This window comes from Stegodyphus dumicola, chromosome 2 (assembly GCF_044657685.1).
Source record: "Stegodyphus dumicola isolate Sdum_Otavi_A_Nest chromosome 2, ASM4465768v1".
NCBI classification, from domain to species: Eukaryota; Metazoa; Arthropoda; class Arachnida; order Araneae; family Eresidae; genus Stegodyphus; species Stegodyphus dumicola.
The window spans coordinates 156870884-158024316 of record NC_140769.1 but is presented as its reverse complement, the minus strand read 5'-3'; the positions used below and the strand labels follow the sequence as shown (position 1 = coordinate 158024316).

The following is a 1153433-nucleotide window of genomic DNA, read 5'->3' as shown; positions in this document are numbered from 1 at the left end:
GTAATTTAATATAGATTTTAGAAAATTTTTAAATAAAAAACTCTAATTTTTTGCTGGTGCGCCTAGAAATGCACCTAATTTAAGAGGATGTTAAAAATTTTATAGGTTATAATAAAAAAGGTTTTCGAAAAATATATAAAAAATTTTTGAAGATACAAATTTTAAAAATAGATCATAAAAAATGTGCGAATTATATTTGGGTTTAGCTTAAATTTCGAATTCTGGAAGAAGGAATCAAGTAAGTTTAATAAAGAGAGAGATGTTAATAAATATAACGTATATCAAATTACACCGGGCAAAAAAATTATATTTTTGCGCGGTGTATTTTGCCATAGTCAAATAAATCAAACCATTTCGACTGGCGGATGATGAAAGAATAGTTATATTCAGCTAATTTACTAAACGTAATTAAGACACAATAACACGCCGAATAAATACTAATTCAGAATTAAGACACAATAACACGCCGAATAAATACTAATTCAGAAGTCAAACAACAAAAATCAGCGTTAATTTACAAAATTTTCACAGGACTAGTTTCGATGGTTTTACCAAACCATCATCTTCAGCTGCAAAACCGCAAATTAACAAGATAGGAAATAATGTTTAGATAAGATAACAAAGCCTGGACAAGAATAAGCAAGTGGCGCCATCTGTTGGCGAAACCAGAACTAAAACATAATTTCTCTAAAAGCCGAAGGCAAATTTGGAATGGAATTAGGATCGTTAACTAGAACAGAAAGATTTTTATGAATGTGAAATGCCTCTAGAAAATCCAGTTCTCCAATGGAATAAATATTACAAGCAAACTGAGGGATTAGCCATGGGAAGCCCCCTCAGTCCCATCCTGGCTGATATCTACATGCATTATTATGAATCAAAATTGTTTGAAACTTTAAACTTCCCGGCATGGTTCCGCTACGTAGACGATACTTTTACCCTGTTTGAAGGTAATAAAGATGATTTAAATAGAGTTCTTTCAACAATGAATTCTATTGATCCTGCTATTCAGTTCACTTTTGAACTTGAGACTTGCAATTCTCTTCCGTTTCTCGACATTCTGGTCACACGTAACACATCCAACTTCAGTACTACAGTTTACCGTAAACCTTCATCGGTTTGCCTTCCACCACACCTTAAATCATGTCATCCGACTAAACAAAAGTTAGCTTCATTTTATTCCTATGTTTTCCGTGCTCTTCAAGTTTGCTCCTCCAAACTAGCCCTTGATGAAGAACTAAATTATTTAAAAGCAATAGCTATTGACAGGGACTTTTCACCCAACATTATTAATCAAGCAGTTAAAAATTCTCATCTCAACACACTAAAAGCCACACTCTTATTTTAGGAGATTATAAAAATTCTGTTGTCATTCCCTTCTTTCCATCAATTAGCTATAAAGTTGCACATATTTTGCAGAAATTTAACTTTCGGGTTGTTTACTCTCCCATCAATAAAATTCCAACTTCTATACTCAAGGACCCCATTCCGGATATGAATTCCTGGGGTATTTATAGGATTCCTTGCCAGTGCGGTTTAATTTACATTGGCCAAACTAAGAGAGCCTTAAAATTTCGCGTCAAAGAACATGAGGCATATGTTAGAAAAAAGGAAACACAGAAGTCTTCTGTTGCTCAACATTGTTGGTCCGAAAATCACACTTTCAATTTTTCTGCTGCCAAAATTATTCAAAAAACATCTTCCATTGGAGAACTGGATTTTCTAGAGGCATTTCACATTCATAAAAATCTTTCTGTTCTAGTTAACGATCCTAATTCCAATCCAAATTTGCCTTCGGCTTTTAGAGAAATTATGTTTTAGTTCTGGTTTCGCCAACAGATGGCGCCACTTGCTTATCCTTGTCCAGGCTTTCTTATCTTATCTAAACATTATTTCCTATCTTGTTCATTTGCGGTTTTGCAGCTGAAGATGATGGTTCGGTAAAACCATCGAAACTAGTCCTGTGAAAATTTTGTAAATTAACGCTGATTTGTAGTCCAGTCATTTTATTCCTATGTTTTCCGTGATCTTCATGTTTGCTCCTCCAAACTAGCCCTTGATGAAGAACTAAATTATTTAAAAGTAATAGCTATTGACAGGGGGCTTTTCACCCAACATTATTAATCAAGCAGTTAAAAATTCTCATCTCAACACACTAAAAGGCACACTCTTGTTTTAGGATATTATAAAAATTCTGTTGTCATTCCCTTCTTTCCATCAATTAGCTATAACGTTGCACATATTTGCTCGGCCGTATTTCAGGTCCTTGATAGCTTTGATGTTTAGTTAACATTTAGAGACCAACTCCTTTAGAAGTTTGATAGCTTCAACTATATCTTTTTAGTTGAGCATTAGTTAAGTTTGATTTCTTAGTACCCTTGAGTTGAAGCCGAAGTGATGGCTTTCTGTACGCTTCAAGTCAAGAGCCGTCTGTACAGGCTTATTTCGTGAAATAAAGGGTAATTAATGAAGCAGTTAAAAAATTCTCATCTCAACACAGTGAAAGGCACACCCTTGTTTTAGGAGATTATAAAAATTCTGTTGTCATTCCCTTCTTTCCATCAATTAGTTATAAAGTTGCATATATTTTGCAGAAATTTAACTTTCGGGTTGTTTATTCTCCCATCAATAAAATTCCGAGTTCCATGCTCAAAGACCCCATTCCGGATATGATTTCCTGGGGTATTTACAGGATTCCTTGCCAGTGTGGTTTCATTTACTTTGGCCAAACTAAGAGAGCCTTAAAATTTCGCGTCAAGGAACATGAGGCATATGTTAGAAAAAAGGAAATACAAAAGTCTTCTGTTGCCCAACATTGTCGGTCCGAAAATCACACTTTCAATTTTTCTGCTGCCAAAATTATTCAAAAAACATCTTCCATTGGGGAACTGGATTTTCTAGAGGCATTTCCCATTCAAAAAAAAATCTTTCTGTTCTAGTTAACGATCCTAATTCCAATCCATCTTTGCCTTCGGCCTTTAAAGGAATTATGTTTTAGTTCTGGTTTCACCAACAGATGGCGCCACTTGCTTATTCTTGTCCAGGCTTTCTTATCTTATTTAATCATTATTTTCTATCTTGTTCATTTGCGGTTTTGCAGCTGAGGATGGTGGTTCGGTAAAACCATCGAAACTAGTCTTCCGAAAGAAAATTTTGTAAATATAACGCTGATTTTTGTTGTTTGACTTCTGAATTACTAAAGAACAAAAGAATGCAACCTATCTTCATTTCTCCCTAAAGCAGGGTTTCTTAAACTGTGGGTGGCGACTCCGAAGGGGGTAGCGAGACCTGCAGCAGGGGGTCACCAAAAATATTAGCAGTTTTGATAATTTTTTAACTTATTATAATAGTTTTACAATTACCAGATAATTTCCCACACTGCATCTGAAAATAGCTAAAGATAAGACAATACAGACAAAAGAAGAAACGAAAACGTTTCCATGCATTGCATTTATAATATAAACGTTCATTTTCCTTGCTTTGCACGTGACGCTGTCATTGGGTCTGTTACTTCTTTAAAATTTTCACATTGTTCTATGTCTTAAAATTAGAAATTAAAGTTGCTGACCTAAAACTGCAATAGTATATTACAGTACAAGTGAAAAAATTGACAGTTTCACTCACGCGTGTGTCGGATTTGCGCGATACTTATGGTGTCCCACAAAATTTTTGTAAGTATTATAGGTTCCCGGGGGTTACGAAAAAATCTCAGTAATAAAAAGGGGTCTCGACTGAAAAAAGTTTAAGAAACCCTGCCCTAAAGCAATGTATAACATATTTTTCTAACAAGCAATAGTAGTTTTATAGTGAAGGTTATTAGCGATATTAGTTTTACAGTCAAATTACATTATACTTATGGTTTAGAAATATTAGAATTCCCGATGCAGCGTTAAGTGGTAGCACATTTTTCTGTTTTTTCAGTCTTTTCTCAATTCATCATATCAATGTTCAGTTTTCTTAGCCTTTACAATTTTTTTTTCTTGCCTTTTTATTATTAACGTTTTGTGGGTTTACTTTATTTGTTAAATATTATATTCTTTACACTTAACGCCACATAAAATTTCATTCGACAGCTAAATCACAAAATATTTAAAAACAGTATAACTTTAGAATTTCCTATAGACAGTCTCTCGCGCTGGAGAAAAAAAATATCTTATTCTTTACAGTGTAGCGAACTTCTCGCTTTCGAATCGTTGAATTTGTTCATCAAAAATTCATGAAAATTTTACGAAATAAGAAAGAAATCATAAAAATATTTGAGGTCATTTTATGGAAGTACTGAATATTTTTAATTAGTCAGATCAGGAATTAAATGCATTTTTATTATTTAAATCAATCCGAATCAAAAGTAAGGAACGAATATTCTCAAGAATTGCATCGATTGCTTTTAAATAGCTTAGTTTGTTAATCCGCAGTAGACAGATTCAATATGAAACACAAATATTTTGCATTTTGCCGAATGGCAGTAGACTCGAATGGAAAATGTAAAGACGTATTTATAAAGATTCGACACAGAATAGTGTTTCGAGACCAATAGTCCTTTTGAGCTAAAAAATCTTATTGAATATTCACCTTTCTTACGAACGATAATAGTCATGATGGTTAAACTTAGAAACTCAAAATGTGTCTATATATATATATATATTAAAACAAATTGCTAACAATAAGGGGAAAATGTTTACTACCTCTCTCTTCTAAACATTACCAAGATAATAAAGCACTGCAGATTGATACGCGGAATTATGATAAACCCTTTATCGCTTCCAGTTATCGCTTGTAAAATATTTTAGCAGTTTTCTTTTATGAGAAACATTTCATTCGAATAACTTCCGAAGCTTGTGGTAGGACTTGGGAACGGAGAAATGGGAGGAAGTTTTGAATCGATGTCTCCCACTTGTTGCTTATTTTTCTGCTATGATCACTTGGAAAGACGCCTTCGTTTAATCGATTCGGATCAGTGTTTCATCCACAGAAGATATAACTCTTTCGGTTCTCAAAGAGTTGAACCATTTCAGATTTCTGAAAGGGATCTCTAGAATCGAACTGCATATAATTTCGTTATATTGCGATTTTCTCTTTTATTGTGATATCACCTCTTTGAGTGAGAGATTTGTTAGAGAATTTTGCGCAACCAAAATCATATAAGACAAGCGTTTCTAATGCTTGGCTGTCTGATGTATCAAGTAATAAATGGATAAATTTAAAATATTCGGATTTCAATAAATCTGTGATGTAGCTTAATATAGTTAAGAAATATGAATAAAGTTAAGGATTTTAATTAAAGAGGATATATAAATTACTTGCATTTATATATCCGTGCTAGTATTTTCCGCTAAGTAGTGCTTGGTATGCTTCGGTTTCAGTTAAGTTGATTATGACAAAGCACACTACGGCATCTGTCTAAAGGGAGGAATAGCTTTTGCTGAGGACATTCTAGTGGAAACTGGCTCGTATACACGTTACACATGCGGGAAATGCCAACGCAGTCAGCCAGTTCGTCTGGTATTGAAACCAGGTCGGAACTATCAGCATTCGCTCGGCTGCCGGAGAATAAACATGCAAAGGTGCTTTACCCTTCTCTTACAATGTCTTACAAATCAGTGAGTTTCTTTTCTCGAAAATAAAACTTCAACTACTTTAAAACTGACCACCGTAATGCTGACTTATGATAAAGATTCCTTGAAAGGACGTCTGCGGATTTAAGATTTTTATGTATAACGTATAATTAAAAATTTTCCATTGCACTTCTTTAAAAAATATTATCTCAAATCTTTATTATTTCAATGCTAATCGAATTACCATGCATTGTAAATTTAATTAAATATTTTTAAATGCTTACTAACTGACTGACTGACTGATAACTTATAGCCAGAATACCACTGAGATCAGTAGTTTATCTGGCTCAATCAAATTTATGCCGGATGGGCACAATAACATAGAACTATCTTCACATAATGTCCGCAGTAAGGAGGAGAAAGACGGATAAAGAATAGGAAGACCAGCAACGCAAGAGCTCACAAGCAAGTAACCGGCCCGGTAAAGGCGTGACTAAGTGGGGGTCATAAAATGAGTGTAGAATGTGAATAAAACTAGAGAATTTAAGAAATACACAGTACAATAAATGAGTAAAATACAAAATTAAGAATGCTAATAAACACATTGGGTACATCATTTACAGGTGGGCACTAGGTGGGAAAGTTCGGGTCCCTGATAAGGTCGGCCGCAAGTGGGCGCAGTTTGGCGTCCTCATTCAATATTTCGTAGGTAAAGATATCAAAATTTCTCATATGGTCACAGTTCAGAGCTTTCGTGAAGAATTTCCTGTTGATCTTATTCAGGTGCTCTTCTAGAGTGTCCAGTTTTAAGTCACAGTGTAGTGTAGCATTGCTCACAAAAAGTGAGCATGGGTGATAAGCCTTAAGACTTTGTTTTGCATGATTTGAAGTCTTTATATCCTCCTTGGTAGCCGTGCACCAGGCCGGCGACGCATAAGTCATCAATGGCCTAATTGCCGTGATATAAACTAGCCTCTTTTTCCTGAGGTCTAAGCTAGAATAATTACCCAATATAGGGATGAGACTACAACAGTGAAAATTTTTCTTCTGACCTCTGTTATATGATCTCCCCATTTTAATCTTTCATTTAGCATTACTCCTAAATATTTCGCCTTACTAACTCTAGGAATCTCTTCAGAGAATAAGAAGAGCTTACTGTTAATAGTCAACTGTGTATTTTTCCTCCTTATCAATAATAATTGCGACTTGCTGGCATTAATAGCAATTCTCCAAGTCTTACACCACTTTTCTACCACTGGTAGAAGCTCCTGTAATTTCTTGATTGCATGGTGTGCGTTTGCGGACTTTACGGCTAATGCCGTATCGTCCGCATAGCACCCAAGAAAGTAATTTCTGCCAATGTGAGCCCTAGGAAAGTCATGAACATAAAATAAATACAGGACGGGCCCTAAAATGGACCCCTGTGGGACGCCTGCATTCATGGTGCGTAAACTGGAGATGTCCTTTCCAATAGCCACAGTGAATTTCCTATTAGTGATGAAAGACATAATTAGCTGAATCAGCTCTCTATCCATAGGGAGATTTATAAGTTTATAAATAAGCCCCTCATGCCAGACGCGGTCGAATGCCTTCGCCACGTCTAGCATGAGTAAGGCGACATTTTGTTTCTTGTGAAGCGCATCCCCACAAAACTCGACGAGCCGAACCAGCTGCTTCGTTGTTGAAAGCTTTCTCCGGAAACCAAATTGTTCCGGAGGCAGTAATTCAATATAGTTTTTCAATCTGCTGTAGATTAATCTCTCAAAGACCTTTCCTAGTCCCGGAAGCAAGCTAATGGGCCTGTACCCATCTGGCTTAGTGTTATCCTTGCCGGGCTTAGGCAATAAAATAACTTTTGCGATTTTCCTTTTTGTGGAAAAATAGCATTGACTAAGACACGCATTGATAATACTCGTGAATTTTGTCACAACATTGCAGGGCAGATTTCTAAGCGCGTGATTATTAATACCGTCTATGCCAGGGGCCTTTTTGACTTTAAGCTTCTTTGTGATTTCTTTGATCTCACTGGGGGTAGCAGTGGCCATGTACCTCTTAGCAGTGTGGGCATTAAGCCAATCCCTAACAAAGTAGCATGCCTCATTGACAAAATTAATGTCCATGGGCGTCATGTTAGGTCTGAACTGCTCTTCTAAATGGTCCGCAAGGACCGTCGATTTGTCTTTATTGTTGAGAGCAACAGAGTTTTCAGTATAAATCGGCTTATTGCATGTACGCTGCCTTTTCAAGTTACGCATGAACGTCCAGAGACTGCCATCATTCGGACTAAGATTCTGAATTTTTTCTTCCCATACATCTCTCTTATGCTCATCTATTTTCTTTTTAATTAATTTATTTAATTTGTTCATATCTCTTTTAACGTGAGGGCTCCATGTAAGGTGCCACGCTTTCCTCATCCTATTCCGGTTCTTAATCATCTCTCTAATTTCCTGTGGCAGAATGCCAGCGTTATTATTTCTTCTCACGTGTCTAGAGGCATTTTCAATAGCATTATTGATTGAATCAGTGAGGGTATCAACTGCATCATCTATATCTTTCCGCGAGTTCAGAGTATCAAAGATGGGCGGATTCTGACTGAGAAACTTCTGGAACTTATGCCAGTCAGTCGTGCGGATCATTTCATTTTCTGCCTCTTTAGTAGTGCCTAGGTAAGCAATGACCGGTATATGGTCAGAGCTCAATTCGTGCTTTACTTCAGTATAAATAGGGATTGAAGTATTTGTCAGAAGAATATCAAGAAGGTCTGCATTTCTTGGGTTCTGTGGTCTATACGTATACTCCTCAGTAACATGCAAGGCAACTGGGTGATTATTTATAAATTCATAGAGGACCTTACCATTTTGGTTAGTTTTACGGCACCCCCACTCGGAGTGCTTTGCGTTGAGATCTCCCGTTAGGATATACTTATTAGTGTCAGAGAGAAGTTTGGAAAGAACACTTTCCGTCAGTAGTTTCCTGGGCGGATTATAAAATGAAATGAAATTCAAATTACCATATTGCGGTAAGTACACTGAGACTGCGACCATCTCATGTCCGTCGTTTCTATCTTGGCTAATCAAACAGGACTGTAGCGAGTTTCGCACATAAATTGCGGCCCCCCCCACCACGGTGACTCAAACGATCGCACCTATATGTGCGGTAATTAGGCAAATTTATACGCACGCATGGCGTGGTAAAAGTCTCTGTTACAAGGGCAATATCAATATTGTGATTGTTAAGGAAGTTTAAAAATTCCGTCAACTTGTTCTGAATGGCATGAGCATTCCAGAATGCTAATTTTATGGGATCTCCTTGTGTGGTGTACCTATCCATTAAGATCTTGATTTATGGTAGTTTTGTCCTTATGAGTAGGTGCATTTTGTCCTATTTGCTGTGTTAAAAGAAAGCCGGAGCTCTTAATGACCGATACAAGCTCGGCCAGGTGTGCAAAAACAGTTTTTGCTTCCTTGATCGTGTCTGCATACAAACCAGTAGACAGGGCTTGTGCAAATGATTTATATTCTATAACCCTACTAGTATAGACTTTTGGCTTATCTTGTTTCTTTTTAGGGAACATCTCACAACCCCTAAAGTTCGAGGTGTGAGATTGTTTACAGTTCGCACAACATGGTGGCAAGTCAGAGTTTTTATTAGGGCATTCAAAGGACAAATGTCCCTCTCCGCATCTCACGCACTTGGGTGCATAGTTACAGCCAGTTTGCGTATGATGAAATCCTTGGCACCTATAGCATTGTAGCGTGCCCGATCTACCTTTATAATTTTCGACTTTAATTCCTAGGTCACATAAGTGAGTTTCGTTGTGTATATCTTTGGATTTGGGTTTCTTAGGCAGAGTAACTAAAAATAGCGGAAGTTTAATAACCTCCCCTTTTCTTCTGCGCGTAAGTTGTTTAACTGAATCAACTTTGTATCCTAAATCCTCTAACTCCTCTTGTATTTCTACCGTATCTGTATCTCTTAAAAGACCTCTTATCACAACTTTTATGTCTTTATCCTCAGGAAGCGTGAAAGAGTGATGTTCCACTTTCGTGTCTTTTAAATAAGTAACAGTCTGCCTGTAATGTTCAGGGTTTCTGATGAAAATTTTAATCCCTTTATTATTCTTATTAGAGTTAAACTCAATATTTCTCTGTTTAAGTGCCCTAGCTATGTTTTTCCAAGTAGGGTAATCTACTTTAATAGTTATGGGTGGTATCCATGACTTTTTCACAAATTCCGTTTATATGTTTTCATCTGAGCTTGTATTTTGTTTAGACGTACTAGCGTCCGTGTCCATACTATTGTTATCCTCACCATTAGTGGCATTTTCACTAAGTCTCTCCTCCATGGTGTTCATTTGAGTTGCGCCAGCCTGGGGAATATGAGCGTCAGTTCGCCCAGTCGGGCACGTGACCTCATCTGGATAACTGAGTGGTCGCGCTGCGTTTTCGGTTCCAGACCTACTCGCTGCAGCCTGTTTCTCAGTTCCTTCACGAGATGGCGCCACATTATTGTGGCTGCAGACCGCAAACTCAGAACTCAGTGTTTGTGTAATTTTACTACCTATGTCCTGACTAGGCGAGATTTTTAAACTTTTGGGAGCCTTCGGTTTGGGATTTCGTTTCAAGCTAACATCACCTTCATGTCTGGTACTGTGCGTGTACTGTTCGACAGTAAGTGCGGAGTCATCATCACCTATGTTCGCAAGAACATCAAATTTGTTTTGCACCTCAGGAGGGTCCGATTCAGTATCGCTCAGAGTACGTTTCGTACTTTTGGTAACAGTAGTCCAATGCATATCGTGTTGTGAGACATCAGCATGATGGGAATCAATATCATTAGACGCTAACCGGTTAGAACCGACTTGCGCTAAGCCTAGTTCAGAGCCACGTGCAGAGTTCAGGCTTACTAACTTTTCCATCGCCTTGTTTATGCTAAATTCACACTTCCTACTATCGGATACCTTATATACAGTGTTGTCATTAAGAAACTTCCCCGATATATGAACCCTTGGGGACCTATCCTCTCAACCATTCGAAATTAAATTTCAAATATTGTTATTTGAAGGTTTGCGCACGAGATAGTGAAAACATTTCGAAATTTTGTAATGGCAACATCCGCTTGTTTTCTGCATATATTGATCAGCGCATTGGAAAACCATAGATGACGTTGGAATGATACACGTATGACGAATACTGCCGGCGTAAAACATTAGCAAAGAAGACCATTGAAAAAAAAAAAAAAAAAGTACAAGAAGGCGGAAGAGGAAAAGCTTTTATTGGAATTACAAGTTTTCAAAGTGCTGACCTTTGCAGACGATGACGCATAGCTTGCATGAGATTGCTGACAAAAACAGCGAACGTAACATCGCAAGGAAGAAACTGTATAACTTCATATTTTATGGCATCTTACAATTTTGACAAATATTATGGATTTGATGTACACACTTTAGATATCAAATCAACCCAGAAACAGAAATCAATCGGAGCGAAGTCGGGAATCACGATGGCCACGAAACTGCACAATTATGAGAAATGATTCTGTCCCCAAAGTCATGTAGCAGCACTTGAGGAACACACGTGGCAACGTGTAGAGGAGCACCATCTTGCATCCATATAATGTCATTAACGGCATTTCGCTGCTGCAGTTCTGGAATAGCATAATTCTGCAACATTATTCTGTAACGAGCACTTGTGATACAACACATTTTTTCATACCTGTGGAAATGACCTATTCGAACGAAAACGAATGTGCGAGCGATCGTGCACCACACAGTCACATTCGCTACGGGTAAAGGCCCTGGTGCCACATCATCAGGAGTTTTGTCAACTTAATGAGCGCAAGTTTTGGAGTTAACAGTTCCTAATTAAGGAGAAATGCTTCTCATCCGTTCGTAATGGCCTAGGACGGCCGCCTGCCATCTTTATGCTATCTGATGAGGAAAAAATTCGCTAGTCGACACACTGTTGCTGCAACATCTGGACGCGCTGGAATCGATAGCGAAGCTTCCGAATAACAGAGCGCAGAAGTTTGAGAACTATAGTTTTAGGTGCATCCTTCCTGCGAGCAACGTTTATTGCAATATGCAATACACCTGCAGTAATCGTATACATATATCCCTTCCTTACAATCGTATACATAATCGTATACATATACATATATCCCTTCCCGTCATACATATATCCCTTCCGCAACTTCAACATGTACACATGGTCATTCAGATGAACTCGCAATATTTCGGTAGCATTTTCCCCGTTCAAATAAAACGGCTTTATCAATTTACCTTGCTGTAACTGTATGGTTTATAAGGTATTTCTCACACCTTCTTGGCATTCCTTCGTAGTGTGGTGGTCTGCACGCTGGGTGCATATTCCAGAGGTCCGTGGTTCGATTCCCAGCAAAGGCGTTTGCTCATTTTTCCAGTCTCTTGCTTTCAAAAAATCCTAATGTCTCTACAGTGTGACCTTTCGAAACCTAATTGAAGAAACAGTCTTCCCGCGCCGCTTGTTAAAGACTTTTCACAGGAAAAGCTTTGCACGTGGTATTCTGTGATTGGCATTTCTACTGCTTGTTCCTGTGACTTATGCAAAGTGCGTATGTGCACCTGCTCTCTGTGTTGTCAGTAGTTATTTACAATGCTCTTGTTTGAAAATGATTCACACCCCCAATTTTCGTCATATATATATCTTTCCAATGCCATATATGGTTTTCCAGTGCATTGATTATTCTGTGAGGGAGGAAATGGGTGTCCCCATTCGGAAGTTACGAAATATTTTCAATGTAATCATCACAGCTGTACTGTTTTAAATTATCTCAAACTCGAGCGCATACCTTCAAATAATATCTGAAATTTCATTTCGATTAGTTAAGCGAATAACTCGCTGGAGGTTCGTATATCGGAGAAGTTTTTTTTTTTTTTTCCCTCGAGCTTGCATGTACTTCTATTCTTTCTAAGTTTACCATTTCACTCATTTGTTTGCAATTATACTCTTCCAGTGGCAGGTACATATTCTAAAGGTAAAAAGTAAAAACAAATTCGGCAACAGGTTTAAATTTTAATTTTAGTTTCACATTGCGAATTTTCTTTTCTTCGTAAGTCCTGTCCTTTTTCCATATATGAACTATTTTATTAGTTTTTACATTACGACATCTCAGTTTTATTTATCTTAATTCGCTTTGAAAATGTGAAACAAATCACGTAAGAATTAAACGCTATTTATTAATCCAGCACTAGGGTTAGGCCTGGTGAAAATGAAGACTGAGAAGACTTGTAGAACTTTGTGTTAATCAATTTAGTATCTTACTATTTGTCTTTGCTATTCACTTCACTTCCAGCAATCCCACCAAGAGGCATCAATTAGTTATTAGCAAGCATTATATAACATGTGTAAAAACAGAGTCTTTGAAGCCGAAGGCAAATTTTTGGCAGCGACAGTTGATCGTCGTACTAATATTATTGTTCATCTTTTTTGCGTTATTTAAATCGGGCTTAGCCTTCGTTAACCGTGTTTGCTTGCTGGAGTCTGGATCCGTACCCAAAACTACCAGGCCGATTTATCCTTGGGAATATACTATTTTAAATACTTAAAATTTACTTTAGCCTTTGTGTTAATCTGGCGTTTTATTACATGAGCAGTGTAAGGTTTTTAAGCTAAGAAAAAGGTTTATTTTAAAGCTTCTCCTGATTACTTTCCTTGACGGTGTTACTGTACGGAAGGGTTAGGATAGAGATATAACAGGCTTGGCTATCTTTAGGACGTCAGGTTGGTTTGGTTTCGTTTATCTGTTGTTATGCTGCTGTTGCTTGTGCTCACTTGTCTGACGTAGTCAGCCCAAGCCCATGAAATCCCTCGTAGCAAGAAGCGCTAAATTAAGCCTACGTTGGCAACGGCCTTGAGCACTATTCAGGTGAGAGTGCGATTTAGCTCAGTTCCGCCTCCAATTTTGATGGAGAGCATCCCCCGGGAGGGAAAGGGTTCGAGAGTCTCCTGCCCCTCATCCCTTCCCCGAAACTACAAGAGAGGACTTTCGGCTCGCCGCATATTTAAAGTGCTGCCAATCCGCACCGACACTATACATTTACAAATATCCCTGCCTTCTCCGGGATTCGACCCCGGGCCCTTTGACAGGGCAGTCAGTGACGCTAATCACTATACTGGTTGGGTGGCAGTTTATTTAATTCCGGCAAAGCTCGCAAAGGGCTATCTGGACGCCTTCGTGGAGGCCTTTCTAAGGGAAAATATATCTGGTATACACGTTATAGGAAAAACCGCAAAATCGCCCATGCAGCCGACCCGGTTTCCTGGAATCGAACCCAGGTCGGAACTACGATTGTTCAGCGACTTTACCGCTCGGCCATTTTGGGGACATTTATGACGTCAGGATTGAAAATTTAAGATATATAAGCTCCGTACTGACTCAGACTAAATTGAACTAAAATAGTGAATCTGTGCACGTGCATAAGCGGTTTGTATGAACATTTTTACATTTTTATAATTAAGAAATTAGTATTATTAAATAATTACCTGTTAAATCCCTAACATTTTTTATAATCCGCGATTCTGGGTTTAAGTCTAGAGTTGTTTTAGCGCGTGTGTGTGTGATTATGGCAAAGCCTCGAGGGCTATCTGCCTAAGAGGAGGGATGCCTTCGTGGAGGACTTTCTAAGGGAAACTGGCTCGTATACACGTTACACATGGGGAAAACCACGAAAACGCCCATGCAGCCAGCCCGTTTGCGGGATTCGAACCTCGGACCGAACTACCAGTGTTCAGCGACTTTACCGCTCGGCCGCTGGTGGGCCGAGTTGTTTTAGAATTGTAAACCGCGTCCGACGTCGATGAAGACTCGCATAAAGAAATGATACTCAGAATAGATTTTTCACATTAGGAGAGGAACTATTGTATTTATGTTCTTCAAACTTTGGCAAAACTCTTTCCAATGAATGAATGAAACTATCAAAAGCATTCTATAGATCCAAATTTTCTTATTCTGATAGAATGCTCAGATTCTTGTTCCCGTGTCTGTTTATGTTTTCCCTTTATCTCTTCATTTTTCTCAGCGGATGTAAATACTTATCGGTGTGTGAAATCTCATAAAATATCTTTAATATTTTCCATTTACTCTTGCAGAAAAGCTTTTTAGCACTTTAAAAATTAATTTAAATTAATGTTTTATTAATGTTTAGTCCAGTTATACATAGAGTATAAATTACGAAGCCCAAACTTAAAAGTGGTAGCATAAAATAGAACAAGATAACTGTTTCCTTGTTAAATTTAGCGTATTTGAAGCGGGTCGCATCTCTCTCGAGGCTTTACCTTTTCTTTCTAAACAGACTTCAGCGATTCTTACCTTCTCTTTAATGGTAAGAAATGTGGGCCTGTCAGTGATTTATGATTGCACCATGGAACACAAGAAGATCTTACTTACTCTTCTTCCTATGTTAACGATGCATTTGAGAGTTCCGTAGTTGCCATCTGTGGAGCAGAAACGTAAATATCCTACAAAAGAGGAAAAGGTTACTTATTTATGATCTTTTGCTTTCATAGCATATTCTGAAGGATGCGAAAGCAAACTGGCGATTTTGACGGCAAATCAAAATTCAAAGCATTATGAGAAGAAATTAAAACTTGGAATTTAAAAATTATGGATTGTATCAAATGGTCTCCGGGGTATATGATTTGAAATGAAATCTAGAAAGTTGACTTGATTACGTATTAGCATAGCTCCTCTTTTAATTAAAATATAATTGTTGATGTCTTTTAGAAAAAATATCGTTAATGGTATCTTCAAATTTACATCATCAATAAATCTTCTATTATGAAACTCAGAGTTGTTAGATGAGAGATAATTATCACTTGAAGCTATACATAGTAAGGGGTGTCACTCTATTCTAAAACCTTACTTCTAGAATTTTCCGTAGCAATATTTCCTTTAAAAAGGAAAAGTTCATGAAAAGTTCATTTCCTTTAAAACTAGCCAGCATTTCTTAGAGGTGTTACAGTAGCACACTCAACGAGTGTTCGAGAACTCTAGGTTGGAGTCCCGGTGAGAGCATTGATCATTTTTCATGTCTCCTGCTTTACAATAACCTAATGACTCTACAGTTTGTTTTAAGCAATGTCTCATGGGCGAGCAAATAGCACTAGGTCTAAATAACATCAATTTAATAAACATCAATAGAATTCTTTATTTGAATTTTATTATTTGCTACACTGTAGACGAATATTTTAAACCATTTCGTATACTGGTGGAATTCGCCATACTCATCTAAAATAAACTAACAGTTTCTTAATATGACAGCATGATTAAAGGTATGTCTGGTAATGAATTTCTTTCATGTAACTGAACTTCTTTTCCAAAATGTAGCAAACTTATTGGCGTTGCTTCAAAACTCGTATTCCTTTAATAGCTACGGTCACAGTTACTTTAGGTTTTTCTGCATCTAGAAAACTGAAGAAATTCGCAATATCCTCGCCGGGATTAGAACGGGGATCTTTCGAATATGCGCCGAGTGTGCTACCGTTACACCACGAAGGCATACTGGAACGAGGAAGAAAATACCTTGTGTACTCTCTCCTTTAAAGGGCGATTGGTGATTAGGGAATTCAATCGCCAACCTTGTGGTGACGAATTATTGTCCACCACTTTTTAGTTCGAGCGCCACTGTAGAGTCATTAGGATTTTTTTTTTTTTTTTTTTTTTTCTTTTCTGAAACTGGGAAACTGAAGAAATCTGCAATACCCTCGCCGGGATTCGAACTTGGACCTCTCGAATACGGGCCGAGTGTGCTACTGGAAGGTGGGAGAAAATACCTTCTAAAATAATTTTCAATATTCTATGAAATCCGTCTTCTTAGGTTTCTATGAACTTCCTTTTGTGGTTTATTGCTTCATTTCAAAAGAATTGATGGATGAGACAGAAAGATGTCTCGATCTGAGATATGAAGAAGGAAAAAAAGTTAATGTCTGCAAAACTTCGCTTACAGACGCTTTGACGGATTAAAAATCAATTAATAGGTCTAGCGGTGAGACTTTGACGGATTGCAGCGAAGGAATCTTAGTTCATAGATTTAGATTGGTGTCATCCATAAGAGCCATTTCTCGGATTGATTGTGAATGAAAATAAAGGTTTTCCCTCCCGCCAAAACACCGCAGGTTGAGCAAGATATTTGAAACTAATAAACGATTTTCAGGGCAAATGTTTGATTTTGAAGTTTAAAGGTGCATGATCTGTTTGTTTTAATAGACGAGTAAATGCTAGAAGTAGTGCTGCGCCTGAACACGCCCACTGATAAAGAAATAAGAAATTTTATATGTGATAGAAATCTTAAAAAGACTAAACATAATCGCTATCACACCTGGCGCCCGTTCGGACATGAGGCGGGTTCTTTTCGTACATTCACCATAACAGGAAAATGATCTTCATCAGCTTTGAAACTTTATCGACTAATTTATTACACATAACGGTACACAATATTCCACAAAACAAAATCACTGTTATGCATAAGAAAAAAAAATACTATATACAATATAAAGCGCGCAAAACATGTTTTAGTTATCTCCTTTCAAACGGCATGCTTGCCGGTCTACTCCAAAAGTTCTCTAATCTCCTCGTCACCCCACCAGTCTGACTCGACCGGTTTTTTCCAGTTAGCTACGTCACTTCCTTTATTTGTCTTTCCAAGGCCCAAGGCTTTGGCTTCTGGAGTACCTTTGCAAATAAATAAAATTTGCACCTTTGCAAATAAATAAAATTTGCACCTTTGCAAATAAATAAAATTGTCTTTCAGCGTCGAGGAGAAAAAGTTTCGTAAAAGTCTTCCGCTAGGGAAAGGAACTTCACAATCGCTAAAAGCATTTATTAATTTACTGCATTTATAGCAGTAACTGTACAACTTTTTAGCAGTAACTATACTACGGCGAATTTTTCCGAGACTAATTCCAGGGATTGCGGGGAATTTTTTAAGCTTTATAATGAATATCAGATTTTTGCTCTAATGTCCAATAATCCCTTTTCAGCCCAAATGGCCAAATCTGCTTGAATATATTTATGTTTCTCGCATTGTTAAAAAACAACGTTGCCTAGAACTCATTTTGAATAACGTAGCCCTCAAACTGAATATGGGCACCTGGAAGCCCGAATTTGGAATTTGTTTTATTGTCTATTTCATATTTTGTAAAACATTAATGAATTTTTGATTAAAAACTCAACTACTTCAAAGCGAACAGTAGCTACACAGTGTACGAAAAAAATATTTTTCTCTCCAGCGCACGAGACTGTCTATTGGAAATTCTAAAGATATGCTGTTTTTAAATATTTTCAGCCTAAAGTGGCTTTAGGCCAAATGGCGAAGCGTATATGTGTCTGTAAATGAAACCAAAGTCCCCGTTTGGACGTAAAGTTGAACGAAGTAAAGGAAGTATTGTAATCGCGGAAAATTTCGGGTATCACATCTCAACTGAAATATCCATTTTGACAGTTCTCGAATTCCTTTGAATGATTTTTTTTCAATGATATGTGTACGTGCGGATAGAATAAAAGAGTCTTTTCCCAAAATAGATTGTAAAATTGATTAAAAAAATATATAGGAGAGATTTTTCCTGATGTCAGCACACAGGTACGTACAGACTTCAGGGGAAAAAAAAAAAAAAAAGAAAATACAAACGTACGTATATATGTATGTAGATGTGTACTCCCTTTTTATCGCAATTGGCAGTATCAAACGTATATATGTATAAGATAAAAAATATGTAAATCAGCTTTATAATTTAATTTAGTAATAGTCTCTTAATTCTTCGTTTAGACTTTAGGTATTTCCTCTCTGTATTCTAAAAGTAATAATAACCTTTCTTGACTACGCCATTTTATACAAATATATGTCATATGGCTTGCGTAACGTTGATTATGTAACTTGAACTCAAAATTTTGAGAACTGAAACCTTTCTAACCTAAACCAAAACCTTCTCTTGGGGAGCCTGCATACTTGATAATTGCCATTACTGTAGCTTCTACTTCTTTTGCCGCTTGGACGCTATTTCGAGCCCACCAGCGGTCGAGCGGTAAAGTCGCTGAACACTGGTAGTTCGGTCCGAGGTTCGAATCCCGCGAACGGGCTGGCTGCATGGGTGTTTTCGTGGTTTTTCCCATGTGTAACGTGTATACGAACCAGTTTCCCTTAGAAAGTCCTCCACGAAGGCCTCCCTTCTCTTAGGCAGATAGCCCTAGTGTGCTTTGCCGTAATTAAATAAACCAAACCAAACCAAACTTGGACGCTATTTCGCTATGCTCTCTTCCTATCACAACAGTATCAAAAATGTAAATGTTTTTGAATAGGCACGATTAGAGTGTCATGTATATTGTGGTTACAGTGGAATAAAAATTAATTTTTAATAGTAAACAGTTGCCAAGTTGTAGAGATATTAGGTATTTTGGAAGCAGAAGACGGGGAAAATGAGCAATGCCCTCGCCGGGTCTGAAACCACGGACCTCTCGAATACGCGTTGAGCGTGCTGACCTCTACACCCCAAAGGCATGCTAAGGAAAGCGGGTATAAAGTTTCCTAGTCGTTACGGATTCAATATTTTAGCATTCTACGCAATCAGAGTTTTCCCTCTTCAGCATGAATCTACGTTCTAAGTAAGATATATATGTGCTTTGCCTTCAACATTGGTACGTCTTTTTTTCATCACACACAGACATATATATGAGGAAGGATCGAGGCGCAAGGATATTAAAAACTAGTTGTTCATTTAAATTCATCTTGAGTTTCTTGGCAACACTAGAAAAGATAAAGTCGAGTGACGAAATCCTAAAGATCTAATAGTTTTTGAGTTTGTCATCTAATGAATAGACGTTATTTGAAAGCGATTAACGGTATTTGTTTCTAAACAGGGCGTTTACATATCGAACATAGGCGATCACAAGGGCCGAATGAAATAAACCTGCTACTCGGAGCCAGTGTTTGTGATAATACATTAACCACAGAACATTAGGGGGGGCTTGAAGCCGGTAAACTTCAAAATAAGGCCATTGTGAAATTTTTTTTTTTTTTTTCAAGATAGTGCTATTTCTGTTTTGTTTTCAAAATGAGTTCCTTAAATAACTCAAACAAAATTCATTTAAAACTAATCGCTAAGACAATTAAATACCATGTGCCAGAAAATCCTAAGAAAGCTGATATTAGAAAATTTATTGAAGGTTCTAATGTCTTCAAAACGAATGTTGAAGTTCTAGGGTTCCAACCTCTTTTCCTATAGCTAGGTGTGTGGAACCTCAAGAACTGGTAAGCGAATAATCGCTTTAGCTCAGGAAACAGAAACGTAAACTCAAAAAGGGTTAATTACCCTTTATTTAATTCAGAAGTCAAAAAACAAAAATCAGCGTTATATTTTCAAATTTTCACAGGGCTAGTTTCGATGGTTTTACCGAACCACCATCGTCAGCTGCAAAAGCAGAAATGAACGAAATAAGATATAATGATCAGATAAGATAAGAAAGCCTGGACAGAAAATGAGCTAGTGGCGCCATCTGTTGGTGAAACCAGAACTAAGACATAATTTCTTTAAAGGCCGAAGGCAAATATAGATTGGAATTAGGATCGTTAACTAGAACAGAAAGATTTTTTGAATGTGAAATGCCTCTAAAAAATCCAGTTCTGCAATGGAAGATGTTTTTCGAATAATTTTGGCAGCAGAAAATGTGAAAGTGTGATTTTCGGACCGACAATGTTGGGCAACAGAAGACTTTTTTACCATCCATTTACCGGCCAATTTTTTTACCATCAAAAGAATTTTGAAGGGACCGAAACAAATGGTAGCCAGATGTTGTAAAGTCCGGGCTATACGATGGGTGCGTCAAAACTTCCCAATCAATTTCCGTCAATATGTTCCGAATCGTCAAAAATGTGTGTAGCCGCGCATTTTCACGATGAAACACAACTCCCTTTCTGTTGCCCATGTCTGGTCGAACTTTCTGGACTGCTTCATTCAAACGGTCGACTTGTATACAGTACATGGCCGAATTGATGGTTTCATCAGGTTGCAGTAGCTCATTGATGGACAATTCCCTTCCAATCTCGACGTCGAAATTTCAGGAATGGAATCAAGCAAAACACTGCTGGATCTTTCGTTCACTCAGAGCATTCTCACCGTATACTTCAGAAAATTTTCCGCCTGTTTTGAAGCGTTTTTACCATTTTTATAGTAAAAAAGCATGACATACCATTTCTTCAGATATTTCTCTCATTTTCAAATCGATACAAGTTTTACACGAGCAACAAATTAGAAAACTATATTTACAAACAATGGAAGCTGAATGTGACCTTTTAAGCACCACATTGTTTGTTTGAGACAATCAGGTGAGTTCTGCCGGATATATAGGCCTCAATACCATTCAGTGGCAAAAACAAAACGCGAAGACTTTTTATATGACCCAATATATTGACTTAAAGAACATAAGATAAGTGCATCGCTTTTGTAAAGCACTAAAAATTACTACGAAAGGTAAAGACGTCATGATGATGGTAAGTTCATTTTTCGAAAGCAATAACTTACAATGGAGAAACTTGCGCGGAATATCTACCGATGAAACACCAATCATGCCTGCATCAAAGGTCGGGATTTCAGTCAAATGTTAAAAAGCTCGCCACCCCAAGCAAAGGATACTGTTTGGTTGACCGATTCGTTTGCTTGCTTCTAAGACTCTACCGAAACTTTTGCAAGAAGTGCTTCGATTCTTCGGTGACAGTTGTCAGTTATATAAAATATAGCCCTCTCAATATTCTTCTGTTCAATGAAATACATAAAATTTGATCGCGAAGTTCTTTTCCACGCTTCTGTTCTTTGGTTACCAAAAAGAAATGTTGTTCGCAGAGTCTGAATCGAAAAAAAGAATAAAAAATTCCTTAGATATCAAAGGAAAGTTAGAGTTTATTTTCAAACTCGACAGAGGGTCTCCTTTAAAAAAGGTTGGGTCCCAATCTTTATTTATTTTTAGCCCAAAAAGAACGTTAGTCCCGAATGGGACACTAGTCTCGATACCGCATTTTGCGTCGAAACACTTAAATGTTTACATTTTAAGTTGTCGCCACCAAACATTATCGCTCTGTATTATATTTAAAGAAATTAAATAAGGAAGAATCTGCATTAATGTATGTATGTTTCTCGCATTGTGAAAAAATAAAAAAACAACGCTACCTAGAGCCATCCACTTCTGAATGACATAGTCGTCGAAAGGAATATTACACCTGCATGCCCGAAATTTGCATTTCGAATTAGTTTTAATGTCTATTTCCTATTTTGTAAAACTTTTACGAATTTTTGATTAAGAAAATCAACGATTTCAAAGCGAGCAGTAGCAACACTGTACGGAATAAAACATTTTTATCTCCAGTACGCGAGACTGTCTCTTGGAAATTCTAAAGATATACTGCTTTTAAATATTTTGTGATTTGACGTATATTGCTATGCTGCATTTGAAATATTTGTAATTTTTCTTTTAAATTATATATGGCGTAAGTGCTAGGAAAATAATTCTTAATAATAAAGTTAAAAAGACAAAAAAAAAATCGATGAGTAGGAGTGAGTGTAAGAGGAGATTGATAGACTGGGATCTCAGCGAGATCGTAAAAACCTTAAAAAACTCTTTAGGGCGACTATTAAAATCCGAAAACTTTCAGATTTTAGTTTCTAAGCTTTTATTTGAATTTTTTATTTATTTATTTATTTTGTTTTATTATCATGAAATTCTAAGCTACGCTTCAGAAATATATATATTTGAATGAACACTGTTAATGGAAATACTGTTAAGTTATAAAAAAAGGCTTAATTCTGGTTTTGATGCTCTTCCTCGAAAATACCATTGCAACAACAGTTTTACATAATGAAAAGAAATTTAAGATATTAACTCTTGTACCGTGTATGAATATTATGATGCCTTCACATGTTGCACGAATTTAAGATGTAAAAAAAAAAAACCTGGATTTGAACGAATAAAATTTGAGAAAATCTTCTTTCGCATCCCGAATCTCTAAAATCCAACTTCACGCTTTCCGATTTCGGGAATGAAAAGCGTTTTCTTATAACGCAATCTTGACAATGACAGACGTTCCAGTAAATATTCGGACGCTTCGACGAGATATTTCTGAATACTCGAACCGCTTTTTCATTTTTTCCTTGTCCCTTTGATGGATTGAATAAAAAGAAATCCTCCACACAAATGTCACCGGAGAAGACGAAGTTGTACGGCTTTATTCTGATGGCAATGTAGGGTTTCCTCTAGTTAAGCATCACAAGTATATGAAGAAGCTGTCTTCTTCATTTTCGCCCTTAGTTTTAGAAATTAGACAGCGAGTTGCTAACAAGAAAGGTTATTTAGCAATTGTTCACATCGGAAATAACATCAAATAAACCAATAAATAGTTTAAGCTAAAAATAAACAAATTACGAAAGTGTTTCAAAGCGGAACAAATTTTGAGAATAAATATTAGAAACCTGCTGTCTAAAAACCAATAAATCTGCTTCCTAATAATTTATATCTTTATTTCATTTTACTACAACGCATATTTGTCATAATTTATAATAAAAATAACTTAATTCTTGGTTCTTATGCATCACTTGATGCTGCGAGGTGCAGATGCTGAATTTTTCTAATACCATACAGTACGCACTTCGGCGCATTCTAGTCATTTGCAAATCAGTTAATAAAATGTTTGTTTTTATTTTCTACCCTTTATTTAATCTAGGTATAGGGTTATATAGTGGAATGTTTCGAGATGGTTTAATTGTCGTTTAAATTTCATGTACTTGACATTTTGCAGGTTGGAGCTGTTCCTCAGCTCTGATATAGTTAAAAAAAAAAAAGCAACATTTTTCAGAACCTCAAGAAAATATGAGTAAATCTTCTATCGAATTCAGAAGGTGTGCAAATTTAAATTACATAGAAATTTAATATGGTTAATAAAAATTTCAATTACTTAATTACCTCTAACTTTTTTAACTTCACTTTTTTACCAATTAAAAAGTGTTATTGGTGCTTGGGCAAAACGTTAACTTCCAATTTAGTGCACAGAAACTTTTGTCTTCTTTAACGTTGGCCGAATTGCTTGTTTTGGCGTAGAAATTCTAATTTTAATTGTCAACCATTTTATCTGTATTTGGTGATTTAGATTCTTTTGTATTTTACAATTTTTAATGAAGATGTTTTGAGGTTTTATGCATTTTTGCTTCGCCGCGAAGTGAGAACTGAATTAACTGAATGAGAAATATATCTCTAATGAAATTCGAGGAAATAAGTTTAAACAGTGGTCCTGTGGAGCGGTGTCAGAACACCCGGGTGCCTGGGCCGAAGCTTTACCCCAGATTGAAAATTTGAGCTCTTCTTGATTATGCAGACATAACAGTTCACATTGTAGTGAGAAAATTGCAAGGTATTTAGAAGCAAGTATGACGAAGCAAGTACTTAATGACTGTAAGTTGAACATCTGAAAAACATTCGAGCAGGTGACTTGAAATTGATTATATATAAAATTACAGTAAGTAAAAACATGGTAGTGTGCAAAACTTATGGTGACAATAATCAATTATGAGAAGAATTCAAAAATCATAGGTTAATGGGAAAACAAACTGTAAAAGAGAGAGAGCATAAATACGAAGACAGAGAGTATATAAATATTCCATGAATAGTAGTACATGATACTTTATTTATTTATTTATTTTAAATATATAAATGTATATTAGGGTTGACCATTACTAATTGGCGTTATTCATGAAGATTTCCTCAAACAGGTTAAATAAAATAAACATTTTGTCAATAGAACTGCCCGCTGCCCGAATTTCAGGCATTACAGCTGAAATGTTTTGGAGAATATTGGCAATGAAAAAGCCTTTCAACATATTATATATTTCTTTCTCACTAACTTAAATATATCTGAGAAAGCATTAATGCCAACTTCTTTAATTATGTTCTGTTTACTGCCTGAATTCTTAACTTCAGTCTTTGCATATTGAACAGTGTTAAGACCTTGGGTAATGTTTGCATAAGAAACTCCAGGAGTAACCTGGGTGTATTTCATTTTACTAACTTCCTTACTGTTATTACTAATATTTTTAACTGTTTTCGGGAACTTACGGCACCCTCTGTAATTTGCTGTGTGTCCTGTTTCCAGGTAATTGCAACACTTGACAATATGGTGAAAGTGTTGGCAGTTATGACACTGCACAACACCCCCATTCACCTTGTGTTCAACAACTTTAACATAAAACAACATAAAGTAAGAAATAAGTTTAAATGAAGTGCAGTAAAACACGGGTATAATTTAATAGACCGTGCAAGGGCGTCGTGGCGTGCACATAAGAGTTTTATCTTTGCAATAAGATTCAGATAATAAAAGAGGTAAAAAGTACGAAAACGTAAATATCTTTTCAACATATAGTGAGGTCCAAAGTATATGTGCACATATATTCTTTACAATGCATTATTTGTTATTAAATGTATTATTCATAATTAAAATCATAATTACTGTATTTACCTTAGATATATCCTCAATTTAGAATCGATGTAGATGATCTAAGTTGTCAGCATTCAGTTTGAATTTTATTCATCAAATAAGAAAGCCTCACCTGCAGTTGTCTCATTCTCATCCATCTTGCCCTCCAAACACTTTAATTGGGGGTCTTGGGCACCTTAATTTCACAGCAAGCAGCAATTTTTAAATACGCATTTTCCGCTTCGTTCTCTTCAAAAATCAACTATTTGCGTGAATACTGTTTGCGCGTACATATACGCGTGTTATAACATTACATTACACTAGACCTTCGTACTATATGTATACCAGCTGTTGGTACAATAGTATATAACCCTTCCGTTCTAAAATTAAAATTTCATATAAATTTATTCCAAAATATTGGTGATCGAATAAAAAGTATATACAGTTTTTAACACTCTGTATATATTAGGTACTACAGAAGTAAAAGTTATAAAATGCTTAATTTATTAATTTTATACCTCACATTAGTTTCCAGTGATTATGGATTGGGCGGGTCTATTTAATCAAGTCATCAAGTAACATGGGAACTGTGTGTTAATGATATATCAACAGGCTAGAACTAGATAGCCAGCACAATTAAATTATCACAAAGTATCTTCGAAATATATATATTAGTAGTGTAGGTTCATCACAGAGTAACCTTTCCGTATTAAAACCAGCAATCAGTATATGATATCAGTCTCTAGGATATGACGCAGTCTTGTCGGGTCTAATCGCACATTCAGCGTAGCTGATCAACTGAAGTCTCAACGGCGATAAACATAGCGAGAGTATTTGCATTTCTGAATAATCCTCAGCTACGCTTCGCTGAAGTCTGGAAAATATAGGAGCCACTCTGATCACTACAATTACTTTAAAGTATTACTTGCTGTGTGTGTTTATACAAAACATTATACATTACCCTAATAAAGAAAATGAGACACTTTTGATTTGAAATTTGATTTACCTTATTCTGCAGAAAACATAACAAGGAATATTAGTCAGCATTTCATACCATGAGATTATCACCTAGAAAATAATTATTCTTGAAAACTGGAGATTTGACTGGAGAGAGTATTTAACTGGGCTCTTTTTTTTTAAGAGATGTAAACGAAGAATTTCTTTATCTTCAATGTCACAAAATATTTAAAAACAGCCTATCTTTAGATTTTCCGATGCACAGTCTCGCCTGCAGGAGATTTTTTTTTTCGTAGAGTGTTGCCATTGCTCTCTTTGAAATCGTGCAGTTTGTTAATCAATAATTCGTTGAAGTTTTACAAAATATGAAATAGACAATAAAACAAATTCCAAATTCGGGCTTGCAGGTGCCCATGTTCCGGTGGAGAATTACGTTATTCAAATTTTGATAGCTCTAGGTACCGTCGTTTTTTCACAGTGCAAGAAATATGCATACATTCATTGAGATTCTTCATTATTTAATTTGTTTTAATGTAATGCATGGCGATAATATTTGGTGACAAAATGCCGTTTCGAGACTAATAGCTCTTCTGTGCTAACTCTTCTTAGTGACTACATAGAGTGTAGAATCGAAAACTACAGCATAGAGTGACTTTGCTCGATGACAAATAAAAATAGCTCCAAGGGCATTTAAATTGCATTTAAAAATGTTGCTTGGTTCTGAAAGAAAGGATATCGTAGTGCTGTGTGGTAAATAAGCCACAAAGAAGAGAACGAACGTCTCAGAAAAAATCTGTGGTCTTTGAAAAAATTTTCAAATAAAAAGGTATATACACTTTTTCTACAAGTATATAAAACTTAAACTCTTAAATCCTCCCATCGGATCTGAAATAGGGGGAGGGAAGCAACTTTTTTAATTCTTTTTTACTTTTACTCATAAGCATTGGTTGGGCGCCTCAGCTTTCTTTCTTGAGATAAGAGAGTCCTATAAAAATCGAAATGAGGAGGAATGAGAGAAGAATGGAATGCAAGGCTTTGTCTCCAGCAAGCACAGAAGCTTTGGAATCTTCGATTCCGGATGTTCTTTTCCCTGATTAAATATGTCCTCGCTGAGGATTAGGCTTTGGTAATCTGAGGAAGAAGTTGTTTCATATGTCGCAGATGGATGTTTCTGAGATGAAGCTGTTTGGCTGTGCCTTAACTTTTGTTTTCTTATTTCTTTACTCGCTTTGGGTTAAGCCTTGTTGATATTGCTTAACTAACTCGTCCAAGTGAAGAAGAAAATGTATACTAGTATTGTACTTGTGCATTAGTTTTATTAGTTTGTTAATTTTTTCCTAGATCCAAGAAAATTACCAAATGCTTTTGGATCAATATTATTCCAACCTAGATTTTCTTAATTAGCATTTATTTATATCTCAAGAAATCAAATCCAATTATGCAAAAGTAGGGCCGTCTTGTGGAATCATCAGATTTTTTTGGAAGCAGGAGACATGAAAAATGTACACTGCCCTCGCTGGGACTCGAATCCTGGACCTCTGGATTACGCGTCGGGTATGCTTCCAGTTACATCATCACGAAGGCACATACAGAAAGGAATAAGAAAATACCTTATATACTTCCCCTTTTAAATGGCGACTGGGGATTAGAGGACCCATTCGCCAAATCCTGTTGGTAACGAATTATTTTTCGCCATCTTTTATATTGGGCACCACTTGTAGATTCATTAAGTTATTTGAAGTAGGGAACGTGAAAACTGTGCTGTGCCCTAACCGGGACTCGTGTCCTGGACCTCTTGATTGCGGGTCGAATATGCTTCCAATTAGACTACGAAAGCATGCGAAAAAAAGGAGAAAAATACCTTATAATCTATACAAACAACAAAGTACATTTTGAGTATTCTCGAAAGCAATTTTTATCTATGCTTCTGAATTATTCTTAAATACATTCCTAGTAAAAAACAATGTCATGTGGAATTACTTATTTGTCTACGAGTTATGACCCTTATTACAATCAACTTTTAAACAAAGACCGACATATATTTCAACAAATCTTTGTTAGGTATCTTCTCATATATTACAACTAAAGTTATAATGCATAATTAAAAAAGCTGCACGTGCAGCTACCACAGGAAAATTTTTGATTACAATACGAGCAAGGGTATAGCTTTTTTATCCCGAAGAAGAAACCCTGGTATTTCTGTAATTGAACTGTTCAAATACCATGGAATTAAGTTGTTAAATACGACTTATTAAATTATGCCGATATATTTTAGTCGATGATCTCACATTGTAAATAGTGATTTTCCTCATGTGTAATGTGTATACGAGCCTCTTTCCCTTAGAAAGTCCTCCACGAAGGCATCCCTCGCTTTGGCAGATAGCACTCGAGGCTTTGCCGTAATTGAATAACCTAACCTAACCTAACCTCACATTGTAAATAAACTAATTGTGCAATATTATCGTAGTTTTAAATTATAAAATGTATATAATAACAAATTATTGATCTGTACCAAATTTTGAACAAACTCAGAGAATTTGGAATTGATATGCATTACCTTTGTGATTATTTTAAAGCAGGATATGAGAGATAGAACGACATATGCTTTTATAAACTCCATGTGATTTAGAGACTCCAGAAGAACTCGTTAGGCTTGTAAAATTGGCGATTTTTCTTATGTAAAAATCTGAAAAATATCTTAATTTGTCAATTTGTCAACCAAGGTGATGTTTCTCCCATATTTCTTTGTAACTTAAAATGGTTTCAGTTTTGTTTCAGAACAGGCAGTCCGACATTCTGGCATTAACATTAGAAGAACTGTATTCAAAAGATGATTAACATTTTTGCTTATTAATTTCATGGACCCATCAGCGGCCAAGCTGTAAATGCCCCTAACACTGGTAGTTCGTTACGGGGTTCGAGCCCGCTAAGCGAACTGGTAGCATGAGCGTTTTCGTGGTTTTTTTTTTCCATGTGGTTATGAGCTAATTTACCTTAAAAAGTCCTCCAATAGGCTTCCTCTCTTTCTGTCTTGTGTGTTACGGCAAAGCATGAAATAAAATAAAAAATTTCATGGATGAAGGCATCACTTACACAAATTTTTTTTTTTTTTTTTTTTTTTTTTCTTTCTTATTTGGAGAAGCCGACAATTAAAATGCACTTAAATGTCAATGAAAACAAGTATATGCAGTATAACAAAGAAAAAACCAGCAGCGTATCTGAATTACCTTGAAAGAAGTAATTGCATTTGAATAAACCAATAATTGTTTTCATATAGGCACAGAATTAAACTCTAAATGTGATATTGATAAAAAAATTTTTTTTAATCATATTATCATTTCTTGATAGATACTTTTATTTCTTTCAGTTAAAATTTTATACATTCTCCGAAAATTCTTTTTAATCTTTTCAGTTTGCTCCAAGAATAATTCACTAGGCAAAATTCTTAATATATAGCAACCCATGCTTTCTTTCCTTTTTACTTCCTTGTACGAAGTAAAGGAAGTATTGTAATCGCAAAAAATTTCGGTTATCATACTTCAATGAAAATATCCATTTTGACCGCTCTCGAATCCTCCTGAACGATGTTTTTACCTGATTATCTGTACATATGGGCTGAATAAAGGTCTCATTTTTCGAAAACGGATTAAAGAGTGGATTCAGAAAAGATTTTTTATGACGTATTTACGTACGTATGTGCGTAGGTACATATTGTATGTATTTCGCAAAGTTCAAAATCGAGCAGCCTCAGAATGTTGACATTTTGCATATGGGACTTTAATAACGTATAGCTGTGCATTTCCCTTTTTGGTTGCAATCGGCCGCACCAGAAGTACATGTATACCCACTCTCTTACCCGCCTCAGTGAGCTCAGATTTTTTATTCTTATATGTTGGCATATTAGGCATTTTTTGCTTTATTATTTTTGCTTTATTATGGCATATTAGGCATTTTTTGCTTAAAGTGATTGAATTATGTTGTTCTTTTGTTTCGGGTAAGGTTTTTTGTCTTTAGTTAATCTGCATGCAACAATTGTAGAATTATCAACAATTTAAAAATTGTTTAAGTTGTATCTGCTGGGCCTAACAGAGCAGCCATTTATTTGATTTCAAACTTAGCAAAATAGTGAATTAAGTCATTTTCTGCACCTTCAGTGTTTATTTGTCGAGCGGGACCAAAAGTCAACTTTCAATTTTGGGCACCGAAAAATCTGCCTTCTTACACGCTGACCGAATTACTCGTTTTTGCGTAGAAACTCTAGTTTTAATTATAATTTTTTTTAACTGTATTTTATTTTTTTATTTATTTTATTTTTTTTTTATTTTTATTTTTTTTTATTTTTTTTTTTTATTTTATTTATTTATTTATTTTTTTTTTCAATTTGAAGCTTCCATTGAACCGGCGCTGTGTTGCTCAACATAAACTTCGAGTCCACATCTTCCTGCATTGTGAAGAGTGCTGCGTGAACGTTGTGCTGCATTCATGCGTAGCCTGTCTTCTCGTACGGACATTGTTTCTTCGGATAGGACTTGTCTGTGGCGTGCAGCGTCTCGCGTTCTTCGTGTAGCAGCGTCCTCTTCCGACTCTTCCGCTCGAACTTGACGATGACGATGAGAGTCCAGTCTGTGCCTCCTACTGGTTTCTTCTTCACTTTCTTGAGCACGCAAATTTTCTTAACATTGGGATTGCCTGCTGAGTCTCCTAATGGTTTCTTGTTCCGTTTCTGCAGCACGTAAATTTTCTTGATGTTGAGCTTTCCTGCCGAGTCTCGTAGCGGTTTCTTCTTCCGTTTCTTGAGCGCGTAGGTTTGCTTGCCGACGCGCTTGCGTGCTCAGTCTCGCAGCAGTTTCTTCTTCATTTTCTGCAGCTCGCCGTAAACTCTGTGCTTCAGCTCTTCGTCTTCTTGATGCATCTCCTCTAATGCCTCTTTTCCGTTTCGGCATTTCAGTACGTTAAAAAAAGCACTACTAAAATATTAACTCGACTCAAAAAATTGACTACGCAGATGAAAGAAAAAAATTGCTCATTAAACCAATACTGCTGGAAAAAAAATTAATGCATTCTATATGTATACAACACAAATTTTAAAATAATCCTAGACTAAATGAAAAATTTTCCACTTAAGAGCAAATTAACGCAGCAAATTAATTTTAAAAAATCAAAAATGTAAAACAAAAACTTCCCTGTTAAAAAATTGCTGGCAAATAAGAAATAATATGGGTAATATTATGAAAAATTCCAAGCACAGATAAAAATTATGAAAATATTTCTAATAATTAGGTCAATCTGAGAACAATGCACATAAACAGAAAATGAAAACCTAAACACAAAATAAATAAAAGGTATAAATACAAATATAAATTAGGAACTTCTGAAATCAATTCTGAAATTCAAATAACAAACCTAACAAAATAACAAATCTAATAAAATATAGAACATTCGATCGCCTTAAAACGATAATTGTTATCGCACACAGGAAAATGTCAAAAATATAAAATGTAAATGCAATTTATCGAGCAACAATAACAGAAATATAAAACACGAATGAATAGATCTTTAAAAAAATACAAAATAATACATTAAATATATAAAAAGAGTCACCAAGTTAATGTTCCGAAGAATTCTCAAGTTCTTAACTAACAGGAGCATATAAAAGTCTAAAATACTACTTTAAATTACTAAAACTACAAATATAAATGCAAAAAACAATCAAATATCCTGTAAAAAGAAATAAAGATTAAGTGCAATGAGTAATAATAAGAATATTTACGAAATTTGAAATGCTGGAAAAAATTGCGACGGTCTCCTTCCAAATCCAAAATTCGTAAATAAATTTTTTGTTGCCAAACCAGGAAACTAAACTTTTGATTCTATTTGATCTGTTGCCAGACCGGGAAACAAAACTTTTTATTTTATCTATGACGTCATTTACTCGACTTATCAAGGGCATAAACCAATCTACATTCAACTAACGACAACTAAATGAAGAGAATGTTTCTATTTTTAGTTTTATTTTAGCTTTTCAGTTTATTCCTTTAAGTTATTTTAATTTTTATTCTTAGTTTGTTAGTGGCGAACGGCCTTGGCGTTCCCATAGCATTTTTATCTCCGACGACTGCCGAGACTGTTGCCACTCGGAAGACTGAGTGCCGAAATTATTGTTTTCGCAGTTTTTAATTAATAACTCCGCGGATTATTGTCGTACGAAGATGGGAGAGGTATCGATGGATTTGTTGATTTTTTTCGAATCCGGAGATATGCGTTTCGAATTCCAACTCGGCGCCGTTCCCAAGTTATTCGAGAAAAACGAATTTGGCACTCGGCCAAATCCCTAAAACAGGGAAAACGGGTGAAAGAAAGTGCAAAACGTAGGGAAACGTAGGGGAAAAAGCAGTTTTTAATTAATATCTCGGCTAATTAAAGTCGCACGAAGATGCCGATGGTCAATATGGCGAGCCATGGGAATTCTGAATCCAACGGTACCTTCCGCTAAGCTCTACACCCAGCCGTTCTTGAGAAGATGATGTTACAAACACACAAACAGACAGAGGCACACAGATTTTAATAGTATAGACTAGCGGGAAAGCCCGCCAGCTGAGCGGGCTGAAGCCCATTACTTCAGGGGATGGATGCCTTCGTGGTATTCGAAAGTTGGACCTAACTACCAGTGTACAGCGATTTTACATTTGCTGCGCCCGCTTTGTTAACGTATGCATGCAGAAGATACTGCATGCGGAAAACCACGAAAACACACATGCAGCCAGCCCGCTCGCCGGGATTAGAAAGTTGGACCGAACTACCAGTGTTCAGCGATTTTACCGCTCAGCTGCTTGTACGAAGTGTAATCGCGAAAATTTTCGGGTGTGATATTCCAACAGTATACTCGTTGTTGAAATTCCTTTATTTAAATTCTTTTTGGTAAACTCCAACTGCTGTCTATATATTTTATACTTAACATCTCTTTTGTAATTATGTTTCATAACAGTAAATATATACTGGCATTTAAATGCCTTTAAAATAGTAGAAAACATTTAAAAGCATTATGTTACAATTTTTTCATGCTCGGAAGTAATACTTTTAACTGCGAGCAAACCATTGATCTTAGTCGTAACTGTAACTGCTTTCGGCGGCGTTTGTTTACATTTTTGAAGCGTGGGTTTTCGAGCTGATCAGTTTTCGTCAGTTATCTTTGTTTACCTTCTAAAAATGTTCTTCGAAGGGTCTTCTAAGACTCTTGATAATATTTTAGTCGTGAATTTGTTCTATTTTGATTATACTGGTAATTTTTTTTTTTTTTTACTTATGCTATCATAATGCATACTATTAGCAAGTAGTATCATAAACCCAAAGCATCAGCGGTTCTAAAATAAAACTCGTGCATGTGTGAAGAATATTCATGGCAGATGGTCATTTGTAGATGCTGTTACCGCAGAAAAAATTGGTGACACTTAAAATTTAGCGGATATGACAAATGATAAAAGTCCAGCGTGAAAATCAATTGTGAATACAACTGCGAGTGTAAAGGCAGCTGAGTTGAAAACAACTTTTCAATCTACATCAAATTCTAATCAAAATTTGATTGAAAAGTGTTCCTATATTTTAATGAACAGCGAAATGTTTGTTGCATAATGCTACAACAGTTCTTCAGATGTAATATGAAAGGGAATGTTTGGCTATTGAACTCGTTTGCAAATTGTGTAAGAAGGTGTTAATTTTAAAAAATCAAAAATTGTAAAACCAAAACTTGCAGATTATAAAATTGCTGGTAAATAACAGAATATTAAATAATAATATGTGCAATGCTATGGAAATTCTAAGAACAGATAACAATTATCAAAATATTTTGAATAATTAGGCAACGACCACAGGAAGTGTCATTTTTACTTCCGTGTGTAATGTAGTGGTGTAGCGTATTCAGCTACGGCAAAGCACTCGAGTGCAATCTGCCTAAGGGGAGGGATGCCTTCTTGTCGGCTTTTTAAAGGAAAGTGGCATGGGGAAAATAACAAAAACACCCATGCAGCCACCCCATTCACTGGGATTCGAATGTTGGGTGTTTGTAAAAGACGCAACTTTGTGGAACAAACTCATTTGCTCATTACAGTCCTATCCCTCGAGTATATCAAATATCATGTGAATCATGCCCATGTCTTGCATCTGCTGCACACCTTGTTCCATCATTGTGTGGATATAGCTCATATTGTGTCAATAGTGTTGTATGTGTCCAATATCCCCTGTATATACATTTGAAAATATATATGTACATACATATAAACCAAATTAGTTAGTCGCCTGTTTTTATCGCATTCAAAATAAATAAATAACAGAAAATAATTTTTAAAATCTACCGAGTAAGTATTGCAGATGGGTGGGCTGCACCCACTCAATTCTTTGCTGGTGTCTAAAATAGTTTCTGTGTGAAACTTGTGGAAATATTTTGTATTTAAATCAAAAACAGAAAAATAATTTTAAATCTATGATTAAAATTGTTTTTCTCACTTTCATTATTATTAACACGAAACCGAAGGGACTGAAGAATTTTTTCGTGTTAAAGGATAATGAAAAAAAAAAAACATATTTTCAACAAAATTAAGTTTATTAGAGTACATTTTATTTGCACAGATATGCATATAGGCATGTATTTAATAAAAAATCAATGAAACAAAATCATCCACAAGAACTGCATTATTCATTTCGTTTTCTTTGTCGGAATCTGCATCAATGATATTTTTTTAGCTTTGAACAAACTCCAAAATATCCTTGTCTCCAATTATTTAGGGCTGTACACACATTATCATCAACTACTGCAACTGTTGTTCTTTGGATAACACAGTAGGGCAGCACACAGAAACTTTTCCAAACGTTTCATAAAATGTCAGTCGTGTGAACCCGTAAAATATTTTACTGTACCTATGTCTATAAAAGACACAACTTTGGGAAAGACATTACAGGCCTATCCCTTGAGTATATTAAATATCATGCAAAACAAAATATTTTATATGAATGAAATCAGTTATTGCGTCAATAGTTCAAAGAAAAACAGAAAATAATTTTTAAAATCTACCGAGTAAGTACGCCAGATGGGCGAGCTACAATCCGTATTTATCTGAAATGAAATAATAATAATAATAATAATTTCTTAGTTATAAGTTTATATTAAACACAAAAGCTTGAACAGAAAAAAAAATGTAAACAGAAAAAATTGGTGGGCTTTTGACGGCATAAACTGCCTGACACCTGGGGTCTCCTCTGCAACCTCATCGACCAGGGGGTTATTTTTTCTCCCAGGTATCAGCCCCTTCCCTGGTTTGCTGTTACAGAATCATAGACAAAATTGCATCACTATATATAAATACGTATATATATATATATATATATATATTGATGCAATTGTATATACATATATACACACACGCACAATTAAGATATATATATATTTGTATGTGTTTACAAAAATGCAAGCAATGAATAAGAAAAATTATTTACAAAAATTTACATGTTCTATGTACACCTGAAAAGAAAAACATTTTAATTTGAATGAAATCATTTCTATATACACCTGAAAAAACGTATTTACAAGTTCTATGTACATCTGAAAAGAAATGTATAAAAACATTTTAATTTGAATCAAATCATTTCTATATACACCTGAAAAAGAAATATTTTTATGTGATTGAAATCAGTTCCATACATACCTAAAAAAGAAAAATACATAAAATCTTTTAAAATTAATTAACGCAATTGTATGTAGACCTGAAAAGGAAAATTTATAAAAAATATTTACAACATTGAAAAAATAATACAGCTTCCGATTGCCTAACTACTCCAAAATTCCACTTTGTAACAACAGACATAAAAGCCGACTAATGCATAATTCTCAAACTGTTTCAGCTTCATCTTGACTTGCTTCAATTTATCCCAGTCATCCAAAAACCTCAAATCTTTTTCATTTTTGCTTTGGCTTGATTAACTTCATTTTGTGTTGCAAAAATCTCACTGTTTCAATGTCTCGAGTAACTTTTTTACTGCAGAACCTCCCTGTAAACAATATTTCTTGTGAATACTTTAGAACATGCGGGCATCAAACGGCCTTGCTTCTTGGTGTCTTTCACTAAAACACGAACATTCCTCATAGACGAACATCTTGAAAAAGCTACGTAAAGCATTCCGTGACTGAAAACTGGTTGCGGTAAATAAATCCCAACTTTCTTAAGTGTCTGTCCCTGTGACTTATTAATAGTCATACAAAATGCAAGCCTGATGGGAAACTGTCTTCGCTTGAGCTGAAAGGGGAGGTTTGAATCTGATGGTGAAAGTTCAACACGTGGAATGAAAACTCTCGATCCAGCATTCTGTCCAGAGATGACTTCACAATCTAAAACGTTTGGCATAATTCTCTTCACAATGAGCCTTGTTCCGTTGCAGAGTCCAACCGATGGATGTAGATTTCGTAGAAGCATAACTATAACTCCAACTTTCGAATTCAGACGATGAGGTGGCATTCCAGAAGGCGTCAGGCTGTGGATGAAATCCAGCTGATACGTTTCTTGTTCTTCTTCGTCATCGCAAATAACCGAGTCTGCACTGTAGTGCGTGAAAACTTGACCTGGAAACGTGGAAAGAATTTCTTCATTAAGCTTCAGAGCTTCCTCGTTCTTTGGACATAAAATCGCTTTACTGGCCAAGTCTTGTAAGTCGAATTCATTACCGCAGCCAAACATTTCTTCTACTATCGATCTGTTGACCACACACAAAGATGGAATTTCGATAATGTCTTCGTCCAAGCCACTGTCATTTTTAAGACGACCGTCTCCCAACTGCAGAAGCCATTCTGAAAATTCTTGTTCTTCCGGATTCAATCGCATATTGGTGGAAAGCGTGCATTGTTTGAAATGTGGCCACAAAAAGGAGTTCCTGAGGCAGCTCTCGATCGCAGAAGTTCGGTTTCCATGTGCGACAACAGGTAATGTTTGTCTCCAGTCACCTCCTAAAACTAAGGTTTTACCGCCAAAAGGAACATCCAGTCCGGTCAAGTCTCTCAGCAATCTGTCGACAGCTTCCAAAGCGTAATGAGGCGTCATGGTGCATTCATCCCATATGAAAAGTTTCGCAGTCTTCAAGTACCTTCCTTCAGCGCTATCTTGTCTCACACGGCACGAAGAATTTTCCAGAAGTGGAACGGGCAACTTGAAAGTAGAGTGTACAGTTCTTCCACCGGTCAACAGCACAGCAGCAATGCCTGTCCACGCAACGGGAATGGCAACGTGGCCCATTCCTCGAACAGCATGAAGGATCGTCCTAAAAAGGAAAGTTTTTCCAGCTCCGGCAAACGCATTAACACAAAATGTCTTCGGTGTGTTAGGATTCTCATCTCGTACAGCTTCCAAAACCGAGTCGTAAACTAATTTCTGTTCAGGATTCAACATCCCGTTCAACACTTCGGCTTGTTCGTTTTCATACTGGACATCGAACTGCGGGACTTCGAGAGAAACAGCATCAGTCAATGTTGGTTGCGGGAGACCAAGAGAACATAGCGAAACATTGTGCACTTCTAACTGGTCTTCTATACTTCTCAGTGCAAGGCTGAAACTGTCTTCTAAGGAGTAAGATCTCGCAAAATCTTCAGAAAGGGACTCTTTGAATTCATTCCACAAAGCGACGGGTTCCGCAGGGTTGCAGAAAACACAGATGAAGCAAAAAAGCTGTCTTAGCTGCGGTGGCATTTGAAAAGCTGATGCTTCTGCCAGAGTATTTTTCCATTCTTCGTCGTCTTGCAGCAGATGCCTTGCACGGCAGGCTTCCTTGAACGTTGAATACTCCACACCTTCGTAAGTTCTTAAGTCGGCAAAACTCTTCGCTCCTTTAACGTGACACAGCAGCAACCTCAGATGGAAACGCTCAACATCTTTCGGGCTAACAGAATACATTCTTGAAATGATGTAATCTCCAAGTCTAACTCGTGTCTGCCAGGCATGATTCCTCCAGGTGAAATGTTTAGGAATTTCGGCATACAGGTAACCATTCGCTTCGGGAACTGTCCTGTTCAGTTCAAACCATCCGGTGAGCATGGTATTTTTCTCGGCAGCTCTCTGGAAAGCATTCCTTTCTTCGGATTCGGCAAAATAGACGGGCTGCAGGTTTTCCAAATGAACCGGTAGTCGTATGATGGAGTGCGACTTAGAATGCATTCTTTTTTCAAACAGCCTCCACGCTGCTTCAGAGGCAGACACGTATCTTGCATTTAAGAAGCATTTGATCTCGTCCCACATTAAAGTTCTATCTCCAGATTATTCCAGAACAACTTTAGCTGCATCATGACCCTTGTACACGTATTTGAACAAATACTTCACCGATTTTATGGAGCTGCATACTTCAACGTTTATGTGGGCGTTGTACTTTTTCGATAAATACGGATTGTAAGGAACGACCCATCTGTTATCGATGGCATGACCCTTGATCACGATAAAGTTTCCATCGTCCCTTCTTCTGTAGAGTGGGTAGCCATTCACGTTCTCTTTAGTTTCTGCCTGAAACGGTTTCGGAAATCCTTTCGAACATACACCATCACTCATGCAGGGAGAGTTTCTATTCAGTTCACCGCAGGGTCCGTGAATCATCGATGACTTCACAATGTTGTGTAGCTCCGGATGTCGAGTAGCATCTGGAAGTTCAGCACACACCAGCGAGTCGATGCACTCTGCATATCTTATTTTGTCTTCTTCCGCTAAAAACAACAAAAGGTGCATATGAGGCAATCCTCTCGATTCTGAAATTCGATGACGTGTATATCTGCAATGGTCGCACCTAAGATGTGATTCTTTGTCAAATCTTGCATCAAAGTCGTTTTCTTCAGGTCAAATACCCTCGAAACGATGTCCGGGCGATCGTGAGCCTTCTGTCCTGGGAATAAGTTTTCTGTTATTTCCGGCCATTTAGGGTTGCACGTGAAAGTCAAAAACCGATCCGGTTTACCAAAGTCGCGCACAATGGCCATCGAGTCCTGATAGTTTTGCTGCATGCAGCGAGGGCTTCCTATAAACGTTGACGGAAGTATAACCGGTATTCCAGGGCGGACGCCCGTCTCTTGACCAACTCTGTAAATGTGATCGGCAAGACCCATGTAAGTTTCCACTCTCAGATTCGTCTGATGGCTCCGGAGGTACGCAATCCTGTTGCCTTCAACTTTTACGTATGCATCCACGAGATACTGCTGAAACAATTTCCGGCCATACAAAATCGGGTTGTAGCAATCTCGTCGTACGGACACCCTGTGACTGTAAAACTGTAACTCTGTGTATTGCTGTCCGACTCTGAATCCTTGCTCGCCGTGAGGAAAGAAAAGTACGTACGTCATGGGTTCCAAGTTGGGATTTAAGGTACTGATGTTGATGAGACCGCCACCTCTCGGATGGATCACGATGTCTCGGTTTCGATGGAGGAGCGCCGTCCGTACTCTTGAAGACGACTGCAACTTCATTTTCTTTCGGAGCATTGTAACGTCCCCTGTGCTCGCCTGCAGCAACACTTTCACCCTTGATGTACATGCGGATATCCGCAGCAGTTTCGGCACCTTGCTCTCGTACAGTTTCTTCTTCGAATTCCTTCAGCATCTTGTAGGCTTCCGCATATGGATTAACGTTCCTTAAAACTGTGTCCAACTGTCTCAGGAGTTCGGCGTTCAGGGCAACATTTCCAAATATGTTCATTCTCTGCCTGAGGGCTTGATCCGAATCTAAAATGTACAGCTGAGCATACTGTTCTTGACCGGGATGAGGCGGATGAAGGTGGCTCGTTCGATGATATATGGCACCGTGAATCCTGAAACAGTAGGGACCCGAACCCGAAGGCATTTCTATATAGGCACCCAATGAAGCAAAAACTGAGCAGGCAGTTGTAAGTACGTATGTTGGCAAAAAACTCTTCAGAAAACGGGTGGTTCCCATTCATTAAATTGTGCCATTCTTCTGGATATCTTCTTTCACCTTCGACAATTTTCCCATTGTTACAGCAGTGCATGTATCTTCCTCTTGCATTCCTTTCTCCCGTAAAGAACAATCCGTTGCAGAGATCGCAGGAAGCTTCCATTGAACCGGCGCTGTGTTGCTCAACATAAACTTCGAGTCCACATCTTCCTGCATTGTGAAGAGTGCTGCGTGAACGTTGTGCTGCATTCATGCGTAGCCTGTCTTCTCGTACGGACATTGTTTCTTCGGATAGGACTTGTCTGCGGCGTGCAGCGTCTCGCGTTCTTCGTGTAGCAGCGTCCTCTTCCGACTCTTCCGCTCGAACTTGACGATGACGATGAGAGTCCAGTCTGTGCCTCCTACTGGTTTCTTCTTCACTTTCTTGAGCACGCAAATTTTCTTGACATTGGGATTGCCTGCTGAGTCTCCTAATGGTTTCTTGTTCCGTTTCTGCAGCACGTAAATTTTCTTGATGTTGAGCTTTCCTGCCGAGTCTCGTAGCGGTTTCTTCTTCCGTTTCTTGAGCGCGTAGGTTTGCTTGCCGACGCGCTTGCGTGCTCAGTCTCGCAGCAGTTTCTTCTTCATTTTCTGCAGCTCGCCGTAAACTCTGTGCTTCAGCTCTTCGTCTTCTTGATGCATCTCCTGTAATGCCTCTTTTCCGTTTCGGCATTTCAGTACGTTAAAAAAAGCACTACTAAAATATTAACTCGACTCAAAAAATTGACTACGCAGATGAAAGAAAAAAATTGCTCATTAAACCAATACTGCTGGAAAAAGAATTAATGCATTCTATATGTATACAACACAAATTTTAAAATAATCCTAGACTAAATGAAAAATTTTCCACTTAAGAGCAAATTAATTTTAAAAAATCAAAAATGTAAAACAAAAACTTCCCTGTTAAAAAATTGCTGGCAAATAAGAAATAATATGGGTAATATTATGAAAAATTCCAAGCACAGATAAAAATTATGAAAATATTTCTAATAATTAGGTCAATCTGAGAACAATGCACATAAACAGAAAATGAAAACCTAAACACAAAATAAATAAAAGGTATAAATACAAATATAAATTAGGAACTTCTGAAATCAATTCTGAAATTCAAATAACAAACCTAACAAAATAACAAATCTAATAAAATATAGAACATTCGATCGCCTTAAAACGATAATTGTTATCGCACACAGGAAAATGTCAAAAATATAAAATGTAAATGCAATTTATCGAGCAACAATAACAGAAATATAAAACACGAATGAATAGATCTTTAAAAAAATACAAAATAATACATTAAATATATAAAAAGAGTCACCAAGTTTATGTTCCGAAGAATTCTCAAGTTCTTAACTAACAGGAGCATAAAAAAGTCTAAAATACTACTTTAAATTACTAAAACTACAAATATAAATGCAAAAAACAATCAAATATCCTGTAAAAAGAAATAAAGATTAAGTGCAATGAGTAATAATAAGAATATTTACGAAATTTGAAATGCTGGAAAAAATTGCGACGGTCTCCTTCCAAATCCAAAATTCGTAAATAAATTTTTTGTTGCCAAACCAGGAAACTAAACTTTTGATTCTATTTGATCTGTTGCCAGACCGGGAAACAAAACTTTTTATTTTATCTATGACGTCATTTACTCGACTTATCAAGGGCATAAACCAATCTGCATTCAACTAACGACAACTAATTGAAGAGAATGTTTCTATTTTTAGTTTTATTTTAGCTTTTCAGTTTATTCCTTTAAGTTATTTTAATTTTTTATTCTTAGTTTGTTAGTGGCGAACGGCCTTGGCGTTCCCATAGCATTTTTATCTCCGACGACTGCCGAGACTGTTGCCACTCGGAAGACTGAGTGCCGAAATTATTGTTTTCGCAGTTTTTAATTAATAACTCCGCCGATTATTGTCGTACGAAGATGGGACCGGTATCGATGGATTCGTTGATTTTTTTTTAATACGGGGATATGCGTTTCGAATGGCAACTCGGAGCCGTTCCGCAGATATTCGAGAAAAACGAATTTGTCACTCGGCCAAATCCCTAAAACAGGGGAAACGGGTGAAAGAAAGTGCAAAACGTAGGGAAACGTAGGGGAAAAAGCAGTTTTTAATTAATATCTCGGCTAATTAAAGTCGCACGAAGATGCCGATGGTCAATATGGCGAGCCACGGGCATTCTCAATCCAACGGTACCTTCCGCTAAGCTCTACACCCAGCCGTTCCCGAGGAGATGATGTTACAAACACACAAACAGACAGAGGCACACAGATTTTAATAGTATAGACTAGCGGGCAAGCCCGCCAGCTGAGCGGGCTGAAGCCCATTACTTCAGGGGACGGATGCCTTCGTGGTATTCGAAAGTTGAACCGAACTAACAGTGTACAGCGATTTTACGTTTGCTGCGCCCGCTTTATTAAAGTATGCATGCAGTATTTTCTCCATGCGGAAAATCACGAAAACACACATGCAGCCAGCCCGCTCGCCGGGATTAGAAAGTTTGACCGAACTACCAGTGTTCAGCGAATTAACAGCTTAGCCGCTTGTACGAAGTGTAATCGCGAAAATTTTCGGGCGTGATATTCCAACAGTATACTCGTTAAAATTCCTTTATTTAAATGCTTTTTGGTAAACTCCAACTTCTGTCTATAAATTTTATACTTAACATCTCTTTCGTAATTATGTTTCATAACAGTAAATATATACTGGCATTTAAATGCCTGTAAAATTGTAGAAAACATTTAAAAGCATTATTTTACAATTTTCTCATTCTCGGAAGTAATACTTTTAACTGCGAGCAAACCTTTGATCTTAGTCGTAAGTGTAACTGCTTTCGGCGGCGTTTGTTTACATTTTTCAAGCGTGAGTTTTCGTCAGTTATCTTTGTTTACCTTCTAAAAATGTTCTTCGAAGGGTCTTCTAAGACTCTTGATAATATTTTAGTCGTGAATTTGTTCTATTTTGATTATACTGGTAAATTTTTTTTTTTACTTATGCTATCATAATGCATACTATTAGCAAGTAGTATCATAAACCCAAAGCATCAGCGGTTCTAAAATAAAACTCGTGCATGTGTGAAGAATATTCATGGCAGATGGTCATTTGTAGATGCTGTTACCGCAGAAAAAATTGCTGACACTTAAAATTTAGCGGATATGACAAATGATAAAAGTCCAGCGTGAAAATCAATTGTGAATACAACTGCGAGTGTAAAGGCAGCTGAGTTGAAAACAACTTTTCAATCTACATCAAATTCTAATCAAAATGTGAGTGAAATGTGTTCCTATATTTTAATGAACAGCGAAATGTTTGTTGCATAATGCTACAACAGTTCTTCAGATGTAATATGAAAGGGAATGTTTGGCAATGAACTCATTTGCAAATTGTATAAGAAGGTTTTAATTTTAAAAAATCAAAAATTGTAAAACCAAAACTTGCAGATTGTAAAATTGCTGGTAAATAACAGAATGTTAAATAATAATATGTGCAATGCTATGGAAATTCTAAGAACAGATAACAATTATCAAAATATTTTGAATAATTAGGTAACGACCACAGGAAGCGCCATTTTTACTTCCGTGTGTAAAGTAGTGGTGTAACGTATTCAGCTACGGCAAAGCACTCGAGTGCAATCTGCCTAAGGGGAGGGATGCCTTCTTGTCGGCATTTTAAAGGAAAGTGGCTCGTATATGCATGGGGAAAATAACAAAAACACCCATGCAGCCACCCCGTTCACTGGGATTCGAATGTTGGGTGTTTGTAAAAGACGCAACTTTGTGGAACAAACTCATTTGCTCATTACAGTCCTATCCCTCGAGTATATCAAATATCATGTGAATCATGCCCATGTCTTGCATCTGCTGCACACCTTGTTCCATCATTGCGTGGATATAGCTCATATTGTGTCAATAGTGTTTTATGTGTCCAATATCCCCTGTATATACATTTGAAAATATATATGTACATACATATAAACCAAATTAGTTAGTCGCCTGTTTTTATCGCATTCAAAATAAATAAATAACAGAAAATAATTTTAAAAATCTACCGAGTAAGTATTGCAGATGGGCGGGCTGCACCCACTCAATTCTTTGCTGGTGTCTAAAATAGTCTCTGTGTGAAATTTGTGGAAATATTTTATATTTAAATCAAAAACAGAAAAATAATTTTAAATCTATGATTAAAATTGTTTTTCTCACTTTCATTATTATTAACACGAAACTGAAGGGACTGAAGAATTTTTTCGTGTTAAAGGATATTGAATAAAAAAAAAAAAAAAAAAAAAACATATTTTCAACAAAATTAAGTTTATTAGAGTACATTTTATTTGCACAGATATGCATATAGGCATGTATTTAATAAAAAATCAATGAAACAAAATCATTCACAAGAACTGCATTATTCATTTCGTTTTCTTTGTCGGAATCTGCATCAATGATATTTTTTTAGCTTTGAACAAACTCCAAAATGTCCTTGTCTCCAATTATTTGGGGCTGTACACACATTATCATCAACTACTGCAACTGTTGTTCTTTGGATAACACAGTAGGGCAGCACACAGAAACTTTTCCAAACGTTTCATAAAATGTCAGTCGTGTGAACCCGTAAAATATTTTACTGTACCTATGTCTATAAAAGACACAACTTTGGGAAAGACATTACAGGCCTATCCCTTGAGTATATTAAATATCATGCAAAACAAAATATTTTATATGAATGAAATCAGTTATTGCGTCAATAGTTCAAAGAAAAACAGAAAATAATTTTTAAAATCTACCGAGTAAGTACGCCAGATGGGCGAGCTACAATCCGTATTTATCTGAAAAGAAATAATAATAATAATAATAATTTCTTAGTTATAAGTTTATATTAAACTTAAAAACTTGCACAGAAAAAAAAATTAAACAGAAAAAAATTGGTGGGCTTTTGACGGCATAAACTGCCTGACACCTGGGGTCTCCTCTGCAATCTCATCGACCAGGGGGTTATTTTTTCTCCCAGGTATCAGCCCCTTCCCTGGTCTGCTGTTACAGAATCATAGACAAAATTGCATCACTATATATAAATATGTATATATATATATATATTGATGCAATTGTATATACATATATATACACACACGCACAATTAAGATATATATATATTTGTGTGTGTTTACAAAAATGCAGGCAATGAATAAGAAAAATTATTTACATTTGAAAAGGAAAATTAGCATGTTCTATGTACACCTGAAAAGAAAAACATTTTAATTTGAATGAAATCATTTCTATATACACCTGAAAAAAAGTATTTACAAGTTCTATGTACATCTGAAAAGAAATGTATAAAAACATTTTAATTTGAATCAAATCATTTCTATATACACCTGAAAAAGAAATATTTTTATGTGATTGAAATCAGTTCCATACATACCTAAAAAAGAAAAATACATAAAATCTTTTAAAATTAATTAACGCAATTGTATGTAGACCTGAAAAGGAAAATTTATAAAAAATATTTACAACATTGAAAAAATAATACAGCTTCCGATTGCCTAACTACTCCAAAATTCCACTTTGTAACAACAGACATAAAAGCCGACTAATGCATAATTCTCAAACTGTTTCAGCTTCATCTTGACTTGCTTCAATTTATCCCAGTCATCCAAAAACCTCAAATCTTTTTCATTTTTGCTTTGGCTTGATTAACTTCATTTTGTGTTGCAAAAATCTCACTGTTTCAATGTCTCGAGTAACTTTTTTACTGCAGAACCTCCCTGTAAACAATATTTCTTGTGAATACTTTAGAACATGCGGGCATCAAACGGCCTTGCTTCTTGGTGTCTTTCACTAAAACACGAACATTCCTCATAGACGAACATCTTGAAAAAGCTACGTAAAGCATTCCGTGACTGAAAACTGGTTGCGGTAAATAAATCCCAACTTTCTTAAGTGTCTGTCCCTGTGACTTATTAATAGTCATACAAAATGCAAGCCTGATGGGAAACTGTCTTCGCTTGAGCTGAAAGGGGAGGTTTGAATCTGATGGTGAAAGTTCAACACGTGGAATGAAAACTCTCGATCCAGCATTCTGTCCAGAGATGACTTCACAATCTAAAACGTTTGGCATAATTCTCTTCACAATGAGCCTTGTTCCGTTGCAGAGTCCAACCGATGGATGTAGATTTCGTAGAAGCATAACTATAACTCCAACTTTCGAATTCAGACGATGAGGTGGCATTCCAGAAGGCGTCAGGCTGTGGATGAAATCCAGCTGATACGTTTCTTGTTCTTCTTCGTCATCGCAAATAACCGAGTCTGCACTGTAGTGCGTGAAAACTTGACCTGGAAACGTGGAAAGAATTTCTTCATTAAGCTTCAGAGCTTCCTCGTTCTTTGGACATAAAATCGCTTTACTGGCCAAGTCTTGTAAGTCGAATTCATTACCGCAGCCAAACATTTCTTCTACTATCGATCTGTTGACCACACACAAAGATGGAATTTCGATAATGTCTTCGTCCAAGCCACTGTCATTTTTAAGACGACCGTCTCCCAACTGCAGAAGCCATTCTGAAAATTCTTGTTCTTCCGGATTCAATCGCATATTGGTGGAAAGCGTGCATTGTTTGAAATGTGGCCACAAAAAGGAGTTCCTGAGGCAGCTCTCGATCGCAGAAGTTCGGTTTCCATGTGCGACAACAGGTAATGTTTGTCTCCAGTCACCTCCTAAAACTAAGGTTTTACCGCCAAAAGGAACATCCAGTCCGGTCAAGTCTCTCAGCAATCTGTCGACAGCTTCCAAAGCGTAATGAGGCGTCATGGTGCATTCATCCCATATGAAAAGTTTCGCAGTCTTCAAGTACCTTCCTTCAGCGCTATCTTGTCTCACACGGCACGAAGAATTTTCCAGAAGTGGAACGGGCAACTTGAAAGTAGAGTGTACAGTTCTTCCACCGGTCAACAGCACAGCAGCAATGCCTGTCCACGCAACGGGAATGGCAACGTGGCCCATTCCTCGAACAGCATGAAGGATCGTCCTAAAAAGGAAAGTTTTTCCAGCTCCGGCAAACGCATTAACACAAAATGTCTTCGGTGTGTTAGGATTCTCATCTCGTACAGCTTCCAAAACCGAGTCGTAAACTAATTTCTGTTCAGGATTCAACATCCCGTTCAACACTTCGGCTTGTTCGTTTTCATACTGGACATCGAACTGCGGGACTTCGAGAGAAACAGCATCAGTCAATGTTGGTTGCGGGAGACCAAGAGAACATAGCGAAACATTGTGCACTTCTAACTGGTCTTCTATACTTCTCAGTGCAAGGCTGAAACTGTCTTCTAAGGAGTAAGATCTCGCAAAATCTTCAGAAAGGGACTCTTTGAATTCATTCCACAAAGCGACGGGTTCCGCAGGGTTGCAGAAAACACAGATGAAGCAAAAAAGCTGTCTTAGCTGCGGTGGCATTTGAAAAGCTGATGCTTCTGCCAGAGTATTTTTCCATTCTTCGTCGTCTTGCAGCAGATGCCTTGCACGGCAGGCTTCCTTGAACGTTGAATACTCCACACCTTCGTAAGTTCTTAAGTCGGCAAAACTCTTCGCTCCTTTAACGTGACACAGCAGCAACCTCAGATGGAAACGCTCAACATCTTTCGGGCTAACAGAATACATTCTTGAAATGATGTAATCTCCAAGTCTAACTCGTGTCTGCCAGGCATGATTCCTCCAGGTGAAATGTTTAGGAATTTCGGCATACAGGTAACCATTCGCTTCGGGAACTGTCCTGTTCAGTTCAAACCATCCGGTGAGCATGGTATTTTTCTCGGCAGCTCTCTGGAAAGCATTCCTTTCTTCGGATTCGGCAAAATAGACGGGCTGCAGGTTTTCCAAATGAACCGGTAGTCGTATGATGGAGTGCGACTTAGAATGCATTCTTTTTTCAAACAGCCTCCACGCTGCTTCAGAGGCAGACACGTATCTTGCATTTAAGAAGCATTTGATCTCGTCCCACATTAAAGTTCTATCTCCAGATTATTCCAGAACAACTTTAGCTGCATCATGACCCTTGTACACGTATTTGAACAAATACTTCACCGATTTTATGGAGCTGCATACTTCAACGTTTATGTGGGCGTTGTACTTTTTCGATAAATACGGATTGTAAGGAACGACCCATCTGTTATCGATGGCATGACCCTTGATCACGATAAAGTTTCCATCGTCCCTTCTTCTGTAGAGTGGGTAGCCATTCACGTTCTCTTTAGTTTCTGCCTGAAACGGTTTCGGAAATCCTTTCGAACATACACCATCACTCATGCAGGGAGAGTTTCTATTCAGTTCACCGCAGGGTCCGTGAATCATCGATGACTTCACAATGTTGTGTAGCTCCGGATGTCGAGTAGCATCTGGAAGTTCAGCACACACCAGCGAGTCGATGCACTCTGCATATCTTATTTTGTCTTCTTCCGCTAAAAACAACAAAAGGTGCATATGAGGCAATCCTCTCGATTCTGAAATTCGATGACGTGTATATCTGCAATGGTCGCACCTAAGATGTGATTCTTTGTCAAATCTTGCATCAAAGTCGTTTTCTTCAGGTCAAATACCCTCGAAACGATGTCCGGGCGATCGTGAGCCTTCTGTCCTGGGAATAAGTTTTCTGTTATTTCCGGCCATTTAGGGTTGCACGTGAAAGTCAAAAACCGATCCGGTTTACCAAAGTCGCGCACAATGGCCATCGAGTCCTGATAGTTTTGCTGCATGCAGCGAGGGCTTCCTATAAACGTTGACGGAAGTATAACCGGTATTCCAGGGCGGACGCCCGTCTCTTGACCAACTCTGTAAATGTGATCGGCAAGACCCATGTAAGTTTCCACTCTCAGATTCGTCTGATGGCTCCGGAGGTACGCAATCCTGTTGCCTTCAACTTTTACGTATGCATCCACGAGATACTGCTGAAACAATTTCCGGCCATACAAAATCGGGTTGTAGCAATCTCGTCGTACGGACACCCTGTGACTGTAAAACTGTAACTCTGTGTATTGCTGTCCGACTCTGAATCCTTGCTCGCCGTGAGGAAAGAAAAGTACGTACGTCATGGGTTCCAAGTTGGGATTTAAGGTACTGATGTTGATGAGACCGCCACCTCTCGGATGGATCACGATGTCTCGGTTTCGATGGAGGAGCGCCGTCCGTACTCTTGAAGACGACTGCAACTTCATTTTCTTTCGGAGCATTGTAACGTCCCCTGTGCTCGCCTGCAGCAACACTTTCACCCTTGATGTACATGCGGATATCCGCAGCAGTTTCGGCACCTTGCTCTCGTACAGTTTCTTCTTCGAATTCCTTCAGCATCTTGTAGGCTTCCGCATATGGATTAACGTTCCTTAAAACTGTGTCCAACTGTCTCAGGAGTTCGGCGTTCAGGGCAACATTTCCAAATATGTTCATTCTCTGCCTGAGGGCTTGATCCGAATCTAAAATGTACAGCTGAGCATACTGTTCTTGACCGGGATGAGGCGGATGAAGGTGGCTCGTTCGATGATATATGGCACCGTGAATCCTGAAACAGTAGGGACCCGAACCCGAAGGCATTTCTATATAGGCACCCAATGAAGCAAAAACTGAGCAGGCAGTTGTAAGTACGTATGTTGGCAAAAAACTCTTCAGAAAACGGGTGGTTCCCATTCATTAAATTGTGCCATTCTTCTGGATATCTTCTTTCACCTTCGACAATTTTCCCATTGTTACAGCAGTGCATGTATCTTCCTCTTGCATTCCTTTCTCCCGTAAAGAACAATCCGTTGCAGAGATCGCAGGAAGCTTCCATTGAACCGGCGCTGTGTTGCTCAACATAAACTTCGAGTCCACATCTTCCTGCATTGTGAAGAGTGCTGCGTGAACGTTGTGCTGCATTCATGCGTAGCCTGTCTTCTCGTACGGACATTGTTTCTTCGGATAGGACTTGTCTGCGGCGTGCAGCGTCTCGCGTTCTTCGTGTAGCAGCGTCCTCTTCCGACTCTTCCGCTCGAACTTGACGATGACGATGAGAGTCCAGTCTGTGCCTCCTACTGGTTTCTTCTTCACTTTCTTGAGCACGCAAATTTTCTTGACATTGGGATTGCCTGCTGAGTCTCCTAATGGTTTCTTGTTCCGTTTCTGCAGCACGTAAATTTTCTTGATGTTGAGCTTTCCTGCCGAGTCTCGTAGCGGTTTCTTCTTCCGTTTCTTGAGCGCGTAGGTTTGCTTGCCGACGCGCTTGCGTGCTCAGTCTCGCAGCAGTTTCTTCTTCATTTTCTGCAGCTCGCCGTAAACTCTGTGCTTCAGCTCTTCGTCTTCTTGATGCATCTCCTGTAATGCCTCTTTTCCGTTTCGGCATTTCAGTACGTTAAAAAAAGCACTACTAAAATATTAACTCGACTCAAAAAATTGACTACGCAGATGAAAGAAAAAAATTGCTCATTAAACCAATACTGCTGGAAAAAGAATTAATGCATTCTATATGTATACAACACAAATTTTAAAATAATCCTAGACTAAATGAAAAATTTTCCACTTAAGAGCAAATTAATTTTAAAAAATCAAAAATGTAAAACAAAAACTTCCCTGTTAAAAAATTGCTGGCAAATAAGAAATAATATGGGTAATATTATGAAAAATTCCAAGCACAGATAAAAATTATGAAAATATTTCTAATAATTAGGTCAATCTGAGAACAATGCACATAAACAGAAAATGAAAACCTAAACACAAAATAAATAAAAGGTATAAATACAAATATAAATTAGGAACTTCTGAAATCAATTCTGAAATTCAAATAACAAACCTAACAAAATAACAAATCTAATAAAATATAGAACATTCGATCGCCTTAAAACGATAATTGTTATCGCACACAGGAAAATGTCAAAAATATAAAATGTAAATGCAATTTATCGAGCAACAATAACAGAAATATAAAACACGAATGAATAGATCTTTAAAAAAATACAAAATAATACATTAAATATATAAAAAGAGTCACCAAGTTTATGTTCCGAAGAATTCTCAAGTTCTTAACTAACAGGAGCATAAAAAAGTCTAAAATACTACTTTAAATTACTAAAACTACAAATATAAATGCAAAAAACAATCAAATATCCTGTAAAAAGAAATAAAGATTAAGTGCAATGAGTAATAATAAGAATATTTACGAAATTTGAAATGCTGGAAAAAATTGCGACGGTCTCCTTCCAAATCCAAAATTCGTAAATAAATTTTTTGTTGCCAAACCAGGAAACTAAACTTTTGATTCTATTTGATCTGTTGCCAGACCGGGAAACAAAACTTTTTATTTTATCTATGACGTCATTTACTCGACTTATCAAGGGCATAAACCAATCTGCATTCAACTAACGACAACTAATTGAAGAGAATGTTTCTATTTTTAGTTTTATTTTAGCTTTTCAGTTTATTCCTTTAAGTTATTTTAATTTTTTATTCTTAGTTTGTTAGTGGCGAACGGCCTTGGCGTTCCCATAGCATTTTTATCTCCGACGACTGCCGAGACTGTTGCCACTCGGAAGACTGAGTGCCGAAATTATTGTTTTCGCAGTTTTTAATTAATAACTCCGCCGATTATTGTCGTACGAAGATGGGACCGGTATCGATGGATTCGTTGATTTTTTTTTAATACGGGGTTATGCGTTTCGAATGGCAACTCGGAGCCGTTCCGCAGATATTCGAGAAAAACGAATTTGTCACTCGGCCAAATCCCTAAAACAGGGGAAACGGGTGAAAGAAAGTGCAAAACGTAGGGAAACGTAGGGGAAAAAGCAGTTTTTAATTAATATCTCGGCTAATTAAAGTCGCACGAAGATGCCGATGGTCAATATGGCGAGCCACGGGCATTCTCAATCCAACGGTACCTTCCGCTAAGCTCTACACCCAGCCGTTCCCGAGGAGATGATGTTACAAACACACAAACAGACAGAGGCACACAGATTTTAATAGTATAGACTAGCGGGCAAGCCCGCCAGCTGAGCGGGCTGAAGCCCATTACTTCAGGGGACGGATGCCTTCGTGGTATTCGAAAGTTGAACCGAACTAACAGTGTACAGCGATTTTACGTTTGCTGCGCCCGCTTTATTAAAGTATGCATGCAGTATTTTCTCCATGCGGAAAATCACGAAAACACACATGCAGCCAGCCCGCTCGCCGGGATTAGAAAGTTTGACCGAACTACCAGTGTTCAGCGAATTAACAGCTTAGCCGCTTGTACGAAGTGTAATCGCGAAAATTTTCGGGCGTGATATTCCAACAGTATACTCGTTAAAATTCCTTTATTTAAATGCTTTTTGGTAAACTCCAACTTCTGTCTATAAATTTTATACTTAACATCTCTTTCGTAATTATGTTTCATAACAGTAAATATATACTGGCATTTAAATGCCTGTAAAATTGTAGAAAACATTTAAAAGCATTATTTTACAATTTTCTCATTCTCGGAAGTAATACTTTTAACTGCGAGCAAACCTTTGATCTTAGTCGTAAGTGTAACTGCTTTCGGCGGCGTTTGTTTACATTTTTCAAGCGTGAGTTTTCGTCAGTTATCTTTGTTTACCTTCTAAAAATGTTCTTCGAAGGGTCTTCTAAGACTCTTGATAATATTTTAGTCGTGAATTTGTTCTATTTTGATTATACTGGTAAATTTTTTTTTTTACTTATGCTATCATAATGCATACTATTAGCAAGTAGTATCATAAACCCAAAGCATCAGCGGTTCTAAAATAAAACTCGTGCATGTGTGAAGAATATTCATGGCAGATGGTCATTTGTAGATGCTGTTACCGCAGAAAAAATTGCTGACACTTAAAATTTAGCGGATATGACAAATGATAAAAGTCCAGCGTGAAAATCAATTGTGAATACAACTGCGAGTGTAAAGGCAGCTGAGTTGAAAACAACTTTTCAATCTACATCAAATTCTAATCAAAATGTGAGTGAAATGTGTTCCTATATTTTAATGAACAGCGAAATGTTTGTTGCATAATGCTACAACAGTTCTTCAGATGTAATATGAAAGGGAATGTTTGGCAATGAACTCATTTGCAAATTGTATAAGAAGGTTTTAATTTTAAAAAATCAAAAATTGTAAAACCAAAACTTGCAGATTGTAAAATTGCTGGTAAATAACAGAATGTTAAATAATAATATGTGCAATGCTATGGAAATTCTAAGAACAGATAACAATTATCAAAATATTTTGAATAATTAGGTAACGACCACAGGAAGCGCCATTTTTACTTCCGTGTGTAAAGTAGTGGTGTAACGTATTCAGCTACGGCAAAGCACTCGAGTGCAATCTGCCTAAGGGGAGGGATGCCTTCTTGTCGGCATTTTAAAGGAAAGTGGCTCGTATATGCATGGGGAAAATAACAAAAACACCCATGCAGCCACCCCGTTCACTGGGATTCGAATGTTGGGTGTTTGTAAAAGACGCAACTTTGTGGAACAAACTCATTTGCTCATTACAGTCCTATCCCTCGAGTATATCAAATATCATGTGAATCATGCCCATGTCTTGCATCTGCTGCACACCTTGTTCCATCATTGCGTGGATATAGCTCATATTGTGTCAATAGTGTTTTATGTGTCCAATATCCCCTGTATATACATTTGAAAATATATATGTACATACATATAAACCAAATTAGTTAGTCGCCTGTTTTTATCGCATTCAAAATAAATAAATAACAGAAAATAATTTTAAAAATCTACCGAGTAAGTATTGCAGATGGGCGGGCTGCACCCACTCAATTCTTTGCTGGTGTCTAAAATAGTCTCTGTGTGAAATTTGTGGAAATATTTTATATTTAAATCAAAAACAGAAAAATAATTTTAAATCTATGATTAAAATTGTTTTTCTCACTTTCATTATTATTAACACGAAACTGAAGGGACTGAAGAATTTTTTCGTGTTAAAGGATATTGAATAAAAAAAAAAAAAAAAAAAAAAAAAAAAAACATATTTTCAACAAAATTAAGTTTATTAGAGTACATTTTATTTGCACAGATATGCATATAGGCATGTATTTAATAAAAAATCAATGAAACAAAATCATTCACAAGAACTGCATTATTCATTTCGTTTTCTTTGTCGGAATCTGCATCAATGATATTTTTTTAGCTTTGAACAAACTCCAAAATGTCCTTGTCTCCAATTATTTGGGGCTGTACACACATTATCATCAACTACTGCAACTGTTGTTCTTTGGATAACACAGTAGGGCAGCACACAGAAACTTTTCCAAACGTTTCATAAAATGTCAGTCGTGTGAACCCGTAAAATATTTTACTGTACCTATGTCTATAAAAGACACAACTTTGGGAAAGACATTACAGGCCTATCCCTTGAGTATATTAAATATCATGCAAAACAAAATATTTTATATGAATGAAATCAGTTATTGCGTCAATAGTTCAAAGAAAAACAGAAAATAATTTTTAAAATCTACCGAGTAAGTACGCCAGATGGGCGAGCTACAATCCGTATTTATCTGAAAAGAAATAATAATAATAATAATAATTTCTTAGTTATAAGTTTATATTAAACTTAAAAACTTGCACAGAAAAAAAAATTAAACAGAAAAAAATTGGTGGGCTTTTGACGGCATAAACTGCCTGACACCTGGGGTCTCCTCTGCAATCTCATCGACCAGGGGGTTATTTTTTCTCCCAGGTATCAGCCCCTTCCCTGGTCTGCTGTTACAGAATCATAGACAAAATTGCATCACTATATATAAATATGTATATATATATATATATTGATGCAATTGTATATACATATATATACACACACGCACAATTAAGATATATATATATTTGTGTGTGTTTACAAAAATGCAGGCAATGAATAAGAAAAATTATTTACATTTGAAAAGGAAAATTAGCATGTTCTATGTACACCTGAAAAGAAAAACATTTTAATTTGAATGAAATCATTTCTATATACACCTGAAAAAAAGTATTTACAAGTTCTATGTACATCTGAAAAGAAATGTATAAAAACATTTTAATTTGAATCAAATCATTTCTATATACACCTGAAAAAGAAATATTTTTATGTGATTGAAATCAGTTCCATACATACCTAAAAAAGAAAAATACATAAAATCTTTTAAAATTAATTAACGCAATTGTATGTAGACCTGAAAAGGAAAATTTATAAAAAATATTTACAACATTGAAAAAATAATACAGCTTCCGATTGCCTAACTACTCCAAAATTCCACTTTGTAACAACAGACATAAAAGCCGACTAATGCATAATTCTCAAACTGTTTCAGCTTCATCTTGACTTGCTTCAATTTATCCCAGTCATCCAAAAACCTCAAATCTTTTTTATTTTTGCTTTGGCTTGATTAACTTCATTTTGTGTTGCAAAAATCTCACTGTTTCAATGTCTCGAGTAACTTTTTTACTGCAGAACCTCCCTGTAAACAATATTTCTTGTGAATACTTTAGAACATGCGGGCATCAAACGGCCTTGCTTCTTGGTGTCTTTCACTAAAACACGAACATTCCTCATAGACGAACATCTTGAAAAAGCTACGTAAAGCATTCCGTGACTGAAAACTGGTTGCGGTAAATAAATCCCAACTTTCTTAAGTGTCTGTCCCTGTGACTTATTAATAGTCATACAAAATGCAAGCCTGATGGGAAACTGTCTTCGCTTGAGCTGAAAGGGGAGGTTTGAATCTGATGGTGAAAGTTCAACACGTGGAATGAAAACTCTCGATCCAGCATTCTGTCCAGAGATGACTTCACAATCTAAAACGTTTGGCATAATTCTCTTCACAATGAGCCTTGTTCCGTTGCAGAGTCCAACCGATGGATGTAGATTTCGTAGAAGCATAACTATAACTCCAACTTTCGAATTCAGACGATGAGGTGGCATTCCAGAAGGCGTCAGGCTGTGGATGAAATCCAGCTGATACGTTTCTTGTTCTTCTTCGTCATCGCAAATAACCGAGTCTGCACTGTAGTGCGTGAAAACTTGACCTGGAAACGTGGAAAGAATTTCTTCATTAAGCTTCAGAGCTTCCTCGTTCTTTGGACATAAAATCGCTTTACTGGCCAAGTCTTGTAAGTCGAATTCATTACCGCAGCCAAACATTTCTTCTACTATCGATCTGTTGACCACACACAAAGATGGAATTTCGATAATGTCTTCGTCCAAGCCACTGTCATTTTTAAGACGACCGTCTCCCAACTGCAGAAGCCATTCTGAAAATTCTTGTTCTTCCGGATTCAATCGCATATTGGTGGAAAGCGTGCATTGTTTGAAATGTGGCCACAAAAAGGAGTTCCTGAGGCAGCTCTCGATCGCAGAAGTTCGGTTTCCATGTGCGACAACAGGTAATGTTTGTCTCCAGTCACCTCCTAAAACTAAGGTTTTACCGCCAAAAGGAACATCCAGTCCGGTCAAGTCTCTCAGCAATCTGTCGACAGCTTCCAAAGCGTAATGAGGCGTCATGGTGCATTCATCCCATATGAAAAGTTTCGCAGTCTTCAAGTACCTTCCTTCAGCGCTATCTTGTCTCACACGGCACGAAGAATTTTCCAGAAGTGGAACGGGCAACTTGAAAGTAGAGTGTACAGTTCTTCCACCGGTCAACAGCACAGCAGCAATGCCTGTCCACGCAACGGGAATGGCAACGTGGCCCATTCCTCGAACAGCATGAAGGATCGTCCTAAAAAGGAAAGTTTTTCCAGCTCCGGCAAACGCATTAACACAAAATGTCTTCGGTGTGTTAGGATTCTCATCTCGTACAGCTTCCAAAACCGAGTCGTAAACTAATTTCTGTTCAGGATTCAACATCCCGTTCAACACTTCGGCTTGTTCGTTTTCATACTGGACATCGAACTGCGGGACTTCGAGAGAAACAGCATCAGTCAATGTTGGTTGCGGGAGACCAAGAGAACATAGCGAAACATTGTGCACTTCTAACTGGTCTTCTATACTTCTCAGTGCAAGGCTGAAACTGTCTTCTAAGGAGTAAGATCTCGCAAAATCTTCAGAAAGGGACTCTTTGAATTCATTCCACAAAGCGACGGGTTCCGCAGGGTTGCAGAAAACACAGATGAAGCAAAAAAGCTGTCTTAGCTGCGGTGGCATTTGAAAAGCTGATGCTTCTGCCAGAGTATTTTTCCATTCTTCGTCGTCTTGCAGCAGATGCCTTGCACGGCAGGCTTCCTTGAACGTTGAATACTCCACACCTTCGTAAGTTCTTAAGTCGGCAAAACTCTTCGCTCCTTTAACGTGACACAGCAGCAACCTCAGATGGAAACGCTCAACATCTTTCGGGCTAACAGAATACATTCTTGAAATGATGTAATCTCCAAGTCTAACTCGTGTCTGCCAGGCATGATTCCTCCAGGTGAAATGTTTAGGAATTTCGGCATACAGGTAACCATTCGCTTCGGGAACTGTCCTGTTCAGTTCAAACCATCCGGTGAGCATGGTATTTTTCTCGGCAGCTCTCTGGAAAGCATTCCTTTCTTCGGATTCGGCAAAATAGACGGGCTGCAGGTTTTCCAAATGAACCGGTAGTCGTATGATGGAGTGCGACTTAGAATGCATTCTTTTTTCAAACAGCCTCCACGCTGCTTCAGAGGCAGACACGTATCTTGCATTTAAGAAGCATTTGATCTCGTCCCACATTAAAGTTCTATCTCCAGATTATTCCAGAACAACTTTAGCTGCATCATGACCCTTGTACACGTATTTGAACAAATACTTCACCGATTTTATGGAGCTGCATACTTCAACGTTTATGTGGGCGTTGTACTTTTTCGATAAATACGGATTGTAAGGAACGACCCATCTGTTATCGATGGCATGACCCTTGATCACGATAAAGTTTCCATCGTCCCTTCTTCTGTAGAGTGGGTAGCCATTCACGTTCTCTTTAGTTTCTGCCTGAAACGGTTTCGGAAATCCTTTCGAACATACACCATCACTCATGCAGGGAGAGTTTCTATTCAGTTCACCGCAGGGTCCGTGAATCATCGATGACTTCACAATGTTGTGTAGCTCCGGATGTCGAGTAGCATCTGGAAGTTCAGCACACACCAGCGAGTCGATGCACTCTGCATATCTTATTTTGTCTTCTTCCGCTAAAAACAACAAAAGGTGCATATGAGGCAATCCTCTCGATTCTGAAATTCGATGACGTGTATATCTGCAATGGTCGCACCTAAGATGTGATTCTTTGTCAAATCTTGCATCAAAGTCGTTTTCTTCAGGTCAAATACCCTCGAAACGATGTCCGGGCGATCGTGAGCCTTCTGTCCTGGGAATAAGTTTTCTGTTATTTCCGGCCATTTAGGGTTGCACGTGAAAGTCAAAAACCGATCCGGTTTACCAAAGTCGCGCACAATGGCCATCGAGTCCTGATAGTTTTGCTGCATGCAGCGAGGGCTTCCTATAAACGTTGACGGAAGTATAACCGGTATTCCAGGGCGGACGCCCGTCTCTTGACCAACTCTGTAAATGTGATCGGCAAGACCCATGTAAGTTTCCACTCTCAGATTCGTCTGATGGCTCCGGAGGTACGCAATCCTGTTGCCTTCAACTTTTACGTATGCATCCACGAGATACTGCTGAAACAATTTCCGGCCATACAAAATCGGGTTGTAGCAATCTCGTCGTACGGACACCCTGTGACTGTAAAACTGTAACTCTGTGTATTGCTGTCCGACTCTGAATCCTTGCTCGCCGTGAGGAAAGAAAAGTACGTACGTCATGGGTTCCAAGTTGGGATTTAAGGTACTGATGTTGATGAGACCGCCACCTCTCGGATGGATCACGATGTCTCGGTTTCGATGGAGGAGCGCCGTCCGTACTCTTGAAGACGACTGCAACTTCATTTTCTTTCGGAGCATTGTAACGTCCCCTGTGCTCGCCTGCAGCAACACTTTCACCCTTGATGTACATGCGGATATCCGCAGCAGTTTCGGCACCTTGCTCTCGTACAGTTTCTTCTTCGAATTCCTTCAGCATCTTGTAGGCTTCCGCATATGGATTAACGTTCCTTAAAACTGTGTCCAACTGTCTCAGGAGTTCGGCGTTCAGGGCAACATTTCCAAATATGTTCATTCTCTGCCTGAGGGCTTGATCCGAATCTAAAATGTACAGCTGAGCATACTGTTCTTGACCGGGATGAGGCGGATGAAGGTGGCTCGTTCGATGATATATGGCACCGTGAATCCTGAAACAGTAGGGACCCGAACCCGAAGGCATTTCTATATAGGCACCCAATGAAGCAAAAACTGAGCAGGCAGTTGTAAGTACGTATGTTGGCAAAAAACTCTTCAGAAAACGGGTGGTTCCCATTCATTAAATTGTGCCATTCTTCTGGATATCTTCTTTCACCTTCGACAATTTTCCCATTGTTACAGCAGTGCATGTATCTTCCTCTTGCATTCCTTTCTCCCGTAAAGAACAATCCGTTGCAGAGATCGCAGGAAGCTTCCATTGAACCGGCGCTGTGTTGCTCAACATAAACTTCGAGTCCACATCTTCCTGCATTGTGAAGAGTGCTGCGTGAACGTTGTGCTGCATTCATGCGTAGCCTGTCTTCTCGTACGGACATTGTTTCTTCGGATAGGACTTGTCTGTGGCGTGCAGCGTCTCGCGTTCTTCGTGTAGCAGCGTCCTCTTCCGACTCTTCCGCTCGAACTTGACGATGACGATGAGAGTCCAGTCTGTGCCTCCTACTGGTTTCTTCTTCACTTTCTTGAGCACGCAAATTTTCTTGACATTGGGATTGCCTGCTGAGTCTCCTAATGGTTTCTTGTTCCGTTTCTGCAGCACGTAAATTTTCTTGATGTTGAGCTTTCCTGCCGAGTCTCGTAGCGGTTTCTTCTTCCGTTTCTTGAGCGCGTAGGTTTGCTTGCCGACGCGCTTGCGTGCTCAGTCTCGCAGCAGTTTCTTCTTCATTTTCTGCAGCTCGCCGTAAACTCTGTGCTTCAGCTCTTCGTCTTCTTGATGCATCTCCTGTAATGCCTCTTTTCCGTTTCGGCATTTCAGTACGTTAAAAAAAGCACTACTAAAATATTAACTCGACTCAAAAAATTGACTACGCAGATGAAAGAAAAAAATTGCTCATTAAACCAATACTGCTGGAAAAAGAATTAATGCATTCTATATGTATACAACACAAATTTTAAAATAATCCTAGACTAAATGAAAAATTTTCCACTTAAGAGCAAATTAATTTTAAAAAATCAAAAATGTAAAACAAAAACTTCCCTGTTAAAAAATTGCTGGCAAATAAGAAATAATATGGGTAATATTATGAAAAATTCCAAGCACAGATAAAAATTATGAAAATATTTCTAATAATTAGGTCAATCTGAGAACAATGCACATAAACAGAAAATGAAAACCTAAACACAAAATAAATAAAAGGTATAAATACAAATATAAATTAGGAACTTCTGAAATCAATTCTGAAATTCAAATAACAAACCTAACAAAATAACAAATCTAATAAAATATAGAACATTCGATCGCCTTAAAACGATAATTGTTATCGCACACAGGAAAATGTCAAAAATATAAAATGTAAATGCAATTTATCGAGCAACAATAACAGAAATATAAAACACGAATGAATAGATCTTTAAAAAAATACAAAATAATACATTAAATATATAAAAAGAGTCACCAAGTTAATGTTCCGAAGAATTCTCAAGTTCTTAACTAACAGGAGCATATAAAAGTCTAAAATACTACTTTAAATTACTAAAACTACAAATATAAATGCAAAAAACAATCAAATATCCTGTAAAAAGAAATAAAGATTAAGTGCAATGAGTAATAATAAGAATATTTACGAAATTTGAAATGCTGGAAAAAATTGCGACGGTCTCCTTCCAAATCCAAAATTCGTAAATAAATTTTTTGTTGCCAAACCAGGAAACTAAACTTTTGATTCTATTTGATCTGTTGCCAGACCGGGAAACAAAACTTTTTATTTTATCTATGACGTCATTTACTCGACTTATCAAGGGCATAAACCAATCTACATTCAACTAACGACAACTAATTGAAGAGAATGTTTCTATTTTTAGTTTTATTTTAGCTTTTCAGTTTATTCCTTTAAGTTATTTTAATTTTTTATTCTTAGTTTGTTAGTGGCGAACGGCCTTGGCGTTCCCATAGCATTTTTATCTCCGACGACTGCCGAGACTGTTGCCACTCGGAAGACTGAGTGCCGAAATTATTGTTTTCGCAGTTTTTAATTAATAACTCCGCCGATTATTGTCGTACGAAGATGGGACCGGTATCGATGGATTCGTTGATTTTTTTTTAATACGGGGATATGCGTTTCGAATGGCAACTCGGAGCCGTTCCGCAGATATTCGAGAAAAACGAATTTGTCACTCGGCCAAATCCCTAAAACAGGGGAAACGGGTGAAAGAAAGTGCAAAACGTAGGGAAACGTAGGGGAAAAAGCAGTTTTTAATTAATATCTCGGCTAATTAAAGTCGCACGAAGATGCCGATGGTCAATATGGCGAGCCACGGGAATTCTGAATCCAACGGTACCTTCCGCTAAGCTCTACACCCAGCCGTTCCCGAGGAGATGATGTTACAAACACACAAACAGACAGAGGCACACAGATTTTAATAGTATAGACTAGCGGGCAAGCCCGCCAGCTGAGCGGGCTGAAGCCCATTACTTCAGGGGACGGATGCCTTCGTGGTATTCGAAAGTTGAACCGAACTAACAGTGTACAGCGATTTTACGTTTGCTGCGCCCGCTTTATTAAAGTATGCATGCAGTATTTTCTCCATGCGGAAAATCACGAAAACACACATGCAGCCAGCCCGCTCGCCGGGATTAGAAAGTTTGACCGAACTACCAGTGTTCAGCGAATTAACAGCTTAGCCGCTTGTACGAAGTGTAATCGCGAAAATTTTCGGGCGTGATATTCCAACAGTATACTCGTTAAAATTCCTTTATTTAAATGCTTTTTGGTAAACTCCAACTTCTGTCTATAAATTTTATACTTAACATCTCTTTCGTAATTATGTTTCATAACAGTAAATATATACTGGCATTTAAATGCCTGTAAAATTGTAGAAAACATTTAAAAGCATTATTTTACAATTTTCTCATTCTCGGAAGTAATACTTTTAACTGCGAGCAAACCTTTGATCTTAGTCGTAAGTGTAACTGCTTTCGGCGGCGTTTGTTTACATTTTTCAAGCGTGAGTTTTCGTCAGTTATCTTTGTTTACCTTCTAAAAATGTTCTTCGAAGGGTCTTCTAAGACTCTTGATAATATTTTAGTCGTGAATTTGTTCTATTTTGATTATACTGGTAAATTTTTTTTTTTACTTATGCTATCATAATGCATACTATTAGCAAGTAGTATCATAAACCCAAAGCATCAGCGGTTCTAAAATAAAACTCGTGCATGTGTGAAGAATATTCATGGCAGATGGTCATTTGTAGATGCTGTTACCGCAGAAAAAATTGCTGACACTTAAAATTTAGCGGATATGACAAATGATAAAAGTCCAGCGTGAAAATCAATTGTGAATACAACTGCGAGTGTAAAGGCAGCTGAGTTGAAAACAACTTTTCAATCTACATCAAATTCTAATCAAAATGTGAGTGAAATGTGTTCCTATATTTTAATGAACAGCGAAATGTTTGTTGCATAATGCTACAACAGTTCTTCAGATGTAATATGAAAGGGAATGTTTGGCAATGAACTCATTTGCAAATTGTATAAGAAGGTTTTAATTTTAAAAAATCAAAAATTGTAAAACCAAAACTTGCAGATTGTAAAATTGCTGGTAAATAACAGAATGTTAAATAATAATATGTGCAATGCTATGGAAATTCTAAGAACAGATAACAATTATCAAAATATTTTGAATAATTAGGTAACGACCACAGGAAGCGCCATTTTTACTTCCGTGTGTAAAGTAGTGGTGTAACGTATTCAGCTACGGCAAAGCACTCGAGTGCAATCTGCCTAAGGGGAGGGATGCCTTCTTGTCGGCATTTTAAAGGAAAGTGGCTCGTATATGCATGGGGAAAATAACAAAAACACCCATGCAGCCACCCCGTTCACTGGGATTCGAATGTTGGGTGTTTGTAAAAGACGCAACTTTGTGGAACAAACTCATTTGCTCATTACAGTCCTATCCCTCGAGTATATCAAATATCATGTGAATCATGCCCATGTCTTGCATCTGCTGCACACCTTGTTCCATCATTGCGTGGATATAGCTCATATTGTGTCAATAGTGTTTTATGTGTCCAATATCCCCTGTATATACATTTGAAAATATATATGTACATACATATAAACCAAATTAGTTAGTCGCCTGTTTTTATCGCATTCAAAATAAATAAATAACAGAAAATAATTTTAAAAATCTACCGAGTAAGTATTGCAGATGGGCGGGCTGCACCCACTCAATTCTTTGCTGGTGTCTAAAATAGTCTCTGTGTGAAATTTGTGGAAATATTTTATATTTAAATCAAAAACAGAAAAATAATTTTAAATCTATGATTAAAATTGTTTTTCTCACTTTCATTATTATTAACACGAAACTGAAGGGACTGAAGAATTTTTTCGTGTTAAAGGATATTGAATAAAAAAAAAAAAAAAAAAAAAAAAAAAAAAAACATATTTTCAACAAAATTAAGTTTATTAGAGTACATTTTATTTGCACAGATATGCATATAGGCATGTATTTAATAAAAAATCAATGAAACAAAATCATTCACAAGAACTGCATTATTCATTTCGTTTTCTTTGTCGGAATCTGCATCAATGATATTTTTTTAGCTTTGAACAAACTCCAAAATGTCCTTGTCTCCAATTATTTGGGGCTGTACACACATTATCATCAACTACTGCAACTGTTGTTCTTTGGATAACACAGTAGGGCAGCACACAGAAACTTTTCCAAACGTTTCATAAAATGTCAGTCGTGTGAACCCGTAAAATATTTTACTGTACCTATGTCTATAAAAGACACAACTTTGGGAAAGACATTACAGGCCTATCCCTTGAGTATATTAAATATCATGCAAAACAAAATATTTTATATGAATGAAATCAGTTATTGCGTCAATAGTTCAAAGAAAAACAGAAAATAATTTTTAAAATCTACCGAGTAAGTACGCCAGATGGGCGAGCTACAATCCGTATTTATCTGAAAAGAAATAATAATAATAATAATAATTTCTTAGTTATAAGTTTATATTAAACTTAAAAACTTGCACAGAAAAAAAAATTAAACAGAAAAAAATTGGTGGGCTTTTGACGGCATAAACTGCCTGACACCTGGGGTCTCCTCTGCAATCTCATCGACCAGGGGGTTATTTTTTCTCCCAGGTATCAGCCCCTTCCCTGGTCTGCTGTTACAGAATCATAGACAAAATTGCATCACTATATATAAATATGTATATATATATATATATTGATGCAATTGTATATACATATATATACACACACGCACAATTAAGATATATATATATTTGTGTGTGTTTACAAAAATGCAGGCAATGAATAAGAAAAATTATTTACATTTGAAAAGGAAAATTAGCATGTTCTATGTACACCTGAAAAGAAAAACATTTTAATTTGAATGAAATCATTTCTATATACACCTGAAAAAAAGTATTTACAAGTTCTATGTACATCTGAAAAGAAATGTATAAAAACATTTTAATTTGAATCAAATCATTTCTATATACACCTGAAAAAGAAATATTTTTATGTGATTGAAATCAGTTCCATACATACCTAAAAAAGAAAAATACATAAAATCTTTTAAAATTAATTAACGCAATTGTATGTAGACCTGAAAAGGAAAATTTATAAAAAATATTTACAACATTGAAAAAATAATACAGCTTCCGATTGCCTAACTACTCCAAAATTCCACTTTGTAACAACAGACATAAAAGCCGACTAATGCATAATTCTCAAACTGTTTCAGCTTCATCTTGACTTGCTTCAATTTATCCCAGTCATCCAAAAACCTCAAATCTTTTTCATTTTTGCTTTGGCTTGATTAACTTCATTTTGTGTTGCAAAAATCTCACTGTTTCAATGTCTCGAGTAACTTTTTTACTGCAGAACCTCCCTGTAAACAATATTTCTTGTGAATACTTTAGAACATGCGGGCATCAAACGGCCTTGCTTCTTGGTGTCTTTCACTAAAACACGAACATTCCTCATAGACGAACATCTTGAAAAAGCTACGTAAAGCATTCCGTGACTGAAAACTGGTTGCGGTAAATAAATCCCAACTTTCTTAAGTGTCTGTCCCTGTGACTTATTAATAGTCATACAAAATGCAAGCCTGATGGGAAACTGTCTTCGCTTGAGCTGAAAGGGGAGGTTTGAATCTGATGGTGAAAGTTCAACACGTGGAATGAAAACTCTCGATCCAGCATTCTGTCCAGAGATGACTTCACAATCTAAAACGTTTGGCATAATTCTCTTCACAATGAGCCTTGTTCCGTTGCAGAGTCCAACCGATGGATGTAGATTTCGTAGAAGCATAACTATAACTCCAACTTTCGAATTCAGACGATGAGGTGGCATTCCAGAAGGCGTCAGGCTGTGGATGAAATCCAGCTGATACGTTTCTTGTTCTTCTTCGTCATCGCAAATAACCGAGTCTGCACTGTAGTGCGTGAAAACTTGACCTGGAAACGTGGAAAGAATTTCTTCATTAAACTTCAGAGCTTCCTCGTTCTTTGGACATAAAATCGCTTTACTGGCCAAGTCTTGTAAGTCGAATTCATTACCGCAGCCAAACATTTCTTCTACTATCGATCTGTTGACCACACACAAAGATGGAATTTCGATAATGTCTTCGTCCAAGCCACTGTCATTTTTAAGACGACCGTCTCCCAACTGCAGAAGCCATTCTGAAAATTCTTGTTCTTCCGGATTCAATCGCATATTGGTGGAAAGCGTGCATTGTTTGAAATGTGGCCACAAAAAGGAGTTCCTGAGGCAGCTCTCGATCGCAGAAGTTCGGTTTCCATGTGCGACAACAGGTAATGTTTGTCTCCAGTCACCTCCTAAAACTAAGGTTTTACCGCCAAAAGGAACATCCAGTCCGGTCAAGTCTCTCAGCAATCTGTCGACAGCTTCCAAAGCGTAATGAGGCGTCATGGTGCATTCATCCCATATGAAAAGTTTCGCAGTCTTCAAGTACCTTCCTTCAGCGCTATCTTGTCTCACACGGCACGAAGAATTTTCCAGAAGTGGAACGGGCAACTTGAAAGTAGAGTGTACAGTTCTTCCACCGGTCAACAGCACAGCAGCAATGCCTGTCCACGCAACGGGAATGGCAACGTGGCCCATTCCTCGAACAGCATGAAGGATCGTCCTAAAAAGGAAAGTTTTTCCAGCTCCGGCAAACGCATTAACACAAAATGTCTTCGGTGTGTTAGGATTCTCATCTCGTACAGCTTCCAAAACCGAGTCGTAAACTAATTTCTGTTCAGGATTCAACATCCCGTTCAACACTTCGGCTTGTTCGTTTTCATACTGGACATCGAACTGCGGGACTTCGAGAGAAACAGCATCAGTCAATGTTGGTTGCGGGAGACCAAGAGAACATAGCGAAACATTGTGCACTTCTAACTGGTCTTCTATACTTCTCAGTGCAAGGCTGAAACTGTCTTCTAAGGAGTAAGATCTCGCAAAATCTTCAGAAAGGGACTCTTTGAATTCATTCCACAAAGCGACGGGTTCCGCAGGGTTGCAGAAAACACAGATGAAGCAAAAAAGCTGTCTTAGCTGCGGTGGCATTTGAAAAGCTGATGCTTCTGCCAGAGTATTTTTCCATTCTTCGTCGTCTTGCAGCAGATGCCTTGCACGGCAGGCTTCCTTGAACGTTGAATACTCCACACCTTCGTAAGTTCTTAAGTCGGCAAAACTCTTCGCTCCTTTAACGTGACACAGCAGCAACCTCAGATGGAAACGCTCAACATCTTTCGGGCTAACAGAATACATTCTTGAAATGATGTAATCTCCAAGTCTAACTCGTGTCTGCCAGGCATGATTCCTCCAGGTGAAATGTTTAGGAATTTCGGCATACAGGTAACCATTCGCTTCGGGAACTGTCCTGTTCAGTTCAAACCATCCGGTGAGCATGGTATTTTTCTCGGCAGCTCTCTGGAAAGCATTCCTTTCTTCGGATTCGGCAAAATAGACGGGCTGCAGGTTTTCCAAATGAACCGGTAGTCGTATGATGGAGTGCGACTTAGAATGCATTCTTTTTTCAAACAGCCTCCACGCTGCTTCAGAGGCAGACACGTATCTTGCATTTAAGAAGCATTTGATCTCGTCCCACATTAAAGTTCTATCTCCAGATTATTCCAGAACAACTTTAGCTGCATCATGACCCTTGTACACGTATTTGAACAAATACTTCACCGATTTTATGGAGCTGCATACTTCAACGTTTATGTGGGCGTTGTACTTTTTCGATAAATACGGATTGTAAGGAACGACCCATCTGTTATCGATGGCATGACCCTTGATCACGATAAAGTTTCCATCGTCCCTTCTTCTGTAGAGTGGGTAGCCATTCACGTTCTCTTTAGTTTCTGCCTGAAACGGTTTCGGAAATCCTTTCGAACATACACCATCACTCATGCAGGGAGAGTTTCTATTCAGTTCACCGCAGGGTCCGTGAATCATCGATGACTTCACAATGTTGTGTAGCTCCGGATGTCGAGTAGCATCTGGAAGTTCAGCACACACCAGCGAGTCGATGCACTCTGCATATCTTATTTTGTCTTCTTCCGCTAAAAACAACAAAAGGTGCATATGAGGCAATCCTCTCGATTCTGAAATTCGATGACGTGTATATCTGCAATGGTCGCACCTAAGATGTGATTCTTTGTCAAATCTTGCATCAAAGTCGTTTTCTTCAGGTCAAATACCCTCGAAACGATGTCCGGGCGATCGTGAGCCTTCTGTCCTGGGAATAAGTTTTCTGTTATTTCCGGCCATTTAGGGTTGCACGTGAAAGTCAAAAACCGATCCGGTTTACCAAAGTCGCGCACAATGGCCATCGAGTCCTGATAGTTTTGCTGCATGCAGCGAGGGCTTCCTATAAACGTTGACGGAAGTATAACCGGTATTCCAGGGCGGACGCCCGTCTCTTGACCAACTCTGTAAATGTGATCGGCAAGACCCATGTAAGTTTCCACTCTCAGATTCGTCTGATGGCTCCGGAGGTACGCAATCCTGTTGCCTTCAACTTTTACGTATGCATCCACGAGATACTGCTGAAACAATTTCCGGCCATACAAAATCGGGTTGTAGCAATCTCGTCGTACGGACACCCTGTGACTGTAAAACTGTAACTCTGTGTATTGCTGTCCGACTCTGAATCCTTGCTCGCCGTGAGGAAAGAAAAGTACGTACGTCATGGGTTCCAAGTTGGGATTTAAGGTACTGATGTTGATGAGACCGCCACCTCTCGGATGGATCACGATGTCTCGGTTTCGATGGAGGAGCGCCGTCCGTACTCTTGAAGACGACTGCAACTTCATTTTCTTTCGGAGCATTGTAACGTCCCCTGTGCTCGCCTGCAGCAACACTTTCACCCTTGATGTACATGCGGATATCCGCAGCAGTTTCGGCACCTTGCTCTCGTACAGTTTCTTCTTCGAATTCCTTCAGCATCTTGTAGGCTTCCGCATATGGATTAACGTTCCTTAAAACTGTGTCCAACTGTCTCAGGAGTTCGGCGTTCAGGGCAACATTTCCAAATATGTTCATTCTCTGCCTGAGGGCTTGATCCGAATCTAAAATGTACAGCTGAGCATACTGTTCTTGACCGGGATGAGGCGGATGAAGGTGGCTCGTTCGATGATATATGGCACCGTGAATCCTGAAACAGTAGGGACCCGAACCCGAAGGCATTTCTATATAGGCACCCAATGAAGCAAAAACTGAGCAGGCAGTTGTAAGTACGTATGTTGGCAAAAAACTCTTCAGAAAACGGGTGGTTCCCATTCATTAAATTGTGCCATTCTTCTGGATATCTTCTTTCACCTTCGACAATTTTCCCATTGTTACAGCAGTGCATGTATCTTCCTCTTGCATTCCTTTCTCCCGTAAAGAACAATCCGTTGCAGAGATCGCAGGAAGCTTCCATTGAACCGGCGCTGTGTTGCTCAACATAAACTTCGAGTCCACATCTTCCTGCATTGTGAAGAGTGCTGCGTGAACGTTGTGCTGCATTCATGCGTAGCCTGTCTTCTCGTACGGACATTGTTTCTTCGGATAGGACTTGTCTGTGGCGTGCAGCGTCTCGCGTTCTTCGTGTAGCAGCGTCCTCTTCCGACTCTTCCGCTCGAACTTGACGATGACGATGAGAGTCCAGTCTGTGCCTCCTACTGGTTTCTTCTTCACTTTCTTGAGCACGCAAATTTTCTTGACATTGGGATTGCCTGCTGAGTCTCCTAATGGTTTCTTGTTCCGTTTCTGCAGCACGTAAATTTTCTTGATGTTGAGCTTTCCTGCCGAGTCTCGTAGCGGTTTCTTCTTCCGTTTCTTGAGCGCGTAGGTTTGCTTGCCGACGCGCTTGCGTGCTCAGTCTCGCAGCAGTTTCTTCTTCATTTTCTGCAGCTCGCCGTAAACTCTGTGCTTCAGCTCTTCGTCTTCTTGATGCATCTCCTGTAATGCCTCTTTTCCGTTTCGGCATTTCAGTACGTTAAAAAAAGCACTACTAAAATATTAACTCGACTCAAAAAATTGACTACGCAGATGAAAGAAAAAAATTGCTCATTAAACCAATACTGCTGGAAAAAGAATTAATGCATTCTATATGTATACAACACAAATTTTAAAATAATCCTAGACTAAATGAAAAATTTTCCACTTAAGAGCAAATTAATTTTAAAAAATCAAAAATGTAAAACAAAAACTTCCCTGTTAAAAAATTGCTGGCAAATAAGAAATAATATGGGTAATATTATGAAAAATTCCAAGCACAGATAAAAATTATGAAAATATTTCTAATAATTAGGTCAATCTGAGAACAATGCACATAAACAGAAAATGAAAACCTAAACACAAAATAAATAAAAGGTATAAATACAAATATAAATTAGGAACTTCTGAAATCAATTCTGAAATTCAAATAACAAACCTAACAAAATAACAAATCTAATAAAATATAGAACATTCGATCGCCTTAAAACGATAATTGTTATCGCACACAGGAAAATGTCAAAAATATAAAATGTAAATGCAATTTATCGAGCAACAATAACAGAAATATAAAACACGAATGAATAGATCTTTAAAAAAATACAAAATAATACATTAAATATATAAAAAGAGTCACCAAGTTAATGTTCCGAAGAATTCTCAAGTTCTTAACTAACAGGAGCATATAAAAGTCTAAAATACTACTTTAAATTACTAAAACTACAAATATAAATGCAAAAAACAATCAAATATCCTGTAAAAAGAAATAAAGATTAAGTGCAATGAGTAATAATAAGAATATTTACGAAATTTGAAATGCTGGAAAAAATTGCGACGGTCTCCTTCCAAATCCAAAATTCGTAAATAAATTTTTTGTTGCCAAACCAGGAAACTAAACTTTTGATTCTATTTGATCTGTTGCCAGACCGGGAAACAAAACTTTTTATTTTATCTATGACGTCATTTACTCGACTTATCAAGGGCATAAACCAATCTACATTCAACTAACGACAACTAATTGAAGAGAATGTTTCTATTTTTAGTTTTATTTTAGCTTTTCAGTTTATTCCTTTAAGTTATTTTAATTTTTTATTCTTAGTTTGTTAGTGGCGAACGGCCTTGGCGTTCCCATAGCATTTTTATCTCCGACGACTGCCGAGACTGTTGCCACTCGGAAGACTGAGTGCCGAAATTATTGTTTTCGCAGTTTTTAATTAATAACTCCGCCGATTATTGTCGTACGAAGATGGGACCGGTATCGATGGATTCGTTGATTTTTTTTTAATACGGGGATATGCGTTTCGAATGGCAACTCGGAGCCGTTCCGCAGATATTCGAGAAAAACGAATTTGTCACTCGGCCAAATCCCTAAAACAGGGGAAACGGGTGAAAGAAAGTGCAAAACGTAGGGAAACGTAGGGGAAAAAGCAGTTTTTAATTAATATCTCGGCTAATTAAAGTCCCACGAAGATGCCGATGGTCAATATGGCGAGCCACGGGAATTCTGAATCCAACGGTACCTTCCGCTAAGCTCTACACCCAGCCGTTCCCGAGGAGATGATGTTACAAACACACAAACAGACAGAGGCACACAGATTTTAATAGTATAGACTAGCGGGCAAGCCCGCCAGCTGAGCGGGCTGAAGCCCATTACTTCAGGGGACGGATGCCTTCGTGGTATTCGAAAGTTGAACCGAACTAACAGTGTACAGCGATTTTACGTTTGCTGCGCCCGCTTTATTAAAGTATGCATGCAGTATTTTCTCCATGCGGAAAATCACGAAAACACACATGCAGCCAGCCCGCTCGCCGGGATTAGAAAGTTTGACCGAACTACCAGTGTTCAGCGAATTAACAGCTTAGCCGCTTGTACGAAGTGTAATCGCGAAAATTTTCGGGCGTGATATTCCAACAGTATACTCGTTAAAATTCCTTTATTTAAATGCTTTTTGGTAAACTCCAACTTCTGTCTATAAATTTTATACTTAACATCTCTTTCGTAATTATGTTTCATAACAGTAAATATATACTGGCATTTAAATGCCTGTAAAATTGTAGAAAACATTTAAAAGCATTATTTTACAATTTTCTCATTCTCGGAAGTAATACTTTTAACTGCGAGCAAACCTTTGATCTTAGTCGTAAGTGTAACTGCTTTCGGCGGCGTTTGTTTACATTTTTCAAGCGTGAGTTTTCGTCAGTTATCTTTGTTTACCTTCTAAAAATGTTCTTCGAAGGGTCTTCTAAGACTCTTGATAATATTTTAGTCGTGAATTTGTTCTATTTTGATTATACTGGTAAATTTTTTTTTTTACTTATGCTATCATAATGCATACTATTAGCAAGTAGTATCATAAACCCAAAGCATCAGCGGTTCTAAAATAAAACTCGTGCATGTGTGAAGAATATTCATGGCAGATGGTCATTTGTAGATGCTGTTACCGCAGAAAAAATTGCTGACACTTAAAATTTAGCGGATATGACAAATGATAAAAGTCCAGCGTGAAAATCAATTGTGAATACAACTGCGAGTGTAAAGGCAGCTGAGTTGAAAACAACTTTTCAATCTACATCAAATTCTAATCAAAATGTGAGTGAAATGTGTTCCTATATTTTAATGAACAGCGAAATGTTTGTTGCATAATGCTACAACAGTTCTTCAGATGTAATATGAAAGGGAATGTTTGGCAATGAACTCATTTGCAAATTGTATAAGAAGGTTTTAATTTTAAAAAATCAAAAATTGTAAAACCAAAACTTGCAGATTGTAAAATTGCTGGTAAATAACAGAATGTTAAATAATAATATGTGCAATGCTATGGAAATTCTAAGAACAGATAACAATTATCAAAATATTTTGAATAATTAGGTAACGACCACAGGAAGCGCCATTTTTACTTCCGTGTGTAAAGTAGTGGTGTAACGTATTCAGCTACGGCAAAGCACTCGAGTGCAATCTGCCTAAGGGGAGGGATGCCTTCTTGTCGGCATTTTAAAGGAAAGTGGCTCGTATATGCATGGGGAAAATAACAAAAACACCCATGCAGCCACCCCGTTCACTGGGATTCGAATGTTGGGTGTTTGTAAAAGACGCAACTTTGTGGAACAAACTCATTTGCTCATTACAGTCCTATCCCTCGAGTATATCAAATATCATGTGAATCATGCCCATGTCTTGCATCTGCTGCACACCTTGTTCCATCATTGCGTGGATATAGCTCATATTGTGTCAATAGTGTTTTATGTGTCCAATATCCCCTGTATATACATTTGAAAATATATATGTACATACATATAAACCAAATTAGTTAGTCGCCTGTTTTTATCGCATTCAAAATAAATAAATAACAGAAAATAATTTTAAAAATCTACCGAGTAAGTATTGCAGATGGGCGGGCTGCACCCACTCAATTCTTTGCTGGTGTCTAAAATAGTCTCTGTGTGAAATTTGTGGAAATATTTTATATTTAAATCAAAAACAGAAAAATAATTTTAAATCTATGATTAAAATTGTTTTTCTCACTTTCATTATTATTAACACGAAACTGAAGGGACTGAAGAATTTTTTCGTGTTAAAGGATATTGAATAAAAAAAAAAAAAAAAAAAAAAAAAAAAAAAAAAAAAAAACATATTTTCAACAAAATTAAGTTTATTAGAGTACATTTTATTTGCACAGATATGCATATAGGCATGTATTTAATAAAAAATCAATGAAACAAAATCATTCACAAGAACTGCATTATTCATTTCGTTTTCTTTGTCGGAATCTGCATCAATGATATTTTTTTAGCTTTGAACAAACTCCAAAATGTCCTTGTCTCCAATTATTTGGGGCTGTACACACATTATCATCAACTACTGCAACTGTTGTTCTTTGGATAACACAGTAGGGCAGCACACAGAAACTTTTCCAAACGTTTCATAAAATGTCAGTCGTGTGAACCCGTAAAATATTTTACTGTACCTATGTCTATAAAAGACACAACTTTGGGAAAGACATTACAGGCCTATCCCTTGAGTATATTAAATATCATGCAAAACAAAATATTTTATATGAATGAAATCAGTTATTGCGTCAATAGTTCAAAGAAAAACAGAAAATAATTTTTAAAATCTACCGAGTAAGTACGCCAGATGGGCGAGCTACAATCCGTATTTATCTGAAAAGAAATAATAATAATAATAATAATTTCTTAGTTATAAGTTTATATTAAACTTAAAAACTTGCACAGAAAAAAAAATTAAACAGAAAAAAATTGGTGGGCTTTTGACGGCATAAACTGCCTGACACCTGGGGTCTCCTCTGCAATCTCATCGACCAGGGGGTTATTTTTTCTCCCAGGTATCAGCCCCTTCCCTGGTCTGCTGTTACAGAATCATAGACAAAATTGCATCACTATATATAAATATGTATATATATATATATATTGATGCAATTGTATATACATATATATACACACACGCACAATTAAGATATATATATATTTGTGTGTGTTTACAAAAATGCAGGCAATGAATAAGAAAAATTATTTACATTTGAAAAGGAAAATTAGCATGTTCTATGTACACCTGAAAAGAAAAACATTTTAATTTGAATGAAATCATTTCTATATACACCTGAAAAAAAGTATTTACAAGTTCTATGTACATCTGAAAAGAAATGTATAAAAACATTTTAATTTGAATCAAATCATTTCTATATACACCTGAAAAAGAAATATTTTTATGTGATTGAAATCAGTTCCATACATACCTAAAAAAGAAAAATACATAAAATCTTTTAAAATTAATTAACGCAATTGTATGTAGACCTGAAAAGGAAAATTTATAAAAAATATTTACAACATTGAAAAAATAATACAGCTTCCGATTGCCTAACTACTCCAAAATTCCACTTTGTAACAACAGACATAAAAGCCGACTAATGCATAATTCTCAAACTGTTTCAGCTTCATCTTGACTTGCTTCAATTTATCCCAGTCATCCAAAAACCTCAAATCTTTTTTATTTTTGCTTTGGCTTGATTAACTTCATTTTGTGTTGCAAAAATCTCACTGTTTCAATGTCTCGAGTAACTTTTTTACTGCAGAACCTCCCTGTAAACAATATTTCTTGTGAATACTTTAGAACATGCGGGCATCAAACGGCCTTGCTTCTTGGTGTCTTTCACTAAAACACGAACATTCCTCATAGACGAACATCTTGAAAAAGCTACGTAAAGCATTCCGTGACTGAAAACTGGTTGCGGTAAATAAATCCCAACTTTCTTAAGTGTCTGTCCCTGTGACTTATTAATAGTCATACAAAATGCAAGCCTGATGGGAAACTGTCTTCGCTTGAGCTGAAAGGGGAGGTTTGAATCTGATGGTGAAAGTTCAACACGTGGAATGAAAACTCTCGATCCAGCATTCTGTCCAGAGATGACTTCACAATCTAAAACGTTTGGCATAATTCTCTTCACAATGAGCCTTGTTCCGTTGCAGAGTCCAACCGATGGATGTAGATTTCGTAGAAGCATAACTATAACTCCAACTTTCGAATTCAGACGATGAGGTGGCATTCCAGAAGGCGTCAGGCTGTGGATGAAATCCAGCTGATACGTTTCTTGTTCTTCTTCGTCATCGCAAATAACCGAGTCTGCACTGTAGTGCGTGAAAACTTGACCTGGAAACGTGGAAAGAATTTCTTCATTAAGCTTCAGAGCTTCCTCGTTCTTTGGACATAAAATCGCTTTACTGGCCAAGTCTTGTAAGTCGAATTCATTACCGCAGCCAAACATTTCTTCTACTATCGATCTGTTGACCACACACAAAGATGGAATTTCGATAATGTCTTCGTCCAAGCCACTGTCATTTTTAAGACGACCGTCTCCCAACTGCAGAAGCCATTCTGAAAATTCTTGTTCTTCCGGATTCAATCGCATATTGGTGGAAAGCGTGCATTGTTTGAAATGTGGCCACAAAAAGGAGTTCCTGAGGCAGCTCTCGATCGCAGAAGTTCGGTTTCCATGTGCGACAACAGGTAATGTTTGTCTCCAGTCACCTCCTAAAACTAAGGTTTTACCGCCAAAAGGAACATCCAGTCCGGTCAAGTCTCTCAGCAATCTGTCGACAGCTTCCAAAGCGTAATGAGGCGTCATGGTGCATTCATCCCATATGAAAAGTTTCGCAGTCTTCAAGTACCTTCCTTCAGCGCTATCTTGTCTCACACGGCACGAAGAATTTTCCAGAAGTGGAACGGGCAACTTGAAAGTAGAGTGTACAGTTCTTCCACCGGTCAACAGCACAGCAGCAATGCCTGTCCACGCAACGGGAATGGCAACGTGGCCCATTCCTCGAACAGCATGAAGGATCGTCCTAAAAAGGAAAGTTTTTCCAGCTCCGGCAAACGCATTAACACAAAATGTCTTCGGTGTGTTAGGATTCTCATCTCGTACAGCTTCCAAAACCGAGTCGTAAACTAATTTCTGTTCAGGATTCAACATCCCGTTCAACACTTCGGCTTGTTCGTTTTCATACTGGACATCGAACTGCGGGACTTCGAGAGAAACAGCATCAGTCAATGTTGGTTGCGGGAGACCAAGAGAACATAGCGAAACATTGTGCACTTCTAACTGGTCTTCTATACTTCTCAGTGCAAGGCTGAAACTGTCTTCTAAGGAGTAAGATCTCGCAAAATCTTCAGAAAGGGACTCTTTGAATTCATTCCACAAAGCGACGGGTTCCGCAGGGTTGCAGAAAACACAGATGAAGCAAAAAAGCTGTCTTAGCTGCGGTGGCATTTGAAAAGCTGATGCTTCTGCCAGAGTATTTTTCCATTCTTCGTCGTCTTGCAGCAGATGCCTTGCACGGCAGGCTTCCTTGAACGTTGAATACTCCACACCTTCGTAAGTTCTTAAGTCGGCAAAACTCTTCGCTCCTTTAACGTGACACAGCAGCAACCTCAGATGGAAACGCTCAACATCTTTCGGGCTAACAGAATACATTCTTGAAATGATGTAATCTCCAAGTCTAACTCGTGTCTGCCAGGCATGATTCCTCCAGGTGAAATGTTTAGGAATTTCGGCATACAGGTAACCATTCGCTTCGGGAACTGTCCTGTTCAGTTCAAACCATCCGGTGAGCATGGTATTTTTCTCGGCAGCTCTCTGGAAAGCATTCCTTTCTTCGGATTCGGCAAAATAGACGGGCTGCAGGTTTTCCAAATGAACCGGTAGTCGTATGATGGAGTGCGACTTAGAATGCATTCTTTTTTCAAACAGCCTCCACGCTGCTTCAGAGGCAGACACGTATCTTGCATTTAAGAAGCATTTGATCTCGTCCCACATTAAAGTTCTATCTCCAGATTATTCCAGAACAACTTTAGCTGCATCATGACCCTTGTACACGTATTTGAACAAATACTTCACCGATTTTATGGAGCTGCATACTTCAACGTTTATGTGGGCGTTGTACTTTTTCGATAAATACGGATTGTAAGGAACGACCCATCTGTTATCGATGGCATGACCCTTGATCACGATAAAGTTTCCATCGTCCCTTCTTCTGTAGAGTGGGTAGCCATTCACGTTCTCTTTAGTTTCTGCCTGAAACGGTTTCGGAAATCCTTTCGAACATACACCATCACTCATGCAGGGAGAGTTTCTATTCAGTTCACCGCAGGGTCCGTGAATCATCGATGACTTCACAATGTTGTGTAGCTCCGGATGTCGAGTAGCATCTGGAAGTTCAGCACACACCAGCGAGTCGATGCACTCTGCATATCTTATTTTGTCTTCTTCCGCTAAAAACAACAAAAGGTGCATATGAGGCAATCCTCTCGATTCTGAAATTCGATGACGTGTATATCTGCAATGGTCGCACCTAAGATGTGATTCTTTGTCAAATCTTGCATCAAAGTCGTTTTCTTCAGGTCAAATACCCTCGAAACGATGTCCGGGCGATCGTGAGCCTTCTGTCCTGGGAATAAGTTTTCTGTTATTTCCGGCCATTTAGGGTTGCACGTGAAAGTCAAAAACCGATCCGGTTTACCAAAGTCGCGCACAATGGCCATCGAGTCCTGATAGTTTTGCTGCATGCAGCGAGGGCTTCCTATAAACGTTGACGGAAGTATAACCGGTATTCCAGGGCGGACGCCCGTCTCTTGACCAACTCTGTAAATGTGATCGGCAAGACCCATGTAAGTTTCCACTCTCAGATTCGTCTGATGGCTCCGGAGGTACGCAATCCTGTTGCCTTCAACTTTTACGTATGCATCCACGAGATACTGCTGAAACAATTTCCGGCCATACAAAATCGGGTTGTAGCAATCTCGTCGTACGGACACCCTGTGACTGTAAAACTGTAACTCTGTGTATTGCTGTCCGACTCTGAATCCTTGCTCGCCGTGAGGAAAGAAAAGTACGTACGTCATGGGTTCCAAGTTGGGATTTAAGGTACTGATGTTGATGAGACCGCCACCTCTCGGATGGATCACGATGTCTCGGTTTCGATGGAGGAGCGCCGTCCGTACTCTTGAAGACGACTGCAACTTCATTTTCTTTCGGAGCATTGTAACGTCCCCTGTGCTCGCCTGCAGCAACACTTTCACCCTTGATGTACATGCGGATATCCGCAGCAGTTTCGGCACCTTGCTCTCGTACAGTTTCTTCTTCGAATTCCTTCAGCATCTTGTAGGCTTCCGCATATGGATTAACGTTCCTTAAAACTGTGTCCAACTGTCTCAGGAGTTCGGCGTTCAGGGCAACATTTCCAAATATGTTCATTCTCTGCCTGAGGGCTTGATCCGAATCTAAAATGTACAGCTGAGCATACTGTTCTTGACCGGGATGAGGCGGATGAAGGTGGCTCGTTCGATGATATATGGCACCGTGAATCCTGAAACAGTAGGGACCCGAACCCGAAGGCATTTCTATATAGGCACCCAATGAAGCAAAAACTGAGCAGGCAGTTGTAAGTACGTATGTTGGCAAAAAACTCTTCAGAAAACGGGTGGTTCCCATTCATTAAATTGTGCCATTCTTCTGGATATCTTCTTTCACCTTCGACAATTTTCCCATTGTTACAGCAGTGCATGTATCTTCCTCTTGCATTCCTTTCTCCCGTAAAGAACAATCCGTTGCAGAGATCGCAGGAAGCTTCCATTGAACCGGCGCTGTGTTGCTCAACATAAACTTCGAGTCCACATCTTCCTGCATTGTGAAGAGTGCTGCGTGAACGTTGTGCTGCATTCATGCGTAGCCTGTCTTCTCGTACGGACATTGTTTCTTCGGATAGGACTTGTCTGTGGCGTGCAGCGTCTCGCGTTCTTCGTGTAGCAGCGTCCTCTTCCGACTCTTCCGCTCGAACTTGACGATGACGATGAGAGTCCAGTCTGTGCCTCCTACTGGTTTCTTCTTCACTTTCTTGAGCACGCAAATTTTCTTGACATTGGGATTGCCTGCTGAGTCTCCTAATGGTTTCTTGTTCCGTTTCTGCAGCACGTAAATTTTCTTGATGTTGAGCTTTCCTGCCGAGTCTCGTAGCGGTTTCTTCTTCCGTTTCTTGAGCGCGTAGGTTTGCTTGCCGACGCGCTTGCGTGCTCAGTCTCGCAGCAGTTTCTTCTTCATTTTCTGCAGCTCGCCGTAAACTCTGTGCTTCAGCTCTTCGTCTTCTTGATGCATCTCCTGTAATGCCTCTTTTCCGTTTCGGCATTTCAGTACGTTAAAAAAAGCACTACTAAAATATTAACTCGACTCAAAAAATTGACTACGCAGATGAAAGAAAAAAATTGCTCATTAAACCAATACTGCTGGAAAAAGAATTAATGCATTCTATATGTATACAACACAAATTTTAAAATAATCCTAGACTAAATGAAAAATTTTCCACTTAAGAGCAAATTAATTTTAAAAAATCAAAAATGTAAAACAAAAACTTCCCTGTTAAAAAATTGCTGGCAAATAAGAAATAATATGGGTAATATTATGAAAAATTCCAAGCACAGATAAAAATTATGAAAATATTTCTAATAATTAGGTCAATCTGAGAACAATGCACATAAACAGAAAATGAAAACCTAAACACAAAATAAATAAAAGGTATAAATACAAATATAAATTAGGAACTTCTGAAATCAATTCTGAAATTCAAATAACAAACCTAACAAAATAACAAATCTAATAAAATATAGAACATTCGATCGCCTTAAAACGATAATTGTTATCGCACACAGGAAAATGTCAAAAATATAAAATGTAAATGCAATTTATCGAGCAACAATAACAGAAATATAAAACACGAATGAATAGATCTTTAAAAAAATACAAAATAATACATTAAATATATAAAAAGAGTCACCAAGTTAATGTTCCGAAGAATTCTCAAGTTCTTAACTAACAGGAGCATATAAAAGTCTAAAATACTACTTTAAATTACTAAAACTACAAATATAAATGCAAAAAACAATCAAATATCCTGTAAAAAGAAATAAAGATTAAGTGCAATGAGTAATAATAAGAATATTTACGAAATTTGAAATGCTGGAAAAAATTGCGACGGTCTCCTTCCAAATCCAAAATTCGTAAATAAATTTTTTGTTGCCAAACCAGGAAACTAAACTTTTGATTCTATTTGATCTGTTGCCAGACCGGGAAACAAAACTTTTTATTTTATCTATGACGTCATTTACTCGACTTATCAAGGGCATAAACCAATCTACATTCAACTAACGACAACTAATTGAAGAGAATGTTTCTATTTTTAGTTTTATTTTAGCTTTTCAGTTTATTCCTTTAAGTTATTTTAATTTTTTATTCTTAGTTTGTTAGTGGCGAACGGCCTTGGCGTTCCCATAGCATTTTTATCTCCGACGACTGCCGAGACTGTTGCCACTCGGAAGACTGAGTGCCGAAATTATTGTTTTCGCAGTTTTTAATTAATAACTCCGCCGATTATTGTCGTACGAAGATGGGACCGGTATCGATGGATTCGTTGATTTTTTTTAATACGGGGATATGCGTTTCGAATGGCAACTCGGAGCCGTTCCGCAGATATTCGAGAAAAACGAATTTGTCACTCGGCCAAATCCCTAAAACAGGGGAAACGGGTGAAAGAAAGTGCAAAACGTAGGGAAACGTAGGGGAAAAAGCAGTTTTTAATTAATATCTCGGCTAATTAAAGTCCCACGAAGATGCCGATGGTCAATATGGCGAGCCACGGGAATTCTGAATCCAACGGTACCTTCCGCTAAGCTCTACACCCAGCCGTTCCCGAGGAGATGATGTTACAAACACACAAACAGACAGAGGCACACAGATTTTAATAGTATAGACTAGCGGGCAAGCCCGCCAGCTGAGCGGGCTGAAGCCCATTACTTCAGGGGACGGATGCCTTCGTGGTATTCGAAAGTTGAACCGAACTAACAGTGTACAGCGATTTTACGTTTGCTGCGCCCGCTTTATTAAAGTATGCATGCAGTATTTTCTCCATGCGGAAAATCACGAAAACACACATGCAGCCAGCCCGCTCGCCGGGATTAGAAAGTTTGACCGAACTACCAGTGTTCAGCGAATTAACAGCTTAGCCGCTTGTACGAAGTGTAATCGCGAAAATTTTCGGGCGTGATATTCCAACAGTATACTCGTTAAAATTCCTTTATTTAAATGCTTTTTGGTAAACTCCAACTTCTGTCTATAAATTTTATACTTAACATCTCTTTCGTAATTATGTTTCATAACAGTAAATATATACTGGCATTTAAATGCCTGTAAAATTGTAGAAAACATTTAAAAGCATTATTTTACAATTTTCTCATTCTCGGAAGTAATACTTTTAACTGCGAGCAAACCTTTGATCTTAGTCGTAAGTGTAACTGCTTTCGGCGGCGTTTGTTTACATTTTTCAAGCGTGAGTTTTCGTCAGTTATCTTTGTTTACCTTCTAAAAATGTTCTTCGAAGGGTCTTCTAAGACTCTTGATAATATTTTAGTCGTGAATTTGTTCTATTTTGATTATACTGGTAAATTTTTTTTTTTACTTATGCTATCATAATGCATACTATTAGCAAGTAGTATCATAAACCCAAAGCATCAGCGGTTCTAAAATAAAACTCGTGCATGTGTGAAGAATATTCATGGCAGATGGTCATTTGTAGATGCTGTTACCGCAGAAAAAATTGCTGACACTTAAAATTTAGCGGATATGACAAATGATAAAAGTCCAGCGTGAAAATCAATTGTGAATACAACTGCGAGTGTAAAGGCAGCTGAGTTGAAAACAACTTTTCAATCTACATCAAATTCTAATCAAAATGTGAGTGAAATGTGTTCCTATATTTTAATGAACAGCGAAATGTTTGTTGCATAATGCTACAACAGTTCTTCAGATGTAATATGAAAGGGAATGTTTGGCAATGAACTCATTTGCAAATTGTATAAGAAGGTTTTAATTTTAAAAAATCAAAAATTGTAAAACCAAAACTTGCAGATTGTAAAATTGCTGGTAAATAACAGAATGTTAAATAATAATATGTGCAATGCTATGGAAATTCTAAGAACAGATAACAATTATCAAAATATTTTGAATAATTAGGTAACGACCACAGGAAGCGCCATTTTTACTTCCGTGTGTAAAGTAGTGGTGTAACGTATTCAGCTACGGCAAAGCACTCGAGTGCAATCTGCCTAAGGGGAGGGATGCCTTCTTGTCGGCATTTTAAAGGAAAGTGGCTCGTATATGCATGGGGAAAATAACAAAAACACCCATGCAGCCACCCCGTTCACTGGGATTCGAATGTTGGGTGTTTGTAAAAGACGCAACTTTGTGGAACAAACTCATTTGCTCATTACAGTCCTATCCCTCGAGTATATCAAATATCATGTGAATCATGCCCATGTCTTGCATCTGCTGCACACCTTGTTCCATCATTGCGTGGATATAGCTCATATTGTGTCAATAGTGTTTTATGTGTCCAATATCCCCTGTATATACATTTGAAAATATATATGTACATACATATAAACCAAATTAGTTAGTCGCCTGTTTTTATCGCATTCAAAATAAATAAATAACAGAAAATAATTTTAAAAATCTACCGAGTAAGTATTGCAGATGGGCGGGCTGCACCCACTCAATTCTTTGCTGGTGTCTAAAATAGTCTCTGTGTGAAATTTGTGGAAATATTTTATATTTAAATCAAAAACAGAAAAATAATTTTAAATCTATGATTAAAATTGTTTTTCTCACTTTCATTATTATTAACACGAAACTGAAGGGACTGAAGAATTTTTTCGTGTTAAAGGATATTGAATAAAAAAAAAAAAAAAAAAAAAAAAAAAAAAAAAACATATTTTCAACAAAATTAAGTTTATTAGAGTACATTTTATTTGCACAGATATGCATATAGGCATGTATTTAATAAAAAATCAATGAAACAAAATCATTCACAAGAACTGCATTATTCATTTCGTTTTCTTTGTCGGAATCTGCATCAATGATATTTTTTTAGCTTTGAACAAACTCCAAAATGTCCTTGTCTCCAATTATTTGGGGCTGTACACACATTATCATCAACTACTGCAACTGTTGTTCTTTGGATAACACAGTAGGGCAGCACACAGAAACTTTTCCAAACGTTTCATAAAATGTCAGTCGTGTGAACCCGTAAAATATTTTACTGTACCTATGTCTATAAAAGACACAACTTTGGGAAAGACATTACAGGCCTATCCCTTGAGTATATTAAATATCATGCAAAACAAAATATTTTATATGAATGAAATCAGTTATTGCGTCAATAGTTCAAAGAAAAACAGAAAATAATTTTTAAAATCTACCGAGTAAGTACGCCAGATGGGCGAGCTACAATCCGTATTTATCTGAAAAGAAATAATAATAATAATAATAATTTCTTAGTTATAAGTTTATATTAAACTTAAAAACTTGCACAGAAAAAAAAATTAAACAGAAAAAAATTGGTGGGCTTTTGACGGCATAAACTGCCTGACACCTGGGGTCTCCTCTGCAATCTCATCGACCAGGGGGTTATTTTTTCTCCCAGGTATCAGCCCCTTCCCTGGTCTGCTGTTACAGAATCATAGACAAAATTGCATCACTATATATAAATATGTATATATATATATATATATTGATGCAATTGTATATACATATATATACACACACGCACAATTAAGATATATATATATTTGTGTGTGTTTACAAAAATGCAGGCAATGAATAAGAAAAATTATTTACATTTGAAAAGGAAAATTAGCATGTTCTATGTAAACCTGAAAAGAAAAACATTTTAATTTGAATGAAATCATTTCTATATACACCTGAAAAAAAGTATTTACAAGTTCTATGTACATCTGAAAAGAAATGTATAAAAACATTTTAATTTGAATCAAATCATTTCTATATACACCTGAAAAAGAAATATTTTTATGTGATTGAAATCAGTTCCATACATACCTAAAAAAGAAAAATACATAAAATCTTTTAAAATTAATTAACGCAATTGTATGTAGACCTGAAAAGGAAAATTTATAAAAAATATTTACAACATTGAAAAAATAATACAGCTTCCGATTGCCTAACTACTCCAAAATTCCACTTTGTAACAACAGACATAAAAGCCGACTAATGCATAATTCTCAAACTGTTTCAGCTTCATCTTGACTTGCTTCAATTTATCCCAGTCATCCAAAAACCTCAAATCTTTTTCATTTTTGCTTTGGCTTGATTAACTTCATTTTGTGTTGCAAAAATCTCACTGTTTCAATGTCTCGAGTAACTTTTTTACTGCAGAACCTCCCTGTAAACAATATTTCTTGTGAATACTTTAGAACATGCGGGCATCAAACGGCCTTGCTTCTTGGTGTCTTTCACTAAAACACGAACATTCCTCATAGACGAACATCTTGAAAAAGCTACGTAAAGCATTCCGTGACTGAAAACTGGTTGCGGTAAATAAATCCCAACTTTCTTAAGTGTCTGTCCCTGTGACTTATTAATAGTCATACAAAATGCAAGCCTGATGGGAAACTGTCTTCGCTTGAGCTGAAAGGGGAGGTTTGAATCTGATGGTGAAAGTTCAACACGTGGAATGAAAACTCTCGATCCAGCATTCTGTCCAGAGATGACTTCACAATCTAAAACGTTTGGCATAATTCTCTTCACAATGAGCCTTGTTCCGTTGCAGAGTCCAACCGATGGATGTAGATTTCGTAGAAGCATAACTATAACTCCAACTTTCGAATTCAGACGATGAGGTGGCATTCCAGAAGGCGTCAGGCTGTGGATGAAATCCAGCTGATACGTTTCTTGTTCTTCTTCGTCATCGCAAATAACCGAGTCTGCACTGTAGTGCGTGAAAACTTGACCTGGAAACGTGGAAAGAATTTCTTCATTAAGCTTCAGAGCTTCCTCGTTCTTTGGACATAAAATCGCTTTACTGGCCAAGTCTTGTAAGTCGAATTCATTACCGCAGCCAAACATTTCTTCTACTATCGATCTGTTGACCACACACAAAGATGGAATTTCGATAATGTCTTCGTCCAAGCCACTGTCATTTTTAAGACGACCGTCTCCCAACTGCAGAAGCCATTCTGAAAATTCTTGTTCTTCCGGATTCAATCGCATATTGGTGGAAAGCGTGCATTGTTTGAAATGTGGCCACAAAAAGGAGTTCCTGAGGCAGCTCTCGATCGCAGAAGTTCGGTTTCCATGTGCGACAACAGGTAATGTTTGTCTCCAGTCACCTCCTAAAACTAAGGTTTTACCGCCAAAAGGAACATCCAGTCCGGTCAAGTCTCTCAGCAATCTGTCGACAGCTTCCAAAGCGTAATGAGGCGTCATGGTGCATTCATCCCATATGAAAAGTTTCGCAGTCTTCAAGTACCTTCCTTCAGCGCTATCTTGTCTCACACGGCACGAAGAATTTTCCAGAAGTGGAACGGGCAACTTGAAAGTAGAGTGTACAGTTCTTCCACCGGTCAACAGCACAGCAGCAATGCCTGTCCACGCAACGGGAATGGCAACGTGGCCCATTCCTCGAACAGCATGAAGGATCGTCCTAAAAAGGAAAGTTTTTCCAGCTCCGGCAAACGCATTAACACAAAATGTCTTCGGTGTGTTAGGATTCTCATCTCGTACAGCTTCCAAAACCGAGTCGTAAACTAATTTCTGTTCAGGATTCAACATCCCGTTCAACACTTCGGCTTGTTCGTTTTCATACTGGACATCGAACTGCGGGACTTCGAGAGAAACAGCATCAGTCAATGTTGGTTGCGGGAGACCAAGAGAACATAGCGAAACATTGTGCACTTCTAACTGGTCTTCTATACTTCTCAGTGCAAGGCTGAAACTGTCTTCTAAGGAGTAAGATCTCGCAAAATCTTCAGAAAGGGACTCTTTGAATTCATTCCACAAAGCGACGGGTTCCGCAGGGTTGCAGAAAACACAGATGAAGCAAAAAAGCTGTCTTAGCTGCGGTGGCATTTGAAAAGCTGATGCTTCTGCCAGAGTATTTTTCCATTCTTCGTCGTCTTGCAGCAGATGCCTTGCACGGCAGGCTTCCTTGAACGTTGAATACTCCACACCTTCGTAAGTTCTTAAGTCGGCAAAACTCTTCGCTCCTTTAACGTGACACAGCAGCAACCTCAGATGGAAACGCTCAACATCTTTCGGGCTAACAGAATACATTCTTGAAATGATGTAATCTCCAAGTCTAACTCGTGTCTGCCAGGCATGATTCCTCCAGGTGAAATGTTTAGGAATTTCGGCATACAGGTAACCATTCGCTTCGGGAACTGTCCTGTTCAGTTCAAACCATCCGGTGAGCATGGTATTTTTCTCGGCAGCTCTCTGGAAAGCATTCCTTTCTTCGGATTCGGCAAAATAGACGGGCTGCAGGTTTTCCAAATGAACCGGTAGTCGTATGATGGAGTGCGACTTAGAATGCATTCTTTTTTCAAACAGCATCCACGCTGCTTCAGGGGCAGACACGTATCTTGCATTTAAGAAGCATTTGATCTCGTCCCACATTAATCTCCAGATTCTTCCAGAACAACTTTAGCTGCATCATGACCCTTGTACACGTATTTGAACAAATACTTCTCCGATTTTATGGAGCTGCATACTTCAACGTTTATGTGGGCGTTGTACTTTTTCGATAAATACGGATTGTAAGGAACGACCCATCTGTTATCGATGGCATGACCCTTGATCACGATAAAGTTTCCATCGTCCCTTCTTCTGTAGAGTGGGTAGCCATTCACGTTCTCTTTAGTTTCTGCCTGAAACGGTTTCGGAAATCCTTTCGAACATACACCATCACTCATGCAGGGAGAGTTTCTATTCAGTTCACCGCAGGGTCCGTGAATCATCGATGACTTCACAATGTTGTGTAGCTCCGGATGTCGAGTAGCATCTGGAAGTTCAGCACACACCAGCGAGTCGATGCACTCTGCATCTCTTATTTTGTCTTCTTCCGCTAAAAACAACAAAAGGTGCATATGAGGCAATCCTCTCTTCTGAAATTCGATGACGTGTATATCTGCAATGGTCGCACCTAAGATGTGATTCTTTGTCAAATCTTGCATCAAAGCCGTTTTCTTCAGGTCAAATACCCTCGAAACGATGTCCGGGCGATCGTGAGCCTTCTCTCCTGGGAATAAGTTTTCTGTTATTTCCGGCCATTTAGGGTTGCACGTGAAAGTCAAAAACAGATCCGGTTTACCAAAGTCGCGCACAATGGCCATCGAGTCCTGATAGTTTTGCTGCATGCAGCGAGGGCTTCCTATAAACGTTGACGGAAGTATAACCGGTATTCCAGGGCGGACGCCCGTCTCTTGACCAACTCTGTAAATGTGATCGGCAAGACCCATGTAAGTTTCCACTCTCAGATTCGTCTGATGGCTCCGGAGGTACGCAATCCTGTTGCCTTCAACTTTTACGTATGCATCCACGAGATACTGCTGAAACAATTTCCGGCCATACAAAATCGGGTTGTAGCAATCTCGTCGTACGGACACCCTGTGACTGTAAAACTGTAACTCTGTGTATTGCTGTCCGACTCTGAATCCTTGCTCGCCGTGAGGAAAGAAAAGTACGTACGTCATGGGTTCCAAGTTGGGATTTAAGGTACTGATGTTGATGAGACCGCCACCTCTCGGATGGATCACGATGTCTCGGTTTCGATGGAGGAGCGCCGTCCGTACTCTTGAAGACGACTGCAACTTCATTTTCTTTCGGAGCATTGTAACGTCCCCTGTGCTCGCCTGCAGCAACACTTTCACCCTTGATGTACATGCGGATATCCGCAGCAGTTTCGGCACCTTGCTCTCGTACAGTTTCTTCTTCGAATTCCTTCAGCATCTTGTAGGCTTCCGCATATGGATTAACGCTCCTTAAAACTGTGTCGAACTGTCTCAGGAGTTCGGCGTTCAGGGCAACATTTCCAAATATGTTCATTCTCTGCCTGAGGGCTTGATCCGAATCTAAAATGTACGGCTGAGCATACTGTTCTTGACCGGGATGAGGCGGATGAAGGTGGCTCGTTCGATGATATATGGCACCGTGAATCCTGAAGCAGTAGGGACCCGAACCCGAAGGCATTTCTATATTGGCACCCAATGAAGCAAAACTGAGCAGGCAGTTGTAAGTACGTATGTTGGCAAAAAACTCTTCAGAAAACGGGTGGTTCCCATTCATTAAATTGTGCCATTCTTCTGGATATCTTCTTTCAGCTTCGACAATTTTCCCATTGTTACAGCAGTGCATGTATCTTCCTCTTGCATTCCTTTCTCCCGTAAAGAACAATCCGTTGCAGAGATCGCAGGAAGCTTCCATTGAACCGGCGCTGTGTTGCTCAACATAAACTTCGAGTCCACATCTTCCTGCATTGTGAAGAGTGCTGCGTGAACGTTGTGCTGCATTCATGCGTAGCCTGTCTTCTCGTACGGACATTGTTTCTTCGGATAGGACTTGTCTGTGGCGTGCAGCGTCTCGCGTTCTTCGTGTAGCAGCGTCCTCTTCCGACTCTTCCGCTCGAACTTGACGATGACGATGAGAGTCCAGTCTGTGCCTCCTACTGGTTTCTTCTTCACTTTCTTGAGCACGCAAATTTTCTTAACATTGGGATTGCCTGCTGAGTCTCCTAATGGTTTCTTGTTCCGTTTCTGCAGCACGTAAATTTTCTTGATGTTGAGCTTTCCTGCCGAGTCTCGTAGCGGTTTCTTCTTCCGTTTCTTGAGCGCGTAGGTTTGCTTGCCGACGCGCTTGCGTGCTCAATCTCGCAGCAGTTTCTTCTTCATTTTCTGCAGCTCGCCGTAAACTCTGTGCTTCAGCTCTTCGTCTTCTTGATGCATCTCCTGTAATGCCTCTTTTCCGTTTCGGCATTTCAGTACGTTAAAAAAAGCACTACTAAAATATTAACTCGACTCAAAAAATTGACTACGCAGATGAAAGAAAAAAATTGCTCATTAAACCAATACTGCTGGAAAAAAAAATTAATGCATTCTATATGTATACAACACAAATTTTAAAATAATCCTAGACTAAATGAAAAATTTTCCACTTAAGAGCAAATTAATTTTAAAAAATCAAAAATGTAAAACAAAAACTTCCCTGTTAAAAAATTGCTGGCAAATAAGAAATAATATGGGTAATATTATGAAAAATTCCAAGCACAGATAAAAATTATGAAAATATTTCTAATAATTAGGTCAATCTGAGAACAATGCACATAAACAGAAAATGAAAACCTAAACACAAAATAAATAAATGGTATAAATACAAATATAAATTAGGAACTTCTGAAATCAATTCTGAAATTCAAATAACAAAACCTAACAAAATAACAAATCTAATAAAATATAGAACATTCGATCGCCTTAAAACGATAATTGTTATCGCACACAGGAAAATGTCAAAAATATAAAATGTAAATGCAATTTATCGAGCAACAATAACAGAAATATAAAACACGAATGAATAGATCTTTAAAAAAATACAAAATAATACATTAAATATATAAAAAGAGTCACCAAGTTAATGTTCCGAAGAATTCTCAAGTTCTAAACTAACAGGAGCATATAAAAGTCTAAAATACTACTTTAAATTACTAAAACTACAAATATAAATGCAAAAAACAATCAAATATCCTGTAAAAAGAAATAAAGATTAAGTGCAATGAGTAATAATAAGAATATTTACGAAATTTGAAATGCTGGAAAAAATTGCGACGGTCTCCTTCCAAATCCAAAATTCGTAAATAAATTTTTTGTTGCCAAACCAGGAAACTAAACTTTTGATTCTATTTGATCTGTTGCCAGACCGGGAAACAAAACTTTTTATTTTATCTATGACGTCATTTACTCGACTTATCAAGGGCATAAACCAATCTACATTCAACTAACGACAACTAAATGAAGAGAATGTTTCTATTTTTAGTTTTATTTTAGCTTTTCAGTTTATTCCTTTAAGTTATTTTAATTTTTTATTCTTAGTTTGTTAGTGGCGAACGGCCTTGGCGTTCCCATAGCATTTTTATCTCCGACGACTGCCGAGACTGTTGCCACTCGGAAGACTGAGTGCCGAAATTATTGTTTTCGCAGTTTTTAATTAATAACTCCGCGGATTATTGTCGTACGAAGATGGGAGAGGTATCGATGGATTTGTTGATTTTTTTCGAATCCGGAGATATGCGTTTCGAATTCCAACTCGGCGCCGTTCCCAAGTTATTCGAGAAAAACGAATTTGGCACTCGGCCAAATCCCTAAAACAGGGAAAACGGGTGAAAGAAAGTGCAAAACGTAGGGAAACGTAGGGGAAAAAGCAGTTTTTAATTAATATCTCGGCTAATTAAAGTCGCACGAAGATGCCGATGGTCAATATGGCGAGCCATGGGAATTCTGAATCCAACGGTACCTTCCGCTAAGCTCTACACCCAGCCGTTCTTGAGAAGATGATGTTACAAACACACAAACAGACAGAGGCACACAGATTTTAATAGTATAGACTAGCGGGCAAGCCCACCAGCTGAGCGGGCTGAAGCCCGCTATTTATTGCTCGTGTGTAAAAGAGTTCCCGTGTTAAATTTCCCCGGTTTACGAAAGTTGGACCGAAATACCAGTGTTCACCGGTTTTACCCGGGCTGCGCCCGCTTAATTCACGTATGTATCGAGAAGATACTACATACACGTTACACATGCGTAAAATCACGAAAACAACTTGCACCCAGCCCGCTTGTCGAAAGTTGGAACGAACTACCAGTGTCTAGCGGTTTTGGGCGGGCTGCGCCCGTTTTGTTAAATTATGCATCCAGAATATACTGCATACACGACACACATGCGGAAACTCAAGAAAACACTCATAGAGCCAGCCCGTTGGCCTTTATTCGAAAGTTGAATCGAACTACCAGTGATCAGCAGATTTGCGCGGGCTTCGCCCGCTCTATTCTCGTATGCATCCAAAAGATACTGCATACACGATACACGTGCGTGAAATCACGAAAATACCCATACAGACAGCTCTTTAACGGCTATTCGAAAGTTGAACCGAACTACCAGTGTTCAGCGGTTTTGAGAGGGCTGCGCCCGCTTTATTCACATATGCGTCCAGAAGATACTTCGAACGCGATACACATGCGTAAAATCACGAAAGTACACATGCAGCCAGCCCGCTCGCTGGACTTCGAAGGGTGAACCTAACTACCAGGATTCAGCGCGGACTGCGCCCGCTTTATTCGCGTATAAGTCCAGAAAATACTGCATACATGATAAACATACCTAAAATCACGAAAATACCCATGCAGCCAGCCCGATCACCTTTATTCGAAAGCTGAACCGAACTACCAGTGTTTAGCGGTTTGTGCGGGCTGCGCCCGCTTCATTTACGTATGCATTCACAATATACTGCATACACGTTACTCATACTCAAAATTATGAAAACGTTGATGGAGCCAACCCGTTTGCCGGGATTCGAAATTTGCACTGCAGTACCAGTGTTCACGATTTCACTGCAAAGGCTTTTTGCCAAGTGTAACCGCAAAACTTTTCGGGTAAAATATTCAAACAGCAGATTCGTTATTAAATCTCCTTTTGATAAACATCAACATAATCACACACAAAAGTGCATCAATATATATATTAATGTAATTAATCAACCATAATTATTTATATTAAGAAAACTTTTCATATACCATGTTGAAGCATCAGAAATTCAATTTAAAACCCTGAACGAAAAAATGATTAGTCAGAAATTAAAATAAATAGTTTTATTTTATTATATTTATTTTTTTGCTATTAAAATTTCTTAATTAAAATTATATTTAATATTAGCTTTATGCGAACAGAAACATTTGTTACCAAAAATACGACAGTATATATATTAATGAACTTATATATAACAACAAAAGCAGTGAATGATTACGTAGCTCAGTAACACAAATGAGCACTCGGATTTAAGCTATTAGAAATATTAATTTGTATTATTCAAAGTTGCTTTTCTTATTCACATCCAAAAATCACGAATTGTTCGAAAAATGCACAAAAAAAAAAAACCTATCTCGGCAACTAACAGTCCGATCGGCTCGAAATTTACAATCTTATAATTGCGAGATTTTGAAAAGAGGTTTTGTGTTTGTTCCAAACAGATTGGCAAATTAGAAGAATAATTAGCATAATGAATAAAAATCCTCCACTGCGTTAATTTCATCCATGGCGAATGGCCTTGACGATTCCAAAAGTCCTGTGGAAACTATCTCCCCTTCCCGGACACCCGTCGCTTGCGAGTCGAAGGCCGTCAACCCAGTGTTAGGAAGGGGAGATAAGGTAGTAGGGCTTTTTTAATGAACCTGCTAATTAGGCTCCTAATTAGCAAAACAGTTTACAATCAACGCTAACGTTCATTTGAGCATCCGGGAAGTGCAAAATTCAAAATTTGAACGATATCGGTTAATTCTTTAAAAAGTTACGTATTTTTGTGCATTTTTCCGGCTCAATTTCTCTTATTAAGAAAAATGCACTAAATATTTGTATCTCGGGAACTAATCATGCGATCGGCTCCAAATTTAGAAATTTACGACCGATGGATGGTCAGATGAAGGATGCTCTTTGTTCTAGATCGATTGGACAATTAGATGATTAATTAGCATAATGAATAAAAAAGCACCACTACGCTAATTTCAACCCCGGCGAATGGCCTTGACGATTCCAACAGTCGAGCGGGTACAATCTCTCCCCCCGGACACCCGTCGCTTCCCGAGTCGAAGGCCGTCAACGAAGAGTTAGGAAGGAGAGATAAGAGTAGAAGCGCTTTTTTAATGAACCTGCTAATTAGGCTCCTAATTAGCTAAACAGTTTACAATCAACGCTAACGTTCATATGAGCATCCAGGAAGTGCAAAATTCAAAATTTGAAAAAAATCGGTCGGTTAGATCGGGAGATACGTATTTTTGGTGCATTTTTCCGACTCATTTAGTTTAATTAAGGAAAATTCGTAACTTGGGAACCAATCATCCAATTTTCTTGAAATTTCGAAACATTTAATTCTCGGATCTTCAAATGACGGATGCCGTTTGTCCCAAGTCGATCGGCCAATTAGAAGCTTAATTAGCGGCATGACCGAAAATGCTCCAGTACCTTAATTTTGCCCCTTGCCGCGGAGAAATATCCCTTTCATAGGGAAAAACCCAACAAAGAAAGCGAAAGAAATGCCAAAAACGTAGGGGAAAATGCAGTTTTTAATTAATATCTCAGCTAATTAAACTCGCACGAAGATGCCAATGGTCAATATGGCGAGCCATGGGAATTCTGAATCCAACGGTACCTTCCGCTAAGCTCTACACCCAGCCGTTCTTGAGAAGATGATGTTACAAACACACAAACAGACAGAGGCACACAGATTTTAATAGTATAGACTAGCGGGCAAGCCCGCCAGCTGAGCGGGCTGAAGCCCGCTTATCATTCTTCGTTTTTAAAAGATATCCTATGTTAAATTTGGCCGGTATTGAAAAGTTGAACCGAACTACCATTTTTTAGCGGCATTCCGCGGGCTTCCCCCGCTTTTTTCACCTATGCATCCAGAAGTTACCGCATACACTATACATATGCGGAAAATCACGAAAACACCCATGCTTCCAGCCCTTTCGCGGGTATTCGAAATTTGGACCGAAATACCAGTGTTCAGCGCTTTTGGGCGGGAGCCCGCCCAAAACAGTGTTCACGTGTGCATGCAAAAGATACTGCGTACACCGTACACATGCGTAAAATCACGAAAACACCCCTCCAGCCAGCCCGCTGCCGATTCGAAAGTTGGAAAGAAATACAATTTTTCAGCGATTTTGCGCGTGCTGTGCCCGCTTTATTCACGTATGCATGCTGAAGATGGTGCATAAACGATACACATGCGTAAAATCACGAAAACAAACATGGAGCCTGCCTGTTCGCCGGTATTCGAAAGTTTGACCGAATTACCAGTGTTATGTGGCTTTGCGCGGGCTCTGCCCGCTTTATTCACATATACACCCAGAAGATACTCCATACACTATACACATGCGTAAAATCACGAAAACACCCATGGAGCCAGCCAGTTCGTCGGGATTCGAAATTACCGCATTACCAGAACCGCATTACCAGAACCGCATTACCAGTATTCTGTGCCCGCTTTATTCACGTATGCATCCATGAGATACTTTATAAACGATACACATGCGAACAATCACGAAAACAACAATGCAGCCAGCCCGCTCGCCGAGATTCGAAAGTTTGAGCGAACTACCAGTGTTCAGCGGTTTTACCCGGTATCCCCGCGCTGTATTCACGTATGCATCCAAATTTTATATACAGTACCCCGGAATTCGAAAGTAGGACCGAAATACCAGTGTTCAGCGATTTTGTGGACCGGGCTGCGCCCGCTTTATACACATAAGCATGGAGAGGATACTGCATAAACGATACACATGAGTTAAAGCAAGAAAACACCCGGGGAGCCAGCTTGTTCGCCGACACCGAAAGTTGGATCGAACTACCAGCGTTAAGAGATTTTGAGCAGGCTGCGCCCACTTTTATCACATATGCATCCAGAAATCACTTTATACACTATACACATGCGGAAAATCACGAAAACACCCATGCAGCCAGCCCGCTCGCAGAGATTCGAATGTTTGACCGAACTACCAGTGTTCAGCGGTTTTACCCGGTATCCGCGCGCTGTATTCACGTATGCGACCAAATTTTATGTACAGTACCCCGGAATTCGAAAGTTGGACCGAACTACCAGTGTTCTGTAGTTTTGCGCGGGCTGCTCCCGCTTTATTCAAGTATGCATGCAGAAGATACCGCATACACGTTACACATGCGAAAAATCCCGAAAACACACATTGAGGCAACACGGTCGCTTGGATTCGAAAGTTGGACCGAACTACCAGTAATCAGAGGTTTTGAGCGAATTTCGGCCGCTTTATTCACTTATGCATCCAGAAGATGCTGCGTACACGAGGCACATGCGTAAAATCACGCAAACACCCATGGACCCAGCCCGTTCGCCGGGATTCGAAATTAGGACCGAACTACCAGAGTTCAGCTTTATTCATTTATGCATCCAGAAGACACTGCATACACAACAGATATGCGTAAAATCACAAAAAACATGAGTGTAGCCTGCCTGCTCACCGGGATTCGAAAGTTACCGTATACCATCTCAAAGGAGCAAAGAAAAATCTTTAATCTAAAAAAAAAAAAAAAAGTGTGAATTTAATTTTTATTGGTGCGAACTTATTTAAAATATCATTTGCATTAAAAGATAATATCTAAATTAAGTGCACGTATCTAATAACATAAAAAAATATATTATTCCAAAAAATCAAATTTATTATTAAAAAAATAACAACATATTTTTAAAAAATAGCTTTTTCAGATTTTTTAATTAATATCCCAGCTGATTAAAGTTGTACAACTTCAAGAACGTCATCATTTAAATTTAATGTAATATAATAACTTTTATTCAATATCAATAAAAGAATTAACGTGACAATCATCCTAACCTGAAATTTAAAAAAAATTGTGAAAAGTAGCTGTTTATTTAAAATGCCTACATTAACGAAATATTTTTAAAATACAGTTAGGTAACATGCAATCGCGTGCTTTATTCAACTTTAGAATATAACCTTGATTTGTATCTGCGGCGATTCAAGAAACTGTTGCAATCGGAAAAATGAGCCCGAAAATTAGCGTTTTCACAGTTTTTAATTAATATCTCAGCTGATTAACGTCCTACGAAGATGAGAATGGTATCATTGGATTCGTAGAATTTTTTGGAATCCGCAGACACCTGCCTCGAATTCCAACTCAGCGCCGTTCCATAGATATTTAAGATAAAAGAAATTGACACGTGACCTTTCGCTAGCACAAATCTCGAGCGGAAGATGCCACTCCGAAAAATGAAATAACGTTTTCGCAGTTTTTAATTAATAACTCCGCCGATTATTGTCGTACGAAGATGGGACCGGTATCGATGGATTCGTTGATTTTTTTCGAATACGGGGATATGCGTTTCGAATCGCAACTCGGAGCCGTTCCGCAGATATTCGAGAAAAACGAATTTGGCACTCGGCCAAATCCCTAAAATAGGGGAAACCCGTGAAAGAAAGTGCAAAACGTAGGGAAATGTAGGGAGAAAATCAGTTTTTAATTAATATCTCGGCTAATTAAAGTCGCACGAAGATGCCGATGGTCAATCCGGCGAGCCACGGGCATTCTCAATCCAACGGTACCTTCCGCTAAGCTCTACACCCAGCCGTTCCCGAGGAGATGATGTTACAAACACACAAACAGACAGAGGCACACAGATTTTAATAGTATAGACTAGCGGGCAAGCCCGCCAGCTGAGCGGGCTGAAGCCCATTACTTCAGGGGACGGATGCCTTCGTGGTATTCGAAAGTTGAACCGAACTAACAGTGTACAGCGATTTTACGTTTGCTGCGCCCGCTTTATTAAAGTATGCATGCAGTATTTTCTCCATGCGGAAAATCACGAAAACACACATGCAGCCAGCCCGCTCGCCGGGATTAGAAAGTTTGACCGAACTACCAGTGTTCAGCGAATTAACAGCTTAGCCGCTTGTACGAAGTGTAATCGCGAAAATTTTCGGGCGTGATATTCCAACAGTATACTCGTTAAAATTCCTTTATTTAAATGCTTTTTGGTAAACTCCAACTTCTGTCTATAAATTTTATACTTAACATCTCTTTCGTAATTATGTTTCATAACAGTAAATATATACTGGCATTTAAATGCCTGTAAAATTGTAGAAAACATTTAAAAGCATTATTTTACAATTTTCTCATTCTCGGAAGTAATACTTTTAACTGCGAGCAAACCTTTGATCTTAGTCGTAAGTGTAACTGCTTTCGGCGGCGTTTGTTTACATTTTTCAAGCGTGAGTTTTCGTCAGTTATCTTTGTTTACCTTCTAAAAATGTTCTTCGAAGGGTCTTCTAAGACTCTTGATAATATTTTAGTCGTGAATTTGTTCTATTTTGATTATACTGGTAAATTTTTTTTTTTACTTATGCTATCATAATGCATACTATTAGCAAGTAATATCATAAACCCAAAGCATCAGCGGTTCTAAAATAAAACTCGTGCATGTGTGAAGAATATTCATGGCAGATGGTCATTTGTAGATGCTGTTACCGCAGATTTGCTGACACTTAAAATTTAGCGGATATGACAAATGATAAAAGTCCAGCGTGAAAATCAATTGTGAATACAACTGCGAGTGTAAAGGCAGCTGAGTTGAAAACAACTTTTCAATCTACATCAAATTCTAATCAAAATGTGAGTGAAATGTGTTCCTATATTTTAATGAACAGCGAAATGTTTGTTGCATAATGCTACAACAGTTCTTCAGATGTAATATGAAAGGGAATGTTTGGCAATGAACTCATTTGCAAATTGTATAAGAAGGTTTTAATTTTAAAAAATCAAAAATTGTAAAACCAAAACTTGCAGATTGTAAAATTGCTGGTAAATAACAGAATGTTAAATAATAATATGTGCAATGCTATGGAAATTCTAAGAACAGATAACAATTATCAAAATATTTTGAATAATTAGGTAACGACCACAGGAAGCGCCATTTTTACTTCCGTGTGTAAAGTAGTGGTGTAACGTATTCAGCTACGGCAAAGCACTCGAGTGCAATCTGCCTAAGGGGAGGGATGCCTTCTTGTCGGCATTTTAAAGGAAAGTGGCTCGTATATGCATGGGGAAAATAACAAAAACACCCATGCAGCCACCCCGTTCACTGGGATTCGAATGTTGGGTGTTTGTAAAAGACGCAACTTTGTGGAACAAACTCATTTGCTCATTACAGTCCTATCCCTCGAGTATATCAAATATCATGTGAATCATGCCCATGTCTTGCATCTGCTGCACACCTTGTTCCATCATTGCGTGGATATAGCTCATATTGTGTCAATAGTGTTTTATGTGTCCAATATCCCCTGTATATACATTTGAAAATATATATGTACATACATATAAACCAAATTAGTTAGTCGCCTGTTTTTATCGCATTCAAAATAAATAAATAACAGAAAATAATTTTAAAAATCTACCGAGTAAGTATTGCAGATGGGCGGGCTGCACCCACTCAATTCTTTGCTGGTGTCTAAAATAGTCTCTGTGTGAAATTTGTGGAAATATTTTATATTTAAATCAAAAACAGAAAAATAATTTTAAATCTATGATTAAAATTGTTTTTCTCACTTTCATTATTATTAACACGAAACTGAAGGGACTGAAGAATTTTTTCGTGTTAAAGGATATTGAATAAAAAAAAAAAAAAAAAAAAAAAAAAAAAAACATATTTTCAACAAAATTAAGTTTATTAGAGTACATTTTATTTGCACAGATATGCATATAGGCATGTATTTAATAAAAAATCAATGAAACAAAATCATTCACAAGAACTGCATTATTCATTTCGTTTTCTTTGTCGGAATCTGCATCAATGATATTTTTTTAGCTTTGAACAAACTCCAAAATGTCCTTGTCTCCAATTATTTGGGGCTGTACACACATTATCATCAACTACTGCAACTGTTGTTCTTTGGATAACACAGTAGGGCAGCACACAGAAACTTTTCCAAACGTTTCATAAAATGTCAGTCGTGTGAACCCGTAAAATATTTTACTGTACCTATGTCTATAAAAGACACAACTTTGGGAAAGACATTACAGGCCTATCCCTTGAGTATATTAAATATCATGCAAAACAAAATATTTTATATGAATGAAATCAGTTATTGCGTCAATAGTTCAAAGAAAAACAGAAAATAATTTTTAAAATCTACCGAGTAAGTACGCCAGATGGGCGAGCTACAATCCGTATTTATCTGAAAAGAAATAATAATAATAATAATAATTTCTTAGTTATAAGTTTATATTAAACTTAAAAACTTGCACAGAAAAAAAAATTAAACAGAAAAAAATTGGTGGGCTTTTGACGGCATAAACTGCCTGACACCTGGGGTCTCCTCTGCAATCTCATCGACCAGGGGGTTATTTTTTCTCCCAGGTATCAGCCCCTTCCCTGGTCTGCTGTTACAGAATCATAGACAAAATTGCATCACTATATATAAATATGTATATATATATATATATTGATGCAATTGTATATACATATATATACACACACGCACAATTAAGATATATATATATTTGTGTGTGTTTACAAAAATGCAGGCAATGAATAAGAAAAATTATTTACATTTGAAAAGGAAAATTAGCATGTTCTATGTACACCTGAAAAGAAAAACATTTTAATTTGAATGAAATCATTTCTATATACACCTGAAAAAAAGTATTTACAAGTTCTATGTACATCTGAAAAGAAATGTATAAAAACATTTTAATTTGAATCAAATCATTTCTATATACACCTGAAAAAGAAATATTTTTATGTGATTGAAATCAGTTCCATACATACCTAAAAAAGAAAAATACATAAAATCTTTTAAAATTAATTAACGCAATTGTATGTAGACCTGAAAAGGAAAATTTATAAAAAATATTTACAACATTGAAAAAATAATACAGCTTCCGATTGCCTAACTACTCCAAAATTCCACTTTGTAACAACAGACATAAAAGCCGACTAATGCATAATTCTCAAACTGTTTCAGCTTCATCTTGACTTGCTTCAATTTATCCCAGTCATCCAAAAACCTCAAATCTTTTTCATTTTTGCTTTGGCTTGATTAACTTCATTTTGTGTTGCAAAAATCTCACTGTTTCAATGTCTCGAGTAACTTTTTTACTGCAGAACCTCCCTGTAAACAATATTTCTTGTGAATACTTTAGAACATGCGGGCATCAAACGGCCTTGCTTCTTGGTGTCTTTCACTAAAACACGAACATTCCTCATAGACGAACATCTTGAAAAAGCTACGTAAAGCATTCCGTGACTGAAAACTGGTTGCGGTAAATAAATCCCAACTTTCTTAAGTGTCTGTCCCTGTGACTTATTAATAGTCATACAAAATGCAAGCCTGATGGGAAACTGTCTTCGCTTGAGCTGAAAGGGGAGGTTTGAATCTGATGGTGAAAGTTCAACACGTGGAATGAAAACTCTCGATCCAGCATTCTGTCCAGAGATGACTTCACAATCTAAAACGTTTGGCATAATTCTCTTCACAATGAGCCTTGTTCCGTTGCAGAGTCCAACCGATGGATGTAGATTTCGTAGAAGCATAACTATAACTCCAACTTTCGAATTCAGACGATGAGGTGGCATTCCAGAAGGCGTCAGGCTGTGGATGAAATCCAGCTGATACGTTTCTTGTTCTTCTTCGTCATCGCAAATAACCGAGTCTGCACTGTAGTGCGTGAAAACTTGACCTGGAAACGTGGAAAGAATTTCTTCATTAAGCTTCAGAGCTTCCTCGTTCTTTGGACATAAAATCGCTTTACTGGCCAAGTCTTGTAAGTCGAATTCATTACCGCAGCCAAACATTTCTTCTACTATCGATCTGTTGACCACACACAAAGATGGAATTTCGATAATGTCTTCGTCCAAGCCACTGTCATTTTTAAGACGACCGTCTCCCAACTGCAGAAGCCATTCTGAAAATTCTTGTTCTTCCGGATTCAATCGCATATTGGTGGAAAGCGTGCATTGTTTGAAATGTGGCCACAAAAAGGAGTTCCTGAGGCAGCTCTCGATCGCAGAAGTTCGGTTTCCATGTGCGACAACAGGTAATGTTTGTCTCCAGTCACCTCCTAAAACTAAGGTTTTACCGCCAAAAGGAACATCCAGTCCGGTCAAGTCTCTCAGCAATCTGTCGACAGCTTCCAAAGCGTAATGAGGCGTCATGGTGCATTCATCCCATATGAAAAGTTTCGCAGTCTTCAAGTACCTTCCTTCAGCGCTATCTTGTCTCACACGGCACGAAGAATTTTCCAGAAGTGGAACGGGCAACTTGAAAGTAGAGTGTACAGTTCTTCCACCGGTCAACAGCACAGCAGCAATGCCTGTCCACGCAACGGGAATGGCAACGTGGCCCATTCCTCGAACAGCATGAAGGATCGTCCTAAAAAGGAAAGTTTTTCCAGCTCCGGCAAACGCATTAACACAAAATGTCTTCGGTGTGTTAGGATTCTCATCTCGTACAGCTTCCAAAACCGAGTCGTAAACTAATTTCTGTTCAGGATTCAACATCCCGTTCAACACTTCGGCTTGTTCGTTTTCATACTGGACATCGAACTGCGGGACTTCGAGAGAAACAGCATCAGTCAATGTTGGTTGCGGGAGACCAAGAGAACATAGCGAAACATTGTGCACTTCTAACTGGTCTTCTATACTTCTCAGTGCAAGGCTGAAACTGTCTTCTAAGGAGTAAGATCTCGCAAAATCTTCAGAAAGGGACTCTTTGAATTCATTCCACAAAGCGACGGGTTCCGCAGGGTTGCAGAAAACACAGATGAAGCAAAAAAGCTGTCTTAGCTGCGGTGGCATTTGAAAAGCTGATGCTTCTGCCAGAGTATTTTTCCATTCTTCGTCGTCTTGCAGCAGATGCCTTGCACGGCAGGCTTCCTTGAACGTTGAATACTCCACACCTTCGTAAGTTCTTAAGTCGGCAAAACTCTTCGCTCCTTTAACGTGACACAGCAGCAACCTCAGATGGAAACGCTCAACATCTTTCGGGCTAACAGAATACATTCTTGAAATGATGTAATCTCCAAGTCTAACTCGTGTCTGCCAGGCATGATTCCTCCAGGTGAAATGTTTAGGAATTTCGGCATACAGGTAACCATTCGCTTCGGGAACTGTCCTGTTCAGTTCAAACCATCCGGTGAGCATGGTATTTTTCTCGGCAGCTCTCTGGAAAGCATTCCTTTCTTCGGATTCGGCAAAATAGACGGGCTGCAGGTTTTCCAAATGAACCGGTAGTCGTATGATGGAGTGCGACTTAGAATGCATTCTTTTTTCAAACAGCATCCACGCTGCTTCAGGGGCAGACACGTATCTTGCATTTAAGAAGCATTTGATCTCGTCCCACATTAATCTCCAGATTCTTCCAGAACAACTTTAGCTGCATCATGACCCTTGTACACGTATTTGAACAAATACTTCACCGATTTTATGGAGCTGCATACTTCAACGTTTATGTGGGCGTTGTACTTTTTCGATAAATACGGATTGTAAGGAACGACCCATCTGTTATCGATGGCATGACCCTTGATCACGATAAAGTTTCCATCGTCCCTTCTTCTGTAGAGTGGGTAGCCATTCACGTTCTCTTTAGTTTCTGCCTGAAACGGTTTCGGAAATCCTTTCGAACATACACCATCACTCATGCAGGGAGAGTTTCTATTCAGTTCACCGCAGGGTCCGTGAATCATCGATGACTTCACAATGTTGTGTAGCTCCGGATGTCGAGTAGCATCTGGAAGTTCAGCACACACCAGCGAGTCGATGCACTCTGCATCTCTTATTTTGTCTTCTTCCGCTAAAAACAACAAAAGGTGCATATGAGGCAATCCTCTCTTCTGAAATTCGATGACGTGTATATCTGCAATGGTCGCACCTAAGATGTGATTCTTTGTCAAATCTTGCATCAAAGCCGTTTTCTTCAGGTCAAATACCCTCGAAACGATGTCCGGGCGATCGTGAGCCTTCTCTCCTGGGAATAAGTTTTCTGTTATTTCCGGCCATTTAGGGTTGCACGTGAAAGTCAAAAACAGATCCGGTTTACCAAAGTCGCGCACAATGGCCATCGAGTCCTGATAGTTTTGCTGCATGCAGCGAGGGCTTCCTATAAACGTTGACGGAAGTATAACCGGTATTCCAGGGCGGACGCCCGTCTCTTGACCAACTCTGTAAATGTGATCGGCAAGACCCATGTAAGTTTCCACTCTCAGATTCGTCTGATGGCTCCGGAGGTACGCAATCCTGTTGCCTTCAACTTTTACGTATGCATCCACGAGATACTGCTGAAACAATTTCCGGCCATACAAAATCGGGTTGTAGCAATCTCGTCGTACGGACACCCTGTGACTGTAAAACTGTAACTCTGTGTATTGCTGTCCGACTCTGAATCCTTGCTCGCCGTGAGGAAAGAAAAGTACGTACGTCATGGGTTCCAAGTTGGGATTTAAGGTACTGATGTTGATGAGACCGCCACCTCTCGGATGGATCACGATGTCTCGGTTTCGATGGAGGAGCGCCGTCCGTACTCTTGAAGACGACTGCAACTTCATTTTCTTTCGGAGCATTGTAACGTCCCCTGTGCTCGCCTGCAGCAACACTTTCACCCTTGATGTACATGCGGATATCCGCAGCAGTTTCGGCACCTTGCTCTCGTACAGTTTCTTCTTCGAATTCCTTCAGCATCTTGTAGGCTTCCGCATATGGATTAACGCTCCTTAAAACTGTGTCGAACTGTCTCAGGAGTTCGGCGTTCAGGGCAACATTTCCAAATATGTTCATTCTCTGCCTGAGGGCTTGATCCGAATCTAAAATGTACGGCTGAGCATACTGTTCTTGACCGGGATGAGGCGGATGAAGGTGGCTCGTTCGATGATATATGGCACCGTGAATCCTGAAGCAGTAGGGACCCGAACCCGAAGGCATTTCTATATTGGCACCCAATGAAGCAAAACTGAGCAGGCAGTTGTAAGTACGTATGTTGGCAAAAAACTCTTCAGAAAACGGGTGGTTCCCATTCATTAAATTGTGCCATTCTTCTGGATATCTTCTTTCAGCTTCGACAATTTTCCCATTGTTACAGCAGTGCATGTATCTTCCTCTTGCATTCCTTTCTCCCGTAAAGAACAATCCGTTGCAGAGATCGCAGGAAGCTTCCATTGAACCGGCGCTGTGTTGCTCAACATAAACTTCGAGTCCACATCTTCCTGCATTGTGAAGAGTGCTGCGTGAACGTTGTGCTGCATTCATGCGTAGCCTGTCTTCTCGTACGGACATTGTTTCTTCGGATAGGACTTGTCTGTGGCGTGCAGCGTCTCGCGTTCTTCGTGTAGCAGCGTCCTCTTCCGACTCTTCCGCTCGAACTTGACGATGACGATGAGAGTCCAGTCTGTGCCTCCTACTGGTTTCTTCTTCACTTTCTTGAGCACGCAAATTTTCTTAACATTGGGATTGCCTGCTGAGTCTCCTAATGGTTTCTTGTTCCGTTTCTGCAGCACGTAAATTTTCTTGATGTTGAGCTTTCCTGCCGAGTCTCGTAGCGGTTTCTTCTTCCGTTTCTTGAGCGCGTAGGTTTGCTTGCCGACGCGCTTGCGTGCTCAATCTCGCAGCAGTTTCTTCTTCATTTTCTGCAGCTCGCCGTAAACTCTGTGCTTCAGCTCTTCGTCTTCTTGATGCATCTCCTGTAATGCCTCTTTTCCGTTTCGGCATTTCAGTACGTTAAAAAAAGCACTACTAAAATATTAACTCGACTCAAAAAATTGACTACGCAGATGAAAGAAAAAAATTGCTCATTAAACCAATACTGCTGGAAAAAAAAATTAATGCATTCTATATGTATACAACACAAATTTTAAAATAATCCTAGACTAAATGAAAAATTTTCCACTTAAGAGCAAATTAATTTTAAAAAATCAAAAATGTAAAACAAAAACTTCCCTGTTAAAAAATTGCTGGCAAATAAGAAATAATATGGGTAATATTATGAAAAATTCCAAGCACAGATAAAAATTATGAAAATATTTCTAATAATTAGGTCAATCTGAGAACAATGCACATAAACAGAAAATGAAAACCTAAACACAAAATAAATAAATGGTATAAATACAAATATAAATTAGGAACTTCTGAAATCAATTCTGAAATTCAAATAACAAAACCTAACAAAATAACAAATCTAATAAAATATAGAACATTCGATCGCCTTAAAACGATAATTGTTATCGCACACAGGAAAATGTCAAAAATATAAAATGTAAATGCAATTTATCGAGCAACAATAACAGAAATATAAAACACGAATGAATAGATCTTTAAAAAAATACAAAATAATACATTAAATATATAAAAAGAGTCACCAAGTTAATGTTCCGAAGAATTCTCAAGTTCTAAACTAACAGGAGCATATAAAAGTCTAAAATACTACTTTAAATTACTAAAACTACAAATATAAATGCAAAAAACAATCAAATATCCTGTAAAAAGAAATAAAGATTAAGTGCAATGAGTAATAATAAGAATATTTACGAAATTTGAAATGCTGGAAAAAATTGCGACGGTCTCCTTCCAAATCCAAAATTCGTAAATAAATTTTTTGTTGCCAAACCAGGAAACTAAACTTTTGATTCTATTTGATCTGTTGCCAGACCGGGAAACAAAACTTTTTATTTTATCTATGACGTCATTTACTCGACTTATCAAGGGCATAAACCAATCTACATTCAACTAACGACAACTAAATGAAGAGAATGTTTCTATTTTTAGTTTTATTTTAGCTTTTCAGTTTATTCCTTTAAGTTATTTTAATTTTTTATTCTTAGTTTGTTAGTGGCGAACGGCCTTGGCGTTCCCATAGCATTTTTATCTCCGACGACTGCCGAGACTGTTGCCACTCGGAAGACTGAGTGCCGAAATTATTGTTTTCGCAGTTTTTAATTAATAACTCCGCGGATTATTGTCGTACGAAGATGGGAGAGGTATCGATGGATTTGTTGATTTTTTTCGAATCCGGAGATATGCGTTTCGAATTCCAACTCGGCGCCGTTCCCAAGTTATTCGAGAAAAACGAATTTGGCACTCGGCCAAATCCCTAAAACAGGGAAAACGGGTGAAAGAAAGTGCAAAACGTAGGGAAACGTAGGGGAAAAAGCAGTTTTTAATTAATATCTCGGCTAATTAAAGTCGCACGAAGATGCCGATGGTCAATATGGCGAGCCATGGGAATTCTGAATCCAACGGTACCTTCCGCTAAGCTCTACACCCAGCCGTTCTTGAGAAGATGATGTTACAAACACACAAACAGACAGAGGCACACAGATTTTAATAGTATAGACTAGCGGGCAAGCCCACCAGCTGAGCGGGCTGAAGCCCGCTATTTATTGCTCGTGTGTAAAAGAGTTCCCGTGTTAAATTTCCCCGGTTTACGAAAGTTGGACCGAAATACCAGTGTTCACCGGTTTTACCCGGGCTGCGCCCGCTTAATTCACGTATGTATCGAGAAGATACTACATACACGTTACACATGCGTAAAATCACGAAAACAACTTGCACCCAGCCCGCTTGTCGAAAGTTGGAACGAACTACCAGTGTCTAGCGGTTTTGGGCGGGCTGCGCCCGTTTTGTTAAATTATGCATCCAGAATATACTGCATACACGACACACATGCGGAAACTCAAGAAAACACTCATAGAGCCAGCCCGTTGGCCTTTATTCGAAAGTTGAATCGAACTACCAGTGATCAGCAGATTTGCGCGGGCTTCGCCCGCTCTATTCTCGTATGCATCCAAAAGATACTGCATACACGATACACGTGCGTGAAATCACGAAAATACCCATACAGACAGCTCTTTAACGGCTATTCGAAAGTTGAACCGAACTACCAGTGTTCAGCGGTTTTGAGAGGGCTGCGCCCGCTTTATTCACATATGCGTCCAGAAGATACTTCGAACGCGATACACATGCGTAAAATCACGAAAGTACACATGCAGCCAGCCCGCTCGCTGGACTTCGAAGGGTGAACCTAACTACCAGGATTCAGCGCGGACTGCGCCCGCTTTATTCGCGTATAAGTCCAGAAAATACTGCATACATGATAAACATACCTAAAATCACGAAAATACCCATGCAGCCAGCCCGATCACCTTTATTCGAAAGCTGAACCGAACTACCAGTGTTTAGCGGTTTGTGCGGGCTGCGCCCGCTTCATTTACGTATGCATTCACAATATACTGCATACACGTTACTCATACTCAAAATTATGAAAACGTTGATGGAGCCAACCCGTTTGCCGGGATTCGAAATTTGCACTGCAGTACCAGTGTTCACGATTTCACTGCAAAGGCTTTTTGCCAAGTGTAACCGCAAAACTTTTCGGGTAAAATATTCAAACAGCAGATTCGTTATTAAATCTCCTTTTGATAAACATCAACATAATCACACACAAAAGTGCATCAATATATATATTAATGTAATTAATCAACCATAATTATTTATATTAAGAAAACTTTTCATATACCATGTTGAAGCATCAGAAATTCAATTTAAAACCCTGAACGAAAAAATGATTAGTCAGAAATTAAAATAAATAGTTTTATTTTATTATATTTATTTTTTTGCTATTAAAATTTCTTAATTAAAATTATATTTAATATTAGCTTTATGCGAACAGAAACATTTGTTACCAAAAATACGACAGTATATATATTAATGAACTTATATATAACAACAAAAGCAGTGAATGATTACGTAGCTCAGTAACACAAATGAGCACTCGGATTTAAGCTATTAGAAATATTAATTTGTATTATTCAAAGTTGCTTTTCTTATTCACATCCAAAAATCACGAATTGTTCGAAAAATGCACAAAAAAAAAAAACCTATCTCGGCAACTAACAGTCCGATCGGCTCGAAATTTACAATCTTATAATTGCGAGATTTTGAAAAGAGGTTTTGTGTTTGTTCCAAACAGATTGGCAAATTAGAAGAATAATTAGCATAATGAATAAAAATCCTCCACTGCGTTAATTTCATCCATGGCGAATGGCCTTGACGATTCCAAAAGTCCTGTGGAAACTATCTCCCCTTCCCGGACACCCGTCGCTTGCGAGTCGAAGGCCGTCAACCCAGTGTTAGGAAGGGGAGATAAGGTAGTAGGGCTTTTTTAATGAACCTGCTAATTAGGCTCCTAATTAGCAAAACAGTTTACAATCAACGCTAACGTTCATTTGAGCATCCGGGAAGTGCAAAATTCAAAATTTGAACGATATCGGTTAATTCTTTAAAAAGTTACGTATTTTTGTGCATTTTTCCGGCTCAATTTCTCTTATTAAGAAAAATGCACTAAATATTTGTATCTCGGGAACTAATCATGCGATCGGCTCCAAATTTAGAAATTTACGACCGATGGATGGTCAGATGAAGGATGCTCTTTGTTCTAGATCGATTGGACAATTAGATGATTAATTAGCATAATGAATAAAAAAGCACCACTACGCTAATTTCAACCCCGGCGAATGGCCTTGACGATTCCAACAGTCGAGCGGGTACAATCTCTCCCCCCGGACACCCGTCGCTTCCCGAGTCGAAGGCCGTCAACGAAGAGTTAGGAAGGAGAGATAAGAGTAGAAGCGCTTTTTTAATGAACCTGCTAATTAGGCTCCTAATTAGCTAAACAGTTTACAATCAACGCTAACGTTCATATGAGCATCCAGGAAGTGCAAAATTCAAAATTTGAAAAAATCGGTCGGTTAGATCGGGAGATACGTATTTTTGGTGCATTTTTCCGACTCATTTAGTTTAATTAAGGAAAATTCGTAACTTGGGAATCAATCATCCAATTTTCTTGAAATTTCGAAACATTTAATTCTCGGATCTTCAAATGACGGATGCCGTTTGTCCCAAGTCGATCGGCCAATTAGAAGCTTAATTAGCGGCATGACCGAAAATGCTCCAGTACCTTAATTTTGCCCCTTGCCGCGGAGAAATATCCCTTTCATAGGGAAAAACCCAACAAAGAAAGCGAAAGAAATGCCAAAAACGTAGGGGAAAATGCAGTTTTTAATTAATATCTCAGCTAATTAAACTCGCACGAAGATGCCAATGGTCAATATGGCGAGCCATGGGAATTCTGAATCCAACGGTACCTTCCGCTAAGCTCTACACCCAGCCGTTCTTGAGAAGATGATGTTACAAACACACAAACAGACAGAGGCACACAGATTTTAATAGTATAGACTAGCGGGCAAGCCCGCCAGCTGAGCGGGCTGAAGCCCGCTTATCATTGTTCGTTTTTAAAAGATATCCTATGTTAAATTTGGCCGGTATTGAAAAGTTGAACCGAACTACCATTTTTTAGCGGCATTCCGTGGGCTTCCCCCGCTTTTTTCACCTATGCATCCAGAAGTTACCGCATACACTATACATATGCGGAAAATCACGAAAACACCCATGCTTCCAGCCCTTTCGCGGGTATTCGAAATTTGGACCGAAATACCAGTGTTCAGCGCTTTTGGGCGGGAGCCCGCCCAAAACAGTGTTCACGTGTGCATGCAAAAGATACTGCGTACACCGTACACATGCGTAAAATCACGAAAACACCCCTCCAGCCAGCCCGCTGCCGATTCGAAAGTTGGAAAGAAATACAATTTTTCAGCGATTTTGCGCGTGCTGTGCCCGCTTTATTCACGTATGCATGCTGAAGATGGTGCATAAACGATACACATGCGTAAAATCACGAAAACAAACATGGAGCCTGCCTGTTCGCCGGTATTCGAAAGTTGGACCGAATTACCAGTGTTATGTGGCTTTGCGCGGGCTCTGCCCGCTTTATTCACATATACACCCAGAAGATACTCCATACACTATACACATGCGTAAAATCACGAAAACACCCATGGAGCCAGCCAGTTCGTCGGGATTCGAAATTACCGCATTACCAGAACCGCATTACCAGTATTCTGTGCCCGCTTTATTCACGTATGCATCCATGAGATACTTTATAAACGATACACATGCGAACAATCACGAAAACAACAATGCAGCCAGCCCGCTCGCCGAGATTCGAAAGTTTGAGCGAACTACCAGTGTTCAGCGGTTTTACCCGGTATCCCCGCGCTGTATTCACGTATGCATCCAAATTTTATATACAGTACCCTGGAATTCGAAAGTAGGACCGAAATACCAGTGTTCAGCGATTTTGTGGACCGGGCTGCGCCCGCTTTATACACATAAGCATGGAGAGGATACTGCATAAACGATACACATGAGTTAAAGCAAGAAAACACCCGGGAAGCCAGCTCGTTCGCCGACACCGAAAGTTGGATCGAACTACCAGCGTTAAGAGGTTTTGAGCAGGCTGCGCCCACTTTTATCACATATGCATCCAGAAATCACTTTATACACTATACACATGCGGAAAATCACGAAAACACCCATGCAGCCAGCCCGCTCGCAGAGATTCGAATGTTTGACCGAACTACCAGTGTTCAGCGGTTTTACCCGGTATCCGCGCGCTGTATTCACGTATGCGACCAAATTTTATGTACAGTACCCCGGAATTCGAAAGTTGGACCGAACTACCAGTGTTCTGTAGTTTTGCGCGGGCTGCTCCCGCTTTATTCAAGTATGCATGCAGAAGATACCGCATACACGTTACACATGCGAAAAATCCCGAAAACACACATTGAGCCAACACGGTCGCTTGGATTCGAAAGTTGGACCGAACTACCAGTAATCAGAGGTTTTGAGCGAATTTCGGCCGCTTTATTCACTTATGCATCCAGAAGATGCTGCGTACACGAGGCACATGCGTAAAATCACGCAAACACCCATGGACCCAGCCCGTTCGCCGGGATTCGAAATTAGGACCGAACTACCAGAGTTCAGCTTTATTCATTTATGCATCCAGAAGACACTGCATACACAACAGATATGCGTAAAATCACAAAAAACATGAGTGTAGCCTGCCTGCTCACCGGGATTCGAAAGTTACCGTATACCATCTCAAAGGAGCAAAGAAAAATCTTTAATCTAAAAAAAAAAAAAAAGTGTGAATTTAATTTTTATTGGTGCGAAGTTATTTAAAATATCATTTGCATTAAAAGATAATATCTAAATTAAGTGCACGTATCTAATAACATAAAAAAATATATTATTCCAAAAAATCAAATTTATTATTAAAAAAATAACAACATATTTTTAAAAAATAGCTTTTTCAGATTTTTTAATTAATATCCCAGCTGATTAAAGTTGTACAACTTCAAGAACGTCATCATTTAAATTTAATGTAATATAATAACTTTTATTCAATATCAATAAAAGAATTAACGTGACAATCATCCTAACCTGAAATTAAAAAAAAATTGTGAAAAGTAGCTGTTTATTTAAAATGCCTACATTAACGAAATATTTTTAAAATACAGTTAGGTAACATGCAATCGCGTGCTTTATTCAACTTTAGAATATAACCTTGATTTGTATCTGCGGCGATTCAAGAAACTGTTGCAATCGGAAAAATGAGCCCGAAAATTAGCGTTTTCACAGTTTTTAATTAATATCTCAGCTGATTAACGTCCTACGAAGATGAGAATGGTATCATTGGATTCGTAGAATTTTTTGGAATCCGCAGACACCTGCCTCGAATTCCAACTCAGCGCCGTTCCATAGATATTTAAGATAAAAGAAATTGACACGTGACCTTTCGCTAGCACAAATCTCGAGCGGAAGATGCCACTCCGAAAAATGAAATAACGTTTTCGCAGTTTTTAATTAATAACTCCGCCGATTATTGTCGTACGAAGATGGGACCGGTATCGATGGATTCGTTGATTTTTTTCGAATACGGGGATATGCGTTTCGAATCGCAACTCGGAGCCGTTCCGCAGATATTCGAGAAAAACGAATTTGGCACTCGGCCAAATCCCTAAAATAGGGGAAACCCGTGAAAGAAAGTGCAAAACGTAGGGAAATGTAGGGAGAAAATCAGTTTTTAATTAATATCTCGGCTAATTAAAGTCGCACGAAGATGCCGATGGTCAATCCGGCGAGCCACGGGCATTCTGAATCCAACGGTACCTTCCGCTAAGCTCTACACCCAGCCGTTCCCGAGGAGATGATGTTACAAACACACAAACAGACAGAGGCACACAGATTTTAATAGTATAGACTAGCGGGCAAGCCCGCCAGCTGAGCGGGCTGAAGCCCGCTTATCATTGTTCGTTTTTAAAAGATATCCTATGTTAAATTTGGCCGGTATTGAAAAGTTGAACCGAACTACCATTTTTTAGCGGCATTCCGCGGGCTTCCCCCGCTTTTTTCACCTATGCATCCAGAAGTTACCGCATACACTATACATATGCGGAAAATCACGAAAACACCCATGCTTCCAGCCCTTTCGCGGGTATTCGAAATTTGGACCGAAATACCAGTGTTCAGCGCTTTTGGGCGGGAGCCCGCCCAAAACAGTGTTCACGTGTGCATGCAAAAGATACTGCGTACACCGTACACATGCGTAAAATCACGAAAACACCCCTCCAGCCAGCCCGCTGCCGATTCGAAAGTTGGAAAGAAATACAATTTTTCAGCGATTTTGCGCGTGCTGTGCCCGCTTTATTCACGTATGCATGCTGAAGATGGTGCATAAACGATACACATGCGTAAAATCACGAAAACAAACATGGAGCCTGCCTGTTCGCCGGTATTCGAAAGTTTGACCGAATTACCAGTGTTATGTGGCTTTGCGCGGGCTCTGCCCGCTTTATTCACATATACACCCAGAAGATACTCCATACACTATACACATGCGTAAAATCACGAAAACACCCATGGAGCCAGCCAGTTCGTCGGGATTCGAAATTACCGCATTACCAGAACCGCATTACCAGTATTCTGTGCCCGCTTTATTCACGTATGCATCCATGAGATACTTTATAAACGATACACATGCGAACAATCACGAAAACAACAATGCAGCCAGCCCGCTCGCCGAGATTCGAAAGTTTGAGCGAACTACCAGTGTTCAGCGGTTTTACCCGGTATCCCCGCGCTGTATTCACGTATGCATCCAAATTTTATATACAGTACCCCGGAATTCGAAAGTAGGACCGAAATACCAGTGTTCAGCGATTTTGTGGACCGGGCTGCGCCCGCTTTATACACATAAGCATGGAGAGGATACTGCATAAACGATACACATGAGTTAAAGCAAGAAAACACCCGGGGAGCCAGCTTGTTCGCCGACACCGAAAGTTGGATCGAACTACCAGCGTTAAGAGATTTTGAGCAGGCTGCGCCCACTTTTATCACATATGCATCCAGAAATCACTTTATACACTATACACATGCGGAAAATCACGAAAACACCCATGCAGCCAGCCCGCTCGCAGAGATTCGAATGTTTGACCGAACTACCAGTGTTCAGCGGTTTTACCCGGTATCCGCGCGCTGTATTCACGTATGCGACCAAATTTTATGTACAGTACCCCGGAATTCGAAAGTTGGACCGAACTACCAGTGTTCTGTAGTTTTGCGCGGGCTGCTCCCGCTTTATTCAAGTATGCATGCAGAAGATACCGCATACACGTTACACATGCGAAAAATCCCGAAAACACACATTGAGGCAACACGGTCGCTTGGATTCGAAAGTTGGACCGAACTACCAGTAATCAGAGGTTTTGAGCGAATTTCGGCCGCTTTATTCACTTATGCATCCAGAAGATGCTGCGTACACGAGGCACATGCGTAAAATCACGCAAACACCCATGGACCCAGCCCGTTCGCCGGGATTCGAAATTAGGACCGAACTACCAGAGTTCAGCTTTATTCATTTATGCATCCAGAAGACACTGCATACACAACAGATATGCGTAAAATCACAAAAAACATGAGTGTAGCCTGCCTGCTCACCGGGATTCGAAAGTTACCGTATACCATCTCAAAGGAGCAAAGAAAAATCTTTAATCTAAAAAAAAAAAAAAAAAGTGTGAATTTAATTTTTATTGGTGCGAACTTATTTAAAATATCATTTGCATTAAAAGATAATATCTAAATTAAGTGCACGTATCTAATAACATAAAAAAATATATTATTCCAAAAAATCAAATTTATTATTAAAAAAATAACAACATATTTTTAAAAAATAGCTTTTTCAGATTTTTTAATTAATATCCCAGCTGATTAAAGTTGTACAACTTCAAGAACGTCATCATTTAAATTTAATGTAATATAATAACTTTTATTCAATATCAATAAAAGAATTAACGTGACAATCATCCTAACCTGAAATTTAAAAAAAATTGTGAAAAGTAGCTGTTTATTTAAAATGCCTACATTAACGAAATATTTTTAAAATACAGTTAGGTAACATGCAATCGCGTGCTTTATTCAACTTTAGAATATAACCTTGATTTGTATCTGCGGCGATTCAAGAAACTGTTGCAATCGGAAAAATGAGCCCGAAAATTAGCGTTTTCACAGTTTTTAATTAATATCTCAGCTGATTAACGTCCTACGAAGATGAGAATGGTATCATTGGATTCGTAGAATTTTTTGGAATCCGCAGACACCTGCCTCGAATTCCAACTCAGCGCCGTTCCATAGATATTTAAGATAAAAGAAATTGACACGTGACCTTTCGCTAGCACAAATCTCGAGCGGAAGATGCCACTCCGAAAAATGAAATAACGTTTTCGCAGTTTTTAATTAATAACTCCGCCGATTATTGTCGTACGAAGATGGGACCGGTATCGATGGATTCGTTGATTTTTTTCGAATACGGGGATATGCGTTTCGAATCGCAACTCGGAGTCGTTCCGCAGATATTCGAGAAAAACGAATTTGGCACTCGGCCAAATCCCTAAAATAGGGGAAACCCGTGAAAGAAAGTGCAAAACGTAGGGAAATGTAGGGAGAAAATCAGTTTTTAATTAATATCTCGGCTAATTAAAGTCGCACGAAGATGCCGATGGTCAATCCGGCGAGCCACGGGCATTCTCAATCCAACGGTACCTTCCGCTAAGCTCTACACCCAGCCGTTCCCGAGGAGATGATGTTACAAACACACAAACAGACAGAGGCACACAGATTTTAATAGTATAGACTAGCGGGCAAGCCCGCCAGCTGAGCGGGCTGAAGCCCATTACTTCAGGGGACGGATGCCTTCGTGGTATTCGAAAGTTGAACCGAACTAACAGTGTACAGCGATTTTACGTTTGCTGCGCCCGCTTTATTAAAGTATGCATGCAGTATTTTCTCCATGCGGAAAATCACGAAAACACACATGCAGCCAGCCCGCTCGCCGGGATTAGAAAGTTTGACCGAACTACCAGTGTTCAGCGAATTAACAGCTTAGCCGCTTGTACGAAGTGTAATCGCGAAAATTTTCGGGCGTGATATTCCAACAGTATACTCGTTAAAATTCCTTTATTTAAATGCTTTTTGGTAAACTCCAACTTCTGTCTATAAATTTTATACTTAACATCTCTTTCGTAATTATGTTTCATAACAGTAAATATATACTGGCATTTAAATGCCTGTAAAATTGTAGAAAACATTTAAAAGCATTATTTTACAATTTTCTCATTCTCGGAAGTAATACTTTTAACTGCGAGCAAACCTTTGATCTTAGTCGTAAGTGTAACTGCTTTCGGCGGCGTTTGTTTACGTTTTTCAAGCGTGAGTTTTCGTCAGTTATCTTTGTTTACCTTCTAAAAATGTTCTTCGAAGGGTCTTCTAAGACTCTTGATAATATTTTAGTCGTGAATTTGTTCTATTTTGATTATACTGGTAAATTTTTTTTTTTACTTATCCTATCATAATGCATACTATTAGCAAGTAGTATCATAAACCCAAAGCATCAGCGGTTCTAAAATAAAACTCGTGCATGTGTGAAGAATATTCATGGCAGATGGTCATTTGTAGATGCTGTTACCGCAGAAAAAATTGCTGACACTTAAAATTTAGCGGATATGACAAATGATAAAAGTCCAGCGTGAAAATCAATTGTGAATACAACTGCGAGTGTAAAGGCAGCTGAGTTGAAAACAACTTTTCAATCTACATCAAATTCTAATCAAAATGTGAGTGAAATGTGTTCCTATATTTTAATGAACAGCGAAATGTTTGTTGCATAATGCTACAACAGTTCTTCAGATGTAATATGAAAGGGAATGTTTGGCAATGAACTCATTTGCAAATTGTATAAGAAGGTTTTAATTTTAAAAAATCAAAAATTGTAAAACCAAAACTTGCAGATTGTAAAATTGCTGGTAAATAACAGAATGTTAAATAATAATATGTGCAATGCTATGGAAATTCTAAGAACAGATAACAATTATCAAAATATTTTGAATAATTAGGTAACGACCACAGGAAGCGCCATTTTTACTTCCGTGTGTAAAGTAGTGGTGTAACGTATTCAGCTACGGCAAAGCACTCGAGTGCAATCTGCCTAAGGGGAGGGATGCCTTCTTGTCGGCATTTTAAAGGAAAGTGGCTCGTATATGCATGGGGAAAATAACAAAAACACCCATGCAGCCACCCCGTTCACTGGGATTCGAATGTTGGGTGTTTGTAAAAGACGCAACTTTGTGGAACAAACTCATTTGCTCATTACAGTCCTATCCCTCGAGTATATCAAATATCATGTGAATCATGCCCATGTCTTGCATCTGCTGCACACCTTGTTCCATCATTGCGTGGATATAGCTCATATTGTGTCAATAGTGTTTTATGTGTCCAATATCCCCTGTATATACATTTGAAAATATATATGTACATACATATAAACCAAATTAGTTAGTCGCCTGTTTTTATCGCATTCAAAATAAATAAATAACAGAAAATAATTTTAAAAATCTACCGAGTAAGTATTGCAGATGGGCGGGCTGCACCCACTCAATTCTTTGCTGGTGTCTAAAATAGTCTCTGTGTGAAATTTGTGGAAATATTTTATATTTAAATCAAAAACAGAAAAATAATTTTAAATCTATGATTAAAATTGTTTTTCTCACTTTCATTATTATTAACACGAAACTGAAGGGACTGAAGAATTTTTTCGTGTTAAAGGATATTGAATAAAAAAAAAAAAAAAAAAAAAAAAAAAAACATATTTTCAACAAAATTAAGTTTATTAGAGTACATTTTATTTGCACAGATATGCATATAGGCATGTATTTAATAAAAAATCAATGAAACAAAATCATTCACAAGAACTGCATTATTCATTTCGTTTTCTTTGTCGGAATCTGCATCAATGATATTTTTTTAGCTTTGAACAAACTCCAAAATGTCCTTGTCTCCAATTATTTGGGGCTGTACACACATTATCATCAACTACTGCAACTGTTGTTCTTTGGATAACACAGTAGGGCAGCACACAGAAACTTTTCCAAACGTTTCATAAAATGTCAGTCGTGTGAACCCGTAAAATATTTTACTGTACCTATGTCTATAAAAGACACAACTTTGGGAAAGACATTACAGGCCTATCCCTTGAGTATATTAAATATCATGCAAAACAAAATATTTTATATGAATGAAATCAGTTATTGCGTCAATAGTTCAAAGAAAAACAGAAAATAATTTTTAAAATCTACCGAGTAAGTACGCCAGATGGGCGAGCTACAATCCGTATTTATCTGAAAAGAAATAATAATAATAATAATAATTTCTTAGTTATAAGTTTATATTAAACTTAAAAACTTGCAGAGAAAAAAAAATTAAACAGAAAAAAATTGGTGGGCTTTTGACGGCATAAACTGCCTGACACCTGGGGTCTCCTCTGCAATCTCATCGACCAGGGGGTTATTTTTTCTCCCAGGTATCAGCCCCTTCCCTGGTCTGCTGTTACAGAATCATAGACAAAATTGCATCACTATATATAAATATGTATATATATATATATATTGATGCAATTGTATATACATATATATACACACACGCACAATTAAGATATATATATATTTGTGTGTGTTTACAAAAATGCAGGCAATGAATAAGAAAAATTATTTACATTTGAAAAGGAAAATTAGCATGTTCTATGTACACCTGAAAAGAAAAACATTTTAATTTGAATGAAATCATTTCTATATACACCTGAAAAAAAGTATTTACAAGTTCTATGTACATCTGAAAAGAAATGTATAAAAACATTTTAATTTGAATCAAATCATTTCTATATACACCTGAAAAAGAAATATTTTTATGTGATTGAAATCAGTTCCATACATACCTAAAAAAGAAAAATACATAAAATCTTTTAAAATTAATTAACGCAATTGTATGTAGACCTGAAAAGGAAAATTTATAAAAAATATTTACAACATTGAAAAAATAATACAGCTTCCGATTGCCTAACTACTCCAAAATTCCACTTTGTAACAACAGACATAAAAGCCGACTAATGCATAATTCTCAAACTGTTTCAGCTTCATCTTGACTTGCTTCAATTTATCCCAGTCATCCAAAAACCTCAAATCTTTTTCATTTTTGCTTTGGCTTGATTAACTTCATTTTGTGTTGCAAAAATCTCACTGTTTCAATGTCTCGAGTAACTTTTTTACTGCAGAACCTCCCTGTAAACAATATTTCTTGTGAATACTTTAGAACATGCGGGCATCAAACGGCCTTGCTTCTTGGTGTCTTTCACTAAAACACGAACATTCCTCATAGACGAACATCTTGAAAAAGCTACGTAAAGCATTCCGTGACTGAAAACTGGTTGCGGTAAATAAATCCCAACTTTCTTAAGTGTCTGTCCCTGTGACTTATTAATAGTCATACAAAATGCAAGCCTGATGGGAAACTGTCTTCGCTTGAGCTGAAAGGGGAGGTTTGAATCTGATGGTGAAAGTTCAACACGTGGAATGAAAACTCTCGATCCAGCATTCTGTCCAGAGATGACTTCACAATCTAAAACGTTTGGCATAATTCTCTTCACAATGAGCCTTGTTCCGTTGCAGAGTCCAACCGATGGATGTAGATTTCGTAGAAGCATAACTATAACTCCAACTTTCGAATTCAGACGATGAGGTGGCATTCCAGAAGGCGTCAGGCTGTGGATGAAATCCAGCTGATACGTTTCTTGTTCTTCTTCGTCATCGCAAATAACCGAGTCTGCACTGTAGTGCGTGAAAACTTGACCTGGAAACGTGGAAAGAATTTCTTCATTAAGCTTCAGAGCTTCCTCGTTCTTTGGACATAAAATCGCTTTACTGGCCAAGTCTTGTAAGTCGAATTCATTACCGCAGCCAAACATTTCTTCTACTATCGATCTGTTGACCACACACAAAGATGGAATTTCGATAATGTCTTCGTCCAAGCCACTGTCATTTTTAAGACGACCGTCTCCCAACTGCAGAAGCCATTCTGAAAATTCTTGTTCTTCCGGATTCAATCGCATATTGGTGGAAAGCGTGCATTGTTTGAAATGTGGCCACAAAAAGGAGTTCCTGAGGCAGCTCTCGATCGCAGAAGTTCGGTTTCCATGTGCGACAACAGGTAATGTTTGTCTCCAGTCACCTCCTAAAACTAAGGTTTTACCGCCAAAAGGAACATCCAGTCCGGTCAAGTCTCTCAGCAATCTGTCGACAGCTTCCAAAGCGTAATGAGGCGTCATGGTGCATTCATCCCATATGAAAAGTTTCGCAGTCTTCAAGTACCTTCCTTCAGCGCTATCTTGTCTCACACGGCACGAAGAATTTTCCAGAAGTGGAACGGGCAACTTGAAAGTAGAGTGTACAGTTCTTCCACCGGTCAACAGCACAGCAGCAATGCCTGTCCACGCAACGGGAATGGCAACGTGGCCCATTCCTCGAACAGCATGAAGGATCGTCCTAAAAAGGAAAGTTTTTCCAGCTCCGGCAAACGCATTAACACAAAATGTCTTCGGTGTGTTAGGATTCTCATCTCGTACAGCTTCCAAAACCGAGTCGTAAACTAATTTCTGTTCAGGATTCAACATCCCGTTCAACACTTCGGCTTGTTCGTTTTCATACTGGACATCGAACTGCGGGACTTCGAGAGAAACAGCATCAGTCAATGTTGGTTGCGGGAGACCAAGAGAACATAGCGAAACATTGTGCACTTCTAACTGGTCTTCTATACTTCTCAGTGCAAGGCTGAAACTGTCTTCTAAGGAGTAAGATCTCGCAAAATCTTCAGAAAGGGACTCTTTGAATTCATTCCACAAAGCGACGGGTTCCGCAGGGTTGCAGAAAACACAGATGAAGCAAAAAAGCTGTCTTAGCTGCGGTGGCATTTGAAAAGCTGATGCTTCTGCCAGAGTATTTTTCCATTCTTCGTCGTCTTGCAGCAGATGCCTTGCACGGCAGGCTTCCTTGAACGTTGAATACTCCACACCTTCGTAAGTTCTTAAGTCGGCAAAACTCTTCGCTCCTTTAACGTGACACAGCAGCAACCTCAGATGGAAACGCTCAACATCTTTCGGGCTAACAGAATACATTCTTGAAATGATGTAATCTCCAAGTCTAACTCGTGTCTGCCAGGCATGATTCCTCCAGGTGAAATGTTTAGGAATTTCGGCATACAGGTAACCATTCGCTTCGGGAACTGTCCTGTTCAGTTCAAACCATCCGGTGAGCATGGTATTTTTCTCGGCAGCTCTCTGGAAAGCATTCCTTTCTTCGGATTCGGCAAAATAGACGGGCTGCAGGTTTTCCAAATGAACCGGTAGTCGTATGATGGAGTGCGACTTAGAATGCATTCTTTTTTCAAACAGCATCCACGCTGCTTCAGGGGCAGACACGTATCTTGCATTTAAGAAGCATTTGATCTCGTCCCACATTAATCTCCAGATTCTTCCAGAACAACTTTAGCTGCATCATGACCCTTGTACACGTATTTGAACAAATACTTCACCGATTTTATGGAGCTGCATACTTCAACGTTTATGTGGGCGTTGTACTTTTTCGATAAATACGGATTGTAAGGAACGACCCATCTGTTATCGATGGCATGACCCTTGATCACGATAAAGTTTCCATCGTCCCTTCTTCTGTAGAGTGGGTAGCCATTCACGTTCTCTTTAGTTTCTGCCTGAAACGGTTTCGGAAATCCTTTCGAACATACACCATCACTCATGCAGGGAGAGTTTCTATTCAGTTCACCGCAGGGTCCGTGAATCATCGATGACTTCACAATGTTGTGTAGCTCCGGATGTCGAGTAGCATCTGGAAGTTCAGCACACACCAGCGAGTCGATGCACTCTGCATCTCTTATTTTGTCTACTTCCGCTAAAAACAACAAAAGGTGCATATGAGGCAATCCTCTCTTCTGAAATTCGATGACGTGTATATCTGCAATGGTCGCACCTAAGATGTGATTCTTTGTCAAATCTTGCATCAAAGCCGTTTTCTTCAGGTCAAATACCCTCGAAACGATGTCCGGGTGATCGTGAGCCTTCTCTCCTGGGAATAAGTTTTCTGTTATTTCCGGCCATTTAGGGTTGCACGTGAAAGTCAAAAACAGATCCGGTTTACCAAAGTCGCGCACAATGGCCATCGAGTCCTGATAGTTTTGCTGCATGCAGCGAGGGCTTCCTATAAACGTTGACGGAAGTATAACCGGTATTCCAGGGCGGACGCCCGTCTCTTGACCAACTCTGTAAATGTGATCGGCAAGACCCATGTAAGTTTCCACTCTCAGATTCGTCTGATGGCTCCGGAGGTACGCAATCCTGTTGCCTTCAACTTTTACGTATGCATCCACGAGATACTGCTGAAACAATTTCCGGCCATACAAAATCGGGTTGTAGCAATCTCGTCGTACGGACACCCTGTGACTGTAAAACTGTAACTCTGTGTATTGCTGTCCGACTCTGAATCCTTGCTCGCCGTGAGGAAAGAAAAGTACGTACGTCATGGGTTCCAAGTTGGGATTTAAGGTACTGATGTTGATGAGACCGCCACCTCTCGGATGGATCACGATGTCTCGGTTTCGATGGAGGAGCGCCGTCCGTACTCTTGAAGACGACTGCAACTTCATTTTCTTTCGGAGCATTGTAACGTCCCCTGTGCTCGCCTGCAGCAACACTTTCACCCTTGATGTACATGCGGATATCCGCAGCAGTTTCGGCACCTTGCTCTCGTACAGTTTCTTCTTCGAATTCCTTCAGCATCTTGTAGGCTTCCGCATATGGATTAACGCTCCTTAAAACTGTGTCGAACTGTCTCAGGAGTTCGGCGTTCAGGGCAACATTTCCAAATATGTTCATTCTCTGCCTGAGGGCTTGATCCGAATTTAAAATGTACGGCTGAGCATACTGTTCTTGACCGGGATGAGGCGGATGAAGGTGGCTCGTTCGATGATATATGGCACCGTGAATCCTGAAGCAGTAGGGACCCGAACCCGAAGGCATTTCTATATTGGCACCCAATGAAGCAAAACTGAGCAGGCAGTTGTAAGTACGTATGTTGGCAAAAAACTCTTCAGAAAACGGGTGGTTCCCATTCATTAAATTGTGCCATTCTTCTGGATATCTTCTTTCAGCTTCGACAATTTTCCCATTGTTACAGCAGTGCATGTATCTTCCTCTTGCATTCCTTTCTCCCGTAAAGAACAATCCGTTGCAGAGATCGCAGGAAGCTTCCATTGAACCGGCGCTGTGTTGCTCAACATAAACTTCGAGTCCACATCTTCCTGCATTGTGAAGAGTGCTGCGTGAACGTTGTGCTGCATTCATGCGTAGCCTGTCTTCTCGTACGGACATTGTTTCTTCGGATAGGACTTGTCTGTGGCGTGCAGCGTCTCGCGTTCTTCGTGTAGCAGCGTCCTCTTCCGACTCTTCCGCTCGAACTTGACGATGACGATGAGAGTCCAGTCTGTGCCTCCTACTGGTTTCTTCTTCACTTTCTTGAGCACGCAAATTTTCTTAACATTGGGATTGCCTGCTGAGTCTCCTAATGGTTTCTTGTTCCGTTTCTGCAGCACGTAAATTTTCTTGATGTTGAGCTTTCCTGCCGAGTCTCGTAGCGGTTTCTTCTTCCGTTTCTTGAGCGCGTAGGTTTGCTTGCCGACGCGCTTGCGTGCTCAATCTCGCAGCAGTTTCTTCTTCATTTTCTGCAGCTCGCCGTAAACTCTGTGCTTCAGCTCTTCGTCTTCTTGATGCATCTCCTGTAATGCCTCTTTTCCGTTTCGGCATTTCAGTACGTTAAAAAAAGCACTACTAAAATATTAACTCGACTCAAAAAATTGACTACGCAGATGAAAGAAAAAAATTGCTCATTAAACCAATACTGCTGGAAAAAAAAATTAATGCATTCTATATGTATACAACACAAATTTTAAAATAATCCTAGACTAAATGAAAAATTTTCCACTTAAGAGCAAATTAATTTTAAAAAATCAAAAATGTAAAACAAAAACTTCCCTGTTAAAAAATTGCTGGCAAATAAGAAATAATATGGGTAATATTATGAAAAATTCCAAGCACAGATAAAAATTATGAAAATATTTCTAATAATTAGGTCAATCTGAGAACAATGCACATAAACAGAAAATGAAAACCTAAACACAAAATAAATAAATGGTATAAATACAAATATAAATTAGGAACTTCTGAAATCAATTCTGAAATTCAAATAACAAAACCTAACAAAATAACAAATCTAATAAAATATAGAACATTCGATCGCCTTAAAACGATAATTGTTATCGCACACAGGAAAATGTCAAAAATATAAAATGTAAATGCAATTTATCGAGCAACAATAACAGAAATATAAAACACGAATGAATAGATCTTTAAAAAAATACAAAATAATACATTAAATATATAAAAAGAGTCACCAAGTTAATGTTCCGAAGAATTCTCAAGTTCTAAACTAACAGGAGCATATAAAAGTCTAAAATACTACTTTAAATTACTAAAACTACAAATATAAATGCAAAAAACAATCAAATATCCTGTAAAAAGAAATAAAGATTAAGTGCAATGAGTAATAATAAGAATATTTACGAAATTTGAAATGCTGGAAAAAATTGCGACGGTCTCCTTCCAAATCCAAAATTCGTAAATAAATTTTTTGTTGCCAAACCAGGAAACTAAACTTTTGATTCTATTTGATCTGTTGCCAGACCGGGAAACAAAACTTTTTATTTTATCTATGACGTCATTTACTCGACTTATCAAGGGCATAAAACAATCTACATTCAACTAACGACAACTAAATGAAGAGAATGTTTCTATTTTTAGTTTTATTTTAGCTTTTCAGTTTATTCCTTTAAGTTATTTTAATTTTTTATTCTTAGTTTGTTAGTGGCGAACGGCCTTGGCGTTCCCATAGCATTTTTATCTCCGACGACTGCCGAGACTGTTGCCACTCGGAAGACTGAGTGCCGAAATTATTGTTTTCGCAGTTTTTAATTAATAACTCCGCGGATTATTGTCGTACGAAGATGGGAGAGGTATCGATGGATTTGTTGATTTTTTTCGAATCCGGAGATATGCGTTTCGAATTCCAACTCGGCGCCGTTCCCAAGTTATTCGAGAAAAACGAATTTGGCACTCGGCCAAATCCCTAAAACAGGGAAAACGGGTGAAAGAAAGTGCAAAACGTAGGGAAACGTAGGGGAAAAAGCAGTTTTTAATTAATATCTCGGCTAATTAAAGTCGCACGAAGATGCCGATGGTCAATATGGCGAGCCATGGGAATTCTGAATCCAACGGTACCTTCCGCTAAGCTCTACACCCAGCCGTTCTTGAGAAGATGATGTTACAAACACACAAACAGACAGAGGCACACAGATTTTAATAGTATAGACTAGCGGGCAAGCCCGCCAGCTGAGCGGGCTGAAGCCCGCTTATCATTGTTCGTTTTTAAAAGATATCCTATGTTAAATTTGGCCGGTATTGAAAAGTTGAACCGAACTACCATTTTTTAGCGGCATTCCGCGGGCTTCCCCCGCTTTTTTCACCTATGCATCCAGAAGTTACCGCATACACTATACATATGCGGAAAATCACGAAAACACCCATGCTTCCAGCCCTTTCGCGGGTATTCGAAATTTGGACCGAAATACCAGTGTTCAGCGCTTTTGGGCGGGAGCCCGCCCAAAACAGTGTTCACGTGTGCATGAAAAGATACTGCGTACACCGTACACATGCGTAAAATCACGAAAACACCCCTCCAGCCAGCCCGCTGCCGATTCGAAAGTTGGACCGAAATACAATTTTTCAGCGATTTTGCGCGTGCTGTGCCCGCTTTATTCACGTATGCATGCTGAAGATGGTGCATAAACGATACACATGCGTAAAATCACGAAAACAAACATGGAGCCTGCCTGTTCGCCGGTATTCGAAAGTTGGACCGAATTACCAGTGTTATGTGGCTTTGCGCGGGCTCTGCCCGCTTTATTCACATATACACCCAGAAGATACTCCATACACTATACACATGCGTAAAATCACGAAAACACCCATGGAGCCAGCCAGTTCGTCGGGATTCGAAATTACCGCATTACCAGAACCGCATTACCAGTATTCTGTGCCCGCTTTATTCACGTATGCATCCATGAGATACTTTATAAACGATACACATGCGAACAATCACGAAAACACCCATGCAGCCAGCCCGCTCGCCGAGATTCGAAAGTTTGAGCGAACTACCAGTGTTCAGCGGTTTTACCCGGTATCCGCGCACTGTATTCACGTATGCATCCAAATTTTATATACAGTACACCGGAATTCGAAAGTAGGACCGAAATACCAGTGTTCAGCGATTTTGTGGACCGGGCTGCGCCCGCTTTATACACATAAGCATGGAGAGGATACTGCATAAACGATACACATGAGTTAAAGCAAGAAAACACCCGGGGAGCCAGCTCGTTCGCCGACACCGAAAGTTGGATCGAACTACCAGCGTTAAGAGGTTTTGAGCAGGCTGCGCCCACTTTTATCACATATGCATCCAGAAATCCCTTTATACACTATACACATGCGGAAAATCAGGAAAACACCCATGCAGCCAGCCCGCTCGCAGAGATTCGAATGTTTGACCGAACTACCAGTGTTCAGCGGTTTTACCCGGTATCCGCGCGCTGTATTCACGTATGCGACCAAATTTTATGTACAGTACCCCGGAATTCGAAAGTTGGACCGAACTACCAGTGTTCTGTAGTTTTGCGCGGGCTGCTCCCGCTTTATTCAAGTATGCATGCAGAAGATACCGCATACACGTTACACATGCGAAAAATCCCGAAAACACACATTGAGCCAACACGGTCGCTTGGATTCGAAAGTTGGACCGAACTACCAGTAATCAGAGGTTTTGAGCGAATTTCGGCCGCTTTATTCACTTATGCATCCAGAAGATGCTGCGTACACGAGGCACATGCGTAAAATCACGCAAACACCCATGGACCCAGCCCGTTCGCCGGGATTCGAAATTAGGACCGAACTACCAGAGTTCAGCTTTATTCATTTATGCATCCAGAAGACACTGCATACACAACAGATATGCGTAAAATCACAAAAAACATGAGTGTAGCCTGCCTGCTCACCGGGATTCGAAAGTTACCGTATACCATCTCAAAGGAGCAAAGAAAAATCTTTAATCTAAAAAAAAAAAAAAAAGTGTGAATTTAATTTTTATTGGTGCGAACTTATTTAAAATATCATTTGCATTAAAAGATAATATCTAAATTAAGTGCACGTATCTAATAACATAAAAAAATATATTATTCCAAAAAATGAAATTTATTATTAAAAAAATAACAACATATTTTTAAAAAATAGCTTTTTCAGATTTTTTAATTAATATCCCAGCTGATTAAAGTTGTACAACTTCAAGAACGTCATCATTTAAATTTAATGTAATATAATAACTTTTATTCAATATCAATAAAAGAATTAACGTGACAATCATCCTAACCTGAAATTAAAAAAAAATTGTGAAAAGCAGCTGTTTATTTAAAATGCCTACATTAACGAAATATTTTTAAAATACAGTTAGGTAACATGCAATCGCGTGCTTTATTCAAGTTTAGAATATAACCTTGATTTGTATCTGCGGCGATTCAAGAAACTGTTGCAATCGGAAAAATGAGCCCGAAAATTAGCGTTTTCACAGTTTTTAATTAATATCTCAGCTGATTAACGTCCTACGAAGATGAGAATGGTATCATTGGATTCGTAGAATTTTTTGGAATCCGCAGACACCTGCCTCGAATTCCAACTCAGCGCCGTTCCATAGATATTTAAGAAAAAAGAAATTGACACGTGACCTTTCGCCAGCACAAATCTCGAGCGGAAGCAATTGTCATCCCCCCGGCGCTTTCGAAAAAGCAATTTTATCTCAGCTAATTCCGAGACGGTTGCCACTCCGAAAAATGAAATAACGTTTTCGCAGTTTTTAATTAATAACTCCGCCGATTATTGTCGTACGAAGATGGGACCGGTATCGATGGATTCGTTGATTTTTTTCGAATACGGGGATATGCGTTTTGAATCGCAACTCGGAGCCGTTCCGCAGATATTCGAGAAAAACGAATTTGGCACTCGGCCAAATCCCTAAAATAGGGGAAACCCGTGAAAGAAAGTGCAAAACGTAGGGAAATGTAGGGAGAAAATCAGTTTTTAATTAATATCTCGGCTAATTAAAGTCGCACGAAGATGCCGATGGTCAATCCGGCGAGCCACGGGCATTCTCAATCCAACGGTACCTTCCGCTAAGCTCTACACCCAGCCGTAAAATTTTTTAAAAAATTTTTTAATATAACGCTGATTTTTGTTGTTTGACTTCTGAATTAAATGTACTTTTTGTTAGATACTGCTATTTATTTATATTTTCGGATATTAAAAAACGCAGCTAGTGAATTATTTGGATAAACAATAACTGTGCATTTAACTTATTTTTTTTCATTATTTTGTCAAACCGTATTTCCTGATTATTTTATAGCTAGCACTACATTGCATCAGTGGAATATAAGCGATTTATTCCATCATGAGGAAATGCGGGTGGCTTACTTTCGGTAATGGAATATAAGCTGTACTGGCCTTAGATTGCTTCATAAATAAAACGTTTTTGTTGCGTGATGAGATTTCTGGGTAGTTCGGTAGGTTGTGAAAAATGATTGTTTACTGACAAGGATTACAACAAAATTTTATTATGAGGTGGCGAACTAGTTTATAAAAGATGTCTGTTTCGTTATATTAGGTAGTCGGAAAAAATAGCTATAATTACTCTTTTCATAATTATTGGATTTAGATTTGTATTTTCAATAGCAAAATGTCTCAAACAAGGTAGGGAATTTTCTAAAAATAGTTTTAGTAATGATAGGAAAAAGGGCTGGGTAAGTATTAGACCTATTTTATCATAAGGTAATCAAAACAAAAAATCAAATTATAAAATAGCCGTTAATCTTCAGTAAGTTAAGCAAAAACAGATTCGAACATTTAAAGAAAAACTAGTAATTATTCTTTCCATCTAATCTATACTATTAAAAATCTGTGCTCGTCTGTTTGTTTATTTTTTCAGGCCATCATCTCCTCCGGAACGGCGGAGAATTTCGACTGAGATACCATCCGGATTCCAAGAAGTCGTGGGAGGCCATTTCGACCATTCTCATCTTCGCGCGACATTTAATCAACCGAGATATTAATTAAAAAACTCTGACAATGCTCATTTTCCCGAGTGGCAACAGTCGTGAGCGCTGGAAATAAAAATTGCCTTTATTTCGAAAAGTGTTGCCACTGCGCGCTAACAAATCGTGGAGTTTGTTAATAAAAAAAATTGTATTGACATTGGTCATCAGGATACAAGAGGAATAAAATTTTATATATTTTTAAAATATGAAATAAAAATAGCACTGCCAGACATTAAACATATTACTGTTATATAAGGTCGTATACTGACGTTGAACAAAGCCCGCGATTGAATGTCGAAAATCTTTAGTTAATGTCAGCATTTTAAACAAATAGCTACTGTTAGCAACTGTTTTTGTTTCAGGTTAGGATAATTGACACGATATGATGTTATTGCAACATTAATTCTTTTATTGATATTACGGGAAAAGTTGTCATATTACATTAAATTTAAATCATGACGTCATACGTAGTAACCTGAAATGTCAAAAGTTTTTGTTTCCTGTTTTGGGAATAATTAAAATTACATACGAATTGAATGTTTCTTAGAAATAGTGAATTGATTTTATTTATATTGAAATGTTTTTACGCATTTTCTTTTCAGGTGCATATTGAACATATATGTTTTGCTTCGGGCACGGCTCGCTGATCTCGCGGGCTTACCCGTTAGTAAAGTTGTAAATTTCTTGTGAAATTGAATCAAAGCGATTGTTGTGTTCCTGATTTTCTGAAATATGACAAATCTATTTGTTATTTCTTGTACTTTTTTCAGAACTGCTGTATTTTTGTTGCATCTCTTACCAGATCTGTAATCTACAACCATTTATGCGTCAAATGGTATTGTTAGTTTCATTCTGATTTATTTCGAGTAGAAACTCGTGCGTCTCTAATTTCGTCAAATGTGAAAAATTCTATTTTTCATTTTTCACACATTTGTTCCTATAATTTCTGTATTTATATTGCATCTCTGGCCACACAGACATTTCTGCGATAAACAGTTGATATCTTGTTTATTTTCACTGCCAATTAGTGTTCATATTTTCAACCAAACTGTGGGAAGGAATCCTGCAAAAAAATTTTCTCATTTTGACCGTTAGTCCGTAAGGGTGTTATACAAAATTGTTAATTACTCTTAATTCTGCGAATTTTGCATGCAAAAATTAAACGCCTGAAAAAGTGTGGCGAACATTTTCATAATTAGAATTTGATAAATGGAGACAGCACAAAACATTGGATTTTATGTTCACACAAACTAGCCCCTTCAACGCCTTTCAACCTAATTTATAAGTGAAATTATTGATTCGGCTCAGTATATAAAGAACTAAAATTCGTAAAGAACAGCTTAGCATTAAAATTTTAAAAATCAAAAGATAATATTTTTAAAAAGCTGAAAAATAATTTGAATTCCAGTCTGTTATTCGCCTTTAGCTTCCAATTTAATACCTGAAGTAAGCTTCAAATAAAATCCTTAATGATAATGCTACTATTTGAAGAATTAATCCAAAAAATATGATGAAGAAAGTACAATCACTTATTTAAAACGAATTTTTCAAAATATCAATATCAGACGGTAGAAGAATGATTTTCTGTGGTATTATCCCGCTATAAATCAATGCCATACGGAACATTTTCTGCCTATTTCATTTACACTCATGTCCATAAATTAAGGATAATGCAAAATCAGGCAAAGGAAGAGTTAGAAGCAAAACAAATTTGACTTATTTGTAAATCTTATTTATCAAACAAAAGGTAAAGAGAAAAAAAGATGCTATATGTTTGATATTATTAAAAAAATTAGCGATTTTTTCTCCCTGGAGCAAATAACAAAAAAAAAACCTATTTACAAAAAACCAATATTACATGGTTGGTATTATTGTTAATAAATTGTATGTCTCCCAGACGATGCAATACAGTCCGTACAACGCCTAGGCATGCTGAGTATCAAATTATCGATCTCATTTTGGGGGATATTACACCACTCAGAAAGCAATGCTTTCCGAAGTTCCGGTAGACATGTAGAAGGAAGTTGACGGGCTGCAACTCGTCGGCCAAGCATTTCCCACACGTGCTCAACTGGATTCAAGTCCGGTGAGAATGCTGGCCTCCGATTGGAGGCATTCGCTTACGATGTTTGCATGTGAGGACGGGCGTTGTCATCCATAAACACAAATTGTGCGCCCATGGTGACCCGAAACAAACGTACATGTTGTTCCAGAATGACGTCCCGATAGATTTAGCTTGTCATGGTTCCAATTTGAACATGCAGGTCAGTTCTGGAACCCAGAATAATTCCACCCCAAACGAGCACTCCTGCACCACCGTAACGGTGTCGTTCAATGATGTTTTCTTGGTGGTAACGAGTACCTGGAGCTCTCCATATGAAAGTCCGGCGAGAATCAGACTGCAAGCTAAACCTGGACTCGTCGGAAAACATCACACAAGCCCACTGTTGCGGTGTCCACAATGCATGCTCTCTGCTCCAGGCTAACCGCAGGCGACAGTGAGTTGCAATAAGTGGAGCGCATCTGACAGGTCTACAAGCATATAGACCAATCTGCCCTAAGCGTCTGTACACGGTCTGCCTTGAAATTGTCGTACCAGCTGGCGAGACAGGTCTGAAGATGTGCTCTGCCTGTTTCTTTTGGCAGTAACTACCAAATACCGGTCCTCATTCGGCGTTGTAACTCTGGGGAGACCTGTACTGTAACGTCTGCTAACATTACCATCATCTTGGAATCGTTGCCAAAGCCTGGAGATGACACTCTGGGAAATTCCAAGTTCGTTTGATACTTCCAGTTGGACGGCCGGACATTCCGGACGGCCGATAATTCTACCACGTAAACAATCATCCAAATGCGTCCTTTGTGTCATAACTATTCGGTTATTGCACTGAAATGCTTATAAAGCGCCTGCGAACAATTTTACTTCTTTGCCTGTATTCCTTATATATCACTCTCTTACACTCTCGTCATTGTGACGTACCATCGGTGTCATCTGGTTACTTCCTGAAATTTGCATATGATTCTTGAAGATATATGTAGTGATTTTACAGGTGATATATTTATTTTAGAGTTCGATTTCCGCGTGACTCCGAATTATCCTTAATTTATGGACATGAGTGTAAATAAAATCTTAAAGGTTTGAGATTTTAGCAGTCACACAAAAGAGTTTCCTAAGGTTTCATATGCTCTATCTGAACCTGCAGTCTACTGGTCTGCTCTTGCACTTCCTAATGCAAATACCCCTTTTGTGTGTGTGTGTTTTAGCTTTACTATTAAACATTGGTTTCTTCACTACACACAACTCAATGACTACTTCACCAAACTTCTTACAATTCTTTTCCGAGTCCTGCAAAAGTTCGACGTCCACTGTTTCCCAAAAACAGTAGATAAAATTAGAGATAGTAATTAAAAACTCGGAAAAACGATAATTTTTGCCCTCATTTTTCCGACTGGCAACAGTCTTGTAAGCTGGAGATGAAACTCTGCTTAATTTCGATAGTTGCTGCCACTGCTCGCTTTCAAATGCTAGAGTTATAAGGTATTTCTTGATCCTTCCTAGCATTACTTTGTGGTGTGGTGGTCTGCACGCTAGGCGTGTATTCCAGAGGTCCGCGATTCAATTCCTGGCGAAGGCGTTGCTCATTTTTCATCTTACCTGCTAGCCAAAAATACCTAATGTCTCTCCAATGGCACTCGAAATAAAAAGAGTGATGGATGATGATTCTGCCCACCCAGGATTTGGCGATTGAGTTCTCTAAAAACCCCATTCGACCCTTAAAAAGGGAGAGTATATAAAGTATTTCTCCCGCTTTCTTAACATGCCTTCGTTGTGTAGTCGTCTGCACACTGGACGCGTATTCCAGAGACCCGTGGTTCGATTTCGGAAGAAGGCGTTCCTCATTTTTCATCTTGCCTGCTTCCAAAAAATAGCTAGTGTCTCTACAGAGTTTTTAATAAAAATTTCGATGTTTTACGATGAAATAAAAATAGTGTTACTAAACATTAAATCATTATTCTCGATTCCAAAAATTCGTGGGGAGCCATTTCGACTATTCCCATCTTCGTACGACTTTAAATCAGCCGAAATATTAATTAAAAACTCCGAAAACGTTAATTTTCGGACTCATTTTTCCGAATGGCAAAAGTCTGGCGCGTTGGAAATGAAAACGCTTTATTTGGAAAGGCGTTGCTACTACTCGCTTTCAAATCGTAGAGTTTGTTAATCAAAAATTTGTTGTAAGTTTTAAAAAATCTGTACATATAAGAAGTATGTACGTTTGTGTGTGTTATTTGTTTATTTGCCTTATTGATTTTTGATCCATTATGATGAATTTTCTGCCACATTTAATAGACTAAAATTGAATGTAGGTGCAGTATCGGATGGAACTTGAGCTTTTACGATCATTTGATCAGAAAATCATTAAGAACTGCGTGCAGGGTTGCTGATATAATGAGAGGGAATTAGCTTATTTTTCTATCGAAATTTACGTGGGTTCCATATCGCATCAGACTGAAAAATGTATGACTATGAATCGCATTTTTTGCATCGTTATTATAGGAAGATTAGAGCGGTAGCTTTCTCTCTGTTGTTAGATGCATTTCGCTCAATCTAAGTTAACTGGCATCGGGTACTTCCGCTAGTAATAAAATAAAGCAAACCAGTCTTCTGGTCTGCTCCACATCCATACTACACCACATACAGTTCAACAACAAAATCACAAAGCTGCATAGCCGAATATGCTTAGGATTCTCGATGCAGTGTTAAGTGTTGGCGACTTTTCTGAGTTCATGATATCAATGTTTAGTTTTCTGAGAAAAATGGCTTCACAAAATGTTTTCTCTTTTTAACTATTGACGTTTCGTGTGTTTACTTTATTTATTCAATATCACATTCTTGGCGCTTATGCCACATAACATTCCATTTCTGGCAAGATCAGAAAATATTTAAAAATAATTTTTCTTTAGAATTACCGACACACAGTCTCGCGTGCTACAGATAAAAATGTTTTATTCCGTACCTTGTTGCCACTGCTCGCTTTCCAATCGTTGAATTTGTTAATTAAAATTTGTTTAGAATTTGTTAGAATTTTACAAACTATGAAATAAACAATAAAATTACATATAGCGTCATTCTAAGAAACTATTGAATATTTTTAATTAAATACATCACGAATTAAATGCACTTTCATTATTTAAATCAATCTGATTCAAAAGTAAGAAATGAATTTTCTTAAGACCTATTGTTTTCAGATAGCTTTATTTCTTAATCCACAAAAGAGAGATTCAATATGAAAGAAAAACATCTTACATTTTTCCGAATGGCGACAGACTCGAATGAAAAGTGAAAGGATTCAATTATAGAGATTAGACGCAAATTCGCGTTTCGAGATAGTAGTCCTTTTGGTCTAAAAATAAAGAAAGAAGAAGCAAAAGTCTGAAATAATTCAGATTTTAACTTCGCACCAGAAAGTCTGTTAAGGTTTTTTATGCTCTCTTTTGGTTCGCAGTTTATCTGTCAGCTATTGGATTCATTCCTGCTGTTGCAATTTTTTATTGTCTTTTTAACTTTATCACTAAACAACGCTTTTTTCGCAATTACGCCTCATAAAATTCAACAGCGAAATTACAAATTTTTAAAACCAACATATCTTTAGAATTTCGATACAGTATTAAATGTTGCCATACATATTTTAGCCCAGAAGAAATATTATTCTGGATTCTTACGTTTGCGTCGAATCAGTTTTATTGTCCGTTTCGCTTTGTTTCACTTTTCAAATAACTAGCCGCTGGCGTTAACAGACACCTAAAATAGTTAGTATAAAACAGCATATGTATATATATATATATATATATATATATATATGTGTGTGTGTGTGTGTGTGTGTGTGTGTATATATGTATATATATGTATTTAAACAAATTAAATTTAAATTTTAACAAACACGTATAAAAGTAAAAAAGAAAATTTAAAGCCAAACAAATTTAAAAATTACTTAAAAAATGTGTAAACATATAAAAGATTTAATTCTCGAACTAATCTACAATATCATTTAAATTCAGAAGCATAAGCAAATCAAGTGCAAAACCAATCCATGAAAATAAATTCACTAATTTAGCAAATTAAAATTAATCGAAACAATTTTTTTAAAAATGCATAAGTGAATGACTGTTGAGCAAGTAAAGTCAAGTATTGAATTAAACTTTAGAAAAAAAAAATTTAAATTAATTTTTATAAAAAATAATCTAGAAACTAATGTATTTTAGAAACCCTTGTCTGTTAAATTTAATTAATTTATTAAAATTAAATTTATTTAATTAAATTCAATTTTTTCTTATGAAACAATATATATATATATATATCATGCTTTTAATAAATCCAGCTAGTGTAATTTCACAAGTCCTGCTAGTAATTAATAAAAGAGATAAGGATCTGTGTTTGTTGCTTGTCGCTTAGTTTGTTAATCAGTAATAGACAGATTAAATTTAAAAGAAAAATTAAATATCTTACGCTTCGACAAATGGCAACAAACTGGACAGTAGAAGTTAAAAACATATTATATCTGATAGTTTTTTAGAATTTCCGATAAAGTGTTAAATGTTTCCACATATTTATTTATATTCGCTATATTATTTGTTGAAAAATAATATATGGCGATTGCATTTGGTAGGAACATTTAAAAAGTGATATTGACAAAAAAGTGAGATTTGAGACTAACAGCACCTCTGGTGCTAAGCATTAATTACTTAAGACTTAACTGTTCCGTTGTGCATTACATCCCTGAAATTCTTTGCCTGACATGCCTGACATTCTCTGCTGTAATCGCAAAAAAACAAACCAAGCATTAGGTTACTAGCGCACGAAGTTTGATACCAATTATCCCGTCAATTATGAGGCAATAGTTGGTAAGCAATTTCTTGGTTTTCTAGAATATGAAATTCGGATTATAAAAAATAATATCACTCTCTGCATTGTGTTAATAAAAAAATACGCTCAAAATGGCTTCAACTGGATAAAAGGAATTTTTCCTTTTTTTGAATAAGAGCATGAAAAACGGAATAGGTTATGCGGATGATTAAACTGAAGTATTTTGGGCTTCAAATGGAATGTTATAAGCGGAGTGTTATGCCTTTTACTAAAATTTAACTGCATGAACAATGTATGTTTTGTAAAAGAAACATTTCTTATAAGAAAGATAAAAATTAAAATTTCAAAAAGTGTCTGCGATCTGAGGTTTCTTTGCATGCAATTTGATTAAAATATAAATACACTCTTACATTTCCAGTTCAAAGATGGAACCACAAAATCTCCGAATTATAGTAAATTTTCAAAAAATGCGAAAGCCTTTAAACTCCCTAATTAGTAATTTAATTTCTTGCACGACGTTTTCAGTTTTTTATAACGTTTTCAGAAACCGAGGCTTATTATAGAATTTAAAAAAAAAGCCTTCTATGACCCCTACGCCTGTTAAAACACTTCGTTAAATACTCTCTCTTTTTTTCGCTTCTCTAAAGTGAATTAATCCTTTGCAAGCCGATACCATATCTGAGAAGAGGACGCAAAGGCGAATGCCAAGTACCATGGCGATAAAAGTTCTTCCTTTTAAGACACACGCCGCATAAACTGCAGAATATTTCTGATATTTCTTATTTTATGTAATGGATTTCTTTTCGTTTCTTGATTTTCTGAATGCGTATCATTTATTTAATTTTCAGTATTTTTTTTTTAATATTTTACTCTTTTACATCATTTATTAGTCCCAAAGTGGCTATTAGCCTCTAAATACGATTTTGCGTTGGTTTGCTAAAAAGAGTGTGTCACTTTTGAAATTGTTGCTACCAAATATTATCGCCCTGTTTTATCTTTAAAGGAATTAAATTATGAAGAATCTACATGTATGTACGTATGTTACTCGCTTTATGAAAAAAGTGACAGTGCCTAGAGCCATCCAATTTTGAATAGCGTAGTCCTCCATCCCAACATAGGCATTCGAAAGCCTGAATTTTGAATTTCAAATTTCTTTTAATATTTATTTCATATTTTTTAAATGTTTAATAATTTCTTATTAACCAATTCAAAGACTTGAAAGCGAGCAGATGTAACACTGTTCGGAATAAATACTTTTATCTCCAGCTCCCGAGACTGCTGTCATTCGGAAAAATCTAACCTTTCAATTTTAAGTAACAAAATCGGTTCTATTATAGCAATGGGCTGCCGTGGATGGAAATGAAACATTTTTTATCTTCCACCCGTAAGCTTGTTGTCATTCGGTAAAGCCTAAGATACTTTCAAATTTAATATGGATTGGATTGGATTATTTAATTATGGCAAAGCACACGAGGGCTATCTGCCTAAAGGGAGGAATGCCTTCGTGGAGAACTTTCTAAGGGAAAGTGGCACATACACGTTACACATGGGGAAATTCACCAAATTTAATATGGAAACGCAGATATGATGTGATTTATGGTGAAATAGATAATCAGAAGAAAGATGAAGATTTGGTATTAGAAGCTGCAACTACAAAAGTAGTGGAAGAACTTTCAGAAGACAAAAATTAGTTTTATCTTCATGTTAGAAGTTACTTCTCTCGAGTATGCGATTACATACTACATAAATTTCCAGTGAATGATGAAGTGATTTTGCGTGCTAAAGTTGCTGATGTTTCTGCTCTAGCAAATGCATCTTTTTCTAATATCAGGTACTTTTGAACAGATTTCCTGTGTTACTTCATTTAGTCATGAAAGATGATGATATTGATGTTGCCACTGATAATATTGCAGTCGCAATTTTGCAGTTTACAATTAGAAAACTTGGATGAAGTTATAAAGATCAGCTAGGATTAACACCCAGTGCAGTTTAATTGGAAAACTGAAAGGTGCTGATGTAATTTTAAAATACAGTAAACTGTCTAGAATTATGCTGGCCATCTTGACAGTTCCCCATACTATAGTAATGCAGAGTGTGAGAGGATTGTCAGTGTTGTTGCGAAAACGAGGACTAAATTTATAGATTAGATAGATTCTAATCTATCTAAGATAGATTATAGATCTATATATAATCTATATAAGATAGATCTATCTTATATAGATCTATCTTATATAGATTATAGATCTAAAAAAAAGAAACTCTAATTTTAACTGCAAAATAGAAAATCTTTTAAATGATTTTACCCGTATTTGGTCTTTTAGGTTTTTCTATATTATACAATTTTTAATTATGATGTTTGGAGTTTTTGCGCATTTTTGCCTTCCGAGAACTGAATTGATTCAACTAGAAATCTATCTCTAATGAAATTTGACAAAATATCAGTTTAAATTAAGTGCAGAAAAAAATGTGTATCATTTAATAGGTCGTACACGGAAGTCAGTTTCTAGCCAAAAATAAAGCAGTTCAGTCAATGGGAAAAAGACAAAATTTTAGATGCACAAAACTTTAAAGTTAATTTTTGGTCACACTGTGCGAAAAGACGCTAAAGATGGTGCACCAAATGTCTTAATTATCTTCATTGCTAACTCTTCCTAATGCAAACAAATAACCGCCACATCAGACCTAGTGCCCCTTCCACTCTTAAATTAAAAAAAAAAAAAATGATAATTCAAAAAGTATTGCATGCAGACTAACTACAGGCATAAAAACCTTAACCGGAAAATAGGATAATGTAATTCAATCACTTTTAAAGGAAAAAAATGCATCTTTTATCGATATATAGGGAGAAAAAGCTCATAGAGCTGGCTAACAGGTTAGATATTCAAATATATATATACATATGTTTGGTGCGGGTCGATTCCAACAAAACAGGTAGGTGCACAACTAGATGTTACAGCAGTCCCATATACAAAATTTCAAGGTTCCGCTGCTAGTCGTTTTCACTTATGCGGGATACATGCGTACGTATAGAGATTAGATAAATTCGAGTGAGATCAAAATGGATATTTTCGTTGAAATATTATATTCGATTTTTTTTTTTACGATTGCAATACTTCCTTTACTTCGTATGAGGAATTAAAAGGAAAAAAGATGGAGTAGCAGGAGTGAGTGATGAGTGCAAGAGCAGACTGGTAGACTCCGACCTTAGCGAGAGCGTAAAAAACCTTAACAAACCTTTTTGGGCTAGCATTAAAATCTGAAACGTTTGAGTTTTTTTTTTTTTTTTCCTCTAATTGTTAAAAGCATCTAGGTAATGTCACGTACATTTCGAAAATCTAAACAAAAAGGCAAAAAATTGGCAAAAGCAAAATCTCAACTAAAAGGCAAAAAGTTGGCGAAGAGCATTTTCAAGTATGTGTTTATCCTATGATGACCTGGTCCTCTTTACCAATGATAAAATCTAACAATACGTTCGTTAGCGACCTGAACATGTCTTAAAGGCAGAGTGTTTCAACAGACTGTCCAACGTTCAATATGAGTAACGATTTTGGCCATGTTAAATTCTAAATTCTGGTTACTTTCTCTAGAGCTAGTTCACGGGAGGTATTCTTCAGAATACGTTCACTGAATATTACAGAAGAAACTGTGAGACAAGAACTATATGTTTGTACTTTAAAAGACGAGTTTAAAGTCAAACATAAGACTGTGCATCTTGATAAAAATTTGTCTTTTGGTGCAGACCGCGATGCAAAAAGTGTGAGCAATTTTCAATTTAAAATAACATAAAAGTTTTGGCGAGATTGTTATTAAAAGAAAATTAAAATTGAAAGAACAACCAACAAAATCGAATGCGTCGAAAGCTTTCTAAAATTATATTTCCATAAGATGGATGCTTAAATGAAATACAAAGCTTTATCTACATCCCTGCCTGAAAGTATCAAATGGCCAGAGAGGCAAAATATTTCGTTTCTAAATGAAATTACTATCAAAATATTTAAATTTGTATATTTAATAAGCTAAATACAATTTCTCAAATAGTGTTGCGTGAGCACGGGTTTGTAATACATTGAATGCATAAGTCCGATAATAGGTTAATAAAATGTATTCTTATCAAAAGAAATATATCAGAACTCTGGAATTTCCTACAAAGATATCCGTACAAGTATATCAGTATAATCAGTAGCTATATTTCAAACTACTAAAAACGTTAAATAAAACGCAACGCAAAGCGCATCTAGAGAGAAAGCTGACTCGGATATCAGTTCACGCGGAACTAAACAACTCGCAACAACAATAAGTAAGCAACTAAGATCAGATGCTCTCTCTTCGGTCTTAAATAGTTTTCAACCTGCCGCGCGAGATATTTCTAGTACTTTCTGCTTCTAGGGATTTCCGGAAAGCAAAAGGATTGTAGAATAACGGTTACAGATAGCATAGTGGATTATTAAATTTATTGAATTTAAGTACAAATTACCGAGATATCCATTTACTCAATGTTAAATGCCCATGCCCCTGTATTCTTACTTTTCCAGCATAGTTTTCTCTTAAAATGTGTCTCGCACTGCATTGCATGTGGAAATACGACAATTTTAATTATATTTCTACTAAAATAACTTCTCTAAATACAAAATTTGTAACAATATTGTTTTTGAGTCCTGTAATTTGTAGACATTTATAATTGCCATTCTGTGAAAAAATCAGCATCTGTAAATAAAAGGAAAAGGGCGGTGGTTGAAGAATCAATTCAGAACATATCCATAAATGAGCACTTTTATAATAATTTAAATTCATTATTTTAATTAAACAAAAAATTTCAAAAATATGAAGGTAATAAAATTATCATTTTTTCCAGGCTTTCTAAAATTTAAAAATAAAAGAAATTGTTACGAATTTGGTATTTAAAAAGCTAATGTTAGTTCGATTAGAAATTAAATGGTTTTATTTCTCGCGCAGTGCAGCGCGTGACGAATATTAAAAGAAAGCCAAGCCGGAAAATTGAAAATACAAGAACGCGTGCATTAAATAAATAAATATCTCTTTTTGATTTCGAGAAAGTACTGGAAAATTCTAGCGCGTGACTTTAAAATCTTATAAAAGGAGGAAAACATCTCAGTTTGTAGTAGTTGCTTAGTTTGTTGTTGTTTAGAAAACTGCTCTTGTTGATTGTAGCGAATTCGCGGATTAGCGTTCTTTAGGTGTTTTGAATTACGTTCTATTGGACATTTGAGTAGTTAAAAGAAAGCTACTGTGAGATATTGTAATACTGCGTGATAATTTGAAAAAATTTAAGCATTTTTGTTGTGATAATAATAAATTTTTGTTCATTTTTTTATCTAACTTGTTCATTCATTTCATAACGAACCCGTACGCACGCAACAATTTTGGTGTCAGGAGTGGGGTTTGAATGCGAATAACAAGAGCGATGGAAGAGCAGTTAAGGCAGTTGATATCAGCCTTTGCCTTGTTTAAAGAAAAAATGAAAGAAGAGATGAAATCTAGCCAAGGAAAGATGGAAGGGGCCGTCAACTCCGTTAAGGAAGAAATGAAATTGGGCCAGGAATCCGTTAAGGACGAAATGAAAGCCGTTCAAGCTGGTCAAGAAGAATGAAAAGAGAAATTACTTGCATAATAGAAAATAAATTTGAAGCTATGGAAGGCAGAATTGACACAGTTGAAAATAAAGTTGGACAAATTGAAGAAAAAGTTTCTTCCGTAAAAGATCAAATTGAAGAAAGAGTTACTTCGGTGAAAGAAGAAATAGAAGAAAGAGTTTCTTCTGTAAAAGAACATATAGAAGGGAGAGTTTCTGCTGTGGAGGAACGAATTGAAGGAAGAGTTTGGGCCGTCCAACACCAAATCGAACAACAAATTGATGAGAGAGTTTCTGCAGTTGCCAAAGAAATGGATACTTTAAAGAAATTCGTAGCGACGGCAGGGAGCAGGAGTGATGATTTTAAATTCTTACCAATGCCTGCTCGTCCACCTCTGAAGCTATCCACATATGTTGGGAAGACCTCCTGGCAGGTGTATAAGACATAATTTTCTATCGTGGCGGATGCGAATGGATGGGATTCCCAAGCTAAGGCCTGTCATCTCGCCGCTTCTTTAAGAGCCGACGCAGCGGATATCCTTCAGACTCTTCCCGAAAACAAAAGGTTAGATTTCGAAGCTCTGTCCGGCGCCTTGGAGTTGCGCTTTGGGGAGAAGTGTTTAAAAGACTACAGCAGGCTCCAATTAAAATCTCGTCAACAGAAGCCTACCGAAACACTTCAGGAGCTCGCCGCGGATGTTGAAAGGCTGTCCCATCTCGCCTTTTCGGAATGCCCGACAGAAACAAGGGAAATCCTGTCCTTGCAATACTTTATCGACGGCATCCGAGATACTGAAATACAGAAAGCTCTACGAATGGCGGATGTAAAAGATTTAAAAAGTGCTCTAGTGTACGCCATGAAATTTGAGGCAGCCCAGCAAGCTACTCGCCAGATAATGAAAAGCCCCCTTTTAAAGCGCTTCAGATTTCTGCAGTGAGAGGCGGCAGTAATGGATTTTTCATAATAGGACATAATAATGGAGTTCCGTGCAATATGACTATAGATACAGGAGCCAACGTCACCATCATCCGAAAAGATTTGGCTCAACAATTGGGAAACAAACTTATCTGGACGCGGCCCTGCGTTACCCTCCAGACTGTGTCCGGTGAAAAGATCGACATCGACGGAAAAGTAAATGTTAACATCACGTTTGGAAGTGCCGCTTACCATCACACAGCATATGTAGCAGAGATCACTGATTCTTGCATACTCGGATTGGACTTTCTAAGGAAATACAATTTTTCCTTGGATTTTAAAAATAACGAATTGCATTCTACATCTGAGGACATAGCGTTATTTCTAGTTAATGATGAAGAAGTTAAATCTGTCCATAAAATCATAGCACAAGACAAAGCACAATACCAGCAAGAACAGAAATTTTACTTCCTGGATCCATAGCCGAAAACAGAAATTTCCGCTACGGCATCATAGAATATCCTAATAACTGTAATAGCCCAAAAGGAGTACTAGTAGCCTCAACACTCGTCGACCTATCCAGAACGGTTATCCCGTTGAGAGTCGCTAATGTAACTGAAAAGTGGAGAGTTATTAAGAAAGGTGAAGTGGTTGCAACATGTACTCCAGTAACCAGCGTTGAAAGAAAGAGTAACATCCCTGAATCCGTGTTCTCAGAGAGCATTACATCGGAGTTATTGCAGAATGCACAATTAAGCGATAAAGAGAAAAATGCTGCCGATCGCGTCATTAAGATCTTCAAGTTGTTTTCTCCCGCTCGTCTTCTGACGTGGGTTGAACTAGTGTGACACAACATAGAATAGATACCGGCGATCATTCCCCGATCAAGCAACATCCAAGACGTCTACCGTTTGCTAAACAGGAAGAGGTGCGAACACTGTTAAAAGATATGGAAGAAGGCGATGTCATCGAGCCTTCAGCGAGTCCATGGGCATCTCCCAACGTTCTCGTCAGAAAGAAGGACGGCTCAACACGATTTTCCGTTGACTATCGCCGGTTGAATGAGGTTACGAAGAAAGACAGTTACCCTCTTCCTAGAGTTGATGACATTCTAGACACTCTTTCTGGAAGCAAGTGGTTCTCAACACTTGATTTAAAGAGTGGGTATTGACAGGTAGAAATTCATATTGATGACCGAGAAAAGACGGCATTTACTACGGGACAAGGACTTTGGCAGTTCAAAGTGATGCCGTTTGGACTGTGTAATTCGCCGGCAACATTCGAACGTCTTATGGAGACTGTTTTGAAAGGCCTTTCTTACGAAGCCCGCCTGATATACCTGGACGACATCATCATCGTCGGAAAGAGTTTTGAAGAACATTTAGAAAATCTTAGGAAGGTGCTTCAGAAACTGAAAGAAGCCAATCTGAAGCTGAGTCCCGCTAAATGCAAATGGTTCCGAAAGGAAGTGACTTACCTGGGACATGTCATCTCTCCAGAAGGTGTACGCACGGATCCTGAAAAGGTATCAGCGGTTAAATCCTAAAAACGTCCCGAAAATGTCCATCAGCTGAGAAGCTTCCTAGGGCTTTGCACCTACTATAGGAGATTCGTGAAGGACTTTTCTTCCATCGCAAGACCCCTTCACAAGCTGACAGAGAGCAAGCAAACGTTCTTGTGGACAAAAGAATGCGAAGATGCATTTAACAACTTAAAGGAAGCTTTAACATCTGCTCCAATCCTGACGTATCCTCGGCTCGACAGACCATTTATTCTCGACACGGACGCGAGCAATGAAAGTGTCGGTGCTGTTTTGTCCCAAGAAATAGACGGCCAAGAACGTGTAGTGGCGTACTGGAGCAAGTGCCTGTCTAAACTGGAGAGGAATTATTGTGTCACCAGGAAAGAGTTGTTCGACATAGTCAAAGCTGTAGAACAGTTCCATCACTATCTATACGGCAGAAAATTCCTCCTCCGCACGGACCATGCCTCATTGGCCTGGCTTTTAAATTTCAAGAATCCTGAGGGTCAAATAGCCAGGTGGATACAGAGACTCCAAGAATATGACATCACTATCCGTTATCGTAAGGGATCATCACACGGGAACGCCGACGCCCTGTCTAGACAACCTTGCCCAGAAAGCTGCCGATATTGTTCCAGGGTAGAATCGAAATACGAGCTGCGGACTCCGGTCGCAAGGCAAATTACAACATCAACATCGGCTGATTGAGATCTGTGGAGTGATGATGAAGTCAGGAAAGACCAGCTGGAAGACCGCGACATTAAACCCATAATTGATTTAATGGAGTCATCAAACAGAAAACCTACTTGGCAGGACATTTCTATCTGTAGTCCTACAACAAACCAATACTGGGCACTCTGGGATTCACTTCACATTCAAAACGGCGTCTTATACCGGAAATTCGAATCGGATGATGGGAAGACGTTCCGATGGCAACTGATACTTCCAAGATCCCGGATTCCTGATGCCCTTAAAGAACTACATAACAGCCCTACAGGAGGTCACTTTGGAATTATGAAGATCTTTCACTTTGGAATTACAGAGAGTTCGTGAGCGCTTTTACTGGAATAATGCAAAGGATGACGTGCAAAAGTGGTGCCGATCTTGCGATGCCTGTGCAGGTCGGGAAGGACCGAGGAAACGCAGCCGAGGCAAGCTGCAACGTTACAACGTAGGCGCGCCGTTTGAACGTATCGCCTTTGATATCCTGGGACCTCTGCCACGAACTGCTGATGGCAACAAATACATACTCGTTGTCATTGATTACTTCACCAAGTGGCCTGAAGCTTATCCTATTCCTGATCAAGAGGCTGTCACAATAGCTAAGGTAATGATACAGCACTGAATTTCCAGGTTTGGAGTGCCTCTTCAGTTACATTCCGATCAGGGAAGGAATTTTGCCTCGGCAGTAATCAAAGAACTATGCAAAGTACTCGGCATTGACAAAACTCAAACGACGCCATTGCATCCCCAGTCTGACGCATTGGTAGAGAGGTTCAATCGAACCATCCTTAATAACCTCTCATTAGTGAATTCCAGAAACCAACAGGACTGGGACAAGAAATTACCACTCTTTTTACTGGCTTACCGCAGTGCTGTCCACGAGACTATCGGCTATTCTCCATCAGAGATGCTCTTCGGTCGTGATCTTCGTCCGCTTTGTGATCTACTGTTTGGCGGCCCTCCGGATGCTCCTTCTTCGTCTGAGGAATATATTCAAGATCTCCAGGCCCGGTTTGAAGAGATGCACAACTTTGCACGAGAGCGAGTCAACTTGGCGACGGAGAAGATGAAGACCCGATACGACACAAGAGCTACTGAATATCAATTCCACGAAGGAGACAAGGTGTGGTTGTGGAATCCGACTCGACGGAAGGGACTCTGTCCGAAATTACAGTCACCTTGGGATGGCCCGTACACAGTCCTAAACAGGCTGAATGACGTAGTGGTTCCGATCCGTAAGTCTTCGGACTCTAAACCTAAAGTCGTTCATTACGACAGGTTAGCTCATTACTATGGAAATAGTATGTAAATAATTTTAATAGTTCAAGACCATGGTCCATTTTGTTTTCAAATGTGTATTTGATTTGATTTGTATTTAGTATTTGATTTTTTATTTAGTATTTGATTTGTATTTGATAGCATTTGATTTGTTTTATGTATTGCATTTATTGTTCATGTTGTTTATTATTGTAATGTAATGCTTATTAATGCTTTTATGCCACAGTTGTAAGTTTAGCTTCCTGTCCTGGGATTGTACTGCCCGGGACGTGCAGTCCTTGGGAAGGGGGCAGTGTTACGAATTTGGTATTTAAAAAGCTAATGTTAGTTCAATTATAAATTTAATGGTTTTATTTCTCGCGCAGTGCAGCGCGTGACGAATATTAAAAGAAAGCTAAGCCGGAAAATTGAAAATACAACAGTGCGTGCATTAAATAAATAAATATCTCTTTTTGATTTCGAGAAAGTACTGGAAAATTCTAGCGCGTGATTTTAAAATCTTATAAAAGGAGGAAAACATCTCAGTTTGTAGTAGTTGCTTTGTTTGTTGTTGTTTAGAAAACTGCTCTTGTTGATTGTAGCGAATTCGCGGATTAGCGTTCTTTAGCTGTTTTGAATTACGTTCTATTGGATATTTGAGTAGTTAAAAGAAAACTACTGTGAGATATTGTAATACTGCGTGATAACTTGAGAAAATTTAAGCATTTTTGTTGTGATAATAATAAATTTTTGTTCATTCTTCATCAGACTTGTGTATTCATTTCATAACGAACCCGTACGCACGCAACAAAATGTTTTACTGCACGGAACAATTTACTATTTTAATTTTTATTTCCTTCCAATTAAAATTAATAACTAAATAAATGTCAAGACTTCAAATAACTTTTGTTAATAATTTTAATACACATGACACTAACTTGATTTAAAAAAAAATGAATAGTCGATAACTTTCAACAACGATGGTAGTTTGAACAGAAAATAAAGAATAATTGTTCTCGGGAAAACAAATGATTTTGTTTCTAACCTGTCTAATTCGTTTTGTATTCAATTTGAAAGCAAATTAATGCTATATTTTTGGGCCATTACTATGATTTGCTCAAGAAATAATTTCAGAAGTTTGATTTTAAAATTCATAAATGAAATGTGAGTATTTTTAGCCCAAAGTGATGTTAACCAGAAGGCCTATTAGTCTCCAAGCGGAATTTTGCGTCGAATCACTATAAATGACTTTTTCACTTTTCAAATTGTTGCCACGAAATATGATCACCCTCCATTATATTTAAAGAAATTAATTAATGAAGAAACTGCATGAGTGCATGTATGTCTTTCGGACTGAGAAAAAACAACGATACCCACAGCAATCAAATTTTAAATAACGTACGTATCCACTCGAATATGGGCATCTAGAAACACAAATTTGAAATTTTTATTTCAGATTTTGTAAAACTTAAATATTTTTATTAACAAACTCTACGATTTAAAAGCGAGCAATGGCAACATTGCGAAACACAAATTTTCGATATAAAGCAGAATTACTAGCACGCGTGCCACTCGGAAACATTAGTGCGGAAATTGGAGTTTTTAGAGTTTTTAATAAATATCTCGGCTGATTAAAGTCGCGCGAAGATGAGGATGGTCGAAATTGCTTCTCACAAATTTTTGAAATGCGGAAGTACTTCCCTTGAAACTCAATTCCCCGCCTCTCCGGGGGAGATGATGTCAGAGATAGTCAAACAAACAGACGCGCGCAGATTTTAATGGCATAGTTTCTTTTTTTACTTCTTTGTACGAAGTAAAAAGGAAGTATTGTAATCGCAAAGATTTTCAGGCAGCATATTACAGCGAAAATATCCATTTTGACCGCTATCGAATGCAATTTAACGATGTTTTTGCGTGATATCTGTACGTAAGGACAGAATAAAAGACTCTTTTCCTCCAAAAAAAACTAAAAAACTGATTTAAAATGAATTCTGAAGACAATTTTTCGTGGCGTCTGTACGAATGTATGTACGTACGTGCGTACGTACGTATCTCGCATAACTCAAAACGAGTAGCCTCAGAACGTTGAAATTTTGTATATAGGACTGCTTTAACATGTAGATGTGCACCTTGTATTTTGGTTGCAATCAGCCGCACCGAACGTATATAAATATATTTATATATATATCCACTCTGTTACCCGGCTTAGTGATCTCAGTTTCTTTGCTCTTATAAGTTTGTAAATTGTATATTTTTTGCTTTAAAAATGAATGAATTATGTTGTTTTTATCTTCCGGTTAAGGTTTTTATGCCTTTCGTAATTCTGGAAGCAATATTTATACAATTATCAACAATTTAAAAGCTGTTTAAGTGCGGTTAAGTTTTAAATAACATGGCGGACATATTTGTTTACATCAGTGGTTCTTACCCGGGAGGGGGTGCGGGAGAAGCCCCTACCTAACCATAAAAATTATTAAATATCATTTATTAAATTTCTTATAATAAAATATTTGAAATCTGCAGTAGTGTCCCCAATACTGAAGCTCATAAAAATTGGTAGCACCTAGCTCACTTATCGGCAAAAGACACAGGAAAGAGCCGGCGCCGATGGGCATTATACACTACGCTACGAAAAGGCATGAAACGCTACAAACGAACGCGAACAGGCAGCTAGGTGACGGAGCGTCTGTGTTAGGTTTAGTCAACTATTGTGTCTACGACAAGTATTCTGACTTATCCAGAAACCTCTTGAGACTTAATACATTCTTAATTGCCCGTTCAAGCCGAATAGAATTCAGTGATATTACAAACGTAAGAACATTATATATATTATATTACATTATTTCTAAATAATTAAATGGATTATAGTGGACCTCACTATGTCAAAAATACGACAATGGAACGTAAGTATGCCAGTTATGGATTTACCTGCACAACCGAAAAAGATGGCATGCAACGACCGCAATGCATCTTGTGTTCCAAGATATTTTCAAACAGCAATCTCAAACCATCAAAGTTATTGGAGCATTTCAACAATGTGCATGGTGGCGAAGAAGCGCATAGCATGAACAGCTTCAACTCAAAGAAGGCTCGGTTTGATATCAGTGGAACTATCCTAAAATTGTGCAGACCAGCAATTCAAAAACTTTTATTAGAAGCGTCATATCAAGTGGCATATTTATATGCAAAAAAAAAAAAAGAAAAAGAAAAAAAAAAAAAGAAAAAGAAAGAAAAAGAAAAAGAAACCTCACACGATCACTGAAGAGTTGATTAAACCTTCTGCTTTAATTATTGTTAAAACAGTTTTAGATTCAGAAGCACAAAAAAAAATCCAACAGATTCCATTATCAAATGATATTATACGATCGCGAATACAAGATCTCAGTGAAGATATTTTAATGCAAGCAATTGAAGACATAAAAATCAGTCCACTAAATATAAGCATGCAACTGGATGAGTAAACTGATGTTAATAATTGTAGCCAACTTTTGGTATTTGTCAGGTATGTGAAGGAAAAAGAGGTGATAGAAGAATTTCTATTTTGTGAGCCACTGGAGGTGAATACGAGAGGAATTGATATTTTTAATCGCATCAAAGATTTTTTTACTAAATATCAATTACCAATGAATGTGTTTGGCTCAATGTGCACTGATGGAGCCCCAGCAATGTTAGGCAAAAATTCAGGACTTTTTTCACACATTAAAAGAGAATTACCGGAAGTTATAATAACGCATTGCATGTTGCATCATGCACTTGCGTCGAAAGCATTGCCAGAAAGTTTAAAACAACATCTAACTACAGCAGTAAATGTAGTAAAATACATCCGAGGGCGAACGCTTCATCGCAATTTTCGTGCATTTTGCGAAGAAATCGGTGCTGATCATACCGTGCTCCTTGGTTATTTAAAGGTCGCATGCTTAACAGAGTTTTTGAATTGTGTGAGGAAATTATTCAATTACTGACTAGTCAAAACTGTTATTCAGTAAAAGATTTTGAGAGTAATGACGCAATACTGAGGCTCGCCTACTTAGAAGACATATTTAGCCATTTGAATGAATTGAATCTATCGATGCAAGGATTTGGTATAAATATAATAATATTGCAGCAGAATTGTAGATTTGTTGCCAATATAGAGAGACTAAGCCTCGCAACACCAAAATAACGCCTTCATTTATTATTGCGAATTAAATCATGCTTAATCCTTTCTGGAATTTTTTCGAGGAAATAAGTGTTTAAGATTTACTTCGTAATTTTTAATGCAGATATTTTGAGTTTTTATGTATTTTTGCCTTGTCGCGAATGGAGAATTGAATTAATTGAATGAGAAATACTAAATCGTCTGTGAAAAACTGATTATTTTCTGTTTTGTTTGATTAATTTCTTTCATACATCGTTTTAGCTCTATTATACTATTTGAATAGAACATGTGGCAACGATAATTCTTCAAACGATATAAATTTTGTGCATTCAGAGTGTCGTTATAGTAGACATCACTATGTAGTGAATTTTAAAGAGTGCATTTATTCTATTGTGGTTTATGCGCTGTCGACGAAGTAGATTTAATTCAATCCAATCAATTTAAATGAAATTCAAGAAAAAAATGCGTATAATTTAATATTCCGTACAAGGAAGTCATGTGGTGTACACATCAGATTTTTTTAAATAGTAATGTCATTAACTAAATATGTCATAACATTTATGCTATAGAGTACGCATTTAATATAAAAATTTCGGGTTCAGAAATAAATGTTTTAAAAAAATATATAAAGATCTGAAAGCTTTTAAATTTTACATTACTCCCAAAGGGGACTTTCTTTAACGTTTTGTGTGTTACCTTTGTTTATTGAATACCGTGTTCTTCGCACTTAAATCATAAAAGTCAATTCAACAGCAATATCGCAAAATATTTTTAAAATGAGCATATTTTTAAAATTCCCGATACAGAGTCTAGCGCGCTGGAGATAAAAGTGTTTTATTTTTCGTACAGTGTTGCCATTGCTCACTTTGAAACCGTTCAGTTTTTTACTTCCTTGTACGAAGTAAAAAGGAATTATTGTAATCGGGAAAAGTTTCAGGCAGCATATTTCAACGAAAATATGCATTTTGACCGCTATCGAATGCAATTTAACGATGTTTTTGCGTGATATCTGTACGTAACTACAGAATAAAATACTCTTTTCCTTCAAAAAAATTATAAAACTGCTTTAAAATTAATTCTGAAGAGAATTTTTCGTGGTGTCTGTACGAACGTATGTACGTACCTGCGTACGTACGTATCTCGCATAACTCAAAAACGATTAGCCTCAGAATGTTGAAATTTTGTATCTAGGACTGCTATAACATGTAGATGTGCACCTCGTATTTTAGTTGCAATCGGCCTCACCAAACGTATATAAATATATTTATATATATATCCACTATATTACCCGGCTCAGTGATCTCAGTTCCTTTACTCTTATATGTTTGTAAATTGTACATTTTGTTTTTCTTTAAAAATGATTGTATTATGTTGTTTTTATCTTCCGGTTAAGGTTTTTATGCCTTTAGTAAATCTGTGTGCAATATTTTTAGAATTATCAGCAATTTTAAAGCTGTTTAAGTGCCGCTAAGCCTTATTTTTTTTTATGGCAGCCATTGATGTTTACATTTGAAACAGGAGACTATTGGATTTGTTGCCAATCTAGAGAAACTTAGCTTCGCAACAACAAAGAAAACGCATTCATTTATTATTGCCAATTAAATCATGCTTAATCTTTTCTGGAATTTTTTCGAGGAAAGAAGTGTTTAAGATTTATTTCATAATTTTTAATATAGATATTTTGAGTTTTTATGTATTTTTGCCTTCTCGCGAAGTGAGAACTGAATTAATTAAATGAGAAATACTCAATCGTCTGTGAAAAACTGTTTCTTTTTTGTTTTGTTTGCTTAATTTCTTTTGTACATCATTCTAGCTTTATTATAGTATTTGAATAGAACATGTGGCAACGATTAAATAATTCTATTCTTTAAATGATATAAATTTTGTGCATTATGAGTTATAATATGAATGAAATATATAAGTTAACTGTTATATAATTATTGGATTATATGACAGTTAACTTAGTTTCCGTTATATAATTATTATATAAGTTAACTGTTATATAACTATTAATACTGTTAAGTGAATCTAGCGCCAGAATGTCGCTATGGTAAACGAATACTAGAGTGAATTTTAAAGAATGCATTTATTCTATTGTGGTTTATGCGCTGTCGGCAAAGTAGATTTAATTCAATCCAATAAGTTTAAATGAAATGCAAGAAAAAATGCGTATAATTTAATATTCCGTACAAGGAAGTCATGTGGTGTACACATCTGATTTTTAATCAAAAAATCGTTGAAGTGTTAGAAAATATGAAATCGATAATTAAACAAATTTCAAATTCAAATTAGGGCTTCCTCATGCCCATATTCTATAGAAGATTACGTTATTTAAATTTTGATGCTCTAGGTACCGTTGTTTTATCACAATGCGAGAAACATATATACATTCATGAAGATTCTTCATTATTTAATTTCTTTAAATATAATGCAGGGCGATAATATTTGGTGGCCACAATTTGAAAAGTGATTCGCCGTTTCTAGTTTTCAACGCAAAATGACGAAACGAACTTAATAGTCCTTCAGAGCAAATTGGCCCTTTGGATTAATAACAATTTCGGGTTTAGAACACGGCAGAAAGTTCTGCTGCATAACATCTAACTAAAATCAAGCTCCACTTTCTTAAGTTTTGGGAAATTTCTGAAATGCATGGCAAATATTTAAATTCACGTATGCTCCTTTCGTATGTTTGCAGTCTTTTTCTTCATTGGCCAGATCTTTCTTGTTCCATCCTTCCGGAATTTTCTCTTCAAGTGGTTTTCAATCTTGATCTCGATCTCTTTGGTGTTTACTTACTTCAAGAATTACACTTCAAGTGGGCCTCCCTAATCTAATTTCGAATATTCCTTTGTTCCTTTATAACGTCTGTCCTTAGAAATTCACTCCTATTTTGGATATCTTTCAACTAGATATTTCTCAAAAGTTTTTACTCTCAGGAGAACTCAATTTATAAACTAAATTTACTCATTTCAAATAAAATGCAAATAATTTTTAGAGTTGTAAACTCGCTGTTCTCCCATACTAAAGAAAAACCCTCAATCTTGAATTCACTGGATATCATGTAGAAATGGTTATAGCAATAATAAAAACTTACTCCAAAGACCACTTCACTAGGGCATTGTGTCCAGACCATTAAAAACTTTGGATCAGATATAGAAAATTAACTGTATCCTCAGCGGGGCTAGAACAGCTGTTCTTTCACTTGTTAGCTAGATTACTTACATCACGAGAATATGTAAGATGGAATGCTATAATTCTTTATAACAGTATGGAGCCAGAAAATGTGAATCTCGTATTTATTATTAAGGGACCAGCTGTCTTCAAAATAACAAAATATGCTAAACATATGACATACTTTAGTGCTCAGTATCTTTACAACTAAACGGTTTATGATCGTGACATTCCGGACAGTTTTTCAAAAATTGTAGTATATCCTTTCACTCTATTTCAGAATGTAAATTATTTAAAATAAAATAAAAATAACGTGCCTTCTCTTAGTCGTTGTCAGAAAATTATACTAAAATGTATATGCGAATTTAAACAAAATTGAGCTTCGGATCAACGCCAAAAGCTCTTCCAAAGGTTCCAAATCCAAACGATATTGATAAACCTTTATCAAAATACAAAGAAGGCGGAATTCGCTGCTTTGATATTTATTGTATTTGATTAGAAAAGTCTTTCAATTTTAGCAGTACTGAAAGTTATCAATTGGATATAGTATAAGTTAAATGCATTTTAAAATATATTTATTAGATGTACTATAAAAATTTAAAAATTAAGATTAAATTTTTAAAAGTGAGAAAATTACTATTAAATCGCTTAGTTTGTTAAACACATAAAATTTGTTTAAATTTGAATAAAAAATTTAAAAAAAAAGTATGCTTTACACAATGGCAACAGTCTGAAAACTTGCAAACTGCAAGGTCACGTGAAAAAAAAAATAATTAAAGACCTTATGATTCGAAAATGGCAACACTTTCACAAGCTGCGTGGATGATGCATGGTAGTATAATATAATGGAATGAACGCAGTGATCTAGAAATTTTGGAAAGATTCTCTTTCTAAAATTACAATTCCAAATTTCCAAAAATCTACAAGAGCACATTTAACTCTACAAGAATACATCACTTTACAAGAAAGCATTTTAATCGTTGAAATGTGCGTGACGTACATTTTGCACGACTGACGGTCCTGTTTTGAAACTGAATATGTAATCTGGAAATAATTTCATATCATAGCAGTTAGGTAGACATTTAGCCTTGTCATTCCCATGTAGCATTATAAAAAATTTAAGGCATTCATAATTAACAGTAAAGCAGATCTCTTCAAACAAAGAGGAAGTTATGAGTAAGATTGAGACAACATTATTTGGTGTCAATTTTTATTCAGTAGAAACCCTGTCGGCGATTTAATACCAACGCCTTTCTGTTTACACTTGTAACTCAGTAGAAAACTAACATCAAAATTAAAAAGATATTGAGAATTTTTGACAACTCACATGTAACTAAAAACGCCGCTCTATGTTATGATGGTATAGAGAAAAATATCGAAAGGAAGCAAAGAAAATCGAAATCAGATTAAGTTTTGTTGGGTTGATTTATTCTATTGAAACAATGCGTTGTAGGGCGAACTGCCTATACGGAGAAATGGCTTCATGGAGGACTTTCTGAGGGAAACTGGCTCGTACCCATTTTATGCATGGGAAAACCACAAAAACGCTCATTAACCTAGAATAGAAGCCAGGTCGAACTATCAGAGTCCAGAGGCTTTACCACTGGGGCTCTGGTGGGGGAAATCTGATTAGAAGTTGATACGTTTACAGACTGTTGAGAAATATGAGTTGGGGTTAGGATTTAATCGTTAAATAATATATGTTAAAATATTCATATTTTCTACATTCTGAAGAGTTACTATAAATAATTCTAAATATGATTTTAAAATACGGACTAAGCTGTTTTAAGGGTAATAATCGGCTAAAATTATATAATTTTCCATATTAAAAATGATAATAATAATACTTTATAATACGAATTATAATACTACAAATTATACACAATGGCTGACCATTTTATTATATTTTTTGTAGTAATACCTTAATTTTATTCTTAAATACATTGATGAAAACACATACCTAGGATATATCAGTAAAGAGCCTTAATTTCTTACAAAAGTACCTGTTTTAAAATGAAATTATAGATTACATATAAAAAATAAATACATTTCTAAACTACTTTTTTTCGGAAACCATAGTTATTACAAATAAATATTACGCTATATGAAGCTTATTTGATGCATTTAATACTGTAAATAACAGAATAATTTTGCAGCAAATTATTTTGTTGTAAAATAATTAATGCTGTATTAAGAGTCATTATCAATTAGAATATGTTATTGAAAAAATAGTAAGTGTAGTGTTTCCATCTCTGATTAGTGTACTATTAAAATAATTTACTGATTTTAAAATCTGAAAAAAAAAAAAATAAAAATAAAAATAAGGCATTCGAATGGAATTATGAGTATTTAAAGCATAATCAGTGACTAAATTGCGGACATTAGGGGTACTACAATTCGTTGTTGTTGTTGTTGTATTTAATTATGCCAAAGCACACTAGGGCTATCTGCCTCATGAAGGTAGGAAAGGGAGGAGGGGCCAACCTGCGCTAAAAGTGAAGCACTGCTTTAAAGCTTGGGTCACCAGATGAGGTGTTCTTTGTTTACATTCAAAAGCTCGCTTGACAAGATTCTGATAGTATTTCGACACACGACAGTTCCATAGAAATCGAAAAAGGGACACTTTCGCATGAAAGAAACATTCATAGTGTGATGGATAATAGCAATTTGTATAGTTTAGTGGCATTTACGCAAAAATCACATCTTGGTTTTTTTTCGGTAACTAACAACAGCGATTTTGATTATGAATTTGTTTTATAAAATTATAAGCTGTTGCACTACAAAAATATAGATTTAAGAAAAATGTTATGCTTAAAGAATGAAAAATACCTTACGGTATATTTAAAATTGTATACGTCTTTCGATACCCTTGATAGAGTATTCGCTACTTTTATTTTATTTTCCAAACGTCAAAATGTTTGAAATAAAACAAATTTTTTTCACATCCATATATTATTGTAACATGTACCTTTTAAAATTTTTTAGAGGAGAGGCTTTACTGCTGCTATTTTAAAACCATCGTTTTAATTTTATGTATCTGAAAAATAATCACTTTGGGCTTACACGTTTTATAAATATAAAATTATGTATGTTAAAATATTTGTAATTAGGCACATAGGTCAGATTAAGTTTTTATTAAATAGCGTAATGCATGCAAGGGCTATCTGCCTAAAGAGAGAGATGCCATCGTGGAGGAATTTTGAAGAAAAACTGACCTTTGAGTGGGTATTAAAAATAAAACTTATAATTTTCATTCAAATTATATTCATATATATTTTTTATGTAAAACTTTCGGGTGTATGCTAAATTAGTGTAAATTACTTTACACGAAAAATATAGTGAATGCACAGAAATTAAAGATTTGCACATGCCGGAAATGATAAATAGGAAATTTGTATGGGTATTTATGCATGTGCTTGCAAAATGCATGTATCTGCCTTTGACAAAATACTTAAATATTCATTAAATTATTTATAAATGTATTTGAAATGAAGAATTTATTCACTTATAAACAACTGTGAAAGTACTGTGAAGAAATCTAATCATTAAATGTATCTAATTTATAATGATTATAAATGTTATCTAAATATATAATAACCTTAATATTGAATTGTAAACATAAATTGAAATCCTGTTGACAAATACGTTATAAAACTATTTAAGCAAGAATTGTTCGTATTAAAAAGCAATCTGTTAAAAGGTATTGTAAAGCAAATGCTATGAGATGCGCACTTAAAGAACGTAATAAAGAGTTTTGGAATATGTGTTGTTGAAATGAAGGGTAAAAAAAAAAAAAAAAAATCTGATAAGTTTAAAAGAATTATTATAAATTAAAAGAATTATTCCCCTTACATTTTATAATAACTCAGTTACAAGTTTTAAATAATACTTAAAAAAAAACTTATTTTTTTCCCTTTCAGAAATGTTCAGATAAAGTCAAGTACTATTTAATACCTATTTAATTATTAGGAATTAGCGAAATACCTATTTAAAGTATTTCGCTAATTCCTAATAATTCTCTAACTTAAAATGAACCGAATAGAGCATTAATTATAAATTGACTTAATTATAAATTTGTAATTAGGCATTAATTATAAATGCCTAATTACAAATATTTTAACATACATATACTTTTCGATTTAAAAGATGCCTCAGAAGCCAAAAAATCATGTCATATTTAAGAAAGTATTTTAGGAAGAAACTCTATAAATAGAAAAGAAATAATGCATAATTATAATATTTATAATACAATAAACTTTGATCTTAATTTTTGTACCTTAACCGAATAAAATCGAATTACCTTAATTTTTTTTTTAATGTAATTAACGAAAACTTGTGAAAATATTTCATTCAAATTAAACCATTCTGAGAAAACTGTCCTGTGAAAAGTATAGCATTTAATTCCGTTCAGAATGAAATGTTGTTTAAAAATATGTTGTTTTCACATACTTAGGACTCTGAAGTGTTGTAGAAAAAGAAAATATATACATTTATATGTATATTTACGACGTAATTACAAAATATTTACATCCGAACGCGTCAAATCCCATAGAACTCAATGGTAAATGACCCAATGTTTTGGTCACCACGTAGGGATCGCCGGTGCTTCAGAGCAGGGTACGGGAGAAACTTGTTTAGGGCAACTCCATCTTACTTCCTACCTCCATGATCTGCCTAAGGGGAGGGATGCCATCGTGAAGGACTTTCTAGGTACTACAATTCGAACTCTACAGTAATTCCTATTACCTTTATTCACCGATAGATGGCGAAACTGATTCTTTACCCGTTTTTATGGCCAACAAACACGAATTCTTACAAGAAGCAAAAACTTTCGGGGAGACATAATTTCTTTTCCTTATTTATCTCTCACAATATGAAAATTGGAATAATATTTAATTTTTTCCGCTAGCGATAACAATGAAATTTTAGAAAATTATATCTAAATTTTTTGCGATCTTTAAGAAATAAGCCAATCCGAAATGAAAGGTTAAATTCTACCTTAGGTAATATGAAATATTATAAACTTGAGTGTGTTATATTTAAACCTTTTCTTCTAGTATGCAAGGTGTGAATTTTCTGAAATTAATTAGCACATTTAAATTTGAATTTTATAATACAGAATTCTTCCAGTGCCATTTCTATGGAGTTTACATGTTTCTCAACAGATGGCACTACCATCTACTCGTTTGTTTTTCGGAAAGGCATTTATAATGGGATGGGTACCAATGGGAAAAAGGTAATGCTTAAATGTGATTGTTTCAAAATAAATAATAATAATTGATTCTATATCATTAGTATGTTTTTAACTAAAAACATAGAGAATTTTATAATGCTAGTTGGGGAACTAAAAATTCACTGCTCATAAATAAATACTTAGCTACATGATATTTATTAGTAGGTTCTTCAAATGCGATAGAACAAAAGAATCATTAAGACAAGCAAATGGCTACAGCGAATAATATACCTGGCTAATAAATAAATGTAAATAAATTAATATAATTGGCCTTCAAAAGTGGGTGCTCTTCAGTAAAGTTTCTGAAATATACATCTAAAATATTCTTTAATCGGTGTCTACCATTATAATTACGAACGATTTTTAGCGCAGATTTATTAATAAATTTCGACACTAAATTGCCAAGAAAAATTTTCACTTATGCATCTCACCGTTGCTAATTATATTATAATAATTAAAGGCTCCAATACATCTTAAATTGATGAATTACTTTATAGATGCAAGGAATCAGAGAGTTACAAATTTAATTTTCAACAAAAGTTATATTTGTTGCGTAACTTGTTAGCTGATTTAATTTGAAGCTTAATTTTTTGCAACTGATTAGCTTTTTTACTTAAACTTGCTTAATTTAATTTGGAATTAATTTTATTTCTTTGAATTTATTGATTTTTTCATGTTTTTAAGAGATAGTTTTTTGAGTTGTAATTGTTTCACTTAAATTGGTAATTACTAATGATTAATTTGTTAATAACTTTCAATGAGAAACTTAATATATTTAAATTTCTGTTTGAAAACTTAATTTTTAATTTAAATCTTGTTTACTTTTATTCTTTTGATTTTATGTTACACTTAATGGAGCTTAAAGTTGATTGTTTCGCTAATTTTAATATTTTTTTTCATTTTCAAAAAGATGAAGAAACCATTTCTGCTTCTCTTGCAACAACTTTAAAACATCGGCTTCTCTAAAATTAGGACCACCTCTAAATTCATCGTTAGCTAGAATTAGCTATAAATTAATATCTACCTATTCAAATCCTTTTCTTAAACTCTCTGCAACCAATGGGAAAAGGGTAATAATTTATAACCACTTTTCCAAGGAAAAGTCTAGCCCCTCCAAACGTGACACGCGAAACTCCAAGGAATGTTTTTAACAGTATTTTCTGTCAAAACTGTGATATCGGTGATAATAAACAAATCAGAGAGTTTTCCATTTCAGTCGAAGCCGAAATTTTCTCGCATCCTACCCGAACGAAACACGGGAACACTTTTGAAAAGTAAAGGGGAGCGGAAACCTGAGCTGTCCACCGACTTATGACCACAAGAGGTTAGTAGCCATCATCATAATCATTCCCTTTTAGACTAACGTTTCCCTAGCTTTTTTTAGAAATGTAGCACATCCAAGAGAAAACTGTGTTTAAATGATAATATAATAAATACATTAACAATTAGTACACAAATTATTAATTCATTATGAATTAATATAAACTCATTATGCACTGGGAATTAATGCACAACATATGCTGGTCATCAGAAAAAACTGTATTGCTATCAAATATCATTCAGAAGTCACCTCTGGGAATAAGAAAACATTATCTATTATCTGATCCTGTATATAAAGGTTTTGGGGTAAAAATGAGCAAAATACGTAAAGAAATGAAATGCGACTACGAAAAATAGTGCATATTTAGCATTAAAATATTGTTGCGTGCGTACGGGTTCGTTATGAAATGAATGCACAAGTCCGATGAAAAATGAACAAAAATTTATTATTATCACAACAAAAATGCTTAAATTTTCTCAAGTTATCATGCAGTATTACAATATCTCACAGTAGTTATCTTTTAACTACTCAAATATCCAATAGAACGTAATTCAAAACAGCTAAAGAACGCTAATCCGCGAATTCGCTACAATCAACAACAGTAGTTTTCTAAACAACAACAAACTAAGCAACTACTACAAACTGAGATGTTTTCCTCCTTTTATAAGATTTTAAAATCACGCGCTAGAATTTTCCAGTACTTTCTCGAAATCAAAAAGAGATATTTATTTATTTAATGCACGCGCTCTTGTATTTTCAATTTTCCGGCTTAGCTTTCTTTTAATATTCGTCACGCGCTGCACTGCGCGAGAAATAAAACCATTAAATTTCTAATTGAACTAACATTAGCTTTTTAAATACCAAATTCGTAACACTGCCCCCTTCCCAAGGACTGCACGTCCCGGGCAGTACAATCCCTGGACAGGAAGCAAAACTTACAACTGTGGCATAAATGCATTAATAAGCATTACATTACAATAATAAACAACATGAACAATAAATGCAATACATAAAACAAATCAAATGCTATCAAATACAAATCAAATACTAAATGCAAATCAAATACTAAATACAAATCAAATCAAATACACATTTAAAAACAAAAAAGGACCATGGTCTGATACTATTTACAATTATTTACATTACGTACTATGGCCATAGTAATGAGCTAACCTGTCGTAATGAACGACTTTAGGTTTAGAGTTCGAAGACTTACGAATCCGAACCACGACGTCATTCAGCCTGTTTAGGACTGTGTACGGCCCATCCCAAGGTGACTGTAATTTCGGACAAAGTCCTTTCCGTCGAGTCGGATTCCACAACCACACCTTGTCTCCTTCGTGGAATTGATGTTCAGTAGCTCTTGTGTCGTATCGGGTCTTCATCTTCTCCGTCGCCAAGTTGACTCGCTCTCGTGCAAAATTGTGCATCACTTCAAACCGGGCCTGGAGATCTTGAATATATTCCTCAGACGATGAAGGAGCATCCGGAGGGCGGCCAAACAATAGATCACAAGGCAGACGAAGGTCAAGACCGAAGAGCATCTGTGATGGAGAATAGCCGGTAGTCTCGTGGACAGCACTGCGGTAAGCCAGTAAAAAGAGTGGTAATTTCTTGTCCCAGTCCTGTTGGTTTCTGGAAACCACTAATGAGAGGTTATTAAGGATGGTTCGATTGAACCTCTCTACCATGCCGTCCGACTGGGGATGCAATGGCGTCGTTTGAGTTTTGTCAATGCCAAGTAGTTTGCATAGTTCTTTGATTACTGCCGAGGCAAAATTCCTTCCCTGATCGGAATGTAACTGAAGAGGCACTCCGAACCTGGAAATCCAGTGCTGTATCATTACCTCAGCTACTGTGATTGCCTCTTGATCAGGAATAGGATAAGCTTCAGGCCACTTGGTGAAGTAATCAATGACAACGAGTATGTATTTGTTGTCATCAGCAGTTCGTGGCAGAGGTCCCAGGATGTCAAAGGCGATACGTTCAAAAGGCGCACCTACGTTGTAACGTTGCAGTCTGCCTCGGCTGCGTTTCCTCGGTCCTTTCCGACCTGCACAGGCATCGCAAGATCGGCACCACTTTTGCACGTCATTCTTTGCATTATTCCAGTAAAAGCGCTCACGAACTCTCTGTAAGGTCTTCATAATTCCAAAGTGACCTCCTGTAGGGCTGTTATGTAGTTCTTTGAGGACATCAGGAATCCGGGATCTCGGAAGTATCAGTTGCCATCGGAACGTCTTCCCATCATCCGACTCGAATTTCCGGTATAAGACGCCGTTTCGAATGTGAAGTGAATCCCAGAGTGCCCAGTATTGTTTTGTTGTAGGACTACAGATAGAAATGTCCTGCCATGTAGGTTTTCTGTTTGATGACTCTATTAAATCAAGTATGGGTTTAATGTCGCGGTCTTCCAGCTGGTCTTTCCTGACTTCATCATCACTCCACGGGTCTCGAGCAGCCGATGTTGATGTTGTAATTTGTATTGCGACCGGAGTCAGCAGTTCGTATTTCGCTTCCACCCTGGAACAATATCGGCAGTTTTCTTGGCAAGGTCTTCTAGACAGGGCGTCGGCGTTTCCGTGTGATGATCCCTTACGATGACGGATAGTGATGTCATATTCTTGGAGTCTCTGTATCCACCTGGCTATTTGACCCTCAGGATTTTTGAAATTTAAAAGCCACGCCAATGAGGCATGGTCCGTGCGGAGGAGGAATTTTCTCCCGTATAGATAATGATGGAAATGTTCTACAGCTTTGACTATGGCGAGCAACTCTTTCCTTGTGACACAGTAATTCCTCTCCGGTTTAGACAGGCACTTGCTCCAGTAAGCTACTACACGTTCTTGGCCGTCTATTTCTTGGGACAAAACAGCACCGACACTTTCATTGCTCGCGTCGGTGTCGAGAATAAATGGTCTGTCGAGCTGAGGATACGTCAGGATTGGAGCAGATGTTAAAGCTTCCTTTAAGTTGTTAAATGCATCCTCGCATTCCTTTGTCCACAAGAATCTTTGCTTGCTCTCTGTCAGCTTGTGAAGTGGTCTTGCGATGGAAGAAAAGTTCTTCACGAATCTCCTATAGTAGGTGCAAAGCCCTAGGAAGCTTCTCAGCTGATGGACATTTTCGGGACGCGTCCAGGATTTAACCGCTGATACCTTTTCAGGATCCGTGCGCACACCTTCTGCAGAGATGACATGTCCCAGGTAAGTCACTTCCTTTCGAAACAATTTGCATTTAGCGGGAGTCAGCTTCAGATTGGCTTCTTTCAGTTTCTGAAGCACCTTTCTAAGATTTTCTAGATGCTCTTCAAAACTCTTTCCGACGATGATGATATCGTCCAGGTATATCAGACAGGCTTCGTAAGAAAGGCCTTTCAAAACAGTCTCCATAAGACGTTCGAATGTTGCCGGCGCATTACACAGTCAAACGGCATCACTTTGAACTGCCAAAGTCCTTGTCCCGTAGTAAATGCCGTCTTTTCTCGGTCATCAGGATGGATTTCTACCTGCCAATACCCACTCTTTAAATCAAGTGTTGAGAACCACTTGCTTCCAGAAAGAGTGTCTAGAATGTCATCAATTCTAGGAAGAGGGTAACTGTCTTTCTTCGTAACCTCATTCAACCGGCGATAGTCAACGCAAAATCTTGTTGAGCCGTCTTTCTTTCTGACGAGAACGATGGGAGATGCCCATGGACTCGCTGAAGGCTCGATGACATCGTCTTCTTCCATATCTTTTAACAGTGTTCGCACCTCTTCCTGTTTAGCAAACGGTAGACGTCTTGGATGTTGCTTGATCGGGGGATGATCGCCAGTATCTATTCTATGTTGTGTCAAACTAGTTCGACCCACGTCAGAAGACGAGCGGGAGAAAACAACTTGAAGATCTTTAATGACGCGATCGGCAGCATTTTTCTCTTTATCGTTTAATTGTGCATTCTGCAATAACTCCGATGTAATGCTCTCTGAGGACACGGATTCTGGGATGTTACTCTTTTTTTGAACGCTGGTTACTGGAGTACATGTTGCAACCACTTCACCTTTCTTAATAACTCTCGACTTTTCAGTTACATTGACGACTCTCACCGGGATAACCGTTCTGGATAGGTCGACGAGTGTTGAGGCTACTAATACTCCTTTTGGGATATTACAGTTATTGGGATATTCTATGATGCCGTATCGGAAATTTCTATTTTCGGCTATGGATCCAGGAAGTAAAATTTCTGTTCTTGCCGGTATTGTAATATAGTCTTGTGCTATGATTTTATGGACAGATTTAACTTCTTCATCATTAACGAGAAATAACGCTATGTCCTCAGATGTAGAATGCAATTCGTTATTTTTAAAATCCAAGGAAAAATTGTATTTCCTTAGAAAGTCCAATCCGAGTATGCAAGAATCAGTGATTTCTGCTACATATGCCGTGTGATGGTAAGCGGCACTTCCAAACGTGATGTTAACATTTACTTTTCCGTCGATGTCGATCTTCTCACCGGACACAGTCTGGAGGGTAACGCAGGGCGGCGTCCAGATAAGTTTGTTTCCTAGTTGTTGAGCCAAATCTTTTCGGATGATGGTGACATTGGCTCCTGTATCTATAGTCATATTGCACGGAACTCCATTAATATGTCCTATTATGAAAAGTCCATTACTGCCGCCTCTCACTGCAGAAATCTGAAGCGCTTTAAACGGGGGCTTTTCATTATCTGGCAAACTCCGCCCCTCGAGATGGCCACTAATTAGTTTCCCTCCTGCTTCTTAGAAGCGGTCTTAACATCCGTACCCTGGGGTATTCTGCAGTTTTGTCGTATGTGTCCTTCAGCACCGCAGTTCCAGCACTTAACGGTCGGTTTCTTCTCACCAATATTCCGTCTCAAGGCGTTCAGTTGTCTAGTTAAATCGTCTAGACGAGCGGTGACTTGATCCCCTGGCTCCTGGACTTGAGCAGCTCTGACTGGGTGGCGGTCTTGGCGAGTAGCTTGCTGGGCTGCCTCAAATTTCATGGCGTACACTAGAGCACTTTTTAAATCTTTTACATCCGCCATTCGTAGAGCTTTCTGTATTTCAGTATCTCGGATGCCGTCGATAAAGTATTGCAAGGACAGGATTTCCCTTGTTTCTCTCGGGCATTCCGAAAAGGCGAGATGGGACAGCCTTTCAACATCCGTGGCGAACTCCTGAAGTGTTTCGGTAGGCTTCTGTTGACGAGATTTTAATTGGAGCCTGCTGTAGTCTTTTAAACACTTCTCCCCAAAGCGCAACTCCAAGGCGCCGGACAGAGCTTCGAAATCTAACCTTTTGTTTTCGGGAAGAGTCTGAAGGATATCCGCTGCGTCGGCTCTTAGAGAAGCGGCGAGATGACAGGCCTTAGCTTGGGAATCCCATCCATTCGCATCCGCCACGATAGAAAATTGTGTCTTATACACCTGCCAGGAGGTCTTCCCATCATATGTGGATAGCTTCAGAGGTGGACGAGCAGGCATTGGTAAGAATTTAAAATCATCACTCCTGCTCCCTGCCGACGCTACGAATTTCTTTAAAGTATCCATTTCTTTGGCAACTGCAGAAACTCTCTCATCAATTTGTTCTTTTACAGAAGAAACTCTTTCTTCTATTTCTTCTTTCACCGAAGAAACTCTTTCTTCAATATGTCCAACTTTATTTTCAACTGCGTCAATTCTCCCTTCCATAGCTTCAAATTTATTTTCTATTATGCAAGTAATTTCTCTTTTCATTTCTTCTTGACCAGCTTGAACGGGTTTCATTTCGTCCTTAACGGATTCCTGGCCCAATTTCATTTCTTCCTTAACGGATTCCTGTCCCAATTTCATTTCTTCCTTAACGGATTCCTGGCCCAATTTCATTTCTTCCTTAAATGATGCTTGGCCAGCTTCCATCTTTTCTTGGAATGCAGCAAAAGCACTAATGAGCTGTTTAAATTGTTCTTCCATCGCTCTTGTTATTCGCATTCAAACCCCACTCCTGACACCAAAATTGTTGCGTGCGTACGGGTTCGTTATGAAATGAATGAACAAGTTAGATAAAAAAATGAACAAAAATTTATTATTATCACAACAAAAATGCTTAAATTTTTTCAAATTATCACGCAGTATTACTATATCTCACAGTAGCTTTCTTTTAACTACTCAAATGTCCAATAGAACGTAATTCAAAACACCTAAAGAACGCTAATCCGCGAATTCGCTACAATCAACAAGAGCAGTTTTCTAAACAACAACAAACTAAGCAACTACTACAAACTGAGATGTTTTCCTCCTTTTATAAGATTTTAAAGTCACGCGCTAGAATTTTCCAGTACTTTCTCGAAATCAAAAAGAGATATTTATTTATTTAATGCACGCGTTCTTGTATTTTCAATTTTCCGGCTTAGCTTTCTTTTAATATTCGTCACGCGCTGCACTGCGCGAGAAATAAAACCATTTAATTTCTAATTGAACTAACATTAGCTTTTTAAATACCAAATTCGTAACAATATCTTTTAAAGAATTTATATGAAAGAATAATATGAAATAAGAATTACTAAATTATTGTGAAAATAATCTTAAACTAATGTCTAATTTTTGGAATAAATAATGATAATTCTACATCAATTTAATACAAAAATTTATGATTTTTATATATTATTTCCTTAACAGGTAATATATTTTTAACGATACCCAAGTTCTCAAAATATCTTTTCTCAATTGCGCTTTCTGAGAAATTTCTTCACACTAACATTCGGATGTTTCCTCATTACTAATTTTCTTTCCCCAAGCAACAACATGTTAAATCCTACTCGGAAAAATAACAGAGTCTGGTAAAATCTGAAAAAGTGTTTTCTGTACTTGGTTTCTAAGTGATGGGGTTAAAATTGAGCTGCTTTGGAATTTGGAAAACATATTTACTTACCTACCTATGGAAACGGTACCGTAAATCTGCTAGAATTCTTGACTGACATATGCCAACTGATTTGATGGATTTCTGAGATGAAGTGAGAAAGAAGTTCCTGTAGAAGGAAATATTTTGACGCCAAAGCAAGTTATTTTCTATCTAGAGAAATCTGAACTTTATCTACAATTGAGTTTAAATGGGGTCCGATAACTGAGGTCAGCGTCTCAAACTTGATTTAATAAGCATTATACATTACATGGAAATAAAAAATTTACTGCCTGTACCAAAAGAATCTGACATAATAAGCTAAATAACCTGATAACTGTGTGTTATGAAAATATTGCGATTACTTACTTTCGTTAAAAAAAAGATTGAGTTATGTTCTGTGATATGTAGCAAGAAAAAAAAGCTAAGTTACGTAAATTTATTTACAGAAAATGCAGGTTCTTTACTAGCTAAGGTTTCATTTACTGCTGCCTTCAAAGACAGGAATACACTCTTGCCAATCTACAGTAGCTAAGTATTGACATTTAAGAATGTGGCTCGTCAACAGCCAGCACTGTGCGCCTTAACAATGAGCTTAGACTGTTTTATGTTTGGTAAAGAATTTACGAGATATTAAATATCTTATCTGCTTTTGATGCTTCAGGATTAAAAACATAATTATTTTATTTGCATTTTCCTCTGTTTAAAGTATGTTTTTTTAAAAGTTTTAAGATATGCCTCTGAGACATTAAACCAAATGCTTCAGGAGCTTATTTTATCCTTCCATGGCATGATTACTGCATAATTATACCCTTCCTGAGAAACCATCCAAAATTATATTTCAGTGAGATCTCAGGAAGGGTGAAATAGACATTTTAGATGTCATTTTATAGGAAACATTTTTTTTTCTTTCATTTCCTAGGCATTTGAGTTATGTGAATAATTATTTCTTTTGTTGCTTGATAAAAATCTGCATTTCAGTAGAATTTGGACTCTATCCTTTTTTGTACTTTTCCGTTTTGCCGGCGCAGGCGATAAAGTCACCAATAATGGTACAACCGAAGCCAAATGGAATATCCTCGCTGGTAACCTTTTACGCCTCATTTTCAAAACACGTCGCGGCCATTTCTTATCAGATTGATTGTTTCTTTCAATACAGGCATACAATTACATATAATTTTTACCAGATAGTTCAATTTTCTAGCCTGAGGCCATTCGTGGTAATTAAGTCAATTAGGATGCAATCACACCGAATCACAATTCTCACCCGAAGGCGAAAATACAGAAAAGCCAGAGGGTTAAATTAATGAATTCTAATGAGAATGCACTAGCGAAGTAAAGCAATGCGGTTTTACATAATTTCTAAGTAAGCTATTCGTACGAATTGAAATAATTCTTGCATTTAAACTTGTATTCCAAATTAAAATTTAACTTGAAATTAATTTACTGAGAGAATTAAATTTTTGTAGCGTAGTTTACGTGAGATGAGATCATTTGGGTCACGTGATATGAACCTGCGAATCAGGATGTTAAACCATGAAAGCATTAAAGGATGTTAAACCATGAAAGTAATGTACTTCATGGTTTAACATCCATGATGGTACTAATGTAATGTAAGAATTTACTTTCATGGTTTAACATCAGGATGTTAAACCTTGAAAGTAAATTCTTAAATTAATGTCTTTTTACAAATTTATTGTCTTTATTTCTAAGCTTTCTACAAAGTTTTAAACGATATTAAAATCTTTATGCCTTCAAAATAAAAAATTCTTAGAACTAACATTTGTTAACATTTTTTATGTGTATAAAAAATGTTAACAAATGTTAGTTCGCAAATAAAATCTGCTTGGCGAGATTTTCGCCAACGAAACGGAAAAAGTACCTGATATTCTTTCTTCTTCCTGCTAGATTTTTCTTATTGCGACATTTACATCGGCTTTGAATAATTTCTATTTTAAAAGAAAACTAGAAAATGACATTCTGGTAATGTTACCTGTTGACTCTAGTTTTTTCACTTCTTAATATGAATTATTAAATAAAATTCTTATATAAAAAATGGAATTTTAGGTAGATCAATCGTGACTTAGGGCTGTTCAAAATTTAAATTTGAAGCTAGAGATACGCAACGCTTTCTAGAGAGAGAGAGCGAGGAAAAAAAAAAAAAAAAAAAAAAAAGAATGTAACTTAGGTAAGCACAAATTATTCATAAATATGCTTAAAACTGAAAATAGCATTTACTGAAATTTGAACCTATTTATTTTGGAGAGAAGACAGTAGTTTTCAAACTTTGAAAATTCGAGTTCCTAAATTAAATTTTAAAAACAGTAACTTTTCAGATTAATTTAAAGAAAGCTGTATCAAATTCGAACGAAAATTAGGTTTGCAATGTGCATCCCAGATACCTTTCACTGGCACGTCATGACCAATTGTAACATGAACAAAATTTGTGTCGATTTGGTTTGACAGTTTGGCTTTATTACATGAGACTGCCAGGCTTTATCGGAGTAAGACACTTGAGAAATAGACTATGCCATAGCTGGGAATCGAGCCATAGATCTTCTAAAAATGATAACACGGAAATTAATACAAGAATTCAACTTTTAAAGCAGACTTTGTCGAAAATCGGTTACATTTACAGCAAGGTTACATTTTCATTAAAAATTTTTTACTTGCTGAAAGTGAATCCTGTTACTCAGTTTCTAGTTTTAAGTCATCGCAGAATTTAGATTTATTAAATAGTATTAATTTCGTCGTCTCAGTGAGGACAGATGACGTACAAATAATTTCATTAAGAAACATATATATATTCACAGTTATTAGAAGATGTCTAAAATTTTGCTTTTGATAACTAATTATCTTCCAATAAAATTTTGTTTGAAGGCTCAGGTGCTGGGCACTTCAGCAGGCTCCTAGGCTGGGAAAGCCACATCCTATGTAGAGCACGTGCAAAAAGGCATATCTTTTTATGACATATCATGGCGGGGTTCGTAACTGAGGACAATCCTCGTGAAAAACAGTGAGTGTCTTGACAGGCAATGATAAAGATAAGCGATGGATAAGCCTTGCGTATGTACAAATCTTTGAGTCAGTAGGTTCATATGCTGGAGAAGTAAGAGTAAATGCTACTGCTTCCTCTTCCGGCGCTCAAATGAGGGAGAAATAAATTGAAGGGCAGGTCGATGTAGAGCTCGGAGGTGGGCGGGGTTTAATTATAAATTTAACTTAGCGTAAATGCAGAGAAACCTGAAGTTAAAAACTGTAGGGTTTAAGTACAAAATACATATGAAAAATAAAAAGATCATGAGCTGAAGTAATATAAGATGGCCTAAACATTTATTGTGTGGGAAAATAAAGATATTTTATAAGACATGGTAGTGAAATTAATTTAAGTAGTGCGAGGTATTAAATATAGATGGCGACACTTGCGCGAGTCTTTAAAATAAACTTAAAAAAAGTGTAAAATGTGCAATTAAACGATGAAAATTTTATACAAAACATTGAAAAATGAATCTCAGATGTGGGTACAATTAAATTAGGTGCCAAAGTACTGCTCCGGGTCTCTTTTTGTTATTTTCGTTAGTATAGTCATAATTTAATCTTGGGGTGGAACTGTTATTAACTTTTTCGATGTTAAGACACAATAACACGCCGAATAAATACTAATTCAGTAGTCAAACAACAAAAATCAGCGTTATATTTTCAAAATTTTCACATGACTAGTTTCGATGGTTTTACCGAATCAGCATACTCAGCTGCAAAATCGCAAATGGACAAGAAAGGAAATAATGATTAGATAAGATAAGAAAGCCTGGACAAAAATAAGCAAGTGGCGCCATCTGTTGGTGAAACCAGAACTAAAACATAATTTCTTTAAAGGCCAAAGGCAAAGATGGATTGGAATTCGGATCGTTAATTAGAACAGAAAGATTTTTTTGAATGTGAAATGCCTCTATAAAATTCAGTTCTCCAATGGAAAATGCTTTTTGAATAATTTTGGCAGCAGAAAAATTGAAAGTGTGACTTTCGGACCAACAATGTTGAGCAACAGAAGAATTGTGTTTCCTTTTTTCTAACATATGCCTCATGTTCCTTGACGCGAAATTTTAAGGCTCTCCTAGTTTGGCCAATGTAAATCAAACCACACTGGCAAGGAATCCTATAAATACCCCAAGAATTCATATCCGGAATGGGGTCTTTGAGTATGGAACTCGGAATTTTATTGATGGAAGAAAAAACAACCCGAAAGTTAAATTTCTGCAAAATATGTGCAACTTTATAGCTAATTGATGGAAAGAAGGGAATGACAACAGAATTTTTATAATCTCCTAAAACAAGAGTGTGCCTTTTAGTGTGTTGCGATGTGAATTATTTAACTACTTGATTAATAATGTTGGGTGAAAAGCCCCTGTCAATATCTATTGTTTTTAAATAATTTAGTTCTTCATCAAGGGCTAGTTTGGAGGAGCAAACTTGAAGAGCACAGAAAACATAGGAATAAAATGAAGCTAACTTTTGTTTAGTCGGATGACATGATTTAAAGTGTCGTGGAAGGCAAACCGATGAAGGTTTACGGTAAACTGTAGTACTGAAGTTGGATGTGTTACGTGTGACCAGAATGTCGAGAAACGGAAGAGAATTGCAAGTCTCAAGTTCAAAAGTGAACTGAATACCAGGATCAATAGAATTCATTCTTGAAAGAACTTTATTTAAATCATCTTTATTACCTTCAAACAGGGTAAAAGTATCGTCTACGTAGCGGAACCATGCCGGGAAGTTTAAAGTTTCAAACAATTTTGATTCATAATAATGCATGTATATATCAGCCAGAATGGGACTGAGGGGGCTTCCCATGGCTAATCCCTCAGTTTGCTTGTAATATTTATTTTGGAAAACAAAATGTGTTTGTTTCAAACAGAGTTGAGTGAGAGAAATTAGTTCATCAATTTCAATGCAAGAGAAGTGAAATTCGCGAAGTCTGGTTTCTAGACATCTTAATGCACCCTCCACTGGAACATTGGAGAATAATTATTTTAAATCAAAAGAAAGTATGAGTAAATTTATAGGAGAAATGTTTTTAACCTTTTTTACAAACTCTATTGAATTTTTTATGGTGTAAATGCTATTGTCTAATAGAGTTGAAAATCTAGAAACTAAATATTTAGCTAAGGGATACGAGGCAGTACCTAAATTTGATACAATAGGGCGGAAAGGAATACAACTTTTATAAATTTTGAGAAGAGCATATAATCTGGCACAATTCGCAACAGATGGGATAAGCGAATGTTTTAAGTTGCTTGAAATGATTTGTGAAGATTTGATCGCAGTTTTTATTTTTGACAAGTCCGAAGGTGAAGGATCTCTAGGGATCGGATTATATGGTCCTTCGTATAACACTTATAGTGATACCATCGATGTAAGTGTTCTTATCCATGACGACTATCTGGCCACCTTTGTCGGCCATTGAAATGATAATATCCGGGTTAGAATGCATTTCCCGCATTGTAGCTCTTTCCCTCGCAGCTAGATTTGGTTTCGAAGGTTTATTATTGAATTTCACATTATGAGCGATAAGAATATCGCTCTTATGATTGAATTGATGATTGGAATTGATGATGTTAATGATGTAATCTGGGAAACCCAGAGTGATTAACTTGTATGTCAGGCCCTGTAACCATACACAGTCAAAGGCTTTCGGAATATCGAGGAAGAGAGCTCTTGTGATGAGTCTTTTCTAGAACCCTTCAGCTATCATCTCTGTGACTCGATATAGTTGGTGCGTGGTGGAGTGCTTGCTCCTGAATCCATACTGCTGAAAGACGAGGATGTTGTTTTCTTCTAGGAAGTCTTGTATCCTTTTCAGTATAACGGCTTCTGCAATTTTACTTAGGGTCGATAGTAAACTTATCGGCCTGTACGATGTAGCCAGGGTGGGGTCTTTTCCAGGTTTCAGAATCGGTGCGATGATTGCATTTTTTCAATTGGTTGGAAAATATTGTAGGCGGAGCATGACGTTCAGGAGTTTGGTGAATTTGCATAACATTTTCGCTCCCATCTCCTTGATCATTTTGTTATCTTGTCCAAACCAGGGCTTTTTCGGTTTTTTCTCTTCTCGATATAACTAATAATCTCTGATGGGATAATTAAGGGTGGTTTGTTTGTGTGTGTTTTTGTTTGGAATTGTATGATGAGTGACGTAACTAAGAGTTCTGTATGGGGGTTAGAAATGTTGTGAGTGCGAAATTGAGAAGCATAATGATCTGCAATAGATTCAGCTTTCTCAAAATCGGTGTATGCGATCCCGTTGGGTCCGTTAATGGGCGGAATATTAGTGTTGCGTCTTTTAAATTTAGAAACAGCGCTCCACAGTGAATTATCATCTGTGGATAGTGATTCTAAATGTCTGGCCCAGTCAAGTTGTGCATGTTTTTTTAACAGAGTCCTGACTTGTTGGTTGAGCTGGTTCAATAGGATTTTGTCCGTGGGACATCTGAAACGCTGCCATTGCTTGCGTATATGGTTTCTGTTTCTGATCAGCTCCCGGATGACACTGTTCTTGTATCTCCTGTCAGCTCTCATGGTTTTATTGTCTTTTAGTAAAGCATCATGGAGTTCATCAGAAAATTCTTCTGTGAAAGCGTCTAACACATCCCTCGAATGTATCGTGGTGGTAAGGTACTGAGTGTTGTTTAGAGCTTTGGCATATCCTGCCCAGTTCGTAAAAAGGGCTCTTTTGTTTACTGTAGGAGTCGGTAGATATTTCCATCATCACAGGGTTATGGTCTGATGACAATTCTGTCAAACTTTCAACATAACTCGGAAGACTAATTTTTTTTAAGATGAAAAAATCCATAATTGATGGTCTACCTATCTCAGAGTGTGTTTTCTGGAACTGCAAGATTAATATTGGCCGCTTGGGCAACGTTGTGAATAATGCGTCCGTGTTGATTAATATCCTAGCAGTTCCACTCGCGGTGGTGTGCGTTGAAATCTCCACCTATAATGACACGATTGTTAATATTTAATAGTGTTTGCAAATCTGTCCTGACAGTATTTGTAGGTGAGTGTATAGGAAAATAGGTGGAGATAATAGTGATTGGTCGTGAAGTGTTTGGCGTGAGTGTAATAGCTAGGGCTTCAATAGCTAAAAGCTGTGGTAATGCAGTGACATAATGAGGGATGGAGCGCTTAATTAAGATAAGCAGACCTCCTCGTGCGTTTCCTCTTGGAGCGTTATCTTCCTTCCGTAGATCCGTCCCGACGATGAGTTTCGTAGTTGCAAGCTCTGAAATAATTCTGGGGGTCAAGCATGTGTTCTTGTAGGAGTAAAATATCAGGGGAAACTTCATGTAAAATCTCCTTAAGCTCGTACGCTTTTTGGAGCAATCCATTTGCGTTCCAAGTGATAAGAGTGAGAGGCATATTACAGTTGCTCTGATACATGATTATTGATTTCATTGACAATTTCATAAAACATAAACAGTTTATCAACAGGATCAGACAAACTTTTCAGTTTTGGTAAATAGTTCTTAAAGATATTATTCATTAATCTAATATTATTGATTCCTAAAATATTATCGAATTCAGATACATTTTTCATAAAATTAAGAAATTCAGAGCTATGTGGCTTCTCCTGATTATTTGACATGACATTTTCATTTGACTTAGGAATAGAGTTATTACCTTGTGACATGTTCAAATTTTTTTAAGTCACTTAGTTTAATATTTTCTGTTGCCTTTGTGGGCATATTTGTGCAGCAGTAGCCGATTTTGAGGTATTCAAGTTATAATTTCCATTAAACACATTATTCTGGTTTTTTACCATAGCAGCGAAAGAGAATTTTATTTGAAGGCAACTGCTTACACGTCTTTCTTTTGACTTTCAAATTTTAGTTTTTCATATCTGTTATTGCCCCAAGAAAACCGTCGAATTATCAATTTCATAGCATATTCAGTTCGTTTCGTTTTCTAGTTTTGTGTAGCCTCAGCTGACTATTGTTTAAATAATATTTCTAACAATTTCACATCTGCATTTTCATTAAAATTTGTGTTGCCTAATTTCATCTTAGAATTACATTTAATAAGATTAAGAATTTTAACCCAAAAAATAACCAAATTCTGCACCTCATATACGTCGATGCTATTTGATATATGTGCTCGCAGTATCAATTTTTAATACCAATGCTTTCTCCCGAAAATTAACATTCCGTAATGCCTACTCTTAAATTTCACTTAATGTATTTTAGGAACGTGATAATAGATGGCGCCACAACTGATCATAATTTGGTTCAAAATGTTCAGATTGATTCTCCTCCATCTTTCCACAATATCCTTTTGTACATTTACTTTAGAAGCAATATTTCAAACAAAAAAAAAAAAAAAAAAAAAGATACCAAAGTAAAGTAAACTGGAATATATATTATTATATTATTTATAATACTTCTCGGTGACGTTCCTCGATTTTGGAACCAAGAGAAGAAACACTTGTATTAGTTAACTGCCTAGTTAATTACAAGTGTAATAATATTTGATAATAACTACAAGTGTAACATTTGATATACATTCATAAATTCTTCCCCGAAAACAATACATATTGTCCGCAAATACGTACTTCATGCTTAAAAATCATTAAAAGTTCTGATTTGTATTCAGAACTTATAACGATTGCTTCGTTTTTAAAAAAAAATATATGATCATAAGAAACATCATAATTTTCTAAAATAAATTTAAAATATCATTTTTATCTATGATTATTTTAATTACAAAATAAGTGATTAATTTATAATTAAATATTTCTAAGATTTTTGAGATGGACTGTTTTAAAATTTATGAAATGTTTTAAAATATGAAATATTTGTTAGTATATACGATATTGTATTTAATTAATATTTCAGAGGAACGATTTTGTTTTATTTTTCAATACCATAATGGATAACTCGAGCATAAATGCAATCAGATTTTAAATGCTTTTATTTAATGCTAAAAAAATCATTATTAATTGAATAAAGTAAACAAGTCCACGAAATTCAGCGTGGCAATGAGTGAAAAATTGAGTTTGCCTTTAGCAAGAGCCTTGAGCATCATACACGTGAAACTACGACTTTGCTTAGTTCCGCCCCCAATTTTGATGTAGTGCACACCGGAGGGGACGGGTGCGATAGTCTCCCACCCCTCCCTATTACCAATCTCTCAAGAGGTCTTTCGGCTCTCCTCATATTTAGATTGTCCCCATGCCGCGCAGACACTATACATTTACAAACATCCCATGTCCTCTGGGAGATTTGAACCCCGGCAGTTTGGTACTACTACAGTCAGCATCGCTAACCACTATCCCTGTTGGACGGCGTGGTTTTAGTTAAATGCACTAAAAAAAGGTAACTTTACAGTATTGTTGGACATATGCGATTACGATTAATATCATGAAACGGCTTATAATGGGTAATTTTATACCGGAATTGAAGAGAAAGGCAATTTAAGCGAATTATGTACTCATTTTTATATGTGTCCTTTCTATATTATCATATCTATTGTACTTTTAAATTCTATATGTCCTACAGAAATCCGTTTCAGGGCGTTATGATTTTATTTTTAGTCACGTACGACCCCAACAAAATATGACACCTAAAAAAAAAAAGAAAAAGTTAAGCTTTTCATTGTATTTAACAGAATTTATTTCACTTAAATAATTTTTATGGAATTTATTTATCGTTTTCGTCTGTTAGTCTTATAGAATACGCAAATGTAATGAAAGAGTAAAATTATCAATCACGAAAAGAAAAGTTATGTCCATCAGTAGAACGTTGTAAAAGTATTATCATTTTACATAGTCTAATATGATTATATTTATTTCATTTAAATTTCAGTTTAATTTAGAAATATAAATTCATAACCGATTGAAATATGGGCTCCTAACTCTGGAAAAGTTAATCCTTTGATTTAAAACGTGCATCATTGTTAGCAACTGCATGTAAAAATGTAATTTAAAAAAACCTTGTCAATTTTTTTTCAGTTGTCAATAATTTTAGAAATTTGATCCAAATCAACAAAAAATCAAGTTAAGTAAAATCGCTTGAAAAATACACTGCTCTCCAGAAGTTAAGGAACAGCATGTTTTTGTGTCTTACTTGAGACTGAAGCAGCATAGAAACCAGAAATTTAAAGGAGATGTTTACTAAACAGTTCTTTCATGAATACGACATAGAATATTTCTAATGTTTAGCACAAACATGAATTACGACAAAATCAGAGAAATCCAGCTTTGGAGAAACAGTATATCACAGTTTCTTGAGGAAAAATGGGGTGGTAACATTACAAAAATGGGTTCGAATAAGGAATGTGTCCATCCCTAACTGCAGTTCATTGGCGGCAGCGACGTTCCATGCTGTCATTTGAGTTGTGCGTCAATGAAATGGAAAGCAAAGACCAGACGCGGAGTGATCTTTGTTCAAGCTCATTTAACGACCTTGAATGAGGACTTAAAGCAGCAACCCATCTGCCAAGGTAGTCCTAAAGATGCTCTATCGGATTCAGGTCTGAAGATTGAGCTGGCCATTCCATCCGCACCATACTCTGACCCTCAACATATCCTTCAGCAGCCCGAGCTCGGTGCGGTCGCCCATCAGAAGAAATTCAGGACCAACAGCAGCGGCATATGGGCGGACATATTGATCAAGGATCTCGTCTCGATATCTCACACCGGTCAGAGTTACTCCATGGAACACATGCAGGTCAGTATGACCACCGAGAGAGATTCCAGCCCAAACTATTATTCCACCACCTCTGTAACTATGTCTTTCCGCAATGTGGGATTTATTGTGTCTGGTGCATTGTTCCCTCCAGATCAGCTGATGACCTAAATCACTTTCCAATGTGAACCTGGACTCGTCCGTGAGGAGAATAGACGGCCATTGTTGACTGGTCCAGGAGACGTGTTCTCTTCCCATCTGTATTCTCGAGTCAAGTGGAAACAAACAACTAACTGGTCGTCTTGCATTCAGACCTATGTACCAAATATAAGCGTATATACGCTTTTGTCTATATGTAATTCTGTATGTCCTGGTTTATATGTAATTGTACCCATGTATCTACTTGTGTTATCACATATCTTTCCACTTTATAGTTAATATACATCTATTACGCACTGAATAATCATGTACCTAATGTGTCTGTACACAAAATGTCTGTATATATGTATATGAATTTATGTTCTGTATATATGATAATATAACTATGCATCTGCACATTTTATCCTGAAACACGGCACCGTATCGCAAAGATCAAACTAGAGCTCCACTCTAAAATTAATTGCACCAATTATCTGTTCAGCATTGTATTAATTATCTATTGTTAATGTATGTTAAAGTAGCACTTACCTAACGCTTGGGTATTCACTAATTACTGTGTACCTTTTACACGTGTTTTAATATCTTTGTACATTGATTAATGTACTTAGGAAACAGTACAAATAATTCAGTAGCAAGACACTGTACCACACAGTACTAATCTAGGGTCTAACTTTTAATTCACTGTACTAATTACTGATTCCAGCATAACACTACACACCTAATATTTCAGTATGTACATGTCTTGTGTATCTAATGATAATGCTTCAAAGGATCATAGTGTACTCAACATGCGAGTACACACGTTATATATATATGCTACCGTATCCATGCTTTTGCATACACCTTGTAACATGGCAATGTATTATCCAATGTCTAACATAAATTAGCTTTAACGCCACTGTATTAAGTACCAAATTTGTATGTATGTTTATGTATTAGTATATTAGCACAATGAACACGTATGGTTATCTAGATAAAGGTGGACGTGGCGCTATATCGATTAACCGTATTGGTAGAGGGGTGGTGCCCACGTCCTCCGTCGCATGTCGCATGCATTCAGACCTGTATTTTGCAGGCGTCTGAGCACTAAATTAGCTGCGTTTCTTGTTTCTTTTGCCACTAAATGATCTGCCATGAGCTGAAGTACAGTAATGTTACTCCTCCTTTGGACCGAAAGAGCTAAATAATATTGTCCATCAGATATTGTAAATCTAGGTCTGCCTGGAACATGTCTTCTAGACACAGAATCCTCGGATTCAAACTAATTCCATAGTCGCTGGACCATACTACGTCTAGCAGCATCAGCTACATTGAGACGTCTAGCAGCATCAGCTACATTGAGACGTCTAGCAGCATCAACTTGTGACATCCCCATTTGCATCCATCCGATCGCCCGCCACTTCAACGAATCGGGCAAAACGACTTATCCTGCACATTGATAGACTCTTCTGGATATTGTCAACCAACTGCTAATAACAGTTGAAGATCAACACTCATAAACAAAACTTAAAATTTTTGCCTTTTCTTCTCAACTCCCATATAAGTATTCCTTTGTATAAAATAAAAGTGTTAGCTATTGTTTTTGCATATATTTTCTTAAACTTCTTTACTATCGTGCACATAAGCTATGAATTTAAATGTTACTGACATTTCTGTCATGGTGAGCCTTCTAAAACATGCAGTTTCTTAACTTTTGGAGGGCAATGTATATGCACTCTAATTAAGCGCAGAATAATAGGAAATGAACTCTTCTTAAATTTTTCAACCGCTAGTATTGAACTCTTTCAATAAAATATGCTTCATTACGAAAATAAATATTTATCGCTAAACTGGAATTGCACTTATCTAGTCTATTTCATAATTTCAGCTATACTTTTTTGCATGTCATAAGCATAAATGTTCGTCATGAGTATTATGAATAAAATACTAGTTTAATATGAAACAGGAAATATATTTCAAATAAGAAACTCATAAACAAGTAATTGTACAGCTATCAGGTCACCAACATATCAGCTCTATACACAATTTCAGTAGCAATAAATATGCTGATTATATATATATATTCAACATTACCTAGCAGTGAAATTTCTAAATAACGCATACATTATTTTGAAAACATGCATGCAAAGGCAGCCAGTTTTCGTAAGCAATATTATCAGTACATTAATAATTACTGCTCTTCGACAAATTTATTTTCTAAAATTTCAGATTATTTTCCTTCTCTTTGTTAAAATAAACGTAACAGTCATATTATATTTTTAGCATATACATGTAACTTTAGGATACTTCGCATTAAAATTCGAAGCTATTTACTTTCTATTCAACAAATGCTTTCTTTACTTTCGTAAACAATATTATGAAAATGCTGTTATTGTTATTTAAATATTAAAAATGATTTTCTAGGATTTTAGATTATTTTTAGTCCACGATTTTGAGTTGTTTCATTATAAATGTCCGTTTCATTTTTCAAAATGTTGCCACCAAATTTTAAAGTACTGCATTATATTTGAAGGAATTAAATAATGAAATATCTGCATGAATGTATGTATGTTTCTCGCACTGTGATAAAACAGCAGTACCTAGATTCATTCAATTTTGAATGACGTAATCTTACTTCGAATATGGGCATTCGGAAGCCCTAATTAGGCAGTTGGAATTTGTTTTATTGTCCATTTCATATTTTGTAACACTTTAACGAATTTTTGATTAGAAACCTCAAGGATTTCAAAGCGAGCAACAACAACGTTGTACAGAAAAACATTTTTATCTCCAGCGCGCGAGACTGTGTATTGGAAATTCTAAAGACATGCTCAATTTAAAATTATTTTGCGATATTGCTGTTGAACTGAATTTTATGGTTTAAGTGCGAAGAACGTGAAATTTAATTAATAAATAAAGGTAGCACACAAAATGTTAAAAAAACGCCCCTTTGGACGTAATTTAAAATCTAAACCCTCTCAGATTTTGTTTGTTTGTTTTTTATACTGTCAGAATAAATTTTATTAATGTTAAATTAACATATCCGTCTTATTTTATTGTTCGCATATCTGTGCAGCATATAATGTATAATTATGAAATCATAAAGTGTACTTGTAGTTAAATTTCCTATTAAATTATTTTACTGATGTACTTCAGTCTGAATAATCTTTTTGAATACCGGAGTTTTTTTATTAAGTTGCTTACTTTAAATAAATTAAATGCAAGTCTTTCAGAATTTAAAAGATAATACGTAAATGGTTGAATAAATATCCACATACAAACTACTATGTGCAATTTCTATATTCGGATTTGTGAAAACCTTCTAAATTCAAATGCCAATTATATCACACGTGACAGAAAAAAAAGAGCATTTTACGATTAGTTATTGCATGATTAATTAAATATTCGCACTGAATTGTAAGTAAAGAAAATTACCTGGAGAATCACAAAAAATTAATCCAAATACGTTAAATTTAGCATCGAATTCCTGAGAAAAATAAAAATCGCAGCAGCTCAAGTCTAATAAACGCATAAAATTAAATATATATATATATATATATATATATATGAAAGGTTTCAGATTTTAAATTACGTCCGAGGGGGCGTTTTTTAACGTTTTAGGTGTTATATTTATTTATTAAATATCATGTTCTACGTACTCAAACCATAAAATTCAGTTCAACAGTAATATCGCAAAATACTTTTAAAATGAGTCTATCTTTAGAATTTCCGATGCACAGTCTCGCCCGCTGGAGATAAAAATGTTTTTTCTGTACAACATTGCCATTACTTGCTTTGAAATCCTTGAGTTTTTTAATCAAAAATTCGTTAAAGTTTTACAAAATATGGAATCGATAATAAAACAAATTTAAAATTTCAAATTTGGGCTTTCAGATGCCCATACTCGCAGTAGGATTACGTCATTCAAAATTGGATGGCTCTATGTACCATTGCTTTGTCACAGTGCGAGAAACATACATACATTTATGCAGATTCTTCATTATTTAATTTCTTTAAATATGATAGACGGCGATAATATTTGGTGGCAACAAACATTTGAAATTTGTGGCTATTTAAAAAGTGAAACAACGCTTATCGTGAATCGACGTAAAATGCCAAAACGAAATTAATAGTCCTTATGGGCAAACTTCCCCTTTGGGCTAAAAAGCATATATTTAGAATTTCCAATAGAGAGTCTCGCGCGCTGTAGATAGAAATGTTTTTTCTCGCACAGTGCTGCAGTTGATGGCTTTGAAATCTTTGAGTTTGTTCATCAGAAATTCATTAAATTTTTAAAATATGAAGTAGACAATAAAACAAATTCAAAATTCATATTTCTCTCTTCCATGTACCCATGTTCCGATAGAGGATTACGTTATTCAAAATTTGATGGCTCAAAGTACCCTTGTTTTTTAACAATGCGAGAAATATACGCACATTCATGCAGATTCTTCATCATTTAATTGCTTTAAATATAATAGAGGTGCTTATATTAACTCTTAAGATTGCTTTACATTTAATAATATACGCACATTCATGCAGATTCTTCATCATTTAATTGCTTTAAATATAGTAGAGGTGCTTATATTAACTCTTAAGACTGCTTTACATTTAATGGAGTGCTATAAATGCTTTAAATATAATAATAATAATATAGTAATAATAAAATAAATGTAATATTTGTTGGCAAAAATTTAAAAAGTGATTCACCGTTTATAGTGAAGAGCTACAAAATGCCGTTTTGAGACTAATAGCCCTTCTGGGCTAATGCTCCTTTCGGCTGAAAGGAGATGAGAGTAAATTCATCGAGGAAAAATTATAGTTTGAGACATTAGTAACTTTTCTAAGGTTTAATTACAAGACGTAGGTATCTTTTATGTAAGATAAATATTCACAGCGCTGAAACTATTAAAAAACGAAATCTAAAGCATACAATGGATTATAATATACCCAAGATGGTTATTCCATTCAGGAATATTCTGAATTATTACTTAAAGTTAAGAAACATATTCAAAAATATGCCTTTTTAAATTTTGAAGCGAAATGACAAACACTTTGCAAGAAATTCATTTTTATGGGACTTTAAACATTACATAAATCCTGAGTCATAACTAAGCTTTTATACACACTCATCACAGCATGCTTTCACTTGCAATATTACTGCTTTCTTTCATCTTATTCTTTATTTCAGTTATTTGCTAAAAACGTGTGTCATGGGAGAAATTCTCTCATTCATCACTAAACATATTTCTTAACGGTGCCATTATTCATCGGATTACGACCATGGCTTCTGGAAATAAATTTGACTTTTTACCGACAAAAAAAAAAAAAAAAAAAAAAAAAAAAAAATAGAGGGGAAAGTGTGAGACATACATGCAGTATTTTATGGTTAGTTTTATAATCAGCTGCTTTAAACATGATTGTCCGTGCCTCGAATAAATATAGTTAATACAAAAGAATTTTCGTTACAGAGGGTTTATGTAGTTTGAAAAATGGGCACAGGAATTTACGGCGCTTGAACAAAGAAGTAGTCAAAAACAAATGCTCACCAGTGATTTAATACAATAGTAAATTTATCGTGGTAAATTTACCTTGTCAGTCTTGACTTCAGAGAAAAATCAGAAATTTTTCATATATTAAAGAACTGCGAAATGAAAATTTTGAATTACAATTTAACATTAAAAATTCAAAAATGTTTAAAAAATGTTTAAAAAAATCTGAAAGCTTTCATATTTTATATTACGTTCAAAGAGCCTTTTTTTCATTTACAGACATATACACGTTTCGACAGCAGTTTGGGTAAAAATATTTGAAAACAACATATCTTTAGAATTTCCGATAGACCGTTTGCGTGCTGGAGATAAAAATGTTTCATTCCGTGCAGTGTTGCCATGACTCGCTTTGTTAAACGTTGAGTTTCTTAATCAAAATCTCGCAAAATTTTACAAAATATTAAATAGATGATGAAACAAATTCAGTATTCCAAATTTGGACTTCCAGGTGCTCGTATTCGGGTGGAGAATTATGTTATTCAAAAGTTGATTGCTCTAGGTATCGAGTTTTTCCACAATGCAAGAAACTTATACATTCATACAGATTCTTCATTTTTTAATTTCTTTAAATATAATACAGGGCGATAATATTTGGTGGCAACAATTTGACAAGTGATACACACTTTTATTGATTCGACACAAAATGCCGTTTCGAGACTAGTAGTCCATCCGGGCTAATTAATGGAGGAATTTAAGGTTGTCATTTTTGTTAAATTCAAGCATTATAAATACTTTTCACAACGTAATATAAATAATGAATTTCTATCCTACTTGCACAAAGTCGGTTTTAGTAATTATACATAATAGTGTATTTCGTAGTCCGCAAACATGTTCTTTATCGTACACACTAAATACACTCACTTCCAAAAGTTAAGCACGACGATGTAAAATGCAAACAAATCAACAAATACTGCTTTGATTGACACAAAATTCGGCAGGAAAGTAGCATATATAATTATGCATAAACAAAATCAGTAATTATATACAGAAATGAAAACAGTATTAAATTTTTGTAAGTTATCAGATAATGACATACTGGAGACTGTAACAGAATTATGTATAAAGGGAAAATAAACAGCATAAAATGAAAAAAAGGATATTAATAGGGTATGTGATCACCCCTCATCTGTATACAAGTTTACACCTTGTGACCATGCTTTTAATTAGGTGGTCAACCACCGCAGGATTAAGCAATCGCCATTCTTCTTGTAGAGCAGTTTCCAGCTCAATAAGAGTGGCTGGAGGTGGGAAACGTGAAGATACAGCACGGCCGAGATCATCCCAAAGATTTCCAATGAGATTTAGATTGAGCGAATATGCTGGCCACACCATGCGAGCAATCCCGTAGTCATCGATGATGTCAGCTCTGTGGGGACGTGAGTTATCGTCCATTAAAACAAAAGTAGGGCCAACTGCTGCAGCGTACAATCTCACAATGGGTTCTACGACTTCATCTCGATACCGGACAGCCGTCAAAGAACCCCGTTCAAAGATGTGCAGGTCGGTGCGGTATCCTAATGAAATCCCTGCCCACACCATAATGCTTCCGCCTCGGAATGCATGATGTTCGGTGATGTTTTGGGACCGATTGCGTGTTCGTTGTCCATGCCATATCCTTATACGCTTGTCATCTGGTTCCAGAGCAAATCTTCAGTAAACATGCCATTGCCCCAGTCAGACGCATTCCAACTGACATGTTCCCGGCACCACTGTAATCGTGTCCCTCTTGATTGGACGAATAGAGGAACACAAACTCGAGGTACCCGGACGTACAGTCCACTCATATGTAATCTTCGACGTACAGTAGCTGCAGATATCGCCTTACCAATGGACGCTGTAACCATAGACGTCACACATGTGGAAGTTGCTCTCCAATTCTGCTTGGCTGCAATAGCAATATATCTATCTTCCGCGGGGGTTGTAACCCTTGGGCGACCGGCTACGGGTCATCGGACAACTGTCTGTGTGGTTTGGAATTGTTTCCATAATCGTGAAATTACAGAATGATGAACGCCGAAGAAAAGAGCAACATTTGTGATTGACTGTCCTGCTTCAATGTGCCGCACAGCACGCCAGAGCTCAGAATCTTCCATTCGTCTTCTGGAAGTCATACAAACACGTATGTCTTGTTTTGACTCATAAGTTTGACTAAGTTCTAAGATAAAAGTTTGGAATGGTCTTAAAATTTAGAATTATCTCATATTCTATGAAACAACTCTCACACGTTTGTAACTTACCTAAATTCAAATCACTGGCGTAGGTCCTATATCCCTGTTTGGTTATGGAAAATATGGATCAAGGATAAAAAAGTGATATTTCAATGCTGAATGTTTCATTAATCATCTCTGCAGGGCATAAAAAATAACTGGAAATATATTATTTAAGAACCGCAAAGCAAATAGTAGAGATTTTTAAAGCCAAAAGACACATGAAATTAATTTCCATTGTGAGCTTCTTCACAAACTATTGTTCCACAGAGCAGCTTACATGCACGCCTTTTTAAAAATTTTTCTGAACTACTTTCTCTTTATTCCTAAAATTTAGTAACAAATACTACTACAGCAAAAAGTAATAATAACACTGCTAATACTTATACTAATAACATTATAAGGGGTATACCTCCCGCTTTCCTAGCGTGCCTTCGTGTTGCAGTAGTTCTGCACGCTGGGCCGGTATTCCAGAGGTCCGTGGTTCGATTCCCGAAGGCGGTTGCTAATTTTTCATCTCTCCTGCTTCCAAAAATCCTAATGTCTCTACAACATGACTATTAAATTCTGCTGCTAACACTAATAGTATCAGGTTCAATGTTTCGTCTTACTTTCTTCGGGAACATGCAAGGACCTGACTCCGAACAGAGAGCTTACTAAAGCTATGTTCAATAACTGTGGGAAGTAGACAGGATACACAAGAAGGGTATACAAAACCCTTTATTTTTCTCTATTTACAATAACTTCCGTACTTCGGAATACAAAGACCCACTACTTGTGGTCTAAACGTAAAAATATAAAAATAAAACTAAACTCTTAACTTTGAAATAATAAACGTGGAAGATTGGCCTTATATTAACAGGAAGCCGTATGTAGTACAGAGAACTGTGAACACTACAATACGTTTAAAGTTATCAAGAGGATTAAACCTCTGGCCTGGAAGGCAACCAGCAACTGAGTAAAACTTCTAAGGTAAGCGGCGTGCTTCGACTAACTGCTTCCTCTCTTTCGCTTGGCAAAAAGCCACAACTTAAGTACTTGGCGTTCGCCAGACAAACTTTGCATAAATACGTTAACGCTTATAATTCTGGCCGGAAGTAGAAAATAAGAAGTGATAGTAAAGATTTAAAATAAAATAAACGTTAGTAAAACTTAAGATCCTTACAATAGTAATATTACATCTGTTACTACTACTAATACTAATACTAACATTACTACTGACACTACAACTACTACTAATACCACTACTACTAATAATAATACTAATAACGAAAAATACTGATACTACTATTGACATTACTACTGACACTACTACTAACATAACTACTGACACTACAACTACTACTGCGATACTACTAATATCACTACTACAACTACTACTGCGATACTACTAATATCACTACTACAACTACTACTACGATACTACTAATATCACTACTACTACTAATAATAATAATACGAACACTACTGCTACTATTACTAACAGTACTACTACTACTAACAATAATAATAATATCAGTACAGTAATACTATTTATTAATACTGCTTCAAATAGTAATAGTAATATTACATCTACTACTGGCATTATTATTACTACTAATAATAATGCTACTAACTATTGGATATTGAAAGTGATGGTGACATAGTAGAATTTTGAGCACCAAAGAGAACACTGGATGTAAGTGATATAATATAAAATTTTAATTACGTTTTTCCTTAAACTTAACAAGGTACATGAAAAATGTCTGTCGAAAACAGATCCCCCGAGAGTAGACGTAGAGAACTCTGCGAAGCTACTGGCTAGGATCTGTACCTAGGCAGTCTCGGCCACGGGGGTATAAAATTTATGAATTTGGTGGTCTGAAGGCCCCGAAAATGTCACTCATTGGCCGGCCCGGTGGTCTGGCACGTTCTAGCGCGGCGTGGTTCTAGTAGCGCGGGGGGATAGCGTCCCCGGGTTCACTAGGTAATGTCCCGCTGCGACGGGCAGCCCGAGCGACTGGTAAGCAGCAAATTAACGATCAGTGCCGTCTGGTGACTGCCAGGCGGTGCGCCTCACTCTCTAAGGTGCGAGAGCGGAGGCTGAACCTCCGCGCCTCGCTTTGAAGGGGTGGAAACTTGTAAATGCGGTTAAGTCTCGCGAGGCAGGAAAGCCTTTAATTTTTGTTGTTGTTGTTGTTGTTGTCGAAAAGAGAGCGCCAGAGTACTTTATTTTCAAGTGCCAGCTCACAAAAGATCTACACTGCGAAGAAAGGGCACAAATTATTCTTGAGTTCATTAAATGCTTACTAACGATTCCTCAATTACAACAAAAGATTTCCTCGATTATGAAGAAATGTTTCTCATATAAAAGAGAAGACCTATGTCAAGACGATATCATATCTGTTTAAATACCTTATATTTCACAATTTACAAAAATAATGCAAGTTCCAAAAGGTTACAGATGCCAGGAACAGGCTAAATATGGATGGCTTCTGATGCAGGCCGAACGAACGCTCAGCGGGTACAGTGGTGGGGCGGAGCAATGCCTGTAAAAGTCACCGACGAAGTTCTTGTGCTCCGTCCACTTTTCCCTGTCCCTGTCAACATATGATAACCGATGAGCCCGTGTTCGAATCTCGGAGAAGGCATTAATGTTTGTAAGCGTATAATGTCCGTTCGGCATGGGGGTCACTCAAAATATACGGCTAGCCGAAAATTCTCTCAAGAGTTTGGTGGTAGAGGAAGAAAGTTGGAAAATCCTACGGCGGCCCTCCCATGGTATTTTTTCTCAAAACTGGAGCGGAAGCTTAACAATTAGTTAAGTGCAGCAATCTCTCAATTAGCTGCGGTACTACAGAGGTGCTGGCCTACCTTCTACCTGTACTAATCAACTCATGATATATGCAAAAGGAATTGCGATAAACAGATGTCAATTTGATCAGGATAACTGCTGCGTCGTAACCATTGGGTACACTCTGCCATTATTTAATGTCATCAGGCACTTAAAATCGAATCGATGCCTGCTTACCTGGACTAAAACTCACACTACCACTAACAGACGATAACCACACGGATAACAACATTCAGCACGACATGTACATTTGGCTCTTTTGAGGATTAAATATAATAGTATCTCTCCTCCTTTTCAGTAATACGTAGACGAAAGAAGAAATGCAAAAATTTCGCAACACTACTGCTACTACTATTACTGCTACTGCTGCTACTACTACTACGACTAATAGTAATAATAATAATAATAATAATAATAAGTAATGGTAATAAAATTAATTTTAAGAAGATATTTTTTTAAACTGATGTTTTTTATTTATTTCTAAATTGAATTGTCTGAAAACATGTTTTGACTGTTTCTTGTTTCTAAAATAAGACTTGTAACTTCTAACTTTAAGCAACACGTCTTTTTTCTTTTCAGGGTAAAAGGGGATGATCGGTGCTGCAGGCAGCCGACATCTCAACAGCCGTCGGCGGGGCTCTTCACCGAATGTTTCTCCCCATTTTCTGCACTTGAATCGCAACGCCCAACTGTCCACTCAGAATGAAGATAAAGAAGCTGGAAGTGTTACCACCCTGGTACCAGAATTACCGCCCGGGGTGAGGCTTAACCGAAGGAGGGCAGTCAACACCTCCGATCACAAAACATGTGCCATTCTCCATACCAAACTCAAGGGACTCAAGCTCGAAGATGTAGCGTAAGTAACTGTTCGAAATTAACACTTAAAAGAGGTTTCGAGTGAGTATTCAAAGATAACGCTCAGTAGGTACTTGAAACTCCTTATGAAATATTTAATACTTTTGAAAATTTATTGCAAAGGCATTTGAGTATGCATCATTGGCCCTCATGCATCAAAGATGCACGGAACTGGAACATGAAAAAATACAAAAATAGAAATACAAAGCAGTACTCAACCTCATTACAATAACAGCATCTACATCAATACTGGGAAATGTACAAGTAATAACAAATGACTACATTAAGCATTTATAATAATAATAATAGTGTTGATTGTCAACTGCATCAACTCTCTAGCCCGCCAATATTGATTATATAGATTTTCTTCCTTCAACGAGGAATATTTTAGCAAATGATCTCTGTCCATCTCAAAATTCAGGTTGCACAAAGTACATAAGGGACTGTCATATATACCAGTACGATGCACATGTTGAAAGAGACAATCATGTCCGGTCTCCAAAATAAACGCCGCAACTGCTTTGGATCTGGGAGAGTCTGGGTTATTACAAATCGAATCCCTCCACTTCTTATTCTTAATTTCTTATTGTTCCTCAGGATATTTTTTCTGTTCTTTCTATTTATGTAAATGGTACTCCACTGTTATTTGATTGCAAAATTTCAGTTCCTTTTTTATCTAGTTATCAGCCCATTCATTAGCAATAATTCGAACGTGAGTCGGGATCCGCTGTAAGGTAACAGTTATCCCTTTTCAGGCTAGAAGATAAAGAGTTCGTCTGCAAGATTCAATAATATTTGATTCCACGACATTATGTGCAGAAATCTCTTGAATGACTAAAAGGGAGTCTGAAAACATAATATTTTGAGTTGGACTGTTCTAACAATAATTTGTTCAGTTGTAACTCTAAATGCCTCCAGTTCTCCATCGAAATCGGTTCGAAATGGACCAAGGGAGAAGTAGAATCCAAAAGCTCTGAATATACGCCAGCTCTAACTTTGCCGAGAATTGTTGATAAATTAATATATATGTGAGGCCAATTATTCTTTTGACACCTGGAGTAAATTGGACCAACAGCATCTGTTTTTAGTTCACTATGAATTGATGATGACTTTGTTTTAGCATACATCAAATAACATTCATTCTAACAGATCCTAGACGGAGAGGACTTATTTGTTTCAATAGTTTTCGGAAGACATGCGATTTATTTGTATTCTTTTGACACCTGGAGTAAATTGACCCAACAGCATCTGCTTTTAATTTACTATGAATTGATGATGACTTTGGTTTAGCATACATCAAATAACATTCATTCTAACAGATCCTAGCCGGAGAAGACTTGTTTGTTTCAATAGTTTTCGGAAGACATATGGTTTATTTGTATTCATATTTTTTAAGGACAAAACCAATGATTTGAAACAAAAAAAAAAAAAAAAAAAAAGAAAAGAAAAGAAAAGAAAAGAAAAAAAGAAAAGAAAAGAAAACGAGGTGCAGAAGAAAATATCTACATTTTTTTCTAGTTAAATAAATTCTCCTAACGCACATATGTCTAAAGAAATTGTATAATTTCTCAGCTTAGTTTATTGTAAAATTGCTTTGAGAACATTTGGCAAATTTTTACAGCATTCAAGCCGAAAAAAAGAAAACTAGAAGAGGGAAGAAAGTCAGGATTTTCTGAGATGTCTAAATTTTAAATTATAATTTTTTTTAACAGCACAAAGTAGGTACAAGCACACGGGACACCAGGATTTTATTATGTGAAGCCAATTTGTGTTATTGCTCACAAATATATTGGTTTTGTTCCTAAAGTTATTTCACAATGTTATTGATTTTGTGATGAAATTTTGGATTATTTACGATATATCTTCGAAACTCGAGTCCGTAGTTGATCTAACGATGTGCTTGTGCTAGTGGGCCTGAGAAGAACTAGTATCCTAGTATGCCTCTTATACCGCAAAAATAGAGCAAATCGTCTATACAGAAAGCACTTTTAAGTTGTATATCAAATTTGTTTTAGTAAAACATAGTGAAATATACTTACTGATTATATTTGATTGCTCCAAATATTTGGGGTACTTTTCAGAGTGTGACCCATGAGAGGTTTCGCTGTATTTCCTATTTTTAATTATTTTTTAAATCTTGATCGGGAAAACTCTGAAAAGTGACAGATATCATTAATACCAGGGGTTCATAACTAGGGGGGATTTCATAGTTTCAGGCGGTGGGGGAGCAGGAATGCGGCCCGCCTTTATCTAGTAAGCAGTTAGTTTTGCTTTTTGAATATGAAAATTACTTTTATTAAAACTTTGGCAGTTATCAACTATTGTGCTTGTTTAATTTATAAAACACATTAAAAATAATCTAAATTGAAATAAATATAAATAAATATATTCTTCGAGTTTGGGAAAGTAGAAGGGAAAAGCGATCGTCTAGTAATGTTGAAAGGAGCGTAAGAGGCAAAAAAAGTTGAGAACCATTCATTTATACTACCTAGAGAGATTTGTATTGTGTCAAAGGTTTGGAAACTAGGCGAAAATAGTTAAATAAACAGCAACTGTTAAATCAAAATATAAAGTTTAATGCGTAATTCAGATAAGATAGTACAGCTTAATAAACGCATGTGATGTGTCTGACTGTTATATGCTTGCGAAATATTATTGGAAATTATAGAATACTATTTTCTGTTTGAGGAAAGCAGCTAAATACCTCTTGATCAGTTAGCGTAGATACATGGTTTCAACCTAATGAATCAATAAAATCAACTTTCATGTAATGAACATTTCGATTATGTGACGGTTTTTACTGAAAATGCATATACAATGTTTAATTTTTTTTTTTTTTTTTGTACAGATTTTTTTAAACAGTAATTTCTAGTTATTGGATTGCTGAGAAAATTCTGACCCCCCTCAGGAGTTCACTATAAATGTTTATTCTGTAGAAAATTAAAAGCTGATTATTGCAGAAAACTAAACAACTTATTTCAGTGATGAATTTCCACCAATGTTCAAAAAGATCTTTGATCTAATTTCTGGGGAACTGAAATAGCTTAGAAGTGAAAAACATATCATCTCTCACTGGCTTTGATTTTAGCGATGAAGCCGCATCTTTGGCTTTGTTCAGACAGTGGTATAAATGTCATAAAGGCACAGTCAGAAGGCATAAAATACGGGAGTTTCGCTCACACCTGCAAGACAGGGTCTAAGCTGTAACCAATTAGAGAAGCTAAATTTACGCATGCGTAACATTGTGTCTACATCTTTCCTGATCTGTTTCCCGGCTCAATAGGTTTCGCATTCGCTCTGATTAGTCGACTATAATATCAAGTCAGCATAAGTTTGAAATCTTCGAACTTTGTCCTAAAACCCCTAAACCAGTTTTTGTAACGTACCAAGATTTGATTACGTAGCAACGAAGTTCGGTTTAAAGCAGTTATGACATTTATACCACCGTCTGAACAGAGCCTTAGAGATCGAGAAATGCGATATTGTGTTTAAGTAATGTTCGAACTCTGTAGAATATAAGGGAATATAGCTTTAATAACTTCTGAGAAAGGAACTCGCTAAAGCAATATATTATATCCTGTCAAATTCCTAGTAAAGCAATATATTATATTATATATTATATCCTGAGTCAAAAAGTACCTTCTCAAGGACGCGTCTCCATAAATTCCATAAATACGCAAGTAAAATGACATGTTTACTAACAGCGCTAGTGGGGATGATGTTCCTAACAGAAGCATCTTTTAATGAACTACAAAATGCACAAATTCCATTTAATGCAGAAGCCTCATTTTCCCACCTTTGACAATGAATCCAGCTAAATGTTGCTGTGGTGCTAAGACCGGTGCCAGATTAAGCCTCAAGCGGGACTTAGACAAAATATAAATTGAAGGGAAAGAAGCATTTATGTAAGTTGCTTCTAATGATGTGTTAAGTAATGTTGTAACATCTGGAGTGGGTTCTAACTAGTTAGGTGATACAATACCAATCTCTCTAAGGTACCAATACTCTCTAAGATAGGTAATACCAATCTCTTACCTATGTTGTCTGAAGTGAATTCACTTTACATTTGTCATAGCTCATCACTTGCGAGCGATTAAATTTAAATATGCCACATAAAATTACCAGCCAACCTGGACCTGATTTCAGAACAAAGCTTCCTTTCTAAAGCAACAGGTCTAATTAAACCCTTTTGATTAAATCTATGTAAAGGTTACAAGACTGTCTAGATAGCTATAGAATTTGGAACAGACACATTTGCCAAACAGGATATGACCTTCTTCTAAGGTATAATCAGCAAGAATAACTTTATCGTTGATAACAGTCCGTTTTCGAAACGCAAGGAAGCGGACCGTAGGCCCAACTCTCACCTCCAATTCGCTAAATCTCTAAATTTTATACTCAAACTACTTGCCACTCATAATCTACAAAAATTCAGGGATGAGCGATCCGAAATGAGGAAGAAACAAAAACATTAACTTAAATCTGTATTTTGTTTTTTTAGTAAAACTTTAACATAGATGTCTCAGTGTCACTTAAAAATGTTATTGAAAGTGGATAATGCAAACATTAATACAATGATAATTGTATATTAAACGTACAACGGGACATATATTACTATTGTCGTCATTGTTTTCAGGTTTTCATTTAAAAATCGCTCAATAATATCTTCGTAATTTAGCCATTCAATAGCAATGCAGGTTTTGTAGCAAGCAAGGCTAAAGACCTTAGCCTTTCCTGTCATACTGAATTTCTGAAGTAATTTGTATCTCGTTTTAAAGCAAAGATCTCTCTTGTGGTCTTTATTAATTATAGGTATACTTAACACGTTGACGCCGGCCTGACCCACCGGTGGTTCATACTTGTCTGCTGCGTGGGGCGGTATGACCCGCCGGTGGGTCATGCTTGATTGTTCCGCGGCCCGGCATGACTCACCTAAGGGTCATGCTTGTATATCAAAAAATACTAAAATACGCTTGCATATCAAAAAATGAAATTATTGTATTTTATTATAAAATATATAATTTTAAAATATAATATAACATTTTATTTTTATAATTTTAATTTATATTTTTATAATTTTAATTTTATGATTTTTAATTTTTTAATTTTAAAATTTTAATTTTATAATTTGACGCTACGCCGCCAAGCAAATTCTTAACAGTATTTCGATATTTAGAAAAGAAGACGCTAATGGAGTTATTTTTCATGAAATCATATACATGATTTCAGGATACCGAAACTTTGTTTTCTCGCTTTCGGTCTATTTCTATAACATTAGTGTCACTGAAGTAAATGCCTTTAATTTCAGTTGTCCAAACCGATGTACTCCTTAAATCTTCAAATTCTATAAAAAGAAAATAGTTGGAATAATTTGCAAATTTCTTGTTTTCTTTTTAGTATTTCGTTTCAGTAACTCGACAAATTTTGGTATAATTAATGTAACAATATCATATTTCAAAGTCTGTTTGACCAGTTAAATCCGTGTCTTCATCTATTTCGCTTCTATTAAAAAGTTTTCAGTTTTCTAGATCTTTCTTGAGTACTACCTTAAAGTTTAATGTCGGATATTTCTAATGCCCCCTTTTTAATTTCTTTATACTTACTATTTAAATCATGCATAACTTGCAATAAACATTGCAGAAAACTTATTACAAGTCGTTTAAAGTTTCATTAGGAATTTGTATAAGTTGCTAAATACATTCAACCTTAACAGCCTTTTAGAAAAAATTCTATTCTTCGTATTTTGTTTCTCAGTGTTTTCTGCATCATCTTGAGTAGATGGAATTTTTTTTTCACCTCTATAATAGCAACGCAGAGAACTTCGAATTGAAATGTATCCATTTCGGATTCCATCTCTGTTCTAATACATGACCACTTAGCACACATTGTCTCTTAATAGTGAAATGGTATCGCATTTCCGACAATTTTAATTCCACTGCATCTTATGTTCTAAGCTTAATACTTTTTCACTGATTAAAAGAATTGAGGTATTTAACACAATAACTGTAATTTTTTACTTCCTTGCTCGAAGTAAAGGAAATATGGTAATCACGAAACATTTCGGGTACCATATTTCAACGAAAATATTCATTTTGCTTGCTATCGAATGCAATTTAACGATGTTTTTGCGTGACATCTGTACGTAAGGACAGAGTGAAAGACTCTGTTTCTCCAAATGAATTATAAATGGATTCAGAAGCGATTGTTTCACGCCGCTTGTCATATAGTGCTTCTTGGGAGGGTTCTCGATATATGTTTGCGTAACGTGGAACGTGAAGTAAGTATGGGCATCGCCTAAAAGCAGACATTTAACGGCAAAAATACTTTATTAACACGCAAACAAAATAAGAAGTTAAAACAAAAATACGTAGAAACCATGTTTATCATTATTACGCTGGCGTACAGCGTGTTACCTTCATTACTTCGCTACTAACAGTCTCTTCTCTTCTCTACTAAGTCACGTGAGAAAGAGGCGTTGTAGACTGTTCGGCTAAACTGTGCATGCGTGGTCAACACGTCATGACACTGCCTGTACGTACGTGCGTGTGTATGTATGTATATCGCATAACTCAAAAGCGAATAGACTCAGAACGTTGAAATTTGGTATGGGGGACTGGTATAACATGTAGATGAGCACCTACGTTTTTGGTAGCGATCGCCCGCACCAAAAGTATATATATATATATAATAATTTATTTACTAAAGAAATATTGATTATATTATCTCATAATATAAATTTAGTACAAGTATCAAAAAAGGAGGAACCCATATGTAAAAAGTTTAATTCCGAAAATTGTGTTTTAAAGGAACTTGAATGTAAATCATGAAAAAAACGTTTTACGGGGACTTGAATTTAAATCATGAATAACAAAATTTCAAACCTTGAAAAAGAAATTAAAAATTAAAAACAAGTAATTATCGCTATTGATCGGAAGTGAGTTGACTTTTCAAGGGCAACAAACCAACTCCCGTTCAATGAACAATAATTAATAAATGCGAAGGTGTTTCGTCTTTTATTCAAGTAAGAATGATGATGCCAAGCTGGCAAATTAAGTTAGGTCAAAATTGTAGTTCCGTGAAGTGATGGGATTTATAACCAAAGTAGAGTACCAAAGAACTCATTCTGAATGAAGCATTTTCGCTAATACAGGATTCTTTATAAATTTTGAGTGAAAAGCAATTTTTGAACTAAGTGAATTTTAGATCATTCAACATTATATATACCCACTTCTTCACTCGGCTCCGTGCGCTCAGTTTTATTATATGTTGGCAAATTGTGCATTGTTTCTTTAAAAATGATTGAATTATGTTATTCTTTTCTTCCGGCTAAGGTTTTTATGCCTTTAGTTAACTGCATGTTGTAGCTGTAGAATTGTCAGCAATTTAAAAGTTATTTAAGTGTGGTTAAGCTTAATTTTGTTTACCATAGCAGCCATATTTGTAACTTAACAGAATAGTGGATTTGTTACCAATCTAGAGAAACTGCGAGCTTCGCAAAAACAAAGATAACGTCTTCTTTTATTATTGCTAATTAAATCATGCTTAATCCATTCTAGAATTATCATTAAGTTATTAAATTATCCCATATATTGATTCAATGTTGCAGCCACAACAAATTAAGACAGTTTCTACACCTTCAGTGTATTTTGCCGAGCGAGACCAAAAGTAAACTTTCAGTTTTGTGCACCGAAAAATCTGCCTTCTTACCCGCTGGCCAAATTGCTTGTTTTTACATAGAAACTTTAATTTTAATTGTAAAAACTGTTCTTTTAATTGTTTTAACTGTATTTATATTTTATATTTTTCTATATTTTTCAATTTTTAATAAAGATATTTTGAGGATTTATGTATTTTTGCCTTGTCGGGAAGTGAGAACTGAATTAATTGAATAAGAAATATATCTGTTATGTAATTCGAGGAAATAAGTTTAAATGAAATGCAGGCAAAAATGCGTATAAGTTAATATTCCATACAAGGAAGTCATGTGGTGTACATATCAGATTTTTTATTAATGAAATCATTATATTTCGTTCCAAATAAAATGTATAATTGATATAAATATGATTAATTTATGATGCTGATAATTTTTATGTATATTTGCAGCATTGTTATAATTAATAAAAGGTTTTTTAATAGCATTTGTTATGTAGAGAACAAATGACAGTAAAAAACTGTTACAGAATCAATTTTTTAAATATTTGTAAAGTTTACATTTTAAAATTCTTTTAATTTATTTAATTTGTTAAAATTTTTAATTGCAAACCTTTTTTTTGTGTTATATTGATAAACTGAAATTCTCAGACAACAATTTTTCTTTTCAATTTTGTTTGTCCTCCAAATGGTGAACTCAGAAAATTTGAATTATACGTTAGTTACACATTTTGTCTGTTAAACACAAGCAAATATATTCATTTCATTTCTTTTTGGATTGTATAAATAGCTTAGGCATAAAATACGTATCCGTTTAGAGGGGCAGAATATTAATGTTATCACTTTTTAGAATTTCCACTATATTTTTAATTTTTTTTGAATTGACGAAAGCAAGAATATAAATTTTTGTTTCTAAATTTAAAAATTGTATTTAAAACTGATTTAACTTCTTATCTTATGACAGTTAATGGTTAAGTGACATTTTAAAGCCAATTAATATGATTCGAAGCATTATTTTGTGTTTCATTTTAATAGGAACAATATTCATTTCCAATTTACACTTAAGAGATGTTATTTTATTAAGTGTATTTTGTATTAAGAGACTTCAGTATTTTATTAAAATATTAAAATTTTTTAATAATTAGTTAATGTCTTATATTAGTATTAGCAATAAAAACCCAAAATATAAAGCAGTTAATCGATAATATTTTGAGTTGTAAGAATTTAAGTAGCTTAAAGAGAAGAAAAATAGAGATCTCAAGATAATTCTTTTTCAGTATCTAAACAAGGATTGAAGTATGTGTTTTAATTATGATATTAATAATAAATTTACAAGAAAGCATTCTTAATATATACAAAAATTGTAAAACTGTGAGAGCTTTCAGAATTTATATTACGCCTAAAGGGACGAAGTTTTCCGTTTACATACACATTTCGAGAGCATTTTGGGCTAATGTTCCTTTGGGCTAAAAATATTTAAAAACATCCTATCTTAAAATTTCCCATAGACATTCTCGCCTGCTGGAGATAAAAAAAAATTTTTTCATACAGTGTTGCGATTACATGCTTTGAAATTGTTAAGTATGTTTCTCAAAAATTCGTTAAAATATACAAAATTTTAAACACAATAAAATATTTTAAAACAGCCTATCTTTAGAATTTCCGATAGACAGTGTCACGCACTGGAGATAAAAATGTTTCTTTCCCATACTGTGTTGCCATTGCTCGCTTTCATATCATATTGTTAATTCGTTAGAGTTTTACAAAATATAAAATACACAATAAAAAAAATTGAAATTCAGAATTCAGGCTTCCAAGTATTGATATTCAGGTGGAGGACTACCTTATTCAAAATTTGATGGCTGTTTTTCACAAAATGAAAAACATGCATACATTCATGCAAATTCGTTATTATTTAATTTCTTTAAACATATTATAAGGCGATAATATTTCGTGGCAACACTTTGAAAAGTGATAGACTTTTATAGTGATTCAACGCTAAATCCCGTTTTGAGGCTTGTCTGGGATAACGCTCTTTTAGTGCTAAAAAATTTGACTTCATATTCGGAAAACTGATATTTTTAAGGAATGTTATTATCTTTTGCTAGTCTACTTAGCCTTTTCCTCCTGTCAGTAAATGCAAAACTTTGGGAGTCTGTAATTTATAATAAAGTTCAGAAAGTAAACTTTTAAAACCATGTTAATCGAGATTATTTTTAATGACTTAAATATTTTATGACAGCTGTGTGACTTAGCTGGCACGCAGCCAGTAGAAACGAGAACATGAAGATTAAATTCTTCTGCCACGGAATTGATTTTGCTTGGCAGTAACAACTGCCAGAATCTCATTCATAACATATTTTTAAAATTCCATTTCTCGACATTGAATCTTAACGCATGAATAATTTTACAAATGAATACTTCATAGTCTGAAACTTTATACTACTATATTAATGGCAGCTGTTAGGAAATAGCAGAGGATTACAGTCACAGACATGCGCTAGAGAGTTAGAAATAAATTTTCTGATGAATTTGAAAAATGAGTGAGGACAGAGATGAAAGAAAAACTCAATGAAATAAATTTAAAATGGCGTAAATTTTTAGTAGTGGTAAAGTAAAAAAAGTTAACAAATTAAGGGCTGTAATGGATTTCAGAATAAGAGACATTCTCCAAACATATATAGGCCCACCAGCGGCCGAGCGGTAAAGACGCTGAACACTGGTAGTTCGGTCCGAGGTTCGAATCCCGCGAACGGACTGGCTGCATGGGCGGTTTCGTGGTTTTCCCCATGTGTAACGTGTATACGAGTCAGTTTCTCTTACAAACTCCTCCACGAAAGCATCCCTCCCTTTAGGCAGATAACCCTCGTGTGCTTTGCTGTAATTGAATAATCCAATCCAAACATATATATATGTTTGGATTTGGATTATTCAATTACAATCATATGTATAGTATGTACATATATATAATATTTAGATACATAATTTACAACTGTTAAAATAAGAGACAATATAATCTGCAACTAAAAGTGAATAATAAATTAGCACAAATATAATTTTTGAAATCCTCGAGTTCTTGGAAAAGTGTCCAATGAAAAGTTTTGTAAACTTTCTTGACGAAAATAGTTCCACAAAGTAAATGTTCAATGGAGTGTTCTTCAGACTTTCTTGATGAAAATATTTCCACATGAAAATTGGAAGATATAACACACAATTCATGACTAATTGAATTTCTTCTTATTATTGTGGATACTTGACATATTTAATACAGAAGAAAAATTCAATAAATTCAATACTAAAACATAATGATATAAGGCAGTACTGAATAACACAATTACTACTTTGACGATTACTTGGCATGTCCTCTCCAACAAAATCAGCGTACTAGCTTGCTTATGGTTGGGTGATGCTTAAGTACAATATATCAAAAAGCCTTCGTTCCCTAGGAAAAAGTAACTGGTTTTTGACATTGTACACTCATCAAAGTTTTTTTTTTTTTTTTTTTTTTCAAAACTCTTTCATAATAATTAATAAAAATACAACATTATACAAAATTAAGACTAAACTCAAGACAAACAACTCGTATAATCAAGTTAAGTCTTTTAAATTTTTCAAAATATAACTGAATCTTACCCTACAATAAGAAAAAAGAAAGGAAAAAAATGTTTAAAAATTATGTAAAGTGTATGTGTTTGTGTGTGTAAGTACGTGTGTGATAGTACTTCTGTGCTAGGCTATGGTCAGAGGATTGTGACTGGTAGAGAAAATGTAAAAAAAACCAAGTCAGTTTCACAACCGTAGCTGAATCTTCTAATAAATAAAAACAATAAAACTTTTGGGAGGATGTTAGGAATGTTCCTAGGAGGACAGGGGCGTGTGCTATCACTTCTTGTATCCTCCCTACAGAGAGGATGCAAGGAGTAATATATATAGTATAAAACTTGTCGGGAAAAAATAAAAATGATTTATCCTTAGAATTGAAAATCTGGAATCAATACCAGATTCAAAATGAACTTGAAGCCTACAAAATTTTAATAGGATGCAATTTGCATTTATTGTTCAAAATGATTTTATTATTTTAAAACGTTATTTAGATCAAAATGTTATGATTATTTTTTTTTCAAAATTGAATTTCCTTTACTTCGCTAATACTTTAACGCTATCTTCTAAAAAGGCTTTTCTGTCACCAAGCCTTTTTCTTTTTGAAGGGGTGAGACTATGTAAGATAAAATTATGTAAATCTGGTTTATAATTTAATTTAATAGCAGCCTCTTAATTACTAATTTTTTTTAATCTGGGTATTTCCTCTTTATTAAAAAATATTAATAACATTTCTGCACTGCATCATTTCTAGATAAGTCTGTGCCAGAACTTGGGTAATGCTTATGGCGTAGTTAATTCGAAACTTGCACTCTGAAAACTGAAACTTTTCTAACCTAAACCAAAACCTTTCTTTTAGTGAGCTGCTGTATTGGAAAAATGGCAGCTCACTAAGAGGAAGGTTTTAAGGAAGAAGGTTCACTAAGCGTCGCTTTTAGCTTGAACCTCTGTGCCGCTTGGTTGCTAATTCGCTGTGCTCTCTTCTTATGGCAATAATATTCAAAAATGTAAAAGTTATGTAATACCTTATAAAATATTCGTAAGAACCTTAATTGGGCATTAAGGGATTGCACTGTCTTCTCTATTTGCGATTATTCATTTAACTTATTGATTCTGGTTTTGAAAGTTTGCCTGATTTTGCGATTTATAAAGATTTTAATTTTTAGTGTAGAGCTGAAACACTAGAAATTCCAATCAGATATCATAAATGTAAGTGAAGGGTGCATAAGAATGAAATTTACTCAAATAAAAAAAGTTACAAAAAATTTGCTTAGTTTCAATATTTAAATAGAAACTAAGAACTAGGTTTTGTCAGCTAAGTGACAGAGTTGTTTATTTGAGTAACAGAGAAGAATATTAGTTCAGATCCTGGCTGGAAGCAAAAGAGTTTACAGTGGCTTTTAGTTAAAGTAGATAATTTTGCAAACGTAAGAAGAGAATACTTCCTAGAATTACAGATAGCTGTGAGATATTCTTCCTCAAATGGGAAGAGAATCCCAGTAAGATAATTAGCAAATTCCACACCAGAGAAGAATTCGTTCAAGTTCAAGTATTCAAGCAGAATTATCTAAGTCTGACGTTAGACTTCGGAAGCTGAAGGTTAGCGTATGTGATGTTAGCAATGACAAGGAGGCTCTGGATTCGATTCCCGTTTGTGTGTGTGTGTGTGTGTGTGTGTAATTATGCAAAGCCTCGAGGGCTATCTGCCTAAGGGGAGGGATGCCTTCGTGGAGGACTTTCTAAGGGAAACTGGCTCGTATACACGTTACACATGGGGAAAACCACGAAAACACCCATGCAGCCAGCCCGTTCGCGGGATTCGAACCTCGGACCGAACTACCAGTGTTCAGCGACTTTACCGCTCGGCCGCTGGTCGATTCCCGTTTGAGACTCGAGTCTTTTCACTTTCGAAAGAGAATTAAAATGTATTTTTATTCTGATACGAATTGATGAATATTAACTTAAAGATTATAATCTAAATTTTACTTTAAATTTACCAGTTAAGTCGGAGTTAATGTTAAAAGAATTTCAATAGTAAATCATGATAAGGAACTAAAATTTTCTCGAGTTATTGCAGACAAAATATCTTGTTATGTCAGACTGCAAATGCACTTTAAACGTTCATATTGCTAATGCCCATTTTTCATTCAATAAAAAAGCATGAATATAGAAAGCCGGTATGAGTATCAATTTTATGAAATTTTAGCTGTTACCCGATATGCTTTGCAATGCTACTTAAAGGAAAGAAAATGTTTGTGTTTTAATTCCGTTTTTTGAGGTGCCTTCAGAAACACAATATTTTTTGTTTCTTCATTTGGTGAGAGAAGTTTCACTTTTTCACCCTCGCAGTACATTCCTGGTGTTTCATTCTTACATTTCAGAGCTCTGCAATACATGAATAATTTATCCATCTTTCCAACGACTGTACTTGGTTGAAGACTGTAATCATGATTAGTATCGTAATGGAATGAACTAAGATTTAAATCAGCGTGCAGTGTTCATCCGGATCGAGTAGTGCGCACTCCAAAGTTTTTCATTCTTGTTTCCCATTGCTCGTCTGTTTCTGACGAATGAGCTTGAGCAGTGCATACACACAAGGTTTTCCAGTCTTGCATGTCTATTTCAAACCAACGGGCTTGAGCGGAGCATACACGAACGTTTTCTAGTCTTGTTTTCTGTTACTAGTTTGTGCAATGCTAAAGGGCTCGAGCAGTGCGTACTCGAACGTTTCCCAGTCTTGCTTTTCGTTGCTTTCTTTGCTTCTGAAGCTTGTGATGTTCTTTTCTTTCGTGCTTTTTCTTTTCGTTTTGGTAGTAAGATTAATTTCACAACGAACGTAATGCTTTGTGACAACTGGTACAACTTCACTTTCCAAAAGCATAGAAAATACGTATGATGTAATAACACGCATGTTAATGCGTGAAAAATTTAATATTTTTTTTGCTTTGCTAAATGATAACACATTTTAAATTATTTTAATTTGGGAAGTGGCAGCACATTTCTCTTAAATAGCGGAGTATGTTTGTAAATTCGAGACGGGTTAATATAATTGCGTTTACCCGAGTGGCAAAACAATATTTTTGTATCGCCACACTTTCTGATTAAATTTGAAACATATCTGCAGAGTGCCAGCATATACACTGTAGCAATGCAAAACTTTTAAATCACGCTTTTCACGACTTCAGTTTCACATCAGATAAAATTAAAAACGAAACTGTATGAATTCAAATCAAATATAAATTAAGAAATATTAAAACAACATTTCATTAACAGAAGAACGGAAATGCAGTTCGAAATGATAACTATGAAATTTTAAGAGAAAATATTTTGAATATCTATATTTGTATATTTTGTAAATTAACTTCAATTATTTACAACAGCTATTATACTCTTACAATATACACAAAATATTTATAGATCCGTTAAGTATTTTTGAGGCAGGAAACGTGAAAAATGAGCAATGCCCTCGCCGGGACTCGAACCTAGAGCTCTCAAATTCATGCCTAGTGTGCTAACCGTTACATAACGAAGGCATGCTAAAAGCAGGGGGAAATACCTAATATATTATTGTATATAATACTCTTCAATATATGCATAATATTATTTTCAAAATATAGCTTATTTACATTATTACAGCTGTATTTATATTAATAATGAGAAATAAGAAGAGGTAAAATTTTAATCTTTTTACTGTGAATATAACAAGAAAGATGCCAATGTAAATGAGTTTTATTTTACTCAAAATAATTTTAAATATCTTCATTCTCCCTTTCATGCTGGAAATAAAAACTTAACAAGCTCAGTTTCTTTGCTTAAGTAGGCTTGAAAAAAGAAAATTTTTAACTTTCCAAGTACTTTATCTCTACTTTTTAAATTTTACAAAAAATTTGAAAAAATATTTTTTTCCTTCATTTTTTTAAAAATATACTTCTTTTTTACTTAATATTCAATGCATTAATCGTTGGAAATTTCTTTTTCAAAGTATGAAATTAGAAGGCTAAGAATCCAAACTATGATTTTAAATATAGAAATCCACCTTTCCTTTCAGTTTCTAGGAAACTCTTTAGAAGTTCAGCAAAGCTAACGCTCTGATATTGATCTTCAGTTAATCTTAAATAAATCTCTGGTGAAGTTTTCCAAAAATGTGATTTTTTTAACTCTAATTTCAAATCCCCATGTTCCACAAAGTACACCATGAGGCTTACGCAAGTAAGGTATAGAATGAAAAAGACCTTAGACCATACAAGAAAGTGCTTTCCAAGTTTTTGCAAGAAAAAAAAAGTGAAATCAATAAGAATATTGTTTGAAGAATTAGATTTTCTTGCATTAATTCTAAACAATATTTGTGAAAATGAACTATTTACCCGAAACATTTTAGGTCTCAGCCGATTGCAGCTGCCAAATGATAAGTAGCAGCAGTGGACACAAACTTAGCTCAATTATTATTATTATTATTATTATTATTATTATTATTATTATTATTATTATTAGCCCAAAGGGACAATTTGCTCAGAAGAACTATTAATTTCGTTTCGGCATTTTGCATCGTTTACTGTAAAACGGCGTTTCACTTTTCAAATTGTTGCCACCAAATAGAGCTCTGCTTTATACTTAAAGAAATTAAATAACCGAATATGGGCATCTGGAAGCCCAAATTATGAATTTCTAATTTGTTTTATTATCAATTTCATATTTTGTAAATTTTTAAAGAATTTTTGATTAACAAACTCAACGATTTCAACTCGGGCAATGCCAACACTGTACGAAAGAAAACATTTTTTTTTATCTCCAGCGCGCGAGACTGTGTATCGGATATTCTAAAGATATGTTGTTTTTGTGATATTGTTGTTGAATTGACTTTTATGGTTCACGTGCAAAAAATATTTTATAAATAAAGGCAACACACAACAGGTTAAAAAAACGCCCCTTTGGGAGTAATGTAAAATCTGAAAGCTTCAGATTGGTTTTGTTGCTTTATTTTGTTATTTTTGTTTTAATGTTTAAATATCCCCAACTTATGGAGAGAATTTTCAATGAATTTCTGTTCAGTCTTAACTTCTGTTGTGGATTTGATAACTGAATAGTGAGAAGTAAAAATATTTGGTTTCCACAGTCCAGCTGATGTCAAACAGCTTAATACAAGCTTAAACTTAATCACTCCTCTTGCTCTTAAGATTTGCAGCCTGTAACTACTTTCTATTCCCTGATATTAAGTTTTACATTAAAGCATACATGTAAGAAAATTTCTGATTTTTATATTTCCTAAAATTGGTATATGAGTAGTGTTTAAAGAGTTTATTCGCAAACCAGAAACTTTATGAACATATAATATTATGTAAAACTTCAGCAAGAAAGTATATATGAAAGTCTATAGCACTGCTAACTGGTTTTCTTCCTTTCTCAGGTATTCACTGATAAATATTACAAAATTAGATGTGCAAATTAAATTGCTTTATTTATAATGATATTGTATAATTCTGTGGATATTTGATTTGAAATAAATTTACGCCGTTTAAGTTAAACACGCAAGCAGCGTCAAAGCGAAACTTATAAACTTAGACTATTGAATTAGTTTTCAGTACACTAAGATTTATTGTCTTAACATGAAATTCTTTTAATCTAAGAGAAATAATGTGATTTTTAAGTTACCAAATTTGTTGTAGTTTAACTATCATTTTCGCAAGCTTTGCAATATAAGTTGGGCTTTTAGAACTGATTCGTTTTAAAAGTTTGAAAAATTATTTACAAAGTTCGAAAATTTCAATTTATTCATTATTCGTATTTCTTTGATAAAATACATTTCAGGTGCTATTTTCTGTACATTAATATACATACATACTTATCGTTCATCTCTTTTCCCCCTAACTCCATTTATATTTATAAAAAGAGCATATATTTTAATATTTAATGCATATATTAATATTTGGGCTTATCGATATTAATGAGATATCTCCTAATGCATTCAATTTCTCTTTTGCATAAAACCCGGATTATTACTTAAAATAGTTATTAAAGATATGCTTTTCTTTCGAAATGACTCTTAGAAAAATCTTTTTTTAAATGAAAAATTTTATGAATGTGTATGATATGTAATGTATGTCTCACCGCTTTGAATTTAAATTGCATATACAAAATGCTTGTGATATTGCAGCAAAATATAATTATTGAACAATAGTAATAAAATAATTTCGGAATGAAATGCATTTTTTACAAAAATAGAAGTAATTTCAAAAATATGCAAACGGAAATCCAGTTTGATGGGAAAATACTAAGATGGGCTAAGTACGATAAAAGAGAAACTCGTTAATTAGCATTTATGCATACTTTATCAGCATCTGTATTCTGTAAAATCGTTTGATCACATCAATACATATTGCTTCGAATGGCTATTCGCTCATGAACTGGCTCAAAGAAGCGGTTGACTTTAACGTAATGATTTACTTTAACGCGATTCAATTTAGAGCGGATTTTACGATTCACTTTAACGCGAGCGAACGATGATTTGACAAAAATTGATTAGTAGCTCTATTAGATTTCACCTTCCAAGATTTCTTGTTAGAAGGAGTTAAGGGAAATTTGGTTTCTATTTTAGGAGAGAAAGAAATGCTGAGTATCAAATTATCGATCTGATCTTGGAGGATATTACACCACTCAAAACGCAATGCTTTCCGAAGCTCCGGTAGACATGTAGGAGGTGGTTGACGGGCTGCAACTCGTCGGCCAAGCATGTCCCGCACGTGTTCTACTGGATTCAAGTCCGGTGAGAATGCTGGCCAGTCCATAAGGGTGATATCCTTCGATTGAAGGCATTCGCTTACGATGTTTGCACGGTGAGGACGGGCGTTGTCATCCATAAACACAAATTTTGCGCCCATGGCGCCCCGAAACAAACAATGACGTCCCGATAGATTTGGCTTGTCATGGTTCCAATTTGAACATGCAGGTCAGTTCTGGAATCCATAATAATTCCACTCCAAACGAGCACTCCTGCACCACCGTAACGGTATCGTTGAATGATGTTTTCTTGGTGGTAACGGGTACCTGGAGCTCTCCATATGAAAGTCCGGCGAGAATCAGACTGCATGCTAAACCTGGACTCTTCGGAAAACATCACACAAGCCCACTGTTGCCGTGTCCACAATGCATGCTCTCTACTCCAGGCTAACCGCATGCGACAGTGAGTTGCAGTAAGTGGAACGCATCTGACAGGTCTACAAGCATATAGACCAATCTGCCCTAAGCGTCTGTACACGGTCTGCCTTGAAATTGTCGTACCAGCTGGCGAGACAGGTCTGAAGATGTGCTCTGCCTGTTTCTTTTGGCAGTAACTACCAAATACCGGTCCTCATTCGGCGTTGTAACTCTGGGGAGACCTGTGCTGTAACGTCTACTCACATTACCATCATCTTGGAATCGTTGCCAAAGCCTGGAGATGACACTCTGGCCAATTCCAAGTTCGTCTGATACTTCCAGTTGGGTACACACATATTCCAGACGACCGATAATTCTACCACGTAAAAACTCATACAAATGCGTCCTTTGTGTCATAACTATTCGGTTATTGCACTGAAATTCTTATAAAGCGCCTACGAGCAATTTTATTTCTTTGCCTGCCTTCCTTATATATCACTCTCTTACACTCTCGTCATTGTGACGCACCATCGGTGTCATCTGGTTACTTCCTGAAATTTGCATATGATTCTTGAAGATGTGTGTAGTGATTTTACAGGTGATATATTTATTTTAGAGTTCGATTTTCCGTGACTCCGAATTATCCTTAATTTATGGACATGAGTTAATTACTACGTTTAAAATGGAAAGGAGAAATAACCAAACCAATAACCCTATAATTAAGACACAATAACACGCCGAATAAATACTGATTCAGAAGTCAAACAACAAAAATCAGCGTTAATTCACAAAATTTTCACAGGACTAGTTTCGATGGTTTTACCGAACCATCATCTTCAGCTGCAAAACCGCAAATGAACAAGATAGGAAATAATGTTTAGATAAGATAAGAAAGCCTGGACAAGAATAAGCAAGTGGCGCCATCTGTTGGCGAAACCAGAACTAAAACATAATTTCTCTAAAAGCCGAAGGCAAATTTGGATTGGAATTAGGATCGTTAACTAAAACAGAAAGATTTTTATGAATGTGAAATGCCTCTAGAAAATCCAGTTCTCCAATGGAAGATGTTTTTTGAATAATTTTGGTAGCAGAAAAATTGAAAGTGTGATTTTCGGACCAACAATGTTGAGCAACAGAAGACTTCTGTGTTTCCTTTTTTCTAACATATGCCTCATGTTCTTTGACGCGAAATTTTAAGGCTCTCTTAGTTTGGCCAATGTAAATTAAACCGCACTGGCAAGGAATCCTATAAATACCCCAGGAATTCATATCCGGAATGGGGTCCTTGAGTATAGAAGTTGGAATTTTATTGATGGGAGAGTAAACAACCCGAAAGTTAAATTTCTGCAAAATATGTGCAACTTTATAGCTAATTGATGGAAAGAAGGGAATGACAACAGAATTTTTATAATCTCCTAAAATAAGAGTGTGGCTTTTAGTGTGTTGAGATGAGAATTTTTTAACTGCTTGATTAATAATGTTGGGTGAAAAGCCCCTGTCAATAGCTATTGCTTTTAAATAATTTAGTTCTTCATCAAGGGCTAGTTTGGAGGAGCAAACTTGAAGAGCACGGAAAACATAGGAATAAAATGAAGCTAACTTTTGTTTAGTCGGATGACATGACTTAAAGTGTGGTGGAAGGCAAACCGATGAAGGTTTACGGTAAACTGTAGTACTGAAGTTGGATGTGTTACGTGTGACCAGAATGTCGAGAAACGGAAGAGAATTGCAAGTCTCAAGTTCAAAAGTGAACTGAATAGCAGGATCAATAGAATTCATTGTTGAAAGAACTCTATTTAAATCATCTTTATTACCTTCAAACAGGGTAAAAGTATCGTCTACGTAGCGGAACCATGCCGGGAATTTTAAAGTTTCAAACAATTTTGATTCATAATAATGCATGTAGATATCAGCCAGGATGGGACTGAGGGGGCTTCCCATGGCTAATCCCTCAGTTTGCTTGTAATATTTATTTTGGAAAACAAAATGTGTTTGTTTCAAACAGAGTTGAGTGAGAGAAATTAGCTCATCAATTTCGATGCAAGAGAAATGAAATTCGCGAAGTCTGGTTTCTAGACATCTTAATGCACCCTCCACTGGGACATTGGTGTATAATGATTTTACATCAAAAGAAACCATGAGTAAATTACGAGGAGAAATGTTTTTAACCTTTTTTACAAACTCTATTGAATTATTTATGGTGTAAATGTTATTGTCTAATAGAGTGGAAAATCTAGAAACTAAATATTTAGCTAATGGATACGAGGCAGTACCTAAATTTGATACAATAGGGCGGAAAGGAATACCACTTTTATGAATTTTGGGAAGAGCATATAATCTGGCACAATTCGCAACAGATGGGATAAGCGAATGTTTTAAGTTGCTTGAAATGATTTGCGAAGATTTGATCGCAGTTTTTATTTTGGATAAGTCCGAAGGTGAAGGATCTTTAGGGATCGGATTATATGATCCTTCGTTTAAGAGTTTAGTGACACCATCGATGTAAGTGTTCTTATCCATGACGACTATCTGGCCACCTTTGTCGGCCTTTGAAATGACAATATCCGGGTTAGAATGAATCTCGCGCATTGTAGCTCTTTCTCTCGCAGTTAGATTTGGTTTCAAAGGTTTATTATTGAATTTCACATTATGAGCGATAAGATGCCTAATCATTTCTTTCTGTGAATCTGAAACTTTACTGAACTTGAAAGCTTTTTCGATAGGAGCCAAAATCTTTGGAATCGAGGGTTTACAGGTTTGTGAGAAGTTAAAATTATATTTTAGAATTCTCTCTTGTTCTTCTGAAAGACTAACATTAGAAATATTAACTATTGGCTTGATGTTTACAATGGGAAGATTTTTTGAACTACTTGAACTGGAAGACTGTAAAAGAAGTTTTTCGAATTTAACTGCAAGGGTGTTTTTATGACGGTTAACTGCATTCTCCGTTCTAGACCAAGACTTTTGTTCAAGGGCAGTGAATTTTGGATATGTTTTAGCGAGTTCCAGATGAAGCTTATAGAGTTCATGTTCAATTTTGGACAATTGTTGACGTGTATCCCTTATCACGGATCGAAGTAAGGCAAGTTTGCAATTTAACAGAATTCTTGAAACGCGACAGTATCGCACAAACGAATCAGTATTTATTCGGCGTGTTATTGTGTCTTAATTATAGAAGCCCCAAACAGGCTTACATTTTGCTTTCTTTTTTGCACGTGGTGTGGCCGCCGTTTTGTGATTGTAGGAGTTTCGGTGAGTACATTTTTGTAATTTTTGAAGTTATGTTTATGTTTTGTACATTTGGATATTGTGTTTTGCTTGTCTGATTTCATGCATTTTGCTTACAAACATTTTGTTTTCTATTCATTTCAGTGAGGGATTTTTCTGCTATTTTGTGTGTACTTTATTATTGCTCAGTTAATTTAGTTTGATTTTCTGCATTGTTTATCATGCCTTCATCCGTTAATCGTTTCACTAAATTACGCCTGAAACGGCAAAAATTCCTGAATCATCTTGACTTTTTACTTAAATGTAAATGTAAAAAAAAATTGATCCCCAATTTTATTCAAATCAAATCTAATCAAAAACCTTCGAGTCGCGTTTCAAGAATTCTGTTAAATTGCAAACTTGCCTTACTTCGATCCGTGATAAGGAATACACGTCAACAATTGTCCAAAATTGAACATGAACTCTATAAGCTTCATCTGGAACTCGCTAAAACATATCCAAAATTCACTGCCCTTGAACAAAAGTCTTGGTCTAGAACGGAGAATGCAGTTAACCGTCATAAAAACACCCTTGCAGTTAAATTCGAAAAACTTCTTTTACAGTCTTCCAGTTCAAGTAGTTCAAAAAATCTTCCCATTGTAAACATCAAGCCAATAGTTAATATTTCTAATGTTAGTCTTTCAGAAGAACAAGAGAGAATTCTAAAATATAATTTTAACTTCTCACAAACCTGTAAACCCTCGATTCCAAAGATTTTGGCTCCTATCGAAAAAGCTTTCAAGTTCAGTAAAGTTTCAGATTCACAGAAAGAAATGATTAGGCATCTTATCGCTCATAATGTGAAATTCAATAATAAACCTTTGAAACCAAATCTAACTGCGAGAGAAAGAGCTACAATGCGCGAGATTCATTCTAACCCGGATATTGTCATTTCAAAGGCCGACAAAGGTGGCCAGATAGTCGTCATGGATAAGAACACTTACATCGATGGTGTCACTAAACTCTTAAACGAAGGATCATATAATCCGATCCCTAAAGATCCTTCACCTTCGGACTTATCCAAAATAAAAACTGCGATCAAATCTTCGCAAATCATTTCAAGCAACTTAAAACATTCGCTTATCCCATCTGTTGCGAATTGTGCCAGATTATATGCTCTTCCCAAAATTCATAAAAGTGGTATTCCTTTCCGCCCTATTGTATCAAATTTAGGTACTGCCTCGTATCCATTAGCTAAATATTTAGTTTCTAGATTTTCCACTCTATTAGACAATAACATTTACACCATAAATAATTCAATAGAGTTTGTAAAAAAGGTTAAAAACATTTCTCCTCGTAATTTACTCATGGTTTCTTTTGATGTAAAATCATTATACACCAATGTCCCAGTGGAGGGTGCATTAAGATGTCTAGAAACCAGACTTCGCGAATTTCATTTCTCTTGCATCGAAATTGATGAGCTAATTTCTCTCACTCAACTCTGTTTGAAACAAACACATTTTGTTTTCCAAAATAAATATTACAAGCAAACTGAGGGATTAGCCATGGGAAGCCCCCTCAGTCCCATCCTGGCTGATATCTACATGCATTATTATGAATCAAAATTGTTTGAAACTTTAAAATTCCCGGCATGGTTCCGCTACGTAGACGATACTTTTACCCTGTTTGAAGGTAATAAAGATGATTTAAATAGAGTTCTTTCAACAATGAATTCTATTGATCCTGCTATTCAGTTCACTTTTGAACTTGAGACTTGCAATTCTCTTCCGTTTCTCGACATTCTGGTCACACGTAACACATCCAACTTCAGTACTACAGTTTACCGTAAACCTTCATCGGTTTGCCTTCCACCACACTTTAAGTCATGTCATCCGACTAAACAAAAGTTAGCTTCATTTTATTCCTATGTTTTCCGTGCTCTTCAAGTTTGCTCCTCCAAACTAGCCCTTGATGAAGAACTAAATTATTTAAAAGCAATAGCTATTGACAGGGGCTTTTCACCCAACATTATTAATCAAGCAGTTAAAAAATTCTCATCTCAACACACTAAAAGCCACACTCTTATTTTAGGAGATTATAAAAATTCTGTTGTCATTCCCTTCTTTCCATCAATTAGCTATAAAGTTGCACATATTTTGCAGAAATTTAACTTTCGGGTTGTTTACTCTCCCATCAATAAAATTCCAACTTCTATACTCAAGGACCCCATTCCGGATATGAATTCCTGGGGTATTTATAGGATTCCTTGCCAGTGCGGTTTAATTTACATTGGCCAAACTAAGAGAGCCTTAAAATTTCGCGTCAAAGAACATGAGGCATATGTTAGAAAAAAGGAAACACAGAAGTCTTCTGTTGCTCAACATTGTTGGTCCGAAAATCACACTTTCAATTTTTCTGCTACCAAAATTATTCAAAAAACATCTTCCATTGGAGAACTGGATTTTCTAGAGGCATTTCACATTCATAAAAATCTTTCTGTTTTAGTTAACGATCCTAATTCCAATCCAAATTTGCCTTCGGCTTTTAGAGAAATTATGTTTTAGTTCTGGTTTCGCCAACAGATGGCGCCACTTGCTTATTCTTGTCCAGGCTTTCTTATCTTATCTAAACATTATTTCCTATCTTGTTCATTTGCGGTTTTGCAGCTGAAGATGATGGTTCGGTAAAACCATCGAAACTAGTCCTGTGAAAATTTTGTGAATTAACGCTGATTTTTGTTGTTTGACTTCTGAATCAATAACCCTATACTATTGCAAATTAGCCAAGGTACTATTGCAGATTAAAATTAAAATTTTGATTTATGTGTTTTACGTTAGGATTATGATTTATCTCATATATACATAATAAGCAAGTATACTACGTTCGTTGTTTCGGTTATGTAGAAATCAGAAAAACCGTCTGAATTTATTGACACACTTTCGCATGTTTGATGTTAATGGTTAATAACGTGGTTTTTTCGCAAGCAGATGACATTCGACCCTCACATGTCAATGCGCACTGCCCAACCGGTATAGTGGTTTATCGTGGTGGACTACCTTGCCGATGGGCCCGGGTTCGAATCCCGGAGAAGGTATGGATGGTTGTAGATGTATAGTGTCGGTGCAGTATGGCGGCACTCTAAACATGCGGCTAGCCGAAACACCTCTCGTGTGGTTTGGTGGGAGGGAAGAGGGGTGGGAGACCCTCGAATCCGTCCCTCCGGGGTGGTCTAGATCAAAATTGGGGGCGGAACACCTAAATCGTACTGTCACCTGCTTATTCACAAAGCCTACAGACAGTTTCTACAGCTGTTTGCTCCGATTGGTTTAAACAGGAAACGTAGAGTTACAGAACCTAGTGCTTGGCGACTTTTGATTCATCGCCTGTACAATTTGTATGTGAGCGTGGTGTACCAAAAATGGTGCATAACCCACCAGAGAAACCACAGATCAGCAGTAACGAGCGCGGAAAAATTCTCAGACCTCCAGGTCGCCGATTTTATCCCCGCTCGTAGCTTTCATAAATTCTGCTCTACACGTTTTTATTTTTATTTTAACTTTATTGAAGGACTTTGTCATTATTTGTCTTTTCGCCTTCGGGTGCAGTGTTAAAAATTAAACGTCTTTATTTTCTCTATTTTTGTTAATTTTTCTTATTTTTATTTACTGGTTTGTATTCTTTTGAAGTACACTGGTGTGCAAAAATTAAGGACGAAGTCAAAAAATTAGCATATCAGCTGAACGAAGAGGCAGAGTGGACAGAAAGACCAATCAGGAGATTAAGTAAGGTGATGTACGGTAGCACATGCGCAGATATGCAGGTAGACGTAATGGGGGAGTGTCTGAGTAGTATAAAGCATGTTGTCGGTGTAAAATCAGTATTTCTGGCAAAGAGATTGCACTCCGTATAGCAGTTAAAATCACATCGAGTTGCTGCCTCAGCGAGAAATGGCGAATAATCAATCTGTTAGACGACATCTGGATGCTTTTACCCGAGGTCGAATCATTGGGAAGTTGGAGGAAGGCCGCAGTGTGACAAGTGTGGCTGCAGAGTTCGGAACTGCTCACAGCATCGTTTCACGAATTTGGAGACAATTTCAAACTACAGGAACAGCTATCCGGGGGTTTAGTAGTGGTCGTCCACGAGGAACCACACCCGCAGATGACCGGTATATTGCCTTACAGACCAGAAGAAACAGGCGGCAGACAGCGGGAGAAATCCCTAGACACACGACACAGGCGACTGGACGATATCGCGTTTTACCGTGGCCAGAAGACTGCACGGTGGTGGTCTGTTTCCACGACGCCCTGTACGGTGTGTACCTCTAACACCTGCCCATCGGAGTAGGCGTTCTCTGTGGTACCGGGAACACCGGAATTGGAGAGACAATGAATGGGGACGAGTACTCTTTACAGATGAGAGCAGATTCAGTCTGAGTAGCGATTCTCATCGCATACTCATCTGGAGAGAGCGGGGAAGCCGCAATCATCCCTCGAACATCATTGAAAGGGACAGGTATGGAGGTGGCGGTGTTCTCGTTTGGGGAGGCATCATGCTTGGTAGTCGTACAGACCTTCACATCTTCGACGCAGGTTCAATCAACGGGACCCGTTATTGTAACGAGATTCTTCTTCCATATGTGCGTCTTTTTAGAGGCCAGCTCTTAGAGAGTGAGGATATTGAACGTATGGATTGGCCGGCACGATCTCCGGATCTCAATCCCATCGAGCATGTATGGGATTTTCTAGGCAGACGCTTGGCAGCTCGTACCTTACCACCAGTAACGATTCCAGATCTTCGATTGGCGCTGCAAGACGAATGGGCAGCAATGCCTCAACAACTCATTGACACCCTCATTCTCAGCATGGGCAGACGCTGTGAAACCTGCCTAGCAGTCAGGGAAGATCATATCCCCTATTAAAGACCGGATGTTTCTTGCTGGACACCCATCACAGGGATGTTTCGGCCTTCAGTCGCATTACGCTCCATGCTACTTTTTCAATAAAGCTTATTTTTATCGCTCTGATTTCTCTTTTATTAAGTGTTGCTTACATTACTCATGTCCTTACGTATTGGGGATCTTACGGTATTAAATGTGTTGGTTTGGAAAGCTTTTGTACAAAGTTATATTGAAAAAACCGTCTCGTCCTTAATTTTTGCACACCAGTGTAGATACCAGTAGCAAGCTCACGATCCAAAATCCCGAAAAGCGTTTCAATAGAAATAGCGCAGAATGGAATAAAATATAATTTTAGTTATACTTTATTTAGGTAAAAAAAGAATAGGTATCCGACGCCCTTAAATGTTTACTGAATGTTTTCATTTGGTTTATTTTTAATATTCCTTTATTTGTATAAATGAATGCGCTATGGAAATTTACACATCAGACTCTTTCTGACAGAAATGACGAAAAAGTGCATATGCTATCTCCATGTAAACACCTTTTTCTTGTAAAACAATTACGTATTTTTAAAAGTTTAAATTCGAATACAAATAAACTATTAATAAGATTAGTAAGTTATTTAAAATATATTCCACACAATTCCTCCAAGCTTTATTTATAAACTAAAAAAATATCGAATGAAATAAACGCTGTTTCCGTTTGTTTGGCGTTAATTATCACGCCTACAGGGCGATAACTCGCCATTCCAAATATGACTGCCAAACAGATGTTTCATCCAATAAGAGCAGACCGTAGTGAAATGGTCTGTAGGCTTTGTGAATATGCCTGTCACCGGAATGGTGCTCAAGGATGTTATCAACCGGCAGGCATAATCTAGCTCTCCTTGCCACAAGGAATTTCGTCGGCTTGGGCTGACTACGACAGACAAGTGAGCTTAAGCAACAACGTGAATGCGTGCAACAGCATAATCCTTCATCGTTGAACTCATTCATGTTTGACGTTTGTTGGAAAGGGTTTCGTTGGCCATTTTCTTTTATCAACGTCGACCTATTCTCATTGATTGGTTGGTGCAAACTGCCAAACAGTTAATGTCGTTTGCTAGTGTAAAATACTCGAACTTTTGTGCTAGCGGATTGAAGGTAATTGATTTGGAATGCTGGCTCAAAATCTCGTCGTTTACCTAAAAATGCAAAAGGCACTTGCAGCAGCTAACTTTGACGAAAATGCGAGAATTCGGCTGGTATGTACTCATCTTCCATCTTCGAGTTTCTTGTTTTGGGCCCTAATAAAGAAGCCAACAAAGAGAGAAGGCTTGAATCTGAGGTCGAAATGCAAAATAATGATGATGGTTGCATAGCCAGCTTGGTAAGTTCCACTGAAATGGAATTGAATAACTGTAAGATCGTTTTCGCAATAACCATGGAGAAAAGGGTAAATAAAAATCATTTTTGTAATCACTGTGAATAAGTTCATTTATTTACCAAATACCCATATATAAGTAAAGCAGAACTTACGTACTACCGCTCATGTTTTCTCATATTTTCTGGTTGTATCTCCTCCTTGCTGGAGTTATGAAGCATAATGCTTCTTAATTTTTGAAGCTATTCTTTGTTTTAGCTACGTATAGCGCGTGTACATATAAATACATTTTGTGCGCAAAACTGCGTGCGTATAACTGGTGTTTTGAGTATCAAAAATTCATCTTTAGAATATACGAATCAAAATTATAGTTTAATTTTAATTCCTCTGAGTTTTATTTTAGTTGCAGTATATTAAACTATTTTAGGAAGATGACAATTCTTTTTTCTATAGAAAAATAATTTTCTTCTTCTGCATATTGGGAATTACATATGTAACAATAGAAATGCATCCTTTCCATTAATTGAAATATGCTTTCATATGCCCATTTCTGCAACATATATCTGCAGATCAAATCAACAAAACAGAAATTTCTATTTGAAGGAAATCTCTGTAATGTATTATTTTATTTGTAAATTTCAATTTGACTGAATATTTTTTCCCGTGCAAGTTGAATTATTATATATGGATGGTAATGGGAAATTGTTACTTATTTCTTCGTCTCTCGGCGAGTTTTCCATTAAGCGTTGCTTAGCAACCATTTATTCTTTTTAGAATTAATAATAGAACTCTTCACAATTTGCATAGAAAAGGCCGGAATATCTTCACTTACAATATGATCTTCAGAAATGTTGAGATTAAGTTATGCAAAATGATCTGTTTGGAGTATTTGTTTACTGTGCATTTCGTATTTGCTTTTAAGCTGTTTTATTCTACTGAGTTGTCATTTAAAGCTTCTCAAAGCTTTGTGAATATGCATTTTTGGCGTTAGAGGATATGAGCAATAGTAACCAAATCATGGTATGGTAGTTGTACATAAATAGAAAGTGCAGTGTAATTCTATAAAACTCCAAAAATATTATCTACGTTCTATTTAATTTATTCTTACAAGGAGCTCAATCATTTTATATGGCGAATATCTATTCGTATAATTATTGTGTCTTATTTAAGACATTTGACATCTTAAAAATAAGTGCAGTAGGATAGTAGAACCCTGCTGTATTAACTATTGGAACAAAATAATGGGACAGTTCTATATCTCCTATTCTACTGGGCCAAATTACTAAATTTATCTTGCGTTTTTCATGTCTTAAAAGCGTGACTTATGATATGTATTAGAGATGTATAGCATTGTTATAACATAGAAATTCTGGCATAAAATCGAACTTTTTCTGAAATAACATGCCGATTTTCTTCCCTATTTCGATTCTAAGACTAAAATTATGTTTAAATATTAAATTTTGTAAAATTTGGTAAGAAACTTACCGAGGAATTTAAAAAATTATCTTGGCACACTTTTTTCAGTTTGAACCAAATTCACTTGGCGGAATTTTTAATGTATTGTAACCGGTTTTCCTTTCCTTTTCGTTGTGTACAAGCAGAAAAAAAGGTGCATCGTTCATACTTTCAAGTAATTATCAAAGTGCATAAACCACATCTGTCGTTATTATCGCGTACACCAAATATGTCAAATTTCGAAACGCGCCAATACATTTATTCACGTATATCTAGAGAAATTTTGAATAAGAAACTCTAATTTTTCGTAGATATGTCTAGAAATATATCTGCTTTAAGATGACTGTAAAAATGATAATTCAAAATTGTTTTCAAAAAATTTATAAAAATTACTAAAAAATACAAATTTTAAAAACAAATCAGAAAATAGCTGTGAGTTTTATTTATATTGAACCTAAATTTCGAATTGGAAAAGAAGAATTCAAGTAAGTTTAATGAAAAAGCGATATTTATAAATATGTAGCAAATTCAATTAACACTGAGGAGCTAAAATTTTGACAGCTACTTTAAAAACTACCCGTGTGATTTTTACAACACTTCGTACTTTTGTATAATTTGAATCTTATGTATAAACAAAATAGTTATAATAAAAATAGGTAAAAAATATAGGTCCGATAAACATACAAATAGTTCAGAAAGAAATAAAAATATAGGTCCAAGAAATAAAAGACATAGGTCAGAAATGGTCCGAAAATCAATAATACCTATGTTAGAACAATGTTATATATAAATCCAATATATATCTGAAGTCGCGCTTTCGAGCTGCGAAAAACGCAAGTTAAATTTCTTTAGGCAGCCTAGTAGAACGGAAGATATAGAACTGTCCCATTTTTGTTGTGCAAAGTGTAGAACTTATCTAATGTTTAAAATTGTGTCCAATGAAATCCTAAGAAATGAAGTATACAACAGCTCTAATTGAAACAAAATTAGGTAGTAAGTTATTTTTAACTATTCAGAAGTAAGGAATGACTCACCAGTTCAAGGACGAAGTGCACTTCAAATAATAAATTTATTTTGTGAAACAAGTTAAGACTGAGAGCTAGTTTCTGATTTGACTTTAACTCGTTCAGCTTCGATTTTATACCCGTGGTGATTGAGGAAAAACTTTTTGAATACTCTTATAAAAATAATTCCGAAATTCTCCATTACGCAATTTTTTCCTCAAACGAAAGAGAAACTATAGTTTCCACGCTATCTTTCAAAGCACTAACGATGTACTTTAAAAGAGATAAGCCTTTAATGTAAAAAATTATGGTTTCAACTAAACAAGTGGATTTCCGAGCAACTCAAATTTAATTAAAATGCAGTTCTGTTAAAAGAACATTGAAACATCAAAATAAAGAAATACCGAAACGGTATGAAGAGAAATTCCTTTTAAATAAATGGGAAAAGGAAGTATTTTTAAAGGATCGCAAATTGTTTTTGACTTGCATATTCCTGAGAGATCGAAAATTTGAAAAACTTTTTTAGTTTCATAATGTCTCGAAATACACGGAGAAATAAGGCGCAGTGCTTTTTGGTTTTTGAAAAGAAAGCACGGAAAAGAACATTATTTCTAGAATCAAGAAAATTCAGTGTTTCGAAATTATCATTCATTATTTACTGTTTTAGAATGTGATTCTCTAACAACTACGGAGAATTCTCTTCTTCGGTACTAATGTCCTTCGGCAAGTTTGCAATGAGAATAGTTAGGCACGTGGCGAAAATTCCGAGACACAAATATTGTTAGCAAAATAATTAAAATAATTTTCAGCTGAATTCATTTTTAAAAGAAAAAAAGAAGAAAACATTAAATGCCTTAAATATATTTATTTCACAGATTTTTCACTTGTATCAAAAATGTTTATTGGCCTGACTGGTTCAGAACCAGTCTGTACTAGTGTCTTGATTTTCTTAGTAACAATTATATATGTATCATAAAATTAATAAAGCTACAACCTGGGTTTGGCGTAGATCGATTTCGAGGGCAAAGAGGTACAGATCCTTCTTCATCGGGAGCAAATAAATCTGTAAGACGGAAAAGCAGCCGAAAATTCGAAGGCGAAGTTAACAAGACTTCGATAGCTACTTATAGTTGGGAATTTTATCATAATTTTGATTTTGGGTCTACTAAATTTATTCAAAAAGCTTTTGAATTGGATTTTATTGAAGCTTTGCAGGGCCGTTCCTAGCTCGGGTGCAGCGCATAAAGCACCCGGGCGGCGAAAATCGGGGGTGGCCGGATTTTCCGATACCACGACGAAATATTTTAAATTCATTGTAAATATTTGTCATATGTAAGTACTTTTTATACAATTTGTTATAAGTAAGTACATAGTGAGATTAAAATAAAAATTTTATTAATCATTGAGTAAGGAACGTACGCGGGCAGCCAAAGGCCTAGGAACGGCGTTGAACAGAAGATTACAACCTACTTTGAATTGCCTTCCAAATGAACAGCTTGTATTTCGTAAAGGGCTGTCTGTCACAATGTAATTAGTCAGAATCGTTGAATTTGTCAGCGCGGCGATACATAAGCACCAAACAACTGCTTTCCTTATGCTAGACGTGGCAAAGGAGTTTGACCGCGTCTGGCATAGTGGACTTATATGCAAGCTTGCTTCCCTCGATCTTGCCAGGGAGACGGTTCTGCCTCTATACTCCTTTCTACATAACAGATCATTCTGTGTCAGACAGAGCAATTATTACTCTCAGAACACCATAATTAAAGCTGGGAAAAGCGCTCAAGGAAGTAACCTCGGACCAATTCTATCTCATTTATGTAAAGGACTTCCCTATGTTCGATAGTCCGAACTGTATCACAGCCTTTTACACGGATGTCACCGCATTTCTCTCTAGCTCACTCAACCCGCGTTATGCCTTTGCCAGAATTCAGATTCGTATGCATGAGATAGAGGATTGGTGCTCCAAATAGGAAACGTCCATTAACTCATCAAAATCGAAACCACTCCTCATAGAACGTCAAGACGAAAAACATCGATGATGATCTCATTCTCTTTAACGAAAAAGTGCTGGTTTGCTGGTTTTCCAGCGGCTACACCAGTCCTCAGTAACTTAAATCTTTCCTTGGGGTTTGACCAGTGCATTTTCAGGGCGACGTGACTTGCAAACAAGAGCCGTGTCGTCCGCTTAACTGTCCAGGAAGAAATTAATACCTTCTTGAAAGTTAGGGAAATCGTCCACGTAAATGTATAACATATCGGGCCAATAATACTTTCTTGGAGGTACCCGAAAGGGAGGTTTTGATGCTCGATGTCGCATTGCCATGCCTGACAGAGAAAGCACGATGTTTCAGGAACGAGGTGAATAGCATGGTGAGCTGCTAGGCAGACTGAGCCTGATGAGTTTGTGGTTGAGGCCTGGATGCCAGACGCTGTCAAAAGCTTTTTCCACATCTAGTATCAGGATCGCAATACTCATTTTGGTACGTATCGCTAAGGCGATAAACTCGGTAAGTCAAACCAGTTGGGTAGATGTGGAAAGCTGATCAGATCACATGTGGGATAAGCGAATTATCCTATTTCCTTGGCGATGTTAGATTTTAGTTTTGTAAATTATAAAGTATTTTTTCCTTCTTCCAGCGTACTTTCGTGGTGCGACGGCAGCACGCTTGGTGCGTAGTCGAGAAGACCAGGTTCGAGTCCCAGTCACGGCACTGCGGATTTCTTCCATTTCCTGATTTAGAAAAAAAAACACCTAATGCTTTTTTTTTCTTTGGAGGCTACAAAGGCGCCCGAACTAAAAACTTGGGGAGCAATAATTCGTCACGACCAGAATCTGGCGACTGGGTTCCCTAAAGATGGAGCATATAAGGTATTTTTTTCCTCCTTCCAGTATGTCTTCGTGGTTAGCCAACAGTAGCTCACTAGACGCGTAATTGAGAGGTCCAGGTTCCAGTCCCGGAGAAGACATTGCTCATTTTGCTGCTTCAGAAAAACCTAATGACTAGAAAGTTATTGAATTTCTTAACATTATTAATCAATCCAGTTATTGCAAACTCCAGTAAAATAAAATATTTTCCAACACTAAGTTCTAGAATCAAGTTGTATTTTTTACATAAATTAATATCAGGAATTCAGAAAAGTGCAAATTATCTGTCATCACGCTTTTTTTCGTAATGAATCATCCTTTAGCATCGCGGTTAAAAGAAAGTTGGTTTGAAAGACTAGAATACTTTTCGAAATGCTATTACACTGATATCAAATTTAAAAAAATCCATAATTTTACATTAGAGATCTGTATGCAAAAAATGGTAAAAGACATAACATTTTCTACTGTACGCAAAGTTAACGTCATCGTAAGATAGGGGTCGGCAATCTGTTTGTCCTTAAGGGCGCAATACTAAATTTGAAAATCACCGAGGGCGCATATTTTACAGATAATCAACAGGTATAAATAGGCATTAAAAACAGATTTTTTATAACTTTATTTTGTTGGTGTCATACATAATGATACATATAATTCAGTGTGAAATTTGGATGTCCATATTCAGCTAATTTCTTATAATTGGGGATATATTTAGAGTTCCCGGTCCTTAAACAATTATCTAAATGTCAGTCATTAAGCTTTGTTCGGTATTTTGATTTCAAATATTTCATATTTGAGAACAAAGACTCGGAATTGTATGTTGTTGCACAATATGAATAAATTTTTAGCGCACATTTCCTTAAAATAGGATGCTTATTTTCATCGACTAAGTTCCAAAACATTTTATCATTACTATGCGCTCTTAAAATAATATCACTTTGCAAGTTTATTATTTCTAATTCTAGGTCTTCGATATTATGATGCTCGAAATACACTGAAACTATTTCAAGGACATCATCTTCAGTAACACTGAATGGATTTATGAAAAATCTTAGAACGGGTTCTAATGCTGCAAAATCTTCAAATCTAGAAGAAAACTCTTCTATTAGCTTATATATAATTTCTAAATATGATGTAGCAGTAAAATTTTTATTATTCAAATTTAAACTCTCAACAGTATATTTTATATTTGGGAAATGTGATAATGATTTTTTCAATAGATGGGATTTCAACAACACTAACTTGCATTTGAATGCATTTACTGCACTAATCATGTCAGCGATATGCTGATTTTTCCCTTGTATTTTTAAATTTAATTCATTCAACTTTGCCACGTGATCTACGCGTGGTTTATTCGAAATACGATCACACACTAACAAAAAATACGTGCGTGTTATTAGATACGCTTAAGGTTAGCAAACTGCTAATCTATGCACAATCCTAAACTCAACTGATTACTATCTAACCACGCTAGCGAGAGCAGTTTGGCTGAGGGCCAAGATGGGTCAGTTTAATTGAAGGGGTGTGTGGGCGAAAAGAGCGGGTATTTTTCCCTCTCGAAGGTCGAAGGGGTGTGGGTGAAATCGAAGGTCAGAGGACATTTAGTGTCCACCGGGCTACTGCACTCACCCCTACATATCTGATAGATGTGACCACTTCCGCCCCAAACCAAATGTTTACATAGATCTGGAATACATGGTCAGACAGTACTTGCTGTATATCGCCGTTTGACAAGAGTAAGTAAATCGCTCTGGCTATCATGCATTTACATTAGTCCAGCGAGGGCGCATTAAAAATCGATCGGGGGCGCCATGGCACCCGCGGGCGTCGCGTTGCCTACCCCTGTCGTAAGATGTTCAATACTTTGTACTTGCCCTTTAGCAAGAAAGTGATCATAGACATAATGTAATCCGGTCTGGTAGAGATTCCTTAAACAACTGAGAGAGATGATAAGGGGAAACTTAGAACTTTATTTCAAAAGAATTGCAGCTCTTACAGTAACACAAACAACTACAGCTATAAAGAATTTGTACTACGGAAAGATAAACAACTAAAAATGTTTATATTGCCTATATGAGCAATATTACAAATCAATAATCAAAGAGCAAGATCGAATTCTCCTTAACACGACTAATATTGCAAGTCATAGAAATCACTTTCAGAGCATAATTTAAAGTAATAATTTTCGAGCAGGATGCTGAGAAGCAAACCTGTTGCACGATTCTGAACAACTAACTGACTGATTTGTAGATTCCAAGACAGCCTCCTGTTTACATAAGAGAGGATAAGCTCCTAAAGTTTCATAGAGTTCACGCCGTTCCTAGAGTTTTGAACATGCATTTACTGGATAAACAAAATTTCGAAGGAAACTTCCAGAATATTGCCAAATTAGCCAAAACTGTCCATTGTTGCCAAGGCCTGGCAGGAACGTTTCTAGGCATATGTTCCGTTCTGTATGAGATCTGTTTACAAACACTTACATATGCAACATCAGTACACTCAAAGATAAAAGATTTGCAAATTCATTCATGAAATTTTTACACATACACACACATACATATATATATATATATGTTGCGACAGGAAGGTAGGTCACATCAAAAGGATTAAGAACTGCACCGAAATCCATGCCCACAAACGTCACTGTACGCCACCAGGGGGTGCTGTACATAAGAGTGCTAGTGGAAAGTGAGGATTGCCTCATTCAAGCGCTAGGTACCATACGAATAGCATGGAACTCTACACAAACCGGGAGCTTTCAGACATGCACTTAGTGTATGGAATAGCTGAGGGTAATGGACGAACCGCTGCACGCATTTATCGAGAATACTTTTCCGACAGACATCAACCCTACTACAGTTTGCTTGCACGTCTGCATCAAAATTTGTGCGATCATTAACGAGTGGACTTATTTTGGACTGGATGTTCGTAGCCATTTGAACAGATCATTCTCGCATCGATAGATTGGGCGTGGTGGACAAATTCTCTGGCCCCCACGCTCACCGGATTTATCGAGCCTTTATTTCTTTTTGTCGGGAGCCATCAAAAGTGTCGTGTATCACGATACTGTTGTGTCTGAAATGGATCTCGAAGCAAGACTCGCCTGCGCATCTGCTATAATCAAAGAAACTCCATGTGTGTTTGAACATGTCTGGCAATAAATGGTCCCTCGGTATCAAGCATGTTTGGCGTCTGATGATGCAAACCTCTATCATCTGTTGTAACATTGAAGCTGTCGTACACCATTTGTATTCATGTCCAATAAATGTTTTAAATCAATCACTCTCTTGTTTTCTTTCCCATCTTCTACCTCTGCTACTACTTACCCCTGACATTTCTGGGTATAGGTTCCTATTCAATTCCTTATCTTTAGGATGTACTCTACCTCCCCTAGAAGTCTGTCGCAATATTTACGGTACGCCATGTATGTATATGTATATATATGGTCATAAGTAGAAGATTAAATAAAGTAAAATTTAAAACAAGCACAAAATTTCCATACAGGAAATAAATAAATAAAAAGAATACACAAAACAATAAAACACTTAAAAGTCAAAATATTAAAAAATTAATACAAATATTTAAGAGATCTTACTATAGGGCTCTCAAACACAGTTGTGACAACACATGTAAGAAACCTTTTTGTTACAACAGTGTTTTATTCTCTCGTTCTGCGCCTTGAAATTAAGACCACTCACTGTAAGTAAATGAGCATTTAAAATTCAGCAAAAAAACAACGTTAGATTGGTATAGAATTAATAGTTATTAATTTTTTGTTTATCTTCCTTCTCTTTCAATATCATTAATTAGCACTTTTGAATTTATCATTGCAAACGAGTTCGTTTATGTTTCTTTTAATAACAACTCCAGATAAGCAGAAAAAAATGAACAATTTATTGCAGAGAAATTCTATGACACATCGCAATAAATAGCTGGAACAGCTCAAGGAGAATGCTGATATTGAGCAATTACTCCTTAGTGCTCTCTATATGTGGCCAACTCCCAAAAATTACTTGTAAAGTAAACTGAATCGCCCATCTCACAGCTGATTCCTAACTGGATGCTTAGCTCTTGAATCGTATTTATATAATATTGCATGTTCTGTAGAAACTTCAAAAATTGATTTTAAAGCTTCAAGATCTTTCTCCTAAATCTTCCAGGAAGTCACCAAGGTTGGCGAGAGATTGCTAAATGTCGTGTCGTCAAGGCCCGTCAGAAACAAATTTTGCCATATCTCGAGTTACGCTTGAGCTATGTTTACAGTTCAAATGTTGTTGCACCCGGAATTGAAAGATCTATAATTCTGCGTAATAAATAAACACTTATACACAAAACACGTGGCTAAGAGTTCTATTATACACTAAATGAAGCCAAAAAAGTATCTTTCTAGAATCAACAAGTTAATAAATAACTAAGCAAAACAATACACAATACTACAACATACAGAGAAACAACAGTGCAATCAGAAAGGTTTTAAATATTTACACCAGGATAAATTTTCTCGAACTGCAAAACCTTTCGCTCTATTGGAAGATATACTGACTTGTTTTGTTATCTAAATGTCACAAAAAGGCGGGTATTATGTGCCTTAGGATATGATTGCTTAATCTTCCTAATGAAACCTGGTTAGCATTCACATTACCTATTGAAAAAAATCTGATATGGACAGCGCATGACATTCCTGTACGGCTTATAAAATTATACATAATTTTCGCTACATTTCATTTAAACTTATTTTCTGGAATTTTATTAGACATATATCTTACATTCAATTCATCCAGTTCTCACTCCCCGCAAAATACATGAAAACTCAAAACATCTTCATTCAAAATAGTAAAATATCGAGAAACCTAAAACAACCAATTTTTTTACAATTAAAATTGCAGTTTTTTCACAAAAACAAGCAATTCAGCCAGCGGGCAGGAAGAAAGATTTTTCGGTGTACAAAACTAAAAGTTTACCTTAAGTCCCCCTCTACAAAAGGACACTGAAATTAGTGCAGAAACAGATTTAATTCACCACGCTACAAAGAGTTTGAAATATAAATAAACATCCGTCAAGTTAGGTCTAGTGACACTTTTAAATTGTTAATAAATCAACAACTATTGCATGGCTATTCACCAAAATATAAGAATAAAAAAATTTCATGTGTACGCTACATGACTTTCTTGTACGCAATATTACATTATAAGCATTTTTCCTGCATTTCCTTTAAACTTATTGAATTCTACTTCGTCGATAGCGCAAAAAAACACGATATAATGAATGCAGTCTCTTTAAAAGTCACTGTAGCGTCAGAGTGTCTCTACAGTAAATAATTACCGTAGCGACATTCTGGCGCTAGGTTCACTTAACAGCGTTATATCTTATTCATTTTATAACTCAGAATGCATAAAAGTTATGTAATCTGTAAAATTATCTAATCGTTGCCACATGTTCTATTTAAATACTGTAATAAATCTAAAACGATATATAAAATAAACAACAACGAAAAAAAATTGTCCAATAAAGTTCAAAATTAAAATGTAAAAAAAAAAAAAAAATTCTGAAAGGTTTCAGATTTTTTTAACATTTTATGTATTACATTTATTTATTACACATCACGTTCTTCGCACTTAAACCGTAAAATTCAGTTCAACAGCAGTATCGCAAAATAGTTTTAAAATGAGCATATTTTTAGAATTTCCGATACAGAGACTTGCACGCTGGAGATAAAAATGTTTTTTCTGTACAACGTTGCCATGGCTCGCTTTGAAATCCTTGAGTCTGTTAATCAAAAATTCGTTAAAGCTTTGAAAAATATGAAATCTATAATAAAACGAATTCCAAATTTCAAATTTGGGCTTCCACATGCCCAATTCGATGGCTCTATGTACCGTTGTTTTATCACAGTGCGAGAAATATACATATATTTATGCAGATTTTTCATTATTTAATTTCTTCAAATATAATGCAGAACTCTAACATTTGGTGTCATCAGTTTGAAAAGTGAAACGGGCATTATATTGAACCAACGCAAAATCGCAAAACGAAAACAATAGTCCTTCAGGGGAAAATCCCCTTTGGATTAAAAAAAAAAAACAGTTTTTCATAGACGATTCAGCATCGCTTACCTAATGCGCATGCGCTACTCGCTAACATTCTTCTCTGTCCGAGTCAGACTGGCGACAATATTTGCTGCTAATACGAAACACTTAATTCCTCGAATTTAGTTACTTCGCGGGAGGGCAAAAGTACGTAAAAACGCAAAAGATATAGAAGAAAATAAAATACCAAATACAGTTATAACAATTTTTAAAAAAAGCAATTTTTACAATTAAAATTAGAGTACACAGAAGGCGTAGGAATTAACTTGATTTGTTCTGGACCCTATTCTGACGCAATACATGGGAATCTTAAATGATAATTCCAGAATGGATTAAGCATGATTTAATTGACAATAATAAAGGAAAAACTTTTTTTTTTTTTTTTTTTGTTGGGAAGCTTAGCTTCTCTACATTGGCGACAAAAGCACTATTCTGCTAAGTTTCAAATTTAAACAAATATAGCTGCTATGGTAAAAAAATTAGGCTTAGCCGCACTTAAACAACTTTTAAATTGTTGATAATTCTATAACTACAGCATGCAGGTTAACTAAAGGCATAAAAACCTTAACCGGAAGAGTTGAGTTGAGAGCAGAATCTGGACACCCGTGCGGCTTACTAAGACTATTCGGGTCTAGTCCAGGTTCCTCAACTATCCGGGGTAACACCTCATGGGGCCTATAAGGGCATACATTGGTCCTGTATACATGCTTACATAGTTCATAACATATGCTTATAGTTACATAGTTCATTATATATGCTTACATAGTTACATAGTTCATAGTACATGCTTATATACAAGTAGTTCATAATACATAGATCTTTCATAATACATGCTTACACAGTTCATACATATGCATGCTTACATAGTTCATAGTTGCTTACATAGTTCATAATATATTGAGCCTGTTACATAATACTACATACATCGTTCATAATAATTTTCATTGGCCATAGTACATACATGTTTCATAATATATACAGTGGGCCGTAATACAAACATGTTTCATAATATATACAATAAAAAAAAGACAGATGAGAGAGATAGAGAGAAGATAGATTGACAGGGAACTATTCCACACTGCACAAATTTGTTCCCAATTCCTGCAGTTTCTGCATTATCTTGCATATTTTGATGCGAAATGCTGGCTGTTTGATCAGATAACGCTTATGAGAAATTGCATGTTCCTGAAGCTGCACATGCCACTGTGCGGTTAGAGGGCATTGGGTCAAGTAATGGTCTGGTTTACCAATGCCTCCACAGACACAACTTTCGGCATTTGCAATTCCTCTCTCATAGTAATAGGAGGGAAAAGGCCCGTGCCCCGTCACAAATCTCGTTATTTGTGGGGATGACTCGAGACGATCGAGCGAAACTTTATGGTAATATTCATAGGTCTTCCTGCTTTGTTCGGTAGAGTCCCATTCGCATTGCCACTGGTGCTGAGCTGCTGTCTTTGTCACTTTTTTAAGGTGAGACCACGGGAGTTTGGTAATTACGCATTGTGCATCGATATTGTGAGCTGCTTCTTTTGCTAGCCTGTCGGCTTCCTCATTACCTTGAATGCCGGCATGCTCCTTTATCCAAGATATGAGGATATTCATTGTCGACGAAAGCCCCTACAGCGTGTCCTGAATCTCCGCTATGATAGGAGAAGGATGTCTGGGATTTCGTAAGGCATATATGAACGAGAGGCTGTCTGTAAGAATATTAATAGTGGATCCTACTGGGGGGCTTGTTAACTCGATGGCTTTGCGAATCGCAATTGCTTCAGCCTGGAAAACTGAATTATTCTGTCCCATATGACCTTTCCATGTTATCAGCGTTTCCTTGTTCTTAGTTACTATAAGGCCACAGCCTACTTGTCCCTCAACTTTTGAACCATCCGTATAAACATAATATTGATCCTTTATCTCAGTCATCTTTCCACGATGTGTGGGTCGAGACTCCTTTTCCGTAGTTAGACGAATGGATGACATTTACTGGCCTTATTTTTTCATGGAGGCTGTGCTGAGAGGTGGTGTGTGCTACAACCCCTTTTCCATGGTGTGAAGGATGGGTTGCATTTATGAGACGTTTTGTCTCATACTCCTCTGGATCATAGCATAGCGGTCCAAAAGTAGTGCAGAGATGTAATTGGGGAACAGTCGTTACTGCTGCTTCTTGTGCTGCTCTAATATGTAATGGCAAAAGTCCCGCCAGTATTGTGGCTGCCGCTGTCGATGTTGTACGGTATCCTTTTGTAATAGCCAGAGCAAAGGGGCGTTGTATACTACTGAGCAATTCCCTTTTCTTTTCGTTCATTGGAGTTGCCCAGATTGCCGCTCCATAGAGGGCCATTTTTTCCACGACGGAATGATAGAGGATTTTTAGGATATGAGGTCTAAGGCCACAGTATAAGCCTTGAAGCCTCCTTTAGGTATTTGCAATTGCGTGTGCCCTCTCGCGGACTGCTCTGAGATGAGGCAGCCAGGAGAGCTTTTCATTGATTATAAGCCCCAGCAGTTTTAGTTCCCGAGTTCGTTTGATTGTACGGCCCTTTAGTTTCAAAACTGGATTTCTTGCAAGAGTTTGACCTGGTTTGTGTACGATCAAATACTTTGACTTTTGCTCCGAGATGGTGAGTTTCTTGCCTTCACAGAGCCGTACAAATTGTGCTATGGTCTCATTACTGTTACTTTCTAGCTGATCTCTCGATTTGCCTCTGATGGTAAATGTCGCGTCATCAGTAAAAGCAATCACCTTTGTGTGGGTAACCGGAAGATAAGAACAAAATTCAATCATTTTTAAAGCAAAATAATACACAATTTATCAACATATAAGAATAAAAAAACTGAGCCCAAGGAGCCGAGTAACAGATTGGGTATATATCTATCTATACAACATTGTATATATATATATATATATATATATATATATTATATATATATTATATATATATATATATATATATATATATATATTATATATATATTATATATATATATATATATATATATATAATACATTAGTAAAACATTAGTAAAAGTACATTTGTGAGTACTTTTATTAATGTTTTAATTATACCTTAATTTGATTAGCATATTGCTTACTATTAGTATTGATTTTTACTTGTAAATATACAAATGTTGTATTTTTTCTCTTGCAACACATTTCATTGCAACTTATTTTGCTTATGTTAATGTTTTCACGGAACCACAGTATTAAGGCGGCTTTTTAGCGTACGAACTAGGATTTTTCTTTTAACCTTTTTCTAAATTTTGTGGCACAATGCGCAAAGTTTTTGACCACATAGGTCTTTTTTAGTTTGTTCTTTTTACTTTAATTTATATATACATAATATATATATTTATATACTTTTGGTGCGGAGGATTGCCACCAAAAACGGAGGTGCACATCTATATGTTATAGCAGGCTCTCGTGCAAATTTTCAACTACCTGAGGCTATTCGATTTTATGTTATGCAAGATACATACATAGGTACGTACGTACAGACGGCATGAAAAAATATCTTTTAAATCCATTTTAAATCAGTTTTATAATTCATTAGGGAAAAAAGTCTTTTATTCTGTTCTTACGTACAGATATCACGGAAAAACATCGTTAAATTGCATTCGATACCGGTCAAAAATGGATATTTTCGATAAAATATGGCACCCGGAATTTTTCGTGATTACAATACTTTCTTTACTTCGCATAAGGAATTAAAAGCCCGAACACTTATTTAAACATTTCTTTTCTCGGGAAGTGAACTAGAGACCTATACCAATTCCGATGGCATGAACTGTTATCCAATTTTTTCCACTCCACTATATAGTCGTATGATCGAAGAAAGATGTTGCATTTATACTCGATGCGTAAATATAATGACCTATTTAGAATTAATATACTCTAACATTTTTTCTTACATATTTGTGTAATCTGGTAACATATAGCCTATTACTGAAAATTATAATTACAGTCAACACTCAATATCTCGATCATACTCTTTTAAGCATTCCTCTTGATAATGTCTAAAAGAGTAATTAATTTCCTGGTGTGTTATTCTATTTTACAGAATATAAAGGAGAAAGATACTGACCTGGACAACCATATATCAGAAAAGTTCTTTATTAAAGTACCTCATTTGTTTCGTGTGTTTTAATTACTTTCTTCACTAATGAGGTCTTACTTGTTGCTCAAATGCAGATTTATTTATTTTTTCACTTTTATCTGTCGCACTGCAAATGGAAACTGAGTTCTACGTAATGACGGCGAGTTACAGAAAGTTGTTTCTCTTTTCTGAATTAAGATGCAAATGTAGAAATTATTTTGTTCGTCTTTGCAGTGAATGGGAACGAGTGAATAATAGCAGCGTGTTCTCAAAATAAACTTCGCAAAAACTCGCTCTAGCTGGATCTGTATTAAATGAAAAAGGCTTATTCTCTTTTGTGTGCTTTTTACTTCCTTGTATGAAGTAAAGGTAATATTTTAATCGCGAAAAATTTCGGTCACCAGATTTCAATGAAAATACCCATTTTTACCATTACGGAATCCTTTTTGACGATTTTTTGCGTGACATTTGCACTTTTAGAAATGTCCAGCTACAGTAAGATAGCTTCCCCGCAAACCAGGTTTAGGGTTGTCAGAAAGTGGTATGAAAATGCATGGTTTCCAGATTAGGTGCAGAAATGCCCATTTGGCGACATTTTGCGGCAAAATTAGCGATATGCCATACACGGAGCGAGAACTTTTTAGCATGATTTTTTACTGGTTTTCCCGATAATGTTCTCGAAGACTGATGAAAAGCTATATATACCCTGCCTATATGCGGAGTGAAAGTGTACCGTTAGTAGTACAGTAGTATGTCGAGTTCAGTCGCTGTGTATTGAGATTAGCTCAGTAAAGTTTTTGTAACGTTTTTGTGTGTTACTTTTACATATTAAATATCATGTTCTTTGCACTTAAACTATAAAATTCAATTCAACAGCAATACGGCAAATAATTTTAAAAGAGCATATCTTTACAATTTCTATACACAGTCTCGCACGTTGGAGATAAAAGTGGTTTTTTTTTCGGGGAAGGGTACACTGTTTCCATTGCTCACTTTTAAACCATCGAGTTTCTTAATCAAAAACTCATAAATATTTTACAAAATAGGAAATAGATAATAAAGTAAATTACAAATTTGGGTTTCAGATGCCCATATACGGGTGGAGACGTACGTTATTCAAAATTGGATGGATCTAGGTACCGTTGTTTCATCACAATGCGAGAAACATATATACATTTACCCAGCTTCTTTATATTTAATTTCTTTAAATATAATACAAGGTGCTAATGTTTGGTAGCAACAGTTTAAAAAGTAATTCGCCATTTATAGTGAACCAACGCAACATACCAAAACGGAATTAATAGCCCTCTCGGCTAAAAATTGTGCCTATATCTTTCCATCTATTGGCAAAAGAAAAAAAAATATAAGAGTAAAAAATGTAAGAGTATAAGTAGCATACCTGTAGAAAAGTAACATTTTTCTGTCACACGTAAGTAATTCAGTCTCAAGGCGTTGGAAATTTAAGAAGCATATGCCCAACTAGTTGGAAATTTAGGAATAAAAAGTACGAAATACTACATTCAGTACATAAAAAGTAAATGCGTACATTTGTATGAATTATGTATAGAAATAATTCAAAATCATACCCTATACACTCATTTTACAAAATAGTATTTAAAAAAATTCGAAATTTTTAATTTCACTTAATTTAGCTTTCTTTCGAAGAATGTGAATCTGCATCGCTCCTAATAACATGGCTTTAATGAAACTGAAATTAACTTCAGACAACTGTGCAACCGAATTTATTATTAACATTTGTTAATCTGAAGGTGCCACTCTATTCTATGTCACCTCGCTCCTGCCCTTTCGACAGCTCACTTCATAAGATAGTCTTCTTAAAAAAGTGGTCGCCAGGACAGGATTCAAAGTGAATACCTACCTGGAGTATGCGTTGTAAGTTATTCTTGTCCAGCATCCGATTCGCTATACAGGGTGATTAAAAAATATCTCATATAAATGTAAATCTAGGTAGATGAGCAAAAATAATTACATTTTATAATAGAATGTACACTGAGCAAAAAAAAAAAAAATAAAGGGGCAGTTCTATATGTCCCGTTCTACTAGGCCGATTGACGAAATTCAAATTGCATTTTTCATGTCTCCAAAGCGCTGCTTAGGATATGTGTTAGACTTATATATAGCATTGTACTAATGTAGGTATTTTGATATAAAATCGGACTTTTTCTGAAACTACATGCCAATTTTTTTCCATATTTTGGTTATGCCACTCAAATTATGCCAAACTGCCAGGTTTCGTAAAAGTTGCACGAGTAGTATTTTAAATTGAAAATTAGCTCTCAAAATTTTAGCTCCTCAATGCTAATTTAATTTGATATATATTTATTAATATCTCTTTTTTCTTATTAATATCTCTTTTTACTTGATTCCTTTTATCTAGAATTACAAATTTAGGCTTAATCCAAATATAATTCGCACATTTTTTTATGATTTATTTTTAAAATTTGTATTTTTAAATAATTTTTATAAATTTTTCGAAAACATTTGTATAAAAACCTATAAATATTTAACATCATCTTAAAATGTATGTATTTCTAGGCACACCTGCAAGAAATGAGAGTTTTTTTGTTTTTCAAAATTTTCTAAGATATACATGAATTTCCATACTAGAGGGTTTTAAAACTCGGCATTTTTTTTTTTTTTGAGAGATAATAACGCCAAACGGTAATACGCACTTTGTTAAAATTATTTGAAAGTATGAAAGATGATTTTTTCCCGCTCGTCTACAATGAAAAAAAAAAGGAAAGTTGCTTGCTATAAATTAAGAAGTTCAATAAATTATTCTTGGCGAAAACTGAAAAATACAGGCCAAAGTAAATTTTTAAATTTTGTAAAATTCACCAAATTTTACAAAATTTAATATTTAGGCATAAGTTGAGTCGTAGAATCGAAATATGGAAAACAATTTGCATGTCATTTCAGAAAACGTCCGATTTTGTGTCAAAATACCTATATTAGAATGATGCTATATATAAATCTAATATATATCCGAAGTCGAGCTTTCGAAACATGAAAAACACGGTTTGAATTTCGTCAATTCGCCCAGTAGAACGAGAGATATAGAACTGCCCCGCTCTTTTTTTTTTTGCGCGCAGTGTACATGTACGTGCGGAAATGGCGCTTCGAAATGGTACAGACGCTATTGAACGACAGATTAAAGCATTCCTCTGACGTAAATGGCGATTCTTCATGCAAATTTTGAGCGTTGTGTATCCCGAAATGAATGTTAAACCCACCGATATGCTTTTACATGCGACATACATGGAGTTGCAACTGAAACGGAGTTCCTTAAAGGAGTTGAAGAGAACGGTTCCTGAACATTTCCTTTGAATAATTACTCCAATTTAGCTGCAACTTTAGCGATTAAATAAATATCGACAGGAGTTCCGGGTACGAGTAGCGAAACATATCTCTCATAAGTTCGACAGAAAGACAATTTATTCCCGTTTTTACCTGTCGCTGAATAGCGCTTTGTGCCACCTCAAAACGTCATTTCCGTACACGCACCCCATTATTGAACATTCTTATTTCAGTCCCTTCCACACTTTACCTAATTAGTTCCTTATTCATTTAGAACTATTCTTTTATAAAATGAAAAAAAAAACAGCTTCAATCTTAAACCGTTTCTCTTAAGTCTTGCAAACAAGACTTTATCACTTATTCCACACTCAAATTAATATATTTTTTGTGTAAATTAGTTCGATTTAATGGGTTTCAGCAAATAGGTTCTCCACTTTCAAACCATTCTCTATTTTTTTTTTTTTTTTTTTTTTTTTTTTTTTTTTTTGTTATTTATAAACGAATCCGTATATAGGATTCTGGACTCAAATTCTAAGATTGACTTATTTAATCTTATTTAGTTAACATAAAGCTGAGTTTTTTAATCTTTCTTATTGTAAAGCTAAATTTTTTTTGAATCCTTCTTATACTTTTTCAAATGTTTCAGCTTATGATAAAGACGTAATTCGAATAAAGCATTTTTAAGAAAAACACTTTTAACAATCCCCAAAGAAAGAAACCATTCAGCAATATCTCTAGATAATCCCAGGTTGAAATATCTCGCAAGCACTCACCAATCTTTATATAGATAGCTGTCTGATTTCTGGTTAATGACATATGACAAAAGCATTTACGTACTCTGAAATAAGTAATAGTATGTTTCATACGGCTTTCCGTTTCTTGAAATAAGTAGTACCCCCCTCAAAAAACACATACACGTTTCCAGAGCATTTGAGTTAACGCCCCTTTGGGCTAAAAATATTTCAAAAAAGCATATCTTTAGAGTTCGATGTAGACACTCTCGCGCCCTGGAAATAAAAATATTGTATTCCGTACATTGTGTTGCCACAGCTCGTTTTGAAATCCTTGGGTTTCCTAATAACAAATTCTTTAAAGTTTTATAAAATATGATGAAGGTAATAAACTAATTTCGAAATTCAAGATTATGGCTTCCAGGTGCCCATTTTTGGGTGAAGGACTACGTTATTCAAAATTTTATGGCTCTAGGTACTACTGCTTTTTCATAGTGTGAGAAACTGTTTCAAACTTTCAGTAGTTTCTTCTACGCATCAGTGATACGATTGCGATGATTCTATAGACTAAAGTTTAGTCTCTTGGCCACGAATAATTCTCAGGCAATTCTTACGGAAGAAATTGAATTGGGAGGACTGGAATTATTCATGTACATTCACACATATTCATGTAGATTCTTCATTAATTAATTTCTTTAAATATCATAAAGGATGATAATATTTGGTGTCAACAGTTTGAAAAGGGATACAGCCATTTATAGAGATGCGACACAAAATGCCGTTTCGAGACTAATAGCCCTTCTGGGCTAACGCCCCTTTGAAATAATAAATTCTGAAAGTTTAGTGGAATTTTGTTGAAATGATGATTTTACTTCCAGGATGTTCTAAAAAATTGCTTGTTTGAAATAAATAACAACCTAGGGAAATTAGCAACGATGGTCATTTTAGGGTGAAACAATATTAAAGTCTACTTTTCAAAAAGCGCTGTTTCTTTCATATAACAATATCTCGCGTTGACTGTTTCAAACTTTCAGTAGTTTCTTCTACGCATCAGTGATACGATTGCGATGATTCTATAGACTAAAGTTTAGTCTCTTGGCCACGAATAATTCTCAGGCAATTCTTACGGAAGAAATTGAATTGGGAGGACTGGAATTATTCATTTTGTTACGTACGTATGGCTTCGTAATAGATTAAACGCACACAGGCCTGATAATAAATTAATAAAATTTATTTTATCAGAAAAAATATTTCAGATTTCGGGACTTTCCACAAAAATAGTCGTAAAACTCTTCACAGTATCATCGAGTACAGTCAGTAGTTGCACTTCCAACTACTATGAAAGTTAAAGACAACCCAATGCAAAACGCATCTAAAGAGCGAAGCTAACCCAGGGATATCTCAGTACTCCGAACTCACCCTGAACTAATAACTGCGACTGACCGTATATGTTCTTTCCAGCCTTACATAGTTTTCATCCGGCTACCAAGATATTTCTAAAAATTTCTGTTTCTCGAAATTCTGGTAAGCATTCTGGAAGGATACTGAGAACCGAATTATGGTTACAGCTACATGGAGCATCAATTACATTTATTCAGTTTTTGCCGCCCAGGAAGTGTGCTGGTTAGGGGAGCCGATTGCGATATCGAAGAGCCCGGGTTCGAATCCCGCAGAAGGCATGGATGTAAATTGTCTGTCCCCTCATAGGAAATACCAGTGGTCGCCTATTAGGTGCCTCCACAATAAAATGACCACCAATTCTGGTTTTAGGAGTGGCCAATGCTGAAAAAAAGCAAGTACTTGCCATTCGATAAAAAATATATTTATTCAATTACACTACCCAATATAACTATGCAAGGGACCGGACCCAAATATCGCCAAATTCTCCCCAAGTTTGGCGACAAAAATTAGTCGTCAAAAGCGTTGCCAGTGTAATGTATTTGCGTTGCTACGCTAACAACATAATTCCACTAAGAAATGTACAGAAACCTCGCACATAGAATATCCGTACTTGAAGATGCACGCTCTTAAAAACGTTTTTCAGTTATTCTGTAAGTTCGACTAAGTTGGTTGCTCGATCAAAAATGACGAGATTTCTTTAAAACTTCATTAAAGACGTGTAAACGAATAAATATCTGGTGGCAGCGGTGGGATTCGAATCCACACTTCAATAAGACTTGGCGCTATCTCGCCAAACTAGCGAGATAGCCATTTATTCAATGTTAAACAGACTTGCCCCTGTATTCGTATTTTTCCGGCAAGCCTCGTCTCTGTATAGTTTCATGTTGCAGATTACATTATACAGAAAATACAATAATTTCACATAACTGCACTATAAACTTTCACATAACACATAACTGCAAGTCATCTATCTATGTACGAAAATCGTAAAAATATTCTTTGATCCTTTTCTGTCAGAGAAAGTGCCCGACGTCGTCAAACTTTGGGTTAGTGTTTCAAATATTTAACGTAAAAATAGTCGAAGCTTCATTGATGGCAGAAAAAAAACATAAATTCAACAGGTATTAGACATAAAAGAATTCATAAAATTAATTTGCATCTGATGGAACACTGTTAATGCGAAAAAACCATTCATTGTATTCCTATGCAAGATTCTCTGAAAATTTCTTTAACTAGTTTGGAATTTGATGGAAAAGTACAATTTCTACATCATGTGTTCAATTTATTTGACTCCTGGAAAGTCATTCATTGCCATTTTACTGGAACGCTCGGCAAGGAAACTCATAATGCATTGAAAACTAAGACTGACCGTCTGAGAGTAAGATTTAATTTGTACAGACAGTTTCCAGGTGCACAGTATAATATTGCAATTAGGCAAGAGTTCGAATGCGAAAAGAAAACTCCGTACTCACACTATCCTTAAGTCATCTCTGCCAGTTAAAAACATGAAAAAATGTGTACAGGGAAATAGCAAATTTAAACGGGAAGTAATGGAAATTCAAACGGTGATGTTCAATTATCGAGACCGGATTCAGAAATGTATGTATGTATTCAAGTGTGTACGTATGTATGTGCTTATATGTGTATATGTATACACACACATACATCTGTACATAGCATATATATCATATACATTCATACATACATATATCACATACATTAATCCATAAATACATGCATATATACACTGGTGTGCAAAAATTAAGGACGAGACGGTTTTTTCAATATAACTTTGTACAAAAGCTTTCCAAATCAACACATTTAATACTGTAAGATACCCAATACGTAAGGACATGTATAATGTAAGCAACACTTACTAAAAGAGAAACCAGAGGAATAAAAAGAAGCTTTATTGAAAAAGTAGCATGGAGCGCAATGCGACTGAAGGCCGAAACATCCCTGTGATGGGTGTCCAGCAAGAAACATCCGGTCTTTAATAGGGGATATGATCTCCCCTGACTGCTAGCAGGTTTCACAGCGTCTGCCCATGCTGAGAATGAGGGTGTCAATGAGTTGTTGAGGCATTGCTGCCCATTCGTCTTGCAGCGCCAATCCAAGCTCCGGAATCGTTACTGGTGGTAAGGTACGAACTGCCAAGCGTCTGCCTAGAAAATCCCATACATGCTCGATGGGATTGAGATCCGGAGATCGTGCCGGCCAATCCATACGTTCAGTATCCTCACTCTCTAAGAGCTGTTCGGCAGCTACTGTGCGATGACATGGTGCATTCTCGTCCATGAAAAGGAACTGCGGACCCATAGCGCTTTTAAAAAGACGCACATATGGAAGAAGAATCTCGTTACAATAACGGGTCCCGTTGACTGAACCTGCGTCGAAGATGTGAAGGTCTGTACGACTACCAAGCATGATGCCTTTCCAAACGAGAACACCGCCACCTCCATATCTGTCCCTTTCAATGATGTTCGAGGGATGATTGCGGCTTCCCCGCTCTCTCCAGATGAGTATGCGATGAGAATCGCTACTCAGACTGAATCTGCTCTCATCTGTAAAGAGTACTCGTCCCCATTCATTGTCTCTCCAATTCCGGTGTTCCCGGCACCACAGAGAACGCCTTCTCCGATGGGCAGGCGTTAGAGGTACGCACCGTACAGGGCGTCGTGCAAACAGACCACCACCGTGCAGTCTTCTGGCCACGGTAAAACGCGATATCGGTCGTCCAGTCGCCTGTGTCGTCTGTCTAGGGATTTCTCCCGCTGTCTGCCGCCTGTTTCTTCTGGCCTGTAAGGCTACCGGTCGTCTTCGCGTGTGGTTCCTCGTGGACGACCACTACTAAACCCCCGGATAGCTGTTCCTGTAGTTTGAAATTTTCTCCAAAGTCGTGAAACTATGCTGTGAGCAATTCCGAACTCTGCAGCCACACTTGTCACACTGCGGCCTTCCTCCAACTTCCCAATGATTTGACCTCGGTTAAATGCATCCAGATGTCGTCTAACAGATTGATTATTCGCCATTTCTCGCTGAGGCAGCAACTCGGTGTGATTTTAACTGCTATACGGCGTGCAATCTCTTTGCCAGAAATACTGATCTTACACCGACAACATGCTTTATACTACTCAGACACTTCCCCATTACGTCTACCTGCATATCTGCGCATGTGCTACCGTACATCGCCTTACTTAATCTCCTGATTGGTCTTTCTGTCCGCTCTGCCTCTTCGTTCAGCTGATATGCTAATTTTTCGACTTCGTCCTTAATTTTTGCACACCATTGTACATACATTTCCGAATCCAATCCTGATAATAAAACAGTACCATTCCAGATAGATACTGTTTGATCTTTCACCAGTCTGTTGTGGATAGCATTTAATTTTTAACCCTTTGTGGTCACGAATAAGGAATTTCTGTTTCGTAATAGGGGGACAGAGCTTACCACTAACGATTTCTATTTAAAGGATGGCAGAATTTTGTCTGTAATGTAGGTTATAGAAAACGGTAAAATATCTTCATTTTTGAAATGAAATAAATAAGAAAGGCCTTTATTACTGGCACATAAATGTTCTACGTGAAAATGAGCTTAGGCGGCACCACCTTTTTAAGGTTTGATTTGATTTGTTTCGCCAGATATAAGCGTTACTTCTTAAATAAGTTCACATTTACCGCATGTAAGCGGAGCCGTCTGTAAAAGGTTAAAAGTAAACAAGTTACATTCGGGTTTTGATATTATCATAAATGTTCGATTTTTGCAAATGTATCATATAATCAAAAGACCAAATCTCCGTTTAACTTATTTCTAATTAAGGGGACTTGTTACCCCAAAATCGATGAGATTGCTGATTTTTCAATTTTTTTCTAAAAAAACAAACTTTAGTATCCTTACTATACTGAAGCGAAATTTTCAAATTATCTGACGATAATAAATGGTATAAAAAGGCTTTTAAACATTTTAACAGTCCTTTAAATGCCATAGCCACTTTAAATGCTATATTTTATTACTTCTTAAATGCTTCAATCAGCAAACTCTGTTTATATGTATAAATTGATAGTACTAAGTGAAGTTGGAAAAAGAGAATCTTTTTCACTGTTAAACTGGTAGATTTATAAATATATATAAATATATATATTCAGCTCAGGAAATATTTCGACGTGCATTAAAAACGAATTTTGCTAAGTTTTTTCAAAACCTGAAATTTTTTAAGCTAAGACGCAAACAGAAAGAGGTAGCGTAAAGAAAGTGATCAAGTTCCTGACTAAGGCATTACTGAAAATCATGCTGAAAACAAACATTATACTCTTTAAATTATTAAAATACACTTAAATTAATTTAAAATGCAATTTTTGTACGATAACAAATGGCTAAAAAAGAGAAGGAATCAAATAATCTCCTGAGTAGTTTTAAATAAAATCGTTTGTGTCTGTTCAAATTTCAAATTTTGTACTTTGAAAAAATGAATAAAACGATAAATTAATATGGTTAATACTGATTGTTAATGTTTTAGAAAATATATTATAATTAATTCATATTGTTACGAAATGTCCAGGCGCGGTAAGATGGCTTCCCCGCGAAGAAGTTTTAGGGTTGCCATAAAATGGCAAGGGAAGGCAGGGTTGCCACATTTGGCGAGAAATCGTCCATTTGGTTACCAAATTGGCAATATACCATGGACGGTTGGAGAACCTGGAACGAATTCTTACCGGTTTAGCCCAGAATGTTCTCGAACACAAGCCGAAAGCTATATAAACCCTGCTGGTCCGCTATCAGTTAGTGTCTCAGAGTATGCCTCGTCGAGAGGGCGAGTGTGTGTGTCTCGCCTAGAGTATCGAGAGTGTGCCTCGCATAGAGTGCGAAATAGTTAGCATCGAATTGGTGTCTCGTCTAGGGAGTCAATCCCTGCGGAGTGGATCGAGTTGATAACCGGGCAGCGAGTACCGAGTGGGTAGTCGAGTGCACCGAAAGAGTCCCGTAGTGTATCGCGGTTATTGCATCGTCGAGAGAGCGTGTTGAGCTCCGGGAACGATTGAACCGAAGAGTCAGGAGCTATGCTCTGTGTGTCGTCGAGTGCATCGCCAATTGTAGCGTGGAGAGTCTCAAGAGTACGTGAAGTTCCGAGAATGACCGAGCAGAGTCGCTGCTGTACTCTAGTGTTTAGCTGTGAAGCCGCATCCACCGTGATAGCCTGACAACCAGGAGGCTGTGTCGCAGATTATGTCAGCGTGTTTATAGTAGATCTTCAACAACTGTAAACGTGTTTTGGCGCTGTCCTGACAATACTGGCCAATAAAGTGTGTTTCGATATTTCATCAAGTAGTATCGTCGTTATTCACTCCAAATCCATACAAACGTGAAGGAAGAAAATAACGTAACAACTGGGGTCAGAATAATAAAAATAAAAAAAAAAAAAGAAACATTATATTAAAATTGATTTTAGCATGTTTTACAAAACCAAAACAGATAAAGAAAAATTCTACTTGCATTTTATGGCTTTTTTGTGTTATTTATGGCCAGATAAGGTTTTAATTAAAAGCTTGCAATTTATGCTGATATTAACCAGTTAAATAATACTAGGTTTAATTTTATACACATATGTATAGAAATTCAGTAAAAGAAATTTAAATGATTTAATGACTATTAATTTACATTCTTTAATCTGCGTTTTCTCAGTTTGTATATTTACGATAAATCCTTTTACTTAAAATCCTAAAACTTGCACAGGTATGGACTAAATTACTTAATATATTTACCACTTATTTAAAACTATATGCTTAAAATAAACAATGACGTGTTTTTCAAGCTACTGAAAAGAAAAATTTTTGGAAGTGAAAATATGATTGAGATAATATTTTTTCAAAGTTTTTATATAAAAATATTCTTATATTTTTTTCTCAAAAACTAATACGTTAATTGCAAAATCGATCCTTAAAGTTATTAAGAAAATTCTAATAAATACAATAAAAAACATCTGAAAGAAAAACATTAAAAATTGCAGAAAATACCCGTTTTAGTTACTAAAAGTTTTGAAGAGAAATTTAAATTTAAAGAAAGGTACTGGTAAAAACCTTTTCCATCTTAAAATCATTTTGTCTTACAAAACAATTTAATAATATTCATAAAAATAGATAAAAGATTTTAAATAAAGAAATATCCAAAAATTGAAGAATTAACTATATTCTATTTGATTTTAAGATCGATAGATTCTGTTGCTGTTGTTAATATCTTTTATCCTCGAATATAATAATATTCGCCTGTTTATCTATTCACTGCATAATTTAGTTTAGATCTCACTTCTTGTAAACTATTTTCTTAAACACAAATGCAGGGCACACTAGCATATGAGAGGAAAGCCTTTTCCATTCATATACAAATTGGATTCGAAAAATGCATTGCATTCCATTCGAAATTCTGAACCTAATAATATGCTTTAGAGAAGCTCTTGGGTAACTCTCCTTTCATCTTCGAAGCTACTTTCCCCTTTGTGCAACTGAATAATAATTTTTCCCGATTCTAAATATGTCCTACTTCTGTCTTCTAATATCTGAAAAGGTTTTACTCATTTCATTACTGAGACTTACTACCCGAAGCAGAAAGAAACGATGTTTAGACATTTAAATTAAAGAAAAAATACGTTTTTAATAAGCGCATTCAATATACCAGATAAAATTCTATACATATTTTCTAATACTAGTATCCTAATACCAGATATACCATACACATATATGCATATATATATATATATATATATATTTATAAATAAAAACGTAAATGTCGGAATGAAAATGAATAAAATTTTGTTCTTTCTATATGAAGGTCTAACCTTTCTTCGGGTAAAAATTTGCCAAATTGAATCAATGTAAATTAATGAAACTTTAAAAAACGGAATCTTTAACTGAAAATTAATATCAAAAAAGAAAAACGTTTTAAAAAAAATACAGAACATTATACACAATGAAACAGAACAAAAAAGGCTCTTGTTATTAATCTTCTCTGTTTAACGATCCAAACAGAAGTTGTCAAGGTAAAATATTTTAAAGACTTGAACCAAGTTTATTAATGAGTTCTGAAAACATGTTTCGTTCCTCTGAATCATTTGAAACAACAAACCACTTTTTAGTACCAAACCTTCACTTTAACACAACATTTTAATAGTTTTCAAATGTTCAGAACTTTTCTCTACTTGCATGCGTACTCAAATAGGACCAAAAATTATGTACAGATGCTAAATAATAGTAATTGTTAAAAAAAAAAACCTAAAAAAAGCAAACACAAACTAATTACATAAACGAAATTAAATCAAGAAAAAAAATTCTGTATCGAGAAATAAATGAATTGTTTTCTTCAAAACTGAAAAATAAATTGTTTATTCGAATTATATAAAGCCTAAAGCAAAGGCTTCTTAATTACATAAAAAGTTTGCTTTTGTGAATTGTATGCCAAGAGATACTCATAAACGACTGGAGCGAGCAAAGTTAAATTGAATTTTTTTTTTAAATGAAAACAGCGAAAATTATGAAACTAAAGACAAACATACCACTCCATAAAATTCCATATCAGTAGAACGTTTCAAAAGCTAAAAGAGTGGATGCCGATAGAGTTGCTAGAACTTAGACCACCCTGCTTAGAGGTTTACCAAAAAAGAAAAAAAGAACCAAACAGATAAACTCGTGAAGGTCGGAAAGCAAAAACTAAAAACAATTAAACTGCCCGAGCTTTTCTGGGAGTGATTTAATTGGTGCCGAACTTGAAATGTGCGGTATTAACCAGGAAGAAGGCAACGAGGACGATGGCGTCATTTTCTGATGCAAGAATTTTACTTTTAAGAGAATCATCCAAGATGACGATGCATTTCTAGTCTTGATACTAACACTGGCAGAATGTTTCAGGAAAAAGAAACAAGGTATTAAAAAAGTCGAAATTCTTTCCATAATCGAGCTATAAAAAAGTCTTAAGAAATTGAAATAGGCCCTTTTGTTTAGTAATATAGAATAGAATGTTAGTAATTCCATAAAGTACATAATTAATAGTACTTTCATTAAATCCTAGACGAATTTAAAAAAAAGATTTTCAATTACATATTAATAGTATTAAATTACTCGTTGAAGTCATCTATAAGTTACCTTCTTTTCAAGTTTGTGTAAAAAATATCATTTCACTCTAAGCAAGTAATCTAAAAAGTAAAGTTAATGCCAATTTTTTTAAGGTGTGTGAAATTCTGAGTTTGGGAATTAGAGCTATGAGGATATTAAAAAGGTATTGTATTTCTTCTTGAAGATAATCTGTTTTATTAGAAACATTTTTGATTCTAAGAATTTGGGTATTAATAGTATCAATTATAGCTTTCTTGGAGATGATGGAATTCCAGTTGATGAGTTTAATGATGCAAAAATTGAAATTCCCTTTTTTATCATAGATTTTAATACCTTTGTAGCTTAAAATTTGTAAATCAAGGTAAACAATTTCTTGTTGTTGTGGGCTGCTATTATTAAGTTTAAGACTTGCAGGATATATATTTGATTCTTCTATTTTGTTAGTTAAAAGTTATTCGAAGTTATTGATTTCAGTAATGTCATCCACATATTTGAAAATGTAATTACGTTGATCTTTAATAAGTGATAATTGAAATTTATATTGTAGAGACTTTAGGAAGTTTTATAGCAGGAGAAATGAAAAATGAGCAATGACCTCGCCGGGACTTGTACCACAGACCTCTTGAGTACGCGCCAAGTGTGCTGACCACTACACCACGAAGGCATGCTAAGAAGGCGGAACAACTATCTTATAATATGCCAAAACAGGACTGTGCGGCGGATGAACCATCAATTCGACGCTTTAGCCCGTGAAAAATTCCTTTGTTTGAGCCGATGTATGAGAGCTAGCATTGTTATGATGAAGAATGATTCGCCACTTCTGCTTTTTTTTAATTCCTCCGATGACTTCTGGCAAACAAATGGTCGTGTACCATTCAGAATTGACCGTCCTGTGTTGAGCTAATGCCACTGCCTTCACGTGATCGGTAATGCCGAAGAAACAAGCAACCATTTGCTTCGATGTGCTTCTTCGGAGAACAATTTTGTCGGATTTGGTTCTGTCTTGGATAATCCATACAGTCGACTGCTGTTTTGTTTCCGGCTCATATGCATAGATACATAATTCGTCACATATGTAAATGCTATATACAGCCTTTGATGTACCTGAACGTATTTTTCCAACATTTCCTTGCTCCAATCAACACGAGCCTTCTGAGCGTTTGTCAGATTATGCGGGATCCAACTCAAACAATTTTTTTTTTCAGTTAAATGATCATGTAATATCTTATTGATGCTTGTCATACTAATGTCCAAAGAATCTTGTGTCTTACGGTACGTAACATAACGATATTGCTTTATCAATTCATGCAGAGCATCGATAGTGTTACGAATTTGGTATTTAAAAAGCTAATGTTAGTTCAATTAGAAATTAAAGGGTTTTATTTCTCGCGCAGTGCAGCGCGTGACGAATATTAAAAGAAAGCTAAGCCGGAAAATTGAAAATACAAGAGCGCGTGCATTAAATAAATAAATATCTCTTTTTGATTTCAAGAAAGTACTGGAAAATTCTAGCGCGTGATTTTAAAATCTTATAAAAGGAGGAAAACATCTCAGTTTGTAGTAGTTGCTTAGTTTGTTGTTGTTTAGAAAACTACTGTTGTTGATTGTAGCGAATTCGCGGATTAGCGTTCTTTAGCTGTTTTGAATTACGTTCTATTGACATTTGAGTAGTTAAAAGAAAACTACTGTGAGATATTGTAATACTGCATGATAATTTGAGAAAATTTAAGCATTTTTGTTGTGATAATAATAAATTTTTGTTCATTTTTCATCGGACTTGTGCATTCACTTCATAACGAATCCGTACGCACGCAACAATTTTTGGTGTCAGAAGTGGGATTTGAATGCCAATAACAAGAGCGATGGAAGAACAATTGAGACAGCTCATTAGTGCTTTTGCTGCATTCCAAGAAAAGATGGAAGCTGGCCAAGCATCATTTAAGGAAGAAATGAAATTGGGCCAGGAATCCGTTAAGGAAGAAATGAAATTGGGCCAGGAATCCGTTAAGGAAGAAATGAAATTGGGCCAGGAATCCGTTAAGGACGAAATGAAAGCCGTTCAAGCTGGTCAAGAAGAAATGAAAAGAGAAATTACTTGCATAATAGAAAATAAATTTGAAGCTATGGAAGGCAGAATTGACGCAGTTGAAAATAAAGTTGGACATATTGAAGAAAGAGTTTCTTCGGTGAAAGAAGAAATAGAAGAAAGAGTTTCTTCTGTAAAAGAACAAATTGATGAGAGAGTTTCTGCAGTTGCCAAAGAAATGGATACTTTAAAGAAATTCGTAGCGTCGGCAGGGAGCAGGAGTGATGATTTTAAATTCTTACCAATGCCTGCTCGTCCACCTCTGAAGCTATCCACATATGATGGGAAGACCTCCTGGCAGGTGTATAAGACACAATTTTCTATCGTGGCGGATGCGAATGGATGGGATTCCCAAGCTAAGGCCTGTCATCTCGCCGCTTCTCTAAGAGCCGACGCAGCGGATATCCTTCAGACTCTTCCCGAAAACAAAAGGTTAGATTTCGAAGCTCTGTCCGGCGCCTTGGAGTTGCGCTTTGGGGAGAAGTGTTTAAAAGACTACAGCAGGCTCCAATTAAAATCTCGTCAACAGAAGCCTACCGAAACACTTCAGGAGCTCGCCGCGGATGTTGAAAGGCTGTCCCATCTCGCCTTTTCGGAATGCCCGACAGAAACAAGGGAAATCCTGTCCTTGCAATACTTTATCGACGGCATCCGAGATACTGAAATACAGAAAGCTCTACGAATGGCGGATGTAAAAGATTTAAAAAGTGCTCTAGTGTACGCCATGAAATTTGAGGCAGCCCAGCAAGCCACTCGTCGAGACCGCCACCCAGTCAGAGCTGCTCAAGTCCAGGAGCCAGGGGATCAAGTCACCGCTCGACTTGACGATTTGACTAGACAACTGAACGCCTTGAGACGGAATATTGGTGAGAAGAAACCAACCGTTAAGTGCGGGAACTGCGGTGCTGAAGGACACATACGACGAAACTGCAAAACACCCCAGGGTACTGATGTTAAGACCGCTTCTAACAAGCAGCAGGGAAACTAATTAGTGGCCATCTCGCGGGGCGGAGGTTGCCAGATAATGAAAAGCCCCCGTTTAAAGCGCTTCAGATTTCTGCAGTGAGAGGCGGCAGTAATGGACTTTTCATAATAGGACATATTAATGGAGTTCCGTGCAATATGACTATAGATACAGGAGCCAACGTCACCATCATCCGAAAAGATTTGGCTCAACAACTAGGAAACAAACTTATCTGGACGCCGCCCTGCGTTACCCTCCAGACTCACTCCGGTGAGAAGATCGACATCGACGGAAAAGTAAATGTTAACATCACGTTTGGAAGTGCCGCTTACCATCACACGGCATATGTAGCAGAAATCACTGATTCTTGCATACTCGGATTGGACTTTCTAAGGAAATACAATTTTTCCTTGGATTTTAAAAATAACGAATTGCATTCTACATCTGAGGACATAGCGTTATTTCTCGTTAATGATGAAGAAGTTAAATCTGTCCATAAAATCATAGCACAAGACTATATTACAATACCGGCAAGAACAGAAATTTTACTTCCTGGATCCATAGCCGAAAATAGAAATTTCCGCTACGGCATCATAGAATATCCCAATAACTGTAATATCCCAAAAGGAGTATTAGTAGCCTCAACACTCGTCGACCTATCCAGAACGGTTATGCCGGTGAGAGTCGCCAATGTAACTGAAAAGTCGAGAGTTATTAAGAAAGGTGAAGTGGTTGCAACATGTACTCCAGTAACCAGCGTTGAAAAAAGGAGTAACATCCCAGAATCCGTGTCCTCAGAGAGCATTACATCGGAGTTATTGCAGAATGCACAATTAAACGATAAAGAGAAAAATGCTGCCGATCGCGTCGTGGGTTGAACTAGTGTGACACAACATAGAATAGATACCGGCGATCATTCCCCGATCAAGCAACATCCAAGACGTCTACCGTTTGCTAAACAGGAAGAGGTGCGAACACTGTTAAAAGATATGGAAGAAGGCGATGTCATCGAGCCTTCAGCGAGTCCATGGGCATCTCCCATCGTTCTCGTCAGAAAGAAAGACGGCTCAACAAGATTTTGCGTTGACTATCGCCGGTTGAATGAGGTTACGGAGAAAGACAGTTACCCTCTTCCTAGAATTGATGACATTCTAGACACTCTTTCTGGAAGCAAGTGGTTCTCAACACTTGATTTAAAGAGTGGGTATTGGCAGGTAGAAATCCATCCTGATGACCGAGAAAAGACGGCATTTACTACGGGACAAGGACTTTGGCAGTTCAAAGTGATGCCGTTTGGACTGTGTAATGCGCCGGCAACATTCGAACGTCTTATGGAGACTGTTTTGAAAGGCCTTTCTTACGAAGCCTGTCTGATATACCTGGACGATATCATCATCGTCGGAAAGAGTTTTGAAGAGCATCTAGAAAATCTTAGAAAGGTGCTTCAGAAACTGAAAGAAGCCAATCTGAAGCTGAGTCTCGCTAAATGCAAATGGTTCCGAAAGGAAGTGACTTACCTGGGACATGTCATCTCTCCAGAAGGTGTACGCACGGATCCTGAAAAGGTATCAGCGGTTAAATCCTGGACGCGTCCCGAAAATGTCCATCAGCTGAGAAGCTTCCTAGAGCTTTGCACCTACTATAGGAGATTCGTGAAGGACTTTTCTTCCATCGCAAGACCCCTTCACAAGCTGACAGAGAGCAAGCAAACGTTCTTGTGGACAAAAGAATGCGAAGATGCATTTAACAACTTAAAGGAAGCTTTAACATCTGCTCCAATCCTGACGTATCCTCAGGTCGACAGACCATTTATTCTCGACACCGACGCGAGCAATGAAAGTGTCGGTGCTGTTTTGTCCCAAGAAATAGACGGCCAAGAACGTGTAGTAGCTTACTGGAGCAAGTGCCTGTCTAAACCGGAGAGGAATTACTGTGTCACAAGGAAAGAGTTGCTCGCCATAGTCAAAGCTGTAGAACATTTCCATCATTATCTATACGGGAGAAAATTCCTCCTCCGCACGGACCATGCCTCATTGGCGTGGCTTTTAAATTTCAAAAATCCTGAGGGTCAAATAGCCAGGTGGATACAGAGACTCCAAGAATATGACATCACTATCCGTCATCGTAAGGGATCATCACACGGAAACGCCGACGCCCTGTCTAGAAGACCTTGCCAAGAAAACTGCCGATATTGTTCCAGGGTGGAAGCGAAATACGAACTGCTGACTCCGGTCGCAAGACAAATTACAACATCAACATCGGCTGCTCGAGACCCGTGGAGTGATGATGAAGTCAGGAAAGACCAGCTGGAAGACCGCGACATTAAACCCATACTTGATTTAATAGAGTCATCAAACAGAAAACCTACATGGCAGGACATTTCTATCTGTAGTCCTACAACAAAACAATACTGGGCACTCTGGGATTCACTTCACATTCGAAACGGCGTCTTATACCGGAAATTCGAGTCGGATGATGGGAAGACGTTCCGATGGCAACTGATACTTCCGAGATCCCGGATTCCTGATGTCCTCAAAGAACTACATAACAGCCCTACAGGAGGTCACTTTGGAATTATGAAGACCTTACAGAGAGTTCGTGAGCGCTTTTACTGGAATAATGCAAAGAATGACGTGCAAAAGTGGTGCCGATCTTGCGATGCCTGTGCAGGTCGGAAAGGACCGAGGAAACGCAGCCGAGGCAGACTGCAACGTTACAACGTAGGTGCGCCTTTTGAACGTATCGCCTTTGACATCCTGGGACCTCTGCCACGAACTGCTGATGGCAACAAATACATACTCGTTGTCATTGATTACTTCACCAAGTGGCCTGAAGCTTATCCTATTCCTGATCAAGAGGCAGTCACAGTAGCTGAGGTAATGATACAGCACTGGATTTCCAGGTTCGGTGTGCCTCTTCAGTTACATTCCGATCAGGGAAGGAATTTTGCCTCGGCAGTAATCAAAGAACTATGCAAACTACTTGGCATTGACAAAACTCAAACGACGCCATTGCATCCCCAGTCGGACGGCATGGTAGAGAGGTTCAATCGAACCATCCTTAATAACCTCTCATTAGTGGTTTCCAGAAACCAACAGGACTGGGACAAGAAATTACCACTCTTTTTACTGGCTTACCGCAGTGCTGTCCACGAGACTACCGGCTATTCTCCATCACAGATGCTCTTCGGTCTTGACCTTCGTCTGCCTTGTGATCTATTGTTTGGCCGCCCTCCGGATGCTCCTTCATCGTCTGAGGAATATATTCAAGATCTCCAGGCCCGGTTTGAAGTGATGCACAATTTTGCACGAGAGCGAGTCAACTTGGCGACGGAGAAGATGAAGACCCGATACGACACAAGAGCTACTGAACATCAATTCCACGAAGGAGACAAGGTGTGGTTGTGGAATCCGACTCGACGGAAAGGACTTTGTCCGAAATTACAGTCACCTTGGGATGGGCCGTACACAGTCCTAAACAGGCTGAATGACGTCGTGGTTCGGATTCGTAAGTCTTCGAACTCTAAACCTAAAGTCGTTCATTACGACAGGTTAGCTCATTACTATGGCCATAGTACATAATGTAAATAATTGTAAATAGTATAAGACCATGGTCCATTTTTGTTTTTAAATGTGTATTTGATTTGTATTTGATAGCATTTGATTTGTTTTATGTATTGCATTTATTGTTCATGTTGTTTATTATTGTAATGTAATGCTTATTAATGCATTTATGCCACAGTTGTAAGTTTTGCTTCCTGTCCAGGGATTGTACTGCCCGGGACGTGCAGTCCTTGGGAAGGGGGCAGTGTTACGAATTTGGTATTTAAAAAGCTAATGTTAGTTCAATTAGAAATTAAATGGTTTTATTTCTCGCGCAGTGCAGCGCGTGACGAATATTAAAAGAAAGCTAAGCCGGAAAATTGAAAATACAAGAGCGCGTGCATTAAATAAATAAATATCTCTTTTTGATTTCGAGAAAGTACTGGAAAATTCTAGCGCGTGATTTTAAAATCTTATAAAAGGAGGAAAACATCTCAGTTTGTAGTAGTTGCTTAGTTTGTTGTTGTTTAGAAAACTACTGTTGTTGATTGTAGCGAATTCGCGGATTAGCGTTCTTTAGCTGTTTTGAATTACGTTCTATTGACATTTGAGTAGTTAAAAGAAAACTACTGTGAGATATTGTAATACTGCATGATAATTTGAGAAAATTTAAGCATTTTTGTTGTGATAATAATAAATTTTTGTTCATTTTTCATCGGACTTGTGCATTCATTTCATAACGAACCCGTACGCACGCAACAATATCATAACTGATTATTAATAATAATAACCACACAATAATCGATTTTGGACGACCTTCACGGAATTTTAAAATCCTTCACTATTCGTCAGTAATTTAAAGACTCATTAAACGTTGTTTAAATTACGCATATTTTAACTTAAGCTTTATTATCACATCATCATTTCACTCCACATCATCATTCACTCAAGTATTTACTCCACAAAATAACATTACTTAAATAATTAATAAATTTATTCAAACGCCTCCCAGATTGTATAGTGGTTAGGTGAGCCTACCCCGGTTCGAATCCCGGGGAAGGCATGGATATTTGTAAATGTATAGAAAGTTTGCGGCATGTGAACTCTAAGTGTATTGCGAGCCGAAAGTCCTCTCGTGTGGTTTGATGATACAGAAGAGGTATGGGAGACCCTCTGACCACTCCCTGGAATGCTGTCCCTCAAAATTGAGTTGGAAATAGAACTCCAAACTTCTTGAGAATCTGGCAACCACCATTCTTCCATGAAATACATGGACAAGACAACATCATTTATTCAAACGCAATTGGATAGTGATAGGAATCTCTCGATTCCCCCCCCCCCGCCGAGCACACAAGTTGTTTTTTAAATGTTTACTTCTGCTATACCCTTTAAAACTATTATAAATTTTCGTTTCACTCATATGTTCTCGAATTTCCTAAAGTTTTACAAAATTCCTATCTAAAACAATTTCGATTCAGCTCGTTATTCCATAACTCAAATAAGAAAACTATGCAATCAGCCACAATAACCAGAAATAAGTATTCTAACAAAAATTCTTTCGTAAAGTATTAGCATTCTTTACTCTATTAGTCATATTAATTAAATACTCTTTGCAGGTTTTTAATAATGGAAATCTGGTATTTAAGCATGGCTTCTGCAAACAAGAATATGATTTTATTTGTTCATTTAATACATTCATAGTATTACGGTATTTATTTCTTGACAGAAGTGACTTACTGTTTTTTTCCACCTCCCTCAAAACATGAAGTAAACAAAATCTACCTTCCCAGCATTAATCCTTTTTCTGCTTCCGGATTTGGTCTTTGACAAAAGGCTGAAATGTTAATCTTCTGTGTCTCCGCCATTTTGCAACTTCATTGCCATTCGGCGAAGACAATTATGCAAAGTAAACTCCATTTGATTTTTGGCAAATTTATTTCTGCTTTCAAATTACTTTCGTAAATCTCTTTTTTCTTTTTTAAAAGAATGTCAAAATGTTAAAGGCGTTCTATTTTAGACATTATGCTTCTATAAGGTATAATAATTTTTAACTAAGAATAATAAATTTCGAAAAGAATACTTTCGGGTTAAATAACCTAAAAATTTAAAACTCTAGACTTTCCATTACTCAAAATTAATCTCTTATTATGATTAATAATTAAAAACGTTTATGAAAAGAACATTTAATGCAGTCTAAGCAATGCTTAACTCCAAATTTAGTTTACTATTTTACATATTTAATTCTTATAAAGAATGCAAATTTATAAAAAAAAGAAAGCTAAGAATGTAAAAGTTTCCTGAGTTTTCGTTTTTAGCTTAATTTCAGAATTCAGTGGTAATATTTTCTGCAATTTTGGGCTGTTAGTTATTTCTTCAGTTATTTGCATACTAGACTAATTACTTTAGCAATTAGTTTAATATTATTTCGTCTGACATAAAATTAAGAACGATATTAACGAATTCGTTGCTAAGCAAGCAAACAAAGACTCTTTGCTAAGCATTGAACAAATGAATATTTTGCAGCCTAAGAATTAGACTAATATCCTTATCGTGAAATTCGTGCTGCCTGGTTTGACATAAAATGATGAAAATATTAGCAAACACGTTGCTAGGCAACAATAAAAGAATATTCTGTTATTCATGAACATGGTGTAAGGTGTTAAATGCAGATTATTATAATTACGCCAGTGTGTTACGCATTTACAAAATTTACCAATTAGATATATTCTAAATTTTATTAATTAAGCATAACATATGATTTAAATACAATAATAATAATACAGATTATTAAATACATTAAATGTTTTTTTAAATTGTTCCACTTATTGTACTGGTAATCAATGCACTGTTTCAATTGACTCTTATAGAAGATAAAAAAACTTAAAACCAGATATCATTTCTAGAAGTTTTTCAGATAACTTATAATATTTGATAGTATTTGATTTAAATGTAGTTTTGGGTTTAAGTAAATTAGATTTAAATAAAGGCAATGTGGTTAGATTTATTCGCTTTATGTAACAAGCTGTTGTTGGAAATTAACTTTAAAACTAGTTTTCTACTTAATGTGTAAACATAACTTACATGTTTGCTAATATGAGATTTTTTTTAAGCTGCGTGATACGGATGAATGCGTCAAATTGATTTTCATATTGAAGCATTTTATTTTACACAATTTGTTTTACCTCTCGAGAGCCCTTTAGTGTCTTAGAAAATTCTCTCTGAAAAAGTACACTCAATTGAAATATGCAAAATCAACCGCAAGTTAAACATCCAAAGATGGCTGAATAGTGTGACTCAGGATTTCCAGCTGAGTTCCCGATGACGTAAAAGATGCTCGAGCGTTCTTTTACTGAATGAGTTTCCATAGCAACCGGATAGCTGCAGAACGAGAGGAAGAACAGATCGTTACACGGGAACAAAAGAAGACCTTTCCTTTTTCTTAATAATTGGAATGCAAAGACTAAAAATTCGTAATAGTCGCTGGCGTGGAACTGATATCGAAGATTCCTTTCGCAACTTCCTCCTCCCCTTTCCCTGACTGAGTCAATGCAGTTCAAAAACCGATAACTTATGTCCTTATTTCCACAGCTCATGCAAAGCAGACGACCAAGTGCAATTCTTAGCATACTCTTCAATCATTGATATTTTTAAATGTGTTAAGATTTGTATGGTAAAAGTCGCATGCAAGTTCGTCAGTAGATCCAAAATAATTTGAAATTTTGTATGGCACTATGTTCAATATATGAGCTGCAGTGAATTTATTTAAAATAGTATGGAAATCCCAAATTGCTAACTACCTGAAGCATTAAACCACGAATTTGTAAATTATAATAGCTAAAATTTTGTATTTAATAAATTACATTCTGGTTAACTCATTCTGGAAGCAGCTTTTGAGGCCATCGTTTAAAGGATCTTTTTAGTTTTCTCTTACTTTCGTGGAATATTGTAAAACACAAGGTTTGGATTCCACTTTCCACTCCCAGATGAAACTGACATTGACTCCCAGATGAAACTGATCCAGATGAACTCCCCATGAATGCCCAGATGAAACTGATCCCAGATGAAACTGACATTTGCTCAGAAAATAGACTGTACTAACAGAGGTTCAAAAATACGTAGGACATTAAAAATTAACAAGACTGTTTCTACATGGGGTAACTATATAATGTTTATATCTGTCCAAGATGCATTACGTAGATTCAACGGGGTAGTGGTTTGTTGACTCTGATTACAATACAGAAGGGTCCGGGCTGAATCCCGGAAAAGGCATGGATGTTGTAAATGTAGTGTAGTTGCAGCATGGGAGCACTCTAAATATACGGCGAACCGAAAATCCTCTTTCGTGATTTGATGGTAGGGTCTTCTGGTTTTGGTTCATGTGTTTTAGTTTTCATGTGTTACAGTTTGGGGTAGTTTGTTGGCAAAATCTCTTCATTTCGTGTGGTTTGGTAATTCTTCCTCAAAATCTGGTGTAACTGGGCAAAATCATACTCTCACCTGTATGGTACCCAAAGCTCTTGCTAACATCAAACACAATCTTATACTCCCTGCCACGATAAAATTCATGGGTGTTTGCTCATTAGGTCAAACAAGTGAGATTAGTCACAACAAATACATACTTTAGATTTACGACCTTTTTATACTTGAATGCATCTGCCTCATTTTTCCTTTTCTGGAAGTCATCTTCTGGAAGATGAGGTCTAAGCTGTTTCGAGGAGATGTAGCACTTAACATAATACAAGAGTCCAATTATTTATTTGCACATCCAAGCACAAAGAAAATTTCTCAGACTTGAAAGTAAACGGAAGGTTCAGGAATACTGAGAATGCTCAAGGATTTTTGATGTTTAAATCCTCCATAATATGCCAAGAAACGTAGCGTATGCAGAGACTTTTATATACCGCAAGCCATTTTCTACAGTGATATTGACAAAAGTACTGGTCATTTGCGTTGCAATAACAGTTTTGATGGAAATCTGTCGATATTTTTGAACTACACCGCTGCCCATTAAAATTGCAACACCAGAAAGGAATAATCTGACGAACATCAAAATCACATGAAGAAGTTTGAATATACAAATGGGTTAGTATTTCAGCGCATTTACACGACGCTCGAGGGAGGAAAGACATCTGAAGCACTGCATAAAAGAAACGTTTTGTAGTAGATTTCTCATTTGGAAAGTTCTTTATAAGGTCGGCGTTTGCTCAGAATATCGTGTTATGACTCGAATAAGAAGAGGAAATGCCTACTAGTAAGTTTCGAAATTCGACAGAAGCAGGATCGTTGCCTATCGAAAGTGTAGATTATCGTTCCGTGATATCGCCTGTCGCAATAGTCGACATCCTATCACTGTCATGTGAATATGGAATCAATGGATTGCTGAGGGTCATACTAAACGGCATGCGTGATCGCAATGCCCTCCCATGACTGATGACAAAGAGGACAGTAAAAAATAAGTAATTAAAAAGAAATTCAAAAAATCCTTTTTAGAAAATAAGCTTTTATTTAAAACTCATAAAATCATTAACGAAATTAAAGGAGAAAAATAATTTATTATATAATTTAAAGGGAATAAGAGATTAAATAAATCTCTTTACAAAATTCTTCTGCGATTTTATGTCACGAATAATAAGATCTTCTGTTATTGTGCAAATATATGCGCCGTAATCGTTATATACGAATTATATAACAACATTAAATTTAAATGAGTATGTTCGGAGAAATTTCTTGTAAGCATTTTACTGTTTTCGAAATTCAAAGTGAAATAAGAGAATTAAGTAGAAATATTAAATTGTATTCAGATTCAAAGAACTTTGCTTTCACATTTTCTTTATATTACATATTTATATATAAATCCATTTGCAAGAAGGAGAAAATAAAATGTGAATAGTTCAGATTAAATAAAGAATGACCTTCAGATCACGTCTGCAATGTCAAGATTTTCTGTTTTTTAAGCGGAAATTATTTGAAGCCATTTGGTGAATTCTGTAACTTCTATGTAAGAATACTCGACCAGATACAGCAGAAGTACCAGGATTCTTTTAGCTTTTTAGTCAAGGCCTTTTAACCATTCTTTTCTTTTAATCATTGTTTATTATTACCGAGTAATTAGCTTTATAAATTTAATAATTAATGTACTGAAGGTGTTTAATTTTCTTCTCTCCTTTGGAATGTTACGTGATGTAAAGTGTACATTTATTATAATAATGTAGTGATTTTAGACGACTTCATTCAAGATTTACTTGTACAATCCATTAGATAATTTTCTTAGAAGGAAACATGAAAAATCAACAGAGCCCTCCTTGGAATTAGAATTTTGCCCCTCTCGTCGACTTTCATCCGGATTTGCTTCGAGTTGCGTTGCGAAGTAACGCGCAAAAGAAGAAGAAAATTCTTACATTCTTCACCACTTAACACAGTCACCGTAACAATGGCTGGCCTTCGTAATACTCTTTGTAAATTTTGTGAAAGCAAACTAGTATGGACTGTGATGTGATGAAAAGTTGATAAGTCGCTAGACACTCTGCAATAATATGAAAAAACATTGTACTTAGAACGACTTATCTATTTGCTAGTGCTCGGCGAATATCCCTGGAAGACAAGATATCTCGTCCGTAGCGATAGAAGTATGCAGGACAAATCAGAAGGAAGGGACGCAGTCACCTGATTCAAGTGGTGACGAATTATAGGTAAACACATTTTACTTTCCGCGCCCTCAGAGTCGTTATATTTATATCGGAGTGGGAAACATGAAAAAATTCCAGTGCCCTCGCCGGGATTCGAACTTCGACTCCTAGCCAGTCGTGCTTCCAGTCATACCAAAAAGGCACACCATGCGAAAAAAGAAACTTCCTTGCATACTTGCATATTTTGGAGGAATGATGGAGCCATAATTATGATTTATCCACGAAGAGTGGAATAGCCCCAAATATTTCTACTTATCTGAATCAACGAAAGATTCTTCCAGACGAAGCAATAATGAGTATTAAAGAAGATAACTAACTGGTGACAAAAAATTATAATTCTTAGCTTACAAAAATATCAAAATAAATCCAAAATGTCATTGAAGGAGCTTTAATAAAAATTTCAGAAACTTTACGATGCATTCAACCATACATAAATTGCAAACACTTTTTCAGAAATAATACTTGGTTTTGGATTATAAGAAAGACTACCAGGACTCGTATTTCTCTTGATTTGCTTTGGAAACATGAATGGTCCTGAATAGGAACAGGGAGCTTACTCAAGCTATGTTCAGGAAGGTGTGAAGTAGACAACACAAGCAGGAAGGGTATACGAAACCCTTTATTTTCAATACTTTACAGGTATTTCCGAAACTTCGGAATACAGAGACCAACCACTTGTGGTCTCAACGTAAGAATATAAAAACTACTAACTAAAATCTAACTTTGAATTAGTATACAAATGTCTAGCATTAAGACTGGCCTTTATTTAAAAAAGGTACGTATGTAGTACGCCGAGCTGCGAAAACTACGATACGTCTACAAATATCAAGAGGGCTAAACCTCTGGCCTTAAAGGCAACCAGCAACAGAGTGAAAACTCGTAAAACTACAGTGGCAAGCGGCTTGCTTCCTAAAACTCCTACTCTCTCTCTCTTGGCAAAAAGCCACAACTTAAGTACTTGGGCGTTAGCAAGACAATTTGCATAAACAAGTTAAAGCATTTAATTCTGGCCGGAGATCAATTCCATGGACAATTACTTCTCATCTGTACTGCATCTATAAACAGGAGTTTTTCTTAGTTGAATCTGGTTCCTTCCAGAGATCTGGAAGGAAAACTAGTTTAATAAAATATTAAACAATCAAATGGCAAGTATCGTGAATACGTATATTTTTCTTTTAGAACAATTCTTATTTCATTCATGCCATTATTTAATTAACTCCCCGTGCTCTCTGACATGTGTTGTAAAGAAAAACACCAAAACATGCGTGTCTATGTACAAGTGTTCAACACTACCACCCGCAATCAAAATCAGTAGAAAATAAGAAGTGATAGTACAGTTTTAAAATAAAATAAACGTTAGTAAAACTTAGGATCGTTACAAGACAATTTGAAAAATTACACCTAAACGGGATTCGTTATATAAGCTGTTGGAATACATCTTCTAGAAACCAAGCCTCTTTGAGTTATTAAAATATTCGGTTTTGACTATTCTTTTGACATTTCTTAAACTTCTAATTAAGTATTTTTATGGTTTCTTCTTTTAAATAAGTTCATTGACTACGTAAAACACTTCTATAATTTTTATTTTAAATAATATTTCGAATATTGTAATTTCAGAAATCTTAAACGCCTTTTATTTCTCTTTTTACATAATTCCTCATCTCTTATAATACTTTTCAAAAGCTGCATGCGTTATTCGTACATGGATATTTTTAATAAAAAAAACTTGGTTACTTTGTTGCTGGAGATGTGAAAAATGAGCAAAGCCCTCGCCAGGACTCCAACCTGGACCTTTGGAAAATGGTGCGAGTGTGCTACCGTTACACCACGAAGGCATGCAGAAAGGAGGGAGAAATTACTTGCAAACTGGTGCTCAAGTTGTAGTAAAACTCCTTCTTAAATGTCACATGCTGAAAGTTGTGAACATAAGTTTTTCATATTTGAGGACGCAAATTAGCTGTAGCCAGCTCAACTGTGGTTTAGTAGACAATTGACAGATTCATTACTGGCAAAGTTATGATCCTCTACCTCCAGACATCACTGCGAAACTTCTGCTCATCAATCAAACTTGCAAAACCTGTTACATATAATACTGTAAAATAATTGTAAGGTCGTTCTCTGTTTTTTCTACGTAAACGAAACTAGATCCTACAATAAACCTGGCGAATTCTCGCACAGGTGTGAACAAATAGCAGAACAGAAGAAGGGTGAAAGTAACCCTATATTAAATTCAAAAATAGTTAACAGAAAGGCACCATCTTCGTGCTTTACAATGGCACCGTCAAACTTGCGGTTAAGCTAAAAACGTAGAATACAATTCAAGCCAAATTCTAAAATAAGTAGTGCCGGATAGCACTTAAGTTACGCCTCCTAATAGCTTGACTCCCGAGAACCTAACAGACGCAATGATAATCCGAAATGGCCAAGAGGCTTACTAGCGTAACAACAACGAAACGTGCGCTGGCTAGCGAAACCCCGCTTCCAATAAACTCAGAGATTCACCCGTTTAAATACGCACTTCAATTAACTTAATAAATTTACGTCCTGGCGAGAAAAAATGAGGTGAAGTTAAGAAGTCCAGTAAAGGTATCAAACTTAAAATAACTTTGCTATGTGAAATAAGGGAAACGCTACAAAATGTGCGAAAAAAATTAATATTCAAGTGTTAGCAAAGCTTCTTTTCGTAATAATAATTTTCACGTTGCCGATGATATTTGGCTGTAATCAACTCAGCTGTGGCTTAGCAGACAAGTGAGAGTTTCATCACAGCGTTCTGCCTACAGATCGCATTAGAAATCTTTTACACCTCAGAGAAAAGCTTTAAAAGCTTTTAAAGCTTAATACACATTGCAACTATTTTAATGCTCATTAGTTAAACCTATTTATTTTATTTTTCATTTATATTCCTTCATTTTAAAAGAGTTTTTTGAATTATTTATGTGCTTTATGTTGCCAAAATATAATTTAAGTATTCTCATAATTTTGAAAAATATAATTCAAGTATTCTCGTAATTTTAAAAAATATAATTTAAGTATTCTCATTAATGTTCATCCCTGAACAATGTGTCAAATTGCCTTTCTTTTGCTACATCTTCGATATTTTAAATATGTAATTTTAAAGAGATTAGTGACTGAACCCACAAATTAATGGCATCTACAGCATAAAGTGCCTTTTTCTAAGATTTTATTTAAATTTGTCTCGTAAATTCTCTTTAATTAGATAGCTTGGAAAATGTTTCATTTTCTTTCTTTTCTGAATACAAACTGTTTATTGGATTGAATAATAAAAGAAAGCCTCTCGTTAGATGAGCCTACTTTTCCGAAAGTAATTTATAAGAAAATAAAAAAAAGAGCTTGATTATCAAATCATGTGTATAAAATTAGAATACTGAAGATATTTATTAAAAGAAAAGAAAGGTAATAACAAAGGAAGTACGTTTAGGGATACCTTTAATTAGAATTAAGTAAACTTACATATAATATAAACGTTTGGGAGTAATTGATAAATTACCTTAATATATTTTAAATGATAACCAGAAATTATAGGATGAGTAGGATTTCCGGAAGAGCCTTTTAGAATGAGGAATATTTTCTTAAATTTCCTAGCAATACGTTGATATGTTTTAGTATAATTAAGCTTGCAAGACACTATACACTATACAAATATATTCACTATACAAATCTAAGCATCAATACAGTGATAAAAACTAAAAGGTAAACATTTACAATAGAGTGGGCCCTTAAAATTTTCGCGAATATTTTGATGCATATTATATTTATATGAGGGTCCAAAAACAACTATTCTAACTAAAAATAATGAAGCTTTAATTAGCCCTCTTTATTGGCCCTTTTTAGTTATTTAGTTTTAGCCTTTTATTAGCCCTCTTTAATTAGTCATTTTTATTATTTTGCAATGATTCGAAGATTTTTAATGTTTCAGCCAAAACAACACCGAACATTTACAGGCTTAATCCTAATATACGGTACACACGGGATTTGGCAACATTTGGCGACGTTCGGGAGGCGATACAGTTTACATTCTAAAGCAGATGGTTTTGGCGAGATTTGGCAGTTCATTGCTTTTTTTGTGTATGTGTTGCCTTTTTGTTTGTTACCCCCCTTTTTTGTGAACTTGGCGATGCTACTATCTAATAAGGAAATGGGATTAAGAATATATTTTTTTACATTTCAGATGGTAGCGATGTGATCTTTCATTCATACATCAGTGATTAAATCCAGAAATTTCTGACTTATAGACTGAAGATTAACCATTATATTTTTACGAAATGTCCAGGCGCATAAGATAGCTTTCCCGCAAAGAAATTTTAGGGTTGCTAGAAAATGGCAATGCAATGCATGGTTGCCACATTTTTGGCGAGAAATCGCCCTTTGGCGACAAAATTGGCGATATTCCATAGACGGATGGAGAACCTCCTGCAACGAATTCTTACAGGTTTAGCCCACAATGTTCTCGAACACAAGCCAAAAGCTATATACTGGTACGCGGAGTTAGTGAGAGCCCATCGAGCTGATAGTCAGTGAGTGCTGAGTTAGTCGTCGAGAGCACCGATAGAGTCTCTTAGCGTATCGCGACTTTGTGCATCGTCGAGTTTGATCGTAGAGTGTGTTGAACTCCGGGAACGACTGAATCGAGAACTCGGGAGCTGTACTCTACTGTATCTTCGAGTGCATCGCGAGTTGTAGCGTGGAGAGTCTCGAGAATGCGTGGAGTTCCGAGAACGACTGATCAAAGTCGGGAGCTGTATTCTGGTGCTTTGCCGTGAAGCTGTCTCCACCGTTATAGCCTGATACTCGGAAGGCTGTGTAGCTGATTGTTTCAGCATGTTTAGTTCTTCGACCATTGTAAAAACGTGATTTTGGAGCTGTCTTGAATAATACTGGCCAATAAAGTGCGTTTCGATATTTCATCAAGTGTCGTCGTTATTTACCCAAATCTACGAGCCCCGTACGAACGTAAAGGAAGGAAAAAAAGTAACAATATTGCATGTATTCTCTTTAAAATAAAAGTGAAGTTTAAATAGATCTGATTTCAATGCAGTGTATATTTTCTTTGAAAGAATATGTCTTTCTGATGAGTATCTGGAAAAGCTGTAGAAACTGACTACTCTGTATTTATTGACTATGTTGCTACCTTTGCTTCGCACTATCAGTTTAAGGATAAGTTTAAAGAAATAATGCTAATAAGCACGAAGAAAATATTTTATACCTCTTTTAGTAATGCTTCTAAGATCAGCTAAATATACGGAGGGATTACGACGCTCTGAAGCTAGGAAGAGTTTCTCAATTATTCATCTAATCTTGGGCAAATTTAACTGAACTGAGAGTATAAGCGAAGGGACAAATATTTAAATATTTTCTAGTTATCCAGGTTCCGTAGTAAACTATCTAAATTAAACTTTATAGCTTCCTTTTCACACCAATTTTAGAAAAGACTTTAACTAAAGACCTTAAGGAATCACAAGCAATCATCTGTCAATGTTTCGTTTCGTAAAATGAGCAAAATATTATTTCAATTAACTTGCTTTGTATTTTACGTCATATTTAATTTTGTTGATTTTTACTGAATAAATATAACTAATACTTAAAATAGTTTGTATACAAAAATTATTTATTGCAATTAGAAGTTTCTACTCACCTCTCATTTATTTTAAGCTTTTTAATATGGAAGTCATTGAAATTAAAAGGAATTATATTCAATATTCAAAATAAATAAATAAATAAATAAATAAATAAAGCTTTCAGGTTTTATATTACACCCAAAGGGAGTTTTTTAATGTTTTGTGCGTTACCTTTATTAATTAAATATCATGTTTTTCATGCTTAAACCACATAAAATTCAATTCATCACCAATACCACAAAATATTTAAAAACAGCATATCTTTAGAATTTCTGATAGACAGCCTCACGTGCTGGAGATAAAAATGTTTTTTTTTTTTTTTCGCTACAGTGTCGCCAATTGTTCTCTTCGAAATTATTGAGTTTGCTAATCAAAAATTCGTTAAAGTTTTAAAAATATGAAATATATCATAAAACTAATTGGAAATTCCAGATTTGGACTTCCAGGTGCCCATGTTTGAGTGGAGGATTGCATTGTTCAAAATTTGATGGCTCTAGGTACCGTTGTGTTTTCGCAATGCGAGAAACATACATACACATTCATGCAGATTCTTCGTTACTCACTTTGTTTAAATATAATACGGGACAATGGTGACAACAATTAACAATTTAAAAAGTGATTCGCCGTTTATAGTGAAACGATACAAAATACCGTTTTGAGACTACAATAAAAAATAGGTAATTAAAAAGAAAAGAAAATCTGAAAGCTTTCAGATTTTATATTGTCTTTTAAAGGTGCGTTTTTTTTTTAGCATTTTGTGCGTTACCTTTATTTATTGAATATCATGTTTTTCGCATTTAAACCATAAAATTCAATTTCACAGCAATATCACAAAATATTTAAAAGAGCATATCTTTAGAGTTTTTCAACACATGACAGTCTGGTTGCTGTGGGGATAAAATGTTTTTCTTTTCGTACAGTCTTTGCCGTTGGTCTCTTTGAAATCGTTGAATTTCTCAACCAAAAATTCATAAATGCTTTACAAAATATGAAATAGATAATAAAACAAATTTAAAATTCGGGCTTCCAGATGCCCATATTCGGCTGGGGACATACGTTGTTCAAAATTTAATGGCTCTAGGTACTGTTTTATCCCAATGCGAGAAACATACAAAAATTTATGGAGATTCTTCATTACTTATTTTATGAACGCAAAATGCCAAAGCGAAATTAATAGCCCTTCTGGGCTAATGCCCTTTGGGCTAATAATAATTATAATAATAATAATTAACGACATCCTAGAGATTAGATTTATGAATGAATAGTGTAAATGAATATATTACTGAAGGAGAACAGAATATGTGCGCTATAAAGAAAGGCATTCTAAAGAATAATAAACAAAACATTTACATAGCAGAACTTTCCCCTCACATGTTAACTTTGTCTCTAATCGGATGGAACTGAGAAATGCCGAGCTGTGAATGAAATTTTAACTATGACTTAAGTCAGCATGTAAAACCGCACAAATAAACTTTTATATAATGAGTGGCTCTAAAGTGTTTTAAACTTTCAATCATATTTGATAAGACAATAGATTCAGTGTTATCTTTCATATTTTTGTAAAAACTGAATTTATCATAAACTGTAGGGTATTATAACTTGATTTGATTAACCGTTTATAAAAAAACTTCTTGAAAACAAATTACGGTTAATAAATATAAATTGAGGTAGAAAAATTCTAAACAGCCTTCGTAATTTTTTTTATTTCATGATTTGGAAATCACGGAAATAAAAAATAATCAAGCCTAACATTCGAAATAAATTTTTGGTAGTTAATTAATTGGTGACACTCTGTTTTATTATAGTCAAGCATATAGTACAAATGGAAATATTAGTGAAAGAAAATGTGGGAGACATAAAAGGAAATACTTCAAACGAGAATATATAAGTTAACTTTTTACGTAACATTCCCCCCCACAAAAAAAAACCTTTTCGAAATCTCGAAGCTTTAAAGACTTCTAAAAGAGTAACTAAAGGATTTCTTTTCGTAAATATTTGTCTTAAAATTATATTTTTGAGAATCGTCCCAGCAGCATCAATGGGAAATTTCCTTAAATAAATTTGAATATTTATATAAGGACGCTAGAGTAACAATTCTAACTAGAAATAAAATAATCAAGCTTTAATTAGCCCTCTTTATTTTATAACATTAATTGAATATATATTTATTAATTTTACATTTAAAATTGAATCTTTTACTTTAATTAAAGCATTTAAATTAATTAAATTTTAATTTGCATTTCGCTAAAGGGGACTCTTGATCTGCAGGAATACAGGAAAAAGTTAATTTTATTTTAAGGATCGCTTCCACTCACAGTGTTAGGACGGTTTTCTTAAAATTATGGATTTGATTTTAAGGAATTTATAAAAGTCGTTTCACATTTTCTGGTAGAATACTTAAAATATGCAGGCTCTAAACAATCGTTTTTGAACATGCTGCTTAATATAAAAGCTTTTTTACGCAATTCTTATTAAAAATAGCTTTTTTTTTTTTTTAAATACTGATACAATTCCTGATAATTTCTACGAGACCCCTTAATGGATAATAAGTGACTCTTACTTATGTGAAATCCTCTGTTCTAATGCAAAGCCACAGATAATGTGTTCTGTATTGTTTCTCTGCCCAACTAAATATCTCTTTACTTTCAAAGTAAGATAAAGGGCTTGCTAACCATCTGCTGCCCAGATGCGCTCTAAGTGGAAGCTTTGAGAGTTCTCAAAAAGCTTTTTTATCCGAAAGATAGTGAGATTTTATTTTGAATTTTTTCTCTCCAATAAAAGGAATTTACCCTCAAATCACTTATTTTTACTTTTTTTTACAAATTTGCACTCATTCTTAAATATGAAAGCTCAAATTTCATATTCTTCCAGATTTAAGATGCTTATGAGGCTTACTCGACCATTAAACCAATCAAATCTATTTAAAATTTATGTAAAATTTAGCGTTACATTGATGCTGGTTTTATAGGAAAAACTTATAGAAACAAGCTCATGTTACAGTTGATATTGAGTGCATATATTTAACTTTTAGTAAAGATTAAAAAACTTATAGTAAAGATTTAAAAGTATTTTATTTGATAATGGTTTCATATGAAAGCTTTTCAAATAAATCTGAGCAAATTCCACCGGTAGTAAAAAATTGTGCAATTGAAAATTTAAAAAATTTTGGGAATTCCAAGATGGACATTAATAGAAATTTTTTTAAATAGATAACTTCCCTGTACCGTTACAAGTAACAAACCTCTTAAATGCTTAGTTGCAGTGTACGCCATTAGATTTACAAACCGTTTATTTGTTGCAAGATGGAGATATATTTTCCCAAAAGAAAAACACTATGATTGAACATTATTTCGCAAAACATAATTTGATTGCGATTCCGTCTTTGTCATGAGAGACGGACGATCACTTCATTTTTTACTGTGAATCTTTCTAGTGTCTCAAAATTTAGTTACCATGGAGTAAATTATCGTCTCACTAGGTTTAGGAACTAATGAAAAGGTTCCTTAACGCTTTCAATAAATTGCGTTCTGAAGTAATGCTCAATCATAAAAGTTGTTATTGCTTAGAAATATTGATCACAATCCTGCAACAAACTAACGCTTTTCAAAGGTAATAGGTTAAACAGCAGTTAAATTTCAATTGATATATTGCTCATACCAAATAGTACAAAGGTGTTATCCATTCAAATAATTTGCGATTTGCACTCATTCTTAAATTTCCAAAGTTTTTGAAAATTTGAAGTTTGATTTAATTTGTACTTATTGTCTGAAAAGAACTTATAAAAGATCCTTTCAAAATATGTTGATCTTTCTTATACCTTCCGGAATTGCTTCAAGATTATGGTAACGATTAGGCAATTATTTGAATCACAGCGATTAAACAATCGTTGTCAAAGACCGAATATTGCTTACAGTCAGCTTCCGATTACCCGAGGACGATTAAATTGTTTATAATTCTACAACTATTGCATACAGATTAACTAAAAGCATAAAAACCTTAACCAGAATATAAGAATAACATAATTTAATCACTTTGAAAGCAAAAAATGCGCAATTTACCAACATATAAGAATAAAAAAAATGAGCTCACCGATCCAAGTAACAGAATGAGTACACTGGTGTGGCAAAATTAAGGACGAAGTCGAAAAATTAGCATATCAGCTGAACGAAGAGGCAGAGCGGATAGAAAGACCAATCAGGAGATTAAGTAAGGTGATATACGGTAGCACATGCGCAGATATTCAGTTAGACGTAATGGGGGAGTGTCTGAGTAGTATAAAGCATGTTGTTGGTGTAAGATCAGTATTTCTGGCAAAGAGATTGCACGCCGTATAGCAGTTAAAATCACACCGAGTTGCTGCCTCAGCGAGAAATGGCGAATAATCAATCTGTTAGACGACATCTGGATGCATTTAACCGAGGTCAAATCATTGGGAAGTTGGAGGAAGGCCGCAGTGTGACAAGTGTGGCTGCAGAGTTCGGAATTGCTCACAGCATAGTTTCACGACTTTGGAGAAAATTTCAAACTACAGGAACAGCTATCCGGGGGTTTAGTAGTGGTCGTCCACGAGGAACCACACGCGCAGACGACCGGTAGCCTTACAGGCCAGAAGAAACAGGCGGCAGACAGCGGGAGAAATCCCTAGACAGACGACACAGGCGACTGGACGACCGATATCGCGTTTTACCGTGGCCAGAAGACTGCACGGTGGTGGTCTGTTTGCACGACGCCCTGTACGGTGTGTACCTCTAACACCTGCCCATCCGAGAAGGCGTTCTCTGTGGTACTGGTAACACCGGAATTGGAGAGACAATGAATGGGGACGAGTACTCTTTACAGATGAGAGCAGATTCAGTCTGAGTAGCGATTCTCATCGCATACTCATCTGGAGAGAGCGGGGAAGCCGCAATCATCCCTCGAACATCATTGAAAGGGACAGATATGGAGGTGGCGGTGTTCTCGTTTGGAAAGGCATCATGCTTGGTAGTCGTACAGACCTTCACATCTTCGACGCAGGTTCAGTCAACGGGACCCGTTATTGTAACGAGATTCTTCTTCCATATGTGCGTCTTTTTAAAAGCGCTATGGGTCCGCAGTTCCTTTTCATGGACGAGAATGCACCATGTCATCGCACAGTAGCTGCCGAACAGCTCTTAGAGAGTGAGGATACTGAACGTATGGATTGGCCGGCACGATCTCCGGATCTCAATCCCATCGAGCATGTATGGGATTTTCTAGGCAGACGCTTGGCAGTTCGTACCTTACCACCAGTAACGATTCCGGAGCTTGGATTGGCGCTGCAAGACGAATGGGCAGCAATGCCTTAACAACTCATTGACACCCTCATTCTCAGCATGGGCAGACGCTGTGAAACCTGCCTAGCAGTCAGAGAAGATCATATCCCCTATTAATGACCGGATGTTTCTTGCTGAACAGCCATCACAGGGATGTTTCGGCCTTCAGTCGCATTGCGCTCCAAGCTACTTTTTCAATAAAGCTTCTTTTTATCCCTCTGATTTCTCTTTTAGTATGTGTTGCTTACATTATTCGTGTCCTTACGTATTGGGGATCTTACGGTATTAAATGTGTTGATTTGGAAAGCTTTTGTACAATATTGAAAAAAAACCGTCTCGTCCTTAATTTTTGCACACCAGTGTATATATATATATATATATATATACAAATAGATATAGATATTAGATATTCATATATTTTTGTTTCGGCCGATTTGAACGAAAAATAGAGGTGCACAACTACATATTACAGCTGTCCTATATTAAAAATTTTAACATTCTGAGGATAGTCGTTTTTAAAATATACGAGATACATACGTACATATTTACAGGCGTCACGAAAAAAATTTCTTCTGAATCCATTTTATAATTCGTTTGGGAAAAAGACGTCCTTTATTTTGTCCTTATGTACAGATATCACGCAAAAACATCGTAAAGTTGCATTAGATAAGGATCCAAATGGATGTTTTAGTTGAAATGTGGTACTGGAAAATTTTCGCGATTACAATACTTTTCTTACTTTGTAAATAGTAAAAATGCCTGAATTTCGGAGTTCTTTCTATTCGAAAAGCTACATAATTTAATTATATGAAATTCAATCTATGTAAGTATTATTAAGGTATTCAAGAAATTTCTAAACATAAAAACGAATCAACATCAGTGCAGTCAATAATTTACTGTCTCGAATTAACTCCTACTGAACTGCAAGAAAATGTAAACAAAAGTATTGCTGTTTTCCTACGTTTGTAAATTTGTGTAAAAATCTGTAAAATTTTGTCTTTTTAAAGTGTATTTGTAAGGTGTAATATTGTAACTATATATGTTCTGCTATAAAGTAATTTAAGAATTTGATGCAATGTAATAATTAAGTAAATTATGTAATTATGTCCTGAGCCACAACACCAACAATATCTTGCAGTGTTATTTGATGTATCTTCTAATTCTAGGTACGCGGAGATGCGAGACGATACCGCCTAACATCTTGGTAGAATGATGGTGTCTGCATCTCCCGTCAACTGTGAACTGTTTTTCAGTGTTAATTTAATTTACTTAATAAAATTAATTTGTTCTTCAGATGCAACTATCTATAAAAGCGTTTTATTATTTTGAGCAAATTAAATCAGTATTCAAAACAAAAGTGCACACAGCATTATGGAAAAATAAAAGTCATTTGGAAATGACGAAACTGAGTTATAAAAAACTGAAATGGTTCAAATTTGAAGGATTTAAGGTTTTTTACGATACCGTTGAGCTTGCAGTCTACCAGTCTGCTGTTGCACTCACTCCTGCTTCCTTTTTTTAGACCAAAAGGCCTTAGCCTAGAATGGTTATTAATTTATTTTGGGCATTTTGCGTCCATAACTTTAAATGTCTGTTTCACGTTTCAAACTGTTACCAACAAATATTATCGCCCTGTGTTATATTTAAAGAAATTAAATAACGAAGAATCTGCATGAATATATGCATGTTTCTCACACTGTGATAAAACAACGGAACCTAGAGCCATCAAAGTTTGAACAACGTAATCCTCCACCAAATATGGACATCTGAAAGCCCGAATTTGGAACTTGAAATTTGTTTTACTATCGATTTCATATTTTGTAAAGCTTTAACGAATTTTCGATTAACAACTCCACAGCGAGCAATAGAAACGCTATACGGGGGGAGGGAGAAACATTTTTATCTCCAGCGCGCGAGACTCTGTATCGAAAATTGTAAAAATATGCTCATTTTAAAATTATTTCACGATATTTCTGTTGAACTGAATTTTATGATTTAAGTGCGAAGAACATGATATTTAATAAACAAAAATAAATAAAAGTAGCACACAAAACGTTAAAAAAAGCTTTCAGATTTTACATTACTTGGGCGTAATGTAAAATCTGAAAACTTTCAGATTTTTTTTCCTTTTTATTATTAGCTCAAAAGGCTTTTAGCCCGAAAAAGCTGTTTAGATTCGAAATAAACGTTTGTGTCGTCTGCTTTAAACAGCTATATTACTTTTCAAATTGTTGCCTCCAAATATTATCGTCCTGCATTATTAAAGAAATTAAATGATGAAGAACCTTCACTTATATACGCATGTTCCTCGAATTAGGAAAAAACGACCATGCGTAGGGTCACCATATTTTGAACAACGTAATCCTCCACCCGAACATATGCACCTGAAAGCCTGAATTTGAATTTAGAATTTTATATTTTGTGAAACTTTAAGGAGTTTTTGATTTATAAATTCAAGGATCTGAAAGCGAGCAGTAGTAGCATTGTACGAAAAAAAAAAAAAAACACCTTTATCGCCAGCAAGTAAGACTATATACCGGAAGTTCTAAAACTATGCTGTTTTTAAATATTTTGTGATTTTTGACCTTGAATTGAATTTTATGTGGCGTAATTAAGAAGATCGTGGTATTTAATTAATAAATTCAACACAAACATTAATAATTAAAAGAAAAAAAGTTTTGTTAGCGATTTTAGTAAGAAAACTGAACACTGATATACGATGAGTTGAGAAAAAACTGAGAAAAATAGAAAAATGCATACCAAGAGTTAATACAGCATCATGAGTTCTAAACATATACTTCTATATTACATTTAAAAGTTTTATAATTTTACTATTGAACTGTGTATGACGTAAGTGCGAAGGAAATGGGGCTTAATAATAAAGCTAAATAGACAGAAAGTAACGGATTAGCGAATGCGAGTGCAACCGCAGAGTGGTAGATTGCGAGCTCAGCAAAAGCATAAAAAAACCTTAACAAGCCCTTTTGGGCGACCATTAAAATCTAAATCCCACCAGATTTTTAACATTCTGTGTGTTAATGCTATTTAAAATGCCGTTAATGGCAAATCATTGTTCATCTGCTTTAAGAATCCAAATAGTTCCCCATCTATTAATTACCTGTTCAGGTCAATGAAGTATTTCATTGTTGAAAAAAGTTTTCGCAAAGTAACAGGAAGACGGAAATATAATAAATAAATGTTTTGCTTGAAATCTAAGAGTTCTTCAGAAAAGGGAATGAAAAGTTTTCTGAATGACGAAGTAAGCTATTATTACGAAATGTGCACCCCCCCGTAAGATGGCTTCCCCACAAAGCAAGTTAGGGTTCCCATAAAATGGCGAAGAGGGGCAGGGTTGCCACATCTAGCGCAAAATCGCCCTTTTGGTGACATTTGGAGACAAAACTGGCGATATGCCATATGCGGATGGAGAACCTTCTGCAATGAATTCTTAACGGTTTGGCCAAGAATGTTCTCGAGCGCAAGCCAAAAGCTATATAAACTCTGCTGGTGCGCGGAGTAGCAGTCGATCGTGAGTCTATCGAGATGATCGTCAGTCTAGTGTCAAGGTGTCTCGTCACTGTATTACGAGCTGGTGCATCAAGAGCGTGCATCGTTCAGACGTGCATCGTTCAGGAGTGTATCGTCGAGTGCATAGCGAGTTGTAGCGTGTAGAGTCTGGAGAGTACGTTGAGTTCTGAGAACGACTGAACCGAGTCGGGAGTTGTACTCTTGTGTTTTGCCCTGAAGCTGTCTTCACCATTATAGCCTGGTAACCTGAAAGCTGTGTTGCTGTTTCAGAGTGTTTCAGTCATACTACCCACGAACAAACTTACTCAATCCATTCAGCTTTCAAACTCAGTGACGTCCTATTTTTCTAAGGTATATCGATTTATTCATTGGCGTAAGAGTACATGCAATTTATTTAAATTTTGATTTTATTTAGAAACCTGATATCAACATCATTTGAAATGATAAAACTGTTAATAATGAAGGATTGAATCTTTTGATTTAAAAATGTGCCTTTTCTAGCAAGTGCAGTTTATTTGAAATATCCGAGAGTTCTTTTGAGAAAACGCCAAAATTCGCATATTAGGCTAGAAATTTCTTAAGAAGTTCATTTGCAAGATAATATTTTTTAGTCCAAAGGGGCTTTGTTCCTGAAAGACTATTGTTTTCGTTTTGCGATCTTGCGTTGAAAACTTTAAAAGCCTGTATCACATTTAAAATCGTTGCCACCATATATTATCGCCCTGTATTATAATTGATGAAATTAAATAATGAAAAATCTTCATAAATGTATGTATATTTCTCGCATTGCGATAAAACAACGGTACCTAGAGCCATCAATATTTGAATAACGTAATCTTCCATAGAATACGGGCATCTGAAAGCGCAAATTAGAAATTAGAAATTTGTTTTATTATATATTTCATATTTTGTAAAACTTTAACGAGTTTTTGATTAACAAACTCAACGATTTGAAAGCGAGCAATGGCAACACTCAACGGCGGAAAAAAAAACCTTTTTATCTCCAGTACGCGGAACTGTGTATCGGAAATTCTAAAGATAGGCTCATTTTAAAATTACTTTGCGACATTGCTGTTGAACTGAATTTTATGGTTTAAGTGCGAAGAACATGATATTTAATAAATAAGGGTAACACACAAAACGTTAAAAAAACGCCCCTTTCGACGTAAGTTAAAATATGAAACCTTTCGGATTTTATTATTTGTTTTGTTTGCTGTTGTTTTGTAATATTTCGCACAAGGTAAATTCACGATATTTTGTTTGATGGTATGTAAGCGAAATTCTGGTATGTAAGCGAAAAATTCAACTTTAAATTAAAAATGTCTGTATTGACTGTATATAAAAAATTCTGTTGGAGTACTGAATTGGCATAGCAAATACGTTTTTTGGAAAACAATTGGCTCTATAAAAGTTAGCCAAAATTTAATTTCAGTATTTTAGTAAACAAACAGACAGACAAAATAAACTAAATATCGTTTTCAAAAGGAAATTTTAAGCAAACAAGCAAATTTTGCAAAATGAATTTTATGCAAATTTTAAGCAGCCTTTTTTATTTGACTGTAAGAATTATTAAAGTTGACCATAAAAATAAATAAAAATATAAGAAACATTTATGAATTTTGAAATAAATAGATTAATGATCCAACACTGTTAATGATAATCTTGCACAAAATTGCAGAGCAGATTTTAAAAACTGATATATACACAGCACTTGTACCCGATTTCTAATAATCCTTTAATACTTGTTGTTATTGATTTATCAATAACTCAATAGTCTTGTTACATTATTTATTAATATCTAATTTATACAACTAGTTTTTTTTTATTACCAAATTAATTATTCTCTCATTGGTTAACATAATAATACTCATTTACTATTATTGTCCACCCTCATTTTATTACTTACTATTACATGTCTTATTATCAAATTTATTATTTTGTCACTTATTTATTATTCTGCCATTTGTTTGTTGTTACATCAATGATTTATTATCAACCCGAAAGGCCTATAAGTCTTAAAATCGGATTTTGCGTCGAATCACTCGTTATAAATACATCTTTTTATTTTTCATTCGAGTCTGTTGTCATTCGGCAAAATATCACATATTTTCTCTCAAATTGAATCTGTCTGTTGTGGATTAATAAATTAAGCTATCTGAACGCAATAGATGCAGTTCTTAAGAACATTCGTTTCTTACTTTTGAATCGGATACATTTAAATAATGAAAATGCATTTGATTTATGGTCTATCTAAATAAAAATGTTCCATATTTTCACAAAATGACGTTGTAAATTTTTTTTATTATTTATTTCCAATTTTGTAACTTTTTAATGAATTTTTGATGAACAAACTCAACGAATGGAAAGTGAGCAGTGATTATACTGTAAAGAATAAAATATTTTCATCTCCAACTCGCAAAACTGGCTATCAAGTATTTTAAAGATACGCTGCTTTAAAATTTTCGTGAAGTTTAAAAGAAATTAAGTATAGGAGAATATGCGTGGATGTAGGTATGTTTCTCGTATTGTAGAAAAACAACGATACACAGAGCCATCAAATTTTGAATAACGTAGTTCTTTACCCGAATGTAGGCACCTCGAAGCCTGAATTTTGAATTTGTTTTATTATTTATTTCATATTTTGTAAACCTTTTACGAATTTTGGCTATTTTAACTTTTATATTTCATATTTTTGAATGAACTATTAAATTTTTGCTGAAAAAGTAAGAAAGAAACTACTAAACTTAAAAATAAAAAATGAGTAGCAAATTAATGCAATTTATAGCATTTAACAGAATTTTAAATTTGCATAGTTAATTAACAAAGGTCATTAATAAATTAATCCTTTTTTATCAAGTTTTACTCATAATTTTTCATCAAAAATACAGCCCAAAAATGTTTAGAAAAAGGACGATAAATAACTGCATGAGATTATCTTTATAAAAATTGCTTAATTAGTTATCAAATTAATTCGTTTCGCGTTTGTTAATCTGATATTGTTTTGATGAAATGTTTTGTTTCCGTTTATTCTTAAATTGTAGCTAACATTTTTTGCGCTTACAAATCAATATGCGAAAAAGCATTTACAGCTTTTTCAACCTTAGAAACGCATGTTTGAGATATTATCGTTATGCGATGATTTGTACATACTTTATCTTTTACCACGGTATTTTCGACGACAATGTTTTTAAATTGCGAAGTTTTTGAACGGCTTTATTTTCGACGACGATATTTTGTACCACGATGTTTTAGAACTGCGATGTTTTCTTTTTGCTTTTTTTTCTCCCACGATGTTTTGTACCACGACGTTTTCGCCTTGTGTTGTTTTCTCCGCGACGTTTTCGTCCGCGATGTTTTTGCCTCGATGTTTTCGGCTGTAACCCTACAAATTATATTGGCCAGCGCAAGTAGCTTGGTGCCCATTTCCAATTATCTACGTTATAACTATTCCTGTCGGCATGTTTTGGTAATGTTTTGCTAATCTGCCAACAGTTCAAAATAAAGAAATCTTTCCCAATGACAAAACAAACTTTTCTTTAGATGCACTCCTGTGTTTTTTAACTTTTTTTTTTTTTTTTTTTTTTTTTTTTTTTGTACTATTGCATTTGTTTTGGCTCAAATATTTGTTTTCGTAACATTACCATAAAGAGCCTATTTCCCATTTCTGTTCGTAATACCCTTTAATAAAAGTTTCTATTTATTTCTTGGGAACACAAAATTACGAATCGATAGCTATTGTTGATGAATTTGTGTTTTCAGTTCATATAAAAACCAAACACTAGCATGAGAAAACGTTCCTGTCTTTTTCCGTGATCTGCTGCTGTCTATTATGCATAATAAAGCTTCTCAGCTCCCTATGTATTATTAATACTTAGATTAGGCTTAATGCCATCTAAACATTATAGTCTTCTACTTGTTTCCGCTTTCTAGGTTCGTCCTTTAATTCCACTACGTAAATTTTTTAACCGCTCTTGGCGTTTTATTCATTGTCTTTAGAAAAATATCTTTCGACTAACTTCTGCAACATATTCATGCACACGAAATTCACAAATCATGATACAGATAATATGAATTTATCATATAACGTCATTTTCCGAGGAACAAATTAATGACCTATTAATCCAGTGAAGCTGGATAAGGAAGAGCATATTATCAAGATTATTATAATTTCCACAAATAATGAATACAAAATCACTTTATTATATATTTAGGCATTTGAATTTTGGCAAGTTTAAATCTTACATTATTTTTTTCGATCAGCCTAATGATTAAAAAACATTTAATTATGCAAAGAAAATATTTACTAAAATTTTTTCTTTGTTCAAACGAAAAACTCACTTTTTAAAGAATATTCATTGAAAATATCCTCGTTACTTAACCAAAAGAAAAAAATTGTATCACTGCCCTTTCTAAAATTATAAAAACTGTATTTTCTTCGCTGAGGGAATTCGTGTAAAGAATATATTCATTCTGATATTAAAAGTTTTAATATTCTTCATTTTTCTGGCCCAAAACCAATATTTTCCCCCATTAAGCAAAGAAATTGTCTGCTGGCTTATTTTCATTTTAAAAGATTAAACAAGGAATATTAATAAGGCATTCATTTAAAATCGGGAACATTAATAACGCATTCCTTTGAAATCGGGAATACTAATAATGTATTCGTTTAAAAATTAAGTATAATTTAATTTTAACCTGAGGTATATTTTATAGAAAAATCTCTGCATTTTGATAGATATCTTAAAATACATATATATGGAATCAGCATTAAAATAAGATAAAAATTCCGCCATTTTGAAAGCCCAAATTGACTTCGTTTGCTTCTATAAAAAGTTAGCTTTCTTTTCTGCTAATATAAACAGAAATTTTGTTTATATAAGAAGCAGTTCCTGACACGCACTAAAATCTATTGAAAGACTTGTCCATGATTACACGAAGATTCTTTTTTTAATAAATGTAATAGGCTTGTAAAAACAAATTAAGATTTTTTTTTGCCTGTCACTCATCTTGATTACATCTGCGAAATAATTATCTAATCATTAAGTTTACAAACTTACCTTTTTGCATAAATTTATGGACGGACCTCAATTTGCATAGAAAAACTAATAAACTGATCATGAAGGTTATTTTTTTAATTCTCAAATAATATTTTTGCTTCTTTGGTTATTTCAGAAGAACAAAGTTTGACTTCGCCGTTGCTACCAAAAAATGGTAAACAGGTTATAAAATCGGGAAAAATCAAACTTAATTTTTGGGCAATAAATTTAATATCAACGCTGCAGTTTATCGGAAATCAATTTTGTCTTCTCTCTTCCTTTGTGCAAATTCTTGACACTTTGCCAAATGAAAACCTTTCTTTTTGCACTATTAGTCTTTCGCAAAATGGCAGGTAGCGCAGCGTGACGTCATACTGAATAGGAGATAGTTGAGGGGTCTCTGTGGCAGTCGATTCCACTCCTGCAGCAAGGTAAGTTTCAACTTCGGAACCCAAAAAGCTCTATAGCGTTAAAGTCAAGAGATCTATCTGGCCAGTCTATGCAGTGAATGCCCTCACTTTCCAAGTATTCGTTGACTAGCTGAGCCTTATGTGACCGAGCGTTGTCGTTCGTTACTGGAACCCAGGATTAACTGCGCCCTTGGAATGTTGAACATAAGGATCTAAGATCACCTCCAGACTTCACAGCAGTCAGAGAGCCTTTCTGAAACATATGCATCAGTCAGCGGCCGTCCAACATTATTACCTGCTCAAATTATTACGCCTCCACCACCATTATGATCTTTTTTCCTGATGAGAGAGGGATGGTATTGTGTTGCAGGCTCTCTTTAAATGTAGGTAAGAATGAATGTCCAGGTAAGAATGAATGTCTTTAAATGTAGTTAAGAATGAATGTTTCGAATCATCTGTAAAAGGCTCGATGATCCACTGAACTCTGGTGCAAGGCGCGTGCTATCAACATAATACTAAACGCGCTTTCTTACCTACGGCTATGAAGCGGGACGGAAACGACTGGTCTTCTGGCATACAGTCGAATCTCATGAAGCCTTTGGGCAACTGTTAAACTTGGGTTCCACTGTGAGCATACAGCTCATGTGAGAACTGTAAATTTGTAACAGTGCTATGTCGCTGAGCTGAAAATGCCAAATAATTATCCTCTTTCGTCGTTGCGGATCTTGATCGACCTTTACCAGGTCTTCTCGATACAGATGTAGTGTCTTGAAATTGTATCCACAAATTGCGGATGTTACTGGGCATACATTGCGCTCGGTAATTAGCTGCAGTTGTGATTATCCTCCTTTAATCATCCTCCATGTGATCGGCTTGTCTGCAAATTGAAGAAGGGTTAAAAGTACCCATTTATTAAACTCTTTAAAATTCACAATGCGTCGATTTGACGCTGCGAGAACACAGAATTCTCACAGTGAACAGTATGGCATCATCGATTCTTGTATCGTTATCGCGCGCTACCACGTGCGTCGCAGTGTATAAAAATTGGAAGGACTGGTTTGTCTTCCTCTCTCTCTTCTTCTGTCTGACATTGTGTTAACGAGTGTGTGGGCCTTCGGGCCACACACACAGCTCTCGCCATCGTTCCTGCATATTCTCACGTGGAATGTCGTCGTATTATGCATAGAAAGAAGCAGAGTTAAGAGATGTAATATCTAGAGGAAAATGCTTGTTTTGAGACTCACTACGTCCTGCTGCCGTGAATAACATAAAAAAAAAAAAACGCTCAAGCAGGTTATCAATAGGTGTTCGACGCCAAGATGTGCATGACCAGCGATGTGTCACCACGTGATGATAAGTGTGTTAAAAAATGTGAATGTGAAAAAAGAAGAGGTTGTACGTGTGTAATAAGACTGCGCGACAATACGAAATGAATATGAGAAAATTTCGACTGCATATTTAATTGATGAGACAGGATTGCAATTTATCTACGAATAGTCACGTTTCGGCATTCACCGAATATTCCATTTTAATTTATCACGTTTTGTGTATCTAAGTTATGATATTTTGATATTTTATATGTGTGTGATAAATGATCCATATTTAATCCAGAAAATGAGTTTGATAAAATAAATGTGAGATTAGAAAAAGAGAGTTGCCGACTCATGCATGCCTTATTGGGTAAGTCATTTTATTCTTATTAGTAAAGATCATGCAATGTACTAACCACTAAATTTTAGTTTAACTATTTACGCGGAATTAATTTGTATTTGATACTTTTAGTATCGTTACTTTTAGGCGATCACGCCAACAACACCACAGACGCTAACACACTATGTCTCACTCGAGCGGTAACTCAAACAACAAGAAAGTAAAAATTCGAAGATATTAACAAGTAGTAGAAATTACTCTACAGGGCTCAGAAACTCCTGTTACTTAAAACCGCGTTCAAGTCTAGTGGCAGAAAAGTAATAGCTGTTACTTCACGTAAACCAGCAATAACTGCAGAAATAGAAGCTCACCCACAGAGGTGATGGCGATTGCCTGAACTCTCTCACTTTCGCTTCTAAAACTCAGTACTGAAACATTTTCCCCTAAAGGTAGAATTTGCATTCCTTCACGCGCGCTAACGAATTTAAATATTCTGGCATTGCCAGTTAGGGAAATGAAGGTATATAGGAAAGAAGGTAAAATTAAAGTAAATTTATTATTTAAAATAAATATAAAACCTTAAAACATGATACATTATAAAATTTACTCTTGCTAGAAATATGGGGAATGTCGAAGTAGTAGTAGAGCACATATATCGCCGAAAACCCCTCGTGCGATAATATTTCCTCTACAGTCATGCATGTGCGCACTAACGTATTCGACGCTGAATGTTTGATTATTCTTCGGCGGAATAAATAGTACCTTTGTTCAAAAGTAAAAAATTTTTTTTAATTCTGTTAGTTTTGCACATGAGTGTATTTTGACGGTGGTGTATTACCAGATAGTCTTCAAGCGTTACGATTCCACACATTTTGAAGTACATGGCATTTAACTGATCGTCACGACGCGTATAAAACGCGTTGAGTCTAATTGGCGGGCATAAATTTTGGTTTTAATTCCACCACGGTCTGATGACAACAGTCGCACAAAAGCAATAACATACCGTCCCGCTAAAAAAGGAGAGGAAAAAAAAAACACTTCAAGGACTGTTATCCAAAAAAAAGAAGACCAAAAGATGAACGCCTTGTCACTCCTTTGGACTCTAGTTTATAGGTATGTCAGGACATCTATAATGCTTGATAGTATACGTTAATAATCAAAATCTTATTTAATTTAATCAAATGACAGATGTAATATCATAATATAAATAATCTCACACAACAGTAAAATTCATTGTACGATTTTTAAAGATCCCATTTGTGATTTTAATTCTTAGAGAAATATCTTGTCAACGTGGTTTATCATACATCAGCCAAAAATTTCAGTTAAAATTTCGGGCCACCAAATCTTAATTTGAAAAGAAGATATGAAAACTCTTTGACGGTTAATCATCGATAGACATTTGAACACAGTTTTGGATTGGGCTCTGCAAAAGTTATCCATAAACTATGTTTAGTTAAAACATTGGATTGTCTTGAAACTTTTTGCGTTTACATAAATTTATTTTCTTTATTTAATGACATTAATTCTAGTCTAGTCTTTCTGAAGGTTTTCAGAATTCTAATATCTTATCTTTTTACGTTTCCATTTTGCAAAACGTTTCTTACTCCTGGAAAAGAGGAACCTATGTCCGTTCACTCTCGAATCGACAGAAATTTATTCAAAACATATGCCAAAATAAGGCTGTTTTTCTTGCCCTATTTTAAATTTTGAATTTTAGTTTGATTTGTTACTGGTAAATATGCACCAATTATACGAGTATGTTTTGCTATAACCATTTGCAACAGAAGAAATCTGCTACAATTTTTCAATGCAAAAAACCCAAAAGCTTGCAAAGAAGACATACAATACTTACAATTAATAATTAGATTATCTTTTAATTGTTCTCTGGTGAATATAAAATCCAAGGTAATGAAAGACCAGCTATCTGATTATGAGAGAAACGTCGATTATTAAAACATCCAGTGACTACATACAGTACATTAAGTACCTAGCGCAAACTATTCAAAGGTTGGTTACATAGTGCTTTACATGTCTTAAAAATCTAGGAAGGGAACAGTTCGGGATTTTCCTCTTGCTGAGCCATGGATATCTCTTTAAACACTTTACGTTACTTCAACGTCGCTTCCGTTCCGTCTTAAAAATTGTAAGGTCTTAGGTGGAAAGGGGCTGGGCCTATTTTCTTTATTTTCTTGGCCTTTTAAATTCTATAGGTTCAAAAGGGTGTTGATAAGAAAAGAACAGAATAGGTTTAAAGATTTTCTTTCGTTTTTTGTGAAATTTTATATGTTTAATTTTTTCATTTGTTTTGTAAGTAATTTTTGCATTCCTTATTGCGTGCTTGTGGTGCAGGTGGTTAACATGTCCATCTGACTAATGGAAAATCCGTTGGTCAAATCTTTGCAAAGGTAAAATTCATTTATCAGGTCACTTGGCTTTCAGAAACCTGATTGTTTCTACAGTGGGGCGCAATCTAAACGTTCAGTTGGTCCGTCCTATTGGCAAATCCATTGATCAAATCTCGACAAAGGTATAATTGATTTATTAGGTTTCTTAGCATTGAGAAATCCATTGGTCAGATCTTGTAAAGGGTAAAATTGACTTACCAAGTTTCTTGGCTTTGAGAAATCTAATGGTTTCTTCAGTATTTCTTCAATATCAGATCTAAACCAAATGTAGAGGACGGTAACTCATCACTCTCTATATTTCACCGATTGTGTGTTCTTCTTCTTCCCAGTCGTATTTTAAGCAGTTTCGAATATAAGGAATTAAGACATTCCCTGCAGCGGGCTCATATGATATACATGGTTAACGTATTTGGCGAACAATTGGACGATATCTGTTGCAATTCTGTCAAAGACACGATTTCTAATAGTTATTTTCTCCTCCCACTTTTCCAAAAATATTTTCCACCTGAAAAGAGGGACATATGTTTGTTTAGCCTCAAACCAGATAGTATTACATTCAAAATTTACTCTAACCTGAGGTTGTTTTGTGTCTACGTTTATACTAAATGCAACTGTCAAACAATATTTGAATCCTGTCCAGACTGTTAAATAAAATCGTTGAGTTCATTATTCTACCTGCAAGGTTTTTCTGAAAAAAGGCAAAAGAGATATTTTTATTGAATGGTAATTGATAAAAAATTAATCTTATATGAAAACATGAAAAAACAGACGGAGAATTGAAATCGGAATTTACCAAAATAAACACGAAAGCCAAATATTCATTATCAAATTAAGAAATTTTCATAGCTTCTTGTGGAAGGGTGAATTTTACATCGCAGAAGGAGAAAATACTAATTTTGTTAACGTTAATAACCGTTTGATTTATTTTTTCTCTCTTCAATAAAAATATTCAAAAAAATTCTTCAGCAGCAAATTAGATTTCCTTAAAGCCTTTTTCGTTAATTAATTTAGTGAAAATTTTAGTTAATGATATTAGTTCATATTTTTCGAGAGTATTGACACTGACGTTTTATCTGACAAATTTACTTCTTTTTTCTTCTTTCGATTTATTTTCAATTTTGCTCCTTCAGCTCTGCTGTATCTGCTTTTGTTCCTATGATAAGCAGATTTCTAATTCGAATGCGCATCGAAATATGTCCTCTGTAAAGAAGGATTATAGTATTTAAGCGGTGATTTACTACTAAATTTATTTAATTTTATGTAATTAATAGTAAGAAAACACAGTTGATATAAAACAGCCAAACATAGAAATTTTGAAGGCTTAGCGCAGCGTTTCCCAACCTTTCAATATTTGAGGCCCAATTTTCAGTTATAATTTCCATCGCGCTCCCCTCTCATATAATAATAGTGTATACAATAATAATGTATTTTGAGTATTTTAACGACAAAGCTAGACAAAGCTTACCTTAATTACAAATTACAAAGAATAATTAAATTCATTAATTTTCTGTAGCACGGATTCATTGCATTGACAAAACAGAATTGAACCCCCTCTATTCCTCTCCATCTACGTCCATCATATTGGGCATTTTCGCGGTTTCGCAAGAAGTTCCGATTTGTCTCAAGCATTCCGGAGCGTCTGTGCGACCACCACGCAAATGCGTATACACACTGCACTTCATTCAATTTCAGCCAGTCTCAATCGAGTCGATCTTTCTGTCACTATCGAATCCATCTTGAACGTGTATGTTATAAATTGCGTGTTATCTGCATAACCCCCGTCCTACGAAATTCCGCTTCCTTTTTTTTTTTTTTTTTTTTTCCTTTCACAGATAAATTTTTTTCTTCTAAAACTGGCCTTAGAAATGTTCCTCCCTCCTTTCATCATCTGTCAACGCCTTATTTAGAAAACCTTCTACTCGTCTCCTTACCCAGGAAAAAAATGTCTTTGATGTTTCCTAGTTAGTTACCTGAAAATTAATTAAATGATCTTCCAAAACACGCTTTTAAATCAGTAGTTCCTTTGCAATACCAGCTTGAAGATGGGCCGTAAATACGTTCCCATTTCCCTTCTTAACTTTGTGCGAAAAGATCCTGACCGATGGATGAAGTTTATTTTCTGCCCTGAAAACAACAGCATTTCGTGTACTATTACCATTTCAAACATCATGTTTTTAAGAAACTTTATTTTCTACGGTAGCTGCTTTGAAGATAAAATATAGAGCATTTTAATGATTTTGCAACTGTCTTTTAATTTGGAGGAATTCTTTTTAACATTAACTTTGATGTTGCTTTTCCTTTCTTCTTAACAATATTATCTTTTGTAGCTCTAGATATCGAAAAACCATAGCTTTCGCAGCGTATTTTCAACAACTAGATTGGAATAAGTTTCTTTGGAAAAAGCACAGACATAGCCTTACATACTCTGCTTCTTTAAAACCGCCATTTTGCATGTAAACCAAACTGTCAAGTATCAAACGATAATTTATTTATTCAAAAATACAGTTAAAAAAATTCCAAGCAGACGATTTTTTAATAGCAAAGCGAAATCCTCTGAAAAATGTGGTTATTTAATTGAGCAAACATTTAGAAGCTTAAGATTAAAAGAAAAAAAAAAAAAAAAAAAAAAAAAAAAAGCTGCCTAGACTTGACATTCCAATAAACTTAACGTTGACGGCGCTTCCGATATTTAGCATTCCAATCTGAAACCCAAGCTAAGTTATAAAAGCACTAAGAGCTATCTCTAACCGTAACCTTTTCCCATTCCGAATCAAAATCTCAGATAAAGCTGATTATCTGTTACTTAAGGGAGCAGGAATTCATTACGTGAATGAGGGGACAAGAACATACACCGCTTCCTCTCATTAGGCAGGTGCGTCCTTTGCGCTCCACGCACGCGTCCGTGATTTCCCTCCCCTTACAGAATGCAACAGTTGGCTTTCACCGCGCGTATGGCTAGGTCGCGCTGTCGCTCTTTTCTCTCTCGAACGAGCGCAGAATGGAATAGAAAGTTCTTCATTTCGTTCGCTGGAAACAAGAAGTGCATGAGGGACGGCTTTGTTTAACAACAGGCTTAAAATTTAATAATCAGCAAGCAACTTACAAGTAAATAAGTTTTGAAGCTCTTGTTTATTCATTAAACGACGCGAAGTCATGTTTTTTAGCAATTCGATTCGCATTTCTGGAATGCATTCCATTGACTTTTATTATTGATCTCCAAGTTAGTTAAGCATTTATTATTTATCAACATTGAGACAGCAGGAATGGACGCCGGGAGAATAACCGATTAGCTAAATTTGCTGAATGGTGTAAAATTCATCATTTCCCGCAATGTAATCTGCTGAGATAAAACTTAAAATGAAATGGAATGAATCGAAGCTTTCTAGCTTCATGAAATGTGTTGCTGTTGTAAGTAAATATGCAAAAATATTTACAAAGTAATGTGATCTAAATACAAAATTTTGTTAGGTATTTAACCATATACCTGTGGAACTAACTGTCAACGAATTACTGTGATTTGGAAAGTAATTCAAGAATTAATTGAAATACAGCGTTAGTGTTTGTATTACTCTAATTTCCATTGAAGGTAGTTTCGAAGACGATATCAAGATCAGTATAAGCCATCCAAGATTAATAACATCACAAGCTAAATAATCAAAAATATAATATTCCTGAAAAAACAAGTTTTAAAATTTTTATCTCTCTGTAGTTGTCACGAAGTTGTGTTTGAATTTAAGAGGACCGATTTTTTTCCTAACGACGTTTTAAACTACCCCAAAGCGATCAAGTATTTATAATAATTTCTTTTAAAAATATTCTGAGTAGTAATTTCAAATACCTGTATGAATAATAATGCTTTCCATAAGTTTCGGTAACAAGCAGTATTAAAAACTTATGAAATATTCGGGTTAAATGTTATTCTACAACTTCGATCGGATGATGTTGGTATGGAGTGTACTATAAATGCACGGTATTTTTAATAATATAAATACTATTCCTTAAATGATTATTAATACCGACTAACAGGCTTGAAGATATCCAGAAACAGGCGACCATTTGACATCAAGCTGGGTGAAAAAATGGTATAAGAAGGCAGTTTCTCTGAATTACTATCCGAATATAATTACTGAAGTGTTTTCATTTTCAATTTATAAAAAGATATTAATTTCATTGCATGCTTCAGACAATCATTTTTTCGTAGATTAGAATTTACCGTCTTGAAACAGGCATCATAAATATTCTGACATATACTGTAAAAATGTAATTATCCTTAAAAATATTTTGCATGATAAATTCAGAAAAGTAACAAATGATAATTATTTCTATTTTAACATTCCGATATTTATATCTAGCGCTCTAGATTTCTATTGCGAAATAGGTTTTAAGTACCTCATCTGAAGTTTTTATTATTATAGTTAATACCCATTCAATAGCAGGAATTATCTGCATCGTAAAATGTCTTTTATCCTTTAAAATTCTCAAGTTGAGAAAATTGTTGAAATAAGCAGCAGAGAGCAAACATGTTTCCTGTCAGGTCGTACAGCGTCCGGATGAAACGCCGGAATATGGAAGCCGAAGCTTCATTTAAGAGAAGATTGGAGAGAAGAAGGAATCTATCTTCCTCTTCTTCCACCACCATCGGTTCTACACATGCTCCTGCCATGAGATCATTGAGTGCTGGTACCACTCCCCAACACAAGACTTTGCGGAGAACAAATACTAGTGCCAGTGAGGGAGGAGTACCCTTACGCAGATTGCCCAGTGGAGGTTCTGAACCCGCAATGGGTTCTACAGGTTCGGTCTTGGTCCAACAAGACGCATGGCATCCGATAATGCAACAGACATTATACGAAAGCACCGAGTCTGGGTCCCAGGATAGTCGGTAAGAAAAACATTTAAGTTTTCTGTTTGTCAAAAATGAATTTTTTACCTGTTATATGAAGCTATTTTTCGTCGCTTCTAGATTCTAACGATTTAACTAATTGTAGAAAATATTATCAATTAAGTTCAAACTATTTTAAAAGGCTTTTTACATTTGACTAAATTAACTGAATGGATAGATTTTCATAGGAGTGAAATAGTAGCATTCTTTCTCCTTTCGTTATAAATTGTTTCTAGATCCCTTTCAAGTGCAAAACTGTGAACCTCAGGCTTCAGTACGCAGTCTGACAAAATAAAAGTCAGTTTGTTATACTGCCTTTATATTAAACATAACTTATAAGTTTAATTTCTTTAAGTGTTATTTATATTCTAACATGAAACTTTTTTTAATGTAAACTGCTGCAAGTTTTTAAAGAAAGTTCCTATAAATACTCAAATTTTTAATTCAATGGCCTTTTTTCATATACCACTTAAATGGAAAAATCTCAAAAGATATATATTCAAATAAACTGCCTCAAAAGAAGCAAAAGTAACTTCAAAATACTGAATCTCAGTTGTTTCCAAGCAAACTGAAGGGAACTAAAGACACATTGAATGAAACTCCCTTAAATTCATGCTATTTTATTCAAATGAAATTAGAACAACAAAATGTAAACAATATATATGCTGATTAAACTATATTTACTTCATGTCAAAATCGTTATTAATTTTTTCTTAAATGCTTTTAACCTGATAGATTTATAAAAAATTTTAATAAATAAAAAAATGGTTTTTGCTCATTTCTATAGAATGGTGTTAAGAAACATTTTAAGTAATTATTTAATTATTCTATTGCAGTTTTTATTTCAAAATTTTTAGTGCCTTAATTTCATAATTAGTACAAAATCCAAAATATCTCAGAAAAATTTTTGCCATAAATTTACATTTACAGTGTCTCACAAAAGTGATGGGACACGTGTGCTTTACAAAAGGAAACTGTAATAAAATTAATTAAAAAAACGTGTAAAAATTTTTTGTGGGTGTCTTTCATACTTAAATTTAGTAACAATTATTACATAACATACATTTTCTCAAAATATTAAAATATTAATTTAATAAAAATACAATTGTTTAGAACGGAGCAAAAAATGGCTCGCATATGTGATGGGACACCATTAGATAAACGTACTACAATAAAAATATATTAGATAACGTAATTAGATAACGTACTACAATAAAAATATTTTTGGGGTTTTTATTTTTACTCAAAAGCAATTGGCAATAATTTATAAAATCGTCTGCAGTATTTCTCTCCAGTTTGTTTTGGAAGTTTTGTATTTTTTAGCTCTGTGCAGCCATGAATGCTAAACGAAAAGAAACTCTGCCTGAAATTCGAAAATTAGTTATTAATTTGCATATTGAACAGGGAAAATCTATTAGAGAAACTGCTGAAACAGTAAACTTGAGTTATTCAACAGTTTTCAATATCATTAAATGATATAAAAAGAATCATATGATTCAGGATAAAAGAAGACCTGGCCGACCATCAAAGCTATCCAATGGAATAAAGCGAATTATCGTTCGAAATATTTAAAAAAATGCAAGAATGAGTGCTCCTAAAGATGCTGCTTATTCACAAGCATTATATGGAGTAATTGTTAATCCGGAGACTATTAGAAGAGTAATTCGATCTGCTGGATATTACGGTAGAGCAGCCAGGAAAAAATTCTTAAGTGAAAAGAATAGAAAACTGACTGGCTTTAGCAAAATCCAGCATAAATAAGAATTCTGATTACTGGAATGAAGTTATATTTGCTGGTGAAAGTAAATTTAATATATTTGATTCTGACGATAGAATCTTGGTGTGGAGAAAACCCAGGGAAGAATTTCGCAAGAAGAACTTGGTGCCAACAGTAAAACATGGTGAAGGAGGAGTTATGGTATGGGGGTGTATGTCGTCCGCTGGAGTTGGTAATCTTGTTTTTATTGACAGTATAACGGATCAGTACAAGTATATTGACATTTTAAATCAAAATTTTAAATCTTCAGCAGGAAAATTGAAACTTCATAACGATTTTAAATTCTGCCAGGACAATGACCGCAAGCACACTGCTTTGAACGTTAGACTCTGGCTGCTGTTTAACTGTCCTGAAATAATAAAAACAGCACCGCAATCTCCCGACTTAAATCCCATAGAGAATATTTGGCAAGAATTGGAATCAAGAATTCGCAAACACATCATTTCTTCAAAACAACTATTAAAATCGGTGTTTCAAGAAGAATGGGGTAAAATCACTCCAGAAATCACAAAACAATTAGTCGAATCCATCCCAAGAAGATTAAATCATGTTTTAAAAGTAAAAGGAAATCCAACAAAATATTAAAACCTTTTAAAAAGTAAAATTTATTGATAAATATTTGATAGAAAAGTAAATGTCCCATCGCTTATGTGAGCCATTTTTTGCTCCGTTCTAAACAATTGTATTTTTATTAAATTAATATTTTAATATTTTGAGAAAATGTATGTTATGTAATAATTGTTACTAAATTTAAGTATGAAACACACTCACAAAAAATTTTTACATTTTTTTTTAATTTATTTTACTACAGTTTCCTTTTGTAAAGCACAAGTGTCCCATCACTTTTGTGAGACACTGTATAATAAAAACCCTAGGTTGTACCTTTACTATAAATGTAATTTCTAGAAATATTTTCTTGAGTTGGAATAATTTCTAACGGTTTAACTTATTTAGAGATTTCTACAATTACGCCGCCGTCTGAATCGAATTCGGTCAAAATAAGCTGTGAAAAGTCTAGAATTTTCTAAATCATATTAAATCAAAATCGTGCGAAAGCAAAAATGGGTGTATTTAATTCTTTATCACTGTCATATAATTTTCCATAAAGAAAGAATATTATGAGAAATAATTAGAAAATATGTAGAAAGTTATCATAAATAATGCTATCAGAAATCAAATTCAATAAAAGGAATGTTATAAAATATTTTTTGCTGTTTTATATTTTCTAATTTTATATATATATATATATATATATATATTATTTATTTATTTTAATATGCATCATACTTAAAAACATAAATGAGCAGTTAAAACAATAATCTAAGAATAGCTTTAATTTTATTAAAAGAAAATGAATACTCAATTTAATCAAATTGCATCTAGCGACTATTATATAACAAGAGGAATACAGCTCTACTTAACAAGCTTTTGAACGTTTTTGTTAACAAATTCACTTCTATCTTTTATGGAAGAAGGTGATATATATTTCCGAAACAGTTTAAGATTTTATTTACGTAATAATTAGAAAGAACAATAGATATTGTCTGTGATTTTCTAAATGGTTAAAATTTTTTCTTTAAAAATATTCTAGATCTTTTAAGAAAGAAGGATCTGGGCTCTAAATTTCTGTTTACAGAACTGTTGCTATGTTTAGAGAACGAGGAACTGGGCTGTAATTTCTGTTTATGAAAGGTCGAAAGTTTCAAATTCTGCTTGAAAGTTCTGGTTGATAGTTGTTGTTTATGAAACAACTCTCAATACTCATAAAAAATATTTGTAATAATTCAACAATAAAAATTAAGTAAATGAATTAGAGCCTAAAGAATAAGATTTACAGTAGCTTTAATAACTACCCTTTAGAAATATCTTTTAAATTTATACAAAATCATTTTAGTTTGTGTTACATTTATGATATATAATATTTAAAAAATTGTATAATTTTAGCAATAATTGTTAAATGACTTTTTACAACGAAACTATTTTTAAAGCCTTTCTTCTCGACAAAAAGGCCAAAATTTTGTTTTCCTTTTTTAAGAAATAATGTAATTTTTGGTACAATTTTCTAAAAAAATAGGTATTATAAAATTTATAAAAATGAATTTTAATATGTTCCTTTTCGAGGTGTATAGCAGATATAAAATTTCATTCCTATTAAAATAGACATCCGAAACATATCAGTGCATTAATATTTTGTATATTATTAATATTAAATTACCATGTAATTTGCTCAAATATTTTCCTGAGTAAGTTTGAAAAATAAAAACAAAATCTTTGTCCTCTAAAAATGAAAAAATACTTAGAAATCATGGATAATGTTAGCAAGAATGGCCTTTCAGTTTCAAATGTTTAATGTTTTAGAAAATACTTAAAATTTAGCGAAAGTACGAATCTGCTCAACCATTAATATCATACATGAGTTAAATTAATTAGCTGCTGAATCTTTATTGATAATTAATTAAATACTTTATTTGTTCGCATATTACCCTAACCTAACGTTTTCAGTACACGAATTAGAAACCTTCTGCTGTATGGTTACACCGTACAAAATATGAATAAAGAGCGAAGTATATTGCGTAGTTAAAGAACGATACTTGTAGAAATAAATACGAGTATAACTGTCTCACTTGAATTATAGAATACGACCATATTAGTATATGTATTTATAAATATTTTTAAATCTGCTAAGTTCTTATTTCAATCTCTCTATTCTGAAATGATATACACCATATAATTCTATAATTCTCCCCTGTCGAGTTTCAATACATAAAATTAAAGTAAAATTGGTCAAATCTGGCGGAAATACTTGGGTAATATGCATGAATTAACAATATTTGGTAAAGTAGCTTTCTTTCCGATTTTTGTTAATTTGAAGTCGGTTCTTTGTAAAATTAAAATGTAAAATAATTCATGCATAGATTCATGGGGATGTAAGTTTACATGTATATATTCATTTAAGTGTTTCGTTCGTATATTCATCATTTTGTGGCTTATGGCATGCTTATCTTAAGTTAATGCTTGACAATATTTCTGCAAACTTTCATAAAGAAAGGTATATATTGTGTTACTCCTGCGTGTTAGATTAATGGTTATACTGAAAATCAATAGTATAAGAAGTCATGTAACTTTAATAAATTCCCAATTTTGACCGGAATTCTGCAAATTCTTAAAGTTATTTTATTATAGAAAGATTCTTCAAACTTCATTTGTGTGTAGAGCTATAAACGTAATACATTTCATGAGACAACACTTAGCTGATTGCTAATTAAACATTGGGAATGTGCAACGAATTAAGAAGTAAGAAATTTATATACTTTAAACCCTCTAGATTTGAAACTAAGGCGAAGCGCCCTAAGTTTCTTTATTGGAGCACGTTTTCCTTATTGTAAATAGTTGCAATTTATGCCAAAAATAAAATTCACCTACGACTATTAGTTTTCTTCCATACAATCGCAGGTAATTTACTAATAATCAAGTACTAGCATAGTTAAGGTTAAGCAATCTGATTAATAATTTAAGTTCAAAGCGCGTATTGTAAGATTGATTAAACAAGTAAGTGTGTACAGAGCATAGACATGGCATTGAAAAAAATCAATACTCCGATATGTGCCATATATAGATTTACACAGACCAAAAATGTCTTTGCCTCTCAAGGGTGTGGGTGTGTGTATTTAATTATGGCAAAGCACACTAGGGCTATCTGCCTAAAGGGAGGGATGCCTTCGTGGAGGACTTTCTAAGGGAAACTGGCTCGTATACACGTTACACATGGGGAAAACCACGAAAACGCCCATGCAACCAGCCCGTTCGCGGGATTCGAACCTCGGACCGAACTACCAGTGTTCAGCGTCTTTACCGCTCGGCCGCTGGTGGGCTCTTTGCCTCTCAAAACCTTTAATTTATATATATTGTAGCTACCAGTGACCCAACAGTTAAGATAGCTAATTAGGCAACTGAACAGTTAGTTAAGACAGCTGAACACTTTATAGCCCCATAGTTAAGACAGCTGAACACTGGTTCAACCTTAGTTCAAGTCCCAGCGAAAAGGCAACATGCGTAATTAAGTATGAGCCAAATTCTCCTAGAAAGCCTTTACGAAAACGTTCTTGTCTTAGGCAGATATCTTTTGCGTATTTTGCATTCGTAAATTAACCAATCAAACATCAATTTTCTTATGTTAGGCACTTTGCAGATATTTTAACTGAAATGTTTGTTTGTTTAATCGATTGTAACAAAGCATACGAGGCATTTTTGCTCAAGCGGAGAAAAGTTTTCCGGAGAATTTTTAAATATGAACTGTTTCATATTCCCATAACATATGAGACAAAGCTAGAAAATTTCGTATTAAACTATCAGATATTTTTCTTTTTGAGTGCTTTAAACTATCCTATTCTTTTTTGTAAACTTTTCAAAGTAAAAACTAAAGTTAGTTGGTATATGCTTTGGTTGGACTTGCATAAAAATCTTTCATCTGAAGACTGTTTCTTTGGATTTTCTCCTCCAAGTAGCAGTGGGATTCTTGTGTAAGATATCTTTACTGCTATGAATTCTAAATCTTGCATGGGCTGAGATGATATATTTAGGTTCGATCAATTGCAGAGTACAGTTTATTAAGCATGCGCATTATTAAATTAAGCATGCGAAGATTATCTGCCTAATGGAAGGGATACATTCGTGGAAGACTCACTAAGAAAGCCTTTTTATTTTATGATATTTATGAAGAAAAATAATTTTTGGTCATTTAGTTTGTAGAGTCATTAGGTTATTTTGAAGCAGGAGTACATAAAAAATGAGCAATGCCTTCTCCGGGACTCGAACCTGGACCTTTTGAATGCGCGCGGAGTTCGTTAAGCGTTACACGAAGACATGCAGAAAGGAGGGAGAAAATACCTTATAAGTTAAAGGGAGGACTAATCTGCCTAAGGGACAAGATATTTTCATGGACGGCCCTTTTTAAAGAAAAAAAATCTTGTATTTACGTTACAAATTGAAAAAGTATAGAACTTGCCCGTTTGCAGAAATCTGAACTTGGGTTGCTGTGATCTGAACCTGTGCTGAGCGCGCTTACTTCCCGTTCACTGGTGGGTTTACAAAGAAATAACAGAATCATTAATCTAGTTCAACCAAGCAAACAGCTGAGCAGAAAATCTTAAATTCTTTTCATGTCAAACCTCATTTAAAATTCTAAAGTGACTTATTTAAAAAAAGTAATTAGATTTGTATCATATGTTTATTCTTAGAGATCATTTATAGATAAAAATAAGGTCATTTTATACTTTTCATGCAGATATTTCTAATATAACTGAAATTTCATACATTATGAAATCAATCTACAGAAAGCATTAGTAAGCTTTCTTCATATTCATTGTTACAAACAATATTTTATTTGATAGTTTGTTCATCAATTCATCCCCAGAATTGATCAACTGATGAATGGTTTTAGCAGACGACAAAGTAAATTATATCCTTTTGTTCACCTGCATAAAATTTATCATGTTTACCGAAGACTGTTTCTTTGAATTTCTTCATGAAAATAGTAATGGGATTGTTTTGTAAGGTATCTTTACTGCTATGGATTCTAAATCTTTTTTGGATTGAGATGGCATTTAGGTTCGATCAATCGCCCAGCTTACTTCAATCTTGTATTCTATGGAAGTGAAAAACTAATCAGAAACAAAACATAAAGTAGCGAACAAAATTTTGCAAAGTCGATAAATTAATTTTTAGATTAATTGCGTATCTTTAAAGTACACCAACGCAGTTTGCAGTTTGGCTTTATTAGATATAAATAAAAGTTCCTACAACATAAAATCACGCAATTTAATATAAACCATAATCAGGAACACAAAATTAATTTATTGATTTCAAGATCAATTTGTGGTAAAAAGAAGATCGAAGATCGATGGAAAAAACACTTTCTTCGTATAATCAAAATCGAAAACCAATTTTCTACAAAAATAGAAAAGATGGAATTGGTTTGTTGTTCTTTTAGCATCAGATAAAAAGTGCGATGGAATAATAAGCCGAAACAAACTGATAGTAATTAAGCATGTTTTGGATTTCCAAAAAGATTACTAAAGGAAGGTTAAAATGAAATTAATTAAGGCTGCAACAGGTAAAAGATTTTTCTCTAATTAAAATGTTTTTCTCCTTAGTAAGTAAGAAAATAAGATGTTCATAGGTAAATCCATTTACTTTTTTTCGAATTGTTGACATGTTGTGGCAATTTCTTCTCTCTTAAGGTCTTGAAAATTAATTTTTATAATTTTTATTTATGCATAATTTAATTCATAGTATGTATAGGGTTCGGCAGAAAAAATATATCGTTTTATTATAGGTCCTACAGTAGCTCTACATAAGGAATGTATAGGACGAGTTTGGAATTGATAAATAACATAATGCTATTTTATGTTTCATGTTTCGTTTATTTTTGAAAATAACATCCGTGAGACACTACTACCCTTTAAGATGCACTGATTGAGTCGACAAATCAAACTATTTAATACTGTCACTAGCATTTCATATGGAAGTGCCTTGACCATGCGAAACTTCAGAACATCTAAGTTGGGGGGATACGTGACGCAAACAACCGCCACTTCAGGTATCCCCACTAAAAACAAAGTTATGAGTTAAACACCCACTCAAATCGAGGATTCCGGCTGGCCACGGTATGTCCCCAAAACATGAGATAATTCTGCCCGCGAACACGGTATGTAATAACTCAATTCAAGTCTAAATAGAACAGTGCTGTATTAGCACGTTAAGTTACGGCTAGCTTAGGTTGACTCACAAACCTATCAGGCATGACAATTATCCGAAATGGCTAATGTGCATATTAGCGTAACAGCAAGATCAGCAATGAAACGTGCCCTGGCTAGCGAAAACACGCTCTGAATAATCTCGGACATTGGGCATCGCTTGTGGTTCTTGAGGCATCCACCGCTAGGAGTTTTGTGCTCAAGTTGGCGTTGTGCTCTGAGGCCTTTGGCTGGAATTAGAAGAATAAGCGCTTTTGCGAAACTTAATATCTAAGCTAAACAAACATGAAGTGTCATTTGCTATAAGGGAAATGCAAAATAAAGTTGAAACATAATAAAGATAGATGAAGTAGATTATATATCAAGAAATTGTATTCTTGCGATGAGGACTTGAAACTTATTTGCAAAGTATATAAATGCGCTAACATTAGAATAATAAAATGCTTTGAGAGGGATAATATGAGTTGAAGTAAGGTACAAACAAAGTCCTATTCCCACTTTGTCGGGAGCAAAGTCAATTTCTTTGCATGTTATATGAAAGTTAATGAAAATGCAAAATAATGTAGAGAATTCAAAACAAAGTCCTAATGCCTTGCATGTTGAATCACAGTCCTCAGTCTGATATCTGTTGCTTTGATGAGATCTATTAACTATGGTGTGTGGTGTATTTAATTATGACAAAGCACACTAGGACTATCTGCCTAAAGGGAGGAATGCCTTCGTGGAGGACTTTCTAAGGGAAACTGGCTCATATACACGTTACACATGGGGAAAACCACGAAAACACCCATGAAGCCAGCCCGTTCGCGGAATTCGAACCTCAGACCGAACTACCAGTGTTCAGCGACTTTACCGCTCGGCCGCTGGTGGGCCTGCCTATTAATTATGAGCAGGGAGGAAAACCGGGTTATTGCACTTTTGATCTGCGTTAGCGAAGTTTAATATGCAGAGTTATGACCACCATGGCGCTGCATAGAAAAATATTGGCAAAATTAACGTAAGATATAAAGTTCTCTTAATATTGAGATTTAATTTTGATTTTCGTCCGATTAAACTGTAGATCGACATGAAGACGGCGTCTAAATAATCTCCAAGATCCACCCGTTTAAATACTCATTTCACTTAGTTTTAAATTTACATCCTGGCAAGGGAATGTAAGAGGAAGTTGAGGAGTTCAGGAAAGATAACAAAAATTTGAATAATATTAATTTTAACTAAAATCCTACAACATGAGACCTGTTAGTGGAAACCTTTTTGCGGAAAAACAACTTTGTTATAATTCTGAGTAACATCCAAATGGCTTTCGTCCCTCAGATGTTAATTACAAAGTAAAACATGACATTCTAATTTAATTATTTTAATATTCTAAATAATTAAAAAATATTAAGCGTAGCCTTACGTTTCCATCTAACTTCACAAATGATAACATAAAAGATTACTTGATTTCAAATTTGAAGAATCAGTAGCTGTTCAAAGTAAAGGAAGTAAAACGTACACAATTAGCATCCAAATTATGCCTTGTCTTGTCAATTATAAGATATCTTCCATCAATTATTAATTTACTTTTCCAAGAAACAATTCTCATAATAATACAATATAGACTAAGAACTGTACAATGTAATTCTAGCAAACAGTACGACAGAATAAGGTTCTAGTTAAGCTCGTTTTTTCTTGTGACATTGTAGCATAGCAAAAGAATATCCTTTCTTAATTCTTCCTTAATGGTCGATGTCTGTCTCCAATTAGGCTTTCAGCTGCAGACAATTTGACAACTCTTATCAAAAACTGAAATACTCTTTTCAGTGCTATTATTCTAATTGAAAAATGTAAAACTAATTCCACATTCTTCTGTGTCATATTGGGCAGCTGTCAGCCAGTTCTTGTAAATGCATCGTTGAAAGCTATTCGTTCTAACATTCAAGGAGTTCATTTTTGTTGCCACTTAAAATCTAGTATTGATACTTCCTTTTGCATTTCTTTTATTGTTTAATTTCCATGTTTTTCTATTATTGTAAAGATAAACTCAAGTGATGTACACATAAATTGATATCATGTGTATAAATCTCAAAAAGATGAATATATACATTCTGAGGAAAATTAACCTGGAAGCTAAGTAAAAACGCTGTTTATTCTTCAGTAGTTTAATTCCTAGAAAACGTTTTTCAGTAGAGCTATAAATGCCGTTCATAATTCAATAAACATTAATCTATAAAGTAATAAAGAAAATTATAATTCAACTTCTATAAATTAAGATTTTAAATAAATATTTTATTTTATTTTATTTTTTTGCTTGTGTTTTCTCTACAGTTTTATCTGCAATAGAATTATCTTACTTGACAGTGTAGACGAATCGCACTTTTACTATTGATGTACGTGTGAGTAACACGTGCATAAAAAATATCCCTAACATTAACTAGGAAAGCCGAAATCTTAGTTAAGATAGGCATGTTACAATTAATAATCAAATTTAATAAGGAAAAGTAACAGTTGCCGGGTACATTATAACGGCTTAAGAAATTCAGAGCACAGTACAGATGCGAGTACACAAGTTCACATATCTCGGCGAAGCAGAGACGCACACATTTGTTGAAGTAGTTTCACTTGACTGCCGGGGAAAATTCTTCTCTCCCCGTCAGCCTGTAGGTTTGCCAAACAGGTTTACTGTTTCGCCAATTGGCGCTTTTCTGTACAGTCTTTAAGTCCGTATCGCCTGTTTGGCGCTGCCGCTGCATACTCCCTCCGCAGTGTCAACGAAATGTGACATACCGATGCGGGGGTCGGATTAATCGTCCAGAACGGGTGATACGAAAGTCCGAAGTTTTTTTCACACTCTTGGAAGCAACTTGAAAAGAGTCCATGATTACAAAAGCGGGTTTCAGTCTATCTATGGAGATCGTTTGCTTAGTCCCTTTTATTTCGAGATCAAACGTTTTATCTTGTCTTTCTAGCACCTTAAATGGTCCATAATAATTTGAAAATTAGTTTGAAGTGGTTTTCTAACTCCGTCGTGTGGAACAAACACATATGTGGACTTGTGAAGGCGTGGATGAATGAAACATGTTCGCTGGCCGTGGCTAGAAGTCGTGGTCGGGCGGACACTGGCAAAGTGAGATTTTAAATCCTCCACAAACTGTTTGGGGGACGCATCCGGAGGTGTTGGATTGAAAAATTCTCCTGGGAGACGGATAGTTTTTCCATACACCAGTTCAGAAGTGGTTACTCCTATGTCCTCTTTGAGAGCGGCGCGGAAACCCATCAGCAGCGTTGGAAGGGCAGCCACCCAGTCACTGGTATCGTGCGCTTTTAAGGCAGCTTTCAAAGGACGGTGGAATTCCTCGATCAGTCCATTCGCCTGTGGGTGGTACGGAGACGTCCTGATCCTCTTGATTCCCAATAATTGGGAAAGGGCTCGAAATAAGCCGCTTTCAAACTGTCGCCCTTGGTCGGTAGTAATAACAGTCGGACAACCAAATCGAGTAATCCAGTGGTCATAGAAAGCCTGTGCTACTGTGCGTGCTGTTATGTCTGGTATGGGTACTGCTTCGTGCCATCTAGTAAATCTATCTATCATAGTTAGACAGTAATAATTATTTTGAGAAGGAGGTAGGGGACCAACAAGGTCAAGGTGGATGTGATCAAACCTCTGTGTGTTCGGTCTGGAAACTTCATTAACGGGGTTCTAGTATGCCTGCTTACTTTTGCTTTCTGGCACGGAATGCACTGCCGTGCCCATTTCGCGCAATCTTTGCGGATGGAAGACCAAACAAACCGTGAACATACTAACTTTGTTGATGCGCGAATGCCGGGGTGAGACAAATTGTGCAAGGTGGCAAAAACTTTCTCACGGAATGCCGGAGGAATGTAAGGGCGGGCGTTACCTGTTGACACATCACAATATATCGGTAAGCTACAATTCGGTAAGCTAAGTTTTTTGAGATGTAGAACTTTTGACTCTTTAAGCAATGTTTGTAATTCTGGGTCGATTTCTTGCATTTTAGCGATTTCCTCATAGTCGATAGGGTTAGGCATGCTTATTGCTTCTATACGCGAAAGTACGTCGGCAGCGATATTCTCCGAACCTTTTATATGGCGAATTTCAGTGGTGAATTGTGAGGTAAAGTCTAACTGCCTAGCCTGACGAGGTGAACACTTATCCAAACGCTGTCGGAATGCATACGTGAGCGGTTTGTGATCGGTGATTAAAGAAAAGTTCCGTGCTTCCAACATATGCTTAAAATGCCTAATAGCAGCATAAGCTGCCAATAGCTCTCGATCATACGTACTATAGTTCCTTTCCGCCTGCGAAAGCTTTCGTGAGAAAAATGCGAGAGGCTGTAAATTTCTATCAACTATTTGTGATAGCGTTCCACCGATCGCGAAGTCTGACGCATCAACCTGTAAAACCAACTGGGCATCTTTCTTCGGGTGTGCCAAAAGAACAGCATTAGCGATTAGCTGTTTGCACTTTTGAAATTCACTCCGCGCTTCCTCAGACAAATTCAGGATTGTCTTATCATTTTTCTTAGCCCCTTTTAAATACGAAGTTAAATGTATTTGATTCTGGGCTACGTTGGGTAAAAATCGACGGTAAAAATTTAAAAATCCTAAAAATCTCTGCAAATCTTTTACCGTTTTAGGAAGTGGGTAGTTAAGTATCGGTTCCACTTTGTTCGTCAGAGGCTTGGTACCATCTTTATTGATTATATGGCCTAAAAAGTTTCCGGAACGCCGAAAACACATTTCGAAGCGTTAATTGTCAATCCATATGAAGTTAATCTTTCAAAAACAGTACGTAGGTGAGATTTATGCTCATCTTCCGTATCACTAAATATCAAAATATCATCTAAGTAGGCGTAGGCGAATTTTAGATCTCCAAGAATTTCGTTCATAAACCTCTGAAAGGTTTGAGCTGCTCCGCACAGTCCGAAATTTAAAAACGGAAATTCGAAAAGACCAAATGGGGTGCAAACTGCAGTTTTCGGTATATGATCTGGATGGACTGGTATATGATGATATGCCCGAACGATATCAATTTTTGAAAAAATTGTCTTTCCGCTAAGCCTATTATTAAAGTCTTGTAAATGCGGGATAGGGTATCTGTCGGGTTCGGTGCACGCGTTTAGTTTTCGGTAGTCTCCTACTGGCCGTATGTCGCCCGAACTTTTAGAAACTACATGAAGAGGTGATGACCATGCTGATTTTGATGGTCTACAAATACCTTGATCTATCATAAATTGAAATTCTTTTTTTACTGCTTCGTATAACTTAGGGCTTAACCTACGCGGTTTAGTGTGCACAGGAGGACCGTTTGTTTCGATGTAATGAACCGTACTATGCTTTACTCTACCCGAATCGGATTTTAACTTCAGTACTTCCGGAAAGTCTTTCAAGATTCTGTGATATGGTGAATCACCGGATATTAACTTTACCGAAAAATAATTTTTAGAATCGAAAAGAGAACCAATACGAGTTAATTTCGTAGTATTATCGATAAGCCTACCTCGTTTTAAATCGATTAAAAGATCAAAATGCCTTAAAAAGTCGGCTCCTATTATAGGCACTGGTACATCGGCGATTAAAAACTTCCAAGAAAAGTTTCGTCTAAGTCCTAAATTCACAGTTAACAATTTTGTTCCATTCCATACGTAGAAATTCTGGAATTATTCGCGACGAATAATTGAAGCGAATCAGGATGCATTTTCTTAAACTTAGAAGTCGGTGTCACACATGAAACATCCGAGCCCGAATCAATCAAAAAATTTAAATTTAATCTGTTATCGTAAACATGTAAACGACATGAATGCGCGACTGCCGATGAATTTCGATCGACAGCCGCTACTACTAGTTTTCCTGGGCCGTAATGTTCTGAGAAAAGGAACAAGGTGCTTGACATTTTCGTGCATTATTACCGAATCGCGAATGAAAATAACAATAATTGTTCACACGCTCTCGGGAATGCCCACGCGAAAAACTACGTGCTGTGTTATGTTGATCCCGGGGGAAATTATTCCTCGTTTTTCCGCGGGAGAGTCGCTCGACTTGTTTACTTAGGGCAGAGATTTCACTCCTTAAGGCCTTAAGCTCCTCGAGGGGGGCACCAGAATCGTTAGGGTTTCTGGGGGAACTCGCCGAAGCTGCCTGGACCGCGAACACGCTGTTGTTCGTTGGCGTGCGCACTTCAGCTATCTTATCAGCCATTTTTGCTAAATTGTCTAAGGATTCCGAACTTATTGATAAAATGGCATGCACCTCGGAAGGTAACCTTTGCAGCCATAATGATTTTAAAAATTCGTCAGTTATACAGTTTCCACCTAATTCTCTCATTTTTCTCAATAAGTGAGATGGTTTGTCGTCCCCTAAATGCAATTCAGAAATAAGTCTGCGTATTTGCTCGCTTTCCGAATCTGAGAATTCTACTATTAACCTAGCTTTAAGGGCATCATATTTAGCCGTCGCTGGGGGATTAAATAAAATATCTGATACTGCGGAAAGAGTTTCAGGGTCTATCGAAGAAACCACGTGGTTGTATTTTGTACTATCGCTACTAATCTTCGCTAAAGCAAAGTTACTTTCAACTTGAATAAACCAAAGTTTAACATTTTTTTCCATAAAGGGGGAATTTTAACTGCCACGTGTGAGATTTGTGGCTCCTGAACCGCCATATTCGATTCCTCGTTGGTTTGGCCTTCCGATCCTGGCATGGTTGCCAATTATAAATTTATCGTAAATCGTAAACTTAATGTTTTGCACTCTACCTTATCAAAACAGTATCAATTTAGAATAAAATAATGAAGACATTCAACATCTCAATAAAAGTGTGAGCACAAATATTACCCAAAGATCAATTTTAAACAATCAATAATTAAATTAAAACTATAATTTTAGAGCAAAACATATCACAAAAACATAATTAAGACCAATCACAGATAATTAAAAAAATTTGACCACATACCTGTAAATCCTCCTTAAGTGTGATAAACCACGTGTAATCCGTGCGATAAAATGAGGAGTAAATAAATAGGGTGGAGCCTTTATCAGTCATAAGGAAGAGCATTGGCATCAAAATAAGGCATATTTTTAGTTTTATAACAAAGATTGACACAGATAGTCATTAGGGATCGAAACAGAAGGAGCCAGGGACAGGGTCACCAATGATGTACGTGTGAGTAACACGTGCATAAGAAAATATCCCTAACATTAACTAGGAAAGCCGAAATCTTAGTTAAGATAGGCATGTTACAATTAATAATCAAATTTAATAAGGAAAAGTAACAGTTGCCGGGTACATTATAACGGCTTAAGAAATTCAGAGCACAGTACAGATGCGAGTACACAAGTTCACATATCTCGGCGAAGCAGAGACGCACACATTTGTTGAAGTAGTTTCACTTGACTGCCGGGGAAAATTCTTCTCTCCCCGTCAGCCTGTAGGTTTGCCAAACAGGTTTACTGTTTCGCCAATTGGCGCTTTTCTGTACAGTCTTTAAGTCCGTATCGCCTGTTTGGCGCTGCCGCTGCATACTCCCTCCGCAGTGTCAACGAAATGTGACATACCGATGCGGGGGTCGGATTAATCGTCCAGAACGGGTGATACGAAAGTCCGAAGTTTTTTTCACACTCTTGGAAGCAACTTGAAAAGAGTCCATGATTACAAAAGCGGGTTTCAGTCTATCTATGGAGATCGTTTGCTTAGTCCCTTTTATTTCGAGATCAAACGTTTTATCTTGTCTTTCTAGCACCTTAAATGGTCCATAATAATTTGAAAATTAGTTTGAAGTGGTTTTCTAACTCCGTCGTGTGGAACAAACACATATGTGGACTTGTGAAGGCGTGGATGAATGAAACATGTTCGCTGGCCGTGGCTAGAAGTCGTGGTCGGGCGGACACTGGCAAAGTGAGATTTTAAATCCTCCACAAACTGTTTGGGGGACGCATCCGGAGGTGTTGGATTGAAAAATTCTCCTGGGAGACGGATAGTTTTTCCATACACCAGTTCAGAAGTGGTTACTCCTATGTCCTCTTTGAGAGCGGCGCGGAAACCCATCAGCAGCGTTGGAAGGGCAGCCACCCAGTCACTGGTATCGTGCGCTTTTAAGGCAGCTTTCAAAGGACGGTGGAATTCCTCGATCAGTCCATTCGCCTGTGGGTGGTACGGAGACGTCCTGATCCTCTTGATTCCCAATAATTGGGAAAGGGCTCGAAATAAGCCGCTTTCAAACTGTCGCCCTTGGTCGGTAGTAATAACAGTCGGACAACCAAATCGAGTAATCCAGTGGTCATAGAAAGCCTGTGCTACTGTGCGTGCTGTTATGTCTGGTATGGGTACTGCTTCGTGCCATCTAGTAAATCTATCTATCATAGTTAGACAGTAATAATTATTTTGAGAAGGAGGTAGGGGACCAACAAGGTCAAGGTGGACGTGATCAAACCTCTGTGTGTTCGGTCTGGAAACTTCATTAACGGGGTTCTAGTATGCCTGCTTACTTTTGCTTTCTGGCACGGAATGCACTGCCGTGCCCATTTCGCGCAATCTTTGCGGATGGAAGACCAAACAAACCGTGAACATACTAACTTTGTTGATGCGCGAATGCCGGGGTGAGACAAATTGTGCAAGGTGGCAAAAACTTTCTCACGGAATGCCGGAGGAATGTAAGGGCGGGCGTTACCTGTTGACACATCACAATATATCGGTAAGCTACAATTCGGTAAGCTAAGTTTTTTGAGATGTAGAACTTTTGACTCTTTAAGCAATGTTTGTAATTCTGGGTCGATTTCTTGCATTTTAGCGATTTCCTCATAGTCGATAGGGTTAGGCATGCTTATTGCTTCTATACGCGAAAGTACGTCGGCAGCGATATTCTCCGAACCTTTTATATGGCGAATTTCAGTGGTGAATTGTGAGATAAAGTCTAACTGCCTAGCCTGACGAGGTGAACACTTATCCAAACGCTGTCGGAATGCATACGTGAGCGGTTTGTGATCGGTGATTAAAGAAAAGTTCCGTGCTTCCAACATATGCTTAAAATGCCTAATAGCAGCATAAGCTGCCAATAGCTCTCGATCATACGCACTATAGTTCCTTTCCGCCTGCGAAAGCTTTCGTGAGAAAAATGCGAGAGGCTGTAAATTTCTATCAACTATTTGTGATAGCGTTCCACCGATCGCGAAGTCTGACGCATCAACCTGTAAAACCAACTGGGCATCTTTCTTCGGGTGTGCCAAAAGAACAGCATTAGCGATTAGCTGTTTGCACTTTTGAAATTCACTCCGCGCTTCCTCAGACAAATTCAGGATTGTCTTATCATTTTTCTTAGCCCCTTTTAAATACGAAGTTAAATGTATTTGATTCTGGGCTACGTTGGGTAAAAATCGACGGTAAAAATTTAAAAATCCTAAAAATCTCTGCAAATCTTTTACCGTTTTAGGAAGTGGGTAGTTAAGTATCGGTTCCACTTTGTTCGTCAGAGGCTTGGTACCATCTTTATTGATTATATGGCCTAAAAAGTTTCCGGAACGCCGAAAACACATTTCGAAGCGTTAATTGTCAATCCATATGAAGTTAATCTTTCAAAAACAGTACGTAGGTGAGATTTATGCTCATCTTCCGTATCACTAAATATCAAAATATCATCTAAGTAGGCGTAGGCGAATTTTAGATCTCCAAGAATTTCGTTCATAAACCTCTGAAAGGTTTGAGCTGCTCCGCACAGTCCGAAATTTAAAAACGGAAATTCGAAAAGACCAAATGGGGTGCAAACTGCAGTTTTCGGTATATGATCTGGATGGACTGGTATATGATGATATGCCCGAACGATATCAATTTTTGAAAAAATTGTCTTTCCGCTAAGCCTATTATTAAAGTCTTGTAAATGCGGGATAGGGTATCTGTCGGGTTCGGTGCACGCGTTTAGTTTTCGGTAGTCTCCTACTGGCCGTATGTCGCCCGAACTTTTAGAAACTACATGAAGAGGTGATGACCATGCTGATTTTGATGGTCTACAAATACCTTGATCTATCATAAATTGAAATTCTTTTTTTACTGCTTCGTATAACTTAGGGCTTAACCTACGCGGTTTAGTGTGCACAGGAGGACCGTTTGTTTCGATGTAATGAAGCGTACTATGCTTTACTCTACCCGAATCGGATTTTAACTTCAGTACTTCCGGAAAGTCTTTCAAGATTCTGTGATATGGTGAATCACCGGATATTAACTTTACCGAAAAATAATTTTTAGAATCGAAAAGAGAACCAATACGAGTTAATTTCGTAGTATTATCGATAAGCCTACCTCGTTTTAAATCGATTAAAAGATCAAAATGCCTTAAAAAGTCGGCTCCTATTATAGGCACTGGTACATCGGCGATTAAAAACTTCCAAGAAAAGTTTCGTCTAAGTCCTAAATTCACAGTTAACAATTTTGTTCCATTCCATACGTAGAAATTCTGGAATTATTCGCGACGAATAATTGAAGCGAATCAGGATGCATTTTCTTAAACTTAGAAGTCGGTGTCACACATGAAACATCCGAGCCCGAATCAATCAAAAAATTTAAATTTAATCTGTTATCGTAAACATGTAAACGACATGAATGCGCGACTGCCGATGAATTTCGATCGACAGCCGCTACTACTAGTTTTCCTGGGCCGTAATGTTCTGAGAAAAGGAACAAGGTGCTTGACATTTTCGTGCATTATTACCGAATCGCGAATGAAAATAACAATAATTGTTCACACGCTCTCGGGAATGCCCACGCGAAAAACTACGTGCTGTGTTATGTTGATCCCGGGGGAAATTATTCCTCGTTTTTCCGCGGGAGAGTCGCTCGACTTGTTTACTTAGGGCAGAGATTTCACTCCTTAAGGCCTTAAGCTCCTCGAGGGGGGCACCAGAATCGTTAGGGTTTCTGGGGGAACTCGCCGAAGCTGCCTGGACCGCGAACACGCTGTTGTTCGTTGGCGTGCGCACTTCAGCTATCTTATCAGCCATTTTTGCTAAATTGTCTAAGGATTCCGAACTTATTGATAAAATGGCATGCACCTCGGAAGGTAACCTTTGCAGCCATAATGATTTTAAAAATTCGTCAGTTATACAGTTTCCACCTAATTCTCTCATTTTTCTCAATAAGTGAGATGGTTTGTCGTCCCCTAAATGCAATTCAGAAATAAGTCTGCGTATTTGCTCGCTTTCCGAATCTGAGAATTCTACTATTAACCTAGCTTTAAGGGCATCATATTTAGCCGTCGCTGGGGGATTAAATAAAATATCTGATACTGCGGAAAGAGTTTCAGGGTCTATCGAAGAAACCACGTGGTTGTATTTTGTACTATCGCTACTAATCTTCGCTAAAGCAAAGTTACTTTCAACTTGAATAAACCAAAGTTTAACATTTTTTTCCATAAAGGGGGAATTTTAACTGCCACGTGTGAGATTTGTGGCTCCTGAACCGCCATATTCGATTCCTCGTTGGTTTGGCCTTCCGATCCTGGCATGGTTGCCAATTATAAATTTATCGTAAATCGTAAACTTAATGTTTTGCACTCTACCTTATCAAAACAGTATCAATTTAGAATAAAATAATGAAGACATTCAACATCTCAATAAAAGTGTGAGCACAAATATTACCCAAAGATCAATTTTAAACAATCAATAATTAAATTAAAACTATAATTTTAGAGCAAAACATATCACAAAAACATAATTAAGACCAATCACAGATAATTAAAAAAATTTGACCACATACCTGTAAATCCTCCTTAAGTGTGATAAACCACGTGTAATCCGTGCGATAAAATGAGGAGTAAATAAATAGGGTGGAGCCTTTATCAGTCATAAGGAAGAGCATTGGCATCAAAATAAGGCATATTTTTAGTTTTATAACAAAGATTGACACAGATAGTCATTAGGGATCGAAACAGAAGGAGCCAGGGACAGGGTCACCAATGATGTACGTGTGAGTAACACGTGCATAAGAAAATATCCCTAACATTAACTAGGAAAGCCGAAATCTTAGTTAAGATAGGCATGTTACAATTAATAATCAAATTTAATAAGGAAAAGTAACAGTTGCCGGGTACATTATAACGGCTTAAGAAATTCAGAGCACAGTACAGATGCGAGTACACAAGTTCACATATCTCGGCGAAGCAGAGACGCACACATTTGTTGAAGTAGTTTCACTTGACTGCCGGGGAAAATTCTTCTCTCCCCGTCAGCCTGTAGGTTTGCCAAACAGGTTTACTGTTTCGCCAATTGGCGCTTTTCTGTACAGTCTTTAAGTCCGTATCGCCTGTTTGGCGCTGCCGCTGCATACTCCCTCCGCAGTGTCAACGAAATGTGACATACCGATGCGGGGGTCGGATTAATCGTCCAGAACGGGTGATACGAAAGTCCGAAGTTTTTTTCACACTCTTGGAAGCAACTTGAAAAGAGTCCATGATTACAAAAGCGGGTTTCAGTCTATCTATGGAGATCGTTTGCTTAGTCCCTTTTATTTCGAGATCAAACGTTTTATCTTGTCTTTCTAGCACCTTAAATGGTCCATAATAATTTGAAAATTAGTTTGAAGTGGTTTTCTAACTCCGTCGTGTGGAACAAACACATATGTGGACTTGTGAAGGCGTGGATGAATGAAACATGTTCGCTGGCCGTGGCTAGAAGTCGTGGTCGGGCGGACACTGGCAAAGTGAGATTTTAAATCCTCCACAAACTGTTTGGGGGACGCATCCGGAGGTGTTGGATTGAAAAATTCTCCTGGGAGACGGATAGTTTTTCCATACACCAGTTCAGAAGTGGTTACTCCTATGTCCTCTTTGAGAGCGGCGCGGAAACCCATCAGCAGCGTTGGAAGGGCAGCCACCCAGTCACTGGTATCGTGCGCTTTTAAGGCAGCTTTCAAAGGACGGTGGAATTCCTCGATCAGTCCATTCGCCTGTGGGTGGTACGGAGACGTCCTGATCCTCTTGATTCCCAATAATTGGGAAAGGGCTCGAAATAAGCCGCTTTCAAACTGTCGCCCTTGGTCGGTAGTAATAACAGTCGGACAACCAAATCGAGTAATCCAGTGGTCATAGAAAGCCTGTGCTACTGTGCGTGCTGTTATGTCTGGTATGGGTACTGCTTCGTGCCATCTAGTAAATCTATCTATCATAGTTAGACAGTAATAATTATTTTGAGAAGGAGGTAGGGGACCAACAAGGTCAAGGTGGACGTGATCAAACCTCTGTGTGTTCGGTCTGGAAACTTCATTAACGGGGTTCTAGTATGCCTGCTTACTTTTGCTTTCTGGCACGGAATGCACTGCCGTGCCCATTTCGCGCAATCTTTGCGGATGGAAGACCAAACAAACCGTGAACATACTAACTTTGTTGATGCGCGAATGCCGGGGTGAGACAAATTGTGCAAGGTGGCAAAAACTTTCTCACGGAATGCCGGAGGAATGTAAGGGCGGGCGTTACCTGTTGACACATCACAATATATCGGTAAGCTACAATTCGGTAAGCTAAGTTTTTTGAGATGTAGAACTTTTGACTCTTTAAGCAATGTTTGTAATTCTGGGTCGATTTCTTGCATTTTAGCGATTTCCTCATAGTCGATAGGGTTAGGCATGCTTATTGCTTCTATACGCGAAAGTACGTCGGCAGCGATATTCTCCGAACCTTTTATATGGCGAATTTCAGTGGTGAATTGTGAGATAAAGTCTAACTGCCTAGCCTGACGAGGTGAACACTTATCCAAACGCTGTCGGAATGCATACGTGAGCGGTTTGTGATCGGTGATTAAAGAAAAGTTCCGTGCTTCCAACATATGCTTAAAATGCCTAATAGCAGCATAAGCTGCCAATAGCTCTCGATCATACGCACTATAGTTCCTTTCCGCCTGCGAAAGCTTTCGTGAGAAAAATGCGAGAGGCTGTAAATTTCTATCAACTATTTGTGATAGCGTTCCACCGATCGCGAAGTCTGACGCATCAACCTGTAAAACCAACTGGGCATCTTTCTTCGGGTGTGCCAAAAGAACAGCATTAGCGATTAGCTGTTTGCACTTTTGAAATTCACTCCGCGCTTCCTCAGACAAATTCAGGATTGTCTTATCATTTTTCTTAGCCCCTTTTAAATACGAAGTTAAATGTATTTGATTCTGGGCTACGTTGGGTAAAAATCGACGGTAAAAATTTAAAAATCCTAAAAATCTCTGCAAATCTTTTACCGTTTTAGGAAGTGGGTAGTTAAGTATCGGTTCCACTTTGTTCGTCAGAGGCTTGGTACCATCTTTATTGATTATATGGCCTAAAAAGTTTCCGGAACGCCGAAAACACATTTCGAAGCGTTAATTGTCAATCCATATGAAGTTAATCTTTCAAAAACAGTACGTAGGTGAGATTTATGCTCATCTTCCGTATCACTAAATATCAAAATATCATCTAAGTAGGCGTAGGCGAATTTTAGATCTCCAAGAATTTCGTTCATAAACCTCTGAAAGGTTTGAGCTGCTCCGCACAGTCCGAAATTTAAAAACGGAAATTCGAAAAGACCAAATGGGGTGCAAACTGCAGTTTTCGGTATATGATCTGGATGGACTGGTATATGATGATATGCCCGAACGATATCAATTTTTGAAAAAATTGTCTTTCCGCTAAGCCTATTATTAAAGTCTTGTAAATGCGGGATAGGGTATCTGTCGGGTTCGGTGCACGCGTTTAGTTTTCGGTAGTCTCCTACTGGCCGTATGTCGCCCGAACTTTTAGAAACTACATGAAGAGGTGATGACCATGCTGATTTTGATGGTCTACAAATACCTTGATCTATCATAAATTGAAATTCTTTTTTTACTGCTTCGTATAACTTAGGGCTTAACCTACGCGGTTTAGTGTGCACAGGAGGACCGTTTGTTTCGATGTAATGAACCGTACTATGCTTTACTCTACCCGAATCGGATTTTAACTTCAGTACTTCCGGAAAGTCTTTCAAGATTCTGTGATATGGTGAATCACCGGATATTAACTTTACCGAAAAATAATTTTTAGAATCGAAAAGAGAACCAATACGAGTTAATTTCGTAGTATTATCGATAAGCCTACCTCGTTTTAAATCGATTAAAAGATCAAAATGCCTTAAAAAGTCGGCTCCTATTATAGGCACTGGTACATCGGCGATTAAAAACTTCCAAGAAAAGTTTCGTCTAAGTCCTAAATTCACAGTTAACAATTTTGTTCCATTCCATACGTAGAAATTCTGGAATTATTCGCGACGAATAATTGAAGCGAATCAGGATGCATTTTCTTAAACTTAGAAGTCGGTGTCACACATGAAACATCCGAGCCCGAATCAATCAAAAAATTTAAATTTAATCTGTTATCGTAAACATGTAAACGACATGAATGCGCGACTGCCGATGAATTTCGATCGACAGCCGCTACTACTAGTTTTCCTGGGCCGTAATGTTCTGAGAAAAGGAACAAGGTGCTTGACATTTTCGTGCATTATTACCGAATCGCGAATGAAAATAACAATAATTGTTCACACGCTCTCGGGAATGCCCACGCGAAAAACTACGTGCTGTGTTATGTTGATCCCGGGGGAAATTATTCCTCGTTTTTCCGCGGGAGAGTCGCTCGACTTGTTTACTTAGGGCAGAGATTTCACTCCTTAAGGCCTTAAGCTCCTCGAGGGGGGCACCAGAATCGTTAGGGTTTCTGGGGGAACTCGCCGAAGCTGCCTGGACCGCGAACACGCTGTTGTTCGTTGGCGTGCGCACTTCAGCTATCTTATCAGCCATTTTTGCTAAATTGTCTAAGGATTCCGAACTTATTGATAAAATGGCATGCACCTCGGAAGGTAACCTTTGCAGCCATAATGATTTTAAAAATTCGTCAGTTATACAGTTTCCACCTAATTCTCTCATTTTTCTCAATAAGTGAGATGGTTTGTCGTCCCCTAAATGCAATTCAGAAATAAGTCTGCGTATTTGCTCGCTTTCCGAATCTGAGAATTCTACTATTAACCTAGCTTTAAGGGCATCATATTTAGCCGTCGCTGGGGGATTAAATAAAATATCTGATACTGCGGAAAGAGTTTCAGGGTCTATCGAAGAAACCACGTGGTTGTATTTTGTACTATCGCTACTAATCTTCGCTAAAGCAAAGTTACTTTCAACTTGAATAAACCAAAGTTTAACATTTTTTTCCATAAAGGGGGAATTTTAACTGCCACGTGTGAGATTTGTGGCTCCTGAACCGCCATATTCGATTCCTCGTTGGTTTGGCCTTCCGATCCTGGCATGGTTGCCAATTATAAATTTATCGTAAATCGTAAACTTAATGTTTTGCACTCTACCTTATCAAAACAGTATCAATTTAGAATAAAATAATGAAGACATTCAACATCTCAATAAAAGTGTGAGCACAAATATTACCCAAAGATCAATTTTAAACAATCAATAATTAAATTAAAACTATAATTTTAGAGCAAAACATATCACAAAAACATAATTAAGACCAATCACAGATAATTAAAAAAATTTGACCACATACCTGTAAATCCTCCTTAAGTGTGATAAACCACGTGTAATCCGTGCGATAAAATGAGGAGTAAATAAATAGGGTGGAGCCTTTATCAGTCATAAGGAAGAGCATTGGCATCAAAATAAGGCATATTTTTAGTTTTTTAACAAAGATTGAGACAGATAGTCATTAGGGATCGAAACAGAAGGAGCCAGGGACAGGGTCACCAATGATGTACGTGTGAGTAACACGTGCATAAGAAAATATCCCTAACATTAACTAGGAAAGCCGAAATCTTAGTTAAGATAGGCATGTTACAATTAATAATCAAATTTAATAAGGAAAAGTAACAGTTGCCGGGTACATTATAACGGCTTAAGAAATTCAGAGCACAGTACAGATGCGAGTACACAAGTTCACATATCTCGGCGAAGCAGAGACGCACACATTTGTTGAAGTAGTTCCACTTGACTGCCGGGGAAAATTCTTCTCTCCCCTTCAGCCTGTAGGTTTGCCAAACGGGTTTACTGTTTCGCCAATTGGCGCTTTTCTGTACAGTTTTTAAGTCCGTATCGCCTGTTTGGCGCTGCCGCTGCACTATCTAGACTCATTAGGTTGTTTTGGAGCAGGAGACGTGAAAAATGTGCATAGCCCTCGCTGGGACTCGAATCCCGAAACTCTCGAATACGCGTCGAGTGTGCTCCCAGTTATGTTACAAAGGCATGCAGAAAGGAGGGAGAAAATATCTCAAAGCTGAATTATGAGATTTTAGATTCACTCGAAAAAATTAAGCGCAAATATGGATTTTATATTAACGGCAGTGAGTTTGTTGATGTTAATAATAAATATGTTTATTCCAATTTATATTTAAATTATTTTCGAATTTATAGAACAATTCTCGAATATGGAAAGCAAATTATGTTTCTCTTTGTTACAAAATTAAACTTGAACTTCATTTACAGGAAAAAAAAGTGTTATATCCACGATAACTTCGTATATTTTTCAAAATGATCTATAATCGAGCAAATTTAATCCTTGTTATAGATTTTATTTTCTTTGAAGATGAATTGTAAGTTGATCCAAAGTTGTCAAGCTTCTTTTCGTAATAAGCACGATCCTTTTACACTATACTTTAGGATATTTACGCATTAACACAAAACACCTTGGCGTAATTTGGCGATTTTTTGCAGATAAAACTGTAAAAGTTACTTATCGAATGCAGGCAGGCAGTTTTCCCGTTTCTCTTTTTAAAAATCCACCAATAATCGATATTTATTGTAAGTTGGCATATATTATCAACATACCAAAAGAAAACATTAAAATACAAATTTTAGATTATATGACGAATTAGAAAATAATATGCTTATATTTTACACGAAATCCTTCTGTAATTCGTTTTTTGCTGTGCTTTGATGTACACTGCTCTCTGTTTACGCTTAAAAAACATTTGAATCTTCCGCAAACTCAGCATCGCTCACGACCTTTTGCATTTCGCTCTGGCTATGCCAACATATATACACTACCCGACACTGAAAATACAACACCAAGATGGAGTGGTTAGAAAGTGATGAAACTCGGCAAACACAGAGAGACAGCAACGAACAATCAGCGATCTTTATTTCGAAATAATATGCGTAACAAACAGCGAGAACAGCGTCGGTTCAGTAGGTTGCAGAACCACATGGTACGGCGATACACAAAGCAACACGTCTAGGTACAGAGTCAATGAGACTATGGACGTGTCCTGAGGAATAAATCTCCATTCGCTGTCAACCATTTGCCACAGTTCTCCACTGAGTTTAAGGCGGAAAAGGTCACTATTTGTCCATAAAAGCCGCTGGAACTGGGCATACAACAAAAAGCATGCGTATGGAAAATGGCGATGTTGCTTAATTGAAGGAATCTTATGAGCGTGGTTGCCTGAAATTGGTTATGCGCTTGGCACATTCAAAGCTTGGCGCATTCTCAAATTTTTGCGGCTTCTACTAAGTTGGTTGCGATGATACTTAAGGACATTCAATTCCAAATAAAATTGCACACAATAAATGCTAAAACACAAGATAAATGGGCTGCACTTTTACTTTCGTGTGCGAAGTAAAAGAAGGCCTGTAATCGCGAAAAATTTAGGATATCATATTTCATCAAAAATAGCCATTTTGGCAGCTCTCGAATCCATTTAAACGAGGTTTTTGCTTGACATCTGTATGTACGGTCAGAATAAAAATATTTTTTCCGAAACAGATCATAAAATGGATTTAATCAGAAGAGAATTTTTCGTGACGTCTGTACGTACGTATAAATCTCCCATAACTAAAAACCAATTAGCCATAGAACGTTAAAGTTTTGTATATGGCACTGCTATAAAATGTAACTGTACACCTACCTTTTTCGTTGCAATCATCCACAATCCTTAAATTGCCGCAGAAATAATTTATTATAAACATTTAAAAAGAGAATTAGTATATAAAAGACGATTAAATTTCTTGGACATGCTTTTATTCGAAAAACAAATTTCAGGTTTTCAGTGGAATCAAAAATAGCAGTAATAGTTTGGAATATATAGATTCATGTAATAAAATCTCAATAGATCATAAGAGCATGAAACATTTGCTTCCCGTTTAGCAATCAATTTAAAATTTCAGTCCATCTATTAAAATATGTTTTCCATTAAATTTGAATGAAACGACCTCCATCAGATTAAATGAATACTTATACAATACTGGTAACGAAAAGTGGAGTCTAAATTCTTCATTTATTAATTTATTTATTAAGTCGTGTGTCAGACTCTTTAGTAATAAGCAAAAGAATATAAAAGACATTGTAAGAGCCAAAAAGCTTTAGCGCACTTGTTGCTGTAAAATGATAATTTCTCAGTTCACTCATATACTATTTTAGGTCCTACACGGAGAGAGAATGATACCTTGTGGAGGGTCTTTAAAGGCTAACTGGCTGGTATCCACTTTACATAAGGGAAACTACGAAAGCGCACAAGCAGCGAGCCCGTTCGTTGAGCCAGCAACCGAGCGGTAAAGTCGCTAAACACTGGTAGTTCGGTCCGAGGTTCGAATCCCGCAAACGGGCTAACTGCATGAGCGTTTTCGTGGTTTTTCTCATGTGTAACGTGTTACGATCCAGTTTTTCTTAGGAAGTTCTCCACGAAGACATCCCTTCCTTTAGGAGGATAGTCCTGAGTGCTTTGCCATAATCCAATAAACCAAACCAAATGAAACCGAACGGAACTATCAGCGTTCGTTTAGTGCTTTTACAACTCGTCCGCCGGTGGGCCCAGTCATATGTTTAATTACATGAAAATGGCGTAAATAAACAGTATTAAAACCTAAGTAAAATCACGATCTCTACTCGAAAAACAAAATTAAAACAATTCCCGTCAGTGAAAATGAAAAACGAAGCTAAAACATTACATCATAGGTACTAAAATGAAGCACAAATAGCTCTCAAGTGTGTACTTTCTAGACAATTGGTTCTATTATAAATTAATGAAGAAGAATCGTTTCATTGTTTGGTTAACTTACTTTGAAGGCTAACAGTTTGTCAAAATAACGAATAATGTTTACGCATGCGGTGAAATGCGAGACTAAAGATGTAGGAGTGAAAATGTTTACATTCGTAACAATTTGGTAATACTTGATGAGCAGGACAGAAGCAAAATTTTGCATTGCTGAAAAACGATTAAACTTTATATTTCCAGTAATACTATTAAAAGTACTAGTTGACCCTTTTTACAAACACGAACTTATACTAATATTTCAAACTGCATACTGCCCTGGACGAGTCTGAACATAAGAAGTCAGTTTTTTATGTCCTTAAAATTGAAGTTATTTGGTGATTACTAAATTGCATAGAAATATCAATTTCATTGCAGATGTTTGAGAAAATGTTTTACGAATAGTTTAAGGAACTGATTATATGTTTGATGCAAATGATGCAAACTATTGGATTGGCTAATAACTAAAGTGAAAAGAAATCTGCATGTGTTTTCAATGAAATTAGTTTAAATACAATTCTAATGCATTACTCCAATACCATTATATCAATCAGCATTAACTTATGAGTATTTGGTTCATGCACTATAGTATAATACTTTGAATGTTGTGTTAAGTAACACATGTGAAGAAGGAAGCGGGGAAAAAATGGGTTTTAGTGCTACCTAAAAGGCATTAAAAATTTTCTTGAAATGACTTCAAAACTATAGTAAAGTTTATGAGTAACTGGAGTAGTTTAAGTTTTCTTTTTCAGTTTTATTTTTTTCCTTGGAATTATTTGAATTTCTTTAGGAATAAATAAATCCAGCTTATATCTATCACTGACTATTATTCAACTTTTCATCCAATGGTTACATTTGTTACAGGTATTTCATATGCTTTCTACAGTACAAAAGGAAAAGGTAAAATATATGGTGTGTACACCACATGACTTCCTCGTAAAGCTAATTAAATTAATCACAATTTTTGCTGCACTTCGTTTAAAACTATTTCCTCGAATTTCATTAGAGATATATTTTTAATTCAATCAATTCAATTCTCATTTCGCGACAACGCAAATTTCATGAAAACTCAAAACATCTTCATTAAAAATTGTAAAATCTAGGAGAACCTAAAACACCAAATACAGTTAAAACAGTTTTTAAAATACAAATTGGAAATCCTACGCAAAAGCAAGCAATTCGGCAAACCGGCAGGAAGATAAAATTTTCGGCGCACAAAATTGAAAGCTAACTTTTGGACCCACTGCGCAGAAAGTACTGAAGTTGATGCACTAGCGTACTTAATTCAATATTCTACTTAGAGTTCAAATGTAAACCTAATTAGTGACCTAGTTAGGCTAAGTAACTATTTAAACTGTTAATAATTCTACAACTATTGCTTGCAGATTAACGAAGGCATAAAAATTTTAACCGGGGCATAAGAACAACATAATTCAATCACTTTTAAAGCAAAACATGTACAATTTGCCAACATATAAAGAAGAATAATATTGAGCTTACCGATGCGGGTAACAATTATGATACATATATATACACACATTTGGTGAGGCCGATTGCCACGAAACATGGAGATCACAACTATATATTATAGCAGTCCTATATGCAAAATTTCAATGCTATACGGCTACTAATTTTTAAGTTATGTGAATATGTGCGTACGTACGTCCCCAAAACATTTCTTTTGAATTTATTTTAAATCCATTTTATAATCTGTTTTGGAAAACAATAGTCCTTTATTCTGGCCGTACGTATAGATGTCACGCAAAAAGTCATTCAAAGGCATTCGAGAGTTGTTAATATGAATATATTCGTTGAAATATGGTACCCGAAATTTTTCACGATTGCTATTACTTCCTTTCCTTCCTCCAAGGAGGTAAAAGAAGCTATCTCAGCATACACTGTTTTAAATTATATTGTAAAATTAAGAGTGTCTTTGGCAACAAATTTTGGCTTCTCGAGCATTTTTATACTCCAAAAGTTAGAAATATACCGTATCTTGAAAATTAACTACGTTGTTATTAGGAATGATCCAAATTGATTCTCGAATCTTTCTAAATTTTAAATTTATGTGTCTGGAATTAGATATTTAGAAAAACTTTAAAAAATGGTAAAAATATAATTTTTTGTATAGAAACCGTTACTCAAATAATTCGAGTTCTGAATAATATTTATCAATCACTCGCCTTTGCTCTCCAACCATTTTACAAATGCTTATTAAAGCAATATGCTTTTATATTCATTTGCGAATCTTAAATATAAAAAACAATAAACATTAAATTTTAAATGATTCGTAATTATAAAATAAGCAAAATAACATATTAGTCGCGTTTGATATCGGAAAGAAAAATGCAACTATGGGGAATGTTAGAATATTGTTTAAATAAAGAATACAAAATAAAAGTTTTCACTGCTCATGAAAGAAATACGTACATTGCATGAACTCCCACTGAATATTTATAAAACTATTCGTTAACATCTAGGAGTATAGTATTTACTGATCTTGAATTTACAATTTAATGTACCTAAAATGTATTAAAATCATTTAAATTCTAACAATTCAAAGTTTAGACAGCTTAAAGACATAAATCAAAACGGGCGTACACAAAGGGAAAATATCATACGCTAGCCGTGTAATTGGATTATTTATATTTCAGTAAGCTGGAAAGCACTGAAATAACATACAAAATAAATAAATACCATTTTCAGCATCATACATTCATCATAATTTCCGCACTTGAATAGGATATTCTTTGTTGTAATATGATAAATATGATAATTATTAATCATACTTATCATATTCCAACAAAGTAAACTGGAAAGCATTGAAATATGATAAATATGATTTTCATCATCATAAATATCATCAGATCGGTACTGCAATCAGGAGACTAAGAAAAATTTATTAATAAAAGGTAGAATTGGTAGAAAACGTTAACTTATCGTGAGGCTAGAACTGTTAATAGATAAACTTCGAGCTAACAATTATTCTATCTCCAATCTAATTCTGGCTCTTTTTAACTTGGTCGGTAAAGTGTATTAAATTAGAGCAAATAATATTTTTCTTCTTTTGCTTCCTTTAGCACTTTTTGTTTCGTATTGCTTCAGCATGAGTGTATAAAAGCACAAATATTAATTGAATAAAAGCGAAGTTTGGAAAGGCATTAAGTGCCAACTGACTAAAAAGTTTCTTAGAGAAACGAGAAAAGTTGTTTGCAACAAAATGGCTTTCCTAGCTTTACAAGCTTCAGAGCTAAAAATAAAGGCCTTAATACTCTAATGAAAAGTATTTTTAATTTCTGGTTTCATACCAAAATATCATTTGCATGTATGAAAACGTTTTAGTATGAATATCTTGTTTAACAGAACTGAAAAAGAATTAATTTAAACTTAATAAGAGCAAACACTCCGAAAAAATCTACTTATAAAGCAAAACAAAACCTTTGTGTATTTCTATCTTTAAATAAATTTAAGAGTCTGATATCAGCAAAAAAAAGGCAACGGAATTTACCCTGGTATTCATAATTAAAAAGCAATAATAAAATTAATACAAACTCCACAAAGTCATTTATATTTTAATGAGAACAATTATTTACGGTAACTATACATTACAGAACACTAGAACGTACTACTGAGAAGGTACGTTCACACAGAATATCTAATTGAGGTAAAAAGCACATCTTTAAATATAAATATATTAATGACGCATACTTACCTTGATTGAATGTAAACTTAAATTCAAAGGTGTCAGATGTTGTTATAATTTATTCTGAAAATCATCATTTAGATGAGAGATGACTTGTTGCATGAAATCATCATGGGATGAATGGTCCATAGACTTATTGCATGAAATCATCATGTGATGAATGGTCCGCAGACTTGTTGCGTGAAGAACACTGCTGGACTTCCCAGATAACTGCATTTACTCTGAAGTTTGATCTCGAGTATCTTGAAACACTTTTCAATCTTCTCTCTCTTCAGGTTCGTGTTGAGGTGATTGTAGAATATGAAGATCACTATTAGTCAATGCTAGCTCAAGACAATAGTTATGCAACTGCTAGATAATTATCTGCGATATTTAACAGCCATTAGTACTCAAATATGCTCACTTACTGTTTATTCTAGACTTAATGATCGTTTAGGGGACACGCTCCATTATATCCTACGTTTTGATCATCCAGGAGAGAATATTTGCAATCCTGTCACCATCATCTTCAATGAAGCGAAGGCGAGTCTTCACGAATTAATCAAAGTTTCAATTTAAACAATATTTCTGGACTTATTTATGCGGAGCGGAGCTTTAGCACACAATCTCTTCTTTGATATACCCGAAAGATAAACCTCAATCATCTTCTTAATCATTTACAAAGTTAAATAGTTATATATATATATCAAATGTTGTATGATTTTAAATTCATTAATTCATTTAGTGCGAAAACAAGTTACTACTACTTGCTCTTTTAAGATAATTCTACTTTAACTAAGATAATTCTACTTTAACTAAATTTAGGAGATAATATAATCAATTAATCAATATTATTTAGTAAATAAATTATATATATATATATATATTCTCATCTCTTTTTGATTTTGAAGTTATTTCGTTTTGCAATTTTTACATTAAGTTTTTACGCGATAACTTCGACTTCTTTAGTATTGTATTGCTGTTTTTACATTCTGTAACTATTTTACTCAGAAACTACAGTTTCAAATGTACTTTTAAGCAATAGCTTTTGAACTTTCCTCTTCTTTGCAAATATAAACATACGGGTATTTGTATATAATTTATCTGTAAAGCTGACTGAATGCAATTTAGTTGAAGATCTCATTAAAATATGTAATTAAATATGAGAGGGAATTTCAATTCATGTAAACAAGACTTGGATGACTGTCGTACAGAGAACATGCTTAATGTAGTGCTGGTATTTCGCATAGTAGAATACGTTTTACATGCTTTCCAACACAAAAATTCATTACATCATTACAAAATCAATTAAAGAAAACTGGCATGGTTACCGGGAAGCATTACCTCGATAAGCATATTAACATATTTAACGGTGTCGTTTTTTGATTAATGTGACCTTTTTACACAGCCATCAATGCGAAATGTAGTTTTTCCATATATTCAGGAACAATTTAGGTATTAGGTCTTTGAATGACTTGACCATATTGTAGAACTTTGAGGGTAAAACAATTATATCTGTAGTGGTGCTGACACAGAAGTGTGCATTTGTAAGTGACCGCAACTGCTATATCTGTCTTAGTAACAGCAGTTGTTGTTTTTCAGTCGATCCTTACTAAGCCCAATGAAACATTTGATCTAGTTAGAATTACATTATTGATTCCATAGGACACTCTAATGAAATTTTTAGGGGTGTAAAAATGAAAAGGAACGAAACAACATTATGGATATATTGAAGTCTTTATTTGCAAGTAATCACCAGAGGCCTGAGCATAAATATCCCACTGTTTCACGAGCCGAAGAATGCCCTCTTCTCTGAATTCCTGTAGCTGTGACAGGAACCAGTCCTCTACTGTGTCCTTCAGTTGGTCCTCCGAGTTGAAGCGCTGCCTTTTGTGAAGTTACTCGCAGCAGGTCGTTCACCTTGTTGATGAGTTCGGCTGTGATTACCTTGTTTGCCTGCCCTGTTCTCGGGTCATAACTCAAACACTTTAGGAGTGCCAGGTTAACAAAACCTAGCACTCCACCTTTCTCACTGTCTCGTCGGACAAACAGGCTCCCCCGTATACGGCCACTATCATGAATATCAGCCGGTTTGACCCCTTCCAAAGTCAGAAATCTGATAACACTTCGCTGCTCCTCAGTCATCGAATTGCAGTGTCAGCGTACTGTCCTCATGCGCAGTGCCGCATCAATTGGGCGGAACACGCACCTGCCTGCTTCTCTCTGGCGTCCTGTGTGTCCACTTAGAGCATGCGCACAACCATGCCGATTAAATGTCTCATTATGTTATGCCAAAGTGACATATACAAATTTCAACCGGTTTATTTGTTACGATGTTTCGTACCTTTTCATTTGAAAATCCCTTATATTGTATATTTGCACTATAATTTCCTTAATGAGAAGTAAGTAACGGTTAATCTTTAACGTCTCAGCGAAATTTGGGTCAATTACTTCTACGAAAGTTCCTTACATTTTTAATGTCAACAATCCACAAAATTATTCAGTGCTGTAGTGAGAGCGATCAAACTGAAACAAGAAGTTATTTTTTTGGAATAAGATATACATGTATCATCGGACTCTTTCTTTGCCACCCTGTTGACTTCGATATAGAAGCAAACTCTAATCCTTTACTTGCAATACAAGCCACAGCCGTCTATACTTATGGCTCCAAAAGAGAGCTAAGGACCGGCAGTACCTGGTGTGCAATGGATAGTAACCTCATAATTCATTCCTGGGCTAAGAAGCTTCATCTCAATAACTCAGTGTTTCAGGCGGTACTTACAGCCTTACAGCTTGTAGTTTACTGTTAGCAAGGGAAGGCGCAACGTAAGATACACAGAGTCAATGGTCATCCAGGGCTACCGCTGTAGACATTCCATAGTCAAAGTCATACAAAAAATACTTATTTCGATTCTTGTATGTCTGAATTCAATGGGTTCAGGCCCATACAAGAAGTAAAAGAAAAGAAACAACAGATGTAATTGGGAAAAGCGCAACTAACGAGCCCCATGTGAATAATATTAATCTGTCCCTTCCGAACTCATATCCTAAAACCACTCTAAAATGGGAATTAATGAAACAATGACATTACTCCTAGGAGTCGAGCACCAATGCAGAAGACTGTATAATTTTTATTCGAAAGTAAACCAGAATTTAAATAGCGGCTCTTCGCAACTCACACAGTATCCGACCCGACATGAGCCATATATGTCCTGTCTTCACAGATTTGGTCTAAGATAGAATGACCAATAGATTTGTGACAGTACTGGTGACCCAGATCACTATCTGTATGATTGTTCGCACACAGCGAATTCGCATTTCAAAAGACCCGCTGCAATCAATATGTCGGCATGGATCAAGAACACAAACAAAAATAAATATGCGCTCAGCCGCATTAGAGACTGTATTAACATTGCTAAGAGTAATATTGACAGCCTGGAATGACTTCTTTATTACTTTCCTCCGACACCGTGCCGCCAGCACCCGCTCTGTATATACATTAATTTACCTAATGTCTTGTTTTTTGTTTTGTTTTGTTTTGTTTTAAATAATGATTAATAATGATTAATTTGTCTTTAAATAATGATGAATTAATTATGTTTATTCCAGTACTCATTTAACGTATTTCATGATTTGTAATTTATTTGGTTAGTTTTCATCTTTACATCTGTACCAATTTGCAAAACGCTTGGTAATGTAGCATCTACAGCATCATGTTTTTATGTATTTAAAGTACGTATTTAATTTAATTGTATAACTGTCAGTACGTATTACACCTATAACACATTATACTTGACAATCATGGTACCTCCTTGCAAGCAAAAGCAATCTTGCAGTGCTAAAGACAAGTGGTCATCAGCATTTCCCCCTTAGTCTCAACAGTCCCCACCATGTATTTTCTTTTCATGTTCTAGTCCTTCTTCCAGTATTCCTCACTTAAAATAGTCAATTCCTGGAGGACACATAACTAAGCTCTACATGAAATCAATTCCCAGAGAACACAGTTCTAAGCTCTTTTTTTTTAATTCCATCGACAGGATCCAACAGGCTGAAGATCACCTAACCCAGTGAAACAGGTGTTCTGTCGGTTGCATAAAGTTCCCGATGCAACAGAATTTTCTAGTTTCCAAAGCTTCCACTCTGAGATAAAGTCCGCTGCTTCTATGTGGCAGTTTTTCGCAGCATAGAATTGTCGAGACTAGTTTGAATCAAACCAATTCTTGAACTGCCTTCCCTACTCAAGATTAGATACCAAAATAAAATCATTACCAAGAAAATTGCACTACGCTCCAGTAGTTTCTTTTACTTTTGACTCTGCTTCAAGGATACCAAAGCATTTATTTCTTCAGGATATGATCAACTCCATTCCTTTCGCTTTTCTCACAGGATGCTCTGTACTTAATATCAAATCAATCTGTGACAAGATAATCGGATATCGTTTTCACCACAACATTTTCAAGCATTAAGCGCTTGTAGCTCGATGCACTCTAGTAAAAGCCGAAAGCAAGCTATTTTAAATAAGGAATTTGAAGCTTGCTATTTTATTGAACGAGTTATTTGAATACTGTTTCTTTTTTCCGCCTGCTTCCAATTTTGTTGTAAGGTTTCTCCACCAGCGGACACAAAGAAATAAATTTAATACAGTACTTCCACACTGTTCGTTTCTTACCATATCATATAATCGTAATTTCTTCTTCCGTCATTTCCTCTGCAAGAAATTTCTCATTGATGCAGTTTCTTAATTACTAATCCAAATTTTAATGCAATCATGCCTCAGCATCTTACAATAAAAATTGCACATTTTATCGCCCGACAGAGAAAATGTAACCTTTCAGAAACAGACTTTGCATAATGTAATGGAAAAAGAAGGAACTGGCAAAGATTAACTTAAAAAAATAAGCCTCGTAGACAATCCTTACACTGCTTTTTAGTATTAGAACCAGCAACAATTCCAATAACAACTCATGTTTAAACCGCACAAAAAAATAAATCTACTTCACAGCATCTTCTCTTGTCAGTGTACAAATGAAATTTTTCTGACCACATTTTTGCTTGCCCTAATTTAGACGGCTTGTTGTTGCCACATTTTAAGCCGAATCTGTAAAAAAAAGAATTTAATTTTTCAAAAGATCTTTCGTTCAATTAGCTTGAAAAACCTCACTGAGCTAAAAGACGATTTAAGTAATTGGGATTTCAAAAACGTAAACATTTTCCTAACTTTTACAATGGAGAATGCTATAAAAGAAGAATATTTATATTAATTTTGTAAAACCTTTACTCTAAATTTTCTTTACAAATTGATTCTCAATGAGAAGGAGCCCAGACACCTATTTTCTGACGTGCTCTCTCTGGAATGATTCGAAAATAGTACAATCATACTATACAAAAGATGGGCTTTGCAGACAAGTTATTAAACAGCAACTTTCTTTTAAATTGCAAATTGTTAGTTATCACCCAGTAGCGTGTGCTCAAATCATAACCAACAACAGATCAATCAATAGCATGTGTTTGAAAAATAAAACCGAAGATGATAGCAATAAACATATTGTTGTCAAAGAAAAGGATTAACGCAAGTAGAATAAATGTTACAGCACTTCATAAGCTTTCAGTTATAAGTAAATAGACCTTGCAAACAGATAACACATACGGATACTACAGATACATACAGATTTCAAACAGATAGGCAAAATCTTTTTACTATCACGCATATATATCTGTCTCATGCTCAGAAATTCCATAATGATAACCTCAGAAATTCCATAATATAACCTGCATTAAAGAGCAGCCAAAAACATTAACCGGCAGAATAAAAATGCATAATTCATATCAGTGCTCAAAAAGTCATTTTATAACGCTTGGATGATTTAGAAAACAAAAAAATATTTTAAAGTAACAGTTTAAAAGAGAAAATATATTTTCTATTAAATAGCCTCAAAAGAAAGCGTATAAAGATTACATCTAATTCTATATTAAAGAGATTTTTCTTCTGTCTCTTAGATAGTGCTTAAGATAAATGATTATGGATTTAAAGAGTGCAGAAGGATATCTACAACAATAGCGGTTATTCATCTTTTAATCTCTCTTCTCTCGAAACTCAATCTTGGCTTTTAAAGCTTTAAAAATTGCTCTCAGACAGGAGTTTCTTCTTTTTAGTTTGCTTGTTTAAGTTGAAATTTAAAATTATGTTTTGATGCTCTTCTTTAGATTCGATACACTTGAAGTGTTTTAGACATACAGATTTGTGATGATAATAGGAAATTCCAAAAAAGGTTTTCAACATTTCATATATATATATTGCTTTTTAATTAGTATTGAAATTATTTCACATATCTTTGTTTAACAGCCAAATACTGAATCACAAAATTTTTCTCTTTGCTCAACCAGATAAGTTAAAAAATAATCTTCCAAATGAAGGTTATTTTTAAATTTTTAATTTAATATTTTTCAAATTTTTGGCTATTTTTTAAAATTGTTTTAATTTATTTATTTAACCGTCATGCAAATGCTAATAGAAATGACTTCAAAATCAATAAATTTAATTATTCATTCTTAGGAGCCCTATGATTTTAAGAGCTAAATTCGATGGAGTTATATATTACACAAACATTAATTGAACAGAATGTAAATTTACACCACTGGAAGACCTAGAAAAACTGATGACGGCTCTCATACTTCAGTTTTACATTGTTTGGAATGAACAATATTCCTTTGTTCAAAAACAGTAATTTTTAGTACATTTTTTATTATATAGATTTAAAGACATAAATTAAAATTCTTTATAAAACGTTTTAAATTAAACTCTTATCTAAATGACTAAAATATAAGATATATAAATTTTTATTAATCATAATAGTCTCAGCTATATGTGACTAAAGATATGACCTACTGAATATATGACTACTACCTGTATGAAGTAACTATATACTAGCTGTATTCGAATATCAAAAGACGTTGAAGAAAGGAATACATGCAATAGTATAAAAATGATTATATAAAAATGATTACATTCCATTCTTTTAATATACTTTTTGACAATTTGCATTTAAAATCTGATGTCGTTAATGACCCCACGATTTTATGTTGAATCACATATAACTTAGACTATTTTGACAGCTAAAAAAATTACTGTTGCTTTTTAGAGCAATTAATAAAAACGTTTAACTTAAAAATGTATTCTATACATTTTGTTTAAGTACGAAACATAATTTGTTAATTTCTATTATCAATAAAGATATCAGTATATTCAGGTGCAATTATTTCAAAAAATTTTAATCTTTACTTCCGAGACTGTTTTCATGTTTAGAAATATAAATTGTTTTAAGCAGAACCTTGTATTAACTGAAGAGTTGGAATTTTACTTAAAATTATAAATACTGTAAACACAAATTCTTTACTCGCAAAAGTTCTCCTTATTACGAATCCTGTATGTTTCCGGATATTTCTTCTGGTGTATAGCATATTTTCTGCCAGACAATTCCTGGACTATTGTTTCTCTTCACCTGGCAAACTGATTCGATGCTGAAAGCTGGGAGTCCTAACTGGGTTATTATTACTGGTTATTATTACTAACTGGGTTAACTATTTAAATTTTATTTCCTAGAGATGTGTATAATGTGAGTAATGACGTTTTTTATAAATAGTTTTTATTGCATAATCACAAAATATACTGTAATCTTTAATAAAAGAAAGAGTTTGTGTGCCTTTCGTTCGTGCTGCGGGTAAGCTAATAGACCCAGGGCTACGAAAGTTGGTATATAGGTGCATCTAGACAAGAACCAGTGCATCTTGAAGCGAGTTTTTCAAAATTCGGATCAGAGATTTTTATTTTATCTTTTTTGATGAAATCGCATTATTTTGAATAGTTTCATTCCTTTAGAAATGTGGTTTTGGCAACAGTTTATCATTCATTGCTTAGGTTACTGGGCTGCTGACTATTGAAAATATAGGACAAAATATCTATTGCTTTTTTCACAGTGTTTAAGATACAGAAAGGTTTAAACGTGAAGTTGATTAATCTATTTATTAGGATATTTAATATTTGTGTTAAGGGATATTGCTTATTTTACTGTATTTTTGTATATTATGTTTTAATTTTAAATATATTTAATATTTATAATTAAAACATAAGTTAATATTATTTTAATTATATAAAAATTTTTGTATGATTACTTTTAGGAAAAAATTTCTTAACTTCCTTTATACCATTTGAATGCTTACGATTTTGCAACGGGAAGTTTGTTAATGTATTTATAAGGATAATTAATATTTGTATTAAGGGACATAGCTTATTTTATTTTAATTCTTTTATATAATACATTTTTATTGATTTTTTTAGAAAGTTGTTCTGCAGTGTAAAGGTGTGCTGTTTAGTCTTCTCTTTAGGCGTTTTTCGATACATTTAAAAGCCAGACGAAGACTGGCCGCGTACCGATTAGTGTGTTAATAAAATAAGAAATTAACATCAAATTTCTCATCAGACCTTGGACAGAATGGATAAAAATGCATAAAATGTTGAAACAAGTAAATGGAAATGCGGCAATGCAGCAGTCAGCATTATTCAAGTGGGTTAAACGTTTCCAAGAGGGGTGAACATACGTGACCGATGATCTGAGAACAGGATGACCTTTGAAAGTGTTGAGAAAAATGTTGCTCGTTGCTGATCTGTATAGAGCATTGCAGCAGGTAATGTTAGAAAATCTGGTAGTCAGCTAACTTTGAAGAAACCTATTATTCACGTGATTTTAGTTTGAAAAGGTGGCAATAAGAAAAGAGTATACAAGGATAATCTCAAAAAAAAAAAAAAAATGTTTGACTTCTGAACAAAACCTGCAAAGGAGGAAGTGCTGTGTTTACTATTGTAACCATGATATTTCCCACCGAGTTATTGCAGGGAATGAATCGTGGATTTAAGAATACTGTTACGAATTTGGTATTTAAAAAGCTAATGTTAGTTCAATTAGAAATTAAATGGTTTTATTTCTCGCGCAGTGCAGCGCGTGACGAATATTAAAAGAAAGCTAAGCCGGAAAATTGAAAATACAAGAGCGCGTGCATTAAATAAATAAATATCTCTTTTTGATTTCGAGAAAGTACTGGAAAATTCTAGCGCGTGATTTTAAAATCTTATAAAAGGAGGAAAACATCTCAGTTTGTAGTAGTTGCTTAGTTTGTTGTTGTTTAGAAAACTACTGTTGTTGATTGTAGCGAATTCGCGGATTAGCGTTCTTTAGCTGTTTTGAATTACGTTCTATTGGACATTTGAGTAGTTAAAAGAAAACTGCTGTGAGATATTGTAATACTGCATGATAATTTGAGAAAATTTAAGCATTTTTGTTGTGATAATAATAAATTTTTGTTCATTTTTCATCGGACTTGTGCATTCATTTCATAACGAACCCGTACGCACGCAACAATTTTTGGTGTCAGGAGTGGGGTTTGAATGCCAATAACAAGAGCGATGGAAGAACAATTGAGACAGCTCATTAGTGCTTTTGCTGCATTCCAAGAAAAGATGGAAGCTGGCCAAGCATCATTTAAGGAAGAAATGAAATTGGGCCAGGAATCCGTTAAGGACGAAATGAAAGCCGTTCAAGCTGATCAAGAAGAAATGAAAAGAGAAATTACTTGCATAATAGAAAATAAATTTGAAGCTATGGAAGGCAGAATTGACGCAGTTGAAAATAAAGTTGGACATATTGAAGAAAGAGTTTCTTCGGTGAAAGAAGAAATAGAAGAAAGAGTTTCTTCTGTAAAAGAACAAATTGATGAGAGAGTTTCTGCAGTTGCCAAAGAAATGGATACTTTAAAGAAATTCGTAGCGTCGGCAGGGAGCAGGAGTGATGATTTTAAATTCTTACCAATGCCTGCTCGTCCACCTCTGAAGCTATCCACATATGATGGGAAGACCTCCTGGCAGGTGTATAAGACACAATTTTCTATCGTGGCGGATGCGAATGGATGGGATTCCCAAGCTAAGGCCTGTCATCTCGCCGCTTCTCTAAGAGCCGACGCAGCGGATATCCTTCAGACTCTTCCCGAAAACAAAAGGTTAGATTTCGAAGCTCTGTCCGGCGCCTTGGAGTTGCGCTTTGGGGAGAAGTGTTTAAAAGACTACAGCAGGCTCCAATTAAAATCTCGTCAACAGAAGCCTACCGAAACACTTCAGGAGCTCGCCGCGGATGTTGAAAGGCTGTCCCATCTCGCCTTTTCGGAATGCCCGACAGAAACAAGGGAAATCCTGTCCTTGCAATACTTTATCGACGGCATCCGAGATACTGAAATACAGAAAGCTCTACGAATGGCGGATGTAAAAGATTTAAAAAGTGCTCTAGTGTACGCCATGAAATTTGAGGCAGCCCAGCAAGCCACTCGTCGAGACCGCCACCCAGTCAAAGCTGCTCAAGTCCAGGAGCCAGGGGATCAAGTCACCGCTCGACTTGACGATTTAACTAGACAACTGAACGCCTTGAGACGGAATATTGGTGAGAAGAAACCGACCGTTAAGTGCTGGAACTGCGGACACATACGACGAAACTGCAAAACACCCCAGGGTACTGATGTTAAGACCGCTTCTAACAAGCAGCAGGGAAACTAATTAGTGGCCATCTCGAGGGGCGGAGGTTGCCAGATAATGAAAAGCCCCCGTTTAAAGCGCTTCAGATTTCTGCAGTGAGAGGCGGCAGTAATGGACTTTTCATAATAGGACATATTAATGGAGTTCCGTGCAATATGACTATAGATACAGGAGCCAACGTCACCATCATCCGAAAAGATTTGGCTCAACAACTAGGAAACAAACTTATCTGGACGCCGCCCTGCGTTACCCTCCAGACTGTGTCCGGTGAGAAGATCGACATCGACGGAAAAGTAAATGTTAACATCACGTTTGGAAGTGCCGCTTACCATCACACGGCATATGTAGCAGAGATCACTGATTCTTGCATACACGGATTGGACTTTCTAAGGAAATACAATTTTTCCTTGGATTTTAAAAATAACGAATTGCATTCTACATCTGAGGACATAGCGTTATTTCTCGTTAATGATGAAGAAGTTAAATCTGTCCATAAAATCATAGCACAAGACTATATTACAATACCGGCAAGAACAGAAATTTTACTTCCTGGATCCATAGCCGAAAATAGAAATTTCCGCTACGGCATCATAGAATATCCCAATAACTGTAATATCCCAAAAGGAGTATTAGTAGCCTCAACACTCGTCGACCTATCCAGAACGGTTATCCCGGTGAGAGTCGCCAATGTAACTGAAAAGTCGAGAGTTATTAAGAAAGGTGAAGTGGTTGCAACATGTACTCCAGTAACCAGCGTTGAAAAAAAGAGTAACATCCCAGAATCCGTGTCCTCAGAGAGCATTACATCGGAGTTATTGCAGAATGCACAATTAAACGATAAAGAGAAAAATGCTGCCGATCGCGTCGTGGGTTGAACTAGTGTGACACAACATAGAATAGATACCGGCGATCATTCCCCGATCAAGCAACATCCAAGACGTCTACCGTTTGCTAAACAGGAAGAGGTGCGAACACTGTTAAAAGATATGGAAGAAGGCGATGTCATCGAGCCTTCAGCGAGTCCATGGGCATCTCCCATCGTTCTCGTCAGAAAGAAAGACGGCTCAACAAGATTTTGCGTTGACTATCGCCGGTTGAATGAGGTTACGGAGAAAGACAGTTACCCTCTTCCTAGAATTGATGACATTCTAGACACTCTTTCTGGAAGCAAGTGGTTCTCAACACTTGATTTAAAGAGTGGGTATTGGCAGGTAGAAATCCATCCTGATGACCGAGAAAAGACGGCATTTACTACGGGACAAGGACTTTGGCAGTTCAAAGTGATGCCGTTTGGACTGTGTAATGCGCCGGCAACATTCGAACGTCTTATGGAGACTGTTTTGAAAGGCCTTTCTTACGAAGCCTGTCTGATATACCTGGACGATATCATCATCGTCGGAAAGAGTTTTGAAGAGCATCTAGAAAATCTTAGAAAGGTGCTTCAGAAACTGAAAGAAGCCAATCTGAAGCTGAGTCTCGCTAAATGCAAATGGTTCCGAAAGGAAGTGACTTACCTGGGACATGTCATCTCTGCAGAAGGTGTGCGCACGGATCCTGAAAAGGTATCAGCGGTTAAATCCTGGACGCGTCCCGAAAATGTCCATCAGCTGAGAAGCTTCCTAGAGCTTTGCACCTACTATAGGAGATTCGTGAAGAACTTTTCTTCCATCGCAAGACCACTTCACAAGCTGACAGAGAGCAAGCAAAGATTCTTGTGGACAAAGGAATGCGAGGATGCATTTAACAACTTAAAGGAAGCTTTAACATCTGCTCCAATCCTGACGTATCCTCAGCTCGACAGACCATTTATTCTCGACACCGACGCGAGCAATGAAAGTGTCGGTGCTGTTTTGTCCCAAGAAATAGACGGCCAAGAACGTGTAGTAGCTTACTGGAGCAAGTGCCTGTCTAAACCGGAGAGGAATTACTGTGTCACAAGGAAAGAGTTGCTCGCCATAGTCAAAGCTGTAGAACATTTCCATCATTAACTATACGGGAGAAAATTCCTCCTCCGCACGGACCATGCCTCATTGGCGTCGCTTTTAAATTTCAAAAATCCTGAGGGTCAAATAGCCAGGTGAATACAGAGACTCCAAGAATATGACATCACTATCCGTCATCGTAAGGGATCATCACACGGAAACGCCGACGCCCTGTCTAGAAGACCTTGCCAAGAAAACTGCCGATATTGTTCCAGGGTGGAAGCGAAATACGAACTGCTGACTCCGGTCGCAAGACAAATTACAACATCAACATCGGCTGCTCGAGACCCGTGGAGTGATGATGAAGTCAGGAAAGACCAGCTGGAAGACCGCGACATTAAACCCATACTTGATTTAATAGAGTCATCAAACAGAAAACCTACATGGCAGGACATTTCTATCTGTAGTCCTACAACAAAACAATACTGGGCACTCTGGGATTCACTTCACATTCGAAACGGCGTCTTATACCGGAAATTCGAGTCGGATGATGGGAAGACGTTCCGATGGCAACTGATACTTCCGAGATCCCGGATTCCTGATGTCCTCAAAGAACTACATAACAGCCCTACAGGAGGTCACTTTGGAATTATGAAGACCTTACAGAGAGTTCGTGAGCGCTTTTACTGGAATAATGCAAAGAATGACGTGCAAAAGTGGTGCCGATCTTGCGATGCCTGTGCAGGTCGGAAAGGACCGAGGAAACGCAGCCGAGGCAGACTGCAACGTTACAACGTAGGTGCGCCTTTTGAACGTATCGCCTTTGACATCCTGGGACCTCTGCCACGAACTGCTGATGGCAACAAATACATACTCGTTGTCATTGATTACTTCACCAAGTGGCCTGAAGCTTATCCTATTCCTGATCAAGAGGCAGTCACAGTAGCTGAGGTAATGATACAGCACTGGATTTCTAGGTTCGGAGTGCCTCTTCAGTTACATTCCGTTCAGGGAAGGAATTTTGCCTCGGCAGTAATCAAAGAACTATGCAAACTACTTGGCATTGACAAAACTCAAACGACGCCATTGCATCCCCAGTCGGACGGCATGGTAGAGAGGTTCAATCGAACCATCCTTAATAACCTCTCATTAGTGGTTTCCAGAAACCAACAGGACTGGGACAAGAAATTACCACTCTTTTTACTGGCTTACCGCAGTGCTGTCCACGAGACTACCGGCTATTCTCCATCACAGATGCTCTTCGGTCTTGACCTTCGTCTGCCTTGTGATCTATTGTTTGGCCGCCCTCCGGATGCTCCTTCATCGTCTGAGGAATATATTCAAGATCTCCAGGCCCGGTTTGAAGTGATGCACAATTTTGCACGAGAGCGAGTCAACTTGGCGACGGAGAAGATGAAGACCCGATACGACACAAGAGCTACTGAACATCAATTCCACGAAGGAGACAAGGTGTGGTTGTGGAATCCGACTCGACGGAAAGGACTTTGTCCGAAATTACAGTCACCTTGGGATGGGCCGTACACAGTCCTAAACAGGCTGAATGACGTCGTGGTTCGGATTCGTAAGTCTTCGAACTCTAAACCTAAAGTCGTTCATTACGACAGGTTAGCTCATTACTATGGCCATAGTACATAATGTAAATAATTGTAAATAGTATAAGACCATGGTCCATTTTTGGTTTTAAATGTGTATTTGATTTGTATTTGATAGCATTTGATTTGTTTTATGTATTGCATTTATTGTTCATGTTGTTTATTATTGTAATGTAATGCTTATTAATGCATTTATGCCACAGTTGTAAGTTTTGCTTCCTGTCCAGGGATTGTTCTGCCCGGGACGTGCAGTCCTTGGGAAGGGGGCAGTGTTACGAATTTGGTATTTAAAAAGCTAATGTTAGTTCAATTAGAAATTAAATGGTTTTATTTCTCACGCAGTGCAGCGCGTGACGAATATTAAAAGAAAGCTAAGCCGGAAAATTGAAAATACAAGAGCGCGTGCATTAAATAAATAAATATCTCTTTTTGATTTCGAGAAAGTACTGGAAAATTCTAGCGCGTGATTTTAAAATCTTATAAAAGGAGGAAAACATCTCAGTTTGTAGTAGTTGCTTAGTTTGTTGTTGTTTAGAAAACTACTGTTGTTGATTGTAGCGAATTCGCGGATTAGCGTTCTTTAGCTGTTTTGAATTACGTTCTATTGGACATTTGAGTAGTTAAAAGAAAACTACTGTGAGATATTGTAATACTGCATGATAATTTGAGAAAATTTAAGCATTTTTGTTGTGATAATAATAAATTTTTGTTCATTTTTCATCGGACTTGTGCATTCATTTCATAACGAACCCGTACGCACGCAACAATACGATTTGATTTTATGGTGCATCTAAAGAATGAAAGATGAAAGAAGAACCACGAGCAAAATTTTCAAGAAGCAATTCTAAAATCAAAGTTATGTTCATTGTTTTTACTTCCTTGTAAAGAACGTATTGTAAAGTAAAGGAAGTAAGGCGAAAAATTTCGGGTATCGAATTTCAACCAAAATATTCATTTTGACAGCTCTCGATTCCATTTCAATGATATTTTTGCATAACATCTGTACGTATGGACAGAATAAAAGGCTCTTTTCTCAAAACGGATTGTGAAATGGATTAAAAAGGGATTCAGAAGAGATTTTTTGCGACATCTGTACCTACGTGCGTATGTACGTATGTATGTATCTCGCATAACTCAAAATGAGTAGCCTCAGAGCGTTGAAATTTTGCATGGGACTGCTATAACATGTAGATGAGCACCTCCCATTTTGGTTGCAATCGTATGCACCAATCGTATATAAATATATATTATATTCCCACTCTGTTATCTGGCTCGGTAATTATACTTATATGTTGATAAATTGTGCACTTTTTGCTTGACGTGATTGAATTTTATGGTTCTTATATGTTCCGGTTAAGGTATTTTTGCCGTTAGTTAGTCTGCATGTAATAGCTGTGTAATTATCAACAATTTAAAAGTTGTTTAATGATTTAAAATTCTCTCTTTCTCTACAATAAATATTTCACTGGAAACATGTCACTTTATAACTTTCGTTTATCGGCGAGAAGTGTTTTATTGAAAACGCAACTTGTCCTTCGTGCTCCTGTGCGTGATTCAAATGCAGAATTTGCGACGGATCTCTAGGTTATTGCTTAGATTGTGCGAAGGTGCCCCAGGAGTAAAATGTTTAACAATATTTTTTGAAGTTATAATATCATTGTAACCGACTTATAATAATTCATTTATGTATGTTAGTGATAAAGTATCATACAAAAATAATTCCTTTTATATTTTATTTTCATTGTTTTGTTTTCATTGTTTCATTATTCACTTTTACATATAACGCGCCAGAGCGTAATGTAGCATTTAGGAAGAATGGCATTTTTGCATATCACGTGCTTGTGCGTAGTCCAAATATTCTATAGGGAAAAGCCTAAATATTACTTAGTAATTAGTGTAATACACATAATCATGTTTTATTACCACTTTCTAATCATACTTGTTATAAAAAGTAAACGGCCTTCTGGGAAAAACCCATTTCTGCGGCGGGGCAATAACTATCAATACATTGGCACGTGACTGGCAGTCAACGTGTTAAGTTTCACTAAGCCTAACGTCGCTGCCATTTGTTTACCATATTGAAGTCAGTTTCTGCACCAACATCATTGTCTTTTTGTCAAGTAGGACCAAGTGTTTCGCCAAAAAATCTCTTTTCCTGCCTAATTTTAATTAATTTAAATTCTAATTTTAATTGTAAAAATTGTTTTCAACTCTAATCGGTATTTTAGGAATTTCTCTATTTTACAATTTTTAATGAAGATGTTTTGAGTTTTTATGTGTTTTTTCCTTGCCGCAAACTGAGAACTTATTTCATTGAATGAGAAACATATCTCTTATGAAACTCGGGGAAATAAGTTTAAATGAAATGCAGAGAAAAAAGTGCATAATTTAATAGGCCGTACAATGAAATCATATTTTCACATCAGATTTGTTTTCCAGTATTCGTGAAATGCTGCCCCAATTCTTCTCAGGTGGGCAGTCTATAAATGCAGTCTCTTTCACGAATACCTTGACGCGACTACGACATCGTGTACATCTAATTGTTGCAAAGAAGTAAATGAAATTTACATCTTGACAATACGTCGTATACAGCATTAGCTGCTCGTGAATTTCTAATTTCGTAATTCAATCACTATGCTCGAATATCTTTCCCATACACTCTCTAACATTTGCGCATTTCTAGAATTCAAAATGGTATTTGTAGAAGCAGCATTTGGTGAATAGGACAAACTTCTCCGGATAAAGAACATATCAGAAATGGATCTGCATCTTTGCTTACGGCAACAAAAACTACATCCGGGAAAGTGGATCAATTGCGGAGAACATAAATGCACCTGAATACAGATTTTGCGTGTTCTGACCATGAACTTTGTGCACAGACCAGGTAACAATAAACCCATTTCTGGCAGATCTTCTTAAGGCTTATAATCTTCTTGATATTACAACAGCTGCTTATTTATTAAATTGAGACTACTTTTTACCAAGTCAAGATTTATGTGCTTATAATCCTCCCATTATGTAACAGAAAGAAATAACCGTAGTGCAATTTACCAGTTTGGCCTTCTCATTTAGCATCTCCGAAAGGTCATACAGACTATTATTACACTATTCTTATAAATGAAACTACATTCAGCCTTTTTAATTTCCCGCCCTCCTTCGTATTTTGTGTATTGAAACTTGGCGGAATAAAAACTTCCAAAATGAACTTTCTACTCTCCCTTAAATGCTTTAACTCTAATTGCTGAGAGAAATTTTCCTTCACCGAGCGAAATTTTCCCCCAAAGGACAGCATACAATAAATAGAACGGACAAGGTTCATGCATTAAATATTATGCGATTAAAATTTCATTTATCAATTAAAAGTAAATTATAATTAATTATGCATAAAAGTAAGTCCATTTATCTTCAACTGAGTAATATTTTCCTTTTAAAGAATTAAAGAATGACTAGAAGAAGGAAAACCGTCGCTGAAAAACAAATACGAAATCGAAAGTATAGATTTTCTGTAGCTGCTAAACTTCGCTTCAAAGAGTAGTTAAAGGAAAAGACTCCATTTACTGACTGAAAATTTGTCGGTTTGTCGATGGTGCATTTATTATTGAAATAACGATCCATCTTTGCTTCTAATTCTAATTACGTTCAGAATTCAATGTATATAAGCTTCTTGAAACGTTTGTATATTTATTGCTTGTCTACATCTACTATTGCATATTCAGTACGAAAGTATTCCGAGTGACAATCTTACAATATTAAATATAGTGTTGCGTTCTATAGGTTCGTGCATTTGGCGTGGTTGAGGATAATACTTAATGAAGGATCAAAACCCAATTTATTCGACAATATTACGCATGACAGCTCCAAAAATACGTTTACAGTCGTCGAAACACTACGATAAACAAGCTGAAACAATCAGAAACACAGTCTGAAGGCTATAACGGTGAAGACAGCATCACGGCAAAGCATTAAAGTACAGCTCTCGACTCGGTCGATCGCTCTCAAGCTAATCTCTAAACTCAAGATACTACTTTCTCTCCTTACAGGCAGGGTATATATAGCTTTAACCTACTTTCAAGAATATTCCCGAGAAAACCGCTAAGAAGGCGTTCTAGAATCCACTCCCTTTGTCTATGGAATACCGTTAATTTTGTTGTGATTCCTCTAAATGGGCGATTTCGCGCCAAATCTGGCAATTCTGTCTTTCCCTGTTACTTTCTGGCAACCCTAATCCCACTTTGCGGGAAAGCTATCTTACCGCAGCTGGGCATTTTGCAACAATATAAAGCTGCATATTTTATTGTATTAAATATTATAAAGTAGCATATTGTATTTCAATAATATTTCAGCTTACTAAGATTTTCTAAATGCTGTTGTATTTCAATAGGAAAAATTCTCTTCACTAGATCAAAAACAATAAAGGTTAGATGTTTTAGGGGAAATTTCTCTCAGAATTGTTCAAATAAGATCTAAAATACGGAAAATGATTAAATAGTCTACTTTTATCCGAGACTTCTTTAAATCATTATATAACACTCATTCAGAATTTTATATGTTATGTCATAGCTCCCAGTAATAAATCCAAGATAACATAAAAAATCCAAGATAACAATATAAGAACTCTTATCATAATTTTAATATGCAATAAATGCTTTGTTCTTCAATAAATATTTAAACTCTGCAAGATATTACGTTATTGAGATATTAAAAACTATAAATTTCAAAATGATGACTTCAAAATTGTTTCAATTTTTTCGATTTTGGAATAGTCATAACGTAACGTTTCTTGTATACAGTACTATAAATTAGTCGTTTTTCTTGAAATATTGAAAAAAAATCTTCATTTTATTATGTAGAATGTAGAAGAGACGTCACAACTCTAATATGATGCAGCATTAAAAAAAAACAGCTTAGTAGAGACTTTATTTGGCCGTTTTCTTGTCTATATTATTTCGCCATTTTTTATCCTTAATGAAGTTATATATCAGTAAAATTATTTAATTTCACACTTATATTTCCTCGAACTGCCATTTTATTTTATCTAACGTCTTTAAACAATCCTCAACGTGACATTTTCCGTATGGATCGTTTGAAAAATAAAATTTAAAGTGATTTATTATTGATAATTTTCGCTACGTTCTGTTAGGACTAAAAGTGGGGCTCTAAAATTATGCATCAGTGCTTCACAGGTGGGCCTCAACTAGGAAAAAAACAACAGAGGAATATTTTACAAAAAAGTGCATTTTGTAATAATGTGTTTTCATATTGTAGGCAACGTATTTTATTTATTTATAACTAGCGGAAGTACCCGATGCCAGTGAATTTAGATTGAGATTATTTAATTTAATAATCAACAACAGAGAGAACTATACCGCTGCAATCCTTCTCTAATAACGATGCAAACAAATACGATTCATAGTTATACATCTTTCAGTCTGATGCCATATGGTACCCACATAAAAAATTCTCATAGATAAATAAACTAATTCTCTCTCATTATATCAGCAACAATGGCACGCAGTTTTTAATGACTTTCCTCTTTTTAATCAAATGGTCGTAAAGGCTCAAGTTCCATCCAATATTTCGCTGATAAATTTTAGTCGATTAAATGAGGCAAAAAATTTATCATAATTGATCAGAAATCCATAACGTGAACAAACAAACACACAGACATTCTTCTTTATATCTATAGATTTTGTAAAACTTACAAATTTTTGATTAACAAACTCTACGATTTGAAAGCGAGCAGTAGCAAAGCTTTTCGAAATAAAGCGTTTTTATCCCCAACGCGCAAGACTGTTGCCCCACGGGAAAAATGAGTGCAAAAATAAGCGCTTTCAGAATTTTTGATAAATATTTCGGCTTATTAATGTCGTACGAAGACGAGAATTGTTGTAATGGCTTCCCACGAATTTTTGGAATCGAGAATAATGTATTTAATGGTTTGGCAAGGCTATTTTTATTTCATCGTAAAATTTTTTATTAACAAACTCTAGGATTTGAAAGCGAGCAGTGGCAACAGCTTTCGAAATAAAGCAGATTTTCATCTTCCTCTTGCCAGACTGTTGCCACTGGAAAAAATGAGGGTGAAAATTAACGCTTTTCTGCGATTTTAATTAATATCTCTGATTTTAGCTTCTTTTTGGGGAAAAATGTCGACGTCGACCTTTTCCATGACCCAGAAAAGAATTGTAGAAAGTTTGGTAACGATAGCTATAGTAGTGAGAGTTATTAGAGGACAAATAAACATAATTTCTTCTTTATATACAGAGGAACGACACAGATTTATAATCTATTTAGATATTATCTATTTAGATATGGGGGTAGCAGTGCCGGATGCCATATAGCATATCATTGAGTCTGAATTTGAATCCTGGAAAAAATATGGGTGTTTGGGTAATGGGATCACTTAAAATATCTTTAGAGTTAAAATTCACTTCAAACGGCCAACGGTAAAAAGTTAAATAGGTCATTGGATCCGTCCTCTGAAATATTCTCCTTCAATATTGGCGTAGAACTGGGTACATTTGTATTGACACCAGTAAGATATCCAATGACAACCGCTTTATTCTTGTTGGTCATGATGAATTTGAGGACCTGATCGGGGTCCTTAAATTCAACTGGGACGAAACTTAGCAAAACCATACTGTCATCTATAAGTTATCTAATACCTTGGCCAAGGATTATCGTTATGTTCTTGTTGACCATGAAGGATTCATGGAATTGATCTGGGTTTTAGATCAAGACGATTAGTTACAGCAACAACATTTACATTATGGGATAGATTCCTGGCTTAATCATTCATAGTTATTTTCTCTTTATTCCTCTGAAAAGCGATACATCGAAGTTTCACACTAAATTACTTATTAGAAAAACTGCAATAGAGGTCCTCTGCTTTGTTTTCAACATACTAAAAGCTTATAAATTTCAGAATGGCGGACCAAAGGTAGCTACCAAATGTTACCTTCTGAAGCTGTCATGTTTTAAGTTATGTTTATATATTTAAAAAAATTTAAATTTATTCAGTATTTTGCATTTATAGTACTGCAGAAGAATAAAAGATAAAGCAATCTAATACGGCGGATTCAAAAATACCACTACTTCAGTCAATTTTTACTAAGATTTCTTCTCTATACTGAAAGTTTCAGATGTCTATTTTCGTCTCTATGTTGAAAGATACTAATAGGAAATTATTCATTTCTTTTACTTGAATTACAAGCAAACAGGTATTAAAAAACAAGTTAAATAAAATTGTTTAAACATTTTTCAAATGCTATGCCTTAAAATACTGCATAATTCAACAGAACACTACAGTTTTTTGTTCGCCACCTAACACTAAATTTCTTAACTTTATAATTTTTTTATAAATGAGGGGTAAATGCCTTAATATTTACATAAATTACTTTGCTAAACCTGTTTACGGGCAGTTGCATATGCTGAGCCATTGGAAAGCAGCTTAAAAAATCACTATTTTTAATACTGCACAGCGCATTTTACTATAGTGTGCCAATTGTAGTTTCTTTGCCTTTTCCCTGATTTATAATTGACTCAAATTATGCATCGGGTATATAAAATAAATCCTGACATATTCCGGAAATCCACGCAGTTGTGAAAGCAAATACATACTAACATTCATATTCGATATTATCCCCGAGCTCACATGGTTTCTCGTTATATGTATCATCAGTTCACTAATAATAGTTTTTTGTTTCTATCTTTTTAAAGAAGAGGGAAGCAAGAAGTTAATTTTAGCCACAAATCATTGCCACTCTTCTGATCTTTCAGCGCACACTGATTGCGCAGCCTCTAGCTGCTGTCCCGTTGCCCGGCAACGCCAGCTTACCTATGATCGTCCCGGGCTCACCTATTCACGTGCAATGGTCGCAATTCCCTTAATACAATAAACGTTTAAGCCGAAGAGCGAGAAAGATGGAAGACATATATTATTGTGAATGTAAGCACTAGAGAAAAGAATACTAAAATCAATAAATTGCTAAGCTAAATTTCTTGTTATTTTAGTGAACAAACATCAGAATTGCTACTGAGTCTGAAGAAGCTTTATGTATTATTATAACGCACTTGTATTTAGTTTTTAGTTTTTTTATTTCATATATTTCTTAGTGTTTGCGAATATTTTTTTCTTTCTATTCCGAAGTCGTACAAATATCTAAAAAATAATGTCGCGTACTACATTACGAACAATAAATATAGTTATTTCTTAAAAAGTCTTAAATACAATGTTTTTTTTAATGTGTGTTAATGTGTTAATTTTTAATGTGTGTTAAGCTGGAGCGTGAAAAACATTCAGTCTTCTCGCCCGATCTCAAACCCAGGATCTCTCGAATATCTGTCGCGTATGCTTCCAGTTACAACCCTAAGCATGCGGAAAGGAAGAAGAAAATGCCCCATAAGTTATTTTGTTTACTTAATAGCCCGAATGGGCTATTAGTCTCGAAATGGGATTTTGCGTTCATTCGTTATAAATATACCGTTTTCATTGCAGTCTGTTGCCATTCGGCAAAATGTAAATTTAAAAATATCCTTCCGTACGCACAGAAAAATTGAATGAAAAAGTATGTATAGGTTGCTCTGAACCTTCTTTATTTATACTAGATGGCAGCTCAACACAAACCAGTCCATATATTTTAGCCATGTATAGTTTTGACCCTCATTTTTCAAAGAAATCTTCCAGATTTTTTTTAGGGTATAAAAGGAATTGTTTGAAAAGAAATTTCTATCTTATCTTTTTGGCTGTATGCTAATCTCCTTATTCTATATTAGTTTTAAATTTTTACCTTGTAATCTTGCCTAAAATCAAACGGCGAACCCTAGGTGTGCCCAGAGCGGGCTCACCGGTAATCTAGGGCAACTGAGAGTCTGTATTCTTTGTTTCTCGGCATCTTATCTGTCAGTTCATTGACAACAATGCTCGTTTCAGCACTCTTTTCGAAGCTCTATTCAATCAGTGTGCCCATTTTGGGCACACCCACAGAATTAAAACGATAAGTGCTATCTTCACAAAATTTTACTTGTGTACTCCTCTAGGCCTAATTATACTGTCTATTTTTTTCTCAAAACTCCAACTTTAAAAGGTAGCGTGCCGGAAAGGGTTAAAGTGAATCTGTCTGTTGTGGATTAAAAACTAAGCAATTTGAAAGCAAAGATGCATTTCTGAAGAATATTCGTTTCTTACTTTTGAATCAGATTGATTTAAAAAAATGCATTTAATTTTTTATCTATCTAAAATATTCAGTAATTTCAGAAAATGACGTTATATATTTCATATTTTGTTATATATTTCAAATTAAAATTATGTTATATATTTCAAATCAAATTAAAATTATTAACGCTTTTCTGCGATTTTATATTAAATTGTTGTATTATTATTTTCTGCGAAATATACAACAATATAATAATTAATTAACGAAAATGACGTTATATATTTCTTTATTAGTTATTTCATATTTTGTAAAACGTTAATAATTTTTTTTATTAATGAAACAATTTGAAAGAGGGCAGTACTGTACGGAGTAAAACATTTGTATCTGCAGTGCACGAGACTGTCTATCGGAAATTCTAAAGCTATGCTGTTTTTAAATATTTTGTGATTTTGCTGTCGAATTGAATCTTATGTGGCGTAAGGGCCAAGAACAATAAAACGCCAAGGGAATAAACACCAAAAACGTGATATTACTTTTAAGAAAACTGAACATTGATATGATGAACTGAGAAAAGATTTAAAACTTTAGAAAAAATATATGCCAAATCTTAACACTGCATCGGGAATTCTAAACGTATACTGAAATGCTGATTTTAAAATTTTTGTGATTTTGCTGTACAAAGCGTTAAGTGCAAAGAAAGCGATGCTTAGTAATAGAGCTGGAAAGGCAAAAAAGGGGAGGGTTGGCGAAAGTGAGTGTAACAGCAGGAAGATTTATTTATTTATTATAATTTAAAGTGTATTCTTTATTAACATATAAATTTATTTCTTTATTTATATATTCTGCTTAGTTATACAGTTCTAAAAACTCAATGAATCAATTTCAGTCGTCAGTTTTTATTAATAGATAATTTAAATTTAATATTTAAACACATCTCTTCATTAATTATTTATTTTTTAACGAAGAAAACTTTATTTTTATAACAGATCTATTACCTATACCTTTAGCTTTCGAAAACCTTCAACAAAGCTCAAGTAGCGCCATCTATCGATACTATTCGACAACCTTTGCACTGAAAACAGCAAAGTATCTAGTATTAAAACCAACAGTATTTTAATTGCGAAACAATTGATTTAATCACAGTTGCAATTATAACGTTAGAGGACTAAATATTCCACAAATTTGTCGAATTATTTTGCCAAGTTCTGTGAATTAAATGTGTTGTTTCAAATGATTAAGAAATAAATTCAAATGATCAAATTTAGTCATTTCGTATAGTTGGGATATCAGTTATAACTTGTAGAAGTTTGCAACTAATTATCTTTATAATAAACAAACTCAATAAATAAATTTTCAAAATAATCACAATTGTGTCTATGTTAAGAAGAGATAACTTTAAGCTAAAGCCAAATAAATGCCTTTAAAAACATTTAAAAGTTAAGAAAATTTCTATTTCGGAAGAAAATTCTATTAAATATTTATAAGCAATATATATATATATATATATATATTCTAGAAACAAGTTTTAAAGGCTTTCCTTCTGCAGTAGAAAGGCAACATTTAAATAGTGTAGCTAATTAAAAAAGAATCATTATAGAAAGAATAGGGAATTATCTTTTTTTAACATTTTACAGACTGTGAAAATGGAATTTGTGAATGTGCAAATCTTTACGGAAATCTTTCCTGTTGATAATAATTCTGCATTATTTGATGAAAAAAACATTAAATACTACAAGACTTTTTCCTGGTAGATACCATATTACCAGAGAAAGTAAAAAATTAGCAGTCAGACAACAAGGCAAGTATACGTTCGCTCCCTCTTTAATGACGTTTTTTCAATTCATGCAACTTTCATCGCTAGAGCCCTTCAAAAAAAAATCTAGACAATTTGTTTCTTATGGTAATATTTATGCTTTATATTCAATTTTTGACTTATATGAAAATGATACAAAAATTTTAATTTTTCGTACATCATAAAATAATGATATAATACAAATAACAATAATTACATAATTCTAATTGTAATGAAATAACAATCACCTAATTGTAATCATAATAATAAAAAATTATTGGAGTAGAAAATCAATTCACTTCCTAACTTATAAAGATTTTTGAGTTATGCCTACTGATATTGTTTTTGCAGTTTATAGTATCTATAAAAATAATTTTAAGTTTCCCAACAAGTTTAATTTTGAATTCCGAAGGTTCACTCTGTTTATAAAATTGTAGCAAACATATTACTATCCTGAAATTCATGCACATCCATTTTTCAGAAACTGTTAACAGTTCTAAACCTTACCGGATAAGAAATTAATGGTAGTTTGTCTCATTCGTATGTGGCTCCATCTGTTATCGAATTCTGATATTTCTTACTTTCATTCTCGTATGATGTAGTACGTAAAAGACTCATATTCAAATTAAATTCTGAATACCTTCTGCCTAATTGCTGAATTAAGGTACATAAATATGGCAAGATCTTAAAATTAATTTACGTATTTTAAAAAGTAAGGTAAAATAACTGTAGAGTAGATGCGTATTGGAAATTACACTGAAAAAGTCGGGACAGTTTTTTAATGTTGAGTAATGTAATATATATCAATTCTTCATTAATCATTATAAAAAAATATATAACCTCATTTATAATTTCATATCATTACTACAACAGGAAACTTGCGCTTGTTCAAAATCTGTTTGATGTTATTTAAAAGCGAAAAAAACATATTCTATATAGAAAAGCTGATACCAAGCTACCTAACAAATTGTATGAATGGAATTTATTCTTTTGATGGTAGATTTTTTTTAATGAAATCCATTAGAAAATTTCGAAAAAACGTTTTGCTGAATCCATAATTCAACAATATTAATTTTAATTAATATTTTAAATATTTCCTTTCAGTAATAATACGTTCGTTTAAAATATGTCTAGACAGCACTTTTTAAAACTCATAAAAATGTACAGTCGTCTTAATTTACCTTCAGAATAAAATTATTTATGTGAATTAAATTCAAAGAAATTTTTGATGTATTGTATCATAGAAACTTAAATTATTCGCAACTTCCATGTAATTTTTTTCCTACTTATATACGAGTACATTCATGCTCACTGAATTTAATGACATTCGAATTGATTTAAATGAATCAATATTTGAACAGGATATTTGTTTTTGTGTTTCATTATATAAAACGTTTCACATTCTACCGGGCATTGTGAAAAAGGGGGACATTTAAAAACAATTTATTTAAAAACAATTTCGATTTCATATTTTGTAAAACTTTAACGAATTTTTGATTAGCAAACTCAAGGATTTCAAAGCGAGTAATAGCAATGTTGTACAAAAAGACCATTTTTATCTCCAAGATTTTGTATCCAAAATTTTAAAAATATGCTCATTTTAAAGTTATTTTTCGATATTGCTCTTGAACTGAATTTTATGGTTTAAGTGTGAAGAACGTGATATTTAATAAAGGTAACAAACAAAATGTTAAAAAAAGTCCCTTTGGGCGCAATGTAAAATCTGAAACATTTCAGATTTTATTTATTTTTTTAGCTTTTCTATTAAATTCTCGTTTACATTTTATTTTTATTTCAGTAATTTAATATTATTCATTTCATCATTGTTCTGTACCTATTTGGAGAATAGTTCTTACAAATTCCCACTTTATGTATGTTTCGAATATACCATTTTCAATATCTAAAAAATGTTTTCCATTTCAGTAATATTTTACCTTTGCTAAATACAGAGGCTACACAATTTTTACAATGTAAAGCAAAATTGAGCAGCACAATTTAGCAAATGGAAAATCTTTTTAATCTAGGAGAGGCACTAGCCACCCGTATTTTAGGGTTGGCAAACTTTCGAATTAGAGTGTGTTCTGAGCAGAATGGATCTGCAGAGCCAGGTGGCAAAATGCCTAGCGTTGGCCCTGGTCTCCAGTTAGCATTAAAATCCTGTCCACTGCAAATAAAATTCTAGATCGTAAGTATTCGCCAGTCTATGGTGTGTACGATCTTCTATTTATCTCCAATAAGGAAAAAATGGATTAATGGTAAATATAACAAATATAATCAATTAAGAAATGTATGGGTCTGAATAAAACTTTTCAACAAGAATTCTTCTGCACCATAAATGTGATATATAAAATGTGTTTTTAGTATTCTATATTATTTTAACGACTACAAAATTTTTAACTGCACTTGTACTATTCATTATCAACTGCCTCCAAAATTAGATCATTTGTTGATAATGAAATTTTGTAGAGACATTAAGATTGCAATCCTAGACATGTATTTTTTTAAATTTTATTCCAACCAATTTTTTGAAAATATTCTGATACATTTACTGTTACACCGTTTCAAGTTTTGAAAAAGAAATGCAGAAACAACACTTGATATTTAAAAAAAAAAAAAAAAAATTCTGTCCGCTTTTAATTTTTTTAAAGAGTAAATATTTAGCTTTATAAATTCGCAATACTATGTAACTTTTATTCGTAAAAATTCCTAATTTTTTCCCCTTATGATAAATTCTTTTCGAGAGTTTAAACTATGATCAGAGTTTCCCGATATCGTTATTTTTGGCACTCATTTCTCGCTATATTAGTCTTTTAACTTGTTACTGCTTCTTATTAGTTCTTAGGCTATTTTTTTTTCTTTTCCATAATTTTAAATTTGCTGCGTATGATACATACCGTGCTATTAATAAGTACACTTTTCTTATTAATATGCTGAAATTCCCTCTCGAAGGTTCTATAGTAAAAGTTCAAAAAATCTTTTGTAAAATTGCATTTTCAGTCAGATATTTCATTTCTGTATGCCATCGGTGTAATTATTAGAATACGAGTCATTCAGATAATCATGTTAACTTATATAATACGAAGTGCTGAAAGATTCGATTATAGCTGAAAATTTGGAATCTGTTTAGATTATTTTATTTTAATGTTTCCTTCAAATTTACAAGACCGTATATTACGATAATGAACCGCCTCAAGAGGAAAAAAGTGCAACTTCATTTCCCTGCTGATATAATATTCACGTTGAAGAAACAACATTACAGTTACAGTTGCATTTCTTCATCAGTGCCTGGTTCAAGTAAAAGAAATGCTTTGCGGAGAAGTACATTGGTTTTATATGCTTCATTTGTTATTGCACTACCTATCAAAGTAGAAGTCACTTATTTTTATTAAATAATAATAGCTTTCTAAGATAGAAAGATAAGAAGATTCGTTTTATTGAATAACACTACATTTATTACCCATATGACCCGTTTAATATTTGCCATTCCACGAGACGTGTAAATTCCCCATATATCATCAATGTCATCTTAAAAATTACATATTTTGAGATGCGTTATCATTTGCAATTCCGTTACGTATTTAATTCATCTTTAAAATAAAAAAATACACATTTAATTAATTGAGCGATTTCAAAGCAATATTTATAGGAATTCAAATACCTGTAATCAGCGCCCATTTTTTGTTATAATCAAATGAAACTTCGAGTAAAACTCCGCATGAATTTGGAAACGTATGGTTAACAGTGAAAATGTATCATTAATTTTTGTAATACATTATGACGGCAAATTTGTAAACATGGATGAAAATGAATTTTTTATGAAGATGAATTTGTCTACTATATCAGTGGATAATTTTTGTTGGAAAAGCGAATTTAATTATTTAGTTTTCCTGTAACAGCGATAGTGCATTTTATTGATATTATTATTATACAGAATTCGAATCACAAAATTCTACAAAATTTTCGTTTTAGGCAAATTTTTGCTTTTTGTGTGTGTATTCATTGCCTTTTTAAATTGTTTTTAACTTATATGGTAAATATGTTGTAAGGTTTCTATTATTCTGGATACTCAGCTATTTTATGATTTAGAACTTTACTGCGTCACATCTCCTTTCGTTTCCCTACTACAATGCAAATCTGGTTTAGAGTATTTAAACGAAAGTTGTTGGATTGCAAGACACAGCATGTTTCTGCTTCTAGAGGCCCCGTTATTAAATATTACTAGCTCTCATAAGATTGTAATTTTGTGGCTTTACGTTATTGCTGCCGACATTTAAATTACTACGCCGAGGAGAAGTTTTGATTTAACTTCGCGTTAAACCAATTATATATCCTTTGGCTACTAGACTGGTTTTTAATATTTAATTTGACTGTTACTTTAAGTCACTTTGTCATATGTGGTTGGCTGGTCTTGTTAAGCCCGAGACGTGCATTTTGTGTTAATGTTCTGATTTAATAAACAGTTTGCTAAACCTTCTCGAGACTTTGAAGGTCTGTCCAGATAACGATAATTCGCTCTACATCTATTAGAAATTTATACTAGTTTATGCTGCCAAAGAACATCAAACTCTACAATGTATACAAATATTATTTCTCTCTTCCTTTGCAGATCTTGAGCTCAAACTTAAAATGCTAGCTTACATATTCTCTGGAAAAATTAAATTATATTTGTTACCACTTTCTGAACAATTTTTGCTGCTTCATTGCTCATGAAATAAATATTCTATGACATTTTTCTGAAATATATTTTTTGGACTAACACATTTTTTCACAATTTCTCAATTATCACCAAATCTAGTTGTATCTACAGTTATGCTTGCAGTTAGCAGTAATATTATAGCTTACAATTAGCAATAAATATTTAAAATATATAAATATATTGTTTAAAATAGCGGAATTTTTTATCAGTTTTATAAAATACAACGAAGAAAGTATATTCCATAGTCACAGTATTCTTCTTAATTTGAGGATTTAAAGCATTCAAATATGGGCTTTCAAGGACAGTAAGTACGCTTTAGAAATGTGACTGTTATTCATAACTGAATTGTAACTGTAAATTCTAAAAATATTTTCTTAAATAGCAGTATTTCTCAGTTACATTCAGGCCGACTTTTATATAAAAACACCGTTTAAATCGTAAATTTTGGCCAAAATAGCTCATTCAAAATATAGAATTATTTTCTTAAAGTGATAAATTAAAGTGGTATAAAATTTTCGAGTGAAAAAGAGACTTCCCTATATTTTGCATATATTATATATATATATATACATAGTGTATGTGTATAATATATATGTATAATATATATATATTTGGCATTGTCATGACATCTTTCTGTGTATATACAAATAGTCTTGAGTAGTGCATATGGGATTTTACTCTAATTTTCACTAATCTAATAAAACGTTACTGAACTGTTTGAAGACATATGCATATTATACTGATACTATCCACATTTTTTCATCTCCGTTTGAATTTTGCTGTAAATGATGCAAACTAACCACTAGTGCGGGCCTTGGCAGCCTATGTTCCACGGGTCACAGAGTGACCCATTTTATAATTTCAAGCGACCCACTTGAGTTCCGAAAAAAAGTATAATGTATAAAAATAAATTGTAAAACATAAATATGAAACGAGTACTTGAAGAATACATGCGAAAATACACTGAAAATCAATAATAACAATAATGTTTTTGTTTGATTACGAAGTTGCAGTAACGAACATGCAATTTCATTAAAAAAATAAAACTGTAACATAATTTCCAGGAGAAATCGACAAGTTTCGCAACGACGATCTATAAATCTTTGACAGACATCCAACAATACTAATTTATGTTGTCTTAGTTCACTCTCAGTTGTAGTACTTACTGTTCAGTGGCGCAAGAATAAATTTAATAGCGAAGAATATTGGCTTTTGGCATTTACCTGATATCCTGCCTCCTGAGACCTACTTTCAGCATTTCCCTACCTGCATCGCTCATTGAAGCATCTAACTGAGATAGCCGGAAAACAACCTGCATTCTTTGCAGGTTAATCCCGGTATGCAGCGGAAGTTGGAGTTGGAGTTTGTTTGCATTCGGTTCAACTTATAAATGCGAGCAAATATTTTCACACATCACACATGAACTTTATTTTAAGAAAGAACAGGAGTAGCTTAATTAAGACTTAACTAAATTAATGTCAGAAGCGCAGCATCAGGAAAGGCATTTATATCGAAGAGAAAAATATAGCTCATTAATTAAGACACAATAACACGCCGATCATTTGTTGTTTGACTTCTGAATTAGTATAGCTCATTAAATTCATTACTTTTAGAGTAAGTAGAATTATACGAGGGCTATCCAGAAAGTAGATTACGTTTTGGAATAAAAAAATAAACAAAGTATAGGAAACAAATTTTATTATATACAGATGAAAGCCACACTCAAATACTACTTTTCTACATAGTCACCATAAAAATTAAGGCATTTATCGTAGCGATGTACGAGCTTGGAAATTCCTTCGTCGAAAAATTCGGCCGCCTGCGCCTTCAACCACTTCGTTACCTCTTCTTGCAGCTGTGCGTCGTCATCAAAACGCTGCATAACCAGCCACTTCTTCATTGCTGGGAATAGGTGGAAGTCGCTCGGTGCCAGGTCGGGACTGTACGGCGGATGAGGAAACAACTCCCACTTAAAAGATTCAAGAACTTTACGAGTGACATTTGCCGTGTGGGGCCGGGCGTTGTCGTGAATCAACAAGATCTTAGAGCTCAACATTCCTCTGCGCTTGTTTTGAATTGCTCTTCTGAGTTTTTGGAGAGTTTGGCAGTACCTTTGAGAGTTTATTGTAGTGCCTCTTTCCAGGAAGTCCACCAAAATTACACATTTTCTGTCCCAAAAAACAGTCGCCATCATCTTCCTTGCCGACATTGTTTGCATGCATTTCTTGGGTTTTTGGGGAGAACTTGTGTGCCCCCACTGCATTGATTGCAATTTCGTTTCACAGTTCACATGTTTCACCCATGTTTCGTCACCAGTAACGATGCGATCGAGTAAAGAGTCACCATCCTTATGGTAAGCGTCCAAAAAGTTCAACGCTGCAGCCATTCGCTGATTTTTGTGGTCCTCTGTCAAGATTTTTGGAATCCATCTTGCACAAAACTTGTGGTAACCAAGCTTTTCGCTGATGATTTCGTGCAACAAACTTCGCGAAATTTGTGGAAAACTCAAAGAAAGTTCCGTTATTGTGAAATTTCGATTTTCACGGACTTTAGCATCGACTTTTTCGAGAAGTTCGGCGGTCACTATGCTGGGTCTCCCACTTCGATCTTCGTCGTGAACATTGGTTCGGCCATTTTGAAATCTTATGACCCACTGACGCACTCCACCTTCAGTGATAATGTTGTCCCCATACACTTCACGAAGCTGCCGATAGATTTCTATCGGTTTACAGTTTTTTGCAGTCAGAAACCTTATTACTGAGCGCACCTCGCAGCTCGCGGGATTTTCAATTAACGCAGACATTTCAAACCGTCACAGTATCTGAACGGAGCACAGCACGAACCTCTCACTAGCACGGCTAGATGCAGACTGAGCTGCGCAACGCTCTGACCCCAAGATGGCCGCGCTAGCCCCGCCCCTAGCGGACACAGACGGAAACGTAATCTACTTCCTGGATGGCCCTCGTAATTATAATTTTTATGTTTAAAGTTTATAAAGTATTGTAATTATTTTCTCATTAAAATTTATTTATCGTTCACTTAAAAAGACTGTTTTAAAATGAAAATGCCGCTCACTCGAAACATCTTGTTAATACACATTTTTTGGTTGATTTTGGTCCGCAGACGAAAAGGTTGACTAAGCCTAATCAGTTTATCCCAGATGCAGAATAAAAATAGTTCTCGTACAGTCCACTAGATGGCACCAAAAGACAGAAACCTTCAGATCTGGATCGGTTTTGAAAAAAAAATAAGTAAGCATCAGCATATGAATAAAGCGCTACTGAAAATACGTAGTCCGCAGACTGACTTATATCAAAGGTTCTCTTTGCTTGAAAAAGAAATATTATTTCCATGATTATCGAGCAAAATAATGCGCTTTGTAAGCGATGGTTATATAAACTAACTGCAATAAATCATGTCTTTATATCTGTACAATATGCCAATAAATGTGTTCATGATATGTTCAAAATATTTAGAGATTAGTAAAATATTATGAGTGATTAAACTTTTTGTTTAATCATCACTAAACAATGTATGTTAACTGAAACAATATATGAAAGATACAAAAATACTGTTGTAATAAAATAAAATTGTAGCTGTTCAGTTCATCAAATAAATGCTTTTAAATTCCTACTATTAGCTCACACTGTCCCTATACCTTGTTCAAATTTTCAGTCGTTAATAAAATACTTTTTATTTATCCACTCAAGTTCAAATGCATTTTTTTAAACTTGTAGTAGATGACACTTGATGTTCATACAGTTTTTTCACGTATTAAATTTTTTTTTAATTTTTTAATAAATTATAATTTTTTTAAAAAATTAATTTTAATTAATTTTTTTGTACTTTAAATTTTTTTGTATTTTTTAATTTTTCTTTGTTGACCTAAATAGCAATTGACTATTTTTTATTTAATTAATTATTAATTAATTGATTTTCAGTCGTTAATAAAATACTTTTTATTCCTCCACTCAAGTTCAAATACATTTTTTAAACTTATAGTGGATGACATTTTATGTTAATACAATTTTTTCACATATTAATTTTTTTTGTGTGTGTATTTTTAAAATTTTTCTTCTTTGACTTAAGTAGGAATTGACTCTAAATATTTTTTTATATTGTATATATATGCTATGATGTTTTCATAGCATATTCTACGTTCAAAATAATATGTGATTTATTTTATATTGTAACATAAACAGATTGTTCAATTGACATGTTTTAATATAAATAAAGAAGATATTGTAACATATATAACATGTATTGTTTAGTAATTCACTGAGAAGGGCTGCATGACTCAGAGATTTCCGCTGAACCGAAAAAAGCTTTATTTCAAATACCTAAGGAAAAGATACGACCACATAGAACTATACAGTATAAAAGGTTTCATGCAATGAAAATGCAGCCAACGGCAATTATTGTTCATAAGATTATTTGCTATTACACATGAACACTAGCTGCACTCTCTTTTTATACCCTATATGGAGCTAACCAAACCAAATCTAGCGGTCATAGTCTTGGTAAAGTCTTGTGGGCCTAGAGCTCAGTTATTCATGTTTTACATAGTTTTTAAAATTTAATTGCTGTTAAATAAAGGGTATGCGATTGCGTCCAGAGCATTCACTAAAAATAGTTTTTATTTATCAGGTTAAAATCAAATTATGAATAATAAGAAAACTAACTTTATCATAGGTAACTAAAAATGAAGTATAATATATAATTTTCTGTGTTCTAGAAAGGCTTAAGTGTATGGGCATTGTATACATAAATATAAAATCCACAAACATTAGCCATGAATTATAGAATCTACGAATAATGCCCTGGGAATTTCAGTGTATAGGCTGATTGTATACAGCTCATAATGCAGCAAAATGCATGTATAGAACATGTAGAGCTAATGTATGTATAGAGATCATAATGCTACAAAAGGCCAGGATATCGCTATTCTGTTAGGATTGTTCTGATCTTATTTAAACATAAGTTTAATTAATTAATTAAATAGTAATATTTATGGCAAAGTTTGGCCATGGAGTTACACTGCGCAAAAGAATAAAAAATGGGACAGTCTTATATCTCCTATCCGGGCCGATTGACGAAATTCAACTTGCGTTTTTCATGTCGCGAAAGCGCGACTTATGATATGTATTAGATTTATATATAGCATAGTTTTAACATAGGTATTTTGACACAAAATCGGACTGAAATAACATACCAATTTTTTTTCCATATTTCAATTCTACGACTCAAATTACGCCAAACTACCAAGTTTCGTAAAAATCGTACGAGTAGTTGTTAAAAAATTAGCTCTCAAAATTTTAGATCCTCAATGTTAATTGAGTTTGGTATATATTTATTAATCTCTCTTTTTTTATTAAATTTAAGTAACACCCAAATTTAAGTTTAAAACGTGAACTATTAGTCAAAGACTATACTATATATTTATTATTATATTTGTATTTAAATCTAAGCTGGCTCAGAACAACCGGCGTATCAATTTAAATGTCGGCAGCAATAACGCAAAGTCGAATAATTACAAACTTATCAGAGATGGCTGAACTAAAGTAGCGTGGCCTCGAAAGGCAGAAACACGCTGTGTCTTAAACCTCATCATAAATACTCTCTGTCTCAATTTACCCTCTGGAGAGCAAAAGTTACAGTAAAGATCTAAATCAGAATAGTTAGATTTCAGTTTTAAAGTCGATTAGTTTCAAATAATAATCCTAGAACTTCGTTGTGTGACACAATTTAAGTTATTTCGTTATTTCATATGCTAATTGCATAGACATATTTCATTTATTAAATATCTACTACACACAGAGAGAAAGAGATAGAGAGAAGGAAAGAAACACTAGAGGTTTCCCTTTGACAGTTTTCTTAATTAATACCTCTGCAGAAAGAATACAATTTGTCTCTTGCGAATGTTTTAAATTTTTGTCAAAAGTAGTCATTCTTCAAGTTAATTTTTATCTGTTTTCTTCTTTTAAACTTATTCAGTGTCACTGCTGGAAATCTTCTTACATTTGCAGCTGATGAATGGGTAAGACAAAATACAGTTTTAATCTGATTTTTAAAATGATAAAACACTTATTCTGTAGTGTTTCATTTCTACAATTTTATTTATAAAAATATAGAGTTCTTGATCTTTTGCTAGCTTTCCTGTATTCCTCTGTAGACGCAGCTAACTATAAATATATTCATCGCTATTTTCTTCAGTAGGATTCAGAAAATTCAAAGCAAATGTCATTAGAATGTTAGAATGGATAATTTGAATATTTCAGTATTTCAGAATCATAAGCTTTTTAATGCAGGATGTTTGAAATTTATTCATTCGAAGGTCCGACTAGAAATTATAGATGAATAAATATTTCATCATAAAGTTTCTTAAAGTCTCCTTTTAGAATTTCATTCTTATTCGAAGTCATTACAGGATGATTTTTCACGTTCGCTCTGAATATACATTATTTTTTGGTTAGCGTGTGTGTGTGTGTGTGTGTGTGTGTATGTGCGTGTTTGTGTGTGTAAAATGAAGAATATAGTCTGGATTTATGTTGCCAATCGGTTATGCACAATATATTAAAGTTTCATAGACTATTTGTCAAGAATTAAAGAACATTTTCTGCCTTTCAGGGTGCGTTTGCAGTGTAAATGGAAGCACGTCCGGATAGCATAAGAAGGTCCGGAGTTCAAATCATAGCAAGAGTGTTGCACATTTTTCACGTCATACAAGTGGTATTTGATGGGCCAAGGTGATGGATAAAATTCGGTGGACAATAACTCTAACCCGTCAACCATCCAAATTTTGTGCTTAGGTATTCGTCTATCCAATCAGCCTTTAGTGGGACAGAATGTAACGCATTTCCTCCTTCCATGCAGCCTACCATCGTGATGTAATTGGAAGCACATCCGGTTACCTTTCGTAAGGTCCAGTATTCCAATCCTGGAGAGGGCAGCCGTTGATTTCTCATATTTTCCGGGTTTAAAAAGTTAAAAGACTCTTCACATTGCGTCAGAGATAAAATGTGGTGAACAACAATTCGTCATCCCCAGGATTTGGCGATTGGATCTCCTCCTTCGCATTCGATCTATAAATGAAGAAAATTGTAAGGTATTTTCTCCCTCCTTTATGAGTTCCTTCGGGGTTTAATTGAAAATAAGGCCGGCTAGTATCGGAAGATCTGGAGTTTAAATCTTGGTGACAGCCTTCTGATTCTTTGTGTTTTGTGGCTTCAAAAATATCCTAACGGTTCTACAATTTTATGGCGCAGCTGAAACTTATTTGACTTGTTCAATGCTACTTTCTGCTTTTGAGGTATAAATTCATATTCTTAACTGTCGTGTTATTTTTCGGAAGGAAGAAAGTATTAAATCTATTTATAAAAGTATCTGAATATTAATAATTTATGAAAGTACTAAATCCAGTGCCAAAATATGAGCAATAATTGCTGCTTTGTTTAGGATGCATATTCTTGCTTTTCATTCACATATACCAAGAAACTTACTCAGCTTATCAAGCATATCGTGTTGAATATTTTTGTAAAACCCACATAATGTCTAATATCTAAGATGCAAAAAAGAAAAAAAAAGAGGGTGGTAGCAAAAGTATAAAAAAAAATTCGTAGAATATCGATCTAAAGTTTTGATTGGAAGAAAAGGCTTAATTAGGACTGGGGCGGAGACAGGGGCTACAGACAAGGACGGATGAGGCTATCGTTAATTCAGGAAATTTCATGATGTGACGCCTTGTCATCTGATGTAGGTTTTCAATAAAATAGATAAAAACTTAGACATAACTGTAAAATTCATGCAGTAAAATTCATAAACTCGTAGAAAGAAAATTATATAACGACACTCTTAAAACTCGAAAGATATACTAATGATGTCATTATTCAATCCATCGTCGTTAGATCATAGCAAATTTATCATCGTTAGGTTTAATTCTTAATTCTGATGTATAAAAGCAGGGAATTTTCATGTTCCACGATTCATACAATTTCTTAAAATGTCATAAAAATGCCGGCAAGTCTAGGACTTCGCGTCAAGATAAAGACTTTTGTTGCATCAGGTTCTTCTATTTACAATACAATTAATGTAAAATTCCTTACCTGCTGCATCTTCAGTGTTCACGACGCCAGGCTTCTAATAATCACGTTTTCAGTAAGAGTTTCTATTACTGCTAACAAGCCATCTTGTCTTTTAATTATTTATTGAAATAAAAACGCTAATATACACTATTTACAAGGTAGGTGATAATTATTTTAAGACAGTACATTTTCAGTTCTGAGTCTTTACGCTCCTCAGAGCGGTTCCAATCTCGACTGCCTCTCGGAACTTAATTACAGCAAAAGTAAAGGAAGAGACGCCCGCCACCTAGTGGCAAGAATGTGACATCCTTCCACCTTTTGATTTTACCTCGATAAGATGGGAAAATCAAAACAAAATTTATCAATAATCAAACAAAAATTCAAGTACAACTTTCACAAATATGAAAAGTAACTAATGCTCTAAAATTAATACTTACAAAGAAGGATTACACATCTAAACATTTTCTGCATTACATTCATACCATATCCAGATAACATGTTCCAATTGACTACTGTTAGGACAATTAAATTTCTAAAATACTGAAAAGAAACAAAAATTAGTATAGCAATTTAAAAACATGTAACAGGTTTTACAGTTTTACGTCCATATCTAGTTTGATAGTTCATATCACTGTCACACTTATCGGCAGAGTTTTTTCTGTTCATGGTGAAGTCACTAAACAAGTTAGGTCTATCAGGTTCGAGAGGATAAATACGTTTCACAGGTCTTAGGAGTTCACCCGTTGCAGTTTTCACTTTGACAACACGTACTTCGTTGTCTTTCCCAGGATATAGTTCTACAACACGACCTATTGGCCAATCTATTCTCTTCTTCTTGTCGCTGCCGACAAACACCAAGTCATTTTTGTTGATGGTCCGAGTCGATCGTTTAGATGGTTTTTGCACTAGGATAGCTAAATATTCATCACGAAATCTTTTGCGAAAATGTTCTCTTAAGTTCTGCAAGAACTTGTATATTTTTGTCAGATTGATGGTATCCAGGTAGTCTAAGTCTGGTACTCCGACGTCGTGCACATCTTGTAGAAACATTGAAGGAGTTAGTACCGTCGTAAGATCATTTGGATCTTCTGAAAGGTACGTAAGGGATCTTGAGTTAATCACTGATTCGATATCACAAAGTATAGTCAACATTTCCTCGTAAGAGACACAGGACTTGCCGAGAACATTTCTCAACATCTTCTTCACTGTTTGTATCAACCTCTCCCACCAACCGCCCCACCATGAAACAGTTGGGGGATTAAACTTCCACTGTATTCTCATACTAGTTGAATGACATTCTATTTCTTTCCAATCTATCGATCTTAACAGATTTTCAGTTCCAACGAAATTAGTGCCATTGTCGCTGTAAATAATACCTGGACGACCTCTTCTGGCAATAAATCTCCTTAATCCCAAGATGAACGCATTTGTTGATAAACTTTCTATCAGCTCAAGATGTATCGCGCGATAGACCGCGCAAGTAAAGAGCAAGATCCATGCCTTTTTTCCTTTTCGTAAATAAAGAGGACCGGCTACATCGACTCCGGTCACTTCAAACACCAGAGCATCTCGAACTCGATCTTCAGGAAGAGGTGCTGGAACAGTCTCTATATTCTTTGCGCTATATCTTCTACAGCGAACACACTTCATAAGAACTTTACGTACTGTTTTTCTTCCTCTCAGGACCCAGAACTGTCGAATATTGGCTAGTACGAATTGCACACCAGCGTGGGATAGTCGCAAATGGTAATCTAAAATTAACCTATGAACTAAGTCATGATTTGAGGGCAATACAATTGGACAGAGAAAATTTTCTTCTTCCTCTCTTCTAGTAATCTTGGTCTTTAACCGAATAAGGCCATCTGAGTCAAAAAAGGTACAAAGGTTGCTAACTTTAAGTTCTTTGCCAAATGCTTCTATTTGTATTATCTTGCATATTTTCTTTTCTACAGTTTCTATTTCAGGGACCGTGAGTTCTCCTGATTGTTTAGAATCTGGTCTTCTGCAGTTGTTGATAAATCTGCATATCCAAGCAGTTATTCTTAACATTTTATGGTAAGATGAATATTTCTCAAAAAAATGTTCTACCCTTTGCGTATTTAGTGCAGAAATGACTGATTTCCTTTTTTCTGAATTCACTATTTCCATGTCCGGTATTTCCCTTTGTCTAGGCCATTCTTCCTGATTTTTCTTCAGCCAGTCGGGGCCCTCCCACCATCTAACTACTAAAAGTTGTTTGGCGGTGCAACCTCTTGATGGGAGGTCAGCTGGATTTTTTGTTCCAGCAATATGTTTCCACGTTTTTGGATCCGTCAGTTTCCTAATTTCCCTGACTCTGTTTTCCACAAAGACAGCCCAGACAATCTCTTCCCTTTGAATCCATGTCAAAACTGTTGTAGAATCCGTCCAAAAATGCGTTTCCACATTTTGCCATTGTAAACCATTTAAAACAGAAGAGCATAGTCTGGCACCTATCGTGGCAGCTATCAATTCCAGACGAGGGATCGTAATAGATTTCACGGGAGCTACCCTAGACTTCGAAGCCAACAGATGAACTTCAACTCCAGAATTCGTCACAGTTCTCAAGAAAACTGCAGCAGCATACGCATTACTACTGGCATCACAGAATGTGTGAATGCTGCAGAACTTCCTATTGTCCTTGATGGAATGTATCCAACGTAGGAGGGATATTTCTTTTAGGAGAAAAAGGCTTTTATACCGATTCACAAAATTTTGTTTTGTACTCTCGTCGACTTCAGTATCCCAAGAAATTCCTGTTTTCCATAGGTTCTGCAACAATACTTTAGGATACAAGAGAACAGGACTCACAATACCAATAGGATCAAATATTTTGTGTGTTACAGCGAGAATTGTTCTCTTCGTTATTATACCCATTTCAAAATCTTCTAGCCAATTCAGATTCAAAATTAAATTATCTTTCTGAGAGTTCCATAACAGACCCAATACGGGTGAAATAGTTTCATGTTTCAAGTTATCTCCGTTATGTAACCAACCTCGAAGATTAAACTTTCCTTCATACATTATTTCTCGAGATTTTTCGATGAACTGGATCATCTCGGATTTTTTGTCAAAACTGGCAACAACGTTATCTACATAGAAGCTACGCAAGAGTTTAGCTATTATCTCCGTATCATATGAAGAATTTTTCATGTACTTTTGTAGATGGAATTCTATAACAGCTGCCAAAAAAAAAGGACTACTCTTAACCCCAAATACTACCCTAGTATGACGAAATATTTTCGTTTTTCTTTCTTCCACATCATTCCACCAGAAAAACCGAAGCCAGTCTCTATCTTGAGGCCTTACACTGATCTGTAAGAAAGCCTTTTCAATGTCTGCTATAGCAGCAAACTTGCATTCCCGAAATCTCAACAAAAGAGATGGAATTAGTTCTATCAAATTTGGTCCACACTCCAAACACTGATTTAGAGAAGGAGACGATTGTTTCCTCGCAGACGCATCAAAAACCGGTCGAATTGGTGTTGAGCTATTTTCTTTGATCACCGGTCTATGTGGCAAATAATGTCCATAGTCAACCGCAATATTTTCTTTAACTTCTTCGATCACTTCTAAGTTACACCAGTCATTAAAAACTGCATTGTATGAAGAAAATAAATTTTGAGATAAAAGTTTCTGGGTGGTAGATTGTAGACGTTTTAAAGTTAAATCCTTGTGGGTGGAAAGTGGTACATGATTCTCCGCCCATGGAAGTGCGACTTCATAACGCCCCTCTTCGTTTAGAGATACAGAATTTTCGAATTGCAATTTTGATTGCAAATCCCTTTCCTCTCTAGCCTTCTTTCTAACTGGATCTGTTATTCCGATAACATCAAGCCTCCACAGTTCTGACAGAGTGGCATCAGAAATATGTAAAGATAACGAAAGCGTGGAAAAGGAATTTTCTATTTCATAATTGTCAGTGTTCGCTTTCCCCATGACTGTCCACCCAAGTCTTTTACTTACAGCAACTAATCTTCCCCAAGGAAGAACTTCGATTTTACCTGTAAATAAATTTACAGCAACATCTGCCCCTAACAACAAATGAATCTCTTGGGGGTTCTCCTGAAATAATCTGCAATTTTCAAAAACATCACTGACGTAAATTCCTCTTCTTCTAAGTTCCCTAATCCAGTGTATATTTTTGATTTTAGGGACCGAAGAACATATTTTTCTTTCATCCAATACATTGATTTCGCAATTATACCGTTTATCTACGCTACCCAATTTTATTCTATAACGTTTATGTTTTTCCGAAACTTCTATGCCACCGAAAAGTCCGTGGGTTACACTTTGTTCACCTAAGCTTCTTAATTGTAACCTTTTTGCTGCATAGCTGCTTATGTATGAGTTTTGACTTCCGGTGTCAATTATCGCTCGAACAAATTGGTTATTCCCTCTTCCATATATGTGAACAATTAAAGTTTGCAAATATACTTCTGAACATCCTGCTTGATTTGAAAGTACTTTATTTTCTATCTGTTCGTCTTTTTTAATTTCCGAAACCTCGACAGAAGGATTTTGTTTATTACACATAATAGTTGCATGCTGTTTTTTACAAATAGAACAAGTTATTTTTGTTCTGCAGTTTTGAGCCAAATGGTGTAATTTTAGGCATTTATAGCAAGCACATTTTCTTTTTAAAATGTCCCTTTTTTCTTGTAATGATAAGCCGGAAACGAAACTACAGTCATAAATCTTGTGGAATTGATTACAGAAGACGCAGTTCATATTTTCCTCTCTGCATTCGGATTTTGTAAACAAATCTGTAGCGGTCGGAATCTTTGGTTTATTATGTCTATTTGAGAGACCATATGCGCTTTTCGTTGCAGGGGGGGGGAAGAAGACTGTCGCCGATCGGATACTTTTTGCTGTTGCGAAACCGTTGACCTCGTGCGTTCACGGGATGAAAGTTCTGCATGTAAAAATGACATTAAATCTTTTATGTTATAATCGGTGCCAACATTTTGTGTTCTATGAAATTCAAGCGTTAATTCTGAAGGCAATAACTTCAAAATCATCGGACACAGCAAAGCGCTGTAAGATTCCGATACAACATCTAACGCTTCGAGACATCTAATCTGCGTTTGTACTTTATCATACAAGTTACGAAATGTTTTTATGTCATTCGCATTTTTTAATGATTCAATATTCAGCAAATTATTCATGTGCGCATTAATAAGAATGTCTCTCCTTCCAAACCGGTCGTGTAAGATTTGAATTGCTGAATCATAATGCTTTGACGATAACGGAAGTCCTTGAACGCAGCTAGAAGTTGTTCCTCCTAAATATGCTTTCAGGTAATTAAATTTGTCTACTTTGTTCAATGATTCGTTATTATGTATTGAGGACTCAAAACTATTCCAAAAAGTAAGCCATTGACTACTGTTCCCATAAAATACGGGAATCGAAAGTTTTGGTAATTTAACATTAGGTGTATCTTTTATATTTTGCTATGTGTTCGGTGCATTTAAGTCATGATTAAGTTCCTTAATCCGTTTCTTAAGCCTGAATTTCCATAACGTTATCTTCTCGCGATATTGTTCTGTAATTTCGAATTCATTTTCGAATTCATCTACACTCAGAATTGGTTCAACTTCCACATCGGCATTAGATAGCGTTTCGGTTTTAGCATTAAGCTGTTCTAACAATTCTTCGAGCTCATTAATACTACCTTCAGATTTATTTAATTCACTTTCGATTTTCTTAAATAGTTTTGTAACGGCAGTTCTTAAGATACTTCTTTTCTTTTTTAATTTTTCTACTTCAGCCATTATCTTTCTTAGATTCAAACATTTACACAAAAAATATACGTCTCATGAAAAACAAATATTTAACTCTTACTTAGAAAACAAAATTATTCTTCTGCTGAATACTTCAAGAACAAGTATTAAAATCTTCAATTTTAATATTCAGCTTTTGAATTCACTTTATTAGAACTTTTCAAAAAACCTGGCGTCCCTGTTCGGGCGCCATAAAAATGTTGCATCAGGTTCTTCTATTTACAATACAATTAATGTAAAATTCCTTACCTGCTGCATCTTCATTGTTCACGACGCCAGGCTTCTAATAATCACGTTTTCAGTAAGAGTTTCTATTACTGCTAACAAGCCATCTTGTCTTTTAATTATTTATTGAAATAAAAACGCTAATATACACTATTTACAAGGTAGGTGATAATTATTTTAAGACAGTACATTTTCAGTTCTGAGTCTTTACGCTCCTCAGAGCGGTTCCAATCTCGACTGCCTCTCGGAACTTAATTACAGCAAAAGTAAAGGAAGAGACGCCCGCCACCTAGTGGCAAGAATGTGACAACTTTGGTATGGGCGTCCTGGTAGCTTGGTGAAGGTTCTTTTCTTTATGATGCCACCTGAATTTCTTGAAGGTTGTCAGCACCTTTGGGCATTTACGCCAGGATACTCTTGTGCCTTGGCGATTAATGACCAGCCTTCAAAAAGATGCCTATATCTTCGAGCAAATCGACAAGACTGGTTAAAACCAAACCCCATCCACCACGACTTTTGATATTAATCTATGGTATATCAAATTTTCCACACTGCCTGGCATAAAGAGATGCTTTAAAAATTGGAAATAAATCCATCCTCCAACCTTCACTTTATTGTCAGAATGCATTTGCTTTGAGAATTGTAGATAGCAAACCCGCTCGTCCTTTTGCACTCAGAACTGGATTAACCATTAAGTAAAATGAACATGTGTTTTGGACACCAGAAAAACGGGCACAAGAAAGATTTGCCATTGCTTGTTTTATCATGAAATGTATGGTGCAACTAGACTGAATGAAATGTATGGTGCAACAAACCTGAGAGAAAGGGTATACAGGCGTTAATATTGTAAATTTAAGTTAGGGTATTAGGTATTTCTCCCGCCTTCTTGGCCTGCCTTCGAAGTGTGGTGGTCTGCACGGTGGGCGCGTATTCCAGAGATCCGCGGTTTGATTCCCGGCGAAGACGTTTGCTCATTTTTCATCTTTCATGCTTCCAAAAAGAAATCCTAATGTCTCTATAAGGGAACCAAAATCTTTGTGGTGCTTAGGACCTCTAAACGTCTTAAAACGTTCGCGCTAGCGCTACAGTCTAGTTATAAACCAAATTTTGAAACAGCTAGATTTTCCCCTGGCATTTAAATTTGCGCTGAACGAACTGATTGGATGGATGTTTACATGTTTTTCTGATGTGCAACGTTAACCGAAAGGTAGATATCATCATAAAACCATCTATGGCGATAATTTCCATCTGTAGAATTCTTTGCGTTTACCACAGCTAAATATATTTTTAATCCACTTTATCCAGACTTTAATTAAAAGATAATTCATCAAAGCCCTTTTTTTCATTTTTAACAATAACTATATGACTGCTGGAACAAACTATCTTTGCTGGAACAAAATTCATAGTTCATAAGCATACTACAGAGAATCTTATTGCTATTACATATCTGTAATGGCAATAAGATTCATAACATCCCCATACACTCTCCTGGGAACCTAATGAGGATGTCCGGGAGAGGTGTTGCATGTGACATTTAGCAATGGGGAGAGTACGTTCCGGAAGTTAGAGAGATATTCTAGGATGCCTTTAGGATGGATATCCTTAGAATTCCCTTAGAATAACCTGGATATTTTTGTGCTATTTGTGCTTTGTTGTACTTTTTGTTATTTTCTTATGTGTTATTTATTTTTAAAAAGTTAAATTTTAATCAATAAAATGTTAATTTTTACAGAGAGTATAATAATTTAATTCAAGCTTTTAGATGAATTTTCAACATTTTGAGAACAATTTCTATCATTCTTTTAAATAAATTGGAGACTACAATTATTTGGGCCAATTTTATCATTATTCCCTCGTATTGGAATCTCCGAATTACATGACCCTTACACAACAGATGTAGAAGGAAGAAATGTTTTAATTCCTTACATTTTTTCTCATCTAAAGTCGCCTGAAGAGGGACCAGACGACGCCTAGCCGATCATGTCTAGCTTGGTGATGAATTATCCACCACCATGTTTAATTCTGCCGCCGTCGTTTGCAAGAAAATGGAACAGCTCGAAGTGAATAACTGTTTTTAACTTTTCTGGACTCTAACTTGTAATTTACAAATAATTGTCCTAGTTTATAAAATTGGAAGTGCTGATAGAGGTCTATAAAATGTCAAATTTAAATATACAAATTTAAAAAATAATAAACCATTTAAAAATAAATTATTAAAATTAAATATTTATAAAGAAAATAGCATAAAATCATCAACAAAGCTGATGATGAATATCTAAACAGGTATTTTAAAATTTTTTATCACAAATTCAGAGTGAAATCATAAAAATGAAATGTGAGCAAATTAATGATAACCAAACAGATATTAAGGATTGAAGGAAATAAATAATTACGTTATCTTTATTTTAAAATAAGAATTTCAAAGGCTTAATGCCCCCCCCCCTCATTTACGATCGTAATGTGTTTCATCATCACAGCACAGAGGGAAATTCAAAATAGATGAATAGATACATTAGGTTATATTAATACAAGAACATAAAAAAAAATTAGTAATGCTCTCGCCTGGATTCAAACTTTGGACCTCTCGAATTAGCATCGAGCGTGCTTCCAGTTACCCCCTTTTAAAGAGCAACTGAGGAGTGGGGGACACAATCGCCAAATCCGTTGGTGACGAGTAATCGTCCCCCACATTTGTGTTCGGGTGCCATTTGTAGAGTCATCAGATATGCAGTGTCCTCTTCAGGATTCGAAATCCGGATCACTGATAGTGTTTGCAATTACACCACGAAGGCATGCGGAAGCGTCGTTTGTGGAGAAAATACCTTATAGATGATTTTTCACAAACTTCTTCTGCAGCAGTTACCGCCATGTTCCTTAAAAATCGTTGCCATACTTGAGTCATGCTTGTAAGGAAGGATATGGCCTTCACGTGGTCACTTTAAAATAACAGACTATAATTTGAGCAATATTCTCCTCCGTCCAGTGAAACAAAATTGCTTTCTTACTTCGTCTTCTATTTCATTAAAAGTCTGTTTCATCGTACAGGTAGGTATAGCCATTATCTCCTGAACGTTAGGGTAATTCAAACAGCTCTGTTATATCCAATAAGTATTTTTTTTTTCTTTGAATAAATCTCATTTTCGTATGACGGATTTTTCCCCCAGGTTTTTGCTTATCCCTGTACATTCCTCTCTTTATTAGCTTCTTTTTACTTCACTCATGGTGTTGGTCGCATGGCCAAAAGTTTGCCACCGATTTTTATACTGTTTCTTGATAAGCTATCGAGTTCAAATTTCATACACACGTCGTTAGCGGATAACAATATAATGCAATGAAGCAACGTTTTCAAAATTCCCCTCAGATCTTTTTTTTTTTTTTTTCTTTTTTTTTTTTTTTTTTTTTTTTTTTTTTTGTTTGTCTAACACTGACATTAATTTTCTCACATATCTTCGTTTAACGAATAAATTTAAAAAATCTTAGATATTTACTATTTTTAGTACCGGATAGAGCAGAAAACAAATTGCTAAATGAAATTTGTATGAAATTTTTTATATAATTTGTAATATTCTGGCAAATTTTCGAAATGGATTAATTTTGGATTTTATATGACGTCCATGATTTTAAAAATTCAACATCTATAAATGCATCGGTCATAAAGTTTTGAAATTTTCAAAATTTTTTAAATAAACTCAACACTCTCTTTTAATACAAGAGTAATAAAAAATATTAAGTGGACCTATAATTTTTTAAATATATGCTACAGACTGAAAGAGAAGGAGGAAAAATTAGGTTCTTTCTTTGCCATATGATATCGAGGTTGTGATGTCATTATATGTCCATTTTTTTCTTAATACTACTTGATAAAATATCAAGTTCAAAATTTTGCACACATTCTGTTTGTGGATAACAATACAATTGAGTGAAATGAATTTCTCAAATTTCGATTTCGATTTTTTTTTTTTTTTTTTAAATTTAATGTTGGAAAAATTTTTTGTGCGTATCTTCGTTTAACGAACAAAGTAAACATCTCAGAATTTTACTGTTTGAACTATCAAATGCAGTAGAAAAGAACTTTTAAAGGAAGTTTATATGATATTCTTTTTAACGTTACGGTTTCGACCCTGAGATTCGAAGTTCCTCAAAATGTCACGAATAAATGGTATTTTCTTGACATTAATTAAACAGCGACTTGATTCATTTTCTTTCAATATACACCTTGTAGGGATTTATATTTATATTAAATAACCAATTTAATTTAATTTTACGTTCTTTCCTATAAGCTTTCATTCTCCTAATTGTCAATGTCAGAATATTTAAATTTGGTAGCGCGCTTGAAGGAATGCAAATTCTACCGTGAGGAGAAGAGGTTTAAATACTGAGTTCCAGAAGGAGAGTTGGAGAATTTTGGGCATTCGCCATCACCTCTGTAACGTAAGCTTCTATTTCTGCATTTATCGCTGGTTTATGTGGCGTAATTAGCTTTTACTTTGCTGTCACTAGTTGACGCAGATTTAAATAACAGGAGTTTTCTGAGCCCTGTAGAGAATTTCTACTACATGTTAATATCTTCGAATTTTTAGTGCGACGCATTTTGAATTTTAAAGCGTTTAATAAAGGGTACTTTTAACCCTTCTATTGTGTACTTCCTAGACGCACTTACTACACGTACACCTGTCAGTTAGAAGATAAGCAAGTCGATCTTACAAACTAAACTGAAATCTAATGGATTAAAAGCTGATAGAAATTTTCATGTGTAATGAATCAGAAAGCCACCCTTCTGTACGAAACGTTACGTTCATAACGCTAAGAGCGTGCCGCCTAGACGGTATAGTGGTTAGGGGAGCCTGACTGTGATACCGAAGGGCAGGGGTTCGAATTGCGGAGAAGGTATGGATTTACATTGTCTGCCCCTTCATAGGTAATAACTGTGGTCGACCTATCAGGTGCCTTCGTTATAAAATAACCACCACTTCCGACCTTAATAGTAGAGGTCAACGCCTATAACGGCTACTAACCGTCTTTGGGAATTAAAGAAATAAAGTTTGTTTCTAGTTCGTAAATTACTTTATGAGTTTTAAATAAAATCTTATTTTATGAAACTTGTTAGTCCAAAAGAGCATTTTGCCCAGAAGGACTATAAATTTCGTTTTGGCATTTTGCGTTGATTCACTACAAGCGTTGTTTCACTTTTCAAATTGTTGCCACCAACTATTATTGTTCTGTATTATATTTAAAGGAATTAAATAATGAAGAAGCTGCATACATTTTTGTATATTTATCGCATTGTGATAAAACAACGGTACCTAGAACCATCAAATTTTGAATAACGTAATCTTTCAACGAAATGGGCATCTAGTAGCTCTAATTTGGAATTTGTTTTATTATCGATTTCATATTTTGTAAAACTTTAACGAATTTTTGATTAACAACTCATGGATTTCAAAGCGAGTAATGGCAATGTTGTACAGAAAGACCTTTTTTATCACCAGTACGCGAGATTTTGCATCGAAAATTTTAAAGATATGCTCATTTTAAAATTATTTTGCGATATTGCTGTTGAACTGAATTTTATGGTTAAATTGAGAAGAACAAGACATTTAATAAATAAAGGTAACACACTTTAAAAAAAACGCCTCTATGGGTATAATTTAAAATATGAAACCTTTCAGATTTTTTTTAAATTTTCATTTTCATTTTTTTAGTTTTACTATTATGTTACTAATCAAATTATTCATTCGAAAAATCATTTTTCAAGAATGAATAATCCCTCGTTTACTTGCAACAATTCTTTTACGTCAAATGATGGGTAATATCTAGATGTTTTACGAAAAAATAAAAAATTACGATCAAATTTCGTATAAATTTCAATTGAAAGCTCCAAATGATGAAAGGAAATAGCGTGACGTTAAGATATCACTATTTTGATACTGCGTTTCCCAGGAACGCCGAAAGAAGGGACTCTGTTTCACATTGTAGCACATGTTTTTAATATCTCTTAATTAATATCTTTCTATCGTTCTTCTTTTAAAAGAGGGCGAACAGGTTGTTTTATAATCCGCAAAAATTGAAAATTTAAACAATATATTTTTTAATTTAAAAGCATGGACGTCAAATAATCGGAACAAAATCGAGGGATATTCAAGAATTCGCCAAAAAATCAGAAATTACTTTAAAAATTCCTTTAAGTTTTATATATAACTTTGTACATTAGTGTAAACCGTAAAGTGTCTGAAATTTTTAATTTTTCGTTAAACGAAGATATGTGAGAAAAATTATATAAATATTAACTTTAAAAATCTGTTACGTGAAATTTGAAACTATCACTTTACTACATTGCGTTGTCATCCATGTGTCCGGAAGCTTATCAGGAATTAGTTTGAAAATTGATGACAAATTTTTTACAGTAGAGACAAACACCATAAATGAACTAAATAAAAGCTTATAATAAACCTACATTAATCTAACATATTTTCTTAAATATTAAGTAAAAATCATTTTTATATATGTGCAGAGAGAATAAATAAATGAGAAATAAAAATAATAAAGATACATATATTATTAAGTTATTACCCTCAAAGGTAATTTTTTCATTTACATATACATTCACGTTTCGACAGAATTTGGACTAATGTTCATTTCGGCTAAAACATTTTAAAATAGACTATGTTTAGAATTTCCAATAGATAGTCTCGCGCTCTGAAGGTAATTTTTCTAGTACAATATTGCTATTGCTCGCTTTGAAATCGTTGAGTCTGTTACTCAAAAATTCGTTTACAAGTTTTATAAAATTTGAAATAAACAATAAAATATATAAAAAAAACTTTTGTTCCAGAATTTCCGAAGCTAAATCTTGCGCGCTTAAAGGTAAAGCTTTATCTTGCGCGCTGCTGATGAAAATGTTTTTTTGCCCCCGTACAGTGCTGGTTTTGAAATCGTTGAGTTTGTTAATCAAATATTTGTTAAAGTTTTAAATATGAAATAGATGCTAAAACAAATTCGAAATTCAAAATTCGGTCTTCTAGGCGCCCATGTTCGGTTGAAGGATTACGGTATCGAAATTCGGTGGCTTTAGGAACCGTTGTTTTTTAACAATGCGAGAAACATACATATATTCATGCAGATTCTTTAATATCTAATTTCTTTAAATATAATAAAGGGAGATGATATTTGGTGGCAGCAATTTAAAAAGTGATTCGCCGTTGATAGCGAAACGCTACAAAATGCCGTTTTGAGACTAGTAGCCCTTCTGATATACCGCCCCCTTGGGCTAAAGAAGGATAGAAATGAAATATGATTCATGAATGATGGGTTTTCACAAGGTAGATAAATGATAATAATAATAATAAAGCTCCGAAAATGTGAAGACATTTGATTTTAAGCATAAACCTTATTGTTGTTAGTGAAACATTTCTCTAAAGACTTTAAATTCTTAATTGAAACTCTTAATTGACTTTTGAAACCATTACTTCATTACCTTGTAGTTCTATCCATATGTGCAAATTTTATTTTCGATAGCTTATCAGAAGGTTTTTTTTTTTTCATATACATCATGAATGAACTAAATAAAAACTTTAATATTGTTACGGTTTTTGTATTGATTTAGCACTGGACGCCCGCAACAGTATTGTGTACAGATGATTTTGCACACATAATATATCAATAATGTTCAAAAACTGCTATTTGATTATGTTTTTAAAAATATTGATTATGATGCAGTAGTCATTAGACGCTAGACGCTACACGTTTTAGATGAAAAGGAAAACTATATATTTAAAGATTATATTAGTTGTTAAAAGAATTAAATCGTGTAGAAAATATTTTTTCATTTAAATTCAGGCATCCTTCCTGAACTATTTTCTTGAATGGCAGTGTTTATAATTTAATAATTATGGTAACAAACTAAGAATGGCAAGCAAACTTTACATAAGTGCATAAAGATTACCAGAAATTCGAAGAAAATAATTTAAGTGAAGTTCAGAGATAACAGTTTCTAACATCGATATTTTATTATATATGTATGTATTTGTATTGTATAGATAAATGTATCTTAGAGAATATTATGTAAAGTTTTGCCTATTTTGACTCGTATTTGAGTCATAAGTTATAAGCACCAAGAATTGCTCTCACGTTGTTTAAAACTGCAGAAAAGTTTTAAAATATCTTTTTGGAATATGTGATACTAAGACAACCTAAATAAGAGTTTCTAGTTAGAAGATGTCTATTTTGTTCTTAATACACAGATTAGCATCCAGTTGGAAGGTGTTATTAACGACACTAACTAAAAGAGATCTTTTAAAGAACGTGAAGACTGATTCAGTTCTCCCCTCCTTCTCCTCCTCCCTCTGGCAATTGATCACTAGCTCAACCACTAGATTTTGAGGCGATTGTGAAAGAAAACCTTGACCGAAATGTAGGATGTCGGATCACAGGGATTTCCAGGGTGTGGATGAATTCTATCCAACCCCCCAAAAAGGCGATTCCACCTCCCCAACTGCGTGCGGGTTATACCCTCCAGGTGAAGAGAGTGCGGTGTCATCCCTTCTCCGTCTTACGAGAATCTCTCGAAAACACATCACTATACCCCCTCTGGGTTTTGGGAGGGACCATCCGCACTTCCGCTCCAGCAAAAAGGGGATGCTGGCGTCGAAAGGAAGGGCAGATCGATGGGGGGAAGCAGTGACGTCACTCGCTCGATTCCGTGGGCGGCAGAGCATCCATCGATTAGAAGCCCGTACGCACTCCCCGTCAAAGGGAGACCTAAATCGAAGGCAAACCCCGTCTATGGCTCTAATGTTGTGGGGGGATGTAAGTGATGGGAGTGCCCCAGACTTAAAACCGGAAATCGAATATTTCTCTTCCGGTTGCGGCAGAAACTTGATAAAAAGGAAAAAGCTGATGGAGCATTTCTGTTAAACTAGCGGTAAAACTCTTTCCACGATGGGTAAAAATGGAACTTCTGATTTAATTTAGGATCTTGTAGAGATGAATTGATATTTTACCCTGCAATTACGTAACATTTTCCCTTTTAAAGCAGAAATGAGCTAAGATATTTTGCATTTATGTCGAAAATAAGCGATTAGCTCTCTCTCTCGAATAACGTTTTATTTATATTGGTAATATAATTTATTACAACAGCTTCTTTACATCGCAGAATGAGAAAATTTAGATCGTATATACGTAATAAATGCATTCAAATAGACAATTCTTCAGGCACTTTTAAAGTTAAATTGAAACAAATCAAATTTGAGATCTTTTCTCGTTTATTTCCTTTAATCGGGTTATTTAAGTTCACAAATATACTTTCATATTTAAGCCTCTTTCGCATTTAATGGAAATTGATTTTAAAAGCAAATCTCCCATCTACTTTGCTTAATAATCTTTCTCATAAACTGTAATTGTCAAGGATTTCAGCCTTGCACAAATTGAGTGACAAATGCATGCAAAGCTAACTATTCTGACTTTCTGAAAAAAATTAGTGTCACGGGAAAAGCAATAAAGCAAATTTCCAGAACTGTGGGAAACTGTATACTGGAAAACATCAGTATTCTGTTTTTTAACCATTCAACGACTAGTGAATTCAAATCTTGTAAAAAAACTGTTGGTTAACACTTGATAGCAAAGTTTTAGCAATTAGTTTAATTTAAATTTAGTTTAACTTTAGCAATTAGTTTTTGCTATCAATTAGTGTGTTTGATAGCAAAGTGAACATTTATATTTTTTCGTTTTATTTTAAGCAGCGACCTCATATTTCAGTAACAGACAGTAATTTGAAGATAATGCATTATATCTCTGCAGCTGTTATCCAGAATGCTCTACATGAAGAAGTTCGAAGTCTGTTGGCTTAAGAGGGTATTTTTAATTAAAAATTACGCACAAAAAAGCTATGACATTGTGCAAACAACGTTAAACAAGTAGTCGGACTTACCAGTAATCTACTCGTTAAAATTTCCTTTTATATTAGAAACTTGCTTTGTTTGCATCATTTTTTAAATTTATTCTAAGCAATTGTTTGCTGTGTTACATAATTTTTGCATTAAGTATTTTCTTTAATTTGAAACATTTCTTGAATTATAAGAAACGGCCTTCGGATCTGCATATTCGGAAGTTCGGAGAACGGATGATATGCCCTCGAATTATGACATTTTTATTACAAGAATATTAGAACATAATTGATTCATCTTTTTGTGCGTGACCTGAAATCTTCTGCTGTTACAATGCATAAATGAAGAACGTAATGTTGAAAAGCCGAAAAACTGTATTCTTGTTCCATTTGTTCTTGTTCGTATTCCGCTTTTTGTCCGTTCATACTGTTCCGTCAGTACTGAGAACTCCAGTGCTTCTTCAGTGCTCAAAGCGCACTGAAGAGGTGCGATCCGCGAGAAAGGAGAGCCTCTATCCTAATTTGATGAAAAGGATTGAAGGCTTTCCCTATACCCGTTTGCTACTAATTTTCGAGAAGACATTTGGCTCCCATGTTCTTTATGTGCTATGCACACTGCACACTTATACTCATCTAAGTCTTTCTCTGCTCGGGTCGTATTCGGGTACAAAGATATGGATGGCAGCAGCATTAACCAATACACCAATTAAGAGGGCTTCTCCGCCTTAATATTAATGTTTATTTAAAAAATAAAAACCTGGATTTAGAAGTGATGTGATTTATATGTTAGTAAGGTATAAAATCAAATTTGTGTTAAAATCAAATCTAAAATTTTATATCTTTGTAACTGTCTGAATTATTGAATGACCAAAGGGATAATTGTTATATTTTTAGTGCTTTTCTTTAAAATGGTATAATACGAGTAATATCTGAGAAAAAAAAGGTTGTTCACATATTATGGAAAGATTTTCTATTTAATGTTTCTTGTTAGGATTTTGAGATAAAGATAGAGCATTTTCAATATGTTTTCAATATGTCTACTACTGTTTTACTTTAATTGGAATGCAGAATAATAGTTATTTTGGAAATGGCTCCTAAAATTGACAGATAGTTACTATTATATATAGTTACTATAATATTGATAGATGATTCTCCGAGCATAAATATCGATATCATCATGTTGTAAGGTTTATTCTAAGTTTTTAACAGTTATCTTTTGTTAAAGCTACTTTCCTATCCTTCCTAATTTCAGCTTACAATTTCCTACCAGAATGTGGTTAGCGCGATTTTTCCTGTTGGCTACACTCTCTCTAAGCTATTGCTACACTCGACCGTATTTCAGGACCTTGATAGCTTCGTTCAGGTTATTGGATATCAAAGAAGTTTTTTTTAATATTTATTTTTAGCTAAAAGTAAAAAGGAAAATGTGCCCGCGAAACTGCATCCTAAGACTATTCGAAGGGTAAATATCAAAAAGTCTCTGATCCTGAAGAAAGAGAATCCTGAAAAAAAAAATCCTTCCGCGCAAAATCCATTGAGTCAGAATTGGGAATGTTTCAAGTGATATCAATCATAAAAAATTGAAGTTAAAAAGATGTTTAAATCTAAAATTCATCTGCTTTAGCCAAAACATACTGCATAAAGATAAGCAGATTTTAGGTGTGGTGTATTTAATGTGGTGTATTTAATTATAGCAAAGCACACAAGGGCTATCTGCCTAAAGCAGATTCTAGAAAATTACATAAGAACACCTAACTGCTGATAAATGCAAATTTGTGGTAATTCTTGAGAAAACGATGGTACATTTAAGTGATTGCAAAACGAAGATTAGTATTTTAGTACTCAAATGATGAAAATAAACATGTGGAATGCCTTCGTCAGTGAACAAAAATTCTTAAAGATTTGAAAATTATTAAACAAAAATTCTTAAAGAGATTCATAATAGCTGCAGGATTTGGTTAGAGCTGTAAATTAAAACTTGAAAAGTCTCTTTTAAAATTAATTCCCTGTACTATCAGCAGGATATTTTAGAAGAACAACTGAACAAGCAATTCCAGCTTTATATTGAAAGGACATCAAAAACTTTGATCTCCATATGGACAAACATCCTGATCACATTTTTAAGTCAACTGTCGTTTAAGGAATTTTTTCTCTCCTTCCAGCATGTCTTCGTGGTGCAATTGGAAGTATACTCGGTGCGTATTCGAGAGGTCCAGGCTCGATTCCCGGCGAGGTCATTGCATATTTTTGATGTCTCCTGCCTCAAAATACCCTAATGACTCTACAGTAGAACCCGAAGTAAAAGATGGCGAACAATAATTCGTCAGCAGTTAGGATTTGGTGATTGTGTCCTCTAATCCCCATTTACCATTTAAAGGAGGAAGTATACAAGGTATTTTCTTCTCTTTTCAGCATGCCTTCGTGGTGTAAAGGTAGCACATTCGGCACGCCTTCGAGAGTTTCAGGTTCGAGTCCTGGCGAGGGCATTGCTCATTTTTCATGTCTCTAGCATCAAAAATCCTAATGGCTCTACAAGCTAACTGTACATAAAAACTGCGTTACATTTTATCTTTGCTTTCGTTAAACTTTCGCGAATAATCCAAATTTGCTTATTAATGTAGAGAAATGATAAAAGTATTTTGACGGCAAACAAATTACAGCCCAAATACATTTTAATAAACTTTTACTAGATTTGTTGCTATAACGTTTATAAAAATCTAGATAAATTAATAGACGAAGCATCTAGCCAAATGTTTGAAGTCATTAATGAATTCGAAATCTGTCATTGCATATTAATTATCTTGCATAAAATATTTCTTTAAGCATAAATTTCCATTTTTTATGATTTATTGTTATACGTTTTTCATAATGCACGGCCTTAAAATCCTTAATTCTATTTAACTTAAAACATTTTGCCGCTCTTATCCAATGCATAAAAGGAATAATGATTACAATTAAGAATGTGAGGGTTATCAATCTTAAAATGCAAAGTTTTGATGAAAGCTGTTTCTGCGGCAGATTGCCTCCTATTCATATTAATCATAGAAAAACTATGGAATAAGTCTTTCAGGCTTTAGCAGCCATTCCATTGAACCATGAATCATATAAGAAGAAAAAATATAGAGCAGCAATTTTTCTCTCTCCATAAATGATCCTCAGGCACTTGTCCCTGATGTGCAACTAATTATCTCTACATGTAATATTTCCATTAGATTAATGTGTACCGATTTAGACTTATTTACTTTACTTAACTGTGTCACTACTGTTTCTGCACATTTCAACTACATTTTCCACAGAGATCCAAAGTACATACCAGTATTTAAGGTTCTTTTATGTTGATCAACCAGTTATTTTGTGTTTTGGATCTTTACTTTCACTTCCTCTTTCCGTTTTTCAGCCAGAATTCAAATTAGTTCGAGAGTATTTATAGTGAGGTTTTTAACTTGTAAAACAGAGCATGTTCTGCCTCTCGAGTCCACGTTACTAGATAAGATTAGATTTGCAGTCTTCGACGTTCCGTTATAATGAACGATAGCTGATATCCACACCGCGGTTAGGTTTTTGAGCCAATTTTCCGTTCACTGATCAGAGTAGACACTAGCTAATAGTTTTTTTAAATTTAAATTTTACAGTTGAACTTACGGTTACTCTTAAGTTCTCTCTCCACAAATGGTTTGATGCGTTTTAAGTACAAAGGGTACCTTTTGTTTTTGTTTATTTTTAAATAAAGTGTCTTTTATACTCTTCTCAAGTTTCATTTGTTATTTTAGCGATAATTCGCCTAACGTCTACCAAGAGTCTGGGCACTTTGGATGATTGCTTCACCGAACGTTACGAGGCTTAACCAAGATAAACAGAGTAATAAAAAAATTAAACCTTCCTAAGTATTTTTATATTCCAAATTTTTTAACTTAAAATCTATTTTGAAGTTGTATGATTAATTCATTAGATAACATGCAAAAATATTATCGAAACCTCTAACTTTTAGATCTAACTTCTGACCTCAGTATTCATGCATGGGAGCTTTATCTACTGTGCTTTCTGGTCATAGACCAGATCTTGATTTCTACTTGACCATGGCATCAGCGTAATTTGACATTGCTACTTAAAACTTGGTATCAGCGTAATTTTACCTTGATTAGTTGACCCTAAAATGATATGACGTTTTGTTTTTCTTCTTAACCCACCTCATTGCATTTGAAGATTGACATGCATGCATCATCAAATGCGTTGATGATAAAGGTGTCGGCTCAGGGTTCTGCATTTGTTATGGGCTAATTACATCTGCCATGGCAGGACATCTGTGTCAGCGTGAATTAACAGGAGACGGTAACCAGCTCCATATAGATTTGTAGAGTATAATTTAATCTTGGCTAACTTATTCGATAGTGAGTTATAATTGCAAGAAATTCAGATTCCGGTTTCTATACTTGATGACACGGGCATTTATTAATATGCTAGCGAAGCCTTAATCTCTTTCTTTTTTTTTCTCTCAATCACATCTACATTACAGTTACATTTTGATTTCTTCAAAGGAACAATAGGCTAATAGATTATTTAAGAAACATTAATGAAATTGTTAAAAGCACATTTATATTTTTTTAAGATTCCATTACCGAACTCATTAAAATTTCCAAGATTTTACAAATGAAATTTTTACTTAAATGTATTAATGAAACTGTAACTGCACACTACATGTCTCTTATTAACTTCTTGTCTAATTACCTTGCATTTACAAACATCCATGCCTTCTCCGGTATTCGAAGCGGAGCGCTTCGATACGGTAGTGAGAGTCGCAACTACTATTTTGTTTATGAAACTGCCTTTAAGTTCAGAAATAAACACCTATTATAGAGGAACTGCAATTGTTTTCAACAAGGTATTTTTAGCTCGTGAAATATAGCAAAATTTGATTATGTTATATGAAACAAAGGACATTATTTGTCAAATGTTGACCAAAAAGAAAAATTTCACAAATAAAGAAAGAATGTTATGTTTTAAAAATCATTCTGACAACAAAGGAAAGTTTTAAAATAAACTTATGAATCTGTTATATTTTGTATAAACGCAAAATTTTCCTTAAAAATGTACATCTCAAGAGACCTATAATTTTCGTATGTCTTTCCAGTATTTGGAGACAAATATTCCATCATATTATCCTTGCACTGGTCAGTGCTTTTCAGAAATGAGTATAGTTTCACTATGCTAAGATTTCTATGCTTACATTAAAGGTAGCGGCTCTGTTTTTCAGAAAGTTGGGAACAGAAACAAACATAAATGTTATGCCATCTTAACTTTTCAAATCACTAAATGCCTCGTTTGGGGATTTTTGCAAACTTAGTCATTGCAAAAAGAAATTAAAAGAGAGCACACTATTTTGTAAAAGGATTTGTGGAAAACAGTTTTATCAGAGTATATGATTTTGTTATTTTAAGCAAATGCTTTCTGCAGTTAAGAACCAAGGCTTGCAAACAGATAAAGCTAAGCATTGTAAATATGACTTACTTCAATCTGTTATGTGTTTAAAACAGATTCATACAATTATCTTTACTTATAAATAAGTTTTGAAAACAAAGTTTCAGCAAAAATAAGGAACGTAAGTTTTTGGGGCCTTAGTATCATAGATCGATGCTTCCGTATAATTATTATGGAGAGTGGATATTCGTATAATTTAAAAAAATAAAATACTCCTAGTTTGAAGTTGATACTACCGCATTTATTCTTTTCTTTGTTAACGATTCAGAAAATGTGTCTTCATCCAAATGCTTTTCAGAACTCTAAATTTTATGAGCTGATTTCTGTTCGCTGTGCTTACACTAGCTACTGTGTAAATTTACTTTCTAAAAACATTTTGTTTGTTACATAGAAATGAAGGACTGTTTATCGTAGACCTTTCTCTTGGTGATTTTGAACGTTCTTGTAAAATATGTAATCACTCAGGACTTTAGAATAATCGTATCAGTTGAAAAATATAACTATAAGTCTACGCTTCCACATATCAATTGTAACCTTATTTTACTCATAAAATGCATGACAAGTAGATTTTCATCTATGCTTCTCTCGAAACGTATACTTTTAGCTAATGTTAATTGGCAAAGCTATTCCAGCTTTATCTGGCTGGGCGAGGAATAGAATAATAATAAACCACGTTTTAAGGGAAATGGCTCATATTCACGTTGCATATGGAGAAAACTACGAAAACTCCCACACAGCCAGCCCATTTTCCAGGATGTGAACCGGAGTCGAATCAGCTATCTTACAACTTAGTCGCTAGCAGGGGTCACGAGCAGTAGTTGAAGCATATTTGGATTGCATTTTCCTTGGTAAGTTTCTTTGTTTCAGCCATATCTATATGAATTGACTTTAAGACAAAAACTTTAAAGTGAGCTTTTGGCACTTACGTCTAAAAGAAAGAAAAGTATAAAATCCTTACTTTTCGCTATCATACCACAATTCAAATTTTTTTTTAAGTGAACCAGAAAAAAGCATGTTTAAAATAAAATTTTGCTTTACAGAAAAATTTGCTTTTTGCGTCTAAATAGCAGATTGTCCGTCTAGTTTATATTGTGTTGCCTATTCCCCTAAAACAGCTGATTTATTATTAACTTTTGTAATGTGTTACGCATTTATATTGAATACATTTTTCTCAAAATCATTGAAAAAGTATTCTTTGTACCGTTTATGCATGTTTAGTTCAGAGCTGTTCATTAGCGTTTCCACTAGCCACATTTGGCTAAAGAACATCTGAAAAGCGGATATTGGAATGGAATTTTTTTTATTTAATTTTTAAATAGTTAAAACTCTAATATTACACTGATGTGCAAAATGTAAGCAACGATGTAAATTTTGATCAGATACCATGAAATTGCGGAAAAGATGTTCTTGCGATCAGTAAAATGAACATGCAATTTAGTAGAAAGGTCATCCCAATGCAAATGTCAGGAACAAAACGTCACAGACTACGTGATCGTACGCAAAACGCGTCCGGTCAGGGGGCTCAACTCAAGACTACAATAAAAAGAAGGACGGAGACGCAATTAAAGGTATTCGCTGCAAGTACAAGTGAGTTATTTCATGCACTATGGCTAGAAGAAATCACCTGAATGATTTCACACGTAGAAGAATGATCGGAAAGCTGGAGAAGGGGCGTAGTGTGATCATGTAACTAAAGAGTTCGGAATCAACAAAAGTGTCGTTTTGAGCGCTTGAAAAGCCTTTCAAACCATACGCAGTTGTTAGAAAGATTGGTGGTGGCCGCTCCAGGAAAACAACTGCAGTATATGACCGACATATCGTCGTGCAGGCGGAAAGAGCCCGAAACCAGTCAGCAAGCGCCATAGCTCAGCAACTGTGTACAGCAACGGGGCGATGGGTAATGCGGTTTACTGTGTCCAGACGCCTTCACAAAGGTGGCCAATTCGCTTGACCTCCTGAACGTTGATCCCTTTGAAAGTTGACCATCGACGCCAGCGTTTAAAGTGGTGCAAGGAGCACAAAACCTGGACATCTCATCAATCGAGTCGTGTCCTCTTTATGGATGAGAGCCGTTTTAGTGCCACAAGTAATTCTCAACTCCAGTTGATTTGGAGAGAGGTCGGGATACGGTTTCATCCCAGTATGATCACGAAAAGACATCGTTACGGTGGTCCTGGAGTTCTCGTCTGGGGTTTTGCTAAACCGGCAGACAGAGCTCCACGTTTCCGACAGAGGTTCTGTAACTGGAGATCGCTATTGTCAGGAGGTGATCTTTTTCCATGTGCGTATGTTTCGAAGTGTCATTGGAGCAGACTTAGTTTTTATGGATGACAATGCACGGCCACACTGAACGCTTGCTGTTCAGAAGCTACTAGAAAGTGAAGATATCACTCAAATGGATTGGCCAGAGTACTACCCTGATTTAAATCTCATAGAACATGCGTGGGATGCTTTGGGGAGACGCCTTGAGGCACGCTTACAACATCCGGGGAACACCCAACAACTGAAGCAGATGCTGATTGAGGAAAGGGCCCTCTTGCCTCAAGATCTGTTGGACAATCTGATGCTGAGTATGGAGAGACGGATACTTCCCCTGTTGGATTTGGATACTTCCCTATCTATTCTAAAATTAGTAATTAATTTTTCTGGACTACGCCATTTCTAAATTAAGGCTATCATATAACTTTTACATAAAGATGATGACAATGCTAATTCAGAACTTAAGTCGAAACCTTTCTCTTAATCAACTTCCGTGCTGGATAACTACGCACTTGCTTTCTGCACTTCGGCCTAGCTAGACTGCTGCTTGCTGCTTCTCTTCTTATTGCAAATCCATCAAAAATGTGTTACATTTTTTAAGAGTTATGGAATTATTTTCAGAAGGATACGAATACGAAAAATAAATGAAACAAATTTTGGTAATTACTTATTATCCAGTTCACCAGCCAAGTACCGCGATTTAACGCTAATTATGGATAACCGTGTCTTTTAGGATCCAGCCATAACGACTAGCGATTTTCAACAGTGGCCGAAATTTCCGCCAAAAATAAAAGGGATAATAAAGCATTTAATTTTGAAATATTAGTACAGAAAATGAATGAAAATTTGTGTAGTATTAATTATAAAAAATAATCAATGTGTAAAATACTGAGTATTATTTTTAAGAATTAAGTAATAAAAATTTAAGAAACTGAGTAACTTTAATAGTTTATAAGACAAATATAAGTAGTTAAATTGATAAATAATTGTATACTAAGACAGAGTATGTTGAAGAAACAATGGTTCAAAAACTGAGGCTTATTTTTACCTCTGGATAGCTGTTCCTTTTACCCTCCTCATTCAACAGAAACTTTTAAGGCATAACCTTCTGAAAAAATGCATAGAATAATTTTTATTTATGTTTTTTCATATAATGAAGTGCCTTTTCATTTTTTAAATAAACAATGAATTGTTTTTGCCGTTTGCAAAGGCCAGTAACCTTTTGCAAAGAAAGGAGTCTTTTTCAAATAACTGCGCGCATCCCTTAACCCTTTGCGGCACAGTATGTCCGATCTGGACACACCTAAAAATTACCTTCTGTACGCACAGAAAAATTGAATGAAAAAGGATTTATAGGTTACTCTGAGCCTTCTTTATTTATAGTAGATGGCAGCTCAACACAAATCAGTCTATATATTTTAGCCATGTTTAGTTTTTTAAGACCCTCATTTTTCAAAGAAATCTTCCAGATTTTTTTAGGGTATAAAAAGAATTGTTTGAAAAGAAATTTCAATGTTATTTTTTGACTGTATGCTAATCACCTTATTCTATGTTAGTTTTAAATTTTTATCTTGTTGTCTAAAATCAAACGGCGAACTCTAGGTGTGCCCAGAGCGGGCTCACCGATAATCTAGGTCTTATTCTGTCTGTATTCTTTGTTTCTCCGCATCTCATCGGTCAGTTCATTGACAACAATGCTCGTTTCAGCACTCTTTTCGAAGCTCTATTCAATCAGTGTGCCACTTTGGGCACACCCACCGAATTAAAACAATAAGTGCTATCCTCACAAAATTTTACTTGTGTACTCCTCTAGGCCTAATTAGACTGCCTACCTTTTTTTTTTTATCAAAACTCTGACTTTAAAAGGTAGCGTGCCGGAAAGGGTTAACCACTGATAAAAATCAATACATCATTTAGTTCAAGTGGCTGTGCCCGAAATGTTTATACTTGAAATAAGCTATGGGGTGTTTCAGTTTATGTGTAATATGAAAATGTAATAATTACTTTAAAAACTGCAATTTTTAATAATACTATTGCAAGCAATATTAAAAATTAAGCTTAAAACAGAAAAAGGAATAAATAAAATATAAATCAAAAAAGCAATAAGCCTAAAATTGAGAAAATAAACTATTAATTAAAAAACAATGTTTGAAAATAAAATAAAAAATAAATTAAAACCTGAATGCAGGGCGGTCCTAAGATATTCTGCGGCCTGAGCTACTAACAATAATGTGCCCCTCTTCATAACAAAATATATGGAAGGATTAGCGGGAGGGAGATGAGAGCAAAAAGTTACGAAGCAGAACTGTTTCCAAGAGCTAGAAAAGCAAATTATTACCATTAGTCCAAATAAATATAAAACTCATCTAAAATTGAAAACAAAAATCTGAACAAAAACAAACTAAATAAACAAAAAACAAAAGTAACTTATAAATTTATTTTCGTAGCCTATTCTTTGCAGCAAACTGGTTAATAATATCACACATATTTAAGTTATTAAATGCGTTACTCTCTATAAATAAAATGTTCAAATTATTTAATTTGCTTTCTCCCGAAGAAGACAGTAAATAATTTTTTTTCTTCTTTCCACTGCTAAAAAACATGTTTCGCCGCTACACTTAATTGCTTAAAAAACACTTAAACACTTAAAAAATTGCGCTTTGGTACAGCCCCGTAAATGTTGAGTCAATTGCAGGAAATTTAACTCAAATTATCAGGTTCAGTGTTCCGCCTTACTTGCTTTGGGAACATTCAAGAACCTGACTCGGAACAGGGAGCTTACTAAAGCTATGTTCAATAAATGTGGGAAGTAGACAAGATACACAGGAAGGGTATACGAAACCCTTTATTTTTCACTCTTTACAATGATTTCCGGACTTCGGAATACAGAGACCAACCACTTGTGGTCTGAACGTAAGAATATAAAAATATTAACTAAATTCTAACTTAACTTTGGAATAACAAATAAGGGCCTCCGAGAAGGTTGGCCGTATATTAACAGGAAGCCGTATGTAGTACAGAGAACTGTTAACACTACAATATGTTTAAAATTATCAAGAGGATTAAACCTCTGGCCTGGAAGGCAACCAGCAACCGAGTAAAAACTGCTAAGGCAAGCGGCCTGCTTCTACTAACTCCTTCCTCTCTTTTGCTTGGCAGAAAGCCACAACTTAAGTACTTGGCGTTCGCCAACAAATTTGCATAAATAAGTTAAAGCTTTTAATTCTGGCCGGAAGTAGAAAATAAGAAGTGATAGTAAAGATTTAAAATAAAATAAACGTTAGTAAAACTTAAGATCCTTACAAAATAAAATATGTAGACTCAGTTGAGAAATGTGGACTATAGGAAATGTAGATTCAATTTTCTCTATGGTCCTTGCACCAAGCTTCCCAGCAGATTTTAGTAAATTTTTTTCTTTACTTTCAAATAAATATACGTGTTTGTAACGAAGGCATTCTTTAACAAAATTATGCAACATTCTTTTTAATTATGTTTTCATTTAAATATTTTACATTGACCAGAAATTCCGAGTAAATGTCATTACAGGCACACTTTCCCCTTTGTATTTCCACTATAAATTGATCAAAAATGGCAAAATATGTATTTATGCGGAATTGGCTACTGGCATCAATTTTAGATTCTTCCGTATTTTCGCCGTACTATTGTTTTCTTTCGCGTAATCATTTGTACTCATCGTTTCCAAATAATTTTGTACATTCAGATTTGTAAAATTAAAAAAATTCTGTATTTCGTTTAGACTGTAAGAATTTTTCTAAAGAGGAATATAATTTAATTATGCTTTCATTTGTAGTATCTAAATTTTGAAGTGGTATATTAGTTTTATCAATGACTTGCAACATTCCGTTCCAAATTGCAAACATGGGAACAATTTTTATGAAGTTTTTATGGAGTAAACTCCTTTAAAAGCCCATGAGCTTCGACTTTTGTGGATAGTTTTTGAAAATTATCTTCTTTAATATTTTCAAAGTATTTTTTAAATTTTCATGACCGAAAACCGCTGCTTTCGCTGAATCAACACTCGGTGGCCAACGAATATCGTAAGGTTTTTTTCGGAAGTATATTTTTTTAGCCCTGTCTTGTCTTTTAAAATGTCCCATCTTAATGTTGACGCAGCAAAGAAATCGTATAGATTTTCTAGAAGTAAAAATAATTTGTTTGCTTGTAGACAACATTCTGCCGCTCATTCTCCAATTAAATTTAAAGAATGTTCTGCACAGGGTTGAGTTGAGTAAATAGCCGAATTGATTTTAAATTCAATGCCTGCTGGGAGGCCGTTGTATATACCTAATGTATTTTCTCCCTCCTTCCAGCATGCCTTCGTGGAGTAAAGGTTAGCACACTCGGCACGTATTAGAGAAGTCTAGGTTCGGGTCCCGGTGAGGGCATTGCTCACTTTTCCCTTCTCCAGCATCAAAAAACCTATGGCGACTGGATCCTGTAATCCGCAGTCGCCCTATAAAAGGGTGAGTATATAAGGCATTTCCTCCCTTCTTCCAGCGTCCCTTCGTGGTGTAAGGGTTAGCAGACTCGACGCGTATTCCAGAGGTCCAGGTTCGAGTCTCGGCGAGAGCATTGCTCATTTCTCATGTCTCCCGCATCAAAAATCCTAATATCTCTACAATATTAGAGGCATTATTGTAAGATTAGCCTCTACAATCATGAAAATTAGTATCTAAATCACATAAGATTTTCAAAGTGATTTTTCTATTTTTGCCCTCTCTTCTTTATGTCCAATACTTTCTAAACATATGAAAAACCTTTCAACGGAGGTTCTACTTTTATCAACATACCTAACCACTATAATTAATTGATCGATATGGGAAATATGGTGCGTCGAATCTACTATAATGAAATAATACTTTGCTTCTTTGAGTTTGGGGATAATAAAGCTTCTATCATTGTTACCCAATATTTCGACAAACTCGTCACAAATATTTGCTCGTGAATACCTTTATTTGTAAAATTAAATATGGGCTTTGTTGTTAAATGAGCACAAAAATTTGCTAAAAGTTCTATGCTTCCAAAAATAATTTCCTAAATAATTGTGTTCATCACCAATAATTTGGTTGTCTCCCTTAAAAGCAAAGCTCCTTGAACATAAACATTTGATTATCTTAACAATGTGTTATATAATATTTTCCCAGTAATTTAGTATTATTTTCCACTGTTATAATTGAATCGTTTTTGAAATAGTTACATTTTTCTGTAGATCGGCTGTAGAGTCATTAGGATTTTGGATGCTGGATACGTGAAAAAATGGGCAAGGCTCTCGCCGGCATTCGAACTCCGGACCTCCAGAACACTCGTTGAGTGTCCTTCCAGTTACACCACAAAGGTATGCAGGAAGGAGGGAGAAAATACCTTATATGCTCCTCCTTTTTAAGGACAACTGTGGATGATTGGACAGTAGCCAAATCCTTGTGATGACGAATTATCGTCCACTTTTAAGATAAATCGGAACCCCCTATACCGACTATGTCAAATGGGCCATTTTCGATGTACCTTTTCTCAAAATCTGCTGTAGATGCGCTTTTGAAACATTTTGAGTTTTAGAGTTATTTACAGAATATTGTATTAGGAACTTAGCATTTTTCTCACAAAAAAAATTCTGGAAATTTTTTCTTTAGTTTATCCCAAAAAGCTCTTTTAAGTAAATATTAGAAAACATGATAAACAAGCCTTGAAATTTACATACCTGTGAGTAGTATTTCCTGAGAAAAGGTACTTCAAATGTAAAGAAATCATATTTGGAGAAAAACGCATTTTTATGCAAAAATCTCCATTCATTAAAGCATTCAGTGACAAATTAAAACTGTGTTTGTTACAGTTCTAATTTTCATAGAAATAAAAATATGTTATTTTTAGAAACCTAAAAGTGTAGAGAATTTCAAAATGCAAAAATCCCAAATCACCATTTTTTTGAAGATTTCTGGCTTCCAACGTCCATTAATTCAAGAGCCACTATAGAGTAATTACGTATTTTTTTATGCTGGAGACGTGAAAAATGTACAGTGCCATCACCGGGATTCGAACCCCGGGACTCTTGAATACGCGTATATATTTATTTAATGAACAAATTAATATTCAAAAGCAATATACTTATTTTAAGACACTATTTTTAAATTCCTACTATTAGCTAACACTCTACCTATATCTTGTTCAGATTTTCAATCGTTAATAAAATACTTTTTATTCATCCATTCAAATTCAAATACATTTTTTGAAACTTGTAGTGGATAACACTTGATGTTAATACAGTTTTTTCACATATTCAAGTCAATTCCTACTTATTGATTCCTGTTTACCGGAACTAAAGGTGTACTATTTTTATTAAATATATTGTTACGTTATTTTCTTCCTTCACGTTCGTACGGGGTTTGTAGATTTGGAGTGAATAACGACGACATTTGATGAAGTATCGAAACACATTTTATTTACCAGTATTGTCAGGACAACTCCAAAACAACTTTTACAGTCGTCGAACTGTTATAAACACGCTGACACGTTCAGCGACACAGCTTTCACACTGTCAGGCAATAACGGTGAAGACAACTTCACTGCAAAGCATCCGAGTACAGCTCCCAACTCTGTTTTGTCGTTCTCGAAACTCCACGTACTCTCGAGACTCTCCACGCGATGCACTCGACGATACACAAGAGTATAGCTCTCGACTCGGCACAGTCTAAGACAAAACTCGACAATGCACTAATTCGCGATGCACTGAAAGACTGATGCACTCGACGACCAACTCGGCCCTAAGCTTCGAGACACTCGCTCAATGACTGACTATCAGCTCGCTAGATAAGGCACACACTGGCTAACTCTCAGCGTACCAGCAGGTTTTATATAGCTTTTGGCTGGTGTTCAAGAACATTCTGGGCTAAACCGGTAAGAATTCGTTCCAGAAGGTTCTCCATCAGTCCATGGCATAGCGCCAATTTTGTCGCCAAATGTCACCAAATAGGCGATTTCTCGCCAAATGTGGCAACCTTGCCTCCCTTGCCATTTTATGGCAACCCTAAAACTGCTTTGCAGGGAAGCTATCTCACCGCGCCTGTACATTTCGTAACAATATTATAAGACTTACAAATAATGACCACTTGTTAGGAATTCTCATGTGCTGTAAAAATTAATTTTATAACAAGTTATAAAAAATAGTACATGACTGTGATAAATTTGATTGTAATATTTAACAAAAACAAGTGGCAACAGTAAGACAGAGTTCTAAAGATTTTTAAAGTGTATGGAATTAAGGAATGGATTTGTACTTTAGGAAAATTATAACTAAAAAGGAACAGCTAATGCTAGGAAGATATGCGGAGACCGTTTTCCCAAGTACCGCTTTTTGAGTAGCTGTTCGTTTCCGTTCACAGTACAATAGATAAAAAGCATATTGGCGAGTTCCGTTTTTGTATAGCGATGCATACCGTTCGAATTTCTCACGGAAAATGAAGAATTAAGTTTGCAGAACGCTTTTATCTATTTCACAATACCTGTGCAACACCAACGAACCATTACCGCGTGCACATTCTATTACAAAATTCTGCTAATTCCGTCGTTTCAATCTGCTTTTGCAGTTTTTCCAGGTATTTTGAAATCACCTTGTATATATAATTTGCCCACAATGCATATATGTAAATAAGTATATCGCGTGAGTAAAGTAATTGTTGTGCTCAATTTATTGACTTCATACGTATATAACTGTGTTAGGATTCATATACTTATGCACTTAACTGCAGCTCTTAGTGTACTGGTTTCATGCGTATATTACTGTATGGTGTATATATTTATTATTATATGACATGCGCACTTTGTGTATCCCTTCTTAGGATTAAAAATATAGCATTAAGTTTATTGGTAAATATAGCAAATGCACCTTTAGTGTTTACGACTCATTCCTTACCGATAAGTAAGGCAGAATTAGTTCTTTGTGAACTGGATCTTTTGAACACTGAAATAATAATGACAGATATAAAACGTACTGATATTAAATGGAAAATTATTAATAGAAATTTTTAACAAAGGGTTTATTCAACATAAATTACAAAGTTTGGTAGTCGATTATTTGCAAAGTATTGAAACTGAAACCAAATTCATGGAAATTGGAAAATGACGGAAAAATTAAGTCACTTCTTGTGGAAAATATTATTCCTTGATACGGTGTCATCTCGGACTTATGCATACCTGACATCTTGATTTCATAGACTTTACCAAGGTGTTGATCAATTCTTGTAGAATTGCATGCTACTCTTCTAAAAGTGCCCTTTTCAGCTCCTGCAGGGTCCGAGAAGGAATTTGGTGCGCTGAAATTTGGTGCCCTAAGGCATTCCATACATACTTACTCGGGTTCAATTCAGGTGAGTAAGGTGGTCAATCCGTTCGAGTGCTCGTCCACATATTTCAGAGCTACAGAACCTGCGTCAAAGATATGCAGTTTCGTATGGCCATTTGTCATGATTCCTTCCCAAACCATTAAACCCTGATCGTGAAAACGAGATTTTTCACGGATAAAGGAAGGCAAGTTGTGGGTTCCTTCCTCTCTCCCAATCAAAACGCGGCTAGAATCCCTGTTCAGACTATATCTTTACGCTTCAGTAAATAATACTTGAGCCCAGTCGCCTTGTTTCCGTTGTACATGATGGCGGCATCAATTTAAACGGGCCCCTCTGGAAGCTGGGGTGAGTGGGACACAAAATCATTGATATTTTTGCATACAGTCCAACCTCGTTAAGCCTTCGTATAGTAGTAGAAGGGCTAAATCAAGTTTCTGTAGGAGCCTGAAGTTCTAAAACCAAATATCTTGTAGTCGCTTTGCAATTTCTTCGAGCCAACAGCGACAGAAAATGGTCTTCCAATGCAGTTGTTGCTTTTGGTCGTTCTCGATCAGGCTGTCTACAACTGATCTAGGGCTTAAAATCCGGTTCCAAACTCTTGGTATGATACCTTGAGGGATATTCAAATCTTGGAAGACCTCCACTTGTGTTTGCCCTCTCTTGATTCTACCAATTATCCGCCACTTTTGACTTTCACTTAAATGATACCTTTGTGTCATAAATACTGAATACTTATCACTCTCAGGAAACTACACTACAGACAGGAGTTCCAATATGCGTCCATTGCGCACTGCATTGTCAATCACGAATTTGCATATTTCAGGGCTAACATATGCGCGGAGTGCAATTTTGTATTTGATTACATTTAACTAACATAAATACTAATTACAGCATTGGGCATTGATTGCAACATTAACTTAATGAGCATATTTTTTCTCATTATCTTTAAATTTGATAACCGTGTAAAATTTAGTATCGTTTAGTAATAATTAGTTCTTTCTGTACAAGAAGGCATTGTATTAGAATAGCACAGTATGAATTGGATAAATACATGCAAATCTTTCCTTAAAGATTGGTTCTTAACGAACTGGTTTCAGTTTTAGATCTGATTAATGTTTTGCGTTTATCTGCATATATATCATGCATTTATATGTTATTACGTTGTATTCACATTTTCATTTGTACCACACTGTATTATTTTGAAACATTTCTCTGTAGTACCATACTGAGTTAGTAAGTTGGCTAATTTTACTTACATTTTGCAACGGCGTTTTTTAAATCACTTATACGAATGCCTAATGGTAATAGACATTCGCACACAATTTATATCGGAACATAATGTTTGTACTCTAGAATTCGTACACAGTAATTATTCTGCCCAAAATTAGGGGATCATTTGTATATAACTAGATTGCTATTATTATTACTACGTAATTTGTTCACCTTTAAACTAATAGAAGATTTTCCCTCTGGGATAGTATACAATTCTGTTTGGTTCACCTCCGTGGTCGGAAGCCATTTCAGAGACGCACTTACTCACTCACTCACTTACTCACCCTGTATGTATATTCAACCTTTATTAGTGCAAACGGGGTCGTTTAGAAATTTTGTCATGGGTTGCGGAATAGGAAACATTGATTTAAGTCATATTAGTCAGTCAAACTGACTATGAATTCCAAGATGAACTTCTGTTCAAATATTTTACTCTGTTACATTGACGAGAAAGTGAAGAACCAAATTTTAAGATATAATTTGAATTGAATCTAATCACCCTTAGAAATAAAAACCGCAAATTATAGAAAATGAAAAACTTTGCGTATCCTTCAAAAATTGATCTTTCAGCAGAGCTCTGGTATCTCGCTGCATTGTAGGGAAATCAGCGACGAAACCATAATTCACGACGCATGTTGCATATTCCTGTTTTAATTTTTAAAAAATCGTGCTTATTGTTCTTCTTGTCTCCTTTCTTATCAGAAAAAATTTAATTTATTTACTCTGAAGTGTCATGGCTGGGGTTCAGACTTATCTTATTCCTACGTTCTAAAATATTGAGGCCGAAACCGGAAGCATTCCAAAAGGTTTTTACATTTATCAGTGTAGTGTTTATTACTACATTACGTAATGATACTTTTTAATATTAAAAATACTACATTCTCTGCGAAACTACATGAAATTTCAATTTAACCTTAATAAAGTATAATTTACATAACTTCTTGAAATGAAATGCAAAAGGTATAAAGAAATAAGTTTCTGTTAGAAATATATGTGAAATTAAATTGATTATGAGTGACATATTTTAATATTTAAATAAGATTTGACTATAATGCAAAGTTTCAAACTGGGCAAAATTCAGCCTTAAATTAACGTTGAGTTTATAAAAATACTTTTATGTGATTTTGTATAGCAGAATACTGTAAAGCTTTTGTGTACGCTATGAGATAATACTTGCTTGCATCGCATGTTGTTTTATTATAATTTCTTACTTTTAGTGCTTGTCTTTTTAACGTAGGATTGCACTCCTCCATACTGGTCGGCAAATTTTAAGACGCTATTTGAGGTGTGCGCGAATGTTTGTATCTTCGAAACTGCAAATGTTACAATCAATCTAAATACGTCATTAGTTAAGTGAAAGAACACATTAAAAAATATATATATTTTTTAAATTGTACAAAAGGTACACGCATAAAAACGCGTCATAATAAGCAAACGTTTGGTGAACTCAAAGCTCCGTGCGCATGCGCGACCGCGTGTGAACAGCAAAGTCATCTGGTAGACAGTCGCGAGTAGACAATCAGTGTGTCCGGGTGATATTTGCTGTATTTTATTTTGCCAGGCTAGTGGCGTTGCGATTTATATAAATTTGACAAGTGTAGCAGATTGTGTAATTGCCTGAAGCATTGCGACATAAACGAATTGTTATACAACTTTTCACTACCTTATGACCAGTAGCTGATTTGCAAGCTTTAGCTAAATAGGTTTTTTTCAGGCATTTTTTCCAGAACAACCTGGACTCGTCAGCACTGCAGATCTGATCAGAAGTGTAGGAGTTGTCGGCAAAGATTTCAGTAAGTTTTGTTGGATATTGTTGTACTGCATCCGAATTAGCAGATGTACTTTCTCCTTGCAGTCTTAGATCATGTCTTTGTTCAAAATCTCTCAAACCAACCATGACTTGCGGGAAAAGATACCTTTCTTTCATCTGATTAAGTCGATGGTGACTGAAGTTCTTAATAACTTTTTAAAGCCTTATTTATAATAACACTATTATCAATTGGAATTCGTTTTTGATTTTGGTCTTCTATCCATATCACAATGCTTTTCCATTTTTTCCATTGTATCATCTCTTTTTAAATACGAAATTATACTCTTACTACTGCAATTTTCAGCTACTATACTTTTTCTAATAGCGTCTTCATTTTTTCTAATTATCCTTATTGTGGCTCCATTCATGGAATAAAATTTAGCAACATATGTTACTCTTTCTCTATTATATAGACGATCTAATATTTTAATTTTTGTTTCTAAAGAAATAAATTTTCTTTTTATTTGATTTTTTTTCAAAACTTTTGGCATTATAAAACATTAAAAAATTTACTTAAATTATAAAAATGCCACAAAAAATATAAATTTTGAAAACTTACCAGTAACCATTCAAGTACGTAGATAAACATAAGATGTAAGCTTTATTGCTAAAATACTGATACTGAACTAGTTCACATGAATCGAATGGCTTTACTATTGTGAAATACGTATACTTATTACGGGGAATCCCATTTTACAACATGGGGAATCCCCATCCTTGTTGTTGCCACCAGTGTTCCCAAAGGAATGAGATTCAAAAACGACTTCAAATATATGTATTTGCGTATATGCAGCCGAATATACATTTTTACCAAGATTTTTAAATCCGTTAATTTTTAAACCGTGTAAATCCGAAATCGTCTAAAACGAGTACCGTGTAAAACCGAAATCGTCTAAAAGGAGTACCGTGTAAATCGAAGGATATGCGTATTTAGAAACATACGATATTTGTATGGTAGATGTAATTGCTAATGGATCAAGATTTTTTCTAGCATCCGTATACATTAATCCAACCGTTAATTCAGTAGATTTAAATATGTTCTTGTTTAGTGTAATGATGAAATATTCTGAAACTATTTTATTCATCGCTAAAGAGTTTCTTGTCGATGCAGATGTTTCTATTATTATGATGAGAAATTTCAATGTAGACGTCAAACGAAAGGAAAGCGTATCTCAATTTATGACACATCATTTTAACCACAATATTGTGCCAAGTCACTATCCAAGTACATTTGGCAATTTACTTATAGATCTTAAATTATGTATCTTATTTCTCATATAATCGGCCTGTTTTACATAAGGTAATATTGGGGTTCTGCGCATGTCAGCGGCCATATTGGTTGTGTTTTTGTGTGCTCCGTTAAAAGTGCTAAAATCTTGGTAATTATACCACTTGTGTTTGTGAAAATGTGATTCTTCCATGGATTACTAGTTCCGGTTGCGATATTTGTGGTGTTTCTCTGCGAAGAAGGGAAATCTCCGAGGATAGGAAGACTTTTAAAATTGTTGCTGTCCGCCGCCCTCATTTGCATATCCTGAGTAAGCATTGTCTCTCAAGGCTTTTATATACTGTGCTAATAACTTTTGAGTACAAAATAGGATTTTATATCTGTTTCTCTACCTATTTTTTTGAAAATTGTGATTTTGGTACATGTATGAAAAATGTTATATGCATTTGTAATTCTGAGTAAGCGTTAGGCTTAGTGTGGCGGATATATGTTGACACCACGAATTTGGTGCACCATCTACAAAAGACTTTCTGCCTGCCGAGAGGGGTAGATCAAACTTTTTGGTGCATCGATTTTTGAAGTCTTCATGCACGTTGGTCGATTTGTTTAATTTTCGTCAGATAATTCAAATTTCTGCTTAAAAAATTCTGCTAAACACAAAGTGAGATGGTTCGTCAAAAAAATAAAGAGCCTAAGGGGCAACGCCCCGACAATGAGACGCAGTCGGCCAGTGCTCCAATAATAGATAAGACACAGAAACAGAGCAGTACACGACAGCTAGACGTTGATATAACTTTGGTAGATGCCAGTACAGAGTATCAAGAGGCTTCAGAGTGCTATACTAATCTAATTGGATATTTAAATAGAGACGACATTTCCACAAAAGCAAACAAAAAGATACCAGGTTTCTTTGACCATATGTTAAGAATAGTCTCGAAGCAGAGTTACAAAATTGCCAGTTTGGAAGGACAAATTGAACAAACTAAGAATATAGAGACATACATCCAAGGAATAGTCGCCACTCAAAAGCTGTCTTTTGCAGAAGTTGCAAGATCTCGACGGCCATCCAGAAGTAGTTCTAGATCTAGACGATCACAATCAAGATCACGGCAAGAGACAGAGCATGTATTACTAGTCTATCCTAAGACTGAGGGTAGTACATCCGACGAGGTAAAGGAGAAGCTGGTGAAGTACATAGATCCAGGAAAACTCAAAGTAGGCGTCAAGAATATAAAGAGAGTTAACAAAGGAGGGCTCCTAGTAGAAGTTACGAAAAAGGAAGAACTGGCAATACTTGAAGAGGCCATAAATGAAAATCGGAAGCTGAAGGACGTAGTGGAGACGAAACATCCACAAAAAAGAAACCCCAGAATAATAGTCTACAATGTCAACGAGAACATTAATAAAGACGAGATAGTAAACTTCATTAAAATACAGAACACCGACCTAGCAGAAAGTGAAATAGAGATTCTGTTCGCCATGAAGGCCCGCTTTGGACAGCACTGGATTCTATCTATAGACCCAGTAGCTTTCAAGATCCTTATGAAAACGAAGAAGTTGAACATACAATGGTCAAGATATAACGTAAGGGAGTTTATAAAGGTTTCGCAATGTGTCAAATGCCTTGGGTATAACCACCCAGCAAAATATTGCAAGGAAGATAAAGTCTGTGCCGGATGCGGCTCCACACACCACGAGAAGACCAACTGTGACCAAAAAGCAGTCAGCTGTGTCAACTGCACAAAGGTGAATAAACGATATAATACAGGCCTCGATGCCCAACATGATAGCCGAGATAAGAAATGCCCATGCTACCTAAAAGAGCTCGAAAGATTAAAACAACGAACAAATTATGGATAGTATCCAAATAATCCAGATTAATCTTAAGCACTCCAGGAGTGCAACAAAAAACTTAAAGATAAATTTTGAACAAAACAACAAACTCAAAGTAGCATGTATCCAGGAACCGTACACAGTACAGAACAAACTGTACGGATTCCCCACAAAATATAGGAAGTTCTACTCTCGAACAGACGCAATAACTGCAGTGATTATAGCGGACTCAAATCTCCCAGTTCTGGAACTTTTCAGCTCTCCGGAGATTATAGCGCTTGCAATAGGCAGTGACTCAAGATTTATACTAATCACGGTATACTGTCCTCCATCGCGAGATATTGCACCAATCCTGACAACCCTAGAAAGGTTTATGCAGGACAATAACAACATGACTACAATAATTACCGGAGATTTCAATGCCAAAAGTCCCCTATGGGGCTCACATAATACGGACACACTAGGCCTCAAAGTATGCGAATTCATTGCCAGCACTGGACTATCGATAGTCAATGAAATAGGGGATACGCCAACCTTCGCAGGAGTAAGTGGTAACAGCTGGATTGACCTCACACTTATCATAAGCAGAGACAGAATCCGGATCGATAATTGGAAGGTAACGGACGAAGCAAACAATAGCGATCATAATAATATCTATTTTGACGTCTCCAGCATTCATTACCCAACATGGAGAAGATCGAAAATCAATGTACGACATACCGACTGGCTAAGTTTCAAAAGGTATATCTCAAAATCTTTAGCAGACCCTAGAAATCTGACAACTATCGAAGAAATCGATAAATATGTAAGAGAAGTTACCACTAGTCTTCACGAGATCTATCAAAGAACAGTTCTCTCACATAACTCGAAACCAAGATCGCGCACCTGTCCATGGTGGACAAAAGATCTCACTATTCTCAGGAAAAAGGTCAGAGCAACAAGGAAAAGATTCCAAAAAACAACTGGAGAGGAAAGGACCCATAACAGGCTGCTTTACCAGAGGGTACGTGCACAGTACCGGCAAAAGATGTATAAAGAAAAGAAAAAGCATGGGACATGACATGGAACAAAATCACTGTTAGCTCTCCGTTCGGAACATACTTCGATCTAGCTAAAGGGAAGAGCATGGATCCATTACAGATAGGTTCAGTTCAAAAAGAAGATGGCACAATGACGAACACAATTGAGGATACAATTAGAGAAATCATGAGGTTCCATTTTCCAGAAGACGACCCCAACGAGGACTCTACATACCATGCAGATATTCGTTCCCAATCAACCGAGATTCCAAACTCGGAAGACGATCAGCCGTTCACACTCGAAGAAATGCAACGTACGATAAACTCAACACGCCGAGGTAAAGCTCCTGGGCTGGATGGCCTCACGATTGAAACCATTGAAGAGCTTAGGCTCGCGGACGACAAACAAATTCTAGCACTCTTTAACAAGTGCCTTGAATTAGGTTATTTTCCAAAGGAATGGAAAAACGCAGAGCTAGTATTGTTCCAGAAAGAGGGAAAACCAAAGTCCATGCCCAGTTCTTACAGACCTATCTGCTTACTCTCAGCGTGGGGCAAGGTCCTTAACAAGATGCTTACGCAGAGATTAACGTATTACCTGGTCAAAAACAAACTACTAAACCCCGCCCAATTCGGGTTTACTAAAGGGCGGAGCACCACCGACGCCCTCAACCGTGTTCAAGACATCATCTTAAATAACAGACAAAATAACCTCCATACGTGTATAATATCGCTTGACGTAGCTTCCGCATTCAATAAACTATGGTGGCCAGCGCTCAAAACAAAACTAAAAGACCTGCGATGTCCAAAGAATCTTTACCAACTGATCGCAAGCTACCTCACAGAACGTCAAGTGACCTACAAAAGAGATGGCTTAAATATCACGATGAATTACCACAAAGGAGCCCCACAGGGGTCTAATATCGGACCCATCTTGTGGAACATAATTGCAGACTCAGCGCTGAACATCAACTTTGGAGACAATGCCAAGATACAAGCTTACGCCGACGATATTATACTCATAATAGACGGTGGCAATAGGACAACAATAGAGCGTAAAGCAGACGCAGCACTCAAATTGCTTGCAAAATGGAGTCAAGACAACAAACTGTGTTTCAGTATTGAAAAGACACAGATGATAGTCTTTCCAAAAAGTTCAAAAATAGACGCGAATCCACCACGCATAAAGTGGGAAGGGCATCCATTGCGACGCCAGAATACCATTAAATACCTCGGATTCACGCTTGATAAGAAGCTCACGTGGGTATCACATCTTACGGAAGTCCGAGATAAGACGCATCGAATCATCAATAAACTAAACAGGATAATCACAGACAAGTGGAGCCAAAAGGGGCGCCTGTTAAAACATCTATACCTTAATGCAATTGAACGCATGATCCTCTACGGCTGCCCAGTCTGGATGAATGGCACAGCAAGAATATGTCAAAAACTACATCAAATACAGCGAGTAATCCTGTTAAAAATCACCAGTGCGTATAGCACCACATCAACCGCAGCACTTCAGGTCTTAGCTGGCACGCTCCCACTCGACCTAAAAGCAGAATTAGAAAGATCAATCTATCGACTTCTACATTACAAAGAGGACCTTCACACTAAAAAAGATTTACATCTATCATATGCCAGCATAGAAAGCTTCCAAGATTCCCCTAACTTACACCCAGGAGATCTACCTATCCTTTCCTGGTGCAAATCGCCACCCTCAGGACAACAAAGAGAGATTTTTTCTGACGGTTCAAAAATTTCAGGACGAGTAGGGGCAGCGTTCACGGTCTTTTCGAACAATGAAGAAATTTATCAAGCACAATTCCGTCTAAGCGATCATGCTTCAGTCTTCCAAGCCGAGTCCCTAGCACTCAAAGAAGCAGCACTATGGTTAGGTACACAACCAGCAGCTCACACTTCATTCTTCACAGATAGCATGAGCGTTCTGAATGCGCTGAATTCCTTTCCTCCAAAACATCCACACACGGCAGCACTTAGAGAGATCTTCTTGACGTTAGGCTCTTCCATACCTTTAAAGATCAACTGGATAAAAGGACATACCGGGCAGAAAGGCAACGAACGAGCGGATGAACTAGCTAAGACTGCAGCTCTTAAACCAGAAATTGACAAGGAAGTTCCGCTTTCCGCAGAAGTTGCAAAAAGGCTCCTCAAGACAGCATTTCAAGAGACATGGGCATCACGATGGCAGGAAGAAGAGACAGGAAGATTTACTTACAACATCTTCCCAATACCTTCTCTCAAGAGGCTGAAATGCAACCGACTCTTCCTCCAAGCCTGTACCAACCACGGGAAATTCCCAGCGTATTACAGACGTTTCCTCAGACGGGACGTCAACTGTTCTTGCGGTTTTCGCGGGGAAGACGCGGACGCACTTCATTACCTGCTCTCCTGCCCTCTGACAGAGCACCTTCGACAGCAGTTCTTTCCTTCCGACTACATCACATATCCTGTGAATAGACTGTTCACGGACTATTACTGCAACAAGGGCATCTTAGAGATAATGAAGCAAGTGAATGAAAATAATTATATCCAAGAAACTACAGATTAAAGTAAAATGTAGAAAGGCGGCCTAACCGTCAGATTGCTAGCAATGAATAGGATAACTTCCTAACCCTGTAGTGCCATTAACTCAGTTTGGCGGAACAGGTTAAGTAAAGTGACCATATATAAGGTAATATTGAATGAATAAATGTAGGAGTGTAAAAACTTTTGTTTGTTTTAATTTGTTCTCTTATATCCTCACACTTCCATCAGTAATCATATACATTACAAACCAGCGGCTCTTTAAACTAAGAGAGCGTACCGTCAGTTTTGTTTTCGTTGAAGTACCATATTGTGCGCGATTTAGATGATTATATTTTTGTAAATTTTGATACTTGTACTCTTGATCGCGACTTTGTACATCGTGTCTTAAAAGCGATATTTTTCATTAAATATCATAGCAGATACATTTAAAATTCTTTGGATTGTATTTCATTTTCCTTAGTAACTTTGGAATCATTGTATGTATCTGTATTAAAAGGAGTAATGTATCAACATATTTTAAAATCACCTTTGGCCGACTAGCATGTTCCTAAGAAGTGGTAATACAATATAAGATTTAGATTTTTGTGACAGAATGTACAGAATGTATGGGCATTCTTAGAATTTTCTTCAAGCACAAAGGTATGACTCTTGCAAAGTCTTCCAAATGTCCTTTTATGCCTTGGCAATCCCCTAAATATGTGTCACATTTTCTTTCACAGTTTTTACTTTTTCTGTATACTCGCTCCAGGATTATAAATTTTTAAAGCCAATACAAATCATTCGATTTTCTACTTAAAGCAGAAAAAGACTCTTTGCAGTTTTTTTTTTCAACTGCACAGATCTGAAATTTTAAAACTCATTCATCCTTTTAGGTTTCTCTCTTCATACACCATGCAACGTTCTTATGATTTCCACGGATTGAGAAAATGCTTAAGCGTTTCAACTGAACAAATAGTAAAGATTTGTTCATATAATTATGCAGGCGTTTTGCACCTGGGGTTCAACACAATCTTAAACCTCCGCAAAAGACGGCAAAAAAAAAGTTATTTTATTCAGTCATAGTTCTATAAATGAAAAACTATTTTAGATTAAAAACAACACTTTCTTTGCATTATAAATAATTAAAATGTAAGTAAAAAATCAAACCGCTATTATTCAAGGTAACAACATGGCCTCAAGTAGGCAGACACGGTGTAAAATTAACTTGCATGACCTTCACTTAAATAGTACTTATTTCTCCCTCAATCTGAATAAACGCGCGTTAACTTATTTACATTCTGGCATGAAAAGCGTGGGTGAAAAACAAGTGACGGGAAAGCATTTAACTTGAAACTATTAGTTAACAATAAATATATAAATCCTCACAATGTGATAGTTTGAAAAGAAATTCAGAAAACGGAACATGAAGGTTCCACTGCTGTAGCACTGAATCTCTGCATCATTTAGTATTATTTTCAGCTGAGAAAAGTAACAAGAAAATTTTTTCAAAAAATGCTTTGACGGGAAGAAATAAGTTTTATAGGAAGCCAAAAGAAATGAATCCACCAAAAAATACAGTTCGTTCATAAAACGTGAAGCCAATTTTAAATGATCATAAAAGTTTTAATTATAAGCTGTAGTAATATGCATGTTTTTAATTCGAAGACAAACTCATCAGGTTTACAAATACATTCAATATGGACACACTTGTAACGCCATTCGAACTTTTTAGAGAGATTTTGTAATTTTTAGGAGCAAATAACGCTAAACAATCAACTATGACCTCACCAGGATTCGAATACTATACCTCCCCAGTTCTATCCGGACGTGTTTCCAATTACACTTCGAAGGAAAGTGGCAACGAGGGAAACAATACCTTACAGCTTAACCGTAATTTAGCTGCCTTTCTTAACCCCTTGTGCGTGAGTGTAATATGGGTCATTTTCTATAGTGCATGCTGGATACCATTATCGATGATAAGATGGCTAAATGACCTATGGGTTTGGCCATTTTCGAAGAATGCTTGATGAAAAGTGGCCCAGCATTTAGAAAAAAGAAAAGTATATTGCAGGTATTTTAGCAATGTTTTGGGAAAAGTGTCTACCGTATAAAAACTTACTGATTGTATAGTTATTATTATAGCACTCGGTTTCTTAATTTAATGCTTTATTTTTAATAGATTTCATTTATTATTTACAGAAAACAAACATTTGATTTCTCATTTTTTTTTATAATTAGAATTATGTGTAATATATATACTCGTATATATATATATACAAATATATGTAAACACGAATTGTATTTATTGTATAACTTAATTACTCTGTTATTGTTTGAAGAAAGAAAAAAGTTTCGCCCAGCAACAGTTTATTTTTCGGTGGAAGTAAGAAACTGACAGCATCGGACACCTGATGAATTTCATGCGCTTCGCTGTGAGAATGAAGATTTCGGCTTAACTCGGCGTGTTTCTCGGGAAAAACAAATATACCGTTCTGACGTCAATGGCAGACGAACGAGTCTTCGCAAAGGTCAAGGATAACTGAGAATTTTAGATTTTATTGTACTTCCATTTGCAGTTTTAACAGCACATTGCTTTTTATTTTAACTACTGCCCGAGGAAGTTTGAGCCTATTAATATCCCCCTCGTCATAATGAGTAATTTGCATGCATAGTCGTTAAAAAATTTAATTTTGGACAGATTTTAATGAAAGTCATGAAATTTATATCCTATTAATTTAAAAAAGGAAACGTATTAAAATATTTAGGGTGAAATTTTCCTGCACAATCTATGTATGAATATATAAAATTAAGATAAATAGTGATAATTAAAAAGCGAATGTTATAAATACTATTTTATTTTATTGCATGATTTCCATTGTTTCGAAGAAAGAGATAGAAATATTTCTATTACAAATAATTAATTCAGTTGAATTAAGAGAAAACAAATGCCTTTAGTTTATTCGCAGTTTTGCTGCGATTTTACAGTACCTTAAGCATTTTTACTTCCTTGTACGAAGTAAAGGAAGTATTGTAATCGCGAAAATTTTGGGTATCATATTTCAACGAAAATATCCATAAACGTTTCTCAAAACTGTTTGAACGATATTTTTGCTTGACATCTGTAGATACCAATGGAATAAAAAACTGTTTTTGGCAAAAAAAAGGATTGTAAAATGGATTTTAAATGTATGTAGAAGAGATTTTTGTTTCTCGACGTCTGCACGTAAATTCGTTTGTATGAACGTATATCGCATACGTGAAGAATGAGTAGCCATAGAACGTTTAAATTTCGTATATGGGACTGCTATAACATGTAGCTGCACAATTTACCAACATATAAGAATAAAAAACTCGGGTCACCGAGCCGAGTAACAAAGTATATACATATATAGAAAGAGAGAGAGAGAGAGTTATATGTATATATATATATTCTCTGTTACCCGGATATACATATATTTCTATAATTTTGGTGCATATATACACATATTTATATAATTTTGTTGCAGCTGACTGCACACAAAGAGGGAGGTGCACATCTACGTGTTATAGCAGTCCCATATACAAAATTTTAACGTTCTCAAGCTTTGAGTTATGCAAGATATACATGCGTACGTATGCACGTACGTACAGACGTCACAAAAACATGTCCTCTGAATCATTTTAAACCCATTTTGCAATCCATTTTGTGAAAAAGGTATCTTTTATTCTGTCCGTTCGCACAGATGGAGGACGAACATCTTTCAAATGAAATCGAGAGCGATCTAAATAGACATTTTCGTCGAAATGCGATACCCGGAATGTTTCAAGATTACAATATTTCCTTTTTTTCGTACAAGAAGGAGTAAAAATAACGTCACTTTTACTGTTACTGTATTACTACCTCTCTTACCCTAAAGAAATACCTCCAATGTCGATAAGTTTCGGTGCTAAATTAAAATTGTTTTGGAAGAAAAAACTGCAACAAACAGTAAAATAAAAGTTTTTCCTTCCTTAACATTTTTGCTGAAATAAAAGTTAAGTTACTAAATACTTAACTTCTATTTCAACAAGTCAGTTTAAGTCAGTTATACTTTTTAATAAATCAGAATCTTAGGAATTAATTGTAATCAAAGATTTGTTTGCCTATAAGTGTGGCGAACGGATAAAACCGCTGAACCCTGGAGCTAAAACTTTATTCAGATGCCACTGAATGGGCAAGATATAATAAAGATATAATGTGAGATAATCTCTTTTGGAAAGACGCATACGAAAGCATTATTTTCTTTAAGCAGGTAAAAATTGTATGCTTTTTCTTCATTGATTAACCAAAGGAAATGAAAAACCTAATTATGTGCTAATAATTTAAAATAAATGAGACATAAAAATGATTACAATTTACTTTGCATAATGTTTAGCTCAATATTATTGTTTTGCTATGTATATAGGCGTATTTAATTTTTGTAAAGTATCAAGTAATAAATCAATGTAATGTTTTACAGTAGTCTAGTTTAAGTAGCGTATTAATTGAAACTAATTATAATTATGTGTATGTTATCGCTGTTTTCAGAAAAATGCTTTTTCATAACAAAAGTAAAAGGAGTAGCATACGATTTAATACCACAACTAAATGAATAATAAAATGAGATAAATTCCAATTACTGGTCATGTTATATTTCGCATTTAAGTATGTAGAATCATTTTTTTTTATATATACATTTGACGTGAAAAATGTGCGGTGCCTTCGTCGGGACTTGGACCCTGGATGTCAAGTGTGTTTCCAATTTCCTCAGGTATGCCGATAGGAGGGAGAAAATAAATACCTTATATACTCAACTTTTAAAGGGCAACTGGGGATGAAGGGACCCGATCGCCAAATCTCGGTGGTGACTTATTATCACCCGCAATCTTTTAGTTCAGGCGCCAGTGTAGTGTCATTAGGTTATTTTGAAACAGGAGACGTGAAAAATGCGCAATGGCCTCGCCGGGACTCGAATCCTGAACCTCTTGGATGCAGCTCGAGTGTGCTTCCGATTAGACGACGAAGGGGTGCGCAAAGGAGGGAGAAAATAGCTTATAAGTATTTTAAAGGGAACAGTTAGAACTTAGTATTAAAATATCCGAAATTTGATTTAAATAAATCTAGTTTAAAAAATTCCGCAACTTATGCAATCCTTTGCATGAATCACAAATGCAAGATTAGATCATTTAAAATTGCTCTGTTACTACTACAAATTTAGAATGATAAAAATTGCGCAAAATCTTCTTTTGGCAAAATTCACAAAACAAACAAAAAAAAACTTTCAAAGTTGATCTTTTTTTTACAGGATATAAGTTAATTTACCAAGTAAATTTGGAAAAAATTATTTTCAGAATTCTCTATCAAAAATACGCAGAATTAAATTCCATTTCAAAATGAAAATAATGTTTTTATAAATACTTTCAAATTAATTGTATTACTATTTATATTATACCAATGTTATTTATGAGTAAGGAACTTTAAATGTTTCCATTTAAAAATTATAAATCATAACAAATATTTCTTTTGAATGTATGAAACTGCGATTAAAATAATGTCAGACTTATTGTATAATGATTTAACATAATTGCAAATTATCTAAACTGTTACTATTAAATACATAAGTACTATTGTTAAATATAAAAACGTATAGATGCAGTTAATTTGAGTGTATATAAGGACGCACAATTACCTCTTAACCTTATGTAAAAAAATGTTTAGGCAGTGCTCTAGTATTCCGTTACACACATACAACCTAGTAATTTAAATTCGACGTGAATTTCCGAAAGTATTTTCATTAATTATCATGGAATTTCTATGATTTCTCACATGAGCTTTAAATCCCCAAATTTGCTTTGCAATTAATTCATTTCTGTTATAACTACTAGATTACTTTATTTTTAAATACATTTTATGGTACCTTAAATCTGAAACAAATACATTGCAGATTAATCCTACTGTAAAATCTTAGCTAGAAGATTAAATTTTAAATTACCCAAAATATTGTTGCACTTCTAAAATACGAGAAATGTCGTTTCCAAAATTCTGAAAAACAATTTCTATGCTAAACGATAAATTTTTGAAACTGTTCTACTTAATGGGGAAAAAATGGGGCATGCACAATATGCCATTTATAAAACGTGTTCGACTTAAATAATATTATTGAGCTGAAATAGTTTTGAATTTTAATTAATTTTTAAATGCAAATTGAAGTTACAAAAAGTGTTAATGCATAGTATTGTAATTAAATGGTATTGTTGAGCTGAGATAACTATGCTGAATACTTTACTAGAATTTAATTAGTTTCTAAATGTAAATTTCAACTACGAAATGTGTAGTATAATTTTTATTTCGTTACATATCAGATATTTATGTAACTGCTTCGTTTTCTGGCATACATCTGGCCTATTCCCTTGAAAGGTCAACATAAAACCTAAACCACGAAATTGTTAGTATAAATCTGAGGCTGAGAAAGTTTTACAATTTTTTCTTTTTCCTCCGCGATAAAATTACTTCTGTACACATAAAGAAAACCTGGAAATGTCTTTGTAGTTAGCCCATTTCCCGAGACGAGAAACTGGGAAAATATTTCCAAGGTAAAGACCTCTTTTATTTTTAAGAGCAAAATGTTCCTTTTAAATAGGCTGAATTCTTAAAAGAATGTGTTGCTAAAAAGAAGGTAACTTGTAGATTGACCGATTTGTTAAAATTCTTCGGGGCTATAATGCGTAATAATATTATGTAATGAAATATTACTAAATGCATACATAGTTTATAAAAGGGTGGTATCTATACGTCAGTGATATATATCCATAAACTCTCATTTTCTTAAAAAAATTCTGGCTCGTCATCTGCGTTGAGATTGTGTGCATTCGGCCTACATGCAATCCAAGTTTAAGACCACTGGCTAAGTGGATATAAGCGATGAATATTTGTAGCTTTTCCTATACAGGGCAATTAAATTTATTTCTTTCATCAGAATTGCGGCTAAGCAATTTCCCCCTGTGTCAAATTGGGAAATGCGCGCCGTTATATATACCCAAAGTAACTGTATCTGTATACTTTAATATCCAACAAAGATAATTATACTAAATCAAACGAAACTTCTCATAACATTTTAATCATAAATTTATGTACTCACGAAGTTTGGTTTGTTTTGGTTTATGTGATTTTTTAAATTGAAAATTGTAAATTCCTCGTTCACCGCACAGTATTACACAAGGCTTACAGAAATAAATTTAAAAAAAATACAACAAAACAAAATAAAATAAACTTACAAATTCACAGACGACACGTAAGAGTTAAACTTACAGAAGAAAGTGAAAGCCATTTTACCTTGGACATATACGAGAAGAGGGAAAGGAAATATAATATTCACAGAGTATAACCTACAAATGAGTTCTTTTCGTCCTTCCGTGGCTTTGAACAATAGAACAACAAATGTTCGACATTTTGCACCCCCCTGAAACTGCATTAACACAAGTCTGTACTAGATAATCTAAATCTCTTCAGATATGACTGAAATTACCATGTCCAGTTAGAAACTTTGTAATTTCGAAATTGCAGAAAGAAATGTTTATTTTACAGTCTTGTGAGGAATGGAAGAAAAATATAATTTGGTCAAGGAGGCGGTACTAGGATTCCAGTATAACTCATTTCACTTGAGTACTTGATTGTATCAAAACTATTTCTTTTCTTGAAAAATGGCAGTATCATTGGAGTATTTACTTGAAGATCTGTGCTTGTTTTGCCAACCAATCAGCCCTTTCATTTCCTAGATTGTCAGTGTGGCCACGTACGTGAGAAAAGGTAACATCAACACCTTTATTATTAAGGTCTTTAAGAAGGGCATGAGAAGTGACAATTAATTTATTACATGAGAAGATATTCCTAAGAGAATACAAGGATGAAAGAGAATCAGTGCGAATAAGAAATTTAGTATTTAACGAACAGTTGTTGAATATCCACCTAATTCACTCATAATGCACAGTAATTCGGCTTGGAAAACACTGCATTTATTGGGAATTCTCAACGATATAAAAGCGAGCAATGGCAACACTTTATGAGGGGGGGGGACCTTTTTATCTCCAGCGCGCGAAACTGTGTATCGGAAATTCTAAGGCTATGCTCAATTTAAAATTATTTTGCAATATTGTTCTTGAACTGATTTTACGGTTTAAATGCGAAGAACGTGATATTTAATAAATAAAGGTAACACACAAAATGTTAAAAAAACGCCCCTTTGGACATAATTTAAAATCTGAAACCTTTCAGATTTGTTTTCAACTAAAACGTCACAAATCATTTTTAATAAATTTAATTTTTGATAAAATAGTGATATTTAAAAGTTTCTATTCAGGCACTGCATGAAATGTTTCTTGTAGTTAGATTTTTGAAGCTCATTTCACTGTAATATTAGTAATCAGCAATATTAAAAAAGTTCTTAATTTCCAAATTCAAATAGGATTTAACTAAAACGTAATCCTTCTGAATTATGTATAGATGATCTGATCTTACTTTAGTGACCAGAGTTAATAAAACAGGGGGTGCTTAAAACTGGATATTTCTGAGGAAATACTTAGAATACTTATATCATTTGGCTGTTTAAATTAAAAGCTGTTCCTTTTATTAAAATACTTAAATCTGATTACATTAATAATTCACCAGATATAAACTGGAAATTAAAAGCTATCACGTCTAAAATTTGTTATCTCCATTTTAGTTGTGAGATTAAAATACCTCTCATTTTTTTCATTTCTACTATGAAATTATTTCTCTGAAATTATTTTTATTACATTTGTTTGTTTGATTGGAAAAGCATATAAGAGCTATCTGTCTAAGGAGTGAGATGCTTTGGTGGAAGACTTTCTAATGGAAACTGGCTCATATTTAGGCTGCATGTGGGAAAATCTGCGAAGCCATAGGACAGTTACAAAATTCTTAAATTCCACATTGTCAACTGTAAGCAAAATAGTTAATGCAGATTTGAATCTTAACGCGAAAAAACATTATGTGCATCGTCTTTCTCCACGACATATCGCCGAATGCAGAACGTGCTGCAGAATTCTTTATGAAAAATATCTATGAGGATAAAAAGGGAAAATGCTCTCTTAAAATGAATTTGCATGTATTTAAATGACTGCAATAAAAAGCGATCCATTTATTATCATCAATAAGGAGAAAAAAATCTGAAAACACAGAATCTAAGGTAGTTTTTCAAAGGGATTTATGATGGTTACTGGTTTTTGAAATAATGACAAATTAAAAATAAAGGGAGTGGAGAAAACTAACTCCACATATTATCAGGAACATATTTTATACTCAATTTCCAAATATGAAATACCTTCTCTTTACCCACAGTTTCATCACTCTTATAATTGTTTCAAGGCAAAATCAAGCAGCGACACGTCAAAATCCACGGTTAATTTCCTGGAAAAAAACGAAACAAGAAACGGACATCAAGACCATCATAGTCTTCATTCAAATCCCTACTGAATTTCCTGATGTATCATGCGTGGATATTTGCCCTTTTGAACTTTTAAAAAGGGCATTACCTAGAAAACTCTTTGGACTTTAAAAAGTTATTTAAGAAAATAGGGTAAACTTCCTGTTCCAGTGATACAAAAGACTTTATTGTCTTGGAAATTATAGTGCAAAAAGATAGTGAAGAGTAAGAGGTATCAAGTAGAAGATTTAAAACACAAAACTTCTAAGTAAAATATTTCTTCAAATGCAATGAAAATCGTCTAAAAAATTTCCGAATAACCTCTGCATCGTGATGGCTTACGCGTTTTTATTCGTGACAAAAAATCATAGATAAATTTCTTAAAGAAAAATATTTCATCTTTTGCTCTCATGAAAGTAAACGATAAATTGCTTTTCTTCTTTAACCCTTTCGCGCCGATTGTCATGCATACGTGCCAGAAAGAAACGCACTCATTTCCCGGCCAGCAGGCTGACGTGCCAGAGTCTTTTCTCTTTCACCCCCGGCCGTCACATATTTGTTCCAGCATCCTGGATTGTTTTAAAGACCAGTAGACCGCCTCCTGTGTCCATTACGTTTGAACTGAATGCAATTTTAGGAATTTTATTTTGAACTGAATACAGTAACCTTCACTTTGACCACATTCTGCATGACGTTGGTGTCTGCTGTTACGGGGAGGGCGTAATATAAACAGATACAGCTCGTCTCTTTAACTTCATACGTGATATAAACATTCGCGTTTCTGTATCCCTGTAAATCCTTTTTTTTATTCTTTTTTGCTACTATGTAGAGTCTTTTAGGGTTACAATGTGCCATTCTGTTACACTTTGCATTGATCAGGAACGAGTTTTAAAAAAATGATGTTTTAATATATATATTTTAAATGACTGAAAAAATTTGCCAGGAAAATAATCAAGAAGATTAATCATGATAAGCTTGCAGTAAGGGTTTTAATTTTAATTTTGTTTTTTAGTTATGTTCTTTATGTCTTTTTTTTTTTTTTAAAGGTTTTGTTTTTAGCTTGCTCTGCCGCAGCCCGCAAAAGGCCATGGGGCCAACGTAAAGTCTGCCAGGAGGGTCGGGCTGCGTCCTTCATATCATACACTTTGCATCGCTTTTCTTGTTCGGAAAGCCTTGACTTCTGTTTCTTACGGTGAGCAAGAGGTTTTTTTTATCAGAATAATCGTAAGTGAGTCAATTAGCGGTATATATGATGATTAATTTTCTAAATAGTTAGAGAGTGATACTCCTAGTGATTCTCATTTGGACATTTTGTCAGAGGCTGAGATAACTGAGTGTCTGCCTTTCCGTTCACGTGAAAGATTTTGTTACTTCTTCTTGTAAGCAGTCATTCTTGTATTTTTTGGTTAATTTAAAAGTTTATTAATGTATTTTATGAGTTAAAACTTCGGAATAACTTGAATAGCGCTTACGAAAATCATTTCTCAAAAATAAGCGTTTTTTTAATATATGATTTCATGTAAAGTAAAAGAAGAAGGGCTATTAAACTCTAATTTTCGCTTATGATATCTCAAGTAATAATCCAAAAATTTAAAGTTAAGATGTAAACGTCTTTTCTCTGATTTTTTCCTCAAGTTAGGCTAAGTAGACGCAAAATCTACGGCCTGTAGGACAACTTCTTTCGACGGAACGTTTTAAACAAAGGCGAGCCGTCTCGAAAGAATTAAATTTATTAATGAATTTGCGAATTTTAAATCAAACTTGTTTTACAAAAATCTTTTTCTCTTCCTTTGTAGAGCCATTAGGTATTTTTTGGAAGCGGGCAAGATGAAAAATTAGCAACGCTTCGCCGGGAATAGAACCACGGACCTTTGGATACCGGCCCAGCGTGCAGCCACCACACCACGAAGGCACGCTAGGAAGGCGGAAGAAAAACCTTAAAACTTTATTTTTTTCATCCAAACTTTTTTATATTCTTGAAGAGTATCTACTTGGGTACTTCTGTAATAGCCTTCATCACCATTTGTACGTATCCAATTGATTATTCGTTATTGCGTGTTCTTTGATTTAATAACCAAGATATTTTACTGTACATTTATTTACAAGTCTTATTTACGAGCCTTATGCCACCTGGCATGTTTATAAACATTGTGCCCACCGGCAGGTACATGATACATATATTTTGTCACGTAGCATGTAAATGGATACATCATACTAGTTTTCTGCAACTTCGCAGAAACGATGCGATTATATTAATTAGCAGTAATATGCCCGATATTTTGGTGTGTCCGTTTCCTTTACGTTCTATAACGCAACTAACTCTTTTTGCGGTGCGCCCTTTGAGTACAATTCACCGATAATGCCAAAACACCATTTTATATACAAATCAACTTCTCGCAGATTATTCTACGATATATTCCTTTCAACCCTCTCCTTACCGTAATGAATCTCTTACGCATTCAACGGAAATCCCTGTAATGATTACTATATTAAAAATATACTAAGATACGAATAAGGCAATAGGACAAAATGATTTAATTTACTTCAATTAGACCTTCTTTTTCTTAAATATTTCTTCTTTAGAAATTTGCAGTAATTTTTAATCAGATTCGTCAGGCTAAAATATCTTCCAAGTAAGAAATAACTTACTGTATGAGTAACGTTTTTATAGAACGCTAGTGATCTAATGATAATATATCGTAACCTCTTCATTTCATCTCTACTGACAATAGTAAACGACGAGGATATAAAACACAAAACGAATCATAAAACAAAGTGTTACCTGGAACATGATACTTATTTATTTTTGTTGAATGAATAAATCATATCCACGCAACCTAAGTAAGAGTAATGGAGAAGCATGTAGACGGAAACATACACTTGTGATGCTCTGCGTTTCAGTTTATAGTTATCACTTTCTATTCATACGAAAGATTTTTTGGCAGACAATATTGAGCACTTTGGAAACAATACGTTTGAAATGCACAGCGGTAAACATTATCTACTACATCTTTGTAAATCCGCACTCAATCATGGTAACTAACAATATTCCTAGCTTGAGTAATTTTTCGAATTCCTGAATTTTAAAAACGCTGTTTAGAAAATTATATATACATTATCTGCTACACGAGTGTAAATCAGTAGTTAAAAGTCACAGAAACTAACAATATATTCTGAGCTAAATTGCTCCTTTCTGAATTTTAAAATCGTTGTTTAAAAATGCACAATGATCAATATTATCTACTACATCGTTGTAAATCACCAGTTAAAAGTCATAGAAACTCACAATAGTTCTAACTTGAGTTATTTTATGACTTACTCAATTTTAAAAATGCTGTTTTGCAAGTCTTCCAAAGTGATAGCTTTTTGGATCTAAAATATAAATTAAATAAATTGATGAGGGAGGGAAACATATGAATTCTTATAGTAAATATACCAATCTCATATATTTTATGGAAGACAAAATAAAAATGCAGGCAATGACTAGAATGCAGGTATTATTTGAAAATGGAAAGAGATTATTTCGTTGTATAGTCGAGTGTTTCCTAAAATGTTCTCATTGCAAGACACTTTCTAAATTCTAAACTTTTTCAAAATACAAGAAAAAGAAGTTTAGATTTTCAGTTGTAATAAATGAAAACACAGATGCATTAAATGAACTGTAGAGACATTAGGTATATTTTTAAAGCAGAAAAGACGAAAAATGAGCAGTGCTCTTGCTGGGACTCGAACCACGGATCTCTCGAATACGCACCGAGCGTGCTGACCACTGCACCACGAAGGCATGCTAAGAAAGTGGGAGAAATACCTTACATACTCCCCCTTTTAAAGGGCAACTGGGGATTAGGGGACCCAGTAATAAACACAAGCAGTAACCAAACACAGATTCAAAAGAGGGTAAGCATGTTTAGCCCAAAAGGGATATTAACTTCGTTTTGGCATTTTGCATTAAAAACTTTAAATGTCGGTTCACGTTTAAAACTCTTGCCACCATATATTACAGCCCTGTATTATATTTAAAGAAATTAAATAATGAAGAATCTGCATAAATGTATGCGTGTTTCTCGCATTGTGATAAAACAACGGCACCTAAAGCCATCAAATTTTGAATAACGTAATTCTTCACCGAATATGAGCATCTAGAAGCCCAGATGCGAAATTTGTTTTATTATCTATTTCATATTTTGTAACACTTTAACCAGTGTTCGATTTACAAACTCAATGATTTCAAAGCGAGCAATGGCAACACTGTATTTTGCGATACTGCTGTTAAATTGAATTTTATGGATTAAGTGCGAAGAACATGATATTTAATAAATAAAGTTAACAAACGAAATGTTAAAAAATCACTTTGGGCGTAATGTAAAATCTGAAAGCTTTAAGATATTTATATTTTTAGTTTATATATATTATTAACATAAATAACCAGTTAGAAATTACTAATATAAATAAGCCTTATTACAATTTAACCTTAAACTATAAACACATTTAGAGATATAATAAAAAGATAATGCACATTTTAATAATGAAGGAAAGCCCAACATGGAAAAAAGTACTAAGTATAACAAAAGAATGCTTGCCTTTAGTTACCAACATTTAGTGATTTTTTAAGTAATCTACAAAGTATATCATTTCTTTTGAATATGCAAAAGCAACCATATGCGTTTTTGTAAAAATTGTAACTTTATGTATTGGAAGAATTTTTCAGTGTCACTCTTGATGGGATATTGACCAAAAATATTATTTCTACATGTATTAATAATACAATCAAATTTATAACATGTTATTAAACTATCTCAAAAAGACAAAAAATATCCATAACAAAATTATAATGAAATGAACAAATTAATAATTTTTATTTTTTAATCCATTTTTTTTATTATTTAAAATATAGTGGTGTTAAAATCTAAAGAAAGGAAAATAATTTCAAACAATTTTATTTCAAAATGGCGGACAGAAGCATGTATCATGATAATCTTTTTAATAATATTCTTGCTGCTGTTTATGAATGTTTATAATATTTTATTTAAACTATTAAAATAAAAGTACGCGTTTTCTCGTTTAGAAAAAGGTTCTGTTTTCTGATAGAAAGAGATAAAATTTAGATGACTTAATGAACCCTTTAAATTTTATATTACTTAATTGTTTCAATTTCCTTATAACTTCAGCATTGAATTTAATTTTAGAGCCATAGTGAGAACGCTTCGCTCGCTATACTCTTTAGTTATTAGTTTTATGATAGTTAATTGTTTCTATTTCATTATTATTTTAGTAATGAATTTAGTTTTAGACCTGCTGTTAAAATGGCTGGCTTTTCATTTACTGATTTTCATTACTTCTGCTTTTAATTGTAACTACATGAAACTTTCTCATTATTCTGATAATTTATCTTCTATAGGATATATTTAGTGACCTTAAATTGATTAATTTATTTATTTTGTAGAGAAATATAGAGTTTTGTTTAATGTAACTAGTTACTATATGACTGGCTAATAAAGACCTCGGAATTGAAACCCCTTCGGTACCCGTCGCAACAGACTAGAAGGCAATCACTTCAATACCACGAGTTTAAAACACCTATTTATGCATAAGGGATTCAAACGCAAGAAACAAGAGTACTAATACCTATGAATAATGAATACGCTGAAATATGGCATTTTGCCTTTTATAGAACTCACTTCTCATATGACTGTTGAAGCTGATACTTTTGCCTTTCTTACCATCAGATAAAAGTGGTTTAATTCAATTGTAGATATTTCAATTATTAGATATTTCAATTAGGTTATTTCGATGCAGGAGAGATGAAAAATGGGCAGTGCCCTCCCCGGGTCTCGAACCACGGACCTCTCGAATACGCGTCGAGTGTGCTGACCACTACACCACGGAAGCGTGCTAAGAATGCGAGAGAAATACCTTATATACACCCCCATTTTTAAAGGGCGACTGGGGATTAGGGGACCCAATCGCCAAATCCTGGTAGTGGAGAATTATCATCCACCAACTTTTTTAGTTCGGGCGCCACTGTAGAGACGTTAGGTTATTTTGAAGGAATTGGGATAAAAAATGAGCTATTCCCTGGCCGGGACTCTATCCAGGGATCTCTCGAATACGCGCCGAGCGTGCTGACTACTACACCACGAAGGCATGCTAAAAAGGCGGAAGCAATACCTTATATACTCCCCCTTTTAAGAGGTGACTGGGAATTAGAGGACCCATTTGCCAAATCTTGGTGGCGGAGAATTATCATCCATCACCTTTTTTAGTTCGGGTGCCACTGTAGAGACATTAGGTAATTTCGAAGCAGGAGACATGAAAAATGTGGAATGCTTTCGCCGGAACTCGAACCTCGGCCTTCTCGAATACGCGCCGAGCGTGCTCACCACTACGCTACGAAGGCATGCTAAGAAGGCTACCTTATAAAATAATGTAAATTGTTAAAAGCAATTTTGCACTTGATAGAACTAGTTTCTATTCTAAAATATCCTTAAAATGATTAAGAATGAACTTGCAAAGTAAAACTAATTTCATAATATGATTTGTTTTGCTTGTAGTTTTGAATATGACAAAGCACATGAGACCGGTCTGTCCAAAGGGAAAGATACATTCGTGAAGTGATTTAAAAAAAAAAAACTTGTTTGTATTTCCCTCATATATGAACAATAAAAAACAAACACGGAAACTCCAATGCAGGGAGCCTGTTTGATTCTGTGTCAAATCACCAGTGTTTAGGGATCTTATCTTCTAGCCACTAGTGGGTCTGCTACCCATGAAAAAACGAAAAACAAAAAATATGTTTTTTTTTAGGTACAGTGCCCACTGCTTATTAAAATCATTTCCATTTCAAACATATTTCACTTTATAAAGCCACTGAGTGTACTAGACGGCGATTTGTGTATTGCAAATTGTTTTACCAGTTTTGAACATTTTTAGAAACAACTAACCAAATAATCAATAATAAAGTAATAATTAAGAATCAGTACTAAAATTTAAATAAATATAGAACTTTGAAATCTTTTAAAGCTTTTTTTTTAATGTATTCTTGTAAACGCTGTGGTGATTTTAATAAGTTACTTGACAGTTAAGTTTGTTTTGAAGCAACTTTTCTATTACACTCGCTTTCAACCTATGCTTTCTTGTCAGAACGTAAATGAGTTAGCGCGCATGTATTCAAAATGAAGTAGAAAGAAGTTAGTATTTAAGGGAAGGTTTTAGAAAGTGAACTGAGAGAGAGAGAGAGCGTGTTCTGCCTGCCTGAAGGCAAGGCCACCTTATTACCTTTTTTTTTACTAGCAATTAGATTCTTGTGGCATTGAGTGCTTCTAGACATTAGGTTTATTTGCGCTGGCTTTTACTGGTCAGAGTTTTCCTGCGCATTAAGCAACCTGTGACAAACTGCCAGGCTAACTTAATTATATTACTTGTAAGTTACTTGTTACGTTTTGAGCTAAGTCAAAGGTGTTGGCTTTTGTAAGCACGATTCGCTTTGTAAGCAATATATTGAGTTAATAAAGAGTTCTTTACACCCTTTCTTTGAACTTTATCGTACTTCGGACTTAAAGATAATTTCTGACAAAGTCTGTTAACGTCTAGTTATTTTATGCTGGCAAAGAATACTAGACGTTAAAAGGAACTTGATGAAATTTTTAATTTTGAAAACAATTGTTCAATTCGTCTTTGTTTCATATTGTTCATTATCAGTTTTTCAATTATATACCCTATTTTGTAGCTTCTTGATAAGCCCGTTTCAGTTCGAGAGCGTCTCTTAGAAATTTTAGTACTTTTCTGTATTTTATAAATGCTGGCATATCAACATTTTCTTTCAATTCACATTCATTGTCAGTTTTTGTAGCTTTCGACGCATTCTATAATAATTAGTCACGTTTTACACAGGTTATATCAAAACTGTCATCAGTTGACACATATTCTAAAAATAAAATGTTCATAACTTCAGTCACTAATATCTGAAACATCAGCAGTAGCACGCAGTTCCTCTTTAAAGAAAACTTTAACCAAGTTTTCGGTTAAATATATTAATCATCTTTTAAGCGATTGATCACCTGCATTGACTAAAATATGCATGGTATCCAGCAGATATATCGACTTAGTTATCTTTTTCAGAGGGTTTGGTTTTCACAAAAGTCAATTCTTTTTACCATTTTCTGAACGCTTTTTCCGTAATGGCATTTGAAAGCTTTTATGATACCTGATCTACAGGCTAAATGTTAGAAGCTGTATTTGCAAGACGAGGCAGTAATATTTTTCACTGATGATGTGTCACCGATGTTGCAAGAAATCAGAAGTGTGTATGGGCTCCGCAGTTATCTAATCAGTTAAGCTCATTTTTCATTTTGCTACGCCATCTCAGAAGACAAAAACAATAAAAATACGACTTGTCATTCATGAGTTCTTGTTGTTATGGTAACTTAGAAGTAAATTCTTGACTTCTTTCAAACAGGTTTATCGGTAACCAGTGCTGTCTTCTTAACTGTTGGATTCATATTGTGCGTGACACGTTTACTCTTTTTGTGTGGTTTCTTTCATTTAGTAGCCCGGGTAAAACGTCTTTTATCCAATTATCAGCCGCAAGATGATTTACCTTTTACTTCTCACCATGCAGTTCAAATAAACAATGCTATTTCTATCTGTCCATCTTGTGAACCAACCGTCAATTGATACAGAATCCTCTTCTAGCATTTTTGGCGAATTCCAAAGCTTTAATAATGAGAAGAACTCCAGAAACAGAATTAGGTTTTAGTTTCATAACTTCAAACCAGTCTAGAAAAACAATTTCAACGTCTCTCGACTTTTCACCCATTTTGAATTTCTTTGAAACATTTCCCCTTTCATTAGCTTTTCAACAGTTTATCAGGTTCAATGTTCCTTCCAACCTTCTTCGGGAACATACAAGGATCTGACTCGGAACAGAGAGCTTACTAAAGCTACGTTCACTAATTGTGGTAAGTAGACAGGATACAGACGAAGGGTATACAAAACCCTTTATTTTTCTCTATATACAATAACTTCCGTACTTCGGAATACACTGACCCTCCACTCGGGGTCTAACGTAAAAAAGTATAAAAATGAAACTAAACTCTAATTTAACTTTAGAATAATACACGTGGAAGATTGGCCTTATAATAACAGGAAGCGTATGTAGCACAGAGACTGTGAACACTACAATACGTTTAATTTATCAAGAGGATTAGAACCTCTGGCCTGGAAGGCGAACAGCAACTGCGTAACTTCTAAGGTAAGCGGCCTGCGTTTAATTACTGCTTCCTCTCTTACGCTTGGTAAAAAGGCCACACTTAAATACTTGGCGTTCGCCAGACAAACTTTGCATAAAATCCTTCACGCTTATAATTCTGGCCGGAAGTAGAAAATAAGAAGTGATAGTAAAGATTTAAAATAAAATAAACGTTAGTAAAACTTAAGATCCTTACGTACTTCCCGCCAGAGTTAATTAGTTTGAAACTGAGGTCTAAAACGACCTTGTTGAAAACTTTTAGCTCTAGAATCTAACGCGAGGCCAACCTTTTACAACCATAACTTAACTAGAAACTAGAAAATTTAAAAGAAAGAAATTTGTTACAATAGCAGCTCCCAGGATATACAACAATCTTTTTTTCATCAGTACTGCATCTAAACAGGAGCTTTATTCAATTCTGGTTCCTTCCAGAGATCTGGAAGGAAAACTAGTTTAATGAAATGTTACACAATGACATTGCAAATAACATATAGAATATACTTCTCTTAACATTCTTATTTCATTCATGACTATTTTAATTATCTCTCCCCGTGCTCTCTGACATGTGTTGTAAAAGAACACCAAACACGAATGTGTTTCTGTCTGCGTGTGCCACACTTCCTCCTACAATCAAAACACTAACGTGTTAAAATTCAACATAACGAGACCTCTTAACACACCCTACTTTCAACTCTAAACCCTGAGGTACTATTCTAAAAGTGGCTAACTCTAAAGTGTAGCGTCAGAGAGCCTAACTACATCATTCAACATTTACCACATATTCGCCATGATTTAATCTTTACAGTCACACGAATAAAAAATTTTTAACATTACTTTCACTTTTACCATATCACGGTAATTCTTAACATTTAAAATAACAGTTCACATGTATATAAGAACATATCAACATGCCGTTAATTTTACACATTTGAAAACATACATTAGTAGTACATTGTTAACTTCTATTCTTTTCAAAGCAAGTGCCAATACTTTCTACATTGAAATAATACTACATTCCAAAAAGTCTTTCATACTAAAACTTCTTTCTTGCTAGAATGTTTTAAATAAAATTTATACAATAACTTTTTACAATATTTAAGTCTTTACACAACGCTATTATACATGAACTTTAGTTTTACGCACGAGTAATTGAAAAACATAATAAGAAAATCGGTCACAACTCATTTCTCGCCCTTTTGGCGATAAAGGTAGACCTCGCATGAGGTAAAACTTCTTGAAATCTGCCACTTGCAGTAAGAATGAAAGATTAACTTAAGTTTGCAAAGTAACATAAAATTTTACTTATCTTTGTAATATTCGGACATCCTTTTCTGGGCCCAGTCTTTAAAGGTACTGCAAATAGTAGCTTGGTTTATCCTCCTTCATGTACGGGCTCGCCCTTCAGTGCTTTCCTCTGGAAGCTTCCTTTTTTCACCAGTACGGCCACCCTTGAATACTTTCCTTTTCTCCTCTGCTTGTGGTCTTTGCCGTTTGATGGCAGCTGGTCTGGGCGAAACCGGGAAACTTCTGTCGTGATCCTGCTTGGACCTCGTTGTTGGCCGTTCAAATTTTTCTTGTACTTTTTCCTCCGCCGCTGATGGCCCTTCCGCAGTTCGGCGACTTTTGCTGCGGAGAGTTCTGTCGGATGAGTAGATCTTCCGTTTTAAAGCCGGGTTATAGTTGCCGTCATTTCTCCTGGTCCTCTTCACATACGTCGTCCTTCTCCCTTCTTCATTCTGGGGGTGTTCGTGAACTCTGTTTTCTGGACGGTGGAACGGCTTCTTTTTCTTGTTGCCTTCCATTTTTCCTCAGGGCAATTTTCTTTTCACTTCCTTCTGTCTCTCATTGGCTTGCCCTTGTACTTGTCGTTTTTTCACCTCTGGAACTTGTACCTGCGGTGTCTGCCGTGCCGGATCCTGCAAGAGATCTGAAAAGATTTGCATTTTATTACGATCGAAGTAGGGCTTGATTTGATCAATGTTTGCGGAACAGGTTTCACCATTTCTGGCTTTTAACACTACAACAGCGTGAGTTATTTTTTCTATAACATATGGTCCTTCAAATCGTGGAAAACATTTGGCAGTTTTATCTTCTGGTGCTGAAGAAAGTGAATGCTTAATTTTTAAAACTTCATCCCCTACTTTATAAGTTACTCCCCGTCGTTTCAAATCATAATATAATTTCTGTTTTCTTTGTGCTACTTCCGTATTCTTTTTTTGCTTCTTTTATTAGTTTTTCTATATCACCCATTTTAAATTCTAGGGCTCTTTGTTGCACATAAAATAGTTTATCTAACGGTGTTATAATCTTTCTGCCTAGAAATAACTCAGCAGGAGTTTTGCCCGTTGTATCATGTTTTGCGGTCCTAAGGGCGAAGGCAAATTCATTGACATAGTTATCCCAGCTTTTATGAAAATTTTTAACATAACTACGGATAATTTTCACTATATTTCTGTTGACCCGTTCCGCTATATTTGATTGCGGCCGATACGGGACCATTTTTAAATGACGTATGACCAGTTTTTGGCACATGCCTTCAAATATATTACTTACAAATTGAGGACCATTATCCGATATAACTTTTAGGGGCGCCCCGTATTTTAAAATATATTTATTTAAAATAGAATCGGTAACCAATTTCGCGGAGGCTCGTTTTAAGGGAACAATTTCGGTCCATTTACTAAAATGATCAACCATAACAAGGAGATTGCGACTTTTATTTAACTGACTTTTTGGGAAAGGGCCCAATAAATCGATGCCAATTATTTCATTTGGAAATTCGGATTTAATACTATTTAGAAACCCGGCTGGGCGGAAATTAATATAATTAACGGCTTGACATGTTGGGCAGGACTGGACATACGCCCTTGTTAACTTTTGCAGTTCAGGAAAGTAGACTGCCTCGCGTACGCGTTGGATAGTTTTTCGAATACCAGCATGAGAAGCTAAAGGGCTGTCATGGAGCTCATGCAGGATATTTAATCTAAGACTTGCTGGGATAACAGGTCGAAATTCGTTGTTGGAATTCGTAGTTTTTGTGTAGAATAATAGACCATCTATTAGTTCGTAATGGGCCGCCCTATTTCTTATCGCCACAATATCTTGGTGGCTAAAATTTTCAGGATCCTTCAAATACTCATAAATACTTCCAAACTCAGGATCCTTACCCAGTTCTGTTATTACAGTTTCTCGGGAGTTTATTGTACACGCTGTAAGCATTGCAACTTTTACGGTATTACCCTGTTCGTCTAATTTAATTCGTGATAGGGCATCTGCTACGATATTTTCCTTTCCGGGGGTATGCTTGATTACCAGATTATATTCTTGCAGCTTGAGTGCCCATCTTATTAACCTTGGGGATAAATTTTTCCCTGAGTACAATCTAGTTACCGCCGCATGATCAGAGTATACTGTTATCGGCGCCTTTCCAAAATAGACTCGGAACTTTTGCACTGCTAACAGAACTGCAAGTGCCTCTCTCTCGGTCGCGGAATAGTTTCTTTGTGTTTGATTTAAAGTTCGACTAAAAAATGCCACGGGCTGCTGATTTTGCGAAAGTACCGCTCCTACCGCATAATCCGAAGCCTCCGCTGAAATTTCTAAATTTTCATCCTTTTCAGGAAATTTCAACACAGGGGCTTGCGTTAATGCTTGTTTTAATTTTTCGAAAGCACTATTGGCTTCGGCCGTCCACGAGAATCTTGCCTTTCTTTTTTTTAATTTTAACAATGGCTCAGCGATAGCCGCAAAATCTTTTATAAAGGACCTATAATATGAACAAAGTCCTAGAAAAGAAGAGAGCTACTTTGCGGTGTTTGGAGTCGGATACTTTTGTACAGCGATTATTTTTGATTCATCTGTCTCGATCCCTTTTTGCGATATTTTGTAACCTAAATATTTTAATTCAGGGGCTGCAAATTTGCACTTTTCGACATTAACTTTTAGACCGGCCTCATTTAATAAAGAAAACACCTGTCTTAAATCCTGTATATGTTGGTCGAGATTATCACTAGTAATAATGATATCGTCTAAATAGATAAATGTGGACTTTCCAAGAACAGGTCTTAACACAATGTCCATGCATCGCTGAAATGTTGCCGGGGTGCCTGAAAGGCCAAACGGCATACGCAAAAATGCATAAGTGCCAGACTTGGTTATAAAAGCAGTCTTAGGCACGTCCTCAGGCCTCACCCCTATTTGAAAATAACCAGTCCTTAAGTCTAAAGTCGTCATAAATTTGGTTGATTTTATGTTCCTTAAAATTTCTTCTATGATCGGCAACGGATATACCGGATATTTCGTTATGGAATTTAATTTACGGTAATCAATAGCGAATCTCCACCTTTTTGGATGCTCCAAAGGATAATCATTATTTTTCTTACATAAAACCACCGGGCTAGCATAACTACTTGAGATGGGTGTTATGATCTTTTTACGTAGCATATCGGTAATATGCTATTCTATAATTTTTTCCTTATTCTTATCATACCGGTATGGTTTTTGACGAACTGGCAATGCATCTCCGGTGTCAATACTATGGTTAGTAACCTGAGTAAATCCTGGAATATCACTAAATAACGAAGCAAATTCACTTACCACTTGTCGGATTCTATCTTGCTCGTCATTAGGCAGGTGGTCAAGATTTAACCTTGGCGGTTCAACCTTTTCTACACGCACTGGTTTCATTGTCAGCTTAAGGGACGCTTCATTAAAATCCAGTGTAGATTGTGCGTCTGAAAGAAAGTCGATTCCTAAGATTAAATGTTCTTGCAAATTCTTTACTATAAAAAACATCACCTTTACTTGTTCGTCCTTGATACGGATATACAAAGGTACTTTACCTACGCACTTACATTGTCCTCCTTGCGCCGCTAATACTGTCGTATTATCCGCATTATATATGCGGTATTTGCGAAAATACTTTCTAAAAAAGACTTCTGCCACACAGGAACACTGCGCGCCGGTATCCAGGAGTGCGGTGGCCGGGATATTATTCACCAAGACTTCAATCTTCGGAAGAGTCAAATTTTTCACCATTACTGTATTTAACTTGTAGGAAGAGGGGTTTTCGTGGCCTTCGGATTTCCGCACCCTCTCGTCAGCAGAAATCTGTTTTAGTTTAAATTATTTTTCCTTTCCGTGCTTTCCTTCTTTTTCCCCTGGCCTTGAGACTTTTTTCCTGGGTTGCTATTGAACTGTCGACGTTCGCCGGCTGTTTTTGAATGCTCAGGTTTCCTTGCCCACTCATTCGCTTTTTCTCCGTAGCCGTATGCTTGAGTTTGCTGTAGTCTTGGCGTACCAAATTGGTTTCGCTGTTGATATTGGCGTCTTCTTTCGACGTCCGCCGTTCTTCTACTTTCAAACTGGATTGCTAGCTCAAATAACTTTTCCAGTGTAGTCGGATTTCTTAATTCAATAAAGTCTTGCACTTGGGGCAGTAACCTCGGCAAAATCACTTGAATTATTTCAGGATCCGGACGGTTTCCATACAAGAGCTTGAAAACGTGAATTTTTCTTAAAATAAAGCTCGAGAGGTTTTCGATTCTTTGTTGATATATACTAAAAAGTTCCGTTTCTAATTTCGCACGATCCCTTACAACAGGGAAGGCTTTTAGTAGGGCAGTCTTGAAATTTTCGTAAGTATAGGTGGGACTTTCTGCTTGACCCAAGAGACTTCTGTCTATACACTTGAACCAGTTAAGCGCTTGGCCCCTCAAAGCGCTGGTAGCTAAGGTAACTTTTTGAAACTCGTGCACGGGGTAGAGCATGAAGTGGTCATCCAATTTTTCCAAAAAACTGGTTACCGGTGAGTTTCCGTTAAATGTTGCTTCTGGTTTCATCGAAGCGCGCATGGTCTGGACGATGTAACCGAATCCTTCCAGGGCGGCAGCTGGCATTTCTGGATTCTGAGCCGTTTCTGCAGGCAGCACAGGTTCTTCTTGAAACTCGGCCATGGTTATTCTTCTTCGTTGGGCGCCACTATCAGGTTCAATGTTCCTTCCAACCTTCTTCGGGAACATACAAGGACCTGACTCGGAACAGAGAGCTTACTAAAGCTACGTTCACTAATTGTGGTAAGTAGACAGGATACAGACGAAGGGTATACAAAACCCTTTATTTTTCTCTATATACAATAACTTCCGTACTTCGGAATACACTGACCCTCCACTCGGGGTCTAACGTAAAAAAGTATAAAAATAAAACTAAACTCTAATTTAACTTTAGAATAATACACGTGGAAGATTGGCCTTATAATAACAGGAAGCGTATGTAGCACAGAGACTGTGAACACTACAATACGTTTAATTTATCAAGAGGATTAAAACCTCTGGCCTGGAAGGCGAACAGCAACTGCGTAACTTCTAAGGTAAGCGGCCTGCGTTGAATTACTGCTTCCTCTCTTACGCTTGGCAAAAAGGCCACACTTAAATACTTGGCGTTCGCCAGACAAACTTTGCATAAAATCCTTCACGCTTATAATTCTGGCCGGAAGTAGAAAATAAGAAGTGATAGTAAAGATTTAAAATAAAATAAACGTTAGTAAAACTTAAGATCCTTACAAGTTATAATTCATTGCTTAAATAAATTGCACAATGCTGTTAGGTAAAATATCGGTTTAAATGCACTATTTCTCTGACCGCAGTTAGAATATCAAAATCTTTAAACAATTTATCTTTTTCTTTCATGGTGAAATCCTTTCGTTTAGGCATATTCGACATGTTACAAGTTATGCCCACAACAAATTCCAATAACTTCTTCCAATAATTTCTGCAATTTCGAAACTCACGTTTCTAACCAACAGAAAGACGATACTTTGTCTGTTAAGTCGATCTTCTGCTTTATGATTACACGCATGATCAATACTTCCTTTGCTTTTTCTTAAACCTGCAATTACCACTCCCTTTCCGTTCAAGTATTGTAAAACTAAGAAACGTTTAAATAACTTTTTACGAACTTCCTGTTACCACAACATATACTTCCCAAAGAGACGATTTTGAAAGTGAAAACCTTAAATGGTTGAATGCAATGTTGCACTTGGACGTGTGAGACGAAATATTACTCACTTAAATCATTATCAGATCTGAAAGCTTTCTGTGATTACGCTTTAGGGGGAACACATTTCCGAGTCACCTCTTTCGGAATATCTTGCTGATTGACTTAGATGATGACCTGGGACTCGCAAGATGTCCCACGTGCATAGCCAGGATGTTCGTTCCAGCGAGACTGTTTCGGCTAGAAATGGTTAAAGAAAGAGAAACTCGTTTCTAGAAAAAGTTTTTTCTGCCATCAAGTATCGCTAGTTGCCATAACCCTATTATAAAACTCCTAGAGAATTCTTTTATTTTTGTAAACTTTGAAACCATTATCAAATCTGAAAGGTATCCGTAACTGTCTGTACGTTGACAGAAACATTTCTGACAGTCTTCGCTTTCGGGAAATTTGATTGATTGGCTAGCGTAAAAACCAGCTAGAACTTACTTTCTCGATTAAGTTTCTTCTAGTGTCGAACGTCCCTGGGTGTGTTATTCTCATTAAAAGAGATTCTGCCTCTTTGAGCTTCATTGCCGACAAAGAGTTCTGAAACCAGTGTCTTAATGGGTACAGGAATCGAAGAGGGTAGAAAAATTTCAGTCAAACCCGTTTTATTGAAGCGCTGCATATGTCAATGATCAAAAAGGCCATTGTTCACAGTAAACTAATGGATGAGCTACAAATAGCTTTAATAGGTACAAATAAGATATTCAAGCACTGAAGAACCAGTTTTTATGAATTTAAATTTTATGATCAGCGGAGATGATTTTAATATACAGCGATTTTTATAGTAATAAATATATAATTCTTTTGGCGGTTGGAAATTTGATAGGAATAAGTGATTGATTTTATTAACTGGTGAGCTGAAAATGCGGCGGGTATTATACTTACGATGGGTACTGTCAGTGAAGGGCTGCTGTACTTAAAACAGGTACTGTCAGTGTTTATGGCGAGTATTGTCCGCGGGTACTGTCCTTATGCGGGTTGTTCTTTAGCGGCGGGTATTGTACTTCGGTGAGAACTATTTTGAAACGGTGGGTACTGTGGATGAAGGGCTATTTTACTTGATTCTTTACATAAATTAGAGTTATAGTTTGCCGCAAAAGATATTTTGTAGTGTAATCACTTTTTTTACAGTTTCTAATTAATGTTTTATTGTAATAATATTTTTGACGAATCAAATTAATGGGACTTGTATATGACCCAGAACCCGTTTACTGCAAAACTGGTTTTAAAATCTTTGTACCACTTACCATTTCTTAAACATTTATTGACTTTTACGAGAAAATACAATTTTTAAAAAGAAATAGTGCCGTTATTTCAATTACGATTTTAATCATAAGCCAAATCTAAGCCTATTTTTGCAATTATTTCTATAAAAGCCATGAAATATTCTACCCATACCAGATAGATAAAGAAAATTTTTATAAAATGAGCAAAAGTATTGATGTGATTGTTAAGGATATATGGCTGAACCTTAGCTGTTACCTAACTCTGAAAAATGGTGACTTTCATAAAAGACACATTGAATTTTAAGGCAGTTTATCTACCTAAATATGAAGAAGGCAGTTCTGGTGTGATTTGCCATATTAAAATGAATAATAAATAAACAATCATGCAAATTTACATTTCGAAGATAGTATACTGAACTAATTATTAATATCTACAACAAGTAAGTTTTCTCATATACTGTTGCTACCACACTTTTTTCCCAAAATGTAAGATTGACAGGAAAAACTACAATATCAAAACAAATTGTGCATGTGTTCATGCACTTAAAAGCATGGAACATAGAGACTTATTTGACAGGAGAGTATATAATTTACATCGGTTTTATCTAGATGTGAATTTTATTAAATCGCTTATTAAAAATCTAACTAGGAAGGATGTGGAGCAATTTTTTGGTTAATTTATTTCTTAATTACCCTTAATATGGTGGGCGATAGTGAAACCTGAATACCATATTTGAAAAACGCTAGGCGAAATCTATAAGAGGCAGCCAACCAAAAAATAAAGAAAAGAAAAGAAGGAACGGAGGGGTTATAACAAGGCATTTATCAAGGTAAAATAACACGCCAAACACATATTAATTTAGAAGTCAAACAACAGAAATCATCTTATTACTATACCTTATTTCGTTCATTTGCACTCTGGCGGCTGAGGCTGATGTTTCGGTAAAACCATCGAAACAGAATTTCCTAAAACAGAATTTCTTAGATTGTGCTAAAAGCAAATCTCTAAAAAATTCCAACACTTCACTAATTTTCTAGCATAAAAATTATTATCAAATAAAAAACACAAATTCCTTTAATGCTATATTTAATCTTGTGTAACGTGTAAGAGATTTTTTTTTTTTACACCAACAACTGGAACTAAAACTGAGAAAGTGCTTGAAAAAGGTTCAAAGAATTTAGCTTCTCCTTTCCAGTAATCTTTCTGCTGAAAAGAAAACATTTCAGTTACTAAAAATATAACTTTGAACAGATAATATCGGCATTATAAATCAAAATTATCATAATTAAATAATTATCTAATTATGAGTTGTGGTTATTAATTAGTAAAAAGCAGATCGGTTGACTTAAACCTTGTGAGTCTTTTTATTACTTGATTACCAAATAACGCGGCATATGAGGCCAAAGAAAGTTTTTACATAAATAAGTCTTACCAATTCAAATTTTAAGTTGTAGTATTTATTTAGGTTTCTTATATCGGTTTATCATTACAATTCTGATGACATTTTGAAATGATATAAGGGTGATTTACCCTTCTATTGATGAATAATACTTTCAGGAATTGTATAAAATGCATTAATATAAAATTCTGATATATAATATATTAGAAATTATAAATTAAACATTATGTAGTGAAAAATTAAAATCAGATAAAACTGAAAACTTTTAATTAACTGTAATGAAGATCGACGACATTTAATTAAAATATTTAAAATTTATGATTGAATTTTTCTGTGATTTTATTATTCGTTGTATAATAATATTTAAATTCTTAATTAGTAATTAAATGCAATTTGCATTTCTATATAGATCTTCGTATCTAACACTCCTTAAGTTTTGAATACGAAAGCGATATTTTAAATCAGTTGAGATTTACATGTATTTTCTGGGTTTTAAAGCAGTGAAGAATTAGTCAAATATAACTGAAATTAAAACTAAAAACCTTTCCTAAGAGAAGTTTGTTAAATGATAAAGACAAATAGTTTAAAAAATCTAAGTGATGCTTTAGCAAGCTGAGTAGTTAAATATATAAAACTCCAAACATATACAATTAGAAACATATTTTAGTATTTACAAAGCAAATCTGCATATATTTTTAATTTATAACTATTAGATATAAATATTATTAAACATTAAATAAAATTTTCATTATTAAGAAATGCGTTTCGTGTTTTTAAATCTCTTACTTTATTAAGCAGTTATAAAGTTATTAAATTCAAAGACTAAGTTAATTTTAATTTATCAAGAAATGATAAATTATTCAAATTATTTTAAATAATTTTAAATACTTTTTCAAAATTATTAATTTTAAATACTTTTCTAAAATTATTAAACATATGGACGATGAAGTTTCTCGGGTATAATTACACGAACGGAGACTGTCGCAAACGATTTTATTCTATCGAATATTCTAAACTTATTGTTAAGCCTCTTGTAGAAAACTGTAAAACCTACGGCTCTAAAACTTTAAATAATTTATTACTGAGAAATTTAATTATTTTATAAGTAATTATTGCCTTCCTCCGCGTTAGCTGTCGTAGTATAAGTAGTAGCATATACAGGTACAAAGGGAAGATCCGTGATTCGAATATTCATTTAGACATAGTTGATTTTTCCTGTTTTATTTTTTGAAAAGTCTAATTTCTCTCCAACGTAAGCACAAATATTTTCTCATACATATTGTTAAATTTAAAATACTAAATGTTTACCGTTTTAAAAAATTTAAATATTATTTTACATACATTTCGTAAAATTTAAGTTCATAATTTAATCCTGAAGCTTCATGAGAAGAATAGCAAAACCGATCTCTTACAATGAGTGATCAATCTTCAAAAGAACATGTCTCATTTACCTTTCCTTTCTGTATCGTCTGTCTCGTCAAGCCGTTTTTGAGCTATGAAACTTGATGTTTTCATTTCTTTCAAAAGTAACACCTGCAGAGTTTCATTGTTTCATTATCTTCTTATTGTTGCAGTAAGTAACAATAAAACAGCTTCCTGCAACAGACAATGTAAATATTTTTAATTCCTACTTTTATTCTGTTATATTTATTTTGATATTTAGCATTGCATACTAAGGCAGAAACAACCTCTAAAAATAAAAAAGTGTATGAATAAAATAATAATAATAGTAATAAAGAAACATCTGACAGTTTTCAGATTTGAAGGGTCATCCAACAGGGTTTGTTCAGTTTCTTACGTTATCGCTGAGCTCATAAGTTTACCAGTCTGCTGTTGCACTCACTCCTGCTAACCCATTTCTTTTTGTCTTTAGCTTATTATTAGGCATAATTTTCTTTGCACTTATGCCATATATAGTTCAACAGCAAAATTATAAAAATTTTAAAAGCAGCACGGCAGTATATGTTCAGAATTGTCGACACAAGTTTAAGTGTTGGCAGACATTTTTAGTCTAAAGGGGCAATTTGCCCAGAAAGACTATTAATTTCGTATTGGCATTTTGCACTGATTCACTTTTCAAACTGCTGCCACCAAATATTAGAGCCCTGTGTTATATCGAAAGAAATTAAATAATGAAGAATCTGCATAAATGTATGTATGTTTCTCGTAGTGTAATAAAACAACGGTACCTAGTGCCATCAATTTTTGAATAACGTAATCCTCCACCGAATATGGGCATCCGGAAGCCCCTAATTTGGAAGTTAGAATTTGTTTTATTGTCGATTTCATATTATGTAACACTTTAACGAATTTTTGATTAACAAACTTGACGATTTCAAAGCTAGCGATAGCAACATTGTACAGGAAAATAAAACCAATTTATCTCCAGCGCGCCAGTGAGATTGTGTATCGGAAATTCCAAAGTTATGCTCATTTAAAAATTATCTTGCGATATTGTTCTTTAACTGATTTTACGGTCGGTTTAAATGCGAAGAACGTGATATTTAATAAATAAAAAGATTCTGAAATGAATTTTATGGTTTAAGTGCAAAGAACATGTTGTTTAATAAATAAAGGTATCATACAAAATGCTAAATAAACGCCCATTTGGGCGTAATGTAAAATATGAAAGCTTTCAGATTTAAAAAATTTAAAAAGTCTTTTCTCTCATGAAATCAATGTTCAATTTTCGTAATAAAATAGTTTACAAAAAAATATTTTTGCTTTTTGTTATTGAAGTTTTGTGTGTTAACTTCACGCTACCTAAAATTCAAATTAATATCAAAGTCACAAAATATTTGGAAACAGCATATCTTAAGAATTTTCGACACACAATTTCGTGCTGGAAATAAACTTATTTTATTCCGTACTGTGTAGCCATTGCTCAAATTCAAATCGTATATACAGCATGTATAAAAATACATTAAATGAAAGTTGAAAAACTAAGAATAATTTTTTTGTTAAATGCATAATACCACATATTTTGGTGTAATGTTGTAAATACTGGAAGTACACTGCGATGTATATGATGTACACTGCGAAAAAAAAATAGGACAGATCTATATCTATTGCTCTACTAGGCCTGTGGTCGGCAAAGTGCGTCTCCAGAGCTGCATGTGGCTCTTTGGCTCCTTAAGTGCGGCTCTAGTACAATTATCCACGTAAAGCGCAATAATATTTTCTTTAAAAAAGAAACTTGGTAAGAAAAAAATTACATCTTATTTTGATAAATTAAAATCGAGAACATGTATAATTTTTTGTTTGAGTAAAAAGATAGATAGGTAATTAAAATTTTATATTGTTGTAAAAATGCGTAACGAACATCGAGTTTAATTTTATTAGCTTTCGTAAACGTAAACATAAACCATGTAAAGCTACCGGCATGCGCATGCATGCTTTTTATAGTGAAGGTACAAATTGTCATCACAGAGCAACAGTTGCAGTGTAAACAGTTTTTCCTTATCTAACCGTGTCTGCCGTTGTCCTGTCTTATTAAAAAATTGTTGTATTTTTTAATCTAGCTGCACAACTTACAGGTATTTTTATACGATTTTATTACACCTGCTATGTATGTTTATGGTTCCGGTACAAAATTTGTAATCGATTTTTCGATAACTTCTATTTGTCCAAATGTTGGAAGTTTTCTTCCATTTTTGGTCATATTAAAAGTTTTGTTTTTCTGATGATGGAATTTTTTTTTCTTTTTAGTGCAGTTACATATATTAATAAAATTGTATTTTTAAAAATTTTTATTTTCATCAATTTAATAATGGTAATAATTTTGTACTGGTGGCTTTAGAAAAAAATATATTTGGAATATTTTTATAGGCACCCCAATTAACATGTCTACCAAAAAAAAGCAAAGAAAAACGGAAGATGAAAACCTTGCTGTTTTGAAGGAAAAAATTAATCACGAGATACGTGTTTACCGTTGTACCATTCACCAAGAAGCGCTTTGTGCGCAAAAATTTCCGGAAGAAATTTGTAAAGTTATGGAATTAGTGATTACTATTATCAACTCCATTTTAACTAAAGCTCTTAATCATCGCCAATTCAAAGAATTTTTATTTGTAATGGAGAGTGAGTACACTGATCTTTTTCTTCATAACAAGGTACGTTGGTTATCACGAGGGGACGTTTTAAAACGTTTCGCGTCCCTTTTTCCGGAAATTAAAGCATTTCTCCTTGAGAAGGGCGTTCACTATCCAGAACTAACAGACGATCAGTGGATCCAAAACTTTTATGTCATGGTAGACGTTACGTCTCAACTAAATCAGCTAAATCGTAAACTACAAGGGAAACGAAACTGAATTTTTTTTTATGTTAGGAGAAGCAATAACATTCGAAAACAAATTATCCATTTTTGCACAGGATTTTGAAAGAGAAGCATTGTTTCACTTTCCGAGCTTGCTGAAGCATCGCCAAGAAAATAATTCCTCTATTGATAAACACCATTTTAAAACCATAATTTTAAATATGAGGGAAGCATTTCTTAGCAGTTTTCAGGAATTTAAAAACAGCAGAGCAACTTTAGCATTTGTCAAAAATCCTCTTAATGCTACGATAACCGAGTTGAAATTTTCTCCTTTTAAAATTGACATTGGTAGCTTTGAAATACAATTGCTGGATTTAAAAAACAAGAAGATATGGCGCTCGCTCTAAATTCGAACGTCTTTGTGTTGAATTGGAAATATTGGAGAAGAAAAAATGTGATCTTAGTTAACAACACAAGTGGTCTGCTTTGAATGACCTGGAGAAGGAAGACATGATCATTTTCAACGCATGGAATAGTACTCCTGACTCTTACGATCAGCTGAAAAAGCTCGCGTTTGCTGTTCTTTCCCTTTTCGGTTCTACATATATATGCGAACAATCGTTTTCAAGCATGAACATTATCAAGCGTAAACTGAGAAGTCGTCTTATTGATGAAAACTTGGAATCATGCCTAAAATTAAAAACAACAACATACAAACCTAACTTACTCAAACTTTCCAAGGAGATGCAAGCATATTGTTCGCATTAATAAATATTTATTAAGTATTAAATTTAGTTTTATTTAGCGTAATAAAAGTTTACTAAACGAGCAGATTTGGCTCCCAATTAAAATTGTTGTAATATTCATATTTGGCTCTTTGGCTAATAAGTTTGCCGACCACTGTACTAGGCCAATTGAAAAATTTCAAGTTGCGTTTTTTGTCTCCGAAAGCGCGACTTAGGATATATATTACATTTATAGTATATAGCATTGTTCTAACATAGGTACTTTGACACAAAATCGGACTTTTTTTTAACTAACATACCAATTTGTTTTTTCAGATTTCGTTTCTACGACTCAAATTATGCCTAGATATTAAATTTTGTAAAATTTGGTCCGACATTTACTGAGAAATTCAATACGTTATCTTGTCGAAATTTTTTCAGTTTAAGCCTTTCCAGCACTCTACCTTTCAAAGTCGTAGTTTTGATTTAAAAAAAAAAAAAAAAAAAAAAAAAAAAGGTAGGCAGTCTAATTAGGCCTAGAGGAGTACACAAGTAAAATTTTGTGAAGATAGCACTTATCGTTTTAATTCTGTGGGTGTGCCCAAAATGGGCACACTGATTGAATAGAGCTTCGAAAAGAGTGCTGAAACGAAGATTGTTATCAATGAACTGACAGATGAGATGCGGAGAAACAAAGCATACAGACTCTCAGTTGTCCTAGATTATCGGTGAGCCCGGTCTGGGCACACCTAGGGTTCGCCGTTTGATTTTAGGCAAGATTACAAGGTAAAAATTTAAAACTAATATAGAATAAGAAGATTAGCATACAGCCAAAGAAATAACATAGAAATTTCTTTTCAAACAATTCCTTTTATACCCTAAAAAATCTGAAAAATTTCTTTGAAAAATGAAAGTCTTAAAAAACTAAGCATGGCCAAAATACACTCATGGACAAAAAAATTAGCGCACCAAGAAATAATTGCGGGATCGAAACGATATTTGCAATAAAGGTATATGTCGGGGAGATATGCAAATGATTAGAAATGCAGCATGATTGCGCATTACTTATAGCCGGTAACCAAAGCTTGTTTGAGTGTGCTGAATCATTTACAAAGGAAGATCTGAGGTAGACATGCCATTACGCCATATTCGAAGACAATATGAGCAGTTGTCGCAGTTTGAGAGGGGGAGAATCGTCGGTATGATGGAAGCTGAGTGGTCAGCTAGACGAGTAGCTCTTCAATTAGGCCGCTCTGATTGTGAGACCCGAGAGATGTCATATACACGAAGACTAGGCTCAGGACGGCCTCTACAGACCAGTCGTCGAGAAGACCGCCACATCGTAAGAAATGCACGCGTACAGCCAACTGCTTCATCGGCCGCCATCCAGGCACAGGTAGCCCCTTCACTAAGGACCCCTGTGTCTTCTCGAACCATACGAAGGCTGAAGGACAGGTGGTATCGCGGCGCCCATTACCCGTGCTGCCCTTGATGCCCACCCATCGACGCCTCCGTTTGGAGTGGTGTCGAGCAAGAGGAAATTGCAGCGGAATGGAACCAGGTCTTCTTTAGCGACGAATCCAGATTCAATCTCGGCAGTGATGACAATCGTGTTCGTGTGTGGAAAGCCCGGGGTGAACGCCTCAATCCTGCCTTTACTGTACAGCGACACATCGCTCCCACAGCTGGTGTGATGGTATGGGGTGCCATTGCTTACAATACACGGTCACCCCTTGTATTGTTCTGTGGCACCATGACAGCCCAGCGGTATGTTCATGAAATCCTGCAACCACATGTGTTGCCACTCATGCAACGGCTCCAAGGAGCCATTTTTCAACAAGACAATGCTCGGCCTCATACGGCAAGGATGTCACAAGACTGTCTCCGTACTGTTACTACCCTTTCTTGGCCTGCCCGATAGCCATATTTGTCTCCAATCGAGCATATCTGGGATCATTTGGGACGACGAGTTGGGCATTCCACGAGTATGAACGAACTAGAGGCACGGTTACAGTAAATATGAAACGAAATGTCTCAAGACATCATACAGAACTTGTATGACTCAATGCCCGATCGTATCTCATCGTGCATTCGCGCTAGAGGGGGTCCAACGGAGTATTAATGCCTCCGTTCTTTTGCTTTTTTCTCTGAAATAAATTATCCTTTTTCTTTGATTTTCTTATCATTTACGTATATCAAAGTGTCATTACGTATATATAATTTCGTTTCATTTTGACCACTCCTTCTTGGTGCGCTAATTTTTTAGTCCATGAGTGAGTATATGGACTGGTTTGTGTTGAGCTGCCATCTACTATAAATAAAGAAGGTTCAGAGCAACCTATAGTAACCTATAAATCCGTTTTCATTCAATTTTTCTGCGCGTACAGAAGGATATTTTTAGGTATGTCCAGACCGGACACACTGTGCCGCAAGGGGTTAAGCTAAGAATAATTCACTTGGCGAACTTCTTAATATATGGCAAGCAATTTCCCTTTCCCTTCCATTATACCGGAGCGGAAAAAAGGCACCTCGTTCTACCTTTTTACCTTGCGTACGAGCGGAAAAAACGTCACATTGCTTCTACTTCCAAATAATTTTAGCAAAGTGTTTAAGCCACATCTGATATTTTACCGCTGTCAACTAATATGCCAAATTTCAAAACGCGCGAATATATAAATTCACATATATCTTCGAAAATTTGAAATACAAAATTGTAATTTTTTGCAGCTATGCTTAGAAATACGTCTATTTTAAGATGATGGTAAATTTTTTTATAGATTATAATTCAAAATGTTTTTAGAAAAATTTATAAATATTATTTAAAAATAGAAATTAAAAAATAAATCAGAAAAAATGGGTGAATTTTATTTGGAATGGACCTGAATATCGAAATGTGAAAGGAAGAATCAAATAAGCTTAATAAAAAAAGATTAATAAATATATACCAAACTCATTTAACATTGAGGAGCTAAAATTTTGAGAGCTAATCTTTTAATAACTACTCGTACGATTTTTACGAAACTTGGGAGTTTGGCGTAATTAGAGTCGTAGAATTCAAATATGGGAAAACATGGTATGTTATTTCAGTTTGATTTTGTGTCAAAATACCTATATATTAGACCCATGCTATATATAGGGTGGCCCAGAAGTCACTTTACATTTTGAAAATTAAATAACTTTTTCTTAAATGACTGTAATTAATTCTTTTTTATTTTTTGCTTATTCACATGTCCATTCAAATGGAAATGAGCTTCATCTCCCATGATCAACTTGTGAATAAACTCATTGTCATTTCTTGCAGTTCTCTGAAACCTGACAGCATAATTTACTCGTTTCTGAAAGTCTGCTGGTTTTAAAGATTGCACTAATTGAACCTTGAAAACGCGTCACTAAGTTCCTTATTGCAGGCCTACTAGGGGGATGTCGAACATTAAAATGGCGCATATCTTTGCGTTGCAACAATTGACCGTCCATTTTCAAAGTAAAATTCAATTATCTTCACTCGTTGTTCTGTTGTAAACTTATCCATTCCAAAAATTTCCAGGGATTATATTTTTTAATTCTGAAAAGAGAAAAAGAAATATATTAATAGAAAAAAAGTTATTTAATTTTCAAAATGTAAAGTGACTTCTGGGCCACCCTATATAAATCTAATATATATCATAAGTCGCGTTTTCGAGACATGAAAACCGCAAGTTGAATTTCGTCAATCGGCTCAGTAGAACGGGAGATGTAGAACTGTCCCTTTTTTTTCCCCCGCAATGTACAATACTACAAGAAATTTGCTACTAAAATCTTTTCTTCTTTTCCTTAAACAGAATTTCTTAAAAGTAAATCTCTGAAACATTCCAACACTTATTTGTTTTTAACGCATAAAAAGAATCATCAAATAAAATAGAAAAAATTCGCTCAATGCAATATTTAATCTCGTAACATGTAACAGATCTCTTTTTACATGAACAACTGAGCTGGGAAAGTGCTTGAAAAGTTTAAGGAATTTAGCTTCTCCTTCACATCACACATGCTGCTGAGAAGGAAACATTTCTGTTAAACAAAATATAACGTTGAACACATAATATTGGCATTATAAATCAATATTATTATAATGAACTAATTATCTAATCATGATCTACCATTATTATTTTGTAAGAAGCAGCTTTATTGATATAAACCTAGTGAGTCTTCTGCTTACGTGAATATCAAATAGCGTGGCATATGAGACCAAAGAACGTTTTTACAAAACTAAGTCTTTAAGATTAAAATTTGAAGTTATAGTACGTATTCAGTTTTATTATGTCAGTTTGTCAGCACAATTTTGGAGTAATATAATGGTGATTTATTTACCCTTCTGTTGATGAATGTTACTTGCAGAAACTGTGTAAAAAGTACTGATATAAAATGCAGAAATACAAAAAAAAAAAAAAAAAAAAAAAAAAAAAAAAAAATAGGAATCAGAAATTAAATATTGATGCAATGAAAATTAAAATCTAATAAAACTGGAAAATTTTAATTAAATATAATAAAATCGATAGTATTTAATTAACATATTTAAAATTTGTGTTTGAATTTTTCGATGATTTGATTAATCGTGATATTTATATTCTTTTATATTTAAAATCTTAAATTTAATATTAATCATTAATAATATTTAAAAGCTTATTTATGACATTCAATCAAAAGTTCATTCAAGTTCTAAAAATATGAAATAAATAATAAAAAATATATATAACGTCATTCTATGAACATACTGAACATTTTTAATTATATATATCATAAATTAATTTTTATTATGTAAATTATTTACTAATTTTTATTAGTAATTAATTATTGATTTTATTGTCATTAATTAATTATTAATTTTAGTTATGAATTTTTTATTATTTAAATTAATTCGATTTAAATGTAAGAAACGAGTATTCTTGAGAACTGAATCTATTGCTTTCAAATAGAACTGCATCTATTGCTTGTTAATGCACAACAGACTTTAAATTTGAAAGATAAATATCTTACAATTTAGCGAATGGCAACAGACTCGAATGAAAAGTGACACAATTCATTTATAGAGGATGACATTTAAAGTGAATCAAAGCAAAATCGTGTTTCTAGACTAATAGCTATTTTGGGGTAATAACAAATAACACTATACCAGACGGGACGTCTAGGCCGCAGAACCTTGGAGGGTAAAGACCAGTTTTGTTTGAAATTTAGAGACATATGCTCTTTTTCTCATCACAAAAAGAAGACAAAAAAGAAGAGGAAAATGTGAAATTATAAAAATGTATATAAATGAAATGAATATTTTATTTCTAAAATAAAAAAAAAAGACTATGATATACATATAGCGAGCTAAAAACGCCAAATATTGTTAACATGGAAGCATGCATACGTGATACGTTTGTTAAGATTTTTTTCGCTACACATGTGCGGCACCACGTCTTCCCAAGCTAGTTCACGTGCGTAGCGTATACATAGTAGCTGTCCACAAGAAATTAACATCCAGATGTTGCATTAAACGGCAACACGGTTACGTGCGAGGCCGCATGGAAGATAAAAACCTGATGTCTCGAGCAATGGTAACACTTACCAAGTTGAGGCGACTATTTATTTATTTATGGTAGTGTAATGTATCGTAACATAAAGGTCGAAACCATATGGGAGGATTCCACATAAAAGATTCCTATATTAAAATTTAAAAAATTCTCTTTTAATAAAGAGTCATCTTTCTCTTTTCACCTATCAAAGCAAAGGCTTTCTTCCACAATACTGTTTGTATAATGCTATTTTTTCTAATTTTTTTTTATGTTATGCATTTCATTTTTCTTCAAGTACTTTAAAAACTTTTAATAACATTCTTTTTACACTTTTATCCTACTACTGTGCTGTAATTTCGAAAAATTGTGGTTATCGTATTTCAACAGAAATATGCATTTTGACATTTCCTTAATTCATTTGGACGATTTTTTATGTGATGTATGTACGTATAGACAGAGTAAAGGACAGATGTCTTCAAAATGCATTGTAAAATGGATTTAAAGTTGATTCAAATGGATATTTTCGCTATGTCTTTACCTATGTATGTATCTCACAATACTCAAAAACGATTATCCGTAGAACGTTGAAATTTTGCATATGAGACTGCTATAACATCCAGCTCAGTATCTCTTTTTTTCATTGCAATTGGCAGTCCAAACTATATACAAGGTGTTCCGTAAATGTTGCGACAAACTTCTCGGGCAGGTAGGGCACATCATAAGGAATAGCATTTGCATGGCAACCCCTGCCCAGAAACGTTATTGTACGCCGCCAGGTTGTTGTACAGGAGAGTGCTAGCGGATGGTCAGGATTGCCTCATTCGAGCTGTAGGCACCATACGAAAAGCATGGAACGTTATACGAACGGGGAGCTTGTGAACATGTGGTTCCAACATGATGGGGCGCCTGCTCATTTTGGACTGGATGTTCGTAGCCATTTCAACAGGCCATTCCCATATCGATTGATTGAGGGTGGTGGAACAGTTCCCTGACCCCTACGCTCACCGGATTTATACAACCTTGATTTCTTTTTCTGGAGAGCCATCAAAAGTGTCGTGTATCACGATTCTGTTGTGTATGAAATGGATATCGAGGCAAGACTCGCCTGCGCACCTACTACAATCAAAGAAACTCCTGGTGTGTTTGAACATGTCCAGCAATCAATGTTCTGTCGGTGTCAGGCATGTTTGGTGTCTGATGGTGCAAACTTCGAGCATCTATTGTGATATTCAAGCTGTTGTATACCACCTGTATCCATGTGCAATAAATGTTTCAAATTAATTACTCTCTTGTTTCCTTTCCCATCTTCTACCTCTGCTACCACTTACCCCTGACACTTTCGGGCATGGGTTCCCATGCAGTTGGTAATCCTAATGATGTGCCCTACTTTCCCCAGAAGTTTATCGCAACATTTACGAAACACCCTGTATATACCCACTGCCTTAATCAGCTTTTAGTTTCTCATTCATTGGTCGTAGTCATATTATATCAATTTCAGATATTTTTTAAAAAATAATTTCAACAAAAAAGGAAACCTAACTTTTAATCCAGTCTCCTGTTCCTTGTACTTATATTTGGAATAGCTTTATACTCGTTCTAAAAAAATTAGAAGAAATTTAACTCCCGTACGACAAATTACATACGAAATCCCATATGAAAAATTGACGTTGATACTCAATCTCAAAATTTGCAATTTTTGGTGTCATTCCCAACTTAAGCTAGAATAATTCGAAGAAATGAGTTTAAATGAAGCACAAAATGTTTGTAATTTAATAGGCCTTGCAAGGAAGTCATATGGCGTCTACATCAGATTTTTTAAGTAATCTTTCACAACTCTTTACTTTGACATGCCGCGAAGGCATAAGAAATTTTTGTTCTATTAATAACTAAACATTAACTTTTCTTGCTTTTAATTTTTTATTCTGTTTTTCCTAATAACAGATTAAGCGATCGAAAATAAATGGGCGTTTTCCTGTTTCTTTTCATGGCAGGTTACTTAGAAAAGGGAAACGAACGCAAGGGGAAGGATGCGTTCCAAAGATATCCCTAATGTTACGCAGGTAGCCGTCGCGTGCTTTGACGTGGTATTAAAAAAACAATCAACAAATGGAACGTGACTAACAAAGAGAAATGCACGCATATTGTGGTAACTGAAGTTAAGATCATGTACATGTCATGGATGTTGATATCTAAGCATGCTTTGATTTGCCCGCGTAAGATTAATAAAAAAAATCAATCAACAAATGGAACGTGACTAACAAAGAGAAATGCACGCATATTGTGGTAACTGAAGTTAAGATCATGTACATGTCATGGATGTTGATATCTAAGCATGCTTTGATTTGCCCGCGTAAGATTAATAAAAAAAATCAATCAACAAATGGAACGTGACTAACAAAGAGAAATGCACGCATATTGTGGTAACTGAAGTTAAGATCATGTACATGTCATGGATGTTGATATCTAAGCATGCTTTGATTTGCCCGCTAATATTAATAAAAAAATCATATTTGAATTAGACTTTTAATATTCATATTGGCTGAATAATATCTAAAATAAACCTCCTATCTCACCTCCTTTCTTTAATCTCAAGTGTAACAGATGGCTATTCATCACATTTAAAGCTATTGCAGCCAAACTCAATTAACTTTAAGATCTATATTTAGCTTAGTATGATTGCAAATTATTTCTTATGTGAAAAATAAAAACAAATTTTCCAAATGACACTCCAGAAAACTGAATTCAACTCTGAAGCATTGAGTTTGATCGGGGAGGTATTGTCTATAGCCGAAAGCTCTGATTGGGAGGGGAGGGGTCAGACGAATATACCTCATTCAGCTCCCGCTGTTCTTTTTGCACTTCCCCAACCCTTCCACGCCTCTTACGTGCGGTTTGACGAAGAAAGTCGAGATCCAAATTCACACTTTGTACAAGTGTAGGTGTACAAAAACAGCCAAATCGTTTGCATCTCCTGGCTCTTCCTTTTATCATCGCCACCCACGTGAAAGGGAATTGTAGCCGATCGATTTTCGCGAACGTGAATGATCTTCCGAGTATCTTCCTTCGCCGTCACTTTCTGACAGAGTCAGACATTTTTGCTGGTTTTTCCATTCGAAAATCATTTATTTACGTGCAACAACCATCTTTCAGAACATCCTCAGCAAGCTATTCCATTACTTGTTGCTACCCGAGGGTCCGCATTTCGGTTTTCTGACGATCGGTTTCCCGGGTGTCCATTGGAAAGGTTGTATCGTCTGCACGGAATGGAACGCACCGCTCTCTGAACGTTTTCGAACTCGTTTTTTCGAATGAGGAATTCCGTATCTGAGGCATCTGCTGGTTAGGCTAAATAAATTGAATTTTTGCGAGTGAAAACGAAATTGGATTAAGAAAATTCGATTTTTTAATTTTAATTTTCTTTTTTATTCGCGAGAGTTTTACTCTTTACTGCGTTGTAATTTTCTTTTTATTTATTCTTCGACGATAGCCACACTGGTGGCATTCGTCAGTTCTCGAGTCATTTGTGCCGTAAAGTGGAAGATTTCTGTTTGTCCTGAGACATCTGTTCAAAGTGTCATGGATGGTCAACTCCACATAAAGGTAACTCAACTGTCTGTTTGTTAACATTTTGCTACGTTCTAGAAAACCTATTGTCGAACATAATTATCTAATTTAATTGTAAAAATATCGACATTTATCATGCGCATTTTATTTTTAAGTTATATTCCGGTATGATTAAAAGAATACTGAATTCTGTTTACTCGAATTTCTTCTATATATATTTAGTTATCATTGTATGTAGAGTTTAAATACTTAAAAAATAATTTTCTCTTTGCTGTGAAATGTGGTTCCTTTACTAAATATAAAATATTTTATATTTCGTGCATGTGAAACTAATCAATATTTTATGCTAGCATGTTAGCAATAGTTCCAAAAATTCTACTTTTATAATTCTATCATTTCTTGTTCGCTACATTATCGTCAAAATTATTAACGCTTCTTAAATATAACTTTTAGTTGCTGAAAAAATAAAACACTTAAGTGTGCCATTTAAAGAAATGTGTGTAAAATCAAAATTATAAATATGTAGTAATACTATTGCATGTAAATTGAATTAATTAATAGATCTAAATAAATGGTACATTTTTTGATTTGATTCATATTTAAGAATTCACCCAAAAGCAGCAGGAAAAAAACAATAACTGAGAGAAGCAAATTCAGGTATGCTTTCTGTTACACATCCATACATGTAATATGAAGTTAAATATTCTGTGTTTATATTATATCATTTACGAACTTTTTTTCATTTACAGTATTCTTTTATACGATATATTTTTCTCAAATAAATATGGAATCTGTTTTCCATAGTACAAGCAGTTAGATAAATTTAGCTTTTAGTTTAAATCTTTTAATATTTTGACTGATAAAATTTCAATACGTTTCCTCTTATTAAAAAAAATAAAGAAATTTGACAGGACACTATCACTTTTATATGCTATAATTATTACCATCATATAAAGAAAACAGTAAATATATAATTGTATACATAATTTGTTTTGTAAAACAAGGAATAGATTCTTCATCTTAAAAAAAGTATTTATTTCAGAGTTTAATAATTTGCTTATAAACTCACTTCCTGTCTTTTCTTGCTGCTATTTAGAGCAATTAATTCAAAACTATAATTTTCAGATTAAATACATGCAAATGAAGTACTTTTAAGAATTGGTGGTTGCAGATTAAAGAATGCTGTTTTCAAATGCTAAGTTAAAATTCTAGATACTATATTACTTAATCATTTAACTGCCATTAAATTTTAAAACATCGTAATAGATGAGAAAAATACATTTAGTCCGAAATGTATTAGCAACAGAGCCATCAAATTTTGAATAACGTAGTCCTCCATCAGAATATGAGCACCTGAAAGCCCAAATTTTTAATTTCGAATTTTATTTGTTGCCTATTTCATATTTTGTGAAATTTAAGGAATTTTTGATTAAAAAATTCAACGATTACAAAGCAGTGGCAACACTGTTGGAAATAAAAAAATTTTAGCTCCAGCGCGAGAGACTGTCTATCGGAAATTCTAAAGATATTCTCTTTCTAAATATTTTAGTTCAAATGCTCTTGAAACGTCTATGTATCTGTAAATACTAGTTTGATTGTAATATAAAATCTGAAAATGTTCAGATTTTTTAAAAATTTTATCATGGAACGGAACGAAATTATCTTTTATTCTTCTTTAATTGTGTGGAATACAACTGCCACAGTTATATATAATTTCAAATTATTTTCCTTAATGAATGTTAATTTTTTTTAAATAAACCTACTTTGCATTAAGCAATATACGCTTGATTACTTAAGTAAAGCAAATTTTGTATGCTTTCAAGCTTATTTAGAGTTTTTTTCGTTATTTAATCTCATCTTCTGCTGTAAATTAAAAAACGAGCATATTCTTAATAATAAGTAAATATTGCTGTTGCAGTCATTAATTGCAGAAATCAATAAGTTTTTCCTGTTTCATGTAATTATTTATAGCTGTTGAAAAGACTTCGTGGATTTTTTAATTTTTTTAAATTTATCTTAATAACTTATTTATAGTTTCAATCCATAATCAATTTTTACAGAATCTGATCAGAATATTTTTAGATTATAATATCAATATTAGAATTCAGTGCTTTTCTCAAGGATAATTAAAACTGAAGTTCTATAGAAATACTTTCTCTGAATTTTTATAACTCACTATAAATATTCATTTTAAAGACATCAAGTTTTTAAATTTTACTTCATGATCTTCCTTTTTATTAATAATTGTATTAAAATGTATATCAAATATAATTAATAGATGAATTATTGATATATAAAATTAAAACTTGAGATTTGCTATTTTAATCATATTAAAATTTGTATTCATTTACAATACCTATCTCTAGAAAGTGAAACGATATTGTAGAATTTTAGGAATGCAAGAGAACTAAAGTTATACAAACTGTAGGTATCCAGAATTCTGACGATCTGGGTTGTTTGTCTTTTTTTTTTTTTTTTTTTTTTTTTCCCTGATTTTTTTTGGAATTTTCTTTTTAAATGCTTTGTAAAAACAATAACTCTTTCTTCCAGTTTATTTAAATTTATCTTTACCTTGATTTTGGTTTTGATTCAAATGCGTTTTTACGTTAAAATCACAAATTTTATGCAATTTACATTTAATACATTTAATCTTCATATTAAAATGATCAGTTCTATAGAAAATTATTTTTGAGAATTTTAAAAATACTATGACAATCCTTTAACTGCCAATATGCTCAACTGGTAATATTTATGTACTGAAATTAATTATTTTTCATATTTTGTGTAATTACTCCGTATATAAGTTGCTACAAAAAGCGTACCAAAGTAATTTATTCTAGCAAACACATTACGTAATTTACTATTTGTTACATTTCATGATATTTCTAATTTCTTTTAAATTTCTTAAAGTATTAAACACAAAACGACAGGGGGAAAAAGAACAAAACTCAGAAATTCACAATAAAATTACTTGGCAACCTCTTAATGGCACACATTAAGACCGCATGTAATACAAATGTAATCTTTTTCCACGCTGTTTGCAAACAAAAATAATTTCTCTCCCAAAGAAAAAAATGAATACCTTCGTTTTGTTAAGTAGCTAATAGTAAGAAGTAAGTATAATTGTACCTGGAAATACAGGTAGCTAAAAGCAACCTATTTTGCGAAAATAGTTTGAAAAATTTTCCGACATATACTAAAAATTTTCCGAACAATAATTTCTCGGCTGATTGTCGAAATGAAAACAAAAATCAAGTATGCTGTTAAGATATATTCGATCTAGATGGTATAATACATCTTTAATCATATTATAAAATACATGCTTTATTAAATCCAAATTTTTTAACATGCCTGTTAAACTTGCATTATCATTGGGGCAAATCATTGAAAACAAACACAAGTTTACAATTAAAATTTGATCATTTGAGTATGAACACTTTTAATGGTTTATCAGCATATCACAGTTTAATAAGGTCAGATTTTTAATTTATAGCCCAAGGAGCGTTAGCCCAATAATGAAGAATCTGCATGAATGTATGTATGTTCCTCGTAAAAAACCACGATACTTACAGAGCCATCAAGTTTTGAATAACCTAGTCCTCCATCCGAATATGGGCACCTCGAAGCCCGAAATCTGTTTCATATTTTTTAAACTTTAACGAATTTTTGATTAAGAAACTCAACGATTTCAAGCGAACAGTGTCAACACACTGTACAAAATGGAATATTTTTATCTCCAGCGCGAAACTCAACGGTTTCAAAGCGAACAGTGATAACACGCTGTACAGAATAGAATATTTTTATCTCCAGCGCACGAGACTTTCTATCGGAAGTTCTGAAGGTATGCTGTTTTTAAATATTTTAAGCCCACGGGAACATTAGCCAAATGCTCTCGAAACGTGTATATATGTGTAAACGAAAAAACGCCCCTTTGGGCGTAATATAAAACCTGAAAGATTTTCTTTAATAACTTCCTTCCTGTTTAGTATTTATCTGTCTCTAGCAAACAAATATAATTTGCATTATGCTATCCTCATGTTGTTGTTATACGCTGCACGAATCATATTTAACTCTTAATATTAGCCATGAAAATTTAAAATAAAAATATGGTTTTTCTGAATGCTTATAATTTTATTGAACTTTTAAAACGTTGTCAATTAAATCCGTTATGCAATATTAAAAAAAACATTTATGAATATCTTTTTTCTTTAATTAGTTTAAGCATAGGTAATGAATAACTAAACGCATACATAAAAAAATAATATTTTTTGAATAAATCTTAGAGCCATTTCAATAGTTAAAAGCAGTTATTTAAATTTCTTAAAAATTTTAAATGTTAAGATACTATAGCCTGCTAATCTTATATCTATTATTACTAGAAGAAGATTTAAATATTCACTTTCGAATTAACTACTATTCGAATTTAAATACGAATTAAATACTATTTAAATTTGAATTTACTTTCGGCGTGTTCCATTGTAAGATTTTTCAGGCACATTTCTCCCTTAGGCTAATTTTGTTACTCTCGTGACTCGAGCAAAAGCTTAATTTATCGAAAATGGTAAAGCATTTGTACTGTAATTTACGTAATTTATCATAAATTAAAAAATTCTCTTTAAAAATAAATTACATGCACATAACTAAAAGGTATTAAAATTAAAAAGTTGCACTGAAAAAACAGTAAGTAACATAGAGATTCTTTTCAATATACAAACATCAAACGAAGTGCATGATATTTACTATTAATGTTTTACCCGTTTAAAAATCGGTGACGACTATTTAACAATAACTACTTATAGTGTATCAGATGCGTTTATGCAGTTCGAAAGAATGTTGCAAAAGCCCACAGTACCCATATATATCACGAATCTCTTATCTAGATGTTGCGACTTCTAAATGTTTGATTTAAACTCCCATTTAACTCCCTCGTTACCGAATTTTTAATTACTTAATTACCAATTATTTTTAATTACCAAAATATTTGTCCCCCTCTCATTTGCAAGTTTTGATTTACTGAATTGCGAGCTTGAAGACAGTTTTGGCAATATATATAGAGAAAGATATACAGATAAACTTGTGTGTAAAATTAAGATAATTTGCAAGTTAGGTCTATTTTTACTTAACGTATTGAACTAAAGATGCTAATTAGGACGCGGAAGAATTATCCAGATATTCAGAGTTGAATGAATCACCTTCGATGCATATGTGTGCCTGATGAGTTGTGCTTGTGAAGGGGATTTACGCCAACTAGCGGGTTTCGGGAATCTGTGTGCTCGTACTACTTCACACGATTTGTCGTATTTCTCGGAAGAGTTCGTAAGTTTTATAAGGTTGTAGAGTAGTCATTAGGTAATTTGAAAGCAGGAGAGATGAAAAATGAACAAACACTATCGCCGGGAATCGATCCACGGACCTCTGGAATACGCGCCCAGTGTGCAGACCACTACACCACGAAGGCATGCCAAGAAGGCCGGAAAAATACCTTATATACTCTCCCTTTTAAAGAGCGACTGGGGTTTTAGGGGACCCAATCGCCAAATCCTGGGTGTGGACAATCATCATCCACCACCCTTTTAGTTCAGGGGCCACTGTAGAGTCATTAGGTATTTTTGAAGAAGGAAAGATGAAAATTCATGAATGAGATTATCGTCTCACACATACACAAAGATACACGGACACACAGTCAGATAGACATCATTCTATAAATAGTAAAAACCTATTGTGGGACCCTAATTCGTGCTTCTCCTCTGGATCCACACTATTTAATTTTTGAATCAAAAACATTATCTCCCTTACTTATGCATATAGATTGACAGGAGATAAAAAAAAAAAGTTTGATTGTTGAAAGAGAACGTTTTTTAAAGATGGCAAAGCAACAATGAATTTTTTTAACAATTTGTTTTTTCAAAAAACGATTAATAAATGTTTGAGCATAATGTTTGCATCTATTTTATATTTATACTAACTAAAATTAAGTTGAGAGTATTTAAATGAAGCGGATAATTCCTTATGAATATCTGTCTGTGATAAGAATGTATGCTGGTCAGAAAACAAATAATAAGTTAAGTTTCTCCTTTCAAAAGGGAAAAGTTCCATATTTCCGTATGAAGTTTTCCCATTTTTAATCCTATAATAATTCTGAATCCTATAATTAAATAACTAAGTAATTTGATGCAATTTTTCATTTAAATGGCTTAACTCAATATGAGATATGTGACATTTTGCTGTATATGTTTTAACCTAATTTGGAAGAAAAATGATTACGTTTATGTGGTTACGTTTAACCATACACATCTGAATTTGTTTGAAAAATTGCATTTTGTGTGTAGTTCTGATTATTTCTTTCAGACGATCTAAAAACTGCGGGAAACAAAAATTTTTGCTTCTAAATTTTTTGGGGCCTAAAAGCATAAAAACTACGTAATTTTTTCGGGGTATTTTTATGTTTAGATTTATTTTCTTAGCTTTATACTTTGAATAAATTATAAGGACTAAAAAAATTCAGACTTTCTGCTCATAATTAAAAGCAAGGCCAGATTAAGGCTTCTAGAGGCCCTAGGCACTTAAAAGATTTTGTTGCGGCCATAGAATTTCGCCAGATTTTTACCATTCCTCTCTCGGCGTCAGTTTATGTGTAGTATACATTCCATGATAACGATTTAATTAATAAATACTGAACAATTAATAAATAATTTAATTAATTATTTATAATTAATAAATTAATTATGGAGTTTAATTATGGAGTATAATTAATAAAGAATTATGAAGTATTTATTAATTTCCATAATTCTGCTTTAATTAATAAATACTGAATTTGTGATCAAAGGATTGAAGATAGGTATCTTCAAAATAGAACTGCTGCCTTTTCTTACAATAAACTCAAAATATAATTCATAATGATCCCTATTGATAAAGCCAAACTTAGTTTGTTGCTCACTTAAACAAACTCCAGTTAATGGAATATCAATGTGCGTTTAATCAGCCAGTAATGTGAAAACGGAGATAAGTTTTGTTACATTTACAGGGTGATTATAATTATATTCACCCAATTCAGATCTACACGGGCTCTGGTTTCCTTGAAACTTAGTTATCTACGTTACATGGACCTTGGTGAAACGAAACCTGCAATAAAAAATTAGAGTTCGAATTTCTGTCATCAGGTGAGAAGGAGGCGCATGAAGAACAAAAAATACCAATAGGAAAAATTAAACTGTATTTAATCACAGCATTTGTTCAATGTGCATTCCATTTTCGGTCAGTTACACTTTCAAAGCGCCATATAGCGTGTTAAACAATAGCATGAAAGGTTTCTTGATTAGTTGTAGCAATATGACGTGTTATGCTTGCTTTCAGTTGACGCACAGTCTCTATGCTTTGAGAAATCAGCACAGCTAGAAGTAACAGGGATGAGGAGATTGAAGAGACCAAACAATTCTCGACATTATCCGATCATATCCAAGGTAGGAAGTGCCTTTACTGGTCTGGCAATGTGAGGTGATGCACCATCTTGCCTGAAGCCAGTAAATTCTAAACATCCTCATTCTTGAAAGGCAAGAATTACTCGCTGCTGAATAAGTTCGCAGTAACGGGCACTTTTGGTGAAATACTTCTGAAGGCCTTGAGGATTATTATCCTCAAAGAAAAAGCGACTAAGAATGAAATCAACAGTAAACCCATACCATATAATAACGTAATCAGGATGAAGAGCCCGTTCATATACAACATTATGTATTGCAGTACGCAGTATACAACATTATCAAGTATTAATTGATCCATCTAGATTAAAAGGTTGTCCGACTACAAAATCTTTCAATACCATGCGTTGTCAACGGCTATTTTAGCCAAACGAAGGCTATCAAAATCAGTGCGTTTGTTCGGATTTGGGTGATGCAGCTGTTGCAGGACCTGGATCTTGTATGGATACCATTTTGCAGTGGATCATAGAATATTGCGTACTATCGACTAAACTAGGGAATGATGATGTAATACTTTTCGAGGAAGAATACCGAATGTTCTTTCAACTATGGCAAGAGCGACTACTTTAAAAGCTTCATTTTAATTCCGTTTCTGTCCCCTTTCTCGCAGCACGCACAACTTCCTAATCTCTTCAAATTTAAGAACAATCCTTCTCAAATCTTGCCGCGACATAAGTTCTTTCCGAAGCCTTTCAAGTGCCGTTATTCTTTCTGCGCAATTGAAAAATTACTTCCGTTCTGATAAAACAACTTTATCACTGAAGTTCCATCTTTCTCTTCTCTAAAGGAATACTGAATAATGATTTTACGGTTTCTTGCAATTATGCCTGGTGTCAACTTGAACTGCTATTACCAGCACCTTAGAAAACCCTTTAATGGAACAACATATAAATATTCCGCAAATAAGCATCCCTATGGGTGAAATGCATGTAAGGTGATTTTATGGAATTGGCTACTGGCCATAAAATCTCTATAAGCTTAAATTCGAAATTAAAAAGTTTAAACCAAATCCTGCTGTTCCTGTTTTAAATCCAGAAAATTGTTCTGTTATGAAAATCATCGAAGAACCTACAACGAAAAATTGACCTTAAGCTCTTTACAGTGAAAAGGCTAAAGGAAAACTCAAGCATCCTTCTGAAGAAATAACGGATGCAGTGTATTTGATTAAAATACAAAAAATTTATAAGGTATTTCTCCCGCCTTCTTTGCATTCCTTCGTGGTGTAGTGGTCAGCACGCTCGGCGCGTATTCGAGAGGTCCATCATTCCACCCCCGACGAGGGCAGTGCTCATTTTTCCTGTCTCCTGCTACAAAAATAACCTAATGGCTCTACAAAGTCAACAAATTTTTTAAGTTCTATCTTTTCCCACATAGGGAAAATTAAAGAAGCTAGAACTACAGCTGAAAAACTAAAGACTGGTTTCCAAGCCGATGGCGCTGATGCTTCAATGATGCTGATGAGATTTGCTGAAAGCGAAGAATAAGTTTTTCAACCACTCAGTGACGTAAACGTAGCACGATGGTACGAAGCACAGGCGAAAACCTGCGGACTTAAAGTTCGAGGGTTCTATCCCCGGTTTTGCTCATAAATACTTTCTCCTTTGCATGAACTTTTTTCATCCTTTCCACGCCAAATAATCGACTGACTTCGGTCAAGGATTCGTTCTCGCCTATGGATGACATATGTACAAAATTACATCTTATTTTCTAATAACCGCAAATGGCCTATGACAAACCAAAGACAACTGGTAAACACTCTTAGTAGTTGGGTCCAAATAACAAAAGAATGATCTACGATCTCTACGTTACGGGTTTTTATAACGCTCCAAATTAGCACGATTTCCTTTCTATAGTACATGAAAAGTGCTGCTTGTCGGTCGAAATATTATAAGGTATTTCTCTCGCCTTCTTAACGTGCCTTCGTAGTGTAGTAGTCTGCACGCTGGGCGCGTATTCCAAAGGTCCGTGGTTCGATTTCCGACGAAGACGTTGCTCATTTTCCATGTGTCCTACTTCCAAAATACCTAATGTCTGTACAACAAGAATTGTTAATTTTAATTTCCTATGTTTCATATTATGCATGTATCTCGTTTCAGCGAAACTCATCTACCAGAACGATCTCTGCATAGATACAAATAGGTTGACTTAAATTATAACCACGCTGTATAACTATTGTTTCTCATTTACGGCAGCCGGAATCTTTGTGTGAATTCGTGTTCTCGCAGTTTTCATATGCAATCAGAGAATAAATCCTGTAGATGAAAAGGAAAAATCATTTAAATATTAAGTTTTTGCAAAGTGGCAATTTCAAGAAATAAAGTAATAGTTTTAACGTTATTTTGATTTTTTTTCTCCATAAATGTTGAACTTTTCAGTTTATGTGAATATAGCAGCTTTAATGGGTTGTTATAATTATTACTGTAGTTACTAGAGTTAATTCTTATTTCTTATTTTGGAATACGGATTTTTTTTATTGTTGTGTGTAACTAAAAACGATCAATGAAAACGCCTTCGAGGAGGCCTTTCTAAGAAGAACTGGTTAGCATTTCAATTCTATGTAGGATTCGATTTTTGGTTTGGTTTATTTGATTACTGCAAAACATCTCAGGGATATCTAATCTATGGGAAGATGCTTTCTTGAAGGACTTTCTACGTGGAAACTGGCTCGTATACACGTTTACATGGGGAAAGCCACAAAAGCGCTCGTACAGCATAGCCGTTCGTTTACATACCCGTGCTATCAGTGCTCAGCGACTTTACTTCACGGTCGTTTGGTGTGCAGTTCTATATGTGGAAAAACACGAAATTAGCATACAGTTAACATTCCTAACTTGTTCGGCTCGAAACACCACTTTTCAACAATATTATTTAGTTCGCTTCTGATACATTTCGTATCCGTTATCTGAGTGAAAGCTATTGCATCGCTTTGATGTTAAACTGAAACTTCCCTGAAATCCGTGAATCTAATTGCTGAAATTCACATAACAATTAAGTCCTACCAGCGGCTGAGCGGTAAAGTCCCTGAGCAGTGCATTTTGATCCGGTGTTCTATTCCCAGCGAGCGGCCTTGATGTATGGGCCTTTCCGTGTTTTTCCCCATGTGTAACGTGTATATGAGCCAGTTTCCCTTAAAAGGTCATCCACGAAGGCATCTTTCAACTTAGGCAGTGCTTTGCTATAATAAATAAATCAAACCACATCAGGATGATGATGGTACTTTATGGTTCATCAAATGATAACATAGAATCTGCTATCTTTATTGGTATGCTGCTTGTTTTGTTAATTGATTAAGAAGAAACTGACGACGGCTATTTGTATAAACCTTAGTGCTTTCTTGAGATATTTTTAAGCCGGGTTCGAATTTATGTTAGTATGGCGAAACATTGCGAAAATCTTCTGCAACCAATCCGTGCCATTTTCCAAATAAGATGATGTAAAATACCGTAATACCATGGAACAAATTTACAAATTTACGTAGTAAAATAAATTGCAAAATTATTTATTATGAAATTACCCATTTTAGAATGTACGGAAAACGTATTTGTGTTTCAGATATCTATAATTACTGAATTAAGTTAATATTTTCCTTACAAAAGAGAAATGTGTATTTTTTAACTGATTTTTAAATCATATTTCAGTATAATAATCAGCATCTGATTCTATTAGGTATTAAATTCTTTACTCCTTTATTTAAGCCATAAATTCATCAAATGTTCTGAAAAAATATTATGAATTATATTTTTTTTTTACACTTTCTGCTGAACAAAGTAAGAATTTCTTATTCAGTGGTCCATTTTTCTAATGCCGATAATTATTTCTAAACAGTTAAGTAAGTCTGTTTTTCTATCGTACTTCTTGATAAACTTAGAAATTTCAAAATGAGTTTAAATGCTATAGTAGTACAGGCCATTTCTTATGCAAGCATGTTGTATCAATGCTTAATGATTATGAAATTGTTATTTTTATGTTCCTTATTAATCCATTAGGAATCTCATATAAAACTTCCCATTATTAACGCAAAGGGCATTAGCTCAGGAGGGCTATTAATTTTGCTTTGTCATTTTGTGACATTTCACTATAAAAGGAGTTTCACTTTTCAAATTGTTGCTACCAAATACTACCGCCCTGTATTATATTTAAAGAAATTAAATAATGAAGAATCTGCATAAATGTATGCACGTTTCTCGCATTATGATAAAACAACGGTACCTAGATCCATCCAAGTTTGAATAACGTACGTCTCCACTCAAATATGGGCAGTTTGAAATTGGAATTTATTTTATTATAGATTTCATATTTGTAAAGCATTTATGAGTTTTCATTAAGAAACTCAAAGATTTCAAAGAGAGCAATGGCAACACTGTACGGGGGAAAAAACATTTTGATCTCCAGCACGCGATACTGTACTAAAGTTCGTTCTAAAGTACGTTCTAAAGATACACTCTTTTTAAATTACTTTGCGATTTTGCTGTTGAACTGAATTTTATGGTTTAAGTGCGAAGAATATGATAGTTAATGAATAAGGCTAACACACGAAATGTTAAAAAAAGCTCCTATGGACGTAATATAAAATCTGAAAACTTTCAGATTTTTGTCCAGTTATTTGTGAATTGTTTCCTTAGCTCGGATCGTCAAGCGACACTGTGGAGTTTTATTTACTTTTGTTTACCTTTCTCCAACTTAATAACTTAACAGTTTTATGTTTACATTAAAAAGCCTTTTTACTCTCAGATACATCACGATGCCAGTATGTACGACCCGCAGCTTTCGTAAACATTCTGTACTAAGAGGTATACTTTTTTTTAAATTGTAAGTTTTAAAAGGTTCGAAATGTGCTGCCTGTCCCTGATAACAATTCGTGTTAAATTAATGAATTATTGTAAAAAACGATTATTCTAAAACTACCATATATTTTTTTAAATATCAGCGTTCAGTTCTTGAATAATTACGTAGGTTTTCCGTTTCAGTAAACATTGCTTTTATTCATAAATTATGGTATTAAAGCCTTAAAAATACAAGCAGTTTTAAAGTGAGCTAAGAACAGCAGATATGTCCATCATTTCATACTTTTTTATTATTTTTTCGCTTAAAAAAGCATTACAGGCATAAATAGTATTTTCTCTACTGTATTTTACAGAAAAGAATGAAGTGCAAATAAGTAAATGCTAATTCTGGAGACAGATTTGTAACCTTGCAGATTTTTGAGTGAATATTTTCCTTTTGTTTTACTAAGAAGATGAATGAACTGTCCCAAGGCTCTGTTTCGTAACCATGGAAACAGGTTATTGTTAAATATTTATGAAGAAAATGTTAACCACTAACACGTTTGTTAAAGTGTGATACTTTAAAGAAATGGAAATGGCGCCTTTATGGAGATAAGGTCTTTTTCTATGCATGAAAAGTATGGAAATATTGGGATGCTAATTCTTATATGATAATGATTTTATACGATAAGGTAGTAGTTATTTCTACTTAGTATATATAATGAACCGATTTAGAAGCATTCGCTAAGATGAATAGCAACTTTGCTATCAGTTTTGCAGTCAGAAAAACTAAATTTGTTTCCTCATTTAGTCGCCGTTAACGGGCTGGCTGTTTGCACGTTTTCATGGTCTTCCCCCTGTGTAATGTGTATACGAATCAGTTTAAAGGTCTTCCAATAAGGCATGCCTCCACTTAGGCAGATAACCCCGTGTGCATTGTCATAGTAAAATAATGCAAACTTTCCCTTTTATATTTACGAGAATGCAGTTGAGTAAATGCGGTTACATGATGCTATTTGCGAATAATGTGAAAGCTGGTGTTCAAATTAAGCATTTCAGTAAGTATTGAGAAATATCAAAGTACATTATAAGGTTATAAGGTATTTCTCCCACTTCCCTAGCGTGCCTTCGTGGTGTAACGGTAGCACGCTGGGCCGGTATTCCAGAGGTCCGTGGTTCGATTCCCGGCGAAGGCGGTTGCATATTTTTCATCTCTCTGGCTTCCAAAAAATCCTAATGTCTCAACAAGGTATTTTCTTTCTCTTTTTCCAAAGGCCTTCGTGGTGTAACGATTAGCACACTCAGCGCTTATTCCAGAGGTCCAGGTTCGAGTCTGGACAAGGACATTGCTCATTTTTCATGTCTTCTGCTTCCAAAATAAACTATGCACTCTATAGTGGCGCCCGAACTAAAAACGGTGGTAAATGATGCTTCTTTACCACCAGCATTTGGCGATTTGGTCCCCTAATCCCCAGTCTCCCTTTAAAAGGGGAAGTACATAAGGCATTTTCTCCCTCATTTTTGCAGGCCTTCTTAGGTGTAAAGGTTATTACTCGGAGCGTATTCGAGAGGCCCAGATTTGAGTCCCGGCGAGGACATTGCTCATTTTTCCTGTCTCCTGCTTCCAAAACAACCAGCGACTCTACAACATCATTAAGAAGTATTCTGACTCACTCTTGTAGACTGGGGAGCAATCCCACTTTGAATTGTAGTTGAGGAATTACAGTTTCGATCTGAAAGCTCATATTAATGATAACGCGTGGTTGGTAATGATTCTTCAGTTTTAAAATGACTGTTTCCTTTTTTTATTTCGTCAATTACAAAAAAAAATTATTTTCAGTAATGTATATTCTAGAGATAAAGTAAATTATTTTTAATAATAATATATTACACATATACTATCCCGAAAGACTGCAGTTGAATTGCCCAAGTTTAATCTAGAATAAATATACACTTTCTAAAAACTGGCAACATTCTGTTTTAACTTTCGTAGTTAGGAACCCAACAGCAGCCAAACGAATAATAGATACTTCGACGATGCTCCGAATCCCGAGCTGACTGCGGAAATTTGGTTTTCTCTACGTCTTATGTGGATACTAATACGTTTTCCCTTAGAAAGTGTTTCATGAAGGTATCCGTTTCTTAGGCAGAGTGTCTTTTTTTTTAATTTAAGCAAATAAGGGATGATACAAAATGATACGCATTTTCATGGATTCCGATTTTCTATCAAAAATGTTTTTCCATCGGAAATCAAACCAAATTAGTTAAATTTTGCCATTTTTTAAAATGTCCCGCTTCTTGAGAATCAAGGAAGAATGTAAACAAACGCAGTGAAATTTTCTGTTATTCTACGACCCGTTTAAGGAAGAAATTTTGCTTTTGCTTTTAAATAGCTTCTCTCTCACACAAAGCGAATAAAGTTACTGGATGTCTTTGTTTCATATTAGCTTGGATTCCCTGCGAAACGATTTGTTCTTGCCTCTTTTTCATGGTTTAATCATTTGCTTTATGACAATAATTTAATTTCTATTTAACCCTCTGAGAGGCAAAGTTAGAATATGTTTTGATTTTTTTTTTGGTGATGTCTATAATAAAGTATATGTAAGTTCATCTTATGTCCAAGAAATTAAGGTAGTGCATTAATTCAAATATGAAATAGCAGGGGTATTTTGGCGTTTAAATCAGGAAAGTACCTCTTTCTCATGGAACGTTTTCAAAATTCGGGCTTTATTAATGAAACCCCATGCCGGTAAAGGGCAAGGGAACAGACTCTGTTTCTATGTGTTGACTAGCTCCGCTATAACTGAAGCTCGGATTTTTCAACTCGCTCCACTATGAGAAAAAACTGATTTTGGAGCTGCGTCGGCTATGCTAGATGTCTTCATTAGCTCACATAAACCCCAGTGTGAACAGCTTTTAAAGAACACGCAAGGTACTTCTCATCTCAAAATAACACCCTCATGTATTCTGACATCGTTAGTAACGGCAGTCCTTTCGATGTAATTCATAGATGGTATAAATTCAGAGTGTTAGTAGTTTAATGAATGTTTCGTTACTGTACGGACAGTGCTCGTGCATATTTTCCTGACTTTCTTTACTTAAACTGCATACTGAGAATTTACAGAATATATTCTTAGAGGACCATCCGGTGGCATAGCATATAAGATCTTTGACACTGGTAGTTCGACCTGAATTCAAATCCTGGGGAGAAGACTGCTTACATGAGGATTTTCATGTTTCTCCTAATGTGCAATAAGAATATCTTCGAAACTTTTTCACGAAGACATTCTTTTTTTAGGTATTCTCCTGTACTTTGTTCATAATCAAATTACTCCAAAAAGCAACAGTTCCAATTGTAAATATCCTCTACCAGATTAACCTACGTATAACTACATAAAATCAAAAATAACATATTATTATTTTTCATATTTCTAATGATGTAAGAAAACTAGTTTTGAATTTATTAGATTAAATTAAAGCACTTTATGGTATCACAGTATGGGATGCCTTCTTGGAGGACGTAGTTCTACTGGTTCCTATTTACTAACTACTGGTTCCTATTTCCGTGGTTCAGGACACCACGGAAACAGCCCTTCAGTTAGTTTTTCGCAGGGATTTTAACCAACGTAAGACTACAATATTAAGCGGTCTTATTCACTTAGATGAGGTGGTTACCAAATAAAATAAAAAAGTAAAGTTTATATCACTTTTTTATATTGCGAGAAATAACAGCTGAGCAGTTTTCAGTTTCAGCACTAAATTTTTCTAGGATAAAATTGAAATATAAGTGTTATATACAACTAAGCCAAGATTCCCTTAACAAAGTATCTGACATTTTATGTGGTCCACGTAAAGCGAAAATATGTAAAATAGTGTTATAAAAATGGCGGTTAGCTCCGAATCTAATAACAATGTCATATCTAAATTTATTAGCCCACCTATTACCACATCAAGTGATTCAGTAACGAACCAATTTCATTAAATTTTCAATAGTTTTTAAAGAATGTTTTATTAGAACTATCACAAAAATCAAATCCAGGAAATGCAATATCCAATTACGATTATAAACCAAATAAATTCTCTTTTCTCCGTTCAGCTTTAGCCATTCTTCCACTGGCATGTGTCAACAAGGAACCGAATGATAAGACCCCTTAATAACTGTTAATTCGATCCGGTTTCAAATCCTTGAGAATAAGAAGACTTCACAATATATTTTTAGTTAAATAACAGGCTAGTTTTACCTTAGAATATTCTTCTCGAAGATATCCCACCCCTTTACCCAGAATCCCTTAGTGTGTTTTATCACAGTCTAATGACTCCACTATTAGACATCCAGGTTTATGAGTGTAGTCAGTGGTTTTATTCTCTGTATAAATAGAGAATCTATAACTACTTAAAAGCAAAAATAACAGAAAAGATTCCAGTTTGTAGTTTGTCAACCACAACCGAAAACTAAATTATAAATTTAGAAAATCGACTTTTATATCTTAGGTTTTATAAATTAGGGGTTTCTTAAATTACTTTCATTCTAGTCTAGAATAACACAAAATTTATAGAGTCATAATAAATAAATTTATGTTATTAAATAATGAAGAATATGTAATATAGTGTGTATTTTGGTTTATTTGTCCCTCGCATAGTGTAAAAACTGCGGCACCTACAGCTACCAAATTTTAATATCGTATAGTCTTCTGCACGAACCCGTGCCCCTCAGGGTCCAGATTTGGATTTTTTAAAATTTATTTTATGTTTTACTGCGACGTTAATGGAATTTTAATTAACAAATTTAGCAATTTAAAAGCAATGTGTGCCACTCGGTGAAGCGTATTCAAGTTCAATCAGATTACAGTCATTTAAAAGACGTATAATTCCAGTCGGCAAAATATAAATGATTTGTTCTTAAAATTGAATCAACAAATCAGCAATTTAAAAGAAATGTGTTACCACTGACCGAGTTTTTTTTTTTTTTTTTTTTTTTTAACTTTCACGTGCCAGTGTGTTGCCTTTTAGCAAAGCGTAATGCGTTGAATTGCTCTTTTAATGTTAACCTCTCTGTTACTAATTATCAAAAAAAGACATTTTTTTATTGATTACTTACTCAGTCTTTAGGCTTTACACAGAAAGGTAGGGATGCCCCGTGGAGGATTTTGTAAGGGAAACTTTTAAGGAAACAAACGAAAAAAGCCACGAAAATGCTCATATATATATAAAAGTAGCAAGACAACTTGAATTAGAGAGATCTTAGTTGTCAGAATTTTGCGCACTGAGCTGCAAAATATTTTGAATTTTAAGTAGGAATGTTTAAAGGCTATTGCTAAAAATACATTTGAAATGTTTTTAATTTTTGCAAGCGTCTTTTTTAAATAGTTTGTGCGTTAAAATTTCTTAATTTTTTCCTCCCCCATTTTGATTTTGAAGTCATGTCGACTAGTAATTTTTACATTAAGTTTTTACGAGATAGCTTTCACTACTTTAGTACTGTTTGTTGTTGTTACATGATTTTACATTTTTTCTAAGGAACTATAGTGTCAAATGTATTCTTTAGCATTAGCTTTTAAACATTTAATCCCACAGTAAATAACAAAATATGACATGCACATATGAAGGCTATCAGCCTAAGGGGAGGAATGAATTATTGACAAAAATATTTATATTTTTGATTTTCCACATATATGCTTATTTAAGGAATACATGAGGAAAATCTAAACGTGGACAGTCTTCTAGTCCATTCACTAGAATTATAATTCAAGTCGAACTACCAGTGGTGGTTTTCCCTATGTGTAACGTGTATACGAGCCAGTTTCCCTTAGAAAGTCCTCCACGAAAGGCATCCCTCCCCTTAGGCAGATAGCCCTAGTATGCTTTGCCATAATTAAATACACCACACCACCACACACCACACCACGAACTACCAGTGCTCAGAGACCTTTTCCACTCTAGTCCTCTGAGTATCGATTTATTGAAGTTCAGCTACATATTATATTAGCGTTGAATAAATGGCCAATGCATGATGCATAGTTATATGTAATAGATTACATGTTACATAAGTTTACATATACCATACATAGATTCAGTGATTTTATTTCTACTTTGATTCGTATATTTTGCTTTTTACAGTCATTCATATATTTCTCTTTCAGTAGATATTTTCATGTTTATTCATGACCTATTATTAACTTTGAGACATGTATAACTTGTGATTCACGTGAACTGACTAATGCTGCCGTTTTGTGACGCATAATATCCTTCATTTATCCTTCTCTATGACTGGTAAATTCTCAGTATTTAAGATAATACCATTCAAAATTTTATAAAATATTTAATGTACATTTCAAATTGAAACTGTGCTTAACTAATTGACCGATCTAAAAGCGATGTTCTTATTTGTTGATAATTTTTAACTTTGTATAGTTTTTCAGTAATATCTCTGATTAATTTAGAATGCATCTACTTATTGCTATTTATAATGCATAAGCTTGAGAATTTTCACTAATATTTGTACCAATATTGTAACTGATAAAAATATTTCTAATGCAGTCATTATGTATTATTGCATAGAATAATTATTTTTCCACGTCTTGATAATGAGTTTCTTAGTTTTACTCGGAACATTATGCGATTAAATTTTAGAACTCTTTTGGAAATGATGTTTTGAATTTGAAAGGTTTTTCTGCCTTTTTTCCATTTTATTTGTGCTAGTATTTCATTTTAGATTCGTGTATCGGTGAGCCCACCAGCGGCCGAGCGGTAAAGTCGCTGAACACTGGTAGTTCGGTCCGATGTTCGAATTCCGCGAACAGGCTGGCTGCGTGGGTGTTTTTGTGGTTTTCCCCATGTGTAACGTATATACGAGCCAGTTTCCCTTAAAAAGTCCTCCACGAAGGCATCCCTCCCTTAAGGCAGATAGTCCACGAGTGCTTTGCCGTAATCTAATAAACCAAACCAAACCAAACCAAACCGTGGCCATCGATCTTATTTCGTCCTTGATTAGTTAGCTTTTAATATCAACAAGAGAAAGTAAGTAAAATTCATTATTGTAAGAGATACGTATTATAATAACCTGCACATTAATAATGGGTAAACTTCTGATGCTGATTTCAAATGTAATGATTATGTATGGATTTCAAGTGGCAAATTTTACTGTCATCTTTCTTCAGAAAATTTATTCTCACACGTATGCTTCTTGCTTCATGGTGACATAAGAATGTGCGGGTATCGTGCTAATTTCGAAACCTGGGGATTTCATCCCTTAGTAGAAGAATCCAGGCTAGTTTATGTAATTTCTTCTCTTAGAAAAATCTCTTGGAAGAATCACTTTAAAAAGGCTTATTCTTGTTTGAAAAACAACTTCACTTCTGAAAATGAGGTCAATTACTTTGCACTTTGGTATACTGGTCAAATATTTTGATGCATCTATAAACTGAAAGATAATTATTAGCTCATTTTCTTTAAATATATAAGCAAATATTTAGCCACATAATTAAAAAAAAAAGTACAGACGAAACGTGAAAGTACAAAAAAAGAGATAAGTTGGCCACCCAGACAGTATAGTGGTTTGGGGAGCCTACTGCGGTACCGAAAGCTTCAGTTTCGAATCCCAAAGAAGGCATACGTGCTTGTAAATGTATAATAGCTTTGCGGCATAGAGGCACTTTGAATATACTGGCAAGCCGAAAGTTCACTTGAGAGGTTGGTGGTAGCGTAAGAGTGGGGTGTAAGACCTTTGGACATTCGCCCCCGGCGTGGGACCAGGGGAACGGAACTGAAGGAAGTCGTAATGTTACCTGTATGGTGCTCAAGGCTGTTACTAACGACAGGTGCAATCTTGCACTCCTTGCCACGATGAAATGTGTGTGAGCTTATTCTGAGGTTACTGTCAGATAAATGAGATAAGTCATAACAACAACAATTAGTAATTTGTGTAAATGTTTTTCAGTGATATAAAATCTTCAAAATCTGAAGATATAATACATTTGACAATAACTAAACCACGTCTTATTTCCGTTATGTAAGCCTATCCTTGTAGTGTTGATGAGGATCCGATTCCGTTGCGCTTATTCGACTTGACCAATTTAAGTCTGCTATGACCCACCAGTGAATGAGTAAAGCCCTGAAGAGTCTATGGAAAGAATTCGTTGATTCTGTTGTCGCATATGGTAACAGATACACACGAAGAGAATTTGTAAGAAAACTCTATTAAAGGCATACGTTTCTTTTAGGCAGGTTGCACTCATTTTGCTTCATCATAAATCAAAATACCTCGTGCCCTTCACTACTGATTTTTTAATCTGATTGATGTTGAAACGTGTAAAAACGGGAATTTCTTAATACAGTTGTAATTTTAATTTACATATAATTTCTTAAGCAGGAATCTCAAAGAAAACTTTTACATTAGTTCGGCAACTTAAGAGCGTTTTTTGGCGGAAAACATTCGTTACAACCACATATTTTGATTAATGTTTACCTACAATCCATAAATCTATATATAACTGATTATGGAAGACTGCGTGTAACGAAAATTATGCTTTAATAAGTGCAAGTTGTCTTTCCTCACTATCAAATTCGTCTTTGCAAAAAATATTACGTTGCCAAGGGAAAGATACTATTGCTTGATTCATATTCTTTTATTTTTGGGATTCAATGTGTCGTGTGCGTCGTTTCGTTCACCGTAACTAATTGAAAATGTTGAATTGCGTCGAATGGAGCTAACATCAGAAAGAAATTTTTATTTTAATAAATTTTTGTTCTCTTTATAAAAGTAATTTTTTACCATATCGTTATTAAATCTACAAATTCTTTTTTTTCCTCGCCTTTTCGAATGATTCTAAAAAGCCAAAATTTAGAAAATTTCAGCAATTTTACCAAAAACATTAAAGTATTATACTTTAATAATATTTTTTTTCTAATCTCTAAAAATATATTTGGAGGCTGTAGCAATTGAAAGATAGATTTGTTGATATCAGGAGTCGGTGGTGTAGGACGGCGAAGAGACCGTTAATGACAGCGTGTACTTAGTGATCGTGAAAGTGAGTGATCTTTTTACAAAACTATCAATACTCAATGAAGTAGAAATACTTATTTAAAACGAATGCATACAAATGCCAAGCAAAATTAATCCTTTCGTTTTCAATACCATTGTCTGCCCTATCAACAGTGCCTGAATCAGAATATTTTCGATCGGAATTTGCCATAATTTAAAGAGATTTAGGTCTATCATTTTCGAAATGGTATTGTAAAATTTTATATGTACCTTGATTAACAATACATTATAGTCATTGAAAAAATATACCTTTTTACAAATCTAATATTTTGCACATTTATAATGAAATATTATAAACTAGCAGCTACGCGGTCAGCCTTCGCCTGGCTTTTAAATGTACCTTAAAATGCCTAAAGGAAGCACCAAACGTTAAATTTAAAAACTGCAGTAGAATTTTACTCTGCAGAACAACTTCATCAAAAAAAGAAGAAGAAGAATTCAAAAAATATATTACATATAACAAAATTGCAATAAAATAAGCAGTATCCCTTAATTCAAATATTAAGTATCCTAATAAATAAATTAACCAACTTCCCGTTGTCTTCTCTCAACGTCCAGTATCCAAGCGAAACATTAAATTTAAAAACTGCACACAATTATCGCCCTCATTTTTCCAAGTGGCAACAGTGCTGATTTTCAACAGTCAGCAGTCCAGTATACAATTGAATGAAAAACTGTTGCCAAAATCACATTTAAAAAAGAATGCAACTATTCAAAATGATACGATAAAATCGAAAAGATAAAATAAAAAAATCTGATTCGAATTTTGAAAATCACCGCTTCGAGATGCACTGTCTCTTGTCTAGATGCACCCTATGTACCAAATTTCGAAGCCCTGTGTCTATTAGCTTACGCGCAGCACGAACGAAAGACACACGGACTCTTTCTTTTATTATATATATTCATTGAAAATAAATATTAATACTTAAAAAATAAATATATATTCATTGAAAAAATGGGTATTTACCTTTTTACCAATCTAATATTTTGCATATTTATAATGCATTTAAGTTTTATAAATTTAGGATACTTTATTTAATTTTGTCCGTTTTTTTAATCCCTTATGGAATTCATCAACGATTTTTCAAACAGGTATATGTCTCCAGAATATTTTCAATTTATTCATTGGAAACAAATCTGTATGTATCCCAGACACATGTTTTCCAAGGATACTTTATTGAAGGGTCAATAGCGTTCCACAGGAATCCTTTTCAAGGGTCAGTAGTGCTGCACAGGAACCCTTTTCAAAGGTTCAAGGAACCAGTTCGAAGGAACCTACCTGCTGTAAGCTGCAGTGAGGCGTAGGGTTACGTTATGAATATCAATACTCTAGGCATTAAAGTTCTTAAGTATCTGAAAAATTTCTTTTGCTCCCATAAAACAAAAGCTGTATTTCACATTTAAACCTTTCGGCTCATTACTTGGCTATTTATATTTACTCATGTATAGCATCGCCGGCTGTTGTTTTAAATCCGGAAATCAATATGCAGGTTTGCTTGTTTTTACCGTCTCTTCAGATCGATGAGGATTTCAAACGTTTCCATGGCAACGTTTGTACTGCGTCAATAAACAAACATGCCTAGATTTGCACCTTCTGCCTACCTCTTTCCTACTAAACTCATTAATAATAACAGTATGCAAATAGGTGCAACTTTCCTAGTTTTCCATCGATAAACCGCACTTCTCTCTTCTCATTCTCGACTTTGCAGTCCTAGTAACATGAAAATTATGAGAATTAACCAATGGCAATTGAAAAACAAAGCTATGATCAGTCGTAAGCTGGCAATTGGCCAACTGGCGTTTGTCATTAATATTATACAAAAGTTAAGCGAAAATTGGTTGCAAGAATGTTACCATTTTTTAATAGTCATGAGTTTTGTTATTTATGAGATTTTTTTTCTGAATATGATGGTTTCGGCAAGCAAAGGTGAAAATTCCTTTGGATAACAGTTTGGAAAATATCCTCTGAAAAACAAATTTTAATTTATTTATTATATATTTATATCTATATAAAAACAATTTATAGATTTGAGGTGCTTAAAATTGAAATTGCAGTGAAATTGAAAGGTTAGTTAAAATTCTCCAGTTAAAGTACAAATTCAACGAAATTTGGCAACTAATCCAAAGCAAATGTTAGAAAATATTCTCTACATTAATTTGACAAATTTTATCCGAAATGAAAAAATATTTTAATTATTTCTTGTAAAATTAGACAGTAAAAAAATCTGAAAGCTTTCATATTTTATATTACGCCAAAAGGAGCGTTTTTTAACGTGTTGTACGTTAGCTTTATTTATTAAACATCCTTTTCTTCGCACTTAAACCATAAACTTCATTTCAACACCAATGCCACAAAATATTGAAAAAAATTTCCGATACACAACACGAAGCACTGGAGATAATTTTTTTTTTTTTTTTTTTTTTTTTTTTTTTTTTTTTTTTTTTTTTGTACAGTATTGCCATTGTTCGCTTTGAAATCGTTGATTTTGTTAATCAAAAATTCTTTAAATTTTTACAAAATTTGAAATAGATAATAAAACAAATTCCAATTTGGGCTTCTAGATGCCCATATTCGAATGGAGGACTACGTTACTCAAAATTTGATGGATCTAGGTACCGTTGGTTTTTCACAGTAAGGGAAACATCCACACATTCATGCAGTTCTTCATTATTTAAGTTCTTTAATACAGCGCTCTAATACTTGGTGGCAACAATTTGAAAAGTGATTTAGCCTTTTATAGTGAACCAATGCAAAATACTAAACAGAAAATTAATAGGCCTTCCGGGTAAATTACCCCTTTGGGCTAAGATGTTTTTGATTCTGCTTCTAAAATTCGTTTTGCAATAATGTTATGCAAATGTCTACAAATATTCGCTTTATATATGCACATGAATTGTTACTTCAACAATTAAAAATTTTTCCTCCTTCCACAATTTTCAATATTTTTGCTTAAAATTTTTTATTTTATTTATAATCGTGTTCTTAATAACTTTACACATCGACTTTGCAATTAATGAATTAGTTTCTGAAAAAAAAAATAAAAAGCTTATTTTTATATATAAACCTTTAAAAAATATGATTCACATTTTCACTTCCAATAATTTTTCTTTTCACTATTTTTTTCAAAACCCATCTTTAATTTTATAAAGTATATAATTTTAAATAAGCAGTAAAATTATTAAATAATTTGGTCCATATCTGTGCAAGTTTTAGGACTTTAAGTAGAAGGATATATTAAATAATTGCAAACTGAGAAAACGCAGTTTAAAGAAAGTAAACTGTCTGAATGGTCATTAAATCATTTCAAATTTCTTGAAAATTTTATTACTGAATTTAAATACATATATACGTAAAATAAAACTTAGTACTGCTCAATTGATTCATACGAACATAAATTACAAGCTTTTGTTTAAAACTTTAACTGGCTAGAAATATTGTAAAAAAATCATAAAATGCAATTAGAATTTTTCTTTACCCGTTTTTGTTTTTTAAAACGCGCTAAAAACAATTTTAATGCATGAATTAATCATAATATACTTTCTAAAACGCTTATAATCAGTATTAATAACATTAATTTGTCGTTTTATTATTTTTTTTGAAAAGCAAAATTTGAAATTTTGACAGACATAAAACATTTTATTAACCATTCAGCAGCTTATGTGATTTCTTCTTTTATTTTAGCCATTTATTCTCGTATGTAAATTGCATTTGTAATTAATTTATGTGCATTTTAATTAATTAAAGAGTTTAATGTTTGTTCCTGCACTATTTCAATAATGCTTACAGTCAAAACCTTGATCACATTCATTACACCACCTCTTTCTGTTCGTGTCTAATCACAGATAATTTAAAATTTTGAATACGCATAGCAAAGCTGCTTGATTATACACATAAAATTATTTACTGAGGTCAGTATAAATATATAAACTTGCTAGTTTAAAAGTGTTAAAATTTTTCCCAGCTTCAATTATCAGGTTCAATGTTCCGTCTTACTTTCTTTGGGAACATGCACAGACCTGACTCGGAACAGGGAGCTTACTAAAGCTATGTTTAATAACTGTGGGAAGTAGACAAGATACACAGGAAGGGTATACAAAACCCTTTATTTTTCACTCTTTACAATAATTTCCGTACTTCGGAATACAGAGACCAACTACTTGTGGTCTGAACGTAAGAATATAAAAATATAACTAAACTCTAACTTAAATTTGGAATAATCAACAAGGGCCTACATGTAAGATTGGCCGGATATTAACAGGAAGCCGTATGTAGTACAGAGAACTGTTAACACTACAATACGTTTAAAATTATCACGAGGATTAAACCTCTGGCCTGGAAGGCAAACAGCAACCGAGTAAAACTAAGGTAAGCGGCCTGCTTCGACTAACTCCTTCCTCTCTCTCGCTTGGCAAAAAGCCACAACTTAAGTACAACTTAAGTACTTGGCGTTCGCCAGACAAATTTTGCATAAATAAGTTAACGCTTTTAATTCTGGCCGGAAGTAGAAAATAAGAAGTGATAGTAAAGATTTAAAATAAAATAAACGTTAGTAAAACTTAAGATCCTTACACAATTTGTATTTAAATAAATCAGTTTATACACATAAACAGAGTTTTTTGATAATTGGAGTCATATTTAATTACACTCCTTTTCGTTTAGGCTAATTTTTAGTAAGTTACTGAAAAATTAAGAAGTAAAAAAATAAACACTGAGGGGGTGTTGCATTTAAAGAGGTGTCAAAATTTTTAAAAACCTTTTTGTAGCATTTATTATCGTCAGATCACTTCAAAATTTCTCTTCAGTCTAGTATGGGTATTAAGGTACTTTTCCAGCAAAAAATTCAAAAATCGCTAATTTCATTGATTTTGGGGTACCGAATACCCTTAAAATTCAATATACTGCATTTTGTTAACTTATTCGTATTGTTGCCTATTGCAAGTAAGAAACTGTCTAAAATGAATCATATAACATTTTGCACTTAGTTATTTGAATTGGTAATTAATAGCAATTTTGGCGAAATCCGAAAATTCTGGAGAAAAATATTGCTAAATTCACTTTTAGATTTTATACGAACATTTAATATTTAATGAATGTCTTCAGAATAGGAAGAGAGGCCGGTAGTTTTCGGCATATGGAATTTCACTGCAAAATGATTTATCTGCGCTGATATATTGCTGAGAGTTACTTCTTGCTGTATTTTTACTACTTGAAATATTTGTTTGAGTATTTTTGCCATTGGAGTTTCTATTTTTGTGTTGGATTTTTGAAAAAAATATGAATAATGCAATTCTGGTTTTTGAAGTTTGTATTTTCTCCCTCCTTTCTGCATGTCTTCATGGCACCGCCATGGTAATCAAATAAACAAATGCCAACCATGCGATCCGAAAACTCCAAGAGTTAGTGCCAATAACTGAAGACTGGTGCGCAAAATGGAGAATATCCATTCAATGTCCATAAATCTCAGTTGTTAATTATCCGTAAAAAGTGCATGAATATTTTAGCTAAGAAAAATCTGACTTTTTTTGATGAAATTATTCCAAAAGTTCGCAAATCCAAATATCTCGGTATCACTTCCAGTACCAAACCTAATTGGAAGGATCCCATCGAAAATGTTAAGAATAAAGCAACAAAAGCCATCACCTGCTTTTTCTAATTATTAGCAATTATTTCAAATTAGATTTAAGAAAGAAACGTCTCATTTATAGATCAATTTTGTGTCCAGTCTTTACTTATGCTTCACGGGCTTAGACTCCAAAAATCACTTGCTCAAACTTCAACAAGTGCAAGGTAAATATATGTGCATCATTACTAACGCATATTTCTACGTGCGCAATAAAAGATTTCAACAAGACTCAAAATTGAAACTGTTGATAAGTTTATCAACAAAATCAACAGAAATTTCTATGAAAAAGCTACTACTTTTGACCATCTCACGAATTTTAATGTGTTTCAATACGAAATTCTACACAAATGGATGAAGAATTACCTCCTCATGCTTCACATCTCCTAAGAGATTTACATTTTGCAACGTAAACTCTACACACGCATTCCCGTACTTGCATATAGTGCATATAGTTATTTTTCGGTCTCTATATAAATTTTCTCTTTGTATTTTGTGTACATATTTTCATGTCTACTATGACTTTAATCTTATATTCCAATCGATTAGGACTCTAGCTTAATCTCTAAGACCTAGGAGAAAATGTTCTCCTCTCTTCCACATTTGTTAAATTTTCTGTTCTGGGAATCTTAGTTGATGTATTTTTACGCGAAGTGCCTTTAGGGAAACATTTTTGTTGAGTTGCACTCATTAAGAAATTCGCAATATTGCGGCATAACCGTACCGATACCTTATTTGTAGAATATTTATCCCATTGAAGAAGAGAAACCTGTGTCTGACCACTGTCGGAATCGATAGAATTTGATTTAAAATCTGCATCAAAATAAAGCTGTGGTTTTATTTAATTTTAAAATTTGCAATGGCATGTTTCTGTTCTTAGTTGTCGTTTTAAGCTCGACAGATGGTAAATCTACTATTATTGTCTGATTATATTTATTATTATTATTATCATTATTATTTACCTACGGCGATGTACACAAATGTACCCGCTAACGGTAGGGATGCCTAGTGGAGGATTTTAAAGTGAAACTGGCTCGTGTACCCGTTACACATGGAAAAACTAGGAAAACGCCCATGAAACCAGCAAGTTCGCCGGGATTCGAGTCCCGGGGCGAACTACCAGTGTTCAGCGACCGCTCAGCTGCTGGTGGGCTTACTGATTGTATTAGACTTGGAATCAAATCTCGACAAACGACTGCATGGGAGTTTCTGTGACTTTTCCCATCAGTAACGGGAATACGAGCTAGTTTCCTTTAATGAGTTCTCCCATAAAAACATTATTCTTCTTGGATAGATAGTCATGGCATATTACTAAAATCTAAATAATCTAATATAAAATTTACTGATAGTAATATATCCATTAGTTTTGTGATATAATAAATTTTTTCTATTATTGGAATCGTCCAAGTCAATTCAAGAATCTTAGTAACGTAGTGACATATAGAAATAAAAGAGTAAACACATTCCAATCTAATCTGAGAAGAACAATAGAAATAATTTCTTAGTCTATTTTTTGCTCTGTTTGAAATCAATTTCTTTATTCTTTAAATTAAAATAGTGTCCAAACTAAACATATTGTAACTCATCTGTATCCATAGAATTTATTTGAGTTCGCTTTCATAAATATTGCCTGAAATGGAATTCTTCGGAAACCATTTTGGCTGAATGTGAGTTCAGTTTTGAATATTTGCTTTTTTCGGAGAACCAATGATATTTACTTTCTTTAGTTTAAAAGAACCAATATGGGTTATTGCTTATGGAGTCGGAAAATGCTGAAATCATGTCAAAAATCCATTTCTAAGTAATCAGTTTTTCCGTAATGGCATCCAGTTCTTTTTCTATCCATACTTCTTTTCTTTTTCTGAACATTAAAATCGCTGGTATTTTATTTTGGGAATACTCACATCGTGTTTTTTTGTTTGTTTGTTTGTTTAGGTATGAGCATTGCTACACGTTTTTGCTCATTCGAGTATTTGATTGAATTATATGTTACGGCATTATATGTTACATTTCTTAAGTTTAAGATTTGCTGAAAATTTTGATTTCATAACAACATCATTGATTTTTCGTTTGACATGTCCCCCTGTATGTAACGTGACTACGAATCGATTTTTCTTGGAACGTTGGACTCCCAATATGAACTGAGCCTTTTTCTCGAAAGGGCAGAGAAAGAGTAACCTATGATTTGCTGCGAGTTACAGAACTCATCCGAAGACTGACGACAGAATTTGAACCACGATATGCTGAAAGAAGTAACACATATACAAATATACAAATATACACATATACAAATGCTATATCACTAAGGAAAAGTATAAAACTTAAAGTCTTAGGCTTTGCTGCACCATGCACTCTCTTCGCCATATATCAGAATGGCATTTCCATGTCTGCCATTCCTGTTGAGTATAATTCTTATTATTATTTTATTTAATTAATCTATGAATTCCAAGTAAAAGGTATTGCACAATAAAACTAAAAATTTTACTTTATTATGCTATAAAATTATAAATTATCTTCGTTATATTTAGTAAAGTTGTATTATTTTTAAGTTTATTAAAATATAAATTACAATTTGTAAGTTTATTAATACATAAATTTCTATTAAAATTTCTATTACATTTGCAAGCTTATTAAATATATAAATTACTATTACATTTGTAAGTTTATTAATATATAAATTTATATTACATTTATAAGTTTATTAGTATATAAATGACTATTACATTTGTAGTTTATTAATATATAAACTACTATAACATTTGTAAATTCATTTAATACGTAGAGACATTAGGTATTTTTTGGAAGCAAGAGAGATTGAAAACTTTTCAACGCCTTCGCCGGGAATCGATCCGCGGGCCTCTCAGTTACGCGCTGAGGGTACAGACCACCCACTACACCACGAAGGCTCGCTAAGAAGGCTGTAGAAATACCTTATAAATATATAAATAACTATTCCTTTAAGAAGTATAATAAAAGCAATGTGTCTTGTTTTCACTTATGATTACACACACATTATCACTTACATGATACCTTATCACAGACTGTTTGGATCAAGCGATTTTAGCCATGCAACAGCAATGGAAAATTGTTCTCTGCTGTGAACATTTTATAACAGCCACTGTGAAATTCTCCTTTTGGGGAAATCGGAGATTTTCAAGCAGAACCTTTTAGAATCTGTGGTGTAAAATGTAGCACAAGTTAGCACTACATTTAGTAGTAGTTATTTTTGCAATAAATGCACTTATTGTTTACAGCTATGAAGTGCTAATGCCGCCCTGGTACTGGATGTTGTATCACTGAGCCCTGGTTTGAATCCTGAAGAAATAGGGATGTTTGTAAGTATACGGCATGGGTTTTTTTTTTATATGGGGCACTAATACATGCTGAACTGAAAGTCTTCTTGAAAGATTTGGTGGCATAGAAGGAAGAGTGAGAAATCCTTGAATCCGTCCTCTGGCGGATTCATCTATAAAGTTTAGACGAGGTTGGACAAAGTCGTGCTTTGACATATAAGGTACACAAAGTCCATTCGACTGTGCTTCATACCACAAATAAAGTTCACAGACTTATTCTGATGCTGCTGTCAGATAAATGGGATAATTTACAGCGTAGGATTACTGGTGTTAAAGCATAATTTAAATTATTAATGGCCATTATGAATCCAAAAACGAATCCCTGTGTTTCTAGCTTCTCAGTTTCCTTGAAAAGGAAAGCAAAAGCTAAGGATTTGGCTTTCTTTATAATCTTTCAATTGCTCTTTGCTAACACGAATCTTTATTTTGCTGTTAGATAAATCTTTAGAGGGAATGTTTTTCCATAGAAGCTTGTTACATCGGAGTATCTCATTCACTGCCTACTCATTTTTGGTATGCATATACCATCTGATTATGGTATCTAATCTTACTGTGTTAAGCTCCCTATTGCGTGATTCATCACAGAACAATTTAATTTTAAATAATCAGCAAAATTGACCCAAAAAAATTGAAAGCTTTCAGAATTTATGTTAAACACAAAGGGGCCTTTTTTTTTTTCATTTATACACACATACACGTTTCGAACGTATTTGGGCTAATGTTCCATTGGATTAAAAATATTTAAAAAGAGCATATCTATAGAATTTCTGATAGACAGCCTCGCGCGCTGGAGATAAATTTTCTTTCCTTATAGTGTCGCCATTGCTACCTTTAAAGTTTGACAAAATATGAAATAGGCATTAAAACAAATTCCAAATTCGGGTTTCCAGGTGCCCCTATGCTGGTGGAGGACTACCTTATTCAAAATTCGATGGCTCTATGTACGATTGTTTTTTCACATTGCGAGAGACATACATACGTTCATGCAGATTCTTCATTATTTAATTTCTTTAAATTTAATGCAGGGCCATAGCATTTGGTGGCAACAGTTTGAAAAGTGAAACAACACGTTTAGTGATTCAACGCAAAATGCCGTTTCGAACACCTTTTTGGACTAATAACCTGAATTATAAATGCTTACAAATGAAATTTGTAAGAAAATGTACCCTTCTTTTTTAATAATAGAAGTTTTATTGTATCGACAATATGCACAAAGCAGCACCGTGCATTTGACCCTAAACTAAAGCATTTATTCCTTGCATTGTTTACAGTCTTTGCAAATTATATTATATATATCTGCATAATGTTTGATAGTATTTCAGAGGCAATTTTCATATAAAAACTACGTCTCCTTTCCTTAAAAAATTTGTGAAAATAAAAAAGATTATTGATTTGATTTTGCTGAAGATGCTTAAAATTTTTACAAAGATACTGCAAATTTAAAATAGAAACACATACAGTATACGAAATGTAATTAAAACTGAAATGAACCAGAGTAATATTAATTTTAAGGTTAATCACATCGTTTTGCACCGAATAAGAATAAATGAGAAAAACCTGACTGATTAACCGCTATAGACTCTGATCATATTAACCTACAGGAGTCTAACGAGGTTTGCTCTGCACAAGTTACTAACAATTACCAATGTGTTAGTGAATTAGCCGCTAATGCTGGTCAAAGTTCCATAGAAATCGTATATAGGGATGTTCAATCTGAAGTCTTTAACATACGTATTTGGTTATAAATACTGATTTGTATTTCGGGTCTGAACCATACAATAACCAATTTTCACGAGTGTTAACTGTATCCCAGTTGGTCTTTCTTTGAGCTGTAGTTTTAATTTTATTGTTGTGCCATTTTTTAAACCTCATAACTCATGCATTCTGAAGACATAAGATGTAATCTAAATTAAGAATAGGGTTTCAAAAAACAGTTTTTTTTTTCAAAGTGAATATAAATCTGACAAAGCTGTTGAATATGTTTTTCTTTAAATACAAGCTAATAAACATTCAAATATTCTAAAACGTTAGTTTGATAATGTTCTGTATTGATAAGCCAACATACAGTAACTACGTGAATTTTGTGCGCATAAATTTAACCTGTCGAATTATACTACTGCAAGGCTATAACCGAAAGCATATATCCATATTAAGATGGCTAATGACATCAGAAACCACTGTTACATCAAACTCTTTTATCTGTTTATACCAAACAATGATCTGAAGTTAGAAAATACAGATGTAGAAGTATTTCTGTTCTATTGGCAGAAACAGTCAGGCATAAAACAAACTCTTTAAATACATTTATTTATGTGGTAATACCTTCTACAAAAAACATCTAAGAAACTACTTGAAATAACAGCACGTTTAATTACATTTATAGTATTTACATTTTTAACAATTAAGTTTAAAAACTGAATTAACTTCTTCGGTACATTTTTATTTATGTCTTTATAGTCATCATTCTTTTTTTTTTTTTTCATCTTGAATCCAACTCATCTAGTTGCCAACTGACAAAACGAAAGAAAACACTAAAAGAATTATACGAAGAGAAATCTATACGCCATCTGGTATTCAGCACTGGCACTACATTTATTTAAAAAAGTAGTGTATGTGTACTATAGTGTGCAAATTAAATGGGACAAAGCAAATTTTGCACAGAAGTTGGTTTCCAGCTGGAGCCAGCAGTTCCCTCAAAGTAGTTTCATATGCCTTAATGCCACCTGAATGGCTGCTTTCGTCTACATAGAACTGATTTAGATAATAAACAGGATTATTGCGCCATCTTTGAGATTGTTGAGAAGAGGCAGTTACTTTGTAGAGGCATTAGGTAATTTCGAAGCAGGAGAGATGAAAAATGAGCAATGCCCTCACCGGGACTCAAACCACGGACCTCTCGAATAAGCGTCGAGCGTGCTGACCACTACATCACGAAGGCATGCTAAGAAAGCGGTATAAATACCTTATAGCTTTTGCATATATTTTAACTATGTTTTACATTCGTTCATTTTTATGTACATCTAGAAAGATGTAACATCTAGAAAGAAGCAGCGATTATCACATTTAACAATCACGCATACATGTCTGTAAGAAATATTGCTTCCGCAGTTGATGTTATAAAATCGAACGTTTCTCGAATTCTGAGCAGACACAATGAAACTGAAGCATTTTACCCAGAAAGAAAGCGCAAAATGTGGAAGGAAAAAGGGGCTTCAAAATCTGATCAATTCAGACTCCAGTATAGCATTACTAATCCAACAAAAACTAACAAAGACCTTAAAAGAAGTTTATTGTCTTTTGCAATTGATACTCATCCTTCAAATGTACGACATCGACTTCTTCCTACTGGTCGGAAGGCGAGAAATTCAATTAAAGAGCAACATTCGATACTTTAAATCAAACAAAAGCAATTATTGTCGAACGAAAAATACAAATTTTGGGCGATAAATAAATAGATAAATGTCATTATGAACAACAAGACTCGTTTATTTCTTCATGGTTACATATCTAACGCTGTTAGACGAAGCAAGGGTCAATCGATAATATCTATAATATCCAACTAACCGTAAAATACCCTCGAAAACAAATGCTTTGGGGATTTTTCCCTGCACATGTGATTGGACGTTCAGTTCTTATTGACGAAATGATAAACAAATCGGAGTACATGAAAATTTTTAAGCGTAGGATCGTGTCATTCTTGAAACCCTTTGCACGGACATTTCAGCATAACTTGTCTTCATGCCACAGCTCAAAATCTGTTAGAAGATTCATATTGCAAAATAAAATTATTGTGATCGATAAGTTGCCTTGAAATTTCCTCAAACTTAAATCCGATCGAAAACTTACCGCACATTTTCAAGGAAAATCTTAGCAAAATGAACATGCGTACGGCAAAAGAACTCATGATTATTAAGAATATAAAAGTGTCGTTCCATGATAAAGAAGTAAACGATAATGCACAAGACAAGTAGAGTCAATGCTTTAGCGCATTCTAGAGGTCATTTTTGCTAAAGAAGGACAGATTTCCTTCTCATTTTATTGTTATCACTGTATATGAAGAGTATCATTTAATTTTCTAACACATTATTTTAAGTTAAAGTACCTTTCCTTTCAATTCTCATTTCATTTCTCTTCCAGAATGCAAATTTCCAACACGCGCGATATTCAAATTAGGTAGAAGGAAGAAAGTAGTTGAAGAAAGGCTTTGAAAGGTAAAATTAGAGAGTATTCTGCCTGCTTGAAGCCCACGTTGCTCATTTTGATTCTCTAACGATTAGAATTCTTCGGCGTGGAATTATTCTTGCCATTAAGCTTGCTTCCGCCGACTTCGATTCACAGCCAGTTTGCGCGATAGTTAAACCATGAATCAATTAGCCTGCACTTAGCATCATCAGTTTTTTTAATCATCATTTAAAAATTTAACATAATTATTTTTTGATTTAAACCAATATTGTTGCCTTTTGTAAGCACGAGTTGATGTCGACTGTGAAACATCATTTGATTTAATAAAAGGTTCTATACACAATTCTTCTGACTTTCTAGTACTTTAAAGCACTTGGTAATAATTCACCAACAGTGTTCAACATCGTGTACATTTTACGATAGCTAAGAATACACGACGTTACACAGGTGTGTAACGTCGTGTATATAAATTATAAAAAAAATCGCTTTGTCCTGATTAATGTGCACACTACAGTATATAGGAAATAATACCTCGCTAATATTGTCTAAGTTCAGTCTCACACTTTTTACTTCCATGTATGAAGCAAAGTAAGTATTGTAATCGCGAAAAATGTCGGATATCAAAATACACTGAAAATACCCATTTTGACCGCTTTCGAATCCTACGTAAAGTACGTACATATGTATGTATGTTGCATAACTTAAAAAAAGTAGTCGTAGAACGTTGAAATTTTGTATTTGGGAATGCTAAACCATCTAGTTGTGCACTTCGCTTTTTTGTTTAATCGGCCCCACCAAACGTATATATATTTTTACTCCATTACCCGGATCAGTGAGCTCAATTTTATTGTTCGTACAACTACGTTGCTAAATTATGCAATTTTTGCTTTAAAAGTGATTTACGTAGGTTGTTCTTAAGTTCCGATTGAAGTTTTTGCGCTTTAGTTATTCTGCATGCAATAGTTGTATAATTATAAACAGTATAAAAGCTTATAAGACACTAGGCTTAATGAGGCCGCCATATGTTTATACTTGAACCTCTTAATAGAATAGGGAATTAAGTCAGCTGGTGCACCAGCTTCAGTGTTTTTGTCCAGTGGGAATAAAAGTTTAAATTTTGTTCACAGACAATTTTGTGTTCTTGCCCTCTGGCCGAATTGCTTATTTTTTAACTGCTTTTTTACTGTGTTTGGTGTCCTAGATTTTTCTATATTTTACAATTTTTAATGAAGATGTTTTGAGTTTTTATGCACTTTTGGTTCGCCATGAAGTGAAACTGAATTATCTGAATAAGAAATATATCCCTAATGAAATTCGAGGAAATAAGTTTAAATGAAGTGCAGCAAAAATGTGTATAATTTAATTTACCGTACGAGGAAGTCATGTGATGTCCTCATCGGATATATTTTTCTTGTCATTTATCAAGAACCTTGAGAATGGTGGAATAGTTGAACTAATTGGCCTAATTAGGTCACGTAAAATGGGGAGAAAAAAGAAGAAAAAGCCTGGTATTTTTCAATTACGTTTCGAAATAATCCAAGATGAGTAAACCGCAACAGCATAGTAAAGTATTACTATTCAGGTCACCTCTAACTAGAATGCTGATTAATTCAGATCAACAAAAATGAAAATTTTCTTGCCAGTTGAGTACACGCAAGGGATTTCGGAAAGCGTGCGAGTAATTTCGGCTAATAACAGAGGACATGCGAACATCACATTGCTTTCTACAAGTGTTCTTTGTTTATGTTAGGCATTTATATGAACTGGTTCAGTTATTCACAAAGCTTTATTTAAATACTTATGTATGATTTTTACGTCAACTAATTTTAAACAAATGCTGAGTGCTTAAAAAAAAGATTGACTTTATTTCGAAAATTTTATATCGGTGCAAAATGAATCGTCAGTGAACAAAGTAAATGATTTCCAATTTCTGAATGAAACATCCCTTCAGCTTAGGATAGGCGCATACTCTCTACTACAGGCTTGGAACTACTTGCTCAGCCTCAAGAACTTCAGTTATTACACCGTGTGTTCTTCTTCTAGCTGTTTGTAAGAAAACATATCTGTTTCATCATTATCCGCTCACTAGAATAAATTGAAATCGAAGTCCCAGCTATACTAAATTTTGTTGGAAACACAACCCGTTTCAGATCTGTTTCGGACGAATTCGGGACTCTTTATGTCGTCTGTGCAGTAGGTGGAGAGTACACAGAGCATTTATAATTATGATCAATGAAAAGTAAGAATTTACTTGATAATTTGTAACTAGCTTTATTTATTTATTTATTTATTTATTATTTCTAATGTCTAGGCAAAATCTTACAAAGAACTAAAGACTTATAAACAGAGGTTAAAAACAATAGAACTAAGAACAAAAAGGCCGAAATCTTTGCCTAAAGAGCGTTCTTGCCTGCCAGTATGTCGACTCCTTCTGTAAGATCATGAAGAGCCCCACATCGATGCAGGTGGTTCTTGTCCATTTCTTCTCCAGAATCACAAAGTGAGCAAATAGGATCGATTGAAATGCCTATGCGTTGCAGGTGTCGTGTCCTGTAGACAGACGGAAAACCGCAACAGCATTGTGTCTTGGATTATCAGGAATAAGAGAAGGACTTATCATTCTCTAATTTTTTAAGACTGTGTGAGTCTTATGTTCTCGTAAGATATTAGATGTCTTGCCTCCCAGTATGTCGACTCCTTCTGTAAGACTACGAAGAGCCCCACATTGAAGCAGGTGGTTCCTGTCCATTTCTTTTCTAGAATCACAAAGTGAGCAAATATTATCGATTAAAATGCCTATGCGGTGCATGTGGCAGAAAGGCAATCATGTCCTGTAGACAGATGGAAAGCCTCAACGGCATTGCACTGTAAAAAAAATCTGTAAAGTTACTAAGAAAAGTCGTGGAAACTGGGATGCCATGGATTATTTGAGTAATCAAAACAGGAATATTCTTAGTAACTTTACAGAGATTATACCTGTAATGGTTACAGATGTTTGACATGTAATGTTACAGGAAGTTATTCCGTAGGCATAACAAAGTTTTTGTATGTTGATTACCGAAGCATATGCCCGTAAAGGTTACAGATCAAAGATCTGTAATGTTACAGGAAATTATCGTGTAAGTATAACATGTTTTTCATATGTGATTTACCAATGTAAACATCTGTAAAGATTACAGGAAATAATAGTGTAAGTAGATCGTAATTTTTGAATGTGAATTACTAAAGGGAATATTTGTAGATTACTAGTGTTCTGCTTGTAAGGTTATTGCAAGTGATTATGTAAGAACATGTATTTTCATGTGAAATTTTAAAGGATATATATGTAAAAGTTGCAGATAATTTACTTAAAAGTTCTTCCAAATAATTATGCATATAGAACATATTTGTCTTATACAAAATGATGTATTCCTAAATATTAAATATTTTGATTGTAATATTACTATAAATAATTACACATGTAGAACATATGTTTTATGTGAAATGTCTACAGCTACTGCTTGTAACAAAATATGCTGCATTTATTTATTTGTGGGGAAGTTATGTAACTTTAAATATTAAGTTTTTTTTTTTAAGGAAAAATACCTTAGATTTTCTAAAAGATATACAACATTTTCTTTCAAAATATTTCCAATGTTAAAAAGAAGCTCAAATTTTATGTTTTTCTTACATCTGCATTACTTTCCTTTATTGAATTTTAAGACATCTCAAAGTTACATATGCATCATGAAATAGCTGGAAAAAAAACTTGTGTATTAGACTTAATGGTTTTTTGGCAATAAATTAGTAATGTTCTAGAATTCCCCCGCTGAACACTGGTAGTTCGGTCCGAGGTTCAAATCCCGCGAATGGGCTGGTTTTATGGGTATTTTCATGGTTTTCTCCATGTGTAACATGTATATAAGTCAGTTTCCCTTCGAAAGTCCTCCACTTAGGCAGATAGTCCTAGTGTGCTTTGCCATACTTAAGTAAACTAAACCAAATCATTCTCCTTATACCCAACAGTGTAATCTAAAGAGACAGCAATTGGATATCATTACAGTAAAAAATTATTTTAATGAAATTGTTTCAATAAACAATTCTAAATATTTTTTCAAATTCTAAAAAAAATTACTTATGTAACTCAACAATGAACTTAAATTCAGTTATCACAAGTTATCCAAAATTATTTTCATGCTTAATTGCATTATTCATTTTAATTACAACATATAATTCTTTTAGGCATAAATGCTTTTTAATCTCTTCTGCTACTGACCATTAATTGAAGTAATAGATTAATTAATCGGACAGTTGTACAGGTATTTTCTTAGATTTAAAACTTTATTAATAAATTACATTCTTCTCATTGAATACAAAATTGAAGAATGAATTAGTCCTAAATTTAATTTTTCAAGTATTCCTTCTACTAAAACATTTATTGCCTACAGGCAGCCAGACAGTAAGCTGAACACTACATTTGGTTCTAGATTTAAATCCTAGAGAATGGGCTGCCTGTGTAAATGTTTGTGTAACATGAAGTTTTCCTTAAAATATTCCTTTCCTTGGACAGATGGCCCTCTCTTGCTTTGTCATATTTCAAATAATCAATTCAAGCATTTAATGTAGGTATGACTTCACAACTTCGTCCCAAATTCTAACTGAAAAATTGAACAGAATCCCCTGATACTGTGTCTATAATACATGATGAATATAGAATGATCTTAAAAATTTAAGGAAGAAAATATAATGTATTTGGAAATGCCTTGATCCTATAATTATATTTTTCTCTGCTATGCCTAGAAAATTAAGAAAAGAATGTAAAAACTGAAGATAAAGAATTCAGCAGTAATAATTGATATGATAGTAGTAATAAACTAAAAATTTTTAATGAAAAATTGATAATGCATAATGGCTCCTTAAAATTTTAATTTTCTATCCTACTATTAATGGAACTAATTTATCACTATAATCAAAATGACTCAGATTTTCTTTCTTTAACTGATGTCAAAAATACGATGATTATTTCAAAATTCCTGTGGGTGATTTAATTGTTCTCAAAATTTTCTATTCATTTATTAAATGGTTCAGATTAATGTTTTTGTTATCATTATTTCAAACGACTTTTTAAATCTTCGGGGAAAATGTTTAAATCTTCATTCAACAAAATTATATTTTTAGATAGATTTTTATGGAATAAAAAATTCTGTAAGATAATATTCATTCACACAAGATATTAACTTAGTATTTGCTCATTACTTTACAAGTATTCGATGAAGCCTTTTAGTGTAACATACAGGTTACATAAGGAACCATTTCATTTTAACGTAATATTCCATAATCATATATTTTATTTCAAAAAATATCATATTTTGAAAATATTGGATATTGCAATGGATTTCGACTCTTTATTCCAATACACAGAATATAGAAACAAAAATATGTTTATTTTTATTTGAAAACTATCCAAAAGGAAAATAAAATAAAAAATAGGTAAAATTTATATTATTGTTATTTTTAATTAACTAGTTGTGAAGGTGCAGTCCTCTTCTTCTTAGGATTCAAAGCATGGCTCCTAAATAAAGAAAAAATCACATTCGTTAGAAGTACATAACATATTCTAAATTTGTTATGTGACATTTTAATTTAGAATCTCTTCATAATAATTGCATGCACTTGCACATATTCCAAATGATTTAAATCTTTTTTTAAATTAAATAATTAAATTGCAAACAAGATTCCTTTTGGTCCTTTCATGAAATCATAAATTGCATGTATCATCCATTTTTGAAGCAAAAACAGTACAAATTTAAATAATTCAGAAATATTGCAGAAAATAATTTGAGGTTTATTAGATATTTACTATATTTATTTGTAATATAAAATAAATCTGTAAAGTAGTTTTAATAATGATCAGATTTTTTTTAAGATTAATTTCTCTAGAAATTGAAATGTATTAAGGTAGCACTTCTCAATCTGTGGATCATACAGCTTGCCCTCATGGTCCTCCGAAGTTTCCAAAGGAGACAAAAAAATTTAGTTGAAAAATCTCAGAGTTTAAAAAGTTACATATGACAATCATCTATCACCTTTTCTCGTAAGATAGACATTTTATGAAATTTATTATTGGTTACCCTACTTACAGACTTCCCACTCAGTCTTAGCAGTAAAAGATGGATTTAAAGCACTATAACTGTGGTACTTACCACCATATATCCAAATATACTATCATATATCCACTAAGACTGTGGTCTTACCGTCATATATCCAAATATAGAAGAGCCATGCAAGAATTACAAATCATCCTTCTCATTAATAATCTTGAAATATTAGAAATATAACTTTTCTTCAATGGACTTAATTATGAAATATAACGGATTTTAATTATATATTAAAATATAAGTGTACTAGTAGTAATATATGCTAAAAAATTGCTTTCGAAGGGAACAGCAGCAAGGTGATTCACAAATTATGATAATTCACATAATCTCTATTTGAAAAAAGTTTGAGAAATGCTGAAACAGGAGAATAATTAAATTATGGTTAATACTGGTAATTTCAGCCATATGCTTTAAGCTTGATGATCAACATTAAAAAATTCGGCTGATCTTTAAAATATGGTAACTGGTAGTTTGGCGACATTTTGGAGGCGATAAAGGTTACTACCTGGGACTTTGGTAATAATGTGAGCAGTACTCAGTTCCGATTACGCATTATTTTGTGTGAGGGAAATGAGAGATCATGGGATATGTCATGTGATATTAATGGACGAATTACGGTTCTTTAATCGGAAAAGGGGGGAAATCGGGAAAAAATCTGGAAATTTTGTATTTGGTTTTATTCTGTGTTGTGTGAAACAGTGTTCGTTAATTTTTGGATCCCATGGCCCTAACTAAAGTGAATTCGAAATGGGTATTTAGTGGGATTGAAAGGGGTAATAAGTGTTTCTTTAAGGTTGTGCGAGATAGAAGTAAAGATGTTTTATTAAGTTATTTATTTTACCTGGTACCTTGGTGTGAACTATAAGTATGATTTTAAAGATCCTGAAACAGAAATAAGAAAGGTTTATCGGACACGTAATCAAGATTCTGAAGAAGAATAGGTAAGTTAGTATTTTTAATTATTTGAGGATATTATTTTTATGCATTGTTCTAAATGTAAGGTGGAAGTAAAGTAATTTGCGTAAACGTGCATGGAAATAATTTAAATATTTGACACTAAGTATTTGTAACCATTTGTAATGTTTGCTGTATGAATTAGTTAGTGACGTTTGTAATATAATAGATAATGTAGAGGTAAAAGTTTTTGGATATTTATTTATTTTATACGGGGAAATGTTCATATTTGGAAAGGGTATATACTTTTTCGCGATCAGGTAATTTCATATATGTTCTTTTTACCGGGTTTGAAGATTCAGAAAATTGTCCTGTATTTTCGTGAAATTTTTCTAATTTATGAGAAAAAAGCAGTGTACATGGATATAGTGAAGAGTATGCCATTTTTGTGTAATTCTGGGATGTTTTTTTTAAGTAAAAATAAGTCGGCGTGTACATGGTTTATGTGTATGTGTTATTTTGAAAAACGCGTAAGGAGTATGGTATTGTGCACTTTTTCCCAATTTTGCAGTGAATATTTGTCATGATTAAGCAGTTTTGTTAGATAAAATTTCTAGCATAAGTGTAATTCGGCTAGTAGATTGTTGGAAGAAGTGTTCAGTAGATAAAAAGAAAAGAAACATGTCTTTACTTCGTGAAGACAAAATGGCGGCTAGAAAAAAAAAATAGAGGGTTGCTGTAGGAGAGTTGGTCGCCAAATGTTCGCCAAAAAAAACGCCAAGTTACCATAATGTAAAGATCAACCAAAAATTCTCAGAAAGTGTTAGATCAAAAACTACTTTTTCCACATAATATGAACTTATACGTAACAGCATTTAATACTTAGCTCACTGGCAAAATACACAAAATTTTGAAATGCAAGTATATATATATAAGGCCAATAATGTAGTTATCACCAATTAATGCATGAACTTCAATACTTACACAATTAACAAACACATGAACAATGATGTTACATGCATTCATCCTCTGAATTAACTAGTCAGTTTGGGTATTTTCTATCTTAGATGTCGCAAAAATTGATCGTGGATTTAATATTTTAAATGTTCCTCTCATAGACATTTTAATACTTGTATTTTTTACATAGAGTGTCATCTTTAGTTTTACAGATATTCATTTGTTCACTTATTACGATTAAGTTTTACAGACAGAACAGATGATACCTGATTACATTAAGTGGTATTTAAGACAAACTTACTTACTGGTACTTAACACAGTTGCTAGAAAAATATTACATAGTGAAAGACAGGGTACAAAGTCAGAATCTGAAAACTTATTGACTTACACTAAGCTATTTAATGCTTGAAATATTTATGATTAGATAATATCTTTTACATCATCAATATCTAACAGTGATATGATATACTTTAAGTATACAGTAAAACCACTCTTATAACTTTTCCATAATTTTGTACAATTTTGATATTTAATGGAGGTGGTTACTTCACAAAGCATGATTCTCAGTGATAATTAATATCAATGTTTGTATCACCAGAATACTTGACATAATCACTTAAAGAGGTATAGTTGCTAAGGAAGGTTTTTCTATACTTCAAACAATGGTTTACATATTTTAAAAAGTATATTTTTCTGACACTGTTATTTAAAAAGTGTATAACTCCTTCTACTCTTAAGCATAAAAATTTGAAATTTTTATGCTTAAGAGTCATTCATTTAGTTATAACTTACAGGAAGATATCTTAAATGCCTAAAATGTTTTAATTTATGAAAAACAGCAGTTAGAGTATATTGAAGGGTGCTCCCTGTATTATTAAGGGAGCGCAAGTTTGTGCAATTCTCTGATGTTTTCTTAAGTGAAAATAAGTCGATGTGTACATGGATAAAGTCAAGGGAGTGCACGATGCCAAGTTTGTACAATTCACAGATTTTTTTTAAGTGAAAATAGGTCGATGTGTACATGGATATGTGCAATCTGTCTTCGTGTAGCGGCGGTTTTTGGCACACAAATCGTCGCTACACAAGCCAAAATAACATGGTCAAAGAATTGCACAAACTCGGTATCCATGTACTGCCAAAAATCGCCAAATTTTGCCAAGGGGCACCCATAAATATGCTTTTACCAAAACAAGCTTTAAGGCATACTGTCAATTACATTTTAAATTCCAGTGATTTTTCAACACTAGTTCAAATACTCTAAGCATATGTTTGCATAAGTTACATAACTTTTGCATCAGCAAAATTTATAACTTAGCAAATATGAACTATGAAAAAAAATATTTGAGCTTACCTTGACCCTTGGATTTACTAAATCTATGACACTTTTAACGCCAAAGAAATTCGATGACCGAAAATACGCGATGATTTATTTAATCTGGTTTTAAAATGGGTCATTTTAAGTTTGGCTATATCAACAACATATTACTCAGTATTGTTGGATAGTGAATTTGTAATTCTTTTTCATTCTTGAAATATATACACATGACAGAATTGGAATAAAAATTTTAGGTTTTTCAGATGAACTCATAGATTGAACTAATTTGTTGAATTTTATCAAGTAGTTCTTAAAAATACAACCAACGATTAATTAAAACCAACTGCAATTCAAATGGATACTCTTTGTCAAAAAGGAGCAGTAGAACTTATTTTAAACATTCAGCAATAAATAGTTTTCTGAATATATTTTTTAGCGTAACGGCAGTTTCAAACATAATAAAGAGAACAACATTCATTCTAATGAGGATAATTTTGAAAATAATTCACATTAAAATATATCTGAAAGAGATTTTTAAATGAAAAGATGACACAAAATAATTATTTTCAAAAAATACATGTTATCTCAGATATAGAAGAAATTTGGCATTGAGCTGAGTATTAAAATTAATATATGCAACTGACGTATCATTACTAATATTTCCATGATTTGATATTGAATGCTATAACTATTAAATATTAGCAAATGCATTTTATAATGAACTTTGCACCAAAATTTATAGTAAATTTATATGTAAATTTACATTGTAAGTACTAGAATGAATGTTGTACCATTTTATTAATATTTTACTTTTCAACAAGCATAAAGGAAAAAATAGAATTTTTTTTCTTTAATGTTCCTAGTATGTTACATCATAGTTAAAAATATGTCAAAGTCACGGCATTTCGATTGCCTTTTGTAAATGTTGGTTATAATGTAACTTAATAGATGCTTTATAAGTTGGTAAAGACTGTCCTGGATTAAAACTATCTTTAACACAAAAAATAATATACATTGAATACTTTTACAAATATGTAATTGCTATCCGACTATATAATCTTTTAAGGCGAACTTATCGCATGTATTAATGAAATGATATTCCATTTTTAATGTATGTTAAGTTATTTTGTCGAATTTTTTAAATATATTACATTTATTTTTTCTTTTTCGTTGAGATTAATAATAACATATATAGTGTAATAATGCTTTGAAAAATATTCTAAAGCAGTTCACGCTGGGATTAATGATAACATGTATGGAATAATAATGTTACATCTGTCAACAAAATGAAAAATATGAATATTCTAACGCGATATGTTTTAAAAGATACATAAATATTTAACATGAGAAATTATTAGACTATAGATAGAACATTAATATTAAGCTTATTTGTTTTTAAACTAACATATTAACAAATTTGTTTCTGTTTATAAATATGAGCAGTTTAACTGCAGACACCTGCAGATGTAACGAATAAAAGTTGTTATTTTACTAAATGGAACACAAGCTCTGTGATTTGAACTCTAACAATAATTCAACACAGGTTTATTTAGGAGCATTAGAATTATAAGCTAAACATTAAAAGAATTTAATTATAGATAGTGTAAAGAACATAACAAATACATTACATAAAATTAGTAAAATACACGTCAAACACTATTTCGAACTTACCTCGACCATAGCAAAAATAATGGCTAACATGGCGACTATCGTTGAACTCTCCCGCTAAGACGCTGTTTTTCCACCTTCTTCCTGATTGGTTCTTCTCTCTCAGCCGTTTTAAGCCACGTGATCACACGCTACGGACAAAATCCAAGCAAAACTTCTTGAAAAACTCCTGTAGAGTTTACAGTTTCGTTTGGTTCTGTGTTCGTTACAGGTATTTCCTTCGTAATTCTTCGCATTTCTGTAACTATACAAGACTTTTGTCTGTAAACTTCGAGGTTTTTTTTTACAGTGTGCGTCTTGGATTATCGGAAAAAAGAGGACTTATCATTCTCTAATTTTAAATCTTAATATCTCGTAAGATATTAGATGACTTGCTTCCCAGTATATCAACTCCTTCTGTAAAACCACGAAAAGCCCCACATGGAAGCAAGTGGTTCCTGTGCATTTCTTCTCCAGAATCACAAAGTGAGCAAATAGAATCGATTGAAATGCCTATGTGGTGCAGGTGTTGTGTCCTGTAGACAGACGGAAAACCGCAACAGCATTGCGTCTTGGAATATGAAGAATAAGAGAAGGACTTATCATTCTCCAACTTTTTAAGACTGTGCGAGTCTTAAGATGTCATAAGATATTAGACGTAAGTATTTTTTTAAGAACAGTTTAATCCTCTAATACGAAATTCCTGTGTTAGGATACTGTAGTAAACTGGCACCTCTTTTGCAAGGATGTCCGCTAGTTCATTGTCCCAAAGGCCATAATGGACTGACACCCACTGGAGAATCATTTTTTTTCCTTTAAAGTGAGATTTCTCGGGAATTCTTCATATTGCAAAATTTTGGTGTTAATAGGTGTTCGAATTTGTGAGTAGTTTTGTAACACATTTTGATACACATTTTGATTAATAAAGATAATTATTCGAAATCGGATCATCCTTTGCCTCCTTGAGCAGATAGCCCTCGTGGGCTTTGCCTTAACCAAATAAACCAAACCGGATTATCCTTTCTAAAATATTTCGTATTGTATGAACTTGAAAAGGGTGAGGGTTATTTTTCAAGTAAGGAAGGTCCCGTTTGTGAATACTGTTTGACATTTCACATGTGCTGCAAAATGTTTGCGTGCGCAGTCTCTCGGTATTCTTTGTGAAGAATTCGACGCCACTTGCAACAAAGCTAGTTTCTACGCTTCGTAAATAATTAAACATACGATGTTTTTAAATATTTTGGGATTTTATTTCGAATTTTATGAGGTGTTGGTGCGAAAAAAGTGATAAGTAAAGAAAGTAAAGTTAAAAAGGCCAAAAAAATTTTCATAAGTCATCTTGTTAAGAGAAAACTGAACATTGATATTATAAATTGAGAAAAGACAAAGAAAAAAATGCCAAATGTTAGACAACAATATTTTGTCAGAAATTCTAAAATACACTGCTTTTAAAAATTTTGTGATTTTACTTTTCAAATTTCATGTGGTTTAAGTGCGAAGTAAGCAATACTTTATTACTAAACAAAGCTAACGGCAAAAAAAGTTGTGTTAGTAGCAGTGAGTCCAAGAGCAGACTGATAAGCTACCAGCTCGGCTAAAGCCTTAAAATCCTTAATAAAACCTCTGGTGCAAAGTTAAAATCTGAATCATTTAACAGACTTTTTAAAAGCCCAAAAGAAGCTATTATTCTTTAAATATGATTTCACGTCGAATAACCAGAAGCGCGTCGTTTCATTTTCAATTCGAGTCTATTGCCATTTGGCAAAATGTAAGATATTTATCTTCCAAATTGAATCTATCTCTTGTGAATTAACAAATTAAGATATTTGAAAGCAATGAAGCAGTTCTTAAGGATATTCGTTTCATTCTTTTGAATTTAATTAATTTAAAAATTAAAAAACATTTAATTTATGATAGGTGTAATAAAAAATATTCAGTATTTTCATAGAATGACGTTATATATTTTTATTTTATTTATTTTATATTTTGACACATCTTCATCAATTTTTGATTAACAAACTCAACACTTTGAAAGCGATCAGTGGCAACATTGTACGGAATGAAATATTTTATCTCCAGCGTTCAAGACTATCTATCAAAAATTCTAAAGATATATTGTTTTTAAATATTTTGTGGTTTTGCTGTTTAATTTAATTTTATGTGCCGTTAAGTGCGAAAAACAAAATGTTGATTAAATAAATGTAACACACTGAAAGTTAATAATAAAAAGACAAAAAGTAAGAATTAGGAGTAGTGAATGTAACAATCGATTGAGAGCTCAGCGAAAGCGAGAACTACTTTCACAACCGCAAAATATGCGTAACATTTAATTTAATATCCGAGATGTTTTCAAATTTCTGTTCTTTCATGGCCATTTTAAGCTTCGGAAAAATGAAAAAAAAAAAAAAAAAAAAAAAAAAAAAACAGCTGGCGATAGTCTGGAGAATATAATAATGCTTGAGGCTTGATAACGATGCATCATTATATACTGCGCGAATCATTTGTAACATTTTGGTAGCAGATTTATCTAATTTGGTTCGAAACTTAATGTTATAACATTGTTCCATTTTGAAGCAATTTTTTTTGTACAATGTCTTATCCGTAAATTAAAATGTCTCTTGCGTTTTGATATGCAAAATAAATTAACCAGCTTAAACTGGCTTTAACAAGAGATGTCACTATTTCTAAGAACACATTTATTCTTTCACTTTTTACTTCCTTGGACGAAGTAAAAGAAGTATTATAACCGTGAAAAATTTCGGGTACCATATTTCAATGAAAATACCCAATTTTAACCACTTCCGAAACCACTTGAACGATAATTTTGCTTAATATCTGTACCTATGGAAGGAAGAAAGGACTGTTTTTGCGCAAACATATCCAAAATGGATTTGAAATGGATTCAGAGGAGATTGTTTCTTGACGATTATACGTACGTATGTATGTATCTCGACTAACTCAAGAGCAAGTAGCCGTAGAATGTTGAAATTTTGTATATGGGACTGCTGTAACAACTAGTTGTGAACCTTCCTTTTTCGTTGCAACAGGCTGCACCAGTCATATGTAAATATATATGTATTTCCATTTTGTAATTCCCCCTTTCGGGAGCTTAGAATTTTATTCTCATACGTTGGTAAATTGTGTATTTTTTGCTTTAAAAGTGATTGAATTATACAGTTTTTATGTTCCTCCGGTTATGTTTTTTTTATGTCTTTAGTTAATCTGCATGCAATAGTTGTAAAATTATGAACAATTTGAAAGTGGTGTGCTAAACCTAAGATTACATTTGAAACTAAGCAGAATAATGAGTTTAGTCAGTTTCTGTATTTCAGCATCTTTTTGCCGATTGGGACCAAAAGTAAACGTTTAACCTTGTGCACGGATAAGTCTTCCTTCTTTCTTGCTGGCCCAATTGCTCGCTTTGGCGTATAAACTTTAATTTTGATTGTGAAAAAAAAAATTTCATTGTATTTGGTGTTTTATGTTTTTCTGTATTTTACAATTTTTAATGAAGGTATTTTGAGTTTTTATGCATTTTTGCTTTGTAAAGTAAGAATGAAGTAAGAACTGAATGAACTGAATGAGAAAGATGTCTCAAATGAAATTCGGAAAAAATACGTTTAATTGGAATGCAGCAAAATATGTGTATAATTTAATAGGCTATACAAGGAAGTCATGTGGTGCCCACATCAGATTTTTTTATTTTATCGTTCGGTCTTTTAATTTGTCCATTTACTTTATGGACGCACCATGTATGTAATTCCTTATAATATTTTTCCTTTATAAAAATGTAAAAATGTATGTGAATAAATAATTCTATAAATGCTCTTAACATAAAACTTCAGAAAACTTTGATGGCATATTCGAGAAATGCATTCCGTGATATATGATCAAAATAATTCTTGTAACTCAAACGCAGTCTTATCGAGATAGAATCATATTTTTTTGTACAAGCAACAAACTCTGTCTTTGGAACTACTCCAAAAAATTGAGTTCATCGCAGTCGATGCAGAACTAGAATCCTGCCACCGCTTCCATTGATTGTTAACTCCTGCAGGAGGCATTTATTCTCTTGCTATGGCAGTGGGAGTTTATCGAAAATTTGCAGGTGAACTTCCGTAGAACTGTGGCTTCTATCCAATTTGTCTTCCTTAATGTTGGCATTTAGTATTTTTTTCTGAAAGTCGTACAAATCTAAAATTCTTTTTCAGCGAAAACATCAATTTCCATCAACAATTTTTCCATTAACAGCGAAACATTCTATGCAGTACAAAAAGGCACATAAAGGCACATTATAAATAAGATTCTTAACCCTAGCTAAAGTGAAAAACTTTGTATATGTTGTTGTGACTTATCTCACTTGTGTGACACCAACATCAGAACAAGCCCACGAAATTCATCGTAGCAAGGAGTGCAAGATTGTGCCTGTCGTTGGCAAGAGCCTTGAGCAACATACAGATGACAGTACGACTTTGCTCAATTCCGCCCGCAGTTTTGATGAAAAGCACCTCGCAGGGCGGAAGAGCTCGAGGGTCTCCCACCCCTCTTCTACTACTATCAACCTCTCGAGAGGACTTTTGGTTCACCGCATATTTAGAGTGCCCATATACCACACAGACACTATACATTTACAAACATTCGTGTCTTCTCCGGTATTCGAACCCGGGCCCTTCAGTCTGGCAGTCAGAGTCACTAACTACTGCCCCGGTTGGGCGGCATATGAATATGTAACTATGTAGTTCTAATGTGAAGTTATAGAAATATGAATTCATATACTGACTTTTCTGATTCATATACTGATTTGTTTTTATGACACCTGTAAATCAAAATGATTAATGTGAGACACTGAAAATGAAATGATTAATGATTAATGTGAGTTTGTTGAAATTTCTGTAGTCATAATAGTTGCAGAGATTGAATTTAGCTGTTAGTATGCTTTAATCGACACTATAGGAAACAAATATAAAAAATAACATCATTCAGGACAGCGACTTCGTGTTCTTCGTGTTATAGTGCAAACGCAAATGAAAGATCTGTCGACCACCCGACGCAATCACTGTATTTTGAGCAAAGGCGTTTAAGCAAGTAAGCTTGTGTTTCTTCATCAGAGAAGAAATATCAGAGAATTGCGCAAAGACGGCATTGTGATTCGAGTGTTAACCGAATGTATCTTACCATTGTTGCCTTTAGAGATTTTACGACAAAATACTAGGGTAATACTTACATAATTCTGCGTAAATTTTACCCCAGTTTCTTCCATTGTTGGCCAATTCCACAAACGATATTTTAAAATTGAATTTAAAGCAAAATATATGATTTGTTTATAAAAGATATTGGAACTTGGAATGCAACAAAAAGAGCGAATATCAAAATGGCGACCTTGCTTGATAGAAAGACTGTTATGAGCATGGTTGCGTAAAGAATAATTATGTGTATAGTTGCCATAATTTGGCACATTTGTACAGTTTCTGAAAATTGACGACTTCTGCTAAGGTGGTTGTGTTAATATTCAAGCGCCAAGTTAACTATCCTTCATGAAAGTATAATGCACCACTAATTCAATAGTAAAAATATTCTAAAAATTATTATTCATACTTTTTATATTATTTTGCTTGCATTAAAACTTATTCGTTGCTATTTTGAGAATTTCTATCATTTCATTCCGAATGAAATAAATTCTGTGTAGTTCTGTAAGTAAATTCGTATTAAAACTGAACCATTTTTCATAATATTGTTACGAATTTGGTATTTAAAAAGCTAATGTTAGTTCAATTATAAATTAAATGGTTTTATTTCTCGCGCAGTGCAGCGCGTGACGAATATTAAAATAAAGCTAAGCCGGAAAATTGAAAATACAAGAGCGCGTGCATTAAATAAATAAATATCTCTTTTTGATTTCGAGAAAGTGCTGGAAAATTCTAGTGCGTGATTTTAAAATCTTATAAAAGGAGGAAAACATCTCAGTTTGTAGTAGTTGCTTAATTTATTGTTGTTTAGAAAACTGCTCTTGTTGATTGTAGCGAATTCGCGGATTAGCGTTCTTTAGCTGTTTTGAATTACGTTCTAATAAACATTTGAGTAGTTAAAAGATAACTACTGTGAGATATTGTAATACTGCGTGATAATTTGAGAAAATTTAAGCATTTTTGTTGTGATAATAATAAATTTTTGTTCATTTTTCATCGGACTTGTGCATTCACTTCATAACGAACCCGTACGCACGCAACAATTTTTGGTGTCAGAAGTGGGGTTTGAATGCCAATAACAAGAGCGATGGAAGAGCAGTTAAGGCAATTGATAACAGCCTTTGCCTCGTTTAAAGAAGAAATGAAAGAAGAGATGAAATCAAGCCAAGGAAAGATGGAAGGGGCCGTCAACTCCGTTAAGGAAGAAATGAAATTGGGCCAGGAATCCGTTAAGGAAGAGATGAAATCTCTTAAAAATGAGATGAAAGCAGGTCAGGACGAAATGAAAAGAGAAATTACCTGCGTAATAGAAAATAAATTTGAGGCTATGGAAGGCAGAATAGACGCGTTGAAACTAAAGTTGGACAAATAGAAGAAAGAGTTTCTTCGGTAAAAGAACAAGTAGAAGAAAGAATTTCTTCTGTAAAAGAACATATAGAAGAGAGAGTTTCTGCCGTCGAACAACAAATTGATGATAGGGTTTCTGCTGCCGTAGCCAAAGAAGTGGATATTTTAAAGAAATTCGTAGCGACGGCAGGGAATAATAGTGATGGTTTTAAATTCTTACCGATGCCTGCTCGTCCATCTCTGAAGCTATCCACATATGATGGGAAGACATCCTGGCAAGTGTATAAAACACAATTTTCTATAGTTGCGGATGCGAATGGATGGGATTCCCAAGCGAAGGCCTGTCATCTCGCCGCTTCTTTAAGAGCCGACGCAGCGGATATCCTCCAGACTCTTCCCGAAAACAAAAGGTTAGATTTCGAAGCTCTGTCCGGCGCCATGGAGCTGCGCTTTGGGGAGAAGTGTTTAAAAGACTACAGCAGGCTCCAATTAAAATCTCGTCAACAGAAGCCTACCGAAACACTTCAGGAGCTCGCCACGGATGTTGAAAGGCTGCCCCACCTCGCCTTTTCGGAGTGCCCGACAGAAACAAGAGAAATCCTGTCGCTGCAATATTTCATCGACGGCATCCGGGATCCTGAAATACAGAAAGCTCTTCGAATGGCAGATGTAAAGGACATAAAAAGCGCTCTGTTGTACGCCATGAAGTTCGAGGTAGCCCAGCAAGCAACTAATAGGGATCGCTACCCAGTTAGAGCTGTGCGAGTCCATGAGCCAGTGGATCAACTGATGGCTCGTTTAGATGATTTAGCCAGACAAGTCGACGCTTTGATACGGAGTAGGAGGGAGAAGAAAGTGGCTCTAAGGTGTTGGAGATGTGGTAGTGAAGGTCACCTAAGACGGAATTGCAGAACACCCCAGGGTACGGAATATAAAGCAGATGATTTTACCAGACAAGTCAGTGGCTTGAGACGGAACATAAGTGAAAAGAAACTAATTCTAAAATGCTGGAACTGCGGAGTTGAAGGCCACATACGAAGAAATTGCAGAACATCCCGAGGTACGGAAAATAAGACCATTTCCCAGCAACGACGCAGTAAACAAATTAGTGACCATATCGAGGAACGGAGGTTGTCAGATAATGAAAAACCTTGTTTTAAAGCGCTTAAAATTTATACAGTGAGTGGCAACAGTAGCGGAATGTCCATTAATGGGAATATCGATGGAGTTCCTTGCGATATGATCATTGACACAGGAGCTAATGTTACCATCATTAGGAAAGATTTCGCTGAACAGTTTAAAGATAAACTTATTTGGACGCCATCCTGTGTTACCCTTCAGACTGCGTCTGGTGATAAGATCGACGTAACTGGGAAGTTAAACGTGAAAATCACATTTGGAAGTGCCGCCTACCATCACACGGCATATGTGGCGGATATTACAGATCCATGCATACTCGGATTGGACTTTTTAAGGAAATACAATTTTTCCTTAGACTTGAAAAACAACAAACTGCTTTCAGGATCTGAAGACATGACTATCCATCCTAAGAAGGGATCTTCACCTGGAAATGCCGACGCTTTGCCCGAAAGAACCAGCTCGAGAAACAGCCGAAATCATGCTAGGGTCGAAAAGAAACACCAGACTACCAGCTATTCTCCATCTCATATGCTCTTCAGTCGAGACCTTCGTCTGCCTTGTGACCGCCTGTTTCATCGCCGTACGGATGCGCCTTCATCGCCTGAGGAACACATCCAAGATGTCAAGGCCCGTTTTGAAGTGATGCACCGTTCCGCACGAAAGCGAGTGAACTTGGCGACGGAGAAAGTGAAGACCAGATACAACGCGAGAGCTACTGGACATAGATTCAACAAAAGAGACAAGGTGTGGTTGTGGAACCCGATTCGGCGAAAAGGAGTCAGGCCTGAATTACAGTCACCTTCGGATGGTCCATATACAGTCCTGAAGAGACTGAATGACGTCATGATCCGTAAGTGTTCGAACTCTAAACCTAAAGTCGTTCATTACGACATGTTAGCTCACTACAATGGCCATAGTACGTAATGTAAATAATTGTAAATAGTATCAGACCATGGTCCTTTTTGTTTATAAATGTGTATTTAGTATTTGATTTGTATTTAGTATTTGATTTGCATTTAGTATTTGATAGCATTTGATTTGTTTAAGTTAGTTATTGCATTTATTGTTTATATTGTTTGATATTGTAATGTAATGTTTATGCCACAGTTGTAAGTTTAGCTTCCTGTCCAGGGATTGTACTGCCCGGGACGTGCAGTCCTTGGGAAGGGGGCAGTGTTACGAATTTGGTATTTAAAAAGCTAATGTTAGTTCAATTATAAATTAAATGGTTTTATTTCTCGCGCAGTGCAGCGCGTGACGAATATTAAAATAAAGCTAAGCCGGAAAATTGAAAATACAAGAGCGCGTGCATTAAATAAATAAATATCTCTTTTTGATTTCGAGAAAGTGCTGGAAAATTCTAGCGCGTGATTTTAAAATCTTATAAAAGGAGGAAAACATCTCAGTTTGTAGTAGTTCCTTAATTTATTGTTGTTTAGAAAACTGCTCTTGTTGATTGTAGCGAATTCGCGGATTAGCGTTCTCTAGCTGTTTTGAATTACGTTCTAATGGACATTTGAGTAGTTAAAAGATAACTACTGTGAGATATTGTAATACTGCGTGATAATTTGAGAAAATTTAAGCATTTTTGTTGTGATAATAATAAATTTTTGTTCATTTTTCATCGGACTTGTGCATTCACTTCATAACGAACCCGTACGCACGCAACAATATTTTCTAATTCCTTATCAATTTCAATTTATTTTACTAAATGTACTATATAAATTTATGAAAATATTCATTTTGTACCTATATGAGAAATCTTAACACTTCAAGTGTTAAATAATATATTTTCAAGTTAGAGCTACTTCGAAACAGTTTAATTGTAAGTAACATCTTTTTTATAAAAGTTAATTCTAAAATTGTTTTATTTAGTAAAAATTTTAAGTGAATTTTAATTAGATAATAATTTTTCAAAAATAGCATTTGAAAAATTATTTTGCTTTACATTGAATTACAATCTGTCGAAACAGAACTGTATTTTATTCCAAGGTCGTTTTAAATCAAAATTGTGTGGAAAATAATTTGATGTATAATGGCTGAAACATATTAAATTTCCATTTTCGTAATGAATATAAGTGTTGGATGTATATTTAATATTTGCATTTCTTTTTTTCTTTGTACATTTTATTTTCTCGCTGCTTAATTTTATGTTATGATTTTTACAATAATCTTGTTACTGGCAACGTGCTTTATTTTACTATTAAGTTTGTATGAATGGCAACAGTTGTTTATGTTTATGTTTCCGTAGAATAGCGTTCTTAGCCGCACTGCGCTGCAGGCAATTTTTCTCTTAAATATTTCATCTTTTGGCATAGCAATAAAGTTTATTATACAAAGCTGATACTTTATAGTTCAAGGCAACTAATACGTTTGTTAAAAAATATTATATATTTTTACAATAGGTATGCAATACACCGCGAGTAGTTTGATTTGCGTGACCGTATGATAGACTTAATCATTAAGCGGAACGTGTTAAATCAAATAATGAATGAAGCGTAGTAAATGACTTCAATCAATTACTTTTCCAAATTCATAGTAAAAATAATGATTAAATAAAGCTTAGTTTCTTTCATATACAAATTAGTAACACGAGAACAATAACAGGAATTAATTTAATTTTCTTTCTTCCCTTTGATTTATAATGAAAGGCAACGGGAATGAAAAGAAATTCGTTCCATTTTTGAGTTCATTGAAACAGTTAATCATAAAATTTAATCTAATGTGTTACAGCTTTAAAGGTATAACTGGAAAAGATGCAGTTATTTTTTTCCGTGCATTTTCGGTTTACTCTTCGTGACAGATGTGTATATAGCTTTCATCAAATTTATCTAGGAACGGAAAATAACTTTACGAAGCTTCCTTCTTTTTATTTCTTTGTATGAAGTTTTGTAATCACAAAAAATTTCGGGTATCATATTTTAATGGAAATATCCATTTTGATTGTTCGCGAATCCTTTTGGACAATTTTTCATGACATTTGTAAGTACGGACAAAATAAAGGACTCATTTTTCCAAAACAGATTGTAAAATGGATTTAAATTGAATGCAAAGGGTTTTTTTTCGCCTGTACGTACCTACGTATATATATATATCGCATACCTCAAAAACGATCAGCCGTAAAACGTTGAAATTTCGTATATGGGACTGCTAAAACATCTAGCTGTGAAGTTATATTTTCCATTGCAGTCGTCAAATCCAAACGTGTGTATATATATGTATATAAATGTCATAGTACGATTTGGAGAAAGCTGTAACGGATTAACGATGGTTCTGTGAGTTATAAAAGAAATTAAACAAACATGAAAAAAAAGAAACAGTTTTTCACAGACGATTCAGTATTTCTCATTCAATTAATTGAGTTCTCACTTCGCGACAATGCAAAAATACATAAAAACTAAAAATATTTATATTAAAAATTATGAAATAAATCTTAAACACTTATTTCCTCGAATAAATTCCAGAATGGATCAAGCATGATTTAATTCGCAATAATAAATTAAGGCGTTATCTTTGTTGTTTTAAAGCTTAGTTTTTCTAAATCGGCAACAAATCCACTATTCTGTTAAAATTTCAAATGTAAACAAACATGGCCGCCATGGTAATCAAAACGTAGGCTTAACCGCACTTAAAAAACTTTTCTATTGTTGATAATTCCACAATTACTGCATGCATTTTAACTAAAGGTATACAAATCTTAACCATAACAACGTAATTCAATCATTTTAAAGCACAAAACGCATAATTTACGAACATATAAGAATAAAGAAACTGAGCTCACTGAGCCGAGTAACAGAGTGGTTATATATACATATATTTATATACTTTTGGTGCGCCTATTGCCACCAAAAAACGAGGTGCACATTTATACATATTATAGCAGTACTACATATAAAATTTCAACGTTCTCTGAGGCTACTCGTTATTGAGTTATACGAGATACGTACGTACAAACACCAAAAAAAATTCTCTTCAGAATTAATTTTAAATCAGTTTCATAATTTTTTGGGAGTACGAGAGTCCTTTATTCTGTTCTTACGTGCAGAGGTCATGCGAAAACATCGTTAAATTGCATTTGATAGCTGTTAAAATGGATAGTTTCATTTAAATATGATACCCGAAAGTTTTTGCGATTACAATACTTCCTTTTGAAGTATATACTTAAATAACGCCGAGGCAGCGTGAAAAGAAATAATTTTTGGAAACCTCGTTATAAAAACAACTACTCTTGATAGTGAGAGCAAATCATAAAATGCAGCAATTAATCAAGCTATTTTTTTCGAAATCGAACACAAAGCTAAATTATGAATTATGAATGTATTCTTAATTACTCATTTGAGTGTATTGAGCCTGGCAATCGATTGGTAGCTTGACCATTCATTTGCCAGATATTTTAAACTGCTCTCCAACAAAGGTGTTATTTAAGATCTAATATATTCCTTTATTAATATAGGAAATAAATTTTATTTTCACTCAACGAATTTACGCTATATATCAGCTTACGAGTATTCCTATTCTCTTCTTTTTTCTCTCTTATTATTTATTTGACCGATTAAATATATTCTGCTTTTCATGTAAAAAAGATACATATAATTTAAAAATTCATTTTGTCCCTAGCTGCAATTTCAATATGCTTGCATTAAGCATTAAATTTAAATCTTCTGTAGTGAACCATGCTTAAGTTTCTAAACAAAATTTTTTCTGACATCGATTGAGTTTCAAACTCAGCTGCCAGATTAAGATTAACATCAAAGCTTATTGAAAGTTTTAAAGAATTCTGTTCTTTACAGTACGCAAAAGGCATAGTTAATTTTCAACAGTAAAATCAAGAATATTTATCAACTATATTTTTAATGATTTTTCCATTGTAATGTTTTTGTAAACTGCCACAGCTTATTTAGATGATTTCCTGCCAAATATGTTTTTAGAATGGCGGTTAAATGCAAATGAAGGAAGAGCGGTACTTAAAGTCGAAGTTCCACTGGCTTTGTTAGAAAGCCTGAGATTCTGACTAACGCGCGTTCGCCTTTTGGCTACACTCTCTCTAAGCTATTAATTACTACGCTCGGCCATATTTCGGGCCCTTGATAGCTTCGTCGTTTAGTTAGAATTTAAAGGGCCTCCTCCTCAATTTTGAGTTGTTAGTTAAGTTTTATTTCTTAGTATTCTTGAGTTTACGTTTCTGTATCCTGAGATAAAGCAATTATTCTCTTACCAGTTCTCAAGGTTCCACTCAACTATAAATTCTAGGTAGGAACCTTATCCAATATTAACGAGAAAATGCATCATAAAATGGTTAAAAGTAAACTTATATCCTTACAAGCAGAATCGCCTGAGTAGAATCTAATGAAATAATATCATTAATATTTATGTGTAAACATCAAATTTAAAAATAACCCTAAAACAGTAGAGTCATTGCACTATTTTTAGTATTTTTAATGTGGTAAATAGACTTAGTAAGATATTATCGATTTATTATTACATTATCGAATTTTAAAAAATTTCAAAACTATTTTTATCATATAGTTTAACAAACGATATCTTCACATTACAAATAAAAATTGACATAAGATTCTACTATCATATTACTGATTTAGTCACATTCTGGCACATTCTTTCAAAGATAGCAAAAAAAAAAAAAAAAAAATCTTATCTGGACACCACATGACTTTCTTGTAAAGCCTATTAAATTATACTCATTTTTTTTTGTCTTTTTGCTGCGCTTCATTTAAACTTATTTCCTCCAATTATTCTAATTTAATTAACCGATTCCTCAAAGCAGGTTAAAAATGATATCGAAAATTGCTGATCATTGAAAATTAAATATCTTCGTCAGTTTTTTCGTACGGGAATAAAACTTAATAAACTAACTTCTTAAAAATTTACTTTTTCATAGCCAGTCTAAAACTTCTCCGAATATAAGTATAGGAACCGAAAGACCAGGTTAAGAGTTACATTTCGTTATCTGTCGAAAATTATTATTTACTCTGACATTGCCTCAACATGAATATTTTCGTCATTTAGTAGGAAGTATATGATATGACCAGCGATTGCAAACGGTTGCAGTATAAAAGGGAGGTGCACAACTAAATGTTATAATAGTCCGATATACAAAATGTCAGCGTTCTAAGGCTAATCGTGTTTGAGTTATGCGAGATAGATCCATACATACGTACGTATGTATGTATGTCTGTATGTACGTACGAACGTATGTATGTATGTCTGTATGTACGTATGAACACGAAGAAGGATGTCTCGAAGAAATCCCTTTCGAATCCATTTTACAATCCGCTTGGAGAAAACAGTTCTTGTCCGTAGCTTGAGATATCACGCAAAACCAAAAATCGTCCAAATGGATTCCGGAACGATCAGAATCGATATTTCTATTGAAATGTGATACCCGAAATTTTTCGCTGTTAAAGTACTTCGTATAAGGAAGTAAAATTGAGACTGTCTGATATTTGTTCTTCTGAAGTTTTTAATCATACAAGTCTTTCCAATTTTCCTATTGTCTTTTGTATAAAGATTTTAATAAGCACTAATCATACATACATCCTTAGAATATTACTCAACGCACAAGTTACAATAACTAATAAACATACAATGCATGCATTTGTAGAATCGTTTCGAATTTAGCTTAATTTAGCAGTCTTGTATTACAAAAGACGAAGAGAAAAAAAAAAAAAAAAAAAAATGTGTGTTGCGTGGAGACCTTCCGCAGATCAACGTTTGTTAGTGTTTAGCATGCTTTCACCTGAAACATTGTAAAAAGCGAAGGCTTTTTATTAATCTCGTGAGTTGATTTATTTTACTTAATTTTACTGCTCTTTGTTTCGCTGAATTTAGGTTACGTTTTTAAACTGATTTATATCGTATAGTCCGTACTTTTTAATTCTCCCGTTCTCAAGCCCATGCAATTCATACCGTAGCGAGTTTCGCATGTTCGCTTATTCGATTCGTTACAGAATAAGCGTCTTACTAGTATTTAAAGAATATCGATATTTAAAAAGATAATAAGTGATCGATTTATAGTTTTTCGATGTTAGAATCACGTTAGCGATAAAAGCTGTTAACGGCTTTATTTATTTGTTGATTCCAGAGCAGTAATTTATTTATGTTTCATGCCTTCTTATCTCCCTTTGTAGTAGAAACTTTGAAACTAACTTCGCCAAAAGGAACCTAAGTGGAACAGCATTCAGTTACATGTAACTAATTGAAGGGTTTTCCTTTATTTGCTGACATATGAGAACTGTGCCGCAAGGTAAGAAACGAGAATTAAAAATGAATTAGTTATAGATATACTTATAAGGTATTTCTTCTGCCTTCTTAGCATGCCTTTGTGCCTGATTGTTATTTCAGGCTTCTGGATGAAGACTACTCATAAACCCTAATAATCCCTAGACTAGAATTAAGAACTAGTTCAATATAATCAGAGTTTCCTCTTTTATCACTTTAGTAATTTTAAAAGTGAGGCTTTAGAAAAACGACATTTTGGCTAAGCTTTAACGAATCCAGTATACTAACTATTAGAAAATAACTATTTAATCCTCCTTTCTTAATTTTTTCAAATTGTTCAGCAAATTAGCAGGCGAACAGGTATGTATATAAATAAAGATTAAGCTCATTTCTTAAAAGCAGGCTTTAGAAGAAACCTTACCTTACCTTTGTAATGGTAGAATTTTGTAGCAGACTAAATACTAGTAGGGATTTATTCAGTGTGATGAATTTACTTACTATTACTTTTCGGTATTTTTTCGGAAAATTGGTGGATTAACATTTTGACTTTTTAAATTTTTGGTTTCAATAAATTCTTTAAGAATTATTCGAGGTTGAAATCAAGCGTGCATTTCGTAAACAACGATGAAGTCCAAATTTTTTATGAATAATCACTAAATTAAAATACTGATTTTAAACAAACTGCTTCATTATGACAAGTAATTAACAATGCGAAGAATTTATTTAACCAATATTATAGAAAAGATCTCTTTCTTCTGAAATTATGACTTAAAATTTTTAAGGCTACCTTTTTCTACGATCAATATATGCTTTAAATTTTCCAATTACAATGAAAATGCTAATACGCATTTCCATTTGAAATGCAGCTCAGTCTACTAGTTTGGATTCTATTCCATTTTTTATCTACAGTTTTAATCTGCTAAACCCTATTCTATATTCTGTTCTGTTTTGTCTCGCTGTGTTACCAAAAGATTTCTCAGTTCGGTAAAATGATTATGCTGCTTAGTATTCATTAAATAGCGATAACTGGCTCTTTCTGCAGAGTTCAAACAAGGAGATTCATAAATTCTATTCTGTCATATTAGCTCCATTAGTTTAAAACACCTATATGCAATTTACAATCTAATACAAGACACAAATTTTCAATGAAACTGGGGAAAATTCCTTCTCCAACAGGTTTTAATGATTCAATTTTCATTCTGTTTTCGGAAAAAACCCCCATTTCAGAAGATTCGCTGAAAAATCATGTCTTATGCATATAAATTCGGAAAAAAAAATCTGACAGCTTTCAGATTTTATATTACGCCCAGGGAAGCTTTTTCTTAACGTTTTATGTGTTACCTTTATTTATAAAATATCGTGTTCTTCGCACTTAAGCCATAAAAAAAATTCAATTCGACAGCAATATCACAAAATATTTAAAAAGAGCTTATCTTAAGAACTTCCGATACGCAGTCTCGCGCGCTGGAGATAAAAATGTTTCTTAGTCCAAAGGGGCTTTGTCCCTGAAGGACTATTGTTTTCGTTTTGCGATTTTGCATTGGTTCACTATAAATGTTCGTTTCACTTTTCAAACTGTTGCCACCAAATGTTAGATTCCTGCATTATATTTGAAGAAATTAAATAATGAAAAATCTACATAAATGTATGTATATTTCTCGCATTGTGATAAATTTTGAATGACGTAATCCTACTGCAAATATGGGCATGTAGTAGCTCAAATTTGACATTTGGAATTCGTTTTTTTTTAGCGATTTCATATTTTGTGAAATTTTAACGGATTTTGGATTAACAAACTCAATGATTTCAACGCGAGCCATGCCAACGTTGTGCAGAAAAAAATATGTTTATTTCCAGCGTGCGATACTCTGTATCGGAAATTCTTAACATATGCTCAATTTAAAACTATTTTGCGATATTGCTCTTGAGCTGAATTTTATAGTTTAAGTGATATTAAACGTGATATTTAATTTAAAAAAGGTAACAGACAAAATATTAAAAAAAGCCCCTTTGTACGTAATTTAAAATCTGAAATCTTTCAGTTTTTATTTTATTTTATTTTATTTTTTGGGGTACAGTGTCACCATTGCTCGCTTTGAAATCGTTGAGTATGTTAATCAAAAATCTGTTAAAAGTTTTACAAAATATGAAATTAATAATAGAACAAATTTGAAATTTCAAAATTGGGCTTCCAGACGGCCATATTCGAGTGGAGGACTACGTTATTTAAAATTTGATTATTTAATTTCTTTAAATATAATGCAGGGCTCTAACATTTGGTGGCAACACTTTTGGAAAGTAGTGAGACACCGTTTTATAGTGAACTTCGCAAAATGCCAAAACGAAATTAATAGCCCTTTTGGGCAAATTGCCCCTTCGGGCTTAAAAAAAAGAATGCCTTAATTGGTTTTAAATTTCGCTACAGAATAAAGAATGCATGAAATTATATTATGCAAGATAGCAAAGTTCATGTCATGCTGCAAAGAGGATTAAAGCATCTTACAACCATTTTACGTAATTTCGTGTTTTAAGCAAATGATGTTTTAAAAAAGAATTATTAATTTGCTTAATCAAAAATAGACGGCTGTTCATGCTACAACCACCCTATTCGCCAGATTTTTCACCCTCTGACCGAATTGTCATCGTTTTCAGATAATTAAAGCTATCCAAAACGCCATGGAAGATAATATTCAGACTACCAAAGGCATTCTACTGAAGGTTTTAGAAATGTAAGGAGCGCTGGAGCAAATATATATATCTTAGCTAAATCGTTTCGAACATGACTAGTTAACAATTTTTGCATTTCAAACAGAACTTCCCTGCAATAAATTTCTCGCTAATAATGATGCTTTTAACTATAAGTGCAAAAAGGAATCTACTTCATACTTGGAAGGTATTTCTTTTCCTTGGTGCATCTCATATTATTGCGTAAGATTCTAAATATCTGGGTAATCTATATTTTATTTCACTTCCTCATGAAATAACGGGTTTTAATCTGGGAGTCATAATGGTCTTTTGTTTTACCTAATCTTCCAACGCTCGCTTATCATTTGTAACTAGCCTTTCCCCTTTACGGAAGGAGAGATTTCGTTTCTTTAGTAGATCTCAATAAATCTTCAGGGCTCTAAAAATGGGTCCTTTTCTTAGGACTTTAGACATCAAACAGCACTTCGAACAGCAATCATCCTGGAGCCTGTAACATTAGATTTGCTGGCCATGCAATAGGTGCATTACGCTCGAAGAAAGCATCGGATGCACTGTCGGATATGAATATGTAATGCGTATCTGAATACTTTAAAAACGTATTCATCACTCACTCACTCATAAATATCGAAGTTCGAATTTTTAAGTGATGAATACGCCTTTGGTTTACACTATAAAATTAAATTCATGATTCATAATTGCAAATAAATTAATTTTGTTATTCTAATTTTTAAAGTTGCAAAACATCCTGTGTAAAAATTAGGCTATTTCGAGGTCGGAAAGATAAAAAATATACAACGCCTTCACCGGGAATCGAACCATGGACCTCTGGAATACGCGCCCAGCGTGCAGACCACTACACCACGAAGGCATGCCAAGAAAGCGGAAGAAATACCTTATCATCCTACGCATCAGTGTATCGTAATCTTTGTTAGCGTACTTTTATATCTACAAAAAGCTGTATTAACACTGTAGAGTCTGGTTTGCTTTGAAAGCATAAACTACTCTGAATCCATAGAAGACCATAAGCAAATTATTACTGTTTCTGAAATTAACTGCAAAGTTTTGGGTAGGTTTTAAAATAACCTTTCTATTTAAGCCGCCTAGACGGTGTAGTGGTTAGAGAAGCCTGACAGCGATAACGAAGGGCCTGGGTTCGAATCCCGGAGAAGGCATGGTTGTAAAGTTAAATTTAAATTTCAGATGTAGACTAGTAGTAAACGACTACACAATTAAATTTGAATTGAAGCTGGCTCAAAGTTGCGTAGTAGTTTAAATGTCAGCAACAAATAACGCAAAGCCAAATAACTACAAACTTATCAGAGCTGGCAGGAATTAACGTAACATGCCCACGAGAGGCAGGAAGAACGTTCGGTCTTCAGTCCAGAAACAGTAAATAATCACTATCGAAAATTACATTCTTATGAGGGAAGTGGAAAGCAGAAGTTATAGTAAAGATCTAAACCATAATTATTGGTTAATTTAAGCAATAACCCTGCAATCGCTAATATTTTTAAGATTACAGTTTGCAATCGATATCATCCATTTTTTAAGAAATTTCAGAATCAAATCACTGTAATCAATTAATAGCAATTAATACTTCGGCAAACACCATCGTCGATTTGTTCTGTACTAAAAAGTAGTATTTTCCCTTTCACTGAAATCTTTTTTTTAACTCTTTTAACTTTTTTGGACTTTTTAGGACTTAAAATCCTTGATTACAGTTAAAAGTGAAACTTAAAAGTAATTAGCTTCACCAGTGGACGAGTTGCATATAATAGTTCAACTCGGGTTTGAACCCACCTGACCAGGTTAGCTACATCAGTGCTTATCTTTATCTTTCCCACGTGCAACGTGAATTCATTTCTTCATAGAATGAATGAAGGGCGTCAGTTTCTTTTAGAAAGTCATTCACAAAGGCATCTGTCCTCTTATGTAGGTAGCCCTCGTACGCTTTGTCATTTTCAAATAACTTAGTCTAATCAAAGTTGTAAGGAATTATCGCATTCCCTGCGCGGGGGTATGTCGTGGTGTAAGTGGTTAAAACTTCCAACTAGCACTTGGGAAATCCATGATTCATATTATGCCGCAGAGGCAGCTGATTGCTAGTTGAGCCATAGCTCTGTAAACTTTAATAATCTTGTAGAGACATTAGATTATTTCGAGGCAGGAGAGATGAAGAATGTGCAATGCCCTCGCCGGGACACGAACCACGGACCTCTCGAATATGCGCCGAGCGCGCTGACTATTACACCATGAAGGCATGCTAAGAAGGCGGGAGAAATACTTCATAATCTGTATACAAATTGTCTTAACATAAATTGCATGTTTTGAAAGAAATTTATCTACTGATTTCAGACATCATTCAACCCGCGCAGCTAATGTTTTTTATTATGGTCATACGATTTACACCGACAGGTTTAGAAGAAAAGCTCCAAACTTAGCATTTTAAATAGACCATTAACTTCATGTTATCATGACTGTTCATGCATAATTAATTAACTTTAATTGAAAATTTTTAGTAGTTATAGCAATGCCTTTATATTTTGCTAAAACATCGATACACTTTAATTTGAATCTATCAAAAACTGTTTATGTGTTACAAATTTCTATATATAAGTACCATAATGTTTATAAAAAAATTATCTATTCACTGAATTCTTAAAAGGTTTAAAAATAAAGAAATAAAACTTTCGCATGTATTAGATAATCAGTGGTTGAAGAAAAAATAAGGATTTTAGTAAAAATACTAAGTGCTTAGAAATTAATTATGTTTTTCATTAATCAATTAATTGAAAATTACACTTTGCACTTTCTAATTTCAGTTACGCTAAAGTAATTAGTTTTAAGCGAATAAAAATTATCTTTCCTAATTCTTGTAATTAAATTAGTAATCAACTGACATTTCGTTGTTATGGAAACAACGATGTGCATTCTTTGTCCATCCTTTCCCAAGATTACTTTTTTTTTAAAAGATTGCTTTCCGAATAGTTCTTCAAACTTATTTGCTCCTAAAAATGATGCATTTCATTTTTTTCTCCGTCTTGTATAGAGCTTCTTAATTATTTTCCACTTTAAGTTCTTTCCGGGAAAAATTTTATCCAAATCTGTTTTTTGGGGGAATCATTAAAAGATGATTGCGTTTTGTCGGTATAAATTTTTTCATTAAGTTCTCTTCTATTTACTGCAGAAAGTTTATTTCAATGGAACAGATTGTATTGAAATAATTTGTACATTAATCAGCGAAACTATTTGTTTACCATGAATAGTTGCTCATATGCTGTGCAATAAAATCTTTTTAATCCTAATCTAAATCTTTGGATGTTATTGCGAAGAATCAAATGCCCTTTGTATAGGATCATTTTAAATTATGGTTATACGTTTGACTGTATCATGTGATAATAGTGCTAGGATTCTAGGAATGCCGTTCGAAAGGCAGTTCTTCAAATTGAACTTTATTTTCTTATATATATTATTCAAGTCATCATTGCTTTATTATATCTGTATGCAAACTTAATTATTTTTTTGGATTCCAGTAATTTATAGAAGTAAGAAGGAAAAAAATTCTGAAGGCTTTCAGATTTTATATTACGCGTTTTCTTCATTTACAGACACATACTACATGTTTCGAGAGTATTTCGGCTAATACCACTTTGGGCTAAAAATATTTAAAAACAGCATGTCTTTATAATTTCTGATAGACAGGCGCACGCACTGAAGATAAAAATGTTTTATTCCTTACAGCGTTGCCCCTGCTCGTTTTGGAAAGGTTGAGACTTTTAATCAAACATACTTAAAGTTTTACAAAGTATGCAATAGACAATAAAGCAAATTCCAAATTTGGGCTTCCAGATGTTCATATTCTAGTAGAGGACTACGCTATTCAAAATTTGATGGCTCTATGTACCGTTGTTTTTTCACAGTACGAGAAACATACATTCATGCTCATTCTTTATTATTCAATTTTTTTTAATATAATGCAAGGCGATAGTATTTGGTGTCAAGAATTCAAAAAGTGATACGCCGTTTATAGTGAACCGAAGTAAAATGCCGTTTTGAGCCTAATAGCCCTTCTGAACTAACGCCATTTTATTAATTATAAACAACATTAGCAACCACATTCCTTTTATTGCCTCAAGATAATCACAATTATCGTTGCATCGCTGTTTTATTGCGAGTCTTTCCAAACTGTTTTTTTATTTATTTTTTTATTTTTTTATTTCTTTTTAATTTTTATTTATTTATTTATTTTAATGGATTCTTCCTATTGTAAGCAGTCGGTTTTCTCCCCTTTTTCGTAGCCGAAAGCAATGGGCTTAACTTTTAGCCAATTTCATGACCTCAAAATCAATCTTCTCGGCAATTGCAGCATGGGGTAAAGAATCCTCCCTACTGCAATTAATCTGCATATTTGAAGTCATCTTATGACATAAGATGAAAACTCGATTCATATCTAAAAGGGGAAAAACAAGTTTTAAATTTAATATGTAATTCAGCATTTCTGTCTTTAATCTATATATATATAAAGAAGAAAGTCTGTGTGTTTTTCCTCTGATAACTCAGTCACTACTACAGCTATCCTCGACAAACATTCTATGATTCTTTTCTGGGTCGTGGAAAAGGTCGACGTCTAATTTTTTTCCAAAAAAAGTAGCTAAAATCAGAGATATTAATTAAAAACTCGGAAAAACGATAATCTGCTTTATTTCGAAAGTTGTTGCTACTGCTAGCTTTCAAATCCTAGAGTTTGTTGATAAAAAATTTTAAGTTTTACGATGAAATAAAAATAGCATTGCCAAACATTAAATACATTATTCTCGAATCCAAAAATTCGTGGAAAGTCATTTCGATTGTTCCCATCTTCGTACGAATTTAATCAGCCGAAATATTAATTAAAAACTCCGAAAGCGTTAATTTTCGCACACATTCTTCCGAGTGGCAACAGTCTCGTGCGTTGGAGATAAAAATGCATTATTTCGAAATGTGTTGCCATTGCTCGCCTTCAAATCGTAGAGTTTGGTAATCAAAAATTTGTACGTTTTACAAAATATATACATGTGAAGTAGAATGACTGTTTGTGTGTTTGTTCGCGTTATTGATTTCTGATCAATTATGATAAATTTTTGCCACATATAATCGACTAAAAGGAATATAGGTGAAATGTTGGATGGAACTTGAGCTTTTACGATCATTTGATTAGAAAGAAGAAAATCATTAAAAACTGCGTGCCATTGTTGCTGATATAATAAGAGAGAATTGGCTTATTCTATATCGAAATTTTTATGTGTGTTCCATATCGCATCAGCCTGAAAAATGTATCAGTATGAATCGTAATTTTTGCATCGTTATTAGAAAAAGATGACAGCTGTATTGTTCTCTCTATTGTTAGATACATTATTCTCAATCTAAGTTGACTGTCAGTGGGCACTTCCGCTAATATATTATAACACTCTATATTTACTTGTGAGAATAGTAACTTCTAACACCACGCAGTTTGCCAGCATCACAATTTTAATCGTAATCGCGTAACTGCACGTGTGTATATAAGCACCGGTCAAACTGGTTTCTTCCCTGGTCAAAGGACAGATTGCTTAAATGGAGTTATAATATGATTCTGAGTTATGAACGAAGCTTCAAATGGTATAAATTTTGTGCATTCTGAGTTATAATATGAGATTCTTTAAATGATATAAATTTGGTGCGTTCTGAGTTATAATAATTCTGAGTTATAATATGAATGCGACGACGACTGTTCTTTTTGATTTTTGGTAAATATTATTTTTGCTTGTTCTCCTCGATATGGCCAGTCATAGCGAACCACCAGACAGAGGCAAAATTCCTTGGCATGCTACTTTCAGCTATTATGGTAGCGATAATGATTCTACTTATTCTAATTATTCAAGGAAATCGACTACATCCAAAGAGATGCCTGTAATTACTTCAGATGACCCGGCGCTTCAAAGTATACTAATTTTTACTAAGAAAAGTAAATCCCAGAGAAAAGAAAAGAAAACCGCAGGAAGTCCTAAGAAAATAGCCGATAATACTAAGAAATTCAAACCCTCCCCTTCAAATTTTGAAGCAGTAGTTAACAAACACAGAAAAGTTTTTTCGAATTTAGCAGAAGCTATCTCGCAAGAATATTTTAATACTCAGCTTCCGACTAACCCAAAAGATCTCTCACTCAAGTTAGAAAACGAAATCGCCTATAAATTAAACTGTATTGAGTCTATGAATACATTAACCTCCCCACCAGCGATAGAAATGCGTTCAAAGTTACAAGAAGAAATTCAACAAAATCAGTTCATTTTAGCAAGCATTCAGAACACTCCGAAGCTCGCAAATTCTAAAACAGATGATAAAACAATAAATCAGAAGGATTGGCAAACTCCAAAGAAAACCGCGAAAACTTCCGAGTCTATCCCACCAGCAGCTATTCCGCAAAATAACAGATTTGAAACTCTTAACGAAAATAACGAAGATATGGAAGTTACAGATGAAACGCAGATGACTACAACACAGAATAAAGCAGAAAATAAAACGAAAATTTCCCCATTAGTCATTCCAGAAAACGATGTGGATTGGCCTGAAATTGACAATGCTCAGAGAGATATGTAAAAACGAATTTGAAGTTAAGCAATCAAAGCCAGACAGATTTTCCTGTACACTACACCGAAGCCGATTATAAAGCTACAGTTGATAAATTCAAGAAAGCACAGATTAGTTTTCATACGTACCAAATTTCCTCAGCCTCTTCAATTAAAGTTATACTTAAGAATATCCCAAGATCCTACACAGAGCAAGCAATTCACGCAGACTTAGAACGCAGAAGCTTCCCTATAATTAAAGTAAAGCACTTCACGAAGAAAGCAGAAGACCAAATTATCCATTTACCTATCTTTTTCCTTGAACTAAACAGAAATTCTGCTGGAGAGAAAATTCATCAATTAAACAATATGTTCGGATTCAATATCACAATAGAAAAATATCAGCCCAGAAAACGCCCAATTCAATGTTTCAATTGCCAGGAGTTCGGGCACTCCCAAAATAACTGCTTTAAAAAGGTCAGGTTCTGTAAGTGCGGGCAAAATCACAGATCCAATACCTGTAAATTAAAACCAGATGAAAAACCAACTTGCATTTACTGTCACGAAAATCACGTTTCTTCTTATCGTGGTTGTAAGGTATACAGAAAAAGATTCAATCATTTAGAGAAGACAGAAAAACCACAAGAAATTCCCACTAAAGATGACTTCCCCGAATTTATTCAAGCTTCAAGCCAAACTAATCAAGAAATGCCTAAAAACCTTTACAGTGACAAAGTTAAGCAGAAAAACCCGCAGGAAAATTTAGCAGAAATCATTAACATTTTCAAAGATCAGAAAACCCTTTTTCTCATGAAATCAATAACCACAATAGTTCAGAGAATTAAATCAGCTAAATCAAATATGCAGAAACTTTGCATAGCTTTTCAAGCCATTGAGATGATTCTTAACTTTGCAGATAAAAATTAATTCGCAGCTTCTCTCAATACAAGCATAGCCGAGCGGCAGAAATTCTCAAGTTGCAGATCCTCACATCGTGGGGCCACGTTTACTTCTCTTCTAGAGACTCTGCACTAGGTGCAAAAAGTATGTTCCATCTTACTGGATTCAACTCATCATTAAAGACACCCTACTTATAATATATTGGTAAAAGCCGCACTAGGCCGATTGCCTCTTAATTGTGTTATGACATAGACATAGACACACATAGGTTTCTTCCCTTCTTTGCCCGTGTCCTACCTGCTGTCGTTTGGCAATCAGCGACGCCGCACGTTATGCGGGTTTGTGTTCCTGCATATCGCGCTGATGGAGTTTCATCGTTCCTGCATATTTTCACATGGAGTGTTGTATTTTTGCATAAAAAGAAGCAGAACTATAAAGTTGCGATATATTTAGATGAAAATGCTCAGCTTAAAAATCCATCTGCCACGGTAACGTTCTAAAACATCTCAAGCAGATTATCAATAGGTGTTCGACTTCAGAAAGTGCATTACCAGCGGTGTGTCACCACGTGATATTTTATGTGTGTTAAAGAACGTGAAAGTGAAAAAAAAAGAGCTTGCACGTGTATAATAACAACGCGTGCACTGCACGAAATTAATATGAGAAAATTTCGACTGCATAAATATGTGATGTAAGAGGATTGCGATTGTTAGCTAACGGACACATGTTCTGCATTCGTCTACTATTCCATTTTGGGTTCCCACGTTTTGTGTTCTAAGTTCTGATATTTTGATATTTCATATGTGTGTGATAAGTGTTCCATATTTAATCCAGAAAATGTGTTTTTGATAAAATAAATGTGGGATTAGAAAAGAAATGTGTCTCCGCAAGTCTCATGCATGTGGGTTATTGGGTAAGTGAAATATTTAATTATTCTTGATGCTAGGATTAAATTCGCAGTGTACGATCACTAAGAATTCAGGCTTGTAAGTATTGGGCACATGTAAATTAATTAAGGATTTCTAGATAGATATTTGGATAGATTGTCACATTACAACGCCTCCTAGTAGTGCACACCACTACATTACTTTACACGTATAGCCATATTTTTGAATACATGAGTGCTCTGTATTTATAGAAATAGTTATTCTTGTAAATTTAGCTTATAATGCAAGAAAATTGAAAATCAGCAAACAAACATTTATACTGAAAGGTATACCAAGTTTCATTTATAAATGTAAAACGGAATTTGTTATTCAGGATAAAAGTGGAATTCCATCTTAAAGTAGTTATCGTGTGAAAAGCCATATACTTTCCCGGCATACCAGACTCCATGTTCATAGAAAACAATCCCGGAGAAGGCATGGATGTTTCTAAGCGCATAGTGTCCGTGCGGAATGGGGGCACTCAAAATACACGGCGAGCTGAAAGTCCTCTCGAGAGGTTGTGGTAGGAGAAGAGCTAGGTTTAGCAATACCTCAACTACCTATTACCTACGGAGGTGCTGACCTTTTATAGCGGCCGACGCAAAATGCCGAAACGAAATTAATAGCCCTTCTGGGATAATTGGCCCTTTGGGCTCATAACATTTTTATATTGAATTAAAGAGATCTTTGCTAATCGATCGTCATGATCAGTCGCCAAAATTTACAAAATTAATCGCTCACTCTTTAAAGTAAATATTTCAGATTTAGCCCAAAGCTTGTGCTGCTACTTGAAAGAAAATCATGTTTAAGTTGATATCCTTGCAGAGGCAATAGGTTATTTCGAAGCGGGAGAGATGAAAAATGAGTAGTGCCCTTGCCGGGACTCGAACCAAGGACCTCTCGAATTCGCGTCGAGCATGCTCACCACTACACCACAAAGGCATACTAAAAAGGCGGGAGATATACCTTATATCCCTTACTCTTGTATTCAAACAGAGGTCCATTATTCATGAAAAATAAGCTTCAAAAATCGTGATGGTAGTTAATGAATCCGTCTGCCTTACCTTTAAGCCCGGCGTCGAATCCGTAAGAAGGCATGGATGTATGTAAATATTCAATGCCTTTGAGGCATGATAACACTTAAAACCCACGAGATAAAAGTCCCCGTAAAAGGTGGTGGTAGGGGACGTGAAGTATGAGACCCTTGGATTTCTTCCTCCCATGATGTTCTGAATCAAACCTGGGATAGAGATGGGCAAAGAATCGTAGTGTCATCTATATAAGATGCGAAAGGTTTTGAAAAATGACAGGCGCTCTCTTCATGGACCTGATCTGAATGATATTTCTAGGTCAAGAGGGTAAATAGTGGCAACCACATTCAATAGCAAATGCAGAAACGTTTAGAACTTTATTTTTTAATTGAATTTTAGTTTTATTCAAACGCAGAAATAAGTTTTATATGTTAGAATCCGTGTATTATATATATATATATATATATTATAAGATTCGTGAAAAATTTATATAATTTTATTTATTTATTTATTTTTAGTTTTTTAAAACTTTTTAATAGTAAATCTTTCCTCGAATTGTTATACTGTGATTTGAAGCTTTCAAACTAATATATTTTAGTTTCATTTCTGTAACCAATTCTGAAACCAATTCTGTAACAGTGTTAATCACAATGCAATGTATTATAGGGTAGTCTATTCGTTTTTATAGTAAATGTAAACTAGATATGTTTAATATCAAATTTTCTTTCATACTTAACCTATAATTTAGTATTTTTTACTGTTACTGCTTGAATTGAAGCTATTTACTCGTTTTATAATATCATCACAGAAGAGAAGCTCATAAGCAAGGTTAAGTATCTTACGTTATTCTGCGCTTGAAAGGGTTTCTCCGGCGCATGCGCTCTCTTTCGATCGATGTTCTTCCGAAGAATGACGAGGACGTACGTCATCGTATATTTTATGTTAATGAATTTTCGTCACAAAACTGTTGTGTATACTTTACAAGAAGATTCTGTGGAAAACTAATACATTTCACAAAGCAATCGATGGAGATATTTTAAGCGAAACATTTTTGTGTTGCGAAGTGATGCTGTTCATTCAATACATCCATTAACAGTTAAATGTAATTCTATTTTTAGGAAAAGTTATAAATCAAACACGTTTATAATGAAAGCAGTTATAACGGATATATGGCGTTAACGAAATCAATTTAATGTCTCATTACTTAGAAAATCAAATTTATTTTCCACTATGAAATGTTTTAATTGATTAATTGATATCCTCCACCCTTAAATTAGCTGGCAGTAACCACTATATGTCTCTTTGTAGACACTAAAAACACAGGAAATCTTATGCAAAGGAAAGACGATTCATTCTTCGGTTTAGAATCTCTGTGTCTTGATGCTGTTAACTAATACGCTTTCTGACACTGAGATCTTGTCTCATGTGAAGGTCCACCAGTGGTCGAGCGGTTAAAGTCACTGAGCACTGGTAATTCGAACTGGGCTCATATTCCGGCGAATAAGCTGGATACATGGCTGTTATAATTTTGTTTAGCGGCCAGATAGTTTTCAGGTAAGCATTTGTCGGGAAAGGCAGAATCTATTGGTTATAAGTCGTGTCATGACCGAAAACGTTAACCAGGGTGCATTCCACGAGGAGACCAATTTTATACCCATGAGGGCGGAGAAGTTCCTTCCCTAACCGAATGAAGAACCCTTCGAGGGACGGATTCGAAGGTATTTCACCTTTCTTTCCCTACCAGCAAATATATGGAGAAGAATTTCGGTTTTCCAGTATGTAAAGTGACGCCATGTAAGAAATTTTATCTGAAATATATTTTAATCGCGAGTAGAGGTCGTAAATACTTCATGATGTATATTTCTTGCGCTTGGATCTGGCAATGGCAGTTAAATGCGTATTGGAATTAAATAAACTTTAAGTTTGAAACTTGAATTGAATAAACTTGAAGAAACCTGATTCGTATGTTCTTTGCTTCTTGATTGTTCTGTGATATGAATTTAATAATGTTTCTTGAACCAGGATAACAACAATCTTTTCAGGTGTTATATTTTTATTTAGTATTGTTGGCGCCCAAAGTGGGGCACCACTAATCAACGTGCTGCAAGATCCTCTACACTAAGAAGCATCTAAGCCTTCTTCATGTAACCAGTTGCAATAACTTCTATACCGACTCATGAGAATTTTCATGTTTTTTTTTTCCTGTTCTCCTGTGTGTAATCTAAATACAAGCCAATTTCCTTTAGAAAGTCCTTCATGAAGACATCATCGCTTTTATCCCGATAGCTTTCGCCTGCTCTGCGACAATCAATCTAACCACACTAATAGCGCTGCTTTTTGAATTGCCGGCTATGTGCATAGCTATACTTGTCCATATTGTGTAAAAGAACTACTTTAAGATTTCTTTTAGGTCAGTCAATAAAAGATCAAAAAGTGCTTTCTCTTTCCAAACCGTAAATTATAGAACTGAGAACAGCAGCTTTTTTTTTCCTAAACTGAAGAAAACAATTATTTCTTTTATAAAAGCTTGGAAGGAAAAACCAAAATAGTACGAAAAAGAATTATTCGTTACAAATGATTTATATATGATGAGCGTTCTTAATTTCCAACTTACATGGCATGTTCATAAGTGCTCGTAAAATTTAATCGAGTGCTTATTGATATTTCACGCTAAAAACTATTTGCGCAAAGTAGAAATATCAGAGGCTAAAAGAACAACCCATACATTGCACGAAATACTGATAAGATCATCTCATGCGGTCAATTATTTCTTATAATAACATTTATCTCAAAGTAATCATTTTTTCCTAAATGAATTGGCTCTTCACATATATTTTTTCGATGAGCAATTAATGTATTAATGAAAACAAAAGTCAGAAGAGAGAGTGTCGCAGTTGTAATGCAAAGGAAGAAGGGAGGGAGGCAAAAGTTTCAGTTTTTTTTTTTAAGTTTTGGTTTATAATTTGGTTATTCGTCAAGAGACATCTGCATTAAGCGTTACGTAAGATAGAATGATTAATTTGAATTACGCAGTTTAGATTTATAGGACAGAGAGATGAAATTCCCCAAAAAAATAATAAAAGAGGTTATAGTGAATTAAAATTAGAAATTTGCTTTCATATTTTTTATCTTACACTCACACATATATATATAATACAACTAAACCATTATTATAAAGTGAGGTGCGGAAAATATGGAGCTAGAGTTATCTTTTATTTATTACAGAAATACTGCAAACTTTCACAAAAATTATCCGTTGAGTTTTATTATAAATTGCATCAAACAATTATGTTATAAATTACATCACTATCATATATTATTGTAAAATAAAATAAAGGTTTAGATTTTTGGTAAATATGTTCCCTGCCCTTAAATTGCTCAATTTATTAATTATAGTTATGATTTAAAAGATAAAGATCTTATACCGAATGAAAATTCTTTGAGAACTGTCTATTTTTCGAGATACGTGGAAATTAAATTAACGACAAATAGTAAAACTTCTAGCTTACTTGGATGATAAATGTCCCGGGATAGCATAACGTAACATTTATCTCCTGTAAGTCAACTCCTGTGTAGAAGCTTATACTTTCAAAACGCTTCTCCCAAGCAGATAGATCATCCTCTCGTTAAAATCCCGTTCAAAGAATTTGAATACGATTTCCCATTTGAATCCTGTGATTGTGCGAGACTACCTAAATGAGGAATTGTCCAAGATTATACATTTGTCAGGATAATATAAATGGTATGATATTCTAGACTAGTTTATATTGTCAAACCGCTTCTCCCAAGACGATAGATTATCCTCACGTTAAAATCCTCTGCAAAGAATTTCAGTACTATTTCCAATTTGAGTTCTATGGTTGGGCGAGATTATCTGAACGAGGAATTTCCCAAGATTATACATTTGGCGGAATGATGTAATTGTCGATATGGTATTCTATGCAATACACCCTTGACACCTTTTTAAGTGAAGGATGTGAAAAATAAAGTGAATGAATACGTCGCAAAACAATCATAACTGTGAGCGTACCGTAATCAATTTTGAAACAATCTTCGAATGGACTTTAGTATAATTTATTTGTGCTTCTTCTAATAGAAAGCTTGCTTATCAAATTCATGATGAAAAGTTAAAATTTTCCTCAATTGATATAATAATATACGCAAGCTTTGTGTTTCTTCTTATTAATATTATTTCTGAAATTAATTTTGAAATGTGTCGAGGACTACTGTACAATTATTTTTGCCTATACGTGGTCAAACTACGGCTGAAATGGCACTCGCCATTTGAATTAAAGGTCAAAAGAGGTTTTCATACTTTCTTTATAAATTTTTATTGTTCAGTTACTTAACAAGGTTTTGTTTTAGTTTAGTCTTCCATTTGAGAGAAAAATACTATGCAATGATTTAAGTATTTCACTTTGGAGAACTTAATTTAAAATTAATCATCAGCCTCTGCTTTTATTCTTTTGTTTCAGCGAATGCTAAAATGCTTCAAATTTTCAAATTCTGAAGATCATTTTGGTGTTGCACACATCAAGAAAAACTTATTTAACTTTTTATTTTGAAGCAGTTTTACTTTTAAGTTATCCTTCTCCGATACAGCAACAAGATATTTTTAAATAAATCCATTGCGTGAGGTGAAATATTTTAGTTCATCCAGACATAAAAATTTCTGTAAGCATTCGTGTATGTCCTAAAGATAACTGTTAAGAAATCCCAGACAAAAATTATTTGTGTCTCTCAAATCCTTTATCTCGTGCGATATTCCTATGAAACTTAAAAAAATAAGTTACCTGAATCTCTGCAAGGCACTTTATTTGAAAGAATGGGTTGATTTTTAAGACATGGACGGTATTCTTCGAAATATTTTTCAACAGCGCTTTCTGAGAAACATTCTAGTAATAAATGTATATCATTCCTGCGAAAGAAGTCAGAGGATATCTGTTAGATGACCGTAAATAACTTCAATGTGTTTACCCTGGCGAATGTGTTCAGAAGCTTATAATCTGAAATATGCAGGGAGTATTTTTGCTCGTTTCTCAGATGGTGCATAATTTTCCAATACAGCAAGCTCGTAATAGTAGAGTTGTATGTCAGATAGTATAAATATATTGTCCAAATAAACATAGTAACCAGCGCTTAGCCTAACAAAACAATCTGCGTTGTTTTTTTATATTTATTGCACCAATGTTATTTGAAACAATATGCAGTTAGAAGATAAATAATATTCTTCAGTACTCTTGCTGTTACTCCCCTTGTCTGATAGTAATATCAGATCAAGTCCTCTAAATTTATCGTGGCCAAGAGGTAAGGGCTGGGTACCTCATAAACATGTATTAGCCCTTGGGCACCTTGAGGTGCGGGTGGTGATGAAAATTTGAACAGCTCCATCCAGTTGTCGAAGAAGAATCTCTAGTAGGAGGGTTACAATTGTTTTCCCTCTTTCTCTTCTATCAACCTTTCGATGGGCTATTTTTTTCATATCTCAAAGTTTAAGTGCCTCTATGCCTCAAATATGCTGTACTCTTATATTAATACATACCTTCTCAGGGATTAAAAGCCGAGTCCAAGCCTATGGAAGGAGTTTCTTGCAACCACGCCAACAGAATGGCCTCTATGCTTTTAAAACTACTGTGCAAATATTACTGATTGCGATAAAATTGCTATAAGTTCCATGTAGCATACTTTTAATTAAGGTATACAGTTTATTTTCATTTAAAGTTTTGTTTTCGTGTGTTCTGTAATTCTCTGTAATTCTACTTCCTGTCACCTACAATGGAAATACAAATTAAGTGAATTAAATAATGAGAAAGCATTTTAGCAAGAGAGTATTGGCAATTTCTGCTGGGAGCGCTGTAACTAAGTTTCCATAATGATATCCTCATTATAGGCGAATTTTAGCTTTTGACTTTGCTGGCTGTTATATTAGATGGAAGGTTAGCAGAGGAGTCAGGTTTTTCAGTCTTTAATTTTGCATTTGGTTTCTAAATAATCTAAATACGTTGTATTATCAGGTTACGAAACAAGGACATTAATGTTTTGTTAACTTTTAGTTTCTGTAATTTCACACTGAAGTCCAAATAAATGTTTGAGATGATTTTATAGTTGTTTTTATAATTGTATGTAACTGGATTCTTTGTTGAATGAAGATAGAAATTCGACTTGCAATCTAGAAAGTTTACCCAGTATTTACATCAAGTATAATTATGGAGCAACCTTCTAAAGGGTGTAAGATTTATTATTTAAATCAAGCAGTTGTTTATAATTTCAGACTTTACTATAATTTCTTCTTTCCATTTCTTCACCAGAATGTAAAATGAGTCAGTGTATTTAAGCTGAGGTTTTTGGATTGTAAGACAGAGCGTGTTTATGCTCCTTGTGGTCACGTTACATAGGTTCTGCCAGCTCAGCTCTGATAAGTTTTTAATTATTCGACTTTACGTTATTGCTGCCAACATTTGAATTATTACGCCGATTACAGGTTTTGACACAGTTTATATTTAAATTTTTAATTGTGTAGTTTTTAAATCTGGATTTACTTGTTACTTTAGTTACATTGTTACAAATAGCGATAGCGGGTGATGTTTTTGGTCCAAGAAGTGCATTTACACTTAAAGTTCTTTTAAACCTTTTCAAGTCTCTACAATTACTTCAGACACAACGATGATTCCCTTTACGCTTGTTAGGAGTTTGAAACTAGTTTATGGTTCTAAAGCAAGTCAAACTTCACAAGGTATATAAAATTTACTGAAAACACGTACATTTTAGCTTCAAAGAAATGGATGACCGCAGTACCACGTTTTCATGATTTTCAAAGAATATTCATACACTTACAATTCATTGAGTACATGATATTACTTTAATTATGCTAGTAATACATTTATAGACACATTAATTTTATGTAAAAAAATCTAATGTGTGTTTAACTAATTATGTAAAAAAATCTAATGTGTGTACCACATGACTTCCTTGAACGGAATATTAAATTATACGCTCTTTTTCCTGCCTTTCATTTAAAATTATTTCCTCGAATTTCATTAGAGATATATTTCTCATTCAATTAATTCAGTTCTCACTTCGCGACAAGGCAAAAATACATAAAAACTAAAAATATCTATATTAAAAATTTAAAGATATAGTAAAATATAAAACACAAAATACAGTTAAAACAATTAAAAATTCTTTTAACAATTCAAAATAAAGTTTTTACTCAAAAACAAGCAATTCAGCCAGCGGGCAAGAAAGAAGGCAGATTTTTGGTGCACGAAACCGAACATTTACTTTTGGTCTCAATCGGGGATAAGACACTGCAGGCGTAGAAACTGATTTAATTCGTTGTGGAGGCTATGCTGAGTAAATATATGAGATAATTTAATAACTTAAATGATAATTCCAGAATGGATTAAGCATAATTTAATTCGCAATAATAAAAGACGTTATTTTGTTGTTGCGAAGCTTACTTTCTCTGTATTGGGAACAAATCCACTATTCTGCCAAGTTTCAAATGTAAACAAATATGGCTGCTAGCGTAAAAAAATTTAGGCTTAGCCGCACTTGAAACAACTTTGAAACAACAGATAAGAATAACATAATTCATTCATTTTTAAAGCAAAAAATGCACAATTTACAAACATATATGAATAAAGAAATTGAGCTCAGTGAGCGAAGTAACAGAGTGAATATATATGTACTCTGCTCAAAAAAAAAAAAAAAAAAAAAAAAAAAAAAAAAAGGACAGTCCTATATCTCCCGATCTACTGGGCCGATTGACAAAATTCAAATTGCGTTCTTCATGTCTCGAAAGCGCGACTTAGGATATATATTAGATTTATATATAGCACTATTTTAACATAGGTATTTTGACACAAAATCGGACTTTTTCTGAAATAACATACCAATTTTTTTACATATTTCGATTCTACGACTCAAATTACGCCTAAATATGAAATTTTGTAAAATTTGGAGCGAAATTTACGGAGAAATTCACAAATTTATGTTGGCACTTTTTTGTCAGTTTGCGCCAAGAATACTTCACTTGGCGAACTTCTTAATATATGGCAACCTAGTTTCCTTTCCCATGAGAGGAAAAAAAGTCACCATCGTTCCTTTTTTCCAAATAATATTCTTTATATTATATTTTTAATTATAACTTATTATTTTAAGTAATTTTTTCTTTTTCGAATTTCATTTTAATTGTTTAAGTTGCACGTTTTTTTTTTTTTTTTTTTTTTTTTTTTTTCCCGAATAACTGTTTTAAAAATTTCTATTTACCTATTCGAACTGCGTAAATAAAGGTGCAGCGTTTATTTTTTTTTAAATAGTTTTCTTTATATATATTTTTCGTCATAGTTATTATTTTAGGTAATTTTTAAATTTTTATACTTTTATTTTAATTGTTTGTGTTGCATTGTCTCTTCAGATAATTGTTTTAAAATTTTCTATTTATTTCTTCGAACTGAGCATTTTAAATATATTTATTAATATCAATTTTCCAGAATTTGATTTTATTTATTTGAACTGCGTTTCTTTCGGAAGAATACTTTGTAACCCAAACTATGATGAGTTTGAAAACTGCATACTATATTAAAAGAGAAAATACAGTAAAGCACAGATTTACACGCCTTTCAATGTTCCGTTCAGAAAAGATATATATAAATAAGAGAGATGTATAACCGACATTTTAACTTAGGATGACTTGCATACACTGCTTTAAACAGTTTTATCATTGTGCCCATTGCTTTACACAATTTTATCCTACATTTGGTTTCTTAAAATGTTATTCATATTTTAGTCAAATATTTTATTTTTGAAATCGCAAGAATCAAATATCATAACATTGAAAAGTTTTAAATTAAAAAAAAAAAACAAACAAATACTAAATTTTACGAAAAAATTTATTTTTCTTCTCTTTTTCTTTAAGCATTCTGAAAATATATTAAAAAGTATCCAACTTTTCAAAACATTTTGGTATTTCTGACAATCATTTTAAATAAAGTTATCGCCTTCCATTTCATAAAGGCCTACAAACGGCCGAGCGGTAAAGACGCTGATCACTGGTAGTTCGGTCCGAGGTTCGAATCCCGCGAACAGGCTGGTTGCATGGGTGTTTTCGTGGTTTTCCCGATGTGTAACGTGTATACGAGCCAGTTTCCCTTAGAAAGTCCTCCACGAAGGCATCCCTCCCTTTAGGCAGATAGCCCTCGCGTGCTTTGCCATCATTAAATAATCCAATCCAATCCTTAATTAAATATAATTGATTTGTAACTTCTACTAGAACTGACGTTAAGAATTGAAGTGCAAATAAATAATATCGTGTGCAATCTTGATTAATATAAAATTAAAAATATTTGCACAGAAAAATATTTGGATTCAGACAGAAAGTTTTTTGAAATATTTGCAATTACTTTATAAGAAGGATTTATTAATAACCGTAATAATTACTTATTATATTACTGATGATTAGGAATCAGTTCTTGACAATTACATTCTAAATTAGAATTTTAAGAATTATTAGAATTTTAAATTAGAATAATGAAAATACGCTACTCACAAAAATACATTTTAGGATAAAAAATGAGTTGATTTTTTATGTTTTAAAACTTCTTGAATTCATTTAATAAACATAGTATCCTCGTTGTTAATTGAATTCAGAATGTTGGGTGTCGTTTATATAATTATTCTTACTTGTCCACGGAATCTGCTGACTTATTCAGCGATTAAGTAGCTGCAGATCATTTCTACATAACCATTGAACTTCCATTAATTCAGTTTCTAGAGGGTTGTATATTTATATCATAATTTGACTTTTATAAAAATGATTATTCCAAATCTTATGTTTCTATAAAAATATACTGTGCTTTAAAAATATGGATGATAGTACCAGCCGCTCTTTCAGCCACTTCAAAAGCATCAGTTTGTTTAGAAATAAATTGTGCAGTTAATGTCATAAAATTCAAATAAACATCAAACGAAAATTCTCAATTTTAAATTTTAGACAATTCGATTTGATTGAAGTAAAGTAGCAGACGATAAAACGCCGAAGGTAAAAATTTACTCATACAAAAATTTACTCTTATTTAAAAAAAAAAAAAAAAAAAAAAAGAGAGAGAGAAATTTAAAAAAATATTAAAAAATTTATTTATAAAATAGCTTTTCATATAGTATTAATAAATATTTATTACGCATCATTGAGGGAAAAAATGTCATATAATTAATTCTCCGTAAAATTTTACTTGAAATTTAAGGTTAAAAATAGCTGTGGCAATACAGTGTAACAAAAATCCATAGACCACATTTGGCGTTATTATCGCTCTAAAAAAAGATGCCAAATTTCAAAACGCGAAAATATGTAAATTTGTGTATATCTTAGAAAATTTTGAATAAAAAAATCTAATTTTTTGCAGATATGCTTAAAAATATACCTACTTTAAGATGATGGTAAAAATTTTATAGGTTATAATTCAAAAGTTTTTCGAAAAATTTATAAAAATTATTTAAAAATAGAAATTTAAAAAATAAAACACAAAAAATGGGTAAATTTTATTTGGAATGAACCTAAATTTCGAAATGTGAGAGAAAAAATCAAAAAGTTTAATAAAAAAAGAGATATTAATAAATATTTGCCAAATTCAATTAACATTGAGGAGCTAAAATTTTGAGAGCTAATATTTCAAAAACTACTCGTACGATTTTTACAAAACTTGGTATTCTGGCATAATTTGAGTCGTAGAATCGAAATATGTAAAAAAATTGGTATGTTATTTCAGAAAAAGTCCGGTTTTTTGTCAAAATACCTATGTTAGAATAGTGCTATATATAAGTCTAATATATATCCTAAGTCGCGCTTTCGAGACGTGAAGAACGTAATTTGAATTTCGTGAATCGCCCCAGTAGAACGGGAGATATAGCACTGTCCCCCCCCCCTTTTTTTTTTTTTTTTTTTTTTTTTTTTTTTTGAGCAGTGTACATATATTTATATACTTTTGGTGCGGCTGATTGCAACCGAAATGCGAGGTGCACATCTGTATGTTATAGTAGTCCTATATACAAAATTTCAACGTTCTGAGGCTATTCATTTTTGAGTTATGTGATATATATATATATATACGTACGTACAGATGCCACGAAAAAATCACTTCTGAATCCATTTTATATCAGTTTTATAATTCGTTTGGGGAAAAAGAGTCCTTTGTTCTGTCCTTATGTACAGATGTCAAGCAAAAACATCGTTAAATTGCATTCAATAGCGGTCAAAATGGATATTTTCATTGAAATATGGTACCCGAAATTTTTTGTGATTGCAATACTTCATTTTTACTTCGTACAAGAAAGTAAAAAAATTCATTAAAAGTGCCTTTGAAATTATTACAACAATCAAAGTTTTAACACCAGTCTTAAAAAAATAGTTTTATGGGTATTTTAATGGATTAAAAAAAAGGAAACATGTACTAGAAGATCGGTCACATATTGATCTTTCTTCCTGAGCAGAGTTAATATTATATTTTAAATCGTAGAGCAATTCGATTTAGAATTGTTTGCTGCGATATGATAATTTTTCTGCCCACTCAGCTTTGAGAGTTCATCAGTTTTCAGCTTTATTAAAATTTTTGACTGGGTCCCATGGCCCTTACTCATCTCTCTTAGAAACATATAATGTTTCTATATTGCGTGTTGTATTACGTTCTTAAATTACGTTATGTTGCTTTATCCTTGTAACTTTAATCATCGATTATGACAAATAAGCTGCAGGTTATAGCTTTCCGAAAGTATTTTAATTTATTTATTATATCTTGTCTAGAAAGCTGCCAGCTCTAAAACTGTTGCCAATCTTGAAGAAGAAGATTTTTAATATATATTTCAAAACATGGAAATATATGGCATATAGAATAATATATTGAGGGACGTAACAACGATATATCTCTTAATTATTTTCATCTTAATTTTTAATTACGCACTTTATGGCATTTTCGTGCAACCAGGGTCGTCCAGGATTTGCATTCGGCTCGAATTCCCAGAACACGTAATCTTAAACATTAGATCACCACGAGGCCGACACTTGAAAGTATAACAAAACCAAAAAAAAAACGGATCCTCTTCAAAAACTTTTATGTATAACCCCTAAATTATAAAAAAAAAAAAAAGAAAAATTATAGTAGAGTCCAATTTCATACCATTTCACTTCACATATATCAGCAACTTCAATCCGCCCCCCTCCTCAATAAAATACATTTCTAAAAGATTGGAAGAAATAAATAAAGGTTATTGTTACGGATGCTGTTATTTATTAAGTAGTTTATTATTATACATAAAAAAACCATAGATTAATGAATGAATTTGAGAAATTTTGAATTATTACGTTAAATGTTAACTTGAAGTTCTGAAATTAAAGTGAAATGTAGTTTGTATAATTTTATAGTCGTCGCTAATCTGAAAATGATCAGTATTACCGTATGTTAATAGTGTTATTCAGACAGGGAGACTCCTTTTCTTCATCTGTAAAATGATCTTGATCGTCATGTCTCTTCAGAAATGTGTCATTAACTGCCATATTTTTAGGGTCAAGAATCGTCAAAAAGTACTTTGAGAACTACTTAATTACCCTTTGCTTGTATGTGTTATGCATACAAGCAGAAAATAACGGATTCTAATTTATTTAAGAATTTGTTTTTAATTTTAATGACCTAAACAGAATTTTTACCGTATTCATCTCTATGTTGATATTGGTTTATTGAGAATTTTATGAATAAAAATTTAAAGAAAAGCTCGTTTATGGAAGATTTTTAAAGTGAATTTGACTCATTTTGTGTTACTCACAGAGAAAATCACAAAACCAACTCTGCAGCCAGAAGGCTGACAAACATTTAAGCCATAGACGATCTGGCAATGTTCATCCCACTCGTTTACTGTTTAGCCTGGAGGCTTAAGAGCGTAGTCACTAGTTTTATTCTCTCGACTGGCAGTACTGGTAACGAATCTATACTATTGGGTATAAAAACAAATATTAGTTGGGAAAATAACGAAAGTACTCGTGCAAGCAATTTTTTTCACTTGAACTCAAACCCAGGTTCAGCTGCTAACGTTCAGCGATTTTTCCGTTCATTCACTGGTAAGCTGCTCGAACAGATCAATAAATCCAACACAGGAGGAAGAGGTGTACGATTTTCGCCGTTATAATGTTTGTTCAGAACCATTAGCATTTCGCCCGATCTGCAAATAGGCAAACATTTTTAGTGCAGTAAGCATATTTTTATTTAGATGAAATTAGATTAGTAGGCTCGCTTAAGCCTTGCTAATGTGTGAGGTTTTTGCTGTTTTTGTGACAGGATTCAAATCTCGGAGAACGAGCCGATGGGAATTTTTATGGTTTTCCTTTAGTGTAATGTGAAAGAAGCCACTTTCTCTTAACAATTTGTCCGCGCAATCATCTTTACCCATAGCACATAGCCCTGTTACTAAAATAATTCCTCTAAAATAGCATATGCGCTACATTGAAGAGTGCGGTAAAAAATGTTTTAAACGTAAAAGACACATCTCTTAAGTAATAATTTCAGTAAATATAACACAATACAATGAGACACTTTAAAAAAGTTTTTTTGAGAATACTAACTTTGGTGCTACTTATGTAGACAGTTGCACGGATTTTTGGATATTTACATTGGCGCGGTTTTTACAATCGTCAGCCATCTTGAAAAACGCTGTTTTTACGTATTTTACGCATAGTAAGTAGTCGGAACTTTAAAAAAATAAATACCGTTAAAAATAATGGATTAATTTTTTGTTGAAAATGTTGTTTTTTGAGATGGCTGGCAAATGTAAATAAATACATTTACTGAGAGTATAAAATACTAAAGTAAGGTTAATTGTTACTTTCATATAGCAAAAAAATAGAATAAAAACACCTCTATAAAAAGTTGAATGCAAATAAGTATTAAAAAAAGTAAATTTTCACCAGTTATTAACTACCAACTCGATATGCTGACGAGTGCATTTTTGAAATTCACGCTAACAGATGCGTGGTTTCGAACCCTGGGCACCGAAGATCTTCGTACTTTAAACTGCATACCACTTCATTCATACGGAATGTAGGACTTTGACGTCATTGGTATAGGACATACGATTTTGATGCTGAAATAGTCACTGTTTTATTACTAGGAGTTTTATCCAGAATTTGTTTACTTCTGGCTTTAGGCAGCATTTTTATAATCTCTAGAATCATGATATATCGAGCCAGTACTACGGAAGACGTTCTGTATGCATCTTTAATTAGAAGTAGGCTGTTTACTTCAGTAGATTGCAAATAGTGAAGCAGCGTCAACATCTTCGTATTTCAATCACGTAAAAGAGCTAAACTTCCACATGTCAGCTCAGATTAAGTATATAATCCAGATAATACTGTTATCTTTGATTACTTCAGTAAACAAGTGGCCTTATCGGAAAATAGCTTTCCCACCTTCTTTTTAGAAAAATCTCGTAATCTATGGAATGAAATTTCTTTTTACTTTCTCTTATTTTTTGTTGATCCAATTATCCAGATACGTGATTTCTGTGCACAAAGCGTCTAAAGAATTTCCGGATATAATAGATGGAAAAAGACATCTTTTGCTTTAGTTAATCTAGTACCTTTAGGGGAATTTGAAAAGTGGTTTTTCAATGCTGGTGAAGTTTGCAAGACTCCCGCATATTACATTGTTAATACTTTCATGATTTCTTCTACCACTTCTTACTCTTCAAATACTACAGCAGAATATTATTCTAAACGTGTACTCATATTATATTGAATCCTTACTCGTTATTCAGTTATTAAATTACATGTATGTTTTTCGTGAATTTATGAAACAGTATTGCACTTACACTTGCATATTTCTGTCGTGTAAAAACAAGTTTGGAAATTTGTAGTTCGAATCCCAGAGGGGAGTCTCTGGAAGGGTACCCAAATTAAAATGTGATGGTTGAAAAATTGTTGATATCTAATCTGGTCGATTTTCTGCCGTGCCTCACTCAAGTCACCATGAGGGGGATATAAGGAATTACTTCTCATTGCGGGGTTTGGAGATATAAGTGGTACGCCCAGCTTAACCGTTGAAATATTCGTGATTCGAATCTCAATGAAAACACAGTTGATTCTTCCCATTTTCTAGCTTTAGAAAATCCTGTTGGTCTCTACAGTTCTATCTAAAGCAAAATGCGGTGGATAATAACTCGTCTTCACGAGGTTTAATCGACTAAGTCAAGAATATAGGAAAGAGAAGAATATAGGAAACTATTGTACTTCCTCTTACATATTCTTGCGATGTAAGTGGTTAGCATGAAAACTTGTCATTGAAAAATTCGTAATGCGTATCTTGGAGAGAGTTTTATAGCTTCGGTGAACCTAATATTCTCCATAAATTTATATGGGAATGGAAAATGTGCTATCCGTTTAGCGTGAGGTAATTTCAATTAATTCTTAATACTGTATCGGTCCTCGAATGTAGTCTACTTATACATAGGATTGTAGAGTATCTACACATTTTCTTCCGTGAAATACTCAGACTATTGCATCTTCTCACGAAACCACTTTCAGTGTATTATTTGGGAGAAAATAATCTAGTGATGTTTAGGATGAAACTCATGATTTTTGATGCAGTGTATCTCATTGCTAAGGTTTAGATCGTCCATGAAAATTTTAAGACTAATGCATCGTCTCTCGAGACCGTTTTCAATGTACTATTTGGAATAAAATAATATACTGATGTTTAGGATGAAACTCATGATTTTTGACCCAGTGAATCTCATTGCTAAGGTTTAGAACGATGTTAAATGTTTAATGTTAATTCGAGGTTTGAGAAAAGCTTATTCACGATATCGCAAAATAGCAACCATTCTGTTTGATAATAAAGCAGTATCACTGTGTCGTATCAAAATTATTTTTGTTGTTTAAGGATTTGAAGATGTAAGTGAAAAACACAGAAAGTATGAATGAAGACAACAAAAGAACAAACAAAAAAAGATATATATAACTTTTTTAGACTACAGCACTTGGTCATTCACTCAAGAAGAGCCAGCGGAAAAACATAAAGAGGAAAATGAAGTTGAAGCTAATGTAACTGTTGCCAGGTGTATCACTATTATATTCAAACAATGAATGAATGAATAAAATATGTAAGAATTTAACAATAACAGTAATTGTGTTTGCCATATTTCTTGAAAGAACATTAATATGGCTCTCAAAAAGAGAAAAAAAAGAATATGACAGACCTTTTTCAAAAGGAGAACTAAAAATCTATGTAATTTGTTTAATTATTTTAAGCAAACATTTAATTTAAATAATGCATTTTACCTAGTGTGTTAGACGATTAAACAAAACTTATATATTTGCTAATAAAGTCTCTTTTGAAATAATGCACTTTCAAAGCTACATGTTTCTCCCAGCATTCCTTTAGACCGCAGGAAGGTTTCTGCTTCTCCTCTTTTTAAATGCTGTTCAAAGTCTTCTTCACAGTCTGCTGAATCGCGTCGACATCTTCAAAAACCGACCTTTGTTTAAGTCGAGTTAAAAGAAAAACATCGCAAGAGGAAAATCAAGAGAGTCTGCAAGAGGTTCTGCAGAAGATGATTCAGTAATTTATTGTCTAAATAAATATTCTTTTTTAAGAATTTAGCTGTGTGGCTTATAGCTCTACTATGAAGGAAATTATTTTTTTCTCTCCCATAACTCTTTATTTCACACTTCTGATGTGTTGCCTTAACATTTTTATTACTTCTAGATACAGGTTTTGCTAATAATGTGAGCTAAAAATAAGAATTCTTGAATTCCCTTTGTACCAGGAGAGTTATTAACACGCATTTAATCGTGGAGAGTTTTCATTCGCACTTCCTTCTTTGCTGAAAACAAAAGTGTTCACCACTTGGCAACCTCTCTCTTTTTTGAAAGAATTGTATTATAAATACCATCTTTGATTACGTTCCTTATAAATATCATCTTTCGTTAATCGATTACAGAATGCAAAAAGCCTTTGTCATTATTCGGCTTTTCAAATAAACCTCTAGAGTTGGTAAAAAGCATCAATTTTTGTTTAAAATTAAAACGTGAGAAATGAATCCTAAATTCAATTTTTCATTTTTTAATTCCTCAGTTATTCCTTTGTACTCTAGAGATCACTCTCAGTCTCCTTTTGCTGCAGTAACTTAAAAGGTAACTCATTGTTATCATTTGATTTCATGCGGTAACTCGAGAAATTACTGTCGATCACCTGTAGATTTGACGCGGCAGCAATTTTTATGTAGGTTTGGTTTGGGCAATAGCACATCCTGAATATTCAACAATACACATGTATAAAAAACTGACAATCTTTAATCTTAAATAAGTTTTTAGATTTATTGTTACATATACATCTTTAACGATAGCTCGAACTCGACAGTCGTGGGAATAGGAATATTATTTTCAAAGTTACGGAGCTCGGTAAGCATGGAATATGATGATGGAATCAGTTCAAGTGAGAATGAGTTTGATTTTTTTGTTGATGGGGAACAAAATTACGTCTATGCATAAACTACTTATGGTAGAGAGAAGGAAAGCCGTGATGAAGATAGTGATGAATAAAAGGTATAAGAAGGAGAAAACCAGAGTGATAGTGAATATGAAAGCGACAGTGATTCCGCAGAAGAGGAAAATACAGAATTATAAATATAATAAAAATGTGCACAGAATCCAAAGAAATACAGGAAATAATACCGTTTGTATCTGGCGAAAGAACCACAAGTATCTTCAGATGTAAACGAACCACTAGATTTCTTTAAATTCTGTGTGAAATAATTTTTTAGCTGTACTAACCAAATATGCTGAAAACCGCCTCCAGTTTCTGGTTCGTACAAGCGAAAAAGGCCTCGAGTGCAAATGTTTAATATCTTCCGAGCACTGAAAGCAAAAATATTAAGCATTTCAATTGAAAGTTTTATTTTTAATTCCTTTTCGATTCCCAATTCATTGTGAAATTTTTTCGTTACTACTTAATTTCTTGAAATCGAAGGTTTCGCAGTTGAGTCGTCATTATTTTGCTGATTTTCTTCTTTCTCGAAGATTCTTAACTTCATCATTTATTTTTCGCCGTAAGCTGTATCCCATATTTCTACAATTTTTGACGCGGTATTCCTTAGTTTTAGCAAAGCTTTGTTAATAGTTTTCTTTCCCATATTTGAACAAGTCAACTAAATTATGTTTCAGTTTTGTAAATAACAGTTAGTTCTAAGAAAAGCTTTGTTAATTACAAAGCTTTTCTTAGAACCATCAATCAATTAAGCGAATAACAATTTCTTTTCCATATTTGGACAAGTCAAATAAATTATATTTCACTTTCCTAAATGAAAGACTACTAGAAAATCAAAAAAATGCCATGATGTTTATTCCATATTAATATATAAATTTTGAATGGTAAAATGATTACACCATCAATCAATTAAGCGAATAACAATTTGCATTTTCACTTCAGTAAAATATTTCAGAAACTTGTAGAATATTTTTTTTTTTTTTTTTTTTTTTTTTTTAAAGCAGGACACACCTGAAAAATGTGTAATACCTCGCCGGGATATCTCCAATGCAGGTCAGATATGCTACCAATTAAACCACCAAGGCGTGTGGAAAGGAGGGAGAAATACTTTATATACTCTCACTTTTAAAGGGTAATTGGGGATGAGTGAACCCTAGTCGCCAAATCCTGATGGTGACGAATTATCGTCCACCATCTTTTAGTTCAGGTACCACTTGTAAAGTCATATTAGGCGTGTTTTTTTTTTTCTTTCTTTTTTTTCCTCTTTTTAACAGAAGAAGGGGAAAATGTACAGTTCCCTCACTTGGACTCGAACCCTGAAGCTCTGATGCTATCTTTTTAAGGAATGTATTGATTTTATTCTGCTTGTCAGTCCTACTTTCAGCTAGAGCTAGACAAGTAGTAGACAGTAGTCAGAATCCTTGTGCAATAAAGATATTAAACGATTCTTTCGAGTCGTGAAAATTTTGCCTGAATGTGTCTTTCATTTTTTGAATAGATTTGTTATTCCGAAAATGCGTTCTTCTAAAGTTTCATAGCCTTATTTGAAATGGCACAACGTGTCGAAGAAGAACGTTGTGAATACAAGAATATGTATCAAAAGAAAAGCCAAATCCAAAATGCGAGACAAAGTAAATATACGAATTCAAATTAAGAAAGTGCTTAAAAATAAAATCTAAAAACTCATTTTCAGTTAAGAGAAGGTGAATAATGTTTCTAAGTATAAAAATTACCGCTTCAATGAAATGATTTGTCTGTCGCAAATAAAATGCGATTCACTTTTTCAATTTCAAATCAAAGAAAAAATGATAAATGAAAGAACATACTTACTGAAGTTTTTAGAAAAGAAATGTTTTGGACGAGATTCTTTCAGTAAAAAACTTAACAATTTTTATGCACACACTGAACACACTTTAATTGTAATTTTTATGAGAAATAACATTATTTTTCTTCTCGCCTCCTTGAGGGTACTGGATTATTCAAAATAACTAAACTTATTTTAGATAAACATCATTCCAAACTTGTTAATCATGTATTCATTTTATATAATTGATGTAAAGTAAAACTTCGGAGCTTTCGAATACCGCCAAAACGTTCATATAGAGTATCTATTTCCCACCAACGGCCGAGCGCTAAATCCGCTGAACACTGGTAGTTCGGTCCGAGTTCGAATGCCGGCCAATGGGCTTGGCTGCATGGACTTTTCGTGGTTTTCGCCATATACAACGCCATATATGAGCCAGTTTTTCTTAGAAAGTCCTTCACGAAAGCATCCCTTCTCTTAGGCAGATAGCCCTTGACTACTTTGCCATAATTAAATAAACCAAAGCAAATTATCCCTAAGCGTACGCTCCATCAACTTTGAAGTGGTCGCAGCTGAAATCCTTTGAATCAAAAGAAATTTTTCATTTGGAACAAAGTTAAAAAAAGAGCTGCGATTTTTTCGCCTTTTCCCGCAGATGTACATGATTACATAGATGCTAACCTAAAAGTAATAATAAAGGATAGTTGAATAAAGTGTGGTAAGTATTTGATTATGTGGTAAGTATTTTATTATGACTTCGTTTATATTCGTTTAACTAAAAAAAAATCTTACAAAGTATTAGTCATATAAAATGCTTGTAAGTAAAATTTGAAGAGTTTTCCTTATTATTACTTGCTTTGATAAATTTCACAAAATTCAAAAATTTGAAATCGTTCCTTCTACGTTTGTAAATTTCAAAAACAAAACCTTTTAAAATCTTACTTGTTACCTTAACTGTGTAGTTTTAGATTTGTAAGCTTGTGACTATACTATCATAAATAATCCATCTCAGTATCTACGAATTTAAAATTTACTTATCTTATTTGAAAACTTAAATTCATCAAAACAGTTCGTATTATCACAACACAAAAAAGAGAAATTCTTAGCAAAGTGTTCATAAGATAGCAGCTTCATAAATTAATAGAATAGAATAACATCTTTCCACAACCATGTATGACGTGAAGATATGCTTTTGTGCAGACGATCATGCGGAAAATTCTTTTACTTTTCCCCATAAGTTCTCAGCTAAAAAGTTCTGACTTGTAGATTAATTCGTCTTAATCATCAAGAAAATATCAGATGCGGACATCACATGACTTCCTTGTACGTAATATTAAAATTATACACAAATTTTACTGCATTTCATTTAAACTTATTTCCTGGAAATTAATTGAAGGTATATTTCTCATTCAATTAATCAATCTTTCAAACTGTTAATTCTACAATTCTTGCGTGCAGATTAACTAAAGGCACAAAATCCTTAACCGGAACATAAGAACAACATAATTCAATTACTTTTAAAGCAACAAATCTACAATTTACCAATATTTAAGAATAAAAAGCTGAGTTCACCGAGCCGAGTAACAGAGCAGATACAGAACACTTTACCCATGCCTGTATGGATGACGAAACACGAATTGAATTGAAGAGATAGGTCTGGAGGCAGCTTTCCCTTGAAAACATCTGTCTCCTACCTGCTCAACACATTATTCACTTTATGCAAATTAATTTAGTCTTAAAAATTCTTTAAATTTTTAGGATTAATTTTTTTGATGATTAAATATTTTTTCATGGTTTTAGATACTTGCACTTAATTTACACATGTTCTCTGAATTTAAATGATATTGTAAGTTACTTCGCAGCAATAATTAATCTTTTATTTATATACAATTAAATTTTCATAACTTTAAATTTAAATTAGCTTAATACGAATGAGAATATTTTTTAAATTCAAATATATATACTTTTAGTGCTGAAGATTATAACCGAAAAGGGAGGTGCACAACTACATGTTATAGCAGTCCTATATACAAAATTTAAAAGTTCTGAGGCTACTCGTTTTTGAGTTATGCGAGATACATTCATAAGTACTTACATACGTACAGACGCGACGAAAAATTATCTTCTGAATACATTTTAAATAGATTTTATAATCCATTTTGGGAAAAAGAATCCTTTATTCTGTGCTTACGTACAGATGTCACTCAAAAACATCGTTAAACTGCATTCGATAGCTGTGAGAATGGCTATTTTCGTTGAAATATGATATCTGAGAGTTTCATGATCACTATACTTCCTTTACTTCGTACAAGGAAGTAAAAAATAACCGTTTCGAAAACTCGTTAAAGGCAAGTTTAGAAATGAACGCACATCTGAAGCGAAAGTCTTAAGAAATCATTGAACTTCGGTCTTATTGCCTTTTTCATTGATTTTCATGATTTTAGTTTGATTTAAATCACACGGAATAATTTTTTTCTGAAGAAGCAAAATAATTATTTCCACATTGTTTAATGACTCTCTCATTTTCATATATTAAAAAGAATGTACATTTAGCAAGAATACGAATACTTTTGATCAAATAAAAACAAAATATTTCTTCTTCATTTCGTGACAAAGATATGTCTTTTAGAACTTTTTTTTTTTTTTCTGTCAGATTCTAATTTCCTTCTCTTTCTCTGATTCTTTTGATGCTGTCTACGTAATCCATACCATCAATGATTATTTTTACGTTGCCTAAGTAACTGCAGTTGCTGTTTTTCCGTTTGATTGAAATATTCTGGCATGTGATGATTTTTTGGCCATTCTGAGAAATACTCTGTGTCAACGACCGATGTCTTTAACTTTTTTTTTTATTTTTTACTCTCATTATGAAAGAGTTTTGCGCATGAGTAAGATGGATTGTTTTGCTCTTTTAAGTCTAGACATCGAATTCTAGAGACTGGTCACCCATGAGCTTCTGATGCACAATTTATTCGCAGAAATGAGAAAGACACTGGGCGTAGTTCTTTTAATTTTCTTAAGCAAAATCCCATTTTATCAATTATTATATTAGAAAGATATATAGTGCTTATGAAAAAGGTGAGTTGGTGTGGAAATAAATGGAGCACAGCACTTAATTTCAAAAAATGTTTTTTAAAAAAATGTTTTTCAAAGTTTGGGGCCTAAATAATATTTTTTGATAAGAAATCTGTCGTGTAAAATTTTCACGGATGTCATAAGTAGAACATGTAGCAGAAATATTTCCTTAATGTCTTGCTTATATTTTAAAGTTTATTAAACTGGAACATTGCATTTTTCATTACTTTTAGTTATTAAAATTCCTATTCAATCTGCTCAGTTTAAAAGTGGATCATCACTCATTAAAAGCAATTGAACTCATATTTGTAAAAATCTTTTTTGCAGTGTCTGTCTCATAAATGAATTCTCTTTCAAACTGAAAAACCCTGTAGCTTTTACTTTAGAAGATAACTGATGACGAACTGCTGTGAAATAGTTTGAGAAATATTATGATAATAATATGTACTAAACATGCATTAATTATGATATCAAATTGTTGGTGAAAATATGTATTAAAATCAGTATTGTTTATTAAATTCTTAAAATATCTTTTTATAAAATTTTACTAAATTGCAAATCATATTAAAATTCTGATGTGGACGCCACATGACTTCCTTGTATGGCCTATTAAATTATTGATATTGTTTTGCTGAATTTCATTTATACTTATTCCCTCGAATTTCATTAGAGATATATTCCTCATTCAACTAATTCAGTTCTTACTTCACTGCAAAGTACATAACACTCAAAACATCTTCATTAAAAGTTGAAAAATTTGCAATTAAAATTAGAGTTTCTACGCAAAAGGAAGCAATTTGGCCAACGAGCAAGAAGGCAGATTTTTCGAGGCACAAAATTGAAAGTTTACGTTTGGTCCTACTCCGCAAAAAGACGCTAAAGGTGCAGAAACTGACTTAATTCACTATTTCACTAAGAGTTTGAAATGTTGACAAATGGCAATTTCTTTAGGCTTAGTAGCACTTAAAGAACTTTAAAATTCTTGATAATTCTAGAACTATTGCATGTAGATAAACTAAAGGCATAAAAACCTTAACCGAAACATAAGAACAACGTAATTCCATCACTATATATTTATAAATTTCCTTCATATTTATTTATTTATTTATATACTTTTGGTGCAGCCAATTGCAACCAAACAGGGAGGTGCACAACTGCATGTTATAGCAGTCCTATATACCAAATTTCATCTTTCTGAGGCTACTCGTTTTTGAATTATGCGAGATAACTTCCTACGTACTTGCGTACGTGCTTACAGACGTCACGAAAAAAATCTGGATCCATTTTAAATCCATCTTTCTATCCATTTTGAGAAAAAGAGTGCTTTATTCTGTTTTTACATACACATGTCATGCAAAAACATTGGTCAGATGGATTCGAGAGCAGTCAAAATAGATATTTTCGTTGAAACATGATATCCGAAATTTTCAAATTTTCGCTGTTATAAAACTTTCTTTACTTCATACAAGGCAGTAAAAAGCGCTATCAATATGAAAAATAGAGGCAAATCATAATTCATATTTGAATTAAACACAAAATAGTGTTAATATTGTTTAAAATGATGAGTAGTTCTTTAGTGCTACAAAATTAGGAGTAAGACGTACTTTAAAACTTATCACTTCTTTACATGGAAAACTTAGAAAGAAGAATGCCTTCCTTCCTACATTCTCTCTAAAGGTGTTAAATGATTCGCGACTCCAATTATGGAGAAGACAATGTTCCTCATGTGTCTTATTCTTCCCCCCCCCAAACAAAAAAAAATGTCTATTAATGCTCTAACTAAAATGTGGTGCTAATAACTCGTGGATTTCATCAAGTAAATGTCGTGTTGAAGTTTCCGTTTAGCAGGAGAGAATGTACGAAATTAGCGTTACCCCTTTACGACTTGTTGTGACGTAATTTTTAGCATATCCAGCTAATCCAAGAATGTCCAACCTGCAGCCTGTGGCAAAATTTACGAAATTTGTGAAATGCAGCATGCAAAGTTATGAGTGTTTTGGGATCAACTTTATATCTGCCAATCTTTTTTTAATGAAATTTACGAAACATAAATCACGGTTGTCCGTAACTAAAGGAAACCTCCAACAGCAATTGCGATGTGCAGATACAACTATTGAGAGACGTGAAAAATCAAAGTGAAGAAATGTTAAGCAAAATATTATTGCACTGATTATAGTATACGTAATGCTATTCGAAACAGTATTATTGATTATTATCGTTATAATTATTTATAAAATCTATAATAATAATGTATTTGTTTAAATTCCCACCTCAAAAAATCTATATATATTATAATTTATAATATCATATTAATAAATCATAATTAATAATATAGAAATAAAAAAATAAAATCTAAAGCCTTTTTTATATAATATCCAAACTGGTGTTTCTTTTTAGTATGTAAAAACAATGTATCTTTAAATTTTCCGATCGGCAGTCTCGCATGCAGGAGATAAAAATATTTTATTCCAAAGAGCCACTGCCACTGTTCGCTTTAAAATCGTTGAGTTTCTTAATCAAACTTTCGTTAAAGGTTTGCAAAATATAAAATAGATAATAAAACAAATTCAAAATTCAAGATTCGAGCTTCAGGTGCCCATATTCGGGTGGAGGACTACGGTTTTCAAAATTTGATGGCTTCAGGTATCATTGTTTTTTCACAGTGCGAGAAACATGCATACATTTATGCAAATTCTCCATGGTTTAATTACTTTAATACAGGGAGTTAATATTTGGTGGCAACAATTTGAAAAGTGATTCAGACATTTAAAGTAATTCGATGCAAACTGGCGTTTCGAGACTAAAAGCAATTCTTGGTTAACACCCTTTTGGGCTAATAATATATGTATTATTAATATATATATATATATATACATATATATTAATTTACAAAATAAAAAACAAAGTTTAACTAGAAGAGGATTATGCTGTCCTGAAAAGTGAAAAAAACTGTTGAAACAAAAAATACTGATTTTGAAAAATTAGTAAAAAAAATTGAGTAATAAAATCGAAATATTAGTCAATCTTATATCTGAAATAATTTTAAAAATAAGCATTATATTTTTACAAAAACACGAAAGACAAACTGCAAATTAATTATTCATTGTTTAATGTCCCAATTAAATTCGTCAAGAAGTTCAAAATCAATATTTTCGGTTGCAATAATTTTTTTCACACTTTAGGATAAACCTTTTTCGCGTAAGCAGATTTTTATTTAGTAAAATTAATAAATTTTCGGTCGAACCTGCACAAGCGCTTAGAGTTTATTATTTTATCTATTCATTATTTTATATGTATACACACACTACGCACAATATGGGGCTCTTTTGAATAAAATGCTTTGCAATACCAAAGGGGCTTATTTGGGTTGGACAGGTATGATTTATTTAATTACTTTAAAATAGGCACTTCATGAATTTTAAATAGGCACTTCATTTCCCACCACTCAGGTGACCTCGTAGCCATGATAACGATAGTTGCTACAGATATTCGAGTTCTCTCTTCTTTCCTCTCTCCCCACTTCATTTTCATTTCGCGTGTTTCGTTTCTTGATTCATAAAAAGCGCACGAATAAAAGCTGACGTGATCTGTTGTTGAGAAAATCCCCAAACGGACAAACGGCTAATGCTATTAGAGGGCGCTTCTCTTCTGTATACTGAGAATATTAGTTTAATTTATAGAGACATTAATTTATTTCGAAGCAGGAGATAGGAAAAATGAGCAATGCGACCGCCGGGACTCGAACTACGGACCTCTCGAATACGCGTCGAGCGTGCTGACACCTACACCACGAAGGCACGCTAAGAAGGCGGGAGAAATACCTTATAAGTTTACGATGTGGTTTTGACTTGCGGAGAAACACCGATGCTGTGCGGACCCTTTGACAGAAAGGATTTAGTTTTATAAATATGCAGTTTTATCTTCTTTCAACTTTGGCATATCTGTAGTCTCAAATGAGTAGAGGAAATAAGTGCTGTGCGGGTGACGATGACACGTGTTATAGTTATAACTGAGGGAGAGTGAAAAGGCCTTAAAGTGCTTATTTTAAAGAAACAGACTATATCTAGAAGCAAATGACTCATATCTCGGCGAGGGTACAGTTGACGTTGCGGTTGCATGTTTCCTATACCAAAACCATAACAGTTCCTGCAGTCTCTACAACCTGGGTTAGAAAAGTACTATATGATGAGAATTTTTTTCCTTCTCTTACTTATCATATAATGAGAACAAACAGCTGGAGAAATATGCACAAACTTCCAATTAACGAGCATTCAAGTACATTTTATGAGAGCCTATTTAAGTGCATCAAATTAACTACCAATAAAACTGTTGCGTGCGCACGGGTTCGTAATAGATTGAATTGAAGTCCAATACAAAGTTAATAAAAAATTACTTTTATCAATAGAAATATTTCAAAAATCTGAAATTTTCCACAGAGATATTCGTAAAAGGGTTCGCAGTATCACACAGTATAATCAGAACAAGAATAACTACTAAAAACGTTAAACAAAACGCAGTGCAAAGCGCATCTAAAGTGAAAGCTAATCCTGAACTCACAACAATAACAATAGCAGCTAACTAAACAACTGAGAGCAGAAAGTCTCACCTGGGCTTTAAATAGTTTGCAACCGGCCGCGAGATATTTCTAATATTTTCTGCTTCTCGAGATTACTGGAAAGCAATACGAGGGTGAAATTACGGTTACATCTAACATATTGGTCAATTACATTTATTCAGTTTCGATGCAAATTATCGAGACACCCATTTACTCAATGTTAAATACACGTGCCCCTGTCTCCTTATTTTTGCGGCATAGTTTTCTCTTAAAATTTGTCTCGTGCTACATTACACAGAAAAATACAACAATTTTACTTATTCTACTAAAATTACCTATCTAAATACAAAATTAGTAATAATACATTAAAATTTAATAAATAATTAGATAGAATAAATAAAAAGTATCGTAAAGCTTTAAATCTTGGCCTGAATTCGACCCTATTGTAGCCTGGGTTTATATATAATTTTAGATGATGCAAAGTTATTTTATTATTATATATTTAAGCTTTAAACTAGTTATTCCATGATGCTAAATTATCTTTCAGATTATTACAACTGTGTTCTTAAAAAATTTTCCTGAAGAAAATTTTTGAGCCCTATTTTATTTTTTTTTTTCTTTAAGACAATTTTTTAAATTAAATATATTTTCTCCTTAAAATTATGCCCTTACATATTTAAGAAGAAAATATTTTTGACATCTTTTAATATCTTTGAAGAGATTTTTCCTTTTTGATATTTCTGATATTAACAAAGGTGGTCCACTCTGTCGGCTTTCATTTACTACTTAGTAAGTTTCTAATTATTATTTTTACACTTGAGGCCTTCTTGTACAGAGCTTCATCTTTCAGTTGTAATTATGGTAGAATATTTACAAAAATTACAATAAAACTTTCGTCTAGAACATTTTCCTTTGTGTATTTTGTCACGTGTTATTCATTTTGCATTGCCTTTCTATGCACATTATTAAGCTTCCTTAATGCTTCTCATTTTTTAGTTCACTTTTACTTAATTTAGCATGTTTTTAATTAGCTTTCTTTTTTGTGCGTCTACACCTTTTTGTCTCGAAAACTTTATATTGTGTGAGAAGATACAGTAAATTAAACCCCTTCCTGTCTTCCTACTTGCTCAATATAGTCATTAATAAAGGTGTTTTTCTATTTCTTTGGTTTCTCCCTAATTTCTTTCTATTTCAAATTTTTTCGTTCTATAATTTGGCATAAGGAGAAACTGCAATTTAAGTGTTATATTTTTTTTTTCAATTCTAAGGCGCGTCTTTTGTTTCCATTAAGCATTCTAAAAAGCCAATATGATTGATGTAAAGGTTAGTGTTGTTGGCTACCGTTCTCTTTGGTTTGGAGGGAGGGAAAAAGGGGCGAAAGACCCTCGGATTCGTCCCCGATAAAGCTCTCCATTAAAACTGAGACAGGCTTCTGTGTTCTCATGGATCACCGCTTGCGGTTCACCTTGAGCAACATTCTTAAGCTGCGGAGACGGCTAATTTGCCGACTGGTATTGACCATTTCCTACGAATACTTAAGCTATATAAATATCCGGCCATAGAAGGCAGCAACGACGTCACTAAAAACGGGGTGAGTTTTTAGAATCGATGGTATTTTCAGTCGCTGATTTATTTTTTAATGAAATGGTGATTTAAAATGTTATCATACAGATAAATAATGTTGTTTCTATAAATCCAAATTAGTTGTTAAAACATATTTTCTATGTGTATTTGAACGTTTGTTTCATTTATTTTATTTATTTAGAATTCGCTCCCCCCCCCTTTTTTTTTTTTTTTTACTGGTGGATCTAAAATCAAGAAATTTGTCTTATACTAAAATAAAATATTGTTGCTAAATGCCCAGCTGCGGTAAGATAGCTACCCCGCAAAGCAGTTTTAGGGTTGCTAGAAAGTGTCAACGAAAGACAGAGTCGCCAGATAAGGCGCGAAATCGCCCATTTGGTTACAAAATTGGCAATATACTATAGACGGAGCCAGAACATTCTAGAACGAATACTTACCGGTTTCCTCCAGAATGTTCACGAAGGAAGGTCAAGAGCTACATAAACTCTGCCTGTAAGCGGAATAGCAGTGTATTCTTGAACTATATCGTGAACAGTATCTAAGAGTGTAATAACTTCAGTAGTAGTGCTTTGAGTTCAGAGATTAGCTTGAGAGAGATTGGCCGAGTCGGGAGTTCTCCTTTAGTAATTTGCCGTGAAGCTGTCTTCACTGTCATAGGCTGACAGCATGAAGGCTGTGTTGCTGATAGTTTCAGCGTGGTTTATCGTATTTTTTTTTCCGGCGACTGTAATGCGTCTTTAGAGCTGTTCTAAGTCATATACTGGCTAATAAATTGTGTTTTAATTCTTCATCAAGTGTGGTCATCAGCAACTCCAAATCCATGAGCCCGTAGAACGTAGCAATAAGGTACATTACAACTTGGCCATATTAGGCATTTATTTTCAAGCAATACCTCTCAAAAAATCAATAACTTAAAGCTTGATCATACAGTAAAATGTATGTATTGTGTGACTGTAATGCGTCTTTAGAGCTGTTCTAAGCCATACTGGCTAATAAATTGTGTCTTAATTCTTCATCAAGTGTTGTCATCAGCAACTCCAAATCCATGAGCCCGTAGAACGCAACAATAAAGTACACTGCTCAAAAAAAAAAAAAATGGGACAGTGCTATATCTCCCGTTCTACTGGGCCGATTGACAAAATTCAAACTGCGTTTTTCATTTCTCGAAAGTGCGACTTACGATATATATTACATTTATATATAGCACTATTCTGACATAGGTATTTTGACACAAAGTCGGACCTTTTCCGAATTAACATATCAGTTTTTTTCATAATTCGATTCTACGACTCAAATTATGCTAGAATACCAAGTTTTGTAAAAATCGTACGAGTAGTTTTTAAAATATTAGCTCTCAAAATTTTAGCTCCTCAATGTTAATTGAATTTGGTAAATATTTATTAATATCTCTTTTTTTATTAAACTTTTCTTCTTTTGCCTTTCACATTTCGAAATTTAGGTTCATTCCAAATAAAATTTACCCATTTTTTGTGTTTTATTTTTTAAATTTCTATTTTTAAATAATTTTTATAAATTTTTCGAAAAACATTTTGATTTATAACCTATAAAATTTTTACCATCATCTTAAAGTAGGTGTATTTTTAAGCATAAACGCAATTCAAATATAAATAAAATCAAATTCTGGAAAATTTATATTAATAAATATATTTAAAATGCTCAGTTCAAAGGAATAAATAGTAGAAAATTTTAAAACAATTATCTGAAGAGACAATGCAACACAAACAATTAAAATAAAAGTATAAAAATTTGAAAATTACCTAAAATAATAACTATGACAAAAATATATATAAAGAAAAATATTTGAAAAAAATAAACGCTGCACCTTTATTTACGCAGCTCGAATAGGTAAATAGAGATTTTTAAAACAGTTATTCGAAAAAAAACGATGCAACATAAACAATTAAAATGAAATTCGAAAAAGAAAATATTACTTAAAATAACAACAGTTATAATTAAAAATTAATATAAAGAATATTATTTGGAAAAAAGGAATGATTGTGACTTTTTTTCCTCTCATGGAAAGGGAAACTAGGTTGCCATATATTAAGAAGTTCGCCAAGTGAACTATTCTTGGCGAGAACTGAAAAAAAGTGCCAATATAAATTTGTGAATTTCTCGGTAAATTTCGCTCCAAATTTTACAAAATTTCATATTTAGGCGTAATTTGACTCGAATTGAAATACGTAAAAAAATTCGTATGTTATTTCAGAAAAATCCGATTTTGTGTCAAAATACCTATGTTAGAATAGTGCTATATATAAATCTAATATATATCCCAAGTCGCGCTTTCGAGACATGAAGAACGCAATTTGAATTTTGTCAATCGGCCCGGTAGAACGAGAGATGTAGAACTGTCCCCTCCCCCCCCCTTTTTTTTTTTTTTTTTGAGCAGTGTACACTGCTCAAAAAAAAAAAAAAAAAAAAAAAAAAAAAAAAAAAAAATGGGACTTTTTCTGAAATAACATACCAATATTTTTCCATATTTCGATTCTACGGCTCAAATTATGCCAGAATACCAAGTTTTGTAAAAATCGTACAAGTAGTTTTTAAAATATTAGCTCTCAAAATTTTAGCTCCTCAATGTTAATTGAATTTGGCAAATATTTATTAATATCTCTTTTTTTACTAAACTTTTTTTTATTTTTTCTCTCACAATTCGAAATTTAGGTTCATTCCAAATAAAATTTACCCATTTTTTGTGGTTTTTTTTTAAATTTCTATTTTTAAATAATTTTTATAAATTTTTCGAAAACATTTTGATTTATAACCTATAAAATTTTTACCATCATCTTAAAGTAGGTGTATTTTTAAGCATATCTGCAAAAAATTTAGACTTTTTTATTCAAAATTTTCTAAGATATACACGAATTTACATATTTTCGCGTTTTGAAATTTGGCATCTTTTTTTTGAGCGATAATAACGCCAAATGTGGTTTATGGATTTTTGTTACAGTGAATTGCCATAACTATTTTTAACCTTGAATTTCAAGTAAAATTTTACGGAGAATTAATTATATGAAATTTTTTCCCTCAATGATGCGTAATAAGTATTTATTAATACTATATGAAAAGCTATTTTTTTTTAATTATAGATGATATTATTCAAATTTGTAACTATCTTTTTAAATTTCGCTCTTTCTTCCTTTTTGTTAAAAAAATAAGAGTAAATTTTTGTAAGAGTAAATTTTTACCTTCGGCGTTTTATCGTCTGCTACTTACTTCGTTTAAATCGAATTATCTAAAACTGAGAATTTTCGTTTGATGTTTATTTAAATTTTATGAAAATATTTTGTGACATTAACTGCATAATTTATTTCTAAACAAGCTGTTGCTTATGAAGTGGCTGAAAGAGCGGCTGATAGTATCATCCATATTTTTAAAGCACAGTATATTTTTATAGAAATATAAGATTTAGAATAATCATTTTTATAAAAGTCGAATTATGATATAAACATACAACACTCTAGGGACTGAATTAATTGAAGTTCAGTGGTTATGTAGAAATGATCTGCAGCTACTTAATGGTTGGGTAAGCCAGCAGATTCTGTGGACAAGTAAGAATAATTATATGAACGACACCTAACATTCTGGATTCAATTAACAACGAGGATACGATGTTTATTAAATGAATTTAAGAAGTTTTAAAACATAAAAAATCAACTTATTTTTATCCTAAAATGTATTTTTGTGCGTAGCGTATTTTCATTATATCCTTAAAATTCTAATTTAGAATATAATTGTCAAGAATTGAATCCTGATCATCAGTAATATAATAAGTAATTATTACGGTTATTAATATAAAGTAATTGCAAATATTTCAAACAACTTTCTGCTTGAATGCAAATATTTTTCTATGCAAAAATTTTTAATTTTATATTAATCAAGATTGCACACTATATTATTTATTTACACTTCAATTCTTACCGTCAGCTCTAGTAGAAGTTACAAATCAATTATATTTAATTAAGGAATCCCCATCTAAGTTTAGAAACAGCGTTCCGTAACAGCAATTCAATTATTGGCGCCGTAGCTTTCATGTTACTCCCGATTGGCAAGCTACATGATTTTTAATGAATATTCGGGTTTTACTAGTAACTTCACTCGGAAATCGCGCTTAAACTTTTAGTTGGTTATATGAATATAGAAAGAATATGGGAGCAATTTGGATAAGATGCTTTCAGAGAACCTTTGTAAAGAGAACCTAGGAAACTACGAAACCAACTATGCCAGCCTGGGTTAGACTTCGCAACAAACAATTAGTATTTAACAATCTTCAAATGCTAGGCAACTGGTGAGGCTCCAATTTAATATTTTATTTGTAAATATTTAAAATATTGTTGTATTCTTAGACACAAAAAGCAGAATTTAAGTTTTGTTAACTCGTTAGTAAACTACCAAGCCGTAGTGCAAATAAATATTCAATTTGTTTTGCAATAATTGTATTCACTTAATATTCTTGGAATATGAGCTAAAGGAACGTTCTCGGAAGATTAAAGAAGTGTTTTAATCCAGTGATATTAGGTATACATATAACGCATGGTATACATATAACGCATAGCTACAAATTAAAATTTAATAATATGCAGAGTGGTTATAATTAATGTTCCCCATTGAAACGGTCATAAAAGGAAAACTACTGGATCAAATGTTATCAAACTCGGTAATCGTGTAAAGGAGGTCATGGAAATTTATTTTCCGCGAAAAAAAGGAAGTTCGAAACCTCACCACAAGGGGGAAATGGCGCTGTATGCAATATAGTTAAACGGAATATGGGTCGGAATCTAACTTAACCCTTTGTTACATGGGTTTAATATGTTGTATACCAACAAGAAACTTTGAAGTAAGCGATAAAAGTCGAGTGCGCCATCCGTGTAAGTGAGAAATTCGTCCGTGAAAACCACGAATCAGCGATTAGAAAATGTGAGATCGCAAATCACTCGCACAAGTGCGTACAATCTGGAAATTGTTTTCTTACTGATCGCTAATTTATAATTTTTGAAGCCTGAATTCGGCCCTAAAACATGAAGATAGTGATTCAAAACGCTTTTAATCGATTTGGGCCAAAGAAATCCCTCATGTTATCTATCTAGTTCCATCGCATTCTCCTACTGCATTCGATTGCATAGCAGCCATTCCACACCGTTTGGTGTTGAATGACAGCTAGTTTTATAACTGAACCATTTTTCTCTGAAGAGCAGTCGACAGCTGGACCACTGTGATTGCAGCTCACTTATAAGGCCCATATCACACGGCATTTGTTTCACACGAAGAACTGTTTCGGACAATTTTTCTGCCTGGTTTACTATTGAAAGAAAGACGTGCAACTTTTTCCTTCCTTTCCAAAAAAAATTGCAAGTTGTTCGTTTTCAACCAATCAGCTATCAGCTTGTTTGTAATGGGGAAACAGTTTCCCCTGTGTTAACCCCAAAGCGATCTATGGTAAATGGCTGTTGTGACAAAGCAGAAAAATTGTTCCAAACCGTTGTTCTTCCGAAACAAACCGACGTGTGATAGCAGCAGTTACTTAGGCAACATTTCACGAATGAACGTCTTATAGGCCGACACTTCCCCTCTTCCCACCAGACCTCAACCTCTGTGACTTTTAGCTATGGGGTTTTCTCAAAAGCACTGTTTATGGTGATAATCTAAACAATTTGGCAGAAATGAAAACTGTTAAACATTGACATGTCCGTAACATTCCTCCTGATATGCTAAGAGCTGCTGTTGAGAATGCAGTAACAGGATTTAACTTGCTTTCGGAAAATGCTAGACGCTACATTGAACATGCTTTGTAACACGTTTCGGAAAATATTAAACACATTTTAAGCAGATGTTTTCGAGTCTTATTTCATTTAAGAATCTTGTATACAGCGTCATTTTCCCCCTGGTGATGAGTTTTTTTAACTATTTTTTCCTCGCTGAAAATAAATTCCCATAACCTCCTTTACACGATTCCCAAGTTTGATAACATTTGGCACGGTAGTTTTCCTTTTATGACCACTTCAAATTGGAACTTTAATTATAACCACCATGTAAATTAAACTTTAAAAATTTTACAGTTTGGTTCAAGTCCCAGCTTTAAAAATATATATATAAATATAATCTTTTATATTAATCCTCTTGGAAAGAATGTTTTAAGAAGCTAATTTTTCTCTAGCGTTATAGATTGTATAAAAAAACATGACCTTTAATATGATTTAGATTGTTTCAGCCGATATAAGAATCGGGTCACTCGGTGGTACAGAATTAACCCTGCTGGACTGTTTTATTTCTTTGTCATTTAGCAAAAATCGTTTAATTAAAATATTCATCCTTTGTACTTCGCTTTTTTTTTTTATTTATAGTTAAAATGACTAGAAAATGAAAAGCTGTCTTCAGCTGAAACGCAATTCATGTAATTGATATTTTAAAAAATTGACAAGAAAGTAAAATTTATGGAAGTCTAGCAATCGAAAAATCTTAATTTTCTTGTGTGTGCACTGAAAATAACTGTAGAAGGAAAGAAGAAAATTAGGGAGAAAAGTAAGCAAAAATTTGCAGCGAAATTTGGCTGTCAGACATACCAAGATGTTTCAAAAAGTTGGACGCTTTTGAAGATACTTTCAGGATACTTCAATGAATTTAGGTGTTCAAAGAAAAAATACTTGGACGTGTACACCAGCAAATACCATCAATTGAGCTTGTGGTTAACAGAAAAGACAATATGGTTTAGACTATATGGTTGTATAAATTTAAATTACGTTATAGAACATCATATCGTATCATAAATGGAGAATCCCATGATTTTCTCATTCGAATTATTTGAAGATTCAGGAGTTTATCCAGTGATGTATGTGGATGTCACCTAAAGATGTTTTTTTTTCCTCCTGATGAAACAGCGGCCGAGCGATAAAGTCACTGAACGCTGGTAGTTCTGTCCGAGGTCCGAAATCCGCGAACGGGCTGGCTGCAAGGGCATTTTCGTGGTTTTCCCCATGTGTAACGTGTATGCAAGCCAGTTTCCCTTACAAAGTCCTCCACGAAGGCATCCCTTCCCTTAGGCAGATAGCCCTAGTGTGCTTTGTCATAATTAAATAAACCAAAACCTCTTGATGAAACCAGTCTTCCCTTTCATCTCATACCTTCAAAATGTTTAGCCTCTAAAGACTGATAAAGGCTCTGACCAAATATTGATGAAATGGATTGAATTGAATTATTAAATTACGTCAAAGCAGGGCTATCTGCCTAAAAGGAAGGATGCCTTTGTGAAGAACTTTCTAAGGGAAATCAGCTGGCATACACGGTACATATGAGAAAATCCACGAAAACGCCCGTGCAACCAGCCTGTTTACCGGGATTCGAACCCCGGAGTGAACTATCAGTGTTCAGCGACTTTACCGCTCGGCTGTTTGTGGGCCTTTATGAAATGGAAGGCGATAACTTTATTTAAAATGATTGTCAGAAACATCAAGATATTTCGAAAATTTGGATGCTTTTTAATATACTTGCGGAATGCCTAAAGAAAAAGAGCAAGAATAAAGTAGAATGAAGAAAAAGAGCAAGAATAAAGTAGAATGCCTGAAGAAAAAGAGAAGAAAAAATACATTTTACGATAAAATTTAGTATTTGTATTTTTTTTTTTTTTTTTTTTTTTTTTTTTTTTTAGAATTTAAAACTTTTTAATCTTATATTTGATTTTTACGATTTCAAAAAAAAAATATTTGCCTAAAATATGAATAACATTTAAGAAGCCAAATGTAGGAATGTAGGATAAAATTGTGTAAAGCAATGGGCACAATAATAAAACTGTTTAAAGCAGTGTATGCAAGTCATCCTAAGTTAAAATGTCGCAATCCTAAGTTAAATGTCTCTCTTATTTATATATTTTTTTTTCTGAACGGAACATTGAAAGGCGTGTTAACTGTGCTTTACTGTATTTTCTCTTTTAATATACGCAGTTTTCAAACGCATCGTAGTCTGGGTTACAAAGTATTCCTCCGAAAGAAACGCAATTCAGATAAATAAAATCAAATTCTGGAAAATTTATATTAATAAATATATTTAAAATGCTCAATTCGAAGGAATAAAGAGAAAATTTTAAAACAATTATCTGAAGAGACAATGCAACACAAACAATTAAAATAAAAGTTAAGAATTTAAAAATTACCTAAAATAATAACTATGACAAAAAATATATATAAAGAAAACTATTTGAAAAAAAATAAATGCTGCACCTTTATTTACGCAGTTCGAATAGGTAAGTAGAAATTTTTAAAACAGTTATTCGAAAAAAAAAACCATGCAACTTAAACAATTAAAATGAAATTCGAAAAAGAAAAAATTACTTAAAATAATAAGTAATAATTAAAAATATAATATAAAGAATATTATTTGGAAAAAAGGAACGATGGTGACTTTTTTCCCGCTCACGGGAAAGGAAACTAGGTTGCCATATATTAAGAATTTCGCCAAGTGAACTATTCTTGGCGCAAACTGACAAAAAAGTGCCAACATAAATTTGTAAATTTCTCCGTAAATTTCGCTCCAAATTTTACAAAATTTCATATTTAGGCGTAATTTGAGTCGTAGAATCGAAATATGTAAAAAAATTGGTATGTTATTTCAGAAAAAGTCCGATTTTGTGTCAAAATTCCTATGTTAGAATAGTGCTATATATAAATCTAATATATATCCTAAGTCGCGCTTTCGAGACATGAAGAACGCAGTTTGAATTTTGTCAATCGGCCCAGTAGATCGGGAGATATAGGACTGTCCCTTTTTTTTTTTTTTTTTTAACAGTGTACATTACAACTTGGCTATATTAGGCATTTATTTTCAACCAATACCTCTCAAGAAATCAATATCTTAAAGCCTTGATCATACAGTAAAATGTATGTATTGTGTTGGCAAGAAAGTAATTTTCGGTTTGCATAAATAGATAGCGTTATGTTCAATTTGCTTTATTAAAACTGACAGCAGTTTTATAATTTTTACCTTTGAAATTTGTCAACTGACACTTTTAGGTTTCTATAGTAATAAATTATGTGTACTTTTTATTTCAACTGTCAGTTTACGTTTACGTCAATTTTAACATGGTGTTCAAACTAAACATTTTCGAGAGAAATATTATTTGACTCGTTAAGAAGCTCTATATTTAGTTTTCGCCTGCATTGAAAGTAATTCACGTAACATTATCAGGTTCAGTGTTCCTCCTTACTTGCTTTGGGAACATTAAATGACCTGACTCGGAACAGGGAGCTTACTAAAGCTATGTTCAATAAATGTGGGAAGCAGACAATACACACAAGAAGGGCATACGAAACCCTTTATTTTTCTCTCTTTACAATGATTTCCGGACTTCGGAATACAGAGACCAACCACTTGTGGTCTGAACGTAAGAATATAAAAATATTAACTAAACTCTAACTAGACTTAACTTTGGATTAATAAACAAGTGCCTACTTGAAGATTGGCCGTATATTAACAAAAGACCGTATGTAGTACAGAGAACTACTAACACTACAATACGTTTAAAATTATCAAGAGGATTAAACCTCTGGCCTTGAAGGCAACCAGCAACCGAGTAAAACTACTATGGCAAGCGGCCTGCTTCTAATAGCTCCATCCTCTCTCTTGCTTGGCAAAAAGCCACAACTTAAGTACTTGGCGTTCGCAAGACAAATTTGCATAAATAAGTTAAAGCTTTTAATTCTGGCCGGAAATAGAAAATAAGAAGTGATAGTAAAGATTTAAAATAAAATAAACGTTAGTAAAACTTAAGATCCTTACATACTTCCCGCCAGAGTTAATTAGTTTGAAACTGAGGTCTAAAACGACCTTGTTGAAAACTTTTAGCTCTAGAATCTAACGCGAGGCTAATCTTTTACAAACATTTCTCACTAGAAACTAGAAATTTTTTAAAAAAAGTCGTTTTTACATTATCAATTCCATGGACAATTACTTTTCATCTGTACTGTATCTAAACAGGAGTTCTTAGTTGAAATCTGGTTCCTTCCAGAGATCTGGAAGGAAAACTAGTTTAATGAAATGTTACACAATTAAATGGCAAGTAACATGAATACTTATATTTCTCTTAACATTCTTATTTCATTCATGACATTATTTAATTCTCTCCACGTGCTCTCTGACATGTGTTGTAAAAGAAAACACCAAACACGAACGTGTTTATGTACAAGTGTTCAACACTACCGCCTGCAATCAAAACACTAACGTGTTAAATTCAACATAACAAGACCTCATAACACACCTTATATTCATCTCTAAACCCTGAGGTACTAGTCTGAAAGTGGCTAACTCTGAAGTGTAGCGTCAGAGAGCCTAACTACATTCATTCAACCTTTAACACATATTCACAATAATTTGCTCTTTTTACAGTCACACGAATAAGTTAAAATTTTTGGCATTACTTTCACTTTTAACATATCACAGTATTTCTTAACGTTTAAAATAACAGTTCACATTGTATATAAGGACATATTAAAATGCCGGTAATTTTACGCATTTTAAAACATACATTAGTAGTACATTGTTAACTTCTATTCTTTTCCAAACAAGTGCCAATTCTTCTACATTGAAATACTACATTTCAAAAGTCTTTCAGACTAAAACTTCTTTCTTGCCAGAATCTTTTAAATAAAATTTTATACAATAACTTTTACAATATTCAAGTATTTACACATTCCTATTATACATTAATTTTAGTTTTACTCTCGAGTAATTGAAAAACATAATACCAAAATAGGTAACAACTCATTTCTCGCCTTTTTGGCGATAAAGGTAGACCTCACATGAGGTAAAACGTCTTGAATTCTGCCACTTGCAGTGAGAATGAAAGATTAACTTAAGGTTTCAAAGTAACATAAAGTTTTACTTATCTTTGTGATATTCGGACATTCTTTTTTCTGCCCAGTCCTGGAAGGTAGCGAAGACTAGCGTTTGGTTTATCTTCCTTCTTGTGCGGGTTCGCCCTTCAGTTCCTTCCTCCATGAGCTTTCTTATCCTTCCAGTTCGGTCACCCTTGAATACCTTCTTTTTAGCCTCTGCCTGTGGTCTTGGCCGTTTGATGGCAGCTGGTCTTGGCGGAACCGGGACACTTCTCTCTCGTTCCTGCTTTGATCTCGTTGCTGGCTGTTCAAATTTTCCTTGTTTCTTTGCCTCCGCAGCTGGTGTTCCTTCAGCAATTCGTCGACATTTGCTGCGTAGACTCCTGTCCGATGGGTAGATCTTCCGTTTGGGAGCCAGGTTATAGTTGCCGTTATTTCTCCTGGCTCTCTTTGCATTCGTCGTACTTCTCCCTTCTTCATTCTGGGAGTGGTCGTGCTCTCTCTTTTCTGGTCGGTGGAACGGCTTCTTTTTCTTGTTACCTTCAATTTTCCAACGGGGAAACTTTCTTTTCAATTGATCCTGCCTCCTAATGGCTTGCCCTTGTGATTGTCGTTGTTCCACCACTGGAGCTTATGCCTGCAGTGCCTGCCGTGCCGGATCCACTTGTCGAATTTTTTGTTGCTCTTCCTTAAGCAGGTGGTCAAGGTTTAACATTGGTGGTTCTGTTTTTTCTTCTCGAACTGGTTTCATCGTCAGCTTAAGGGACGCTTCGTTAAAATCCAGCGTTGTTTCTGCCTCTATGCACTTGCATCTTTCTCCCTGAGCAGCTAACACTGTCGTATTATCCGAATTATATATGCGGTATTTACGAAAATACTTCCTAAAAAAATCTTCTGCCACACAGGAACACTGCGCGCCTGTATCCAAGAGTGCGGTGGCTGGGATGTTATTCACCAACACTTCAATCTTTGGAAGAGTCAAATTTTTCACCATCACTGTATTTAACTTGAAGGAAGAGGGGTTTTCTTGGCCTTCTGATTTCCGCACCCTCCCATCAGCAGAAATCCGTTTTAGTTTAAATCTTGTTTTTTCCTTCTCATGCTTTCCTTCTTTTTCCACTGGCCTTCAGACTTTTTTCCTGGATTACTATTGAACTGTCGACGTTCGCCGGCTGTTTTTGGATACTCGGGTTTCCTTGCCCACTGATTCGCTTTGCTTCTGTAGCCGTGTTCTTGACTTTGCTGTGGTCTTGGCGCACCAAATTGGTTTCGTTGCTCATACTGGCGTCTTCTTTCAATGCCCGCCGTTCTTCTACTTTCAAACTGCATTGCTAGCTCAAATAACTTTTCCAGTGTAGTCGGATTTCTTAATTCAATAAAGTCTTGCACTTGGGGCAGTAACCTCGGCAAAATCACTTGAATTATCTCAGGATCCGGACGGTTTCCATACAAGAGTTTGAAGACGTGAATTTTTCTTAAAATAAAGGTGGAAAGATTTTCGATTCGTTGCTGATATATGCTGAAAAGTTCCGTTTCTAATTTTGCACGATCTCTTACGACAGGGAAGGCTTTTACTAAGGCAGTCTTGAAATTTTCGTAAGTATAGGTGGGACTTCCCGCTTGACCCAAGGCAAAAGCCTATACATTTGAACCAATTAAGCGCTTGGCCCCTCAAAGCGCTGGTAGCTAAGATGACTTTCTGGAACTCATGCACGGGATACAGCATGAAGTGGTCATCCAATTTTTCCAAAAAACTGGTTACCGGTGAGTTTCCATTAAATGTTGCTTCTGGCTTCATCGATGCGCGCATGGTCTGGGCGATGTAACCAAATCCTTCCAGGGCGGCAGCTGACATTTCTGGATTCTGAGCCTCTTCTGCAGGCAGCACAGGTTCTTCTTGAAACTCGGCCATGGTTATTCTTCTTCGTCGGGCGCCACTATCAGATTCAGTGTTCCTCCTTACTTGCTTTGGGAACATTAAATGACCTGACTCGGAACAGGGAGCTTACAATGTTCAATAAATGTGGGAAGTAGACAATACACACAAGAAGGGTATACGAAACCCTTTATTTTTCTCTCTTTACAATGATTTCCGGACTTCGGAATACAGAGACCAACCACTTGTGGTCTGAACGTAAGAATATAAAAATATTAACTAAACTCTAACTAGACTTAACTTTGGATTAATAAACAAGTGCCTACTTGAAGATTTTCCGTATATTAACAAAAGTCCGTATGTAGTACAGAGAACTGCTAACACTACAATACGTTTAAAATTATCAAGAGGATTAAACCTCTGGCCTTGATAGCAACCAGCAACCGAGTAAAACTACTATGGCAAGCGGCCTGCTTCTAATAGCTCCTTCCTCTCTCTTGCTTGGCAAAAAGCCACAACTTAAGTACTTGGCGTTCGCAAGACAAATTTGCATAAATAAGTTAAAGCTTTTAATTCTGGCCGGAAGTAGAAAATAAGAAGTGATAGTAAAGATTTAAAATAAAATAAACGTTAGTAAAACTTAAGATCCTTACAACATAACGAATAAATGTTTGCGAAACGCATTTTAAACATAATGCATTCGACACTTATTAAACGAATTATCATTGGTGGTAAAAAGTGGATCATCTAAAATAATCGAAAAACGTCATAATCCAAGGATGATGAATCAGCACAAATCATATCAAAAGCTAAACTGCATCAGAAAAAGATCATGCAGTCAGTTTGGTGACATTACAAAAGTTTATGAATTTAAGTGTTCCCAAGCAAGCAAACGATCAACTCACATGTTTATTGTCGACAACTTATGAAATTGGAGGAAGCAATCAAAGATAAAAGGACAGAATTGGCAAATCTCAAAAGAATTGTGTTCAACCACGACAATGTGAAGTCTCACACATCTTTAGCAACATGTACGAAATTACTGGAGTTGCTTGGGAAGTGATGTCACATCCTCCATATAGCCCCGACCTAACGTCATCGAGTTATCATCTTTTCCAAAGTTTACAAAACTTCTTAAATTGTAAAAATTTGTAATAAGGATTATCTAAAATCGCATTTGGTAGTTTTTTTTTTTTTTTTTTTTTTTTTTTTTTTTTTAAATAAAGACCAGAGGTTCTACGACGCCGAATCATGAAGATACCAGGAAAATGGCAGAAGGTCAACGAAAAAACGGAAGATATCTGAACGCTTAAAGCTCTTTTTTTTTTTTTTTTCCCAGAAAACTGAGTTTTATTTCACACTAAAAAACTGAAATTTCTTTCTTGTCAACTGGATATAATAAAGTATTTAACATTCAAAAGACTTATTTAGATTAGCTGTATGAATTCCTAATGATTGAAATCATTGGAAATAACTGATTTGTTGTAAAATTTATCGATTTTTCTCAAAACGCATTAAACCTTTTTTTCAAAATGCAAGGTAACAATGCATCTTTTCTTTACCTTGTAGCGTTGCGCGCCTCCAACTTGCACGCAACCAAGAGGTGACTGTTGAAACTGGATAAAATACAGAGTCTTGTTAAGGGTTTAAGTCCCTTTTTATTCAACGTAATAAATTACAAGTGCGTGCTCTTGACGCTCACAAACTACACCAACTCGGCGGTCAAATAAAAATAATAACCTGAAAAGAAACTAAAGACAAGACTCTAACTACGAGGCTCTCTAAAAGTAACTAACCTCACCGCGTTTTACAATACCGCTGCTAATTCAGCAAACTTGAAGATCACGTTGAACGATTAACAATACTTCCAGGCAAGCACACAGGCCGAAACGCGAGGTTGTTCAATTTCTGGCTAACTACCTCCGCACTCGTGAAGTAAGAACAGCACACCTCGAACTCGTTTCCTTTCTATTTAACTCAGAATACTTCCGCTGATAATTTGAATCCTTGCGCGTTCTACTAAAATTTACATACTCTGGCATTGGCAGTTCCAGGGGAAAGTAAGGCTTGACAGGAAAGGTAGTTTAAACTTAAAATAAATGTTAGTTAAAATAAATATAAACCCTACAACCTGATAACGTAAAATGCTGTGTGTGAGTAAATTCTAATAAATGCTAATAAGTAAATGCCAATAAGTGAGCTAAGCAGACAGAAAGTCGTGTTTATTCATATCTAATTCTAATTGGTTTATCTTTGCGTTACTGTTTAAAACAAATACTAAAGTAATATATTAAACTGTATATTTAAACAAAAGATTTTGATTGTCAGTTACATTTTATTGCAAAACCCCTTTGTTGCAGCATTCTTAAGATAAATTTTATTTTTAAATTTCCTCATAATTTGGGATTCTATCAAATTAAAATCATTTAAATTTCTTTTTTGTGACAATTCTTATTATATTATTTTTCATGTGTATAAATGAACTTTTTCATGTGCATGCAACACAAAGTCCATTTTAAAAATTTAAATGGAGTAATTCTTTATTAATCTGAAAATAGATTTGTTGTTTTCATTTCTAATGTAATTTCGACGCGTATTCGAGACGTCCGTGGTTCAATTCCCGGAGAGATGATATCTCATTTTTCATCTCTCCTTCTTAGAAATAACCTAATGTCTCTACAGTGGCGCCCGAACTAAAACAAAATGTGGTGGATGATGATTCTCTATCATCAGGATTTGGCGATTGGGTTCCCTAAAACTCCAGTCGCCTTTAAAAGGGGGAGTATATAAAGTATTTCTCCCACTTTCTTAGCATGCCTTCCTGGTGTAGTGATCCAAACGTTCGACGCGTATTCGATAGGTCCGTGTTTCGAGTCCCGGCTAGGGCATTGCTCATTTTTCATCTCTTCTGCTTCGAAATAACCTAATGTTTCTACACCATGAATCCGAAACCTTTAACTATTAAAAATTTTCTCCTTTACACATCCCCTTTTTGTTAAATATTGTGAGCTGGAATGCCACTTTAAAGTAAGACATTTCTTGCCTAATATTACAATCTTAGAAATTTTGGATTAAAACAACAAAATTTTATAAATCTTAACAGTATAGTTTTAATCTTTCTTATATCATTGGCATGTTCATCGACGATTATATAATCAAAACTTCTGAAACTGAAAAGCTATCAATTTGCAGGTATAGCTTATTTTCCTTCTTCTTTCAGCATGTCTACGGGGTGTAACGGTAGCATACTTGACGCGTTTACGAGAGATCCCGGGGAGGACAATTCACGTCTCCAGCATCAAAAACCCAATTTTCTAGATCTGTGGAATTCCCCATGTCAATAAAGATCAATAAAGAAATGAGCCGCGTGATTTAAATACTAAAAATTGCCCCTGTGGTACCATCCCAACTCGCGACGTCAGACTGTCTCATTGGTATTGTACATCCAGATTAGTAAGTGGAATCCAGGAAGTTAGATTAATAATAGGAAGCTTTTATTGTATATTTTAATTTCATAGAAAAATTCATTTTTATAGCCTTTCTTCAGTTACTTTCTTGTATATTACGAAGAAAAGAGCGCAAGTTTTGTGAATTACTTGAGTAATTTCCACAGAACCCTAGGATTAAAAGGAATGCATTTTGAGAAACACCGGTTTAGTTGATTACCACAAAGCAATTTAGACTTATGTAAACATATCCCTTTCTTCGAGAACTGAAGAATATATCATGATATGTATGATATTCTTAAAAAACTTTAATTTGAATTTAATTGTAGTATGTACTGCGCGCAACATAGTGGATAAACAGGTCACTATTTTTAATTGATTCTTTGTCTACATTTTAAAAATATTATATAATTAATATGACCTATTTCAAAAATAATCTAATAACTTTTTACTTTCGAAACGCCAACGTCGACTACTTTTCAATGTAAAATTAAAGGTAATTTTCTAAAGTTTATGCGAGAAGCATAACAGTTGGTCATTTTATACTTACATAGGGTTTATACAAGTGTTTAAATTCCTACTATTAGTTCACGCTCTCCCTATATCTTGTTCAAATTTTTAATCGTTAACAAAATACTTTTTAATTATTCACTCAAGTTAAAATACATTTTTTAAACTTGTAGTGGATGACACTTGATGATAATACTGATGACACTTGATGATGATGTTTTTTCACATATTAATTTTTTTATTTTTATTTAAATTTACGAATTTGAAAACTCTTCTAAAAACTCGAATTTTAATGTAAAAACACAAATTCGATTTTTTCTCTTTTAAATGTATTTGACCCCATAAATAATAGAAAAATAATAATATAATTAATTTTTTAACCCTAAAAAAGAAGAATAAGCGATGAATGAAATTCAGAATATCCTGACTCCTTCTAATATACTATATTGGATATTTGTGTTAAAAATAGAAATCTGTGCTCTTACAATATAATATATCGAAGTTTGATTTGCTTAAACAGAGACCTCGAACTCCTTTCAGCGCTTATAACATTGCTAGAATCTGGGTTATTTTAAAGACAGGTGCCAATTTTAAAATACTGCATGGGACAGAACTGGAGGAGATATCTGGAACACTGTGCTCTACCAAATGGGGAGCCAAAAATGACAGTAATATGCAATACTCAAGTATGATATGCAAATACTTTATAACAAAACAATATCTTAAAACAAACTGGTAGAACTGACGACAAAGCACAATTAAAGTATGTATCACAGTACCCGTCTAACATATGCAGTTTACCTTGAATCAACTTGCTTACAATAGCAAGTATAGTATAATAAAATAAAACATTTTAGTACCTTTTGTTAAAAGTTCATAAAGTACTTTTTACTTCCTTGTACGAAGTAAAGGAAGTACTGTAATCTCGAAAAATTTCGGGTATCGTATTTCAACTGCTCTCGAACCCATTTGAACTATATATTTATGTAACATCTGTATATCTGTATGTATGGACCGAATAAAGGACTGTTTTGTTGTTGTTGTTGTTGTTGTTTTCAAAAAGGAATGTAAATTGGATTTAAACTGGTTTCAGACGAGATTTTTTTCTTGACGTCTGTACGTACGTATGTATGTATCTTGCTTAACTCAAGAACGAGTAGCCATAGAACGTTGCAACTTTGTATAGGAGAAGGCTTTAACATGTAATTGTGCACCTCCCTTTCTCGTTGCAACCGGCTGCAACAATCGTATATAAATACATATATACATATATATATTCCCACTCTGTTACCTAGCTCGGTGAGCTTTTTTTATTATTATTATTTTATTTTTATATGTTGGTAAATTGTGCATTTTTTGCTTTAAAAATTATTTAACTATGTTGTTCTTATGTTCCTGTTAAGGGTTTCATGCCTTTAGCCTTTAGTTAATCTGCATGCTATTTTTGTAGAATTGTCTACAGTTTAAAACATTAAATAGCTAGTTAAACCTAACGAACTGCCACTTATTTACATTTGAAAGTCAGTAGAATAATGAATTAAGTCAGTGTCTGCATTTTCAATGCTTTTTTTGCCGAGTGGGACCAAAATTAAACTTTCAGCTTGCGCATGAAAACATCTGCCTTTTTGCCCGCTGGCCGAATTGCTTGTTTCTGCGTAGTAACTGTAATTTTAACTGTAAACATTTTTTTGACTGTTTTAACATTCTTTGATGTTTTATGTGTTTCTGTATTTTACAATTATTAATCAAGATGCTTTCCGTTTTTAAATATTTTTGTTTTGCCGCGAAGGAAGAACTGAATTAATTGAATGAGAAATATATCTCTAATTAAATTCGAGGAAATAAGTTTAAATTAAATGCAGCAAAAAATCGGTATATTTTAATAGGCTATAACAAGGAAGTCATGTAGTGTCCACATCAGGTTTTTTTAAAGTTAACTAACTTTATTGTATATAACTCAATGTTTCACAATACGCATTTATCATATTCGTTTTCTTGAAACAAAATAAATTTCTTAACACGAAGCAGGAAACTTTGGTACCTAGCTTTAAGATTCATAAAGAGTACTTTTGTTGTTCAATCTTTGTATTCAGTTTAGAACAGCGGATTTGAGACAGATCGGTTTCCTTTAGGACACAAATGGAATTTTTGATAAACAATATTTAATTATGAAATTTTACTAATTCGTAAGAGGAAATATTTAGCATATATAATAGGAAAGTACAAGTTATGAGATATACTTATATATACATACATATGCATATATTTGCATGCATATGTACATATATATATATAATATAGTTATGAGAGATATCATTATAAGTAATGATTTTGTTCCTTAGTTAATTATTTTTAACGCGTGACAAATAAATTTCTTTGCACTATTTTGTGGGAGCACACAGTAATTTTGGGACATGAGATGGAACTTGAATGAATAATGTTCAGGATACCAACAGTTCTGAGCTGGTTGTGTTGTGTGTTGCTGGCATAAAAGTATGTGGAGACGAGGCAATGCTTTGTTAAGAACCATTTAATGAGAGGATTTGTGATTCTAAAACCTTGATCCACTTTTAGAAGAAAACTAAAAGTCCTTCACCCTTGTAGAATATTACTCCAAAGACTTTGCCTTGCTTTATAAGATTTAGCTGCTTACTAATTATATGTGTAATACTTCATATCTGATATACTTTTAAATAGTATGATTAGTATAAGTCCTTCACAAAAAATTTTATGAGATTTTATTTGCCTGCTAAATATGTATACTACTTCATATCTGATATACTTATTTTAATAATATTAATATACGTATTCGTTGCGAAATTTTATGAGATTTTTACTGTATAAATCTGATTTGGCTGCTTTATGGGCAGCCAACTTATAGTGAAACTTCATGGATTACTCTGAGAGAGCTCAGCAAAATCTACCATAAAATGGCCACCTAATATAAACTGCGCTTTTTACCTTTGATTTAGTTAGGTTAGGTTATTTAAATATGGAAAGACACACAAGAGCTTTAATTGCCTAGAAGGATGGATGTCTTTCGGGAGGACTTTCTGGGGAAACTGGCATTGATGTTACACACGGGAGGAAATCACAGAAATCAACTACGCAGCCAGCCCATTCGCTAGGGATCGAATCCAGGTTAAACTCTCAATATTCAGAGGTCTTAAACACTCAGCCAGTACTTTTTTGTTACAAGCAATTTGAATAAGTTCTTTGCTAACTATTTTTATTTTCCTGAATTAGATGCAGTATTGTTCAAGCATTCGTGTACAAAATGTATTAAAATTAAACAGACAAAAGGTAGTTCTTCATCTATTCTCGGATGTGGGAATTTTAAGGAATACTGTTTGTCTACCTATGTAACAGGTACTGATGTGCGGGACACTAGAATTTCACCATTGGTTACATAGGTATAGTCATGCCATACTAACTGTATAGATTCGCCCTAATTTTCGTAAGGGCTGTTAGTCTCGAAACGGCATTTTACTTTGGTTCACTATAAATGTCCGTTTCACTGTCAAATTGTTGCCACCAAATATTATCGCCCTATATTTTATTTAAGAAATGAAATATTGAATAATCTGCATGAATATATGTATATTTCTCGCATTGTGAGGAAACAACAGTACCTAGAGCCATCAAATTTTGAACAACGTAGTCCTCCACCCGAATATGGGCACCTGCAAGCCTGAATTTGGAATTTGGTTTACTGTATATTTCATATTTTATAAAACTTAACGAATTTTTGATTAACAAACTCAACGATTCCAAAGTGAGCAATGGCAACTCTGTACGGAAAAAAAAAAAAAAAATCTCCAGCGTGGGAGATTTGCTATCGTAAATGCTAAGATATGCTGTTTTTAAATATTTTTAGCCCAAAGGAACATTAAAAAGACCCAAAGAGACCAAATTGCTTTCGAAACCGGTATAAGTGTGTAAACGAAAAGAACGCCCCTTCGCGCGAAATTTAAAATCCGAAAGCTTTCTCGAATTTTTTTATTAACCTCTGTAAGCACATTAGGATTTTTTGGAAATAGGAGATGTGAAAGAAGAGCAACGCCATTGCCAGGAATCGAACCCTGGACCTGTGGAATACGAGTCCAGCCTGCTGAACATTATACTACGAAGGCCTGCTCAGAAAGCGGGAGAAATACCTTATAGCTTTATCTAATATTATTTGGTTCACAAGGAGTTTAAATTAAACTAATAAATAAATAATGAATGGGTCGTTTTGTTTCTTAATAACATCTAGATACTTCTGAAGAGCAAAATGAGTGTTAACAAAATGTCTGCAACTCGAACGGAGGGAAAGGTTTCGTTGTTACTTATAAAGATCAACATTTTAATTATTTATGCTTCACAAATGTTTTCATAAAAAGAAAAGAAAGGAAGAATCGTTAATTCTAATGATGAAAACGCTGTCGATCTAGTGTGACGTTAAAATTGGCCTTTTCCGTATTTATCAAACACTGGATTAAAAGTACTTGGGTTGGCAAAAAAATAATTTCAGTTTTTAAGTATGAAATAAAACTCATTTTTCTACACAAAAAATGGATTTAATGAGTCAAATATCTTCCATTCTGTTCGATGACCTTCTGCCATCTTTCTGGTAACTTGATTCTGCGCTCATAGAACTTCTGGTCTTCATTAGCAAAAACGTCAATCAAATGGAATTTGAGTCATCGTTATTTGTGAAATTTTTACTATTTAAGAAGATTTGTAAACTTCGAAATAAACGACAATCCAATGGTGCAAAGTTGAGATTATGTAAGGAATGCGATATCACTTCCCAACCAAGCTCCAGTAATTTCGTACGTGTTCCTAAAGATGTGTGAGGCCTCGCATTCTCTTGGAGAAAGATGATTTCTCTTTCGTTTGCCAATTCTGGCCTTTTCTGTTTGATCGCTTCCCCCAGTTCCATAAGTTGTCGGCAGTAAATATCTGAGTTGATCGTTTCTTGCCTGGAAGTAGCTCAAAATGTGAAACGCCTTTGTAATCCCACCTAACTGGCTGCATGATCTTTTTTAGCTTTCGATATGATTTGTGCTGATTCATCATAGCATGGATCATGATATTTTTCGATTAATTATTGTAAACAATCCATTTTTCATTACGAGTGAAAAAAAAGCGCCGACTTTATTAGGTATGAAATGTGTACTCCAAATATTGATTTTTTGTGTTAAAAGAAACTCTTTCAATTCCTGCGGAACTTAAATATCGAGCTTCTTAACGAGCCCAAGATACTTTGTAGAGATATTAGGTTATTTAAAACATGTGAAAAATGAGCAACGCGTTCGCTGGGAATCAAAGCACGGACCTCTGGAATACGCGCCCATCGTGCTGGCCACTACTCTACGAAGGCATGCTAAGAACCCGGGAGAAATACCTTATATACTCCCCCCCCTTTTAAAGGGCGAATGGGGTTTAGAGAATCCAATCGACAAATCCTGTGGTAAGGAGAATCATCATCCACTACCCTTTTAGTTCGGGTGCCACTGTAGAGACATTAGGTTATTTGGAAGCAGAAGATCGGGAAAATGAGCAACGCCTTCGCCGGGAATCGAACCACGGATCTCTGGAATATGCGCCGAGCGTGCTGACCACTACACTACGAAGGCATGCTAAGAATGCTGGATAAATACCTTATAACCTTATGTGATTTTCATGTAGGTTGCTCATCTTTAAGTGAAAAATCTCCAGAATGAAATTTTTTAAACCAATTCTGTTACATGCATTCTGTTAAACAATCAACACCATAAACTTCTTATATCTCTTTGTGAGCCTCAGCGGCTTTCTTGCCTTTATGGAAATAAAAAAGTAAAATAATCTCTTGCCTTTATGAAAATAAAAAAGAAAATGTTTATCTGTACTCCCCATGATAAAACTAACATTTGTAAACAAAAATACACCGAAGTTGTTCTTTTAGCAACCAAAAAGTGTCAGCTGTCAAACCTCAAAAGAAAAAAGAATATAAGTTTGACAGAAGAATAACAAAACGAACATAATGCTATCTATTTGTGCAAACCGAAATTACTTTCTTGCCAGTAAAATCAATAACTCCTGATTGCTGCCCAACCGGGATAATGGTTAGCGACGCTGACTACCATACCGAAGGGCCCGGCTCAAATCCCGGAGAAGGCATGAATGTTTGTAAATGTATAGTGTCTCTACGGCATGGGGACACACTAAACATGCGGGGAGCAGAAAATCCTCTCGAGAAGTTGTGGTAGTAGAAGATAGTTAGGAGACCCTCGTCCCGTCCCTCCTAGGTACTCTCCTTCAAAATTGAGGGCGGAAGTGAGCAATGTCGTACTGTCACCTGTATGGTGCTCAAAGTTCTTGCCAACTACAGGCGCAATCCTGCACTCCTTGCCAAGATAAATTTCAATGGTTCTATCTGATGTTACTATCAGACAAGTGAGATAAGTCACAACGGCGCACACATCTAACTCCCAAGTACCCAAGTCAATAGCGGGAACGATGTCCACGGTTAATCCAAATCGCGGTGAATTGAGGGCAATTAAAAAACCGCAAGAAAGAGGAATGAACCATATTATAATTAGCAAAAAGGTTATTATTAAAAATGTAAATTTATTTTCAAGTTTAATGTGGGTAATGCGCTGTAAAGTTTATCCTAGGTTTTAATAGTTATCATTAAAGCTACTTTCCTATCCTTCTTAATTTCAGTTTACAATTTCCTACCAGAATGTGTTTATAGAATTGCGGTTGTGTTTATAGAATGTGTTTATAGAGCGGTATTTATGTCGGAAGTTCCACTGACTTCGTTAGAGAGCCAGAGATTCTGACTAGCCTGCGTTTGACTTTTGGCTACGCTCTTTCTAAACTATTACTACGCTCGGCCGTATCTCAGGCCTTTGATAATTTCGCCAGCTTAATTTTTATTTATGGGCCAACTACTTAGAAATTGTTGATAGCTTTGGCTATATCTTTTAGTTAAGTTTCACTTCTTATTACTTTGAGTTCAAGTGGAGGCTTTGCTGTACGCTCTGAGAAAGGAGCCAATTGTTGAGTTCTTATTTTGCGAAATAAACGGTTATTAACCCTTCTTGAGTTTTACATATCAGTTTCTGAACTAAAGGGAATATTCGTTTACCTGTTCAAGAGGTTCTTACACACTTAGCTGTTATATAAAAGGTTGGAAGCCCACAGTGTTCATTTGATTACGTAAAGTAAACCATTGTACAAAACTAAAAAATATAGATGTGGATACAACGACTTCTTGTACTGCCTATTAAATTATATTCACATTTTTCGCTGCACATCATTTAAACTTACTACTTCCTCGAATTATTCTAACTTAATTAAGCGATCCCTCAAGGCAAGTTGAAAATGACAACAGAAACTGAAAAATTTTTAAACGAAATATATTTTGAAATTTTTGTCGTGCGGGATTTAACCTTCTCGCATTTTTAATTTTTCATAACAAGTACTAAACTTTCCCATATATAAGTATAGGAATCAGGCAACCGTGTAGAGACATTAGGTATTTTTTTGAAAGCCAGAGAGGAGGAAAAATTAACAACGCCTTCGCCGGGAATCGAACCACGGACCTCTGGAATACCGGCCCAGCGTGCTACCGTTACACCACGAAGCCATGCTTGGAAAGCGGGAGAAATACCTTATAACCGCATTAAAAGTTACATTTCTTTATTTGTCCAAAATTAATTTTACTTTTAAATTAGACATTGCCAAAACAGGAATATTTTCTTTATATTAAAACACATCTGTGATTAGAAGTATATGGCTGTGGGCAGCGATTGCGAAAATAAAGGTTGGATAAGGGACCAGGTAAGGGGATATATAAATGTGTGTGTGTGTGTGTGTGTGTGTGTGTGTGTATGTGTGTACGTTTGAATCTGCCAATTGCAATAGAGAAGGTACAGCTATATGAGTCCCACGTACAAAATTTCAACGTTCTACTATCAGGTTCAGTGTTCCGTCTTACTTTCTTCGGGAACATGCAAGGACCTGACTCGGAACAGAGAGCTTACTAAAGCTATGTTCAATAACTGTGGGAAGTAGACAGGATACACAAGAAGGGTATACAAAACCCTTTATTTTTCTCTATTTACAATAACTTCCGTACTTCGGAATACAAAGACCCACTACTTGTGGTCTAAACGTAAAAGTATAAAAATAAAACTAAACTCTTAACTTTGAAATAATAAACGTGGAAGATTGGCCTTATATTAACAGGAAGCCGTATGTAGTACAGAGAACTGTGAACACTACAATACGTTTAAAGTTATCAAGAGGATTAAACCTCTGGCCTGGAAAGCAACCAGCAACTGAGTAAAACTTCTAAGGTAAGCGGCCTGCTTCGACTAACTGCTTCCTCTCTCTCGCTTGGCAAAAAGCCACAACTTAAATACTTGGCGTTCGCCAGACAAATTTTGCATAAATACGTTAACGCTTATAATTCTGGCCGGAAGTAGAAAATAAGAAGTGATAGTAAAGATTTAAAATAAAATAAACGTTAGTAAAACTTAAGATCTTTACATACTTCCCGCCAGAGTTAATTAGTTTGAAACTGAGGTCTAAAACGTCCTTGTTGAAAACTTTTAGCTCTAGAATCTAACGCGAGGCCAATATTTTACACACATTTTTCGCTAGAAACTAGAAATTTAAAAGAAAGAAATTTGTTTTTACAATAGCAGCTCCCAGGACACGCAATTTTTTAATCTGTACTGCATCTAAACAGGAGCTTTTATTCAAATCTGGTTCCTTCCAGAGATCTGGAAGGAAAACTAGTTTAATGAAATGTTACACAATGAAATGGCAAGTAACATGTATAATTATATTTCTCTTAACATTCTTATTTCATTCATGACTATTTTAATTATCTCTCCCCGTGCTCTCTGACATGTGTTGTAAAAGAACACCAAACACGAATGTGTTTCTGTCTACGTGTTCAACACTTCCTCCTACAATCAAAGAACTAACGTGTTAAAAATTCAACATACCAAGACCTCGTAACACACCCTAACTTCAACTCTAAACCCTGAGGTACTATTCTGAAAGTGGCTAACTCTGAAGTGTAGCGTCAGAGAGCCTAACTACATACATTCAACCTTTAACACATATTCACCATGATTTAGTCTTTTTACAGTCACACGAATAAAAAAAAAAATTTAACATTACTTTCACTTTTACCATATCACGGTATTTCTTAACATTTGAAATAACAGTTCACATTGTATATAAGAACATATTAACATGCCGTTAATTTTACGCATTTGACAACATACATTAGTAGTACATTGTTAACTTCTATTCTTTTCAAAGCAAGTGCCAATTCTTTCTACATTGAAATACTACATTTCAAAAAGTCTTTCAGACTAAAACTTCTTTCTTGCCAGAAAGTTTTAAATAAAATTTATACAATAACTTTTACAATATATAAGTCTTTACACATCGCTATTATACATCAACTTTAGTTTTACACGCGAGTAATTGAAAAACATAATACCAAAATCGGTAACAACTCATTTCTCGCTCTTTTGGCGATAAAGGTAGACCTCGCATGAGGTAACACTTCTTGAAATTTGCCACTTGCAGTAAGAATGAAAGATTAACTTAAGTTTGCAAAGTAACATAAAATTTTACTTATCTTTGTGATATTCGGACATTCTTTTCTGAGCCCAGTCCTGGAAAGTAGCGTAGATTGTTGTTTGATTTATCCTCCTTCGTGTGCGGAATCGCCCTTCAGTGCCTTCCTCTAGAAGCTTTCTTTTTTTTTCAGTTCGGTCACCCTTGAATACCTTCTTTTTCGCCTCTGCCTGTGGTCTTGGCCGTTTGATGGCAGCTGGTCTTGGCGGAACCGGGAAACTTCTTTCGTGTTCCTGCTTGGACCTCGTTGCTGGCCGTTCAAATTTTCCTTGTAACTTTTCCTCCGCCGCTGGTGGCCTTTCCGCAGTTCGGCGACATTTGCTGCGGAGAGTCCTGGCGGATGAGTAGATCTTCCGTTTTAGAGCCGGGTTATAGTTGCCGTCAATTCTCCTGGCTCTCTTTGCATACGTCGTCCTTCTCCCTTCTTCATTCTGGGGGTGTTCGTGAGCTCTCTTTTCTGGAATGTGGAACGGCTTCTTTTTCTTGCTACCTTCAATTTTCCTGCTGGGAAACTTTCTTTTCACTTGCTCCTGCCTCTTAATGGCTTGCCCTTGTACTTGTCGTTGTTCCACCTCTGGAGCTTGTGCCTGCGGTGTCTGCCGTGCCGGATCCTGCAAAAGATCTTTGAAAATTTGCATTTTATTACGATCATAGTAGGGTTTGATTTGAACAATGTTTGCGGAGCAGGTTTCACCATTTCTGGCTTTTAACACTACTACAGGGTGAGTTATTTTTTCTATGACATATGGTCCTTCAAATCGTGGAAAAAATTTGGCAGTTTTATCTTCTGGTGCTGAAGAAAGTGAATGCTTAATTTTTAATACTTCATCCCCTACTTTATAAGTTACTCCCCGTCGGTTCAAGTCATAATATAGTTTTTGTTTTCTCTGTGCTACTTCAGTATTCTTTTTTGCTTCTTTAATTAGTTTTTCTATATCACCCATTTTAAATTCTGGGGCTCTTTGTTGCACATAAAATAATTTATCTAACGGCGTTATAATCTTTCTGCCTAAAAATAACTCAGCAGGAGTTTTGCCCGTTGTATCATGTTTTGCGGTCCTAAGGGCGAAAGCAAATTCATTGACATAGTTATCCCAGCTTTTATGAAAATTTTTAACATAACTACGGATAATTTTCACTATATTTCTATTGACCCGCTCCGCTATATTTGATTGCGGCCGATACGGGACCATTTTTAAATGACGTATGACCAGTTTTTGGCACATGCCTTCAAATATATTACTTACAAATTGAGGACCATTATCCGATATAACTTTTAGGGGCGCCCCGTATTTTAAAATATATTTATTTAAAATAGAATCGGTAACCAATTTCGCGGAGGCTCGTTTTAAGGGAACAATTTCGGTCCACTTACTAAAATGATCAACCATAACAAGGAGATAGCGACTTTTATTTAACTGACTTTTTGGGAAAGGGCCCAATAAATCGATGCCAATTATTTCATTTGGAAATTCGGATTTAATACTATTTAGAAACCCGGCTGGGCGGAAATTAATATAATTAACGGCTTGACATGTTGGGCAGGACTGGACATACGCCCTTGTTAACTTTTGCAGTTCAGGAAAGTAGACTGCCTCGCGTACGCGTTGGATAGTTTTTCGAATACCAGCATGAGAAGCTAAAGGGCTGTCATGGAGCTCATGCAGGATATTTAATCTAAGACTTGCTGGGATAACAGGTCGAAATTCGTTGTTGGAATTCGTAGTTTTTGTGTAGAATAATAGACCATCTATTAGTTCGTAATGGGCCGCCCTATTTCTTATCGCCACAATATCTTGGTGGCTAAAATTTTCAGGATCCTTCAAATACTCATAAATACTTCCAAACTCAGGATCCTTACCCAGTTCTGTTATTACAGTTTCTCGGGAATTTATTGTACACGCTGTAAGCATTGCAACTTTTACGGTATTACCCTGTTCGTCTAATTTAATTCGTGATAGGGCATCTGCTACGATATTTTCCTTTCCGGGGGTATGCTTGATTACCAGATTATATTCTTGTAGCTTGAGTGCCCATCTTATTAACCTTGGGGATAAGTTTTTCCCTGAGTACAATCTAGTTACCGCCGCATGATCAGAGTACACTGTTATTGGCGCCTTTCCAAAATAGACTCGGAACTTTTGCATTGCTAACAGAACTGCAAGTGCCTCTCTCTCGGTCACGGAATAGTTTCTTTGTGTTTGATTTAAAGTTCGGCTAAAAAATGCCACGGGCTGCTGATTTTGCTAAAGTACCGCTCCTACCGCATAATCGGAAGCATCCGCTGAAATTTCTAAATTCTCATCCTTTTCAGGAAATTTCAACACAGGGGCTTGCGTTAATGCTTGTTTTAATTTTTCGAAAGCACTATTGGCTTCGGCCGTCCACGAGAATCTTGCCTTTTTCCTTTTTAATTTTAACAATGGCTCAGCGACAGCTGCAAAATCTTTTATAAAGGACCTATAATATGAACAAAGTCCTAGAAAGGAAGAGAGCTTCTTTGCCGTGTTTGGAGTCGGATACTTTTGTACAGCGATTATTTTTGATTCGCCTGTCTCTATTCCTTTCTGAGATATTTTGTAACCTAAATATTTTAATTCAGGGGCTGCAAGTTTGCACTTTTCGACATTAACTTTTAGACCGGCGTCATTTAATAAAGAAAAGACCTGTCTTAAATCCTGTACATGTTGGTCGAGATTATCACTAGTAATAATGATATCGTCTAAATAGATAAATGTGGACTTTCCAAGAACAGGCCTTAACACAATGTCCATACATCGCTGAAATGTTGCCGGCGCCCCTGAAAGGCCAAACGGCATACGCAAAAATGCATAAGTGCCAGACTTGGTTATAAAAGCAGTCTTAGGCACGTCCTCAGGCCTAACCCCTATTTGAAAATAACCAGTCGTTAAGTCTAAAGTCGTCATATATTTGGTGGATGTTATGTTCCTTAGAATTTCTTCAATTATAGGTAACGGATATACGGGATATTTAGTTATGGAGTTTAATTTACGGTAATCGATTGCGAATCTCCACCTTTTTGGATGTGTCAAAGGATAGTCATTATTTTTCTTACATAAAACCACCGGGCTAGCATAACTACTTGAGATGGGCGTTATGATCTTTTTACGTAGCATATCGGTGATATGCCATTCTATAATGTTTTCCTTATTCTTATCATACCGGTATGCTTTGTGGCGAACTGGCATTGAATCTCCGGTGTCAATACTATGGTTAGTAACCTGAGTAAATCCTGGAATATCACTAAATAACGAAGCAAATTCACTTACCACTTGTCATATTCTTCGCTGTTCTTCATTAGGCAGGTGGTCAAGATTTAACATCGGCGGTTCAGCCTTTTCTCCACTAACTGGTTTCATCGTCAGCTTAAGGGACTCTTCATTAAAATCCAGCGTTGCTTGTGCCTCTGAAAGAAAATCTATTCCTAAAATAATATGTGCTTGCAGATTCTTTACTATGAAAAATATCACCTTTACTTGTTCGTCCTTGATACGGACATACAGCGGTAATTTTCCTATACACTTACATTTTTCTCCTTGCGCCGCTAACACTGTCGTATTATCCGAATTATATATGCGGTATTTCCGAAAATACTTCCTAAAAAAATCTTCTGCCACACAGGAACACTGCGCGCCTGTATCCAGGAGTGCGGTGGCTGGGATATTATTCACCAACACTTCAATCTTCGGAAGAGTCAAATTTTTCACCATTACTGTATTTAACTTGAAGGAAGAGGGGTTTTCGTGGCCTTCGGATTTCCGCACCCTCCCGTCAGCAGAAATCCGTTTTAGTTTAAATTATTTTTCATTTCCGTGCTTTCCTTCTTTTTCCACTGGCCTTCAGACTTTTTTCCTAAATTGCTATTGAACTGTCGATGTTTGCCGGCTGTTTGTGAATGCTCGGGTTTTCTTGCCCACTGATTCGCTTTGCTTCCGTAGCCGTGTGCTTGAGTTTGCTGTAGTCTTGGCGCACCAAATTGGTTTCGCTGTTGATATTGGCGTCTTCTTTCAATGTCCGCCGTTCTTCTACTTTCAAACTGGATTGCTAGCTCAAATAACTTTTCCAGTGTAGTCGGATTTCTTAATTCAATAAAGTCTTGCACTTGGGGCAGTAACCTCGGCAAAATCACTTGAATTATCTCAGGATCCGGACGGTTTCCATACAACAGTTTGAAGACGTGAATTTTTCTTAAAATAAAGCTTGAGAGATTTTCGATTCTTTGCTGATATATACTAAACAGTTCCGTTTCTAATTTCGCACGATCCCTTACAACAGGGAAGGCTTTTACTAGAGCAGTCTTGAAATTCTCGTAAGTATAGGTGGGACTTCCTGCTTGACCCAAGAGACTTCTGCCTATACATTTGAACCAGTTAAGCGCTTGGCCCCTCAAAGCGTTGGTAGCTAAGGTAACTTTTTGAAATTCGTGCACGGGGTAGAGCATGAAGTGGTCATCCAATTTTTCCAAAAAACTGGTTACCGGTGAGTTTCCATTAAATGTTGCTTCTGGTTTCATCGAAGCGCGCATTGTCTGGACGATGTAACCAAATCCTTCCAGGGCGGCAGCTGGCATTTCTGGATTCTGAGCCGCTTCTGCAGGCAGCACAGATTCTTCTTGAAACTCGGCCATGGTTATTCTTCTTCGTTGGGCGCCACTCTCAGGTTCAATGTTCCGTCTTACTTTCTTCGGGAACATGCAAAGACCTGACTCGGAACAGAGAGCTTACTAAAGCTATGTTCAATAACTGTGGGAAGTAGACAGGATACACAAGAAGGGTATACAAAACCCTTTATTTTTCTCTATTTACAATAACTTCCGTACTTCGGAATACAAAGACCCACTACTTGTGGTCTAAACGTAAAAGTATAAAAATAAAACTAAACTCTTAACATTGAAATAATAAACGTGGAAGATTGGCCTTATATTAACAGGAAGCCGTATGTAGTACAGAGAACTGTGAACACTACAATACGTTTAAAGTTATCAAGAGGATTAAACCTCTGGCCTGGAAGGCAACCAGCAGCTGAGTAAAACTTCTAAGGTAAGCGGCCTGCTTCGACTAACTGCTTCCTCTCTCTCGCTTGGCAAAAAGCCACAACTTAAATACTTGGCGTTCGCCAGACAAATTTTGCATAAATACGTTAACGCTTATAATTCTGGCCGGAAGTAGAAAATAAGAAGTGATAGTAAAGATTTAAAATAAAATAAACGTTAGTAAAACTTAAGATCCTTACACTACAACTAATCATTTTTTAGTTATATGAAAAAATATATATATATATATATATATATATATATATAATACGTAGGTATGTACAAACACAGACGTCACGAAAAAAGTCCCTTTTGAATCCATTTTATAATCCTTTTTGGAAAAAGAGTCCTCTATTCCAGTGGTGCGCAAACTAGGGGTCGCGACCCCTGTGGGAGTCGCCAGAAGTTTTTTGGTGGTCGCCAAATTTTTATGAAATGCATTATGCCTGCAGGCTGCATACCATACAGTGTATATATAAAGAGAAAAGCGCCGTCACTCACTGTTTAATTGCAATTTCTTTGACCGTAATGCGTAATGTATGTAAAGTGTGGAGACGCAAGTTTTTCACTCCGGTAGAAAGCGCCCTCTTCGCGTTAATTCGCCAGTTTTACTAAAAAGCGCCTATTTGACTAGACGTTAACCGCAGGAAAAGGGGAAAAATTCGCTTCCGTGATCAGCCAATCAGATGGCGAGGTACGCGGTGTATGTGATAGTCAGAATGAAGGCGTGAAGTGTTCCCATGGAGTTGTAGCATGTAGCAGTTGGCCTGCAATTGTTTTAGTTTATCCTCGAGTTTTATCATGTGACGTTGTGTAATTATGATTTTTTATATTTTTATCGGGATTTGCTACTCTTTGTTATCAGGTATGTACTATCATTAGAGAAAGATCTCTGTTAATTTTATTGAATTTATCGAAAAAAAAATGATAAAATTTTGTATATTATTTGTTTTAGTTTAAATAATTTAACCCCTATCTTCATAATGGATAAATGGGTAATACGTACACCAGGTACATCTTCAGCTAACAAACGAACAAATACTGATGAGGAGTCGCAAAATACTGTGAAAATACAATGAGGAATTTATTAAGTGTGGTTTCACATTTTGCTGATGTTGCTGATGATGAAGAACGCCCGATATGTGTCATTTGCAACGAAAAATTAGCAAATGAGAGCATGAAACCAGCTAAATTAAAAAGGCACCTGGAAACTAAACATAAAGAACTTCAAAATAAACATGCCGATTTTTTTCAAAGACGAGCTAAAAATCTAAAAATTCAAAGTGCACACACATTTAAAGAAATTTACAACAATACCTCAGAAAGCATTACGAGCTTCTTTAGAAGTTTCTTATCTAATAGGAGAAACAATGAAACCCCATACAATTGGAGAATCCCTTATCCTTCCTGCAGCAACTAAGATGACATCAATTATGCATGGCGATAAATATGGAAATGAACTAAAAACAATACCATTATCAAGAGAAACCCTGTCTCGGTGGATTTCTGAAATGTCACGAAATATCGAGTCAGAAGTCATAAAACGCATACAAAATTCATCTGTATTTGCTTTACAACTGGACGAGACTACCGATATTACTAAAATGTCACAACTAATTATTTACGTTAGGTTTATTTTTAATGAAGATATAACAGAAACGTTTTTATGTTGCAAACGTTTGGAAGGAAAAACAACTGGAGAAAAAATATTCAAAGTAATAAATGAATATTTTGAAACAAAGTCCCTTACCTGGGCAAACTGTGTTGCGGTTTGTACTGATGGTGCGGCAGCATTAACAGGTTCGAATAAAGGGCTCAGAGGCTTAATTCAGAAGGTGGCACCTCACATGGTATTTAATCACTGTATGATTCATCGATAAGCTCTTGTTGCAAAAGATATGGATGAAGAGTTGCACAACATATTACAAGACGCTGTTAGTTCAATTAACTACATTAAATGCAACAGCCACAACAGCCGTCTCTTTTCAATACTTTGCAATGAGATCTCTCAACGTATGAGAGATTACTGTTACACACCGAAGTCAGATGGCTTTCACGTGGGAAAATACTACGACGGATATTTGATTTGAGAAATGAAGTGTACATGTTTTTAATCGTAAAGAAACATAAGTTGGCAAGTTATTATATCAATGAAGTTTGGCTAGGGAAGCTGAGCTATTTAGTTGATATTTTCGAAAAACTTAACGACTTAAATTTGAGCTTGCAGGATGAGAATTCAACTATCATAACTTCAGCCAGTAAAATTCAAGCTTTTAAGAATAAGCTTAGTCTCTGGTAAACTGAGCTGAATAAAAACAACACCTACATGTTCCCTTGCTTTAACGATTTTATCAAGGAAAGTAATATAGATATATTTACATTTAAAAACATCATTTCCAAACACATTGAAAAGTTAAAGGAAAATTTTTCGAGAAGATTCGAGGATTTTCCTGAAAACGATCTTGGTTGAATTCGTGATCCATTTTCCTTTGACATATGCAGTTCAACTCTTCAAATTAGTGAGAAAGAGCAATTGATAGATCTAATTAGTGATTATACTCTTCGAAATCAATTTAAGACTCAGCCTTGCCAAACATTTTGGCTATCCGTGGAAAAACAATATCCCGTTTTATGCAAAAATACCATCAGATTGTTAATACAGCATTTTATTGAAACTAGCGTGCTAAATCCAGTTTCACATAAATACGTTAATTTGCATCAACGTATTTATGTGAAACTGGATTTAGCAAACTAGTTTCAATAAAAACTAAATACCGCTTGCGTTTAAACCCTGAAGATGATATGCGAATTGCAATTAGCAACATACATCCAAACATCGATGAGATAATTAGAAACTTGCAGCCACATACATCTCATTAAAGGGCAATTTACTGATTTTTGTGTTATACAAAAAGTATTTTCTTAAAATTATAAATAAAATTAATATGAGTCAGATATGATGATGTTTTTATTCAATGAAACGAAAGAAATGCGAGAAATATACATCTTATTTGTGAACATTTATCTCTAGGGGTCGCCAAAAATTTTCTCTCTACAAAAGGAGTCGCAATCGAAAAACGTTTGCGCACCACTACTCTATTCTCTCCGTATTCCGTACGTACAGTACGCTAGAGATAAAAGTTTTTTTTTTTTTTTTTTTTTTTTTTTTTTTTTTTTTTTTTCCCGTACAGTGTTGGCATGGCTCGCTTTGAAATTGTTGAGTTTCTCAATCAAAAACTTATAAATGCTTTACAAAATATGAAATAAATAATAAAACAAATCCCAAATTAGGGCTTCCAGATGTCCATATTCGATGGAGGATTACGTTATTCAAAATTTGATGGATCTAGGTACTTTGTTTTATCACAATGCGAGAAACATACGTACACTTATGCAGACTCTTCACTATTTAATTCCTTTAAATATAACACATGGGGATAATATTTGGTGGCAAAAATTTGAAAAGTAATTCGCCGTTTATAGTGAATTGAAGCAAAATGCCAAAATAAAATTAATCGCCCTGCTGGACTAACGTCCTTTGGGCTAAAAAGAATAGAAATCTGGTGAATATCAAACAGAAAAAAGTTTTATGATTAAACAGCGCCTAAATAACTTTAAAGCATTTTTTGAAACTGTCAACATCGGTATGCCCACTTTTTGTTTTTGCAATTTCGAAACCAACTGTCATTGAAAGTCTGGGGTCGGCGGCGGTAAAAGTCAAAAGACCTTTAATTCAATCACATTTAGTTGATCATACGGCCCCACTTGGGCTTACATTATCAGGTTCAATGTTCCGTCTTACTTTCTTTGGGAACATGCAAGGACCTGACTCGGAACAGAGAGCTTACTAAAGCTATGTTCAATAACTGTGGGAAGTAGACAGGATACACAAGAAGGGTATACAAAACCCTTTATTTTTCTCTATTTACAATAATTTCCGTACTTCGGAATACAAAGACCCACTACTTGTGGTCTAAACGTAAGAATATAAAAATATAAATAAACTCTAACTTAACTTTGAAATAATAAACGTGGAAGATTGGCCTTATATTAACAGGAAGCCGTATGTAGTACAGAGAACTGTTAACACTACAATACGTTTAAAAATTATCACGAGGATTAAACCCCTGGCCTGGAAGGCAACCAGCAACTGAGTAAAACTTCTAAGGTAAGCGGCCTGCTTCGTCTAACTCCTTCCTCTCTCTCGCTTGGCAAAAAGCCACAACTTAAGTACTTGGTGTTCGCCAGACAAATTTTGCATAAATAAGTTAACGCTTATAATTCTGGCCGGAAGTAGAAAATAAGAAGTGATAGTAAAGATTTAAAATAAAATAAACGTTAGTAAAACTTAAGATCCTTACAACATAAAGCTAGCCCTTCTAGATTAACTCAATGTAATTTAACTAGACTAACGCTTCGCAGAATTAATTAACGCGCAGGAAGGCTCTGACTCGTAGAAGCCGACGGAAACGAGTCTAATGGTTAGAAGCACTCAACGTCACAGAATCATATCGCTAGTAATTCAAAATAACAACGTGTCCTTGAAGCAGGCATAACACACACTAAAAATAGCTCCCAAAAGCTTCGTTTAAATAGTATTTCTTTCTCTGTTAATTTGAATACACACGCGCTATCTAGTTAATATTCTGGCAGGAAAGCATGCGTGAAAATTCCGGATATCTGAAGGCCGGATAACCGGAATTGCATTGTATTTAAAATCGTTTTTTAACTTTGAATAATGACGAACGTCAAAGAGGGAAAAGGCAATGATAACGAAAAGGAAGTGCATGTTTTAACATCCATTTTTCTTTCTTTAAGTTTTACAAGAATTAGACAAACATTCGTTCTTAAAAAAATTAAATTACTTGAATTTCAGATTGCTTTGAAAAAGTAAGATTGCGTTATTTTGAATTAAAGCTCAAAGTGCATAAAAGACTAAACGCCTGAGGACAATAATGAATAGTTCTTATAACTGTTACTTTAATCTATGACGGAGCCATCTATGTCAGCAATTTCTCAACTCTGGAACGTGACTTTCAGGCGTATTTCCAAAAACGTTTCAAGAGTTATCAGACTCAACAATTCTTCTGTACTCAGAAGCTCTCAGAATAACTTTTCAAATATTTTTTTTTTTCTTTCAAAATGCTAAAATTGTCCTTTTTTGTCTGGTAAATCTAGTTTAAAAAGGTAATGGTTGGCATGTAGGATTTCTCCGCTTTTGTTTTCATTGAATAGTGGAATGACTTTAAAAAAAAATACCGAACTTTGTTTCAACTCTGCATTAACTTTTATTCGGTTAATAATTAATTCCTTTCTGTCTGAAATGTTGCGCCCAAAGTGAATACTATTCCAAGTGGTAAAAGTTAAAGATTTGAACTTGTAAATTGTCTTAGAACATTGAAAACTTTGAAATTAGGTTATGTCAGAGAGTCATGTCATCATTGTGAAAGAATCTAACGTGAGTACGTTTTCATAAAATACAAAAAACCCACAGAAATAAATAAAGTTGTAATTTTAAAAATGAAATTATTTGATAAAAACGGGGGACACGATTGATTTGTTGCATATTTTAGCTATTTCTAACACGTTCATTGCCGTGCGACATTTTCAAAAATGGTTCCACAGTGCCAAAAAAAATTTATTAATTAATCGTAAAATAAAAATACAAAACATTTATTTAGGATAAATATATTGAATTTACATTATTTTTAATTGCTTTATTAATTATACAAGTTATATCGTAGTCGGTTTTTGCAATAAATTGTTTTATGACATCGCCAACTACGAGTATACTCGTAACGCATATATTCGTATTTGTCGGTTGCTTATTACAAAGAACTGATTATTTTTACAACAATTATTATTCATTGCTTGATTATTTTTACAGTTCCTATGTTATTTACTTTAAAATTACTTATATTACACTTATATTAATTATTATAAATCTCTTGAATTGTTGTTTGTTATTGTTTTTTTTTTTTTCCCCTAATCCGCAAACCTTCCAAATTTTTTTTTTTTTTTTTTTTTTTTTTTTTTTTCTACTCTGCAAACCTTTAAAGAACATGAAAATGCAACGCGTTTGATCATACGTGGGATAGGTAAAACAAAAACCGTTCTACGGATTAATTTGTAGCTGATGCCTAAACATAAACTTCGACCTTTGAGGTAACTCGTAGTTGGCAGCGAAATTGTTAAATAATTATCATAAAGTGATGTTATTCAGAAATTTCCCCAATTTATAGTGAAGTAATTATATGGATGATTTTATACTTGAGCTATGGGTCTTCATTCGAAACAAATGTATGTACCTCAGTCGAATTAAAAGCAGGCTAATTGCAATCTGATGGAACCTATATTGGCATATCATTTATTTTATAGAAGTGTTATAGTTAGTAGTTATTTGAATATGGTAAAAGACACTAGAGCTATCTGCCTACGGGAAAGGATGTTTACGTGGAGTCCTTTGAGAACGACTTAAAAAATATATTTTTGTTGGGATAAGTGTACTCAATTGAATGAGGATTATGCTGAAGCACTGCACTGTAATACTGATAAAATAAAAACTTGACAGGATAAAAAAATATATACCTAAGTTTCTAGAACTTTTGGAAAGTTCTACGTTTTTTGCTTATGCTATATTCAAGAAGAAGTCCGAAGACTCTCTATGAAAGCACCAACTTATGTTCAACATATATATATTTATATGATTGTCTTTTTGGCAAAATTATAATTCAAGGAAAAGCAAAAATTCATAGGTAATTTAGCCAGCCCTTTCCCCTTGGTTCTATATACTTCGATTGTGAGCAATTTAGTCTTTTTCAAGTATTAAATATGCAAATTGCTTGCTTAATTCTAAGTTAGATCTTTTTTCCTGTTTGATTTAATTTCAATTTATTTATTCAGTTTGTTTTGCTTATTTTAGGTTTTTGTACTGCTTTTAAGCAATTTTATTTAGTTTTGGGTTGCTCCTTTTTTTTTTTTTTTTTTTTTTTTTGTTGTTGTTTTGTTTTGTTTTGTTTTGTTTGTTTGTTTGCTTTGAGTACGAATGCATGTAGAGGAAAGATCCGAGCATTGAGCATTTGAGACTCATTCGAAATTTCTTTTTAAAATTATGGTTTAATAATGAAAAGCGATTTTAAGTCTCAAATTGTTCATAGGAACGAAACATGCGTTCGAAACTCATTAATCAACTTGGTTTAAAGTTTCAAAACACTTTTTCCTTCACAAGTTCTGTGTGAAGCGTTAAACAGAAAAGATAAAAAAAATTTTATTGAGGGAAAAAAAAAAAAATTGCGATTTGTCTTGTTATGTCTCATGTCCATAGTATATGTATATGTATGTATATGTATATATGTGTGTGTGTGTATAAGAATTGAAATCATGGAATAAGTGAATAAAATAATAACAGCGTCATAAAAAAGACTTCTAAATAATGAAAATTTAGTTATAATTTTCTGAGAAAACTTAAACATCTTTAAATATGATAAGAAGTTACGTATTTTTAAGTAAATCATAGCAAATTAAGTATACTTATGTAATAAATATAGATAATTGTTCTTAAAACAGAAGAAATTCTAAATAATGAGTTTTGAGTTTTCATACTTATAGGTTTTGCATACAAAATAATGTTAGGCAGCATGTTTGGAAAGTGATGTACTTTTATTAGCAGCGGCGGGGGACGAAAATCAGTGTGCTTTGACGAGGAGTCTAAATACCGTAAAATAATACCAGTGGTACCTCAACAAGTCCTGTTAAAATAAGAAAAAAACGAAATCTTGTAGTTAAGCGCTCAGAACTGATTGATGATAACGATGATTAATCATCCATTGTCATCTGTTTTCAAGCATCTAATTTCATGACAGTATTTTTGCATTTTCTTTCGTGCTTTTTTCATCAATATGTAGTGTTAATTATCACTTGCTTTATTCAGGGTAGTTCGGAAAGTATGAAAATATTTCGCACTATTGGTATAAATAAGCTTGAATTTATAATTAAGAAACCTCTAAGAAATCTGTGAAAATACAGCAACAAGTAATAATACTGAAAAAGAAAAATTCATTCCATATTCAACCTGGATACATATATATATATATATATATATATGATTCACTCTTTTAAGATCATTCTACTTTAATTAAACTTAGGAGATAATATAATCAATTAATCAATATTATTTAGTAAATAAATTATTATATATATATATATATATATTCACGAAGATCTTCTGACATAACAAATGCCCTGACATGGTTTTTGTCATCAAGACTATATCAAGAACGCTTTGGTATGCAACTACTAACTCAAGATAGCCTGAACTACTACATAGTATTTAGAATAGCCATGAAAACTGCCGCAAAGCAGTCTTTTTATACCAGGTTTATTAAGTCCCGATGGATTAAGGGGGCTGATAGGTGAAATTGAGTTTAGCTCCGATCCACGGAGCTAAACTTAATGGGATACCAAATAAATCAAAATATTAGTTGTTACTTAGGGTTAATACTATACTAAAGAGCGGCAGAGATGTTTTCTTCCCGGAGCGTGAAAATAATCTCCATTTAGCGAGAATGTGTCCGCAGGATAAATGTTTTCTTTGTAAGCTTTAGATATCTTCACTCCTATCAGTAGTTAAACCTTCTTGTTTCGGACAAGTTAAGGTCTTAAAGGAACTTAACTACCTAAAATAATAGCTAAAATTATATTATTAATCGGAGCTTCGGACAGAATTAAAACAAATGTAATTAGGTTCAAACAAAACAATTCAAAAATAAAAACTCTGAAGATTGATTCATAGGATCAACATATGTTTGAGAACAAATGTCTTTTCTATAATAAAATCAAAATATCGTTCAGCGTTAATTTATATGCACCTGAAACAATTTTGTTAGCATTTTCAGGAACTAACCATAATACTTGGTTAAAAAACACTGCATATTCAAAACCCACATTAAGTACTAACTGTTTAATAGTTATTTAGAATTAAATGCTTAAATTATTCATTTTTATTTTAGACATAACCTAACTGATTGAACATTTAAAAATGTTTATTAACAAAAAAAAAACCATAGTTTTTTCATATAATATATTATTTTTCAAATGTACACTATTCAGGCTTGCATAAAAAATGTAGTGTTTGCATAAAAAATCCTATAATCAGAATATAAATAACATTTTTTTCACCTTTTTATATTTTTTAGTATGTTGGAAAATTTGGAAGTAGCACGCATAACTTTTTTTTTTTTCAGATAGTGTCACTCTTCCCAAAACGGTTGGCCACTTCTGTTCTAAACCATTTATTAATTTCAAAATATTTTGATGTAAGATAATCATGTGTGGATAACATTAGTTAATCATTTACTTATTGAGAGTAAATAAATATAAGCCTCATTTTTATTTTTAAGCTAAGCAATCAACAAAGCCTTTGAATGGAAATAATTGGCATATTTCATCAATTTTCCTGACAGAGTTGATTTAATTTTTAAGTTCAAAAAGCGTAAATTTTTAGCTTAACATATCAACTTTGGTAGCTTTGTATCAACTCTGTAAATTTTAAAGCACGTTTTGTTACTGACCAAAAATTTGTCTCTTTTACTTACTTTTACATTAGAATTGAAATAATCCTCGATTTAATCTTTAAACAAGAAACTTCTTTTGATGATCTTTCTAATTTTACTCTGCAGACATACACCTTGTATCAAAAAAAAGAGGACAGTCCCATATCTCTCGTTCTACTGGGCTGATTGACGAAATTTAATTTGCGTTTTTCATGTCTTGAAAGCGTGACTTAGAATATATATTAGATTTATACATAGCATTGTTCCAACGTAGGTATTCTGACACAAAATCGGACATATAAGTGATAATAATACCAAATGTGCTTTAAGCACTTTGTTAAAATTATTTGAAAGAATGAGTAAAGCACCTCCTTCAGCCCCTGAGTGGGAGAAGCAAGTTCCCTCAGCTATATTTGCTTTAAGAACAATAACGCACGAGAGTACGGGATTTACATCTGCAGAATTAGTATATGGTCGAAATCTTAGAACACCTGTAACATTATTATATGAACAATGGATGAATCCTGAAGACGAAGGAAATAATGTTGTTGAATACGTTTTTCAATTGATAAATCGGTTAAAAAGATGCAAAGAGCTGGCTACAGATAAAATGCTGGAAATGCAAACCAAAAGAAAGGTGTGGTACGATCGTAAAGCTATAAAAAGAGAATTCTCTGAAGGGGATTTAGTATTAGTTGTATCATCGAATAAACCAAACAGACTAGCAGTTGAATGGAAAGGTCCTGGGAAGGTTGAGAAGAAATTATCCGAAACTAATTATGTTGTGAGTTTCGAAGAAAAAAATGACTTTAACCAAGTCTACCATGTTAACATGCTAAAACCCTATCATAGACGAGCAGAATCGGTTAACCTTATGATTACAGAAGATCAGTCTGAAATTGATGATATGGAGGAAAATTTCCCAACAATTGACTCTGAACCAACATTGTTCGATTTTGAGGACGTCAAAGAAAACAGCTCCTTAAGTAATAAGCTAAATGAACAACAGATTCAAGAATTGCATGATATGCTGCTGAAGTTTTCAAAAATCTTTTCTAATAAACCTGGAAAAACTCATTTAATAACGCATGATATTCAATTGACAGAAAACACCCCAATCTACTGTAAACCATACAGAATGTCTCCTAGACAAACGGATATATTAAAAACAGAAATCGATAAAATGCTTCAGCATAAAATAATTGAAATAGGAGATTCAGATTACACTTCACAATTATGATTTTAGTAGAAGTAGCAGGGAGGGATCCAAGACCTTGTATCGACTATAGAAAATTGAATAAATTGACTAAAACACAATTCTTCCCCTTGCCTAACATCGAACAACGAGTAGAAACGGTAGCAGGCGCAAAATATATAACTCTTTTGGATTTAACAAAGGGATACTGGCAAATACCTTTAACACCTAATGCTCAAAGATTAGCCACTTTTGTTACAAGTTTTGGCACATTTAGACCTCTACGGATGCCTTTCGGACTTAAAAATGCACCATTTTCATTTAGCAAAATGATGGCCAAAATCCTTCACGGTTGTGAAAACTTTGCTGTTCCATATTTAGATGACGTGGCAATCTTTTCAAACACCTGGGAAGAACATCTAAGTCACCTGAAAGCCGTTTTGTCCAAAATAAAGGACGCTGGTTTAACTATTAAACCAATAAAATGTAAAATTGCTCAAGATAGAGTAAAATATCTAGGACATATTGTAGGTCGTGGTATAAGAATGCCAAGTGAAGTGAAAGTAAAAGCTATTCTTGATTTTCCAGAGCCATCCACAAAAAGTTAAGTCAGAGCATTTTTAGGATTAGCGGGATATTATAATCATTACATTCCCATGTTCTCATCTATCGCAGCACCTTTAACAGAAACTTTGAAAGGAAACTTAAAGAAAGGGAAAATAAATTGGACAGAAGAGTGCACAAAAGCATTTGAAGAGCTAAAGGAGAAACTGTCTCAAAGGCCTATACTACATGCACCTGATTTCAATAAGGAGTTTATTTTGCAAACTGATGCGTCAAACTCTGGTAGTGTCATTTTAGCTCAAAAAGGTGAACGAGACAAATGAACATCCAGTATTATACCTCAGTAAGAAGTTTACAGAAACTGAAAAAAAGTACTGTACCACAGAAAAGGAATGCGCCGCCATAATATTTGCTGTAAAGAAACTTCAATGTTATTTAGACGGGCATACAAAATTCCTCATCATGACCGATCATAATCCCTTAGTTTGGCTCAAAAATAATGTGAGTCTAAATCCACGACTTATGAGATGGGCACTGGTACTACAACCCTACAATTACACGATCGTTCATCTAAGTGGTAAAAACAATAAAAATGTAGACGCATTAAGTCGTACTCCCTGGCCTGATTAAATAATTTGTTTCTCTATATAGATAAAAAAAAAATATTTTGTTCCTTTCTCTCTTCTTCAGTGTATGTTATTATGTTATTTCTTGTTTAATTCTCCTTTAAATGCTTGTATTTTAATTCTGTGTAGTGCTGATATTATTGTTTTAAAAACTGTAAACTTTAATTTATAAAAATATAAATTAAAGTTTATATGGAGGTGGGAGAGGTTGTAATATCTTGTTATTTAATAAATAAATATAATTATTGTTGAAGTGGCAACGCCATATTTGTATCAAACCGTTACTCAGCAACGAGAGATATTGTTTTAAAGAGATTTTGTATTCTGAAGATTTTAACAGATAGGAGTAGTATGAAAATTTTGCCACTTAAGAATTGTATAAAATTTGTCTATCACCGTGAACTAAAATAAAATTTATGTTCTACTAAGAAGATTGTATGTTTTGTAAATTACTGCAAAATACATTACAATACACATAAAGAAGTAAATATATATAGATTTACTTCGTTGTACGAAGTAAATATATACTTCATATATATATATATATAATTTAAATAAAAGTAATTAGGGGTAAATTAAAAGGGCTATAACTTGCATTAAAGCTCCAAAATAATAAACCAGTATTTTATAATTAGAAAATTTTTTATGCATCATCTCCAAGGAATAGAAAGGAATTAAAACCATAAATTATTATAAGAAAAAAAATTAGTAGTTATTTTTTAATTAGTATCTTAAAGTAGTATTTTCTAGACCTCTATTGCTTTAGAAACATGAATACCTGTAACGAAAACTCCTTAATCGAAAAAATATCAAAATTAAAAGTAAAAATTTTAAGTATTGAAAAAGTAACTATTGTCACTTGATGGCATATATATATCAAGAAAAATTCCGAATGTCATATTTCAACGGAAATATCCATTTTGACCGCTATCGATGCAAGTTAACGATGTTTTGGGGTGACATCTTTACGTAAGGACAGAATAAAGGACTCTTTTTTCCCCCCGAAACGGATTATAAAATTAATTTAAAATAGATTCAGAAGAGATTTCTTTCATAGCGTCTGTACTTACGTACTTACGTATGTCTGTATGCGAATAACTCAAAAACAAGTAGCCTCAGAACGTTGAAATTCTGTATATAGGACTGCTATAACATGCAGTTGTGCACCTCCCTTTTTGTTTGCAATCTGCCGAAGCAAAAGTATATACTATATGTATGTATATATATGTACCCACTCTGTTACTTGGCTCGATCAACTCCTTTTTTTTATTCTTATATGTTGGTAAATTGTGCATATTTTGCTTTAAAAATGATTGAATTATGTTATTCTTATCTTGCATGCAACAGTTGTAGTATTATCAAATATGTAAAGGTTTTTTAAATGCGGCTAAGCTTAATTTTTTTTACCATAACAGCCATATTTGTTTACATTTGAAACTTAGCAGTAAATTAAGTCAGTTTCTGCACCTTCAAGTTTTTTTGCCGAGTAGGACTAAGCATTCAGTTTTGTGCACTGAAAAATCTGCCTTGTTGCCTTTTGGCCGAACTGCTTGTTTTTGCGTAGAAGCTCTAATTTTAATTATAAAAATTTCTTTTTTAATTGTTTTAACTGTGATTGGTGTTTTATTTTTTCTATATTTTTCTATTTTTAATGAAGATACTTTTAGGTTTTATGCATTTTTGCCTTACCGCGAAGTGAGAACTGAATCAATTGAATGAGAAATCTATCTCTAATGAAATTCGAGAAAATAAATTTAAATGAAATGCGGCAAAAAAATACGTGCAATTTAATATTCCGTACTAGAATGTCAGATGGTTTTTTTTTTTTTTTTTTTTTTTTTTTTTTCTTTTGACATTTCTGTAATTTGCCAAAAAGACTTCAAAGGCTGCCAATTGATAATTTTTTAGTTTAACCTGGTCATTTTACTTAATTATTATTCGCATATTTGGAAATTTTCATAATGAATTGAGTTTATCCTAAAATTTCCAAAAAATATGCTCATTGCATCTCTATTGTACTGCACGTATAATTATAATTTTTTACTATTCATAAAAATTCTTAGAACCATGAGTAAATTTCACTTAATTTTGTTTCTTACATCCTGAAGATCCTTAATTATTTTGGATATGTATAATAGAGTTTTATAACATATTTTCAGTCTGAAATATGCGCTAATACAACGCTTCTCAAATTTTTCACTTGTGATTCTTTTTTATGGTTGAATTTATTTACGACCCTGGATACACAAATATTTTCCCGTAACAGTATACATATGAAAAGAAGTAGTTTTAGGATTTGTTTTAAGAATACAAAAATTTATGAAAGAAAATCACGTTTCAAGGATACGGTTTTTTACTGCATAATAAATTAAAACCTGGTGTAATATTTCACGCTGCTATAAGTAAAGCATTTTCATTATTTTTGAGTGTTGAATGATATTTGGGTTTAATAGGCGTTAAAGCTGAAAAAGTAGTTTCACATAACTATGTTGCGCTGAATAGCCCAAAAACATTAATGTCATTTAAAAAATAGTGGGAAATTCAGTTCAAGCTCCGATCAGAATTTAGGCAAGGAATTTTGTAGAAATTCAAATTTTGAAGCACTCAGTAGTTCAATTATTTTGAGGCACTCAGTAGCTCAATTATTTTGAGGCTCTCAGTAGCTCAATTATTTTGAGCTTAACATAGCAGATGATTAATTCAGTAATGTCAACTCATGTTGGAGAGACATTAGGAGTTTTTTGATGCAGGATACATAACAAATGAGCAATGCCCTCGTCGTGAATCGAACCACAGACCTCTCGAATACGAGCCGAGCATGCTGACCATTACACTAAGAAGGCAGGCTAAGAGGGTGGAAGAAATACCCTATATACTCACCCTTTTAAAGCGCGACTGGAGATTAGCGGACTCGATTACCAAATCCTGGTGGTGGAGAAACACACATCCACCACCTTTTTTTAGTTCGGCAGCCACTGTAGAGACATTAGGATTTTTGATGCAGGACACATGAAAAATGAGCAATGCCGTACCCAGGACTCGAACCCCGGACCTCTCGAATACGCACCGAGCAGGCTGACCATGAGCGCATGCTATAAGGAGGCGGGAGAAATAGCTTATAATGTAACTAGAAAGCCGGACGGTCATACGAAATTACCGCTGTTGTAGATATTATAAATGGCCGCTGTTGTAGTAATTAAAATGTTTTGTGCAAAGGTGTCTGCTAATTTAAACTGAATTACCCAGGGCAGGCGGCGAGGACGCCCCTTTGCTTACTGTCCCACGGGGTTTCCCCCTTCTACTTGCTTGATTGCTTAAAGTAGAGTACAATGAAGGAAACCACTGGCGGTACATTTCTTAAGAGTCCACCGCAAGCTCAATCAATAAAAATGATTTAAATAATGACATGTTAATTCACATGTTAAAGATCTCTTTGTATACAACATTTCTTGTGTATATCTTTCCATCATTTTTAAGCTCGCCTTGCAGAGGACCATCCAATATTTTTAATTTTATGTCCGTTCTTTCACAAACTCTTGAATAGGCAACATAAAGTTGACCGTGTCCAAATGCAGGCTCAGCTAAAAAAATGCCAACGCGCATAAGCGTTTGGCGCTGAGACTTATGGATGGTCATAGCAAAGGCAAGTTTTACAGGAAATTGTCTACGTCTCAGTTGAAACGGCAACCCTGTGCCGTGGTAACTTCACCCCATTGGCTAGTACAGTTATGCAAGCAACCAATAAACTATCGGCGACAAACAGGCACTTAAGCCGCATATATATATATATATATATATATATAGGGTGAACTAACATCACCTCCTCCGAAACGGCTGGCTCCCGGGCTCAGCGAAGCACACGGTTGGATTCCGCAGGTCCGTGGTACGCCATTTTGACCATTCGCGTCTTCTTGGGACTTTAATTAGCCGAGATATTAATTAAAAACTAATTTTTCCCTACATTTTCCACTTTCTTTCTTGAGTTTTCCCTATTAGAGGGATTTCGCTACGTGCCTAATTTTTTTTTTTTTTTTTTCTCGAATATCTACGGAACGGCGCCGAGTTGAAATTCGAGACGCGTATCCTCGGATTCCAATAAATTCTCCGAATCCATCGATACCGTTCTCATCTTCTTACGACTTTAATCGGTTGAGATATTAATTAAAAACTGCGGAAACGTTAATTTCCGTGCTCATTTTTTCCGAGTGGCAACAATAAACTATCGGCGATACACATTTTAGCCGCTTATATAGTATATAAAGATTTCTTTAAATTCATGCATTTGAATACACATAGTTAACATAGTTTAACAGTACGCTAATATATAACATGTATTAAAATAACTGTGTCACGAGATCACTAGGAATTCAGGAATGTTACTAAAATGAATAAATACCTACATACAACTTCTCATATCCGCACATAATCGTCACAACTTTTCATATAAAAATTTCACTTGTAGCAATAAAAAAGAAACAAAACAGGAAATTTAAACCCTCCAAAAGTCCAAAAAAGCGTGTCATTCGAATATAACGATGAATGTATTATATGAATCGCAACCAAAAATTAATTGAATCTTGCAGGAATATTTATGAGAATGCGTACCGAAATGTAAAAAATGGTATCTTTCATAAAGTTATAAATTTATATGCAACATTTTGTTTCTTTTATTGCATGTAAAGGCAATAATTAAGAGTTTTTATGGCCAAGAAAAATGATGGAGAAGCAATTATTTTTCGAAGTGTAAACTGAAGAATATGTTTTACTATGCAATTACTTCTCTTCGATAAAGGAGTCATACTGATGATTAGTATATTCGTTATCATAGTGCCCACCAGCGGCCGAGTAGTAAAGTCGCTGCACGCTAGTAGCTCAGTCCGAGGTTCGAATCCCGGCGAACGGGCTGGCTGCATCTTCGTTTTCGTGGTTTTCCCCATGTGTAACGTGTATAAGAGCCAGTATCTCTTAGAAAGTTCTCTGTGAAGGCATCCATCCCCTTAGACCAGTGTTTCCCAACCTTTTTTGTGCTATGCCCCACCTAATCCTCTCTAAAATTTTTATGCTCCCCCTAGCATATACATAATTTTTAATATTTAAAAATTGAAATGTTCACGAAAGGAACTTGAATAATGGCTTTTAGGAAGAAATGACTACGAAATTTTCTGGTCAAACATAGTAAGTGAATTTTCAAAACATGGAGAACTGAAATTCAAGAAAAAACTCATTTTAGTGAAAGTTTTTTATTTTAAGTATTAATACTTTTTATTATTTAAATTTAGCGAGTTTCTTGCGCTTGATACTTGCTGCAAAGAAATGATTTACAGAAGAACATTTCTTCGGCAAAATCCCCTTTATGAATATATCTTACATAAGTTACAAGTACGGCCTCACTGTCTCTCAAAGTTGGTTCATCCATTTGCACTGAAAATTTTCTTGTTTTCAGCTTTTCAACAAGTTGTATTTCAATATCCTCATTTAATCTTTCTTCTGCAAACAGTATTGTTATTTAGTGGCATAGCTTTAACGACTTTGTCATCTTTTTCTAGAACAGTTTTAAATGCTGATATTGATGATTTGATTAAATTTCCCCTATAGTACGGCTTTTTCCAGATTAAGCGATGAGTAATGAAATTTGATAAATAGCCTCAAGAGCACGATTAACAGTTGCATTATGAGCAGTAAATAAAGATTTAATATTACTCTTTTTTCAAAAATTTTCCTTAAAGTGTGAAAATAATTCAAATCTGAATTAATATCAGCATTATGTTTCGCCTTCAAATGGGCCTCAAGATGACCTAGTTTCATTGATTTGTTGGTCAGGCATTATTGACATAAAAGACAAAAGTTGACTGTTTATGGACCAGGTATGAAACCAAGTTTAAAATATGCCTCCGAATACCGACAAACGTTTTTTCTTGCTAGCACCCCTCATTTCACTAAGGGCTGAAAGAAATAAATATAAGATCAATATAAACAAAGCTGAAAGCAGCTGCTGTTACCATTCAAAGAAAGAATAATATACCGGTTGCCATACCTTGCAGTAAAAAATAAAATTAATTCGTTGGCTGAAATGTGCGAGAAACGTCTGGAAAGCATAATGTGTCAGTTATTTAAATGCGTTTAAAAGCATTTAAATGTCCATGTCAACGATGAGAATTCTTTATAAAATATTTAAAATGCACCGCAATTAAAAAACTTTTTTACTTATACATCACTTTACATTTTACTTTATTTTGGAGAATAAAAAATGAAATTTCGAAAAATTTTGACTTCATGAAACATATTTAAAACGTCCTTTGTCCCCTTAAACTCTGGACGAGTCCATTTTCGAATTGCCCCCTTAACAGTCGCATTTCCCCCTTGTGGAACGTGGGCCTCACGTTGGGAAACACGGCCTTAGACAGATAACCCAAACTGTAGTGGTTTAGCTAGATGAAAGAGATTTCTACCTTAAATGTTGCTATAGCTAGCAATGATTCAGCTAAGCATATCTTTTTGCACTTGTTTATTATTATGAACTGATATATTAAAATTCCAGTCAATTGCAGATGAAAAATTACAACCCCATTTTATTTATGAAAATGGTTTTTTGTAATTACTAAACACTTCAGTATTATCTCTTCAGAAGTGGTGGCTTTTTTTAATACATATAAGAAATCTATAAGAAATTAAGAAAGTACAAGGAATCATCTGAGACACTACCCACAGTTCCAGATGATTTGGTTAATATGTAGAAATGGCCATCTTAATGAGGTCACAGGTGTTTAGGATGTCGACACATAAAAATATTGCAAATTTTAAAGAATATTTTCTAAACTGAGCTTACATTTTGTTAGGCGAAACTAGTTGATTATTCAGTGACATCAAAAACTTAGAAAATGGAGCAAGGTTTAGAAATACCCGAGTCTATCCAAGGCCAACTTTGGCCTTGGTCTATCCCTCCTTTTCTAATTACAGATGATTTATATGATCTAAGCAGAAACTGAAGTTCAAAAGTCGAATTTTGAAGTTTATTTTATTCTAAATATTTTCACAAATATTATGACTATCGTAAACAATGCGAAACAGACGAAAAACATTTTATTAAAATATTTTTCCTATCCAAATCGAATAAAGTCCAAATCGAACAAAACAACAAGTTCTGCAGCGGCACGGTGCAGGTATATATTCTTTTTACTTTTCAATTCCAGGACTTGGCAGAGTGTTACTAAACAGGGCATGCAAAATGTAAAAGTACAGAAGTAGAAATTTATGTATATGTATCTACATCAAACTTGTATTTCTTTATGCAGCTTTTGTGTCGACAATTGTAGCATTCCTCTTTTAAATTTGGGATTCAACTGACCTAAAAGGGTTCTGCAAAATCTTATCAGGGATTCGTGGAAAGCTGTTTGCAATATTCTCTCTGCTCAAAATGAATCTTGAGTAGAAATCTAGATGTGATTTATATTGCAAATGCAAATCTCAATGGTATCTTGAATTTCTACAAAAACTGTGAGAATCATTCGTAGACTCACTGATGGGATTATGATCAGGGCTTAATTTCTAAGATTAGAAGTGCCGGAGCCCTATGGAAGACGTCAGCAAAGAGGAACAAGAGTAAATAAATAAATAAATAAAATGACTATTAAACTCATTAATAATTTTAAAATTAAAAAGTTAATTATTATCAAATTAATTAATAGCTATTTAATTAATGTTTATAAATTGTTACTTAACCCCTTTCCGGTTTTTTCCCAGCCGAACTCGAGCAGGCGAAATGTACCATCCTGGCTCATCCGAGTGTAGCTCGAGCACTGTAAAATTTTACACTGTGCAATCAGTCTTTCTCGAATTATTTCCACATGTACTTTTCATGGTTTCGACTGCTTTTGTTTACTTTTCTGGCTACTAGATGGTAGCACTATATAGCGTTTTCAGCTGTAGATAAGAGTAAGTGTCACTTTCTGGTGAAAGTCCAGATAACGTCTTGTTTTATTTTTTCAAAATGCCTTGCGCGAGATATATTTATTCTGATTCCAGTGAATCCTGTTCGGATGATGATTTTGGAATTAAATACCATTTAGATATTTCAGAATCTGATAGTTCAGATTTCGGTACTTCTGAAACAGAAAATGATTCTGATTCAGAAAGCTTGAGTGCTGCTCGTCGATGGTGTGAACTAAATACGGATACACCAAATCATCCTCCCCCAGAATTTATATTTCAAGGAAACCCAGGACTAAATTTTTGTCCTGACAGTGACAACATTTTGCATGTTTTTAATATTTTTTTATGATGGAACTCTACAAATTATATGTAATGAAACAAATCGTTATGCTTCTCAGTATTTGAAAAAAAAAAAAAAAAAAAAAGGAATTGAAAAAGGAATCAAGGGCTCAGAAATGGTATCCAACTACAAAAGATGAAATTAGGATTTTATTAGTGGTTTTCACTTTATAGGGCATCGTGAAAAGCCCGAAAAAGATTTATATTGGTGTAAAAAAGAAATATTTCATACACCTATATTTGGGAAACTTCTTTCAAACCGAAGATACAAACTCTTGTTGCAATTTTTACATTTTGCGGACAGTGAGGTTTATGATCCCGAATTGTACCCTAATCCAAAATTGTGTAAAACATGGCCTTTGTTCGAGCGTTTGAATGGAAAATTTATACCCGCATATTCTCTAAATAAAAACATTTCTATTTATGAAAGTTTCATGTTGTATAAGGGGTGCCTTGGTTGGGTGCAATATATGCCACTCAAAACAGCTAGGTTTGGCCAGTGGCGTAGCAAGGGGGTGCATGATGCCCGGACGCCACTCGTAGAGGGGCGCCAAATGGTCTCCAAACAAGATTTTTCGGAAAATATCAGTTTTTATTTTGATCGATTTCTGGAAAATACATTTAAAATTAATAACTATTGTAATACAATTAATTATTTATTTTCTTGATTTGTCTGATAAAATGTTTGCAGTACATCAACCAAAACGTTCTTTCAGACCATTTTATTTCTCCAAAGTAGAGATATATTTTTATTTTTTAAACGAAATACACGTATATCTCCCACTTTTTAATTTAAAACGATAACACGACCTTGTTCCGAATTTCTCAAACATATCCAGTTTCCAAAATCCGATTCCATAATCTGGAAATGACATTTTGGAAAAATCCTAACGCTTCCGCAACAATGGATTGCGTTTGACTCTCCTGTAAACGACTGATGGCCTTCCAGTCTACCGATTCAACTAAGTCATCTTGCTGAGACATCGGACTGACTGCTACAAACAGTCAACTCTTGTCAATTGTTTTTAATCTCCTACTACAAAAGGAATGCTGCAAGTCGCTTTTCACTTCTTATCTTAAACGCATAGTTTTCGACGTCACAGACTAAATTTGCATATTCCTAACCTTGTAAACGTTATAATTTCCCATTATAATCTCTTCTATTTCCTTTTGTTCAAAAAGGTTCCTAACCTTGTAAACGTTATAATTTCCCGTTATAATCTCTTCTATTTCCTTTTGTTCAAAAAGGTTATCGATTATATGGTTATTTGATACCGAATATCCCCTAATTGTTTTGAGCAGTGAATGTGACTGCATGACGTTACTCCACAGTGGAAAAGAAACGGAACCTAAAACTCCACTACAGTTCTATAGAGAAAATGTTTTCCCAAACCTAAAAGTCGCACTTCAAATACTACTTACTATTTCATTATCAAATGCTAGCTATGAACGAACGTTCAGCAAATTAAAATAAATTTTCACATATTTACAATCAACGATGGGCCAAGATCCCCTAAGTCATCTAGCATTTTTAAGTGTGGAAAGAGAAAAATTTGAAAGGATCAACTTTGATGAAGTAAATGATAAATTTGCTTCATCCAAGATAAGAAAAATGTATACATAGTAATTAATTGTATTCATGTATTATATTATTATTAATAAATATAAGTGCCTGACCTAGTCGAAGTGCACGTGATTGAAGCGAGATGAGGGCAAATTAAAATTTTTAAGTTGGCTGGTGGTGTGTCTGACAATTTTAGATCTTTGGCACTCCAAGCACAAACGTGTCCGGTTGGCTATGTCCTTTTGCATGCTAGGCCATACGAAACGTTGCTGTATCATTTCCTCGAAGCCTTGATGCAAGGATGTGACAGACGATGTAACTGTCTAAAAATGGCATGGCGAAACCCGGAGGAGGGAACATAAAGTCGAAATCTTGAATCCCAAACATCACAATAAAGTGATTTTCCAGGTGACTGCTGCATAGGCTGCAAGTTGAGATTGGTGGAAGATTTGCTTTTTAAGAGGGTTTGTAGTTCTGAATTCCGGTGTTGTTCGTCCGCAAGGGCAGCAAAGTTTATTGGCGAAGGAACGGCTAGTTGTTCAATACGAGACAAGGTGTCTGCAACAATATTCTGCGAACCCTCAATATAACAGATATCTGTTGAAAATTGCCCTATGAAGTCTAGGTGTCTCATTTGACGAGGAGAAAGAAGCTTTATCTGAACGCTGTTGAAAAGCATAGGTTAAGGGTTTGTGATATGTGAAGATCATGAAAACGCGTTCCTCTAGCATATGTCGAAAATATTTGACAGCTTCATAAATTCCTAATAATTCGCGATCGTGAGTGTTGTATGTGGTTTGTGCTGGTGAGTGTTTTTTAGAAAAATATGAAAGTGGTCTCCATAATTCTTGATTTTTCTGTTGTAAAACTGCTCTTATACCTGTTGTTGATGCGTCAAAGTATAGAGACATTAGGTTATTTTTTGGAAGCAAGAGATGTGAAAAATATGCAACGCCTTCGCCGGGAATCTAACCGCGGACATCTGGAGTACCGGCCCAGCGTGCAGAACCACTACACCACGAAGGCACGCTAGGAAAGCGGGAGAAATACCTTATAAACGTAGAGTGATAATGGTTTAGATGCGGAAGGATACTGCAAATTTGTTGCCGAAATTAAATCATTTTTGCATTTTTGGAACGCTTCGCGGGAATCTGTGGTCTAGGTTATAACATGTTTATCGTTTTTCTTGCTTCCAACCAGAAAAGAATTTAGAGGTGCTTGTATGGTCGCTGCATGAGGTAAGAAACGTCGATAAAAATTGAGCATAGCAAGATTCTCAAGTCCTTCACTGAAGATGGTTCGGGTATATCGCGGATAACGGTGACTCTATCTGGAAGGGGTCGACCGCCATCAGCGCAAATTTCATGACCAAGAAAGGATACTCTTGGTTGCCCAAAAACTCATTTGGAAGGATTAAGACTGACACCGTACCTTTGGAAACGTTCAAAAACTGTTCTCAAATGTGATAGGTATTCTTGCTCTGAAGAGGAGGCGATTAAGATGTCATCAAAATAAGGTACACAAAAGTCGAGGCAGATTAACACCTGATTCATGAAACGTTGGAACGTTTGAGCAGCATTGCATAAGCCGAAAGTCATGTCGGGAAACTCAAATGGTCCAAAAGGCGTAATAACCGCAGTTTTTGGAATATCAGCTGGGTTAAGAGGCACTTGGCGATACGCCCGCTCAAGATCAAGGGTTGTAAAAATAGCTTTTCCCTCTGAAACTTGCATACAGTCTTGAACGTAGGGGACTGGATAACGATCAGGAATTGTAGCTGCATTTAACCGACGATAATGGCCACACGGGCGCCAGTTACCATTTCGTTTCCGAACTAGATGGAGCAGACTGGTCCATGAACGTTTTTTTGAAGGACGGCAAAATCATGTATTGAAAATCCTCTTTGGCTGCTTTAAGCTTGTCCGGAGGTGAGCGCCTTGGATTAGCTGCAATTGGAGGTCCGGTAGTTTCAATATAATGTTTCATCGTGCTTGGGTTCGGAAATACCCATAACTAGGTGCGTGTTTGTAGGGAATTTTCTAAGAAGTTCATGCCATGGGGAGTTACCCGAAATAAGTTTAATGCTCAAATCTTGACTATAGCAAATTACTCCCGGATAAGTTAAGTTGGTTGTGGAATCTATCAAACGGTTCTTAAGATCGATAAGCAAAGAAAATTTTTGAAAAAAGTCAGCGCCACTAATAGGACTTGAAACAGTAGCAATAATGAATGGCCATTGGATGTTTCAGCGCAATCCTAAATCAACAGATATCAGGCGTTCACCAAATTTTGAATAGGAGTTCCATTTTCTACATAAAGTTTTAACTTGGTAAGACGCTTTTGTTCGTGAAAATGGGGTGGAACGACAGAAACATCAGCCCCCGTATCTACAAGAAACCTTAAGCCCGAATTCTTTTCGATGACGAAAAGGCGTGCCAAATTCCGGCCGCTGTCGTTCACAACTTCGAGCAACGTCCCTTCTCGTTTCCCTGGTCGTTATAACGACACGGTGGGCGGCATTTGTTTGCCTTGTTTCCAAATGTGTGGTGGTAAAAACAAATAGCCGGGTTATGAATACCTGGCATTCATAACGTTTCCTCAGTGGGCTACGACGTGTATTTCGACCACGTGATGTGGAGCTGTTGCGCTGAAAAGGTTCAGCTTGGATAGCAACTGACTGAGCAACCTGTTTGGACAAATCATCAATTTGAGCCTGTGGCGCCACAATAGCAGGAGCCTGCACTGCACGTATTTCGCTAGAATGGCCAGCTCGTGAATTTTATCAGCGATTTCGGGAAGATTTTTAAGTGGCTCCCTACTGGCCGCTAAAATGGTTTGCATGTTAGATGGGAGTCTATTCATCCATATCGTTTTAAGAATGTTATCCGTTAGATTACCGGCGGCTAAGTCTGACAGCAGTTGAGAAGGCCGCATATCACCAACCGTAAATCGTGCAACAGCTGCTTGATTTTAACTGTCTTTGATTCTTCATAAGCAGAAATTATTTTTTTTTAAAGATTTGTATTTGTCCGTTGCCGGTGAATTCAAAATTATTTCACGAGCTCATTGCAGTACCCCTTATTCTAACGCGGCGATCGCTGTATAAAATTGAGTTTCGTCGGCAGTAATGTGACTCAACTGCGCATCCAACTGAATGAACCATAACGATGGGTCTCGGCGACAAAAGGGTGGTGGCTTAACTGCCACTCTCGCCAATTGTGAAGCAGCAATTGTCAACCACTTTAGATCAATCAAGTATGCACAATAATAATATGTATAGAAAAGTAATCAATATGTATATAGTTACACAGTTTCTTGGTACTTGAAATCAGAGAAATTGGCGGCTCAAATGCAGTACACGATACAAATATCCACTGAAATTATGACTGAAATATGTTGACTCACCGGAATGCGGCACAACGCTTGAAATGACAGGTGAAATGTCTTACTTGGATCTCATCACACTGGATAACTTACTGCTGCTCAGAATTTTGACATATAAACTCCATATTCGTGCAACATTGAAGGTTGCTATTCGTAATAAATACGTGTCACCAATTATAGTAGTACAATTTTTTGATACAGATCATTAAATAATTATAACAATTGAATAGAATAAATATTATTTTGTTTTTGGTTGCTATGGGTTACCAGACCGGCAGAGTTGAATTGTAGTAGGTAAATTGCTACATATCTATTTATCTATAATGTATATTAAACTTTTAATTGTTTAAAAACTGTACTTTTTAAAAACACTTATATAAATATGTAAAATAAATAACACCTTTTTAACTTCTCTAGATCATCGTATTTTTCCGCATAATACATCATGATTTTTCCGCCGACACAGATGCATTTCTGAATCCAAGGCTAGTGTAGTTAGGTAGTGACTACTCTTAATAATATATTTTTGAGTATTTTATGGTAGATTAAGCATTTTATTATTATTTGCATTATTTTCTTATTACGAATGTATTCTATACATTATATTACTAAAAGCTTTTATTGTGGAGGTGCGCCAAAAAGGTATTTTGCCCCGGGCTCCAGTTATGCTTGCTACGCTACTGGGTTTGGCATAAAATTTGACATGTTATGCGAATCGGAATCTGGTTACATGTGGTCATGCATAATCTACACAGGAGAAGGAACCATTTTGAATTAGCAATTCAAAAGTATGCCTGTGTCATCACAAGTCGTGATGACACTATTGTATCCTCTTTTGAACAAGGGAACTGTGTAACTACTGATAACTTTTATTCGTCCCCAGAACTGGCAGAATTGCTAATATGGTATAAAACCGACATATATGGCACAGTTCGCCTGAACAGGAAAAGTATGCCTATTGAGCTAAAAAAAAAAAAAAAAAAAAAAAAAAAGGAGAAAGGGAGAAATCGCTGCATATTAAAAGGGAAAAGTCATGGTCCTGAAATGGAAGGACAAAAAGGATGTAGCACTGCTTTCCACTGTGCACAATACAGAGATGATTACAGTTACCGGCAGAAAGGAAACAAAACTGAAACCAAAAGTTGTAGTGGATTACAATGGAACTATGGCAGGAGTCGACCGTGTAAACCGAAGACTAAGCAGTTACAATGTCACTAAAAGAAGAGGGGAAAATATTACAAGAATATATTTCTCCATTTCTTGGATATACTAGCACTGTGGAATTCATATGTGTTGTACTCAAAACCTGGTGGGAAAAGAAGTCATCTTGAGTATAGAACGACGACAATAGAGAAAACAATTGAAAAGTACCACTTGGTGGAATTTTCTGCAAAAAGAAGACGTTCTTCTGCTGAGCACCGCCCTTCACGCCTGTTTGAAAGACACTTTGTTGACTACATTCCACCAACAGAGAAGAAAACTAATCCAACACGACAGTGTATTATTTCCAGCTCAAAGACAGACAGTAGAGGGAAGAAGATAAGGAGAGAAACAAGGTTCTACTGTCCAGATTGCGATGTTGGAATCTGTGCAGAACCGCATTTTCGATTGTATCATACACGATCAAATTTTGATTAATAATTTCATAATCATTTATGTAAACGCAAAGTATATGAATAAAATTTAATTTAAGATAAAAGCTAGGTATTCTAAGCTATATATTTATATTTAGCGGGAATTGACTCCAAAGTCTAATGATTTCTGCCGTACAGAAAGCCAACTATACAGGTGTATGTATGAAAATAAGCATAAAAAATTGACATTTTTTTTACCCATAATCCCGAAATAAAATGAACCTGGAAGGAGTTAATCAATAATTATTGTATAAATTATTGATTAATAATTATTTCGGGATTTATTATTAATCAATAATTATATCGGAATTTATTATTATTATTTATTGAAATAATTAAAAATTGAAGTAATTAAATAATTAAAATTAAATAAAATGTAAAAAGATAAATTAAAATTTAATACACGATTTTTAATATAATTTATTGTTAAAATAAAATTTTCAAGATAAAATTTCTACTGAAATTGTTATTCAATTACATGAAAGAAGTGCCGCAGCCTTCTTATTCAGGGCTCCGGTGCGTTCCGGCTAGAATTATGATTTATTACAAAAACTAAGAAGCAACGGAACCGAAATCCGGTGGGCTCCGGCCCAATTTAAGCTCTGATCGTAGGGAAGGCTATTTTACTTTTGAGAACATTTTTGGCTGCGCATAATATAGTATGACAGTCTGAAATGACTTTTAAATCTTGAAGAAGTAGAATATAAATTCCAGTAAGAAATCGGTTGATAGAAATTTAGCAAAAGTTAGTAATATCAATTTCATTTATTTTAAATGAATGGCAACAGATCACCACCGGGTGATTTCAGTTTCTTTTTTAGCGCATTTTATGAATACTCAAATCGTCCGTTCTGTGCAAATAATTATTATGGGTATGTAATCACCGATAATTATTATGGGTGATATTCTTTTTGTGACTGAAGTGAATGCCCCTTTTTTTATGATCGTAATACAAATAATGTATTAGAAGAAATTTTGGGGAAATAGCAGAATCACCCACTGCTTCGCTCTTTTGTCAAAATGGCCAACTTGAAAATAACAAGCCAAAGAAATGCACAAACTCGGTATCCATGTACACATCAATCTATTGTCACTTAAAAAAAAAAAAAAAAACATCAGAGAATTGCACAAACTTGGCACTGCACACTCCCTTGAGTTTGTCCATATACACATTGATACGCGATGTGGGCGATTTTGCATCAACTTGAAAATAACAAGTCAAAGAATTGCACAAACTCAGTATCCATGTACACATAATAATCTGGCTTAAATATTGTTATTTACTAAGGTTTTGTATGAATGCTAAATAACATAATTGCATTTATATGATGGTTTCCGGAAACAAATTTTGAACCTTCATTAAGTATATTATTTTTATTATCTATATATCTAAGAATAGCTGTAAAATATTATGCAAGTACTTTTTTTTTTTTTTTTGTATTAGTTGTTCTTCATTAGCAAAATAATAATTCTTTTGTATGTATCCTAATAGTAACATTTTTCATGTATAATATGGTTTAAAACATTTAAAAGCAACCTAGGCAATACATTTTTAACAGGGGAAAAGGTTCAGATTTATGTTTTTCATTTACTGCTAATAATGTCTTAAGTAAAATTATGTGGTTCTATTAACAAAGCTGTTGTTTTGAATAGGTTGCGGGCGCTGCAGGCCGAGGCCTTCAAGTCGAGTGAGAGGCCGTTGAGGAGTGGAGGCAGCTATGATGAGCAGAAGCTGAGCTCCGGAGGCAGGGAGATGGTCAAGAGGAGAGGACAGCACCCTCATGGGGCCCCAGGCCCCTCCTCGCTCTTCCTCTTCTCTGAGGATAACCTCATACGGAGGTACACCAAGTTCATCATAGAGTGGCCATATCCTTTCAATTATTCCATACAAAATATTACAGCAAGTTTACTGTTAATTTGTATGTGCTGTGCATATGAGTATAAAATTTACCTTTTCTAATTTTTTACTCAGATATAAATGGGACAAAAATAACAGGAATAATTTTTGTTGTTCAGTAAAGGGAATATGAGTTGTTTTCCTCTGAAAATACCTTTCAGAAAATCATATTTGCCTTATCCGCAAAACTTAATATTAAATATATATGCGTACAAGTAATAGATTTAGAGATATTGTAATAAACTGACAGTGGTTTATTGTTTTGTAATACCTTGGATTTTATTGCATAGATGGAATGGATGACACTTGCAGACACAGATTTAACATAATTTTATTACTGTATAACACAATTCTTAAAATGCATAACCTGATGCATTATGTGCAGAATATGCAACCCACAAATTCTGAAAGCTTACAGCTTAAGATATACAATGGAAGACAGAGAGAAATTAGATGCAATGTTTTAGCAGCACCCAAGCAAGTGAAGAAAGTGACAATGTATCCAGAAGAAATGTGGGAGAGTTTAAAAAGTTATGTTATCAATTGAAATCTTATTCAGAGATTGACAAAAGGTATCTGTATTTCTGCAATACACAAGATCTTATGATGATGATTAATTTTAAAGTGATACAGCTTAGATTGATATGTTATAAATAGTTACTATTTTTAGGAGAAAAAAGTAAACAACCCAAATTAAAATGAAGAAGTTTGCTTTATATGTTTTTTATCTTGCATATTCCTGCCCTGCAAGGAGGAAAAGGCTTGGGGATAGGAAAATTCTTTTAGGAAAAAGCATTAGAGATTTAGCAAATGAAGAAAAACTTTCTGCACAATATGTGCAATTCAGTGTTTATTTTATATTAAATTACTATTTATTTCTCAATTTGTGCACTGAAGAAAAAAAAAAAAAAAAAAAAAATGATTTAGTTCTTAATATTGAGGTCTGGTATTAAGAGTATTTAATTTAACTTGTAGAGTATCTTCAATTGTCAGTTTTACATATTCTTCTATCCCAAGGCTCAATCAGCGGAGAAGAATTTCATAGTTCTGGGGGGGGGGGATAATCAGCTTTTATTTACCTGTAGCATATTTAGTCCATAAATATAAAAAACTACTTTTGGGTGATCTTTAGAATCTGGTAACTGGTAGTTTGGTGACATTTTGGAGTTCATTTTGACATTTTGGACATTTTGGAGGCGATAAAGGTTACTACCTGGGACTACTCAGTTCCGATTACGTATTATTTTGTGTGAGGGAAATGAGAGATCATGGGATATGTCATGTGATATTAATGGACGAATTATGGTTCTTTAATCGGAAAAGGGGGGAAATCGGGAAAAAATCTGGAAATTTTGTATTTGGCTTTATTCTGTGTTGTGTGAAACAGTGTTCGTTAATTTTTGAATCCCATAGCCCTAACTAAAGTGAATTCGAAATGGGTATTTAGTGGGATTGAAAGGGGTAGTAATAAGTGTTTTTTTAAGGTTGTGCGAGATAGAAGTAAAGATGTTTTATTAAGTTATTTATTTTACCTTGTACCTTGCTGTGAACTATAAGTATGATTTTAAAGATCCTGAAACAGAAATAAGAAAAGTTTATCAGACACGTAATCAAGATTCTGAAGAAGAATAGGTAAGTTAGTATTTTTAATTATATGAGGATATTATTTTTATGCATTGTTCTAAATGTAAGGTGGAAGTAAAGTAATTTGCGTAAACGTGCATGGAAATAATTTAAATATTTGACACTAAGTATTTGTAACCATTTGTAATGTTTGTGGTATGAATTAGTTAGTGACATTTGTCATATAATAGATAATGTAGAGGTAAAAGTTTTTGGATATTTATTTATTTTATACGGGGAAATGTTCATATTTGGAAAGGGTATATACTTTTTCGCGATCAGGTAATTTCATATATGTTCTTTTTACCGGGTTTAAAGATTCAGAAAATTGTTATGCATTTTCCTGAAATTTTTCTAATTTATGAGAAAAAAGCAGTGTAAATGGATATAGTGAAGAGTGTGCGCAATGCCATTTTTTGTGCAATTCTGGGATGTTTTTTTAAGTAAAAATAAATCAACGTGTACATGGTTTAGTGATATTTTAATTAAATGATAGTTATTTTGTGAATTTTATGTTTGTAGGAATTTGGTATACGTTTAAGTTGAAGTAAACGTGCATGGAAATAATTTAAATATTTGACACTAAGTATTTGTAATGCTTGCGGTATGAATTCGTTGGTGACGTGTATAATATAATAGATGATTTAGAGGTAAAAGTTTTTGGATATTTTATTTATTTTATATGTGGAATTGTTTATATTTGGAAAGGGTATGTACTTTTTCGCGAACAGATAATTTCATATATGTTCTTTTTACTGGGTTTAAAGATTCAGAAAATTGTCATGTATTTTTGTGAAATTTTTCTAATTTATGAGAAAAAAGCAGTGTGCATGGATATAGTGAAGAGTGTGCGCAGTGCCATTTTTGTGTAATTCTGGGATGTTTTTTTAAGTAAAAATAAGTCGGCGTGTACATGGTTTATGTGTATGTGTTATTTTGAAAAATGCGTAAGGAGTATGGTATTGTGCACTTTTTCCCAATTTTGCAGTGAATATTTGTCATGATTAAGCAGTTTTGTTAGATAAAATTTCTAGCATAAGTGTAATTCGGGTAGTAAATTGTTGGAAGAAGTGTTCAGTAGATAAAAAGAAAAGAAACATGTCTTTACTTCGTGAAGACAAAATGGCGGAAAAAAAAATAGAGGGTTGCTGTAGGAGAGTTGGTCGCCAAATTTTCGCCAAAAAAATGCCAAGTTACCATAATATAAAGATCAACCCTACTTTTATTAGTTTTAGCATTTATCAACATTTTCTGTAGGGTAGAGTAGACTTTAAGGTACCCCTTGTATTATGGCGAAGTTGTCTGATTTATCGCTAAGTTGTTGTTTCATTTATGGTAGCCTGAGTAGTTGAATGTTATGGAAACTGTATTGTGACGTTATCAGTTGCATGATTCTGGGAAATTTTGAATCATGGGATGTTTTGTAAGCGTTTTTGTGGTGTGTGTTAAAACCATTTAGATGGATTTGAATGGGTTTGTAAGAAGAAAGGCTCAGATGGTCACTATGTGAAGCATTCGATCAGAAAGAGTACCTGATTTGAAAAATGTCATTTGAGTATGATGGATATTTTGATTTTTACGTGGCTCTGGGTGTACGAAGCAAACTCGAAAATCATGGTAAGTGAATATTTGCTTTTGGTAGTGCTTAAATGTATAACATGTTTTTCCTTTTTTATGTTATTTTATTGTTTGGTTTAAAATGTATTTTATTGAGATTATGTATTTTCTGTTTGCCTATATTGTAGACTTTGGTGCTCCTTTGACTTTTTAAGTGAAAATGTATTGATGTGTACATGGACAAAGTAAAGGGAGTGCGCAATGCAAGTTTGTGCAATTCTTGGATTTTTTTTAAGTGAAAATAGGTCGATGTGTACATGGATAAAGTTAAAAGAGTGCGCTATGCCATTTTTGTGCAATTCAGGGATTGTTTTAAGTGAAAATAGGTCGACGTGCACATGGATAAAATCAAAGGAGTGCGCAATGCCATTTTTGTGCAATTAGGGTTTTTTTTTTAAAGTGAAAATAAGTTGATGTGTACATGGATACCAAGTTTATGCAGTTGTTTGTCTTGTTATTTTGGCTTTGTGTAGCGGCGATTTTTGGCGCAAAAATACCGCTTCACAAACCAAAATAATGAGTCAAAGAATTGCACAAAATCAGTATCCATGTACCGCCAAAAATTGCCAAGTTTTGCCAAGGGCCCTAAACTATACTTTTACCTTTTTTGTAATTTTTCTTGTTTAATTTATAAAACACATTAAAAGTAATTAAATGTAGTATATGCATTATGCATATTTTGGGTTTTGGAAAAAAGAGGGAATGATCATTTTGCAATGATGGTGCATTGGGGAGGAAGGAAGTTGAGAACAACTGATTTAAACATTTTATTAAAATTAAATTCATATATCCAAGTTATTCATATATTCTTCAGGTTTAGTGCTAACAAAATGTCATACTATGCAGTGTTTTGGAAAGTTTATGTAAGCACTAATTAATGGCAACTTTTTTTAAAATGTTTTTGACAAACAAAGTTAAGTGCTATGATAATTGTATTTGAAGATTGTAAATTTCAATAAACTTCTTACTGTAGTAGAAAAAATCAAATCATAGTTTTATTTTTCTGATGCTTATAGATAATGAAATGCTTCCCTGGCTTTTATTTAAATGACTGGTTTAATCCTAGTATCCGGTGCACACGGGATTTGGCTACTTTTGGCGACTTTATGATGAGCAGTAAAAACGGGACATGTACGATGAGTAGTAAACAGGTCATTCAAAGAATATATATAGTATATATTATGTATATAGACACATAGTATATAGTGTATAGTATATAGACGTTCTTTGGATCATTTTTGGTGTTGGCACTAATTTTCAAAATCGCGACGTTCTTTTTATCATTTTTGGTGTTAGCGATAATTTTCAAAATCGTGCCAACGCTGCACCGTATACTAGGATTTTACCTTAGATGACAGTTATCATCCTATAACGTAGAAAACAATTGTTTGGCAACATTGCACAATTTTAGTTCAATAATCCAGCATGTTTGAAAATTTGGTATTGCTAAAATCCACATATCTTGGAATATAACTTTTCCTGAGGTTAGAATCTGAAAATATGTAGCTTCAATACCATTCATGGGTAAAAGTATATTTATGGGTGCCTCGTGGTGAAAATTGGAGATTTTTGGCAGTACATGGATACCGAGTTTGTGCAATTCTTTGAATGGTTAATTTGGCTTCGTGTACCTAAAATTGCCGTTATGCAAAGCCAAATTAACTAGTTAAAAATTGCACAAACTTGGTATCTATGTACACATTGACCTATTTTTGCATAAAAAACATCAGATAATTGCACAAACTTGGCATTACGTACTCCCTTGACTTTGTCCATGTACATATTGATATATTTTCATTTAAAAAATCAAAGGAGCACCCAATTCTAGCTAAAAGTATATTTATGGAACATTCAACTACTCAGGAAAATAAAATCAAACAATATATTGTAAATGCAACAACAACTTCGCGATAATACAAGGGGTACCTTTCAGTTCACTCTAACCCATTCATGTATCAGAATGAAAAACTTGATTTTCCCCCTCAGAAAGTAAAGATAAATTAGGATACAGATATATTGATTCACTATTATGGCTATATAAATTTAACAGTCTTTGTTTTTTTTTTCAATTTTAAATCTGTCAGAAATAATCTTTAAAATTTTGTTGCATTGTTTTCTTCATAATTTTTACCCTTAACTACTTTACTCCATTTGAGTATGCAGTTCTGCTGACCATCATAGCCAACTGTGTGGTTTTGGCCTTAGAAGAACATTTGCCCAGGCAAGACAGAACTCCACTGGCACAAAGGCTTGTAAGTATCAATTCACTTATAATATGCTTAAATATTAAGTGAGACAGGCACTAAATTATAGAGCTATAGTTGAAATAGTTCTGTAGATATTAAACTTTTAATGTGAGCATTTTTTGTGTTAATTCTTAAGTTTTATGAACACAATGTTATTTAGGTAAAGTAATTGAAGTGTATTTAGTGGATAAAATTTTTTAGGTATTTTATTTTGAAGCACAAATTATTTTTTACTAGAAATTTGAAATAAATAAAGTGCACTTCTTATTTAAAATTATGCAGAAATGCAAACTTAGTTTCCTGTAGATTTTGAATAATACTGTATTGATTTCGAGGGCACATAGACACAGATCTCTCTTCTTCAGGAGGTGGGGGGGCAAGGAAGCATTAAAATGTTACTCTTTATCTAATTGTCCTTTTATTCAAGTAACTGAGATTTGTTGGATGTAGATTGGTAGACTGGCTCAGCTGTGTATCAAGTATGCAAGGTATCTGGAGAAGATAATTTTTTTTAAATACTGAGCATATGTATCCATTTACAAAATACTTGTCTATGTGTTCACTCACAGAATTTTACAAAATACAGTTTAGAATTTTATGAGAAAATTTGATTAGCAAGATTTTATTTTTATAAAGCAAAATTTTTTTGTATGTCTTGCAAAGCAAAAAACTCAAAATAGTAAAGCATTTTTATAAATATAATATACATGAATTAAAAATAAAATGTTTTATATCTTTAATGCAAAAATTAAAGAGATATTCAATAGAGAATTGCTATATTAGTTATACCCTTCCCTCCCGCTTATTAGAGCATAAATTAGATCTCTTAAGAAGCAACTTAGGAAACTACAACAAAGAAACAGTTGGTGCTTTGGTATTTAATTTTAATTTAAACACCATTTTTATTAAATGTTTTTAAGCTATTTTTATGCATAGTGAATTTTTTACTAATTTTTAATTAATTCAAATTTTTGCTATGCGTGTAAAAGTTTAGATTTTAATTGTGCAAGACCCTCCTATCTCGAGGTGCAAAACTAAAAAACTAGTGTTTACACAATGTAATAGTGTTACAAATATGTGTCTATAATTATAATTTGATGTATATTGGAAGTCTGATTTGTAGTACAAAACAGGGGGAAGAAATTAGTCAATACATATTACATTCCAAATACAGTGAAATTCAGAATGTGTCATCATTTTGAAGGGTTATCATTACTTCTACATTATTATGATATATTTTTAAATAAAACTTTGTAAAGTTCTTTTGTTTATTTAATTTATTCTAGGAGTAAAATAATAATTTTTGTTTATCAGAAGTGATTTTGCACTGAATGTACGAGAAAAACTCCCTTCTGTTTATGATTTTGATTTTCTAATGTATTGAAATTAAGGTCTTTCCATAAATGCTGTTCAATAAGAGCTGAACTAATTGCAGTCAACTATTCCTAATTTTGTATACAGTATGAAGATGGAAATCCAGACATCCATTATCTGGAATGATGTAAAATCCAAACTTCTGAAAAACAACCAACCATTTTTTTTGAAGAATTTTTTTCATGCTTTATGCTTGCACATTTGATATTTTTATTACTTTTACTTGTACTGATCTGTTATTGAGACCGGATTCAGAAATGCATGTGCATATATATATGTGTATATGTATCTGCACACATACATTCATGCTTACATATATGTATGTATATATGCATACAAGAACACATGTATCCATGCATACATGCATACATACATACATTTCTGGATACAGTCCTGATAACAAGACAGTGTCCTTTTATTTACTTGTTTTATTTTCATCACTGCATGACTATCAACACACTGCAGCTTGAAAACTGACTCTTGCATTGATGTCTTATTTTTTTTTTAATATTGGTAATTGAATACCAAAAAGCATGGTACCTTTTATATTAATATTAAGCTTGATGATGATTGCAGATTTCAGCAACTTTTGCTGCAAAGTATTGACTGTGTTGACAAAGAGAAATTTCTTTCCATATGGAAAAAGAAAAAAAGAGAGTGATTTTGTAGATGATACTTATAGCCCCCCCCCAAAAAAAAAACATTTAGTGCTCTCTGAATTGAGAATAACTGAGCCCAGGACTGGTGCCAGAGCTGGTAGACTGTGTCAGGCAGCAGAATTCTTGGCAGGCAAAGTTTTTAAAACTTATACTGAATAACAAAATTAAGGGATATCAAAATCTATAGAATTTAGGGAGGTGTTTAGCAGAATTTTGGAACCCGAGAGACTGCACCTGGCCTGGATAAGCCTTTAAGTTATATGTAAGAATTTATTTATTCGGAACTGTGCTAAGTCTTAAGCATGTGTGGAAATATTTGTAATTATAATAAATAACAAAACCAATATAATTCAGATTTGATCAGCGAGTGATAGAAGCAAGAAAAAATTTAGCAAAACAGTATAGCTTTAGTCATTAATCTCATGATACATCACCAACGGTATGTAGTGAATGCTGGATAAACTTGATAACTGCAAATGTGAAGGTTTTCAGATATCGGAAGCAAAAAGTAAAATTTCAATTAACGAAATTAGTGAAGAAATGTGGAGAAGTGCTAATAAATGAAGAAGATATAACAGAAATTTGTCATTCTAGAGACAATACTGCAATCATCAGTGAACTAATGAAGAGCAAAATCTGTAATATGGTTCTAAATCCAGGAAATATCATCACCAATAGTGAAGAAAGGGATGGAAAGGTAATGAAAGGGATGGAAAGGTAATGAGAATAAAAGAATTTGATTGATAGTTCAGTGGAAATTCTCAACACATAATTACAGGACTTGAATAATGAATCAAAATTTATAACTAAACAAGAAATTATGCCCAGTTATAGAATTAAAAAGAAAGTATTAGTATGAAAATTGGAACTACTTACATTGAAAGAAATGGTCATAAAGCAAACAAATAAATATTGAGCATTTTTTTTTTTTTTTTTTTTTTTTGGTACTATTCCGTTTTGAGGGCCGTAAAAAATTGCAGCGAAAATGTATGTGCAAAAGCGCCAAATCTAGCAAATGTATCCATTTAAAAGCGGGCCAAATCTAACGTCGCGCTGATTTCAAATTGCGTATTAAGACGCCATTGAAATACTAGTTTAATTATTAAATCCTTTTTTGATATACTATGGATTTAACAATTTGCGAATTGCCCATGACGAAATGTCTGCAATAGAATTTTTTTCAAATAAAAGAAGTACTACTACTACTGCATCGTTCATTATAGAAAATTATGTTTAAACAACTAACGAGATGAAATTATGCTTTAGCGATAACTCGATAGCGAAATAGTGATGTAGGAATCCATTTAGTTATGTTTAGCCTTTTTTAATAAATTATAATAATGATCTGAAATAGTTATTTACTCTTACACTTCTATTCAGTTATGTCTAGCCTTTTTTATATAAATTATAATAATAAAATGTATTATGTGAAATTAACCTTTCATCTAAATTAAAACAATAATCTTAGTTATTTTTTATTATACTTCCATTCTTCCATTAGGGTTGCCACAATTATTTTTGGCATCACTGGCATCAACAATAGTGTGGCGATTTTTTACGGTCCTCAAAACGGAATAGTACTTTTTTTTTTTTTTTTTTTTTTGTAAATTATGATTAAAGTTATTATTTCTCCATTATTTCATAATTCACTAGTTCATGTTTGTATTTTTTTATTTTCTGTGTGTTATCTTACTAGATTTAATATGATGATCTAATATTTGGAAAATTCAAAATTCATAATTGTCAATGAGTCCAGAACTTGAACTTTATATTATATTACAGCTTTTATTAAACTTTGTATTTCTTTTGTTCTGTATAATTTTCAGATTTACTGCACATAAAATACATTAATTTTTTAATATTATTGTCTTTCTGATTGAATTACTTTTTATCATTTTAGGAGACAACTGAGCCATACTTTTTAGGAATTTTCTGCTCTGAGACTGTATTAAAAATTCTAGCTTTAGGTTTTGTACTTCATAAAGGGGCTTATCTACGCAATATCTGGAACATTATGGATTTTGTTGTTGTAGTAACCGGGTAAGTTATTCATTTTTTAATTTTATTGCAAAATTATTAACCCATTACTTATTATGCAATGAAACCTTTATATACAGCACTTTTCAATCATAATTTCTGGTACAGTAGTACATTTGTAAAAATGAATTAAGGTTTTGAAAGATTTTTGGCATAAATCAATAAAGATTTTTTTGGCATAAAAAAAAAATTAACATCTGTTGAAAGGGCAGGGGAACAGCTGGATATGGTAGGCAAACAGTAGTATATTGAAACATATCACCTATAGAAAGCCTGTATTCCATCGCCTAGGTATACTCTCTCTTACCTGAAAGTTTGTAACTGAAATGCTGAAAGACACTGTATCTTTAGATGTACAATGCGCAGAAAAAAACTGGAACGGTTCTGTATCTCCCGTTCTACTGGGCCGATTGACGAAATTCAAATCGTGAAATATGTGGAGAAGTTTAAAAATTTATTTTGGCACACCTTTTTTAACTTTGCAACAAGAATAATTCACTTGGTGGAATTCTTAGTGTATAGTAAAGTACTTGCTTTCCTTTTTTCTCATTGATGCACAAGAGGAGAAAAGGTCTCTTTCAAATAATTTTAACAAAGTGCGTAAACCACATTTTTGTTATTTTCGCTTATATTAAATATGCCAAATTTCAAAACACGCCAAAATGTAAATTCACAATTAAAATTTAAAAAATAATAAGTTTTTATGCACAATGTATAATACACAAATGTTTTCGAAATATTTATAAAAAATATTTAAAAAATGCAAATTTTTAAAATAATAAAAAATGTGTGAATTATGTTTGGATTAAGCCTAAATTTTGAACTCTGGAACAAAGAATCAAGTAAGTTTAATTAAAAAAAAAGAGATATATCCAAAGATATATATATATATAAATAAATATATATCCAATTCAATAAACATTGAGGAGCTAAAGCTTTGAGAGCTAATTTTTAGAAAAGTACTCATGTGATTTTTACAAAACTTGGCATAATTTGAGTCATAGAATCAAAATATGGAGGGGGAGGGGAATTGGCATATCATTTCAGAAAAAGTCCGATTTTTGTGTCAAAATACCTATATTAAAACAATGCTATATATAAAACTAATACATATCCTAAGTAGCCCTTTCGAGACATGAAAAACGCAAGTTAATTTCAACAATCAGAAAGATATAGAACTGTCCCATTTTTTTTTTGCACAGTGTACATATGTATGTCTGTGTTATATACACGCACATATATGCACATACACATGTGCATACATACATTTTACATATATACATACATATTTATACATACATATGCAAATATATACATACATATTTGCATTTATACTCACAGTTAGTAAGTTTAGAAGGAATTTTTGAACATTTGCATTATGTGTTTGTTTATATCACTTTTGACATCATTACTCTAAAATTTGAATCTGCACCTCCTTTTTACAAAATATCTCTGTTATGCAAATTGCTTTAAGCATTCTTTTAAATTCAAAGCTCTGATTTTTAAAAATCGTCTTTTTTTCCACGTTTTGCATACTTTATGTAAAACAGTTTTTTTTAAAATAAGTAAATGAAAGTTTTAGAAACATAATAATTAATAACATTTTTCTGTTTTAAAATTAAAAGCTTATACTTTTTTGGGCACATTATAACATATTTTTTGCTCATTACTTAGATATTTTACACATTAAAACGTTTTTGCTCATTAGAAAATATTTTTTTCTTGAATAGACTTTCAGATAAGTGACTGTTTCAGAAAGGTTTCACTGTTTGATTATCAAAATGTAAAAATATTTTAGTAATTTTAATTATGTTTACTATGCATGCAGAATATTAAACTTTTTTGAACATTAAATATATATTAAATCAATGATCATAATTTTTAAAATAATGTTAATGTGGAAAATGTAGTATCTTAATCTATATTATGAATATGCATATTTTTATCTGTTGTGTCATAATGTGTTTTTAAGATTGAATTTTCCATCTTATTATGTATTTAAACTCTGAAGTTATCTTTATTTTATTGAAATGAATGTTTATTAATCAAGTTACCTATGTTTTAATGAAATTAATTTTTACATAGTTACAAATCTTTTTCAGTACTGATTCTTTCTTTTGTGTAATTATTCTAAAGAAATTTTAAATTTAAAAAAAAAAAAAAAAAAAAAAAAAAAAAAAAAAAAAAACCACCTGTATAGTAAGCCTTGAAAAGGTAGAAAAATGACTGGACTTTAATTCACAAAGTTAATTTTTTTTACTGTTATTTGTTCTATGAATAGCAATAGTTTCTTTTCAAATAAACTTGTAGCTTCCATTCATATAAAACAGGACTAAAAGGTCTTTTCATAATTTAATCTAACATCAAAGAAAAACTAGTTTCTGCAGTTAATAAGAGAATAAGAATGGTTATAAAAATATGCAAAAACAATTCTTATTGCCAGGTCCCGTTTTTGATTTTTAGAGACAGTTCATTGAATTTCTTAATTCATTTGCTTGACTTAATAAAACTTCTAATGTTGCTTGAAACTTATTAGAGTAGAAAATTATAATTTATTACTTTAATTACAAATGATACTGAAGCAAACTTTATGAAATATCAATACATGATTTACTAATGATAATTTATTTCAATAAATAAATCAGTGTTCCTTAATATTATTTAATACTTACTAGTGCTACTTTTGACTCTCACAACTATTGTTTGGTTTCACTACAAAGCTATCAAGCAATTATTATACAGTTGATTTTTGCTTTAAAGAAGATGAAGACACGTCGTATGTATGTAACAATGTATGCATGTATATTTTAGCAACACACACACATACAGATGGAGGACAAAATAATATGAACATCTGTGAAATAATGGAAAATCTTTATTAATAGGAGGTTGGACCATCCTTTGACTGAAGTACAGATTGAATGCGATGTGGGATAGATGCATAAAGGTCATGAACTATATTTAAAGGAATATTGAGCCATTCCTCCTGTAGAGCGGTCTCTAATTCCGAAAGTCCGGATGGAGGTAGAAATCGGGAATGAAGTTTGAACTCAAAATATGCCCATAAATGTTCAATAATATTCAAGTCCGGAGACTGAGGGGGCTAAGTGACATGTTCAATTGCATCATCATGCTCTTCGAACGATTCTTGAATACACCTAACAGTGTGGATATAGGCGTTGTCGTCTTGAAAAAGCGTTCGCTCTCCAGGGAATACAGTCTGAACAGAAAGGATGGACATGATCCCATAGAATGCTTAGATAGTGATTCTCTCTTGCAGACCGTGCCAAGATATCACACTCCATACCATAATAGCGCCACCCCCTTGCTTCCCAGTCGGCAAGAGGCAGTCAGGATGAAATGTTTCTTTGGGCATTCTGCAGACATAAACGCGTCCGATTGTCTGAAATAGGATGAATGACGATTCATCTGGCCATATTACCTGTTGCAACTGCTGTGGGGATCAGCCTTTGTGATCTCTGCACCATTGGCGTCGCTTGAAAGCATTAGTTGCTTTCCCCAAGGGTTTACGAATTGCCATTCTGCCATAAATGTTCGCAGCATGAAATTCCCTTTTGACAGTTTTTGTTGAAATGGGGTCCTGGAGATGACTGTTCATTTTGGATGTTATCTCGGATAACGATTGCTTATGCTTTCGGCCTACTATGCGCTTCAAGACCCATCTATCCCTATCAGCCAGCTTTGACTTTCGGCCACTGTTGTGCTTTGAAGACGTCGTCTTACCCTCTTTCATGTATGCTGTCATAACAGCTGATACCGTACTCCTTGCACACCCCACAAGGTTTGCTGTTTCTGTAACCGATGTTCCACTTAAACGCGCTCCAACTATCATTCCTCTTTGGAATTCTGACAGGTTTGACTTTTCAACTTCTCATACGCAGTTCGATTCGAAGCATGCAATGCAGTGACTGCTGTTGAGAGACTGATACCTTCCTCTTCACACTCACTAGGTGGCAGACTTCTGTTGCAGGTGGCATGGCTGTTCTGCAGGTGTGAAATATGTCATACTTTTCCACAGGTGTTCGCATTATTTTGTCCTCCATCTGTATATATATACATATATACATATTTCCTGTGTTTTTTTTTTTACTTATTTTACTGTCAAAAAAAACTATATCGGAATTACTGGAAAATTATGCAAATAATTTAATTTTCTAAGTACACGGATACAGTAAGACCATAAAGAAATGAAAAGTAATGATGGATAAATTACAGATAATTTTTACAATGTAATTGCTTTAAAAAAACTACATTCCAATGAGAATGCATATTAATAGTAATATTGCAATGTCTAATCAGGTATCTTCATTTTTCTTTCTTGTAACTGGAATCTCACCATTTGTCTCTGCTACTCTCAGGCCTCAGTTCATCAATAAATAATTAGAGAAGGTTAATGAGCAGCTGACTTAGTGAAATCATAGACTGAATGTCAGTCATGTTTGCTTTGCTGTCACTAGTCGGTTCTCTTATTAAGCTGACGAAAGGCTCAGCATAACATTTGTAGATAGTTTGTGAGGAATTGCTTTTGTTACTAAGATGAAAGCAATCATTATGGTGATGAATGCATTTTAAAATTTATGGGAGTTTATTCTCTGATGCATTGAGGGAAGGGGGAATTCTACACATATTTAAAAAAAAATTCAGAACCTGGTGATAAAAAGTGAGGGGAAGAAACACCCAAAATATAGCACATATGCTATTCAAAAAGAAGATAATTTTTTTTTTTAATCTGAGGAAAAAGAGTATAATGGGGAATATTTAAGATGTCTTAAACGTAAAAGTGAAAATTTAGAGTAGTCGAAGATTGCAATCTAAGCTTTTTGTATGGGTAGTTAAAACTTGTGACAGACATATTTATCAGTCAACTTGCTTAATATTTTATCATGCCCAAATTACATACATTTTCTACTGTCGTATAAATTAACTAAAGAGATTAAATTTTTATATTTTTCATAATTTTCTTTACAAACTTGATTTTTAATAAAATGTTTTGGATAAATTATAAAAATAGATAAAACGTTGCGGCGCGCAATGAACTGTAAGTTGATCTGTCAGCATTATCCTTATCTTCAGGGCAGATTTTTTATTTTATTTAGCTTATAATTCCTTACTAAATGCAGTATTTCATCTCGATGTACTCTGTCTTTGATATGATTTAAATCAAATTCCTCGTCATTATAATTCGCTCCGATAGTGAAGAAAGTGACACAGAGGTTATTGAAAACGAAAAAATTTCGATTGACAAATTAGTTGGTATTTTCGACACAGCAATTATAGGACTTAAGTAGCAGAATTTTGTAACTGAACAAGAAATTATATCTGTTTATAGAATTAAAGAGAAAGTATTATCACATAAAACGAAGCAACTTAAACAACTTACATTGAAAGAAACGTTTACTAAAGTAAACAAATAAATATTAAGCTTTTTTTTTTGTAAATTTTGGTACCCTTTAAATCATAATTGTTTTTTATTTCATAAATTATGGTTTCATATTTGTAATTTTATAATTTCTGCATGCCATCTTACCAGATTTAAACTGATAATCTATCTATAATCCGGAATCGCCGAAGTCCCGACGAGTTCGGATTAAAGACTTTTGACTGTGTTAGGTCAGTAGCAGAAGGCTAATCTAGTGACACATGCACATTGAACAGTAAAAAAATGACAGAATGTTAGTATAGAACACCAATCAAAATTTCATTAACCACTATGGATAGTTCCACTGCTTTCTCCTGTCCATGGCAATGAGACTTCACCTGCAGAACTGTCTGCTTGGCTATTGTTTAATATTTTTCCAAAAGGCTACACAGTCACCTACTACTAACAAGTGAACATCACAGACACAATTTGCAAATAGATCCTAATCTGATGAAGAGTCTTGTGGCCTTCAGTGATGAACTAAAAGCCATACTGGGTACCAATGTTTTTTTCTCAGCATTTTTTCTTAGCTAATGCAAAAACCCTGTCTTTTATCTGGAGTATCAATAGCCATTTCTTATAATATTTAAGTATCCTTTATCACAGTGCTTTAGCATTGTTCTGCATTTTGTCATGCTACCATTGTTATCAACAGCATTTCTAAGCCATTTTTTGAACCACTAGTTCATTGTGATATGATATGGATCTTCTAAGACTGGCTCAGTTTTGATACTCTGTTAAGGCAGCCTGGCTGCCTCTCATAGTATCATGGCTTAGTAAAGGCTGATTGATTTCCAAACTATTGGGCTTGGGTTTAAATGCTAGATGAGTCATAAATATTTATGATGAGTGTTTTGCTGGAATAAGGTATCTGAAAGCCTTCTCTGTTGAAGAAGAGATAGGAAACCATTGGAACCTATTTCTGTGGGTATTCCAAGTTGAAATTGGAATGAGTTACTTTACTTTAATTAAATACTGAATTTAGATCAGCCTAATAACACAAAATCTTCTTGATTGAGCACATTTTGGAGGTAATAAATAAAATGCTGGCTAAACGTATTCTGGGATTCTGATAAACTGGCTAGTCAGTTGAAATTAATCTGGCAGTCTAAAGATTATGAAATCTTACAGGCACTGCCTATTTATTCCATGCTGGGCATTACAAAAGTGACAATACAGCAAAATGATTTCTGGTTTATTCCATGTTTAGATATTTTATTCAAATAAATTATCTCACTTTTGTAGGTCTTAATATTTACTTGTATACATATCACAAATTTTCATCTCATTTAGACAGTTCTTTCCAGATGCATTGCTCTTTATATTAAGGAGTGTGTTTTTTTTAGTGAAATTTTAAAATTTAATCATAATTTAGAAATATATGACTTGTTTAAAAGTTTATTGTCACAAAATAAATTACAGAAGTAATCTTCAGCAATAATTTTGCTGAATGCAACAAAACTGAAAATTAAAATAAGAAAATAAGTGTGTAAAACTTCAAAATTTAACTACTATTAAATCAGGTTTCTGATAATGTTATGTATTCATAATATTTTAAGTAATTTTTTATTAAAAAAGGGTAATATTTCTTTCCATCTAGATAGGTGTATAAGTATTATGTTAGACTACTGTGATCATCAAAAATGTATTAAATATTAATCCTTTTAAGATCCAACTATTTAGAGTGGTTTTAAACTTTGAAATACTTTTTAAGAGAAATTGTTTTGCGTAACTGGCATTTAAAAAAAGTGTTTTGGAGGAAGTACAAAAAGCTATCTGTGAACATTTCCATCATTTAATAGATTAGCTATAGTGATCCTGAGTAAACATTTCTGAATCTTTTTAAAGCATATAATTCTTAATCAGTTACTTTTTAAATGATTGAAACTACATTTTATTTATTAGAAATTGCCTTTTTATAAATAAAAACATATTAAGAAAATTAATTCAAATCTTGTGAATAAATTATATTTTCATGTAGTGTCACTTTGACATTCTACTTGTAAGAAATTTTTAAGAATAAAAATTTATGAAAAACTATTTATGGGAAATCATGTATATCATATTTCATATGGTATAAGTTTTTGTTTGCATTTGTAATTGAGTTGATAAATTCTGCACACTTGTATGTATTCTTCCAAAAATTTTCAGCTGTCACATAATTTCTAATTATATTTGTAACAAATGAATCATCGGTGTACAAGAATATTCGCAACAATCTGTAAATGTACTTACCGTTAAGAAGGATTTTACTTATTTCAGGATTATTAACATAACAGCTGAAGAGAGCGAAAACTTAGATTTGCGCATGCTTCGATCCTTCCGAGTATTACGTCCACTGAAACTTGTGTCTCGAACACCAAGTAAGTTTGAGTGGGAAAAAGGAAAACACAGTTAGTAGATAGGCCTTTCCCTCGATCACACTTTGTAGTTCCCACTCACTTCATCTAGATCACGATCTCACAGTTCCTAGTTCAAGAGTTCCATGGGTGTTGGTAGTCCTGAATGAATAGACAATTCTCTCTGTAGACCCTTATAGTCTCTTTCATAGTGCTTTAGATCTCTTTCTTTCTCATTGTATGCTTGATATAGCCTTAAAAATGAACCAGCTATTCAGAAAGCGATTTTACCTTGAAACCTGATTTCCAGCATAAAGAAACTGAAATCTTGTGCATTGAATTCTAAATTCTGCGACATTAAAATAATAATATTAAAATTAGTGTTAAAAATATTTGATATTTTAATTTTTATTTAAATGTTAAATATAACTAATTTAATAAAATACCTGTGTTGGAGTTTAGTCTAATATCTTTTAATGAAATCAATAGTATTTTTCAGAGAAATCAAACAAAATAATTTGAATACCTGTAGACAATATCTAATTCTTTGGGAACTCTTTTAATCTACTGAAATGAGTTGAATACATTGAATGCAAATTTAAAGAACTTTGGGTTGAGAAAAGATAAATGCTTTTTATTTTAAAACTGTCTTAATATAAAAAGCATGCTGTCAGTTTGAATTAAGAAGTTATTCTAAAGTATGGAAAAGTAGCCTGTAATGTTTTTGTAAAATGTTTCACATGCTTTGTTTGCCATATAGTACACACAGAAGTTCAAACTTTTCTTAGGAAAGCTAGGATCTTAGTTATTCCATCATTAGAAGTTTTACCTTAAGAGTGGTTAAATTCCATCTGGACAGAAATTAATCTCAAGTTAAGTTGTTTCAAGCATTTTTAAATTAACTTTATTTTGCTTCCTCAGTGCTTATAGTAGTTGCTTTTTAAATTCTAGTAATTAGAAAGAAGTAGACCTAGAATTTATATGTGTAAAATAAAGTAGTGAGAATTTCAGATCTGTAAATTTTGGTGCAATTGTTTTTGTATTCTTGCTTAAAAGGAGTCTCTAACAGAATGCAAGCTACTGCTGCAATATATATATATATTTGAGTATGTTCATTTGCATTTGTTCTTTAGCAGTTTCATGTAATGAAAAATAAAGGTTTGTTACCATTTCAAGTTTTTATTATCTTTGAACTACTATAAATCTGACTTACTTTTAAATTAGTTATCTATTTTAGTCTAAAATTTTGTCGTGTTTTATCTTTTTATTCTGTTACACATGTTCCATGTAGTATTTGTATAAAATTTACCATTAGACATGCATTCTCTATACATTTCTGCTATAAAAAATTCCAGATTTTTATAATATGCAGAAAGCAGTTGAATTATGGAATGAAAAGATAGATTCAGGTAACCAATAGATTAGGAAAATAAGATTATGGCTATAGGTAGATTTGTCTGAAATAGTTGTAAAACCTTTATTTTATATTATTTTGGAAAGCACATGCAAATGATTTAGTAAAATAGACTGCTATAAAGATTAACAGTTCATGATATGTGTCTAAATTTGTATTAGCTAATGTATCTAAACATTGGCTGAAAAGTAAGAGTGGGATAAGAGATTCAAAGAGAATGTGACTGCAAGCGAAGTAATCTAACCAGTTTTAATCTATCGTACGAGTTCTGTTTCAATAATTCAAATCAATTATTAATTTTACCAAATGATACCATTAACTATTTTACCATTTGATACTATTATTGCATAAATCTCAGATAGCTGCATACTTATTCTCAAATGCAATTCGAAGTGCAGATGTAATGTAAATGTAAATACAAATAAAGCTACAGTTGGCTTACTAATAAACTACAGTTGATCTACAGTTGGTCTGCTCTCTGATGTAAATACAAATAAAACTACAGTTTGTCTATTAATACTAATAGAACCCTGCATAGGTAGTTTTATCAGATATGCACAATGAATTTATTAAAAATATATAAGAGAAATATGCATCATTAATTTGTATTATATTTTTCACTCTGGCATTGTGAATGATGAGATTTAGCTATGCTTAGTTGAAGCTATGTTTTTGTAATATAAAAATTCAATTTTAGATCCAGAATATTTATTATCATATTTAAGAAATGATAATGTGTCAGTTTTTAGAGAAATTTACTCACCCTGCAAGTTTTTAATTAAATTTTCATTGTGCATATCATATTAAATATTGATATGCACAAGTATAATGTATTACTTATAAAGTTGTAAATTGCTACAGAAATGAATTATTTTGGGGAACGTATTTAAATATTTTGATTTTGACTTAGTGCCTAAAACTGAGTAGATAAAGAGCCATTGAGGCAGTATCTCAGTATTTTTATATTGTTATTTCAAGCATCAATATCAAATTTTTTACTTGAGCTGAATCTTCCGTTCTCATGTTCATACCATACAGAAATGGAAAAAAATGCTGTGTTCATGGTATGCATGGTAATCTGAGCAAGAATCCTCTCATTCTTGCAGTTATGTCACTAATCCTTCTGCTCGTTAAGTATCTTCTCCTGCTTTTTGTAGTTAAATGTGATGGCTACTTCTGCCTAGTTTCCAGTAGTTTACCAAATGGATGCTTTAGCTTGCATTTGTAATCCCTTAGTGTAGAGTACCTGTAGATATCCTCCCATTTTTCCAGGTTTATAACATTCATTGTACCCCAAGACATAGATGTTGTACCCCAAGACATAGGTATAGACTTGAGAACATTGAGAGCTATTAGAGTTCTGAGGCCTCTGAAGCTGGTGTCTGGCATACCAAGTAAGTCAGATTTTAATCGCTTATAATGTGATGTTTTGGGTAAAGAAGCAAAGAAAATGAGTGTTTCTGTATATTACTTCAGGTTAAGAAGCAGTTATTTTGAAATACTCATTTCAAAATCTTTAGTGTGTAATTCTAATAAATTTGATGAGGTAAATTTGAGGGCTTAAAGAAATTATTTTTTCAGAAGTATTTTAAAGGGAAAAGGTTAAGCTTTTAATGAAATTTTTTACATTGCCAAAAAATAAAGCATGAGCCAGCCTCAGATGCTAGTAAAATAACTTTATTTTATAAATATTTTTGATTACTTTCTTGATGATGTAATATTCCATTGCTAATAATGATAAAAATAAAATTTATGATTATTCGTCTTCCTACTGTGATTTTATAATGGTAAATCTGAATGTCCTCCTTCAGTTCAATTGTAGTTTTCCCCTCTTTTAATTTAATTTAATATTAAATATATTACTTCAATATTATTTCAGAAGTTGTTCTATTATCATTACATTTTATCATTCAGTACGTAGTAATACGGAGTCATGCTTACAAAGCAGATTTTTTCCTTTCTCGATATTACATTTGCTCTAAGGGTAAGGAGCAGAGCATTCTGCTAATCTGCAGATGTTGTTTGCTCCTGATGAAGAGGGACCTATACCTGTTTGCCCTCAAAATCGCTAGAATCTTGAATAAAATATACACCAAACACAATGTTCTTACTTTGCCTAATTTTATAAAAAAATACATTTTTTAGAAATCTTGATTAAATTGCTTTATAGTTTTTCAAATTTATTTTTACCAATCCCAAACTCCCAAATGACTAAAAGTTTTGTATCATGTTATAATGTCTACTATTTTATTTTATAAGAAAAGCTACTGAACTTTCTGATGCCAGTTGTTATGAAACTTTCAGAAGAGGTCAAACATGTGAACAGAACATTAAGGGTAACTTTTGGTATTACACAGTCACTTGCAGCCCACAGAATAGGACATGTAAATGGGCATGTTCAGATCCATAATATTTACAGCCGTGGACTGGAAAACATAATGTTTCTGACTTATAAGGTTTGTTGTACACCTATAAAGCACATCCCTTGTTGGTGGTATTTATGTCATATGATAGTGACTATTGCTTGATTAGTAATATACAGTATCATTGGCATAGGCACGTTCGGCTACTAAGAAGTTATTTTTGGAGCAATTAGAAAAAATTGTTGTATATGTTGTATTATTAGCTAAATGTCTTATTATGGTACAAATTATTAGTGATAGATATGACATTGAAGTGCTTGACAACATAGTTTCAGTGTATGAAAGTTGATAAGTCTATCAAAGCAGCAAAAAGTCCATAATAACAATAGCTTGAAAATACAAGACAATATTGAATTAAGTACAGCAAATTGACATGCAGCTTGAGACAAGTGGTACAATAGAGTACAAAGTAGTGCGGATTCACCAGTATATATATATATAAGTTCCACAAAGTTCCACAGTTTCATGCATAACATGAAACTTGCTGATGATAGGATGCTTCTAACCTCACATGTTCCAATCCTGGAGAGCAGGCTGGTTGCTTGAGAATTTTCATGATTTTCCTCACGTGTAATCTGAATATGAGCCAGTTTCTCCTAAAAAGTCTTTCTTAAAGGCATCTCTCCCCTTTAGACACATAGCCTTTAAATGCTTTGCATAATCTAACTAAAAAATAAGCCTCTAACTTCACAGGCCAATATGTGACTGCAAATATTGTGGACACAGACACCACTTAATGTGCTCTGTCCGAGAGATTGCAGGCAATTTCAAACATTACTCTTGATGTTTTGTTGACATACTCAAGAATGTGAATAAAAATGACACATCTGTTAAATTTTTTTTACAGCTATTAAAAAAAAAAGAAAAGAACCTTTAGTCTCTATATATAATAAAAGAAAGAGTGTCTGTGTGTCTTTCATTCGCGCTGCGCATAAGCTAATAAACCAATGGCTTTTGGTACATGGGTGCATCTAGACAAGAACCAGTGCACTTCGAAGCGATTTTTTTGAAATTCGAATTTGAATTTTTTTTACTTTTATATTTTGTGATGAAATCGCGTCATTTTGAGACATAATGGGCTGTAGGAAAGCAAGATTTTACTCTACAAACTCCATTTTCACATCGTCTTGAAACGTAGGCACTTAGCTATTTTACGAACTTAAAATAAATTTCATGTTTCAATAAATCTATTAAATACAAATTTATTTAACAAAGGGAGCTTAACACCTTTTCAACGTGATTTTTTCTAAAAAAGTTTATTTTTAAAAATGTTCAGTTTATTTTTCTTTGATTTTTGAACACATTAAACTTTCATACTTGTGACTGCTTTTACAAAAAGATTTTTGGAAAAATGATAATATTTTGTATTTTTAAAAAAAAATTTAAATGAAGCTTCCGAGTACACTTTTCACATCTCACATCTTTAAAAATGTAATTTTGGCAACAATTTTCCTGTCTTATTGTTGTTGATAGATTTTTGATGAAATCGCATCATTTTGAATAGTTTCACTCTTTTAAGAATATGGGTTTGGCAACAATTTTCCATTGTATTTCTTATGTCACTGTTTTTAAGAGATTGGCATATTTCATTGTCATTTATATATATATATATAAAATACATTTTTATTGATTTTTTTTAAATAAAGTTGTTCTGTAGAGTAAAATTCTGCGCGGAATTTTATGTTTTTCGAGTTGCTTTCATGTTATTTTTTGCTTATTTCACTGTTTGTAAGATAATGAAAAGTTTTGCATGATATTTTTTCTTCAACATAAAGTTGGTTAATTTTTTAATTAGGATAATTAATATTTGTATTATAGGATATAGCGTATTTCATTGTAATTTTTTTCTCTTGAAAATATAAGATAAAATATCATTAATTATACTTTGCTTTTCAGAATTTTTTTTTTATTCTTTTATGTTATTTATTGCTCATTTTACTGTTTTTAAGATACTGAAAAGTTTTGAGTGATTTTTTAGGAAACAAAGTTCTTAACCTCCTTTATACCATTTGAGTTTTTAAGATTTTGCAAAGGGAAGTTGGTTAATTTATTTATTAGGATAATTAATATTTGTATTAAGGGATATTGCTTATTTCATTGTAATTTTGTTATATGTAATAACTTTTTTTATGAAGTTGTCCTGCAGAGTAAAATCCTACGCAGTTTTTAAATTTAACGTTTGGTGTTCCCTTCAACCATTTTTCCGGTACATTTAAAAGCCAGACCAAGGCTGGCAGCGAAGCTGCTAGTTGGAAATAAAGAAAAAGAAATAGAAATTTTCGGTACTATTCTGTTTTGAGGGCCATAAAAAAATTGCAACGAAAAGTATGCGCAAAAGCGTCAAATCTAGCAAACGCGCCCATTTAAACAGCATGCCAAATCTAGCATACGCACTGATTTCAGATTGCGTAAGTTTATATAGTTCTATATTTCTTAAGATGCCATTGAAATACTAGTTTAATTTTTAAATACTTTTTTGATTTTAAATCCTTTTTTGATATCCTATGGATTTAACAATTGCCCATGACGAAACGTCGGCAATAGAATTTTGGGAAAAGTGCAGAATCATCCACTGCTTGCCACGTTTTTAAGAACTGCACATACTCGGTATCCATGTGCACATCGACTATTTTCACTTTAAAAAAAATTCTAGAATTGCACAAAAATGGCACTGCGCACACTCTTGACATTATTTATGTACACATCGACCTATTTTCACTTAAAAAGTAAAAGAAAATTGACAAAAATCCAATTGTTTTTACCCTTGTAAAAAGCGCCGAACAAATAAGTGAGCGATTCTGCACTTTATCGAGAATATTTTCAAAGAAAAGGCATCATTCATTATAGAAAATTACGTTTGAACAACCAACGAGATGAAATTAGGCTTTAGCGATAAGTCGGTAGCGAAATAGCGATGCAGGCATCCATTCAGTTATGTTTAGCAATTTTTATATAAATTATAATAATGATTTGAAATAATGTTTCCATTCAGTCATCTTTAGCCTTTTTCATATAAATTATAATAATAAAAAAGTATTATATGAAATTAACCTTTCATCTAAATTAAAACATCAATCTTAGATAGTTATTTACTATTATACTTCCTTTCTTGCCGCAATTATTTTTGGCAGCATTGGCATCAACAATAGTTTGGCGATTTTTTACGGCCCTCGAAACCGAATAGTACCATGTTTTCTATACCTACTTATTATATTATAGGTAATTTTTCTTTGAAAGAAATTGTTGGGGAATTATGTTAGAGGTAATTCATCTTTGAAAGAATGAAACACCTTAATAAGTATGCTTTGAAAATTTAAATAAAAAAATTAACTCAAAAACATATTTGCATTATTTTAGATTATTTAATTATATTATTTAACTAATCATACTAAAATGCCATGAAATGTAGGTACAGGATTTATTTATTTATTTATTTATTTATTGTAGATTGTCCCTGCAAATGTAAAATTATTTTCTTATAAATATATTTCATTTTGTAACATATAAAGAAACGCAGTTATAGATTGATAAGCTGCATTTTGCTCATTTATATTTTTGCAATGGAATATTACAAAGAAAAAGTATATTTTGATCTTATGTTTTATATCTATTCATGATTTTTTATGCTCATCTGGAATTTCATTTAATTTTATGAAATAATAACTTGCATTCGTAACTGTTAAGTTTTATTGTATTTTTTAACTTTACTTATAGGAGAACTGTGTTTAAAATATTTGAAAGTTATATTTGTGTATGTCTGTTTAGTATTTTTACATACACTGTGCATGAAAAGTAAAGACAGCTGATACTAGTTACTTCTTGAACTTCTTTTCCCATTTAGCTAATTTTAGCATTACTTAATTTTAAAGCTTATTCATATTTTCATATAACATCCATTGTATTGTATCACAGTCAATGTGATGTTCACTATAACGTCTTCTACATTTGAACTGTAATACTTTTATGACTAAAATAATAAGGTTTCCCACAGATTAACTTATTATAAAAATAATGCACCTAAATTGTTTCTAAGTTGTATTCAAAGTTGTTTTTCCTGACCCATATAAAAATGTCAGGCTTCAGTTCTCTTTGATGTGTGAATAAGCTGATTGCTGGGAATAGCCTTGTATTATGTAATATAAGCCCAATTCCTTTAAAATTTTTTCTTTTTAAAAGTTTAACAATCTGATTATCAGTCAATTACCTTGAAGCAAATAATACTCAGGCTTTATGGGACAATTTGCCGTCTATCTGCATGACGGTGGGCCATCTCACCGGTCAAAGCTGTCTATCTGCATATTATTTTAGAAGCATATAGTTATGTAAAAGCAGACAGAAGCTGTAGGGGAAATTTTTCATATTAAACATATGCTTGTTTGATTTTATGTTTTTAAATGCAGTTTAAATACATTTAAAAATAATTTTTAAATCTATGACTATCATTCAGATTTTTTTTTTTTTTTTTTTTTTTTTTTTTTTTTTTTTTAATGGGAAACTAACAGTAAGAACAGTACTTGTAATTTGTTAGTATTGCAACTGAATTTGAAGGTTAATTAAGATCTCAAAATTTTATATAAAAATTTGGTAAGAATTTGAATGATTCATTTCCAGTACATTTTGTCTTCAACAGCTCTTCTACGTAGCTTCTTAATAAAAATCATATTTTTCAATAGTTCATAGACTTGATAAATATTCCTTCTTATCACTGAATTAGCTGAATTGTGAGTGTAAAATAAATTAAACTGAATGTAGACAAGCTCATGAATAGTATGTGTTTTGCTTTTGTTTAAGACAAATTCAGCAAATGTACACTACTGTAGTTTGCCAGATTTATGACATTTTTTTTTTCTTTCTGATTTAATGTCTACCTATCTAATGTAAATTTCCAAATATCTTTCAAATAGTCTGCTGCTGTCTTTATCACTTTCCATCAACAGAATAACATAGAATGCAATTAAGTTCATGAAATTTAATATTCTGAAATGACTGCAATTAAATTCCGCATACATTTTATTATGCTACTAATATTTTTTAAAGTAAAGATGATAAAGCTTATCATATTTTATTTTTAAGCAGAATATTATATAAAAAAATGTGCTGTAAAATTGGTCAAATTATAGCTTAGTTAATATTAGAAAGAAATAAAGTGATGTGAATAAGATAAGTGAACTTGCGATGGTGATATTTTAAAGGTTTTATACCTTTAAAGGTTTTATACCATGTGGGAGCTGTATGTATCTGACGCACATTCCTGGTTAATTTTTTTTAAAAAATAATGTATATGCCATAAAAACTAGAAATAAAATAAATATTCATTTGAATGAAAGGGGAATAAATGCATATTGTTAATATCTTAAAAATGGAGGTAGAAAGAGATAAAATTAAAAACAGCTCATATAATTCATATTTATTTCTCATGTCTGTTTCTTTCTTGTAAGACTCTTACAACTACAAATCCATCATTTCATTTAATAAGTGGATTTTTCTTTAAAATGCAGAGTAACTGATGTTTTTAAAAATTCACCAGTCTAACTAAAAAATGCTTTTGATGGAATTATTTTTTTCATGTTTTGTGCTCTAGGTAAACTATTAATAGTAAGTAATATAATCATACAAAAAGAGTACAGTACACTAGAAATACACTGGTGGACAAAATTAATGGGATTGAACATTTTCCCCCAAATATCTCAAGAAATATGGGCTAGAAATAAATGAAATTAGGTATGGATATAGTTTATTGTATGACAATAATGTGGACAAAATAACAACAAAAATGTCATTCATTAGCATGAGTTATGGGCAAGATTCCAATGTGGTCCAAATTTGAGGTTGAAAGATGGCAGTGAAAATGTGGCTGGTATTGTTACCTCTGACAAACAGCATGCACAATGAGTACCCATGCTGATAACGATAAAGTTCAGGAGTGCCTGTGGAAGTTGCACCCACTCCTTAACCAGAGCAGTTTTTAACTCCTGGATGGTTCTGAGTGGGAGTTGGCATCCTCCCAAGAGCAACCCAAGCATGTTCATTGGGATTAAGGTCGGGAGATTTGGCTGGCCAATCCATGCTGTGAATATCATTGCTTTTCAAATAGTCATCAACCAGGTGGGCCTATGCGGTTGTGCATTGTCATAAATAAAATGTAAACTCAGGGCCAACAGTGCCCCTGAAAAGTTGCACATAAGGCTCTAGGATTTCCTGCTTGTACCTCTAGGCAACCAGTGTCAAACACATGGAGCGTGGTTGGGTATCTTGCATGATCCCTGCCCAGACCATCCCTTCTTTACTATTGGTCCCTTTCCATGATGCTGCTGGGATGGTATCAGGTCCCAGGTTCCCTCTGTATCAATAATTGCCAAGAATCAAGTTGTAAACTAAATCTGAACTTATCCGTAAAGAGAAACATTAGCCCATTGAAGCTGTATCCAGTGTTGGTGTTGTATGCACCATTGTGAACACCCTCTTTTGTAGCAGGGAGTGAGTGGAATGCAAAGAGCGGGTTTTCCAGCATACAGTCCTGTCTCATGGAGCCTTCTGGCAACTGTCTTCCTTGAAACTGATATTCCTGTGGCAGTAGCAAGGTCATGAGACAGCTGTGTGGCTATAAACGTTGTCTGGTTCTTTGCTGAAAATACCAAATTCAAGTCATCAAGGTTTGTGGCTCTCCGGTGACTTTGTCCTGGTCTTCTGAAAATCGTCTCACTATTTTTAAACTGATTTCACAAATTAGAAATGACACTTGGTGTTACATCCAGTTCTTTTGCAACCTGAGCTTGGGACTGCTCTGCCTCAAGCCTCAAGCCTATCCACAATTCTCATACCTTCATCTAAGCGATGATGTGTACGCATTTCACCCCCAAAAACAACAATTATTCTAGAAAGACAATGAAAATCACTACTGTGTTGTAGAGCGGAATGAGTTGAGCAGCTGGACGCAGACTTTTATACCTCCTGCTGGCATAGCAGTGCCCACAGGAATAAATATACTTTATCAGGTACAGCTGGACCACAGTAAAATTATATAGCAAACAACTCTCCAGATTTTGTGTGGTATTTTAGGAGAAATCTGGGAAAGTGTTTTCTATCTCTTAATTTTGTTCACCTGTGTATTTTCAGTTATGATGGTTGCTAATCATACTGGTTTAAAATTTACAGTTATTTCTTTTTTCTTCCCTCTTCTAAAATGCATACTGTAGATTAACTAAAAATATCTTTAAAGATTCTAGATTATTCCTCAATCTTATAAGTGGATGCAAACTTTATTTCTTGTAAACAAGCATATATTTAAACATAAATAATCATTTAATGATATTTTGTTAATTTTATCAGTGTTATATTATCAATTATTGTAATAAAAATGTTTCTGTTTGAAATTCTAAATTAATTTATATGCACTTCATATAAAGAAAATTAATGTACTTTATTTATGAATTGTTAAAAGCCTTGTTATCTAGTGATGTAAAAATTCCACTTAAAATATGTAATGTTGCAATAATTTTAACAGTAAAACATAATGTTCAGATTGGTTTTGGTTGTTTTACTAAAACTACTTATACAAACTAATTAAAAATTATTTGAAGCACAGATTATTTTATAATGTGCTTTGTGTTAACCAAAAAAAAGTTTCTTAAATTTAACTTTATTTAAATGTCATTTATGCACATTAATACTTTTTTTTTTTTTTTTTTTTTTTTTTTTTTTTTATGTAAACTGCTAAACATGGAATACTTATTTTAACAGGTCTTCAGGTAGTTCTCAAGTCTATCATCAAGGCGATGGCACCTTTACTCCAAATTGGCCTCTTGGTGCTTTTTGCCATCATAATCTTTGCTATTATAGGCCTTGAATTTTACAGTGGTGCTCTTCATAAAACTTGTTTCAGTTTAGCAGATACTAGTAAGAAAATTATCTGTTTTTTTTTCAATAAAAATTTTATATTTTATCTTATATCAAATTTTCAGATGTGCTTTGGGATTAAAATAGAGCATTTTAAAAATTAATAAGCTATTACATATGAATTTTTAGTACAGCATATATATCTTGAATTAAATTACAATATATATTCAAAAATAATGATTGTCTTAAAAATTGTAAGTACAAAATTCTGAGGGCAGTTTGAAGATGCAAACATACATTCAAATTACATTGTTATAAAATTTAAATGCAATGTGAAGTATGATTTATTAATATATTATTTTGTTTTAATATTGCGCTATGTTTTCTGCTTTTTAGTTATGCTTGAGCTACTGATGTCTTTCTAAAATTCATTGAATGTGTAATTCGTCATTTACAACAAAAAAGAATGAAAAATTCTGACTATTAAATCAATAAATTTGTCTAATCATCATCTTTAGATTGTATCTCTTTCCTTATGAATTTTTTAGATCTGTAGAATTTGCTTGTAAATTGTTAACCCTTGCAATAATCTGCTCTGATTAAGATACTCTCACTGATTTATTAATTATTTTTTCTCTTGCTAAAAAGGATTTCTTCTCATCAAAATCAATTTATAACTTGATTATGGATAACATTGCTTTTCCGAAATGTAATTCTTCCATCTTGTTTTCTTATATTCACTTTTTACGTACTGTTTAAGAAAAAAGCTGACTGTGGGAACTGTTCAGAAAAATTAACATTATCATTAAATATATACTTTTTTGTCAATTTTATTATTATTATTTTGTATAGAACTATTCTTATTTAATTACTCAGTTCGTTTTTCACAAACAACTTTTTGACATGATTTTGATTTAGCACAATTAAAAGGGGGTAAAATGTATCCTTTCTATGCGTGATTTATTTTAATAGCTCAAATAACCTCTATTTGAAATATCTCCATCTGAATTTAATTCTGAAAAAATATTCGGTAATAATATAATATACAATCTACCACTTTTAAGAATGTGCTTAACCCTTAGCCTGTCGAATGATTTTCTACAAATACCTTTAACAATGTCACTAATTGTGGACCGAGCTTCCCTTAAAATGTCGGGAAAATAACCCTAAACCTCTGAAAAATGTCAGCTATTGCTATTGTTAGTTCTTTCCCTTCCCAGAATACTTGATCAAGGGTTCCGACTGTAAATGAGATGGATTACTACCATAAATATTAGTACCCGTAGATGTGAGCTGTCAAGAAAGTTGCAAATGACTAGTTTCTCCGTGATGACCATCTGAAAGTTGCAGGGTACACGTGCAAACACTATCTTAAAAGTTTTCTTTCCTAAAAGACTCTTATTTTGAAACAACTTGGTTTTAAAATTTACCCGCTCTTTTTTTTTTTAATTATTATTCATGTTTAATTTAAAATACCTAAATCTCTGGGTCATTGATTATCATATGAATTTTAATGCAGATTGGTTAAACTGCTATTAATAAAATCCAAATTAAAAATATCTGGTGCAATATTCATTCTTTCTGTGAGATTCCTGAAACATTTGAAAAGCAATATTTATAGTTCGATTGCATTTGCTATTATTTCTGATTTTCTATGTTTTTGTCATAAACTAAAAAATCTTTAAATCTTTCAAGATTTTTCTATATTCTTCATTTATATGAAGATAATAATTTTTTAAAATAATTTTCTTTTATTTATAGATATTTATTGGATCCCACAGATATTTATAGATAGATATTTTATAGATATTTAGCATAATATTTGTATAATTATTCTGAAAAACATCTGTTTTATTATTTCTGCCAAATTTAATTGATTTAACTTAATGTAACTTTTAAACTTGCTCTTTAAATAAACTCTAGTTAAATATTAAGGGGATTTCAAAATGAATGAAGAATATATACTTAAAAATGTATATAAATATGCTCTTTTAAGTAAAGTTAAATATTCAGTGAGATAAAATTTGGTAACTGAATATCTTAATTTCAAGAGCAGAAAAAAAGATTTTTATGATTATACGTGGATAGCTGTTTTGAAAAAGGATGGGTTTCAAATGTTACTTATTTTTCATCTGTTTTATGAAAACAAATAATTAGGTCATTTCAGGATATAGCATAGACATTTTTTTAAAATATCTTCTCGATCTCAAAGAAATTAAACGTGCCTTTGGTATAAATAAATAATAATAATGCTTTTGTTTCCGCTTTTTCTTAAGCAATAATTTCGAGATTTTTTAATACAAACATTACAGTATTAACTTTTAAACACCTGATCTGTTTTTAAGAGCAATAAACAAAACATTTAGGAGTTATTTAAGGGCTGAAATGGTAATAATGTCAATTTAAAATTTGCATTTCACTTTTTTTTATATACACTATTCTATTCTGAAATGGAATTTTAACCCGAAACAGTCTTTATGAATTTTCAGTTGATCATGAATTTATTGACTGAGTTAAAAAATTCTTTCCTTCGTGTTCTTGAAACACTAGTACACTTTGTCTGAAATAGGATTAAAAACATTACTCTATAACAGAAAGCTGAAAAGGAAAAATAACACATAGTTAATAAGAAACAATGCAATGTTATTTATTAGCTTACAATATAATTGTTCAATATGGTATTTTTGTAAATAAAGGGTATTATTGTACATTTTGTAACTTCCCTTAAAATGTTACAAAACTAAGCAAGCATTATATTTAATGATTATAACAATTGTTAATTATTTAAGAAGTCATTATAAGAATATAATTCAAAATTTTTTGTGGAATATATTTTTTGAGGATAATTTCTTTCCTAGGAATCCCAGCATTCAATTTTTTGAAGCATTAAGTTCTAAGAAATTGTCTTGCTTCAACTCAGAATTAATTATTCTCGTGAAATCCCTAACCAAAAAAAAAAAAAAAAAAATGTCTTAAACAACAGTTTTTATTAGAGTAAATATTTTTATTATTTTAATAATAATAATAATATACAAACAAATATTTAAGTTCACTGCAGTTGAGTGAATAAGAATGCTGGATGTGTGATGTTTGTCCTGGATTTGTCGCTGGTAACCAAACAGGTTAGCGGCTTGGTGTCTTTATAATTTTCCCTATGCATAATATGAATTCAAGCCAATTTCATTTTGAAAATTTTCCAAGAAGATGTTCTCTTAAAACAGATAATCCATGATTCTTTTAAAAACTGTAAAAAATAATCTATGAATATTTTTCGTTTTACGACAACACGAACAAAATGATTTTCTCTGAAAAAACATATGCACCAGCACTGCTTATCGGCCGCCATTAAGTTAATTGCATCATTCTGATTCTTTACAGTAGTTTTGTCAGTAAAATGCACTATTTATAATCTGTCATTTTATTTTGTTCTGTTATGTAAATAATTAACTTAAAATACATATTTTGTAAGCTGAGAAATCCCAGTAACGGTGGAGAGGTAAGATCGTTGAGCATGTTAAATCCTAGCGGCTGCATGGGAGGTTTTGAGGATTTTTCACAAGTGTATTGTGAATTAACAGCCTGTTTCCCTCAAAAAATCTCTTCTTTTATGCAAGTAAACCCTGTGTGCTTTACCATAATCCAAAATCTTTGTCGGGAAATCTTTGGCGCATGTTCCTTATTATAAAAAAGGGTTCAAATTGATTTTTAGCTTAAACATTATTTTCAGTATTAATCATAACATCAATTGCATCAATAAAATTTTCAGTATTAATCACAGGTTTGTATTCATAAATATAATGTACATAAAAGTGGCAGCTAGAATAAATTTATATGAAATTTTGTATCATAAAAATTTAGAATTGTTCACAGCACTTGAGGATTATATGACTAAAAGAGTCACGTCTCGTAAAGGACGTTTAAAGGGAAAGAATTCATATTACGTTCACATGAGGGAGACCCACGAAACCTTCCCTGCAATTAACCCATTTGCCTAGATTTGAACTCCTTCAAATTACCAGTCTTTTGCGACCTTACCGAACTTAGCACTCAAGGTTCACTCATATTTAGAAAATTGCTTTTGTGTTCTAAGAAAAGAGGAAGAGAAAAATTTAGGAATCGAAAAATTTAGAAATATGTAATAAGAGCACAAAAAGAATTTAATTCACTTAAAAGAGCATTAAGTTTTTTTTTTTTTTTTTTTTTTTTGTGTGTGTGTGTTTTTGATGTACAGAAGTTAGAAACATGCTTTTAGCTGAGTTCATTCATCAGAGAAAAACTTTGCATATAAAGTTGCTTTTTTAAATGCTCCACTATGTGTTGTTTTTTATATGTTGTGTATGCGCTCAGTGATGATTACCAGATGTACACAAACATCGTTTATTCTACATCGCTCATCCACTATTTTATATTACTGTTACGATTAAAGATAAAAATAGATACATTTACAGTTACATATATAACATCTCCCTTTTTTATCAAAAATAATAATAATAGTAAAATTAAACACATTCTTTTAAATAATAAGGTTTCTTAAGAGTCCTACCAGATCGAGTAATGTAGTTATGTCCATTTGAAAAATTTGATGATACTATACCTCTTTCACTATTTGGTGACACAACACTTCTGTTAGGTTTTGAAGGACTTACAGGCACATCTAAATTTATAGTGCTCCTGCTATTCTTGGGTTCTTCTATAACTTCATTCTCATAGTTGTTTTGTATTCCAAACTCTTTCTGATTAGTGCCTTTAAGAAGATCTCTTCTGTTCCTTTCTACAATTCTTCCATCTGTTCATATATTCATAATTCTATATGAACGTGGTCTTTCTGCTTCTTCTATAATTTTCCCTCTTTCATTTAGTTTTTTCCCCTTCTCTTTTATGTAAACGTGATCTCCTATTTTCAGTGGTTTTAACGGTCTTGCATTCCTATCATAATAACTTTTTTGTAAGGTTTGCCTCTTCAGTAAGTGTTAGTTATGGTCTTTCATATCGTTTAGCTTGGACGAAATTCTCTTTTATAGGCATCAGTCCATTTACTTTTCTTCCAAACATCAATTCTGAAGGTGACTTAATTTCATCTGAAATATTAGAGTTACTATATTCCAGTAATACTAAATATGGATCCTTGTTGTCAACTACAGCTTTTTCTTGCATTCGTTTGACAGTTTGAATATGTTTTTCAATGATTCCATTAGATTGTGGGTAATTTGGACTTGAAGTTCTGGTTTCAAAATTCCATCTTCTTGCAAAGTCTTTAAATTTCCTGCAATTATATTGTGGACCATTATCCAAATATACTATTTTTGGAATACCATGTCATGCAAAAATTGATTTCAGTTGCTTTATCACTGCTACACTTGACAAATCTTCCAAATGTCCAATTTCAACGTATTTGCTAAAATAATCTTTAACTATTAGATAATCCCTTCCTTGAAAGTAAAAGAGATCTGTTCCCAATACTTCCCACGGACCATTAGATATTTCTTTAGATATAATTGGTTCTTTAGTATTAGCTTTTTGTAAACTTAAACATGTTTGACAATTCAGTATCATATCTTCAATTTCTTTCGACATTTCTGGCCAATATATTTCTCTTGCTTTGATCTTGCATTTTACTACTTCTAAGTGACCATAATGAATTCTGCTTAACATATCTTTTCGTGAACTTCTTGGTACAACAACACAGGAATTTTTAAATATTAATCCATTTGCTTCTGATAGTTCTTCTCTGAAGTTAAAATATGGCTTTGCCAGTTCTGGAACCATACATTTTTCATCTGGCCATCCAGTTTTAATTAATTTTCTTAAAACTTGTAGTTCTTCATTTTTCTCTGTTTCCAGTTGAAAAACTTCCATTTTACCGTTAGACATTGGTATACATTCTACAACCAATCCAACATGAGCTTCTATGTCTCCTTCAAAGAAATCAGATCCTTTATCAGTGAATGATCTTGATAATGCATCCACTATAAAAAGTTCTTTTCCTGGTTTATATTTTATCTCAAACTGATATGGCTGTAATCTTATACGCATTCTTTGTAGTCTTACAGGGCATTTATTTAATGGCTTTTTTAAAATTGATTCCAGTGGTTTATGGTCACTTTCCACAGTAATATATTTCCAAATATATACCGGTGAAATTTCTCACACGCAAATACAATAGCTAAAGTTTCCTTTTCAATTTGAGCATAATTCTTCTGTGTATCTGTTAATGCCTTAGATGCATATGCTACTGGTAAATTATTCTGCAGTAAGACTGCTCCTAGTCCTTGAGATGCATCTATAGATAAAACTACTGGCATTTTTATATCATAATACTGTAAAACTGATTTATTTACTAAGACATCTTTTAGTCTTCTAAATGCTTTTTCATGTGTTGCATTCCAGTTTCAGATAACTTGTTTTTTCAACAAATCTCTTAAACATGATGTCAATTCTGATACATTAGGTATAAATCTAGAAACATATGTAATCATTCCTAGGAAAGTTTCTAATTCTTTCATATTTTTTTAGGGTTTTATATCTAGAATAGCCTTAATTTTGTCTTCATCTGGTTTTAAACCAATATTAAAAAATATATGACCCATATATTTCACTTCATTCAGCCCAAATTTACATTTATTTAAATTAAATTTAACATTCTTTTCTCTGGCTCTGTCCAACAGCTTCTTTAATCTTAAATGATGCTCTTTTTTATCTTTACCCCAAACTAATAAGTCATCTATATATATTTGAACTCCTTCTAAATCATAAAAATATCAGAAAAACTTCTGGTAATGAACTTAGTCCATATGGCAACCTCAAAAAACGATATCTACCAAACAGAGTGTTAAATGTAGTAAATTCACAACTTGAATGTGACAGTTTAATTTGTTAAAATGCTTTGTTTGTATCTAAAATACTAAAGACCTTTGCATTTGTCATTTGAGATGAAATTTCTTCAAAGGTTGGTGTGTGTTAATGTTCTCTCAGTATATTTTGGTTAAGGTGCTGAGGATCTAAACACTCTCTTAAATTACCATCCTTTTTCCTTATTACCACTAATGAATTCACGAATTCTGTTGGTTGGTTAACTTTCTTTATAACACCATCTTTTTCCATTCTTGCTAATTCCTTTTTTAATGGATACACACTTACCAGTGATAGAAGTGTCAATTTTAATGTAAACAACTTTCCATCATGTTTTTGTTTAGAATATCTTTACAGATGCGGCATAGTTCTTCAAAAAAGATTTTCTTTTTTAATCTCCCATCGACTGCTCCATGTGTTGTTTTTTATATGTTGGGTATGTGCTCAGTGATGATTACCAGATGTACACAAACATTGTTTATTCTACATTGCTCATCCACTATTCTATATTACTGTTATGATTAAAGATAATAATAAGTACAGTTACAGTTACATATATAACACACTATAAAAGTATTACAAAAAACAGCATAGAATTTTTTTTCTCACATGCACCAAAAGCACGCATTACCCTTTCCTGGATTTAAAGAACTCACAGAAAGAAAGAGGGAGTAAAAATATTGACAACAAATTTTATTGGTGTCTGACTGATTGCTTGGGAACACAAAGTCTTTCAGTCAGACGCATTCAAATGTGAACAGTTCTCAGAAGATATTTGGGCAAACAGGGCCAATGGGTTTAGTTATACTACATTACGAAGATAAAAGTGGCCGCCCCCTATGTTAGAGGAAAGGTCTTTCGGTGGTGAAATCGGTCATTGTCTTCTTCAAGGGTTGGCCTCTTATCTGTTTATCTACGTCCACAAGGAAATGCCACAGAAATATGTGTTCAAAAGACCAATTTAATACTTCTAAATACTTTCGGTCTGACAGCAAGATTTAAAAAAAAAATTAAGTTGTTTTTGATATAGAAAAAAAGTACTAAGCTAATTTTTAAATTGTTTTACACAGAACCAAGTAGGAAGATAAAATTTTGTTTTCTTAATATGTATATTTTCTAAGAGATTATTTTGTGAGTAATTTTTTTGAAGTTATGAAAATCTCACCTATATGTATTTTCAAATCAGATTTATTTAATGTATATGGATATGCTAAACAAGCGCACTTTCACATATATAAAATAATTATACATACATAATAAATATAATAATCACATATATAAAATAATTAATACATACATAAAAATGAAATAAAATTTGAAAAATGCAATTTAGGAATTAGTGTATTAAAAATAATTAAAAATTTGTTGTGATCTCATTTCTTACGTTATATGCATTTATTTTAGTTTTGTAATATGCATTTATTTTATTTTATTTCGGTATATGCATTTATTAGTCTTTGTTGTCAAGTTTTGTCTGATTATTTGAATATGGCAAAGCAAACAATATCTGTCTGTCTTAAAGGATAGATTAGTTGCCATGGTGGGTTTTCTAAGTAAAACTCACTCATATCCATGTCACACATGGGAAAACTATAAAACCCAACCATGCAGACAATTTGTTTGTTTGGGTTTCAGTGCAAGTGGAACTAGTAGTAATCAGCGTTCTTAGCCAGGAAGGCCACTGGTTGGGGTCTGATAGATTTGAAAACCTGATAAATCGTATTTAATAAACATAATACTAGTAAACAAACCAGCTTTATAATACAAAAATAAAACCCTTATCTCGGACACAACAAAATCTCGATATAACACATAGTTACACTGATAAAGGAGAGTGTTATAACACTGAATTTATATACTAAACGAAATATAGATTAATTCTATATATAGAAACATTTTAGCAAATTTTGCTGGGAATGTCTAGCGGCAAAATTCTTATTATATACATCCTTATTTTAAATTCATCGCACATCTCGTGTTTCGACTTTGACCTTAAGACACATATAATCCACAAATAACTTTATTTTTTTATTTAAATTTAATAACTTTATTTCCCTATAGAAATATCTCTGGATCTTTTCAGTTATAGGATTACACGCACAAAACAATTTTCTCTATACAAATATATGCGCTAGTAAGAAAATGCACTTTCGACAGCAGCTTATGTCTATGATGGTAAAATTTTTCTAAACGTAAGAAATTTGTTGCTTAAATTAATTTTTTTCATTAAACAAGAAGCCAAATAGAATGACACATTATTAAAAATGTTTTATTGACATTCTGAAAACAAGAATATTGCTATAAAAGCAAAGAAAAAAAAAAAAAAAAAGAAACAGTATATTTCATTTAACAGGAGCCAACTTTGACACATAAACTTTTAAACACAAAATACTTTAAGCATGTTATGTAGTAATCGTTTGGTCTATTTGATTGTGGCAAAGCACTCGAGGGTTTTATACATAAGTGGAAGGATGCCTTCGTGGAGGACTTTCTAAGGGAAACTGGCTTGTGTACACATGACACATGAAAATAACAAGGAAGCATCCATGCTGCTAGCCCTTTTACCGGGATTCGAACCCCAGACAGAACTACCAGTGTTCTGTTGTGAGCTAGCTTGGGTAACGGAAAAGATCAGAATCACATAATAGATGCAAAATGATGGCCCGTATAATATGAAATTATTGCCATTTCAATAGCATAAACTGACTTTCGTGATATTGTATTTTATTTTATTTACCTCATGATAAAATACATGAGGACTATTAATATAATTGTAGTTTGACCCGAATTCAAACCCCTGTGACTGGCTCACCACATGGGCTTTTTCGTGAATTTACCTATATGTAACATGGGTACAAGATGGTTTTCCTTCGAAAGTCTGTCACGAAACATACTTTCTTTAGACAGATCGCCCTTTGCATGTTTTGTCATAATCTAACAAACCAAACTAAACCTAATCCCAAGTGAGGACTAGTACTCAGAGGAGATCTTCGGGAAGGACTTTTTAAATGAGTTGGCTTATTAGGCAGCAAAAATCCACGAAAACTGCCAGGTAGCCAGCCCATTCACCGGGATTTAAACTCGCTTCAAACTGCCAATTTCTACTAGGTCGCTGCGGGCTTTTGTTGAATCTTTATTAAAAATATTTGCAAAGTAATCGCGAACACACAGTTATTGGTTTTTAATTTGATTTGGTTTTATGTGATTATGCCAAAGCCTCGAGGGCTATCTGCCTAAGAGAAGAGATGCCTTCGTGGAGGACTTTCTAATGGACACTGGCTCGTATACACGTTACACTTGGCGAAAACCACGAAAACCCTCATGCAGCCAGCTCGTTTGTGGGATTCGAACCTCAGACCGAACTACCAGTGTTCAGCGACTTTACCAGTCGCTGGTGGGCCAAAATTATTGAGTACCAACGGATTAATTCAGTTAAGAACTTAATAACTTTCATTTGTAGTGCTGTCATCAGCATTGACATTTGGAGAGTTTTTTTCTAACGAAATTTTTTTCATATAATAAATTTAAATCGTTAGATAATTGATCCTCTGACTAATTTTTTGTGCGCAGTATATGTAAGCCTTTCATACACTAACTGTTGTACTTAACTACACTCCTTTAATTTTATGCGATTTTATACTGGTAGATTTCTTTCCAAAAAAATGCATACTTTTCCCCCTAGATTTTAAAACTATTTGTACTTGTATTTTAAATTTGAATAATAAATTTTTAAAAAATGAATATTTCTAGAAATTCTTTCAGCATATGAATTTATTCGATTTAATTGAAGTTTTCGAGTAGAATATCTTCCTTTCGACATCCAAGAAATTTTTATATGTCAGTTCGCATTTATAAGGAACACACAGCCACATATCATAGAGTAAAAAAAATCAGGCACACTTTTAACATTTCAAAATGCAAAAAGGAAGAATATACCATTAAAAACACCTGCACTTGAAATACGAAAGCAAAAACAATATTGTTTGCAACATTTTATATTTTTTCCTGTTCTTGACGAATCAGAAATTGTAATCAACTTTTAATGTATTGTATAATATATGGTTTATTAAAAAGTATGTCTTAAGTTACAATTGTTATTTTTTCCTGTTTCTTCTAAATTTTGGTAATGTACTATAACAACAAGCGGTTCGTTTGACTTTCATTTGTATAAATAACCACAAGGCAAACTGTTGTAAAACGATTTATATTCATTCCCAATCTTGCAGTCGTCTAAAATATAATACTACACACCTGCTGTCTGACAGTGATTCTTCACTCTCAAGACTCTTCCGTAAACTGTTCTTTTCAAACAGACTTCACATTCTATTAAGAGCTTTGTGTCAACTGACAGCTGCCTGCAGAAAGGTAGGGAAAAGAAGACCAGATCGCATTGTCTAAACACGTCTTGAGCAATTTGGGCCAAATTTGGGCTTTGTGTCTTAAACATTTTTCATGCGATTTGAAATTTGTGTAAACACGTCTTAAGCATTTTTAAAGGAAACTCTGAAAACGTTTAAACACGCCTTAAGCAGTTAAAGGGTTAACTTGAAGATTCACTTTGCAAAATGCTCAAAAATAGTTTTTACAATGAACATTAATTTTATTTTAGCGATCTAAACATTATTTTCTGAATATTAGCCATTTTTTATTATAAGTTTTAACTAATTTAAGCCCAGATTCCTTTGGATAATTGTATTAAGTTAATAAATACAATGGTGGAATAATTATTTAAGGTAGTCTAATCAAAAATAATTACATTCTAAAGCATATATTTTTTTATAAAGATAAATATTTATTTATGAAGTTATTCATTTCCGAGTATACAAAATTTTAATAGAAGACTAAATATAAGTAAATATTTTGTGTGAGAAATACAACTGAGCAAATTTTTATATTCAAACTAAGGTTTTAATTATATGCAAAGTAAAAAAGTATTTTTTTTTAATGCTCATTAAGTAAAATTCCTATCTGCTGCTTTTAAAAGCACAAATAAATAGGTATGTTAACAATAGGTGTATCTAAAATAAATTTTAGAAATAAAAGCGATATTTGTGGTGAAATACAATTGGTGAGGGAAAACTGTAAACCATTTTGAATACATTGAACATATGTATTAAAATATTCAATATGTATTAATTAATATTACATCTTTAATTTTTTTCATGATGTATAAAATTCTTTGAGGTAGGTAATTCTATGCATATACAGTCAAAAGTCGTTAATCCGGACTCATCGGGACTTCAGCGATTCCGGGTAATCGATTTTTCCGGATTATAGATCATCAGTTTAAATCTCGTAAGATGGCATGCAGAAATTCTAAAATTAAAAATATGAAACCGTAATTTATGAAATAAAGAACAATTATGATCTAAAGGGTATCAAAATTTACAAAAAAAAACAACTTGATATTTATTTGTTTACTTTATTAAACATTTCTTTTAATGTCAGTTGGGTACTACTTTAGTAGACGGTTGCATGGATTTCGGCGATTTTTCTTTTGGCGAGTAATACAACTTATGGTAAACCCATTGCTGAATAAGTTATTTATGGTAACCGATACTTTGTTGTCATTTTATTAAAAAAATAATGTGTTTTATTATGCATAACTTCCGTGTTTTAAATATTATTTATGGCTTCTAAATATTGAAAAATCAATTTAATTTTACATTTTTATTTGAAATAAAAATTTTGTTGTTTATAATATTTTATATAATTTTATGTTGTGGATGATATAATCAATGATGTCACCTTACTTTAAAAGTAATTGGTTTTATGAATATCTATAAATTTAATCTAATGTTTTAAACATTATTTATGGCTGTTAAATATTAAAATACAATTTAATTTTGCATTTGTTTTAAAAATGATTTTATTATGAATGATTGTTTAAATAATTTTAATTCTATGCGTGATGTAATCAGCTCCCTGATTGGTTACTGAATATTTGTGCATTATGGCACAATTTTAAAATTTTATTATTCATCCTCTTCGAATTCCTCAGATTTCAAATGGAATGGATATCTCCATTTCAAAGATGAATGTTGTTATTGGTAATTACCAAGAATTATTGGTATTGGAATAAAAAAATTGCGCTTTGAGACCTTATTTTGGCCAACCTGTCTTTCCAATCAAAGATTTATTTATAAATTGTTAATAGCGTCAGAGGAAATTTATTTTAAATTTTGAGGAAACCTCGCTAATTGCTTCTTCAATGAAGTGTGAGATATGTGTATAACAGATGAAGATGGTTAAAAGAGCCAATTCAATTATGATTTCGATTTTTTTTTTTTTTTTTTTTTTTTTTTTTTTTTTTTGTGTGTGTGTGTGTGTGTACATAAACAAGAGGTTAAATTACTCAAAAAATGTAAATACATATTTTTCTTTTATTTTATAATTGTATACTTCAATTTTTGTTAAAAAAATTAAAACACTATTTTCAAAAATTGCTGAGATAATTATTGTCACATATGTTTTAATGTTAATTATATTTTATATAACGTATTTTAAAGTATTTGAATTTAATAATATTCTAATTCTTTTAAATGTTGGTAGGATGGTTTTTAAATTCAATATTCAATTTCAGTAATATTTTAATCTAATTAAACGTTGGCACAATGTTTTTACAGCGGTGTTTTTATTCTCTTTTTTGCTTTATGAAAGTAATAATAGCCTTACTTTAGTATTTTATACTCGTAGTAAATGTATTTATTTACACTTGCCTGCCATCTTAAAAAATATTTTTAAGAAAAAATTAATCCATTACTTTTAACGATATTTATTTTTTTAAAAGTTTCTAATACTTTACTATGCGTAAAAACAGCATTTTTCAAAATGGCTGACAGTTGTAAAAATCACACCAACAATTGCGCCAACGTAAATCGCCAAAAATCCGTGCAACCGTCTACCAAAGTAGCTTCGTTTTATGTGATAATACTTTCTCTTTAATTCTATAAACAGACATAATTTCTTGTTCAGTTACAAAGTTCCGCTGTTCAAGTCCCGTAATTGCTGTGCCGAGAATACCGACTAAGTTGTCAATCGAAATTTTTTCGTTTTCACTAACCTCTCTGTCACCTTCTTCATGTCTTTATCCATTTTTTGCAGCAATTCCACTTTTTATTTGATGGACATCGAAACATACTTTCATTTTGTAGATCCTTTGGGAGCTCTAGCATCGGAAATTGTATTTCACATAATCGAAAGTTCAAGTTCACTTTTATAAAATTGCTCTTACAGTCTGCAAAAAATAATAAGCCGCATCCAATTCGAAGATTAAGGAACAACGCATTCATCAACATTAACTGAAATAGATAATTAGATAATTTTGGCTTATACCGTCCGTTATACATTAAACGCGCGCACGCGAAAACGTATTCTGCGCTTGTGCAAATGTATATGCGCAGTCGTAAAGGTCTTACGCGCACGTGTAAACGCCTATGCGCATGTGTCAACGCGGCGCAGAAAGTTTTTAGCTTTGAGGTCCAGATTATAGAGCATTCCGGATTATGGGTGTCCGAATTAACAACTTTTGACTGTACCTATAAATATGAGCACTATTAATATGTCCATAAAATGTATAATTTGGCCTCCTATGTGCTCTTGAATATTTTCTCTTTTGGAAACCTTTAAATAAATTAAATGACAAAGAGGAATGCAATTCATTTTGATAAATGTTATAGTAGTAATATTTTAGTGTACCTTAATAAATCACTTTAAATATTGTTATTTAATTTGAAAATTATTCACCACATGAGAAAACCCATGATGATGGTGAATCATATCTTGTGAAATTTTCATCTGCTATTTGTTAAATGCTACAGTATTTCAGCATTTTATGTATGAGCAGCTGTTCTTTTATCAACAGAATGAAATTTATGGTTCATAGTAAAATATTTTTAACTTGGTTTTTTCAGTTTCTCCAATTTATATGCTTAGTATTACAAGTATGTTTGTAATATTAAGCATATAAATTGGAGGAACTGCACAAGTATGTTTGTCTGTCTATTTGGAATCTAAGCGAGAAAGAATCAAATGTTTCTTGGCATAATCTGCCAAATTTTCAGTATTATGGAAGAAACCTGCCACTTTTTTTTTTTTTTTTTTTTTTTTTCCCCCCTATGTGAACTAATTGTCATTTTTATGTCCACGGTTTTTTTAGGGCTATATATTTGCTTATTTAGTTGTCAAATTAAATGTAGAGAGTACACTTTTCTCAAAAAATGTTTCACGTAATAGTTGTGTTTTCGTAAAGGTTAAGATGCTCCTCTTACCGCTTAATCGATGTCAGTTCTTCTGCCAAACAGTAAACAAATTGCTATTCTGTAACAAAAAGTATTTTGAAACCATCAAATCATTTGTCAAAATGCCTACTTTTTTTTCACTTGCAGCTTTTCACATTGCACATCCAAATGCTTTCATTGATGCATAGTTTTATTTAATTGCCATTTTTGCATCTTTGAATACAAGGTGAAATGATCTTTTTTTTTGGGGGGGGGGAAGAATATAACATCTTCATTGTTTTGTAAATTAAGCATTTAAAACATTTAAAAAAATACATAAACATATGGAATACTCAGAGCTCTCCTTATGATGAGAGAATTATATATGATCATGAATAAGTAACATTTATATAAAAAAGTCTGCATGATAACATGTAGTTTACTCAGAGCTCACTGTTGGCCATTTAATGAAGGTTTGTGTGGGATATTTATTGATAACCTTGGTGCCATTTACAAAATGGGAGCCATAATAATAAGGAAGTAGGAAATAAAGTTTTGATTCGTGTTCATCCTTACTTTTGGTTTAGGAAATTAATAATGCAAATGACATGCAAAAATTATATAACTGTAAAAGTTTTATATAATGTTCAATAAATTCTTTGAGTAACATTAAAAAATCATGCTGGACAAGTTATATGTATTAAGATTAGCACTCTGAAAAACTAATCATAAATAAATAGGTGTATAATAAAGACTTAAATAATGTGCATTTATTTCCTGGTTTTTCCATACTGTTCCTGATTAACTTATATCATAGTTTATATAATTTTTCATATTAAGAGTTTATTATTATATTTGGTAGTTATGATATTGCCAGTATAGTACTTACCATTATTAATATATTTTTAAAATGATAAGAATTTCAGTAAAAGATCACTGTCCAAAAAATTAATAAAATGAAATAAAACTTTTTATTTAGTAAATGAAATTAAAAAGGTGATTCATATATATTTTTCTCTACTGATCTCAAATTTTTTATGCAACTTTTCCATCATTGAAAGTTTGAGTAATTGCTTAAAGAAAGGTAACAAGAATGGTAAATAGGAAAAAAAAAAAAAAAAAAAAAAAAAAAAAAAAAAAAACACTTCTATTATAAAAAATATATATATATAGTTCTGAAGATGATTGGGGGGAATAGGCTGATATCATTTTTGTAGTCAGCTCATAAATATAAATGAGTTAGCTTAAATTATATTTTTTAACAAATCGCTACTCCAATATAATTATTAATATTTCTCTGTATGACTGTTTCACATAATCTTATCTTTAAACTAATGGTGCATGTGATATTGTGATAAACTACATTGTTTATTTTGATATTTTCAGGTGAAATTGTCACTGAGGGGGATCAAACAACCCCTTGCTATTTCGTAGGTAATCAATCAGACGCCGAAAAAGCGCCTACTGGTGCTTACCTCTGTAATCTTTCTGAATCAAATTGCACAGAGGGGTGGATAGGACCCAATTTTGGAATCACTAGCTTTGATAATATTTGTTTTGCCATGTTGACAGTTTTTCAGTGCATCACCATGGAAGGCTGGACAGCCATTTTATATTGGGTGAGTTGTGATGCATTTAATTTAATGATAGTCTAATTAATTAATTGCAAAAAGAGTTAACTTCAGATTTGTCTCAATTATGAGCATGAATTCTTTCTTAGCATTTTTCATTGATTATATGGTGTTAGTAAGCAGATAAGTTCACATTTAAAAGAGTTGTAATTAATAAAGATTACTTTCAACTTTAAGAACTTCATTAACTTCCACATTTCATTAAATTCATAACATTTGTTTCATTACAATAGTTAAATTCTACATTTTACTAGATTTAACTTTTTGAAATTAAATCTCTCTTAGTCCTAATTTATAGATCAATTTTGTATATGTCTTTAATTACTTAATATTGTTTCTTTTAGTCTTTCTTCGGGTAAGGAATACAGGATGTCACATCAAGACCGCTCAAACTCTTGGAAGTCAGCTTTCTCGCTAGGAATTAAGTGTATGGCTCATAGTTTCTGAGATAAATGTGAAAGAAAAAGTATGATGTTATTTCTGATGAAGGAAAACAAAACCTGTATTGGAAAATGAACATCTGTATTTGCATATGTTTAATAGGAAGACGTTGAAAATGCCCACCATATAGATTAAGACATGCATGCACTTGCTGTGGATTGGCATCGTCATTTGAATCATTTTTAAAAGGCTGCATCTAGGAGCTGCCAATAATTTTCGCACGGTGATAATGTATTTTGTTTATGAATATTACAACATGTATTTTATCTTCGGCCAGTATAATGGTAATACCTTATGAACTACTCGGGAGTATGGGCAGACTATCCCTCACATCATCCTCCCGATGCCGAAGTCATCCGCAAGTTGGATGACAAACTGAGAAATACTGGAAGCATCCATCTAACACACAATTTTCACAATGTGGGGGAAGAATGCATGGTAGGCTTACACCAGAACAGGAAGATGCAATACTGCATAACTCTCGAGTTGAGCAGAAACTCTCAAAATGAGCACTAGCCAGGAAGCTGAATGCAAGTAGCAATAGTGTGCACTGACTATTAGAGAAGCTATAACCATTTGGCTACACAACCGTACAAAGTCTACATTCAGATGACTTTCAGTTATGCATTGACTTCTGTAAATAGCTATTGCAACAACATGAAGCTGATAATGCTTTCATTGCATATGTGTGATAGACAGATGAAGCATGCTTCATATATGAGGGAGTTTCCAACTGTCAAAACAGTCATGTATAGTCAGAATCTAATCCTCATGCAGTACACCTGCAGAAACATCAGGTCTGCTGGTCTATAAATGTGTGGGCTGGAATAATAAATGTTAGGCAGTCACATGACTGGACCATATCTGCTCTCTGAATGGCTCACATAACATTTATACTTGGTATTTCTCAGTGATGTATTAACCAATATCGTAGATGACATAGCCTTAGTGGCAGTATATGACCTGTGGTTCCAGTATGATAGAGATCTGGCACATTTCAGTGCTTCTATCTGGTATTGGCTGGATATGGAATGCCCTAGCCACTGGATTAGACGTGGGGTCCGGTTCTATGGCTGCCATGATGATCAGATCCGACACGTTTGGATTTTTTCATATGGAGCCATCCGAAGGAATTGGTGACTTAGTTACTCATCTTGATGCTGCATATACTTTGGTAGACACTGCGCTGTTGCAACATGTGCATCAGCCATTCTTCGGCATGGATATCATGGTTTGATATGAAGGGTAAATATGACGTCTTCCTACCAATGTTCATGTTTCCATTAAAGTTTTTACCTTGCATAGGGTATGATGTCATACTTATCTTTCACATTTATCTTGAAAACTATAGGTTGTACGGGTGCAGTTCTTCGGGCATTTTTTATGTATGCCAAGCGAGGAATGGCCGTCCATGTTTGCATGGTCTTGACAGGACACCCTATATATTGCCACTCATAAACAAAATATGAAATGTTTGCTTAATTAAATGCTTGTTAAGATTTTAATACTGTACAAAGTCTGAAATCCAGACTCTTCAGGACTTCGGGGATTGCGGATTTGGAATTTTTCCGGAAATTAGATAATCAGTTTAAATCTAGTAAAATGGCATGTAGAAATTATAAAATTAAAAATATGAAATCGTGATTTATGAAATAATGAAATATGCATGATCTAAAGGGTATCAAAATTTACAAAAAAAAAAAAAAAAAAAAAAAAAAAGCTTAATATTTATTTGTTTACCTTATTAAATATTTCTTTCAATGCAAGTTGTTTAAGTTGCTCCATTTTTTCTGCTAATATTTTCTCTTTCATTCTGCAGACAGACATAATTTCTTGTTTAGTTACATTGTTGAAGTCCTGTAATTGCCGTTTCGAAAATTCCGACTAACTTTTCAATCAAAATTTTCTCGTTTTCAGTAACTTTATAAGGTATTTCTCCCACTTTCCTAGCGTCCTTCGTGGTGTAGTGGTTCTGCACGCTAAGCCGGTATTCCAGAGATCCGTGGTTCGATTCCCGGTGAAGGCGTCGCTAATTTTTCTTCTCTCTGGCTTCAAAAAAATCCTAATGTCTCTACAAGTGGTGCTCGAGCTAAAAAAGGGTTGTGGATGATGATTCTCCGCACCCAGGATTTGGCGACTAGGTCCCCTAAAACCCTAGTCCCCCTTTAAAAAGGGGAGTATATAAGGTATTTCTCCCACTTTCCTAGTGTCCTTCGTGGTGTAGTGGTTCTGCATGCTGGGCCGGTATTCCAGAGGTCCGTGGTTCGATTCCTGGCGAAGGTGTCACTAATTTTTCCTCTCTCTGGCTTCAAAAAAATCCTAATGTCTCTACAAGTGGTGCTCGAACTAAAAAAGGGTTGTGGATGATGATTCTCCGCACCCAGGATTTGGCGACTAGGTCCCCTAAAACCCTAGTCGCCCTTTAAAAAGGGGAGTATATAAGGTATTTCTCCCACTTTCCTAGCATCCTTCGTGGTGTAGTGGTTCTGCACGCTGGGCCGGTATTCCAGAGGTCCGTGGTTCGATTCCCGGCGAAGGTGTCGCTAATTTTTCCTCTCTCTGGCTTCCAAAAAATCCTGATGCCTCTACAACTTCTCTGTCGCTTTCTGCCCTATCGGTAGTGGTATTTTCTGGATCTAGAACCAAACTACAGATTTCTCCATTCATAATTGAGAAGCAATGTCATCACAATGAAAAACTTCTTTTATATCATCTTCATTTATTACCGCTTCTCCACATTTCTTGACAAAATCCATTAATTGGAAAATTTCACCTTTGTTTTGCAATATCCGAAAACCTTTAAAATTAGCGACTATCATCATCAAATTTAGCTATCCTTCACTATACATATTTGGCTATGCATCATGAGCTTGACGACTAACCACAAGTTGTTCCGTTAAATTTTATCTCACTTCTATCGCGCACTGAGACAATTAAATCTGAATTGTATTTAGTTATTTATTATACTTATTTCTATTCTTGCACATGCTTAAGGCTTATCAGAGTTCTAAATAAATAAATTTCCACATATACTTAAGCCTTATTGAGGGCTGGCACTAGATATCTTACCGCCTGTTGCAGTCCCTGTGGGTTCTAAATTCTGCAACTCCATGCGCCCATAAGAGCTCTGGCGCTGGTTCTGGGTTTATGTGAATAACAAATCAGTTATTCTTAATTCAAATAGTCCTAAATGTAATCTTTGGGTCTATGAGTATCATCGACAAAATCTATTTTTAGCATGTGAAAAGAAATGTTTGGTAAATTTTTCCTTGTCAACATTTTTTAGCTCATTTAACTTAAATCTGTAATCATCGCCAAGCGTAATGTCAACATAAAAGGTTACCATACTCCTTTATTATTCAATTACTAACATTAAAAAAAATTGTTTAGGCATCGCTACATGAGTCATTACTCAAGTTGTCATGTTTTGATAAACATGCGGTGATGAAAGGAAAGTATAATAAATAATGATTTGCCAGGTTGGCGTCAGATCAGCGATGTATCTTTGTGGAATGTTTCGGTTTGAGATGTGTGCCAAAAAGCAGATACGCAGCAACGGAGCCAAATTACTGATTGTACAAATTTATGCTAAAATGTTTGTTTCTTCAATAACAAGATATTTTATTTAGTGTCGAAGTGAAATTAAGAATCGGGATTCTCCATATGTTTTATTATGTGCAGAGGGGGCATCAAATGTGCATGCGTAAAGCCTAGGAGAAAAACGTTGTTGGTGGTTGTAGGTATGGATTTTAGATCATTCCGAATAATGGACGTCCGGATTTCGGACTTTGTACTTTATGGTGTAATTTGAAATTTCAGGATAGTTCAAGTGTTACTGTAAGCTTCTGAGAAATGTAAAATATAGCTAAATAGAATTTTCAAAGAAAAAATAAAAATAATTTTTAGGAAATAGGATTTTAAAAATAAATAAAAATCTTTAATATATTAAATTGTTGTCTTTGAAATCTAGTTTATTTTAAAGACCTCTTTCCCTATCCCTCTGCAAAAAGTTTTGCTATTAAGTTGTGATTGTCAGAGAAATCTAAAAGTTTGAAATGAAATAAAGACATGTTAAGATAAGTTCTGATTCCTATTCAAACAGTTAAGACTACTTTTAAATAACTGAAATGGATAAGAATTTTTAAATCAGCAAAGTAATTTCTTTACATTTTTTCCTCTTGTTGAGCACTGGCAAAAGTAAAATATTTAGATATGAAACTTAAAAATGATTCCTTTTCACAGTCTTTGTAATTCATATATGCATGTAATTTGTGAATAGTTTTTATTAATTTTAAGTAAACAGAACTAAAATTAATAAAATATAATATTTTATGATCTTTATTTATTTATTTATTTATTTATTTATATTACAGACTAATGATGCCCTAGGAAGTAACTTTAATTGGATCTATTTTGTACCTCTTATTATTCTGGGATCATTTTTTATGCTCAACTTAGTTCTTGGTGTTCTTAGTGGGTAAGATACACACTTTATTTTGATAATTTTTTTTGAAACTATTTAATAGTTTAAAAATTCTAGCACTTCCTTTTTACTGAGGCTGTACCTTTTTTTCATTAATAAAATTTTTAATTGTTTTTGAATATCTTTTTATTTGTAGTAAGGTACCACTTAAAACAAGAACTACTGAAAAACAATTATATGTATTATCTCTGTGGCATGTCTAATTATGCATAGCGTGAGTGCATATATATGGTTTTTTGGGGCTAGCTGATATGTATGTGATATAGAGGGAATGAATATGACCCCTATCACTTTATTTCGTCAGCAATATGTGACCTAAAATTTTCCAGTTGCTTCGACATGTTGGTTTTCCTGCCAATTGGTAAGAAATGAATATGGTATGAGTCAGTCTTTTGCCATGAATCATAATTAGCATTTTATTGAGAAGACAATTACAGTTGTTACAATTAGGCCTCTAAAATATTGAGACAAGCTGCTGTGTTCATGGCAGAGTTGGCTCCAACATTTTTGGTGCTCTACATGAACAATACAGGTGGTGCCCTATATGTATATATATCAAGCATATTAGTACTTTCCATTAAAAATATATTTGTTTATTAAAAATGGAAAATTTTTCATACTTGCAGCATATTCAAACCAAGCTGAAATCATTGGTAATGTCATTCATTTTACAAACCATTTGTAAGCTGAAATCATTGGTAATGTCATTGCATTGTAATTCTTCAGCAATATCATGTTCTATCGATAAAAATGCAAATGAATTCAACTTTGTTGTTGTTGCTTATGCTCACTTGTTCATGTGTCACAGTTCAGGAAATAGGAAGAAATCACAGGGTGTTAGATCAGGTAAGTACGGAGGATGAAGCAAAACAGTTGTTAAAGACATTTTGGGTTTCGCAAGAAAGTAATTCACGAGTAGGGATCGATGAGCAGGAGCGTAGTCATGCAACAGCACCCATCACTGCTCAGCCCACATTTTTAGTCTCTTCTTCTGGATCGACTCATGCAAACCACTTGGGATTTCAACGTAGAGTTATTTGTTCACAGTCCTTCAGGGGTAAATTCCAGATGCGCAATGCCCTGAATGTCGAAGAATATCTCTAGCATGACCTTTCCTTTAAAGCAATCGTGGTGGAATTTCTGCTTCCATGGACATTATGGTGATTTTTACATTGTCGATGCTCTCTTGGTTTGCGGGTCGTACAAAAAACACCATTTCTCGACTCCAGTAACAATTCTGCTAAGTAGGGAAGGATCTTTGTCAACAGCCGAGATTAAGTCTCTCTCCATATCCATTCAAATTCCCTTTTCGTCTGCGTTTAATATGCGGGGCACGATGTGTTGAAACGCCCTATGCATGTTAAGATCCTTAGTTAATATTCACTGATATGTGGCCTCTGATGTTTTCATTAGTGTGCGAAGTCATGGGGTGGCCACGGGGTTCGTCGTCTTCAGCACTTTCCCTGCCTTCTCTGAAACGATGATGCCACTCAAAAGCTTGCATTCTCGATAACGTTTCACTTCCGTACGCAGGCTTCAACATTTCGAAAGTCTCCATAGCACTCTTTCCCAAGCGAACACAAAATTTGATATTGATTCTCTGCTCAACTGACACCTTTTCTTTCTACCACCAGTTATTTCTACACCAGTTATTACCTTTTCTTTCTACCACCAGTTACCACCTGCCTACAAAAAATGCTCTCACCAGACAAACCACTTTTAGAAAAGGGGGAGAACGTAGTAACACAAAAATGTTCTCACACTATTGCAAAAAATTTTTAACCTTATAGACTCAGTCCGGGAACTTTGAATCCAACAAGCATGAAGACTACTCAGACATTTTTGCATGATAAGAGAATTCTGAGTGATCATTGATTATTAACATTTATTTGGAAAAAAAAATGAAAATAGCATAACATGCTTGATGTGGAGCTTTTCTCATCAAGGAAATACACTATGCAAAAAAATGCATTTTAGGATTAAAATTATTGAGCTGATTTTTGTTTTTTAAAACCCTCTTAGATTTATTTACTTAAGACTGTGCCCTTATTGGCAATTGAAGCCAGAATTTTTGGCACCATGGGCAACTGGTCATCTTGTCCACAAAATCTGCTGAGCTATCCAGTAGTAGTTGATTTCTACATAATCATTGAACTTCTGTAATTTGACTGATTAATTTGGTCTATATAGGATAGAATGTTAGCGTCATAGTTTGACGTTTGTAAAATTGATTATTTGGAAATACGTGTCTTGGGTGATAATATCAGCTGTGACACAATATCTTTGAATATAAAACATCTTCAGAATTATTTTTAATTGTTGAATTTGCTACAAACATAAAGAAATATAGTTAATAATTCTTGTAAATTTTGAGACTGTTAAATTTTTCTGTTGTAGAAGACAGCATGTTTTATTTTTTTAATATTTTTGATGTATTATTTGACATACTCAGAAGTACTGATTACATATATGACGCACAATTTTGAAATCTGGAGAATAAACTTTATTGCATGTAAAATGAAGAAAAGTAGCAATCAGTAACATGATTGCTACTTTTCTTCATTCATGAGAGTAAAAACTTACACTGACAGATATTAAATAATAATAATAAATAAGCAAATATTAAAAATTAAATTAATATTTTTTATAATTTAAAATTTATCTTTTCATGTAGTAGTAACAAATTATTAATGAATATTTATTATGCATCATTAATAAAATTGAGAAAATTCCATATGATTAATTCTCCATAAACATTTTTTTGGAAACTTAAGGTTAAAAATAACTGTGGCAATTTATTGGAGATTGTAGCAAATCCGTGATCAAATTTCCCGTTATTATTGCTTAAAACAAAGATACCAAATTTCAAAATGCGGCCATATATCAATTCATGTATAGCTTTGGAAATTTTGAATAAAAAACTGATTGTTTTCATAAGTATGTTTAGAAATACATATATTTTAAGATGATGGTAAAAGTTTTATAGAGCAATATTCAAAACTTTTTTTCGGGAAATTTATAAGAATTACTAAAAAATACAAATCTTGAATATAAATCTTAAAAAAAGTGGGAATTTTATTTGGCTTGAACCCAAATTTCTACCTGGGAAAGAAGGAATTAAGTAAGTTTAACTAAATATATACCAAATTCAATTAACATTGAGGAACTAAAATTTTGAGAATTGATTTTTTTAAAAACTATGCATGCGATTTTCACAAAACTTAGCATTTTGGCATAACTTGAAGCGTAAAATTGAAATAAGAAAAAAAAAATTTATATGTCATTTCAGAAAAAGTAAGATTTATTGTCAAAATACCTATATTAGAACAACAATATATGTAAATATAATATATCTCTCAAGTTGTCCTTTCAAGACATGAAAAATCCAAGTTGAATTTCATCAATTGGCCTAGTAGAATGAAAGATGAATTGTCCCTCTCCCCTTTTTTTGAGTAGCTGTACCATAAATGCAATTTTTCTCCAGACCAACTGAGATTCCTGCCTGTTGCTTTCAATACCTGCTGGCTAGGGAGTATCATTATCTCACTATGGCCAATAATAGTGCATTAATTGATGTTTACCAGGATTACACATTTGACCCTGACCCTTGAATGGTTGTGTCTGTTTGGGAGGAGGCAGCCCTGTACATTTTTGCCAACTAGTGCAATCTCTGCAGGTTGTAAATATTGTTGTTTGGTGCTTCTCTAAATTCTAAAAATTTTGATGCTCCTAAATTCTTTTGCCGAGAACCTCTCCAAAATTCTAAAATTTCTGGCATTCCCATTAAATTCTGACATCTGGTATAGCTGCATCAATTGTACCTGCTCTGGTGCTAGTCCTGTGTGGGGGGGGATGCATTTCTCTCTCTGATATAAAAAATAAGTGAAGCCCCACTTTTGTCATGTCTACATGTCATCTTATTGGATTTAAAATCGGGAAATTTTCCAGAATTTAGAATTGCTGAAGTCCCGATGATTCCAGGTCTCAGACTTTATAGTCTATGCCAAATATTATAAAAATATCTCCAAATATGTGAATGCATTCAAGGAATTGAGCGTTAGTGAATAGCCAGTGAATATGTATGTTGTTATTTGAACACTAAGTCTCGTTCATACACCTCCTTTGTTCTGAAATCGTTCCTTAAGCAGTCACTGTTTTAACTAAAATCCTAAATGGTTTGAAAAGTTCCCATTTAAGTTCCAACAATCTATTTTCAGACAGTAGCTAAATGCTGCTGATCATAGACTTTGAAGCCCTTCCTATAATAATGTTTGTCTATGGTTTAAGAAAATATTTTGACTTGAAGTACATTAGCTCAGAAAATGTTTTTAAATTATTTACATGTTTAAAAGTAAAATCTTTATTTATTTACGAGGGGTGATCCAAAAAAGTTTACAAGGCAAATGAAAAAGTATTTATTAACAATAGAAACAAGATACAAATGGGAATCAAGAGACACATCTGGCCTTCACTTTTCCACATAGTCGCCAAACCTGTTTAGGCATTTGTCTGAATGTTCGACCAACTTGTTTATCCTGTCTTGGTAGTAATCAGGGCCCTGCTCATTGAGCTCATTTTCACTGTATCCTCTGAGATGAACTGTGTTCCGGATAAGTATCGCTTCAACGCCGGAAAAATGAAATAGTCACTTGGAGCCAAATCGGGGCTGTATGGGGGGTGACCTCCCACTTTGAAGCTTTGCAGCAATTCCTGAGTCTGACGAGCTGTATGGGGCCTGGCATTGTCATTCAGAAGAATGACGCCTTTGCTCAGTAATCCAGGCCGTTTGCGCCAGACGGCTTTGTGCAATTTCGTTAAGGTGGCACAATAACGATTGCCCTTAATGGTATGGCCACGCTCCAAATACTCGATTAGGATAACACCAGTCGTATCCCAGAAAATGGTTGCGATCACTTTACCGGCAGAGGGTGTGACCTTAAACTTCTTCCTTGTCTGTGATCCAGCGTGTTTCCACTCCATCGTGGCTCTTTTGGATGTGGGGGTGAAGTGATGAAGTCATGTTTCATCACCAGTAACGATGCGATCAATGAAGTGTTGGCCGTCTGAATGATATCGCTGAAGAAATGTGAGGATGCACATCATTTGAGTGGCCTTATGCTCTGCAGACAACGCACATGGAACCCAGCGGGCACAAACTTATATATATCGCAACTCGTCGGTATCGCAACTCATCGGTTACGATACGCTGAACGTTACCATAACTCAGGTCCAACTCTGAGGCAATCTCACACATAGTTACTTGTCGATCCCTTTGGATGATTTCTTCAACAAGTGCCGTGTTGATATCCGTCCTTGAAGAACTTGGGCGGCCGCTCGCTTCCATATTGCAGTTTTCCACATGCTCCCTGCCCGCTTGATAAGAACAACACCATTTCGCTACCCGTTGTCTACTCATTGCTTCGTCCCCGTATACCTCAACGATTTGTCTGTGAATTTCAAATGCGGCCACATTATTGGCCGTAAGAATCGAGTTACAGTTTGCACCTGTATGCGAGACCACTTTTCTAGACGTTGTGCCATTACTGTCGCTAAGTGTCTGCGTGCTGATGCTACTTACTCATAGAACCGCTGTAGGACAACTAGTGCCATCTGTCAACCACCCTGGGTGGAAATATTCGCTCCACAATTATTACGTTTCAAATGCTTCTGCTTGTAAACTTTTTTTGGATTAACCTACGTATTTATTATTTGGCATATGAATTCATTAAATGAGTATGCAGAAAATCAGTAAAATTCCATTTTTATATAGTTTTAGTATATGGATTCAACTAAACTATATCATATTATGTTCCTTAATTGAAATTTATTACAACCAGTATGTATAATTTTAAAGTAGTTCAAGATTTTTCTTGTATGTATCGAGTATACAATTTTGGGCAAGCCTTTATAAAGAGTTTTAAGTTAGAGATGAGCACATCTATCATTAATTAAATATTTATGGGTACCTTGGAAACAGTTTGATGTGGCTCAATACTGAACATGCATTCCAGTTTTGACGAAATTCACCATAGGTAACAATGTGCATTTCCCATACATCTCTTCAATTATTCTAACAATGAGAAGAACTTAGAGCCATCATATTTTATGTGAATTTACTTTACATAGATATAATCATAATAAACAGTTGAGCTTAAAATATAAACTTCACAGGCACATCTTCTGGCTTCTGTATCAACTGGACAGCAGTAAAAGTTTTTAATCATCTTTAAAACAGTATGAATTTTTTTAGCATAGGTAATTTCTGCAAGAAAATTATAAGATCCTGGAACTGATGAATTTTATGGTTGTAAACATTAATAACATAATGTTAAAGAAATGGAAATCATTTCATAGCTGACATTTTTTATTTCAAAAATAAATAAATAAATAAAATTTTAAAAAATGTGTTGTGATAAAGTGGTATCTTTTTAAAAAATATGTTATGTAATAAATATAATTTCAATGTAACTGCAGAAAATATACATTAATTATGATAAATAGGAATACCCATTAATTTCAGTTAAATTTCATATATTGCCATTAATTTCAGTATAAAAATGTTAGATATGTTTTGAAAGAAAATGCTTTTTCTCTATTTATGTATGTATATAGAGTTGTGTATAAAGTTATTCATTCTTCTGTTTTTTATGTTCTAGTGAATTTGCAAAAGAAAGAGAAAGAGTGGAAAATAGACAGAGTTTTTTAAAACTTAGAAGACAGCAACAGTTAGAAAAAGAATTGAATGGCTATGTAGAATGGATATGCAAAGCTGGTGTGTATTAGTTCTTGTATGAAGTTTTATTCATTTTAAGTTTTTATTCATTTATTTCTTATAAGAAGGGAATGTATATAATTATGCATTATATAATTTTTGTACAATGAATTAGATTTGCAATACGGATAACATTTGTTTTACTAATTACCGATTTGTTACTTTGTTTGTTTTTTACTACAAAGTACTACATGATATCATCATCCTATGCAGGTATCATAAATTTTGCATGCTTGTCCTCTGTACATAATTAGTAATGCTTTGTCAGTAATAGTGAAATCTGCCAACTTACCTAGTTTGATTGTAGGCAGATAGCTGTAATCTGAGAAGGCCATCATGTTCACTAGTTCACATGTCAGCTTTATCCGTACCACTACATTAAGGATGTAATAATAATCAGATTTTAAATATGGCACCATATATTCCAAGTTGTATTCTGTATTTCGTCTTCAGTAGGCAAGTGGAGGTAAACACATTTCACATACATTTTATTTTATGATGAGAAAAAATGACTCCTCCATTGAAGAGATGGTCTACTGAACTATCTATCTTTTTTTATTATTTTTGAAATGTATGTCTAAATGAATTTAATTTTTTTCATTTATAATAAATTAAAATAATTGCACAGAATACACATATATTTTAAAATAACACTTTTATACCCTTATATTTTACAGCTCAATAAATCATTTTTGACTTTATAAGTGGGTGTCAGCACTTTGCCCATCTGGCTACTTTAATTAAGCAAATTTGAAAATTCAGTGAAACATGAAATAAGAGTGAAGTTTTCCAAGCCTATAAATCATTTGTTTGAATGAATTATAACAAAGATCAAAATCATCAATCAGTTTTTTGAGTAAACATTCATTATCAGTAAACCAGCATGACTCTGCCTTAACTGAAGTAATAACAATTCTGAAAAAAGTATAAAGTATTATTGTTGAAAAAATATATGCATAATGTCAGCTGTATTTTTGTGATTGAGTGAAAAAAGTCAGTACATATATGAAATGTTTCAAGTAAATGATATTTATTGAAGTCACTCATTCAAGCTCAAATGTTTTTCAATTATCTATGAGTATTAACTTATTATTACTTCTCACCTTCTGCATAGTTGCTACCATTAGATCATGATGAAGTAACATCTCTATCCTGAAGGGGTTGTAGGAAATGCAACTTTTCCCTCCCTCTAAGCATTTATTTAGTCATCTGTTTTTAAATGTTATAATTAATTGAAAACTTCAGATTTTGAGTATGTGGTGTTTCCTTAAACTGAAGTTTGTTGCAGTTAAAGAGAATTGTTAATCCAAATAAACAAAGAAAGATAAGGCTATTTTTTTAATTGGGACTTGTTGTCTTTTAAACAAATGCCTGTACCAGATGAAAAAACAAATCAGAATTGATCATATGTATATATATGTACCATATATTTAAAAATAGAAGTTATTATCATTATTAGTTTCATGTATATATTTAAACTATTATATACTATATATTTAAACATAGTAACTTTTGAATGACATAATTCTGATCTAAGTTGCCTGACCCTATGGTATTATTTGCATAACCACTGTTTTCCAATAAGTATTTATGCAATTCAGTATGTGAATGAAGGTTCATCAATGTTTTATATTCAAAGTGATACATATTTCAGTGTGCAAGAAATGAAATATATAGTTAAGTATTCAGTAATTTTGATAAGCATGTTACTAAAATTATGTCATGCAAGCTTTTGAAGTTTGTTCATTTTTTCATGTCATTATCCCCATGCTTTTCTGATATTTGCAAAAACATACATACTATATTTCTGTGTTTTATAATCAAATGGCATTAATTAGATAAAAAAATAGTTTGAAAATGGTAAATCTCATTTAATATAGAGTTAAAGACATAATTCAATATTACTGCTCAGTAATTGTATTGAATATATTTTTGCTTCATTTTGCTTAAAATTATGTGTTTTTGTTAGCAAACCTCTCATAGTCATGGCTGTTTCTGGGAGGGAGAGGTAAAAAAAGAATAATCTAAAAATAAAAATAAAATTTAAGTAACAGTTGACTTCATGTATCTATAAGAATAGAGAAGCCATTAAACATGGTAATTAATGCTGCAGTGTCCTACATTAAATCCAAATATTAGTGAATTCATAATTTTCATAATCTGATGCATTATTTTTTCTTTATATAATTCATAAACATTGTCATTTTCATCATCTTGCTTTTATAAATCTTAATAAGAGCCATTGTTTTCTTAAAACTTGCCTTGATTATTATCTCTAAAATTATTTTTCATGTCTTAAAAATTCATTCAAACATTACTGTCAAATTTGATCATCATATTTTACATCTATAAGTCAAGTTATATTTAACTCCAGCCATTAACTCTGCTTGAAACCCTGTATCCATTGTTGAACATTTCATTAACACACATATCAATTGGATGAAATTAAATCTGTCAGAATTGCAGTTATGTCTTTTTATCCTTAATCGAAGAATCTTCCTGATATGTTTAGTTTCCATGTATTTTCATTTATAATGTTATAAAATTATTAAATTATTTCATGACTTCACTGATAACAGTGTTTTGAGTATTCTAACTATTGTTTCTATTATAATGTAAAATTAACTAAGGCTTATATATTTAAGACTTATATATATATAACTAAGACTTATATTAATTTGTTTTCAACATTCTGTCAATAAAAGAGTGAGGAAGGGGGAAAACCTCAATAAAGTTTCAAATGTGTATGCAATGTAAAATATGTACATACATACTTATATGTAATATATATGTATGTACATACATACATATATATTTGTATACATATCAAAATTATTTATTATATAACATTGATTAATCATGTGTAAAATTATTATTCTTTCAGAGGAAGTTATTTTAGCGGAAGAAAGAACAACTTTAGAAGAGAAGCTTCATATAATTGAAGGTAATATTTACACTTTTTTAAGTATTGTATTCTTTGTATTTAAAAATTTAATTTATCATGAGAAAATATCAGTAGTTCTTACATAATTATGAAAATATGCAAAGAGCATTAATCAATTTAATGTATTTTACTTCCAAATTGATATACTACTACTGCAATAAATGCTTTGCTGTTATATGCGGAACGAAAAATGTTTTCTTAACTAGAACAACCCTCACTTTGGTATAAATTTCTTGTTTTTGTGTTGCATTTAAATAAGGATTTACGATCATACATGAATTAATATATATAGCTTCTTCATGAATAATTATACTAATGGAATTCAAAAGTCATAAAGGTTCTATAGTATTTTCTATCTCTCAGTATGATCTAATTTGAAACTGTAACAAAACATAAGATTTCAAAGAATTTTATAGCTCTAGCTATATTGCAGTTTAAATTTAGCTCAAAAGAATTATAAATAAGACCGGAAGACCTTAAAAGAATAGATTACTAAAGTTTGTTATTTTGAATTATAAGTTCATTAGGTTTTTTTTTTTATGCTGGAGACGTGAAAAATGTGCTGTATGCTTGCTGGGATTGGAACTCCGGACCTCCCAAATATGCGGCGAGTGTGCTTCCAGTTACACCACAAAGACATGCAGAAAGGAGGGAGAAAATACCATGTAAAGTTATAAAGAAATCATAATAATAATATTTCAACTGAAATGCCAAAGAATTTCAATTGCTTTATTATTATGCAAGGGAAATGGGTACATGATATGAACAGGCGAATCAGCTTGTTAAACCATGAAAGCATAATAAATTCTTAAACTAATGTCTTTTTACAAATTTATTGTCTTTATTTATAGGATTTTTACAAAATTTTAAACGATATTAAAATGTATATGCCTTCAACACAAAAAATTCTTAGAACTAACATTTGCTAATATTTTTTATGTGTATACTGTATGCTGTCGCCAATAAAGACTGCTTGGTGAGATTTGTGCTGGCAAAACAGAAAAGTACCATGAAATGTAATAGAGCATGCCATCTACTGTTTGTTGTTGATTTCAGTTTTAAGCATGTAAACTATTAAATATTAATAATTTTTCACAATCAAATTCTCTGAATCAAATTTAGTTGAGGACAGTTTAGCTTATTAATTGCTCTCGTGTTAACTCTATTGAAAAAATGACAGTCAGAATTTTCTCACATGCAAAATTTATTGGGGATGTTCTGGACACTGATTTTCTTGATTCCATTAAACAAAAGCACACTTCTATCCCCCCCCAAAAAAAAAACCAAAACCATTGGGTTATGACAGAAGTTTGTTTATTAGACTTATTCAAATGATGGAATGAGTAAAAAATTATTCAAGCTGTAATGCATTTGAAGTTTTTATTTGTAAGACATTCTTGTTAATTATGAATTTAATATGTATAATAATGATAAAAAATATTATGAGTATTAATTTAGAAATAGGAGAATAATTAAGTCCTGTTAAAACTATTAAAAAGGCATCATATGATTTCAACCACTCCACATCTTCAAGTCATTCAAGTGTGTAAACAACATGGAACTCTCTTAGCTTCATTGGATCATATGTAGAAACCTTTAAGAAAGATTACTATATAGATATTAGATGCCTTGATAAAAGAAACTGCTAAGCCAAATTTTTAAAAATGTATGGCCTGATGAATACTGCTTGTAATAAAGAGGATGGCTTGTTGCAGGGGGATAGAAGTGAAGATGAACCTCACCTCTTTCCTGCATCAACTACTTTAAACAATTGTGAAAAAGTACTGATAGGGACACTTGAGAAAGACTGATTGAAAAATGTGTGTACTGTAATTGCTCGAATGGTAAATGTGAATGGTAATAATAATATTCTTAATGCTAAATGCAACAATAATATAATAACAATCTAAATATAATACTATAATACTTTTTTTAATAAAATACTAATATTTATTATTTCATCTATGCACCTTGAATTTGAAGTAAAACTTTTTATCCAAAGCTGAAGGAATAATGAAGGTGCACTTTAGATCTTGGTATCTTAGATTTGAAGAAATACTGTATTCTTGATTTTTTTATTATGTCATATGTAATTATACATTGCATTAAAATTGTATTTAATTCATGTTTATTCTTTTAAAGACCATATGTAATTATATAAAATTTGTTGATTTTCTTTCTGTATTCATAAAGCTCGAAAGCGTACTGCTAAAAGGAAGAAAATGAAAAATATGCACAGTAAAAGCACAGACGAAGATGAAGAAGAAGATGATGGTAGTAAAGAAAGTGATTCTGTTGGTAAGTTTTCAAACTACCATTTTGTTAGAATAAGATTTAATCTAAAAATTATTCTTGAAAGAATTTATGACTCTTATGCATTACCTGATACCTTAAGGCTTCCTTTGGTAAGTGGCACCATTTGGCCTCTTTTGATGACCCTCTCTAAGCTCACAGCAACTTTTTCTCTTTGTAATTTATTTTCGTATCCAGATAAATTAATACAAGTTTCCATAAACCAGCAACAGTTGAATCAGTCTTGTCATATAGCTTAGGGATCAGACTCTAATATACAGTCTCATACAATGTTGTAGTTCCATAGAATGCTGTCTTTTTTATGTATTATTTCGTTTGTTAGGAGTTAGCACTTCTCAAATATTTGGCAATGTGCCATAATGTTGCAAATATCACACAATAGTTTTATTTTAATTAGCTGGTTAAATCCCAGATATCTATAATTATATAAGTGTTGTTGTAAAAAAGTGCAAATATATATTGTTTCCAACAACTTGCTACAAATATTGCATGAAATTGAACATTTAATCTATACAAGATTTAGAAAATATTTATAAATACGGGTTTCAAAACCTGCATATGTGGAAACCTATAACAAAATTGAATTGCATAACACTAAACTATCAGTTAATATATATATATGTTAGTTTTATTATCAGTTTATAAGAAATATATTGTTAAATATATCGGTAAATACTTATTTAATTTGCATAACTTTACTATAAATTTTACAATGTAGATTCTTTTCACTTATAACATGCTTATAATGATCAGTGTGACTATTTATGATATGCTTGTTCCACTGTCTCATAAATTTTTATTGTTAACGAAGAGTATACAGCATCAGTAATTTTCATACCAAGTTTTTCCACTATTGCCAAATGATAATTCAGATGTTTAATTCTGTAGAGTGTTGTAATGAATAAAAGAGGATTAAGTTGTGAGCAGTGGTATGTGCAGGGTTTAATATCTGCAAAAGTTATATTCATGCAAAATTCATTAAAATATACTTAATAAATAATTTCATTAAAACTAAATAGTAGTAATTTAATGATGGTATAATTGCTGCCTTTTTGCCTGAAAATCTTTCATTAAAATAAGTACTAGATAAAGTGATCGAAATAAGTTCCTGCTGGGTATGTTCATGGATTTTGCAATATATATTGGCATGAAACTTCTCATTTAGAAATAACTAGAACCTCATAAATACTATTTGAAATTTTAGTACTTGCATACTATGCCGTCGGGCGTGACACTGTCGCCAATCAATGTTGTTCTAGCTCCAATTACTGGATAAACATGATATCCCAATACACTCATAACATCCGTGCTTTCATTTAATACCCTGGTAGTAACTGCATTCCAGTATATATTTAGAGCTAGTCAAAAGAATTAATATCAGTTGAATGAGGGAAAAACAGCTGGATATCATCAACAAAACATTAATATATTTGAACAATCATCTGCGGGAAGTTTGTACTCACAGCATTCTAAACAGCGCTTCTGCGAAAAGCGGAGGGCCTAACAATTAATAGGATTTGATAAAAGTCTTTTTTATGAAGCAGGTTGACTACTTCTGCAGTAGTGGCTATTTTATGGATTGTGCAGAGAGAATGTTTTATTGTAAGAGTTGCAAATAAAAGTGAGGCTCAATTTTCCTGAAATGATTTGCACAGCTTTAGAGGGATTTTCATCAGCTTTCATGACTCAATGATTGCCAACTTTCATGGTCGATGGGATAATACATATGCACTGGAATTATTACTCTATGATATCATGTTGAGGATACTTTTATATTATTCACAAAAACTAAAACTTCTCCAACAACAGAATTGAAACTGTTTTCATAAATCTTTGCACCTTACTTTATGAAGCTTAATTTAAAATATATGTTCAGCATCAGTGTTTAAAAGAATAAAGGCCTATTTTTAGAGAGTATGTGTTTTATTCTTGTGAAAGTAAATCGCTAAGAATATTAATAATTTTTATACTTTTCAACATTAAAAAACATAGTGCATAATTACTCCTAGAATAATATAAAATAATTTGCATTTCATTTCATTATAAAGGCTGACACTAAAAAGTTTTAAGATTGCCTCTGTTTCTCTTTTTCAATATCAGATGTGGTAACTCTGTACTGGGCTTACTGAAGCGTTTAAATCTGTAGTTGAACCATGGCCTTCAACTGCAGAAAATGGAAACGTTTAGTATGTTTTGTTGAGATAGGTTAGGAAGACACTTATATGACAGAGAGAGTAATTAAGTTTTGTGTTAAACTTGAAAACAGCTGTAACAAGACACTTTAAATGTTATAGTACATATTCAGAGATGAACCTTGAAAACCATTTATCTAGACCTATAATGCCCTGCTTAACATTGCTGCTGTGGTTATTAACAGTTTCATCTGTCAATGCTATGGTATCCTATATACGCCCTAGACTTAATGATATTTGATTTCTGCAAATTCTTAGTATTAAAAAAGGTAATTACATGAAAAGAAATTCTCTTTAGATGAGGAAATGAAAAGCATTATTCTCACATTGCTAAAGAGGATGATGCAAAACAGTTTTTATTTTATGTTTTTGATTTATTTATAAATTACTATAAAAAGTGGAATTCAATGTGAAAGACTAAAATTTTAAAAAGAAAAGAATACAGGACCCATCATTTTTCACCACCATTGGACCCACCATTGATTGTGAAAGAACAATTTGTCTTAAATTTTCTCAGTCAGCTTATATAATAACATCAGACTTTTCAGCATGTATATAGCTCCTGCATCTATATAAACTTTGAAATGAATGTAAGATTTGAGACAGTTATTATGTTCAGAGCACATTTATATAGTTCAGGTTCATTATATCTTAATCCGATGTTAAAACTTAAAAAAAACTTGGTTTTTTTTTTGGAATTTAAGTAACTAGCAATAATGGAGATCTGCAGAAAGGAAGGGAAGAAAATAAAATGTATAAAAGTAAATGTTGTCCTAACTGTGAAAAATGTTTTATGAATATCTTCCATTTTTTAAGGAAAGTAGAATTTTTGTTTTTCTTTTCTGTAAATTAAATGTTTTTTTTTTTTTTTTTTTTACTTATCTTGCTTGTCATGGATTTTTCAGCTAAAAAGGAAAAATTAAAAGGTGAGATCTAAATTTAGTAATTTATTTTATAAATTGCAAATTTCTATTCTTATGTGTTCTTAATCTGTGAATATTACATTCTAACATGGATATTTGATAAACTACATTAATGTTTAGCAATAATCTTCTGATAAAAATCATGACAATTTTGTTGTTATAATCATCTTAGTGTGTGAATACTATTTTATTGGCATTATATTATCTGTATAATTAATAGCAGCAAGATAATAATTTTGTTTCTTAAAAGGAAAGCATAGTTGAGATAAGAATTTTGTTTAATGTGTATTTAATTACAATTATATATTCTTTTTGTATTAAGGAGTTATTTGGAAGAAAATGAAATTATTTCCCAAAAATATACTAATTAAATAGTATGGTTTCAGGGTTGGCTAGGGCTTCCTATTTCAAGGCCAAAATAAAGAACAAAGGAGCATGTAAAGCCTTTTGGCGTGTAGAAAAACGAATAAGGTAATTTTAGAATGATTTTTTTTAGTTTTCTTTCAGTATATTTTATGTATTAAAATATGAAAATAATATTCGAATATACAGTAGACTCTTAATTAACTGACTTCTATATCATTAAACCTTAGGCCTGGTAAATGAAAGACTAGTTAATTCAAAAAATTATGAAAAATATAATTTATAGGTTATAAATCTTATAAAAGTCTGTTTGTACATAATATAGAAGTATTTTATGAAACATTTAACAAATATTTTTTTAGATGTTTCATCAATCACCAGTAAAAAATCATAATTTTTTTAATCTCTTTCTCCTTTTTTGTTTCTTATTTTAAAAGAAATTCACATCACTTTATTAAAAAAAAATAATATCATTTACAGATGGATTGTTTTGCAGTTCAATATCGTATTCTTTTATATATATCCATGATATGTCATCAGTAATTTCACTGTTTTAGCTTCTTCATAGGGTATGTTTTTGAAAGCTTTTTCATTTTTGTTTTGTGTGTTCATCTATATAAGAGATTTCTGGTGTCTTTCCTGGTCAATCCCTAGGTTCTTCCAACATTCAATTTAGTACATATTCATTTCACATGCTTTGCATTATCATTATGATCCAACTCTTAATTTTGTTTCTGTAGTTCATGTATATGGATGTCTGGTGGCGTAGTTGCTAGCGTGTCGCGCAGCAGACCAGGTCTAGGGTTCGATCCTTGGGCTGGGCAAAGTTGCCTCTCACCACTTGAGTGGGTCAATAAAATGAGTACCAAGTTTGCTTGGGGACTAACCACCAGAGCTGCTGCGACAAGCTGACCACTTATCCAGGGCATATGCTCATGCACTCCTGGACCCACAGTCTAGAAAGCAGATATCAGAACACTGCAGGCCATGGCTCTCTAAGGGTGTTTGTGCCTCTAAATTTAGTTTAGTTTTAGTTCATATATATATCTCCCTGTGTTAAGTTTTTCATTTCAAATTACTGTAAATTAAAGTAATGATAAAAAATACGTATGCAGAATGATTATGATTGAAAAGGCACAGATATATCATATCACTAACTGAAGCCTAAGCTGAATAACTTTCAGAACTATGATTAGCAATGCTCTTTTTAACTTTGCTTTATTTTCAGAAAGAAATGATACAGTATTTTGTTTTATCCACATTGTTTTAGCTGTTGTGCCATTTGAAACTCATATCAGTGAAGTGGGGTGGAGAATGTTTATTCTTGTGATATGTTGTAAGATGAAGCAATAAAAGTGTACACATAGTTGTTAAAGTGACAAACAAGTAGCGAATGGTAATTTCTTGTATGTAAGTGCAATACAATCTCAACAAGGCAAGCTGCATATTAAATTCATGCAAAACATTGAAAATAACAATAGTAAGTGATTGACAAAAGAAAAGAAAAATAGCTAAATGTAACACTATACATGGGAAATTACAAAACAAGAGAATTACAAAACAAGAGAAACTCACCCGCAGAGTTATGATGTAAAAACCTTTATGTAACTTGAATTTGACTTAAATTTGTAAATTAATGGAATATAACTTATTTATTATTGTATGTATATATATATATATATGTGTGTGTGTGTTTGTGTGTGTATGCATACATACATACATTTTGCTGCTGGACATTAAAATTGCTACACCATGAAATAAGCATGCTATAAATGCCAAATTTGCATGAAAGATAATTTGCCAGGCAGTATGAAGGTACTGGGAGGCAATATGAAGGCATTCCAGTACATGCATGCAAAGCAGCTATGAGTAGCATGTAGAGACCACCGCATGTATAATGGAAGATGAACAATGGCACTGGACACAGGAATGGCATCAGGTTGTCTTTTCTGACAAATCCCAATACTGAATATAGCATCATGATGGAGGTATCCAAGGCACCAAGGAGAATAATGAACGTTGCCAGTTTACATCCATCATCATTATACAGGCTTAGCAGCTGTTGTGCCTTAGGTACACATTCCAGTCACCTCTTATTCACATAGCTGGCAATGTGAGCAGCCACTATTATATTTTTGACATGTTTTAGGCTTATGAGTGTGCCTTATCCTCGAGGCCTGAATGACACCATCTTTCAACAAATACATGTTGCCCATGCTGTCCTGACCTTCTTCAATACAAAGGATTGTTGCTCTTGCCAGTAAGTTGTCCAGATCTGTTGCCAACTGAGAACATCTGGTCATGGATTGCCAAGAGACTGACATGCCATTACTTGCCAGCCACTACAGTTGATGAGCTCTGGCATAGAGTTGAAGCCATATGAAATATTGTTATGTATCTGTCATTGAAGCTCAATTGGACTCAATACTGAGCTGGATTGCAGCTTTTGTTACTACAAGAGGTAGGAGCTCTGTGTACTGAATTCTTCATGCTGTGTACCCCCAGATCATATGCAAATTTAATCTTGTCTTCCATTGTACTGTATATGTACAATAAATAAGATTCTGCTATTAGCTTTCCTTCCTGGTGAAGCAATTTTAACTCTTTCGAGACAAGTGTGTCACTTATGCATTGGCCATAAACTGCATCTCAAAGTTGAGGTTGTCATGTATGAATCACTATTTAAATTGACTCTTAGGATGGGTGTAGCACATATGAATTTTTGGATGGAATGTTAAATTAGTAGCTCTTTACCACATGTAGATGTATGTCTGTTATAGTGGAATTTGTCTAAACTGGAGAATGTTGACCTTAATTCTGTTTGCAGTACTTTTTTTTTTTTTTTTTCCAGAATCAAAGGGGAAATTGTGGGTTGAATAATGTAAAGAAACAAAGCTGGCTATTAGCTAATAAAAACATATGAGGATTCATGATGCTTCTGAATACTTCTTTTTTCCCCCCTTTATGAGGATGCATGTTCCATTAATATAGAAGTTTTATTCATTCCTTTTAGAGTTTGGCTAGCATTGAGGTGAATATTTTGTGTGTCATTTAGCAAAACATTTTCTTATACTTGAAAAGGCAAGGAAAATATAATGCTAAGTTTTCAAATTACATCTGACAACTACCTGAGTGTTCCTTTCATTATCTGCCAAAAATTGGAACAATTGGACCACAAATTTAGTTTTTAGGAAGTTTTTACCAAAATTAGGCTTACTTGTGCTTATTGATCATCCCAATAAGGCAGTGCATCTTGTTAATACCCCAGTGAAAAGTGGTTTAATGACTAAGGAACCCATCGTGAAAGGGTTAATGGCCAGCAGTCTATATTTTTAAATGCATATATATGTCTATGTGTATCCATGTATACTATTCTCTTTTTGGTCATGATTGTGCATGCCCTTCAGTGTTACCTCACCTTTCATGCTTTCAGTGATAATTTTATCCTTTATTATTACTGTCAAAATAGGTTGATTTATATCTCAATCTGTTGCTGATATAATTTTCCATTTCATACATGTGGATTATTTTCAACTTTTCTGTAAAAAAATTAAGATTTTTATTTGTTAGATTTATTAATGCTATTTTTATTTGTACTTTTCAAATCCATTTTAAAAATAAATGAAGAACAACCGTTATGGTGGCAAACAAAAGACTAAACTAAGTATGTGAATATTGTTTGAATATATAAAGTGTAGATCAGGAAAAAGAAGGAATATTTTTTTTTTTTAAATTCTTTTCTAACTGATAGGTTTCAGTTTGAATATTACACACTTAGTATCTACAAATTTACGTAAATTGTGTATTATGTAATTTGGGGGCTTACTGTATATATCTGTAGTGCATGTTCCCTAGACACGTCAGTGTTTCTTTCATTATATTCTCAAGCTTTTTTAACCTGTTTCTATTTTTGATCATGCTCTATGCTGGGGGTACTTAGCTACAATATCCATTATATATTTTCTTAAATCTAGCAATATAAATTTGATGGTGTCCGCCGAAAACAGCGCAAAGTGAAAACTTCGGGGTACAAAACATCGTGGGAGAAAATATCGCAAAGAGAAAACATCGCTGTCTAAAAGATCATGGTACAAAATATCGTGGTCGAAAGTAAAGCGGTTGAAAAACTTCAAAGTTTAAAAACACCATCGTCGAAAATATCATGGTAAAAAACAAAACTTGTACAAATCATCGCGTAATAATAACATCGCACACATACATTTTTCAGTCTTTAAAAGTTGTAAATGCATATTCGCATAATGAATTGTGAGCGCAAGAAGGAAAGAGGAATATATTTATTTTTATAATTCATAATTTTGAATGAACTAATACATTTTCATTGAAAAAGTGAGAAGGAAACCTGAGCATTTAAAACTGAAAATTAATGTAACTTTTATAGCATTTAATAGAAGTTTTAAGCTTATATAGTTAACTAATAAAGGTTATAAATAAATTAATGTTTTTAGAGAGTTTTACTGATAATTTTTCATGAAAAATATATTTTAAAAAAATTTAAAAAGAGGAATATCTTTAACTGCATGAGATAACCTCTATAAAAACTCTTTAATTACTTATCAAATTATTTTCTTTCACATTTTGTTAATTTGATATTCCTTTAGTGAAAATTACATATTGTTTTGTTTCCATTTATTCTTAAATTGTAGTTAACATTTTCATGCATTGCGTGCAATCAATTTTTTTAATGTTGATTTATGGTGAAAGTTAGTTACATAATATGCCGGTATGGGATTTCGAAAACGCATGTGTGTGATGTTATCGTCATGCGATGATTTGTAGGTACTTTATTTTTTGCCTCGATATTTTCAATGATGACGTTTTTAAACTGCAAAGTATTTGAACCGCTTTATTTTTGATCACGATATTTTGTATCACAATGTTTTAGAACTGCAATGTTTTCTGATGTTTGTAGCACGACGTTTTCGCCTTGCATTGTTTTCTCTGCTACATTTCCATCCGCGATGTTTTCGGCTGTAACCAAATTTGATTTATATGCAAAAAATTAATTTACAAAATATGGCCAATTAAAGCAAAGCAGTGAAAATGGGAATTAATTGCCCTTTTTAATATTTTCCCTTTAGAGTATTGTTTAACAATTAAACTTTTTGACTGATTAAATGCTTCACTTTTTTTCTTTTTTAATATGAATAAAGATCAATTTTAAGTATTTTTTGGTAATTATATTTTATAAATATAAATGTTAGATCTTTAATACTGTATTAATATTTGTAAAATTAAAAATTTAATTTTGTATATTTAAAATTTATATATTGCAGTGAAAATTGTAAAGATTTATGTATCTATGCACTAAAACCCTTCTTTTCGGTGGCCATTAATGTCAATTTAGTCTTTATGAGTGTTAAGAATTTGTTTGTTTGCATTCATGTCAAGAAAAATTAACTTCTCCTATTATATGTTAATTTATTTATTATGTTTTTGGTTTCTTATTTTCAGGTTTTTTATTCGTCATGCAGTTAAATCCCAAGCCTTTTACTGGTTTGTGATAGTCTTAGTGTTTTTAAATACTGTATGCGTAGCAGCTAATCATTATGGCCAGCCGGATTGGCTGTCAGATTTTTTATGTAAGTTGTGTTTCTTATTATTTTTAATTTTCATCTTATAAGTCATTTAATTTGTTCTGTAGGTAATTGCATATTAAGTTGTATTTTATCAATCTGTATGTTCATTTATGACTTGCTTTGTGCATAACATAAGCTTTTTATTGCATAATAATATGCCATAGGTTACATGAAACAGTAGCCAAATAATTTTAACTTTACAAAATATTGTGCTAAGTCCAAAACTCAGGCATCCAATATTTGAAATAATCTAATATCTGACATACGGACCAATACTGTTACATATATATACGTATATACATTAGTATAATAAATAATTAAATTAATATAATTCAGGCTTAACTTCCTCAACAAATATAAGATAAAATTTAGTGGAACAACATGTCTTTAATTGCCAGTGAGGATACATTGCCAGTAGTGTATAGTGCATGCTGATTTTAATTTTGATTTAGTTAAAGGGATAAATGCTTCATTATTTCATATTTTTTAATTTATAACTTTTATATATCATCTAAGTAGATTTTAGCTGATGATCTAAAATCTGGCCTCACCGAAATCCTGAGTGCAAATCACATACTGCAGTCTTTAAACATTTTACATTTTTAAATGTTTCATTCAAAAATATATCATGATTTTAAAATTGGTGGCGAGATTTTGAAACTTCTTATTATTTGTTTTAACCAAATTAAAAATCAAACCTTAAGTTTTGTTGAGATATTTGTAATCGCATTGTTATTGGTTAATAGAAGTATAGCTTTCTGTCATGTCCGATACATTCATTAGCTTTCAGCCAGGTCCGAATTATTCCACAACAGCGCCGGATTCGAGTTTTGACTGTCATACATGTAAGACGTACATCTGCTCGCTCCTGATTTTGTGCTATTGGAACTCTTCTTTTACTAACCTGATCAGAGTGCATGCCGCTATAACAGTAGGCTGGCATTGCAATAGACTCTGATTGCTTTCCCCATTGCCATATTCTCTGCCATCCGCTCCACCATGGATCGAAGGATTGATTTTATTGCCGCTGAGATTACCAACTTAGAATGCGTCGAAGAAGCTGATGGATCTCTCTCATCTAAAGATGCACGAGACCTTAAATTCTTTCGTCGTCTCAAACTTTTCATCGACAGAGAATTGAATGCTGATCGTTCTTCTACTTCTCTTCCCAAACCAAACATCCCTGTTCCTAAGGTTAATGACAACGATTCTTCAATAACTGGAATCAACAAAACTAATGCCAGACGAGCCAGCAGCCCTGCGCGCTCAGATGAAGAGCAGTCGAAAAAATATAAAGCATTGGATGAAGACAGCTCCGATACGGACTCAGATCCTAAAGGAGATATTACTAGAAGACCAAGAAAACCCTCTCGAAAGCCTACCCTGATGGATTCTTCTGATTCGACAGCTGAGCCGACCATGGAAACAACTTCTGATAATATGGATACAGCCCCAGAAGTACAGGTCGTAGATCCTGCTACTGAAACACCAAAAAATAACATCATGGACACTTCTCCCAGTCCGCAACCAATGTTGACGCTACCATCGACCAATCCTAGCACGAGCTCAAGAAAACCACCGCCTATCATGGTTAAAAAGATGAAAGATTCAAATTTTCAGAAGTTAAAGCACTCCTCATCGGTTATAATATGCAGGCTGAAAAGAATTACTTCGGTCAATTAATTCAGAGTGGATTTAAAATCCAATCCAAATCCCCTGCGCTTTATAAACAAATCATACAGGTCTTCAAAGACAAAGGTATTCGATATCACTGCTTCGAATTGCCTGAAGACAAATATGTTAAGGCTGTTATTAGACATCTCCCCAATGACACGGACGAAAGCGAAATTGCTGAGCATTTAACTCAAAAAGGTTATAGCATCATCAGAGTGAATCAACTCAAACGAAGACGAGATGGACATAAATAAGTCATAAATATGCCTCTCTTCTTGATCGCCCTGGATCGTAAGGAAAAAAGTAAAAATATCTTCGACGAAGAAGTCATCCTAGGAATGAGGATTAAAGTAGAAAGATACCGAGGTAGAGCTGGACCCCTGCAGTGTTTCCGCTGTCAGGGATTTCACCATGCTCAGACACATTGCCACCATGAACCTCGATGCATTAAGTGTGGAGACGCTCATCAATCGTTTTTATGTAAAAAAGACAAGAATACTCGCCCTACGTGTGCGAATTGTAAGTGACTGGACACATTGTGAACTTTCGTGGTTGTGAAAAGTTTCCAAAGCCTAAAGCTCACGTTCAGCCATCATTTTATGCAGATCGAGTAATCAGTAACAAATCCTACTCGCAAGCCTTAGCCAGTAAACTTGCCCCTGAAGTGGTAAGCGAAGCTAAAACCATTCTACATGAACTTAAAAGCTTTGTTGCAATTATTCAAAATTCTGGACTTCCCCTGCTCTTCAAGCAACTAACCCAAGAAAAAAACGCTCTACCTCAAGAAAATGTGATCTCAGATAATGGGCCAACACACTAATAACGCAAATTTAATTCGCTTCATGGTGTGGAATTCAAATGGTCTCCGCAATAAAATCTCAGAACTGTAAGAATTTCTGTACAAGCACGATATTGACTTCGCCCTCATTACTGAGACACATGCTCAAAGATATTACAGTCTGAATATCTCCAACTACAGAATCTATCGCTGTGATAGAACTAGCCATCGAGGCGGAGGTGTCACCATCTATGTGAAGAGAAATTTACCATCTTGCCTAGTTAAAGAGTGTAAAGACTTTGGTTGTGAGCTTATTACAGTGTGCATTACCCTTCCGGTGTACAAAAATATTTATTTCAGTGCTTTTTATAATCCACCGCATAATGTGTTAACTTATAACCTACTAGACTCAATCCTTCCTCCTGATACTCCTACGATCCTGGCAGGAGACCTAAATGCTAAGAGCATTGCATGGAATTGCCGTAAAGGAAATACAAACGGTAAAACTCTACAAAATTACATCTTAAGCCATCCTGTTGTTATTTACACACCGGACGAATACACTTATCGCCCGGACAGAATAGAATATTCTGACATTCTGGATATTGTCTTGTCCACCACAACTATCCCTATCACGCTTGAAGTATTGCACGAACTATCCTCGGATCACTTACTGATCATTGCTACTTTAGGAGCGAACAAAAATAATACTGCTTCCACTAGGAAAATTACTGACTGGCAGTGCTATGAACTCTTCATGAAAGACAGTGTTCTTGATGTCAGAAATTTGAACTGTGTTGATAACATCGACTCTGCAGTATCCTCATTTACCTCAAAAATTCAAAGGGCTATTGAAAATGCTAGTGATACAGTTGTAAATACAAACACGCTCTTCCGACTGCCGCCTAAAATACGTCAAATGATGAGGCATAGAAATCGCCTCAGAAAAATTTACAACCTTACCTGGGATCCTGTCGCCAAAAGGGCGATAAATCGCCTAAATCGGGACATCAAAACTGCTGTGAAGCAACACAAGGACGAACTTTGGTTTGAAAAAATGTGCAACTTAGATTTCCATGACGGATCTCTTTGGACTTTAATAAAAAACCTCAAAGCAAATTTTGTTACCAATCGTCCCATCTTCCACAACGGAGTTGTTGCCTTTTCAAATGAAGATAAAGCAAATGTTTTCGCCTCGCATTTGGAACTACAATTTATGCCAAATGATTGGCCTGTGGATAGAAACTTTGAACTTTTCACCCTTACTCATGTGAAAGATTGGCTAAATGCCCCCACAGCACGAAATATTCCCAAATTTGCTACCCCTGTAGAAGTGTCTCAAATTATTAAAAAACGCAAATCACGCAAAGCTCCCGGAAATGATGGCATTTCTAATACTGCAGTTAAAATGTTACCTCCCTGTGCAGTAGCAAATTTCACTAGCATTTTAAATGCGTGTTTATTTAACTCCTACTTTCCACAGCAGTGGAAAAGTGCAAAAATTATTTTAATTGCTAAACCTGGAAAGGACCACACGAAACCAGATGGCTATCGACCTATTAGTCTCCTGCCTGTGCTCGGAAAAATTTATGAGCGCATTATTCTCTCACATATGCAATCCTATCTAAACATGTTGCCTCCGGAACAATTTGATTTCCGCCAGCACCTTTCTACTACGAAGCAATTGTTACGCATTACTGACTTTTGTGGCTCTGCTTTGCATAACAAACAAAGTGTTGCTCTTCTCATGTTGGACGTGGCGAAAGCCTTCAACCGCATCTGGCATGAGGGGCTCATATCCAAATTAATTACTGCTAACGTGGACCGAGAAATGATCTTGACAATTCACTCCTTCATTACAAACCGGACTTTTTGTGTTTGTGTGAACGGTGCTATCTCCTCATCTAGAAATATCCATAGCGGTATTCCACAAGGGTCAGTTCTAGGACCTTATATGTATCTATTTTATGCTGCTGACTTTCCTCAAGCATCTCATAATAACGCTATTTTGGCCTGTTATGCAGACGATACTGCCCTGGCAGTAAAGTATGTTAATATGAATCACGCCATCAAAAAACTACAAGATGTCATTCCTAGCATTGAAGGATGGTGCGTGCAATGGAAAGTCCAAATAAATGCAGCCAAATCTCAACTTCTCATCATACGCAGAAATAAAAGGAACACACCTGTCAAAAGAGGACTTTATCTATTTAACGAAATTGTTCCAATTGTTCCCCAAGCCAAGTACCTCGGAGTGATTATAAATGATCACTTAACGTGGACTAACCATATAAATTACATCAGGGATAAGGCCTTACAAATTATCAAATGTCTTTTCCCAATTATTGGTAAATACTCCACTCTCGACCTGGGAAAAAAGCAGCTCATCTACACGTCTGCAATCAGACCGAACATGACTTACGCCTCCCCAGCATGGGCCACCCTGACCAAAACTGACCTCAATAAATTATGTGTTGTGCAGAACCGCTATCTCAGGATTATTACGAATGCTCATTATTTCGTGACAAATAAGTGTCTGCAAGATGACCTCAAGATTGACCCCTTAGATAAGTTCATCGCGAAGCAAAATCGGAATTTCTTCAGAGAAGCACAGGACTGCAATCATATGCGTCAATTTAACCTCTTTGAATATGAAATATTGCACGAAGACAGGCACCTTAGACCATTTACTGCATTTATCCTCAATGAAAATCAGAACTTTCCAACCTAAGTTTTTACCCTGTGTTTACTTGGAAAACTGAAATGCTTAAAGTTAAGCAGCCACTATCGGGGTCAAGGCACGGGAGGGTGACCTCCCACATGACTACGAACTAAAGTCTTCTACTGCTTACTGTAGATCTCTCACTGCTCCTATTGGTTTGAAATTTCTTTTATTTTATTTAATTTAACTTCTAGTTTACTGGAAAATATGTTTTTATGTCTCTGCAATTGAATATTTTGTAAATAGCAAATTTTCATGATTTTCGCATACATCTCAACAGCCAATCATAAGACGTCTACTAAGAGATATCTTTGACTGCTTCTGCTGGACTCCCTGCGTAATTTTACTTTGTAAATACATATTTTATTTTTATATATAGCCTTTCTAATCGTGAGAAAAATGCACTTTGATGTGTTTATGCACTGAATATTTGTAAAAATGCACACTGTACCTGAAACTTGGACCAGCATCTCTCCAGGCTACCAGACGCCGCTATAGCCTCACGTGACAAAGTAGTCACACCCTCTCTCATTTTGCATCCTGTCCTCCGGACACACTCTTGCATTTGCTATACCTGCAATGTACTTTTTAATTCATGACAGCCGGTATACAGCTTGCTATCTGCAAGCTACACATGGCAATAGTGGGAAAAGGAAAGGAAAGGAAAATCCGAATTATTCTGAAACTTAATCCCATTCTGTATGTTATTTTTGATTGGTTATTTATTGTGTCTTGTTTATGATTTGTTAAACCATGATCTGGTATAAAGTTATATATATGACCTCTGTAACCGCTTATCCTTGCTTGCATTTACTATCTGTGCTTGTATTACTCTGCTTGTACTTAACATTGCTTGTGTTTCTTTGCATGTAACACTGCGTGTATCTCTGCGTATCTCAATAATAAATATTTGCTTTGCGAACCATGGCATTTTCTATGTTTAATAGCAGAGTGTGGTTCCTTCAAAAGTTAGAATTCGCTGATATTTTCCCTAATTGAACCTTCAGTGTAATAATTTATCGTTTGCGGGATTTCGATTTGGTGTTTCGTGAATGATGGCTTTTTCCGGAAGTGAAAGGGAAGCTTTTGGTGTAGCGCCATTTGACGGTGTTAATAACTTTACTGTTTGTGTCGAAGAGTTCAAGCAGTATTTACGGCAAGGGAATTGGATACATTTTTGGAAACAGAAGCAATAGCTGACAGAGTTGCAGATGTTTTGAAATCAAAAAAGGCTTATGCCTTAGTACTTGCGCTTCTAAGTGATAATGTTATTGCTTCTCTTCAACGTGAAGACACGGCATGTAAAATATGGAAGAAACTACAAGCTACATATAGCGCTAAATGTGCAGTGAGTCCAATTTTAACGCGCAAACGTCTAGCTACCATAAGGAAATCCAAGGATGTGTCAATGAGACAGCATATCGACAGCATAATGAACCTGGTGAGCAGTCTATGTGTCTCTGGCTCTGAGGTAAGCGACTTTGATATTATTATTTACATTTTAATGTCTTTGCCAAAGGAATATGAAAATATTAAGGCATCTCTGGAAAATCAACCAAGTAATAATTTGAGTTTAGATTTAGTTACAAGTAGACTTATTGATTGCGAATCTCTTATCTTTGATTATAAAAATGAAAATAAGTATTCTAAACCAAATACGGGTAACTCTGTTTTTATTAGTGCTCGTAAGGAATTGTTTTGTACTTACTGTAAAAGAAAAGGACATTCTGTTAAATTTTGTAGGTTAAAGAACTGTGTCTGTCATAACTGTGGGAAAACTGGTCATTTCAAAAGTGAATGTTTTGATAATTCTAAAAAGCAGGCAAATTCAAATAGTAATAAGTATGCATCACCTGCAATATCTTTTATGGCTGGAAATCTTGTGCATGATCAATTTATTATTGATTCTGGTACAACTTCTCATATGTCTTCTCACAAGGAATGGTTTACCTCAATTAAGCCTAAGACTGGAACTGTTAAGTGCGCATCTAAATCGGCAGTTTTAGAAGTAGAAGGAATTGGTGATATTTGCAGTAAAACTAAGAATGGTGTTGAAATAATGTTAAAAGATGTTCTTTACGTTCCAAAATTAAACGGACAATTAATTTCTGTCAAAAATATTGAAGCAGCAGGTTTGAGAATAATTTTTAAAAATGAAATAGTTTATATTGAAAACAAAAACAAGCGTTTTGGATTTGGATATTTGGACAAATGCGGACAATATTTTAGTGATTTTTCACCAAATTTATTTACAGCTTTAACAGTAAAGAATGATGATTTATGGCACAGAAGATTAGGGCACTGCTGTGATCAAAAATTAAAACTAATGAATCTTCCTGCAAAAGAATCTTTTTGTGAAGTATGTGTTCGTGCCAAACAAAGTGCTTTGCCTACAGGAAAGGGTCCTCGCATAAAAGAATCCAAACCACTTATAACTATACACACTGATATATGTGGTCCAATAGAACCTCAAACAGTCCATGGGGAAAAGTATTTCATGACTATAATTGATGACTACTCGCGATTTATGAAAATCAGACTGCTTAAAAGAAAAAGTGACATTGCTAATGAACTCAAGCTGTTCTTTAAATTGAATCCAACTGTTACAAAACTGCGCTGTGACAATGCCAAAAAATATGTCAGTGGAGATGCATGATGTTGCTAAAAGAGCAAGTGTAAAAGTAGATCCCGCTCCTCCCTGTACACCTTTTCTAAATGGTGTTGCTGAACGAGCAAATAGAACTGTACTGGAAAAAGCTAGAGCAATGATACTTGAGGCAAAATTACCAAAATTCCTTTGGGGTGAAGCAGTACTTACGGCTGCTTACATAAATAATCGACTCCCAAATCCCAAATAGTTCGATTGACAATCGTGTTCCTTATTTTCTGAAGTATGGTGAAAATCCTGATTTAACAAACATTCGTGTATTATTTGGCTGTGATGCTTATACTCTAGTGCCACCATCGCAAAGAAAGAAACTAGATGAAAAATATGTCAGAATGATATTTGTAGGTTAACCCAAAATGGGATATCGTTTAATGATTCCGGAAACAAGACGCATTGTTGTTTCCAGAAGTATTAAATTTAATGAAGAAAAGAAGAAAGTTGAAAATCAAAAATATATTCCCGATAGTTCTGATTTAAGTGAAAATGACAATGATGACATTAAAAATGAAGACAAATCAATTTCAGACACTGATAACGGCGAATTAAATGCTGCAAATAAGAAGGAGGAACAAAGAAAATCTTCAAGAGAAAAGAAACAGCCAGTTAGGCATCCTGATCCTGAGATTTACCTAGTAATGTTTGCGCTACAAGACACTCTGACATTTGAAGATATTGTAAATCTACCACAAGTAGAACAAGAACCATGGAAAAGAGCTATGGACGAGGAAATGAAATCTATGGAAGATAACGACGTCTGGGACCTACAAAGTTTACCCCCTGATAAAAGAGCCATTTCCTTCAAATGGGTTCTACGTAATAAAACGAGATTGAACTTACAAAGCCAGGCTTGTTGGTCGTGGCTTTATGAAAAAGGAAGGCGTAGATTATACAGAAACGTTTTCTCCAGTGATTAGTATGTGCTCTTTACGTTTAATCCTGGTAATTATCAATAATGAAGGTTTGCAAACTTTTACTTTAGATGTCAAGACAGCTTTCTTGAACGGTAAGTTAGATGAAATCATCTACATGGACCAGTCAAAAGGATATGATGATATGAGTGGTAAGAAGTGTAAACTTAAAAAGAGTTTATATGGTCTTAAACAGTCTCCTCGAAAATGGTATCAGGAATTTCTTAATTTTGTTATTAAATTTGATTTTAAGCAATTGGACTCTAAACCATGTATTTTCATCAGAAATTTAAATTGTAAGTAAGTAATTATGGCTCTTTATGTAGATGACTTATTAATTGCAGGTTCGGATGTAAAAGAAACAAATATTATAATATCATTGTTGTCTAGTGAATTTCAAATGTCAAAATCTGAAAGGGTCTCAGAATTTTTAGGTATTAGACTGAAATTTGAGCCTGATTGTTTATATTTAGATCAGAAACCATATATTGAAAAATTACTTGATAAATTTAAAATGTCTGATTGTAAAACAGCCCAAACTCCCATTCAACCAAAATCTACAGCAGCTGATTTTCAGAAAGTAAATGTATTTCATGGCCCATACAAAGAATTAATTGGATATATCACAAGGCCTTTACTTAGCATATATCACAAGGCCAGATATTGTTTTTGCAGTAAATTGCTTAAGCCAACTGCAGGAGCATCCTACTGATGTTGCCTGGTGTGCTCTAAAAAGAATTCTTAGGTACTTGAAAAACACCTTAAATTTAAAATTGATATACAAAAAGGGTGATTTGGAAAGGGCAAACTTATGTTTATATATAGATGCAGATTGGGGTAGAGATACTCAAGATAGGAAATCAATCACTGGTTACTTTATAATGTTTTCAAACTGTCCTATTATGTGGTGCTGTAACAAGCAAAAGTGTATTGCACTTTCATCAACAGAAGCTGAAATAATTGCTTTATGTAAAGGTATTCAAGATGTTTTATGGATAAAAAATGTAGTAAATTAAATTTCCAGTGTTAAAAATGCTTATATTTTTGAGGATAACCAGTCATGTATTAAAAGTATTGTTAATGAAAACTTTTCAGGTAGGTTGAAACATATAGATATAAAATTAAAGTTCACTCGTAAGACTGTTAAGGAAAATAATATTCGAATTGAATATGTACAGTCAGGTTTACAAATTGCTGGTGTAATAACTAAGGCTTTGTCCAAAACAAAATTCTATGAACTGTTATCATTGAGCTGTTTAAAAATTGTGTAATTCTTTGTTTTGTATAATGTGTGATTAAGGAGGAGTGTTGAGATATTTGTAATCACATTCTTATTGGTTAATAGAAGTATAGCTTTCTGTCACATCCGATACATTCATTAGTTTTCAGCCAGGTCCGAATTATTCTGAAACTTAATCTCATTCTGCATGTTATTTTTGATTGGTTATTTATTGTGTCTTGTTTATGATTTGTTAAACCATGATCTGTTATAAAGTTATATATATGACCTCTGTAACCGCTTATCCTTGCTTGTACTTACTTATCTGTGCTTGTATTACTTTGTTTGTACTTATCATTGCTTGTGTTTCTTTGCATGTAACAATGTGTGTATCTCTGCGTATCTCAATAATAAATATTTGCTTTGCGAACCATGGCATTTTCTATGTTTAACAAGTTTAATATTTATTGAACAAATTTTTTACAATTTGCTTGCTCTTATAGGAGATCAAACTGCTGATATGAAATAATATCTGTGTTTTTATGAACACATTTAAATAAAACTCATGTTTATATTTTATATATGCTGTCAAATGCCACAATAACAAACCTGGCTTACAGCAATTCCCAGATATAATGAATGGACATGTTGGTCCCCTCCAGTTTCCTCTGTGCATAATGTTATGGAATCTCCAAGAGTGTGAAAATTGGATATAACAAACTATATAAATACCTTTGATATGTTGAAACTTTTGTTTTGTTTTTTTGTATTTTTTAATATTTTTTCCCGAATGTTTAGAAGTTTCAATGAAAAAATTACAAACTAGTAAAATCATCTACATTTAGGATATTAAGATCCACCTTCCTAATTCCATCCATAAAAGAAAACAATCTTATTTTATCTTCACCCCACTTTTCTCTGTGTTATGATTAAAGGTTAGCAGGTGTGACATGTAACTGTAGGACAATGAGGATATAATAAGTGTATCTTAGGACATCATGTACATTGTCGGCGAACCAAAAAAGTGTAAATGGATTCTCTGATTCCATTCAAATTCTTTGTCTGAGTTGCCAGACAGATCTTATTTTAAGCTGCTATTATGATGAGAATTTTCAAATTCCCATTATTCAGAGAAAGAGGAAACAGTGAATCTCATGTGCTTGCAGTTTTTTAGTTGATTCTTTTTTTAGGGAATGGAAAGTTTTAACTTTTATTGATTTGCTTTGTTTGAGTATGAAAGTTTTCCCCTTCTGTTCTTCGAATAGGTGTTTGTGTTCTTTAGGTCTTTTGCAAAATATAAGATATTCATTATAAAGGTAACTTAATCTTTGTTCCTATCAAGTCTGTAAATATTTGGCTAATATTAAGAAACCTACAAGTGTATTCTGTAGCATTTGCAAAGTTAAGATGCAGAAAATTTATGGAATATTCTTAAAATAGTATGTATTTTACAACTATATGGAAGAATTCCAAATGTTGATTAACAAGTAATTAATTATGCAAGCTTTTTGATACTAAAATGGCTTACAAATTTAGGAAGCAAAAAAGGAAATTTCATCTTCAGTAAAAGAAAAACCTGTAAAAAATTGTATTGCTAAATTTAGGCAGATTCAAAGAATCCAAGTCACCTTTGACTTCCTTCATTCATAAATATTAAGACACTTTTGATCACTGCAAACTACTACTTGAGCAAATATTTTCCCAAAGTGTTTAATTATAGTGTTGCATTTGCTATTTCAATTTCTTTGACAAACAACTTCAGTTATTATACATCTAAAATAGGTTTTTACCTAATCATATGTCTGTTTCCTTTGATAACTTTTTTTTTATATTTATATTTATTTTCAATGTAAATATATGTAGCAGTATTTATTTTTTTTAATAATTTTTGAGTAAAAAAGCTATTTAGTTTTTCGAAACATTGTACATTAATCTCAGTGATGATAATAATATCTAATAGCTATGATATCTAATAGTAATGATAATATTATCTAATAGCTATTTAGTTTTTTTGAGGCAGAGAGTAAAAAGCTATTTAGTTTTAAGTGATGGTTCAGATTTGAGGTACGATTTTAAAATGGTATTATGATCCTCAAAAGTCAAAGACACTTTTGCCATTTTATTTGATTATCCCATAACATAACCTTCATGTGAAAAATAACATCTTTTGGAAGAACATCAGGCTTCATGCAACACGTTAATACGGAATTATGTATTTTATGTTTCTTTAAATGCTTAATGTTTATTTATTTTATGTTCATTGAATATCTATCATATTATTATCTTATAAAATATATGTAATTGGAGAATATTTTAATGAATTATATTTTTATTTTGTAGACTATGCAGAATTTGTATTTTTGGGACTTTTCATCTGTGAAATGTTTATTAAAGTTTATGCCCTCGGGCCTCGCCTATACTTCGAATCTGCCTTCAACAGATTTGATTGTGTTGTAAGTTGTTGAATTTTTTTTTCATTTTATCTGTATTTATCAAATGTTCCTGTGTGCTCAATCTCTTTTTAATATTTTACATTATCTATAAATGTTAATTCCATCATGTGCATACCTTAATTTTGTATAAAGAAGTTTTATTTTCCATATACATTTAAAGATACTGTGTCTTGTAATCACATGTTTCAACTGTTTGTTGGTACACTTAATCTTCAAAGTCTTATGAATAATAGATGAACAAATTCCGTATATTCCTAATTTTAAATCTGATTTTTCATGGTTAGTGTAATTTCTTAAAATGTATTAACCCAATTTTTCACTGTGCACAAATCTTTCTCTAGAATACATTTTTCAACCTAATTAATTACCTTCTATAAAATTACAGTGTAATTAATTAGGCAGAAGTTAAAATTAATCATCTTTCACTTTAAAGACAAATACGTTAGAAGCATTAAAATATTTGCTTCTATCTTTGTTAATGTTTGGAAATATGACTGTATAAACTCATTTTGGGATAAAATATAAATGCACAATTTATATGTAATATTTAATAAGTAACTATGTATTAAATTGACTGCTATTTGAAAAAGTAAATATGTGAACTCATTTTGAGATGAAACATAAAAAATTTTCTTTACTTATTATACAATGCATTTTTATGGGCGTAAGGTTTAATAAATAAATACATAGTTCATTGCAATTCGGAAAAATAACTATCTGAATTTTATGAGAAGGAAAGATGGATATAGAAGTTGGACTTGTGAGAGAAAAATAAAATTTTAGTATTATTATTTTTCTCTCAATTTTTCAAAATATTTAATATTTTTTAGTTTCTTTTTCAAAATAATATAATATTATAAATAATGAGTTGCACTTAAACACTGAATTCTATCAAAATTGCGTATATTACATATTATGCTACTGTTATTTTAATTTGAAGTAAGACTACAAGTAATTCTAAGATATAAAAGTTTTACTTTGTTATTAGCCAAAAGCAGTGTTGTAAAGGTTTTAAATATAAAATATGCCAGCAATGAAAGAGATTTTGGTAAAAATTCCTGTAGGAATACAGTATTTTTATTGCAGAGTCGCTAAAGGGGACAATGATGAGATGTGTTTGTTACACAGCCTGTTAACAATGCTGAAGCTGTGCAGTTCTCTGAGAATGTAAATAAAATAAGAAATGTAATGAGAAATTGACCATAAATTTGAAGAAAGAAATAATATTTTGTCTGCTGTGCCCATCTGCATGCCTGGGGTAGCCTATTTTGGCGATGTAATGCATTGCCTCATGGATAGTTATGGAAGTATTTGGAATAAACCATTTAATGTTTCACTTCAGTTTTAAATGTTTTTGTTATTCTAGGTTATATGTGGAAGTATATTTGAAGTCATCTGGTCCAGTTATAGAGAAGGTTCATTTGGTCTTTCAGTACTCAGAGCGTTAAGACTTCTCAGGATCTTTAAAGTGACAAAGTGAGTTGATTCCTGAATATTTAAAAATACCTTTACCTTTTCCAAATGTCTTTGTTATGTAAAGATTCATTAAAGCCTATACTATATTCATTATTCTATTTTTCTGTATTTCTTGACAATCTTTTTTCATTCCCTTTTAAATAGAAATAAAGGTGTTTCCTTAGTTCATTGATCATTGTAAAAGATATAGTAATCTATTGATCTATTGTTTTTGATTAGTTGGTTATTTTTTATATTATGTTGCTAAAATTAGTTGTTTTAATCATTTTTTTTTCCTACCATTTTATCGTCAGTTCGAATATGAAAGCTGCTTTTTATTTTATGAAGCTGTTATCATTGATTATGAACCCATTGAAATTTTATGGGTTATTAAATTAATTAATAAATGATTTTCATTTATGTATTCTCAATTATTTGTATGTATATTCATATTTAAAGATAGCCTTTTAGCGACATCATCCAATAAATAAATAAATAATAATTTAAGAAATAAATAATAAGCATTCGAGAAATAATAAACTAATTAAAAGCAGAAGATTGTATACTACGTCATTACCAAAGAAACATGTAAAGATTGACAGTATCGAATTATTCTTTGAAATATTTAGCATATATCATAGAAATAATAGAAAAAGTGATGTATATGTCAGAAACTATTAGAAACATGAAGCTATTTAGTAGATTTTATCTTATTGCTTGATTTTCTATAGATTATATGACTATCTGTAAATGAACCCATTCTAAGTCTACCTCATTTGTACTTTTAGCTTTATTTATTTATTTTTAATCTGCAACCTATATTTTCACTCTATTGAATATCCTTTGTCAAACTGGAACCTGATTTCAAGGACCTAAATTTCATGTGACAATTGCCTATATTTAATTTTAATAGTGTTTGTAATTTGATTAGCATTATACATCTCATTTATATTTAAAATTTGAGCTTTTGAGTAAACTATATGTTTTGGCTATTCTTGAATACAAATTAGTATTTTTACTTTGTCTGTGTGCATATAATGGTTGTTGAATGTATATACTGCAATATTAAGAAAAATATAAACTTAAAATATGAAATCTAAGTAATTCTAAATGTCTAAAAAGTTTAAGTTTCTGAATTTTTGCATATAATTTGCATTATAAAAATGCATTAAAATCACAATGCACATTTATTTATATGTTGTCCAATATTCTACACAGCACAAAATTTTATTACTATTCTGTAATAAATTACGTTCTGATAATAAATTTCTTGTTCTTTTTAGGTACTGGGCTTCTCTGCGCAATCTTGTTATATCCCTTCTGAGCAGCATGCGTTCCATTCTCAGTCTGTTGTTCCTTTTGTTTCTTTTCATCCTAATATTTGCACTTTTAGGAATGCAACTTTTTGGAGGCGCGTAAGTATATATATATATATATTTTTTTCCTTTCAAAAATGACGGATTCTACAACATACTGAGCCTTATAAAATCTTGATTTGAGCAATTATGTTTATTGCATTTGTAAATAATTTTATCTCCTGTGAATGAATTATTTTAAAATCTTGCTAACTTTTTGTATTCAGGATTTGAATTTTAAACAGAGATTTTTAATTCATGTCTCATTATCTGCTAACAAGAAGAATAGAAGAACACTGCTTTAAACAAATTTTGTACAGTCTTTAAGGGCATTTACACTTCAAAAGCTTAACCTCTTTTTCTTTTGAATAGGCATACACATTTAGACTAAAATATATTTACTTTTTAAGTTTGCAAAGCACACCATGCTTAAGTTCTTAAATACTTATCTTTTGGTAATTATTAAATAGCTGTTTTTTAAACATATGGATTTAATTCAATATTTGGTTTTTGTTATTTTTAGTTTTTTTACATTATTTCATTGCATCCTCTTTTTTGGGGAGGAGGGGGGGGGCAAATCAACTTTTAGAGGAAATATTAAAAATGTTATACACCAAGATTCTTACGAATCAGGAAATTCATTGTAGCTCTTCTTTCAGCAAGAATATTTGTAGTTGGAATTCATTATGATTTTATGCGGAATGGATAAATATGATGTGCAGAAACACAAAAATAAACAGGTTTTTAGTTTAATAACATCTAAATTTTATTTTAAACTTGCAAAAAGTTTGTTTATTAGCATACAGAAAACCATTATTGATTCATAATAAAATTTTGATGACTTATAAAAGTGATATTAATTCATTCTGAAAGAAAAATTGTAGGAACCTGTTTTGATGAAATATTAAAAATTTCAACTGTACTAATTTTGGTATGTAAATCAGTTTTAATTTTCTAGGAAATGCAAATAAAATTCAATTTAAATAACCTGTAGAAACCAAGCTGTGAAATTTTATACATATGCTCTGAATTGGTATTTTTATTATTTTTATGCAAATTAAATAGTCATATTATATATCATTCAAGTATAAATTACATTTTTATATTTAGTTTCTATTCTGTGATCAAGTATATTACATTTGAATTTTAACTATGAATTTTTTATTTTTTGCAGTTTTAATTTTGAAGAGAGAACGCCTCCAGAAAACTTTAATTCCTTTCCTATTGCCTTGCTCACTGTGTTTCAGGTAAAAAAAAAAAAAAAAAAGTATTTTGTTGCATAAAATTTATCTGTACCAAACAGCATAAGTAGTATCTGTGAAGATCTTGCTTCATAAAAAATTCTTTTTTGGGGGGAAGGCTTTTTTCAGTCTTTTGAATCCATATTTTATAATGCAGTACATTATTTTGCATATTCATAGAACTTCTGGAAACTCACACAGAGGTCAGCTTTTCAGGAATTTTTTTTAATCTCCTTGTTGCACTTTGCTAATTTTCTAAACAATTTTTATGCAAAATTTGACTTCTAACCCATTAACTGCCAAATTTTTTTCTCTCAATTTACAATTATTTCTGGGTGTCTAGATTGACATAGAGATCGGAAATTGGAACGCAAATAGAATATAGATGGAATCTGCCATGCAGCCCCGAATGGAGATCTACATTCAAGTAGCCCTCATTGGAAAATAAAATTCACATTGACAATAGATAGTCAGTAAATATATTCTAAAACCATTAGAGAACACGCCAATACACAGGAGTTGGAAATGATGTACATAATAATATGACATACCGTATTTTGAAAATGTTGAAATCTTGAAATTAACAAAAACTTTACTTCTTCTCACAAATACTCTCCATCTCACTCATTTAACAACTACTACTCAGCAACTCATGTAAAAGCTTGAGAAAGGTTTAAACAACAATGTAAAAAAGTAAGCATTGTTGCCAACCTAATTAAAGTTACCAAATTTCCACTACTAAGACAAATCCACAAATGTGGATCATGGCAGTTAATAGGTTAAGAGGCATAAATGTTTTGAATTCGGTGAGTAAAGAAAATTACTAAGAATAGTTATACTTTTCATATACTGCTGGAAATGTTTCCATCATTTCAAGGGCATTTTCATGAAGAATAATCAGCTGCCTGAAAAGCTTTTCCTGGGCTAACGTCAACCCTCCCATGACATTGTCCTTAACTTTCTTTTTAAAAATTGGATTTATAGTCTGTCTTTCAGAAGCAAGTTGCTGATGAATTATTACCAGCCTATCAAAAATCATCAGTTTTAAATCTTCAGAAATTGAATTTTTTATGGTATTTTATTGAATTCTTTTCTGCTTATGCAGTCCCCCCCAATTCATATGCATTTATTACAAGTAATAATTTCTTTTAAATATATCTAATACGGATACTGCATGACTTCCTCGTACAGCCTCTTAAACTGTGCACATTTTTGCAGCACTTCATTTAAATTTATTTCCATAAATTATTCAAACTTAATTAAAAGTTCTCTCAAGGCAAGTTGAAAATGACATTAAAAATTGCAAATTTTGAAATTAATTATCACGATAAATTTTTGTCATATGGGAGTTAAACTTCTTATAATTATATATTTTTATAATAATGAGTATAAAAGCTTCCCAAATGTAAGTATAGGAACCAGGAGACCACATTAAAAATTAAATTTCATTATTTGTGAAAAATTATACTTTTTCCCTAAGTTTGAAATTACTAAAATATGAATATTTTCATTGTTTAAAACAATTGTAATTGGAAGTATATGATTATTATCAATGATTGCAAAAATAAAGGCCACATAAGGACTTTTAAGCATAGTACTTGGATGGGTATATATATATATATATAATTAAAAGCTAGGTCGTAAGTACAATATTAAAAAGACCAATTTGGTCTAAAAAATTTTTGTGCAATATGCTGCAAAATTAAGGAAATGAGAACATTGTAGTGAGCTCGCCAAAAAGTTACCAGGAGCTGTGGCTCCAAGAAAAAGTTCAACACAGTTTTTTAAAAAAATAATGACATTGAAGGGTGAAAAATTAGGCTACATGCGAAATAAAATGTAAAATATAAAACACAGTAAAATACAAATCATTGGAAACAAGTTAATGGCAAAAAATACAGTAAAAAACCTATTGATGTGACAAGTTAAAACATATAAAAAGTCAATCGATGGAATAAGTTAAAACAAATAAAAACATATAAAAATTATAAAGCAGAAAATAGTAAATTAGCTCAATTGGAGGTCCAATCTGGCTTTTCAAGAGAAATTTCTGGTTAAACGTCGAACCAAGTTAACTCCATTACGCGTTTCGCCGAAACAGACAATTGAAATTTTTGCGTTACGAAATTTTTAATTAATTAGAGAATTGTGCTAGAAAATTTTTTTAGTCTCAATTTTCTGTTCCAATTTCCCGACGCGTCTGCATAAAATGATATATATATATATATATATGTTGGTTCTACTGATTGTAAGAAAAGAAAGATGCACAACTAGATGTTATAGCAGTCTCATATACAAAGTTTCAGTATTCTATAGCTAATTGTTTTTGAGTTATGCAAGATACATTTGTGTGTATATACAGATAGGACAAAAAAATCCGTTTTGAACCCAGTTTGGAAAAAAGTCCTTTATTCCTTTATACAGTGTAAAACTTCAATTATGTAACTTCAATCATCGTCATGTAACATTTCTTCTGATATTCTGTTAATCGGGAAGTTCTGCTTTTTCTTACAATAACCAAAAACAGATTTGCAAGTCGTCATCATCACAAAATTTGATAGTTGAGTATAAATTATGCCAAGCATTTAAAAACATATATTTGCTAGACACTTTTTTTTTCATCATCTTGCACAACTCCACAATATCAGATTTTATATTAACATATTTCTAGCATTCTTGGATGGTCTTTCTTTAACACTTTTTAAAAAGCTGCTTGATATCTGAACTCCAGTGCATGCAAAATCGTGATATCCATTGGCTAACTGACGGATGTACAGTTAGTTTTTAGTTAGTTTTTCCGAAATGAGTAAAATGCAGAAGTTGTTATCATGTACTAAAAGTATAATTTTTATGAGATAAATAATAGATGGACCAAAATGATAAGCTGCTTCAAATCAGTAAATTAAGTGAAGCACATAATGTACTATGTAACTGGACTTAGGCTCCTTGGAATCTAATTCTTTTTCCTATACCAACAAAAGAAAACTAGTATAAGCAATATCTCATTCCAAATAAATATGTCTTGTGGTTTTACTTATTCTTTTGGTCAGATAGAAGAACACTAGCACCCACAAACACTTCAAGGTCTTTCAAGGATATTTTAATTTCAAAATTTGCAGTTTTTGATGTCATTTTCAACTTGTCTCGAAGGACCGTTTAATTAAGTTAATATAATTTGAGGAAAGAAATCTAAATGAAATGCAGCAAAATATGTGTATAATTTAATACGCTGTACAAGGAAGGCATATGGCATGTAATGTGCACATCAAATTTTGTATTATCTAAACATATTGCTTGCTCAGTATTAAAAAATAATTTTTTAGAGTGCATTTTCTATTAACTTATAATTGTTATATTTTTGCCAAATTTAAAAACTCATAACTGATTTTAGTTGTACTTTTCTAGATTTTAACTGGGGAAGACTGGAATGAAGTTATGTACAGTGGGATACAATCTCAAGGAGGAATTCATGGGGGAATGATATATAGTTTATATTTTATAATTCTAGTCCTGTTTGGTAACTGTATCCTTTTGTAACGAAAAGTTTAATTTGCAATTTCAGTTTTATTAGTTTTTCAGTTTTGAACATTTTAAGAATACATACTGTTAGAATTTTGGGAAAGAGCAATGTAATTTTCATGTATATTGTTTTTGATTTTACAGCATTATTTCTAGTTAACTATATTGTGATGCTTATCCATTTACATTAATTTTTAAATGTGAATTTAATATTTACCTTTATAGTTTATCATATTGCTATTTATATTATTGTAATCTATGTTAGCAGCAAAAAAGATGGCTTGTTGGATATCATGTGTTATTTCAAGCAAAGATAATCACAACCATTTTTTTTCTTTATGACATATTTAAATTTTAACACTGTTACATTTTTAGAAATCAGACTTTCCTTTTTATGTTCTATTGGTAATATACTAGATTAGAAGAATCAGTAGAAATTTGCATGGAAATTTTTAGAATTCATACTACTATAATTATTTTCAACAAGACATTATAATTGAAAGGATGTCATTGATAGAAAGGTGGTCCCCAAAATATTTTTCTTTTTATTAATAAATAGAAATATTGATATTAAATTGATTGAAGTATCAGCTGCAGATGAAACTGCTTTTTCTCCCTATATCATGCATGGAATTATTCATTAATTATTGAATAGCTGATAATTTTAATGCTGTAACAAGACATTTATGATGGCTTGTTATTTTCAACAAGGCATTATAACTGAAAAAAATATCTTTAATAAAAACTGGCCCAAAAAATATTTGTCACAGTTTTAATAACATTGATATTAAATTGAGTGAAGAATCAGCTGTAGATGAATTTTTTTTCGTATTAAGTATGATTATTCATTAATTATTGAATAGTTGATCATTTTAAAGTAAAAAGCTGAAATCATTAAAATGTAATTTACAATAAAATGCAGTAATAGGTATATTAAGAAGTTTTGTGATATGTGAAAAATGTTTTATATACTAGTACAGTCTCAATTTTGTTAAGATTGTTTGAAAAATGAAATAAAACTCTTCATTTAAGTGAAAAGAAAAATCAAAATACTCTTGGGTTATGTTAGTCAATCCATCAGGTATCTGCTTTGTATGGATATGCATTATTGTCCATAAGAATAAATGCTGAACTAATTGCTGCAGTGTAGTCTCTCAGTAGAATCAATATATGTGCTTAAAGCAAATGTTAGCAGCAAATGCACATCTTATTTAATTTTAATATGCTCTGTTTATCGTAATGTTTTGTTTCACATTTTATGCATTTTGCTTAACAAAATCAGATACTCTGTTAAATGTATTTTTGGCCATTGCTGTTGATAACTTAGCCAATGCTCAGGAGCTCACTTTAGCACAAGAAGAAGCAGATGCTGAAAAAGAGGTCAGTTTTATAGTTGTGCTAATATAAAATCAAAGTAAGGAAAGTCTTACTTTGGTTTTATAGTTTGTTAGTAACAGAAAGATGTTTTTATATTTAAATTGACTATGAATTCCCATTTTGAGATCGATTCTGCTTTCCCTATAAAAAGAAATAAAGGTATGTTTTCCCTACAAAAGCTTGGTGAAACCTTAATCCTAATAATTATTAAAACATTTGATGATTTGAAAATTTAGTCACTTGATTAGCTTTTTCTTTATATTTTCCTTAATGATATTATGTTTGCTATTATTAAAAGTATCTCTGGCAGTAGCTGATACTTAGCCAGTGGGAACCAGTACTCTATTGATACAGTTATCTATATCAGTTATTAAAAGAATCTTTTTAATTTTATTTAAGAGGGTTTTTTTTTTCCCCACAACTTAAAAAAAAAGTTTTCAAATGTATTTGCATGATTAAAAGTGCAAAGTATGATTATCTTTTGGTTAACTTATTAAATCTTGGAACATAGCCAGATTATGTTTTTAAAGTACTCTAGACTAAATATAAAAATAGACTAAAAAAGAGAAAAATAAAATTAAAAAATATATATTATTTCAGTAAATAATTTTGAAAATGTTGATGTACGAGTTATGAACAGAAATGCTTCATATTGTATTTGGAGAGCTGAAGTAGTTTGGAAGGTAATTGTTAATTTGTCTGAAGCTGAACTATTTTTCTTTCTCTTTGAAAATTTCACTTCAGAATTTTAAAGAGATTCATCAATCATTCATCAAAGATTCATCATCAGTTTTAGAAATAATTCTTTTCTAAGATGACAGATAATTTAATTGGAAAAGGTATAGAAGAATTCAACATTAATTAACATATTAGAGGAAAACAGATTTATTTTAAAAAATTTTTGCAAAGAAATGAGGCACCATGAAGAAAGTGATTGTTTTTATTGAAATTAAATATGCGTAAAACTCATACACTGGAAATAAAATTATTAAATATTTAAAGCCATAGAACCTATCAGTAGCTAGCAATTGCATACCGAGTGTTCAAATCAGTAACTGATTAAACATCCTGGCAGTGATGCATGCTTGTAAATGTTGATGTGAGAGTTGATAAAGATTCAGTAATAAAATAAGTAATCAGAACTCATCAGTGAAGATAATAGTCTCCCACTTATGCTTTTTCCAAAAATGATGTTTTCTGCACCATGCTAAATGGGATTTCTTGTGCACTGAAAAGAACGGGAGCACAAACAGAAAGTTTTCTTTTGAAGTAACCTCTGGTAACCTCTTTTGGAAATAATAACTCTTAAAACTTAGCTTACTATGGCTGCATTAAGATCACAAGAGAATTAAAAACTGTTGAGCTCCTGTTATACCTAGCTGAAATAGACAAATATCACTCTTGGACAAACTTGCAAAAGATTTCTCTCTATGGACACAATATCTTTAAAGTGTTTTCATAAGATGCACATTACATTTAAATCTGTATTCACCTCATTCCATCGTCCAAACACTAGTAATTAGGCATTTTACTCATCTGCTTTTAATTTCACAGAGTATTATAAAAGGAAAAACACTATGGAAGTTATAGAGGAGAGTGAGCAAACAAAATGCGAAAAATGGCATGAGTGCTTCTAATGATCCTTCCCTAGTCTGATCAGTAATTACAGTCAAATGCTGAAATCTAAAATTTGGTTTACCTAACTTGTCCATTTACCTAAACATTCTAGTTTCAAGATCAAACTGCAAACAAGAATACTTTAAAAAGAAGCTCCTATTTTTCAAAAAAGAAAAATGGTATTTTTGTTTGAGACTGTAAGAAATTAAAATTAGAATGAAAAAAAAATTATGTAGTTGCTAAATGTCAGCATCAAATTGAGCAACAGTAATAAATTTCAAATCATGAATAGTATTAAATTTTTACTATTCATTTTGATCATATCACTTATTCAAAATGGGATTAAAATCTAACTGTTTTCCTATTGTCCTGAGTAATCTTGAGAATAAATGGTATCAATCTGAAACAACTTTCACACAGTAGCCCAAATTTTCATTAAACTAAACAGAGATAAACCCTGGCAGATTTACAGAATTAGCATTCTAGTGCCTGTTTTATTGTATAATTGTTTATTAAATTATATTAGTTTCCTATACTTTTACACTTTAGTTTATTTATCTTATTTTTCCCCCTCAGAGAGCCCATCAGGAGAGAGAAAAAGAATTGCTGGGGCTTCAGCCACCTGAAGTCAATATTTGTCCTCCCTCCCCCCAAGTCAATGCTGGCAATGGGTAAATATCACCTTTTTTATACTTTTGAATTTTTTTCCCCAATTGGCTATAGACGTATTGCATGCACAACACAAAACTTTATCTTTCTTTTCATGCCATTTTGAATTTGAAAATAATTACTAAGAAAAGGTTAAAGTTTATAATTACATAGAGAACAAATTGAAAAAGGGGGCCAAAAAACCATAATCTTTGCCTGTAAATTCAAGAATTGTTTCTCAGATTTTTGTAGACATTGCAGATTGGAATGGAGGTATTTTGCTGAAAGATGAATCTGTTTAGTTAGATATTCAATACAATCATCTACTCTGAATATTAAAGAGTAGGATTGTGTATGCATACTTCGATAATTTTTGTTTTGCATTTAATTGCATTTTGCAATTGTATTTTGTTTTAAATCTGAATTTTTGAAAATCCTTCATAATTCAAAAACAAATATATTTTAGTTACAAGGAGGAGGATGTCGATAAGTGAGCTAAAATAACAAATATTATCAACCCTCCTCCCAACAAAAAAGAAAAAATAATATTGTAGTAGTATTATGTGTATTATGCATGCAATTTTTATTTTGTCAAAATTTTACTAAGCCATAACATTGAGTGCCTAATATATAGTGTTCTTGAATTACTGATTGTTCAACAGCTTTGAAAAAATATTGATTTAATGTAACCAGGTGCATCCAATATAAAAAAAAGAGTCATTATGTTATGAGAAATCCAAAAATATTAATTTATAATATTTAAGAGGAAGGTGTATAAACAAAATATCTTAAAATTATAACATTATTATTATAATTTAAGATATGTAACCTGAAAATGTATTTATTTCCAGGAAACTAATAAAAACAGCCTATAAGTACATAAAGAAGATGATTCAAAATATGTTAAAAATTTCAACAATTCCTGTCTCTTAATTTTTATTTATTTATTTATTTATTTTTAAACAGGGATTGAAAAAATATACAAACATTCTTCTAATACATTGATTTTAAATGCTTTCAAGTTGATGTGTATTATATGTGCTTGTTTTGATATGTAATTTTTTTTTCTTCCAGGGCAAAGGATAATATATTAGCTGTAAATTTAGATGATAAAAATGAGAAAAAGAAGCCTGGTGATTTGTCGGATGATGGTAAGTACAGAATATTTTAAAATTTTGTAATAGCTGTATGCTACAAGTTCAGCATACAACTATTTGTACAATGTTAACTTTGCACTGTAATAATAACATTAGTTTATTCATTGCACATTATGTGTGTATCCCAACTTTTTATGCTGCAAGCATACTTAATTCTGTTTTTACACGAATTTGCTTTAGCACAAATTCAAACTGTTTCATTCCTTTTTCACATGTACCATTTTAATTTAATACGAATGAGCCAAGCCAATTTCTAAGTTCCCCCTCTTTAAATTCTAAGGTAAGCAATTTTTATTTGTGACTAGCAATAGACACATGTTCAAATAGATTGAAAAACAGCTAGTGTAGGAGAATGAAGTATCTCCCCACAGTGAGTAGTAAGTCATATGATTACTTATTGCAATATCAATTCAAATTCTAATTTCCAAATACTCTCAAGCCATGTGTATTTAGAATTTGGATTTGAAACCAACATTTTGAAACAAATTTAGTATATAGCTCTATTTCAGAATGAAAGAACCTTTAGTGAAATTCATGTACATATAAATTTATTAATTTTGCTGAAAGTTGTAAATTTAACAAATTTTTCATATCTTTTTTTATTAATAATAATTGAAATACTTTTGTTAGTCCTTACACATAATGTTACATAATTAACTTACTATCAAAATGAAATGGAAAGCAATTTCTTTGAAATTGTTTCAAATTTTACGTTCAACTGAACAAGATGCTATGTTTATAGGAAAACATGTTCATGTACATAAAGCTACTGCAAGAACTATGATAAAAAATGTAACTGTAGTTAAGTAGTTGTTATGTTCAGGAACAAATGTTAATGTTAATTCATTATCATATAAAAGAGATATTTTGAAGGAGAAAATGGAAAAAGTTCTGCTAATGTGGATGAAAGATAAGTTGCAAGAAAAAGTACCAGTGGATGGAAATACCATCTAGTAAGTAGCACTAAGAATTTATAGGCAGATTAAAAAACAGAAGCTAAACACTTCATATCAAGTCTGAATTTTCTGCAAGTATAGGCTGGTAACAGGATTTCTTAAAAGGCATACTGTTCTTAATATAAAAATTAAAGGTGAAACTGCATCTTCAGGTGAATTGGCTGCCAAAGTATTCCTGTAGGAATTTACTAAAATTATTGATGAAGAATACATTCCTGATCAAGTGTAGAATGCAGATGAAAGTGGTCTTTTATGGGAATAAATACCAAGCAGAATGTATGTAGCCAAATTGCAGAAAACCGCTGGTGGTTTTAAAGCAGTTAAGATCATGTAGCCTTATTATTTTGCTCCAGGGCAAGAGATTATATGTTGAAACCACTGCTAATAAGTAAAACTGTAAACCCAAGTTCAGTGAAAGGTATAAATATTAATAAATGCCTGATCACTGGATGGTAAATAAGAATGCTATCTTCACGGAATGGTTCAACAAATGATTCTTCCCAGAAGTCAGATGCGGTACGAATGTGAAAGGTCTCGAATTTGAAGTTTAAATTCTTGATAATGCACCTAGACATTCTGTCTTGAGATACCCAAGCGTGTAGGGTTCTTATTTGTGTAGAAGCTTATATCAGTATCCTTCAGGCCCTACTAGATTGATAAATGAGTTATTGCTGTAGGTTGAATGAAAATTACAATGTCCTGTGAAGGTTAAAATAACTATTTTTATTAACTCCCTAAACTTAACCTTAGACATCACTTACTCTTATAAAACAAACCTCTGTTACTTGTGGGAGTTTACAATGACATACTAAAAATTCAGATTTAAGTAATTTAGTTGGATACTACACAAAATGGTCTGCTTAAGCTGGCTCAGTTATTTTAATGGTGCATTTTTAATGTTGGCTAGCAAAATGGCTAAAGCTGAAATAATTCTTGGCAAAGCTGGCAATAGAATGTAAATTGCAAACAAGGCTGCCTAAAGCTCTAGCACTAAAACATTCAAACCCTTGGCTTAAATAATTATACAACTAATTTGCAATATGGTGATTACCATGGGAAGAAGTTGAAGATTTCAAATCATAATAACATAAAACACATAAATCATAATAACATAATTAACTTAAAATTTACAAGTTTTATTTCTGCATTTAATACTACATCTTTGTTACAACTGCTATATCAGTGTTATAATTGCAGCATTTAAAACATGCTACTTAAAACAAACATTCCAATACATTTTGGGCAAATTAAATGATAAAACACTAATAGTCACTAATGTGTGGAAGAAATGAACTACAGGTTGTATCAATCAAGTTGGATTAGCATTAATAAAATTCAAACCAGCAACTTTGAATGCATGTTGAAAAGCAGTTTGGCCACAATGTGTAAAAAGCAAAGACCTCATCATCCTAATATGACTAAATTTCCCTGTGTCATTACAGTGGCACACACAACTGATGGAGGAGGCTTCAATGATGTATCATTTGAAGATATTGATATACTGTTATTTGACAAAGCCCTAAGCAAGGATGAAATATCAGAAATTGCCTATGAGTTTCCTAACTCCACAAAACATAGTGATTAGGAAGAAAATGATCCAATTTTAAATGCAGTTTTAATAAAAGAATGTATGAAACTGGCTAGAAAATTGGCTGATCATTTTGTCAAACATGACTCTAATACGGGACATGCTGCAAAGTTTCAATGTGAACTGAAATTGTTGACAGCCTTTTACAGATAATTATATAATTGCCTAACTGAAATGTGAACACAAGGATTAATAATTGAATTTTTTCATAAAACAGTGAAACATCATCACCAAGAAAGACTCGTGCTGATTTTGCTCAGGTCATCACAGAAGGAATTTCATTAGTAGAGGAAGGAAGCGATGTTCAGAGTATTTCTAGTGATGACAGTGATATTCCAATCATATGCAAGCATATACATCACTTTTTTGGGGGTTCATGAGTTATTTTCAATTTAAATGCATATTTACTTTCTTGAATATTGCTGAAATAGAATAAATAATAAGCTCAAAATGAATATTTTCAGAAAGCTTTTTTAAAATTATTTGATTTTTAAGATGAGTAACCAATCTTCTTTTCTTTTCCCCCCATAGATATGTTGCCTTTTTTTACATGAATGTTTTTACTTGTATTTTTCAGGAATATATCTAAAAAACAGAATTAGGTTTACTTGAACTATCTGATGTTTGTTTTATAGTATAAAATATGATGATATTCTTTCTTAATGAACACCAAAGAACTGTAAGGAATCAAAGTATAGAATTTAAATGCACTTAAGCTAAATATTAAATTGCTATCTGCTATATGAAAAAATTACATATTTTTATTCCTTTATAAAGTGAAATTTAAAATTATGACATATTTGGTATGATAAGCATTAAACTATGAACATAATAAGCATCGTTTCTTGATAAAATAAAGCATCAAAATTAAATCGTACGCAGAAAATCTTCTAATTGCAAAATTTCATGGAAATATTTTTAATGCTATAAAGTAAGTTTATAATAAGAAAGGAAGATCACCATAAGTGTGATTTATTGTTACATTTTTTGCCCGTATCATGTTTGTGCTTTATCTTGTAAGGTATATTTTAATTTTATAACAGTTATTTGTACTTTCCTTATCGTTCCTTGTTTCAACTTACAACTCCCTACCAGAATGAGTTTTTAAAATTGTATTGAATGCCAATGAGTAAGAAGTAGTATTTAAGGAAGGTTTAACATGCTTCGAGGTAGAGAGCTAGGAATCCTGAGTAGCATGTGTTTGCCTTCAGGCTAAGTCTCTAGAAGCTGTTATGCTTGGCCGTATATTACGTGCCTTTTGATATTTGCTGGCTCGTTTAAATTAAGGGCCAACTATGTTAGATTTGTGTTAGCTTCAGCTACGTCTCTTGCTTAGTTATAGTTCTTATTTCTTATTTTGATTTCAAGCCAGAGTGGAGGCTTTGTTTAAAGTCTGAATAAAGGGGCCGACTGTTCACCTTATTTTGAGTGAAATAAAGGGTAGTTAATTCTTGATTTTACGATTTCTGTTATTTGAATTAAGCGATAAGTATCTTAACATTTCACTAGGTTCATCGACATTTACTTTAGTAGAATAAGAGGGAGGAACTCTACTGTCTCCTTTGTTTGATTTTGTATAGGATTGCAGCATTATTTATGTCTCTCTCTCTATTCAGTACTATACTCATTCATTACTGAATGAAGTCATGAGATTGCTATTTCAACATATGGGATTTTTTTAAAGGTCTTTTTATGTTAAAGCCATAACATACTCTTTTTGCTGCCATATTGATACATTGTAATTTATTTCTTTCACCATGTCTTTGGCTTAATAATAGATGAAACAGAATGTTCAAGAACAACAACAAGGAATATTCTTTAATTGCATAAATTAATGCTTCCAAAACCCATTATAAGGAAAGAACAAACCTACATTATAATCAAGGAATTTTCTCTTTCATCAATAAATGCTCCGAAAACCCATTCATTATAAGGAAAACCCATAACCTACATTATTATTATTATTGTTGTTATAATTTTGTTCATTAGTTTTCATCAGTTCCCAATTTTGTTGCATCCATACATTTTAGTGTTAGTATAACTAGGAATTATCACATTACTTTCATACTATGTAGTTATTCCAATCATTTCTTGTTTGCAATTAATTTCAAACAAGCTTTTGTTCTCAAATCTTAATAGACTTTCCTTTTGTTGCTGCCATACAATTCATAAATAAATTAATCATACAGCAGTAATGAAAGGCATGATTGATCCAACAAAACTGTGCATTTGAGCACTTTTTCTTCCCACACAGCTGTATAGCCATTTCTGCTTTGAGTTACATTTTAATTTCATGGAGTGATTATTCTAATAAGGTTTTTCTGTGTGAAGAGCATCTCTTTATTGAAGAAATAGGATAGCTGCTTTTCATCTCTTCACAGATGCTAAATCCTAAAACCCCACTGCAATAAAAAAAATGTGGGAAAGAAATAAGTTATATTGATTGAACATTTATATTGAAAAGCAAGTGGTAGTCATAAAGACAATTATCACCATGAAGAATACAAACTCAAATTAGGAATATCTGGCACCACAGAAATATACCCAAAACACAGAAATCAGCAAGTGTTCTGGTTCTGGTTAACAGAGAAGTGCTCCCCCATTCCCCCTAAGCTATTATTTTTAACCATTTTTTTTTTAATGACAGTATGGCACTTCTAAAGTTCTATCGTCTTAACTGTTTGCTTTGCTGGTACTAAGAGACAGCATAGACAGTCCAATCCAATCTTTCCTAATGCTTTTAAAATTCCATTAACTTTTGAATTTTGTTAATATTTTTACTGACAAATCACGCTACTTTCTTGTTTTGCCTTACTATGGAGTATAAATACGAACATTATACTTACTGTTTTCCAGTCTTGCATATTTCTCTGCTTCTGATGAAGAGGGACCTGAACCTCTTTGCCGTCGAAATCGATTGAGATCTTGACTTTAATCTACACCAAACTCAAACTTCTTGTTGTGATATTAATTTTTACAGAAATAATAAAATTTTAATTTGGATTTAATTTTTCAATTTCTTTTCAATAGTTCATTTATTAGCATCTTATATAAGATGTATTTTCCTTTCTTAACAAAGGTAAAATATTCTCCTTGTCCTGAAAAATAAATTTAGAAAGTTATTGATGAAAGGTTAAAAAATTACATATTCATGATTTTAATGGTTACAGTCAATATATAATTACCTAAAATTTTGTATTATAAGATTATGTATATTATGATCTAGATCAGGGGTTCTTAAACTTTTTTCAGTCGCGACTCCCTTTTATCACTGAGATTTTTTTGCAACCCCCAGGACCCCATAATATTTACAAAAATTTTGTGGGCACAAGCATTAACCATAAGTATTGCACAAATCTGACACACGCGTGAGTGAAACTGTCAATTTTTTCACAATTGTACTGTAATGGACTATTGCAGTTTTAGGTCATTAACTTTAATTTCTAATTCTAAGGCATAGAACAATTTGAAAATTTTAAATAAGTAACAGTCGAAATGACAGCGTCACATGCAAAGTAAGGAAAATGAACGTTTATTTTATAAAAAGAATGCGTCGAAACGTTTCCGTTTTTTTCTTTGTCTGTATTGTCTTATCTTTATCTATTTTCAGATACATTGTGTAAAAATATTTGGTAATTGTAAAATTATTATAATAAGTTTAAGAAATATCAAAACTACTAAAATTTTTGACGACCCCCTGCAGGTACTGTGACCTTCTTGGAGGTCACAACCCACAGTTTAAGAAACCCTGATGTAGATTATACTACAATTTATTCTATGTTTTGTTATAATTTGGATTGATTTCAATAGATGAAGAAGGAGCTCAAGATTTGGATGCCAGAGATGATGATATTACTGGTCCTAGACCAATGCTTCCATACTCCTCTATGTTTATTTTTTCTTCAAATAATCCGTGAGTGAAAACTCTATTATTAAAGCTTTAGTTATTAATATTTTATTTTGCCTGCTAAAAATGTTAATTTTAAATAATAATTTAGATGTAAATGCCATAATTAAATATATCTTATGCTCAACTAACTTATATGATGACTTTAATTGTGCCTTTTTACAATACTGAAAAATTCAAATCTTATGTTGAATCAACATGCAGTATAGTGTATTTGGAAGTGAACTGTTGGTACCTAATGAACATTCTCAAATTCTTAAAGTGCATTCTAAATTATACAGCAGCACAGATTTTCAGAATCTTAAAAAAAAAAAAAAAAAAGAAAAGAAAAAAAAAAAAAAAAAAGAAAGAAAGAATAAGAATAATCAACAAGTTTTATTTGAACACCCTTCTTTCAAAAATTATTCTGAAAACTGATCTCAATTCATTTTGCTATTTCAGTAACTTCCACATGTTTCACAGTATGCTATAGTATGCAAGTATGTTCTTTTCATAGTTTTAAGATATTAATTTTTTATTAATGGGCCATAAAATTTGATTAATTGCAGTTGTAGACTATTATATGAATCTAATGACAGTGCATTGAGGTATGCATTCTCTGGACAATCTGTATTTTGTCTCAGGTATTGGTGGAAAAAAAAATTACAGTTTTATAGTTATTAAAACAAATTACTTATTACTGATGAAATGTATGGCAGTTTTTATTCATTTGTGAACACTGAATAATAAGAATAATAATTCTACTATTGGATAATACCAAAGAAAAAAGTGGCCACTTTTATAGATTGATCAGATATTGCATGGGTAATAATTATGTATAATTAATTATTGGTTTTTAACGGAAGTTTCCCATCACTGCAAATATTGTCTGCCCAAACAGTTCACATTAGCATGTTTAATCATATTTTGTCAAACAATTTTTGCCGTTTGAAAGAAAGAGACTTGCTTTAGAACACTGGGTTGTGAAATTGGTAAAAACATATTGTTATCATTAAGTACAAGGTATCTGAAATGGAACTATCATGCTACCAGATTAAAACCATCATTCACTTCTAGTTCTGTTACCCAAAGTCAGCTACAGAATGTCACCAAATCATGTGTACAGTTTTAGGTACAAATGTTGTATCATATGATACTGTGCAGGTTTGGTACCAAAGTTCAAAAACAAGGACTATGACATTCAAGAAACAGAGTGCTCTGGCCGGCTTACTGATATTGATGTGGCCCGCCTGAGAACTTGTGGAAGAAGACCACACATGTCTGCATTCACTGGGTTGTCTCTTTATATGAACTTATATATGTTTTTTTGTCCCACACACCATATAGCCCCAACATTGCTCCTTTTCTCACACCTGCAGCTACATATTGTTGATGTTATCTTCCATTCTGCACAGTATGTCTGAAAGGAGGTTGATCTGTTTTTGGTTTCATGTTCACCAAGTTTCTGGGCTGAAGGCTTCCAAAAATACCAAAACGTCGGCAGAAAATCATAGATTTGGGTGATGACTACTACCTGCACTAAGAATACTGCTTTCATGTTTTTTTTCTAACTTTATTAAGAACGATTTTGACGGAAAACTTTCTTTACAACCAGATATATAAATATGATTAAAAAATTAGAAGAGACTTGTGTCCACATACCATACAAAAACAAAATTTCTTTAAAAAATTATTCCACAAAAGTAATTTTCAAACCATACCAGTCAGATGAGTATCTTGATGAGTGTATTTATTGCAGTAAAGGAAATTTTAAGTAATCGTTGAGCCATTTAACCAACTTTTCTTTATTTATGGGATTTTTTTCATGTTGAATAAAATATAATTGAGGTATAAAAGAAATAAATCATATTGACTAAAATATGCCATAATCTTATTATTTGTTAAAAACAAGGGATTCTCATTAGTTAAAAGAGGAAAGTATCTCCATGTATCAAATGAAAAGTTTGTATTGTAAAAAGGTGCAGTTTGTTTTTTCCCTCCAGTTTCATTAAGTTATAAATATAATCAAGTTGTAATTAATGACTTTTGCAATTTGAAAACTGGTAATGTGAAATGTATTTATTCATAATCTCATTTAGCAGTGGTCCACACTAACAGAATTAAGTATTAGCTGTTTGGTGATTTGGTAGGTATTGGACTTTTTAAGTGATATGTTTTTGATCAGAAGAGTAAAATCATGTGTACAGTTTTAGGTACAAATGTTGTATCATATGATACTGTGCAGGTTTGGTACCAAAGTTCAAAAACAAGGACTATGACATTCAAGAAACAGAGTGCTCTGGCCGGCCTACTGATATTGATGTGGCCCGCCTGAGAACTTGTGGAAGAAGACCACACATGTCTCCATTCACTGGGTTGTCTTTATAAGAACTTGTATATGTTTTTTTGCCCCACACACCATATAGCCCCAACATTGCTCCTTTTCTCACACCTGCAGCTACATATTGTTGATGTTATCTTCCATTCTGCACGGTATGTCTGAAAGGAGGTTGATCTGTTTTTGGTTTCATGTTCACCAAGTTTCTGGGCCAAAGGCTTCCAAAAACTACCAAAACGTCGGCAGAAAATCATAGATTTGGGTGATGATTACTACCTGCACTAAGGATACTGCTTTCATGTTTTTTTCTAACTTTATTAAGAACAATTTTGACAGAAAACTTTCTTTACAACGGGATATATAAATATGATTAAAAAAATTAGAAGAGACTTGTGTCCACATACCATACAAAAACAAAATTTCTTTAAAAAATTATTTCACAAAAGTAATTTCCAAACCATACCAGTCAGATGAGTGTCTTGATGAGTGTATTTATTGCAGTAAAGGAAATTTTAAGTAATCGTTGAGCCGTTTAACCAACTTTTCTTTATTTTTGGGATTTTTTTTTCATGTTGAATAAAATATAATTGAGATATAAAAAAAATAAATCATATTGACTAAAATATGCCATAATCTTATTATTTGTTAAAAACAAGGGATTCTCATTAGTTAAAAGAGGAAAGTATCTCCATGTATCAAATGAAAAGTTTGTATTGTAAAAAGGTGCAGTTTGTTTTTTCCCTCCAGTTTCATTAAGTTATAAATATAATCAAGTTGTAATTAATGACTTTTGCAATTTGAAAACTGGTAATGTGAAATGTATTTATTCATAATCTCATTTAGCAGTGGCCCACACTAACAGAATTAAGTATTAGCTGTTGGTGATTTGGTAGGTATTTGACTTTTTAACTGATATGTTTTTGATCAGAAGAGTAAAATTCTAATTGAATTCAGCATGCAACAGAATTTTATGCAAAACTGGTAACTATGTAAGACAAATGAGGTATATACTAATTCAGAAGTCAAACAACAAAAATCAGCGTTATATTTACAAAATTTTCACAGGACTAGTTTCGATGGTTTTACCGAACCACCATCCTCAGCTGCAAAACCGCAAATGAACAAGATAGGAAATAATGATTAGATAAGATAAGAAAGCCTGGACAAGAATAAGCAAGTGGCGCCATCTGTTGGTGAAACCAGAACTAAAACATAATTTCTTTAAAGGCCGAAGGCAAATTTGGATTGGAATTAGGATCGTTAACTAGAACAGAAAGATTTTTATGAATGTGAAATGCCTCTGGAAAATCCAGTTCTCCAATGGAAGATGTTTTTTGAATAATTTTGGCAGCAGAAAAATTGAAAGTGTGGTTTTCGGACCAACAATGTTGAGCAACAGAAGACTTCTGTGTTTCCTTTTTTCTGACATATGCCTCATGTTCCTTGACTTGAAATTTTAAGGCTCTCTTAGTTTGGCCAATGTAAATTAAACCACACTGGCAAGGAATCCTATAAATACCCCAGGAATTCATATCTGGAATGGGGTCCTTGAGTATGGAACTCAGAATTTTATTGATGGGAGAATGAACAACCCGAAAGTTAAATTTCTGCAAAATATGTGCAACTTTATAGCTAATTGATGGAAAGAAAGGAATGACAACAGAATTTTTATAATCTCCTAAAACAAGAGTGTGCCTTTTAGTGTGTTGAGATGAGAATTTTTTAACTGCTTGATAACGTTGGGTGAAAAGCCCCTGTCAATAGCTATTGCTTTTAAATAATTTAGTTCTTCATCAAGGGCTAGTTTGGAGGAGCAAACTTGAAGAGCACGGAAAACATAGGAATAAAATGAAGCTAACTTTTGTTTAGTCGGATGACATGATTTAAAGTGTGGTGGAAGGCAAACCGATGAAGGTTTACGGTAAACCGTAGTACTGAAGTTGGATGTGTTACGTGTGACCAGAATGTCGAGAAACGGAAGAGAATTGCAAGTCTGAAGTTCAAAAGTGAACCGAATAGCAGGATCAATAGAATTCATTGTCGAAAGAACTTTATTTAAATCATCTTTATTACCTTCAAACAGAGTAAAAGTATCGTCTACGTAGCGGAACCATGCCGGGAATTTTGAAGTTTCAAACAATTTTGATTCATAATAATGCATGTAGATATCAGCCAGGATGGGACTGAGGGGGCTTCCCATGGCTAATCCTTCAGTTTGCTTGTAATATTTATTTTGGAAAACAAACTGTGTTTGTTTCAAACAGAGTTGAGTGAGAGAAATTAGCTCATCAATTTCGATGCAAGAGAAATGAAATTCACGAAGTCTGGTTTCTAGACATCTTAATGCACCTTCCACTGGGACATTGGTGAATAATGATTTTACATCAAAAGAAACCATGAGTAAATTACTAGGAGACATGTTTTTAACCTTTTTTACAAACTCTATTGAATTTTTTATCGTGTAAGTGTTATTGTCTAATAGAGTTGAAAATCTAGAATCTAAATATTTAGCTAATGGATATGAGGCAGTACCTAAATTTGATACAATAGGGCGGAAAGGAATACCACTTTTATGAATTTTGGGAAGAGCATATAATCTGGCACAATTCGCAACAGATAGGATAAGTGAATGTTTTAAGTTGCCTGAAATGATTTGCGAACATTTGATTGCAGTTTTTATTTTTGACAAGTCCGAAGGTGTAGGATCTTTAGGGATCGGATTATATGGTCCTTCGTTTAAGAGTTTAGTGACACCATCGATGTAAGTGTTCCTATCCATGACGACTATCTGGCCACCTTTGTCGGCCTTTGACATAATAATATCCGGGTTAGAATGAATTTCACGCAATGTAGCTCTTTCTCTCACAGTTAGATTTGGTTTCAAAGGTTTATTATTGAATTTCACATTATGAGCGATAAGATGCCTAATCATTTCTTTCTGTGAATCTGAAACTTTACTGAACTTGAAAGCTTTTTCGATAGGAGCCAAAATCTTTGGAATCGAGGGTTTACAGGTTTGTGAGAAGTTAAAATTATATTTTAGAATTCTCTCTTGTTCTTCTGAAAGACTAACATTAGAAATATTAACTATTGGTTTGATGTTTACAATGGGAAGATTTTTTTCAACTACTTGAACTGGAAGATTGTAAAAGAAGTTTTTCGAATTTAACTGCAAGGGTGTTTTTATGACGATTAACTGCATTCTCCATTCTAGACCAAGACTTTTGTTCAAGGGCAGTGAAATTTGGATATGATTTAGCGATTTCCAGATGAAGCTTATAGAGTTTTCAATTTTGGACAATTGTTGACGTGTATCCCTTATGACGGATCGAAGTAAGGCAAGCTTGCAATTTAACAGAATTCTTGAAACGCGACTCAAAGGTTTTTGATTAGATTTGATTTGAATAAAATTGGGAATCAATTTTTTACATTTACATTTAAGTAAAAAGTAAAGATGATTGAGGAATTTTTGCCGTTTCAGGCGTAATTTAGTGAAACGATTAACGGATGAAGGCATGATAAACAATACAGAAAATCAAACTAAATTAACTAAACAATAATAAAGCACACACAAAACAGCAGAAAATCCCTCACTGAAATTAATAGAAAACAAAACGTTTGTAAGCAAAATGCATTAAATCAGACAAGCAAAGCACAATATCCGAATGTACAAAATATAAACTTAACTTGAAAATTGCAAAAAAGTACTTACCGAAACTCATGCAATCACAAAATGGCGGCCACACCACGTGCAAAAAAGAAATCAAAAAATAAGCCTGTTTGGGGCTTCTATAATTAAGACACAATAACACGCCGAATAAATACTAATTTAGAAGTCAAACAACAAAAATCAGCGTTATATTTACAAAATTTTCACAGGACTAGTTTCGATGGTATTATTCTTCCATCAATAAAATTCCGAGTTCCATACTCAAGGACCCCATTCCGGATATGAATTCCTGGGGTATTTATAGGATTCTTTGCCAGTGTGGTTTAATTTACATTGGCCAAACTAAGAGAGCCTTAAAATTTCGAGTCAAGGAACATGAGGCATATGTCAGAAAAAAGGAAACACAGAAGTCTTCTGTTGCTCAACATTGTTGGTCCGAAAACCACACTTTCAATTTTTCTGCTGCCAAAATTATTCAAAAAACATCTTCCATTGGAGAACTGGATTTTCCAGAGGCATTTCACATTCATAAAAATCTTTCTGTTCTAGTTAACGATCCTAATTCCAATCCAAATTTGCCTTCGGCCTTTAAAGAAATTATGTTTTAGTTCTGGTTTCACCAACAGATCACGCCACTTGCTTATTCTTGTCCAGGCTTTCTTATCTTATCTAATCATTATTTCCTATCTTGTTCATTTGCGGTTTTGCAGCTGAGGATGGTGGTTCGGTAAAACCATCGAAAGTAGTCCTGTGAAAATTTTGTAAATATAACGCTGATTTTTGTTGTTTGACTTCTGAATTAGTATTTATTCGGCGTGTTATTGTGTCTTAATTAAATGAGGTATATGTTTATATGGATAATTAAAGGATACATGCAGTGAACTTAACAGATTAGTTTCAAATACTTTTTGAGATATGTCTTTAGATTGTCATGAAGAAATGTATTTAAAGTTGACTAAAATGCAAATAAATTTGTAATGTTATTTATTTTTCATATGCAGTGTATTTTTAAAATAACATGCATTTTTAAAGTGCAATATGTATTTATATATGGCATGTAGAGTTATGTTCTTCCAAAATATATTTATTGTTATGTATGTTTTTTTTTTTTTATTATTTATTTTTTATTTTTTATTTAGCATCCGTTGTGCTGCACATTATGTTGTGAATATGCGATATTTCGACCTTTTCATTATGATCATCATTTCATTAAGTAGTATGTCATTAGCAGCAGAAGATCCCGTTGTTGAGGATTCAGAAAGTAATAGGATATTGAATTACTTTGATTATGCTTTCACAGGTGTGTTTACAGTTGAAATGATTTTAAAGGTGAGTATTTTATTAATGATTGTAATAAAATGTGTTAATTTATAAATCCTGATCAAGTGTCACATAACTAGATTTTTGTATGTCATTGTTTTCATGATATAAAACAAACCTATTTTAGGCAAAATTAGTTAAATACTAGAGCAAGTAGAAGAAAAAAAATTTTATGCATGTTATATATATGTTAAAATATTATTTGTTGTCTGACAAAAATTTAAATTTATGAAATCCTGCAGGTACAGATTAGAAAATTAATTTATGCATGTTATTTTGAGAAGTATTCTCCAACTTAATCTTCAATATATTAATTTTCTTAAAGGAATGAAAAAGTGCTTTCCAGTTTGCTCCTAAAAATTATCTGTACTATCTGTAATATGAGCTCTTTTTTTTTTTTTTTTGACTAATTATTGATTTCTTTAGGTTGTGGATCAAGGTATTATCTTCCATCCAGGCTCTTACTGTAGAGATCCATGGAATATTTTGGATGCTATAGTTGTGATATGTGCTTTAGTGGCCTTTGCCTTCTCGTAAGTATTTATTAGTCCAAAGGGGCAATTTGCCCTGAAGGACTATTAATTTCATTTTGGCATTTTGCTTTGAAAACTATAAACAGCGAATCACTTTTCAAATTGTTGCCACCAAACATTATCGTCCTGTATTATTTAAAGAAATTAAATAATGAAGAATCTGCATGAATGTATGTATGTTTCTCACATTAGATAAAGAAATGGTATCTAGAGCCATCAAAATTTGAATAATGTAATATTCCATAGAATATGGGCATGTGGAAGCCCTAATTTAAATTTTAAATTTGTTTTATTATCGATTTCAGATTTTGCAACACTTCAATGAATTTTTGATTAACAAACTAAACGATTTCAGAGCGATCATTGGCAACACTGAACGAAAAAAACATTTTTATCTCCAGCGCACAAGGACTTTGTATCGGAAATTCTAAAGATATGCTCATTTTAAAATTATTTTGCAATATAGCTGTTGAACTGAATTTTATAATTTGATTACGTAAAACATGATATTTAATAAATAAATGTAACACACAAAACATTAAAAGAATGCCTCTTTGAACGTAATTTAAAATCTGAAATGCAAAAGAGTCATACTTAACACAATTTATTTACAGCTACTCAGAATAAAAAGAATCTGCAATACTGCAAAACACTTACAAGAAGAAATACTATACTTCGTAACTATTTTGAAAAGTAACCTAATTCCTCATTAAATAATTAAAAATACCTTAAAAAAAGCTGGCATTAGCCTTACCTATTTTTAGATTTTTTGAATTAGATAATGATATTTTATGCCTAAAGCCCAAAGGACGGTATAAGGTGGATGGCGGATTCAGAGAATCTAATGTAAAAAATGTACAGATAATTCTTGTTTATACATTATCTTTCCTCCAAAATTTTGGCACATTACTTTTAATACTATTGTTTAAATAGTTTTAAATTTCTATAATGGCCAATTTTACTGCTTTTATTAACAAATCGGGCCTTTTCGTTTTTCATAGTAGCTTGATCGCCCACTAGCTTGAAGAATTACAACTTTTTATTAACAAAATGACTGTTTTTTCCTTTTACTCTTGCTTTTGTGGCCAAGTTTAGTAGTTTTAGCTGAATTAGCCATTTTCACTTTCAGTAACAATTTTTTCTTCCAACTACATGACTGACGCCATTTTGAAATCTTTTCACGTTTTTCTGAGCTTTCCGACCCCCTTCGAAAATTAGAGACGAGTTACACGAAAATTAGAGACAGTCTTTTCGTATTGGCTGATGCCCACCAAACATCGCTCCCCCCTACTTACGTCACACAACTGAAGTACACAGAAGGGAATTACAACCCCTTTTCAACTTAGTTTTAAGAGGGAGAGCTCTGCATCGCCACAGGTCAGTTTTTTCTGTTTCTTTTGTTACAACTTTTTTCTTGGTCTTAGCAAGACCCACTATGTTAGTTTTCATCTTAATTTTCTTTTAAATTTAATTACAGATTTATAAAATCTATAAAATTATAAATCTTTAAGCTTGCAGGCCCAGCCTGTATGTTTTTGTATATTTAGGACTAATAGCAGACCGCTATTTATTTTTATTTTTATTTTTATTTTTGTCTTGATTTTAGATGTAATCGGAATAGTTTTTACATATTTTAACACCTTAATGTGTCATTTTGTGCGGACGCATCGGGAAATTGGAACAGAGAATTGAGACTAATAAATTTTCCAAGACACTTTGTCTAAATTAAAAATTTTGTAGCGAAAAAGTTTCAATTGTCTGTTTCGGCGAAACGCGTAATGGGGTTAGTTTGATTCGACGTTCAAATCAGAAATTTCCCTAGAGAAGCCAGTTTGGAAATCGAGTTCAGCTAATTTACCATTTTCCGCTTTCTATTTTTATCTGTTTTTTTTTTTTTTTTTTTATGTTTTACTTGTTACTTGGTTTGATTTTCATATGTATTAATTTTTCAAATGCCACATCCATAGGTATTTTACTGTATTTTTTGCCTTTACTAGTTTCCAACGCTGAGTATTTTACTGTGTTTTTTTTTTTTTTTTTTTGTCCTTTCTTGTGTAGCATATTTCTCACCCTTCAATGACATTGTTTCTTAAAACGTGTTGAACTTTTTGGAGCCACAGCTCCTGGTAACTTTTAGGCAAGCTCAGTACAATTTCTAATTTACATATTTTGCAGCATATTGCACAAAATGTTATCTAGACCAAATTGGTCATACAGTATTGTACTAACTACCTTGCTTGTTATATATATATATATATTTAAGTGCTAAAATTTTTTATGGAAGATGAATTTTGCTGTGGTTGATATAGATGATACAGACTGTGAAAAATAAATTCTTTTGTATAAAACAAAAATAGCATTGTTCATAGAGTTTCAAGAAACGAAGAAATTTTCTTTTAAGTTCAATGTAATCATAAACAGTTTTAATGAAAATGACTCTTCTCTGCACCCTCTTGAAAAAAAGATTCTTTCATTAATTTAATATGAACTTTTGTAAAAATTCTTACATTCTTATGATCACCTAACAGTTTGCAGGAATATTTGGTGTAAAAATGGTAACTCAAAATAATAAATAATAGATAAGGAAGAAATCATTGCGAAGGAATAAAAAATATTAAAATTTTAAAATCACAAAAGTGTTTAGACTTTGGTTTAGAGAAAAAGTTAATAGTTTTGTATCATTCAGAAATAAAATATTATTAAGAAGTATAATTGCTTAATCTTTTATGATGTATAAACTATATAATGTTATAATAATATGAAAGAAACATTCAGATGTCTCATATTTGATAGCAATTCAGTGATTTCCTATTAAGAATGATCCACAATATTTTCTCCACAATATTTTTCACAGTTAGCTTTTTCATTATCAAAACATCTGCCATGATGATTATAATTTAAGCATTTTAGGTGAAGAGAATAGTTCATTCAAAAAAGAAAAACTGAAAATGATTTTGCAGTGGTCTGGCATCAATGAACTAGGTAAACTAAGCTAATCCCCTAACATTTTATGCATTAGCACTTTTAAGTATATTTTTACCTACTAGTCAAAAATATTAAAAAGAGCACTGTTTTACCTCTTTTGAAGTGTAGTTGAGATTTTGTCTGAAAGAAAAGAACTTAAACTGCATTAGCTGTGTCTCTGGGAGGACTAGCTCGCTTTTCCCATTTTCCTGTAGCTATTGTAAACATAATAACAATAAATAATAAACAATTTTAATTTTCTCATGGTTTTTTAAACAAATTAATTTAATGTTTAGCACTACATTTTAATTTGCCTTCATGAAAATATTCTTTTGGTACATTAAAAAATTTAAAGTAAAATATATCGATGTAGCTTGAACTATAGACAGAAAAAGAGTACAAAAAGCTAGTTCTGTCGCCAGAGATTATTACAGAACATAAGTAAGCATATAAATAATGCTAAAAGATTGATCTATTTTACATATTCTCATTTTTATAAGTGTAAAAGATTATACCTGTCATTCCAAAGTGAAATATAATATAGTTTCAAAGTGGTTGATAATAAAACTAAGAAATAATATGTTTTGCTGACTTCGTGTGATAAAATGTTTTAATTAATTATTAGTATGACATCCATCAGATTAAAAAAATTATTTATTTATTACAGTATTGGCATGTTTCATTTCTGTAAGTGTGAAACATTATACTCATTATTCCAAAGTGGAATACAGTACAAAGTCCTTAATCCGGACTCGTCGGAACTTCGTCGATTCCGGGTTAGGGGATTTTCTGGATTATAGATCATCAATTTAAATCTGGTACGATGGTGTGCAGAAATTATACAATTAAAAATATGAAATCATAATTTATGAAATAAAGAGCAATTATGATGTAAAGGGTATCAAAATTTACAAAAAAAAAAAGCTTGATATTTATTTGTGCAATTTATTAAACATTTCTTTCAATGTAAATTATTTAAGTTGCTTTGTTTTTTGTGCTAATACAGTCAAAAGTCGTTAATCCAGATTCGTCGGGACTTCGGCGATTCCGGATTATCGATTTTTCTGGATTATAGATCATCAGTTTAAATCTGGTAAGATGGCATGAAGAAATTATAAAATTAAAAATATGAAACCGTAATTTATGAAATAAAGAACAATTATGATCTAAAGGGTATCAAAATTTACAAAAAAAAAAAGCTTAATATTTATTTGTTTACTTTATTAAACATTTCTTTCAATGTAAGTTGTTTAAGTTGCTTCATTTTTTATGTGATAATACATTCTCTTTAATTCTATAAACAGACATAATTTCTTGTTCAGTTACAAAGTTCCGCTGTTCAAGTCCTATAATTGCTGTGTCTACCGACTAATTTGTCAATCGAAATATTTTCGTTTTCAATAACCTCTGTCACTTTTTTCGCTATCGGAAGAGAATTATGATGATGAGGAATTTGATTTAAATCATATCAAAGACAGAGTACATCGAGATGAAATACTACATTCAGTAAGGAATTATAAGCCAAATAAAATAAAAACATCTGCCCTGAAGATAAGGATAGTGCTGACAGATCAACTTCCAATTCATTGCGCGCCCGCTGCAGTGTTAAAGATAAACAAAGTTTAGATAAACAAACGTTAAAGTTTAGATAAACAAAGGATATGCCTTTATCCATTTTTTTGCAGCAATTCCACTTTTTGTTTAATGAACCTCGAAATATACTTTCGCTTTGTAAATCATTTACATATTAGTAAATGTATATCAGAAATTCTATGTGACATAATCGAAAGTTCAAGCTTACTTTTATAAAATTGCTCTAACAGTTTGCAAAAAATAATAAGCCGGATCCAATTCGGCTAGATTAAGGAACAACGCAATCTGCAACATTAACTGAAATAGATAATTAGATAATTTTAGCTTACCTTATACCATCCGTTATACATTAAACGCGAACTCGTAAACGTATTTTGCGCACGCGCACAAGCTTATTCGCAGCCGTAAAGGTCTTACGCGAATGCGTCAACGCGACGCATGCGCAGAAAGTTTGTAGCTTTGAGGTACGGATTATGGGTATCCGAATTAACGACTTTTGACTGTACTTTTTCTTTAATTCTATAAACAGACATAATTTCTTGTTCAGTTACAAAGTTCCACTGTTCAAGTCCTGTAATTGCTGTGTCGAGAATACTGACTAACTTGTCAATCGAAATTTTTTCGTTTTCAGTAACCTCTCTGTCACTTTCTTCATATCGAAAGCAGTATTTTCTGGATCTAGAACCATACTACAGATTTCGCCATCCGTTAATTGACTGATGATTGAGGCATTGTCGTCGCAATGAAAAACTTATGTTGCATTATCTTCATTTATTACGCTTCTCCACATTTCTCTACAAAATCCAATAACTGTAAAATTTCACCTTTAGTTTGCAATGTCCGAAAACGTTGAAATTTGCGGCTATCATCTTCATCCTCCTCACCATGAAATATGGTAGCTGGCCATAAATTATGCCAAGCATTTTTTAACGTACCTGGAGACACATCCTCCCACGATCTTGCGATGCTCCACAGAGCAGATTTTATGCTAAAAAATTTCAAAAAGTCTTGAATAGTCTTGCCTTTGTTCAAGAAATTTAACATAGATTTATAAAATGCTGCTTTATATTTGCATTTCAGCGTGTGCACTATTCCCATATCCATAGGCTGAATGATAGACCTACAATTTGGAGGGAAGAATTATACGGATACATTATCTTTCACTAAAACTTTAAGTGAAGTACTCGCCAAACAGTTGTTAACAATCAGGACTATTTTTGAGTCGTCAAGTAAACCAACCGAATACGAATGTCGCTGAGCCTCAGGTATAAAATGATTTTCAAACCAATCATTCATAAACGCTTGTGTCATCCATGCTCTTCTATTTGCACGATAAATTACGGGGAAAATCTTTACTCCTTTAAATGCTCGAGGTCGTGCATGTTTTCTGATTATGAAAAGTTTGCACTTGCACGTTCCTTCAGCATTTGCACACGCTGAAATTGTTAGTTTGTAATCTTTGACACCAGTTGGAGCCTTTTCTGTAGAGGTTGCCAAGGTATTTTGCGGTACATATTGCCAGAAAAGATCAGTTTCATCAGCATTGTAACTTTGTTCTGGAGATAATTGTTCACTAGTAATGAGTTCAATGAATTCATCTGCAAATTGTTCAGCAGCTTCAGTATGAGCTGAAGCTTTTTCACCTGAAAGTTTTACCAAAAAAAAAAAAAAAAAAAAAAGCTTACATATCATGGTGATTTTAAAATTTGGTTAACCAACCTGTCGAATATGTGCACTCAGTGTTTAAGTTCATTTCTTCATGAAGTATTTTGGCTTGAGCCATTAGCATTAAACCCATCAATGGCGTGCCCTTGCTGTGATGCTGTCTGACCCATTCAATCATCACTTTGTCATTATTGTCACTTTTAGTATAACAAACCCTTTTTATGTTATTCATTGCAAGTGGGTGTCAGAATCCTCAAAAAATTCAGAAAGTTCCTTTTTCTTTTTGCTTATGTCATATACAGTTGACTTTCCAATGTCATACTCCTTGCATACTTTTGAGACAGATATGCCTTTATCAATTTTTTGCTGCAATTCCACTTTTTGTTTGATGGACATCGAAGCATACTTTCGCTTTGTAGATCCTTTGCCAGCTCCAGAATTGGAAACTCTTTTAGCCATAATCAAAAGTTCATGCTTAATTTTTTATAAAATTGCTTTAACAGTCTGCATAAAACAATGAGCTGGATACAATTAGAAGATTAAGGAACAGCGCAATCTGCAACATTAACTGAAATGCCTTAGAATTAGTAAAGATAATTTTAGCCTAGCTTATACCATCCATTATACATTAAACGCGCATGCATAAAGCATACAAAAAAAGTTTGTGGCTTTGAGGTATGGATTATAGATCATTCCGGATAATGGGCGTCCAGATTATGGGCTTTGTACTGTATTACATAATTTCAAAATGGTTCATAATAAAACTAAGTAATAATAATATGTTTTGCTGTAGTGTGTTTAGATAAAATGCTTTTATTATGACATCCATCAGATTAAACAAATATTTATTTATTATGGTATGATAATTTGGACTTTCTTTCTTTTTCCAATTTGCATAAATTTATTAGAGCACATTAACCATTTTTGTATGCATTAATCTTCAAATCATATCATTAGTCCTCATATTTTAATTTAAATGAATCCTGTTGTAAAGGCTACCTCTCTAAAATGACCATTTCCGAAAGTGACCTGCATTTCTGAGAACATAATACTAGTAGTGAATTTTACCTCTCCAAAATGGCCAACACTGCCATCCATGTATGGTCATCTTAGAGAGGATTATAATTTTTCTTCATGCTTAATCCTCTTAGTAAAAGTTAATGCAATTTAAAAAATAATAATAATGAGTGAATAAGAGAGAAAGTTGTGTAACATAACTTTACTGGGCAAATGTCCCATTTTGAAATGTAACGTTTCATTTTATTGCTTTGACGAGCCCCCCCCCTTTTTTTAGAGAAAAAATTCAGTTTTGTACCATTTTGATACATGCTTTAAATATAATCTTCATAGCAGCAAATCATAACTTGTAAAGTAGTTTGTATGAATGATACCAGTACTGCTGTTATTTTTTTCAGTACCTAATCCTCTTAGTAAAAACTAATGCGATTTTAAAAAAAAATAACGAGTGAATAAGAGAGAAAGTTATGTAGCATAACTTTACTGGGCAAATGTCCCATTTTGAAATTTAACATACCATTTTATTGCTTTGCCCACCCCTTTTTTTTTTAAAGGAAAAATTCAGTTTTGTCCTGTTTTGATACATGCTTTAAATATAATCTTCATAGCAACAAATCATAACTTCTAAACTAGTTGGTATGAATGATACCAGTAGTGCTGTTAAGAAGCCCTGATTGAGATAAGATGCATTGAGACCCAAGATTTTTTGGGAGACTGATCCCTAAGAAATGTATATGTTATGACAAATAATAATAAGTTGTTATGACAAAAATGCACACTTTAGAGCCTAGATCAGTTTTGTTGAATATATTTTGCTCTAGATGCAGAGTACGCATGCTATATTCTTTTTAAATTTTTATTTTGTATTTTTGATTGTTTGTGGCTACAAACTAAAAATATATCAAAAGATGAAAACAAGTATTCAGTGATAATATTTTAATTTAATGTAACTAGATATATTACGCTGTGGCAAAATAAAAATGATGTGTTGACATTTTTATACTTCATTAAAATATAATTTCCAGTCCTCTCGGTACTAACAGATCAAAATTTGTTATAAAATGCAAGCTCGTAAAGTTAAGTTCATGTAAACAAGAAAATATGTAGTTCCTCTCTGCATCAACATAAATGTTTTTATGATATTCTTGGGAAAATTGTTTTAGGTTCTTTTATGTAATTTTATAAAAAATGTATTTTTACCTTTGTTATAAAAGTCTATCTATGTGTCCCAGTTTTGTTTGATTAAATTTAGAATCTAATATAAACTCATAAATGTCTGTATATAACAGAATTAATTTTGTTGACAACCAAACAGAAAAGGGTTTTCTTGAGGGATATAAATTATTGGGGAAAACAGCATTCTTGATTAATAATATTTGCTACACAAATGACTAGTAAGAAAATTAGGAAGTAAAAAAGTATAATGATATTCTTTTGGAATTTAGTAAGCAGTAATTTTTTTAAGTTTATAAATATGAAATCTGAAATTCCTATTATATAACTAAGGCCTTTCATGCCCTCGGCAACTAAATCAGTACCTGACCTATGATCTTGTTTCTTACTTTTATTTTATTTCTTCCATCTCTCATTCGAAAGACTGTGCATACACTCATAAGCACTATATGAAAGATGTTTATTGCATGATGCTTTATGCTAATGATTAGCTAGAAAAAATATTTCTTTAAAAAATCAACTTTGGTTTGTTTAAAATAAGTTTTAGAGAGTTATCTCGCTCATTTTGTCTTTTCATTTACCTTTCACACCCCCTTGTTTTCCTTTTCTCCTTTTTTCAATCCTTCAATTTTTGCTGTAGTAAAAAATGCCTATATTTATAAAAATAAATTTTAGAGTTATTTGTTAAAGTTTTTTGAGGCAGGCCTTTTGGAATGATAGTTTGTCAATGTTAATGCTTGAAATGCTCATTGTCATAATCAATATTAAATCATATTTTATTCTGGAAATACTTTTATAAAATCATGGAATAAATAATAAAGTAAAAATACTGGCTCTTTTCATATGTGGAATAATGAAAAAATATTCTAATAACTAAGTTTGTATCTGAAAACACTTTATTCCTTTGAATTTACAAGTAAGAGATTTCTTTAAATATTCTTAGGTTCCTTAATTAAAATATACATATGCTAAAATTTATAAACTTTTAATATTTAAAAATTATAAAATTAATGTTCATATTTATATAAGGATGCTAAAAGTTAATTCAGTATTTTCTTACAATTGTTGTATGCTTAAAAAAATTCTCATAGTAAAAAAAAAAAACAACTTTGAGGATTAAAGTAGAAAATATGAAAGCTTAAATTTAGTATTCATATTTTTTCAGTGGAAGTAGTACAGGCCAGAATCTTAGTACTATCAAATCTTTAAGAGTTTTACGAGTGTTACGGCCACTCAAGACCATTAAAAGAGTACCTAAGTTGAAGGTGAGTTCTTTCATTATTTTAAACTGAGAATTTACTAATTGATGCTAAAAGTGTTTGTTTAATATAAAAATGATTTCATTTGCATTCTTAATGAGGTTCCAAAATTTAGCATGTTTAAAGCAACTGTGTTCTTTTTTAATGATATGTTAATGCTGTTTAGTCATAACATTATAAGCTTCAGTATCTTTGTCATGTCTGGATCATATAACTAATTGTAGGTTGAAGGAAAAATTAGAAAAGAGGCAAATGAGAGTACTATGTTTATAGTTGTTTACATAAACTTAAATAAATAAAAACATTATGCCATTTAAAATATAATATGGCAACGGTTCTTCCTTTCGCCAGAAAAATTATTAAACACTTATAATAATTTGCTGAAATATTCATTTACTACTTATCAAAACATAAACAAATGTCTTATCATAAGCTTTTGTTAAAACTGAATTCTGATTTTAATCTTTCACAACAATAACTCTTTCACTTCAGTTAAATATTAGTTCTATTTTATTTATAATTATTTTCTTCCATTTCAAGAAGTATTGTTTTAAAAGAATTCAAAGAAAATGAATAGAATGTAAATGAAAAGATTTGATGATAATGCTTCATGGTTCATCTAGTCTAGAATACTGCAGGGGGCGGCAGGAAAATCTGCTGCTCTTACCGAGAATTGAAACTTATAAATTCCAATGAATAATGTCAGTGAATCTATTCAAATTTTTTTTTATTAAAATGCTTACTCAGTTTGCTAATAGAACCCATAATTTAACATAGTATGCACATTAAAACATTTTAGAATAATAAATTAACCAACATTTAAAAGTAACCTAATTGTTAAAGAAAGCTGTTTGCTTTTGTCTAATACTTTTATGTACTATTTATAAATTGGATTCCATTAAGGAATTTACATTTTCTTTAAGAAGCAGTTTATAACAAATAATCAATTTAAAAAGAATTTTAAACTCAAACAATAATTTAAAAGAAACTTAAAATTTATTTTTTTTGAAAGTTGTTTGCTTTCCATTCGATGTGCTAGCAGCACAACTTAATATTTTTACTTGAAGATTTGGTTTCCAAAATTAATTTGACCAGCAGTTCACACCTGAAAAAAGACTGAGCCAATTTCCAGTAACTGTAACTTAAATTTGGAGGTAAGGGCTTTTTAAAGCCAAACAGAAATTCCCATCATTTCAATGATTGTCATTTTCTAGACAAGAAATTCCAAACATTTTTAACATTTTGATGGGCTCAAATTTTGTAGCTGTTCTTCTGTTATAAACACAAATGCAGGCTATCTCTAAAACTATTTACTAACAGAGCACAGAAACAGTTACAAAGAAAAGATACATCAAAAATGAACATACACCAGAATGGAACATCTAACATTTAGAATTAACGTTCCGAGTCATGGAGACATAACATTAGAGAACATATCCTCATCGCAGCTGGACGTCAACTGCTGAAAGTTGTTCTTGTCGCTTCTAGATGGTGTTTGATAAAATAGTTCGCTTATATTCAGGTAGTTTTGTTACAATATTTATATTATAAAAAAGAAACAAATATTAAATTTATGCTTAAAATATTTTCGAAATATATTTTTTTTTCTAAGATAAAATGTGCAGGTGTAGTAATTTATTCCCTTAATTTGGAACTTTAAATGGGATAAAAAGAAACCATTTCGTAAAATGTAATCATTTCTTTTAAATTAAAATTCCAAATGTAGTAATCAGCCAGCCATTAAAAGCAAAAGGCTGTGTAAATAGTTTACTAATTTTTATTTAAGACTGGTTTTGGAAAAGTTATATTTTCTCTTTAAGATCTCTGTGTAAAATATCTGTTTTGGTCTGTCTTCTGGCTAGAAATACTGGTGTTGTAAAAGTATTTTAAGGTCCAAAATTTGTTGAAATTTCTGTCAAATATATCTTAAAAATGTAATACAAATACAATGATTAGTCTAGATTACATTATGACACACAAAGATATCTGATTTTTATAAGTTATTTTTTGATGAAATTTGATCCATTTCTTCATAAAAGTTTGAAAACAGTTTCTGATACATCTATAGATAGAATTTGTATGCAGTTCACACTTGATGGTAAAATGAATTTTTACATTTGTCTTTTCTATTTAGAATCTGCATTTTTATTATCTGTTATTGCCAGAATATAGTGATTGTTGTAAAATCTTACATCAGTTGTGGATTCTTAGCTATAATATTAAAAAAAAAAATATTGTTTATATTATAATTGAGAGAAAACTGCAAATTCTCTATCAGAGAGGAAATCTGTTCTTAATCAAGCTAATAAATAACTAAAAGTTTCATTCAATTGAATGAAATGGTTCAAGGGAATGTTTTTGTTTCTGTGCAAAAATGCTGATCTATCTTTACTTTAAATATTCAGTCATTAATTTTCATTTCATTTTTATATGAATGTCACTATTATCTGTTATTTTAAAAAAGGCATGTCAGGGTCATTTTTGCCTTTTGGCTTGCATCAGAACCATAGTAACAACTTCATTTCCATTTAGAATATTTCATTTAATAAAAAATGCATGTATGATGGCGGATTTGAACTATAATGGGTCTGCAATGAGGTGCAAAAAATAAATGCTTTGCTCTGATGATGACACTCGTTACAATCGAAAATGAGGAAGAGTAAAAAGACCTTGAAGTGCCTATTTTATGGTAACAGACTGTAAATCAGTTGAGTTAAGATAATCATATTTGTTACAATCTTTTCAACTTCTGCCAGTTTATAAATTCATCCTTTCCATCCTTCACTGATGTCAGGGTGTAAGTCAATTTATGAGTTAGAGAAAATTAGTGTGTTCATTTCAAGTGCAATTTTGTTTCCTAGTTAAAATATTTTCATAAACTCTCATTTAATAAAAATATTATTCATAAGGAAAGCAAGAAAAATAATGTAAAATTTAAATTACTGAATGGAAATATGTATCTTGTAATATAGCACTACATTTTAGCTTATTGCAATAAAACTCAAATTCTAAGCTATGTACATTTTGATTAAAAAGAGAAAGCTCTGCTATGATAGATAGAAAATAAATAATTTGTGCTTTTTTATATAAATCAGACAAGATCATTTAATTTATAGCTGTTAAATAAATGGGATTCAAGTAATAAAGTATTGAAACAGGGGGATGATATTAATTTATTATCCATAAAGAAGACTGACCAGCGTAAAAAAGGCTGTAAATTCTAGTTAAAAAATTTAATTAAAGCAGTAACTACTTTTTTTTTTTTTTTTTTTTTTTTTTTTTTAAGGTATCAACTAAGGTTTATTGAGATGAAAGCAGTTCATCTATGTAGTTCAAATAATACAAAAAGATCTTGTGACTGAGAGAGGATTTTCAGAAACAATGAGATTCTAGATTATTCTAGATGCCTCTGAGCTTCAAAAATTAATACATTTATATATAAGCCAAAGAAATTGCTCAAAATATGATTCAAGATCAAATTGATTGCAAAAGTTGATTGCAAAGAAATTGTTGAATAAATTGAACGTGATAAAAATTTTGCCAAACTTGTAAAAGTATTTATAATGAAACTTCTGAGCAGACTGAAGATAATCCCACCATAAACAGCAACTTTCGGAACTTTATTATTTATGATGAGACGTGGAAATTTTATTGCAGCTCGGAAAATGGTAATAAATATTTTACTACTCTAAATGCTTTATCACTATTAAAGAAAAAGAAAATATAAGATTTCAGAATTTAACAATAATATCAAAGATGTAATTTCATAAAAATGGAATCTAAGTATTGCAACAATAAGATAGCACTGCTATAAAGATGCTGTGGAAACTTTTCAAGAAAGTGTGATAAGAAAATTCCATTAGTTTAGAAAAACAAAATTCTCCTCCTCCCCAAATTAAAGCAGTATTTCAGTGCTTTCAATAGATGACATTTTGTTTTAAAAAAATGTAGTAAATGGGCACATTCCATGCGAATTATTTACTAAGGTAAAGAAGAAATAAAGTATAAATCTACAACATTGCTGTGATGAATGATAATACTAAATTTAAGAAAATATTGTGTATAGAATCAAAAAGGGACTATTAAACATGAGGCATATAAACATATGAGGCATTAAATATGAGGCATATATAAAAATAGTTGTCTTTTCTATTGAAATTAAGATATTGTAAACATGAGTTAAAATTGCGATATTGTGTTAGATTCAGATTTTGTCTATTATATATATTATGAAATTTTGAGGTCACAATAAGTTTATGATTTGGAAAATAAGGTCAGATTTTTGAAGTTGCAGTCAGATTTTTTTTGTTTATTTGCCACACCTTATTTTGGAGTATGAATTGTTCAAAGTTTATGATTCATTGCATTATTTATTATAGATTTAGTAATTAATTATCATTATTAGGTAGTAATTAATATTTACCTTTCTTTTTCTGTAGCGAATAAGTGTATTTTATTTAATTTAGTTACTGCAAAAGTCCCAAGTGTATGTTATAGAATAAAAGTAAGATATAAGTGTTAGCATTTTGAATTTAAATGCATTTATTCATTTTTCTAGTATTCATTAGAATAGGTTTATAAGATCTGTTATAAATGAAACCAAGTTATTGTTCTGCAGTATTTTTTATTTTTAAAGATATTTTTGCTTGGTAGTTTTTTTTGTACAATTACAGAGCTTAATCCATTTTCTTGATAGCAGTATTAAAACTGAAAATGAACTTATAATTAATTTTTTAATAAATACCCCTTTTTTATTTTTAGGCTGTATTTGATTGTGTAGTCACATCTTTAAAGAATGTTGTGAACATACTCATCGTGTATATCTTGTTCCAATTTATCTTTGCTGTTGTTGCTGTTCAGTTGTTTAATGGAAAATTTTTTTACTGCACAGATAGTTCTAAACTTCGGCAAGAAGAGTGTGAGTAAGTACACTTTTGAACTGTGTTCCATGCTTTTGATACCATGCCTTTATTACTAAAATACAGCTTTCCTGAATGTATTGTTATTGGCATCTTATGTATAGCTCACTAACTTGATGTCAATACGTATGTAAGGAAAAAAAAATAATGTGTGGTATTTATTTTATTTACCTAAATTTAAAAAAAAAAAAAAAAAAAAAAAAAAAAAAAAAAAAACATGTATGAGTTGTTGTGGGTGTTATAGTATTTCATTTGATCAGCTGAAAATATTAGCAGTTTGTGTATTTTTTATAAATCACATTTTACCAAGGAAATTTCTTTTGAGTCATCTCTCTTTTATATTTATATTTTAGTGCCATTTCATATCATGAAATTATATTTAATAAAAGTATTATTGTTGTAAAAAGTTACTATGTTGCTAAGCTTTCTAAAAAAAGATTTTTATTATATTATTTAGATTTAAATCTAAAATACATCTTACTGTCATAATAATTATTTTACAAATAGATTTAAAAATTAAATTGTAGAAGCCTATACCGAAAATTCCCTTCTTTTTCCCTTGTTTTCCTGACAATAGTGGAATATTTTTGTTTCAATTATTTGTATGGTAGCTTTTTTTAATTGCTAACAATGTAAGAGAAGGAAAATAGTTTCTTGCCAGTATGCTAAAGCAAATATCCATCCTTGCCAATGTTTAAAAGCAAATACGTTTGTACTTGAAGTTGAAAGCACTAATTAAATAACGTATTTAAATGATTAGCTGGAAATTTTGGTATATAGTAATGTAAACACTTTTTAGTAAAAGAGTGACTGAAGTATCTTAAAATTAAGATCTGTATCCTGATAGTTAATTTTTTAATAATAAACTAATTAAAGCAGCACTTAAATTCAATGAAAATTTTTTACTTCTTTTGGAATATTATGTTAAAAAACTTGCCTAGTAAAGTTTAATTATAATCTTTCAGTGTTAAAATTGACATCTCAGGGGGGGGGGAGAAATGTGCAATTCTTTATGTCAAAATTTTGATTTGTATTTGACGAAGTTTTATTATTTATGTAGAAGTTGAGGACAGTTTAGTTAAACATTAAGAATTAGAACCTGTAAGGATTAGTTTCTTTTGGACGATGATTTGCCGCACTGAATAATGCAGCACAGCAATAGCTGCTTTAACATGAATTTATTTTAAATATGCATTTTTTAATAATTTGATCAACAGGAAATTAATCTGACGATTAATGTGTGGCTTTGGTAAGAAACCGGTGCACTAATTAATTGTACATCCATTATTTTTTATTTTTGTATGATTAGTAAACATTGTAAAAATATTCCGTTACATGATTACAGATGAAATCTTTTATTTCAACATTTGTTTCTGTTTAGAATACGATCAATCTTTACAACTCGTAATAACATACATTGTACATAAAAGCTCAGGAATTACCAAATTCCAGATAGTTGAGTGTATAAAAACTGGAATTCACAGTAGAAAAGGCAAATGAACAGAAGAAATTTTCCATCTAAAATTATAAATACGGTCATCTTATTTGTTACCAACTTGAATATCAAAAGCCTACATTAAAAATTATGAAAGATTTCATGTGGGGGTGGGGTTGCATTTCAGCCACAAAAGCCGACTTTTGTATTTACAATTATTTAGGATTCTTGTGTTTGGAATACTGTGATAACACACATCAACAGTGATTACTTAATTTGTTTATTTGTCACGAGAAAAGCTGTAAGTAGGTCACATGCTAATGTATGTTCTTTTTTCAAAAATTTGTTTAATTCTTTTTATTTACTTACATGAGAAAGATGAAAGCTGTGAGTAGACTGTGTTTTAATACTGTGATTAGACCATAACTTATAAAAATGTTAAATTTTTTTTATTTACGGATGACTGAAGAAGATGCTACTTCATTCATCCAAGAAAAAGATATTTTGCTGTGTGTTCAAATATATGAAAATAGCTGCAAAATTAGACTATGTATTTAACCATTTAGAGGTATAATGTAAAAAGCTGTAACCCCCCCCCCAAAAAAAGCATATGTTTTTGACAACTCACTCAGTGGCTCAAGGATATTATTTGTAATACACTATATTTTATTTACTGCAGAGCAGAGAAATAGACCTTGATTAAGTGTGAGAAATAATTCAAACTTTGAACAAATAAGACTGAGGTTGATAACAGCTGTTACAGACCCTGTTTTTAAACAGTTTTTTATTTCTGACTGCAGAAAATGCTACATCATTCTTCCAAGAAAAGAGGCATCGTATTTCATTTCAGACAAAATTGGCTCTAATCTTGGTGCCTTTATCATGGGGGCCCTGAAAATGAGAAAGTACTGCTTATTCTTTAATGAGAAAGTGCTGTTATTCTATTATGCTGTCACATTATTGATCATCCAGGTAAACACTGAGAGCCAGTTGCATACCAACTTTGAGAGCTATTGCTATTCCTTAAGCATAATATCTTCCATATATATTTAAAATTATTACATTGTTTATTAGCTTAAGAAATAACTTATTTACTGTGATGACTAAAACAGAAATGCTTCCTAAAAGGGAACAAGGTAACAGTAGTAAATAAGTAATCTTATGAGTATTATTTATAATGTATCTAGTTTTAAGTTTATTTACAAGTAATCTTAAAAGTACTGTCTATAATGTATCTAATTTTTAAGCTTTTATTAACATTTACATTAATAGTGTAATGATGAGATGGTTTCAATGGCATATGTAATGTGCCTTCCTTATAGAGTAATCATTTGCTTATTAGTGCAAGTATTAGTTTTTCACATTAGTGCAACCCATTATGAAATTTTCAGAGAGAATCTACTTCCATTTTTCAACCAGTCACTTCAAACATTTCTCACTAGACTTTGAGACATCAGACTTTGAGAAAATTTTGTTTTCATACATGTAGTAGTTTCTCTTCTAGTAAAATTTATTCATACTACTTCGGAAGGGCTGTTTCTAATCCTGAATTCTTAGTGCTGTTTTGGCACTGTAGTGGTTTGCCTTATTTTAGTGAAATTTAAAGGTTTGTAAATTTTACATTTTAAATGTGATCTTTTCAAAAAACAAGAACAACTGGATTGCATTTATTGATGTTCATGTGACATGTATATCATTAAAAATCCGTTAAAAATAATAGCATTGCTCCAAATTTGTATTTTATTTCATTTCCTGTTCATGCTATTATATTTATTGGAATTTGTTAGAAATTGTTATAACTGTTTAATTTGTTATATTTGTTTAATCTGTTAATTTGTTATAACTTTTTTTTGGGGGGGTGAAGGGACATTTTGATTGATACTTCAAAACAGGTATCATTGTTTTGCTAGAAAGTATTAACATCGTTGTTTTGCAACATTTCTTGTTACTATTAAATAAGTTGCCTTTTTCATTCAGAAAATTGTCTTAAAACAAGAGTCACCTTTGATATCATACTCTATTCTCCAAAATTGTGAAAACCTTTTAAAAAGGAATTATTTTTGAGGTTTCATTTTTTATATCTCTACTGTTTTTAAAGTAATACCATATAATTATGAATCAATGGAAACATCATTTAATTGAGAATGTTAAGGATTATGAAGATTTATTTTACAAAAGATTTATCTGTTAATCATCTGTTATCATAATTTATCTGTTAATCACCTTCTAATCAAGTTTCTATACTACAGCTATGAATCTAAATTTGAATTATTGCTTTTATTAAGTGAGTTTTATTGCTGGATTGTTTCTAATGATACAGCAATAAAAACTCATTTAATAAAAGCAATAACTGAATCATTTGATTCCATAGGTTGTCACTGGAGTTAAAATCTCTGTTATTCTTAAGCAAGCATTTACGTTGAAAAACTGCATTTTGCATTTAACGGCAACTCGACATGAAGCTCAATCCTATTGAGAAATGCTTCTTTATCTTCGAAAAGATCACATGTAGAAAGCTTCAGTTTGGGCTTAAAAATTTCATTTATATACACTCATGTGCTAAGAGAATTTGCAAATGATGTTTATTTTTACAAAAAGTATTGAACTAGATTTACATACTACCGAAAAATTATATAAATATTTAAAATTGAATACATAAGCATTACATGTGCATGTCTGTTTAGCTGAGATTGTGGAAGGTATATAAGTGCATGAGTGGTATGGGACAGTTTGTGTGCTCATACTACTTCAGAAACATTTGCCATAAAATTTTATAAGGTATCAGGTAAAATGAGGAACCATTGGCAGTGTAACACCCAGTGTGGTCTGCAGTTTGTGAAAACAGTTTCGGAACATTAGAGCCGTTTCGAAAAGTCCTGGACGAGATCGACCAAGATCCACAATGTTGAATGATGATCGTTATTTGGCACTTTCAGCATGGCAACTCATGACTGCTACAGCTGTGTGAAGCTGTACTAGTCCTGTGTTGCCATGCTCACAGGAGCTGTATGCTGCCACTGGAACCCGAGTTCACTGTCAGCAGTTGCCTGATGGCTTCATGAGAAAGGGCTGTATGTCAAAAGATCGACCTTTTTGTGTCCGACTCACTGTAGCACACAAGAAAGCATATTTAGCATGGTGCGGGCAACATGTGCCTTGAACCAGACTTCAGTTGAATACTGTGCTTTTTTACAGATAAATTGAGATTCAGCCTGGACACTGTATCTGGAGAGAGTCTGTAACACGATACCATGCACCCTCATCAGAGAAAAGGATCGTTACAATGGTGAGATATTATGGTTTAAACAGGCATTATGTTAGACTAATGCACACCCCTGCATGTGTTTGGTAAAAGCTTCGTACTGATATGAGATACAGAAAAGGGATCTTAGAGTCTTGTGTTCGACTTGTCAGGAGCTCAGTTGGTTCTGAGTTCCTGTTAATGGACAACAAGGCTCATTCACATAGGGCTCGGCTGGTCAACAGTTATCTGGAAAGTGAGGATATTCACCTATATATGGATATATGGATTGGCCAGCCAGATCTGAGGACCTCATAGAGCATACCTTGGACATTATTTGAAGGGCAATTTAATCTTGCCATTCCCTTCTGAGAACCGTCCTGCAGTTGAAAACTGCTTTGCTTGCTGGAATTAGATCAACTGTTGCAGAGAGTACTCAACTGCCTCCTGTCCAATATACCATCATGCTGCATGACCTATCTGGCTGTGAGAGGAGACCATACCCAATATTAGACTAATTTTCAGTTCATGGATTTGGGCCATCCTGCACTATGAGCTTTGCTGATAATAATAGCACATAAAATGACTTTTGAATAGTATATCTTTTCCTCTGTTGTAAATGCATATTCATACCAAATTTCATTAAAGTCTGTTCATTAGTTTTTCAGAAATTCGACATAATAAGCAGATTCTTTTAATTTTGTACACAAATCAATTTTGGGGCATTAATATTTCCATTAATCACTGAAATTCTGCCCATATCTTTTGATGGTATACAACCCTGGATCACAATATTGTTTTATAGTGATGTAATGTAATCAGAATACAAGTCTTCTTCTTGTGTGCTTTAGGCCATCAGTACCAAACACCAGGATTTTGCTCTCCTCACTCCAAATAACATGGCCATATTGTTTAACTATATAGTTAACATGGATTTTAACCCATTTTAAACTTAATCTTTGAAGGTAAATAAAAATGGAATTTATGTGTAGAATTCTACCATTTAGTTCATCTATCTTTCTACCTTTGAATGGTAAATTATTTTTTAATGGTAAACTAACCTTTACATAGTAAATCAAAATGAAATTTATTGTGGAATTCTGTTGTCATTTAGAACATCTTTCTTTCTACCACTCTACTATTTTTTTTTTTTTCCCCTGTGGAATTCTACCATTTGGACTAAATTTTTGGTGTGCACCAAACAGTCCATGTACTCATTTTTGCATTGGAATTTTTGATTTCTTCATGTATTCACCCAAAATGCTTTTATATCTAAGCATTTATTTCTTCTTTTGTAACTTGGTGTTATGCAAATTTTCCTATTTCTACCAATTTTAGAAATATAACTTTTCGTTAAGTTTCTGCCAGTTCTTCAAACATCTTCCCTAGCAGTACCTTAATTTACTTAATAGTACTATTTTATATCACTTTCTAGATAACCGCAGTCAGCTCTTAGTCATTTCTTTAATTTTAATATGGTATAGAGCTTAAAAGCTCAATAAATTAAAGAACATTAAAGAAACCAACCGACTTGACAGCAATATCATAACATACTAGCAAATGTTTTCCTCAGTACATGACATTGTTTGTTAACTCCTATGGGACCTAATGACATCTAATTCATTATCTAAACATTCATGCAGCCTCACCAGTGGTCTACTGGTTAAGACCACTGAAAGTGGGTGTTTGATAACAGGAAAATCGGCTAATTGCTGGTTTTCTCCATGTATAATATGCATGAGAGCCAGTTTTCATTAAAAAGTCCTCCACAAAAGCATTCCTACCATTAGAAAGTCATCATATGTTTTACTGTACTTCAGTAACTGATAACCCTAAACATTCATGCTCAATGGTTACTTTTAAATGAAAAAAAGCTGCTTTACCTGAACCTAAAAAAGTTGTCCTTTTTTTTTTTTTTTTTTTTTTTTTTATTTGACTATAATTTACAAGTAAATACAGCTCACTTAACAAACTCTAAAACATAATACTTTAATTAAGTTATCTTTTCTTTGATGTATAATTTTATGGTATTATTCCAAAACAGAGTGAGAAAGTTTATTTTTCATCAAATCTGAAGAATAAACTTTTCTCAAAAGGTTTCCACAACTTGGACCATTAGTATATTTTAATCTAACTGTAGTCCTCTTCTGTCTGTGTAATATGTGAGTGCAAGAAAATTCCTGCTTGTTTAGTAAATTGATTTGCTGAGAATATTTTAAAAACTTATAAATAAATTGAAGCAAATATATTGCTGTGGAAGCACCAGTGAAATGGTGCTTTTTAAAAATTGTGGTCTGTGAAATTTAAACCAAAATGGAAGAAAAATTGCTACCATAATTCTCTACTACATTGTTTCCCAAACTGCAGGTCATGACAAGACCTTGAGTGTATATGTATCTTCCAACAATTAGAAAAATGTGATGTGAGCTTTAAAATCTTCATTAAGTCACATGGTATCAACACGGCCAAAAAAGTAGCACAAATGAAAAATAAGTGATTCATGTCAAATGACAGGAAATGAAGAAACAAAAGATATGTGTTTTCAGCATGCAGATGACATGCATGAAGAATCATCTTTTTGCACGTAGCATATCAGTCACGTCACCTGCTGCTCCACTCTGCAGCTTCACTTAAGGTTACATTTCCGTGCAATACCTAATCAGAAACTCTTTTTTACTCTGAGTACGGTTTGCATACACATTAATTTCAGAGCGATTCATTACCTTTTGTGTTACCCATAATGTTTATTTTATGTTGTTTTTTCATGTATTTTATTGCATCTGCATTATGGATAAATGATTGACAGTGTAATCAATCGGTAGAACTGCATCAAAGCAAGCAGTGACAAGCCAAAAATCTACTGTTCATTTCCTGAAAAAAATGGAACAAGGAGCGGATATCAAGGCAATACCCTCCATTCATATCCTTACTAAATCTGATTTATCACCAATGTATTTTTGCACTTTTGGACTTTTAAAAAGCAGGTTGTTCAAATGTCGATGTACAACCTTCTTATACTTTGGAAAGCTGTAAGAGAGCAATGGGATAAAATATCTCTTCCGATACTACAAAAGACTTCATTGTCTTCGAAATTATGGTTTAGAAAGATAGTGTAGAATAAGGGTTATCAAAACCTGCATTCAGACGTGGGCATAAAGCGCATAGAGGCATAGTCAGTCATAAGGGCATAAAATACGGGTCATCCGTTCACACCTGCAAGACGGCGGTCTAAGCTGTGGCCAATGAGAGAAGCTAAATTTGCACATGCGTGGATGTGATCACCTTTTGCGCGCTGTTTTCTAGCTCAATTGATTTCTCACGCTCACTCTGCTTGTTTCCGTTATTTTGTGACATGGCTTTTTCAGCTCACTACAAAGTTTTACTGGTTCAACAGAATGCTCTTTTATCTGCCCTTGTTATAAGCCAAGAGGCAAAGGAAGAAGGTTAAAAAAAGAAAAAGAACAAAATGGTCTAGAGATATTTTTTTGAAAGACCAATACTTGGTTGTCACATATATTTCTGTGCAAAGCAGTATGGAATATTTCTGCATTGTACTGTAGTACTCTTTATACTATAAACATGCACATGCATATTTATATATAAAAAACCTTCTTCAGTTTTATATATAATTTCTCTTAGGAGAAATACGATATTCTAAATATGCCTAATTAAAAAAAAAAATCTTGAGGATAACTAACAGATAGCCTGTATATAACATTTTTCCATTTTGCAGGTGTGAAAGCAGTTAAGCTGAAAACAGTACTTACCATACATTATTATTATTTTTTTAACTTTTCAAAAGTGAACATGTTTCTGTGACAGTGAAACGTGTGCTTAGCACTCCTTATTCACTGTGCCTGTCGATCACTATAGTAGTTGGCTGCACTACCAGTATCAATTATCACTAGTACTAGTATCTCACATTTGGTCACAATGACCAGCAAGCACAACTAGTACAATACTCGGAAACGTTCACCAACAATGTATTTTATACTCAATCATTAAATACATTTTGCTGTGTTCCCAGCTGTTTGTATACATCTATTTCTAATAATTTGCATGTATAAGCCGCATCCCTGAATTTAATTTCAACATATGCTGCCATTTCTATTTACAACCAAATCTCAAAAGTAATTTCACATTGACAAATTTTAGGTACCCAAGTCTTCAAATACAGCAAAATTATAAACATTCATATCTTATCCAGGAATTTTTACCAGAGAAATAGTATGAATTTAATGATCAAAATTCCATTCAAATGATAGTAATAAAGAGTGGATAATAATAACAAATACTATTCATTAAATTATAGTCCATGTTATGAATTATGTGTGCTATTCAGTTTCATTAAAAGTAAATTCCTTTCATGGAGAACGTAATTAAAAAACACAACATAACAGGAGACAAAACTGTCTAGACTGTTGACTGTTGTTTTAAGGATATTTCACTACAATTTTTCCTACTTGGAATTCATAAGAGCATTTTCTCAAAAGCTTAATCTTTTATTACTTATACAAAGCTTACACCATTGAATTGACTATTGTCACTATTCTTAAATAAGTGAAAATAATTTTTTCTTTTTTTTAAAGTAATATTTTTATTGTTAAAAAAACAGCAGATTCTTGATATTGATTTGATGTTTTAGTAAAATTAATTCATGAAGTTTCTTTGGAAAGAAAATCAGCATTTGAAGTAAATAGCAATACAATATTTCCAGCTTTTTCAATAAATTTATTCTTAAATACAAAAATAATTAAACAGGAAAAAATTATAGTAATAATTTTTAAAAAAATTATAAACAGAAAGAAAGTAATAATAATAATTTACACAGAAAAAATAAAATTTTTGCAAGCATGCATCTTTTAAAGAATTTTCATAATAAAATGAAGAATATTGGATGGGATCAATCATCTACAGGATCATACACAGCGTGCATAATCCTGAGCTTAACTTTCACTTTACAAGTTTCATCCATATTTTTCAATATAAATTGAAAAATTCATTAAAAATGCATTAGAAACTCATTAAAAATGCATGTCATCATCGTAGATTTCTTGCGAGACCAACTCATTATTTCGTTTGGATACGATTACAACTCATTCGGATATGATGTGCTCCATATTTAAAAAAATGTCGCCTTCAATGTGACAGCAAAATCGTCTAAAGAAAACCACTTCGTTTTAGCTTCGCTCTGATTGGTCGACGCTTATCCCAAACTCGGCGTAAAGTTGAAAACTTTGAACCCTATACCACAAGCCCTAAACCAGATTCTGTGACGTAGCAGAGACTGGTTGTCTTGGCAATGGAGCTCAGCTTTAACCACTTATGCCCTTTATGCCCTCGTCTGAACGGGGCCAAGTAGAACATTTAAAACACAAAAATTTGGGATAAAAAGTGTGCGAACAGCCTTTGTATGTGTCCTCATGTATATGGGCCTTAAGAGCAATGGTAGTTAACTTGTAACCATGGCATAAAACATAGAAAGAAAATATTTAATAGCTGTAAATGAAGCACATATAAAAGCAAAATAATCTGATTTCTTAATCATCAGATATTAACACTAGAGTTACTGGAATATTGCCATTCCATAAAAAGCAGTTTTTAAAGAGGAAGGGGAAGTTAAAATTGTTAAGCCATATTTACCAATGAAATATATTAAATGATAATTTTTCCCCTCCTTAGCAGAACAACATAGTGATTTCATTCTTCAGATCTTCTCATACCTAGAAAGGGAATCAAAACTTAAAAGTCACATTCAAAACTTCAGTTCATGAAGACTTTGACATGTGAAGACACAATTCTATAATGTAGTTTTTTTTTTCCTTTGCTGTCTTGGTTATTTGTACCCTCATCAAAAAGTCATGAACTCATTGCCAATTTTGGATAGCATTTGGTAACTCATCAGCAATTAATTTTTTTGTTAAGCTAATGTATGAAAGGCAGAAGCCACTTTCTAAATGAGAGTTCACTAAGAATTGTGTAAAAAAACAATTGATTTTTTTTTGGGGGGGAAACTGAAAATATGGTAATAAATTGAATCAGTTACCTTTTTGGATTTTTTTTTTTTTTTTTTTTTTTTTTTTTTTGTTCTTATATTCACAGCAATCTGCTTCTGCAAAAAAAGAAAAGAAAAGTTTTACACCCTGGCCAGTGATAAATAAAATGAATAGCTGTTGCAAAGGAGATATGGCTATTTTCAAACCAAATTCCAATCTACGTTTTAACATTTTCCTTGAAAATGTTTGAATCCACTTCTTAAATGACTGCATTTTCATAAAGTTCAGTCATTTAGAAGGATATCTTCACAGAATGCAAATTTTTGCATTTTCTATTATTGCAAAAACCACTATGTTTCTTCAGAAATATAACACTTTCTTTTTCATCAGCTAGCAAACTCCACAGTCCCATTAGGATTCATTGCGAGAAAAACAAATGAACTGAATGCAAAAAGAAACTCGAATAAAAAAAAAATTTAAAAAAAAAAAAAAAAAAAAATGGTTCAGTTTGGATAAGTGCAGTTTGATGTATACTTAAAGAGACATGTCCTACATGCATACCTGAGTTCACATAAATACTTTTTGGCAGCACTGTGGGTTGCGTGTTTTGGTGACGTACTGCACTATCTCCTATATACTTTTCTGGAACTTTCTGGTGGCGCTGTGAATAATGAGAAATATTTATTTTTCATAATATTGGGTGGTGCTGTGGATAATGAGAAGTGTTTATTTTTGAGAATTGTATAATTTTCATGTTTTATTTTGTCATAATGTTTTATTTTTCTCTGTATTTATGATCTAAAAATTAATTAAAATTTTATCAACTAATATTCATTATTTTTCCTAATTAGTACTTAAGTAACACTTGTACATATGTTTGTCTGTGTTATTTTAGCTGAAATTATTCAAATGATATATGAAGACTAATATTACAGTGAAACTAGTCGTTTTATGAGACATTGTAGTTTCATATCTGTGAAATATTTCAAGAACCTAACCTTTATAGATAACAGGAAATAGCTGTACTGATAATTTTTTCAAGGTTAGTTCTGCATGTTATGGACTCCCTCTCCCTCAAAAAGTGTTCAGTAGTTTGAAGAACAATTTGATATTTGCATATGTAACTATTCCAACTGTCAAAAATAATAAAAAATTTTATATTATTATATTAAAGGCTGTATAAAAATTTTAATTTCATGTATTTTTATTGAAAATCATAGCATGACCAAAAGTGTCATAGCCTAAATGCTTACCTGATTCAGTTTACTTTTTAAATTATTATTATGGGTTTAACAAACCATTCAAAATTAATTATGCAATCATTTTTAACACTTTGTATTCATTTTTTTTTTTTTTTTTTTTTTCTTAGGGGTGAGTTTTTGGTTTTCCATGGGGATGATAAACGACCTGAAGTTGAGAAACGGGAATGGCTTCATCGACCATTTCATTATGACAATGTGATGGCTGCCATGTTAACATTGTTTACAGTGCAAACGGGGGAAGGTTGGCCAGAGTAAATATATTTTTCATGTTCATTGGATTATGAAGTCGCAGTATTGAAGAGATTCTAAGTTGAAGAATTTGTATTTAAAAATATTTTCCTTTAATAACATGAACTGTGGTTTCAGTGTATTGCAGAATTCCATGGACTCGACTTATGTAGACTATGGTCCACTTCCAAGGTTTCGCATTGAAATGGCTATATTCTATGTTGTGTTTTTTGTGGTGTTTCCATTTTTCTTTGTTAATATATTCGTGGCCTTGATCATCATCACATTTCAAGAGCAAGGAGAGAAAGAGCTTGAAGAAGGAGATTTGGATAAAAACCAAGTATGTAGCATATAACTATAAATATTGTAGAATCAAATTTTATATCCTGGCAAAATAAAAAATACTGCCAGCCTATAAAACTATTTGTTGCAAGTCTTTTGTGCAAGTGAACTGGTGGAGTAAATGCACAGCTACTTTTTAAATAATTGAATGCCTTCTTATTTTGACAAGTTTTCATGTGGTTTTTAATTTATGATAAAATGTCATAGTAGATTTTTTTCCTTTTCAATTTGGCTTTGTCAATTTGAACAGCTTATTTTAATTATTACATTTTACTTTGCATAGCATCTAGGATACTAATTCTTAAACTAGTAAACTTATCATAGCTACTCAGTTTAAAACTATGTCATATGTTCTGCTGAAATTTACATTCCAAGTTCATATTAAAGTGTCTTTTTAATCTTATAATTTTCAAATTTAATTTTTTATTTAAAAAAAATATGTTTTTAACTTTTTGGAATTTTGATGGTTAACTTATAGCAGCTATTGGGGGCTCAATCTAAGCTTAGCTATTCCAGTTTACCTAGGTATTACTTAAAGTTATTGAGTGAGTTTTTACCAAAACTAAGCTAAGCAATAAAGCTAACACATGTATTACTTTAAATTTATTCTGCCTCATCACTTAAAAATAAAATCACTCAAATTAAAAATATTACAGCACAAAGTTACCAGTCACCTGGACCTGGCTTTCAACACAAAATTTGCTTGAGCATCTTGTAAATACACCTAATTACCTTTTAATAGAGATTACAAGTTCTTGGATATCTATTTAACAGCTGCTAAAAATCTTTATTTACCAGCAGAATATGACTTGAGATTTTACTTTTATGCGAGGCAGCAGTCTAGTGATAAGCGGGACAGCAGGCAGCTGGCTTTATTCTATACTCACATGTGGTTACAAGCTATTCTTCTAACTTTATAAACTGCTTGTGACTCATATCTACATAAATTTCTTGAATGAGTTAGCTTGTGACAAAATAAGACAATAAGACAGATGTAAACAAAAAAAAAATCAGTTTGCTTAATAATACCCAAATGTAATTTCACAAACTTCTTTAGTTTTTAGATTGTAATCTGAAGTTTTCTGATTGCGATTTTTATTTAATTTTGTTTTGTCGTTTGTATGCATGTCTAGAAAACCTTTGATTAAGAATATAATTATCAAGAATTTTAAATGTTTCAAAATTATTTCCACCATTGAGAAACACTTGAATTTTCCAACATATTTGCAGCCAAAGGAAATCATCTGATGCAAAAAGTCAACAGCATATGGTTTTTAGAATTAATCTTTTTAAAATTTGCAACCATAATGATTTATGTACAGGGTTATATTTTAACAATTTACTGCATCCTATGATTTTTTTGTTTCATACATCATTTTTAAAGCATTTCTTTGTTACAAACATGTAGGTCATTTTAGAATTCTAATGCCTCTGTTACATAAATCTGGCCCATTTCCTGATGTTTGGAAACATTCTTCCCACTGCCAAACCTTCTTTTATATCAAAATGTTGCAGATGTGTTGATATCATAATCGCTTTCACTTCTGCACCTGTTCAACAACGTTCTGTAGTTAAATGTAACAAAATTTTAAGAATAATTTGTTTCAGCATTTCATAAGTAACTCTTTAAAAGCATGAGTAAATTTTAAAGAAGAATGTATGAACCTTATCTTATTAATCATTTTTTTTTTAATGTAATAGCCTATTTTGCAAATGGATTAAGAACATGTACAAAAAAATGGCCCACTGTGTTGTCATAATAATGATTAGAGTGTGATACCATATTTCAATAAAAATTAGCTCATGTTAAACCATAAAACTTTTAGTTTATATGTGAATACTTTACCTATTAGATCAAAAGCATGCTCAAAGTCTAGGCACATCCTTTTTTGCAAATGAACAAGTATCATTATCATTGGCAGCAGTTAGATACAGTTAAATTCCATACTAATTTCATTCTTTGTATCATAAACAATGAAAATGTAAAAAATGCAGTTCTCCTGCACTACCAGTAGTAGTTTTGTCAAATTTATAACATCAGAGATTATAGATGGAAGTATTTTAGGTTGAAAGAAAGGATGTCTTACTGCAACATACTGTGGAAGTTCTCCACAGTATGTTGCAGTAAGACACAGTATGTTGCACTAAGTTATACTTTTCTGCATTTTTTATTAATTTTGCTGGAATCTTATGCATGAGAAACATAAACATAATATCTTTGTTCTAGTGTTTTTTTTTTTTTTTTTTTTTTTTTTTTTTTTTTTCAAAAGGTTGATGATAAAGGAGAGTGATACTAAAATTTTAAATTTCATTCTCTGGGATTCTCTTGGTAAATAGTAAAATGGTATTATAGCACTCATGGTTTTTAATTAATAATCTAATTTAATCTTGTATTTTTGTGTGAGCTTTTATACTTGAAGATAAAAATTGCATATGAAGGTGCAAGTCCTAAAATAAAGTTATCAGGATGATATATGGCAATAGCCATTAAAAATTAGATTTTTACTGAAATTCCATATTAAAAATTTATTCCTAAAATTTATCTCATGCTGTTCTATTAATTAATTTCCACAGAAATCCTGTATAGATTTTGCAATTCAAGCTAGACCATTACAAAGGTTTATGCCAAAGAACAAAGATGATGTACAGTATAAGGTTTGGAAGGCTGTTGTTTCACCTCCTTTTGAATATTTCATTATGTTGCTAATTGTGCTCAATACATTACTTTTAATGATGAAGGTAAGCAGTTTTTTTCTTTTCTTCCCCCCCCCCGTTTTTTAATTGAAAAAATTCCTACATATATGTGATTAATTTCTAACTTACCCTTTACATCTTTATTTTTATCAAGACAAATGAGAAAACTTAAACATTTTTTTAACTTATTGTTGTTTACATTTTCAAGCTTTGAAAATGCAGTAGATGGTCAATTATTTATTATATTCGACCAATTAATTCTTTACAGTATTTTCAAAATTAACTTTTTTTGTAAATTCTTAATAGAACTCTGGCAAAATATGTTAACTCTTTTTTCTTGATCAAACTAAGAGTCTACTTAGTTCAGTTAAAGATATAAGCACAAAACTAGGTAGCAGGAACTAACCAAACTGTCATTAAAAAATTTTCATTACATTCACAAAATGAAATTTGTTTATTGTTATTCTTTCCATTTACTCAAGATGCTCATGCTAAATAATGGGAGGGAGTTTAGGCAGAGTCCTTCCATGTTTTTACCTGAAGTAAGTTTAACGGTTCTATTAAGTTCATAAAATTCTACAGAAAAAAAATACTCTTAATATGAAAGAAATATAACTCAATTAATACTGCATTTAATATATGTAAACTTGAAGTATCAGTAACATAATGTCAAAAACCTTAATTTTTCTTAAAATTGAGCACACCAACTTTGAATATATGTTTTAACTTCAGATTGCTTGATAACTGATTAATAATTATAATTTTTATAATTATTGTAAGCATCTATTATTTTTAATTTTCATTTAATCATATTTAAAAATATTAAAAATTAGAACATACTTTACTATTTGAATATAAGGAAAAATACAAGTATTTAAATTAAAAAAATTTAAATTAATATTAAATATTTAAATGAGACTATTAAAAGTTACACATAATGCTTGATGATAAAATTAGGGAAGAGATCAACTATTAATATTTTACATTCTTTTTGTGTATAAGAAATATTTAAATGACTTCTTTTTTTTTTTTTTTTTTTTTTTTTTTTTTTTTTTGTTTTCTATTTTATTGAAAATAAAATTATTTTTAAGAAAATTCTTATTAATTTTTATCATAAAATATTATTTAAAGGGTAAAATGCAAATATTTTTTGAGATCATATTGATTTTTATGCCTATTATCTTATGAAATACAGCTGGCTGTGGAATCATGCAGTTGCAATAAAATATATAACATTTATTAATTAAATCTGATTCTGTTACATTTTTAACTCTGATTGTTACTAGTTTTCTGTTTATCCATTTTTTGGAAACATATGTAATTATTATGATTTTCAGTGATTCAATTCAAAATTTTAAATATATGTATGTATTACCGTGAAAGACCGAAATTGGAGAATGTCGACTTTCACCGGAGAATATCAACATTCACCAAATACGTCGGTGAAAGACCGAATATTTCACTACATTCTTGTATATTCGGACCCTCATCGGTGTATGTCGACAATCACAGATATGCTCTGGTGAAAGTCGAAAAGAGAGGTCATAAAGTGCCATAACAGTTTAAGTTGTTGCAATAAATAAGATTTGAATCACATAATTTAGTAAGTTTTTATTACTGTTATTTTATTTTCTCATTTATAACGTACTGTATAACTAAGTAAGTTTTTAACTTCTATTATTTTCCTTTCTCATTTTGAAAGTATTGTGTGTTTAAGGTTCTCATGTTCTTAAGTTCTTATTTCAAGTCTCAAGTACCTTTATTAGCGACTGAATTACGGAGAAGAAAATATAATATTGTTATATGTTCAACATTCACCTTTAGTACATGGTGAATGTCGACATTCACCGGTGTAAGTCAGAAATAAGAGTATTTGGAAACTATTTCGGACATACACCAAGAGACTATGTGAATGTTGACATTCACCGGTGAAAGTCGACATTCTCCAGATTTCGGTGTTTCATCGTAACATATATAATGCTTGGCTTTGCTTTAGGGTGTTATTTAGCAGGATATGTGTATATGTTATGTTGAAAACGGAGGTCTGGCTACATTCTTGCATTGGATAGCTGATGTTTCCAAAGCCTATAATGTATGAAGATTTACCATTATTTAGGGCTTTAAATATCCGGTTCTATATTTGTCCAAAAGAAACTGGCCAAAGATAGAAATTACCTTAATTTCACTTTTAATGATTCTTTATGAAACTCACATTCTTGGCAGATCAAGGATGTGTGTGCTAATCAATCATTTAACTGTCAAAATCTATAAACAGTTTTATTTTTAGAACGAATTAGGAATGTTGTTTTAATTTTTGAAAGGATTGTCATGCCATTATCTTAATGATTATGTATACATATATATATATATCTTCACAGCTTAAATCAATTCAAATCAAAAACTGAAAACATGTTTAAATCAAAAACTATAAATGTACATTAAAAATATATGAATGTTTTTAAAGCTCTGAAACTTCTGTTATTATCTTTGCAAATAAAAAATCTTTATTTTTAATTTAAAGCTGATTTCTTATGAGTTAAAAAAGGCATAGGATATTTTAATATATTTTTACTGTCATATTCTTAACATATGTTGAAATAACAAACAGCAAGAAATCTGTCATGTTCTTGGCATATGTTAAAATAACAAGTAGCATAGAAATCTGTCATGTTAGCTATATGTTGAAATAAAAAAATAGCAGAATACCAGAAATTTGTGATTTTTCTTTTTTAAATTTTATTTAAGATCTTCTATATTAAGGTGTATGACTTGAAAGTCAGTTCCTGAAACATTTATTTTAGGAATCTTTTTGACCATTTCCATGTTTACAGGTTTGGAAATATTATGGAGAAAATTTATGAAAGGGAAGTATTTCTAATTAAACGTGGGTCTTTTAACACTCTTTTAAATTTTTTTTTAAAATTCATATTGTAAAATCTCTAAATCGCATGATTCCAAGCCATGGAAAAAAGTGTCATTCAAAGGAAGTATTTTAATTTTATTTCTGCGTTGTGCTTTAGGCAATATTTACGATGAAAAACACTTCATTCTAACCTGTACTGTAATAAATATTACTATTAATATTCATTGACTTTTAAGAATACAATTAAATTACCATTGTAGTTTAATTATATTTAAATATGCCTCTGGAATATTGTGAATGGCTACTCATTCTAGATTCCAGTCTTAAGATTTCAATTTAAGCTGACTTTATATTTAAATTATGTTCAACTTTAAAAACATTTCTTTTAATTAAAAAAAAATCTGCTGCATTTTGTATTTCTGCAAAATTGTTAAATTTGAATAGTCTTTCGTATAAATATATGTGACATTTTATTTCATGTATGTATGCTTTATTTTCAATAAGTTTGATCACTAGTCCTAAGGACTAACATTTAAAACAAGTTTTAATGACAGTGTAATGAAAAGATAAAGAAAACTATTATCCTTGTTGCATCTTAATCGTATCCATCATTTGATAATGTAATTTTATGGAAAATGAAGAAACGTAATCTACATTGTTTCCACTTTTATATGTTGCATGATATCTGGCATTTTCTGCATGTGGACTAAGACATGGAGCTAAGCAAAGCTATTGAGCATTTGTTGAAGTGCATTTAAAAGTGCTTTTGGCACAGTTTTCGTTTATTGGATATTAGAGTTATGAATGCAAATTATTATAGAAGTGTTAAAGTAAAAATCAGTGCTATTTGTACCTTATATCTGGGAAAAACTATATTAGATTCTTTAAAATTGTTTAAAAGGATATTTAAACTTCGCTTTTATTCTTTAAAAGTGCTGATTTTGCTGCATAAAATGTATAGATAGTGGTTTAGATTCTATGCATGATTTCCATGATAGATTTTTATCTGTAAATCTCTCTTAACTAAATGTCGCATTTTTGAGCACGATATGATTTAAAAAAAAGAAAAAAAAAAAAAAAAAACTATCAGTACATGGCTAAAAATGCATGATATGCTACATTTAACAAATAACTCTATGTTCACAAAACTCATGAATTTTATCACTTGTAAAATATATTCAATTATTGAAAGTTTTTATAAATTAACCTGACATGTGTTTTTTCTAGATTACTTTTTTTCCACCTGCTTTTAAATAAAAACTAAAATTTCTGTACTTTTATTTTCTTCTTTTTTGTGCACAACATTTTAAAATTAAAGTATTTGAACACTTTTCTATTATACCAGCTTAATAATAAGAGTTTTTGAATATTTTTTAAATTTATGTACTTATATAGTTTTAATTTGGTATGTGATTCTGTTTTATTTTAAAATATGTCATTATTAAAGTTTTTCATGCTTCATCAAATTTTGGATTCCAAATCCAACTATAAAATTTTGAACCATTTGTCAAGCCTTTCTTTATATCTCACCTGACTTTTTAAACACTAAATATTTTGTTCAATTTTATTAAGTAGGAATCCTCATCTAATTTATCTTTGTAAAAGCTTTAATTTTTGAATCTATGTGAAGCATTTCATATTATTTGCTATTATTGGAAGAGCAGCTCTGTAAATTCACAAATGTATTGCACAATTTTCAGCTATTATAATTTACCTGCAAAATATGATTAAATTATAGTAAATAGTATTGAAATTTTTGTTGTTGAACTATGATTCTCTACATTTATGAAAATGTCAGTTCAGTTTAGGACATTAACAATTTCATTTTTTTCATCACTTTATTAATGATGTAAATATATCATTTATATTAAAAATTTAGTTGCCTTTAATTTTGAAAATTTTGTTCATTGTCATTTATTATTTATTTTCCTTCTTTATTTTTCGTAATTATTGTGTTTTCCAAAGTATTTTTTTAAAATGGAATTTAGTGCCCTTTATACTGTAAAATGTTGTTAAACTTCAAATACAATTTATTCACTCTGTACTATTGTTAATTAAAATTATTATTATTAGCAGCCATTTATTTTCTCCTCTACTGATTCTGTACCAATTCTGATTATCGTATTCAATTTTTGTATAAATTTTCATAATTTCAGGCATGAAAACTTCAAATTTGTAGTAGAGCTAAGGGCTGAAAATGATAACAAAAATTATTTAGAATACTCTTACACATAACAACAAAATACATGAGGGAAAATAAAATGCTACTGATGTTAGTATTTGATCTATACAGAATGTCTATATATTGAAATTTGTTTTTATATTTTATAATTATGAGCTTTTTAAAATTTGTCTTATGCTGGCTATGTTTCCTATGCTTTTATTAGTTATACATATCATTTAAGCATCTAATTTATCATTTCAACAATACATATTTATATTTTATTATATATATTTTCTGTGAATGTCAAAAACAATCAAGAGTTAAAATTAATTTTAAATTTAAGCATTATATAATATATGATATTAGTTTCTTATGCAACTAGATTTAATTTAAAGCTTTAAAATTTATGCTATTAAATTCATCAAAAGGTAAGAAAAGATATATCAAAATTGATGAGATAGTCAAAATGAATAGAAAATTTGTTGTAAAGTAACTTGTATAGAAAAGTTCAAGAACTGCTGCACACATGTTAAAGAAAAAAACACTATTTGTTTAATCAACTTTCAGTTCTTCTGCAATACAGAGGATGTTTACACATTTTTAGAATAATTTTTTTTGGGGGGGGGTAGTTTAATTAATGTCTAAAAAAAAAGTTTTTTTTTTTTTTTTTTTTTTAATGTTTTGCCTAATAGCTTTTTTTCTGGATTATAAGTCTACATCATGATTTCCGTAATAGAAGGACTTTTCATAAAAGTCCCAGGGAAATTGTTTTTCATTCCTCTTCTGCTACTTTCCAGAGTCCATGAATTGTCTTGGGTTTTCACTTAGAAAGAGCTTTTTTGAAGAGACCAAAAGCACAATAGTCCATTAGTAAAGCATCGGGATTTTGCAGGAATACATTGAAAAGGTATACATGCAATCCCTGTATCAGTCTTTATTTTTGTCAAGGAATGCAGTGGTGCTTTTCGAAGTATGATTTGTTGCTTTGTCTTGATGAAGTTTCCCTCTTTGAAAGTCACTGGTATAAAGTAACAGAATTTTGTCTATAAATATCATATGTAAAACTTTTTCTTGCTAATACATTGAGTTGATTTTAACATTCGTTTTCCACTCTTCTTATTTTAAACATTTATTGTATGAGAATCCTGTTAGAATCATGTTCCTCGGTACTTTGATAAATGTAAAAGAATCTAGTGAACTAAGCAGCAGCTTATCACTAAGTTCGAGTGTGCGACAATATTTCCCTCTTTGATTAATAATGTTGCTTATATTCCACTTCAAAATTATAGCATCATGCATTTCACAACATTTTTGAATTATGGAATAGAAATATTTTCCGTCAGTAAATACAAAAGCTTATTTTTCAATCCACAACAATTTCAACATGCAACAAGCAGGTTTAAATTTAAAAAGAGCAGACGATGTTTCTGATTTCAAATAATATGCTGCTGCCAGAACTTTTTATTTCAAAACATTTGCTTTTTTTTAATTCTTTAACAAAATCTTTCTAAAAATATGTAAACATCCTCTGTGAATTTATAAAAATCTCAATAAATCTGTTAGAATTTTATAATCTCTATAATTGATTAAAAGTTTCCAACACATAGTAAATGCATATAATGTATTTAAATAAATGAAATGTGATGCTTAACAATAAGCAGTTGCACCAAACATTTCTTTTGATAAGTATTTATTGGATTGATTTTTAATCTTCTAAAAATACATTAATTAATAAAACTTGATAAAAAATTGTTGTTTTTACACATTTCTGTTCAAAATCCTTTTCTGATTGCTGCTGACTTAATTATAATTTTAAATGAAAGACTTGTATAAGAATCTTTCATTTTTAGTTTTAAAATTAAGTTTGTTTTTGCTTTTCCTGTAAGTGAAATTTCCTTACTCAAGTTCACTGGGATGAGAATGTTTAGCATTGCTGTATCAGTAAACTGTATATAATGAAAGAAAGTTTCCAAAGCATCTGCTGCTTTTGCAGAAATTGAGGTCTTTCGATGAATCTTTGTTAATTCATTCATAATCATCCTTACTTAAAATTTCATTAGTTATTTCTTGAATTACTTTCAAATCTACTGTTATCATACATTCAACACTTTATGAGTTTATCAAATGGCATCCTCTTCTTTTCATCATCTATTAATTTTCATCACTGACACGATGCACAACAAAAAGTCAAATCTCTAAAATGTTGAAATATGTATAAGAAAATAAATAAAGGCTGCAGGTTAATTTTCTAAATAAAATTTTTTATTTTGATATTTTAAAATGCTATTTTGCCTATATTTTTCTTAGCAAAATTGTTGATGGCATTTATAAGTTTGTTTTATTACTTCAGTTATTGTTCTGTAGCACACTATTTATTAAGTATAAAATACCCAGATGTTTAGATGTTTCTTAACTGATTTTTACCTAGAAAAACATCTCTCATGGTAAGTAATATTTACAGCATTTGTGAGGAAAGTTCAAAATAGAATTAAAATATTTGGGATTTCATTTTGGAGACTGTATTTTTGAATAAATTGTAATATTTTAAAGCGACCACCCTTCCACCTTTTAGTTTCATCTTCCCAAGCAATAATAGAAATAAAACTCCAAAATATTTCTCTCTCGAATGAATCTTCCTTATCTCTGAGAAAATCTTCCTTATCTGTATCATAAAGATCATAGCTGTCATTTGTATTTTCAATTAAATGGAGTAAAGATGGCATAACAAGAAACTGAAGTCTCTTTAAAATTTCTTATAATTCTCTGTCATATGTCAAACCAATTCTCTCCTCAATTCACTTTCATATCAGAGTTCGGCATCTTGCAATTCTTCACCTTGACAGTGATTGAGTGAGCAAAATAGTTGAATACTGTAGTTCAACCCAGATCAGATTCCCAACAGTGAGCTAGCTATATTATGTGGTTTACCTTATATGTGACAAAGAGCAATGATCTCAAACTTGCATCTCATAATTTTATGCATCTTGTGAAAACATTTCAGTTATCAATTAAGCAGATGGACATCTTTAATTTATCAAGGGGATAGTTTTTCAAGGACATTAGAATCCTCTTTATCATAATGTGAAATGTATATATACGAGCCAATTTCACTTAGAAAGTCCTTCACGAAAACACCCCTTCCCTTAGGCATTTAGCCCTTGAGTGCATTGCCATAATTAAATAAACCAAACCAAATGAAACTTCTTTATTATAGTTGAAGGCATTTCTTATTTGCTGAAAATATGGTGTTTATAGTTTTAGAAATATAAAGATAGGACACACAATGGTCTGTGCACACATACACACACATTTTAGACACTTAAAGGACTCTGCTTATGTGTGGGACTGCTGTTCAAGGGGAAAAAAGTAGAATGAATAGTTTGGGGCTTTGTCTTTAATTCACATATTGAAATTATCTGAAATAAATACCTAAAATTTAATATTTAGCTATCAATACATTTGAATTACAAAGTATAGTACAAAGTCCGTAATCCGGACTCGTCGGGACTTCGGCGATTCCGGATTAGGGGTTTTTCAGGATTATAGATCATCAATTTAAATCTGGTAAGAGGGCATGCAGAAATTATACAATTAAAAATATAAAACCGTAATTTATGAAATAAAGAGCAATTATGTTCTAAAGGGTATCAAAATTTACCAAAAAAAAAGCTTAATATTTATTTGTTTACTTTATAAAACATTTCTTTCAATGTAAGTTGTTTAAGACGCTTCCACAAAAAATTCCTCTTTCTTTTTTCTTGTGTCATCCAATGTCATACTCCTCGCATAATTTTGAGACGGATATGCCTTTATCCATTTTTTGTAGCAATTCCACTTTTTGTTTGATGGACATCAAAACATGGTTTCGCTTTGTAGATCCTTTGGCAGCTCCAGAATTGGAACCTCTTTTTGACATAGTCGAAAGTTCAAGCTTACTTCTTTATAAAATTTCTCTAACAGTCTGCAAAAAATAATAAGCCGAATCCAATTAGAAAATTAAGGAACAGTACAATCTGCAACATTAACTGAAATGCCTTAGATAATTTTAGCCTAGCTTATACTGTCCGTTATACATTAAACAAATATAAACATATAAACGCATGCATAAATGAATATATGCGTTTATGCATATGCATAAAGTTTGCAGCTTTGAGATCCGGATTATGGACGTCCGGATTACAGACTTTGTACTGTATAACCAATAGAAATTCCTTGCAAGTACCAGCCTTTCGATAGAAAATAAGTCTGAGTTTGATTTTTTTTTTTCCTTTGTGTTACTATTATTATTGTTTATGTACGTTTTGATAAATTATTTAGTAAGGGAAATTTAAAATTTAGTTAAAATATTTTTATTCTAAATTTTGTTTAAAAACATTTTCTAACCCATCAATTACTTTCAGGTCATGTGTCCAACCTACAGGGTATTTAAGTTTCAAGACCATTGGCATAGGGTATATAATGTTGTATTCATATATGCATGACATGAATGTGAATGCCCAGTCAGTACCCTTTTCGTAATGTGAATATGAGCCAGTTTACATTTATTAAGTCCTTTGTGGAGAATTTTAGGCCTTCCTGAAGACACCCTACTCCCTAGATAGATAACTATAGTGAACTTTCTGTAATTCTATGAAACTGTAGTCTTTCTGTTCCAGAGACTAACCTACGAGTCTGCATGACTAACCTACGAGTATAATATATTTCTCATGAAACATGCAGCTCACTAAAAAGTGCTGCATGGGGCAGACTGTCTCCTCTAGCCCTCTAGTTATGCCACTGCTGGTTTGACCTGAGTTTGAATCCCAGCAGACAGGGTGATGGCATTGATGTTTTCTTGGTTTCTTCTATATGTGATATGAATATGAGACAACTTGCAAAGAAAGTCTACCTTGAACCAGAATCAGGCAGATAACCCTCATGTTCTTTGCTTTACTCTAGTAAACAAACGAACGAATTGGAGGAATTTCAAAGCCATTAAAGTTTTTTTTGGTTGCTAATGTATGCAGTTTGCAATTTTTTCACACCTTAGGCAGAGGGGCCTCTTTAATTTACCAAGAGGATAACTTTTCAAAGAAATTACAATCTACTTCACTATAGTTGAAGGCATTTCTTATTTTATAATCATTTAATCAGTATAGCAAGTTAGTGAGTCATTTTTGAACACGTGCACTTTGTGCTTGTATTTTCATTTATTATGATGTGAATACACTGGTAGGAAAAATTAAAGCAAAAACTGTAAAAAAGTGTGGTGTTTTATGTTAATTCTATTAAGTTCAATGAAAAGTAGTTGATTGCTGCTAAAGATCAATGTTATCACTTAGTCTGATGAGATTCATCTTCACTTCGCTGAAATATGAAAATTTTTGGGTTTCATTCTTTTAGCATATGTGAAAACGAGTGCAAGGGGATGTATCAAATTCTAATTTCAAGGATGTATGAGAATTTGCATGTAGAATGTAGCAGATATTGACAAGGCATTTAACAGAGTGTCAAAAATTACTAGATTATGCAGAAGCAAAGCAGGATAGACATGAACACAGGTTTTTAAAGACCTGACAGTAGATTAAAGCATCATGTCAAAAATCTGTAAATAGTTCAAAGACAATGGTAATATATGCAGACAACCAGGTTAAGATAGAAAATGGGCCACAACAAATTCTCAGGACCATTATTTGGCAGTTATTGCTAAAAGAGCTAGACAACTAATGTCAGCCCAGATTGTAAGGAAGTTCATTACTGCTATAGGAGTCAACTATCCAGATATGTCATGAGTGAGAGGTTGCATTAAAGAGGACAAGGAAATCCATGATTTGTATCCTACTGACTTGGACTGCAAGTGCACTTATTTGCTATAATACAGAGATCATGATTGAGTACTATGGACTGGAACTCGGTTCTGTTTACTGATGAGTCTCATTTTTGTTTGGAGAATGATTCCAGCTGTGTTATAATCTGGAGGGAGCAAAACATATGCAATAAACCTAAAAACATTTGTGAATCGTTATAAAAGCATTGGTATGAAGAAGGTAGAATCATGATATAGGCAGGTAGCAGGCATTATTTGGAATGGTCCACCTACCTACACATGGCCTTGATTTAGAATATACTCTCTCATTATTGGCTTGTCCAGTATCTATGGATATAGCACCTATAAAAATGACCTACTAAACTGAACTTTGGACATGTGGCCCAACCTGTCACACATGTCTTTCCATAATTCATCAGGTCCTCCACTGCATTTAATAATTGTATTAAAAATAATTTGAATACCTTGTATTTCATATTGAATGCTGTTCTATACTACCTTACAAATTTGCAACCATTTTTAGTTTTTATTAATTCTTTCTATGCAAAATTATTAAACGGTACTTTTAAGATATGATGGAAATTTTGCATTTTAATGTGTAGAATGTGTGCCAGCTTTCTACTGAACATTTATTATTATGCAATTCATCATGAACTATATTCTCATTTTGTGCATTTTATGGTTATAACCATTAGAAATACAGTTCTTCATTAAGTTTTGGTGTATTTTATATATGTAGATAATGAAAAATTATAAAAATTTGTCATGCTTTGGCAGGAAATTAATTCAATTAATAATGAAAATTATACTGTAATTTTTAAATATATATTAAATTATATTTTAAGTATTTCCCTTTCAAATGATGTAGAAGTATATCAAATATGATTACTTTTTTACATTAAAAGAATTTCTGTAGTTAATTGTTCAAAGGTTGGGAAAATATAAATCATAGGCTGTTTTAGCTAGGAATTTTAATCTAAGGGAGAAAATTCCTTGAATTTCATAAACTCAGAATTATTTCATTTGTTATCTGAACATATTTTTTTTTTCAACTTCAAACCAATAATTGTAATGTAATCAATATTTGCTCTAAAGTTTTACATTTTATGCCTAAAAATCAAAATATAGCAAATCCTTGTTATTAAAAAAAATTCAGAAGTGAGACATCTTGATGACTATTTTAAAAGAAATATATATATAGCTAGTTTTATATTTTGTGCATCATTTATTGCAAGCATATGCAATAATACAGTAATTTTGGGAATGGTTTGTAGAAAATGATTTCACATATTATTAAAGCCATTGGCTTATTCTGTAGTGAGGAGTCAAAATGACTAACATTGATCACTATTCTTAGCTTTTAAAAGAGTTCTGTTTTCTTTTATTAAAATCATGGCAGAGAATGAATGAATAACTAGATTTTGTGACATGTAGCAATTTTAATTACAAATCTACTGTAGGCATTCACAAGCAGTTATATGCAGCAATGTAAATATTATGAAATAATATGCATCTTGCTTCTTGAAAGAAAGGAAAAAAAAAAAAAGTTGAGCATAATTTGAGTTGTGACTAGTTCATGCCAATTTCACTCAAGCCAATTCATTAGTATTGATTTCATTATTTTGAGTCTTGGTTGTAAAATGTTAGTGCATAGAGTCTTAACTTTTTCTGTTTATTGTCATATAGTTAAATCTATACTAGCAGGAGGAGAAGAATATCGTGACTGCAATTTTGAAATTATCCCCCCCCCAAAAAAAGGTTATGGAGGTATGGTTCCAAATTCAAGATTATTTGAGTCTCTTTTTTTATTCAGCTTGTGCAGAGTTATAGGCTAAATAAGTGCAATTTTGTGACAAATAAAATAAAATTAAGTTGTAGCAAGTACTTTACTTCTGCTGGAATCAAGGATATCAAATATTTTCTTGTGAAATATTGTTCTGTGTTCTCTATCAGCTTCTAGATGCAAATAAAAGGAAGTCTTTTTTTCAGGAAGTTGCATGCAGAAAATATCTCTTCTAATCTTGTCTCGCATATTTTCAATTACCTTAGGTTTGGTTAATATGTATATTTAATCAGCTTAAATCTGCAGACATGGGAAGTATGTGGCAAGATTTTATCTTGTTGAAATAATGCATTTTTTATTAAACACAGAAAAAGCAAGAAGGTAGATTTAATGATCTGATACATGCACTATTCTTTAAAGTTACTGAAACAGTTACCAAAATTGATAATGAATATTTAAGATTATCCCATGATAAATATAACTGATCGAAAGTATAAATTATTAATTCTGTTAAAAAAATTTTGGACAATTTCCTCAGTCATCATATTTTTAATATGTTTTGATCTGGCTGTTGTGGTGGCTAAGTTGTTTTCCATTTATGACAATCCATCAATCTATGTGTTTGCCTGTGTACCATCATTTTTTCCTTATTTACCTGTTTATAATAAACATCACAGCAATTATTATATAGTTAAACAAGTGTAAGTAATGAATTAAAATGTGACATATGTAGTAAATGGCACAGTGGGATAAGGTTTAATTGGTTAATTTATTATGACAAAACATGCTAGAGTTATCTTATTCAAAAGGAAGCCCTTTGTAGAGGACTTTCTATGGAAAACCATCTCATGTTCATTATACATAACATATAAGAAAAACTGTGAATACCCCATACAATTAGCTCATTTATTAGGAACAGAATCTGGGATGAATTACTGGTGCTCAGAAATCTTATATCATTAAAAAATAGGAAAATAGACTAAAGAAAAAAATTTTCTATGTGATTAAAATTAAGGGTATCTTAATTATAATTAAAATTTGTGTGTATAAATATATATTAAAATACTATATATCCTTTTAAATAACACAGTAAATAATACAGTATTGTGATTGTCACAGCTATTCAGACTTACTCTTATTTGCGTTATAAATATAGCCGGAATGCTTTGTCTGTTGGGCGATACATTACCAACACTTTAATATGTTTACCTCATTTACCAAACACTTTAATATGTTTACCTCATTCTTATTAAGTCATTCATCTGTGATGAATATGCACAAATAGGCTATTAAAAGAATGTGCTCAGCTTAATCTTTTAGACAAAGACTGCAAAATTTGCCATGATGTTTATAGTCTTAATATTAAAAGTGCAGCCTAATGTGCAAGTAGGTTATTTGAAAAATTATTAGTTGATATAAAATAAAAAATTTAAAATAATTAATTGGTAAATATATGTTATTCCACTTTCTGAAGGATGTTAAAGAACGCAGTCAGTGTTGAACAGAATGTTGAACAGAATTTCGAATTATGAGAAATATTTTTTTATAAAACCCATCTGGCTTTTGTATATTTGAAAATATGTGTATCTTTGTCTAATGATGCTGCTATTGTATAGCATCTTTTTTTTATCTAAATTACTAGAGTTTTTGTTGCGCATATTTTTTTTCCCTTATATGTAACAACTCATTTTTTTTTCGCTTCTTAGAAATCAGTAATGTATGTATGTTAGATTTCAATTAAGCACTTTTAAGTATGAATTTTTATAAAATACAAATCCTCAGATAAAAAATTTCATAATTTATAAAAGATTTTTTTTTTTTTTTTTTTTTCTTTTCATTTTATGTAGGCATACAAAAGTTTTTTTTTCTTTGAAACTGATATTCATCTCTTGCTGATATTATACATCTGGTAATCAGCATTTGTAACTTTTGTAATTTGGTTATAAATACATGATAATGATATATGTATCAAAAAATGACTTTTGAATTTTTGCATGCATAAATGTTTTGTAAGAATATATTTAAAAAAAAGTATGAAATGATTTATAAAAAACTTTATTTGCACTTGTTCTGTACATTAGAATTAAAGTAATTTAAATTTAATGATTTTTCCTTATTTAATTGTCAAATTTATTTATATATTCTGTTTATTTCTATTTGTATTTGAATTACATGAATATGAAAATTAATGTATTACATTTTATGTTCATGTGTTTTAACAGTTCTTAAAAATTATGTGAGAAACTCTATTGTAAATTGTCTCTGTAAACGACATCATTATTATAATCTATCCATTGGAAAAACAGTTAATTTAAAAAAATGTAGAGGTTTCTAAATGTTATTATGAAATTCACATGTGATTTTCAGAGCATCATTTTCCCTCTGTTTCATCAAGGAATAGAAAAAACATGATCAAAAACACTTACTGCATTTGTCAAATTTTTAAGGCCTCTTATAATATTAAGGAAATAATTGTTTAGTTTAATTTGGTTACTTTGTTGTGCAGAATTATTTTAGCTTAATTTTGTACATGTTTTTCATAACAATGTTTTAAGCTTTGCTATTTATCATGACCATTTTACAAGCTTTCATATAAGATATTTTGGTTTGCATTTTTTAAGTTTTAAAGTTATAAATATTTTGAAGCTATATGTAATTAATTTAACATGTAATGGAATTGTCGATTATTATTTTTTCGAATTATTATGGAAAGAGAATATTTATATTTATTGTCATTTGCTATGAAAAATATAGTACCCAGCCATATTTTAAGTTTTATATTTTTATAAAAGTTAAATTTATCCTTGAGGTGAAACTGTTTTTGCACTTAATATTATTATATTGCTGAAGCATGTATTTTTGTTTTGCATACATACAGTTAATCACTTACATAAATTAGTCGTGGTGAAATGACCATTTTTGGTGTACAAATGTGAAAAAAGAATTTTGTTTTAGCATCATTTGAATTCACTTTTTATAAGAACTCTCAATTAACTTTGTTCTGTTTGTTGATTTTTCTAGTATATTTTTCATTGTCAATTCCTGGTTGAAATAAAGTAATTGTTATATTTAATGTGGTAATGTAAACATATATTCAGTATTTGCTGCAAGAAAATTGGCATTTGTACTTGATAAACTAATATGTATAGTTTAGTTCTAAGCTTATGTTTTTCAATCATATTTCTTACAAGAATTTATTTCAGGAAATATAAGTATTTGACATTTTATGCACCATATTCACTTTTAATCTGATCTGCTTTTAAACTAATTAAATAAATAATGCATCAGAAACATTGCATGTGTGATATTAATAGAGAATAAGCATGTAGAGGGAATTATATTTGATTTGCTTTATGAAGCAAAGAAGCTATGTTTTTAAATTATCTAGATTTATACACCTTTTTTTAATATTTCCAAAATTCCTAAAAATATTTAAGATATTTTTATTGATATTAAGATTATAGACATTATATAAATTTTATTTAATATGAATTCCTCAAAATTTAATATAAATTCATTTTTAGAAAAACATTAAATGTTGTTTTTCTTATGAAATTTGTTGGATGTTTTTAAGTTTTATAAATATAAAGGTTATGTATTTTTGTGTTTTAGTATAATTTTTTATGTAAAGGGATATAACTCCAGAAATACCATAATAAAAAGCACCGTGTCTGCCTTAGCAGCATATATGTTACTTATCTCTAGTTCATTGAGAAAAGAAAATTTTCTGTTATATATAACAGGGGGAAAATTTTGTTGAAATTTTTCAAATGCTGAATATAAATACAGGTGTTTGTAAATCTTATGTTAAGAAAGGGTTGATGGTTATTAGTAATTAAATTTTAGGTTATATAAAACTTCTGCACTTTATTATTTTATACTTTTTCTTATAAAATTTTTGTAGGTATGCTCTCTGTCCAAATTGTATCACAGATTTTTTTTTCTTTGTGGAAGAGTGGATTCAAAATGGTTCTTAGAGGAAGGACGTTTCTGTCTTCATATCCCAAACAGTTAGAGAAAATATGAATAATATTGATTTAGAAAAACTATCATGAAGAAAACAACTCTTTGTATTTCTTTTCTGTAAAAGTGACATACATTTATTTTGTATCTGGAAGCAAGAGGAAAGCTTAAAAGATATTCTTTTATGAGATGAATTTATTTAAAAATCCACAGGAATTTGAATTTAGAAACCATAAATATTTAAAAAAGCTAACCTGAATTAATATGAATACAATGAAAATATTTCAAAATTAATAATGTTATTATAGCATATTAGCCTACCAGTAGCTGAGTGGCTAATACTGCTAAACAATATTCTTTTATTCAGTTTTGTGCCAATAGTTGAGCAAGCTGGCTACACGAGATTTTTGTGGTTTTCATTGTGTAATGTAAATGTAGACCAATTTTAATCTCGAAATTCTCCACAAAAATATTTCTCTTTAATGGTGCATCACTAAACTTTAGTACGTTAGAACACATAACCTGAGAACTTTTCCATAATCAAATAACCCCATTCTCTGTGGCATATTTATTATACAGTTTGTATTCGTGAAATTTATATTTTTTGCTTTGCATTTCTTAATCCAGGTGTTGCTTTTGCTCTACATGATATACCTCCCCTTACCCATTCAGCTTAGCAAAATGGGAGATGATAAAGAAAAGAAATCAATTTATTCACCAAAATCTGCATACTGGTATCCTCATAGTCTATTCTAAACTTTCAATTTAAGCTTTGATTTGTGCTACAACAAATTATTTAACATGGTTTAAATTTTTAAGAATTTTTGATATGTTTAACATGCATTATAAAGTTTACTATTTGAAGAAATTAAAGTTCTTTCCCCTATTGTTTGTCCAAGTGATGTAAACTTTCCACTACTTTCTGCTGGAGATAATTTCATACCTTCTTTAGGGCAAATTACCCTGAGTCATCAGCATTTTTTTCTAAATTAGATTTTTTACTCTCTCTTCGACTCCCGTTTCATTATTTTATACAAAACTTAAGTCCTGTTGTATTCATGAGACTGGGTGAACCTAAATAATTTCTTGCATAAAACAGATTCATGCATATACTATATTTAAATCATTTTTAAGTCATAAATTTTGGACTGATTCATCTGTTTTCATATTTTCATCAAATGGAATTCTCTTTGCTGTTGAACTACTCTTGCAAAATACTATTTCCTTGAAACAGATTTCTTAAAAGCAGAATTTTTTCCTATATTTAACAGCTGACAATAGCTAAACAACCTAAATACCTGCAATTAGTGGAACCTATAAAATTTCATTGAAATCCTAATTTCGAAAAGCCATTGTTTAATATGTGTAACAATTGCTTGATTAAGTCATAATCTACTTATTAATGCATCTAAAACTCAGTATACACAGTTTAATCTTGAATTAATTAAGCACATGATTTTTCATAACACTTTTTAAAAACTGAAATTTTTAAAGTAATTTTTGTGCATTTAGTTTGGATTATAAACTGAATGTTTATAAATACATTTGTACATACAGTTATAAATACATTTATAAATGTATAGGTTCTAATAAAAAGCAGATACTTGCTATGAATATAGCAACTGTTGGTGAAAAAAGTAATTGCAATAAATTTGACAGAATTATTATATCTTTGTTAAAAAATAATTTTTGACATACAAAGTAATTGTTTGGCTTATTATATATATTCTGTGCTATGTGTTTTGTGGTTTTGCATTTTCCACTGAGCTGTATGCCCTGACTTGACTTGCCTTTCCGCTATTACACTGCCTATAAATAGATTTTGCAGAAATGTGATTGCTTTTGTGTTTTGTCCAGTATCACAAACAAAAACAACTGTTCAAGTCTACCCTGCACTACATGAATGCGGCCTTCACTGCACTCTTTACCCTTGAATGCTCGCTCAAGTTGGCTGCATTTGGAGTCAGGGTAAGAAAATCAAACAAAGCAAAAAATTTTAAACAAATGTGTTTTTCAAGCTCCCTCTATAAAGTATTAGGGGAAATATAATATTTTACATTTTAGTATTAATTTTATTCTTTGTGGTATTTTTGCCATACATGTAAAATTAAAAATATTTTTCTTTATCTAATCTTTAAAAATATCTTATTTATCTAATCTCTGAATCATTTTATTATTTTTAATCAGGGATCAGAAACTCAAAAAAAAAAAAAATCTATATTGATTTAGATTCTGTAGTTAAATGTCAACTGAGTTCAGATTCTTTGATTTCATGATAATGCTAAACAGTTTTAGTTCAAGTATGCTTCATATATGTTTTCATAAACTTCTGCATTAAGGATCTCTCTGCCAAAAAGTTTAAAAATTATAATATCAATTTAATGTTAAAACTATACATATAAATAATTTTATTTTTTAAAATTCACTTAACTGAATTAGTGAAAAAATAGGTAATATAATTATCAATATAATCATTATCAATTTATTTATCAGGTATTGTCAAAAAGATAACCAGAATTCAATAAATAAAGCAAATATTAAGTCACATCTTACATTTTGAAGTTCAGTACTTTATTTTAGTGCTTCAGTGCGTCATTACTAGGTAGTGGAACCAAATTAATGCAAGGAGAGTAATCAAAAATTTTTCTGGTGACCTTTTTAATGTAGCTAAGTGTATTGCAATAAATTTTTTAAGGTAAGTAAATTATGAATACGTATGTAATACAAATAATTATATGCAGTCCAATAAAAAATATACGAAGAATAAAAAGAGTAGTTTAAGTAATATTAATTAAAACTTGAATAATTCAAGGATGTTCAATAGGTTTTCATTAAAATTATATTATGGCTATTCAAGTGAATTGATGCTTTATCACAAGAAGTTTGTGCTCACTGGGGAAGTATAATTATTTGTAAACTGGTGCTTGGAATCATAATAAGTGTGGATGTTTGGAGTAAAATGCTGAATCTAGGAAACACTGCATTTATTTTTTATGATTGTTCTTAATTAAAGAATTACAGTTATTTAAGGAAAACGCTGTATTCACTTTTGATCCCTGTTTTTATTTATTAAAGAATTATAATTATTCAATAAATTAAACCCTAAAAGAAGGAGCATTATAAAGCAGTTTGCTTTCAATTCAAATTCTAGTTTTAAGATTTGTGTTTATTAAGTTTTTGCTTTGATCCTTATTAAATTAAAATTATAAGACTTTGTTTTATACTTTCGTTTTACATATTTTACTAACATAAATTCCTTTTCTGCAGAAGTTCAGAAGTTTCTATCTTTTGATGTATTTATTTAATAATAAATAGTTTTATAAATTAGATAATGTGATAGTAATTTTATGAGTTTTTATTATTAAAATTAATAGCTCAGCACCAGATATTTTTATGTAAAGAAAAATATTTTTAATTTTACTATTTATTTAGATTTTATGATAGTTTTAAGATATAGATTTTTTCAAAGATTTGGATAATATACTTAAATTTAAAAGTATTGTAAAGTTGTATATATTAAAATTATGGTAGTTAAAACTTACTTTAAAGAAAAGGTAATAAATAATGGTAAAAATAAATAGTATGGTAATAAAAATGGTCATAAACAAAAGGTAATAAATGAAATTTATAAAGGTAATAAATATACTTTGTTTATTACCATTAAAAGTTACTTTGTAACTAAGAACTTATGGTATTTTACCATTAAGAGGTCTCCGCAAACTCTTATGAAAGAATTTATAAGATGTTGGTACTCTCTCTATATATAAATTAAAATTTTTTGTTCATCATTTGATACATTAAAGTCATTTATTCATTATATTAGGAGTGGATATTTTAGAAAGGAAAAAATGTGTTATAAAATAATGAAGTAGAGATAACATCAGTCTTTTATTTAATTGTTTTAAAGAATAAAATTTCTCTTTCATCTGGGATTCATTTAATGTAATATTTTTCCATGTTAACTAGTCATCATTTAAATTACTGAATTATTCAAAAAATTAATATTTAAAACTGAATGATCCTATAACTGCTCTAATATTATTGAAAATGTATGATAAGTAAGTAATGATAAGCATATATTTAATAATTAATTACTGCGCTTTAGAATTTAAATTACTGCTTGAGAACATTGATTGTAAACAAATGTGAAATGTTGATTTGCATTGGTGAAAAGTAGCCTTATGCTGCATGTGATTTGCATCTTAAACTAAAGACAAGCTTGTATGCTTGGTGGGTTATTTGTATTATGAATTACATCTACGTTTCAGTGCAGAAAATACATTACTCTACATATATCAAGGCATTTATTCTATGCAATATATCTTAAACATGCAGAGTGCCAAACTTTATAAAACACATGAACTAAAATATTCTCATTTCCTTGTTTTTATATATAAAATCATAAATATTTCAGATTACAAAAAAAATCATTTTTGAAATTTTTTCTTTCCCATATAGACTTAGCATCTAAGATCCATTTCTGAAAAGTTATGATGAAGTTTAACTTGCTATCTTAGATGTTAATTCACATTGCATGAGAAAAAAGAAATTTTTTGTATTCTCTATCTTTATATCAATTAATTTTTTATCACTTGATTAAACACATGCAGTGAGTAAACAAATTAGAAATAGACATTGTTTAAGAAAAACTACATAATATTCATTTACTTATCAGGTAATCTTTACTTTCTAAGATAATAATCATATAATACAAAAAGTGCAAACTACTGAGAAGTGTTTAAACAGATTGATGTAATATAAGTAGTGCAAAACATTTTGTCAATTCTCATTAATTTAATTTGTAGATCATTGTAAATTCTCGTTGTAAACAATAAATAAAAAAAATAATAAAATTATTAACTAAATAAAATATATTATTAATAGCTTACCTAAATAATTTAAAAGTTTAAAAACATTTTGTTTGCAACAACTTTAATTCAAAATACTATTTTCTGTCTGTTTTTAGATATAAGACACAAATGATAAAAAAGGTAGGTTAATTTGGATAATTTACTTGATTTATGAATTTAGCTATACTATTAGTTAAATCCATGCTTTTTTATACTTATTCCTTGGCAACTTTTTTTTAATTATATAAAAAATTCATAATTTTACCTTCCATGTGAGGCAAGTAATATAGTATGTAAATTAAGACCTGGCTAAAAACCTTGTCAGACTGAAAAGTGCATGAAAGTTAACGTGCAACTAAGGTAATTAAAATTCACAAGTTTAAAAAAAATAAACATAATAATAGCAAAGTAATTAAATGTGTCCATGTGAAGGGTTGATTATCATGCAATTTTTTCAAATTGTTGAGTTTCTAATATCTGTGCCTGAAACAGGACCACTCCTGGTTTCCTTAATTATGGTCTAAAATTTCCTATATACGGTCTTAGATGATAATCGAAAGCTTTAATATGGTGTTAAATTATTTTAAATAGTTTCTAGTATTTGATTCGAATTGTAAATATCTTGATGCATCTTTTATCTTTAACCATTCTTTAGGAGATTCAGGGCTTGTCTTCTCAATCAAGCTGTTCATATATATTTCTCAAAATATAAAATCTGCATAAACAGTGTGCTGAATCTATTACTTTTGCTGTTACATATTAGAAAAAAAATCAGCTTGCTATTCTTTTGAGTTTATACTGAGATAGCTGATAAACTATAATTGACTATTAATTTAGATTCCCTATATTAAGTTTATCTTCATATCTGTGTTATTAATGTGTATCATAGCTGTTGGTTCAACTTGTTCTACTGGATAGAATTCAGCTTTTTATTTACTGATCTGGAATCCTGCTGTGTTAACGACTAAAGCACTTACTGGGGAAAGGAGCATAAATAACTAAACTTATATTGTAACACTTTTTAAATAAAGTTTGAATTCGCATGTAAATTTATGGTAACATATTACATTTTTAATAGGCTTCCTGAATGTGGTCATAAATGTTTTGATTTCCTGAGCCCTGAAGTATATTTTCAAAATAATGCCATCATCTTAGTTTCTTTTAACTTTAATCAGTATAAACAAACTTTTCAAAAGTATTTCAGTATTTTATTTAACACAGATAAGCTTTATTTGTACCATTTCAGATATGTCATGTTAAAAAATTTTTTCAAAAAAAAAAAAATCCAGGCTTTTAATTTCAGAATATTTATATTTATAAATTTTTCATTAAATCATATTCTTTTCTTAATATACTGTCCCAAACCTGACATAATTGTACTTCTGCGGTAGAGCTCAAATTCTTTATTCAAATGTTTTTATGTATTTGTAAGGTAATAGGAATATAATTAATGTTAACTTCTCGTAGCCATTATGACATGGATATTGTTATTTCTGTATTTTTTGTGCAAATTACTTAGAAATATCTTGCATGTTTGTTTGACGCATGTCATAGCTTTTTTTGTACTGAGATTTTTTGGTCTGTGGTATGGTGCACTATTCTGAAAGGGGCATGAATTGTGTTCTTGATGATTTTTGATCATGTGTAATATTGTTTTATTTGCATGCCTAAACTGTAAACATTCTGTTATGAGATAATATTGCATGTGCATTTTCAAAAACTGATTGTGATTTGCATATAAAGGAAATAATTATTTTATATAAAATGGTATTGTTATTTTTAATGATTAGATGAATGTTAAAAATATCTGTTTGTATATTATAGGCTTTTGTAATCATTTTAAATGACAGTTCTATAAACATACGAATAATTTTTTAAAAAATTTTATTTGATCCCGACACTACTTAATACATTTCATTTTGTATTTCTTGATAAAAATTAAGTGTATTAAGTAGAGTTAAAACCTGCTTGATTTTATTGTTATGCCTTGTACCTTAGACCCTCCCATTGTTTTCTATGTTTTTTTTCAACTCCTGCCGCCTTGTTTTCTTGCTACTTCACTCCATGGCGCTGTAGTTCTACCAAGCCCCTGATCTGTATTTAGACACATTAGACTACTTAAACGAAGCTTTTACGGCACTCTTTCTGATCGAATGTGGTCTGAAGTTTATGGCATACGGATGCAAGGTTTGAATTTGACTTTTTAATTATATATTTTATTCTACTTTGAACATTTCTCCACTGTGTATGTTACACATTAAATCAATTACTATTATATAATACAAATGTTTATAAATACTTTCATTCATCCATTCAATGAATTAATATAGTTTGAGCAAGTTTCCATTAAATGTTGGAAATTTTCGTTCTCATCAGTTAATTAAATTTGTCTCAATTAGAAGACTGTATTTCTAAATAAAACATTTTTAAATTTTATGAAAAATTATTACTGTATTATTTGTTTTTTAGTACATTGTTTTGGAAATCATGTAAATGTATTTTTATAGTTTTAATGGTATTTAAAGGTTTCAGTTGAATTAAATTTTTAAATATTTTGTTTCATTTTTTTATACTGTAAAGTATTACTAATATACAATTATTACTTTATACTACTTACCTTATTGTAATTCCATGAGCTATTTGAATTTAAGATTAATTATATAATTTATTATTTAACATATGTTAAAGATTTAATAATGATTTAGCCTTTTATAATATTGAAGTTCTGTGATGGAAAAATTCTGTATTAAAATTTTTATTTTACATATTTAAAAAAATAAGATTTTTTCCACCTAATAAGCAGTTTTATTAGTAATAATTTTTCTGCTGACTGTGTTGCAAAGTGCAGGACACATTATTTAAAGATTTTGCTCTCTTTAGGCTGCTGCTTTTTCTGGTAATAAAAGAAACAAATTAAATTTCTGTAGTCATTTAACATTTTTTTGATCTTGTAAACACTGGGTGGTTTAAAGAAGTAAACTTTTTCTTCTGTTACCTATTTATTTTCTCAATAACTAACTACATTTCTGAAGACTAATTTAAAGTGTTTAAATCTGGTTTCTCTTTCCCTCAATAAACAACTACTGTCATATGCTATACTAAACTATAAGAAGAAGTATAATTTCTCTTTTAATAATTCTTTACTTTCAGAAATAATTTTTTCCAAATCATTTCTTCCTGAATCAGATACTAAAGTATATAAATCTTATCATATAGTCATATGTCTTTATTTGCAAATTTTGGCTATAACTTCTACAGTCAGCAACTAAAATATAGACTTTATTCTTTCCTTCATGTCATCATATGGATTAGGATTAACAGGTAGCAAATACATGGTAACTAAATTAAATTTCAGCATTCATATAGGTTTAACTGTTTAACCTATATGAATGCTGAAATCTGAAAATTTTAATTGAAAAACCTAGCTTCAAAAAATAATTGGAAGTCTCAGTAAGGTGTCAGATTTATAAAGGCTCAAATATGTTCTCTGAATTTTTAATCACAATATGTGGGAATATTTAGTTATCTTCTTTACTATAAACTCAACTAGTATTGCTTGTGAAAATTATCACTATTTTTATATGACCTTGTCATTCTGAATATGTCTGTCTTAAAGGAGTGGAAGTTGAAAAGTTATAATGACATTATAGTTTGCATAGTTCACAACAGTAATTTTTTTATACCAGGTATAAAGTTGGCTAGCATGATGTGGTATTGTATTTGATCAAATTAAATCTTAGTGCCTTATCTTATTTTGTGCATTTACCATTTGATACTACAATCAGATAGATTTACAATCTTATTAGCTATGGTGTCTCATTATTAATTCTGATTTTGTTCTATGAAGCTTTCTTTTCCGTATATGAAACTACGAACTAAAATTTATAAATGACCATTCCTTGTTATTTATAAATTTATAAATAACCTTTCAATGTTAGTAAACTTCTTGTGTTAGAAAATATGAAAGAAATAGAAAAATGCAGTTTTTTTATTTAATATTTAAAAAAATTGTACTGCATTTTGTCCTTTATGTGGCTGTAAACTTTTATAAATACCGTGACATTTTATGGGGGAAAAGTCCTTAGATGTGAGTCCTTAGAGTGATTCAATTGCATTCATTACAAGAAACTTTTAAGAAATATTGCAACGAAACTGCTTTTAGTCAAAATTGATGTTAACTTTTCTTGATAAAACAAATATTTGATTACTTGAAGTTTTACCTAGCCCCCCCCCACACACACTTTTAGTTTATGAAAACTTGGTTACAAAAAATTCTGATCCCAACACATCAAAAAGTGCTCACTCATTTTAGGAGATAATAAGAATTCATGTACATTTCTTTCTTCCCATTATTTAGCTAGAAAATTTCACATATTTTACAGACATTCAACTGTCAGATCATTTTCTTTTTTACAAATAAAATTATCAGTTCCATTCTTAGAGAATCCATTTCAGATATGTACTTCTGCAGTAAATACAGGATTCCTTGCCAGTGTGATTTAATTTATACAGTCAAAAGTTGTTAATCCGGACTCGTTGGGATTTCAGTGATTCCGGATTATAGATCATCAGTTTAAATCTGGTAAGATGGCATGCAGAAATTATAAAATTAAAAATATGAAACCATAATTTATTAAATAAAGAACAATTATGATCTAAAGGGTATTAAAATTTACAAAAAAAAAAAAGCTTAATATTTATTTGTTTACTTTATTAAACGTTTTTTTCAATGTAAGTTATTTAAGTTGCTTTGTTTTATGTGATAATACTCTCTCTTTAATTCTATAAACAGACATAATTTCTTGTTCAGTTACAAAGTTCCGCTGTTCAAGTCCTATATTTGCTGTGTCAATTTGAATAATTTGTCAATTTGAATAAGAATACCGACTAATTTGTCAATCAAATTTTTTTTTTATTTTCAATAACCTCTGCGTCACTTTCTTCACTATCGGAAGCAAATTATAATGACGAGGAATATGATTTAAATCATATCAAAGCCAGAGTACATTGAGATGAAATACTACATTTAGTCAGGAATTATAAGCCAAATAAAATAAAAAATCTGCCCCGAAGATAAGGATAGTGCTGATAGATCAACTTCCAATTCATTGTGCGCCGCGGCGTGCCCTCCCACCCAGAGCAGCGTGAAATTGATAAACAGATTTCGGAATGGTTAGAGAAACAAAGGATATGCCTTTATCCATTTTTTGCAGCAATTTCACTTTTTGTTTGATGGACATCGAAACATGCTTTCACTTTGTAGATCCTTTGGCAGCTCCAGAATCGGAAATTCTTTTTGACATAATCGAAAGTTCAAGCTTACTTTTATAAAATTGCTCTAACAGTCTGCAAAAAATAATAAGCCGGATCCAATTCGAAGATTAAGGAACAACGCAATCTGCAACATTAACTGAAATAGATAATTAGATAATTTTAGCTCATACCTTCCGTTATACATTAAACGTGCATGCGTAAACGTATTATGCGCATGCGCAGAAAGTTTGTAGCTTTGAGGTCCGGATTATGGGTGTTTGAATTAATGACTTTTAACTGTATTTGTCAAACTCAGAGAGCCTTCAAATTTTGTGCCCTTTGTCATTCAATACTGTTGTCAGAAAATCACATTTTCCATTTCTCCGCAGCCAACATTTTTCAATAAACATCTTCCGTTGGAGAATTAGATTTTCTAGAGGCATTTCTTAATCATAAAAATCTTTCTGTTCTAGTTAATGATCGCAACTGTAATCCATCTTTACCCTCAGCTTTTAAGAAATATATTTTGTAGTTTTCATTTTTCATTAGTAGATGTTGCTAGTAGCCGAACTTCCTTCCCTAATTGTTATTGCCTGAAAACAGGCTTCTGTTTTGCCTTCAGCACTTCTTCAGCTGAAGAAAGCTTTATATTTAAGCCTTCAAAAGTAGTCTTGCAGATTTATGAATATTATGCTGATTCTTGTTGCCTTGTTGCTGATGACAGAAATATGGGACCTTTAATAATCATTATTTGGCATGTTATCTTAACTCAGATTTGATTATATATTACTTAGTAACTGAGGCAAATTAGGGGAAAAAAACTCGTCTAATATTATTAGAGCAATATGACTTAGAGATCAATATAATCTCTTTGATAATGTGCTGTGTTATCACTATTCAGAAGCGTGCTGCAATAAAATCATCTTTTATTCTAAAACAATGTATTTATTTCTTAACAGGATGTTACCAAAGGTTATCATCCACCAATGTCATTACTTATATGATCACCTGCTGAACCTATATAGAGAGGCAGGAAAAATTTCCTTCATAAATAGCTGTTTTAAATTTTATGCAGTTTTCAAGTTCTCTTTTTAGTTGCTTTTCTTATAGATAACAAGAATATTCTTAAAGGAATATTCTAGAAATAACAAGAATATTTCTTGAAAATATTTATACTGTTTATAACTGAACAGTTAAAAAAATTCAAGAAGAAAGTTAGTGAAGTGTTTTTAATATGGGCAAATTTAAATTAGTAACAATATGTATTGTTCCAAATTATTTTCAAAGTGGAGGAACAGAAGTTAGAGCCAAAATTGGAGAAAAATTTTGCATTTGTATAATTAATTGTGCCTGAAGAGAGTGAAAAACTGAATGAAAGGGTTTCTAAAGGAAGGGAAAAGAGTGTCTGTTTATGGAAATAGCTGGAATTAAATGTTTTCGATGATGCAATTTTTGTTACAACTTTTTATTTGTAACTATGTTGTGAAGATACCTGTATTGTACTTAATGTCTAGAAACTAATTATGCAAACCATGTCTGAGAGAAATCTTTTCCGATCAATAATTATAAAAATGAAATTTTTGAGTACTTAGGAAATCCTAATGCATAATCAGAAAATACAGCAATTTTCATCAAAAATTAAAATTTTTATGTAAAAGAAATTTTTAAAAAATGAGAATTAAGGGGGAAAAGAACACAATTTGCAGATTGAATTTTCATATTGCTATGAAACTGAAGTAAAAGAAAGGAACGATATTAAGAATTTGAACTTGTATCCTGCTAAAAGTTATGTAAAAATAATCTCTTGTACAGCAACATGTTTAAAAAGAAAAAGGAAAGAATGGTACTTGGTTGTTCCTTATGGGAGCATAACATGACAGAAATATGGGACATAGACTCCATGAATATGTAGAAATATTTGTTGGTTGTGACTTATCTCACTTGTCTAACAGTAATATCAGAATAAGTTCATGAATTTCATCATGGCAAGGAGAGCAAATTTGTGCCTGTCATTGGAAAGAGCTTTGAGCACCATACAGGGGACAGTACAACTTCACTCAAGTCCGCCTCCAATTTTGATGAAGAGCACCTTGGCAGGACATGTCGGATGTTCTCCCAACCCTCTTTCCTATCACCAGTCTCTCGAGAGGACTTTCAACTCACCTATATTTAGAGTGCCCCCGTGCCGCAAAGACACTGTGCGTTTACAAACATTCATGCCTTCTTCAGGATTCAAGCCCAGGCTCTTCGGTACCACATTAGGCTCTCCCATGCACTATACCATCTGGGTGGCAATGTAGAAGTATACTGCAGGCAATAAACAACATACTTCCTGCAAAGTGGATCATAATTTTGTTGTATTCAGAATTACAGAATTTTTGTTTTACAAACCACTGCAGATGAATTCAGTAATGGCTTAAAAAGTTATGGTGAAAGTGAAAAATGGAATTGATTTCCTGCAACTGTAATTTGACATCTCTAGACATGTGTGGTTGCACATTGTTCTGTTAGATGTCAAACCTATCAGAATGGAAGTAGACAATGAATGAATTAACACATCAGAATGAGTGCACGCATAGCATTCACCTGCTAGAAACATTTGTTGACCTACAGAGGATTCTACTAAATGACAGTTAAACAAAAGCCACCACAGGCTGTGCAATCTTGTGCTGACATGTAGGTGCAGGGCTTGATGAGGTTTTATCCATATTCAAGAGAATTCAGTCTGCCTGAAAAAGCTTGAAAATATGACTGCTTAAGGCTACTGCCAGTGTCTCTGTATGCCTATCCTAGGTAAGCTGCAATACTATATACTGGGCATTTGTACTGGATTCTCTAACTGAGCACTAGTTTTTCAAATCATATCATAAAGGAAATACTTCACAATTTTAGTGCTGTTATTTGTTACAACTGCAGGATGATGTCTTTTGAGACATTGCTGTATCCTTAAAACAGAAAATGATACTTGCCAATTGATGCTAGTCATGTTAATCTAGAGTTTTTTTTATTATTGTTGTTGTTATTGTTCTGTTGAATTGATTATATATGTGAAAATTCAAACTCACCTTTGTTTTTAAAATCTGAAGATAAAAAGCCTCTAACCCCAAAATCTAAAGGTTTTAGATTGCATTTAAAGAATTATGAAGTTCTTTTTTTATTATGTAATGTGATTTTTTCAAAGTTTTGAAATAATTTAAACTTCTTTATTAATATCATATATATATAATATTAAATATATATTTAGATGGCTTAATATATATATATGTGATGTACCAGCTTTAGTCATAGCTTAAATTATCAGACGATAAGTTTAAAAAAAAAAAACAGGATCCATTTATTATTATTCAGGAGAAATAGCAGTTACAAAATCAGATATTCGGAGTAAATAAAAAGAATTACTAATAACTTTTTGTATGAAGTTTACTGCATCGTGACATTTAAGAAAAAGCCGCTGATATTCCTTGGCGAGTCCTTTTATAGCCTCTGGAAAGGCGGAGCTTCAAAGAAATGACGTCAGCCAATCCAGTTTGCTTTAAATATTTCCAGAACATTCTATAACTGTATGTGTAGAAAAGGCGGGAAAAACAACTTGACTACGGAGCTGTGGATTTAATTCCACGTACTTTCAAATAAGAGAACATCACCATTAAAAATGAAAAGAACATACAGTTAGAATTTTAAGTCTATTCTTGACTATGGAATTTTATTATTACATATCTATATATATATTAATCAGCCATCTAAATATGGATAATTAATTATATGGCTAAATAAATATCTAATCTAAATATGCTATAGCTAAATAGGGCTAAATAAATATCTAAATATATTAAGTAGCCATCTAAATATTAATCAAAATAGTTGAAAATCCAACATAAGCATGTTTAACAGGGAGCCTTAGTCTGTTCTGCATTTAATCTCTCTTTGGAATGTTTTGGGGTGTATCTCATAGATTTAACATTGGTGAATCCATCAGTTTTAAAAGAACCAAGAAACTCAACTAAATTATTTAGAAAATTTATCTTGAAATCCACATCTATTTTATCCATAACCTTGAAAACAGTTTATTGAGAGTTTGCAATCTTTCTGTTCTCTGTAAGGGCTTTATGTGCTGTCTTCTTACTAGGAACATTATTTTCCGATAGAGGGTTTTTTTTTTTTTTTTTTTTTTTTTTTATTCTAATCAATGATTTCCTTTTATTCACTTATTGCACTTAATCTTGTAAAAAATTCCACGGCCTTTTGATCAGTGCAAGATCCACTGAAGGCCTTTACAGTGAATTTTATAAAGTAGGCATGAATTTGTCTTTAATTTCTTTCATGTTTATTACAAGCTACATGAATGGAAGCTACATAATTGCATTCACATTAAAAAGTAAAATTGCCTTTAAATTTTAAATATATTTTAAAGGAGTTATTAAAAGTCTCCTGTTTTCCAAATGAAGCATAAGTATTCATTAATCCTTGACTTGACCATCATGATAATGATAATTTTGCTTACATTTTGTAAAAGTTCATTTTTAATTACTTGATATGAATTTTGTATTTTATGATGCTTCTATAGCTAATTCTAGTGATTAACTTGTGACTGTCCTATAATCAAAACTTTTACGTACTTGATAACAAAGTATTTTCTGCTCTAACATGAAATTTTTACATTAAAAAAAAAATTCTAAAAATAGTGGACAATGCAGCAGTTTTAAACCAAATAAATGTAAAAAGTGTGACTACAGAACAAGATTGGTTGGTTAGCCTATATGCTAAAATGGATATATGATAATTTGAATGTGTCTGGAAGATCAATCCATGCAGTCAAAGTATTAGGCAATTATTTTACAAATTATTTCAGTAAACATATTATATGATAGACAGAAAAGCATTTATGATATCCCATTATTTGTGACTAATGAAGGGTGAATGGCATTATCTAACAACAAAATACAGCACGAGTTTTTTTTTTTTTTTTTTTTAGAGGGAAGTTTATCATAAAATTACACCACCAGAGTAGTAAAATGTGTTGTAATACTGGAGTAAAACACAAACTGAAACACAAACAATAACTGAAGCATTAAACCATAGAACTGAAACTTTTTTTCTTCACACTGACAAGCAAGTGTCTTTTTTTACAAATCGAACTTATAATTTTAAGGTATGATTTGTTTTAAAAAAGAATATGTCTTGCATGGAAACAGTTTCTGTTTCAGTGAAACCTGCAGATATTTAATTATCAGATCCTCAACTGATGGGAAAAAATAGATGCTTCAATTTAGGTTAGGTTACTGGAATGTAGCAAAATGCATAGAGCCTATATGCCTAAGGAGAGGAAGGTCTTCATGGGGGATTTTCTATAGGAAGTTCGCTTGTATTCAATTTTGGAGAAAACATAAATATTTCAAGTAGTGAGAGGCATGGAGATAATGGTTTCTAATAAAGATTGTCGTAAAATTTGTAATCATAACATTTTAGGTGAATATTATATCAAAATGCAATTATATATAGCAAGTCATTGAAGGAGAATATTTATCAGTCAGCTAAGTAAAGATATGTAGCAGATATATTTGAATTAATATATCATATTTCAATTGAATGCAAAAATAATTACTGACCACTGTGATGTTAGCAAAAAATTATAGCTTTAAATATCTCACATAAATGCAGTTGCTTATATTCGTTCATAAGCCTGCTTCTATTTTATGAAAATTTCCTAATTTGTGCTATTTTAATTTATCATTTGTTTTAATATTACAAGAAGTTTTTATTATAAATGTAAGGTTTATTTAAATAAGTAAAAATTTTATGCAAGACAAGGTAATACATGCATTGTATACAAAGCATTTGGAAGTTTTATAAAAATGCCAAAAAAATAACTGCTATACATATATATGTACAAAATTAAAAAGATTTATTTATTTGTAAATTAGTATTTTATTGCAGTTTATTAAAGTATGTTTGATTTTAACTGCTATATATGCTGAATTAAATTATATTTATTTTGTAAATTAGCATTTTATTCTAATTAATTAAAAATATGTTTGATTTTAAATACATTGGCAAAACTAAAAGTTTTTTCTGTTGACAACATAGTAATTATATTTATATGTACATCACTGAAATTCTCTTTAAACAGTTGAAAGACATTTTTGAAACCAAAGATTATTCACTGGATGAAAATCATATTTTCTTCTGTTCGCTCGCTACTTTCTCAGGCCTAGTTTCATGTTACAGATCGATTTAGATACTACTTTGTATATTTTATATATTGAATCCCACCTCCTGAATAATCATCTTTTAATTTGAAAAAGGAAAATCAATTTTTATAAATTTTGTCTTAATTATATATCAAGTGACTTTCTTTCAAACATCATTCGCTTGTAAAAAGAAGTTATATAATAACAAATAATATTATTACAGCCAATATAAAATGCATAAAATCAAGCAAATAAATTGAATTGTAAATTAACAATCAACCTCTTAGAGTTTGTTAATTTATAAAACTTATCAAATATAAAAGCTGATTTGGTCTGCTACTCATAGCATTTCCTTTTTTGAATTGTAAATCATTACTGAGAGAAATAATTAATACCAGTTACATAACTATTATCCTCATTTTTTTAATTTAATTGTTGCTGTTGAATATTATATGCCAATTTTGTTGTGTCTTTATCATTTATTAAGAATTATTAGAGGTAACTATTCTGTCAAGCAGTTTATATAAAGCAGTAGTAATTTATAAGTCTTTGTTATCTGGACTTTTTTAATGCGGGTTATTGAGCTGGAGCTGCTTAGTAAAACTCTCTTTTAATTAAAATTTAGCATTCCAGATTAATTAAGGTATAAGACGCATCTATAAAAACCTGATTGTATGTCAACTATGTAGCGATAAATAAATTAAAAAAACATTGTGTCATTCAGTGATTAATTTAAGCAATATGTAAGTGCTTGTGATCATCAACATGGAAAAGAGTTTCGTAAACATGAAAAAGAAATAAAAATGTTTGATTATACAATTTTAATTGTTGAATAACGAAAATTACTTAATTTTTTTAGGCTACCTTGCCTTTCTAATGGTATTTAAGATTCACATTGATTTTTGCTGTCTTTTTGTGTGAAATAAAATCTGAAAATTTTATGTCTAACTTAAATGGATAATAATATGAAATAATTTTGATATTTGTTATATATATTTTCAAAATCATGAACAGCCCACCAGCGGCCGAGCGTTAAAGTCGCCGAACACTGTTAGTTCGGTCCGAGGTTCGAATCCCGCGAATGGGCTGGCTGCATGGGTGTTTTCATGGTTTTCCCCATGTGTAACGTGTATACGAGCCAGTTTCCCATAGAAAGTCCTCCACGAAGGCATCCCTCCCCTTAGGCAATTAGCCATCGAGGCTTGGCCATAATCACACACATACACAAAATCATGAACAGATAAAATGTCCATAAAAATTTTTCCTCCAGTGAGTGAGTAGTTTTCTAAAAAATAATTTATTTATTTATTTTAGAATCACTTTCTCAGAATCTCATTGATGTGGTTTTGACAATGTTACATTTTTCCCTTTTATGTTGAAAGCATAATGTCACATAATATTTCTTTGAAAATTATTATTATGTTGATTATTAAATGGTTCAGAAACATAGTTACAGAAAATAAAATTACAGCATAATGCAAAAAATAAAATGCATGCTACTTCAGAATTAGTTACTAGATATTTGAGTTTGGAGGTTTATCTTTTAAATATATAAGAGAGTATGTCTTTAGCCTAACTAACACTCTTTAATAATAATTTATTATTATTATTACTATTTTGGGGTTTTAGTTTTTATTGTTATTTTTGGGGAGAGGGGTTAATTTGTAGAGACATTAGGATTTTTTTGAAGTAGAAGAGATAAACAATGAGCAATGCCCCTCACCGGGATTCGAACCATGGACCTCTCGAATATGCATAGAGCATGCTGACTACTACACCACGAAGGCATGTGCTAAGAAGGCTGGATAACCTCATCTTGCATAAATTCAGAAACATAGCTAGAGATTTATTTCATAAAGTCTTATCTTCCTGAGGAGAGCTTAGAGAATCAATTTTATTTATTCTTTTGGAATTATTTTTAATTGTATTCCATGTTTATTTTAATACTGTATAAAAAATTTTATTCCAATTTTATTTATTCTTTTGGAATTATTTTTAATTGTATTCCATATTTATTTTAATACTGTATAAAAAATTTTATTCAGTTTAATTATGTAATTATTATAATTTATTACTACACATAGTTTTCAAAATTCATTTTGTGTTTGCATTTTTAATTTTATTGCTTCATAAAGGTGTTACAATATTAAAATTTTATAAAATTGTAAATTCATTTTGCTGCTACTATACAGATTAAACATTTCCCTTAGATTATCCCTTGTCAAAGTATAAATCAGTTATGAGTTTTTGCACTGAGAATAATTTCTTTATTTAGGAATACCAGAGCTGTAAATTAATAAAAAAATAGCATCATGTGTCAAGTAGGAAATAAAAAAATAAGTTTTAATTATTTTCATGCAAATATATGTATTTTTATATAGTAAATAAGTGAGAAAGCCTAAATTGAAATTTTTCTCTGAAAAGTTAAGAAAGTTTTCATACTTTCTTTCAGTTAAAGTAAGTTTTTAATGATTAATTAAATATATTACAAATATTTTAAATAAATGTCAGTTTGAGAATTTCGTATTTAGCTGTCAATATATTTCAGTCGCGAAGTGCAATCAACAAAAATGTCTTGGAGGAACCAAACTTTAGATTTCAGACAGAAAATAAATAAATAGTATAAACTATTTATTTATTTTCTCTCTGAAAATAAAGACCATTTAGTTGTATAAAATGAAACTTAAATTTTTTTCCATTACAATATTATTATTATTATTGTTTATCTATGTTTTGAAAAATACTTAGCAAAATTTAAAATTTATTTAAAATATTTTTTATTTTATTAATAATTTTCTTAAAATTTAACAAAAATTTATTGAAAAGATTTTGTTAAAAAAATTCTGGCCCATCAGTTCTTTTGATATGGTGCATGTGTCCCATGGGTAATTTGAAACCACTACTTTAACAGATGATACTACATGCTGGTTTCAAAGTTAAATTGAATTATTGTTAACTGCCTTCATATTGATTTGGTGCTGACAGGGTTTGCGAGTGCAACATTTAGTTCAGCAGTCACATTTTCGGCTATAATCCTCTTATTTTTCATCACAATCCTCTTCAATGATCATCTGTCATGATCATTCAGCACACATTTTTGTCTGCACTGTGGTTTAGCCAGTTTTCTTGTATCCTGTATGAGTTAAAAATTTTAGATACTGTGCCTCTTGAAACACTAAACACTTCAGCTACTTTGGCTATGGAAGCACCCACCATATGAGTCCCAACAATTTGCCCTCATTCGAGTTCAATTAGCTCCAACATAATGAGCTCACAACTGCACAGAACACTGTCTTGATAATGAATGACACTTGCAATGTATTGATGATATTGTACAGGTGGCATTAGTGAGCAAACATATCGGTGCCACCAGCAGCTTTTACAAGAATAATAATTTGTTCAAACATGCATTTTATGAGGTGTTTCCATATTTTTATCCAATGCCTGTATGTACAGTCAAAAGTCTTTAATCCGGACTCGTCGGGACTTCGATTCCGGATTATCGATTTTTCCGGATTATAGATCATCAGTTTAAATCTGGTAAGATGGCATGCAGAAATTATAAAATTAAAAATATGAAACCGTAATTTATAAAATAATGAGCAATTATGATCTAAAGGGTATCAAAATTTACCAAAAAAGAAGCCTAATATTTATTTGTTTACTTTATTAAACATTTCTTTCAACGCGCGGATGCGTAAAGCATACCTGACGCATAGCCGAAATTAGAAAATTGCAACCAGAAAACTATTTGATTTGTATTCGTGATATTTATAATGACGAGGAATTTGATTTAAATCGTATAAAGACGGAGTACATCGAAATTAAATACTACATTTAGTAAGGAATTATAAGCCGAATAAAATAAAAACATCTGCCCTGAAGATAACGATAGTGTTGACAGATCAACTTCCAGTTCATTGTGCGCCGCGGCGTGCCCTCCCACCCAGAGCAGCGTGAAATTGATAAACAGATTTCGGAATGGTTAGAGAAACAAAGGATATGCCTTTATCCATTTTTTGCAGCAATTCCACTTTTTGTTTGATGGACATCGAAACATGCTTTCACTTTGTAGATCCTTTGGCAGCTCCAGAATCGGAAATTCTTTTTGACATAATCGAAAGTTCAAGCTTACTTTTAGAAAATTGCTCTTACAGTCTGCAAAAAATAATAAGCCGGATCCAATTCGAAGATTAAGGAACAACGCAATTATCAACATTAACTAAAATAGATAATTAGATAATTTTAGCTTATACCGTTCGTTATACATTAAACGCGCACGCGAAAACGTATTCTGCACTTGCGCAGACGCATATGCGCAGTCGTAAATGTCTTGCGCGCACGAGTAAAACGCCTATGCGCATGCGTCAATGCGGCGCATGCGCAGAAAGATTTTAGCTTTGAGGTCCGGATTATAGATCATTCCGGATTACGGGTGTCCGAATTAACGACTTTTGACTGTATATATATCGAGAGTCATTCAGAAAATAAAGACCATTTAGTTGTATAAAATGAAAAACACAATATGTTACATGCCTGTAGTGGTGGAAAAGTAACTAGTAGAAAAACAATTCTGTTACATACCTGAAGCTTCTTTCTTTTCTCTAGATAATCACTACCCCATTTAAACATTTGTCATACCTGTTCATAAGCTTCAAAATTCCCATGTTTTACTCAATGAGACCCACGTCACTTGAGTGGCATTATCCTCATCACGTTCCCCCCCCAAAAAAAACGAGAAAATTCAAACAGAATCTGAATACAAAAGGTCATGTCAACCGTTCTGGGAATCATAAACATGTTCTTTTGGTGGATTTCATGGCAAAAGGCACTACAATAAATACACATGCATATTATGAGCCTCTAGGAAGACTACAGCGAGCCATCTGAAACAGGAGGTGAGAAATTCTTTCTAAAGGAATTGTACTTCATGACAATGCCCATTCTCACACTGCTATTGCAACTCAATTGCTGAATCAATTCAGATGGAAAATTTTTTGTCATCCTTCCTATTGTCCATACCTTACTTCTAGCGATTTCCCCCTTTTCCTGAATCGGAAAAAGTTTCTGGGCAGTAAGCATTTTAGAAGTGATGAAGAGTTGGACCTAGTGACCACCAGGCTTAATGAACTGGCAAGTAGGACAATATCACTTGGGAATTCTGAAGCTTGTGACCAGATACAACAAATGTTTAAATGTAGGAAGGGATTATGTAGAGAAGTGAAGGAAGCTTCAGGTACGTAACAGAATTGGTTTTTCCAATAAATATTTTGTTTTTCATTTTGTATAACTAAATGTTCTTTATTTTTTGATATATATATCATCATATATATCATATAATATTTATGCATATATATGTGGATGTTATATATATATATACATCATCCAGATGATATATATATATATATCATTATGTATATATATATATACACACACATCTGTAGAGATACTCGTATATGTACTAGCATTCAGCAGCTGCTATAGCACAGGAGTTCTTTCCGATAATCACATTGAAATAATCCTAAACTGGGTCTGGATATGATAAACCCCTGAATTTTAGCTCTTTTTGTTGAATCGAAACTAAGCATATACATATATTCGTGCATACAAAAAAATATGTAATCAAGAGATAATAATTAAATTAATACTGGTGGCAGTCTAGCTGACATATATAAATTAAAACTGAATCAAAAATAAAACAATATAATAATATAATAAGCATAAAATAATAAAAGAGGATATTTTATGTTTATTATTTTATTATTTTTTTTTATTTAATTTTAATTTATATCCTTCCTTTTAGTTAGTTAGCCACCTGTATTGATTTAACTACTATCTCCTGATTGTTTCATTAATTTCACAGCATATTGCATGACTTTCATGACTAATAACCTAATTTTGTACTTCCTACATTCTTAATTAATTACACATATGTATATATACAATGGAAAATAAAATCCTAACACCAAAAAGGAGTTGTGCTAGATAAACAAAATTTGGGAGGCATGTTTGCAAAGACAATGCCTGTTCTCTGATTCAAATTTCTTGCTAGACAAGTATGGTGTTAGTATGCCACTATGAACATGCTAATCTTCTTCGCTTTAAATATGTGATGTCAACTTCATTTGTTTTATTTATCTTCTGCATTGGACATTGTGAGCAAGACTTAAATGAGTCAAGAAATCGAAGGAGGCAGTATTAACATCTTATTGAGTTGAACGAGGCAACAGGTCTGCGAGAAGGTGTGTTTTCTTTTCACGTTATTGTAGAAATATTTAGCAGCTGTGTATCCGTTGTGCATGCATGTTAAATGAAGTGGTCACATTAAGATATTGTCTAAAGAATGCTATTATTCCAGCTACACTTGTGCCACGACTCAAAAACCACTGTATTCACCACATGTGTCTAGTACAACTACAACAGACATTTGTTGGCACCAGTGACACACTAAACTGCGACAAATTGGCTACTTGACAGCTTTGAGCCAGGTGCCTTACCAGTAACTCCAAATCATCACCATCTATGATTTCAGTGTCATCAAGCTATAGCTTACTGGAGTGGAAATCTGTTGTGTTCTCAGATGAGAGCCTTTTCTGTCTTTGAGATTGCCATATGCTGGTTAAAAGAAGGTGAGATGAGTCTTTGAAACCAAGCTGTCTGCAGTGTAGTACATTGAACATACAACAGGAGTTATGGCCTAGGGAGTAATTTCCTATGACAGCAGGAGCACTCTTTCATTATCTCACACACCATGATAACAAATTTATGCATCACATGTGCTGCCATTCTTGGGCAATATTCCTGAGGGTATTGTCCAACAGGATAACTCTTCTATTGCTCAGCTCCCATACTGCTGCTATCACCCAATCTTACTCCCATGAGGCAAATGTGTGACATAATTGAACAACAAATCCAGCATCATCCACTGCTATCACCGACCACTGCTGATTTATTGTTCAAGTGCAATAGTCATAAAACACCATGCCACAAAATGACGTAAGGTATCTGTATCAAAACTATGCAAGCACAAGCACATTCTCGTGCATATCGTTATTCTACAGCATGGCAACTACAGTGCCATGCTGTATATATATAACGATATGGTTATTATTAATTATTATAACGACATGATAGAGTGGTTATTAATTAATGTGCCACTATTACACATTTGAAAGTTGTAGCATTGCACACTTGAAATGGCTGTTCTCGCGCATACCCATGACATTGAAATACGAGTCAAATAAGTATTATCTAGGCAAATATTGTCTACGTTTCCTTCATCTAAACTGATTTCATCTTGGTGTTGAAATTGCATTTTCCATTTCATATATATATGTAATGATATTTTTTAATTCGTAAATTAAATTAAATTCTAATAATATTGCCTAATAATGTGTTGGCGATTCTCTACTTAAAGTGCATCCCTGTTCCTAAATTTTGGCAAAATCCTTTCTTTATTATAAATTATATTAAACTGTTGGTGCCCGCCAAATCGCCTAAACTCATAAATCTGTCACATTACATAAAGTCCTCTTGATGAGAAGATAGCGTCACCTCGTAATTTCAATTAATATCACTAATTGGATAATCCCCATGACATACACATATCTATAAATAGGGCTTCTCCTCGAGGAGGAATGCTTGTGAGATGGATGCTAAAATAAAAGTATCACTTTATATTCCAAAATTTGTCTCATTCCTGTTCCGGCTGCACAGCACAAATAATGTATGAGCTTCTATATTTCATATATATATATATATATAATTGAAACAGAAATTGTAAAGCTAACAAGTAATGAGACGTAAGACCTATTTGGTCTTAAAAATTTTTTGCGCTAAGGAAGGACTATTAAGAATCTTGCATTTAGCCTGTAATGATTTAATAAAATATAATTATAATTACAGGCGAATACTCCTATTAAAATTCTTATACATTGCCAAGTCTGTAATCCGGACGTTCATTATCCGGAATGATCTATAATCCGGACTTCAAAGCCGCAAACTTGCGCATGCACGTTTGATGCGCGCGTCCTCTACGCTTGCGCATAAAGCCAGTAAAGTGTTTACCCATGTGTGCCTCCGATAGTGAAGAAAGTAACAGAGAACATTTTTGAAAACGAAAAAATTTAGATTGTCAAGTTAGTCGGTATTCTTGATACAGAAATTACAGGACTTGAACTGTAGAACTTTGTAACTGAGCAAGAAATTATGTCTGTTTATAGAATTAAAGAGAAAGTATTAGCACAAAAAACGAAGCAACTTAAACAACTTACATTGAAAGAAATGTTTAACAAATAAATATTAAGCTTTTTTTTTTTGTAAATTTTGATACCCTTTAGATCATAATTACTGTTTATTTCATAAATTACAGTTTCATATTTTTAATTTTATAATTTCTGCATGCCATCTTACCAGATTTAAATTGATAATCAATAATCTGGAATTGCTGAAGTCCCGATGAGTCCAGATTATGGACTTTGTACTGTATTTCAAATTCAATTAAGAAAACTAATAAAGTAAAAGAATTATAATTATGTCCAAATCAATTTTGATTTATAAATTTGTAATTGTTGTGTAATCTAAAAAAAAAAAAAAAAAAAAATTTAAAGTTTTAGATTTTTTTTTTTTTTTTTTTTTTTTTTTTTACTAATACTAAACAGTGAAAGTTAAATCAGCATGGAAAAATTGCTTTACTAGCAATGGCCAATAGTGGTGGATTTGCAAAAAAATTTTTCATAATTATAGCCATATAAAATAAAATAAATTACAAATTTGTAGATTGGATTTTATTTAGACTTATTATATAATATTATATATATTACTGTTCATAAATAATGTATACATTATAAATTGTAATTCTTTTAAGTTTTTAGTTTTCCTAATTTGAAATATTAGAATTGTATTAGGAGTATTTCCCTTTAATTATAATTATATATATACACATTTGTCTACATACATTACAGAGCATATTTACGCATTTTTAGAACAATTTTGACAAAGCATTTGTTTTTTTAAAATTTTTGGACTAAACATTTCTGGCAACAGCTAATTATATAAAATTAGAAGTATTGCCTGCTGCTTATAAGTTTATTCTTTCAATATGTCACATGTAAACAATCCGTGGATTGAAGAATATGTTTCTGGCACCTTTCAAAGAAAAGAATTTATATTCCATAACTCAAAAATGTTGTAAAATGCATAGTATTAAAATTTCTAAGTGCAAAATAAGCAACATTATTAAGCAGAAAAGTAAAAACCATCAGTCCTTTCTTCTACATAAAAATTTCTGGCAACAGCTTATTATTTGAAATCAGAAATATTGTCTGCTACTTTTTAAATTTACCCTTCACGGACTGGAGGAAACTGCATTCATCAAATTCCTCATCTCCTTTCTTCTTGCTTAAAAGCAAGATTGCTACAGATTTTTAATTTATTCTTCGTTTAAAGTGTCACAAGTGAACAAGCTGTGGATTGAAGGATATGTGTTTGCGCTTTCCGAAGACAAATATCCCTTTTCCGTAATTCAAAAATGTTGTGAAATGCATGGTATTTAAATTTTGAAGTGCAATAAAAGTAACATTATTAATCAGAGGGGAAAAAATCGTCATTACTTCTGCATGGAGAATACAAATGAATACACGAATAACATACATACTGTTTCTAATGTTTCTAAAGTTAAATTTTTGGTAACAAGAGAACATCCACCAATGGAGCTGTCTATTGCAGAATCTTTAAATACATCTTTAGGAACAATAAGTAAAATAATAAACCAAGAATTTCAACTTAAAAAACCTAAAAAAAAATAATGTCCATCATCTTTCTCCAAGGTATATGGCTCAGCCTAGAACAATTTGTAGAACTCTATATGAAAACTATTCAACTAAGGAAATACATTGTGCCCCTTGATGAAGCATTGGTTTACCTAACTGACAGCAAAAAACAGCGTCTGCTTGTATCTACGTTTACCATGAAATATGAAGAAGAAAAATTTACCACATTTTATACAATGAAAATAAAGAGAAAAAATTTGCAAACCTAGTTCCATCAAAGCAAAGAAAATTTCTGGAAGGGGTTTATGTTGTCATGAGATTCTCTTAGAATGGGAAATTATAAAAAAAAAAAAAAAAAAAAGAAGAAGAAGAAGAAGAAGAAGAAGAGTGGAAACAAATGTTAAAATCAGCGAATTAACAAGAGAAAGTTTTACATTTGATATTTACAGAAGAAATTCTTTTTCTTTATCCCAATGGCTATCAAAGAGGAAACTTCCTTAAGACAAATGAACAAGGTCATGCTTCGAAAAGTACCACTGTATTCCTGGAAAAAATGAAGACTGAGGCATATATCCCTTTTCAATATATTTCTGTAAAGTCCCATGATGTTTTACCTATGAACTATTGTGTCTTTGGTCTTTTAAAAAAAGCTCTTTCTAACTGCAAATCTACTACAATTGATGGACTTTAAAAGTAGTGGAAGATGAATGGAAATCTTATGAAAAGCCCTTCTGTCATGTAAATCATGATGTAGGCTTATAGTCCAGAGAAAAGGCTATCTGATCAAACATTTAACAAAATAATTCTTTATACATTTTAGACATTAATTAAATCTGCCTGAAATCATTCTAAAAATATGTAAAACACCCTCTGTCTATGTATACATACAGCAGTATATATATATATATACTATTTAATTTTAAATAAATCACATGGAAAACCCAAAAAACCAGAAGCACATTGTCAAACTGCGAGAAATAGAAGGCCAGATGATGCAGCTAAAGCTGTAAATTTCATATTTAATTTTTGGTTTTGGCATATTTTGCTGCCCCTCCCATTTCTTGCAGTTCGCCTCTGTGCTTCTGGTTTTTGCATGTGATTTATTTTGAACTGATTATGTGATGAATTTTAAACATTATTTTTTTATTTTGCATTATTATCACAACTTGTGGCTGCTACCAACATGCAACTGGATTAGATTTTGAACTTTTTACTTTTATTTATTCATTTATATACACACACATATATATAACCATCTGTTCTATAAAATAAGTTATTCTTCAGTGTCTTATTAAGAAACTCATTCTACTAACTTTCATAATTTCCCTGGAACTGGTTTCTATCTGTCATTCAGTCTGTCTAGGAAGAAATTTGGATTCAGCATAAAATATTTCTAAAGGATGAAGTTGCATTTATTTCAGAGTAAATTATTTTAATTTAGAAGAATTTTAACCTTACCTCATGTTGATATTTCAACTTGTTAATATTGTAAATTTCCGCAGTTATTTTAACTACATTTAAAGGATTTTAATTGGATGCAATCAGTTACCATTGTAATTAATGTATTTTGACTCCTATTGATAATAAATCTTAATTTAGAATCCTTCCCCCTCTCACACACACACTTCTTTTGGTCAGTGCAATAACAAGGTTCTTGATAAGTCGATCAGGAGATAAGCATTTAATTATAATGAAAAAGTTTTAATTATACCTTAGTTCTGTTAAAAGATGTAAGAATACAAATTTTATTCAAAAGAATGTAATACATTAGAAAAGTGTGGCCTATGTAATTTTCTTGTAGCACAATTAAAGCCTGTTCTGTTAAACTGTTAATATTCTGTTAAAATTCAGAAACACCAAGAAAAACAGTCCACCATTTAATTATTTGCAGTGCTAATTTTAATAATAAATTATCCAGTTTAATCTTACTCAGGAAAAGAAGAAAAAAAAATTAATGTGCTTAAAATTCACTCTTATCTAAATATTACCTCTTAAACCTATCCATTCATTCAGATAGTTGTTATGAGCAATAATGCATCTAGTGTTCACTTTGCATGTATCAGATTTAATTAATGATTTTAATTTTAATAAAATCAGTTATCCTTATTCAGAATGTTTTGAAACCTTATTGCAAAATATTCTAAAAATTTTCTTTAATGCAACAGACAATGCTTTTTTTTTTTTTTTTTTTTTTTTTTTTTATTATTATTATTATTTCTTACAATTACTTCTTTGATATATCTTGCAAAAAAAATAATGCCAAATGTTGTTATTCTTTAAAGAAAGGAGACTCTTGTTGCATTCCCACAAATTGTGTAGAGCTTTCCTATCTGCATCAGTCTAAAACTGATTTTTCCTTAGTTCAATTTTGATTTTTTAAGAGTGTTGGAAAATCATGCATATAAGCTTCCTTTGTAATCAATAAAATGTAATAACATGAAAATAATTAACAAAATTATATAAATTTATAAATATTTGGGAGGATTTAAATTGGCTTAATGCACATTTATCATATGTAATTAAATATATTTTTTGTTTGGTGTATAATTTATTAAATATCCAACTTGGGAAATTAAATGGCAAATTTAATAAAATATGTTCTATATTATTAATATACTATATATTATAATACATTACTTGCAGTTTTCTAAGCTCATTGAATAAAAATCATATCAAATTAAATAAATCACTTATTAAAATCACAAAAGCCACTAAACCGTTGCCTCTTTTGTAATATTTAATATGATCTTAATCATATGAATCAGTAAATGACCTAGTAAATACATTAACATAATGCTTCATGTACACCCTATTTTCTATTTTCAGTGGTCGAATAAATTGTATTTTAAAAAAAAAAAAAGTTTTTATGGTTTCCATAATGTATAAACATGGACCTTGTCCCCTGGAAACTCTATGAAGGCATCTTTTCCTAAAGGCACATTGCTTTACTATACTTCAACATAATCAAATAATAGAATACAATCTTAATGATATAAAGTAATGCAACAAACATTTTTAAATATGGATTTTCACAATTTAATAATCCTGATTTTTTTAATGCTGTAATAAGTAAAAAAATTACTAAGGGTGTATATGTTCCTTATTTCTGATTAAATAAATGAGAGATATGTATTATTGATGCAGTTATAAATAACAATATGTATTAAGATACCCACTATGTATATATATATACTGAAGAACCAAAATATTATGACCACCTACACAATAATGTGTTAGGTGACCTTTGGCCTGCAAAACAGGTGCAACTTGCCCTGGCATGTATGTCACAAGCTTTTCATAAATGACTGGAGATAACTTGTACCAAACATCTAAGCAGTGGTCATGCAAAGTTGAGATATTCTGATATGATGGTGTTTGAGCTTTAAGCTTCTACTTCATGTCATCCCAAATGTGCTATTAAGTTAAGATCCGTTGAGTTAAATGGCCAGAACATTAATTGGTTTTTTAATTTTCTTATGCTCCTCGAACTACTCCAACACAATTTGAGCCTTGTGACATGGGTTGTTGCTCTGCTGGAAGATTCTATTTCCAATTGGGAAGACAGATGCTGTGTAAAGGTACAACTGATTCACAGTTAAGCTCAGATAGTCTGCAGCTTTCATGGTCTGTTCTACCACAACTAAGGATCCCAAAGCCACCCATGAGAACATCCCCCAAAGCATAATACGACCACCACCAGCCTATGTATGACATGCTGTACAAGGGGAGCAAATTTTTGCCTGGAAGATGGTGCACCCTGACATGACCATCTATTTGATGAATGAGAAATCGGGATTCATTTGACACGGCAACTGTCTTCCACTTATCCATGATCTAATCTAGGTGTTCCCATGCCCACTGTAGTTGACAATGAGGCTTGGTCAACAGAGGCACATGATTGGAACATCTGCTGTGCAAGCCCATATCCAACAGTGTCTGCTGAACTGTGTGTTTAAAAACATTTGCACTTGGACCTGCACTGTATTGGGCTGTCAGCTGAGCCACTGTTTGGCACCGATTTTGCTGTACCGAGTGGGACAGTCTGCACTGTCTTTTTTTCTTCGATGACATGTGGATGTTCAGCACCTTGGTGTATGCTGCTGGTTTCACTGGCATCAAGTATTTATGTATAACAACAGTGGATTGCGAACAACCTACCAGTCATGCAAGTTTCAGAGATACTCGATCCGAGTCTTCAGGCCATTACAGTTTGCTCTCTATTATTCTATTAATTAAATTATTAAATTCATAGATCAGCAGACTTTCCCATCACTTGCTTTCACCAGCAACAGTTAAATACCATTTCCACTTAGTCACGTGCCTTGAAAAATGTGGGGATGGTCATAATGTTTTGGCTTGTCAGTGTATACATATTTTACTGCCTGTAGGAAAGTAAACCTGATTATATATTTCTCTAATTGTTATGTAGCATCAATAACTAGCAAGTCTACATACTTAATTACTACTATTATCAATAACTAGCAAGTCTAATACTGCTAAAATTCTTCTCTGTGTAGAAGGAAATAAAGTGCCTCAGCTGTTCAAATTACTTAAATGTGCATTTCTTTGCTTGAAAACCTGATAGAAAAGTTTCATCAAATACTTCCCTAATTTTTTTTTTTTCTTTATAAAGTTGCTTCATAACTCGGTGTATACCTCAAAAGCATTTTTCAATAAAAAATATAATACATTATATATGTGTTGATAATAATTGTTTTCGTAATTTATTTTGATTACTTTATTATTATGAATTTTAATGCTAAGATTGACACTTATTTTACTATATCATTATTATCATATTACATATATATGATGCATGTAAACATATGTATGTGTGTGTATATATAGAGAGAGAGAGAGAGAAAGAGAAGGGGATTATATAGCAGTTCCTTTATGTTGAATTTCATTGGAAAGCTACTATTTTGTTAGTTCTAGAATATATATATATATTATATCCCTATAGAAGTTTTAATGTTTAACTTATCTTTGGCATATATATTATTATGAAATTACTATTTTTAAGCATTTAGAAATTTTTTATATTGTTAATTATTTTTTATAAAAAGTTCCATATTTAAAAATAATTTATGAAAATTTATAATTTATTTAAAATTAAATAATAAATAAATTTAAGTTATTTAATTTATGAAAAATTTATGTATTTAAAAATTGCACATTTGGAAACTTGCTCAGCTGTACATAGTGGGCTGAAATATTTAAAATAAGCACTTGCATATCACATGCAGCAAACATAATAAATTAGATTTTATGTAATGCTTTACTGTTAGTTTATTTAAGAGTATTAAAATATTATACATGAATGTCATTTAAATCTTTGTAAAGTATTAAAAATATATATATATTTAATTTAGTTAATGATATTTAAAGAATAATTCTATTTTATTGTTCTAAAAATTATTATATTCTAAATTTATTATATTCTGCTCAACGTTGACAGCGTTATTCTGATTAGGCTAAAAATGATTAATATAATGTGCATATTGTAATAAAATGTTTTCTATTTTAAGAATTTCTTTAAAGATCCTTGGAACACATTTGATTTCATAACTGTTGTTGGAAGTGTCATAGATGCCTTAGTTGTAGAAACTGGGGTAAGTTGCACATTTGTGGTTATGTTTTAAATTTAACCAGAAATAGCTAAATCTATCTCATAAGATTCTCATATATGCTTGAAATATGGAAAGGAATGTATGTTTTTGATTAAAATGTGGAAAAATAACCATCCTTATGCTAATAAGTGAACCAAAGTAATGAAATGATAATTATTTCACTTATGACTATCAGGTCTTCTTTGAACATTCGTTACATTAGCTTTTTATTGCTCTTTGTATGGGCTTATAACTCATGCCAATTCTGTCATATCTGGCAAATTACAATCCATATTTATATCAGTCTATTATTTTTATGAAAATGTAAAGTTGTTTTTCTTCTTCATTTCATCATTTGTGATAGCATATAATTTCTCATATCTATTTAACTTATGACAATTAAAAATTAATATTTAACAATCTTGACTTGATTTAGATTCTAAGCTATTTGAGGTAATATAGGCCCTTTATGAGAGATATGAGTCAATTTTTTATATGGTATATGCTACAGTTTTTCTGGGGGCCTTAAGCTATAACTTGTTCAGCTTATACGTAAATCCGACACTGTTAACAATCTATTTTGAAAACTGGAACTACGAAACTGTTCCTAGAAGTTTTTGTGAAAATCAATTTTTCCCCCCTCAGCATATATTTCATATGCATAAGAAAGGTAATGATTTACAATATAAATGATACCAAAAAAAAAAAAAAAAAGAGAATTAATTGGTTTGTGTGCCAAAATAAACATATATATAATTTGAGACAAAAATTTGTGATGTGGGAACCTAGAAACTACATAAACTGTAACAATTCCTTTTTATTTCAGCAGAGCTCAAGCAATATTCTTTCAGAAATTAAGCAGTAGTTTCTTTTACTACTGACAAATCCCACAAGTACATATTTTAAATCTGAATTTAAGGCAAAAAATATCAAGGTTATTCCATAAAATTCATTCAAATGCAGCAAAAAGAATGCCTACAGAAAAGGCAGTGCTACAACACTAAATAACTTTGGTTGCATTTTGAAAATTTGGGAACTTCTGTTAATATTATTACTTATTAATTGTGGCATTAATATCAGATTACATTCTCAGTTCAGATGGAAACTTAACTTAGTAAACTGTCTTAGGACTTAAGTAAATAGATCACTTTTTATTATTATTATTTTAAAATTTAATCAATCTTCAATGTGATTTTTTTTCACTTTTGAGGCTTATCGTTGAGTGAATAAAATGTGTACAGTGTCTATGAAGAGATAAAATACTCTTTTTGCTGGTAATTTTCACATTTTACAGAACTAAACGATTGAAATTAATGCATTTTATATAAAACTTATTTTTTATTCAATTATAGGTTAGTTTCTTCAATTTTGGGTTTCTCCGCTTATTTCGAGCTGCTCGCCTTATCAAACTCCTGCGTCAGGGTGATACAATCAGGATATTGTTATGGACTTTCATTCAGTCATTTAAGGTACTTTCAGTGCTTATTCAAATAGTACATATTAAATTAGTTTCCTAGTATTGGTTGGGAACCTTTTTTACATTGTCAACTTGTTTAATTTTAACACAAAGGGATTTTACTTAATGGAGGTAATGTTATTCCACACATTGAGATCTTAACAAGTAAAAAACAATCTTGCATATGAATTAATATAGGTATTTGTGCATTAGTGTAACCATCTTTGTACTGTTTGACATTTCTTTGCAAAAGAAAAGAAATCGCTTATCATTGCAAAAAATTATTTATAACATGTATACATATTGATTTTGTGTTTTCATAAGTGTATACAGTCAAAAGTCATTGATCCGGACTCGTAGGGACTTCGGCGATTCCGGATTATCGATTTTTCCGGATTATAGATCATCAGTTTAAATCTGGTAAGATGGCATGCAGAAATTATAAAATTAAAAATATGAAACCATAATTTATGAAATAAAGAACGATTATGATCTAAAGGGTATCAAAATTTACAAAAAAAAAAAAAAAGCTTAATATTTATTTGTTTACTTTATTAAACATTTCTTTCAATGTAAGTTGTTTAAGTTGCTTCGTTTTATGTGATAATACTTTCTCTTTAATTCTATAAACAGACATAATTTCTTGTTCAGTTACAAAGTTCCGCTGTTCAAGTCCTATAATTGCTGTGTCAAGAATATTGACTAATTTGTCAATCGAAATTTTTTCGTTTTCAATAACCTCTGTGTCACTTTCTTCTTTATCTGAAGCGAATTATAATGACGAGGAATTTGATTTAAATCATATCAAAGACTGAGAACATCGAGATGAAATACTACATTTAGTAAGGAATTGTAAGCCAAATAAAATAAAAACATCTGCCCTGAAGATAAGGATAGTGCTGACAGATTAACTTCCAATTCAATGCACGCCGCGGCGTTTCGGCGTCCCCCCCCACCCGCCGCAGAGCAGCGTGAAATTGATAAACAGATTTCGGAATGGTTAGAGAAACAAAGGATATGCCTTTATCCATTTTTTTGCAGCAATTCCACTTTTTGTTCAATGGACTTCGAAACATACTTTCGCTTTGTAGATCTTTTACATATTAGTAAATATATAGATGTTCTATTTGACATAATCGAAAGTTCAAGCTTACTTTTATAAAATTGCTCTAACGGTCTGCAAAAAATAATAAGCCGGATCAAATTCAAGGATTAAGGAAGAACGCAATCTGCAACATTAACTGAATTAGATCATTTTAGCTTAGCTTATACCGTCCGTTATACATTAAACGCGCAAGCGTAAATGTATTATGCGCATGTGCACATGCATATTCGCAGCCGTAAAGGTCTTATGCGCATGCGTCAACGCGACGCATAAGCAGAAAGTTTGTAGCTTTGAGGTCCGGATTATAGATCATTCCGGATTATGGGTGTCCGAATTAACGACGTTTGACTGTAATAATATGATTTTAAAATCAGTAAATAAACTTACAAGCAAGTTTTTGTTTCTCCTGTTCTGCAGAAATGATGATCCCTTTAAGAATGGACTGAAAGCATTTGTTCTGTTTAAGTGACTCTGCAGTAAGATACAGTATTCTTTCAGAAATTATGCAGTAGTTTCTTTTACACAAGTGAATATTTTAAAAGAAAAAATATCAAGGTTATTCCCTAAAATCCATTCAAATACAACAAAAAGAATCCATGCAAAAATGACAATACTGCAACACTGAAGAACTGTAATGTGCATGGTTTACAGAGTTTGGTGCATTTTGAAAATTTGGCAACTTCTACTAATATTATTAATTATTAATTGTGGCATTAATTCTTAAATACCTTAATATGTAAATTTCATTATTAAAAAATAGCAGCTAATTATTAATAAGTAAAAACTGTATATTGTTAAGGAATGTAGATATTGTGTTTCTTCAAAAATAAGATCCAGTCTTGCATCAGTTTTTGCTGCAAATGGCATGCCAGGGCTTATTTTCAGGGATGCCTTATTTTTCATGCACATTTACATTAACATGCATTAACATTTGTTCATGTTGAAGAAACTCATTTCATGAGGTTCAAGAAATACATGTAACTCACATTAAAGAAACATTAAAAAATGAACAAAATCATTTACTTTTATACAACCATGTCATCTCTTTTTTTTTTTTTTTTTTTTTTTTTTTTGAACATTGGCATAAAGCTCCAAATCACAATTTCTGGCCTGAATTTTTTGCAACTTCATTTCCTCCAAAACCATTGGCCCTTGCCTTTCATGTTGAGCAATACAGTTCTCCTCAAATGAGCTCTTGTAATCCATGTAGCCTGCTTGTTGGACACATGGATTACAAGAGCTCATTTGAGGAGAACTGTATTGCATTATTTTATCCTATGCTTTCTTTACCCAAGTAATAACTTCTTGTAGCTTAGGTTTCGCAAAGTTTCCTCGGGGACATCTGTTTATCCTATTTTAAATGTAGTCATTGATTTCTGTGCACAGGTTGTCTTTATATGGCCTTTTTATTGCAATATCAAAAGTTTGGAGTTAAGCAGTCATTATGTGAGAATCATTATGTAATCAATTCTCCTTTCTGCAAGAAAGTTCTTCACAGTTTTAGTGCAGTGAGTGCTTCTTTGACCACTTCTCAAAACAAGTGGTAGATGTAAATCGACCCATTTTCTTTTTACTGCTTGTGTGCACCAAGCTTTTTCAGTCTCAAAAATATACCTAAAATAATACCTAAAACATGTTCGATTTTCTGTTTCTTGCTCTTAGAGACGATTAGAGAGGGCATTTCTTTCCATCAAGACAAACTGATCACCCTTAAACACTGCAGTTGCATCCTTAGCAGTCATATTCGAAAGCTAGTACAGTCAAAAGTCGTTAATCCAGACTCGTCGGGACTTCGGCAATTCCGGATTATCGATTTTTCCGGATCATCAGTTTAAATCTCATAAGATGGCATGCAGAAATTCTAAAATTCAAAATATGAAACCTTATTAATTTATGAAATAAAGAACAATAATAATCTAAAGGGTATCAAAATTTACAAAAAAAAAAAAAAAGCTTAATATTTATTTGTTTACTTTATTCAACATTTCTTTTAATGTAAGTTGTTTTAAGTTGCTTTGTTTTATGTGATAATACTTTCTCTTTAATTCTATACACAGACACAATTACTTGTTCAGTTAAAAGTTCCGCTGTTCAAGTCCCGTTAATTGTTGTGCCGAGAATACCGACTAACTTGTCAATCGAAATTTTTTCTTTTTCACTAACCTCTCTGTCACATTCTTCGTGTCTTTATCCATTTTTTGCAGAAATTCCACTTTTTGTTTGTTGGACATCGAAAGATACTTTCGTTTTGTACGATCCTTTGGGAGCTCCAGAATCGAAAATTCTATTTGACATAATCGAAAGTTCAAGTTTACTTTTATAAAATTGCTCTTACAGTCTGCAAAAAATAATAAACCGGATCCAATTCGAAGATTAAGTAACAACACAATCATCAACATTAACTGAAATAGATAATTAGATAATTTTAGATTATATTGTCCATTATACATAAAACGCGCACGCGAAAACGTATTCTGCGATTGTGCACACGCATATTCGCAGTGGTAAAAGGTCTTACGCGCACACGTAAACTCGAGTTTCCACAAAAATCTTTTACTGAATTCTGGATCAGAACTAGAATTGAATTTCTCATAGTTTATGGAATTGCATTAAATGTTCTACCATTTAGTACTACAAACTCATGTGAAATGATCTATTCAGCTTTTTATATCCATATATTGTACAATGCTGAAAATTGTTGAAGATGTTTTATGTGTGTAGTATCTTGTTACATAGCAAAAAACAGCACATCCATCTGATTCAAATGTAATTTTCTTTCATTAATTTTTGTATATTTTAAACAAGTACTAAAACTGTTTCTTTTCATGTGTATAATCTGTACTAAAGAAATAAATTTTTTATGGAAAAATATTTATTTTTGTGTTTTTATCGTTTATTTAATATCGGGGGTCATGAAAAATGCAATGTTAAAAATAGGTCATGAATGAAAAAAGTTTAAGAAGCACTGGGTTAAAGTATGATGCTTTATTGCATGCTTATTTATTTTAATTAAAGTTGTTAATTTCATTGTTAGTTTCAGCTATTTAATTGAATAAATGAATGCTTTTATTGAAGAAATGTAATTTTAAAAAGAAAGAAGAAAAGAGAGAGTATCATATATTCTTTGTAAATGATTCATATGCTATGCATTTAAAATATCATTTAGATTGGCGTTATAATTTTCTGTGAACTATATATTTTTAATTAATATTTTTACAGAATTCTGTAGTTTTTTTTTTTTTTTTTTTTTTTTTTTTTTAATCGGTTTAACTGTTGTGAATAAGTCAATAATTCAATAAATCATATATAACAATTTTCATGGATGATTTTGAGCTGAAATATATATCTCCATCTCTTTGCTTTTGTTTCTATATAATTATCATTAAAAAGGACAACAGATTTGTTTGTAATTCTCATGATATGGTAAGAATCAGTACTTAAGCTAAAAATGTAGATATCTTTCTTTGTGTCTTTGTTTTGTCTTTGTTAAGTACTACTATAAAGAAATCTGGTTGGTGTTTTTTTTTTTATTTATTTATTTATTTAGCAGTTTAGCAGAAAGTTAAAAAAAATATGTTGAAGGAACTAATAAATATTGTTCCTTAATATTTATTTGTATTCTGAAGTGAAGACTTTTTTTTTCATTGCATTCTCTCAGCATAAGTCTGCAGAAATAAACTACAAATTTCTAAGTTAATAGTATATAGAAATTATTTCATGAGAAAATTTCTTAGGACTTTGAAAATTATTTTATATTTTATAAAATAAAATAATTGACTAATAATACTATAACTTCTTATACTAGAATATTTTATTACCACTTGCCCATGTCAAATAATTTTATCAAAAAGGCAGCAGGCCAGCCATTTATTTTTGCTCTATATTTCACTTGGTGATAATTAGCCATCTTTAAACTAAAATGTTCATTTTCATGGTGCAAGCAACTGAAATGTGCAGTTACACAACTGTGTTAAGAGTCGTAAAGTCAGTTGTCTGCTGATAATAATGCAGGTAATATTGCAAGAGTTAAAAAATAATTTTATTGCTAATGATACAGTGTAAGGTTATATCAAAAAATAATGATTAAATTGAATCATAACATTCTGCCAACAATAGATTTGTCCATTACTGTTTAATTTTCAGTTTGAATAGGACAAAATTGAGTTTGAATAGAAGTGATTAAAAATATGAAGGGCTGTTGTGTACAGGTGTCAAATTTTGATGAAAAATGGTATCAAAATTTGTTAAATGATCTTCAAATTTGTAATTATGATATTTAATATAGTAAATAATACATTATTATGATGATAATAAACTGGTTTATTGCAGGCCTTACCCTATGTATGCCTCCTCATTGCCATGTTGTTTTTCATCTATGCCATCATTGGAATGCAGGTAAAACTTTTAGAATCTTCTGCATTAGCTTCATAATTGTTCAATCAGTTTCTCATAATATTATCTGTATATTTTAGTTTATACAAATAATTTCTCATTTCAGGTAATATATATTCATTGTAAATTGGTTTTCATAATAAACTGGATGTGTATAATGCTTATGTAGATAAGAAGATAAATATGTTTTTTTAAATAACAAATTGGTTTAAAAACTTTCTCTATGTTATTCTATTTGAAAAGTTTAATTTATATATTATACCTAGCAAATGATTAAGAAAATCTTAATAGCAAACAGATAATTATAAAGGAAACTATATGACAAATTAACAGATCCATTAAGAACCAATAAAGTAAGAGTGCAGAACTCTTATTATAAACTAAAGGCATTAAATAAATTTAAAAATTAAATAAATAAGTAAAATATAAACTAAATTAATTATAAAATAAAGTGGAAATTATAAAATAAAATCAAAAATAAGCATTGTGAACAAAACAAAAATAATTTATAATTATTTTGAGGCCAAAATAGGAATGATGAAAACTCAGCATTCAAATGAATGTTCAGTGAAAAAGGTGAAACAAGAAAAGGGGGTTGGAGAGAGAGATTATAGTGTTAAAAAAATGAATAGTTCAAAGTGAGATAAAAGTTAATTATATTTCTCTCTTTAAAGTAGCGTAAACATTTTGCTTTTGTAGACAGTAATATTTTTAATCAATTTTAATTTTTTTAAATTAAAATAAAATTTGCTTAAAATTTTTCTCTGTATTATTTGAAAAGCTTGGTTTATATATTATACCTAGCAAATGATTAAGAAAATCCTGAAAGTAAAAAGAGAATTATAAGGAAATTGCTGTGTGACAAACAGCAGTTCAGCTAACTGTGTGACAAATTAAAAAATACAATAAGAACTAAGAAAGAAAGAATGATTTATAAAATAAAAGCAAAAATAAACAATGTGAACAAAACAAAAATAATTTAGAATTATTTTAAGGCCAAATTAGGATTAATGTTTAATAAAAAAAAAAAAGTGAAACAAAAAAGGGGGGGGATTATAATGTTAAAAATATAAATAGTTCATATTAAGATAAAAGCTAACTATATTTCTTTCTTTAAAATAGATTAAACTTTCCACAATAATTTTTAAAGCTGTGGAACTACTCTTCTTTCATTCCGGTGCCTTGCTTACTGTATTTCTTAGTAAGCAACATAATTGCTATCTTGGTTTTGTGTTTCATATAAATATATACTTCATTTTAAATTTATTAAGAAGTCTTATAATTTTTTGATTAAGTAGAATGAAGAGAAATGATATGTGACATATCATGTCATGCATAAAAAATATTTCATAAATCCCTAAATTATTAGTTTACATTTGGATGCACTACTACATCATAGAGTATAACGATGAGTATATGTTTGCTTGTTAAATATCAGATGTGGTACAATGTTATACTAATGTATCTATTATTCAAGGAATCAAACACCTTCATTAAATCAAGTTGATTAAATATATTGTAACAGTATTACTTTATTTGATTAAATTTAACCAATATTACCTTATTTGATTAAATATTTTTCTCACCGGAATTTGCTTTAAATTGTTAATAATAGGAATTCATTATAATGTTAGGAGCTACCTCAGGCTAATAAATGTCCATATTAATTTGGAAAGTGAATAATTAGACTTTTTAAACCTATTGATATTATGATTACAGCATATTTATATGAAGCAACAGAAGTTTCCAGGATGGCAAATATTAAATTAACCATTTTCATATTATTATTCCATGTATATAATACAAATTTCATATTACTCGTATATATAATATGAATATAATAAAGTTCATATTATATATAATACAAAGTCCATATTCTGTTTTTATTTTATGCTTCCCAGGAAGCACTTTAATGAAATATGTAAAATTTAACATAGTATATTTGGATTGATTGACAGATATTAAAATTTAAAACTGATTTTTTTATACTAAATTTTTCTTTGTTTAATTATAATTTGAAAGTAACATGTTCTGTGTGATTATGATTTGATATTACTGCAAGTATACATTAATATCATAACTGCAAATTATCACTATTATTTTTAATTTAAAGGTCTGAAAATTAACTATTATGGATCTTTAGGCATGTATTAAAAAATGAAGATTTTGTTTAACACAGACAGATTTGATAATCTGTATTTAGTAGTAATTGATGAATAAGCAACTAACAATTATACACTGAGAACTTAAAAAAATTACATTTATTGCAGTTTTAAATCTTCATATATCTTTTATACTAGTTATCTATATTTAAAATTGATATCTGAAAATTTAAGTGTATCAAGTTTCTAGTCGTAAATTTAGATTTTATTGAGCAAAAAGCACTGTAACTTTAAACATGCTCCTTTGCTAAGCTGGTGAAAATGTTAAAGTAAATTTCCATAAAAAAAATAACAACATCAAGTTAAAATATTTAAAATCTGTCTAGCACACATTTCAATTTTTAATACCTTGCAATTTTTTTCCTACCTTGAGTTATATATCATGTCTGACTTATATGAAGATATATTTCAAATATTTGTTAAAAATGAGAACATTTTAATTTATAAGAATGTTTTGAATAAATTGTTTTAATTAAAAAAATATTTATTGTATTTCGTAAATGATAATATAGATACTTCTGCAATGTAGAATACTTGTGTATTTTAATTTATGTGATTGTTCTCTAGTAGAAAAAACTATTTTTATCATTATGAATGATGTAATGCTACATATGTAGTGTAAATTCATATATACTATTGATTAAATTTATAGTTATATCTTAATCATATATTGAAAATTAAAGCAACGTTTAATTTGTTAAGCAGTGCTTATGTCAGATCTGCTATAATTTGTCCTTTACTTTTTGTCTCTTTAATACTGAAGTAATTGTAATTTGTTATATTTTTAATACTTTTACTATATGAAATTATAATTTATATTCCATTTAAAATAAATGGATTTAGGAAGAACTATTAGGTATTAATTTTTAATTTGAGACATAAATAACAGGAGCAGAATAGTCTTATAGAGTTTTTACATACATAAAGGAGAAAAGTTTTAAATAGCTTTTTGCGTCTTTTCTGCTTCACCAATTTTCAGTCTAGTGTTGTTGTTTCTAAGAAATAATGGGCTGAAATTTTGGCTTTATTCTTCGAAAATCTCTCAGGTGTTCGGCAATATCCAACTTGACCCTGACTCAGAAATCAATCGCCACAACAACTTCCAAACCTTCGTTCAATCACTTATTCTGTTGTTTAGGTGAGTTTAATGATATTACAATAAATACACCCATACATTTTGCCATATATTATTGCAATAATATCAAAATTATGAGACGTATTTCTGTTATATTTTTGTGAGATCTCTAATTTCCCTTTTCCTGTTGTCTATTTTTATATTTGCTTCATGTGTTCTAAGTTTTATTTTTAAACTCTGATCAAGTTGCTATCTCTGCATAAAATATTTTTCATCACATCTGTGTTATTCATAATTTAGTTATTAGTTTTTAGACATGCTTAATTCACTTTTTTATTTTAATGTACATTTGCATATGTCATTTTACATACCTCGAAAGTATGAATTAATAATTTTCTTAGATTACCATGTATTATCAGTATTACATTTTTCTTTAAATATATGTAAGGAAAACTAGCCAGTCATATCTGTATCTAAAATATAGTATTTATACATTTTTTGGTAAGAACTAATCAATTGACATTAAGTATGATTTTTTTAATTAAAAATAAGTATTTTTGCTTTATTTTTTAACTGTATGCAGTAAGATTCAAAAAAATAAATAAATAGAAAGTTTAACTATCAGCAATTAAAACTAATCTATACTAGAACTTCCCATATTGAATTTTGCTGTATTTTATATAATTTTACTTTTTGTAACATCCCTCAGACTGTCAAATTCTGTAACATTGCTAGATGTTGAACACTTACATCAAACATTATTACTTAAATGCATGTATTAAAACCTGCAATAAAAGTAATAAATAAAAGATTATATGATTTTTTAGGAGGATGTATAAACATCGCTGTGAACAGAAACAAATTCTATCTGTTATATAAGATTACTATTGTCTGTCAAAACTATGAAAGCTTTTTTTTAAAAAAATCTAATTAATGTGACGAGTGCAATAAAATATTTTTTCATTCTTCCCAAAATTAATTTCAGCAGAGAAAATATATTTTTTATTTTATTTTATAATTGCTTTCAATAAAAACTATCACAAATAATAAAAATTTAAGACTTGAAATGATTTTTATAATTTCAATGAACAAATATTCCTAGTTTAAAATATTTTTGCATTTGATTTCAGGATAAATAAAGTCTTTTTTAAACCAAATAAAATTTATCATTTATCAGAGTCTATTTTTAATCTCATGTCATATTTCCTATAAAAACGTTTATATTTAGTTATAGTTTTTTAAATAAATAAGCTAGCTTTCCCCCCCCCAAGTATTTTCAGGAGGTCAGACATTTGATAATTTTTTTAATTAACATTAAAGCATTTCTCTTTCAGCTATTTAAAAATTTGAAAAAATTTGCTTTTTGCATAATATAATGGCAAAATGTATAAAATTTTAGTTTTAACTTTTCTTTTCCCTAGACGCCTGCCTCTGCCTGTTTACCGCACCTTGTTTTTAGTCAGAAAAGACATTCCTTTAGCAGTAGCAGTAGACTTAGTGCTTTTCATTGCATTATTCAATCCACCATACAGTTTTTCAGATCTTTTCTTTCCTTTTAGTTTAGACACTTTTATAAAGCAGTCAGCATCAAAAGCATCCCGTTTATCACTTAAATAATATGTTTTGTCTTTCATTATATGTTTAACTTCATATTAGTAAACATTTTGGGTTACTATTTTTGTAATTATTAAAATTAGTGGTTAGTAATTGTTTTGGGCGTTGTGCCTAGTGTGTCAATAATAGCATCTTCCTCTGCACGCCTCTGCAGGTGTTTGGTAATATTGAACTGAACCCTGAAACGGCCATAACTCGCCACAATAACTTCAGATCTTTCTTTCAAGGACTAATGCTGCTTTTCAGGCAAGTTAAAACATTGTATATGTTGCTGTGAAATTGTGTCAGTCGTGCACATTTTTAAAATTATGTAGCGAGCCCTGTGTAATGAAGCAAAATATTTTCTTATAAAATGCATCACCTAGCTTGATTTTCCAATTAAGGGCATAAAATGCTAAGAAGTATTTAGCTAACTCATAAATATCTATGACTTGCATGGAGGGTAAAAATGTATGGAGATGCCTTGTACTTGAAGTCATGGAAAATGTGCTTTGTCAAACAGAATAAGAATAATAAGAGCAATAATATTTGTTAAAGAATATCGACCGTATTTTATAGACAATTTGAAAATTTATGGATTAACTGAAATTAAATTAACAATGTATAAAATTTGTGCATTATTTAAATTTTTTATCCTATCACTTTTTATTAGAATATAATTTTTTCTCGGGTTAGATGTTTTATCAAGTTGCTTCTAATGAATAATTTTCCTATTTAGTCTTTGTTTATTCATTTCAATGGGGCATTAGGAACAACTACAGGTACAAAAGAAAATTTAATAAACACCTAAAACTTGCTTAAATAATACAACTATTACCGCTAAAAAAAATTATCTAAGGTTTATTTCTCTTAATTGTTTAAATTGAAAGCATGTTTTTCATGAAGGCTATGCAAAAAATACTATACATTTAATTTTCTAATTAATGAATTATATTTGGTATTAATAAAAATATTTACTTTTTCCATGTTACATTTCAAAACTGAAGAGTTTCACTCTGGGTTTCTATTGTAACTCTGTACTCAGATTCTAAGGTACTCATAAAATCTGAAATTGCAAATTACATATATTCTGCTATGTGTATTCAAATACAATTACACTATGTGACATTATTCACAAAATAATTTTTGTATTAAATTTTGATTTATTAATATTTATGTATATTGAATGTTGCATTAATTTTAAAAACTGGATCATTTTAATGAATGCCTTAAAAAGTAAGGGGTGCTTTCTTATTATCTGCACTTGCACCAAAAACTCACGAACTCATCGGCAACTCTTAAGAAAAATGTGTGTTTAAATATCCTTGTGTCTATATCAAAGATGCATCCAGAGCCTCTTTTTTTTTTTTTTTTTTTTTTACATTTTTCTCTTTCTGTAGATAACATGCGCAATTATCAGTAGTAATTACATTGAATAATAGTTGTGTTTGGGGATAATCCTAGTTTTCCTTCACAGAATTTTACTGGCATATTCCTAAGTCTGCCAATTGCTAAAGCTAACAGCTGCCATAAATAAGGTATGGTTCTCTTCAAACCGGTTTCAAACTTTCATTTGAACACTTTGATTGTAAGTTTTTGTTTTGCATTTCCACAAAATTATGTTATTTAAGAGGTAACATAATATTTGAAGATATGTTTTCGATCATCATCATTTAAAAATATGTAAATTTCATTTCTTTTTACTTCCTTATAGGAAGTATTGTAATTAAAGAAAATTCATTTGTCAGATTTCAATGGAAATATCCGTCTTGACAATTCCTGAGTCCAGGTTGACTGTTTTTTTTTTTTTTTTTTTTTTTTTTTTTTACATAAGGCCTGTATGTACAGACAGATTAAAGGTCTCCTAATTACAAAAATATTTTTAAATGGATTCAAAATGCACTTTTTCGTGATATTTGTCCATACATACATATGTATCTAGCATAACTCAAAAATGATTAGCCACAGAACACTAAAATTTTGTATATGGGACTGCTATAACATCTAGTTGTGCAATTCCCTTTCTTATTGCCGGCAGCAGAATCAAAAGCATATATATATATACACCCCTGAGCCAACCTTTATTTTGTCACTCATTGTCGTGTACTTCCAATTATAGAAGCGTTTCAAATAATAAAAATATTTATGTTTTTGTTTGTTGTGTTTGTCAACGTCAAATTTTAAAAAGAATTAATTTTTGACAAATACTGAAATCTAACATTTTATGCGGTCTCTCGATTATTATACTTAGAGAAATTTTATACTCATTACGAAAAAATAAAAATACAAGAAGTTGGACTTCTGCATGACAAAATTTGACCGGGATATTTAATTTCAAAGTTTTCAATTTTTGATTTTATTTTAGACTTGCCTGAGGGATCGGTTAATTAAGTTAAAATAATTCATGCAAATAAGTTTTAATGAAGTGCTGCAAAAATATGTATAATTTAATAGGCCATACAGTGAAATCATCTGGTTGCCACATGAGATTTTTTTGTGTGTTTAATATAATGTTATTTGTTAAATTCAGTATTTATTATGCTATAATAAAATAAAATTAAAAAAAGCCTGCTATTCATCATTTTATTGAGTGCATACATGCATAAAACATATTAAACATATTAAAATTTAGAAAATGTTAGTCACAGTATTTCTAAATTTACAACTAATAATTTTTACCAAGTAATCGTTTGGCAGAAATACTTGGTAGAAGACAAAGCATACATAAAATATAAACTACCTTTTCAACTGCATTTTTATTTATCTATTGTAAACTGCTCTTTGTTTTATTATGTCATTTCAAAAGTAGCTGTAACTATATAAAGGCATCTCCATATCATTCTGAAGTCCTTAATGTAAAAGCATGTTGTGAGCTTTCTGTATACACAATATCTGAAATTACATCCGCAGTCCTTGTTCGCCTACAGATGTTTGACATTTGCATGCCAAATACCAGTTTCATTTGAGTTCTGCCATTCTCCGGTCTAAAAGTAATTTATAAGCAGAAATCATACTGGCAGAAAAATTATGTTGCTTTATTGTATATAGTAAAGCATTGAGAAATTTGGTGAAAACGAATGCTCTGCTCCTCTTTATGCTTTTATTAATTTTGATTTTGTAGTATGTGATGCATGCTAGTGTAAAAGTGTGTGCTGTAAATGTTGAGTGCAATAAGTTATACATATATATTTAGTTACATTTGATTTGATTTTATGGAAAAAAAAAGAACCCTGTAAACTTTATTTACCACTTCTAAATAATAGTGTGAGAGTTATCACTGTTCGTACATTTTTATGGTAGTAAAAGAATTGGCATTTGCATTTTTTTCTCAAGTACTAATTTTAAAGTAAGGAATTGCTTTACAGATTTTAGAAATAAAGAAGCCCTCATTGAGTGCTAGAATTTTATTCTTATTTTTATTTATTTATTTTATATAGATTAGATTGAATTTTTATTGCAGTGGAATGAACAAGTCTTCCCACACCTATTGGCTTAAATTGCTTGAAAAAAAAATTGCAGTCATGTGAGCAAATGTCAAATTTATGAAATTTCTTCCTTTTTTGCAAAATTATTCTTTAAATATCCTAAATGAAATCAGCCTTTAAAATCAAGCAAATAGACTGTTGTTTGGAAGGGAGTAGGTTATAATTTACTCAGGCTATGCAAAAATTTATAGCACTACTGAATTTTAAGTAAAGTTAACATAAGAATTTTCTTGAGAAAATTTTTTCACAGATTTAAGTAGAATTTAGAATTACAGAATGGCCTTGATTCTGGTTAAAGAAGTGGAATTTGATTTATATCAGATTGTGATTTTTTTTTTCGTAGTTACGGCTTTTTTGCAGTATTGTAACTTTAGATCATAGCATAAACAGAATTTGATAATTTTAGACTTTTTCCCCTTCCTAAAGTGCTACCAGTCTTGCATAATACTGAGTTTTTCCTCATTAAATCCTTTTCAATTGATTCCATATTATCAGATATAATTTTATGAAAATTAAAGTTACTGATCTAAATTCAGTTTTCATCTTTCAAGCCTCATTTATTTATTTATTATTATTTTCAAATAGCGAGTTTTTAAATGTACAGTGTTCAAAATTATTGATTATTGGAATGGCGTATCTAAACTTTTCCCTTTCAGAAAGATTATTTAAAGATGTCTAACTGTGTAAAAGAAATAAAATGTTTGTAAGAAGTGAACAGATGTGCCGAGCATTTGTTTCTGGATTGAATTCATACTAAAACATTCATAAAATTGCTGCAACTCCTTTTCTAGGTATAACAATGAATTAGATTTTGTTATTCAATCTTGAAACAAAGTTAAGTTTTCCTTCTGAATTTTAATGTTAGATTATTAAATAAAGCTCTTGTGTTAATTTACAAACAAAACTTTTAAAACTGTATGCAAATAAATTAAAGAGAAAGAAATTAAAAATATATTTAACTTATTTTAAATATTTATAAATTAAAGGGTTCACTGGTAAGCATTAAAATGAGTTAAAATAAATCTCATTTCCAGTTCCATCAGCAAGAAAAAACATTAGGAATAGTTAAAAAAATACATATATATATATATTAATGCCTTTAGTTCAGTGTACTTAATGCACACAAAAATTAATAATAAGCATAATGTAAAAGTGCCTAATGTTACTAATTATTTCAAAACCATTCATGAAAATCTTACTGCTCGTTGCTTATTGTTTCGTTACTTGTAACCGTTTGCTATCTTGCGTGCTAATTTTTATTCTCGTTCTTCTAGACTTCTGTGTTTTATAAGGAGAAGAGAGAATTCTTTTTGCTGAAACTGACCTTTTTAACATGTTTTGGTGTGGTCTATTCAGAGCTTGGCTATAGTCATTAATGTATTGGTTTTATTATTTAAAGAATTGGAGAATTAATAATTTTTTGGTAACTTAATTGGAGAAATAATAATTTCTCCAAAGAACTTTAAGCAGTTCACTGCATATCAGTTCTATCAATTACATAAATGAATCTTTAATAAGGTTAAATTTGATTTTGATGCTTCAGAAGACAGTAAAGCATTTAACTGCATGTCTGCTCCATCAGTTACATAGATGAATCTTTAATGAGGTTAACTGAACATAAAATATTCAGATACAGTTAACATTAAAAAATAAGTTTCTTTCATTCTTTAGCTGAAATGAGTGATATTATATAAAAAGGCGATTATGTTAAAAGAAAAATTTACCATATTTAAGTACTTAGCAAATAAACATGCTTGGGGCCTTGAACATTTTATTTTTATTCAAAGACCTTCAAAATAATTGCACATTAATAGCACTGTTGACAGTTTTTAAATTATTAAAAATATGATTCAGATTTAAAGTTCATTCAAGTTCAATTCAAATTTACCCATTTAATTTGGGTTATGTTTTATAAAAGAAATTACAAGATGCTAAGCAAACCGTTGGTTCGGTTTTGCTCTTTCATTGAAAATATATTTTAGAAAACATAATTTACATATAATCAGATGTTACCTTCATTTTATGAGTGAATAATAATGCAAATTTTGTGGGTTTTCTTGTAAAGTTGCTTCATAAAATGGAATCTAACATGTAAATTCATTTCAACACATAATACTTTCAATTAGCTTTAAAATTTGTGACTTAAAATGAAATTTGAATAGTTTGATTAAATTTTCACTCAGTTTGAATATCATGTAGGAAAGAACAAATAAGTATTTTTAAAAAGGTTATATAATTTGATCATATAAGTGGCTGTAACTCTCGTTTCAGGGTCAGTGTCCTTTCCTTAAAACCATTATGTTATTTTCTTTGCATGCTGTATGCACTTTACATTTTGCTCGCATGAATTATTGGCTGTGATTTATATGAAAATTGTAGTCATTCTATTTCTTCTAATTAAAACATGTTAATAATATTACATAAGTTGCATTCATTGTGTAGATATTACTGTTGTTTTTTAAATGAAGGTGTGCAACTGGTGAAGCCTGGCAGGCTATAATGTTGGACTGTGTTAAAGGAAGACCCTGTGATTTAAAGTCAAATAAGCAAGGAGATGAATGTGGTAGTAATTTGGCATATACTTACTTTGTCAGCTTCATTTTCTTTTGTTCCTTTTTGGTGAGTTTGCTTTTGACATATTCACTTACATTTAAACTTATTTGTGTAAATTCTGTATTAATAAGTAATTGAATTAACATTGATTTCTACTTAATTGCAATAATTATATAAATAAGTTAACAAAAAATAATAACAATTTATTAAAATTATAAAATGGATAAATCATTAGCTTAAATATAAATATAGAAATAAAAATAATGGTGTTTACAAATATACATTTTGTGGGAAAGGGGGGAAATATCACTTTCATTTAAAATGCATCATCATACATATGAGTTCTTAATTACAATATCTTTATCAAATTTATAAAATTATTTCTCCTACTTACCTGAAAATCTCTGTTTAATTATTTATGTGATACATCTCACATCCATTTCTTGCCCTGTTCCTCATTTTAAAGGATTACCAGTGCCAAATGTATAAAATGTATTCATTTGAAACAAAACATCAAAAACATGTAGCTTCATTCCATAGTTGTTTCCTGGCCAAATGACTGGCTGCATGAGATATTCAGTTTCCTTACTAACAGAAGATACAAACCAGTTCTCTTTAATTGTATAATGATTTGCTGTAATTAACCTTTGCTGAGGTAGAATCTTTTTTTTTTTTTTTTTTTTTTTTTTTTTTTTTTTTTTGTGTCTGTGTGTGTGTTAGAGTTAACCTTTGCCATAGTATTGCTAATGAATATATAAATTTGCTGTGAACCATTTCATATATGGGGGAAAGCCTTTGAACTTCTGCTTATCAGTAGATAGTCTCAGGTCCTTTTTACTATATCTGATTTCTATTTTTTATTTTATTTTATTTTTATAATAGGTAAGTATTTCAACACTAAAGTATATTGTTGCGTTTTTCTTTTCTGACACTAGTTATTACGTTATTTTCTTCCTTCACCTTCGTATGGGGTTCGTGTGGATTTGGAGTGAATAACGACAACACTACTTGATGAAGTGTTCAAACACACTTTATTGATCAGTATTGTCATTGCCAAAACACATTTTTACAGTCGTCGATGAGCTACTATAAACACGCTGACACGATCAGCGACACAGCCTCCAGGTTATCAGGCTATCACAGTGGAGACAGCTTCATGGCAAAGCACTAGAGAACAGCTCCTGACTCTGCTTGATCGTTCTTGGAACTCCATGTATTTTCGAGACTCTCCACGCTACAACTCGCGATGCACTCAACAACACACAGAGCACAGCTCCCGACTCTTCAGCTTAGTCATCCTCGGAGCTCAACATGCTCTCTCAACGATGCACTAACCGCAACACACTAAGAGACTCCTTCGGTGCACTCTATGATCTACTCGGAACTCACTGCCCGGCTGTCAACTCGATCGACTCTGCACGGACTAACTCGAGAAACACTGACTCGCCCTACACAAGGCACACACACTGACTGCGGACCAGCAGGGTTTATAAAGCTTTCGGCTTGTGTTCAAGAACATTCTGGGCTAAACCGGTAAGAATTCGTTCCAGAAGGTTCTCCATCCGTCCATGGTATATCGCCAATTTTGTAACCAAATGGGCAGTTTCTCGCCAAATGTGGCAACCCTGTCTTCCTTGCTATTTTATGGCAACCCTAAAACTGCTTTGCAGGGAAGCCATCTTACTGCATCTGTACATTTCGTAACAATATGAATTGTAAATATACATTCAATTAAACTTTTAGATATGAACATTTCTTTTCCCTGACCCATACTTTTGAGATTTTTATAAAAATATTCTGTGTGCCATTATTCTGTTATATATTCTTCCAGCTCCTCTTCTCAATTTATTTAAACTAGAAAGTCATTTTATTCTCTTTATTTCCAACAGGAAAAAAAATCCATTTAACGTCAGCTGCCATCTTTATAGAACCAATTATACATACTTTGTTCTATTACTTATTACAATCTGTTATAGCACAAAGTCAGAAATCCAGATGTCCAATATCTGAATCTCCAGACTACCAGCTTCACTCCAAATTAATAATAGTAATAAATAAAATCCTCTACAAAGTCTACAAATGGAGACTATAATTCTCAACAAAAGGAAGCAGGTGTCTATAAATGTAATTTTTCTTCCAATTACCTAAGATACCTGCATGCCACTTTCAAACATCTGCTGACTAGGGAGTTACAGAATGGCCAGTGATGATACATTGATTGATGTAATCATATTTTCAGCCCTTGAGTGTTTATGGAGGGTTGGCATTTTTCTATTGGACTTCAATAATTAGTGAAGCCTGAATGTTTCCATTTCTGTATGTTGTGTTGTCTTATTAGATTTATACAGATGGCTAAAATCTGGAAATTCTGAAGTTCCAAATATCACCATGTCTGTGCATCGTCTTACTAGATTTAAACTGATGACCAAAATCTTGAAACACCAAAGTCCCAACGATTTCAGATCTTGGACTTGGTACTGTATTATTTTCTTTATGTATGACTAATTCTGAGATATTGATATCTAGCACTGATTTTTTTCTCAACAGATTTTAACTTAATTCTTTTTTCTTTCTTTCTGATGTTCTGTAGCAATTGTTTTATGAATATAATGTATTTAATAAACACATTTAAGAAAATTATTCTTTTTAATAGATGCTTAACTTATTTGTTGCTGTTATTATGGATAATTTTGATTATCTCACTCGGGACTCATCAATATTGGGTGCACATCATCTTGATGAATATATACGAGCTTGGGCAGAGTATGATCCCAATGCAACGTATGTTTTATTCATTATATTTCTGTATAACACAAATCCTTTCTAAAAATACATTAATGTTTAATAGTTCTTTCATTTTGTAGCATTTAAAAAATAGCTTTGATATAATTTTGCATAACATTTTGCTCAGTTAAAAAACATTTATTTCAAGTTTAACTGATTTTTATAACATTATTGTGGATCATTCAAAAAAAATTTCAAAAACTTTGTGGCTCTTATAATTCTATTGTAACAAAACACCTGCTAATCAAATTATATGAATTCTTATTTTAGTGGTTTCATATCATATTCTGAGATGTACCAGATGCTTAGGAACATGGATCCACCCTTGGGATTTGGAAATAAATGTCCATATCGTCTAGCTTATAAGGTAACTTGGCATAAAATAACTCATTTTAATTACATAAAAAACTTAGTTATAATCATTTTGAAATACAAAGTTATATCTTATGAAACAGAATTACCAGTATAGTGTGAAATGTTAAATCACACAATATTTGTGGAAATGCTTTAAGAATTCATGTGTCATAAGATATTAGCCTATAAAAAGTGAATAATAGTAATAATATTATTTGTATTAGCCATTTAAAACAGTGCATTAATTATTGTTCATTTTGATTTATTATGCAATAATGGATGAAATGAAATATACAAAACCCATCTGCACTGTTGAAGGATAGATGGTAATATGAGTGTATCATTCATGAAACAAATATTGTTGTGTAGTACGGGTTTTTGGATGTCTTGCAAATATTGGGTAATTTCTCTTTGATGCCTAGGAAATATTATAAATGAGCAATATCACTTATAGAGTAAACTCTAAAATACTGAATTTTTCATGCAAAGTAGCAGTAGGAAACTGTAAAACAGTTAGTATTGGCTTTGTTGTAAATGAAAGCAGATTTTAAGTATAACTGAAAGAACAAATGAGTTAAGAACTTGTTTAATAAAAGCAATTGCTTGCAGAATCAATGCATTGTTGTCAATCTATGGCAAGGTCATTTATAACACATTTTTAAAAATCATTGTTTTTAAAAATAATAAAAATCCTTCACTGCCAAAAAAATTGATGCATTGTATGACAAAACATTTTTTGGACAAAAACGTCTCAAATGCTGGTAAAAATGATAATCTATTAGTAAAATATCAGGAGAATATGGGGAACAAGGCATAATTTTGTATACAAAGTTATTGATTAGTTATATGGTTGACATTGCTGTAGGTGGCTGAGCATTCTCCTGAAGCAATAGGGCTCCATGTATATTCACATGTTCCGGTTACTTAAGCCACAATTTGTCATGCATTAGCTACATATCTGTTCAGTGTAGAGCTGCATTTATTGTTTCACCTTGTGGGAAAAATGCATAATGAGTATCATGAACAGAAGACTACCGTATAGTAAAAAACATCTTTACAGCAGAGATGCCTTTGAAGTTCACCATAGAGTGTCTTTTACTTTCAGTCCTGCAATGAATGTGTACAATTATCATATAAATCCACTTCTTATCCCAATCATAATTTGTTGACCAGCCTTTCTTCTTTAGCTGTTCCTTCACTGAATGTTTTAGTGATGTTTTTTATTGCAGATGCTGTAGAATTTCTCAGTTTGAATGAAATAAATCCTACAATTTCATCCCCCACTTGTAATGTCACAAGATATAAAAAAATGTGCCCTAAACCTCAATACTTCCTTTCTCATTTAACCAGTAGGAACCTCATGCCTTTAATAGTTATTTCATTTGTAACCATTCAGTATGTAAAGCAGTCTACTATTCTTTCTTTTTATAGTGCTTCTAGGTGGTATTACTGGCACATGTGATTTGAATATGACTGTAATGCTAATCATTTGCATATCCTATTTATTTGTAAATACAGTTTGTAACTTAATTATTGAAAATGTTTTGTTGAAGATAAAACTGATCCATCTCTTTTCCAATGTGTGGATTTTTTTTTTCATTGAAAGCAATCTTGTATTCATTGTGACAATGCACTTTTCTCGGTAATGAAAAAAAAAAAATTGACAGTGATATAATTGCAAAGTATATTTTCATGTAGAAAAGGTAAGAAGTTTCAAGAAAATAGAATGTATAATAATTATTTTAAATTCATCAGTTTAAAACTGATTATTTTTTAATGACATAGAGTTTTTTAGTATGTCACTGGTAAAATTATGTTTCATTTCAACTTAAAAGATAATTTATTCATATTTGTGATTCCTATTTTCATGTAAAATGCATGTTTGGATCATTTTTATGTATAAGTTGTGTTATTTGATTTACACATTTTTCAGCAAAAGTTTTGTTTTGTTATTTATTAATTTTTCCCACAGAAATTAATAAGAATGAATATGCCTCTAAATGAAGATATGCAAGTTAATTTTAGCACTACCTTATTTGCACTCATTAGGGAGAATCTGAGTATTAAAATGAGATCAGGTAAATATATTTCTATGTTCTAAAAATTTTTCCTGGTCTATATTTATTTCCTGATTTTGTGTATTAGTCTTTTCTTCTCAATTTAACATCAAAATATCTTCTGATCCCTGCATTCTACAGTACTATCTTAGTTTAGACTGAGTTAGAAATACATTTCTAAGCAATGGCTGTCTAAAATGTATAATAAATAAAACAAAGTGTGTGAAGGAAAAGTCTCATATTTCTTAAGAAACTTACTTAATATCATAGGAATAGTTTTGAAAGTAATTACTAAGAAAAAAAATGAATCAGTATAAGACTAATCATTTGAAATGTGAATAAAAGTGCTTCTGTTGGCTAACAGAAATAGAAATAAATCATTTCAAATATAATTAAAAAGGATATAGTCATGAACAAAAAAAATCTCATGATAATCTGGAAAATTATACATTTCAGCCAAATTAAACTGTTTTGAATTAGATTAGTAGGAAAAAGTAATTTAATTTCAGTTTTTAAATTTCAAATTTTAAAGTTTAATTAGAGTAATTAAAATATATGTTTTAAATAGAGCATGAAATGCATTTAGAAAGTTAAGTTTACATTTATTTATTTATTAACCTTCCCTTCCATTATATCTGTGAGAAACATCCTTGGCTATATCTGCGTGAAAAACTGTGTAGATTTTTCTTCTTTTTCATGCTTACTCATCAAGTTTGGTGTAAATAATTGAAGGGTCAAATTTATAATTCTGGATTTTCAAAAATATGCAATATAGATTGATTCTTTCAGTACCAGACCCAAGAAAATGGGACTATTCAGCAATTTATGAAATGTGTACATATGGAATTTTCATTAAAAAGTATGGGGCATTGGGGAAAATGGGGAGTAAATCTTGATGTTATCAGAACAAAATTAACCACTAGTACCATTTCGCATGCAATATGTGTTCACACTTAATGGCATGGAAATAGACAAGCATGAAGTGTTACATTCAATTATGTTTAGATGGTAATAATGAGCATTTCCAGCATTACCTTTAGTATTAGTATGCTTCTTCATTGTGTGCAGTATGTTATTATGTATACTCATGCAGACTAATAAACAGTTTATTAGGTCTAGTTGTCCTCAGGCATTCAGTCTGTGTGAGTACAGATGTGGCAGTCCTGTAGTACTCTAGTCATTCAATAGATCACCCTCTTTGAGAGTGAGTCAGGATCTCTGAGTCCCAGTGATCTCTCTTCATTTTCTTTTCCCCTTTCCTTATCTGTTACTTTTCCATTTTCTTTTCCCTTATCATTTTTCAGAGGTTGGGGCTTAAAGTGAGATGCTGTTATATCCATTTGCTTCTAGTTTTTCATGGAGCCAACGACGTGTTTGCATTGCCCACAAGGCTGGAAAGTTATGTCTTGGTAATCAAGGTCCTGGTAATTGATTATTTGTTGAATCAAATTATTCCTTAAAATAATATCAGTAAATTTATCAAGCCAAAAGTCCTGAACAAATGGCAACAACTCTGGAATGTTCAACTAAATAATAAGCTAAGATACATGAATCCTAGTGTAGAATATTGAGAGACCTGGAAGAAAGTCGTGTTAACTCTACTTAGAATTGGGCATTCCCAAATCATTTGCAATTACCATCTAAAATGGAGAGTAACATCCTAGTTGTCATGGTGTTCTGTCTATGCATGACTTTTTAATAATAAATTTAAATTTTTAATAAAATTGTCCAAATTTTAACAGACATTGACTGAAGCACTTTAGTAACTTCCCTCTTGATCAGAAAAGAGGTTATTACCAATATGTTTCAGTACCTGAAAGAGACAGGTCTCTTTATTTAATTTGATTTATTTAGTACTATGTATTTTAACATATCTCATGGTTTTGATTTTACATCTGAGTTTATTATTTAGTCATCTCAGCATTCATCATTTTATTACTTCTTTTGATTTTATAAGTCTGCTGTTGTTTAAACTTCTGTTTGTTGATAACTAATTCTGCTTGGTTTTATGGTATGTAATTTGTTTGAAAGAAATATGTGCTTGGTGCATATAACTTTTAATTTATGCTCAAAAACTCCACTACTACGACTACCTTGGGTCTTCTACCAAAGGAATTATTCTGTGTAATCTATGTGTCTCATATAGGAAACCAAAAGGGTTTTGTTTATTTCCACTTTATTAACAAATGAATATGCAGTTATTCTTCTGTAAGATATTCATGAAAAAATATTTGGGTTACAGCTTCAGAGATGGATGCTGCTGATGAAGAACTGAGGGACACAATTAAAAAACTGTGGCCACTTCAAGCAAAAAAACAAATAAATAGACTGGTTCCTCCTAATGAAGGTATCTTTTAAGAAATGTGCATACTTGTTTATGAGTGCTTATGGTCTGTTTTATGAATGTTCTTTTTTAATCAGTGCCTGATTCTTCATAAATCATGTTTTTCTAGGAAATGAAAATCTTGAAATTAATCCTAGATTAAAAAATGAAAGGAAAATATTTCACTGTTATTTCAATGCACTAAATTAGAACCTTTTTTCTATTTTCTCAGTGTATGTAAGTGCTTATTTATTTCTGAAACTGAACAGACCCACTGGAAACCAAGTGGATAGGACTGATAACTACTAGTAGTTTGACTTGATTCAGAAAGGCGAATATATAGCTGCATTTGGTGATCTTGATGTTTAACATGAATACAAGCCAGATTCATCTCAAAAGTCCTTCATAAAATAATCTCATCTTTTTAGGCTGAGAAACGTCTTGTGCCCATTTGATTAAATAAATAAACTGAAGCTGAATATGTGCATAACTGAACATGTTTTTAAATATCAGCGTTAATAGAATTTTGAATTTTTTACCATTTAATTTAAACTAACTTTTAACTAGGTGGGTTCAAGTTTTAAATTGTGAAAGATGTTCTTAATTTTGGAATTCGAAATTATTTTTCATCCAAATTGAAAATTCTGTTAATACTTCAGAAATGTAATGATACTTATATTTAATACCTTCAAATACTTGACTCTGTTGTTAAGAAAGTGTTCTAACTTTGCTAGCGTCTCCTTAGAATTCAACTCATGAAATTAGGCAATTTCTAATAGCTGCCTGAAGGTATCTTGAATATCTCTTTCATGTTTATTTCCTCTTCCAGATCTTTAATCTCTCATTCGCATAATTCTTCTCCCAGTAATTTCTATAATATTCATATATTTATTTCACCTATTATGGTTTCTGGAATAAATTTTATATTTAAAATTTTTCAATTTTTCAATTTTTTTTTTTTTTTTTTTTTTTTTTTTTTTTTTTTTTGTTGTTGTTATAGTTCTAGGTGCCAGTCAATTGACAGTTGGTAAAATTTATGCTGGATTACTTATTCTGGAAAATTGGAAACAAACACGATTTGGTAAAATTCCTGGTGCAAATGCTTTCTCTGTGAGTAATATTTTTTTAATAACTCTTAACTAAACTGCCATTAATTTTATGGCCAAAAATTCATATGGCAAAATTTACACATATTTTTTATCTTTTGATTAATCAAAGTTGTACAGCTGATATAATGCTACAAAGGTCATTTCAGAAGTTTCCAACATGATGATGTTAGTTATGTATAATGGAAAGAAAAGTATTTATTGTGTGATTTTATTCTTGATATGCACAGCTGAAAAGGATCTTCTCTGATTCTGAAAATTTTAGAAGGTTTTTCTCAATGATTCTGTATGTTTCTTGGGGTTCTAAATCGTAATTTTAGGTTGGCCACCTCATCAGAGGCTGCCATCATAATAAAAATAAAATTAAAAAAAAAAAAAACCTCAAAACATTGGCCGTTTTCAGTTTACTCCTTATAATTCGAAAACTTAGCATTTTTTTAAGATGACCACTCTGTGAAAAATTACAATAGACAAAACTTCATACAAAATGCATATAGTATTAACTCTCATGTTTGGACAATATGCGACAATACAAGAACATGCTAAAAAAAGGCCAATTTTTGGCTCTCCATAAGAAACATCCTTCTAAAAAACCCTATGTGATGGTGCCACACTAATATCAACGTCATATGCCTGAAACTAATTATTCTAGAAATGCTTGGTATGCATAAGTAACATTAATGAAATTAATGAATGTCAGTGAGATGCATGGTGAGCAAAACTTCTAGTTTATAGGAAATCATACCATTATTCTCCTCATTTCATCCACAAATGGTAAATGAAATTTGAATGTTTTGAGTGAAGTGATGTTAAGGACTAATTCTATATTCTAAACCAGGGATGTCAAACTCATAGGTACACTTGGGCCAAACAAACAAGATTCAACTTTAGGCGGGCTGCAAAAAAAAAAAAAAAAAAAAAAAAAAAAAATCAATATTCATAGAAACGTAGATTTATTTCGAATAATACAATAATAAACATATATATATATATATTTATATAGAAAAGAACAAGAAAAATTTAATGTTTACGTCCTGATACTTGACAGCTGTCTTTTCAAAAATCGTCTGCATTGCTAAGGCAACATGAAGCAAATCTAATTACAATTATAAATAAAAAAAACTAAATAAATAAATAACTATGAAATCCATAACAATATGAATTAAGTAATAATTAATAATAAAGCAAAGTGCATGCACATGCATGCACCAATATATCGTACAAAACTATGATTGGAAAACTGAGACCATGAGTTCGGCCACATTCGGCCATCGGGGGACGCGTACAAGTTCTGAGTGCACGTGTCCCCCAAAAGCCGAAGGTAGCTGAACGCAAGCTACTCACACGCATTTGTAATTTAAGTAGTGTGTGTGTCAGCTCGCTGTGAGTAATCTAACAACACTGAATAAATTATTGTTAATTACTTAGCAGTAAACATTTCATTTTTTTCTTCGTCAATATGTTATTTTATTATTATATATTATTATTTGCCGATATATTTGCCGGGCCGCAAAAATATTTGTTGTGGGCCGCGAGTTTGACATCCTTGCTCTAAACCATTCAAAAATCAATGAGGTACCATGACAGTGGGCATTTGTTAGCTTTTATGTCTGTATCATGCTTCAGACTACAATTTGTTATGTAGAGTAAATAAAGAAATACTGATGAATGAAAATATGTTTGAAACAAAATTTCATTTACAAAGAAAAAGTTCTTAGTAAAATAAAATTTATCTTTCAAAATAATTAAAAGTTTTCACTTGATGTAAAATATTATGTCATGCTGTTTTCTAATATTTCTGAGGATTATCTTCATCTGGAAAAGAAAGAATGGTGTTTCAGAAGTCCATTACCTGAAAAACAAATCTGTTTTATCAGTAAAGTCTTATGTAAAGGAGATGTGAAAGATATAATGGCACTGGAATTAATTGGTATATGAAGTTTATACCTGCATAAGGCTCAGGCTCCACGTGGACTAGGCTGGTCATTCTGAGGATTGGTATATAATCTTTTAGATTTCCCTGTCTGCCAGCGCTAGGCTTTTCACCATCCAGTGCAATGACTTTGATTCCTAGAATCTGCCGCCCCGTAACTCCCTAAATTTTAAAAATTTTGCCACCCCTAAATTCTGCTGCCCAGTGCAGCTGCACCTGTTGCACATGCTCTGTTGTCAGCCCTGGCCCTCTTTTTGTGTTCATGGTGTTGAGAATTCAGTTTTTTCATGGGTATCAGTTTCAATAGAACAGTTCTGGCACATCCAATATTTCCTTGTTGATGACATAACCTTCAGCTGAACTATATGTTAACCCGAGACAAACCAAATTTTTGAATCACACAAAATGTGCCTCCCATTGAATGGTATGTGTCATACCCATCAATAGTTCACTTACTGAAGTCTGTGTTATCATGCAACATTTGAGAAAAAGTGCTTATTGAATAAGAGTGAGAGGTGGTTGGATGATGGAGGACATTTAAAAATGTGTGGCTTCTGTGTATGATGAGCAAAATCCTAATAAACTCAGCACATTAAGTAACCTGTGCGATCCATACTTTCTATAGAGAAATGCTGCAACCTCCACTTGCAGATGAGATATATATGACTTTAGTCTCATGGCTGTAAGCAAGCAGTTGGCTACTGAAAGTGATTTGTTCCTCCATTTGTCACTATTTCCTTTCTTCTTGCTCATCACTGCAACATCTGTAGCAGGTTGAAAAGAATAATTAGATAAATTAGATTCTCAAAGTCTTCTAAAATCTATCTGCTTGAGGGTAATGTTTCATGTCATATACTTGAGATAGTGCATCGTTAATGATAACAGCAGGTGCTGTTTTAATAATTATAAGTCTCTCCTTCCTCTAGCAAGATCTCCTGGTACCATGAATCAGTAATAATCTTGTTATCTGTAGCCTTGAAACCTTGCCAATATAAGGCATATGATCTGTTACCAATACATCACTGTCATACTTAAAGGAGGCATGCTTTTACTGTTTTTGTGCAGTGGTGGATAGGACCAGAGCGATTTTGGGCCGATCAAGAAACTTGAAACATCGAATTGACACAGATGACTCGGCGAGAGAGCCATGCAATGCGAGAGAGATATGGATGCATGGACCACATATCGCATTCAAACTTGCATGAGCTATGGTAGCTGTAGGCTATAAGGTAGGGGTAGAGTAGAGCCTATAGCGTTGATAGTCGTAAAGTAGATTTATGAAAATACAGTACAGTCACATTCTAATTTAATTGTGAAACTGAAAATATTGCATTATAACTGTAATTAAAAAAGACTCTCTAGTGAATTTTACTGTGTCACTGAAAAATGTAAGTTGATGGCAAAAAATATTGCAGTTGAATTTTTTTATATTACTTTTTAGGTACGTAGAATGGATAAACAAAAATCAAAGGCGATTCACAGAAACTTCGAGAAAAGAGACACCCTAACACATCAGAATCGTTCACAACAGATTGCAATAATAAACTAGAAAGGCTGAGTTGTCATTTAATTTAAAATATAAATTTAAGTTGTGATATAATTATGGAAGAAGAACTACCCGCTAGAAGATGCCGAAAAGTGAAGCAAATGGACGACAAAAAAAAACATCCGACTATAATATCAGTTGCCCTATCAAATAGTTTGAAGTTACTGTCTTTAATCTGATAGTGGATAACACCATTTCTTCAATGGAAAGTAGGTTTAAAGAGCATAGGAAGTTGTATGAAGACATATCTCTTCTTGATCCCCAAAACTTTTCGAAGCCATTGTCGCCAAACTCTTTCGCTTGTTTATCTGTATTATTAGGGCACTATGCAAGTGTTACCTTAAGGATGAATATCAGAACCTAGTAAGTAAATGTTAAATACTAAAAAATTCAGTTGAAAATCATTATTTTGAATCTGATGCCGAGTCAAAAGGAGAGAGTGCTCTATCTATTAATGAGCATTCATTCAACAATAAAATCTTGTGTGTACACAAATTACTCTTGAAATATAATTTATATAGTAATACATACGTCAATGTCTTTTTTTGCATATAAGTTTGTACTCACCCTATCTAAATGCAAGTTGAATGCGAAAGAGCTTTTTCAAAATTAAAAACTGTAAAAAGTAGATTAAGGAGTACTATGAAGCAAGCTAATTTGGAGTCATTGCTATTGCTGAATATAGAGAAGAATATTTTGTTGAAGATATAATGGAGGAAATATTTGCCCAGACACCTGGAATTTAAAAATATTTAAATGGCTAAATTATGAATCAACCACTGTTTTGTTTATGTAATTATTTAGTCACTGTTATTTATTGTTTGTAGTTTGCAAAGATATACACTCTCTTGCAAAAAAATCGAAGCACCATGAAGGAAGTGGTTGTTTTTGATGAAATTGAATGTGTAAAGCTCATACACAGATAATAAAATGATTAAAAAATCAAGGTCATAGTATCTGTTCACAGCTCACAATCACCCATTGAGTGTTAAAATTAGTAGTTGTTTGAACTGCCTCTGGAGGCAATGCATGCTTAAATTCATCGAGGCAAGGAGCGGTAGAGTTTCCTAATGTCATCCTGCGACACATTCTGCCAGGCATTCATCAGTTGTCACTCCAGATCTGCGATGTTTTGTGGTGCCCCGAATCTGGCGCCCTACTATATCCCAGACATGCTCGATTGGTAAAAGGTCGGGTGACCTTCCTTTCCAAGGAAGAGAATCAACCGCACAGAGGTAGTACAGAGATATGTGGCCTGCATTATCTTGTTGGAAAATAGCCCCAGGATGACGTGCCATGAAGAGTAATGCAACCGCCTACAGGATGGTATCAACGTATCGTTAAGCTGTTAAAGATGTAAAGAGGATGACTAAAGATGACCTGCTGTCATAAGAAATAGCACCCCACACCATCACACTAGGGGTTATGGCTGATTGGGACCGCTGGCCTTGTCCTCTCCAAACATGAACACTGTAGTCATCTGCTTAAAGAGCAAAGTGGGATTCATTGCTGCACACTATATGATGCCAGTCTGATGGCAGCCATGATGATCAGCTGTGACACCACTCCAGATGACTCTGCCAATGTTGTGGGGTCAAAGGCAAATGTCTTAAATGCCTCTGAGAGCGTAACAGTGCCTCAGACAAGCGCCGTGAGATGATGAACGGTACCACGGGAGGTATAGATGTGGCTGTAGTGCGTTGAATAATCAACAATAATACCGTTGGAACAGTTCAGACCTGACAACAATCATCCTATCTTGCCTTGCATTTGTGATCCATGGCCTTCCAGAGCCTTCCTTTCATCGGCAGTTTCCTTGTAGCACCCTTTGCTGCCAACATCTTTGCACAGCAGTTTCTGTACGCTGCAGGTGGTGGCCTATTGCTTGGTATGACCACGCAGCTTCATGCAACCCTACAATGCGACCACGTTCGATGTCGTTTAGTTGTCTGTAAGGTGTTCCGATATCGTTGTAATGCAGGCGCATAGCCAGGGAAGTGCCCTGGGCACCCGGGCACCCTCCCACTTCACCACTACCTATATTTTAAAAAAGTGCTAATTAATCTTCAATAGGTAAGATGTAAGTGCTTAAAATATTGCTTTCCAGCTTCCCAAAAATTCATGTGATTAACAAAAAATTAACGGAAAGTCTATGATTTTCCATTTAGAAGTAATTATCAGGAAAATTCATCCTTCCTCAGCTAACAAGTGGCGGGAAAATACTTCGAAGGGGACACTTGCAAGTCGTAAAGCTTTTGTTTTTTTACAGCTTTGAATAGCCCTCCGTATCTGGTCCCACTTTCCCTCTAGCTATCAAGCCTAATGTCACTAAAGAAGAAAAAGCCCTTTCGTTTCGGACCAAGCATCTTAAAAGCATAATATTTAAAAGAAAATAAGTATTTAAAAAAAAAAAAAGGGTATTTAATTTTGAGATTTGCTACTTATTATCTAAATATTGCACAAAAGAGGGAAGGAAACACAGTAATTTTGAGTGATTGTGTTTTTTACATTAATTTCGAATTTCAGTTAAGTCTATAAATATAGCAAAAATATTAAGCTTTTGGGGGGGAATAATGTAAAGAGCGTGCCAACTTCAATGCAATGAATTTTATTTTCTTAGTCATCCAGCAATTTAAATTATTGTTATTTAAAATGATCTAATAGCATTAGTCATCTAGCAATTTAAATTATTGTTATTTAAAATGATCTAATAGGGTAGTTGTAAGATATGCAGATAAAAAGTTCATTCACTGCCAAGTAATTTATTTTATTTTATTATTAGCCCAAAGGGCCAAATGGCCCAGAAGGGCTATTAATTTCGTTTTGACATTTTGCTTTGGCTCACTATAAACGGCGTTTCACTTTTCGAATTGTTGCCACCAAATATTAGAACCTTGCATTGTATTTAAAGAAATTAAATAATAAAGAATCTGCATGAATGTGTGTATGTTTCTAGCATTATGATAAAACAACGGTAACTAGAGACATCAAACTTTGAATAATGTAGTCCTTCACTCGAATATAGGCACCTGGAAGCCCAAATTTGGAGTTTAGAATTTGCTTTATTATCTATTTCATATTTTGCAAATCTTTAACGAATTTTTGATTAACAAACTCATCGATTTCAAAGCTAGCAATGGCAACACTGTACGAAAAAAACAATATTTTTATCTCCAGCGCGTAAGACTGTATCGGAAATTCTAAATATATCTCTTTTTAGTTTATTCTGTGGTATTGCTGTTGAATTGAATTTTATGGTTTAAGTACAGAGAACATGATATTTAATAAATAAAAGTAACTCTCAAAACGTTAAAAAACGCCCCTTTGGGCGTAATATAAAATTATTCATTTTGAGTGTGTTTGTGTTTGGAACAAATAATCAGATAATTACCAATTAAAAGGAAGTATAAATTAAGAGAATTTAAATGGAGTGAAAAAAGCATATAGCTCATTAGTGGGCAGAATGTATAAGATTGATGAACGATGCTATTTCGACATGGGTTAGAATATCAGGGAACTAGCTGAACGAGTGTTTATGGTTTTCCTTGTAGGTAAAGTAAACAAACAAGTTTCCCTTTGAAAGTCCTCCACGAATGTAATGGCATCCCTTCCCATAGACACATAACCTTTGTATGCTTTTTCCATACTGATTCAAACAAGCAGTAGCAAACATATATGAAATACTAATTATAATGATAAAAATTTGATGTAATTGTAAGATCATATATCATGTAAGATCGACATCATGCCCAAACCATGAACATATATTATGTAAGGTCGACATCATGCCGAAACCACGAATCGACAGTATCCCTTTCTGAAAGAAATAACTTTATTGAAATGGGCTTTCTTTTGCAAAAACCGATGTGCTACACTATAGTTTAACATGTTTATTTAAAAAATATATCTTACTTTTTTATCATAATGCAAAACAGAAATTTTTTTAAAAAATCAATATTAATATTAAAGGGTATCACCGTTATCCTCGGCAGGAAATGCGAAAATATTTTTCATCTTTTCCTGGTTCATTTACATTAGTGTTTCTTAAACTGTGTGTTGCTACCCCCATGGGGGTCGCAGGACCTGCAGCAGGGGGTGGCTGAACAATTTAGCATTTTTTATATTTCTTTAACTTATTATAATAGTTTTACAATTACCAAATATTTTTACACAATGTATCTGAAAATAAATAAAGATAAGGCAATACAGACAAAGAAAAAAGGAAAACGTTTCGACTCATTCATTTTATAACAGAAACGTTCATTTTACTTGCTTTGCACATGACGCTGTCATATCGTCTGTTACTTATTTAAAATTTTCACATTGTTCTATGTCTTAAAATTAGAAATTAAAGTTAATGACCTAAAACTGCATTTGTATATTACAGTACAAGTGAAAAAATTGACACTTTCACACACACGTGTGTCGAATTTGCGAATAAGCGGATTTGCTTATGGGGTCACACAAAATTTTCGTAAATATTATGGGGTCCTGAAGATTGCAAAAAAATCTCGATGATAAAAAGGGGTCATGACAAAAAAGTTTAAGAAACCTTGATTTACATCATATAATAATTTAGATCCATGGCCTAAATTTTTAAAATGATATTTATTCATTTTTTAATTCTATAGTGTAGAACATCAATTTTTGCAAAATTCTTAAAGCTGTTCCCCCCCCCCCCGGTTTTAAAGCTTCTGTTCCTTTTTAAGGAAAAAAGTAAAGATCTAAAAATAACACAAAATGTGGGCACATACTCTTTGCTCTCTTCCTCTGTTTAAGAACAAAGGTCGACGAATAAAACCAAGGCATTTTACTTAATTGCGGAAATCACTATAGAAGGTTTAATTAGCCCTTTGGGATAAACTATGAGGGATCAGGAAAATTTGATCAGGATAAAGTGAAAAGTAACGGATCCGATCTAAAGTCTTCGAAAGTTACTGTTTGTTTTTCTTACAAATTTTGCTATGTGTTGTGTTACTAGAAATAATCCTTTAACTTGTATTGGGTTAATATAAATCACTTAATATGGGATGCCTTTGAAAAAAAGAAGCATGAATTAGAAAAAAGTGTAAAAAAAATTGAGGTTCTTTCCTCCGAAAACATATACATTTTCTAACGAAGTGGACTCTACCGGAAGCATTTCTTTCGTGAAAAAAGGCAACCAATCTTTCTCTCTCATTTTAAAATTTTGACTATTACATAATTATAGCCATTATAATAATAGATATAATTATAATAAATAAAATAATTTTTAATCCATTTAAAATTCATGCGGTATGTGTTATTGTGTATTTAAACGTATGTGGTATGTGATCTAAACTTAAAATTTTGTTAAGTGGTAAAATTTTTCAATTTTTAATTACCTGCATTTATGAATTGTACCCAAAACATTAGTTTCATTTGGAATAATCTTAATTTTATTTAACTATACTATTCAGAGATATCATACAGATAGTTAATGCTTCCAAGCTGCACGCTTAGAAGAAATAATTTTCATAACAATATTATCTCTTTAATGTATGATATTAATGAGGGGACAGTTATTTTAATTCTTATTTGACAACACTAATCACAAAAGAATGACTAAATTAAAATTTGTTAAATTAAAATAATGTCTCAACTTCACCGATTTTATAGAGCTGTAAAAGGAAAATGTCCTTTTTTATCCTAAATGTACTTATCCATATGCTATGACATATTCCTTGCTCCTATATCCAAGCACTAAATTGTTTGATCTCTTATGCTCTATTAAAAATTCTAAGAAATGTGAGAATCATTGAATTAGTGACGGGAGAAAAAGTATAAAGGCCTCTTTCTAACTCTTTTATATTGAAGAATCAGCAGTAAATTAGTTAACCCGTACTGCTTCTGTTAATTAAAAAGACCAAATCGATATGCAATTTGATTTATTGCTTATGAAATTATGAGAAAGTTTAAATGTGATCGATCATATCTAAAGTGTTAGTGAAACTTTCATAAAATTCTAATCCATAAATTCAAAATTAAAATAAAAGTTTATATACTTAAATGATAATCCCAATGACATAAAAGTAAATTAATAAAAAGTAACAAAAGGCAATCATTTTTTGTGAGATATCATTATTATTTCCAGCTATATATCCACATACTCAAATATTATTTATCAAGGGGAAAATATATGTTCCCTTTTCCATTTTAGAAACAAATTAAATACAAGGAATCCTCTTATGGTGACCATCTTCCTTAGAAGACCATCTATAAAAGTGATTGGTATTTCTGAGAACGGCGACTATTTACTTAGCAGTTCAAAATTGTCTGCAATAAAAGATTGTCGTTTTAAAAAAAGACTCACGGTATTTAACACGTTCAAATTTCACACAAATCAAATAGTTGAATAATTAAATTTTATATTCAAATAATAAATTCCAATAAACCATTTAAATGAAGAATGCTAACAGAAAAACTGTAAATCCCTCAGTAATATAAAAGGCCCAAAATCGCTTTCTGTAGCTTAACAGTCATTAACTCTTATCTCGCAGATAAAGCACTGCCTGAAATCCATCTTTATTTAAATTCAAATTATTGTTTTAAATTAAAAATATTATTACTTATATTGTGGAAAAAATTGTGAATTCTATCTATCATACACTAAGTTTTAAACAGTGTTTTCAGTATTATTCTTATTCTCTTATGAATATATTTGTTCTTCTGTGTAATACTATTAAATGGCTAAATTTTAATATAAGTCTATTTGTACCGTATAGTGTCTTACATTTTGGTAGCTAATAAAATTGCATTTTTGGTTACATTAAATCCATATCGTCGAGTTTCTTCATATGATTTAGGTCGGCGAAAATAATATTAGGCCTTTGCTGGATAAGATGGATCATGCAGTATAAGGCATTACCAGCATTTTTATTAAAGTTTTTCAATGTAACTGAAGCCCTAGAGCACATTGTGTGCTCAACCAGACTAGATGCGCAGTGGCTAATCGCACCGACAGTGCAAATAGCTAAGAGGCTATTCACACCACCTACGTTTGCGCATGCGCACAATCAGCCCAGGTACCAGAATTTTACGCCGATTTCCGTAAGGCAGACAAGAGCAAAGATTGTTAACCCTAACTCAGCAATAGAAAGGCTTGTTTATAGTTCACCAGCAAGAGAATAATTTGCAAGTAATAATTATCAGTTACAAAGACGAGGTCAATCTATATACATGATAATGTTCAGGAAATGATTAGATAAAATAGATTTAATGATGGTTCTAATTGCAAGGGAGGGCATGTAATTAGTTAAAAAATCTTTAATGTATTGATGAAAAGGCTACAGAAATCACTTAAATTTTTTTATTTAACAGAGGAATTGTTATACAAACTTAGACCCTAGTCTTATGGCATAGTACTGTCAGAATTTATTATTCAATAAGAAAACTTACTGAAAATTATAATATTCTTATATATATTCATCACCTTTTCAGTATCCACACATGTTTATAGATTCAAATGCCATGTGCAGAAAGTTTGTAGCTTTGAGGTCCGGATTATAGATCATTCCGGATTATGGGTGTCTGAATTAACGACTTTTGACTGTATTTATTTCAATTTAATTTATTAATGTGTTTGTACTAATGTTTCAAAGTTTTTTGAAGTACTTTTTGTGTCCTGAAAATGCCAAGTATTTCCATAAAAAAAATAAACAGGTGTACAGAATTGTTAATAACCAGTATTATAGAATTGATTGTTCATTTAATAGTTAATTTAATCGCTTTTAACTTATTTCATGTCTAAATTTTCTACACAGAAATCCTCTGTCTAATTTTTGTTATCTTTTCTTGGACGAAAATTTTCAAAGAGGAATGAATTAAAGTCTTGATTGCGCAAAATGCATCTTTGAAGCTAAATGTATTCTAAGAAGCACAAAAAATGTAAACAAGATTTTGTCCCGCCCCCCAAATCAGTCATTTAAACTATTCCAACCATTCAGGAAAACGATAAACATTGCGAACATAAAAATCTGCCCTTCTTTATATATACTTTAATAAGAGAAGATAAGGTAAGGTGCGTTGAGGTGAGTAGACAGCATTTAGTAGTGCTGGCTACTTTAGCTGCCTCTTTTGGAGAACTGCCCTTAGGCATTAGAGTACTAATTTTTAATAAGGCGATTACGCCGTGCCAAAATTAGGCGAAGTATTGCATGTAAGTGGAAAAGCATCTGTAGCCATTCGAGCTGTGATAGTATTAAAATGAACTAATTGGCAGGAGTCTGTCACGTGGTGGTTGCCCATCCCCGGAACAGACCCCTATTTTTATTATCCTAAGTTATTTAGGATTCTTTTAACACTCTTTACCCTGGAAGATGGTATAGTGGCACAAATGAGGAATTACAGCAATATGCGTAGCACTAACAGTTTACTACTGAGAGTATCTGAGACTGGACAGTGGTAGTCACGTGAGGAGTCAACCTCCCGCGAGCTAACCCCAGGCAGTGCTGCTTAAAAGACTTACAATTTCACATAACAGTGAAGTATTGGAAATGAAGTAACATCACAGTTGCATTCATTGAAATTATATACACTACTTACAGTTCGCGACACACTAGGTCTTGAGATTGAGTTCACATTTGCACATAGCACAACAGCAAGTGGTGGAAACGCACACATTATTTAAATACATTTCAGTATATTCCTAAGAGCTTAGGCTTGAATCCACAAGTCTGCTTAGATAAAGTCTCTGTCAGAACAGACTGTTATTATGAGTATACACAAAATAATTGATGAAAATAAGTAGGAGAATAAAAGTTTGCCGAGCTTGTCAGTGGCTTGACTCCACAAGTCCAATTTAAATCAGTGGCTTGAATCCACAAGTCGATTATAATAAGCAAGACTCATGCAAAAATAACAATATACAATATTTACACATTAATAAGAGGAAATGTGTTCCTTCTTTTTATAAGAAAAGAAACCCATTTTCCTTTCTAAACTGTGAAAGTCGCCAATGCTTAAAAAATGATAAACTATGCCAAAGTAGTAACCCGCCTGAAAAAAAAAAATCACTACAACACTTAGGCGTTTTGCGTACGTAGAATTTGTTCTTTTCGACTGGGTTCAAATGACGGATCTGACAACTCAATGCGCATGCGTGGTTAATGTTGGTGCAAATAGCATCGGCCAACTAGATGCTTATGTGTATAATCAATGAAGTGAGCAATGTAAGCCAGACGCTATGGTTCTGCTGAATCCAATCATTTCATTTACTTTCATTGTAATATTCATAACAGCATATCATTATCTATCTCATTTAGAAGGAATTACTGTTAAACTTCAGAGACGACCTGGAGTTTTGAGAGTATATTTGATCATGATGGGCAAATATGTCAAAAATTTGTATGTATGTAGAGTTTTTAAACTGCTACGCATCATTCGAAAGCAAGTCTATCGAAATAATGCTCATTGTGATTCTATGTTTCATTATTATAAAACTATTTTAGCAATCCCTTTACTTGACCGTTCATTTTCCATTTAAAATCTCAATTTTCAAATTTAGAAAAGACTGCATCATCCCTGTTTTGCATACAGCCATCAGTTTGTGCTGATCGTGTACATGAAATTGTGGTAAATAAGGTGATATATATAAAGATGATTTACCCTTTGCGGAATTTCTAATCGAAGAGACGAAACGTTGGCGATGGCATTTTATGTCTATTCCCAAAGCAAAGCTTCCACACACGCCAGTTTTGGCTTTAAAAGCTTCAAATAAAATCATTTTACTAAATATTGATGTGCTTTTGCACACATAGAAGCTACACTGCCGATAACATCTTGTGAATGTGAACGTTCTGCAAGTGCTTTGAAAAGGTTATAAAATTATAATAGAACTACTATAACGGAAGAGCACAGAAATTCTTTGGTATTAATGCATATTCATTATACCAAAGAAATAGCAATTGACAGTTATGGATATATTTGCCAGTTTACAGCCACGGAAAACGGAATTCGGGAATATTTTAATTCCCGAACAAAAATGAAAGGCCAAAAAAATGTTTGCCTTAAAAAAAAAGAAATTATTTGCAGTTTAATTTCATGTCCAAAATAAATTATGTATTTACAGCTTTTATGCATTTAATTCAATATCTTTATTTTATAATTATATACAAAATTAATATGGATTTTATGTATTTATTTATCTTTATAGTTGTATTATGAAACAAAGGAAGATGAATTTCAAAATCATGTTAATATTTTAATAATAATTTTTAAATAATTTAAAAACAAAAATATTGTGTTATCCATTCAGTATGTTTGTAAGGTAATAATTATAAATACGTAATGAAATGCAATATATCCTTAATTATGTTACATAATTTTATTATTAATAAAATGCATAATATAATTATTATTAAGATAACTGCCATTAACATAATAAATTTGTCATGAAATAATCGCCTATATACTTGAAGATGTTATAATAGGTAGAACAATATAGCCATAGGAATCGAAACTAGCCCCTCCCCCCCATAACTTGAGCTGGCTACATCCATGTAATGGCATCTTTAGTTGCTTCTTTATGGAATTATAATGGCTGCAACAAAAAAAGATAAATTTTCTACCTCTATTACTGGTTTTATACTTTGCAAATTGTGTGCTATGATCGCAATTCCTGATCATTTGCATGTTCAATCAAGATGTTTTTGCATACCAAATTTCGACCCCCCTTTTGTTGTTGTTGCAAAGGAGTGTATTTTAATAATAATTTTTCTATGATGATTATGATGACAACAATAACTTATATGTATAATGAAATTTCATATGGAGCCTTAGGCCTGACATATTTTATCCTGCCAGGGCCAATTTCTTTGACATGACTGTTTTTGGGTATAGATGACCTTCATCAGTTTACCAGTTGTAAATTGTCATTCCTCTAAAATGCTCTCAAGAAACTTAAAAGTTGATTGTATTGCTGCTTCCATATCGTCACTGGATCAGTCAGTTTAGTATCAAATTAATCTCCTGTACCATCATTTCATTTAAAGTATTCATTTACCATTTGCAGATGTAGCTAGGAGAGTAGTAGTGTGTAAACTAGTGTTTATGCTTATCACATACCTCACTTCCATTAGTTAATTCCATTAATGTGACCTAGCGTACCAGGCATTTATAAGGTAATTAGTTTCAGGCATATATGGCATTTATAAAATATTTAGTTTCCGGTATTTATAAAATAATTAGTTTTAGGCATTAGAATTCTACAGTCGAAAGTCGTTAATTCGGACACCCATAATCTGGAATGATCTCTAATCCAGACCTCAAAGCTACAAAATTTCTGCACATGCGTCGCGTTGACGCAAGCGCATAAGACGTTTACGGCTGCGAATATGCGTGTGTGCAAAATCGTTTACGAATGCGCGTTTAATGTATAACGGACAGTATAAGCTAAGCTAAAATTATCTAATTCAGTTAATGTTGCAGATTGCATTGTTCCTTAATCTTCGAATTGGATTCGGCTTATTATTTTTTGCAGACTGATAGAGCAATTTTATAAAAGTAAACTTGAACTTTTGATTATGTCAAATAGAATTTCTGATATATATTTACTAATATGTAAAGGATCTACAAAGCGAAAGTATGTTTTGAAGTCTATTAAACAAAAAGTGGAATTGCTGCAAAAAATGGATAAAGGCATATCCTTTGTTTATCTTTAACACTGTGGCACTTAATTAATTGGAAGTTGATCTGTCAGCACTATCCTTATCTTCAGAGCAGATGTTTTTATTTTATTTGGCTTATAATTCCTTACTAAATGTAGTATTTCATCTCGATGTACTCCGTCTTTGATATGATTTAAATCAAATTCCTCGTCATTATAATTCGCTTCCGATAGCGAAGAAAGTAACAGAGGTTATTGAAAACAAAAAAATTTCGATTGACAAATTAGTCGGTATTCTTGACACAGCAATTATAGGACTTGAACAGTGGAATTTTGTAACTGAACAAGAAATTATGTCTGTTTATAGAATTAAAGAGAATGTATTATCACATAAAAAACGAAGCAACTTAAACAACTTACATTGAAAGAAATGTTTAATAAAGTAAACAAATAAATATTAAGCTGGGTTTTTTTTTTTTTTTTTTTTTTTTTTTTTGTAATTTTTGATACCTTTTAGATCATAATCGTTCTTTATTTCATAAATTATGGTTTCATATTTTTAATTTTATAATTTCTTCATGCCATCTTACCAGATTTAAACTGATGATCGATAATCCGGAATCGCCGAAGTGCTGACGAGTCCGGATTAACGACTTTTGACTGTATTATTTTATATGCATTTGTAAAATTATTAGTTTCAAGGCCAAATAGATTGATATTAGGGCATCATCGCTTAGTTAGAAGGGCATTTTTAACAGCAAGCTAAAAGGTGGCCTTTTTCAGTGCACTTTAGCGACAAAACTCCTATAGAGTGATCACCTTCAAAAACTGTTTAGTTTTCAAGTTATAAGTAAAAAAACTGACAAAAGTGCCAAAAAAAAATTTTTTGTCTTATTTTTATTTTGAAGCCAGTAAGGTAGCAAACCTAATTTTGGTTTCAGTGCCATAACAAATGAAGAGAAAAACTTCCATATTTTTTTCTTTGGCAAGCCCTTCACTGACTGGATTAACTGTATATATGATACACATTTAGCAATAGTAAAAATGGGCAAAAAAGCATTTTCAATTTCATTCCTGTCTATGAACAAATTATTTTTGGATTACTTTGACCCGCAACTCAAGCATGAAATAAGGATTGTCTCTTTCCTGATTTTTCTTCAAATAACTTGTCCAGTGCTCTCAAGTTTATGCATACTGTGTTCTTCAGCAATGGACAATTGCTGCTCGAACCTGCAGTTGATCCTGAGATTAGTGTTTATGATGATTATGATGCTGCATTGTTGAAGAATGAGGTATGGCTTGTAATTTATCAAAAACATTCTCAATTTTTTAATAAAAGCCTTTTTTCTTCTAATGTCACCCCTCATCACCATCATACTATTAATTAGCCGCTGAGAAACTGGAATTAGATCTTTGTACTTCCTTGCACCCTCTCAGTCTTTACAGTTATTTCTACCTTGCAAAAGGTTAAAAAGGTCCAATAATGATTTATTTTGCAAAGGAAATTAAATTCTACTGTAAGATTAACTATCCCTAATGTACTGGAAAAAGCATGATTACTCAGCTGATCATCTGCAAAATTGTGGGAAAACATGCAATAACAGAGACAGGCATAGTTTTTCTTTCAGCGCTATAATAGAGAAGAAAGTTCTGAAATGGCCTTCTTAAAATGAGTGCATAATCATTACTTTTCATGCATATATGTTAGTTATCCTATCACTTGTAATTTCTTTAATATAAAATTATTTACATAGATATAAATAACCAATTCCATCTTATGTTTATTTGCACATGTTTAAATGAAAAATATAGATTATATGTATCTGTGTTTTTACATCGAGGAATAATAAATTCCGCAGTTATTGTTTCACCTTTGTAATTAATTTTATATCTAATTCATTCCTTTTACTTAACATTCTAAATATAGTTGTGCTTTTTTTCAACTTTAATACTGTTAGCTTTAAGTATGTAGAACTTAACTAACGTCCTAGGGTGAAATCATGTTCACTTATGTCATGCACTTTTGCTAATTACAACATTTAGAAATGTAAAAGAAATTTAGGTACTTTCTTATTCACTGCTCAACCCTCCTACAAAGTCAGTTATACAATTAATTTTTTGCCAACCTAACACATGAAAAGCAGTAGCCATTTTAAAAAATGGCAGCATATTGAAAATTACATAAAACAGGATTGATTTAATGAAGTTAAAAAGGCAAGAAGCATGATGAAAAGTGGATGAAATGAAACACTAAAAACTATGTAAAACATACATAACACTGAAAATATGTTAAACAGCAGAAAATTAAAATGCGACAAACATTCGTAATAAAACATTTAACTTTATTTTTTCCTGGTCTTTGCCTTGTGTGCTCAACAATCTGTTTTAACTTGAAAGAAAACATTAGAGAATTACAGAATTCTTGCATTTACAGTACAACCTGGTATTGCTCACCATGTGCATATCGACATGTTTTAACTTAAGTAAACATGAGAGAACTGCAGAACTTTAGGTATCGTTGAGCAACTTGGCACTAGTCTTCATGTACATTGAGTTTTAAATTGGGAAAACATCAGATAATTTCACAAATTCTGAAAAAGCTGTTATCACTATAGAACATCAAATAATTGCATAAATTCAGAAAAATTTATCACTAAAAAGATCAGAGAATGGCTCTTATTCAAGAAAAGCTATTATCACAATAACCTAAGAACAGAAAATAAAAAAAAATCCACCATGAAACACGAAAAATTACATAGAAGAAACATTGATAATGAAACACTAAAAATTGCATAAAAGGAACATCGATAATGAAACACTAAAAATTACATAAAGGAACATCGATAATGAAACAGGGAAAATTACATAAAATAATAACAAATTAATAAAATTTAAAATGCAAGAAACAATTACTTTCTCATTAGCAGTCAAACTCTACTGTGGCATTATCATTTGTTACAGAGGAAAAAAAAGATTCCATGCATTAACCATAACAAGTCTGAGGCATTATAACAAGCAGAAACCGCAAAGATGACCTAGAATTAAAACCTCAAAACTGCAACCATGCACATCACACCCTAATCGCTGTTGTGGTCACACAAACACTGGGGCATGGTTAGGTCAAACACACTGGTCATCACACACTGGGGCATGCATAGTCATTGTTTGCCAAATAAATACATTTTTATAAAATTTTGGTTTGCCTCATAGCACCTTTGACTCGTGATTCTTGTCAGAGTTGACAATTAATCAGAAAGTACCAAGATTTGTTTAGTTACTTTTTTAATTCTATATTTGTTAATAAAATTTCATCGCCATTAATTTTTTTTTTTTTTTTTTTTTTTTTTTTTATGTTTAATTATTTTAATGTATTACTTATGCTTAAAATATTTACGCTGCTAATTTCTTTTAAATAGCAAAACTATGCTTGAATGTGATATTTTTTATCACAATTAATTAAAAATGCATCAAATGCAAAATAATTCATGCTGTACTTGCTTTCTGAATTATGGGTAGAAAGAATTTTCAGTTAAAAAAAGATATGTTAACACATCATTTATCTGAAATTCAACAATAAGAGAAAAATATTTAAGGTATCTAAGTTCTGCTCAAACTGTTGAGTAACTTCATATGAAAAATACAATACTTGTTGCCAAATAGAAATAAGAGAATTTGATGGATATGTTTTCTAGTTTCCTTTTGCTTGCTTATGTAAGAAAACAAAGTCGGGAATTAAAATTTTAAAGACTGCTTTTTAGTGAACATCAGGTTGGTGTGAACAAAATATATTAAGTAAATAGAAATGAATATGAAAAATATAGAGAATTTGAATTTGATAATATTTAATTTAGTGACTTTCCTTCATTTGCAGTAAAAGACTTAAATTGTACAAATAAATGATAAATAGCAAGGTAAAGAATGTTAGATATTAAGAGGAGAAAAAAGAAAAGTAAAAAACATTCTCCCAAAATATCATTTTCTGTATAATATAAACTTATAGCAAAATAATTAAACTAATACATACTGATCATGCCGAAATTTTATAAGACTTGCATTTTTGACTTGATGATTTTTCCAGTTCTGCAGTGTCATCTAATTTAATTATTTTGCTATAAAATTTAAAATACAAAATAAATAATAAATGCTGCTTATTACCGTCCTTGGAATTGTTTGCATTTTACTTTTCAATTCATTCTTTGTCTAACTTATTTGTGATTAATTTTAACTTACATGTAAACATAACTCCTGTGTAATTTAAAGCTGGCATAAAATGGCTCACTTTCAGGGAAAATTCTTTATTTTTTTTTTTTTTTTTTTTACTCACTCCATTAATACAAGTAAAGCACTTGTTAAATCAGGTTTCCTCCTCCTTAACTTTTTCTTGGGTAAACAAAAAAAAATAAATAAATAAATAAATAAATAAATAAAAACAGTTTTAAAAGCTCTGACATTCATTTCTGTATTTGTTCCTTGAATGTAATGTGGTATAAGCAGAAAAAGATCAAAATATTAAAAAAACTGTATTATGATTGGAATGATCGAAATATTAAAAAAAAAGTGTATCATGGTTTGAATGACATTTTAAACAGAAATATATAGAAAGACTTGCCATTTATTTATATGATCACCATCATCATCATTCAAATTTGTTTTGTGTATAGATGATAGTGTGCCAAAGTTTAGAACTAATAGTTATGTGATATTATGTTACAGAATATTACAGGTTATTTTATTTATCACATTATCATACAAAATAACACTTGCTTCAAAATGTTAAGAAACTGATATAAAATATTTTTTAATCAATCAGTTTCTTATACTGATACCCAGCATATTTTTATAATTTTTAAGATAAAAAAACATTGGTACTTATGTATTATCCTGTTGACCATGAAATATGGTGGAGATCCCATTAAAACTGTGCAATCATTCCTACAAAGTTATGAAAAAACTTATTTCACTTTATTCTATAAACAATCAGTATTCTACTCACTTCATTTCTAAGCTTCATGAAAAGACTTTTGTTATGCGGGAAAAATAAATAAATAAATAAAATTATAACTTGAAACTTTAATCTAAACTGTCGTTTTTTCTCACTGATACTGGACAAAAATAAAGAATAAAAATTTTAGAAGTTGAATTCTTATACTACAATGGACTGGGAGATTGGTTTAATACCAAGTTAACCCACTGGGCTTATCGGCTTAACCCTGAAATTTCAGAGTTCCTCAGCATGTCATGAATAAATGGCATTTTCTTGTTTATAATTAAAAACCGGACTCTCTCACTTTGTACCTTGACTCCTTTTCTTTCAGTATACATCCAACCCGAAATCAGGTGCATTAAAAGCTAAATAACAGAATAACAGAAATTTTCATGTGCAATGAATAAGAAAGCCACCCTTCTAAATGGAATTTTGCATCCATAAAGCTGAGAGGGTGAGATAAGTAAACATATATCCTTAAAGTCAATTAACTTATTTATGATTAACATTCCGACTTCTAAAACAAGGAGGAATAAATCTTCTGCAGTGCCTTAGTAGTAAAATAAAAACATATACCTCGATAAGAATGAAAATTTCATTTCATTGCCCTGATTCTGTAAATATGCTATTTCTCATTAAAATTTATACCAATACAGTCTGTAATGGAATTTCTGAAAACATACTAATTCACCAATACATAGTTTTTCCAAATAACCAGACAGCCAGTTATTTAATTAATTAATTAGAGATGGCCAATAATTTAATTCATTAATGCAAACCCCACAAACACCAAGGAAGAAATATCCGTACTAATCAATCAATAGTTCCCTTAAAAATAATAACTCATTAAATTTAATTAAACTCACTGTGCTGTTCATTAACCCTCTGAGCGAAATGACTGGTTTTATGCAGTCTTGAGATTTTTTTTTTTTTTTTGGTCACTTGGCAGATCTTAGCTTATAATTTAAAATATTTTGCTTTCTTTCTTTAATGATGTAAACATCATCTTATTGAATGGAAGTTAATGAAAATAGAGACTAAAATAAGTAATTTTAGAAATTTAGCTAATAAATGTTGTTTAAATACAGGTTTTATGATAGATAAAAAATTCCATGCTGCTCAGAGGATTAACAAACATTTCTCATTAAATCATTTCAATAAGAGTAAGTGAATTGCATTGCATTTTTATAAATAAACTCAAGTAAGTAGAACTCCTTTTTTTCCAGATGCTCTGTTCAAAAAATTGAGTGACTAGGTACTTTTCAGAACATTCTGGTCAAACAGATGGAGTAAACTTATTAGACCATCAAATAAGACCAAAAATAATTGCTTTCAACAGTTAACAATTAAACTTGTAATATCTGCTTGTTTATCTTCTGATGTGACAGCTGAAGTACGTGTAGAAACCACACAGAAGGGTTAAAAGTACCTTTTATTAAAATCTTTAAAGGTCACACTGTGTTGACTTGGTGCTAACACACTATGCCTCATGCGGGCGGTAACTCAAATAACAAGAAGTAACTAAAAATCTGAAGATATTAACAAGTAGTAGAATTACTCTACAGGGCTCAGATAATCCTGTTACATAAACTCACGCTGAAATCTAGTGGCAGCAAAGTAATAGCTGTTATGCCACTTTAACCAGCAATAAATTGTAGAATCAGAAGCTCACACTACAGAAATACAGCACTTGCCCACACTCTCTCTAACTTTCCCTTCTAGAACTCAGTATTTAAACCTTTTCCCCTCAAGGTGCAATTTGCATTAATTACTTCATGTAGACTACCAAATTTAAATAGGCACTGACAATTAGGGGAATGAAGGCCTATAGGAAAGCTTAAAATTAAACTTAACTTGCTAGTGAAAATAAATATAAATCCCTTAAAACTCATTTATTATTTTCTAGGTTAAAGAACATTCAGTTAATTGGTATAACTTGACAGACCTTACAATTTCTTAAAGTACTCACATTTTAAATGGAGAACATGCCATCAAGTAATCCAAAAACTTATGCATATTCTAACATTAGCAATTTATTTAATTAAATCCCTAATAGCATATTTTATGAAGATTAACTCAATGATACTTAACTTCCCTTTGTTACTAAAATTTCTATTCCTTTTATTTTAATATTTAAAATCATTTAAAGTCTCAAAATTTCCATTAATTACAAAATTTTAAATTTTTCTATACAAAATCATTTAAAGTAAAAGAAATGTATCCTCTTTAAAAGTAAATACAATAGTATAAAAAAAGTATAAAGTCAAGTCATGGTTGAGAGAATACTAGTCCATTTTACCAACCAGCTTCTTACCTGAAAGCAAGTTATGTTTAGCCCAGACTCAAGAAAAATTTGGCATCTCATCGGTTGCAAGCAGCACAGAATTTTCGAAGAATCTTGTTAGGACTTTTCACAGCTTTCCCAAACAGCAGCTATTTTAATCCACTTAGAGAAAAGATCCTGAATAGTTCTGAACTTTATCACTCCTTGGTGAGGCAGAATGGGTTCCATGTCAGCTACTAATTTATGATGATATCTAGCACTGAATGGCATCCAAGCCAATCAACGAACTTATATAGAGTGTTTCCAAGTGAAGGAATAAAAATGCTCTCATTACACGAGGTTTTATCAAGCAAAGTTTGGCATTCGTAGCCTCTTTTCTTTGCTAAACATGGGGCCAAAAGTGCAGTGGCAGTGTAAAACTTCTTTACCCATTTCTCTGATTTGCAAAAATTGGTAGGAAAGTTATCACAAGCAACTGCACCCAGGGCTGCAAATGCCCACAAAAAAGCAGACGCCTCACTTTTCTTTACTTAACTCCTCGAAATCTAGACGAAATCTGCTTTCTACTGCTGTGCAATGCTTTGAGGAAATCTCAGTTCCTATGCCCATCAAAATATTATAGGCTGAAAGTAAACATAAAATTTAGTTCTGACGAGTGCCGGATGAATTTACTCCATTTATTTTTTATTTCCATTTAACCCAAATGAATTGGAAACACTCTCCTGAAACCTACCTGCAAAGTGATTCATCAAGCAACAATGCAAAAAAGAAAATTTGACTCCTGTTATCTTCTAAAAACAAGCAATTCTTGCTCAAAGAGATACAGTCAAACATAACCTTTTGATTACAGCTTAATAAAAAAACTTGTCACATCATCATCCAGTCACTAACAAAGCACCCCACATGTTCTCTCTCACTTTGAAAGCACAATTTATTTTGCAAACACAAACTTTCTTGTTCCAAACACAAAAGACGAGGAACAAAATAATCTTAAACTGCTCCTTACTCATTATAACTCCTCTTCACAGCCTGCTAAGAAAATCTATTTCAGGAACACTGATCAAGTAATTTAATCCCTACTTCTGTCCAGATGCACAATATGTCAAGAAAAAAATCAATGTGGACACCATGTGACTTCCTTGTACAGCCTAGTAAATTATACAGATTTTTTTAGGCATTTCATTTAAACTTCTTTCCTCAAGTTTCACTTGTAAAACAGAAAAACATAAAACACCAAATGCAGTTAGAAACACTTAAAAAAACAATTTTAACAGTAAAAATTGGAGTTTCTGTGCAAAAACAAGCAATTCAACCAGCAGGCAGGAAAACAGATTTTTTGGTGTACAAAATAATAAGTTCTTTTGGTCCCACTCATCAGAAAGACACTGAAGTTGGTGCAAAAACTGACTTAATTTACTATTCTACTAAAAGTTTCAAATGTAAACAAATAATGGCCTCATTAGGCATAACACTTTTGTAAATTGTTGTCTATAGCTATTGCATGCATGCTATAAAAGTCTACAGCTATTGCATGCATATTAACTAAAGCATAAAAACCTTAACCAGAATATGACAATATAATTCAGTCACTTTTAAAACAAAAAATTCACAATTTAGTAACATATAGTTACTAACACAGTCACATATACAGTTTTAGTAATGTATCATATACTGTAGTAATGTTTTAGAACAAGGATGTCAAACTCGCGGCCCACAACAAATATTTTTGCGGCCCGGCCAATATATCGGCAAATAATAATATATAATAATAAAATAACATATCGATGAAGAAAAAAATTAAATGTTTACTGCTAAGTAATTAACGATAATTTATTCAGTGTTGTTAGATTACTCACAGCGAGCTGATACACACACTACTTAAATTAAAAATGCGTGTGAGTAGCTTGCGTTCAGCTACCTTCGGCTTTTGGGGGACACGTGCACGTGTACGCATCCCCCGATAGTCGAATGTGGCCGAACTAATGGTCTCAGTTTTCCAATCATAGTTTTGTACAATATATTGGTGCATGCACTTTGCTTTATTATTAATTATTACTTAATTCATATTGTTACGGATTTCGTAGTTATTTATTTAGTTAGTTTTTTTTTTTTTTTTTATTTAGAATTGTAATTAGATTTGCTTCATGTTGCCTTAGCAACGCAGACGATTTTTGAAAAGACAGCTGCATTGGAAGGTTAAAAATAGAACAGCGCGTGCATTTAATACCTAATAAATAAATATCTCGTAATTGCTGTTGCCATCTACAAAAATCCAGATATTTATAGATGTTTCCAGTATATTCAAGAAATTAATTATAAAGCTTATAAAAGCCGAGAACAAACAACTCATCTCAGTAGTAGCTGTAGTTCTAGCGAACTGTTTGTTTACTTAATGCTGTGATTGATTTGTAGCGATTTCGCTGTGAGATAGAATTAGTTTCTCTGTTTTGAATTGATTTTTGCTAAACGTTTGACATTTTGTAATATTGTTAGAATATTTTTGAAGAAATATTTCAACATTTTGATTTATCTCTTGAGGAAAGAATAAATTTTTGTTAACTTTTTAATGTTAACCGTGTTTATTCCAGCTCTTTGTATTCAGTATGTCTATATCAAAACCAAGTGGTAGTAAAATTAAACGAAAAATTGCTGATGAACATAGAATATTCCAAGTAAAATGGGAATTAGAATATTTTTGCTGTGAAATAAAAGATAAAATAATCTGCTTGATATGTAATAATACTATTAATGTACCAAAGTTATATAATATTAAACATCATTACGAACAACACAAATCGAAATATAACAATTAGGAAGGATTAATGAGAGAAGAAAAGTTGAAAGAGTTCAAGTTAGGAGTGAAAAAGCAACAGTCCATGTGTAGTAAAGTATTGCAAGAAAGTGAAGCGGCGGTACATGCAAGCTACGTCTTGTCTGAGTAGATAGCTAAACATTCAAAGCCTTTTACTGACGGTGATTTCATCAAGGAATGCCTAATGAAAGCTGGAGAAATTGTTTGTCCTGGAAATGTGAAAGCTTTTCAATCAATTTCATTGTCTCGAAATACAGTTGCGGAAAAAGAGTTACTGATTTAGCCGCGAATTTAAGTGATCAGATCAAAGCAAAATCATCTAGTTTCGAAAGTTTCTCCATTGCCTGTGACGAGAGCACGGACATTAGTGACAAAGCTCAATTAGCAGTGTTTCTTCATTCTTGTGACAAGAATTTTAACATTTTTGAAGAATTACTGGAACTAATACCGATGCCTAATACCTGCCACAGGAGAAGATATATTTACTTGTGTTTTTGGACTTCTGCAGAAATACAATCTACCTTTGGCAAAATTAAATTCTGTAGCTACAGATGGCGCTCCATCAATGACCGGGAAAAACAAGGGCTTCGTAGCATTACTAAGAAAAAAACTTAGTGAAATTCACGGTTCAAACATTCATCATATGCATTGTATTATACATCAAGAAGTTCTATGCACGAAAGTAATAAATATGGAGAATATTTTGTCATATATAAAAAAAGTTATAAATTTTATAAGATCTCGAGGTTTAAATCAGCGTCAATTCACTGCTTTCTTAAGTGAGTAAGATAGTGAATAGTATTCGGGTTTGTCCTACTATACCGAGGTACGTTGGTTATCTTGCTCCAAGATTCTCAAACAATTCTGGGATTTGAAAGGAGAAATATGTCAGTTTTTAAAAACGAAAAATCAAGACGTAAGTTTGTTTTACGATCCAATATGGATACAACATTTATCTTTCTTGGTTGATATAACCAAAACTTAACCGATTTAAATTTATCGTTACAAGGAAAAGATCATATCATTACGAACATGTTTGACATAATTAAAGCATTCAAATGTCAGCTAGTTCTTTGGGAAAAACAACTTAAAAATGAAGATTTGACGCACTTCCCGACGTGCAGCATGAACAAATCAAGTTTAGATGATACTTGTTCATATCAAAAATACGCAGAAAAAATTGCAAATTTAACAACTGAATTTGAAATGAGGTTTAATGATTTTAGTTCCCTCAAAGACATTTTTTTTTTTTTTTTTTTTGTTTTCTTTGATTTTTCTCAATAAGTATTGACTCAGTACCCAGCCATATGCAAATGGAGGTGATCGAGATTCAATGCAACTCAAATTTGAAAGCAAAATTCATTGAAGTGGGCGTGCCTGAATTTTACAAATATTTACCAGCCAGGTTTGAAAATACACGAAAATTCGCATATGAAATTATTTCCATGTTTGGTAGCGGTAATCGGTGCGAGCAGTTATTTTCAGTCATGAGAGGTAATAAGTCTCCTATTAGAAACCGTATTAATGATTAATTATCACCTTGGGTCAGTGTTGAAAGTTATCACTGCCAACAAAATTTCTCCCGAAATAGGAAAGATAATAGCAGAGAAGAGATGTCAAGTATCAGGACGTAAACATTAAATTTTTCTTGTTATTTTCTATATAAATATATATATATATGTTTATTATTGTATTATTCGAAATAAATCTACGTTTCTATGAATGTTGATTTTTTTTTTTTTTTTTTTTTTTTTTTTGGCGGCCCGCCTAAAGTTAAACCTTGTTTGTTTGGCCCAAGTGTACCTATGAGTTTGACATCCCTGTTTTAGAACATTGAAATTTTGTATATGTGACAATTTAGTAACATATGTATTTAAAAAGTGAATTTATATGAAAGCTGATATAATAATCATTTAATGATCTTTCTCTTCAGCTAACATTTTTAACACCTTGAAAAGGGACCATTGTTTTCAGTTAACAATAAAGTCTTATACATTACAAATAAAGACTGGAATACAACATATATTGGCAAACAATAATGTTAAAGATATTTTGTTATTTACATATTATCCCGCTGAGAGTGAAAGTGTCACTAAGTAGAATTATTTAGTGCCAGTTATGGATAAGAATGACATAACAACTCACTCATGACATCTGCACTTTTGTTCTATGTAACCCTGATTGATTATTAATAAGCCACCTTTTGTTTTCATGAACAAAGAAGGATGTTTATTAACTGTTACTGCTGTATTATTTCCTCAAATTCTGAAAAATAATTATTAAAATTAGGAATGTCCCTTATATAGAGAGAACAGCAAGTGGTGGATTATTTTAAAAGTTATGAGGTCCTACCATAAAAAAAAGAGTGTGTATTAATGGATATGATATGGTCAGCTGAATATGGCCAACAGAACATTAACAGACTGGAACAATAACTATGAAAAATTTGCACTTGTATTAGTAAAATTAGAGAAATCATCTAAAGCGTTAAGTCCAAAAATTTAAATTAATTGTTATTAAATTTTATTTTAAATTTTAAATGAAGATATTTGGATTTATTCATTAGAGTTGCTACAAATTACCTACATTTTGCAAAATGATATTTCTATAATTTTTCTATCAATATGTGAATAAGATTTTGGTTATGATTAATCATACAGAATATGTTAACATTTCTCTGTATAGTAATTTGCTTGTACACAAGAATTATTTTACAGTTTTATCAATAATTAAATCTTACACAATTATTAAAACTTTTGAAATATTTTATGATTTAAAAATCCTTTTAATACTGCATGCTGAATATTTTAATAATAGTTAAAAGTTTATGAAACAAAGATTGACTTGCAGTTTACCATATGATTGTGAAGCAATCTACTTTTAATTTGTTTGCTATCTATTTAAATATAAGTATTAGTGACTTGGTCGCTTTTAGTACCCTTCCTTTTATAAGTGTCTTTTATAGTCAGTGTTTTACATCCTTGTAGATAACTTGTGATACCTTTTAGAATATGAAATGATTAGTGCTTCTCACTCAGTAAGTTCATTTTTTAAGTTAAGAAAATAACTTTTATTCTTTTTTTCTGTGAACTCGTTTTGTTCAATTCTGTCTTTTAAATTGATGAAGTAAATATACACACAATGTGTATAAATATATGATTTATCACAACTTTGAGAATCAGGCATTCAGAAATTCTCGAAAGTACGATCGTTCTATTTATTCAGAACTTTACAAGTGAGCAGCACTAAATGTAGATTATAGTTTTGTTGATATACATGTTTGAGATGAAATGTTGTCTTTGATTGCAGGAGAGTCCTTCCCAATCTCCTCATCCTTCAGATTCACCGGTAGTATAGATACTATTTCCATCCTTTCTATTTCTGTAGAACCTTATCTCTTCTATCGCATAGATTTAGTATTCTCACTTAATGTTGGCATGTGTAGTAAGATTTTTTATGTTAGACAACTTGAAGAATTTAACTTTTTGTAGTTTCTTTAGTACCCTTATTGGTGATTTCAGTTATAGCAGATGTGTCCAGCAGCTTTTCTTTGATAACTAGACCTTGCAAAATTGCCTTAATTATAACAGTGAAAAGTTAAAAAATATGTTTTACTGAAAATTATTAGTAGATGCAAAGTGCAGAAAAGAACAGTGAAAACTGCAGCTCGTGGTAAATGTACCGCACTATGAACATCCCAGACTGTAAGCTAGAAAGATCAAAATTTTATTTTACTATTGATTTATTGTATTTTAGATGTACTGCATTAATCCCTGTACATATTACTTTGTAACAAGAGTGAATATGTCACAAACTACCTCCGTATTCTTCAATACACAAATTCATACAACATATGTATCTCACTACATTTTTCAAAGTTCTGATGTGTGCTGCAAATCTTTCAGGTTCTAACCCTGCAAACCTGTAATTTTCCATAAGACTGAAAATGCTTTGACTGTCCTTTATTCTCTTCTCTTGCTCATAAAGTCAGGTGTTTTGCTTTGCAATCCACATATGTGTTTTCATGAAAGGTCAGATGCATATAGCCCAAGCAGTAATATTCACAAATTATCTGGTTGTAATGAAAGTTTTCCACCGAAAAAACATGAAAGCAGTACCTTTAGTGTGGGTAGTAACCCCCAACCAGATCTATTATTTTTCTGCCAATGTTTTCGTTGTTTTTCAAAGCCTTCGGTCCCAAAACTTGGTGGCTGTGAGTTCAAAAACAGATCAACCTCATTTTTTATATCCTGTGCAGAATGAAAAATAGCACCAGCAAAATGCAGCTGCAGGTATGAAAAAAGGTAGATGTCTGAAGGAGCGATGTCGGTGCTATATGATGGAAGTAGCAAAAGATCCCATTCGAGTCCATACAGAGTCCAGCCGATGAATGCAGACACATGTGGTCTTGCATTATCTTGATGGAAAATTACTTTTCGTGCCGGAAGATAGCAGCATCAACACGGACTAGTATCTCTCTGTACCCCTTACTGTCAAGGTTTTACCTTTTCCAGATACCCTTTATAGATAACACTATGCCAATCCAACCAGATACAGACCATCACCTTTTTGTTAGTCGAATTGTGCTTTGCAGTGCTGCCGATGAGCTCACCAGCCACAGACCAATCCCCTTGTTGGCCTGTGTTGTTGAAGTTAATCCACTTTTCATCACAAGTGATGATCCAGTCCAGAATTTGTCCTTGCTTTGATATTCAACCAGATTAGTGCAGGCCCGAACAATATATGTCCATATCTGCTTGAGTCAGCTCTTGTGACACCCAGCAATTGAACTTGTACATCAAGTTTATGCAATGCTTAGCACAACTAATCGACATGGCACTAACACATATTGATCTTCTTCCTTAAGTTCTCACAGGTGGGCCTCATCAACATCAGTAGTCCAGCCAGAGTGCTCTGCTTCAGTCCTTGTTTTTTAACTTTGAGTACCAAGCCTTTACAGTGTCATATGGTACAACATTAGTATCTAAAGCTGCAGAAATGATATTGTGACATTTTGTAGCTGACTTTTTGCAATAGAACTAGAAGTCAATGATGGTTCTAATCTGGCAGCATGATAGCTCCATTTTAGACACCTTGTGCTTAAGCATAACCATATTTCTTTTACAAATTTCTTACCACTGTGTTCTAAATAAAGTCTCTTTCTTTCAAATGCTAAAAATCATTTGACAAAATATGATTAAACATGCCAACATGAACTTTTTGTGCAGACGATATTTGCGTTGGTGTAAAACTTTTGTTAAACCCCGATATTTCCATTGATCCAGTAAATAATATTCCCATTCTCACTGGCTAAAACTTATCAGTCATTTAGCCATATTATCATCAAGGGCTTTGGCCAGCATGCACTACAGAGGGTAAGCTGATAATAGACCCACAAGAAGGTACCCGCAAACAGCCAAACCTTGTGTAGGACTCAAATTTGCAACATGAATTCGGACTAGCCATTGCTAGTCTGAATCCAGGAGGAAAGTTCTTCAAGTCTTGCAGTCCAGGATGCAAGACTTCTGATAATCACCATACTGTCCTATAGAAAAAAAGTTCTACTAAAAGGTAGAAAATATTAAGAAATATATTTGCATAAATTTTTTTGTGCCATTATATTCTAATTTTTCTTGAACCATTTTTCCACAATTTCTACCACAGTGTTTGTCATCCATTATAAAAAAATTACACTGAAAAGAAAATTTATTTTTCATATTTTGTTTTTAGATTCATCTTACCAAAAGAAAATGTAACTTATCTGTAAAGATATAATAACATTCTTCAGCTAATGGTGAAAGCATCTCATGTTGTGCTATTTTTTCCCATTAAATATGTAGATTATTTAATTTGAAATTAATGTCCCTTAAGAAAGTAATTAATTTATCTATTAAGAATTCAAAAGGTACTGAATGCAGGTGTAGCCAAATTTGAGTAATGGTGTAGTACGCAATCTATCGCCTTTTAGTTATTTATTTATTTTTAGATGATGATATTTTTAGATCATGTTCCAAGCAATAATTATGTTATTTGACAGATCTGAAAAGGTTACTTTTGCAAACTTGAAAGCTATCAAAATTAGCAGCTAGCCTATATACATGATGCCTAATTAATATAACATATCCTGATATATAAAATGGAAAGACCTAGATGTTTCTAATATTGATATAACTTAAATATGCTCCAGTAAAACAAATGAAAAATATAGTTATATGTAATATGTCCAGTTTTTTATTTAAAATTTGTAGTTCTATAAATAGATCTGAATTCTTGTCATTTCAGTAACTCAAAAGAGTAACATATACGAGTAGTGTGTGAGTCATTAAAAATACTCATTTTTAAAAATCAACATAAAACCTTCCCCCTTTTCTAAGTACAGTTTTATTATGATAATTTAAATGTTACTTACATTATGATCTACTTTTCCAAAATATCCTGTTCTTTCTTTCAAATATTAGAAAGTATATCTGATTTACATATTTTACTTTACATTAATTATATATGCAATTAACTATTGAGAAATTTTAATGTTAGAAAAGGATTTACATAATATTGTTTGAATATGCAAGCTGTTGGGAATAATGTATATGCATCTTACATGAATTATGTTTTCAGTACTATTCTATACTGCCATATAAGTTTTTTAATGCAAATCTTTGTATTTTTAATAATTTACTTTTTTAAAAAATAATAAAAAAATTGTAATTTCTCATCCAAATAAAATATTTTAAGGTAGAACACTTCCTCTATTCCCCAAAATAATTCTTACTTTATTTTTCTTTCCTTTTTCTTATGATATAAGATATGTATATACATATGATATGTATTTGAGATTTCTTAATGGGTCATATTGCAAAAAAGGGGGGCTGAAAACCATGAATCAGCAAATACATAATAATTACTAAGCCACATATGCAGAGGCTGCATTTTTAATAATTCACAAAATTCAACTTTTGTTTGGCATTGTTTTTGGTTTAAAAATTCAGTTTAGAAAACTTAGTGCACTTTAAGTAAGTGACCTTCCATCTTCAGGAATGAATTATGTTGGAAGAAAAAAAAATCTTTAATTCATTATATTTTTCATTCAGTGGTTGTGCATTTTGACAAATTTAATTGAAACCAAATTAGATCATAAAAAGAAAGTATTTTTCAAAATACAAACAAATGTTAAAAAATAAATAAATAACTTAAAATAATCCCACATTCTAATACAAAACAATAAATAAAAAGGAGAACTAAGTTATTTTATTTTATGAATTATAAAAACTTAGTTGTGCTACATAAAAATAAAAAAAAAAAAAATTCTAGCACCTTTGCATATGAAGACTTTTGAGGGAAATCTGAAGCACTTATTTTTTAAATACACTGGTACACATAAAAAATATATAAATATGTATTTCACTTGAAAAAAGGCTAAGTTGCTAAAGCTGTTGAAAACTAATAAATGTATATGAATTGAATTGGCTGCAAAAGTTTTTTTTCTCTTTGTTAGTATAAATAGGATCAATATTAATGTTTAAAAGACAGGCAAAAGGCTTCTATTTCTAGATAGATTACTGTTGGATATTTTGCCATTATTAGACACTCAACTAAACTAGAAAGGGAAATTTGCCTGTTGAAAAAGAAGGAGATTTCAAAACTCGAGGGGGGGGCAATTCATGTATTACAATCTGTTATTAATGGATCACCGTCAAACAACTACTTTTTACTTTATACAGCTTTTAAGCAATAATATATACATATACCTGAACTACTTTTTTGTCAATGCAATTTATGTGAGAGTCAGCAAAATCATTTCTGGATAATTTAAATATATATGCCGACAGTCTTTAAATGGAGCATGCTAATATCATGAATGGTATATGTGACGGTGATCCCAATAACCCTCTTTAGACAATCGTACAACATTAATATCCTTTCTGCAGAGGTGATCCAAGAAGCTGCTAACCTATCAGTCAAGCCAACAAGGTAAGGCTAAGCTGAGTCAACAGGTACACTCAGCAACTCACATTCCACATCCCCATCCCTGGAGGGAATGTAAAAAATCTGCCATCAATGGGTCCCCAATCCCGGACAGCAGAACTAAGTCAAAGATAACACTCAAACAGACCAGGGCACCAAACCAGCCTGCTAAGACTACATTGATATAAACTCATATCAACTCCAAGGGGGCTGAACAGCAAGGAAGGATGTGAATATGCAGTGTTGAGGCACCAGCTGCCCACTGGCCACCTCAAGCAATCTTAAAAGCCCATCGGACTTGCCGATTCCATCAATGGGGGTGTTTGCCCCTGGACAACCATAAATGTCTGATCATATGGCTCCACTATAACCAATGGAATGGACAAGACACTACCATATGGTTCCTGCCGAATCTGAACCAACCATCGGCAGCAAAGGCTTTACTCCTGTGAAGACTGATTTTATACCCCTGTGGCTGAGACTGCCTAGGTACAGGCACTAACAATTAGCTTCCTAGGTTTTGCCCTCACCCTCGGGGGGTGGGGAGTGAGAGTCAGTAAATAGGATGCATTATTTTAGGTTGGGGTCTTGCAGCTTCCGGTTACAGCTCATCGAAAATATCTAGGCCTACTTAGTTCCATCACAGCAATGCCAAGCCTTATGTTATAGAGCTAAACAGTGTCTTTTGGGACTGGAGTTGCAACTGCTTCAACAGTCCTCACTTAGCTACAAGTGATTATTTGCTCCCCTTAAAACTAGTCCTCAAAACCACAGATCTTTCCACGTACCTACATGCTTACTGTCTTCTTCCCTTGGATCAGATCCTTTAAGTACATGCATGCTTTCTATCTTTGATTACCATAAATTAGTAAGCACTGGATTTTCAGTGACTGGCGGAAGATTGCGTGGTCATAATAAATCTCATTTTTCATTACATCATGCAGATGGGCTCACATACAACATTTATGGGAGGATTTTTTTTTTTTTTTTCTGGATACACTGCAAGGGGCGTTCATTTCGGTGGACTGAGCAGTATTTTATTAAGAAGTATGTGCTCATTCACCATTCAATATATAATTAACTTAAATGACTTCCACTTCCTGAACAGCATGGTTGTTGTGTATATACCGATTTATCTCTTGCAGAGATGGAATTTTTCAGCGAATGTTCTATTTTTTCTTCTGAAGATGTTAAGGTGGGCTAAAGAACATGGCAAAGAATTCTTTTCATGTTTTTCAAATTTGCATAGCATGAATCTGGTCAAGCATTTGTGGTGCCATTTTAGGAAGTGATCAAAAGCAACATCATCCGGACATACACACACACACACACACACACACACACATATATATATATAAATGGAACTCGGGGATATTCTGTCATTAAATTCATATCAGATATGAAGAAATAATAATATTTTATTGAATCAGAAGGGGAGATAACTTTGGTGATAAAAGAAGGATTTATATTATATTAGTGTTTTCATTTAGTCAGTGTATTTCATTAGATATTATTTTATGAAATAAAATTATAAGAGATTTGAATCTCTGAAGCTACATTTATTTAAAATGTATTAAACTGAATGATTTCGTTTATGTAATGAAATAGATAAAGCATATATAAACATATTTTTGTTCAGAGACTTAAATAACATAAAGAAATACTGCTGGAATAAACTCTGCTATGGCTTTTCTTAGTAAGAGTTCCTAAAAGTTTCTAAAAATTTAAGAAGTAATAAATTGCTGTGTTAAAATAGTTTTAATAGCATTTTTAATGTGAATAAATAAACTATTTTCTTAGCTGCAAGTTAGGTTAATTCAGTTTTCTATTATGCCAGTGGTTTCAGTGATTTGTTTTTATTAAGATTAAAAACAATATGTTATAAAAGATAAGTTTATTTACAGTAATTGGAAGAAGAGATGATTAATTTATTTAATTTTTACATCTTTCAATAAAACTATATAATGAATTATCTGCAGTGAATAAATATTGAATGTTTGTTTTCAGTAGACAAGAAATTTCTCAAATTTCCTTTCATTTTTTAATTTGTAAGACTTTGATAAAGATATTTTGGATAAAAAAAGCTGTTGAAATAAATTAATTTTAATATTCATCATTGTTAAAGCATGCATCATTGTAATAGCATTAATGCATTAATGTCCCTAAATTTGAAATGAGCAGGGAATTAAATGCATCACGTTCATATATTAGTTCTTATTCTATTCTCAAATATTAATTATCTTTATTTTTTGGAAGATTTTAAACAATAATCAGTAAAGCTCTTGTTTTTGAAAATGGATGATTTCTCAGTAATATTTGTTTGAAAATTTGCTAATTGCTAGATTTAGTTATTAGAACTGCTCGTTATAATTTGTCTTCATACTGACAACTGTATTTAAGTAATTCAGAATATTTTAAGAAGATTTAAAAAGAAAATATAAATAAGTCATATAGATAAGATTTTATCTATATGCCTTATTTATATTATCTTCATTAATCATTCTACTAGTTTTCTTCTTTACTTTACTAGCATTATATTTCCTCTACATAGTATATGTGGCTATGTAATAAAACACCAGAAAATATTTGATTTTTAATTGCGTATAATATTTGATGTTTCAATAAAATTTAACCAATAATTTGATAATTTTTATCTACCCTTTTATTTTTTCATTCCAATACTAAATATGTATCTTTAGAATATATTGTTGGTGATTTAAATTATACAAAATAATTGACTATTTTTTTCCTGCTTTTATTTTTAAAATAAATTTAATGGACAGTACTAATCTGCTGCAAAAGTTTATTTAATTTCTATATTAAAAATGCACATGATTTACTCATAAAGTAAGCATTCATTTATCTTGTCATTTTGCTCTCTTCATATATCACCTGACCAGTTGGCCATATTACCCATGAAATTTTAATCAGTTTTTTTCGCTCAGAACTGCTTATTTAAATTTTATTAAAAATACATACTATTATTTGCCATCATTCAGTGATATTAAATGAAAGGTAATTTTATTTTTTTAAGTAGATTTAAATCATGCTCCTTTTTTGTACTATACAACTACATAAGCTTAATATTTTTAATATGCAGCCTTTGCATACATATGTCTATGCCATAATAGTTGCCTCATTCATTTTTTTAAAAGTGTACTGTAATTTTTAAAACCTGAAATATGATGTAGCGACCGTCCTTGCTGCAGAGGTTAATGGGAGCAGTAATGCCATCACGACAGGGAAGCCTTAATTTGGATGATGAGCAGTTTGAAGATGCCGATTCGCACATGCCACTTTCAAGACAAGGATCAGTGCATCGTTCAACTCTAAGGTAAACATGTAGTAGATTTAATATCATAATAATTATAAAATTATTCAGTCTTGTTCCAGTTATTTAGTAGATTGTTTCTAAACTTAATACCTCCTATTCAGTTTATCCTATACATGAGACTTTAAAAGAAGGAAGCAGTTGGCATCATTCTCTTTAACGTTTATCATATTTATATACTTGCAGAGTTTAAAGATTAGGGTGAACTTTATGAAAGTAATTTCAACACTATGGAAAGCTTTTGGAAAAATGGTGTAATTTTTTTTTTTTTTTTTTTTTTTTTGTGTGTGTGTGTGTGTGTGTGTGTGTGTGTGTGTGCGTGCGTGTGTATAAAATAAATATGAGTAATTAAATAAAAATAAATAAATATTTTATTTTATTAATGCCTTAAATTTTTCTTCTTAATGATTTTTACCTCAAGAAAACTTGAATGCCTTAATGATTTTCTCGAACCATTCTGCAGATATATCCATAACCACCCTTCCTATTTTATTCACTATATACCATAATCACATTTGAAACAGTTACTTTTCTGCATCATTCGTATGAGTAAAGATGTCACCTTCCAATTTATCAGTATTGATCAGAGTAAAATAATAAAGCAATATTGTCAATTATACTAAATGTCTTTAGGGATTTGGAATTTGTTATGGACTGTAAATATGATATTATGGAAAAGCTATAAATATTTCATTTTTGTATCTGTTAATTAAATTTTGCAGTTTATTGTTATGTGCTTATATGTATTATTTATTATTATATTTCTTTTGAAATCATTTTAAATAGTGTTCTGGTTTTTCCTTCTTTTTAATATTACTGTTTGCAATACTTTGTAGTATTGATAAGAATCATAACAATGAGGATAAGAAATGGAATAGATCGTTTAGCTTTTTGAGAAGAGGTAGCAGTAGAAGAAAGAAAAAAGGAAATGGTAATGGTGTTGGTCCACCATATACACAGGTAAAGTCTGACAAATTTTGTCTTTCATATTTTAATTTAAATCTTCCACTTAACCATTAAAAAATATTAATACTTGAAACTTTGCATTTAACTGACATTAGGTACGTAAGAGCAAATACTTCTAAAGAACAAAGCATTCTAAGAAATTTACAGTTACTATTTCTAAAATATTATTCTTTTTCTTACGTTTATAAGGTATTTCTGTCGACGCCTTAGCATGCCTTCATGGCTCAGTGTTCTTATGTGTTGGGAGTGAATCTTAATAGTGCACATTTTCTTTACTGTCACGTTTATATCTTAATTTGCTTTCTCTTATTTGTTCAAATTGCAAAGATTAATGTCTCTGTTTCATTTATCTCAAGTTTATAGGTTTAATTATTTATAATAAAAATGCATAGTTCATTGTTAGTCTGCTATTAAAATGATCTGATTTGGTTTTAAGAGAGAAATTACCGTATTTGACGGCATATAAGACACACTTTTTTTCCTAAATTTGGTCTCAAAAAAGTTACCTGCATCTTATACATGAAGGACACAGGTTAACTTTCAATACTGAATGCTACTTTTAGCCCGGATAAAAGTCTAGACACACGTAACTTTTTCTACATTTGCCATAATTATTATGCGCATGCGTGAAATATCTGTCGCCAAAAAGCAGAAAAGCTCGAAGCTGATGTCGAAGTTCGAACAGGTTCGATGGTCACATTACATCTATGGAGCCTTTCCTTCTTTACATAGACTTTCTTTGACTCAGCCGACACACGTGTCGGTATCGGTGCTACCCTGTATAAACATGTAGGTATCAGTGTTTAAAACTATTTGTTTAGAAAAATACCCTGGAAAATATGACTACAGGAAACAAGAGATTAAGCTATACAATTCAGTATAAACTAGGAGCGTTAAACTACGCCAAAGTGCATGAAAACAGAGCATCAGCAAGGCATTTCGATTCAACACCTACCAAAAAAATGATACATAGTTGGCGACTGCAGAAAGATCAACTGAAGACTGCTAAAAAACAAAAACATAACCTTCGATGCCCAGCTCCATCTTCCATCTTGGCCTGAACTTTGAAAATGCTGTAAAAATGTGGCTGATAGATAAGAGGAGTCTGGGATAAGTGTCTCTACCAAAATGATAATCAATAAGGCCAAAGGATTTGCAGAAAACCATGGGAATCAGAACTTTTCAGGGTCTGAAGGCTGGTGCTACAGGTTCATGAAAAGGCAAGGCTTATCACTGCGCACAAAAACAACTATTGCACAGAAAATGCCAGCAGATTATGAAGAAAAAATACTAGCATTTCATAGGTTTGTTATAATTGCATGCAAGAAAACTTCTTTTGAGCTCAGTCAAATAGGAAATATGGATGAAATTCCACTCACATTTGATGTACTATCCAACAAGACTGTGAGTATTAAAGGGTCTAAATCAATAACCATAAAAACCACAGGTCATGAATAAACCCAATATATGGTACTTCTAACATGTTGTGCTGATGGCACAAAACTACTGCCGTTTTTCATATTCGAAAGAAAAACTTCCAATGGGTGTAATTGTTCATGTTCATCCAAAAGGCTGGATGGATGAAGCTGGAATGAAACTGTGGTTACAGAATGTATGGGCGAGGTGACCTGGTGGACTCTTAAGAAAACCCTGTCTTTTGGTTTTGGATCAGTTTAGTGCCCATAGAACTCAAACCATAAAGAATAAAGCGAGATAATTAAAAACCCAGATAGCTGTCATTCCTGGTGGACTGACTAGCCAATTGCAGCCTTTAGATGTATCAGTGAATAAGTCATTTAAGGAAAAAGTGCGAGAACGATGGAACAAATGGATAGGAGAGCCACATCATGCCCTCACACTCTCAGGTAGAATGAAGCGGCCCTCTGTTTCACAATTGTGCGAGTGAGTAAAATGATCTTGGGAGGACGTAAAGGCTGAAGTAATTGTTAAGTCCTTTAAGAAGTGCGGAATCAGTAACGCTCTTGATAGAACAGAAGATGACACATTATTCGAAGAAGGTGATACTAGCGATGACGGAAACAGAAGTGATGATGATATTCTCGTTTTCGATGATGATGATAGTGAAAAGGATTTTTATGGTTTCGAAAGTGATTAAATTCTAATTTCATGATAGGCAACGCTGACCTTGAATCTGTGTTTTTTGTTGTTTCTGCTTTTGTGTTATGTTTGATTGCTTGCCGTTCATTCATTTATTCATTATTGAAATTTACATATCATGTTCAAAATAATTTGTCATTTGTTAATTTTCCTTAATAAAAATATGTTTGGTAATTGCATTCAATGATTGTTTATTTGGCTTTTATGAAACGTGAGAACTAAAGGTTTAAGTTATTGTGGTAACGCGCTGTTGTGCAGACTATTGAAACTTTTTTCCCTTGCTTGTGACCTTCTAAATAAGGATGCGTCTTATATGCCGTCAAATACGGTATTTGATTAAAATTATTCTACTTACTTTATTCCTAAACAAGTTTCATTAAACTGCTAAATTTAAATAAAAAGTAATATTTTAAAATTAGCTTCTTTATCAAACTTTAATAAGATGTAACATTTTGTATTGGAAAATATGACCTATAATTCCAAATAACTTTTTTTTTTAGTTGTAAAAAAGGCTTCTAAAAAAAGGAACAAAACATTTAATCAAACAAAACGGAATTAGGAATAGTAATTCAAGCATTAAGTGTTAAGTATTAAGGGGACTTGTTACCATTCAAGGCAAACTTTTTCATTTTTATATGCATTATCCACTTCGTCATAAGTAGGTTTTGTATATTTTAGAATGAAACTTGAACAGTTTTTGGATAAGTTAATATATAGTATAATATCTAAATAAATGATTCTATATTTACAGTTTAAATAGCTATCTTTTAAACAATCAAAAATATAAACATAAAATTAAAAAAATGAATTCACTTACCTCTTGTTCCCTGCACAATATCTTTTGAAAGATATATACCAGAATCTAAATTCTTATGTCAAACATAGAGATGTTATTTAAGTAAATTAAATATTGCCTTTATTCTGTGAATCAAAAATTTAAACGTTAGGTTTAATATTTTTTTATATTAAGAAATACAGAAATGCTAAAATTTATAAAATATTGTATATGTATTATACTGCAATTTAAAATTTCTGGCCCACATTCACATAATTGTTGTTCACAAAATAAAGATCTAGAACATACATGCAAAATTTTGTAGCACTACGGTCATTACTTTTTTTTAAATTAAGAAATGAGGAATTCATATTTAAATATTAAATTTTTATTATTTACAATGAAATTAATATGTAAGCATTTAAAATGCACCTTCTTCATGTATAGGTCTTTCAAGATCTATAAACTGCTCATGCATTGCTCTTTCTCTCATTCAGTTAACCTTCCAGCCCTCTAATGTTGAGGACTGTTATTTAACTTCTGCTCCTTTTTCAGGTTTATAATCAGATTGTAAAGACGAAGTAATACAGAAATGTCAAGTCAAAACCAAGATATTCTATTATGCTGATTTAACTAGCGATTCCTTCTTAAAAATCACCATTGCCGCATTTATTGCTATATCAGCTACAATTTTAGAAGAACCAGATGTGTTTAGACATTATTTCCACATAGTTGAGTTAAAAAGTTCATTTGCATTTTGAGTCTGTCCACCCAGACTTTTTTTTTTTTTTGTAGTAATTTAGGTCCTGAAAGCTCAGCAAAAATATGCACAATCTTATTCTTTACAGGAACTGGCACAATAGTTTCATATTTGTATGATGAAACACTTCCTGTGTGCTCTCCTTTCTTGTACTAGCACCATAAAATAGGTCCAACTGGGCAGAAATGATGCAGAGTTGATTATCAGTAGATCTGTAATGGCAATAAATAGCCCTTATAGCCTTATGCATGTCTCTGATAGAGCTATTATTTTTTAATAGCATTCCCATAGTATGTAGTTAATTTATCTATTAAGTCCCCCTTTTTTTTTTCTTTTTACTATCTGACAATTTCTTGCAACAATTCTGTGTTAATTTACGTAATCTTTCATCCATATGCTTTTGTACATGTCCTACGCATTCCACTTTTTCTACAGTATATGGTACAAAATTCTGAATTTTCGGAAATGTTTTTCTGTATCCATCTCCTATATATTTCACATTTCTTTCAGACACAGATTTTTGAAATGTTCTTTTCTTACCTTCATTTTTCTCAAAGAACCAGAATGTTTTTTCACAAAATGTAATTGATGTCTTTCGTTCCAGTTATCATATGCCGTTCCACACTTTGAACCCTTCCACTGCTCACAACTCTTACCATATGATGACATGATTTCAAGAAACTTTCCTGTGTCAAATCTCCAATAATACTGTAAATGCCAATAAGGCATGTTTTCTTTGTCCCATCACCACTGACACAAATTTTATTATTTTTAATAGATACAATTTATTCTTTTACAACATTCTTCATTGAGTTGTCAGTGACTTTAAAACTAGCTAACTTTGTTTCCTTTAAAATGCTATCATATGACTTTTAAGAAACAGGAGGCAAATCTATATCTGTACAAACATTTTTAATGCCCCTCAGACTTAATCCCGTTGTATGCATAGAATAGATTATTCTGCTGTTTATTTCATAATCATGCTAACTTGAGTCAACTATAAGTAAGTTTTGGAATGCTGACAATGACTTTGTGAAATACTTTCTAGATGAAACTCAGAAACAAGTTCATATACAATTCTTTCTCTTAAAACTGCTTCAGATTTGGACTAAGTGCATATTAAAAATTTTGGTTATTCTGATAACAGAATATCAATATTTGCAAGTCTATAACTATTCTTATGATTAGAAATATTAATACTTTCCTCCACATGACTTTCTAAGTACAGTTTTTTGACTGATAAAGATATACTTGAAACATCTAGTTCCATTGTTTCATTTGAAGTATGCTGGTTTCCGTGAAAATATCTTTCTTTTTGCAATAACTAGGTGAGTTACAAGAATTATTATTTAACATTTTAAAAGAAATTGGGAATTAAAAAAGTGACAGATAATTTAAAATAGTTGATAAATATTATAACCTCCATCTTCTTCCAAAAAAAAAGCCCTGCCTCAACAAATAGCAAGAAAAATCCAACATAAATAAACTGCATGTGTGAATGAGAGCTGTGCTGAGTTGCAGACTTCTCCAATGAAAAATATTAAAACGGAGCTTTACAAAACAAAGGGACATAAATAATTGCCACAGTTGATTTCCTCAAACCAAAACAGCTGTAAACATGGCATGTTTACATTTTGTTTAAATTGCACTTACATATAAACAATGAGAGACACTGATATTTTTTATTGCTGTTGGCGTAAGCTGTGCTCGATTTCAATGTGGTTTGTTTTGAAATTATCTTAACCCTCTCAGCGTTACCGACAGATTTTACCGTATTGAAAGATGGCTTTTCAAATCATAACGAATTATTTTGTCACCTCTTGATGGATCCGAAAGCATTTCAAACGTTTTTTTTTTTTTTTTCCCCTCACATTTTTTAACCTCGAAATCGTTGAGGATGGAATATTTTGAACTGTCGTTCCCCCGACCTCCTGTCGCGCTTAATTAGTAGTGGGGAAAGAGCGATCGTTAGAGAAAGATGTTACAAGGGAGGGTCATAAATAAAAACTTGAAATCCAGCCGTACCATCTGCTGAGCCGAGGCGTGACCTTCAAGAGGAAGAAGGCCATGACACTTAAAAAACATGGCGGAGCTTTCCGTCCGATGTTAGCATCGGAAAGTCATCTGGATTTTTAAATTTTCATCGGAAATATAACTTTATCATGTTACTTAGTTAATTAAAATAGCTGAAAGAAAGGAGGCTTTATATACATTATTTTCTATAGGTTTTTAGGCTTTTTACAGATATTTTAATTAATTTTGTGCATAAATATAATTGAAAGAACCGAAAAACAAACGAACATTTTACAAAAATTTAAACGCTGATTGAAAATTGACACTGTCATGATAAATTGAGAAGGGGTTCTTAAGATAATAATTAATTTTTTACCTAGGCTCAAGTATTAATTTATTCGCATTTCAGAGCAAAATATATAACAATCAACTTCTATATCTCCAACGTATGTAAATGAAATACTATATATAGTTCAGATCTTGTAATTCCATTTTAAGCTAATGTAACATTTATATGTTTGTATAGAAATTCATTTAGTTGTGTAAATGTGAAGTATGGACATTTTATTATTGAAATATGAGGACAAGGTGCTTTTCCTTAAAGAAAAATTAGTTTTACTCACCTGTTTTCTCGTCTAAAAAGAACTACTGAGAAATTTTCTTGGCATGATATAAAAATCATTCGCAAATATCGTATAAGATTAAATCGCTTTTTGTCATTGATAAAATAAAATACTGAAAGTACATGAAATCATATGATGTATTTTAAAGTATTAGCTAATAAAAAGGGTCAAAATGATATTTGATTATGAGTACTTTACTGTTATAAAATTTCGAAACGGCTGGGAAATAAAATTCTCAGCGGGTAAGAGTAAATATTTATGAAAAATAATAGTTAGTAGAAGAAAAATGTAAATAGCTTTTTATAAAATCGTCGCAATCGTCATGCGATGGTGGAAAAAATATGATAGTGATTTGGGTGATGCAAAAAATTTCGAAAAATGAATTAAGAATTTCCGATTCTTTCTCTGAATCAAGATTTAAAATGACACAATTAGATGCTGAGATAAAGATAGAGAACTTTAACTTTCATGAAGGACAATGGAAGAAGAAGGAGGACTATCTGTGTATGGGAAGGGATGTCTTCGTGGAAGACTTTTCAAAGAAAACTGGCTCATATTCACGTTACACATGGAGAAAACTCAATTCCAGGTCAAACTACTAGTGTTCAGTGACGTTATTGCTCGGCCGCTAGTGGACATTAATTACGACTAAGGACTGATGAGCTATGTTAAATTAGGTACTGATTACAATTTCTTTTTAAATTCCTTAGTTAATACTTCTGATTGGGGTTTTACTAAAAAGGCCAATGTATGTATTTATTTCTTGCTGAGAATAATCACACGTACTCCCCGTTCTTGTTTTAATGTCATGTATTTTAACCGTAACTGTTTCTAGCTTTGCTTAGGTTGATCTGTAGTAGTTCTTGGTCATGGTGTGATATGTAGAAACGTGCTCTGGCATGTGCGTGAAATTCCATCTTTTAATAAAGCCTCTACTTAATTATCATCGGCCTCTGATTCACCTTTTTTTAAATCTTTACAGCAGAGCATGGTTCTGGTATTGAACACGCTAGAGGCGAAGCAGTTATATTTGTTTTGTGGAACTTATTTGTTTGGAACGGAATCGCGCGTTAAGTGAAATTTGAAATGGCAGCACGTGACGAGAACACAAAGTATTGTGTTGAGCCGTTTAACGGTAAAAACTTTTCTCTGTTTAAGCACCGTGTTGAAGCTGTGTTTGCGGCCAAAGAACATGATAAATATTTAGACGTTGAAGCGGATGAAACGAAAGTTACTGAAATCAAAGATGCAAAAAAGGCTTACGCATTGCTGCTAACCCTTCTAGATGATGCCATATTGGCGACCATGTCGAGTGAATCTTCTGCATGTGAAATTTGGAGCAGTTTAAAGAATAAATACCATAAGGTGGGTGCAGTTAGTCAAATATTAGTACGAAAGAAATTATCGACACTGAAGAAACGCCGAGATTGCAGTATGCAGTCACATATTAACGAACTGTTGGCGATCGTAAATGAACTGCGACTCTCGGGTGCTGAAGTCAAAGATATGGATGTGATTATTTATTTGTTGATGTCGCTACCTGCTGAGTACGACATTATTAAATCGACAATTGAGAACCAGCCAAATGAAATGCTTACGCTGGACTTTGTTATGCAAAGGCTCTTGAATGCTGAAGAATTGCAAGGTGAGAGAAATTCTTACGATTCTTGTATTTCTGGCTCAAGTAATAACGTAGCTTTTAGCGCTGATAAGCGTGATATCATCTGCCACAAATGTAAAAGTAAAGGTCATATTGCCAAGCTTTGCAAGAAAAAATTAGTTTGTTTTGGATGTGGACGCCCAGGGCATTACAGGAAGGATTGCAGATTTAAGCATAAATCAGATTATAGAGAATCGGCTGCAGTAACATTCATGGTTGGTGAGCCTGTTGGAAATTTCATTCTGGAACATCTACACACATGTGTAATAAAGGTGAGTGGTTTGAAGAAATTAAACCTTTTTCTGGAACTGTTGCATGTGCTTCAAAAAATGAAGTTTTAAAGGTAGAAGGTATTGGTACAGTACCTGGAACATTAAATGGAAGAGAAATATTACTTAAAGATGTGTTATATGTGCCTGAGTTGAACGGTCAATTAGTATCTGTGAAGAATATTCAAAAAGCAGGTTACAGTGTAATTTTTAAGAATGATGTAGCTGTTATTGAAAAGAGGAATGAAAAATTTGAGTTTGCTAAACTCAATGAGAATGGACAGTATGTGAGTCAATTTGAACCAGTTAAAGCTTCAACATACATTGCAAATCATAGTGCAGAATTATGGCACAGGCGCATGGGGCACTCATCTGATAAAATATTAAAAGAAATGGGTTTGCCAGTATCTGAGTTACCTTCAAGCTTTTGTGAAGAGTGCATATTAGCAAAACATTCCAACACTCCTATGAACAAAGGTCCTAGAAGCAGAGAGCATGTGCCGATGAGAATGGTACACACTGACATATGTGGTCCCATTGATTACTTTACTGTTATAAAATTTCGAAACGGCTGGGAAATAAAATTCTCAGCAGGTAAGAGTAAATATTTATGAAAAATAGTAGTTAGTAGAAGAAAAATGTAAATAGCTTTTTATAAAATCGTCGCAATCGTCATGCGATGGTGGAAAAAATATGATAGTGATTTGGGTGATGCAAAAAATTTCGAAAAATGAATTAAGAATTTCCGATTCTTTCTCTGAATCAAGATTTAAAATGACACAATTAGATGCTGAGATAAAGATAGAGAACTTTAACTTTCATGAAGGACAATGGAAGAACAATTTATTATATTTGGAGGAAAAACAATTTATTATTTATGACTACATTTAATTGACTAAGAAGAAGGAGGGCTATCTGTGTATGGGAAGGGATGTCTTCGTGGAAGACTTTTCAAAGAAAACTGGCTCGTATTCACGTTACACATGGAGAAAACTCAATTCCAGGTCAAACTACTAGTGTTCAGTGACGTTATTGCTCGGCCGCTAGTGGGCATTAATTACGACCAAGGACTGATGAGCTATGTTAAATTAGGTACTGATTACAATTTCTTTTTAAATTCCTTAGTTAATACTTCTGATTGGGGTTTTACTAAAAAGGCCAATGTATGTATTTATTTCTTGCTGAGAATAATCACACGTACTAGGGAAGGTGAAAAGTATTTTGCTACAATCATAGACAATTTTTCTAGATTTACTGAAGTGCATCTCTTAAAGCACAAGAGTGACGTAAATGAAGTGTTTAAATTGTTCCTAAAGCAGAATCCTGATGTCTACAAAATTCGGTGTGATAATGCCAAGGAATACGTGTCTGGTGAACTAGCTCATCATTGCAAAAAAAATGGTGTTATGATAGATCCTGCTCCTCCATATTCACCTCCTTTAAATGGTGTGGCTGAGAGAGCCAACAGATATCTTTTAGAGAAGGCCCGAGCTCTAATGTGTGAAGCAAAGCTTTCTAAATCATTCTGGGGCTATGCTGTACAGACAGCTGCATATCTTAAGAATAGAATTCCAAATCAGACTGTTGAAAATGTACCTTATAAGCTCAAATATGGGAAGCCGCCTGATTTGAATATTATTAAGGTGTTTGGATCTGATGCATACATGAGAGTTCCTGATAACTTAAGAAAGAAATTGGATCCAAAATCAAAAAAGATAATTTTTTTTGGATACTCTTCCATGGGTTATCGTTTACTGGACCCAGTCACAAATCATGTTGTGGTTTCTCGAAATGTATTGTTCAATAAAGAGAAAAAGAAATGTATCTCAGTTCAAGATGATTTTTCCATAGAAAGTAAAGATCCTGCTAAAGATGAGGTAGTATATGATTCAAGTGATGTAGAATCCAGAAATCTTGAAGAAAGTCATGAAGAAATTACTAGGCAAAGAAGAAATATAAAATTACCTGTAAAGTTGAATGATTACTTTGTGTATAAAGCTAATGTGGCAACTGTTGATACAGTAACATATGAGGATATAACATCATTGCCAACAGAAGAGCAAGTCCTATGGAGGAAAGCCATGGATGAGGAAATAGCTTCTCTTAATAAAAATAAAGTGTGGGAGTTAGTCAACTTGCCAAAGGATGAAAAGCCAATATCCTGTAAATATGTGTTGCGCATCAAACGAAACAATGTTTACAAAGCTAGATTGGTTGCTCGTGGCTTAATGTGAACAGAAGCCAGGTAGGAGGTATTGATTACTTTGAGACCTATGCTCCTGTAATTAGTACATCATCACTTCGACTTGTGCTGGCTATCATTGTTCAAAAGAATCTTGAAATCTATGCATTATATGTAAAGACTGCATTTCTGAATGGTGATCTCCAAGAAACAATCTACATGGAACAACCAATGGGCTACAGTGACAACAGTGGTCGTGTGTGCAAGCTTCTTAAGAGTCTTTATGGACTTAAGCAAGCACCGAGGCAGTGGTTCAAGAGATTTACTGATTTTATAATTCTGTTAAACTTCCAACAACTTAACTGTAAAGCATGTATTTTTGTAAGAAGAACTAAACAGAGTGAAATATTTATTGTGCTGTATGTGGATGACTTGCTAATTGCTGGTTCTAATGATTCAGAGGTAAGAATTGTGATTGAATTACTTAGAAATGAATTTGAGATGTCAAAGGCTGAAGTTGCAAATGAATTTCTTGGAATAAGTTTTGAATATTCACAGAACAAACTTACTTTAGGCCAAAAATCTTATGTTGAAAAATTGTTAAATAGATTTAGAATGTTAGATTGTAAGCCATCTGATACTCCTCTAGTGCCTAAGTCAACTTCATCAAATTTTGTGAATGGTGAAAGATTTCATGGCCCTTATCGTGAACTTGTAGGTGCTTTGCTGTATCTGTCTATGACAACTCGTCCTGATATTCTGTTTTCTGTGAACTGTCTGAGTCAGATACAAGAACAACCCACTAACAGTGCTTGGGCTGGTCTGAAGCAAATTCTTCGATATTTAAAAGAGACATCTGACTTGAAATTATTATTTTGTAAATCTAATAGTGTTGATATTATGTTAAATGTTTATGTTGATGCTGATTGGGGGTCAGATACAAATGATAGAAAATCTATTTCAGGGTATATTATTTTCTTTAATGATTGTCCTGTAACTTGGTCTGTTAAAAAGCAAACATCTATTGCTCTGTCCTCTACTGAGGCAGAAATTTTGGCTTTAGCAAAAGCTATTCAAGACCTAACTGTATTTTATAATGTATCTAAAGAAATTTTAGGAGTCGACAATATTAAAGTTTCAGTTTATGAGGATAATCAGTCTGTAATTAAAGCAATATTGAATGAAAGTAATTGTGCTAGACTAAAACATTTGGACATTAAACTAAAGTATATTAGGGATATTGTGAAATTGTATGATATAAATCTTGTATATGTTTCTAGTGAAAATCAGTTAGCTGATTTGTTTACAAAATGCTTGCCTAAACCAAGATTATGTTATTTAAGAGATAAATGTAAAATAATATGTGATTAAAGAAGGGTGTTGAGAATAATCACACGTACTCCCCGTTCTTGTTTTAATGTCATGTATTTTAACTGTAACTGTTTTATAGTTTTGCTTAGGTTGATCTGGCAACAGTTGTAGTAGTTCTTGGTCATGGTGTGATATGTAGAAACGTGCTGTGCCATGTGCATGAAATTCCATCTTTTAATAAAGCCTCTACTTAATTATCATCGGCCTCTGATTCACCTTTTTTTAAATCTTTACATTTCTTGAAATCAGTTTTCACATTTTATTAACATTATATATGCAGCTTTTGTGGTATCCTTCTTTCACGTCCGTTCAAATAATTCCATTCCTAAGAACCAAATAGGACTATTTAAAATTTAATATGTGTGGTTCGGTTGAAATATTTCTTTTTGGCTTAGTTTATTCGACAAAGCGCTCAAGGGCTATCTGCCAAAAGAAGGATGCCTTCATGGAGGACTGTCTAAGATGAAATGGCTCCTATACATGTTACACAATGGAAAAAATCACGAAATCGTCCATGCAGCCAACCCGTTCACTGGGATTCGTACCAAACTACCGGTGTTCAGCAATTTTACTGCTTGTCCTTTGGTTGGCCGTATCACTTTGAGTTAATTATCATAATATTATATGTTTTAATAGTCATCGATAGCAATCTATGCTTATTGTGAGTTACATTTCCAGTGATATTAATCCCATAATTAATACTCTTGTGTATTTGAGGTCTCTGTGCCTAAGAGAAGTAAAGCTTCAACTGAGGACTTTCTAAGCGGAACTGGCTCATATCCATATTATACATGGGAAAGCCACCATAATTAATACAAATGTGGTAATATTTTTCTTGTCATTGTCAATGATACCAATCTTACGATTTGATATTCACTTTCGGTGCAAAAATACATTAATAAGGAAATCAATTTGGGGACAAATAAAAAAGAACTGATGAAATAAGTATTATAAAATAGCAAATTCCTTTTATATTGTGGGTTGTTTGTTACCATTTACTTTGTGTTTTAATATCTTTTCATATTTTATTTCGGTATTCCTTTCTTAATACTTAGATATTTTGAAAAATGTGAAAAACTGTGAAATTTCTTCATAAATTATTTCAATTCTTAATATAACTTTCTTTCTCAGTTCTAACAATGTATTTTTCGATATTATAGAGTAATAAAAGCTATAGTATTCACTAAAGTAATATGCAATTATCGTTAATTAAAGTACAATTTGGTAGTAGATTCATAACAGTTGTAATGTACACATGCTACAAAAAGATTGCATGACTAAACAAATTTTTTCACCGTTCTGGGAAGAACCATGGTTCCAGTTTTAAATAAATAAATAAAAATAAAATAGGCTTCTGTGCAACAACAATTTTTGATGTATGAAGCAAATTTCTTTTTTTTCTCCAAAAGAAATAAATACTAGTACATCACTGAATAATATGATTTTCAGTGTGCTATTAGAAGAAGAAATTCATACTCTTCTGATGCAAATTAACGAATATATGTTTTTAATCAAAATTTTGAAGGATAAATTTCAAATATTACTTCCAAGCACTAACTACACAGAAGTTGCATTTTTTAAATTTCTGAACGCAGTTTTTAATAGTTTCAGCATCTTTTATAAGTACTACGAACCGTCTTATTTCTCTAAATTTTCTTTAGCAAGGGGCACTTTTTTCGCACATTCACTTTACAGATACTTAAATTTCACATATATGTCTGTCATATATTCGTAGCCAAAATAGTCCATAACTGAAAGCCTAATTTTATTCAATTAATTTCTAACATTAAAGTCATAGCCACATATACTCTTATTAAGATTTTCCCACATAGATAGGTAATTCTTCTAATATAGAAATGGTAAAATCATTTGAGATATAATTTTTCCTTCTCAAAACAAACTATTTATTTCGTGAAAATATAATCGAAAATAATTTTAGAGCTATTAAATAAATTTAAGAAGAGGAATAAATATTTTAAAGTTCATACAGTTGTACCAGAAAGTAAGTAACGGTAGCACGACATTATAATATATCAACTGAGAGTTGTAAAAGAGTAAAAAAGTTTTATTCCTACTAAATGGTTTATATAACTCTCCTTTTATAAAAGCTCAAAAAAAAAAAAAAAAAAAAAAAAAAAAAAAGAATATACAGGGTGTCCTGTAAATGTTGCAACAAACTTCTGGGGGGCAGGGCACATCATAAGGATTAACAATTACATAGAACCCATGCTTGGAAATATCAGGGGTAAGTGGTAGCAGAGGTAGAAGATGGGAAAAGAAATAAAAGTGATTAATTTGATCATTTATTGGACATAAATATAAATGGTGTATGATAGCCTGAATTTTACAACAGATGCTCGAAGTTTGTACCATCAGACGGCAAACATGCCTGACATCGATGGACCATTTATTGCCGGACATGTTCAAACACACTGGGAGTTTCTTTGATTGTAGCAACTGCGCAGGCGAGTCATGCCACCAGATCCATTTCAGACAAAACAGGATAGTGATACACAACACTTTTGATAGCTTACCACAAAAAGAAATCAGGGCTCGATAAATTCGGTGAGCGTGAGGGCCAGGGAATTGGTCCACCATGCCCAATCCATCAATGTGGGAATCATGTGTTCAAATGGCTACGAACGTCCGGTCCAGAATGAGTCCACTTCATAACGACCCAAAGTCACACAAATTTTGATGCAAGCATGCAAACAAGCTGTAGTTTGTTTGATGTCTGTCAAAAAGTTTTTCTCAATAAATGCGTGCAGCGGATCATCCATTACCCTCAGGTATTCCATACTCTAAGTGCATGTCTGAAAGCTACGTACTATGCAACGCATCGTATAGCGTTGCATAGTATGAGTGAGGCAATCCTCACTTTCCGCTAGCATTCTCCTGTACAGCACTCTCTGGTGGCGTACAATGTCCTTTCTGGCCATGGGTTCCTATGCAATTCTTAATCCTTATGATGTGCCCTACCTCCCCAGAAGTTTGTCGCAACATTTATGAGACACCCTGTATATACGAGGCGTATTCGGAAACTAAGTACCGTTTTGAAAAAAAAAATAGTAAAACAATTTTTTCAAATCCAATTTTATTTTTACATGAAAATACATGTCTTAAACTATTTTTCAACATAGTTTCCACCAATGATCAAACACTTGTCATAGTGGGTGACCAGTTTTTGTATACCTTTGTCAAAGAAACTTCCCGCCAGTTTCGATAACCACGACTCCACAGCATTTTTCATGTCATCGTCAGATCCAAAGTGCTTGCCACCAAGCTCGCGCTTCATGTGCAGGAACAAGTGATAGTCGGATGGTGCCAAGTCCGGGCTGTACGGCGGGTGATCGAACTGCTCCCAATGAAACTGTTGAATTAACGATTGAGTGACACCAGCAGTATGGGGCTGAGCGTTGTCATGGAGCAACACAATTCCTTTACTGAGCATTCCTCTTCGTTTGTTTTGAATGACACGCCTTAGTTTTGTTAATGTCTCACAATATCGTGCCGCATTAATGGTTTCACCTCTGGGAAGAAATTCAGTAAGAAAACGCCTTTCCTATCCCAGAAGACAGTGCACATGATTTTTTGTGATGACATTGTCACTTTGAACTTTTGTTTTTTCGGAGAATGAGTGTGTCTCCACTCCATCGATTGTTGTTTCGATTCTGGTGTGAAATGACACACCCAAGTTTCATCATCTGTCACAATTTGGTTTAAAAAGTTTTCTCCCTCATCACTGTAACGCGTGAGAAATGTCAGGGCACTACCAAGTCGCTTTGTTTTGTGAACATCAGTGAGCATTTTTGAAACCCATCGGGAACACAATTTGCGATAATTCAAGCGGTCAGACACAATTTCGAACAAAACAGTACATGAAATTTGTGGAAATGCCTCTGAAAGAGTTGTCATTGTGAAGTGTCTGTTCTCATGAATTGCTTCATCAACTTTCCTTACCAAATCATCGGTGACAACAGAAGGCCGACCACTCCGAGCCTCGGCATGGACATTTGTTCGACCTGCATTAAACATTCTTACCCACTTTCTCACCATTCCATCACTTATCGCATATTCACCGTAAACTTCTATCACTTGACGATAAATTTTGGCCGGTTTAACATTCCTTGCGTTCAAAAATTTAATCACGGCACGAATCTCACAGTCAACGGGATAACTAATTGTCTTAAACATTTTGAATGTGCACAGCAAACTGAAAACACAACATAGAGCAACCAAAATGGCGACAATTGAAAGTCAGTGAACCAGAAAGACCAGTGCGCATGCGCGGGACACCTACCACAGCGCTGCAACGGCGCTAGAATGAAACAGTACTTAGTTTCCGAATATGCTACGTACCATTTTCATTTGGTGAATTAACGTATTAAAGGCATTGTTGTATACAGTCAAAAGTCGTTAATCCGGACTCGTCGGGACTTCAGCGATTCCGGATTATAGATCATCAGTTTAAATCTCGTAAGATGGCATGCAGAAATTCTAAAATTAAAAATATGAAACCGTAATTTATGAAATAAAGAACAATTATGATCTAAAAGGTATCAAAATTTATAAAAAAAAAAAAGCTTAATATTTATTTGTTTACTTTATTAAACATATCTTTTAATGTAAGTTGTTTAAGTTGCTTCATTTTATGTGATAATACTTTCTCTTTAATTCTATAAACAGACATAATTTCTTGTTCAGTTACTAAGTTCCGCTGTTCAAGTCCCGTTAATTGCTGTGCCGAGAATACCGACTAACTTGTCAGTCGAATTTTTTTCGTTTTCACTAACCTCTCTGTCACATTCTTCATGTCTTTATCCATTTTTTGCAGCAATTCCACTTTTTGTTTGTTGGACATCGAAACATACTTTCGTTTTGTAGATCCTTTGGAAGGTCCAGCATCGGAAATTCTATTTGACATAATCGAAAGTTCAAGTTTACTTTTATAAAATTGCTCTTACAGTCTGCAAAAAATAATAAGCGGGATCCAATTCGAAGATTAAGAAACAACGCAATCATTAACATTAAGTGAAATAGATAATTACATAATTTTAGCTTACACCGTCCATTATACATTAAACGCGCAGGCGAAAACGCATTCTGCACTTGCGCACACGCATATGCGCAGTAGTCAAGGTCTTACGCGCACGCGTAAAACGCCTGTGCGCATGTGCCAACGCGGCGCATGCGCAGAAAGTTTTTAGGTTTGAGGTCCGGATTATAGATCATTTCGGATTATGGGTGTCCGAATTAACGACTTTTGACTGTATAATATGAATATTTGCTTGTTATTTTTTTAAATAGAGTGTCTGGAGCTCATTCAGATATTTTGTAGAATTTTAACAAATTATTTTATAGGATACAAATATGCATATGCTTTTTATGAAACATACAAACCTCATGGAAATATAATTCTGTTTTATTAAAATTAAGGACTATGAAATTTATTTTAATATAAATATATTACTCTACATAAAGAAATCTGCAGGCATCTTTATTCCCGTTATTTTTCTATTATTTATCATTGCAAAAAATAATAATAGCATTTATCTTATGATAAGCTAATTAAATTAGTTTAAAAATATGATCTGTGAAATCTTTTTATCGTCCTTGTTTCAGTTTTTCTTATGACAGTTACGCACTTTCTTTAACTTGACACAAGATCCATTTATTTTAAATACTTTTCTAAAACGTTTTATAAAAAATGATAAAATAATGCTAGTGTAAACCATTTGGTTGAAAACTTATGTAAAATTGGGTTCAGTACCCAAAACAATAATTAAAAAAGGAAAACAAAAAAAATATGAAGGCCTTTTAGATTTTATATTAGGTTCAAACGGGCAATTTTTTTCATTTACAGACATATACATGTTTTGTGAGCTTTTGGGCTAAAAATATTTAGAAACAGCATATCTTTAGAATTTCCGATACACAGGCTCACACACTGAGACAAAAAATGTTTGATTCCTTACAGTGTTGCCACTGCTTGCTTTGAAACTGTTTTTTTTTTTTAATCAAAAATCCGTTGATTATGAAATAGACAGTAAAAACAAATTCCAGATTCTAAGTGCCCTTGTTCAGGTGGAGAACTATGTGACAATGCGAAAAACATACATACGTTGAGTAGATTCTCATTATTTAGTTCTTTAAATAAATACAGGGCGATAATATTTGGTGGCAACAGTTCGGAAAAATGATTCGAGCATTTAAAGTGATTCGATGTAATATGCCGTTTCGAAACTAAGAGTCTTGGGCTAACGCCCATTTGGGCTTTAAAAAGGAATCATAAAATTAAGCACATTGAAATAAAATGTGAAAGATTTTACATTACGCCCAAATGGACTTCTTTTTACATTTTGTGTGTTATCTTTATTTATTAAATATCATGTTCTTCACGCTTAAACCACACAAATTCCACAGCAATATCATAAAATATTTAAAATCAGGATATCTTTAGAATTTTCGATATACAGTCTCGCACACTGGAGATAAAAATGTTTTATTCCTTACAGTGTTGGCACTCTTGCTTTGAAATTTTTGAGTTTTCTAATCAAAAATTTCTTAAAGTTTTACAAAATATCAAAGAGATAATAAAGTAAGTTTGAAATTAAAAATTAAGGTTTCCAGGTGCGCATGCTCGGGTGGAGGATTACGTTTTTCAAAATTTGATGGCTCTAGCCATTGTCGTTTTTTCCCAGTGCGAGAAATATACACATATTGATGCAGATTCTTCATTATTTAATTTCTTTAAATATAATACAGGGCAATAATATTTGATAGCAACAATTTAAAAGCTGATTCACTGTTTTTAAACGGTGAATCAGCATCAAAACACTACAAAATGCTGTTTTGAGACGAGCAGCCCTCTAGACGAGCAGCCGTTCTAGAGCCCCTTTGGGATAAAAAAACAACGATTTTGATAAACTGATTTGTAAATACATACATATGTATATATATATATATAAGTATATATATATAAAATTGAAGCATTTTGCAGATTTTGCTACAGAATTTTACTCACAGAAATGCATTCTTACATTCTACTGAATCTCTTTCTCCTGCAATACTGAGAAATGTTTGGCCTTTGTTTCTAAAAACAGATTAACTATTTTCAAATAGGGTGCACGTTGAAAAGAAGCGGTAATGTAAAATGAATAGAAGAAAGAACAGAATATGTGTCGAAAATTAGAGGAGGGACGATAAAAATGAAAGGCAATGTGCATTGTCATTCCACGTATTATATATGGTACCTTTGATGTAAAAATACTTTTTTTCCGCTGCCTAGGACTCAGGACCCCTTGAACATATATAACTTAATCTTTTTCTGTTTGTTTAACTGGGCTCACACTGTAAACTTTAGAACAATGTGAAGGAAAATTCTAAAGTGTAATTTACATTTATTTTTTTCCATTACCTGCTAATTGCATTAAAATTAGCTAATGACAGAGCACAAGAATAGACTAGACTAATAACACTAGAATTCTCTTATTGCAGGTGCCGAGTTTAGTTCTCTATACGAATAAAATTTTTGAATTGGCTTCGGCTAGTTGAACCTTGCTAGTAGCCGAATAGTAAAACACTTGCTGAATACTGATAGTTTGATTTAGGTTCGAACATAGATGAATGAGCTGACTGCATTGGTGTTTTGTGCAAAGTCATTTTCCCTTAGAAAAGCCCTTCATGATGGCAGCCCTCATATGTTTGCAATAAATAGCTCTCTTATGCTCTGCAATATCCAAATAGTCTAAACTATTTTTAGTTGTAAATGAATAAATTACGTGTTTTGTTTCGTAAAAAAAAGGTATCTTGTTGAATTTTAGTTTCTTGGAGGAAAGCAGGGAAAAAAAATTATATATTTATATCTAACTGAGCTAGCCAGTTATATGAACAAAACTTAAATTTTCTTCTTTTAGTTGAAGTAGAAATATGTTGTGCATTTTGGTAAATAAAAAGGGTTTTACACTTCAGTTTTGCTGTAGAATGTCTGTTTTGTATTTTATTTTACGGAAATTAAAATCTTAATTTTTTTTGTTGCAAACCCTACGTGGGGAAAACATTCTATATATATAAAAAAATATTATTCTCACATGTGCATAATAATAAGTATAAGCCTCTAGGAAGCAAACCTGTTGCCCAGAAATTCTTAATTATTCAGGTAGATTGTAATCATATTATCCCGGGTATTTGTTGAAATTAGTTGCATTTATGCTGAAAAGCTTACTTCTACTTCAATGCATGTTTGATATAATTCCTAATGTTCGCATTTTTGAGCATGTATATTAGCACACAAATATTCCTGAGAAAACCTAACTGAAGGAAAATGAATCTAATCATGAACAATTCTACACAATTTTATTTTAAAATTCGTTATGATTTGCATTTTTTGAGTGCAGACATAATTTTTTTCTTTTCATGTTTCAAAACTTTCACAATTTACACCCTTTAAAAATAATTGCATATTATTATACTGAAAAATAATATTTAAGAATGTAGTGAATTCTGGGAAATGATCTTAATTCAGTGTATCAAAAACCAAATTATAAATATAAATATTTTAAAACTTCAAGGTTTCTGCATTAGGTAACTACACTGAAAGTAATACTGATAGAAAATGTTTATTAAAACTATGCATTACCTATTTAACTAATTATTATTAAATATTTTGAAAAAATATTTTCAATTTTCCAACTGCACATACAAAAACACATGTGGCATAAAATGCATCAAGAGCGTTGGCCCATCAGCAGACAAGCAATAAATTTTCTGAATGCTGGTAATTCGGCCCAGGAGTCCCACAAACGAACTCACTGCATAGCTGTTTTCTTTGTTTTCCCCACATGCAACGTGTATACGAGCCAGCTTCCCTCAGAAACTCCTCCACGAAAACATCGCTATCCTTAGGCGAATCACCTTTGAGTGCTTTGCCATAATCAAATTAAATCAAATTAAAAAATAAATAAGCACCAAGAGCATTAGACTAGCGTCTCTCTTTGATTCTTTCTATATATAGAGAGAGAAAGAATTAAAGGTATAGAGACTAATAAAACCATAAAAATCAATGCATCAAAATCCAATTTCATTTTTCTTTAATGCTCTTATAATTTTTTAATATGAAGATTTCTAAATGCAGCTGTTTATTTGCTCTTACCCGCCCAAAAAATATAAGTAGTGGAATAGTAAAATATACTAATATTTTCTTAGATTTTAAAGAAAACAATATCCTTATGGCACAATTAATAAACTCGCAGCTTTCCTTACTTATTGCTATACACAAAAGCAGAAAATTGCATGACAAAAATTTAGACGTCTGTTATTATGATATGATTAGCAAATAAACAAGTTATTTACTTCATGTTTAGTTAATTAGTTCTTTCATTATATCAAGTAAGTTGTGAAATATTATTTATATCTGTGGTTTCAAATAAACTCTGGATGAAAAATACCCAAAGCTGTAAATAAAATAAGAAATTTTCAAAGTTCCCAAGATATTTTATTTAGAAAATAAGGAAAACATATCGAAAATCAAATTGTTTCAGTGAGAAAATATTCCTTCCATCCTAGGCAAGCAATCACATATAAAAGGTAAATTAAATAATTAAAGTGAAGGTTATTAGAAATGCAAAAGTATTTTTATATTATGCTCGTCTGCATATAGAGTGCTCATAAAAATTTTAATATATATATATATATATATAAACACGTACACACACATTTACATGCATACATAAAAATGCAGTCTTATAACCAGGGAAAAAATGAAACATTTATAATTATTTCCTTTTAATGTCTTGATTTACAGTTTTTTACAAAATTTAGACTTGGTAACATAGACGCTGACTTACTGTTAAAAGTCAGATCACAACTGCTACCTTCTTGAAGACTACCAAAGAGCAAAGTTTTGACAGTGATTGATATTTTTACAGCCGTCACTAATCAGTTCTCCTGATGATTCTCCGCAGGTGTGGGGGGATGAAAAACTACTTAACACTTTTCATGCATTCAGTGGAAGAGATCTTCTGCACTTTTCAAAAGCTTTGATGACAAAGCTGGTGATGCTTTAGGAAACAATACCTTATCTTTCTCAAAACCTCCAGAGGGTTAATATTCAAAATGACTTTTTAAAAATCATTTTAAAAAATCGATTTTTTGCAGGTCCTAAGGTAGTAAGAAGGATTTTTTACAATACTTATCTGATGGACTCAAAAGAGAATAATATATGTCACTTTATTGAAAAAAAGAACTGAAACGAATGCTTGATTATTTCTATAATAAATACTGCATTCAATTTGATGTAAATATTCATGATCATTTATTATTTTTCCATCCCTGTACAGCATATATTTTTTAATAAATTTCAAATTCTCTAAAGATTTTTCTTTTTCAAAATCACTTTCCAAAAATTTCATAATTCTTTTCAGCATTAATACCTTTGACATCCACTACAATTTTAATAGCTATTGATAAATTCTAGGTAAAGGAGCTTCAAATCAAATTAATAAACTTTGTTTTGATAAAAACTCCTTATCCTAAAATATATATTTTATGGCTTCATTGAATGATGTAAGTTTGGTATTTTTAGTTCTTCAATTTGCTTAAAATTTTACAATGTTACAGGGAAGAGATGGTCATCTGCAACCTGCTGGCCAGCCTCTTCAGTCGAGACCTTCATCACCTTCATATGGAAGAAGAACATCTGTGACGCCTCCTCGTACTACATCCCCTCCCCCTACTCGCCATTCCCCAACACCTCGACGCCCACACCATGATCTTGATTTCTCTGAAGCTGCTTCTGGAATGGCTGAATTTGTCCATGAGCATAAAAGAAGAGGAAGATCTAGAGGTTAGATCTTCAGTTGAGGTTTATCTACATTTACTCCCCCCCCCCAAATGGCATAAATTAGGATGGACTGAAAAAATACTTACTTTTTGTATTGTTATTATTATTATTCTATCACTATACCTGGTAAAATGGCTTATTGCATAAGTAAGCAAAATTAAAAAATTAAAAAATTTCAAATCAGATTATATCTTCTGTTTGCACATCATATTCAAAGTTTTGAAAAATGATGAAATTTTTATGTTTTATGTTCAGTTTTTTATAGTTACTTTACTCACTACTGTTGAAATACTATAATTCCTAATGTGAATTTTTGGGCATGAGGAACACAAAAAAAGTTTAAAACCTGTAATTTCAAATTATTTTTTGGTTGTACAAAAAGCTAAAAAAATGCAGTTTCTTGTAAAAATAGCCATATTTTGCCATTTTTTTATTTCTACTTCTTAGTAATAAACATAGTATTCTAAATTAATTTGACTAATATAAATTCATGGGAGTAAATTCTGTTCTGAACTGTTTTTGTAAAAGAACTTTGGCAGGACTTTACACAAGTAGTTCATATATATATAATTTTCTGTCAGAAAAACAGTTGGCATTGAAATCAAGAGATAAGTTTCTATTAATGTTCAACTGATGATTGTGTTTAAGAATCCTGTCATGAGAAAGCAAGAAAATCTTGAGTCGTAGTTCTTAAGAACTTTTGTTCTTTAAACTGCAGAATCCTTAATTTTTAAGAAAGATTTTTAGAAAAATTTGAGAATTAGAAAAAGAGGGCTCATTTGAGAAATTATGATTTTTCCAAATCTGAAGGTTGTTTTTATTCACCTGTGCAAGTGAACTACAGCCTGTTGATATCAGAATAATTTGATTATTTAAAATGTAATATCAGAACAAATTTAAACAATTTGAAAATAAAATCTCAAGATTCATTATATTATCAGCAATGTTGATATGTTTTTATGAGATTCTTGGAATGAAATTATTATCTCAAACAGGATTAGTGATTGCTTTAGTAGCTGAACTGTCAGTTGAGCAGGAATATTATGGCACCACTTATGTACCATTTGCATAGTTTCTTGAATGTTCCCTGCAGTATAAAAAAGTAAAGTGACTTTCTTTTTATTTAATTTCTACAATATACTTCATACATGTTCATCTAAGTTTCTGCAGTTTCTTTTACATTGATGGAATTTTAGTTGAAAAATCCTACTATGATATTTTTTCTTTTGTTTTAAATTTTTTGGGGTCATTCTATTATTGTTGTATGACTTAAGTTTTCATATGCCTATCATCCAGAATTTTAACAGTGATATCTACTAAATATGTATTTGTTTTAAATAACCATTTTTATTTAGATGAAATATGCTGGATGCTGTTTATAGGGCTCGTACTTAAAAATCCTTAGGTTTGGGGAAAATTAATTTTGGTCCATAATAGTATTGACGTTCGGCCCAACTCGACAAAGGTCCTTAATTTCACTCACCTGACATTTCTGTCATTTTGAGGATGAATAAGCATTTGGAAAGAATATTTTTCGATTTATTGACAAATATGTATTTGATCATTTGAATTCTCTCCTACTTTTTAGTAGGGAGCAAGCCCCTGCCTCGATGAAATATTTGACATTTCAAAATAATTTTTTTTTTTTTTCAGAATGAAGAGTTCACAAAATATTGCATCAAAAGCATCCTTTCCTTTTCTGAGATATCATTTCTTTCATTATCCAGTGCTAAATTTGGTGATTTAAAGATTAATTTACATGTAAAATTTTTCATCTGTTTTTTTTGGGGGGGGGAATTTTTTGACGATTTTTTTACAAACATAATAAAATTAATAATTATCATTGAAATAATGATAATATATTAAAATTATAGCTAAGAAATAGTATTAAAATAATACATTTTTCCATGTAATATTTTAAAATTACATTACTTTCCATTTTAGCTATTTAGGAATATTTTGATTCTGAAAAATGAATAAGATGATAAATGCTGTGAAACACAGTTTCTGAAGCACTTCTTAGCAAAAGCAAAAAAGCTATTTTAATTATTTTTAAATAAATTTATTTCTTCTTGTTTTGTAGTTCTTCATTCGATTTTTTTTTTCACGTAGTTAAAAAAAAAAGTAGAATATTCTAATGTGCATCAGTTTTCTCTTAAAAATTCACTTTTTTTTCTGAATTTTTTATTAAAAATTTTTCTGGCTTTTTGCTCTTACAGAGTTGGCAGAGATAATTTTTAGACCTTGCGACTTGGAAGGTTTAAAAGGATTCGAAAACAAGATTTATTCTTACAATTCCAGAAAAATAAGACCAAACGAAAGATGTTTTCATCATACTAACACACAATGAATACATTTTATGTGAAATATATAGTGAATTTCTTAATTTTCTTCTTTTAAGTCTTTCTCATGATATGTTTATCTTCCCTTTATTTTCTCATCTTTTCACTAGATACATGCATGTAAAGTTGCAAAAATAGTTCTAATCTTGTCACATGGACATGCATCTGTAGAAAGGAATTTTTCTATTAATAAAGGAATTGAAATCTGACACTTTAAAAGATTCACCTTATATGTCTCATTGCACCATACACAGGGCTAGCACTAAACATTTTGCCACCTGATGCAGTCTCTGTGGGTCCTAAATTGTGCTGTCCAGTGTCTGTCCTAGATTCTAAAGTCCCTGCCATCCCTAAATTCTGTTGCTCATTGCTCATTGCATTCACTAAAAATTCTGCTACACTGATTCTGGTGCCTGCCCTGATCTTGTGTCATTTCATATTTATTCTCAGTATTCATATTATTAAAGAAATAGAATTAACATCTTCTTTACATTCTAAATACATGCAGTTCTTCATCATAACAGAAATCTTCAATTAAATCTGAAATTCTAAATCACAGAGGAATCTGTATTGAGAAAGAAATTGATTACATAAAGAGAAAGAAAATTACCGTATTTGATGGCATATAAGACACACTTTTTTTCCTAAATTTGGTCTCAAAAAAGTTACTTGCATCTTATACGTGAAGGGCAGAGGTTAACTTTCAATACTGAATGCTATTTTTATCCCGGATAAAGGTCTAGACACACATAACTTTTTCTACATCTACATGTGTGTGGCCTTCTAAATAAGGACGCGTCTTATATGCTGTCAAATACGGTATTCTTCAAAGCTATATTGCTAAAGCATTAACAAATTATGAAATACAGTGGAGACTAGTGGAAAAGTTTATTTGTTTATTGAAACAAAAAAGATGTTAAAGAGAAGAAAACTGATGTAAATTAGTAAAAATATCTTGAAAATTTTCAAACAAAAAGATTGTGTGTTGTTTCTATGAAACATATGTTTTGTAGTTTTCTATCCTAATATCATTTTAGAATCAATATCATAAATTACATGCATAATTTCCTATAGTGTATAATATAATATAATTTTAAACTGTAAAACGTTTTTAGGTTTATGATATGAAATGTATGCTTTTTAAACAGATATTTTTTTAGAAATAAAAGAAATTAATAGTTACCACATAGATCTATATAGATTCAGGGTATATCACCATGTATATAATATTCATATAATAATATCACCATGTATATTATATAATATCACCATGTATACTTTTAACTAATTGCTCACGCTTAGAAGGTATCATCTTTCCTGAATTCTTATTGTAGATATATGATACAAAAGTGAAAAAATTAACATAAAACTTTATTCCTTACAGCTAATGAGACTTAAAAATGATATAAAATACCTTACCACTTCTGGTGCGTATTAGAACTTTATATTACATGCTGCACATTAATTGGATTATAATTCCAGCAACTCTGCAAAGCTACTCAGTCAGACATATAAGTATCTTATCAGTGTCAAATGTTCACATCTGTTCTGATCAGCGTGTCTCTCTTAGCAAGCAGCAGCTGTGTCAACAGCTGAGCTTCTGTTATGGTTTTACTTCTCATTTTCACCTATGCCACTTGACATAAAATTTGCATAAATCTCTGGGCTGAGCTGCAATATGATGAAACTAAGCAAAAAAGAAAAATCAATACAAAGATAATTGTAAAACTTAAGTCACTAATCTTCTTTAAAATATGTGAGACTATTATAATTGTAAAATTTAAATATTATAAGTGTAGATTTTGAAAGAATTTTGAAATTTAATTCTAATTACCTGATACATTTTACAAAACTGATTTTATTCTTGAATTTGTTGTATAGTTAAGTATTAGATTATGTTTAATGATAATGTATCATATTTATAGATTTATTTTATTCTTAGAAAAGTGTATTACAGAAGTATTACAAAAGTGAAGTTTGGGCATAGATAATTGCTTTAGTTTATTCAATTTCCTTTGCTAATGGATTTTTTTATTAATGTTCTTTAAAAATATTTAATTTCAGTATGCAGAAATATGTGCAAACCCTGTGTTTAATGATTATGAATGGGAGTGGTATTAGTAATCAACATGACATAAATGGAAGTGGCTATGCAGAATAAAAACAAGCTGATGCTCATTCTAAAGAATGCAGAGTCATATATACCATGAACAACAAGCCTGTAGATAATTTTAAAAAGTTTTTTAATTCAAATATGTAACAATAGTCATATGGACAATTAATTTGTGAGCCAGAAATAACTAAAGATCATTTTTATAAAATATTATGTACTATCATTAAAAGGGGGATGAAAGTTCAGATTTACTAAAAATTAAAAAATATATGTGAGTACAATGCAAAATTAAGGTTTGGAATTACATGAAAGACAACGCTTGTTCTTAAGCATAAGAAATGAATATGCCTAAGCCTAATAAAAATGAATATCAACGTTGCTTACAGATTGCAAAATAAATGCTTTATTGACAAAAAAGCAAAGGTAATAAAACTGTAGAGGTGTATATACTGTCAACAAACTTTGAGAATTAAAGGCAACAAGAAGATGGCTAGATGGAAGATGGCTTATTTGTTATGCTCATATTATTTAATAGATAATTATTCCCATGATGAACAGAATAAAACAATTAAAGAAAATATGAAAATTTGCAAAAATTTGGATGAAAGTATTGGCAGAATTATCACTTTTACTGGTACAAATATGCATCTGTTGAGAAAGATAAAAAGCACTGGTGATAAAAATTATAAATCATAAAGAATGAAAACAGAATTTATGTAGCAGTAACAATTCTAAAATTAAAGAAAGTAGTTTTACTGAAAGAAAAAAATATATAAAGCTAGTTCAAGGAAGCTTTATTAAAACTACAAATTTGCAAGTTTGTAGGTATAATAGTTTTTTAGTATTGCGGAAGTTGAAAGTAGCTTGAAATGGTTCTTGTAAGATACACATGACTGGTGTCTTGCTGTTTTCTATTCCATATGTTCCGAATTTGGCTGGCACACTGCTGTGTATCTAAATAAGTATTATTTTATGCACCATTTTTCCTATCACAGATATCAATGCTGACAGTTCCTAATATTTTCTAAATTCTAATTATCCATTATGGTTTGTGCAATGAAGTCTTTAATTTTGTAAATGTTTTTTTCTGATTTTATATTAATTTTTATTTAATTCCTGAAAAAGTGTTTTAACACTCCTTTTCATTTCTACTGTGAAGCAAATGCTGTATTTTGATCATTCAAAAATAATATTAAAGTGTTTTAGAAATCAGTATTATATATATTTAAACACACAACTTTCAAACTTAGCTCATATTAAGGTATTACGTAACAAGATAAAACTCTTATTTCACCCTGAATATATAAGACAAAATTTGAAATTCCAGATAGCCTGCTTAAAAAATCGAATGTGATTGTATGCAATAAAATAAATTAGACTTTTATTAGTTTAATATTTTAGTGGAAGGAAAAAGACATTTTTTTCTAAAGACAGCAAGCAGAAATATTCATAAAACTCATACATAATTTATATAAAAAAACAAAAAGTCTGATTAAAAGTATGTATTTACAAGAATTATTTGTCAAATAATCAAGCATTCATTTAAAATATTGCCTGATTTCTACTTTTAGAATATCTTATTAAGAATAATGTCAATGGTTAAATTAGCATGTTTCATGTATACGTGTGTTAACACTTTGACTGCCATGTCACTTTTCGCATTCCGGTTTAAGAAACCAAATTGATTGAATCATATTATACAGTCAAAAGTTGTTAATTCGGACACCCATAATCCAGAGTGATCTATAATCCGAACCTCAAAGCTAAAAATTTCTGCGCATGCGCCGCGTTGACACATGCGCATAGGTGTACGCATAAAACCTTTACGACTGTGCGTATGCGTGTGCGCAAGCGCAGAATACGTTTTCGCGTGCGCGAATACGTTTTGCGTTTAGTATAACAGATGGTATAAGCTAAAATTATCTAATTATACATATTCATTTAATCTTATGATTCATTTAATTTTATCTTTATATTCATTTAATCTTGATGATTGCCTTGTTCCTTAATCTTCGAATTGGATCTGGCTTATTATTTTTTTCAGACTGTAAGCGCAATTTTATAAAAGTAAACTTGAACTTTTGATTATGTCAAATAGAATTTCCGATGCTGGAGCTCCCAAAGGATCTACGAAACGAAAGTATGTTTCGATGTCCATCAAACAAAAAGTGAAATTGCTGCCAAAAATGTATAAAGACATGAAGAAGGTGACAGAGAGGTTAGTGAAAACGAAAAAATTTCGATTGACAAATTAGTCGGTATTCTCGGCACAGAAATTACGGGACTTGAACAGCGGAACTTAGTAACTGAACAAGAAATTATGTCTGTTTGTAGAATTAAAGAGAAAGTATTATCACATAAAACAAAGCAACTTAAACAACTTACATTGAAAGAAATGTTTAATAAAGTAAAAAAATAAATATTACTTTTTTTTTTTTTTTTTTTTTTTGTAAATTTTGATACTCTTTAGATCATAATTGTTCTTTATTTCATAAATTACGGTTTCATATTTTTAATTTTAGAATTTCTGCATGCCATCTTACGAGATTTAAACTGATGATCGATAATCCGGAATTGCCGAAGTCCAAGTCCGGATTAACGACTTTTGATTGTATTATTAAAAATATTAATTATGATTCCTAACAATCATTAAAAAGTTTACAGCATTTTTTTTTTTTTTTTTTTTTTTTTTTTAGAAGAAAGGATCTTACGAATTATCTTGCAGTCGGCTTTTGTTAGACAAAGCTTTTCGCAGAAGCCCACTACGAGTTAATTCGTACAGACATGCTTCGACTTGTCACCTTGGTACAACTAAAACAAGAGCTAAGTGAGTAAGTAACTCATAGAAGCGCAAAAGTGGCAAGTCAAGAAACTACAAGATAACTCATATTGAGCATCCAGAAAGAGAGCGCTAATACGAGTTATCTTGTGTTGGGCAGTCAATATGTTAATTATCTGTAACAAGCATGCAGAATGCATTAATTTTTATTACAGGTGAACAATTTTGTATTTTTTGTTAAACTGATTATCGTAATATTTTTGTTAAATAGTATACATTTGCATTACAATGTCTTCTAACTGTTATTTTATCTAAATGTACAAATTAGGTAAAAAGAGGGATTATTCTCCCACAAGAGGTCGATCTCCAGTTCCTAAGTCTACTTGGCAATATGGACCAATTATTCATTCTAGAAGTAGAAGTCACAGTCCCGTTTACCCAAGTGTTCGTCTCGATAGACGTTCTAGAACTCCAAGTCCTAGTCCATCTACCCCAACACAAAGTGAATATTATGGAACCTCTCATCTGCATTATAGATCTCGTAGTCCGAGCCCGTCGTCTGTGCGTAGCCTTCCTGTCGTTCAGCGAAGGCCTGGAGGAGGGAGGAGGTTGCCTCCCACTCCTACAAAGCCCTCTACTCTACGGTTAGATATTATTTCCTCAGATCCTATCAATTTTCCTGATGTCTCACACTCACCCACAGTACCCCAACCAAGCCGTTCTCCTGGAAGCATCAACTTCCCAAAGCTGAGTGCCTCTCCTACCCATGCTTCCTTATTGAACAGTCAGCAGCAGCACCCTCCTTGGAGGGAAAGGACAGCAGGGCCAATGCACACCTCAGGCTCACTCTCTGTTGGCGATGCGCACCTTCGAGAAGAGCCAACGCATAAAGTTGCTACTATCACGAGAGCTGATAACACATATACTACCTTCACAACAACGGCCCTCGGACCACGCGCAGAGCCTTTAAGTTTTGAAGCAGCTGCTGCTATAGGTAGAGGGTCTCGCCATTTGCCTTCAGCCTTACCTAATGGCTACAAGCCTGGACAGCGAGAGCGAGAACGATTGCAAAGAGAACGAGAACCTTTGACGATGGTCATAAAGACAAATCGTAAGGGACCACTGCAACATGATCCTGATGAAGACGACTGGTGCTAGCAGCAACCTTGGTCGCTCTCCAGCCTTTTTTACGCAGTGCCATTAAAGAGGGAAAGAGGGCATTTCGAAAATATCAGAAGGGCCCTCTTTGCTGCTCACATCACTAGCCTTCTTAATATATATATATATATATATATATATTGCTTATATGTATACATACACATATAAATGTATGTGTTTGTATAGATATATATTTCAAATTTGTGGTTGTGGCTAAGTTTGAGTTACTTATATTATTAAGCACTTTTAGGGGATACAAACCCCATGTTGACAGTAAATATTTTCTTTTATATTTTTACTTTGTTGATTGTTTTACTTTTTTATAAAACACTGAAATGAGGAGGTTTTACTTTATGTCAGTCTCCTCGCTTAAATCTTTCAGGTTATGCTGTGATAGATCATTGTACCCTCTTTAATGTTCCCTTAGCAGGTTTACAGAAGTCAAAGAGGAAACCCATTTAAAGATTTTGGGTAGGAAAAACAATGCCTATTAAGCTGTTTGACATTTGATAGCTGTAGTATAGTGTATATTTACTGTATTAACTGTGATATTAGATGTTGAGTGATTAACTGGTGAGCCATTTGTAAGGTGTCTTCATATCAATTGCAGTCTCTTTAAAGGAACTATCATTTACTGAATGTATTTACAGCATTAAGCTTTTCTATCTTTGGAAAAAATATTGATCATACATGCAGCGATTATCTACTTTTGAAATTGTGGTAGCACCTTAATGTAACCATTTATATTTATTTAATATGTTTTAAGCATATTTTAGTTATATTTTAGAACATCAAATTGATCCTACATTGTTTCATAAGTAAGTGAAAATTAAGTTTTTGAAGTGCATTGTTATTGGTATGATGTAATAACTGTATTTTGGAATGTAGATTGATTATAAATTATTCTTCAGTCTGAAATATTTACTACATGCGTCTAATTATATTTACATTGAAAATATATGAATATAGAATTTATTTATATATTTTTGGATGATTACAAATTTCAGATTTACATACATTAGATTCTCTGTTCTTACAAATTTCAAATACATTGTAATTATGTTGTATATATATTTATATCAGTTTGCTATCTTTCTCCTATACTGTAGCATTACTTCATCATTAGATTCATCAGATATAAAAGCATCATAAATGTCGTACAGTCAAAAGTCGTTAATTTGGATGCCCATAATCCGGATAGATCTATAATCCGGACCTCAAAGCTACACAGACGTTTAGGCGTGCGCGTAAGACCTTTATGGCTGCGAATATGCGTGTGCGCATGCGCATAATATGTTTACGCATGCGCGTTTAATGTATAACAGATGGTATAAGCTAAGCTAAAATGATCTAATTCAGTTAATGTTGCAGATTGCGTTGTTCCTTAATCTTCGAATTAGATCCGGCTTTTGCAGACTGTTATAGCAATTTTATAAAAGTAAGCTTGAACTTTCGATTATGTCAAATAGAATTTCCGATATATATTTACTAATATGTAAAGGATCTACAAAGCGAAAGTATGTTTCGAAGTCCATTAAACAGAAAGTGGAATTGCTGCAAAAAAATGAATAAAGGCATATCCTTTGATTATCTAATCATTCCGAAATATGTTTATCAATTTCACGCTGATCTGTGGGGGGGGGAGGGAAACGACGCAGCGCGCAATGAATTGGAAGTTGATCTGTCAGCACTATCCTTATCTTCAGGGCAGATGTTTTTATTTTATTCGGCTTATAATTCTTTACTAAATGTAGTATTTCGTCTTGATGTACTCCATCTTTGATATGATTTAAATCAAGTTCCTCGTCATTATAATTCACTTCCGATATTGAAGAAAGTGACGCAGATGTTATTGAAAACGAAAAAATTTCGATTGACAAATTAGTCGGTATTCTCGACTCAGCAATTACAGGACTTGAACAGCAGAACTTTGTAACTAAACAAGAAATTATGTCCGTTTAATAGAATTAAAGAGAAAGTATTATCACATGAAACAAAGCAACTTAAACAACTTACATTGAAAGAAATGTTTAATAAAGTAAACAAATAAATATTAAGCTTTTTCTTTTTGTAAATTTTGATAACCTTTAGATCATAATTGTTCTTTATTTCATAAATTACGGTTTCATATTTTTAATTTTATAATTTCTGCATGCCACCTTACCAGATTTAAACTGATGATCTATAATACGGAAAAATCGATAATCCGGAATCGCCGAAGTCCCGACGAGTCCGGATTAACGACTTTTGACTGTAACAGAATTCAAATTTGGAGATCTTTTTTGACAATTAAAGGACTCATTAACATTTTCTATATTCTGTGGTATTTTTATTTATATGAATGGGTTAAGTAACTCCTCACTGGTTATAGTAATGAATGAAACTTTCAAGTGTATAAATTTTAATATACACTTTACATAAACTAAAAAGATATGTGTTATAATTGTCTGCTGATGTCATATTTAACACTAGAATGCCCTAGTTGGTTCTTTTTATATTCTAAAAATCTTTGTGTTTTAAAATGAAAGGAGTCAGTGTTTCAGTAACTTTTTACATATGCATTAAAATTTCCATTAACTCATGAAAAAGACATGTTTTCATATGCAGAGTATAGCTTTCATAGGAATTTTAAATTTCTCATATCTAAATTGGCAATCTACAGATTTTTCATGTATGCTGTTTTCAATTCTGTTTAATGCATCATTTATAGTATGGGGAAAATCCTATTAAGAGTAATGAACATTTGAAGAGTTATCCCCCCCAAAAAAAAATTAAAATTGTCTACTTTTTTTATTTGGTTATTTTTCTATTGTGCCTCTTAGGTTTTGTTAAGTGGGTATACAGGGTGATTCAGAATTCATCATCAATATTTGGTGGGGAGGTAGGGAATAGGAAAAGAAGGAGATTTCACATAGGAAAGTATGGGCGCAGACGAATGCATGGTGGTGTAGAGGGTGCTGTGTGTACAAGACTTCCATACATAGCTGTTTGATGTGTGCAGCCAGTTGTCATTCGATTGGTTGACTTTGCAAGAAGTAACATGAACCGGTATACATGAAATAAACTTGCAGATATGTATGTAAATGCCAGGCATATTCCAGAAGGTCTGGTTGTCCATGCAACGCCATTGTGAGTCATGCATTCTAGCACATGGTCAGCAGTTTGAGCACCTCTTGTAAGTCTGTAAAACTGATGCAAAGAAATGTTACATGTAAGATAATAAATGTTTTTTCCCTTACTACTTACTGTTTATGTGTTATTTCCATCATTGAACTGGGGTCATTTTGCCCTACTACATGCGCCCATGCATTCCTATGTAAAATCTCCTTCTTTTCCTATTCCCTACCTCCCCACTAAATATTGATGATGAATTCTGAATCACCTTGTGTACTTCATAATGTAACCAGCAATTTTTTTTCAGATGAATCACTTGTATTTTCACCTTATTATATATAGAGTATATTTTACTTTATTATTTTTATGCTGTTATTATTTTTTATTTGCTACAAAAGTTGCAATTTAAGAGACAATGTATCATGTTTTCTGTTTCTTTTTTCAATTAATATTCAGTAACTGCTATAAAAATTATCTGCTTCTGTTACAGTTAATGCATAATAATATTATACATCATTATTTATATAATAGGGAAGTCAGCCGAAAATACAAAAAAAATCATATGTTTCAAGAAATCTTTTCATATGAATTGAAAATTATGAAATAGCGTCATTGGCAAAAGTTTCCAAGTAATCAACATCTTTTGCTAATATTCAATTGGAAGACATCTCCACATTTTGATAGAAATATAGTAGAATTATCACAGATAAGCTTTGAATAGATGGTTGAGGGATGCATCAAGTGGTTACAACATTCCGGTCATCTTGGTATCACAATTAAGTCATTCTCTTTCCTCCTCTTTTTCATGTGCACCTGAACGCCGAAACTTTAATGACTTTAACAAACTGATATAGAATTCATCTGTCAACTTGATCTTGAAATCCTACTAAGATTCCAGGCAGTATTTTTCCTTGGAAAGGTTTTGTATTTAAAAATAACATAAAGTAGTGGCTTGTTTCTGTTACAGCATTTTGACGCTGAGCGGTAAAGTCGCTGAACACTGGTAGTTCGGTCTGAGGTTCGAATCCCACGAACGGGCTGGCTACATAGGTGTTTTCGTGGTTTTCCCCATGTGTAACGTGTATACGAGCCAGTTTCCCTTAGAAAGTCCTCCACAAAGGCATCCCTCCCCTTAGGCAGATAGCCCTAGTGTGCTTTGCCATAATTAAATACACCACATCACTTCTACTACTGTTCTCTGACTGAACTTGGCACATAAAAGAAAATACAAGTTTTGTGAGCATTGTCTGCTGCTCCAGTCATAGCAGTGTGCCTCACTTAAGTTCAAGACATGTTTCTGAAATGCAAGTAATTTCTATTGGTAAGTATCAGAAAGACGCTGTGTCAAATAGGTTTGATGCTGAAACACAAGCTTATGTTATGCCATGAAGCATCTTGCACAGCTGTGACTATCCTTAAAATCAGTTTCAAGATTTTTTTTTTATTTTGTGCAGTCTTTTGGACTTTTAACTGGATCATTCAATAGACATGGAAATCTAGTTTCCTGAATTTGACTCTGTTTGAAATCATCATTGCACTTTCCCACCCACCCCCATCTTAGTCAAACTTTCTTCCTGTTGTTTACTTTTAATTTTGTTGATGTCATAATGCACCACTTGTAATTTGAATTTCTCTGTATAACTTGATCCATATTTGACAAGTCACTTAGTAATAAAAATAATCATTGTTTTATTCCTTTGTCTGGAATTTGTAATGCTGCCATATTTCTGTATATCCATTCTCTTACCTTTCATCCATTGGAATTCTGAATTTTATTTTTTATTTTTCCTTAAAATGTATTGCGTCAGAAATACGCTCCTTCTTATGTATACACGTGGCCTGTTCACTTGTAAATATTGTAGTGTAGAATAGTGTAGCTCGTAGGATAAGTTCTGATCGATTGACATTTCCATACATAAATGCAAAAATGGCTAGTTTCATGCATGGTATTTTGTTGCATATTCTTTACTGAAATTTCATAACAAAACTATGTGTCTAGCTACTATCTCCCACTTTTATTCTACTGAATGACAAATTTTACTAAATATTCATGATTTATTATAATTTAAAGTTTAAAAATATGATTCTTAAGAAAAATTTAGAATGTGTAGAAGAAATAAAATACAGAATTTACCTCGTGCTAAAAAAAAAAAAAAAAAAAAAAAACTACCCTAATATTATTGTGAATTTTTATAAAATCTCCATCAAGAGCAAGAAGCATAATTGAGCTTCCTCAAGAAGGGGGGATCTGTTATATTGGCAGAATTTTTCACTCTCATGTATAAAGAATATATTATAGAATTGCATTTGGATATGGTATTGTTTTACGATAAGTTCTATCTGAAAACAAGGCAAGTTTTTATGTAAAAATCACTTTTAAAAGTTGAGACAAATTACTATAACCAGTTTTGGAGTCTTTCATTACATAATTTTCATATCTATGATACTGTAGCTTTTTGAAATTTTGCCCTTTATTTGTTTATTGATAATTTATTATGCTGTTTAACATTCGCATTTCTTCAATTTTTACAGTAGTATAGCTTATGTGCTTTATATCGCAAAGCACACCACTATATTTTATATTGTTAATTTACTATATATGCTTGACCTTTTTTTTTAATTACTGTTGGAGAGTACAAGTATTTTCAATTAAGATTTTAAAGTACACATACTTTCATAAAATGATATTTTGCAGCTTAAATATTTTCATTTTATTTTAATATTTAACATAACGGTATAACCTAATCATCATTTGAAACTTGGTGGAGATTAAGAATATCAAATTATTTATTGAAAAGATCTAGCTTTCATGCATATTATCAATATTTTTACCCTATTTTTTAATTTAATAGATTAAAAATTTTTAAATCTTAGTCTATTTTGCTTTGTATTTTTTATTTAATAATTCATAGAAAAATATCAGAACTATTTCATTGCAACATTTTTGCATATTTTATATTTTTTATGGAAAAAAATGAAAAGTTTGGATATCTAAACTCCCAAAGTGCCTATTACAGGTATCCAAGATAGACTCACCTATAATTGTTTGATGTACGAATAAAAATGAAAATTCCTTTTACTAATCAGCATCAGATATGAGCCATATTAGAAACGGTCAAAACTAAAAATATGCAGTTTAGGAAATAGAAATTTACTCTTTCTTGAACATCTTGGTTGTGTCATTTCCTTACATGCTGCATTAACCACTGAAAGATTAACTAAATGGAACTATGGAGATACTGCCAGCTGTTGCTATACCAAGCTTGACATGAAAGTTTAAATATCCAGTAACATTTTAATTGTGATAAAAGAACATTACACCTACTGTCGTGATTTTTTCAAGAATTATTCTTTTCTGCTTTTTTTAAATAAACTATCCCAAATATTTGTTTTAATATAAAGTATTTGATATAAATAAATATAAAATAAAATGTTTTTTATGAATTTAAATGCACCTACTTCTTAAAAGTCAGTTCCACTGCAACTTTTCATAGCTGTAATTACTTAAAATGAAATGGTAAATGCATTTTTCAATGTAAGTGTTTCCTTGATAAATAGATATTTCCTTAATTAATAATTCATATTAGGAAATAGGTAAATTTATTGAAATTTTAATTGTTTTAAGATATATAATTGACAGCCATGCATAATTTAAATAGTTATAAATATGAATATAGAAATTATGCATAATTTCTTATTTTACCTAGCTTTTTTTCTTCTGGCTAATGAAACTGGCATAAAATTCATAATTTTTAAATAATAGTATTTAATCCATTAGTAAATTTCATTCTCTTCCATAAATTTCATTCGAGCTCTAATTAGAAGGGTCCAAAAGTGATAGATATTTTTATATTATCTTTTTGAACCAAATGTGGCCTAGCCTGATCCTTCTAATATATATTTTACAGCTTAAAAAACTTCACATTTTGAAATTAGATCATAGTAAATTAAGTGATTATACAGTGCCAAGGTGATTACCTAATACATTAGTTGTAGGCAGTAATGTTTGATAGACAATTTATTTAAATTCTCTCTGTCTATGAACTAGTTTCAGAAGCTGAAATAATGTAAATATTAACATTTATCACATTGTAGGTCATAACTGCCCTCAAGGGCATTCATAAACATTTCAAAGAAACTGGATTATTGCTCTTCTTTAAGAGCTTTTGGTGAAAAGATATTGTTATCCTACTACAATTTAAGAATATAAGTCTATTCATATCTAGAACTCATTTAAATAAGGCCACTTTTAAATTAAACAGTTATCTTTGATTATACTAATCTAACAATTTTAATATATAAACTTGATCATATTATTTAATTTTTCTAAAATCTAATTATATGAACAATTTGAGAATTTTACATTTTCATGTGATTAGAGTATATAAACTTTATGAGTGATATATTAGTAATAGTAAATTATGTAATAAAATTTTTAATATGTACCATGAATCAGTATACTCTAGGTATGTTAAATATTCTAATTTAAAACACTAAGAAAATATAATTTTTTAAAAAAATCTTATTTTTTATGAAAGCTAAAAAGATTAGGAAATAATTCTGCATTTTATACTGTGAGACATTTTATAAATCGCATTTAAAATGTAATAAAAATGTTTAGAATGATCATTTAATTTTATCTCCCTTTTCTAGTTAATAAAACATATTTAGAGGAGATAAAATTAAGCATACATTTACTTAAATAATATAATTTTTATTTGCTGTATTTATTTCTGTGTTTTAATCAGAAGTAATTGATTAAAACACCACAGAAATTGTAATTATTTACCTATTTAATTGCTTTTAGCCTTCTGTAATAGCAACTAATCTCATTTATGTAATTTGTTAATTACAACACTGAAAGGTTTTTTTTTATGTGCATATTATATTTTTTGTAGAAGGTTATATTTAAGTATTTAGTTATAATTTGTGGCAGTTGATATTTATGCAGTTAGATATGATTTTAAGATGCTTCATGTATAAGAAAATCAGAAACATATTCTTAAACTGTAAAACTTACTTCTTGCTTGCCCTTTTGTAAGCTATGAAAGCGAAGCTGTTTGTTATTGAGCGTGCTGTTATAATATTATAATTCACATAATAATTCAAATAATATATTTTTTATTTAATACAGTTGTAGAAAAGTAATAGTCAATATAAATATATATCACAAAAACGTTTTAGATATGGGTATGTATGTAGTACAAAAGAAATTTGCTAAAGTGAAATATTTTTGTGATACATTATCTCTGATTACCATAATTTTCGAAAGGCTAGTATACATTACTTAAATAAACTTCATGGTGATATTATTTTATTTTATTCATTTATTTATTGATTTTTGTAACTGTTAATTTTTATATTGAATGTATGACAGATTTGCTTAAACATAGCAAAGATTCATTGGTAAATAGCAAAAGATTAATGAGCTAATGAAAAAACTATTAATAATTCTGTTTATTTTCAACCTTCAAAACATGGCTTACTATATTGATAAACAGATGTGCCGTAAAACAATGTGTTCAAGCAAATAAATATTTCTTACATGGAAAAATTAAATGTTACATGCATTATTTTCAAAAATCAGTTCTCTCTGAAAAAAAAAATGAAATATTTAATAACTAAATTGCAAAATTATTACTTCTGCATAAAAGTACTTTTCTGTTTAAAAAAGCATTTGATAATAATATACCATTTCACACTCTTTAAACAATTTCATGTTAACTGAAATTTATTACAAAATCATTAAGAACTTTATTAAGTTATGGGAATTTACTATTGATTTTATTTATGACAAAAAATATTATAATTTTAAACTGCATAAGTAGTCACTAATGTTGCTTTATTTAAGACTGTTTAAGTTTTCTTAAATATATAAATGCAAAGATTTTGGTATCAGAAATTTGCATTGATAATATAGTAACTAGAGTTATTCCATTTCAGGAGAAAATGGATTATATTACATGAAAATATACTAAATTGTAATCATTATTATATTTTGAAATAATATAATTTCTTTGGTGGAATTTAAAACATAAAGCAATATAAATGATAGTAATATCATAGGCTCAAATCAATCATTACAATTTAATTTCTTTATAACATTTTGTGTAAAGATTTTGCAAATGCAGAACAAATGTGTTAACAAATTAAAATTTGAAGACTAGACAATGATGTATGGGAGATGATTTACAGTGGTTTCCTCTTTGAAGCTTCTTTTTTTTTTTTAAGAAAAAAAATTTGAAAAAAATAAGGAAAAAAAAAAAGAAATCCAGCTCCATGGCTCTAGCCAAACATGCATTTAAAATTTTTAACCTCTCTGTATGTATAGATTTCCCTTTACTTGGTTTTGATCTTCTTTAATATAAAGATTTAAAAAAGATCAAAATCTGTGCTCTTCCCCTTGGTCAATTTTAATGTATTTTGAGAAATCTTGAAGAAATAGATTTCTAATGTATATATACAAAAGTGAAAGAAAGTATTCCTAAAGTTGAAATTTCTATTTGTATGAAAAGATTAAAGCATAGTGTCATAAATTTATTGTATTTTCCACTTCTGTTGTAAATTCTGCTCATAAAAATATTAAAAAAATTGTCTCTTCTTTCTAATTTTCCTACATTTATTACATTTTCCAAAGAAGTTTGCAGAAATACCAAATTACTGCATCAGTTTTATATAAATCTTAATCAGTACTTAATTATTCATAATAACTTTGAATAATTTGCTCTCTAATAAAGATATTATATTGAACATTAACATGCAATGTGACAAAAACAAATGCTTCTTTTAAAATTTCCGCATTAAAGTGGGTAATTTTTCAGAATCAATTTTCAACAAACTCAGGATTCAGGAGTTAAATTTTGAGAAATATGGATTACTTTTGCTATTTACATCTAATATTTTGCAGATAAAAACATAGATATACGCCATTAATAATGTTCACTTACTAAAACTATATTTTGATATCAGTTCTGTGATTAAAAATGTTTTTCTGTATCCTTTTAAATAATACTTGGGGGGGGGGGGGATTTGCAGCAGAGAACCACTGGCTATTTCATAAACTGAGTAAGTAAAATCTAAATTGGCAATATATCTGAATATTTCCTAGTTAAACTTGAATGTTATTTGAAAACAAAAATATTAGAACACTCCAAAGAATTGGATATGAGCAAATAAGAATGTTATCTTTCAGAATGCTGATATTTCGTATAACGGTACACCAGAATAAGTAACTATCTCTTTGAATCTAGAATAAGTAACCCTAAAAACTTCAAGATAAATTGTATGTTAATGGTTTCATAAAAGGGGCTGTTAATGCAAGAAAACTTGTAATTTAGGTTCCTTTATATATAAACTGCAACAGAAAACATGAGCATTGAAATTGATAACACAGAGTATGCAATATTAAAGGATGAGTCAAAATTCAGTTTCGCATCTATTTGTGGCTTCTTTATATGTGAAAGGAATCAGCAATCCAAAATCTATGTTAATATCCCAGAATGTGGCAATTATTTTTAGGGTAAAGTATCACATTAAATGAATATGCACCATTGCACATGGTCATGGAATGCAACTGGAATACACCTGTAGAAAATTAACCATGCAGCTAGTTGTTTCGTCTAGATTTTAACTCGGAATGATCTACCAGTATTCAGCAGTCTACCACTCTGTTGATGAGGTTTTAGAAACATGTAGGTAATATGAAATTGAATGATATATTTTACATACCATTAACAGAAGGCTGAAATTTATAAATTAAATCTCATTCAACATCATTTGGCCCATACTTTTTCGCAAGAAAAGTGATTTGTAGATACTAATTCAGTTCGGGCAATGTAATATGTATTTACTGGAACTAAACACTCAGTTTTCAGATTCGAAACTACTTGCATTCTAAGGAAGTAATTGTTAAAAATTTTTATTAAGATATTCACATTTTAGATATATCTCTTGTTGAATGTGTTTAAACATTTAATCAAGGAAACACGTAAATTAAAACTATGTTCCTGCTTTTTTACAATTTCAAGCACTAATTATATTAGAAAACTGAAAATTACTTAATACAGTCAAAAGTCGTTAATTCGGACACCCATAATTCGGAATGATCTATAATCCGGACATAAAAACTAAAAACTTTCTGCGCATGCGCCGCGTTGACACATGCGCAGAGGCGTTCACGCGTGCGCGTAAGACCTTTTACGACTGCGCATATGAGTGTGTGCAAGTGCAGAATACGTTTTCGCGTGCGCATTTTATGTATAATGGACGTATAAGCTAAAATTATCTAATTATCTATTTCAGTTAATGTTGATGATTGCGTTGTTCCTTAATTTTCGAATTACATCCGGCTTATTATTTTTTGCAGACTTCAATTTTATAAAAGTAAGCTTAAACTTTCGATTATATCAAATAGAATTTCCGATATATATTTGTTAATATGTAAAGGATCTAAAGCGAAAGTGTGTTTTGAAATCCGAAATCTGTTTATCAATTTCACGCTGCTCGGCGGCGGGCGCGTAATGAATTGGAAGTTGATTTGTCAGCACTATCCTTATCTTCAGCGCAGATGTTTTTATTTTATTTGGCTTATAATTCCTTACCAAATGTAGTATTTCATCTCGATATGCTCCGTCTTTGATATGATTTAAAACAAGTTCCTCGTCATTATAATTCGCTTCCGATAGCGAAGAAAAGTGACAGAGGTTATTGAAAACAAAAAAATTTCGATTGACAAATTAGTCGGTGTTCTTGACACAGCAATTATAGGACTTGAACGGCGGAACTTTGTAACTGAACAAGAAATTATGTCTGTTTAATAGAATTAAAGAGAAAGTATTATCACATGAAACGAAGCAAAACTTAAACAACTTACATTGAAAGAAATGCTTAATAAAGTAAACAAATAAATATTAAGCTTTTTCTTTTTGCAAATTTTGATACCCTTTAGATCATAATTGTTCTTTATTTCATAAATTACGGTTTCATATTTTTAATTTTAGAATTTCTGCATGCCATCTTACGAGATTTAAACTGATGATCTATAATCCGGAATCGCCGAAGTCCCGACGAGTCCGGATTAACGACTTTTGACTGTATATCAATTTATAAAACTTGGTTTAACTGTCTAATACTGTATAACATTCTTTAAATATTTTATGACTAATTAGAGAAAACCTCATTCATTACTCGTATTCTAAAAAAATTAGCTCATTTTGTATGCTTTCAGAAAACAATATTTTTTCCTTCCAGGAATCTTTTGAAGTGTTTAAAAAAAAATTCTTTATTTAAAATGAAAAACTTTTATGTATCTCCCTAAAGAAAAAGATGTCTTTTTGGTGAATTTTCACGGGAAACTGACTTGTATTTTCACTACACATGAAAAATATCTATGCAGTTGTCTTGTTCATTGAGATTCAAACTACAGTCAAAAGCTGGACTAAACTACAGTCAAAAGCTGGACACCCATAATCCGGACCTCAAAGCTACAAACTTTCTGCGCATGCGTCGCGTTGACGCATACGCGTAAGACCTTTACGGCTGCGAATAAGCTTGTGCGCGTGCGCAAAATACGTTTACGAGTGCGCGTTTAATGTATAATGGACGGCATAAGGTAAGCTAAAATTATCTATTTCAGTTAATATTGCAGATTGCGTTGTTCCTTAATCTTCGAATTGGATCCGGCTTATTATTTTTTGCAAACTGTTAGAGCAATTTTATAAAAGTAAGCTTAAACTTTCGATTATGTCAAATAGAATTTCTGATATACATTTACTAATATGTAAATAATTTACAAAGCGAAAGTATATTTCGAAGTTCATTAAACAAAAAGTGGAATTGCTGCAAAAAATGGATAAAGGCATATCCTTTGTTTATCTTTAACGCTGCGGCGGGCGCGCAATGAATTGGAAGTTGATTTGTCAGCACTATCCTTATCTTCAGGGCAGATGTTTTTATTTTATTTGGCTTATAATTCCTTACTGAATGTAGTATTTCATCTCGATGTACTCCGTCTTTGATATGATTTAAATCAAATTCCTCGTCATTATAATTCGCTTCCGATAGCGAAGAAAGTGACAGAGGTTATTGAAAACGAAAATATTTCGATTGACAAATTAGTCGGTATTCTCGACATAGCAATTATAGGACTTGAACAGTGGAATTTTGTAACTGAACAAGAAATTATGTCTGTTTATAGAATTAAAGAGAATGTATTATCACGTAAAAAACGAAGCAACTTAAACAACTTACATTGAAAGAAATGTTTAATGAAGTAAACAAATAAATATTAAGCTTTTTTTTTTTTTTTTTTTTTTTTTTTTGTAAATTTTGATACCCTTTAGATCATAATTGTTCTTTATTTCATAAATTACGGTTTCATATTTTTAATTTTAGAATTTCTGCATGCCATCTTACCAGATTTAAACTGATGATCTATAATCTGGAATCGCCGAAGTCCCGACGAGTCAGGATTAACGACTTTTGACTGTACCAATGTTTCAAGTTTTTAATCACTTTGTCATTCACAAACCCTAAAACAATTATTATATTTATGATGTAAGAGTAAATAATTTTTAAGTTTTCCTTTTGTTTGGCTGATAAATAGCACTATGCATCGATGCATAGTGCGTGGTTGATGATGTAAAATAGCTGATGTAGCCTTTAATATAATTAAATTTCTTTATATTTTCATGAAGATAAACACTGTTCTATGTTCAGTGAAGGTATCTCATCATGCAAAACAAAATTTATGTACAAAGTTATGTCTAATTAATTAAAATAATTTTCTATGAATTATGAATAATTCCTCAAATGAACAACACACAGGATCAGTGGCATAGCTAGGATTCCAGCGCCTGGGGACAACAGAAGAATTTGCGCCCCTTTCTGTGTGCCAAGAAAGGAAAACATTTCATTAAAAAATTTCGTAGCATCAATTTCGCAGCGCCTGGATGCTGTGCCCAGGAACAGATGTCCCCCCTTGCCCCACCCTGGCTACGCCACTGCACAGGATCATGGTTATGTTGTTTGTACCATGATCCTATACATATTGATTAGTTAGTCAATGCTTTAGTATAAAACTGGGGTACCAATTTTTTTAAATAACATCCTTTGCAATTACAGTATGTAAGCAAACATTGGTTGGAATTGATCGATTAGTGAGAAGTTGGTTCACTCATTTAGAAATTATTAAATCAGGCCTTGGCAACTTATAATCCATTTGAGTTCCAAAAATAAATTATAAAACAAACACTGGATGAATACATAAAAAATAAACTGAAAATAAATAATAATAATAACATTTTTTAAAACTAATGCAACGCCAATCCATAATCCACAATTCCAAAAAAAAACTGGCTGTGCCATTTTGTCTGTACTTGGTTAGACTTATAAATGCAAGGAAATATTTTTACATGCAAAATTTATTTTAAATAAGAACAGGAGCAGCTTAACTACCTAAAATTCAGATGTTTGTCTATTCGTTTTAAGATGACTAACTTGGACTGAACTGACGTAGGAAGTTCAAGATCAGGAAAGCCATTGATATTAAAGAGAAAAATATAGTTCACTTAGTTATGTTCATTTTTATACTAATCAGAATTATAATTTTAAAGGGTATCATAATTATTTTTTCAATAAAATCGATCTTCTTAATCATAAAAAAAACTGTTTTTGAAGTGAAAATACCACTGACCCAGATGCCTTCTTAATACACACATTTTGGTTGATTTTTTTACCCACACCCAAAATAGGTGCTGACACTTGTACTAAATAAATATACAGCAAGTCTATATAGACTATGTTGATTTATTACTAGCAAATATTTTCAGCATTTTGCCCACAGAGTTCTTGACACATTTTTTAATGATTTGTTTTCTGACATGTGCTATTATCTGAGATATCTAAGATATTGTTATCAAATGTCAAGGCGCGGTGAGATGGCTTCCCCTCAAAGCAGTTTTAGGGTTGCCATAAAATGGCAAGGGAAGGCAGGGTTGCCACATTTGGTGACAAAATTGGCGATATGTCATGAACTGATGAAGAACCTTTTGGAACGAATTCTTACTGGTTTAGCCCAGAATGTCCTCAAACACAAGCCGAAAGCTATATAAACCCTGTTGGTCCGCATGCAGTCAGAAGTATTGAGAGTGTGTCTCGTCTAGCGAGTCAATCCCTGCGGAATCGATCGAGTTGACAGCCGGGCAGTGAGTGCCGAAGTGGGTCGTCGAGTGCATCGTGAGTTAGTGCATCATCGAGAGAGCGTGTTGAGCTCCGGGAACGACTGAACCAAAGAGTCGGGAGCTGTGCTCGTGTGTCGTCGAGTGCATCACGAGTTGTAGCGTGGAGAGTCTCGAGAGTATGTGGAGTTCCGAGAACGATCAAGTAGAGTCGAGTGCTTTGCAGGAAGCTATCTCCAACGTTATTGCCTGACAGTGTGAAGGCTGTGTCGCTGATTGTTCCAGCGTGTTTATAGCAGATCTTCGACGACTGCAAAAAGTGTTGTTGGAGCTGTCCTGATTAATATTGGCTAAATAAAGTGTGTTTCGATACTTCATCAAGTGTCGTCATTATTCACTCCAAATCTACGAACCCCGTACGAACGTGAAGGAAGAAAATAACACAACAATTGGTGTCAGAAGAATAAAAACCGCAACAATATTTAACACTATTGCTTACTGTATAGTTGGTTCTAAAGTATGCGTTTCTGATCTAGTAAGATCATTTTCTGTTATTAAAAAGACATACATAACCCAAAAAATATGTCTTTCACATTAATACAAATTTTTTTTCATAATTGAATTTGTTATAAATACTACTAATATTATGGCAGCATTTTTTTATATTATTTATCAAACAAAAAAATTTCATTTTTGAAAGTATCTTTTTGGTATATGACTTTAAACATTGTAAATTTAACTTTTATATTAAATGCTTTAAATAAGTAAAATTCAGATTTTATTATATCATTATTAACACTATAAACCGAAAGCAATTTTTCTACTTAATCATTTCAAATGAGTAGTTAGCTTTATTTAGCTGATATTATCACAAGTTTTCTATAATTTCCATAAATAAAAAATATATAAATTCTGCCCATGACAATTGCATTTTTGAATATTTAGATGAGAAGTGCTCATGTCAGTTTTTAATTGCTACATGAATATTAATTTATTCAAGAATTAATGGGTAACATTATCTTTTTCTAATATTCGCTTAAGGTTTCTCCAAACATTTTGAGGGTTTCTTTTAAGCTTTTTAAATATAAAATCATGTGCGGTATTTTAATTTCTGCTTATGGCAGAAATAGCACATAACCAATTATGAAATTTTTCAATGGATCAAAATCTATTCGTTTCATGCTGATAAAGGAAATAATTACATTATGTGCATAGCTTTTATGTAAAAACAAATACTATTTTAATATTTCTAAGCCCCCTGTGGAATACAAAACATCCCATTTAAAAATTACTGAATTATTAAAAAAGAACATAAAGATGTACACTGCTCAAAAAAAAAAAAAAATGGGACAGTGCTATATCTCCCGTTCTATTGGGCCGATTGACAAAATTCAAACTGCGTTTTTCATGTCTCGAAAGCGCGACTTAGGATATATATTATATTTATATATAGCACTATTCTAACATAGGTATTTTGACACAAAATCGGACTTTTTCTGAAATAACATACCAATTTTTTTCCATATTTCGATTCTACGACTCAAATTATGCCAGAATACCAAGTTTTGTAAAAATCGTACGAATAGTTTTTAAAATATTAGCTCTCAAAATTTTAGCTCCTCAATGTTAATTGAATTTGGTAAATATTTATTAATATCTCTTTTTTTTATTAAACTTTTTTGATTTTTTCTCTCACATTTCGAAATTTTGGTTCATTCCAAATAAAATTTACCCATTTTTTGCGTTTTATTTTTTTAATTTCTCTTTTTAAATAATTTCTATAGATTTTTCGAAAAAAATTTTGAATTATAACCTATAAAATTTTTACCATCATCTTAAAGTAGGTGTATTTTTAAGCATATCTGCAAAAAATTAGACTCTTTTATTCAAAATTTTCTAAGATATACACGAATTTACATAATTTCGCGTTTTGAAATTTGGCACCTTTTTTTTGAGCGATAATAACGCCAAATGTGGTCTATGGATTTTTGTTACACTGAATTGCCACAGCTATTTTTAACCTTAAACTTCAAGTAAAATTTTACGAAGAATTAATTATATGACATTTTTTCCCTCAATGATGCGTAATAAATATTTATTAATACTATATGAAAGGCTATTTTTTAAATTATAGATGATATTATTCAAATTTTTAACTAATTTTTTTAAATTTCTCTCGTATCTTTTTTTTTTTTTTTTTTTTTTAATTTAAGAGTAAGTTTTTGTAAGAGTAAATTTTTACCTTCGGCGTTTTATCGTCTGCTACTTTACTTCGTTTAAATCGAATTGTCTAAAACTGAGAATTTTCGTTTGATATTTATTTGAATTTTATGACATTAACTGCATAATTTATTTCTAAACAAACTGTTGCTTTTGAAGTGGCTGAAAGAGCGGCTGATACTATCATCCATATTTTTAAAGCACAATATATTTTTATAGAAACATAATATTTAGAATAATCATTTTTTATAAAAGTCAAATTATGATATAAACATACAACCCTCTAGAGACTGAATTAATGGAAGTTCAATGGTTATGTAGAAATGATCTGCACCTACTTAATGGCTGGATAGGTCAGCAGATTCTGTGGACAAGTAAGAATAATTATATAAACGACACCAACATTCTGGATTCAATAAACAACGAGGATACGATGTTTACTAAATGAATTTAAGAAGTTTTAAAACATAAAAAATCAACTCATTTTTTTCCTAAAATGTATTTTTGTGCGTAGCGTATTTTCATTATATCCTTAAAATTCTAATTTAGAATGTAATTGTCAAAAACTGAATCCTAATCATCAGTAATATAATAAGTAATTATTACGGTTATTAATAAATCCTTCTTATAAAGTAATTGCAAATATTTCAAAAAACTTTCTATCTGAATACAAACATTTTTCTACGCAAATATTTTTAATTTTATATTAATCAAGATTGCACACCATATTACTTATTTCCCTTCAGTTCTTACCGTCAGTTCTAGTAGAATTTACAAATCAATTATATTTAATTAAGGATTGGATTGGATTATTTAATTATGGCAAAGCACACGAGGGCTATCGGCCTAAAGGGAGGGATGCCTTCGTGGAGGACGTTCTAAGGGAAACTGGCTCGTATACACGTTACACATGGGGAAAACCACGAAACCGCCCATGCGGTCAGCCCGTTCGCGGGATTCGAACCTCGGACTGAACTACCAGTGTTCAGCGTCTTTACCGCTCGGCCGTTGGTGGGCTTTTTAATTAAGGAATGACCATCTAAGTTAAGAAACAGCGTACCGTAACAATATTTCAATTATTGGCGCCGTATCTTTCATGTTACTCCCGATTGGCTAGCTACATGATTTTTAATGAGTATTCGGATTTTACTAGTAACTTCACTTGGAAATCGCGCTTAAACTAGGTTAGTTGGTTATTGGAACATAGAAAGAACATGGGAGCTATTTCATTAAGATGCTTTCATAGAGAATCTTTGTAAAGAGAACCTAAAAAACTACGAAAACCAACCATGCAGCCTGGGTTAGATTGAGCAGCAATCAATTAGTATTTAACAATCTTTTCTTTTTCAAATGCTAGGCAACTGATGAGGCTCCAATTAAATCTCCAATTTAATATTTTATTTGTAAATATTTAAAATATTGTTGTATTCTTAGACACAAAAAGCAGAATTTAAGTTTTGTTAACTCGTTAGTAAACTACCAAGCCGTAGTGCAAATGAATATTCAATTTCTTTGGCAATAATTGTACTCACTTAATATTCTTGGAATATGAGCTAAAGAAGGAACGTTCTCGGAAGATTAAAGAAGTGTTTAAATCCAGTGATATTAGGTTTGTCTTACAAGATCAGGATCAAAACGATTCTGCAATAGCCCGAGTAGTTGACTTGTAAATGGATGTGAATTAAGCAGATGACTTTTAATCTTACGTTATTCAGCCAGAAAACGTATTCCAAATGTTTTGTATTGCATGACAATGCATCTTTTCATTATTCAATAACCAATCGGAGAACCGCTTGTGTTCCGAAAATAAGTATGTGTACTCAATCGTCCTGCATGTTCTTCAAATTTGTCTTCTTGTGATTTTTTTCTTTCCCGAAAACTAAAGTTGCCTCTCAAAGGAATGTTTTTTGACATTGAAGAGACAAAATTAATATGACATCTACTTTTAGAGGCATGTCAAAAACAGATCTCTACAAACTTTCTCTTCCATTACATGTTGTGCAGTCAGACAAAAAGTTACATCAGCGTAAATTCTATAATCTATTTTTATTACACTCTGATTACTTTATTAACATACAGTGAATATATACTAAATCTTTTACTTTAGCTTAAGTAATTCGGAATTTTTGACGGAATTGTTGTCGGAACTAGGACTTAGAAGATAAGTCAAATTAAATATTCCAATAACCCAATAAATTCAAGTTCGAAATTTCAATATTTTATTTTCGGAGGAGAGGAAATGTTTTCAGTTTTGGTCCATTATACTAAGTATATTTGCTTCGATTTTTTATTTTTCCATAAAAGCAAAAATTTTACGCATGGTATACACATAACGCATAGCTTCAAATTAAAATTTTATAACATACAGAGTGGTTATAATTAAAGTTCCACATTGAAACGGTCATAAAAGGAAAACCACTGGATCAAATGTTATCAAACTTGGAAATCGTGTAAAGGAGGTGATGGGAATTTATTTTCCGCGAAAAAAAGGAAGTTCGGAACCTCACCACCAGGGGGGAAATATCGCTGTATGCAATATTGTTAAACGAAATATGGGTCGGAATCTAACTTAACCTTTTGTTAAACGGGTTTAATATGTTGCATACCCTTAAGAAACTTTGAAGTAGGAAAATTACCATTTAAAGACGTTAAATTCGATAAATGTCGAGCGCGCCATCCCTGTAAGAGAGAATTTCGTCCGTGAAAACCACGAATTAGCGATTAGAAAATGTGAGATCGCAAATCACTCTCACAAGTGCGTACAATCTGGAAATCGTTTTCTTACAGATCGCTAATTTGTAATTTTTTAAGCCTGAATTCGACACTAAAACATGAAGATACTGATTCAAAACGCTTTTAATCGATTTGGGCCAAAGAAATCTCTCATGTTATCTATCTAGTTCCATTGAATTCTCCTACTGCATTCGATTGCATAACAGTCATTTCACACCGTTTACTGTTGAATGACAGCTAGTTTTATAACAGAACCACTTTTTCTGAAGAGCAGTTGACAGCTGGACCACTGCGATTGCAGCTCACTTAGAGTCAATATTAAAATGTTTCGTTATACATGAACTGCAGTAACGTGGAATTTTAGATACTACGATTTTTATGCAGGGCTGGGCACCACCTCAAGAGTGTCGCATAGTTACTTAGGCAACATTTCACGAATGAACGTCTTATAGGCCAACACTTTCCCTCTTCCCACCAGACCTCAACCTCTGTGACTTTTGTCTATGAGGTTATCTCAAAAGCACTGTTTATGGTGATAATCTAAACAATTTGGCAGAAATGAAAAATGTGATACACTGATAACATTCCACCTGATACGCTATGTGTAATGTGTATACGAGCCAGTTTCCCTTAAAAAGTCCTCCACGAAGGCATCCCTCCCTTAAGGCAGATAGCCCTCGAGTGCTTTGCCGTAATCTAATAAACCAAACCAAAACCAAACCTGATATGCTAAGAGCTGCTGTTGAGAATGCAGTAACATGATTTAACTTGCTTTCGGAAAATGCTGGACACTACATTGAACATGCTTTGTAACACGTTTCGGAAAATATTAAACACATTTTAAACAGATGTTTTCGTGTCTTATTTCATTTAACAATATTGTATACAGCGCCATTTTTCCCCTGATGGTGAGTTTTTGAACTCTTTTTTTTCCGCCGAAAATAAATTCCCATAACCTTCTTTACACGATTCCCAAGTTTGATAACATTTAGTCCGGTAGTTTTCCTTTTATGACCATTTCAAATTGAAACTTTAATTATAACTACCATGTAAATTAAACTTTAAAAGTTTGACATTTTGGTTCAAGTCCCAGCTTTAAAAATATATATATAAATATAATCTTTTATATTAATTCTCTTAGAAAGAATGTTTTAAGAAGCTAATTTTTCTCTCGCGTTATAGACTGTATAAAAAAAAAAACATGATCTTTAGTATGATTTAGATTGTTTCAGCCGATATAAGAATCGGGTTTTTCTGTGGTACAGAATAAACCCTGCTGGACTGTTTTATTTCTTTGTCATTTAGCAAAAATCTTTTAATTAAAATATTTATCCTTTGGACTTCGCTTTAAACTTTATTTATAGCTAAAATGACTAGAAAACGAAAAGCTGTCTTTAGCTGAAACGCAATTCATATAATTGATATTTTAAAAAATTGACAAGATTGTAAAATGTATGGAACTCTAGCAGTCGAAAAATCTTAATTTTCTTGTGTGAGCACTGAAAATAACTGTAGACGGAAAGAAGAAAATTAGGGAGAAAAGTAAGCAAAAATTTGCAGGGAAATTTGGCTGTCAGACATACCAAGATGTTCAAAAAGTTGGACGCTTTCGAATATACTTTCAGGATACGTCAAAGAATTTAGGTGTTCAAAGAGAAAACACTTGAACGTGTACACCGGCAAATACCATCAATTGAGCTTGTGTTAACAGAAAAGACAAAAAGATATCATTGCAGATTAAAGTGAAGAGCGACTGGTTTTAATTTATATGGTTGTGTAAATTACGTTATAGAACATCATATCGTATCATAAATGGTGAATCCCATGATTTTCTCAGTCGAATTATTTGAAGATTCAGGAGTTTATCCAGTGATGTATGTGGATGTCACCTAAAGATGTTTTTTTTTTTTCCCTTCCTGATGAAACAGCGGCCGAGCGGTAATGTCGCTGAACACTGGTAGTTCGGTCCGAGGTTCGAATTCCGCGAACGGGCTGGCTGCATGGGCGTTTTCGTGGTTTTCCCCATGTGTAACGTGTATGCGAGCCAGTTTCCCTTAGAAAGTCCTCCACGAAGTCATCCCTACCCTTAGGCAGATAGCCGTAGTGTGCTTTGTCATAATAAAACAAACCAAAACCTTTTGATGAAACCAGTCTTTCCTTTCATCTCATACCTTCAAAATGTTTAGCCTCTAAAGACTGATAAAGGCTCTGACGAAATACTTCGTGAATAACTTTCTAAGGGAAACCAGCTGTCATACGCGGTACATATGAGAAAATCCACGAAAACGCCCATGCAACCAGCCCGTTTACCGGGGTTCGAACCCCGGAGTGAACTACCAGTGTTCAGCAACTTTACCGCTCGGCCGTTTGTGGGCCTTTATGAAATGGAAGGCGATAACTTTATTTAAAATGATTGTCAGAAATACCAAAATGTTTCGAAAATCAGAATGCTTAAAGAAAAAGAGAAGAAAAATAAATTTTTTCGTAAAATTTAGTATTCGTATTTTTTTTAATTTAAAACTTTTCAGTCTTATGATATTTGATTCTTGCGATTTCAAAAATAAAATATTTGACTAAAATATGAATAACATTTTAAGAAACCAAATGTAGGATGAAATTGTGTAAAGCAATGGGCACAATGATAAAACTGTTTAAAGCAGTGTATGCAAGTCATCCTAAGTTAAAATATCTGTTATACATCTCTCTTATATATATATATATTTTCTGAACGGAACATTGAAAGGCTTGTAAAACTGTGCTTTACTGTATTTTCTCTTTAATATAGTATGCAGTTTTCAAACGCATTGTAGTCTGGGTTACAAAGTATTCTTCCGAAAGAAACGCAGTTCATATAAGTAAAATCAAATTCTGGAAAATTGATATTAATAAATATATTTAAAATGCTCAGTTCGAAGGAATAAATAGAAAATTTTAAAACAATTATCTGAAGAGACAATGCAACACAAACAATTAAAATAAAAGTATAAAAATTTAAAAATTACCTAAAATAATAACTATGACGAAAAATATGTATAAAGAAAGCTATTTGAAAAAAAATAAATAAATAAACGCTATACCTTTATTTACGCAGTTCGAATAGGTAAATAGAAATTTTTAAAACAGTTATTCGAAAAAAAAAGTGCAACTTAAACAATTAAAATGAAATTCGAAAAAGAAAAAATTACTTAAAATAATAAGTTATAATTAAAAATATAATATAAAGAATATTATTTGGAAAAAAGGAACGATGGTGACTTTTTTTCCTCTCACGGGAAAGGAAACTAGGTTGCCATATATTAAGAAGTTCGCCAAGTGAAGTATTCTTGGCGCAAACTGACAAAAAAGTGCCAACATAAATTTGTGAATTTCTCCATAAATTTCGCTCCAAATTTTACAAAATTTCATATTTAGGCGTAATTTGAGTCGTAGAATCGAAATATGTAAAAAAATTGGTATGTTATTTCAGAAAAAGTCCGATTTTGTGTCAAAATACCTATGTTAGAATAGCGCTATATATAAATCTAATATATATCCTAAGTCGCGCTTTCGAGACATGAAGAACGCAGTTTGAATTTTGTCAATCGGCCCAGTAGATCGGGAGATATAGGACTGTCCCGTTCTACTGGGGCGATTCACGAAATTCAAATTGCGGTCTTCATGTCTCGAAAGCGCGGCTTAAGATATATATTAGATTTATATATAGCACTATTCTAACATAGGTATTCTAACACAGCTATTTTTAACCTTAAATTTCAAGTAAAATTTTACGAAGAATTAATTATATCAAATATTTTCCCTCAATGATGCTAAATAAATATTTATTAATACTATATGAAAAGCTATTTTTTTTTAAATTACAGATGATATTATTCAAATATTTAACCTTTTTTTTTTTTTTTTTTTTTTTTTAAATTTCTTTCTCTCTCTTCCTTAAAAAAAAAAATAATAAATAAGTGTAAATTTTTGTAAGAGTAAATTTTTACCTTCGGCGTTTTATCGTCTGCTACTTTACTTTAACTTTGTTTAAATCGAATTATCTATAACTGAGAATTTTCGTTTGATGTTTATTTGAAATTTATGAAAATATTTTATGACATTAACTGCATAATTTATTTCTACAGAAACTGTTGCTTATGAAGTGGCTGAAAGAGCGGCTGATACTATCATCTATATTTTTAAAGCACAGTATATTTTTATAGAAACATAAGATTTAGAATAATCATTTTTGTAAAAGTCAAATTATGATATAAACATACAACTCTCTAGAGACTGAATTAATGGAAGTTCAGTGGTTATGTAGAAATGATCTACAGCTACTTAATCGCTAGATAAGTGCGCAGATTCTGTAGACAAGTAAGAATAATTATATAAACGACACCCAACATTCTGAATTCAATTAATAACGAGGATACGATGTTTATTAAATGAATTCAAGAAGTTTTAAAACATAAAAAATCAACTCATTTTTTATCCTAAAATGTATTTTTGTGCGTAGCGTATTTTCATTATTCTAATTTAAAATTCTAATAATTCTTAAAATTCTAATTTAGAATGTAACTGTCAAGAACTGAATCCTAATCATCAGTAATATAATAAGTAATTATTACGGTTATTAATAAATCCTTCTTATAAAGTAATTGCAAATATTTCGAAAAACTTTCTGTCTGAATGCAACTATTTTTAATTTTATATTAATCAAGATTGCACACGATATTATTTATTTGCACTTCAATTCTTAACGTCAGTTCCAGTAGAAATTACAAATCAATTATATTTAATAAAGGATTGGATTGGATTATTTAATTATGGCAAAGCACACGAGGGTTATCTGCCTAAAGGGAGGGATGCCTTCGTGGAGGAATTTCTAAGGGAAACTGACTCGTATACACATTACACATCGGGAAAACCACGAAAATACCCATGCAACCAGCCCGTTCGTGGGATTCGAACCTCGGACCGAACTACCAGTTAGATCAGCGTCTTTACCGCTCGGCCGCTAGTGGGTTATTTAATTAAGGAATGGCCATCTAAGTTTAGAAACAGCGTACCGTAACAGCAATTCAATTATCGGCGCCGTATCTTTCATGTTACTCCCGATTGGCAAGCTACATGATTTTTAATGAGTATTCGGGTTTTGCTAGTAAGTTCACTTGGAAATCGCGCTTAAACTAGGTTAGTTGGTTATTTGAACATAGAAAGAACATGGGAGCTATTTGATTAAGATGCTTTTATAGAGAACCTTTGTAAAGAGAACCTAGAAAACTACGAAAACCAACTATGCAGCCTTGGTTAGACTTCGCAACAAACAATTAGTACTTAACAATCTTCAAATGCTAGCAACTGGTGAGGCTCCAATTAAATCTCCAATTTAATATTTTATTTGTAAATATTTAAAATATTTTTGTATTCTTAGACACATAAAGGAGAATTTAAGTTTTGTTAACTTGTTAGTAGACTACCAAGCCGTAGTGCAAATGAATATTCAATTTCTTTTGCAAATTGTATTCACTTAATATTCTTGGAATATGAGGTAAAGAAGGAACGTTCTCGGAAGATTAAAGAAGTGTTTAAATCCAGTGATATTAGATTTGTCTTACAAGCTCAGGATCAAAACGATTCTGCAATTGCCCGAGTAGTTCACTTGTAAATGGCTGTGAATTAAGCAGATGACTTTTAATCTTACGTTTTCAGTCAGAAAAAGTATCCCCCCCCAAAAAAAATAGTACTTTGTGTTGCATGGCAATGCATCTTTTCATTATTCAATAACCAGTCGGAGAACCGCTTGTGTTCCGAAAAATAAATATGTGTACTCAATCGTCCTGCATGTTCTTCAAATTTGTCTTCTTGTGATTTTTTTTTCTTTCCCAAAAACTAAAGTTGGCTCTTAAAGGAAAGTTTTTTGACATTGAAGAGACAAAAGGAGTATGACATCTACTTTTAGAGGCAAGTCAAAAACAGATCTCTACAAGCCTTCTCTTCCATTACATGTTGTGCAGTCAGATAAAAAGTTGCATCAGCGTACATTCTATAATATATTTTTATTACACTCTGATTACTTTATTAACATACAGTGAATATATACTAAATATTTTACTTTAGCTTAAGTAATTCGGAATTTTTGACGGAATTGTTGTCGGAACTAGGACTTAGAAGATAAGTCAAATTAAATATTTCGATAACCCAATAAATTCAAGGTCGAAGTTTCAATATTTTATTTTCTGAGGGAAGGGAAATTTTTTCAGTTTTGGTCCATTATCCTAAGTATATTTGCTTCGATTCTTTATTTTCCATAAAAGCGAAAAATTTACGCTTGGTATACATATAACGCATAGCTTCAAATTAAAATTTAATAATATACAGAGTGGTTATAATTAAAGTTCTACATTGAAACGGTCATAAAAGGAAAACTACTGGATCAATTGTTATCAAACTTGGTAATGGTGTAAAGGAGGTCATGGGAATTTATTTTCCGCGAAAAAAAGGAAGTTCGAAACCTCACCACCAGGGCGAAATGGCGCTGTATGCAATATTGTTAAACGAAATATGGGTCGGAATCTAACTTAACCTTTTGTTACACGGGTTTAATATGTTGTATACCCTTAAGAAATTCTGAAGTAAGCAAATTACCATTTAAAGGCGTTAAATTCGATAAACGTTGAGTGCGCCATCCGTGTAAGTGAGAAATTCGTCCGTGAAAACCACGAATTAGCGATTAAAAAGTGTGAGATCGCAAATCACTCGCACAAAGGCGTACAATCTGGAAATCATTTTCTTACAGATCGCTAATTTGTAATTTTTGAAGCCTGAATTAGGCCTTAAAACATGAAGATTCAAAACGCTTTTAATCGATTTGTGCCAAAGAAATCCCTCATGTTATCTACCTAGTTCCATTGCATTCTCCTACTGCATTCGATTGCATAGCAGTCATTCCACACCGTCTGGTTTCATAACTGAACCATTTTTCTTTGAAAGGAAGTCGACAGCTGGATCACTGTGATTGCACCTCGCTTAGAGTCAATGTTAAAATGTTTCGTGATACACGGACTGCACTAACGTGGCATTTTAGATACTAGGATTTTTATGCAGGGCTGGGCCCCACCTCACATGATCGCACATTACTTACGCAATATTTCACGAATGAACGTCTTATAAGCCGACACTTACCCTCTTCCCACCAGACCTCATTCTCTGTGACTTTTGGCTATGGGGTTATCTCAAAAGCATTGTTTATAGTGATAATCTAAACAATTTGGCAGAAATGAAAAATGTGATACACTGACATACCGCTGAGCCGTTTTTGGGGCTTTTTGAAATGGAAGGCGATAACTTTATTTAAAATGATTGTCAGAAATACAAAAATGTTTCGAAAAGTTGGATACTTTTTAATATACTTTCAGAATGCTTAAAGAAAAAGAGAAGAAAAATAAATTTTTTCTTAAAATTTAGTATTTGTATTTTTTTTTTAATTTAAAACTTTTCAATCTTATGATATTTGATTCTTGCGATTTCAAAAATAAAATATTTGACTAAAATATGAATAAAATTTTAAGAAACCAAATGTAGGATAAAATTGTGTAAAGCAATGGGCACAATGATAAAACTGTTTAAAGCAGTGTATGCAAGTGATCCTAAGTTAAAATGTCGGTTTAAACATCTCTCTTATTTATATATATCTTTTCTGAACGGAACATTGAAAGGCGTGTAAAACTGTGCTTTACTGTATTTTCTCTTTTAATATAGTATGCAGTTTTCAAACGCATTGTAGTCTGGGTTACAAAGTATTCTTCCGAAAGAAACGCAGTTCATATAAGTAAAATCAAATTCTGGAAAATTGATATTAATAAATATATTTAAAATGCTCAGTTCGAAGGAATAAATAGAAAATTTTAAAACAATTATCTGAAGAGACAATGCAACACAAACAATTAAAATAAAAGTATAAAAATTTAAAAATTACCTAAAATAATAACTATGACGAAAAATATGTATAAAGAAAGCTATTTGAAAAAAAATAAATAAATAAACGCTATACCTTTATTTACGCAGTTCGAATAGGTAAATAGAAATTTTTAAAACAGTTATTCGAAAAAAAAAGTGCAACTTAAACAATTAAAATGAAATTCGAAAAAGAAAAAATTACTTAAAATAATAAGTTATAATTAAAAATATAATATAAAGAATATTATTTGGAAAAAAGGAACGATGGTGACTTTTTTTCCTCTCACGGGAAAGGAAACTAGGTTGCCATATATTAAGAAGTTCGCCAAGTGAAGTATTCTTGGCGCAAACTGACAAAAAAGTGCCAACATAAATTTGTGAATTTCTCCGTAAATTTCGCTCGAAATTTTACAAAATTTCATATTTAGGCGTAATTTGAGTCGTAGAATCGAAATATGTAAAAAAATTGGTATGTTATTTCAGAAAAAGTCCGATTTTGTGTCAAAATACCTATGTTAGAATAGTGCTATATATAAATCTAATATATATCCTAAGTCACGCTTTAGAGACATGAAGAACGCAATTTGAATTTTGTCAATCGGCCGGGTAGATCTGGAGATATAGGACTGTCCCTTTTTTTTTTTCTTTTTTTTTGAGCAGTGTACAGTAATACTCAAAACTGTTAAATATGATGGAATGCTTCAAATGTTAAAATGCAAAAATATATTCATTGCTATGACCCTGGAAAATACAGCAGTAAGTGGAGGCTGATCACTAATCCAAAACTGGAGACACAAAATCAGTTCCTCTGTAGAGTATGGTTAATTATATATACCAGAGTTGGCCAAACTTCATGTCAGTAAGAGCCGCATCTAGATTTTCTAAAAGCCACAAGTTCATATTTACATCATTATAGAAGTAGTGGAGAAGATTTTAAAAATAGAAAGAAATCCCTGATAACTTTGTAAAAAGAGTCTAAAATAATTAATTACTTCCTTTTGGACAATGAATAGTTTTATTTTACCATATTTTATACGCATGAGCCGCACAATTTGCCTGCGAAAGCCGTATCGGGCTCGCGAGCCGCACTTTGCCCACCCCTGATATACTGGCCTTTCCCTTTGTTGCATGTATGACATCCGTCACCCCTATGATGCACTGAGGGTAATATTGTCGTTAATAAAACAGTTAAGTGACTGATACGTTCAGTCATAATTCCTAACAATTACCTGGCCATTAGCCACTAGAAAAATTTTCAGTTTACATTAGGATATTCTAATAATTTCATTTCTTGTTACATAGCAGATTTCAAAAGTATCAATCTTGTTCCAATTCCCACTGAATCATGGAAGAATAACTACAAATATTGTTGCAAACCTTTACCATAGTTGCTGCAGATCATTTATCATTTCATCATGCATAATGTTTTTTGCTAATTTCAACAAAATATGTTTATCAAAAGAGCAGCACTGGGTTAGACTGGAGTTTGCCAACATAGCAGAAATGGATTAGTTCATGCATTGGAGAAAGACAACTTCACATCTTTATTCCACATTTACCAAAGCAGGTGTTTTTACTACATGTGAACAATTGAATAATGTCAATGCATTTTATAATTTTGCATTAATATATTTTTAAATCTCTGCAATTTTTTTCCCTAGATTATATTACTGTATTTTGCACTCTCTAAAAAACATCACTGCTGTTGTTTTTAAATATTTTCATAATCATCAATATATATTGTATGGCATGTGCATATATCAAAATCTCTGAAAATTTTGTACACTTATTTTTATAATTTAAAGATAGTTTTATGTTTTGCATATAAATTATTTATGTTTTATGTTATCATATTATGATTTATGGTTTACGTTATCATATAAAAAATTTTTGCGTTGAATACATGTATGGATTCAAAGTATAATTTACAAAAAGAAATAAATCAAGCAAATTTCATTTATTATTGCTTTTATGAAATACATTAAGCTTTCTATGGTCTCCTAACGTCATAATTTTTCACACTGCTTTTTGATCATTGATACTGAACTGCATCATAATCTCCGAGTTTCAACAGCATTTAAAAATTACTTGCTTGTTTTTTATTAGCAAGTACATATTTTCCACATTTTAAACTCCTAAAGTAACTTCTTTTAACAATGCAATAGTAATCAATTAAAAATCTCGTATTCAACTTGCTTAATCTCTTAAAATGAGATGATCAGCTTCATTTGAGGAGCCTTGATTTTTCTGTGCATTATCAAGTTCATTATTCATTGCTAATGACCTGAAATGCTATAAAATATACAAGTGTTGATTCAGTGAATTATATTTAAAATATAATATAATAATAATAATATATTTCAATTTAAAAAGATCATTCAAAAAATCAGTCAAACTGAAACTGTACAATATGTTATATTGGTTCAATCATAGTGCAGTTATTTATAATAATATTGAAGCACATTATTCAGAATTTATATATATATATATATATATATAAGAATCTCTAAGTAAACTGCGCTTTTTTTTAACTATTTTTCCTAGTTTTACAGGAAAATTGGATGGAATTTTAACAAAAGTACTTTATTGAATATGTAATTCTGTTTGACCGTAAATGAAATGAAAAATCTTATGCAGTGTTATTACAGTCACATAATATGTGGAAGGTCCCAGATTCAAGCAATGGCAGGCCTTTACATGGTCATAACCAAGGCCTGGATTTTAGTGACCTAAAAGTTCACACAAAATATCTTTAAAAATGGAAAAAAGGCCTTTAAAAATTAAAATCACCAAAAATAAATACAGTAAGACCCCGCTTAACGCTGTTTCGTTTAGCGCTGTTTCGGTTTAGCGCTCTTTTATTTCAACCCGGGGATTCCACGAAATCGCTCGCAGCATACGGGGATTCCCCGAAATATTATGCAGCGATAGGTTTCAAATACATATCCGAAAGAGTGTACTTGTATTTCTTGTTTGGTGCGGTATTGTACAGACATATTTTGAAGGGGTAAATGTGGAAGATGTCGAAGAAATAATTCAAGAAGCAGCGGCTAGTCTTTCTAATGATGAGCTCAAGGAATTAACTGAACAAGAAGAAAACAAAAATGTTTACAGCAGTGATTCAGAAGAAGAGCAAAAAGAACTTTCGATGGCGTTTGTAAAAAGGAGTTTATCTACCGTAACTGAAATAATGGATCAATTCATTGAAAATGATCCGAATTTTGACAGGAGCTCAAAAGTAAGGCGTGGTGTTAGAGATGCTCTATCCGTTTCTGAAGAACTTTTAAGAGGACAACGCAAAAGAAAAGGCAAACAACATTAGATGCTTTTGTCACAAAAAGGCAGAACACTGAAAACGCGGAAGGCTAACTAAATATGACTGACTGAGAATTTTATTTTTTATTTTATTTTATTTTATTTATTTTTTTTTTTTTAAAGAATATTCGTTTTGTTATTTATATTTTGTTTTTATTTTTGCAAGAAATAATAATGTGGTATTAATTTGGGCTTTAAGAAATAAATGTTTGGTTTTATTTTTATTAAAAAACATACTTTTTAAATTTAATACCTAACCAATTTCCTAGCCTTCTTCCCCTAACCCAGGGGTCTCCAAACTACGGCCCGAGGGCCAAAACTGGCCCGCGAGCACTAATAATCCGGCCCGCCAGAGGTTTCTTTAAAATATTTTTTTTTAATTTAAAGTAACAAATAACATACACATTAAATATTTTATAATAACAGCCAATCTAGAAATGCGTTGCCTATCATGCGCGTTGTATATAAAACATAATATAGACATTATACAATCATTTCTAAATGTACTATGAGGGAAATACGCTCTATATAAAAAATCTGATGTGGACACACATGAATTCCTCATATGTCCTTTAAATTATACGTATTTTTGGCCGCACTTCATTTAAACTTATTTCCTCGAATTTCATTAGAGATATAGTTCTCATTCAATCAATTCAGTTCTCACTTCGTGACGAGGCAAAAATACATAAAAACGCAAAACATCTTCAAACAAAACAGGAGTTGAAAATGTAAACAAATAGCGACTTTAGTAGGCTTAGTAGCACTTAAACAACTTTTAAAATATTGATAATTCTACAACTATTGCATGCAGATTAAATAAAGTCATAAAAACCTTAACCCCCTGAGTCACTTCGAAAGCAAAAATCGCACAATCTACAAGGATATAAGAATAAAAATTAAATATAATCAAGGATATAAGAATAAAAAACTAAACTCCCCGTCTCCGGTAACAGACTGGGTAGATATACATAGAGTTCTGATGCAGCCGATTGCAAATAAAAAGGGAGGTGCACAACTACATGTTATACATGTCCCATATACAAAATTTCAACGTTTTGAGGCCACTCGTTTTCGAGTTATGCGAGATACCTGCATACGTACGTACAGACATCACGAAAAAAATCTCTTCTGAATCCATTTTGAGAAAAAGATTCATTTATTCTGCCTGTACGAACAGATGTCACGCCAAAAAAAAAGTTCAAATGGATTCGAGAGAGAGAGAGAGAGAGGTCAAAATGGATATTTTCGTTGAAATATGATATCCGAAATTTTTCGCGATTACAATACTTCCCTTACTTCGTACAAGGAAGTAGAAAACTCTCATTGTACTCTTTACAAGAATAAAGGTTTCGTGTGTTATCTTTTCTAGTTTTTATAGTAGCATTCTAAGTTGCTTCATAGAAATTTTCAGTAGTGATTTTATTTAAATCTTAATTTTTCTAAAGATGTTGTAATTTATTTTAATTTTCGAGATTTTTTTAAACTTGCTTATGGAGCGAATGTTTGCAGCTGATCAAAATGTAAACAAAATGCGCTGATAAATCAATTGAAAAGCAAAGTACATACTAAACCGAAGAAATCTAATATTCTTGGACAAAATTATATTTTTGCAAATGTTCAAAAACAGCTTTAAGAAATTTATGTTAGGTGAAACTGCATGAAAGTCTAAAAAAAAAGGATCTCTTTGTAAGGTCATAGCGTATAGATCCAATCACAAAAATCTTACTGCCTCGTTTAAAAACTTGTATGCTGTTCATCATAGTTGCATCGCCATGGATGATGAACTAACTGGATCTTGGCCCTCGAAGCTTCGTTAAAGCCCCAATATGGCCTGCGGGCTGAAAAGTTTGGAGACCCCTGCCCTAACCCCAATATTTACATGTAAAGATAGCCTCGTTTAGCGCTGTTTCGCATTACGCTCTACTTTGATGGAACGTATCCCCCGCGTTAAGCGGGGTCTTACTGTATAATAATATAAAAAGTGACAAACTTTGATAAATGGATTAAAATCCAATTACATATACCTGTCACTTGAATTACCCTGTTCCCTCCAAATTTTCAATCTTAAATAAATATATTAAAGTTGCAGTGAGTTATCAAAAGCTGCTTGTTTTCAAAAGTGAAAGATCTGTTGTTAGTATATAAATTTTTATATCATGAGAAGCTTCTGTCAACGTCTTCTGCAGTTATTAGAGAAGTGCATCACTTATCATTAACTCTTCTTCAGTTTCAAAAGAATTTGCTTCTTCTGTCAAGATGAAAGATAATTTCTGCAAATTTTTAAGGCACAATTTTTTGTCTTAATAGTGCTAAATTTAGCAAATGCAGTACATGAAACTTTGCAACTGGCCTTTTTTAAAACATTGCCTAATTTATCAATGTAATTTATTGAATGACAAGTTCCATATTTTGCTATTGTAAAGATTTAAGAGTTAAAATTATCAGGGTAGAAAAATGTATTGCACATAGCTGTGAGTGTGTTCCAAAGACGTGTCTGTGAAATAGCTTTTCCCCTTCTACATGTTAACTTATGGAACTGAACGTGGAAAAAAATTTTGAAAAGCTACAAAATGCCAGCATGGAAAATTTCTTAGGAGTGACATTTATACCTTTTGGGAGGGGGGAATTTCTCATAATAGGTAGGATTACAGAATCAGTTTTCTGTGCATAGGACATGCCTATCTAGTAAAACGTTCATAGGAAATGAGACAACGTTATTTCAAGAGTGACTTTATTTGTCTGTTTGATTATAAGAATATGCTTCAAAATGCTCTAAAAACTTGAATAATGCTTTAAAAGAGGAAAATACAAAAATATGCATATACAGTCAAAAGTCGTTAATTCGGACGCCCATAATCCAGATAGATCTATAATCCGGACCTCAAAGCTACAAACTTTTGCGCATGCGTCGCGTTGACGCATGCGCATAGACGTTTACGCGTGCGCGTAAGAACTTTACGAATGCGAATATGCGTGTGCGCATGCGCATAATACGTTTACGCATGCGCGTTTAATGTATAACGGACGGTATAAGCTAAGCTAAAATGATCTAATTCAGTTAATGTTGCAGATTGCGTTGTTCCTTAATCTTCGAATTAGATCCGGCTTATTATTTTTTGCAGACTGTTATAGCAATTTTATAAAATTAAGCTTGAACTTTCGATTATGTCAAATAGAATTTCCGATATATATATTTACTAATATGTAAAGGATCTACAAAGCGAAAGTATGTTTCGAAGTCCATTAACAAAAAGTGGAATTGCTGCAAAAAATGAATAAAGGCATATCCTTTGATTATCTAATCATTCCGAAATATGTTTATCAATTTCACGCTGATCTGCGGGGTGGAGGGAAACGACGCAGCGCGCAATGAATTGGAAGTTGATCTGTCAGCACTATCCTTATCTTCAGGGCAGATGTTTTTATTTTATTCGGCTTATAATTCCTTACTAAATGTAGTATTTCATCTCGATGTACTCCGTCTTTGATATGATTTAAATCAAGTTCCTTGTCATTATAATTCGCTTTCGATAGTGAAGAAAGTGACGCAGATGTTATTGAAAACGAAAAAATTTCGATTGACAAATTAGTCGGTATTCTCGACTCAGCAATGATAGGACTTGAATAGCAGAACTTTGTAACTAAACAAGAAATTATGTCCGTTTAATAGAATTAAAGAGAAAGTATTATCACATGAAACGAAGCAACTTAAACAACTTACTTACATTGAACTTACATTGAAAGAAATCTTTAATAAAGTAAACAAATAAATATTAAGCTTTTTCTTTCTGTAAATTTTGATACCCTTTAGATCATAATTGTTCTTTATTGCATAAATTACGGTTTCATATTTTTAATTTTATAATTTCTGCATGCCACCTTACCAGATTTAAACTGATGATCTATAATCCGGAATCGCCGAAGTCCCGACGAGTCCGGATTAACGACTTTTGACTGTATAATCAAAATCCAGACCTTGATCATATATGGCATATATATAAGAGTATTCAAGATGGTATTTACATGCTTTATTTCCTTTAGTATTGACATACATGCTTTATTTCCTTTAGTATATTTTAGTATACTTTCAACTATAAAATTTTGCAGAATAAAATTGAGAATTTCATAAAAATAGTTTTAATACTTTGGTGAAAAGAATCTATAAGTTACAAAACAGAGTTTTTATATGATCTCCATGCAGCAGCTATTACAGCTACATAGAGTAAAATTTACAGTACTCAACCGAGTAAAATATCAAATTATGCATTAAATTAAATGCAGAAGTTCCAAACCCTTATATTTAAATTTGCGGAGACATTTCAGAACTGATTCAAATTGTTTTTTTAGTTTCAATACTGAAATTCAAGCTTTCTCTCTTGAATCAAATTTTGGATGGAGGAAATTGCAGCTTGCTTTGTAATTAATAGTTTAATGCTGTTTAAACAGCCTTAGTTATTAAATTTGCATCTGAATCAATGAAAACTGGATATGGAATAGGATTGAAAAAAGGTATAGAACAGAGATATTTAACTTATGGAAACATAATAAATATTCATTAACTCTAACTTGTGCTCGATAGACATAAGACGAAAATTTACAGATATATGTAGAATCCTTCCAACTACAGTACTAAAACTGTTTTCATAAGATACCATACCTTATTTTGAGAAATTTGTGATGAATAATTGCGCTTGTAGGATCAATATGTAATGAAATTTTGCAATCTTCTTTTCTAGATATCCTTATAGTCATAACTAACAAATAAATATATGTATGGAAATGAAGTGTATATAGATAATAAATTATAAATGAAATAAGTAGGAAATAATAGCAATAAAATAAACTATTATACTTTACCTATGTTGTATAGTCATTAGGTTAATTGGAAGCAGAAAAGATGAAAAATATGCAACCGCCTTCGCCGGGAATCGAACCACGGACCTCTAGAATACCGGCCCAGAGTGCCACCGTTACACCACGAAGGCACACTAGGAAAGTGGGAGCAATACCTTATATACTCCCCTTTTTAAAGGGCAACTAGGGTTTTAGGGGACTTAGTCGCCAAATTCTGGGTGCGGAGAATCATCATCCACAACCCTTTTAGTTCGGGAGCCACTTGTAGAGTCATTAGGTTAATTGGAAGCAGAAAAGATGAAAAATATGCAACCGCCTTCGGCGGGAATCGAACCACGGACCTCTGGAATACCGGCCGTTACACCAAGAAGGCACGCTAGGGAAGTGGGAGAAATACTTTATAATGTTACTGGCATGTTTGTAATCAAGTTTAATGTTTTGTGATACACTTACTAGTGTGTCATCAAAAGCGAATTAATTAATAACTGTATTTTGTTTACATTGAAATTAAATTAACCTTGCAGATACTTTTCCGAAAATTATACATTTTGACTACAACTATATGATAATTATCAGTAACTTTTACTCACCTGTGAATTTCTGAATTCTAGATACAGAGTAAAAAGTATATGAAGGGACTGTATTTTTGATTTGTGAACAGGTACATCCATTATACCTAAAATTTAAAAAACACAGCAATATAAGGTATCATAAAAACATGAAAAACATATATATGCATTCATTCAAAAGACATATCTCTCAAATTGCATAACATAACACTGTAGCACAAATAAACATATAGGTAAAAAATTGCTTATTATAATCTAGTTATACATTAGAAGACTATAAACCACATTTCTTATTTCTGCCAATTATTATTATTAATTCAATCAATCAGAATGCTGATACCACTTGAAGTTACAATATGATCTAAACAGAATAACAATAAAAATGTATATTCCTACCACAAATTAACTCTACATATTCTTCGAGAGAACAATCCAGATCAGCAGATGGTAGTCCAACCTACAAGGAAAACAAGCAGTAAATATATGCTTAGTTCTTGCTATTTCAAAGTTTTAAAACATAATTCTGATTAATATTTTTTTAGAAATTCCAGGTTAACCAGATAGGGTTGAAATCTGATAAATGGATGGAGAGAGGTAACTTGGAATTATGGAACAGATAATGCAGACCAGGCAGGTTTAAAATATATTAGACCTGTGCATTAGGTAAAAATATTTTAACTTGATTGCTTTTAACATTTTCCTTTAAACTTAATTTAGTTTTCAAATCTATGAAAGACTAAAGGCATTACCATTTTTAAAAAAAATAATTTAAAAATTGGCAAGAATAATAAAGAATTAGTAAAAATAGTATGATTAAGGTATAATAAAAAATGGTAAAATGTTCTAGAAAGATCACATTAATATTATAGTAGGAAATATCGAGTGAAACATGTAAATGTATTTGAGGTTATGAATGTCATTCTCTAGGTTGAAACCAATCCAGAGGTACATTTGAGACAACTGAGGCTTGCCAAGTCATAAAATCGCTAACACTGGTAGTTCCGACCTGGATTCAATTCCGGCGAATGGGCCAGCTGCATGGTTTTTTCGTGGTTTTCCCCATGTGCAGTCCCGGATCTAGAGGGGAGCAAGCCGGGGTCTGTGCCCCGGGCGGCAAATTCAAGCGTGTTACTGCATCGTATTTGGAATGTTGTCTAATTTTTCATACAATATTAGTAATTTTAAAGACCACTTTTAAGAATATTTATAATTAATTACTAACACTTTAATGAAACAAACAGTTAAAAGAAAGCTAAGTACATCCGAATACAACTGTAAAGATAACATCAGAGAGAGGACAATCGAGGAACTCCAGGCGTCACTGACAAGGTCAGACGATCGCTTGCCTTCCCAAAAGGGATTATTGCCCCTTTTACGCAAGCTCACTTCAAAATGTCTTGCTCGGTCGTATACCAACTTCGCGGAATTAATTGAAGCCCTCCTCAATTCTCCATGGAGGTAAGAAAGGAGGTTATTTTCTACCTTCATGCAATTCTCCTCGACAACTAACAACGGTCAACTTTTCAGTCCCCACTTTAATGTACAAAGGGTGACACACAAAGAACAAACTATGAATTACGAACGAATTACCTTCTTTTATACTCATATTATATTTTTATAATAAAGAATGATGAGTCAGAACTTGTTTATGCTCCACAGGATTTAAAAAATTTTCAAGTTGCAACTTCTAGCTGCTATATGTTATTTTTGACGATTTTTATATAAAGAAGAAATTTGGGACTTAAGTAATTAAAATCTTGCAAAGACATAGTTACTGTACTAAAATATTATCTCCCAATTCTTGAAATTAAAAGTGGTCAATTAATGTCAAAAACTAAATAGGAAAAAATTGAAATTAAACTGAGTTATCATGTTTCTTAAAATTACCATCCATAATTACTAATGTAATTTTAAGAAGTGTAATAACCGAGTTTAATTTGAATTTTCTCCTATTTAGTTTTAACATTACTTTGGAGGTAATGTTTAATATATCAGTTTTGACGTATATAAACTAGATAAATTAATGAACCTACAAGAAATTGATATACCGTATTTACGCGAATCTAATGCGCATCGTTTTTGGCCAAATGTAGTATTCAAAATTGGGGTGCGCATTAGATTCGATGGCGCATTAGATTCGAGTGCAAAGTTCGCCGATGACGTCAACCAAATTTCTCGACTACATTTACCGTTACATTTATCGTTGACACATTATTGCATAGAGGATACAAACTGCAGAGTACGTAGTCACGAAATGGAGGGCAAACAGAGAAGAATGTCATATGACGCTACTTTCAAACGTAAAGTAATTCTTTATGCTGAAAAAAATGGCAATAGAAAGGCAGGGAGAGAGTTCAACGTAGCTGAGAGCAATGTTCGCTTGTGGCGGCAACAGAAATTGGCACTGTTTGCAACTAAAGCTAGTAGAAAGAAATTCACTGGCCCTCCCAAAGGAAGATCTTTGTAGGTCTTTGAAGATCTTTGATTGTAAAATCTTTCAAGAAATGCTGCATTTCAAATTCATTGAATGGCAGTGACGATGACGTGCTCTGGAACGCCGAGGATGACGATGACGATGATGAGGAAAGAAGAAATGAATCTGCTTCTGACGAAGAGAGCTGCGAGGATTCCAGTGATGAAAACATTAGTGAATAAAGACGTTTACTATTAAGCACTGATTGTAGAAACTGTTAGCTAGATAGAAATGTTACGATTTATTTCATGCTCGTATTTTACGATAGGTACCGTATATACGGTACTAATAACAAAATACTATATACGGTGCTAATTAACAATGATTGTTTAACATGACAATAGCCCACTAATAGGTTAAATCTACGTTCTGCTACTTTATGTATAAATCCATTGTTGTATAAAATATGGTATCTAAATTTAAATAAAATTATCATACCATTAATTGATAGTTTATATACAAATCCATTGTTGTATAAAATAAGATTCAATAAATTCCTCATATCATTGATGCGCATTACATTCGCCGACAAACAATTTTTTTATTATTTAAAGTTTTAAAATGGGGATGCGCATTAGATTCGCATAAATACGGTATATATCTGCTATATATATTAAATCAACCTATCAAATATCGGATTTAAGAGAAGATACCACGATACTAATATTAATTTGTAGCGCAGTTTATTTTATTTTAATTATTATTATTATTTTTTTTTTTTTTTGTCTAGATAAATATTTATGAATTTTCTTAGATCTTAAATTTCAAATTCAACATTTTAGGTAAATAGTTCTAATCTAATTTTAAAATTATTTTCATTGAATCCCCAAATTCGGCTTGTTAAACTGTTCTAAATTCCTACAAATATTGTTATAATATATGTCATATTAAGCCGTTATTTACTTTTCCAATTTTTAATCACTGAACTTGCTTTCTTACAGACTCCATATTTTCAGAAATATAAGAAATGTTAAAAAATTTATTTTGTTTCCCAATACTTCTCTCACCGATATGCAATGAAACACATTTAATTTAATTAAACACATGCACGTTTAATTAATAATTATGAACATATGAAACATGTTCATAATTATACAAAAAATTTCTAACTTCCTTCTATTCATCGCTTAAAATTTTTAATGTCCTGTCCACCTATTTCTTTTTAAACTTGCATTATATATTTCTTTTTTCTATACATTAGAATTTGTACATTGTTGTATTGTATTCATCCAATTTGTATTTAAATGATAATTTTTAGAAAGTTCTGCATCATAACTCTAGTTAACAGAAGATGTTTCTAACGTCTTCGTGTTGATGAATCGTTAGTATGCATCTTATTTTTCAGTTTAGGTTTAGGTTTCAATAAAACTATTTTTTAAAGAGAGATGACGCTGAGTTATGCTAATAATATCTCTAACTGTCGTTATTTATAATACAAGTTAACGTGATTAATCGTATAGCTCATTTACAATTTTTATAAAAATTTTCAGCAATACCGGAAATAATAGCAAATGCTCCTAATATTTTGATTACATTTTCTTCTTCCTTTATATTTTTGTAATATAATGTTTCATAATTGCATAGAGATAAATATAATCCATTTACCAGATATGTAAATTTATATTCAGCGCACTTTTGCGTTTACTAATATTGTACCTTCTATCTTCTTTAATATATTGTTCAACACACAGCATCTCATAAGACTAATTTCAAGAGCTGTGCGTTCACCAGCGATCAAGCGGTAACAGAGTCGTAGCTAGGGTTTTCAGCGCCCGGGGACTGTTAAAGATTTCGCGCCCCCTCCTGTTTGCTAAGAATAGAAAATGGTTAATTCTAAAATTTCGTAACACCAGTTTAGCTTTCCCTGGATGCTGCGCCCAGGAACAGATGTCCCCCCTTGCCCCCCTCTAGTTACGCCATGGAGGTAGGAAAGGAAGGAGGAGCCACCCGGCGCTAGAAGTGAAGCACTACTTTGAAGCTTGGGTCACCAGATGGGGTGTTCTTTGTTTACATTCAGAAGCTCGCTTGACACGGTTCTGATAGTATTTCGACACACGACAGTTCCATACAAATCGAAAAAGGGACACTTTCGCATGAAAGAAACATTCATAGTGTGATGGATAATAGCAATTTGTATAGTTTAGTGACATTTACGCAAAAATCACATCTTGGTTATTTTTCGATAACTGACAACAGCGATTTTGATTATGAATTTGTTTTATAAAATTCTAAGCTGTTGAACTACAAAAATATAGATTTTAAGAAAAATGTTATGCTTAAAGAATGAAAAACACCTTACGGTACATTTAAAATTGTATACGTCTTTCGATACCCTTTATAGAGTATTCGCTACTTTTATTTTATTTTCCAAACGCCAAAATGTTTTAAATAAAACAAATTTTTTTCACACCCATATATTATTTAACATGTACCTTTTAAAATTTTTAGAGGAGAGGCTTTACTGCTGCCCATTTTAAACTCATCGTTTTAATTTTATATATCTGAAAAATAATCACTTTGCGCTTACACGTTTTACTTATTTGGGTTAATTAAAAATAAACTTACCATCAAATGCTGCAATCCTCGTCAAAATTAATAAATATACACACAGATATGCCAATAAGTTAGCTTTCCCTTGATTTGGAACCACACGTTTGTGTAAAATTATGTACAGTTTTACACAAATGTGTGGAACAGAAGAGGGATACATTTGCGAATTTTGCGGAAGTACCATGTGCGGTCAAGATGATGTGACCATGCGAACGTGCTACATCATCAAGACAGCTTATTAAGAATTTGAAAATAGGGTAATCGACGGAGGTTAAAACATTTGTATATCCTGCCAAAGGAGGTCCGATCATGAATGGTCCTCTTATTGATTCCAGATTGTTAAATGTTTCCCACGCAAGTCTTTTTTTTCTCGGAAATTCGAGTTTTATGTTGGCTTCTTAACGTACGCAGGTCATTAAATTATTTATAAATGTATTTGAAATGAAAAATTTATTCACTTATAAACAACTGTGAAAGTACTGTGAAGAAATCTAATGATTAAATGTATCTAATTTATAATGATTATAAATGTTATCTAAATATATAATAACGTTAATATTGAATTGTAAACATAAATTGAAATCCTGTTGACAAATACGTTATAAAACTATTTAAGCAAGAATTGTTCGTATTGGAAAGCAATCTGTTAAAAGGTATTGTAAAGCAAATGCTATGAGATGCGCACTTAAGGTAATAAAGAGTTTTGGAATATGTATTGTTGAAATGAAGAGTAAGAAAAAAAATCTGATAAGTATAATTGAAAGAATTATTCCCCTTACATTTTATAATAACTCATTTACAAGTTTTAAATAATACTTAAAAAAAACTTATTTTATTCCCTTTCAGAAATGTTCAGAGAAAGTCAAGTACTATTTAAAGTATTTCGCTAATTCCTAATAATTCTCTAATTTAAAATGAACCGAATAGAGCATTAATTATAAATTGACTTACATTTTTCGATTTAAAAGATGCCTCAGAAGCCAAAAAATCATGTCATATTTAAGAAAGTATTTTAGGAAGAAGCTCTATAAATAGAAAAGTAATAATGCATAATTTTAATATTAATAATACAATAAATTTTTATCTTAATTTTTGTACCTTAATGGAATAAAATCGAATTACCTTAATTTTTTAATCAAAACTTGTGAAAATATTTCATTCAAATTAAACTATTCTGAGAAAACTGTCGTGTGAAAAGTACAGCATTTAATTCCCTTCAGAATGAAATGTTGCTTAAAAATATGTTGTTTTCATATACTTAGAACTCTGAAGTGTTTTAGAAAAAGAAAATATATACATTTATATGTATATTTACGACGTAATTATAAAATATTTATATCCGAACGCGTCAAATCCCATTGAACTCAACGGTAAATGACCCAATGTTTTGGTCACTACGTAGGGATCGCCGGTGCTTCAGAGCAGGATACGGGAGAAACTTGTTTAGGGCGACTCCATCTTACTTCCTACTTCCATGAGCTACGCCCCTGAGCGGTAAAGTCATTAAACATCGGTAATTTGACAAAGTTTCAAATTCAAGAGAATGATTTGGCTGCATGACAGTTTTCGTGGCTTTTCCTCATATGTAACGTGAGTACGAGCCAGACCGAATTGAAAACCGCTGTACGCTAGGTTCAATCGCAGGCGAACAAATTGGCTGAGGCAGATATCCTTCGAGTACTTTGCCATAACATACAAAACCAAGAGCTCTTTCTTTTGTGTGAATATGTAATTATTTATACTGTTATTGGGTTGTGTGAGGACGATAGTAGAGTTCTTGAGTAGTCTACATAAAGGCGTTATAGTGAAATGAAATTTTAAAGTTCTAGTTTAAAATCACTGTAAATTTCGAGAAATTGGTGTGTTAATTACTGAATCCATTGCATTCGTGATTTGTAACTTGTATATATTTGTTTCAGATATTAATTAGTAATATGTGTCATTCCTATTTTTTTCACTAGGCTGAACAGCTTTAGTATTTAGGACTGAATCATTTCCCATTAGTTTGGCTAGTTATTGTTGCAAATATTTCAAAACTGCATATTTCAGAGAATTTCTATGTAAATTTGATTATTAGAGTGCAAAAATAGTGTGAATATGTAAATATTTTGAATATGTAAATATATGTTATCGAGCTGGTTTATTATGTTATCGAGCTGTGTGAGGACGATAATAGAGTTCTTGAGTAGTTTACATAAAGGCGTTATTGCGAATTTTAACGTGCTACGTTAAAGTTACTGTTAGTATAGAGAAATTCGTATAAAATTATTCAATCCATTGTATCAGTGATTTGTAATTTGCTTATATTTGTTTACATGAAATTTTTAATTATTTAATAATGTGTGATTCCCATTTTTGTACTGTGCTGAACTATTTTAGTGTTTTGTATTTAATCGTTTTCTATTAGTATCATTTATTAGTATGAGTAACTATTCCTGAAAATATTGAAAAAATGCCTATTTCAGGGAAAATGTAAATTTGATTATTTCATTGCACCGGAGAGACAGCTATATTAGGAGGGTTCGCACAGTTTTTATCCGTGTAACTTTTGATATGTATGTCGGGCCTCCGTCCACCAGCGGCTGAGCGTAAAGTCGCTGAACACTGGTAGTTCGGTCCGAGGTTCGAATCCCGCGAACGGGCTGGCTGCATGGGTGCTTTCGTGGTTTTCTCCATGTGTAACGTGTATACGAGCCAGTTTCTCTTAGAAAGTCCTCCACGAAGGCATCCCTCCCCTTAGGCAGATAGCGCTAGTGTGCTTTGCCATAATTAAATACGCCGTATATCGGGCCTCCGCGGCTGAGCGGTAAACTCTGAACACTGGTACTTCGGTCAGAGGTCAGAATCCCGGCGAATTTGCTGGCTCCATGGGCGTTTCCGTCATTTCACTCATGCGTAATTTGCATACAAGCCAATTACTCTTCGAAAGCCCTCAGCGAAGGCATCTCTCTTCTTAGGCAGATAGCCCTCTTATGATTTGCCATAAGTAAAGAAACTAAACAATTTGTTATGTATATTTCTTTTATAACAAAAATGGCACATAAAGAATTTCTTTCTATAAAATGGATTTTACATTTTATCTCAAACCCTACGTATTTCTATGTTTATTAAAAAAATTTGAAATTTGTTAGAGAAACTTAAAGGGAGATAAGCGAGGGCAGCAGTTTTACGTTTTTGCCCCGCCTAGGAAAAATGCTAAATCCGGCGCTGCCCATGTGTAACATGTATACGAGCCAGTACCTCTCAGAAAGTCCTCCACAAAGGTATTCCTCCCCTTAGGCAGATAGCCTTAGTATGCTTTGGCATAATCAGCTAAACTAAAACCATTACAGACAATTAAAATTGTTTCATTAAAGAAAGATATCCAAATGATCAGATAAAACTGTTGATACTGAATATATATACTGAAAATAATAATGAAATTGTGATTAAAAATAAAGATTGAATTCTCCTGTGAGCAGGTATTACTTTCAAGGAATTTTTAAGAAAATTTATCTGTATAAAAATCTTTTAGGAAAAAAGTGTTATTTATTCAAAATAAGCAACTGTAATAGAGATAAGGTCATTTCCATTTTTTGTTTAATATTTATACAATTTGAATCGATGTGACTTTTAAAGTGAATTATTTTAACTTTTTAAAAATATAAATAACATTTTAGAAAATTTTAAAACGAGATGAAACTGAATTTGCTTAATGAGCGTAGTAATAACATTAAAATTCTGTAATTAATATATTGTTGCATTCTAAGGCTTCGTGGATTTGGAATAATTGATGACAACATTTAATAAAGGATCAAAACACAATATGTTTACCAGCAAGCACTGTTAGACAGGACAGTTCCAAAGGCACATTTACATGCATCGAAAAATTATGATAGACATGCTGAAACAATCAGCAAAACAGCTTTCAGCCTATAACGGTGAAGACAGCTTCACGGTAAAGCACTAAAGTACAGCTTCCAACTTGATCAGTCGCTCTCAAGCTAATCTCTGAACTCGAGATACTACTCTCTCCCAGGACAGACAGGGAATATATAGCTTTAATCTACTTTCGAGAATATTTTCGAAAACAACTAAAAATGTATTCTAGAATGTTCTTGCTCCGTCATGAGATATCACCAATTCTGTTGCCAAATATCTCCAAATAGGCGATTTCATGCCAAATCTGGAAATCCTTTGTGGGGAAGCTATCGATTGTGTAGCTGCTGGGCATTTTGCAAATACTATATATATATATATATATATATATGTAAAATATAAAAAATACTATGGTTTTGCTTTTCGTGAACTCGCAACTTTTAATTAACTTTCTGCAATTAAGACACAATAACACGCCGAATAAATACTAATTCAGAAGTCAAACAACAAAAATCAGCGTTATATTTACAAAATTTTCACAGGACTATTTTGTTTTCCAAAATAAATATTACAAGCAAACTGAGGGATTAGCCATGGGAAGCCCCCTCAGTCCCATCCTGGCTGATATCTACATGCATTATTATGAATCAAAATTGTTTGAAACTTTAAACTTCCCGGCATGGTTCCGCTACGTAGACGATACTTTTACCCTGTTTCAAGGTAATAAAGATGATTTAAATAAAGTTCTTTCAACAATGAATTCTATTGATCCTGCTATTCAGTTCACTTTTGAACTTGAGACTTGCAATTCTCTTCCGTTTCTCGACATTCTGGTCACACGTAATACACAACTTCAGAACTACGGTTTACCGTAAACCCTCATCGATTTGCCTTCCACCACAATTTAAATGTCATCCGACTAAACAAAAGTTAGCTTCGTTTTATTCCTATATTTTCCGTGCTCTTCAAGTTTGCTCCCCCAAACTAGCCCTTGATGAAGAACTAAATTATTTAAAAGCAATAGCTATTGACAGGGGCTTTTCACCCAACATTATTAATCAAGCAGTTAAAAAATTCTCATCTCAACACACTAAAAGGCACACTCTTGTTTTAGGAGATTATACAAATTCTGTTGTTATTCCCTTCTTTCCATCAATTAGCTATAAAGTTGCACATATTTTGCAGAACTTTTACTTTCGGGTTATTTATTCTCCCATCAATAAAATTCCGAGTTCCATACTCAAAGACCCCATTCCGGATATGAATTCCTGGGGTATTTATAGGATTCCTTGCCAGTGTGGTTTAATTTATATTGGCCAAACTAAGAGAGCCTTAAAATTTCGCGTCAAGGAACATGAGGCATATGTTAGAAAAAAGGAAACACAGAAGTCTTCTGTTGCTCAACATTGTTGGTCCGAAAATCACACTTTCAATTTTTCTGCTGCCAAAATTATTCAAAAAACATCTTCCATTGGAGAACTGGATTTTCTAGAGGCATTTCACATTCATAAAAATCTTTTTGTTCTAGTTAACGATCCTAATTCCAATCCAACTTTGCCTTCGGCCTTTAAAGAAATTATGTTTTAGTTATGGTTTCACCAACAGATGGGGCCACTTGCTTATTCTTGTCCACGCTTTCTTATCTTATCTAATCATTATTTCCTATCTTGTTCATTTGCGGTTTTGCAGCTGAGGATGGTAGTTCGGTAAAAACCATCGAAACTAGTCCTGTGAAAATTTTGTAAATATAACGCTGATTTTTGTTGTTTGACTTCTGAATTAGTAACTTTCTGCAATTCAGGATTCCCCCCCCTAGACCTGTACCTTCTAGAATTTGTTAGCCTATTACATAACAGCTACTATAAATAACGAATGCGCGGAATTTTGCGTCAGAATAACACTAGGCGCGCTCCCACACAAAACATACCCAATGTAAACATGGACTCAGAACCAGTTGAGAAGGACTTAGGTAAATTTACATTTCCTAAGACAGTAAGTACCAAAGCCCCGCCTATCATTATTCAAGATGGCAAGTATTCATGGTTCAAATACAGGGAAATGATAAAGGAAGCAGGTATTACGCTCAAATCTGGTAATATAAAAGCGCAGAATCACTACGAATTAAAAGTGGATGACATAAAAACGCACAAAAGTTTGACGGCGTTACTAAACTCCAAGGGAGTAAAATACCATTCATTTATTTTGCCTGAGAATAAGAAAGTTAAGGTTGTAGTACGCAGCCTACCAATCGATACTCCACTCACAGAGATCGCGGAAGAGTTAGTTGATAGAGGCTTTCCGGTAGAAAAAGTTACACATTGTGAGACGCCGAAATGGTGAAAAATACAATCTGCCTTTATTTTTAGTTATCCTAAGCAGAAATGAAAAGGCAAGATGAATTCACAACATAGTGAAGTTATGTGGTCGAAAAGGGCCAGTGCAGTGCTTTCCGTGTCAGGCATTTCATCATGCTCAGGCAGGATGTAGGCATGACCCGAAATGCATAAATGTGCTGGCGATCATTTATCGAGAGATTGCCCTAAACCACGTGAGAAGAAACCCAAATGCATTAATTGCCAATTAGAACATACAAGCAACTACAGAGGTTGCCCGAACTTTCCTAAAACAGATTCGAAAAGCCCACCCACTAAAAAGGTTAACGACAGGGTTATCACAAACAAAACTTATGCGGCTGCTGCTAGCGGTCAGAGTTTCAACAATAACACACTGAATGAAGCAAGGACCATTTTCGAAGGCCTTAAAAATCTTGTCGAAGCCATTAAAGCATCGGGAATACTACAATTCAACTTAACTTCTAGTACCGCCACTAGCAGTTTCAACGCGCAAACTAAGTCCCTACCAAATCATGGATAGTAACATCAACAGTAGCAGGCCAATTAAAATGCTAGTTTGGAATGCTAACAATCTTAGGGATAAGAAGGTTGAACTCGAGGATTTCATCTACGATAATGACATAGAGATATGCCTTATTTCTGAGACACATGCCAAACCGGCTGATAGGCTCAATATTCGTAATTTCAGGTCCTACCGATGTGACAGATTGCATCACAGAGGTGGAGGCGTGGCCATATATGTGCACTGTAAATATTCTTCATGTCTCATCTCCACGGATAGAAGCAAAGGTTACGAAATTGTGGCCACTTCCATACAACTACCCAAATTTGGGGACACTTTGTTCACCGCCATTTACAACGCACCGACTAGCAGGCTATCAGAAGAGCTTTTCAGGTGCATTATCCCAGACTCTATGAACATTATAGTAGGAGGAGACTTAAATAGCAAACACACGGACTGGGGATGCCGCGGCACCAACCATAATGGCAAAGTTCTTAAGGAATTCATAAGTAATCATCCTGTAGGAATCTATGCACCCAATTCGCCTACGTTCAGGCCGCATATTACAGGGCACATTCCAGATATCTTGGACATTATACTGTCAAACACTAATATTAATATGATCCTGGAAGTACATGACGATCTTAGCTCGGACCACTGCCCGGTGGTAGCGACACTGGGGGCTTCAAGTATAAGCTACCCAACTACTAAGACTTACACAGATTGGACGATGTTTCATAATGTTGTTAAGAAGCGGCTCCCTAGGCCAGGAGTACTTAAAACTCAAAATGACATCGACAAGGAAATTGACTCTCTCACTGCATGCTTAAACAACTGTTACTACGAGTCTGCCAAAATCACTCAGATGACAGATAAGCTTACTAAGTTCCCTAAATTTATTAAGGCACTCAAGACTGAAAGAAACCGGTTACGCAGAAGCTACAATACTACCTGAGATCCGAACACGAAAGCCGAGCTCAATAGAATAAGTAAAAGACTCAGGAAGGAAATACAGGAATTTAGGCAAGAAAACTGGAATGACAAAATCGCTGAGCTTGAGATGGATTGCGATGCTTTCTGGCGCTTCACTAAAATGCTTAAGCGCACGCACCAATGCGACAGGTCTGTAGTAGCAAATGGTATGACAGCCTACACTGATAATGATAAATGTAAGATTTTCGCAAATCACTTAACGAAGCAATTTAGTCTCAACATAACACCATGCAATAATTCGTTTGCACAGCAAGTTCAAAATGAAGTAAATGAATGGCTGAAGATGCCTACTGCACTTAATGCTAGCGGGCTCACTACTCCGAAGGAGGTTACGAAGATAGTCTCTAAATTTAATCTAAAGAAGGCGCCAGGCATTGACGGGATTATAAATCTCATGACCAGGAATTTGCCTAAAAGTGGCATTACAAGACTCACAGGCATCTTTAACGCTTGTATTACGTGTTGCTACTTCCCAGAAAGCTGGAAATGTGCGAAAATATTTTTGCTTCCCAAACCCGCTAAAGATATCACTAAAGTAGAAAATCACAGGCCAATTCGTCTTTTATCCAATCTTGCCAAGATATTTGAAAGGATTATCTTACAGAAATTTCAGCCCTACTTGCAATTCCTACCTGATGAACAGTATGGCTTTAGGAGTGAGCTGTCTACTGCAAAACAACTAATTAGACTTGTTGAGTTCATTGGATCCGCACTCCATCATCAAAGCTGCACAGCACTGCTCATGCTAGACGTGGCCAAAGCATTTTACCGCGTCTGGCATGAGGGTCTAGTCTACAAATTAATCAAGTTTAATATTCCCAGAGAGCTTATCTTACTGACACATTCTTATATCACAAACATATTCTTCACTGTGAGCTGCAGACAGAGTCATTCTGGCTACAAGATGATCTCAACAGGGTCCCACAGGGGTCCTGTCTGGGGCCAATTCTTTATTTATTCTATGCGGCGGATTTTCCAAGGGACAAATTAAATTGGAACACGCTACTGGCCTGCAATGCGGATGATACGGCGGTAGCAGTTAAATCAGTAAATCCTAACAGAGCCATTAGCGTTTTGCAAGATATTGTCCTTGATATTGAAGAATGGTGCTCCAACTGGAGGATTTCTATTAATGCTGATAAGTCTCAACTGCTTATCGTACGCAAGAAGAAATTAAAAGTTGTTATTCAGCCACTGTACCTATTCGGCCAGCGGGTACCCACAGTTGACAAGGCCAAATATCTAGGAGTTTATCTAAATCAAAGGCTAACGTGGAACACCCATATCAACTATGTAGCTAACAAAACTAAAAGTGTTGCGCAGCAGCTGAATCTTCTACTTGGTAGGTGTTCTAAATTGGACTTACGGAGGAAGCGACAAATTTATCTTTCCATTTTGCGACCTATCATGTGTTACGCCTCGCCAGTTTGCGCTACGGCAAACAGCTATGAACTGCACAAATTACAAGTTGCACAAAATAAAATCTTGCGCACCATTACAAACGTACATTTCTGTATTAGGAACAAACTACTGCATGATGATTTGAAGGTAGAATACATTGATGAGCACCTCCATAGATTAAACAGTAAATTTTATGATAAGGGTTTAAAATGCACGGCGGGCAATTTTAATGCTTCTTTAAACTACATATGCGTCCCAGAAGATGTCCCACCAAGGCCTTTTACTGCTCACAGAATGCAGGACCATAATTTCGTCACTTAGGCATACACTTTACTACAGTTCTCATTGTAAATATCATTAATTTACACTTTATTTGTTCATTTTTCTGCAACTTGATATCGCTACATTTGCACATGTATGTTTTGGTTACGAATTTTTCTCACAACCTCTTCGATAAGTGGTAGTTATGTAACGATTATCTTATATGCTTCGCGGCCAACGGGCCCTCTTTCCTACCTTGATCCGTTTCCCGGCTGAGATTTAGTTGGTAGTTTACACTGTGATGTTCTCTAGGGATTAGAAGAACAGAGCTTATAAAAGCCGCAAGGCTACATAAGCATATGCAATTCGCATTTAAGCATTTGCGTCAGAAGCTTTCCTCTCTCTGTGCTTTAGGGTCTTCGCTACTGCGCTTGCTCTCTTTGTTAGAATAAGTTATGACGCATTAATGTTTTATAACGTTGCGCGCCTCCAACTTGCACGCAACCAAGAGGTGACTGTGAAAGCTGTATAAAACACAGAGTCTTGTAAAGGGTTTAAGTCCCTTTTTATTCAACGTAATAAATTACAATTGCGTCCTCTTGACGCTTACAGACGGTGCCAACTCGGCAGTCAAATAAAAATAATAACCTGAAAGAAACTAAAGACAAGATTCTAACTACGAGGCTCTCTAAAATAACTAACTCACCGCGTTTTACAATACCGCTGCTAATTCATCAGACTTGAAGCTCACTGGAACGATTACCACTACTTCCCGCCAAGCACATAGGCCGCAACGCGGGGTTCTTCAATTCTCGCTAACTACCTCCGCGCTCGTGCAGTAAGAATATCACACCGAACTCGTTTCCTTCTATTTAAATCAGAATACTTCCGCTGATAATTTGAATCCTTGCGCGTTCTACTCAAATTTACATATTCTAGCATTGGCAGTTCCAGGGGAAAGTAAGGCTTGACAGGAAAGATAGTTTAAACTTAAAATAAATGTTAGTTAAAATAAATATAAACCCTACAGTTTAAATACTCTTATTTAGTAACGAATAAATGATCTACAGTGATAATTGAATAAAAGCTATGGAATAAAAGATGTACCATTAAAAACTAAATCAACTTGCCTCTTCATTTGGATTAGCCTTACCACTCTGCAAAAACCATGCCTGAACTTTGATGCCGAAATATTACAGTTATTTATTTAGCCGACAGGATTCATGGGCCACTTCTGGACTTGCATTTTATATCCAGAATGATAATCTTCAAATTCATCAGAATTATTCTGAAAATATTCATATGCATCTCTTCCAGATCCAGTATATAATTTTTCATTAAAATACCTAAATTTTGTTCACAAGATGAAAATAAGCTGGACTTGCTGGCATCAAGAGACTTTTAAAAAGTATTTCATTCCAACTATTTTTATGAAAGAGACTGTTCAATGTGTTAACTTCCTTTTGTAGTTAAATTAATCACTCGTAAAATGGTTGTAAAAGAGAAACATTTATTTGAAGATAATCCTTAATAACTTATACGTTACGTATTCGTAAACGTACATAATATAACAAACGTACTTACTGCATCGTATCGTTAAACATTTGAAGCGTACATCATCTGAAAGTATATTTTTAAAATTATAAATAGAAGGACATCCATAAATTAGCTGTTGCCATTTTCTCAATAGATATTTTGTCTAATAACAATTAAATAATTTACAATCGTGCTTACATTCGACCATCCTGACTTTTCAATTGTCCTCAACTGAAGCAAATCTTGTCATACATTAAAGAAAGAACAACAAAATATAATAAGTAGGTAGGAAAAAAATAAAATCAAATATAATTTTTAAAAAATTCTATAAGTCCTACACAAAGTCTCTATATCGCAATGGTTTGCGCACTATTCGCTTGGGCCTTTTAAGTTCGCCGTCAACCTCGTCATTATCACCATCTTCTGTATTTCTGGAAATGATGGCCTACGAAGATCTGTTTTTAACACGTGAATCAGCTTGGTGGGGCTTCCGACAACCCATTTTTGATCTGTAAAGTGGACAAGATCTAGAGCCTTGACCGCGTGGCTGCTGATCTTCGTCATTTGCTTCAGTATCTTTACTAGTTGCTTCTCCTTCCATTCTACTTTGACTGCATTCAGTGTCATTCCTATGATAGTGGATTTTGCTTTTAAAGCACTTTTGACAAAATCGTCTAGGATTCCAGTGATTGTCTCTTCCACCTCTTGAAACTCTTTCTTCGTTTTTTCTTTCATTTTGTCCATCTTCACTTCCACCACGTCCAACGTTTCGTGGATGTCCTATGGATAGATAACCACAATATTGCCTGAAGTAAGGATAACGTAATTGCCTTCGTACGGGCCTTTGAGGTTGTAGTTGCTGCTCATCCTCTACATTCTCTTGGCTCTGACTAAAGACAGAATCACTTTTGTAATTCTGTCTTTGCCTTGGCATGAAGTGATGTTTAGAGAACAGTTGGCCACAGTGTCGATTTCTATTTGCAGCATAAGGACTATTTTTCTCTAATTCATTTTTCTCAAGAGCTTTAAGGCAGACTCGATTTATTTTTTCATCAATTTGGAGGTTACTAAATAGTTCATCTTCCCTATACCCGCAGTGAAATCTTTTTCCTATTCTGACATAAGCGATGTGAGGTAGATCAAGCCATGTCCGTCCGATGATTAGATCAACTGGCTGTGCATTATCAGGTACAAGGTATATATTTATGCTTTGGCCTTTTACATTATCAACTTCAATATCGGCTTTAATGATTCCTATGGAGGTCACTGCAGGCACCCTTTGATTTTCAAAACCGTACAATTCATCCATAGCAGGTTCTGGTTTCACTTTAAGTTTCTGAGCAACTGAAGTCCTTAAGAGACAGCAAGAACTCCTCGTATCAATTAAAGCCTGTACTTCTTCAGAATTATTCAGTTTTGCTTTCTTCAAATATGAATTGCTCTCTTCTATATTTTCGCCAACTTGCTCAACAGAATAATTTTTATCATTTGAATGATTATTTTCAGCTTTAGTAGCACAGTTTTTAGCTTTATGACCTGTTTTATTACATTTTCGGCATGTTACTACTGGTTTGGGCAGCGGACAGTCCCTTGAGATATGTCCAAAATTATCACAGCTGAAGCATTTTGGTTCACCTTTTTCATTATGTGTGATAGCGTAGAGTTTTTTCTTTTCGTTCACTGTAGCAACTGGACCATCTTTAAAAGAGTTTCGTTTGTCGTAAGACCCTTCTTTACGCGGTTGTTTATTGTTGAAAGTTGACTTCAAGGTATCATAATCATCTAGTTTTTCAACTAAATCAATTGGTGAAATCAACTCAGACCATATGTCAATAAAATGTTCTTTTACTTCTGGAGACACTTTACGTTTTATCTGATCCGCTACAATAAGGTCGCTAAGTTTCTCAAAAGTATCTACTTTAATTCCACTTATCCATTCATTAAAAAAATTTCTTAACTCATACGCAAAATTCTTCCATGCGTTTCCTACACTCTTATTGTGCGTAAAAAATTTTTGGCGAAATTTTTCAGGTGTCATCTTGTACCGTTTTAATAAGATCCTTTTAACTTCTTTATAATCGTTTGCAATCTCATCGGTTTCTCTGGCGATTAACTCAGCAATATCATACGGCAATAAGCCAAACAAATGAGTAACCCATGTATTTTCTGGTATTTCAACTTGTTTAGCCAAACGTTCAAACATGATTAAATATAAACTGATATCATTCTCGTCAGGTTTAAATTTTTGCATCAAACGATGAAGCTCTAACTTTGGATTCATGTGCATACCACTAGCATTTTCATTGGTGCCAGAATTTGTAGATCTACTTTCTGCTTCAATACGTAGTTTTTGCAGTTCAAATTCCATTTCATACTTTCGTTTCCGTTCCTCATATTCTTCTTTTCGTCTACGTTATTCAATTTCTTCTTGACGTTTTCGTTCTTCAATTTCTTCTTTTTCCTTTCTTTCATTTATTATAATGTTTAACCATTCTTTGGCGCATTCTTCATCGTACTCTTTGCTAGCCAAAATTATCTTTTTCAAATCGCTCATTTTATGACTCTCATTTACATCTTCTCCCAATTCTTCAGCTAATATTCTTAAATCGCATTTCTTTGCCTTACCGAAAATAGACATTTTCGTACTCATTAAAATGCAAATTATATATATATGCTATTATTAATAACTTCCAATTAGACAACTAAGTAGAACACAGTTATTGGTATTTTATAAGTTTGTTTGACGTTCTAAATATATTTCAAAATTTAAAGAAGTGAAAAACAAAATAAACTCTCTTTCCAAAATGATAAAATAAATAACAAAATTAAATTCTATAATAAATATGTTGCATCAATCAATGCACATACCTTGAAATTCAAATTCTTTTCAATTTATTTACGTATAGCAAATTCTTGTATCTTTAGGCTTAGGTTTCAGATTAATCCCACTTCTGATTTATGTTAACTTCCTTTTGTAGTTAAATTAATCACTCGTAAAATGGTTGTAAAAGACAAACATTTATTTGAAGATAAATCTTAATAACCTATACGTAACGTATTCGTAAACGTACATAACATAACAAACGTACTTACTGCATCGTACCGTTAAACATTTGAAGCGTACATCATCTGAAAGTATATTTTTAAAATTATAAATAGAAGGACATTCAGAAATTAGCTGTTGCCATTTTCTCAATAGATATTTTTTCTAATAACAATTAAATAATTTACAATCGTGCTTACAAATGGACATTTTAAGAAAAATTGAGGACTTTTATGCTTATAATTTATTTATTATTATTATTATTCCATACAAAATTTAGTTAGATGTTCACTTATAAGTCATTGTAAAATTGTATAATTCAAAAACTTCTATGCGAAAAGATCATGATCTATGATAGGACATAGTTAAAGCTTGTAAGCTATGTCCTGGATGTTTCTTCATGCCTTTCCTCATAATTCCTACTTCACTAATCTACTAATGCTTTGCTCACCCGGCCTCTTGTTTTGAGGGGGGGGATGTAAAATATAAAAAAATATGATGGCTTTGCTTTTCGCGAACACGCAACCTTTAATTAACTTTCTGTAATTCAGGATCTTCCCCCCTAGACCAGTACCTTCTAGAATTTGCTAGCCTATTACGTAACCGCTACTATAAATAACAAATGCGTGCCATTTTGCGTCAGAAGCTTTTCTCTTTCTGTGCCTTTAGGGTCTACGCTACTGCGCTTGCTATCTTTGTTAGAATAAATTATGACGCATTAAAGTTTAAAAACTCTTATTTAGTAACGAATAAATGATCTACAGTGATAATTGAATAAAAGCTATGGAATAAAGATGTACCATTAAAAACTAAATCAACTTGCCTCTTCATTTGGATTACCCTTACCACTCTGCAAAAACCATGCCTGAACTTTGATGCCGAAATATCACACACACACACACACATATATATATATCCCATCTTCAGCCACAATTTCAATTGTATTTTAATTATATATATATATAATATATTCACTGGGTTCTTGAAAGGTGTGTAAGTGGTGCTTCACTGTGTTTCTATACATATATACTATTAAAATATCTCATAAAATGTGTAATGTAATTTCTTCATAAATTCTATTTAAAATTAGAAAAATCTCAACATTAATTTGCCACTGATTTAAAAAAAAAATTATATGCATTTTTAGAGGATGTTTTGATGTAGAGTTCCTTTCATATACATAATATTTTGCATGATTTAAAATCATAGCCCATCAAGACTTCTGTCTAATTTAAAAGTTTAAATTAGCATGCTTCTTTTACATCAATTAAATACATAACTTTGGATGTCAAAACGAATTTTGAAAGTTATGAATTTCTAAATCTGAAAAGAGCATTTTTCTCAGATACAAATTTTTACTTATACAAAAGATCAAAAATATAAATTATTAGTGTAAAAAATGTTCATCCATTGCAAAATACAAGTGTCAGAAACTAAAGCATGCATATTTTAAGTTTACTAAAATACTTTTGAAATATAAATAAAATACTTCTGAATTAATTGCTTTCTGATTACTTTTACAGAGATATTATTTTCATCCTTAAAGCATGCACAAATATTTTTATTTATAATAGTCATATTTCAAGAACAATTTTTAACCAATTCCTCTTCATTTAAAATTATAGTCACAATAGTCCATATAACAAAATACTTAGCATTTATTTTATGTTTCATTTAATACCACTTCATAAGTCACATTCTAATTTTGTCAAAACGAAAATATTCATGATAAAATTGAAATTTCAAACTATTATAAATTTAACAGTATGATAATATTATAATAATTTATACAATTATTTAAAAAAAATTACTTGGTTTAAAGTTTCTTCGAATTCAGGTGGCCATTCTTGCATAAGAGTCTCAATGTCAGGCATATTTCTATGTGACACAAAATGCATTATTAAATTATTCATTTTAATATACAACATTTTATGTTTTTTCTTTATTATTTTTTGCTTCTTTAATTTTTTACCATTTAAAAAAATATAGATATTACTTCAATTTTTTTTTAGGAATCAAAAATCAAATAGAATAACAATCAAATAACTATAGAATGTAAAATGTGGTGACAGACCTTCTTTTGAAAGAAAGGAAAATAAAACAAAATTATGAAGAATTTTAATTGATTAGAAATACAAAACCACACCATCATTTTATTCATGGCTTTTGAATTCAAGTCACTATAAATTTGCTGGATTAGAAATCATTAAAGGAAACTAATCCATAACTGAAAAAATAAGAATTTTTAATAAAAATATAACTTTTAAATAATGTTAAAAAAATAACAACAATTTAGGGCAGGGATCCCCAACTTTTTTGTACCATAGAATACATTCTAGAATATCAGTATGGGGGCAGCTACATTTATTTTTATAACGTAAATTTACAGGTTGCCCTAGTTAATAATATACATAATATACCAAAAAATTATTCCAAAAGTATAATTTTAAAATATGAAAATTATTGATTGTATTTTTATGTAAAATATATAATTACTACCTAGTACAAACTCTTTGGTTTGCAATTCACTGGTATAAAACCTCTTTATAAAAATGTCGTTCTTAAAGCCAGTGTGATAATTAGCATTTCATTTCATAGACCATTGTTTCATAATTCAGAGAGTATTCTTGCTTGTAAGCAGTCATCAAAATGTTCATCAGCAAGTTGAGATGTGTACAGGGTTCATAGCCACATTTTAGTTAAAAAAAAAATAAGCACCTATAAGCACTTTTCAAGCACATTAAAAAAAAAAAAAAAATATGCGCCCGTTTAATTGCATTATACACAACTGCATAACCTTAAAAATTAGACTCGTAATTTAAAATATGAGAAATGCAGTATTTATTAAGAGAGAATAAGCATTACCTCAACCATGGAAAATAATTACTTTTTTTTAAATTTTAAATAACAGTTCAATTTATAGAACTAGTTTACAATGAGAGAAAAAAAAAAAACTATGCAGAACTAAACTATATTACAAGATTTAATGATGAAATTTCAGTTCAAAATAGAGGAAATAAATAATAATAAGGCTTATTTATTCTATTCGCTTGGAACTTAATAATAAATACAATTTATTTTTCCACTCTTATTGATATTTAACTAATTTAAATCTAAATTCTGAACATTTTCTAAATTTTCATCGTATATCAGTTTTCCCTTAACAGATATTGCAAGCAAAGTAATTTAAATAAAAAAGAGGAGCATTTCTGAAATCAGAAGACAGAAATTTGCTTCATGCAGTCATCCTTTAACAGTAAAAGCTTAACTACCCGCATACTTGAAAATTGGCGAATATTCGGACAGCGGAGCGTAACTTGAAAAAGAGGAGCGGAGGGGGATAGACTGTAGCCGTTCTTTAGATTTTTCCGCTAAATAAATGCTTTTGACATTTCGATATGTGCAAGTTCCGTTGGTTTTTAAACAAACCAACGGAACAGAAAAATATTCTGCTCTGCAAGCACAGGAAAACTCTTTTAACCCTGCACTGCTCGCGCGGCGTTCCTCAGACGCCAGGGATATTTCTTTTTTAATTCTTTTATAAGCGGATGCTTGAGAAAGCTTATGCTGCCATCTACCTTTCTGTCAACTATACACAAATAAGAAGAAATCATCGAAATAACGCTATTTTCATTTTAGTGCTGAGAGGAAGAGGTTATATGCCGATGTGCACTGCTGGAGTCTAAGAGACGCCACGCGACCGTTTTTGATTCTAAAGGTAAGTATTTTAAAATTTATATATTCTATATTTTTAATTTATATTATCAACAGCTGTCCCTAGTAGTGTTTTTTTTTTCCCCCATTTTAGCGATTGGTAAAAGAAATTGTTTTCGAATATATTTAATTTTACATGTAAAAAGAATGTATTTCTTTTGGTATTTATAATTTTTATGGGTAACATTTGTTTTCATTATTTATTTTCGTACCTTTAGATTGAAAATGACTTCTCAGAAAAAATTCAATATGGCATATTAACGTGACAGAGAAATAGTACTACGTATGCTGATGGAAGAATATGAATCAGGTGATGCGTTTGATGATTATAGTGATGCAGAGGAAGATGGAGTGGGAACAAGAGAGGAAAACACAGACACCGAGCAAAAAAACTCCAAGGATAGCGATAGTAATGATTATATTGCCGATAATTATTTCCTAGGCCGGAAAAAATGATTAAAAGTTTGTCCACCTAAAAATAAAAAATATACGCACTCGGCGACATAATATTATCACTCATTTACCAGGGGTGAAAGGTGTCGCAAAAAAATGCTCGAAAGCTGGAGCAATATTGCGCATAATTTTTCGATAATGGTATGCTATCTAATATAGTTAAATTCCCAAATGAAAAGATGCCCACAGTACAGGAAAATTATTCTCTGGAAAGGGATGCCCATTTGACCGTCATAATTGAAATAAAAGCGCTTCTAAGCGTATTACACATTTGTGCTTCTAGAACGGACAAGCATGCAAATACCAAGGAGATATGGTTCTCTGATAAAATGGGTGTTGATTTATGCCATCTAATAATGTCTGAAAAACGATTTAGGTTCCTTTCATATTGTTTGAGGTTCGACAATAGTGATTTTTTGCTTAGAAATAATTTTACTTTGGTTGGGTCTATTTTGTCCGGAGAAAGAATAAGAGTGACATTCCTCCAGAGTTTAGACATACAAAGAATCGGGAAGTAGGAACATCATTGTCTAGGTTTCAGAATGACTCTAATGTCTCATGTAACTAAGGAAAACAAGGTGGTTCTGATTCTCTCCACTATGCATCATAATGATGTACTTAATGAATCATGTGAAAAAACAAGCCCAAATGATAACCTTTTATAACGCAACTAAATCAGGAGTTGATACTGTTCACCAGTTGTATAGCACTTACAATGTCGCCAGAAAACGAACAGATGCCTTATGGTCATATTTTATAGTATGATGAATGTAGCAGCTGTAAATGCTCAAATAATATATCGCGCAAATAACTTATCAATCAGTACCAGGCGCAGTGAGTTTTTAAAACATTTGGGTAGCTTATGATTCCTTCCGTAGACGTTCTCAATGTTCATCATTACCTAGAAACCTCAAGCAGGATATTCAGAGCATTTTAATTCAGAGCAACTAACTAAATGAAACAATTTTACTTGTATTTTGCATTTGTATTTGAGTTAAGTTGAATAAAATTAAGACTTACTGTAAATTGAAGTTTTGTTATTTGTGTTTGTAATATGTAATATATGTATGTTATTTCAATAATCCCTTTGCATTCATAAATTTGGTTGAATAACCTAAATATATATTTGGACAGCAAAAATATACCTGGCGTCTATTAGACGCCGCGCGAACTTTAAGGTAACAGTATGCCACGCGAGCACTGCAGGGTTAAGTGTTCATAAACAAATCTGGGACCGAACATCAAAATTAATTATCTCTGCAAAATATCGCAAACGTTACTGCGCAATACGTGCGCCGTAATTCTTCCCTACATGATATTACGCAATCGGATTCAACAGCTGCCGGTATTGGAAGAATAAAGAACTAAAGAAGAGACTTACCAATCTGGGATGTTTTTCATTCTGATTTTCAACAGACTGCGCTAAATTTCCGGAATAGAATCATCCTTCGCTTGGGTTGGTAGACCGCAGAACTTTTAGTCCTATTCAATCCAGATTGGAAAGTGAAAAAAAAAAAAAAAAAAAAAAAAAAGTCCGCTGATTGTTTTGCAGCGAATTATAACAGTTTCAATATTCGACATTTTGCGGAAAAAGGGAAGAACCTCCCAACATTCGTACTGTATAATGTATTGGCCAAAAAAATGAAATTATTTTGACTATTAAATTACTTTCCCTTTATTTAAGCCATTCCGAATATTATTCCTTAGAAAGCTAATCTGTGTTAAAACACAACCATTTTTGGAAGTTTACTATACTTCAGCAGTTACTGCAACTATGTTATTATAAACATCCATACATATGCTCATAATATAAGCATAACGATCATAATAAACACGAATATGAACTGACCAAGCGGAACGAGAATGCAAATTATTAAGATCTTGATAGAAATTCAAACGTGTGTAGTATTTGGGTGGGAGGAAAAGAATGCCGAATGTACCGGAATTTTCAAGTGCTTTCGCAATTCTTTGACCAACAGAACGACGGGCACCTGTCTGTACTCTCCGTGCAGACCAACGGTTATGTTAATGCAGAAAAAGGGAGAAAAGCTATTTCCGGGAGTATGATTAACCATCTGACATTCCATATTAGGAAGAAAAGTTGTTTATTTAGTTTCGGCTTTGGTACGGGGAAAAATTGCGCTTTCATTTAAAAAAAAAAAAGCACTGAAAGCAAAAAATAAGCACTAAAAACAAAAAAATAAGGGCTTTAAAGAAAAAGTAAGCACCTATAAGGGCCTTTATATTTTATTTTCAAATATAAGGACTTATAAGGACCGCTACGAACCCTGTGTATACTTTGATTTTGTGATATTGTTGGAAACAATGATATTTGACATTTTTCTATTTTTAACAAATAGCTGAATCAAATGACAAATTGGCTAAGACCATACCTTCAAACTGGTACGTGTGGTAAGCTCAATTAAAATTATAAATACATAAATTTTAAACAAATATGCTTATGGTTTTCTAATTAATTACTAACTATAAAAAATTATAACATTTTATTGGAAAAAAATTCAAATGATAATTTTTTTTATCATGGTTGTCTAGCAGAAGGCCACATGTAAAACCATTGACAGGCATAATGGTGCACATGGGCACATGGATCCCTGTTTTTGGGGTGTAAGGTCTGCAAAACTTTTGCTCCTCCTCCTACTCTCTTAGCGAAATTCTGAAGTTATCCTTAATTGATTAATACATTAACAAACCACACTTCCAAACATTTCCATTTTCTAATTATATCATATTTAGCCTTGTGTAAGTGATGTGGGGTGTTTCAGCATTACAGCCACATGTAATCATATTCACTTCATGTAGCCACAGTCTTGATGAAATGCATATGCATTTTCTAGAAATATAATAGTTAACAAAATTTCAATCTCGTTTCATTGTTCTGTGAATTTCATGGCTAATAAGAGTGATTTTATTGCTTTGCGGTGTTGATGAACTCCCCCCGCTAAGCAAGTACAGATTTAGAATAGACATGATTTATTTTACTAGCTTCTTTCTATATTTGAGGCAAAACTGTCATAATATGTGGAACCCAAGCATCATGATATAGTAATTCATAACAGTTCTGCAGAATAAAAGCCAGAAATTATAAATTTTTATAACAGTTCAAAGGGAGGCACTGACACTGTTGATCAGATATGCACCTTGTATACAGTAAACAGAAATAGTTGTAGATAGCCGCTTACAAGATTTTTCATAATACTGATAGCTGGAATTAATGCTTACGTAATTTATAGATAAAAAATTTGTAAACATAAAAAAATGATGCCAGTTTTTGAAAGCATTGGCACTGAAATTCATGCGAAATCACATAAAGGAATGAGAATTGAGTCCTTTTCTGAAAAAAGATGAAGTTTTGTGCTTCTTACAATTTGACACAAATTCAGTATTATCTAAAGTACAATGAAAAGTGATATAAGTCATTGCTCTGAGTGTCCAAGGTCAAGAGACAGAAAAACAATAAACATTTGTCATGCTTGCAAGAAACTTCTCTGTGCAATGTATACGACAACAGTAAAATATTGTTCTAATAGTTGTTCTCAGAAACTGCAATTTGATCATTTATACTGGTAATATTGAATTTTTTAATACTGATGCTGGTAATACTTACATTTTACATGCTTTTATACATAAAATGAATGGTTTCCAAATTTTAAACGCTGTCTAAAATAGTTGATATATCACATATAATATTTTTTCTAATTTAATAAATAATTTTTAAATAAAATCAATTAAAAGAAATCTGAAACGGTCGCCGAAAGGGTTTGTTAAGGATTTTTACACCCTCACTGAGTTTGCAGTCTGCTGTTACAGCCACTCCTTTTTCCCGTTTTTCATTTTTTAGCTTTATCATTAAGCATAATTTTCTTTGCACTTCTGCCATATACAACTCAACGGCAAAATTGCAAAAATTTTAAAACAGACATAGCAGTATACATTTAGAATTCCCCCAATGCAGAACTTAAGTGTTTGTATACATTTTTCTGGTTTTTTTTTTTTTTTTTTTTTTTTTTTCCTCCCAGTCTTTTTTTCAGTTTATCATATCAATGTTCAATTTTTTTACTAAGATGGCTTTACAAAACTTTTTTTTGTCTCATTATTAACGTTTCGTGTGTTTACTTTATTTATTTAACATTAAAAAAAATTCTTGGAGTTTATGCCACATTAAATCTGAATCAACAGCAAAATCACAAAATATTTTAAAACAGCAAATCTTTAGAATTTTCAAAACACAGTCTAACCTGCGGGAGATAAAAATGTTTTTTTCTGTGCAGTGTTGCCACTTCTTGCTTTGAAATCGTTAAGTTTGTTAATAAAAAATTCGTTAAAGTTTTACAAAATATGAAATAAATAATAAAACAAATTCAAAATTTGGACTTCCAGTTACCCAAGTTCAGGTGGAGAACTACATTATTCAAAATTTGAATGCTCTAGGTACCATTGTTTTCTCACAATGCGAGAAACATGCACAAATTCATGCAGATTTTCAATTATTTAATTTCATTGAATACAATACAGGGCGATAATATTTGGTGGCAACAATCTGAAAACTGATATAATGCATTAAGTCTTTTAACTCAAAATGACGTTTTGAAACTAATATTTCATTCGGAACTAACATCCCCTCTGGGCTAAAAATAATTTGGAACTTTTAATATCACTTTTCATATTTTAAAACTAAAATAAAATAAATTTTCCATTTAATAACTTTATATGTTTTTATTTCTTATAATTATGCTTACTTATATTTTGGTTGTGCTGGTACCCCACCTCACTAAAACAGTAAGAAAAATATCTGACCTAACACATGATTTTTATCTCTTACTTTTGTTATTTAATCTACAGACTTTCTCTTAAAATCCACAAGTATTTATGCCATATTTTCAGCTGAAAATAATTTCTCACAATCCTTAAAATATATACACACAAAGAGACACACATAGAGAGAGTTAATTAAAGACACAGATTTTGATCTTAATTATTCATCTGTTTAATATATATAATTCAAATCATCTTTTCTTTTTTAATTCTGAAAAAACAACTGTTAGGAATTTCAGTAAGTCACTGCCAAAAGATATTATTCAGATCACATGTAGTAGTAACAGAAAGGCAGATTTATTTTCCTAATATGCATAGCAAGAATCTGTACTAGCAAAACTACACTACTAGTAAAGAATTTGCAAGTCAATGAAATAAACAATCAATATGAGTTTTTCCCCTTAAACAATGTGTATCTATTTTTATTCATAATAAATTTTAAAAGTTATATAATCATCAGTTATAATAGCCAATAATCTATATAGCATATACATTCTGAACATAAAAATTTATGCACTATGATTTTAAATCACAGACTCTTTTTACATGAACTTTTTGTGTCATTTTATGTAAGCAAAGTAATAAATATTTATTTAAATATTTAGTCAATATAGCATTATCTTATAAAGCAAAATATATGAGAAACTACAAAAAATAAACACTTTACAAAACAAACCTAGAATAATGAACTGTTGGTGGGGGCTTTGATCTATGTAGATTCGAGATACTATTAATCCAAGCATCAATTTCTTTAGGACGCTTATCAGCATTTTCTAAAGTTTTCACTGTCTGTAAGTGAAGAAATAAAACCAGTTAAGAAACTAATTACTCTCTGATCCAGGAAATGAAATTTAATCTTTTAATAGACTATTTTGAGGATGCTAATACCAATATCACTATAATTATGAAAATGTTAAGTTGGATTTCATGTTGTAAAAACACTTAGATTATAAAATCATTACTGGTAGAAAGAATATAAAAACTTTTAAAAGGAAATTTTTTTTAAAAATTGAACCTCCTGAAATATTTGCCACATGCTCACTATTATTCTGATAGAAGTAGTGATCACTTGTGCTTGGAAAGCAAAATAAATTCACTAGAAAATTATAAAATGCTTTGCATGGAAATCGAATTTTGGCTAAAGTAAAGAAAAGTGCAGTCACTTTTAATTCCTGGCAGATAGAAGGAAATTAAAGAATCATTATTATTAAAAAAGATAAATAATTTTGAATTATCATAAATTTGATAAATTTATATTAATTTAAAAAAACTTAAATTCAATTATCTTCTTCCATTATTTATCTTATTGTACTCCAGACAATAGCTGCATATTCAGGTTTTTGTGAAATTTTCATCAAAAACTCTTAGAAATATCTTATAGCATAATTTTATCATTTTCACTCACAATATCAATGAGAAACTTAAGCAAAAACTATATATTAACAAATATAAAATTAGCAAATAAGATACATAGGCTTATTTAAACTTAAAACTAAGATCTATTATATCTGTAAACTATAATTACCTATTATTAATATTTTGATTTTCATCAAAGCTGCAATTAAAATCAAATTCTTTTCTGATACAAATATGTCTAAGGTGCATTTTAGCATATTTAGTACTTTAAAATTAATAAGTAGGATTAATAATAACATAATATAAATATTAAAATTAAAATGTGTTACTTAAAAAAATTCATTTTTAAGTATCTTAAAATTACAATTTTTTTAAATGCAAACAAAAAGATAAAAAATTACAAAAATTGTTCAGAACTTTATATGTAAAATATAGATAAAATTGTATACAGTCAAAAGTCTTTAATCCGGACTCGTCGGGACTTCGGCGATTCCGGATTATCGATTTTTCCGGATTATAGATCATCAGTTTAAATCTGGTAAGATGGCATGCAGAAATTATAAAATTAAAAATATGAAACCTTAATTTATAAAATAATGAGCAATTATGATCTAAAGGGTATCCAAATTTACCGAAAAAGAAGCCTAATATTTATTTGTTTACTTTATTAAACATTTCTTTTAACGCGCGGATGCGTAAAGCATACCTTACTCATAGCCGAAATTAGAAAATTGCAACCAGAAAACTATGTGATTTGTATTCGTGATATTTATAATGACGAGGAATTTGATTTAAATCATATCAAAGGCGGAGTACATCGAAATTAAATACTACATTTAGTAAGGAATTATAAGCCGACTAAAATAAAAACATCTGCCCTGAAGATAACGATAGTGTTGACAGATCAACTTCCAGTTCATTGCGCGCCGCGACGTGCCCCCCCCCGCGCAGAGCAGCGTGAAATTGATAAACAGATTTCGGAACGGTTAGATAAACAAAGGATATGCTTTTATCCATTTTTTGTAGCAATTCGTTTTTTGTTTGATGGACATCGAAACATACTTTCGTTTTCTAGATCCTTTGGGAGCTCCAGCATCGGAAATTCTATTTGACATAATCGAAAGTTCAAGCGTACTTTTAGAAAATTGCTCTTACAGTCTGCAAAAAATAATAAGCCGGATCCAATTTGAAGATTAAGGAACAACGCAATTATCAACATTAACTGAAATAGATAATTAGATAATTTTAGCTTTTACCGTCCGTTATACATTAAACGCGCACGCGAAAACGTAATCTGCACTTGAGCAGATGCATATGCGCAGTCGTAAATGTCTTGCGCGCACGAGTAAAACGCCTATGCGCATGCGTCAATGCGGCGCATGCGCAGAAAGATTTTAGCTTTGAGGTCCGGATTATAGATCATTCCGGATTACGGGTGTCCGAATTAACGACTTTTGACTGTATTACTAAAAAATGCATATCCAATGCTACTGCATTTTTTATATCATAATGAATTAAAACCATTGAGAAAAGTAACAAATTTCAAAGATAAAAAAAATTTATTGAGTTAGAAAATAGTTTCTTATGATCATGCCTTGTGTAAAATTTGTACTTCCTTGTTGAAGAGACTACTGCACTTAATAATCAAATTTGACAAACCTTATCATCTAGACCAGCAGTTTGTCTTTGTTGAAAACCTTTAGTACTACCACTCTTGAACAATCACATAAATTTATGAGTGTTAGAGAAAAAAAGATCAATCAGGATATAGGGGTTTTAATTTTTGAATTTAAAATTTAAAAATACTTTGTGTATCACCTATTTTTCTCTTGCATCAATTGCTGAGTCGAGAATACCGACTAATTTGTCAATCGAAATTTTTTCGTTTTCAATAACATCTGCGTCACTTTCTTCACTATCGGAAGCGAATTATAATGACGAGGAACTTGATTTAAATCATATCAAAGACGGAGTACATCGAGATGAAATACTACATTTAGTAAGGAATTATAAGCCGAATAAAATAAAAGCATCTGCCCTGAAGATAAGGATAGTGCTGACAGATCAACTTCCAGTTCATTGCGCGCCGCGACTTTCTCCCCCCCCCCGCAGAGCAGCGTGAAATTGATAAACAGATTTCTGAATGGTTAGAGAAACAAAGGATATGCCTTTATCCATTTTTTGCAGCAATTTCACTTTTTGTTTGATGGACATCGAAACATGCTTTCACTTTGTAGATCCTTTGGCAGCTCCAGAATCGGAAATTCTTTTTGACATAATCGAAAGTTCAAGCTTAGTTTTATAAAATTGCTCTAACAGTCTTCAAAAAAATAATAAGCCGGATCCAATTAGAAGATTAAGGAACAACGCAATCTGCAACATTAACTGAAATAGATAATTAGATAATTTTAGCTTTTGCGTTTATGCATGCGCCGAAAGTTTGTAGCTTTGAGGTCCGGATTATGGAAGTCCGAATTACAGAGTTTTGACTGTATTACCAAATATTTTTAAAAAATAAAATAATTTTAAAACAGTTCTCTTTAATTAAGAGACCGAAACTTTATACTAAATTTTAAACTGATTCAAAAAGAAAGATTTAATCAGTTTTAAAACTTGAAGAATTGGTCAGCATCACACTAGAAAGGGTAATATCATTATAGTGCTCACATGCTTGAACTAAATTATTAAACAGTAATTTAATGCAAAAATTTTCCCTACAATAATTAAAACTCATACTATTTATGCATGTTTCATATGTATGTTTCATACTATTCATGCATACACATTAATCTTTAAAACTTTTATATTTTAACTATGACTTTTAAGGCACACAAAAAACTTACAACTGATTTAAAAGTAGTTTCTTTTGATATAGCTCGAAGCTGTAAATCCAAGACTGTTGGGTCTGACTGTTTAGCACATGGCTCATCTAATACAATTAAACCCAATTTATCAGCAATACCATCTGGTCTTGGGACCTAAAGCAATATATAGAAATTGAAAACAATTATACTATAGCAAAAGAAAAAAAATTAAATTTGCATAAACTGAGTTAAATTCAAGAATCATTTTAATTGTAGAATAAACTGAATAATTTACATTGTTTAAATTCCCCAATAATCTATTAAGAAAAGTGAAATTTTTATTAATGACATGCTGCATACACACACAAATATGCTCTGCCTTTAAGTAACCATATTGTAATTCCCCTCTCAAGGAGGCCTCTCTCCTTGTCTCGCTTGAATATGCAGCAGGAAAGATAGACCTAAACATCAATAAGGATAAGACAAAATTTATAATTGTAATAAATAAAATCATGGACCTAACCCTTTAAAGGTTAACAATTATACCTTTGAGACTGTTTAACAATTTAGATATCTGGTTACAATGATTTCAAGCTACTTTGACATTAAAATTTAAAACAGGATATCTATGGCCAATAGATGTTTTTATGTATTTAGAAACCAACTTAAATCCATATTAGTTAGCATAAAAACCAAAATAATTTTATACAAAATTTTGATAATACATGTGGCCCCTGCATGGAAGCGAATGCTGGACACTTACATCCATATGATTAAGCAACTGATATTGAAAATTTATTAGAAATCACTTATAAATGAACAGGTTTTCAAGTTCTATTACCTAGTAACAAATAAAAGAAACAGCTCAGAGAATTTTCCTTCAGAAAAATTTCCAATTAAAGATCAGTTTGTTAAATTACACTTATAATTGCTATCAAATTCACTCAAAACGTTCCAGTTTTGATTGACAATAATTAAAGAAATGATTTTCTAATGTTAGTACTATATTTCCTCACATATTTTCTTGGTATTTTTAAAACTGGAAAATTTTGAAATTTTGCATGATCTTTAATTTATTCCATGAGTTTAGGAAATTAACTTATTCACAAGAAAGTTAAATTCCTAGAATTTCTCAGTTGAACATGCTTTGCATTCATATTTCAAGGTCTTCATTCTCCTCTTCCTCAGAGATAAAACAGAAATACTGAAGTGGATGTGGATGATAAAACCTTATCCCTTGAAGGTTTGGTCTTCAGGAGATGCTGTTATGTCTTTGCACTCTGGAAAGCAAAGTAGTTGCAGCAAATGTCGAATATCATCCCAATATCTGTTTTCAATGACTAATTAAAACAGGATACTATAGACATTGGATTTACACTTAATAGTTTCATTCTTCCTTAAATTCATTAGGCCATTTAAAATTGAATTTTAAATTTTAAGCATAAGTATTTTAAGCATTTTTTAAATTTTAAGCATTTTTTAAATTTTAAGCATTTTTAAATCCAAAGCATGAGTATACACATATAATGAGAAAGTCATAAAAAAAGTACTAAAATTGTAACAAGTCATAATAATAATGCATCTAATTTATGTATGCTTTTTAATTATGTTAAGCTCTACCTTTACCCATCCCTTTAAAACTTGTACACAAAATATAATTTCCCCATGATGCTTTTCAAGCACTAAAATTAGAGAAAGAAAGAAAAAATTACATGAATAAATATAGTAATTTACATATTGCATGCATGGATCAGAATTTATAAAATTTTCATTTTACTATACGTAATAAAAACTATACTGAAACTTTCAATTTTACATGAAGCTTCAAATCTCGAGCATTTATTTGGTTATGTTTAAAAATGAAATTATATTTGATCTATCTTTTGTGATTTACTCTACTAGTTTATCACGGCATGAAAAAATCCACACTTTGGGAATCACTTTTCAAGTGATTTAATTCCGATAATTTTTTTATTTTATATTCGTTATAATGAGGAAAAAATATTTTTACAACATATATAACTTAAAAATATATAAAAAAATTGAGAACCATCATGAGCTTTTTAAATAATAAATATAGCATGAATTAAAAATTCTTACTGAGCCTTATTATGCAGTGTAATAGTATTCATCACTACATAAGAAATATATTCATATTTAAATCTAACCTTAATAAAAGCATCAATATCGCCAACAGCTGGAATAAACTCGGGGATGAAAGGTCTCAGCTTAGTATCAAGATCAATGTTCTGAGGAGTATACCTAAATGAAATTTTAAAATGCTGTGTCACATATTTTGTCCACAATTTGTTATTTCTTTAAAATTATGTGAAAAACAAACCTTGTTATATACTGGAATAATTCTTTCATTTCATTTGAAACTTGAAGATGTTCAAAGTCAGCAGGATCATATGCCCTAATAAAAATTTTAATTATTATAATTCTTCTTATACAAAATTACAACATTTTAAGGAAATAAACATTTATTAAAACAGGTTTGCCAATTGAATGCACTAACACTATACATATTTACAACACTGATAATTTTCACATACATAATTTTCAACAGTATACTTCCTTAATATGTTAATTAACAAAGATTTATTTAATTGAAAATAAAATACATTTCTCATGAATTCTCAACTTTTCACTGTAAACTCATATTAATACTTGTTAAATGTTTTCATATACTATAGCAAATTATTATTAAATTACTGTTGTAAAATAATGTTCATTGTAAATTACAAATCTTAATTATATAAAGGATGCTAAAAAATGTGCAAGTATTTCAACAAGTAGACAACAATTTTATCTTTACCTTCTTATATATCCTTAAAGCCATTAAAGTATACTGATAATAAGGAGATATATCACAGTGAAGCAACAGAAAGCACTTCTTATTTCCCTTTTTTTTTTTTTTTTTTTTTTTTTTTTTAATGGGGAAATGCTAAGAAACAATGATAATCAGCACATTAGAAGCTAATTAATCCTCACAATTTGCAAACTTTGTTCCTAATTAATGAAGCCAATGAAAACAAATCACTGGTATACGAAATGTTATGCTGTATTACTAAATCTTGTACCTTAACAAAAAAATATCAACTGACAAAATTACAATTCCTCTCCGCAATCATTTTTGAAAATTAACATATGGTTTTCAGCAACCGTGCATAATAAATAAAAAGAAGTTTTAACAAATATTAATTTACAATTTTATAAGATTACTTTCACAAATATTTATATGGGATAAATTGATTCATAACCTTCAAATAAACAAAGATAAGCAGATAACCTTAATATAAACAAATAATCTTAACATAACATATACCCTTCATAGAAACAAATGTATAATAAATTTGTGGTTTTTTACTTATTGCACAAAATCTTTCTTTGAAAAAGTTTTATTTGGATAACTAATAAAATAGTTTCATTTCCACAAATTCTGCTGTTACTTCAGTTTCAAATTATTACGATAATTATTACTTATTTTTAAATGGCAAATGCCCTGGTTTCCAAAAGTTAAGTAACAGACATAAAACTGGTGATAACTCAAAGAGTATGCAAGCAAACTGGATAATATTTATTATACCACTTATAACTTAAAAACGCACACACACACACACACAAAAACCATATATATATATATCAAGCAAGGTAGTAATTACAATACTGAATGACCAATTTGGTCTAGAAAATATCTTGCGCAATATGCTGCAAAATAAGTAAATTAGAAATTGTAGTAAGCTCGCCTAAAAGTTACCAGGAGCTGTTGCTCCAAAAAGTTCAACACGTTTTAAAAAATTAATACATATGAAAATCAAACCATTTAACATGTAAATCATTTAAAAAACAAAATCAGATAAAAAAGTAAGTGGAAAATGGTAAATTAGTCTAACTCGACTTCCAAACTGGCTTTTCAAGGGAAATTTTATTTGTTTGAACGTCGAATCAAGCTAACCCCATTACGCGTTTCGCCGAAAAAGACAATTGAAACTTTTTCGCTACAAAATTTTTTTATTTAGACAAAGTGTCTTGGAAAATTTTAATAGTCTCAATTCTCTGTTCCAATTTCCCGACACGTCCGCACAAAATGACACATTAAGGTGTTAACATATGTAAAAACTATTCCGATACATCTTAAATCTAGACTAAAATAAAAATAAAAATAAAAATCGAAATAAAAACAAAAATAAATAGCGGTCTGCTATTAGTCCTAAATATACAAAAACATACGGGCTGGGCCTGCAAGCTTAAAATATTTTCATTTTCTAATATCAATAGGAATATAAAATCTCTTAAATTCAAACATATAAATTAAATAGTAGACAATTTCTCAATAGATATGTATAACCACCCCAAACAGCAGTACAGGCCTGACAATGATGTCTGATGCTGTTTATTAAGCTTCCAATGAGCTGCATGGGTAGCAATGACCACTGATCATGTAAATCAGTTCTAAGCCCATCTAGGGTTTGATGAGGAGGCTGGAGGCCAGCAATACGCCTCCTGACAGCATCCCCCATGTTCAAGAGAAGTAAGGTCATGAGAAAATGCTGGCAACTCTATTTGGACTACAGTTTTTTCTTCAAGAAATGAACGCCGAAGTGAAGCCGGTATTACCTGCTTGCAAAATGAAAGTATAGCCAAATGTGGCAACAATCAATCAATCAATCAATTAATCAAATTATTGCTGGGATAGCGCGCGAGGCGCGCTGTTTCCAGCTCATGAGGAGTTGCCAAAAGGCACATGACTTTAAAAATTCTGAATTGGAAAGTTGAGGCATTGAGCTGATGAAGAAGACAGGCAACAAGAGGCCGCAACCCTAAGAAGGCAAACATAAAACGCGACAAGACGAAGCAGTGCTGGGCAGTTGAGTTATGAGTTTGTACTGTTGTACAATGAAATAAGACTTGACGAAATTGCATGAAGACCTGCAAGATCTCAATAGATACATTTTATTTATACATAATACAATTTTACTTGAATACAGGATACAAATGAGATAAATACTAAATAATGATATACGAAGGATAAATACGAAGTTTATGTACACTATTTACAATTATTTATAGTACTTTCCTACATTAGGTAGGGAAGTTTGCGTCTCGTGCAATATGCGCCGCAAGCAGCCGTAGTTCGTTATCTTCTGGTAATATGATGTAATCAAATACCCTAAGTTTAAATGTGGCAACATACAAATTATATAAGGTATATCCAAATATGGCAACATTAGGATCCAATATGTTGTCTCTGTACCTCTGGGCAGCACATACAGATCTGTGTGTCCTACAAATATTTCCCATACAAGAATACTACCTCCTGCCTAGGTATCTCTTTACCATTTATTTGATGGAAGATACTAAATGCCTTCTTCTCTCCATAGGTAAACATGTTGAGAATTACTTGTTAAAGCAAAGTTTGCTTCGTCAGAACAGACAGTGAATAGAACAGACCTCTATTGTTTTTTCAGTCCAGTTTACATGACTATATGCCCAATTCATATGCTCTCTCAAGTGATGGAAGATAAGCAGGGATGCACAATATCTGTCACATATCATGCAGCCTTCTGTGTGCTGTTGTGGCTGAAACTGTCCTTCCTTTAGCAGAAATAAGTGCTGGGATTAAAATGTAGACTTGTTGCATATGCACTAAGTAGCAAATACCAATCATCTACAGCAGCGGTAGCTCTTGGCATACCTTCATCTTCAAGAGTCTGAACCAGTTGCTAGAAATTAGTTCCACAAGCAGTTTACCACAGAACAATCAATATTTAGCCATATTGCTGCATCAAATTGTCATTGACCTGCTTCTAATCAGACTATGAATCTACAATGCAATTCTGATGGCAAATGTCACCTTGAACTTATTTTTGTACTTTGGCTATCTCAAAATAATTTAACATATTATTGCTCACTAAATAGCAATGCCCTACTAAACAGATGGTTTTAAGCTGAATTGTATTTAAAGCAATTGTAATGCCATCCTTTTGCATCATGCTACTTGATGCAATTAGATTTTATTTGTAACATATTCAAATTTCAAGAATTTTGAACTATTTTTAGCTGATTTATCATGATTTTTTAGTTCATTGCTGAGCTTTTGGAAACCAGTGTATTTAAAAATAAAGATACTTTTATATAAATAAACATAATGCATAGCATAATACCTGTTCATAAAAAATAGTTTTAATTATGATTCATTAGTGTTACAAATACTATTCCGTAGTATTCCTTAGTTAACTGTATTCCATAGTTAACATTTTCCAGACTTTGTCTAATCTGTAATGTATAATGTGTTATTCAACACGAGGAAAAAAAAAAAAAAAAAAAAAAAAAAAAAAAAAAGGGCAAATTAAAATTACTTGTAGAATTTTTTAATTATTTCAATTAGAACAGCATATATTTAATTTTGCTTCTAATATCTAAAATTTGTTAATATTCAGGACAGTGTACTTCAGATTTTTTGGTACTTCCTTATTAAACGGCTCCCAAGATTGAATCGCTGATAAACCAAGGTAGCTCACCGCATGTACTTATATTAGCATCGTGTTTTATTTTTGCTAAGATTTTCAAATTCGCATTGATTTATTAAAAATATTCCTTACTTTTTTTGTGAATATGCGGTTAGCAACCTCTAATTTACCTAATAAAGAGGCGGATACCATATAATTTTTTTGAGAAAGAGGCCTTTTACCTGACAAATGAGTATGTGAAAATAGCCACAATAGGAAACTGCATGTTAATGATGAACTCATTTGGAGGTCTATTCCAGAATAGCACTGGTCACTGTTATTAGATTTATGTATTCTTGGGCAGAGGAGTGGAGCTAGGACTTTTTGCTGTAATTGTCTATAGCTATTAATACTGCATGATGTTATACATGTCAAAATGGTATCTAGCAAATCAATTTACTGTTTCACGGTAATGACAATTTTTTACCCCAGATCATTCATTTAAATTATTCAGATGAGATGAATATTCGATTTAATATAGCAAATTATAATCTGAATTGCTGCCCAACCGGCATAGTAGCATAGTAGCCAAGCTGGCTGCTATGCCGAAGGGAATCGGTTCGAATCCTGGAGAAAGTACTGATGTTTGTAAATGTATAGTGTCCGTGCGGCATGGGTGTACTCTAAATATGCGGCGAGTCGAAAGTTATCTCGAGAGGTTGGTGGTAGGTGAAGATGGGTGGGACACCCTCGGGCCCGTCGCCCCGGGGTGCTTTTCATTAAAATTTTGAGCGGAAATGAGCTAAACTGCACTGTCACTTGTAAGGTGCTCAAAAGCTGTTGCCAACAACAGGTTCATTCTTGCACTTGCATGAGGAATTTCGTTGGCTTGGGCTGACAAGTGAGCACTAGCAATAACAACAATAATAATCGGAATTTTTCAGTAATAAACAGTCAAATAAGCTAATAATGTATATTTATAAATTATTTGTAAAGCTTAAAGAGTTTTATCATTAACTGTATAGTTTTCAGTGATTTCCTTTGAAAGAAATGTATCTGTCATTTGATTTTAAAAGTTAAATGCAGCTGAATAAAAGTGCAACCATTTCGGAAAAAAAAAAAAAAAAAAAAAAAAAAAGGAAAAGAAACGAAATATTCCCCTGCAGTCTCTATTCATATTGTATTTAAGATATGTATTATATAAAACTGGTTTATATATTTATTTGAAATAAAGTTTATAAATATGTTATATTATCGTGAAATATCTTAGTTAAAATTTGACATTCTGCCAGAATTTTAATACATTAAATATAGCATAAAATTTTAATAACAAATAACAAAATTCATTACTATAAGAAAAATAATAAAATTCATTAATACAATTTTATTTTTATCAAGAATTTTGAAATAATTCTTGACATATATGTTGATCAAATTCAATATTAAAGGTACTCTAGTTACATATTCATTCTTCTCATCAAATTTATTAATTATAATTTTCAATTTGTGCCTCCTGCACTTAATTAAAAAAATTACTTCAGCCTGTTTTAAGTAGCTTTTTTGATTTTTGGAAGTACTTGCATCTATAACAAATAATTTATTAATTATAATTTTCATTTTGTGCCTCCTGCACTTGTTTAAAAAAAATTACTTCAGCCTGTTTTAAGTAGCTCTTTTGATTTTTGGAAGTACTTGCATCTATAATACCACTTTTTTCATTTTTTAAAAAATAATCATTTCGCATTTTTAGACGGTAAACCCTTTGCATTTTACACCTCACATTACATCACATTTGTGCTTCATATCTACAGTATGCATACCTACAGTGCACCCCTCACAGTTTTAGCCATACTTACATTTAATACATGCTGCATTTTCCCAAACAACGTTTAATTGTTTCATATTCCTATTACATTAACTCTGTAAGAAAATGTAAATACATGAGATGCTTTCTTATGTACACTGGAATACTATTTAAGAAGAATTACTGATCAGAATAGCTTGACTTTCTATTCATTCTCAAAATACGCGTTAAAATATATATTTAATGCATAATTCAATGACTTTTGAACATTTTATCTAATACAAATGTATGTTGAAAAATAGTAATTAATCATATTGGTATTAATTCAGTCGTGTTTTAATTCTCTATATTTCCTTACAAGTTTTAAATTTAAATGCCTAGTTCTCTGTCATAAATATAGGTTTCATTACCAGATTATAGTCCTTGCTTAAATACAAAAGGGAAACGGTGGAATTATTTTTTACTTTTAGGCTATAAATCCAAAATATTTCTTGCCAACCGAACTTTTCTCTAATATTAATTCAAAATTTTCAAACAAAATAATTTTTAAAATGTATGCTTAAAACAATATTTTATCTTAAAAATATTTAAAATTTCTGATCTGATTATAAATTATCATCACCTTCACATAAAATAATTTCAGCTTTTTTTCCTAAAACTTACATTTTATTACATTTTTTTGTACCTTTTGCATAAATACATTCTGTTCAATTCAAACAAACATACTTTATTTGTTTTTATCTAAAACTACAATAAGTTACAAAGTGCCCATAAAATTTCTTCAGTAAAAATATCCTTTAAATTTTTATAAATGTTTAAGTCTTCAAAAAATTTTAACCACAAGTTTAAATATAAATATTAATTTATGTTTACACGCGAAAAACAGAAATGTAAAATACAAAAAAAAATTTTAGGATTATATGTTAATTCAAAAATGTTTCAGCAAAAATAGAATACCAACTACCTCTTAGAACTGTATGGTAACTCAAAGTAACAAAGATCTCTGAATTCTTGCACCTTGTTTTGAGTATCCTCATCTGAATTTCCATCATGTGAACTATAATCTGACAAGGATAAGCTACCACTTCCAGGACTTCTGGAATTCCTCGAATTAGTTATTCTTCTTGGTAGAAGTCTTTTCCTCTTTAGAAAAAATCGAGATTGCTTTCTTCTACTAGTTGGTCGGTGCATTACAGTTCTAAATAAGCGTGCACTAAAGAAAGGAAAATACTGGCAAGCATGCAAAATAAGAAATAAACTGCATTGTGGGTAAGAACATGCTAAAGGAAAATTTAGAAAAGTGCATTAAAAAAAGCATGCATTAAAAAAAATTATGATACTTAATTCAGGGATTGGAAATGAGCAAGAGATCGCACCAAATAAATTATAGCCAGATTTAAAATATTAAAAAATTTATATACATATATCTCTAACATTTCCAATAAAATTCAGGATGCTTTACTAAACAGAAATATATATGTAGAAGATTTTATTTTAAAACAATATTTATCCAGGATGAAATTTCCAGTGATATAAGCAGATGCATAGATGTTTTTGTGTTTTACTATTTATGTGATGTATACATAAATCAGGTACTTTATGGAGTTTTCTAATAAGGCAGGAAGAATTGTACTATGTACCATAATCAATTATTTAAGTCTTTTGAACAAATATATTTTCTACTTATCATTTGAACATAAAGAATATACTATAGTGCATATGCATCAATATGCGCCCATTTCTGTTTTTATACACTATAACTGATTCTTGAGAAAGAACAAAGTAAAACAATATTTTAAAACAATACAGTGCACGTGAAGAAATTATAGATATATAAAAAATAGCAGTTATAAAGAAATAGTGACTTATAAATTGTGGTTCATATCAATATCAACAACCATATGATTTAAATTTCAAGAAAAGTAACATTTTAGATAGATTTTGAATAAAACTCTGTTGATTTTCAAGGATGATTTGACTCTTGAAAGTCCCTCTTCTTTAGGGGGGAAAAAGAAGAGAAATTGTGAAATAGAAGAAGCATCAAATGTTTCTATATCAAACGCAGTGGATGAAACAACATGAACATGAATACAGTGCAATATGTTGAAGAAAACAATAATATGTAAAAAATAGTTTCTTTAGTAGATAGTACAGTTCAGACATAGTTAGGAAAAATGGATTGTAAGTAATGTCAGTTAAAGAAAATAAACTCTTTTGAATGTGAAAAGCTTTAAGGAAATCCAATGCAGATTTAATTACCAACTCATATAAAAATTTACTTACTTTATCCTATTCAGATTTACCTATGGTTAATTATAAAAAAGTACTAAACAGTTGTATTTGTTCATAATTTTATTTGACATGATTCAATTTAGTGATATAGATATTACATCAAATGCCATAAAACTTTGCTTTAAAATATAAAGTTTAACATCTTGAATTTTAGCATGCAAATTCCACAGAAAACATTTAACAATTCTGACATGATAATGTGAATAAGATTTTTGAGAAAATTCTGTTTGTAGAGGAAATGCATCAGATGGGTGTATGTGTATGTGTACACACACACACACACACACACACACACACATATATATACATTTGAAATAAATGCATATACATATTTATAGAGAAACAGGGAGAACTAGATCTTATTTAATTATTTAAATGAAAAAGTTAGTAAAATTTTAGGTACTTATATAATATCTCTTCTACCATAAAACTGTTGTAATGCAATTAGTGCCAGTTATGGGTAAGAGTGATATCACATGACACTCACATCTGTGCTTTCCTTTGTTGTAAATCTGACTGATTCTTAATAAGCAGCTTCTGTTCTTAAGAACAAAGATATAAATTAACTAATACTGCTAGGTTTTCTTTTTCTTGAATTTTGAAAAAATAAGTTTTCAAGGACTTTAGACTCATGTATGTGATTGCTCTCTAGTTTATTTATGTATGTGATTGCTCTTCAGTTTATTTATACTTGACTGAAAGATTTATCATCTATTCAAAGGAGAAGAAAATAGCTGGATATGGTCAACAAAACAGCAGTAGATTGGAACAATCACTTGTGAGAAATGTGCACTCACAGCATTCTAAACAGTGCTTCTTATAAAATCAAAAGGCCTAACAAAATAGTAGAAATTGATTACAGCCTTTTTATGAATTGCAAAAACGAAGCCGGTCAAATAATTCAGAAGCAACGGCTATATGGGGTTTGTGCAGAGAGAATGATGAATATTTTATTGCAAGAGTTGCACAGAGAATTGCAGCTCAGATTTCTACAAGAACAACTGGCACAACTTTGGAGGGATCTTCACCAAATTTCATGGTTAGATGAGAGCCACCTTTCATGGTTAACAGGATAATACTAAATACTAGATTTATTAATAAATAGTTATAATATTAATGTCAATATAAAAATTTGTAGTACTTCACATTTTTATAAAATTAAATTAATGTTTTCACAAATAGTATTTTTAATTGAAAATTCCAATTTAAAAAAATTTATAGAACCATTTAAATCATCTCTTTTAATTTTTGATTTATTTTTTACCATCAAACTGAAAGGATATAATTTTTTGAAGTTTCCAATCCCTGTTTAACAGTGTCAAAGAAATAAAAATTTAAAAAATTTCATGCTTTTTTAAGATTATGTATATACCATATACAACATGCAGTTAATTTAATAAGTTAATATTGAAGTAAATTAATAAAATAAAAGGCATAGTAAATTAGGAAACAGTTAAAATGAAGAACATAAACTGCTCTATTATTACAACAGATTTTAAAATACCTTTACTTAACTTGTTTTGTATGTGTGTTTGTCTGTTTTCAAATCTTAGAAATCAAAATTAATTCATGTCCAGTTATCCTACGCTAAATCATGTAATAAAAGAGTGGAGTGAGATTCTATAAAATTGTCCAAACATTTCAGATATTTTCATTGTACATTCAGTTCAAAATGTATGAAAAATGACAATTCTAAGACAATAAAAAAATTAACCATTTTCATCAAAAATTAACTTGTAGTTAGCATAGGCAAAAATAAATAATAATATTAATAATATTTGCATATTTAAAAACTCACTGACTACTAAAAAATTATTGATTTAATAATAAGTACTGATATAATTCATTCATTAAAAAATTTAATAATTTTAATACATTTCACAAGATAAAGGTGTTTAGTTTTAAAAAATGTTTTTCACGCATTTTATTAGCCTTAAAAATAATTAAGTTTAAAAATATCTCACAACTGCTGAAATAAAAAATAAACTTATTTGTGAATAGCCGTATTGTAAGGATCCTAAGTTTTACTAACGTTTATTTTATTTTAAAACTACTATCACTTCTTATTTTCTACTTCCGGACAGAGTTAAATGCTTTAACTTGCTTATGCAAATTGTCTTGCTAACGCCCAAGTACTTAAGTTGTGGCTTTTTGCCAAGAAAGAGAGAGAAGGAGTTTTACGAAGCAAGCCGCTTTTCACTGTACTTTTTACGAGTTTTCACTCTGTTGCTTGTTGCCTTTAAGGCCAGAGGTTTAGCCCTCTTGATATTTGCAGACGTATCGTAGTTTTAGCAGCTTGGCGTACTACATACGTACCTTTTTTAAATAAAGGTCAGTCTTAGTGCTAGGCATTTGTATACTAATTCAATAAGTTAATAATAATAAGTTAGCTTTTAGTTAGAGTTTTAGTTAGTAGTTTTTATATTCTTACGTTCAGACCACAAGTGGTTGGTCTCTGTATTCCGAAGTTCGGAAATACCCGTTAGTATTGAAAATAAAGGGTTTCGTATACCCTTCCTGCTTGTGTTGTCTACTTCACACCTTCTTGAACATAGCTTGAGTAAGCTCCCTGTTTCTATTCAGGATCATTCATGTTTCCAACGCAAATAAAGAGAAACACAAGTCCTGACAGTATATGTCTCAAAGTTAAAATGCAATTATGTAAATTATGTAATATTAACTAAAAAATTACTCAAATTAATATCCAAAAATAACTAAAAAGCCAAAGGGAATCATATCTTGTTTGATTACTCATATACATTACATTATCATACTTGATACATTATTCTTTTATTTAAAATCAACTTCCCTTCTTCCCCCCCCCCTTAAAATTGATAAACATTTTCAGAGATTTTTTCGCACATCATCATTACAGTTCATGCATTTAATAAGATCTTCAAGATTTAATTTACATTTTTAAAATGCAATTCTTAGGGCACACAGCAACAATAGGAAAAAAATATAATTTTAGAACAGTGAAATGCAATCTGATTTAATGGGAGACAAACGCACTATTCTGCGATGAATCTAAGATGGAATCCTATATTACAATGTAAATAAGTTCTCCTATTACATAACCTGCACAAAAGCATATTTTAATTTTTTTTTTCATTTCTAGCATCATTCATTTTTTTATAAAAATACATAAATATACATAAATGTAAGGAAATTACTGTCAACAAATATGTAAATTTTTAGCCCAAAAGGATTCTCACTATTAGTCTTGAAACCGGCATCTTGCATCAAATATCTAAAAGTGTTGAAACACTTTCCAAATCGTTGCCACCAAATATTATTACCCTGTATTATATTTAAAGAAGTTAACTAATGAAGAATCTGCATGAATGTATGTATGTTTCTTACATTGTTAAAAAGACGATGGTATCTATAGTCATATAATTTTCAATAATGTAGTCCTCCACCCAAATATAGACACTTGGAGAAGCCTGAATTTTGAATCTGTTTTATTATCTATTTCAAATTATGTAAAACTTTAACAAGTTTTTGATTAAAAACTCAATGATTTTAAAGTGAGTATTGTACAGACAATGCCGCCCTAACCACAGGGCTAAATGGGCTATAGCCCCAGGGCGCAAGCCTTTTGAGGCGGCCATTTTTTATTTGCGATATAGTAAAAATTTATTTTTCATTTTATTAGTTTTTACTTATTTTTAAATTAAAACACTTCTTAAAATATTAAACTGATTTTTATTTCTTCCAAATGTGCTGAAAAACGATAGATAGAGAAGGGCAACGCGAAATAGGAGTAACACCCTACCGATCATACTTTTGTTTCAGTCGCATTTGAACTGTCGGAGCTGTACTGGAGTTAATATAAGACCACCTACGTATACTCACCGCGTCGCCAGGGCATATTCATTTATCTAAACGTAAATTGTATTATTTTAACAATCCTGATAAAAAATAGGAACATAAAGGGGTCACTGATGCGTACCTTAATATAGATTGCACGACAAAAGTAAAATTGATATAATTTTAGTATTTGTCGACTGAATAAGGTGAATTAAAAATTGAAAATTAAGTGGAAATTATTAAATTATATTATTATCTTCCTAAGGTAAGTGCTTTTCCTTTTACATAAACTAGTGGACAAAAAAAAAAAAAAAAAAAAAAAAAAAAAAAGGCATTTAGCAAGATAATATTTATTAATTTTAAAAGGTTAAAAAATAAATTGTTTTTTTTTCTCATTTTATATTTAAAAATATATTTACTTTAAGGTATAAAGAAATTAGGTAGTATATTGAACGGTTTATAAAAATCAAAGTGGACAAAAAAAAATGCATATTGAAAAAAATTGCCTTTTCCCGCCAAAAAACATAAAAAAATTCTATGATTCAGTGCATCCATGTCAAAGCAATTATCAATTGAAGAGAAGGCTCAAATTGTAGCTTTCCACGAGTCTGGAATGAGCCAAATGGAGTTAGCAAAAAAATACTCCGTAAATCAATCAACAATTTCCAGAATTGTTAAAAAATATATTATAAGAGGGTCTTCATCTCGGAAACCGGGATCTGGCCGAAAGTTGTCACTCTCATCAGGTGATTTAACTTTTTTGAAGCAAAATATCTCAAAAGATCCTAAATTAGGATTAAATAAATTGAAAAATATATTAAATGACAGAAAAAGAAAATGTGTTTCATCTAGAACAATTCGTCGTGGATTGTGTTCTATAGGTTTGCCTGGCAGAGTTGCCTGTTCTAAACCATATTTAAGTCCTGAAAATGTTTTAAGCAGATATGAGCACGCTAAGAAATGGGTTTATTACACTCAAGAGCATTGGAATAGCATAATCTGGTCAGATGAGACCAAGATAAACTTGTTTGGATCAGATGGACGAAGATATGTAAGGTAGGGGAAAGATATAATTTGAAAAATTTAAAGCCTACTGTTAAACATGGCGGAGGGCATATTATATTTGGGGTTGTTTTAGCTCTAATGGCACTGGAATGTTAACGATCATTGAGGGAAATATGGATTCCCTTAAATATACTAGGATAATCGACTCTTGTCTTGCATTGTCAGCTTCAAAAATGGGTCTTAATGGATATGAATTCCAACAAGATAACGATCCAAAGCATCGTTCAATGCATTCAAGAGAATATTGCAGAGATAAGAAGATTATTGTGCTAAGCTGGCCATCCCAATCACCAGATATGAATCCAATAGAACATCTCTGGACTCACCTGAAAACAAGAATAAGGGAAAGACAGTCAAAAAACATTGATGAATTAAAAAGGATAACGCATGAAGAATGGGACAGGATTGATCCGGATTTCTGCAAAGAGTTGGTCGAAAGTATGCCAGATCGAGCTGAAGCACTTTATAAAGCAAAGAGCGGGCATACAAGGTATTAATTAAACAATATGCATTTTTTTTGTCCACTTTGATTTTTATAAACCGTTCAATATACTACCTAATTTCTTTATACCTTAAAGTAAGTATATTTTTAAATATAAAATGAGAAAAAAACCAATTTATTTTTTAACCTTTTAAAATTAATAAATATTATCTTGCTAAATGCCATTTTTTTTATTATGCGTTTTTTTTTGTCCACTAGTGTATATGTTAGCTAAAAATTAATTAATAATGATATATACATATTTAACAATTTTATAACAATTTTTTATTCCATTATGTAGGAAGACTAACCATGGAACATAAACGAAAAAAATTATCTGGTTCCGCCAACCGTAAATTAAAAGAAGAGAAAGAGGCGAGGCAAAAAGCTCTCTTGGAAAAAATGCCTACATTAACAAATTTCTTTAAAAAAGGCGAAACACTTTCTATGGATATTACAGAGGATGAGCAACACAAAGAGGGAAAAGAAAAAAATCAACAACAGTATGACAATAATGCCCAGCAATCAAATGTGAAAGAAAAAGAAGAGGACCAGAAACAACAAAACATGGAATAGCCACAGCCAGAAGATCAAGAAAGAGAATATTTAGATGAAGATGAACTTAGTAATATGTTGAGTGTTAATTATACTGATCCAGCATTATGGGGAAGATTAAGCGAAGACAAAATTATAGATATAATGAAGAACATATCTAACGTAGAGGTAGATATTCAAGAACTAGACTTTTCTGCATCTAAAGTGGTCTACAAATCACAGAGCAGGTGTGCTACAAAAATGATATTTTATAGACATTTACAAAACGGAAAACAACAAAAAAGAAACTGGCTTTTATACTCAATTACTTCAGGAAAAGTATACTGCATCCCTTGCAAACTGTTTGGTAGTGCCAATAATCCATTTAGTGCAGGTTTTAACGATTGGAAACACAGTGAAAAAATTTCGGACCATGAAAATTCAGTCCTTCATAAAGAAAACACCCGTATAATTGTGAACAGATCTACAGAAAAATGGGAATATTTCAAAAATTATTCTATTATATCAATGGAAAAAAATACGAATTACTGGAAAAATATTTTAGAACGTATCATCGAAGTCATAAAATTTTTAAGTTCAAGGGGTTTGGCTTTTATGGGAGAAAATCAAACTATTGGTGATAAACATAATGGGAATTATTTAGGGTGCTTAGAACTTTTAGCAAAATTTGACCCTATTTTGCAACAACATATATTTAATTTTGCAAATAAAGGTACTGGGAATATTTCTTATTTATCTGCAAATATTTGTGATGAGTTTCTAAAAATATTGGGCAGAAATGTTAGATGTTTTATTATCACGGAACTAAAAGAGGCAAAATATTACTCTATTATAGTAGATTCGACGCCCGATATTTCCCATATGGATTAATTAACCATTGTCGTAAGATATGTCAATAAAAATGGAACACCCGTTGAAAGGTTTTTAAAATTTTTGGAGAATACTGGCCATAAGAGCTCAGAAATGCAAGACTGTATTTTAAAGCTATTATCTGATTTAGATATTAGTTTGGAAGATCGTAGAGGACAATCTTATGATAATGCCTCTAATATGTCGGGTATATATAACGGCCTCCAAGCACGCATTAAATCTAGAAATAATCTTGCCATTTACGTGCCCTGTGCGGCACATTCTTTAAATTTAATTGGACATTCGGCAGCTGAATGCTGCATACAAGCAACTAAATTGTTTTTGTTTCTACAAAACTTATACAATTTCTTTGCCGCATCAACATCAAGATGGGAAATTTTAAAAAATACGCTAACAGCAAAAAATAAAGTTCCCAAAAAATTAAGCGACACTCGTTGGTCAGCAAGAGCTGATTCAGTGAAAGTAGTGGTTTCCGGCTATGAAAATTTTAAAAATGCTTTAACTAAACTTTACGAAGATAATTTTCAAAAGCCTGCAACAAAAGTTGAAGCCCAGGGGTTGTTAAATGAGTTCAACTCATTGGAAACTGCTATTATGATAGCATTTTGAGTGAAATATTGGAAACCATCGATAAAACTAATATATCGCTTCAAAAAGTTGATATTACAATTGAATGCATTGTTTCATTATATGCTTCTTTAGAAAAATTTGTATCATCGAAACGAAATATAGATTCGTTTAACCTTTACAAATCAGAAGGTATAAAATTATCTGGCTGTTATGAATACAAACGGTTACGGAAAAGAAAAAGACAGTTCGACGAAAATACGTCGGAAGAAGTGCAACTTGATGCAAATGAAGAATTCCGCATAAAAACATATTATGCTATTATTGATAAAATTCTAGCAGAAGTACAAAAGAGAAAATGTGCATATGTTGACATTTATTCAACATTTGGGTTTCTAGTTAATTTAAAAAATATAAATGAAGACATAATTAGAAATAATGCTGCAAAGTTGTGCGAAATATATCAGAATGATTTAGAAAACAACTTTATTGAAGAATGCCTACATTTTAAACATGTGAATTTATTGGAAAATACCGAAAATATATCTATCGCAGAACTAAGTTTAAAGACAATAATCGAGTTAAAAATTGAATCTACATTTCCAAACGTAACCACAGCACTGCGCATATTTTTAAGTATTGCCACAACAAACTGCAGTGGCGAAAGATCATTTTCAGCAATCAAAAGAATAAAAAATTACTTACGATCTTCTTTGGGACAGAGTAAACTCAATGATTTAAGTATTTTGTCTATTGAAAGAGATTTATTTGAAAATTTAAATACTAGTGATAATATTGATTAGTTTGCCAAAGAAAAAGCTAGGAAAGTAAATATATAAGTTACATTTGTTTAGATTAAGGTGTGTTTTTGTTCTTAAATGGTTTTTTTTATTTAATTAAATTTTATTTTTGTTTATGTTATGCACTGATGGAGAATCATATAATAGTTCCGATCAAGTTCTAAGGATTAGACTAAAAACTGATCGGAACTATCATTATTGAGATAATCCCCTCAAATCTGGGTAAACATTTATACCCATCTTTTAAATAAGTGACTTTAAAGAAAAGTTGCAATAAAGATAACAGTTTATTATAAAAGTAATAACTAGTTTTTTTCTAGTTCTGACACTTTTGTTTTGTATAACTTTTCCGACTCCCATTTGCCATTCTGTGTATTTTCTTAGGAAGAAGGGCGCATTATTTTTAGTAGCCCGTGGGCGCCGAATTCCTTAAGACGGCCCTGTGTACAGAATATCTTTGTACAGAATATCATTTTTATCTCCAGCACTGGAGTCTGTTTATCTGAAGTTCTAAAGATATGCAGTTTTTAAATATTTTTAGCTCAAAGGGGGCACTAGCCCAAATGCTCTTGAAATGCGCATGTGCGTGTAAATGAAAAAATGCCCCTTTGGACATAATATAAAGTTTGAAAGCTTTCAGATTTTTCCCCCCCCCAAAAAAAATTATTTTCTATTTATTCAGCAAGAAAGGATTCTACAAAGGATTTAAATATGTACACAAGCAAATTCTTAACTATTACTGAGTTAGTACAGTTGCACAAAGGAACATGCTTCATTGTTACAAGCATTTGCAAGATGTGATTTGCAAAGATGGACTGATTTCAAAATTTAAATATGGTTTGCATTTTTTGGAATAAAACTAGATCAAAATAACAGACTAAATTTAATTTTTGATACACGTGGCTTCTTTTAGACAAGGAACTGAATTTACAGTTATTTATTATGGCCTCATATTTAAATGAAAATGTATCATTCTACATAACTTAATCATTTATTCAGAATATAATGTAATAGATTATATTTTATTTATTTATGTATTACATATGCATATTAAATATGCTTTTCCCAAATTATTAATATTGGCCACAGTTATCAAGAACAAACATTTAAAAATTTGAAGTTGTGTACTAAAAATACATTTTTAATACTTTGGGTAGGCCTGTCTTAATGAAAACTTTGCTTCACTTTTACAAGCATCTCAGATAATCCCCAGGTACAGTGAGCTCACATATAAAGTCACAACTAGCATATACATTTTAGGAAGTCTTTCACAGTAAATAAATACTGTTGTTTTGCATATACAGTGGTTAAAACCACATGGATATTATAAACACTAAAACTTTACTCAGACATAACGTTTTTTATATTTATTACTAATAATTTTAATGTTAATAATTTGTTTATTTATTTAACAACATCATATTCCATTTAATTGCTCCTATTTAAATTAGACATTTTTATTTTTATCAATTTATTTGCTAGTCTCTTTCAAGGTTACTTGCAATTAATTGCACGAGTTCCTGCGTTTAGTCTGCATACTATGTCTAACATTTTCCAATAAATTTTTAGCAAAACGATGATGATTAATAAAAGTCTTCTTTTTCTTTTCTTTAGTATATTTAGTTCATATACAACAGTTAAAATGTCCCTTTTCATTTTTTCCATCACTAGCGAAACAGTGATTGCTTTAACAGTTTATCGTAATGTTTTTCCTTCATTTACATTCATTTAACTTTTCAAGTTTATTAAAAGCATTTCCACATGAATATTTTGGTTATAATAATATCAAAATAAATTTTTATCTGTTGAAGTTGTGTGTTTCCCACAATCAAATAAACTTTATTCAATTACTAGTTTCCCATATATTTCTGCATAAGAATTCAAAATCCTTATTATTTTCAATTAAATATTAGTTACCCTTCAACTTGAATACCCTGATCTTCATCCTCCTCCTCTTCATCTTCCTCTTCCTCTTCATCTTCACTGTTCTGATCTACATCATCAAGATCATCTTTTCCTAATGCTCGAACCCGAGCTGATGGAGCTGGGCGTGAAACAGAATGAGATAGTGGTCGTGGTATCCCAGAAATACCTGTAAGCTTTGTGATATAAAATAATAAATGAAACTTAAAGTTTGAGAAAAAGATACATACAAATAGATAATATTGTATCAAATCAATAAAAGGTATTCATAAATTAGTTGGCACCTTATTATAAAGCATTCGTGAACTCGGTAGTAACTTTTCAGAGAAACGAGGTACACAATAGGATACCCTTTTTCAAGATTCAAAATTTTTGTGAAGTTAATGCACAGACAAAAGCCTTCTTCAAAATGGTAATGCACAAAGAAGTCCATAAAACAGCAATCAGTCACTAAATAATAATAATAATAATAATAATAATAATAATAAAAAGCAACAAACATTGGTAATAAAATATTTACCATTTTCAAGAAAGAATGTCATAATTTTTTGTGCTGTTGTCCTCCCGATCAACAGAATGATATGTTTTTATTAAAAAAACACAAAAAAAAAAAAAAAAAAAAAAAAAAAAAAAAACAGAACAAACTCAGCATTGCGCACCATTTGAAACAGACACAAGCTATACACAGATCTAGTTTACCATACTTTTTGGCAACATTGTGGGTTGCACATAATTATTTAGATGGTATACTGTATTGCCTCATGAATATTTTTAAGTACTCATCTATTATCAGGACCAGATTCAGGAGTGTATGTATGTATGCCCATATATATATGTGCAAATGTATATGCACAATATGTATATATGCATGTGCATATACACCGAAGAGCCATTACATTATGACCACCCTGTATCTATAACAATGAGCTCACCCAGGAATAAACCCACTGCATGTGAGTGGCTGATGCTGGCATATATAAAGCGGTTATGCATTGTCTTTCCAAATATAGCACGGTTAGCAACATAATGGGAAAAGCAGATGATTTATCAGACTTCGATAATCTTATCTTGTTATGGTTTAGTTATGGTTAAGATCTTAACTTGTTATGGTTTAGTGACTGGGAACATCAATATCAGAAGCAGCAACTGGGCTGTTCATGAGCAGTTGTTGTGAGCACATATCGAAAGTGGTATCAGTATCAGTAGCGGGCGCAGCCCGACCCGCCTAACCAAACAAGTTGGTCTTATGGTCATGACAGGCTATGCCCACTTCAACAAATGAAAAAATGAAACATAAAATATCTAAATGAGAATAATCATGTGTAAATAATAAGTATAAGCATAAAAGTGAAGAAAAGGAACAAATACAAACATTTAGACAAGAGCAGACACTAAAGACAAAAACAAAAAAGCGAATAATAAACACAAACAATGGTAACAACAATTTATTAAAATATACCAATTAGTGATGGCAATAAAATACAAATATCATACACTGATTCCCACTGCCCGGCGCTCACCGTCAATAAATTTCATCACAGATTTACATAATTGTGCAAAATCTTTATAGCATAAAAAGGGATTTTCAAAATCAATATTTTTATTGTTTCTTAAGCCATCAAAGTAGGGACAGACCTCGAGGAAATGCTTAGCATCACCAAACAGATCACATACACTGGTGTGTAAAAATTAAGGACGAGACGGATTTTTCAATATAACTTTGTACAAAAGCTTTCCAAATCAACACATTTAATACCGTAAGATCCCCAATACGTAAGGACATGAGTAATGTAAGCAACACTTACTAAAAGAGAAATCAGAGGGATAAAAAGAAGCTTTATTGAAAAAGTAGCATGGAGCGCAATGCGACTGAAGGCCGAAACATCCCTGTGATGGGTGTCCAGCAAGAAACATTCGGTCTTTAATAGGGGATATGATCTCCCCTGACTGCCAGGCAGATTTCACAGCGTCTGCCCATGCTGAGAATGAGGGTGTCAATGAGTTGTCGAGGCATTGCTGTCCATTCGTCTTGCAGCGCCAATCGAAGCTCCGGAATCGTTACTGGTGGTAAGGTACGAGCTGCCAAGCGTCTGCCTAGAAAATCCCATACATGCTCGATGGCATTGAGATCCGGAGATCGTGCCGGCCAATCCATACGTTCAATATCCTCACTCTCTAAGAGCTGTTCGGAAGCTACTGTGCGATGACATGGTGCATTGTCGTCTATGAAAAGGAACTGCAGACCCATAGCGCCTCTAAAAAGACGCACATATGGAAGAAGAATCTCGTTACAATAACGGGTCCCGTTGATTGAACCTGCGTCGAAGATGTGAAGGTCTGTACGACTACCAAGCATGATGCCTCCCCAAACGAGAACACCGCCACCTCCATACCTGTCCCTTTCAATGATGTTCGAGGGATGATTGCGGCTTCCCCGCTCTCTCCAGATGAGTATGCGATGAGAATCGCTACTCAGACTGAATCTGCTCTCACCTGTAAAGAGCCCCCATTCATTGTCTCTCCAATTCCGGTGTTCCCGGCACCACAGAGAACGCCTTCTCCGATGGGCAGGCGTTAGAGGTACACACCGTACAGGGCGTCGTGCAAACAGACCACCACCGTGCAGTCTTCTGGCCACGGTAAAACGCGATATCGGTCGTCCAGTCGCCTGTGTCGTGTGTCTAGTGATTTCTCCCGCTGTCTGCCGCCTGTTTCTTCTGGCCTGTAAGGCAATATACCGGTCATCTGCGGGTGTGGTTCCTCGTGGACGACCACTACTAAACCCCTGGATAGCTGTTCCTGTAGTTTGAAATTGTCTCCGAAGTCGTGAAACGATGCTGTGAGCAATTCCGAACTTTGCAGCCACACTTGTCACACTGCGGCCTTCCTCCAACTTCCCAATGATTCGACCTCGGGTAAAAGGATCCAAATGTCGTCTAACAGATTGATTATTCGTCATTTCTCGCTGAGGCAGCAACTCGGTGTGATTTTAACTGCTATACGGCGTGCAATCTCTTTGCCAAAAATACTGATCTTACACCGACAACATGCTTTATACTACTCAGACACTCCCCATTACGTCTACCTGCATATCTGCGCATGTGCTACCGTACATCACCTTACTTAATCTCCTGATTGGTCTTTCTGTCCGCTCTGCCTCTTCGTTCAGCTGATATGCTAATTTTTCGATTTCGTCCTTAATTTTTGCACACCAGTGTAGTTTACATTTATCGTCGTTCTGTATCTTAAACCTAGCGAAGTATCCTGGGAAACACCCATGTCCGGTCAGAAACTGGTTAACTTCAAAATCATTAAAGATATTTTTTTTTTTCCTAATCAGTTCTAAATGTTTCAAATAGCGACTTTTCCTTTTAGAAGAATTCCATTGTAATTGCCATTGCTTAAAATAAAACGAATAAATAACTTTAGTTGCTATTTTTTTTTAACCCTGAACATAAGGCGTTCCCGAAACACTCCCTATGGCCGCCTCTTTTGCGAGCACATCCGCTCTCTCATTACCGTATATCGAAAGTGGTGTATGGATGGTGAAAAAACAAGTCACCGGCCAGCAGTGTGCCGTAGACAACACACTGATTTCAGAGGAGAGCAGAGATAGCTACGCATTGTTCGCCATGACCGCAGAGCTACAACAGCAAAAATCATCCCCAGCTATAACTGTGGTGGCTCAGACAGTATTTCTGAACACACTGAGCAGCTTACATTGCTGCGTATGGGCCTACGCAGATGGATGCCAAAGCATGTCTCTGCATTGACGGCCTGTCATCACCAGCTGCATCTGCAGTGGGCCAAGAAACATTGGAATTGGACATTAGAAGAATGGAAGAAAGTTGCATGGTGTGACAAATCACATTTTCTGCTCCATCACATCGATGGGCGTGTGCTAATATGCCAATTTTCAAATGAAACCCTGCTCCCGGATGCACAGTTGGACGGAGACAAGCCGGTGGCAGGGTATTATGGTATGGGTAATGTTTTAATGGAGCACATTAGATCCCATAATCCCCATAGAACAATAAATGATATCTGTGCAATATGTGAACATCGTTGCAGATGAGATTCACCCATTCATGGCAAGAGTATTTCCGGCGGAGGATGGTTTTTACCGGCAGGATAATGCATCATGTAATAAGAATCGAATCATCAGGGAGTGGTTAGAGGAACATTCCAGTGACTTTGAAGTTATGTCTTTACCTCCAAATTCACCTGATAGAGCATTTACGGTTCCACTTGGGAAACCAAATTCATGCTGTCATACTATCCCTTCACAATGAGCGGGAACTGTGTTGGTAAATGCTTGGTATCAGATAGCTCAAACTACCTATTAATACCATGCCAGGTGTTGGCAGTTTTAAGGGCTAAAGGTGGTCCTACATGTTATTAACAGGGTGGGCAAAATATAGAGGCCCATTAGCGTATATGTGTATACACACACAGATACATATGTACACTGCTCAAAAATAAATAAATAAATAAAATGGCCCAGCAGAACGGGAGATATAGATAAATCTATATCTCCCGTTCTGCTGGGCCGATTGACAAAATTCAAATTGCGTTTTTCATGTCTCGAAAGCGCGACTTAGGATATATATTAGATTTATATATAGCACTATTCTAACATAGGTGTTTTGACACAAAATCGGACTTTTCCTGAAATAACATACCAATTTTTTTACATATTTCGATTCTACAACTCAAATTACGCCTAAATATGAAATTTTGTAACGGAGAAATTCACAAATTTTTGTTGGCACTTTTTTTTTCAGTTTGCGCCAAGAATAGTTCACTTGGTGAACTTCTTAATATATGACAACCTAGTTTCCTTTCCCGTGAGAGGAAAAATAGTCACCATCGTTCCTTTTTGCCAAATAATATTCTTTATATTATATTTTTAATTATAACTATTATTATTTTAAGTAATTTTTTCTTTTTCGAATTTCATTTTAATTGTTTAAGTTGCATGGTTTTTTTCGAATGACTGTTTTAAAAATTTCTATTTACCTATTCGAACTGCGCAAATAAAGGTGCAGCATTTATTTTTTTTCAAACAGTTTTCTTTATATATATTTTTTGTCATAGTTATTATTTTAGGTAATTTTTAAATTTTTATACTTTTATTTTAATTGTTTGTGTTGCATTGTCTCTTCAGATAATTGTTTTAAAATTTTCTATTTATTCCTTCGAACTGAGCATTTTAAATATATTTATTAATATAAATTTTCCAGAATTTGATTTTATTTATTTGAATTGCGTTTCTTTCGGAAGAATACTTTGCAACCCAGACTACGATGCTTTTGGAAACTGCATATATTAAAAGAGAAAATACAGTAAAGCACAGTTAACACGTCTTTCAATGTTCCGTTCAGAAAAGATATATATAAATATGAGAGATGTATAACCGACATTTTAACTTAGGATGACTTGCATACACTGCTTTAAACAGTTTTATCATTGTGCCCATTGCTTTACACAATTTTATCCTACATTTGGTTTCTTAAAATGTTATTCATATTTTAGTCAAATATTTTATTTTTGAAATCGCAAGAATCAATGTTTTAAATTAAAAAAAAAAAAAAATACAAATACTAAATTTTACGCAAAAATTTATTTTTCATATCTTTTTCTTCATTCTACTTTATTCTTGCTCTTTTTCTTTAGGCATTCTGAAAGTTGAACACTGGTAGTTCACTCCGGGGTTCGAATTCCGGTAAACGGGCTGCTTGCATGGGCGTTTTCGTGGATTTTCTCATGTGTACCGTGTATGCCAGCTGGTTTCCCTTAGAAAGTTCTTCACGAAGTATTTGGTCAGAGCCTTTATCAGTCTTTAGAGGATAAACATTTTGAAGGTATGAGATGAAAGGAAAGACTGGTTTCATCAAGTGGTTTTGATTTATTTAATTATGACAAAGCACACTAGGGCTATCTGCCTAAGGGAAGGGATGCCTTCGTGGAGGACTTTCTGAGGGAAACTGGTTCGCATACACGTTACACATGGGGAAAACCACGAAAACGCCCATGCAGCCAGCCCGTTTGCGGAATTCGAACCTCGGACCGAACTACCAGTGTTCAGCGACTTTACCTCTCGGCCGCTGTTTCATCAGGAGAAAAAAAAAAACTTCTTTAGGTGACATCCACATACATCACTGGATAAACTCCTGAATCTTCAAATAATTCGACTGAGAAAATCATGGGGTTCTCCATTTATGATACGATATGATGTTCTATAACGTAATTTAAATTTATACAACCATACAGTCTAAAACCGGTCGCTCTTCACTTTAATCTGCAATGATATCGTTTTTGTCTTTTCTGTTAACACAAGCTCAATGAATGGTATTTGCTGGTGTACACGTCCAAGTGTTTTCTCTTTGAACACCTAAATTCTTTGAAGTATCTTGAATGTATATTCAAAAGCGTCCAACTTTTTTAAACATCTTGGTATGTCTGACAGCCAAATTTCCCTGAAAATTTTTGCTTACTTTTCTTCTTTCCTTCTAAAGTTATTTTCAGTGCTCACACAAGAAAATTAAGATTTTTCGATTGCTAGACTTCCATAAATTTTGCATTCTTGTCAATTTTTTAAAATATCAGTTACATGAATTGCGTTTCAGCTGAAGACAGCTTTTCACATTCTAGTCATTTTAACTATAAATAAAGTTTAAAGCGAAGTCCAAAGGATAAATATTTTAATTAAAAGATTTTTGCTAAATGACAAAGAAATAAAACAGTCCAGCAAAGTTTATTCTGTAGCACCGAGTGACCCGATTCTTATATCGGCTGAAACAATCTAAATCATATTAAAGATCACATTTTTTTATACAATCTATAACGCGAGAGAAAAATTAGCTTCTGAAAACATTCTTTCTAAGAGAATTAATATAAAAGATTATATTTATATATGTATATATATATTTAAAGCTGGGACTTGAACGAAACTGTCAGACTTTTAAAGTTTAATTTACATGGTGGTTATAATTAAAGTTCCAATTTGAAATGTTCATAAAAAGAAAACTACAGGACCAAATGTTATCAAACTTGGGAATCGCGTAAAGGAGGTTATGGGAATTAATTTTCCGCGGGAAAAAAAAGAGTTCAAAAACTCACAACCAGGGGAAAAATGGCGCTGTATACAATATTGTCAAATGAAGTAAGACATGAAAAATCTGTTTAAAATGTGTTTAATAGTTTCCCAAACGTGTTACAAAGCATGTTCAATGTAGCGTCCAGCATTTTCCGAAAGCAAGTTAAATCCTGTTACTGCATTCTCAACAGCAGCTCTTAGCATATCAGGAGGAATGTTACGGACATGTAAGTGTATCACATTTTTCATTTCTGCCAAATTGTTTAGATTATCACCATAAACAGTGCTTTTGAAATAAACCCATTGCCAAAAGTCACAGAGATTGAGGGCTGGTGGGTAGAGGGGAAGTGTCGGCATATAAGACGTTCATTCGTGAAATGTTGCCTGGACACACGTGACAAGATGCGGCAACGCAATAGGCTCCGAAAAGAATACCATGTGACATGGGACCCACAAATTAAAAGACTGATTAATCGGCTTGGGAAAAAAATTAAAGATGAAATTAAAAATTTCAAAAATGAAATATGGGCAGAAAAAATCTCCAGTCTAAATACCCAGGATGGCTCCTTGTGGAAAATCGTCAAGAATTTCAAAAACACTTATGCTACGAACAGACCCATCATGCACAACGGAAGCCCTGCAATTACGAATCAGGAAAAAGCGAACTCTTTCGCTTCACACCTGGAAGAACAATTTTCGCCCAATACTACTTCGTGTGACGCAAAATTTGAACAAGATACCCTTCTCAAAATAAAAGAATGACTAAACACTCCTACAGTTAATAACTTAATTCCGCTCACTACCCCGCCAGAAGTATCGACAATAATTAAAAAACTCAAGCCCAGGAAAGCTCCAGGAATTGATGGCATAACTAACAAATCTATCAAACTACTTCCACTCAACTTTATTTGCAAAATTACCAGTATTTTCAATGCAGCACTCACGAACTGTTATTTTCCCGCCATATGGAAAACCGCTAAAACTGTCATGATTCCGAAGCCCGGAAAAAATCATACCCAAACAGATGGATATAGAGCAATAAGTCTTCTTCCGGCCCTCAGCAAAATCTTTGAGCGCATAATACTTTCCAGAATCCAACACCACCTGGATACACTTCCTCCGGAGCAATTAGGATTTAGAAAAAATCTTTCAACCGCAAAACAACTTGTACGTATTACAGAATTCGCAGGCTCTGCACTGCATAACCGACTAAATGTGGCTATCCTCATGTTAGACGTGGCGAAAGCCTTCGACCGCGTCTGGCAGGAGGGATTAATTATCAAACTAATGAGCTACAATTTCGAGCAGGAGCCACTTCAAATCCTTCACTTATTTATTACTGAGAGGACTTTTCAAGTGTGTATCAATGATGCTAACTCAACCGAAAGAGAAATTAAAAGCGGAATTCCACAAGGCAGCGTCTTAGGTCCTGTCATGTATATCTTCTATGCGGCAGATTTTCGGAAAATCAACACATCAAATTCCATCCTTGCTTGCTACGCCGATGACACGGCAATCGCAGTAAAATCTGCTAACTTTAATCATGCCATCAAAGTTCTTCAGAACTTTACCCCGTACATTGAAGACTGCTGCAGCAAATGGAAGATAAAAATAAACGCAAGCAAATCACAGCTTTTACTCATTAGAAGACGAAAACGAAATCGCCCTGTCACTAATAACCTTCTACTATTTGATGAACCAGAGCCAATAGTGCACCAAGCCAAATACCTAGGAGTCACCATAAATGATAAGCTCACCTGGACTGCACATATAAACAATGTAAGGAATCAAGCTCTGAAAGTTATAAACTGTCTACTCCCAATCTTAGGAAAATATTCGAACCTTGATCTGCGCAAGAAGCGTCTCATCTATCTAACTGTTGTGAGACCCATTCTCACGTATGCATCTGCATGGACTGCTGCAATACCCACCGATATCAATAAACTACAAATTGTGCAAAACAAGTTCATGAGAATAGCTACAAACGCATTCATTTTCGAGGGGTGGACGCCAAAGGAGAAGGTTCGTCGTTGAGATTGTGCCTGCCTCCGATCCTGTTGCTGCGTGTACGCCCTGTCTGATTCGGCGTGTGTTGCGGAGTGCGACCACGTGCAAATACTATCCCCTTGCATCAGCATTTTTAAATGCTAATCGATGGTTGGTATTGTTTTATAAAAGCCTGGATGCTTTTTAATATTTAATTATTTTGATTTATTTTAATAAATTAAGAATTATTTTTCGCTTTTTCTTGCGAGTTTCGCTTAATTGCTGGCACGAGTGATACCACGCCATTTTGATACTGCTTGTCGCGGCGCTTTACTGCGTTAATTATTTAAGTATTTTTAACTAAAAATCTGATTTAATTTAATTTATTGCGTGCGCGTAAATAACTTGATTTTGGTCGCTGTGTCTGCTTAATTACCCCCAGGCTCACGCTGTCAGGTGTGAGACAGGGGCCTAGTAGACTTTCGCCCGCTCATCCGTCTGCCGGAACACCGTCGAGTGGGTCCGGTTCCGGGGCGCGGGACTCTGGATTACTGATTTGGGCGCAGGATTTCTTGATTCTGGACTGCGCTTATGGATACGATTCTGGATGCCGTGAGGATTCAAATTAAAGAACTCGAAACTATTCGCCAACAAAATGGCACATTTACGGACACTGAAGGTAAGATGCATAATTTCTTACTCAGTATGCTTGATATGCTAGTTGTAGTTAACACACAGTTAACACAACAGGATTTAAATAAAACTCAGGATAAATCGTCACATGGTAGTAACGCAGAAAATGATAGAGACAGAAGTCCTATTAAATTACATAATAACTTTGACTCATTAAATGAAATATCCCTGGATCAACCTGCAAGTTCTGATGAAGACCTGCCAAAGACTAAAGGTGATCAGACAGTCAGGATACCAGAGCCCAATTTTAAAAAATTTTAAAAAATTTGAAAGACCAAATTTTAAAAAATTAAGCTTCTAAAAATACACCACAAAGTCAGGATAGAATTTCATATACACAAGCTACCTCGGTAGCAGTCAGTGAAAATACACACACACAGAATAATGAAAACATGGACACTACTTCGCCGGATAATGAAAACTCCACTGCCACAAATTCAAATAATCAGAAACAAAACAATAGAAATTCCAGAATTCCTCCGATTATTCCTCCGACACTAATGGAACTCTCCGACACTAAAGGAACTCCAGAATTCCTCCGACACTAAAGGAAAATATACTGAAATGGAGCGAAATTAGAGCTATTTTCCTTGAAAGAAAAATCAAATTTCACGGGGAACATATTCCTACGGGGAGTATTAAAGTTATCACGGAAACACCAGATGATTACCGGACTGTAGTCCAAATTCTTAAGGAAAAACAAGTTGAACATCATTCTTATATCCTCCCTGAGGACCGTTATTTAAAAGTTCTCCTTGGAGGACTCACTGAAAACACTCAGATTGAGGATATTAAATCCGAACTTGAGCAACTTGATTACCAAATTAAAGATGTTAAACAAATGACCAGACGCCGCAACGGAGAAGTCACCAAACTCCCACTATTCTTAATATCTCTTCCGAAAAATGATAAATCCAAGGAAATCTATAATGAGAGATTCTTATGTCATATGAAAATTAAATTTAAAGAGTATTTAGGTAGACAAGGACCACTGCAATGTTTTCGTTGCCAGGGGTTTAATCACACACAAGCGGGTTGCAATTATGCACCCCAATGTGTCAGATGTAGCAAAGAGCACTACGTTAAAGACTTCCCAGATAAGAACAACAGCGACAAGCCTCCAGTCTGTGCAAATTGCGGGGGTTCCCACACTTCCAGTTTCAGGGGATGTGAGAAATTTCCCAAAAGAAAATCAGACAAACCAAGCAGTTTTTCCAGTAGGGTAATTCAAAACAAATCATATTCACAGGCGCTATCCACAGGCCTATACTCAGATATATTAAATGAAGCAAAGCAAGTCTTCACTGACCTTGCGGAACTCGTTTCCGTCATAAAAAATGCTGGATTTCAAATTTCCCAGCAAGTCAGAGAGATTAAGGAAAATAATCAAGAGATAAAAGCCTCTTCTACTGTTGATAATGGGTCAAGTTAGACCTACGCAAGTTCCCATCTCTATTATGACTTGGAATGCAAGAGGCATTCATTATAAGCTCACGGAACTTTCTAACTTTCTCACGTGTCATGATATTGACGTGGCACTGATTACTGAGACCTTTGCTACGCCAAGTACTCAGATAAAAATTCCAAATTATGTATGTTATAGATGCGACCGTCTAAGTCACCGAGGTGGGGGGGGGTCGCGATTTTTGTCCGCAGCTCTCTGCAATCCTGCCTGATCAATGATGAGCGCTTTAATGGGCATGAGCTGGTCACTGTGTCTGTCCTTCTGCCGCACTATGGAAATGTTTATTTCAATTCTATGTACAACCCTCCTAAGAATATTCTTGATATTAATTACCTGGCGAAAATTCTGGACATTAATAAGCAGGCCATTCTTGCGGGAGACTTAAATGCTAAAAGTCAGGAATGGAATTGTAGGAAGACTAATAAAAATGGAATTAAGTTATCTGAATTCATTAAGAATTACCCAGTTTATTTTCATGTTCCTGGTGAGTACACCTATCTGCCACAAAATCCAAATACTGGTGGCATTCTTGATATATTCCTCTCCACCATCTCCTTCTCATTCGATCTTGAAGTGCTTCAAGAATTGGATTCGGATCACTGCCCAGTCATTGCGACCCTAGGTACAACTAAGGATGTCATGGACGAGCACATCAACACGACAAACTGGAAAGCCTTTAATGAAATACTCTCTGAATGTCACACTAATAACTTTAAATTACGCACTCCTGATGGCATTGAGCTTGCTGCCAATCAGCTTACGATGGATATACAAAGTGCCTATCATGCGGCCACGAGAAAAATTCCCAGAAGACAAATCACAAATAAGTTACCGAATAGGATCAAAAATCTCATCAGAGACAGGAATAAACTTAGAAAAAGGTTTCATCTGACCTGTGATCCAAATACTAAGAAAGAGATGAATAGACTCAGTAGGGAAATTAAAAAGCAGATCATTACTCACCGTAAGGAACTCTGGGATGAGAAGATTGAGAGCTTTAACGAGCCAAGTAGCTCCTTCTGGTCTTTCGTAAGACGTTTAAAAAATAAACGCACCGTCAATAGGCCAATTTATCATGAGTAAGGCATTGCGCTCACAAATATTGAAAAATGTAACACGCTCGCTGAGCACTTTGAGAAGCAGTTCACCACGAATACCTCCCCATGCAATCAGGAGTTTTCAACTTTTGTGAACTTCACAGTGACAGAATGGATTCATAATAACAACATGCAAAATCATTTAGAGCTTACTTCGCCACAAGAAATCTTAAACATTATTAAGAAGCTCAAGAACAGAAAGGCCCCCGGGCAGGATAATGTGAACAATGTGGCGCTGAAATGGCTGCCTATTAATATGGTCAATCGTCTCACAGGTATTTTAAACGCTTGCCTATACAATAGTTATTTTCCGCGTATATGGAAGTCTGCAAAGATGATTGTGCTCCCTAAGCCGGGAAAAAATCTGACGAAACCGGAAGGGTACAGGCCCATTAGCCTGCTTCCCAGTATGGGTAAGATACTCGAAAGAATTGTCCTCAGCCATATACAGCCACATCTGGATAAGTTACCACTCGAGCAGTTTGGTTTTCGGAAAGCCCTTTCTACGACGAAGCAGTTGGTTAGACTGAACGAGTTCATAGGCAGTGCACTGCACAACAAAAGATATGTTGCCTTACTCATGCTGGACGTGGCGAAGGCATTCGACCGCGTCTGGCATGAGGGGCTAATTTATAAGTTAATCAACTTAAAATTCAGCAATGAGTTGATCAAAATTATTCACTCGTTTCTTTCCAACAGAACATTCTATATTCATATTGGAGAAAGCACTTCAAATAAGAAGCAAGTGAAAGCCGGGGTCCCGCAGGGATCTATTTTAGGGCCCGTGCTCTATTTATTCTACGTGGCAGACCTACCTGCAGAACATCTAGATCAAAATTTCTTCATGGGTTGCTACGCAGATGACATAGCTTTTGCTGTCAAGTCTGGGTCGCCAAATTTTGCTGTAAAGAAACTACAACGTTTTATGCCCAAGCTTGAACATTGGTGCGCCAAGTGGAAGATTGCAATTAATGCTGACAAATCCAAACTTCTGATTTTTAAAAAGAATAAGATGAACCACCCCTTAACTGTCTAGCTGTTGCTCTTTGATACTGTCGTTCCTGATGTCAACATACTTAGGATACATACTTAGGATTAAAATATAGTTCTAATTTTCTCTGGAAAGATCACATAAATTGTGTCAGAGGCAAGACTATTGGTGTCATTCAAAGTCTTACGCCGCTCCTGTCTGCGACCTCCAGATTAGATATTAAGAGGAAGAGGCATATTTACAATTCCATTATTCGTCCCATTTTTGCGCATGCATCTCCAGCCTGGGCTACAGTTCAGAAAAAGGAGTTAAACAAGCTGCAAATTATTCAAAATAAAGTTTTAAGAATGATTACTAACGCACATTGTTATGTCTCAAATCACACCCTGCACCGTGACCTTAAAATGGAGTCCATTGAAACATATCTGCATAATGCAAATGTCAAATTCTTTGACAAGGCTCAAGAATGCAATCACATGTCTATCTTAATGTTTTGGACTATATTATTCTTGAGGAAGATGCTTCGTTAAGACCACTCGCGGCCCACCTCGCCAGGGACTTAAATTTCCCCACGTAATATTTCATGAAAAGTATGCACAGCTCTTGTATATAGTGTATATATTTTATTTTAAGTTCTCAATTGTAATTTGTATCATTTAATTTGTTTCCTTTCGGGTTATTGTAGTATTATTGTTAATACTGCATGATTATGTTTACTTTATTATTAATTGTATTACTTCAGATGTCATGATTGAAACTGTTGGATTTTGTCTGTGTCTTCTTCTATGATACAACACAAACATATCACACAGATTCCTCACGGCTCCTGTTTCGCGAATTTCTCGATGCGCTCGCCACTCAATGGCCTTGCGACTCATGGTAGCCCCCTGTAACCACCTTTGACCTCTCTAAATTGTCATGAAAGATCAACGTCATGCGCCCTTCGGGCTCATTTTCAAGAGCCGGATAAGTTGCGCAGCTGTGCGACATTTCGGCAATAGCCGTACAGACTAGACTAGACTAGCTACAAACGCTCCCTATTATGTCAGAAACTCTGTATTGCACAGTGATCTTCGCATCGAGACTATTCAAGATTACCTGCACAGGATTAATGAAAATTTCTAGCAAAAAGCGTTCGACTGTGCACATTTAAATTATTTCCAGACCCTCAGCTACGAAATCCTCGCTGAGGACCAATATCTCCGTCCTTCCGTTGCATTTTTACTGAACGCAGACGAAAATCATCCAACTTAACCCGAAAAAATCAAGCAACATTCATAGGAATCACAGCACGGGAGGGTGACCCCTCACGTGACCATGGACATTGAAAATACTATCTCCATTTCGGAACTCCCATCACTGCCGCAAGGACTGTACAAATTTGTATACATCTTCTGCATTTATTCTACTTTATTATTCATCTTTACTTCATGTATGCATATTTTGTTTTATAATTTAAACGCAAGTACTGAGCACTTACGTGAATGATGAACTCTCAAGATAAGCCACGCCCAGTGCTAGTGTATTTTGAACTTTTCTGCATTACTGTGAACTGTTAGTGGAAATTTATAGTGGAATACACTTCCCAGGATAATTACCAGTTCGAGAAAAATTAACTTTAACAATACTGAACGATAGATATTTTTAAAACTATGCTTTTATGCATTTTTCTGCCCCAGCCAATGGCAGGTACTCCTGGTCATCACATGACAGGGCTGCACATTTGGACTTTGCTTGCTTCAGCTCATGTTGTATATACTGTAAATAATGCTAATTTACTTATACAAGACTCGTTAAGCAGACTTTTTACTGTTGCATTATGTTTTTTTTTTTATTTATTTTTTTTTTTATTTTTTTTATTTTTAGAATTTATTTATTGCATTTTCTTGAATATACTTGTATCTGAAGTTACACCACCTCACGATGACATTTTCTTTTACAGTGGCAAAGTGCCACCTCTCTTTTTAAAATCTTCACATCTAGTCACTGTGACACGTTTTACGACTCTTTTACTTCCAGGTCCCCATAAAGGATGACAACTGGCAAAAAGCCTGCAGTTCCACGCAGGCTAGGCCCAGTATAAAAGCGGTAAATGGAATGGAATGGAATGTTGCCTAAGTAACTGGGCGACACACGTGGGGCCCAGCCCTGCATAAAAATCGTAGTATCTAAAATGCTACGTTACTGCAGTTCATGTCTCACGAAACATTTTAACATTGACTCTAAGTGAGCTGCAATTACAGTGGTCCAGCTGTCGACTGCTCTTCACAGAAAAATGGTTCAGTTATAAAACTAGCTGTCATTTCAACACTAAACGGTGTGGAATGACTGCTATGCAATCGAATGCAGTAGGAGAATGGAATGGAACTAGATAGATAACATGAGGGATTTCCTTGGCCCAAATCGATTTAAAGCGTTTTGAATCAGTATCTTCATGTTTTAGGGCCGAATTCAGGCTTCAAAAATTACAAATTAGCGATCTGTACGAAAACGATTTCCAGATTGTACGCACTTGTGCAGGTGATTTGCGATCTCACATTTTCTAATCGCTATTTCGTGGTTTTCACGGACGAATTTCTCACTTACACGGATGGCGCACTCGACTTTTATCGAATTTAACGCCTTTAAATCGTAATTTGCTTACTTCAAAGTTTCTTAAGGGTATACAACATATTAAACCCGTGTAACAAAAGGTTAAGTTAGATTCCAACCCATATTTCGTTTAACAATATTGCATAGAGCGCCATTTTCCCCCTGGTGGTAAGGTTTCGAACTTTCTTTTTTTCGCGGAAAATAAATTCCCATGACCTCCTTTACACGATTACCAAGTTTGATAACACTTGATCCAGTAGTTTTCCTTTTATGACCGTTTCAATGTAGAACTTTAATTATAACCACTCTGTATATTATTAAATTTTAATTTGAAGCTATCCGTTATATGTATACCATGCGTAAATTTTTAGCTTTTATGGAAAAATAAAGAATCGAATCAAATATACTTAGGATAATGGACCAAAACTGAAAAAATTTCCCCTCCCTTCGAAAATCAAATATTGAAACTTCGACCTTGAATTTATTGATTTAACGAAATATTTAATTTGACTTATCTTCTAAGTCCTAGTTCCGACAACAATTCCGTCAAAAATTCCGAATTACTTACACTGAAGTAAAAGATTTAGTATATATTCACTGTATGTTAATAAAGTAATCAGAGTGTAATAAAAATATATTATAGAATTTACGCTGATGCAACTTTTTGTCTGACTGCACAACATGTAATGGAAGAGAAAGCTTGTAGAGATCTGTTTTTGACATGCCTCTAAAAGTAGGTGGCATACTCCTTTTGTCTCTTCAATGTCAAAAAACTTTCCTCCTTTGAGAGGCAACTTTAGTTTTTGGAAAAAAAAAAAAAAAAACACAAGAAGACAAATGTGAAGAACATGCAGGACGATTGAGTACACATACTTATTTTCGGAACACAAGCGGTTCTCCGACTGGTTATTGAATAATGAAAAGATGCATTGTCATGCAATATAAAACATTTGGAATACGTTTTCTGACTGAAAACTTAAAATTAAAAGTCATCTGCTTAATTCACAGCCATTTACAAGTCAACTACTCGAGCAATTGCAGAATCGTTTTGATCCTGAGCTTGAAAGACAAACCTAATATCACTGGATTTAAACACTTCTTTAATCTTCCGAGAACCTTCCTTCTTTAGCTCATATTCCAAGAATATTCAGTGAATACAATTATTGCAAAAGAAATTGAATATTCATTTGCACTACGGCTTGGTAGTTTACTAACGAGTTAACAAAACTTAAATTCTGCTTTCTGTGTCTAAGAATACAACAATATTTTAAATATTTACAAATAAAATATTAAATTGGAGATTTAATTGGAGCCTCACCAGTTGCCTAGCATTTGAAGATTTTTAAATACTAATTGTTTGTTGCGAAGTCTAACCCAGGCAGCATGGTTGGTTTTCGTAGTTTTCTAGGTTCTCTTTACAAAGGTTCTCTATGAAAGCATCTTAATCAAATAGCTCCCATGGTCTTTCAATGTTCAAATAACCAACTAACCTAGTTTAAGCGCGATTTCCAAGTGAAGTTACTAGCAAAACCCGAATACTCATTAAAAATCATGTAGCTCGCCAATCGGGAGTAACATGAAAGATACGGCGCCAATAATTCAATTGCTGTTACGGTACGCTGTTTCTAAACTTAGATGGTCATTTCTTAATTAAATAGTCCACCAGTGGCCGAGCGGTAAAGACGCTGAACACTGATAGTTCGGTCTGAGGTTCGAACCCGCGAACGGGTTGGATGCATGGGCGTTTTCGTGCTTTTCCCCATGTGTAACGTGTATACGAGCCAGTTTTCCTTAGAAAGTCCTCCACGAAGGCATCTTTCCCTTTAGACAGATACCCCTCGTGTGCTTTGCCATAATTAAATAATCCAATCCAATCCTTAATTAAATATAATTGATTTTTAACTTCTACAAGAGCTGACGGTAAGAATTGAAGTGTAAATAAATAATATCGTGTTCAATCTTCATTAATATAAAATTAAAAATATTTGCATTCAGATAGAAAGTTTTTTGAAATATTTGCAATTACTTTATGAGAAGGATTTATTAATAACCGTAATAATTATTATATTATTGATGATTAGGATTCAGTTCTTGACAATTACATTCTAAATTAGAATTTTAAGGACATTGTCGCGAGCAACTCAACGATTGTATAAATGCAATTTCTTAAAAGATTAAGTTTTTACGGTTTGGCAACATCATATCTTTTTTTTTATTTATTTATTTATTTTTTTTTTTTTATTTATGTTTAGAATAAATGAAGTAAAAATGCACCATGACTTTGCATTAAGGTGGATTGCCTGTTTTAAGTGAATTAATTGGGTGGATTGCCCGTATTACTTAATTATAAGTTTCTTTTAATGGAGTACCGACTGAGTGAATAAAATTCAGGTAGAGTCTCGTAACATGGCGACCGTATGACGTGATATTAAAGGTACGTTATTTTGAATTACCTATTATTCTGAAAATGGAATTACTTGTTATAAAACTCTCTCCTATAAGAGCTAACTTCACAAAATGTTTTAATGGTTTGAATGACTTATTAAAGGCAGATAGATAATGTTAAAGAAGAGAGCATTAGATCTAACTTTGCTAATTTAGTATTTATTGTCAGCTAGCTGAAATAGATCAGGAAATAAGCTCTTTATTATTAGAAGATACAGACGATAAAAAGTATCAGAACGAGTACGCGATAATAGAAGAATATAATGAAAATTTCGTAAAAGCGGAAGTAAACGTAGAAATGTATTTAAATATAATTTCTAAAACCGAAAGTTCTGTTGATTCTTCGCCCGTTCAAAAACGAAAGTTAAAGTTACCGAAGATCGAACTTTTGAAATTTGACGGGGAAATTAAAGATTGGCTTGTCTTTTGGAGCCAATTCAAAAGAATACATGACGACGAAAATATTGCGGAAGAAGATAGTAAATTTCAATATTTAATTCAATGTATAACTGAAGGATCTAGAGCTCGCGATATTGTTGATAGTTACCCACTGACATGCGAAAATTATGATAAAGCTATTGCATGTTTAAAATCAAGATTCGGCAGGGAGGAATTACTAATTGAATTTTATATACGTGAACTTTTAAATCTTGTTGTAAAAAATGTTACCGAAGAAAAATGAAAGTTAGACACATCGAAATTATATGATAAATTAGAGTCACATATAAGAGCCTTGGAGTCCATAGGCTTAACATCCGATACATATTCAGCTATACTTTTCCCATTTGTAGAATCGTGTATTCCGGAAGACATTTTTAGAGTTTAGTTAAGAAACCCTATAGTTAACACCAAATTCGATTCTTCTGAAGAAAATGCTTATGGGGAGAAATTAAAAAATTTATTATTGTTTCTGAAAGCTGAAGTTGAAGGGGAAGAACGTATTCGTTCAGCAAAGGGATTTGTTAGTAAGGAACACATATTTCAGAAGGAAAAATACAGCGTTCTGTTCCTAGTAAACCACGGACGGCAGCAGATTTGTTTGCGGGAACGACAGAGAATAAAAGAAAAAATGTTTGTATATTTTGTGATAAACTGCACGAAAGTAAAGATTGCTTTTCTGCACGTAAACTCAAGCTTCAAGAAAAACAAGAAATTTTAAAAAACAAAAAGGCCCGTTTTGTCTTTAAAAATTGGACATCGTTCTAAATTTTGCAAGTCCAACATCAAATGTGTCCTTTGCAGTAAAAAACATTCGATTTTGATGTGCCCAGAACTCCCTGGAAATAAGATGAAAGGTGACGTACAGGAACTTGAGAAGGCGTTGTCGTCTGATGTTAGTTCGTCTAACTTATGCACTTCTGATGAAATATTGCTTCAAACGTTACAAGTGAAACTGAAAACTAAAGGGAAAGAGCTACAAGTACGCGTACTTATTGACACTGGCTCACAACATTCTTACATTTTTAAAGAAATAGCTAAGAAACTAGGTTTGAAGCCTACAGAAAAGAAAATCTTAATTCACTCTCTATTTGGGGGAATTACAACTGAGAAAAGGGAACATTCCAGTCTAACAGGTGAGGAATGTCAAAAAAAAAAAACTTGTCCCTGTTCTTGGATTATTATGGGATAAAACTAAAGATGTTCTGTTTTGTAATCTTGAAAAAAATTGATTTCAAGCAAAAACCCATTACTAAAAGATATATTCTTTCGACAGTTCACAGCATCTTCGATTCTATAGGAATTCTGTGTCCAGTAACGATTCGTTTGGAAACTGTTAATACAGAATAGCTGGAACCTGAAGATTAGTTGGAATGAAACCTGTCCAGAAGATATTCCCCTGGAGTTCAATAAATGGTTTGAAGATTTACATCTGTTAACAGAGATCAAAATTCCAAGATATGTCCAAAGCAATGTCCCGGAAGAAAAATTGAGTTTTTCATACTTTTTGTGATGCGAGCAAGACCGCCTATAGCGCAATCGTATTTCTACGAAGCGAATGTGAGAAAGGGGTAAAAGTTCATTTGATTGAAGCTAAAAGTAGAGTGGCTCCTTTAACAAAGATAACGATGCCTCGATTAGAATTGTTAGCATGTTTCATGAGCTCGTCTCACTGCAACAGTGAAAGAAGCGATGGATTTAAAGGGAATATCAAGTACCTGTTGGACTGACTCCTCTACCGTTATGTTCTGGATCAAGCATGAAAATAACTGGGGAACATTTGTACATAATCGAGTGAAGGAGATAAGAAATTTAACATCAGAGGAACAATGGAAGCATATTCCAGGGAGCGACAATCCAGCTGATCTCCCATCCAGAGGATGTTCCGCTGGAGATATGCTCAGATCCAGATGGTGGGAGGGTCCACTGTGGCTTAAACAGCCTGAAGAAAATTGGCCCGTCTCTGAAATTAAATTAAATATGGAAGACGTTTCTAAAGAAAGAAAAAGGGAAATAACTGCCTTAGCTACCTCAGTTGCTCCTAACGAAAAATGGTATTTGCATCGTTTTTCTAAATATTCGAGAATCATTCGGCTGATAGCTTGGATTCTGCGATTCTTTCATAATTCTAGAAATTCCGATCACAAACTTAAGGAAGAATTATCTGTTCAGGAAATAGAAGCAGGTGAGAAAAGGCTTTTCTTAATTGTTCAGAAAGAATCTTTCCAAAACGAATCTACAAAATCAAAGTTGAAAACTCTTTGCATTTTCACTGATAAAGAAGGCTTAATGAGACTGAGGACAAAAATCCTTCGAAAAGATGATACAGATTATTTCGCGTGTCCCATGCTTTTACCTTCTGATTATCAAATTGTAGAAAAGTTAATTTTCGAAAGACATACAGTACTTTCACACGCTGGAGTTCAAATTGTTTTGACGGATATTCGTCAACGGTTTTGGATTTTAAGAGAACGCAAAACAGTTCAAAGGGTAATCGCAAAATGCATTCGATGCAAAGGATATAATGCACACACACACACAAAAAAAAAAAAAAAAAAAAAAAAAAAGAGAGAGAGAGAGAAACAGTTCTAGCCCCACTGCCTGAAGATAGGGTCCGAGACGCTCTGGTTTTTGAAGTAACTGGAGCAGACTTATCTGAACCTCTTCATCTAAAGGATGGAAAGAAAAGCTGGATACTTTTGTTCACCTGTGCTGTTTATAGGGCCATACATCTTGAACTGATACAAGGACTTTCCACCGAAGATTTTTTGTTGGGCTTCAGAAGGTTCATAGCCAGACGTGGACGACCAAAAACTATGGATAGTGACAATGGTACGAACTTTGTTGGGACGAACAACATCTTTCTTTCACTCGATTGGAGCAAAATTATGCAAGAATGTTTTGAAGATTACATGGAAGTTCAATCCCCCCACAGCTGCGTGGTGGGGGGTTGGTGGGAGCGTATTATTCAGATGGTTAAGAAAATTCTGAGAAGAATATTAGGAAGAGCCTGCTTGAGATATGAGGAGCTGTTTACCATTCTCTGCGATACGGAAGCTGTAATCAACGCAAGACCGTTAAATTATTTGTCTGAAGATCCTGAAGATTTAATGCCTTTAACACCCTCTATCTTCATTCAGGATATAAGAACGGTGGGAGTTCCGGACTTAGACCATATAGATGAAGTCAATATCAATAAGAGATATAGATATCAGCAGAAATTACGACAAGATCTCAGAAAAAGATTTAGAGACGAATATTTGAGTCCCCTAATTCAGTCCAGAGATAATAAAGCTACTCGAAGACAAATATATTTGGGAGATGTGGTACTTGTGGGAAGTGAAAACAAAAAAAGATTGGACAGGCCATTGGGTCGAGTTATTGAGTCAAGATAATTGTGTTAGAGTGGCAAAGGTGAAAACAGCTGCAGGTGAATTGATCCGTCCTGTGCAACGACTGTATCCTTTGGAAGTGATGGACGACGAGAACTTGTTTTTACCTAAACAAAACCAATTTAACATTCCTGCTAGTAAAGAAATTAACTTTAAACCTCCTGATAAGATAATTAAAACTAGATGTGGTAGAACTATTGCAAAGCCTTCGCATTTTAATTAGTTTTTTTTTCTTTTATGATTATACTAAGTATTTAGTCTCGTTATTAAGTATATTGTATTTAGATTTATGTTCCGCCCACCATAAATCAAAAGGTGGGAAGAGATGTCGCGAGCAACTCAACGGTTGTACAAATGCAATTTCTTAAAAGATTAAGTTTTTACGGTTTGGCAACATCGTATCGTATTTTTTATTTATTTATTTTTTTTTTAAATTTTTTTTTAATTTTTAGAATAAATGAAGTAAAAATGCACCATGACTTTGCATTAAGGTGGATTGCCTGTTTTAAGTGAATTAATTGGGTGGATTGTCCGTATTACTTAATTATAAGTTTCTTTTAATGGAGTACCGACTGAATGAAGAAAATTCAGATAGAGTCTCGTAACAGATATAATGAAAATACGCTACGCACAAAAATACATTTTAGGATAAAAAATGAGTTAATTTTTTATGTTTTAAAACTTCTTAAATTCATTTAATAAACATCGTATCCTCGTTGTTAATTGAATCCAGAATGTTCGGTGTCGTTTATATAATTATTCTTACTTGTCCACAGAACCTGCTGACTTATCCAGCCATTAAGTAGCTGCAGATCATTTCTACATAACCATTGAACTTCCATTAATTCAGTCTCTAGAGGGTTGTATGTTTATATCATAATCTGACTTTTATAAAAATGATTATTTTAAATCTTATGTTTCTATAAAAATATACTGTGCTTTAAAAATATGGATTACAGTATCAGCCGCTCTTTCAGCCACTTCATAAGCAACAGTCTGTTTAGAAATAAATTATGCAGTTAATGTCATAAAATTCAAATAAACATCAAACGAAAATTCTCAGTTTTAGACAATTCGATTTAAACGAAGTTAAAGTAAAGTAGCAGACGATAAAACGCCGATGGTAAAAATTTACTCTTATTTTTTTTTTAAAAAAAAGGAAGAAAAAGAGAAATTTTAAAAAATAGTTAAAAATTTGAATAATATCATCTATAATTAAAAAAAATAGCTTTTCATATAGTAGTAATAAATATTTATTACGCATCATTGAGGGAAAAAATTTCATGTAATTAATTCTTTGTAAAATTTTACTTGAAATTCAAGGTTAAAAATAGCTGTGGCAATTCACTGTAACAAAAATCCATAAACCACATTTGGCGATATTATCGCTTCAAAAAAAAAAAAAAAAAAAAGATGCCAAATTTCAAAACGCGAAAATATGTAAATTCGTGTATATCTTAGAAAATTTTGAATAAAAAAAGGCTAATTTTTTGCAGATATGCTTAAAACTACAACTACTTTAAGATGATGGTAAAAATTTTATAGGTTATAATTCAAATTTTTTTTCGAAAAATTTATAAAACTTATTTGAAAATAGAAATTTACAAAATAAAACACAAAAAAATCGGTAAATTTTATTTGGAATGAACCCAAATTTCGAAATGTGAAAGGAAAAACAATAAAAGTTTAATAAAAAAAGAGATATTAACAAATATTTACCAAATTCAATTATAACATTGATGAGCTAATATTTTAAAAACTACTCGTACGATTTTTTACAAAACTTGGTATTCTGGCATAATTTGAGTTGTAGAATCGAAATATGGAAAAATATTGATATGCTATTTCAGAAAAAGTCTGATTTTGTGTCAAAATACCTATGTTAGAATAGTGCTATATCTAAATTTAATATATATCCTAAGTCGCGCTTTCGAGACATGAGAAACGCAGTTTGAATTTTGTCAATCGGCCCAGTAGAACAGGAGATATAGCACTGTCCCCCCCCCTTTTTTTTTTTTTTTTTTTGAGCAGTGTACATACATATATGCATACATACATGAACACATACATCCCCATATACATATATACACCATATTTCTGGACCCGATGACAAAACAGTATTATCCTTTTCCATAAATTTACAGTGGGGGTACAGAAAATCAAAAAATATCAAGCACTTATTATCTTGTGATTCAGAATTAAATTTTATCAACTATTAGATAAACCTAATATATGCAAAAAGTATGCACATTTTTGTTTGATATTGTATATAAAGTCAAGTATAAAAATATGTGCTTTTGAAAACTGAAAATTATGTGTGCTGTTTTTGACAGCTGAAAATTCCAGCAACATTGCAAAGAAGAAGGTGAAATACAAGATTTTAAAATTCACAAGAAGGATATTTTTATTACAACACTTCATTAAATCCATGATAGGGGAAAAACTAAGTGTAAATGTTTTATTAAATTTTAAAAAAGTAAGCTTTGAAAATATGAGTGGACCTCTGCTTTCAATTAATAATAACACAGCTGCAACCATACGCTTCAAATTTAGTGCTTCAGATAAACTGGCAAATAACAAATGCAAATAGTCCAGGAGGTGTTTATCCTATCAAATAATCAGAAAATTCAAAAATTCATTGTACATCAATCACAGACAGAAACAACAAGAGCTAATGTAAAGTTAAAAATTTCAATGTCCATCATTACTAAAACCTTTTATAAGTTGTTGTTGTTTGATGCCGGCCTGACCCACCGGTGTGTCATACTTGTCTGTTCTGTGAGACGACATGACCCACCAGTGGATCATGCTTGATTGTTCTGTGGGCCGGCATGACTCACCGATTGGTCACGCTTGTATATAAAAAAATACGTAGTAAAAAATTTTATCTTATTTTAATTATTCAACAGTATAACATTACAAATGTTGTTGAATAATTAAAATAAGATAAAATTTTTTACTACATATTAACATTAACATTTCAACATCATAATCAAACATTCAATACAAAACAAATAACTTAAAATGTAGCTTATAAATTAAATATAATAATTATTATTTTCTAATAATATAATTATTAATATTTAATTACTAATATAATATATGCAACTTTTTAAAGCAGGCTACACAAAATGCCGGCTTGCCCTTACAATTATTGCAATTATGTTGCTACACTCTTTGCTCTATACACGGCCTTGTTTCAAAGCTCTATTCACTTCACGAAACAAACTGCTAATTCAAGCACCGCCACACAAAAAGAACAATGATTATCTGCACAGCCATCAACGTGTTAATCAGTTATGGAAAGCACAAATAAGCTGTCAACCTAAATGAAAAAATAGTCCATGATTGAGGAGTCTATCATATTAAATAATAAGTCAAAAATCTGTTGTGCATCAACCACAAATAGGAACAAGAAGAACTGATATTAATTCAAAAGTTTAAAGACTCATCATAACAAAAACCTTTTATATTACTGTTGTTTAATCAGTTATGGGAAAGCACAATTAAACTGTCCCCCTAAATGAAGAAATATCTTTAAAAATGGCTTTTTAAAACATTCATATGGAAAATCACAAAATGCCCATGCAGTCAGACTGTTCACCAGAACAAAATTTTGAAGCAAAGGAAGACTGTTTTAATATTTCAGTTGATAATACTCGGAATACTCACTTATGGACCCAAACTAGTAAAAATAAAGCAAAAATAATATAAAAGGGCAAAAAGCAAAAATATTTATAAAAGTTGTCCAAAGCCAGTATGTTACAAAAGAGTATGTTGAATTTATTAATATGAAACATCATTAAGTATAATTTCACTACACTAAAAACTCTACCATATAAGAGTCTCTCTGAAACTCTAGATGTTAGCCAATATTTATAACACAAGAAAATTATTCTTTGCTTGCTTCTTTTTCTGCAAGGATATAACCATACTTCAGATATTTTCAGCAGTAAGCCAATAACAAATGCAATAAATATAAATTATAAATAAAAAACTCAAGCAGTAACTAATAAGCAACTTAACAAAACGTTTTGAAATGTATGCACACATCTCGGTTGCCTTTTGGCAGCATACTTTTTAGCAACATCGTGGTTGCCATTATAACTATTTTGATTACACACTGCATTGCCTCATGAATACTCTTTCATGAGTTTTCAGTATGGGTGCAGATAATAAAAAAATATCAAGCACTTATTATCTGGTGATTTTGAATCCAATTTTATCAGCTATTAGATAAACTTAACATATACAAAAGTATGTACACTTTTTTTCTTTTTCAATATTGCAAGATTAGTATGGTATCATTTATATATCAAAAATCAAAACTTACTCTTGAATTAAAAACAGGAAAATAAATTATAAAAAAAAACCCTCATAAAAAGGAATATATATATATATGTGGACACACACACATCCTATGAAATTGCATTTCAACACTTTTGCTCATGTATAATTAAGCATCGTACAAAGATAATCACAGAACTAACAAAACTATTCTCAAGAGAAACTGGATACCTCGAAAACCTACTTTTTGATCAGGTTCTTTTTCATCATCTAATTCATCCACCGCTTTCTCTTCGTCATCCATCGTTAATACTAAGCTGTGTGAATCTCTAATTTAAGCCTTGATATGGCAAACTATCAAAAAGTACTAATTTTAAAAAGAATATTTCAGCTACATAAATATAATTTACTATTAGCCTATGTTTTCATACTTATTTACAGCATACTTCTTACGGATTCATATTACTTCGCTCAAACTTAGAAATTATGCCGGGAATTACAAGTTTGAAACATTACGTACGCACTCCGTGGTACGTAAGAATTATATTATTAAATAAATGCCTGTTTATTTCGTTTCTATAGCGACGAGATAATTTTCCAAAGTTACGGTCAGTAATGCCATTCCTGCTGAAAGAAAAATATATTTAATAAGGACGTTGAAACTCTGAATACTTTGCCATAATCAAATAAACCAAACCGAACACTGAAAATACTATTTTACATTTAAATATAACTTTTATAAAAGATTGATATTAAAAGTTTTCATAATTTTCTTAAACATTTAAATGCGAAATATGAATATTTTCGTTCTATAAAAAATTAAGCTTCTTCAATTAATGTCTTTCATCTTAAAATAAAATGCAGACAAACAGAAAGTTCTTGGAGGTACAAAAATATGTAAGCTTAAGTAAGGTATCTGAATACAGCAAAGCGCACTAGGGCGATTTACCCGGGTAACAATGCCTTCGTGGGGGCTTTCTAAGGGAAACTGGCATGTATTCACGTTCAAAAACTCGAAAATAAAACACCAGCCCACCCGCTTGCAGTTATCCGAGCAGATTCTTGAAGAAATATGATGATGAATGTACAATTTAATAAGATGTAATATAAGATGACCAATGTATGATTTTAATGTACAATTTTCCTTCAAGTAATTTTATTTGATTGAGATTTTAAAGCTTGCACTTTTTCATATATTTTGTGTTTCATTTCTTTTCACTGTGGGTCGGGAAAGTACCTTAAACCACCATTTAAACGATTCCTTTTCGTCGTTCGAAAGTCGACTGCTAAATCTGAAGATGAACTGAAACGAATGAGGCAACGATGCGAACTTTCCTTAGCTGGTTCCCTCCATTGTATGCGAGATATGTAGAATGTTTTCCAAGCCATCTTTCAACAGCTGATATATTTTTTAACTGTAACGGAGATCAAAGTTTATATGACCATGGCCGCCTATAGAGTTGTGCGATGTTTATCAATTAACTTTTCAAGAACTTTGCATAAACTTCCGGTAAATTTCAAATGTATAACTTTAATGAGCGTTTAAATTAATTATTATTCATACACAATGCAGTATGTGACTGTTATCTAAAATTCATTGTATTATTCCGGAATGTTTATGAGATGGATTCGATTAAAATATAGATTTGATTAATTCAATGAAGCTGATTAATTCTTACTTAAGTTGATTAATTTTGAAATTGTGCTAAAGATTGGAGATGAGATTTGATTTTTATTATATTTAGAGTTTCAGTTTTGAAATATAATTGAGCTGTTGCTCATAATATTTGATATTAACAAAATTTATCACCTAGCACTGTAATATCTGCTAATAAACATAAAGCTATCGGTGATAGAAAAAGCATTCTATCGATGATTTTGGTAACTAAAATGTGAACATATTAAAATACTTATGCCAACAACACAACACAACAGGGTACTTTTCCATCAGCTGCCTCACCAAGATGCCAAAATGATTTGTCCAATAACTTTAGTTAAATTCAGAATTCTTAAAAATTGCATGGGCTAACCTTTATACTGATAACCACATTTAGCAATATTTTGAATTTGGAACCTAAACCTTCCTGAAATTAGTTTTGATTATGGGAGAGTACTAAATACACTTTTGCCAATAATTTTGCCCTTACGTGTACTGTAGGTGAAATTCAGTGTATGGAAAATATTTAATGCATTTGTGTTGGATCTTTAGATTTTATTGATGTTTCTGAATGATTTTCTTTAACTTCTTACTTAACTGGATTAAAAAAATGTTTCACAGTACAAAAATGTGTAATATTTTATTTTAGCTAAGCCAGCAAGCTTCTTGTTTCTGCTTTATTATAACTTCTGCTTTCATCAGCATCCACCAACATGCAAATTAGTTAACATAAGTTTTCAGAGTACTTGCAGCATATACTGGCGATCACTAAGTTTTTGTGTTGCTGTAGTTTAACTTGTCTGCACAAGTTTCTGCTAGCCGTGATTTCTTCACAAGTCCTTAGTTTGTAGGCTAGCTATGTTAATTTTGTAGGTACTTATGTTTAAGTACAACTACCATGGTGCAATTTGGCAGTCTTTTAAGAAATAAAGATGGTTTGATGAATTTTTGGATTACAATTTACAGTGGATATGGTTACCTAAAGAATTGTTATGCATATGTATTAATTTTTATCTTAATTGTTATGCATATGATTGCTAGAGTTTGGCAATTTCTACTAAGGTGGTTGCGATAATACTTAACACTAGAACGGCGGGAAAATCTTACCTTCTGGAATGGCGGTAAGGGGTCATTTTAACCCTTTGGTGAAAGTACTGAAATAACAATGGTAAAACAATTTTAAATGCCATACATTGACACAAATATGTACTTTATATGTATTTCATAATTTACATTTAATATCACATGATAATTTATTGACTTTTTAAAATACTGTAAATGTATCAAGTACATGGCTATGAATTGGATCGTACTACGTATTATATATATCATACTACATATTATATACATAATTCATTAATTTGATATCAGAATTGATTTCAAATAAATGGTTTCACAAATTAAAGCTAATGTTAACTAAAATAAAACACAATTTATATAATAATATTTTTTTATGTACTTACTGAGAGGATGATTCACTCTCTAAATCCAGAAATGAGAAATGTTCTCTGGTGTGTCAGTTATATCATTATATCTGTAGCTGAATGGAAAATGTAAAGCATTTCATTTCAATTCTATTTAATGTTTAAAATATTAAAGATTACACATACGTATTAAGAATTAATGCAGTTGATACAAAAGTAATTTTTAACAATTTTTCCAGTGCATTTTCCGCACACAACTTTGAAACAAGATGCACAATATTCTTGAGATTTGTTTCCATTGCATCTCTGTACTTGACACTTTTTTCTTTTTATATCCATTTTCTTTTCATGTGTTTTTTTCTGAAGACTCAGGAAGAATCTTTGGAAGTTTTGAAACCATACGTACCACTCTTAACTCCTCTAATTTCAGTAGAAAATCACTCTTGTTAATGGTGTTTCCTGTTATACTTTTATAAGTTATCCAGGTGTTCAAAGCTGCATGATCCAAAATATTGAAAAAGATATGTACAGGCCATTATCTAAAAGCCGATTTAATTGAATATTTTTGGCACATATGATCACGAATATCCACACCATACTTTGTTGCGTTGTAAAATGCTATTGAATCGGACAACTTCTTGAAACAGTCTTTAGTTTTTACAGTAGAATGTAATGAGCTCAGTAGAAAAACGCTTTTGTTTCTTTTGCCTTGATAGATGGTAAGTGTGATATTATCATGTTCCACTATTGTCGATGAATAAAGATTACTACGCATATTTTTCAAAGATATAGGAATTTCTCTTCTGTTCTTTTTCATTGTGCTGACCATAATTGAATTTTTTTATTTTAGCATTTCTGCTAATTTAATGCTAGTAAAATAGTTATCCTTGGTAATATTCCTCCCTTTGTTTAGATGTCGCTCCGTTAATTTTATGATAGCATTTTCAGACAAATGTAATTGAGGATTTGCTGTTTCATCTTTTCCTAGTTAAGGAAATCCATTCAAGAGGTATTTAGTATCAACATCGACAGATAACCAAAATTTTATTCCAAATTTGTCAGGTTTATTAGGCATATGTTGTGTAAATCTACATTTAGCTTTAGATGGGAATAATTCTTCATCAACTGTAATACAGTCAAAAGTTGTTAATCCGGACACGTCAGGACTTCGGCGATTCCGGATTATAAATTTTTACGGATTATAGATCATCAGTTTAAATCTGGTAAGATGGCATGCAGAAATTCTAAAATTAAAAATATGAAACCGTAATGTATGAAATAAAAAACAATTGTGATCTAAAGGGTATCAAATTTTACAAAAAAGAAAGCTTAATATTTATTTGTTTACTTTATTAAACATTTCTTTCAATGTAAGTTGTTTAAGTTGTTACTTTTTTTATGTGATAATACTTTCTCTTTAATTCTATAAACAGACATAATTTCTTGTTCAGTTTACAAGGTTCCACTGTTCAAGTCCCGCAATTGCTGTGCCGAGAATACCGACTAACTTGTCAATCGAAATTTTTTCATTTTCACTAACCTCTTTGTCACCTTCTTCAAGTCTATACATTTTTTGCAGCAATTCCACTTTTTGTTTGATGGACATCGAAACATACTTTCGTTTTGTAGATCCTTTGGGAGCTCCAGCATCGGAAATTCTATTTGACATAATCGAAAGTTCAAGTATACTTTTATAAAATTGCGCTTACAGTCTGCAAAAAATAATAAGCCGGATCCAATTCGAAGATTAAGGAACAAAGCAATCATCGACATTAACTGAAATAGATAATTAGATAATTTTAGCTTATACTGTCCGTTATACATAAAAAGCACACGCGAAAATGTATTCTGCGCTTGTGCACGTGCATATGCGCAGTCGTAAAGGTCTTACGCGCACGCGTAAACGCATATGCGCATGTGTCAACGCGGCGCATGCGCAGAAAATTTTTAGCTTTGAGGTCCGATTATGTGTGTCCGAATTAACGACTTTTAACTGTACAGTCAAAAGTCGTTATTCCGGACTCGTCGGGACTTTAGCGGTTCCGGATTATGGATCATCAGTTTAAATCTGGTAAGATGGCATGCAGAAATTACAAAATTAAAAATATGAAAGCATAATTTATGAAATAAAGAACAATTATGATCTAAAGGGTATCAAAATTTACGAAAAGTAAAAGCTTAATATTTATTCGTTTACTTTATTAAACATTTCTTTCAATGTAAGTTGTTTAAGTTCCTTTGTTTCATGTGATAATACTTTCTCTTTAATTCTATTAAACAGACATAATTTCTTGTTTAGTTACAACGTTCCGCTGTTCAAGTCCTATAATTGCTGTGTCAAGAATACCGACTAATTTGTCAATCAAAATTTTTTCATTTTCAATAACCTCTGGGTCACTTTCTTCACTATCGGAAGCGAATTATAATGACGAGGAACTTGATTTGAATCATATCAAGGACGGTACACATCGAGATGAAATACTTCATTTAGTAAGGAATTATAAGCCCAAATAAAATAAAAACATCTGCCCTAAAGATAAAGATGGTGCTGATAGATCAACTTCCAATTCATTGCGCGCCACGGCATTTCCCCCCTACCCCGCCGCAGAGCAGCGTGAAATTGATAAACAGATTTCGGTTGATCTTTACATTATGGTAACTTGGCGATTTTTTGGCAAAAATTTGGCAACCAACTCTCCTACAGCAACCCTCTATTTTTTTTCCCCGCCGCCATTTTGTCTACACGAAGTAAAGACATGTTTCTTTTCTTTTTATCTACTGAACACTTCTTCCAACAATCTACTAGCCGAATTACACTTATGCTAGAAATTTGATCAAACAAAACTGCTTAATCTTGACAAATATTCACTGCAAAATTGGGAAAAAGTGCACAATACCATACTCCTTACGCGTTTTTCAAAATAACACATACACATAAACCATGTACACGCAGACTTATTTTTACTTAAAAAAACATCCCAGAATTGCACAAAAATGGCATTGCGCACACTCTTCACTATATCCATGTACACTGCTTTTTTCTCATAAATTAGAAAAATTTCACGAAAATACATGACAATTTTCTCAATCTTTAAACCCGGTAAAAAGAACATATATGAAATTACCTGATCGCGAAAAAGTATTTACCCTTTCCAAATATGAACATTTCCACATATAAAATAAATAAAATATCCAAAAACTTTTACCTCTAAATCATCTATTATATTATAAACGTCACCAACGAATTCATACCGCAACCATTACAAATACTTAGTGTCAGATATTTAAATTATTTCCATGCACGTTTACTTCAACTAAAACGTATACCAAATTCCTACAAACATAAAATTCACAAAATAACTATCATTTCATTAAAATATAATTAAATTCAAAAACACTACTTAAAATATAAATGAGCACATACATTAAATTAATAAAAATTACCTTACAATCTTAATTACTTTAAACTAAATCATTGCTAATAACAATTTTCCCAATAATACCAAATTCCTTTCCATCTTACATTTAGAACAATGCATAAAAATAATATCCTCAAATAATTAAAAATACTAACTTACCTAATCTTCTTCAGAATCTTGATTACGTGGCGGATACACTTTTCTAATTCATTCAATAAAATTATTGAAAGATTTTTTCTGCGAATTTTTCCTCCATACTTCCTCCACTAAATAAAAAGCAAACTTCTCTTTATCACAATGCCTAAATACCCATTTCGAATTCACTTTAGTTAGGGCCATGGGATCCAAAAATTAACCAACACTTTTTCACACAACACAGAATAAAGCTAAATACAAAATTTCCACATTTTTTCCCGATTTCCCCCCTTTTCCGATTAAAGAACCGTAATTCGTCCATTAATATCACATGACATATCCCATGATCTTTCATTTCTCTCACACAAAATAATGCGTAATCGGAACTGAGTACTGCTCACATTATTACCAAAGTCCCAGGTAGTAACCTTTATCTCCTCCAAAATGTCACCAAACTACCAGTTACCATATTGTAAAGATCAACCCAGATTTCCGAATGGTTAAGAAACAAAAGATATGCCTTTATCCATTTTTTTGCAGCAATTCCACTTTTTGTTTAATGGACTTTGAAACATACTTTCGCTTTGTAGATCCTTTACATATTAGTAAATATATATCGGAAATTCTATTTGACATAATCGAAAGTTCAAGCTTACTTTTATAAAATTGCTGTAACAGTCTTCAAAAAATAATAAGCCGTATCTAATTTGAAGATTAAGGAACAACGCAATCTCCAACATTAACTGAATTAGATAATTTTAGCTTAGCTTATACCGTCCGTTATACATTAAACGTGCATGCATAAACGTATTATGCGCACACGCATATTTGCAGCCGTAAAGGTCTTGCGCTACAAATTTCTGCGACAGAAATTTGTAGCTTTGAGGTCCGGATTATAGATCATTCCGGATTATGGGTGTCCGAATTAACAACTTTTGACTGTATTTTGTCCTGGCCGTTAGCACATTTTGCAATTTTCAGTAAATTTGTTCCACATGTCTGATGCAAGAGCAAATTTATCAGTCTGTAATCCAGTAGATCTTTTTGACTTTTCAATAAACCTTAAAAATCATTTTATTTCTTTGAATCTATCTCTTGAAATAGTTTCTTTGCAAAATGGTATTCCGCACGCTTCGGACCACAAGGAATATAAATCTAAGCCTTTTGTTCCTATTACTCCTTGAACATACAATATAGCGACAAAAGCATCTAGCTCATCCAGAGATAACTTCCAGTCTTTATTTCCAAGTTGCCGATGAGCTTCGTATTCTGTACATTTCTTTATGTGCAGCAAGATATCATCAATAAAAAGCTTGAAAGCACTAGACACTTTGTCCTCAGAAACATGACTCTTTGCAAAAGATGTTGGTCCTGCTGTTTCTTTTAGAACATTAGAAGCAGGAACATGGCCACAGACTGAATTTTTGGAATTTATTTCATTCCATATAGTGTTATCAGGAGCTGTAAAAACAGTTTTGCAAATACCCTGATCCGTTTTTGCCCATTTATTTCTGCTGACTTCTTCGTTTATTTTGCTGTCCTCGGATTCACTAATAGTTTGTGCCTGGAATTCATCTTCAGTTTCTACAGAAAAATGATCAATTTCACCTCCGCCAGAGTAATTTTCAGATAGCTCCTGCAACAATTTTTTTAATTTCTTCATCCCTAAGACCTCTTTTCCGCTTATTAGACATATTTTATAAAAGTTGAAAAAAGCAGAACAATATCAGACTATCCGAAGACGACAGGAAATATATTTTAGCATATGATTCTCACAGCGTAAAGGAAAGGTGATAATGAACTTGATGGCAGGATTCATGTGCACTGAAATACTGATTTGGGATTACTAAGAAAACACCTGTCCTAACTGTTATCACCTGCAGTAAGTAAGCTGAACTAGCAAACTGGAAAATGCATCTGTAAAATAAACTATTTCTGAAAAGAAATGTAAGCATGAAAAACCCTGCATCTACTTTCCTGGCAGTATTTTCTTCAAAGGAATAGATAATTGCAAACAAAGGAACAACAATTTATGTAGACATTACAAAGTAGTGAGACCACCCAGGTTTTTATCCCTCTGGGGAATAGTATGAATGCAATCAAAAAATCCTTATGAGTGATTGTTTTTCATGGGTTGTTTGACAATGCATCAAGCAGAAAGAAGGATAAAAGTAAAAGGGTCAAAATGACCCCTACCGCCATTCTAGTATTAAGCACTATTTTGTGCCCTGCATTTTTTGCATCAAATGCAGGGCACAAAATTAAATGTGTGTTACAAGTGAATAGAGTTTTGCTTCTGTTAATCTTTCAGTTTGTGTAATCATCAGTTTAGTGTATTAATAAATGGTTTTATTTAAAACTTTTTCTTAAGTTTTGGTAATTTTAGTTAGCAGTCGGATAGGACAAAAAGTCATCAGATAGTCAGTTATGATTACCATTGATGATTTGGTTCATTAACTGGTAAAAGTATATTTACGGGTACTTGGATACTGAGTTTGTGCAGCTCTTTAACTAGGCATTGCACAATTTCCTTGACTTTATCCATATACACGTTGACCTATTTAAAAAAAAAAAAAATTCAGTTAATAGAACAAATTTGGCATTGCTCACTCCCTTGACTTTGTCCATGTACACATTGATATATTTTCATTTAAAAAGTCAAAGGAGCACCCAGTTCTAGGTAAAAGTATATTTACGGAACATTCAACTTCTCAGGTTACCATAAACGAAACAACAACTTGGCGATAAATGAAACAACTTGTCAATAAATGAAACAACAACTTCGCGATAATACAAGGGGTACTCTTCAGTCTATTCTAACTGATTAACCTTCTGACTGGCATGGAGTTTCATTAAGAAAGGCCAAATTTCCTAGAATTGTCACGAGAAAGATATATTTTCTTAATTTTAATGCCAGAATGCCCCTGGTAACTTAAAACTGAATTTATGTGCTTTTAATAAATTGCCTTAATTTCTTGGACATATTTCATTATGCATGTATATATACTTTCCTTAAGGTTCCACAAAAAGTTTTTGAGGCCATATATATATATATATATATATATATATATATACAGCTTTGCAGGTCAGAGGGTTAAATAGCATAACAGTATGGGTATGGGAATAGGAATGTTGTACTGCCATATAAACACTGCAGCATGAGATAATAATGCAGGATTCATTCAAAGTAATTTATTTGCTACTAGCTCTAAGTCTCATAGTGATTGTAAAAATTTGTGAAATGTGTTAGTATGCAGTTCATTAATGATAAGCAAATTTTATTTGGCATTGGTCGTCCGTTTTAACAACATTGAAAGCTTTATTTTATCTTCAGATCTTATTTGAAAACTCAACCCTTCTCATACCTGAAAATATTGTTGCGTGCTTACGGGTTCATTATGAATTGAATACACAAGTCCGATGAAAAAAATGAATAATATTTATTATTATTACCACAAATAAAGCAAAATGCTTAAATTTCCTCAAATATTCACACAATATTAATATCTCACAGTAGTTATCTTCTAAACTACTAAAAACGTTCACCAGAACTAATTCAAAATAGAGAAAGCTAGTCCGCGAATTCTCTACAGTAAAACAACAGCAGTTTTCTAAACAAACTCATAAAACAACAACAGAATTGAGAGGTTTTTCTCTTTTTTTTTAAGCTTTTTAAATCATGCACGAGATTGTTCTAGCAATTTCTTGAAATCAAAAAGAGATATTTATTTACTAAATGTTAAATGCACATGCTTTTGTATTTTTAATTTTCCTAAACTCGAAAATAATACTCTTAATATTCTCGCACGTCTTAATATATAGGCTTACTCTTAATATTCGTCATGCGCTGCACTGCATGGGGAATAAAATAATTTAATTTAAAATTGTACTAATATTAGCTATTTAAATACCAAATCCATAACAATATGGTTTGTTATTTTTGTAAGTATCTTCATTCTTTTTAAAAGGTTAGCTGACATTTGATATTTCAGTGTTCATTGAATTTCCTAAAACACTAGTGAAATGATCTGATTTTAGGATTTGTTTTGACGTTGACTACTTTGTTCACTTCTAAATCTTCAGTCAGTATTAAATGGGCAAATTTCTGATTCTTGAATTCCTGATTGCATATTGAAGAGCATTTTCTTGTGCATGTGCAGTGCAATAGGCGCCATTCTGAAGTAAGTGGTCCTCGTGGAAACGCACATTAAAATGTAGCTCTTAAATTCCTATTGTCGAAGGGAAAATGGAACAAAGAATTAACATTAAATTTTGCTTCAAATTGGCAAGACAGCTGTGGAAACCTACAAAATGTTAAAACAAGTTCATAACGAGGAAGTATTATCCCGCTCAAGGACTTTTGAATGGTTTAAATGCTTTCGGGATGGGTGCAAAAGCGTCGAAGATGATCCACACATAGGTCGGCTGCAGTCCGTATGCATGCCGGAAGCAATTGAAAAAGTTTGCGATATGGTGAAATGTGATCGTCTATTGACTATTCGAGTACTCACCGATGAATTCAACATGGACAAAGAGACGGTTCTGCGAATTTTGATGCAAGACCTAGGCAAACGCAAGATTTGTTCCAGATTCGTTCCTCACCATTTAAGGGACGAACAAAAGCAACTGAGACTGGACACGTGGCGAACTTATCGACAACGCTGATGCTGACCCTGCGTTCCTAGATAGGATAGTCACAGGAGGTGAGTTTGGGTGTTATCAATATGACCCTGAAACCAAGCGTCAAAGCTCCGAATGGCGGTCTCAAAGTTCACCAAGGCAGAAAAAATTTCGATTTTTAGTACAATAAGTCCAAAATCAAGGTCCCACCAGTGGCCGAGCGGTAAAGACGCTGAACACTGGTAGTTCGGCCTGAGGTTCGAATCCTGAGGTTCGAACGGGCTGGCTGCAGGGGCGTTTTCGTGGTTTTCCCCATGTGTAATGTGTATACGAGCCAGTTTCCCTTAGAAAGTCCTCCACGAAAGGCATCCCTCCCTTTAGGCAGATAGCCCTCGTGTGCTTTGCCATAATTAAATACACCACCAAAATCAAGGTCATGTTAATTGCTTTCTTCGATTGCAATGGACTCATTTATCATGAATTTCTTCCTCCTAACATGACTAACAATGGACAGTCCTACACAGAAGTTCTTGACCGACTTCAAAAACGAATTCTTAGAGTGAGGCCTCATTTTCAACAAAATGGGAGTTGGCTGTTGCTACATGATAATGCCTGGCCCACACATTGCTTTGCCTGTGAGGCGATTCTTAGCCCAGCATAGTGTCGTTGAAATGCAGCATCCACCATACTCTCCAGACCTAGCACCCGCAGACTTTTTCCTGTTTCCTAAGCTGAAAAATTCGCTGAAGAGAACAAGATTTCAGGATGTCGAAGCCATCAAGAAAACTGTAACGTCACTATTAAAGACCATTCCAAAAGTGGACTTTAAAATTTCTTTCCGAAATTTGTACAGCTGAGCACAGATTTACATTATGGCTGATGGAGATTACTTTGAATCATATTAAATGGCTATGTGTTTAACCTTTTTTTATTCTGAGTTATTCCATGAGTCCTGGAAATTAATAGCCGGACATTGTATATCACTAAAATATTCATTGTACAGTACAATATCTTCAGAAAACATTTTACCACTAAAAAGCTTGTGCTTTTGATATCACCTCATTTCCTAAAGTTTGCTAAAAGATTCCATGTGCTGAAGTATTATTTTTAAATTTCACTCATGCATATCAGCACCCTCCACACACCCATCAAAAAAAGGTTGCTTTGCAGTAAGCAAAATTCTTGACATTTCAGGCAATATCATAAGTAGAAATCTCTTAAGCCATATATGAAAATTTTCTCGGATCTTAATTTACAGAGTTCCAGATGTAAAGCAAAAGATAAATTCGAGAATACCAAAAGTCAGTTTTTAATTTTTATTGATAGTATCCCCCTTCCTGAAAAGGAAAAATAATGATCTTAAGTGGGATTTTACATAAAAGTCTAGTTTCAAAATCATTCTATGACTGTGTATAGAATGAAAGTATGCAGCCTGTTAAATGCTAAAAATTTTAAATTCAGTTTTTCATGCTGGATTATAAAAATGTCGTATGTACTAAAAAGCCAAAATATTCTGACCACATATTCAATAATGTATTATGTGACCTCTGGCATATTGTGAACTACTGACCAATTATCTAATTTCAGGGATACTTGCCCCAAGTCTTTGGGCGAATACAATTTGCCCCTCTATCAAATTCGCTTAGATTCTTTCCCATCATTCGTAAAAGTAAGTGCAAGAATGGGCTTGTCAGTGTAAATATTATTACTTATAAAGGAGAGTAAATCTAGTCCTCAATGATGAAAATTTTCATACACATTGATATCATATATGATAATAATTATCTTATAAACAGCATTTAAGCGAAACTCACAGGGGGGGAATTGCTCTACAGTCTGTTAATAAAGTGTATACAAGTCTACGAAGAATAAGTATTGGAGCAGTGTTAACACCTCCACAAATATCATACTCAACCCTTCAGAAACTCTAATTTCACTTTCTTAATAAGTCCACATGCCATTTTATCATCTAGAGTCTAGCTGCAAATGGCTTAAGGTTAATTGTTGCACAGAAAATCAAAACACTTGAAACATTTTTTATTTTTGTTTGAAACTGTTTTGAATTGATAATCTAATGTTGCATAGAACGATGATGTAGTTTCATTTTTGTCAGGGGCGTAGCCTGAGTTTTCATAAGAGCCATACTGCTGAACACCAAATTTTAAAAAAAAATTATGAGTGGAAATTACAATTACATGTATTCGAAACATATAAAATAATGAAGTGCACATAACAAAAATTTTTAATTCACAAAATTTAAGATGAAATACTGAAATGAAAATATTTTCCGATAAAGTTTGCAATTAGTTCGTACCCTGCAGTCTATTTCAATTTTGCTTAATTGATGCATATTGCTCTGTAACATATTTTTAAGTATAAGCATTAAGTAAATTGTATTAATCATTTATTAATTCAGTCTAGTACCAGACAACGTGCTGAAACTGGAGAAATCAACAACTGAAATCTTTTTAAATTTCACTCATACCAGGTTGTTCAGTAAGTTCACTGAATGGAAATGAAGAAACCAATATTTATTTGTAAAAAGGACTTTATTGTTCAACGTAATTTCCCTCAACTTCAATACACTTATTCCAACAGTCTTCTAATTTATGGATCCCTTGACTGTAGTGGTTTTTCGGCAGCTCTGCAAAATATCCCTCCACGGCAGCAATTACCTCTTCGTTTGAAGAAAATCATTTTCTACGGAGATATTGTTTGAGGTGTGGGAAGAGCCAGAAGTCAGAGGGAGTTAAATCTGTTGAATAGGCTGGATGTTGCAACAATTCGTACTTCAATTCATTTGTTTTAGCAATGGTTTTTTGAGCTGTGTGCGCAGGTGCATTATCTTGGTGGAAAATGATTTTCTTCTTCTGTAATCCGGTCTTCTTTCACGAATTTTTTCGTCTAATTGATTTAAAAGGTTACAATAATAATCCGAATTAATTGTTTTGCCAGTTTGAAGGTAATCTATAAACAAAAATCCTTTCGCATCCCAAAAAACTGATGCTAACACCTTCTTGGCTGATTTTTGCACACGAACTCGCTTCGGCGCTGAAGAGCAGGGTTCACACCACTCCTTAGCCTTAAATCGACGGATAAAGTCGCTTTTATTCTCCTTAAAAACGCTCCAAATGTTGCTGGCAAAGTCGCATCCGAATGTGTTTTTGCTCCATCATTAGAGAATGCCGTATCCATTTTGCATAGAGTTTTTTGAAACCCAAATTAACACTCAAAATATTGCTCACTGTGCCCAATGAAATGCCTAAAGCCTCTGTTAAGCTTTCAGTCAATCGACGGTCTTCGAATACCATATCTTGTATTTTTCCGATGATTTCCGGTGTAGATGCAGTCTTTGGACGTCCCTCTCGCGCATCGTCTTCAAGGCTGGTACGACCACTTTTGAATAAATTAGCCTACTTGCAAACCGTTGTTTTTGAAGGAGCAGATTCACCCAACACATTCACCATTTCGGTATGAATTTCCATTGCTTTTAAACCTTTCTTTACAAAGAATTTGATAACTGCACATTGCTCAATTTTATCCATACCTGAAAAAAGGCACAACACGTTAGATATAAAGGGCGGTTAAATGAATAAATTAACAGATCGAAATGATACATTTGACGTGTTCCTAAGAAAGAACAAATATGAAAATGGCGTCAAAGTTTTAGGTCTAATATTGGCGAATAGATGCGCTCCGGGAACTTATTGAACAACCTTGTAGTGATATGAATACTGATGATATTTACACGTGGTTATAAATTTATGTACAAGCTTATTTTCAGTATCAAGAGAAAGTCCAGAACATTGAATTTACATTTTAGCACATATTAGAATCAAACTTTTTTCTTGGACATACACTGCTCGACACTGAAAATGCAACACCAAGAAGGAGTGGTCAGAAAGTGATGAAATTTGGAAAAAAGGCAGAGACAGCAAGCAGCAATAAGTGATCTTTATTTCAAAATGATAATCAGAATACAGAGTGAGAATGATGTCGGCTCAGTAGGATGTAGGACCACAGTGGACAGCGATGCACGAAGAAACATGTCTAGGCATAGAGTCAATAAGAGTACAGATGGTGTCCTGAGGGATGGCTCTCCATTCCCTTTCAACCATTTGCCACAGTTCGTCTTCTGAACGAGGCGGGGGCATAGTCTGCAAACGGCGTCCAATCACATCCCACACATGTTCAATTGGTGACAGGTCAGGAGAGTATGGTGGCCAGGGAAGCATCTGTATACCTCGCAGAGCATGTTGGCTAAAATTTGCATAAATTTCTGACTACTCCTTCTTGGTGTTGCATTTTCAATGTCGAGCAGTATATTACAGTTTATACAAGTAATTCATTTCAAACTATGTGTGAAGGGAAATTATTTTTTCTTTTGTGTATATCATTTTGGTGACCTGTAACTGTTCTTTTTGATTGAAATAAACTAAGAAATCACTATTTTCCTTTATATGATATTCATATGATTTTTTTTAAGTGCAATTTATAAAATCGTCCAGTTCAAGCAATAACAGTTATGAATTAAGACTACATTTTCTACTTAAATTTATTAATTTTATATAATTTTAGCTATTTGTGTATTCAGCAGACTGATTAAGGCAGTTCTTGTTTTATGAAGGTCTATATATAATTTATCTACTGATTTAATATTTTATTGCTTTTATTATATTATCTTTATAAAGTTTTAGAGATAGTTTAATATGCTTATTTTACGAAGGTCTGTTCTTTATCAAACATACCTTGATTTTATTGCTTATTTTACAAAGTTCTGTATGTGAAAACATGTTCTAATACTACAACCAATACTTAATTTCTAAAATTAGAAATGCTAGAATTATGCAGAATGCCAACAGAAAAGGGAACAAAAAACAAATAAAATAATAGATGAAGCAATAAATAATGAAAAAATTAAATAAAATATAAAGGAATGAAAGTATTAATAAAAGTTATAGGAGTTAAAATATCATGAAAATTAAATAAAAAGGAATAAATTAACATAAAATCAGAAAAATTAGTGAAATAATTAAAGGAATGAAATGTAAGCTCATAACACAGGGTTGCCACGCTACCAGGAAAAACGGGAGAACCGGGAAAAGTCAGGGGATTCGAAAATTGACCAAAAAATTCAGGTAAAAGTCAGGGAATTTAAGTATTTTTGTCAAAATCTGGAAAAGTCAGGGAAGTTCATACAACGATCCCGCCAAAAAAAGCGATTTTTGCGCCGACGTCGGAAGAGGTAACTTTTTTGGCGAATTGTGTATCACGTGAGTGTCATTCGGGCAGCTGGCATAGAGCCAATTTTCGCAGCTCCAATTTGATTGTCTTTTAGAAAGGCAAAGCAAGTTTCCCGCAACTTTTGGTTTTCAGTATTCTCGAGAATCGCATGTGCAGTGCATGAACTAAAGAAAGTACCTGTTCTCGTATAAAACAAAATGGGTTTAATCCTAGTATACGGTACCATGGACGTTTGAATCAAAGAATATGTATTGTAAAGAAGGAAAACCTCTCTGCAACTTACGTGGCTCCGTTCCATCATAGAGGGAAATAGCTGTGCATGCGGTGATATATCTGTCGCCAAAGCTCGAAACCGGTGTCGAAGTTCGAAGGTCAGGTTATCAAGAGTTCATAAAATGAATATCGTTTAAAATTTCTTCAACCACTTGCGCTAAAAAGACGTGCCACGCACGTCGAGATGCTTTTGTTTCAAACCGCGAGCGACGTGAACACCACATCGATAAGCATTTATCGCAAAAATGAAAATAACGTGATGCACACGTCGCCTAACAACGAGATTGTTTATTTCTCGAGTTACAGCTCTGGATTGCACTCGCAGATGCGGAGCGGCGTAAATGAGACACTTTACCGCTTGTTATATTGTAGTGCACGGCACCGCAACCGTGAAGTTTAGTCTTAGCGCAAGTGGTTAAACTCTAAAGGAAAAGAAAATATTTTTTGGCGCAAGTAAATTAATTCATGGATTAGTTATTTTCAGGGGAAAAAAAAAAAAAAAAAACTACGAAAATCCGTTTCTATAATTATTGCGAAAAATCCAAGAAGAAACGTCCTTTGATAAAACGTTTCTTCTTGGATTTTTCGCAATAATTTAAAAACTGATTTTCGTAGCTTTCTTTTGGTCAAAGAACGTTTCTTCTTAAACCGTGTTTCTCAATTTCGGTACACATCGCGGAGAAGGAAATTCTGGCCGCCAGGTTCCGTTGCCAAATCCCTTGGCAAATTTTCCCTACGCATTCTAGCGGCGTAATAGCATTTTACTTGTATGGAACCTTTTCTTCTTTACATAGACGTTCTTTGGTTAGAATAGTCTCCATGTATGGTACAATGGGATTTGGTGACACGATGATGCGCAGTAAACGGGTCATTTTGGTCTTGGCGACAATTTTCAAAATCGTGCCAAAACCTTACCGTATACTAGAATTTTACCGCAAAATATTTTTAAACCTTTTTTTTTTAAATAAATACCTTGCCATTTTGCAGTAAAATAAAAAAATAGTAATCAGTCATCTAGGCTAACCATGTAATATAACTAACTATATTCGCTAAAATATCGTTGATTATTCTAATTCAATTTTAAGTAATTAGCTTTATTTTTATGTTATTCGTATAATTTAATGTTGCTTCTTCCCTCTAAATTTATTTATTATTAGTAAATAATATTTTCAAATTTCAGGAAATTTTCTCTGGCATAATCCTGAAATTAATTCTAGCAGTATGATGACATACAATCACGAAATTTAATGCACATATTTTTTCCTTAAGTATGCTGCGAAATAAATATAAAATACCTCAATTTATTAAAATAGATTTCTTTCTTTCGTTTAGCTGCAGAATATCTGCAAAAAAAAAGTCTTATTTTATTCCAGATTGGGAAGATTCTAATCTCAATCTTCAGTGAAGAAAACAACAACTATTATAATTATATTTGTGTTTTCAAGTGTTAAAGTGCCTTTTAAATTTACCTAAAATCTAACCTAACTATTTAGCATTGCGTTGTGATTTATAAGGACCGGATTAGCCTCATGTTGAACTGGTGATGATCATGAGTAATAATTAAATAAAACATACATTTGTTATCCAACTTATATATCTTAAATTTTATTAAGTTTCTTAGGTGGAAAAGTAAACAAAATTATCAAACAAAGTATACCAAGAATAATTAAGAATAAATGTCCTCTGGGATTTATTGAATAATTAAGTGAATTTGCTACACTATACAAGTAATACCATAATTAATTTACCTCTTAGCACAGCCAATGTACATTATGCGGATAGACTGGAATTTTCTTGAAACACACCTGGAAAAGTCAGGGAATTTTATTCTCCTGTTTGAGTGGCAACCCTGATAACAGTAAGACACGATATGGAGGATAAAAGATAAGTTAACCCCCCCTCCAATATAGCCGAACTCGTACTTCTCATGGATTTGTTGAGAATAGCCATACAGATCAGTCATTAAGCCATCTCATCATTGAGAACACTATATAGAGTACACTACTAAGGGTGGTCTGATACTATATTTGTGAAATGGTGTAAAAACACATAAGTAAACAATCCGTTTACAGGATTAATGCTCACCCTGTCATTCAGAGTAGTAATCGGTGTTCGCTAACCACTATGTAGTCAAGGGGGATGATACAACAAAAATTAATGTTTTCATCAGTGAGGGAAAACAAAAAATGCACTTATATCTCAGTGGGAAGAATATTTTTCTTCATACTGAGATATATGTGAGGCTTCTAATCTAAACACGTTTTGACCAAATGAGTAGAGCCCAAAAAATTTCTGTTGGGGTTTGCATTTTGACAAGGAAATTTTTTTTCTCTCTCAGCTACTGAAGTATTACAATTCAGGTGTACAGCAGAGTTTGTTTGGTTTGAAGCTTCAGTTCACTGTAGCTAGAATTTTGATTTTATTCAAAAAATTGGGAAACACCAGAACTGAATATTGGCTGAATTTAAGTCTTGATCTGAGCAAAACTGTACTTCAAATTTCTTAAAAAAAAAAAAAAAAAAAAAAATGTCATTTAATATTACACGTTTATATGTTATCATATGGAGTTAAGCCCAGAAATAAGAATAAACATCTTTAAAATAATCAACTTTAAATAAACAACATTAAACTTAGATGTAAACTTCAAAGCACAAAATTTGCCTCTGTGTAATAATAATGCTTAATAAATTGTGCTAAATGATGAACACTTGTTTCTTCCTTCTTGAATATTAGATGGAGACAGCATGCAGATAAGAAAAAACTTGCCAACCATCTTATGTTGAGGGAGAAAAGGAGGGATAAAGTTTTCTCTTTGCTCTCATGAAATACTACATTATTTTGTCAATGATGCTGACATATAGATAGCACACGAAGGCAGAATTAGAGAAGATGTAACAATGCAACTTCTGATTCTAAATAAAATCAATAATGCATTGAAAACTGTATATTCAGAGTAATTAGTAAGGCCTTTCAACAAGAGAATGAGGATATTATTCACCCGATGACATGATTTGGATTATTTTTTTATCTTGATTTTCCTGCTGGTGGCGAAATAGACGTTTTTACAGAGGGTTCTAGAATTGATGGGGGAGTGGGTAGCGCTGTGGTAATTTATTTTCATGGAGTGGAGATAGACAATGTGAGAATAAAACTTAAACTAATGAATTCGGTTTATCGAGCAGAACTACACACATTGACAGAGGCTTTGAGTTAATAAAAAGTTAACACATCAATTTTATAAATATTTATACTGATGCCCTGTCTGCGTAACAGGCACTCTCCCAACCAGATCATAAAAATCAATTGAAATAAAAGACTTGTTTAAAGAGACTGAAAGAAAAAATATTGCTAAATTACACTGGGTGAAAGCACACAGTGGAATTGTCAGAAATGAAAGGGCGGACACCCTTGCTAAAATAGTGGCACTTGGGGATGGGACCGATAATTTTGATATCCAAGATTCAAGAAAAAAAGACCTTTGCTGAAATTGAAAACTGGATTTATACAGGATGGAATTTTTGCTGGGAGTCATCTAATAAGAAAAAGTTAATGAAAAGTATGAAATTAAGAAAGATAGATGAATATTATAAATAATATTGATATAAATCAGATACTGACTAATCATGGGTGTCTCCCGGCTTATTTTAATTGGTTCCATCTACAGAATAATGATAAATACATAATATGTGATAAGTTTGGGGATGCCAGGCACTTTGTCGATGAATGTACGCTTACCCGGAGTGCAAGAGAGAAATATAGAAGGAATTTTAAGGAAGATTTTTGTGCCCTTATGATTATGATTATGCCCTAAAATGATGTCCTTGATTTTTGTACAGCTCTTTATTTATCTCATAAATATTTTACAGAGTCAAAAATTACTAGCAGTTTTTATTTTCCTATTCAGTTTAAAGTTTAAATACATAAATCAGCAGAGGATACAGTTCAAGAGAATGTCTGAGGTCTCCATGAAGTGGCATGCTGAGTATATTGACTGCCTTGTATAACATGATGGTTAGTGCAGACTTGTGGTTTCTTATTAGTTGAGTATCTAAGTTTGAATACCAGATAAGGAATAGATCCATTGAATTTCTGACAAGGCATTGCAGCATGAAGGCAGTTAAAACTTGTGAAAGTCTGCATAAAAGGGTAGTGATGAGGGAAGAAAAGTGTGATGCTTTCAATATCATTCCTCCAAGAGTTTTTATTTTAAAAGTAGGATGAAACTTAAGTAGATAGCTATTGTGGGCTTTACTTTATATCAAACAATTCAGTCCTTGCATAAAAGCTAACTTTCCGATGACATAGACTTTCTGTCTCAGGTATTAGAACGGCAGAAATGAATCTTGTGATTCGATGAACATAGGTATGAAGCATGTCAAAAGTTAAATTTGTATGTGGTAGCAATGAGGGAAATGGGTACAGAAAAAAAAGGTTAGATTTCTTAGCATGTACATTTTTTAGTTATGAGTTTGGAGTTGGCAGTATTTTTGTGTGGCTCTCTTTTTGGAGTATAAATGCACCATTGGTTGAAATGAATGCAGCTATTGCCCAGCAAGTTTTGATGAGTCTTCCTTACCAACTACAGCAGCACTTCAACTATGAGAACCTTCAGTGCTAATATGAAGATGCATCCAACCATAAAACAGCATCAGTTGTGTAATAGCTTGTAGATTATGATAATGTATCATATTTTAGTTAACCTTTTTAGGAGACTGCGAACTAGAACAACTAAGGAATTTGAAATTTGTATCAGGTGCACAGCAAAAGTTGATAATAGTATCATAGCCGAAATGGAAACATGTATCTGTCGCTGTTTTGCATCAAAAGTAATCATCAGGAACTGCCATGGTCAATATAGTGATTACCAAAAGCTTGTCTTACAGTGATTTATTTGAAACTCCAGGTAAGGCACTGACATGCACATCCTTGTTAACACATTTGCTGCCACCAAAATTTATATATCCATCCTCAGAAGCCGAATTTAAAAAAAGTGTTTTAATGATTAAAAACGTTCCTAATATTTTAATAGTAAAGCCAGAAAAAAAGAAAAATCTTTTATTTTCATGTTTAGTGTAAAAAAATTTCGGACGCTCTAGAGCGTCAGTGGCTTCTCACGTTCAACTTATTATCTGTATGCCACTGACGCTCTGGCGCGTCTCATCATTTTTCTGCGAAATTATTGACACATTATATAAAGTCACAGTTTAAAAGAAATAAAACGTTTAATTGGATAAAGAGAAGTGAAATTTATGAAAAATTATAAAATGTAACAGTAAAACATAAATATGTATAAATGTAAATGTAAGATTATAAAATGTAACAAATATTGTATAATATACATAAACAACATAATAGAAAATGAAAAAAAAAATAAACTTATTACAAACAAAATGTCAGTGTAGAACAGTACTGCATAAATATATTATCACTTATGGTATATTTCACAGCAATTCAAGCAATATCCTGGCTTGTCGGAACAGTCACGGCACTCATACGTAGTGTCTGTGCGTTTGCCTTGAGAGGAACAAGATGTACACCTTTTTCTTTGTATTTTGGTTTTACCAGGTGCAAGTTCTCTTTTCTGAAGAGTACGTCTGAGATTCTTGGGAGTCGGCTTTTGTTCGTCTGTTGATGGCAAAAGTGATTTTACAACGTTCAGTCGGTACTTGTAAAGTGATATTTTTTTTCCGGAATATTTATTATAAAGAGCATGTGAATTCATTAGCATTACTTCAACCAGCGTAGTGATTTTCTTTCCGAGGGATAATATGACAGCATTTGATCTTGCCAATCTACACCAGACATAAATGCATTATATTTGATGATTGGCAGAGGCTTCTGCTTTATTTCATTTCGTTTATTTAAAATGTCAACCATTTCATTTTTGTATTCCGTAGAAATATAAGACACTTCATGCTTATCTTTCCATTTTCCGATCATTACTCCCTGACAATACCTTTCAATAGTATCGCCTTTTCGCAATTTAGTAGTTTGAACATTCTTTGGAGTGATTTTTCGAGTGGTTCTCAATGTGCCTGTGCAGTGTGTCTTTTTATCTAACAGTAACTTGGCCAAGTCAAAGCTATTATAATAATTGTCCATGAAAACATGGTGACCGACATTTAATTTTTCATTCAGTAAATGCAAAACAATTTTTTGTGTATGGTTTTGCCCTCCATAGTCATGTAATAAACCAGTATACACGGCAATCTTTTGCACTATTCCACTTGATGTGCTCAAAATATAAAGTTTTATACCGTACTTATGTCTTTTATTCTTTATGTATTGACGAAACAATAATCTACCTCGCCAGAGAACCATACATTCATCCAAAGAAAGTTCTCTATTAGGATAATATATCTCGCACATTCTTTCGTTAAAAAAATCGATAACAGGGCGTATTTTATATAACCTGTCTGTAGGTTGAGGTTCTCCAGGTTCACTATTTTTTGCAAAATGTAATGCACGTAAAATTAATAAAAACCGATTTCGGCTAATGCTATTTGCAATGCCTACATTATGAAATAATGGGTCCTTCTTCCAGTAGTCCTGAAGTCTATTCATTCTTACTGTCCCCATTTGCAAGAATGCTCCCAAAAAAACTAAAAATTCATCCACTTTTAAATCTTTCCAAAGCGTTATTCATGACTTTTCTTTCGTTTTATCGCTATTTTGTATTTCTAATGCGTAACGATTTGTTTCTTCGACTATTTTTTCCAGAAATACTTCAATGAGGAAAAGGCGAAAATATCCGATAGGAGTACTTTCAGTTGGCTGTATTAGCAAGGACTCAGATTTTGTAAATGTATGACTTACCATGCAACTTGAATCTGTTTTCCAGTCAACCTGTCGGATTACCGGTAATTGTTGATCTTCTGTGTCAGAATCCGACATTTCTAAGTTATCCACAGCGACATCACTATCTCCTTCCGATTCGCTCGTAGAATCCCAACCGTAATCTTCATCGTCTATGCTGTCATAATCAGAAAGATCACTCTTTTCTAGTAATTCTAATATTTCGGCATCAGTCAGTTTTTTACTTACTTTCCTTTTCTTAGGCTGTGAAGGTCCTGCAATACTTGTACTGTCCGCCATTTTTAAAAATGCACACAAAAAAAAAAAAAAAAAAAAAAAATTTAAACACAAAATTTAAAAACCACGCACTGAAAATATAAAAATAATGCTTCACTAACGTGCCACAAAAACCTCATCGTTCAACCTCCAAATCCGAACTAAAACTAAAGCAGTTTACTTATCATACTCGATTGTCGCCCCAGAGCGTCACCGGCATGGGAGGTAGCGCCATGCTGACGCACCAGCGCGTCAGTGGCAGCGAATGTGTTAAAAGGGCCACCAACGAAAGCCTTTGGTGACCTTTGAAATTTTCACTTTACTGATTAGGTGATTAAGTTTGCCAATTTTGATGACTAAGTGTAATATCTGTTTCAACAAAGAAGTACCCATGTATATTTGTGGCAACATTCTTTCCTGATTAATGGTGTTTCAAGTTTGCTAATTCGTAAGTGCTCTCAAGGGATTAGTGAATAGAAGAAGGGCATGGGAACCTCAGATTGCATCATACAAAATATTTTTAATCAGAATTGGAATAAGCTGACCCTTTGCCTTAATCCAGTCAATTCTTTAAAAAACCAGAGCATATTTTAAAACTAAAAGTGCATGCTTCATTATAGCTGAAGATAACACTGAAACATTTTAGTTCAAAATAGTATGTAAAATGTAATATTTTAGGGAAGATAGCGTAAGTTTGATGTGGCAAGTGTTCAGTGCTCATTTAATTCAAACTTATGGCTTAACTTGAACTAAGAAAGTAGCTATTCTTCTAAAAAATGAAGAAAATTATTTTGTTTACATTTCTTAAAAAGAAATTATGTCCTGATTAAGGTATCTTAAATACATTACAGAATAGGAACAGAAGTACATTCTGAGTATCTGGGAGCTGATAGAAGAAATATAGTTTATTCAATTATGAATTGTGATATTAAATAGTATACACAATTTAATTAATATTTATTGCATTTTGCATGTTTAATTATATGTTGTGCTTTGTAAACAGTATGCTTAAATTATATTTATTTTATAGTCACATCATGTTTCAAGACCCAAACAGGCAGCATCTTTAAGAATATGCAATCTAAGTGCAAGGAAACATCGTTGTCTTTTTACATCTTCAGGTCTGTTGCTTTACAGTATTTTTTATGCAGTTTTCTCTAAATGTAATAAGCAAAAATTTAATCATAAAATAGTTTGAATTTCTCTAAAAATAAGTGTAATTATAATTTCAAGTGCGGTGAAAAATTTTTATGCAGAAAACAGGGGCATAGCTAGAACTTTCAGCACCCGGGGACAACTGAAGAATTTGCGCCCCTTTCTGTGTGCCAAGAATGGAAAACATTTCATTAAAAATTTCGTAGCATCAGTTTGGCGCCCCTTGGATGCTGCGCCCGGGGACAGATGTCCCCCCTTGCCCCACTCTAGCTACGCCACTGGCAGAAAAGTTTTTCATTGTGCTCCATTTTAGCCTTTCCTACTTCAAACTTTCTGGATGTGGCAACAAAATATCATGACACTTTAGACTTTTTTCCTTTCTGCAGGTATTTGGAGTAAGAACATAAAAAATCATGCTATTTCAGTCTTTTTTTTTCCCCTCTAGTAACACTTAGAGGGGACTGGTATTCAAAAAACGAGACTGGACGAAATCATAATATACTTCCATATCACATACTTCAAAAAAAAAAAAAAAAAGTTTCATGTTTTCTCTTTTAGATGTTAACACCAGTAACATTAATGTTATCTTTATGGTATCTGGGTATGAAATTTAAAAGGTGGAATCCCATTACAGTTTGTTATGGGGAGTATATATTGTTTATATTTTGCAACTGCTGGAATGAGCATCAAAGTCATTTTGTGTAAGCGAGGCCGTAACCTTAGTGAGTTCATGTGGTATATGCTGAATCTCATGACCACAGATAAACCTGAATAAGAAAAATTGGCTTATCCTTTGCATGTTTAGGGAGATCTTGGCACATTGTGACACAATATTTTTCCTATTCGAGGGACAAACTTAACAGCAATGTGCAGTATGTTCATTTATGATATTAGGATTTTGACATACAAATAATAAATATCTGGAGTGTCTCATCTTCTGATATTTTGCATGCACAAATTCCTGAATTAATTCAATTTTTTTGGACATGTTGCTTGTAAACATTTTCAAGATGGCTCATCATTTTTTTTTCTGCCCTTGAAACACTTTTGCCACACGAACATTGAAACAATTTTGCCAAACATTACATACAATTTATTGCCTCAAGTTTGCTGAAACATGGTTAATGTCTCTATGGCCAATTTTCTGAATTTCATGCAAAATTTAATGTTCACTGTTTGTTCCATTTTTGTGCATTATGTAATCACAGTCTATAATATACATGTGATTACAAAAATACCATTGTAACAACTCTTACTGTTACCATAGCAGTATTTCTTGACAAGCTGTGTTATCAAAACTGAATATCACTATAATTGCATAGAATCCTGTGTTTCTATTTATTGATGTGCTACATAACTAATCTTTTGATTTGATTTATTATGTGAAAGCACTTGACTATTTGTCTAAGAGAAGAGATGCATTTGTGGTGGACTTTCTAAGGAAAACTTGCTCATATGCTCATTACACGTGGGGAACACCACAGCAATGCCTATGCAGCCAGCCCATTTGCCAGGACTTGAACCCCAAACTGAACTACCAGTATTCAGAAACTTCACCATTCGCCTTTGGTGGGCATATAACTTATCCAGAATTTGATACAGCTGTGTGTAACTAGGAATATCAGATAAAAAATATGTCAGTTTATTAAGTTAGACTCACTAATCAAATAAATTACATTCATACTTCAAACTTATTGTAGCTGATGAGATTCATTGAAGTTATTGCATTACTGTGTAGTGAAATGAATATATAATTGGATTTTTATAGCTACAACTGTAAAATTATTCCATTAAAAAGTAAAAATGGTCTATTACAATTTGTAGTGCATTCTATTAAAATTATAAAATTGAAAAGAAATATATTCTGCAAGCTTTGACTCTTTTTTGTATATTTTAATCATCTTTTCATATTTTGCATTTTTCATCATATGTTAAAAGAATCCACCATTTATGTAATCATATTTATTTATTCATTGCAGCACATTATGGTCAAATAGTTTCTTTCAATTTATCAGATATTGGAGAAGGAATATCAGAAGTTACTCTAAAAGAATGGTAAACGTTTACATAATATTTTCTTTTCAAATGCACAAAAAAGGGGGGGACAGTTCTATATCTCCCGTTCTACTGGATTGATTATCAAAATTTAACTTGCATCTTCCATGTCTTGAAAGTGACTTACTTACAATATATATTAGATGGTCAAATTTTGTAAAAATCGCACAAGTAGTTTTTATAAAATTAGCTCTCAAAATTTTAACTCTTCAATGTTAATTTAATTTGATATATATGTATTAATATCTTTTTTTTATTAAACTATAACTTGATTCCTTCTTCTAGAATTCGAAATTTAGGCTTAATCCAAATATAATTTGCACATTTTTTATTATTTATTTTAAAAATTTGTATTTTTAAATATTTTTTATGAATTTTTCGAAAACAATCTCGCGTTATAGCATATAAAATTTTTAACATCATTTTAAAGTACTGCTGGCTATTAAAATTGAACACCAGGAAGGAATGATTTGACGAATGTCAAAGTCACATGAAAGGAAAAAGAGGTTGGGATATGCAAATAATTAGTATTTCAGAGCATTTAGATGACACAGGAGGGAGGAACGACATCTGTAACACTGCATAAAAGAAATATTGCATAGTGGATTTCTCATTTGGAAAATGCTTTGTAAAGTTAGAGTTTGCTCATAATACCGTGTTATGCCTCGAATAAGAAGAGAAAATTCTTACCAGGAAGTTCTGAAATTCAAAAGAGGCAGGATCGTTGCAAATCAAAAGTGTAGATTATCGTTCTGTGATATCGCCGGTCACACTGGTCGACATCCAACCATTGTTATGCCAATATGGAATCAATGGATTGCTGAGGGTCATACTGAACGGCATGCAGGATCTCAACACCCTCCCATGGCTAATGCCAGAGACGACAGACATATTGTGAGGTCAGCCCTGCAAAACCATACGACCACATCACGGAGCATTAGTCAGAAAATGGGCATGCTTGCAGCACGCCCAGTATCAGCTCACAAGGTGCACCGACGTTTGTAGCAGGGTGATCATTGCTTTGGCTTCCCTCGACAATGCAGCATAGAGAGACGATGACTCTGATGCATCAGACGACAAAGCTGGGTACAGGAGTGGCACAATGTCGCCTTTTCAAATGAGTCCCAATTAATTCTACGTGCATATTTTGATGGCCATACACGAGTGTGAAGTGTTCGAGGAGACCACACGTCACTTGCTTGCATTCGATATCGACATAAGGGGCCCTGCACCTGGTGTGATGGTTTGGGCAGCCATTTGATACACAACATGCACGTCTCTAGTTCGGATCGACTGTAATTTGAACGCAGATAGATGGGTACATTTCTGACATGTTACGTCCAGTGGTTATGCCTTATCTTCAACGCTCCCAAACACCATGTCCCAACAAAATAATGCAACACCACATGTTGCACGTCGTGTTCTGACCTTCCTAGATACACAGGGTATTCGATCGCTGCCCTGGCCTGCACGATCTCCAAATCTGGCATCCATTGAAAACATCTGGTCATGGGTCGCTGAAAGACTAGCCTGCCACCCCTCTCCAGCTAAATAGGGGTGATGAAGTGTGGCATAGACTTGAAGCAACATGGAATGAGTTGCCCATTTTTGTCATCCAATCCCAGTTTGATTTTATGCCTAATGGGGCAAGGGCCGTTTAGCTGCCAGGGGTGGTAGCTGTTTCTAATATTTTTGCACCCCTGTAAACCTCCAAAATGCTTACAAATTTAATCATTTTGTCTTCATGCCATATTGTTTATGTGCAATAAATATCTTTTTTTGTATTTGCTTTATGGTGTTGCAATTTTAATGGCCAACGGTGTATTTCTAAGCATATCTGCCAAAAATAAGAGTTTTTTATTCAAAATTTTGTAAGATATATGTGAATTTACATATTGGCACATTTTAAAATTTGGCATATTCATTCGTAAGCACTAATAATACCAAATCTAGTTTACACACTTTGTTAAAATTATTTGAAAGTAATGAACGGTGACTTTTTTTTCCGCTCATGAAAAAGAAAGGGAAGGAAAAATAGGTTGCTATAAATTAAGAAGTTCGCCAAGTGAATTATTTTTGGCACAAACTGAAAAAATGTGTTAAGATAAATTTTTAAATTTCTGCATAAATTTTTCAACAAAAATTAGAAAATTTAATATGTAGGCATATCTTGAGTCATAGAGTCAAAATATGGAAAACAATTGGTGTGTTATTTCAGAAAAGGTCTGATTGTGTCAAAATACCTTTATTAGGCTAATGCAATAAATAAATTTAATATATATCTTAAATCATGCTTTGAGACATGGAAAATGCAAGTTAAATTTTGGGTAATCAGTTCAATAGAACAGGAGATATAGAACCATCCTTTTTTTTGTATGTGTGTGTTCAAGTTGTACATATTTTTATAATGATCTTTTAAAATTAGGAGAATGGGCATCAGAAACTTAGTGATGCTATTTTACAAACAAGTTGGAGGTTCAGTTCCCTAAAATATTTTAAGTGGGCTCTTTTGGTTCAGAAATAAATTACTTTTTTATATTAACAAAAACAGAATTGAATTTTACTCTAAGTTAAATTAAACTTTTTCATCTTTATGTTGTTAAATTATGAAACTAGAGATTACTTTGTTTAGTAGTTAACAGATTTGTGGGAAATGTCAAATTTCAAATGTTCTGGGATTAATGCTAAGAGGCAAAGACAAAATTAGAAAACAAACAGCTTCCTCTATCACTCCCAAAATCTCACTGTTAACACTGCACATTTTACCAGATGTCTATCAAGTTGCAAAATAGCCATCAGAATTCCAGATCATATGTTTATTGCTTTGATTCTCTTTGCATCCATGAAAATCAAGTTCTGTTTTTAACCTATGTTTCTAAGTTAAGGTAGGATTTATCTGCAGCAGTTGATAAAGCTGTCTGCAGATTCATCTTAATTTGTGATTCATCTTCACTCATAATGTGCTTCAAACATCGGTATGTATAAGTTTAAATTATTAAACCTGGTGTATAAGTTTAAATTATTAAAGTGTATTAGGTGTGCTGCTTCCATATATTTCTTTTTTAGAATGATGCTTTCAAAACAGCCATTTGTACAGAAATGTTTGACTTAATTTATGAACTTAAATTATTTTCTCTGTTAAAAAATACTTTACTGTCATGTTTGTTTGTATTATATACAAGTCCATTCTGAGCTAAAAAAGTATTTGATGACATTTAACTACACACTATTTATCTGAATAAAAAAAAAAGCCAACAACACAAATTCAAATAAAATGCATGATACAATGTACTTAGTTGTGTGTATTAGGGTTTTATCTACTAGAAGGAAGAAAAATATTTTCAGTGTAGTAGTTTAAGAGAACTGATTTTTTTAAATAATAAATTAAAAATGAAATATGTTTTTCCAGTCTATTGAGAAATGACTGACATGTTGTCAAAACGTAATCTGTTTTGTATTAACTAAAATGTCTGCATTTGTTTTTAGGTATATAAAGGAAGGTGACAAAGTCAATCAATTTGATAGCATATGTGAAGTTCAAAGTGACAAAGCATCTGTAACAATAACTAGTCGTTATGATGGTTACATAAGAAAAATTTATTATGAAGTGGATGATATTGCCAAAGTTGGTTTCCCTCTTGTTGATATAGAGCTTCTTGAAGAAGACAGCTGTAAGTTTTTGCTTCTTTTGTTTTTGATTCTTTTATTAGAATATGAGGTACTTATGGGTTATAAGGACCGTGAAGCCAGAGACAACATATAGGCAACATGGCAAGCCAAACATGTAGGAATGTTTTGAAATGTTGGGGATATATTAATAGAAATTCATTTAAATTTAGTGTCATTTATTCATATTTTGTGATTAACTAGATTTTTGTACCATTTTATTGCAATTGCTGAATTTGGAATTTCCAATGAAAAGACACTATAAGCTTTTTTCAGCAGGAAATGTTTTCTCACCATGGCATTTTTGTTCAAATGGTCATGGCTTGTGGCTACAAGTAGATTAGAATTGCTGCTGGAAGTGTAATATCATTGGCTGTCAGCATATATTGGTCTTTGTGTGATGATTTGGTTCTTGGGATCTAGGTTTGGTTTGGTTTATGTCATTATAGCAAAGCTTTGAGGGTTATCTGCTCTTGGGATCTAGGATTTCATTTACAGGAGCCTTATGCTTTATTTAACGTTGGGCGAATGAATTTACTTCTGTGTCGTGGTATTAACATTGGATGGATTTTAGGCCCAAAACAAATGTAGATTGGAGCAATTACATATACAAAATTTGTGTCCAGTATCTGCAGAAGTTATCTATAAAGAAGATGGGGTGGGTGGGTCAGAGGAGATCATTGAAGATGAAACTTTCCTCATGAAATGAATAAGTATTTATGGCCATTTATTTCTCGAGCAGTACATGTTTGGTGACATATGCCGGAACCTGAGGACCATTTACTGGTGGCAGTGCCTAACCAGATAGCTACTATGTAAGATCTAATATGCTTAGGTATCATAAAATGCAACTAGATACCTAAGTGTGAACTTTGCAAAGTCTCTCACAGGCTTGAAGATGAACACAAGTAGGAAAGGGTGTAAAAGATCCTTTTATTAAACACAAAATATTTAACAGATGGCACGGACTTACATGCTAACAAAACACCAACTACTTGCAGTGGGAACTTAAAAGATAATGTAACACTAGATTTAAAGGTAAAGAGTAGTGCGAAACTACACAATTCAGTGTAAGCTAACGTGTTGACTCGGAAACCTACACCAGTAGGATAATAACTTGGCAGCAAGGTTGCTTTGCCAGTATTAAGGTTAACAGCTGGTATTCTGAAAAAGAGGTGACTCTGCAAAAGAGGAGCAAGCAACAAATTGCTCATCAGCATTACTAAAACATACCACAAAGAGTTTCTTAGGGCTCAAAATATCAGACCATTCTTTGGAATATCATAGTGGATACTGCACTAAAATTAAACATTGTTAATTTTGCACAAATGCAGGCTTATATAGGCGATTTCATAACAGCAGGAAATAGCAGGACAATAGAGAGAAAAGCCATAATATTCTTAAAGGGAAATATCCCACGAATCAATTGGCATAGAGTTCCAGTATGAAGACAGGGCACACTGAAATACCTTGGCTATGTTCTGGATGAGAAGTAAGCATGAATTTCTTCATCTAACTAATGTCAGAGATCAAATGAATGAGATAATAAATAAATTATGCAGAATAGTCAGTTCAAAATGGAACCTTGTGGGAAGAGTTTTGAAAGAACTTTATCTCCACACAGTTGAAAGAATGATTCTTTATGAGTATCCTGTATGGATTGTGAATATTGCAGAGATTTGTCAGAAGTTTACCCAAATACAGGGAATCGCTCTAATGGAGATTACAACTTATTCCATAACATAGACTATATACCTTCTTATAAGCAACAACTGTGTTGAAAAAAAACATTCAGAAACAGCATAGCTATCTGGCAGAGCATGGTAACATCTGTTGGATGAAGACAAGGTACGAAGTGTAAAATCTTTACAGATGAATTTGAGATGGAGGATTGAGTAGATGCAGCATTTGTCATGCTCAAAGATATTGATGAAGTATACAGTGAGTACTACAGATTCATCAATTACGCTATTGTTTTCTAAGTGAAATCCTTTGCCTCTCGCAAAGCAATGCTATGGGCTGACATAGAACAAGCGTTTTTATAGATAGCATAAGTATCTTACAGTCACTCATTAAATGAGGCCTCATATTGAAACACTGAAAGAAATTATCATAGCCACTAGTTGTAGCCATCCAATCAAACCTTACTGGGTCGAGGGGCACACAGGTGCAATGAGAAATAAGAGAGCTACTTGCTAAATTGGGAATAGCAAAACCATAAGTAGATGCCAATCTACTATTCTTAGAAGTATCGAAGGAGAGCATTAGGAAAACAATGTTAGCAGAATGGCAAGAAGAGGAAACAGGGAGATACACCTTCCGAATTTCCCCAGAAGCCAACACAAAAATTCAACCATCACTTCCTTCAAGCAAGTACGGATCGTAGAAAGTTCCTGGCCTATCCAATCACATCAGATTCTTGGTTAAACAGGTCAAATGCAGATATGGAATAGAAGACAGCAAAGCTGATGCACATCACTGTATCTGCAACTGTTCTCTTACAGATGAGTTTTATATCAGATACATGCTTCCCAACTTCAGGACCTTTAGTCTAAACCAGTTGTTCAGCAACTGCTACAGTACAAGTGGTATAAAAGCCATCATTGGCACATATTAACAAAGATGTCATAGTCGAGGCTGAAAATTAGTGTAATTGGCAAAAACCTGATCAAGACAGAAGTAGGTTGAACCTATATAAAATGTTAATGACATTGTAAATAGTTCTTCTAACATAAGTTCTTACTGATACTTTTTGTACTTAATTAACTTGTAATAGGGCAGTGGTCCAAATAAAATTATATGTGGGTCAGCTGGAAGATTGTGCAGTTAGAGTAAAAAAAGGGGGGGGCGAAGAAGTGACAAAAGATGTGGTTTAGCCAACAAATTATGAGCGAAATAAATGAGATGGTTCCCAGCTTGGTGGCTTGGCAAATGCGGTTGAGAGCAGGAGACTGACATTAATTACGGAAGGAGAAAGTAAACGGCTGTGTCAGGGATCATAAGAAATGATATATTTTTTTTAAAAAAAGAGTTTTTAGGTCACATTCAGTATCAGTATATCAGAAATAAATGATGCACATGGTATCAGAATGGAGACAAATTACATAAGATATGAAAAGTTATATTTATTTGTTTATTAACATTTCATTATTACATTGTTTTCGTATAGGAATTTCCTTCCACCACCCTCTGAGCAATACAAACAGGTACATGTAAGTCGGCTGAAAAGCACTGCTATAAACAAATAATCAAACCCAATTCCAGTTGAACAGCGCTTATTAATACTAATTGTTTACGGAAAGCATCCTAGTTTTTGAAAAGAAAAATTAATTAATTAATCATCTTAAGAATGATTTTGTGTTGAATATGGCAAAACATATGGGGGTTGGCTAGGCATGATTTCATGGAGAATTTTCTAAGGAAAATGGGCTCATATTTACATACCTTAAGATTATAAGTATTGATTAACATTTCCTATAACTACTTCTAATTGAGGCTTTCTAAGAGCAACCCCCCTTAATTTTGACTCGCAGCTTTTAATTTTAGACTAAAATATGAGCATAGAATCTACCTTTAAACAATGGGATTTGTTTTTAAACACTGTGGCATGAGAGTGCCTAGTAATAATAGTTTTAGCGTCGCTAAGAATCATTTTCTGGATTCTCATATTGATTTTTTTCCAAAAGATATTAAAAGCTGCAATTGACAAGTATGAGCCATGCATAATACATACATATATAACGTAAGCATACCATAAAGAAAAATGAACCCCCAACAAAAGCTGATTGACTGCTATTGAACTCTAAAGAGGGGTTTATCAGAGGGAAAATGGCAATTAAAATCAATTAAAATTCCATTTAATTGATTTTAATTATTTATTTACTGTATCGATTTATTACTTATTGTAATGGATTGGAATATTTGAATATGAATTAGCTGAATATTTAAGAAAAATATTATGACTGCGAGAATAGGAAAAAAACATTTTTTGAATATTTACTTTCTTATAGAATGCAGATGAATTCATTTTTACTCAACGAAAATCAAAATTTAGTAGCTAATTAATCTGTCTTGTATCGACCACTTTAGTTCAGTGATTCATATTAATGTGCACTTTTTTAAAAAAAATTTAAATGCTTCAAGAATAATTAATTAGAAAAAGGCATAATTCTCTTCTTACCCTTAAATTCTTCAATAAAAAAACTGCATTTTCAGCTATAACCAAGTGAAATAATTTTCTAAATATAATTCAAAGCATAAAAAATAAGGTACATAAACAGCTTGGAAATGGAACTAGCATTGAAATTCTCTTTAAGAAATATGGTGAAGCTTAACAAAAAGTCTACGAAGTGAAAATTCCGTAGAATATTTTCTAACTCTTTATGATTAAATTGCACTCAATTATACTTTATAAATGACATGTAAATACTATTTATTATTTAATGTATATGTGTGGATGTGTGTGTGTGTTGGCTCACTAGCAGCTGAGCTGTAAAGTCGTTGAACTCTGGCAGGTCGATCCGGGGTTCGAATCCGGATCGACGGGGATGGCTGTATTGGCATTTTCGAGGTTTTATCCATGTGTAACGTGCATAAGAGTCAGTTTTGCTTAGAAAGTTCTCCACGAGGCACCCTTACCCTTAGGCAAATAACCGTCGAATGCTTTGCTATAATCAAACCAGACGAAACAATAGATATATAAATAAGTAGCTTAAAAACTGCTATATTTTATGTATACTCATTAAGTAGTATTTCAATATATATAATGATTAAAAGAAAGGAAAAGTTGGATCCTAACTGATTGTATATAATGTAATCCCTATGAAGGCCCTAACAATTCTTTCTCACTTAAAGTCATAACCCAAAAAGAGAACAAATTAAACTTCAGATACGTATACAATACTGAATCTCATACAAAAAATACAAAATATAAAAATAAATTATATATGTACGAAACCTAACTAACTATTTATATTGATATTACGTAAATATACGTATGGTAATGAACATTGTATAATAAAGATATTTTATACCTTATTCTATACTTGGTTCCATTTATATATACCTATACATAGATATATATAATTTAAGGATTCCGTTTAAGGATTATAGTAGTAGTTAATACTACTACATATAAAACACAAAAGTGCATCAATAATGTATTTTTCAGTATTATTTAACTTTATTCTTAGGAATTTTCTGCAGTATAGTTTGCGTTATTTTATTCATAAGTCTCAAATAAAAACAATTATTGTTTATATGCCATTAGAAAATTAACCAAAAAGCAGCGACCACAATGTAATTGAGAAACAGTCCTTAGCCGTGAAAAGGTTGAAAGCCATTCGGTTATGACTATTATCTCACATACTCAGCTACTTCGCATACATGGAACATAGCATTCGAAATAAAAAACTCAATATTTACTACAAATTCATTCGTGTAACAAATATCTGTCTTTCTACACCTATGGCTTTAAAGAAAAATGTTATTTATCTTACAGTTTATCGTCAAGTAATACATTTTCATTGTACAAAATTGCATTCATTCAAAAAATTCAATTTGTATTTTCCTATGTATAAAACTGAAAGTAGAGAAGTTAGATGTTTAAACAACCCCCGCATTTTCTCAAGATCCCTAGCGAGATTGTCCGCTCCTTGTCAGCTCTCCCCCTGAAAAAAGGGATTGTAAATTTATGACCTGACCGCAAATGAGGGTATTTCCCCAGCTTTATTAGTGCCCTTATTCTAAGGGGTGAAGAAAATAAGAGTAATAATATTCATCATACATAAAATAATTATTATTTTCATGAAGCTTTATTATCTTTACTTTATGTATCATTAGGGTTGCCACCATCTGGTTAGATTTCATGCCAACTTTTATGTTAGACTCTAAGTGGCATTCCATTAAAAAAAAAAAAATTCTAAATTATTTTATTCTAGTACTCCATTTGAATTGAGAAATGCAGTTAAAAGAAAAGTTGCCTTAAGTTTGCTTTGCCAACACTAGCACCTATATTTCCAAGCAATAAACTCAGATTTGGTAATGATAATCATAAATTATTTAATTGTGATTGAAAAATACTGCTTTAGTGTATTAAAATTTAATCTTTTAATAAAATATTAACTTCCAATAAGCAGAACTTTTGTTCTGTGTAACAACTTCCTTTCATTTTAAGTATTATGATTACAAATAAAATAAATAAATTTTAGAATAAAATGCTGTAGCATAATATTTTGAATTGCTTTTGATATATATATATATATTTTCTACTGTGCTGTAAAAATATGATGATAGTTAAGGTAGCTTGTTTCAAATTTGAGCTTGTTCAAATCAAAATTGATAAGTTGCTAATTAATGATCATTCAGGATTATCATAACCTTGTTCAAAACCTAGCAAGCAAGAGACGGATAAATGTTGATTTGCTGCATTACATTTTAAGAGAGAATTTGGTATTTATAAAAATCTATGCTGAAGCTTCTGATGATGGAGGCAAAGCAAATCATATGCAGAAGTCATGTAGGTTATGCTGGATGCACAGACTCCTCTTTTTAAATACCATGACAACTGGTATTGAATTGTAAGTTTGCAGTTATGATCTAAAAACCAAGTTGCAGTCATCACAGACACAGTCGTTTTTTAAGTCCAAAAATTGCATAAGTGTGTAGTAAAATCATGTTTATTATTGTCTTTGATTCCCAACAGTGGTGTTTTACAATTAAGCATGAGAATGCCAAAGCATTAGAAGGTAGTATTTAGAAATTCTTCATCACTTCATACCTTTCTTGCAAAGAAACTAGTTTGTGAGTAGTAGAAATTTGGAAGCTCTATCGAGACAATGCGGCTTTCTATTCTTTGAATGCAATTTTGGGCTTTCATGGCCAGACACAGCATTTCTGCCAATTATCAAAGTATAGAGACATTTTAACTTTTTCAAAGTTAGGAACCATGAATCTGCAACACTTTGGATAGGACTCAGAATTCTGGACCTTCTGATTGCTAGCCAGATATGCTTTCCAATTACACCATGGATGCAGCCAAGAAGGAGGGAGAAAAGCCTAATGTTCTCTCCCACTTAAAGGGTGACTGGGGAGGAGTAACCCAATTGCTGAATTGTGGTGGTGATAAAATATCATCCACCACCTTTTAATTCAAACATTACTTCTAGAGACATTGTAATATTTTTCAAAGCTGGGAAACACAAAAATCTTCGATGCCATTACCCAAACTCAAACTCCAGACCTTCCAATTGCTAGTTGCATAACTTTCCAATTAACCAATGAAAATATGTGCTAAGGAGAGAGCAAAGTCTTATAAAAGTTTTACTTTTCTAACATGACACTTTGTAATTTTTGGCTAATCCATAGTTTTAAAATTAAACTGAAAGAGATCAGATTTGAATTACATGGAAATATTGTGCTAAATGTATTGTTTGAACAGTATTTCATTTTGAAAAGGGATTACATACACTTTTCCAAGGATAGGGAGGAGAAGTATATGCATATCTAATAAATTAGTTGTAAAGAAGATTATATTTTCAGGTCTTCAAATGAGTGTATTTTTCCTAGCTAAAAATGGAATATTTTCCAAATAGAACTCATACATTTAGCTTATTCCATATTTCTTATTAGTAAAATAGAAATATTATCTTTTTAAATTTTTATTTTACCAGCCAGTTCTGAAGAGCAAGTCGATCAAGTTCAAGATCAACTAGCTGCTCCAGCTGGTTCCGAAGCTGACTTTTCAATTATTTCAAATAAAGTTCTCACTACACCGGCAGTTAGGCGAATTGCTAGTGAGCACAATGTAAGTATATATCAGTTTTTTCAGCAATGATTAAATGCTAAATATTTTTCAAGAATAATTTATCTTTGTCTAAGATTTGAGAGATCTGTGTGATGTTATATTCTAGTTAAATTGTAACATTTTCCAACTGTAAATTATGAATTTGATATTTATAGAATATATGCCATCTGCATGTTAAAATCTTTATCAGGCTAAATTGGACTGTAAGTTTCTTATTAAGATGTAAGAAAAATCTTGAAAAATAAACTTAAACTGCCTTAAAAGGATTTTCTAATATTCTAATAAGAACAATAATAAGATATTTTTTCTAATTTTCTAAAGATAATTTTCTATGCTAGGTATGTTTTTTTAATTATATTTTTTATATGTTTGGATTCTTTAGTGTAGCAAAGTAGTTTACTTTGCTTACAGCATAGTTGTCTAAAAATATATTGTTTTTATTTAAACTCTATTAATATAAATATATAAATATTTGATTAAGTTGATAAAAAGTTATAAAGTTATTATTTATAACCATATTTATTCTCAGACTGCTGCTTTTAAAGCACTTCTGCATATATGTTATTCAACTGTGGCACTGAATGCAGTGCCAAGAGAGGCACTTGGTTGAGGTTCATGTGAGAAATGTGGAACTTGGTAATTATCTAGTATTGAAGAAAGAGATTTTGGATTATCTTAATTATTGGTGGAGATCTGATTACCTGAATTGGAGAAGAAATTAAGTGTCCTTCGTTGCACCTTTCTTTTTTGCTTCATCAAGAATGTAAAAAGAAGAAACTATAATTTCATTTTATCTCTTCATAACACAACCACTTTGTTTATTACTTCACTCATCTAAAAGTCTAGAATTATATCTTAGTAGAAATCAGCCAACATTTATTTATCTGAAGGTATAATCATAAGAGATAGTTATGAATCAAAAATAATTTTGAAAAGTGTATATTTACAATATGCTTCCATTTATTTATTTTATAATCATAAATGGCTTCCTTATATCTTACTTCAGTGTGTTTTTATGCATCTCAAATTAAGATTTATTTGCACAAAGAAATTAAATATAACATTTTCCACCTTGGAATGTAATACACAGAATGTTTTGCTTTCCCATCATTTCCATGTTTCTTTATCAGAAGTGAATGTGTTTATTGTTTTAGGTAAAACTGAGTGAAGTGAAAGGAAGTGGAAAAGATGGTCGTATTCTGAAGGAAGATATATATGCATACTTAGAACAACTTAAATTAAAGCAGGCAAATGCTCCTTTTAAAGGTGAATATTGAAATGTAACATTTTACATTTTTCTTTGCTATTTCAACCTATTTACGATATTCAGTTAAAGCTACTAGGAAATTTAAATTTTTTCTCCATTATTGACCTATGCCTGTACATAAATACATGAGATTCTATGTATATGTAGAAAAGTGGCACACATACTATTTATATGTTTTATCTAAAATGCTTTACTTCTGTTATTATCTGGATGAATTGAGATAGTGCAGTCAAAAGTCTTTAATCCGGACTCGTCGGGACTTCGGCAATTCCGGATTATCGATTTTTCCGGATTATAGATCATCAGTTTAAATATGGTAAGAGAGCATGCAGAAATTATAAAATTAAAAATATGAAACCATAATTTATAAAATAATGAACAATTATGATCTAAAGGGTATCAAAATTTACAAAAAAAGATGCCTAATATTTATTTGTTTACTTTAATAAACATTTCTTTCAACGCACGCATGCGTAAAGCATCCCTTACGCATAGCCGAAATTAGAAAATTGCAACCAGAAAACTATTTGATTTGTATTCGTGATATTTATAATGACAAGGAATTTGATTTAAATCATATCAAAGACAGTACATCGAGATTAAATACTACATTTAGTAAGGAATTATAAGCCGAATAAAATAAAAACATCTGCCCTGAAGATAATGATAGTGCTGACAGATCAACTTCAAATTCATTGCGTGCCACGGCATTTCCCCCCTACCCCGCCGCAGAGCAGCGTGAAATTGATAAACAGATTTCGGAACGGTTAGATAAACAAAGGATATACCTTTATCCATTTTTTGTAGCAATTTGTTTTTTGTTTGATGGACATCGAAACATACTTTCGTTTTCTAGATCCTTTGGGAGCTCCAGCATCGGAAATTCTATTTGACATAATCGAAAGTTCAAGCTTATATAAAATTGCTCTTACAGTCTGCAAAAAATAATAAGCCGGATCCAGTTTGAAGATTAAGGAACAACGCAATCATCAATATTAACTGAAATAGATAATTAGATAATTTTAGCTTATACCATCCATTATACATTAAACGAGCACGCGAAAATGTATTCTGCGCTTGCACAGACGCATATGCGCAGTCATAAATGTCTTGCGCGCACGCGTAAAACGCCTATGCGCATGCGTCAACGCGGCGCATGTGCAGAAAGATTTTAGCTTTGAGGTCCGTATTATAGATCATTCCGGATTATGGGTGTCCAAATTAATGACTTTTGACTGTAATACGTTTTGGGAAGCACCAATAAAAATGAATAAAAATAACTAATCTGAACTTTTAGAAGTAATCTTGTAATATGGAAACTAAAACCACATTGTTGTACAATGTATTGTATATTTAAAAAAAAATTAATAAATTCAGAATTCATAAAAAACAAAATAGTTTCTCAATGTCCTTTAGCCATGTGAAAAGTACTTGCGCATGCTAATATACCTGCTTACATATACTATTTTTGTAAGAGGTTATATATTGCTATGTCCTGTTTGTGATATCTTAATAAAGAAAAGGGATTTTTTTTTATCTCCAATTTTTTACAGTAAGACTGACAATATTATAAATATATATAATTGTAAATATTTCTTTTGGATTTTCAGAACCACACCAGGTTGCTCCTCCCAAACCAGTTCCCAAAGAATCCGCAAAGAAAATTGTAGAAACTCAAGTGCCAATTCTTAAAGATAAAACTGAACTCATTAAAGGATATAAAAAGACCATGGTTAAAACTATGACCAGATCTCTTTCTGTACCAAGTTTTTGTTACTGTGATGAAATAGATGTCACAGATTTAGTGCTCATGAGAGAATCTCTAAAAACTATAGCAGAAGAAAGAAATATAAAATTTTCATATATGCCATTTTTTATCAAAGTAAGGAAACTTTCATATTCGTTTCTTTCACTGTATTCTGCAGTAAAAGAAACTTGAAATAAACAATTTAATTTTTTTAATCAAGCATGCCACTTTAATAATACCAATAAAACTTATTTATTGCCAATAAAACTTATTAATACTCATAAAAGTATTATATTAAACAGCTTGTGGATTTCCTGCTGTTGGTATTAAGTTTAATAACATATTTGCATTTATAAATGTGACACATTTATAAATTATATTTTATAAATAAAATTACTCTCATTTTAATTTTTAGGAATCGTTTTTACTTAAATTAATCCTATTTTCTTTCTTAAATTAACTCTAGTAAAGCAAATTCTGATGTAATTGTTTACTTATAAAATTACACAGATTAAGCTGTTTAGTAACTTTCTAAGCATAGATTAAGATATCTAACCTTTTGTAACTCCATATATAATGTTAATGATCAAATTATAATGCAACCTTTAATTTAACTTTTTTTGTTTTGTTTTGTTTTGGTGTGTGTGTGTATTATGTGTGTTAACCCAATAGTGGCAAGGTAGCATAAGTTGCAAATGTTGTCCTTCTTCTTTTTTAGATTGAGTTCATTAGGTATCAGGCATCTCTGCTAAATAGCATTTTATGCCAAACACCCCAAATCCAATGCTTCCTAGCTCCATTTGCAAATATTGTTAATTTAAGATCTAATTTTGAGCAATTGGCACTGAACACATATCATTTGACCTGCGTTTGAGCACAAGAGAATGAATGGGCTGTCTGCATAGCTATTTTTTGTGGTTTTCCTCATGTAATGAATACAACCCAGTTTCCCTTAGAAAGTCCTTCATGAAGGCATCCTTTTCCTTGATTGTGCTCATATGCTTTGCCATCTTCAAATAACTTAATCTAACCTTAATTATATGGTCCTTAAGCACTTTATTTATCACCTTTAAGAAAATAATGTGTATCAATAAGGAAAATCGTATCACCACTTATCTTGTAAACTGTAGCATCTCTGTGTGTTGTGGAAACTATTGATCCATTGAGGCAAGAATTTTATAAAATAACCTTGAAATTGGACCTCACCTCGTGTCATGATGCATATAAAGGAGTAAGATTGTAAACCCTTGAACACTATATATTTTCTTGTTATTCTTCCAATACATACTTCACATATGATTCATTAGGCTGAAACTTGAATGAAAATCAAGAAGCTTATTAGGGCAATTCATGTTTTTATCATACCATTCATGAAATACCCATTTTTCACATACAGCATATCATGATGTAAAATGACCTTTTAACTAGAAATTAATGTTGCCATTAATGATCTGTATTATTTATATCAAAGTTTTATGTTTGTAATGTATGTCGAATTATGATGCACATTTGCATTGTTTCCCCTGTTTCACAGGTTATGTTTTTCCAGCAGAAAAGTACAGAAGAATCAAATTGCTTTCTCCCTAAGCTATTGTTTTTCCCTAAGCTTTTCAAATTTTTTACAAACAATCTATCTGTAAAAGAGTTTTCTCTTCTCCCATCCCTGTGTTTAGTTGTAATGAGTAAACTAATTTATCTCATTCTGTTGCTTAATAGTTATTTTTTAACTTTTTCTTTTTGAATATAATTATTATTACTATGCCTATGGAATTTTCAAAATTTTTAATTTGGAATATTTTTTACAGGCCCTATCTTTATCATTATCAGAATATCCTGTCTTGAATTCTTCGGTAGATGAGAAATGCGAGAACATTATCTACAAAGTATGAATATTTCTTTTGGATTGAATACCCATGAAAGATAATTCTTTTCTGAAAAAGTATTTGTTATAATAGAAATTTTTGTTTGTGTGTGTGTGTGAGATTCTATACATCAGTGACCTTTTGTTCCATATTTTAATCATTATTTACTTTTTTTTAAATGTTACTAAGCATTTCTCCAATAATTATTTTTTATCTGAATATTAATTGAAACCCATTGTGATGAAAAAACAAAGTTAGAGTTCTGAGCGCAGCTGGAGAGAAGACAGATACGTCCATGTGATAGGCACCTGGCAAGAAAAATCCAGTCTTTAGAATGGGATATGATCACCCCTGACTGTGGTGGTACTGAGATTACATTGTCTGTCAGTGCTGAGAACAAGGTTGTCAAGAAGCTGTTAAAACATTACAGCTTATTCTTGTAGCACCAATTTCAGCTGCAGAATTGTTGTTGGTGGCTAACCAAGTGCTGCCAAATGTTTCCTGAGAAGGTCCTACACATATTCTATGGGATTTAGGTCCAGGAATTTTGCAAGTGAATCTATGCATTGAATATCTTTATGCTGCAAGAGCTCTGGTATAGCTACGTATGATGAAGAGGATGCTGGACCTACACCTCTAAACATATGCACCATGAGGGAAGAGAACCTCAGTACAACATTGAATACCAGTGATTGAACCTCCTTGGGAGATGTGAAAATCCAAATGGCTACCAAGCATGATACCACTTCAAATGAGAACTTCAGCACCTCCAAAACAATCCCTCTTGGTGATGTTGAAGGGATGACTGCATTTCCCTTTTCTCTCTGTATGTGTTTTGTCTATAATCACTCATCAGACTAAATTGGCTGTCATCCATAAAGAGCATTTGACCACACTCCTGTTATGTACATTTTTATGTTCCAGGCTCCACAGAAATCAGTTTCTGTGATGAGCAGGCATTATTGGCTCATGCTGTACTGGTTATCATGATCGTAGACTATCTTTGTGTTGCCTCCTGGACATGTTAAAATGTGATATTGGACATTCAGTTTTCTGTTGCATGTGCCTTGCAATAGCGTCCGCTTTCTACTGATTGTCTCTTTTTGCCACTAGAACAATATATTGGTTGTCCACCGCCATTGTTGTTCATGGATTACCACTGTTTGAATGCTCTAACAGCTGTTCTTAGCATTTGAATTGCCCTCTAGGCCCATGAAACAATGCTGTAAGCTATTCCAACTCTTTTGCTACACTTGTCACACTTTGATCTTTTTCCAGCTTCCCAATGGCAAAATATAAAATCTTTCTGATGATGCCTTTTATATTGCCTGTTGGATATTCACACAGTAGTAGCAACTCAACATCATTGAAATCACTGTACTCAACATCATGCAATAGTGTTCACTATATTCTTAAGCATACACTGCTCATGTGCAATTATCCTTCTGACACTCCTCCCCAAAATCCTCTGCCATATATGTGCATGCCTTATTGTGCTGGTCCCAAGTCTATCTCCTGATTGGTCTTTTGGTCTGTTCTGTTGAGTTGTTCCACTTTAATGCTAACTTATGTGCCTTGTCCTTAATTTTTGCACACCAGTGTAGAAATGGCTTCACATAATAAAAAAAGGTTTTATGCAGTGATGTTTCAAATAGAAATATAAAGCATTTATTTAGGAGCTTACATATCAGTGTATTGTTTTTAAGCAAGCTTTATTAAATTTGTTTACAAATTAACCAGACCCACATTTTACAGTTATTAAATAAAATATAAGTTTCTAGAGGTCATAAGTTTCAAGATATAAATTTCTATTGTATAAAGGAGAAATGAATAGAGAGGTATAAGAGATTTACTTGAAGGAAGCATAGATATTTTTGCATTTTAATCGTTTATCAAATTCCATTCCATTCTTCATTTTGATAATTATTTTCAATAAAATCTGAGTATGCAGTATCAGAAAGTCTTCATAAATCATAACTACAGAACAAATTATTGATAGTTGTTATCTTGAAATCTAATTTTGTCATCTTTTCTGCCACATTTCTCAAAATTAGTGAAACAGAATTGTTTTAAAATAGCTAGCAAAGCTTTCTAAGCTTTAATTCCTTTTACAATGTTGTATGCATGCAGACTAGTAGAGTAAGAATAGCTTTTTGATATTTTATCTGTATTTAAATCTTTTTGTCATTTTCCCCAAACGTATACGAACAAGTAAAATCTAACAAAAAACATGTTCACTCTTCCTAATTTGTCTGATTTAATTCAGAATTCTACAAAACTGTGTGTTAATGATCTTTATATCTACATTTGAATAAATTATTTGATTAGTTATTCATGTTGCATAAGATTTTTAAAATTTTGATGCATTTTGGAGATCATGGAATATGAAAATAAGTAACAGAGAAAAATTTGTACATTTGATTTTTAACATTAGAGATGGAAAAAAGGGGAAATATAATTAATTTACTACAGGTTAATTGAACCATGAGTAAAAAATATATGAAAAACTCTGATTTATTGAATATTTGAACTTGCATTTCTTTGCCATCTGAATGCTCTGAATTGTTCACATAATTTTTTTTTTAAATAAATGATACATAATTAAATTTACATGTATCAAATGGCAAATAATGTTTTATACTATTGTTAATATATTTTCTGTCATTTATAAATGACCAAAAGATCATTTGTAAGATTCGTACATAAAATCAAAATTTAAGTTAGGTGTTAATTTGTAGCAAACTAAAATGATCAGAAATGTGTATGAGTGCATATATCAAATCTCCATCATGATAACTTGGAATTCAAAGTAAAACTCTCATAAACTGATAGTATTGGAAGAGGCCATCATTCAAAACTGAGATGAAACTTAGCTAAATTTGTATGCTGTCTAAATTAAATAATCCTGTCTTAAAATTAAAGCACAAAAAATGTAAGTTGAATGCCATTTAACATTTGAAGTTTAACCATGTTTGATTTACTGGTTTCAGAAAAAAGGCCATTTAACATTTGAAGTTTAACCATGTTTGATTTACTGGTTTCAGAAAAAAGCTAGAGTCCAAAAATAAAAATTTTAAATAACAAAATAGTCACTTGATTGGTGAAGTATTTAAAACCCAAAATAGCATTTTCTTATCAAGATGGTTAGTTGTTCTTATCGATTTAAATTAGCTTTCTGTGCTTGTAGAGTTATGTCTTAAGAAATCTTCATGATATTCAAAGTCGGACATGCTCATATCATTTAGTACATAGTAACATTATTAGGATAATTGTAAACAGAGAATTAAATGGTCACACTTTATAAATAAACAAGAATTTATTTCAAAAGAATAATATTTATATTGTGCAACAAAATGCATGCTTTTCATGTGTTATAATAATCAGCATTGGCTGGCACTTTTCAAAGTTGTTATAGGATATGTGAGGTTTTAAGATATGTTATAGGATATGCAAGATCTACCAACCTTCTTGATAAAACTTGAGACTCATCTCATTTTCTGAACTCCCAGTAAATCTTCAAATCTTCCAGTTTGAATTTATTCTGAATTTAGATTATCTGTTTCAAATGTAATGTTAGAAAGATTATTGATCTTTGAAAGTCAGAACTAAAAGAAAGGTATGAAAAAAATTTTATAATAAGCTCTAGGGGGAAAAAATGGTGTGATTTTTTAATACAACTTAAAATTAAACTTTTTTCTTCAAGTGATTTTTAGCATAATTAATTTGTATTTGATTTCATGTGCTTTTATATATTATAAGGATATTTGTAAGCCATTTTATAATGATTTAACTGGTAAATCTTAGTACTTAATTTTGCTTAAAATTTTTAAATTGTATTGTACATTGTATTGTATTGTACAGTTAAGTTATAGTTTATTCATTCAGTAATGTGCTTATTAATTATTCATTTTATTTTTGTCATGTTTACTAACTGTCTAATAAATAAAAGCCTTTCTTTTATTCGAGAATTTTTATCAATATAAAATTTTATTATTTGGCTCTGTTTTTAATTTTGATTCTTATTTATTAATTATGTACAGTTACGTGCAAAAGTTTAAGACCAGTAGCTGTTTTCCTGTATTTTTACAGATTGCACAATTTTCACTCATGATTGCGTTATCTCATGCTTTGATTGCATCAAATGCTTTCTGCTGTTATAAATATAATGTGGTCTCATTTATCAGTAGATCGTTATTGGATTTGGCATACACAGTGCTGTTGTATAATTCTTGTAATGGTTAAAAAATCCTTCTTGTTGAAAAACTGCCAAAAATAGTGGCCCTGCATGAAGTTGGCTTTTCTGAATGAGAAATATGTTTGAAGGTAAATGTCAGCAAGACAGGCATGCATCAACCTATCAGTAAATTTAAAATTTCAGGAAATTATACAGATCTTAAGAGAAGCGGTGGCCCAAGAAAAACTTGTGCACGTGATGATCGTGTGATAAGAAGGATGATCACTCAATGTCCAGCAACCTCCTGCAATAAAATTAGGGCTGCTCTGGCTGCAAACAGTACCAACGTTAGTTCAAGTACTATTTCAAGATGTTTGACTATAGATTATGGCTTATTTTCCTATAAACCTGCAAGGAAACCTCGACTTACTCAAAGTATGAAAAAGGAATGACTAACAATATCAGACAGTATCAGAATTGGACCGAACAACAGTGGAATACAGTGTTATTTTTCGATGAGTCAAGTGTGCAGCAAATTTCAGCATATGCTAAATGTATTCGCTTCCCATTTGGAAAAAGATATGATGACAGATATATGATTCCGACATTGAAACACCCTCCAAACCAGATGATATGGGGTGCAATGTCTGTGTCTGGTACTGCTGCTGTATATTTCCTGCCACCTAAAACCATGAGGAATGATAGTCGTTACCTTAATTTATTACATGACAAATTGAAGCTTTACTTGGATGTTCAATTTTAATGCATAGTGGGGCTCCATATCACAGGGCAAGGAATGTCAAGGACAATCTGAGAGCTACTAAAATCCAAGTTCTTAATTGTCCAGGTAACAGCCCAGATTTGAATCCCATAGAGAATCTCTGGTGTATTGTGAAAAATAAAGTCGCGGAGAAGCTGTCATCCAGTGCTACAGAACTTATTGAAGAAATAAAGCATGTGTGGTGTACACAGATTTCTCAAGCGTACTGCCAGTCTCTTGTTCATAGATACCTAAAAGAATTGCAGCACTGATAAAAAAAAAGGAGGTTCGACAAAATACTGACTATACTTCAATAATCTTGTAAATCTTTTTTTCATTTATTACATATGTTTTTGTAGCGGAATTCCAATAAATCTGATTTTTCCACATGTGGTCTTAAACTTTCGCACACAACTGTATAATGAATGATGCATTATAGAGGAAACTTACATCAAATTTGCCAGTTTGGTGTCCTTCTGAAGTTGCATCACCATACTGTGTGAAAACTATCTGGTTAATCTTATTTCAAAGTTAAAATTTGGCAGCTATGCTTTTTCACTCCATTGAAAAACTTTTATTTATACATCAATCACAATTGCAAGAACCTATTATATATTTGGCAGTATAATAAATCAGGCTTTATTTGGAAATGGCTATTGTTGTTTTTAAACTCATTATCAGAAAACAGGGATGTAAAGCATAATGGCAGAATTACATCTTTCTGGTCATCACTAAATAGAGCTTCCGCTTCCCCAGAAACTTTAAAATGGAATTAACAGATTAAAATAGTTAAAATGCCAGTTTACACTTCTTTTCATGCAAGTCAGCAGTTCATTTCATATCTTTTACTTGATTAAATATTTTTAATAAATGAATAAAAAATGTAAGAATATGTAATAAAATAAATCTAACAGAAATTCTTTGTTAACTACAAAACTTACGTTGTAAATATCATTAGCAATTTGAAAACATCATGTGTACATATAAATACAAAAGACTTATGTTCACAATGCCTTTGATGTGTATTAGATGAAGTACAGTATTTGAAGTGTGTGAAAAAATAATTTGATATTAATTTGCTTGTAATTATTTTTATGTTAACATTTAACAGTTATTCCTCTATTATAGATCTTTTCCCCCCTCAGGGGGGAGAATAAATAATATTTTTTTTTGTAATAGTTATATGTTTTACTGATATATAATTGCATTTTTATTTCTATTCATCAGTTAAAATATGCTTTATTTTCTCTAAAGGCTTCACATAATATAGGTATAGCAATGGATACAAGTGCAGGTCTTATAGTACCAAACATAAAAAATGTACAGAACCTCACTATTTTACAAATTGCATCAGAATTAAACAGGCTTCAAGATTTGGGACGCAGAGAAGCTTTAGGACAGAGTGATGTGACTGGAGGCACATTTTCTCTCTCTAATATTGGTGCTGTAAGTATAAAATTTTAGTATATTTGTATGGATTATGTATTAACTATCTCTGTTAATTACTTTAAATTTTCTTATTGATAAATTTATTGAGGAAACTTAATTGTATAATTAAAAAAATAGCTTTTTAGTGATTCAAAACAATAAATTTATTTATTATTTATAGATATGGGGTGCTCCAAAACATTGACCTCTGCTTTTATTCCTTAAATGTGATTGTAGACATATAATACAATTACAAAGTTATGTAAAAAAGATACAGAATTTTATAAAATCAATTAAAATTTTTAAGGAATTAAATTTAAAACAATGCAAAATTTGCATTTTTATATTGCCTAGTACAGAAAAATTCTCATTTAGCAAAATGTGGCCCATACACTAATGAAGTCATCTACAAAATTTCAGAATTTTATCACAAAAAGCCACAGAGATTTCCATCTCCTGCAATCTAACTGTAAGCATTTACATTTTAATTTATGATCAACCCCCTTACCAACTTTGTTTAAACTTATCTCTGCCTGTTTTTATGATAAAATGCTGAAATTTTATACACGAACTTATTGGTGTATGGGGCACATTTTGCTAATTGTAAATTTTTCTGTATGGGGGCCATATATAAATGGAAGTTTTGTATTTCTTTAAATTTAATTCCCTGAAAAATTTAATTGATTTCATAAAATTCTGTACCTTTTTTTACATAGCTTTGTTATTTATATTATATATCTATGATCATATTTAAGGAATAAAAGCTGAGGTCAATGTTTTGGAGCCACCCTGTATATTTATTTACCAACCTGTGTTCAACAATTTGTAAAATGTTATCAATGTAATTTTAATTTTAAATTTGCATTTTAATTTACAGTTCTTGGATAAAAATGGTTTTAATATTTAACATTATAAAAGATATAAGATGAAAGCAATATACAGCTCAGGTAGTACATGTCTCATTAGCTATAAACCTTGAGTACCAGTACAGACAGTATAACTTCTGCCCAGTTTCATCATAGCGTTGATCTAAAATACCTGATGGATGGAATCAGTGGACCTGCTAACTGTCTTCCTACCACCACCCTTCTGAAGAGACTTGTAGAAAAAAGATTCAGTAATAATTTAATGTAATTAAAAAGGAGGAACAATGATTAGCAAGATATAAAATTCATAATTAAAATCATTCCACAAAGTTATTGAACACCAAACTGGAAATTAATGAAAATATAAAGCATATATGAAATTAATTTGATTGAAGGAAATAGATTTTAAAAATGAAACTTTTGAAGCTTTTAATGTAATCATTCTAGTGTTTTAAAACTTTAATATGGTTGTTTAGTGAAGATACATATCTATATTGTTTTATATTATTTTAATTTGAAATATGCTGAAGCTCTGTTTTTATTGGTGTAATTCTTTTTATCTGTAAAATGTTATGTAACTGATTGTTAATTAATTTAATTTCAGATTGGTGGAACATATGCAAAACCAGTTATTCTTCTTCCTGAAGTTGCTATTGGTGCTATTGGTAAAATTCAGGTATTTTCTTTTCTTTCTTTTTTTTTAATGGATACTTGTAATTAAATTCTATGAAAATTTTTATCTATTCCATGAATTCTAAGAATGAATTATTCAAAAATTTCAATTTCAATGTTAGGAATGATGAGTAGTCTTCTCTTCAAAATTTGTTTATTTTTATATTTTGTTCCATAATCCTATCTTACATTACATTTTTGTGACTTCTCAGATATTATGATTGCATAAAATGTAATGTGAACCTTTGCATGAGCCTTCCAGTAGCCAATTTTTTAGCTCCATTTTTAGCTGTTATATGGCCAAAAGTAATATATTTAAACTGTTTTTTTGACTTTAACTGGCCACTACTGCTTCACAGTCTGAGTGAAAACATTAAATGCACTTATTTTTTAATTATGCTTCTGACTGATATAAAGTATTTTGATATATCCATGTTGAAATTTTTTTGAACATTTATAGTATTAGTACAGTTAATAAAAAATATTACTAATCCCATAAATGTGTTTGGAAAAAAAGGTGTGTTATTTTCATTTAACTCATAAAATCCAACCCCCCTCCCCAGAAAAATTGCACACTTGAGCCTTCTTTGGAAACTGATGGACGAGTAAAACAGGAACAATGATGCAATACTTGGAATTTGTTTTTTCATGAAACATAATACTTTCATTAATATTCTAGGCATCCTCCCATTTAGCAGATTTTCATAGTGTTGCCAATCAGCAAATATCTGTAATTTTATATTGAATTAATTTATCATAAATTAATGTGTCTAATAATTTAAGTAATAAAACACTTTAAAATTATATATATCTGTATTTAAATTTTTAATAATATACTTAATTCATATAAATTCAAATGCATTTGATTTATAATATAACGAACTGACGCTTTTTGTGACCATCTGCAATTTTGCTGTGATTAATGAAAGATTTTTTAATACTACATGTTACACATCTAGTGCAAAATTGTTCAAATTTTTATCCTAGTTTCTTCATTTTTATGTATAATTTGTGATTCAAAATGCAGTTAACAGAAATGCTTTAAAAAAATGTGTTTAATTATTTAAAAATACTAACATTAATATGACAGTAAAAATAATAACTAACATATGTTATTTGGGGGAAAAAAATTTTTACTCTAAATCCATTTGTCCAGCTTAATTCAAATAAATAGGGTTATATTGCAATTATAACCTTCCTTTTGCCCCACAAACACATTTTTCTGTACTAAATAAAGAACACTGAAATTTTGTAACTAAAAAATTATTTACTATTTTGATTTGCTATTGAGATAAAAATTATGATTTTTTTTGTCAATGAAGCCATTATGAATGTTTTGAATTGATTTTGCGTAGTTTCTTTTTTTTTTTTTTTTTTCTTTCGTAAAAACACTGCTTTTACAATTTTACAACTCTTCATTTAAAAGTTACTAAGCTGCATAAAAGGCTAATGGAAATCCTATATATCCATATTTGCATGTTTAAATGTTCTATAGTTCATCTGAAACAGGCTTTGGTGTTAAAAATGTCCATGAGTGAATTTGTTCCTTGCTTTTCTATTTACATGGTATAGCTGTGAATATTTATGTTTGTATATAAATACAAATTCAATTCTGTATCTTTTAGGCTCTTCCTAGGTTTGATAAAGAAGACAGACTAGTTAAGAAGCATATCATGCAAATCAGTTGGACAGCTGATCACAGAGTGATAGATGGAGCCACAATGTGTCGTTTTTCAAATTTGTGGAAGTCATATCTGGAAAATCCAATGACTATGCTTATGCATATGAGATGAATTATAACATCACATTTACAGTTATCTCTTATTGAACTGGAAAAGAACTTTGATATGTTTTATTAAAAGGGAAACGAGCATAAGCAAGTAAGCATAATGCACGTGCTTTAACTTTTGTTACTGTTTTGCTGTTTAAGAATAAGAAGAATTATTTTTATAATGTTGTAAAGTTTTTCTGCTACAATGAGAAATGCTAAACTAAAGGTAGCACTAATCACAATCTTTGGTATGCTTTCATTTAAATATCCTTTATATATTTTTAACACAAAGATTTTTTTTTTTTTTTTTTTGGTATATTAGAAAAGTATTCTCTAATTTAAAATCTTCTTAGCAAAATTTTTTAAAGAAATTATATAAAATCAACCCCCTTTAAAAGGATATCCTTAAAAAAAAAAGTTCTAGATAGAGTACATTTTTTAAATAATTTTTGTCATATAAACTTTGCTTCCTCAACTTCTCCATCCCATTTATTTTCTATTTAATGCACAAATACTGTGGCCTATGTAAATGTCTATTTTTGATGTGAGGTTTAAACTTTTTGAAGTATGATTCTTGAAAGCATGTATATTTTGTTGATTAGTTAATAGATTTAAGTAGTCAATAATTTATTTAGTTTTTTTTTTACTGTGTATCATACATAATCTTCTGTGATACAATCCTCTATTTTTTCTCATTGTGTAGTAAAGGAGAGAGAGTTATTCATTCAAACATAAACCTCTTCAGTACTGTAATATATAAATTTAATTAATTGTAAGAGACTGAAGAGAAATTTTGATGTGCCATTCTGCAGAACCTGAATTGTAAATGTGCAGTGTGTGAGAATGTATTTTTGTAATAAGTATGCTGATTAAGCATACTTAGGTGAGCATTTATAATTATATGTAAAATGTTTTGCTATAGTCATGTGTATTGAGATAATAATTATCACAGACTGCCTTCACATAAATGAGATAAAAAGTATATAAATAATATATAGTACTAAAATATAGTACTAAAAATTGTATATAGTACTAAAAATAGTAATTGCTTATGATAAATCTCCCTAAGCTGTTTCAAAATTAATTCATGTCATATGATTCTTACATAATGATAATGACATAGGTATTTCTATACAGGCTTCAGCCAATAATGATTTTCATGTGAAAACCAAAACGTTTTATTAACCAGTGGAATTAGATGTAACCAAAACCAAATTTTTGTGAACCCAGCTTTTATCTTGGAAGTATCGGCGTTTGCTATTTCACTTTGCTGCTGCTACTTTGCTAGTGCTTGCTGCTCAGTGGTCTGTCTTCAAATGTATTTCAGTATCTGTGCAGTTCCCGAAGAACAGGTGCACTTACTGCATCAGTTTATCTATGTTTCTTTTAAAAATGATTTATCAAGAATAAGAAGTGTTCTATCTGCCATGACAGCATCGAGTTTTTAATGAACTGGCTGTCATTGTTAATAACTATTCTATCAACATCTGTCTTCAACATGCATATTATTTCATATATTATATATATTTGTGTGTGTGAAGGTATATGCACTATCTTCTTCATTTTCTAATAAAATTTGAAATAAAGGGCTGAAAAATATTTTTTCTTATTTTTCTGTAAATGTTAATGTTGAGGTGTTATGATATCCTGTACCTTGTTTGACCATTTTAGGTGCAACCATGAGCACAAATATGCATGCACAATCTAAACCACTGTATTTTTGAAGTAAGGTGGATGGATATAAGAAAAGATATGCATAAGGGATTTTTTTTTTTTTCTATTCTCAGTTTTTCACTATTTATATTGTCCTTCAGATAAAGAGCAAGAACTAAGGAGGCACAGTGTTACTTTTTAGTCATCTAATATGTTGATTATGGAGACCTTCATTTGTAATTAACTGTTTTGTTACATAGTGTTCAATTTTGCACATTTATTTATTTAAGTATGTATTAGTGGAAAAAAAATCATCAAAATTTAATATTTCTATATAATGGGAATCGCAAAGACTGCAGCTGTCAAGACCTTTCACGTCTGCTCATGAGCTACATGAGGTTCTATAGTCACTTAAATATAACACACATGCAACAGACAGTAATTTTATTTCTGAAACAGAAATGTTGTGATGATATGGCTCTTTATCAACTAGTAGCTTAATTTCTTATATTACATTATGTGTTTAATAATTTAATTGATTTCAAACTGTCTATTCTATGCTAATCGTCATACTAACAGATGAACTGACAAAAATTCAATTTCTGCAAGTTACAATAATGATCATGTTGGAACAGGTATTGGTCATTGAAGTAGACAAAAGAATAATGCTAAAATGATTTAAAACTAGTGCACTCTTTTTTTATTATTCTTGTGCTGTATTTTATTTTAGCACTTTCTTACCACAAACCTTCTTTGTAGTTCTTTTGCTTAGCCACAATCTATGTGTCTGAGAAACTTTGCTATTCTGGTGTGTACAGTACTGTTTTCTTCCGGCTTCAGATAGTGAGGAAACTCGAGAATGGAAACTCTTATAGGCAGAAAAAATGCAGTCCATACTCTGGTTATTTCAGATTGGGAAGTATTTGAGGTCTATTGAATATGTATATTCTGACACACAGCATTTGGTCAGCAAATTTATCACAACTTACCCATGGCCATTCCTAGCAATTCAGAGAGTTTCTATGCATGTTTTGTGTAATGCTTGCAATCACTCACAAAAATATGCTCAAATAAAATTTTTTCACCTGTAATTCTACCTTTTATAATGATTGTTTAGTAATGCTAGGTGTAAATCGTTATTTACTTCATTTGTGATTGTGCATGATTGAAATTTTGGGGATCTTGAGGAGAATGGACTTTACTGAATTGATCATGATTTCGGCTCTAGTTCAAAGTCTGTAACCCAGGTTTTACTAGGTTTTCAAGCTTTCATCAAATTTTCATTTCAATGAGATTGCATCAAGCGATATGGAGTAGTTCCTCCCCCTAATTAATTATTATTGTAGTATAATGAATAATTACTATATTAATATTATTGTGTGATTATTTATCATTATAATTAACTACAAAAGTTATAATTTATTAAATAATTACAATTATATAATTTGTGACCTTTTTAGTGGCCTTATTTTTAAGAATAAGGGATTTTTTGTTTCTTATTCATGCATTAAGTATGTATACTATTATTATTAACATTGAAATTCTATAAAATAGGAAAATAGTGTTTCTTGATCACTGGGCTGCAAACAAATATGGATCTTAGCATTTATTTCTGTGAATATCAGCAAACGCCATAGAAAATATCTTATAGCAGTATGATCAGAGGAGATTTTTCCTCACTACAACAAACCAACGACTTTTATTTCGCCCTTCATTTATGGGGTTGAATAATTTAGGCGTATCGTGAACAATTCTAAATGTATGGCAGATTGTCATATATTTGTATGAGCATGTTCAAAATTAACTGAAACAAATTATGATTAATCATTATATTTTACTTACCTCTAGAACATTCTCATTTATTAAATAAAAGAATAAGCAATAAAAAAATTTCTTTTAATTAAAAAATAAGAAAATTATTAATGAAATTTTTGCATATAACATTTGTGATTTAAGGAAAATTTCAAAATGCATCATTTTGCGAAAATGAAAGTTTATAAATGGATTTTGTCATTTAGTGAATACAGTATTTTAAAATTTTACTTTCATAGTTTTAAATTTGTAATAGCTTTGATTAGTGTTTTGGAGGAAATCTCCTCTCCAAGAAATGGTGTAAATATCTGAACTTTTAATTACATATTGACTGCTATGATTACTGTGATAATTGAATTTTATAATGAGTCAATGTCTTTGAAATTTAGAAGTCCATCCAGTACATAAACAAGCTACAAAATAAGGTAGATTGCCCTGATTTTGTATGCATATTTTGTATGTAATTGCTTCAATTAAATTGCATCAAGACATCAATAAATTCATAATAAAAGTTTAACTTGCTTTTTGATTTAATTTTGTGTTTCATCGAAATAATCCATCTATACTTTACCTTAGAAAAGTGCACAGTGTTCTAGAGAGAATATTTTATAAGCATTTTAGAGGAAATGTAGTTCTACATACAGAAATAAATCTAATATGTGTAATATTTTGTATTTGTATAAATATAAAATGTTATTGCTCCAAACTGGAGTATATATTTAAAGTTATATGGATATTTATTACATAAAATTGTATCAGCTTTTTAAAAATTTAGTTTTTATATGAGAAGCCATTGAATACAGCTACAAAATTATGACTGTTTTCTTATTGTATGAGCAAAAAAATTCTTTTGCAATTATTTAATAATAATTACATTTATTTATAATTTTTTAATAATATTCTCATTCTTTAACTCAATTAGTTGAAATAATTTTCTATTTTTCAAAATGCTAGCCAGTTTTTTAATTGTAAATATAGATTTTCAAGGCTATTCTAAAATTTCAGAAATCGAAAAAGTTTTTTCTAATAAGCCACTTTTTTCCCCTCAAGTAAGAGTAAAACCTAATAATAAAAAATAACCTAATAAATAAAAAAATCTCAATAAATTTTAACTCTTTTATATATTTTCCTTATCAGGTCTCCAGCTACAAATTTGTTGTATTTCACTTTTGTGATAACTGATGTAATGTTATTGTTTATCTGGAATGAAATTCAAACATTTTTGTAATCTTTCATTATATTGTTAAAACATTGATATCTTAAATAATTCAATATGTACTTTGTTATTTTAATTTTATCTGAAATGTGAAAGTCTGTAATGAACATTTTGGAACTCATTTTAACAATATTTATTAAATAACAAAATTATCTTATCATTTATGTTTACATTGTTAAATTTGTAAACTCGTTTTGTGCCATATTTTCTATATGTAATTTATTTCTGTATATTCATGGTAATTGCTGTTTTGAACGGATGCTTAGTTATTTAAAGTTATTCTATTTGAGACATATTCTAATAAGAAATAAAATATCGCATTTTTTTCTAAAGATATATGTAAATATAAAAAATGTTAAATTTAATGCTTGATTTTTTTTTAATTTTTATTTTTGAAATTTTATTTAGAAATTCATCAGACTATTTCTAAGGGCTAAAATTCTTAATAATTAGAATAATTTAGAATTCCTGAAAAAATAGTTCTACTTTAAATGAAACAAAATTAAAGTAGGACTTGCAAACCTTTAGTGTTATATGTAAATATTTGATGAATTAGAAGATTTAATATACTGTATGACAGTATTAAGGGTTATCATGATCAAAAAAGGGAAGAAAAATTAACACATTAAAAATCATGTATTTTTTTTTTTTTTAATTGAGCATACTTAACAACTTGTCAGGGGCAAATTATATTTCTTTTCAAAAAGAATGAAAGATTAAGTAACTATATGAACCCTATAAATAGTTGTAACCAAAGCACATGTATAGGCCGCTTCAGGCATAGCAGGTGACCTTCCTGTAAACTGTATTGTTTGCTTGTGCCTAGGATGCCTGCTCATCATTGAACATTGTCAGTGCTTTAGGAAATTCAAAAGTGTAAAACTTCCTCAGTATCTGTACCTTGGCATCTTTTTTAAAAAATCTTATACTTCTCATATCTCTGTGAAAAGTTAGTTGGAATAAGCATTGCTTGAGCTTATATTATTATCTTGACTGAGCTCATATCATTATATTTATAAAAATGCTAAGAAAGAAAATTCTTTAATTTTAAAAATGCTTATTCAATAACAAAAACAAGTTATCCTTCTAAAGAAAACAGCAAAAAATGAAGGGGGAGAAGAGGCTAACAATCCATTTTTAACTTCTTTTTCTATTTAAAATCAATGAAAAGCCCTTCAGCATTTAACTTCTTCATTGGATGTTCTGAATTCTGGTACTTGCTAAATTCTTTTCAGAAGATTATGTATATGAAGATTATGTATATGTATGTATATAGAAGATTATGTATATGAAGCAGACAACACACAGTAACTAAAGAGGTTTAAATGGGTTTTGTACAACTCCATGCCATGCAGCACAGCCTCTTGATACCCATGAATCCAAGGAGAAGATACTGAGTTTTGAACCTCTACCAAAAGCACGAAAACTGAGATTCCAGTAAAATAAACACGGGGCACAACTGGGAGGCAGTAGCTCCTTATACACTAGATGTGCTGTCTCTGTCAGATTTGAGTTGCATGCAGCTTGAACATGTAGATGAGCATTAGCGTCTATAAATATGTAAGAATTTTCTAACTGTAGTTATCTGAAATATGTCACATGATTTCAGAAGTTCTTTCATATAACTTACTGCACCAATGAATCATTTCTGATAGCATAAAGATCAGAAATGATTCATTAGAATCTTTAAAATTCTTCATAATTATCATGATTACAATAATTATGAAGGTTTTATAATTTTTACATCTGAAAGTTTTATAGTTTTGATATCTGAAAAACTTTTGGCTGTTACATGAAGCTGTTTTTTAATGAGACCAATGAACTGTATCACAACAAACATATCATGCTAAGACTAAAAATCTTTATGCAAATTAATAAAATCTTTTCAGAAGATTATGTATATTAAAAAATAAAGTCAAACATAATAACAGTTTTAAAAATAAATTGTACATATAATGAATGATACAAATATAAGAGAACTGTCATGTATCAAAATTGGCATGCATGTTTGTAATTTGCCATTACTGCCGTAGGTATTTTTAATTTGAAGATTTTAATACTAGTCATACGTAGAATTAAAAATTTTCACTACACAGTATTTTTAATAATGTTTAATGAAATTTTTCATACAAAAACTACATTATATTTTTGTAATAATGAGTAATATTTTTTAAACATAGAAAAGTCTTTATATCTGCTAAGTTTTTTGAATTTTTGTCACATGTGTTCATACAGTTTGGAGAAAGCATATGAACCTTAGTAAAAAAAGGGCCAATGTCCATTTTGAAGAAATTGCTGCCTTAGTTTCAGCAAGTTTTTTGAATCATCTGGGGTGTATGCAATCAAAACAAATTTTTTTCCAAGGCTTCATTTCTCATCGATACTTAAAAAGGTATGTTGTTGCTAATGCTCACTTGTCTGACTTATAGTCAGCCCAAGCCGACAAAATTCCTCGTGGCAAGACGCGAAAGTTTACGCCTGTTGCTGGTAACAGCTTTGAGCACCTTACAGGTGGCAATGCGATTTAGCTTAGTTCCACTCCCAATTTTGATGCACAGCACGCCGGTGGGTCTGAGGGTCTCCCACCCCTCTTTCCCTAAAACCAACTTCTAGAGAGAACTTTCAGCTTGCCCTATATTTAGAGTGCCCTCATGCCGCACAGACACATTTACAAACATCCATGCCTTCTCCAGAATTCAAACGTGGGAACTTCAGCACGGCAGTCAGCGGCATTAACCACTATACCGGTTGGGCGGCTGAAAAGGTATGTATTTGATTAATATAAAGCACACACCACTAAAAATAATATTTCATTTATATGCACATATCATATTAGTTTCTTGTAAATCGGTCTAGATTAGAATTTAATAGGGGAGTAAAATTGGCAAAATTATGATTTTAACACAAATGCAGTATTCTTCATAAATTCAACATTTTGGTCATTGCTCTTTTTCTACAAAGGCACAAATATATTCACATGCATTATTTCTAAATTAATGAGTGAATAAATTCATGAATAAAAGATACCTTTAAAACAGCTTGCATTTAATTTTGCTTGCATATGTCAAAAGATATTTTTGTACTTCTGAAATACGAAATGTCTGTTTTATAAAATGTGTGATAAAAATCAATCATTTTGTTAAAAGTTTTTATTATTCAGTTATGATCATTTAGGATATGCAAAAGTGTTGTCATATTGGAAGATAATAGTTCCATTTATGTAATTATAGTAAAGCAGTCAGCTTCTTTGTCTGAAAACCCAGGTCAAACTCCCAGTGTTTAGCAATTTTACCACTTGGTTGATGGAGATCTTATTGGAAAATTATAAGTTGTGCACTGTTTTATACCACCTGATAGAAATCTTCATAATATCATGATTTCAACATAGCAAAATGGCCGTATATAGGGATTTTTAGAAACTGTTGCTTTTATCTATGGCAAAGTCTAATATCTTCCTTAAAAAAAAATATGTCTTGCTATTTGTCTTGCTAAAACTTATTAAATAATATTTAACTAGAAAATGGAGACTAATATAAATAGTGTATAAATGACATGTTTGTTAATATTTCAGAACATTTTAGAAATTTGCCATATTGTTACTAATCGTTTCAAATAATTTAAGGTTTGGTTATTCAATTACGGAAAATCCTCAAGGACTATCTGCCTAAGAGAAGGGATGCCTTCATGGAGGACTTTCTAAGGGAAACTGGCTCGTATACACGTTATACATGGGGAAAACCACGAAAACACCCATGCAGCCAGCCCGTTCGTGGGATTTGAACCTCGAACCGAACTACCAGTGTTCAGCGACTTTACCGCTCGGCCGCTGTTGGGCACTCAAATAATTTAAGATTTGTCAAATATATTTGTAATTTAATTATACAGTGAGGATGAATCACAACTTTATGTATAAATTATATGAAAAGTATAAATTAAATGAACTGATATTACGAACAGTCTTTTTTTAAAATTAAATTCTCAAGTTCTATCTTTTGTAAACTTATCCAACTATTAAGTTAGAGACAGTACTATTGAGTATCGAAGAAAGAATTTCTGATGTCTACAACAAACTGATTACTGAGTTTGTGCAATCGCCAAGGAAGTTGACAGCTTAAAGAAATCCATAATTGCAACAGAAAACAATTCTGACGCTTTTATATTCCTAGCCATGTTGTCTCGTCTCTCTGTAAAACTATCACACGTATGATGATAAGACCTCTTGGCTAGTGTACAAGACTCAGTTTTCTAGAGTGGCGGATGCAAATGAATGAGATTCCCAAGGTGAGACCTACCATCTCGCCGCTTTCCTGAGAGCGAATATCCTCTAACTCTGCCTGAAAATCAAAGGCTAGGCTTCGAATTTTTTACAGCCTCAAAGTCTAACTAAATTCAGGGTCATTCCTGAGTGCAGCGCATAAAAGTACGCGGGCGGCCGGACTCTCGGGATATCACGACTGAATATTTTAAATTCGTTGTAAGTACTTGTTATATGTAAGTACTTTTACACAATTTGTCATATGTAAGTATGCAGTGAATATAAAATAAAAATTTTATTAATCATTGAGCAATTTTTTAATTTTGGGGGCAGCAGTTCTAGGAATGTAAGCGAGAAGCCAGTGGCCTAGCTGCGGCAATTCCAGGAAAGTACGCGGGCAGCCAATAGCTTAGCTACGGCCTTGACTAAATTGGCGGGATATCGCCAAGTTGGCGATGGTTTGGGGGACTAATTTGTGTCGCCAAATGTGGCGAAAAATCTTAAAAGCTGCCAACTTGGCGACGTTTTGTCCGGCCCTGTATAAGTAATTGATCCGTATATGTAACTCTAACCATATCCAGCTATTGTGGAATTTTAAGCATATATGTCTTTTAGTAATTTCGAGACATGGAAAGCCCTAAAGTTTTCTTGACCCACCGGGTGAAAGCTATGTAAGACCAGAGAGAGCATTTGCTCTCAGTTGTTTGTTCAAAGCTGTCTTCGAAGTGCTGAAATCGTGAGAGCCTCGCCTTTCAAAAGCGCTTTTCTTTGCGTTCTGTAGAACGTTCGTAGTCGTTTGCATAACTACCGATTATACTCTGTGATACTGCGAAGAGCTGTACGAGTGTTTTTGTGGAAGCTTTCAAAACTCTGAAATAATTGTTTTAGGAAAATAAATTTTATCAAGCTCTTATCGGTTTTGTGTGCATTCAATCTATTACGAACCTGTACACACCAGCAATATTTATTGAGGCCTTACTGACGCATATAGCCAAATTACAATTAAAGGATCCTAACTACAACATACAGAAACTAGAACACTATTTACAAATTCAATTAACGTTTTTATCATATTTAAAATTAAATTAAAAAGGCAGCTAATTATACCAAAAGCTCTCACTAATATGGTATTATGAACAGTAATATACTGTTACAGTAAATTTGCTGTAAATTTTGCTAACTCCAGTCTCTTGACAAGATTAGTGCAATCAAAGTTTTGTACCGATTTGGAGAGCAAGTCAAAACTGCTCCCAGTAAAAATCAATTCAAATACCACAGTTTGTCGCGGGAAAGTTAGGATCAAATCCCAAGGCTCAATCCCAAATATTAGTATCTTCAAGGGCATACGAATCTCATGTACTGCTGCATTTCCTATTGGTGTTAACTCACACAGCCCACATCATTGCTGTGACATAACAGTGGTGTCCCAAAGCTACATTTTGGTCACATAATGTTTCGATGTCAAGAGACCACGATACAGCGTCACTTTGTGATGTGAATGTCGCGAGGACGTCACGTACATATCATATCAAACATTTAATGTGACTATAAAAATATTCTCATCCCCCACTGACCTTTCATGACCCTGCTTACATAATTCTTCTTTGATGGAATGCATCCGTGCATGCTGACACTGCTCAAGCCCCCGTTACTTAATTATCCTGCGCTCTAATACCCCCCCCAATTGATTGTTAAATGATTCAATATGCTTTTCAAAATAATTTGTGCGCTAATATCTTGCGGTTTTAGTTTTTTTTTAATTAAAAATATTGATAATTTATAGTGTGTTTTTACTCAGTGTGATACTAAGAAATCGGGGAACTATATTCTGGATTAAATGCATATATTTCCTATCGTGTTTAGTGTTATTACGAGACTGACTAAAAGGTTTAGTATAGCTTTTTTTTTTTTCTCTCTCATCTCGACGACTTTTTTTTTTTTTTTTTAAAGTTCTTTCTGTTAGCTGAACATCTTGTCATTGCTAAATTTTCAGCTAAGTGCTATTTATTGTATATTGGTGGGAATTAGTGTTAATTATGATAATGAATTGACAATCGATTCAGTTTTATTTGTATTAACAAGAGTGTGGAAGCAAGGGCATCAGTAAACGTTTGCTGTCATTTTTGTCTCGCTGCTTAAAATTGTTATTTTAAGGAGTCAAATTGATAATTGTAATTCACCTTCTCTTGTTTTAATATTAAAAGATAATGTGAAAAATTAATTTATATTGTACATCTTACTGAAGTACTACTTCACATCGTGTTCTGCTGTTATTCAAAATTATTTTCACAAATATGCATGCTTACTTTATGTAAATTTCTTAGTTTATTTCTAAAGTCTCTTACGTCAATTCTTTTCTTCCTGTAAAGTATATAATGATTTTACATATAAAATATTTAAACTGTGTTCCTAAAGTAACCAAATTTATTTATTAAGAGATTTAGTTAGATAAAATATTTCTTAGTTTAGATTAGATTATTTGAATATGGCAAAACACACAAGGGCAAGCTGCCTAAAAAGAGAGATGCCTTAGTGGAGGATTTTTTAAGAGAAAATGGCTTGTATTCATTTTACACATTGTAGAGATATTAGGTATTTTTGGAAGCAGGCAAGATGAAATATTATCAACACCTCCGCGGGAATCGAACTGCGGACCTCTCAATTACGCGCTGAGCGTGCAGAACCACTATACCATGAAGGCTCGCTAAGAACGCGGAAGAAATACCTTATATACTCCCTCTTTTAAAGGGACACTAGGGTTTTTAAGGGACCCAATCGCCAAATCCTGGTTCAGGAGAATCATCATCCAACACCCTTTTAGTTCCGGCGCCACTGTAGAGACATTAGGTATTTTTGGAAGCAGGCAAGATGAAAAATTAGTAGCGCCTTTGCCGGGAATCGAACTGTGGACCTCTCAATTACGCGCTGAGCGTGCAGACCACTACACCACGAAGACTCGCTAAGAAGGCGGGATAATACCTTATAACATTAGGAAAACCAAGCATTCAAAAGTATTTTTTACTTGAAAAATTAAGAGACCATAATTATTGTATTAAATTTTTAAAGCGATACATTAATTATTTAAGCGATAACATTACAAAATAAAAATAAAATATTACGTTGCATAGGTAAGAATATATGAAGGAAGTTAAAAATCTTACCTGTGCTAAACTTATTTTAATTTGCGTTCAAAAATGCAAGTTACTTCATTTTATAAAGAATTTAAATATGAATTATTTTAACAGAATTTAGAATCTAGAATTTTTTTAACGGAATCCAGAATTATTTAACCGAATTCAATTAATTTAGTGAAAAATTTTATAAATATAGTGGAAACTATTGTAATCGAAATGTCGTGTATTTTTAAGACACACCAAGAAACTTTATTCGAAATAAAATTTTATTTTAGATGAATTTATTTCACTACTGCAAACAAGATACTTTATTTTGCAACCATCTAATTACATCTAATTTTGCATTCTTATCTAAATTTAATTTTATCTAATTTGCATTAGCAGAAATGGGCAGTGAAAGTATATTAAGTTCTATAATCTTACTTAAGAAGCTAAGGAAAATTAAGAAAGGAATCTTTCATAAAGGAATTTTAAAATTTCACTGTCATAACCTTTAGATATCGATATTACAGAACACTGGTTCATTAATTAAGTCTTTGCTACTATTCAATGGAAAAAAAACTGATTTTAAGATATTGATCGATGTATTGAAATTTCTGACACGAAACCTTACGATGTTATGTCCGCCAAACAAAGGGAAAAAACAATGATTTCAAAGTGTGTTAAAAGAAGTTTCGTGGGGACAATTGTATATAATCAAAATCGTAAAAACAACCTTGTATTTAGCGTAGGTATAATGAAACACTCAATCGATTTCGAGGGCAGCTAAAGGTCCCTCCTCATCAGGAGAAAGAAATACCTAGAAAGAAAAAAATAAAGGAGAAGGAGTCACAGAAACACGTGGTCCTTATCAGCACTGCACGTGGCTATAACTAGATTTTTAATCAGAGTTGCACTGGCCGCCTACTTTTACTGAGCCTGGCTATCTGATCGAGCATGAAAAATTAGCGAAGTTAAAATAGGGAGCGAGGGGCAAATGCACATTACGCTCAAAATCTGAACTTTAAATAATGGAAAGCCAATGCCAATGTTTTTCAAGTTTCGGAGTGCCTATGGTTCAAAACCATTTACCTCCGCATCAGAATTACTAAAAGTGAGTAGAAATAGGAAAAATTTTGCATAATTGACTTAATGCTCAATAGAGGGAGCCACAGGCTCGAAAAAGTTTAGGGATAGGAATACGAAAATAAAAACTTAAACATCATAATTTTTTTATAAGTTTTTAGGTTTTAATACTTTTTTTGATTTTTAAAAATTTTTTAACACTATACAAACACTAAAGCAAAAAGCGGATAGGAAAGAGTTTACGATTAATAGGCTCATTGACATGTGGCTTGTGTAGGATAACGCAAATAATAAAAGGCAACGCGTTGAAAATATTCTTAGGCAGATTTAAAATCTGCGGGAGATGTGATTCTAAGCGAACAGATTGATAACATTGCATGAAGATCTTGATTGCCGGTGCTGTTGATAGAATAAGCAATTATATGGCAGCTCGCTGAAGAGACGTCCTTCCTTCATGGCGCGGGGGCTGGAACTGATGTTGAGAGGGCGTGTCTTGCCCTTTTAGATGGTGGGTAGATGCCGAACTCTCGGCCTCTTCTGTGAGCTGCGAATAGAAGGGTCGTATGCTGGCATCTGTTGAAGTGCTCGATTATCAATCTGTTCAATTTTAAGGAATAAATTTTGACTAAGTTTTTTGATAAGATAATCAACAGGTTTAATGTTAAGGTCCGAATGAATCACATCTGTACGGACGTACCAGGCTGCATTAAGGGCCATACGTAAGGTCTTACTTTGAAAAGATTGAAGTTTCTTCACATGAGTTTTTGCAGCAGTACCCCAGATTGTACATGCATACATAAAGACAGGTCTTATAATTGATGTATAGAGAAGAATTTTGTTTTTAATTGACAGATGGCTCTTTCGAGCTAATAAAGGGTAAAGTTGGGCTCTAGCACCTTTTGCTTTATTGAGAACATTTTCAATGTGAAGGTGCCAGAGTAATTTTGAATCAAATACAACTCCTAGGTACTTGTAAGAGTTTGACCAGGAAACATAGTCGTCAAAGAACTTTATATTAATGGAAGGGTACGGGAGGGGGCTACGTTTGAAGATCATAGCAGCACATTTAGCAACATTACGTTTTATTTTCCATGTGATGAGCCAATGCTCAAGGCTATCTCTGAATGATATGAACCAAATTTTCAAGGCGTTTGTTTTGGGCTAGGATGGCCGTATCATCTGCATAAAGTGCAAGAGTGATACTAGGTGATTTTGGTATGTCATTTATGAAAATGTTGAACAAAATTGGGCCTAAAAGTGACCCTTGGGGGACGCCGCTTAGTATAGGACGGGGTGCCGAAATGAAAGAATTAACTCGTACAGAAAAAGATCTATTACTGAGGTACGAGTTAACTATGTGAATTAAATGGGCCGAAACGTCAAGTCGTATGATAATGATTCCTATATCATTATCATACGACTTGATTCCTATATGCCAAGTCCTTTATTCCTATATGCCAATTCCTATATGCCAAGTCAAGCTTGATAATGATTCCTATATGCCAAGTCAAGCTTGATAATGATTCCTATATGCCAAGTCCTATCAAATGTTTTGGCTATGTCAAGAAATAAAGCGCCAGTAAGCATATTGTTACGAAACCCTTCGTGAATGAACTCCACTGTCCTCAGCTGCTGGTGCGTAGTGCAGTGTTTCGCTCGAAATCCAAATTGTTCATCAATTAGAACGTTGTGATTTCGGAGAAAATCATTCAGGCGTTAAATAATGGAAATCAACCACTGAACGAATTTTTATACCATCTGGTAGTACCAAACGCGAGGAGGTAACGCCATCTATCGGCATAAATAACTGAATTAAGATAGTAGACGGTTATAAAGAGGATTTATCCGAGATTCTATCTAATATGAATTCAATTGATCCAGCCATCCACTCTTGAAATTGAATCCAACAATTCCCTCCCCTTCCTCGATATTCTTATAATCCGCAATGAAACTGATTTTAGCACCACTGTGTATCGTAAACCCTTTGCAGTTTGTTTACCACCCCATGCCAAGTCATGCCACCCTGTTAAGCAAAAAATGGCTTCTTTTTACTATTATGTATTCCGCGGGCTTAAAGTTTGTTCCTCTGAATCTTTGCTTACCAATGAACTTAATTATTTGAGAGCAGTTGCGATTGACCGTGGATTTTCTCCCGTGATTATTGATAAAGCCGTTAAAAAATTTTCAGATTCCCATCAAAGAAGACCTTCCACTGTTAGAAATAATATTAATGACCTTGTCGTGCTTCCATTTTATCCTTCTGTTAGCTATAAAATTGCACGGATTCTCCAGAAATTCAATTTTCAAGTCGGTTTCTCCCCTATTAATAAAATTCATCCTTCGATTCTAAAAGATTGCGTTTCTGTCTTGAATTCTTGGGGAATTTATAGTATATCGTGTCAATGTGTTTTAAGATATATCGTCCAAACGAAAAGAGCGTTAAAGTTTCGTATCAAGGAACATGAATCTTATGTCAGAAAAGGCGAAATTAACAAGTCTTCAATAGCATATCATAGTTGGACTTTTAACCATAATTTTGATTTTGGATCTGCAAAAGGTTTAGTTAATGATTTGAAGTCCAATCCAGTCCTTCCTAATGCCTTTAAAATTCTACTATCTTAATTCAGTTATTTATGCCGATAGATGGCGTTACTTCCTCGCATTTGGTACTACCAGAGGGTATAAAAATCCGTTCAGTGGTTGCTTTCCATTATTTGAAGTTCTTGAGCGTAAGGTGCATTTGCCCTTTGCTCCCTATTTTAACTTCGCTAATTTTTCATGCTCGATCAGATAGCCTGGCTCAGTAAAAGTAGGCGGTCAGTGCAACTCTGATTAAAAATCTAGTTATAACCACGTGCAGTGCTGATAAGGACCACGTGTTTCTGTGACTCCTTCTCCTTTATTTTCTTCTTTCTAGGTATTTTTTTCTCCTGATGAGGAGGGACCTTTAGCTGCCCTCGAAATCGATTGAGTGTTTCATTATACCTACGCTAAATACAAGGTTGTTTTTACGGTTTTGATTGTCACATTAGCGTGTTTCTCTTCTAGTCTAATTGCTATATATTTTAGAGAAAGTGAAAACAGATTACAGTTTATAATAAAAGCCAATATTCTTTAAAAACTGGCACTCACGGATATCAGAACGATGTGAGGATGGTTTTTCCCTATTAAGCTCTTTTTAAATCTAATTTTAAACAAGTAAAATATTTTTGGCGAAAATAATTAAAAGTATGACATTCTAATAAAATATCTCGGACTGAGATCTGCATTACAGTCTGCGCAACAGGGATTCTTTTCACCTTTCAGCAGATATTCATGATTCAGTCGACAATGACCTATTCTTTAAGCGGATTAAGATAACTTCTTTTCTTCTATTTGCCGTAGATGGCCAGCATTCAACTGTGGGTTTAACATCTCTCAGCTTGTTGTTTGTTTGGCTATCCCAGTGCCCCTGCCATTTATTAAAAATTTTGTGTTTGATCATTGTTCCGATATCCGTGAGTGGGATCTGGAAATAAGAAATTGTAGTAGAAGTTTTAGCGATAATGTCCGCTATTTCATTCTCTTTTATGCGAGGGATCCAGGAATAGAGAATCTGATATCCCCGACCTTTTACGGCCTCATTAAGCTTCAGAATTCTATTAATAATGGGATGTGAATTATACCTAGGCTCTTTGAATATTGTTAAGGCACTCAGAATGATGTTAATAAGCTTGAAAACGAGCCCCTCATGCCAGACGCGGTCAAAGGCTTTTGCCACGTCCAGCATAAGAAGCGCAACACTTTGCTTGTTATTGGAATGCAGATCCCACAAATTCTACAATTCTTACTAGTTGTCGAGTAGTATTGAGGTTTTTTCTGAATCCGTACTGATCATTAGGTAGCAGGTGAAGAAAAGGTTCCAATCTTGTGAGAATAAGATTTTCATAAATTTTACCAAGGCTGGATAACAAACTGATTGGACGATAGCCATCAGGCTCGGTCACATCTTTACCCGGTTTGAGAAAAGAAAGATCTTGGTCTGCTTTCAAGGATCAGGGAAATAGTTGCGAGTAAGACAAGCGTTGAGAATACTAGCGAATTTACTGATAAGTTTTATAGGTAAGGTTACAAAGCATTTTATTAGTAATTTCATCACTTCCAGGAGCTTTTTTGATGTTGAGATATCTAATAATATTAGTAATTTACATAGAAGAAGTAAGCCTTGGGATGTTATGAGCCGAAGAAGAATGAAGTTAGGAATACACATAGTTTTCCAGAACATCTTTAATAGTCTGATTCATGGGCTCCATATTAGGAGTAAACTGCTTTTCCAGGTATTCAGCGAAAATATCAACTTCATCTTTAAGTGAGTAGGCAATTTTAGTATCCGTATGAATAGGTCTATTGTTAATACTACTTCTTTGAAGATACTTCCACAAAGAACCATCATTAATATTAAGTTTAGATATAAAATCTTCTCTTGTTTCCTTTTTAAAATCAGTGATAAGCTTCTTGATTCTTCTATTAAAAAATCTTGATTTCTCTTTTAAGGGCAGGGTTCCAGTTACTGTGCCAAAGCTTCAGCAATCGGTTTCTTTCTTTGATAATGTCTCTGATACTGCGAGGGAGTCGAATATTTTTGTTAGTTAATTGAATGGTAACTGTAGCATCTCTGAAAGCTTTCAGTATACTGTCAGTGAAGATTTGAATGGCAAGATCGATATCCTGTTTGGTAGAAAGTGAAGTGAAAATAGGAGAATGTTTGATTAAGATATTGTGAAAAGTAATCCAGTCAGTATTATTTCTGGTAATAAGAGGGTCTTCTTTAGAAACACAAAGACAAGCAATGACAGGTACATGATCAGATGTAAGTTCTGCCTTGACTTCCAAGGAAATAGGGATAGAAGTATTTGTAAGGATAATATCCAAGAAGTCGGAGAGATTTGGAGAGGCAGGACGATAAGTGGCTTCAGAAGGTACGTGTAATGCGACAGGATGATTGCAGATAAAATTATGCATAATACGTCCATTGGTGTTAGAACGACGACATCCCCATTCGAGGTGCTTAGCATTCATGTCTCCGGCAACAATAACTTGCTGATCTTCAGTAAGTAAGTTTTTTAACACATTTTCAGAAAGTCGATTTCGTTGTGGGTTATAAATAGCCGTAAAATGGATGGTACCAAATGTGGGAGTATAACAGCAACAATCACACTTTCGAATCCAGAAGCAGAGTTTGTCGAGACAAGGCAGGATTGCAGAGAGTTTTTAACAAAAACTGCAGCTCCTCCTCTTCTTTGTGAAAGTCTATCACCTCTGTAGGTGCGATAATTAGCAATATACAGTCTATTGGCAGGAACAACGTGTGTTTCAGAGATCATGCCAATATCTATGTTATATTCTATAAAAAAGTCAGAAAGTTCATAAGTTTTGTTAACAATGCCAGCAGCATTCCAATAACAAAGTTTAAGCGAATCTGACTTATTGAATATGCTGGTCAGAATTAGTTTCATCTGATACTGTATTGGTGGCATTTTGACTGATGGTTTGCGCAAGGAATTGTATTCCTCAGTTTTTCAGGAAGGTGACTAGAGTATTAAGGTCAACAAATATCTTTTTTGCTTCTGCAATAAGATTTGGAGAAGGATTGTTATTAGTTTTGATGGCTTCAGCAAAAGACTTATTCATAATAAACCTATCAGCATATGATTTGATTTGTTCTTTTTTAGCTTGCTTCGAGAACTTTTCACAACCTTTAAATGAAGCTGTGTGGTCTAGACCACAATTTGCACATTTAGCAGGTGCATTCTTGTCTTTTTGACAGTTTCTTGAGTCATGGTTATCACCACATTTGACATATCTAAAGTCATTGTGGCAAGCAGCTTGTGAATGGTGAAATCCTTGACATCGGAAGCACTGGACTGGGCCAGAGCGTCCTTTATATGGTTCGACTTTGATATGTAATCCACAAATTTTGGTTTCTTTAGAAATTTCTTTGGATTTTTCATTTTTCTGCAGAGTGATAAGAAAAAGTGGAAATTTTTTAATTCCTTTAAATCTACGAGAGAGTTGATTGACACTTATAACTTGGTAATTTTTGCTTAAAAGTTCTTCTTTGATTTCATCAGGATCCGTGTCCATCGTAAGATGCCGGAAAACCACTTTATGATTCTTCTCATCAGGCAAGAGAAAGGAGTGATATTTAATTTTCTTTTTGTTCAGAATACTTGTCATTTCTCTATGAATGTTGACATGAGAGACTTTAATTTTAAAGCCTTCTTTTTGAACGTAACCTGTATAATCAGATTTGTCTGATAATTTATGTTCTGCAAATAACGCTTTTGGTTCTTTTCAATTAAAATTTTTATCATTGATATATATAGCAGGTGGCGCTTTGCGTTTTTGGTTTTGATCGTTTTGGTTTTGATCGTTCTTCATTTATCTGAGATTCATTTGGAACAACAGAACTAGTGTCCATTGATTCTTGACTATTAATGGAAGGAGTAACAACTGGTTCGTGCTGAGAAGGATTAATGGGACGAAATGACCCTTTTTTCTTTTACCCACACTACGATCTCCTTTGGGTTTTTGTTCAGTTTCGTTACCTGAACTATCCGTTTCTTGTTCGAAAGGAATTCCATTTGAATTGTCTTTATTTGGCTTATTAGGTGAGCCTTTCATACGTTTTCTTTTGACAATTTTCCATTCACTTTCTGTAGGTGTAGAAGGAGTTTCTTCTTGATATTCTAATGACTCTTCAATTTCTTTGTGAGCAGTAGTTAAGGCATCATACATTTTTTTGAAGTAGATCAAATTCTTTGTCTTCTTTGATAGGAAGATTTCCATTTTGTTTCTTGATTCTCAGCTCCTCAACGGTAGCCGCAAAATCTTTAAAAAATGGTTCCATTATTCATAAGCAAATTGATGGAACCAGACCCACACGAAGGTGTTCTGGATGAGCCGGCGTGACTTCACAAGGCTCTTGACTTCAGCACTGACAGTCAAAGCTAAAAGGTAACAATCCAGACCAGTGAAAAATCGAAGGATCGAAATCCAACAATTCAAGCGTAGACAATTTTTATAGTTCTAGTATTCAATACTTAGAGTAGTGGAGAACCAGTTTTGATAAAGTTAGTAAGTTTCAATGGATAAATTTACGAACTGAAATTCAGTGGCGTAACTAGGGTGGGGCAAGGAGGGACATCTGTCCCGGGCGCAGCATACAAGTGTTAAATAAATCGATATCATATGAAGAAGCAAGTCGAAAAATAAGAAACGTATCTTTTCACATTTTTTATTGAAACTTAACAATACGTGCACAACATTACAACGGCATCCATAGCTCGCACGCAGAGACTTGGTGTTGCCAACATGGTAAATATAAATTTACCAAACTAACACGCCTCCTTACATTTATATTTAGTAATTACAAATAAACATAGATAAAAGCAACCTTTTCATCTTTACCATTTACAATTAAGCATAGATATAAACAATAACATTCAACACTTAACACAAATTATTTAAAAAAGTTTCTTTCATTAACTTAAATGTTAAAATCAAAGTTAAACACAATTTAGTTTACATAAGGACATTACCAAAATCTATTTCATTTCAAGCAAAAATATTTAAATAAACATCACTTAAATAAACAGTATACAAAATTTATCTCAATTTCAAACCTTCTCTGAATTTCATAAATTTAATCTTTCCTAAAGACTTAGTAAAGATATCTGCAATATTTGATTCTGAATCAATCTTTACAATTTCAATTACTCCATTTTGAACATTTTCGTGAACATAATGATATTGAACTTCTATGTGTTTTGAATTTTTAGTGAAGTTCCCATAATTAGCCAAAGCTCCTGAATTATCTTCATAAATTTTAATAGGATGAGTTATACCAGCAAAAACATCATTCACAACATTCTTTAAGAAATTAATTTCTGTCACAGCCTCAGATAGAGTAATATATTCGGCAAAAGTGGAAGATTTTGTCACACAATTTTGCTTTTTGGATTTCCAGTAAATTGGATTACCAAATAATTCAATAACAAACCCAGTAGTTGACTTTCTGTCAACAATATCACCTGCCCAATCAGCATCAACATAACAATTCATAATATCAGTTTTAAGATTTTTACTATAGGTTAATTTTAGATGTTTTGTTAAGTACAAATACTTTAAAACTCTCAAAGCATATCTGAAATGTGTCTCATCATAACAATTTTGAAATCTACTTAAATAATTTACGCTGGAAGATATGTCTGGTCTAGTACCATGACTAATATACAAGATTGCTCCTATTAGATTTCTATATTTGACATTTTGATTTAAATTAGATTGGCTTAGTTTAAGATTAATCTCCATTGGTGTATCATAAGGCTTTGAATTTTCAATACCATACAGTTTAGATAAAGATTCAATATAATTTTCCTGACTCAGTGTTAAGATATTACTTTTCTCATTATCATATTCAATATCAATTCCAATGTAGCTTTTTACTTTATTTAAATCCTTCATTTTAAATTTATTATGTAGTTGTTCCTTAATATCATTAATTACCCGAGTATCTCTGCAACATATCAACAAATAAAAGAATATATACAAATGCATCATTTTCAGATTTTACATAAAGACAATAATCATATTTAATTCTACGAAATCCTAAGCTCTCAATATACTCGTTAAAACACTCATACCAAGCACGAGGACTTTCTTTCAACCCATATAGTGCTTTCTTTAATTTATACACTCTATTGGAATTATCATTATAGCCTTGTGGCTGTTTAACATAAACCTCAAACACAACATAACCATTTAAAAAGGCAGTCTCAACATCCATTTGATGAATATTTAAATTATGCTGACAAGAATATGAAAGTAACAATTTTAAGGTTTGCATCTTAATGACAGGGAAGTAAGTATCCTCAATACTATCTTTTTACTGGACACCTCGAACCACTAATCTAGCTTTAAAAACATTACCTGGTTTTCTTTTGAATACCCACTTCACATCTAGAATTGCTTTATTTTCTGGTTTAGTCACTAGTGCCCAAGTGTTATTTTTAACAAGACTGTTCATTTCACTGTCCATTGCCTCTTCCAATGTCCAGCCTCACTGCATGATGTCGCCTCCCCAAAGTTACCTGGAACTGTAGCATCACAAAAATTTGCACTAACACAGTAGTACCCGAATTCTTCATGAAATCGAACTGGTGGTTTGATTTGCCTCCTTGGTTTCATTCCAATTTTTGTTTCATCTTCATTTATAACACTGTCCTTGGAGTTATCATTACTCGATTCACATGACACTTCTTGAGGTTCATTCTTATTTGTATCATCATTCTTATCTTCATCATCACAACCTACACACATTATGTCTTCTTCAATAATGTCAACATGCCTGGCAACTATTATTCTGTTATTCATCAAAACTCTATATCCAACTTCTGTATATCCAAGTAAAATTCCAAATTCAGCTTTTTTATCCCACTTAGACTTTCTCTTTTCTTCTGGTATTCTTACATACACTCTACTTTCGTATAATTTCAATTCATTAGCAGATGGTTTCCCTATTGAAAAATATTTCATATGGTGTCTTCTTTACAACAGTATTTGTTAATGTCCTGTTTTTCAAATAAGCAGCAGCTTTAATTACTTCAGGCCAGTAACGTCTGTCAACTTTTGCTTCGGCTAAAAGACATCTTGCCATATCCATTATAGTTCTGCTGTAACGCTCAGCAGTACCATGTAGTTCATGTACATATGGTGAGCATGACTTTATCTTGAAACCTTTTTCTCTTGCAAATTTGTATAGCTTGCTATTCATATATTCACTACCATTATCCCATCTTAGTTCTTTGATAGTCTTCCCTGTTAAATTTTGAATTTCATTTACATATTCAAATAAATTTTTGCCAACTTGCTATAATCATCAATAAAACTCACAAAGTATTTCTCACCATTACATCCTTTTGTTCTTTGAGGTCCATTTACATCTGTATGTATAATCTCCAGAATATCTTCTGCTTTTCTTCTATTATTCTTGAATGGTAAATTGTGCATTTTATTTTCAATACATATGGCACACTTCATATATTCGGTTTCTATTTCTTTAGGGATTCCTTCTAATAGCTGATCTTTGCACATAATATCCAGATATTTAAAATTTACATGTCCAAATGAACGGTGCAATTTTTCTTTTAACGTTAACTTACTGTTGGTCAAATTTGCAAATATTTTACTATTTTTAACATAGCTCTTTACTTTATATAATCTTTCTTCTTTCTTTGCTATTGCTACTAATGAACCATTGGCATCATATATTTTAGAGAACTTTTCTTTTGAAACTATTTTATGATTATCAGTAATCTTCGAATAACTTAATAAATTTGCTTTCATTTCTTTTACATAAAATACATTCTTCAATGTTACGATAGATTCAGAGTTATATACAGGAAAAGAAACTATTATATTGCCAACCTTTGTGGCTTTCAAAATCCTTCCGTCACCGACTTTCACTTGAATAGGATCCTTCAATGTGACTTGCTCTTTGAAATATTCATCACTGTTTATAATGTGGTCTGTGCATCCTCTATCCAGTAACCAATTGATTTTATTTTTATTCGTCACAGTATTTGCACTGGAACTTGTCATGTTACTTTCGATAACAGTGGTGTGAAAACTATTGCCTTGATGACTGTTTATTCTATGGTTAGAGTATGTTCCACGTTCACGATGTTCACTAAAAGCACCACTACGTCCTCGATTGTTTGAAGAACTTTGACCACGATAATTAGTGGAGCCATTACCACGATAGTTCCTTTGATTGACATGCCAACAATTCTTTTTAAAGTGACCAGGTTTTCCACAATTATAACAGACATTCCCTTGTGGACTCGATTTGCTTGTTTCAATTTTGAACGCATTTGATTCTTCTGCTAGTGCACAATCTTCATAATCATTTTTTTCTTCAAGTAATTTGGATTTGATTTTGCTCTTTAGGTAATCGACTGTTCTGTCCTCCCTGGTAATACATCTATTAAGTCACCAATGTGACTGTAATTTGAAGGTAATGCTATTAGCATATAGTTCAATTTTTCTTGTTCCGTCATGGTGGCGCCGGCATGTTTCAGCTCATTCACATACTTCTCAAAGTCATGGAAAAATATATTTACATCAGGATAATTTTTCAGTTTCACACATTCTAAGTTATTTCTACAAACAATTTGTAGAGATGTTGAAGTTTTTAAATACATTGCATCAAATTTCGTAATTATATCAAATGCAGTCTCACACTCGTGAATATATTCCAATTGCTTGTTTGTTATGTCACCGTAAATGTAATTTGTAGCTTGGATATCCTTTTCTTCCCATTTTTCCACGTCATCGTTTTCACTGACTTTTCGCTGAACCACATCTTTACACTTTTTAAATTGAAGAAATTTCATCATACGCACTTTCCAATTAAAATAGTCCAAACCATCAGATAGCGGTATGCCGATATCGCTGCTTCTTGTACATGCCATTTTTACGCTAGTACCGGTAACTTTTAAAACAAATTATAACTAGTAAATTCTTCATTCATATTCACAAACCACGAGAACTGCTACCATGTTAAATAAATGGATATCATATGAAGAAGCAAGTCGAAAAATAAGAAACGTATCTTTACACATTTTTTATTGAAACTTAACAACACGTGCACAACATTACAACGCATCCATAGCTCTCACGCAGAGACTTGGTGTTGCCAACATGCAGGGGCGTAGCTGGATGGGGGCAAGAGGGGGCATCTGTCCCCGGGCGCAGAATCCAAGGGGCGCCAAACTTATGTTACGACATTTTAGAATTAATGTTTTCCATCCTTGGCAAGCAGTAGGGGGCGCGAAATCTTCAGTTGTCCCTGGGCGCTGAAAATCCTAGCTACGACTCTGCCAACATGGTAAATATAAATGTACCAAACTAACAACAAGGGGCGCCAAATTGATGCTACGAAATTTTTTAATGAAATGTTTTCCATTCTTGGCACACAGAAAGGGGCGCAAATTCTTCAGTTGTCCCCGGGTCCTGGAAACTCTAGCCACGGCCCTGTTGAAATTGCCTGGTCTGATTTAGAAAAACGTGCACAAGTTGTTAAAGAAATTATAAAAGATTCCATAAATATTGATGACTTATATTTGATGAATGTACATAATTAAACCATATAATTCAAATCCAAAGTGGATTCTGAAAAACATGGTTGTAGATCAGATTCTGAAAAGGTATCAGATAATATTGAAGACCAGTGGAAAGCAATTTTTAAAGTGTGTCGCGCCACTATCGAACTTCATGAGAGCTAAGTTTCTCTGTTACGGAATGGCAACGAGAGAGATTGTTGTTCTAAAGATGGATGATCGAACTGCGTTGTAACGATCATTTTTGAGGATGTTGCGTACTGTAAAATGAACTTATTACACTGTGCTAAATAGTATTAAAATGCTATATATTAAAAGATCTTTCATCTGATCTAAATTTTAACAAACCGCTCATTATTTTCTCTTAAACTCACAATGTTCACGACATTTCTGGCGCCCCCGGGTGGGCGTGTTTGTTGGAAACATGTTGGATGAAAGAATAGCTAGGGTAAGTTGATTACCTTATACTTCCGTTTTGAAGTTATTGATTATTGTTTTACTGAAGTTTAAAATACTTTTCTTGCCTAATTTTTATCTGAATATTTTAAACTTTTATGACAAAATGGAAGTGATGAAAAGAAACAAAACTGCGCAACGTTCAGCTTTTACTAAAGCATATAAAAGACTAGATGAACTTTTAAATGATGATAATGTTGATTATGAAGAAGCAGAAATGTGTTTTTATTTGTTCAAGAAAAAGGCAGAAACATTAGAATTGACGCGCAGTGCTTATTTAGATACTATAACTGATGATAAAGAATTCGAAACAGAATTTGAAATAACAGAGGACTATCGAGAGAAGGCTGTTAGGATACAGTTAAAATCGGAACGATTTCTAGATAATATTAAGAGTAAATTAAACGAAATCCAAAATACATCGTCAGAGAGTAGTCAGAAATTAGTTACTGATGGAAATACATGTAAAACTTTGTGCCAACGCCTACCAAAAGTAGAACTTTATAAGTTCGCAGGTGATTTAAAAAATTGGCTTACGTTTTGGAATCAGTTTAAAAACATACATGAAAATAATAACTTAATGAATGCAGACAAATTCCATTATTTGATACAGTCAACAAAAATTAAATCAGAAGCTAGAGATATTGTAGAATCTTTTCAGGTAACGAACGAAAATTATCCTTTGGCTATAGAAAGCCTTACTGAGAGATATGGCCGTAAAGAACTTTTAATTGATTTTTATGTTCAAGAGTTAATAAAACTTGTTTTGGATAACGCAGCGAAAAGGAAGCAGGATTCTTTGAGTAGTTTGTATAACAAACTTTCAACACAACTTAGAGCCCTGAGCAGTCTTGGTGTAACGACTGATCAGTGTGGAACAATTTTATATCCTCTTGTGGAAAGTGCTATTCCTATTCACGTATTGCGATCGTTTGAAAGACAACGAAAAATTACTGAATCTGAACGAAACATTTCGAGTCTTGATGCAATAATTGAATTTCTGAAAAGCGAAGTTCAGTCAGAAGAAAAAATAAAATTAAGCAGAGCGGATATTTTTTCTAAGTCTGATCGTAAGCACTTGACAACTAGCCAAAATATTCCTTCCGCGTCGGATTTGATGAATCATGAAGCAATACCTTCTTGTTCGTTTTGTTTAAAAGATCATGAAACGCGTAATTGTAAAAAGGCGTTTTATATTCCGTTAGATGAAAAAATGTCTGCGGTAAAAAAGAAAGGTTTATGCAGAATATGCTTGGTTAAAGGTCACCTCAGTAACCAGAGTCGATCAAGTGTTAAGTGTCAGATTTGTTCAAAAAGGCATTTGAAATTTTTTTGTCCTAGTCTTGAATGTAATAAGTCTAGTGAAATGCATAACCAGGAAAATGATGAGAAAAAAGAGAAAACAATCGATTCTTTGCATTCGCGTGCTACGAATGAAGTTTTCCTTCAGACCCTAGTTGTGAACATAGAGGGTAAGAATAAAAGGCGTAAAGTTAGATTAATGATTGATACGGGTAGCTCAAAAAGTTATGTTTTAAAATCTACTGCAGAAGAAATGGGTTTTGAGTTGCAATGGGAGGAAGAATTTAGTCACTCTTTATTTGGTGGAAAGAAAACTGAAATTTATAAACATCAGTGTTACAAGATTTATTTGAGTAGCCTTGATGGTAAATATTCGTGTAAATTAGAAGCTGTAGACCATGATGTTATTTGTAATGATATTTCAAGCATAAGGTTCTTGGATTCGCGAATTAGGAAATAAGGGAATACGCTTAACTGATACCCAAGGAAATCCAGGCCCTATTGAAGTACTGTTAGGGGCAGAAGTTGCAGGGAAGTTATTTACTGGCAAACGAGAAGAACTAAGAACAGGTTTAGTGGCTATAGAAACAAAATTGGGTTGGACTTTGATGGGTAAAGTACCTCAATCCGAACATCAGCACAATGTAAATATGACTATAGTTTCTATGTTATCTCAAGAAGACCTGCCTATTTCATCGTTGTGGGACTTAGAATTATTGGGTATCCGAGATCCTGTTGAACAAAAAACTAAAGAAGAGTCAAGAAGAGCTATTATGGTTCATTTCCAAGAAACAGTTCGTCAATTAGAAAATGGTAGATACGAGGTTGATATACCTTGGAAGATTGAGCATGCAGTCTTACCTGACAATTATGACCTATCTTTGAAAAGACTCGAATCTACTACGAAGAAGTTGGAAAAAATCGGATATCGTGAAAGGTATCATGAAGTCTTTAATGAATGGCTGCAGGAAGAAGTGATTGAAGAAGTTCCCCAAAAGGAGTTGTCTTTACCCGTTGTTCATTACCTCCCACATCGTCCAGTCATTAAGGAAACGTCCTCACTATCTTCCATGAAAATTAGACCCGTTTTTGATGCTTCGGCAAAGCTTTCTAATCAGCCATCTCTAAATGATTGCTTAGAGACTGGAATTAATTTGATTGAAACTATTCCGTCTATTCTAGCAAGATTTCGCTTACATGAAATTGGTGTGATTTCAGACATCAGAAGAGCTTTTTTACAGATATCTCTAAATGAAAGAGATCGAGATTTTTACGATTTCTTTAGTATGGTGATGATGGTAGAGTGAAGACATTTCGTCACACCCGTGTGGTATTTGGCATTACTTGTAGTCCATTTTTGCTGATGGCGGTTATTGACCATCATTTATCCAAAGAAACGTGGAAAGAAAAACATTCTGAAGAATTTCTTAAAAAGTTACAAGATAGTTTTTATGTCGATAATTGCGTAACTAGTGTATAAAATAATGACGAACTAGAAATATTCATCGAATCTGTAACTAATGTAATGAAAGAAGGAATGTTTGATCTCAGAGGATGGGAAAGTTCTGGCATTCCTGCATTTTCAGAAAGTAAAACATCACCGGTATTAGGACTGGTTTGGGACAAAGATTTAGATACCTTAGAAATAGACACAATTTTTGAAATTTGATGAAAGAGAAAAAGTAACTAAAAGGAAAATGCTTTCACTAGTTAGTCGAGTATTTGATCCCATAGGTTTCCTTGCACCTGTTATGATTCAGCCTAAGATTTTGCTGCAGGCCGCTTGGAAGAGCAAAGAATCATGGGATGATGAAGTGAATGATGAAATAAAGAAGAATTTTTTGAAATGGGGAAAACAACTGAAATACCTCAAAAATATAAAAATTCCAAGATGGTTAGGTGTGATGAAGGAATCCAATTTAAGTATCCATACTTTTGTCGATGCCAGCAAGACAGCTTATGCGGCATACATTTGCTTAAGAAGTGAATCCAGTATGGGTTCAGTGACTGTTCAATTACTTCAAGCCAAATCACGAATAACTCCAACGAAGACTATTACTATACCACGACTTGAACTAATGGCTGCTACCATAGGTGCTAGGCTGTTTAGTTCTGTGAAGCAAGCTCTAAAACTTCCCAACATCGACTTACTTTTGGACAGATTCTTCCACAGTTCTTGTGTGGATAACTCGTCCAGAACAGTGGTCGGTATTCGTTACAAACAGAATAAGTGAAATTAGAAAATTGACAATTTCGGAACATTGGTTCCATATTTCAACTGACCAGAATACAGCAGACATTTTGTCAAGAGGTTGTGGACCTAGGCAACTTCAGAAACGCAAGTGGTGGCAAGGGCCAGCCTGGTTGAAGAATCCGAAGGAGCAGTGGCCAAAGTCAGCAGTAAATATTAACGAAAAAGAAGTAGAGATAGAGAAACGAAAGTCAGTCATCTCTGCTAGTAACACAGAGCTAGAGTCAATTCCATTACAGTTAGCCAGAAGATTCTCTAGATTTTCAAAAATGATTAGGGTTATGGCTTGGATACTGCGTTTTCAACCAAAGGCCAAGGACTTAAGAAAATGTAAGGGACTTCAAAATGAAGAATTGTTAAATGCACAAAGGACTATTTTCCGTGTAATACAAAAGGAATGTTACTCCAATGAAGAAACACGAAAAAATTTGAAAGGTCTTCTAATATTTGAAGATGAAGAAGGAATTTTACGATTGAAGTCCAGATTGATAAATGAGGAAGAATCGAAAGATTTTATTTCTCCAATAATTCTACCATCGAAACACCTGGCAGTGAGAAGATTTATAGCCCAAGAACATATTGCTAACAAGCATGCTGGGACATTAACTCTACTTACTGTTTTACGGGAAAGATTTTGGCTAGTGAAAGGGAAAAGAACTGTCCGGAGTGTTATCAAAGAATGCTTAACATGTAAAAGGCAAAAGGTAAAACATCTTGAGGTACCTTTTCCGCCTCTTCCAAAAGACCGAACAGAAGTAGCAGCAGTTTTTCAAGTATCAGGTGTAGATATAGCTGGACCTCTGTTGACTAAATCTAAACAAAAGGTGTGGATAGTACTTTTTACTTGCGCCGTATTTAGAGCTGTCCATCTTGAGCTAATACCTTCACTGAGTACCAATGACTTCATCCAAGCTATGCGTAGGTTTATAGCCAGAAGAGGACGAATTTCTGTGATGTATTCAGACAATGGTACTAATTTTACAGGACTAAATAATGCTCTGAAACAATTAGATTGGACTACAATTGAAAGTGAATTTAAAGTCAACGAAATTCGTTGGAAGTTTAACCCACCCTCCTCTCCATGGTGGGGAGGCTTCTGGGAACGCTTGATTGGGATTTTGAAAGATCTTTTGAGAAAAAATCTTGGACGCTCCTGTTTGTCTTACGATAACTTGCAAACTCTCCTCTGTGAATGTGAATCTATCATGAACAGCAGACCGTTAACTTACATATCCGAGGAACAAGATCTGAAGACCTTGACCCCCTCAATGTTTCTTCAGGGCATTCCATTAAATGATGTTCCTGACTTGGATCAAATTGAAAAGACTAATATTGTTTTGAGATGCAGACATATTCAAAAGGTTCGTGAAAATCTAAAACGAAGGTTTAAAAAGGAGTATCTGGGTTTCCTTCGTTCTTCAGTTAACAAAAGAGAAGATAAAATAAATGTAGGTGACATAGTGTTAATTGGTACAGATGATAAAAAAAGGCTCCATTGGCTGCTAGGGAGAGTAGTGGAACTCTTTCCAGGAAAAGATGGAATCATCAGACTTGTGAAACTGCAAACTGAAAAGGGAAACATATTAAGACCAATCCAACGACTGTATCCTTTGGAATTGACCCCAAATTACGAGCAAGTCGTATCGGAACCTCACAAGGTTCCGGAAGTGGTAGCTGAAAATCCTGAGCTTAATACTGACTCTAATGAAACTGTTCGCGTGTCTCGCTCAGGACGAAAAATAAAACCAGTTAAAAGACTGGATTTATAAACTTCTAAACAAACTTTTGAACTTTCTGTGTTTGAACTCTAAAATGTTGATTTCTATTTGCATTCTAATATTTTGAAATATTTCTATTATTATTATGTACGTTATTGTTATTTCAAAATTCTATGTATGTATTATCATTATATTACTGTTTTGAGTTTGTATCCCCAAACTCAAGGTGGGGAGAATGTCGCGCCACTATCGAACTCCATGAGAGGTAAGTTTCTCTGTTACGGAATGGCAACGAGAGAGATTGTTGTTCTAAAGATGGATGATCGAACTGCGTTGTAACGATCATTTTTGAGGATGTTGCGTTCTGTAAAATGAACTTATTACACTGTGCTAAATAGTATTAAAATGCTATATATTAAAAGATCTTTCATCTGATCTAAATTTTAACAAACCGCTCATTATTTTCTCTTAAACTCACAATGTTCACGACAAAGTGTTTCTAAAGACTGATATTTCAAGTTGCAATATTTTTTAAATGGTTGAGTTTGCAATGACTTTGCCTGGGACATCTGCTTCAGTTGAGTGAGGTTTTTCAATTATGGGGAACATTTGGCTTGCAAAAAGGGGTAGGCTTTCAGTATCTACTGTTAAACATCTGCCAAATGTTAAAATGCATTCAGAACTTTCTTGTTATGAATTTAAGATGTAATTAAAACCAACAAACCGTTTTTGGAAAAAGTCCTGTCTATTGAAAAATATTACTGTATAAATAAAGTTTAATGTTTCAGCAATAATTTCAAAAATATGGTCCTGGGTGGGATAGAAATTGGAATCGGTAAAAAGTTCGTTAAAAGGAATCACTTAATTTCTATATTTTTATGTCGAGAATTATGATACCACATGGTGGTACGTCATCCTTTAGGATTTGTACTGTGATGGCTTACGAGGAAACCTGCCAATTTTCATTTACCCTTTGCGGTACAATGTGTCCAGTCTGGACACACCTAAAAATTTCCTTCTGTACGCATAGAAAAAATTGAATGAAAAATGATTTATAGGTTACTCTAAACCTTCTTTATTTATAGTAGATGACAGCTCAACACAAACCAGTCCATATGTGTTAGCAATGTTTAGTTTTTTAAGACCCTCATTTTTCAAAGAAATCTTCCAGATTTTTTAGGGTATAAAAGGAGCTGTTTAAAAAGAAATTTCCATTATTATTTTTTGGCTGTACGCTAATCTCCTTATTCTGTATTAGTTTTAAATTTTTAACTTGAAATATTGCATAAAATCACACGGCGAACTCTAGGTGTACCCAGACCGAGCTCAACGATAATCTAGGACCACTGAGAGTCTGTATTCTTTGTTTCTCCGCATCCCATCGGTCAGTTCATTGACAACAATGCTCGTTTCAGCACTCTTTTCGAAGATCTATTCAATAAGTGTGCCACTTTGGGCACACCCACAGAATAAAAACGATAAGTGCTATCTTCACAAAATTTTACTTGTGTACTCCTCTAGGCCTAATTAGACTGCCTACCCTTTTTTTAATCAAAACTCCGACTTTAAAAGGTAGCGTGCCGGAAAGGGTTAAACATTTCTTACAGGATCGAAATTTCCATGTGAAGATTGGCCCTACATTTTCTGAGGAGTTTTGTCAAGAAGAGCGAGTTCTGCAAGGCAGTATATTAAGTGTCACTTTATTTAGCTTAAAAATCAGCTCGATTTTAAAACAGCTTCCTAAAACAGTTCATGAAATGCTTTACTTGATGACCTACAAGTCGGCTGTCAGAAGTCAGACATGAAATATGTCGAAAGAGAATTACAAACTTCCCTGAACAGTTAAATGGTCGCAAGAGAATGGTTTTAAGTTTTCTTCTCCAAAGACTGTGTGCGCGCATTTTTATCGTAGGAAGATTCCTAATCCTGATTCCGAACTTTATTTACAGGACGTATTGATTCCGGAGAAAAGGAGAAATAATTCCTAAGGAATGCTGTCCGACCATAAGCTTACTTACCTTCCTTATATCACCTCCCTAGGAAAGAAATGCTTTGAAGCAATGAATATTTTGAAATTCTTATTAAATACCTCCTCGGCAGCCCATCGAAACTCAGTGCTTCTTATATAGAGAGCATTTATCCGTGCAAAACTTGACTACGGATCAGTCATTTATGGGTCGGCAAGGCCTTCTGTACTAACCAAACTTGATCCGGTACACCACCAAGCACTTCAGAACTGCACTGGTGCCATCGAAACTAGTCCTGTGAAAATTTTGTAAATATAACGCTGATTTTTGTTTGACTTCTGAATTAGTATTTATTCGGCGTGTTATTGTGTCAATAACTTCTATGTCCAGGGCCAGAGAACCACATTCTGTTTGTACTGAACTATGTATAATATGGTCTGAACAACCAATTCCTGAAACAAGTTTATTTAAATCATTTTGAACTTTTCTGAACACATTTTCATTCTCCTTTCTCTTCACCCCACCAAATTTACTGTTAGTGTTACCGGCAATATAACAAACAACTTTTCTTCACGTTTATATTTTTTCAGGCATTGCAAAAGATACTGAATTTGAAAAGAAAATTTGAGCAGTTTCACCTGACACTTCATCGAAATTTAAAAGCTTAACTTGAAATCCCTCCTGCAGGTTGAAATGTTTTACAACAATAGGAACAAGTTTTACTTCACTTCTGTTTGAGCTATCCATCGTTACTGTTACATAATTAACATTTTCCAAAGAACGCAATACATTATCAATTATATATGGCGAAATAACTTTGACAATAATTGCCTCTGTTTTTGTTCTAGCAGATGAGAATTCTCGGTCATATAATTTTTTACCAGTTTACATGTGCAATCTGATGTTTTGAAACCGAGTTCATGTCTAGCAGTGTGGTATGAAAATGAAGCTTCTTTAGCAGCACACTCAAGATCATTATTATTGCTATTACTATCTTTGGCTTTAAAAAATATCTTATGTTTGCTGAAGTAGTAGCATAAATAGCACTCCTCCTATGTTTAGCTGTTTTCACATGGCCTTCAATGTCGCCCTTTCCTTTATGTGCAACAGAAAGTTCTTCAGCACATAGTGTGAAATAAACACATTCATTGTTACTGTCATTGCATAATTTTAAAAATACACATTAAATACGCATTTCTTTTGCCCATCGTTATGATAAGACAAAAAACATACATTTTTGCAACCCTGAACAACACTAAAAAAACAAAAACAAAACAGTACTGTTCGGGGTAAACCAGGACGTAAGGTAAGCCTAGTTATTTGTCTCTAAATAGTGGACCTGCCAAATGTTGACAATCTTTTCGAGCAATTTTCTAAGCTGGTTAAAGCGATGGGCAGTAACTTGAGGGATTCGTAGGATCTTTCCTGGTTTGACAACTGGAATAATAAAAACTATCCTTCATGCATTGGAAAATACTTGTTCTTGCCATATTCTATTGAAAAGAAACAGGATGGAAGCTAACGACTTAGAGGGGAGATGTTTTAACATTGTATAGTTAATGCTGTCTGGACCAGGACATGATCTTTTTGTCTGCGTCAGTGCTCTTTTTGTCTATAGCATAGTTAGATCTTGATTATAAAGTTCAGAGCGAGAGATTTAAAATCAATCCATTGTTTCTCAATGAGCATCTTTGCAGAAAAGAATGAAGGATAATAGTTACTGTTATTTGAAACAGCTGGGAAAAGGCCTTTCAAATGCGGGGGGGGTGTTGGTGATTCTTTCCTCCTGTGATTGTAGTACCATTTAACTTTAAGAAACAATGCTGGAAGCCTTGTGGTTACAGCCGAAAACATCGCGGCAAAAACATCGCGGACGAAAACGTCGCGGAGAAAACAACGCAAGGCGAAAACGTCGTGCTACAAAACATCGTGGGAGAAAACATCGCAGTCCTAAAACATCGTGGTACAAAACATCGTCGTCGAAAATATCGTGGTAAAAAATAAAGTATCTACAAATCATCGCATGACGATAACATCGCAGATATGCTTTTTTCAGACATGCTTTTCTGAGACATTCTTTAATAACTGTAAATGGATATTCCCATAATGATTTGTGAGCGCAAGATGGAAAGAAGGATAATTTTTACCTTCATATTTTTTTATTAACTAATAAATTTTTGCTGAGAAAATAAGAAGGAAACTTAAGCATAGAAAATTAATGCAACTTATAGCACTTAATGGAATTTTAAACCGACATAGTTAACTAACAAAGGCCATTAATAAATAATTTTTGTTATGCTTTTACTGGTAATTTTTCATGAAAAGTATAAGCTATAAGTTGCATTTAATTATTTATGCTTAAATTTCCTTCTTACTTTTTCAGCAAAAATTTATTAGTTATTTAAAAATTGTAAAAGTAAAAATTATCCTTCTTTACATCTTGCTCTCACAAATCATTATGGGAATATCCATTTCCAATTATTAAAACCCGAAAAAAGAATGTCTGTGATGTTATCGTCATGCGATCATTTGTAGATAATTTATTTTTTACCACGATATTTTCAACGACGATGTTTTTAAACTGCGAAGTTTTTGAACCGCTTTATTTTCGACGACGATGTTTTGTACCACGATGTTTTAAAACTGCGATGTTTTCTCTTTGCGATGTTTTCTCACACGATGTTTTCTAGCACGACGTTTTCTCATTGTGTTGTTTTCTCCGCGACGTTTTCATCCGCGATGTTTTTGCCGCGATGTTATCGGCGGACACCAAGCCTTGTAAATGCTTGAAGCTTTCCGAACTCTTTCCCGTACCTTCTTACTCGAAGCAGAGGAGTTTATCGCATACGTGATCCACGAATTCCTCTGACTCTTCCGACAAACCTGATTTGCTTTTGCTTTAGCCCTTTTAAATATTATGAGATTTGATTCAGTAGGATTTCGCCAAAAGTACTCCAGGCATTCCTATGTTTTCTGATGGCATCCCTGCATTCAGAATTCCACCAAGGCCTTGGTGACATGAAAACTTGGAAAATACACTGCTTATTTTTTATCAATAATTGAGTTAATATTATCAAAGTATAACAGAATATTTTTTCAAACTGAATTAAGTCGCCAGATAAGTCAAATAGGTTTTGAAAATTGCTAAGTGTAAGAAAAATGTCGCTTAAAATCTTCTTTTTGATTTGAGTCAACTATTTAAAATTATGCTAGAAAGCAACCTTAATTTGGCATAGATTTTGAATTAACTCTGTCGATTTTGAAGGCGATCACACACTGGTCCCTCTTCTTCTTCTGGGTTAAAAAAAAAAAAAAAAAACTGAAAGTACGCTTAAAGGGGCGTTTTTTTTAATATTTGTGCGTTACCTTTATTTATAGTGTTCTTCGCATTTAAGCATAAAATTTAATTCAACAGCAATATAAAAAATATTTAAAAAGGGTATATCTTTAGCTATAGACATAGACATATCATTGTTCGAGAATTGCAAGAACTTAACCGTTATCCTTTCTCCTAATAAACTTAAAATAAAATAACTTTACATATAAAATTCTACAGCGTCATATTTATTTTCAAAATCCATAGAACTGCAACAAACTACAACAAAGATCAGATGGTTGCCACTCTTACAGTGATAAACTATGTAAAGAAAAATAACAACTGAGGCTGGGTTCTAACAATACTCCCACCTTTTGATTGATGACATATACTTAATCAATCAAAACAAAATATAATAAAAAATACTGCCCACACAAATATTAAGGCTAAATAATAAACAAAAGAAAAAATTAAGTTCTTAAATTTCTACTCTAAAATAACTCAAGTAGTGTTCAAGTTAGAAATCTAGACGGAATTTTAATTTGTCGTCCACTGCTAGTCACGACAGTCTTAATGTCCTTTGATAAATCTGCAGCTGAATTATTCTTTGGTAATTTTGAGACTAAACTGTCTTCACCCTGCGTCTCAGTTTAATTTGCCTCATCTGACTCCAAAGATGAAGGTATTTCGAGAGGGAATATTCTCTGGATTGGTCGAACTAATTCTCCAGACATGGTTTTTGACACGAACTACTCGAATGTTGCCGTCTTTTCCGGGATATAGTTCAATTACTTTTGCTAGAGGCCACAACACCTTGCGTTTGTCATCACATTCGATAAGAACTATATCACCGATTTTTATCTGTTGAGAAATCGGCACTGTAGATGGACGTTGCACTAGCAGGCCGAGATATTCATTTCTAAATCTCTTTCTCAAGAGCTCTCGTAAATTCTGTAAATGTCTCAGTCTCTTGTTGAAATCAACTTTATCAAGATGATCCAAGTCAGGAACTCCAAAGACTGGAATTTCACCTAAAATCAAGGACGGTGTCAAAGGGATGAGATCATCAGAGTCCTCTGACACAAAAGTGAGTGGTCTGGCATTCACAGTTGCTTCGCAGTCGCACAGCACACTCATCAATTCTTCATAATTCAGACATGACTGGCCTAGGACTCGACGCAAAAGCTTCTTAATCATTTGAACAAGTCGTCCCCAAAAGCCACCCCACCCTGGTGCTGCGGGTGGACTTGAACTTCCAGTCGATCTTGTTTGTGGCGGCTTCTATCTCAATGGTATTCCAATTAATCAATCTCAAGAGATTATTGGATCCGACAAAATTGCTTCCCTTATCGCTATAAATTATCGATGGCCTCCCTCTACGGGCAATAAATCTTCTAAGACCAAGTAAAAATCCTTGAGTTCAAAGGGACAAAATCAGTTCCAAATGGACCGCCCTGAAAACAGCACATGTGAAAAGTAAAATCCAAGCTTTTCTTTTACCCTTCAAAATTAACGGGCCAGCTAAATCAACGCCGACATCTCGAAAACACGAGCCTCTCTAACACTGTTTTCTGGCAGAGTAGCAGGCACAGTCTGTAGTCGTTTACCTCCATGTCTCCTGCACCTGACACCTGCATATAAAGCTTTTCGAATCGTAGCTCTACTTTTCAGGATCCAAAACCTCTCTCTAAGTTTTGACATCAGTACGTGAATTCCTGCATGAGACATAGAGAAATGTTTATCAATTATCAATTTCTCCACAATCTTATGATTCTTCGGAAGTAACATCGGATAAATAAAATTTTCATGGTCTTTCCTTTCAATCAACCTAGACCTGACACGTAAAATGCCTTCGTCATCTTTGAACACACTTATTGACTTCAGCTTCTTAATATTATCAGATGAAAAAGAATCATGTTGAATAATCTTCACGATAGATTTCTCAGCCCTTATCAATTCATAAACTTTTAACTCTCCTGATGCTCTTTCTTCTTTCCTCTTTCGGGTATTTCCTATGAATCTGTGTATCCACCCAATCATTCTAAGTATTTTCTTATACTTTGAAAAATAGCCAAAGAATTGTGAAGACATATCGCTAACATTGCTTAACGAAACTATAACTGCTTTACGTTTTTCAGTATTGTTACGAATTTGGTATTTAAAAAGCTAATGTTAGTTCAATTATAAATTAAATTGTTTTATTTCTCGCGCAGTGCAGCGCGTGACAAATATTAAAAGAAAGCTAAGCCGGAAAATTGAAAATACAAGAGCGCGTGCATTAAATAAATAAATATCTCTTTTTGATTTCGAGAAAGTACTGGAAAATTCTAGCGCGTGATTTTAAAAATCTTATAAAAGGAGGAAAACATCTCAGTTTGGAGTAGTTGCTTAGTTTGTTGTTGCTTAGAAAACTGCTGTTGTTGATTGTAACGAATTCGCGGATTAGCGTTCTTTAGCTGTTTTGAATTACGTTCTATTGGACATTTGAGTAGTTAAAAGATAACTACTGTGAGATATTGTAATACTGCATGATAATTTGAGAAAATTTAAGCATTTTTGTAGTGATAATAATAAATTTTTGTTCATTTTTTCTCGGACTTGTGCATTCATTTCATAACGAACCCGTACGCACGCAACAATTTTTGGTGTCAGGAGTGGGGTTTGAATGCCAATAACAAGAGCGATGGAAGAACAATTGAGACAGCTCATTAGTGCTTTTGCTGCATTCCAAGAAAAGATGGAAGCTGGCCAAGCATCATTTAAGGAAGAAATGAAATTGGGCCAGGAATCCGTTAAGGACGAAATGAAAGCCGTTCAAGCTGATCAAGAAGAAATGAAAAGAGAAATTACTTGCATAATAGAAAATAAATTTGAAGCTATGGAAGGGAGAATTGACGCAGTTGAAAATAAAGTTGGACAAATTGAAGAAAAAGTTTCTTCCGTAAAAGATCAAATTGAAGAAAGAGTTTCTTCGGTGAAAGAAGAAATAGAAGAAAGAGTTTCTTCTGTAAAAGAACATATAGAAGGGAGAGTTTCTGCTGTGGAGGAACGAATTGAAGGAAGAGTTTGTGCCGTCCAACACCAAATCGAACAACAAATTGATGAGAGAGTTTCTGCAGTTGCCAAAGAAATGGATACTTTAAAGAAATTCGTAGCGTCGGCAGGGAGCAGGAGTGATGATTTTAAATTCTTACCAATGCCTGCTCGTCCACCTCTGAAGCTATCCACATATGATGGGAAGACCTCCTGGCAGGTGTATAAGACACAATTTTCTATCGTGGCGGATGCGAATGGATGGGATTCCCAAGCTAAGGCCTGTCATCTCGCCGCTTCTTTAAGAGCCGACGCAGCGGTTATCCTGCAGACGCTTCCCGAAAACCAGAGACTAGACTTTGAAGCTCTATCCGGCGCATTGGAACTGCGCTTTGGTGAAAAGTGTTTGAAAGACTACAGCAGGCTTCAACTAAAATCCCGTCAGCAGAAGCCCACCGAAACACTTCAGGAGCTCGCCACGGATGTTGAAAGGCTGTCACATCACGCCTTTTCGGAGTGCCCGACAGAAACAAGAGAAATCCTGTCGCTGCAATATTTCATCGACGGCATCCGGGATCCTGAAATACAGAAAGCTCTTCGAATGGCAGATGTAAAGGACATAAAAAGAGGTCTGTTGTACGCCATGAAGTTCGAGGCAGCCCAGCAAGCAAGTAGTAGAGATCGCTACCCAGTTAGAGCTGTGCGAGTCCATGAGCCAGTGGATCAACTGATGGCTAGTTTAGATAATTTAGCCAGACAAGTCGAAGCTTTGATACGAAGTAGGAGCGAGAAGAAAGTGGCTTCGAGGTGTTGGAAATGTGGTAGTGATGGTCACCTAAGACGGAATTGCAGAACGCCCCAGGGTACTGAATATAAAGCAGATGATTTTACCAGACAAGTCAGTGGCTTGAGACGGAACAGAAGTGAAAAGAAACTAGTTCTAAAGTGCTGGAACTGCGGAGTTGAAGGCCACATACGAAGAAACTGCAAAACACCCCGAGGTACGGAAAATAAGACCATTTCCCAGCAACGACGCAGTAAACAAATTAGTGACCATATCGAGGAACGGAGGTTGCCAGATAATGAAAAACCTTGTTTTAAAGCGCTTAAAATTTATACAGTGAGTGGCAACAGTAACGGACTGTCCATTAATGGGAATATCGATGGAGTTCCTTGCAATATGATCATCGACACAGGAGCTAATGTTACCATCATTAGGAAAGATTTAGCTGAACAGTTTAAAGATAAACTTATTTGGACGCCATCCTGTGTTACACTTCAGACTGCGTCTGGTGATAAGATCGACATAACTGGGAAGTTAAACGTAAGCATCACGTTTGGAAGTGCCGCCTACCATCACACGGCATATGTGGCGGATATCACAGATCCATGCATACTCGGATTGGACTTTTTAAGGAAATACAATTTTTCCTTAGACTTGAAAAACAACAAACTGCTTTCAGCATCTGATGGCATGACTATCCATCCTCAAAAAGGATCCTCGCCTGGAAATGCCGACACCTTGTCCGAAAGATCCAGCTCGGGAAGCTGCCGAAATCATACTAGGGTCGAAAAGAAACGCAAGACTACCAGCTCTTCTCCAGCCCAGATGCTCTTCGGTCGAGAAGTTCGTCTGCCTTGTTACTGCCTGTTTGGTCGCCTTACGGATGCGCCTTCATCGCCTGAGGAACACATCCAAGATGTCCAGGCCCGGTTTGAGGGAATGCACCGTTCTGCACGAAAGCGAGTGAACTTGGTCACGGAGAAAGTGAAGACCAGATACAACACGAGAGCTACTGGACATAGATCCAACAAAGGAGACAAGGTGTGGTTGTGGAACCCGATTCAACGAAAAGGACTAGGGCCTAAATTACAGTCACCTTGGGATGGTCACCACACAGTCCTAAACAGGCTGAATGACCTTGTAGTTCGGATCCGTAAGTCTTCGAACTGTGATCCTAAAGTCGTTCTTTACGACAGGTTAGGTTAGCTCATTACTATGGCCATAGTGCGTAATGTAAATAATTGTAAATAGTATATGATAATGGTCCTTTTTGTTTTTAAATGTGTATTTGATTTGATTTGTATTTAGTATTTGATATGCATTTAGCATTTGATTTGTTTAAGTTAGTTATTGTATTTATTGTTCATGTTGTTTGATATTGTAATGTAATGTTTATGCCTCAGTTGCATTTATGCCACAGTTGTAAGTTTAGCTTCCTGTCCAGGGATTGTACTGCCCCGGACGTGCAGTCCTTGGGAAGGGGGCAGTGTTACGAATTTGGTATTTAAAAAGCTAATGTTAGTTCAATTATAAATTAAATGGTTTTATTTCCCGCGCAGTGCAGCGCGTGACAAATATTAAAAGAAAGCTAAGCCGGAAAATTGAAAATACAAGAGCGCGTGCATTAAATAAATAAATATCTCTTTTTGATTTCGAGAAAGTACTGGAAAATTCTAGCGCGTGATTTTAAAAATCTTATAAAAGGAGGAAAACATCTCAGTTTGGAGTAGTTGCTTAGTTTGTTGTTGCTTAGAAAACTGCTGTTGTTGATTGTAACGAATTCGCGGATTAGCGTTCTTTAGCTGTTTTGAATTACGTTCTATTGGACATTTGAGTAGTTAAAAGATAACTACTGTGAGATATTGTAATACTGCATGATAATTTGAGAAAATTTAAGCATTTTTGTTGTGATAATAATAAATTTTTGTTCATTTTTTCTCGGACTTATGCATTCATTTCATAACGAACCCGTACGCACGCAACAGTATTAACTTCTTCTTTATTATCGATTGGGATAGAACGAGGCCATTCTTCTTCCGGCAGTGCCAACCAAGGTGGGCCCTCCCACCATCTTGATTCAATGAGTTTCTTCACAGAACATCCTCTTGATGGCATATCGGCTGGGTTTTCCGCACCTGGTACATGATGCCAATTTTCACGATCCGATAGGATTCTAATTTCTGATACTCTGTTATTCATAAAAGTGCTCCAAACTTCTACGTTCTTTATCCAGAACAGTGCTGTTGACGAATCGGTCCAGTAATATTCCTTTGAAATTTCGACCTTAAGTTTCTTCTTGACAAATGATGCTAATCGCACCCCAATAAGACAAGCAAGCAATTAAAGTCAATTCGTGGTATACTTATTTTTTTCAAGGGAGCTACTCGTGCTTTGGCTTGCACTAGGGTCACTTTGACTTCTTTATTTTGACTTCTCAAATATACTGCACTTGCATAAGTCCCTGTGAAGCATCGGCAAACGTATGCAATCTTCACAGAGGATAACAAGGGTAATTCTTTGACCCACTTCAAGAATTTTCTTTTTATATCTTCAGGTAGCTCTGCATCCCAGCTCAATTTAGTTTCCCAGCTCTTTTGCAAGTATAATATTGGAAGGAGAGTAAAAGGGCATGTGAAACCTATTGGGTCCAAATCTCTCTGTACAATTGATAGTACGTTTCGTCTTGTCACTGAGAGATCAGTCAAGTTGCTATTAGGGATGTCACAAAACAAAGAATCTTCATATTTATCCCACAGAAGACCAAGTACTTTCAATGGTTCGCTCATTGTAGATTTTCCACTGTTCAGTTCTGTTTGCTCCCACTCTCTTAAGTCAAAGTTAGCACTTGCCATTAACTGAGTTGATTTTGCAATAAAGTATTCTGCTTCTTCATTCGAATTCTCTGAAGTGACACAGTTGTCAACATAGAAGGAATTTTCCAATTTTGTAGCCACTTCCTTCAAAGAAGGTTCACATTGGTCTAAATGAGAGTTGATCACTGCTCCTAAAAGAAAAGGACTGAATTTTAGTCCGAAGACTACTCTGCAATGGCGAAATTTTCTTATTTCTTTTTGTTCCGAGTTTTCCACCATAGGAATCTTAGGAAATCACGATCAGATCTTTGAACAGATATTTTAAGAAAAGCTCTTTTAATATCTGAGATAACCCCTATTTTTCCTTGCCTAAATTCAAGAAGCAATCTAGGTATTAATTCAATTAAATTTTGACCTTTTGCTAAACAGTCATTAAGTGACAGGAAATCTTTTTGCTTGCACGAAGCGTCAAATACAGGTCTTACTGCTGTTGTACAGTTATTTCTGAAGACCGGTCTGTGGGGAAGATAATGATTGTTAACTCTTCCCTCTTCTTCTATTACTCCAGATTCGAGCCATTCTTCGAACACTGCATTGTATGTTTCAAATTTATGCTTCATGAGCTTCATTCAATTTATTCAACATGAGCTTCTTTGTCGTGGAAATCAATCGCTTTTCAGCAACTTCTCTATTACTTGGTAAAGCTTCTTTATCGTTGATCCAAGATAAACTGACTTCATAGCGATCATTCACCCTCTTCAGAGTCTTGAGAAAGTGATCCCACATTGCTTCTTCTAACTCTGAGTCAGTTTTACTTTCTTTGGCATCTGTAATTCCCAGTGATTCTAGCTTCCACAAGTTTTCTATGTCACTGCTGTGAGTCAACATCGACGTTATGGTTGAAGACATGGACAAGGAGTTTCTTTCTGAAACGTTATCTTTTATTTTTACCATGATTGTCCATCCAAGTAGTGATTCCACAGCAGTCAGCCCATTTTCTAATTTTTGAATTCTTCCGGTTAACAGAACACCTGCGACGTCAGCTCCAATAAGAACTTCTATTTTCAAATCCTTTTTTCCTACATCAGATGCATGGATATTCTTCTGTCTTAGTTCTTCTATCCATGGTCCAGGCTGTAAACTGACTACTGGTACACAAATCTTCGACTGTTTCAACAAGATTAGTCGTCTAGAAAAATCACCTCTTAGGCTTCTAACGTTCACTTTATAGCGTTTGTGAATTTCTCTCTTTGTTGTTACTCCTCCAAAAAGTGCATGGATTAAAGATTCAGATCCAATTACGTGGCACCCTATGTCTACAGCAGTCTCCTTTAATATGTATGAACGTTGCGATCCTGTATCGATAAGTGCTCTTATTGTCTTCTGCTTTTTGTTTGCGTCTATATTAATTAATAGTATTTGAAGAAACACTTCATCTAGGAAATTAGTGCTCGCAAGTGATATGTTTTGTGTTTCCTCTTCTTTATTCTTTTCAACATCATTGCTCTTTTGATTGGTGGACAAATCCGGACACATGACACCCCAATGTCTTTTCGAGCATATCATACATCCTACATTTGTCTTACATTGCTTGGCCCTGTGTCCAATTTTGAGGCAGAAGAAACAACCCTTCTTTTGCTTAATTTCATCATTCTTTTGACTCAGAGGCATCTTTTGAGCAACAAAGCAATCTCGACTTTCGTGCAATTTTTCACAAAATATGCAAGAATTCTTCTCACTATAATTGGTTGCTTTATTATGACCTGAGAATAAATCATTTGCTGTAGGCACGAAATGTTCACTCTGGTACCTTTTATCTCTTCTACTTTCTCTCTTGGCACCCGAATGAATTAATTTAAATCCAGCTTTTGCCAGAGAAATTCTCTGCTCTCCTTCCACTTCATTCTTTAAAAACAATAATAATTGTTTCAATTTCTCAGAGTGAGAATTTTCTGCTGTAATTATTGATGCATAATTTCTAATCCAAACTCGTAAAATTTCCTCGGGAATGCAAGATTCCACGAGCGGAAACAGCATTGCAGCGTATTTATCGCTTGTCATTCCTATTGACTCCAACGAACGTAAATACGACTCTAACTTGCCATACAATTCTGATATACTGCATTTTCTCTTTTGATCAGTGACATTTTTAATAATCAAACCTAATAATTCCCGAATATAGAATTCTATCAACAATTCTTCCCTGCCGAACCTATTTTTTTAAGCTTTTTAAAACTTTTTCATAATTCTCGGCAGTTGCAGGGAAGCTGTTTACAATATCCTGTGGTCTCGTATCGGGTACGGTCGCTTGAACGAGATAATGCATCTTATCCTCGTTTTGAATTTCTTTATCTTCATGTATTCGCCGAAATTGCGCCCAAAACGGTAACCAATCTTTAATTTCGCCACCGAATTGTTTTAACTCAATTTTAGGTAATTTCAGTTTCCGTTTGTTCGAATTCGGCGGAACACTGCTTATGGATAGTGTCGTTTGGCGATTGAAGAATAATTCCCTTTCTACTCGTATTAAATCTAATTTTTCTTTGTATTCTTCAATTTTCGCCTATTCACTTTCAAACTGATCATTTGAAGAAAATTCCGAATTTAATATTTGAGTATCAAATGCATTAAGTTCAACAGATAAACGTTCTAAAGTAACAAGTTTCGTTTTTACAGATTTTGCATCAGAAATTTCCTTTTCTAATTCTTGCAAAATTGCATTTATTGTTCTCGTAAAAGACGCTCTGACAAGTTTTCGGTTCTCAATTAACGATTCCATTTCAATAAACATAAATTCAATAAAGTCAAATATAATTAAATTCGATAAAACCAACAAAATTACCTTGACTTGTTTTACCGATCACTTCCGTCGTCACCAAAATTGTTCGAGATTTGCAAGAACTAACCGTTCTCCTTTCTCCTAATAAACTTAAAATAAAATAACTTTACATATAAAATTCTACAGCGTCATATTTATTTTCAAAATCCATAGAACTGCAACAAACTACAACAGAGATCAGATGGTTGCCACTCTTACAGTGATAAACTATGTAAAGAAAATAACAACTTCGGCTGGGTTCTAACAATCATACACAGTCTGGCGTGTTAGGAGATAATTTTTTCCCCGCACGGTGTTGCCATTGCTCGCTTTGAAATCGTTGAGTTTGTTAATCAAAATTGTTGAGTTTGTTGAAGTTATATGAAATAGATAATGAAACAAATTCCAAATTTGGGTTTTCAGATGCACATATTCGAGTGGAGGACTACGTTATTCAAAATTTGATATCTCTACGTACCGATGACTTTTTTTTTACAATGCGAGAAACATACATTCATGCAGATGCTTCATTATTAAATTCTTTTAAATATAATGAAAGGCTTTAATATTTGATGGCAACAATTTGAAAAGTGAAACGTCGTGTTAGAGTGGACGACGCAGAATGCCAAAACGACATCAATAGCTCTTCTGGGCAAATATACCTTGGGGTTAAAAAAGTCTTCAGATTATGTGTTTCCTCTTTTCACATGGAAAAAAAATCCTTGAAAGCATATGCGCAAAACTATGTTACTTCTTTTTCCTAAATTAAATTTCACATCTGCAAGTTCTCTTTCAGTGAATGAGGGATGACCTCCAAGTATGAAGATCAGGGGTAGAACAACGGTCTAACAGTTTCCCAGAAATCTTATGATTAGTTCATCAACAAATTTTTGGCATTCCTGTAATTAAAAATTCCGTGAAAGTAATTATTTATATGTTTATTGTATTTATATTAATTTAGCTAAACTCCGTTGCTGTTATGAAGAATGTTTTTCATTGTTTAATGTTATAATAATTTAATGTCTAATTCTGTTAACGTGGAAATGGAAAATGTACTCGTCTTGCGAAAGTCCTTTTTTTAATAATACTATCCTTTAATTTAAGTTTTACTACCTCGGAAAAATAAAATTGCGCCACCTGGCCAAATAAGTTCTAAGCGTAGATATTCTTTGACTTGGATTATATTCTGCATAGACGAAATTTTTGATCCTATGCAATACAGAGGAAATCTTTTAAGTCTGCTTTACATTTTGCTTTGTTAAACATGTAAATTCGTACTTCCCTTCAACAGATGAGGGATCAGACTTTTCTCGTGCACTGTGCGTAACAACATCAAGCGTCGCACGTGTCATGCACTTGCATGAGATCCGACTCATCATATCCCATTGATCTGTGAAAGGATCAAATGACAAAGCATTTTTAAAATTCTTATGCAATATTCCCATTGTAAAGAGTGGTGGACAACTGTTACTTTTAGTCGTGAATTGATTCGTTTGGAGTGTGAGGCAGTTGTTCAATATTCAAAACTCAAAACAGTGGAAAATATAGCAATTACTTTAAACAACCTGCCATACTTTTATTACTCATAAAATGCTTTTATTACTTTATAAATATTTTATGCCAAAACTGTATAGTTTCTGAAATTTTAGCTTCTGCAGTGTTAATCCTTGGTTTTCAGTACATTTCTTAAAGTATAATATTAATTTGCCATATTTAAAAATAATGATTCGATAAATTCTGAGAGATATGCCTCACGTCAATGTAATATGACAATTTGGAATCAAGTTTTTTATGTTATAAGAACGAAGCCAATTGACAGTACATGCAGAAATTTGCTAGAAAAAGATAATTCTCAAGTCCTGAAATAAGATAAATGAGGATTATTTTAATTGATCTAAAATTTTAGCAGAATATGTGTTTTAGTTACTTTTGAAATGAAAAGAAATTGACCGAAGTAAATTTTGCACTAATTCAAAATTTCTGTTGCGTGCATTATTAACTTGAATCTTCAGAAAGAGTCTTTTCTTTCTTTTTTGCCCATGTACGTACTTGAATGAAAATCACGCAAGCACAATGATATTTAAAACAATGAACACTTACAGCCCACTACTATACAGGTCGTAAGATTCTTAAATTGTAAAAAAAAAAAAAAAATCAGTTTTTAAAATTATAATTTAATTTTTACGTAAGCATTCTTACTTTAGAAAAAGACGTGCTTACATCGCTCCATCAAAACTGTATTGTCAAACTTCGGACTCTTAGCCTATACTTTCACAAGTCGTAGACGTTCTAAATTTCCGATATGAACCTCCCCCCCCCAAAAAAGGCTTTCTTTTAAATTGTGATTTAGCTTCAATCATATTTGCAAGTTAATATCATTTTGACTTGAATCTCATACGAAAAGGGGGCGGCTACAAGGCAAGGGCGTGGTCATCTGGAAAGAAGCTTGAGGACTTTAAGCCTATTCTTACAGAAGTAATAAAAATTTTAAATTGTGCAAATTACAAAAATTCTAATTAATCTGAAGGTTTAGTTTACCTTTTATTTATATTTAAGCATTAATATATTTTTAACTTGAATCTTTTTTCTAAGGAGGCGTGGTTATTTTTCCACGCCTTTGTAAGATCATCAACATAATGGTTTCATTTAACAAACAAAAATGTTCACCCACCCTTCGACTCGTGACTTGTTGGTGTTTCAAGCTAATGTACCTTGAAGCATTAAACTTAATGTGCCTTGAAGCATTAACTTAGTTATGAAATGAAGCGCGCAAAGTAAGCCGTCGTGAGGCGGGAACTATTTAGCTATTCAAAGCAGACTTCTGTAGTACTTAGCGCCATCTATTGGCCAACACATGAATAATTTGTCAAGACCGTTTGCGGATATATGGTGCAAAACACCTGCCAATTTAATAAAAAGAATATTATTTTGAAATTTACAAAATGAAATGCAACCAAAACTGTAGGTCCACCGAATTGGGATGACTGAAAATAAAAACAGGAAATGTAATAAAAGTCAAAGATACATAAAAACAAAAGAATGAAAATATGAGAGTTAAATCCTGGAGAACTGTAACAACTGAATCCCCAATATATAAAAAGCAGATTAAAACAAAATAAATAAAAAAAAGAACTAATTATTTTCTTACGAATTTTATGATTTCCTACACATCTGATTTAAGCACCATTGGCAAAAGAGCCTAATAATCACTGATCGCTTCTATCCCATTTTCGCTATAGTACAGCATTATGTATATATATATATATATATAAATATATATAAATATATATACATATATATAAATAAAATATATAAATAAAATATAAAAATAAAATAAAATAAAAATAAATCGTGTGGTCGAAAAAAGCCCGAAGACTTGTCATCACCATAATTCACTGCTATTCACTATTCCGAAAATTTTAAAATTTACAAAAAGAATATAATATTTTTTTTTTCCTTTGCTCTACTAAAACCTGCTTTCATTTTCGAACCATGTGGCTCTCTCTAGTTTTTCGATTAATAACTATCATTCATTTTCCCCTTTTCGCCCACTTTTCAAGTTATTCTGATGTCTAACCGTAGAATCCTTGGTCCAAAGGTAAAAAAAAAAAAAAAAAAAAAAAGTATGTGAGACTAGCTAATATCTCACAAGTTTCTTGATCTTTTTATAATAGATTTTCTAACCTCAGATCGTAAACAACGAGATGATTTCTTTACCTCGAATAAAAGCTATTTTTTCGTCAATTTAATTCATGCAATTCAGAATCTTATCTCTCGCAGAACCACGCAAAAAATGTGTCAATCGGAAACGAAAGGCCCCTTCCGCCCCACTGTAGCTATGCTACTGAGTTCGGTTTTGGTTTATTTGATTACGAAAAAGCACATGAAGGCTGTCTGCCTAAGAGGTGGAATGCCTTCGTGGAGGATATTCTAAGGTTAACGGGGTCGCATACACTTTACACATGGAGGAAAACCTTGGAAATACCGCTGCAGATAGCCTGTTCGCCGTGATTCGAACACCAGACCGAATTACCAGTGTTCACCGACTCGGCCGCTGGCGGACGCTATGCCGCTAGGACAAGCGTGTCATTACGTGTTGTCTACTGCGCCGCCAGTTCCACGAAATAAACTTCAGTTGCAGCTATTGTCTAAAAAAGAAAATAAATTTATGTGGTTTAAATGCGAAGAACATGATCTTTAATAAACAAAGATAACACACAAAACGTACTCGCAGCAATGTGAATGTGTTAATTGCATGCACTACCACTACATTACATATTCACAAGGAAACATTTAATAATTCGATAAAACATGCATTTAAAAGTATACTTTCCTTTAAAAGCATTATATTGGGAGATAAATAATATATTTTTTTTAAAGAACATGTGTAGAGAAATTAGGTTATTTCGAAGCAGGAGACATGAAAAATGAGCAATACCCTCGCCGGGACTCGAACTATGGACCTCTCGAACACGCGCCAAGTATGCTGACCATTACACCACGAAGGCATGCTAAGAAGGAGGGAGAAATATCTTCTACATGTGTAAAATTGCTTTAGAAGCATAATGTTTGTTATAATGAGCAGCATCCTGCTTTCAGAAAAATGCTTTATGTTTATATTATATATGTTATCGGTAAAGTATGAAACGCCGACATTCTGTAATGCCGGACGATTTTAGGCAAAGTATGAAATGTGAGAATTATTACCTACTTTCCCTAGGCATTGTACATAATATCTAGGCATTCTATAGAATGACAAATACTATTCAGGCAAAGTATGAAAAAAGGTCCTGATAAGGCTATTATATATGTTACCGAAAAAGTATTAAACGGCGCCATTCTATAGAATATAGTGTGCAAAAAATATGCCAATATAGTTCTCGAATCACCTCGCCCCTTGTCGACGTCAGGAGTAGGAACTCGCACAGTGGTTCCTAAAGAAGAAACGGGGAATTCATTTTAATTTATTTACTTGTATTTCTAGATTGATTTTAAATTTATTTTACCTTCAATAGCATTTTCAGTTTTGAAACAAAGGGTACCCAAAATATCCATTTCAACATCTTTACTAGCATGGCCGTAGTAGGTATGAACTTTTCGACGACCCAATTTTTGCCTGCAAGTATATCACTAGTTTCCTTTAAAAACACACAAAAGGTATCAAAACCGGAATGCGTGAAATATTGAATGAATTGAAATACATGTAATATTCGAATCGAATTGGAGATGTATTTTATGCTTTGCCGGTTTCTCATTTAGACCTACAGAATGCTTAGAAACTACTACAGAATGCCTAGAAAATGTGTGAAATATGAATCATTTCGCACATTTCCGGCTAGTTTTAGGCATTATATACAATGCCTAGGCATTCTATAGAATGCCGGATTTCAAACTTTGCCAGTAACATGTATAAGAGGAAAACCCTCAAATTATCCATACAGCTGATCTGTTTTTATCACAAACAATGGTAAAATGACGAAGCAATAGTTATATTGTTCTAAAAAAAAAAAAAAAAAAAAAAAAAAAAAAAAAAAAATGCATTATTTTTCTTTTTTGGTTTACAGAACATGAACACCAAGACAAAGAAGGTATTATTAAGATACATACAGCTGATTATACATACGTTGATTTAAAAAAAAAATATTATCCGTTTTGTCAATAAGTTTCTATAGTTAGTAACAGTAACATAAGAAATGCTCTGCTAGCAGTAGAGTGACTGACTGAGAGACACTTTCATTTTGTATGGACTGATGTTATGATCCACAAGCAAAAAAACTGTAAAACATAAAAGTCCTCGAAATTATCACAATGATTATTTACTACTCATGAAACGGTATATAAAATTAGCAATTATGATGTTAAAATGTATTCATCTGGCATTGTTTGATATACTTATAAATGTACAGGATCACGATCGATGAATTTAAGTTGATAATATTTGGAACTGGCTTATTATACATAAGGTCACTTCAAGAAAAGTTTTGGTATGACATATTGTTCATGCGATTTTAATAGCTCTAAGGAGTTACTTCATCCTATTACGCATAATAAAAGTAGTTATCCCATCCAACTGATGATTGGACGATTCGTGGTTTTAATTCCGTCATAAGCCCACTGATTTCTCACCCTCACGTATGACCAAAATTATAACTTTACTGTAGGAGCCGGACTAAAGTGTGGGTCAAATTGGGTCGCATAGAGCTAATATCTCTCACCATTTAAGTAGGGAGAATGTAAAGAATTACCAAATTTCCTATGTGTGCTTTTGCAGTGTAAGTATTCAGCATATCCAACTGGCAATTGGAAGAACTGTGGTTCGAGGTCTGTGGTCAAGTTTACTTAAAGCATTGCTTTTATGGTTATTCATTTATGTGGCCACTCATGTTTTTGAATAAGCTTTATGAAATTATCAGAAGGAGAAAATCTAGGTCCCATTATTTTCAAAACAAAATCATGAGCCAACCAATAATTAATTGCAAAATTCTACTAAATTTTTATATGGCTATGCAAATGAATAGAAAGACATCCGTTGAACATGTGATTTCTGGGTCAAACACATAATGTACTTTCCAAATGAGAAATGAAAGTATATTATGCATTGCTATTCTGTGCAAGAAGATCGGAAGTATAACAGGCGTATGGACCCTTCGCAGTGAACTGCTGTTGAGGTACAACAAATGCATCCAAGATGGAAAATTGTATTGTGTGTGTGTGTGATTATGGCAGAGCCTCGAGGGCTATCTGCCTAAGAGGAGGGATGTCTTCGTGGAGAACTTTCTAAGGGAAACTGGATCGTATACACGTTACACATGGGGAAAACCACGAAAACACCCATGCAGCCAGCCCGTTCGCGGGATTCGAACCTCGGACCGAACTACCAGTGTTCAGCGACTTTACCGCTCTGCCGCTGGTGAGCCTGGAAAATTGTACAGAGAGATGCTTTTGGTATCTGCAGAAAAACATTGTTCTGTTCAAAGGGACACACAAACCGTGGATTCAGCAATTCCATTTTCCAAGCTGAACTAACAGCCCTGCATGCTGCATTGTGGTAGGTACTAAACTACTCACTCAATGCTACGATTTATATTGACTTCGAAATGAACCTCTAGGCCATACTGGGCGCATGTCCAGAAGTCCATGTGTATGTACTTCGACGCCTAATCTTGCGAATTCCTTTTTCTAATCGTCTTATATTGGATTCCAGTCCATAAGGGAATCGCTAAAGATAGATTGACTGGGAAGTTGGAAAATCAATCAGCGAACTATATTCGTAATGAAGAGATCCCTACGGACATCACATCTTAAACGAACCACTCAGAAGCACATGCTCAAGGGGCAGAATTAATGGCTCACGGACTTTCCTGCTTTTTCCCAAATGGCAATAAAATTAGGAAGTATCTGCTCATCTGTGTGATAATACTTCTTTGGATACGGTCCGTTCCCTTCCGAATTGTAATGTTTTCGGCCCAGTGTTATGGATTTTGTGTATACGGACAATTGATCACTATGTATTTGACTGCTCACAAACATCAATATATCATCTTAAAAAGTTTGAATTTTTGGGAGGAAGATTTAGATTTCCTATACTAAAACGAATGATCATAAAAGATAACTTTTGATTTTATTTTTGCATTTAGAAAATACTTATTGAATATAAATATTTCATTTTTGTGCTTCTTATCTGAATTTTAATAAAAATTTTAAAATGCTCGTCTCTTCATGCTTGTGAAACGTTTTACCAATGTAACCACCCTTTTTTTAGTAGAAGACAAAATGTCTTTTTTCATCTTATAAACAGCGCTTAACTAAACGCTTTCCACCACGAAACAATTGGTCAGACTTTCTGAGTACATCGGCAGTGCGTTACATAACAGACAAAATGTGGCTTTACACATGCTAGACGTAGGCAAAGCATTTGACCGCGTCTGACATGAGAGTCTAATTTTCAAGCTCCGTTCCTTGATTTCGCCAAAACTTTAATGTGTCTCATCTACTCATTCCTGAAAGGCAGAAGTTTTCATGTTTCTATTGGAAATGAGATTTCTGAAGTCAAAAGAATTCATGCCGGTGTCCCGCAAGGGTCAATTTTAGGTCCGATTTTATACCTTTTCTTTGTGACTGACTTCCCTAAAACAGGCTTTAACTACAATTATTTCATTGGCTGTTATGCCGATGATACGGCGCTTGCTGTAAAATCTATGTGTCCTAATCAAGCTGTCAGGAAACTTCAACAAGTCATGCCACAAATAGAATTTTGGTGTACCAAATGGCGCATTTCAATTAACGCAGATAAATCCAAACTGCTCATTATAAGAAAGAAGAACTCTGCTACTGAAATCACAGAAAAGCTTAAGCATTTGACACAGAAGTTCCTAGAGTACGCAAGGCGAATTACCTTGGCGTTATTATTAATGATAATTTTTCCTGGAAGGATCATTTGACTCATGTCAAGGGAAAAACACTAGGAGTTATTCAGAGTCTTAACCCACTTCTTAACGAGCACTCTAAACTGGACTTAAGAAGAAAACGGCACTTATACATCTCTGTTATACAGCCAATCTACACGTATGCATCCCCTGCGTGGGCATCAATTAGAGATAGGGACATATCTAAATTACAAATTACACAGAACAAGTTGCTGTGCACCTTCACGAATGCGCATTATTTTGTATCTAATAAGACTTTACACAAGGATTTGAAAATTGAAACTGTCATAGAGCATCTTCATTGTTTAAACTCCAGGTTTTTCCAGAAAGCAGTTACATGCCCTCACATGATAAAATTAAATGTATTTGATTACATTCCACTACCTGAAGATAAAGAGTTACGTCCGCTGGCAGCCCACCTAGCTAGAGATCTGAACTTTCCTACATAAAGTAGAATATTCCTGTATATAGTTGTATATATTGTATATAGTATTTATGAATACTTTTCTCACTATTTCATCGAAACTTCTATATGATATCTGATTTTACAAATTGCATTTTTTGTCACTGTAACTTTATATCAACAAACGCATGCTTCTGAGAGTTTTTCCTACAAACTCGTTATGTCATGTAGTATGCTTTCGCAGTATACATAAAAACTCATGATTGCTTTACCTTGCACTGCTCCGTCTGCGGCGCGTCTTCTTGTCTGGCCTAGTTCCTAGGCTTGCGGCATCTTGCTCGCTCATTCTCTCAACTCCTACCACGTCAGACTTACTACTGTCATGTGCCTACCAGGCTTCTCTTCATGAGCTGGAAACAGCGCGCTTTGCGCGCTACTCCAGCAATACTTGTTCGGATCGAACCGCTTAACTATTTCCAGTGCATCTGATTTTGATTGAAGTTCTTCTGTAGCTTGAATATTATTCTTGGAGATTGATAAAACAAATTCTGTGAGATTTTTCGTATTGTGATGATATAGTAGTGTTGTAAATAGGTTGCTTAAGTTGTTGTTGAGTTGCTGTAGTGTATTGCGTTGAATAGTTGTATTAAAATTGTGTTGTATAGTTGTATTGTATTGTGTTGTATTTAGCACTATTGATTGAGGTTGTTTAGTTGTATTTGAATTTGTCATTGGAACTATTGCTGTAGTGTATCTTCTCATATTGTTGTCATTGATTTGCATTGTCTTAGGTCCTCCTTGAAAGCTAGGATCGCTCGTCACGTTTTGCGAACTTGTCCGATTGGATTGTCTTGCTCCTTTTGGTACTTCTTTCTCTTCTTCCCCTTTTCTCCGTTTTCTCATCTGAGATTTTCTCCACGTCCGGATTTCTTTATGTCAAGTGCCCTTGGGCTTTAATTCTGGAACCGGCAACATTGCTCTTCGCAATAGCTCGGTCAATTATAGAGTCTAAGTCTAAGCGCTTAACTAATACACTAGTAATTCCTTTTAATAAAGCATCAGTTGCCTCTGAAGCTTCGTTTAAGTCACTATGTTTGTTATAGATATATTTGAATGTAACCATCATGTAAACCTCTCTGTTTTCCTTAATCTCCCACTGTTAAGTACCATCACTTCATGCCTGTAGTTGTATTTATATTCTTGTACCATGTATCTTATCCTTATCTTATTATTTGTATATGTTGTATTTGTAACTTTTCATTATTATTACGGATTCAGACTATTATTGAACTTGTTACTTACCTTGTTTTCTCTCCAAATAACAGCTCGACTGCTTTTCTGTGTCTCACATTATCTGCAGCTTTCATTTCGCAGCCTCGTTAATCTAAACTTTTAATATACCTTTAATTAATGTACTAAGTCAAATTATCAGACTCACATTTACTTTAAAGCAACGTTTAATTAAAAAAAATATTATGAAATTTATATTGAGATTTATATCCTTTTTGATCAAGTTAGCTACTAACATTTTCTAAGCTACTTAATTCATTCTACAAGGGGTAGGGCCTTGGCCCAGGCACGCTGGTGTCGCAAACACCGTTCCACTGGGAGAGTTATAGATATATTTCTTAAAATTTAACCAATGTAGTTTAAGAATACTAAATAATGCAAACCAGTGATCAGCAGAAGAAATGTGAGTAATTAACAGAGTAATGTGTGCGAGTAATTAAGTAAGTATATGTACTTACGATGATTCAGTGTCGTTTTATCCGCAACATGTCAATTGGTTATTTCAATGCATAGATTTTTATCATATTCACAGATTTTTTATCACAATAATGTTAATTCTCTTGTCTCCGCGCAGGTACGAGGATTTCCTGTGAAAGTAGAAGAAAATGGTATCTCCCATGATGTCACTCATTTCTTGCTTACTGTAATAAATAACGCTTTGGTGTCATTTTTTTAGAGCTTTGAGTTCTAATTTCATCCCATTTCATATATATTTTCTGGGGTTAATGTTTACCCTCCTGAATACTTTACAAAATACACGATATTTTCATTTTTTGATCTCATTTTATATTTTTAGGTGATTCGGTCCGTCAAATATAGCCCATAAAATATATAATATTGCTTAACGACATGAACGAACATTTTTAGGCGATTCGGTCCGTCAAATATAGTCCATAAAATATATAATATAGCTTAACGACATGAACGAACATTTTTAGGCGATTCGGTCCGTGAAATATAGTCCATAAAATATATAATATATCTTAGAAACTATACTATATTTATTAAATTTTTAGTCTCCTTTGATCTTTATGTTTTATTTTAAAAAATTAAGATTTTTGAGGATATTTTCACTTTTCTTGAAACATTTTAGAGTCTGATATAAAAAAAAAAAAAAAATACCTACTTTGTTATAAAAACTTGACATGAGATACAGTCGTGCAGGTTTTGACAAAATGGTCCATTTCGAGCATTTTGACTCTAGTTCAAGCTTCTCTTGTATAGTCCTTCATGGAGGTATCCACCGCCTTAAGTAAAGAGCCTTCGTATGCTTTGCATTATTCTAAATAATTTTAATCCTAACTGAACTTGCTTTGAACCATTCATGTCCTGAGCAATTTTATAACTTGTCTGCTGTAGTGTATTTTTCTGTAGAAAACCGTTTGTCGCGTATCGTCCTCTAATAGGAAAATCCTATATTAATTTAGAAATAATTTATCACAGTGGAAAAGAGCTAATGATGAAAGTATGTTTTCTCGAAAATATCAGCTGGTGCATATACCTTTACAAAGAAAATAGACTGAGCGCATTAGTATCAACCACTATACCGCCGGGGAATGTTACGTATGGAGCAAGAAAAAAACCACAAAATCATTGATTCATTCATCCAGTTTGTTGAAATTCGAGCCAAAGGCGTATTACTAACATTTAGCTAATTTAATCTTTAGTATATTTTAACTTACAGCGCAATATATATATATATATATATCTTTATATATATATATATATAAATATATAAAGTGGAAGAGAAATGAAGTGAACGCAATCTTGAAAAACATAAATCAGAATGCCAGGAATTCTGAAAATAAACTTATTGAAAAAACACGTGCACTGCAAACACATTCGCTTGACACACAAATTTCGCATTTTTTGTCACATTAGTTTTGCACTCTTGGGTTATAGAAAAGCATGTGAGAGCTAACTGTGGGTATGCCTTTGTGGTAGTATGTATGCCTTTGTGAGAAGAATTTGTAAGGAAATGTGGCCTGTCACTACACATGAGAGAAACACGAAAACTGCCATTTAAATAGCCTATTTGCTGAGATACAAGTTTGATTCGAATTACCCGTGTTCAGACATCTCACTGCTGGACCGACAACGCGCTCTTCTTTTGTTACGTTTGGGTTTATTTAATTATGGCAAAGCACTCAAAGGACTATCTGCCTAAGGGAAGGGATGCCTTTGTGAAGGAATTTCAAAGGTAACCTGGCTCCTATGTTACTTATGGGGAAACCACAAAAAGCCCACAACGGCCCTTAAAATAAAAGGTCACAACGGCCTTTAAAATAAAAAATACTTATTTTTTGTACACAATTTTCTATAATTAAGTGATTTATGCATATTTTTACATAAATATATAATTTCATAGTAACACCTTTCTAAAAAATAAAAATAATTATATTTTTTGCATTTTTATATTTACTACATTCAAAAAATCCCTTTCGCATCAAACTTAATCAAAAATCTAGAATATTTTGCGCAATTAGTCTACATCAAATGGCATACAAATTTGGGCATGTATCTTAAAATAGAATGAAATATCACTGAAAAACAAATTTTTACTGAATTTTAGGTAATTTTTTTTTACTTTTATCGGTATTTTTTTTTTCACGAAAAACCTAACAATCCCTGCAAAAGTTTATCAATATTAATATGCATGCACAGTTATCTTACGAATATTATCAGGATCATATAAATTCAGTATAAAAACAATTCGAAAAAATTCGTTTACAATACGGTACCCTTGACATTTTTGGCGATTTTATGACGCCAAGAATGGTGCCCAAAAGCAAAGTTTTTAAAATGGCTGTCACTTAAAACAACGGCGAAAACGTACCTTATAAAACAGCAAGAGAACTCACTGCGTTTTTTTTTGGCTACGTCTCATATCAACGTCGGATGACTACTATGTAAATACTGGATATGTATGTTACTGTATATGTAGTTCCGCAATTGATCCCCCTTCTCCTGATCCCGGTATTATCGACGGCACATAAACTTAGCAAGGTAGGAACTCAAAATGCCATTCGACGACTGCTAAAAGTCCAGTTTCTGTCGCTTAATGTTGCTCCATATGGCCCCTCAAGGGTCTTTGTATGAGCACCAGTTTCGAGCTTTTTTCTCGCAAGAAACCCACTCATAGCCATCCAATTGATTCTTATGTTTTGCCAGACGCAAATCTTTCATATGTCTTGACATTCATAGCGAGAATTAAACTTTCATTCAGGCATTACTTAGTTATAGCTTTCTGATCCTTTCGCTCTAAATCATGGAAAAAAAAATCTGATTATTTTTAGATTTTATATTACGCCCAAAGGCTTTTTTAACGTTTTGTGTGCTACCTTTATTTATTAAATATCATGTTATTCTCACTTAAGCCATAAAATTCAATTCAACAGCAATATCCCAAAATAATGTAAAAGGAGCATATCTTTAGAATTTGCGATACACAGTCTCGCCCGCTGGAGATAAAATTATTATTATTTTTTTTTCCGTACAGTGCTGCCACTGCTCACTTTGAAATCGTTGAGTTTGTTAATCAAAAATTCGTTAAAGTTTTAGAAAATATGAAATAGATAATAAAATAAAATTTCAAATTAGGCTTCTAGATGTCCATATTCGGACGTTATTCAAAATTGGATGGCTCTAAGTACTGGTACTTTATCAAAATGCGAGAATCATACATACATTTGTGCATATTCTTCCTTATTTAATTTCTTTAAATATAATATAGGGCTCGAACATTTGGCGGCAACAGTTTGAAAAGTGACACGCCGTTTAATAGTGATTCGACGCAAAATGCAACACGAAATTAATAGCCCTTCTGGGTGACGGCCTTTAGGCTAAAAAACGAGGACAGGAAAATGATTAATTAGAACCAGCCAGCTAACGAGAACCAAAGTTCAATTAACGGCAATTAAATATCCAATAATTCAAAATACGGGTAAAATTCAAAATACGTGATTTGTAGTACGTAATACAAGTAGTCCTCAATCACTAAACTAAGAAATTACAATCATGTTAAACTTCAGGAAAACAAAAGCAAGTCCGTAACAAAAAAAAAAAAAAAAAAAAAAAAAAAAAATGCCTGCCCTACCATTAGGAAAGAGAATCCTGGTCTACCAGAAAACCAGTAACATCGTCGATATTTGGCGCCAAATCAAAGGGCACCGTTTTCTGTATTAGAACCAAACTAAAACGCAAGGAAAATTTCAAATATCCAGAATTTTCAAAAGCACGAAATTTGAATATAAAAGTGCACTTCTAGTTACGTACTTTCAAAATAACTGCTAAATGTTTTTGCATTGTAATATTTCACTACCTCATTTTTCAGCTGTATTTCAATTCAGTTTTTCTTGAACTGGTTTCAATAAAATCAATTTTATATGCTATGTAAACAAACATAACGCCTGAAATGTCAATTACCATTTCGAATTATTTTACGAAAAGGCTAAAATTTCCTGTAAAAGTTGATCAATACTAAAATGCATGCATAGCTTTCTTATGAATAGTAACAGAATCACATAAATTCAGTGTGAAAACCCATGCAATAAAAAGTAAAATGGAATAAAATACCATGCAATAAAAGTAAAAAAACCAAGGATCATTTTAAATACCCAGAACTTGAAAAAATCTTCAACGCAATAAAAATGTATATTAAAACTTACTTTAAGTTACATACTTGAAAACTACTTATAAATATTTTCCACCGAAATGTATCATTACTGCATTTATTAACTCTCTCTTAATTCAGTTTCTATTCATCTGGTTTCAAAACAATCAGTTTTACTGCTTCAGTAGAACCAGTTTTAAATGTTATGTTCTGTAGACAAGCATAACGCAGAAAACGGTACTCGCCTTAATTTTGCTTATGATTCTGTAGAGTCAATAGGTTTTTTGATGCAGGAGACATGAAGAATGTACAGTGCCCTCGCGGGGACTCGAACCTTGAATCTCTCGAATATGCTTCCTATGACATCCTGAAGGCATGCGGAAAGGAAGGAGAAAATTCGTTATATACTCCTCCTTTTAGAGGGTGATTGGGGATTAGGGGACACAATGCCCAAGTCCTGATGGTGACGAATTATCCTCCACCAACTTTAACTTTGGACGCCACTCTAGATTAATCAGAATAATGTTTTGAAGCAATAGAAGTGAGAAATGTGCAGTGCCCTCGCCGGGACTTGAAAAATGGAGCTCTAGAATACGCATCGAGTATGATTCCAATTACACTATGAAGGCATGCGGAAAGGAGGAAAATACCTTATAACTTGCAAGCACATGTACCAAAAACTTCAATTTCAGCATGAGAAATACTAAATCTATTCAGAAGTTTACTCAAATGTGCAAGTTAGTAGAATACACCAAAATTTGGATCTATAAAGGAACAGAGTTTGCTTCTGTTATTGGCTGCAATATTTTAATTGTTTGATTTCAGTAAAATGTTAGCTACATTTATTTTATCAATATGGGAGTTGGCTAAAAACATTAAATATGATAAATGTACTAATATGATGATCATAATGCAAGATGCTAATATATGTTGATGATATATGGCAGGGATGTCAAACTCATAAGTACACTTGGGCCAAACAAACAAGGTTTAACTTTAGGCGGGCCAAAAAAAAAAAAAAAAAAAAAAAAAAAAAAACAATATTCATAGAAACGTAGATTTATTTCGAATAATACAATAATAAACATATATATATATATATATTTATATAGAAAAGAACAAGAAAAATTTAATGTTTACGTCCTGATACTTGACATCTCTTCTCTGCTATTATCTTTTCTATTTCGGGAGAAATTTTGTTTGCAGTGATAACTTTCAACACTGACCCAAGGTGAGCATCATTAATACGGTTTCTAATAGGAGACTTATTACCTTTCATGACTGAAGATAACTGCTCGCACCGATTAGTGCTACCAAACATGGAAATAAGTTCATATGCGAATTTTCGAGTATTTTCAAACGTGGCTTGTAAATATTTGTAAAATTCAGGCATGCCCACTTCAATGAATTTTGCTTTCAAATTTTAGTTGCATTGAATCTCGATCACCTCCATTTGCATATGGCTGGGTACTGAGTCAATACTTATCGAGAAAAATCGAAGGAAAAAAAAAATTGTCTTTGAGGGAACTAAAATTATTAAACCTCGTTTCAAATTCAGTTGTTAAATTTGCAATTTTTTCTGCGTATTTTTGATATGAACAAGTATCATCTAAATTTGATTTGTTCATGCTGCACGTCGGGAAGTGCGTCAAATCTTCATTTTTAAGTTGTTTTTCCCAAAGAACTAGTTGACATTTGAATGCTTTAATTATGTCAAATATGTTCGTAATGATATGATCTTTTCCTTGTAACGATAAATTTAAATCGATTAAGTGTTTGGTTATATCAACCAAGAAAGAGAAATCTTGTATCCATATTGGATCGTAAAACAAACTTACGTCTTGATTTTTCGTTTTTAAAAACTGACATATTTGTTCTTTCAAATCCCAGAATTGTTTGAGAATCTTGGAGCAAGATAACCAACGTACCTCGGTATAGTAGGACAAACCCGAATATTCACTATCTAACTCACTTAAGAAAGCAGTGAATTGACGCTGATTTAAACCTCGAGATCTTATAAAATTCATAACTTTTTTTATATATGACAAAGCATTCTCCATATTTATTACTTTCGTGCATAGAACTTCTTGATGTATAATACAATGCATATGATGAATGTTTGAACCGTGAATTTCACTAAGTTTTTTTCTTAGTAATGCTACGAAGCCCTTGTTTTTCCCGGTCATTGATGGAGTGCCATCTGTAGCTACAGAATTTAATTTTGCCAAAGGTAGATTGTATTTCTGCAGAAGTCCAAAAACACAAGTAAATATATCTTCTCCTGTGGTAGTACCAGGCATCGGTATTAGTTCCAGCAATTCCTCAAAATGTTAAAATTCTTATCACAAGAACGAAGAAACACTGCTAATTGAGCTTTGCCACTAATGTCCGTGCTCTCGTCACATGCAATGGAGAAACTTTCGAAACTAGATGATTTTGCTTTGATCTGATCACTTAAATTCGCGGCTAAATCAGTAACTCTTTCCGCAACTGTATTTCGAGACAATGAAATTGATTGAAAAGCCTTCACATTTCCAGGACAAACAATTTCTCCAGCTTTCATTAGGTATTCCTTGATGAAATCACCGTCAGTAAAAGGCTTCGAATGTTTAGCTATCAACTCGGACAAGACGTAGCTTGCATGTACCGCCGATTCACTTTCTTGCAATACTTTACTACACATGGACTGTTGCTTTTTCACTCCTAACTTGAACTCTTTCAACTTTTCTTCTCTCATTAATCCTTCCTAATTGTTATATTTCGATTTGTGTTGTTCGTAATGACGTTTAATATTATATAACTTTGGTACATTAATAGTATTATTACATATCAAGCAGATTATTTTATCTTTTATTTCATAGCAAAAATATTCTAATTCCCATTTTACTTGGAATATTCTATGTTCGTCAGCGATTTTTCGTTTAATTTTACTACCACTTGGTTTTGATATAGACATACTGAATACAAAGGGCTGGAATAAACACGGTTAACGTTAAAAAGTTAACAAAAATTTATTCTTTCCACAAGAGATAAATCAAAATGCCGAAATATTTCTTCAAAAATATTCTAACAATATCACAAAATGTCAAACGTTTAGCAAAAATCAATTCAAAACAGAGAAACTAATTCTATCTCACAGCGAAATCGCTACAAATCAATCACAGCATTAAGTAAACAAACAAGTTCGCTAGAACTACAGCTACTACTGAGATGAGTTGTTTGTTCTCGGCTTTTATAAGCTTTATAATTAATTTCTCGAATATACTGGAAACATCTATAAATATCTGGATTTTTGTAGATGGCAACAGCAATTACGAGATATTTATTTATTAGGTATTAAATGCACGCGCTGTTCTATTTTTAACCTTCCAACGCAGCTGTCTTTTCAAAAATCGTCTGCATTGCTAAGGCAACATTAAGCAAATCTAATTACAATTCTAAAAAAAAAAAAAAAAAAAAAAAAAAAAAAACTAACTAAATAAATAACTATGAAATCCGTAACAATATGAATTAAGTAATAATTAATAATAAAGCAAAGTGCATGCACATGCATGCACCAATATATCGTACAAAACTATGATTGGAAAACTAAGACCATGAGTTCGGCCACATTCGGCTATCGGGGGATGCGTACAAGTTCTGAGTGCACGTGTCTTCCAAAAGCCGAAGGTAGCTGAACGCAAGCTACTCACACGCATTTGTAATTTAAGTAGTGTGTGTGTCAGCTCGCTGTGAGTAATCTAACAACACTGAATAAATTATCGTTAATTACTTAGCAGTAAACATTTCATTTTTTTCTTCGTCGATATGTTATTTTATTATTATTTATTATTATTTGCCGATATATTGGCCGGGCTGCAAAAATATTTGTTGTGGGCCACATGCGGCCCGCGGGCCGCGAGTTTGACATCCTTGATACATGGTAATAATTTAACGATCATAGTAATCATCTAAAATTTAGGGATTTCAGATGAATTTAGGTTTCGTAATACGTGTAGATTCTCGTTAGAAAATGTGACTATTATGGCAAAGTGTTCTACACCTATTCATAGTGACAAATATTACTGACTGCTGTACGTAAATTATTGACTGAAATGATGAACGATTGATTAAATTTAATAAAATGCGCAGTATTAGCAAACATTGAACATTAGGAAACGTTAAAACGTGCGGAATAACATTTTTCAACAGTAGGTACTTTTTCAACAGGAGGTTGGTTATCTGTGTATAGGGAATGAAGAAATAACTGTCATTTAATTCAGAAGAAGTTTCAATTCTTTGCATGGCAACCACAACTTTGTAACTTATGAAACTTGCACTTTTAAATTAATAGATCTGAGCAAGCCCACCAGCAGCCGAGCGGTAAACACACTGAACACTAGAAGAAGAAGAAATACTAGATCTGGGCGGGCAAATTAAAGCTTGTTGGCGATAAGTAAATGGAATTGGGTCGCTTGTTTCATAACTGCGCATTTTTGGTATTGAATTTCGTTATAAATTTATACTAGTGACTGTAGTGAATACGATTGTAGTATTGCGCTTTATTTCCTAAAATTATAATTATCTAAGAATGGACGTTTTTGAGGATGAGTCTATTTTTGCTTCAGACTTTGTTTGTTGTTTTTTGCATCACTTCAACGTCACAGAATTCAACAATTACTTTAACATTTCATTTCCTTTCAGTGTGAATGCACCTCCCAGGGCATTCAGTCCAGTAATACGGGAATCTTTGCTATGGCACCTTGAATGCGTTTTTCCAATCATTAACGGATGGTACGAGAGTCTTCTCCCATATTGCCGCAACAGTGCAGAATTTCAACGTAAATTGAGGAGACTATTTCATTTCTCTTGAGAGGGGAAATAGTAGCTGTGATCCAGATAATCTCTTGCACTTTTGTTTTACAGTATGTGTGCTAGCTATTTTCTATTTTATTACCGATAAGAAGAGTTATTACAGAACTGTTATTGACGCTTATGAAATAATTATATTTGTGATACACGTCTTCAGAATGAGAGGGCAGTTTGATGAATCAGGATGGATGAAGTTGAGGCTTGCTGCATTGAAATGGATTGATGGAGAACCGGTTGCGATTAGAAGAGACATTATTTAGTAGAGACCTTATTTATTATTTATGATTATAAGACAAATAATTGTTATAACGTTTCTCCCGAATAGATAGTAAAGTTAAAGGAAGAAAACAATTACTATTCTTTCAACGAGTCATGCAAGGGGGAAAATGGTATGTTATAGCAATATTTTTAAATATTAATAAATTAAGACTCTACTAGATGATGATATTCAAATCCCTCAGAAATATTTGTTTGCTGCTCAGAAAAGTGAGAAAACACGTTATTATGGCTCTGTTATGAAGCAAGTTGAAAATTAAACTTAAGTATTGAATATATGTATTTTTGAGATGCTCTGTATCACTCCCAAAACGCAAGACTTGCATAAATTCTTATGAACGTAATTATATGCAGAATAAGTCATGTGATATATTGTGTATTATCTACGAAAAAGCATTCTTCTATCGAAGTTACAGATAAGCATATCATAGTTTCTAAGGTATACTGTAAGCAAGTACGTTTTATCTATATTTTAACCTTTACATGTTTCTTCTTGTAAGTAGCGATCTTTTCATTTTTAAAGGAAATTGATGAAATATTTTATTACGTTTGTTATTTATTAATAAAATGCAATGTAATTTGCTTCAGCTTTGCTGAGATAGATAATTTTGAAATTTTTTACTATTCTGTATGGTCATTTTGCTCTTTTACAATATTTTTAAAGTTATAAATTTGAAGATAATTTACGCATTTTTTAATGAATGCTTTGAGAAACATGAAACGAGTTTCGCCTCAGTGTTTATTTATAAACAATTGTAAAAATGTTAGGATTATTTTGACTATTTCCATTCGTTTGTACTTATCAAAAGAGAAATCTATTTCAAGCTTCCAGGAACATGACCTGAAATTAATTCATTCAGTATTTCGTACCGTACTTTCTAACGTTTGTATTTACTCTTTATTAGCTCCATTGTATTATATCTACGTCACCGAGATTTAAATCTAAATTTTATAGGAAATTAAAGAAAAATTTTCATTTTCAAACATTTGCTAATACTGATGAAGTCAAATTTTATAAGGTTTGTTGGAAGAAAAAATTATCTGTATTAGTATACATGAACATATCGTTGAGAAATAACAGGGTTTTGCTATTATTTTATTTTCAATGTATTGTGAATTTAATGGTTGAATTATCAAACTGTTATAAAATATGAAACGTGCATATTACATATTTTAATATTTCTTAACATTTTAATTTGAAATTTTTGAATAAATTTGTTTTTCTCCAATCTTATCTGTCTTGTGTCTGAGAGCATACTTTTAACAGGCATATTGAAGTGAGGAATTATTACATTTTGATAAGTAAGAAATACGGTACTTAAGTATTAACGCAACCACCTTAGTAAAAAAATCGTCAAATTTTCAGAGTGGGCCAAATTCTGGCAACCATGCTCATAACAATCCTTCAGTCAAGCCATGCCGCTATTTATGTATGCGTTGTTTTTCAAAGTTCCAACGAATTTTTATTAACAAATCGTGATATTTTTTGCCTTAAATTTAGTTTTAAAATGTGACCTTTTGGAATTTGCTAGCAGCAGAAGAAAGTACGGTAAAATTTCTGCAGGAATAGAATAATTTTGCTGAAAAGTTTCTAAAGGGAATGAGAAAATGCTTTTCCTAGATAGTCGCAATTGTCGAGGTTCGCACGAAGCAGAGTTCCGCAATTCTCTGACTTTTTAAGCCAAAACATAGCTGTGTACTGTGAGAGAAAAATAGAGCAAAAGATTGCAGAAAGATTTGAAAAATGTAAGGATTTTATTTTTTACTGTATCCCTTAATTTTTATTTAATAATTAAAATTTGGATTTTAAATTGCTAAAGTATGTTTTCTTTTCATATGTTGCTGATGTTCAGCGGTTAACGATAAATATGGATAGTTTGGCGAAAATTACCAACTTGCACCCGACAAGTAACTTTTTCTCTGTAAAAATCCGCCAAATTGCGCCAAGGTGGTTGCGTTAATATGTAAGCACCAGAAATAACTTCTTGGTACTGAAATATCTTAGGTGATAGCACGATGCAAAATGGGAAACAAGAAATAATTTGGCACTATTTAATTGAGATTTTTATGCTAATTATTGATAATCATAATCATCTTATTTCTTTAAAAAATCCAACAGCTTTCTCTTTTTAACGCAATATATTTCTTCCAATGTGTCATAGTATAGTCATATTGTTATATTAAATATTTAAAGAAGTATGTGTTTCAATAACATTGTAATGGTTATTTTGATATGTTGTGCCCTGAAGTTTATTTATATGCCTGAAGTTTATATTATGCTTTTAAAGTTTATTTATAGCCTGACGGAAAAATAATTTGTGAAAATTCATACTTATTTCTAAAGGCACTTAATAAAGGATGTTGGGATTTTTATCATAACAACAACAACAACAACAACAACAATTAAAAAAAAAAATCAACAAATCAATGCTTGAAAAAAGAACAAAACAAAACTGGAAGTTTTTGATTTTTACATTACGCCCACAGGGGCTTTTTTTTACGTTTTATGTGTTACCTTTATTTATTAAATATCATGTTTTTTTGCCCTTAAACCGCAAAATTCAATTCAACAATAATATCGCAAAATAATTTTAAAATGAGCATATCTTTAGAATTTCCGATACACAGACTCGCTCTAGAGATAAAAATATTGTTTTTTTTTTTCCCTTACAGTGTTGGCATTTCTCGCCTTGAAATCGTTGAGTTTGTTGATAACCAATTCGGCTAATCTTTGGAATATGGTAACAGGCGATATTTTGGTAAGGCGATAAAGGTTACTAGCTAGGACTTTAGCAGTGTACATGGATATAGTCAAGAGTGTGCGCAATGCCATTTTTGTGCAATTCTGAGATGTTTTTTTAAGTGAAAATAGGTCGACGTGTACATGGATGATACCGTATATGTGCAATTCGTAAAAACGCTGCAAGCAGTGGGCGATTCTGCACTTTGTCCCAATTTCGCACCTAATCTTCGTCATGATTAAGCACTTTTATTCCATAAAATTTCTAGCATAAGCGTAATTCGGCTAGCAGATTGTTGGGAAAAAATGTTGGAAATGTTGAGTAAAAAAAAAAAAAAAAATGCCTTTACTTCGTGAAAACAAAATGGCGTTCAAACAAAAACTAGCAGGTTGCTGTAGCGGGATTGGTCGCCAAATTTTCTCCAAAAGATCGCCGAGTTACCATAATTCAAAGATTAACCAAAAATTTTTTAATGTCTGACAAAATATGAAATAGATGATAAAACAAATTCCAAATTCGGGGTTTCCAGATGCCCATATTCGGTGGAGGATTACGTTATTCAAAATTGGATGGCTCTAGGTACCGTTGTTTAACCACAATGCGAGAAACATATATACATTTATGCCGATTCTTCATTATTTAATTTCTTTAAATATAATACAAGGCTGTAATACTTGGTGGCAAACAGTTTGAAAAGTGAATCGATGCAAAATCGCCAAAACGAAATTAATATACCTTCTGCGCTAACGAGTTGAACAATTTTCGCTTGTTAAATGTATGCTCCGATTTTATACTTCCAGCAAGAAATCGTATTTTCATCATCAGCTCTTTTCGACAATGGAAAAAAAATTTCAAAAAAAAAAAAAAAAAAAAAAAAAAAGTAGTACTGTTTTGCTGTCGGGACCGGATTCAGAAATATATGTGTGTATGCATGGACGTATGCGTTAATGTGTGCTTCTATATATGTACATGCGAATGTATGTGAGTGTACACACATGCGTACAAACATTTCTGAATCCGGTCCCGATAACAGAGCAATACCGAAAAAAATATATATCGATATCTTCTAATCATTCGAACCCCCCCCCCCCCGATTTGAACATTACCTTGAACTGTTGTGTTTCTGGCTTCTTTTTAAGTAAGCACGTTACAATAACTAACCAGCATGCCTATAATATTCCACATACTGAGGAAAAACAATTACTGTCTAGCAGGATATTCATCAAATGCGGAAGCCAAAAGTAAACAAAAAATATTTCCATCCGGAAAATAATGAAAGTTAGCAACAATGTAAATGTAACAATCCGTGTAAATAAAGCATACAACACTAAAGTTCGGAATGTTTCAAAATAAATTTTTCATCAGCAAATATAATTGAAAGAGGATAAAAACTAGCAGAATGAATTAAATGAATTCGTGTAATGCAAATAAAATAAATGCAAATAATGTATACGGTTTGGTTAGGTTAATTAAGGCAAAACCTCGAGGGCTATCTGCCTAAGGGATGGGTGCCTTCGTGAAAGAATATTTAGGATAAACTGGCTCGTATACGAGTTATACATGGGGAAATCACGAAAATGCCCGTACAGCCAGCCCGTTTCCGAGATTCCGAACTTCGGACCAAACTACCAACATTCAGCGCCTTTACTGCTCGGCCGCTGGCGGGCCTAGTGTACACAGGAATAATGTAGATAATCTGCAAGCAAATAATGAAAATAATGTACATGCAATTAATCCAAATGTACAATTAATGTAATGATAATGTAAATAATGTTAATAAAGTACACGCAATTCTAAGGTTTTGAAGGTCGGTATGTCCTTCACCCGCGACTAGCTGAAGATTTATTATGTGTATGAAAATATATTTTAAAGTTCTCTGAATTTTTATTAATAAATATATAAAATTACTTTTAGATAAATTGAATACATAACGTAAATGTGAAATTTTGAAAATAATTACTTGTATTTCCCCTATATTTCTCAACTAGATTATGCATTCAGTTTCATATCAGTAAGATAAGATTCGGTAATTGGTTTTCTAAAAATACAAATTTTTCACTGTATTTGCTCGGCTGTAATAATGCAGTGTTGTAGATGATTTGAAATAATTGAAATCCTAGATTATAAAGAAAATTAAAAAGTAATTGTTTGCAATTTTTTTATAATGTATGAAGTAGAATAAAAAGATAAATTATAACACGAATACTCTACAATAGCGCATTTACTAAGTGGTGTTATTTTATAAACAGGGAACTATGAGATAAGTATATATTGGTTCAAATGGTATAGTAACTGAATCACAAGTAAATATCTTTCTTTTTTTTGGGGGGGGGTATTCTTCTGTTTTCGGGACCGGATTCAGAAATGTACGTATATATGCACATGTGTATGTATGTGTGGGCGTATATGTGTGTATAGACTCACATTCATACGTATGTACACTGCTAAAAAAATGGGACAGTTCTATATCTCCTGTTCTACTGGCGGATTAGCGAAATTCAGCTTGCCTTTTTCATGTCTCGAAAGCGCTACTTAGGATGTGTATTAGATTTATATATAGCATTGTTCTAATATAGGTATTTTGACACAAATTCGAGCTTTTTTTGAAATGACATGACAATTTTTTCCATATTTCAATTCTACGGCTAAAATTATGCCAAACTGCCAAGTTTTGTAAAAATCACACGATTAGTTTTTTAAAAGATTAGCTCTCAAAATTTTAACTCCTCAATTCTAATTGAATTTAACATATATTTATTAATGTCTCTTTTTTATTAAACTTACTTGATGCCTTCTTCCAGAATTCGAAATTTAAATTCATTCCAAATAAAATTCATACATTTTTGATTTATTTTTAAAATTTGTATTTTTTAAATATTTTTTGTAAATTTTCGGAAACATTTTGCATTATAATTCGTAAAATTTCTGTCTTGAAGTAGATATATTTCTAAGCATACCTGCAAAAACTTAGAGATTTTTTATTCATATCTCTAAGTTTCTGAAGATATATACTTGAATTTATATGTTGGCGCGTTATGAAATTTGGCATATTTGTTGAAAGCGATAATACCAAATGTAGTTTAGGCACTTTGTTAAAATTATTTTAAAGTAGGAATGATGTAACTTTTTCTCCGCACATGCACAATGTAAAAAGGGAAAGGAAAAAAGGTTGTCATCATATCAAGAAGTTCGCCAAGTGAATTATTCTTGGCGCAAACTGAGAAAAATGAGGCAAGATAAATTTTGGAATTTCTCCGTAAATTTCGCTCAAAATTTAATATTTAAACATAATTTGAGTCGCAGAATCGAAATATGAAAAAAAAAAAAAAAAAAATGGTAGGTCTTTTCAGAAAAAGTCCAATTTTGTGTCAAAATACCTCTATTAGAACAATGCTATATGTAAATGTAATACATATCCTAAGTCGAGCTTTCGAGACATGAAAAACGCAATTTGAATTTCGTCAATCGGCCCAATAGAACGGGAGATATCGAAATGTCCCATTTTTTTTGTTTGCCCAGTGTACATGCATGCATACATACATACTTTTCTAAATTCGGTCCCGATAACAGAAATGTGTAAACTGCTTCATATTTTTCTTGCTTAAGGTTGCTGTGAAAGAAATAATTTATTTTATAGAAATTTTAATTTGAAGCCCAATCTACTGATAAAATATAAAATTAACGCAGATCTACACAATTTAAAAGTGGTAAGTTTTTTCCGTGCAAAACTTTCTTTTACAATAAATAATTTCTTTTTACACTTCTGTCATCGGGAACGGATTCAGAAATGTATGTGTGCATGTACGTATGAATGTATGTGTACAGTTACATACGTCCATACATACATACATTTTTGAACACGGTCCTGATAGCAGAAGAGTACCAGTTTTTCTAATAAATTACGGATGTGGCTGATGGCAACTGATGAATTAAAGAAAAATACAGATAAAAAGAAAAACATAGTTTTCATCACCATTTTACTTTTGGCATTAAACAGTTTGATGATAGTCACACACACACACAAACAAACAAACAAACAAAAAAAATCATTCTAAAGTTAAGGATATCCATGCTCAGTAGATTTGTTTGGCACACTGGTAATTCAAGCCTGGTTCAGATCCCAGTGAACAAGATAATTCATGAGTACTTTTTCATTTGTTCCTGTATAATATAGACCTCTGTACAGCAACTCTGAAACCAATTCTCAGAAAGTCTTCCATGAATTCAGATAGGACGTTCTTTGACGTATTCAGAGAGGGGTGAGGCGTTCAACTGATGGAAAAGCTAAAAGTTATAAGTCGATAAGCGTATTAAGATAAAGTCTAAATGCATTAAAAGTTAAAGTAAGCTAAATTCTATAAGAGTATTAAAAGTTTATTCCATTACCCTCACTGCTGTTTATTGTTTAGTACCCTAACTGGCACGTGAGTTTAAGAAAATCTCATTTATGCCAAGGGGGCTGCTATAAACCATGCGTCAATTGTTTCCGATCGTAGGAGTTAAGAACATCTAGAACGAAATGTTCTGGGACGTGCATTTCAGTTTAAAATCTTTCCTGAAGAATGAAGCATCTAAGAAAGGGTGTGAGACTCGAAAATTATTTCTTCTTTTCCAAGTATTTTTTCTTCCTTAGCAAATGATTGAAAAATTTTTTTTGTGTTAAAATTGTTGCTCCAACTTTTTGTGATGTCTAAAAAATGAAAGAGTAATTTTTAAGAGAACCATATAGCAGTGAAGAAGAAACCTGTTGCAAGGCTTATAGAAATTCGAATATTAGCGATGAGGAACAGTCGATTGCAAAAACTGGTTGTTTAGGAAGAAAGAAAAGTTGATGCCGTAGAAAGCACAATTCAGTGTAGTGAACGGAATAAATTTAGTTGTCGGCAAAAATCATTTTCGTTTATTTCTTTCACAAGTTAGTTTTCAAATACTAAGTAATGCTTATAGTACTATACAAACTCCAAGAACTGACACCCCAAACATAAATGACACGGCTTGATCAGACTTTTGGCTGTGACCCGAATATGAGTGATGCGAAACTCAGTGTTTATGAATTAAGAACAAGGGGTGAAGGCTCATATTCACGCTACGCTGCAGCCCCCCCAGCGGTCGAGTGGTTGAACCCTGGTAGTTCCATCCTGAGTTCGATTCAACGTGAACAAGTTGGCTGCATGGTGACTTTGTGCTTTTCCTCATTTGTAACGTGTATACGAGCCGGTTTCCTTTAGAAAATCCTCCACGAAGGTATTCCTTTTCTTAGGCAGGTAGCCCTTGCTTGCTTTGTTATCTCTACATATAATAAAAGAAATAGTCTGTGTGTCTTATAGCTTACAAATGTATATGCATCTTTACAAAATACTAAACATAATCGACTGAAACTTTAACGAAGTCAGAACGATGTTATTTCTGTTTTAGAGATATTAAGGATGCCGGAAAGCAATGTTGTATTTGAGTATATCCCAATTTCCTTAAAAATGATAAATTGATTGCATATGTTGAAGACGTGCGAAGTATTTTTACGAATGACATTTTTCTCTTCTGTTTGTATAGGTCAACTTCATTAATATAATATTCCGGCTTGAAATGCCAAGCCTCAAACGAGAAATATTGCATTCGGCATACTGACTTGCATATTATTATAGTTTGGGAAGATAGTATAGCAAAAGCTATAAAAATATTCGTGAAGTTTATGCAGCCAAAAACATCAGATGACCATAAACGCCAAAGGTTTATGGTTCTGGTCAAATAATTTTGATCAGGTTACTATTTGTGGTTTTCTGCGTTCAGGTCAAATAATTTTGATCTCTGTGACTCTTGGATGATAAATGAATGATAATGAACTGTCTCTTGATGGAGATATTTTAAACGGGAAAATGGAAAAAAATTCTTGTCATATGATCAAAGAGTTATCGGACGAGCTTAACACACCGTGGTCGACCATTCAACAACATTTGAAGGTGTTTTTGTTCCACGTATTCTGTCAGAAGAAACAAAGCTAATCCTTCATTGACGTTTAGTGTCGCCATAACATATCACTTTGTCATTATCTTAATTCCAAATCACTCGAATCTTATACCTTTGCACATCCGCCTATCAGACACAAAATATTACTCAATAAAGTTACTCCGGATAAATGTACACTCTGCACAACAACAACAAACCCGTTCTTCTGGACCTATTGACGAAATTTAATTTGAGTTTTTCATGTCTCGAAAGCGCGACTTAAGCTATATATTAGAATTATACATATCATTGTTCTAGCACAGGTATTCTGACAAAAAATTTGGATTGTTTCTGAAAAGACATACCAACATATTTTGATTCTATGATTCAAATTATGCTTTAATATTAAATTTTGTAAAGTTTGGTGAAATACTTACCGAGAAATTTAAAAATTTATCTTCTTTTTTCAGTTTGCGCCTAGGTAAAATGCGAAAAACTCTTGATTCCTCATTTTAATGAATCAAATCGGTTGATCTGCAGATTAACTAGGTAATGTATACATTGGTAACTTTTGCATTTTAGCGGTAACAGAGATATTATATGCTTAAGAATTAGTGGATGCAATGTGAATCTTTTTCACTATAGAATAACGCGCGTCATAGAGTTTTCTTTAGAAAAATATATGCGCTGATACTTCGAGCGAGAAGATATAGTTTCTTCCTAAGCTCATTTCGATTAGTCAAATTTTTCTAAGCATTAGTTATTTTTCTACGCAAAAAAAAAAATGAAATAGAACGACACACTCTTAAAATTATTTTTATGATCTTTTCTTTGAAAACAAACATGCTTTGATAAGAAATAACGTATTTAATTTGTAGTAGCCAGTATAGCACACATAGTATCTTTTTGTAGAAAAGTGTTTAGCGCTTCTTCTCCTGTGACGAAAAAGTTGTTCAATTTAGAAATCAAACCATCTTCCTCGAAGGATTTGGTTTTTAATTACACCTAAAAAGCATATACGATTACTTAACATTTTAATGCCTATATCACGAAAATGCAAGATTAATCATCTTTTTAATTGAGAGCACACATGATATTGGCCTCTTGAGAGTAAAACGAACTTACATCGTGACTGTGAACAAATGCTTGGATTTTTCTTTAAATAAAATTTATGTGATAAAATTGATAAAATACGTGATAAAATTTATATTTATGCCAAAATTTTAAATTAAAATGTATTGAATATTATTTTCTATAAAAGTTAGGCAATAGCCGTCTAGGCTGTGATGACGGTTTTCCTCAAAGAGCCAAGATCGTAAATTTATGAGTGAAAGGAAAAAGGCCTATATAAAATTGACATAATGCTAAAGAAAATGTTCAGTACAAAGAACTGATAACAGGCGAATATTTTTATTTTTCACTGAGAACTTATCTAAACGTCGGTTTCAAAAATCTTAAATTAATGAAATTTGCATTGTTGGGATTGCTTTTCAGTTTATACTATTTAAACAGATTGCATGCTGTCCTAAGTTTCAGCCATTTGAATATGTATACTTGATTCAAAAATTCATGGCACTGAAATATAAAAAGTAGAACTAATAATATTTTGAACAACTGTATCAAGAATATAATTTAATTTCACGTTTCTACAAAAATTCATAGAAGGTGCACAGTAAAATATGATTCACTGTATCATTCGATCAATAGTATATTCATTTATTTATTAAGATAAAGCACACGGTGGATATCTGCCTAAGAGGAGGGATGCCTTTTTGGAAGACTTTCTCATGGAAATTTACTCGTATGCCTTTACACATGGGGGAAAATATGCAAATTCCGTGGGATTCGAACCAAGGACCAAACGACCAGTGTTCAGTAACTTTACCGCTTGTATGCTGGTGAGCCTGACCAATAGTAAGAGTTGATAGAATAATCTCACGCGAGTAGTTTCAATCAAGAATTTTAAATTGCGTCATTCTATTTCATTCTTTTTTACTGGAATTCATCTAAGCGATATATTTCTTATATCTGTAATTGAAATCAGTTGGGCACATCGTAATGTAATGTAATGTTTCTGTAATGGAAAAGTTCAAAGTAGCCAAAGAACATATTTGTATACCTACAAGACTTTCTGTCAAATACAAAAAGCATAATTCTTTACAACAACCGTATCATGAATATCATCAGGAGAGAGGTTGTCCACAATGCTCATTCTGAAGAGTAGATTTATGAAACTTAACATTCAGTTGCATCACATCTTTTAAATGGCCTCAACATTCTAAAGGAATTGATATCGCATGTGATGCAACTTTCGTCATATCAGGAAAACCAGAGATCATTTAGCAAGAAATACAAGTGAAACTCAAACAATTCAACTTGTACCAGACTAAAACCAGCAATAAACCTATGTAAATAAATATCCCTCCCAAACGAGAAGGTTAAAAATTGAAAATTGTAGACTAAGTTAAAAGTCCTTGGATTAATAATGATTGATACGATCAAAATCTCAAAAACTACTAACAATGAATTCAAGATGTCTATTAGGACCTTAATAAATATATCCAGAAAACCCTGTCAACTCAATAATAGAAAAAACAAAGTACTATATAGGGCAGCAATATCAGCACAACCTATGAAGGAAAGGAAAAGTATAACTTGAATCTATGAGAAAAGTCCAAAAAACACAGATTTTATTGTCTAATTTATTGTTTTTTGTTTTGTTAAAATAAAAATGTTTCAATTAAAAAAAAACGGCCATTACTTATGTTTCAACCCAATCGTTAACTTAAAACTCTGAAAACGTTGTAACGTAAAAGAAGAAAATGTAGAGCATACAAAATATGAATTCCCATCTAACCCCCATCAAAAGACATCCAGCAACAGATGCAAAAATCTGCTATACACTGCAAGACACAAAGACCGCAGAATCCCACATGTGTATTTGTAGAGATGGTTCCAAAATGGAAGTAGCTCAAAATAAAGTAACTCAAAAAAAAAAAAAAAAAGTAAATTTCAAACTGAACTTTCTGTGATCAAGATGGCTCTTATATACTGCATTGAGAATGATCTTAACAAATACACTTACTATCAATCTGCAATACAAGCATTGAAAGATACAAAACATAAGGTACCATTAATGCAACAAAAATCTGATATTGCAGCATTTCATCCCGATATTCGTGTTAAAAAATCTTAGGTAAAAGCACATGTTCGAATATCAAGAAATACAAATGCGGTCGAAGCAGCAAAATGGACAATAACTTAATCTGCCTTGGATAAACTTTAGATCTGCCTTGGCCAAAATCTCACCCTAGTTGGAAACTTAAATATCTACAAAGATAAAAACATATGCAGTAGAATGACAAAATAGGGAATACCACTAAATTTAGACTGGTATCTATTAGGCCATAGTTCCTTCTCCACCTACTTCTAAGAAAGAAATATTGCATCCTAAAATACACGCGTCTGTGGGGAAAGGGGTGATCCAGCTTACTTCCTAATCAATTGTTCGCTTACATGTAAATGTCATATAAAGGTCTCAGAAACAAATATCGAGGAATATATCAACTATGCATTTAAAAACGAAAACACGTAAGAAAAAATGTAGGCGATTGTTAACCACCTCTCAAGTAGAGAAGAGAAAATATATACACCAAACTAAACCGAATAGCTATACCATGTATTCACAAAAGAAAAAATCTACAGAATAATGATTTTGTACTATTAAGCAATGCTTTATATAACAAGAAATTCATGTCGTGCATAAATAAATTTCATATGAAAAGATTTTGCATTGTATTAACGAACTTTGCGTAAATGGAATTCTCCCAGAAGAATTTCTACACACATAAATTTTGAATAAATGTACAAAACAAAAAAAGAACTTTACATAGCATAAAAGAACTGCATTAAAAAATTTACGATACTTACGATTAAAAATTTACGATAGCATAAAAGAACTCTGCATTAAAAATTTTACATAAAACCAATTTTTCCCGTTAACAGCTTAGCATTAACGGATAAGTAAATGGTGGATATTATGCAGAATTATTTTGTAACAAAGAAGTGTTGTTGTCAGCGTAAGCCCACGATGTTCATCGTGGCAAGTAGTCACATGGGCTTGTCGTTGGCAAGAGCCTTGGGCCCTAATACGTGACAGCTAGACTTTTAGCTCAGTTCCCCCTCCCCATTTTTAGACAGAACGCCCAGGGTGACGGGTCCGAGGGTCTCCATCCCTCTTTTTCTACCTTCACTCTTGAGATGACTTTCGGCTCGCCGCATATTTAGAGTGCTCCCTAGGCCGCACAGACAGTATACATTTATAAAGATCCAGGCCTTCTCTGGGCCGTTTGGTACGGTAGTCAGAGTCACTAACCACTATCCCAATTGGGTGGCTAACAAAGAAGTATTTTATTCAAATGACACGTGAATTATCGGGGATTTGTAGGTGCGAAAGGCATCAACTGTTCTAAATTATTGTTATTGCGAAAGGCACTTTTTGTAAGTCTGAAAAGAACTAACTGTCCTAAATTATTGTTACTGTCTAATTTTTTGTAAGTGCGAGTCACTAACTGTTCTAATTTTTTGTAAGTGCGAAATTCATTAACTGCTCTAAATTATTTTTACTGATTGTTCTAAAGTTTTTGTAAGTGCAAGAGGCACCATCTTTTCCAAATTATATTACTGCGAAAGTCAGTAACTGCTTCAAAGTTTTATAAGTGCGAAAGGCCCGATCTGTTCCAAATTTGTGTAACTGCGAAAGACACCAACTGCAAATATTTCTCAAGGCACTCGGCGAATTCTTATGGGGCCTTGCATTATGGTGAGGTCTAAATATTTTCGTAGTTGGACTATACCCACAATTCTTATAGTTGAGCATTTGCTGGTGACGGTAGTTCAGCCTCACTTGATCTGTAGCGGAAAAGATCCAAAAAATGTCTTTTTCAAATTCTGTAATGTTGTGGCATTTATTTGTAAAAGGCTCATTTTATTTGCAATAAGTAGAAATCCATGAGATAGGTATGCGGAGTTTTAAAAAAAGATGCGGTTGAATAAAGGAAATTTTAATTTCAATTTTTGCTGAGAGCTTTAACGAAACGGCAGCGACTATGATGAAGGGCATGAGACGATCTAACGAAGCGAGGTAATTATTTTTCTTTTACACATATAATTATAAAATTTTGGCGCAACGACCGTTAGTTTAATACCACTCAAAATTAAATGTTCTTTAGGGTTTTTGGATTATACTAAATCTACTTTTATGATTGTTAGTGGATAATTTGATTAAGGCAACATAAGCAAGGGCTATCTGCTCAACGAAAGATGTTATCACGGAGGTCTCTTTAAGAAAGATTATTAACTTTTAAAAGAAGTCAGCCTTTAACCCTTTGATAATAACGGGAAACTAAAAGTTTAAAAATTACTGCTGGATTAAAAAGTACTTAGAATATCCTGGGAATCATCTTCCAATAGTTGGAAAATCAAGATGCCGCTGTGCTCGTTGTACACAAATGAACATAGAGAAAACAAAATATGAGTTAACATATATATAGTTAATAGGATAAACAAAATATCAGTTGCCCAATGTGTAATGTTGGGTTATGCAAAAATGCTTTACCCTGTATCATACGATGTAAAATCTATTCATATAATAAATTTTTTCAGAATAATAGGTGTACTTATAATAAGTCTATCGTTACTTGTGGGATATATGTATCTCACCATGAACTACGGCTGGGGTATACGTATCCCAGCCTCCGGCTTGAAAACTGTTTGTCAAAAAAATTCCAAATGCTAAATTCACCTTATTTATGACATATTTTGCTCCCTTGGATAAAAAAAGGGGTAAAAAGTTTTTCTAATTCGCAGTCAAAGGGTTAAATGTGGAATACTACTGGACCACAAGCAGACATTTTACTGGCCGGTAATAGAACGCTGAAGAGCTATCAATGTCTGGCTGTTTTAAAACATTTCAGCCTGCCACTGTATTTAGAAAATAATTGTCATCAGAAATTACACTGGTGTGCAAAAATTAAGGACGAGACGGTTTTTTCAATATAACGTTGTACAAAAGCTTTCCAAATCAACACATTTAATACCGTAAGATCCACAATACGTAAGGACATGAGTGAGTAATGTAAGACATGAGTAATGTACTAAAAGAGAAATCAGAGGGATAAAAAGAAGCTTTATTGAAAAAGTAGCATGGAGCGCAATGCGATTGAAGGCCGAAACATCCCTGTGATGGGTGCCCAGCAAGAAACATCCGGTCTTTAATAGGGGATATGATCTCCCCTGACTGCTAGGCAGGTTTCACAGCGTCTGCCCATGCTGAGAATGAGGGTGTCAATAGTTGTTGAGGCATTGCTGCCCATTCGTCTTGCAACGCCAATCGAAGCTCCGAAATCGTTACTGGTGGTAAGGTACGAGCTGCCAAGCGTCTGCCTAGAAAATCCCATACATGCTCGATGGGATTGAGATCCGGAGATCGTGCCGGCCAATCCATACGTTCAATATCCTCATTCTCTAAGAGCTGTTCGGCAGCTACTGTGCGATGACATGGTGCATTGTCGTCCATGAAAAGGAACTGCGGACCCATAGCGCCTCTAAAAAGACGCACATATGGAAGAAGAATCTCGTTACAATAACGGGTCCCGTTGACTAAACCTGCGTCGAAGATGTGAAGGTCTGTACGACTACCAAGCATGATGCCTCCCCAAACGAGAACACCGCCACCTCCATACCTGTCCCTTTCAATGATGTTCGAGGGATGATTGCGGCTTCCCCGCTCTCTCCAAATGAGTATGCGATGAGAATCGCTACTTAGACTGAATCTGCTCTCATTTGTAAAGAGTACTCGTCGCCATTCACTGTCTCTCCAATTCCGGTGTTCCCGGCACCACAGAGAACGTTTTCTCCGATGGGCAGGCGTTAGAGGTACACACTGTACAGGGCGTCGTGCAAACAGACCACCACCGTGCAGTCTTCTGGCCACGGTAAAACGCGATATCGGTCGTCCAGTCGCCTGTGTCGTGTGTCTAGCGATTTCTCCCGCTGTCTGCCGCCTGTTTCTTCTGACCTGTAAGGCAATATACCGGTCATCTGCGGGTGTGGTTCCTCGTGAACGACCACTACTAAACCCCCGGATAGCTGTTCCTGTAGTTTGAAATTATCTCCAAAGTCGTGAAACGATGCTGTGAGCAATTCCGAACTCTGCAGCCACACTTATCACACTGCGGCGTTCCTCCAACTTCCCAATGATTCGACCTCGCGTAAAAGCATCCAGATGTCGTCTAACAGATTGATTATTCGCCATTTCTCGCTGAGGCAGCAACTCGGTGTGATTTTAACTGCTATACGGCGTACAATCTCTTTGCCAGAAATACTGATCTTACACCGACAACATGCTTTATACTACTCAGATACTCCCCCATTATGTCTACCTGCATATCTGCGCATGTGCTACCGTACATCACCTTACTTAATCTCCTGATTGGTCTTTCTGACCGCTCTGCCTCTTCGTTCAGCTGATATGCTAATTTTTCGACTTCGTCCTTAAAATTTGCACACCAGTGTATGTTAGAACATTTCTCAGATAATTCTTTGTAAATATTTATTTCCCTTTGTTTTATAAAGAAATGCTTTTCCTATAGCAATTATTTACCCTCTATGGCCTACTTACGGTAATTATATTTGTTGCTCATTAGATGGTTTTGTGGATAAAACCAAAAACAATGATAGTTAAAGGCTAGGTTCAAATCCGGAAAGACAGAATTGGTTTCAAGCGTATTTTCTATGGGTATTTTTCCTATGTCTAACATAAATACGAACCCATTAGAAAAACCCATATAAGATAACCATTTCCTTAAGCAGATATGTTTCATGAATTTTATCGCATTTAGACAAATAGTTTTAGTTGTCCATATTTATCCCATCCAAGGTTCTGCTGAGAAGGCGCAAGTAAAATAGCCTTTCTCTTTGGCGCATTTTTTTATCACAAATTTCTTCAAATATCAGTCTTTTTTTTTTCCTTCCAAGGGCCCACCAGCGGCCGAGCGGTAAAGTCGCTGAACACTGGTAGTTCGGTCCGAGTTTCGAATCCCGCGAACGGGCTGGCTGCATGGGTTTTTTCGTAGTTTTCCCCATGTGTAACGTGTATACGAGCCAGTTTCCCTTAGAAAGTCCTCCACGAAGGCATCCCTCCCCTTAGGCAGAAAGCCCTCGAAGCTTTGCCATAATCACACACACACACACACACTTTTTTCCTTCCACATTTCTGATTAAAGTAGATAGCCGTCATGAGCTTTTCCGTAGTTTAAAAAATCTAACCTATCGGCTCTCAAATTAGAACTTTTTTGATTGATTATAAAAAGTACAAGAGCATGAAAATACTGTTAAAAAAGACATGTATGAGTATACAGGGAGGGAAGAGAGAGAATTTAATTTTAACAATAATTCGAAATTAGAACTAATAACAGTTGCTCTTTCAGGACCTAAGCCTCCTTAGAATGTCCTTCACAAAAGGCTCCCAAAGTATAAAGCATTGGTGGGTTCTTCGTCATCAATTAAAAAAATAAAATTTCCAAATTTTCGCCAAATTTGAGCACTTGACATATATGAGTGCACTTGGTTTATCTCTCTACTCACTTTTTCTTCGCATTTTCCCGATCACACATCATTAGCGACTTTTGATGGCATTATTATTTAAGTTACCCAAAACTATGCATTCGAGAAAAATTTGGCCACCCAGTAATCGAGCGGTTTAAACTCTTGAATATTACGAGTTTGACTGAAGTCCGAATCCTGATGAACGGATCCAAATCCTAGTGCACAGATAGTTTCGTGATTTTCCCCCGTGTGTAACTTAACATTGTGCAAGTGCCATTAGAAAATCCTCCACGAAAGCATACATTTATTAGGCAGATAATCTTTGCGTTCTCTACATATTCAAATAATTAAACATAAAAGAAAATTTAATGCTTATTTAAAATTGACAGTAATGCTAAATTGTCAGTACAACTGCGGAAAGTGAAGTGAGCAAGCAGACCTTTTTTAGGCATCCTGGTATACTTAAGTTAGCAGTTTTACCATTTCGAATGGCCCGCATTACTTTCGTCGTTAGAGTTACGTCTACGTTGTTATAGAGTTACGACGGCCCAAATTACATTAATAGTTATGTCTAGTTCACTAGAGTACGTTAGTCGCGAATACAGCCAAATGAGAAATATGGTAGGGGTCTTACCAGTTACACTTATACAGGGATTGGACCAAAATGTCACAAATGGACGTCTGGCGATATCTCGCCGAATTTGAAGACAAAAAATGAATCGCCAAAGCCATTGGCAGATTGGCGCTGTCTCGCCAATCGGGATAGCCGTTTATCTGTATTATATGGACGTGCCGCGGTAGCTTTTATCTGCGGAGCTTCATTCTCTTGAGTCTTTTCATATTACATTATACAGCGATGCTACAATTACACGTATTTTAATATATAAAATTATTTAAATATAAAAAAAATCGCAACAATATTTTTTTTTTCTAAATTCGGTATATAAAATTTATTTAATACCTTTATGTAAAATTCCTAAATTTAAGAAGTTAAAAAAAATAATTGTTGGCAAAAATTAATTTTGTAAAAACAATCAAAAAGAAATTAAGAATTGAAAAGCGCAGCTGATATGATAGATAGAAACATGTAATTGTTTACTTGTTTTATTAAATAAAGACGTAGATCACAAGATCTAAGGGATCTATCTAAAAAGAAGGATATCTTCGTGAACGACTTTCTGAGAGAAATGAGTCGAATTTTCGTTACATAAATAGAAAAAAATTCAGAAAACGCGAATATATAAATCCTGCCAACTCCTTGGGCCCACCAGCGGCCGAGCGGTAAAGTCGCTGAACACTGGTAGTTCGGTCCGAGGTTCGAATCCCGCGAACGGGCTGGTTGCATGGGCGTTTTCGTGGTTTTCCCCATGTGTAACGTGTATACGAGCCAGTTTCTCTTAGAAAGTCCTCCACGAAGGCGTCCCACCCCTTAGGCAGATAGTCCTCGAGGCTTTGCCATAATCACACACACACACCTGCCAACTCCTTCGCTGTTATGGAAATAGGTATCGAGCTACCAGTGTTCAGAGATCTTATCCATTCCGCCATTATTCGATTCATAGAAGGCTTATTTATATTTTATCATTTTTTATAACATAAAGATAAATTGAAACAGTTATTAAGTCAATTCAATAAATGCAAGTCGCATTTAAGAAGCTAAAACAAACTGCATATATCATTTAACTGAAAAAAGTATTGTAATTCCAATCCAGTTGACTTTAACTGCAGGTATTTAAATGTATTGAGAATACTGAATACAATTGGAAAAAATTTCAGTAGTCAGATAATTTAAATTATATTTCTTTGTATTCTTCGCAAATGAGAAACATACGCAACGCTGAATATCGTCGGTTTGAGTTTTCCATATTTGAGAGTACTTCTTGTTTTTAATATTATTTGCAATAAAATAATTTATATTTTAGTGACCGAGGATGTATCAAGAATTAGAATACACTCAAGACACTTTCAAAATTTGTATTTATTGATAGCGTTTTTAGAGTCTCATTTAACAAAACGAACTTTAAGTCATGGATTAAATAAAGAAATATCCATCACCTTCTTCTTTTTAAGTCATAGATTAACTAAAGAAATACCCATCACCTTCTTTTTTTTTGAAGACTATAGAAAGCGTGCAGAAGAACTCTGTTTTTGTCACGGCCTTGTGGAAGTAAGGGCAATTGAAATGTAAATTAGTGTAAAATCAAGATATGCGACATAAATCCGTTAATGCATTTTTTTATTGCAAACGAGATTATAGAAATATGTTTAGACTATTTATATACATGTAGTATATAAGAAAAAGAGAGAGAGAGCAGTTCTTCAGATACTAATGCATAATAGTACTAATTCAGATACTAATGCATAATACTGCATAATAGTCAAAAAGCTTCTAATGTGATATATTAACATTTCTCCGTTAACGAGGCAACTAGAGTACAAAGAGTGTTTATGCATTTTTAGATCGATTTTGATAAAGAAGTTTTTTAAAAATGCAAATGTTTAGGAATAAAAATTTTTGGCAACAGCTCTTATTATTTGAAATGAGAAACATAGTCTGCATATGACAAAGCTGTGGATAGAAGGATATGTTTTTGGGCTTTTAGAAGAGAATTATTCTTATTTCGAAATCCAAAAAAGTTGTGAAATGTATAGTATTAAAATTTCAAACAATCAATGCAAAATAAACACACATTATTAATCGGAAAAGGAAAAAGCGTCAACTCCAATCGAATATCCGAAAAACGTACGTACGATTTCTAATGCTTCTCAAGTTAAATCTTTGGTAGCAAGAGAAACTCCACCGACGAAGAAATCAATTAAAGTTCCTTTGGAAGAAAGGGAAAAGTGAAAGTGATTTGGACAAAAGAGTGTGACGAAGCTTTTAACGAACTTAAGGACAAACTAGTAAAAAGTCGGTTTTATTTGAACCAGATTATTCTAAACAATTCATTGTGCAAACAGATGCTAGTTTATATGGTGCAGGTATTGTGTTGTGTCAATTTCAGGATGGGGAGGAACAGCCTCTACTGTATCTTAGCAAAACGTTTTCTAAGGCTGAGCGAAATTATAGCACAATTGAAAGGGAACTTGCGGCCATTATTTATGGACTGAAGAAACTAAATCATTACTTAGACGGACCAAAAATTCAAGATCCAGACGGATCATAATCCGTTGACTTTTTTAAACAAAATGATCGGATCAAATTCTCGTTTTGATTCGATGGGCATTATGTCTCCAACAGTAGAATTTTGAAACTGTTCATAGGCTAGGCAAATTACAAGGTAATGCGGATGGCTTGAGTCGTGCTTTAGTCTAGTGACTGAATGTCACTAGTGGATACAATGTAACTGAATTATTCGTACTGAATTGGGTCGAACTGGCAGATTATTAGGGGATGATCATTTATATAATGTAGTTGCTACTGCTCATGCTTTTGTAATAATATTTATAGTTACATCTATTATAATTGGTGGGTTTGAAATTTGATTAATATCATTAATATTAGGGTCTCCTGATATAGCTTTTCCACGAATAAATAATAAGTTTTCGATTATTACCTCCATCATTATTTTTATTAATTATATCATCAATAGCTGAGATAGATGTAGGAACAGGACGAACTGTTTACCCTCCTTTGGCGTCATTAATAGGACATGCAGGCAGATCAGTAGATTTTGCTAATTTTTCTTTACATTTGGCTGGAGCTTTTTCTATTATAGGAGCAATTAATTTTATTTCTACAATTATAAATATACGTTCTTATGGAATAGCAATAGAAAAATTCCATTGTTTGTATAGTCAGTATTAATTATTGCAGTGTTATTATTATTGTCCTTACCTGTTCTTGCTGGGGCAATTACAATGTTATTAACGGATCGAAATTTTAATACTTCTTTTCTTGATCCTGTAGGAGGAGAAGATCCAATTTTATTTCAACATTTATTTTGATTTTTTGGGCATCCAGAGGTATGTATTTTAATTTTACCCGTATTTGGAATTATTTCTCATGTAATTAGTGCTTCTGTTGAGAAGCGGGAGCCTTTTGGAAGATTAGGGATAATTTATGCTATAGTAGAAATAGGGATAGGATTTGTTGTGTGAGCCCATCATATGTTTTCTGTAGGAACAGATGTTGATACGCGAGCTTATTTTACTGCTGCTACTATGATTATTGCGGTACCTACTGGTATTAAGGTTTTTAGATGAACAGCAACTTTAAGTGGATCTAATTTTAAAATAGATGCTCCGATATTATGAAGTGTAGGTGATGTTATCTAGAAATAAGTGCAGGGCAATGTAACTGGCTTCTCTATTATCACTTAAATGGTTAGCACTTGTGTTTTGAAAGCAGTGAAAAGTATTTAGAATTTTCCCTTCCATAATCTAAGAAAATTCTTCTATGAGGGGAGGAGTTGTGATACGATGGCATAAAGGTTCTTTGTCTAAAATGAGTGATTTCAGAGTGCAATAGTTTTCATATCAGTGGTGAAATTCTGTGCCTTTGTTAATGCTTCCGGTTTCAGCCTCGTGGGTCACTCGAGTGGACAAAGAGGTAAAAGAAGAATCTTGAGAAAATATTTCTGAAGCCCGTTAATATTTAGGAAAGCAATCTTTCCAATCTGGTTTTAGCACACATATTTCATCATCTTCATTTCCTACTAAAATTTCCACAGTTACTGCTGTTTCTATAGTTCCTGCTGCATTTTCATCACAAATAGCTTGGCTATGTCTAGTCTTAGTGCAGTCATAGTCTATTCCTTCATTATCACTGACTGCATCTGGATCAGGTGGTATTATTACCATTTCCGGCTCAGTATCTTCATCATCTAATATCGTAAAATATTCCAAAGCTTCTTCAGCTATTAGAAATTTTCGACTCATTTTGGATGCGCAAAATGAATATACCTTACAAAATAAGCATTCACAAAAGTAAATTTCTTTCATATAAAGAAAAAGCATGAAACGGCTTTCAGATGTTAAATATACATATATACATTTATTCAATTTTTTCTTTTTATTATTTTGATATCTTTGGTGGCGTTCATAACTTTTTCAGCTAAACGTTCTTTATTATCTTCTTTCAATAAAACTTTAAATTTTTTGCTTGTCTCTTGCACTCGCTTTCTTAGTATATCTTTATTTTTAAGCATTTGATATTTATTTTATGTATAAACAAAATCAGTACGTTGCTCCTACAATCTCTCTTTGTTGATTCCAACATAGAACTTATTGGTGTTTAATCTAATTTGTGTGTGCGCACTTGTGATGGTATCGAAATATTGTGTATTTTTGTGTAAATTTGAGAACATAGTGTGTCTAAACAACAATTCCAATTTTTGAAACTTTTTTGTGCTTTGTAATGATCGTCTTCAGCTATTAAATAAGCCACAAAAGAAAAGTATAACGTTTGGTGTTTTTGAGATATAAACCTTCTACTAAGACATGTTTTGTGTCTTAAAATGTTTTTGCCCCTTAGACAGTCATTGAAAAACGTAGTTCTACGTTTAAAAATCTTAGGATCAGCTCAGTCATTGTTCGAGATTTGCAAGAACTAACCGTTCTCCTTTCTCCTAATAAACTTTAAATAAAATAACTTTACATATAAAATTCCAAAGCATCATATTTATTTTAAAAAATCCGTAGAACTACAACAAGCTACAACAAAGTTCACATGGTTGTCTTACAATCAAAAGTCTTACAATGACAAACTATGAAAAGAAAGATAAGAACTGAGGCTGAGTTCTAACAATACTCCCACCTTTTGATTGATGACATATACTTAATCAATCAAAACAAAATATAAGAAATTACTGTCCACACAAATATTAAGGCTAAAAAGTAAACAAAAGAAAAAATTATGTTCTTAAATTTCTACTCTAAAATAACTCAAGCAGTGTTCAGGTTAGAAATCTAGATAGAATTTTGATTTGTCGTCCACTTCTAGTCACGATAGTCTTAATGTCTTTTGGTAAATCTGCAGCTGAATTATTCTTTGGTAATTTTGAGACTAAACTGTCTTCACCCTGCGTCTTAGTTTCATTTGCCTCATCTGACTCCAAAGATGAAGGTATTTCGAGAGAGAATATTGGATCTGGATAATCTGGATTGGTCGAACTAATTCTTCAGCTAATTAATGGTTTTGACACGAGCTACTCGAATGTTGCCGTCTTTTCCGGGATATAGTTCACTCACTTTTGCTAAAGGCCACACCTTGCGTTTGTCATCACATTCGATAAGAACTATGTCGCCGATTTTTATCCGTTGAGAAGTCGGCACTGTAGATGGACGTTGCACTAGCACGCCGAGATATTCATTTATAAATCTTTTTCTCAAGAGCTCTCGTAAATTCTGTAGATGTCTCAGTCTCTTATTGAAATCAACTTTATCAAGGTGATCCAAGTCAGGTCAAAGACTGGAATTTCACCTAAAAAAAAGGACGGTGTCAAAGGGATGAGATCATCAGAGTCTTCTGACACTTCTGACACTTAGGTGAGTGGTGTGGCATTCACAGTTGCTTAGCGGTTGCACAGCACACTCATCAGTTCTTTATAATTCAGACATGACTGGCCTAGGACCTGACGTAAAAGCTACTTAATCATTTGTACAAGTTGTTCCCAAAAGCCCCCCCCCCATGGTGCTGCGAGTGGACTCAACTTCCAATCGATCTTGTTTGTGGCGGCTTCTCTCTCAATGGTATTCCAATTAATCAATCTCAAGAGATTATTAGATCCGACAAAATTGCTTCTCTTGTCGCTATAAATTATCGATGGCCTCCCTCTACGGGCGATAAATCTTCTAAGACAAAGTAAAAATCCTTGAGTTTAAAGGGACAAAATCAGTTCCAAACGGACCGCCCTGAAAACAGCACATGTAAAAAATAAAATCCAAGCTTTTCTTTTATCCTTCAAAATTAATGGGCCAGCTAAATCAACGCCGACAATCGCGAAAACACGGGCATCTCTGTTTTCTGGTAGAGTAGCAGGCACAATCTGTAGTCTACCTCCACGTCTCCTGCACCTGACACATAAAATGCCTTCGTCATCTTTCGTCAGCTCCAATAAGAACTTCTATTTTCAAATCCTTTTTGCCTACATCATCATTTTTCATCGGACTTATTGACTTTTGCTTCTTAATATCATCAGAGGAAAAAGAATCATGCTGAATAATCTTCACGATAGATTTCTCAGCCCTTGTTAGTTCATAAACTTCAAACTCTCCTGCTTCTCTTTATTCTTTCCTCTTTCGAGTCTTTCCCGTGAATCTGTGTATCCAACCAATCATTCTAAGTATTTTCTTATACTTTGAAAAATAGCCAAAGAATTGTAAAGACATATTGCTAACATTGCTTAACGAAACTATAACTGCTTTATGTTTTTCAGTATTAACCTCTTCTTTATTATCGATTCGGATAGAACAAAGCCATTCTGTCAACCAAGGTGGGCTCTCCTACAATCTTGATTCAATGAATTTCTTCACAGAACATCCTCTTGATGGCATATCGGCTGTCCTTTCCGCACCTGGTACATGATGCCAATTTTTCCGGTCCGATAGGATTCTAATTTCTGAAACTCTGTTACTCACAAAAGTGCTCCAAACTTCTACGTTTTTTATACAGAATAGTGCTGTTGAAGAAACGGTCCAGTAATATTCCTTTGAAATTTCGACCTTAAGGTTCTTCTTGACAAATTAGGCTAATCGCACCCCAATAAGACAAGCAAGCAATTCAAGTCGTGGTATACTTATTTTTTCAAGGGAGCCACTCGTGATTTGGCTTGTACTAGAGTCACTTTGACATCTTTATTTTGACTTCCCAAATATACTGCACTTGCATAAGATCCCTGTGAAGCATCGGCAAACGTATGCAAACTAAAAGATCGTCCTTTTGTCAGTGGAAGTAGTCTGGGAATCTTTACAGATGATAGCAAGGGAAATTCTTTGACCCACTTCAAGAATTTTCTTTTGATATCCTCAGGTAGCTCTGCATCCCAGCTCAATTTAGTTTCACAGCTGTTTTGCAAGTATAACTTTGGAAGAAGTGTAAAAGGACAGGTGAAACCTATTGGGTCAAAAACTCTCTGTAAAATTGATAGTACGTTTCGCCTTGTCACTGAGAGATCAATCAAGCTGATATTAGGGATGTCACAAAACAAAGAATCTTCATATTTATCCCACGGAAGATCAAATACTTTCAATGGTTCGCTCATTGTAGATTTTGCACTGCTCAGCTCTGTTTATTCCCACCCTCTTAAGTCAAAGTTAGCATTTGCAATTAACTGAGTTGATTTTGCAATAAAGTATTCTGCTTCTTCATTCGAATTCACTGAAGTGACACAGTTGTCAACATAGGATTTTTTCAATTTTGTAGCCATTTCCTTCAAAGAAGGTTCACATTGGTCTTAATGAGAGTTGATCACTGCTCCTAAATGAAAAGGACTGCATTTTAGTCCGAAGACTACTCTGCAATGGCGAAATTTTCTTATTTCCTTTTGTTCCGAGTTTGTCTTCCATAGGAATCTTAGAAAAGCACGATCAGATCTTTGAACAGATATTTGAAGAAAAGCTCTTTTAATATCTGAGATAATCCCTATTTTTTCTTGCCTAAATTCAAGAAGCAATCTAGGTATTAATTCAATTAAATTTTGCCTTTTTGCTAAACAGTCATTAAGTGACAGGAAATCCTTTTGATTGAACGAAGCGTCAAATACAGGCCTTACTGCTGTTGTACAGTTATTTTTGAAGACCGGTCTGTGGAGAAGATAATGATTGTTAACTCGTTCCTCTTCTTCTGTTACCTCTTCTATTATTCCAGATTCGAGCCACTCTTCGAACACTGCATTTCATGTTTCAAATCAATCTTTCAACAAGAACTTCTTTGCTGTGGAAATCAATCGTTTTTCAGATTTTTCTCTGTTACTTGGTAAAGCTTCTTTATCGTTGATCCAACTTCTTCCGCCAAATGATCAACTTTCAAACTGACTTCATATCGATCACCCACCCTCTTCAGAGTCTTGTGAAAGTGATCGCACACTGCTTGTTCTAACTCTAAATCAGTTTTATTTTCTTCAGAATCTGTAATTCCCAGTGCTTCTAGCTTCCACAAATTTTCTATCTCACTGCTGTGAATCAACATCGACGTTATTGTAGACGACATGGACAAAGGAATTTCTTTCTGAAACGTTATCTTTTATCTTTCTCATGATTGTCCATCCAAGTAGTGATTCCACAGGGGTCAGCCCATTTTCTAATTTCTGAATTCTTCCGATTAACAGAGCTCCTGCGTCGTCAGCTCCAATAAGAACTTCTATTTTCAAATCCTTTTTGCCTACATCATCATTTTTCATCGGACTTGTGCATTCATTTCATAACAAACCGGCACGCACGCAACAATACTTTGTATGAGGCAGACTTTAGGAATAGTTTGTTTTTGTTGTGTTGTTGTTTTTATGTTTATCTGTCTCAAGGTGATGTTATCTAGAAATAAAAGCAGGGCAATGTAACTGGCTTCTCTATTATCACTGAAATGGTTACCACTTCTGTTTTGAAAGCAGTGAAAAGTATTTAGAATTTTCCCTTCTTCTAAGAAAAATTCGCCTAAGAAAATTCTTCTATGAGGGGAGGAGTTGTGATAAGGTGGCATGAAGGTTCTTTGTCTAGGATAAGTGATTTCCGAAAAGTGCAATAGTTTTTATATCAGTGGTGAAATTCTGTGCCTTTTTTAATGATTCCGGTGGCAGCCTCATGGGTCACTCCAGTGGGCTAAGAGGTAAAAGAAGTCTTTTCATCAGGGTCACGAGATGGACTCTTTGTTATGTATGAGTGAAAGAATCTTCCCCCCACCCTGGGAGTTCAGCACAAGTAAACACAGGGAGACATATAAAGCGGTTTCCTGAGAAGAGAGAGGGAATTTTCCTGTTTAGAGCTATGGGCATGTTGGCCTGCTAAGAACAATCATTCTTCCTGTATAATACGTTAGAGCATTTTTCCTGTAACAAAATTCTGAAATTACGAGACTAAGTATATCCAGGTCCAGTATTGCCAAGATATGCAACTGTTAAAGTTTTCACTTATTAAAATTCATGTTATTGTTAAAACTTAAGTTTGAAGTTCATTCCAACCCTGTGTCAGATTCCAGGGTTTGCATAGCGGTTTCGGCCACTACACAACAGCGCGAACTTACCCCGCTTAAGGAAGATTAGCCGGTTTTTTTTTTTTTTTTTCATTTACAGACATACATGTTTCAAGAGCATTTGGCATAACGCCCCTTCGGACTGAATATATTTGAAAATAACTTATCTTTAAAATTTCCAATAAACAGTCTCACGCCCTGGAGATAAAAATATTTTATCTGTACTGTGTTGCTACTGCTCGCTCAGAAATTCTTGAGTTTTATAATCAAAAATTCATAAAGTTTTGCAAAATATGAAATAGATACTCAAACAAATTCGAAATTCAAAATCCAGATTTCAGGTAATCATATGCAGGTGTAAGATTACATTATTGAAATTTAAATGCTTTAGGTACCCTTTTTTATAACAGTATGCGAAACATACATACATTAATGCAGATTCCTTATTATTTAATTTCTTTAAATATAATACAGGGCGATAGTATTGGGAGGTAAGAATTTGAAAAATGATTCAACGGTTTTAGTGAGTTAATATAAAATGCCGTTTCGAAACTAATAGCTCTTCTGGGCTAACGCATCTTTGGGCTACGAAATTAAAACACAAGGAACATTTTAAATATCCAGAATTTTCAGTTGTTTTTTCAAGTGTCAACGAAATCTAGATGTACTTCTAGTTACATATTTGAAAAATAACTTATCAATGCTTTCGCATTTTAATATTTCACGACCTGATTACTCATCTCTGTCTTCATTCAGTTTTTCTTCAACTGGTTTCGATATAATCAATTTTATATGCTATGTTAGCAAACATAACGCATGAAATGCCCCTTACCGTTTAGAATAATTTTATGGAAAGCCTAAAACTTCCTGTAAAAGCTCATCAGTACTAAAGTACATGTACAACGTTTTAACGAATAGTATCAGAATCATATAAATTTAGTGTGAAAACCATTTGATAAAAATTAAAATGCAAAGGGTATTTAAAATACCAGAATTTTCAAAAATCTTAAACGCATATATAATGTGTATTAAGACTTACTTTTAGTTATTAAAAGTAAGTCTTAAGACTTACTTTTAGTTATTAAAAGTAAGTCTTAAGTTACTTTTAGTTAAAAATAACTTTTAAGTATTCTGGATATTAAAGTAACTTTTAAGTATTTTTCCACAGAAATATATCATTACTGCTTTTATTAGCTCTTTCTCATTTCAGTTTCTGTTCAATTAATTTCAAAACTATCAGTTTTACTCCGTTCATTCGAATCAGTTTTACCTGTTATGTTCTAATAAATATAACGCACAAAAACGTTATTTTCGTAATTTTATTTATAGTTTGGGCTATAATGTATGCCAAAATTTCAATTGCACCATGAGAAATACTAAATATTATTTAGAATTTTACTCAAATTTAGAAGGTAGTAGAAGAAAAGAAATTTATATCGAGAAAATAACAGAATTTCTGTTAGTGGCTCTCGTATTTTAATTCTTTTATTTAATGAAAATTTTAACTTATATTTTGTTTTCAGCCCAATGAGGCCCTAGCCCAGAAGGGCTGTTACTCTCGAAATGGCATTTTGCGTGGAATCATTATAAACGGCTGTATCAATTTTCAAATTGTTGCCACCAAATATATAATAAATAATAATAATATATTACATTACAAAAATTAAATAATAAAGAATCTGCGTGTAGGTATATTTTAAAAAACAACAATACCTAGAGCCATCAAATTTTGCATAACGTAGTCTTCCACCCGAACATAGGGCGTCTAGAAGTCCAAATACTTAATTTCGAATTTGTTTTATTACCTATTTCTTATTTTTTAAGCTTTAAAATGAATTTTTCGTTAAGAAACTCAACGGTTTTCCAAGCGAGCAATGACAATACTCTACAAGAAAAAAAAAAAAAAAAAAAAATATTTATCTCCGGCGGGTGAAATTGTCTATGGGAAATTCTAAAGATATTCAGTTTTTAAATTTTTTTAGTCCAAACATACACTAGCCCAAATAAATATTCTCGAAAAGTGTGTGTGTCCCTAAATGGGAAGAAAAAAAAAAAAAAAAAAAAAAAAAAAAACCCTTTGGGTGTGATAGATAATCTGAAAACTTCAGATTTTATTTATTTGTTTTTTTAAATTTCCGATGGTAGGCAGTAGCCGTTACAGCTTTTGGCCACTACTATTGTCAGAATCATTTATCGCTTTATTATGGGGACACCTAATAATTGGGCCACTATCGCCTTCTATGAAAGGGCAGACACTTTGCACCCATGTCTTCTCCAGGACTCGAACCCGGGCCCTTTGTTACGGTAGTCAGTGTCATTAAACACTTTCCTGTCTGGGCGGCATTTTAGTTACATTTATTTTATCAATATAGGCGTTAGCTAGAACAATTTAAGTGCACTAATATAATGATTACAATACATGATGAAAATATATGTTGAAAATACATTATCATAATTTTACGATCACAATATTCATCTAAAATTTAGGGATTTAAGATGAATTTATATTTCGTAATACATGTACATTCTCGTTAGCAAATGTTTCATATAGACATTTGCTTAAACGGTTATGGCATGGATCATCATGGATCACCACTTTGCTGCTGGCGTGAACTACTCTGAGTTTTTGACAGTAAATCAAAATGCGTTTAAGGCCTTTCACTGTACTTACAAAATTAAGGTGCTAAGCACAACACCCAAAGGCGTAAGGATCAGTAGTGACAAAGTCAAGCAAGCATCTGTATATGTGAGTTTGAATTAGGTAACATTTATAAATATATATACATATTTACAGCTGCCATCAGCGTAACTTAATATTAAGAAAATTGCCTTCGAAAATCCTCCATGAAGACATTCATCTCTTCCGTGAAGTGTGGACATAAGACAATAATAATAATATAATATTAGTAATGTGGTTCACTATAGGGCCGATTTTCAAGTCATCGTGCATCGGCTTGTTTCCTATCAGGTAATAAGCATTTACAATTCTTCTCAGGATCTTTTTCTATACTACCTGAAGATTGTTGAAGTATGCTTTTCAGGCTGACGCCCAGGCTGCAGATACATAGCATTGAATTGGACTTATGTATACTTCTCTTGAAAGATAATTCAGAGTAATTTTGTAGGAGTACAGAAAGTTTGTTGGCGATACAACAGATTGTTGAAGTCTGCTTTAGGCTGAAGGACTGATAATTTACATCTATGCCTTCTCCAGAATTCGAATAAGAGCTCTTCGGTACGACAGTCAGAACCACTAACCACTTCCCTACTGGGCGGTAAGACGCGCTGCGCTATATTAAAGCCAGAAGCTGTGGCCATTTTATTATAAAGGCACCTTATGGGTGGACCACTGTTGTCTCCTGTAGAAGGAAAGACAATTTACATCCATGTTTTCTCTGAGATTTCAACCCAGGCCCTTCGGAACGGTAGTAAGAGTCCGGGAACAGAAGTAGGGATATTAAGAAACACTAGAGATAGGAGAGCGCATGCGCTCAAGACAGAGAAAGACTTTTGTTTACTGATTATCCATGTAACCACATAAAATTGTTCTGCAGATTAAACTCCTTTAAAAAGACAGATACACACTTAATATACTATTTTAATGATAATATGGGTTATTTCTTCTTTCTGTGTGCCATTTTTAAGTTACCTTTGGTTAATCCTGATTCTAAGATAACCACGGACGTGGTCCTCTATATTACCGTAGCGAACAATGAGTTAATAAATTTTGAAACATGAAGAAACGTAAGCTAGTTACATTTTGTTTTCCTCTTCGTTTTCTTACAGATTACACTGCTCGACATTGAAAATGCAACACCAAAAAGGAGTGGTCAGAAATTTATGGAAATTTTAGAGTAGACGTACGTCACTGAGTTATGCGAATGATGTGAAATGCGCAGCTCTCCGACGGACGTGAAGGAAGATATAGCGAAGAAACGTGCAGAATGGGCAATATTCGTGTCGTTAATTCTGTCAAACGAATTATCGAAGAAACTTGGTTTTTGTCCCGGAGGATACGTGTAATAGGTGAGAATGCCAGGCCGCCGTCAACGAAGGCACTTCTAGCAGATAGACGATTTTACGAGGGGTATGGTGATCGGACTGAGATGGACGGGTTGGTTCTTATGTCAAATCGCAGCTGATACCCACATGCATGCGAGCATAGTGCATCGGCTATGGCGAACATGATTGGAACAAAGAAATGTGGGAAGAAGGAGGGGTGCAGGTGCAGCCAAAGGGACGTCAGCACGTGTGGATCGACGCATGCGCCGACAAGCTGTGGCGGTCGCGCAAGTCACTTGCACCGCAATTCAACAGCATGTGCAAGATATCCTGGATGTTCCCGTTCGACCAGAACCGTTTCCCGTCGATTGGTTGAACGCGGCCTGCAGTCACGGCGTCCGTTAAGAAGACTTCCATTGACCCCAGAGCATAGACTCCAACGTTTAGAATGGTGCTGGAGTGGGGCGATGTGAATGACAAAATGGCGAAACGTCGTGTTCTCAGATGAGTCACGCTTCTCTTTATTCAGTGACAGTCGCAGCGTACGTGTGTGGCGTCGACGTAGAAATAGATCTAATCCGGCAGTAACTGTGGAACGCCCCTACACGCGACAACGTGGCATAATGGTTTGGGGCGCTATTGCCTACGATTCAAGGTCATCTCTAGTTCATATTCAGGGCACTATGACGGCCCAACGATACTTGGATAATGTACTGCGGCCGGTGGCAATCCCCTACCTTCAGGTGCTGTCTAATGCAATTTTTCAGCAGGATAACGCCCGACCACACAGTGCTCGCATCTGCCAACATACTCTGCAAGGTATACGGATGCTTCCCTGGCCACC

At 33.3% G+C, this 1153433-nt stretch overlaps 3 protein-coding genes, 1 long non-coding RNA gene and 1 other non-coding gene across 11 annotated transcripts; 2 read left to right on the top strand and 3 right to left on the bottom strand.

The window, feature by feature from the left end:
* Positions 1 to 427039: 427039 nt before the first annotated feature.
* On the bottom strand, positions 427040 to 528432 carry LOC118194496 (uncharacterized). Of its 2 annotated transcripts, none has more exons than XR_015039627.1 (3): positions 527946 to 528432; positions 428934 to 429078; positions 427040 to 427289 (listed from the first exon to the last, which is right to left on the bottom strand). It is a non-coding gene; the product is annotated as an uncharacterized LOC118194496 (long non-coding RNA). The 2 variants fall into 2 exon arrangements; XR_015039628.1 differs by having other exon boundaries at positions 427040 to 427286.
* On the top strand, positions 441202 to 896035 carry LOC118182704 (voltage-dependent calcium channel type A subunit alpha-1-like). The gene is made up of 47 exons (XM_085811365.1): positions 441202 to 441593; positions 602342 to 602554; positions 607972 to 608077; positions 612005 to 612144; positions 622607 to 622728; positions 631498 to 631653; positions 648048 to 648280; positions 653107 to 653210; positions 659873 to 659988; positions 662873 to 662932; positions 665126 to 665230; positions 668343 to 668363; positions 668747 to 668831; positions 674196 to 674323; positions 686630 to 686742; positions 688109 to 688218; positions 689481 to 689612; positions 690727 to 690799; positions 694199 to 694316; positions 695595 to 695692; positions 697883 to 697977; positions 699029 to 699105; positions 705466 to 705568; positions 712689 to 712878; positions 713296 to 713402; positions 722980 to 723079; positions 727835 to 727995; positions 740034 to 740177; positions 740293 to 740494; positions 743071 to 743235; positions 761627 to 761737; positions 766696 to 766806; positions 791359 to 791442; positions 792792 to 792908; positions 798330 to 798395; positions 801601 to 801692; positions 809176 to 809326; positions 811914 to 812041; positions 812315 to 812411; positions 814371 to 814476; positions 816698 to 816802; positions 817779 to 817888; positions 846376 to 846414; positions 854220 to 854362; positions 855196 to 855319; positions 877714 to 877939; positions 885499 to 896035. Exons 2-47 carry the CDS (start codon positions 602442 to 602444, stop codon positions 886326 to 886328), a joined length of 6117 nt encoding a protein of 2038 aa, XP_085667491.1. The 5' UTR covers positions 441202 to 441593; positions 602342 to 602441; the 3' UTR covers positions 886329 to 896035.
* On the bottom strand, positions 513836 to 513908 carry TRNAS-CGA (transfer RNA serine (anticodon CGA)). The gene has a single exon. It is a non-coding gene; the product is annotated as a tRNA-Ser (tRNA).
* Positions 817720 to 1019529, bottom strand: IFT46 (intraflagellar transport 46). 5 transcript variants are annotated; one of them, XR_015039626.1, is made up of 12 exons: positions 1002733 to 1003094; positions 975998 to 976179; positions 964602 to 964850; positions 957723 to 957797; positions 957550 to 957643; positions 955421 to 955555; positions 951898 to 952010; positions 944033 to 944099; positions 923647 to 923707; positions 923272 to 923357; positions 881698 to 881965; positions 817720 to 818780 (listed from the first exon to the last, which is right to left on the bottom strand). XR_015039626.1 is itself a non-coding variant. In XM_085811368.1 (12 exons), the coding sequence occupies exons 2-12, from the start codon at positions 976300 to 976302 to the stop codon at positions 916706 to 916708; spliced, it is 1173 nt and encodes a 390-aa protein (XP_085667494.1). In that variant the 5' UTR covers positions 976303 to 976453; positions 1002733 to 1003093; the 3' UTR covers positions 916452 to 916705. The 5 variants fall into 5 exon arrangements, 4 of the variants coding, with proteins under 4 accessions (XP_085667495.1, XP_085667494.1, XP_085667493.1 ...); XM_085811368.1 differs by lacking the exons at positions 817720 to 818780; positions 881698 to 881965 and adding exons at positions 916452 to 916801; positions 976288 to 976453 and having other exon boundaries at positions 1002733 to 1003093; XM_085811369.1 differs by lacking the exons at positions 817720 to 818780; positions 881698 to 881965 and adding an exon at positions 894770 to 895035.
* Dbct (Dihydrolipoamide branched chain transacylase E2) lies at positions 1003448 to 1065405 on the top strand. Of its 2 annotated transcripts, XR_004759539.2 has the most exons (12): positions 1003448 to 1003998; positions 1027362 to 1027452; positions 1029466 to 1029541; positions 1033028 to 1033212; positions 1040878 to 1041011; positions 1042166 to 1042277; positions 1043889 to 1044160; positions 1045831 to 1045908; positions 1052076 to 1052267; positions 1053720 to 1053791; positions 1055413 to 1055667; positions 1063862 to 1065405. XR_004759539.2 is itself a non-coding variant. In XM_035368720.2 (11 exons), exons 1-11 carry the CDS (start codon positions 1003927 to 1003929, stop codon positions 1055578 to 1055580), a joined length of 1452 nt encoding a protein of 483 aa, XP_035224611.1. In that variant the 5' UTR covers positions 1003449 to 1003926; the 3' UTR covers positions 1055581 to 1065405. The 2 variants fall into 2 exon arrangements, 1 of the variants encoding a protein (XP_035224611.1); XM_035368720.2 differs by having other exon boundaries at positions 1003449 to 1003998; positions 1055413 to 1065405.
* The last annotated feature ends 88028 nt before the right edge of the window (positions 1065406 to 1153433 follow it).

Excerpts from the sequence above, each read along its gene's own strand:
- Dbct (XM_035368720.2), top strand. The coding sequence starts at position 1,003,927 with ATGACCATGGCCGCCTATAGAGTTGTGCGATGTTTATCAATTAACTTT. Across the intron at positions 1,041,012-1,042,165 it reads GAATTGCTAGTGAGCACAAT|GTAAAACTGAGTGAAGTGAA; the intron begins GTAAGTATATAT and ends TTATTGTTTTAG. Across the intron at positions 1,042,278-1,043,888 it reads GGCAAATGCTCCTTTTAAAG|AACCACACCAGGTTGCTCCT; the intron begins GTGAATATTGAA and ends TTGGATTTTCAG.
- LOC118182704 (XM_085811365.1), top strand. The coding sequence starts at position 602,442 with ATGGTCAAGAGGAGAGGACAGCACCCTCATGGGGCCCCAGGCCCCTCC. Across the intron at positions 791,443-792,791 it reads CCTTAGTTGTAGAAACTGGG|GTTAGTTTCTTCAATTTTGG; the intron begins GTAAGTTGCACA and ends ATTCAATTATAG. Across the intron at positions 809,327-811,913 it reads TTTTCTTTTGTTCCTTTTTG|ATGCTTAACTTATTTGTTGC; the intron begins GTGAGTTTGCTT and ends TCTTTTTAATAG.
- IFT46 (XM_085811366.1), bottom strand. The coding sequence starts at position 1,002,792 with ATGGATGACGAAGAGAAAGCGGTGGATGAATTAGATGATGAAAAAGAA. Across the intron at positions 964,851-975,997 it reads CAGGGTATTCAAGTTGAAGG|TGCACGCTTATTTAGAACTG; the intron begins GTAACTAATATT and ends TCCTTTCTTTAG. Across the intron at positions 957,644-957,722 it reads TTATTCCAGTATATAACAAG|GTATACTCCTCAGAACATTG; the intron begins GTTTGTTTTTCA and ends AATTTCATTTAG.